We start from the raw sequence: 1,109,580 nt of genomic DNA, 5'->3' as shown, positions 1-1,109,580 counted from the left end.
CAATTTACTTGCAATGAACTGGCACTTTGTCGAAAGCGAGAAAACAAAAAGCCCATTTCATAGTACAATTTTGTGGATAAAAGTTGACAAAAATAAACAAGAAAATGTCTAGAATTGGTTTTTAATGTTCTATATACACAAATGCCTTAGAATTCATAGGCCACACTATATAGAGCTTTCTTTTTCAAAGAGAACATGTATTTCACCCCAGAAATAGTACTATTTGATAACTTCATTCATTCATTTAAGAGGCTACTATATGTTTTTCAATTGTTTCATTGACCTGTCACAGTGGAAAATAACATAAAATAGCTAAGACAAAAATGGAAGGAAAAAATTATGATTAAGTGTTAAATCAAGCAACGAATAATGAAACTTACAATGTCAGAGAAATGTGATGGTTATGTGACTGGAGCAACTCCATTGGAAAAAGGGTATCAGTATAATATTTGGAGGAGTGGAGTGAAGAGGAAACAACAGTTTTGACAGAGGGGAAGGGCATGAAAGAGACCCATAACCAGGGTCAATGAGGAGAGAGTGGACCAGATGGGAATTTACACTTTACTTCTGAACAAGTTGGGGAGCCCATGGAGAGTTTTGAGTAGTGTCTTTTAGAAACAGTGGTATTTTGAGAAGATTATTATGCTAGAGAATAGAAAGACAAAAATAGAAATTGAAAGTAAACTTAAAGGATTTGTGACTGATTGGCAATAGAAAATGTGAAATGGGTCCAAGAGGATGTGTTTAGGCAACTGGGGAAGACCTGATGCTGGGGTAGGCAACCATTTGCTTTTATAGAATGATAATCAACAAGGTTAGCAACAGAGCCAGCATGTAAGTAGGGTGTCTTATTTCCTTGGCTCTCCACGAAATGTGGCCTTAGGTGAGTGCAGTTTCCTAAACTAGCATGAACATAAGAATTTTGCTGCTCCTTGTTATGAATAAAGATTCCCAGGTTCCCTTCAATTTAGCATGTATGGAATAAGGCTTGGATACTCCCCCCATTTTTGTTTTAATTTGAAAATTTTTACACTTGATCTTAGCCAAAAGGCCGAGAAGCAATATTTGAAAATTTTTAATAGACTAATTTTATTTAGTCATTTAAAAAAAAGATTTTATTTATTTATTTGACAGACAGAGATCACAAGTAGGCAGAGAGGCAGGCAGAGAGAGAGGAGGAAGCAAGGTCCCTGCTGAGCAGAGAGCCCGATGCAAGGCTCAATTCCAGGACCCTGAGATCATGACCCGAGGCGAAGGCAGAGGCTTAAACCACTGAGCCACCCAGGCGCCCCTATTTAGTCATTTTTTTTAGTAGACTTGCTTTAAATAGGCTTTTTTTTTAGGGTACTATAGGTTTACAACAAAATTGATGGGAAAGCACAGAGAGTTCCCATATACCCCTGACAACCCCCCTCATGCCCCCATCCACACAGCCTCCCCATTATCAAGATCCAGTACCACACTGGTACATTTGTTGCAGCTGATGAACCTACATACATCATTATCATCATTATCATCCAAAGTTCAGAATTTACTCTTAGGACTCACTTTTGGTGTTGTACACTCTAGTTATATATAATGGTATATAACCACTTTGGACAAATGTATAATGATATATAACCACCTTTACACTATTAGAGTATTTTCCCCTAAAAATCCTTTGTGCTCCACCTATTCAACCCCTGACCCTCATTCCCTGGCAACCACCTATCTTTTCACTGTCTCTTTGACACACTTTTTTTTTTGCTCAAGCATTCAGGTGATTTCTATCATTAGACAATTTCTGGAAACACTGACCTTGGTTAGAATCTAATCCACAATCTTTCTTGCAATTTGTTTTCTTTTCTTTCTTTCCCTTTTTTTTTTAACATTTATTTATTTAACTGCATGAGAGAGAGAGAGAAAGAGAAAAGCGTGAGCATGGGGGAAGGAACAGAGGGAAAGAATCTCCAAGTAAACTCCCCACTGAAGGCAGAGCCTGACGCAGAGCCGATTCCGTGACCCATGAGGTCATGACCTGAACCCAAACCAAGAGTCAGACACTTAACTGACACTTAATCTGAGCCACCCAGAGCTCCTCGTTTTATTTTCTAATTGACATTTAGCATTACCACTTATTCCTTTTGATTCAAATTTCTTAGAATAAATACTGTTTTCCCCTAAATTTGTAATAGGGAAAAAATTGAAATAGAGAATCAATTCCTCAAGTCTCTCCCTAGTTTTGTTCAAAGTGCTGTTACATCATCATCATCATCATCATAATATAATGATAACAGCAATATTGTCTAACATTTATTGAATGCTTACTACATGCCATATGCTATTCTAAATGCTTTACATATATCTTATCTATTTAATTCCAAACAACACCATCAGGAGAGTAGTATTATTACCATATTTTACAGGTGAGGAGAATTAGGCACAGGTGTTAGCAAAATGGGCTCTCACCCAGGAGACATGTGGGTGCTAGCACTCAAAAAGATTTAATGCAACTGATATTTAAAGGAACATTCGTAAAGTAGTCTTATTTTCACTTCTTTGGATCCTAGGTAGAAAGGAGTGGGTTAATCATACCCACTAGTAGTACTAGGCTGGATCTAGTTTTCCTCTTGTTTTATTTTATTTTTTCTTTCTTCAGCTCTGATCCCTCCCACTTCCTCTGCCCCAAGGGAGCCAATCTGATGTGCCCAAGAGCTATCCTCAGGTAGATTGCTTTAAAAGCATATAGTGCTGTTATGTATGAGGGCTTGTCTTAAATTTGAACAAATAGTATTGTTACTTACTTTTTATTTATTTATTTATTTTTAAAGATTTTTTTTTTTATTTATTTGACAGACAGAGATCACAAGTAGGCAGAGAGAGATGGGGAAGCAGGCTCCCTGCTGAGCAGAGAGCCCTATGCCAGCTATGCCAGGTTGGATCCCAGGACCCTGGGATCATGACCTGAGCCCAAGGCAGAGGCTTTAAACCACTGAGCCACCCAGGCACCCTGTTAGTTACTTTTTAACTTAATACTTTTTTTTTAAAGCTTTAACCTTGTACTTACGTATACCTCTGGTTGTTTGCTTCTAATGGCTGCATAGCAGGCCTCCACCACACTTTATTATTCCGTCACTTGATTGCAGACATCTAAGTTGCCACCAACTTCCCACTCCATAAACAACACTGCAAGAAATAGCCCTGTTCAGGCCTTGTTAGGCCCTGTGCAAAAGTTTCTCTAAGGTGAATGAGTTGAATGTATTTAATTTCACGAAATACTACCAGAATATTCCCCAGGATGGCTGCACCAATTCACACTCCCACCAGTAGTGCCTGACTGTTTTCTTTAAGCTCACATTTGGTTGATTGCTGTCACTTAATCATCATTACCATTATCATTAACAGTGAAAAAGCATTGTACTTGGAACATTGCTAGGGGCTGAAGGATCAAATGACACACTTGAAATTAGGCCATAGAGGGGTGCCGGGGTGGCTCAGTGGGTTAAGCCACTGCCTTCGGCTCAGGTGGTGATCTCAGGGTCCAGGGATCGTGTCCCACATTGGGCTCTCTGCTCAGCGGAGAGCCTGCTTCCTCCTCTCTCTCTCTCTGCCTGCCTCTCTGCCTACTTGTGATCTTTCTCTGTCAAATAGGTAAATTTAAAAAAAAATCTTTTTTTAAAAAGAGGAAATTAGGCCATAGAAAAATTTTAAATCAGCATACATATCTGTCCCGGTAAATGGCTTTGAAACTTGGATTTATATACTTCTTTTTGAATACGTAACAGTATTTGCAATATCACAGGTAAAAGAAACACCTTCAGAAACAATGTAAAGCTGAAAATCAGATATTCAAATAATGACTAGGCAAGAAATATATATTTATATCACCAGTTTGTTCATAAAGTGGGAATAAAACCCCAAAGATACTTCTTCGCAAGGTTATTCCCCTAGCAATGAAATGACGATGCATGTTCAGGGGTTGTGGCTTAATCCTTTAATGTTACCTTTAAGTGAGAGCATTTTGCAAGTAGTAGCTGCCATACAAATAAAAAAAATACACATTAAAATTTAAACCAAACTATTATAAGGCTATAGTGTTCATTCTACTGGAATGGTTGTTTTGAAAGTAGGCTCTATGTCCACTGTGGGATTTGAACTCACGACCCTGAGGTGAAGAGTCACATGTTCTACCAACAGCCAGCCAGGCACCTCTGGAATCAAAAAAATTTTTTTAAAAAGAATGAAACTTGGCTCCTGGGTGGCTCAGTGGGTTAAGCCTCTGCCTTCGGCTCAGGTCATGATCTCAGGGTCCTGGGATTGAGCCCCGCATTGGGCTCTCTGCTCAGCAGGGAACCTGCTTTCCCCGCTCTCTCTGCCTGCCTCTCTGCCTACTTGTGATTTCTGCCTGTCAAATAAATAAATAAAATCTTAAAAAAAAAAGAGTTAAACCAAATTGCAACCTGAATGTTATCAAATCAAATCACTACCGTAGTGGGCAATGTGGTCATTATTTGGTCATTCATCATCTTACACACTCAGTCGTGGCTGGAGCAAGACTCTGAAGATTAGATCAGCATATAACAGTATTCCTATACATAGGTAAGCTCTTTCAATTAACATGGATAGACCCACGTTGCTTTTTATTAGTGAGCTCCATTTCCTCTTCTGATCTTCAATCTGCACATTTCCAAGTTTTTCTTCTTCTTCTTTTTTTTTAATAAGAAAATGTTTCTTAATTTTCCTTTTAGGATTGTTTTGAGTAATGGTTTTTAAGCAATAATATTTCTTTCCACAGGGATATCTGGTTTAGCATCTGGTAAAACCAAATGTCTTTTATCTCTGTGTGCATGGGTAGTTTCCTCGTAAAACAAAGCATTTTATTACACTGTACATTTCATTTGGAATCTTGTGTAATTAAGACTTAAAGTAATGAGAACCCCTTTTCATGTTGGGAAAATATGACCAGGTCACATATATACAGTACTGAGTGTTTACAAGAAGACTTACACCAATTAAAGTGAACACATACTTAAGTGACTAAACTAAAATGAAAGATGTCCCTGGGTATAATTAAATCGAAGGAAGTTTTCTCATATACTTTTCTTGCCTTTATCAGTTTAGCCTGTGATCTAGAGGCATTCGCATAAGGTATTAGAAAGGACTGTCTTGATATTTGAAAAATCAAAGATAGTTTATTACAGCAACTCTAAGGACATAATTATTTGAGATTAGGATATAGTTTCCTCTATCAGTTTACCTGATATTCCTCCTCTGGGACATCATCTGGGGAGAAGAAAAAAAGTTGCAACACAGGGCAATACCTAAAATGTGCCGAAAAGTGGAGATTTGGCTTACCTATGTTGTGTTTTGCCGAGGGAGCTGATACACAGTTGAAGAAAGACCAAGAAAAATAGCAGTCAACATCATGCTATTTTACTGTGGCACTGATTTCTGGGACAGCTGTCAACCCACACTTCAGTAAAGGATCCATTGAAAAGCAGCATAGATACAGATTTTTTTTCTTTGAATATTTTCCAATGTTGCACAGCTCAATGTACTTAAAAAATAATTAAAACTGGTTCTGTGTGCACAAAGCCTCCAGTTAGCTGCAAAGAGACTGCTTCGTTTACGGGTTGTCACCCAGGCAACCATCCACTGTGCATTTAGCTTTGAGAATTGAAGTCAGGACAATATCATCCAGGAAGGAAAACAAGCATTGTGCTTGAAGGAGTTGGACCTTGGTGTACTTCCATGCTTGGCACAATTGCCGTTATCATCTTACCCACTGAGACTTTCTCCAGGAAAGCCATACCTTTGTTATTGCCATAACGTGCCAGAAGGATCCCTTTCCAAATCTAAATCTAAGGTGCAGAGCAGGAGACTCCAACAGGTTACCCCCAGGCTGGCTGTACTCTTAGAGTCATGTTTGAGAAAGCACCAGGAATCAAAGTTCTTCTATCGGAACCTCTTTCTTGCCTAGACTTGTGATATTCCCAAGCAAAGTCTTTAGGAAATGGACTGTATTTTTGTTTGAGTCATAAATGCTAATAAACCCAGCTGAAAGAGACTTGAAGTTGTGGACTACAAAAACACTCACGAGGAAGTAGACTCAAGGCGCTCTAAAACATAGAGTCGTCTGCCATTTGTGTGCTGCTAGGTTTTTTTATGCCAATTACTGGAGGATGCAGGGGGTTTTCTTCTAAAAATGTCCTTGTTGTATATACTCAACTGCAAAGGGTGCAAATATTTTATTATAACAACAGGGGGCATTTAAATAAATGCTTACTTACTAGGTTACTTACTAGGTTAGTCCTTTATGTTCATGATGTCATTTAACCCCCACAACAGCTCTAAGGAGTTGACTATGATCACCATCATTCCCCATGTTACAGATGAGAACACGGACGCTTAGAAGAAATTTTAAGCTAATAAATGGTAGACCTAGGGATTGAACCAAAGCAGCTTGACTGCAATGTTGAAGTATTCATCACTTTTACGATGCTAACACCACACACACACACACACACCCACACACACACACAACACACACACACGCACAAGCACACACTCTTTCTCTCTCACACTCACACACTTCTCGAGTCAGTGAACCCTTCTGGGTAAAAGACCACTCAGCGATTGCTAGGTTTCTGTACACTCTTTCATCACTTCATTCAGCCTGAAGGGCTTTAACGCTAATCCAAGCACCCGCAGGCTGTTACTCTGTTTTACTTTGTAACTCCTTCCGTGTTTCTGCTGCCAGGAGGAACAGTACTCTTTCTTAGCCTTTATGTCAAGAGAAAGTTGTAAGTGTTATGCTTTCTGATGTTTAGGATTTCTGCAGGGTTCCGCTTGGGCTCAGGATGGTCTGCAATCCATGAATCTTTTTATTGGTTCCGCAAAGAGCAGTCCTCCCCTTGTCTCTTAGTTTGAGAAAGAGTCATTAATTCAAATCATGTTTCTTTCAAGAAACGTAACTTTTCAGAAGGAGGGGCAAGATAAGCATGCACAACAAGGAGAATCCAGTGTTCCCCGTATCCTCAGCGGGTATGCTTCAAGACTGGCAGCGAATGTCTGAAGCCTCAAATAGTAGCGAGCCCTCTATCTACTGGTTTTTCCTATACATACACACCTAGAATAAAGTTAAATTTATAAATTAGGCACAGTAAGAGATTAACAACAATAATCACTAGTGGAATAGAACAATTATGACATTATACTTGATAAAAGCTACATGAATGTGGTCTCTCTCTCAGAATAACTTACTGTACTGTGTTCACCCTTCTTGTGATGCCTACGTGACCAGATGAGGTGAGGGGAATGGCGCAGGGATTGTAATGTAGAGTTGGGCTACTACTGACCTGAGGACTTGTCAGAAGGAGGATCATCTGCTTCCTGAGGGTTGTTGACCATGGGGAACTAAAACTACGGAAACCAAGGATATGGGGGTGTTCCTGTGTTAGGTGATAAGGCCACCACAGAGCTATGTAGAATGCTCTAGTGAAACCTGGAAATTTCTCAGTTGGAAGGGCTGGGGTATATTAGTTTGATAGGGCTCTTGTAACAAAATACCACAGACTGGGCGGGGGGGGGGGCGGGGCTTAGGCAAAATATTTATTCCCTCACCATTCTGCAGGCTAAGAATCCAAGATCAATGTGTTAGCAGGTTTGGTGTCTCTGGAGGCTCCTCTCCTCAGTTTGCAGGTAGCTGATTCTCACTGTTCTCACAGGGTCTTTTCTCTGTGCACAAGCCCTTTGATGTCTCTCACTGTGGCCTAATCTCCTTTTTTAAATAAGGACACCAATATGATTGGATTAGGGACCACCCTAATGGCCTCTATTAACTTATTCACCCCTGTGAAAATCTTACCTCCAAATATAATCACATGTTGAGGTACTAGGGATTAGGGCTTCAACATATGAATTATGGGGGAAACACCGTTCAGGCCATAACAGCATAGGGAGTCTTCAGAGAAGAGACAATTATCTGAGCTGAAATTTGAAGGGCAAATAGTTCACCAGGTAAACAACAGGCAGATGGATGTTGCCGATAAACTAAGCCACAGCATGTCCAGAGGAAAGATAAAAGCATGAAATGTCAAAAATATTGTGTTTGGGTTGTATATGTGTGGTTGGAAAACAGAATACATTGAGAGGGCAGGGGGACAAAAGGGAAGTGAGGCTATTTCCAGTTGAAATGAAATAATTTCCAGTTATTCATGGGGAGACATGATCAAATCTGTATTTTAGGAAGATCCTCCTGATAGCAGGAATGAAGATTTAATTGAAGGAAAGGGATAGATAGGAATATTAAAAGATTATTGTAATGGATCAGGAAACAAATGATGGAGACATAACCTGAATCAGTGACAGAAAAGATAAATGACCACAGAAAAACAAATGAAATATTTGAAATCACTCTTAATAAGAGAGGAATACAAATGGCCAGGAAACACATTTAAATCACATTAACCTCACGAAGGATCAGGGAAATGTAAATCAAACCATGTTTTGTTTTGTTTAAAAGACTTATAATATTAAATGTGTGGGAAAATGGAAACTCTTACACACTATTAGAGTGTATATAAATTTGTAATGCTATTTTTGGACATTGCAATCTGGTGCTATCTATTGCCTTTTAAAATGCACACATTCGGGGCATCTGGGGTGGTTCAGTTATTAAGCGTCTGCCTTCAGCTCAGGTCATGATTCCAGGATCCTGGGTTCCAGCCCCACATCGGGCTCCCTGCTCAGCAGGAAGCCTGCTTCTCCCTCTCCCGCTCCCCCTGCTTGTATTCCGTCTCTTTCTGTCTCTGTCAAATAAATAAACAAAATCTTTTTTAAAAAATGCACACATTCTTCAACTTGGTATTCCCATTTCTCAGTATTCACCCTAGAGTAATTCTGGGAGGTGATCACAAGCATGCAGGTATAATAAAATTTTACCCTAGAACTTTTTTTATTTTTTAAATTGTTTTATTTTTATTTTTAAATTTTATTTATTTATTTATTTAGTTAGTTAGTTAGAGAGTGGGGAAAGGTTAGAGGGAGGAGGGAGAGAATCTCAAGCCGGCTCCACTCTCATCAAAGAGCCTGATGCGGGGCTCGACATGGGGCTTGACCTCATAGCCCTGAGATTGTGACCTGAGGCGAAATCAAGAGCAAGACACTTAACCAACTGAGCCACCCAGGTGCCCCTTATTTTAGAGAGAGGGTAGAATTTTTTTTATATAACTTTTTTAGAAAATTTATTTTGGAAAATTTAAAACATGCCAAGTAAGCAATATAGTTCAACAAACCCCCATGTACTTGTCGCCCATCTAAGGATATTATTCATATCTTTAAATAGTAGATTGTTTATATGTCAAGTCACAGAAGAGAATTAAATTAAAAGTAGTACATCTGTACTTTGAGTTCTGGAATGCTGTGTAGCAGTATAAAAAAGGAGGAAAGAGCTTTATATCATGTCCTAAATGGGCTCCAACACATATAGCTCAGTTAAAAAAAAAAGCGGGTTGCTGCATAATGCATACAAGGTGGTATGACACTGGTATGAGCAGGTTCAGATCACATGCTCAGGAGCCAGCCTGACCACTTCAGTGTACAACCTGGGCAAGTTACCTATGGTCTTTCTGCTTTCACTTCATTACCTCAAGTAAGGGTATATGATAGGAACAATATCTACTTTACAGGGTAATTATAAGAATTAAATGAGTTAGGGGCGCCTGGGTGGCTCAGTGGGTTAAGCCTCTGCCTTCGGCTCAGGTCATGATCCCAGGGTCCTGGGATCGAGCCCCACGTCGGGCTCTGCTCAGCGGGGAGCCTGCCTCCACCTCTCTCTCTGCCTGCCTCTCTGCCTACTTGTGATCTCAGTCTGTCAAATAAATAAATAAAATCTTAAAAAAAAAAAAAGAATTAAATGAGTTAATACCAGTAAGACATTCAGAAGAATATTTGGTGCATATTAAATACTAAACATTCTTATTTGTGCAAAAAATTGATTAAAAAGAAGGTAAAACTATATATTTCATATATATAAATATGTATAGAAAATAGGTAGAGGTCTGAAAGGATTCATCCTTACCTAGTATTAGTGATTGTATCTTTTTTTTAAAGATTTTATTTATTTATTTGAAAGAAAGAGACAGAGTGCAAGCACAAGCAGGGCGAGCAGCAGAGGGAGAGGAAGAAGCAGGCTCCCCACTGAGCAAGGAGCCCGATGTGGGGCTCAATCCAAGGATCCCAGGATCATGACCTGAACCAAAGGCAGATGCTTAACCAACTAAGCCATGCAGATGCCCCTAGAAGGATATGATTGCTCCATAAATTTGTACACAATTCTCATGACTCTTCAGTTAATTTTTTGTTTCCTACGTTCTGAGTTCAAGACCCACTAAAATATTTTAAAAATGGAAACACATAAACTTGGACAAAGTAAGTCAGCCTTTCAACAAGTACTGTTCTTAACTGAGTCTACCAGACACGTGACACACTTAAGAATTGGAACTGGCTGTTCTTGACTTATTATCATCTTGAAGGACTTGAATTACTTTATACTTGAAACATCCTGACCGCAGCCACCTTGTTTTTATGTTTTTGTTTCCCAGCTTCTATGAAGTACCAGGCACATAGCAGCTGCTTTTAATAAATGTTTAGTGAATAAAAAGAAAGGACAGATTGAATGGTAAGTGACTGAAGACTGTGAAGGAGTGAATAAATCACTTCTCTTAAAATTGCTGGGAGATTCCTTGCCTTGATGATTGTATCTTTTTCTATTTCAAGAAATAGTGGATTGCTTTTCTAAAAATTTATTTTTTTAATTTTTTAAAAAAAGATTTTGTTTATTTATTTGTCAGAGAGAGAGAGAGAGCGAGCACAAGGTGGTGTTGGGGTGGGGGGCAACAGGCAGAGGAAGAAGCAGGTTCCTGCTAAGTCTGGGATCATGACTTGAGCTGAAGGCAGAAGCTTAACCAACTGAGCCAACCAGGTGTCCCGATAGTGGAGTACTTCTTTAGGATATAAAATATGGTGTGTGTGCTCTTGGGGCACCTGGGTGGCTCAGTTGGTTAAGCATCCAACTCTTGATTTCTGCTCTGGTCAGGATCTCAGAGCTGTGAGATAGAGCCCTGTGTCCGGCTCCTTGCTCAGCAGGGAGTCCGCTTGAGCTTCTCTCTCTCTCCCTCTGCCTCTGCCCCTCCCCCCAATAAACAAATAATCTTAAAAAAATATTGTGTGTGTGTTCTGAAAGGTCACTTAGATATTTTCCTACCATTGATTCTGAAGAGTTTGAAGTTGGATTAACCATCCTGCATCCCTTTCTAAACCATATCATACTTATGTCTTTTCTCAGACTGCGAGCACCTTGAGGGCAGGGATTATTTTTTACTCCCTCCATCGGACTGACCACAGTGCTATGACTTGATGACTATTACTGAGTGAAAAAAAATGCTGTCTGAGAATTTGGCTGTAGAGATTTCTCTTTCAAGAGTTTCTAATGATCATAGCACATGTTTGCCTTCCAGCTCTACCTTCTACTGTAGTTGTTCTCCCTGCATGGAGGCATCCAGCTAGGTGGGGACGGCATAGACCCATGCTGTTGCTCCTCTCACAATGTTTGCTGTTTCACTAAGACCTAATTAAACTGTTATGCCCCCACATTCCTCTGAGGACTAAGCCAAGGGTGATTTTTTTTTTCCAGTCATCTAACCTCTTAAATTGCCTAAGCGTCAAAATTCTCCCCATGGCTATTATTGGTTAACACCTTGAAATAACTGAAAATTATGCCAGTGAGGAAACGTGCTTTCAACAGAAAATCCCTTGCCTTTGGACGTGTAGCCAAAGAGCTCTTAATACTGAAGAAACAAAATCTTTTCTGCCTTGTGAACCAGTGAAAATCTAATAAAAGTGTGTCTCCCTTGGGTACTTTACATCATTAGCATCCTGGCTTCACACTTCGCTTTAACAAATAACTTATTCTAAAAGTTTCTCCAGGGAGAAGACAAGAAGCCAAAAATATCCTGGAAGAAAACTTTACCTAGCAACCCAGTAAGGCTGTTTCGTCCAGTTTCTAAAATTTAACTTCATGCAGCAAAGTCTTTGTGATTTTTTAGTTTCTCATTTTGGTACTGAAATTTCTTCATGACTAAACAAGGAGGAAGAAAAAGTAATGCCTTACATGTGAGCAGCAATTTCTGGTTTCATAGTAAATTCACGATAAACGCTCCTACCACAGTTGATCACCTACTACATGCCAGGACATTGTGCTAACCATTTTACACTGGTTCATAGAACTTAATCTTTGCCACAACCCTTTGTAATACGAAGTCTTAGAAGTCCTATTTTACTAATAAAGACCCAGGGGTTTGGAAGAGTTAAGTAATTTGCTCCAAGTGATATATTGTAGTTAGTAAATGGCTGAATCTGAGTTTGTCTGACCTTAAGACCTACAGATTTGGGATGTCTGGGTGGCTCAGTCAGTCAAGTGTCTGCCTCAGCTCAGATCATGGTCTCAGGGTCCTGGGATTGAGTCCCACATCAGGCTCTCTGCTCACTCCAGGGACTGCTATTTGAAAAGTGATCTTGATTGGGGCAGGGGTAGGGGTCAGGGTGTGGAGAGGGGATGGTGGGATGGGGTGGGGTGAGATGAGGGGGTAGGTGAGAAGGGGAGAGGGGAAGAAGGGGCCTCTCCTGAAGCAAGATTTCTGAATGCAATGTGAATGGTGCCCCCTGGTGTTGTGTGACCCCCCCAGCTCTGGATTTCCTTCTTTTTCACCTTAACAGGAACTTCAGCTCTTCCAGGTCCCCTTCATCATCAGTCTCTCTCTCTTAGATTATCATCCATGTGCAAACATATTTGTTTTCCTCTGCCTTAAAGACAAACAAAGGAAAACCCCAAATCACCTTTGATCCCATTATACTCCTCTCTCACTCACTTGTCAGCAGCAGTCAGCATTTATCATTGTGAAGCATTTTCCTCTCTTGGGTTCTGTGCCATCACTCTTTCTTTGCTTTCCTATTTCTCAAGCCATTCCCCTTCTTTCACTTGATACTATTCCTTTATCCATTCTCTAAATATAAAATGTTTTCGGGTCTTTAGATGAGGCTCTTTTCTTCTCTTTCTACATTCTTTTCTTAAATTGCCTCATCTGTTCTTGTGATTTAAAAATCCACCCAAAACCTTCACCATTAGGTTTTGCCTCTGAGTCCTATTCTTATACCCATTTTTTTCCTTGACACCTCTCCTTGAGTATCTTTGGGTACAAACCTGTCGAACTTCATACTACCCAAACCAAACACTAATTTCCTTGCTCCTTCCAGTCTTGCTCATCTCAGGAAATGGCATCATCTCCCACATATTTGCTTAGGCCAGAAACTTGAAAATTATCTTTGATTCCTTCCTTTCCCTTATCTCTATATTTAATCCAGCATCAAGTCCCACCTATCATTTCTTCAAAATGCATATCAAATAATTTCACCATGTCAGCTGACCACCCCAGTCCGAGACTCCACACCATCATTTCTCACTGGATGCTTTAATAGTCACCACCTGTCCTTACTTCTTTTGCAATGCCCCCACTCCCGGTCTGTTCATATAGTACCCGAACTTCTACAAAATGTAAATTGGAGGGGCACCTGGGTGGCTCAGCGGGTTAGGCCTCTGCCTTCAGCTCAGGTCATGATCTCAGGGTCCTGGGATCGAGCCCCGCATCGGGCTCTCTGCTCAGCAGTAAAGCCTGCTTCCTCCTCTCTCTGCCTGCCTCTCTGCCTACTTGTGATCTCTCTCTCTATCTGTCAAATGAAGAAAATCTTTAAAAAAAAAATGTAAATTGGATCATATTGCTCTCTTGCTGAAAACATTTCAGTGACCTTTGTTGTGCTTCAAATAAAGTCCAACTCTGGCCAGAGGGCTCTATTTGGTCTGGCCTATTCTTACCTCTCCAATTCTAGCACAAACACTGTGCTCTAAATGCTCCCTTTTTGTTCGTTGGATGGATCAGATTTTCCCACCTTTGAGCCTCTAGATGTGCTTAGAAGCTCCCCCCCACCCCGGTTGGCCCATCTTATCCTTCAGCTCTCCTTCAAGATTCTTCTTGTCAAGATTACCATTGACCTCTATATTGTTAATATTAATGCTGATACATGCAGCACCTCTTCATTCTGTTGTGCAGTGAATTTCCAGTTTCTCTACTAGACCTTGAGTTCCTTAAAGTCAGGGACTATATCCATAATACATCTTAATACCCTAGCAGTGATTGACTTATAGTTAAATGCTTGTAAATGAATGAAGTATGCAAGTTGAGACCTCTTGGGAAAGACTGCTTTAGTAGTAACTCACAATCCCCACCGGTATAGTAGATAGATACTAGAAGGAACGTCAGAAGACAGGGGTTCAAGGTTTGGCACTAGCAATAACTATCAGTTGTCATAATTCTTCTGATCTTAGTTTCCTCATCTGCCCTATCTATATCACTCTATTTTTGATATCTTTAACCTTTTAAGATTAAATTTAAAAAAAAGATTTTATTTACTTATTTACTAGAGAGAGAGAGAGAGGAAGAGCGAAAACACAGGGGTGGGGTGGAGGGAGGAGCAAAGGGGAAAGGAGAGGGAGAGAGAAAGAATCTCCAGTGGACTCCATGCTTGAGTGCAGAACCCCTAGCAGGGCTCAATCTCAAGACCTTGAGATCATGACCTGCACCAAAACCAAGAGCTGGACACTTAACCAACTGAGCCACAAAGTTAATATTTTTTTCATAACTGAATTTCTTAGTTCTCTACCACCAAATTCTTCCTTGTGCATTGTAAAACTCATTAAATGAGATTTAATCTTTTTCCACTTTTAATTATGAAAAATTTCAGACCTAACAGAAGTAGAGAGAACGGTATAAACACCCATGTACCCATTACTAGCTTAAACTATTACCCGCGCATAGCTAATCTGGTTTTATTCCTAGCCCTACCCCTTATACCATTCTCCCTCCCATTATTTTCATGCAAATCCTGGACATGGTATCATTTCATGATATATACTTGAGCATGAATGAGGTATAATTATTAATTGCTAGGGGCTACTCCTTCTGTTCCTCAGTGGCTTAAAAAGTGAAGTATTCATTGAACAGTATGTTGCTTTTCCGAGAAACCAGAGAACTGGCAAAATGATTTTATTTCATGACTTAAACAAACTGTGTAAATTGTTTGAGGCGGGGCGGGGGGAGGCGAGGGTGGGTATTACGGCATCTAGCTTTGTGCTTTGCAGTCAATAAATAGAGGTTGAATGAAAACAAATTCAATGTGGTTTTGGTTTTTTAATACCACTTTATCCACAGTAATCTAGGGCCTTGTCTTACCTGCTCCCTTCTGTTATCTTCCAGAATTTATTAATCTAAAGGAAAATTTCAAATTCAAAGCTTTTCTGTTTTGTTTTAAATCAATGATTTCAGCCTTTGAGGACTTTTCCAGGCAGGACTCACTACTAAGGGGATGTGCCTCCGGGGGCGGGTCTGCCCCGAGGCCCCGCCCCCGTTCGCTCCCCGCCCTCCCTATCCTCCTTTCCTCGTCCTCCTGCTCTTCTTCCCGGCAGCCTTAGCGCCTTTTCCGGCGCTCCTCAAGATGGCGGCCGACAGTGAGGTGAGTTGATTCCTCCCCACCTATCCCTGTCTGTAAGTTCGTTCCTCCGTGTCAGCGCCCGGGCGTTTAATCTCTCTCTCTCTCTCTTTTTTTTTCTCCCTTTCCTTTACCTTTAGCCCGAGTCCGAGGTATTTGAGATCACTGACTTCACTACTGCCTCGGAATGGGAAAGGTGAGTGAGTCGTAGCATTGGTTATCGGTACTCTGGGCCTCTGCGTCCCCCTTCAGCTTCCCCAACGTAGACCACATGTGTTGCAGCTTCTGAGAAAAAAGACTGGCGGACCCCCGGCTCTGCGTCTTCTTCTTCCGCCAGTGTGCTGCAAGCCTCTTCCGCGTCTCGCGTCTGACAAGCCCCGGCCCGCCCCTGTCAGCCAAACCCTTGGGACGCAGCTCTCAGAAAAAGTTTTGTTTACTCTGAGACCACTTCCCTCAGACCTTGGCTGTTTCCACCAGCAGGAACAATTTCCGTAGCTACCACTTCCGTTCCTGGTTTCATTTCCGTTTAACTCATTTTATCATAAGCAGTAAACTTGGCAGTTGTTTTTTTCCTCTCGTGTGCATTGTTATACCCGTTTTTGGAGGGGGCATTTAGAGTACTGGTAGTTGTCCATCTGCCACACTCCCACCATCTCCATTCTGTCCTTTAGAATAACCTTTTGAGATAGGCTACAGATGGTTTTGGAATTCTTTGATTCAGGTTGTTACATTTCATTGGCTAATGTGCCCAGTCTTCCTGTGACTATCATACCTCACAGAACAGCTGAGTGAAGTTGTTGTATCACTGAAATTAGTTGAAAGCCACCTTTGTGAAGGAGTGGTTGCTTAGATTGAGAAGTTTTCTGGTCGGTGTCACAGAGACCGTTCTGGGTGTGGAGGTCAGTAATTAGCTTGTTGGAATATTTTATAATCTTTCTGGTTGGGAGAGGAAATTTGTGCATGTTATGTCATTACATGACGGGAAATTATAAAAGATCCCTACTGGAGGGGCGCCTGGGTGATTTAAATTGGTTAAGCAGCCAACTCTTGATCTCAGCTCAGGTGTTAATCTCAGGGTCATGAGTTCAAGCCCTGTGTTAGCTCCATGCTGGAGTAGGGTGTGAAGCCTACTTAAAAAAAAAAAAAAAATTGCTCGCTGGCATAACAATTTGACTCGTGGTATCCTCCAAAAAAAGACAAGTCAGTAAGACATAACCCTACTGGCAAGGCTTTATTGAGCAGATATAACTCTGTATCCAGAGTTAAACTAATGAAAAAAAGAATAAAACAAAACCTTTGATCCATGTGTTAAACAAAACAGCATATGGTTAAGTTTTAAGCAAACTGGTATTAAATATAAAAATAGTACTTTGAAGAAGGATGCTATTGTAGATTACAGTGAAGGGAGATACTTTCGTAGAAAAGATACGAAATGAGCTGGGCCTTGAAAGTGGGAAGTGATTGCTTAGACATGCTCAGAGAGATGGGTGAAAATGAGCCTTTGGGACTTCATGAAGATGTCTCTTTACTGGAGTGAAGGCTATCTATTGAAGTAAATACATAGAATTAATAAAATGGGACAGGGGTGCCTGGGTGGCTCAGTGGGTTGGGCTGCTGCCTTCGGCTCAGGTCATGATCCCAGGTCCTGGGTTCGAGCCCTGCGTCGGGCTTGCTGCTCAGCGGGGAGCCTGCTTCCTCCTCTCTCTCTGCCTGCCTCTCTGCTTACTTGTGATTTCTCTCTGTCAAATAAGTGGATGAAAACTTAAAATAAAATAAAATAGGGGCACCTGGGTGGCTCAGTGGGTTAAAGCCTCTGCCTTCGGCTCGGGTCATGATCCCGAGGTCCTGGGATTGAGCCCCGCGTGGGGCTCTCTGCTCAGCGGGGAGCCTGCTTCCTCCTCTCTCTCTGCCTGCCTCTCTGCCTAGTTGATTTCTCTCTGTCAAATAAATAAAATATATTTAAAAAAATAATAAATAAAATAAAATAAAATGGGACAGATCACAGACAGCTTCCAAAGCTGAGTAAAGGAATCTCTAGACTCGGTGCTTTAAGACCAGGGATTCTCATACTTTAGTGTGCATCAGAATCATAGTTTCTGATCATGCCTGATGTGGACTGAGAAATGTGCATTTCTTAGCAGGTTCTGAAGTGAGGCTGATGTTGCTGGTTGGGAGACCACACTTAGAGAAAAACCATCAAATAACAGTAGTGAGAGACCCTTGATTTTAGAGTGGCAAAGTGATAGGATGAGAGTTGTTTCAGGAGATTAGGTTAAAAAGAAGCCAAGTGACTTACTTTGATCAGTAGTTAGGTCGGTGATTTGGAGACTGGAGAGAAAGAGGATAGGAAGGAGGATTGTAAGACATTTCAAAGAAGAGTTTTAGATAGATACACTTGATGAAATGTTAGAGTAGAAAGAAACATGCAACTGGAATTTCTTGCCTGAAAGAATGAAGATAAAGTGTCAAAGTGAGAACAATGCAGTTTTAGACCTGTTGAATTTGAAATAATAACTTGATGTCTTTTTTTTTTTTAATGTTTTATTTATTTATTTGACAGATCACAAGTAGGCAGAGAGGCAAACAGAGGCCGGGGGAGGGGAGTGGGGAGGAGGAAGTAGGCTCCCTGCTGAGCAGAGAGCCCAATGTGGGGCTGGAACCCAGGACCCTGCTATCATGACCTGAGCTGAAGGCAGAGGCTTAACCCACTGAGCCACCCAGGCACCCGATAACTTGATGTCTTGAAGGTAGATAGAAAAATGTAACCTGAATCTTGGAGAGTGGGGGTGAGGAAGCAACAAGAGTATGGAATGGAAACATGATTTTTTCCCCTCTTAGCTAAATATTTAAAATATCGTGAAGTGCATTATTAAGCCCTTTACTCCTGATACGGAAATAATTGTTAACCCAGTTATGAGAACTACCACAAAGTAGGAAATTTGGTTTTTGGCATTTATGCTCTTTCTAGAGCTAAAGTAGTGTTTTATAGCTCATGGGAAAATGTTAAGACTTTGGAGTCTCTTAAACCTTGAGTTTATTTTATTTTTTTTTTTTAAAGATTTTATTTATTTATTTGACAGAAATCACAAGTAAGCAGAGAGGCAGGCAGAGAGAGAGGAGGAAGCAGGCTCCCTGCTGAGCAGAAAGCCCGACGTGGGGCTCGAACCCAGGACCTGGGATCATGACCTGAGCCGAAGGCAGCGGCTTAACCCACTGAGCCACCCAGGCGCCCCTAAACCTTGAGTTTAATGTGTGAATGAAAGTTCTTGTTAATATGATAGGAGCCATACAATTTATTGAGAGGACTGAATGGAACCCCCTCTTTTTAATCTTTTGTCCTTTGCAGAAATATTTTTTGAGTGACCGTGTGTCAAATATAGTGCAGGACCTAGGGGTATGGTCAATAAAAATAGACAATTCTTAGTCTAGTGGAAGAGACACATGAATCAAGTAACAATACAAATGAGTCTAATTACAGCTGAAATGAGAGCTGAGAAGGGAAAGACACCTGGTCTTAAAAGGGTATATAACAAAGGAACTTAATATAGAGTGAGGAGTCAGAGGAAATGATCCTATACTGTAATCTTGAGATTTTTCAGGGATAGTTAATTAAATTTTCCTAGTCAAATCTCAATATTTTCAGTAGACTTCAATTTTACTCTTTTAGCTAGTACCAGTAGAAACCATAAAATAAGTATTTTGATATGTTCCTTTTACTGTGAAAGCAATATTATTTTAAATGATTTTTATTATAATACTTCCCAGTAGAATAAAAAAGAAAAAAATCTAAGAAACCTATAATTGTACCACTAGGAGATAGCTACTATTAATATTTTGAGAAAATTTTTTCTAATATGTGCATTGTAAACATTTTGTATCAAAACATATTAACACTTCTATAGCTTTCATTTTTTCATTTCATATATGAAATGAGCATTTTCTTATTTCCTCAGATGGCCTTCAAACATGATCCATTCAGTGGATATACCATTAATTTACAGCTGCTTGTTGCAGTTGGACAGTTAGGTGGCTTCCGGTTTTTTACCTTTTAAATGCAGTGAACATTTCACATGCACATCTTTAAAAAGATTTATTTATTTATTTTAGAGAGCGTGGGGGTGGGGCAGAGGGAGACGGAGTCTTAAACAGACTTCCCGCTGCCTATTATAGGGCTTGATCTCAGGACACTGACATCACAATCTGAGCCGAAACCAAGGGTCTGTAGTTTAACCAACTCTGCTACCCAGGGGCCCCTCACATGCACATTTTTGCTCACATTTGGATACATTAAAAATTTTTATTTACTTTTTTTGATAAACATGTTGATTTATTTCATAACCAGTAATTGCCTTTTGACTGAACTACTCAGAAGTGAATTAGTATATTTATTAATACTGCCTTTAATTTTAAAGAGGAATTAATTAGAAGTTTCATTTAAATCATAAAAACTCTGATTTATCATTACTATCATTACTGACTTATAACGGACGTAAATATTAACTAATAATGTCACTGCAGGAAAAAACCTGATGCCTGTGAATATATTTTGACTAGAATTAACTCTGCTACTGTAGCAATATGATGTAGGTGTTTTAGGAGAGCAATTTTGCTATTAAATTGCATCATGCTTATATAAGAAGTTACCTTCTTAGTGTAATAAAAGTCTTCTGAAAGTGTCTTTTAATGGTACTACTGAGATTTGACAGTTTTAATTTGCTGATATTGAGCATGTCATTAGTCACAATTCATTCTCTTTTTCAGAGATATGCTTCATCAGTAGATTTAAAGATTAGATAGTGATTCGTTTTAAAATCCATCAGTTATTCCTTATGGCTGACAAATCTGCCTATAGTTTCTTGCCAGCTATCCCTTAAAACACGGTTTATTTTATATTATTTTTATTTTTTATTTTATGTATTCGAGAGAGACAGAGAGAGAGAGAGAACAAGCAGGGGAAAGGGCAAGCAGAAGGAGAGGGAGAAGCAGGCTTCCCAGGGAGCAGGGACTCAAATGCAGGTTTAGATCCCAGGACTCTGGGATCATGACCTGAGCCAAGGACAGACTGAAGGGCCACCCAGGTGTCCCAAACATGGTTTATTTTAATGAGCAAAGGTTCTGAATGTTAACTTTTTGAGCGAGAGGGAGATAAATCAATTCCTAAGTATCTTCAAAAGAGAAGTTAATTTAAATAGATTAGTTATTTTGAGGGTCGGGAAAGATGATTGGTTTCATAGTTATCCTTTTTTTTTTTTTTTTAAGGTTTTTTTTTTTTTTTTTTATTTGTCAGAGAGAGAGAGAGAATGAGAGAGAATGCGCGAACGAGCCCACAAGCAGGGGGAACAGCAGGCAGAGAGAGAAGTAGGCTCCCTGTTGAGCAAGGAGCCTGATGTAGGACTGGATCCCGGACTATGGGATCATGATCTGAGCTGAAGGCAGACTCTTAACCGACTGAGCCACCCAGGCATCCAGGTTTCATAGTTATCTTTTTCTTTTTTTTTTTAAAGATTTTATTTATTTATTTGACAGATCACAAGTAGGCAGAGAGGCAGGCAGAGAGAAAGGAAGAGAAGCAGGCTCCCCGCTGAGCAGAGAGCCCGATGTGGGGCTCAGTCCCAGGACCCTGGGATCATGACCTGAGCCGAAGGCAGTGGCTTTAACCCACTGAACCACCCAGGCGCCCCTCATAGTTATCTTTAATAGTATCCTTTTAGTCTGTCAGTTTTTACTTCTGTTCCAAATTTATATTCATTTTAATAGAGAAATGTATTCTTTTTTTCTTTTTTAAAGATTTTATTTATTTATTTAATTGACACAGAGAGAGAGTGAGCACAAGCAGGGGGAGCAGCAAAGGGAGAGGGAGAAGCAGGCTCCCCGATGAGCAGGGAGCCTGATGAGGGAGGGACTCCATCCCAGGACCCTGGGATCATGCTGAGCCAAAGACAGACGCTTAATCGACTAAGTCATCTAGGCGCCCCATGTTTGATTTTTTTAATTAATTATTTTTATTAACATATTATTTGCCCCAGCAGTACAGGTCTGTGAATCATCAGGCTTACTCACTTCACAGCACTCACCATTTCACATACCTTCCCAATGTCCATAACCCAACCATTCTCTCCATACTCCGCCTCCCTGCAGCAACCCTCAGTTGTTTTGTGAGATTGAGTCTCTTAGGGTTTTTCTCCCTCCCGATCCCATCTTGTTTCATTTTAGAGATGTAGTCTTAATTTATATCTTAAAGAAGCAGAATGCTTTGATAGGTAAGTAGTAGATTTTTAAAAAGTCAAAATTTGGGGTGCCTGACTGGCTTAGTTGATAGAGCCTAGAACTCTTGATTTGGGGTTGTGAGTTTGAGTCCTATGGTAAGGGTAGAGTTTGCTTAAAAAATGTTTATTTAAAAAAAAATAAGAATTTTTGGGTTAGAGAAGATTATTCCCACATTTATTCCACATCCATAAATTAGACTAATAATACTAACCTTAGTGAGCCTTCTCTGATAAAATTGTTAAAATATAGAAAATACTTTTTAAAAGAAATTTTATAACAATAGTAAAAAAAAAAAAAAAAGTGCTGTTACATGTACAGAAAGCCTTTTTGTTTTTGTTTTTTATTCCTTCCTAGGTTTATTTCCAAAGTTGAAGAAGTCTTAAATGACTGGAAACTGATTGGAAACTCTTTGGGAAAGCCACTTGAAAAGGTCAGATCTATTTGCTGGTGTCTCTAAATAAGTATTTACTTTGAAACCTATTTTTAAGCCCTTTGTTGCTTATGGTACCTTTGAATTAAATGTTTTTTTAAAGTTATGTATGATCTATGAACAAAAAAGTGGCATCTGGAAGAACTTGGGTTTGAATCTGGCAAAAAATATATGTAAGACATTTGTGAACTGTTTTTAAATAAAATTTTATATATATAATGTCATTCTTTGTGAGTGATTTTGTTTCTTCTGATGTTTCTCTCTTGCTTTCCCCCTTAGAATATTAGAAAATCTTTTTACAAGTTTTTTAGTCAGAGGAACGTTGCAATTACCAACTTCATGGTAGAGTATTTTGCTTAACTAATGAGGAAAAATCTTGGTCTTAACTGACTTGCTGTTATTAGCAGCAATTTCACTCAAATTTTGTACTTTACAATACCACTAATAGTATTTGTCTCCCCCCCCTTTTTTTAACTTCATGAAAGTTTTGAGGATATTTAAGAATGAAGAAATTATTCAAAAGTGAGGTAGAACTTTAATTCTAATCTAAGATATTGCTGGATACTTAATTAAGATACTTAATTCTAATCTAAGATAAACCATGCCCCAAATAATTACTAAAGAATGTACTCTGAGAACAAACTTATTTTCTGTTTTGCACTAAGGGGAACTAATGATTTGATTTTAGGCTTATGTAGATGCTTTGTTTTGTTAGATAATTTTTTTAAAGTAAAATTGATCGTTTTTACTATAAGTCTATTGTTAACTGCAGTTCATCCCTCTGTAAGGAACTCTCAATATTTGCGAGGATTTTTTGAGCTTTATGGTGATGTTAACAGAATTTGAGATTATCAAAGCATTAGGATTTTCTTCTTTATTCATATGAATATGAGCAGAAGAAGTAGCACTGCATATAGAAGTCACACATCAGGGCGCCTGGGTGGCTCAGTGGTTTAAGCCGCTGCCTTCGGCTCGGGTCATGATCTCAGGGTCCTGGGATCGAGTCCCACATTGGGCTCTCTGCTCGGCAGAGAGCCTGCTTCCCTCCGTCTCTCTGCCTGCCTCTCTGTCTACTTGTGATCTCTCTCTGTCGAATAAGTGAATAAGATCTCTAAAAAAAAAAAAAAAAAAGAAGTCACACATCATTAAAAAATCATTTAAAGATATGCTGAAATATAAATTGATTTATTAAAATATTTTTATGATTACATTTTCGAATAAAGAGAAAATGTAAGTTTGCAAACATAGATCATTCTATTCCACTTGAAACAAGTACATAACAACAATTGATATATGATAGTAAAATTAAGGGCAAAAAAAGGTAGCTGTAACTGGAATGGGGAATGATTTGCAACACCAAAAAGAGCCAAACTGAGTATTTGTGAGCTGTGATATTATTTATCATATTTACTGAATATCTGCTGTGTGCCATATCTGAAGAAATAATGAACAAGATGAGATCCATGTTGCCACTGAACACAAATTCTGATGAGGGAGAGAAGTAATAAATAAATAAGATTAAAATTTAGATGCTAAATTCAATTTTAGGGTATAAATTGGGTAATGTATTCAGAGTACATAGCATACTGCCTGGCAAGGGCTAAAGGAAGGTTAACTCTATCCAACCCTTTTCTCCCTATAGATAGTGGTAAATAAGTCAGTTAGGGAAAACATGAATAGATTGATAGCAAGGTGAGCTGTTAATTATGATGAATAAGATTAAAGAAAATGTAAAGGACAGGGATTATTGAGATTATAAAAGAAAGTTTAGATAGTGACTGAAGAGATTTTAATTGATGTGAAGGATAGTGATTACCAATTCTCTTCCTCCACTGAAGGGGGAGAGTTAAGAGGAATTAAAAAAAAAAAAAACCCCTTTATGAAAAATGTCAAACATTTGTAGACAGTATAGTATGATTAACCCCCATGTACCCATCACTCTGTTTTAACAATGTTCTGCTATTTTTTTGTTTCAGTAGTACCTCTATCAACTCTCCACCTCCCACTAGATTTTTTTAAAATAGTTTTTTAAAATAAAATTTACATATACTGTAATGCACAAAACTGCTTAATTTTGACAAATGTTTATAGCAGTGTAACAGCACTCCTCATTCATGATATTGAACATTGCTCTCACCCCAGAAAGGTCCCTAGCAACCCTTTCCAGTTAATCCCAGTGCTCCTTACTCATGTTCCCCAGGTGTCTGCTGTTCTCATTTTTTTCTTTTAAACTGTAGATTACTTTTGCCTGGATCTTGAATTTCATGTATATGGCATCATACAGTATATACTCTTTGTGCTTGGCTTCTTTGTGCCTGCAAGAATCACTGTTTTTCTTGCAAAGTAGTACTCTGTTGTATGAATATACTGCAGTTTGTTTCACTTGTTGACAGACAAACTGGCTATGAATAAAGCAGAACATTCTTGTATGAGCCCTTTGGAGACGTATGTTTTTATTTCTCTAAGATAAATACCTAGGAGTGAAATTACTGGATCATAAGATAGGTATATGTTTAACTTTAAGGAACTGCTAAAGCTTTTTGTACCATTTTATACACCTATCAGCAATACATACATGAGAGTTTGGGTGGCTCTGCCTTCTCACCAGTTGCTTGTTTTCAGTCTTAAAAATTTTGGTCAATTGGGTATGTAGTTTGTGGAATTATTTGTATTTTTCATTCTAGTTTTCATTTTGTATTTCTGTTATTAATATTGGCCACTTTTAATGTACTTATTATTAGCCATTTGTTTGTCTTTGTGGACTGTCTATTCAAATTTTTTTGCCGTGTTTTAGATTGGTTTGAGTTTTAGGAGTATTTTAGTTCTTTTATGTATTCTGCTTTTCAGTCTTTTCAGATAGTAGTATTATAAGTCGTGAATATATTCTTTTTATGTTTTCTTCGACATGCTTTATCATTTCAGCCTTTAGGTCTGTGATCCATCTTGAACTAATATTTGTATATGGTTTGAAGTGTGGAATCACGTTTCAGTGTTTATATATAGGTATCCTATTCTAGAACCCTCTGTTGAAAACACTTTACTCCGTTACATTTTTTAGGCAGTTGATGTAGGGGATTACCTTCTGGAATCTGTATTCTTTTTTTTTTTTTTTTTTTTTAAAGATTTTATTTATTTATTTGACAGAGAGATCACAAGCAGGCAGAGAGGTAGGCAGAGAGAGGAGGAAGCAGGCTCCCTGCTGAGCAGAGAGCCCGATGTGGGGCTCTATCCCAGTACTCTGAGATCATGACCTGAGCCGAAGGCAGCGGCTTAACCCACTGAGCCACCCAGGTGCCCCTGGAATCTGTATTCTGTTTCGTTAAATCTGTTTGACTATACTGTGTCAGTACCATATTGTCTTGACTACTGGAGTTTAGGGTTTCCCAGCCTTGGCATTATTAAAATTTGGGGCCAGATTGTTATGGGTCTGCCTCACGCAGTATAGATTATTTGGTAGTATCCCTAGCCTCTAACTACTAGATGCCAATAACACTGCCCCAGTGATGACAACCAAAAATGTATCTAGACATTACCACATGTCCTCTGAGAGGCAAAGTTGCCCTCAGTTGAGAATTAACGAATAGCTTTATACTAAGTCCTGAGGTTAATGTAAAGTCTTTAGGTTTTGTTGTTTTCCGAAGATTGTTTTGTCTATTCTAGATCCTTTATGTTTCTATTATGAATTTTAGAGTGAGGTTCTCAGTTTCTATAGAAAGGATTATGATTTTACTGGAACTGATTTGGTTTGTGTTCAATTTATAGGATACTTTGGGAGAGAAGTGACATTTAGACAGTCTTGAAGCTTACAGTCATGAAGATTCCACATCTCTCCATTTGTTTAAGTCCTTAATTTTTCTTAGCAGTGCTTTAAAGTTTTTGGTGGAGGTCTGGAATATCTTTTGTTAAATTTATTATTAAGTATTTATGTTGTATGTGGTTGTAATGGAATTGTTTTTTTAGTATCGTTTTTCATTTGTTTATTGCTAGAACACAGACGTACAATAGAATTTTGTATGTTGACTTTTAAAAAGTTCTTTTTATTTGAGTATAGTTGACACACAGTGTTATATTCATTTTATGTGTACACCATAGTGATTCAGTGAGTTTATACATTATACTATGCTCACGTGTAGTTTTTATCTGTCACCATACAGCCTATTTCAGCTTCATTGACTGTGTTCGTTATGCTGTGCCTTTTATTCCATATCTGGCAACCTGTGTCTCCCCTTCACCCATTTTGCCCATCCCCTCATCCACCTTCCCTCTGGCAACCATTAGTTTGTTTTCTGTGTTTATAGATTATATGTTGACTTTGTATCTTCAGACTTGGCTAAAGTAAAGAATCATGATCTTATTGTTAATTCTTTGCATTTTCTACATTCATAATCATGCTCCCTGCAAATAGGGACAGTTTTACTTCGTTTTCAGTTTTTGTCCTTTTTATTTCTTATTGTTACTGCACTAACCAGGACTTTTTTTTTTTTTTCCCCACTAAAACAGCTAGTGACCCCTGTCAGTTATGCACAGTTATGCACAGTGTCATCAGGGTGGTCTTTTTTGTTTGTTTCTTTAAGTAAACTCTGTACCAAACATGGGCTTAAATTCATGACGCTGAGATCAAGAGACACCGACTGAGCCAGCCAGGCACCCCTAACCAGCACTTTTAGTAACATTTTGAGAGCTGTTGAGAGCAGACATTCTTGCCTTCTTCCAGTTGTAAGCGAGGAGATGTTCAGTGCTTCAACATTAAGGATGTCACAGGTTCTTCATAGGTGTCATCGGCTGAACCATCTAGGCGCCCACCACTATTCTATTTCTGTTTCTATGGATTTCAGTAGTCTAGGTATCACATATAAGTGGGATCATAGAGTATTTATCCTTTTGTATCTGGCTTGTTTCACTAAGCATAATGACTTCAAGTTCAGCCATGTTGTAGAAAGTGTCAGAATTTTTTTCTTATGTTAGAATTATATTCCATTGTATGTGTATACCACATTTTGTTAATCCATTCGTTAATCTGTTGGTGGACACTTGGGTTGTTTCTACTTTTTGGCTATTATGAATAATATGAATAACATACCTACTTTTTGGCTATTATGAATTATATTATGAATGCTGCTGCTGTGAATGTGGTTGTATAAATATCTGTTCATGTCTCTGCTTTCATTTCTTTTGGATATATACCCAGAGGTGGAATCAATGGGTCATATGATAATTTTTAAAATTTTTTGAGAAATTGCTGTATTCTTGGCTGTGTGCAAATTCTGTTTTGTTTACTTGAAGATACCTTTATTTTGCATTTTTTCTGAAGGATAATTTTGCTGAAGAATTCTGGGTTGATGTTTACTTATTATTTATTCATTCATTTGTTCATTCAGTCCAGTTCTTTAAAGATGTAGTCCTATTTTTTTCTTCTCTCAATAGTTTCTGATTACAGGTTAGGTGTCATTCATATATTTTTTTCTATTTTGGTGCTTTTCTCACTGGCTGGCTTTAAGCTTTTTTCCTTCAGTTTTCTTTTTAAGCCATTTAACTGTTATGGTTTAGCTATATTTACTTGTCATTTTTCTGGCTTAGATTTGTTAATATAGGATATATAAATTTTTGTTTTTCACCAAACTAGGGACGTTTCGGCTATTATTTCTTCAAATACTTTTCTGCCGCATTCTCTATTCTTTATCTGTGACATAAGTTTTATTTGAACTCTTAATACTTTTCCATAGGTCTCTCAGGTTCTGCTGTCCTCATTTTTTTCCTCTCTTTCTCTTAATTTCTCTTGGTTTATTTTTTAGTTCATTTACTCTTTCTTCTGCTGTCTCTGATTTACTGTTAAGCCCATTTGATATATTTCTCAATTTAGTTACTGTGCTTTTTAGGTCTTTACATAATTTGGTTCTTTATTTACATAATTTCCAATTCTCTGAGGTTCCTCATTTCTATTAAATTCTTTTTGAAAATATTTCCGTTTAGTCCTTGAGCGTATTTATTATAGCTAGTTTAAAGTCAATTGCTATATCTAGGCCTTCTTGGGGTTGGTTTTTATTGACTATATTCTTTTGAGTATAGGTCACATTTTCCTGTTTAGTTTTGTTTTGTTTGTCTTGTGCATGTGGGTATCCAGTAATTTCTTAATTATATGCTTGAATTTTGAATGAAATGTAGATTCTGTTGTGTTCCTCCGAAGAGTAATTTTTTTTTTTTGCAGGCAGTTCATTTGACTGCGCTAAACCTCCTCTCTCTCATTGGTGACAGCACTTAAGTATTTCTTTTTTCTGTTAAGTGGACTCAGTGCTTGGCTCAGGCCCAAACCCATGACCCTGAGATCAACACCTGAACTGAAATCAAGAGTCAAGGATGCTTAACTGACTGAGCCACCCAGGCACCCCTGAAATCTTTTCTTTTTAGTTTCTTTGTCACTGTACTGTAGAGTTTCCACTGTTTGTGCCTGGTGTAATAGATAACAAAAATTTGGGGCAGAGTTTATATACAAATTTCAGGGCTTTTACCCCCATTGGTTTCTTCCCTTCCAGAATTTATGTCTTAACTTTAGAACTTTCCTGTGATTTTTGAAGTTTGTCCTCTGTTGCCTGAATCCAGTAGAGCTCCATTATTCTGCAACTCTGAGTTGTGCGCAGGATAGAGTGCCCTTAGATCAGCAGTTCTTAAGGTGTGGGGCCTGAGGACTCCTGTTCTCAGAGACCCCTTCATGGGTTGAGAAGGCCCTGCCTTTTCTAACTACATTATATATTTGAGGCCAGTTTTCTTCATAGACTTCAGTCAGAACAATGGATTGCAAAGATTGAATGAAGGTACAGATAACGAGAATCCAAATGTCTTTTTAAATTATATATTAAAGAGATTTACAAAATGTGAAACAGTGCCACCCCCCCCTTCATATTTTTGTTTGTTCTGGAAAATAGTGGTAGAACATTAACATGTAATAAGTTCATTATAATTTTTAAATGAATTTAAAAATTTATAATTTTTTCCTTTTTAATTTCTAATATGGGTTCCTCAGTAATTTTTTTTAACATTTTTAAAATTTTTAAAAAGATTTTATTTATTTGACAGGCAGAGATCACAAGTAGGCAGAGAGGCAGGCAGAGGGAGAGGAGGAAGCAGGCTCCCTGCTGAGCAGAGAGCTCAATGCAGGGCTCAGTGCAGGGCGGATGTGGGGCTCCATCCCAGGACCCTGGGATCATGACCTGAGCCAGAGCCAGAGGCTTTATCCCAGTGAGCCACCCAGGCGCCCCCTCAGTAATTTTTAAGAGTAAAGTTCAAAGGAGTCCTGAGGCAAAAAAGTTCGAGAACTGCTATTTTAGACAAAAAATAGAAACACGCAAATCTTATCAGATAAAATTTATTTTTTTCATGGACACCTGGTTTCTGCTTCCATTTGGTCACTCTTCAGAGCCTTGAAAAATTGAATTGTTTTTGTACAGATTTTATAATTTTTATCTGAAGGATAGTTAATCTGACTAAGCTCCTTTACCATAACAGACTCTGAGGTGCTGGGAAATGATTTTAAGAGAGGTGGAAATGGCAGTTACTTGAGCATGAGTTAGGGTGCCATGCAATATAATAGGGATTGTGTCTATTAATTTACTTAATCCTAATTCTTAGGCAGATTTTAATGGTTAAGTGTTATCCCATTTTGTGGACAAGAAATAAGACTTTGGATTCTTGTAGTAATTTTCTCAAGGTCTTTCTGCCTTTAGTTGGTTTAAATAGGATTACACCTAGGTCATACTTGGCTTTAACACCCTTGATGTTTTTATTTTACTCTGCCTTTTTTGGTTTAGAGATTTAAGTAAATGTAAACTTAGGTAGAGGAAGTATTAGAAAAAGTTTCTAAAGCATATTTTGGAATTTTAGTGTCTGGGCTTTATAAAATAGTTAAAAGTCTTGGTTAAAAGTCTTGGTGGTATGAGTGTGATCTTGCTTGAAGGCAGGGGATTGAAAGAAATGATCTTTTAAATCCTTTTTAGCCTTGTAATTTTATGATTCTATGTAGCCAGCAAAAATTGTAAGTACTTATTGTGAGATGTTAAATTTGGGTATAGCATGAGCTGGTAATTGAACTGTTCAGTCAGTGATTGACTCCTACCTCACTAAAAATGTATGGAAGAAGAATCATTACTTGAGAATATTAAAAGAAGAATAATGACTATAATAGTACTGAAATGAGTTCACATTTTTCATACCCACTTAGTAGATTGGAATGACACTTCAGTAGTTAAAGTTCATATAGCAAATGTAAAATAAATTTGAATTACACATTTTCTCTTTGTGAGAAACTTCCCAAACTAAGTTATAACAATATATCAAACTTGAGACTGACAGAAACATTATAAACAATTTAGATTCCTTTATTTGCATTCTTTCAGAACATTTAAATGTGTTATGGATTAGAGACTTACAAAGACAAAGTTTTTGGAAATTAGACAGTTGAGGATCGGTGATGAGAATAGTGTCTTAGGAATGCAGAAAATTAGGGGCGCCTAGGTGGCTCAGTTGGTTAAGTGGCTGCTCAGGTCATGATTCGAAGGTCATGGGGTTGAGCCCCATATCGGGCTCCCTGCTCAGCAGAGAGCCTGCTTCTCTCTCCCCCTCTGCCTGCCGCTCTGCTTACTTGAGCTCTTTCTCTATCTCTCTATGAAATACATAAATAAAATCTTAAAAAAAAGAAATGCAGTAAATTAAAATGAAATTAACATTGAGCTGCCTATAATGTTTTTAGGAATAGGATTATTTAAGATAATGTTTATAGTCTTTTTTCCCCTCCATCTTTGTTTTTCCTTTAATAATAACCATAGTGTATGTAACTTTTCTGAATATTATACAGAAGGAAAAAATTAGCATTTTATCATGTTTCCTATTCTTTCAAATTGAAAGTTTTTTGAGTTCTTTGTTGTATTAAAGTTTTTTTATTAATAATAGAAAATGTCAGGAGGTATCTTTAAAGAGATAGCTGAGTGATGGAGAGTCTGGGCTCTATACTGTTTGTGTTGGAAATCTAGTTCTATTGCTTACCATAACCCCACGTGACACTGTGCCATCTCAGTTAGCAGCTACTGCTGCTGGTGCTTTTGCTGCTGCATCTCTCTCAGAAGTATGCACCAGAGGCTTTAAAATGGTAGTTGCTTAAGCAGAGTAGAATATAAATACATAGAATTACTTAACACTTTTTTACAATAAAATTGATCCATTGATTCCTCAGAGCTCCTAGAAGTTAAACATTTAGCATCCACCTGGGGAGAAATGAAGTTTTATGTAGTGTATTCTGGCTGAGAAAACTCGGGTTTCTTCTGAGATAGTTTAGAGGTGTTTTCAGATGTTTTTAGTTCTATTATTTCCTAATTCTTTGTTTATTTTGAAAAGATTTTTTGCTTCCATTGAGTTATAGCACAACATTCTTTCAGTGTGAAGTAAAATTTTCAGTGTACATCATGAATTATATTTTGAACTTCAGTTTGGTGTAGGGCCTATGCCATTGTTCAAACAAATAATGTATAAACAAATGAGAAGGTCATCTCTACAGATGAAGAGATCAGATCAAGAGATAAAATGCTTAGGCTTAAATTACAAGCCACGCTGACTCAGAAGAGTTTTAAGTTCTGGCTGTGGAGGTAAGCCCAAATTTTTATTAGAGCCGAGTGCCTGAGGTGGCCGTATAGAGTACTTGTTGCCTGTAAAGCAGACTTACTTGTGCCAACCAGTGTGTCTTGTGCATACTTAAATCTACTGGCTAGTTCTTTTCCCTGAGGATCAGCCTGTTGTATTTGTTATGATTCACTTGTAGGTGGCTGTGTCCCTGTTTTTTAGGATCTCTTATGTTAGAGTTCTTGGGTAGTTGAATATTCTCTGGATGAATTGTGGCTCTTTTTTGATTCAAGAGGGGCTAATATCAAGTTCCCCTTTGTTTCGGAATTTCCTTTGTTAGTTTTTTTTTTTTTTTAAAGATTTTATTTATTTATTTGACAGAGAGAGATCACAAGTAGACGGAGAGGCAGGCAGAGAGAGAGAGAGAGAGGGAAGCAGGCTTCCCGCTGAGCAGAGAGCCCGATGTGGGACTTGATCCCAGGACCCCGAGATCACGACCCGAGCCGAAGGCAGCGGCTTAACCCACTGAGCCACCCAGGCGCCCCCTTTGTTAGGGTTTTTAATAACCCCCTGGAACTAAAGTCAAAATTCCATGTTGAAGAGCTTCCAGATTGAGCATTAATATCATTCCTCTCTCTACTTCTTTGCTTTTAGTGGGATGATCCTAATCCAGGCTGAGGGCCAACCAGGCTGCCTGTGATGACTGTTTTTGTGTGTCTGTGTGAGATTAGATGTAATTTTTTATTAATTTCAAGTTGTCACGGCCAGTATCCATGACTGTATAATAAATACACTGAACTGGAAACTTTGCCATGAAACATTCATTACTATTGCAAACCTTGTCACATACTTCTGTCCATTTCACAAGAAACAAGTTCCTCAAATGTAACAAATCTCATTTTTACAAAATACATGGAGAATGCAATGTCAGCTTTCTACTTTCTGGATTAAATATGTTTTTTCACATTTTTTGCTGTCTTTTAGTTATTGTTTGGAATCATCAGATACCTGTTGGAATTGAGTTCTATAGTCTCTCTTATCCATGTTACAAAAATGCCTTGGATGCCTGAAACCATGGATAGTACTGAATCCTATAGATATTTTTGCCTCTCTCTCTTAAAGTTTACATATGAAGTAGGCACAGTAAGAGATTAACAACAACTGATAATAAAACATAATTATAACAATATGTCTGTCTTACTGTACTGTACTCACCTATTTTTTTCTCCTTGTGATGATGTGAGATGATAAAACACCTGTATGATGAGATGCAGTGAAATGAATGACATAGGCACCGTGATACAGTGTTAGTCTACTACGGATTTTCTGACGATATGTCAGGAGGAGGATCGTCCACTTCTGGACCGACGTTTACTGTGGTTATCTGAAACTGTTGAAAGCAAAACTGCGGGTGAGCGGTGACTATTGTACTAGGTGTTTATTTGTATGCTACTTCGCCCAGCATGCTAGCATATTTGTTTTGTTTTAGGAAAACTACTTGAAAAGCACTTGAGTCACTTGTGACTAGAGAAACACTTGGTATGTTTTATTCCATAAATGGATGAAATGTTCACTGAGTTTTATTTTTAAAAATCTTTATTTTTATTTATTTTTATTTTTTAAAGATTTATTTATTTGAGAGAGAGAGAGATCTTGTGCATGTGTGAGTGTGAGCAGGGGGAGGGGCAGATGGAGAGGGAGAGAGAATCCCCAGGCAGACCCCTCTCCCCACCCCCACCGCCAAGCCTGGAGCTAGGTGCAGGCTTCCAACACAGGACCCCCAAGATTGTGACCTAAGTGGAAATTAAGAGCCGGCTGTTTAACCGACTGAGCCTCCCATGTGCTCCCTCTTTATTTTTAAAGAAGATTCTTGTGCATTCAGATTTGAAACTGTGGAATGTTTTTCAGGCAGAGTAGATAGTTGTAAGATGTTGTGATTAAAGGAAAATCTTCTCAGTCTAAATTTTTTATTGAGATAAAATTTATATACCATACAGTTAACCAGTTTAAGGTGTATAATTCAATGGTTTTTAGTATATTGATCGAGCTGTACAACTATTACACAATTTTAGAAGAGTTCCATTACTCCCAAAAGATACCCTATACCTGTTAGCAGTCACTTACTGTTCTCTCCTCTCCTGAGGCAATAACTAACTTACTGTTTGTCTCTGTAGAATTGTCTGTTTTGAGCATTTTGTATAAACGGAATCATACAATATGTAGCCTTTTTTGCTTAGCATAAAGTTTTCAAGATTGCCCTATATTGTAGCATTTATTAGTCTTTCATTTCTTTTTATTGCTATGTACTATTTCATTGTAAGGATGCACCATATTTTATTTATACATTTATCAGTTGATTGACATTTACATTGCTTCTAATTCTTGGCTAGTACAAGTAAAGCTGACCCTTCATGTATATGTTTTTTGCGTGAATGTATATTTTCATTTCTTTTGAGCATAATTGTTAGTTCATATGGTAACTTTATTTTTTTTTATTTTTTTTTTTAAAGATTTTATTTATTTATTTGACAGAGAGAGATCACAAGTAGATGGAGAGGCAGGCAGAGAGAGAGAGAGAGAGAGAGGGAAGCAGGCTCCCCGCCGAGCAGAGAGCCCGATGCGGGCCTCGATCCCAGGACCCTGAGATCATGACCTGAGCCGAAGGCAGCGGCTTAACCCACTGAGCCACCCAGGCGCCCTGGTAACTTTATTTTTAAGCTTTTGAGGAACTGCCTGGCTGTTTTCCAAAGTGGCTACTTCATTTTATATTTTTTTTTAAAGATTTAATTTATTTATTTGACAGAGAGATCACAAATAGGCAGAGAGGCAGGCAGAGAGAGAGGGGGAAGCAGTCTCCCCGCTGAGCAGAGAGCCCGATGCAGGGCTCGATCCCAAGACCCTGGAATCATGACCTGAGCTGAAGGCAGAGGCTTAACCCACTGAGCCACCCAGGCGCCCCATCATTTTACATTTTTATCAAAAATGTATTTGTCCTGATCTCTCCACATCCTCATCAACACTTGATACCTTTTTGATTATAGCCATCTTAGTGGATGTGAAGTGATATCTCATTTTGATTTGCATTTGCCTAATGGCTGTTGATATTAAATATTTTTTCATGTTCTTATTCACCATTTGCATATCTCTTTAGGGAAATGTCTATTCAGATCCTTTGCCCATTCTTAAATTGGGTTGTCTTTTTATTATTCAGTATGAGAGTTGCTTATACATTTTGGATATAAGTCCCTTAGCTGTATACTTTGTGAATACTTTCCCCTGTTTTTCATGTTGTAACATTTATCATTGGGGGTTATCTTTGAACTTTCTTGATGGTATCTATAGTTTTTGCTCCTACATTTAGATCTGTGATCCATTTTGAGTTAAGGAAAGGATCCCATTTCATTTTTTTGCATGTGGATATTCAGTTGTCTACAGATGATTTTTTTTTTAAAGATTTTATTTATTTATTTGACAGAGAGAGATCACAAGTAGACGGAGAGGCAGGCAGAGAGAGAGAGAGGGAAGCAGGCTTCCCGCTGAGCAGAGAGCCCGATGTGGGACTCTATCCCAGGACCCTGAGATCATGACCCGAGCCGAAGGCAGCGGCCCAACCCACTGAGCCACCCAGGCGCCCCTCTACAGATGATTTTTTAATGCTTATATTTTAATACTGTCTGTGGTGAAAAGGATTTTTTACTCCCATGGATGAAAACTAATTTTAGCTCCATACCAGGTGGTTGTCTACCCTGGCTGCACACTGGAATCACTTGAGGAACTTTTGAAAAATTCTAGTGTTTTGGCTATAACCTCAGAGATTTTGTTTTAATTGGTCTGTTGTAGAACCTATTTATCAGTACATTTTTTAAGCTTCTTCAGTGATTTTAAAGTCTAATCAGGTTGAGAACCATCGCTATATCCTCCTCAAAAAAGAAATGTAAAAAAATTCAGTTTTTTTTAATGCTTTACTATATTTTTCTCCCTTTCGATAATGTGTTGCATTTGGCAGTAGAAGAAACAGTTTTTAGTTTGCTAATCAATTTTTAAATTTATGTTTCCTTTCTTTTCTTTTTTTTTTTTTTTAAAGATTTTATTTATTTATTTGGCAGACAGATTACAAGTAGGCAGAGAGGCAGGGAGAGAGAGGAAGGGAAGCAGGCTCCCTGCTGAGCAGAGAACCGGATGCGGTCTCCATCCCAGGACCCCAGCTGGGATCATGACCTGAGCCGAAGGCAGAGGCTTTAAACCACTGAGCCACCCAGGCACCCTAAATTTATATTTCTTTTTTTTCTTCTTCTTCTTCTTTTTTTTTTTTTTTTAAGATTTTATTTGTTTGACAGATCCCAAGTAGGCAGAGAGGCAGGCAGAGAGAGAGGGGGAAGCAGGCTCCCTGCTGAGCAGAGAGCTCAATGTGGGGCTTGATCCCAGGACCCTGGGACCATGACCTGAGCCTAAGGCAGAGGCTTTAACCCACTGAGCCACCCAGGCGCCCCTAAATTTATATTTCTTAAATGGAGGATTATATTTTACATCATAGGCCATTTAAGATGAAATTAGATTTTGGTAACAAGTAAATCCTAAAGATGACTTGTGTTTAGGTGTTAGAGAAAATCTCTTAATACAGAAAGGCACTGAGTTTACTCATCTGTTTAACCCATGCAATGAGAAAATAAATTTCCAAATAAGCACAGCAGGAGGATCTGATGTACATATGTCAGTTCAAGTCAGAGAGTATACTTTTCAGATAGAGTAGATCACAATGTATATATTATCCAAATATATTACATTTTTCTAATACATCCATAAATATTTGTAAGTATATTTAAATATTTTCACTTATTTAAAATGTATTATATATTTCCTAGCATCTTTGGGACATATGGGGGTTATCATAAATATTAAAAAAGATAATTCCTAAGATAATTATTAAATGTGTAGGTACTGTTGAGTTCTGGGATGTAAAGCAGAATAGAATATAGTCTTTGCTTTTTACAATCTAGGGGAGAAATAAATATATAAAAAAATGATAAGTGGGGCGCCTGGGTGCCTCAGTTGGTTAAGTGTCTGCCTTTGGCTCAGGTTATGATCCCACAGTCTGGGATCAAGCCCCACGTCGGCTCCCTGGCATCAGGCTCCCTGCTTGGGAGCCTGTCTCTGTCTCCCTTTGGCTCCCCCATGTGTGCTCTCTTTCTCTCTCCATCAAATAAATAAACAAAATCTCAAGAAAAAAAAAGAAACTGCCAAACCATTTTTCTAAACTGGTTGTGCCATTTTATGTTTTTAGCAATGTATGAGATTTGTTATTCCATTCTTTCTGACAGGTGGGATCGCCAGATTTCTGTTTTTAGTCATTCCATTGGGTCTGAGGTGGTATCTCAATGTGGTTTTTAAATTTGGATTTCATGATGACTACTAATATGTGGTAGTATCCACTAATTCATCATAGTTAACTGTGTTCATTGGTCATTTGTTTTTTAGATTTTATTTTTTTATTTGGCAGACAGAGATCACAGTTAGGCAGAGAGGCAGGCAGAGAGAGAGAGGAGGAAGCAGGCTTCCCGCTGAGCAGAGAGCCCAATGTGGGGCTCGATCCCAGGACCCTGGGATCATGACCTGAGCCGAAGGCAGAGGCTTTAACCCACTGAGCCACCCAGGCACCCCTCATTGGTCATTTTTAAAAATTTTAAAATATTTTACTTATTTATTTGAGAGAGAGAGAACGAGAGAGAGAGGGATCATGAGCAGGGGAGAGGCAGAGGGAGACGCATACTCCCTGCTGAGCAGGGAGCTGGATGTGGGACTTGATCCCAGGATTCTAGGATCATGACCTGAGCCAAAGGCAGACACTTAACTGACCCAAGCCACCCAGGCACCCTCATTGGTCATTTATATCTTCTTCTGCTAAGTGTTTTAGTCTTTTGCTCCTTTTTTTTTTCTTAAATGAGATTGTTTATTTTTTTTTTAAGATTTTATTTATTTATTTGATAGAGAGAGAGATCACAAGTAGGCAGAGAGGGAGGCAGAGAGAGAGGGGGAAGCAGGTTCCCCACTGAGCAGAGAGCCCAATGCCGGGCTGGATCCCAGGACCCCGAGATCATGACCCGGGCTGAAGGCAGAGGCTTAACCCACTGAGCCACCCAGGTGCCCCTGAGATTGTTTTGTTTTTAAAATTATCCTCATACTCTGGTTGTGAGTCCTTTGTCAAATACATGTATTTTGAATCTTTCCTTCAGTCATGGCTTCCTCAGTCATTTTCTTCTTGTCTTTTGATAAGCATAAGTTTTTATTTTAGTGAAGCTCATTTTCTTAAACTTTTCTGAAGTTTTATTTTAAATCCAGTTAGTTAACATACAGTGTTAAATTAGTTTTAGGTATACACTTAGAGTGATTCAACAATTCCCTATATCACCTGATGCTCATCACAAGTGCACTCCTTAATCCCCATCACCTCTTTGAGCCATTCCTGCAAGGTTCTCTCCTTTGGTAACCATCAGTTTCTTCTCTATAATTAAGAGTCTGTTTCATTAATGAGGAGTACGTCACTTATTTTTCTTCATTCAGGTATTGATGGATGCATTTGAGCTGCTTTTATATCTGCTTTTATATATATATGCAATATATATTGTAAGTAATGTTGCTATATAAACATAAGGGTGCATGTATCCCCATGAATTAGTGTTTTTTTATTTTTGGGGTAAACTAGTAGTTTGATGACTGGATCATAGGGTAGATCTGTTTTTAACTTTCTGAGGAAACTCCATACTGTTTTCCCCAATGGCTGCACCAGTTTGCATTCCCACTGACAGTGCAAGAGGGATCCTTTTCATCCACATCCTTGTCAACATTATTTTCTTGTGTTTTTGACATTAGCTATTCTGATAGATGTGAGATAGTATCTCACTGTGGTTTTGATTTGCATTTCTCTGGTAATGAGCAATGCTGAGCATCTTTTCTTGTGTCTTTTGGCCATCTGGATGTCTTTTTGGAGAATTGACTGTTCATGTCTGCCCAGTTTTAATTGGGTTATTTGTGTTTTGGGTGTTGAGTTGTATCTGTTCTTTATGTATTTTGGATACTAACCCTTGATGGGGTATGTCATTTGCAAATATCTTTTCCATACAGTTTGTTGCCTTTTAGTTTTGTTGACTGTTTCCTTCATTGTGCAGAAGTTTTTTATTTTGATGTAATCCCAGTAGTTTTGTTTTTGTTTTTGTCTCCTTTGCCTGAGCAGACATATCTAGAAAAAAGTTGCTATGGCCAAGTTGCAGAGAAGTACTGCTTGTGTTCTCTTCTAGGAATTTAATGGTTTTAGGTCTCACTTTAGGTCTTTAATCCATTTTAAAGTTATTTTTGTATATGGTGTAAGAAAGTGGTCCAGTTTCATTCATCTACATGTTGCTATCTACTTTTCCAAACATATTTGTTGAAGAGATAATCTTTTATTATTGGGTATTCTTTCCTGCTTTGTTGAAGATTAATTGGCCATACAGTTGTGGGTTAATTTCTGAGTTTTCTATTCAATTATGTTGATTTATGTGTATATTTTTGTGCTAGTACCATACTATTTTGATCATTACAGCTTTGTAACATAACATGAAATCTGGAATCGTGATGTTTCCAGCTTTGTTTTTCTTTTTCAAAATTGCTTTGGCCGGGGGCTCCTGGTTGGCTCAGTCAGTTAAGCTTCTGACTCTTGATTTTGGCTCAGGTCATGATCTCAGGGTTGTGGGGTTGAGCTCCATGTTGGGCTCTGTACTCAGTGGGGAGTCCACTTGAGATTGTCTGCCTTGCCCCCTCCCTTGCTTGCTTGTACACATTCTCTCTCTAAGATAAATAAATAAATCTTTTTTTAAAAAAGATAGTTTGCTTTGACTAGTTGGGGTCTTTTGTGGTTCCATACAAATTTTAGGATTATTTGTTCTAGTTCTGTGAAGAATGCTGTTGGTATTTTGATAAGGATTGCATTAAATGAGTAGATTGCTTTGGGTAGTGTAGACATTTTAACAATATTTATTATTCTGATCCATGAACATAGAATGTTTTCTCATTTCTTTGTATCATCTTCATTTTTTTTCATCAGTGTTTTATATATAGTTTTAGAGTACATGTCTTTCACCTCTTTGGTTAAGTTTCTTCCTAGGTGTCTTACTGTTTTTGGTGCACTTGAAAATGGGATTGTTTTCTTAATTTCTTTTTCTGCTGCTTCATTATTGGTATATAGAAATGCAACAGGGCGCCTGGGTGGCTCAGTTGTTAAGCATCTGCCTTCAGCTCAGGTCCTGATCCCAGAGTCCTGGGATTGGCCGGCATACTGCTCCCTGTTCAGCTGGAAGCCCTGCTTCTCCCATGCTTTCCCTTTCCCACTCCCCCTGCTTGTGTTCTCTCTCTTGCTGTCTCTATCTCTGTCAAATTAATAAAATCTTTTTTTTTTTTAAGATTTTATTTATTTCTTTGACAGACAGAGATCACAAGTAGGCAGAGAGGCAGGCAGAGAGAGAGAGGAGGAAGCCGGCTCCCTGCCAAGCAGAGCCCCATGTGGGACTCGATTCCAGGACCCTGAGATCATGACCTGAGCCGAAGGCAGAGGCTTAACCCACTGAGCCACCCAGGCGCCCAAATTAATAAATTAAAAAAAAAAAAAAAAAAGGAATGCAACAGATTTCTGTACCTTGATTTTGTATCCTACAACTTTACTGAATTCATTAATGAGTTCTAAGCAGTTTTTTGGTGGCATCTTTTGGGTTTCCTCTATATAGTATCATGTCATCTGCAAATAGTGAAAGTTTGACTTGTTTTTCACTGATTTGGAAACCTTTGATTTTTTTTTGTTGTTGTTTGATTGCTGTGACTGGCACTTCCAGTACTATGTTGAGTGAAAGTGGTCAGAGTGGCCACCCTTGTCTTGTTCTTGACCTTAGGGGAAAAGCTCTGTTTTTCCCCATTTAGGCATGGTGGTTAGTTGTGAGTTTTTCATATCAGGCCTTTATTATGTTGATGTAGTTTCCTCTAAACATACTTTATTGAGGGTTTGTAGCATAAGTTGATGTTGTACTTTGTCAGATTCTTTTTCTCCATTACTGAAATGATCATATGGGTTTTATACTTCCTCTTATTGGGGTGATGCATCACTTTGATTGATTTGCAAATATTTAACCACCCTTGTATCCTGGGAATAAATCCCACTTGCTTGGGGTGAATGAATTTTTTTTTTAAATGGTTGTTGTATTCAGTTTGCTAGATTCTGTTTAGTATTTTTGCTTCTGTGTTCTTCAAGGAATATTTGTCTGTATTTCTCTTCTTTTGTGGTGTCTGGTTTTGGTATTAGGATAACACTGGCCTGTTGGAATGAATTTGGAAGTTTTCCTTTTCTGTATTTTGGAATAGTTTGAGAGGAATAGATTTTTTTAAAAAAATATTTAAAAAAATATTTATTTGGGAGGGAGTGCCTAGTAAGTGAGAGAACACAAGTGTGGGGGGAGGGGGAAAAGGAGAGGGAGAAGCAAACTCCCTGCTGAGGGGAGCCTGATATAGGACTTGATTCCAGGATCTTGGGGATCATGACCTGAGCTGAAGGCAGACACTTAACTGATTGAGCCACCCAAGCACCTGAGAAGAATAGATATTAACTCTTATTTATTTATTTATTAAAGATTTTATGTATTGGGTGCCTGGGTGGCTCAGTGGGTTAAAGCCTCTGCCTTCAGCTCGGGTCATGATCCCAGGGTCCTGGGATCGAGTGCCACATGGGGCTCTCTGCTCAGCAGGGAGCCTGCTTCTCTGTCTCTCTCTGCCTGCCTCTCTGCCTACTTGTGATTTCTGTCAAATAAATAAATAAAATCTTTGAAAAAAAAAAGATTTTATGTATTTGTCAGAGAGAGAGAGAGAGCACAAGCAGAGGGAGAAGCAGGCTCCCTCAAGAAGCCCAACTTAGTGGGTGCCTGGGTGGCTCAGTGGCTTAAAGCCTCTGCCTTCGGCTCAGGTCATGATCCCAGGGTCCTGGGATCGAGCCCTGCATCAGGCCCTCTGCCCAGCAGGGAGTCGGCTTCCTCTTCTCTCTCTGCCTGCTTCTCTGTCTACTTGTGATCTCCGTCTGTCAAATAAATAAATAAAGTCTTAAAAAAAAAAAAAAAAAGAAGTCCAACTTAGGACTTGATTCCAGGACCCCAGGGATCATGACCTGAGCCAAACAAAGGCAGATGTTTTAACAACTGAGCCACCTAGGCATCCCAGCTCTTTAAGGTTTGGTAGAATTCGCCTGTGAAGCCCTCTGGTCCTGGACTTTGAATATGGATTTAATTCCTTTGCTGGTTATTGGTCTTTTCAAATTTACTATTTCTTCTTGTTTCAGTTTTGATAGTTTATATGTTTCTAGGAATTTTACATTTCTTCTAGGTTGTCCTAATTTGTTGGCATATAGTTTTTCATAATATTCTCTTATAATTGTTTGTATTTCTTTGATATTTGATATTTTTATTTCTCTTCTCTCATTTGTGGCTTTATTTATTTGGGTCCTCTTTTTTTATTGATCAGTCTGGCTAGAGATTTTTCAATTTTATTGATTTTTTTTTTTTCCCCTTAAAGAACCAGCTCCTGGTTTCATTGGTATGTTCTAGTGGTTTTTTTTTTTTTTTTTTTAAAGATTTTATTTATTTATTTGACAGAAACCACAAGTAAGCAGAGAGGCAGGCAGAGAGAGAGGAGGAAGCAGGCTCCCTGCTGAGCAGAAAGCCCGATGCGGGGCTCGAACCCAGTACCTGGGATCATGACCTGAGCCGAAGGCAACGGCTCAACCCACTGAGCCACCCAGGCGCCCCGGGTTTTTTTTTAACGTTTCTGTTTCATTTATTTCTGCTTTATTTATTTATTTATCTTTATTATTTCCTGCCTTCTGTTGGTTTTAGGTTTTGTTAATTGTTCTTTTTACAAAAGCTCCCTTACATGTAACATTAGGTTATTTGAGATTTTTCTTGCTTCTCGAGGTAGACCTGTTCCTATAAACTTCCCTTTTTTTTTTTAATTTTTTTTTTTTTATTTATTTGACAGAGAGAGAGAGAAATCACAAGTAGGCGGAGAGGCAGGCAGAGAGAGAGAGAGAGAGGAGGAAGCAGGCTCCCCACTGAGTAGAGAGCCGATACGGGGCTTGATCCCAGGACCCTGGGATCACGACCTGAGCTGAAGGCAGAGGCTTTAACCCACTGAGCCACCCAGGTGCCCCTAAACTTCCCTTTTAAAACAGATTTTCATATATCCCAAAGGTTTGAACTGTTACATTTTCATTTTCTTTTTTTCCCCCATGTACATTATTATTTCTTCTTTTATTTCCTCGTTGACTCATTTATTGGTTATTAGCATGTTATTTAATGTCCATGTATTTATGGTCTTTCCAGATTTTTTCTTGTGGTTGACTTCTAGTTTCATAGTGTTGTCAGAAAAGATACATGGTATATCTTCAGTCTTTTTGAATTTGTTGAGGCTTGTTTTGTGGCCTAATATGTGATCTGTTCTGGAAAATGTTGTATGTACACTTAAAAAGAAGGTGTATTCTACTTTCATATGATGGAATATCCTGCATAATAATATCTGTTAAATATCTAATTTATCTGTTAAATCCATTTGTACCAGTGTGTCATTCAAAGCCATTGTTTTGTTGATGATTTTCTGGTTAGGTAGATGATCTGTCCATTGATGTGAATGGGGTGCTAAAGCCCCATACTGTTACTGTATTATTATCGATTAGTTCTTTTATGTTTGTTATTTTATGTATTTTATGTATTTGGGTATTCCTCATTTTCTTAATTTTTGATTTTATTATTAGTGCCTTTTGAGCCCTGTCAAAGGAGTCTTTGCCAATCTCAAGTTTGTAAAGACAGTTCTCTGTTTTCCTCTTTTCCTTTTCCTCTATTTGAATATCTTATTATTTCAGGACCGTTTGTTGAAAAGACCATCCTTTCCCTTTCCCTACTGAATTGCAGTAGCTCCTCTGTTGTAAAATGGATGTGTGAATGTATTTCCGGACTTGTTTATGTTTATGTTTGTTTATGTTTAAATGATCTATTTGTCTTTATGCCACTACTATAGTAGTCTTAATTACAATAGCAAAATAAGTCTTAAAATTAGGTAGTATATTTTTCATCAGAATTATTTTAGGTATTTTAGGTCCTTTGGATTTCATTTTAGTTTTAGAATCAGCTTGTCAATTTCTATAAAATGCCTGCTGGGATTTTGATTAGGATGGTGTTGAATTTATAGATCTATTTGAGGAGAATGACATCTTAGTGCTGTTGTGTCTTCCAATCCAAGTACATTGAGCTCTCTTTAGGTCTTTAATAATCACTTATCAATGTTTTGAAGCATTCTTAGGTAGAATTCTTGCTCATCTTTTGTTACATGTATTTCTAGTTAATTTATTTTGGATGTTGTAAGAATGGTATTAAATCATTTTCCGGTGGGACCAGGGAGGGAGACAAACCATAAGAGACTCTTAATCTCAGGAAACAAACTGAGGGTTGCTGGGGGACTTGGGGGGAAGGGATAGGGTGGCTGGGTTATGGACATTGGGGAGGGTGTGTGCTGTTGTGAGTGCTGTGGATGGATTGTGTAAGACTGAGGATTCACAGACCTGTACCCCTGAGGCAAATAATATATGTTAATAAAAAAAATCATTTTCTAAGTGTTTGCTGTCTGTATATAAAAATACAGATGGTTTTTGTATATTGATCTTGAATTCTTAACTTCCTAAGCTCATCAGTTAGTTTTAGTAGTTTGTACATTGCTTTGGATATTCTAGGTACATATCAAATCATTGTGAATGCAGACAGTTTTATTTCTTTCCATTATATATGCTTGTTTCTTTTTTATTGTCTGATCGGTGCCCTCAGAGGTTATTTTTGATGAATCACTAGATTAATTTTGAATCATAGCTGTCATTTCTGATTCTAATCATAAATATATACCATACTAAAATTTGGTGTCAAAGGACTTCATCATAATGGAATTGAAGGAGGCAGATTAGAGTATTGTTTTTTGTTGAACTGATTATCTTAAAAAGTCTATTTGGGAGCCAGAACCTGGATACCACTTGTTTATTGAATACAAGCAAATCCTCCTTGAGATGGCTGTTGGTAAGGTTGACAGTAATTCTCAGAATCCAAAATTAGGATCAGGTAGTGTTTCTTCATATCATTTAAGTAGAGTATTTCAGCTTTTCTGTAAGCTTGAAGAATGTGCTTTTCTCTCATTTTCTGGACTTTGCCCTTGTCCTTAGTTTTAGCCTTAATTGCTTTATAGTGGGCATTCCTCGTAGCACACCAAGCTCTTAAGTATACAATTTGAGAATTTTGGTATGGGCCATATATATCTTTTTTTTTTTTTTAAAGATTTTATTTATTTATTTGTCAGAGAGAGAGAGGGAGAGAGAGCGAGCACAGGCAGACAGAATGGCAGGCAGAGGCAGAGGGAGAAGCAGGCTCCCCGCCGAGCAAGGAGCCTGATGCGGGACTCGATCCCAGAACGCCGGGATCATGACCTGAGCCGAAGGCAGCTGCTCGACCAACTGAGCCACCCAGGCGTCCCAATATCTTAATTCAATACAGGTTAACCTTACTTTAGAGAAACCCAACATATAAAATTATAGGTTTTGATATGTATCATACGTGGTGGTTTTTCTCTTAATAAAAAGATTGGTGTTTGATATATTAACATAATATACCTGTAAGATATTTAAAATATGATTTAACTCCATTCAGAATTACAAATACTTTGCCAGAAACACATATAAAAAATTTGAGTGTTCTACATTAGGTATGATCATGAAAACACTTTTTTTTTTTAAAGATTTATTTATTTATTTATTTGACAGACAAGAGATTACATGTAGGCAGAGAGGCAGTCATAGAGAGGAGGAAGCAGACTCCCCGCCTAGCAGAGAGCCCGATGCAGGGCTCGATCCCAGGACCCTGGGATCATGACCTGAGCTGAAGGCAGAGGCTTTAACCCACTGAGCCACCCAGGCGCCCCATGAAAACACTTTTTATAAAAACCCAACAACTCACAGACTCATTCCTTACATATTTTCTGTCTAGTTTGGAACTGTCTTTGCTTGGCAAGTTGCTGGGTTGGTATTTCCTGCCTCATAGTGGTACTCTGCTGCAGTGACTATATACCTCCTCTCCAGTGGTAGGAATAGCTATGGGAGATTAGAAAATGGGAAAAATCCTTTTTTATGATTATGTTGTATAAGTCAGGGGGATCTTTGGAACTTTAAATTAAAATGTTTTCCAGTCAAGAATTACTATTTAAATGAAAATATTTAAATACCAAAGCTTGCTAAAGGAGGTTGCAGAAATATGTTAAGGAAGTAAGTCCTACAAATGTCATGTCACTCAAGTTGATTCTACAAACTGCTTTTTATTAAGCAATTTCTGATGTCCAGTAAAGCTCTGTACTTTATAGTGATATCAGATTTGAGATTTTTTATGATAAAAGTATATTTTGCTGCCATATTTTTTCCTAAATTTTAAAATTTATGAAATGTTACCGTTCTCAGCTGAAAGTAACTCAGAGATTCTGCTAATGGTAGAAAGGGTTTTTTTTTTTTAACGTAAGAGGCATGGGACTTACTGTATATTCTTGATTTTATATGTATATCTTACAAAAATTATTCAAAAATTATAATTTTGTATGTCTCTGGATAGTTAATATTTTAAGGGAACTTCCTTGAAGATGTTTTTCCCATTTTATTGTTAAATATAGGGTATATTTACTTCTGGCACATGGGAAGAGAAATCAGATGAAATTTCCTTTGCTGACTTCAAGTTCTCAATCACTCATCATTATCTTGTACAAGATTCCACTGATAAAGAAGGAAAGGATGAAATATTGGAAGGTAAGTTGTTAACTACATATTTTGAAACTCTTGACTGTAAGAGTGATTATAATTTTGAATTATGAATTTAGTTCTCTTAATTAAATAGTGTCCTCTGGAGATGTTTTACATTTGCGAAGTTGTTTCACTGCATCTGAAATAGAATATGATCTTTTTAGAGGAACAGTCATAGCAGCGTTTCAAAATTAATTAGATTAGCAAAATATTTATTGCGTGCACTTTTAACCCCCAGTTAAAAGAAATTTACGGGGGACGCCTGGGTGGCTCAGTTGGTTAAGCAGCTGCCTTCGGCTCAGGTCATGATCCCAGCGTCCTGGGATCGAGTCCCACATCGGGCTCCTTGCTCATCAGGGAGCCTGCTTCTCCCTCTGCCTCTGCCTGCCATTCTGTCTGCCTGTGCTTGCTCTCTCTCCCTCTCTCTCTAACAAATAAATAAATAAAATCATTTAAAAAAAAAAAGAAATTTACGGTCCAGTAAGGGATATATGGTCTATAAATAACTAATGGTCATAGGAGATAGAAAATGATAAGTGCCATCATAGAGCCCAGAAAAAGTGCTACTGGAATTCAGAGAAGAAACGATCAGTTCTACCTGAAGAGAGATCAGGGAAGATGTAATGAAGAATTAAGCAATAAGCTGGGATTTGAAGGATTTAAAAATAAAAGTTATTTTCTGATTTATCAGTGTAGTGTTTTGGTTATACCCCAAATTTTGTAGTCAGATCAGATGGATTAGAATTCAGGAGCCGAGGGCAGACACTCAACTGACTGAGCCACCCAGGCACCCCCCAAAATCTCTTCCTTGAGGTAGAGTAGCATATAATAGTGAGAGACCAAGGTATTGGAAAATTATGAATCTTGGAGCTGTCAGTCAAATACCCTTCTTTACTCACTTAAAAAATAAATATGCAGAATGTGTGTTAGTTTTTCGGGCAATTGATGATATTATGCTAAGTGAAATAAGAGAAAGACAGATATTGTATGATATCTCTTATATGTAGAATCTAAAAAAAAAAAAAATGAAAACAAAACTCATCAGACTTACATTTATGAGAATAGATTGGTGGTTCCCAGAGGTGGAGGTTGAGGGGTGGGCAACATGGATGAAAGAGGTCAAAGTACACATTTACAGTTATAAAATAAATAAGTCACCGGGATGTAATTAATGTCCAGCATGGTAACTATAGTTAATCGTACTGTATCATATATGTGAAAGTTGCTCAGAGATTAAGTTGTAAAAGTTCTTTTTTTTTTTTTTTTTTTTAAAGATTTTATTTATTTATTTGACAGTCAGATATTACAAGTAGGCAGAGAGGCAGGCAGAGAGAGAGAGGCAGGAGGAAGCAGGCTCCCTGCAGAGCAGAGAGCCCGATGCGGGGCTCGATCCCAGGACCCTGGGATCATGACCTGAGCTGAAGGCAGAGGCTTAACCCACTGAGCCACCCAGGTGCCCCTAAGTTGTAAAAGTTCTTATGACAAGGAAATTTTTGGGAAAAAAAAAAAAAAAAAAAAATTTTGTTGTTAACTGGTGACAGATGTTGACTAGACTTACGGTGATCATTTTGCAGTGTATACAATTAATGAGTTGTTATGATGTTGTATACCTGACAGTAATATAATGTTAAATGTCAGTTATATTTCAATTGAAAAAATAAATTAAGGAAAAAAGTTTTTCTGCTTAAAACAGATTATCATTTGTAACTGTAGGCCTGAAATATTTGTACCTTTTCTTGTATAGGAATAAAATTATATAACCTTTTGTATTATATGCATTCTTTTTAGAAACAATAAAGTAGTTAGCACATATATTCAGATTCATAAACTAGGACAGATAACATTGACCATCTATACACATATATAAGACAATTATACACTAAATAAAATAATTACACCAAAATATGAATATGTGTACTTCAGGAGTAAGTAGATGAGGGAAATATATGCAACTGATGGGAAGTCTGATAATAGCCCAGAGATTGCCAGGTCCTACATTCTGCTGACTAAAGAAGGAACTGTTAAAAGTAGAGAAATCTTGAGGGCTGGTAATTTGAGGGAAGATCATACATCAAGGAAAAGCTGTTATAATGACGAGGCTTAGAATCAGTTTTTCTAAGGTAAACTCGTATAGGGGACTGTGGTATGAGAGAAGATGAATAGATTTGGGTTACTTATGTCATTATTATTGCATGTGTATATGTATTGTGCAGTTTTAATTTGGTTGTGATTAAAGCTATACCTAATGATAGAAGTTACAAGTAAATCATCAACTCATTTAATTTGGAGATACATATTTAAAATTATGCTATCAGATGTCAGAAGTTTTGAGCACTGATCTTTTATTTTGTTGGGTTGCTCATTGCTTCAGTTAAAGCATCATCATGAGTGTTCTCCTATTTATTCTTTTTGAAAATTAAGAAAATAGATATTTCCTAAGGAATTATGGCTCTATAATAAAAGGAAATATTTTTATGAACAAATATTCTTTATACTTTGAATTTATTATGAATTTATGCATAACTAAGGATCATTTATGTCACTGTCTTATTATAAATGGCAATACAAGTGCTTAAAGATGCATGGGTAAAAAGTGGGAACCTGGTTAGTGTTTTTTTTTTAATTTTTGTTTTCTGTTTTGTAAGATTTTATTTATTTGATATTTGATAGGGAGAGACACAGTGAGAGAGGGAACACAAGCAGGGGGAGTGGGAGAGGGAGAGGGAGAAGCACGCTTCCAGCTGAGCAGGGAGCCCAGTATGGGGCTCCGTCCTAGGCTCCGTCCTAGGATCATGACCTGAGCTGAAGGCAGATACTTAACGACTGAGATATCCTTGTTTAGTGGTTATAAGAAGCCCTTCTGTAAATGGCCAGAGGCTAGCAAAGACTAGCCATAGGAGATGATAAAGTGTTGACAGGATTCTAAGTAAAATTTTGAAGAAAAGTAGGGACAAGGGCAGACCAAGAAGAACAGATAAAATGTGGCTTTGTAGGAAGGATGAGGAAACGTTTGAGTCATGACTTAGAAAAAAGGAAAATATACATGTAGGAATAATACTTTTTGTTTTTAGAGGCTGGCTTTTTTGAAATAAGACAGTGGGAAAGAGACATCTCTGTCACCCCAAATCGTAGAGCAAGTCCTAGATATAAATCCTTGAGCAATTGCAAAACTACATGGACTAGCAAGATATGTTACATAATGTGATTTTTTTTTCAGTCATTGTTATAAAATTTTGTCTTAGAGTGAACATACTAATTTTTTCATTATTAAATGTTTTTGTAGATGTTATTCCACAATCTATGCAAGATTTGTTGTGTATGAATAATGACTTTCCTCCAAGAGCACATTGCCTGGTAAGATGGTAGGTATACTTTTACTCAGGTAACTTTTAGTATGTGGTTTGGGGTGACCCCAACATCTCCCCCAGGCTCAGTGATTTGCTAGGAAGATGCACAAAACTCAGCATATGGGTACACTTACTATGATTTATTACAACGAAATCTGCAAACAGAATTAGCACAGGAAAAAGGTGGCTGAGGCAAAGTTTGGAGGAATTCGTGTTTGAGTTCTTTCCTAATGGAGTCACACAGAACATACTTAATTTCCTTAGCAACAAGTTGTGACAACACCTATGAGATGTTTTCTATCAGGGAAGCTTGTTAGAGGCTCAGCTCTTAGGGTTTATATTTGGGGGCTGGCACCCTTTGACTGGTACATAACAAAATTTCAGACTCCCAGAAGGGGAGCAGGTGTTTAGCATAAACCACACTGTTTGTACAAACAGATTAAGCACAGTAACTCTCATTGGAGAGTTTTTTGAGAACACTCTCAAAATCCAAATTCCTAGAAGCCTGCTGAAGGTTAGCCTTGCATGCAGGCCATTCTTTTTTTTTTTTTTTAAGATTTTATTTATTTATTTGACAGAGATCACAAGTAGGCAGAGAGGCAGGCAGAGAGAGAGGGGGAAGCAGGCTTATCACTGATTAGAGAGCCTGATATGGGGCTCGATCCCAGGTCCCTGGGATCATGACCTGAGCCGAAGGCAGAGGCTTTAACTCATTGAGCCACCCAGGCACCTCTCACTATATCTTAATTATAAATGTGATAAGTTAATATAAGAGGTACATCACACTTAAAAGGGCATTATCTTATTTTGGTAGGGGTGGTGTTGAAGCATACCACTACCAAAATGTCTCAAGTGTGAATGTGTGATCAAGAAAGACCTAGTTAAAATAAATTTATATACTGGTTTTACATTAGTGTGTTGGTGTGAGTTGGTCTTTTAATTTCTTTTTTTAATAAGATTTATTTATATATTTAGTTGAGAGAGAGAGAGAATGGATATGCAAGTGGGGGGAGAGGCAGAGGGAGAGGGAGAATCCTCAAGCAGACTCCATAGTAGGCAAGGAACCCAATGCCCCTGAGATCATGACCTGAGCTGAAATCAGGAGTCGGATGCTTAACCAACTGAGCCACCCAGGCACCCCTTGATTTTTTATTAAAGAATTTTTAAGAAAGGAAAAAATGATATCTTTGCTTCTTTTCTTTTCATGCTAGTGTGATTACTATAACAAGTAGACTGTAGCACACTAAAAAAAACTAATTGCAGATGCACATAAACTGGATATTGTTTCATAAGTATGCCTGTCATTTTAGTGTGATCTTTTAGTAACTGTGAACTTAAACAACTTAAACAAATATAAGAGAATTTAGTACATTGCCATTAATTTAATCCATCCAGATTCTCTTCTGATCTTTTAAAATGTGAATATATACATTTAAAATGAAAGAATACCTCAGAAGGCAGCACGATTCATAGAACATGACTTTGTATGTATTCATTCACTCAGCATTAATTGAATACCTACTATTTGGCCAGACACTGAATTAAACACACTTAGGTTTAATTTCTAGCTCAATACTTATTGTCAACTTTGGGAAAATTACTTAACTTCTCTGAGATGGTAAAGACAGAATAATAAATAATAGGTACCTTTCAGAGTAACTGCGAGGATTTAGTAAAATAATGGTACATAGTATGTTTACCAGACTCTGAGTGCTGTTACATAATTTCTGTTCAGCTGTTTTTTTTCAAGTTTCTAAATAGACATGAATTTTGAGGGAACATTATGTAACCCATTACAGTCTTACATCTAGTCTCCCCCAATTCATGTCCATTCCACAGATAAAACATATTCATTCTTTTCAGCTTTTTGGTATTTATTTCCTAAAACCGGGTTTGACACATAGTCCATAGTTTAAAAACATTTGTTGAATAAATAAGCAAAACCTTTCTATGTATTAATGAAGTACTTGTTAGTGATATATTTCTTCATATTAATGAAAATCACTTGTTAGTAGTTTTTTTTAACCTTTACATTTACTAAAAAAATTTTTTACTTTAAAAATTAGCATATAGTAAAATTGACTTTTTTTTTTAATGAATAGTTCATTGACCTTCAATACATATGTATAGATTTTTAAAAACTACTACTATAATCAGGATATACAACAAAGTGTAACCTCCTAAAAAAACTCTTCTTGTCCATTATTATTTCTGGCAATTAATGATATATTTTTAGTTTTGAGAGCTTTGTCTTTTCAAGAATGTCATAGAGATAGAATCATATAGTAATTGTTTGAGACTAGTTTCTTTCCATGTAATGCAATGCTTTCAAGATCCTTTTAAGTAATTCTGTATCAGTAGCTTATTCCTTTTTATTGCTGAGTAGTATTCTCTTGTAAGGGTATACCACAGTTTGTTTATTCATTCACTTGTTGAAGGATATTAAGGCTGTTTCTAGGTTTGGGCATTTATGATTAGAGCTGTTACAAATATATGTGCACAGATTTTTGTGTGAAAGTACATTTTTAGTTCACTGGGCTAAGATTGGGTTGAGATTGCTAGTTATATGGTGTTTATTTTTAACTTTATAAAAATTGTCCAAAACATATTATTGCAATTGCATCAAAATATAAAGCTTCTGCACAATGAAGGAAACAGCAAACTAAAAGGCAACCTACTGATTGGGAAAGATATTTTCAAATGATCTATCCCACAAAGGGTTAATATCCAAAATATATTAAAGAACTGATACAACTGAAAACCCAAAAATCAACCCAATTAAAAAATGGGCAAGCATGAACAGACATTTCTTCAAAAAAGACATCCAGATGGCCAAACAGACATGTGAAAAGATGCTCAACATCGCTCATCATCAAGGAGATGAAGATCAAAACTACAATGAGATACCACCACACAACTGTCAGAATGGCTGAAGTCAAAAACACAAGAAACCATAAGTGTTGATGAGAATGTGGAGAAAAAGGACCCCTCTTGCACTGTTGGTAGGAATGCAGACTGGTGTAGCCATTAGGGCAAACAGTATGGAGGTTCCTCAGAAAGTTGAAAATAGAACTACCCTATAATCCAGTCATCACACTACTGCATATTTACCCCCAACATATGAAAACACTTATTCAGAGGAATACGTGGATCCCTGTGTTTAAATAGCAGCATTATTTGCAAGAGCCAGGATAAGAAAGCAGTCTAAGTGTGTCCGAGGATAGATGAATGGATAAAGAAGATGTGTGTGTGCACACACATGCACACAGACACAGACACAGTGGAATGTTACTCAACCGTAAGAAGAATGAAATCTTGCCATTTGCAACATCATGGATGGAGCTAGAGCTGGTGAAATAAGTCATAAGGACAAATATCACATGACTTCATTCGTGTAGCATTTAATAAAACAAATGAACGAAAGAAAAAAAAAGATAAACCAAGAAACAAAATTATAGAGAACAAACTGATGGGAAGGTGGGTGGGGTGATGGATGAAATAGGTGATGGGAATTCAGGAGTTCATGTGTCATAATGAGCCCTGGGTGATGTATGGAATTGTTGAGTCACTATATTGTACACCTGAAACTAGTGTAACATTGTATGTTAACTATACTGGAATTAAAAACAATTAAAAAAAAAAAAAAAAGAAATGACCAAACTGATTTCCTGAGTGACTGAACATTTTGCATTTCCACCAGCAATGTATGAAAGTTCCATTTGCTCTTTGTACTCATCAGCATTTGCTGCCAGTATTTTTTATTTTAGCCATTGTAATAGGTGTGTTGTCCTGTCAACTTATTAATTTTTTGCTTTATGGGTCATGTTTCAGTGCCTTGTCTAAGAACTCTTTGCACCACGTCCCAGAGTTTTCTCCTATGTTTTAAAAATAAACTGAAAAAAAAAATTTTTGGTTTATTTTACATTTATAGAAAGTTTTAAAGATAGTGCAGTGTGTTCTGGTATATCCTCACCCAGCGCTTCCTACTGTTAGCAGCTTATATTACCATGATAGTATGTCAAAACTGAGAAACCAACATTGGTCCCTTGTTATTAGCTTAACTTTAATTAGTTTTTCCACTAAAGTCCATTTTCTGATTTAGGATCCAGGCATTTAGTCATCATGTCTTTTTAGTTTGTCTCAGGTCTTTGAAAGTGTCTCAGTCTTTCCTTATTTTTCATCTCAACAGTTTTGAGGAGGTTGAGTCAGGTATTTTGTAGAATGTCCTTTAATTTAGTTTGTCTCTGTTTTGCTTTTGATAACAGTTGGGGTTGTGGGATTTTGGAAAGAATACCATTGAGATGAATTGCCTTTTCATCACATATCAGAAGGTCATGTTATTAACATGACTTATTCACTAGTGATGTTAACTGTGATCCTATGGCCATTCTGTGTTTTATTCTCAAAGTTTTACATTTTGTATGTAGATCTATAATCTATTTCAAGTTAATTTTTTGTAGAAGTGTTTTGGGTCACGGTTCTTTTTTTGCAAATAAATGTTCAGTTTTCCACTATCATTTGTTGAAAAGAGCTTCCTTTTTCCATTGACTGACTTTTATGCCTTTGTCAAAAATCATTTGGCCATATTTGTGTGGGTATATATCTGGATGTTCTTGGTTTCTGTAGTTTTAAGTCTTTAATTTAGGTGGTGTGATTCGTCCAACTCTTATTTCTCCTTTTCTCACTTGTTTTGATTTTTCTAGCTCCTTTGTTTTTCCATTTACATTTTAGAATTGGTTTATTTATATCTACAAAAAGTCCTGCCGGGGTGCCTGGGTGGCTCAGTCGTTAAGCATCTGCCTTTAGCCCAGGTCATGATCCCAGAGTCCTGGGATCTAGCCCCGCATTGGGTTCCCTGCTCAGCAGGGAGCCTGCTTCTCCCTCTCCCACTGTACCTGCTTGTATTCCTTCTCTTGCTGTGTCTCTGTCAAATAACTAAATAAAATCTTAAAAAAAAAAGTCCTGCTGGAATTTTGATTGTAATTGCCTTAAATCTCTAGACAGTTTAGGGAGAACTGATATCTTTGCTATGCAGTCTTTCATTTTATGAACATGGTCTCTCAAGTTAGTTACATCTTCTTTGATTTCTTTTATTAGTGTCTTACTGTTTTCAGCATGTTAATCCTGTATATGTTTTATCAGATTTTTTTTCTCCAGATTTTAATTTAAATTCCAGTCAGTTGATATATAGTGTAATGTTAGTTTCAGGAGTAGAATTTAGTGATTCATCACTTACATACAACACCCATTGCTCATCACAACAAGTGCTCACCTTAATACCCCTTATCCTCTTAACCCATACCCTTGCCCACTTCCTCTCCAGCAATCCTAACATTGTTCTCTATGGTTGAGTCTGTTCCGTGGTTTTCTTCTCTCCTTTTCCCCTCCTCCCCCTATGTTCATCTTTTTCCTTTATTAATTTGGAATGTGGAATTTATTAAATTCCACATATGAGTGAAATCATGTGGTATTTGCCTTTCTCTGACAGACTGTACTTAGCACAATACACTGTAGCTCCATCTAAGTCATTGCAAATGTCAAGATTTCATTCCTTTTTATGGCTGAGTAATATTCCTGTGTATGTGTGTTTATACCCTATAACTTCTTTTTTAAAAATATTTGGCAGGCAGGCAGGCAGAGGGAAAGGGAGAAGCAGGCTCCCTGCTGAGCAAGGGGCCTGATACAGGACTTGATCCCAGAACCCTGGGAACTTGACCTAAGCTGAAGGCAGATGCTTAACTGACTGAGCCACCAGGTGCCCCTATACCACTTCTTTATCCATTCATCAGTCAGTGGACATTTTGGGCTCTGTCCATAATTTGCCTATTGTTGATAATGCTGCTATAAACACATAGGTGCATGTATCCCTTTGAATTGGGTAAATACCTAGTAGTGTAGTTGTTGGATTATAGTGTAGTTCTGTTTTTAACTTTTTGAGGAACCTCCATACTGTTTTCCAGAGTGACTGTATCAGTTTGCATTCCTGCCAGTAGTGTAAGTGAGTTCCTTTTTCTCTATATCCTCACCAACATCTGTTCTTTTGTGTGCTGTTTTTTTTAGCTGTTTGGACAGGTATGAGGTTATATCTCATTGTAGTTTTGATTTGTATTTCCCTGATGATGAGTGATGTTGAATATCTTTTCATGTATCTGTTAAGACAGTTGTATGCCTTCTTTGGAAAAATGCCTATCCATGTCCTCTGCCCATTTCTTTCCTTTTTTTTTTTTTTTTTAATGTAGGAATTGGATGTCAGATTTTTTTTTTTTTTTAAGATTTTTATTTATTTGAGAGAGAGAGCGAGAGAGAGCACAAGCAGGGGGAGCAGCAGAGGGAGAAGCAGGCTTCCCGCCAAGCAGGGAATCCAGATGTGGAGCTCTATCCCAGGACCCTGGGATCATGACTTGAGCCGAAGGCAGATGCATAACCAACTGAGCCACCCAGGCATCCCTCTTTTGTCCATTTGTTAAGAAATTATTTATTTTTGGGTGTTGAGTTCAAAAAGTTCTTTATAGATTATGAATACTAGCCCTTTATCACATGTCATTTGCAATTTCTTCTCTAATTCTGAAGGTTGCCTTTTAGTTTTGTTGATGGTTTCCTTCACTGTGCATAATCTTTCACTTGATGAAGTCTCTTTTTGCTTTTTGTTTCATTTTTGCTTTTGTTTCCTGTCCCTCAGGAGACATATCTATGAAAATGTTGCTTCTGCCGATGTCAAAGAGGTTGCTGCCTATGTTCTCTAGGATTTTGATGGTTTCCTGTTTCACGTTAGGTCCTGTATCCATTTTGAATTTATCCTTATGTATGGTGTATAATGTGGTCAGTTTCGTTCTTCTGCATATTGCTGACCAGTTTTCCCAACACCATTTGTGGTGGGAAGAGTCTGTCTTCTTTTCATTGGATATCCTTTCTTCCATTGTCGAAGATGAGTTGACTGTATAGTTGTTGAGTCTGTTTTGGGGTTTTCTGTTCTATTCCATTGATCTGTGTGTCTATTTTTTTTTTTTTTAAAGATTTATTTATTTGACAGAGAGAGAGACAGTGAGAGAGGGAACACAAGCAGGGGGAGTGGAAGAGGGAAAAGCAGGCTTCCCACTGAGCAGGGAATGCGATGGGGGCTTGATCCCAGGACACTGGGATCATGACCCGAGCCAAAGGTAGGTGCTTAACAACTGAGCCACCCAGGTGCCCCATATGTGTCTATTTTTGTGCCAGTACCATACTCTCTTGATTACTACAACTTTGTAATATAACTTGAAGTCTGGAATTGTGATGCCACCAGCTTTGCTTTTCTTTTTCAAGATTGTTTTGGCTTTTTGGGGTCTGTTAGGATTTTTAGGATTCTTTGTTCTATGAAACAATGGACTGGTCTATGGAAAATGCTGGTGGTATTTTGATAGTGATTGCATCAACTCTGTAGATTGCATTGGGTGGTAATAGACACTTTAACAATGATTTTTCTTCCAATCTCCATGAGCATGGAATGTTTTTCCATTTCTTTGTGTCCTCTGATTTCTGTCATAAGTGTTTCCTTGTTGAATTTCTGCTTAGATGATCTGTCCATTGATGTAAGTGAGGTATTAAAGTTCCCTCCTATATTATGGTATTATTATCAATGAGTTCCTTTATGTTTACTAATGGTTATATGTATTTGGGTACTCCCAACTTGGCATATTTACACTCGTTAGATCTTGTTGGATTGTCCCCTTTATTATTATGTAGTCTTCATTTCTTGTTACAGTCTTACTTAAAATCTAGTTTGTCTGATATGACTACTCTGTCTTTCTTTTGATGTCTGTTACCATGATAAATTGTTCTCTGTCCTTTCACTTTCAATCTACCAGTGTCATTAGGTCTATAATGAATCTCTTGTAGGCAATGTTTAGATGGATCTTTTTTTTTTAAATCCATTCTGATATCCTAAGTGTTTTGATTGGAGCATTTAGTCCATTTACATTCGGAGTAATTATTGATAGATGTGAATTTAGTGCCATTTTATTGCTTGTTGTTTCTAGAGATTTTCTGTTCCTTTCTAGTGTTTGTTGCTTTTGGTCTTTCCCACTCAAAGAGTTCCCTTTAATATTTCTTTCTGCGTGGTTTAGTGATCAAAAACTCCTTTAGTTTTTGTTTATTTTGGAAACTATCTTTTTTTCTATTCTGAATGACAGCCTTGCTTGGATAGAGTATTCTTGGTTGTGTATTTCTCCCGTTCAGCACATTGAGTATATCATGCCAGACCATTCTGGACTGCCAGTGTCTCTGGAAAGATGTGCTGCTAACCTTATTTGTCTTCCCTTGTAAGTTAGGGACTTGTTTTTGTCCTGCTGCTTTTAGGATTTTTTCTTTATATTTTGCAAATTTAGCTATGGTATTTCTTGGTGTTGGCCTGCCTTTGTTGATTTTGTTGGGAGTTCTCTGTGACTCCTGGATTTGAACATCTGTTTCCTTCCTCAGATTAGGGAGGTTTTCAGCTATCATTTTCTCCAATAAACCTTTTGATACCTTTCCCCTCTCTTCTTCCCTTTCTTCTTTATCATACCTGTGATATGAATGTCATTATGCTTTATGGAGCCATTGAGTTCCCTAAATCTACATTTGTGATTTAATATTTGTCTTTCCCTCTTCTTCTCACCTTTATTATTTTCCATAATTGTATCTATCTGTTGTCACTTATTCATTCCTCTGATGTTTCCATCCTTGTGTTCATTACATCCAGTTGGTTTTGAATCTTGGTTTTTGCTCTTTTCATTTCAGCCTGACTAGTTTTTAGGTCTTTTATGTCTGTAGTGAGGGACTCCTTGTTGTCTTCTATGCTTTTCTCAAGCCCAGCTAGTATCCTTATGATTGTTCCTTTAAATTCTGGATGAGGCGTATTACTTATATCTGTTTAAATTAGATCCTGATGATGACCTTTTCCTGTTCTTTCTTTTGGGCTGAATTCCTCTGTCTTGGCGTTTTGTCTAGGTCTCTATCTTCTGTGTGTTAGGAAAGCCTGTTATGTTTCCTGCTTCTGAGAGTGAGGGGTTTATGAAGAAGAGGTCACGTACTGTTCCGGGCCGGGTGGCTTCAGGAAGTGTCTCCCTTGTGTGCCATGTGGACATTGCCGCTGTATTTTGAGTGCTCTTTCCCTCAGGTCAGTCCTCTGCAGAGTTTCTTATTGCCTGAGGAGGAGTGTTTGGATCTTTGCCAGAGTGTGGTGAATTTTAACTAGGTGTGCTCTTGTCTACTTGTTAAAAGAGACCTGGTAGTATTTCACTGAAGCTGGAGCTTTGCACAATTCTATGATCAGTAGACATGGTGCTTGTGGGGGGTTTGTGCTGGTCTCCTGGGGAGTTTATTTATTTGAGAGAGCAAGCGAGTGAGCAAGAAAGCACAAGCATGGGGAGTAGCAGAAGGAGCGGGAGAAGTTGGGCTCGATCCTGGGACCCCGAGATCCTGACCTGAGCTAAAGGCAGATGCTTAACTGACTGAGCCACCCTGGGTCCCCTGTTTCTTGCCTTTTTAAACTGGCTAGGACTTTAATAAAATATTGAATGGGGGGCAGTGAGAGTGGACATTTTGCCTTGTTCTGATCTCAAAGGGAAAACATTTAGTCCTTTACCACTAGGTGTGCTGTTAGCTGCAGATTTATCATGGATGCTCTTTATCAGGTTGAAAAAATTCCCTTCTATTCCTAGTTTGTTGAGTTTTTATCATGAATGAATGCTCAATTTTGTCAAATGCCTTTTCTGTGTAAATTGATACGATTTTTGGATTTCTGAGTACCTTTGTCTTCCCAAGATAAACCCCACGTTTTGTGGTATAATTTGTATTTGTACATATATATAGCCAGATTTGATAATGCTGTTATTTTATTGAGGACTGTAGTACCTATATTCATGAGGAATATTGGCTCTAGTTCTTCTAAATAGTAGTTCCTACCCATTGTCTGCCTCCTTCTGCAGTTTCAGTTTCCATGGTTTCAGTTCCAGGGTCAACTGCGGTCCAGAAAGAAATGGTCTTGTAATGTATCAGAAGGTCAGTAGTAGCCTAGTGCTATACCACAATGCCTGTGTCATTCACTTCACTTGATCTAACCATGTAGACTTTTTATCATCTCACATCACAAGAAGGATGATTACAATAAGATGTTCTGAGAGAACATTCATAGAACTTTTATTACAGTATGTTATAATTGTTCTGTTTTATTATTAGTTACTGTTATTAATTTCTTACTGTGCCTAGTGTATATCTTAAACTTCATCGTATGTGTGTATAGGAAAAAGCAGCGTATGTAAGGTTTGGTACTATCTGTGGTTTCAGGCACCCACTGGAAGTCTTGGCACATGTCCCCCACTAAGAAATGGAGTACTGTACTTTATCTTGATATCAGGGAAATACTGGCCTTATAATGTGAATTGGGAAGCATTTTGTTCTGTTTTCTGGCAGAGATGATGTAAAATAGGTGTTATCTTTTTTAAATGTTTGGTGAAATTTGCCACTAAAATTATCAGGGTCTGGAGTTTTCATTTCATTGAAGTAGTAATCTCTTCTAGGTGGGTCTTAAATAGAAGTCCTAGTTCCAGTTCCTTGCGTGTACACCCATGTCCCTGAGGAGCCATTCAAAATAATACAACCTCTGTACTGATTTGGGTTGATGCAATGTCCATGTGCAATGCTTGAATCTATCTAAAGGATATAGAAGAGAACTGGTCTGTGGAGAGATTGGTGACATTGTTGAACGGATAGGCAGCTTCCTATTCCTGGTGCTTTGTTAGCAAGGACACGGTAGATGATAATAACCTGAGTGATAAGCTTATGGAATCATAGTTTCCAGATCTCACATTATTTATATTTACTGAGGCTGGGATAATTTTGGACATAGCCCATCTGGATACATGCCAGAAACCACCTCCCCTGGGCTTGGTATACCTTATCAATCTCAGAGTTACATAATTCACATTATCACTGCTGGGTTAAGGTACATGGTGTTTGCACACATAAACAGACTTTTCTTCTACAATTCTTAGTTTTTTTAATCTATCAGCATGGTCAGTTTTGCACACATCTCTGTGAGTCACATTTATAGGCTTTTAGCAGCTAAAAGGCTTATCCTATAAAATCGCAATCCCTAGTTCTTAGCTATTAGGGCCTATAACCTAGAGTTGATAATCTCCCTGGGTTTCTTCAGAGTCACCTTATGTACTCACTTCTGGCTTTCAGTTCCCTCTTTGTTTCTGTTACCCTTGTTATCTCCTTTTTTTTCCTTTGAAGTTCACCTATGTATCTAAAAAAATATTGTTAGATTTTATAAAGTGTTTTGGTTTGTTTTGGCGGGGAGGTCTATGTCAGTCTGCCATGTTGCTTCCATTTTTTAAAAAATTTGATCTTTCTTAAAGATTAGAAGGCCAGCAATCAGACTTTCAATAATTATTTGATAATTAACCATATTAAAGGCATATGTGTTTTCTTTTATCCATCAAACATTATTTTTAAACATTTACTGGGAGCGAGATACTGAGATACCAAGGATAAAATATGATCCCTGGTTTAGTAAACTTTGGTATTAGTAGGGGGCCAGATAAGGGAACAGTGGCAGCAGTATTGATAAGTGCTCTCATGGAAGACAGCACAGGGCTTGATACTCACAGGAGTTATCTTTTTTTGTTGTTGTTGTTAAGATTTTATTTATTTATTTGATAGAGAGATCACAAGTAGGCAGAGAGAGAGGGGGAAGCAGGCTCCCCGTTCAGCAGAGAACCTGATGCGGGGCTAGATCCAAGGACCCTGAGATCATGACCTGAACCGAAGGCAGAAGTGTAACCCACTGAGCCACCCAGCCGCCCCATGAAGTGTCTCTTTTTAATATAGATTAAGTCAGGAAATTGTTTTCAGAGGAGGTATTACCTCACTTGAATCCTGAGAGACAAGTGAGAATAAGCCAGGTGAAGTTAGATAAAAAGATACTCAAGGCAGAACAAGAGCATTAGTGAAGATGTTAATGCTTAAATTAGGAATTTTAAACATGCAGGTAGTTTGTTAAGCCTGGAGTGTAGCAACAGAGGGTTGAGAATGACAATAGATGAGAGGGTATCTGTATATTTTGGGCCTAATATGAAGTGGGCATCTTAAGAAGATTTCATAATGTTCTTATTTTTTTCCATAATGTTTTTAAAAGATTTCATTTATTTATATGACAGAGCAAGAGAGTGAGGGAGAGCACACAACAGGGGGAGTGGATGAGGGAGAAGCAGGCTCCATCCAGGATCCTGGGATCATGACCTGAGCTGAAGGTAGACACTTAACTGACTGAGCCACTCAGGTGCCTCCATAATGTTCTTATACTTGTTTTTTAAATAGAATTTTAAGATTATAACTGTTGCAAACTAAAATTTCACAATTTTCAAGGTTGTAAATTATCAGTCATGCTTCTTAGCACCTGAAGAATAACATACACAGAAGTGTTTATAAACATTTCCTTTTTAAAAAAACTGAAGTTAATACTAAAACAATGACATTGAAAATTTGATAACTATTATGCAAAATATTCATTTATACCATACATATACAATTAGTATGGGTTGACCCTGTTGAAATGAGATAAAATTAATGTATGATTAACTTACATTTTGGGGGCATCTAGGTGGCTCACTTGGTTAAGTGATTGCCTTTGGCCCAGGTCATGGTCCTGGGATCTTGGGATCAAGTCCCCCATTGGGCTTTCCTGCTCAGTGGGGAGACTGTTCCTCCTTATTCCTCTAACCTCCCCCTCTTCACTCCCCTCCTCCCTGCTCGTGTTCTTGATTGCTCCCTCTCTCTCTCAAATGAGTAAATTTAAAAATCTTTAAAAAAACCCAAAACATATTTAAAATCAAACTTTACAAAATAAAGTTTTGGCATTTATGGCAATACTCAGTTTTGATAGTTCATCTATCTGCATCTATTTTGAAATCTTGTAATGTCACTTTTTATATTATGCAACTGCCAGTAAGCTCTAAGCCTGTTAAGTTTTTTAAGGGTATTTTATAAAATGAATCTTTAAAAGATATGTGGGAATGATCAGTTTTTATGGTATAGGCAAGATAATTATTGTTAATGATGTGATTGTTGGCTACCTCTCTCTACCTTCTTATATACCTCTTACCTTCTAATGGTAGATTCCTGAAACCATAAGTAGAGAGAGATTTATTCCCTTGATTGTTACTCCTTATAAAATAAGTAGTCTTGGAAATGATATAGACATTAAACTAGGAGACATTTATGCCCAAATATAAATTTGTGAGATCTTTACTGAGCCGAGGTTTTAATAAGAAGGAATTGTAGGCAGGATAATGAACCTCTCTACAACCAACACATGTCCACATCCTAAAACCTGTGAATTTAGGTTACATGGCCAGAAGGGATCAAGGGAACAGATGGAATTAGGGTTGCTAATTAGCTGTGTTTAAGATTGGAAGATTTATCCTGGAATAAATCTTATTGGATTTATCCTGGAATAAATCTTACACTGGTGGGCCCAGTGTAATCACAAGAGTTCTTTTTGTTTTGTTTTGTTTTAGAGAGAGAGAGTGTGTGTGTGTGCTGGGGGATTGAGGAGGATAGTGGCGTAGAGAGAGAGAGAGAATCTTAAGCAGGGTCCATGCCTAGTGTAGAGCCCAACACGGGGCTATCACAACCCTGAGCTCAAGACGTGAGCCAGAATCAAGGGTCTGACTCAAGAGTTGGACGCTTAACTGACTGAGCCACCCAGGCTCTCCATAAGAATATTTTAATGTGGAGAAAAGGCAGAAGAGAATCAGTGTCTGAGTGGTGTAATATGAGAACTTGGCCTGCTATTGCTGGGTTTGAAGAAGGTAGCCAGGAACTAAGGAATGAGGGGAGCCTCTAGAAACGGGGAAAGGGAAGGCATGCATTCCGGCTTTTGAAACTTCCAAAAGGAACACAACCTTGCTGACCAGTTGATTTTAGCATGCTGAGACTTTTTTTTTTTTTTTTTAAGATTTTATTTATTTGACAGAGATCACAAGTAGGCAGAGAAGCAGGCAGAGAGAGAGGAAGGGAAGCCGGCTCCCTGCTGAGCAGAGAGCCCGATGCGGGGCTTGATCCCAGGACCCCGAGATCATGACCTGAGCCGAAGGCAGAGGCTTTAACCCACTGAGCCACCCAGGCACCCCATGCTGAGACTTTTGTTGCCCTTCTGACCTATAGAATTATAAGATAATAAATTTGTTTTAAGCCACCAATTTTGTGTTAATTTGTTACAGCAGCAGTATGAAAACAACACAAAAAGTGGGGCTGTAAGTGCTATATGTCTGGGAGGCTCTACTGAGATTGGAAAAATACACTGAAAGTATAGCTGGGTTTAACTCATGATGATTTTTGTATCTGTGGTTTTGCCTTTGTCTAGCCTAGTCTTTGGACCTTCAGCTCAACCACACTTTAAGGGAATAGCAGCAACAATGTAAAGAAATGGCCCACAATCTTATAAATTGCATAGTTGAATAATTATGATGGCTTTTAAAAAACAATGTATTTATTTTTATGATTTTAATGCATTTTTTTGGATGGCTTTAGAAAGAGATATGTGCAAAAGGACCTGATAGTTTTGAGAGAATGGTATTTTAGAGTAGCTCTAAGGGCCTGTAAGATGTTCTTACTCTTTCAAAAGCAGAAATGTTCAGAAGACTTCTAGTGATGGTGACATAACATAGTTGGCAGTTCCTTTTCTGCAAAAAGAAAAAAAGCATAAAACTGGAAAATATTGGCAAAACAACTATTTCAGGGTACTGAAAATTACCCAAAGGCAGACAACAAATTGAGAAGCATTTATTTTTGAAAAATCACTGGTGTTTCTTATAAGATAGATGGATACTCTGGCCCTTTTGCCTGTGACTGTTTATACCACTGCCTGTCTTTTCCCCAGTCTGTGTTGGTGAGAACTGTGGTTTTCCAGTCTAGACTGGTCATGAAAACCACCGTTCTGTTGGCAGATGAACAGGCTTGATCTGGGTAAAGGGCAAAAACCTGTAGCTCTGCCATCTAAGAGTAGTGGACTTGATTGAGCACGGATGAATGAGGAAAAGCTGTATCTGAACTAAGCTGAGGTTGTAGTTCTAGTTCAAGGCATTTGGTGGGTTAGTCAGAAATTTCATAGAGACATACTATATGTATGAGAGCCACAGAAAAGTTGAATATACTTGCTACACTTCCCTTTATCATAGGGAAACTATGTATGTGCAGGAGAGATGTAAGAAGACCCAAACTTAAGAACTGGTTGCAACTTTAAATGCACCTACACCTCTTCCCAGCAGATCAGTCAGCAGATAATGAAAGTCGCATAGTCTCAAATGTTTGAGCATATTCTTTACCTCAGTTACTGTCTTACCACAAAGCAGTATTGACAGTGGGTAGCCCCAGGGAGCCAGGCTAAGAACAATAAAATAGTTGAATAGAGACACCAATAGTTGAATATCTTGGGAAAGACAAGTTTAAATTTTACAGTTTAAATCTTGACAAGTTACTAGATACAAGCAAAGAACCCTCAGAAAAGTTACACTTGGTTTTACTATATTATCTTAATGTAGTTTTCAACAACAAAATTACTAGGTATACAGGGTCACACAGGAAAAATGTGACCCATATGTAAGTGGGAAAAAAGGTAGCAGAAATTGGGACTCTTGATGGGATTGAGCCATAACTTCAAAGTGGTTATAAGTATGTTAATAAAATTGAAGGAAGTATATTCAGAGAATTAAAAATATGCTACCAATGAGTCAAATTGGAAATCTCAGTAAACTATAATGAAGAGCCAGATGGAAATCTTAGAGTTTAAAAGTATAACTGAAATAAACTTTCATCAGATAAGCTCAAAAGCAGACCTGAGAAGTCAGAAGAAAGAGTTGGATTTGAAAGATTAATAGAAGTTTTCCAATCCAAAAAAACAGAAGAAGAATAGATAAAAATGAACAGAACTTAGGATATCTGTGGGTCAATATCAGGTGTTCCAAAGCATACAGGTAATAATGGGTGTTCCAGATGAAGAGAGAGAAAGGGGAGGGGGAAAATACTCAAAGAAATAATGACTGAAAACTTCTTAGATTTGATGAAAAAATACTTATTTATGGACCCAGGACTCTCAGTGAATCCCAGGTGGGATTAACACAGCAAACCAAATCTAGACATATTATTGTCAACTTGCTGAAACCCAAAGCAAAGAGAATCTTAAAAGCAGCAGGAGAAAAATGACTTGTCATATACAAAAGAAAAATACTATTTGGTGACAAAAACATTAGAGGCTAGAGGGCAGTGCAATGACATACTGAGTATTGAAAGAAAAAACTGTACTGAAAGAAAAAATTGCTAGCCAAGAATTCTATATCCAACAAAACTGTCTTTCAAAATATAAAGACGAAATAACAACATTGTTATATAAACAAAGGCAGAGAATTTATTGCCAGGAGACCTACCTTATAGTCAGTATTAAAGAGATGGTAACTTGGATATATAGGAAGGAATGAAGAGCATTGGAAAAACTCTAGGAAATACAAAAGGGATATCTTTTTAATTAACAAAGCTCTTAAGATTGCTTAAGCAATAATTATAACACTGTACTGTTGGGTTTATAACATGGGTAAGGGTAAGGTATATGGCAGTATTGCACAAAGGAAGAGGGGAGGAAATGGAGCTATACTGTGTAAAATTGCTAGGTTTTACCAGAATTAATCTGAATAGATTATAAGTTAAAGGTACAGATTGCAATATCCAAGGATGTCTGGGAGGATGAAACTGAAAAAAGAAATTGTCTCTCGAACACCTCCATTTTCTCAGATATATTGTACATGTTAGAAATAATTATGTCCAAGAAATCTTTTATTTATCATTACTGTTTTTGGTGATCCAGTATTTTATGCATATATTCTTTACACTATTTGAAGAAGCTCTGAATATATTTCTTTCTCTCTTTTTTTGTGGAGGAGGGACAGAAGGAGAGAGGGAGAGAATCTTAAGCAGGTGCCACACCCAGCACAGAACCTGACATGAGGCTCAGTCTTACAACCCTCATGACCTGAGCCCAAAGCAAGAGTTGGACACTTAACTGACTGAGCCACCCAGCTGTCCCTGAATATATTTCTTTCTAAAATAAGAAAGAAACTCTACATGTAACAAATGTAAAATGGTAGCAGTCAGAGTTGGTGGTGTGTTTTTATGATTTTCCTATGCAAAATAAATAACAGGCACAACAAATATAGGTTATTTGTTGTTGCTTTCAGTCTTTATTGGAGCAAGAAAGGAAAATGTATTTTAGAACAAAATAGATAAAAATGAATGATTGTCCTACCTTTCTCAGTTGGAGAATGTGATATGAAGGCACATTTATATTAAATTTAGTATTTAGCATGAACATGTGTAATCTGTTAGATAAAGCAGTTCTGTTATTAAAAATTACCATAGTGGAGGGACGCCCGGGTGGCTCAGTTGGTTGGACGACTGCCTTTGGCTCAGGTCATGATCCCGGAGTTCCGGGATCCTGCATCGGGCTTCCAGCTCCACGGGGAGTCTGCTTCTCCCTCTGACCTTCTTGCTCATGCTCTCTCTCACTGTCTCTCTCTCAAATAAATAAATAAAATCTTTTAAAAAAAAATTACCATAGTGGAATTTTTACTTGTGTTGGTATGTTTGAGTGCCTCATAAACTTAAATTATTAGAGTAGATATTGTAGGATACATAAAGATTTATTAATGAAACTTACCTTACTATTTTACTCCCTGTTCACTTTTCCCATTCTCTCCTCCTGATCCCTCCTTTTATACACACATAAAAAAGGGGGCTTAAACATCTCATACTTACTAATTTTGGGTAGCCAAGCAGGAAATCATGAGAAATATGGGATATGTCCATCTGGATATTTTATGAATATGTGTTACATGTATATGTTTTTGTGCTAATTTGAGTTGTGAAATTTTTTCATAGATTCTGCAATGCATATTCTGATATACATTTGTCTTAGCATTTCATGATTGCTTTTATGTCAGTAAACTTTTTTTAATACCTTGTTATTTTTTTGAAAAATATTTATTTGATACAGAAAGAGAGATCACAAGTAGGCAGAGAGGCAAGCAGAGATAGAGGGGAAAGCAGGCTCCCCGCTGAGCCGAGAGCCCCATTTGGTGCTTGATCCCAGGACCCTGGGATCATGACCTGAGCTGAAGGCAGAGGCTCAACCCACTGAGCCACCCAGGCACCCCATACCTTCTTATTTTTTTAATGACTGTCAAGTATCATGTAGTATGAGTGTTCTGTAATTACTTACCCATTTTTTTTCCCACTGAAGGATATTTAGGTTGTTTTTAGTTTTTACAGTTAAACTGTTACAATGAGCATCGTTACGCATAAAGATATACCTCATTTTTGTGCTTTGTTTTATTGTATTTTGTAGATACTGCCTCTTTTACAAATTGAAAGTTTGTAGCAACCCTGTGTTGAGCAAGTCTATTTCTGCAAGTCTGTTTTTCTGGTATTCACTTCTGGTCTCTGTGTCATATTTTGATAGTTCCTGTAGTATTTCAAACTTTTTCATTATTCTCTTTGTTATTGTAATCTGTGATTGCTGAAGTCTCAGAAGATTGTTAGCATTTAGTAATAAAGTATTTTTTATTTAAGATATTTATACTTTTTTTGACATAATGCTGTTGGCATACTTAATAGACTACAGTATAGTGTAGAAAATAATTTTATATGCATTGGGAAACTGAAAAAGTCATTATACATGCTTGATTTTGATATTTGCTTTATTGTGGTAGTCTGGAACTGAACCCACAGTATCTTCAAGGTATGCCTGTATAGCTTTGTGCATTTGTATGAATGTTTTTGTAAAATAGATATAAAGAAATACAATTAGTTCAAAGTTTGTGAATTTTACATTTTGATATAGCCTGCCTTTTTGTTCTCCAAATGTTTTAAAGGTTTATACCACCATCTGTGGCATGTCCCAAACTCTTGTTGATACTGGATCTTATATTGTTTTGCCAATTAAATTGGTAAACAGTGATTATCTCTTCTTTTAATTTTATTTTCCTAATCAATAAGTTGAACATCTTTGAATAGAATTCTTATCTGTTGATACTTCTTATTCTTTAAAATATGTATCAGTTTTGCTCATTTAATTTTTTTGTTATGGTAAAACAACAAAATTTACTATTTTAACCATTTTTTAAGTGTACACTGGTGTTGAGTACATTAATATTTTTGTGCAGCCATCACGAGTATTCATCTCCAGAGCTTTTCAAGCATCCCATACTGAAACTCTGTACCCATTAAATGTTAGCTCAACCCTTCATCTGCCAGGCCCTGTAACCACTGTTCTGTGTTTTGTCTCTGTAAGTTTGACTACTCTGTGTAACTCATGTAAGTGTAATCATATGGTATTCAACCTTTTGTGGCTGCCTTATTTCACTTAGCATCAAGTCTTCAAGGTTCATCTGTGTTGTAGCATGTTATCAGAAGTTCCTTCAATATTTCACTGTATACACATATCACATTTTGTGTATCCATTAGTCTATTGATAGACATTTGGATTGTTTTTGCCTTTTGGCTTTGTGGATAAGGTGCTGTGAGCAGGCATGTTCAAGTATCCCTTTGTGTCCCTGCTTTTAATTTTTCTGGGTCTATAACCAGATGTGAAATTACTGTTCATTCTGTATTTCAGTTTTTGAAGAATCACTGTACAGTTTTTCCATAGTGGCTGTATTATTTTACATTTGCAGCATTCATGCTCATTCTCATTTCCCCATATCCTTGCCAACATTTATGTGTTTTATTTTGCTTTACAGTAGCCATCCTAGTGGGTGTGAAGCCCTATCTCACTGTGGGTTTCATTTACATTTTCCTAATTAGTGATGTTGACCACATCCTTTAATGTGCTTATTTTCCTATTGTGTATATTTTTTGGACTAGTGTCTATTCATGTTCTTTGTTCACTTTTTAATCTGGTTGATGGTTTTTTGTTACTGATTTTTCTCATCTTTTAAAGGCCTCTACTTAATGTTTGCTTAGTTGAAGTCATTCTCAAGCCTCAAGTAGGTCTAGTACAGATAGTAGATCAGTGATATATATTGATCCTTCAAAGATAATAATAGTATCTGGGAAAATACATTAGAATTCAGAGAAGAGAGCATATTTAAAAGGAGCAATGGGGTAGTATTTGATGTAAATATTCAAAGAAAGTATCAGATACTGATAGAATGAGGGAAAACATTAGAGGAAACAAAGACATAGAGGACACAGTTAATTTTATTGCAAATAAACAGAAAGTTCAATTTGTCTTATTTGTTGTTATTGGGAGTATACACTGGCACAGTTTGTGTGTGTGTGTGTGTGTGTGTGTGTGTGTGTAGAGGGAGAAGATGGTTTGGCAGCAGCTATAACAGATACAGATGTTCTTTTATCCAGCAACTTAAGGGAGTTTATCCTATAGTTATATTTGTAGAAATAGATAGTAGTAATATTGTTAGCAGTGGCATAAAACTGGAGAAAGAGTACTGATGAGTAGGGGATTACCCTATTATAATCTTATTTGAGGCTAGGTTGAATACATGGATAGATTATTTCAGGAAGAATAACCAAGAACAGTTGACAGTGGTTTCACTCTAGTGTGGGTGATGGCATGGGAAAAAATGTTCACTTGTTTTGTTTTCTTTCTTCCAGGACATTAAAAAAAGAGCAAAGTATATCTTTAAAGAGCTTTAGAGCTGAAAATTCATAGCTCTCGATTCTTTCCAGTATTTAATGCCATTTCTGTATAACTAATTTTGATTTCAGGAGTAGGAGGATGGAGGCAAGATGAGAAGATGAACTAAATTTTTGTCATCTAAACAATAAATAGATTATGGGTTGGACTGTGTTTATTTATCTTTATCACTGTTTGTGGGATTTCTTTTTTTTTTAAGATTTTATTCATTTATTTGAGAGACAGAGATCACAAGTAGGCAGTGAGGCAGGCAGAGAGAGAGAGGGGAGGAAGCAGGCTTCCTGCTAAGCAAAGAGCCCAATGCGGGGCTCGATCCCAGGACCCTGGGATCATGACCTGAGCCGAAGGCAGAGGCTTTAAATCACTGAGCCACCCAGGCACCCCTGTTTGTGGGATTTCTTGAGAACGTTTGTAAATATAAGCCTTCACAACTCTACATATCCAGCGTTAAAATAAATTAGGCAAATGGGTAGTGCCTTTCATAAATTAATTTTAAAAATATTAGATAAAAATACATTTAGTAGGAGTGACTAGAATAGGAATTTTCAATAGGCAAAATCACTAACATGACCTTATATTTTTGTAAAGTTGGCCACAAATTTGTGGTATAAAGGACTTGACAACTAAATGAGAGGTTTTCATTTTTGTAAGATACTGTACCAACAGTAAGCCATTCTCTGATTATTTTGTGACTCCTATCAGCTGTGTGTTATTGAGCAAAAGAATATAAGAATTTGTTGGAGCACCAGCGTGGCCCAGTCATTTAAGCATTGACTCTTGATTTTGGCTCAGGTCATGATCTCAGGGTTGGGAGATTGAACCCTGCTTCAGGCTCAGTGCTGGGGGTGGAGCCTGCTTAAAATTCTCTACCCCTTCTCTGCTGCTCCCCCATCCTCTCTTCCCTTCTGTTAAAAAACAAAACAAAACAAAAAACAACAATATAATAATAATCCCTTAATTGAGTAAACCACGTTTTCACATTTAGTTAGTACAAATACATGATGGCTGATAATTATCTTCCTCCCATTTGGGGAATCTTTCCATGTCAGTGGACTTAATGTTATCGGCTAATTAAAGCAAGATTTCAGTCTTGGAAACTTAACTTTAAGGCAGAACTGTTAATGCTTTTTCTTTTGTGATTTTAGCAGATTGCTTTTAATTTTTCAAGAATTGAGAGGAATTAGGTGAATAATGGAAGTCTTTTACTAAATGAAGGAAATTCATGTTATTTGTCAGTTCAGTTGCCATTGAAAAAAAAGAGAAACACCTGTATCTTAGACATGACTTGCTAAACTTCATGGAAATTTTTTCAAGTTTTTCAAACAATGGTTTTGTATTCTGAAGTTTTCTCTGTTTAATGGCAGTAATTCTTTTTTTAAAGGTATGGACTCCGGGAATTTGTGGTGATTGCCCCTGCTGCAAACCATGATGCAGTTCTCAGTGAATCTAAGTGCAATCTTCTTCTAAGTTCTGTGTCTATTGCTTTGGGAAACACTGGCTGGTAGGTGGACATTTTGAAAAACCTAGACCATGAATTAAAAACTATTTTTAATTTTAATTTATGAAGGAAAATGGTTCCTAAGTTAGATTTTTTAAAAATAAATTCTTATTGTTCCTACTTGTGCATTATTATATTAGAATACCATATAGAAGGACAAACTCAAAACCTTTAGTGAGTGCATTTCTAAAGGGAAATTTACTGAAATAGTCAATGAATATTTGAAATGAAGAGTAAATTGTGCTCTTTTTGTGTTTTGCTTCAAATGTTTAGTTTATTTAAATTTTACAAAATCTAATTTTCACACTTAAAAATGGACCCTTGTCAACCTCAACTGAGATTGCCCATGTCAGATGACTCAAACTTTTTGCTGCTTTGTGTATGTCCACAAATGACTGAAAGTGCTTAGAGTATTGATTTTGGGGTTACAGATAAATATTAGGAAGTAGGCTTATTTGCAAATATGCAAATCTGTGAATAATAAGGATTGCCTCTATCTTCAAATGATAAAGTAAAAAATACCACTAATGTTGGTTTGATTTGTATTGTTTCATATCTGTGGATCATATTTTATTTTGCCTTTGAAAGGCTAATATAATACTGATGCTGGCAGGCCTGATCTGGACCCAGAGAGGGTCCCTCAGGACCATCCGAGGGGTTCCCTGGATGTATGCAGGATAGAAATCAAATGTTAGCTAGCAGGAGATGAAAGCAGTGTTTATTAAAGGCATAGAGAGAGTGCAGGGTGAGTATCTGAGAGACTCAGGAAAGGAGGAGGTCTCATCTTTGCTGGGGTCTGGGGTTTCTGTTGAGGATCATGGTCTCGTGTATGTGCCCTCTTAGGCATCCAGGAACTGGCTAGAACAAATGTGAGGGCCCTGTGTTATTCCTTGGAGCCAGGGTGTCTGGGCATGGAGATGCCTAGTGCTAGTGGTCCAGAATGTGCATATGATAGCTTTGTCTGGTCATTCTCACCTGGTCCTTCCTTAAATGTTATCTATTCTAGAGAAACCATTAACTCCCTGTCTCTTACAAGGAGGACATAAACTACTGAGGCATGTGTAAAGTAGGGGTGCAGCTCCTAGCAAGAATAGAAGCAGGAAAAGGAGAAAAAAGACTTTTGTGGAGTCCTTCAGTTTCCCTATCTCAGTATGATCGTTTTTATTCAAGAAAATTTTCATTGTGCCTTTTTTTTTACTTTCAGCTATTATAAAACAATTTTCTGAATATAAAGTGCCATTAGATGATCATTTCTTAAGCTTATTAGTGTAAGGAGAAAAGAAACTAACAGTGTCTCTTATAAATATAAGTCTCATGAGTGATCCTTGCTTAGTGTTTTTAAATATTTGAGATTAAAATAATGGGGAAATCTTTAGTTTTAGGAATTACTCAGTGTTTAGTGAACTTAAAGTCTATTCCTATTTAATTATGTCTTACAGCCAGGTGCCACTCTTTGTGCAAATTCATCACAAATGGCGAAGAATGTATGTGGGTGAATGTCAGGGTCATGGTGTCCGAACTGATTTTGAAATGGTTCATCTTCGGAAAGTGCCAAATCAGTACACTCATTTGTCAGGTCTGCTGGATATCTTCAAATCAAAGATTGTAAGTTTGTATTGATATTGTCAGTCTTCTCTGGGATCCAGATGAAAGTGGCAATTTGGTAATTTTATTGAGTATGTAGAAACATTAATGTAGTTATGTGAAAGAAAGATGTAATTGACTATGTATGTTCAAAGAAACAGTATGCAGTTAGATTTTTAGTGTGCTAATGCTAAAGAACAACTAATTAATTTTGTTCAGTTTGTTAACATTTACTTACTATGTTACCTCTTTCTACTCTTCTCTAATAGTAAAACAGATGACCCTTGAACAATACAGGGGTTGGGGCCTTAACATTGCACCTCCCCTGTGCAGTCAAAAATATACTTTTAATGTCTGACTCCCCCAAAACTTGATTATCATTAGCCTGCTTTTGACTGGAAGCTACACCAGTAACATAAACACTTGATTAACATATATTTTGTGTGTTATATATCATATTCTTAAAGTAAGCTGGAGATAATAAAATGTTACTAAGAATATCGTAAGGAAGAGAAAACATATTTATAACACTGTACTGTAAAAAGCTCATCTGTGAGTGGACCTGCATAGTTCAGACCCATGTTCAGGGGTCGACTGTTGCCACCCTTCCCAGACGAGTGTGCTTCAGGTAGCTGCCTCTTCGGGATTTTCCCTGTGAGCTCCTTGACGCCTCAACACTTTTGGTTCTGAATTGTCTCCCTCCCCACCCCAAATCTTCATTTTATTTGATTTTTAGAATTAACGTGGCTTATATTTTATGACTGAGAGCAATAAGGCTAAATGGAAGGTACTTAGACCATTCTTGGTGTTCCATAAAAACACTACCACAGAGATAAGGAGGACTTACCTGTGTTACTCTGGAGGAAGAAGATTAGGATTTAAGTCGAGGAGCTGTTAGAAAGAGAGCAAAGCCAGATGAGGGTCTTCCACTTAGAGAAATATTCCTTACAGGCTTAAGCTGACCCCCATCTCACTGAAGTGATCATACCAAACAGATGGCAGGTGTCTTCTGGTCTGACACATTGAACAGAATATATTATCACCTGCATTCTGTTCCTGTCTGAAGTGTTTAACACAAGTCAGCACGTGCAGGAACAGTCTCATATTTCCAGACTGAGCCATATTTTGCAAAATAACTGGCTTAGACCCTTCAAAAAAGTCAGTATCATGATTGGCAAAACAAAGATTGGTAGCTGTTTAAATTAAGGAAGACTAAAGTGACATAACAGCTAAATGCAATGCAAAATCCTTGATTGGATCCCTGACCAAAACAAAATAGCCAAAAAGGATATGATTGGGACAATTTTAGTATGGACTATATCTTAAAAAATAGTGTCAGTATTACAATTCTTGAGTATGACAGTTGTTTTATGGTAATTACATATATTTTACAGAGTTCCAGGTATGTATGTAAATTTTTTTCAAAAACTTTGACAAGCTTTAAGTACTGCTTCATTCTATATGTGTTTTGAGAAATATTTGAAAAAGGTAAGTATGTATATATTTCTGTCCCATTTGTTTCCCTTTACTCTCTCACCAGAAGTTTTTAATTGTATATTTTTACATCAGGTTTCTGGTCAAATCAGGTTTCTAGTCAGATGCAAATATCAATACTTTATTCCTTCTTCAAAAACATTAGTAAACATTACTTCCTTGGATCTTTTATGTCCCTTATGTAGCTGAACTTCTCTTTACTGAAACTAGGGATCACGTTGATCTGTGAAGCCTAACTTAAATGATGACAGTCTGCTAGTTGTACTTCCAGTGAAAAGTGTTCTTAATCAGTTCATTACATCATCTGGCAGAGCTTTCACAAAACTCACTCACCTAGATATGAAATATCCCTCAAAATTATTATTTTTTTTTTTTAAAGTAGGTTGCACGCACAAAGTGGAGCTTGATCTCATGACCCTGAAATCAAGAGTCGTGTTCTCCACTGACTGAGCCAGCCAGGTGCCCTGCAAAATTGATTTGATAAGAGTTGAACTTAAAATAATTGAGAGTTGTTTGGGTACTTTAGGGGTTTTACATAGCTAAAGCTACCCAGTATGTAACTCTTCTGTTACATATCTCTAAAGCTATCTTTATAAAAATTACTGTTTAACACCTGCTTGCAATGTTCCATAATACTAACCATTCACTGGAAGTTTATTTCATTTTTGCAAAGATCTAATTTATTAGAAAAGGTTTCCTTCTGGGGTGCCTAGGTGCCTCAGTTGGTTAAGAGTCTGCCTTTAGCTCAGGTCATGATCCCAGAGACCTGGGATCAAGTCCTGGATCGGGCTCCCTTGCTCATGTTCTCTCTCTCTCTCTCTCACTCTCTCAAATAAATAAATCTTAAAAAAAAAAAAAAAGGCTTCTTTCTGGTAGGGGTGGGGAGGTCAGTTTTGCCCTTTGGGGTACATTAAATTTAAATTCTGCCATAATCCTCTAAGTTTGTGAAAATTCATACTCTAGTCTTTTTTCATTTAGACATTCTTCTTTCAGATGTTCTTTAAATATCATGTTTTTATACTCTTGAATGTTGATTTGGATATTTGTCTATTTTGGAACTATATTCCTTTATGTTTTGTGGAAATTTTGTTTGCAGGCTCTTTTTGAATGAATGTTTTATCTAAAATTTTTAACTTTCTCTCCCATCCTCCCTTGTGGCTCTGTAATTGTGGTTGCTCCATACCTGCAGAAAATTTCAGAACTCGGTTTTAAAATGGTGTTTGGAGACTTTTGTTCTGTGGTGATATTAGGAGTGTTACGTATCTGGTTTTGGAATTATTGGATTGCTTGCTTAGATTATGAGAGTACTCCCCCCCACTCACTCAGTAACTTTCCCCACCCTATAACTTCTAGCAAAGCTAACTGTACCAAGCAGGTGTGCCTGCCCTAGTGTTTGCCTTAAGAGTCCTGCAGGGTACCTGGGTGGCTTAGTCGGTTAAGCATTTGCCTTTGGCTCGGGTCATGATCTCTGGGTCCTGGGATCAAGTCCTGCATTGGGCTCTCTGCTCAGCGGGGAGCCTACTTCTCCCTCCCTCTGCCTGCTGCTCTGCCTACTCGTGATGACTCTCTGTCTCTCTCTCTGTGTCAAATAAAAAAATAAATAAAACCATTAAAAAAAAAGAGTCTTGCAGTGCACTCACTCTGGGCAGAGTTGAACTTGCAGTTCCACTTAATACAGTCTGTAATCCTAGGCTGTCATTGCCTTCTTCCATATCCAGAATTCAGCAGGCATGTGCCTTAAGCCCCACTTAAAACTTGGGATTTTGTGTACCTTTTCAAGGGCCCAGAAAGATGTATTTATGTCATGTTTGATCCTAGGTATTCCTTTCTGGTTATCTCTTCTATATTTATCTGTGTTGCTGTGTAACTGGAGCAGAGGTTATGTGTCAAAGCAACTTTGTTACAGTTTTTAGACTATTTGTATCTTATGGGTGAACACTCATTTAACATCCTCACTTGACTGAGAGGTCTGTTATTCCTGACCAGCCGGAATCTTACCTTGCTTGTCTAGGACACAGCAGTCCAAAACTGAATTATCTTTTTTGGTGGCAGCCACCTTGTATTTTGACTTTAGATTGAGTTTGTATTTGGTTAAAACTACTAGTGAGGGGTGCCTGGGTGGCTCAGTGGGTTAAAGCCTCTGCCTTCGGCTCGGATCATGATCCCAGGGTCCTGGGTTCGAGCCCTGCATCGGGCTCTCTGCTAAGCCGGGAGCCTGCTTTCTCCTCTCTCTCTGCCTGCTTCTCTGCCTACTTGTGATCTCCGTCTGTCAAATAAATAAGTAAAATCTTAAAAACAAACAAACAAACTACTAGTGACATCTATAGATGCTGGTACTGAGTAATGTATCTTTCTCCTCCTGATCAGCAGTATCAGCAACACCTGGGAACTGGTTGGATATGCAGAATACTCTTGAATTCATAGTTTATCATGATCCATAGGTGATTCATTTCATATTTAAGTCCTATTCCACATTAATGTAGGTTAACTATTATTAAGGCAAGCTGAGATCATAGGATGTTTAGATGATATTAATTTTCATGATTTTTAATGAAGGTAAAGATGAATCTAAATTTTCTGTTAACTGATTCATTGATATATTTTGCATGAATGACCATTTGTCTTAGTCTAAAATTATGGTTAAATATTCAAGACTGGCTTTAATTTGAGTTTATTTTCATTTAAAAGAAGGAAAAGACATCATCTCCTACTTTATAATAGTTTCACTTATTTAAAAAATGAATCAGATTTTTTTCAGATTTTTTTTCACATTCATTATGGCTGAGCAGAATAGTAAGAAATAATATATTATCTTTTTTAAAATTAATATATAATGTATTATTTGCTTCAGGGGTACAAGTCTGTCAATCATCAGTGTTACACAATTCACAGCACTCACCATAGTACACACCCTCCCCAGTGTCTATAACCCAGCTACCCTATCCCTACCCTGCAACCCTCCAGCAACCCTCAATTTGTTTCATGAGATTAATAGTGTTTTATGGTTTGTCTCTCTCCCAATCCCATCTCGTTTCATTTTTTCCCTCCCTATCCCCCACGGCCCCCTGGCCTGCCTCTCAAATTCCTCATATCAGAAGGAAATTATATTTGTATAATTGAAATTGTTAAAAATATTTTGAAGGAGCATTTGTTTTGTTTCCAGGTAGCGGTTAATTTATTTATTTGTTTTTAAAAAGATTTATTTATTTTGGAGTGAGAGCAAGAGTGCCAGTGAGCATGAGCTTGGGGAGGGACAGAAGGGGAGAGAGAGAGGGACAGGCGGCCTCCATGCTAAGTGGGGAACCCAGGGATCTGACATGGGCTTAATGCAGAGCTGGGCCCAGGACACAAGGGGCTCAATCTCAGGATCCTGAGATCATGTTCTGAGCTGAAATCAAGAGTCAAGAGGCTTAACACTTGACTCACATATGCGGTCCTCCAGTTAGTAATTTAAATGGCTTCATGTTCATGTAATTTGCTCTCTGGCATTATTTTTGAAACACTTTTTTTTTTAAAGCTATATGATATTGTCTTTGCATTTATTTCCTAGGGATGTCCTTTAACTCCTTTGCCTCCAGTTAGTATTGCTATTCGCTTTACGTATGTACTTCAGGATTGGCAGCAGTATTTTTGGCCTCAGCAACCTCCAGGTGAGATAATTTAAGAGTATATTTAATATAAATGGGAAAGAAAATATATTCAGAAACTAAACTTATTTAACAGTGTGTTTCAAGTATCTTAAATTTGAAATGTTTGTAATTCATTCTAAATGCAGTATTGCTGATTTCATTGCCTTTATCATTTTTTTCTCTTGAAAACAAGCTCTGAAGTTTGTTCTAGAGACAGCATTACTCTATATGTGACAATCTGTCTTTGAAAGCTAACATTATTTATAAAGCATCCCCCTGCTGTGGAACATCATGTGCTGCAAATTAGTATGTACTGAATGATTAAAATGTCTGTTTTTAGACTGTAATAACAGAAGCCACCCTCATAAGCTGAGAACCTTATGGAAAGTAGAGATTGAAGAAGAGTGCTAAATGAGGAAAGCAGAAAAGAGAAAAAATTTGTATATACATATATACTTATGATGGGTAGAGCTCTAGAATATTTTACTTTAACTTTCTTTTGATGTAATTAAAATCAATTTACCTGCTTAAGCCATAAAGCAATATATACTAATATACGGATTCATTCAGTAATCATTAATTATTAGCCTGTAATGGGCTGATGTTTGGGCTGCAGGTGTAAAGAAGACATTACCTAAGTTGTAGAAAAGTTCACTCTATGGACATATAGCCTAATTAAGTGAGGGTTTGGTTCCTGGGTGTTTCTCTCACATAGAAGTATAATTATATTCAAGTATATCTAATAAGAAATGTAATACAAACTTATAAATAATTACACGGATTTTACTAGCCTGAAAACATTTTTTCACTCTACCTCCCTCAGAGAAAAATAAATCAGAATAAAACAATATTCTTTACTGTTTTTGTTCCAAGTAGTTGGTTATTTATAGGATGGAAAATCGGTAGTTTTGGAATGATATTAGAATTAATGTAGTACATCCTTAGCCTTTGGTAGTTATATATGCTGTCAGTATTTTATTTATGTACCACAGAATAATTTGAAATTCTAATGTACAATACAAGAATTACAACTAAAGTATAGCAAAGGGAAATAAAAGCTAAGCTGAGAATAAAAATAGAAGAAAGACTCAAATGTTCATTTTGGTAATTTTAGTTTCCAGACAGTACCCTCTAGATAATTTGTAACCAGCTTCTCAGTGAAAGTTTCAATTCCTGCTCTCCTTTTCTTTTTTCGAAGGCTATTCTCTTATTAGTCAATTTAAAATATGTCCCAGGATGACACAGTCTATAGTGATCTAAGAGGAAGCCCAAGAGCCAGAATGTTAGCATTATAATTTTGATTGCCAGTAAGTCCTCTTGCCAATTCTTTTTAAAAGGTGAACAAGATATTAATAATCTTCTTCACTGATTTGAAGACTATAAATTTTTACTATTTTCTCCTATAAAGGAAAGAAAGGGATTTGAACATGTAATATGGGACACACACGGTGCTTGGCATTTTATATATTTTTTCATGTAATTATCACTTATCTGTGAGATAGGTGTTAATGTTTCTTAGAGAATATATGTGTCTTAGAGAACGTAGGTAACTGGCCCAGGGTTACATGATCATCAAATGATAAAGTTTGCTTTCAAACACTGGTCAAACTCCAAATCCCATGATACTTTCATTCCACAGTGCTGCTTCTGAACTTTGTGGGTGTGTGGTGTTTTCTTTTGTTTTGTTTGTTTTTTTGAGAGGGAGAGAGAGAGAAAAGAGAGAAAGAGAATGGAGGGGCAGAAGGGGAGAAAGCATCTTAAGCAGGCTCCACTCCCAGCATGGAGCTTGCCATGGGGCTCAGTCTCACAACCCTGAGATCATGACCTGAGCTGAAATCAAGAGTCGGATGCCTAACTGACTGAGCGACTCTTATGCCCTGCTTCGGAACTTTTAATTGAATGAAAACTTCTGCACAGTTATGGTCTAGTAATAATTTTTAGCTTATTTATAATATATGCTTATTACACATTTTGATGCTTTTAAAAATTCACATCTTATAATAAAGCTAGTCATTGCAATTTTTACTATTAAAAGCATTCTTTAGTTGGAAAATAGAATGATATTGACTTGAGAAAATTTACTGAATCAAGTAATTGAGCCATATTTAATGACTAATTTTAATTTAGTTAGGTTGTAGATAATTGTCAGACATGATTTAGCAAATCTGGGGAATATTCATAACTTAATAATAGACTTTAATTTGTAGAATTCCCATTATAGTGCAAATAATGAAAAGCAACCATCTGAATTATTTCAAAGAGAAGTAAATCTTTTTGATGTCTTTTAGAAGTGTTTATTAATTCTTTAAGAGGGGGTGGAGCTAAGGGGAGTGATTTACCTGCTACATTCTCCTCTAATCTCAGATATTATTCATAACAGAAAGGAAATTCTTTGTTGAACTTAAAGTATTTCCATGTACTACCAACTGAAATAAAAATTTGTTAATGATAACTAATTTGCCATTCAAAAATTATTGATAGCAAAACTGATGAATGTAGGTTGGTGATTAAATTTTTTAATACTTGAATAATCTTTCTTTTAGATTATATTAATCACATTCTTAGAAAATGCAAACAAATTACAGGATTAATATTCTCTCAAGCATTATTTAAGGAGTACTTCAAAAGGGTAAAATATAGAATGCTTGGTTTGAATGAAACACTGTACAAATAGAAATTAATTGTTCTTTTATTATAACATTCTGTTTATTGTAAATGCTTTTATTACAAGCAGTCTAGTTAGACTGTTTGCTCTCTAACTTTCTGTGTATGCTCTTGATAGAGGCACGTGTAAATCTATGCTCTCTCAATAAATTAAATTCTTATTTCTTCATTTTTTGCTGAGTAATGGAAAATTACTTCTTTTGCTTAGATATAGATGCCCTTGTAGGAGGAGAAGTTGGAGGCCTGGAGTTTGGCAAGTTACCATTTGGTGCCTGTGAAGACCCTATAAGGTGGGAATTTCAATCTATCATTTGAATTATGGGACTTTTTTTTTTTAAATAGATTTTATTTATTTATTTGACAGAGAGAGATCACAAGCAGGCAGAGAGGCAGGTAGAGAGAGAGGAGGAAGCAGGCTCCCCGCTGAGCAGAGAGCCCGATGCGGGGCTTGATCCCAGGACCCTGAGATCATGACCTGAGCCGAAGGCAGCGGCTTAACCCACTGAGCCACCCAGGCGCCCCATGGGACTTTTTTTTTTTTTTTAAGATTTTATTTATTTGAGAGAGAGAGCACATGTGCAGGAGCAGAGGGGAGGGGCAGAGGGAGAAGCAGACTCCCTGCTGATCAGGGAGCCTGATATGGGGCTCCATCCCACGACTCTGAAATCATGAGCCAAAGGCAGATGCTTAACTGACTGAGCCACTAAGGCGCTCAAGGACTTACTTTATAAATTCTATTAATACTGATTTTACTGTGCTTTATAGCCTTCCGGAATGAGTATAATACCAGAAGCAGACCTACACCTAACAATCTGTCCATTTGTTGTTTTTCCTCTGTAATTTAGAAATAAAAGACGCTTTCAAGTAATACATAAAATGTGTATATACCACTTTTTGATTATTCTTTATAGAAGTGATTCTTGGCCTGCTTTTTGGGAAACATTTTATATATTGAAAAGCACAGAGAATGTCATATATAACAAACTTTCATGTATTCATAACGGAGAATTAACAAATGTTTACATCTTTCCTGACCATTTTTTTCCAAATGTACAAATTAAGGCGTAAGTCAGACATCTTAGGTTACCCAACTGCTTTTCTAGAAGAGCTACTGAACTTGAAGAAAATTTTGCTTTATAAGAAAATGTAAGACTTGGAAAATTTAATCACTGAGAGCAAAATATTTGGAAAATATAAATAGTCCTGGTTCAGAAACTGTCTTATTTGTTTAAACTGTTTGGTTAATTAAAAAATATATATACACACATCCATACCTTCTTTTTTTTTTTCTCTTTCTTCCTTCCTTCCTTCCTTTCTTGGTATCAAAAATGTGATTATTGGTATGGTTTCCCACTCATCTTGATTCAGGGTGCTTTTAGTGCTAATTCTGTCTGAAGGATCATCCTTCTGTAAGCCTTGCTTTTCCTCCTGTAGGTTGGCAAAGGACAAGCAGCAGCCAATGCACAAAACTGTGCATGGCTAAAGATCATGGTGGTTTTGTAGCCTCGTGGGCACTTCATGTTCATGAAGTAGGAATTGGGGCTCTGCACCAGGCACCACTTCTTGTGCTTCCGAATCTTCTCTTCCAGGGACGAATGAAGGAGGTTCTATGCCAGTGCCATGTTGTTGTGGGGAGATTATCACGTCCACAAAGGGCATACATACATTCTTAATACTCTTACATAGAGGTGGGAGACGAACCATGAGAGACTGTGGACTCTGAGAAACAAACTGAGAGTTTCGGAAGGGAGTGGGGTGTGGGGATGGGAGAGCCTGGTGGTGGATATTAAGGAGGCATGTATTGCATGGAGCACTGGGTGTGGTGCATAAACAATGAATCTTGGAACACTGAAAAAAGAAAATAAAATTAAAAAATACTTTAAACTTAAAATCACTCAAGGAAAAATATAAAATAAGTATCTTTTGTAATATTTATTATATGTGCCAGGCACTATGATGAATTAGGAAGATATAGAAGTAAATAAAATATTTTGTGGCTTCTTGGCATTTATAGTCTGATTGAAGGAAATGGACAAAACAATCACCTAAATAAGTGTACAGTTACAAGCTGTGGGTACTTTGAAGGAAATGTACAGGTTATAATAACAGTAAAATGAGAAACTAATTTGGATTGGGATGCCATCAGGAAAGTGTTCTGAAAGGAAGGGTCTCAGTTAGGGAGGATTTAGCCAGGCAGAAAGACAGAGAATTACCATTGCAGGTTGAATGAAGAGCCTGTGTAATTGCAGGGAAGAGTTTGGCGAGTTTACCAGAGGATAAAGAGGGTGGCCATCATGGCATAGTAAACAAGGGAGAAATGGTGTATTTGTGGCCCTCCGGCTGGTTCATTCATTAGATTCTGCTTAGAGAAAATTTTAGGGAGAGAGAATAAAATTGACCTAGTAATAGACATGTGAAGGAATTAGTTATTAAATATTTCTTAATTTTAAATCACGATGAGGAATCAGCAAGAGAAATAGATGATCGAAGAAGAGTACAAAAATAATTTGGGGGTGAGATGGTATATTTGGTAGACTATTTAAATCACATTGTGGTTAGCAAATGCTGTGGGCATGCACAATGCTTTTAAAAAGGAATCTTTGATGGTAGAAGAGGAAATGAGGCATTTTTCAGTGTCCTCTCCTTGTCAAAGAAGTTGTTCTATAGTTAGAAGGCGAGGAGAAAACATAGTCGTAAAAGTTTAGGAACTAAATCTGAGGTTAATACCTAAATTATTTCAGAGCTTAGAGTTTTATTTTATTTTATTTTATTTTTATTTTATTTTTTTAAGGATTTTTTATTTATTTATTTGTTAGAGAGAGAGGGAGAGAGAGAGCATGAACACAGGCAGACAGAGTGGTAGGCAGAGGCAGAGGGAGAAGCAGGCTCCCCGCTGAGCAAGGAGCCTGATGTGGGACTTGATCCCAGGACGCTGGGATCATGACCTGAGTCGAAGGCAGCTGCTTAACCAACTGAGCCACCCAGGCATCCCAGAGCTTAGAGTTTTAAACTTGTAATCATTTATGTCCTTTAGTATCACGTATTGTCTAGTAATTTTTTTACCTTAACAATTTGTCTTATTATGAAAGTAATAAATTTATGCTAAGTAAGGGAAATTTAGAAAACATGAAAAGAGGCAAAAATCATATATTTGCTAGTCATGTTTCTTAGTTGTAAACTATAGTAGTCAACTGTGACTAATTCAGGCAAAAAATCATCTTACTGAAGAGGTACTTGGTAATACAGAGAGGTTTAATTGGGACCATTGTAGGGTCCAGCTCAGAAAATAGGCTTGAGTCAAGGGTGGCTAGTTGTCCAGTTATTATTATTATTTTTTAGTTGTCCAGTTATTAACCAAGGTTATACTATATTGTTATAAATTCTAGCCCTGTTATTACAGAGAATTCTAAAATGTGGAGTCCAGACTGGAGTTGCCAGTCAGTTGAGCACCACTGAAGATCAGAGAAATAAGTAATTGGTTCTTTTGGCTTCTTTACTCTCCAAACTTTACTCTCCAAGCAGTGGGTTCAAAATCTCAACAGGGAAAAAAAAAAAAAAAACTCACTAAATTGATAATCCCACTATTAGTAGATGGTCACTGATGACCGCTTGCTCTCTGCAAGACTCTTGAGTTCAGTGATTTGCTAGGAGGACTCACAGCATTTGATTGTGCTCATGGCTATAGTGACTACATTGAAAGGATATAATGTAAAAATCAGCAAAGGGAAAATGCACATAGGGTGAGGTCCTGAGCCAACCAAGGACCAGCTTCCTTTCCCAGTGTAGTCGCTTAGGACCTCTTAATTCTCGCAGCAGTGAATTTTGACAACATGTATGAAAGGCTTTCTACCAGGGAAACTCAGAGGCTCAATGTGTGGTGTGTTTATCTGAGGCTGGTGACTTAGGCACTCTCTTCATGTACCAGAAGGAAGGCAGGTGTTCAGCATAAACCATATTGTTTGCACCAGTAGTTGAGGCACAGTGAGCTACTCTTTTTTTTTTTTTTAATATTTTATTTATTTATTTGACAGAGAGAGAGCGCGCACAAGTAGGCAGAGAGGCAGGCAGAGAGAGGGGGAAGCAGGCTCTCCGCTGAGCAGAGAGCCCAATGCGGGGCTCAATCTCAGGACCCTGAGACCATGACCTGAGCTGAAGGCAGAGGCTTAACCCACTGAGCCACCCAGGTGCCCCACAGTGAGCTACTCTTATCAATGAATGATAGGAACCCCCTGAAATCTAAGTTCCCAGATGGCAATCCAAAGGTGAACCTTGCAGGTTGTCCTTTTTTAAGTATCAGGTCTGCTATGATAACTCTTTGCTTGGTATGTTTGTATATTTTATAAATGTATGTCATCCTCTATATGTTTGGTGGCTTGTTTTCTTTATTTTACATGCAGACTTTTTGGAACTTAAAATTTATCTATATTAAAAAGTCAGAGAACTAGGACCTGTGGACCAAATCTGGCCACTAGCTTATTTCTGTATCGCTTTTACATTTTGGGGGGTTTAGAAGAAAAAACTAAGAATGTAACAGAGACTGCCTGGTCCCAGAAGCTTAGAATATTTGCTCTGTGTTTGTTCGTAGAAAATGTTTATTAACCTCTGATCTATAACATGGTTTTTTCAAAATGAGATATAATTAATGTACCATATTCACCATGTAAAGTATACAACAATTCAGTGGTTTTGGTGTTTCCAAAGTTGAGCTATCATCATCATTTTCTAATTCCACAACACTTTCATCATCCCAAACAGAAACCCTTCACCTCTTAGCTGTCATCCCCCTGATCTCCCTAGGCCATCCAGCTCTAGGCAAATACTAATCTGCCTTCTTTCCTTATGGATTTGCCTCTTCCGGACATTGCATATGAATTGTGTTATGCAGTATGTGGCCTTTTGTGTCCGATTTCTTTCACTTAGCAGAATGTTTCTCAGGTTCGTCTCTATTGTAGCATGGTCAGTATTTCATTACTTTCAATTGGCATTGAATATGCCATTATATGGCTAATACCACATTTTATTTCTCCATTGATCAGCTGATAGATACTGGGGTTATTTACACTTTTGGGCTATTATGTATAGTATGTGTTTTTAATGTCTGCAAGGCATTAACTTCATATGGGTGTGCTGCCGTTTGCTAATAAACTGGTCATCTCCTGTTTTACTACATTATAAATAGCACCACTTTTAACATACTTCTATGTACATTTCTGGTTATTAGAACACAGTTCTAGAAGTAGAATTGCTGAGTCAGAGGATATACCTACACTATTAAAACTTTTGGATCTATTTTATGTTTTATTTGTTTCAGTGAACTCCATTTAGCAACTACATGGCCTCACCTGACTGAAGGTATCATTGTGGATAATGATGTTTATTCGTAAGTATGTTAAGAAGAGTATACTGAGATTCAGACATTTCAGTAGAATAAATTAACCACCAATTGGTTAGCAACTTTCCTTTTTCTATTAGTTTCTAATTAGGTTGTTTGATTTTTTACCTTTAAAGGTCACTTTTTAGGCTGATTAGACATGTATTAGAGATGTATTTTAAGCTGTTGACCCTGGGAATGTGATCTTTAGTTCAGGGATAATGTACAGTTTTTCATTTTTTAAGTTTTGTTTTAATTCCAGTTAATTAACATACAGTGTTCTATTAGTTTTAAGTATACAACATAGTAATTCCACACTTCCATACATGAACCTGTGCTTATCACAAGTGCACTCCGTAATTTCCATCACCTATTGAACCATCCCTCCTACCCTGAACAATCTCAGTCTTACTTTGTTTTAGCAAAGATATCTTTAAGCAGGGATACAGCTCATAATTCTGTTGAACTTTTCTTAGCTAGTTAGAAGCATTTGGTAAAATACTTTGAAGAGGTGATGGTCATTAGAGTATGTAGGAGTAATATTTGAACTTTAAATGTCATAAATAATGAAACATCCCAGTCATATACTCCTGTGCAATGGAAACAACTAAAAAATTATAGCAAACAATATCTAGAAAGAATGTAGAGAAAGAGGAACACGATTTTAGTATCTTCTCACACATGATGCAGAACAGTGAGAAGAAAGACACTTTTTTTGTTGTAATTAAAATAAGTGGGTTGTATTTGTTGATGATAAAAGTAATATGAGCTTTCTTAATCAGAAAAAAAATGGGTTGTATTTGTTGATAAAAGTAACATGAGCTTTCTTAATCAGATAATTTAGACAGATACAAAGAAAGAGATAAGGACTGCATGCAATCCTATTACTTAAGAAATGGCCAGTTAGCATTTTGGGGTGTATATTTTTTTTTTTAATTGAGATGTAGTAGGCATGTAACATTATATTAGTTTCACATGGACAACGTAATGATTCAATATTTTTTATGAGAACACATCTTTTTTTTTTTTTAAGATTTTATTTATTTATTTGACAGATAGAGATCACAAGTAGGTAGAGAGGCAGGCAGTGAGAGGAGGAAGCAGTCTCCCTGCTGAGTAGAGAGCCCGATGTGGGGCTCAATCCCAGGACCCTAGGATCATGACCTGAGCCAAAAGAGGCTTAACCCACTGAGCCATGCAGGTGCCCCTGGAACACATCTTTTTAAAATTTAAATTTATTGGGACGGCTGGGTGGCTCAGTTGGTTAAGCAGCTGCCTTCGGCTCAGGTCATGATCCCAGCGTCCTGGGATGGAGTCCCGCATCGGGCTCCTTGCTCGTCAGGGAACCTGCTTCTCCCTCTGCCTCTGCCTGCCATTCTGTCTGCCTGTGCTCGCTCTCTCTCCCTCTCTCTCTGACAAATAAATAAATAAAATCTTTAAAAAAATAAAATAAAATAAAATAAAATTTAAATTTATTGATTTGTTGTTTTATTGGGTATGTATCTTTACATATTGTATGCTAATAAATAAAGATCTGTGTTATTATTTTTAAAATTGCTGCATAATCCATTAAGTGGATGTATAATCTGTTTGAGAAAATAGGGCACATTTGATCTTGTGCAAATTTTAGTAGTCTGTTTTTACTGTTAGTGCTGTAAAAAACTGATTAAGATCATTGTGCATGCTTGCTTCTCATTTCTTTTTTACTGTTTTCTAAACTTAATTGTTTTATTAGATTATCAGTGTACATTGCCTGTTCAGAAAATTTTCATATGTAGGTTTTGATTATTCTGTTGTTTTTTTTTAAAGATTTTATTTATTTATTTGATAGAGATCACAAGCAGACAGAGAGAGGGGGGAAGCAGGCTCCCTGCTGAGCAGAGAGCCCGATGTGGGGCTCAATCCCAGGACCCTGGGATCATGACCTGAGCCGAAAGCAGAGGCTTTAACCCACTGAGCCACCCAGGTGCCCCTCTGTATTGTTTTGATTATGGTTTTTCTTTTTGTGTTTTTTTGTCTATAAACTTTGATTTCTTAAGATTCTGGGTTTTTTAAAACTTATCCAAATGGCCTGATCATCTGAATAACAGTAAGTTTAAGGGAGGCAAGATGGATTGCTTGTCCTTTTATATAATTAATTAGACTGAATTTTGATAAATTAATGAGTTGTACATTGTCATAATTAGGATCTTGTATTTGTTTTGTATTTTAGTGATTTGGATCCTATTCAGGCTCCCCATTGGTCTGTTAGAGTTCGAAAAGCTGAGAATCCTCAGTGTTTGCTGGGTAAGACATGCTTATGTTCCTTTCCTGAAATTATGTTCCTTCCCCACCAGTCTGCCCATCTTCCAAATTAGGAAGACTGAATGTATTCCTTATACTTTATTTCACCTATCAAAAGGGTACTTTTTTTTTTTTTTTTTACATTTGTGATCTTCTTGGTAAATACCACTAAAAAAGAAAACTTTGCCAACAGCAGTGAATCCTAAGTCTTGAATAGCACTAGCAGGATTTCTTTCTTGTCTTTTAGTTTTAAGCAGTCTACAGCTCAGAATTCTCACATATTTTCTCATGATCTAAGTTTTATTCTTCTAAGGCTTTTACGTCACTCCCTTTATTTCTTCTTGTGGCATTTTGCATCTTCCATTCTTGTTAGCGTAGCACTTTGTGCCTTTTGCCATCCTCTGGAGCTGTGGTATATGAAGGGAAGAGCACTGATTTTGACAATCTAATTATAGCCCTTCCATAGAGTTGTACCACATCTGGAAACCCATTTTCTGATAGAGGGAAAGAGGTGTAGAGGATCAAGTGAAATATTATAAATAGAAATAACTTCAAAAAATGTTGATTTTGCCTTCGAGTTAATGTTATTATATCCCATGGCTGGCATTTCTTTCTTTTATCATTTTTGTAGATGTGTGTCTTTCGTGAAGTCTTTTGAACCCATCTCCTCAACGAGTCTTTCCATCTTTTTCTCTCATATTTAGTACCTGCGAAGATAGTTCATTTCTGTTTTCACATAAGCCACCTTCACTCCATATAACCTGATATATTACCATCCAACTAATGGAGTTACTAAATATTTATTTATGACAGTAATGATGCATTTCTCTAAAGTATTATTTTCTTGAGTTCTTTAAAATTCATCATATGCTATTTATTAAATGCTAATTAGCACTTGCCATTTTTGCTAATTACATAATGGTGAATACAAAGATGTATAAGGTAAAATTCCTGCCATTTATGAGTTTGTCTTGAGGTATTTTTTAGGGAGACAGTGGAGGGTTAATATCAAGAGTTTAAGAATTGGTTAGACCTTATTCTAAATCCTAGGTCTGCCAGTTTGAACAAGTTTCATTAATTTCTTCAGGTCTCAGTACAATAGAGATAATAGTATATGCATAGAGTTATTGAGAGGATCAAATAAAATTATGTGTGTCTTTGTGTATCACATTTAATACAGTGCCTTTTATATAGTAAATGCTCAACAAATATTTCTCTTGTTAAATCATTGAATTATTAAGTTATTAAATTTATTTACTAAATTGTTTCCTAGTTCCGTATTGTTTCTCATCCACTGACTTCTGTGATAATTGCAGAGGACCTTAGAATTTAAGTATTCTCATTTTAATATTTTGTTCCATGATCCCACCCTATCTCTTTGACTTCATATGTTTATATGATGAGATTAAAGGATTATATAGTCATAGATAATTAACTAGAATCATATAGTTTATATGGTTGAATTATAAGATTATCTTACTTTTCTGAAGAGGTTCAGAAAGTGTTCTAGATTTATTCAGAACTGGTTGATGAATTCTAAAACTTAGATATACTTGCAATCTTGTATTGTCTAATAGTTTTGGCACTGGCAGTTCCTGTTAAACTTTAATTTCTTTGTACAAATGTCTCACTGCAGCTCTTCAGAAGATAGCCAACCTTTTCCCCTTATAATAATGATTAGGAAGTATACCATTAACATGAAAGGAAGCGAAGTGTATGATTAACATGCAGCTGAAGCTGAAATAACTATGCTACATGATTTCTTAATCCTCTAGAAACATATCTTCAGAATTTCTTTCTCTCTCTCTCTGTGTGTGTGTGTGTGTGTGTCTCTCTGTCTCTCTTTTTTTTGTGGCCAAAAAAAAATTAGATTTAGCCAGCTGGACTCAGGTTAGATGATCCCAGTGTTGTTGGCAACATCCAAAGCAATCATAGTCAGGAGCCAGTCAAACATACGCCTTCTCTCCATCAGGCTTAATCAAGGTGTTGACCTTGCCCACATCAGTGTCATAGAGCTTCTTCACAGCCTGTTTGATTTGGTGCCTGTTGGCCTTGACATCCACAATGACTATAAGTATGTTGTTGTCTTCTAGTTTCTTCATGGCTGACTCAGTTGTTAGGGGGACCTTGATGATGGCATAGTGATCCAGCTTGTTTCTCCTGAGGGCACTCTTTTGAGGATATTTGGGCTGCCTTCAGAGATGCAGTGTCTTGGATCATTGGAATGTACATAACTTGTGGATCCTTTTTTTTTGTGACTGTGGATGCCTTTCAGCACTGCTTTCTTGGCCTTCAAAGCTTTTACTTTGGCTTCTTTGGGAAGGGCAAGGGTTTTCTTCTTGGTCTTTGGCACCATCTTCGTGAAAGGATGAGAATTTCTTTTTAAATTTTTTTTAATGGACCCAGAATTCTAGAAGGGTGGCAGTTAAGGTGGCAATATGTGCATATAGTAATATTTTTGTTACTTCTACAACTCATTGAGAACAGATAATTATTTGTCTTCTTTAGGCACATAGTAAGTGCTTAATATTACTAGGTACTGTTACTTTTCCTTTCATTCTAGAAGGAATTCTAAGGAAAAACTTTTTTAATATCCTGGGACATGGAGAGAAGGGAAGAACAGGTTACTTTTGGAATGGGATTAATTTTTGTCTTGGGTGGAGAAACTGAATGGTTTCTTTTTCTACCATATCTTACTTAAAGCTTTTGTGAAAAGACGTGTATTTTAATTTGTAGTTCTGATTTCTTTTCGTTAAGTGTCAAAAATGAGTAATATTTTTTCTGTAGGTGATTTTGTCACTGAATTCTTTAAAATTTGCCGTCGAAAGGAGTCAACTGATGAGATTCTTGGACGATCCACATTTGAGGAAGAAGGGAGAGGTGAACTCTTTTCCTTTTTTTTTTTTTTTAAGTTATTTTCAAACATCTAACCCTTTTTCTTAGGCATTTTTCCAGTAATTTTTCATCTATTTTCACATTTGAATTAAGTTGGAAAAACAAGTTTTCATGGACTAGAGTACTACCATTTCTCTCCAGGCTATCCTCTGAGCTTAAAAATTAAGCACATTTAATAAGGGCTTTCTACCAAAAATGTAAGATATTTTGAAAAGCAGGGTTTTAGAGGTTTATTTTTAAACTTCTAGAGAGAAATAATTTGTGTTATACCTTTGTCATTATGGATGCATATAAAGCTGAATATGTGTCTTACAATTTTATAATTCTGAGGCCATATAACTCAGTGAAAAGAGTAACTAAAATATTTTATACAATCAACAATTTACTCATCATTTTAACTTGCTAAGGTTGGTGATACAATTTCTCTTCTATTCTTTTTCTAGAAATTGCTGATATAACTCATGCTTTGTCAAAGTTGACAGAGCCAGCACCAGTTCCAATTCATAAATTATCAGTTTCAAATATGGTACACACTGCAAAGAAGAAAATACGAAAACACAGAGGTGTAGAAGAGTCACCACTGAATAATGATGTCCTCAATATGATTCTCTTGGTAACTAAATGTAGTATCTTTCTATGTCTGTATGCATACTCATTTATTCATTATTGATCTGGTCCCTTCTAGGTGGTAGACACTAGATTGGGAATGTAAAATGAGTAAAACAAAGTGTCCACATTCAGAAAATTCCCACTAGTTTAATAGGAAGAAGGAAAGTAAACCATAGTTAACAATACCATGTTGCATGGGAGTAGTCTGGCAAAATGGCTGGGAGAACACAGCAGAGGATGTGTCTGTCTCTGTCTGGGCAGTGGGAATTAGGTCGTGAAGGTGTCATAAAGAAGGGCACTTGAGTTGCATCGTGAAGAGAAGGTTTTTGAAACAGAGGAATAGTGCTGAAATGTTGGGCTTCATCTTACAGTTTAGTATTATTTTAAGCAGAAGGTCAACATCAGAACTAGATTTTTGAAAGCTTCCTTTCACAAAAGTCTGGGGAAAGCTTTATGGTAAGTACTAGAAAGAGCTAAGGTGTCTCCTAGGTATAGAGTGGTGGAAGAGGCCCAGCCTGGGAACCCCACACACCATGGTTAATCCTGACTTATTGTACCATTTTGAGTAAGTCATTTAATTTCAGTTTTGTCATCTATAAATGAAGCTAATAAAACCCTGTTAGATTGTTTAGAGGATGAAAGGACCATCTATTAAACTGCCTGGTACATAATAGGCCTCTGGTAAATGATGGCTGTTCTTACTGTAATTGTAGGTATAATCATATTTCTGGCAATTTGTGCATTAAGATAGTCTTGGAAACAACCTTTTAGTAGTGCAATGAAAAAAATATTGGGCTTGGAAACTTGATGTTAATGTCATCCCAGCCATTAATCTGAATAAGACCCCTAACCAGATTTTAAGCTTGTATATTTGTAAGAAATGGGCAGTAATATTTACCTTACACAGTGGTTTTAGATTAGGATATTATTTGTAAGTGTACCTAGTAGTGGGGGTTGGTACAGAGTAGTTCCTCTAAATTTAAAAAAGTCTGCTGTAATATGTGGCATAGTATGCATAGTAGAAGGAATCACAAGTCAGCAGTACAACAAAACACTTGGGAAGAACAGTGCTAAAAGGACTGAAAATAAATTTCTGCAGAGAAGGCCCCTTCTTTTTTTTTTTTTCTTTAAAGGAGATTCCATGCTGGGAAGCCAAATGCAGGGCCTGAACCCACAACCCTGAGATCAAGACCAAGAGTCAGCTGCTTACCTGACTGAGCCACCCGGCCATCCTGGGAAGGCTCCTTCTTAAAAATATATTCTATATATCCTTAGAGATTTTATTCTAGTTATTATAGGCACTGGATTTTTTTTTTTTTTTTTTTTGGTCATTCCCACACATACATAAACAGGAACCATGTGGAAAAGATGAAATGGTCATTACAGGTTTAGACTACTTCCCACTTTCTAGGGGTATCTCGTAAAGTTATGGTCTTACATATCATATTCTTTTTTTTTTTTTTTTTAAAGATTTTATTTATTTGAGAGACAGACAGTGAGAGAGAGCATGAGCGAGGAGAAGGTCAGAGGGAGAAGCAGACTCCCTGTGGAGCTGGGAGCCGGATGTGGGACTCGATCCTGGGACTCCAGGATCATGACCTGAGCTGAAGGCAGTCGTCCAACCAACTGAGCCACCCAGGCGTCCCACATATCATATTCTTAATATAATGAACTATATAACTTCATAGAGCCTCATGGATATATGCATATTTAAAATTTTTCTCATAGGTTTTGTCTAATATTTTTTCAGAAATTTAATGACCATGGATAGTAGTGAAGAGATTTTGGTTTGCTTTGTTTAGTCTACAAAACCAGGTGGTTTTAAGAAAAATCTCTGATTTCTAAAATTGGCTTATCACTGAAACTCCATATTTTCAAAGAAAAGCAAAATGTTTGATAAAGTGTAGAGCCCACTGGCCGGTACTGTAAGCACATTGCCATTGTTTTAATAGCAAAACCATGAAAAAATAAAATGGTGTTTATATGGATTATGAATATTAACAAAGTAGGAAATTTGGTTTAAATGTGGGTTTTTTTTTTTTCTCCCTAAGTTCTTATTCCCTGATGCTGCTTCTGAGAAACCATTAGATGCAAGTTCTTCCACAGACAACAATAATCCTGTTTCAGGGAGTGAAGATTATGTAAGTTGGAGTTTAATATTAAAATATTTAAAATGCATTGAATTTCTAAGGGGTTGCTATATTGCTAGTTTAGTAGCATAAGGACTTTTTATTTTTTAATTTAATTTTTAAAAATATTTATTTATTTATTTGAGAGAGAGAGCAGGCTCACACTCATATGACCAGGTGATGGGGGCACAGAGGGTAGAGGGAGAGAGAATCTTCAAGCAGACTCTCTGCTGAGCACAGAGCCCAGTGCAGAGCTCTATCCCAGGGTCCTGAGGTCTTGACCTCAGTGAAAATGAGGAGTTGGCTACTTTGGGGTGCCTGGGTGGCTCAGTTGGTTAAGCATCTGCCTTTGTCTCAGGTCTTGATCCCAAGGTCCTGGGATCGAGCCCCACATCAGGCTCCCTGCTCATCAGGGAGTCTGCTTTTCCCTCTGCCCCTGTCTCTTCCACTTGCTCATGCGCGCACTCTCTCTCTCTCTCTTTCCCTCTCTCAAAAAAAAAAAGGAGGAATTGGCCACTTTACCTACTGAATCACCCCAGGCTCCTCAAGAATCTTTTTATTTTAAAAATCGCCTTGGGGGGGTACCTGGGTGGCTCAGTGAGTTAAAGCCTCTGCCTTTGGCTCAGGTCATGATCCCAGGGTCATGGGATTGAGCCCTACATCTGGCTCTCTGCTCGGCGGGAGACTGCTTCCCTTCCTCTCTCTCTGCCTGCCTCTCTGCCTACTTGTGATCTCTGTCTGTCAAATAAATAAATAAAATCTGAAAAAAAAAAAGTTAAAAAAAAAAACCACCTTAGGAAAGCTTGAGTAGAGATCATGACCTCCACTCAAATTATGATACATTGACCATACATATGTATTTTGGGTGGCAAAAACTTTTCTGGAAACAGTGAAAAAATAAGTATATTGTGTATGATTGTAGGATTTCCCTCATTTTAGACTTTTTATACAATTATCAAATTGATGTTTTGCCATTGTTTCTTCTCTGTATTTCAAAACCAGTGAGTGGAACACTTTTTAATGAAATAAAATGTGTAAAATGAAGCAAAATTTTCATGTGTTCCTTATCTAGGTCTTTAATAAATTGAGAAATGAGATGTTTAAGAGGCATAGAGATAAATCAAACTATTTTCAGTGGTTACTTTGGGAAGTAGATTTCATGAAATAAGGAAAAGCAGAGGCTTTATATTTTCAATTTATATAGTTCTGATTTTATGTTTCTGATTTTGATAATAAATGTATACTCATAATTAAAAGATTTTAAGGGGTGCCTGTGTGGATCAGTTTCATCTGCCTTCGGCTCAGGTCATGATCCTGGGGGTTCTGGGAAGGAGCCCCACGTCCTGCGTCCTGCTCAGCAGAGTTTGATTCTCCCTCTCCTTCTGTCCCCCTTCCCCCACACTCATGTTCACACATGTATGTGCTCTCTCTTTCGTGTTCTCTCTCCCAAATAAATAAAACTTTAAAAAAATAAAAGATAAAAAAACCCCATATTTGGAATACATCTTGAAGCTCCCACAGAAGAAATTGAAAGTTGTGACTTTAGCTTTTCTAAACTGTAGCATCAGTCTTTTGATCCTTGCAGAAATTTTGAAAACACGGTACTGCCTAAGAACAATTTAGATAGTAATGTATTAAGCTTTTAATAAAAGGTAGTTTGGTAGAATAGGTTAATTTTGGTATTAATATCTCTCCCCACACAGTTTTTGATTATACCTGCAAATATTTTTTTTAAGAGATTTTATTTATTTATTTGACAGAGAGACGGAGATCACAAGTAGGCAGAGAGGCAGGCAGAGAGAGGAAGGGAAGCAGGCTCCCCACTGAGCAGAGAGCCCGATGCAGGGCTGGATCCCAGGACCCTGAGATCATGACCTGAGCCGAAGGCAGAGGCTTAACCCACTGAGCCACCCAGGTGTCCCTGCAAATATGTTGTTAACAAGTTTTGCTTTGTTTCTGTTTTGTTAAATCCAGAATCTCTACAATCAGTTCAAATCTGCACCATCTGACAGTTTAACATACAAATTGGCTTTGTGTCTTTGTATGATCAATTTCTACCATGGAGGATTAAAAGGAGTGGCACACCTTTGGCAGGAATTTGTTCTTGAAATGCGTTTCAGATGGGAAAACAATTTTCTGATTCCAGGGTAAAAATTTCAATTTTCGTTTGTATATGTAGGTTTTTTGTTTGTTAGCACAATTAGTCTTTTGACCCATTAATTTTCCTCTTCTAGGAAATCCACCCTAAGAAAGTGTTAATAAACTTTGGACATGATTTATACTCAAAGGTGTTCACTGTAACAAATTTGTAATAGGGGAAAAACAGTGAAGCGGCCTAAGTACAAACATAAAAGAATGGTGTAAATCATGATTTATGTATACAATGGAAAGTTAATGGATCCATTACAAGTTGTTGTCTTTTTTTTTAAGAATCTCTAGTAACGTAGAAAATGATCATAATATTTGTAGTAAAGTAGAATATAGTATTTTGTATACCAAGTGCTTTCAGTTTTGCTGATCTATATTTATAGAAACTTAATGGGGAAGAAATAAAGCCAAATGTTAACAGCAGTTTTTCCCAGGTGTAAAATTATATTTCTTTTTGTCTTTTATACATTTATATATTTTTCTAAGTCTTTTGTAGTGAACGTAAATTCTTATTTGTGTGTGTGTGTGTGTGTGTGTGTGTGTGAACGTAAATTCTTACAGTTGAAAAGAAAACTATTTTAGAGTTTGTAAGTTCAGATACTCAATATTATCTGTAATTTTGGGGGGGAATTTATGTTGACATTTCACTTAATGCAGTAGAAGAGTTTAGTTCCCATGTATTTCAGTAATGCATAAGTTACTGCTCATCTACATATACTAAGGCAGAATTATGATATTAGTAATATAAATTGGTGATTGAGCGAAAAATATTTACTTCTATTTTATTTGCCAGTCTCTGCTTAGCTGGATTATTTCTTGGCCAATTTTTGGGAATTTAGTGGTTTAGAACTAGAGGCAGTTCAGGCTCCCCTTGGCAAAAGAGAGGTGAAAATGAATGGTTTTTAATATTGAGAACCCATTATAATCATTGAGAACTGAATATGTAATCTAATCTGTTTTGTATGGTGTGAAATACTGTATGCTAGCTGAATCCCTGGGGTGGATTTAGAGACATTTCTTCATTTTAAGTTTCCCTTGAGAGCTATTATTACTTTGCTTTTATACTTTGAAAAATATATTTGCTGTTGGTGTACAAGGAGGATAAAATAAATTTTGATTTCTTATTCTTATTTGCCCCATCTTAGTTATCCTACGTATTGAAATCTAGTTTTGATTTCTTATCAAATGGCTGAAATTTATAGTCATATAAGAAATTTGCATACCTGGAGCCATTTTACTAAAACTTTTCCCACTGCTTTATTTGATAGATTAGCAAGTGGACCCCCAGATCTAAGATGTTGTTTACTACATCAGAAACTACAGGTAAAGATTTCCCAATGACAGTATCTAAATATGGTCTTAATTTATTGGAGTTTATTCTAATACTAAATATAGTAATGAATTATAGGCTAGTCTCGTCATGCTGCTGTAGGTTATTTGTAGTCACTGTCATTCACAACAGGGTCCAGGGAAGGGGTGGAGTAGGCAAATTAAATATTGAAGAAGTGGATAGATTTTTATTTTACTTAACTAATTTAAATATAAATGTTATTTCTGTTTTCTTAAGATGTTAAATTGTTGTATTGAAAGAAAGAAGGCCCGTGATGAGGGGAGAAAGACAAATACTTCAGATATGCATCCAGGGGATGCTGGAAAAGCTGGAGATCAGCTGGGGCCAGATAATCTAAAAGATACGGATAAGGAAAAGGGAGAGGTAGGAAAATCTTGGGATTCTTGGAGTGACAGTGAAGAAGAATTTTTTGAATGCCTAAGTGATACTGAAGAACTTAAGGGAAACGGACAAGAGAGTGCCAAGAAAGGAGGGCCTAAGGAGATGACAAGCTTAAAACCAGAAGGACGACTATATCAGCATGGAAAACTCACACTGCTACATAATGGAGAACCTCTCTATATTCCAGTGACCCAGGTAGGATATGGACTGGCTCTTTAAGTTTTAATTGTTTTTATTTTGTTGTTTATATCTTCATTCTAGTAGGGAATGATTGCTTTGGGTAGGAGCAATTCTTTAAATAAGCTATGTTCAAAGATCTAAGATTTCAAATCTAAATAAACTATTGGGGCTTTCAGGTATTATCATTTCTGAAATTGAGAAATGTTTTAAAGTTAGAGTAGATAGTACTTCATCATGGTTAAGGTGATATGTTATTTCTTAAAATGAGTGAATACACAGAAACAAAACCCAAAAATAGAGATGGAACAAAAGTAAAAACCCTTTAATTTATTTGATTAGTTTTGTCTGTTCAAAAATACAGTTCGAAGCCACTTTACACCATTAGGAAGTAGAACAGCAACAGTTTAACACCTAAGGAAGAACAGTAGTTCCACTGGGTTATTTTTACATAAGTACGTGAATATATTTTATTGTGAAAAACTCAATCTAGAAAAAATAAAAGCCACTACTTACTAGTAGCTCACATCTCTAGAAGTAGCTATTGTTACTGGTTTGGGTTATAATTCCTTATACCTGTCACTATATATTGATATATATTGATGTATATATATATGTGTGTATACATAAGATACATAGTTTTGTGGATTTTTTTGGTCTGGACTTTGTTTTTTTAGGATTTTATTTATTTTAGAGAGAGAGAGAGAGTAGTGGGGAGGGGCAGAGGAAGAGGGAGAAAGCAGACTCTCATTGCTCAGCTCCATCTTAAAACCCTGAGATCATGACCAGAGCTGAAACCAAGAGTCAGAAGCTCAACCAACTCTGGCACCCAGGCGCCTCTTTTTTGTTTGTTTTTAATTGTATGCATTGTTGTACAACTTTTTGTTTAACCTAGTATGTCTTGGAGATCTTTCCATGTCATTACATGTAGGTCTAGTTTATTCCTTTTTAATTGCTGCATAATATTTCATGGCATAGAAGAGACATAGTTTTTTTAACCATTCCCTTCTTAATGCACGGTATGTTATTTGCTAGTTTTTGCTATTCTAGTGCTACAGTACAAACTCTTGCAGTTTTTCACATATTGTGTGTTCACACTGGAATAATTTTTCTTTAAAGACTTTATTTATTTGAGAGAGAGAAAGAGAGAGCACACAGAGGGAGAATGAGAGGGAGAGCAGACTCCCCGCTGAGCAGCGAGCCCAATATGGGCCTTGATCCAAGGACTCTGGGATCATGACCTGAGCCAAAGGCAAATGCTTAATTGACTGAGCCACCCAAGCACTCCCACATATGAATGTTTCTTAAGGAAGAAGATAAGAAAAGGATTTGCTAGATAAGCAGATACACACATTACAAAATTTCTGTTCAAAAAGGCTGTGCCTTTTTAATACTCTGGTCACTGGTGCATATATAGGAATGAGGGAATACTATTCTTTTTTTTTTTTTTTTTAAAGATTTTATTTATTTATTTGACAGAGAGAAATCACAAGTAGGCAGAGAGGCAGGCAGAGAGAGAGAGGAGGAAGCAGGCTTCCCGCTGAGCAGAAAGCCCGATGCGGGGCTCGAACCCAGGACCTGGGATCATGACCTGAGCCGAAGGCAGCGGCTTAACCCACTGAGCCACCCAGGCGCCCCGAGGGAATACTATTCTTTACTCAACTTCCCTTTCTCAGTTCCTTCCTCACACAAACCTGTATTGAGTGCCTAATATATGCCAACCACTATTCTAGAACTTGGAGATTTAGCAGTAGACAGTAAGGTTCTTGTACTCATAGAACTTATATTCATATTTTATTTAATTTTTTATAAGTAATTGATGTTACCAGTCATGTAAATTTTTACCACTATAATGGACAAAGGTAGTATCTCTATGTTTTAGATTGTTTTCTCTGATTTTTTTATGAACTTAAGCATCATTTAGTACGTTTATTGGCCATCTTTTTCTTTAACTTCCCTGTCATTTTTCCTTTAGGTTGCTGACCTGTTCTTGCTGACTTATATCAGTCCTTCATATTTTAGATATAGATTCTTTGTTATATATGTTGTACATGTTTTCTCCTGTCATTTAAAAGACATTTGCTTATTTATTGATTTATAAACTGTATATAAAGTATACAAATCTTAGGGCTACTGCTGGTGAGCTTTTTCATTTTTGAAAACTCAGGTAGCTACCATCCAGATCATGATGTGGAAAATTCTCATCATCCTAGAACAATACTGATGAATAGAAGTTTCTGTGAAAACAGAAATGGACATTTTCTGTCTATCCTGTCCAGTACTATAGCTATTACCTATTTGTGGCCATTGAGTGCTGAAGGGTGGCTAATGCAACTGAGGAACTGATTTTTTTTTTTAATTTACTAAATTTACTTAAATTTAAATAGCCTGGTATATTGGATAGCATAACCCAGTACTCCCCTCCAGGTAAGTTTTTTTCTGACTTTATCACTATAGGTTAATTTTTGTCAGTTTTTGAATCTCAACCATGCAATTATGTTCTGCTTACTCTTTTGTATATAAACTCAGCAGTCATGCATTTCTTACTCTTGCATTGAGCCTTTTTTAAACTACCATGTGTGAGATTCATCCATGTTGTCACATGAGTCATTATTTGTGTGTGTGTTTTATTACTTTATAGTATTCTGTTATGTGAACATGCCATAGTTTGCTCATCCATTCACCTGCTGATGGAATTTGAGTTGTTTATAGTTTGAGCTATTACAAATACATGAACATTCTTTTAAGTGTCTTTTGGTGAATGTAGGCACTCATTTTCTTTTAGATACATTTCTAAGAGTAGAATTGTTTTTGCCATATGGTAGAAATATGTTTTTGTTTTAGTAGATATTGCCACATGGTCTCCCCCAATGGTTGAATAGTTTATATTCCCTCCAACAATGTATAACAATTGTTGTTGATTCCACATAATCCCTAACATTTGGTGTGTCACCAGTCCCAGGTTTGATGACTTCCTAGGAGGACTCACAGGACTCAGCATATAGTTGTGCTCATAGCTATAATTTATTATAGTAAAAGGATACAAAGCAAAATCAGGAATCGGAAGTGGCCCATGGGACAAAGTTTGGAAGATATCACACAGGCTTCTAAGAGTCCTCTCCTAGTTTGGTCACACAGGATATGCCTAATTCTCACTCCAGCAATAAATTATGATTACATGTGAAATGTTGTCTACCAGAGGGAGTTTTTAGAGGGTCAGTGCTCCAAGGTTTTACTTGGAGGGCTGGTCACATTGGCACCCTTCACCTAGCATGTACCTTAATTCCAGATTACCAGAAGGAAAGCAGGTGTTCAGCATAAACCATATCATTTGCACAAATAATTTAGGCACATTGTGCCATTTTTATCAGTTCTGAGTATGATGGGGACCCTGTCAGAATCCAAGTTTCTAGATGCCAGCAGAGGGTCAACTTTGCAAACAGGCCTTTCAGAGGCTAGCAGTCTGAAGTCTGCTATGTTGAGACTTCTCTGAATGCTTGATTATTTCAGTCATTTTAATTTTGGGCTTTTTGGTGGGTATGTAGTAGTATCTCATGTTTTTACATTTCCCTGGTGAGTGATGCTCCTTAATACATTTTCATATATTGTGTTTTATATATTGTCCATTTGGCTGTCTCCTTGGTGAAGTACTTATTCAGAATCTTTGCCTGTTTTTTAAAAGTTGGGTTTTTTTTTGTATTGTTTTGCTTTGTTTCTTCATATATTTTGTACGAGTTTTTAGCCAGATATATATATTATAGATAACTTCTCCAATCTATGGCTTGTCTATTCATTTTCTTAATGATGCCTTTTGTTGAATAGGCATTCTTAATTTTAATAAAGTCTGAGTTGTCAATGTTCTTCTTATGTGCATAGTGCTTTGTCTCCCTTTTAAGAAATCTTTTTCTACCCTAGTGTCCTGGAGATAGTCTCTTATGTTTTCTTCTGCAAGCTTTATTGTTTTACCTATTGCATTTATATTTGTGACCCACCTCAGATTGACTGTGTTTGGTATGAGGAAAAGGTTGATTGTCTTTTCTCTATAAGGATATATAATTATGTTCCAACACCATTATTCAAAAGAACTGCTTTTTCCCACAGAAATGGCAGTAGCGTCTTTGTTGTAAATCATATGATCTTACGTGTTTTGGTCTATGTCTGGACTGTTTATTCTCTCCACTACTCTCTATCCTTGTACCAATAAGGTACTATATTACTGTAACTTACAGTCTTTCTGTCTTGTGGTATAAATCTTTTAACTTTGTTCTTCAAGATTATCATGGCTGTCCATTGCATTTTTATGTAAATTTGAGTATCAGCTTGTCATTTTTCACAGTACAAAATAGTCCTGCTGGGATTTTTATTCCATATTGCATTGAATTTATAAATTAATTTAGGGAGAATTGACCTCTTAACTATTTTGAGTCCCATGACCATGAAATACCTTTCATTTTATTTAAGATTTCTTTTACTTTCCCTTATCAGTGATTTATAGTTTTCAATGTAGAGGTTTTGCACATCTTTTATTAGATTTAATTCATAGTCTTCATTATTTCTTAATTGTTATAAATGGCATTTAAAAAATTCCATTGAGGGGCGCCTGGGTGGTTCAGTCGGTTGAGCGGCTGCCTTCGGCTCAGGTCATGATCCCGGACTTCCGGGATCGGGTCCCACATCGGGCTCCCGGCTCCTTGGGGAGTCTGCTTCTCCCCCTGACCTTCTCCTCTCTCATGCTCTCTCTCATTCATTCTCTCTCAAATAAATAAAATCTTAAAAAAAAAAAATTCCATTGAAATTTTTCCCCCCAAAATGTAGAAACAGTTGATTTTTGCATACAGACTTTGGATGTAGCAATCTTAGCACATTTACATATTATTTCCTGCAGTTTGTAGATTATTTGGAGTTTTCTGTATATATACTCATGCTGTCTGTTAATATAGACAATTTGAATTTTGATTTTCCAACCTTTATACTTTTTAATTCTTTTTCATACTTTATTGTACTGGACCACCAGTACTGTGTTGATTAATGTATGGATACCTGCTCTTGCTCTCAATTTCAGGAGGAAAACATATAATAATCGTTGAGTGTATCTGATGTTGTTATCTTTTATCATATTAAGGAAGTTCTTTCCTATTCCTGGTTTTTGAGGGTTTTTAATCATGAACAGGTGTTATATTTTATCCAGTGCTTTTCTGCATATTGAGTTTATCATTAAGCTAATCATGAATTTTAAGTGAAACAGCACATAATAAGTGAACACAGTGTTTAGTACACAGTAAGCACTCAGTTTTTACTTTTATTCTTCTGAGCACTTTTTCTTATAAGACATAAGTGGCTAGTATTGCTTCTCAGGATGCAAGGATTTACTTAAAAGTTTGTAAGCAGTTTGTATATATTTTTTTAAGATTTTATTTATTTATTTGACAGAGAGAGATCACAAGTAAACAGAGAGGCAGGCAAAGAGAGAGAGAGGAGGAAGCAGAGTAGCTCCTACCTAAGGAAGAGACTGAAGGCCTCTGCTCTTGTTCATATAATTTTTTAATTTGTGGTATTTGATATCAGAGGGAGGTTATAATTAAAACCTAACTATTTTGTTTCCAATTGCTAGCTAACATTTATTGAATATGTGCCAGGATTTTTTTCTTCACAAGAAAGAGTCACAGAGAGCTTGAGTGATTGTCCAGGGTCCTAGAGCTGGGATTCAAGCATAGGAACGTTGTTTCTAGAGCCCAAGCTCTTAACCACTGTGTCATATTGCCTTACCTATTATTACTCAACCCTGAGTTATCAGTGTGAGACTTTAAATGTGATGCATGTTCATTTTACATAAAAGAAAACAAAAATTTGTAATTCTATAATCCACAGATGATCACTGGTAGAGCAGTTTCTTTCCATTTCTCCTTTATCAAACAATTTTCCTATTATTGTACATCGAGATTCTTTCCATTTATCGCACTATTATAAGTAATCCTATGGTGCTATTTCTAGAAGTGGATTATTGGGTCAGAGAGCATGATCATTAATGCTGTGTATTGATTCCCAGATTGTCATCTAGAAAAGTTTATACATTATGTTCTCTTCAGCAGTGTGTGAAAGTGCCCCATTTAGGTTTGTTTCAAAAATGAGGATAGTAGAAGAAAAGTTATTTTCCTTTGTTTTTTGTTTTACCATGCTCTTAATTTATTTTTGACAGATATTAGTGAAAATTATTTATCTTTGTGGCAGTGGTTCTCAACTGGGGAGTGCTTTTTGCCCCCCAGGGATATTTGGTAATGTCTGGGAACACTTCTGATTGTCATGAGGTGGAGTAGTGCTATAGCCCTCTAAAAGGTAGAGACAGTAGATGCTGCTAAACATCCTACAATGCATAGGACAGGCTCACCACAAAGAATTATCCTGTCTAAAATGTCACTAGTGCTGGGGCTCTAAAACCCTGCTTTATAGTAAGCTCTTTAAATCTAGAAGGAATGTATTTATTGGCAAGATGCTCTGAACAGTTATTTCTGTTGGGCTTTATGTTACTATCTAGGAATAGAAAAGTTGATTTTTTTTTTTTTTTTTTTTTTTGGCTTTAACAATAAAGCAGGCAAGTTTTGTTTGGTTAGTCTTTGGATTGTTGAGTGCTTCATATTTCAGATATAAAAGCTAATGGAATCAGTTCTTATAGAACTTTCCTAAGAGCCTTTGAACAGCTTGGAATGTTCAGAATGATTCTATAGTTGTGTCTTCCTTTAGGTTTGCCTTAGCTTCTTTTTTATTTGGGGTTACCATTAAAATCTATAATGTCTCTGATTCTCAAAATAAAAGTCCAAAAACTTCTTGTGGGAATTAGTAATTAGAATATTTTTAGAACCTATACTCAAAGCAGCTTTTCCAACATAAAACTTAGTTATTTGGGGTCTTTTAGTTGGGATTCAATTAATTTGCCTTTATTTTAATTTTTGTATTCATCAAGTTTTTTTCTCTTACGAGTTACAATAAAAGCCTGGTTGTAACTGTGATGGCATATATAAGCATATCGTTAAGACTTCACTTCTTAAAATTAAGAGGCAGGAAAATGTTCAGTGCACCCAGATTCCTCTGTCTTTTATTAATCCTGTCAAGGGAGACATGATAATCTTATTTGTTGTGGGGAGGGGGTCCTGAAAGTCATATCTATTATTAATTTGTTAATTTTTTATGTGGGTTCCAAAAAACTTGTGAATTTCTCTAAATTCTTTTAAATACAGATCTTGTGACTGCTAGAGCTGATATAATTGTTGTCTTCTATTTTTATAGTTCTGCTTTTTCTAAAAAAAAAAAAAAAAAAAAAGCAAGCTATTCATGAGGTTTGTCCTTTTGTGCTTCAAAGGAACCAGCACCTATGACAGAAGATCTGCTAGAAGAGCAGTCGGAGGTTCTGGCTAAATTAGGTACATCAGCAGAAGGGGCTCACCTCCGAGCACGCATGCAGAGTGCCTGTCTGCTTTCAGATATGGAGTCTTTTAAGGTGGGTCACACTGTCAGAGCTTGGGAGTCTATTTTGAGCTATTTTGGGATAAAGCTGTGAAAGTCACTCTCTAAAGTGGTGTGAAGGCCTGAATGTCCTTTTTATTAAACGTTTTGATTTCTTAGTAGTTAACAACAACCTACATTTATCTCCTAAAGGTTGTAGCCAGACTTGCTTCTTAAATTTAAAAAAAGAAAAGAACAATCTTTGAATTGTAGTCAAAACTTGAGAATTGAATCATTTCTTTATGTGCTTTGGAATGTTTTTCTTCTTTGTGTGTGTTTAGCCAATTTAATGCTAAACCTTTAGGATTTAATATAGGCTGCTTCATTCAACAGACCTTTTGCTTGCCTACTTTGCGACTTGTTGTGTGATTAGATAAGTAGGAAATACAGTGCTTATCCTCCGTTACAGTCTGTTGAAGCTGTGGAGGGAGATCTATGTAAATAATAACGTGATATTCACTTATGAAGGCAGTGTCAGAAAGGTGACTGACTTTATTGAGTGGGTCATGGAGGGTTTCTCAGAAGAGTCACCTTTTAGGATGAGTGGGCATTTTTACATGGAGAAGATTATTTTAAGCTTAGATATAGGCCTGTATTAGAACATAGAGGATTCAGAGAATAGTGACCTTTAGCTTACTAGCTTAAAACCCCAGGGAGGAAAAAAGGTCTTTTGTTTTTGAATTACTTATTCTTGAAAGCCCAGGTAAAACCATGTATATTAAAAACAACAACAACAAAACAACCAAGTGGGTAGTCTAGGGGGCCGTAGGCTTTCCTTGTGCCTCCTGCTAATAACTGCAACTGTCTCTCATACCCAGATTTTCCTCCTTGACCTGCTGCTACCTCTAATGGCCTCCATCTCCCCATTCTGTAGCTTCCAATCAGTCCTGCTTTCATACTATATGCCAGCCTGAGTTTGATTTTTTTTTCCAATATAAATATCCTATGAAAACCGATGTCACTTTTATCTTTCCTGTTAGCAGATTTTAGTAAGAGTAAAAGGAAATGATTTTATTCTCTGCTTATTTCCCCCATCTTTACCAAAAGAAAAAAAATCTTCAGGAAACCTCTTGAGAGGTACATGTTTTTCTTAGAGATAAAAATGATGCAGAAAATCTGAGCATTTTGTTCTCCCATGAGGCAAGAAAGAGAGACTTAATTGTTTTAAAACAAATAGTTGGTAGAATGGATAAAGAGGAGACAGCTGACTCTCAGGACATCTGATAAATCACAAAGGTAGAAAACGGTGTATGTACATGGTAGGACCTCTTTAGTAGCTGTTTTTATACCTGACTTGTAGCTACCTTCAAATTTATCTGCCCCTGTCCTGCTACAGCATCCTTGCAGAGGCACTTACAGGATGAAATTCCAAAGTGGAACTGTAAAAGTTTTCCTTATAGAAACATATTGGCTCCTCATGGGAACATTTTGTATAATGACAACACTGTACCTCACAAGATTGGGTTCATTAGACTGTTTTAGACTAACTTGAGTACCTACAAATTTCTTAAAACATGGTTTTAATTACAAATAGCCAATGTACACATTTGCCTCTGTGTGGGAATCAGTTAATATATTTAAGGTTATAAATTCATTCTAAAATAGACATGGTTGCCTTTCCTTTTTTATATAGGGATGACTCGGTATTAGGGGCCCTTATGAGAGTCTGCAGAGCTTTGGATGAATGCTGATATGTACCAGAGGTACCTACACCTTGTGGTAGGACAGGGCCTATTCTCAAACATGTCCTTGGAGTACATACCTTAACAGTAGAAGAAAAGCCATAGCTGAAATGAGCCTTGACCCTCTCCTGGTAACTGTACGTTCAATCTGGTACAGTAAGGTCCAGGCAGATGGAAGAATTTTTGTGTGAAAAGTTTTTTTTTTTTTTTAACTTCTGTAGTGCATGAATTCAATTATTATTTTCTTTAAGTTCTTACGTTTTTATGTGAGTATGATGTTGCCTGGTTAATAACCAGATCTTTGTACATGAATCCTGAGTCATGCAGCAATCTTGATCCATTGCAGTTCACAGCATTTTTTTTGTTGTTGCCATGATGTCATAGCCCTTAGAAGTTTATGTTGTTGATTCTCAGTTAAGGACCTTCCTCTGAGTCCTCATCCCTTGGGGGGATTTCCTAAATTGATGGGGGTGGTGAAGCTGAGAGATCGTGAACTCAATGAGGAGAAATGGGCAGTTTGGCTCTTTACATTTAAGACTGACTATTCTTACCATGCCCATTTTCATTTTGGTTGGAGGTTAATTTAATTAAAAAGGAAGAAAATGATCTGCTTATTAGCATATCCTTGTTAATGTTTATATCACTTAATTATTTCAGGAAAATAAAATAGTACTCTTGGCAGTAAGTATATGTTATGGTAGAGAATTTAACCAAGAAGGTATGTGTTTAATATATGCACACATATCCTTTGAGTGTGTGTGTGTATCTCTGTGTATACACTTGCAAAAAAGACTTCCATGCCTTACCACTAACACTGTGAAGCCTCTTCTTTTTCTTAGTCTTAATTGTAGAATTACTTAAAGAATTTTGGTATGCATCATCATTAATTCTATAGACTTATCTACTAAATAAAAGTTTTATTAGTTGGTTTCAGAAACCTGAAAAGCAATGGTTTGAATTCCAGTTCCTTAACAGGACAAAAAAAATTTATGTGATAGTAATTTGTTATATAAAGCACAAGAATTTGATGACTGAATAGAACATTTCTGAGGTTAGCTGATACTTACTACAGTACCAGTATTGATTTACTGAGGGGAAAAAAAGAGTAGAGCTTTTCTATTATTGTGTTATTATTCTGATCATATTGTATATTATTTAATTACTTGAGTTTATTTGATATTTTCCAAGTATTGAGTAGTTATATTATAATTTTATACTAACTTATGTAACTTATAATACATTTAAGAGAATTATTTTCACTTCACATCAACTTTTTATTTCTAAATTCATCACGTTTTCTTTTTCTGTAAAATGGAAATAACAAAAGGAAATGCTTTTGACACTTGAACATCTGACCTGTTTTAAAGGTTAGACCCAGACTCATGTCACATATTAGGTTTTGTTAAGATTAGGTAAGCTTTTTGTGAAAGTATGATTTTTGTAAACAGGTTTATCACTACCTGTTGATTTTTATTTGATTCTGCTGAATTTTTTTTTTTGCCTTATTTTAGGCAGCTAATCCAGGTTGTTTTCTGGAAGATTTTGTGAGGTGGTACTCACCCCGTGATTATATTGAAGAGGAGGTTATTGACGAAAAAGGCAACATGGTTCTCAAAGGAGAACTGAGTGCCCGAATGAAGATTCCAAGCAATATGTGGGTAGAAGCCTGGGAAACAGCTAAGCCAATTCCTGCTAGAAGGCAGAGGAGACTTTTTGATGACACACGGGAAGCTGAAAAGGTAACTGAGGTTTCAGTATCCAATACTAGAAAGTTAACAAGTGTTCTAGCATTTTAAAAACTCACTGTAGTAGACATGAAAGCTTTGGACTTGAGAAACAAAGCATTGAAATTTAATGGGTCTTTTGTATATCTGCTATTCACATTTAAGATTTAAGAACTAGTTGCAACTAGGCTGGGGAATAAGACATGTATATTTTATATATAATGCTTACCATTGGACTGTCTAATAGTATATGTTAGAAGCTTTAAAGCTGGTCACATCCTTTGACCTAGCAGTTTGACTACCAAAAAATTTAAGGAAATAATAAGAAATACAGAAATATTAATGTAGAAGAATGATGTTCAACAAAGTTTTCTAGTGAAAAGGTAGATACAACAAAAGTTTCAGAAATAAGGCTTGGTTCAGTATGGTATAATACTGAGGATGGTATAATCATTTGGTGGACTGCTTTGTAATTATTAAAAAAATTTGGAGTTTTGGAGAATCGTGAGAGCCTCCTGATAACAAATTGTCCTACACACTTTCCCACTTAGCTGCCCCAAAACCCCATGAAATTAGTAAAAAAAAAAATAATAAATCTTTGCCTTCAGCATTACTAAGATAATAGAGACTATAGTGACCTTTGAATTAACTTAAATAGAGGAGCCACATTTCAGTGGAGTTCCTAGTGCTGTAAGCCTGTATATAGAGAGTGGGGGCAGGGAATCTTAAAAAGAAGAGCCCAGGGATATAGGAGACTTGGATGGATCACAGAGTCACTCTAGAGGGAGAGAACCTAACATTAATACTCAGTGCAGAATACTCAATGCAAGTATGGTTTGATAGTTCACAGCACTGGCTATAGAGAAGGGGCTTGAAGTGGGCAGGAATAGAAGTGGACACTCAGAGAGACACTGCCTTGGCAAGAAACAGATGTATAGAGAAGGAATGATACTCCTTTGAGATAAAGCAGTGATGGCAAAAAAGAAAAATGGGAAATTTAGGGATCCTGCAGAAATGCAAGAGAAATAGGACCTACCAGCCTCTATCACCCTTACTCTGTCCGTTAAAGAAACGGTGCAGAAGAGGGCACTTTTAAACTGTGACATGACTAGGATTGGTAAAGAGCAGATCATATCCATACAAAACTATTATAAAAAGGCAGAACATGGGCGCCTGGGTGGCTCAGTGGGTTAAGCCGCTGCCTTCGGCTCAGGTCATGATCTCAGGGTCCTTGGATCGAGTCCCGAATCGGGTTCTCTGCTCAGCAGGGAGCCTGCTTCCCTCTCTCTCTCTCTCTGCCTGCCTCTCCATCTACTTGTGATCTCTCTCTGTCAATAAATAAATAAAATCTTTAAAAAAAAAAAAAAGGCAGAACATGCAGATATGAATGTTTGAACTAATAAAAACATTTCCCAGAAAATTGACCATGAAGCAGAAAAAAATTGTAATAGATGTCCTCAAACCAGCATGGCGGATATGAAAAAATCATGTTTAATCAGAAATAGTAAAGCCAACAACAGAAATGGACCAAAAAACCCCACAGAGAAATGAAACCAAAGCTGGTTTAACTCAGGATAGTAGTAGAAGTATAAGACACTCCTATCAAAAATAAAGACTAAATTACAGAGGGCCCAAAGGAGAATAGATTTACTTTTAAATTTAATAAAAGGTACCAAGAAAAAGCAGCAAAAACAGCCAAGAGAAAGAAAATGGATAATGAGTAAAAGGAATTGAAGAGAAACCAGTAGAAATGAAAGATAGGAAAAGTAGGAATAATATTCATATTCTCAGAGGAAGAACCAAAATATTGGAACAGAACTAATAGTTGACACTGCAGTCCAAGAAAGCTTTCAGGAAATAAAAGAAAACCCAAGTTTACATATTGAAAGGGCTCTTTCACTAGATGCAGGGGAAAATACCATAAATAATGAACTCCAAAATACATCACTTTGAAACTACTGAACTTAAATATTTAAAGAAAAAAAGATTCTCCAGACTTCTAGTGAAAAAGATAAAAATAACTTATAAAGGAAAGAGAATTAGACAGGTGTCATATTTCCCAAGACAACGTGAACAGCATTTTCAAAAAATGTAAGCAAAAAGTACAAACTAAAGATTTATATCCTACCAAGATGTCCAAATAATTAAGGCTCTAAGAAAATTTTCTCTGAGGTTTTGCACATATAAATTTTTGTACACATGCACCCTTTCTGAGGAGTCCACCAGAATTGCCCTAATAGAACTTTCTATAGTGTTAGAAACATTCTACAGCTGTGATGTTCAAAATTACAGGCACTGGCCATATGAGACTCTATAGCATAACATAGGAACTGAATTTTTAAATAGCTGCATGGGACTAGTTTCTGCCTTGTTCATATTGAACAACATAGTATAGGAGGATGAACTTGATCCAACCAAGAGATGACTGTAGAAACTTTGGCAAAGGGCCAGTGGTGAGCATTTTATTTCTTTAGTTTTAGAGCTAAGACTAAAACTAGGTGAGGTTGTGGGTAGAAGATGGTAATCAGATGTGATGGCGTTTAAAATTGTCAGACCAGATTATAAAACACTTACAGCAAGGGAATTAAGGACAGTATAAAAAGTATTACTGCAAAGATCTCTACTAGAATAAAAGTATAAACCACCTTTTTTTTTTTTAAATGCAAAGAACACACCAAATAGAGAAACACACATAGTAATAATCAAACGCAGTATAGTGAGTCATATAAAACCCAACTCTGCTACAAGGGTTTCAGTGATTCAGAAAGGCTACAGAGTCATAATGGATAAAATAAAAAAGACAAGAAATAACAAGTGTTGACAAGGATGTGAAGAAAAAGAACCCTCATGCATGGTTGGTGGGTATATTGGTATATTACCCAAATTGGTATATCCATTTTGGGTATATCCACTGTTCTCTCAATTAACATATGATCCAGTAGCTCCACTACTGGGTATTTACCCAAAGAAAATGAAATCACTAATTTGAAAAGACACATGCACCCCTGTGTTTATTGCAACATTATTCACAACAGCCAAGATATGGAAGCAACCAAAGTGTCTATTGAGAGATGAATGACTAAAGAAGATTTGATATATATCTACAGTAGAATATTACTCAGTCATGAAGAATGAAACCTTGCCATTTGTAGCAACATGAATGGGTCTAGAGAATGTAATCCTGAGTGAAATAAGTTAGAGAAAGACAAATACCATGTAATTTCACACATAAGTGGAATTTAAGAAACAAAACAAAGAAAAAGGAGGGGAGAAAAACGGACTTTAATACAGAGAACAAACTAATGGCTACCAGAAGGGAGATGGATGTGAGTGAAATAGTTAAAGGGGATTAAGAGTACTTATCTTGATGACCACTGAGAGGTAGATAGAATTGTTGAATCACTATATCATACACCTGAAACGAATACAACATTGTATATTATGCTTCAAAAAATTAATGAAATAAAAACCAAAATACATAGATTAGAGATATGATCCAATCAAGGGTATAACCAAATTATTCCCTTAGTTTTCTGCCAATGCTTAATTATATGATTAAATTTTATTTTATCACACACACAAAAAGATTACAAAGTAAACAGTAGACAAAGATTTACCAGGTACATGAGGACAATAAAGAAAGCAGAATTTATGATCCTGATGTGAAATAAAGTAGAAATAAAGCAAAACATTAAATGATGACACAGAGATGCTTTATAATCTAAAAGAGGTATTTTACAATGAGGATGTAACATTTGTTAATGTTTATACACTAGATATCACCGTAGCCATCTATAAAAATAGGAAACCACAGGAGATAAGGGGAGAAACAGATTGAAACACTACTAACAGAGGGTGTTGAACACATTACTTTTAACACAAGACAGTCAAATAGACAAAACTAAAGAAAGATTGAAACAAGGTAATAAGGTTGATCTGTTAGATATAACCCAAACACTACACCTTGACAGTAGAAACTACCTTTTTTTCACACGCACATGGAAAAGTCAGAGAAACTGATAGAATATATTAGGTCTCATATCAGCAGGATTCATAATGGAAATATAACCAGTACTCTGATCTCTGCAGTAAAACTAGGAATTAGAAATGAAACAACAACAAAAATATAGGACTTCTACCTGGAAATGTAAAAGCCTTATATTAACTCTTGGGTAAAAGAGAAACACTGAACAAATTTCTGAAAAATAATGAAAACATTATATACCCCAACCTATATTTTAGGAGTGATCAAAGGAAGATCCATAGACCTAAATACTTGCATCAAGAAAAAAACAGAAGAATGAAAACTACTGAATTAATAAATTTCTAACTTAAGAAGTTAGAAATTTCTAACTTAAGAAGAAGAACAAAGTAAAACCAAAAAAAGTGAAAGGAAGGCAGTGATAAAGATAAAAGCAAAGCGTGTTGAAGTAGAGAACAGAAAAGCAGATCAAATTAATAAATCTGGTTTTATTAAAAAAAATCAAAATAGACACATGGTTGACTCCTTTAATCACAAGAGAGAGAATAGCATGCACATACAAAATAAGAAATGGCAAAAAGTGCCAATAGCTTGATATGGAGGAAATAGTAGAAAAACAAAAACAAAAAAAATCCCCAATACTTTGTATGATTCTGTATATAAATTTGTATAAATTTGAAAATGAAACTGATGATTTCCTAGGAAAATACAGTATATCAAAAATGAATAAAGATAGAAAATGTAAGCAGACATTTCCATAGAAGAAATGGACACAGTTACCAAGAAATGATCCCATAAAAAACTACCAGTCCTAGATGGTTTCACAGGTGAATTCATCTAAGTGTTGAGAGACCACATAGTCCCTGTGTGCTACTTATTGTTTCCATACATACCAGTTGGAGGAAATATCCCAAACTCTTTTATGGGAAACATTGACTATAACCTTGGTCACTAACTCTGATAAAAGTAGCATATAAATGGAAGTACAGATTATAGTACTTAAGAAATTGAATGCAAAATCCCAAGTGAACAAGACTCTCCCCACTTTAAGAAAATAATACATGTTGACTGAGTGCAGCAATGATTATTTGGAAATCTACTTATTAACTTCATTAATAGGCTTAAACAGAAAATATATCATTTCCATATATACTGAAAAAGTCTTTGATAAAATTTAATACTCCTAATAAAATTGAGAAATAAGAATGAGTAGATATTCTTAAAATGAAAAATATATATAGACCTCAATCCTAAACACAGCATCTTAACAGGGGGAACCCTAGAGTTATTCTCACTAAGGTCAGGAATGAGGCAATGGTGCCTACTGTCTCCACTTCCATTTAATGTTATTCTGAAGTTATTACCCGCTACAATTAAAAAAGAGAAAGCAGGGGCTCCTGGGTGGTTCAGTGGGTTAAAGCCTCTGCTTTCGGCTCAGGTCATGATCCCAGCGTCTTGGGATCGGGCCCAGCATCGGGTTCTCTGCTCAGCAGGGAGCCTGCTTCCTCCCTCTCTCTGCCTGCCTCTCTGCTTGCTTGTGATTTCTCTCTCTGTCAAATAAATAAATAAAATGTTTAATAAATAAGTAAATAAATAAAAACATAGAAATAAAATTATTTTTAAAAAAGAGAGAAAGCAGAAGCCTAAGACTTGAAAAGAAGAACTTTTTATTTGTAGATAAGGTAACAGTATACCTGGAAAAACCTAAAGAATCAGTGATGAAAGTAATTCCTACAGAAGAATTCAGCAAGGCAGCAGGATATAAAGTTAATATGTATCTAGCTATAGTCATATACACAAATAATAATCACTCTGAAGATGTAAATGACATTTTCTCTTCATTATAAGAGGGGAAAAAATGGTGAAATATCTAGAAATAAACCTAACCAGAAATGTTAGAAATATGAATAAAGACAGTAAAACTCTCTTGAACAATAGATATTGCTTGTTCTTGGTTAGAAAGTCTCAACATCATTAAGGTCCGTTCTCTTTACATTAATTTATAAATTTAATGTAGTCCCAATAAAATACCAAAAGTCTTTTTTTTTTAAATACCAAAAGTCTTTACCATGGAGCCAGACAAGTTGATACTTAAATTTATTTGGAAAAATAAACATGCAGGCTTAGGACTCAGGGGTTTAGAGAGTGACTGTTAATGGTTTTTTTTTTTTTTTTTTTAATTTTATTTATTTATTTGACAGAGATCACAAGTAGGCAGAGAGGCAGGCAAAGAGAGAGGAGGTAGCAGGCTCCCTGCTGAGCAGAGAGCCCGATGCGGGGCTCGATCCCAGGACCCTGGGATCATGACTCGAGCCGAAGGCAGAGGCTTTAACCCACTGAGCCACCCAGGTGCCCCAATGGGTTTCTTTTTGGGTGATGGAAAGGTTCTAAAATTAATTGTGATTTTGGTTGTACGACTCTGAATATACCTAAAATCATTGGATTGTACACTTTAAATGGGTAAATTGTTATTTTAAAAAAGCATGCAAGAGTAGCTAAGAGTAGATTGAAAAGAAAGAGCTATGAGGTAGGTAAATGGGTGAGGGGTGGCAAGGGCAGATGGGGGCCAAATAACCTGACCAGATACTAAAGCATAGTACACAGCCTCATTATTTATTTATTCATTTAAAAAAAATTTAAAGATTTTATTTATTTATTTGACAGAGATCACAAGTAGGCAGAGAGGCAGGCAGAGAGAGTGAGAGGGAAGCAGGCTCCCTGCCGAGCAGAGAGCCCGATGCGGGACTCGATCCCAGGACCCTGAGATCATGACCTGAGCCGAAGACAGCAGCTTAAACCACTGAGCCACCCAGGTGCCCCACAGCCTCACTATTTAAATAATGGGATAATGGTGCATAACTAGACAGCCCAGTGAAACCGAATAGAAAGTTCATGGGTGCTTATAGAAATCTAGTCTATGATAAAAATGGCATCTCAAATCACTGGTATTTTTAAAAGGGGGTTGGAGAGGCCGAGGGAGAGGGATAGAGAGAATCTAAACATGCTGTGCATGGAACTGGACTCAGGCTTGACGGGGGGCTTGACCAGGGGCATAATCTCACAACCCTGAGATCATGCATGACCTGAGCCCAAGTCAAGAATCTGGCGCTTAACTGACTGGGCCACACAGGCTCCCCTAGATGGCCCTTTTAATAAGTTGTTTTGGGATAACTGAATAGCCATTTGGCAACAGATTAAATTAGATCTGTTTCTCGTACCACACACAAGAATGGACTGACAAAGAAAAGTCAAAAGACAAATGATAGAAATATTTGTAAACTGGGAGAAATATATGTATTACGGATAAAGGGTCAAAATACTCTAGAAATATGGGCAAGAGGTATGAGGAGATAACTCATCCCCCCAAAAGATAATTACCCTTAAACTTTTCAAAAGATGTTCAGCTTCATTCATAATAAGAGAAATGCAAATTAGAAAATTTCACTGAGATAACCATTTTTCACACATCACATTGGTAAAAATTTAACAGCTTAATTAACACTCAGGCCCCGAGGCCACAACTCTCCTACATTACTGGTGAGAGGCAAGATGATACAACCCCAGGTGGAGAGGGACTTGGCAGTATTTAATGAAATTTACATATGCATTTACCCTTCCACCCCAAAAGCAATCCCACCTCTAGGAATTTACATTAATATTTTCTACAACAAAAAATAAAGATGCACCAAGTTGTTCATTGCTGAATAAATTGTAATTAGAAAATAGTGGAAATTCTCTATATGCCCCAACTTAGAAGCTTTATTGAATACTGTGGTTCATGTACATAACTGAGGACTATGTAGCTGTTAAAAATAATGAGGAAAATATCTATTAACTGATAGTGATTTCTAGGATATGTTTTTAAGAGAAAAGTAAAGTGCAAATGAATATATATATATTATGCTTCATTTTGTGTAAAAAGGGGAGATTAAGAAAACATGTGTCTGTTTATCTTCACAAAGAGAAATTTATCTTCACAAACAGAGAACACTGAAATTAGTTATCCAGAATGCTTGAAAGGGGAGGAAAAAATAGAGTAAAAGGAATATGGGAGGAAATGACATTTAGGAAAGAGTATACTTTCTATATACTTTTGACTTCTGGAAAAATGTTAACTGTCTGCATATTCAAAAATTAAAATAAACCAACAAGGATGGAAAGGGGAAATGACCAAAACTGAAAGCAAGCAGAGGGAGATCACATAAGATATGTTTGAATATATACCCCCAGGTATGGGGAGAGTTGGGAGAGAATTGCAGATAAATCCTAAACTCTTTTTTCTAGATTTGTTTTTTTTTGTAGTGGTGTTGGGTAAGCAATTCTGAAACTTTTAGGTGGATCAGTTTTTGAGCAAATGAGTAATTAAATGTGTTGGTGGTGTTGGAAGCCAGAATTCTCATTGTGGAAGTGAGATACAAACATGGAATTGAAGAAAGAAAGGAAGACCAGATGGCAGTTCATTGGAATTGGTGGTATAGGTGTAGACCCATAGGTTTCTAAAGTATGGATAGATATGTGGGTATGTCCATATGCATATATATTTTTTCTAGCTTTTTTCTGAAGGAGTCTAGAAGAAGTGACATCTCAGTAGCAGTGAACACACACACATATACATATATATTAATTTCTAGAATATTCCTCATTAAAAGCAACCAAGCTTTCCTCAGTGAAATAGCTGATTTCAGAGTTGGGACAAGGAAGGTATGAGTGTGGAACATTCTATGTTGCCAGGAAATAAGGAACTGCTTAAAAAAAGTTAGGGGCATAACATAAGGAGGTAGTTTGAAGGGATTCTTACTCACCAAATCTGGACAGTTTGAATGGCAAATAACTAAGGAAGAAATGAACTATAAATGACTGGGAAAAAATTGGAACCCATGGGTCCATACTAAAAATTTGCAGATAAAAAAATGGGAGAGATTGGAGGCGTTTCAGCTCAAAGATGACCAATAAATTATGGAGGATATACTGGAGTAGGAAACTCTTCATTTTACGACCATATTCATAGGAAAGATTGGTTCATGTGAAAATCATCAGAAGATGTCTAGGTGGAAATTTGGGTGAAGGGTATCATAGTTGCATGGTTTTAAAGTGTCTCTCCAAGACAATTGGAAAATTGCAAGGAAATAATAATTGTGTAGTAGAGAAATGGGGCAATACCTTGAGTGGATGTTCAAAGCTAATATTACTAATAAGGGGTAGATGCAGATTGTCTGCATTGAGATGTGATACTCTGAAGGATCCAAGAGTACTTATGCACTGACCCATGAGTGCATATTCTGCATCTAAACATGAGGAAGCATTAGGTAAACCCAAAATGAGAAACCTTCTGTTCTAAAAAAGAGCTGGAAAAATAAAATCCACAGCACACAACTCTAAGAGTATATTAAAGGGACACAGGTACCAATCGAAACATTACCCAATGGCCAATATTAGAGTAATTGGAGCAGCAAAATAAAGTACTGTTGGACTGTAACTCAAATAAAATAAACATCCTTGAGTCTGTAGTATTACAAATAAATGATAGAATAAATTGGCGAGAAGAGACAAATCTATGCAGAAGAACTTCAAACCTGCTTTGCCCATGAGATGGAACAGAACTCCCCATTGTGTAAGCATGTACCGTGCATAGTAACTTCCTTCCAAAGAGTGCAGTATGCAAATTGGAGAAAATGAGTAACTTCACAGTACAGAAACCTGACAAATACTGTCTTAGCCAGGTAAGCAAGTTTAGCAACATGGGTAAGTCAATACTGATGAGTTTCATGTACTCTTGGTAAGAGGTGATGAAAAGAGTACTTTACAACTCTCTCATCTTTCTCCCAAACTTCCCTAACCCCATTTTGATCATGAGAAAGACATTACATAAGTTCCAGTGGAGGTACTTTTTACAAAATACCTGACTAAAATTCCTTAAAACTGTCAAGGTCAGGGGCATCTGGGTGGCTTAGTTGGTTAAGCACTTGAATCTTGGTTTTAGCTCAGGTCATGATCTCAGGGTCCCTGTGTTGAGCTCCACACTCACTTTTTCTCTCTCTTAAATAAATGAATAAATAAAATCTTAAAGAAAAAACTGTCAAGATCAGTAAACACAAGGAAAGTCTAAGAAAGTATCACATGTGAGGGGAGCCTAGAAATATGACTACTAAATATAATGTGGTATCCTGGATGGCCTCCTGGAATAGGAAAAGGACGTTAAATAAAAACTGAGGAGATTGAATATACGGATATTGACAGGATGATTCATCATAGCAAAAAAGTGAAACTGGGGCACATGGGTGGCTCAGTGGGTTAAGCCTCTGCCTTCGGCTCAGGTCATGATTCCAGAGTCCTGGGATTGAACCCCACATCAGGCTCTCTGCTCAGCGGGGAGCCTACTTCCTCCTCTCTCTCTGCCTGCTTCTCTGCCTACTTGTGATCTCTGTCTGTCCAAAAAAAAAAAAGTGAAACCAAGCTAAATACCAATCAACTGATGAATGGATAAGTAAAGTATAGCACATTCATGCAATAAAATATTAAGCCATTAAAATGAATGAAGTTCTGATAATGGTTATAACACAAATGAACCTTAAAAGTTTATGTTAAGTGAAAGAAACCGGAACAAGGAGGCAACATGTTACATGATGCCATTTGTATGAAATACAAGAATAGGCAAATTCATGAAGACAGAAAGTTAGTTTAGTAGTTACCAGAGGCTAGGAGGTGGAAGAAATGAGGTAGTAACTGCTCTTGGGTAATGGGTTTCTTTTTGGTGTGATTAAAATATTGGTGATTAAATAATGGTGATGTTGTATAACTTGTAAGTATGCTAAAGACTACTGAAGTATACATTTTAAAGTGAATTTTATGGTATATAAATTGTATCTAAATTTTTTTAAATTAAGGAAATACGAATAAGGCATAGCATTCAGTTAGTCAGAAAGGGAAGAGGAGGGCAGTGTACTCAAAATGTCCATGTTAGAATAGACTGGAAAACTTCCAGATTTGTTGTGATTAAAGAGGTATGAAAACTAAAAGCTTTAACTAGATCCTGTATGGTGGTAAGAAAAGGTTATAAAAGTCATTATTTGGCCTGTTGATGAAATTGTAGTAAGGATAGGCTAGATTAAAAGTATTTGATCGGTGTTAAAGGCAGTTCATATAATCACAGTCGTTTGTCTTTTGATTATAGAAGAAAACATTTTTAAAAATTATTTTTATTGGGGCACCTGGGTGGCTTAGTGGGTTAAAGCCTCTGCCTTCGGCTCGGGTCATGATCTCAGAGTCCTGGGATTGAGCCCCACATTGGGTTCTCTGCTCGGCGGGGAGCCTGCTTCCTCCTCTCTCTCTGCCTGCCTCTCTGCCTACTTGTAATCTCAGTCTGTCAAATAAATAAATAAAATCTTAAAAAAATTTTTTTTTAAAAATTATTTTTATTAACATATAATGTATTATTTGCCCCAAGGGTAGAAGAAAACATTCTTAATTTCAGGAAATAACACACTGAGATCTTTGGAGGTAAAGGGACATGATGTATGTAACTTGCTCTCTCATTATTCAGAAAAAATATATATGTGTGTATAATTTGTATGCACATACAGAGGAAAGAGATGGGTGTGATTAAATGAGCTAAAAGGTGAGTCTAGGCAAAGGTTGTAAATATATTTTGTATTATTGCAAATTTGTTTTATTGTAAGCTAAGGAAAGCCGAAGTTGAATAGTGTTAACAGAGATGTACAACATTGGGAACAATTATTCTAGATAAGGATGTAAATCTTTTGGAACACTTTGCAAAATAATTTGGAATATGATTTCAATTAAAAAAAATTATTTGGCATTATCTTGTATATATCCAGTCTGTTTTTAGGTATATGCCCTCAAGAAATTCCTCTACATGTACACTAAGGAACATACCCAATAATATAATGGGAACCTTATTTGTAATAGCCAAAAATGGGGGGGGGGGGCTGTCCATCAGTGGAGGAGCATGTTAATGAATGAAAATGAATAAACTACAGTATGTATCAACATACTCATCTCAAAAACAATGCTGTATACAAGTCGCTAAGGATCAGAACCAGAAACATTCCATGTATACAAAGATTCGACCCAGACCAAACTAAGTAATACATTGTTTGGGGCTACACACATATAGTTTGAGGAAACTATGTAGACAAGCAAAAGAATGATTAGTAGTTACTTACTGATGGTGGGGTGTATGCGGAGGGGAGACTTGATCAGGGAGGTACACAGGGATTTGGAAAGTCCTGGTGATATTCTTTTTCTTAAGCTGGTTGGTGGCGTGTAAACAAGTGTTCATGTTATCTTTAGGCTATGTATTAGTACTCCGGTATGTATATTTCTTAATTTAAAAAAATTTTCAGGGGCGGTGGGGTTATGGATATTGGGGAGGGTATGTGCTATGGTGAGTGCTGTGAAGTGTGTAAACCTGGCGATTCGCAGACCTGTACCCCTGGGGATAAAAATATATGTTTATAAAAAATAAAATTAAAAAAAAATTTTCAAACCACACAGAATTCTCCAAGCCAAAAAGTAAAGGTTATAAGTCATTAAATGAAGAAAGCAAGTTATAAAATAGTATGTATACTGTAGGGTTGTTGTTGTTTTTTTTTTAAGATTTTATTTATTTATTTGATGGAGAGAGAGACACAGCAAGAGAGGGAACACAATCAGGGGGAGTGGGAGAGGGAGAGGCAGGCTTCCCATTGAGCAGGGAGCCCGAAGTGGGTCTTGATCCCAGGACCCTGGGATCATGACCTGAGCCAAAGGCAGACACTTAACGACTGAGCCACCCAGGTGCCCCTGTAGTATAGTTTTTTGTTAAGAAATTGAATATGCTTCTATCTTTGTGTTTAAATGGACATTGAAGTAAGTCTGAGAAGATAAACACAAAAATGTGTTGCTCCTTAGGAAATAGGATTTCTGGAGATCTTTTGCATTATACTTCTGTGAATATATGTATGTATTCATTCATTCATTCATTCCTGAAATCTGTGAGCCTTTATCATCCAGGTTCATGTTATGAGATTAGATTTCTTTTGTCTTTATTGCTGTTGAATAAGGAGCTTAAAGGTAGGGTCCATGTATTATACACAACTTCTCTGTATTTTTTTAATTAGAACAGTAATAAAACAATTTCCATTTTGGAAAAACAATAAACCAAAAAATTAGTCGAAGGTCTCAATGTTTAGAAATGTTAAGTGAGTAAAGCAGGTTACAAAACAGTATTTTACATACCTAATACTAGTTCACCTAATATGTGTATTCAGTGTCCTAAAAAATCCTGGAAGGAGAATGTTCCACCATTAACAATCGTTACTCTAGGTGGTATACTTTATAGAAGGTTTTTATTTTCTTTGTATTTTCCTAATTTGCATATATTACATATTGGAAAGAAGGGGGAAAATGGCATATTCATCACTATAAAATACTAAAGTCCTTATTAATTTTCAGTAATGTTATTCTTAACCATTGTGGGTAGTAGCTACTTAACTGGATGAGTAGGGCAAGGTACTAAGAGAAGAGAGCTCTCCTCAACTCTTGTTACAGATGTGAGTTCAGAGAGGCACAGAATTTTTTTCTTCTTTCATAAGTGGCTGTTTTATTCTTTGATAGCTACATTGATCATTCGTGTATCTTTATGCCTCCTTCAGGTGCTGCACTATCTGGCAGTACAGAAACCTGCAGACCTTGCTCGGCACCTGTTACCTTGTGTAATTCATGCAGCTGTACTCAAGGTAAAGGAAGAAGGTAAATATCTTATTTGATTAGTCATTAGTTCATTTCCAAAATGGAAGTATATTTTCCCTAGCTTAATAATGGTTTTGATCTTCTTAAAAATAGAAAATCTGGAAAACATTTCTTCAGTTAAGAAGATTATAAAGCAGATAATAACCCATTCCAGTAAAGTTTTGCACTTCCCCAATCCGGAAGACAAGAAATTGGAAGTAAGTTTGCTGTGGTATCAGGATCTTGCCAAGTGTTCTCCCTAGCTGGCAGTGATTATTTTGAAGATAAATTTTTAAAGGCTGCTTTTTTTCCCCTCCTGTCTTCCAATGTATGTCTTTTCCTTTTCCACTGTTAGGAAATCATCCATCAAATTACTAATGTAGAAGCTATAATTGCCAGAGCCCGCTCACTGAAAGCCAAGTTTGGAACTGAGAAATGTGAACAAGAGGAGGAAAAAGAAGATCTTGAAAGGTAATTGATATTTGAGTACCTTTTGTCTGTAGGAAAAGCCACCACTCTCTTTAGAACATTTTAAGAGAATATTTTGATTCTTTTGTGGTACCCTATATTATTTGTAACAAGCATCAGCTAGAGACAGAAAAATATTTAATTATCATAGACTGTGACCTCTCCTGTATTTCTGGGTATTTGTGAGGCATTTCCATTCCTTCCACATTTAGAAACAAGTCACCCGGGTCTTTTTTTCTAGTATGTCCTTGTTTGCTCTTGTAGATGTCCCTGCAGTTTCCTGTGGAAAAGCTAGTCACTCTTTGTTACTTGAAATGCCCCAGAGCTTTGCTTTCTCTCTTTGTTTAGCTCTCACTGTTCCTTTACCACAGAATGACGTGTTCTGAAATTGTATTTCTGCTCAGTATTCCTAGTTATTTATTTAACTTTAAACAAGATTTTTGAAAGCAAAGGTGCATATCCTGTGCACCTTGTGAACATGTTTTGAAAGGGTGACCAGATGGCCTCTCCAGGATGATACAGATGACCGGGTCAGTCTTCTCCTCCTGAGCGAGACTTGGCACCATTACCTGTCAGTATGAGTCCCTTTCCATTTTTGCCTGTGGTACTTGAAAGAACAATGTTATTTTAATTGCGATAAAGTGTTTCCAAATTTGTTATTTCAACAACTTGAATTTATCATAACTTTAAATTCTTCATCACCCTTTTCAGAAATGAAGTGGCATTATTGATGCTAACTAATTAAGATAATATGATCAAGGCATGTGCGATAGCTCTTAACAAGTTCTTATTAGAATTTTAATCTCGTGTTGAGAGTAATTTTCTCCTAGCCTTCTTTGCTCTTGAAAACTCCTTCCTTTTTAAATGAGAAGAATAAGCAGTAATCAAGGGAATTGTTTCTAAAATAGCAGTATGAATTAGTGGTGCAGGAATGGTGCCTTTGATGCTGATAGCTCCACATACGTTCTCTGTGACTTGGAGGTGTAGTGTTTCCAGCACATAGTGGCACAGTTGAGGCTTTGCCAAGCAAAATGTGTATTCTAAGCACATATGCATGCACGCACACATATACACCCACTTTAAAAGAACAAAAGTGAGAGATATGGATGATTGCTTTGCTGTATATGTATGAGTTGGTTTCTGTTGTCCAAAAATACTGTTTGTTTTGTTTTTAAGATTTTATTTATTCACTTACTTTAGAGAGCGCAAGCATGAACGGGGGGGCGGGGGCTGAGGCAAAGAATCTCAAGCAGACTCCACACACAGGGTGGAGCCCAGTGTGGGGCTGGATCTCATGACCCTGAGATCATGACTTGAGCTGAAATCAAGAGTCGGATGCTTAACTGAGCCACTCAGGCACCCCCTCCAAAATAATTGTATTAATCTTTTATTTACTGTAGTATTTTCTAAGCTTCTAGTCTCAAGGAAATAGACTCTGTATTTCTTTTTACCCTTTGACAGAGGTTTTGGTTTTGTTTAGCTTTGTTTTTTAGATTTATTTACTTATTTGAGAGAGAGAAGGGTGTGAGAGTAGTATAGGGGCAGAGAGAGAACATATCCAAGCAGATTCCCACTGAATGCAGACTCCGACACAGGGCTTGATCTCATGACCCTAAAGTCATGACTTGAGCTGAAATCAGGAGTCCGACACTTAATCAACTGAGCCACCCAGCCACCCCCAGAGATGTTTTTAAAAAATTTTATGAAAACAGTTGAAAGGCAGTAAGATTGTCACTTGAGTCTATTTTATATCCAAATGTCTCTTATAAAAGTTCCACTTAAAAAAGTTCCGTTTGGAGCGCCTAGGTGGCTCAGTGGGTTAAGCCGCTGCCTTCGGCTCAGGTTATGATCACAGGGTCCTGGGATCAAGCCCCGCATCGGGCTCTCTGCTCGGCGGGGAGCCTGCTTCCTCCTCTCTCTCTCTCTGCCTGCCTCTCTGCCTGCTTGTGATCTCTGTCTGTCAAATAAATAAATAAAATCTTTAAAAAAAAAAAAAAAAAAAGTTCCGCTCTAGCCTTAGTGGGTTTAGCCAGTATCACTTTGAGAGTTTGTCTACAAAATTAATCCAGGAGGACTGACACAGTGTGAACTGAGCAGCAGCTCGCTTTCTGTGCTTTCATTACCTCTTTCCCCTAGGTTTGTGAGTTGCCTTTTGGAGCAGCCTGAAGTGTTAGTCGTGGGTGCAGGAAGAGGACATGCTGGCAAAATCATTCACAAGCTGTTTGTGAATGCTCAGAGGGTATGTGAATTTCCTTATTGACTGATCATGATCTCTCCAGACCTCTACTCAGTAAGATGCTGTTTTGATTCCCTCACTTGGCTGATTATGCAGCTGTTGAGTGTATGTCTAGGCATTGGGTTTGAACATAAAAAAAAAGACTTTCAACAGTGACTTTTGAGTCTTTGAAATCCATTTGCTTTCTTACATGTTTAAGTAATATAATAAGTATATTTTAGGATATAAATTTCCAAAGTTAGAAGGTTCTGAAATCCATTGTTACAGAATCTAATAGGGACTCAGCAGTGGCCACCAGTGCTGTGTGGTAGGAAAAAATGTTGACTGCTTTCAGTTTAGAATAGAGTTCAGTTTTACCAATTTTAAACTCCATGTACTGCAAATGGATTCATAATTTCACTTGTGAGGTTAGTATATCTGTTTTTGTCATAGTGAATTGATCTAAGGAAGAACAAGATTTCAGATATTTAGGACTATGGAAACAAGCCTTAGCAAAGAAAGAAAACCCAGGTTGAAAAATTATCTTTGCTATTACCTCTACTACTGAAAGTAAAGGTTCAAAAGATGTGTAGTACTTTCTGACATTCTGAAATTCTTAAAATTTGAATTTTTATGAAGGTGATGCTCGTCACACTTTGTGTGGGTGCTCTCTGTACTGATCTTGTTTACTGGTTAAGAGGATTTTCATGTCAGGGCTCATTATTATGAAAGATTATGATAAAAATATTATAGCGTATACTGCACATAGTCTCTGACTTAAAATAATTTGACTTAGGATTTTCACCTTTATGATGGAGAAAAAAATATGTACTCAGTAGAAATCATACTTTGAATTTGGGATTTTGTTCTTTTTTTGAGCTAATGGTGTATGCAGCATAATCCTCTCATGATACTGGGCAGGGACAGTGGCAGATCCCTGTCAGCTATGAGATCCCGAGGGCAGACAGCCAACATACTTACAACTACTTGACCCAGACACTGTTCTGTTTTGCACTGTCAGTACGATATTAATAAATTATATGAGATAGTCAATACTTTATTAGAAAATAAGCTTTATGTCAGATGATTTGGCCCAACTGTAGGCTTCAGTGAGTGTTCTGAGCTCAAATAAGGTAAGCTAGGCTGAGCTATGATGTTTGGTAGGTGAGGTGTAGTAAATATATTTTTGGTTTAGGATATTTTCAACTTAGAATGGGTTTATTGGCCTGTAACACAATTGTAAGTCAAGGAAGATATATAAGTACAAAAGTGCCCTTTACCTGGAACTGTGATAACTCTAGAATGACCCACTTTTGAAAGTATAATTCTCAGGATCAAATAAGAATTTTCATGGGTTTACATACAAAATAAAAACTGTATAATCTCCTTTGAGTCTGTCTGGAGTGTATCTAGTTAATATATTCAGTTTCATAGTTAAATGTACTGACCTGAATTTTTAGCAAGAATTGAAACCTGCAATTATTTATGGGATTGTTCCCCAACTTTAAGAATTTCAAGTTATAAAAACCAAGTATTTTATTTCCTTATAAATTAGAGTTCTGGAAAACAGTAAATGCTTACTTTGATTTGTTTTTGTCTTTGGCATGAAATCAGGAGCTAAGTTTGTTTTTTGCGTCCTATATCTTTCACTAGCTTACTAGCCGAAAGTTAACAACCGCATTTCCTTGTCACCACCAATATGAATTTTCCTCCTGTTGCCGGTATTCTTTCCTCTGTCCTTACTTTAAAAAGCTTGTGTGTTAAGAGGACCTGAAATCTAAGGCATTTTTATTTTTATTTTTTAAAAGATTTTAGGCATTTTTTTTTAAGATTTTATTTATTTATTTGATAGAGAGATCACAAGTAGGCAGAGAGGCAGACAGAGAGAGAGAGAGGAGGAAGCAGGCTCCCTGCTGAGCAGAGAGTGGGATGCGGGGCTCGATCCCAGGACCCTGAGATCATGACCTGAGCCGAAGGCAGAGGCTTAACCCACTGAGCCACCCAGGCGCCCTGGCATTTTTATTTTTAATGCTGAGAGTATTACTTGTTATAAATATTTAAGCAAAATTATTTTTCCCAGAGTGGCAATAACTTCCCCCTCCTACCCACCCCCACCCCAAGTAGTATCGGTAAAGGCTCATTGTAAAACATGGGATAATACAGAAAATTATAAAGGAAAATTTAATCACATTAATCTCACTACCCTCTGATGATCACCATCAGCATTTGACATGCAGTATATATAAATACATGTATATTTTACAAAAATAGGATTATATTCTGTGATTTACTTTGTTATTCTTGTTTTCCTCTTAATTATCTCATTACATTAATAAATACAGGAGTGTATCATCTTTTCAGTGGCCTTGTATTGCTAATACCCTTTAAGGGATGAAATTGCACATTTTTCCTGCATTATGTAATTATAAAAGATTTCAAACTTTCAAACCTTGTAGGGAATGTGTTTAGGGAATTGGTAGACTTTAATCCATGTAACAAGCACCTGGTTGGTACGTTTTTTAACTCAGACCTTAAATATCTGCTTTGATGTAAACCATTAAAGTTTATTCATGTAACTTTTCATAATTAACTGACACTTTATATCAATTTTACTGATCAAGATTTTCACTTTATTAGAAGGTAATGAAATTTTAGTGAGAATTTTGTATAGCATACAGCAGTTTTACGTATTTAGAACTCTTTGCTTAAAATTACACATTTTAATAAACTTCATCATGATTACATGTGTCAGTGGTGTATTCCACTGGTATTCAGCAAATAAACCACAGATTGGATTTTGCTTCAGTTTTATCAGTTTTGCCCATTAAATGACTGTACGTTGCCTGTTGAACCATCAGATGCATGAGAAGTAGGATATGTCTGCTCAATTTAACAGCTAGGTGTGTTTTATGTGGTGTGTGTTTGTCTTGATATTCTTTTGATAGGATCTTGTTCCTTAATGTAGTGCATGCTGTCTTTGAAATGATCTTGAAATCTCGTCTAGCTCTTTTTAAACCATCTTGCTTGTTTCCTTTTCATCACTGTTTCTTTTCTCACCTTTTCTCAAGCTGACTGAATCTTCTGATGAGGTAACAAAATAGCCTTTGTCCCTCATAGTTCCTTGTTCCTTCCCATCCCTCTAACTTCATAAGGTCATTAAGACTAACCACCTCTTTAACAGTCTGGATTTGGCACACTTTTCATGCTGATGTTTAGTATAACGTGATTTCACATTTCCATTGCCAAGACAGTACTTTATTATTATTTTTTTCAATCAATGGTATTGTGAAAGGAATCTAGTAATCAGAGAAATGAAAGAAGTATAGTGATCAAGGGTAAAATGAAGGCTCTAGTTGAATGTTTTTTATGCAGTTTTAATGCAAAAAATAGATGCCTTTAATATTGAAAACATCTCTTTTGTGGCCATTGCTACATTACATGGACTTCTGTCATTTCTGTATCACCTTAGCCACTCAGCAAACAAAACCAGTGTCCCCAGTTTTAATTTGGCAAATGAACTTTAAAAAGAAATGAAAGAGTGGAGATAAAAAAAACATCTCTCCAGACTCTGGGGGAGAAGCAGCTCCTTACTGGACTGAGGACATTAGACTTGAACTTGGGTTGTTGCTAGAAGAAATGTGTAGAAACCACTGCTACATTTTCCCTCTTCTTCAGATGTTGGAATATGGCCCTCACTTTTCAAAGCAGATTGCCTGGCAGTCATTATCTCTTTTGTCTCTGTCACCAATTTATGTGTAATCTCTGGCTGCTCATGCAATGTTTCAAGCTTCTTGCTTTTTCCGTGTTGGTTTCTGAGTAATCATAACATGGCTGACTGCATTACTGAGTAATGTAGAACATTTTTAAAATATATTTGTCATGTTTATTCATCTGTCCTTCAAAATGGTCTAAGTTTTAGCATTGGACTTGCTCTTGAATTTAGCATTTGATTCTGTTCAAGGCTGCAGCCATGGCTCCACCAGAGGAGGAACTGAAGAGAATGGGCTCTCCAGAAGAGAGAAGGCAGAACTCGGTGTCAGACTTCCCACCTCCTGCTGGCCGGGAACTCATTTTGCGCACCACTGTACCACGCCCGGCTCCGTACTCCCGAGCTCTGCCTCAGCGCATGTACAGTGTTCTCACCAAAGAGGATTTCAGACTTGCAGGTGCCTTTTCATCAGATACTTCCTTCTTCTAATTCTTCTAGAGCCACCTCATTTATGGCTTCAGAGACCATGCTGACCCCTTCTGAGGGAAAAAGGTTGTGCCAGTCAGAACTCGAGAGGCCACGAAGAGGACCTGTCTAGTCCAGTGATCAGGAATCATACCAGCATCTGAAAGACTTTCCAGCACCATGCTTGAGCTCTGTTGTATCTTGGTTGGGTCAGAGAGAATGGGCTTCAGCTGTTGAAAGATTTGTTCCCCACAGAAATTACCCTTGTTTGACCAGGGGTCAGGGGTAGGTTCTAGGGAGATGTGCAGGGACCAGAAAAACAGCAGGAGCTCTCTGTACTCACTCCAGTGGGATCTTGCTCATTTATTCTTTCCTGTGACTATCCCTTAGGCTATGGCCTTGCATTCATAGTCTGTGTAAACACACTTGTTGCATTTGTTAGTATCAGGTATACAAAACAGAGTATCTGTTAATTGAGATTTCTGGATATTTTGGTGGTATCTTCTCTTCCCAGAATCTGTGTTTTTGAAATACTAAATGACATTCTGTTTATTCAATCATCTAGTGGCCATCTTGGTTGTACTAATTAACTTTTGATTAGTATTTTGAATATTCTAGGAGAACATTTGGAATTTCATATAGTTTATGTGTTTTTCCATGTAACTATGATCTAAGTGTAAACTATATATTAAATGTCACTGCAAATTAGTTTTGTATTTTATCTCATAAGGTTTGTTTCTTTTGTTTTGTTTTTTGTTGCCTGTAAGATATCAACCTACAAACTTCTGCTGTACAGCATGCATTCCCTTTTTTGCTATTGCTGGCTAGATACTATATTTAATGGAGTAGCAATGAGCACATGCTACAAATATAGCTTTTGGAACATAGAGATTATCATGCACTTAGTATAATTTGGTGTGTGTGCTAATGTAGTGAATACAAGATTATTTCAGTGAACTATTTTGCTTCGTGTCTTAGTTAAAACGAAAATAATTGATGTGGATATATAGCACCCAGCATAAGGATAATAGCAGCATATTTCTAGTTATGTGGTGATCAAGATTATTAAGTCTGTGTTGCTGTATGGCCTCTGTTCAGTAATCTGAAATCTATTTTTAGGCCTAAAATTCTCATTTTAATCCAAAGCAAAAAATGGTTATACTGAAGCATAGACCTTGCTATGTAATTTAAAGAATTAATAGAGCTGTGTAAAACCCTATTATTTTTGTAAAAAAAGAAAAACTGTGTGTGTACATATATATGTATATATGCACATATATATGTTTATAAGTATATATGAAGTAGGAGAGGCCCTGGTCGGTGACCTTCTAGCCTTCACAGTGCTTTTCTCTGAGATGCTGGACTTGACTGCTGCTGGCAAACCATGCAGACGCAGGCTTGAGTACTGAGTGCTGTGCCAGGTAGAAAATGTATCTTTCAAGGACAGGATTTGTTTGCTTTCCAATGAGGCAGTTAATAGCAAAGAAATGTTTTTCAAAGAGAAGTTGAACTTTAAAATGGCACTGTGAACCTAATAAAAAGGAAAGTCTTGTCTTCTCTGACTTCTCTCTCCTCTGTTACTTTAGTCTTATTTCAGTTAGTTTAATGCTGTCTCACGTCTTCCTAAATATTTGCAGCCTGTTGAGTCTGGCAGGGGTCTCAAGTACACTCTTGGTGCCTTTTTTCTTAGTGGCAGTTACCCCAGTTTACTTTTATTATAGTTATGTGTTGGTTTATTTCATAGATATTTTTAAGTACTTACTTTATATCAGGTGCTGTACTAGGCAGTAAAGATGAAACAGACACCAGAACACTCCTTCCTTTTCAGTGACCTTTCTGTCATAGGGAGGGTTCATGTTACATTGCAATAAAATGGAGAGTACAGTCAACTCATCTGAATGAATTGGAAGTCCAACATTTATTGTATAAATGCATTCATTCATTCAGTGGCAACAGAGAGTAATACATGCGATATTAGTGAAGAGAGTAATGTGTGTAATAATAAGATGTGATGAGAAAGGTTTTTCACTCAGGCTTTAGGGATCAGGGAAATCTTTTTTAGAGGTAATTTCTAGATTGAGACCAGAAGATGAGTAGGAGCTGATAAAGAGTTGGGGAAGTATGGTAAGTTGCTGCTAAAGAACTACATCCTGTACACTTGCTGATAATTTATTGTGCTTTTGTTGCTGCTCCCATGAAGTGGAGTTTACTTTGTATATTTGGACATTACTTGTCTTCCAATCTGGACTTAGCCATACCTCTTTAGTCACTGGAGTATTAGCAAGTGTGACATAGGCGGAGACTTGAAAAGTACTTGCAACTTGGGGCTTGCCCTCTCTTCCTCTGGGAACCCTGGGATGTGCGGAGAAGCATGATGGAGAAAGAGAGAGTTGGGTGGTTTGTTACATAGCAAAAGTGATTGGCTGCAGGGCATGGGAAGAGTGTTACAGGTAGAGAAAACAAATAGGCAGAAACTCAGAGACACAAGAAAACAGATCTTTGGAGATAGGCCAGCCTTTTAGTTTGCTGGGAGTTAAAAGAGACAAGAAATGGAGCTGGTTAGGTAACCTGACATGAGACCAAGAAATTCTGTGTTAAGCAGAACCACAAGTTTGGGCTTTATCTTCAGGGCAGTAGTGAGTCATTGAGGAGTTTTGTTTTTGTTTTTAAAGATTTATTTATTTTTAGGGAGAGTATATAAGAGAGTGGGGGGGGGGCAGGGTAAAGGGGGAGAGTCTTAAGCAGACTCTGCCCTGAGCAGAAAGCCCAACACAGGGCTCAGTCCCATGACCCTGAGATTACAACTGGAGCTGAAACCAAGACAGTTGCTTAACTGTCCTCGCCACCCAGGTGCCCAGTCATTGAAGAGTTTTAATCAAGGGAGTGACATGGTGGGCTTCAGACCACACTGTAGCAGGGCAAATGGATTGGAGAAGCTAAGAAAGTATATACACATCCTGGATCTTGTACTAAATTGGAAAGTCACAGTTACATCCGTGGTTCTTTTTGTTGTTGTTGTTGTTTTGTTTTTTGTTTTTTAAATCTTCCTCTGTGCTTTGTAATGTGCTATAAAGAGCCTGACAAATGCTTGTGGAACCAACTAAGTGTCCTCACTCTGGGACCCTCCCACACCTATAAATTCCTATGGCACCATAGTAATTCAGATTTTCTAAGCATTTCTAACCATTTCTATTTGTATTTTATTCATTTGTCCAGCAGATGTTTATTGAGTGCCAACTATATGCCAGGTACTTACTGTCCTGGGAATGGGGATACAGCAGTGAACAGGACAGATAAAAGACCCCCATAAATATTGCTCTCAGGGACACCAAGTACAAACAAATTATCTAAAATGAGCCACTCAGTGTTCTTTTTAGACAGGTGATAAGGAAACATCTGTGAGATGGTGACATTTGAGCAGAGACCTGAAGGAAGTGGGCAAACCAATCTTGTGAGAGTCTGGGAAATGATTCCAGACAGGGAATAGCAAATGTAAAGCCCTGGATTGCGGAGTCTCAGAAATGGGGTGAGGTAATGTTTTTATTTTAAACTACATTTGTTTCACAGCAAAATAACAAAATACCCAAGTGATTAAGTGAGTTTGGGGTTTCAGGGAAAGGTTAGAACTTGTGCAGTAAATTGAGAAATTCAAATGTAGATATGTACTTAAGCACAGACAGTAGGAAAGCCCTGCAGAGTGAATGCAGCGGGAAGAGAAGGTCTGGAGATTGAACCAGAGATCAGGAAGAGGAGGGGAGGACTGCCACAGGAGGCTAAGGAGGAGCAGGTGCTGAGGTGGAAAGAGAACGGTAAGTGTGATGATGTTTCAGAAGCTTGGAAGGAAAATATTTGAAGGAGGTGGGAGGTGATCAACTGTGTCAGATGCCATTGAGATGTCAAATAAGACAAGAACTCAGGATGGATTGTTGCATACCTGTGGGTGCAGAGTAGCAACTGCACACAGAAAGGTAATACAGTTCTTACTGGGAAAGAGAGAAGTATACTGGCTAGAGGGAGGCTGGGTGCACTTAACACCTCTACTCAAGCCAGATGGGGTTATGGTTGTTGCCATGCACTGTTCATTGCCGGGAACTTGAGGGCAGGGGGCTTCTAGGTGGGGTGTAAGTAGGGTATGGTAGAGGCCAAGAGCATGAAGCCACTGTTTCAAGCCAACTGTACCCCTCTTCCCTGCCCCACTCCTGCTGCCTTCTCTCTTCTGGGCACACAGGGTAATGGATAGGGCTTGACACTCCACAAACAATGAATGGATGAATGCCTCTTGATGACGAGGGAGGCCCCACTGTAGTGTTTGAATCTTCTGGACTCTAGTTTTTTTGCATTGGGCACCATGAAGCCAGAATATTTCAGAACATGAGCTTCTGGAAGCCAGAGGCCTGTTGCCAGCATTTCTCTAGCTCTGAGAAGTGGGGCATGGCCTCAGCCTCTATAAATGGGCTTGACTGATTCTTAAAATATAGACTAAAGCTCGTTCATCTTAGCATGCCTTCTTTGCCAGCAGTTTTCCCCCTGGTGGCTTGTGATGTCTGATGGGTGGTCGTGGGTAAAACTCCCTCAAGTGAACAGCATCATTTGTTGTGGAGAGCCTTCCTGGGTGAGCTTACCAGGCAAGGAAAGATGGCCGAACAGAAGGCCCCTACTTGGCCCCTAGTCGTGTGGGCCAGTCTCTGATTGGTCTGTGGGCATCACTCCTCATGTCCCCTCTGTGTGGCCCTCCTTGGCTGTGGGGGCCTCTGACAGTTCTTGGCAGAGACCTCGATGTCACCACAAAGACACACATACCCCTGAGGCTTTCCAACTGGATGAGCCTTTCTTTTTTTTTCTTTTTTTCTTTTTTTAAGATTTTATTTATTTGACAGAGATCACAAGTAGGCAGAGAGGCAGGCGGGGTTGTGGGGGGAAGCAGGCTCCCTGCTGAGCAGAGAGCCTGATGCGGGACTTGATCCCAAGACCCTGGGATCATGACCTGAGCCGAAGGCAGTGTCTTTAACCCACTGAACCACCCAGGAGCCTGTGGATGAGCCTTTCTAAGAAAATTATGTTTTTTCCCTCTCTGGTTGATAAACAGCTGGATTTTTTTCCCCAGGTAAAACTGTGATGGACTGTCCTTTGTTTAAGTTTATAGATTTGTCTTCATCTTGTCCCAGAATAAGGCAGCTGACTAGCCTGTGAGGGAGACCTGTGCACGCTGGGCTGGCTCATGCTGGAGAAGCTGCTGGTTGGGTTCAAAGCTGGTGAGATGGTGATCTACGGTACCTAAGCTTGTGATAAAAAGTATTCCCCAGGGAAGAAAATGAGAATGAGTCACAGCGTTTGTTTACTAAGGCTTCTGTAACAACATACCACAGACTGGGCACTTAAAACAGCAGAAATTTATTCTCTCACAGTTCTGGAGGCTACAGGTGTGAAATCAAGGTGTTGGCAGGCCCGTGCTCCCTCTGAAACCTGTCGGGGAGAATCCTTCCCTGCCTTTTTCTGGCTTCAGTTGGTTGCCGGAAGTCCTTGCTATTCTTGGCTTGCAGGGACAGAACTAGAGTCTATGCCTCTGTTATCACGTGGCCTTTTCTCCTGTGTGTCTGTGTCTTTTCTGTTCCTGTGCTACTGGCATGACCTCATCTGAACTCTTGTATCCGCAATGACTGTGCTTCAAACAGCACTTTCTGAGGTACTAGGTGTTTAGGACATCAACATGTCTTTCTTTTTTGAAAGGGAGCAGGGGTCATAATTTAAGCCACTTGATTGGACAGATGCCCATCTAGTTGGTGGCAGGCCACGGGGCATGATATGTAAAAGCATGGGCCCACTTCTGGATAGAGAAGTTTCGTTCTCTGCCTTCCTTGATTAGGCACAAGATCCTGGGCTGGTACCTAATGCCTTCCTCAGCCAAAGTGGGGACAAAAATAAGTATCTGACACATTGTAACAAAATTAAATAAGATACTAACTAATTAATTAAGATACTAACAAATGCCCAGCATGGTATAGATAGTTGTTTAATAAAGACAAACTGTTTATAGGAACTGTACTGGAAAGTGGTACAGCTGTGGGCAAATGAATGGTTAGCCATTGTTTAACTTGAGGAATACACCCACCCAAGCCAGTGTTCCTAGAGATGGCGGCCCGGATAGCCCCATCAAGAGAAGAGTGACTGAAATCACCTACCATCTCATCAAATGAACTGTTTTCTTTTGATCCCTTTTCTGCTCCTTGGGTCACAGGCTTCCTGGAGGAAACCATATTTAACAGCCAAATAGACTCTGTCAAGTCAGAGGACTGGGGTGGGAAGTTGGGAAGAGTTGAGGCATGTTCCAGGCTGAGGGGCATATCTGGAGAGTCCTGCAGACATGGTGTTGGTGTTGGTGTGGCCAGGGCGAATAGTGAGAGCAAAGAGGCAAGGTAGTAGCAGAGGAAGTGGTGGTAGGTTCCAGAGCCTTCCTTCCCTCTGTAAGAACTTGGACCTTGTCAAGTGATAGTGGAGGAGCTGGAAAGGTTTTCAGTAGAGAGAGAGGAGCATTTGACTCAGACTCTTAGGAGCCACAGTGACCCCTGCAAGGGATGGCCATGGCCTTGATAGTTGCAGTGGTGGTGATGGGATGAGACATTTAGCAGGTGACACTGACAGGACTTGAAGTGCAGGAGGTGATTAGTGAAGGCTGATGTGTTCTGTATGGCTCTGACCTGAGGGGCCAGCTGCTCTGTCATGAGAGGCAGTGCCTGGCTCGGATTTGTGGTACGTCACTAGCCTAAGCATAGCCACTTGCCACATAAGCAGGCTCCGGCAAGAGTACTGCTCTGTCCCCACTCTAGTGATATCTGCACCCTTTTTGTTACAGAACCCATGGAAGAATGATGTCTATGGGGAAATGCCTATTACATACAGCATCCAGGAATCCTCAGTCTTACCAGCTTGCTAGTGACAGGGAAGGAGTACAAGCGCCGGTGTTGCTCACCTTTCCTTAAGCAGCCTCTCTGCACACACATTTGCTTCTGTTAAGCATTTGTCAGGAATGTGACATCGGCTCCCTCCAGGGACTAGTCAGACCTGACTAACAAGTAATGGGACACAGATCAAAACTTTTCTTAAGTTCTTCAGCCATTTGACAGTTTGAGTAAATAATGACTTCTTGGTGCTATTTATTCACATTCTTCTTTCTCAGCTCTATTTTTGGCCCAGAACACTCTTTATTTTTGTCCCTGTTACATAATGAGGGAACTGCATTCTTAGTAACCCACTGTCACTCCTGTGTTATCTTGCCTACACGAAAAAAAGAAATATTTTTGGAGTGTGAATTTCCCAAACATTCTCAACTATTCTGGGCCTGAAGGCATAACGTCATTGGAGGGAGGACTACAGTGCGGGGAGGCCAGTCTTTCTTGGTTGAGGCCGAAACCTGGTCCTTGCAAGCTGGCGGGAAACTTCCTGGTGCCCTGCCCTCCCTGGCCAAATGGCAAGAGCTCCTCTCTGCACAGAGTTTTACATTTTCAGCAGCTGATACTCTTAAGGGCTGTTTTTCATTTCTGTTGCTTCAGAATATTCAAATGATTGGCCAGGGGAGATCACAAGCAAATGAGATGTTCTTTTTACACAGTCCAGTGACAGGCTGAACCCCCTGTGGGGGTCAAACCAGGAGAGCAGAAGTACTTTGAATAAGTTTGAAAAGCTTGTTCCCTGCTGGCCGTGGGGAGGCTTGTGTAGCTTAATTGGCTATGGCCTAAGAAGGCAGCTCTTCTGGAATGGGTCTGTGCAAAAGTTGCTCAGTACCAACTGGGTGCATCTCCGATGAGCCATAGAAGGTCTATAAAAATGACTCTGTCCAAAGAGCCCAGGAGTTTCAGATCTTAACGCCATCTGGTTGGAGAGCCAGACAGGTTTCCTTCCTGGGTTTAGGGGATTCCCCAAGAGTATCCTGGTTGGTTGGAAACTGCTTCTGGAAGCTGTTGTAGGACTAACCTGTGGGGAAAGCTGACCCACCTCCAAGCATAGGGGTGCTGCTGGGCGTAGCCCAAGAAGGACTGCTCAGGTCCTAATGGGGACAGTTCATCTCAGCAAGTCCTGAAGAAAGTCAGGATATAGGTGACCCTCATCACTGAAGATTTGATCTGAAACTGTTGCAAATCATCTAATTATATATGCTCTTAGAGCAGGTAATTGTCCCACAATTAAATAAACTAATCCAGAGTTTCTCAAGCACAGATAATGTATGGTGTATCTTAAAGGCACATCTTTTATAGACCCTGGCATTTGTCTTCAGATCACTTAGCGGCATTGTGAGGGGAATTTCACCTGTAAATGTGGGCACCCCAGTCTTCATGTGAGTTAGAACAGCTAATAGGGGCGCCTGGGTGGCTCAGTGGGTTAAGCCTCTGCCTTCGGCTCAGGTCATGATCTCGGAGTCCTGGGATCGAGCCCCGCATCGGGCTCTCTGCTCAGCAGGGAGCCTGCTTCCTCCTCTCTCTCTGCCTGCCTCTCTGCCTGCTTGTGATCTCTCTGTCAAATAAATAAATAAAATCTAAAAAAAAAAAAAAAAAAAAAGAACAGCTAATAATCATTGCTCAGCCTACCACTGAAATGAAAACAAAACAGTAACACTTTAAGAAGCATCACAGAACTCAAAAAGACCCTGGGGACTGTATCCTTAGACCCTGAGATGGGAGAAAGGTGTATGGAACCTGGCAGATGTAGTAGAGAGTCCTTTCCAGATAGAAACACAGCACATTAGCTTGTTTAGTAATCACAATCCTGGATTAAATGGACAACACCAAGCTGAAACTTTATACATCCATTATAAGGGTTTACTGTATGTAATTGCTCCCTGCCTGTGAAGAAATGTTCATGGGCACATGGGTGTAAGTTCTGCTAGCCCTCCTCCCAGCTCTGTGCAGAGGACAGTTCTAAGTTTGCAACCACCCAATGTGCTCTCCAGGGTTAGTGATGGGAGCAGCCGAGGAGGTGGAAGCCCAACCAGGCTGCAAGAGCCGCATACAGAAGGGCGGCCAGATGCATGGGAAGGTCAGAGGTTCAGTTCACTCGTGTGTCTCGGATGTAGCATGTGGTAACCATGATATCTGGTTAACTTGTCCTTTGGCTAGTGTAGGGGTTTGAATCCTGCCTAGAGACAAGAAGGCTAGTGAATAACTGGCTGGCTACCCAGTGTCTGCCTTACTTTCTGTGTTCACATAGGTTCTATGTGGAATATTGGCTCTGTAAAGGAAGACAGCCAGAGAGGAAAAAGAAGAAAGTTAAAAAAAGGGGGGGGGGTATAACTGAATGTGTCCTCCCCAAATTCATGTTGAAGTCCTAAACCCCAATGTGATGGTTTTAGGAGGTGAGGCCTTTTGGGACATGATTAGATCATGAGGATAGAGCTCTCGAGAATGGGATTAGAGTCCTTATAAAAGAGACCCCAGAGAGCTCTCTCATTCTTAGAAACAGCAGTCTGCAACCCAGAAGAGGGCCTTCACTAAAACCTAACCATGCTGGCTCCATGATCTGAGGCTTCCAGCTTTCAGAACCATGAGATACAGATTTCTTTTGTTGGGAAACCTTTCTGTTTATGGTATTTTGTCATAACAGCCTAGCTGACCAAGGGAGAATGGCTTTGGTTAGTGATGTAGTTATATACAATGAATATAATACAGCATTTAGTGGCAGAACTTTGTATATGACTTTGGACTTCTATTTACAAAATCTTTAAAGATTGTACATTTTCAGTTTCACTGGGAAACTTACTGGTTAGTGGAATTTACTTCAGTTCATTTGATTGTAACAAATAAAGACCCAAAGTAAGGGTTCATGGGGAGCAGTGAAGGCCATGAAATGAAGCTGAGCCATCATAGGACTTAACTTCATGGAGTCTAGAGTCTGGAGTAGGTTTTAAAATTGGGATTGGCTCTAGAGAAACTTAGCTGCAGGAATTCACAGCTTCCCCCCTGCTAGTGTGTGACCATGAATGTGATCTGGCTCCAAGTGACCATCCTTCTGTCCTGGGGCCAGCTACCTTCCGCGTCTCGTTCATAGTTTGATTCCCGTGGACGTTGAGCTTGCTTAGAATCCAAGGCAGCTTCTCCTCCCTTTCACATCACCACCTTTCAGTACCAGCTTCTCTTGCTTCCTAGCTTACTCATATACTTTTCCAATTCTGTAAAGTACCTGATCAGCCCAGTTCATCTTTTCATCCAGTGCATTAGTCATAATTTGTGGGCCATGGGCCAGCCAACAGATTAACTTCCTCCGATTATCCCTTCAACTACAGCTGAGAAATGTTCATGAATGTCCACGGATTGCCCTCTTAGGAGAGAGTCTTGATCAGGAAAGAATCCTTTTGCAGGAGGTGTGGCAATAACTCTAGTATGGGCATGTTCATGATTTTTGTTATTCCTTACATTTTCTATTTAATATTTTATTTAGAAATTATTTCAAACTTAGAAAGTTGCAAGAACAGTACAAAGAAATCCTGTAAATCCATTATGCAGGTTCACCCCTTGTCAATATTTTGCCATTTTAGTCTCCTAGCCTAGTTTATTTTTTTTTAAGATTCTGTTTATTTAACAGAGAGAGAGAGAGAGAGATCACAAGTAGGCAGAGAGGCAGGCAGAGAGAGAGAGGGGGAAGCAGGCTCCCACTAAGTAGAGAGCCTGATGTGGCACTCAGTCCCAGGACCCTGAGGTCATGACCCGAGCCGAAGGCGGAGGCTTAACCCACTGAGCCACTCAGGCACGCCTTTTTAAAAAATATCTTTTTTAAGATTTTATTTTCTTAGCCTAGTTTTTAATAAATCTATGTTAAATAGAGATGATGAATGTCTCTATCTCCCCTCTGCTCACTTAACTCTTTATCCCCCTGTGTTGTGATGGAGAGAAGTGACAAAAGCTATGTTGGGCTGATTCTCAGAAAATAAATTTTCAGTAGAGTATGGAGCTGATTTAGGAGATAATGTTTTCAAATTTGAATCCTATCAGACATGGTAGAGATCTTTTTTTGTTTTCATTGCATGTGATAAAATCATTTAGATGAAATAAAGCTTAAGAAAATGACATACTAGATTTTCTGAAAAACCATAGCCAAAGCAACTGAAATCCTAAATACCAATTTACAATAACAACAAAAAATTTACCTAGCCTTGAGTTTGGCAAAAGATATACATATATTTAGAGTGTTCACTTTTTTTTTTTAAGTTTTTAAATGTTAATTCCAGTTCGTTAACATACGATGCAATATTAGTTTCAGGTGTACGATAAACTGATTCAGCACTTCCATACAGCACCTGGTGCTTCCCGGGACAAGTGCACTCCTTAGTCCCCATCACCTATTTCACCCACCCCCCACCACCTTCCCTCTGGTAACTACCAGTGTGTTCTCTGTAGTTAAGACTCTTTCACAATTGTTTCCTCTCTCTCTCTCTCTCTTTTTTTTTTTTTTACTTTTTGCTTATTTGTTTCTTAAATTCCACATATGAATGAAATCATATACTAGTCTTTCTCTGACATTTCGTGTAGCATTAAACTCTATAGATCCATTCATGTTGTTGTAAATGGCAAGACTCACTCTTTTTTATGGCTAAGTAATACTCTATTATATATATATACACACACCACATCTTTATCCATTTATTAATTGATGGAGATTTGGGTTGCTTCCATAATGCTGGCTATAAACATAGGGATGCATGTATCTCTTTGAATTAGTGTTTTTGTATGCTTTTGGTAAATACCCAGTAGTGCAATTTATGGACATAGTGTAGTTCTATTTTTAACTTTTTGAGGAAACTCCATACTGTTTTCCAGAGTGACTGTACCAGCTTGCATGCTACCAGCAGTGCACAAGTGTTTCTTTTTCTCCACATCCTCACTGACACTTGGTGTTTCTTGTGTTTTTGTTGTTAGCCATTCTGACAGGTGTGAGGGAAGAGATCCTGATAGTTTTGATCTGCATTTCCCTGATGATGAGTGATATTAGGCATCTTTTCATGTGTCTATTGGCCATCTGGATGTCTTCTTTGGACAAATGTCTGTTCAGGCAAGATATGCAAACTTCTTAAAGGAGAAAATATTAAAACTTTATTGAAACAAAAGGCATAAATTGGGAGAAATGCCACTGTTCTTGCATATAAGGAATTGGTATCACAAAGATGTTGGTTCCCCCACAATGACCTACCTATACTATTCCTAATACAATCCCAAATGGTTTTTTTTTCTTTTTTCTTTTTCTTTTTTTTTGAGTTTTGTTGGAACTAGAATTGTTGAATCTGAAATGTATATGGAAGATAAATGGCCACAAACAACCAAACTATTCTTGAAAAAGAACAATAAATTAGGAGGGTTTGCTTTATGAGATATTAAGACTTGTTATAATGCTATAATAATTAAGAGTATCGTAGTTTAAAAAAACAGAGAGAGCCCAAGACATGTAAGGAAACTTAGATTCTGGTAGACACAGGCAGATCAGTGGGGAAATGATGGGGTATTCAATAAATAGTGCTTGGACAAAACGTTTTCCCTATATCCCAAGAGGGAAGAGAAATGAAATTGGATGCTTATTATATCACTCCCTACTCAAAAATTAATTCCTAGCAGATGAAAGACTCTTACGTAAGTACAAAGAACAGGAAACAACCCCACATAAAATGTTTAGACTACTATGTGGGGAAGTAGCTTTACAATTTTAGTGTAAGGAGATCTTCTTAATAAGACAAAGGGGGTGCCTGGGGGGATCAGTTGGTTAAGTGTCTGCCTTTGGTTCAGCTCATGATCCCAGGACCCTGAGATCAAAGCCCCCATGTCAGGCTTCTTGTTCAGTGGGGAGCCTGCTTCTCCTTCTCTTAGCTTACGTTGTCTCACTATCTCTGTCTTTCCAAATAAATAAATAAAATCTTAAAAAAAAAAAAGACACAAAGAATACAAACCATAAAGGAAAATATTGACTAATTTGGTTACATTAATATTAAGAACTTCTTTTCAACATACAGCATAAAGACTATGAGAAGAGAAAACCACGGCCTGGAAAATGGTATTTACACACAGACGGCCAACATGAATTAGTGTCCAGAACAGTTTTAAAAATCCACCCCTCCCCGCCATGAATTAGTTAAAAAGGGTTGAAAACCTATTAGCAAAATAGAAAAAGACATTAACAGGTCATAGAAGGAGAAAAAAGGAATGAGCAAAACATTTATGAGCTATTTATCCTCTTTAGTAATTTGAGAAATGCAGATTAAAATTGTATTGAGGTACCACTTTACACATAAGCAATGGGCACAAATTTTAAAGTTAGACAATATTCGAGTGTCAACAAGAATTTCGAGCAACCAGGCCTCATCCATTGCTAGCAACAGTGTAAATTGGTACAACTTTGGAAATATAATTTGTGTTTCTTAATAAAATGTGAACACATACATAACCTACAATATAGTAACTTGTCCATGGGCGTGTGCTTTAGGGAGAGGTTCTCACAGACCTGCATCCCTGTGATCCCACATCAGCATCTCCTGGGAGCTTGTTAAAATGTACCTTCTCTAGCCACCCAGACCTGCCAAATCAGAGACTCTGGGGGTCTGGGGTCTGGGTCTGGGGCCAGCAATATGTGCTTGAGCAAACCTTGCCTGTGATTCTAATACATGTCCAAGTTTGGAACTACCGCTTTCAAGGAGTATTTATGTGTGTGTGTACCCGGAGACTTGAGCAGGAGTGTTCACAGCAGCACTTCGTAAAATCCGCAGACGAGAAGCCCTGCCACCCTTCAGCAGGAGAAAGGATAATACTATTACAGTGTGTCCATAGAGCAGTGAAAATGAACAATCCACTGTGACACTTACTAGCATGGATGGCACAAAACTCAGGATAAAAAGCTTACCACAGAGGCATCTCTGCAGTATGATTTCATTTGTTTAAAAGTCAAAAACTCCAAACAAGAAGCTGTTCAGGAATATGTACATATGTAGTATTCCTATAAGGAAAAGCAAGGAAATGATTTATACACAATTCAGAACAGTAGTTCTGTTTCTGGGGAAGGCAATAGGATGTAATTGGGGAGCAGCATACAAGCATTAAAAGTACTGGAGAGATCCTATTTTTTTAAAAACTAGGTGGTGGGTATATTGCTGTTCATTTTACTATTTTTGTTTTTTTTATTTTTTAAAGATTTTATTTGTTTATTTGACAGATAGAGACCTCAAGTAGTCAGAGAGGCAGGCAGAGAGAGAAGCAGGCTCCCCTGCTGAGCAGAGAGCCCGACGCGGAGCTTGATCCCAGGCCTCCGAGATCATGACCCAAGCCGAAGGCAGAGGCTTTAACCCACTGAGCCACCCAGGCGCCCCTCATTTTACTATTTTTAAAAATTAGCATATTGAGTGGGAACTGAACATTCAATTTTGTAAGATGTAGGATTTCAAAATTGAGAGGCAGTATTTTCCTGATATCAGGAAAGACTTTTATATGGAAATGAATGTGGATGTAACAAGGAGCAGGGTGCAAATATGCATGATGTTTTAAAATACTTTAAGGAAAGTGTGCACTGGTTGGGACTCCCTTAAGGCTGTACCCCCTCAGATTTCCTGACAATAATTGTCACTTTGCTCTGCCCTTATAGGTACTATACTAGGGTAGAAAATTGATAAGATACTCCATAAACAAGGCAGGGAGTTAGAGCTCATGAAAACTTCCCCTAGTGCTGAGGGTGTTGAGGCTAGTGATCTGTGAGCTAAGTGAGGAGGTGGTCAAGGTCCCCAGGGCTCCTCTATCCCTTTCCCCTGCATGACAGCCCAGGAGGATCCCATTCTATCTGGTATAGGTGGGTATAAGTGGAAGAGGGTTGCTTGGCCCACTTTGGGCTTTCCACATGTTAAGGGATAAACCTTAACAAAAACCATTTGTGAACTGCTTTTTCTGTATCTCTTGAGATGCTGGTATGATTTTTATCCTTCATTTTGTTAGTGGGGTATAATGGGTTGATTTATGTATATAAATTGTGGGTTAATTTATGTATATTGAACCATCCTTGTTTCCCTGGATTAGGTCCCATTTGGTCATGGTGAATGATCATTTTAATATATTTTTGAACTCTGTTGCTAAAATTTTAAGGAATTTTGCATCAATGTTCTCAGGGATATTAGTCTGTAATTTTCTTTTTCATAGTGTCCTTGTCTAGTTTTCCTATCTAGGTAATGCTGGCCTCATAGAATGATTTTGGAAGCATTCCTTCCTTTTCTGTCTTTTGGAATAGTTTGAGAAAAGTAAGTATTAACTCTTTAAATGTTTGCTAGAATTTACCTTGAAACCATCTGGTCATAGACTGGTTTGTTGGGAGTTTTTAGATTATAGATTGAATTTTATTACTAGTAATCAGTCTTTTCCAGTTTCTGTTTTTTCCTGATTCAGTCTCAAAAGATTGTATGTTTCTAGAAATTTATCCATTTCTTCTCGGTTGTCCAATTTGATGGCATATAATTGTTCATGGTGTTTTATGATCTTTTATATTTCTGTGGTATCATTTGTAACTACTCTTTCATAATGGATTTTATTTATTTAACTACTCTTTTTTTTTTTCTTGATTAGTCTGGCTAAATACCACCATGTACTTCTGAACAGGGTAAGCAGGAAAATGTCAGTTTTTCCAGTGGCAAAATGAGAAGATATCTTCCATATACTGGACATAAAATTCCTAAGATTTAGAGCTGATTTTCAGCAAAACTATATAACGGGTGAAGCATATATTTGAAATCCTGCTCTTTGAGAATTATACCCTCTCCTCTCTAAACTAGTCATCCAGTTTGCCACCTGGTTGGTCCCACTCTTTATATACCCGCTTCTGTAGGCTACACATCAATACACTTACCCAACCCTTTTTGCTAATCTAATGAAGTACTTCATGCTAGCATAAAAGAGGCCAGTTGTGATTGTCAGGATATGTTAGCAGCAGGCATATAAGCTCTTCGAATCTGCTAGATCATGCAGTCTTCAAAGGTGGGGACCATTGCATCTTTCTCTAATCCATCACGTTCCTGCACTACATATACTACTAAGTGAACAAGTAGAAGAGTTGATACAAAAGTGCATTTATTATTACATCACCTTACATCGTCTCCTCTTATCCATGGTCTCAGTTACCCATGGTCAGCTGTGGTCCAGAAGCCGATGATCCTCCTGGTATATCTTCAGAATGTCAGTAGTAGCCGAACACTACACCACAGCACCCACATCATTCCCTTCACTTCATCTCCTCACCTAGGCATTTTACACCTCGGCATCACAAGGGGAAGGGTGAGTACAGTATAATAAAAAATATTGTGAGAGAGAGAGACCACATTCACTAAACTTTTTTACAGTGTATTATTATAAATGTTCTGTTTTATTACTAGTTACTGTTAATCTCTTAGTAATCTGCCTAATTTATAAATTAAAGTTGATCATAGACATGTGTGCATAGGAGGAAAACAGTATGAGAGACTATTCACATCTTCTATTACAGTATATTGTTATAATTGTTCTCTTTCATTGATGCTCATCTGTTGTGCCTAATTTTAAACTTTATATGGGTATGCATGTGTAGGGAAAAACGTAGTATATATAGGATTTAGTACTGTCCACAGTTTCAGGCATCCAGTGGGGGTCTTGGAAAATATCCCCCATGGATAAGTGGGGACTTCTGCACATACTGGTGAGGGATCTGTGCCTTCAGCTTGATCAGATAATGGCATGTGTTTCCAAAGTGGCTGAAATAACTTACATTCCCACTAGTTCTGGATGAGAGTTCATTTTACTTTCTATTCTTGCCAGCTCTTGACATTGACAGAGATAATTTTTTTTAACCAATTTGATGTGTGTGAAATGGTATCTTCTTATGGTTTTAACCCACATTTGCTGACATTCACCATCCTGTGTTAGTTATCTGAAATTTTTTTAAAAACCCGAAAAATTGAAAAATGCTGAAGTTCTTTTTGTCACACTCATTCAGCAATATTAAGAGCAGTTTTCCCTGAAGCAGCTGGTATCCACCACATGGATGTTCACAGCGTGATTCCCATACACACAGCGGAACTTCCTCGGGCTTGTATGATGAAGCCAAAGCTGCTGCCAACCCTGTGATTCTCTTCAGAACTGGTGGGTTTTTCCTGGATTGAGTGTGAATGTGCTGATTCTTCTAGAATGGAAGACAAGTACTAAATGACTTGTGCATCTCTCATGCCTTCTGGAAACTCATGCCTGGAAGACACGGCCACTCATTCCTATGCTGCGTGGTGGCCTTTAAGAGGGCGACAGCAGCCTGCCAGCCTTCTGCAGTTGACTTGACTGCCGGCCAGGGTAAGTGTCTCACCAAATCCAGTGAGCATTCTGGGAAAGCAAGGAATAGAAGGGCCTTTAGTAAAGAACAGAAGGTAAACCAAACCAAACTTCATCTTATAAATCTCGGTTTTTTGGAGATGGGAGTCTAGAGCTGCCATTGCCACATGGGGCTACTGAGCAAGTGAAATGTGGCTACCGCAACTTGGGAAATGGGACTTTATGTTTTGTTTAATTATGACTGAGGTTAAACTGTAAAACAAAAACAATGTGAAATATTGTTTTCTTAATCATGTTATTGTTTCGGCAGTACAACACTTCACTTTAACCATTGGAAATTACCATCTGAGTTGATTTTTCCTCTAAATATAAAACACACACTTTTGAAGATAGTAAAAAAAATTTTTATATTGATTAAATTGAATGATCATAGTTTTGATACACTGAGTTTAATATTGTTAGAGATTTTATATGTTTCTTTTTGCTTTTAAAAGTGATTACTATACAATGTAAGAGTACAAATGTGGCATGACATCCTGGAAGTTGGTGAAATAGGAAGAACCGGGGGACACCTGGGTGGCTCAGTTGGTTAAGCCGCTGCCTTCGGCTCAGGTCATGATCCCAGAGTCCTGGGATCTAGTCCCACATCGGGCTCCTTGTTCTGTGGGGAGCCTGCTTCTCCCTCTGCCTCTGCTGCCACTCTGTCTGCCTGTGCTCGCTCTCTCTCTCTCTCTGACAAATAAATAAATAAAATCTTTAAAAAAAAAAATAGGAAGAACCGGGAATCCATCTCTCTACCTAGATAATTATACCAGCACAGTCTGTCTGATGTAGCCGCTTTAGAGCTCTGCAGACTATTCAAAGACTTGAAACTTCCAGGGTAAGTCTTGGACAGTAAATTGTGGTTAATCTTCGTCAATTTCAGCTTTTAGCACATTAGTGGCTGTGTATTCCCCATTTTCACTGCCGAGGTAGGCAGCCATGCATATGTACCTGGAGCAGCTTGTGAATACAGAGGTGTAGACACAGAGATGAACACTCATTGTCCCAACCCCACCGTCTAAAGTGGGTTCCAGGGGATTTAAAGACTCAGAGTTATTTTTCTTTACCCATTCACTTTCCCCTTTCTCCCTTGTTGGCAGCTAGACATTTTAAGGACTAGGTCATTCAAAAGCAGTTGCAGAGACAGGGAATTTAGAAAGTCACAGTGTATACCTAGGGAAAGTGCAGCCTTAGAAAAGACCTGGGAAGATCTTAAGAAGTTTATGTTTCTCTGGTCCTAGGCACAGGGATACTATACAGTAGCAACCAGAAAATCAGCAAACCCTGGGGCAGGTGGCAAAGCTGATTTCCAGGTTTATCACAGTATAAGATTTAAATGTTCAGTTTTGGGGCACTTGGTGGGCTCAGTCAGTAGAACATGTGACTCTCAGTCTCAGGGTTGTGAGTTTGAGCCCCTTATTGGATGTAGAGATTACTTAAAAATAAAATATTAAATAAATAAATGTCAGGTTTTTAACAAAAAATCCTAAGATAAAGAAAAAAAGAACTATGACCAATTCAAAGTAATGAAATTTAACAACAGAAATCATCCCTGAGGAAACCCAGAGGTGGACATACTACACAGAGACCACAACTATCTTACAGATGCTCAAAGAACTATAGGAAGATGAGGACATAGTCAAGAAAATGATGTATTAATAATATGGGAATATCAATAAAGAGATAGGTAACATAAGGAAGTGAAAAGAAACTCTGGGGCTGAGAAGTATAACTGAAAGCAAAAATTTACTAGAGGGATTCAAAAGTAGACATGAGCTAGAAAAATCCGCAAACTTGCAAATATGAGTGAAATGACTGAGTTTATGAGTGAAATGACTGAGTTAAGGAACAGGAAGAAAAAAGGTGGAAGAAAAGTAAATAGAGCCTTTGGACATGTGGGGTACCATACAGCAGACCAATATATGTACTGTGGTCTCATGAGAATGGGGAAAAGGGCAGGGAGATTATCTGAAGAAATAATGGCCCTAAACCTCAAATTTGATGAAAGACATAAATATTAATACCCAAGAAGCTCAATGAACTTTATATATAACTCAAAGAGACCCATATTCAGACACATTCAATCAAACTGTCAAAAACCAAAGATGAGGGAAAAGAAGATTTGTAAACTAAAAAATTTAAACATGGCTGAAAGAAATTAAAGAAGACATACATAAATGGAAAGACATTTTGTGTTCAGGAGCTAGTAAACTTAGTTGTTATGCTGTCACAGTACTTAAAGTGAGTCATACTTACCTAGAAGCTGCTCTAGGCATGGGAGAACAAAATGGTTCTCAGAGATGCACATAAGGGCAAGAATCAATTTCAGGGTGGCAGATGGCTTCCAGAGCCCAAGGGGAATTCAGGAACTAGTGAATACATTTCCAGGGTTCAGGGACAGGATAACATTTCATTAGGAGCTAATTTTGTCATTGTGCTATATAAGGCAGTACACAGTGCTGAGAAATGACACACTGATGCTTCACACCTCAGATTCTGCTAAAAGGGAAAATGTTTGGCCTCTCTGCTCCCTTAGTCCTTCCTCCCTGATGGAGACAGAGTGACTTATATCTTTGGAGAATTTAGGAGAAGGTATAGAGCATTAAAGTGCCTGGCCCTTCTCCTCTCTCTGGTAGGCTTTCCGCTCTACCACTTTTTTTTTTTAAGATTTTATTTATTTATTTGAAAGAGATAAAGCACAAGCAGGGGGAGTGTAGACAGAGGGAGTGGGAGAAGCAGGCCCCCCACCGAGCAGGGAACCTGATGACATGGGATCATGACCTGAGCCAAAGGCAGACAAATGACTGAGCCACCCAGGCGCCCCTCTGCTCTACCACTCTGATGTGCTGAGGACATAGGCCCTGCAGATAGGCCTAGTGATGCTTCTGTTGTCCCCAGGATGAGGCCAAGTGGCTGTGGGGCAGGGTTTTAGGGAGTCGTGCTTGCCCTCCAAAATATATTAGGGTCCTACACCATCTATACATCTACCACATCTTCTTTATCCATCAGTTGATGGACACTTTGCTTCCATAAGATGGCTGTTGTAAATCATGCTGCAATAAACATAGGGGTACATGTATCCCTTTGACTTAATGTTTTTATATTCTTTAGGTAAATACCCAGTAGTGTGATTACTGGATCATAGGGTAGTTCTATTTTTAATGTTTTGAGGAATCTCCATACTGTTCTTCACAGTGGCTACAACAATTTGCATTCCCACCAACAGTGCGAGGGGTTCCTTTTTCTTCACATCCTTGTTAAAACGTGTGTTTTTGATTTTAGCCATTCAGACAGGTATCAGGTGATATCTCATTGAGGTTTTGATTTTCATTTCCCTGATCATGAGTGATGTTGAGCATCTTTTCATGTTTCTTTTGGCCATCTGGATATCTGTTCATATCTTCTACTCGTTTTTTAATTGGGTTGTTTTTTGGTATAGAGTTGTATAAGTTCTTGATGTATTTTGGATACTAACCCTTTATCAGAGATGGGATTTGCAAGTATCTTCTCCCATTTAGTAGGTCATCTTTTAGTTTTGTTGACTGTTTCCTTTGTTGTGCAGAAGCTTTTATTTTGATGGAGTCCTAGTGATTTCATGCCTTTTAAAAATATTCATTTGTTGGGGTGCCTGGATAGTTCAGTCATTAAGCGTCTGCCTTCGGCTCAAGTCATGATCCCAGGGTCCTGGGATTGAACCCCATGTTGGGTTCCCTGCTCGGTGGGAAGCCTGCTTTCCCTCTCCCACTCCCCCTGCTTGTGTTCCTGCTCTGTCTCTCTCTCTCTCTGTCAAATAAATAAAATCTTAAAAAAAAATAAAATATCCATTTGTTGAAGTCTGAGGCTAGAGTTAAGACATGATTCTTCAAGGGAGTATTCTGTGAAAAGCAGGTAAAACATTTTACAGGATTGAACAGGTGGCTCCACCGTGGACTGTGGTAGTCTGGCTTTACAGCCAAGAAGATTGGGCTTTATGTGTAGGATCTGTGTATAAACTATGCTTGTTGAGAAATTGCTACGGTCAGGTACTGGGATAGTGGTTCTTTAACGCTCATTTTGTAGAGTAAGTCAAAATCTTGTTGGACAGACCTTAGCTGTCACACAGATACAGATGTTTGGGGTTTCTGTAAGATGATGAAGAATTCTGATTACAGAGAAATCAGATATATAAAAGCAGAGAGACTATAAATATGAACACTTTAGGGCATGCAGAATAATTAACAATATTTTTAAGGTGTTCCATATGCCAGTTGCTATATTAAAAAGCTGGTATATACTAATGAGACAGAGCAAGTCAGTAATTTCAAAGAGCCAGGAGAGAAGCTGTTGAAACAAAGAGGTGGTACAGAGCTCAGAATCATCTCAGTACCAGTAACATTTCTCAGTAGTAAATAGAAACACAAGGACAGCGGCAAAGCACTTGCAGCACTATAAAGCCAATGACAAACGGGAGAGGCGATGGGACATTTTTCTGGTGGTTGGATAATTCAGATAGATTTGTGCAATGACTAGGACCTCACATTTTCCAGTTTCAAAGAATGAAAGGTGGAATGAGAGACAGGTTAATAACATGGAACAGAAAATGAGATTTTATTTCCACAACCTATTTCTGATGTTCAATCTCCATGATTCTGTATCCTTTAAGTAAACACAGTTTTTCCATTTTACTCCAAAGAGCTCAAGAATATTGACTTCTTAGACATATAATTTAAAGTGCTTCATACTTTTATTTACAAAGAAACCGTATTTTAAATGTTTCACTCAAGCACCTGAAGATTTATTAGTAAGACATGTGGATAGCAAATCCTTTTTCCACGAACAGTTAAGGAAATACAGAAAGGTATTCATTTGTCATAGGAAAATCTTACCAAGAAATTTACATTAGGCTGTGATTAATGTTGAGAGATGATTTCTTTAGAGATTCCAAGCAAGATCTCTTCTATGGCTCTGGGACTACCAAAAGCAACTCTTTCCATCATTGGAGTGTCTGGAGATTGAGGTCACTCATCCTGACACCAGCTGTATTGAGTGTGTGAACCACCCTGCCCAGGAGGTCCTCACCCCCTGCCTCTGGCAGCCTGGAATCCAGTCAGCTGTACTTTCCAGAGCGGGGCGGGGACATAGCCTCACTGACGGGCGCACCACATTTCTCCATGCAGGCATATTTTCTCAGCCCCCATATTATAAACTGGTTCATTCTTCAGCTATTAATTCCCATTATTGTTCCATAGATCCAGGGCCTTCTCTTTTCTAAGCCTAAACTGTGCCCTATTTTTCTGAGACCTTTCAGAGCCCTACCTTCTTCATATCCTCCCTACCCCAGTGTATTCCCTTTAGTCACCATCTCCTGTATGGGAGCTGCTGTCCTCTTCCTCAGAGACCCCTCTGCACTTCTTTCCACACATGGGGGCCACCACTTGCCCTGACACTTTCCTTCCATTTGCACAACAGAGGGCAGCTTCTTTCTCTGATTCTGAGGATGAAAGATGGCCCTACAGGACTTACCTTCTCAGGTTGTTGCTATTCGATGGATTTCTACCGTTATATTCAGTCCCAGAATGCTTCCCCCTCAGTGTGCCTAACAGCAGGAAGGGAGGGGACGGGCTAGTCAACATCCTGTGTGGCAAATGCTTATTGTTCCTTATAGCATTTTTGTTTTTGTTTTCTGTATTGATATATAATTTTTTTTTAAAGATTTTATTTATTTACTTGACAGAGATCACAGGTAGGCAGAGAGGCAGGCAGAGACAGAGGAGGAAGCAGCAGAGAGCCTGATGCGGGGCTCGATCCCAGGACCCTGAGATCATGACCTGAGCCGAAGGCAGAGGCTTAACCCACTGAGCCACCCAGGCACCCCTGTATTGATATATAATTGACAAAATTGTGAGATATTTAAAGCGCACAACATGGTGATTTGATGGCGGTATACATTGTGAAAGGATGACCATCTAGTTAACACATCCGTCACCTCATGTATTTATCTTCTTTTTTTGGTGATAATGTTGAAGTTCTACTGTCAGCAAAATTCCATTACATAGTACAGTGTTACCAGTTGTAGTCACCATGTTATAGATTACATACTTGGATTTTCTTCATCTTAAAGCTGAAAGTTTGCACCCTTTTAGGAAACTCTATTTCCTCCACCTCCCTGTTTGTGGTAATTATTTTTCAACCCTCTGTTTATAAGGGTTAGACATACATTAATTCATGTATGTATATATGTATCACACAAACACACACATATGAATGTGTGTGTATATATATATATATATATATATAATGTTATGTGATTTATTTATTCATTTATATATCTGTATCTGTATATTGTTATGTGAGTCACCATACAGTACGTCCCTAGTTTTTGATGTAGCATTCCAGGATTCATTGTTTACGTATAATACCCAGTGCTCCATGCAATATGTGCCCTCCTTAATACTCATCACCAGGCCAAGCCATCCCCTCACTCCCCTCCCCTCTAAAACCTTCAGTTTGTTTCTTAGAGTCCAGTCTCTCATGGTTCGTCTCCCCCTCCAATTTCCCCCCTTTCATCTTTCCCATCCTTCTCTTTATGTCCTCCATGCTATTTCTTATGTTCCACAAGTAAGTGAAACCATATGATAATTGACTTTCTCTATTTGACTTATTTCACTTAGCATAATCTCCTCCAGTCCCATCCATGTCGATGCAGAAGTTGGGTATTCATCCTTTCTGATGGCTGAGTAATATTCCGTTGTGTATATGGACCACATCTTCTTTATCCATTCATCTGTTAAAGGGCATCTCAGCTCTTTCCACAGTTAGTCTATTGTGGACATTGCTGCTATGAACATTGGGGTGCCTATGGCTCTTCTTTTCACTACATCTGTATCTTTGGGGTAAATACCCAGTAGTGCAGTTGCCTTTTAAAAATTATTTTTTTTTTTTTTGCATTCCACATACAGGGTACTATCCAGTGTCTTTCTTTGGCTTATTTCACTTAGCACAATGTCCTCCAAGTTCATGTTGTTAAAAATGTCAGGATTTCTTTTTTCTTCATTGAGATAAAATTGGAATACAACATTTTATAAGTTTAAGGTATACATTATAATTTGACCTCTGACCATTCATCATGACTCATCTGACCCCTTTGCCCATTTCTCCTACCCTTCGATTACCTCTGGGTATGTGTCTTTGCTTTTGTTTTTTTCTTTATCTGTTTTGTGTTGTTTGAGATTCCACATATGAGTGACCCTGTACTGTTTTTTTCTTTCCCCTTCTGACTTATTTCATTTAACATAATACCCTCAAGGCCTATCCATGTCGTTGCAAATGGTCAGCACCCTTTTTATGGCTGAATAATATTCCTTTGTATATATACACCATATCTTCTTTATACATTTATCCATCAGTGAACATTTTAGGTTGTTTCCATATCTTGGCTGTTGTAAATAATGCTGCTCTGAATATCAAATACATCTTTGTAATCCTGTCAACAAAGTATGAGGGTTCTCTTCTTACATAGCCTCATCGACAGTTGTCATTTCTTGTCTTTTTGATGTTAGCCAGTCTTCTCCTTGTGAAGTAATTGTGGTTTTAACTTGCATTTCCCTAACAGTTAGTGATATTGAACATCCTTCATGTGTCTGTAGGCCCCTGAATGTCTTCTTTGGGAAAATGTGTATACAGGTCCTCTGTCCATTTTTGTAAATAGGCTGTTTAGGTTTTTGTTGTTGTTGTTGTTATTAAGCTGTATGAGTTCTTTTTATAGTTTGGATATTAACCCCTTGTTGAATATTTGATTTGCAAATAACATCTTCCATTTTACAGGTTGTCTTTTCACTTTGATGATGGTTTCCTTTGCTGCACAGAAACATTTTACTTTAATGTGGTCCCATTTATTTATTTTTGCTTTTGTTTCCCTTGCCTTTGGAGTCAGACCCAGAAAGACACCACTAAGAATGAGGTCAAGGAACTAACTGCCTATGTTTTCTTCTAGGAATTTTCTAGTTTCAGGTCTTAGATTCAAGTCTTTAATCCATTTTGAGTTAATTTTTGTGTATGGTAGAAGATGGCAGTTCAGTTCTCCTCTTTTATGTGTGGCTGTTGGGTTTCCCCAGCACCATTTATTGAAGAAACTGTCCTTTCTACATTGTATATTCTTGTCACCTTTGTCATAAATTAATTATGTGTGTTTGTGTTTATTTATGGGGTATCACTTCTGTTCAGCTGATCTGTCTTTTTTATGCTAATACCATATTGTTTTGATTATTATATATCTTTGTAATATAGTTTCAAGTTAGGGTGTGTGATACCTCCATATTTGTCCTTGTTTCTCAAGATTGCTTTGGCTATTAGGGATCTTTTGTGGTTCCCCACAAATTTTTGATTTATTTGCTCTGTGAAAAATACCACTGGAATTTTTACAGGGATTGCATCGAACCTGTAGATTGCTTTGGGTAGTACAGACATTTTAACAATATTGGTTCTTCCAATCTGTGAGCACAGAATATCTTTCTCCTTGCTCAGCGGGGAGCCTGCTTCTCCCCTGCTTGCCACTCCTCCTCTTGTGCTTGCTTTCTCTCTCTGTCAAATAAATAAATAAAAACAATCTTTAAAGAACCACCACTGATTTCTGTATAATGATTTTGTATCCTGCAACTTTACCAAATTCATTCATTAGTTATGACAGTATTTTTGTGGAGTCTTTAGGGTTTTCTATTTATAGTGTCATGTCATCTATAAATACAGTCTTACTTCCTCCTTTCTAATTTGGATGACTTTTATTTCTTTTTCTTATCTAAATACTGTGGCTAGGAATTAAAATGTGTTGAATAAAAGTGGCAAAAGTAAGCATTCTTGTCTGGTTCCTGATTTTAGAGGAAAATTTTTCAGTTTTGACCAATGAGTATAAAGTTAGCTGTGGTTTTGTCTCCTATAGCCTTTCTTACATTGAGGTGTATTCCCTCTATCCTTATATTGTTGAGAGTTTTTTTTATCATAAATGAATGTTGGATTTTGTTAAATGCTTTTTCTGCATCTATTGAAATGATCATATGTTTTTTCCCCCTTCATTTGGTTAACATGGTGTGTAATGTCCAAAAATTGGCAGATTTTGAACCAACCTTGCATCCTTGGAGTAAATTCCACTGGATCATGGTATATAATCCTTTTAATGTATTGTTCAATTCTTTTTTGCTAATATTTTTTGAGTATTTTTGCATCAGTGTAAGAATATTGGCCTGTAATTTTCTTTTTTTGGTGTTGTTTTGTTTGATTTTTGTTTTGTCTGGTTTAATTTAATTTTTGGCTGGTTTATCACAGTAAGTCTTGCCTCATAAAATGAGTTGGGAAGCATTCCCCGCTCTCCTCTTTGTTGTTTGGATAACTTTGAGAAGGACAAGTATTGTAACTTCTTTGAATGTTTGGTAGAATTCACCAGTGAAACCATGTGGTCCTGGACTTTTGTTTTTGGGAGAGATCTTGATTACTTAACTTCATTACTAGTAATCAGTCTATTCAAATTTTCCATTTCTTCATGATTCAGTCTTAAAGTAGACTGCATGTTAAAAAAAAAAAAGAAGACGACTGCATGTTTCTGGGAATTTTTCACTTTCCTTTAGGTTATCCAGTTTGATGGTATGTAATTGTTCATAGTAGTCTTTTATGATCCTTTGTATTTCTGTGATATCAGCTGTAACTTCTTAATTTCTGATTTTATTTAACCCTTCCTTTTTTGTCTTGGTTACTCTATGTAAAGATTTGTGAATTTTATTTATCTTTACAAAGAACCAACTCTTAGTTTCATTGATGCTTTCTTTTTTTAAAAGATTTATATTTATTTTAGAGAGAGAGAGAGTGAGTGCGCAGTAGGAGGAGCAGAGGGAGAAGGAGAAAGTGCAGACGCATCACTCAGCATGGAGCCCAAAGCAAGGATTGACCCCAAGACCTCGAGATCATGACCTGAGCCAAAATCAAAGGTCAGATGCCCAACTGACTGAGCCACCCAGTTGCGCCTTCATTGATATTTTCTATTTTTTTTTAAATATTTTATTTATTTATTTGACAGAGATCACAGGTAGGCAGAGAGGCAGGCAGAGAGAGAGAGGAGGAAGCAGGCTCCCCGCCGAGCAAAGAGCCCGATGCGGGGCTCGATCCCAGGACCCCGAGATCATGACCTGAGCTGAAGGCAGAGGCTTTAACCCACTGAGCCACCCAGGCGCCCCTCTATTTTTTTTTTTAAGTTTCTGGTTCATTTATTTCCACTCTGATCTGTATTTCCTCCCTTCTACTGACTTTAAGTTTTATTTGTTCTTATTTTTCAAGTTCCCTTTGGTGTATAGTTAATTTTTTTGAGATTTTCCTTGCTTCTTGAGGTAAGACTGTATTGCTATGAACCTCCCTCTTGAGATCTGCTTTTGCAACATCCCATAGATTTTGGCATGTACTATGTCTGTTTTAAATTGTTATTATTTAATCTTCTTTGATTTTTCTCGGTGACCCACTGGTTGTTCAATCTCCACATTTTGGTGTTTTTTCCAGTTTTATTTTTGTACTTCTAGTTTCATACCACTATGGTCAGAGAAGATGGTGCTTATGCTTTAAATCTTAAATTTATTGGAATGTTTCTTTATGGCCTGATATATGATCTATCCTGGAGAATGTTCCATGTGCCTTGAGAAGAATGTGTATTCTGCTGCTTTTGGATGGACTGTTCTGTATATATCTGTTAAGTACATTTGGTCTAATATGCCATTTATGATTAATGTTTCCTTACTGATTTTGTCTTGTTAATTTATTCACTGATAGAAGTCTAACATCCCTTACTATTATTGCATTGTTGTCAGTTTTTCCTTTTGGGTATGTTAATTTTTGCTTGATATATTTGGGTAATCCTATGGAGTGTGTATGTGTGAACACTGTTTCTTCCTGATGGATTGACCCCTTTATCATTACGGAATGCCCTTCTTTGTCTTTATTACAGTCTTTGTTTTAAAGTCTATTTTGTCTGATATGAGTAGAGCTGCATGAGCTTTCTTTTCATTTCCATTTGCATGGAGCATTTTTCTCTATCTCTTCACTTCCAGCTTTAGTGTGTCTCTCTTCTGAAGTCTTTTAGGCAGCATATTGATAGGTCTTGTATTTTCATGCACTGAGCCACTCTGTGTCTTTTGATTGGAGAAGTTAGTCCATTTACATTAAAAAGAATTATTGGTAAGTATGTACCTATTGCCATTTTTTTGAAGTGCCATTTTGTTAATCGTTTTCTGGCTTTTTAATAGTTTTTCTTTCTTGCCTTGTGGTTTGATGGCTTTCTGTAGTGTGATGTGATGTTTAGAATCCTCTCATTTTCTTTTGTGCATTTACCCATGAGTTTTTGCCTTATGGTTACCATGAGTCTCACACAGGATCCTATGTATATAACAGTTGGTTTTATTCTAGCAGCTTAAGTTTGAATACATTCCAAATCCTTACATTTTTACTAAGTCACTCCCAATGATTCATATATTTTTTTAAGATTTTATTTATTTATTTGACAGACAGAGATCACAAGTAGGCAGAGAGGCAGGCAGAGAGAGGAGGAAGCAGACTCCCCACTGAGCAGAGAGCCCGACATGGAGCTCAATCCCAGCCCCCTGGGATCATGATCCAAGCTGAAGGCAGAGGCTTTAATCCACTGAGCCCCCAGGTGCCCCCCCAGTGATTCATATTTTGATGTCACATTTTACATCTTTTTATTTTATGTATCCCTTACCTAATTATTATAGTTTAAATTTACTACTCTTGGTTTTTGACATTCACATTTGCTTTATAAGTGATTGACCCATTACCTTTACTATGTATTTATTTTTTTCCAGTGAGAGGTTTACTTTTGTATGGTTTTTTGTTGTTGTTATTAATACCATTTCTTTTCAGCTCAAAAAATTCCCTGTAACATTTCTTGTAAGGGCAGTTTAGTGGTGATAAATTCCTTCAGCTTTTGCTTTTCTGGAAAACTTTTTTTAAGTAGACTCCACACCTGGCATGGAGCCCAACATAAGTCTTGAACTCAACCCTGAGATCAAGACCTGAGCTGAGATCAAGAGTTGGATGCTCGATTGACTGAGCCACCCAGGTGCCCCTGGAAAGCTCTTGATCTCTCCTTCAATTCTGAATAACCCTGCTGGGTAGAGTTCTTGATTGGAAATTTTTTCCTTTTAGCACTTTGAATATGTCATACCACTCTCTTCTGCCCTCCCAAGTTTTTGCTGAGAAATATGCTGAAAGCTTTATATGTGATAAGTTGTTTTCCTTTTGCTGCTTTTCAGATTCTCTTTAACTTTTGACATTGCAATTATGTGTACTGGTGTGGATCTTTTGAAGTTCATTTTATTTGGGAGTCTTTTGACTTCCTGGACCTGGAGGCCTATTTCCTTCCCCAAATTAGGAAAGTTTTCAGCTAGTATTTCTTCAAAAAAGTTTTCGGTCCATTCACTCTTCTTTTGGAAACTCTATAATGTGAATGTGTATTGTTTTACTTGATGTTGTCCTAATGTTCCCATTAAGGAATCATCCTTTTTAAAAAATATTACTTTTCTTTTTGCTGCTCTGTCCAATGTGATTTCCACTGCTTTTTCTTCCAGTTTGCTGATCAGTTCTTCTGCTTCATCCAGTCTGTTATTGAACTCCTCTAGTTTGGGTATTATATTCTTCAGCTCTTTAACTTCTGTGCGTAGGTTTCTTGTATTTCTTCTTCTTTGTTGAAGATCTCATTTTTCTCCCGAGTTTAGTGAACTCATTTTTCTCCTGAGTTTAGTGAACAACTTTTATGCCCATTCCTTTAAAGTCTTAGTAAGTAGAATGGTTATCTCCATTTCATTAAAATATTTTTCTGAAGTTTTGTCTTGTTTCTTTCATTTGGATCATCTTCCCCTGCCTCCTAATTGTGTGTGGCTCTCTGTGTTTATTTCTGTATATTCTGGGAAGCAATACTCTCTCCCAGGCTTGAAGGGTTACTCATTGGAAGACTGGGTATGTGTTGCATTCTGTTGTTTGTGCAATGCCCTGGGGTGGAAGCCTGGCAAGCTCTGTCTCTCTTGAATGTTTCAGTCCTATGGAGCCCAGAAATACAACCCCACCCCATATCAAGCCAGTGCCAATGTTCAGGGAGTGCTGCATATGCAGAATGCATTCACTTTTGGGGTCTGGCAAGCCAAGGCCATGGTGGATAAGCACCATTCTGGGGAGCACCTTATCCTTTGGCTGTGGCAAGGCAGGGGCCACCATGGAGTTGTGTGGGGCTTGGATAAGTCTTCTACTGGATCTGGTGGGCTGGGGGCCCTAGTGGAGGAGCACTGTGGGGGTTGAGTCCACATGTCAGATCTCACAGGGTGGAGGCATGGTGGATAAACACTGGGCTGGATCCGGTAGGGTAGGGCTTCAAGACATTGGGGGGACCACATTAATGAGGAAGTGGGACTAATGAGGAAGATTATGAGCACCACAAATGGCACTGGCCAGCACAGGGCTAGCAAGGAAGGAGAGAAAATTAAAAAGTCACCTGCCAGCATCTCTCTCTGCAGAAAACTATACTCAATCCCTGACATTCTGATATACTCCCTAAGACTAGTAAATGAACCTCCCTCAGAGCTCAGCTCCACAAACTACTGCCTCTGCATTGGGACTTATAGCAAGTGAGTCTATGTGTCAGCCCTTGAAGAGCAGAATCTGTTTCTTACAGTCCTCTGGCTCTTTTGGATGTTAGCTCTGCTGATTTCAGTGGCAGTTGTTTTGGAGGCCTTTCTTTTCAGTGCAGGACCTATGGGTAGGGTGCCTGATGCAGCTCAGACCTCTTGATCCTCAGAGCGGGGCTATGAGTTTGTGATATTCCTCTTTTTTGTGGGTTGATGCACTGGTGGTGGGAGTCTCTCTTTTTTCTGCCGTGTGTTGTGGAGGAGCTGTTCTGAAAGAATGAGTCTGTATGTACTGGAACTTTGCTGTGTCCATGGCAGGAGGTAAGCCCAGGATCATTCTATGCTGCCATCTTGGAACCCCACTAGGATTTCTGTCTTTTTAAAAACTGAATAATATTTATTGTAGACACCTACTACACTTTATCCATTCATCTGTCAGTAGACAGGTTGTTTCCATACCTTGACTACTGTGAATGAAGTTGCATGGAAGGTGTACAGATACCTCTGAGATAGTGGTTTTATTCACTTTGGATATACATGGAGCAGTGCGATAGTAGTCTCATATGGTAGTTCTATTTTTAATTGCTTAAGGCACCAACCCATTTCCCATAGTAGAAATTTACCAGTTTACATCCCGACCAATAGTGCATAAGGGTTCCTTTTTCTCCACATCATCACCAGCATTTATTATCTCTTGTCTTGATAGTAGTCAGTCTAAACAGTGCAAGGTGATATCTCATTGTGGTCTTGATTTGCATTTCCTTGATGATTAGAGATATTAGCCATTTTATGTGTTCTTTAGAAAAATGTCTATTCAGGTCCTTTGCCCATTTTTAAATTGGGTTTTTCTTTTTTCTTTTTATTTTTTTTACTATTGAGTTGTATAAGTCCCATATATATTTTGGATATTAACCTCTTACTGAGTGTGTTTGCAAATATTTTTTCTTCCTGGAGGTTGTCTTTTCGTTTTGCATATAGTTTCATTACTTTATAGAAGTTTTTAGGTTTATATAGTCCCACTTGTTTATTTTTGCTTTTGTTGCTATTGCTATTTTGTTAAATTCAAAAGACTATAGCCAAGACTGCTATCAAGGAGCTCACCCTCTATTTTCTCGGAAGTATAGTTGACATAGTTATATTAATTGGAACTGTACAATGTAGTGATTCATCATTATGCAGTGTTCACCACAGTAAGTGTTGTCACCATCTTTCACTATACAAAATCACTACATTATTGATAGTATTCCCTGTGCTATATTTTCCATCCCTGATAACTTACTATTTTGTAAGTGTAAGTTTATACTACTTAACCCCCTCACCTGTTTTGCCTCTCTTCCCTTTAGGCAGCCATTGGTTTGTTCTCTGTATTTGAGAGTCTGTTTCTGGTTTTGTTTTGTTTTTTTGTTTTTTGTTTTTAGATTTCACAAATAAGTGAAAATACATGTCATTTGTCTTTTTTCTGTCTGACTTATTTCATGTAGCATAATGCCTTCTAGGTCCATCCATATTGTCAGGAATGGTAGTTTCATCCTCTTTTCTGAGTAATATTCTGTTGTATATATATTTTCTTTATCCATTCATTTACTGGTGGCTACTTGGGTTGCTTCCATATCTTGGCTATAGTAAAGAATGCTGCAGTAAACATAGGGGTGTATATATCTTTTCAAATTTGTGTTTTCATTTTCTTTGGGTAAACACCCAGCACTGGAATCACAGAATTATATGTTATTTCCATTTTTAATTTTCAAAAAAACCTCCATACTGTTTCCATAGTGAATGTACCAATATGCCTTCCCACCAACAGTGCATGAGGTTCCTTTTTCTCCACATCTTTGTCAACACTTGTTATTTTGTGTCTTTTTGATATTACCCATTCTGATTGATGTGAAGTATTACCTTATTGTGGCTTTGATTTGCATTTCCCTGATGAGTAGTGATGAGCATCTTTTCATATATCTGCCATCTGTATATCTTTTTTGGAAAAATGCCTATTCACGTTATCTCTTTTTTTGTTGGCTTTTTTGGGGGGGAATATTGAGTTATAGGAGTTGTTTATATATTTTGGATATTAACCCCTATAGGACAGATTATCCGCAAATATATTCTCCCATTCTATACTTTGCCCTTTAGTTCTATTGATGGTTTACTTCGCTGTGCAGAAGCTTTTTATTTTGTTGTAGTCCCACCCATTTACTTTTGCTTTTGTTTCTCTTGCTTTAGGAGACAGATCTAGAAAAATGTTGCCATGGCTAATATCAGAGCAATAACAACCTATGTTCTCTTCTAGGATTTTGATGGTTTCAGGTCTCTCATTTTGGTCTTTAATCCATTCTGAGCTTATTTTTGTGTATGGTGTAAGAAAGTGGTCCAGTTTCCCCAGCACCATTTACTAAACAGGCTGCCTTTTCCTCATTGCACATTCCTGCCTCCTTTGTAATTGATTAACTGACTCTTGCCTTGATTTGTCTATTCCTATGTCAGTACCATGTTTTTTTAGTTATTAGAGCTTTGTAGTATATCTTGAAATGTAGATTTGTGATACTTCCATCTTTCATCTACTCTTCTCTCAAGTCTGACAATCATCTTTTTGACCATTACTTTTAACTCCTTATAAGATAGACTGATGATCAACATTTCAATTAGTTTTTTCCCTTAAGTTTTGTCTCATTTTTAAAAAAGATTTATTTATTTGACAGATAGAGAGAGAGCACCAGTTGGCAGAGCGGCAGGCAGAGGGAGAGGGAGAAGCAGGCTCTCCACTGAGCAGGGAGCCCAATGTAGGGCTCAATCCCAAGACCCTGGGATCACGACCCAAGCTGAAGGCAGCTGCTCAACCGACTGAGCCACCCAGGCGCCCCTTGTCTCATATTTTTTGTTTGGAGGATATTCCTCTGTTTTCATTTTGTTTTACTTTCTGGGTTTGTTTGAAAGAATTAGGCAAAGCAGCTACCTCTCCCATTCTGGATGATAGGACTTGTACAGGAATATCCCTGATGTAGACTGTGTATGTCTGATGGTTTGGGCTGGCTGGTTAGAGCAGTGAGGGGTGTGGTCTGAGAATTCCCTGGGCAGTCTACCCTGGGTCACTCTGATAAGACGGCTGGGGCTGAAGCAGGCAGAGAGCAGAGGTCCCTGGGTGCTTCACAAAGAGGTGCCCTGGTGGGATAGTTGGAACTGAAGTGGGCATGGGCTAGATGGTCCCCCGGCATTGTGCTTGGAGAATCCTGGAGGGATGGTTCCAGCTATAGTCAGTGTGGCGTAGGGGACCTCAGGGCATTGAGGGGAGTTGGCTGGAGCTAAAACAGGTGGAGGCATAGGGTGTCCTGGAGTGCTTTGTGCCTGTATTATCTGGGGAAGTTGACTGCAGCTGTAATGGGCACACTAAAGGAGGGATCCGGTGTGCACTGTGTTGGGTTCACATTGCAGGGACAGCTGGAGCTTGGGCAGGCATGCGTGTAGGGGCCGTGTTGGGAAGATGTCAGGCTGGTGTGGGCTAGGGACCTGGTGTTTGCTAATGCAGTAGGCTGGCTAGAGTGCCGGGACCTTGAGCCCATCTGTGCCGTCAAGGTAAGGCTGAATGTAAACAGTGGTAATCCCTAGCACATGAGTCCGGGGGAAGTTCTAGCAGTTCCTTCACTGTTTGTTGAATGGCCTAGGGTTAGTTCAGTTGCCTAGTTAGTTAGTCTTAGTCAGTTAGTCTAGTTGCCTTTTGAACTGCTGCTCCTTTTCCATGCCCCAGCATGGGTGAATCTGTGCACAGGTACCTCTGTGCTATCTCTTCCTGCTGCAGTTTACATCAGGGTTGGGTTTCCTGTTGTTACTGTGTCTCTGTTTCTCCTGCTGTTCTCTGTGTGGCCTCTCTATCTTGTTGTACAGAAGCTGTTCAATCAGTCCTCAGTTCTTGAGGGGAAGCTGCTCTAGATGTTGGTATAGATTTGGTATGTCTGTGGAAGGAGGTAAGCTAAAGGTCTTCCTAGCACCATCTCAGACCTAAATCTTCCCTTTTTCCTTTGAGGAGTTTTATTGTTTCAGGTCTTATATTCAAGTCTTTAATCAATTTTGAATTGATTTGTGTACATGGTATAAAGTAGGGGGTCCAGTTTTCCCATCACCATTTATTGAGGAGACCGTCCTTTTTCAATTTTATATTTTGGCTCATTTGTGAAAATCAGTTGACTCTAAAATAAATTTAATAAGGCGGGGGAGGGATGCACCTGGGTGCTTCAGTTGGTTAAGTGGCTGGCTCTTGGTTTTGGCTCAGGTTTGTGAGATCCAGCCTGGTATTGGGCTTCACGATCAGCAGGGAGTCTGCTTGAGGATTCTGTCTCTCTGCCCTTCCCCTTGTACTGTGTCTCTAAAATAAATCTTAAAAAAAAAAAAAAAATCAGTTGACATAGTTTTATTTTTGGGCCCTCTATGCTCTTCTATTGATCTATGGATTTGTTTTTATAGCAATACCATAATGTTTTGATTACTACAGCTTTGTAATATAGTTGGAATCTGGAAGCCTGATTCCTCCAACTTTGTTCTTTTTTTCTCAAGATTGCTTTGCTATTTTTAGTTTTGTGGTTCCAAACAAATTTTAAAGAAATTTTTTTCTATTTCTATGAAAGATGCTGCTGGAATATTAATAGGGATTACACTGCATCTATAGATTTCTTTGGGTAGTAAGGACTTTCTCATAATATAATTTTTCCCACCCATGAATATGGAGTATCTTTCCATTTGTGTCTTTTTCAGTTTTTTTTTTTCATTAAAGTTTGGTAGTTTCAGTGTACATATCTTTTACCTCCTTAGTTAAATATATTCCTGAGTATTTTATTCTTTTTGATGCTTTTATGGCATTTTTATTTGGTTAGTATTTTAAAATTGGCACATGGGTCATTTCATCTTAAACCATCATTCATTTATTACATCTGAGAACATTGTTACTAGAACTGCCACCTTAGTTTAATCTAAATAGGTAACTTCTTGGGGCGCCTGGGTGGTTCAGTGGGTTAAACCTCAGCCTTCAGCTCAGGTCATGGTCTCAGGGTCCTGGGATCGAGCCCCGCATCGGGCTTTCTGCTTGGCAGGGAGCCTGCTTCCCCCTCTCTCTGACTGCCTCTCTGCCTACTTGTGATCTCTCTATGTCAAATAAATAAATAAAACCTTAAAAAAAAAATAAAGAGGTAACTTCCACTGATACCTGACCTACTTAGACCTAAGTCTCACTTGCAAGCACCCCATGCTGGAGGAAAAACAGCCTGCCGGTTTCTCAGCTCTCAGCCGGTTTCTCAGCTCTCAGCCGTGAGGAATCCTAGGTTACCCTGGCAATGAGGCAGAAAACTGCAAAGAGCCTGACCAGCAAAGCAGAAAGGAGGAGAAAGCAAGCCCAACCTAATTTATAAAATAAACACCACTATTTGCTCTCATACAATAGAAGTTATAAACCTTAAGAACTCTAAAAGGATAATTCATGATTGAATAATCTTTCTTTAAAAACACGTCCCCTACATTGTAAAACATCAGCAACTAATGAAGACTGTAAAGTGCTCAAATAAATAAATGAAATTGACATCCAAACAGTATTTACAAACAGGACTTTCATGAATGTAATTCTTCCTTGGGCCTGTATTTTGTGTAGTTCTACCTTACCTCGCATGACTTCGATATTTTGCAGGACTTGTACCCTGGTTTTGTTTTATTGTCATGCTTTTATTTTTGAATATCAATGATACATTAGTATTACCACTGTCTTTTTGAAACCTATATTTCCATCTGCTCCTGCTTTAGTATAAAGTGTTTTATCATCCTCACTCTTTTTAAAAGAGGTACCAGTAAAAATACACTTTTAATAAGACTGGGATTTTTAATTTTTTTTAAAGATTTTATTTATTTATTTGACAGAGAGATCACAAGCAGGCAGAGAGGCAGGCAGAGAAGGAGGAGGAAGCAGGCTCCCTGCTGAGCAGAGAGCTGATGCGGGACTCGATCCCAGGACTCCGAGATCATGACCCGAGCCGAAGGCAGCGGCTTAACCCACTGAGCCACCCAGGCGCCCCAAGACTGGGATTTTAAAAACAAAGTGATAGCCAGGAGATAAAGGGCACTTGGACATTGAACGTAGTTTTATGCATTAAAATTAACTGACAAATGAAGTTCAAGTGACATTCTATGTTTTCAGTTTTTAAACAGTTTTAACAATCACTAGGTTTAACAAATCTAGAACACCAAATTATCTACCAACACTGTAGGTCCAATTAGCTTATTTTCAGAAGCATCTTTTCAATAAAGACAATCTGCTAAGAAATAAAACAAATAGGGCAACACTCAAAATGTGTGCTCAAAGCCCATTTTGGAGGCAGTCAGTGAGTAAGAGTCTCTCTCGCATACAAACCAGGGTGCTCATGCTTGCCCCCGAATTCCTGGATGATTTGCCTCCGAAATTTCCCTTGCAGTTTTCCAGTGTTCTGAATCTACACGCAGCAGTTCATAACCAATACTAATCCAGCAGCATTTTCCAAGTAATTGAGAGTATATTTTTCAAATACAATCTATGCATAATACCATGATTAAGGTACTGCAGGGGGAAATGAAAGCTCAACAAAACCTTACTGAAACATAATTGAGAGCCTGCCTAAAATCATGAAGATCACAGAAATATTTAGTATTGTATCTCAGTTTGTGTTAAGAACTTTCAAAAGGTATTGGACACTAAAAGCATATAATATGAAAGGGAAAGTTGAATTCTTGATTTTTTGCTCTAAAAATGTTCACTCTTCATATAAGAAACATGAAAAAAATGTGTTCAGTTCCTCCACATGTAAACCATTTGTCATCCATTCAACAATTTTTATACTTCACTTCTTCACCAAAAATCTTGTGATGTCTGATCCATGCTTTGATGCTAGAGATTGTCTTCTCCCCTGGCTTCTCTCCTTAGCTTGTCTGGCAGTTCTCTAAAAGTTAAAAAATATAAATGGTACACCTGTTAGGAAGAGAGTACTGGTTTTGGAATCTCAAAAACTTTATTTCATGAGTCTGGAAAAATCTACATTATCACCATGCCCAGTTCCAGTGCTTTGCCCTCAGATGGCACACCACGCCACAAGAAGAGGACCCCAATAGCTCTAGTAAATGCCCCAGGGTCCTAGGTTCACTTAGGACCAGATGCTTTGGAGAATGACTTACTCCCCAGTGAGACTGTGAATCCCTCATTTGAAGACTGCAGGAGGCCCTGATTCTCATCTAAGTAAGGGCGTACATAAGGCGTTGTGATTTCTCCCAGTGTGGTGCATGTAAGGCCTACTGGCTTCCCATTCTGGGGGCTCAGAAGCCACTCCCAAGCCAATGCAGAAAAACAAAGTGAGGTAGATCAACACCGGGTTCTTCTGCTATTTCCACAAATAAAATTTCTCATGAGAATCTAAAAATGATTACAGAGGGGAGGGTTTTCTTTTTGCTACATAGTAATTCTCTTAATAGGTCTTGCATGTGCCAATAATTTTCGTGGCTGAGAAATCAGATGACTTTTTTCCCAGTTGAAGTTCAGGTATGTGAAGTTATCCAGGTGGCAGGTGTGGGGAGAGAGAAGAGGGTTAAAACTAAAAGCAAAAAACCCTACTTAAAAGATCCATTTTATGTAAGAATTGTATTTGTGAAGAAACTGAGGAACCTAAAATATTAAAATAAGGCTAAAAGTGCTTATACAGTATGAACAATGGCAAAGGATCTGAACAGTTTTCGAAATGTCAATACCACTGATTAGCATTTTTAGAACCCTCAGTATCTTTGGTAAACAAAATAGTGGCAGGCCCTTCTGCCCTCACATGAGCACTGATGAGCTCGCTCAGTTCAATGGGCACTCTCGTCCCCCAACAGGGTCGGGAGACAGGAGGAGAACACAGTCCATTGGGAAACTGCTTGGAGTTAAATTCCTATGGTCAAACCCTTCATTCCGTGGTTTTACATGTGAGACTCTAAAGGAACAACCTCAAAACAGAAAGAACAGTGTGTAAACAGGAGATATAAACCACTTCAATGTTCATCAGTCTGGGAATGGCTAAATAAATTATAGCAGACATATACTCAATAGAATAATGTGTAGCCATTTTTGATGATAAACATAAATGCTTATTATGGGAACATGGGAAAATGCTTAAATCCTGTCACAATTAGAAAAACAGTTAGATACAAAGTGCGTATTGAATGTATGCTTCTTTCTAAGAAAACTTTAATCAGCAGATCCTTTTGCTAGATGGCCTGTTAAAAATCCATGCTACTTGGTAAATAATAGTTGGTAAATAATACTGTTGGTAAATACTTCCCCCTGCGGTTTTAAGCAACAGGTAATAGCTCAAAAAGGTGCCAAGGTTAACAAGTTTTGCACTTTGGCCAAGAGTGTAATGTCTGCATGTTGAACTGAAGGAGGGGCCCTGGAAAGAATTTATTAATGTTCTCTGACATGTCAAGATAGCCTTAGCTGCAAGCGTCAACACACATCACTGCCTCAGTTCACCAGTCTGCTGGGTTGATGGTCTGGGTCACTTCCACACCATGTAAGTTACATTCATTTTCTTCTAGGCGGTGGTGACAATTTCCTGTCCTAGAATGAATTCAAAGGAAAGCAGCTTCTCTTCTGTCTGGGACTGGGAACTCCTATCAGCCTTGAGAGGAAACTCAGGTGATGAAGGGAATAAAGCCATCTCGGAACCCAGACAAGGGATACGGCTTCATCCACTCAGCCTCCTACGCCTGTGTACACACTTTTCTTTGCTGTCCCAGGATGAAGCCACATGGGTCTGCATAGTGTCACTCACCTCCCTGTGACACACTGTGCACAGTGTCTGCAGGTTGTCCAGGGAGCACTGTCCTCCTCCACCAGACACGGGCTTGATGTGGTCCACCTGCCAGAAATGCCCTTCTCCTGGGCTTCTTATCATTTCATTAAGCTGCAGTAAGAACACAAGATCAGCACTTTTCAACATACGCTGTAGGAACTGGTGGTTTTGCCTTGTGCAATCATGTTTATACAGCAAAATCACAGCAAAAAATACATTAGGATGGCTTTTTATAGCTTTTATTGTGAATAGGAAAAAGCCTCTAGGTTAGCAATTTGAAAGCAATAAAATATGTTTCTGGAAAAAGTTCTTTTTCCCTTACCTAACCCATTTTGAAAAAATTACAAGCAAGTATAAAGTACCAAGACTCCTGACAGATGGGGAAAAATTACTTGCTTCTGCATCTTTGAGCTAGTTTAGATAGTCAGTAAAGAAAACTGTGACAAGAATAGATCAGATTAGGAATTAAAAAAACTTCTGAATATTACTGAGTCAAATAATCTTTAATTATTGACCTAAAGTCATTTGTTATTATAAACAGTGAAAGTTTAACAGCTGTCACCCGGAACCTTTATGCCATTCATCTGGGAACCTCCCCAGTTCCATGGACTGGAACGAAGTTTCCACAACAGATCTCTCTCACTGGCCTATCTAGAATAGACAAAGTTGTCCACGTAAAGCAGCACTATTTAGGCCAGCTCACATATATGCACTTTATATTTTATCCTTGATGACCTACATTAAAATGGGATGTATTTTAACATCCTGCTCGAGAGAGTAAATCCAGCTCAGCATTGTAGTTTTTTCAATATGATAAAGATGAGCATGAAGCTTGTTTGTATTTGCATGATCTTGGCCAAGGTCGAAATTAAAATTGCTGCATGCTGCTGGCCAGGGGAACCTGTGTCATGGTTCTAACACACTTTGTCAGACACGTGGAGGCAGAGGGACCTAACCAGCAGTGCCCAGCCCGAGAGGAGCCCCAAGAGGCAGCAGGGTGGAGCAGTGAACCTTGTCCAGCTGAGGCCGGTCTTGTTAGAAGCAGTTACAAATGGCCATCTTGTGCGTCAAGCAAATGGCGCGTTCTTAGGAAAGAATATCCATTTTGTCTGCTTTTTGTAATCTTTTTTTTTTTGCTCACGACAGTCTGTCCTCGGGTGGACTCTCTAATCCAGAGGTACTTCTCTATTCCTTCTAGTAGTTCCCAGTCACATGGGGTCAGTCTTCAGCATCCTAAATTTAACTCTTAAAACAACCACTCCCTCTCTGGAGTGGTCCTCCCCAATATGAGCTCTATGGTGCCCTCTAGCCTTGGAACACTTTTAATAGTATACTATGTAATAACTTCGGTTCCTGGACAGGCTGCTTTCAGAATGTCCTTGTGTCCTTTCATTGTGTGTCTTCTGGAAGAGTGCTCTGAGGCAGCAGTTACTGCCGTCTGGCTGACACCCCTGGGATGGGTGCATGTGTCCCTCACCAATTATACTAAAGGATATTTCGGGAACTCTGGGTATCATGAAGGAAATTGTGTATTTCCCTAGCTCTCAAAGTCATGCTAATTCATCTTTGTAGAGATGTTTAATTAATTAATTAATTCTGTCATAATTTGGTGATACTAGGCAAATAAAAATGTCTGATTTGACCAACTGGCAGAAACTTATCCATTACTTTAGTGGGGAGAGAATGGCTCAGGAGTGACTTTTAAAATTAAACATTTTTCTCTAGTTTGGAACTTAGAACCGATTAGATCACAACATTAGAAACCAGTTGAATTTTGGAAATAAAAGTGAAAACTGGTTATTGTTTTCTAAGAGTAATATTTTTTCCATAAATTGCTCTGCCAGAATTACATTTTACAGTGGGATGAACGTAAATATTTTCTTCTCATTGTAATTATATTTTGGGGGTTATCTTCCTCTTGTCATTCAATAGTAACATCATGAAAAGTGGAACAACCAGACCATAGGTACTTCTTGATGGAATGTATCATCTGTTAAGCTCTCTTCCCAAAATAATTTAATCAGAATCTAATTAAGCCACTATATCTTATAACTATTATTCCGGAATCAGGGGGATAGGGAAACATGTCAAATAATACCATGAGGATACAGGAAGACAAATCCATAATGTAGGAAATCCTACAGGCAAATGATTCAGTTTCTTGAATAGTCAATGGTATAAAAAAAGGAATGGGGTGATATTAAAGATTAATTGGAACATAAGAAATATAATGAAGCAATGCAATGCAGTGTGTGGATCATATTGTGATCCTAATTTGAACAAAGTAACTGCAAAAAGATATGTTGAGACAATCTGGGAAACCAAGCCTGGAGTTACTAAGTAATGATAATTGTTTTGGGTATGATAATGGGTACTGGGGTACAGGATTATATTTTAAAAAGAGACAAAAAGAAGGAGGGTGGAAGGAAGTCTCTGTGAGAGGTACATAATGGAAGTATTTAAAGAGGAAAAGAGGGGCACCTGGATGGCTCAGTTGGTAGAGCATACAACTCGATCTCAGGGTCTTGAGTTCAAGTGCCACAATGGATATAGAGATTATTAAAAAAAAAAAAAAAAAGTCTGGAATTTGCTTTAAAATAATCCCAGGAGAAAAAAACGACTGAGGTGAGGGACAAATGAAAATGAAGGCAAAATGCTGATAACTGTTCAAGTTCGGTGATGGGTCTGTGGGTTGATTTTTCTATTTTTGTATGTATATTTCAAAAATTGCCATATTAAAAAGTTAAAGTTGAGTCAGTATTCATCACTCAGTACAATGCAGACTTCTGTCACATAATTATAATTTACCTGTTCCAGTGGGAGCTTTGAGATCCAGGTAATATCCAGAAGATTCTTCCTCTGGCTTTTGGGGGCATCTCTCAGACGTAAAAAGAGTTCTTGTGCATTCAGATTACATAGCTGACACACACCATGTTCAATTTCAAATACTTTGGCTCGCAGGTAATTGTTATTAGATCGAATCCAAAACTCTTCCTGACATTTCAGAGAGCAAAACCGTGAATCCCAAGCGTTCACTTTACACTCTTGCTTAGTTTGGCAAGTGGGTTGCTGACAGCGAAGGCAAAGTGGATTTCCTTCATTATCCACAGCTTGCACATAGCCTTTGGATATAGAAGGCTTCCCAGTGAGAACAGCTTGGGCTACGCAGGGATTTAGAAATGGGACACATACTCCATCATCAAGGAACTTTCTAGAATTGAGCAAAACATGCAATAAGTAACTAATGAGCTCTTAATACCAAAGAATCACTACTTCAAATAATGAACGGTCTTCAAAGGTTCTGTACTGATAAACAGTAAATGCGGGACCCACAGATTCTGCGATTCAGTGTGGAAACAACAGAGACTCAGCACTCGATGCTCCGGAAACAACAGAGAGTCAGCACTTGATGCTCCATGCCAAATAAAGGAAAGAATGGGGGTGTTACAAAATTCATTTGAATACAAATATGCTGCCTTTCTTGGGAATTTAGATATCTTCAAGTTAAACAATCAGACTTGGAAATACCTGGGGAAGCTGGCAAATGAGAAGTTAGAAAATTCTTTTTCAGGCTGAGAAAGGACAGACTAATGTGAAACCCCACCCGAAGCTGGGGCTCCTATGCTCTGCGTGTGTTGGACCACACACTGCAGGAGGACAGAGGTATCTACTAAGGCTTCCATGACACCTTGTGGCAGCCCCTGCTGGCCTACAGCAGACAGTCACACCCACAGAGTGACAGAGCCAAGGTGCTAACAGTGTTTTTAGGAATTGGAATGGAAGACTTGCTAAGTATGTGCCTCTACAGGTAAATCCAGATTTGACTAAATTAAAATGAGAAATGAAACATGACAGGACATGCACGCAATTTGTTAAAAGGAAAAGGCACATTCCTCAATTATGTTGAAAGGTCCTACATGGAATTACCACAACTGCTTGCCTATTTTCCGTGGCTGTTAGAAGCGTTAAAAGAAAAAGCTTCTTGTGATAGAAAGAGCTCATGCCTGGGAACATCTAGTGTCTTTGGGTGGGTCACCTGGTTTACCTGGTCTCAGGGTCCTTCTGATGTCTAAGGTGAGGACATCCTACTCCTCACAGGGTTACTAGGAGGATGGAGGAGCTACCATACCGTGAAAGCTCTTTCTAACCTGTAAGTGGCCACATCAAGGTCAAGCATGATCACAAATATGAATATAGAACTCTAAAGGAGGACACATAGTACTACGGTCCTCCTCATAAATGAAACCTTACTGTATAGGAAGTTCCTGTGGCCCGGATTCCTTTGTGATGAGACGGACGTGGCCCCCATCCTTCTTCACCTTGTCCAATGAGGCTACAGCAACATCTTCTTTGGTGATGTATCTAAAACAATTACATGTTAAGTAGATTTCCTCTCTTCTAAGTTTTTCTATTTCATGCTCCTGTTCCTCCTCGTAAAAGCAAGAGGAGAAAAGGCAAGACAGGAATCTTCATGGTGCTAATTACCAATATTAGGGAATATTTCCTACCTTTCCGTTGGCTTCCACGTGTGGGAAACACATTTCTGTTCCAAAGTGGTTTTTTCAAGATTTATTTTTCTAAGTCTTTCAAGAGTCATTCAGTATCCTCTGGACCAGTTTTCACTTAGGGGACAAGAGGAGTGGGTGTAGGAATAAGAAACAACCAAATCCACGCACAACTAACTGACAGCTGTGAGTAAACAGCTTGCCAGGCTGTGTGGAGAATGTCTCACTGCATGTGTACCTCCCTCTTGGCCTTTTTGTCCAAGTTCCTTCAGCCACCTTGATCGGTTACAACAGGGTATCAGCGTATTGGGGGAAAGTGATTCTCTTTTTAGTTAACCAGGTTTCATCACATCTTCTATATTCCTAAGGCTGTTTCCATTATTATCAGCGATACAGGGCTTATGGAATCTTCCATTGAAATAAAGCCACTCTTGATGTGGGATTCAGAACCTTATTACACAACACTATTGATACCACACAATGGTTTAGGGACTGGAAGTAAAGAGGAAAGTTATTCCAATTAAAGGTGACGGGGGAATTTAAGTAGGTAAAATGCAATTACCCAATTAATTTCTTCTAATTAGCATGGCCCACTTTCTCTGGTAGTTTACACTTATTGTAATTTTTTTCCTTTTTAATTAGTTTAAACATGAATTTCTTCATATTTCCAAGTACTTCTTAATTTGGTATCTTGACAATAAAATTAAAGTTAAATCACAATGGAATTCTGTAATTGTAGGTAAGATCTTAGAAATTTGCTTTTCTGTTAAAGTAGATTTAATAATTAACAGATTTGGTTTTTATAAACTTAATTTTTTGACTAGCTGATACATGCACATATTTCGAAATTCAAAAGGCAGGCAGTGGTGTATATGGTGAAGAGCAAGTTTACCATGCATTTCCATCCCTCCTCCAAAGTTAGCTCTATGATCAGTTTTTAACACATCCTCTTAGAATGTTTTTCTGTATATAGGTTTATACCTTTTATTTTCTCAGTATTTTTACTGACCTATAACTTATACCATAAAATTTCCCATTTTAAAGTTTACATTTCAGGGCATTCTAGTTCATTCACAAGGTTGTCCAGCCATCACCACTAATTCCAGAACAATTTCATCACCCCAGAAAGAAACCTGTATTCATTAGCAGTCATTCCTCATTATACTTTTCTTTTTTTTAAAGCAAATGGTAGCATAATAAACACACTAATCTCCACCTTGCTCTTTTTTACCTACACATCCCTCAGAGGTCTTTCCACATTAGTACATACGGGTCGCCCTGTTTTTTAATGATGACATGTTATTCCATTATTTCAATAAACCATATAATATGTTTAACCAGTTTCCGATTAATGGCCATTAGTTCACTGTTCTAGTCTCTGCTATCTCATATAGTGCTGTAATATCCCCACACTTATTTCTACACATTAAATCCTTGTAGAATAAATTTTCTGGAAGCAGAACTGCTGGGTCAAAGGTCTTGGGTGCTTTAAATTTGGACAGATTTTGACACATGGCTCTCTCCTTTGGGTTTGTACCAACCAATAGAGGGGCCTACTGGCAATGCGGGAGAGGACCTGTTTCCTCACACTTAAACTAGCTCAAGATATGTCAGTTAAAAACATCTTTGCTAATGGTGATACATATCTCCTTATAGCTTTAAATCTGCATTTCTCCTGGGAAGAGTGACCCTCTTTTCATATATTTGCATTTCTACTGGTGTGTTATTCTGAAAGCAAAGAAAAAAAGAATCACAGTGAATTCTTCCAGAATTCTCTAACTTGCCCTTTTGGTTCCTAAATTTCCCATATCTCCTCATCCCCCAATTCTTCAACCATTTCATTCCCTCGACAAAAGCACTTCACTAAAGTATTTCAGTGGATTCTAATGAACTCAAACACTTCCTGGCTTTGAGGGGCAAGGGGATATTAAGCCTTGCCTCAGGTATTATTCAGTGTTTAAAAGCTTCGAGACCTAATTCAGTAACTTTAAAAGATGCTGAGAAATCTATTCAGAGATTTAAGAGCTAAAAATAACCTTTCCTACAAGAGATTTAAGCACAAAATTCTGGAAACCACAAGAAAGAGATCAATCAACCCCAAAGCGGGAGGTTGACATCTTCTCAAACATGGCTGTGTTACCACCATTTAATTTTCCATTGAGGTTTGCTGGGAAGCTGATGTAAGTGTACCACCTCTCAAAAGGATTAGTGTAAGAATAGGGAAGGGAGGGGCACCTGGGTGGCTCAGTGGGTTAAGCCGTTGCCTTCGGCTCAGGTCATGATCTCAGGGTCCTGGGATCGAGTCCCACATCGGGCTCTCTGCTCAGCAAGAAGCCTGCTTCCCTCTCTCTCTCTCTCTGCCTGCCTCTCCGTCTACTTGTGATCTCTCTCTGTCAAATAAATAAATAAAATCTTTAAAAAAAAAAAAAAAGAATAGGGAAGGGAGAACATTGCCTACTGAAGTAATTCCTGGGTGGGCATGGCAGTATTAGATGGCAAATTTTAGAGAAGAGAAGAGTGTGTTGGAAAGTGGCCACAACAGTGAAAACAGTGCTGGGCTCTAGGATGCTGACCTGCTTTGGGGGTCCAAAGAAATCGCTGGCATCCTAACCCTAACAGGGCTCCGAGGAAAGCAGGCCTGCCTTTGACAAATGCGAACTAAGCAGCTGGAACAAGAGCTGGTGACCTTGGCTTCCATCCACATTTAAGACGGAGCTACTCAAAGCCAACTGCAAAATCTGAGCTTGGAAGGGTTCCGCGCGCGAAATGGTGTGTATCACTGCAGGATAATCTGGCTGGAGATCTAGCCACTGCTTAAAATTACTGTCTGTGTGTCTTTATTCTAAGGCCATTCCATTTTTTTAGAGAGGAATCCTCTAATTTTCTGCTCAAAAGTAAAATGTGTGTAGTACCCTAGAAGTGAAGAAAGGGGTCTGGAGAGTGCTGGTTTCCAATAGAACGCCTCTTCCTTTATCTCCACTAAGCCTGGTGTTTCCAAGGCTGGTGCCTCCCTGGTTCAGTTTCAACAGAATGTAAACTGGTAGGACAGTGGGAGGGCAAGGCATCCAGTGTCTACAGACTTCCAATCAGGCCTGTTGTGCAGCCCAATCTCTCACACCTGCTTTAAGAGAGACACAGTTACGCCAAGTCACGGGACCTGCTGGGGTTGTCCAGCAAGAACAAGCACGCTTCCCCAAAGCACACCCCTCTGCGGGCACATAGTTTTGTTTTCGTTGCTCTGCTAAGTCCACTTCCCTGGAGCCTTCCCCCTCTCTCTCTCTTTCTCATTAGTCACTGAGGTCTCCAGATCTACCTCTTGGCACCACTCCCCATCCTCTTTCCTCCATTCCCATCACTCCTAATGTCTCTTAACTTATGTGGGAGGCAGTATCTTAACCATCTCTCCCTAGGACTCCTCCTGTCTCTCGTATTCAGGCAAGCACTCATCTAGGTCCTTGGTAAAGGGACTTTGTAGATGTAATTCGGGTTACTAATCAGCTAACCTTAAGAAAGGGAGCAATTCCAAGAATGAGAAGGATTTGACACATCATTGCTGGCCCAGGGATGTAGGAACTCCTGTGTTAGAACTAGAAAAAAGCCTCTAGAAGCTAAGGGCAAGCCCCACTCTGACAGCCAGCAAGAAAACCCAAGTCCTACAATCACAAGGAACTGAATTCTGTTAACGACCTGACTGAGTGTGGAAATGGACTCCGGACTCTCAGGGAGAGTCTAACCCGCTGACACCTTGAATTCAACCTTAGAAAATCCAGAGCAGAGAAACCAGTAGGGCCAGCTCAGGCCTCTGACGTACAGAACTGTGAGAGAATACATTTCTGTTGCTTTGAGCTGCTAAGTTTGTGGTGATATGTTACATAAGGCAGTAAAAGAAAGCCAATGCAGCCTGCTTCCTTATTTCAGGTCCTCCCTTTTGATCTCATTTAGCAACTGCTGGCAGGGCGAGCTCTGGAAAACACAAGTCCGACTGATGACTCTTCTGCTTGACACAGGTCTTAGCTTTCATATAGCATCTCCATAAAATTTGATAGGTAACGCCATGTGCCTGACTTGGGTTTGTACTAGTTTCATAACTTCTGCTTTTACACCTGCTCAGCCAGCTTTCTTGGGTGGTTCTCTAAGTGGTCGTCCATGTCTGATGGGGAGACAACAAGTCTAGAAATGGCTGGAGTGGGCTGTAAGTTTAGTTAAGAAGGAAATTAAGGTCATGCAAAGAGAAGACCAATACTGCAACTAAGACAGTGGTGAGGACAATGAGAAAATGTAGGGAACAGGAAGAAGACTCGAGAGGAACAGCATAGGCAGGCATCATGCTTTCTGTTACACACAGGTGGGTATCTGTATGTGTAGGGGTGTGTGTGCATGTGTGTATATGTACATATATCAACATACACGTATATTTTAAATGTCTTTTTTACATAAAGTAATAAGCATTCATGGGAAATATTTAAGCATTATGGAAGAGATTAGGTGAGTCCCAAACTGGCAGCCTGTAGACAAATCCAACCAGTCAAAGGGCTTTAACTGATTCATAAGTATTTTACTTTTAACCTGAATTTGAATGACTTCAGATGGTTTAGGCATTTCCCAATTTGTCATACTTCTCCCCCCTACCTCAACCTTTTCTGGTTTTACACTTGATCTCATGTGTTCATTTATGGTTCCTGCTTTGCTTTTAGCCAAAGGAGTTTGCGATGCAGGCCTAAAGTATACAGTCCCTCCTATCTCCACGACTCCTCTATTATATGGTCTATAGCAAGACCCCTCATCAGGGGCACTGTCGACATTCTGAAACAGATAATTGCTTGGGAGTGCAGTTCTGTTCACTGTAGGATTTCAGCCGTATCCCAGGCCTCTAGCCACTACATGTTCCCCAGTTGTAGCCCCTAATTATAAGAAACTAAAATGTCTCCTAACATTGCCATCCTGGGGGAGTCAAAGTGCCCTCAGTTGAGAACTACTGTCTTAAAGAAACCTCTAGTAAGAGTTTCTAGGGTACCCTTCTAGATACTTTCTGTGTCATAACAGCAATTACATATATCTGTATCTCCATCCTTTTTTTTAAACACTTATTTTTACTCTTAATAATGTATCACAAGTATCATTCCTTCTTCTCACATATGACTATACCATATGCCACATTTTGCAACAGCTGAAGGGATCTGTCACTGCATAGGGATACAAGCTGGATGATCAGCCGCACCTTCTCACGTATCATTGATGGATGTTTTTTACCCGTGTGCATGGACAAGGCTAGAGACCGTAAACTGGTGGGGTGAAGACAGATGACTGGTGTGTGGAGACAGCAAGAGTGACAGGAGCTTGTTCTGCCACGTGGCTGTTCAGTTTGGTGCTTTGGGATCTCTTCCCATGCAGGAGCTGGGCAACAGAACAGCGGACTGTGCATTGCTGCTTCCTGCCGAGGGGACAGTCTATAGAGAAGGGAGCCTGAGGTCCCGCAGGGTGTGCCTGAGCAGGGCAGAGAGGACTATGTAGCCAAGAAAGGAAAGTACGCGTACAGGGATTAGGAAAAAACCTATAATGATTAAGGTAAAACATAGACAGGACACACTTGATCTTTTGCTTCTGGCCATGGGCATGAGACTAGTTCCCAGCTACCCTCTGGGTGCTGATGTGACAAGCAGAACTGGTCCCCTGCTGCATGGCACCCAGATTCACGCAAAGGAGCACAGGGCAGTGGCTCTTCTAACAGGGACGTGTCTTCCTGTCGGTAAACTGTGTCCTGGCTTTGGCAGGTCACAGGTCACACCGTCTGTCACTCTGGCCTTTCTTCTGGTAAGTGGGGACTCATGGGAACCAAGACCCAGAAAACCTGATCTTTCCAGCAGATCTGATCAAATTCACAAAATATCTAATTATGGTGCTATAAAACAAGCTGTTATTTTATGTATGATATTCTCTTAACTCATCAGGATTTCATTAGCGATGACATAAAATGTCTCAGACACACCCCCCCCCAACCCTGTGCCATGCCCCCGGCAGAAATAACCAGGACAAATAATGAACTACAAAATAAAAAAGAAAGACAATGCATACCTTTTCGTACTGTTTTGTTTGGTTTGTTGCTTTATGATCTCTTCCAAAGCAAGAAGTGGGCTACAGAAGAGCTGCCCGCTTTTCCTGATCATCTTTTGCTTCATGGCAGTTAGACTACTCCATTCTCGAACAAACCTCAAAATCTGGCAGAACATGAGATAATGAAAAGAGTTTCCAGCTCACCAGTCATCTTCCTTTGAAAGTAAAGCCCCTTATCCCATCAGAAAACTGCTGTTTTATTATATCCCCAAATAGGTTTCCAAATGCCACAATTTCAGGCTTTCTTCAGTTTGATGCATCTTCACATCTATTGTGAAACACCTGTGGCCAGGGCTGCAGAGGTCTCTTTGAATGCAAAGACTCTCAAAAGGTGCATTTCAGGACACCCAGCATACGTCCTTAACACACATGGGGACCAATGGCAACAATGTGCTCAGTGAGACGGAGAGAGGTCCGGCTGTCAGAAGCACAAAGCCAGCAGGGCCCCAGGCAAAAGTGGTCTTGGGGAGAGCAGGTCTTACAGCAGCGGCGGGCTTCAGCGCCACATCTGAGAACTGCTTTGTCTAACTACCTGACTTCTCACAGGAAGGCAGCCAGCAATAAATCTGGGACATTTTTACCAGCGTTGCTCTTATTATTAGTCAATTGTACTTAACTGGCAAGTTACGTACAATTTTCTGGGAATCTGAGAATCAGGATTCAATGATATCAGAGAAAATAGCTCACTGCTACCTCTTCCTTGATGGGTGCAACTGAGCCACGGGCAATGTTTGCTTTCCACTCCAAGGGCAGAAATGTAATCACTATTTTCTCATGAAAAGTGGTACTCTGCATGCTGCCAGCCTCACATGCCAGTGAGGATCAATCTGCCACAGATGAGGCTTAAGGCCTCCCAGGCAGGTCGTTGGCCTACGGCTGTGGGCTGGTGCTTCTGAGGGTGCCAGGGTCCCCCGGCACGGCACTGTCCCTGCTTTCAGAATTTGTCACTGATAGAACTTAACCGTCAGAGATAAAATGAGATTGTGTCAGATACGAATATCACAGTTGCTAATCCTATGAAAGAGAAATTAAACGATGTGAGGATAATTCTATCCACAGAAACTGCAACCCTAGGTGTGATCACTCACCAAGGAAACAGATCTCACATTTATTCTCAGCACCAAGGTAAATCACAGGCAGCGCCCGCACTGACGAAAATGCGACCAGTAATTTGACTCTGCACCGGGTCAGGAGGTAACTTTGCTTTTCTTAAACTCAAAATGGTCTTAAATTACTCAACAGATTTTAACTTAAAACAAATGCATAGGACTAGTCTTACCAAGGAGCGATTCTGTTTCAGCTGAAAGGTTGCTGGCAAGTCTTCCCAAAGGTCTAATTTTATATCCAAAGGAATGAAGTTACAGTTCATCTGGTTTCCATCCTGATTATAGATTAGGAAGGCATTATTAATCCAACTGGTCTGTAGGCCCTACTAATTATTTTAAAAGTAAAGAATTATATTCCTGCACAATATTCCCAGTCTCCTAACAGATAAATGAAGGTAGCACATCGTAACAAGGTTCTACCCACACAGCTGCCCTGCACAGATGCCGGGCGAAGGGAGGGGACAGGCTCCCCAGATCCTCTGAATGCCCCACTGCTCTCCCTCTTAAGGGTAACAATACCACGTAGAGGGCTGTAGTTAAACATGAGGTTTAAATATGGGTATTTCTTTTATAAAGGGGAAGAAAAACCTCTGTATATGAAAATCTATTGCATCAACAAAAGCTGAACCCATACTGGAATTCCCTCAGCTCAAAAGAAAGAGCCTCCACAATCACTTTGGAAAAAACACACAAAAAGCGCTTAACATATTGATTCAAAGATTAGACATGTAATGGTTGCTCTAAACTCTGAATCAGAGTTGGGATTCTGGCTAACATGAATAGCTTTTTGGAGGGATACTGTTACTATAACACAGGATGCTAAACAGCTGTTCCTGATCTTCCTTTTAAGGGGTTTTTATCCAAATTCCTACTTCCGGGTTTACCTCAGCTCAGTTTATAGCTGTGAATGGACCTGTTCGTGTGTCCTCTGCTTAGTGTCTCATGTTTAGAAGATTGAGTAACATTTTACGGTAAAGGGACACGCAAGTATTTAACTCGTTCATAAAAATGCACCTGAGACTATTAAAAGAGAGATGTCAAGAAGGTGAGGGGGTCCACGTGACACAGGCTGGGTGCTGGATCTAGAAGATGGGCCAGCGAAGCTGTCACACCAGGACTTTGCGGTTTCTCTCCTCCCTCCACCAGAAGGGTGGAACTTTGATCGAATGTAAAAACATTGATCAGATGACCCAGGATTCAGAGCTTTCACTGTACAGAATAGAAAGTGTAAGAAGTTTAAGGGCTTCTGAATTCTGTGTTGTACTCTGCCTGGTGTCTGCCTTTTGGTTTCTTGACCTTCAGTCCCCTCTGGGGACCAGTTCTCTGTTATATTCTCACATGGAGGTCTGAGAACCATGGCCTGGACCTCTCCCAGCACTGGAGGTAAGGGTACCTCGGCACTCAGACCTGTCCCTTGAGGAGCTGAAGAGGCCTTGGGGACAGGGGTCCAAGCCTTAAAGAGAAGCATCATTCACTGCCTGGCTTCATTACTGGTGTCTCTCTCTTGGCTGTGGTCCCACGAGAGAAGCAGCGTGGGGCTTCTGGCATTCACGAGCATAGTCATCTCCTAATCTTCTAGCAATCCCTTCTAATTATTAATTGGCAATGGAGATTATAACATGACCTGCCATCTATCTATATTTCTATTTGATTTAGTGTAAAACCTATAATCTAAGTTATCTTGATAAAAGGCATTCTTTCAGTAGGCTGGCTCATGAAGGTATGAAGTTATAAATATTATTAGTACCTATAAAGATTAGGAATTTGATACTGTAGACCAAACAGAAGTATTCATCATCTCAGCAAGTTTTTCCTCAAATACTCACACTAGGTTGCCTAGGCCAAAGATTCTCACAGGGCCCTGAGAACACTTTAGGGGATCCACAAAGGCAAAAGTATTTTCATAATAACAGTAAGACAACAACATTTGCCCTTTTCACCCTCATCCTCTCACAGATGCACAGTGATTTTCCAGGGACAGACAGATATGAGAATCTCAATGTCTTCTAATAAAACTCTAGAGAAATTGCTAACAGTTCAAAACAATGCAGGGGTGTCTGGGTGGCTCAGTTGGTTAAGCACCCAACTCTTGATTTCAGCTCAGGTCATGGTCTCAGGGTCCTGGGATCCAGCCCATGTCAAGCTCCTCCTGAGTGTGGACCATGCATGTCCCTTTCCCTCTGCTCCTCCCCATGCTCTCTCTCTGTCCCTCTAGAATAAATTTTTTTTTTAAAGATTTTATTTATTTATTTGACAGAGAGAAATCACAAGTAGGCAGAGAGGCAGGCAGAGAGAGAGGAGGAAGCAGGCTCCCTGCTGAGCAGAAAGCCCGATGTGGGACTTGAACCCAGGACCTGGGATCATGACCTGAGCCGAAGGCAGCGGCTTAAAACCCACTGAGCCACCCAGGCGCCCCGAGAATAAATAAATTTTTAAAAAAATCTTTAAAAAAATGTAAAACAATGCCAACTCTCCTCACAGATATAACTCACAGGAACAAAAGCTCCTTGGGGTTCTCAACAAATTTTGAAAGTACAAAGAGCTCCTGAGACTAAAAAGTTTGAGCACCACTAACCTAGGCTATGGCATGCAACTGAGCAATCAAATTTTTAAAGCTTCCTAGAATGTATTTGACGTGGATGGGCAGAGTCAGGCTCCTGCAATGGTGCTGTGGCTGCTACAAATGATCCGTAAAGGATCTAACTTTTATTTGGAAGTACAGTTGACACGATGTTATATAAGTTTCAGGTGTACGACATGGTGATTTGACAAGTCTATACATTACGCTGTGCTCACACAAGTGTAGCTGCCATCTGTCACCGTACAATACTATCACAGTATCACTGACTGTACTTCCTGTGCTGTCGCTTTCGTCCCTGTGACTTACTCCATAATCGGAAGCCTGTAACTTTCACTTCCCTTCACCCATTTTTTTTTTTAAAGATTTTATTTATTTATTTGACAGAGAGATCACAAGCAGGCAGAGAGGCAGGCAGAGAGAGAGGAGGAAGCAGGCTCCCCGCCGAGCAGAGAGCCCGACGCGGGGCTCGATCCCAGGACTCTGAGATCATGACCTGAGCCGAAGGCAGCGGCTTAACCCACTGAGCCACCCAGGCGCCCCCCCTTCACCCATTTTGCCCGCCTCCCCACCCTGTCCCCTCTGGTAACCACCATTTGTTCTCTGATTTGGGGTCTTTTTCTGCTTTGTTTGTTCATTTGTTTTGCTTTCTTAGATTCCACACAAAAGGGAAATTATGAGGTATTTGTCTTTCTCTGTCTGACTTATTTCACTTACCATCACACCCTCCCTGTCCATCCATGTTGTTGCAAGTGGAAAGATCTTTGTTCTTTTTCAATAGCTGCATAACATGCCATTGTGTAGCTGTGTGTGTGTGTGACACAACTAGAGCTCTTACTGAGAGTTCCTTATGGCTAGCCACAGTGCTAAGCGATTTACAGGAATTTGTTCATGTTACCCTTGCCTTGCAACAACTTCTCTCCACATCTTCCAGTTGAGGAAACCGAGGCACAAAGCAGTTAAGGAATAGGTTCAAGATTCCACACTCAGTAACAGCTATGAATTGAGGCAGTTTGGCCCTGAAGTCTGTGCTCTTAACTACTATATGCTGTTTCTCCTCTCGTTGTCTTTAGATTTAACAAAGGTATTTTAGAATTAGCTTAAGAAGAAAAAGAACCAGATACCTATCTCATTGTTAATGAAATCAAATATTTCCACTGAAAAATGAAAAAAAGGAAGTCTTTTGTATGTTTCAAGTACAGAATCTGCATAATGCTTACCTTAGTATAGAGGTGAATCCGGTCCGTATTCCTACTTGCACAGAACATTAAGGTTTCATACACTGGCAAGTTGTCTGAACTCTTCAACTGTTCTAATTAAGAAGATAAAAACGGACCTGAAGGCTTACCTCTCCTTTAACCAAAATAGCTTATTTCAATCTTCTATGGGTTAGATGATGAAAGAGCTATATAAAATGTATCACCATATTTGACAAAGAACACGTGTCTGCACTTAAAATAAAACTGTGATGGCCGGCCACCTAAGACCACACTGGCTTATAAAGAAACCAGTTGCTTTGCACTTTTGCTAATGACCCTACAAGAGAGAAATAAATTCAGAATTAGCTGAAAAGATAGGAGTTAGGTATGAGAGAGAATTTCCTGCCACTAAGAGTTCGTACTGGTCTTAAAGGAGTCTAGAATCTGGGCTTCCCCGAGAGTGGTTTTAAGTTGGGACTGCAGGAGCACCATTTTGGTTACCAGCAGCAATGCAGCCTGTGAAATCCCACTTAAATGCCAGATTCTCTATGACCCGGTGCTTCACATTCACCAAAGGGGATATGTGGACAAGCTTTTGTTCTGATAATCTTATTTACCACTTCTCAGACTCACTGACCAATATATATGGAGAGAGAGAGGGTTATCACAGTGGATCTAAATAATAATTATGGTTAACTCTTATCAAGTATTTACAATGTGCCAGGCACTTTTCTCAGTACATACATTAACAGCTCTCAGAAATAAGTAGTGCACTTTACGGAGGAGAAAACTGAGGCACATTAACTTGCCCAAAGTCACACCACCAGTAAGAGGGCTTCAGACCAGAAATGTGGCTACAGAGCCTGTGCCCTTAACCTCTGCCACAGTTCCTAAATGACTTTCATCATCATCATTATTTTTTATTTTTTCTTCAGTGACCTTTTAATGTGTTCCCCTAGATCTAGAAGTCTATGATTTTTCACTCTACTTGGCAACCTTATCATATTTTAATTTTTCTAATCAAGCCACGGTCATTTTACAAACTTGGGACTATTCCCATATTTCATAAGTTCAAAAATGTCAGTTTTTTTCCATGCTTTAACATCTCAAAAATTGGCATGTTATACAGCCAATAATCATGCCATTTTATAATCACTGTTGGCCAGGTGGCAGTTGTGAAGTGGTTGTCATTGCCTGAGCACACATGAGCTTAATCATAACTACAATACCACTGTACAATACTTCAACACCACACTTGAGTCAAATGTGTTGTTTGTTACTACATGAGTTGAATTTAATTACCTCTAAAATGTCATCAAAATATTTCACTATGATTTGTTATTGATATAAAAAGTCAACATTCATACCAAAAAATTTTGCATATAAAGCAGGAGAGCATAAATTTGATATTAAAGAAGTAAATATGTATCACTGGAGGAATAATCAAAATTTTTTTATATTCTTGCAAAGGAATAACCAAGTGCTTCATGGAACCCAAAGAATTCCAGTTAGAACAAAACCAGAGTCCCTGCAAAGCACATGCCACTGCAGTTCTAGAAGAGTTTATGTGCACAGAATAAACATTTTCATATAGTGTGCCCCCTCTGTCATCCTTCTGTTTTTTTTTTTTTCCCCCATGGAAATCCATGTTAGTGGGGAGAGGTGAACATATCACTTGTATGGAATTCTCAGCCCAGTGATCTCAGAAGTCAAAGAAAGGAAGAGAGGGAAGGTATGGGGGAAAAGATGGCGTTGTCTGGAGTGGATGAGACCAATGCAAATTTCACTGGCAGAACAGAATTTCTAAAGGTCTAGAGATTTTTGAAAAGTATGTTTAAGTAAACCTAGCATCTGCCTTCATCAAGGAACAAATTTCCAACTATCAAACCAGAATTTCTCTGCCACACATGAGGAGACTCATGGCCCATAAGTTGTTTGTTCTCAGTCAGATGTTCAGTCCAGTGAGCTACATGTTGTCCTACAACAAGGGCTTCATCAGCACTTGAAGGAGTGTCAGAGCAGGAGGAAGGAAAGCCCCACCTGAGACTACACCATATACCCAAAGATTGTAAAAATTAACACATCTAAAAGAGGGTCCATTCCAAGATATTATTTGATAAGACCTTGAGGCATTAGAGGGAAGGAAGGCTGAGGGAAAAAGAAAGGAGGATGCCCCAAGCTCAGAAATTCTTAAATGAACATTTCATTTTAAAACTATGAATCTGGGGTGCCTGGGTGGCTCAGTGGGTTAAAGCCTCTGCCTTCAGCTCAGGTCATGATCCCAGAGTCCTGGGATCGAGCCCCACGTCGGGCTCTCTGCTCAGTTGGAAGCCTGCTTCCACCTCTCTCTCTCTGCCTGCCTCTCAGCCTACTTGTGATCTCTGTCAAATAAATAAATAAAATCTTAAAAAAAAAAAATGCCAAGACTTGACTTCTTATAAAAAACAAAAACCAAAAAACTATGAATCTGACTCTGAGTTATATCTGTGTTTAATAGCAACTGATTTAGAAGAAAAACTTTAACTGTCCCATCTCAACAGTTTTGGTGTTGTTATAATGAGAACATCAGTCTGTGGGTTACTATGGTCACTAACCGATAAACAAAGAAAATAACCCCAAAGTAGTCATGAACTCCAGCTCTGGCCACACATAACAACAGTGATGTGTGACCTATGGGCGGGTATGCACCAACCATCACAGCTTGAAGTAATGGATGGAATCAACCAAAGAATAAATAAATCCAAACACTACATGATTGGCTCCAAGTGCAGTCATGATTCCTATAGTCTTAAATTTATGTACCTTAAGAACGTTTTCTTAAAAAAAAACACCCCAAATTTAAACTAGGTCAATTAGTTGTAACCATTTAAAAGAAATTCATGGGCAAACAATTAATGATCTGTTAAGTAGCTGTTAACATGCCAATCTTAATATTTTGTCCTAAAGAACCTCCCAAGTGTCAAAACCACACCTTCACTCGTGGATAAGCCCTACCTGCATGAGGCTGGGCGAGCAGCCTGGGGGCAGCACGGGCAGAGCTACGTGTCAGTTCTGCTGTGTTATGTCTGAATGCGCACAGCTCTGCTCTTCCAGCCATCTGGTATTTCAGTGTGTGCTTCCAATTGTTGGTATGTTTAATATAAATCAGAATACAAGAAACCTGGAATGGGGTACTAGTTGCAAGTCTATCCACAGTGTTATCTATCTACATGCATACTTAGTATCCTGAACACTGGAAGTGGAAACCAGACTTACCATTGCCTGGCTGGGGTGTGAGTGCATCTTCTCTCTTGATTTCTGATATTGCTTCCTTGCTCTCAGCCAACGGGTTAGGATCTGAGGGTGCAAGGACTTGTTTTTCACGGTCAGAACTAGTCCAAACGTTTTTGGAGGTGTCTTTCCCAGGATCACCTTTCTTGTTTTCATTTTTATCTTGAGTAGAGCTGTCTATTTGTAGAATTACAAAAATCAAACAAACAATTTACACACAAATTTAGATAAAATCATTATTTACTCTAAGGCAAGTTTTTAAAAAGTTACAGCTAGGTCTTATAAAAAGAAACATGGTTGGGATGCCTGAGTGGCTCAGTCGGTTAAGTGGCTGCCTTCGGCTCAGGTCATGATCCCAGGGTCCTGGAATGGAGTCCTACACTGGGCTCCTTGCTCAGTGGGGAGCCTGCTTCTTCCTCTCCCTCTGCCTGTTCCTCTCTCTGCTTGTGCTCTGTCAAATAAATAAAAGTCTTAAAAAAAAAAAAAAGGAAACATGGTCAATAGTGTTTATTCATTCTCTGCAAACACCTGTTGGGAGTCACTAAATGCCCCATGTGCAAATGATGGGGTGCCGGACAGGCAGTGAGGAATGAGATAGACAAATCCCTGCTTCCTAGAGTTTCCATTGTAAGTATCAGAAACAGATAATCACCAAGGAAACAAATACATCAGAGAAAGAGAATAAAGGCCAATGAATAAAGAAAAGGGGAAGTAAAACATGAAAATAAAACAAGGTTTCATAATCAGGGGTTGTTGGGGAATAAAGGTCCACAGGGCCAACCTCTGGGTTGAGTTCCATTTGAGCTGAGGGCTCTTTGGGAATCTAGAAGGCCCAGCCTGAGGGTCTGTATTCTCAAACTGGATTATAAATTTAAACGAAGCCACTGAGGGTTGTAGATAAAGGAATGGAATCATCTGAGTTTTTAAAAGCTCACCTTGGCTGCTTGTACTGAAGGGCCACAGGGGGGCTAGCTGCGAGGCCAGTGAGGTCTGGGGGAGAAAATGGTAACTTCCAGTAGGATGATAGCAACAAAGATGACATGGCCAGAATTGAGATAGACTTTGGAAGTTATGCTGGCAGAACCTGACAAATCAAGTGTGGGAGAAGAGAAAGGAATCAAGTCCTGGGTTTCTAGTATCATGGACGTATGATGAGAGAAGAGAAGATTTGGTGTTAGATGTGGTGGTGAATCAAGAACTCTACCGCGGCCATGGTCACCTTGAGGCACCCATCACATGAGCAGGGCAGATAGGGCAGAGGCATATGCACGAGCTGCGGTTCAAGCAGGCGACAGAAATATGGGCCTATGAGCTGTAAGATGGCAAGTACGAGCTACGTGCACGTTAGGAACAAAGCACAAAGAGGGCACCTGGCTGCTCAGTAGAGCAAGCAACTCGACATCTCAGAGTCATGAGTTCAAGCCCCATGTGGGGCACAGAGATTACTTAAAACAAAACCAAAACAATACAACAACAAAAAAACAAAGCACAAGGTAAGGGTTACCTATTGACAAATATTAGTGTTCAATATATACTATACCAAATTGTACCGAATGTACTAAACGTCCTGGAGACTGTATTAGCAAACTTTATAGGAGTGTAATTTCCTAATATTGCTCCTTTTTTTTTGTTTTTAAAGATTTTATTTATTTATTTGAGAGAGAGAGAGAGAGAGCGCGTGAGCACACGGGCATGGGGAGTGGCAAACAGAGGAAGAAGGAGAAGGAGACTCCCTGCTGAGCAGAAAGCCCCATGAGGGGCTTGATCCCAGGATCCTGGGATCATGACCTGAGCCGAAGGCAGCCGCTTAACTGACTGAGCCACCCAGGCAACCTTCTCCTTTAGTTTTCTGGATTCTGTTTCCTCAAAGTATTGTATGGCAAACATTGATTAAAAATTTTGGATGAATTAGAATTAATTCTGCTTTTCAATACTTTTGGGGGTACATCCTAAATCAGGGTTGGAAATCATTATGCCAAGTCCAATAATATTAACCTAATAAATATAACCTTTTGTATACAGTAGTATCACTATTACATATATGTATTTCTGTTAAATCAGACTTTCAAAGTCACAAAAAAAGTTTCCTTTTTCTTTAGGTTGCTTGAGAGTTTGCTTATTAAATCAGGGGTCTAGAAATTTTTGCTGTTGCTCTTGGTATCACAAAGAAAAATCAGAACTATAAAATCCTATTAAACTATGATTTCATTGCTAAATCACTCAACTTATACTTCTATGTGAACTGGCATTATCCGGTAGTCATGAGATACTTTATTTTTATGACCTGGAGTAGTTGGAAATTGAATGAGATAATGCAAATTCTGAGAGATATTATATGGGATAAGCTTGTGGTTCCAATTTAGTTCACAGACAACAGGTGTCCACGTTACAAATATAACCACCCAGATGGCAGACTTGTCATTTTTGTAGGAACACCCAGAATTGAAAGAGGAAAGACTCAGCTACTGATTACATTTTCTTTCAGATTAAAACTAAGACAGGAGAACAAGAAAGACAGGAAGGAACCACAAGCAGAGCCTTTATCTTAGCGGACTCTGTTAATGCCACTTCTCTAATGACAGGAAAGGAGGTGTGTACAATTATTACAACTGATAAAATAAAGTGATTTCTTCCAGCTTCCCAAACTGTCAACTTGGCCTTCTAAGTTGCCATGAAAATAGTCTCTAAAACTGGAAACAAAAGAAATACTAATGATCTTTTTTCTTAAGACAACCTCAGTATTAATAATCATTTCAAAAACAAAATATCAGAATAATACCATGCTATAAAAACATACTCTGAGGTATGTTTATAATTTTTACTTTTAAAATAGCAAGTTTTGGAAAAGAATAAACTCAGAAAACAGATACCAATTTGGTTCTTCAAAGATCTACAGAGGAATTTTTATGATTTGTCATGCAAGAAACAGGACACAATGTATATTTTACTAGGCAAAGAAGCTACACTGGATTATTTTGCTATTTAAACAAAAATAATCTATAATTTCTTTAAAAACAAGTATTATCTACAGGAGAAAAAAAACAGCAGGTCTATGACTATAAGGCATATTTGCTGCCATAGCAACAGAGCTTCTACTCCTGCCCACTGAATTCACATCCTGCTGGCATTAATGAGAAATGTCCATTTGTGCCAAATTAATGCCATGTCACAGACGCTCAGGGATATACATTCTTGACAGAACTGGGAGCTTTCCACATTCCACCGGGAGATAAATTCAGTCTTCACTATGTAAAGTTCTTACTCTAGCTTAACAGCTAAAGTCAGTGTTGAGTCCCACTAACCCGTGCTAACAGCAGTTGCCTCTAAAAACACAGACCATGTGAAGATGATACTGCCAGCCCCCTCCCAGGGGCCACGCTCCATGTACTCACCAGCTCTGCCTGGAGGGTTCTCACACATTTCACAATAAGGTAACACCGAGTTATTGATATAGGTGCAGAAACCACACTGCCAGCCCTTTCCAGGAAAGGGTGGGCTGGCTGCCTGGGCTAGGGCCGTGGTTTGTCTGGGCCAGGATGGTTTCTCCTCTGGGACACTGCAGTGGTTACTGGTGGTGACCGACTTCAATCTTTTAGCTTCAGGTTCAACATTGCTTTCATAATCAATGATATGTCTTGTGGCTCTTTCTCCAGGGTCTGCTGGCACGACAGTATTTTTCTCTTGGAATATTCCTGATTCATCGCAGGAGGTCACCAACTGTCTTTTCTTAGGTTTTAGTAAAAAGAATGATCGAATATCATGCTGCTTCTCTTTTTCAAACTAGGAAAAACAAACAGTTATCAAATTAAAAAGCCATCTAATATGTTCTTCCTAAATGAAACAGATTAACCAACTATTTTCAGTAACCATATTCCTTTATTTTTTGAATACCTTGTTGGAAATGAATTCAATTATGCTATGACTCTTCATATATACATATATGCAGAATATCATTAACACATCTATATACTTCCTGTCTTTTTTTTTTTTTAGCAATTACAGTGTGCCAAGCACTTTACATAGATTAACTCATTTAATCTCTGTGAGACAGGTACTAGTTTTCTTCCTGTATTTTACATGAGGACACTAAAGCTTTAGAGATGTTAGGTAACGCGGCTACAGAATTTATGTAATAAAATTATACTTCATCAACTATCTGGTCTAGAGGTATGTCAGGGAAAGGAAAATTGTGTATTTAAATATTCCAAGAACCTACCAAAATGGTTTCATGCCCAAACTATAAATACAGTGTTCATAAACAACGTTTTTCATATTAAAATTTTTTCTTGACTAGGAAGCATTTTTTCAAATAGCATTAAAGCGATTAATTAGAGCTGCTTCTTTAACAGACACATCTTAATAATTATCTTGCTTTCAAGAAATATATTTCCCTTTTCTAAGAAAATCTCCATCATTATCTCGTGTTTTTTTGTTTTCTTTTCAATATGTGAATCTCAACTTCCTTATTAGAGAAAGTGGTATACATATCTCCACAAGTGATTAGCTAGCAGTGAAGGAAGATAAGGACTCAATTTTAGAGAATTCCTGTTAGGGGTACCATGGTGGATACACACTGCATTTCCAAAGATGGTCACACCAGTTCTTATCCTATTTGACATGCTCTTCTCACAATGTGACACCGACACGCTACATTTAGAGGTGGGGTCTGTGTTCCTCTCCTCTGAACCTGGGTGAATCTTTCTAACTGTCTCAATCAATAGAATGCAGTGAAAACGACACTGTGTGACTCCTGAGGCTAGGTCATTGAAGATTACATGGCTTTCACTTGGTTGCTGGCATTCTGAATCTCTTCCTCTTTTTGTCTTGGGTTGTTTGCCTTTGGAGCCTCACCACCATGTTGTGGGGAAGCCTAAGAGAGAGAGAGCAAACCATGTGTGGTTGTTTAAGTTGACAACTCGTGGTAGGCCCCTAGGTTACAGGACAGCATCAACTGCCAGAAATCGTCACTGAATGAGCCTTGAGATGTTTCCAGATCTCAGACTTGGGGTCTTCTACCAAAGGCCCCAGTCATTGTGGAGCAGAGACACATCATCTCCATTATACCCTGGTTACACCCTGGTTGAATTCCTCACCCACAGAAACCATAAGAAATAATATATGAATATTGTTGTGTGAAGACACTAAATTTTGGGGTAATTGTTATGTAGTGATAGATAACACTGACAGACTCTACAGATAATGATAGCAAAGTATATTGTAAAGAAATATTTTATGTAACATATCTTACCTGCACTTCTTAGCAGTGGTGCATAATAAAGGAAGATATAGCAAATCCATAGAGAGAAGGATTAGTGGTTACCAGGGGCTGAGGGAAAGGGAGATGGGTAGTTATTGCTAAATGGTCACAGAGTCTGTCTGAGGAGATGAAAGTTTTGAAAATAGTGGAGACAATTGCACAACATTGTGAATGTGATATTAAGTAGTATTACCACTGAACTGTACACTTAACAATGGTTAAAACAGCAAGCTTTATGATTATATGTTTATAAATATAATCACAAATTTTTAAATTAAAAAAAAAAAAAGAAGGGAGGAAAGCTGGAAGATTTAGGCTGTATCCGTATTGATAAAATTAAAACATAACAGGAAAAAAATCATCCCCCCAAAAAGTACAGCTTCTGTTTTCTGTGGCTGCTATTTATACAACCTCATGTATTATAAAAAGTTATCTTAGTTATGGAAGTAACAGAATTTAGATAAAAATATAAAGAAGGAGATTATTAACCATGAGACAAGATTTTTAAAACAAGGCACAAGGGAAATTCTAAGAAAAGGGTGAAGAAAAGCAGAGAGATTAGCAGACTAACAGAGTTTGGTGTTTAAAAAAGTAACAAACCAGAAAAGATAATTAAATATTTAAAGAAAATGTTCTATTCCATATAATAGGATGGCCAAGAGGGCTTTCAGGATTTTGAAAATAGTAGCAAATGTTCAGAAAACGTGAACAAATCCCATCATCTATTTCTAATTAAAGCATGACCTTCTGAGTCCTTGCATGTCTGGAAATGAACTGATTTTGTTTCTAACCCTTAGTAGTTTCGCTGGGCATGCAATTCTTTTCAAGTCCTTAAAGACATTGCTCTGCTTCTTCCAACACCGGACGATGCCAAGGATGTTCCCTCATAGGTTGCACTTTCCCTTTGTTTTACAGGCTTTTAAGACCTTGTCTTTATCCCTGGTGCTCTACAATTTCACAATAATCTATATTTCTGTATCTGTGTCATTTATATCTATCTGCCTTCTGCTCAGCACCCAGGATACCTTAATTTTGAACGGCACTCAGTAGCTTTAGCTCTTGGAAATTTCCACTATTCTTTGATAGCTTCTTCTTCTTTATTTTCTTTTTTTGTGGAATTACTGTTAGCAGAATGTTGAACTAGACGTAATGTCCTATCTCTTATTGTCATATTTTCCTTCTTTTTGTCTTTTTACTCTCTAAATTCTTAAGAGTTTTTCTCTAATTTATCTCGCAACCCTGACTACAGAATTATTTTGACAGCCATATTTTCAACATCTAAAATTTCCTTTTTTGTTTTTTGTTCCTTTGTCATAGTAGTCTGATTTTATTTATATTTGCAGTAGCTTCTTAAATGTGAGGCTACTACTTTGAGTTTTTAAAATGTTATCTTTAGGGTTAATTCTTCTATCAGCTTTTTTTTTTTTAAAGATTTATTTATTTATTTGACAGAGAGACAGAGAGCACAAGTAGGCAGAGAGGCAGGCAGAGGGAGAGGGATAGCAGGCTCTCTGCTGAACAGGGAGCCCAATGTGGGACTCGATCCCAGGACCCTGGGATCATGACCTGAGCTGAAGGCAGTGCTCAACCGACCGAGCCACTCAGGCGCCCCTATCAGCTTATTTTTGTTCTCCTTTTTCATGCTATAGATTTCCTCCCCAAACACACAATGACCCTGCTTGTCCCTGCATACATGTGAATGAAAGAACAGAAGGATTTCCTGGGAATGTGGGACACACAGGGCTTATCACCACGAAGATCTAAAAAGACATACTGGGTGTTATATGCAACTAATGAATCATTGAGCACTACATCAAAAACTAATGATGTACTACTATATATTGGCTGGTTGAACTTAATAAAAAATAAAAACATAAAAAAATAAAAGGACATACTGATTGACTACAAGAGGTCAGGAAAATGGAGGGGCCCAGGGTGATACTTAAATTCCTATATTTCTGACTTGCAACACTGTAGAAATGGTATTTTCCTGTGATAGGGAATACAGGAAAATACTGGGCTCATGAAAAGACAAAAAGAGAATAGGTAAGGAAATAAGTTCACTTTTACACACTTGTGAGGACTACTGGGTACCAGGGTAGAGAGTCCAGGAAGCAGGTCTGGAGTTCAAGAGAAAGAAACAACTAGAATCACACATCTGGGAACCACTAACATAGAGACGTTGGTTAAAGATATCAGACTTGAGGTCATGATACATGAAGGGAGAAGGTAGTGAGAAAAGGTCAAAGTCAAAGACAGAAAGCACAGAAACAGCATTAAGGGTGTAATGAGGAAGAGATACTAAGGAAAGATACACAAAAACAACAGTAAGAAAGGGAGAAAATCAGGAGAGTGGTAGCTTTATTGGGTGTGTGCATGTGTTTTGGTTTTCCACTCATTTATTAGGTGTTCGATGGGCACTTTAAAACAGAAAAACCCACGTCCTTCAGTTCTAGGAAATTTTCTTATGTTTTCTTCCTCTGTTTTTTTCTGTCTTCTCTTTGTGGAATTCCTATTAGGCAAAAGCTTCTGGATTGATCATTTGATTTCCTTCAACTTTTCTCACACTTTCTGATTGCTGTTTGTCCTTCTTTCTTTGTGAGTGCCTCATTACCTTATTTCCCAGCCTTGCTGAATTACTATTTTCTGATATGACAGGTTAAATTCTAAGAGCTTTCACTTGTCTAATTTCCTCTCCTTGTTTTGGTTTCATGGGTACAGTATTTTCTTTCACTTCTCTATGGACATTAGTAATAGTTTTGGGGTTTCCTTTTAAAGTCTTCCTCAGTTTGTTCGATTGTCTCTGCTTCTTCTGATCTCTTTCTTGGCTTACATGATTGTTTTGGTCTCTGCTTTTCAAGTGAAAAGCTTTCCCCCAGGCCTGGAGGCCTTTACTGTCCATTCATATTTAAGAATGAGACTTAATAAGCATTAAGAATAAAATGTGATGGCAAGTTTCATGTGGGGGACTTCACTGAGATCACCAGTGACTGTCAGGAAAACCCTGTCAGTCTCCATAGTCTTCTTGTGGTCCAGTCTGGTTCTCCGAAAAGGAGTCCTTCAATTTCCTGCCTGAAGGGTACAGTACTGGCTACCAGTAAACCGGGAGCTGATTAGGAGAAGGGTGCTAAGGATTCTATCATTAACTAAGGAGGCTTTGACTTAATATGATTCTTTTCAATTTATTGTCTTACTCCCTCTCTCAACTGGCTCTCTTCCTAGACATAGGTTGAAATACATTTTTTTTAAGATTTTATTTCTAAGCAATCTCTACACCTGACATGGGGCTGGAACCCCCAGCCCTGTGATCAAGGGTTGCCCGCTCCACCGACTAGGCCAGCCAGGCACCATTTAAAAAGAGCAAATAAGGAGGAGGAGTCAAGAAGGCGGAGAAGTAGCAGGCTGAGACTACTTCAGGTAGCGGGAGATCAGCTAGATAGCTTATCTAAAGATTGCAAACACCTACAAATCCAATGGAGATCGAAGAGAAGAAGAACAGCAACTCTAGAAACAGAAAATCAACCACTTTCTGAAAGGTAGGACTGGCTGAGAAGTGAATCCAAAGCAACAGGAAGATAGACCGCGGGGGGAGGGGTCGGCTCCCGGCAAGCGGTGGAGCAACTGAGCACAAAATCAGGACTTTTAAAAGTCTGTTCCGGGGACTCCTGGGTGGCTCAGTTGGTTAAGCAGCTGCCTTCGGCTCAGGTCATGATCCCAGCGTCCTGGGATTGAGTCCCGCATCGGGCTCCTTGCTCGTCAGGGAGCCTGCTTCTCCCTCTGCCTCTGCCTGTCATTCTGTCTGCCTGTGCTCGCTCTCTCTCCCTCTCTCTCTGACAAATAAATAAATAAAAAATCTTAAAAAAAAAAAAAAAAAGTCTGTTCCGCTGAGGGACATCGCTCCAGAGGCTTAACTGGGGTGAAGCCCATGCAGGGTCAGCGTGGCCTCAGGTCCCACAGGGTCACAGAAGGATCTGGGGTGTCTGAGTGTCGCAGAGCTTACAGGTATTAGAACGGGGAAGCTGGCTACAGAGACAGAGCCGAGGAGTGAGCTCTAAGCTCGGGGTTACCTTGAACTGGTCGCAGGCTCGGTCAGCTCGGAGCGCGGCCAGAGGCCAGGGTGACGGGAGTAATTGGGCGCTGTTCTCTGAGGGCGCACTGAGGAGTGGGGCCCCGGGCTCTTGGCTCCTCCGGGCCGGAGACTGGGAGGCTGCCATCTTCATTCCCGCCCTCCGGAACTCTATGGAAAGCGCTCAGGGAACAAAAGCTCCCGAAAGCAAACCCGAACGGATTACTCAGACCGGCCACGGGTAAGGGCGGTGCAACTCCGCCTGGGGCAAAGACGCTTGAGAATCACTACAACAGGCCCCTCCCCCAGAAGATCAACAAGAAACCCAGCCAGGACCAAGTTCACCTACCAAGGAGTGCAGTTTCTATACCAAGGAGAGCAGCGAAATTCCAGAGCAGGAGAAAGCAAAGCACAGAACTCATGGCTTTCTCCCTATGATTCTTTAGCCTTGCAGTTAATTTAATTTTTTTTCCTTTTTCAATTTTTTTTTCTCTTCTTTGGTTAAATTTTTTTAACTTTTACCCTTTTCTTTTTTAACGTTTTTAAACTAGTTTATCTAATATATATATATATATATATTTTTTCCTTTTTATATTCTTTATTGGTTTTCTTTTTTTAATTGTTTCTTTTTTTTTTTTTTCTTTTTTCTTTCTGAACCTCTTTTTATCCCCTTTCTCACCCCTCACGATTTGGGATCTCTTCTGATTTGGTTAAAGCATATTTTCCTGGGGTTGTTGCCACCCTTTTAGTATTTTACTAGCTCCTTCATATATTCTTATCTGGACAAAATGACAAGGCGGAAAAATTCACCACAAAAAAAAGAACAAGAGGCAGTACCGAAGGCTAGGGACCTAATCAATACAGACATTGGTAATATGTCAGATCTAGAGTTCAGAATGACGATTCTCAAGGTTCTAGCTGGGCTCGAAAAAGGCATGGAAGATATTAGAGAAACCCTCTCGGGAGATATAAAAGCCCTTTCTGGAGAAAGAAAAGAACTAAAATCTAACCAAGTTGAAATCAAAAAAGCTATTAATGAGGTGCAATCAAAAATGGAGGCTCTCACTGCTAGGATAAATGAGGGAGAAGAAAGAATTAGTGATATAGAAGAACAAATGACAGAGAATAAAGAAGCTGAGCAAAAGAGGGACAAACAGCTACTGGACCACGAGGGGAGAATTCGAGAGATAAGTGACACCATAAGACGAAACAACATTGGAATAATTGGGATTCCAGAAGAAGAGGAAACAGAGAGGGGAGCAGAAGGTATATTGGAGAGAATTATTGGAGAGAATTTCCCCAATATGGCAAAGGGAACAAGCATCAAAATCCAGGAGGTTCAGAGAACCCCCCTCAAAATCATAGAATAGGTGCACACCCCATCACCTAATAGTAAAATTTACAAGTCTTAGTAACAAAGAGAAGATCCTGAAAGCAGCCCGGGAAAAGAAGTCTGTAACGTACAATGGTAAAAATATTAGATTGGCAGCAGACTTATCCACAGAGACCTGGCAGGCCAGAAAGAGCTGGCATGATATATTCAGAGCACTCAACGAGAAAAACATGTAGCCAAGAATACTATATCCAGCTAGGCTATCATTGAAAATAGAAGGAGAGATTAAAAGCTTCCAGGACAAACAAAAACTGAATGAATTTGCAAACACCAAACCAGCTCTACAGGAAATATTGAAAGGGGTCCTCTAAGCAAAGAGAGAGCCTAAAAGTAGTAGATCAGAAAGGAACGGAGACAATATACAGTAACAGTCACCTTACAGGCAATACAATGGCACTAAATTCATATCTCTCAATACTTACCCTGAATGTTAATGGGCTAAATGCCCCAATCAAAAGACACAGGGTATCAGAATGGATAAAAAAACAAAACCCATCTATATGTTGCCTACAAGAAACTCATTTTAGACCCGAAGACACCTCCAGATTTAAAGTTAGGGGGTGGAAAAGAATTTACCATGCTAATGGCCATCAGAAGAAAGCAGGAGTGGCAATCCTTATATCAGATCAATTAGATTTTAAGCCAAAGTCTATAATAAGAGATGAGGAAGGACACTATATCATACTCAAAGGATCTGTCCAACAAGAAGATCTAACAATTTTAAATATCTATGCCCCTAACGTGGGAGCAGCCAACTATATAAACCAACTAATAACAAAATCAAAGAAACACATCAACAATCATACAATAATAGTAGGGGATGTTAACACTCCCCTCACTGAAATGGACAGATCATCCAATCAAAAGATCAACAAGGAAATCAAGGCCTTAAATGACACACTGGAACAGATGGACATCACAGATATATTCAGAACATTTCATCCCAAAGCAACAGAATACACATTCTTCTCTAGTGCACATGGAACATTCTCCAGAATAGATCACATTCTTGGTCCTAAATCAGGTCTCAACCCGTATCAAAAGATTGGGATCATTCCCTGCATATTTTCAGACCACAATGCTCTGAAGCTAGAACTCAATCACAAGAGGAAATTTGGAAAGAATCCAAATACATGGAGACTAAACAGCATCCTTCTAAAGAATGAATGGGTCAACCAGAAAATTAAAGAAGAATTGAAAAATTCATGGAAACAAATGATAATGAAAACACAACGGTTCAAAATCTGTGGGACACAACAAAGGCAGTCCTGAGAGGAAAATATATAGCGGTACAAGCCTTTCTCAAGAAACAAGAAAGGTCTCAGGTACACAACCTAATCCTACACCTAAAAGAGCTGGAGAAAGAACAAGAAAGAAAGCCTAAACCCAGTAGGAGAAGAGAAATCATAAAGATCAGAGCAGAAATCAATGAAATAGAAACCAAAAAAAAAAAAAAAAAAAAAGAACAAATCAACGAAACTATGAGCTGGTTCTTTGAAAGAATTAATAAGATCGATAAACCCCTGGCCAGACTTATCAAAAAGAAAAGAGAAAGGACCCAAATAAATAAAATCATGAATGAAAGAGGAGAGATCACAAGTAACACCAAAGAAATACAGACAATTATAAGAACATACTATGAGCAACTCTATGCCAACAAATTTGACAATCTGGAAGAAATGGATGCATTCCTAGAGACATATAAACTACCACAACTGAACCAGGAAGAAATAGAAAGCCTGAACAGACTCATAACCAGTAAGGAGATTGAAATAGTCATCTAAAATCTCCAAACAAACAAAAGCCCAGGGCCAGACGGCTTCCCGGGGGAATTCTACCAAACATTTAAAGAAGAACTAATTCCTATTCTCCTGAAACTGTTCCAAAAAATAGAAATGGAAGGAAAACGTCCAAACTCATTTATGAGGCCAGCATCACCTTGATTCCAAAACAAGATAAGGATCCCATCAAAAAAGAGAACTACAGACCAATATCCTTGATGAACACAGAAGCAAAAATTCTCACCAAAATACTAGCCAATAGGATTCAACAGTACATTAAAAGGATTATTCACCACGACCAAGTGGGATTTATTCCAGGGCTGCAAGGTTGGTTCAACACCCGCAAATCAATCAATGTGATATAACACATTAATAAAAGAAAGAACAAGAACCATATGATACTCTCCATAGATGCTGAAAAAGCATTTGACAAAGTACAGCATCCCTTCTTGATCAAAACTCTTCAAAGTGTAGGGATAGAGGGCACATACCTCAATATTATCAAAGCCATCTATGAAAAACCCACCACAAATATCATTCTCAATGGAGAAAAAATGAAAGCTTTTCCGCTAAGGTCAGGAACACGGCAGGGATGTCCGTTATCACCACTGCTATTCAACATAGTACTCGAAGTCCTAGCCTCAGCAATCAGACAACAAAAGGAAATTAAAAGCATCCAAATCGGCAAAGAAGAAGTCAAACTATCACTCTTCGCAGATGATATGATACTATATGTGGAAAACCCAAAAGACTCCACTCCAAAACTGCTAGAACTTGTACAGGAATTCAGTCAAGTGTCAGGATATAAAATCAATGCGCAGAAATCAGTTGCATTTCTCTACACCAACAACAAGACAGAAAAAAGAGAAATTAAGGAGTCAATCCCATTTACAATTGCACCCAAAACTATAAGATACCTAGGAATAAACCTAACCAAAGAGGCTAAGAATCTATACTCAGAAAACTATAAAGTACTCATGAAAGAAATTGAGGAAGACACAAAGAAATGGAAAAATGTTCCATGCTCCTGGATTGGAAGAATAAATATTGTGAAAATGTCTATGCTACCTAAAGCAATCTACACATTTAATGCAATTCCTATCAAAATACCATCCATTTTTTTCAAAGAAATGGAATAAATAATCTTAAAATTTATATGGAACCAGAAAAGACCTCAAATAGCCAAAGGAATATTGAAAAAGAAAGCCAAAGTTGGTGGCATCACAATTCCGGACTTCAAGCTCTATTACAAAGCTGTCATCATCAAGACAGCATGGTACTGGCACAAAAACAGACACATAGATCAATGGAACAGAATAGAGAGCCCAGAAATAGACCCTCAACTCTATGGTCAACTCATCTTCGACAAAGCAGGAAAGAATGTCCAATGGAAAAAAGACAGCCTCTTCAATAAATGGTGTTGGGAAAATTGGACAGCCACATGCAGAAAAATGAAATTGGATCATTTCCTTATACCACACACGAAAATAGACTCAAAGTGGATGAAGGATCTCAATGTGAGAAAGGACTCCATCAAAATCCTTGAGGAGAACACAGGCAGCAACCTCTTCGACCTCAGCCGCAGCAACATCTTCCTAGGAACATCGCCAAAGGCAAGGGAAGCAAGGGCAAAAATGAACTATTGGGATTTTATCAAGATCAAAAGCTTTTGCACAGCAAAGGAAACAGTGAACAAAACCAAAAGACAACTGACAGAATGGGAGAAGATATTTGCAAATGACATATCAGATAAAGGGCTAGTGTCCAAAATCTATAAAGAACTTAGCAAACTCAACACCCAAAGAACAAATAATCCAATCAAGAAATGGGCAGAAGACATGAACAGACATTGCTGCAAAGAAGACATCCAGATGGCCAACAAACACATGAAAAAGTGCTCCATATCACTCGGCATCAGGGAAATACAAATCAAAACCACAATGAGATATCACCTCACACCAGTCAGAATGGCTAAAATTAACAAGTCAGGAAATGACAGATGCTGGCGAGGATGCGGAGAAAGGGGGACCCTCCGATACTGTTGGTGGGAATGCAAGCTGGTGCAACCACTCTGGAAAACAGCATGGAGGTTCTTCAAAATGTTGAAAATTGAGCTACCCTATGACCCAGCAATTGCACTGCTGGGTATTTACCCTAATGATACAAACGTAGTGATCCGAAGGGGCACGTGCACCCGAATGTTTATAGCAGCAATGTCTACAATAGCCAAACTATGGAAAGAACCTAGATGTCCATCAACAGACGAATGGATAAAGAAGATGTGGTATATATACACAATGGAATACTATGCAGCTATCAAAAGAAATGAAATCTTGCCATTTGTGACGACGTGGATGGAACTAGAGGGTGTCATGCTTAGCGAAATAAGTCAATCGGAGAAAGACAACTATCATATGATCTCCCTGATATGAGGGAGAGGAGATGCAACACGGGGGGTTAAGGGGGTAGGGGAAGAGTAAATGAAACAAGATGGGATTGGGAGGGAGACAAACCATAAGTGACTCTTAATCTCACAAAACAAACTGAGGGTTGATGGGGGGAGGGGGGTGGGGTTATGGACATTGGGGAGGGTATGTGCTATGGTGAGTGCTGTGAAGTGTGTAAACCTGGCGATTCACAGACCTGTACCCCTGGGGATAAAAATATATTATATGTTTATAAAAAATAAAATTTAAAAAAAAAATAAAAAAAATAAAAAGAGCAAATAAAACATTTAAATAAATACATAAAATATAAAAAATAGGAAACAGAAAACACAAAAAATAAAATGAATAAAATGTATAATAACAGGCCACTCTCACTTACATGAAGTAATGTTTAGATAGTATCAGACTCTTCTATCCCATTCAACTGGTAAGGAATTTATTTCTGTAAAAACATTTTAATCTCTCCATCTTCCCACCAAAAAAACAAAACAAAATACTTTAGATTTGTTTATAAAAAAGCAACCCTCCCAACACAAAACAAAAACCTAAGAAATCTTTCAAAAAAAACCCCAAAAAACTCAGGGCCTTAAAGTATCAGCTTTTACAGTTGATCTCTTTAATTAAGATATTTAATTAAGCTGTTTTTAAAAGAACATCTCTCACTATTTAAGTAATGACTAATTTTAGAAATTAACATGCGAGAAATTCTCCTTATGTGCCAGAGGCAAGTCACAGAAAGGTTAGCAATGATTGACAGTAATCAGAAACTGATGGCTACCTCTGCCGCTATGAGGGCTAACTTATACTCGGGAGTAAGCAGTATAGGTGTTATTTTGAAACCTCACCTTCTTGGGTTATAATAAATTGAGACTTGAGTGCGTAAAACCCAGAAACGGAGTGTGTGGGTGTAAAGGGAATCATTTTACATAATTTTGGGAACCAAAGGATCCACTTAGAGTATAATTTTAGAAAAATGAGAGGGCAAGATTAATTAGTAGCAATGACTTTGGTTAATGTTATGATGGCTACAATGGACAATGGTGAATGTGGCTATAGGTAGTGAACTTAGCACTGTGGCCATGAGGCTGCCAGAAGCGGTAAGGGGCAACAGAAATGAAGGCTTCCTCTGGGATAATCAGTTACAAGCCTTATCTGTTAACAGTTATGTTTTCTGAGTGTAGCCTCTGAGCAATCAGGCAGGAGAGTAGTTGATACGGTTTCTTTGCTACTTGGCAGCTAGGAGTGATAGACACAGGTGGGAAAATCTCTCTGACACAACCTCATGATAATCACACATGTTGGCTGGAACAGAGAAGGGCTGCAGGTTTACTGAAGTTCAGGTGTTCTTAACGTGGGAACTGTGGGCCTCTCACAAGACCTAGGATGGCCTGATTAACTGTGGGCCTGAGAAACCCCTGAAATGGTCTATAAAATGGTGTCTGTATCGTATGTATATTTTTGGAGAGCTTTACCCTCTCCATGGTCTCAGAGGGATTAAGGACCAACAAAGGTTAAGAGCCACTGGACTAAAATAAATTAGCTGAACGTGAGCCTGCGGTCTGAGGAGCTCCGTTTCTTTCCTTCACTGCCTGTAAGACAGATTGAAAGTTCCTATGTGAGTGTACATAGGGGGAGTGAACTAACTCTTTTTAAGGAGATAACAAAGAAAGAAATTCCCTAAACACTTAAGGAGAATCCCTCTAGCTGTTCTCAAATAGTAATTTTTCAAAAAATGGAGTAATACCAAAACAAAGTAACTTCTGTGCAGGCACAAAACAGGCTCACTCAGCTCCTCTGTCCGTCATGGTAACTGAAATGACATGGGAGTGCCCGGCTGGCTGGAGGGAAGAAAGCTACTGAGGAGGTGAGTGAGCAGAGGCGAGCGCAGGAGGCGTAAGCGGAGCAAGTTAGAGCAGAGAATGCTGTGCTGACAGGACTCACTGCTGTACCATCACGCCGGTCAGCTGGAAACAATACACACTATCCTTGATGTTTTGAGACAGGGACATATGACCATCAGCTCCTCATGGAGACCCCAGCAGGTTCCTGGGCTATGTCTGATTAATGAAAGAAGGAAGTGATCTTTAACAAGATCTGTAGACACAGACACTAAAAGTGAATGCAAAACTTCTATATCTGTAAGATATTTCTAATTACTTTTGTTTTATCCTTTTTAAATTAATCTTTTTTTTTTAAAGATTTTATTTATTTATTTGACAGAGAGAGATCACAAGTAGACGGAGAGGCAGGCAGAGAGAGAGAGAGAGAGGGAAGCAGGCTTCCTGCTGAGCAGAGAGCCCAATGCGGGACTCGATTCCAGGACCCTGAGATCATGACCTGAGCCGAAGGCAGCAGCTTAACCCACTGAGCCACCCAGGCGCCCCTAAATTAATCTTTTATAAAGTAAATGTGGGCCTACTGATTAAAGCACCCGAGAAAGGCAGTAAGAAATAAAATAACTAAACAAAATGCTTCTTAAAAAAACATATTTTCTAAAAATATTAGGTTTATTAATAACAAGACCCCCTATAGGAGCAAGCTTTATTGGTCTTACCAGAAGAGACCAGAATCCTCAGGTTACAATAGCCACACTGATAGTTAAATACTCAGTACCCATCCTGTTCTGGCAGGTCTATATTAGGAAAATTACCGACCTTATTAATGTTATCAGCATTTCTCAGAGGTAAAGATAAGCAGGAACACAGGAAGACAAAATATTTTTTATGGCCTAGGAAAGCTTTGTTCCTTAAATAGCACAATTAAGCTAAAAAGGTGTTTTTTTTTTATTCTTTCATGGCTACATTCTTGCATTTAGAAGAGATTTACTAGCAAATTATTGAAAAAGATCCTAACTCATCATGACTATCCTTGTAAAGAAAGAACTATATTAAGTGATCCCTTTAATATGTGATAAATAAAGAACTTAAATGTAGGTGTTTGTAAGTAGGAGGAATGGTCTAAGCTTATAGTAATTTTTATCACAAGGCTTTGGGAAAAATATAGTTAAGTCAACATGCCCATGTCGTAAGATGTGGAAAATAGAAGATACTCCTTTCTTCAGTTATTTAGCTGACACTCGGTTATTGTGTTCCTGACTTTTGTTCAATATTGCTTTTGCAAAACAAAAGAAAAAATACTGCTTTCAGTGAGAAGTGCAGGGAATAAAAACTACAAAATGCTTAAGGTGGCAAAACGTGTGTTTTTATCTGTAAGGTTCAGGGACCTAATATAGTTGCTCTGTTTTGTACCATGGTAAATTACTGTTCTTTAGAGACAAATTTCTTGGCCATGATGACAGGATTAAAAGTCAGTTATTAGAACTGAAGGAGAGGAAAAGGAAATCTCGTAAAACTCATGAAAAACAAGAAAGCACTTCAAAGCCTGGTGCTGTTCCTGTGCAGCACACACCACCACCAAAAGCACCGATGTCGGGTCTCATAGACTTTGATCAAAGGGCAGCTCTGGTAGGAATCATTACTGTCTCATGTCATCTGTCTCCAGTTCTTAGAAAAGTGAACAAAACCGCTGTGATACAAATGGGTGAACGGCAGATGAATGATGCTCGGAACTGGAACTAAAGAGCCTTCACTAACATTTGTAAACAAGCCAGAGGATAGAGAATGACAAAAGTACCATCTTAATCATCTAAGTAAAATGAATTTAAAAGTTATTATTTATTTTTAAAGATGACATCAGGGATGCCTGGGTGGCTCGGTCAGTTAGATGTCTGCCTTCAGCTCAGGTCATGATCCCAGGGTCCTGGGATCAAGCTCTGCATTGGGCTCCCTGCCCAGCAGGGAGCTCGCTTCTCCCTCTGCCTACCTCTCCTCCTGCCTGTGCTCGCTCGATCTTTCTGACAAATAAGTACAATCTTAAAAAAAAATAAAGATGACATCAAAAGTAGTGAAAGCAAATAAACGTCTTTGGGAAGAGCCATCTCTTCTAATAAGGTCAATAAGAATGTATAGGAAAGCTCTGCATAATACACAGGTGACTAGAATGTGACTCGGAAGAATGTGACTGGAATGTCACCTACTCACATGCCTCTGGTTATGGCATCTCCCCTCTCCTCCTCCTGCACAGGCCACTATTAGACAGAATTCCTCCCAGGCCCTACTATGTTGATACTACCTCCGCAATGTCTGGAATTTTTCTGTTCCTATTACCACTACCACGGTCAGGAGCTCAGGGTGGCGTTAAGTGCCCCAAATTCCATCTGGGAATCCCTTGACAAAGCAGCTTTCTATACAGTAATAGCCCTAAGAATAAAAACAAACTGACTTTACTAATAGACCTGTACATGTCAAATATTACAAGTAAAATTTTGGTAAAAGGTATATTACAAAAACCAGCTAAAACCCAAGGCCATAATAGGACTTCCTACTTCTCAGCCCAAATGCTGACTGTAGGGCCTGCCAGGGAGACACAAGTGCAGGACAGGTATGCCTCTGGGGAGCTCAGTAACACATTAGCCCTCAGCTGTGGCCCAGCCAAGTGCTCAGGCTCTGAAAAATCATATCCTCAGGGATAAGGGAAGAAAGCCCTGAGACAGAGTGGAGACAGAGTATCTCTTTACCATAGTTTAAAATGAGATGGGAGGGATGGCAGACATAATCCCTTCCCCAAATACCACTGCCTCCAAGGACCTCTGTCCCTTCTCCCTCCGATTCATTTCCCACACTGCTACTAGGATCATCTTTTGAAAACAGAAATCTGATCATGTCATTCATCTGCTTAAAAGCCTCTGATGATACTACATTATTTTCAGAATAAATCCAACTTCTTGGCATTACACGTGTGGCCTCCTCTCCATCTGATTGGGGCCAAAGTTTTGGGGTTCTTCCCGTTTGAACTGCGTCTTATGTGCCCTATGCTCATACATTCACGTGAAATTCCCATTTTCAGAACAAGTGATAACTGATCTTATCACTGTGCTTTGAGAAATGCTTTTAGTGTTCCTGAGGGCTGGCTGAACTAGGACCCACTCCTTCCGAACACATCCTTCATAATCCAGCTTGGGTGTTTCCAAAGGGAAACTTTCTCATAAGCCTATGTAGTTTATTTATTCTGTTCTGTGATCCCACAGCCTGGTTTACATATCTCTATTTTGACATGCATTATATCTCATTAAAATGATTTAATTATAGTCATCTCTCCCAATTAAAGAGTAAGTTCCAAAGGAATGTTAGCAGTTTTCTATATCTTTGCAACTAGCACATAGTCTTTTAAAATTAGTTGCTTTATTGAGATATAATCTGTTTATGTACCATAAAATTCACTCTTTTAAAGTATCTGATTCAGTGACTTCTAGTGTATTCAGAATTATGCAACCATCACCACTATTTAATTATAAAACATTTTCATCACCCTTGAAAAGAAATCCCATACCAATTAAGCAGTCACTCCCTATCTCTCCCTCCTCCCAGCCTCTTACAGCCACAATTGTACTTTATTTCTTTATGGATTTGCCCATTTTAGCTAATTCTTATAAATGGAATATGTGGCCTTTCGTGTCTGGCTTCTTTAACTTAGCATAAGGATTTCAGGATTCCTCTATATTGTAGCATGTATCAGAACTTCATTCCTTTTTATGGCTAGATAATATTTTGTCATGTGAATATACCACATCTGGTTTATCCATTCATCAACTGATGGATGTTTGGACTGTGACATTCATGCACAAGTTTTTATGTGGACATATATTTTGAATTCCCTTGAAATGAATCTGCAGGATCATATGGTAATTCTATGTTTAACATTGTAAGGAACCGCCAGACTGTTTTTCAAAATGGCTGTACCATTTTATATGCCTACCAGCAATGTATGAGTGTTTCAATTTTGCTGTATCTTTGCCAATACATGTTGTCCATCTTTTTACTTTTAGACATCCTAGTAGGTGTGAAGTGGAATCTAACTGTGGTTTTAATATAACCTTAATAAGTGTTTATATAATAAATAATCTTTATTTTTCTTTTTTAAGATTTTATTTATTTGACAAAAAGAGAGATCACAAGTAGGCAGAGCAGCAGGCGCGGGAAGGTGGGGGAAGCAGGCTCCCCGCTGAGCAGAGAGCCTGATGCGGGGATCGATCCCAGGACCCGGAGATCATGACCTGAGCCAAAGGCAGAGGCTTAACCCACTGAACCACCCAGGAACCCCAATGAATGATCTTTAAATGCCCTCTACATAATACACATCACATAAACACTAACTAAATCAAATTGAAGTGTTTCAATGTTCTATTCATTCCACAAATAACTAAGGTTCCTCATTGTGCTAACTCTCATGCATCTGGTTTAGTCTGGCAAGGTCATGAAGGCAGCCTGGGGGGGAAAAAAAGGCCTGAGTTTAACCTCAGCTCTGCCACTTATTGGCTGCATGAACTTGGGCAGATCATTTAACCCTTCTGAGTTTTAGGGGGGCATGGTTGTAGTATCTGCCTCTTGGTAGCTATGAAGGTTAAGTAAAATTATGTGTTTTAAGGGTTTAGCACAGTGGCTGCATGGAATAGCCACTCAATACATGTTAATTATTACTACGGAGGGAAATATTATTATTATTATTATTTTTTTAAAGATTTTATTTATTTATTTGACAGAGAGAGAGATCACAAGTAGACAGAGAGGCAGGCAGAGAGAGGGGAAGGGAAGCAGGCTCCCTGCTGAGCAGAGAGCCCGATGCGAGACTCGATCCCAGGACCCTGAGATCATGACCTGAGCCGAAGGCAGCGGCTTAACCCACTGAGCCATCCAGGCGCCCATGGAGGGAATTATTATTACCGAGTGAAGTGACGTGATGAAGACGAATAAAGACAAATGCCTAATAATAGCACTATGTGATATAAGCCATGACAGAGAAATTTATATGTCTCTGTCCATAACAATGAGGTTACCCTCTTATAATGTTTACAGAGTGGTTTGAATTCTAAAATATAGATATGTTAATATTCTAATTTGAGATGTGTTAGCGTCAGGAAAGCTGTATATTCACATATTCAAAAACAAAAGATTTTGGGTAGGAAAAATTTAGACTTTATGAATGCCATAGCTCCTATGGTCAACTTTGTTTTGTTATTACCATTTTTACCAACTAGACACAATGTGGAAAACAAGGTTATTTTTCATTTGCATGAGATAATTTCTTATTGCCCTCCTTAGCCCACAAGACAAACATTTCATACAATGTTGGTATTTAATAAAAAATGCAAGGTTTGTTTTTAAATTTTGAAGGCATATTTTTAAATTTCATAGTTGTACTAAAGAGCTTTCCTTCCCAACTATACACAATATTTTTTGCAGCAGACCAGCAACCATCCTACACATTTTTAATGCAAGTGTGAGTGTTTAAAATACAAATTTAAAAAAAAATACAAATCTGCTTTGGGTAAAGGATGTTTGAGGCTTTGAGGACAGCAGACCAGGAAACTTGAGGATGGGATGATTATGCTAGAGAAAAGCAGTGGTATGAGTCAGGTCAAAGATGCAAGTACTAAGGCAGGGTAAGAAAGGTAGGCAACCAGTTAGAGTCTAATGAGGAGAGTAAAATTGTGAGATATTGAACTATGAGCCCACAAAATGAAAACAACTGGTAAGGTAAAACACAGATCTCAAAATCAGAGACTGAATTGGGATCTGGAGATCTGTTCCAAAATGGAAAGAGAACTACTGTTTGAAGTAACAAAATGGAAGCAGCTCTGGCTTACTGAGACTTGAAGAAGAGAAACCAAGCAGAGAGACCCGCCCTAGGCAGGAGTTGGACTTGTTACCATACTAAATTAGAGTTCTTTCTTTTGCTCACTGATCATTATGAATCACTGATGCACTTATTTTCTCCTTAGATACTTTATAGTGTATATAAAGATGAATACAATAACTGAAAAAAAAAAAAAGAACTGAACTGAAAATGCATGAAAGGGGTTCAACAGCAGACTAGATGATGCAGAAGAACAGAAGAGCGACCTAAACCAGGGAAGTGGAGCTCACTCAAAGGAAGGAGCAATAATGAAAAAGAAATTTTAAAAAGTGAAGATAGCCTAAGGGACTCAAGGGGAATGTGTGCATTATAGGAGTCCCACAAAAAGAAGAGAGAAAGGGGCAGAAAACTTTTCTGAAGAAATTATAGCCAGAAACGTCCCTAACATGAGAGAGGAAATAGACATCCATTTCCAGGAGCACAGAGAATTCCAAGTAAGATGAATTCAAAGAAATACACACCAAGACACATTATAATTAAAATGTCAAAAGTCAATGATGAAGAGAAAATCTCAAAAAGCAGCATGAGGCCTGGGTGGCTCAGGTGGTTAAGTGTCTGACTATTGATTTCAGCTCAAGTCATGGTCTCAGGGTTATGAGATTGAGCCCCATGTGGAACCTGCTTTTCTTGCTCTCCCTCTCCATCTGTCCCTCCCCGTCTCTTACACAAAAAAACATCAAGAGAACACTTATTACATACAAGGGAACCCCCATCAGACTATCAGCTGATTTTTCAGGTGAAGATTTACAGGCCAGAAAGGAGTGGCACAATATATTCAAAGTCCAGAAAGGACAACACTTCCAACCAAGAATACTCTACCTAATAGGTTATTAGTCAGAACTGAAGGAGAAATAGTTTTTCAGAAAAGCAAAAGCTAAGGGCATTAAGTACCACTGAACGGGTTTACAAGAAATGTTAGAGGGACTTCCTTAAGCTGAAAAGGCATTAACTAGTAACAACAATAACAACAACAACAACAAAACATATGAAGTAAAAATATCACTGGAGAGGCAAATATATGTAATCCCTTATTAAATTAACCCCTTATAAAGCTAGTATGAAGGTTAAAAGACAAAAACAGTAAAGGAACTCTAACTATGACAATTAGTTATGGGATACACAACAAAGAAAGATATAAACATCATATAGGGGTGAGGGTGCATGAAAAATGTAGACTTTTTATTTTTTTAAACTTTTTTTTTTTAAGATTTTATTTATTTATTTGACAGACAGAGATCACAAGTAGGCCGAGAGGCAGGCAGAGAGAGAGAGAGAGGAAGGGAAGCAGGCTCCCTGCTGAGCAGAGAGCCTGATGCGGGGCTCGATCCCAGGACCCCGAGACCATGACCTGAGCCGAAGGCAGAGGCTTAACCCACTGAGCCACCCAGGCACCCCAAAATGTAGACTTTTTAGAATGCATTCAGACTTAAGCTGCTATCAACTTAAAACAGACTGCATATATATTGGCCATTATATGTAAACCCATGGTAGTAATAAAATGAAATCCTATAGTGGTACACAAAAGATAATAAGAAAGGAATCTAAACACAACATTAAACAAAGTCATCAAACTGCAAGAGAAGGGAGCAAAAGAAGAAAGGAAAAGAGAAGAACTTTGATAAAAGTCCGAAAAGAATTAGCAAAATGGCAATAAGTGCATACCTAACAATAATTACTATAAATAAGTGGACGATATCCTCCAGTCAAAAGACAGAATACCTGAATGGTTGAAAAAACAAGACCCATCTATATGTTGCCAATAAGAGATTCACTGCAGATCTAAGGACACAAATGACTGGAAGTGAAGGATTAGAAAAATATATTCCACAGATATGGAAACTAAAAGAATGCTGGTATAGCCACACTGATATCAGACAAAATAGACTTTAAAACAAAGACTGTTGGGGCGCCTGGGTGGCTCAGTGGGTTAAGCCGCTGCCTTCGGCTCAGGTCATGATCTCGGGATCCTGGGATCTAGTCCCGCATCGGGCTCTCTGCTCAGCGGGGAGCCTGCTTCCCTGTCTCTCTCTCTCTCTGCCTGCCTCTCCGTCTACTTGTGATCTCCCTCTGTCAAATAAATAAATAAAATCTTAAAAAAAAATTAAAACAAACAAACAAAAAAAACAAAGACTGTCATATAAGAAAAAGAAAGATACTACATAATAATAAAGAGGTCAATCCTATAAGATGATATAACATTTGTGAATATTTATGTACCCAACAAGGGAGGACCATAATATATAAAGCCAATATTCAAAACCTAAAGGAAGAAATTGACAGCAATACGATAATCGTAGGAAACTTTAATACCATACTTATACAACTGGATAGATTATCTGGACAGGAGAGCAATACGAGAACATTGGTCTTAAATGACACACTAGATCAAATGGTCCTTATTTTTTTATTTTTTTCTTGAGACACAGAGAGAATGGGAGAGAGCACAAGGAGGGCAGTGGGCAGAGGGAGAGGGAGAGAGAATCTCAAGCAGGCTCCAGCACAGAGCACCACGTGGCACTTGATCCTGCAACCATGAGATCATAACCTGTGCGGAAATCAAGAGTTGGATGCTTAACTGACTGAGCCACTCAGGCACCCAAGATCAAATGATCTTTAAAGATATAGACAGAACATTCCATCCAAAGGCAGTAGAATAAAATTCTTCTCAAGTACACATGAAGCATTTTCCGGGACAGATCACGTTAGGCTACAAAATAGATTTCAATGAATTTAAGAAGACTGAAATCATACCAAACATCTTTTCCAATCAGAATGGTATGAAACCAGAAATATAATACAAACAGGAAACTGGAAAAATCATAAATTGGTGGATATCAAACAACATGTTACTCAACAACCAAGGGCCAATGAAGAAATCAAAGAGGAAATAAAAATGTACCATGAGACAATGAAAAGAGAAATATGACACATCTTTATGTCAATATATCTATAAATACAACAAAATCTATAGAATGCAGGATAGGAGGTGCTAAGAGGAAAATTCAAGCAATACAGGACTACCAAAAGAAACAAGAAAAATCTCAGTCTAAAGGAACACCTAAGGGAACTAGAAAAAGAACAAACAAAGCCCAAAGGAAGGAAGGAAATAATATTAAAAGGAAGAAAATAATAAAGATCAGAGTGAAATAAATGAAATAGAGACTTAAAAAAAAAACACAACAGAAAAGATCAATGAAACCAAGAGTTGTTTTAGTGAAAAGGTATACAAAATTGATAAATCTTGGGGTGCCTGGGTGGCTCAGTTGGTGAAGCGTCTGCCTTCAGTTCAGGTCATGATCCCAGGGATTGAGTCTTGCATTGGACTCCTTGGTCATTGGGGAGCCTGCTTCTCCCTCTGCCCCTCATGCCACTTGCATGCTCTCTCTCTCTCTCTCTCTCTCTCTCTCTCTCTCAAATAAATAAATAAAATCTTTTTAAAAAAATGGACAAACCTTGGGGCGCCTGGGTGGCTCAGTGGGTTAAGCCGCTGCCTTCGGCTCAGGTCATGATCCCAGGTCCTGGGTTCGAGCCCCACATCGGGCTTTCTGCTCAGCAGGGAGCCTGCTTCCTCCTCTCTCTCTGCCTGCCTCTCTGCTTACTTGTGATTTCTCTCTGTCAAATAAATAAATAAAATCTTTAAAAAAAAAAAAAAAAATGGACAAACCTCTAGCTAGACTCAAGAAAAGAAGGGCTCAAATGAAATAAAATATGAAAGAGGAGGAGCCACAACTGTTACCAGAGAAATACAAATGATCATATGAAGCTATAACGAATAATTATAGGCCAACAATTTGTACAACCTGTAAGAAGTAGATAAATTCCTAGAAACATACAATCTTCTAAGAATGAGCCATGAAGAAATAGAAAATGTGAGTAGACAGATGACTAATAATGCAGTGACTGAATCAGAAATTACAAAATTCCCAACAAACAAAGTCTAGAAAGAGATGGCTTCACTGGTGAATTCTACCAAACACTCAAGAAGATTTTAAAAACATACTTGTCAAACTCTTCCAAAAACTAAAGAGAAGAAAATGCTCCTAAATTTATTTTAAGTGGCCAGCATTACCCTGATACTAAAACCAGACAAGTACACCACAGAAAAAGAAAACAACAGGCTAATATCCCCAAAGAACATAGATGCAAAAATCCTCATTAAGATATTAGCAAAAAGAATTCAATAATACATAAAAAGGAAGATACATGATAATCAAGTGGGAATTATTCTAGGGATGCGGGAATGGTTCAATATCCACAAATTAATAATAATACTACATTAACAAAATCTAATATTCATTTATGATAAAATCTCTCAACAAAGGGAAAATACCTCAATATAATAAAGGCCATATATGACAAACCCACAACCAGCATCATACTCAATGGGGAAAAGTTGAAAAAGTTCTTCCTCTTCAGAGTGGGGACAAGACAAGAATGCCCACTCTCACCGCTTTTAGTCAACATAGAATTATAATTCCCAGCTGCAGCCATCAGACAAAAAAAGGAAATAAGTCATTTAAGTCACAAAGGAAGAAGTAAAATTGTCACTATTTGTAGATTACATGATTTTACACATGTAAAACCCCTAGACTCTATCAAAAAATGGTTAGAACTAATAAGTGAATTCAGTGAAGTAGGAGAATATGAAATTAATATACATAAACACTGCATTTCTGTCCATTACTAATGAACTATCAGAAAGAGAAAATAAGAAAAGAAATCCCATTTACAATTGCATCAAAAGAATAAAATACCTATGAATTAATTTATCCATAGACAGGAAAAGGCCTGTACACTGAAAACTAATAAGATACCGATGAAAGAAACTGAAGACACAAATAAATTGGAATATATTCTGTGCTCATAAAAATACAGTCTAGATGTTTAACACATCCATATCAAATCCCACTGGCATTTTTCACGGAACCAGAACAAATAATCCTAAAATTTGTGTGGAACCACAAAAGACCTCAAATAACTAAAGCAATCTTGAGATAGAAGAACAAAGGTGGAGGTAATAGGGTGGAGGTAACAGGCACCCTAATTTCAAACTATACTATAAAGTTATAGTAATCAAGACAGTCATGGTGTTGGCATAAAAAGAGACACATAGATCAATGGATGTGATCCATTGAGAGAGCACAGATAAAAACCCACATATCTACAGTCAACTAATTTATGACAAAGAAGCTAAGTCCATACTGTGGGGAGAGAACAGTATCTTCAATAAATGGTATTAGGAAAACTGTACAATCACATATGAAAGAATGAAACTAGATTACTGTCTTATACTATACATAAATATTAACTCGAAATTGATTAAGACTTGAATATAAGACCTGAAACCATAAAAGTATAAGAAAACATAAGCAGTAAGCTCCTTGACATTGGTCATGGAGTTAAATTTTTGGATCTGACCGTGAAGCAAAGGCAACAAAAGCAAAAATAAGTAAGTGGGACTACATCAAACTGAAAAGCTTTTACACAGTGAAGGAAACCATCAACAAAATGAAAAGGCAGGGGCATCTGGGTGGCTCAGTCATTAAGCATCTGCCTTCCACTCAGGTCATGATCCCAGGGTCCTGGGATCGAGCCCCGCCTTGGGGTCCCTGCTCAGTGAGGAGCCTGCTTCCCCTTCTCCCACTCCCCCTGCTTGTGCTCCCTCTCTAGCTGTGTTTGTCAAATAAATAAAAATATAATCTTTAAAAAAAAATGAAAAGGCAACCTACTAAATAGGAGAATATATCTGTAAAACATATATCTGATAAGGGTTAATTGAAAAAATATATAAAGAACTCAATCAATAGCAGAAAAACAAAGAATATAATTTAAAAATGGGCAGAAAATTTAGAGGTATTTTTCCAAAGACATACAGATGAATTAAAAAAAAAAAAAGAAGACATATAGATGGCCAAGAGGCACATAACAAGATGTTCAGTATCTCTAATTATCAGGGAAATACAAATCAAAATCACAATGAGATATCATCTCACACCAGTTAAATGGCTATTATAAAAAAGATAAGAAAAAGTAAGTGTTGGTGAGGATGTAGAAAAAGGGAACAATGTGTATGCTGATGGGAATGTAAATTGGTGGAGCCACTATGGAAAACAGTATGTTGAGTACCAAAAACACTAAAAATAGAACTACCATATGATTCAACTATTCCACTTCTGGGCATTTATCCAAAGAAACAAAAACACTAATTTGAGAAGATACATGCACCCCTATATTCATTGCAACATTATTTACAATAGCCAAGATATGGAAGCAACCCAAGTAGTCAGTGATGAATGAATGTATAAGGAAAATGTATTGTCTATATATATTCACTGACTACTATTCAGCTATAAAAAAGGAACTCTTGCTATTTGCAACATGAATGGACCTTGAGGGTATTACGCTAAGTGAAATAATTTGGACAAAGAAAGACAAATACCATACGATTTCACTTATGTGTGGAGTCTAAAAAACCAAATCAAACTAAACTAAACCAAGTTCATAGACACAGAGAACACATTGGTGGTTATTAGAGGGGAAGGGAGTTGGGGCATGGCTGAAAAGGGTAAGGGAGGTTAATTGTATGGTGACTGTGGGTAATGAGACTTACTGTGGAAATCATTTTGTAGTGTATACAAAAATTGAACTATTATGTTGTATACCTGAAACAATGTTATATACCAACTTTACCACAGTAAAAAATTTTTAAAAATATTTGCTGTTTAAAAAATGACATGCATTGAAAAAGCTGTGCAAGGTAATACTAAAGTGTGAAAGAAAAACATTTGACTCATGAAAGAAAGGTAACTGGGTGGGTTTTTAAAAAAAAACTTTGTACATAGATACATGTTTTTCTTCAGATACACTTAAAAACAATAAACATGTATATTTGTGGGAAGATATAGTTCAAATTCTTAATACTATCTTAAAAATGAATACTTAAACGTAATTCAATAGTTTGGAAATTTTAGAGAACAGCTACAAATTATAATTTTAGTTATGTATTTTTAAAATATCTAGGATTTTAAATACCTATTGATTTTTTCAATAGACCAAAATATAGAAATACTACCAAAAGGAAAGTTGTTTTTAAACAAAAGAAAAAAGTCTTAGAACTAATCCCTCTCTCTTTTTTAAGCAGTATTTGACAGAAAACATTCTAGTATCCTTAAAAAAAAAAAGTACTAGCTCTAAATAAGATACAGGAAAAAATTTAGTAAGATTTCACATAAAAAACATTGTTTCTTCCTATGGAACTAAACTTTCCAGACTTATTACTTTTATTTCTATAATATATAATCAATTCTTTAAAAAATTAAAACTAAACTCCCCCTACGGAATGAATAAGTCACAAGAATAAAAGGCACAGCATAAAGAATAGTCAATGATAATATAATAGAAATGCCTGGGGACATCTAGTAGCTATACTTGTGGAGAACAGAGCATAATACATAAACTTTTCAAATCACTGTTTTGTATACCTAAGACTGTATTTTGTACACATGTAACACTGTGTGTCAACTATACTTAAATCAAAAAAATTTTTTTAAACTCCCCCTAACTTTCACACCATATTGCACCAAAAGGATTAGGAAAAAACCCAGACATTCTGAATGACTAAGCTTTTCTAATGTACAATTTCTTATTCGGTTATATATGGACTTTGATAGTATTTGGTATTATACAGAGACATACCACCATTCAAGATTTACAAATACTAATATTGTAAGGTTTACTTCCTATTCTTTTTTAAAATAAAATATTTCTGTTGAAGTTGCCATTACATTTTTTACTCTTCCCCAGAACCATTTTCCTCCTTCCAGATAAAATCAATATTACAAGTATATGTGATTTTCCAGTCTAGGTTTATATATTTGATTAAATATACATATATAAATACCTAATATTATTTGTGTGTGTATGTTTGTGTACTGTGCATTTTAAAAATAACATTATGCTTTCAAAATCTGGTCGTGTTAAAATATATAAATTTAATTCATTCATGTTAACTTCTAAATGGTATCTTAAGAATATTTAAAAAATTTTTTTAGTTTTTAAGATTTTACTTATTTATTTGAGTGAGAGCGCAAGCATGAGCATAGGGGAGAGGGAGAGGGAGAAGCAGGCTCCTCACTGAACAGGGAGCCTGATTGTGAGGCTTGATCCAGGACTCCAGAATCATGACCTGAGTTGAAGGCAGATGCTTACTTAACCAACCGAGCCCCCTAGGCTCCCTTCTTAAGACAATTTTAAGTAGTCATTCACCTACTGATGAATATTTTGGTTGTTTCCACTCTTTGGCATTCCAAAAACAGATTCAATAAACATCCTTGTACATGTATCCTTATACCCACGGGTAAAAATATATTACTAGAAATGGAATAGTTTGGTTGGAGGGCGTTTCCAACTTTACCAGATATTGTCTAATTGCTCTTCAAAGGAGTTATGACAACTTATACGCCTACCTAGCAGTATATGAGAGTTGGCATATGAAATGTTGCTGACATTTTTGGCATGTCAAGTATTTTCATTGTTGCCAATCTAGTAGGTGTAAAGTATGCTATTAGTGTAGTTATTTTAAAAGTATTTTGCATGTATGGAAGGACAGAGCCACTGAGCAAATACGATGATGAAGTCAGGAACAAGAGTTCTTGCTTGTTGGATAAGGGAAACATAAATACTTATGTCTGCATAGATATATGGCGAAGGTGAAAAAGAACCTGGTGGTGTTGGATTTGAACTGGAGTATTAGAGTGAACATATGAACTAAAAATGCACATATACATACAAATACATATTAACCTATCCATGCAAAAATGTGTATATGTGTATAAATCGCTCTATACACTGAAAATAGCTCAGAAGTGATGATATCCAGAGGAATTAAAAAAAAAAAATCCTGATTGCTAAGTATCATTCCCCAGTTAAATGAATCAGGACTCGTTAAAGAAATATCCAGCTCCAGGACTGGGGCAAAGAAAATAGAAGGTTAATCTCAAATTGTTTGTTGGAAAGCTAGAAAGCACTCAGAACAATGTAGGGACTTGCATAAAAAGAAAATAAAAATGACAATACAGACAAAAGGTTGATATCCAGGATCTATAAAGAACTTCTCAAACTCAACATACACAAAACAGATAATCATATCAAAAAATGGGCAGAAGATATGAACAGACACTTCTCCAATGAAGACAAACAAATGGCTATTAGACACATGAAAAAATGTTCATCATCACTAGCCATCAGGGAGATTCAAATCAAAACCACATTGAGGGAGGAGTCAAGAGCGAAGTAGCAGGCTGAGACTACTTCAGGTAGCAGGAGATCAGCTAGATAGCTTATCTAAAGATTGTAAATACCTACAAATCCAACAGGAGATCGAAGAGAAGAAGAACAGCAATTCTAGAAACAGAAAATCAACCACTTTCTTGTAAGGGCCTACTTAGCCAGAGTGAGCCATTTTGTTGTTTATGCAGTAAACTTAGATTGAACCTGCCCCTTCACCAAGAGGAAAGCGCTTAGAAACAGAATTGGTGAAATATGGCCAAATAGCCCCCGATAACGGAGTCCAGATTCAAGGACGTGTCTGGCCAGATGGAAACATCCAATCAAGGGAAAGCACATGTATTCCCTCCCTACCCGCCAAGGACATGTTCCGCCAGGTGGAGACATCCAATCAAGTAAAAGCGCACGTATTACCCAAGGGAGTGTGAGCCCCCGCCTTTTGGGCACCAGACAGAGGCGCCAATTCTAGCCAAGGTCATAGGCTGAATTAGATGACTATCATGGGGTAGAATGTAATTCAATTGGCCACCTGTGTGTGGCCAGGCTCAACCACATGGCCTTTACTCTATAAAAGTTAGTCTGTGAGACTGGGAGGGGTCGCCTCTTTGCAAGAGATGGCCCTGGCTGGTCAGTTTGATTCTCGATGCTTGGCGTGAAATAAAGCTTTGCTTGACCTTCGCTTTATATCAGTCTCGTCCTTTTGTCTACTGACCCTTTCAGTGGGGGCTCGTCCCGGGATAAAACGGCGAGGACTGAGCCAGTATCAGAAAGCCTCCGGAGGTAAGATCTCAAGATCCCTTGAGATCCTATCTGTCTGTTTGTCTGTCTGCGGAGCTCCAGGGTAATAAAGCCCACCAGGGAGAAGCTGGATACAGCATAGCTCCCAGGGCTGGAGTGGATGCGGGGACGCCTCATCCCTCGGGGGGGGGGGGGGATTGCCAGGGAGTACGGGCCCTCCCAGGCAATCAGGGGACTGAGAAAATCCCCAACATTGGGTACATCTAGGGGACCGGGAAAATCCCCACCAATGAGCATGTCGAGGGGATCACAACAGTTGGGTTTACGGATGCACGTAGGGAACCAAGAAAATTCCCCGCTGGGTCAACGGATGCTCATAGGGAGCCGAGAAAACTCCCTACAGCAGCAGGTTAAAAGTCGCTAGGTCTGGTTGTAGGGGGCTCGGTAACCCCTGTAGGGGCCAGAAAAACCCCCACCCGGGGCAGGCTCTAGATGAGGGCCGCTGGGTTTGCGGTTGTTTTTGTCTTGTCTTTTTGTTGTCTGTTGTTTGTTGTTTTTGAAGGAATGGGGCAAGCAGAGAGTGAGGGGACTCTTTCATCTCTCCATTCCTCCTAATAGATGTGGGGCTTCTCCCAAACTCATTTCCCGTGTTAATGGCTATAACTGGAGCCAACTGGGGTTGGTCTAACTTGAAACAGAGACTTTAAGGAATATTCCCAAGCAGCTGCCGAAACTCCCTTTGTTTCGGGGAAGTTCTTTACCCTCTCTGGCCCGATGTGGACTGCCTACCCCCTGCCCCTTGCTGGCGGGAAAGCATGGCGTCTGCTCCTCTGTTGGGGCTGATGAGCTCTCAAATGGGGAATCCTTTCTCTGCCTTCTGGCAGCACTTCGTTTCCTCTGTTTCCCCCGTCTCATGTTTCTGCACCAACGTGTGTGCGGCCTGCATGACTAGTCTCTAGATCACGCACCATGGCTCCTTCTCTCTTCACTGTCAAGGAGAAAAAGAGCAGCCCCTGGACCTAACACCCCCCACTCCAGATCCTCCCACCCATGCCTCGGGTAAACATTCAAAGTGGAGTGGGCCCAGGTGGAACATAAATCAGTATTTAAACTAAGTTAAGTTTGTTGGTTTAATTAAGATAGACATGTCTTTTAAGTTATCAGCAGTAAATGTGAAACTTCAGAGTTTACTTAAGATCAGATAAGCTCTCGTTATTTCTGTTAAAATCTGTTGAAATCTATTAGCAAAGAAATGACTAAACTGATGGTTAATTGTCTGTCTCAAAGTTTTTTTTTTTAAAGATTTTATTTATTTATTTGACAGAGAGAGATCACAAGTAGACAGAGAGGCAGGCAGAGAGAGAGAGAGAGAGAGAGAGAGAGAGAGGGAAGCAGGCTCCCTGCTGAGCAGAGAGCCCGATGAGGGACTCGATCCCAGGACCCTGAGATCATGACCTGAGCTGAAGGCAGCAGCTTAACCCACTGAGCCACCCAGGCGCCCCAAACTGTCTCAAAGTTTTAATGGGTAATTGCTGAGATAGCTTTCAAAGTCTTTGGTAACCTGAAAGTTTAAAGTTTTGCTTGGATGACAAATGGAATTAAATTATGGACATCTAGGTCTTAACCAAACAGGATAAAATCCTAGAGCACTGGTTGCTGGAACTAGGTTTGTGCTTTTGAAATCTGTTGGTAAACATGTTTTGTGCTTAACTGATTCATAAATTTGCCATCTGAAGAATTCTGTTGTAACAGTTCACAATTAGTTAATAACTGATTAAGGTGTTTCTAAGAGTACAAAATTCTGCTAAGTGTAATTAAGACAGATGAAAATAAAGGAAGCAACTCTGTGGAAAAGTATAAGATATATAAGAAAGATTTAAAAAATGGGAGTATATTTTGTTAAAAGTTACAAAAGGTAATTTTGTCCTAAATGAGATGGTGGTTTGAAAGGAAATGGCTTGGGACAAAACCTGAATACAAAGAAAAGTTGTAGAAGGTTTATAAAGGGAAATCTTCAGAAAAGAAATTTTAGGTATGGTCAGGACAGACTAAAAAAGAAAGAAAAACAGCCTCCAAGGTGATTTAGCACTCTCCTGACATGCCTCCACATAGATTATACTTCCAAGTGAAAGGGCCATTTGGCCTTGAGAGATTAAGGAAGCAGCCCAATCTTGAGGGACTGCGAAAACACCGTTACCATCCTCCATTGCCTGTAACCATAGAAACTCACTCTTATTTTAAAGAGTGAAAGGGGAGACTGATCACCTCCCATTAGCCACGGATACCCAAAAAGGGGAGGGTGTCCAACCTGTTTGAATCTGAAGAGTGCCTGACTGTGTGAATGTGTCTGTATGGCTCCACCGCTTCGGCTACGGCTACGGAGTCTGAGTGGGCTGCACCCTGAGTCTCGCGGGGCATCATATGGCATAATGGTCATCTACTCCACGGAGTAGCCTGGTCTGGGGTTTATATGGACAGACCTTAGCTAAGACGATCCTAAGTTCCCGCGAGGGACATGAGCAGGACAGCATCTGAAAGATCCCCCCACTTTGTTTGCGATGTCATTCACAATGGGAGGGAAACCCAGAAAACTCATATCTTAAGACTGCACGCTTAAAATAAAAAAGGGAAAGACATTGGTATAGAAAAGCTGGTTTTCTCTCTGTTTAAAAGAGCAAAGTTTTCTTCAGTTAATTGAAATGTAAAGGGTTTTCTCTTTGCCTACCCAGAAAACCCAATTTCTATGTTTTGTTTTATCAGGTGTTTAACATCCCTAATTATATTTAGGCATATGTTTTAAAACTTTCTAAGGTTTTAGCAATTGTTGACAAGATTTAAATCAATAATAAACCTTGGGTTACATTTGGGTAAATGCTGTAACTATTCTAGAGATTCTATGCATTTCCTAAAGTTTTAATATTTTGATAAGGTCATCACCTGGTAATTTAACCATATCTATTCTGAGTTTTTGTCATTTGTAATTGTTTTAATTCCCTTGTAAGATGAATTCTGCCTTAAAGGAACTTCATATGGGAGACTTTCAGGACAAATACCGGTCTTTGATATATTAAAATCCTAGAACGGAAACGGGTAAGAATTTCCAGAAGTAAAAGCTGCATTCGGACTAAACCAGAATTAGCAACATGGAAAGTAATATGGGACTAAATGAACTAAAAGATTATAGTGTCGTATCAGTTATTTTAGACATTGCTCGTTCTCTAATGTTTGCTCTTCCAGACTAGGGATACTTTTTCTTAAGTTATCTGTAACTTACAGAGAGGTAAAAGTATTGATTTGTAAACAAATCAAGGCATTTAACTTTTCTCTCTATCTGAACCCTCTGAAAATCAGAAGGTCTCAGTAAGTATTCTTTCTTCCATGGCAATCAGTCATTTGCATAAGTTCAATAAGAATCTGTTCTCCTTGTAACAGGACAGCATTGGAAACTGGTTATTTTACCAAGGCTTTGACTGGGATATCATATTTGAAAAGACTCAGATATGACCAGTTTAAAGGAACTAAGGTTGACTTTATAAAACCTGGAGCCGTAAAGCCCTTTGGAACTGTTGGCCTGACACCTTCCTTACAGAGTTCCCAGCAGCCTCACCAGGTGAGTAAAGAATGTCACTCCTTGGTAGGTGCAGAGCCTCAGAAAGAAGAATTCGTCCAAGTCGACAGGTATTGCAGGCATATCTGATGGCAAGTACTTGGCTTGGCTTCTGGCCTGGAGAGGCTACTAAAAGTTCAACCTAGAGATCCCTTATAAGAAGTTCCAGCAAAGCAGATTCTAAAAGGTCTATATGATCACACTCACTGTTCTTGCTGAGCTTATTAAATAATTAAGCCAAGTTTGTTAAAACTGGACTTGTTTTTCAAGTAAATTAGTCCTAATTTGGCTATCTCTGGAAATGAGGGTTATTTTAGAGAGAAAAATTATGTTTTAATAACACGCCTTTATGGATGTTAAATTCTAGATTTAGTTATCTTTAAATGTTTGTTTACCTAAGCTAGACAACTTGAGGCAAACTTCAGAGGAAGATTTAAAATATTTATAAAAATGGGTTAAACTAGACTATAAAGGGGACTGGGCTAAGACTAGGAAGAAATTAATAAGCCAAATACATCAGGGCACTCATTTGGGGACACGCAAGCTTAAGGAGCTTATGGGCAAGCAGTTTCAGGTTTCTAAATTATGGCGTATGATTCAGGATATGGTTGATAGATGTGCTCAATGTCAGGTGGTAAATGCAAAAAGAACTAAAATAAAAAGAGGGAAAAGAGATAGAGGTTTGGGGTACCTCTTGCGATCGGGTCAATGACCCTGCATTTGTGAGTTCAGTCTCACAAACATTGGCCAAGGCCATGGGCACTAATTGAAAACTACATTGTGACTACTGGCCCTAGAGTTCCGGGCAAGTAGAGAGAATGAACTGGACTCTTAAAGAGACTTTGACAAAGCTAATTCTGGAGACTGGTGGTGGATGGATGGCTCTCCTTCCTTTCGCCCTCCTCACGGCATGATGTACACCCTATTTAAACAAGGTGACCCCATTTAAAATAATGTTTGGGAAATACCCCCACAAGCTCTGCCCTCAGCTACAAAAGGTTGCCCTAACAAAAATGACTGGTCAGTCTTACTCCAGTCACTATAGGCATTACAGTCTGTCTTAAAAATAGCCCACGCAGAGATCCGAACTGCCCACACTGAGACAGAGATGGAGCTGGAACCACATCCTTACCAACCCGGGGACTTGGTTTGGATATGTCACCACCAAGTGGGAAACTTGGAGCCTCGCTGGAAGGGACCTTTACTGTCATCTTGACCACCACCACGGCAATGAAAGTAGAAGGCATCCGGGCCTGGATTCATGCAGGTCACGTCAAACGAGCCAAGGATGAGCACACCCCCCAGAGATGGAAGCTGCTGCCAATGGACCCTGCGGATCGTGGACTAAAGCTAAGACTCAAAAGACTATGAGTTCATTGTTGCTCCTATTGTTACATGTTTTTGTAAGAGCTTCTAAGTCACCTCATAAGACAGAAAAGTATAGGTGGGAAATTAAACAAACGGAATTAGGAGAAGTGGAAAAGGTTATACAAAGCAGTGAATGGCTAACTCATCAGTTAACTGTGCAATTTAATGTAACCTTATGCCAACTGGCACCCATTAACCCCTGTTTAGATGACTTATAACACCTTACAACAGAAAAACATAGAACTGGCTAAAAAGTCAAGGATTTGACTAATTTCCAAAGAAAAGGGGGGAATGTAAGGGCCTACTTAGCCAGAGTGAGCCATTTTATTGTTTATGCAATAAACTTAGATTGAACCTGCCCCTTCACCAAGAGGAAAGCGCTTAGAAACAAAATTGGTGAAATATGGCCAAATAGCCCCTGATAATGGAGTCCAGATTCAAGGACGTGTCCGGCCAGATGGAAACGTCCAATCAAGGGAAAGCGCACGTATTCCCTCCCTACCTGCCAAGGAAGTGTTTGGCCAGGTGGAGACATCCAATCAAGTAAAAGCGCACGTATTACCCGCCAGGGAGTGTAAGCCCCCGCCTTTTGGGCACCAGACAAAGGCGCCAATTCTAGCCAAGGTCATAGGCTGAATTAGATGACTATCATGGGGTAGAATGTAATTCAATTGGCCACCTGTGTGTGGCCAGGCTCAACCACATGGCCTTTACTCTATAAAAGTTACTCTGTGACACTGGGAGGGGTCGCCTCTTTGCAAGAGATGGCCCTGGCTGGTCAGTTTGATTCTCGATGCTTGGCGCGAAATAAAGCTTTGCTTGACCTTCGCTTTATATCAGTCTCATCCTTCTGTCTACGGAACCTTTCATTCTGAAAGGTAGGACTGGCGGAGAAGTGAATCCAAAGCGACGGGAAGATAGACTGCAGGGGGAGGGGCCAGCTCCCGGCTAGCGGTGGAGCAATGGAGCACAAAATCAGGACTTAAAAGTCTGTTCCGCTGAGGGACATCACTCCAGCGGCTAAACCAGGGTGAAGCCCACGTGGGGAGAGCGTGGCCTCAGGTCCCGCAGGGTCACAGAAGGATCAGGGGTGTCTGAGTGTCACAGAGCTTACAGGTATTAGAACGGGGAAGCCGGCTACAGAGACAGAGCTGAGGAGTGAGCTCACAGCTTAGGGTTACCTTGAACCGGTCACAGGTTCGGTCAGCTCAGAGAGCGGCCGGAGGCCAGGGAGACGGGAGTAAATGGGTGCTGTTCTCTGAGGGTGCACTGAGGAGTGGGGCCCCAAACTCTCGGCTCCCGAAAGCAAACCTGAGTGGATTACTCAGCCCGGCCCCTGGTAAGGGCGGTGCAATTCCGCCTGGAGCAAAGACACTTGAGAATCACTACAACAGGCCCCTCCCCCAGAAGATCAACAAGAAATCCAGCCAGGACCAAGTTCACCTACCAAGGAGTGCAGTTTCAATACCAAGGAGAGCAGCGGAATTCCAGAGGAGGAGAAAGCAAAGCACGGAACTCATGGCTTTCTCCCCATGATTCTTTAGTCTTGCAGTTAATTTAATTTTTTTTTCTTTTTCAAATTTTTTTTCTCTCTTCTTCTGCTAAATCTTTTTTAACTTTTACCCTTTTCTTTTTTGTAACTTTTTAAACTAGTTTATCTTATATATATATATATTTCTTTTTTATATTTTTTCTTTATTCGTTTTCTTCTATTAATTGTTTCTCTTCTTTTCTTTTTTTTTTTCTTTCTGAACCTCTTTTTATCCCCTTTCTCACCCCTCACGATTTGGGATCTCTTCTGATTTGGTTAAAGCATATTTTCCTGCCACTCTTTTAGTATTTTACTTGCTCCTTCATATACTCTTATCTGGACAAAATGACAAGATGGAAAATTCACCACAAAAAAAAGAACAAGAGGCAGAACCAAAGGCTAGAGACCTAATCAATACAGACGTTGGTAATATGTCAGATCTAGAGTTCAGAATGACGATTCTCAAGGTTCTAGCCGGGCTCGAAAAAGGCATGGAAGATATTAGAGAAACCCTCTCGGGAGATATAAAAGCCCTTTCTGGAGAAAGAAAAGAACTAAAATCTATCCAAGTTGAAATCAAAAAAGCTATTAATGAGGTGCAATAAAAAATGGAGGCTCTCACTGCTAGGATAAATGAGGCAGAAGAATTAGCGATATAGAAGACCAAATGACAGAGAATAAAGAAGCTGAGCAAAAGGGGGCCAAACAGCTACTGGACCACGAGGGCAGAATTCGAGAGAGAAGTGACACCATAAGATGAAACAACATTAGAATAATTGGGATTCCAGAAAGAAGAAAGAGAGAGGGGAGCAGAAGGTATAGTGGAGAGAATTATTGGAGAGAATTTCCCCAATATGGCAAAGGGAACAAGCATCAAAATCCAGGAGGTTCAGAGAACCCCCCTCAAAATCAGTAAGAATAGGTCCACACCTCATCACCTAATAGTAAAATTTACAAGTCTTATTGACAAAGAGAAAATCCTGAAAGCAGCCTGGGAAAAGAAGTCTGTAACATACAATGGTAAAAATATTAGATTGGCAGCAGACTTATCCACAGAGACCTGGCAGGCCAGAAAGAGCTGGCATGATATATTCAGAGCACTCAACGAGAAAAACATGCAGCCAAGAATACTATATCCAGCTAGGCTATCATTGAAAATAGAAGGAGAGATTAAAAGCTTCCAGGACAAACAAAAACTGAATGAATTTGCAAACACCAAACCAGCTCTACAGGAAATATTGAAAGGGGTCCTCTAAGCAAAGAGAGAGCCTAAAAGTAGTAGATCAGAAAGGAACGGAGACAATATACAGTAACAGTCACCTTACAGGCAATACAATGGCACTAAATTCATATCTCTCAATACTTACCCTGAATGTTAATGGGCTAAATGCCCCAATCAAAAGACACAGGGTATCAGAATGGATAAAAAAACAAAACCCATCTATATGTTGCCTACAAGAAACTCATTTTAGACCCGAAGACACCTCCAGATTTAAAGTTAGGGGGTGGAAAAGAATTTACCATGCTAATGGCCATCAGAAGAAAGCAGGAGTGGCAATCCTTATATCAGATCAATTAGATTTTAAGCCAAAGACTGTAATAAGAGATGAGGAAGGACACTATATCATACTCAAAGGATCTGTCCAACAGAAGATCTAACAATTTTAAATATCTATGCCCCTAACATGGGAGCAGCCAACTATATAAACCAACTAATAACAAAATCAAAGAAACACATCAACAATCATACAATAATAGTAGGGGATGTTAACACTCCCCTCACTGAAATGGACAGATCATCCAATCAAAAGATCAACAAGGAAATCAAGGCCTTAAATGACACACTGGAACAGATGGACATCACAGATATATTCAGAACATTTCATCCCAAAGCAACAGAATACACATTCTTCTCTAGTGCACATGGAACATTCTCCAGAATAGATCACATCCTTGGTCCTAAATCAGGTCTCAACCTGTATCAAAAGATTGGGATCATTCCCTGCATATTTTCAGACCACAATGCTCTGTAGCTAGAACTCCATCACAAGAGGAAATTTGGAAAGAACCCAAATACATGGAGACTAATCAGCACCCTTCTAAAGAATGAATGGGTCAACAGGAAATTAAAGAAGAATTGAAAAAATTCATGGAAACAAATGATAATGAAAACACAACGGTTCAAAATCTGTGGGACACAACAAAGGCAGTCCTGAGAGGAAAATATATAGCGGTACAAGCCTTTCTCAGGAAACAAGAAAGGTCTCAGGTACACAACCTAACCCTACACCTAAAGGAGCTGGAGAAAGAACAAGAAAGAAACCCTAAACCCAGCAGGAGAAGAGAAATAAAGATCAGAGCAGAAATCAATGAAATAGAAACCAAAAAACGATAGAACAAATCAACAAAACTAGGAGTTGGTTCTTTGAAAGAATTAATAAGATCGACAAACCCCTGGCCAGACTTATCAAAAAGAAAAGAGAAAGGACCCAAATAAATAAAATCATGAATGAAAGAGGAGAGATCACAACGAACACCAAAGAAATACAGACAATTATAAGAACATACTATGAGCAACTCTATGCCAACAAATTTGACAATCTGGAAGAAATGGATGCATTCCTAGAGACATATAAACTACCACAACTGAACCAAGAAGATATAGAAAACCTGAACTGACCCATAACTAGTAAGGAGATTGAAACAGTCATCAAAAATCTCCAAACAAACAAAAGCCCAGGGCCAGACGGCTTCCCAGGGGAATTCTACCAAACATTTAAAGAAGAACTAATTCCTATTCCCCTGAAACTGTTCCAAAAAATAGAAATGGAAGGAAAACGTCCAAACTCATTTTATGAGGCCAGCATCACCTTGATTCCAAAACCAGACAAGGAGCCCATCAAAAAAAGAGAACTACAGACCAGTATCCTTGATGAACACAGATGCAAAAATTCTCGCCAAAATACTAGCCAATAGTATTCGACAGAACATTAAAGGGATTATTCACCACGACCAAGTGGGATTTATTCCAGGGCTGCAAGGTTGGTTCAACACCCGCAAATCAATCAATATGATACAAGACATTAATAAAAGAAAGAACAAGAACCATATGATACTCTCCATAGATGCTGAAACAGCATTTGACAAAGTACAGCATCCCTTCCTGATCAAAACTCTTCAAAGTGTAGGGATAGAGGGCACATACCTCAATATTATCAAAGCCATCTATGAAAAACCCACCACAAATATCATTCTCAATGGAGAAAAAATGAAAGCTTTTCCGCTAAGGTCAGGAACACGGCAGGGATGTCCGTTATCACCACTGCTATTCAACATAGTACTCGAAGTCCTAGCCTCAGCAATCAGACAACAAAAGGAAATTAAAAGCATCCAAATCGGCAAAGAAGAAGTCAAACTATCACTCTTCGCAGATGATATGATACTATATGTGGAAAACCCAAAAGACTCCACTCCAAAACTGCTAGAACTTGTACAGGAATTCAGTCAAGTGTCAGGATATAAAATCAATGCGCAGAAATCAGTTGCATTTCTCTACACCAACAACAAGACAGAAGAAAGAGAAATTAAGGAGTCAATCCCATTTACAATTGCACCCAAAACTATAAGATACCTAGGAATAAACCTAACCAAAGAGGCTAAGAATCTATACTCAGAAAACTATAAAGTACTCATGAAAGAAATTGAGGAAGACACAAAGAAATGGAAAAATGTTCCATGCTCCTGGATTGGAAGAATAAATATTGTGAAAATGTCTATGCTACCTAAAGCAATCTACACATTTAATGCAATTCCTATCAAAATACCATCCATTTTTTTCAAAGAAATGGAATAAATAATCTTAAAATTTATATGGAACCAGAAAAGACCTCAAATAGCCAAAGGAATATTGAAAAAGAAAGCCAAAGTTGGTGGCATCACAATTCCGGACTTCAAGCTCTATTACAAAGCTGTCATCATCAAGACAGCATGGTACTGGCACAAAAACAGACACATAGATCAATGGAACAGAATAGAGAGCCCAGAAATAGACCCTCAACTCTATGGTCAACTCATCTTCGACAAAGCAGGAAAGAATGTCCAATGGAAAAAAGACAGCCTCTTCAATAAATGGTGTTGGGAAAATTGGACAGCCACATGCAGAAAAATGAAATTGGATCATTTCCTTATACCACACACGAAAATAGACTCAAAGTGGATGAAGGATCTCAATGTGAGAAAGGACTCCATCAAAATCCTTGAGGAGAACACAGGCAGCAACCTCTTCGACCTCAGCCGCAGCAACATCTTCCTAGGAACATCGCCAAAGGCAAGGGAAGCAAGGGCAAAAATGAACTATTGGGATTTTATCAAGATCAAAAGCTTTTGCACAGCAAAGGAAACAGTGAACAAACCAAAAGACAACTGACAGAATGGGAGAAGATATTTGCAAATGACATATCAGATAAAGGGCTAGTGTCCAAAATCTATAAAGAACTTAGCAAACTCAACACCCAAAGAACAAATATTCCAATCAAGAAATGGGCAGAAGACATGAACAGACATTGCTGCAAAGAAGACATCCAGATGGCCAACAAACACATGAAAAAGTGCTCCATATCACTCGGCATCAGGGAAATACAAATCAAAACCACAATGAGATATCACCTCACACCAGTCAGAATGGCTAAAATTAACAAGTCAGGAAATGACAGATGCTGGCGAGGATGCGGAGAAAGGGGGACCCTCCGATACTGTTGGTGGGAATGCAAGCTGGTGCAACCACTCTGGAAAACAGCATGGAGGTTCTTCAAAATGTTGAAAATTGAGCTACCCTATGACCCAGCAATTGCACTGCTGGGTATTTACCCTAAAGATACAAACGTAGTGATCCGAAGGGGCACGTGCACCCGAATGTTTATAGCAGCAATGTCTACAATAGCCAAACTATGGAAAGAACCTAGATGTCCATCAACAGACGAATGGATAAAGAAGATGTGGTATATATACACAATGGAATACTATGCAGCTATCAAAAGAAATGAAATCTTGCCATTTGCGACGACGTGGATGGAACTAGAGGGTATCATGCTTTGCGAAATAAGTCAATCAGAGAAAGACAACTATCATAAGATCTCCCTGATATGAGGAAGTGGAGATGCAACATGGGGGGTTAAGGGAGTAGGAGAAGAATAAATGAAACAAGATGGGATTGGGAGGGAGACAAACCATAAGTGATTCTCAATCTCACAAAACAAACTGAGGGTTGATGGGGGGAGGGGGGTTGGGAGACGGGGGTGGTTATGGACATTGGGGAGGGTATGTGCTATGGTGAGTGCTGTGAAGTGTGTAAACCTGGCGATTCACCGACCTGTACCCCTGGGGATAAAAATATATGTTTATAAAAAATTAAAAAAAATATTTAAATTTGAAAAAACAAAAAACAAAAAACAAAAAAAACACAACCACATTGAGATACCACCTTACACCAGTTAGAATGGCCAAAATTTGCAAGACAGGAAACAACTTGATTTGGAGAGGATGTGGAGAAAGGGGAACCCTCTTACACTGTTGGTGGGAATGCAAGTTGGTGCAGCCACTTTGGAGAACAGTGTGGAGATTCCTTAAGAAATAAAAATAGAGCCTCCCTATGACCCTGCAATTGCACTACTGGGTATTTACCCCAAAGATACAGATGTAGTGAAAAGAAGGGCCATCTGTACCCCCAATGTTTATAGCAGCAATGGCCACAGTCATCAAACTGTGGAAAGAACCAAGATGCCCTTCAATGGACGAATGGATAAGGAAGATGTGGTCCATATACACTATGGAGTATTATGCCTCCATCAGAAAGGATGAATACCCAACTTTTGTAGCAACATGTATGGGACTGGAAGAGATTATGCTGAGTGAAATAAGTCAAGCAGAGAGAGTCAAGTATCATATGGTTTCACTTATTTGTGGAGCATAACAAATAACATGGAGGACATAGGGAGATGGAGAGAAGGGAGTTGAGGGAAATTGGAAGGGGAGGTGAACCATGAGAGACTATGGACTCTGAAAAACAACCTGAGGGTTTTGATGGGGTGGGGCGGGGTGGGGGGTGGGAGGTTGGGAGAGCCAGGTGGTGGGTATTAAGGAGGGCACATATTGCATGGAGCACTGGGTGTGGTGCAAAAACAATGAATTCTGTTACGCTGAAAAGAAATAAAATTTAAAAAAAAAGAAAAGGGAAAAAAGGAAAAAGAAAAAAGAAAAGAAAAAAGGTGCTTTCATAAGCCAGATATTACGAAAAACAAAGAAAAAAAGTAAAGAATTATAACACAGAACTATTATCCCAAGTTCTAGTGATATATTTTTTAAATGAAGAAAAATAAAGTTCATCTTTACAGAAAAATGCCAAGAAATAAATATAGAAGCAAAGATAGAAATAGAAAAAACCACTATTTCAAAATGACCCAGACAAAGATCACAGTGAATGCTAAGACCACTGGATGAAAGGTTTTGGACACAGGACAGTCTCATAATCTCAAAACACCACACCACAGATTATTTAGTAATTGTCAAGGGAAAATGTGCCTTTATAGTTCGCCTTATTTTGGTGAGGCAAAGCTTCTTCCCATGCTTATTGGTTATTCAGGTGTCCTCTAATGCTCACATTCTCGGTCTATTTTTCTGTTGCCTTGTTTGTATTTTATTAATTACATTGTATAAATTCTTATACACTTTGGACATTGTTATACAAATGTCTTTACAGAGTCTGTGACCTGCTTGTGTTCCACTTTTGGCAAATTTATACATTTTCCCCTGTCCTCTTGATTGTACATATAGCCACCTACGTTTTCTTCTGAAGACTGGATTCTATTGAGCCTGCTTTTCTAAGGATAACAGTGAGCATTGGCCTTAACTGTGGGAAGATACAAGCCACTGGTGCAGCCTCCTTTCAATGTCATCTTGTGGCTCTAGGAGGTTTTCCAGCTTTATGTGGAACCTCCTTTCAACAGCACAATCAAAATTTGCTATAAAAAATATGATAAAGTTATAGTTTTAGGACATTAAAACTTAAAAAAAGAAAGGAATTTGTCATATAATCTTACGTGAGTGAACAAAACTTCATTCCTGAGCTCTTCAAAGCTTTCATTTGGAGTCCAAGCTTCAGCAAACTGCAGGAAGTCCCATTTTTCCTTATCACCTTCCTCAACCTGAAGTTTCTCCTTCCTACCATTCAATGTGCTCCCTGTAACTTGTGTCTGTAAAGTGAAGAAGCATATGAATTTTACAAAAGTTCTCTCACAGCTGATATTTACTAAGCAGTGACCTGATTTTGCATTTAAACCACAAGCAATTCACCAAAGAAACTTAAGTGTTTCAACCTATCATGGACTTCAGTAATAAAATTTTTCAAAAGTACAACCAAATTGCCAAGTAGATGATTCCCATACTTAATGAGGAAAATGTCTAACCAGAGAAGTTATACTATTTGCTTTTCTCATAAAAACTTCATTCTAATATTTATAAACTTTGAAACTGAACCCACATAATTGGCCATTTTGAATACATATATACTCCGTGCTTGAAAAACATCCTCTAATAATTAGTCAAATCTTTTCTATGAATACCTCTCTGGGCTGGGGAGGAGAAGAGACAGTTGAGTGGACAGAACAAGTGACATCCCTCCTACCCTTGCTGGGGTCCAGGTACAGGCTGTCCTCTGCTCAAAATTAGCCAGGAACTCAATCCTTCCTGGTAAGGGTTTATTCTTAGCTTACAAAAAGGATTTGGGGTTTGACACTGTTATTATTCCTTGCTAGCTCATCCTTTTCTGATCTCTAAAATAGTAGATGAAGGCCATGGAAGACAGTAGGAACACATGTAAGTGCACATCTCTCCCTTAATGGAGAGGATACGTAAGGTACTACCAACTGAAGACTTCTCTAACCTTGGTTCCTATTAACATCACTATCTTAGTGTACTTGAATATCCTTTGCCTGAAAACATGACAACTCAGCCTCTTAACTTACGTAGGCTCCACATAATGAATAAAATGGTAACCTGGACATTGGGGAGGGTATGTGCTATGGTGAGTGCTGGAAGTGTGTAAGCCTGACGATTCATAGACCTGTACCCCTGGGGCTAATAATACATTATATGTTAATTTAAAAAAGTAATAAAAATTTTTGAAAAAAAAGTAACCTGGTTTGAATTCAAGCTTTACCTTTCGATTCAACATTCCCCACATAAGGGTGTCTAGAGTCCCATTTGCAACAAGGTAGTGAATATTCACAGAACTGCACTGTCCAATTCGGTGTGCCCGGTCTTCTGCTTGTTTTATATGTCCAGGGTCCCAGTACAACTCAGCAAATACAACATGAGTTGCAGCGGTAAATGTCAAACCCTAAGCAAAATAAAGTGAAGAAACTGAGATGCAAATAAACTGAAAATGTAGCACAGAGCCAGATATAATAAAGTCTTTCTGAACATGTTAAATGAACAAGAGAAAGCTAAAGGACTTAAAAATAAATCAGTCTTTCGTTTTAAGCCAAATTAAGAAAATTTAATTCAGGAAAGGCAAATGAAGACTGCTTACTGCAAATGTCCAGGTGAACTACAAAAAACACATTTAAAAGGTATTTCAATACTTCAAAAGTTAGTTTGATGGATATATATATATAAACAAAATCACTTTATCCTCTGATGAGGACTGGATTCACATTACCACTGGAAAATCTAATAAAATACATTATAAATGAGAATATAATTTCTAACACATGGTATCCATAGCAACTAGGCAGAGAGCAATGACTTCCTCTATTCATTTAATTCATAGTGTTGTTCTATAAAGCAGGAAAATCATGTCTTCAGTCACACTGTTCTTCCCATGAAATTTCTCATGTTACATCTCAAACACCCTTAAGTTTACTGGCTTCTATCTCAATATATATAACACAATTGGATTTTTTGTGCAATTGCATTTTACATCAGTTTGAAATAGTGTGACATTATTAAGTATTAACTAGATCTTCTTGTATAATCACTATATGAAAAATAATGCAAATCTCCTCGAATTAAGAGTGTTTTAAAAAATGCATGATTTTAAAGTTGAAAGGCTGGTGAAACATGAAGCATACTTAAGCTATTGTCACACATTAGTCAGTGATGTTATGTGGTTGAAAGAAATACCTACCATCCTTTGAAAGAATCATCTAATCCATGCTGCTGTTCATATGCCCTGGAACTTCCATCAGAGAATGACTTTTGTGACTGCTGTGCTGTTATTTTTACACTGCTTTAACTTAAAATATTTTTATATCATATAACAACATTATCATTAGCATTCATGAAATGGTGGCACGAGTTCTCAAGTTGAAAAATTCACGAAAGACCCATCACTTTGGAACAGAAGTTAGAAGTTATAAAAACATGGAAAGCCAACAACCATCAAGCTAAACTGCGCTGATATTTAGGACAGGAAACACCACAAAACATTAGAGATGATGCTAGAAAATAACAAATAGTATTTAAAGAGGGAAGAACACCTTTAAGTGTGTTAGAGGTATCATATAACCATACAAGAATAAAGGGAAAATATGCTGGCAAGACCCAAATCCCTCTAACATACTACTAAACTACAATGGAAGATTCATGTGCCCCAAGAACATGAATTCCTTTATTCCTATGAACATACTAGTGTTCAAGTATATGAGTTTTGAATTATACCAGGTTCTCAGGAATACAGCCTTGAATAAAATATGGGTGTCCTAAACAATCTTAATTTCAGAAGGTCTTTTATCAAGCCACCCCCAGATCCTCCTGCCTGGCTTCCTTCTACTTTTCTTCTCCCCTGCTATGAGTACTCCATTTCTAATTTTAAGCTCTTTTTGATGACATTCTCTTTGGCTGGAATATTCTAACAGATATAAAACTTAGACTCCTAGAGATTTAATCCAACATGAGGGAAGTGTTGACACAACCCTCCTTTTGGTAAGAACTCCTGGTGAGTTCTAGAACTTCCAAATCCTCATGGACCTTCTCTCTATATACAATTTTATAGACATCAATTACCTGGCTAAAAGCAGATCTTTGGCCCTGGTTCAGATTCCAGAGTCGACAGATCTACTATATATCAAGCTGGATGCACAGAAAATATGTTCAATCACTTTTCCCTATGTTAAATATCCTGGCTTGGGAATTTACATCAAAATATTGTAGAATGTTAGCAGGAAAAAAAGTCCAGAAGAATCCCCCTTACATAGTGTGGCAGAGACTGTCACTATCTTCCATAATAGCTATTTGGTTCTTATTTCTTTGTAATGTAACACCTGATTTTCAGTGTGACTAGACAAAATAAAGGCTACTTTTTCCAGCTTCCCTTGAAGTTAGCTGTAACCAAGGGATTAACTGCAGGTGAATGAAATGAAGCAATGATGCATGCCTTTCTCCAGTCAGGGGCCTGGATCACAGATATGATGGAAGAACTAGAGCAGCTCTCTTAAATAAGAGGTATCTGCTAGGAGTGGTAAAGCAGAAAGCTGGAGAGGCTTAAGCCTTAAGGACTTTGTGGAACTACCATGCTAACCTTGGACTGTCTGCATGAGAGAATTAAACTTTGTGTATTTGAGTCATTCTTAATTTGGGTTTTCATTTACTTGCACCCAAACCCAATCCTAAGGGTCAAACCAGAGGTGCTCCATAAAAAGTCCTCAGACAGAAGAGTTCTTTTCTCTCAGGTCACCTTGCCTCACAGGCTCTGGTGAAACCAATCAAGTAAGTTAAGTGCTATAAGAAATGAAAGCTGCCCAGAACAATCTATACTTTCAACACCATTCCGATCAAAATATCAATGGCACTTTTCATACTGCTGGAACAAACAATCCTAAAATTTGTATGGAACCAGAAAAGACGCCAAATTGCCAAGGAAATGTTGAAAAAGAAAGGAAAATTCTATGCAAATTCAAAGTTAGGAAAAAAGAAGAAAGGTAATGGAAAAGTATTAGGATTAAATGAACTATACTCATCTAGGAAATTCTTTCCTTGAAAATTTAAGAAGATTTGAGTCAGAGGTGTTGAGGTCTCCTTCTATTATACTTTCTATCTCTCCAAAGCAGAATATTTATTACATCTTTATCTTGATATAAAGTTATAATTATGGTTAATGACCTTTTTATTATCTTAATGACATTATCAAATTTATGCCTGGAATTTCTTTTTTTTTTCTTTTGATAAACTTTATTGAGGTATAATTTCCATAAAATAGAAGGCACCAATTTTAAATTTAGCATCTTGTGAATTTTAGCAAATATATACATCTATGTTCTTTCGAATTTTAAGATATAGGAATGAGGTCACAGTGTATGTACTATTCTGCAACTGGTTTAGGGATTCAATAATGTCATGGACATTTTTTTTTTCATGACACTGACCTCTTTTTTTAAATTATATATTTTTTTTATTATGTTTTGTTAGTCACCATACAGTACATCATTAGTTTTTGATGTTGTGTTCCATGATCCACTGTTTGTGTATAACACCCAGTACTCCATGCAATACATGCCTCCTTAATACCCGTCACTGGAGTAACCCCTCTCCTTCTGCCCCGCCTCCCCTCTAAAACCCTCAGTTTGTTTCTTGGCATCCATAGTCTCTCATGGTTCATCTCCTCCTCCAATGCCCCCCCCTTCATTTTCCCCTTCCTTCTCCTAATGTCCTCCATGCTATTCTTTGTATTCCACAAATAAGTGAAACCATATGATAATTGACTTATCTCTGCTTGACTTATTCTACTTAGCATAATCTCCTCCTGGAATTTCTTACCTGGCCAGCAGCCTGAATGCTTAGGATAGCCACACGAGTATCAGGATCCTTTTGAAACTGATGAACTAGATGTATTCTTTCTGAAGATGGAACGCTTCCATCTATCCTAATGTATCGAGCCTAGTATCAACAAGGGAAATGGCAAAATTAGCACAAAACCCTATGCACCCATCCCATTTAATATGTTTTATACTGTATTTTTATGCTCAAATAATAAAATAGAAATGGGGTAAGATGAAATGTTAGTAAATATTAAATAGGAAGAATTTTAATCAAGTTTCTTAATATCTTCTTATAACAATTCCGTATTTTTAAATCTTTTCACATACTTGACAGTAGGATCGATGTCTAATTCATCCTCACACCATCAATGCCAAGTGCAATGCCTTGTATATAACAGGAGCTCCATAAATCATCACTGAATTAAGCTAATTCCTTTAGTAAAATTCTGTGTGAATTCATATGCAAACTTTAAATGATGGATCAAATTAACTTGAAAGTTACAGGTTCATTGATTCCAAAGTAAAAATAAAGCCAGACAGGGGAAAAGAGAGAAAGAGGTTTTTACCCATATTATTATGGATTCATGAAGAACAGTGCATTTACTTCTGAAATATCCTAATATTAACTGGGCAAATATATATTTTTAGTATACCATTTGAATTTTTTTTTTTTTTTTTGCATTCTTAAGCTTAACAGAGATATGTGAAACGGTCACCTCTATTGAATTTGGGAACCAAGACACTCACACACATTTTTAAAAAGTAGGGAAACAGTAAGTGCTAAACTCAACAGTGCTGTCTTCTAGAAATGATTTGGGTTAGGAAAAGGGAGCAATCAGTGTTTGTTAAAGTAGCTAAAAAGCACTCATTACTCAACTTTCTAAAATTCAGTATTAAGTCATGAATTTCAAATAGTCTCATTTACATATGCACTTCTATGGAAAACATAACCTTATATAGTTGAGACACAGAAATACTCACTTTCATAAGGAAATAGTTAATCATTAAATAGAATGCCCCATATTAACTTTCTATGTCTTCACAAACAGATATACATTGACCAGTGATTCATTAAAATCCCATAAGGGAGATTATAAAATCTTCCAACAGTCTTTCTAAAGAAAACACACATAGTTAGGCTAGGGAGACTTTGGGCGAGATTCACCTCCAACCAATGAGTACCTATTGTTTTTAATGGATAGTGATACTAAATGGGATTCTAAACATATCAGTAAAGGAGAAGTGGGGAGAATAGACTGCTATACTTAGAATAGATCCTAGTAATTTTAGTTTTAAGCTTAATGGAATCAAAATAGAAAATATTATGAATAAAAAAAAAAGAAAATATTATGAATTTAATTTTATTGCCTAATCATTAAAAAAATATTTCAAAGGCTAATTAACTCTTCCGTCAAAAGGCATTTTAAAGATATGATATTATAATCAGTGTGAGAGCACCTTTTCACAGATAGCATTTTGTTATACTGTCATCAATCCTCCTATGAAGGAAACACTAGGATTACTTCTTTGGTAGTATTAATAAACATACTGGCAAATGTTCAAAAAATGTATACCAAGTTTTAAAAAAACATGGCTTAGGGGTGCCTGGGTGGCTCAGTGGGTTAAAGCCTCTGCCTTCAGCTCAGTTCATGATCTCGGGGTCCTGGGATCAGGCCCCACATCGGGCTCTCTGCTCAGCAGGGAGCCTGCTTCCCCCTCTCTCTCTCTGCCTGCCTCTCTGACTACTTGTGATCTCTGTCAAATAAATAAATAAAATCTTTAAAAAAAAAACAAAACTGGGGCGCCTGGGTGGCTCAGTGGGTTAAGCCGCTGCCTTCGGCTCAGGTCATGATCTCAGGGTCCTGGATCGAGTCCCGCATTGGGCTCTCTGCTCAGCAGGGAGCCTGCTTCCCCCTCTCTCTCTCTCTCTGCCTGCCTCTCTGTCTACTTGTGATCTCTCTCTGTCAAATAAATAAATAAAATCTTAAAAAAAAAAAAAAAACAAAACTCTACCTACATAGGCAAGTGGTTCTGCTGCTACATGTATATTAAGTTCACACGATTTGTCAGGAAATTTCTTCTGGCTGTTTCTGAGCATCTCTAAAAGCCCTCAGCACGTAAAGAGAGATACCAGATTTAAACTCTGAAAGAAAACATGGCAGATGCCGTCACTGATAGAAAAGACTGCTGGGGAATTAGGTGAACCTAAGAAAATGCAGCAAGGCCAGCAGGGGAGCTTACTGGAGAGGGTACCTGGCCCATCTGTTTCAAACTCACCTGTACTAAATCTTACTCTAAGTCATACTCTACAGAGTATATTCCCTGGAAATTTAAAAGGTGTGACTGCAGCTGGACTAAAATTGGCTAAATTCATTCTGTTTCCCCTTGACATCATCTGTATTTTAAGGCTGACTTGCAGGTAAATTAAAAATTTTAATTTTTAACTGTCTACACCAGTCTCAAATGGTATATCTGGTAAACAATAATGGAATTCACAATATATCCTATGAAGTCAGCATATTTTTAATCAATCCAGATAATTAGTTCAGTGGAAAATTATAATCCTGGAATAAAAGAAAAAGTTTAATAGTTTACCATCAACATAATAATAATATGATATTAGTATAATTAGCAAGAAAAAAATCTAATCATAATGAAAATATCATCATTTAAAGAAGGCCAAAAGAACCTTCAAATTACAAGACTACAATTAATGTTTAGTATATTAAAAACCTGCATCCTAAAAAGTATTTTATATAAAAAAGATAACATACCTTGTTTTCTATGACTGCTTCTGTGCAAGCTTGGAGCATGCTTAAATGATGAGCAAAAACCAGAAACTTCAGTGAATCATTCTGAAGCATCATCTTAATATAGTCCTTTACAGCACCTGCCTAAATATTAAAAGTTAAACCTTATTAATGGTATATAAATCTTTATTAAAAAAATCACATCACTTGGAACTAGGGGGTATTATGCTGAGCGAAATATGTCAATCAGAGAAAGACAATTATCATATGATCTCTCTGATATGAGGAATTTGAGAGGCAGGGCGGTGGGTCTGGGGATAGGGAAGGAAAAAATGAAAAAAAAAAATGGGATCATGAGGGAGACAAACCATCAGAGACCCTTAATCTCACAAAACAAACTGAGGGTTGCTGGGGGCAGTGGTAGGGAGAGGGTGGTTGGGTTACGGACATTGGGGAAGGTATGTGATACGGTGAGTGCTGTGAAATGTGTAAGCCTGATGATTCACAGACCTATACCCCTGGGGCAAAGAATGCATTATATGTTAATAAAAATAATTTTTAAAAAATCACATCACTTCCAAAGGGGCACATGCACCCGAATGTTTATAGCAGCAATGTCCACAATAGCCAAAGTATGGAAAGAACCTAGATGTCCAACAACAGATGAATAGATAAAGAAGATGTGGTGTGTGTGTGTGTGTATATATATATATATATATATATATATATATATATATGATGGAATATTATGCAGCCATCAAAAAATGAAATCTTGCCATTTGCAATGACGTGAATGGAACTAGAGGGGTGGCTGGGTGATAGACATTGGGGAAGGTATGTGCTATGGTGAGAAAAAATAAATTAAAAAATAAAAATTAAAAAAATCACATCACTTTATTTTAACAAAGCAAAAAAAACTTCAAAAGTCAAAAATTTCTATGAACTTTCAACTGCTTTGTTCTCTAGGTAACCTAAGAAAAGAGAGGCCCACATCTAAGGGAAAAAGGGAAAAAGGACACAAGAGAGGGGAAAAAAACAACAATTCTGAGAAGTAAAACAAGAACAAGACAAGAAAGAGAAGAACAAGTTTTGATGGAAAATAGTCAATTAGGATGTGGCCAAAAAGGGGTTGGTGGTTTTGTTTAGAAAGTAATTTTCAAAAAAGCTCATATAAAGACTAAGTGGAATAGGGTTACCTAACTAAAAAACTAAAAAATAAGAAAGCTGGGACTGGAGCTTAAGGGTTAAGGAAAGTTGATTCATTCATTTTCTTAACTAAGAAACTTTGATAGGTTTAAGAACAGGCCATTTAAGGTGTAGACAGGCAAAGAGAAATGGAAAATAAAGGGATTTAGCTTGTCTCCAGGACAAGAAGGTTGTAGAAGAGGTTGGAGTGATAGGATGAAGAGAACAGAGGGAGGTCTGAGAGCACAGGGGGACAAATGAAGAAACTTGTGAGGTAGAAAGTAGAAAATCAAGAAAGCTCAGATTAAAAAGACTTTTCTTAGTTAACTTGAGGACAAGTTACCTATTAAGAATGAGAATATGAGATGAATTAAATAGGAATTAAATTTAGAGCATCAATTAAATCTAAAACATGAATATAGTCTCTTAACTGTTAAAAATTAATTATTTAGAAATTTAGGGAAAAGAAAGCAGGCTGAACACATTTGACCTAGACTCCCCCTCAAAGCTGTATAGCAAGGTGTACAGACAAAATCGGAAAGGGTGAACTTTGGAAATCAGGGGTGCCTGGGTGGCTCAGTCAGGTAAGCAGTGACTCTTGATTTCAGATCGTGAGATCGAGATTCGTGTAGGATTCTATTCTCAGCGAGAAATCTGCTTAGGATTCTTTCCCACTATTCCACCCCCCCCCCAACTTGTGCATGTGTGTTCTCTCTCTCTCAAATAAATAAATCTTCAAAAAAAAAAAAAAACAGAAAGAAAACTCTGGAAACTAAAAATTTGTTTGGTAATTATTAGCCAACCTGACAGCTCCTAAGGTAGCAATATGGAAAGTTGAGAAGCATGTGGGTTAGAATATGGTAATGTAAAAAAGGCTTAGGAAATTGTTCCAGGGGAAGTGAGAGGTTGGGGGTGTGGCTACAACAGGAAGATTGGTCAAAGAATATTTAAGTAGTTGATTATGTGCAACACTGGTCTATATTCTCTCTGTACCCATTCCAGATGATAGAGTACTTCTCCAACCTACTCTGGCAGAAGGTAGAGATTTATTTTCTGTAGAGGGTAAAAGAGAAGGTATCTGGATAAAGGAATCCCACAGTGATGGTAGATTATTCTACAGTATCGTAGGGATTAAATAAAAATAACATAATAAATGCTGACATCTGCCTTCTCCCTCAGCCTTCTTATTCTCCCATGTCCCCTAAAAGATAAAGAAGCTTATGCCTTCTACACAGGAGAGCAGAATCATATAAAATGATTGTTTTCTAGAGATTCAGACAAGCCACGGAGAAAAGACTAAGGATTCTGATAGAGGGGTTCCTTCATAAGACATCCAGCCAGATTGCCCTTTATTGAAGGCCATAGTCTCTAAGCCATATCCATGTACCGAGTTTCCTGTCAGCGTAACCAGAAGATATTACATTTATAAAACAACAGGATGCTCCAAAAAAGGAATGATTAAGGGAGAAAGGAAGGGAAGTACTCTTGGAAATTAAAAGTATAATAGCAGAAATTAAAAATTCACTGGTTGTGAGGAATTGATTTGAAAAAATTGATTTGAAAAAATCTTCCAGGAAGTAGATGAAGAGAAAACAGAGGCAAGAAAATAATCAGAGAAATAATACAAGTTTTACAGAACTTAAGGGCATAAGTTTCCAAAATGGAAAATGGAATAGGTCCTCTGAGGATCCTTCACAATGGATGAAAATGGACCTAGTGCAAGGTCCATCATCATGAAATTTTAGAACACTGGGGACAAAGAAATAATTCTATAAGTTTCCAGGGAGTGGAGGAAAAGAATTAAAATAGAATATAAGCTTTGAAGTGCACTGGATTTCTCAACATCAGTACTAATAATTCTGAGAGAAAATTATTTCTAAGAATTTATACCCAGCCAAATTAAAAATCAATTATAAAAGTAGAATAAAGCCATTTTCGAATATGTGGAGACTCAAATATTTGATGACAGCTAAAATTACAAAGCAAGCAGTAATACAAACCAAGAAGCAATATAAACATGTTGCTGAGGGATTTGAAGTAAATACTGGAAAAGCAAAACAAAACAGCTAAAAGAACAGAAAATGGTTGCCTCGAGGGAATAACTTTAGAAGACTTATTTTTTTGAAATAGCTGTTTTCCTCATTAAACTATGATCATATGTAGTTTTGGTAATAAAAAAAATTTAAAGAGGGGCATTTCCAAATGGAAAAATACCTATTTAAAATGAATACACATCACCATGAAGTCACAGAACTGATTTTGCAAGTTATATTTTATATGTACAAATTTTCCAAACAATAGAAATTCATCATCCAATGAGACTGGAGGCCATTAAGAACTTTAGCCTTGGATTTCAGTGCCTCAGAGAGTGAAATGAAGTCCTCTCAAAATAAGGAGCTATAAATTCCAGATACGTTGCTATGGGAACTGAACCACTTTAATAAACTGCTTGTTTGACTAAAGTGCTGTATTTACTGTGATAAGTCTTTCAAAAAGCACATGTCAAGTTGGAGTATTTTTAAGGTACATCCATTTACCACCCATTACAGACTTAAAATTATACAACCACTGTACCCCCAGTCTCAGATGCATTCCCTGCCTGAAGAAAACTATTTCTGCCAGAGTCCCCTCCACTGCTATCACCCCTTCCTCATTACAACAGAAAGCTGCTGATGTCAAAGCCCAAGCTTCCTGTTCCCCACTCTTCTAATCACTGGTTTAGAAAGGCTTATGGTTAATATAAACATTACAAAGTTCAATTATATAATGGGCTAAACAGTCTCATGGGACTAGCCTGGTAACTTCATCACTGAGACCTTGCTTCCTACAAGAAAGAGAACCAAAATGTCTATGTAACAAATAAACTCTAGTATTTTTTTTTAGGTTCTTAATATGGGACTGCAAAGGAGTACATCTTAAAATGTACTATACAAGGGATTGTTCTGATTTTATTCTAATTAAAAATGTCACTACAGAAAAAGGGCTGATATCCAAGATCTATAAAGAACTCCTCAAACTCAAGACAGATAATCATGTCAAAAAATGGGCAGAAGAAATGAACAGACACTTGTCCAAAGAAGATATACATATAAATGGCTAACAGACACATGAAAAAATGTTCATCATCATTAGCTATCAGGGAGATTCAAATCAAAACCACACCGAGATACCACCTTACACCAGTTAGAATGGCCAAAATCAACAAGACAGTAAACAACAAGTGTTGGAGAGGATGTGGAGAAAGGAGAACCCTCTTACACTGTTGGTGGGAATGCAAGTTGGTGCAGCCACTTTGGAAAACAGTGTGGAGATTCCTTAAGAAATTAAAAATAGAGCTTCCCAATGACCCTGCAATTGCACTACTGGGTATTTACCCCAAAGATACAGATGTAGTGAAAAGAAGGGCCATCTGTACCCCAATGTTCATAGCAGCAATGCCCACATTCGCCAAACTGTGGAAAGAACCAAGGTGCCCTTCAACAGATGAATGGATAAAGAAGTTATGGTTCAAATATACAAAGGAGTATTATGCCTCCAACCCAACTTTTGTATCAATATGGACTGGACTGGGAAGAGATTATGCTGAGTGAAATAAGTCAAGCAGAGAGAGTCAATTATCATATGGTTTCACTTACTTGTGGAGAATAAGGAATAACATGGAGGACATTGGGAGATGGAGAAGAGAAGTGAGTTGGGGGAAATAGGAGGGGGAGACAAACCATGAGACTGTGGACTCTGAGAAACAAACTGAGGGCTTTGGAGGGGACGGGGGTGGGGAGTTGGATGAGCCTGGTGATGGGTATTAAGGACGGCACATATTGCATGGAGCACTGGGTGTGGTGCATAAACAATGAATTGTGCAACACTGAAAAAAATTAAATTAAATTAAAAAAAAAAACTGTCATTGCATTGTCATATTTTAAGTTGAGCAGGATTTGCTTTCAAACTATCTCAAATACAAATTATGTGGAATGGCAGGTCCTGATCGGCATTTTGGTTATGCCAGAACAGGTTTTGTAGAAGTTGAAAAAATGTTTGTGTTCACAATCTTATCTTACTAAAACTGTTAGTCCAAGCTCTAAATTACATAACAAATGCTACACACTACATCTCATTTAAAGAAATGCAGAAATGAGGGGCAACTGGGTGGCTCAGTGGGTTAAAGCCTCTGCCTTCAGCTCAGGTCATGGTCCCAGGGTCCTGGGATCGAGCCCCGCATCGGGCTCTCTGCTCCGCGGGGAGCCTGCTTCCTCCCCTCTCTCTCTGCCTGCCTCTCTGCTTACTTGCGATCTCTCTCTGTCAAATGAATAAATAATCTTAAAAAAAAAAAAAAAAAGAAATGCAGAAATGAGGAGAATATGTGCTAAATTTATTTCCTAAATTTCTTTTTTATTGAATAGGTGTACATCGTACTTTTTGAAATAAAAGTAGAGAAAAACCTAAACTGCATTAAGACCTGATGAAACTTACATGATATTAAATTGTCAGCTTTTACTCAAAAGATAAAAGGGAGAAGTAAAGAAAGAAAAAAACATCAAATGTGCACTATGACACAGAGTCTCTTTTTGACCGAACTTTAGTTGGGTTTCCCCAGGCCCTCTTGACTAGGCCTCAGCCTATCCTGGCCAGGCCTACACAGCCCCATCTCAGCAAGAATCCTGATGAGTCAGTTTGTTAAGAAAGCCCCTACCCTTGCTACCTGATCAATCTTTGATATCTGATAAAGTTTCTCATCCCCCACTTAAGATGTCTAAGTCCTTTCTACCTTGAGCAAGAATCCCCTGCTCTTAATGTCTCCTCTTAGTAATTTTACATTCATTAACCCCCCTCCCCTATCCAGCTCAGTGGCTATAAATCCCCACTGGTTCTTGTTGTATTCAGAGTTGACCTTTCCACAACTGTAAAAAAGAGTTGATTCCTTTGCAAGGATCTTAAATGAAGTCTTCCATACCATTTTAATAAGTAACAGAACTATTGTTTTGTGTAGCTGCTATGAATTCCAATTGAGGGAGTGTGAGCACAAAATAAGCTCCTTCTTAAATTCTGAAGTCTTTAGGCTCCAGAGCAAATGCAGTTTTATTTACATATGGGGTGGCCATATGCTTTAAGAAAACGTCTTCTGGACCAAAACCTTCTTAGTCAACAAGCCTAGTACTTCTATTCTCCTTCTAAGTGATTTTTGACTAATAAATAAATGGAAGAAGTCTGCAGGGATCTTCCAAAAATATCCTCACTGACAAAGGGACCCTTAAGAAGGCTATTTCTTGCTTTGGATATTATGGTTTGTACTTGATATAAGGAATTGCAGCAGCCATCTCGGGGTACTACTGAAACCAGTAAGGACAAGCAGCAAACTACCATAGCCAAAGCAGAAGCCAGAAGAAGCTGGGTTCTTTACAGAAACAAAAACCCCCAAAACACAACACCTTTATTGGGATATAATTCATACACCATTAAATTCACCCATTTACAGTATACAGTTCAGTGGCTTTTAGGGTATTCAGAGTGGTGTATTCATCACCACAGTTTTAGAATAGTTTCATTATCCTAAGAAGAAACGCTTCACCTCTCAGCCATCATACCCTAGCTTGAGACAAACGCTAATTGACTTTCTGTCCTTATGAATTGGACACCTTTGGACATTTCATGTAAAATGATTAATATACTGTAATCTTAAATGTTTTCAATCCATGTTGTAGTATGTATCAGTATTTAATTTCATTTTATTGCCAAATAATAATCCACTGTATGGATAGATCACATTTTATTTGGCCATTCTCCAATCAGTACCTTCTCTGCTTCTCTTGTTTTTAATGCATTTATCTCGTTCACCTTACATTGTTTCTTACTAATTTATCTGTGATTAATTTATCTGTGGCTTATCTTTTATCCTTTAAAATGATCTTATAAGAGGAAAGGAAAGTATAAAAGTAAAAGAGAATATGCGTTGTTTATTCACCTCCCACCCACCCTCACAAAAGAAAGGCTAAAAACCTATCTTCTGCTAACCCTTGCCCATGGCTCTTCATTTAGAAACCATTTTGTCAGTCTGAAAAAATATTTTCAAATCTGGTAGTAAATATTTTCAAATCCAGGAGGAGACAGCCGTCAGAGGAAGAATGGTAGTCCCATACTATGATGACAGTATGTTGGACATTTTCACTCAGCCCCACACCAAAATTTTTCCACAGAAATTAATAGTTTTACTTCCAAAGAAGGTTTAGGTGAACTACTGGAAGTATTACTTTATTTCTAGGGATGTTTCTTTTCTTTCCTCATTTCATTAAATTTTTTTTTTTCATCATGGTAAGTGCACTCTTAATCCCCATTCCCTATATTCCCCATACCCCCAACCTACCTCCACTCTGGTAACCATCAGTTTGCTTTGGCTATTTGAGGTCTTTTGTGGTTCCATACAAATTTTAGGACTGTTTGTTCTAGCTCTGTGCAAAATGCTGTTGGTATTTTGATAGGGATTGCATTAAATCTGTGGATTCCTTTGGGTAGTTAGACATTTTAACAATATTTGTTCTTCCAACCCATGAGTATGGAATGTCCATTTCTTCCCATCGTCTTGAATCTTTTTAATCAGTGTTTAACAGTTTTCAGAATATAAGTCTTACCTCTTTGATTACATTTATTCCTAGATATTTTATTGTTTTGGTGCAATTATAAATAAGATTTTTTAAATTTCACTTTCTGCTGTTTCATTATTAGTGTATAGAAGTGCAACAGATTTCCATATAGTGATTTTACAACTTTTATTCCCTTATAAACTATCTGTAGATAGAAAATCTAGCACTTCTAATACATCTAATCTTTTAACACTGAGTTTTACAAGCAGCCCATTTCACAGTAAATCAGATGGGCTACAGCACCAGAAAAGAGGGCAACCCTAATTTAATACTTAAACCAGTACAATTTACAAAACAAACTGGGATCTTAAACCTTCCATAAAACTTTTTGGAACAAAATATAATAATCATTCTACCCAATTCATTCTTTGTTTCTGTCTGTCTATCTATCTATCATCTACCTAAGATTCCCATAAAGGACATATTTTGTAACTGAACTGTCTGCTCGTTGGTGAGTCACAGACAGAAACTATACCAGGTGGACTTGTCACACAAAGGAAGGAAATCACAGGGAATAACTTACAAAGCCAAGACTCCCAGAGCAAGGGTGAATTAGTTCCTTTTATTTAGGGTTAGGATGATTATTTAGAAAGGGGAGCCTTGTCATTATATGTAGACGTAAGCGTAAGGTCATGCATGCGCCTTAAGGAAATATGCCTATATATACATTGTATATTATGTAAATGAGGTTTGCCCTCCTCCTTGGACAGAAATTTTAGTATTATAAAGACATAAAGGTAATAACTATTGGTCATTTCATGGATCACCCCATGGTCCACCTAGGTGGTCTGGGCAGGCATTATTGCTTGAGGGGTAGTTTTGGTTTCCACCACCAAATGCTATGCCCATTGGGTCTTTTGCCTTAGTTAAGAGATGAGCTGGAAAAAAAGAGCTTAAGGAAAAATGTGGGATAAAGGTTGGTGGGTGTAAGCATGTTAGCAGTAATGATCAGTAATGATCAGGTCTTAGGGCCTACCTGGTGACAATTTTACTGGGTTTACCCACAATTAAACATTAAACAATTAAAAGTTAGGAAGTAAAGCTAATAACAGTATTACAGACTTTTAAAAAGTTATTTTCATGAAAGTTGATTTCATGGAAGTTTGATCATAAAAGTCATTGATCAACACAGCTAATCCAATTCTTTTAAAATTAAATTCAATTTTCAAAACATTTTCAATTTCTTTCTCAACTCTGTCTACTGGTCCTGTCAATAAAGTGATCAAATTTGTACTACCACAGCATAAGCATGAATAAACCTTATTTGGATGTTAAAAATTTTAACACAGAATATATATAATTTTAACCAATGGAACCACCCATATATATCTAGAATACATAGAATTTTAAATTCTAAATCTTCTCCATACTTGTACAGGGATGCTTAAAAATCACTAATAGGAAAAAGATACCACCTTAAACCCATGGCCACCAACAAATATTAAATTTATTCAGCTGTCCTACTGCAGTGATGGTCAAGTATATGTACTCTGGAGCCAGACTGTCTGGGTTCAGATCTGGCCTCCTATCATTTACAACCTGAGCCCTTGAGCAAATCACTTAAACTGTGCTTTAGTTTCTCCATCTAAAAAAGGGGGAAAAGGTACCTAACTCCTCATGGACTGGTAGTGAGAGTTAAATGACTTAGTGCATAAAATAGTCAAGGAGTAGTGCTTGGCCCATGGCATGCACTTTAAAAGTGTTAGCTTGGGATGCCTGGGTGGCTCAGGTTTAAGGCTCAGGGTTAAGGCTCAGGGTTAAGCCTCTGCCTTTGGCTCAGGTCATGATCTCAGGGTCCTGGGATCGAGTCCCACATTGGGCTCTCTGCTTGACGGGGAGCCTGCTTCCCCTCTCTGCCTACTTGTGATCTCTCTCTCTGTCAAACAAATAAATAAAATCCTTAAAAAAATACAAAAAATAAAAGTGTTAGCTCTTATTATTGCTGTATTTCCCCAGCAAACTATAAAAACAACTTCAACCTTTACTATTCTCTTCAAAATCAGAACCCATGCCTTTTGGCCTTCAAATGTCCCATTGCCCCAGAGAAAAGATAATTCATCACATGAAAATTTTTACCTTTTGTTACTTTCACTCATTCCCATTTCCTTTCCTTTTATAACATGAGAAGTATTTCTTCTTTTCTCTAAGGCAAATCTCTCCATCTGTGATTCCAAACTGAACCATTCCTGTTACCTCAAACACCTTACACCACTCTTCCTTCTCAAAGGGATATTGCTCCATCTTTATTAAATCCTTCCTTCACCCTACACTGCCTTATAGCTAACATACTATCTCTCTCTTCATCTAAAATGATAGTCTTATTGTTTTATTTGTACTTTACTTTTAGTGACCATCTCCTTATCAGTGAACAGGAGGCAGAATGTGTCTGGTTTAGAGTCAGAGTGCCTTTGCTATACAAAAGAACCAGCGCAGGACAAGGTACATTCAGTCTGACAACATCCCAATCCCTCTGCAGCAAGGAATATTGCAGTGGCCTCTTATACATCACTGCATATTATAAATAGGATTCTACCGGTGTCAAGCTGCTGAGGCAAGACAGCAAAGAGGAAATGCACCCTGTGCGTAATGGAAATGTGTTTAGAGCAGTTTGCCTTCTAAAAAGTTTTTAAGGCATTAAAGAATGCTGTCATCCCCAAAGTGACAGGAAATTTAAAATTATGGGCTACTTTAATCATTTTCACAAAAAGGCACTGACATTTCTCTTAAAATGGTTTTCTCTAAAAATTAGGTGTTGCAGTGTACCAGAAAATAACTGAGGGTTGGCGAAACCATACCACTTATATCTTTTTTCCCAAGAAGAGTACTATGCTGATCCTAAATCTAAAGAATTTGTTATTTTCATCCATTGTACCTCAACAAATATTACAAAGGAATAAAAATAACAATAAAGAAGAAGAAAAGTAATTCTAATTATCTGGGATCTTTCGCTAGTTGACTTTACCGGAAACACTGATAATTTTACCTTCAGCTCCTTGGTTTAGTGTCACCACTGTTAGCCTGGACTACCAATGTGGCTACTCAACTGGATTCCCTGCCTACAGGCTTATTCCTTCCAGTCATTCTCCACATAGCTACAGTTCTTTTCCCAACACACAAATCCAATCATTTTACTCTATTTCACTATACCTAACTGCTCATAACCCTTAGGATAAATTATAAACTATGAAATGTGACCTTTTAAGATAGGGTTACTGCTCTCTGTGATCTCTAGCCTTGTCCCAGAATTCCTCCCTGACACTTTATGCTTTAGCTATGATGACCTATTTTTGATATACTAAGTATGCCATTTCTGGTTAATCTTTTTGAGTGTGTAGAAAGTATTCATCTGTCTTGGCAAATACTCCATCAACACCATGCCCTCCCCTTTTCACTCCTCTCCACTCTAGTTGGCTAAATCTTCCTTGTTCATTCCTTGGAATGTCTTTCCTGAGCTTCCAAGACTAGGCTAAGTGTCTTCTCCCAAGTACTCCTACAACATCCTATTTTTAATTTAAATACTAAATATACTGTGCTGTATTTGAACATTTGTTTAACTGTCCTCTCCAATGGACCACAACCACAAGTTCCTTGAGAGGGAAACACTGTAACTTGTTCACCATGCCTTCCTATCACCAAGCATGATCCTTGCTAAACAAAAGGCACTCAATAAATATCTGTTGAATAAGTAAAGAAGATACATAACCAAAGAAAGGAAGTCTCAAGGCTACTATGCAAACAACATAGTAGCCAATTTATTAACTGTGGTATTTCAAAAGTTCATTTATAAATTGGTTTGGGAGTACTCTGAAACACATTTTCTCATAGAAGCAATATTACATGCAGTCTATAACTAGCTACTTCCTCCAGAGTCTATTTCATCTATAATATAGATAAATTATGTAATCTACAGTTACAATAGAACTGGACTATGGGATATTATCACTAATGTTTCTGAGGAAAATGTATTAAGAATTCCAACTTGGAATGAAGTTGGAATCATGAACTAATGATTTCTTGCTGCAGCCCAGAAATAGAAATATACAGTTCCAGCTTACATTAGGTGGTTGAAAACAGAGGTTCTATTAGGAAGGGAATGAAAAATGACTAAAATAGGAATTGGGGTAGCAAGAATTGGTCTTCTGCTGTCATTAATCTTTGGGCTCATATTCCAATTTCGAGACATACAACGTTTCATTGCCTTTCTTTTCTTTCAAGGATCCTAGGAATTTGGTGCCAAATTTGTTGACGATTGACATTTCTCTGACATCCAACTAGGGTTTCTCATCACCGACAAGAAATTATCTAAAAGGCTCTCATAATATACTCTTTTTCCTTAAGCAAGCTTCTGTACTCAATAAGTATTAAGTACTAAAAAGCTAAGTTAAGCAAGCAAGCAAACAAACAAACAAAACCCCAGCTATTAAATCTAGGAAAAACAACAGTTGTCAAATAAAAGAAATGTATTATAGCTCAACTGTGAAATGTTTAACAAAGTCATTATATTGTAAACAATGAGCACTGATCAAACCAAAAATTTTAACATGGGAAAATGGAGCAGGGAGAAATGTATTGCAAATATTTTCTTCCAATCTGTGGTTTACATTTTCATTTTCAAAACAATGTGTTGTGTATACCATACCTTTTAAAAAACACCATAAGTTTTAACGTTTTCAGTACCATTTTTTCCCTTTAAAGTGTTTTTTTCATCTTATCTAAAAAAATGTCTACCCAAAGGTTGGCAATATTTTTATTTATGTATATTATTAAAAATCTGAAAATTAGCCAGTGCCTGGATGGCTCAGTTAGTAGAACATGTGACTCTTGATCTTGTGGTCATAAGTTAGAGCTCCATGTTGGGCATATAGTTTACTTTAAAAAAGAAATAGAAAAAAATCTTTAAAAAATAGTTTTATGGATCAGTTATTAAAAAAGGTTTTATTTACTCCTTTATTTGAAGAAGAGAGAGACAGAGAGAGAAGGAGCATGAGTCGGGGAAGAGGCAGAGGGAGAGGGTGAAGCAGGCTCCCCACTGAGCAGGGAACTTGATGCCAGGACCCTGGGATCATGACATGGGCTAAAGGCAGACACTTAACTTTCTGAGCCACCCAGGCGCCCTATATAAATCAGTTCTTACATTTAAGTCTATAACCCACTTCAAGTTAATTTTTACGAATGGGGCAAAATAATGGTCCAAGACTTCCCTCCTCCTCCCACGGCTATCCAAATTGTCCAAATATTATTCTTTGAAAAGACTATGATTTCCCCATTGAGTTTTCTCATCCCCTTCCCTAACATCAATTGATAGGTCTATTTCCGGACTCTCTTCTCTGGTTCACTAATCTAAATGGCTATCCTCATGCCAATATCACAAAGTCTTAATTACTGTAACTTTATAGGAAGTACTTATATCGTGCAGTGTGAATCTTTCAACTTTGTTCAAGATTAATTTGACTGTAAGTCCTTCGTGCTGCTTCATGAATTTTACTGTCAGCTTGTTGGTTAATTTCTACCAAAGTCCACAGATTTTGATTAGCATTGCATTGAAAATTTACAAACACATGGCATCTTAACAACACTAAATCTTCCAATTCATGAACATGATCTATCTTGTCATTTATTTAAGTTTGCTTTATATTCTCTAGGATGATGTTTTGTAGTTTTCGGTGCATACACTTTGTTGAATTTATCCCAAAGAAGGTCATGTTTATTGATGCTATTGTAAATTGTATTTTTTTTAAATTTCAACTTCCAATTTTTTGTTGCTAGTATATAGAACTACAAATGATTTTTGTATATTGAATATGAATCTTGAGACCTTGATAAATTCACTTAATTCTAGTGGCTTGAAGTGTTCCTGGATTTTCCATGTGGACAATCATGTTGTCTCTAAATACAGACAACTGTACTTATTCCTTTTCAATCTGTATACATCATATTTGTTTTTCTAGCCATATTACACAGTTATAAGAACAATGTTGAACCTAATAGTGTTGCATAGAAGTGGTGAGAACAGACTCTTGTATTGTTCCTGATTTTAAGGGAACAGCCTTCCATCTTTGAGCACAGAGTATGATAAGTTTTTATTAATTAAGTTTTTCATAAATGCCTTTTCTTTGGATGATTAAGTCCCTTTCTATTCCTAGTATGCTGAGAGGTTTTATCATAAATGAATGTGGCAAGGAAACTGTTTGAGCTCTGAGGTTGAGGATAAGAGAGTGCGCTACTGGCTGAGAATAGGTGGACTGGACTGCTGGCTTGATTCTCTACCCAAGTGAGGCTAGAATGGGCTCCACAGTTGTCTGGATTCTCTGGTCAGGCTGACTAGACGATCAGGTTTGGTTCAGTAACAGATGGGGTTATGAATTAATTTCCTTGCCCTGCAAGGCAGAAGGATGGGACTCGAAGTCTCACTGGGGACCCAAATCAGGCAAGAGTATATACTAGTCAGGTGAGGCCATCAGTTTTACTGTGGAGATGAGGAAAGCCATAGGCTGTCTTCTCTGAACCCGACTGTAAGCAGGGTTGTTGGATGGGCTGTGCAGATACTGTATGTTCTTGTAAGGTTTCCTGGTCCGGTAGGCTGGAGGCTATATTCTGTAATGGGTGGGGCTACAAATTAGTTTCCCTGCCTGAGTGCAAGGGGAGAAGCAGCTATAATGGTAGTAAAGCTCTTTGTTGTCTTAAACTCAAATTGACCTGTGCCCCAAATTCGCTGGCTGAACAGGTCCCTGGCTTTGCCCTGCAAACTATCAACTCTACTTTCCCTACCCTTGGCTAGGGTGCTTCAGGGCTACATAGCTTCCAGGTGTTCTCGCCAGTCCTTGTGGTCAGATGAGGCCAGGAATCAGAGTGGGTAGGGGTAGTTAAGTCTCACCCTTGACTCATCTGGAAGGAGTGGGGCTGTTCCAGGCAACTCTCAATTTCCCAGAAAGTTTCCCTGGGAGGGTTTGGGAACTACTGTGAGCCTGGGATATGAATTAAGACCCCTGCCTGTATTTAGCACAGGAAACTTCATGCCTAGAACTGGCTTTGCTCTGGGGACAATCAGCTTGGCTCCTTTGCCTTTTGGCTTGAGAAATGCTGTGCTGCATTGCTTCCAGATGTTTTCACCAGTTCCTCTGGTCAAATGTGGCCAGAACACATTCTCTACAGCAAATGGGACTATGACTCACTTCCTTGCCTGGGCATGGGGAAACTGAGCTATGGGGCTGGCAAAAACCCTCATATGAGGCTCTGAATCAAGCAGATCTGCACCCTGCCAAGCTCCCTGGTCAGAGTATGCTACCAATGTGGCTCTGTACTGGAGCAAAGTCACCCCATGACAATAATGTGGGTGCTGCAGGTGCAAACTTGGTCTGCCAAGAGTTAAGGGCTGGTTATTGCAAGAGCCTTTTTGCTTTCTGTCACTGTCAGTTTCCCAGTGGTTGAGCCTCACAAACTCTCCTGCAATCCCCATGGGTAAAGATCAGAGTAGTGGCTCTGGCAAAGCAACCCACAATCTGGGGTGGTGGGGCAGGGTGGGGTGGGATGGTGGTGCTAGTGTTTCCCCATGGACTTTCTTTTCCTGCTGGAAGAGCCAGAGGCTCAGGGTGGGATCTCCCTGAGTGGTGCTACACTGGCCTGGGGGCATGGCAATGAGGTCAACATGTAGCCACTACTCTTATCCTAGTAATGTAGTCTGTCTTGGTCTTTAGGATACAGGGATGTGTCTCAATTTCACCCCTGTGTTCTATGATTCTCCTAGGAGTATCTTCTTCCTGAATAGTTGTTAGTTATTGTTCTTATGAGGGGAAGCAAAGTCAGGAACAACCTATGCTGTCACATGAAAGATCTATAAAATTCCTATAATCATGGTAATAATCTACATTATCTGATATTACAGTTCTACTTCAGCTTTCATTTGATTATTGTTTGCATGCTTTATCTTTGTTCATCCATTTACTTTCAACTTTCAGCCTTCATACTTAAAAAGAACTTTTTGCAGATATCATATGATTTATGCAATATGATAACTTCCTAACATCTACTTGGTGGGTTTAGATCATTTACATTTAATGTAATTATTGATTGAACTAGCTTAAAACTTAATATCTTGTTGTCTTCTGATTGACCCATCTGTTCTTTGTTCCTTTCCTTTCTATTCTGCATTCTTCTGGATTAATGTAGAATGTTTTCTGCATTGGGTTACTATATTGTGTCCCCTATATGTACATTTTAAAACTTTTTATTTTATTATTTTAGATATACCAGAGGTTGCAAAAATAATAGAGTTCATGCATAACCTTAACATAGCTTCCCTAAGGATAATTTCCTGTATAATATCGTGACCAGGAAAGTGACATTTGTATAATAATATTTTCTACCACTAAAATTCCATTGTTTTGAAAATGTTATAAATATGGTGTCATAATATATGAAAACTTCTTGAGACTGCCTTCTTTCAATCAGAATAATGCCTTTAGATTCCTCCAATTTACTGGGTTTATAAATAGTTCATTCTTTTTAATTTAGTATTCTATTGTATGCATATACAATTTAAGAACATATGGCAATTATAAATAATTATAATAAATTTCCATAAAGGAGTCTGTGTAAACCTAAGTTTTCATTTCTCTAGGATAAATATCCAAGACATTTAAATTTTTTATGATTACATTTTATCTTCTCTATTGGCTTATAAGCTGATTGAAATAATTTTTTTGGATTCTGTTTTTATTTCTAGCATTTCCATTTTACTGTCTTTAAAATATTCATATTTCTTCTGAAATTCCCACCTTTTCATGCATATTGTTTATCTTTGTTACTAGATCACATAACATTATTCATAGCTTCCTAAAAGCCCTTGTCTAATAGTTCTACAGTCTAGGTCATTTATCAATTTGGTTTTATTGATTGCTTTATCTTTTGAGAATATACTAGTTTCTTAAAGTTGCTTTTTTGTTTATTTCATAATTTCTAGTATGTGCTAGAAATTATGTGTAGGAGAACAGGACAGTCTGAAATAATTGGTATTTATACACTCAGATATTTTTTTGGGGGGGGATCAGGGTGAGTGTGGGTAGGAGAGAATCTAGTCAGTACTGAGTTTTATTTAGGTTCCTTTGTATTTAGACTCTCTTTTTGTTACATTTACTCTTAGTACACTGAAAACTTTGAACTCCCCCAGCAACAGGATGCTTCTACCTTGTGATAATGTATGTCATGTGTTTTTCTACTGCATTCTCAGCTTCCAGTAGTTCCTGTATGCCTGCACTATACACAGGTGTTTCTCTCTCCCAGGGGTAGACATAACTGGGTGATTTCTCAGTGCTAAGTTCTTGGTAGGGGGCAGGGGACATCTTTGGTCTCTACAACCAATTCAATGTAAGGCAGTTTCCTTGATCCAGCTGAGACTTAAAGGTGGCACTTTGGGGGAGTTTCTCTCTCTTTCCCGGACACCACACTATGTCTATGGACAGTACTGGGCAGGACCAAAAGAACTCACAGAATGGGAGAAGACATTTGCAAATGTCTTATCAGATAAAGGGCTTGTATCCAAAATCTCTAAAGAACTTATCAAACTCAACACCCAAAGAACAAATAAGCCAATCAAGAAACTGGCAGAAGATATGAAATGGCATTTATGCAAAGAAGACATCCAGATGGCCAATAGACACATGAAAAAGTGCTCAACATCATTCAGCATCAGGGAAATACATATCAAAACCACAATGAGATACCACCTCACACCAGTCAGAATGGCTAAAATTAACAAGTCAGGAAACGAAAGATGTTAGCGAGGATGTGGAGAAAGGGGAACCCTCCTACACTGTTGGTGGGAGTGCAAGCTGGTGCAGCCACTCTGTAAAATAGTATGAAGGTTCCTCAAAGAGTGAAAACAGAGCTACCCTACAATCCAGCAATGCCCTACTAGGAATTTACCCCAAAGATACAAATGTAGTGATCTGAAGGGGCACCTGCACTCCAGTGTTCATAGCAGCAATGTCCATAACAGCCAAACTATGGAAAGAACACAGATGTCCATCGACAGATGAATGGATAAAGAAGATGTGGTATATGTATACAAGGGAATACTACTCAGCCAGTAAAAAAAAAAAAAAAAAAAAAAAAGAAATCTTGCCATTTGTAACAATGTGAATGGAACTAGAGGATATTATTCTAAGTGAAATAAATCAACCAGAGAAAATCAATTATCATATGCTCTCACTCATATGTAGAATTTAAGAAACAAAACAGAGGATCATAGGGGAAGGTAGGAGAAAATAAAACAAGATGAAATCAGAGAGGAAGACAAACCATAAGAGACGCTTAATCATAGGAAATAAACTGAGGGTTGCTGGAGGGGAGGGGTGTGAGGTGATAGGGTAACTGGGTGATGGACATAAAGAAGGGCATTTGATGTAATGAGTACTGGGTATTATACAAGACTGATGAATCACTGAACTCTACCTCTGAAACTAATAATACAATATATGTTAATTAACTGAATTTAAATAGAAAAAAATAGTTATAAGTACATAAAAATACATGAAATAACTAGAGTAAATCTAGCAAAATGTATTCAATGAAATTAGAAAACAAAGCTGGGAGAAATAAGAGAAGATATTCATTCCATGGATCAGGAAATTCAATACTATTAAGAAGTCAATTCTTCCAAATGAATTTATAGATACAATGCAATTCCAATCAAAAGTTTGCATTCTTAACAAGCTAATTCTAAACAATGTAAGGAAAAGCAAAGGACTTACAACAGACAAAATAATTTTGAATAAAGTAGGAGTGAACACCATGTGATTTCAAGCTTTATTAGAAAGGTAGTTTAAACAGATGCGTTAGTGTTGTCAAATGAGATGTATAGGTCAAAGAAACAGACAAGAGTTCATAAACAGATCCACACATAGATAACCAAATAATTTTTTATGAAGGTGTTAAGGTGAGTCAACAAGAGAAAAACGGTTTCCATAATGAGTATCAAATGAAAATTGAAAATCCATAAACAAACAAAAAAACCCATTCAAACCAAAACAAAATAACTAAATCTCTATCTTTAACTTCGTACCACATTTAAAAAAATTAACTCAAAATAGTTCTAGACTTACTTATATAACCCAAAGATATAGCACTTTTAGAAGAAAACACAGAGAGGATCTTTGTGAACTTGGAATAAGCAAAAATTAATTAGGACTGAAATTGCGGAGAACATGAAAGAGAAAATAATAAACTGGACTGTTTCAAAATTTAACTTCTGTTCTTTTAAAGACAATTTCAAGAAAATAAAATGGAATATACAGACTTGGAAGCAATATTTGGAAAGACCAATATTTTAGAATACTTGTTTCTAAAATATATAAAGAGCTCTGGGGCACTCAGGTGGCTTGGCCTGTTGAGCCTCTCACTCTTGATTTCAGCTCAGGTCATGATCTCAGAGTCATGGGATTGAGCTCCCTATTGGCTCCATCTTCAGTGGGGAGTCTGCTTAAGATTCTCTCTCCTACTCCCTCTCTCACCGACCTCCACTCTCTTTCTTGCTAAAATAAATAAATAAATCTTTTTAAAAAAGAACTCTTATAATCCAATATAAATATGGGCTTGCTATGCACAGACTATATGATATATAACAGATATATGATGTCTATTATAGATAAAAACACATGAAAATATGCTATCACTATACATTAGGAGAAGGCAAATTAAAACGACAATGAAATACCAGTAAATACCGTGGAAAATTGCTAAAACTAAGAAGGCTGTCAATACCAAGTGCTGACAAAGATGCAGAACCACTGGGACACTCACATGTAGCTACTAGGAATGGACAATGATACTTGAAAAACAATTTGGCAGCTTTTTATAAAATTTAACCTGTTTCTTCCATATGACCCAACATTCCCACTCCCAGTTATTTACTCAAAGGAAATGAAAATCTGTCCATACAAAGACCTGTACATGAATGATTCCTACAGTTACTCATAATGGCCCAAACTGGTAAGATCCCATTACCATTAACTGGTGGAGGAAAAAAAAATTGTTATATATCCAAACACTGGAACATTATTCAGAAATAAAAATGAAAAAACTAACGACATATGCAAAACATGGATCAATATTCAAAAGCTTTATGCTTTAAGCACAAGGCTATATACTCTGTGACTCCGTTTTTGGAACATTCGGGAAAATGCAGAACTACAGTTGTAAAAATTAGATCTGTGACTGCTGAGGTGCAGAAGGCAGGGTGTGAGGGAGATAACTGCAAAGGTGCATCAGGGAAGTTCTGGGCAAATGGAAATATTCTTTATTTTGATTGTACTGGTGATTTACCCTATGTATTTGTCAAGCCTCATTAAGCTATGTATTTTAAAAGGACAAGTTTCACTGAATGTGAATTACACCTCAACATACCTCACTTAAAAAATTATCTTATATAAAAAATTTCAGAATTGGAAAAGAGTAACACTCATTAGCATGTCTAAGTTCTATCATGCTAGTAAAAACAAGAATGTGTGATGAATCTACTTTATATGCACACTGAGATTTAAAAACTCTAACACCTCTAATTTGCACTTTTAGACAGAATATGAGCACATCTATCTCTGTAGGGAACTAGAATCATAATACCAATTAAAAATGTTTGACTTAAATAAAAACATTATTTGTAGCAATTATGTATCAAAAACGACAGAAAAATCTGATGACAAAGATGAATATACGTATGTCCTTTAAATGAGAACATGTAAAGCATATTATATTCCCTCATCAAAGTGTACCCATATATTGGAAAAGACCAATATATGGGCAGATATAATGGTGTCCATTATACCACTGTTTACTTTGAATATGCTTGAATTTTCCATATCAGATTTTTAAAATTAAATGGATGAGGCACCTGGGTGGCTCAGTGGGTTAAAGGCTCTGCCTTCGGCTCAGGTCTTGATCCTAGGGTCCTGGGATCAAGCCCCGCATTGGGTTCTCTCCTCGGAAGGGAGCCTGCTTCACCCTCTTTCTCTGCCTGCCTCTCTGCCTACTTGTGATCTCTGTCTGTCAAATAAATAAATAAAAAGTCTTAAAAAAAATTAAATGGCAAAGACATGTTACAGTATGCAAATAAGCTGCTTAAATAAAAGCATTAAAATACATTAAATAATTTGTATCAAGAGAAACACATGTCTCAGCAATAAATACCTTGGCAATAGCAGTTTGTTTAAACATGCGAGTAATCAACCCCATGACAGTCTCAGTGGCACCTGAATTTGGAGCTCTCATTAATTTTTCCCACTCTTCAAAGCTGGCATTCAATTCCTATGTGGGAGAAAATAACAATGCTTAGAAATATGGCATAAATGACAGAAGAACAGGGGCTCTGGGTGGCTCAGTCCATTAAGCATCTGACTCTTGATTTCGGCTCAGGTCATGATCTCAGGGTTATGAGATCCAGCTCCAACTTGGGGTCGGCACTCAGCAGGAAGTCTGCTTAGGACTCTTTCCCCCTCCATTTCCCTTCCCCTCTGATCCTCCCCCACTTCGTGTTCTCTCTTCTCTCAACTAACTAAATAAATAAAATCTTAAAAAAAAAAGAACAATTAATGCAATAATGAATTTTGTCCTACTTTTTTCTTTTTTCTTTGTAAAGATATGAAAACAAATTCCCAAAGATATCAATGTATTCACTTAAAAACATCAATATGGAGAAAGGTCAGCACATGTTCGCACCAAAGGCAGAAACCAATGAAAAGCTGTGGGTGAAAGCCAAGCTCTTTGCTAACATCATAAATCAAGCAATTAGAGCTTTTCCTTAAGATAAAACATTTTGAAAAGTAAAAATAAAAGTTTATATACATAAAAAGGAAACAGTGAAAATGTATATGGTAGCAAAGTATTTTCATAACAAGATAGGCTTTCATTTAAATATGCATGGAGCACTGGGTGTTATACACAAACAATGAATCATGAAACACTACATCAAAAACTAATGATGTACTGTATGGTGACTAACGACATAATAAAAAAATTATAAGGTTAAAAAAAAGAAAAAAAAATCGGGGTGCCTGGGTAGCTCAGTGGGTTAAAGTCTCTGCCTTTGTCATGATCCTGGGGTCCTGGGATCGCCCCGCATCAGGCTCCCTGCTGAGCCTGCTTCCTCCTCTCTCTCTCTCTGCCTGCCTGCTTGTGATCTCTGTCAAATAAATAAATAATATCTTAAAAATAAATAAATAAATAAACATGAGGAATATCAGCTAAATAAAAATGTAATGTAATCATACACTGACTCTTTCACTTTTCTTCCTAATGCTAAAATGATGGATAAAGAAAATCAGATTATTCCTATTTTACCGACAACATATTGCTCAATGGTTATAAAATGTCTACCTTAAACATTCAAGATAAAACAATGCAATAATAAATAGTCTTTGTCAACAAAGTCCTGTCCAGATTTAAAGAAATTTCAGAGAATATATAAGCATGTACATAAGGATTAGGTAAAATACAATTTGACTTTCTAATATATAGACCTTCACATCTTTCAATATGATTAGAGTTTTCAGATCTTCAAGAAGAAGGCTATATCCAAGTTATTCTAGAAGACAGCTCATACTTGAAAAAAAATCCTAGAGCAAGAAACATAACTTTGCTTCCTAATTATTGAGCTTTACACCCTATTAGGTACTTAGAATTCTTAATACTAAATCTTCATTGCAGTTGAAGTACTTTTCTTTTATATTGAGCAGAAGTATTTTTTTTAAATCAGTAGGATACTGAATCTTTTCACATTATTTGATGAGTGAAAGTTAAATTTTTCCTGTTCTCTTCTTGAAATGAAGACCATATGTTCTATTAATTAATCCCTTTTCCTTCTATGAAATATGAATATGTGCAATGTTTCATTAAAATGACTTAAAGTAAGACTTTGAACCAAACCAGCATTCTCACCTTGGCAGCTGCTGATGGAAGATCAAAGGGAATACGCTGTCTGACTTTGGGGGGCAGCTGGGTTAAAACATCAGTCTTCAATCTTCTGATCATTATGTCACTTAATAGCTGATGAAGTTCATTCAGATTTGATGCCCCTCTACAATCCCACTGAGGCCTTCTACCAAAAAATCTGTTAATATGAAGAAAAACTATATGTTTTTCTAAACATATGGATAAACTATATGTTTATCCAGTGTTTTCCTTTTAATGACAAGGAGCCGTCGCACCGTTTTTACTGTTACTTCTGAATGCAAATCAGTTTCTAAAAGCTCAGCCTGAGAAAGAGTAATGAGTAAGATTACACATTACTCTCAGTCATAGAAAATGTTAATTGTCTAAAATACTGTTCACGGTGAGTTAATGCAAGGCTAGAATGAACTGATAACTTTAAGTATGACTGGAATTTTAGGTGGGCTCAGAAATGGCAATGTGCTTAACAGATCTAGCCCCAACTAGGCACTAACTGCCAAGACACCAGCTAGTCTACACAATAGCCAAACTACCTAAAATGTCTGCCATATCCTCTAAGACGAGCTATCTCCCACTGAGCTGTTAAGCACAGCAGATTCATCACTTGGTGATCACCCGGCCTTTGAAAACAATGGACAGAGTAGGAAGATATGGTCCATATATACAAATGGAATATTACTCAGCCATCAGAAAGGATGAATACCCAACTGTTTGTATCAACATGGATGGGACTCGAGGAGATTATGTTTAGTGAAATAAGTCAAGCAGAAAAAGTCAATTGTTATATGGTTTCACTTACTTGTGGAACATAAGGAATAACACGGAGGACATTAGGAGAAAGAAAGGAAAGGTGAATTGGGGGGATATCATAGGGGGAGGCAAACCATGAAAGACTATGGACTCTGAGACAGAAACTGTGGGTTTTAGAGGGGAAGGGGTGATGGGATGGGTGAGCCTGGTGGTGGGTATTAAGGAGGGCGCGTATTGCATGGAGCACGGGGTGTTATATGTAAACAGTGTATCTTGGAACACTGAAAAAATAAAATTACACTTAAAAAAGGCATTAAGGGGCACCTGGGTGGCTCAGTGGGTTAAAGCCTCTGCCTTCGGCTCATGTCATGATCCCAGGGTCCTGGGATCGAGCCCTGCATCGGGCTCTCTGCTCAGTGGGGAGTCTGCTTCCCTTCCTCTCTCTCTGCCTGCCTCTCTGCTTACTTGTGATCTCTGTCTGTCAAATAAATAAATAATATGTTTTAAATAAATAAATAAATAAATAAATAATTTAAAAAGGAATTAAAAAAAAAAAGGACAGAAACCCACTGTGTAAGAGAGAATGGGAAAGAAAACATGGTAAAAAAATTTCAACAGATGTTTAGAAGTCAATGCTGACAGGTAAGTGGTAACTGACTTGGCAAAAGAAAAGAAGCCATAATGTAAAATGCTTGCGAAAGTGAACATGTCCCAATCTAGAAGATTGGGAATTGGAAGCAGCAAGCACTGAGAGCAGGTATAAAGACAAGGGTTGGAATCTAATGGATCTATTGAACTTAGGCATCAAGACAGCTGGCCTCCTAACATCCCCCTATCATTGTGACAACCGAAAAACTACCCACAAAATTTCGAGTCATCTTCTAGGGGCCCGTATGATTAAAGAGCAGTGATAGAAGACAATTAAGAACAGAAAAACTCCTCGTAGGTTGTAACATGATTACTGATATTAATAAATAAACTATCCATTTTAACGGAATTTTTGTGGTATTTTAGCATAACAGTGTCAATTTGAGATATTTGAAACTTGCTAACAATTTTTAAAATTAAACATATTTCATAACAAACACAAAAGAATAGTACAGACAACATTAAAAACATGCACTTAGGGGAGCCTGGGTGGCTCAGTCAGTTAAGGGTCTGCTTTCAGCTCAGGTCATGATTCTAGGATCCTAGGATTGACCCACACATTAGGTTCCCTGCTCAGTGAGGAGTCTGCTTCTGTCTCGCCCTCTTTCTCTCTCTCTTGTCTCTCTTCCTTCAGCTTGTTCTCTCTCTCTGTCAGTCTCAAATAAATTAAAAAAAAAATAATTAACTAAATAAATAAAATCTTTAAGAAAAACCATGCACTTGCATGTAGAATTAATGAGAAAAGTTGAGTGAATAGATGTAACTACTCTGTGATAAAATGATAGATACTGCTCAGTTGTGATAAAAAATTCTTTCTTGTTTAAAAAAAGCTAAGTGGTGGCATTGTAAACAAATATTTACTAGATTTATTTATATTTGCCATAAATTATATTACTGAGAGTTGATTTCCTTTAATGTTTTATGTCTCCATATTAATATTAAAAATTCACACAGTAATGAAAATGGAAAAATAACTTGCCAATACCCAATTATGTCACCATTTTGTCCATTCACAATCATATACGTAGGTTCATTTTGACCTTCTGGTAAAAAAAAAAAATTCTAGTGTTCAGAACTACCAATGATGGGAAAAAGAGGTTGAATCTTTAGGTTTTTTGCAAATGAAATGTTTACAATTAAAATGAATATTTCACTTATTCTCCACCTATGCAATATATTCTATGGGACTACAACATGCTAGGTGGAAGTCTTCTGGCACAAATGCTCCCCACTGGCACGGACAGCACACAGATGTCTTCAAACAAGCCAACGACACAGGCTGCACTTGCCTCCTTCAGAGCACCAATATTTGTGCTCTGAAAGGGCATGTCTATTTAGAAGTCAGAGCAATATAATTTCAGATGCCACTGTACTTGTAACAGGCTTTTGATAAAAAGGTTATTTCACATCTTACCCAGGAGAGGATGAACTACTGAGAGAAGCTTTTGTAGCCAGTTACCTCCTGGATGCTTTACCACTGATTGATTGCAAGCCCTATGCTTGGTATGAGCCATGGTTTAGAGAAATCCTTTCTCCCAACACCCTTCTCCTTAGGCCGGAGTCAGACTGCAGGTTGCAATGACTTCTCTAAAGAGCAATGGCAGGGGACACCTGGGTGGCTCAGTTGGTTGGGGTCTGCCTTCAGCTTGGGTCATGATCCCAAGGTCCTGGGATCGAGTCCCACATTGGGCCCTTGCTCAGTAGGGAGCCTGGTTTTCCCTCTGCCTGCCCTCCTCCGGCTTCTGCGCCCCCTCTCTCTGACAAATAAATAAAATCTTAAAAATTAAAAAAAAAAAACCACTACTGACAGGATGGTATGCTGAACCTCCTACTTCAAGTTTGGGGTACAAAAGGGAAATGAGATGGGGAAGGAAGGCTAAAAGAAATGCCACCTATAAATGTCTGGTCTCCTCCTGCTAAATTTGATGGTAACTATATATATTTTTGGAGCAGCCTCTTCTTTTATTTAAGCAGCTTTATTGAGATGTAATTCATAATGCCATATAATTCATCCATTTAAAGTATATAACTCAATGGTTTCTCATATACGCTCAGATATGTGCAACCATCACCACAATAAATGTTAGAACATTTTCAACATCTCAAGAAGGAACCCCATAATCTTTAGCTATCACTCCCTTAATCACTGTCCTGCCTCCCAGCCCTAAGCAAACATTAATCTATTTCCTCTCCCAAAAGATTTCCCTAAACTTTCAAATATACAGACTCATATAGTAGATACTCTTTTGTGATTACCTCCTTTCACTTTTCTTCTTTCAGTGTTTTCAAGGTTCATCCATGCTGTAGCATGTATTCATTCTTTTTTAAGGCCAAATAATATTCCATTGTATGGAGAATTCACTATTATTTATAAATTTATCTGCTGAGAGACATTTTGGTTGTTTTCAACTTTTGGCTTTTATAAAAACATTCTGAAAACATTCATGAACAAGTATTTGTTTGGACATATATTTTTTCATTTCTCTTGGGTATACACCTAGGTACTGAATAGCTGAATTATATGGTAACACTATGTTGAATTACTTGAGGAAGGGGCGCCTGAGTGGTTTAGTTATTACGCATCTGCCTTTGGCTCAGGTCATGTTCCCAGGTCCTGGGATCGAGCCCTGCATCGGGTTCCCTGCTGAGCGGGAAGCCTGCTTCTCCCTCTCCTCTTGCTTGTATTCCCTCTCTCGCTGTCTCTGTCAAATAAATAAATAAAATCTTAAAAAAAAATTATTTGAGGAAGTGCCAGATTGTTTTCCAAAGCAGCTGTACCAGTTTACATTCCCACCAGCAGTATTCAAGGATTTCAGTTTTGCCAAAGCCTCACCAACACTTGTTATTGACTTTTTGCTTCTAGCCATACTGTTTGATTTACATTTTCCTGATGATTAATGATGACAAACATTCTTTTCATGTGCTTGTTGGCCATTTGCGTACCTTTTTTGGAGAAATGTCTACGCAAATCCTTTGCCCATTTTTGAATTGGGTTGTTTATCTTTTTATTATTGAATTGTATGAGTTCTTTACACATTCTATACACATTCTACACCTCACTTATCAAATATATGCTTTGCCTATATTTTCTACCATTCTGTGGGTTGTCTTCATTTTCTCTGGTTGGGTTGTGTCCTCTGGAGTACAGAAGTTATTAGTTTTCATAAGGTTCAATTTGTCTAGTTGGTATTTTGTTGCTTCTGGTTTCAATGTCATATTTAAGAACTATTGTTAAAACCAAGGAATAAATTTACCTCTATACTTTCTTCTAATAGTTTTATAGTTTCTGTTTTTACAGAACCTTTTTTTTTTCTAAAGATTTTATTTATTTATTTGACAGACAGAGATCACAAGTAGGCAGAGAGGCAGGCAGAGAGAGAGAGAGAGAAGATGAAGCAGGCTCCCTGCGGAGCAGACAGCCTGATGTGGGGCTTGATCCCAGGACCCTGGGATCATGACCTGGGCCGAAGGCAGAGGCTTTAACCCACTGAGCCACCGAGGTGCCCCTACAGAACCATTTTGAGTTGATTTTTGTATATAGAGTGAGTTCAAAGTCCAATTTCATTCTTTTGCATATGGCTATCCCAGCACCATTTATTGAAAAGACTATTCTTTCCCCCATTCAATGGTCTTAGTCTCCTCTTTAAAAATCAATTAACTGTAAATGTATGAGTTTATTTCTGGGCTGCTGATTCTCTTGTTGATCTAGATATTTATCCTTGTAACAATGTCTCAATTACATTGTTGTGATTACCCTTCTAATCAGCAGAGATACTGATAGACTCTTGAGTCTACTGATAGACTCACAAGTTTGAGGAGTATAGCCATCTTAACAGTACTGGGTCTTTTTGATATATTAACACGAGATGTTTTTACATTAATTTAGATCTTTTTAAATTTCTTTCAACGTTTTGTAGCTTTCAGAATATTAGTTTTACACATCTTTTGTAAAATGTATTCCTAAGTATTTTATTCTTTTTGATGCTATTGTCAACAGAATTAATGTAATTTTCGGATTGTTCACTGCAAGTGTATAGAAATACAGTTGATTTTTATACAATGATATTATATCCTGCAAAAACGCAGAAATCATTTATTAGTTCTAACGGTTTTTTAGTGGAGTTCTTAGGATTTTCTATATACAAGATCAAGGCATCTGAAAATAGAGATAGACATAGCTTATGAATACATGCTCTTTTATTATCTGTTTCTATTAATTCTTTTGTTTGCTTATTCGTTTCAGATGTTAAGTCCTAATATTATTTAACTTGATTTAAATACTATTAGAAGTAGACCCTAACAGCATGTGATTTCATGTTGGCAAGAGTGATGCATGTTGTTAAAAAAAAAAAAAAAAAAAAAAAAGCTAACCAGTCTTTTCCTACTAGGATCTGTCTACCATATACTTTCATTGTAGCCATATGAACTTACTTTTGACTAGAAGGCTGTCTATAGCATTAAGCTGCTGTTTTTCAAATTTTAAAACTATATTTTTAAATAATGACTGAGAATTTTTCTAATTAATATTAAGACGCCAAAACACAGAACCAAGAAGTCCAGGGACATCTAGCAGGATAAATGCCCAAAACAACATACCTAGGCATGTTGTATCCAAACTTCAGAAAATTACAGATAAAAATCTTGGAAGTCAAAGGAAAAAAAAAAAAACGTTATGCCTATATAGGAGCAAAAGTAAGAATTACATACAGCTTCATCTCAGAAGCCATTAAAACAAGAGAGTGGAGAGAAATATTTAAAGTGTTGAAAGTAAAAACTTACCAATCTCAAATTCTGTACTCTGGGAAATTAGTTTTTCTTTTTTTCTTTTTCTTTTCTCTTCTTTTGTCAGAGAGAGACGGAGAAGCAGGTTCCCTGCACAAGGAGCCTGATGCAACACTCAATCCTAGGACCCTGGGACCATGACCTGAGCCTAAGGCAGACGCTTAACTGACTGAGCCACCGAGTCATCCCTCTGTGAAATTAGTTTTCAAAAGTCAAGGTGAAATAAAGACTTTCTCAAACAAAAATTAAAGAAATCTGTTGCTAAGAGACTGGCTTTGCAAGGATTACTAAAAGAAGTTCTTTAGAGTGAAGGAATATGATATAGACTAGAAAAGCAGTTGTATATAAGAAGAGAAGAACACTAGAGAACAAGTGAAGGTAAAATAAAAACTTTTTTCTTGTTCTTAATTATCTAACAAATAACAATTTGCTCAAAATAATAATAGCAACAATGTATTCCATTACATTCTATCTAACTATGCTTATACATAAGTAAAATGAATAAATGAATGACAGCAATGACACAAGGGATTGCAGGGATGAATCAGGATTATTTTGATAGTATAAGGTACCAGCACTACCACTGAAAGTAGTATAGTGTTATTCACCATGGTATGGTGATGACATTTGAGATACAATACCAAAGGTGCAATCTTCAACAGATGAATGGATAAAGAAGATGTGGTCCATATATACAATGGAATATTACACAGCCATCAGAAAGGATGAATACCTACCATTTGCAATGACATGGATGGAATTAGAGGGGATTATGTTTAGTGAAATAAGTAAAGCAGAGAAAGACAATATCATATGGTTTCACTCATATGTAGAATATGAGGAATAGCACACAGGACTATAGGGGAAGGGAGGGAAAACTGAATGGGAAGAAATCAGAGAGGGAGGCAAACCATGAGAGACTCTGGAGTCCAGGAAACAAACTGATGGTTACAGAAGGGAAGGGGGCAGCGGGGATGGGATAACCAGGTGATGGATATTAAGGAGGGCACGTGTTGTAATGAGCACTGGGTGTTATACATAACTAATGAATCGCTGAACACTACATCAAAAAATACCAACCTTGATGTTAAAAAAATAAAAATAAAAATTGTTGATCACTTAAAAAAAAAAGAAAAAAAGAAATACAACATGAATTTGAGAATAAAAAAGAGAAATAATTGATGAGTGGGACTTCATTAAAATAAAAACATTCTGCTCTATGAAAGACAATATCGAGAGAATGAAAAGATAAGCCACACTCTGGGCAAAATATGGGAGACAAACCATAAGAGACTCTTAATCTCAGGAAACAAACTGAAGGTTGCTGGGGGATGGAGAGGAAAGGACAGGGTGGCTGGGTTATGGACATTGGGGAGGGTATGTGCTAAGGTGAGTGCTGTGAATTGTATAAGACTAATGATTCACAGACCTGTACCCCCAGAGCAAATAATACATTTTATATTAATTAAAAAAAAGATGTATCTATGAAGGACCATTTTCCAAAATATAAAAAGATGCATAAAACAATAAAAAAAGAACCACCTGATTTTTAAATGGCAAAAGAGGAGATGTGAATAGGCATCTCACCTAAGAAGATAGAGATTCCAAGAAAGCATATGAAATGATATACAGTATCATAAATCATTAGGGAGTTGCAACATAAAACAATGAGATACCCATATATACTTATTAGAATGGCAAAGTCTTAAACACTAACAATACCAAATGCTAACAAGGATTTGGAACAAGAAGAAATCTCATTTATTATTAGGGGAAATGTAAAATGATAAAGTCACTTTGGAAGACTCTTTGGCAGTTTTTTACAAAACTAAATATAATCTTATCATACACACAGCAGTCATGCTCCTTGGTATTTACACAAAGGATTTGAGAACTTATGTCTAAACAAAAAAACTGCACATGAATACTTATAGTCAAACTGCCAAAATCTGGAAGGAACCAAGATATACTTCAATACATCCCAGCAATGGAATATTATCAGGCACTAAACAAGAATGAGCTATCAAACCATGAAAAGACATGGAGGAAACTTAAATGCATATTACTAAGTCAAAGAAGCCAATCTGAAAAAACTATATACTATGTGATTCCAACTACTAAATAATCTCAAAAAGGCAAAACTATGGAAACAATGAAAAGATAAATGGTTGCCAGAAATTACAGAGGAAGGAGGGATGAACAGGCAAAGCAAAGAAAAGTTTTAAGGTAGTAGAACTATTCCATATGATACTACAATAGTAGATACATGCTTTATACCTTTGTCAATACCCACAGAATGTATAATATCAAGAGTGAACCAAAATGTAAATGGACACAAAATGTAAATGGACACAAGGTAATAATGATGTGCCAGTGCAGGTTCACGGATTATAACAAATGTACCAATGTGGTGCAGAATTTCATAGAGAGGGAGGTTTTACGTTTGTGAGGACAGGGGTATATGGAAACTTCCTGTACTTTCCACTCAATTTTACTGTGAACCCACATGTGCTCTTAAAAAATAGTTTATTAATTAAAACAAAAGTGGTAGGGGTGGGTTGTATATATCAATCTCTGCCCTCCATATTCCTCAATTTCTGTTCCCAAAAGCCCACTAAGTCTATCGATCTTCTTAGCCAAGACTGCCCAAGATGTCAAATTGTTTAGAATCTTGAGCTAAAGGCCTTTTAAGTGCACATGGACCAAGAATTTTCAAAGGCACAGGAGGATTTTAAAAATAAGAGAAATAGGTGCACGTGGGTGGCTCAGTCGGTTAAGCATCTGCCTTCAGCTCAGGTCATGATCCTGGGATCTGGGGATCGAACCCCACTTTGGACTCCCTGCTCAGTGGGGAGGCTGCTTTTCTCTCACCTTTGCCCTTCCCTCACTCATGCTCTCTCTCTCAAATAAATAAATAAAAAATTTAAAAATATAAAAATAGGAGAAATAAAGTAAAAAAGCTCAAAACCTAAAAATTCCCCCCAAAGCATAGCTCCAAATGTCAATACACCAATTCCAATGATAACAGTATAATCAAGTGCACTCTATGAAGTAATTCATTAAACCCTTACAACTCTGTAAGATAGGTAAAGTATGAGTATCATCTTTATTTTATGAAGGAAACAGAAGTATAGAAAGGTTGAAGAATTTGTCCAGGCTCTCAAAGATGGTGACAGCAGCATTAGGATTCAAGCTTGGCAGACAGAACCTAAAGTCCTACTTGAATAAAACCCATCTTGGGTATAATAATTGTATATTTAATATGGAACGTGGGATTATTTTGTTATGTCTGAGTTTATTTGTGTATGCGTGTTTGGAAGGGAAGGTATATAAAAGTCAGGAGATTCCGAGACTAGGAAGCATTCCTGACTTCAGGTCTTGCCCTTTTCTTTCCTAACTCTCAATTTCCAAAATGTATTAAACAGGAAGCTCCTCTATTTCAGACAAATGATTGAACACAATGTAAGTTGTGCCAAATATGGACTATAAAGCAACTATTCATAAGAACCAAACATGGGTTGGAGAAAATGGGAGAAGATTTTTGCAAATCATATTTCCAACATGGGATTAATATCCAAAATATATAAAGAACAAATACAATTTAACAACAAAGCAACCTGGTTAAAAAATGGGCAGAGGATCTAAGTAGACATTTTTCCAAAGAAGAAATACAGGTGACCAAAAGGCACATGAAATGATGTTCACCATCACTAATTATTAGGGAAATGCAAATCAAAACCATGATGAGAGAGCATCTCATACCTTTGGTATGGCTATTATCAAAAAGACCAGAAACAGTAAGTGTTAAAGAGGATATAGAAAAAAGAGAACCCTCATACTCTGTTGGTGGGAATGTACACTGGTATAGCTATTATGGGATACAGTATGGAGGTTCCTCAAAAAATTAAGACTAGAACCACCATATGATCTATCTATTATACTTCTGGGTATTTATGCAAAAAATACAAATATGCTGATTCAAAAAGATATATATACTCCTATGTTCACTGCAGCATTATTAAAAACAGCTAAGAAATGGATATGTCCACTGATGGAAGAATGGATAAAGATGTGGTATATACATACACACACAGACACACACAAACATACACACACAATGAAGTGCTACTCAGCCACAAAAAAAAAAAAAAATGAAATCTTGCTGTTTGTGACAACATGGATTGATCTTCAAGGTGAAATAAGTCACAAAGGGAAGGGCCATGGTGGGTGGGAAAGATGGGTGAAGGGGATCAAGTGTATGGTGATGGATAGTAACTAGACTTTTAGTGGTGATCCTTACATAAAAATTTCTAATATACTGCTCTACACTTGAAACTTACATAATGTTATACACCAATTTCACCTCAATTAAAAAAAATTTATAAATATTTCCACATCTCTAAATTGAGGAGAACAAGACATTTTTATTAATTAACCATTGGACACATATTTAGAGTGCCTTTACAATATTTTCTATGGCTTATGCTTTGATTGCCTCTTCCTAGGACAACTTTGTATTATTTTCTACAATGAAATAAGGTAATTCAGACTTGAATCAAGCATGGATGATCAAATTTTGCTTTTTATTTTTGTTACTTTCTAAAAGTTTCTTTCAGGTTTGTAACTTATTACCAGCATGTTGTATAAAATTACTTTTGAATTGTCAAATTTGAAAAATCTATCAAGTTTCTGCCACATATCAGCTCTATGAGTCAAAGAATTATTCACAGATTAATCCTTTGGCCCTGTACATCTCAACCTTGTTTCTCCATGATTCATATCCTTCCAGCAGCAGGTACCAAGGACAAGTTCACAAAGCAGTACATTTGCCGTCCCTATTCTAGAGTATTCCTGGAAGCTGGTCTCTCATTAAGGTGACTACCAAAATTCTAACTATACATGGAAATTACTGAGAACTACAAAAATATAGCCCACTAAATTCGAACTAAATATACCTTCAATATACTTTCCTCTTACCCTGATCCCCCAAAATGCTTAATGATTCTCTAATGATATGCTAATATGAGCACAAAATACAAATACCCATATAATATATAGATATTACATTACACACACACACACACACCCAAACACACACACCAAAACTGAAGTAGAAAGAGATCTTTCAGTCTATTAATATTAAAATAGCTTATTTCTATAAAAACAGACACATAGAGCAATGGAACAGAATAGAGAGCCCAGAAATGGACCCTCAACTCCATGGTCAACTAATCTTCAAAAAAGCAGGAAAGAATGACCAATGGGAAAAAGACAGTTTCTTCAACAAATGGTGTTGGGAAAATTGGACAGCCACATGAAGAAGAAAGAAACTGGACCATTTCCTTATACCACATACAAAAATAGACTCAAAATGGATGAAAGACCTCAATGTGAGACAGGAATCCATCACAATCCTTGAGGAGAGAACAGGCAGCAACCTCTTCCACCTCAGCCAAAGCAACTTCTTCCTAGAAACATCACCAAAAGCAAGGGAAGCAAGGGCAAAAATGAACTATTTGGACTTCATCCATCTAGATAAAAAGCTTTGCACAGTAAAGGAAACAGTCAACAAAACCAAGAGACAACTGACAGAATGGGAGAAGATATTTGCAAATGACATGTCAGATAAAGGCCTAATATCCAAAATCTCTAAAGAACTTATCAAACTTAACACTCAAAGAACAAATAATCCAATCAAGAAATGGGAAGAAGACATGAACAGACATTTCTGCAAAGAAGACATCCAAATGGCCAACAGACACATGAAAAAGTGCTCCATATCACTCAGCATCAGGGAAATACAAATCAAATCCACAGTGAAATACCATTTCACACCAGTCAGAATGGCTAAAATTAACAAATCAGTTAAGGACAGATGTTGGGGAGGATGTTGGCTCTCTGCTCAGCAGGGGCCCTGCTTCCCCCCCTCCCCCTCTTACTACCTCTCTGCCTACTTGTGATCTTTTTCTCTCCATCAAATAAATAAATAAAATCTTAAAAAAAAAGAAAACTCAATTCCTATAACATAAAATTAACAACAAAATTTCTAATGTCTCTACGTAAGCTATGAAACATGAATCTTAAAAACTACTTTGAGGGCGCCTGGGTGGCTCAGTGGGTTAAAGCCTCTGCCTTCGGCTCGGGTCATGATCCCAGAGTCCTGGGATCGAGCCCCACATGGGGCTCTCTGCTCAGCGGGGAGCCTGCTTCCTCCACTCTCTCTCTGCCTGCCTCTCTGCCTACTTGTGATCTCTGTCTGTCAAATAAATAAATAAAAATCTAAAAAAAAAAACTACTTTGAGATTAATACAGCCATTTTCTCATTCAGATTTACAAAGCAAAATTTCATTTTTCCTTTTCTAAGTAAGAATAAACACAAACTTATTTTCTTTTTGATAATATATAATTTTAAAAAGGCATTTCTTTATAGGCACAAATTATTAGCTCATGAGGGTGAAATAGAAAGTTTATGGCAAAGAAGAAGCATGCTTATTTGTGTTCCTAGAAACATACACCCAGACACACGAACATATAAAAGCACACATACAGAGTTAACACTGGATTTTGGAAATTACCCTCTGATTTTTTTTTTTTTAATTTTAAGTTCCCTTAAGTCTCTTAATAGCAATCCTTTTCTCTAACCCCCAAATCTCCTGGGAAAAACTAATCTGTTTCTGCCCCTATAGTCTTGCACATTCCAGAATGGTATATAAACACAATCATGCAGTGTGTAGCCTTTTAAATCTGATTTCTTTCACTTATCATAATGTATTTGAAATTCATCTATGTTGTTGTATATATTTGTAGTTAATTTCTTTTCTGATGTATAATATATTCCACTGTATGGATATATCATGACTTATTTATATATTTACCAGTTGAAGGCATCTGGATTGTTACAAGCTTTAGGTGACTATAAAAAGCTGTTTTAAACATTTTGCATACAGTTTTTTGGGAGAAAGTATGTTTTCATTTATCTTGACTGAATGCCCAAATTGGGATCCTTGAGTTGTATGCTAGGGGTATGTTTAAGTTCATAAGAAATTGGCATGATGTTTTCCAAAGTTTCTATACCATTTTGCATTCCCACCAGCAATATATGTAAGTTCCATTGTTCAGCACTGTTGCCATCATTTCATCTTATCAGCACGTAAAATATTACCTATTCTAATGCATGTGGATTGGTATCTCACTGCAGTTTCAACTACCATCTCTCCAATATCTACTTTTGAAGTGCTTATATGAATTCCCTATATCTTCTTAGCTGAAGTCCCTAACTTAATGATGTAACATTTTTTGTTCTATTATTAAGTTTTAAGAGATTTGATATACTCTTTTATAAATTCTTTTGTATATTTTAAAATGTATGTATATATATATAAACATAGATTGTTTATCAAACACGTGCTTTACAAATATGTAAAATTCATCATGTTTGTCTTTTACAGTTCATGTTTTTTATACCCTATATAATGAAAAATACTTGCATAACCCAAGGTCACAAAGATTTTCTCCTTTATAATTTTAAGTTTGGAATTCATTTTTAATTGATTTTTTTCAATTTTTCAACTGTGGTAAATACATGTAAAATAAAATTCATCACCTTAATCGTTTCTAAGTATACAGTTCAGCAATATCAAATAATTCATAAAAGTATATAACCCTACCACCATTAATCTCCACAATTCTTTTTATCTTATAAAACTGAAACTCTGTATCCATTAAACAATAACTCCTCATTCACCAGTACCTTCAGGTCCTGGCCATCTCCATTCTACCTTACCTACTTATGATTTGACTACTCTAAGTACCTTATAGAAGAGGAATCCTATTACCATAGGAATTTTTTTGTCTTTTGGAAAATGGCTTATCACATTCAGCATAATGTCGTCAAGGTTCATCCATGTCAGAATTTCCTTTCTTCTTAAGGCTAAACACTATTTCAAAATGTGTATAAACCACATTTTGCCTATCTAGTCATCCATTAATGGACAGAGGGGTTGATTCCACATTTTCACTACTGTGAATAATGCTGCTATGAATCAGCTGTACAAATATCTCATTAAGACCCTGTTTTCAATTCTTTGGAATATATCCCAGAAGTAAAATTGCTGGACCATATGATAATTCAGCCCAATGCCTTCTGCCCTCCAAAGTTTCTGATGAGGTATTTGCTGAAAATCTTTTTGAGGATCTCTTCTATGTGAGGAGTTGTTTATCACTTGCTGCTTTCAAGATTTTCTCTGTCTTTAGAGAGTTTGATTATACTGTATTTCTGAGTTGGTTTCTATGAGTTCATTTTTCATGGAGTTCATTAAGCTTTTGCATGTATATAATCATGTCTCATCAAATTTGGAACATCTTCAGTCACCTTCTTTCTTCAAATATTCTCTCAGCCCCTTTCTTTATCTCTTCTTCTGGAACTTCTACAGTGTACATGTTCATCTATTTGGTGGTTCATCCAACCTTAGATTCTGCTTACTTTTCTTCATGCTTTTTATTCCTCAGACTCACAAATTTCCGTTGTCCTATCTTCAAGGTCTTTCTCACTTCTGCCTGCTCAGATCTGTGTCTGAAACCCATTAAGTTTCCGTTTCAGGTTCTTAGACATTTTAGCTCCAGAATTTCTTTTTGGTTTCTTTCTTTTAGGTTTCCTACCTTTTTATTTTTTGTTCAAACATCATTTTCTTAACTTTCTCCACATCTTCTTTAGTTCTTTGAGTATCTTTACTAAAGTTGTTTTACTCTTTTTTTTTTTTTTAAGATTTATTTATTTGACACAGAGAGAGATCACAAGCAGGCAGAGAGGCAGGCAGAGAGAGGAGGAAGCAGGCTCCTTGCTGAGCGAGAGCCTGATGCGGGGCTCGATCCCAGGACCCTGAGATCATGACCTGAGCCGAAGGCAGCGGCTTAACCCACTGAGCCACCCAGGTGCCCCAAAAGTTGTTTTACTCTTTGTCTAGATGTGTCATTAGGTCTTTTTCAGAGACTGTTTCTATTGACTTATTTTTGTCCTTTCAATGGGTCACACTTTACTGTTGCTTTATATCCATTATGATTTTTGTTGAAAACTAAATGTTCAAATCTAATAATGTGGTAATTATATAAATCAGATTCTCTTCCATGTTCTACTGTGGTTTCTGTTGTTGTTGTTGTTATTCCTTTTGATTAATTATGCACTTATTTTTTAACTTTTGTAAGCTGTCTCTGTGCCAAGGATAAACCTGAGGTAAAAACTTCAGGTATTCTCAGTTCTCTTCTGAGCCTGTTCCTTTCTCTGGGCATGCAAAGTCACTCTCAAATTTAACCTACATACGCAGTTGTGTTTGGATGTCTTAGTCTTTACTGACTGGGTCCCAAAAAGGGGGGGGGGGGAAGAAAAGAAAAACTGGGGGAATACCACCAGCCCCTTAAATCCTCCATAGTTACTTTAGCCAAAATTTGGGTGGGGGGCTTGAAATGGGGATAGGTCCAACAGCAATGGATGCTCCCACCTCATTTAAACCTCTATGATGAGAAGCAGCAGTCAATTATCAGAGAAGAGAACTCTGATATTTGGAGAATATGGTCATTTTTGCACATCATGGCTCCCACAAATTGTGTGCAACTTCCTCTAGAAGATCAATGAAGCTATGTGTCATGGGGCTGTAGGTGGAGGATGCTAACTATACTTTGGTAAGAGCTGGATTAACTGAAATTAACCACAATTTACTGTCCAGGCCTTCTCCTGGAAGTTGCAAGTCTTCAATATACTCCAGAGTTCCAAAAGTGTGGTTTCAAAGATTCTAGAAGTGTCATTTGCTGTCTAGACGGGAAGACAGATTCATGATGATTCCTATTCTAGCACTTCCCAGCATCCTCTATCATACATTTCAGTTAAGTTTTACTTATGATGTGAGATATGAATTGAGCTGCTGTTTCTGCTTTTCTTCTCTCTCTCTCTCTTTGTTACTGCTTATGGATATCTCGATAGCCCAGGAACATTTGGTGAAAAGAAGATACCTTTCCACATGGAACTGCCTTGCATCTTTCTAAAAAATCAGTTGACCATAGAGTTTCCTAATTGGTGAACATATGGGAGAGGTGGGGGAAAGTGGAATGACTAGAGAGGGGATGGAATCTCCACATCCCTTCCCATATCTTGCCCTATGCATCTCTTCCTGGCTGTTCCTGAGCATTGAGGACAAAACTGGAATTTCTGGCAACACTATGGACAACCAGGAAAGAAAATTAATTACACAGCAGTTAAAGGCCCAGAGCTGAGTATGACCCCTTAAGACTTCATGCCTCCGGACCATACCCTGACATCTGCCCTGAAGGTGTTAAGCCAACCTCACAACATCAACCCTGAGGTGGATGACCAATCCTAGAAAATATATCTAAAAGGTCTAGAAGAAAACAGTTAGTGGAAAGAAACAAATTTAACAAAATCTGGCAGTAGAAAGTAAGGATGAGCAGAAACTAAGATTTAATGTGCAACCTTCAGTTCACCATCTTTTTTTCACATGTTCCACGAAGAAGCTCCATAAAAAAAACAAACACAAAAACAAACATGCACACACACACACACACACAACAACAACAACAACAACAACAACAACAACAACAACAACAACAACAACTGTGTATCTCTCAAGAAAAAGCCCAAGACATGTTAATGAGAAAATCCCTTCTCTCCAGAGCTTACTCTCAGGACAACTTAATTCTGAATAAATAGAACTATAAAAGCAAATCAGGATCCATATTAGCACACAAAGGACAATCTGAGATAATTCAGATTCTCATGCAACAGCAAATCATTTTCAGTATCTAGAAAAAAGTGTTCTTTCCTGCAAATAGGGCTCAACAGACACAGTACAGAAGAGTTCAAATATCAGCTAAGGGAAGGCCTAAGGTTGTAAAAAGGAGTGACAGTGGGGAAAAAAAGAGAAAAATAGGAAAACAGAAAAAAAGGAGATGAAGTAGAGGCACAAAATCTTGGTTGAAGATAGGATGCATGGTGAAGTAACAAGATCCTGGGAATGGAAGTCAGAGTATCAATGTTTGAATTTTGAGTTCTGTACTTCTTAGTTACATAATATTGAACCCATCACTTAATCTTTTAATCTTCACTATTCCCATCTGTAAAATGGGAAAATAACACCTTTTTCAAAGGATTATGGAAAGAATATGAACGTATATGAATAAAACATACAAACAGATAATTAAAATCAATTTGCCATATATATATATGAGTCCATTTCTAGATCCTCTGTCCTTTTCCACTGATCTGCATATCTCCACTTTGTTGATGAATATACACAAAAATAATTTGTCTCCAACTTTGTTCTTTTTCAAAGTTATGCCTATCTTTGGCCTTTGCATGTAAATTTTAGATTTAAAATGCAAATTTCTACAAAAATCCTTCTGAAAATTTGGTTATTACTGCATTGAATCAATAGAACAATTTGAGAATGGTCATTTCAAAAACTGGCTCTTCTAGTCCATGAACATGGTATTTTACTTCATTTATTTGGATCTTCTCCTATTTTTTCTTCAACGTTTTGTAGTTTCTATAGTTCAACTCTACAAAAAAACAACCAAACTGTTTTTGTTTTTTATAAAGATGGCTGTAGCATTTTGCTTTTCCACTACACTATATGAAAATTTAACACTAAAAATTTTGACAAATAATAGAAATAGGAGAAATTTAGAAAATTCTATTCTTAAATTAAATAACGATACACCAAGTGTATCCAATGTGTAATTTTGATTGTATCAACATTAGAGAGGAAAACCAATCTAATACAAACACACCAGAAAAAGAACATAAGAGTGGGGAAGATCTATTACAGGAATATAGACTGAAAAATTGGAAATATTCAGAGTAAAAAGACAATGGCTAGGAGAGATTATAGAGTTGATAAAAAATAACAGACTGGATAAGTAGAACACAAACTTTTTCCACAAATCTTGAAATATTAAGTTGCTCTGAAATTCAAATAAGGTATCATCATGAAAAGAGCAAAAGGTACGTAAGAAAGTAAGTAATCAAGCTGCAGATAAAAGGAATCATCAAATTGTAATTTTTTTTCCACCCTAACCACAGTCAGTTGATGGAATGAAAGATATGGAAAATGCTTGAAGATATATAAGAAGATAAGAAGAATATATTTCTTTAATCCAGTCAGACACTTGGTTATAGGGATGTTCACCATTCCATGAACTGACCTTTTGAGATAAAAAAACTTTGGGAAGTCCAGTGTTCTGAGACACAATACACTGCCCAGAAGACCTTATGTTTGTCAGTATAAGTGGACACCTGAGTGCTCTAAACTTTAAAATGTCGGAAAAAGTAAGAAACTGGTATTTCATTTGAAGGACTATAAGAATTCAGATGCAGCTGAGCCATGTGTATGGGACAGATGGCTTCTCAGCAGTACATTCGTCTCCTGTTAGTAAAGTTCTTTTAGCTCCGTTAAATAGCATATTCTGAAGCACTAGGAACCAATTCAGTGAAAAGAAACTCAAATGTGTATAAGAAATTCACACAGATGGAAATAATGTTTTAGTTCCTTTAACAGAGCAAATATTAAGATGTATCTGAATTATCAAATAGTGATCAGGACCCAAAGAAGCTGATTTAACTGAAGCAAACTACGCATCTAAACAAAGTACACCTTTATGTCAATTACAGAGATAAGCAAACAGGAATCCAAGAACTATTTTTCTAGCTATTTAGATACATTTGGGAGCAAGTTAAAAATTTACCCAGGCCCATGAAAACACATTATTCCATGAAATATCTCAAAGTTATACTGTGACTTTGCAGCTCTTATGCAAACCTGAGTTAGAACTGCGAATATCCTAAGTATAAAGCTTCTTAATGGCAAAGACCATGTCTTTGTATTCCTGGCACCTAGTAAGATGCCTGACATATAATAAGTAGTTTATGAATTAATAAACAAATGGGTCAGGTGACTAATGAATACAACCCACAGTTCCTGAGAAAAGAAATACCGGAGGAAGCAAAAAGTGAAACAGTAACTGGAGTTTGCAGAGGGACATATAATTAAGCATAGCAAACTAATCATAGTTATCAAATATTTCTATGGAAACCTGAGAAGAAATGAATTTAAAAGCTATTAAATAATAAGACCAAAGAGAACAAGAGAAGAAATGGTAGATAAGCAATTTCAAAAAACGTATGGAAAAGAGAAGGTATGTAGAGGTGATATTCTGGTTAAAACTCTTAACTATAAGGAACAAACTGAGGGTTGCTAGAGGGGAAGTGGGTGGGGGGATGGGATAATTGGGTGATGGTCATTAACAAGGGCACTTGATGTAATGAGCACTGGGTGTTATATACAACCTATGAATCACTAAATTTTACCCCTAAAACTAATAATACAGTATATTTTAACTAATTTGAATTTAAGTAAAACCTTAAAAAAAAACCATGGTGAGTAAATACATACATTTATCCTCAATCGAAATGAATACAAAGCAATATGTGTTAACTCACCAGGACAAAGATAACAGAAAAACATAAACAGAAATAAACACCAAAAACCACAACAGCCAACAATATGAACATATTCTAGAAGAAAAAAACAAAACAAAACAAAACAAAAACAAAAAACCCCCCAAATTGAAGAAGCTAACGAAACCACGAAAACTAAATACTGACACTTAAAAGGCTGTTGTTCACAAACTGGAATAACTGGAATGTCTCAGAAACAAAAAGCATCAGGTACCTTAGAAGGTGGAAGTATGATATGGTAGCTAAAACCAGGGACACTGGTTTAAAGTTTTTGTAAGGGATGGTTAAATGCCGATTCTCTAGTCATTCCCATGTCATTGTGTTACAATCCCACCCCCATAAGACTATGGTTTTATTCTATAAAGAAAGTGAACTAGTGTTCAAACCTAAAAGACTAAGAATAGTCTTTGGGTGGGGGGAGGGTGCCATATGGAACCAAGACAGATTGAGATTAAGTCTACATACTGAGGATTGACAACGTTATTCTGCTTCCCTTGTTTATGCCACAAAGATGGTAGTTATTTTTAAACTTCCACACACAACACAAGAGCGAAGGAGACCTTTTTCTCTTAAAAATTTTAAGAGGTCACAAAGAAGACATACAAATGGCTAACAGACACATGAAAAAACGCTCAACATCACTCAGCATCAGGGAAATACAAATCAAAACCACGAGATACTGCCTCACACTGGTCAGAGTGGCTAAAATTAACAACACAGGAAACAACAGATGTTGGTGAGGATGCAGAGAAAGGGGAACCCTCTTAACATTGCTGGTGGAAATGCAAACTGGTGCAGCCACCCTGGAAAACAGTATGGAGGTTCCTCAAGAAGTTAAAAACAGAACTACCCTATGACCCAGCAATTGTATTACTATGTATTTATCAAAAGATACAAAAATAGTGATTCAAATGGGCACATTCATGTCAATGTTTATAGCAGCAATGTCCAAACATGGAAATAGCCAAAACACGGAAAGAACCCAGATGTCCATTGACAGATGAATGGATAAAGAAGATGTGGTATACATATACAATGGAGTATTACTCAAACACCAAAGAAATGAAATCTTCCCATTCACAATGATGTGGTATTAGGCTAAGCGAAATAAATCAGAGAAAGACAAATACCATATGATTTCACTCATATGTGGAATTTAAGAAACAAAACCTATAAGAATAGGGGAAGGGAAGGAAACATAAAAGAAGATAAAAACAGAGAGGGAGGAAAACCATAGGAGACTCTTAACACTAGGAAACAAACTGAGGGCTGCTGGAGGGGAGGTAGACAGGGGTATGGGGTAATCGGGTAATGGGCATTAAGGAAGGCACTTAATGTAATAAGCACTGGGTGTTTTATGCAACTGGTGAGTCACTAAATTCTACCCCTGAAACTAATAATACCCTATATATTAACTAAATTGAAATTAAATTTAAAAAAATTTTTTTAAAGATTTTATTTATTTATTTGACAGACAGAGATCACAAGTAGGCAAAGAGGCAGGCAGAGAGAGAGAGAGAGAGAGGAGGAAGCAGGCTCCCTGCTGAGCAGAGAGCCCGATATGGGGCTCGATCCCAGGACTCTGGGATCATGACCTGAGCCGAAGGCAGCAGCTTAACCTGCTGAGCCACCTAGGTGCCCCTAAATAAAAATTTTTAAAAAATGTTTAAGAGGTCACAAAAAGACAACCTCCGTATATTAACATTTAGGGATTTCCCAGGGAAAAGCCCATACTTTTCTGGTCAAAGTTTTTCTAATCAACTTTTAAAATTTTTTATCTTAAAATATGAATGGATATTCATGGATCAACAGGTATTAAAGAAAGCATCTAATATGAACAATAGACATGAAAACAACAACAACAACAAAAAACTTAGAGTAAACATATAATGTGGCAAACAGAAGAAAATTAAGAATTAAAAATAAAACAAAATAACAAAAACCTGAGCAGCAACAAGCATCCCAAAACAACAAGCATCCCAAAACATAGGAGGCCATGAAAGAAAGAAAGAAAAGTGAATAAGGTTATAAAGAGAGAGAGAGAGAAAGATTAAAAATTTATAACATTTTAGCAGTTTTCTTTAGTTCAAACAAAAATGCAACAGAATACCTGGGTGATAAAGGAAGAAATGTCTCAAAAAATAAAACAAAAACATTAGAAAGTTAATACATAAATTGAAGGATATATTGAAGGAATGGAGGGAAAAAAAGTTAAAAATGAGTAATTTTGCAGAAAATCAACAACTTTCTGCAAGATAGGATTAGCGCAGAAGTGAATGTGAAGCAATGGGAAGATAGATGAGGGGGCTGGGGGGAAGGGGAAGATGGGGGGTGAATGGGGGGAAGGAGAGGATGGGAGGGGGGCCACCTCCCCGTAAGCTGTAAAGCAAGCAGAGCACAAAATCAGAACTTTTAAAAGCCTGCTCCACTGAGGGGACACTGAGGTGTCAGGACCTGCCGGATCACAGAGAGACTGGGGGTGTCTTGAGTGTGGCAGAGGTGCCAGGTATCAGACAGGGAAAGCCCGATACAGCCATGGAGCCAAGGAATGAGCTCTCAGCTTGGGGTTATCTTAAACTGTGATCCAAGGCACAGTTGGGCCACTGTTCTTTGAGCAGGGACCCCACAAGTGGCAGATTCGGACAAACCCCCTTATTCCTCTTCTGGGAGGAGCAGCACATGGCAGGGATCTGCTGGGTTTGGAGACTCCAAACAGGGCTGTGTGCCAGAGATGGAGGTGATCAGTCACAGGCTGGGTGAGCTTGGATTGAAGCCAGAAACCAGGGAGATGGGAGGGATTGACTGCTTTTCTCTGAGGCCCCACTTAGGAGTGGGGCGCTGGTTGGGACCGGAGACTGGGAGGCCACCATCTTCATTCCCATCCTCTAAAGCTCTATGGAAAGTGTTCAGGGAACAAAAGCTACAGAGAGTGAACCCGACCAGATTACTTAGCCTGGCCCCTGGCAAAGGTGGTGTAATTCTGCCTCAGGCAGACATTTGAGAATCACTACAACAGGCCCCTCCCCCAGAAGATCAGCAAGAACATCCAGCCAAGACCAATCAATCAACAAGAACTGCAGAATTCCAGAGCTAGGGGAAAGCAAGGCATAGAATTCATGGCCTTTTTCCCCACGATGCTTTAGTCTTGCAAAGTTAAATTTTTTTTAATCTTATTTTTTCTTACATTAGTTTTTTAAACTTTTCCTCTTTCCTCTTTTCATAGTTTTAACTATTTTATCTTAACAATAACATTAAAAAAATCTTTTAAAATTTTCATTTTGCTACCATATTTTATTCCTTCACTGTATTTAACCTTATTTTTTATATGCATATAGTTTTTTTTTTCTTTAAAATTGTGGAGTACAATTTCTTCTAATAAATCAAAATATACCCTAAATCTAGCACATGGCTTTGTTCTAGTTTCCAGCCTGATCACATTCTCTCCTCTTTTTTTTTCCCTTTTTCCAACCAACTTATCTTATCAATTCCTTTTTTAGAATATTTTTATTTTTATTTATTTTTTTTTAAGATTTTATTTATTTATTTGACAGAGAGAGATCACAAGCAGGCAGAGAGAGAGGAGGAAGCAGGTTCCCTGCTGAGCAGAGAGCCCGATGCGGGGCTCGATCCCAGGACACTGAGATCATGACCTGAGCCGAAGGCAGCGGCTTAACCCACTGAGCCACCCAGGTGCCCCGTTTTTTTTTTAGAATATTTTTATAATTTTCATCTTTACAGTCATATTCCATCCCTTCATCATGTTTACCTTACTTTTGTGTGTGTGTGTGTGTGTGTGTGTGTGTGTGTGTATGTATGTGTGTGTGTGTGTATAAGTTTTTCTTTCTTTAAAATTCTGGGAGGTAGTTTCTTCTAAGACAGTATACACCCAAAATCAAGTGGGTGACTCTGTTCTATTCACCAGTCTAATATATATTTATTTTTTATTTTTCTTTCCCTTATCTTCTCCCCCAGTTTTGGGTCTCTTCTGATTTGGTTAGCATATATTTTTCTGGGGGCTGTGCTACTCTTTTGGTATGTTATTCTCTTGTTCATATATTCTTATCTGAATAAAATGACAAGGCAGAAAAACTCACCACAAAAAAAAGAACAAGAGGCAGTACCGACAGCTAGGGACCTAATCAGTACAGACACTGGTAATATGTCAGATCTGGAGTTCAGAATGACAATTCTCAAGGTGCTAGCTGGGCTCAGAAAAGGCATGGAAGATATTAGAGAAACCTGTCTGAAGAAATAAAATCCCTTTCTAGAGAAATAAAAGAACTAAAATCTAACCACGCTGAAATAAAAAAAAGCTATTAATGAGGTGCAATCAAGAATGGAGGTTCTTACTGCTAGGATAAATGAGGCTGAAGAAAGAATTAGCAATATGGAAGATCAAGTGACGGGGAATAAAGAAGCTGAGCAAAAGAGAGACAAACAACTACTGGACAACGAGGGGAGAATTCAAGAGATAAGAGATACCATAAGATGAAACAATATTAGAATAAATATGATACCAAAAGAAGAAGAAAGAGAGAGGGGAGTAGAAGGTACATTGGAGAGAATTATAGTAGACAATTTCCCTAATATGGCAAAGGGAACAAGCATGAAAATCTAGGAGCCACAGAGGAAACCCCTCAAAATCAATAAAAATAGGTCCATACCCTGTCATCTAATAGCAAACCTTACTAGTCTTAGTGACAAAGAGAAAATCCTGAATGTAGCTCAGGACAAGAAGTCTGTAACATACAATGGTAGAAATATTAGATTGGCAGCAGACTTATCCACAGAGACCTGGTAGGCCAGAAAGAACTGGCATAATATATTCAGAGCACCAAACGAGAAAAACATGCAGCCAAGAATACTATATCCAGCTAGGCTGCCATTGAAAATAGGAGAGATAAAAAGCTTCCAGGACAAACAAAAATTAAAAGAATTCTTAAACACCAAACCAGCCCTACGGGAGATATTGAAAGAGGTTCTCTAAGCAAAGAGAGAGCCTAAAAGTAGTAGACCAGAAAGGAACAAAAACAGTATACAGTAACAGTTGCCTTACAGGCAATACAATGGCACTAAATTCATATTTTTCAATAGCTACCCTGAATGTAAATGGGCTAAATGCCCCAGTCAAAAGACACGGGGTATCAGAACGGATAAAAAAAAAACAAAACCCATTAATACGCTCTCTACTAGAAACTCACTTTAGACCCAAAAACACCTTCAGATTTAAAGTGAGGGGGTGGAAAACAATTTACCATGCTAACGGACATCAAAAGAAAGCTGGGGTTGCAATCCTTATGTCAGATCAATTAGATTTTAAGCCAAAGACTATAATAAGAGAAGAGGAAGGACACTATATTATACTCAAAGGGTCTGTCTGATAAGATCGAACAATTTTAAATATCTATGCCCCTAACATGGGAGCAGCCAACTATATAAACCAATAACAAAATCAAGGAAACACATCAACAATAATACAATAATAGTAGGGGACTTTAACACCCTCTTCACTGAAACGGACAGATCATCTAAGCAAAAGAGCAACAAGGAAATAAAGGCCTTAAATGACATACTAGACCAGATGGACATCACAGATATATTCTGAACATTCCATCCCAACGCAACAGAATACACATTCTTCTCTAGTGCACAAGGAACGTTCTCCAGAATAGATCACATTCTGGGTCACAAATCAGGTCTCAACTGGTACCAAAAGATGGGGATCATTCCCTGCATATTTTCAGACCACAATGCTCTGATGATAGAATTCAACCACAAGAGGAAAGTTGGAAAGAACTCAAATACATGGAGGCTAAAAAGCATCCTACTAAAGAATGAATGGGTCAACCAGGAAATTAAAGAAGCATTAAAAAAAATTCATAGAAACAAATGAAAATGAAAACACAACTCTTCAAAATCTTTGAATCAGAACAACAGGTCCCTCCCCAAGAAGATCAATGAGAACATCCAGCCAAGACCAGGTTCACCGATCAGTGAGAACTGCAAAACTTCACAGCTACAGGAATACAACACATAGAATTCATGGCTTTTTCCCCATGATTCTTTAGTCTTTAAAAGTTAATTTTTTAAAAACTGTTCAAAATCTTTGGGACATAGCAAAGGCAGCCCTTAGAGGAAAGTACATAATGATACAAGCCTTTATCAAGAAACAAGGTCTCAAGTACACAACCTATGAATACACCTAAAGGAGCTGGAGAAAGAACATGCAAAGAAAGCCTCAACCCAGCCAGAGAAGAGAAACAATAAAGAGCAGAGCAGAAATCAATGAAATAGAAACCAAAAGAATAGTAGAACAAATCAACGAAATTAGGAGCTGGTTCTTTGAAAGAATTAATAAGATTGATAATAAGATTGATAAATAAGATTGATAAATTAATAAGATTGATAAATAATAAGATTGATAAAGCCATAATTATAAAAAAAGAGAGAGAGAGAGAGAGAGAAAGGACCCAAATTAATAAAATCATGAATGAAAGAGGAGCGATCATGACCAACACCAAAGAATTACAAAGAATTATAAGAACATATTATGAGCAACTATATGCCAGCAAATGTTACAATCTGCAAGACATGGATGCATTCCTAGAGATGTATAAACTACCAAAATTGAACCAGGAAGAAATAGAAAACCCAAACAGACCCATAACCAGTAAGGAGATTGAAGCAGTCATCAAAAATCTCCCAACAAACAAGAGCCCAGGGCCAGATGGCTTCGCAGGGGAATTCTACCAAACATTTAAAGAAGAATTAATACCTATTTTCCTGAAACTGTTCCAAAAAAATAGAAATGGGAGGGAAACTTCCAAACTCATTTTGAGGTCAATATCACCTTGATTCCCAAAACAGACAAAGACCCCATCAAAAAGGACAATTACAGACCAATATCCTTGATGAACATGGACGCAAAATTTCTCACCAAAATACTAGCCAATAGGATCCAACTGTACATTAAAAGGACTATTCACCACGACCAAGTGGGATTTATTCCTGGGCTGAAAGGTTGGTTCAACATCCGCAAATCAATCAATGTGATACAACATATTAATAAAAGAACAAGAACCACATGATCCTCTCAACAGATGCTGAGTGTAGGGATAAAGGGTACATACCTCAATATCATCAAAGCCATCTATGAAAAACCCACAGTGAATATCATTCTCAATGGAGAAAAACTGAGAGCTTTCCCCATAAGTTCAGGAACACAGCAGGGCTGTCCACTATCACCACTGCTATTCAACATAGTACTAGAAGTCCTAGCCTCAGAAATCAGACAACAAAAAGAAATAAAAGGCATCCGAATCAGCAAAGAAGAAGTCAAACTATCACTCTTTGCAGATGATATGATACTTTATGTGGAAAATCCAAAAGACTCCACTCCAAATCTGCTAGAACTCATACAGGAATTCAGTAAAGTGTCAGGATATAAAAATCAATGCTCAGAAATCAGTTACAAATGGTGTTGGGAAAATTGGACAGCCACATGGAGAGAAATGAAACTGGACCATTTTCTTACACCACACACAAAAATAGACTCAAAATGGATGAAGGACCTCAATGTGAGACAGGAATCCATCAAAAGCCTTGAGGAGAAGACAGGCCACAATGGCAGCAATTTCTTCCTAGAAACATTGCCAAAGGTATGGGAAACACAGGCAAAAATGATCTATTGGGACTTCCTCAAGATCAAAAGCTTTGGCACATCAAAGGAAACAGTCAACAAAACCAAAAGACAACAGACAGAATGGGAGAAGGATCTGCAAATGATGTATCAGATAAAGGGCTAATATCCATAATCTATAATGAACTTATCAAACTCAACACCCAAGGAACAAATAATCCAATTAAGAAATGGACAGAAGGTATGAACAGATATTTCTGCAAAGAAGACATCCAGATGGCCAACAGACAACTGAAAAAGTTCTCAACATCACTCAGCATCAGGGAAATACAAATCAAAACCACAATGAGATATCACCTCACACCAGTCAGAATGGCTAAAATTAACAAGTCAGGAAACCAAAGAAGTTAGCGAGGTTGTGGAGAAAGGTGAACCCTCCTACACTGTTGGTGGGAATGCAAGCTGGTGCAGCCACTCTGGAAAACAGCATGGAGGTTCCTCAAAAAGTTGAAAATAGAGCTACCCTACAACCCAGCAATCATACTACTTTTTACCCTAAAGATACAAATGTAGTGATCTGAAGGGGCATGTACACCTGAATGTTTATGGTAGCAATGTCCACAATAGCCAAACTATAGAAAAAACTTAGATGTCCTTCAACAGATGAATGGATCAGGAAGACATGGTGTATATATATACAATGGAATGCTATGCAGCCATCAAAAGAAATTTTGCCATTTGCAATGACCTGGATGGAACTAGAGGGTATTATGTTGTTTTTTTTTTAAGATTTTATTTATTTATTTGAGAGAGACAGTGAGAGAGAGCATGAGCGAGGAGAAGGTCAGAGAGAGAAGCAGACTCCCGCAGAGCCGGGAGCCCGATGCGGGACTTGATCCTGGGACTCCAGGATCATGACCTGAGCCAAAGGCAGTCGTCCAACCAACTGAGCCACCCAGGCATCCCATAGAGGGTATTATGTTAAGCAAAACAAGTCAATCAGAGAAATACAATTATCATATGATTTCTCTGATATGAAGAATTGAGAGGAAGGGAGGGGACTTGGGGGGTAGGGAAGGAAAAAAATGAAACAAGATGGGATTGGGAGGGAAACAAACCACTAGAGACTCTTAATCTCACCAAATAAACTGAGGGTTGCTGGGGGGATAGGGTGGTTGGGTTTCATATTCATATACATGAGACATAGAAAGGATCAAAAATGGGAATGGTGTTGTGATTTTTTTTTAAATTTAAGATCTATTCATTTATTTGAGAGAAAGAGAGAGCACGTGAGCAGGGAGAGAGGCAGAGGGAGAGAAAGACAAGGAGAGTGCCCATTGAGCAGGAAAGCCAGAGGGAGGGCTCAATCCCAACATCCTGAGATCACGACCTGAGCCAAAATCAAGAGTCAGAAGTTTAACCAACTGAGTCACCCAGGTGCAGCAAGCATTGTAATTCTTTTTTTTTTTTTATGATTTTATTTATTTATTTGAGAGAGAGAGAGAGAGAGAGACAGAGAAAGCAACAGGGAGTATGATCAGGGAGCCCCAAATGGGACTTGACCCCAGGACCCTGGGATCATGACCTGGGCTGAAGGCAGACACTTAACCAACTGAGCCACCCAGGATAAAACCACCTCTATGGCTAAAACCATGACTGAGCCACCCAGGCATTCACGCATTGTGATTCTTGATAGCAACCTTGGTAATAGAGGCAATGAAGAACTAACCTCAAAGTCTAAGGAACAATGATTTTCAACACAGAAATCTAAAATGTCTATTTAGAGATTATCTAGAAGCAGTTATACAAGAATTCAAAAAGTTTGCTTTCTATGCACTATTCTTAGGAAGCTGTTGAAGGTTATCTTTCCAGAAAATCAGAAATATTCCAAAAGGAACCATCTGAAAAAAATGTACAAAGTGATCCTGGAACACCTTCTCACATCAGATACTAAGAAAGCAATCAAAGCCTACTAGCATTGTATCGAAAGTACCCTACTGAAAATGGTCCCATTTATTAAAGGTGGAACAATTTAATCATCAATAAATATAACAGATGAAGTGAATTGAAAAAAAAATGAGTTATAAATAAAATTCTCAAACACTCAACAGATTACAAAGTAACTTCCTTACGCTGATAAACAGCATATAAAAAATTGTGAGAACTACACACTGGAAACTGCACGGCACTGTAGAAACAAATTAAGTAAATAGAAAGACATTTCCCTATATTAACTGGGAAGAGTTTATATTATTAAAATGGCTAAAGTCCCTCAAATAATGTGAACTTCAGCCGACCTCTTTGCAAAAATTAACAAACTAATCCAAATATTCAGATTAAAAATGCAAGGGTTACAGAACGGCCAAAAACTCTTGAAAAATAAAAAAGTTAGAAGGCTTACACTTACCAATTTAAAAAATGAAAATCCTCATTGGAAATCATTAGAGAACGTTCATCAAACAACTTGCTATTTCGAAAACTAATAAATAAAGAGAAAGTAAGCATTTCCCCTGCTTTTTCTAAATAAACTGAATGAATGAGTTTCCAAATAGTACATAAAGGGAGGTTTTTCTCTATAGACCTATGTCAACTAATAAATAAAGGAAGAGTATTAGGCTACGGATCTTTTGTAATGCCTAAAGATTTAATAGATCAAGTACTGAATGTTGACAGCTACTAACATCACAAAAAAAGAGACCTTAGATATCATGACCCTCTAATGGAAGACAACATTCCTATAAAAAAGAACTGCCAAAAAACCGAAGTCCCTAAATCTAAATACTAATATAGAAATAAGAGGATAGAGGAACATGTTAAATAACATCATAGGGATGGAAGCAGCAAAATCCAGGTTATAGTAATAAATTATTTTCTTTAACAAATTAAAAATAAAGATATAAAACAAGACAACAGAAGGAAACCCTAGAGATTAAGAGAGACTTAACTAGAGGGATTAAAGGAAATTCTTAACATTTGTAAGGCATGAGCCTTATTTGGGTACTGATCCAAACTGTAGGGGTGAAGACAATTTTAAAAACTTGCAAAAGACAATTAAAATTTGAACATCTACTGGATTTTTTTTGACATTAAAGACTGAGTATTGTTTAATTTTTATGTATGATAATGAGATTGTAATTACTTGGTTTTTTGGGAGTCCTTACTCTTTACAGGTATATTGTGAAATACTTTATAGGTAAAAGGGGATGTGTAGGTTTTCTTTCAACATAACGTGGTGAACGTACATGGGAATACAGGCATACACTGCAGATCCTGAGGGTCTGGTTCCAGACCACCAAAATTAAAGGAAATTGCAATAAAGAGAGACAAATTTTGCAGTTTCCACTGCATATATAAGTTATGTTAACAGTACTCTGTTTATTAAATGTGCAAATGCAATGTGCCTAAAAAACAACATACATAGTTTAATTTTAAAATACTTTATTATTAAAAATTGCTAACCATCATCTGAGTTTTCAGAGAGTCATAATCTTTTTGCTGGTGAAGGATCTTCCTTCATGATTATGGCCGCTGACTGACCAGGATGGTGGTTGTGAATGGCCTGGTGGCTGTGGCAATTTCTTAAAATAAGACAAGAGTAAAGTTTGCCATATCAATTCACTCTCCCTTTCACAAATGATTTCTCTATAGTGTGTGACACTGTCTGATAGCATTTTACCCAAAGAACTTCTTTCAAAATTGGAGTCAATCCTTTCAAAGTAAGCTCCTGCTTTACCAACTAAATCTAGTTAATATTCTAAATCTTTTGTTGTCATTTTAACAATCTTCACAGCAACTTCACTAGGAGTAGATATCATCTCAAGAAACCACTTTCTTCATTCATACATAAGAAGAAAGTCCTCATCCATTAAAATTTTGTGTGATTGTAGCAAAATTCATTACATCTTCTGACTCCACTACTAATTCTAGTTCCCTTGCTGTTTCTACCACATCTGCAGTTACTTCCTCCAACGAAGTCTTGAACCCTTCAAAGACATTCATAGGGTTGGAATCATTTTCTTACAAATTCCTGTTCATATGGATATTGTAAACTCTTCCAGTGAATCATGACTGTTCTTAATGTCATCTAGAATGGTAAATACTCTTCAGAATGTTTTCAATTGACTGCTTGGATCCATCAGGGAAATTACTGTCCATGACAGCAATACCCTTACAGAATGTATTCCCTAAATAATTCCTTAAATAATAAGACTTCAGTGTCAAAATTATTCCTTGATCCATGGGCTGCAGGATGAATGTTGTATTAGCAGGCAAGAAAACAACATTCATCTCATTGTACATTTCTTTCCATCAGAACTCTGGGGGGACCAGGTGCATGGTCAATGAGCAGTGATATTTTGAGGTGCATCTCCTTCTTTGAGCAGTAGGTCTCAAGAGTGGGCTTAAGATAGTCACCTAACCATATGGTAATCAGATGTGCTACCATCCAGGCTTTTCTGTTCCATTTGCAGAACACCGGCAGAGTAGATTAAGCATAATTCTTAAAGGCTCTAGGATTTTTGAAATGTAAATGAGCACTGGATTCAACTTAAAGTCACCAGCCATATTAGCCCCTACCCAGAGAGTCAGCCTATCCTTTAAAGCTTTCAAGCCAGGCATAGACTTCTCCTCTCTAGCTATGAACTCCTAGGTGGCATCTTCTTCAATAGATGTCTGTTTTGTTTACACTGAAGATCTGTTGTTTAATGTAGGCCCCTTCAATAGTGCTCTTAGCTAGATCTTCTGGAGAACTTGTTGCAGGTTCTACATCAGCACTTGTGGTTTCCCTTTGCACTTTTATGTTCTCAAGTCAGCTTTTGAACCAGCATCTGCTAGCTTCAGACTTTCCTGCAGCTTCCTCACCTCTCAGCCTTCACAGAATTGAAGAGAGTTAAGGCCTTGCTCTGAATTAGGCTTTGGTTAAGGGAATGGTGTGGCCGGCTTGCTCTTTAGTCCAGACCACTGAAACCTTCTGCACACCAGTAACAAGTCTATTCTGGGGCATGTGGGTGGCTCAGTCCGTTAAGAGTCTGTCTTAGGCTCAGGTCATGATCCCAGTGTCCTGGGATGGAGCCCCAGGTGGGTCTCCCCACGCAGCGGGGAGTCTGCTACTCCCCCTCCCTCTCCCTCCTGTTTGTGTTCGCTCTCTCTCAAATAAATAGATAAAACCTTAAGAAAAAAGTAATAAGGTAATTCTGCTTTCTTATCACTCCTCTGTTCCCTGGAGTCGCACTTTTAATTTCTTTCAGGAATATTTCCTTTGCATTCACAACTTGGCCAACCGTGTGGTGCAAGAGGCCCAGCTTTTAGCCTTTCTCAGCTTTTGACATACCCTCCTCACTAAACTTAATCATTTCTAGCTTTTGATTTAAAGTGAGAGACACGCAACCCTTCCTTTCACATGAACACTTAGAGGTAAGGTTGCTAATTGGCCTAATTTCAATAGTATTGTGTCTCAGGGAGTAGAGAGGCCCAAGGAAAGGGAGAGAGTTGGAGGAATAGCTTGTCAGTGGAATAGTCAAAACACACACAGTATTTATCAATTGCTTGTCATCTTACATGGGCCTGTTTTATGATGCCTCAAAACAATTACAATAGTAATATGAAAGAGTCCTCATCATAGATCACCACAACCAAATATAATTATAATGAAAAAGTTTGAAATATTAAGAGAGTTACCAAAATGTGACACAAATACATGATGTGAGCAAACGCTACTTAAAAAATGGCACTGATAGACTTGTTTGGGACAGGGTTGTCAAAAACCTTCAATTTGTAAAAAATGCACTATCCGTGAAGCAAAATAAAGCAAAGCACAATAAAATGAGGCATGCCTATATAGCTAAAGCAAGACTGGCTATGAATTAATAAATATTCAAGCTGATAAAGAGCACATGTGGAGTTCATTATACTATTCTGTCTACTTTTGTATATACTGAATTTTTTCCATAAAAAATATTAAAAAGAGGACCAGAAAATAAAGGAAAAAACAAAAGTCATGGAATCCAGGAATTCTGGAATGCAATATAGCAGAATGGCAAAAGAAAATTTAGGATGACACGTGTGCACCTATGTCCAAAGAACAAGCAGTTGGAATTAGAGCAGAACAGAAGGCTGTGAGAAAGTGGCCTCCAGGCATATGAAAAAAAATTATTTTATGTGCTCATATGACATGCTGGAAGTTGATAGATTTGCTGGTCTTTGAATAAAAAAAAATTGAAGGAAATAATTAATTATAAGATAAAAAGTTGACTGGGAAAGAAACAGTCAAATAGGGGCGCCTGGGTGGCTCAGTGGGTTAAGCTGCTGCCTTCGGCTCAGGTCATGATCTCAGGGTCCTGGGACAAAGTCCTGCATCGGGCTCTCTGCTCAGCAGGGAGCCTGCTTCCCTCTCTCTCTCTCTCTCTCTCTGCCTGCCTCTCCGTCTACTTGTGCTCTCTCTCTGTCAAATAAATAAATAAAATCTTTAAAAGAAAAAAAAAAGGAAAAAGAAACAGTCAAGTACTTAATCTTTTACAGAACAATATTTATTTAGCCCATTTTTTCTATTTATTTAGTGAATCACATATACATGGACACTGCGTTATCAAATAATTCAAACACCAGAAAGAGAATGGAAGAAAAATAGTGACAAAGGGTGTTTCAGTTACTGCTCTTTCATTTTTTTAGTTTTGTGATTTGGACAAGGGACTTAACCTGCCCAAAATTTCAGTTTACTCATCTATAAAGAGGATGTACCATCATCATCCATGTAGAATTATTGAAAGAATTAAAAATAATATATCTAAAATATACAGCTAATAAAAAGATATATTTTAGTTACTGATATAGAAAGCTATTCTAAAAATAGTGTTCAATGAAAAAGCACAGTACCAAAGGGTATGTATAACATGGCTCTATTTATTTAAAATTGCCTACCTATTTCCCTCTTTTTCTCTCTATCCTTACTGACCTAAGCAGAGAAAGTACCTAACGAGAAAGTTATCAAAACACACTTAGTAATGGTTATTTCCACATAGTGAGAATTCAGTTACTTATTACTTACTTAAAAAACTTTTTCTTGTTTGATCTGTTAAAATAATCATTTTTCCAAAGCAATACACTATCTTTAAATTAGTAAAAGACAATAAAACAACTGAGAAAGACAATGTTAAACCATGGGTCGGGTGATGTTAAGTGAAATTAGCAGATGACAGGGACGCCTGGGTGGCTCGGTGGGTTAAGCCTCTGCCTTCGGCTCAGGTCATGATCTCATGGTTCTGGGATCAAGCCCCGCATTGGGTTCTCTGCTCGGCGTGGAGCCTGCTTCCCCCTCTCTCTCTGCCTGCCTCTCTGCTTATTTGTGATCTCTCTCTTTCTCAAATAAATAAAATCTTTTAAAAAAATTTAGCAGATGACAGCATTACATACAGGCTATAAAGAAAAAAAGAAAACAATTTACTTGTAGTATATTAGATTATATTTTTTTGCTCCAGTTTTATTATATAGTATTACATGGTTTTTTCTTGTATTTTATGCATGTGTAAGTTCTTACTCATATTAAGCCAAAAATCTACCACCCCATTAAGTTTCATTCACTGATAACAGTTTTGCCCCTGAGGCCACAGAGACAAAAGTCTAATTCCTTTAAAAGATGACAGATCTTTAAATATTTAACAACTTGCTCCCCCAAGCCCTCTCCTTTTCAAATTCCTATAGGCTTCATAAGATCAAGCACTATGTCTTACTCATCTTTATATTGCCAGCAAGTCTGAAATAATGTCTTAAATATAGTAGGCAATCAATAATAAAGGCATTTGTAGAGATGAATATGAAATACTCTCACTATTCTTGTCACCTCTTCCCAGATATGTTTTCAATTGTTAACATGATTCCTACAATATAACTTTTAGGTTCCCTCTCAGTTCCTCACATTCCTTATCTTCAATGACCTTCTAAAACTCTCTTCCAACTGTTCCATTCCCATGACTATAACAGTCCTGAAAAACAGCTCTACATGGTAAATTCAGCCATTGCACTCTGCACTGTCCCATTCTTCTCGCCCTCTTGTTCACTTGTACCCACTGTAACTTCACTACCACATCAGGACCTTTCCGTCAACTGACTGCTCCACTTTGACCATACCCACAACATCCTTCCTGTCTTCATGTCCTTCCTCACCTTGTTTGGATTTCCCTGTTCATACATTACGTTTCCTTTTATCAATATCGCATAATTTCCTTGTCCATCAGCCCATGCATCACAAGTTGGTAACAAAAGTCTTGAACAGATCCAACCAAAAGCCTTTCCTAAGACCATACCCACACTGCTGGGTGTTGCTGGGAAAATCGTACCTTTGAGAGCACTGGTTAAATCTTAAAATTTCTGTTCTCAAATGGTTACTTGGTACTGCTGCCAATTCTATCACACTCATCTCATGATCTCACTCTCTCTTTCAGCAATATTTCACACTGTCGATGCTCCTCAAACATTCAATTCTCTACTTTTCCATTTCTCTAAATACATAATTGTCTTTTCCATTCCCCGAAAAAAAAAGTCATCATATGCAAACTCCCTCAACTTCCTGTCATCCCAGAAACTATGGATATTCTCCATAATACCATGCCGCCATAAAAAAAAGGATGAAATTATTTATGTAAAAAATAATGTGTACGTTTATACTATCCAGTATCTGGGTAAAAAATGTGAATTCCTTGAAAATGCACACAATTTTTGTGGAAAAATTAAAAACTACCTATAGTTTTTAGAAAAAAGTGAGTGAAAGGGAGATTTTTAAGTATATACTCAGATAGATTTAGAAGGCTGAACAATGTGAAAATGTTCTTAAAAAATAACAAACCAGGGGCGCCTGGGTGGCTCAGTGGGTTAAAGCCTCTGCCTTCAGCTCAGGTCATGATCTCAGGGTCCTGGGATCAAGCCTCGGGCTCTCTGCTCAGCGGCGAGCCTGCTTCCTCCTCTCTCCCTCTCTGCCTGCCTCTCTGCCTACTTGTGATCTCTGTCTCTCAAATAAATAAATAAAATCTTAAAAAAAAAATAAAAAAGAAATAACAAACCAAACTTGTACATCTAGTCATGTTTGTGCCTTTCATGTTTTAAAATCCCATGATGAGAGGCTAGTGGGCAGGAGTTACTGTTTAATGACTGGGATGATGAATAAGTTCTGGAGGTGGATGGTAGTGCTGTTTGTATGACAATGTGAATATACTTATAACACCTCCCAGTGCCTTCTTACTGCTGTTCTGATGAAGAAAAAGACCCCATATAACATGACTCAGGCCTAACTCCATTTTGTCCTGAGACTCTCTTCTATTAGTTCAAGAATATTCATATGACCTGGACTACTTTTAGTTTCTCAAAGGCCTAGCAGTCTCTCTGGTTCTAAGGCTGAGCACATAAATTCCTCTTTCTGGAATGCAAATAGCTATCACTTACTCACAGGATGCCCCTTCTGTCCCCTGTGACTTAATAGTTCACTCTTTTAAACCCTGCTGTAACACCCTTTACACTTCTGTTTTTACCACACTCATCACAACCATTATTATCTGGTTAGTGTTTGACTTGAGAACTTAGTGAAGGTTGGAACTATGTAGGTCTTGTTCTCTAGTGCATATCTGATGTGCATAACACATGGCATGGAATATATCTCATGTGCATAACACATGGCATGGAAAATAACAGATACCCTTTAAATATTTTTTGAATGAATGGATTAATCAAAATAAAACCATATTCCAGATGTAGGCTAAACAATGAGTGGAACAGAACCATCCCTTACTCTGAATGTTAACCTGAATAATACATCCCAATATTACTTTATTTTTATTAGTTTTCACAGTTGACTTCAATTTAGCCTAGGCTTATTCAAAACCAGAAGGCTTTTTGAACTAAACTAGTGATAAAGGGCGAGGATTTCTCAAATCCCTTCTACACAAGGCAGACTTTCCAAGCATAAGTGCAAGATTTGTCCTATTAATTTTTATCTAATTATTTTTCAAACTTATCTCTGCCATCCAGTATATTAACTATTTCTCTCAGATTTGAGCCATTTGCAAATGGAATAGACCTGACCTCTATTTAGCCCATGGATAAGACCGTTATATGTGACAGTGCTGAGGACAAAGTAGTGCAATTCATAAGAGACATTTCTTGAAGCTGACATGACCTATTAATTAACACTTTTGGAAAATGGCTATAAATACCTTTAATATGTATTATCATTTAGCATTTTCCCTCTCATAAAAATTTAGACAACTATTTCTCCTAAGAGGTAGAAATGGCACAAAATATCAGCAGTAAAGAAATTTTAATTTTCATAAAAATGTGCTGAGATATTCTTAACCTTTAAGCATGACATCAGGGAGGACAAATTTGTCTTCCCATAGCATGCCTTTTGAAGGTGGCTGCTGATAACAGAATGCTTCACTGGATTACCTATGTGTCCTCTTTTTCTGTGTAAAAGAACATTTATTAAAGTTGCCATTCCTGAGGTCTTTCTTACTGTCAGGAAACGTGAGAAAAAAATGCAAGATGAAGTCAAGTATTAGGCAAACCATTTAATGTTGCGAGGTAATAAAGTGGGGGGGGGGGAGGATTGGGTGATCTGTAAAGTCTTTCCTAGCTCTGATGTGCTAATGGTTGACAACTGAATGTGCTGCTTTATCCAAATAATATTTGCATTTATACCATCCTCTAAATATAATGCAGTAGAGTGAATGATGTAAATGATTATGGACATGGGATGTTCTGGTTCAATAATATTTTCTTTGTGTCTCTCAAATCAAACCAGATAAATAGTTACCTATACCTAGACTTCTCATCTCTAAGCCACCTTTGTATTAGTATACTTCTGTTTGATCACATATGTATGAAATAAACCTTATAAAGTTGTACTTTTGCTTAAGCTTCATTTAACTTCATTTGGATACAGTCATGATATTTCAAATATAAAATATGGGTCTAGAACTGAATAACTAACCATAATTTGCTTTCTACAAAATTATAGTGTGAAAATGACATCTTCATGAAAGGAAAACATTATGGAAAAAATTTAACATTCCAAAGTAACTTAAAATGCCAGGAAGTGCCTTGATCTGAATCAGAGTCTATGATACCATACTGGTTTGAAGGTAATGAAGAAAAGGAGTAACATAAAAATTTTTTAAATGGAATCTGGAAGAAAATATCTTTTGAGAAGCATAATAATAATAATCTTGAAATGGTTTCCTCTAGTAAACAGAAAAAAGAACACAATCTCCCCCATCATAAATCATTTCCAAAATATAAATTTTTCTTTGAAACAGGATGTGTGTTGATAATCAAGAAAGGGACAATTATACACTTCTATTGTCATAGGAAAGTAAATCAGAAAAGATGGAATGCTTTCTGATCATTTAGGATTTCCTACTCCCCAAGGATAAATTCAATTAATATGTTTGTTTTATATAAGCAAACTTTTGGCATTTATAGTCTGCAAAAATTGTAACAAAAAGCTTCCTAACAATATATAGGATCATGTCTTTTTGGCATTATATCTTAAAACTATTTATTATTATTTATGTATAGAAAGACAATTTATTTTTTAATAGTAACTTTGTGCTAGGACATCTTAATAAATTCTCTTCTGCTTTGTGCAAAAGAGAATCCCCTCAGGTCTTCCAAATAAACAATATCAGCTGAAAATAATGATAATTTTGCCTTTTTCTTCTTAATTTTAACCTTTTTTGGAGGTAATTGAACTGATTAGTGCTACCCGAATAAAGTAAACTGTGATGCCAATGAACATCCTTGCTCTGGATTTAAAGTTTCATAGGATACAGTGGCTTTGAGCACAGAACACATAAACACATACACCTTAAGATGACTAAAAACCACATATTCATGGATTGGAAGAATTACTCTTGTTATAATGTCCACACTAAACAGAGCAATCTACAGAATCAATATAATCCCTACTACAAACTAATGATATTTTTCACAGGACTAGAATAATCCTTTTTTTTTTTTTAAGATTTTATTTATTTAGGGATGCCTGGGTGGCTCAGTTGGTTGGGCGGCTGCCTTCGGCTCAGATCGTGATCCCGGCGTCCTGGGATGGAGTCCCGCATCGGGCTCCTTGCTCAGCGGGGAGCCTGCTTCTCCCTCTGCCTCTGCCTACAACTCTGTCTGCCTGTGCTCATGCTCTCTCTCTCTAACAAGTAAGTAAATAAAAATCTTAAAAAAAAGATTTTATTTATTTATTTGACAGAGATCACAAGTAGGCAGAGAGGCAGGCAGAGAGAGAGGAAGGGAAGCAGGCTCCCTGCTGAGCAGAGAGCCTGACGTGGGGCTCCATCCCAGGACCCAGGGATCAGGACCTGAGCCAAAGGCAGAGGCTTTAACCCACTGAGCCATCCAGGTACCCCAGGGCTAGAATAATCCTAAAATTCATATGGAATCACAAAAGACCTGGAATAGCCAAAGCAACCTTGAAAAAAAAAAAAAAAAAGAATAAAGCCAGAGGTATAACAATACCTGACTTCATGATATAATACAAAGACACAGGATTCAGAGAATATGTCATTGGCACAAAAATAAACACATAGATTAATGGAATGGGATAGAGAACCCAGAAATAAACCCATGCTTACATGGTCAACTAATCTATAACAAAGGGGGCAAGAATATACGATGAGGCTAAGGACAGGTTTTTGAATAAATGGTGTTATGAAAACTGGACAGCTACATGCAAAAAAAATGAAAATGGACTATTTTCTGAAACCATACACAAAAATAAAATTAAAATGGATTAAAGACCTAAATGTGAGACCTTAAATCATAAAATTCCTACAAGAAAACAGAAGCAGTAATCTTTTAGACATCACCCTTAGCAACACATTTATGGACTGTCTCTTTAGGCAAGGGAATAAAAGCAAAAATAAACTATTGGGACTATACCAAACTAAAAAACTTTTGCAAAGCAAACTATCAACAAAATAAAAAGGCAACCTGGAGAATGGGGAGAGATATTTGCCAGTGATCTAGCCAATAAGGGTTAATATCTACAATATATTACGACTTATAAAACTCAATACCAAAAGAGCAAACAACGTGATTAAAAAACGGCCAGAGGGGGGCGCCTGGGTGGCTCAGTGGGTTAAGCCGCTGCCTTCGGCTCAGGTCATGATCCCAGGTCCTGGGTTCGAGCCCCACATCGGGCTTACTGCTCAGCAGGGAGCCTGCTTCCTCCTCTCTCTCTGCCTGCCTCTCTGCTTACTTGTGATTTCTCTCTGTCAAATAAATAAATAAAATTAAAAAAAACAAAACAAAACAAAAAAAAAAACGGCCAGAGGATCTGAACAGACATTTCCCCAAAGAAATACATATAGCCAATAGACACATGGAAAGATGCTCAATCAACACTGCTAACTAATTATCAAGGAAATGCAAATATGAATGTGCTGCCTTCTCCAAATCATATTTGTATTTACAGCTTCTTCTAAATATAACTCAGTCAGAATGCTAGTATGAAAAGAAAAAAACAAGTGTTGTCAAGGATGTGGAGAAAAGGAATCCCGTGCACACTGTTACTGGGAATGTAAATTGATGCAACCGCTGTGGAAAACAATATGGAAGTTCCTTATAAAATTTAAAAAGAGAAATAACATTTGATCCAGCAATTCCATTAGTGGGTATTTACCCAAAGAAAACAAAAACACTAATTCAAAATACACATGGACCCCTTTGTTTACAGTAGCATCATTTACAATAGCCAAATTATGGAAGCAGCCCAAGTGTGCACTGATAGATGAACGGATAAAGAAGATGTGGTATATAAATATTAGAAATAACCATCAGCCATAAAAAGAAATGGTATCTTGCCATTTAAGACAAAATGGATGGACCTAGAGGGTATTATGCTAAGTGAAATAAGACAGAGAAAGAAAAACACCATATGATTTAACTTATATGTGGAATCTAAAAAAAAAAAAAATAAATGAACAAACAAACAAACAAACTAAACATAATCTTAACCACAGGGAACAAACTGGTAGTTGCCAGGGTGGAGTGGAGGTGGGGAGTCGAGTAAAATAGGTAAAGGGGATTAAGAGGTAGAATTTTTCAGTTATAGTATAAATAAGACATGGAGATGAAAAGCACAGTATATGGAATAAAATCAGTAACATTGTAAAAATGTTGAATGGTGACAGATGGTCACTACACTTACTGTGGTGAGCACTGAGGAATGTACAGAATTGTCAAATAACTATGTTGTAGACCTGAAATTAATTTATCATCGTATGTCAACTATACTTCAATAATTTAAAAATTATAAATATTATAAAAGGATGGATGTTGAATTTGATCAAATTACATCTCAGCATATATGAAGATGATATAATTAAGTTTTTTCCTTTTCATTAGTAATGACTATATTAATACATTTTCTAATATTAAACTATACTTGCTGATATGACTTCTATTTGCATCTGGTTAACATTAAGTCTTTCATGAGTTTCCGGTTTATATTAAGGATTTCTACGTTTATAATTTTAAGTAAAAAGGTTCTTTTTTTTTCTGTATGATATCTGATTTTGCTATCAGTGTTAAAATGCCTTCATACAAACAATATGGAAGGACTCTTTCTATCTCTGTGCTCTAAAGCCCTTTAAAAAGCATCAAAACATACTAGGGTTAGTTTAAAAAGTTGTAGAAAGGATAAAGGAAAACACACACACACACACACACACAAACACTGGGAAAAATGTGAGGGACTTGTATCATAGACAGAGAGCTGATTTCTATAATATATAAAGATTTCCAGTATATTGATAAGAAAAAAATAGCCAGTAAGTTTAGTAGGTTGAAGGGCAAAGAACATAAATGGACAATTAGTAGGGAAAAAAGTATAAATGTCTCTTATATGTATGAAAAAAATGCTCAACTGCATTAATAACATAAGAAGGCAACATTCAGAAGACATCAGCAAGATAAAATAATATATATATTATTAATATTATTAATATTAATTATTAATATATATTATATATTGTATTATTATATATATTAGGTTGGGAAAGTATGGGGAAAGAGACAATCTTATTGCTGGTGGGAATACAAATTAGTATAATGTTAGTGGAGGAGTCTGCAACAATCTAAAAAATGTAAAAATACACATGCCCATTTGTATCAGCAATTCCAGTTCTATAAATTTATCCTACAGATGCATTCCTGCATGTGTAACATCAAGTATTAAAATAGCTCAAAATTATTGAGTGCTCACTGTGTGGCACTGACTGTTCAAGCCCTTTATAAATATTAGCTAGTGTAAGTCTCCTAATAACTCTCTGAGGTAAGAATAATTTTTTTTTTTTTAACAGCTGAAGACACTAAGGTATAGGGAGGTAAAGTTACTTTTGTAAAATTAAATGTGGTAAGTACTGGAAATGAATATAAAAGAAAGGTGGTCTAGCTCTAGTCTTCATGCTTTTTGCCAATATAATGTACTCCCTCTCAAAACATGCAAGGATATTGAATGTGGTATTGCATGCAACAGCTATGTACCACCAACAGAGGTCTGCTACTAGTAACTGAATAAATTACAATGCATACAAACAGTGGAATACACACAGCATTTATTTATTTATTTATTTAGTAGTTTTTGAGATTTTATTTATTTATTTGTCAGAGAGAGAGAGTTCAAGCAGGGGGAGCAGCAAAGGGAGAGGGAGAAGCAGACTCCCTACTAAACTAGGAACCTGATGCTGGACTCGATTCCAGCACCCTGGGATCATGATCTGAGCTGAAGGCAAATGTTTAACTGTCTGAGCCACCTAGTCATCCCTAAGTGAAGCATTTAAAAATAAAAAGAATGTTAAAGTTCTTTTAGGAACTGATAGGGAAGGATTTCTAACACATACTACGTGAAGAGAGCAAACCGCAAAACAATGTGTACCTTATATTGCGATATACGTAACAATAAAATAAAACATATTATACATACATAATCACATATGCATTTTCATTCATGGAGTATCTCCAGAAGTATACAAAATAAACTGCCAACACTGGTTACCTGGGAAGCGAAATGGCTGGCTGGGAGACGTGAGTGGATGGGAACTTACTTTTCACTTTTCTACATTGTGCACATTTATCCAGTCAATACAAATAAATAATTTCAAATATAAAATGGAAGGTAAAAATTTAAAGAAAGAATGCCATTATCTACTTTTAAAAATTTATTTTATGTATTATGTCTTTCACACAAGATTTTATTTTTTTAACCTTTTAAAAAGAAAAGAAGGATCAGGAGGAGGCCTGGAACAAACAGTTTAGAAGCCATGAAAACAAAGTTAGGGAAATATATGACGCCATGAAACATTCCAATGTCAGAATTATTGGGATCCCTGAGATGATGGAGAAAGAGAGAAGACTAGAAGATACAGTTGAACAAATTCTGGATGAAAATTTCCCCAGTCTGGGGAATTGAACAAGTGTTCGTGCCTTAGTGGCAGAAAGGACACCCCCCATGATCAGTGAATCTAGAAAAACCTCCAGACACTTAACTGTGAAATTCACAAATTATAATTTTAGACAAGAAGTCCTAAGGGCAGCTAGGGGGAGGAGATTCCTTATGTATAAAGGAGGTTCCATCAGAATAACATCAGACCTGTCCACAGACCTGGCAAGCTAGAAAGGGCTGGCAAGACATATTCAGGGCACTAAATGCGAAGAACATGCAGCCAAGAATACTATCCAGCAAGGCTGACATTCAAAATGGATGGAGAGATAAAGAGCTTCCAAGACCGGCAAGGTTTAAGGGTATGTGACCACCAAGCCGGCAATATAAGAAATATTAAGGGGGCTTCTATAAAAGAAGAAAGAACCCAAAAATGGACATAGGACAGAAACTTACAGAGACAATCTATAGAAACAAGGACTTCATAGGCAACACGACGTCAATAAAAACTAACCTTTCAATAATCACCCTCAATGTGAATGGCCTAAATGCTCCCATAAATTGGCACAGGGTTGCAGACTGGATAAAACAACAGGACCTGTCCATATGCTGTCTACAAGAGACACATTTGGAACCTAGAGATACAACTAGACTGAAAATGAAGGGATGGAGAACCATCTTTCATGCCAACGGGCCTCAAAAGAAAGCTTGGGGTAGCTATTCTCATATCAGATAAATTAGATTTTTAAGCTAAAGACTGTATGTAGTCAGAGATACAGAAGGACTCTACATCATTCTTAAAGGGTCTATCCACCAAGAAGATCTAACAATTGTAAATATTTAGGCCCCCAATATGGCAGAAGCCAACTACATAAGACAACTGTTAATCAAAATAAAGATTCACATTGATATGTATACATTAATTGTAGGGGATCTTAACATGCTACTCTCAGTAACAGATCATCTAAGCAGAAAATTGATAAAGAAACAAGAGCTTTGAATGACACATTGGACCAGATAGACTTCATAGATATATACAGAATATTCCACCCTAAAACAACAGAATACTCATTCTTCCGAGTGCACATGGAACTTTCTCCAGAACAGACCACATACTGGTTCACAAATTAGGGCTCAACTGATACCAAAAGACTAAGATTATTCCCTGCATACTCAGACTACAATGCTTTGAAACTGCAACTCAACCACAAGAAAAAGTTTGGAAGGAATTCAAACACTTGAAAGCTAAAGACCATCCTGCTCAAGAATGTTTGGATCAACAGGAAATCAAAGAAGAACTTAAACAATTCATGGAAACCAATGAGAATGAACACAAATTGGTCCTAAACCTGTGGGATACAGCAAAGGCAGTCCTAAGGGGGAAATACATAGACATACATCCAAGCCTCCCTCAAAAAAAATTGAAAAATCCCGAATACACCAGCTCTCTTTACACCTTAAGGAACTGGAAAATTAACAACACATTAAGCCAACCCCACACTCAAGAAGGGAAATAATCAAGATTAGAACAGACACCAATGAGTTAGAAACTAGAGATATGGTAGAACATATCAATAAAACTAGAAGCTGCTTCTTTGAAAGAATTAATAAGATCGATAAGCCACTAGCCAAACTAATCCAAAAGTAGAGGACCAAAATTAATAAAATTATGAATGAAAGGGGAGAGATTGTGACTAACACCAAAAAAATAGAAACAATCATCAGAAATTATCAACATTGATATGCCAATTAGTTAAGCAACCAAGGAAAAAATGGATACATTTCTGGAAACCTATAAACTACCAAGACTGAAATGGAAGAAATTGACAACTGAATAGACCAATATCTACTAAAGATTGAAGCAGTGATCAAAACCTCCCAAAAAACAAGAACCCAGGACCTGACAGATTCCCTGGGGAATTCTACCAAACATTCAAAGAAGAAATAATACCTATTCTTTTGAAGCTGTTTCAGAAAATAGAAACAGAGGGAAAACTTCCAGATTCTTTCTATGAAGCCAGCATTACCCTGATCCCCAAACCAGGCAAAGACCCCATCAAAAAGGAGAATTTCAGACCAATAACCCTGATGAATATGGATGCTAATATTCTCAACAAGATCCTAGCTAATAGGACAGAACAGTACATTAAAAAGAATATCCACCATGACCAGGTGGGATTTATCCCTGGGATGCAAGGGCGGTTCAAGATTCACAAATCAATCAGTGTGACAGAACAAATTAATAACAGAAGAGAGAAGAACCACATGGTCCTCTCAATTGAGGCAGAAGAAGCATTTGACAAAATCCAGCATCCATTTCTGATTTAAACTCTTCAAAGTATAGGGGTAGAGGGAACATTCCTCAATTTTATAAAATCTATCCATGAAAAACCCACAGCGAATATCATTCTCAATGGAGAAAAGCTGACAGCCTTCCCTTTGAGATCAGGAACATGACAAGGATGCCCACTCTCGCCACTCTTGTTCAACATAGTACTAGAAGCCTAGCAACAATGATCAGATAACAAAAAGAAATAAAAGGTATTCAAATTGGCAAAGAAGAAGTCAAACTGTCTTTGCAGATGACATGATATTTTATATGGAAAACCCAAAAGACTCCACCCCTAAACTACTAGAACTCATACACCAATTCAGTAATATGGCAGGATACAAAATCAATGCACAGGAATCAGTTGCTTTCTTATTCACTAACAATGAAAATAAAGAAAGGAATATCAGTTACTATAGCACCAAGAACCATAAGATACCTAGGAATAAACCTAACCAAAGAGGTAAAGGATCTGTACTCAAGGAACTACAGAACACTCATGAAAGAAACTGAAGAAGACACAAAAAGATGGAAAAACATTCCATGCTCATGGATCAGAAGAATAAACATTGTTAAAATGTCTATACTGCCCAGAACAATCTATACTCTTAATGCCATCCCGAACAAAATTTCACCGGCATTTTTCAAAGTGCTGGAACAAACAATCCTAGAATTTGTATGGAACCAGAAAAGTCTCTGAATTGCTAAGGAAATGTTGGAAAAAGAAAAACAAAACTGGGGCCATCACATTGGCTGATTTCAAGCTTTACTATAAAACTGTAATCACCAAGACAGTATAGTACTGGTACAAAACCAGACAAACAAGTGGAACAGAGTAGAGAGCCCAGATATGGACCTGCAAGTCTTTGGTCAAATAATCTTCGACAAAGCAGGAAAAAATATCCAGTGGAAAAAAGACAGTCTCTTCAATAAATGGTGCTGGGAAAATTGGACAGCTCTGTATAGAAGAATGAAACTTGACCATTTTCTTACACCATACACAAAGATAAACTCAAAATGTATACAAGACCTCAGCGTGAAGCAGGAATCTATCAAAATCCTAGAGAACATAGGCAGTAACCTCTTTGACACTGGCCACAGCAACTTCTTTCAAGACATGTCTCCAAACACAAAAGAAACAAAAGCGAAAATGAACTTTTGGGACTTCAAGAAGATCAAAATCTTCCGCACAGCAAAGGAAACAGTCAACAAAACAAAGAGGCAACCCATGGAATGGGAGAAGACATTCGTAAATGACACTATAGACAAAGGGCTGATAGTCAAGATCTATAAAGAACTCCTCAAATTCAACACTCAAAAAACAGATAATTGCGTCAAAAAATGGGCAGAAGACATGAACAGACACTACTCCAAAAATGGCTAACAGACACATGAAAAAATGTTCATCATCATTAGCCATCAGGGAGATTCAAATAAAAACCACAGTGAGATACCACCATACACCAGTTAGAACAGCCAAAATTAACAAGACAGTAAACAACAAGTGTTGGAGAGGATGCAGAGAAAGGGGAACCCTCCTACACTGTTGGTGGGAATGCAAGCTGGTGCAGCCACTCTGGAAAACAGCATGGAGGTTCCTCAGAAAGTTGAAAATAGAGCTACCCTATGACCCAGGAATCGCACTACTGGGGATTTACCCTGAAGATATAAATGTGATCCAAAGGGGCATGTGTACCTGAATGTTTATAGCAGCAATGTCCACAATAGCCAAACTATGGAAAGAACCTAGATGTCCATCAACAGATGAACGGATAAAGAAGATGTGGTGTGTGTGTGTGTATACACACACACACACACACACACACACACATATACACACACACACACAATGGAATACTATGCAGTCATCAAAAGAAAATGAAATCGTGCCATTTGCAATGACCTGGATGGAACTGGAGGGTATTACGCTGAGTGAAATAAGTCAATCAGAGAAAGACAATTATCAATATTATCTCTCTGATATGAGGAATTTGAGAGACAGGGCGGGGGGGTTTGGGGGGTAGGGAAGGAAAAAATGAAACAAGATGGGATTGGGAGGGAGACAAACCATCAGAGACTCTTAATCTCACAAAACAAACTGAGGTTTTGCTGGGGGGTGGGGGTAGGGATAGTGTTGTTGGGTTATGGACATTGGGGAGGGTATGGGCTATGTTGAGTGCTGTGAAATGTGTAAGCCTGATGATTCACAAACCTGTACCCCTGAGGAAAAATAATACATTATATGTTAATAAAAATAATTTTAAAAAATTAAAAATAAAGCTACACCCCAATGTTCATAGCAGCAATGGCCACAAACATCAAACTGTGGAAAGAACCAAGATGCCCTTCAACAAACGAATGGATAAAGAAGATATGGTCCATATATACAATGGAATATTATGCCTCCATCAGAAAGGATGAATACCCACCTTTTGTATCAACATGGATGGGACTGGAGGAGATTATGCTGACTGAGATAAGTCAAGCAGAGAGAGTCAATTATCATATGGTTTCACTTACTTGTGGAGCATAAGGAATAAGGAGCATAAAGAATAGGAGAAGGAAAGGAAAAGTGAACTGGGGGAAATCGGAAGGAGAGACGAAGCATGAGAGACTGTGGACTCTGAGAAACAAAACTGAGGGTTTTGGAGGGGAGGTGGGTGGGGAGATGGGGTGAGCCTGGTGGTGGGTATTAAGGAGGGCACATATTGCATGGAGCACTGGGTGTGGTACATAAACAATGAATCTTGGAACACTGAAAAAAATTTTTTTAAAGATTTATTTATTTATATGAGAGGGAGAGAGAGAGAGCACAAGCCCAAGGGGTTGTGGCAAAGGGAGAGGGAGAATAAGTCCCCCCTGCTGAGCAGGGAGCCTCATTCGGGGCTCGATCCCAGGACCCTGGGATCAGTATCTGAGCCCAAGGCAGACACTTAACCGACTAAACCACCCAGGAGCCCCACAAGATTTTACTTAAAGAAATTATTCCATAGCTACAAGTTTGAAAAGCACTGGAGCCAAGAATGACTAATAAAACCCTTATGTTCACAGTAAATATGTAAGAATTAAAATTTATAGAAAGTATTTTGTCATACCTGATATGTGCATTACAGTATCTTTTGGCATACTCGGTCCACGTTCCAAATTTTTGTGGAAAGAGAGCTTCAATCTGCATGAAAAGCTGTAACAATACAAGTTTTCTCAATATGTAGCAGTATTTTCAAGTAAATATTATTACTATGATAAATCTAGTTTAAAAAATAGCAAATAGTAAAGTCTCCTCCTTTTCCTCCATCCACCCATCTCTGCCATCCTATTCTTCAAGGGTAACTGCTATACTTTTCTCTAGTATACATTTATATATCTTGCATGCCTACATAGGGATATGTATATATTCTCTTTTATTCACATGAGGATGATATTATACATATAAAACTATGATTTTGTCCCCTAAAATATGTCTTAGACATCATTAGAGTATATCTATTTTTACTTAGTTTTGAAAAGTACCTAAGCAATGGTATTAGTATAATAAAGCACCATTTAAAGACTCATGGCAACCATTATTACACAGAAGTACTATAAGATATTTAAACAGTCTCTTGATCATGGACATATAGGGTATTTCTAGCTTTTACACAATTATAAAAGTTAATAACTTCAGGTAAGTCTATGGGTGTGTATGTGTGCATTCATATATATGTAGGTGTAGGTATATGTATCTACATCTCATCTATCACTCATTTATCTATTTATTCATCCATCCATTCACCCACTCACCCACCCACCAATCTGTATTTCCATAAGATGAGTCCATAGGATATATTTTCAGAAATGAAATAGGAGGTTTAAAATATATGTTTTTTGAAGTTTGATGGATGCTACTGTGCTATATACTGTAAAAAGCAGGTCCCAGCAATAGCATCATGAAATCTTTTCATTTTTATAACTTGAGAGGTTGCACATAGTAGTGTCTCACTGTTATTTTAGTATACTTTTTTTTGAAAGAGCTGCTTTAGTGAGAAACAATTCATATACCACTTTCATTATTCACACTTGTAAAGTGTACAATTCAATGGCTCTTTGTATATTCACAAAGAGCCTCAATCACCACTATCTAATTCGTTTTTTAAAAAATTTATTTATTTGACAGAGAGATCACAAGTAGGCAGAGAGGCAGACAGAAAGAGAGAGAGAGGAGGAACAGACTCCCTGCCAAGCAGAGAGCCCGATGTGGGACTTGATCCCAGGACCCTGAGATCATGACCCGAGCCGAAGGCAGAGGCTTAACCCACCAAGCCACCCAGGCGCCCCACCACTATGTAATTCTTAAATATTTTTATCACAACAGGAAGTCCATACCCATTACTAGTCATTTCCCATTCTCCCTCTCCATCACTCCCGGCAATCACTAATCTGATTCCCATTTCCATTACTTTGCCTTTCTGAATATTTCACATAAACAGAATCATGTAATATGAAGCCTCTCTGTCTGACTTCATTCACTTAGCATAATGCTTTTAAGGTTCACCCATGCCGTAGAATGTATCAGTATTTCATTCCTTTTTATAGCTGCATTTTCATTATCCATTCATTAGTTATGGACACTGGCTTCTTTCTACTTTTTGGATATTATAAATAATGTTACTATGAACATCTGTATATAGTATTTTTGTGAACTTATGTTTTCATGTTCTTTGGGTATAAACTTAAAAATGGAATTCTACATCTTCTGGTAACTCTATTTTTAACTTTCTAAGTAATTGCCAGTATGTTTTCCAAGGAGTGAAATTTATAGCTATATATGTCTCCATTAAAAAAGAAAAAAGAGGGGTGCCTGGGTGGCTCAGTTGGTTAAGCAACTGCCTTCGGCTCAGGTCATGATCCTGGAGTCCCAGGATCGAGTCCCACATCGGGCTCCCTGCTCAGCAGGGAGTCTGCTTCTCCCGCTAACCTCTCTCCTCTCATGCTCTCTCTCTCATTCTCTCTCTCTCTCAAATAAATAAATAAAATCTTTAAAAAAAAAAAAAAGAAAGAAAAAAGATCTCAAAACAATTATCTAACTTTCTACCTAAGATACTGGGAACGAAAGAGTACACAAAATGCAAAACAGACAAAAGGTATAACATAATAAAGACTAGAATGGAAATAAACAACATAGAAAATGGAAAAACAACAGAAAAAATAATCAATGAAACCAAATAATTGGTTTTGGAAAGAACAAGAAAATTGAGAAAATTTTAGCTTAGACTAACCAAATTAAAAAAGAGACAGAGAAAAGACTCAAGTTACCAAAGTCAGAAATAAATGAGGGGACATTACTATCAACCTCACAGAAATACCAAGGATTATAAGGGAATATTATGACCAGCTGTATGCTAATAACTTAGATACCTTAGATAAAGTGGAAAAAGACACAAAGTGTCAAAATGACTCAACAAGAAATATACAATCTGAATAGACATATATTCAGTGAAGAGACTGAATGATTAATTTAACAACTATCCACAAAGAAAAACTCAGGCCCAGATGGCTTATCCACTAAATTCTACCAAATACTTAAAAAAGAAGTAATACCAATGTTTCACAAACTCCTCTTAGAAAAGGAAAGAATACTTCCCACCTCATTCTGTGAAACCAGTATTGTCTTGTTACCAAAAACAAAGGTAAAACAATAAAACTACAGATCACTCTTGTGAATATACACACAAAAATCATCAGCAAAATAAAGCAAAGTGAATTCAGAAACAAATAAAAGAATGACATACAGTCAAGAGAGATTGATCATGGAATGTAAGGTTGGTTTAACATGTGAAAATGAATGAATATAATATACCCTATCAATAGTTACCTCCCATAGTTTGTTTACTAATCAGTAATAAAAATGGCTATTGTATGTTGAGTGCTTACCATGTGCTAGGGCACAGAGAAAGATACTTTCAAATCAGTATATCCTTTAACTCTTAAAACCCTACAAGACAAAAAGTACGTTTTTTTCTATGACTCAGTGTCCATTAACGGAAAGGGCTTCTCTAAGGTTACAGTGACCCTTACAGACTCATAAGAATTTCATCCACCATTTCTTCTTTCCAACCCTTTAACTACTCCATAATCTACATAGCTCTTAGAGTGAGACTTTGTGCTCAGTGTGGAGCCCTAAGCAGGGCTCATCCCACAACCCTGAAATCATGACTTGAGCCAATACCAAGAGTCCAATGCTTAACTGACTGAGCCACCCAGGCACCCCTCAAACATGTATCTTTTTTTTTTTTTTCTTCAAAGATTTTATTTATTTGACAGACAGAGATCACAAGTAGGCAGAGAAGCAGGCAGAGAGAGAGAGGAGGAAACAGGCTCCCTGCTGACCAGAGAGCCCTATGTGGGGCTCGATTCCAGGACCCTGGGATCATGACCTGAGCTGAAGGCAGAGGCTTTAACTCACTGAGCCACCCAGGCGCCCTCAAACATGTATCTTGAAGTAAAGGGGAAACAGAAAGAAGTTCTGTAATGTAATTGCTAAGATACAAAATGGATTAAATTCCAATCCTAAGGAGCTTATAATGTCAAAGAAACTGGATAAATGAAGACTAAAAGCGTATGAGAATCACAAGAAAACAAATGTGATTAATATTACACATGTATACTAAATACGAAAACCTTATGCTGAAAGTAAAAACTACTTTTTTTATACATGCACAAGCACAGGTAAGGTTCACATGTAAACAGAGAAAACAATCATAGTAAAAGATGTATTTAATCATTAATAACAATCTAGAAATTCCCAGTGATTTTTTTTTGGGGGGGGGCGAGAGATTCTTTTTTTAAGCCAAAATTTAAGGATTTTAATACCTCTTCAGGTCGTCCCAAAGCTGGAGTTCCTGTAAGAAGAATGGCTCGTTTGGCTTTCTGTATTATTGGCAATAGGATCTTGCTGCGGGCTGCATTCCTGGACTTCATGTAGTGTGATTCATCCACTATAACTACTTCGAACTTCTGAGTATTCAATGCATCTATCAGAGTCTCCGCATCTGTGGTTAAAAGACCATAACCCAGAACTGTCACTTTGCCAGTCGATATTCTCCTAGAAAGAAAAAATATCTATGTAATTTAAAAATATTAATCAAGTAATCAAGTTATCATAACACAACTCTTTGGGAGAAGGAAAATAAAGAAAATAAGGGGAAAAGTAAAAGAGATGGTATTACACTGCTAAAACTAAAATTCTCTTAAGATTTGACAGTTTTCAGGTATGATTAATCAGAATCTAAAATTTAAGGTTTTGGTTAACCAAAACTAAATATTGGTTAAATGCTCTTTGGAAGAGTTTGACGTCCACAAAGCCACATTTTACTAGGATAAGGACATTATCCTATAAGAATATTTATTTCTAGAATCATGGATAAAAGGGATACTTAAATATTAGCTGACTATTCATTGAAGCCTTCCCACAAAGAGGATAGCAGTATTTTTCAAGCCCGGTGCTACTGGAATTTTGAAGACAATACTTAGTATTGCAGGGCTGTCCAGTGCACTGCAAGGCATTTCGTATTCCTGGACTGTCACACTAAAGGCCAGCAGAGTGCTTGAAATTGTGACAACAAAAATTCACTCGCTGAGGGGTGATCCAAAGCATAGGAATGAGGAGTGGAGGATACAACTTTATGCAGACAAACATTGGCCTAAAGAGACTGCTCATATTTTGAAATACTTAATTATTCATATATCTATAGTATTTTTTCCCAGACTGTAATGAAATTATTCATGTACATATTTATCTCCTTTGCTACCTCATAAAACTGATGAGGACAAAGAATATGTCTTACTCGTCTTTGTATATATAGTGCTAGGCTCCTAATCAGTTTGTAGAATGAAGTAACTAGATAAATAAATACATTAATAATAAAACACATTACTTTTGCATTTTCTGTATCACCAGTAAAAATATAAAGGCTAGAGTCAATCTTCTGCAGTTCTGTACCCCTTAAGAGAAATGGCAGAGCTTCTAAATAGTACAACATAACAATATAACAATTGCATTCAAAATTTTTAAAATTTATTTATTTTTAAAATTTTAATTCCAGTGTAGTTAACATACAGTGTTATATTAGTTTCAGGTATACAATATAGTGCTTCAACAAGTAATCATCAAGGTACGAGTACTCTTAATCACTGTCACTTATTTCATTCATCCACTCCAACCTACCTCCCCACCAATAAGCTTCTGTTTTTTTCTCTACAGGTAAGAGTCCATTTCTTGGTTTGTCTCTTTTTTCTCTCCTTGTTCACTTGTTTTGTTTCTTAAATATCACATACAAGTGAGATCATTGATACTTGTCTTTCTCTGATTGGCTTATTTATTTAGTATTATAATCTATAACACTGCAGGTTGGTATAAATGCAAGATTTCATTCATTTTTATAGCAGAACAGTATCCCATTGTATGTGCACATATATATACACACCACACCTTCTTCATTCATTCATCCACCAGTTGGCACTTGGGCTGATTCCATAATTTGGATATTGTAAATAATCCTGCAATAAACTAGGAATGCATATATCCTTTGGAATTAGTGTTTTCATATTCTTAGGGGAAATACCCAGTAGTGCGATCATATGATAGTTCTATTTTTTTATTTATTTAAATTCAACTTAGTTAACATAAAGTATAGTATTGGTTTTAGGAATAGAATTTATTGATTCATCACCTATATATAACACCCAGGGCTCCTCCAAAAAGTGTCCTCTTTAATGCCTATTACCTATTTATCACATCCTCCCAGCCATCTCCCCTCCCTCAAGCCCCAGTTTCTTTGTATTTAAGAGTCTTTTATGGTTTGCTCCCTATCTGTTATCTTATTTTGTTTTTCCTTCCCTTCCTCTATGTTTATAGGTCTGCTCCTTAAGTTCCACATATGAGTGAAATCATACAGTATTTTTTCCTCTGACTCATTTTGCTTACCATAATACACTCTAGTTCTAGTTACGTTGTTGCAAATGGCAACATTTCATTCTTTTAGATTGCTGAGTAATATTCCATTGTTTATACATACCACATCCTCTTTATCCATTCATCAGTCGATGGACATTTGGGCTCTTTCCATAATTTGGAAATTTTTGATAGTGCTATTGTAAAGTTAGGGTGCATGTGCTCCATTCAATTAGCATTTTCGTATCCTTGGATAAATACCTAGTAGTGCAATTGCTGGGTTGTAGGGTAATTCTGTTTTTAAGCTTTTGAGGAACCTCCATACTGCTTTCCAGAATGGTTATACCAGTTTTCATTCCCACCAACAGTACAAAAGGGTTCCTCTCTCTCTGCATCCTCAACAACATCTGTTATTTCCTGAGTTGTTTATTTTAGCCATTCTGACGGGTGTGAGGGTGGTATCTCATTGTGGTTTTGATTTGTATTTTCCTGATGGCGAATGATGTTGAGCATTTTTTCATGTGTCTATTAGCCATCTGGATGTTTTCTTTGGAAAAGTGTCTATTCATGTCTTCTACCCAATTCTTAACTGCCAATTATTTGGTTTTTTTGGGTACTGAGTTTGGTAAATTCTTTAGAGATTTCAGATACTAGCCCTTTATCAGATATGTCATTTGCAAATATCTTTTTCCATTCCATCAGTTGCCTTTTAGTTTTGTTAATTGTTTCCTTTGCTCTACAGAAGTTTTTATTCCTTTGCTGTGCAGAAGCTATTTATAAAACCAGCTGAACCAGTACTATACTGAATAACAGTGGTGAGAGTGTACATCCCTGCTGTATTCCTGACCTTAGGGGGAAAGCTCTCGGTTTTTTCCCACTGAGGATGATATTACCTGTGGGTCTTTTGTATATGGCCTTTATGATCCTGAGGTATGTTCCTTCTATCCCTACTCTCTTGAGGATTTTTATCAAGAAAGGATGCTATATTTTGTCGAGTACTTTTTCTGCACCTATTGAGAATACATATGGTTCTTATTCTTTATTAATATAATCCCATTGATTGATTTGCGGATATTGAACCACCTCTGCAGCCTAGAAGTAAATCACCCTTGATTATGGTGAATATGAACTGTTGCATTCAGTTAGCTAGTATCTTGTTGAGAATTTTTGCATCCATGCTCATCAGGGATACTGGTCTGTAATTCTCCTTTTTAGTGGGGTCTTTGTCTTGTTTTGAGATCAAGGTGACGCTGGCCTCATTTAACAAGTTTGGAGGTTTCCCATCCATTTCTACTTTTTGGAACAGCTTCAGAAGAATAGGAATTAATTCTTTAAATGTTTGGTAGAATTCCCCAGGGAAGCCATCCAGCCCTGGACTCTAATTTGTTGGGAGATTTTTTTTTTTTTCAAAGATTTTACTTATTTGACAGACAGAGATCACAAGTAGGCAGAGAGGCAGACAGATAGAGAGGGGGAAGCAGGCTACCTGCAGAGCACAGAGCCCGATGTGGGGCTCGATCGCAGGACACTGGGACCATGACCTGAGCCGAAGGCAGAGGCTTTAACCCACTGAGCCACCCAGGTGCCCCTGTTGGGAGATTTTTGATTACTGATTCAATTTCTTTCCTGGTTTAGAGTCTATTCAAATTTTCTATTACTTCCTGTTTCAGTTTTGGTTGTTTTTATGTTTCTCGGAATGTGTCCATATCTTGCAGATTACTCAATTTTTTTGGCATATAATTACTCACAACAGTCTCTTATAATTGTATTTCTGAGGTTTGCTTGTGATCTCTCTTCTTTCATTCGTGGTTTTTTTTTTTTTTATTTAGGTCCATTCTCTTTTCTTTTTGATAAATCTGGGTAGGTGTTTCTCGATTTTGTTAATTCTTTCAAAGAACCAGCTTCTAGTTTCATTGATCTGTTCTACTGTTTTTTTTTTTTTATTTCTATATCATTTATTTATGTTCTAATTTTTATTATTTCCCTTAATTATTTCCCTCAGCATTATTTGCTGTTCTTTTCCCATCTCCTTTAAATGTAAGGTTAGGTTGTGTATTTGAGGCTTTTCTTGCATCTTGAGGAAGACATGTATTGCTATATACTTCCCTCTTAGAACTGCTGTTGCTGATCCCAAAGGTTTTGGACTGTCATGTTTTCATTTTTATTTGCTTCCATGTATTTTTAAATTTTTCCTTTAATTTCCTGGTTAACCCATTTAACCTCCATGTATATGTGGTGTTTGCAAATTTTTTCTTGTGGTCAAAAAGTTTCATAGCATTGTCGTCTGAAATATGCATGTTTATGATCTCATTTTTTTTACACCCATTAAGGCCTGAGTTGTGACCCAATATGTGATCTGTTCTGGATAATGTTCCATGTGCACTCAAAAAGAATGTATATTCTGCTGCTTTAGGATGAATGCTCTGAATATGTCTGTTAAGTCCCTCTGGTCCAGTGTGTCATTCAAAGCCCTTGTTTACTTGTTGATTTTCTGCTTAGATGATCTATCTGTTGCTTTGAGTGGGGTGTTAAAGTCCTCTACTATTATTGTATTATCAATGAGTTTAAGTTTGTTATTAACTGATTTTATAATTGGCTGCAACCAAGTTGGGGACAAAAATATTTATAATTGTTAGATCTTCTTGTGGGATAGACCCCTGTATTGTGATACAGTGTCCTTCTTCATCTCTTATTTCGGTAATTGGTTTAAAATCTAATTTGTCTGATATAAGAGTGGCTACTCCTGCTTTCTTTTGATGTCCATTAGTATGGTAGATCGTTCTCCATCCCCTCACTTTCCATCTAGAGGTGTCTTTGGGTCTAAAAGGAGTGTCTTGTAAACAGCATATCAATGGGTCATGTTTTTTTAATCACTCTGATACCCTATGTGTTCTTAATGGAGCATTAAGTCCATTTACATTCAGAGTAGTTATTAGAGATAGGAATTTAGTGCCACCATATTATATATAATTATGAGTTACATATAAAACTTGCCTATTAACCAACAACTTGGAAGGCAAAATCTGCCATTGCTGCAGACAATAAAAACTCACAAGCTTCATATTAATTTTCAACCCCCAAATCGCCAGTTTTAAGTATATTTCAAGTACATATGAAATAGATATATTACATAAATCTTCAAAAGTATATATATTTCTGTTTACTTTTAAATTATATGCTAAAGGAATTTAACATCAAATATACTTTTGGGTTTTAGATAAATAATTCATTTTAAAATGTTTAATAATTTAATAATAATCATTATTAAATTACATTTTAAAATGTAAAATAAAATTCTCCATACTATTCTCTTATTTCTAAATTATGACTTACATGTTATACTTTATTCCAAACATCAGTATATAATAAATACATGCAAGGCTTTTTTTTACCCGCTTAATGATCAAAAAGTTGTTCTTACCCCACATCAGTTTTATTCTGAATAACATTCACACCTTCTGGACCCAGCTCTGGGATCCATTTCTCTATTTCTTCTGCCCAAGGATATCTCAGAGATGAAGGGACCACTATTAAAAGAGGCCATTCCTCCTTATAGAAGTAAGCAATTGCTATTGCCTGGATTGTCTTTCCTAGACCCATCTAAAATAAAAAAATAAATTTAAAAATACATAAATACTTAAGTAAATAAATGCTGAAATATTTTAATGAAAATATTAATCAAAGATTTACTTAAGAGTATTACCATCAAAATAATTTTCCAATGTAAAATTAATTTAATCACATAGTTAATAAAAAGCACAAGATTATGATGACCTTTAAAATTCATGAAGCAAACTATGTTATTTTCTAACCACTTATGACTGGACTTAGAGACAAAATAACCTGTTATTTAAAATATTAGTTATACTGAATTTATATAACTTAATTTTATAAAGATGTATATGACCATTTATAAGTTCATCTCTTAGAACAAGGATAAATACCTTACCTATACATCACAGTATCATGTTTCTTTAAAGCTAGAGTAAGCCCTACATCATGCACGTTTTACAAAAGAAAGAAGCATAGAGTAGTTAAATTCTCTATTCAACCTAACAGTTAACTGAATGCAAAACTATTGTGAGAGCTGAGGTGTCTGGTGTCTTCCCACTTAATTGTTTTCACACTTATATCATAATGTCCCATTTCTAAGCATTACCCATTTAAAAAGTAGTTACTAAATCAATGTTTTTAGTGGTTTTGTTCTTCATAGCCAGAATCTGAAGACAACCCAAACATTCTTCAACTGGTACATGGATAAAAACTGGGGTATATCCATGTAATAGAATACTATTTAGCAACGAAAAGGGAGCAAACTATTGCTATATACAACAACAAGAGTGAAACCCAAATCATTTTGTTAAAAGAAAGAATTCAAACTCAAAAGCCACATATCATATGATTCCATGTTTATGTTATACAGAAAACACATCAGAGTCAAGGAGTGGGAGGACAGCAGCAAGCGGGAACTTTTGGGATGATTGGGCTGCTTTGAATTTTGATTGTGATGACAGTTACATGTCTGTACGCATTTGTCAAGTTATAGAATTGCTCATTTTTTTTTAAAGATTTTATTTATTTATTTGACAGACAGAGATTACAAGGAGGCAGAGAGGCAGGCAGAGAGAGAGGGAGGCAGGCTCCCTGCCAAGCAGAGAGCCTGATGCAGGGCTCGGTCCCAGGACCCTGAGATCATGACCTGAGTCAAAGGCAGAGGCTTTCACCCACTGAGCCACCCAAGTGCCCTGAGAATTGCTCATTTTTTAAATAAATTAACCTAAGAGAGTGAACTGCACCTCAAAACACAGACTTTTTAAAAAAAAAAAAAGGTAGTTATTATTGTGGACATAAGAGAAAGAGAGACTAAAAGATGTAAGTACTCCTAACTTGATGTGTCAAAGAGAAAAAAGATATAGATACTTAAAACAGTTAATTTAAAATGAGTTTTAAATGCTGAGCAAAATTAAAGAAAAGACAAATAGGAAGTTTGGGGTTTTTAGCAAGTCTCCACTAAGAAAATCTTCTTTTACGTATTTTTTGTTGAACCACTACTTTGTTAAACTACATTGTTAATAAACAATGACAAAAGAAATCCTAGAATATTCAAGCAAGTTAACATTTATTTTGGTCACACTCAGAAAGCGAAAACTAGTGTGACTTACTTAGGAAGATATTCTTTTGATTGGAATAAAGACCATCAAATGGAGACAAGGTAAATGAAATGTAGGAAGTGACTTTATTTCTGACCTGGTGTTCAGTAAGTACTCAGATATTTGAATCCATGAGTGAATTAATGAGTAAATAAAGATCAAGGTCATTAAATTCTGTGGGACAGGCAAAAACCAGGCAGAGAAAAAATAGGAAGAAATACTGAAAAGATTTTAGTGCAAAAACAGTATTATTAACCAACATTTCAAAGCTCTGAGGCAAATCACATTCAGAAATAGAATCAAAGCAGGGGCGTTTGGGTAGCTGGGTGGTTCAGTCAGTTTAGCATCTGACTGTTGATTTTACCTCAGGTCATGATATCAGGGTTGTGAGAGTGAGCCCTGAGTTGGGCTCTGTGCTGGGTGTGGAGCCTGCTTAAGATCTTCTCTCCCTCTACCCCTCCCCCTCCCAAAAAGAGCCAATGCTAAATCTAAAACCTTTAATGTACACAAATAACCTAAGTGTCCATCAGTGGTTGAACTGATAAAGAAGTCACCATATTTATATACAATGGAATATTATTTGACAAAAAAGGAAATCCTGCCATTTGCCACAACCTGAATGGAGTGTGAAGACATTATGCTAAGTGAAATAAGCCTGCAGAGAACAACAGATACTGCATGGTATCATGTATACATAGAATCTTTGGACAAAAAAGAAAAAAAGCACCAAACTCACAGTAACAGGGAGTAAAAAAAGTGGTTACGGGGGCTAAGGGATAGGGAGAATAGGGAGAGGTTGGTAAAAGGGTACAAACTTTCAGCTACAAGATGAATAAGGTCTGAGGACCTGATGGAAAGCATTGTGACTACTGTTGATAACACAGTGTTGCATGATTGATGTTTGGTGGGATGGTAGTACTAGGATGTTCTCAACAAAACGAAACAAAATAAAATGAAAAACCCATAAATGTATGTGAGATGATATGTGAGATGACTGGTGTGTTAAATATAGAGGGGAAATCCCTTCACACTGTACACATGTGTCAGGTCATCATGATGTATACTTTCTAGGTCTTGAAATTTGTTTTTCTGCTATACCTCAATAAGCCTAAAATTATAAAAAGTACTGGATATATAAGTTTTTAATATTGAAACAAGATCCATTTGCAGATAAAAATCGTCTCCTATCTAGAGTCTGAAGAATAGAATTCTGGTGAAATTAGGCAGGGCTTGGTAACCAGGTAAGGTAACTTAGGAATATAGACACACATACACACACACACACACAGCCTACATACTTTATTACAAAATTAAATCATTTTACAGCCTAATATTCTGTATCTCTTTCTAAGGAATAGCATATAACACCAAACTTTAGGCTGACACAGCCAAATTAAAGATTTATCTGATGATAACAGACCTAACCCCTAAGAGAAATAAATAACTTTTACATAACTTAGTTCTATAAAACCAAACCTAAGAGCAATTATGTACCAACATCTGATATAATGACTGGTATATTTTCTTGTCCTCAAAAGCCCACCAATCCTCATAGCTGAACCCACTTAAACATCACTAGATCTGGGACCAATATGATTCCAAGGCAGTTGAAATTTATAAATTACAGATGTTTCTTAGCTTGCTTATACCCAGCAACTATGATAAAGGAGCACAATTCCAGGAACCGAGCCACGGTCAATTCTGTGTCTGTAGACTATACCACCAAGTAACTCTCTGCCATACCTATGATTACGTGGCTTTGCTTCCTGCAATAGGTTCATAGATCATTTCCTTAACTTCTGTTTCTCTGGAAATAGAGATGTGTTTGATACCCTGATTTTCTGGAAAGTAGAAGCCTTTGCGCCTCAGATTCTATCACCAGATCCTCATCTTTTGCTTGTTGCTAAGTTTACTTGGTGCCTGTCTACCTAGAGTTTTGTGTACTTCATGTAGTAGAACTAACAGTGTTCTCTGTGTTAACCTGCCAGTCACCTTAATTAAATTTCCTACTATTGTTTGCTACTGATATCAGGGACACAGGTCTTCAACAGGGATGTATGGAAGTAAGAACTGAAATAACAGGTAGGAAAAAAGTTGGGGAAAGAGAAGTTATGGATTGAGAAAAGAAGATAGAGGGAACTGGCATAAATACAGGAAAGAATAAGAATAATCAAGATCTGCTGAGGGCGCCTGGGTGGCTCAGTGGGTTAAAGCCTCTGCCTTCAGCTCAGGTCATAATCCAAGGGTCCTGGGATCAAGCCCTGCATCGGGCTCTCTGCTTAGGAGGAAGCCTGCTTCTCTTCCTCTCTCTCTCTGCCTATTTGTGATCTCTGTCTGTCAAATAAATAAATAAAATCTTAAAAAAAAAAAAAGATCTGCTGAAAAGCTACTCTTATTAGAAGTTTGAATTTATTTTTATCTTCTAGTTCCCTAAACTTGCTTTCTTGTATATTTGCTATATTACACCAAATGAGTAAGTATTTAATTCCAGATATGTCATTTTTCAGCTCTAAAATAAGTATTAGAATCTTTTGAAATATATTTTTAGATTCTTTTTAGTAGATTAAATTCTCTATGAAATTTTTTATCTGTTTACTTTTGTTCACACCTTGATTCTCTTGAATCAAAAAATCATTGTTTTTGAAATCTCTAATAACACCAAAATCTGACCAACTATGAACTCTATTACCTAATTTTTCTTTTGGTACTGTTTCTCAGCATCCCTTAGATTATACTTTTAATTGGATTCCAGAAAATGACTGGTGAAGAAATTATAGAAGCTTTGGATGATATCTTCCCCCGTATGGAAATTAGGTTAAGTTTTATTTTGGCATGCAAACTGAGTAATAGCATATACCTCATTCTCTTTATTTAAGTGTTGGTTTTAGGCTTTTTATGAGCAAGTTTATTTCAGATTTGCCCTTATTACTAGGGTATGGTGTTTGCTATTAGAGGGTGTAATTCTAGAGGTCACTACAAGCTCAGGCAGGGTTTACCAAGATTCTTCCCCCTCAACAAAACACAATTCTGATCTGTGTCCTTGGTGCCACAATAATGCTAAAATCTCTGCCTTGTTCTTTCTCCTCCAACTACAAATTTCTGCTGGGCTTTTTGGAGCTGCATCCTGTGCATGAACATTTTAAGAGACAGCCAATGATGTGAGGGTAATATCTATGCAGATTTCATTGGTCTTTCTCTCAAATTACCTTCTCTCTGGGATTTTTCTCTTCATTTCCCAATGGTACAATGCAGATTTGATAGCAAGACAGAATATTCTCTGATACAAACAGGTTTAAGCAGACTGAAATATGTGGCCCATGGCTTTAAGAAGAGAGAGAACTGAAGATACAGTGATGAATCTAGGCAGCTGAAGAACAAGAAGTCAATTTGGGAGCTATCAATGTACTATTTCACTAAGTTTAGGAAATTCTAAATTTTTTTTATTGTTCCCAGCAATGTTATCACATGATTTTTTAATAACATAAAGTATTATGACTGCCTTTTAAGAATTAAACTATTAAATTTTTAAAAAGTAAGTATCAATTAAGAAATAAGGAACTATTTTAAAAAGAAAGAAAGGTTCCCAAGCCAACGAGTCTTAAGTATAAGAAATGGAAGGATTAATTTAGCTAAGAAAGTAATGTGTTGAATACAAGAATAAACAATGGGAGCAAAGCAAAGGGTACGGTAAAGAGTCTGATTCTATGTTTTAATGTTTGAATGTTGACAGCTTTTAAGCCCCATTAGTCCCCCTTACCCTCTTGTCCTAAATCCAGGCAAGCTGATAAGTAAATGTGGGCATTACTTTCTTTAGCATCAGAGGGAAATTGAAAACCACGAAACCACAGCCCTCGTGGTGAAAACCATGATCCTGGGCCAACTTCATGAACCCAACAAAAAACCCAGTCAATCTCCTTTCCTCGTTCACAGAGCATCCTCAAATAAAACATGATTCAATCTAAAAGTATATAGCTAAAATCTCATGCTCCCATTAAAGAAAGAGGGGATCACATAATACAGGAAAACTGAGTTCTAGATAAAATTTGTAAATAGGAAAATAATTGCTAGGACAATATCTTTACTATGTATATATTATATGTATTTATATATGTATATATATGTATTTTTAAAATATATACATATAAATTTTTAAAAAATACACTTGAATTTCAAGTATTTTTCCAAAAAATTAGAACAGCATGAGTTAGAAAACCAAAAACACACTCAAAAAATGTAGGTATGTAGAAGTAACTATACTCAATAGGTGGTTCAAAGCCTTTGGCTCTCACTATAAAAGAATTTGTTAAAGTAAAATGGTCTAGTGTTTCAAGATGATTAAGTCTAAGTCAATTATTAAGAACTAAAAGCACTACTCAATAATGGTACCTCCATCTAGGTACTACGTAAGAAGAATTAAATAGAATACTTTAACTTCAAAAGTTTATTTTATCAATGTACTCAAAATAATAAATCACTGTTTTATTTAGGAGAATAATTTTGGATTTTCTAAATGTCTTATTCCATAAAATTACTAAACAATGATCTTAACTGACACAGAGAATCCCATTTTCAATTTTTTTTTTGAAATTTACACAACAAATGCATAAATCAGAAAATGCCTTCTGACTGAGAATTTTGTTTGACTAGAAGTTCCCAATGAAAAAAAAAATTTTTGGAAGTTTCCAAAAACTTTTTTAAAATTATAAGCAATTTGTGTTTTTAGGATAAGGATGTAGGTTTATCTTTAGAGTAGATGATCAATTTGTTCTAGATGAGATTCCATTAAAGAAGACTTTTAGATATGCAGACTTTAAATCTTAATGACAGACTGAATTGAGTAAAGAAACCCACATATAGAAATGTCAGGCTGAAATCCTATATTCAATTATTTATCACTGTAGGTATGGTTTAGGAGAACTATTCCCATATCCTTGTAGATTAAATTATATAGGCATACGTCATTTTACTACACTTCATTTTTACAATTTTCAAATAGTGTGTGTGTTTTTTTTAATAGGAAGTTTCTGGAAACTCTACATTAAGCAAATCTATTGGTGCCATTTTTCAAACTTCGTGTATCTGTGTCACGCTTTGGTAATTCCTGCAATATTTCAAACTTTTTATTATAATTATATTTGATTATGTGATCTATGATCAGGGATCTTTCACATTACTATTTTAATTGTTTTGAGGCACCACAAACTGCACTGATATACGATGGCAAACTTAAATAAATATTGTGTGTGTCCTGACTACTCCACTGACAAGCTGTTCCCTCATCTATCTCCCTCTCCTTAGGCCTCTTTATTTCCTAAGACACAACAATATTGAAATTAGGCCAGTTAACAACCCTACCATGGCCTCTACGTGTTCATGTGAAAGGAAGAGTTGCATGTCTCTCACTTTAACTCAAAAGCTAGAAATGACTAAGCTTAGTGAGGAAGGTATGTCAAAAGCTGAAAAAGGCAAAAAAAAAGCTGGGCCTCTTGTACCAAACAATAGGCCAAGTTGTGAAACATTCTTGAAAGAAATTAAAAGTGCTCTTTCAGGGAACACACGAATAATAAAAGAGCAAAAGAGCCTTATTACTGATGTGAAGAAGGTTTCAATGGTGTGGACTGAAGAACAAGCCAGCCACAACATTCCCTTAACCAAAGCCTAATTCAGAGCAAGACCCTAACTCAAACTCTGTGAAGGCTGAGAGGTGAGGAAGCTGCAGGAAGGTCTGAAGCTAGCAGATGCTGGTTCAAAAACTGTCCTCAGAACATAAAAGTGCAAGGGGAAGCCGCAAGTGCCGATGTAGAACCTGCAACAAGTTCTGCAGAAGATCTACCTAGGAGCATTAATGAAGGGGCCTACACTCAACAACAGATTTTCGGTGTAAACGAAACAGCCTTCTGTTGAAGAAGATGCCACCTAGGAGTTCATAGCTAGAGAGGAGAAGTCTATGCCTGGCTTGAAAGCTTTAAAGGATAGGCTGACTCTCTGGGTAGGGGCTAATATGCCTGGTGACTTTAAGTTGAATCCAGTGCTCATTTACATTTCAAAAATCCTTGGGCCTTTAAGAATTATGCTTAATCTACTCTGCCTGTGTTCTGCAAATGGAACAGAAAAGCCTGGATGATCGCACATCTGATTACCCCATGGTTAGCTGGCTATCTTAAGCCCACTCTTGAGACCTACTGCTCAAAGAAGGAGATGCAGCTCAAAATATCACTGCTCATTGACCATGCACCTGGTCCCCCCAGAGCTCTGATGGAAAGAAATGTACAATGAGATGAAAGTTGTTTTCTTGCCTGTGAATACAACATCTGTCCTGCAGCCTAAGAATCAAGGAGCAATTCTGACACTGAAGTCTTATTATTTAAAAAATACATTTTGTGGGGCACCTGGGTGGCTCAGTTGGTTAAGCAATTGCCTTCGGCTCAGGTCATGATCCTGGAGTCCCACATCAGGCTCCCTGCTCAATGGGGAGTCTATTTCTCCCTCTGACCTCTCCCCTCTCATGCTCTCTCTCAAGTGAATAAATAAATAATCTTAAAAAAAATACATTTTGTAAGGATACAACTGTCATAGTGATTCCTCTGATGAATCTGAGCAGTCAGCTGAAAACATTCTGGAACGTATTCACCATTCTAGATGACATTAAGAACATTCATCATGATTCATGGGAAGTGGTAAAAATATCAACATGAATAAGAGTCTGGAAAAAGTTGATTCCAACCCTCTTAGATGACTTTGAAAGGTTCAAGATGTTAGTGGAAGTAACTACAGTTGTGGTAGAAACAGCAAGAGAACCAGAATTAGAAGTGGAGCCTGAAGATGTGATGAATTGATATAATCTCCTATAACACTTTAACAGATGAGGACTTTCTTGTCATGGATGTGGAAAGAAAGTGGCTTCTTGACATGGAATGTACTTCTGGTGAAGAGGCTGTGAAGACTAAGTGGCAACAAAGGATTTGGAATATTACATAAACTTGGTTGATAAAGCAGTGGTCAAATTTGAGAGGATTGACTCCTATTTTGAAAAAAGTTCTACTTTTTACTCTATGTGGGTAAAATGCTATCTCAAATGACATCACATGCTACAAAGAATTGTTTGTGTATTTTTAAGTTTTCAATTGAATTCCAGTTAGTTAATATACAGGGTAATATACGTTTTGGGTGTATAATATAGTGATTCAACACTTCCTTAGACGACCTGGGTCTTATTTTTAAGAAAATGCCACAGCCACCCCAATCTGTAGCAATTACCAACCTGATCAGTGAGCAGCCATCAACATCAAGGCAAGACCATCCGGCAGCAAGAAAATTATGACTTATGACTTGCTGAAAGCTCAGATGTTGGGAAAGTGGTTTGTGACAGGTCTCCCCAAAATATGGCAATTTGTCACTAAGATTATTTTGAATTAGTAACACTCAAACCCGACAGATTTAGGAAAAGCTCTTTACCTCCCCCATGACTGCCAAAAAGAATTTAGATGGAGGATCTGCTCCAGGAGGAGACCTATCACTATAGATAACTGCACTGTAGTATGTATTAGGTATGGAAGGCAGGCAGAAAAGTCCTTTATGTCCCACTGTTTCTAAATGGCCCAGCTAACATTTATTTACCAGTTACTCTTTTCATCATCTTGTGAACTGCATTCCTTCCCTTTTAAGTCCAACATCTCTACCCTTTCTCTTTAGTTCAAAATGATATATAAACCCTTTTTAATTGTCTTTGCAATTGTATTTCTGTGTGGATTCCCAACAACTATGAAATAAAATTGGATTTTCTCCTGCTAATCTGTATTTCATGTCAATTTGACCCTCTGGTTAGCCAGAAGTACTTCCAAGGGCAGAGGAAATGTCTTCCTTCCCAAGAAGTGTTAGCATTTTGTAGCAGTATTTTTTTTTAAGATTTTATTTATTTATTTGACAGACAGAGATCACAAATAGTCAGAGAGGCAAGCAGAGGGAGAGGGGGAAGCAGGCTCCCTGCTGGACAAAGAGCCTGCGGGGCCCGATCCCAGGACCCTGGGATCATGACCTGAGCCGAAGGCAGAGGCTTTAACCCACTGAGCCACCAGGTGTCCCTTGTAGCAGTATTTTAAGTTAAGGTATGAACACATTATTTTTTCCTCCAACATATCCCAACATAATGCTACTACACATTTAATAGACTACAGCATAGTGGAAACACAACTTTCACAGGCACTAGGAAACCAAAGAGTTCATTTGACTCACTTTATTGTGGGGGTCTGGAATTGCACCTGCAATATCTCCAAGGTACGTCTATAATTTCCTTTCCCATAGGTAGTTTAGATGGTATGTTGCAAAATTATTGTTTGTTCTTAGATGTGTATGTGCACATTCGTCTTACAGAAAATTCAGAGAGAGAACGGACCACAGGGATACAGACATACAGGCTTGATATTTTCTTCCCTCAAGAAGGAACAGGTGACATTTTCAGAAATGTGTTGTCACACTTCTCTGATTGTCTAGCTCTTACTCATGGATGGGAGGAGGCTTTCTCCTGAAGGGAAAACACTGAGACCAAATGAGGCTGGGAAGGAGGTGGTCTTAGGGGGGCAAGATGATGTGATATCTAAAAATAAGACACTGAGTTGAGGATGACAGTAAAACTCAAGTATGTCAGTACTCCAAAGCACAGCTTATGATTCCATGTGGAAGAGAGCAAAAAGAGTACAGTGATGAGGTTCTGCAACAAACAGAGAGGCTAGATCTGAGCAAATGTACTTCAAAAATAACCATTTCTACTATTAGCAGTTAACTTTTATGCTTTCAATAATGAAGTACAACCCTTGCCAAATTTCTAGGAAAATTTCATTAAGAGTCATTAGAAGCCTTACAAATAGGATAAAATATTATCAATAGGTAAATTTGAGTTAAGTGTATATGGAAATTCTCTGTACTATTTGTATTCTTGCAGCTTTTCTATATGAATGAAATACTTTTCAAATAAAAATATGAGGCATTGAGAGGCAATGTGGGGAGGTTGAGGGGTAGGAAAGGACTAAATGAAAAAAGATGGGATCAGAAGGGAGACAAACCATAAGAGACTCTTAATCTTACAAAACAAACTGAGGGTTGCCGGAGGGGAGAGGGGTAGGGGGAGGGTGGTCAGGTTATGGACATTGGGGAAGGTATGTGCTATGGTGAGTGCTGTGAAGTGTATAAACCTGGAAATTCACAGACCTGTACCCCTGGGGCTAATAATACATTATATGTTGATGAAAAAAATAAAAAATTAAAAAAAAAAATCTGAGGCAAAAAAGTTACAGCTCCACAACATAGAATCACTCGTGTTGGAAGGAGGAATGAGAAGCCTGTCCTATATTACAAATGAAGTGGCCAAGAGGAAATGATACTAAACTATTCCAGACAGTGCTGAAAGAAGAAAAGCTTCTCAATTCTTTAAAAATTACTCTTAAAAGTCAACATAACACGCATATGAAAACCTGAAGTATGATAATAAAAGATCAATCTCACCTGTGAGTACTGGCATAATCATTTTAAGTAGACTGTTACAATTTGGTAGACCATTGAAAGTATAACAAATGACCAAGAGGAGATCAAGCCCAGGAAGAAAAAGACTGTTCAACATAAGTAAGTGTGCTACTATAATTCACAATGGTAAAAGGTCAGTAGAAAAATGTTTTATGGTAATCATTATGTTATGGTAATCAATTGTTCTATGGTAATCGTTATATTCTAAAAAGGCTAAAAAATCAGTATTTATTCTTGATAAAAGCTCTTCATTTATTGACTATTAGAGCAAGAAGATAATCTCTTCACAGGAGAAAAAGTATGGTCACAAACAAAAAGGCTGTTCAGTTTTTAACGGATAAAACATTCCTATTAATATCAGAAACAGTAGAAAGAAACGAGATGTATAAATATTATTAGGACTGACAAGTAAAAAGTACATTAGTTGCAGGTAATATTACCAAATACTTGGGAAACCAGAAAAATCAATAGGAAAATAATTATCACTATTGATAGTAATACCTAAGTATCACATACAGAATTCAGGTAAGTAACTAGTTCCAAATTATGATGAAAAAAGTTTGGTACTTTGGTATTTTGGAAGGAATAATCACAACAGAACAATGAAACAGAAGAGAATATAACAACACACAAAATACCTATGGAAACTGAGAACATGATAAAAGTGGCATTTTAAGTTACTGAAAACAATGGTTCATTCAACTAAAGCTATTAGGAAAATTGGCTAATGAAGGAAATCAGAAATAAGCCTCAATGGAGTAAGGATTACTCTGAGGTGACTATTTTTGAGAAACAGCAGAGATAGAAGAAGTTATGAAGGTGGAGTAGTTGTTTTTTAATTTTGTAGGTAAAATTTACATTTAAAAGGATATCTCTATTTCTATGTCTCCCTCTCTGTATCTGCAAGGGAGTGATGCCTGAAAACTACAAGAACTCCCATGACTGGAGAAGGCACTGACCTAAATCTGCATAACTAACCTAATCCTTGTTTACCATGCTTTTCCTGATAACCTCCCATCCCTCCCTGAACCATCTTTCTTTTGTGTTTAGCTGAAGATGGTATTTAACATGGTGGCTTGGGCCACCTCAGGGAGTTTAATCATTTTTCCTGGGTATTTCCACTGTGTATATGAAGTATTCATTTTAATAAACTTCTATTTATATATTTATTGTCTTTTTTTTTAAGATCTTATTTATTTGACAGAGAGAGACAGAAAGCAAGAGAGGGAATACAAGCAGGGGGAGTGGGAGAGGGAGAAGCAGGTTTCCTGCTGATCAGGGAGCCCAATTCAGGGCTTGATCCCAGGACCCTGGGATCATGACCAGAGGCAAAGACAGATGCTTAATGACTAAGCTACCCAGGCACCTGTATTTTTTGTCTTTTATACCAGAATACTCAGCCAAGAGCTCAGAAGGGTAGAGGGAAAATGATATTTCCTCCCTTACAATCATATTTAGCTTTTTTTTTTTTTTAAAGATTTTATTTATTTATTTGACAGAGATTACAAGTAGGCAGAGAGTCAGGCAGAGAGAGAGAGGAAGAAGCAGGCTCCCTGCTGAGCAGAGAGCCTGATGCGGGGCTCGATCCTAGGACCCTGGGATCATGACCTGAGCAGAAGAAAGAGGCTTTAACGCACTGAGCCACCCAGGAGCCCCCAATCATATTTAGCTTTAAAGAGACATAAGACATAGTAAAACACGAGATATGTAAGTATAATATGAAATATATATGTATTATGTATTCAAACATTTCCACTCTTGAGATAAGATAAATAAAATATGACAGAAAAATATTGATTGGTGGTAAAGCTCCATAGTTCAGGAGATTTTCCATATTTTTTTTTTTTTGTATCTTTTTTGAAACCTGCTTTGTAAAATTAAAATCAGATGAACAAACTGTCATAAGATTCTATTCATTTTCTCCATATGTATTATGGGATTAGTGCCTGGAGGCTTTTTTGAAAGCAAAATTCCAACAGAACACAAACAGCATAATTATAGATGCTGAGGAAATTAAGAAAGAAAAGGGAATAGGAAAAAAAAGGACCCTAAACTTTTGGTTTTGATCAAGGTTGTTTTTGTTTTTGTTTTTTTTTTGAGCAGGGAAGAACAGAGGGAGAGGGAGAGAGAATCTTAAGCAGGCTTCATGCCCAGAGGGTAAGCCCAACATGGGGCTCAATATCACAACCCTGAGATCATGACCTGAGCCAAAATCAACAGTCAGATGCTTAACCCACTGAGCCACCCAGGCACCCCTTGACTGAGATTCTTAAAATCTAACATACTTATTAATAACTCACTAGTTCAAAATTCAGACTGTAAGGCACCAACTTCCCAAATTGTAATTTAAAGAAATGAGACACTTTTATTTTTGGTCTACACATTTAAAAAAATTTTTACATTTATTTATATTTCTTTTTTAAACTGGGCTTTTAAAATAATGACTCTTAAAGTGATTCTCAGTAGATGGTTCTAAGGATGTATTCTGAGAGTAACTACTCTAAAGAGTAAAGTTCAGAGGGTGCCTGGGTGGCTCAGTGGGTTGAGCCTCTGCCTTCGGCTTGGGTTGTGATCCTGGGGTCCTGGGATTGAGCCCCGCATTGGGCTCTCTACTCAGTGGGGAGCCTGCTCCCCCTCCACCCCACCTGCTTCTCTGCCTACTTGTGATCTCTCTCTCTGTCAAATAAATAAATAAAATCTTAAAAAAAAAAAAAAAGAGTAAACTTCAGGGTAAAAACTCCTAGAGCATTTTGCTTAAATTTGGCCATTTTATTCTCGAAGATATAAGAAAAAAAAAAGGTGAAACCAGAATTGACACTTAATAGGATTTTGTTTTTGAACATATTAATTTCTACATAACCTTGTTCCATAAGTGATCTTAAATTACAATTCCAAGGCAGTACCATAAATAGTGCTTTCTACTGCTAAAAAGAAAATGATAGGCCCAAAATGATGTCTGTCAGAGTAAGACCCCTAGTTAGTAAAACGAGACTTAGTACCTCATCTAACAGCAGTTTCAACTTAACAGGTCAGTGAGAATTTTATGATGGACACCAATGAGTCTTCACATACACTCACCATTTGCCAAAAGATGAAGTAATCTATATGATAAGATCCTCTCCTCTTCTGCCTAAGGAAAGGAGACTTTGCTATTCTTTCCTTTTGCTTTAACTTTCTACCATCTACTTTTCTTATAAAAACCTTTCATTTTGTACAACCCTTTGGGGCTCCCCTCTACTTCTAGATAGAAGGCTGTCTGATTCATGAATTGCTTAATAAAGCCAATTAGATCTTTAAATTTACTCAGTTGAATTTTGTCTTTCTAACACTACTTTGCTATTTAGTATATAGAATAACTTAAACAAAAATAGAATTCTGCTTCTATCTTCAAAATCTACTTAGATGAAATAATAATTTAACAGAAAAAGACATTTCAGAAATTTAATAAAAGCTCAAAAAGGGGATCTAATTTACATGTTGCTCTACTTGTTATTTCATAGAGTCAATTAAAGGGCTATATTAAAGAGGTTATCATCAAAACTTAACTATTTAAAAACTGGAAGAATAAATAACTTACATCACTAAAATATCTAGTTATGATGAACACAAAGAAATCAAACATAAAGGATTCATAAATGGAAGCAAAATGTGTGGGAAAATACAAAATTATCCATGTGTTATAATAACACTGTAAATATGTTGTTCCGAAATGGAAACAAAAGAGTCTCTCAAAGGCATATGAAAACAAGGACTAAGAAACAAAGGACAGGAGCTTGGGAAGATGGTGAAAGAGAAGCAAAATGTGTGGAAAAATACAAAATTACCCATGTGTTATAGTAACACTGTAAATACGCTGTTCAGAAATGGAAACAAAAGAGTCTCTCAAAGGCATATGAAAACAAGTACTAAGAAACAAAAGATAGGAGTTTGGGAAGTTGGTGGAGTCGGAGGACCCTAAGATCACCGTGTGCCATGTTTACAACTAGATATGATCCACTTCTGAGATAATAAACTGGAGAGCCATCTTAATACTGGCAAAGTACACAACTAAATATAGAGAAGAAGTTTTATCTGAAAGGTTAAGAAGGCAGAAAGGTGGAGGGAGGCTGCCCACTGGAAGGAGTAAGCTGCAAGCGCAGAGAGGGCAGGAAAAAGGGCCCCGAGGGAGCGCACATATGGAAGACTAATCCCCATAACATTTGCCTTCAAAGGACAGACAGTTTGAATTCCATAAGTGTGGTTTTTATTTATTTATTTATTTTTTTAGTGACAGAGCCTGTGAGCGAGAGGGTGGGAGGTGCAGAGGGAGAGGAAGAGAGAGAATCCTAAGCAGGCTCCACACCCAGTACAGAGCCCGATGCCAGGATCAAATTTCACAACTCTGAGACCATGACCTGAGCCAAAATTAGGAGTCATACACTTAAGCGACTCAGCTATGTAGGTGTCCCTGAATTCTAAGTTTGTAAAACCAATGTGACTTGGAGCCTGTAGCTTAAAAGTTAGCTGACAGCACTGGAGGAACTGGGAGGGCAAGTGATAGCCAGGTCGATGCACTTAAAGAGACAACAGCCTACACTGAGAGGTAACATAAAAACTGCAGTTCATACAATGCCAGGGGCCAATGGGAGACAGATCTATTCTTTCTGATTTCAGAGCATGTTGGGAGACTTCAAAAACAAAGGAGCTGGCAGGTGCCATTTTCCTCTCATGCCCCCCAGCATAAACACAGAGCCACCTGCGAAATGTGGGGCTGCACAGACACTTGATACTTAACCTGCTAGCAGTGCCCCACATCCATGAGTTGTCCTGAGGGTTTGCCCTCCCCATGTCTGCTAACCTCAGCCCTGGGCTCAGGGCAAATTTGTTAAAGCTTCACATTTGCCCAGCAAGTCACTAGGTGCACAGCAACTGCCTGGCTCCACATTCACTTGCCAGGCTGGGTGCTCCAGCCATCATAACACACAGTGCTGAGCCACTCCCAGCTTTGAACCTGGCCATTTTGGCCCCCAGCCCCCACCTTCCACAATGCTTTGGGGGATCCAAAGGTCTAGTGGCCCAATGAAAATTTTGCTAACACTGAAGCTCTGTTCTCAAGTTGCCTGGTGGGCACATCCCCTAAGAGCTTGCCTACCTGGGTCTCACTAATACACAGTGACCAAAAGCAGCCCAAAAGAGGAAGAGACCCAGTACAGATAACTACACTGAAAGGAAAAATGACTCAGACACAACAGCAGGGTATAAGTGACACATATAGGATACTGTGCTGAACTGCCAGATTATGCTGTACAGGGAACAACACTTCACTGAAGAGCAATCCAGGAGCTTTTCTTCATAAAGTCCCTACTCTCAAGAGCAGAAGATATACCAAACTTCCTTAATACACAGAAACAAACACAGGCAGACAAAGTGAGGAGACAGAGAAATTCATCCCAAATAAAAGAAAAGGACAAGGCCACTGTCAGACATCTAAGCAAAACAGATATAAGTAACATGACTGATAGAGAATTTAAAGCAATGATAATAAGGATACTCACTGGACTTGAGAAAAGACTGGAAGAAATGAGTGAGACCCTTAATGCAGAGATAAGGAATAGCACAGCAGAGATGAAGGGCATAATAAACAAAATGAGAAACACGTGTGATGGAATGAACAGCAGGATGGAAGAAGCCAGGGAACAAATTAGTGATCTAGAGGACAGAATAATGGAAAGTAAGCAAGCTAAATAAAACATAGAGAAAAGAATGAGGCAAAACAAAAACACACTTAGGGAACTCAATGACTCCATCAAATGTAGTAACATTCATATTACAGGAGTCCCAGAAGAAGAGGAGAGAGAAAAGGGGGCAAGAAATTTATTTGAAGAATTAATTGCTCAACATTTACCTAATCTGGGGATGGGAATACATATCCAGACCTAGGAAGCACAGAGAATGCCCATCAAAATCAACCAGAGCAGACCCACACCAAGACATATTGAATTATATTGCTGAGATAACTGATAAAGAAAAACTGTTAAAAACAGCAAGACAACTTACAAGGAAAAATCCAGAAGGCAATCAGGAGATTTTTCAACAGAAACTTTGAAAGCCAGAAGGGAGTGGCATGATATATTCAAAGAGCTGAGTGAGAAAAATCTACAGCTAAGAATATTCTATCCAGCAAGGCTATTATTCAAAATAGAAGAAGTGATAAAATGTTTCACAGACAAACAAAGACTAAAGGAGTTCATGATCACTAAACCAGTTCTTCAAGAAATACTACAGAGGACTCACTGGTATCTCCTGGAAAGGAAAGACCAAAAGTGAGAGTATATAGGTAGAAAACAAAAAATCAACAACAATAAAAAATATTTCTGTTTAAAAAAAAGGTCAAGGACTCACACACAATCACACAGAAGGATATAAAACAGAAATGAAACTAAAATGTGGAGAGGAGAGGAGAAAAGAATGGGTTGAAACTTAAACAGCTATCATCTTTTTTTTTCTTTTTTTTTTTTAAGATTTATTTATTTGACAGACATCACAAGTAGGCAGAGAGGCAGGCAGAAAGAGAGAGGAAAGCAGGCTCCCTGCTGAGCAGAGAGCCCGATTCGGGGCTCGAACCCAGGACCCTGGGATCATGACCTGAGCCGAAGGCAAAGGCTTTAACCCACTGAGCCACCCAGGTGCCCCGAAGAGCTATCATCTTAATATAGACTTCTATATGCACAAGAAGTTACATACAAACTTATTGGTAACTATGTCAAAACCACTAAAAATATGCAAAGAATCAAGAGAAAGAAATCAAATAAATCATTAGGGAAAGACAGCAAAATATGAAAGACAGAAGAGAAAATCTTCAGAAACAATCAGAGAATAAGTAATAAAACTGGCAATAAATACAAAGCTATCAATAATTACTTTGATTGCAAATGGACTAAACCATCCAATCAAAAGAGAAAGGGAGAGAGAATTGATGGGGAAAAAAAAAATAAGACCCATTTATATGCTTCCCACAAGAGACCCATTTTAGACCAAAGACACCTGCAGACTGAAAGTGAGGGGAAGGACAAACCTGTATGTTTCTTTCTTTCTTTTTTTTTTTTTTAAGATTTTTATTTATTTATTTGAGAGAAAGAGATCACAAGTAGGCAGAGAGGCAGGCAGAGAGAGAGAGGGGGAAGCAAGCTCCCTGCCGAGCAGACAGCCTGATGCAGGGCTTGATGCAAGGCTTGATCCCAGGACCCTGGGATCATGACCTGAGCCAAAGGCAGAGGCTTAAACCACTGAGCCAACCAGGCACCACGAAACCTGTATGTTTCAAATGGGTGTCAAAAGAAAGCCAGATTAGCGGGCTTTACAGGGACAAAGGACTTTAAAACAAAGATTATACCAAGAGACAAAGGAAATATATAATAATAAAGAGGACCACCCAAATATATACATACAAGCAAAAATTCTCAACAAAACATTAGCAAACTGAGGGATGCCTGGGTGGCTCAGTGGGTTAAGCCTCTGCCTTCGGCTCAGGTCATGATCCTAGGGTCCTGGGATCAAGCCTCGAATCTGGCTCTCTGCTCAGCAGGGAGCCAGCTTTTCCCCCTCTCTCTGCCTGCCTTTCTGCCTGCTTGTGATTTCTCTCTCTGTCAAATAAATAAATAAAATCTTAAAAAAAAAAAAAACATTAGCAAACCGAATTCAACAATACATTAAACACACACACACACACACACACACACACGTGCATGCTGCGCAACACTCACCACGATCAAGTGGGATTTATTCCCAGGATGCAAGGCCGTTCAATATTTGCAAAACAATGAGTGTGATACATCATATCAGTAAGAGAAAGGGTAAGAACCATATGATCCTTTCAATGGATGTAGAAAAACCATTTGAGACGTACAACATCCATTCCTGATTAAAAAAAAAAAAAACCTCCATGAAGAAAGGTTAGACAGAACACACCTCAACATAATAAAAGCCATATATGAAAAACCCAGAGCTAACGTCATCCTCAATGGGGAAAAATTGAGAGCTTTTCCCATACAGTCAAGAAAAAGACAAGGATGTCCACTCTTACCACTTTTATTCAACATAGTGTTGGAAGTCCTAGCCACAGCAATTAGACAACAAAAAGAAATCAAAGCCACCGAAATCAGTAAGGAAGAAGTAAAACTGTCACTATTTGGAGATGACATGATACTATATAGAAAAAACCCAAAGACTCCACCAAAAAACTGGTAGAACTGATAAATGAATTCAGTTAAGTCACAGGACACAAAATCAACATACAGTTATCTGTTGCATTTTTTTTTCATTATTTTTTGTTAAGATATCTCTACACTCAATGTGGAGCTCAAACCCAGAATGCCAAGATCAAAAGTTCCATCCTCTTCTGAGCCAGCCAGTACCCCATAGGTTGCATTTCTATACAACACTGATGAGGCAGCAGAAAGAAAAATTAAGGAAACAATTCCATTTACAATTGCACCCCAAATAAAAAGATACCTAGAAAAAAACGTAACCAAAGATTTTAAAGAAAACTATAAAAACACTGATGAAAGATACTGAGGAGGACAAAGAGAAATGTTAAGACATTCCATGCTCATGGATTGGAAGAACAAAGATTTTTAAAATCTCTATACTATGCAAAGCCATCTATATATTTAATGCAATGCCTATCAAAATACCAAGAGCAAAAAAGAAAAGGAAGAAAAAAACAAAGAAAGAAAACACCAACAGCATTTGTCTCAGAACTAGAACAAACAATCCTAAAATTTTATGAAAATACAGAAGATCCTTAAGAGTGAAAGCATTCTTGAAAAAGACTTCTGCTGCAGGCATCATAATTCCGGATTTCAAATTACATTACAAAGCTGTAGTAATCAAGAGTATGGTACTGGCACAAAAATAGACACATAGATCAATGGAACAGAATAGAAAACCCAGAAATAAACCCATCATCCTATGGTCAATTAATCTTCAACAAAGAAAGAAAGAATATCCAATGGGAAAAAGAAAGTCACTTTGACAAATGGTGTTGGGAAATCTAAACAGTAACAAGCAAAAGAATAAAAGTAAACCACTTTCTTATGCCATACACAAATAAAAACTCAAAATGGATTAAGAACCTAATTGTGAGACCTGAAACCACAAAAATCCTAGAAAAGAACACAGGCAATAACTTCTTTGACATCATTCATAGCAATTTCTTTGTAGATCTGTCTCCTTAAGTAAGGAAAACAAAAGCAAAAATAAACTACTGTGACTACATCAAAATAAAAGGCTTTTGCACAGTGAAGGAAAACAATCAGCAAACTAAAATGCATCCTGTGGGGGCGCCTGGGTGGCTCAGTGGGTTAAAGCCTCTGCCTTCAGCTCAGGTCATGATCCCAGGGTCCTGGGATCGAGCCCCGCATTGGGCTCTCTGCTCAGCAGGGAGCCTGCTTCCCTTCCTCTTTCTGTCTGCCTCTCTGCCTACCTGTTATCTCTGTCTGTCAAATAAATAAATAAAATCTTTAAAAAAATAAAATAAAATAAAATAAAATAAAATAAAATAAAATAAAATAAAATGCATCCTATGGAATGGGAGAAGATATTTACAAATGACATATTGGATAACAGGTTAGTATCTAAAGTATATAAAGAACTTATAGAATTCAACACCTAAAAACCAAATAATCCAATTAAAATTTGGGCAGAAGATATGAACAGACATTTTTCCAAAGAAGACAAATAGATAGCCAACAGACACATGAAAAGATGTGTGGGGTGTTTGGATCGCTTAGTCAGTTAAACGTCTGACTCTTATTTCGGCAAAGGGCATGATCTCAAGGTCATGAGATGAAGCCCCACACTGGGCTCCATGGTGGGTATGGAGTCTGCTAAAGATTCCCTCTCTCCCTTTCTCTCTACTCCCTCACATCCCTCTCTAAAAAATAAAACAAAATAAAAAAATTAAAATGGATGCTCGGTATCACTCATCATCAGGGAAATGCTAACTCAAACTGCAATGAGATGCTACCTCGCACTTGTCAGAAGGGCTAAAATAAAAAAGACAAAAAACAAGTGTTGCCTAGGATATGGAGAAAAAGGTACCCTCTTACACTGCTGTTGAGAATGAAAACTGGTATAGTCACTGTATAAAACAGTATGGAGGTTCCTTACTTTTTTAAAAAATGGAATTACCCCATGATCTAGCAATCGTACTTTGGGTATTCATCCAAAAAATATAAGAACACTTATTCAAAGGGACACATGCACCTCTATGTTTATTGCAGCTTTATTTACAACAGGCAAATTATGTAAGCAGCCCAAGGGTCCATAGATAGAAGATGTGTACATACACACACGGGAATATTATTCAGCCATAAAAAATGAAATCCTGGGGTGCCTCAGTGGACAGTAAATATCTGCCCTTCTCATGCCTTATTATTCCCACTGATAATCATAGTTAAAATCAATGTAAGATTTTATAAAAGGTAAGATGAATAAGTCCCTTGCTTAGCACAGTAAATGACTACAGTGGGATGCTCTGTATCCTTTTTTATACAGAACACTGTAATTTTAAGACAACATGAGAATTAAGAATAAAGGACCTCGTTTTGAAATTTAGACTAGAATATTAAAATATTTTCTTCAATTATATAATGACACATAAAAATTGTGGTAGAAGTAAATAAATAAGTCTACCACTTATTTGAGACATGAATAAAATTCTTCCAAAATAAGGAATCAAATGTATATGAATGAAAAGCAAACCAATCACAGCTTCAGAGATAACATTTTTACAAGGTTATTACAATGCTCTCAGTTTAAAAAGTACTTGAATTAATCTGTCAGTTCATGTGTTGACATATAGCAATCACTTAAGAACCCTGAGAAAGAACTTGAAATCTGAATCCAGTAATTTTTGAAGACGTTAATTAAGTAATGTCAGAGATTCAGTACTCAGATTCTGAACTGAGACACTTTCAAGATGAGTCTTACATATATAACAAAGAAGTAAAAAAGAAGCCCTCTTAAGAAAAGTTTTTTTGAGAAAAGTAAGAACTCACTTGAATGGTCATATAAAATGAAAAGAAAACATGCAAAAAGAAACAAAATGCTAATCACATCTTCTACCAGTTGCCAAAATGCCACTATTGACTAAAAATGGATCCTTAATGAGTTGAGTAGATAAGCTTTCATCAGTTAAAAAGTAAAAGACGGCCAACAAAGACTCAGATTGGGCTAGAATATTATAGCTGGGATAGAAACAAGAATGTGAATCAAATAAGGCTCCAAAATGAATTTGTCATTTTAGAAAAAGACATGGAATCTTACCAAAAATTAAAATTGCTGTTTAAATTTGCTTAAGCTGTAAAGAAAAATCCTGGGCTACTAAGGAATAAAAAAGAGAAAACCATCAATATTTTATTACTTAAAAGTAAATTTTTATATGTTTAGAGAATATTTAGAGAGGGGTGTGTGTGTGTGTGTGTGTGTGTGTGTGTGTCCCAAAGAAACCACCCCATATCAAGATAGATATTCCTGGGTTCAAACTATGTAATTTTCTTCCCTATGGCAGAATCTGTATAGACTGCTTCCATATTAGATAAAGTTACATATAATTTCTCCTACAATGAAATGTTACATGAACCCCAGGGAAAAGGTGAAATATATTCAGTTCCTGACATGTTTATTGGGTAGGGATGCCCCCTGCTTTCCCAATATTGGTAAATATCTTATTGACTATCTTTTATGTTTTCTTTTTCTTTTTCTTCTACTAGAACTAATGATGGCTCCAAATTTCTTAAATCAATCTATGTATAAAAAAGGCTTAAAAGTGTATAGCTGTCAATTATTAGTTACAAAATCCAATTTTAATCCATGAAAAGAAATGAAATATGTCAAAATTATGATAATAGCATCATATGCTAGTCGCAGTCCTCATTTATTAAATACTATCCATGTCAAAAAAATTGACTCTGCTTTTCTAGAACCAGTTGAGTAGAGAAAATGTAATATATTGGAACTACAGAAAACATAATGAAAATATTATCTAAAAGAACTTGCTAAAAAATAAATTCAAATTGGGTTTAGAATCAAAATAAATGTCACTTGTAAAATATTAATGACTATAACAATAAGCACAAATAATAAAAGTCCATTTATGTGAGGAAGATGTATATGTTAGGATCTAACCAGAGTTGATTTTAAACTACTGAAGTATTAGTGATATTAAAGATAAAGAAAAGAGGAGGAGAGTCTATATGGCGAAGAAGTAGTAGACTGAGATAACATCAGGTTGCAGGAGTTAAGCTAGATAGTTATCAAACCATTCCAAACACCTACAAACCCAACAGGAGATAGAAGAGAAGAAGAGCAGCAATTCTAGGAACAGAAAATTGACCACTTTCTGAAAGGTAGGATGTGTGGAGAAGTGAATCCAAAGTGTGGGAAGATAGAACATGGGGGTAGGGGCTGGCTTCTGACAAGCAGTGGAGCAATGGAGCACAAAATCTGAACTTTTAGAAGTCTGCTCAACTGAGGGACATCACTACAGAGGGTAAGTGGGGGTGGAGCTCTCGCAGGGACAGTGTGGTCTCAGGTCCCAAGGGGTGAGAGAAGGATTGGGGGTGTCTAAGTAAGTGTGGCAGACCTCGCAGGTATCAGAGCAGGGAAACCGACTACAGAGACGGAGCAGAGTAAGCTCTGAGCTTGGGGTTACCTTAAACCATGATTTGCGGCACAGTTGGGTCATGGCTCTTTGAGCAGGGACCCCACAAGTGAGAGATTCGGGGAGACCCACCTTACTCTGCCAGAAGAGCCGTGCAGCAGGAATCTCCTGGGTTTGGAGACTCCAAACAGGACTATGTGCCAGAGACAGAAATGCTCGGTCACAAGCCAGGTGAGCTTGGAGCGTGGCCAGAGATTAGAGAGATGGGAGTGAATGATTGATTTCCTCCAAGGGTACACTGAGGAGTGGGACCCCGAGCTCTTGGATCCTCCGGGCCAGAGATTGGGAAGCTGCCATTTTCATCCCCTTATCCAGAGATCTACAGAAAGCATTCAGGGAACAAACGCTCCCGAGAGCAAACCCGAGCAGATTACTTAGCCTGGCCCCTGGCAAGGGCAGCGCAATTCTGCCGCAGGCAAAGACATGTGAGAATCATTACAACAGGCCCCTCCTCCAGAAGATCAGCAAGAACATCCAGCCAAGATCAAGCTCACTGATCAAGGAGAACAGCAGAATTCCAGAGGAAGGGAAAGCAAAGCATGGAATTTATGGCTTTCTCTCCATGATTCTATAGTCTTCCAAAGTTAATTAAATATTGTTTTATTTTATTTTTTTCTTATTCTAATTTTTTAACTTTTCCACTTTCCTCTTTCAATGTTTTTAACTAGTTCATCTTAACAATACCTTTCTAAAAAAAAACTTTTTAAACCTTCATTATTATACTCATATTATACCCTTCATTGTATCTAACTTTATATTTTGTATACATATAAGGTTTTTTCTTCTAAAAAATTCTGGGATACAATTTCTTCTAATAGATCAAAATATACCCTAAATCAAGACCAGAGCTTTGTTCTAGTCTCCAGCCTGAGCAAATTGTCTCCATGTTCATATTCTTTCTTTTTCAAACCAACTTATCTTATCAATTCCTTTTTTAGAATTTTTTTAATCTTTACAGTCATATTCCATCCCTTCATTGTGTTTATCCTTATTTTTGTATATATATATGTTTTTCTTTCTTTAAAATTTTGGTAGGTAGTTTCTTCTAAGAGACCAAAATATACACAAAATCAAGTGGGTGGCTCTGTTCTATTCAAAAGTCATATATATATATATGTATATATATATATATATATATATATATATATATATATATATATATATACATATACATATGCATATATATATACATATATATATATATATTTATTTATTTAAAAATTTTTAAATTTCTTTTTGTCCCCTTTCTTCTCCCCCCAATTTGCGGTCTCTTCTGATTTCATTAGCATACATTTTTCTGGGGTCTTGCCACCCTTTTAGTATTTTATTCTCCATTCATATACACATATCTGGATAAAATGCCAAAGTGAAAAAACTCACAACAAAAAAAAGAACAAGAGGAAGTACTGATGGCTAGTCACCTAATCAATACGGACATTGGTAACATGTCAGATCTAGAATTCAGAATGACAATTCTCAAGGTGCGTGCTGGGCTCGAAAAAGGCATGGAAGATATTAGAGAAACCCTGTCTGGAGAAATAAAAGCCCTTCCTGGAGAAAAAAAAAAAGAACTAAAATCTAACCAAGCTGAAATCAAGAAAGCTATTAATGAGGTGAAATCAAGAATGGAGGCTCTTACTGCTAGGATAAATGAGGCTGAAGAAAGAATTAGTGATATAAAAGATCAAATGATGGGGAATAAAGAAGCTCAGCAAAAGAGAGACAATGACTGGACCACGAGGGGAGAATTTGAGAGATAAGTGACAACATAAGATGAAACAATATTAGAATAATTGGGATTCCAAAAGAAGAAGAAAGAGAGAGGGGGGCAGAAGGTACATTGGAGAGAACTATAGTAGAGAATTTCCCTAATATGGCAAAGGGAACAAGCATCAAAATCCAGGAGGCACAGAGAATCCCCCTCAAAATCAATAAAAATAGGTCCACACCCCATCATCTAATAGTAAACTTATAAGTCTTAGTGACAAAGAGAAAATAATGAAAGCAGCTTGGAACAAGAAGTCTGTAATGTACAATGGTAAAAATATTAAATTGGCAGCAAACTTATCCACAGATACCTGGCAGGCCAGAAAGAACTGGCATAATATAATCAGAGCACTAAACGAGAAAAACATGCAGCCAAGAATACTATATCCACCTAGGCTATCATTGAAAATAGAAGGAGAGACAAAAGGTTTCCAGGACAAACAAAAATCAAAAGAATTTGTAAACACCAAACCAGCCCTAAGAAAACATTGAAAGGGATCCTCTAAGCAAAGAGAGAGCCTAAAAGTAGTAGCCCAGAAAGGAACAGAGACAATATACAGTAACAGTTGCCTTACAGGCAATACAATGGCAATAAATTCTTATTTCTCAATAGTTACCCTGAATGTAAATGGGCTAAATGCCCCAATCAAAAGACATGGGGTATCAGAATGGATTAAAAAAACAAAACCCATCAATATGCTCTCTACTAGAAACTCATTTTAGACCTAAGTCACCTCCAGATTTAAAGTGAGGGAGTGGAAAACAATTTACCATGCTACTGGACATCAAAAGAAAGCTGAGGTGGCATTCCTTATATCAGATCAATTAGATTTTAAGCCAAAGACTATAATAAGAGAAGAAGGACACTATATCATACTCAAAGGGTCTGTCTGATAAGATCGAACAATTTTAAATATCTATGCCCCTAACATGGGAGCAGCCAATTATATAAAAAACCAATTAATAACAAAATCAAAGAAACACATCAACAATAATACAATAATAGTAGGGGACTTTAACACCCCTCTCACTGAAATGGACAGATCATCCAAGCAAAAGATCAACAAGGGAAAAAAGGCCTTAAGTGACACACTGGACCAGATGGACATCACAGATATATTCTGAACATTCCATCCCAACGCAATAGAATAAACATTCTTCTCTAGTGCACAAGGAACATTCTTCAGAATAGATCACATCCTGGGTCACAAATCAGGTCTCAACCGGTAACAAAAGATGGGGATCATTCCCTTCATATTTTCAGACCACAATGCTCTGAAGCTAAAACTCAATCACAAAAGGAAAGTTGGAAAGAACTCAAATACATGGAGGCTAAAGAGCATCCTACTAAAGAATGAATGGGTCAACCAGAAAATTAAAGAAGAATTGAAAAAATTCATGGAAACAAATGATAATGAAAACACAACTGTTCGGGACTCCTGGGTGGCTCAGTTGGTTAAGCAGCTGCCTTCGGCTCAGGTCATGATCCCAGCGTCCTGGGATCGAGTCCCACATTGGGCTCCTTGTTCTGTGGGGAGCCTGCTTCTCCCTCTGCCTCTGCCTGCCACTCTGTCTGCCTGTGCTCGCGCTCTCTCTCTTTCTAAAAAAAAAAAAAAAAAAAAAAAAAAACAACTGTTCAAAATCTGTGGGACACAGCAAAGGCAGTCCTGAGAGGAAAGTATATAGTGATACAAATCTTTCTCTAGAAAAAAGAAAGGTCTCAAAGACACAACCTATGAATACACCTACAGGAGCTGGAAAAGGAACAGCAAAGAAAGCCTAAACCCAGCAGAAGAAGAGAAATAGTAAAGATCAGAGCAGAAATCAATGAAATAGAAACCAAAAGAACTGCAGAACAAATCAATGAAACCAGGAGCTGGTTGTTTTGAGAGAATTAATAAGATTGATAAACCCCTGGCCAGACTTATGAAAAAGAAAAGAGAAAGGACCCAAATAAATAAAATCATGAATGAAATAGGAGAGATCACAACCTACAGCAAAGAAATACAAACAAGTATAAGAACATATTATAAGCAACTATACGCCAGCAAATTTGACAATATGGAAGAAATGGATGCATTCCTAGAGATGTATAAACTACCACAACTGAACCAGAAAGACACAGAAAACCTGAACAAACCCATATCCAGTAAGGAGATTGAAGCAGTCATCAAAAATCTCCCAACAAACAAGAGCCCAGGGCCAGACAGCTTCCCAGGGGAATTCTACTAAACATTTAAAGAAGAATTAATACCTATTCTCCTGAAACTGCGTCAAAAAACAGAGATGGAAGGAAAACTTCCAAACTCATTTTATGAGACCAACATTACCTTGAATCCCAAAACCAGACAAAGACCCCACCAAAAAGGACAATTACAGACCAATATCCTTGATGAACACAGATGCGAAAATTCTCACCAAAATAACTAGCCAATAGATCCAACAGCACATTAAAAGGATTATTCACCACAACCATGTGGGAATTATTCCATGGCTGCAAGGTTGGTTCAACATCTGCAAACCAATCAATGTGATATAATACGTTAATAAAAGAGGGGCTCCTGGGTGGCTCAGTCGGTTAAGCCGCTGCCTTCGGCTCAGGTCACGATCCCAGGGTCCTGGAATCATGTCCCACATCAGGCTCCTTGCTCAGCAGGGAGTCTGCTTCTCGTTTCGCCTCTGCCTGCCACTCTGCCTATTTGTGTGCGGTCTCTCTCTCTCCGACAAAAAAATAAATAAATAAAATCTTTAAAAAATAAAAAGAGGGGCACCTGGGTGGCTCAGTGGGTTAAAGCCTCTGCCTTCGGCTCAGGTCATGGTCTCAGGGTCCTGGGATCGAGCCCCGCATCGGGTTCTCTCTGCTCAGCAGGGAGCCTGCTTCCCCCTCTCTCTCTGCCTGCCTCTCTACTTGTGATCTCTCTCTGTCAAATAAATAAATAAAATCTTTAAAAAAAATAAAATAAAAAATAAAAAGAAAGAAAAAGAATCATATGATACTCTCAATACATGCTGAACATGCATTTGACAAAGTACAGCATCCTTTCTTGATCAAAACTCTGCAAAGTGTAGTGATAGATGGTACATACCTCAATATCATCAAAGCCATCTATGAAAAACCCACAGAAAAACTGAGAGCTTTTCCTCTAAGGTCAGGAACATGGCAGGGATATCCATTATCATCACTGCTATTCAACACAGTGCTAGAAGTCTTAGCCTCAGCAATCAGACAGCAAAAAGAAATTAAAAAGGCAACCAAATCGGCCAAGAAGAGGTCAAACTATCACTCTTTGCCGATGAAATAATACTTTATGTGGAAAACCCAAAAAATTCCACTCCAAATTTGCTAGAACTTGTACAAGAATTCAGTAAAGTAGCGGGATATAAAATCAATGATCAATGCACAGAAATCAGTTGCATTCTATACACCAATAGCAAGACAGAAGAAAGAGAAATTAAGGAGTCAATCCCATTTACAATTGCACCCAAAACCATAAGATACCTAGGAATAAACCTAACCAAAGAAGCAAAAAATCTGTACTCAGAAAACTATAAAGTACTCATGAATGAAACCAAGGAAGACACAAAGAAATGGAAAAATGTTCCATGCTCATGGATTGGAAGAATAAATATTGTGAAAATGTCTATGCTACCTAAAGCAATCTACATGTTCAATGCAATCCCTATCAAAATACCATCAATTTTTTTCAAAGCAGTGGAACAAATAATCCTAAAATTTATATGGAATTTATGTGAAAAGACCTTGAATAGCCAGAGGAATGTTGAAAAAGAAAGCCAAAGTTGGTAGCACCACAATTCGAGACTTCAAGCTCTATTACAAAGCTGACACCATCAAGACAGTATAGTACTAGCATAACAACAGACACGTAGATCAATGGAAGAGTAATACAGAGCCCAAAAACAGACCCTCAACTCTATGGTCAACTAATCTTTGACAAAGCAAGAAAGAATGTCCTATGGAAAAAAGACAGTCTCTTCAACAAATGGTGTTGGGAAAATAGAACATTCACATGCAGAAGAATGAAACTGAGACAATTTCCTTACACCACGCACAAAAATAGACTCAAAATGGATGAAAGACCTCAATGTGAGACAGAAATCCATCAAAATCCTTTAGAAGAACACTGGCAGCAACATCTTCAACCTCAGCCACAGCAACTTCTTCCTAGAAACATCACCAAAGTCAAGGGAAGCAAGGGCAAAAATGACCTATTGGGACTTCATCAAAATAAAAAGCTTTTGCATAGAAAAGGAAACCGTTAAAAAAACCAAAAGACAACTGACAGAATGGGAGAAGATATTTGCAAATGACATATCAGATAAAGGGCTAGTATCCAAATTCTATAAAGAACTTATCAAACTCAATGCCCAAAGAACAAATAATCCAATCCAGAAATGGGCAGAAGGGGCACCTCAGTGGCTCAGTGGGTTAAGCCTCTGCCTTCAGCTCAGGTCATGATCCCAGGGTCCTGGGATCGAGCCCGCATCGGGCTCTCTGATCAGCAGGGAGCCTGCTTCCCTCTCTGTCTCTGCCTGCCTCTCTGCCTACTTGTGATCTCTGTCAAATAAATAAATAAAATCTTAAAAAAAAAACACAAAGAAATGGGCAAAAGATATGAACAGACATTTCTGCAAAGAAGACATCCAAATGGCCAACAGACACATGAAAAATACTCCACATCACTCTGCATCAGGAAGTACAAATCAAAACCCACAGTGAGATATCACCTCACACCAGTCAGAATGGCTAAAATTTACAAGTCAGGAAACGACAGATGTTGGCAAGGGTGTGGAGAAAGCAGAACCCTCCTACACTGTTGGTGGGAATGCAAGCTGGTGGAACCACTGTGGAAAACAGCATGGAGGTTCCTCAAAATGTTGAAAATAGAGTTACCAGCAATCACACTACTGGGTATTTACCCTGAAGATACAAATGTAGTGATGCGAAGGGGCATGTGCACCTGAATGTTTATAGCAGCAATGCCCACAATAGCCAAACTATGGAAAGAACCTAGACGTCCATCAACAGATGAATGGATCAAGAAGATGTGGTATATATACACAATGGAATACTATGCAGCCATCAAAGGAAATGAAATCTTGCCATTTGCAACAACATGGATGGAACTAGAGCGTATTACACTAAGCGAAATAAGTCAAACAAAGAAAGATAATTACCATATGATATCCCTGATATGAGGAATTTGAGAGGCAAAGTAGGGAGCTTGGGGGCAGGAAAGGAAAAAATAAAACAAGATGGGATTGGAGGGAGACAAACCATCAGAGACTCTTAATCTCACAAAACAAACTGAGGGTTGCTGCGGAGTCGGGGCATAGGGATAGTGTGATTGGGTGATGGACATTGGGGAGGGTATGTGCTATGGCGAGTGTTGCAAAATGTGTAAGCCTGACAATTCACAGACCTGTAATTCTGGGGCAAATAATACATTATATGTTAATTAAAAAGGATTTTTTTAATTTAAAAAATATATAAAAATAAATAAGAATTTTTCAATATAAAAAAAGATAAAGAAAGAGTTCATTAAATTCATTGTTAATACAATGTAGTAACTAATAAGTTAGAGAAAATAACAAAATATCAAAATGTTGGAATAAAAAAGTAGTACGTTTTAGTAATAAATGTCAGAATAAAAACAGTGAGGTAACCAATACAATCAATGAATTAATGATATATTTTGAAATAAACTAAAATATGGATTTTACATAAAAATATATTAAAAGGTGACAAGAATATATGCTAATCGTATTTATTGATTTATGCTTTCTAATATTATTTATAGTATAAATAATACTATTTATCATTAATAGCCTCAGTACTAATATTAATAACAAGAAGAGTCATTTCATTTTATGTTGTATTAAAAAGGAAACCACAAACCCCAAATGGCTTCATTAGGTTATGGCCCCAAGTCAATAAACCATGATTTACTACAAAACCTAAGATTTACTACCAAATAGCATCAATACCCATTAAATGTCACCTTTAACCAGTCAACATGGGAATTTCCTGGTCAGCACTAACAAATTTATGCACAGACCCCTCCTATTTCCCTTAGGAGAGTGACTTTTTCCTAAAAAAATGAATTCTTGACTAATAATTTCCTTCTCTCCACTCCTTTTCTACCTTTAAACACCTTTCTTTTTCTATAGCCCTTTGGAGCTCTCTTCTACTTGCTAGATGGGATGCTACCTGATTCAACAATCAATTAACAAAGCCAATTAGATCTTTAAAATTTACTCAGTTGAATTTTTGTCATTTAACACACTTGGTAGCAGCAGTGGGATCTGAAGTGAATTATGGAACATTTCAAGACAATGAGAAACACAGGCATTGTACTCTGCAAAGCCTCTGAGTACACTGCCTACACTATCTTTGTTGCCATTTTCAGGGGCTGTGGGTAAATTCTCTTGGATCTGAGCTCTGCTTTTTTTTGCATTCAAGCACCTGATCGAATTGGATTCCCTTGGAGGATAGGTTTGCTTGAGCTGGCAAAAGGTTTGCCTAGAGCCCAAATGAACTGGCATAATTGCCCAGATCCAAGCCCTACCTTTTCAGACAATAGTTTCCCAGGCAGAAAACCCTTGGAAGTGCCAAATGAATTTTTCCCCTCCCCCCAAATGAATTTTTGTGGTGTGCATAGGGTTCTTGTGCTAGGATGTAGTAATTTCTCTTGGTTACTACCAATACATTAAGGTGTGCAAGCTCATTTGTCTTGCTTTGTGTGTATAAAGGCTATTGCTAACAGGGATCTCAAAGACCTACAAACTGCAAAAACTGATGAGTCTGGGCTGAGCATTTAAAGGCTGTTAGAGTGCATGACACCTCCAGAAGACTCCCATATTAAAATAAGTTGGTCACAGAATAGGTTAAATTAACACTAGTCTACCCACCAACCAAAAGAAAAGTTCTGTGCAACAAGGTACATTATAAAATATGCACAATCCCCAACCCAGCAGCACATTCTTTTTTTTTTTTAAGATTTTATTTATTTACTTGACAGACAGAGATCACAAGTAGGCAGAGAGGCAGGCAGAGAGAGAGTAGAGGACGCAGGCTCCCTGCTGAGGAGAGAGCCAGACGCGGGGCTCAATCCCAGAACCCTGGGATAGTGACCCGAGCCGAAGGCAGAGGCTTTAACCCACTGAGCCACCCAGGTGCCCCCAGCACATTCTTTTTAGGTCTTAGTTCGATACCAAAATATCCAAAGCCTTAGTGAATGGGATCCTTAAATTCCAAAGAGTCAAGCACACCACCTTGCAGCACATCTACTTATTTATGTCTAAGAACTATAGCCTCAGAAGTTACAGATATCTAGGAGAAACAGTAAAATTTTACTAAGCTGGTCTTCTGCCCTAAGGAAATTGGATTGGTAATTGTCAGGTTGGGAGAGCCCAAAATAAGGCCAGACAGATATGTGGGTTAACTCCATTTGCAGCCAGGGTCCTACCAAATGATGCCAACCCCCAGGAGAATTACAACTTAGAAATACTATGACCATAATGGGGAGCATCCCAGTTGGATAAGATCATTTAAGCATTTATGAGTAACCCAATCCAGAAATGGGCAGAAGACATGAACAGACATTTCTGCAAAGAAAACATCCAAATGGCCAACAGACACATGAAAAATACTCCACATCACTCTGCATCAGGAAGTACAAATCAAAACCACAGTGAGATATCACCTCACACCAGTCAGAATGGCTAAAATTAACAAGTCAGGAAACAACAGATGTTGGCAAGGGTGCGGAGAAAGCAGAACCCTCCTACACTGTTGGTGGGAATGCAAGCTGGTGGAACCACTGTGGAAAACAGCATGGAGGTTCCTCAAAATGTTGAAAATAGAGTTACCCTACAACCCAGCAATCAAACTACTGGGTATTTACCCTGAAGATACAAATGTAGTGATGCGAAGGGGCATGTGCACCTGAATGTTTATAGCAGCAATGCCCACAATAGCCAAACTATGGAAAGAACCTAGACGTCCATCAACAGATGAATGGATCAAGAAGATGTGGTATATATACACAATGGAATACTATGCAGCCATCAAAGGAAATGAAATCTTGCCATTTGCAACAACATGGATGGAACTAGAGGGTATTATGCTGAGCGATGTAAGTCAGTCAGAGAAATCCAATTATCATATGATCTCTCTGATATGAAGAATTGATATGAAGATCTGATATGAAGAAATTCTTCTTATCAGAGAGATCATATGATAATCTCTCTGAAAGGGAGGGGGTTTGGGGGTAGGGAAGGAAAAAGTGAAGCAAGATGGGATCGGGAGGGAAACAAATCATCAGAGACTCTTAATTTCAGGAAACAAACTGAGGGTTGCTGAGGGTGGTGGGGGAGGGATAGGGTGGCTGGGTTATGGACATTGGGGAGGGTATGTGCTATGGTGAGTGCTATGAACTGTTTAAGACTGTTGATTCAGAGACCTATACCTCTGAAGCAAATAATACATTATATGTTAATAAAAAAAATAAAAATATTTTAAAAATCAAGTGAAAAAGAAAAAAAAAGAAGTAGTACTAAGAGGCACCTGGGTGGCTCAATCTGTTAAGCCTCTGCCTTCAGTTCATGTCATGATCCTGGAGTCCTGGGATGAGCCTCACGTCGGGCTCCTTGCTCAGCGGGGAGTCTGTTTCTCCCTCTGCCCCTCCCTGGGCTTGTGTTTCCCCTCTCTCTCTCCCTCTCTCGCTTACTTGCTTTCAAACAAATAAAATCTTTAAAAAAAAAAGTAGTAGTAAATTTACTTTACATTGTATTTTTAAAACTGTTGGGATATGGTGAAGAAGTCCATTCTGCTTCTGCAAATGGACTTTTTACGCCTCATTATCAGGCTTTAGCCATCCTGATGTCTTTGTAACATGGCAGTAATCTACTCCCGAATTAGAGAAATTAAAGTGGGTGAACAATGGCTGTAAATTAAATAAACAGGGCTATAGGAAAACCAACACAGCCAAATGGCTCCTTGGCAAGCCCCACTTACTGGTTTTTACGTTCCTTCACCCACTATAGTGCATTTAAGGTGACTCAAATTATAAAGAGACACTGGTAGGGAATCTTCTGTAATAATGCAACAAAAGTCTACCAACAATATCTGATTTGTCAGATCAGATAACTGGAAAAACTATTTTTGTTTCTAGAGGCCTCAGACTCCTCCTCTGGACTCTCTGAACACATGTAGTGTGACTTCATTCATCCGCCACTTAGTATGGGTTATCAATTATGTTCTTATTATTGTATACACATTTTCTAGATGGGTTGAAGCCTTTTCCTGTGGCTAGGCTGATGCCCTCACATTGGCAAAGAAACTATATGAAAATGTGTTTCCCACTTGGGGGTATAACTTTGTAAACTCTCCAGTGACTGAGGCACCTATTTCACTGGGCAAAACATATGAGCCTTAATGAAAACCTTACACACTTCTTGGAATCTATGAGTATATAACTGTCTGCTTATCCCTTGTCTAATGCTAGTAAGACAACCTACTATTAAGTCTTATACTTAAGCTTGTCAATAACATTTTAAAAAAAACCTTTCTGGGTCCCAATTGAAAGGAATGTGTTGGCTACAGTCTAGAGATCAGTGACTGGGTATTCTAGAAACAACCTCAGAGGAAGACAGCACACAAGTCCTATTGGAAGGGAACTTACCAAGTACTTCTGACCACTAACAATGTTGTAAAACGAAAGGTACTGATCCTTGGATACACATCACACATCTACCTGATACCTGGTCCTTTATAGATGCTGGACACCTCCAAAACAAATTGATGAGGAAGAGAAGCAGCTGACATCAAGGAAGACTGCTTTTGCCCAGGAGGACAGATAAATTAAGGCTTTCATACTTTAACTAAACATGGTACCCTTTCTCCTTTTCCTTTCCTTCATTTTGACTCTGGCCTAGAAAGATAACAACCTTAACTACATCTCCCAGGCCACTGCTGGGGGGGCAACAATTAGAATTTAGAGCACACTTTTATTTCAGGCTAGGAAAAAAGCAAACTGAAATCTTACTGGTTAACTCCCCTGGATTTTCATGATGAGTCGGAAAGGACCTACCAGTGAATCGAGGATTCACTCCTTTTGGCAGGTCCCCACTTCCCTGGTTAAGGATAAATGTAAAGGAGGTTTTGATCAGGAACTTGTCCTTAATTCTTGAAATAACTGCAGAAACTGATGATAAAGCAATAGGTGCCAACAAAGATTCTTAGACCCTTCGGCTAAAAGAGTTCTGGGTAATACTATAGCTCTTGATTATATTTTACCTGAGCGAGGAGATGTGTGCTGTGGCCAACACCATGTGCTATACTTGGATTAACACTTCTGTGGAGGTTGAAACTCACTTACATAAAATCATCAAGCAAGTCATTTGGCTTAAAGAATGACTCCTTCAGGAGGGTCTTATTTTACTTGTTTGATTTTGATTGGTTTGGGTCTTGGGAACCAGGGCTTCAAAGTACACTCAGAACAGCAGGAATTAACCTGTTTATAGTAATCATAATAATGTCCCTGGTGTGTCATATTCTCTCAAAAGTTTTAAACACATGTTTGTAGCCATGAACCACCAAACAATTGATCTCCCTAAGACTGAAATGGCAAAAGAACTATGAGAACGACCAACTTACAAATTGTAAGTTCACATGAACTGTGAACACCACACAAAGGAACAGCAACTGTGAGAACCTCAGAGTAGGAGCTGAGAGTGGAACTAATGCCTTAAATTCTGGTCACATCTCAGCTAAGCTCAAGGTATGATCAAAGGGGCTAAGTGTTCAAAAGAAAACCACAGGCCCCAAAATGGCAACACTTAGCATAAGGTCCCAAGTCAATAAACCAAGACTTAATACCTAACCTAACTGCAGTTTCAAACCCCTTTAAAGGTCACTTTTAACCAGTCAACATGGGAGTTTCCTGATCAGCACTAGGAAATTTATTGGTAGACCCCTTCTGATCCTCTTAGGAGGGAGACCTTGCCTAAAATAATGAATTCTTTATTAATAATTTCTTTCCATTCCTTTCCTGCCTTTTAACACTTTTTTCTGTAGCCCTTTAGAGCTCTCCTCTACTTCTAGATGATATGCTGTCTCATTCATCAATCAATTAATAAAGCCAATTAGATCTTTAAATTTTACTCAGTTGAATTTTTATTAACATTTGAAACTTAAGACATAGAAGAAAAAGGCCTTGGAGTAGCAAAAATAAAGAATTGCAAGCAGACACATAACAAAATAGCCTGAGATTTAAGTAAAGGGCCTAACTTTTTTCACTGATAACCTTGATTAAATAAAAAAAGGTTAAATTAACCTTAGTATACAATGTTTAAAGACACAGAAACATAGAAATCCTATGGGAAAAAAAATCTTCCTTTCAAAATTGTTAGATTTTAAAAACACTGGATGCTTGGCTGTCCTAAAAACTTTGACTCTCAAGAAACATTTCACTTCCAACAGGCTTAGATGCATAATATTTCACAACATGAAAATATCATCATCAAAAAAATATATTCTAGTTTACCATTCTAAATTAGCTTTAGAGGTTGAGAGGATAATGAGATTAGAACTTGGAAAAAATAACAAAGATTGAATCATTCTCCTGTAACTTTTTGGATCACTTATGAGTAAAATTAGGTAAAGGTTAAGAAAGACACATAGTTCATTATCAGTGTAATGTACAAGAACAGGACACTAAAAATCTATAAAAACACTTCTTAAACTTTTTAAAAGCAACATAAGCCATTTCAAATAAAACATCACAGAGAAACTCAACATTTGTAAAAGAACCTAGATGTCCATCAACAGATGAATGGATAAAGAAGATATGGTGTGTGTGTGTGTGTGTGTGTGTGTGTAAAATGGAATACTATGCAGCCATCAAAAATTGAAATCTTACCATTTGCAACGACATGGATGGAACTAGAGCATATTACGCTAAGTGAAATAAGTTAATCAGAGAAAGACAATTATCATATGATCTCTCTAATATGAGGCATTTGAGAGGCAGGGCAGGGGGTTGTGGGGGTAGGGAGGGAAAAAAACGAAACAAGATGGAACCAGGGAGGGAGACAAACCATAAGAGACTTTTAATCTCAGGAAACAAACAGGGTTGTTGGGGGGGTGGCGGGGGAGGGATAGGGTGGCTGGGTTATGGACATTGGGGAGAGTATGTGCTAAGATGTGTGCTGTGAATTATGTAAGACTGATGATTCACCGACCTGTCCCTCTGAAGCAAATAATACATTGTATGTTAATTTAATAAAAAGAGAAAGAGAAAAAAAAACAAACCTGGTGATGGGGCACCTGGGTGGCTCAGTGGGTTAAGCCTCTGCTTTCGGCTCAGGTCATGATCTCAGGGTCCTGGGATTGAACCCCGCATTGGGCTCTCTGCTCAGCAGGGAGCCTGCTTCCCCCTCTCTCTCTGCTTGCTGCTCTGCCTGCTTGTGGTCTCCTCTCTCTCTGTCAAATAAATAAATAAAATCTTAAAAAAAAAAAAAAAAACCCAAAACTGGTGAGGTAGGAATGTTTGTAACATCCACCTTATAATGTACTTGGAAGTGTTAATGTATAATAAAGGTGCCTTAAGGTTCAGTAATAGAAGCAGAGCCTTTCAAATGCATTTGTGGACTGTAAACATTAAATTCCAGAAAGATGTTTTGTATCTGATTGTATCTGGGTAGGGTTTAACTTCCCAGTGCAGACACCTCTGCTTTTCAGTTTGGATTTTTTCCAATATTATTGAGAGAACATTGTAATAACCCAGCTGTATGAAATAGCAGGAGCCCTCAACAAAATTACATCAGCTTCCAAAGAAATCAGGGTAAACGTCTTTAAAATTGAAAAATGCAATCAACTGCATTTGTATTTTGCTAGTATTCTAGGTAAAAAAAAAAAAAAAAATTCACACTAAAAGATAACTTAAAGGAAAGCAAAAAGAGTGTACCTAAATTTTTTAATAAAGTGTATTAGAAGATCCCCTAATTCCATCTTTTCTCCTTTACCCCTGTGCCTAGAATAAGTGAAGGTGGATAATAGGCTGTGGACCTGATTTAAAGTACTGGTGCCTGGCAGACAAGATATCCCTCTTGTCCAAATAAAGAGATGTTACTTGATGCGTTCCAATGGTTTCAAGTCAATGACAACAGAAACATTAATAAGAGAAAAGAAGTTCTCTCTCTCTCTCTCATTCATTCATTCATTCATTCATCCATTCATTCATAAAGCATGAACAGGAAATGTATTCCCCAGATACTATTAGATAGATATGGCTTGAGTCCTAGGAGTTCCCGGCTGTGGGAGAGAAGCAGGTGAGTACAGAATATAATTTAAACTATAGTAGAAATGCAAGCTCAGAGGAACTAAGAGGCAACAAGGATGGTGATACAGAGTAAGAGGTATCTGAAGACTGTTTTGAATGGTGATTTTGTTGATGGACTTGGGAAAGAATGGGATACAGAAGGAAAGGCATTCATCACAAAAAGAACAATGTAATATAGATATCACAGCATAAAAAAATAAAAGACCAAAAGGAAAATCAATGAGAAAACATTGGTAAGTTAGACTTAAAATTACAAACTTCGGCTCTATGAAAGACACCTTTAAGAATATAAAAAGACAAGCCACAAACTGGGAGAAAATACATGCAAAACATGTAACTGATAAAGGACTTGGAACTAAAAGAGACAAGGAACTCTTAAATCTTAATAACAAAAAAAGAAACAATCCAGCTTTAAAAAATGAGGAAAAGAACTGAACAGAGACCATACCAAAATATAGAGAGATGGCATATAAATATACAAATGCATGCTCAACATCATGTCATTAGAGAATTGTAAATTAACATAAAAAGGAGACACTACTGCACAGAGTAGAATGGCTAAAATTAAAAAAAAATTAATTTGATAATACCAACTATTAGTAATGTTTCTGAGCAAGAGCATTCATTTATTGGTAGTAGAAATACAAAATGGTACAGCCACTTTAGAAGACAGTTTGACAGCCTCTGACAAAAGTGAACGCAGTCTTATCATATATTATGGGTTTAATTGTGTCCCCCCAAAAAGATATACTTAAGTCTTAACATCCCAGTACTTCAGTATGTAACCTTATTTGGATATAGGGTCATTGCACATGCAGTTAGTTAAGATGATATGTCATATTGGAGCAGGGTGAGCCCTTAATCCAATCTGACTGGTATCCTTATAAAAGAAGAAGAGACATAAACAAACAGAACAGCCTGTGAAGATGGGGGTGGCAATTAAGTGATGCATCTATAAACCCTGAAACACCAAAGATGGCTGGCCATCACCTGAAGCTAGAAGAGAGGCATCACACGTATTCTACCTCAGAGCCCTTAGAAGGAACCAAACCTCTTGACACATTGAGTTCAGTTCTAGCCTCCAGAATTGTGAGAGGATTAAATTTCTGTTCCTTTAAGCCACAGAGCTTGTGAAACTTCCTTAAAGCAGTTCTAGGAGCCTAACCAAACTATACAAACCAGCAATTGCAGTTCTAGATAATTACCCAACTGATTTAAAAACCTACCCAAACAAAAACTTACATGTGGACAGTAACAGTAGCCTTAATAATTGTCAAAGACTGGAAGCAACTATGCTATCACTTTATCTTAGTGACTGGAAAAACAAACTGTGCACATCCACAAAATGGATTATTCAGTCATAAAAAGGAAAAGTTTCCAAGCCACAAAAGGACACAGATGAATCTTAAAAGCATACGGCTAGGGACGCCTGGGTGGCTCAGTTGGTTGGACGACTGCCTTCGGCTCAGGTCATGATCCCAGACTCCCGGGATCGAGTCCCACATCAGGCTCCCAGCTCCACGGGGAGTCTGCTTCTCCCTCTGACATTCTCCTTGCTCATGCTCTCTCTCACTGTCTCTCTCTCAAATAAATAAATAAAATCTTAAAAAAAAAAAAAAAAAGCATACGGCTAACTGAAGAAACCCAGTCTGAAAAATCAGTGAACTGTCTCCTTCCAATTACATGACATTCTAAAAAAGGCAAAATAATAGCCATTAAACACATGAGTGGTTATCTAGGGGTATTGGCTTGGGAAGAATTAAATAAATGAAGCAAAGGGAATTGTTTAAGGCAGTAAAATTATTCTGTATGATACTGTAATGGTGAATACGAGACATCAAACATTTGTGAAGAGCCATAGAACTTTACATTACAGAGAGTACACTTTAATGTCCACAAATAAGTTTTTAAAAAGTTAGTCAGGGGATCCCATGATGGAATGCAGAATGTGATAAAAGAATTTAAATATATCATTAAATATGAAACACTCTCACTGAAGGAAGTAGAGGAATAAGATGCTGAGCTAAGTAATTTTAGAAGTGAGTGGAATCTGTAAGAATAATGGCAAAAGGAACTGTATGTAAGCACTATATTCTAGTTGACAATTTCCTTTTCCCTGGGTGTACAGGTTAACACTACTGAAATCACTATACATGTATACTGGAATTGAACAATTAAGTAAATGGATGACAGATGGTGGAAGCCAGGATTCTTACTGTCAGAATGGAAGGTTATAGATAAGCAAGGGGAAGAGGCTACAATTAACTATATGGTAATAATTAGAGTTGGAGACATAAGTATGAACAGATGGTTACATATAAAAATATTTGTAAGTATGTGTATGTATGTGTGTATACGGACACACACATTTTTCTTGCTCTATCAGCTGAAAGGATCTAGAAGAAATGACACCCCTGAAGATATGAATACACACCTAATTTGTAGATTCCTTCTAATACCATTCTCCAATAAAGAGAAGCCAGGATTTCTTAGAGAAATGGCTGATTCTAGGACCGGGGCAAGAAATATGTAAGACGAACCTGGATCATCCTATAGTACTAAGAAGTAAGAAGTGCTCAAAATATAAATGAAAACCCTTCAAAAAAAACCAATGCAGACAAACATAACAGTCTACAACGAAGGGGGGTTTGTCAAAAGGACACCTGAGTGAATTGAAAGAGCTCCCCCTGGCCAAAGCTAGAACAATTTGAGCAGCAGCAACAACAACAACAAAAACTAGCAGTGGATAATAATCCAAAGCATAAAAATAAATATCCAGGAGTCCATACGATATAAACAAATGATAAAGTGAATGCATGAATGAATGAATTCCAAATAATTTATGGATTTACTCTGCTTTTGAGGAAATGGAGTATAATTTCCTGTTACTTTCTTTAAAAAAAAATACAGTATGGAAAGGAAGGAAAAAATAATAACTTTATAGTGGAGAAATCTGACAAACACTGTATCAAGACATGTGAATCACACCTATGGTAATAAGTCACATTGATGGTAAGTCTTGATCTGGCATAATGACAAAAGCACTTTACCCCTATGAACTTCCTCCCCAAAATGCATTATCCTAGTGTGAGCATAAGAAAAACAGCAGACAAATACCAATTAAGGGTCATTCCATAAAATACTAAACCTTTAATTCTAAAACTATAAAGGTCTTCAAAAACAAGGAAAGTCTGAGAAACTCTCACAACCCCCAGATGCCTCCATAGACATGACTACTAAATGCAATGGGTATCTGGATGGGATCTGGAACAGAAAAGAACATTAGCAAAAAACTGAGCAAACCTAAATAGAGTATGATCTTTACTTAATCATAACATATGAATATTGGTTCATTAATTAAGACACATATGCCATATTAATCTATGACAATAATAGGGGACTGGGTACACAAGAACTCTGTACTATATAAGAATGCTACAAACTTAAAACCTAAATAATTCTAAAAATCTAAAATAAATATTATTTTTTAAAGAGGATATTAAAAAAAATAAGGCTAGCCTTAGAAATAAGGAAAGGAAGGAAACAGGCAAATGATACTGATTTAAAGGAATACAGATACTCTCACCAGCACAAAATTTTTATGCCATTACCCTTATTCTAACAGTCAGCTTCATTCATTTGAGTACCGTGTCCTACAGATTCTTCTGTCCTAACGACTCTTGCCGCTAAATATAGAAAGTCTGGCACCTGGAGACTTCATATAGAATAGTAATTGATAAAGAGACTTAGGAGCTGGATTACTTCAGGTCAAATATTTCTGTTCCTAGCACATACTAGCTGTACATTCTTGGACAATTTGCTTAACCTCTTTGTACCTCAGCTTTCTCACTTATAAAATGAGAGTAATAATAATAATAATAATAATACCATCTCATAGGAATTGTGAGGATGAAGTAAATTAATACATGAAAAGTATTACAACAGAACCCAGCACACAGGTTTACATATTAACTATTTAACTAGCTCAACCACTCAACAAAATGGATCTATAGACACAGGAGGGTTATAAATCCAAAACTGTGAAGAGCTCAAGGAGCGAGTGTAATTCAGCTTGGGCCTGGTAAAGGAAATCTAAGATCTGTAGATACCAATGGAATAAAAATTGCTATCTCAGCTCTCTTTGTCAAATGTGGGTAGGCTTATAAAAAAGAAAAGCTAAAATTCTTCATGTCTATTTTAATTTCTTAGTCCTCAAATCTATAAAGTTAATATTGACAGAGTCTATATCTCAGTACCAATTTTAAGATCTTCTGAGCAAAAATAACCTTCAAAAGGAGTCCTTCACTCTTTCCACACACCTACACATTTCTGCCTGCAGAGAAACTGACAACAGTTTTCAAACTTGACTTTTGCCTGTAGAAATACTTCTACCAACATGGAACAAGTCCCACAGCCTCTCCCCTCCAAAGTCCTCTTCCAGAGAAGCACCTTGACCAAAAGAAAAGCATTGATAATGATAACTATAGGGCCTTTGTTCCAAATATTTATCTATTAATGTGTCCCAAAATAGCCACAAAGGGAAACCAAGTAGGTCAGCTTAACAAATGGTTTCCTTTTCTTTTGAAAAAGGAAGGAAGCAATGCTTTATTTGGTATACCTCCCACCCCCCACCCCACCACAAATGTTTTCTCAAGTAACAGGAAGGAGGAAACCTTAAAAAAAGTATGTGTGTGTGTGTTTGTGTGTGTGTGTGTGTTAGGGATGGGGGACTAAAATAGAGTACTAACAAAAAAATGTTACATAAGATAAAAGTAGGAATTTTCTGGCTTTGATAATAGATACTGTAGACAAGTGAAGACAGAATCCACGTACTGAAACTTTTGTCCATCATGACACAACATTAGGCTATTATGTAAATCCAGGATATTAATCCCATCTTCTTAAGTAAAAACGAACATTGTAAAATTTTCTAAATACTATACTTCTATAGAAAACAATAGTTTTTTAAAAAGATTTTATTTATTTTTTTGACATAGAGAGAGAGAAAGAGAGAGACAGCACCAGCAGGAGGAGGGGCAGAGGGAGAAGCAGGCTCCCCACTAAGCAGGGATTCCAATGTGGACCTGAGCTGAAGGCAAACACTTAACCAAATGAGCCACACAGATGCCCTGAGAACAATAGTTTTTAAATACTTGACAAATAAGTTAGGAAATGTGTAGTTTTAATATTTTCCTTCATGGATATCTTATTAAAATACCTGGTTTGTGTTAATGTGAAACTATTTTTCACATTTACAATTACTTTCTAAAGTAGGCTCCATGCCCAGTGTAGAGCCCAATGGAGAGTTTGAACTCACAACCTGGATAGCAAGACCCAAGCCAAAATAAAGAGTTGGACCCTTAACTGACTGAGCCACCAGGTGCCCCTGCATTTACAACTTTTTTTTCTTTAAGATTTTTAAATTTATTTATTTGACAGACAGAGATCACAAGTAGGCAGAGAGGCAGACAGGGGGTGGGGGGGGAGGAAGCAGGCTCTCCGCAGAGCAGAGAGCCCGATGTGGGGCTCAATCCCAGGACTCTGGGATCATGACCTGAGTCGAAGGCAGAGGCTTTAACCCACTGAGCCACCCAGGCGCCCCTGCATTTACAACTTTTTAATGAATAAACACTTGTAATAATTTTCAAGTGAAGAACACGGACAAAGTGGTTTACAAGTAATTATTAAAAAACAAGGTAACAGTGCAACAGCCTGACTATAGACTGTGGTCTGAATCCAGTATTTATGGAACACAAATTCATAAGAGTTTCTGTATTCATTACACAGTTCTTGAAACAACATTTAATTCATTAAACCAAGATGGGGGAGAAGGGTGAATAGGAAGTATTTCAAAACAGTTTGTAAAGTTAATTTTATTAAATGTTGCAGCTTTGTTGTTCTCTGAAATTTAATTTTACAACTGAAACACACAATATCACATAATTAAAATTAAACAGAATTTAAGTCATCATTCCAATTTAAAGTTAATAATTACCTTAAATACTATAGATAGATTATATAAGTTCACAAGGAACGAATACATCAGAAGAAAGATAATAGTGGAAAATACTGGAAGGGGGAGTAATGCCACTTGAAGGAAATCATTTGTTTCTAAAGCTAGGGAAGAAAAATCACAGTAGACAGCTAAATTACACAATATTCCAAGTGGGTATTCAAGCATTTTAAAAAAGGAGGTTTGATAACAGAGATGTAAAATTGCCCTTCTAAGGCTTTCAGCTCTTTGATAAGTCAAATATTCACCATATTAAAACACACTTTTTAATTTAAAAATCAGAAAAAGGTGGTTGACCTCTAAATTATAAACTACATTTCCTTCTCTGACTTGACTACCACTTTGTGATAAGAACAAGAAAAGGAGAACAGTATTAAGAAACTGAATGAAGGTCAAAACCAGAGTTCACATAATTTACATATATACAAGTTCTTTCTACCTCAACACTTTTAATTTACTAACTTTCATCCACATTAGTTTAGTAAAATTCCATAAAAATGGCTTTTCAAGTCTACTGCTAATAGAGGATATTAGAGGTTGTAAGCTATGATCTTGCATTTGTATATCACACCATTGAGGATTCTTTTTTCATAATTAACATCATTGATAGGATTTAACATAATAACCCTGTAAAGTCAAATAGGTACAAAAGACTGAGTCTTTAAAATGTGGGTGAAAAGAGAGAAGTAAATATGATGGACACAAAGTGGAGGGTTGTTTTTTTTTTTTTTCAAGTGCTGAGGAGATATTAAATAGTTCTTTTTAATCTATTAAATTAAGAAATAAGAATGCTGTTGTAAGAATGGTGCTGAATTCACTCAACATGTGACAAGTGCTGTGAAACTTTAAATAGTAAGAGATGAGGAAAAGCAGTTGGTATAATGAAAAACTTACTGTCTAAAGGTTCATCATGAGGTCCATACAATCTTTAGTCTAATGTTAACTGAGGAGAAGCAGGAGTTGGTTGAAGAAAAGTTAAGGAGGCTTAAGGGGTCAATCAAGTGTTTATTTCAATCCATGGACACTTCCATAGATTTAAGGCCCATTCAAATGTGTCTATGATGTCTCCATGACATCAAAGTGAAGAACAAGGTAGGAATGATGTAACACAGCTGTTAAGATTTTCCTTCTCAATCACTTGTAGAGAGATAATCAAGATGGCTGTTAGCTGACACAGTATCATCTCTATAGACATAAAATTGATTTGTTCAAAAACTGATATAGAGGCACCTGGGTGGCTCAGTTGAGTGCTGGACTCTGGTTTTGGCTCAGGTGCTGATCTCAGGGTTGTGGAATCAAGCCCCATGTTGGGCTCTGTGCTTAACACAGAGTTGGCTTCAGATTCTCTCTCCTTCTCTCTCTCTCCCTCCCCCACTGCTCCTCCCCTTGCTCACTTATGCGCACTCTGTCTCTAGAATAAACAAATAAATAAAACCTTTAAATGGACTACCATAAAAAAACTGATATAAATACACACATGCATCATATAAGTATCACAGATATATTTTATACATATTATACAAAATGGTTATGCCTAGTTTTGAGGTTTTGAAGGTTGAAGGGTAAGTTTATATTCCTATTTGTGAAAAACGATCAGGGACAAAAAACGTGAACCTCTTTCAGTCATTTTGGACTAACAAGTTTATTAATTTATGAAGAGGCTTTTGGAATTCATCCTGTTCCAAAGTAGAAATTGCTGTTATTTCCCAAATGTCTATGTCCTGTCCCTTCAATTACATTGTTGAAGTCCTTCATAGGCAATGACTATGTTTCTAACTCCTAACATCAAATCTAAACAAATGCCTGTAGAATAAAGATTTCAAACTTAAAACTTCAGTAATTATAAATCAGCATAAACCAAGTAACCCTGTATTAACCTTTTTGCACACCATTCTTGTTCGTGTTACACTGTAATTCATTTTTTCCCTAAAGAAGAGACTGTGGAGATAAGCCACTGGTGAGTCTTTATGTAACTAAAGCTAAGACAGTCAATCAAGAGAATCTCTTTGGTTCCACTTTATTTTTAAAAAAATTCAGTATATGGGGTGCCTGGGTGGCTCAGTCATTAAGTGGCTGCCTTGGGCTCAGGTCATGATCCCAGGTTCCTGGGATCAAGCCCTGCATCAGGTTCCCTGCTCCGTGGGAAGCCTGCTTCTCCCTCTAGCACCTCCCTGCTTGTGTTCCCTCTCTTGCTGTGTCTCTGTCAAATAAATAAAATCTTTAAAAAAAAAATTCAGTATGCTTCATCATTTCTATTTTTTAAATGTTTGCTATTACTTTTAAAGGCATCATGAAAACAGCAACACATTTCTCAAACTGAATAAAAATTCGAACTTATTGATTCACATTACTGAGAATGTATGTAAAGAGTATCATGGTTTATATAACAAAGAATGGTTATATAACAAGAACATCCATTTCAGCAAGAAAACATTATTATATATAAGTACATGGTACTTAAATGCATCAAACTGTTTTGTTTAGTGATAATAAAATAGTACTTTAATATTATGTTTCACACTAATATGCAACAATTAACAATAACTTCTAGAGCAATTTTTAAAAAATTCAACTTTTAAGCAAGCAGTACTATGACCAAAGAAAGAGTTCAGTTTCATGAGGCTGAATTTTAAAGCACATTCATGCTTTTTCTGCCAACAACATAAAATTTTGTATCACTAATGTTAATAATAATAGGTTTCATGTACACACCTGCATGTGCATAATATGTGCATGCACAAATACAGACATGTTCATTCTCATTCTCTTTGTCCCCTCTCCTCCTCTCTCCGTATATAGACATACAGTCATACGGAAAGACAAAGAATACACAGTAAATAGCAGACACTAAAAATTGGTTGTGGAATTTTATAAAAGACATAAAAATCATGAAAACACTTACTTCATCAGCCACCATACATCTGGAAAAAAATAAAAATAAAACCAAGTTAATATTTTAATGATCAAAGTCAATCACTTTAAAAATTCTAAGTAGCTTGCCAGAAAACAGTTTACAAATGTTAAAGCACTAATCCAGAGAGAGGTGTCTACAAATGTGCTTGAGAACACGGGCCAGTGCTGATTTTATAAGACTCTCCAGCTGCCAATGGCACATGGGTACGCAGGAAGGTTAGAGCTTCAGAAATGTTTCCCATGTCCACCCATGGAGATAGTTAGAATAACCATTCAAAAATGAGGGCAAAATGGCAAATGACTTACCAATGACTTCCCTCCTTACTAATGAATCTTAAAATTGGCCTTTAGAGATTAGAAGAATACTATGTTAAAGCACAAGAAAATAAATCTTAGCCACGTATTGCATGTTATATCTACAATTTTCTACACTGCATTATATATGCTAAGCCTACCTTCAAGATGAATTTTGGTTTCTACTATTTGGCTAAATTTTCTCTTCACTATTCTTTCTTATTCACCTATAGAAGTAAATTCTATCCACTGAAAATTGAGAAGATAGGGGTCATAAACTGAAAATCCACAGAGCAAAAAGAAAGAATAGCAGGTGTGGTCAGGATCATGAGCGGTCCCTTCCCTTTCCCTCTGCTCATATGTTTGGTTTCTTAAATTCCACATACAAGTGAAATCATAAGGTATTTGCCCTTCTCTGACTGACTTATTTCATTTAGCATAATATGCTCTAGTTCCATCCCTGTCATTGCAAATGGCAAGATTTCATTCTTTTTGATGGCTGAGCAATATATACACACACTTTCTTCATCCATTCATCTGTCAATAGACATCTGGGCTCTTTCCATACTTTGGCTATTGCGAGCATTGTTGCTATAAAGACTGTGGTGCGTGTGCCCCCATTGAATCACTATGTTTGTATCCCTTAGAAAAATACCTACTAGTGCAATTGCGGGGTCATAGAGTAGTTCTCCTTTTTAACTTTTGGAGGACCCTGCATGCTGTTTTTCAGAGTGGCTGCTCCAGTTTGCATTCCTACCAACAGTGTAAGGAGGTTCCTCATTCTCGGCATCCTTACCAACATCTGTTGTTTCCTGAGTTATTCATTTTAGCCATTCTGACCAGTGTGAAGCAGTATCTCATTGTGGTTTTGATTTCTATTTCCCCGATGCCAAATGATGTTGAGTATTTTTTTCATGTGCCTGTTGGCCATTTGTATGTCTTCTTTGGAGAAATGTCTATTCATGTGAGCAAGACACAAACTTATTAAAGATTTTATTTATTTATTTGACAGACAGATCACATGTAGGCAGAGAGGCAGGGTGGGTGGGGGAAGCAGGCTCCCTGCTGAGCAGAAAGCCCGATGTGGGGCTCAATCCCAGGACCCAGAGATCATGACCTGAGCCGAAGGCTTAATCCAGTGAGCCACCCAGGCGACCCCAAGACACAAATTTAATGAAGAAGGGAATTGTGAGAAAATCTGGAAGAAGAGTATTCTTAAACAAAGTGATCCATAAGAGTAAGGGCCTGAGATAAGGAAGGAACAAGTAATTAAGAAGCAACAAGGAAGCTAATGAGACTAACATGCACTAAGTCAGGAAAATGGTAGAAAATAAGGTTGGAAGGCAGCTGGGAGAGTCTTATGGCATGGAGAGCCTCATAAGCAACTGCACAGAGTTTGGATTTTCTTAGAATCCTTTGGAGGGAAGCAACATTTTACCTTTTAAAAAAAGATTACTCTGATTCATAGGGGATAAACTGTAGAGGGCAAGAGCAGAAGCAGGAAGAATATTGAGGAGGCACCTGAAGTAGACTAGAAGGGAAACAATGATGTACAAATGAGTGGTAGAGGTGGAGGTGTAAGAAGTGATCAATTTAGGTACATTTTGAAAGAAGAGCCAATAGGATTTGTGAATTAATTGGAATGTGGATGTAAAAATAAAAGAAGTCAAGAATGAGCCTGGTGGTGGGTATTAAGGAGGGCACGTATTGCATGGAGCATTGGGTGTGGTGCATAAACAATGAATTCTGGAACACTGAAAGGAAATAAAATAAAATTAAATGAAAAAAAAAAAAAAGAATGAATCTTAAGATACTGACTTACGCAATTAACCATAAAAAATGGTAGAGATGCCATTCACTGAGATAAGAAAGACTTGGGAGAAGTAGGTTTGGTGATGACAATCAAGCATTGAAAATACATACAACCTTTGTTGGATACAAATGGATACAAAGGTTGTATCCATTACATTACCAAGATGAACTGTTGAGTAGACAACAGCATATGTGTGTCAAAGGAATGGTAAGGACTGGAGATATAATAAAGTTGAAAGTTATCAGAAACTAAATGACACAGAAATGAGTGAGGGTCAAAAGTATCCTGAAACATGACAACTTGACTGTGGCTTTTTCCTTTCTATGCCAACTCCAAGTTCTTGAACTTTCTAATGTTAAGCAGCTGCTGAGACCTGCACACTATTATACATCTTAAGGCTCTAGTGAGGTAACATCAGAGCAAACTGGTGTACAGTTACATTGTCCCATGGGTGGTTAACTTACTGAAAAGTAGCATCACTATAATAACTTGGCTTACAGGTATCTGAAGACCCCCATGGTAAAATTACCTCTAATCTCTTGGAATATGCTGTATTTTCCTATTATAAAACAGATGAGTATTCCCTACTTTAGAATGAGAGTAGTTCAAGTAGATTAGAGAGCATTATACTTCCTTTAGGATTCTCTAGTGGGCTGTCCTTACACTTCAGGCTCTGTACCTATTATGAATTCCAGGATTCCTGCAGTTAAGGACAGTTCAACAACCAGACATGATTTTCAGTGAGCTATCATGAAAAAAAAACAACGGACCATGTAAGAGGCTCCAACATATGAAAGAATAGAGTAAGACTGAATAATCAGAACATGTACCTATTGAAAAAGGAAGTGCTAGAAAAGACTTGCACTAAAATTGTTAGAGCATTTACATAATTTCTAATACAACACACATACACACTGAAGCTTAAAACCATGATTTTCAAGCTATTAAAATAAGCACATGAATTTAAAAAAGATCATTATTGACACCTAATTAAGTAGATGGGAAGATGAAGTGTAAGGATTATCTCAAAATACAGAGCACAGACTTAAGTAAATGATAATAGTAACAGAAAAGAAAAATTACTTGGATAGACCCAAAAAATTACTATGTGAAAAATATGTATTCAAAAAGAGAAAAGACACCATGTGAAAAAGAGGGAACAATTAAGTAAGTAATAAAAGAAAAGTTCTCCAGGCTGAAAAAATATCTAATTGGAAAAGGTAACTAAGTTTCAGGTTGGAAGAGAAAAGACAAATATCTACTCATATCCTTATAAAATTATTGATCTAAAGAATAAGAAAAAAACCTTGTAAATGTTCAGACAGAAAGAACAACCATCCATAAATGGAAAAACCAAGATGGCATTCTTATCATCATCAACACTAGAAGCTAAAAAACCATGAAGGAGGATCTGGACTACCTGAAAAGAAAGCAGAACTCATGAATCTTTTATCTAGCCAAGATTCCCCTTATTTGTAAGCAACAGCAAAAAGATATTTGAGGCCAACCAATATCTCCAAGATTATAAAACACAAGTAAACCAGAGGAGGAAAAATGCTTACGAAAATAACCAAACAAAAAACACACCTTAACACAGATTCAAAACAGGAGAAGATAAAAAGGAAATCCTGTCAACAATGAAGGTTCATATCCATGAATATAATGGGTGCTGTGTATTCTACTTAAGGACTCTAGAAGCAAAAGGGACATACTCTGAAAATCTGTAAGTGAAAAATTAAAGAGAGGTAATTAAGGAGAGGGGGTACTAACACTATTCTAAAGCAGAACACCAAACATAATTTTTAAAGTCAGGAGACTAACTGAAATTACCTAAGAAATAAGAGTATAGGGAGAAGAGAAGAGAGCTATGGCTGACCCCTGCAGGACTCCAACAAATAGGGGTAAAAGTGGAGAAGGACCCAGCAAAAAGGACTGAGAAGGAGTGCCCACTAATATAAAAAGATATAAGAGGAATGTGATGCCCTAGAAGCCAAATAAAGACATTCTTTTGAGAAGGGGAGAATGAACAACTATAGTAAAGGCTTCTTAAAAAAAATCTAGTAAAATGAGGTCTGAGAATTGGCCCTTTGATTTGGGAAGAGATCATTCATAACTCTACAAAAGCGATGCTGATAAAATGGTAGGAGACAAAAGCCTCCTGTGAGTAGGTTCAAGAGAGAATGGGAAGATAGAAAAGGGAAACAGTAAACAGAGATTACTGGCACAAGGAATTATCCTGTAAAAGGAAGCAGAGAAACATGGTAGTAGTTGGCAGGAAAACTAGGGCCCAGAGAAGACTTTTTTTAAAAACACAGAATAGTATAAATAGCCCAGGTTAAGTATCTTATTGATCCCATGAGTGAAATATCTAGCAGGCAGATAGAAGTATGGATCAGGAACTAAGGAATCAAGTGAAGACAGTAACTAAAAATGAGAAAGGAGCTACGCATGAAGATGATCATAGAGAAAACGGAAATGAATGAGGTTCTCATGTGTAAATTGTAAAAAGATAGGAATTTTTCACGGCTAGTACCTTGGGAAACAACCTCATTTAGGAAAAAAAGGGAAGGAAGGAAAGTTGAAAGAGAACAGGGATTAGGGTTTAAGAAGCCATGGGGAAATACATTAACAGAGAAAATGGGTTAAGTGTCCAAATGCCACAAAGATGTTGCAAAGGATGAGGGCAAAAGGCCATCATAAAAGTTACCAGGAGCTTACTTGTAAGCATTATTGCAAAAGTGGTTAAGAAGACGGTGGGCAGCAAAAAATGGGAGTCAACAGATATAGAGTAATTAAAAAGAAATTTTGGTAGCAAAAAAAAAAAAAGGTTAAAAATAGAGCAATAACATAGTACATGTTGGAAACGTTAAGAGTGGGCAAGGGGTCAAAACTTCGAAAGCCTAACTGCGTTACCATAATTTAAAAAGGGAAAATATGGCCAATACAATTTCTCACTTCAGAGAAATTTTACACCGCATTTGATTGAAACTAAATTTTACTTTGTAATCAAAAGACTATAGCCATAACTGTACTTATCCACAGAAATAAAAATAGCTTTTTCTCTCATTGGGAAATGGCAAGCACAATGTGAGTTACAGGTACTTTAACCTATAGCTAAAAAGTAAACTTCCTTCTTTAAAGGAGTATCTATTATATTTGCCAAACCTGGTGTGATGTGCCAACAGCCATATAATTCTATCTGAATTTTACAAGCAGTTCAGTTTTCCAGTGTTACAAAAAATAAATAATATTCTTTGTTCCAAATCCATGTTAACTGCTTGAATTATAATTTATCCAGCTTGGCTACAGACATCAAAAAGCAACTTTTCGGGGCGCCTGGGTGGCTCAGTGGGTTAAAGCCTCTGCCTTCAGCTCAGGTCATGATCCCAGGGTCCTGGGATCGAGCCCCACATCGGGCTCTCTGCTCAGCGGGGAGCCTGCTTCCTCCTCTCTCTGCCTGCCTCTCTGCCTACTTGTGATCTCTGTAGGTCAAGTATAAATAAAATCTTTTTAAAAAAAAAAAAAGCAACTTTTCATTTCACTGAGTTGTTTCCAAAAGCTTGAGGCTCCTTACATTAATCATCCACTTACAGTATCAAGACATATATATTCCAGTGTTTGCAGCAGCCATATCTTTGGATGCACATGCTCGGTGTTTGCTATTTTTAGCTCAAATTTTCATACAGCTAGAAGAGAGAAAGCTAAACAGCATTATAGTTTTCTGAGAATCATTTTACCCACCAGCTAAATTTCTAATCTAAGACTCACAGAACTGAACAATTTGTGTTTAACCCAAAGCTTTTCTCCAATTCCTTTATATTAAAAAAACCCACCTTTTAAATAACTAACACCCATATTTCTTGAACATATCATGTCTGTAAAAAGCAAGCAGCAAAAGAGTATTTTGGTAACACTACAGCAAGAGAACAGCCAGAGAATATTTTGGCAACACTGACAATTCAGTGAGGTGAACACATGTAAGATGAACATATGTAAGATGTTTGGAATGCTAAGTGCAGAAACCAGGACTTGGTACCTGACCACAAGTTCTGCTTAGTCAATTACCATGCACGTTTTGCCCTCAGAAGTGGGCTATTTCCTCTGGGAAAATATTAACCTTCTAGATATTTATACACAGTTTGTCCTTGAGGAACAATCAACCATCTATATACTAAACTATATTATATACCATATTACGCTTTAGTATATATACCCGAGCAGTGCTAACTTAATGCAACTTTAACAAACCTCACGCACTCTCCCCAGAGACAGAACTACAGGGACCATGGTTTCAGAAGATCAAATCATAATACTTTCTGCAGCCGGGGCAAAGTCTCAAAATACTTTCCCCTCATAAATACAAAAGTTCAACATAATAAAATGGCCTTTATTTTGTTTAGCTTTAATATTATTTTTTGAACAAGGGATATATCCACATGTACACAATTCAAGAGGTACAAATATGGAAAGTCCTTCTCCAATCTCTATTTGTCAAGTGTGTCCCAGATATTAGCTGCTCTGAAAATGACAAAGTTACCAATTTCTTGTGTAGCCTTTTAGAAATATTTTGTTTAAGCATGGGTGTGTGTGTGTGTGTGTGTGTGTGTGTACACACACATATCAAATAACATTAGATTTAACCTTTCTTGATCTTGTGTAAAGTCCCAAAAGTGCACAATATAGCATGTAACAGGATGAAAAAGAAAGGAAAAAAACTGAGGTGGAAATATTTTTTTAGGGGTGCCTGGGTGGCTCAGATAGTTAAGTGTCTGCCTTCAGCTCAGGTCATGATCTCCAGGTTTGGGGATTGAGCCCCATGTCTGGCAACCAGCTCATCAGGGAGTCTGCTTCTCCCTTTCCCTCTGCCTCTCCCCCTAATTCTGCTGTCTCTCTCTCAAATGAATAAATAAAATCTCTAAAACTATATATATTTTTAAATTCTTGTTTCCATTGCTTTGGCAAATGACAAGTGTCTCTCTCTCTCTCTCTCTACACACACACACACACACACACACACACACACATACATATATATACATACATACATACACACACATATAGTCAGGAAACCTTCAAGTTCAGCTCTTCTCTAGCTTGGCCTCTTCATAGACCCCTGGGATAGAACCACTTTCTGGAAAAGCTCTCCTGGGCTTCCCAGATGCTCCCGATTCTCCTCCTAACTCTAATCTCTATCTCTTTACTCTATGCCTCCACCTCCACCCACCTTGTTTGGTGTTCAACCTTTATAATCATCTTCTCTTTGTGTTCTACCTCTATTCCTAAGGCTCTCATCCATTCTCTTAGCTTGAAGTGATACCCATATAAGTCCTAAATCTGTACCTAAGGTTTTTAGCATATGCTCCAGATTCACATTTAAAACCACTATTTGGGGTGCCTGGGTGGCTCAGTGGGTTAAGCCTCTGCGCTCGGCTCAGGTCATGGTCTTGGGGCCCTGGGATCGAGCCCCGCATCGCTCTCTCTGCTCAGCAGGGAGTCTGCTTCCCCTCTTCTCTCTCTCTGCCTGCCTCTCTGCCTGCTTGTGATCTCTGTCAAATAAATAAACAAAATATTTTAAAAAAATAAAAATAAAACCACTATTTGGACATCTTTTTTCCCTTGATACCCTGAAGTTATTATCACATGTTATGCATGTTGATATCTGAAACTAAAGCTAAGTAAACCCTAGACATAAACAAAATAAAATAAAATAAAGATTTCTAAAGGAATTATTCAAACAATTGATCTGAGTCTGTGATTCTTGTCCTTGGGCCAGAAATTCTGTTTAAAATTAAAATTACAAAACAACAGTATTTATTTTGGTTGCATATCAAACCAGTCTGCTGGATTTCTGTAAAACCTTAAAGCAGTGCTTTTATTTGCAAGTATATGATTAAATATATCCTAGACCTCTATATCCAGCTTCCTCATCTCATCTATTTTATGAAATGACTAAGGCAAGTAGGCTGAGCTGTGATCAAATGAGGTAAGAGAGTGCTTTGTAAATGGAAAGATACCATAAAAACTTTATTGTTGTTTTGCTGATGATAAGTTCTGTTCAACAAATAACGATGCTCAGTGTCAGTAACTAAATACTGGCAATAGATATAGGGGACTTACAGAGAACAGGAGCTTCAAATTTAGGCATTAAAAACAAAAGGATATGAGATTTGACTTTAAAAACTGGTTTTATAAACAATGTTTGCTTTAGGATGCAAGCCAAGAACAGAAACTCAATTCAAAATGGCTTAATCATGAAAAATAATTAATATATCACATAATTCATTACAAGAAATTCTGGAGTGGGATGGTTCCAGGGTGGTTAATTCCACAGCCCATTCATATCATCTTTCTATTCTGTCATCCCAAGTAAGCTCCAGACAATTCATCCTTACCCACCAATGTTCAGAAGCACAGGGAAAAGAGTCCTTAGAGAATTCTAGAGTCTGTTAATAGGAAAGTAAGAGAAGAAAGACTTTAGGTAAAGCAAGTCACATGTGCTACACCTGTTACGACTTTGAAAATCACCTGGGTAGCTCGGTCAGTTAAGTGTCTGCCCTCAGCTCAGGTCATGATCCTGCCATCTAGGATCCAACCTTGCATTGGGCTCCCTGCTCAGCGGGGAATCTGCTTGTCCCTCTCCCGTTGCTCCTCCCCCTGCTTGTGCATGCACGCTTTCTCTCTCTCTCTCAAATAAATAAATAAAATCTCAAAAAAATAAAAAAGGAAAACCAACCAAGTTAGAATGATATGCAGTGCTTTGTTTTCTTTTAGCTCTTTTTACCTATTATGAAACATGAATCATACAGAAAGGGCATAAAAGGTACCCAAAAGATGTGAGGTAATGTGAACAAATCTATGTGTATACCAAAAACCAAGTAAGTTTTTAAAAAGAATTGCTGTTTCTGTTCATGAGCATTAAAAAAATTAAACTAGTCCCTAATGCTTGATAATACCTTGAAAATATTGTGCTTCATTAGTCTGACTTCATTAGCACAAAATTGCCCCATAACTTTTACTAATAAGAGCAAACTAGGAAAAAAAATCTCTGTATTCGCCTAGATGGCTTTTTGAAAAAGGTGTGTATCAGCTGTTTTGAGAGAATTATTATTGTTTTCAGGATGTATAATAATTCCCACTGGGCCATTATATCGCATAATAGCTTTTACACAATTATTTATTCTTGTTTATAAAGCTTCAGGTCAAAAGAGTTGATTATTCCTACAGCAATTAGTGGAAGATTTTTAAGGCTTAATTAGACAATAACAAACAGTAACATTCATTAGAATATATTAGAGTTAAGAAGAAAATACAGTTTATATAAAAAGAAACTAAGAAGTAAGTTAGGTCTGCTTAATCTATCCTAAAGTGATTTTAAAGGTAGAAAAAATGACTCGATAGTACCAAAATTGCTTTGTTAATAAAGACATGTACATCAGTGACACTTAAATGTAGACAGGTAGATGGAGAAATAAGTTAAATAATTTATTACAAATTGAAAGCCTCTCTCAGAATATAATAGAATATAATAGGAATTCTTTATGAATTCCTTTTTTGCCTGGCTTTAGATTTATTGAATTATATGTAAAAAACGCCTGAAAATATTTCAAAAATGAGAATACATTTACAAACCTAAGAATAAAGCACAAAATAAAAACAACTCAACTTACTATCATATTGTTTCAAGTTACTTCTTTAAGTAGTAAGTAAGTAAGTAAGAGACTTGAGCCACTTGCACGTAATAAAAAGCCAAATAGTAATGGTTAAAACAGATAGGATTGTTTTCTACCTCACCCACCACCACACCCGCTTCTTCAACCAGAAGTTTGGAGTTAGGTAAGTCCACGCTGGAGTAGCAGCCAAGTACCAGAGGACTCTATAGTATTCTTAACCTTTCCTTCCAGGTAGGTCAAAAGATAGCTGGCACAGTTCCAGGTTTGGCATCAATATTTGGTGAAGGAGAAAAGAAGAGGATAAAAGGGTACTTGTCAAACAAGCTGACTCTATTTTAACAAGTTTTTCCAGAATCACCATCCAGCGACTTCTACTGGTGTCTCACTGGCACACAGTTTCACATAAGCACTCCTAATCAAAATGGAGTTTGGAAAAAAGTGTTTCAGCTGGTCACATAGACCCCCATGCCCAGGGTTATATTTGAGAAGGAAAAGGTAACAGGGGATTTGGGAAAGCAACCACAGGCTCTGCCACAAATTCCAAGGTCAATTTTAAGAGTGATTTGGAAACACTATAGCCTTTGTCACATTCAGATCAAGTCAGCTCTGGGGTTTTACTGAAATCTGTATCAAATAGGTATATGGCCATGGCTACACTCAAGAAGAAAAGAAGTACTTCATTTCATATTGACTATCACAGTTACTGATAATGCAAGTTAAAAGTCTGGAAGCTAGAAAAGTCAGTTCTCTTATTACTATGATGCTCTGCATGCATGCACTCCTATGTTTCAGGTAATACCTCAATTATTTCACTTTTCTCTATTCCAACTATTGTAAAAGCCTCTACTCATTCAGTGTTCCATAGTAACAAGTATTTAGCTTGAGTATGTGCAAGAGGAAAAATGCCTCACTCAATCCAAAATGTAAAACAGCACCATATTCACGTAACTAAATAAAGCACTTATTCAGATAATCCAGAAACTTTTAGAGTACTATTTTTTGGATTATAATCCACATGAAAACTTAGCACTAAACAATTAAAAACAAGAATTCTGACTGCTTTAAAACAAGAGTTTGCAAATTACTGTCCATGGGCCAAATCTGGCCTACCAATTAATTTTGTAAATAAAGTTTTAGAGGAATACAGTTCAGCTTGTTCATTTACATATTATTAATGGCTACTTTTGTGTGACTAAGACAGAACTGAATAGTAGTAACAGGGATTGTATGGCATGGAAAGTCGAAAATATTTACTATCTGGCCCTTAATAGAAAAAATCTGCCAACCTCTGTCTTAGAATATATTCATGAACTACCTTTAATGACCTAAAGGAAGCTTCTGGTACAGTGCCAAAGTGTTGTGAATTTGGCATGATAAATAAAACCTTTCTATTAACACTGTATGAAGAAACAAAATCTGGATTTATCAGAAGAATAAGCAAAGCCCATACAAATAGATGTAATTTTATGGGACTAAGTTCAATGAACTGTGCTTAATTACAGAATTGTTATAAATTCAGAATTGAGGAAATACAAAATAATAGTTGAGAAAGAAATCAGATGACATAGATAGAAAGAGTTACAATGTCACAAAGACAGCCAATTACAGAAAAAGTAGTCTCAAATTGTTAAAATTTTGTGCTTTACTTCCTTTGGCCAAATCCTGAAATCTTTCTCTTTCAAAAGCATGTTATCGGGCACCTGGGTGGCTCAGTGGGTTAAGCTGCTGCCTTCGGCTCAGGTCATGATCTCAGGGTCCTGGGATCGAGTCCCGCATCGGGCTCTCTGCTCGGCAGGGAGCCTGCTTCCCTCTCTCTCTCTCTGCCTGCCTCTCTGTCTACTTGTGATCTCTCTCTGTCAAATCAATAAATAAAAAAAAATCTTTAAAATAAAAAAAAAGCATGTTATCATCATTCTTTACAAATAGCACTCAAAGTACAACTCATTTATAAGAACAACAGAAAATATTAAGCAATATAACATTTCTTACAACATTCTGACATCATTATCTTGTGACTTAATGTGCCTGGGAAGAAATGTGCTGCCTAATCTTATATGCTTTTCTTTCAAGAATATACACTGAACGTCTATAAAAAGCCAATCTAGGAATTGAGGTGACTACAGTTTATATGTCCTCATCTCCATTACTTCCTAGGTGTAACTTAGTAAGTGCTCCTCTAAACTTTGAGTCTGTGGCCTTTGTTCCCACAGCCTTGGACATATTTTAAAAATCTGTGAATTTTAGTTGATGGCATATATAATACATCACCTGTTGAATGTACCTTTAAGAACCTAATGCTATCTGAGGTTGTAGTTTAAAAACACTGTATTTCTTTCTTCCAGCTTTATGAGGTATGACTGACAAGCAAAAATCAAATATATTTAAGGTATAAAATGAGATGTTCTAATATATATATACCACAATCAAGTTAATTAACATACGAGCTCTTCACACAGTTACCATTTTTGTGCATATATGGTGAGAACACTTGATATCTACTCTCTTAACGTTTCAAGTATATAAGATATGATTATTAACTATAGTCACCATGCCATGTTTTAAGTCTTCAGAATTCATTCATCTTACAACTGAAAGTTTGTACCCTTTGACCAACATCTCTTTCCCTACACCCCAGTAACCACCTTCTACTCTACTACATTGAATTTGACCTTTTTTTAGATTTCACATATAAGTGAGACTGAGCATTATTTCTCTTTTTATGTCTGGCTTATTTCACTCAGCATAATGTCCTCATTTCATCAGTGTTGTCGAAAATAACAGGACTACTTTTTTAAGGTTGAATAATATATTCCTGCATGTGTGTGTCTGGGTATATATAAACCACCACAATTTTTTCTATCCAGTCCACTAACAATAGCTATCTTATGTTGGCTACTGTGAATAATGCTGCAATGAATATGGGAGTGCAAATATCTCTTCCAGATACTGATTCCATTTCCTTTGGATATATATCCAGAACTGTGATTGCTGGGTATTGTGTTAGTTTTATGTTTAATATTTTGAGGAACCTCCATACTATTTTCCATAATAGCTGCACCAATTTACAGTGTTATCAACAGTGCACGAAGGTTTCCATTTCTTCACATTCTGACAAACACTTCTTAAATCTTTTAACTTTTTATAAACAACAAGTGTTGGAGAGGATGTAGAGAAAAGGGAACCCTCTTATACTGTTGGTGGGAATGCAAGTTGGTGCAGCCACTTCGGAAAACAATGTGGAGACTCCTAAGAAATTAAAATTAGAGCTACCCTATGCCCTACAATTGCTCTACTGGGTATTTACCCCAAAGATACAAATGTAGTGAAAAAAAGGCCTACGCCTGGGTGGCTCAGTGGGTTAAAGCCTCTGCCTTCGACTCAGGTCGTGATCCCAGGGTTCTGGGATCGAGCCCCACGTTGGGCTCTCTGCTTGGCAGGGAGCCTGCTTCCCTTTCCTCTCTCTCGCCTGCCTCTCTGCCTACTTGTAATCTGTCTGTCAAATAAATAAATAAATAAATAATCTTTAAAAAAAAAAAAAGGCCCATATGTACCCCAATGTTCATAGCAGCAATGGCCATAGTCACCAACTGTGGAAAGAACCAAGATGCCCTTCAACAGACGAATGGATAAAGAAGATCTGGTCCATATGTACAATGGAATATTACGCCTCCATCAGAATGGATGAATAGTCAACTTTTGTATCAACATGTACGGGATTGGAGGAAATTATGCTGAGTGAAATGAGCAAAGAAAGTCAATTATCATATGGTTTCACTTACTTGTGGAACATAAGGAATAACATGGAGAACATTAGGAGAAAGAAAGGAAAAGTGAATTGGGGGAATCAGAGGGGGAGACAAATCATGAGAGACTGTGGACTCTGAAAAACAAACTGAGGGTTTTGGAAGAGGGGGTAAATGGATGAGCGTGGTGGTGGGTATTAAGGAGGGTACCTATTGCATGGAGCACTGGGTGTGGTGCATAAACAATGAATCTTGGAACACTAAAAAAATAAAATTAAATTAAAAAAATAATAACAACAATAGCTCTCCTAGCAGGTATGAGGTGATATCTCATTGTGACTTTGATTCATTTGTATTTCCCTGAAGATGAGTGATATAGAGAACATTTTCATGTACCTACTGGCTATTTGCATATCTTTTAAAAAAAAATGTCTATTCAAGTCCTTAGTCCATTTTTTGATCAGATTATTTGTTTTTTTGCTATTGAGTTGTAGGAGTTTCTTAAATATTTTAGATATAAACGCTTTAACAGATACACAGTTTGCAAATATTTTCTCCCATTCGATTGGCTGCCTTTTCATTTTGTTTCCTTTGCTGTGCAGAAAATTTTTAGTTTGATGTAGTTCCTCTCCATCTGCCTCTCTCCCCAGCTCATGTGCTCTCTCACTCTCTCAAATAAAATAAATAAAATCTTAAAAAGAAAAAAAAGAAAAGGATTCAATTTCATTCTTTGGCATGTGGATAACTACTATCCCCCATACCATTTACTGAACAGATTATCTTTTCCCTATTGTGTATTCTTGGAGACTTTGTTGAAGATTAGTTGACTATATATATAGGACTTTATTTTTAGGCTCTCTATTCTGATACATTGGTTTACTATGTCTGTTTTGATAACAATAGCTTTGTTACATAATTAAAAATAAAGACACGTGATGATGCCAGTTTTGTTCTTTCTCAAGATTGCTTTGGCTACTAAAGGTCTTCTATGGTTCCATTTGAATTTTAGGATAGTTTTGCCTATTTCTGTGAAAAATGCCATTGGATTTTTGACAGACTGCATTGAATATGCAGATTGCTTGGGTAGTATGGACATTTTAACAATATTAATTTTTCTAATCCATGAACACAAGATATATTTTCATTTATTTGTATCTTCTTCAATTTCTTTCATCAATGTCTTATAGTTTTTGTGTACTGATCTTTCACATCCTTGAATTTATTCTTAAGTATCTTACTCTTTTTGACACTATCATAAATGGGATTGTTTACTTAGTTTCTCTTTCTGATAGTTCATTGTAGAGAAATGCAACTGATTTTTGTATATTGACTGATTTTGTATATTAGCTGACTTTTTAAGTTTTAATAGTTTTGCTGTGGAATCTTTAGCGGTTTTTTTTTTTTTTTTTTTTTTTTAAGATTTTATTTATTTGGGGCGCCTGGGTGGCTCAGTGGGTTAAGCCTCTGCCTTCAGCTCAGGTCACGATCTCAGGGTCCTGGGATCAAGCCCCACATCAGGCTCTCTGCCCAGCCCAGAGCCTGCTTATTCCTCTCTCTGGCTACCTGTATGCCTACTTGCGATCTCTGTCAAATAAATAAATAAAAATTTTTAAAAAAGATTTTATTTATTTATTTGAAGGAAAGCATGAGAGAGAGAGAGAGAGCGCATGAACAGGGGGAGGGGTAGAGGGAAAGGGAGAAGCGGACTCCCTGCTGAGCAGGGAGCCGGATGTGGGACTTAGTTCCAGGACCCTGGGATCATGACTTGAGCCAAAGGCAAACACTTAACTGACTGAGCTCCCCAGGCACCCTAGGGTTTTTATATGTAAAATAGAGACCATTTTACTTTTTCCTTTTGAATTTCAATGCCTTTTATTTATCTTTTTTTTTTCCCCTAATTGCTTTGGCTGGGAATTCCAGTACTATGCTGAATACAAGAGGCAAGAGTAAAAACACTACATTTCTGACCTCTATGCATGTAAATGCTGTAAATTCAGAGATCTCTAAAGAGCTGGAGAAAAATGTGGTTCCAACAGTTACTTCCAGGAAGGGAAATTGAGGGACTGGGGGACTTAGAGAGCAGGTGAAAGGAAAAGGAAAACTTTTCACTGTAAAATCTTTCATGCCTTGTTAGTATTATTCCTTATACATATATTAAGATTAAAGAACATAATTGGATTATTTTTAAAACCCTTATCTTATCTAGATACAAGTAAGATACCTTTATCAAATCTAGGCATAGGTCCCTCTCAAATCATGTCATCAACAAAGACGTCTCCTTTGGAAATGGAATCACCAACCAATGCAACAATGACAACTAAAGATTAAATATATAGGGCTAATGCAGCCATGGCTCATGGTTCCAAGAAGCATCTGAAGCATGCAGCAGCTCCAAAGCACTGGATGGGGATAAAATGACCAGTGTGTTTGCCTCTCATCCATTCACTGGTCCCCTTAGGATGACAGAATGTCTCCCCCTCATCACTTTCCTAAGGAACAGACTTAAGTATGCCCTAACGGGAGATGAGGTAAAGAATATCTGTATGCAGCATTTTATTAAGACTGAAGGCAAGATCCAAACTGATATAACCTACCCTGATGGCTTTATGGCTGTCATTAGCATTGACAAGACTGAGAAGAATTTCTATTTCTGATCTATGCACCAAGGGTCACTTTGCTCTTCACAGGATTACACCTGAACAGGCCAAGTATAATTTGTGCAAAGTGAGAAAGATCTTTGTGGGGACAAAAGGAATCCCTCATCTGGTAACCCATGATGCTTGCACCATCCACTATCCTGATCCCCTAATCAAGGTGAATGACACCATTCAGACTGATTTGGAGACTAGAAAGATGACTGATTTTATCAAATTTGATAGTGGTAATCTGTGTATGGTAACTGGAGGTACTAACCTGGGAAGAATTGGTGTAACCACCCATAGATAGAAACACCCTGGTTCTTTTGATGTTCCTGTGAAAGATGCCAATAGCAATAGCTGTGCCACCACCTCCCCAACATTTTTGTTATTTGCAAAGGCAACAAACCATGGGTTTCTATTCTCTGTGGAAAGGGTATCTGCCTTACCATTGCTAAAGAGAAAGATATGAGACTTGCAGCTAATCAGAGCACTGGGTAAAATGGTCCCTAGATGATCTGATTGGAAGTCTTTATACTTAACTAAGGAAAATACTTCATGAAAATAAATAAATAAATAAATATTCAATTAGCATGCCCAATGCATTAGCTGGCTTTCAGCACTTTAGGGGAAATACTTTAATTGGTTCATTAGATCCATGGGAGCCAGCTATTTTACATTAAAAAAAAAATCAAGGAGAAATGATCAGTAAAGGAAACAACAAACTCAGAATTTTCTATTTGAAAGGAAGAGAAAGGTAAAAGAAAGCAATAAAATGTGTAACACAGAACTTGATACCCTTAACAGTGGAAAACAAGAATTAGAAACTAAGAGATGAAATTAAGAATAAGCACATAAAATGGTCATGATGCTTAATGGTGCCACTCTCAAAAGATACCAACAGTATACATGTGTAAGAAACAGAGAAACAGCTACTTTTTTTTTTAAAATTTAAATTAATTTTTGTGTGTGTGTTCCAAAATTCACTGTTTATGCACCACACCCAGTGTTCCATGCAATACATGCCCTCCTTAATACCCACCAGCAGGCTCACCCAACCCCCAACCCCCACCCCTCCAAACCCTCAGAAACAGCTACTTCTGCTCAGAGGAAAACAATGACTCTAAGTGTGTAAGTCTTCTCCTGTATATTTGTGGTGGGGGGTGGGGGCAGGAGGAGGTAGGAAAAAGATTGAATGGTAACTTCAGCTTCACTCTTATTCTAGGTCTTCACAGCAGCAGAGTATTATATTGAAGTTATAGCCACCAGCACATTGCAGGAGTGCAACAGGGGACACGCATGGGAAGTCTACTGTATTCCACATATGTAACCAAAGTTACTAATGAAAACATTGATTTACAGCATAAAAACAACCCCTCAGATTAGAATTAGGTTTTTGGGGGCGCCTGCATGGCTCACTCAGTTAAGCGTCCAACTCTTAATTTTGGCTCAGGTCATGATCTCAGGGTTGTGAGATCTAGCCCTGTGGCCAGCTCTGCGCTGGGCATGGAGCCTGCTTGGGATTCTCTTTCTTCCCCTCCCTTTGCCCCTTGCCCCACCTCTCTCTCTCTTAAAAAAAAAAAGGAACTAGATTTTTGGCTAAGGAAATGGAAGAAGGTTTTCTGATTAAAGAGAAGTTTTAAGAAGATACATAGTATGTTCAAATGCTATCTTTTTTTTTTAATTTTATTTTTTATAAACATATATTTTTATCCCCAGGGGTACAGGTCTGTGAATCACCAGGTTTACACACTTCACAGCACTCACCATAGCACATACCCTCCCCAATGTACACAATCCCACCCCCCCTCTCCCAACCCCACTCCCATCAACCCTCAGTTTGTTTTGTGAGATTAAGAGTCACTTATGGTTTGTCTCCCTCCCAATCCCATCTTGTTTCATTTACTCTTCTCCTACCCCCTTAACCCCCCATGTTGCATCTCCTCTCCCTCATATCAGGGAGATCATATGATAGTTGTCTTTCCCCGATTGACTTATTTCGCTAAGCATGATACCCTCTAGTTCCATCCACGTCGTCGCAAATGGCAAGATTTCATTTCTTTTGATGGCTGCATAGTATTCCATTGTGTATATATACCACATCTTCTTTATCCATTCGTCTGTTGATGGACATCTAGGTTCTTTCCACAGTTTGGCTATTGTAGACATTGCTGCTATAAACATTCGGGTGCACGTGCCCCTTCGGATCACTACGTTTGTATCTTTAGGGTAAATACCCAGCAGTGCAATTGCTGGGTCATAGGGTAGTTCTATTTTCAACATTTTGAGGAGCCTCCAGGCTGTTTTCCAGAGGGGTTGCACCAGCTTGCATACCCACCAACAGTGTAGGAGGGTTCCCCTTTCTCCGCATCCTCGCCAGCATCTGTCTTTTCCTGACTTGTTAATTTTAGCCATTCTGACTGGTGTGAGGTGATATCTCATTGTGGTTTTGATTTGTATTTCCCTGATGCTGAGTGATGTGGAGCACTTTTTCATGTGTCTGTTGGCCATCTGGATGTCTTCTTTGCAGAAATGTCTGTTCATGTCTTCTGCCCATTTCTTGATCGGATTATTTGTTCTTTGGGTGTTGAGTTTGCGAAGTTCTTTATAGATTTTGGACACTAGCCCTTTATCTGATATGTCATTTGCAAATATCTTCTCCCATTCTGTCAGTTGTCTTTTGGTTTTGTTCACTGTTTCCTTTGCTGTGCAAAAGCTTTTGATCTTGATAAAATCCCAATAGTTCATTTTTGCCCTTGCTTCCCTTGCCTTTGGCGATGTTCCTAGGATGATGTTACTGCGGCTGAGGTCGAAGAGGTTGCTGCCTGTGTTCTCCTCAAGGATTTTGATGGATTCCTTTCTCACATTGAGATCCTTCATCCATTTTGAGTCTTTTTTCGTGTGTGGTGTAAGGAAATGATCCAATTTCATTTTTCTGCATGTAGCTGTCCAATTTTCCCAACACCATTTATTGAAGAGGCTGTCTTTTTTCCATTGGACATTCTTTCCTGCTTTGTCAAAGATGAGTTGACAATAGAGTTGATGGTCTATTTCTGGGCTCTCTATTCTGTTCCATTGATCTATGTGTCTGTTTTTGTGCCAGTACCATGCTGTCTTGATGATGACAGCTTTGTAATAGAGCTTGAAGTCCAGAATTGTGATGCCACCAACTTTGGCTTTCTTTTTCAATATTGCTTTGGCTATTCGAGGTCTTTTCTGGTTCCATATAAAATTTAGGATTAATCGTTCCATTTCTTTGAAAAAAAATGGATGGTACTTTGATAGGAATTGCATTAAATGTGTAGATTGCTTTAGGTAGCATAGACATTTTCACAATATTTATTCTTCCAATCCAGAAGCATGGAACATTTTTCCATTTCTTTGTGTCTTCCTCAATTTCTTTCATGAGTACTTTATAGTTTTCTGAGTATAGATTCTTAGCCTCTTTGGTTAGGTTTATTCCTAGGTATCTTATAGTTTTGGGTGCAATTGTAAATGGGATGGACTCCTTAATTTCTCTTTCTTCTGTCTTGTTGTTGGTGTAGAGAAATGCAACTGATTTCTGCGCACTGATTTTATATCCTGAAACTTTACTGAATTCCTGTATAAGTTCTAGCAGCTTTGGAGTGGAGTCTTTTGGGTTTTCCACATATAGTATCATATCATCTGCGAAGAGTGATAGTTTGACTTCTTCTTTACCGATTTGGATGCCTTTAATTTCCTTTTGTTGTCTGATTGCTGAGGCTAGGACTTCTAGTACTACGTTGAATAGCAGGGGTGATAACGGACATCCCTGCCGTGTTCCTGACCTTAGCGGAAAAGCTTTCAGTTTTTCTCCATTGAGAATGATATTTGTGGTGGGTTTTTCATAGATGGCTTTGATAATATTGAGGTATGTGCCCTCTATCCCTACACTTTGAAGACTTCTGATCAGGAAGGGATGCTGTACTTTATCAAATGCTTTTTCAGCATCTATGGAGAGTATCATATGGTTCTTGTTCTTTCTTTTATTAATGTGTTGTATCACATTGATTGATTTGCGGATGTTGAAACAACCTTGCAGCCCTGGAATAAATCCCACTTGGTCGTGGTGAATAATCCTTTTAATGTACTGTTGAATCCTATTGGCTAGTATTTTGGTAAGAATTTTTGCATCTGTGTTCATCAAGGATATTCGTCTGTAGTTCTCTTTTTTAATGGGATCGTTCTCTGGTTTTGGGATCAAGGTGATGCTGGCCTCATAAAATGAGTTTGGAAGTTTTCCTTCCATTTCTATTTTTTAGAACAGTTTCAGGAGAATAGGAATTAGTTCTTCTTTAAATGTTTGGTAGAATTCCCCCGGGAAGCCGTCTGACCCTGGGCTTTTGTTTGTTTGGAGATTTTTGATGACTGTTTCAATCTCCTTACTGGATATGGGTCTGTTCAGGCTTTCTATTTCTTCCTGGTTCAGTTGTGGTAGTTTATATGTCTCTAGGAATGCATCCATTTCTTCCAGATTGTCAAATTTGTTGGCATAGAGTTGCTCATAGTATGTTCTTATAATTGTCTTTATTTCTTTGGTGTTAGTTGTGATCTATCCTCTTTCATTCATGATTTTATTTATTTGGGTCCTTTCTCTTTTCTTTTTGATAAGTCTGGCCAGGGGTTTATCGATCTTATTAATTCTTTCAAAGAACCAGCTCCTAGTTTCGTTGATTTGTTCTATTTTTTTTTTTTTGTTTCTATTTCATTGATTTCTGCTCTGATCTTTATGATTTCTCTTCTCCTGCTGGGTTTAGGCTTTCTTTCTTGTTCTTTCTCCAGCTCTTTTAGGTGTAGGGTTAGGTTGTGTACCTGAGACCTTTCTTGTTTCTTGAGAAAGGCTTGTACCGCTATATATTTTCCTCTCAGGACTGCCTTTGTTGTGTCCCACAGATTTCGAACCGTTGTGTTTTCATTATCATTTGTTTCCATGAATTTTTCAATTCTTCTTTAATTTCCTGGTTGACCCATTCATTCTTTAGAAGGATGCTGTTTAGTCTCCATGTATTTGGGTTCTTTCCAAATTTCCTCTTGTGATTGAGTTCTAGCTTCACATCATTGTGGTCTGAAAATATGTAGGGAATGATTCCAATCTTTTGATAATGGTTGAGACCTGATTTAGGACCAAGAATGTGATCTATTCTAGAGAATGTTCCAGGTGCACTAGAGAAGAATGTGCATTCTGTTGCCTTGGGATGAAATGTTCTGAATATATCTGTGATGTCCATCTGTTCCAGTGTGTCATTTAAGGCCTTTATTTCCTTGTTGATCATTCATTTATTTATTTATTTATTTATTTTACCTTGTTGATCTTTTGCTTGGATGATCTGTCCATTTCAGTGAGGGCAGTGTTAAAGTCCCCCACTATTATTGTATTATTGTCGATGTGTTTCTTTGATTTTGTTATTAACTGGTTTATATAGTTGGCTGCTCCCACGTTAGGGGCATAGATATTTAAAATTGTTAGATCTTCTTGTTGGACAGACCCTTTGAGTACAATATAGTGTCCTTCCTCATCTCTTATTATAGTCTTTGGCTTAAAATCTAATTGATCTGATACCCCTGGGGATAAAAATATATGTTTATAAAAAAGTTACTCTTAAAAAAAAAAATCTAATTGATCTGATATAAGGATTGCCACTCCTGCTTTCTTCTGATGTCCATTAGCATGGTAAATTCTTTTCCACCCCCTCACTTTAAATCTGGAGGTGTCTTCGGGTTTAAAATGAGTTTCTTGTAGGCAACATATAGATGGGTTTTGTTTTTTTATCCATTCTGTGTCTTTTGATTGGGGCATTTAGCTCATTAACATTCAGGGTAAGTATTGAGAGATATGAATTTAGTGCCATTGTATTGCCCTTAAGGTGACTGTATATTGTCTCTGTTTCTTTCTGATCTACTACTTTTAGGGTCTCTCTTTGCTTAGAGGACCCCTTTCAATATTTCCTGTAGAGCTGGTTTGGTATTTGTAAATTCTTTCAGTTTTTGTTTGTCCTGGAAGCTTTTAACCTCTCCTTCTATTTTCAATGATAGCCTAGCTGGATATAGTATTCTTGGCTGCATGTTTTTCTCGTTGAGTACTCTGAATATATCATGCCAGCTCTTTCTGGCCTGCCAGGTCTCTGTGGATAAGTCTGCTGCCAATCTAATATTTTTACCATTGTACGTTACAGACTTCTTTTCCCGGGCTGCTTTCAGGATCTTCTCTTTGTCACTAAGACTTGTAAATTTTACTATTGGGTGACGGGGTGTGGACCTATTCTTATTGATCTTGAGAGGGGTTCTCTGAACCTCCTGGATTTTGATGCTTGTTCCCTTTGCCATATTGAGGAAATTCTCTCCAATAATTCTCTCCAATATACCTTCTGCTCCCCTCTCTGTTTCCTCTTCTTCTGAAATCCCAATTATTCTAGTGTTGTTTTGTCTTATGGTGTCACTTATCTCTCGAATTCTCCCCTCATGGTCCAGTAACTGTTTGTCCTTCTTTTGCTCAGCTTCTTTATTCTCTGTCATTTGGTCTTCTATATCGCTAATTCTTTCTTCTGCCTCATTTATCCTAGCAGTGAGAGCCTCCATTTTTTATTGTACCTCATTAATAGCTTTTTTTATTTCAACTTGGTTAGATTTTAGTTCTTTTATTTCTCCAGAAAGGGCTTTTATATCTCCCGAGAGGGTTTCTCTAATTTCTTCCATGCCTTTTTCGAGCCCGGCTAGAACCTTGAGAATTGTCATTCTGAACTCTAGATCTGACATATTACCAATGTCTGTATTGATTAGGTCCCTAGCGTTTGGTACTGCCTCTTGTTCTTTTTTTTGTGGTGAATTTTTCTGCCTTGTCATTTTGTCCAGATAAGAGTATATAAAGGAGCAAGTAAAATACTAAAAGGTTGGCAACCACCCCAGGAAAATATGCTTTAGCCAAATCAGAAGAGATCCCAAATCGTGAGGGGGGAGAAAGGGGATAAAAAAAGGTTAAGAAAGAAAAAAAAAAAAAAAAAAAAAAAAAGAAGAAGAAACAATTAAAAGAAGAAAACCAATAAAGAAAAAATATACAAAGGAAAAAAATATATATATATTAGATAAACTAGTTAGAAAACGTTAAAAAAGAAAAGGGTAAAAGTTAAAAAAATTTAGCAGAAGAAGAAAAAAAAATTGAAAAAGAAAAAAAATTAAATTAACTGCAAGGCTAAAAAATCATGGGGAGAAAGCCATGAGTTCCGTGCTTTGCTTTCTCCTCCTCTTGAATTCCACTGCTCTCCTTGGTATTGAAACTGCACTCCTTGGTAGGTGAACTTGGTCCTGGCTTGTTTTCTTGTTGATCTTCTGGGGGAGGGCTCTGTTGTAGTGATTCTCAAGTGTCTTTGCCCCAGACAGAGTTGCACTGCCCTTACTCGGGCCGGGCTGAGTAATCCGCTCAGGTTTGCTGGGTTTGCTTTCGGGAGCTTTTGTTCCTTGAGCCTTTCTGTAGAGTTCCGGAGGGCAGGAATGAAGATGGCGGCCTCCCAGTCTCTGGCCTGGAGGAGCCGAGAGCCCAGGGCCCCACTCCTCAGTGAGCCCTCAGAGAACAGCACCCAATTACTCCCGTCACCCTGCCTCCGGTCGCGCTCTGAGCTGACCAAGCCTGCAACCGGTTCAAGGTAACCCCGAGCTTAGAGCTTACTCCTCAGCTCTGTCTCTGTAGCCAGCTTCCCCGTTCTAATACCTGTAAGCTCTGCGACACTCAGACACCCCAGATCCTTCTGTGACCCTGCGGGATCTGAGGCCACGCTGACCCCGCATGGGCTTCACCCCTGTTAAGCCTCTGGAGCGATGTCCCTCAGCGGAACTGACTTTTAAAAGTCCTGATTTGGGACGCCTGGGTGGCTCAGTTGGTTAAGCCGCTGCCTTCGGCTCAGGTCAGGACGTCCCGCATCAGGCTCCTTACTCAGTGGGGAGCCTGCTTCTCTCTCTTCCTCTACCTCTGCCTGCAGCTCTGCCTGCTTGTGTTCTCCCGCTGGCACTCTTTCTCTCTCTCTCTCTGATAAATAAATAAATAAATAAATAAATAAATAAATAAAATCTTTAAAAAAAAAAAAAGTCCTGATTTTGTGCTCCGTTGCTCCACCGCTTACCGGGAGCCGGCCCCTCCCTCCGCGGTCTATCTTCCCGTTGCTTTGGATTCACTTCTCTGCCAGTCCTACCTTTCAGAAAGTGTTTGATTTTCTGTTTCTAGAGTTGCTGTTCTTCTTCTCTTCGATCTCCCGTTGGATTTGTAGGTGTTTGCAATCTTTAGCTAAGCTATCTAGCTGATCTCCCGCTACCTGAAGTAGTCTCAGCCTGCTACTTTTCCGCCATCTTGACTCCTCCCAAATGCTATCTTTAACTAGAAATCTTATTTCTTCATCACAGTGAATCCATCTTATAGTTATAATAAATGAACTTTCTTTCAAAACATAAACCCATAGGACAGAAGGAGAAAACAGCAAGCAAATATCAGAAGGTGAAACCAGATGAACAACTGAAAAGCACTTTAGGAGACCTAAGTGAAACCCTACTTCAGCAGGAAATAAAGTTGAAAAGCAACTTGAGTGGCACTGAGTAACCCCCAAAGAGCTCAGAAAGTGGCAGAATAAGGTACTTTTCCAAGTTGGGTAAAAATAGGGAAGAAAACAATATGATTAGTTAAAAGCTTATGAAACAGTTAAACTCCCAAATTCTCTACTTGATACAATGCCCTCCCACACCCTATCAAATGTCTGAGTTTATCCTCTGAAGCGAGTGAAACAGAGTTTATCACTAGACAGAGAATGATCACTAGACATTTAAGCACAACTAATAATATTAAAGATAGATAATATTCAAAACATACTGAAAGAAAGCAAGTTGAAGGAAATCGCGACTGTTTAAAGAGAAAATAACTCAAGAAAAATTGTCATTGATATTCTCAGAAAGGAGATACCACCCATGAAGTAAGAACAGAATGTAATACGCAATACTTAGAGAATAAAAAATAGAGCTTGAAAATTAAAAAACAAAACCAGAGATCAAAAGCTTAACAGAATAGAAAGATACAGTTGAGGAGAATCCTCACAAAGAAGCACAAAAAGATAATGAGATGAAAACAGGAAAAAAGAGAAAAGAACATTAGAGGACCAACTCAAAACATACAATATCTGAATAATGTGTAAAGAATAAAAAGAGAAAACAAGGAGGATATCAACTATACTGATATTAACAATTTTTAAAGTTCTCCAACTAAAGGAAGTTGAGTTTTCATACTGAAATAGCCCAAGCAGTGTCTAGCACATAGTATGAAAATAACCTAATAAGCAATGTCTAAAACTGGAAAATAAAAAGGATAAAAACAATTAATTGTTCAGAAAGATTTATTTCCTGATTAAGAGAACCATAGCTTCCTAATGAAATTAAAGTCACAGGAGCTATGCTTTCTTTGCTATGTTGAATTCAAGTAACCTGCTTTGAGGATACTAACGAATAATTATTCCACAGAGAGTTCAATTCATTTCCAACCAATATTTACTGAACTCCTAAATCATGGTAAGCTTTTTTGATAAAAAAAAAAAAAAGTCCTAAATTTAAAAGATTTTGAGCCTATGGAGGCTTAGTACAAATTAAATTGTGTAAACAATTATTTATACTAATAGGTAAAAGACTGTCATATAAAATAGGAGGTAATCTTACTCTAAAGGACATTCTAGAATAATAGAACCAACAGGATCATAGGACCAAAGGGAAAAAAGTATAGATGGAAAAATTTCAGCTGAATACTAGTTTTTCCATGGTAAGAATAAACCAATTTTAAGTCTTATTATAGAACTACAATAATCAAAGCAATGTGGTATTTGTCCAAAGTTGGTATATGAATCAACAGAACAGAACAGAGTTGAGAAATACACCCACACATACATGGTCAATTGATTTTCAGCAAACATACCAGGGTAATTTGATGGAGAAAGGACAGACTTCTCTACGAATGGTACTAGAGTAACTGGGCATGGAAAACAGAACAAAACAAAGCCTCAAAATCTACCTCACACCATACATAAAACTATACAAAATTTAAGTTGAAATGTATTATAGAAGTAGATGTAAGAGATAAAAATACAAATTTGTGGGGACATCTAGGTGGCTCAGTCGGTTAAGTGTCCAACTCTAGGTTTCAGCTCAGGTAATGATCTTGGAGTCATGAGATCAAGCCCTGTGTCAGGCTCTGTGCTTAGTGTAGAGACTGCTTGAGATTCTCTCTCCCTCTCCTTTTGCCTCTCCCCCTGCACATGCTCTCCCTAAATAAATAAAATATTTTTAAAAATATATAAATCTGTGGAAGAAAACAGAAAAATATTTGTGATATTGATTTACTCTTTTTCTTAGATAAGACACAAAAAGCACAAACTACTGAAAAGCTGATAAATTGGACTTCACCAAAATTAACATCTGCTTTTCAAAAGACACTGCTAACATAAGTCACAGCCTAGGAGAACAAGTATGTACTAGCCCCAAAAGACTTGTATTCAGAATATATAAACAACGCTTAAATTCAATAAGAAGATAATGCAATTATTAAAATGGACAAGAGATCCGAATAGATATTTCACCAAAAAGATGTACAGATGGCCAAGAGTCACACAAAAAATGTGCTCAACATCATTAGTCATCTGAGAACTGAAAATTAAAACCACAATAAGATACCATTACACAACTAGTAGAATGACTAAAATTAAAAAGATTTAGAAGGCCAAATCTTGGCAAGGATGCAGGGTGACTAGAACCCTCATATATTTGCTGGGGCAAATCAAAAATATACACCCACTTTAAAAAACAGCACAGTAGTCTCTTATAAAGTTAAACATAAATTTGCCATATGTCATAAAAATCCAACCCACCCCTGAGTATTTACACAAGAGAAATAAAAACATGCCCACACAAAGACCTGCATGTGAATAATTATAGTAGCTTTACTCGTAGCAATGAAAAATTGTAAACAATCCAAGGTGTCCATCAAATGGCTAGATAAATTTTGGTACACACATACAAAAGATTACTACTCAGTAATATAAAGGAATGATACATTCAAGAAACAGATCAATCTCAGAAGTATTATGTTAATAAAAGTAGCCAGGCACAAAATGCTACAAATTGTATGACTCCATTTATATGGCAGTTTAGAATAAACAAAATTATAGGGACACAAATCAGTTGTTGTGAAAAGTTAGATTTACAAGAGGTGACTGTTCACAAAAGGGTACAAGGGAGCTCCCTAGGATAAAGGAAGCCTTCTCTATCTTGATTTTGGTGGCTGTTACAAAATTGTGTAAACTTATCCAAACACACTGAACTGCAACACTTTAAAAGGGTGAATTCTACTATATGTAAATTATACTTGAATAAACTGTCCTTAAAACATTTTTAATAAACCATGATGATACTAGAAATAAAGATGTCAATATGATTCCAACTACTGAGATTATAATCTTGGAAAAGACAATATTTAAGTAATTTTAAAGATCAGAGAGTCTTCTTAAGAGTTAAAAAAGTAACAAGAGATTATCAGAATAAGAAAAATGAAGCTAGCAGGAAATCGAAAATACAAAAATCATACATACAAGCACCTCTCAATTACACAACTGGGATCTTTTTTTTTTTTTAAAGATTTTATTTATTTATTTGACAGAGAGAGAGAGATCACAAGTAGGCAGAGAGGCAGGCAGAGAGAGAGAGAGAGGAGGAAGCAGGCTCCCCACTGAGCAGAGAGCCCGATGCGGGGCTTGATCCCAGGACCCCGAGATCATGACCTGAGCCGAAGGCAGAGGCTTTAACCCACTGAGCCACCTAGGCGCCTCACAACTGGGATCTTAACTGTCAAAATAATCCCAAATAGACCATAATAAAAAATAAGAATTCAAATATTTCTAAAGGAATTTAAACATAAATAGTCATTCAAATATATGAAAATGGGGACTTTTAAGGCTCTTAAAAGGTTATAAAAATGGAAATGCTTTTTTTACTCTAAAATTTCAAGTTGAATGATCAGGAACCAAACCCCCTGCACAGTGACCCCTAAGTATGAAAGATATCATAAGCTTCTTGAGCAGTGGAAGCTTTAAGCACCACATCAGGCACCCTCCCTTCCTGGCCTGGAAATCTGCACCAGAAAGAGGAGCCCCCACAACATCTAGCTGTGAAAGTCAGAAAGGAGAGCCAGAAGGCTATTGGAAACTGACTCCATTTTAAAGGTCACTGCACAATATCACTCATTCTGAGACAAAGCAGCGAAGGAGTGACTTGAAAAGTGCCTGGGCCACATGTGAGAGAGATTTATTAAGTAATTTTAGGTGTATGCAAGAGGGGCGGGGATCTGTAGGAACCTTCTCCAAAAATGGAAGGGTTGGTAAGTACCATTTTTCTTCCCTCGTTCAACCTACCTAGCCCAACCCAGAAGGGTCCCAGTTGTGGCACCCACTACCTACCTACCCACTACCTACCCACTTGTCCCCATTCTCACCAGCCTGCTCTGACTGGCACCCCTCCAAAGAACTTCTGCGTCAGTAAACCTGGCAGGCAGTATAAGTGGGGACAACCAAACCCCAAAACAACAATGTTCAAAGTGACTACCACCCTGCCACACCCACAGGGCAGCCCTGGCCAAGACTCGTGCACCCTCTAAAGCAACTCCTTGGGGGAGGGGAATGGGGCCACACCCATCAGCACATTAACAGCAGCTGCAGCAAGGCATCTCAGCCCGCTGTACAGCAAGCCACGGTAGCCAGCCCCACCTGTCAATGCAATGACAGCAGTCAGCAGCCCACACATGGATCAACTCTGGAATGCTTGGTTCTGGTGACCAGGGGGATTGAGCTCCTAGGACCCATGGGGCACTCCTACTTGAGGCTATGGTAGCTGAGCTAATACATACTAACAAACACAGAGACAAAAAAGAAAAGACCGAGCAACATGTTGCAAATGAAAGAATAAAACCAAACCTCAGAAAATAACTAAACAAAATGGAGAAAGCAATCTACTTCATCAAAGTAATGATCATGAAGATGTTCAGTAGACTTGAAATAAGAGGGTTTGAATTCACCAAGGACTTCAACAAAAAGACTGAAAATATAAAAAAGATCCAATTTGAGCTGAAGAGCTCAATAACTGAAATAAATATACTAGAGGGACTCAACAGGAGATTAGATGATATAGAATTGATTAGCAATCTGGAAAACAAGTTAATGGAGGTCATCCAAGCTGAACAGCAAGAAGAAAAAAATGTATTAAAAAATAACAAGGAGGGGTGCCTGGGTGGCTCAGTGGGTTAAAGCCTCTGCCTTCCGCTCAGGTCATGATCCCGAGGTCCTGGGATCGAGCCCCAAATTGGGCTCTCTGCTCAGTGGGGAGCCTGCTTCCCTCTCTCTCTGCCTGCCTCTCTGTCTACTTGTGATCTCTGTCTGTCAAATAAATAAAATCTTTAAAAAAATAATAATAAGGATTGGATAAGGGACCACAGAAACAACATCAAGTATACTAACATTCACATTATAGGGCTCCCAGAAGGAGAAGAGAGAGAAAGACGCAAAAAACTTATTTGAAAAAATAATGGATGAAAATATTGTTAATCTAAATAAGGAAATACACAATCAGGTAGCTTCAGGAAGCATAGACAGTCCCAAACAAGATGAACTCAAAGAGATCACCACCAAGACAACTAATAATTAAAATGTGAAAAAATTAAAATAGAGAGTCGTAAGAGCAGCAAGAGAAAAGCAACAAGTTATGCATGAACGACCTCCTCCCCACCATAAGGTTATCACCAGATTCTCAGAGAAACTTGGCAAGCTACAACTCACAACCAAGAATAACTTACCTGGTAAGGCTATCATTCAGAAGTGAAGGACAGATAAAGAGTTTTCCAGAAAAAGAAAAGTAAAAGGAGTTTATCACCCTAACTCAGCCTTAAAATAAATGTTAAAGGGACTTCTTTAAGCAGAAAAGAAAAAGCCACAACTATGTGTACCTGAGTGGCTCAGTGGGTTAAGTGTCCAATTTTTGATTTTGGCTCATATAGTAAGATCGAGCCCCAAGTCCAGGGCTGTGCCCAGTGGGGAGTCTGCTTGAGATTCTCTCTTTCCCTCTCCTTCTGCCCACCCCTCCCTACACTCACACATACACTCTCACTCTCTCTCAAATAAATATATCTTTAAAAAAAAAAAAAAGAAGTCACAACCAGAAGAAAATTACAAAAGAAATAACTTCAATGGTAAAGGAAACATATACTAAAGGTAATTGATCAATTATTTATAAAGCTAGTATGAACGTAAATAGACAAAAGTAGTCATTTTAATTACATCTATACTAATTGCTTTACCTACAACAATTAATCAGGAGATATACAAAATAAAAAGATGTAAATTATGACATCAAATACATATAGTGAGGAAGGGGAAAATAAAAATGTAGTACTTTCAGAATGTGTTCAAACTAGCATCCATGAACTTAAAACAGATAGCTATGTATTTATAAGATATTATTATACATGAACATCAAAGTAATCACAAATCAAAAATCTACGACACACACACACACAAGTACTCCAAGCATAGCACTAAAGAAAGTCATCAAATCACAAAAGAAGAGTATAAGAGAAAAAGAAACAGAGAACTAGAAAAAGAATCAGGAAGCAATAAACAAAACAGCAGTAAGTACATATCTATCAATAATTACTTAAAATGTAAATGGACTGAAAGATCTAACCAGAAGACAAAGAGTGAACAAACGGATCTAAAAAAAAAACAAAAGGACCCATCTCTATATGCTCCTACGAGAGACTCACTTTAGACCTAGACATAGATAAAGACTCTAAGTGAAAGGAACAAAAATGATATTCCATGAATGGCAACAAAAGAAAACCTGGGGTAGCAATATATATGAGACAAAATAGACTTTAAAACAAAGACTATAATAAGATACAAAGAAGGGCATTTCATAATGATAAAGGGATAGCCCAACAAGAAGATGTAACAACTATAAAATCTATGACCCCAATAAGAGCACCTAAATATATAATGCACATATTAATAGACATAAAGGGAGAAACTGACAATAATATAGAAGTATTAAAAAACTTAAACCCCTTTCATCAAAGGATAGATCATCCAGACAGAAAATAAAGGCAATAGTAGCTTTGAATGTCACATTAGACCAGATGAACTTAACAGATTTATATAGAACATCCTATCCAAAACAGCAGAATACACATTCTTTTCAAGGGAGCATGTAACATTCTCCAGGACAGATCACATATTGGGCAACAAGACAAGTCTCAATAAATTTAAGATGATGGAATCATATGAAGCATCTTTTCTGACCACAATGGTATGAAAGTAGAAATCAGTTACCGGAAGAAAACAAAACAGAGCAAAACAAAAAGAAACACACAGAAGCTAAACAACATGCTACTAAATAGACAATGAGTCAACAATGAAATCGAAGAGAAAATCAAATGATAACTGGAGACAAATGAAAATGGAAACAAAATTTTCTGGAATTTTGTTCGTAGCAAAAGCAGTTCTCAGAGAGAATTTTATAGTGATGCAGGTCAAGAAACAACTAAAATCTCAAACAATCTAATCTAGACCTAAAGTAAGTTAAAAAAAAAAAATCAAAGCCTGAAGTTAGTAGAAGGTAGGAAATAATAAAGGTCAGAGTGAAATAAATGAAAGAGAGACTAAAAAATAAGAAAAGATGAATATAACATAGAGCTGGTTCTTTGAAAAGATAAAACTGATAAACATTAAGCCAGATGAGTAGTCTGGCTTAAAAGAAAAAGAAAAAGAGAAAAGAGAGGCACCTGGGTGGCTCAGTCGTTAAGTGCCTGCCTTCAGCTCAGGTCATGATCCCAGAGTCCTGGGATCAAGCCCCACATTGAGTCCCTCATCAGGCTCCCTGCTCCATGGGAAGCCTGCTTCTCCCTCTCCCTCACCTCCTGCTTATGTTCCCTCTCTCACTGTGTCTCCCTCTGTCAAATAAATAAATAAAATATTTTTTAAAAGAGAGAAAAGAAGGAAGACTCAGAAGTGAAAAAGGAGAAGGTGTAATCAAAACCACTGAAACAAAAAATTATAATATTTCTACAAAAAAATTACATGCCAACAAGTTAGACAAGAAGAAATGGATAAATTCTTAGAAACATACAATCTTCTAAAATCAAATCAGGATGAATCAGAGAATCTTGAATAGACCAATTACTAGTAATGAAATTACATTAATTATAAAAAAGCTCCCAAGAAACAAAAGTCCAGGACCAAATGGCTTTCAGGACCGGGTGAATTCCACCAAACACCTACAGAAGAGTTAGTAACTATTTCTGTCAAACTATTCCAAAAAAATAGAAAAGGAATGAGTTCTAAATTCATTCTACAAAGTCAGCATTACTATGTTGCCAAAAACAGAGAAGATATTACCCCCACCCCCCAAATAAAGGAAGAAAGAAAGAAAGAAAATAACAAGCCAAATCCCTAATGAGAATGGATATGAAATTCTACAACAAATTATTATCAAACTGAATTCAACAATACAGTAAAAGGATCATGCATCACAATCAAGTGGGATATATTCAGGTGTGCAAGGACAGTTCAATGTCCATAAATCAACAAGATAAACCACATTAATGAAATGAAGCTGAAAATTATATGATCATTTCAATAGATGGAGAAAAAGCATATAAAATTTAACAATGAGTTATGATAAAAACTCAAAAAAGTAGGGATTGAGAAATATACCACAACATAAAGGCCATATATGACAGGCCCACAGCAAATATACTCAGTGGTAAAAAGCTGAAAGCCTTTCCTCTAAGGTTAGGAAGGAGACAAGAATGCCCACTCTTGCCACTTCTATTCAACAAAATATTGGAAGAAGTCCTAGCCAGAGCTAATATCATACTCAATGATGAAAAGCTAAAAGCTTTTCCTCTAAGATTAAGAACAAGACAAGATGTCAAATCTTACTACTTCTATGCAACATAGTACTCAAACTCCTAAACACAGAAATCACATAAGAAAAAGAAATAAAAGACATCCAAATTGGTAAGAAACAAATAAAATTGTCATTTTCTGAAGTCACTATTAGAATTATTAAATAAATTCCACAGGGCACCTAAGTGGCTCAGTTGGTTAGGCATCTGCCTTCAGCTCAGGTACTGATCCCAGGATCCTGGGATCAAGTCCTTCTCCCTCTGCCTCTCTCTCAAGTAAATAAAAATAAATCTTTATAAAAAATAAATTTAGGGTGCCTGGGTGGCTCAGTGGGTTAAGCCGCTGCCTTGGGCTCAGGTCATGATCTCAGGGTCCTGGGATCGAGCTCCCTGCTGAGCAGAGAGCCTGCTTCCCTCTCTCTCTCTCTCTCTGCCTGCCTCTCTGTCTACTTGTGATCTCTGTCTGTCAAATAAATAAATAAAATCTTTTAAAAAAAATTCAATAAGGTTCCAGGATACCAAATTAATATACAGAAATATGTGGCATTTCTTTATACTGATAACAAACTAGCAGAAAAAGTTAAAACAATCCAAATTACAATTGCACCAAAAAAACCCTAAAAGTTAATTTAACCAAGGTGAAAGACTTATACTCTAAAAATTGTATAACTGTAAAAAAAGAAATAGAAGATGACATATAAATGAAAATATATACCATGCTTATAAATTAGAATATTGTTAAAATGTACATAACTACCCAAACAATCACAGATTCAATGCAATTTTCTATCAAAATATCAGCACCATTTTTCATAGAATTACAACAAATAATCCTAAAATTGTTTGGACCCACAAAAGACCCCAAATAGCCAAAGTAATCTTGAGAAATAAGAACAAAGCTAGAGGTATCACAATCCCTGATTTCAAACTATACTTTTAGCACAAAAATAGAAACACAGAACAATGTAATACAGAGTCCAGAAATAAACTCACACTTATTTGGTCAATTAATGTACAACGAAAGAGTAAAGAATATACAATGGGAGGCGGGGGTTGCTGGAGGGCTTTGTCCATTAAGCATCCAACTTGATTTCAGCTCGGTCATGACCTTAGGTTTATGAGATTGAGCCCTGAGTGGGCTTCCCACTCAGTGGGAGTCTGCTTCTCTCCCTCTCCCTCTACTCCCCCTTGCACACACATGTGCCCTTCCTCTCTGTCTCAGAAAAATAAATAATTTTTTTTAAAAATGGGGACAAGGAGAGACTCTTCAATAAATGATATTAGAAAAAGTAGACAGCTATATTTTAAAAATTAAAATTGGATCACTTTATTATACTACATACAAAAATAAACTCAAAATGAATTTAAAATCTAAATGTAAGACCTGGAGCCATAAAACTCCCAGGGCAATAAAATTTTAGACATGAGTCTTAGCAGTATTTTTTTTGGATCTATATCCTCAGGTAAAGGCAAAAAAAGCAAAACACAAGTGAGACTATATAAAACTACAAAGTTTCTGTACAGCAACAACAACAAAATGAAAATCATCAACAAAATGAAATCATCAACAAAATGAAAGCTTACAGTATAGGAGAAAATATTTGCAAATAATATATCTGATATAAGATTAACATCTATAGATCTGAAATTTGAAGACTTCATTTATTTATTCATTTACTTAGAGAGCAAGTGCTTGTGCACAGGGTGGGGGAGGGGCAGAAAGAGAGGGAGAGATCTCAAGCAGACTCTGTGCTAAGCATGGAGACAGACCTTGAGTTCAACCTCACGACCCTGAGATCATGACCTGAGCCAAAACCAAGAGTAACAAATAAGCCACCCAGGAACCCCCAAAATATATTCTAAAAAACCACACACGGGGCTCCTGGGTGGCTCAGTGGGTTAAAGCCTCTGCCTTCGGCTCAGGTCATGGTCCCAGGGTCCTGGGATCGAGCCCTGCATAGGGCTCCCTTCTCAGCGGGTATTCCCCCACCTCTCTCTCTGCCTACCTCTCTGCCTACTTGTGATGTCTGTCAAATAAATAAATAAAATCTTTAAAAAAAAAACCACACACAACTCCATACCAAAAATAAAACAATCGAATTAAAAATGGGTAGACATTGTTCCAAATGAATAGACATTTTTCCAAAGCAGGCATACAGATGGCTAACAGACACATAAAAAGACACTCAACATCACTACTCATTAGGGAAATACAAATTAAAACTGCAACAAAATGTCAACTCACACCAGTCAGAATGGGTAGTACCAATAAGACAAGATATAATAAGTATTGGCAAAGATGTAGAGAAAGGGAACCCTTGTGCACTGTTGGTGGGTATGTAAATTGTTTTAGCTACTAGGGAAAACCGTATGGAGGTTACTCATAAATTAAAAGTAAAAATACATATATATGAACCAATAATTCCACTACTGGGTATTTACCTAAAAAAACACTCACGAGGTTGTGAGCTTGAGTGCCATGTTGGAGGTAGATATTATTAAAAAAAAATAAAATCTTAAAAAAAAAAATAAAAAAGTAAATAAAATCTTAGCATCCTTGTAAACATATACGCACCCCTAAGTTTATGACAGCATTAGGTACCAAAGCCAAGATATGAAAGCAATCTAAGTGTCCATTAATAGATGAGTGTATAAAGAAGATGTGGTACAGTGGAGTATTAATCAGTCATAAAAAAAAGAATGAGAAAAAAAAAGAATGAGATCTTGCCATTTACAACAACGTGGATAGACCTAGAGACTACTATGCTAAGAGAAATAAGTCAATAAATAAGGAATGAAAAGTACAACATAGGGCATATAGTCAATAACACTGTAATAATGTTATATGATGACAGATGAGAGCCACACTTATCATGGTGAGCACAGTGTATAGCACCTATGTTGTAAAACTGAAACTACTATAACACTGTATGTCAACTATCAAGAAAAATGAAAAATTTAAGTAAATAAATAAAGATTAAGTATCATTCTATGATATAATCAGTAAAAAACAAAAACAAAAAAATGAAATCTTGCCACTTGCAATATGGGTGAACCTAGAAAGTATCACGCTAAGTGAAACAAGTCAGAAAAACACAAATACCATGTGATTTCACCTATATGTAGGATATTTTTTAAAAAATGAAACAAACAAAAAAACCCCAAGAAACCAGAATCATAAATACAGGGAAAAAACTGGTGGTTGCCAAAGGGGAGCACATAAGGGAATGTGCAAAATAAGTCAAGGGGATTTGGAGGTACAAACATCAAGTTATACAATAAATAAATCATGGGGATGTAAAGTAAAGCATAGGGAATATAGTCAATAATATTGTAATAATTTTGTATGGTGACAGATGGTAACTACATTTAGCATAGTGAGTACTTTGTTGTGTATATGAACATGGAACCCCAATGTTATATACCTGGAACTAATAGAATATTGCATGTAAACTATACTTCCATTAAAAATAATTTTTTAAATAAAAAGTTAAAAAATTTTTTAAAAATCCTAAGTCAAGATAAGCAATCAAAGTAAAACCTAAACCTATAAGCTACAGTAAAAGGAGATTGTGTAAGAAAGATTTCTGACTATTTTCTGAAAGACTGATGTAAAATTTGCTAAAGTCAGTATTTTTAAGAGGGAACAGTATCTGACAAACAGGACTGACAATATTTATGAATTCCAGGTATTTTCATAAGTGGTAAAACTGGGGACTGAAGTACATTTTAACCTTTATTTTTTCTAAGATTTTATTTATTTATTTGACAGAGAGAGATCACAAGTAGGCAGAGAGGCAGGCAGAGAGAGAGGGGGAAGCAGGCTCAGCGGGGCTGAGCAGAGATCCTGATGTGGGGCTTGATCCCAGGACCCTGAGACCATGACCTGAGCCGAAGGCAGAGGCTTTAACCCACTGAGCCACCCAGGCACCCCACATTTTAACCTTTAAATCAACTATTCCGGGGCACCTGGGTGGCTCAGATGGTTAAGCCGCTGCCTTTGGCTCAGGTCATTATCCTAGGGTTCTGGGATAGAGCCTTACATGGGGCTCCCTGCTCAGCAGAGAGCCTGCTTTTCCCTCTTCCTCTGCCTACCGGTCTGCCTACTTGAGCTTTCTCTCTTTCAAATAAATACAAATCTTTAAAAATGAATAAATAAATAATAAATAAACTATTCTCCATCCCTTCTCCTCTTCCAGGCTTTAGTTAGCCCAAAGAGGAGCATTTGAAAAGGAGGAAAGTCTTACCTGAAATGTTTTAACTAAGGTCTGCTAGGAGGAAATGAAAAAGTGTGGAGTGGGGAGTTGATTAGCTATGCCTTTAATAGGAGGCCAAGTTCCTGTCCCAGAGTCTAGCAAGAATATTCTATGCCATTGTCTCAATGCACCAGGAAAAATGCTCTCTGACTCCAAATAGCCATGGCTATTTGGCATTAGGAGTTTGTGCCTCTGGAAAATTAAGGCCAAGCTAGATTGAAGTGCTTGGGTAAAACAGCAGACTGCATATTTCACTCCTGGAAAGACCATATGAAGTGCCAAGGCTAGTGGTCTAACCTGTGTACCATGAGCTGGGACTCTAGTGGGTCTAGGTAAAGAGGCAAATCACAGGGTATTCTATGTGGATAAGGAGGAATTAATCCTCTGAGATTGAGTTAATCAACAGCTGCTCTGAGCTATAAGGCAAACTCTCTCCCTTCAAATGGTCACTGCTAGCCCTGTCTTCTCAGATGTGCCCTGACACCGTTTTCAAGGATGCTTTACTAACATCAATCCTGGTTCACCATTTCCTATCAAGAGTACTTCATAAACCAAACTATGAATTTGTTCAAAAGGTAAAATATGAATTAGTCCAGGTCTCACCACCCATAAAGAAGCTAAACAATAGAAGTGCACACTGCATATGCACTCTTAAAACCGCACACAGGTCTAGAGAAGCCTGCCTGACTCAGTGTAGTGTGCAACTCTTGATCACGAGGTTGTGAGTTTGAGTGCTGTGTAGGAGGTAGATATTATTTAAAAAAAAATAAAATCTTAAAAAAATAAAAATAAAAAAGTAAATAAAATCTTAGCATAAAAAAAGCTACACACAAGTCTTTTGTGAAAGAAAAGCAAACTTCATGCTTATTTTCATAATCATTTAATATCTCACTGCAATTTCCTTGGCAATAGCTCCTAAACTTAAATTTTATAAAGATCTACTACAAGAAAAGCTATACAAAAGAATGTTTATAGCAGTACTCTTCATGCAAACGAAAACTGGAAACATAAATGTTTATCAATAGTACGATGGATAATTAAATTGTAGCATATCCTTAAAACAGAATTCTATAGAAGACAATGAGAAGGACAGTTACCCAACATGACAAAATACATTTCACAAACATAATGTTCAATGAAGGAAGACAAAGACAAATGCGTGCATAATATACTATTCCACTTACATAATGTTCAGAAACTAAAAAAGCTATTCAATGGTGTTCAAAGTTAGAATTTTGGCTGGTGGGGACAGTGGGGGAAGAAGGAACAGTGATTGGAAGACAGCACACTCTGGATTTCTTGGGCTCAGGCAATATGTCATTTTTGACTTGAACACTGGTTATATAGGAGTGTTCTCTTTGTGAAAAACAGCTGTTCACTTATGATGAGGGCACTTATCAAACATAAGGTATATTTAGTAAAAAGTTTATTCTAAAAAATGAATTCAAAACTTTCTAAAAACTATTTTTTAGAATTATTTTTAATATAAAATAATGAAATCTTATTCATTGATTTTATGTATTCTGAGTCACATAAAGAACACTATATTATTGGGGCATCTGGATGGCTCTGTCAGTTAAGTGTTGAGCCCTGCTCAGCAGGGAGTCTGTTTCTCTCTCTCCCTCTCCCCACTCTTCATTCTCTCTCTCTCTCAAATAAATAATTTTTTTAAATCATTGTATTATTTTAAAATATAAGGGAGTAATACTTTTACAACTATTAATTTCTTAAATTAATGTAGTTCATAAGCATAGTTCTTATTTTTAAAAAGCGCATAGTAAAAGGAGCTTATATGGAAGAGCAACTGTCCCCACCTTTATCTGTCTTCACCCCCAGTCCTAATTCCATTCGTGAAAGACAGTATTTTAATTTTAATATCATTATTTTGCAGTTTCATTATTCATCAAATTCAGATATTATTTACTGACTTCTGTGAAACCAGAAAATCACAAATTCAAAATCTTTAATTCTAGCCTGACTAGAAAAGTATCTCTAAGGTCTGAGCATTAAGTTCCAGTTGACAATTTCGATGAATAACTTTTAAAAAGAGGAGGCTTATTTTTTACAGACTTCTCGAGGAATTCCAATGCGTGGCAAGGATGATGCAATGTTGAGACAATTAGAGAAGAAAAAGGCTGGAATATATTTACATTCCTATTACCATAGAGTTTAAAACAAAACCAGAATTATTTTCTGCCTCACGTTCAAAAAAGTTGAGTTTCTGTCCATGTTGTTTGCTAAGAAAGATAAGTGACTTCAATAATCTAAAGAGTATTAACATGTAATCGTGTGTCTAAAATGTATGTCAGAGAAAATTACATTTGTTAAAATATCTTTTATACAAAATTTTATCTATTCAGTAAAAAATGTAAATTATGTTTGCCAGAAGATGTTGATTTTGATATTCAGATAATAATTTATTCATAATGACTTCATTGATCTAGCTCTAATTAACTCCATCTATATAAAAAGATGGTATAGAATTTCATAAAATTACAAACATGAGTAAAGGGGCATTTCCCTTTTGAAGGTAAAATAAAACACCTAACAAATGAACTTTGAATCAAAATGTAGACTCCTGGCTGGTTACCACATCCCACTATGAAAGAAGATGTGGCCTCTCATTAAGGAAAATTTGGCTCACTTCTAACATCTTCCTACCTCACCAACTCTTTTTTTAACCAATGATAACAATTATTAGAATGATCCTACTATTAGTCACATTTGTAACTTTCAAGCATATCTTTCGGATTCTACTTCCAGTTCATGAACTTGACCACCAGTTCTCAAATTTGACTATACACTGGAATCACCTGGAAAATGTAAAACAACAAACAAGCAAATTAACACCCAGGTTCTACCCTAGCGTTTTAGTTGTTAAGATGAGGTCTGATGTAGTTCAGGCATCAAGATTTTGAAGCTCCCAGGCAATTTTAAAGTGCAACAAAGTTTGAGAACTGCCATATGGAATAAATATTTTCGTAGTAGCAATCACGACTATCATTCCCAACTTCTGTCACAGATACTTAAAAAAAAAAATATATATATATATATATACATATATATATGTGTATATATATATATATATATATGTTTATATTTAGAGGGGGACAGGGAGAGGGGCAGAGGGAAAGAATCTCATGCTGAATGAGGAGCCTGACACAGGGCTTGATCCCATAACCCATGAGATCACGACCTCAGCCAAAACCAAGAGTCAGCACTTAAATCAACTGAGCCACCCAGATGCCCATGTCACTTCTACTTTTTTTTTTTAGGATTTTTATTAATTTTATTTAGTTGAGAGGGCGTGAGAGAGGAAGAGAGCAGAGCAGAGGGAAGCGGCAGGCAGAGGGAGAAGTAGGCTCCCCGCTGAGAAGGGAGCCCGATATGGGTCTCAATCCGAGGATCCTGGGATCATGACCTGAGCTGAAGGCAGACACTTAACTGACTGAGCCACAAAGGTGCCCCACATCTACTTTTTAAAAACAATTTTTAGATTAGTAAAATGTAGGTTATTTTCTATAACCATTATTGAGACACATACTTTAGACTTAAAACTAATTCTTTAGAAATTTTAATCTTTTTTACGTTCAGTTAAAAAAATTAAAATAAATACACAGCATGCACAACATTGGAGTTTATATGAAAACCATGTAGAACAGAACCAAGAAGTACTATGCTACCTCAAGGTCAGGAGTCTCTTTTCTTATACTATGCTAAATTTATCAAAATGAGGGGCGTCTGGGTGGTTCAGTTGGTTAAGCATCTCTTTTTGCTCAGGTCATGATCTCAGGGTTCTGGGATCAAGCTCCATGTGGGACTCCCACTCAGCAGGGAGCCTGCTTCTCTGTCTCCCTTTCCCCATCTACTGTTTGTTCTCTCTCTTGCTATCTCTCTCAAATAAATAAAAATCTTTAAAAAGTTATCAAAATCATATTACTTTGAGTCTACCTAATAGATGGACACTAATTTATTTACATTTTTCTATCTCCTAAATTTTCTGACCATCACTATTGATAAGAATAATGTATATTTAACCATAGTCTCAATATTATCCTGCCTGTTAATTCTAATTTACCAACTTTTATTCCAATCTTCTTGAACATAACAATTCTTACTTTAATATAGTATCATTACTTTTATTGCTTGCTGCACAAATGTCTTCTGGAACTTGTACTCATTGGACTTTGGGTAAGTTTCATGAGTTGTTGTACACTTTCTTGGTTTCCATACTTGTTTTGACAAACAAAATCCTCAGCTATCTGAGAGATAAATGTCACTATCTCTTCATTTATCTTAACATTTTGTGTGAAAGTAACTTTATTTTGACCTCACATTTTTGACAGTTTGCTTGGGTATATAATTCTAAGTTAAATTCATTTTTCTTCAAAGCTTTGATGAAACTGTCCTACTGTTTTGTAGTATCCATGTTCTACTGCCTTACATCATCCACATTTCCTAATTTGTAGACTTTTGTTTCTTTTCTCCAGAATCTGTTTGGCACATACTTTCTTTATAATCTTGATATTTTGAAATGTCACAAGAATGTCTTCTTCATTCTACTTGGTTCTTAGAGAAACTACTTAATCTAAAAACTGGTGCCTTTTTTCACCTTTCATTATAAACATCCTACATTTATTGCAAACATAAATGCCAGTCACTGTGCTAGGGTAATAGTATAATATAAAAAGAACAAAAATTCTGTCTCATGGGGTTAAAACGGTAGTGAAGGAAACAGACAAAGGTAAATGTATATTAGATGTTGGTAAATGTGAAGCTTAAAAAAAATGTAGGAAAGTGGAACTGAAATATTGGGAAAGAAGGCATAGAAATTTGGATGGGATGACCAAGGAAGATTTCACACAGCAAGTCAATTCTAGTTAAAGATCTGAAGCAAGTAAGGAAGCAAAAGCATGAGGATAAGTGTGGCTGGGGCCATCCAGAGCCTTCCAGTCAAGGGCAGTAAGTGAAAAGGTTTTGAGACAGATATATGCCTAGAGTTTTGGAGAAGCAAAGTGAGCTGAGTGAGGGAGAGTAGTTACGAGGTTGGGAAAGTAATGAGGAGCAAGATTCTGTAGGCTCTAGTGAGCCTTGGTAAGGACTTTGAGTTTTATTCAGAGTGCAGTGAGAAACCATCCATTGGGAGAATCTGAGCACAGGAATAAACAGGATCCCACTTATGTTAAACTGGATCATTCTGACTGTTTTACTCAGAACATACTAAAGGAGAAAAGTACAGTAAGAATGAAACAGTTGGAAGCCTATTAATTATAGGTAGAGTGGTTTGAAAGTGGTTGCAGTAGTGAGGATACTGAAAAGAGAACAGAATTCTACGTATATTTTTAAGATAAAATTGACAGGGTATTCTGACGTGGTAGACTTAAGGTTATGAAAGAAAAGAGTCAAGAACCAACCCTATGTTATTGGCCTAAAAAAGTAGAAGAATGAAAACATTATGGGGCACCTGGGTGGCTCAGTGGGTTAAGCCTCAGCCTTTGGCTCAGGTCATGATCCCAGGGTCCTGCGATTGAGCCCCGCATCAGGCTCTCTACTTAGTGGGGAGCCTGCTTCCCCCCCGCTGCCTGCCTTGTTAACTACTTGTGATGTCTGTCAAAGAAACAAATAAAATCTTAAAAAAAAAAAAAAGAAAGAAAACATCAATAACTGAGATAAAGTAGGCTGAGAAAAAAATCCATTTTCTGGCAGCACATATCAGGAATTTAGTTTTAGCCTTATTAAATTTGATATCTATCAAACATGTAAGTAGAATGTCAAACAGGCAGATAGATAAAAAGATCTGGAGAGTAGGGTAGAAGTCTGGTCAACACTTGGAAAACTGGGAGACAATATTTTAAATGTTGAGATTTGATGAAATCTCCAAGGGAAGACATAGAAGAAAAAGAGAAGCGGTCCAAGGACTATGCTCTAGGACCTTCTATCATTTATAAGAAAGGAACCATAAGTAAGACCTGCAGAAAACACTAAGAAGGAGTAGCCACGGAAGTGACATCCAGTAATAAATGGTAGAATGAAGAGTTCAGTGATTCCCCTCCACAAAAACCAATCTTTAAACTGTATAGAATTATAAAAACAACAATTTTAGGTCATTAAATTGAGGCAGAAAAAAAACTGAGAACATTTATTCTTAAAGTCACACTAAAGCTTCAGGTAAGAACAGCAGACATTCGTGGACTTTTTGCCTATGGCTGCTCTCATTTATACCACTTCCACTCCCCCAGTTCTGCTGGCAAAAACCATAGGTTTTTTTTGTTGTTGTTGTTGTTGTTTTTTAAGGTAAAACGCACAAACATAAACTTTTTCAATGCAAGTGTACCACTTTAAGTTTATAGTTCAGTAGTATGAAGAATATTCTTACTGTAGTGTAACCAACCTCTAGAACTTTTCATCTGGCAAAACTGAAACTCTAGACCCATTAAACAGTAATTCTCCATTACCCTTTTGCTCCCATAGCCCCTGTCAAGCACCATTTTATTTTCTGTTGCTATGAACTTGACTACTCTTAGAACTGAACAGTAGTTGTAACATTATAGAGCTGGCCCTAAAACCGGCAGCATTGCAGTCACAGGACTAGACTCAATTAGATGTGGAGGAAAAAAATCTAGGGCTTTGCCCTTTAAAATCAATGGTCTTATATAAATTTTAAAGTGTGACAAGTAACAGAGGGAAATATAAAATAATATACCAGAGTAACATTTGGAAGTTATCATTGTGTAAGAAATATACTGGAATTAACATTAGATGTCAACCTTGGTAATACTTATGTAAGAATGTGTTGACATTCTGCCTTAAAAGTATATTAGCCCAGCAATAAAAAAATATAAGTTAAAAAAATGGTAGGCTTAGATAAAAATGAACAGAGAGAATCTCTAGCTCTACTCATCCAAAGTTGTGGTCCCAGCTGAAATAAGCAATAGGAAAATCAGAAGCTTAATGAGGAATCCTAAAAATGACACAGTCATCAAAGGGCTGAGATAAGTTCTCTAGTCACAAAGTGGCAGCCCCCCCTTGCCCCTGCCACAGACCAGCCCCAAACTCTGCCAACACCCCATCTCCTCACCCAGGAGTTCTGCAGGGCCTCAGTTCTGGTGACACTGGTGACAGGTCTCATTTCACAAGCAGACTAGAGCATATCTAATTAAAACGCACGACATTCAGGCCAGGCACAAAACACTGCTTACAACAGGCAAAGATAAAGTCTATAGATGACTGGCCTGAGTAAAAGGGGCCAAGACACAATAGCAGAGCATAAGCAGCACTCACTGAAGACACTCCCAGAAGCACCAGACCTTGTGGATCAGGGAACACTATGTAGCAGGGCACTACAGGACCTCTTCTTCATAAGGCCATTACACTCAATAACAGGAGAAATAACTGACTTTGCTAACCCACAGAACAAAGCAAAGAGACTTAGACAAAATGATAAAACAGAGGAAATTGTCCCAAACGAAAGAAAGGACATGGCCACAACCAGAGATTTAAGTGAGACAAATATAAGTAACATACCTAATAGAGAATTTAAAGTGATGATCATTAAGATACTCACTGGACTAGAGGAAAGAGTGGAAGACATGAGTGAGACTCTAAACAGAGATAAAAGGCACAATAAACAAAATGAGATACACATTTGATGGAATGAACAACAGGATAGAAGACGCAGAAAAATGAATTAATGACCTAGAAAACAGAAGAATGGAAAGCAATCAAACTAAACAAAAGACAGAGAAGAAAAGAATTACGCAAAACAAGAATAAACTTAGGGAACTCAGTGACTTCATCAAACGTAAAAATATTCATATTATAGGGCTCCCAGAAGAAGAGAGATAAAACAGGGTGGAAAATTTATTTGAAGGACTAATAGCTGAAAATTTCCCTAATTTAGGGAATGAAACATATCCAGATTCAGGGAGCATGGAGGACTCCCAAGGAGAGTCAACAAAAGTAAACCCACACCAGATGTTTTATAATTAAATTGGCAAAATTTAGTGATAAAGAAAAAATTTTAAAGCAGCAAGACAAAAGAAGACAATAACATACAAGAGAAATCCCATAAGACTATCAGGAACTTTTTAAGCAGTCACTTTCCAAGCCAAAAGGGAGTCGCATGATGCATTCAAAGTTCTGAGTGGGAAAAATCTGCAGCCAAGAACAATCTACCCAGCAAGATGTCATTCAGAAGAGAAAAAGAGATAAAGAGTTTCCCAGACAAACAAAAACTAAAACAGTTCATGACCACTAAACCAGCTCTGCAAGAAATATTAAAGTGGACTCTTTAAGTGGAAAGACCAAAAGTGACAGTATGAAGGTAGGAAACACAAAAGCAATGAAAATTAATATTCTTGTGAAAAATTAGTCAAGGAGCTCATAAAATAAAAGGATGTAAAATATATTTTACACTATATACTATATACCTAAAACATGGGGAGGAAGGGAGTAAACAATGGGTTCAAAACTAAAGGACCGTCAACTTAGTGTAGGTTGCTATATGAAGAAGAGATTATAAACAAACCTAATGGTAACCACAAATCTAAAACCTAAAATAGATATGCAAAGAAAAAGGAGAAAGAAATCCAAATATATCACTTAAAAAACAAACAAACAACAACAACAAAAAACAAGGAAACCATGAAAGAAAGCAAAGAAAGGATCAAGAAACTTTTCAGAAACAACCACAAAGCAAGTAATAAAATGGCAATAAATACATATCTATCAATAATTACTTTGACTGTAAATGGACTAAATGCTACAATCAAAAGACACAGGGTAACAAAATGGATGAAAAACAAGATGTATCTATATGCTGCCTACAAGCGACTCATTTAGACCTAAAGATACCTGCAGATTGAAAATGTGGGGATGGAGAAACATCTTTCATACAAATGGATGTCAAAAGAAAGCTGGGTATCAGACAAAATACATTTTAAACCAAAGACAGGGGCTGCCTGGGTGGTTGTGGGTGGCTAGGCGTCTGCCTTCAGCTCAGGTCATGATCTTGGGACTCTGGGATCAAGGCCCATAACAAGCTCCCTGCTCAGCAGGGAGTATGCGTCTCCTCCCCTGGCCCCCAACTCATGCTCTCTCTAGTTCTCTCTTTCTCTTTCTCAAATAGATAAATAAAATCTTTACAAATAAATAAATAAATAAATAAATAAATAAATAAAACAAAGATGACATCAAGAGACAAAGAAAGGCAGTATAATAATAAAGGGAACAATCCAAAAAGAAGATATAACAACTATAAATATTTATGCACTCCAAATGGGTTGCATTTCTATAATTTGTTGCATTTCTATACACCAATAATGAAGCAGCAAGAAAAAAAATTAAAAACACAATCCCACTTGCAATCACAACAAAAATAAGATACTGAGGAATAAACCTACCCAAAGAATTAAAAGACTGGTACTCTGAAATTATAAAACACTGATGAAAAAAACTAAAGATGACACAAAGAAATAGAAAGACATTCCGTGCTCGTGCACTGCAAAAACAAATACTGCTAAAATATCTATAGTACCCAAAGAATCTACACATTTAATAAAATCCCATCAAAACACCAACAGCATTTTTCACAGAACTAGAACAAACAATCCTAAAATTTATATGGAACCACAAAACAAAAGCAAAAAGGAAACCCAGAAAAACCCTAAATAGCCAAAGCAATCTTGGAAAAGAAAAACAAAGCTGGAGACATCACAATTCCATACTTCAATTTATATTATAAAGCTGTGGTAATCAAAACAGTATGGTGCTGGCACAAATAAAGAGACACAAGAGACACATAGATCAATGGAATAGAATAGAAAACCCAGAATCAAACCCACAATTTTATGGTCAATTAATCTTCGACAAAAGAGGCAAGAATATCTGATGGGAAAAACACTCTTCAACAAATGGTGTTTCAGAAAACTGGACAGTAGTATGCAAAGAATGAAAATCAACCACTTTCTTATACCACATACAAAAATAAATTCAAAATGGATTAAAGACCTAAAAGTGAGACCTGAAATCATAAAAATCCTGGAAGATAGCACAGGCAGTAACATTTCTAACATTGGCTGTAGCAACTGTTTTTTAGATATGTCTACTAAGAAAAGGGAAAACAAAAGCAAAAGGAAACAACGGGGGCTACATCAAAATAAAAAGCTTCTGTACAGCAAAGGAAAACAATCAACAAAACTAAAAAGTAATCTACAAAATGGAAGAAGATATTTTCAAAAACATATCCAATAAGGGGTTAGAATCCAAAATATATAAAGAACTTTTAAAACTCAATAGCCAAATAATAATCAAATTAAAAAATGGGAAGACATCGAGCGCCTGGGTGGCTCAGTGGGTTAAAGCCTCTGCCTTTGGCTCAGGTCATGATCCCTGGGTCCTGGGATCAAGCCTCGCATCGGGCCCTCTGCGAAGCAGGAAGCCTGCTTCCCTACCTCTCTCTCTGCCTGCCTCTCTGCCTACTTGTGATCTCTGTCAATTAAATAAATAAAATCTTTAAAAAAAAAAAATGGGGGCGCCTGGGTGGCTCAGTGGGTTAAGCCACTGCCTTCGGCTCAGGTCATGATCTCAGGGTCCTGGGATCGAGTTCCGCAGCGGGCTCTCTGCTCAGCGGGGAGCCTGCTTCCCCCTTCCTCTCTCTTTGCCTGCCTCTCTGCCTACTTGTGATCTTTCTCTGTCAAATACATAAATAAAAAATCTTAAAAAAAAATGGGAAGTCATGAATGGATTTCTCTGAAGAAGACATGCAGATGGGAAAGAAGACACACAGACACATGAAAAGATGTTCAACATCACTGATCACTGGGGAAATGCAAATCAAAATTACAGTAAGAATCACCTCACACCTTTCAGAATAGCTAAAATCACAACGAAAGAAACAAAACGGGTTGGCAAGGATGTAGAGAAAAAGGAACATTTCCGCACTCGTGTTAGGAATGTGAACTGCTGCAAGCACTGTGGAAAACCATATGAAGTTTTCTCAAAACTTTCAAAATAGAATTAAACCTACAATTCAGCAATTGCACCACTGGGTATATATCCAAACAATATAAAAACATTAATGCGAGAGATGCATGCACCCCAATGTTCAGAGCAGCATAATTTACAATGCTCAAGATATGGAAGCAGCCCACAACTGATGAATGGATAAAGAAGATGTGATCTATATCTCCAATAGAATATTACTCAGACATAAGAAAGAATGAAATCTTGCCATATGCAACAACATGGATGGACCTAGACAATATAACGCTGGGTTGCCTGGGTGGCTGAGTTGGTTAGATGATGATGATCCTGGAGTCCTGGGATCGAACCCTACACCGGGCTCCCTGCTCAGCGAGGAGTCTGCTTTGCCCTCTGCCCCTTACCTCACTCACTCACTGCCTCTCTCACTCTCTATGTCTCTCAAATAAATAAATAAAATTTAAAAACAAATAAAAATATAAAGTTTAAAAATAAAAGTTTAAACAATAAAATGCTAAGCAAAATAAGGCACTCAGAGAAAGACAAATACCTTATGATTTCATTCCTATGTGGAATTTAAGAAAGCAAAGGGGGAAAAGAGAGAGAGAGAGAGAGAGAGACAAACTAAGATAAACTAAGAGAGAGAGATTAAACTAAGACTCTAAAGAATAAAATGATGGTCCACAGAGGGGTGGGAGGTGAGAGGGATGGGTGAAATAGGTGATGGGGAATAAGGAAGGCACTTGTGATGAGCACTAGGTGGTTTTGACTTTGGAGGCTATTATAAAAAGGTATGCAGCTTCTGCCTAATCCTCTTAAAATGCTTGTTCTTAGAATTTGTCACCATGCTGTGAGGGTTTGAAGAGATCCCAGCCAGGAGTCAGAATCAACTACAAGAGAGATGACTAAGAAAACCTTCAAGATGACTGCAGGCCCACTGCTGTCTGACTATAACTGCAGGAGAGAACTTGAAGGGGAACTGATTCTCTGAGCCTAGCTACCTCTCTGAACCATTAGATATAATAAAACAGTAACACCTGTTTTAAGCTACTAAGCTTCGTGGCAATTTATTATGCAGCAAAAGATAATCCAAATAATAACAATCACTTAGTACCAATCTGTGTTGGGCACAATGCCAAATGCTGTACTATTATTTTATTTCACCCACACAACTGTTTAATGAGTAGGTGTTATTATTATCCACTTTTTGTAATAAGCAAAATGAGATTAACAGAGGCTAAATATAAGGCCACAATAAGTGGTAGAGCTGGTTACTGAAACAAAGAACTTCCTTACTTCAAAGTTTTTTGCATTAGATATTTTTTATGATTATAATAATAACTGTAATAACTCATTTACTGAGAGCTTATATGCTAGTCACTTTTTGAAGTATTTCACATGTACTAATAACAAACATCCTATAGAATGGAGGTATTATCATTATTTTCCTTTTATAGATTAGAAAGTTGAAACAGAGAACTTAATTTGCCCAAAGTCAAACAGCTAATTAGTCTAAGGGCCACCATTTTAATTGAAGCAATAAAGCTTCAGAGCCTTTCCATTTCGCTTTTATATTATTCTTACAATTATACAAAAGGTTTCAGCTAGAGACTACATTTATCCTCCCACCTAAAACAACCAAAAAAACCATGCAAAAAAAAAAATATATATATATATTTTTTAAAGATTTATTTATTTATTTTAGAGAGAGAGCGCAGCAGGGAGGGGCAAGGGGAGAGGGAGAGTCTTAAGCAAACTCTGCACTGAGCACAGGGCTCAATCCCATAACCCTGAGGTCATGACCTGAGCTGAAACCAAGTGCCAGACCCCTAACTGACTGATCCACCCAGGTGACCTGCAAACAAAACAAAACAAAAAAATAGATTTTAAGACACTGCACATGAGACAAAAAAGGGTAGTGATTTCTGAAGGACAGGTCAAATGACATGAGCCCTACAAGTGCTAAAGGTTACTACATGGACAGAACTTCCAAGAGCACCACTCTGGTAGTCTCCACAGTCTCCTTGAGCTGAGATGGTACTAGGAATGTGGGGAGACCAAGATCAAATTTCATAGGGCTGAACAAAGAAGAGGAAAGAGCTGCCGAAAGAAAGAGCTCCAGAGATCTGTAGAGGATCCTCTCTTTGTCCAAGTACTGATCAGGGAACGTCCGAATCCAAGGAAACGCTCACTTGAAATACCAGAGAGAAAAACCTCCAGACCAGGAATGCTTCCTGCTCATAATTCATGGAATGCTGGGAACTCAGAATGGTCTTGCTTCATACCAAGGCAAAATTAGCTCTAGAATCAACACTGCTTTGGTCCTACTTGACAAACTTTTTTACAAGACCCAAAAGAGAGGCGCCTGAGTGGCTCAGTGGGTTAAAGCCTGCCTTCAGCTCAGGTCATGATCCCAGGGTCCTGGGATCGAGCCCTGCATCGGGCTCTCTGCTCAGCAGAAAGCCTGCTTCCTCCACTCTCTCTCTGCCTACTTGTGATCTCTGGTTGTCAAATAAATAAATATTTATTTGACATTTATTTATTTATAAATAAAATAAATTTATAAATATTTATTTATAAAAAATTAATAAATTTGACATTTATTTATAAATAAAATCTTTTAAAAAAGAATATAAAAATATCTAATATTTTACTGTTAAAATACTTTGGTGATTTTTCTTTGTCATTATTTTTGTTAGAACTGCAGTCACCCATATGTTAATTAGGGTGGGCATGGCTGTAATAGCAAATAGACCCCAAAGTGTGTAAGTATTCAACTAAGAAAGGAATCTATTTCCCAATTACATAGTAATACAACAGTGGTGTCTCTGATTGGTAAGCACCTCTTGTCCATCTAATTTAAGCACACAGAGGATCTGCCATTATCTAGCTTTTCCATCTTGCTGGCAGAAGGGGAAAGTGAAGGAATACATTTAGAAAGTCTCTTTTGCTATTATTTCATTGCTTAGACTTCAGTCAAGTGACTTGACTTTTACCTAGAAGAAAAGTGAGGAAATGCATCCAGCTGTATACCGAAGAAGAAAAGGAAATGGATTTGGGGTGAATAGCTATCAGTCTTGTCACAGCCATTCTGTTAAAGCACTATTTATAACAATCTGTTTTTAAAGGAAATATGGGAGGGAGTTGCTTTGAGGCAGACTGTGTCAATCTAGTTAATCTTGTAGGTGAGGGAATTCTCATTCATCCTGGAAGGTTCCAGCTATCTAACGTTCAGGTGATTTTTCCAAGAAATCTAGAAAGCCACACTTAGACCACTGCATTATGTGATGCCTGGCAAAGATTTTCAGGTAGGTGGGAAGTACAAGAGTGAGGTAAAAAGTTTATTCCTAGAGAACCTCAAGCTACCACTCCATTAATTATCTAAGTCTCTTTCTGATTCAATAATCTGTCGCCTCGAATATTAGAACACCTTTCAAATGGTCCCTAGCTTTTGAAACAGATGACTGGAAGGGGCAGGTGTGGGGAAAAAAAATCAGTAAATCCAGTATTTTTAAATGAGATACAATCCACACACTACAAAACGGACTCTTAAACTGCACAATTCAATGATATTTAGTATATTCACAAGATTGTACAACTATCACTGAATTTATATATAATTATATATATAATTTATATATAATTATATAATTTCACAGGAATATATATATAATTATATATTAAATATATATTTAATATATGATTATATAATTTCACAAGAAATTATATATATATATGCAATCATATATGTGGTGTTTTTTTTTTAAGATTTTATTTATCTATTTGACAGACAGAGATCACAAGTAGGCAGAGAGGCAGGCAGAGAGAGAGGGGGAAGCAGGCTCCCTGCTGAGCAGAGAGCCCAATGCGGGGCTCGATCCCAGGACCTTGGGATCATGACATGAGCTGAAGGCAGAGGCTTTAACCCACCGAGCCACCCAGGCGCCCCATATATGTGGTCTTTTTTGCTGGCTCCATTAATTCAGTATATTTTCAAGATTCATCCATGTTGCAGAGTATACAGTACTTCATTCCATTTGAAGATGAATAATATTCCATTGTATGGATATACAACTTCATTCATGAATTTATCAGTTAACAGGCATTTCCCTTGTCGCAATAAATGGGAGTCCATATATCTTTTCAAGTCAGTATTTTCATTTTCATTGGATAAATACTCAGAAGTGGAATTGTCTGAATATACGGTAGTTCTATTTTTAATTTTTTGAGGAACCTCCATACTGTCTTCCACGGTGGTGGTACCAATTTACACTCCTACCAATAGTGCCCATGGTTCCCTTTTCTTCATAACCTCACCAGTACTAGTTTTGTTAGTTTGTTTTTTTAAATCATTTTGACAATATCCATTCCAAATGTGAGGTGGTACCTCATTGTGGTTTTGATTTGCATTCCTCTGATAATCAGTGATTTTGGACATCTTTTCATGTACCTTTTGGCCATCTGTATGTCTTCGTTGAAAAAATATCTATTCAAACATTCTGACCATTTTTTAATCAGGATGTTTGTTTTTGATATTGAGTTTTAGGAGTTCTTTATATATTTTGGATATCATTTCCTTACCAGATATATAATGTGATATATGATGTGAAAATATTTTCTCCCATTTGGAAGATTACCTTTTCATTTTGTTGATGTTTTCCTTTGTTGTGCAGAAAGTTTTAAATTTTATATAGTCCTACTTATTTATTTTTTGCTTCTGTTGCTTATGTTTTTGGTGCCAAAAAAAATCAATGCCAAGATCAATGTAATGGAGCTTACTGACTATGCTTTCTTCTAGGAGTTTTATGGTTTCAGGTCTTACATTCAAGTCTTTAATCTGTTAGGGTCGTAATCACAGGAGTGAGACTGATACAAAGCGAAGGTCAAGCAAAGCTTTATTTCGCACCAAGCATCGAGAATCAAACTGACCAGTCAGGGCAGTCTCTTGGAAAAAGGCGACCCCTCCCAGCCTCACAGACTAACTTTTATAGAGGTAGTTTAGCCGGGCTATACACAGGTGGCCAATGAGATTGCAATACACAGAGAAAACTGCACAGTCATGCTAAGTCTGCCACACACAGAAAAAAAAAACAACTGCTAGGTAACACACAGGTGGCCAATTGAATTTCAATTTACCCTAGTAGATATATGCTCGCCCAACTGATTGGATGTCTTCACCTGGCCTGACCTGCCCTTGTATCTAGGCTTTGCAAGTAAGTTCCTCTGGGAGGGGCAGGGTCAATCTAAGTTTACTGCATAGAGTCAATCTAAGTTCACTACATAAACACAAAATGACTCCCTCTGGCCAACCAGGCCCTTACATAATCCATTTTATGACTTTTTTTCTTTAATCTACTTTAGGTTAATTTTTGTATATGGTATAATAGAGTGCTCCAGTTTTCTCAATACCAATAGAGACTGTGATTTTCCCATTGTATAGTCTTATTTCTTTTACAGGAGATTAATTGATCATATAGGTTCATGTGTTTATTTCTGTACTGCATTCTGTTCCATTGATATATGTGGCTCTTCCTTATGACAGTCCTATACTGTTTTGATTACTGCAGCTTTGAAATACAGTTTGAAATCAAGGAGTGTGAGGTCTCCAGCTTTTTCCTTCTTTCTCAAGATTGCTTTGGCTACTCAAGATCTTTTGTGGTTTCAGACAAATTTTGGGATTGTTTACTTCAGTGAAAGATGCCACTGGAATTTTGATAGGGAATGCACTGAATCTGTAGATTGCTTTGGAAAGTGGACATTTTAACAATATTGATTGTACTAACACAAGTGGATGAAATATCTTTCCACTGGTTTGTGTTTTCTGCAATTTCTTTCTTTTTTAAAAAATTTTTATTCATTTATTTGACACAGACAGCAAGAGCACAAGCAGGGGGAATGGCAGTCAGAGGGAAAGGGAGAAGCAGGCTCCCTGCAGAGCAAGGAGCCCAAAGCAGGACTTGATCCCAGGGATCATGACCTGAGGTAAAGGCAGACATTTAACCAACTGACCCACTCAGGCACCCCTTCAATTTCTTTCATTAACACCTTATCATATTAATAAGATCACAGTCGAGCTGAAACCAGTGTAAAGGTCTTCCACCTCCTTGGTTAAAGTTATTCCTGGGTATTTTTATTCTTTTTGATGCAATTGTAAAAAGGGTTGTTTTCTTAACTTCTCTGAGACTTTATTATTAGTATATAGAAATGCAGAAGATTTTCATATACTGATTTTGTATACTGTAACTTTACTGAATTTATTGACTGGTTCTAACAGTTTCTTGGTCTAGTCTTTAATATATTCTATATAAAATATGATTTCATCTGTAAATGTGACAATTTTATTTCTTCCTCTCCTATTTGCATGATTTTATTTCTTTTTCTTGTCTAATTGCTCTGGCTAGGATTTCCAAAACTATGTTGAATAAAGTGGAAAAGTAGACTTCCTTCTATTGTTCTTGATCTTAGAAAGCTTTCACCCTTTCAACAATGAGAAAGATGTTGGCTCTTGGCTTGTCATATATGGCCTTTATTACATTGATGTATTCCCTCTATACTCACTTTGTTTAGAGTTTTTATCATGAACTAATGCTGAATTTTGTCAATGCTTTTTCAGCATATACTAAGATGCTCATATCATTTTTATCCTTCAGTTTGTTAATGTGATCTATGACACTGATTGATCTGCAGATGTTGAAATATCCTTGCATTTCTAGAATAAATCCTACTTGACCATGGTGTATGATCTTTTTTTTTTTAAGATTTTATTTATTTGAGTGAGAGAGAGAACACACGAGTGAACTTAAGTGTGGTGTGGGGCAGAGAGAGAGGGAGAAAGAAAATCTTAAGCAGAATCCCCACCAAGCAACGAGCCCAATGTGGGGCTTGATCCCATGACCCTGAGACCATGACCTGAGTGGAAATCAAGAGTTGGCCAATTAACCAACTGATCCACCCAGGTGTCCCAATCTTTTTTCTTCAAAGATCTATTTATTTATGAGAAAGAGAGAGTGAGAGCGAGAGAGCACAGTGGGAGGGGCAGAGGGAGAGGGAGAAAAAAATCTCAAGCTGTGCTGTGTGGAGCCCAACACAGGGCTCAATCTCACAACTCTGAGATCACAACCTGAGCTGAAACCAAGAGCTGAATGCTTAACCGACTGTGCCACCTAGGCTCCCCAGTATATGATCCTTTAGTGCATTGCTTAATGTGGCTTTCTAATATTTTATTGGATTTCTACATCTGTGTTAGTCAGGAATATTGGCCTTTAATTTTCTTTCCTTATAGCATCCTTGCCTGGTTTTAGAATCAAGGTAACGTTTATCTTATAAAATAAGTTTGGAACCATTCTCTCCTCCTCTGTTGTTTGAAGACTTTGAGAATAATTGGTATTAACTCTTCTCTGCAGACTTGGTAGAATTCAACAGTGAAGCCATCCAGTCACGGACTTTTATTTGGAGGTTTTTGATTATCTGTTCAATCTCCTTACTAGTAATCAGTCTGTTCAGATTTTCTACTTCATAATTCAGTCTTTATCCATTTAATCTAGGTTGTCCAACTTCTTGGCATACAATTGTTCATAGTAACCTATTATGACCCTTTGTATTTCCATGCCTTTCATTTCTGATTTCATTTGTAGGAATTTTGAAACAGGGAAATAAGAGTTTTTCCTTTTCAAAATTGTTTTGGCTATTCTGGGCACCATATTCCATACGAATTTTAGGATCAGCTTGTCAATTCTACAAAAAAAAAAAAAAAGAGGTAGCCAGAATCTTGACAGGGATTGCACTGAATCTGAAATATAGATTGGTTTTGGATGTACTGCTCTGAAATAGCTATCAGATGTACAACTGGAGATGTTACGAAGTCTAGAGTTCACAGAAGACTTTTATTTTATACTATGTTAATTCCTCAATAACATATGATAGGTACTACAGGGATACTGACCACTACTGAAAAATAGTGATGCAAATTTCAGTCAACATCACTTGGAATCTGAAAAATTTATGATAAAAAATAGAAATCTATTAAAACACTTTAATATTAAAAAAATAAAAGCATCCTGTATTAAATTCAATAGTATCACTTGATGTGATGTTGGGGCCTGGGAGCAAACAAGCAAGACAGAATTCTTGAGATGTTTTCAATGCAAAAAGGTGGTTTTATGGGGCACTGGGTGGCTCAGTTGGTTTAGCATCTGCCTTTGGCTCAGGTCATGATCTCAGGGTCCTGGGATCAAGCCCTATATCAGGCTCCCTGCTCAGTGGGAAGCCTGCTTCTCCCTCTCCTTGCCACTGCCCCTGCTTGTGCTCATGCATGCTCTCTCTCTCTTTCTCTCTCAGTCAAATAAGTAAATAAATTTTGTTTTTTTAAAGGTGGTTTTATTAAAGCATGGGGACAGGACCTGTGTGCTGGAAAAGCTGCACAGGGATAACGAGTAACTGGTTATATACTTCTTAGTTTGTAGGGGTTAGGGATAGCTTAAATCTCTAAGGAATTTGGAAGCAAGAATTCATTGACCTTGAGGGGCTAGCTGCTATTAAGATAAGGTTATTTACCACAGTCTAGTTAAACATAAGTCACGAGACCCTTCAGATACGGATCATTGGGCCATATGTTTGAAGGATGACTACTAACATATATCCTGGGTGGGGGCAGAGTAGAGATAAAGGACGTTTCCAAAGGAACTTCAATAGTTTAAAGAAGACTTACAGGATCCTGGAGGTCCAGTTAATGACAGGCTAAGGTGGTTTTTCGCCTTTAGTAAAGTATTAACATTAAGGCAGTTATAAGTTTCTTGAGGAATGTCACTCTACCTGTTTTAAGTATTTGTCAGTGGGCTGCAAGTTGTAAGGAGATTTAATTTTACCAACATTTCTTTTGCCCTTGTTCTCCACATCATCACTAATATTCTATTTTTTAATTTGGGTTGTAGGTTGACAATGCTAATTTTATTACTTTGCTTTATTAGAAACACCTTACATATGCTATTTTGAATGTATTGAAGTGTTTGAATGTACCCTGGAAATGGCAGTGTTGGCGGGGCGGGTGGGAAGCAACAGTATGATGGTTAACTTTATAGCTCAACTTCACTGAGTCATGGGTTGCCCAGAAATTTGGGCAAAGGTTCAGGGTGTAGACATGAGGGTATTTCTGAATGAGAGTAACATTAGAATGAGTTGACAAAGTAAAGTGTATTGTTCTCCTAATCAGAGTAGGTCCTATTAAATCACTTAAAATCCTGAATAAAACAAGGGGTCCCTGGTGGTACAGGAGGTTGAGCATCTTGATTTCAGCTCAGGTCTTCATGTCAGGGTCATGGGTTCAGGTCCCATGTTAGAACCGACAATGGGCCCCACAGTGGGCATGGAGTCTACTTAAAAAAAAAAAAAAAAGTGCCTGAACAAAACAAAAAGGTTAACTTTTCTACAAGTAAACAGAACACCTACTGCCTATCTTCAAGCAAAGACGATAGTTTTTTGGTTTTTTTTTTTGTTTTTTTTTTTTTCATAATTGGACATGAATTGAAACATCAGCTCTTCTTAAGTCTCAAGCCTGTATCTTATAGATCACAACTTATAGCTTCGGCTCTCCTGGTTCTCTCACCTTCAGATGTGGACTAACTACGTGATCAACTCTCCTGTCTCCAGCTTGTCAACTGCAGATCTCAGGAATTTTTGGCCTCCATAACCATGTAAGCCAATCCCTCATAATAATTATTGACCAAAATATAGATATGCTCTTGGTTCTGTTTCTCTTGAAAACCCTAATACACATTTGAAGGGAAAAATAAAACTCATCAAGAGAAGTTAAGTAAATTGCTCAAGGTTAAATACATAATTAACATTAGAACAAAAATGGAACCCAGGTCTCTTAGCTCCTAATCCAGCAGACAGACATTGTGGTTAAGGAATTCTAATTTAGGTTTATTGAAACCTCTTTTCCCCAACCATGTTACTCCTCTTGAATAACTGAAAAGGAAAAAAAAGATAGTGTTCATGACTTTTTCTTACTGTATGACAGATTCTCAGATTCCCAGAATTCACAAGATCTTAATAATCTAACGATGGAATTGGTAATTACATAAGAAATATAAGCATTCTACTTTGTTAACTCCTTCTACCTCATTCTTCTCTCAGGTAAAACGTAAGATTATTCTCATACACATGAGATATTTTGGGCTGCAGTGCAATCAACATGCTAATAGAACTCATCTCTTCATCTCTTTTAATACATTTTCAGCTTATTCTGACAGTATTAGTACCCCACTCTGTCCAGAGTTAAGTCTGAGGTTTAAATCAAAGGGAAAAGAAAGAAGCATGCCCTGGACACAGAAGAATGAATATTACTACAAATACCTACCAAAAATGTCCTATTATCATTCTGTTGAAGAGAGCCCCTGAGAGGAAAAAACAGAATCCTTTGCTCCAATGAAAAATTGTGATTCTCTGATTTAAAAAAAAAAAAAAAGTTATTTAACTTTCTTTTAAAATCAGAAAAAAAAAAAAAAGGTCCAAAAAAGTACTGAACAAAGTACTTTAAGAACTGAACAAAGAAAAAAGTTTTCTTCCAGTTCTCAGGCCAAAACCTATTTAGAAATTCTCCTTATGAAGAAAACTGTTTAATAGTGTAGCCATCTTTAGCAGACTCTATTCAAAATTTCAACATAATCTGCTGGAATATGGACAGGGAAAAGAAAAGAGAAAAAGAAATCAGCGGGTTGAATTATTTCCAATAATCTGACAGTGGTAATAAAACTTTTTAAATTAAAAGAAGGAAGAATTTAAAGTATCAAATCTTTAGTTGATTTACCCCAAACAATAAAATTTAAAAACTTGGGTCTCAAGTCTTTTTCCCCCATTATCATCATCATTTTCAGAGGTACGTATATCACCAACATCAGTAACATTTCTCACTTTACAAAATCACTTGAAACAGAAAGGGAGATACATCAGAATATTCAGAGGGTGGGAAGGTGATCAATGTGGGGTGGGAGAAGCAATATAGGTAAGATTTTAAGACTTCTCTTCTGACCTGGCTGAGATTTATTTCAATTTTTTTATAAATGCAGCCACAAAAACTCCTTACTGCAATTATCATTTTTATTTTCCTGTCTACTGCTTAAACAGCAAATTGACCAAATGGCTACCAACTTATGAACTTAAATTTTCCACCCAGCCAAAAGCATTATTATTAATATTTTAAACTTCCTATTTAATGATTTTTGCATAAAATAAACCAAAGTAAGTTTAGTTTCATAAGGTCTCTGCTATCTGAGTAAGGCAATTTCTTATTTCCTTTACAAATAGTAAGTGTTTAATTTAATAAATTGTACTCCTTGCTCCAATAAGGTTTCTTAGGACCAAACTGAATGAAATACCTTATTTTTTACTTAAAATAAACATATAACATGTATGATTCGTATCTAACAAAAATTATTATCCTAAAGGGTTATTATAGAGCTATGCTGTCCATTATGGTAGCCACTAGACAAAATCTAAATTAAATTAAATTAAATTAAATTAAATTAAAAATTCAGCCCCCGATGAGGGCAGCACCAATACTTACTACGTAACTTGCTAACAGCACACCCCACCCATGTTTTATGCTGTGGACATGCCCCCTCTAGCCAAGCCTCGGTTCCAGGTCTCCTCCCAAAGCAGATCTGGGCAAACTTTGCACACATCACATACCTCCACATGGACTTCTATATAAGTCCACTGCCTCAAATTGTCCTGGCAGCTGCAGGTCCCCTTATTCAGCAATCTGGTGCAATCCTTGCTGGCACTGGGCAATTCACCACCACATTATCCTATAGACCTTCCCCTTCCACAAGCCCTTGGCTGGAATCTATTCAAAGTGGTGTCAAACCTGGCAGTGTGCAAGCAGCCCTGATGGCAGCCAGTACCATTCCAAAGTGACTCCTGCCCCAGGGTCAAGGGAAATATAATCACAGTCTAACTGAGGCCCCAGCAGACATGAGGTCTGATGGCAGGCCCTGCCCACCAACAAAAGCTTCTCAGGGGATAACACAAGGAAAGTGCCCTGTAGTTTGGAGCTCTGCATCTCTGGCAAATGCCTGTTTAGACTCAACTTTAGCCCAGGGAGGACCCATACTTGCCCACCAACAACATGAGGACCAATCCCTGTCCACAACAGGCAAAGAGAGCCATGGTAAACAACTGGTCTGAAGGGAAAAGCAATTGAGTTACAACAGCAGGGTACACACAACACATAGAGGAAATATCCCTAAAGTGTCAGGTCCTGGTAAACAGGGGACACTACACAGAAGCCACTACAAGATTCCACCTTCATAAGGTCACTACTTTCAAGAGCAGGAGACACAGACAACTTTCTTAACACATAGAAAAAGACAATATAAAGCAAGAGAAGAAAGGAACAGAGAAGTACATAAACAACCATCGAAAAGCAACAAAATGGCAATAAGTACACACTTATTAATAATCACTGTGAATGGGGACACCTGGATGACTCAGTTGGTTAAGCATCTGCCTTTGGCTCAGGTTATGATACCAGGGTCCTGGGATACAGTCCTGCATTGGGCTCCATGTCTGACTCTTCCTCTCCCCACCCCCCCATTCAAGCTCTTTCTAACTTTCTCTTTCCCTCTCAAATAAATAAAATATTTTGAAAAAATAATTACTGTGAATGTAAATGGACTAAATGCTATAATCAAAAGACACAGGGTGAATGAATGGATAAGAAAGCAAGACTATCTATAACCTACCTACAAGACACTCATTTGAGATCTAAAGACATATGTAGATTCAAAGTGAAGGGATACATTTTTCATGCAAGTGTAAGTGAAAAGCCAGGGCAGCAATACTTAACACGGGACAAATAGACTTTTCAAAAAGTATACAAGAGACAGAGAGACACTATATAATCATAAAGGGAACAATCCAACAAGAAGATAAAATAATTGTAAATATTTATGTACCCAATATGAGAACACCCAAATACATAAAACAGTTAATAACAAACATAAAGCATCCGAAAGACAGATCATTCAAACAGAAAATCAACAAGGAAATAGTGGCTTTGAGTGACATATTGGACTTGATGGATTTAACAGATATACTCAGAACATTCCATCCATAAACAGCAGAATACACATTCCTTTCAACTGCACATGGAACATTCTCCAGAAGTGATCACACATTAGACCACAAAACAAGCTTCAACAAATTCAAAAAGATCGAAATCATACCGTGTACCTTTTCTTTTCTTTTTTTTTTTTTTAAGATTTTATTTATTGGGGCACCTGGGTGGCTCAGTTGGTTGGGCGACTGCCTTCAGCTCGGTTCATGATCCTGGAGTCCTGGGATCGGGTCCCGCATCGGGCTCCCTGCTCGGCAGGGAGTCTGCTTCTCCCACTGACCTCTCTCCTCTCATGCTCTCTCTCACTCTCTCAAATAAACGAATAAAATCTTAAAAAAAAAAAGATTTTATTTATTTATTTGACAGAGATCACAAGTAGGCAGAGAGGCAGGCAGAGAGAGAGAGGAGGAAGCAGGCTCCCTGCTGAGCAGAGAGCCCGATGTGGGGCTCGATCCCAGGACCCTGGGACCAAGACCTGAGCCGAAGGCAGAGGCCTTAACTCACTGAGCCACCCAGGCGCCCCCCATGCACCTTTTCTGACCACACAGTATGAAATGAGAAATCAACTGCAACAAACAATGTGGACAGAGCATAAATACTTGGAGGTTAATAGGCAATTAATGGCTCAACCAAGAAATCAAAGAAATTTAAAAAATCACATGGAGACAAATGAAAATGAAAACATTGTTCCAAAATCTTTGGGATGTTGTTAACAACTGTTCTGAGAGGGAAGTTTATCACAATACAGGCCAATCTCAAGAAGCCAGAAAAATAAAAAACACAACCTAATCTTACACCTGAAGGAGTTACAATTAGAGCAAAGAAAACCCAAAACCAGTAGAAGGCAGGAAATAATAAAGATTAGAACAGAAATAAATGCAATAGAAACTAAAAAACAGTAGAACAAATCAACAAAACCAGGAGCTGGTTCTTTGAAAAGATCAAAAAAATTGAAAAATCTTTAACCAAACTTAAATTTTAAAAAAAAAGAAAGGAAAAGAAATAAGACCAAAGTAAATAAAATCAGAAACGAGAGAAGAGAAATAACAACTAACACCATAGAAATACAAGAGATCATAAGAAAATATTATGAAAAATTACATGACAACAAATTGGACCACCTAGAAGAAATGGGTAAGTTCCTACAAACACATAACCTCCCAAAACGGAATCAAGAAGAAACAGAAAATATGGATAGACCAATCAATTACCAGAAACGGAAGTGAATCAGTATTCAAAAAAACTCCAAAAAAAAACAAAAGCCCAGGACAAAATGGCTTCACAGGTAAATTCAACCAAACATTTAAAAAGAGTTAATTAATACCTATGTTTTCTCAAACTATACCAAAAAGCAGAAGATGAAGGAAAGCTTCCAAATTCATTCTATGAGGCCAGAGTTAACCTGGTAACAAAACCAGGTAAAACACTACAAAAAAGGGGAAAACCATAGGACAATATCTCTCATAAACATAGATGCAAAAAACTTCAAAAAATATTGGCAGTATGAATCCAACAATGCATTAAAAAAATCATTCACCATAATCAAGTGGTATCAAGTGTCATATTCCTAAAATGCAAGGGTGGTTCAATATTTGTAAATCAATCAACGTGATACACCACATCAACAAGGTAAAGAATAAAAACCATATGATCATTTCAGTAGATGCAGAAAAAGCATTAAACATAAAGTACAACATATATTCATGATAAAAACCCTCAACAAAGCAGATCTAGAGGAAACATCCTGCAATATAATAAAAGCCATATATGAAAATCCCATATTTAACAACGTGCTCAATCGGGAAAAACTGAGAGCTTTTCCCCTTAGATCTGGAACAAGATAAGGATGTCTACTCTCCTATTATTCAACATACTACTGGAGGTCCTAACCAGACCGATCAGACAAGAAAAAGGAATAAAAGGCATTCAAATTGATAAGGAAGAAGTAAAACTTTCACTACTTGTAGATGAAATAAAATTATAAATAGAAAACCCTAAATATTCTATGAAAACACTACTAGAATTGATAAATGAATTCAGTAAGGTCACAGGATACAAAATCAATATACAAGAAATCTGTTGCATCCCTATACATGAATAATGAAGCAGTAGAAAGAAAAATTAAGAAAATCCCATTTACAATTGAACAAAAAATAACAAAATACATGGGAATAAGCTTAGCCAAGAAGGTGAAAGACCTGTACTCTAATCACTATAAATTCTTCATGAAAAAAACTGAAGATGACACAAACAAATGGAAAAATATTCCATGCTCATGGATTGGAAGCACAAGTATCGTTAAAACGTCTATATTACCCAAAGCAATCTACATATTTAATTCAATGCCTATCAAAATAACAACAATATTTTCCCAGAACTAGAACAAATAATGGTAAAATTTATATGGAACCACAAAAGTCCTGAATAGCCAAAGAAATCTTGAAAAATAAAAACTAGAAGTATCATAATCCCAAATTTCAAGACATACTACAAAGCTATAGTAATGGCACAAAAATAGACACATACATCAATGGAACAGAATAGAGAGTCCAGAAATAAATCCACAGTTATATGGTCAATCAACCTTAGACAATGAAGGCAAGAATATGCAAAAGGAAAAAGATAGTGTCTTCAACAAATGATCCTGGGAATACTGGACAGCTACATGCAAAAGAATGAAAGTCAGCCACTTTCTTACAACATACACAAAAACTCAAAATGGTTTAAGGACCTAATTGTGAGACTTAAAACCATAAAAATCCTGTAGGATAGCACAGGCAGTAATTTCTCTGACATTGGCCATAGCAACATTTTTCTAGCTAAGACTTCTGAGGCAAGGAAAACAAAAGCAAAAATAAAGTATTGGAACTACATCAAAATAAAAAGCTTCTGTACAGCAATGGAAACAATCAGCAAAAGTAAAAGACAACCTACCAAAGGGTTAGTATCCAAAATATATAAAGAATTTATAGAACTCAACAACAAAAAATGAAATAATGCAATTTAAAAATGGGCAGAAGATATGAATAGACATTTTTCCAAAGATGACAAATGAATGGCCAACAGACACATGAAAAGATGGCCAACATCACTATCATAGGGAAATGTATATCAAAACCACAATGAGATTACTTCACTCCATCAGAATGGCTAAAATCAACAACATAAGAAACAACAATTTCAGAGAGGATGTGGAGAAAAAGGAACCCTTGTGCCCTGTTCGTGGGAATGCAAATCGGTGCAGTTATTGTGGAAAACAGTATGAAGGTTCCTCAAGATATCAAAAATAGAATTACTCAGGGCGCCTGGGTGGCTCAGTGGGTTAAGCCTCTGCCTTCGGCTCAGGTCATGATCCCAGGGTCCTGGGATTGAGCCCCACATGGGGCTCTCTGCTCAGCGGGGAGCCTGCTTCCCCTCTCTCTCTGCCCGTTGCTCCGCCTGCTTGTGATCTCTGTCTGTCAAATAAATAAAATCTTAAAAAAAAAATAGAATTACTCTATGATCCAGTTATTCTACTATGGGGTATTTACCCAAAGAATACAAAGAGACAATTTAAAAAGATGTATACAGCAGTATGTTTATGGTAGCATTATTTACAATAACCAAGTTATGGAAGCAACCTAAGTGTCTATTAATAGAAGAATAGAACTGTGTGTGTATGTGTGTGTGTGTGTGTGTGTGTGTGTGTACATATACAGTGAAGAATTTATCCACTGATATTCATTGTATCCATGTATATATATATGGATATGTATATATACATATACACATAAACAACGGAGTATTACTCAGCCATAAAAAAGAAGGAAATCCTGCCATTTGCAGCAACATGGATGGATCTATAGAGTATAATGCTAAGCAAAATAAGTCAGTCAGAGAAAGAGAAATACATATGATTTCACACATGTGGAATTTAAAAAACAACACAAATGAACAAGGAAAAAAGGGACCTGGAAATAAATTCTTAGCTACTGAGAATAAATGGATGGTTACCAGAAGGAGGTAGGTAGGGGGATGGGGGAAATAGGTGAAGGGGTTTAAGAGTGCAATGATGAGTAATAAGCAGTGTATAGGATTGCTGAATTACTATATTGTAATCCCTGGAACTAATACTGTATGTTAACTATATTGGAATTAAAAGAAAAATAAAACAAAAAACAATAAATAACCTTTTAAGTTCTCAACTCAATATTAATAAGTCATATACATTTCTAGAAATGTTACCTAATTTGGGAAAACCTCTACAAAATGTCTTTCATACAGAGTTAATATATCACTGGCTGTACACCTGAAACTAATATAACACTGTGTTTCAACTATACTTCAATAAAAATGAAATGAAACAAATAAACAAAATTCAGCCCCTCAGTCACACTAGCCACATTTAAGTTCTCAAAGCCATAGTAGCTAGTAGGTGTTATAATGGACAGCCACAAAGAACATTTCCTTTGTTAAAAAAGTTCTACTAAACAGTGACAGAGAAAAGACCTGAAAATCATCATTGAGCCTGATATTCCCATTGAAGATAAACGTGAAAAATTTATATGCTTATCTTCATCACTCCTGGATAGTTGATGCATACATTATTCATAAATTACACTATGAATAAGAATGACAGGTTTGACCTTCACAGCCAAGTAAATGGTAAACAAAAGGCCTGTAAATTAGGTCTGGTCACAGGTTCATGAAGCAGGTTTTTGCTATAAATATAATCAACATTAATATTACAGTAGATTATGGTATTATAGTTCAGTAGTACAGGTATGGGACTAACACTGTGAGCTGATAAACTCAAAATCTGCACTTACACTGACCAGACAGCTCTGAATAGGCCCTTTGGCATTCGGGTATGATGAAAAGACAGTAGTTCATTAATCAAACAAACTACTCAAATAAGGATTCTACCCTTTTCTGGCTGAGAAACATTAAATGCATTGGAGTCTGGTTTATTCATTAGCAAAACCTAGACAATAGTATATGTCTCAAAAGACTGTTACAAGGATTAAATAATTTAAAACATGTAAATCATTTAGCAGAGTCTCTAGGCAAGTTAAGAATTCAATAAACATTCTTAGCCTGAGAAAGACTAAATAGGATGTGCATTCAAATTAGAAGACAAATGTAACTTAAAGTAAAATAAACATTTATTACCTTAGTTTATTCAATCTTCAGATATATACACTTATACACACATTTGAATAAACTGTTGTGCCACTAATAAACGCTTTATGGACTGAGTAATAACATAAAAGCACCAACAGCCACTTCGTTTGACAAATCTAGTAAGTGTAGGAGTCGTCTTTACTTCAGTTGATCACAAGTACTACAAAGTCTTTACTTCCCAGCAACTGAGGCCCCAATGGTAAATTTAAAACTTATTCCCAATGGCTGCATCCAGTTATACAAGAAATCTATGGGGACAATTCCATATAACTGAGTACACACACAGAAGCCTAATACTTAAAAGCTTGTGATTTTGCTTTAAAAAAAAAAAAAAATCCAGCAGGATGATAAAGCTTGGGGGAATCTATGTAGGTTCATAACTTGTTGAAGCTGATCAGTACATGAGGGTTTATTGTATCATTCTTTTTCTGTTACATATATGTTTGAAAGGATCTATATTAAACATTTAAAAATTTTTATGGAAGGATGACATAAGTAAGTAGAAATCTTTAAATAGTCTTGCCTTTTCAATAAATGGCATTTGGTCTTGCTTACAAATGCCAGTTGCCCCTTGGTTTCCTTCCATTTTTCCCCAAAAATTTATCAGAAACTTTCTCCTAACTAACATAAACATTGGCCACAGAAATTAGCTTTAGAGTTACAAGCTTGAGAATTGTTTGGGGCGCCTGGGTGGCTCAGTCAGTTGAGCATCTGCCTTTTCAGGTCATGATCTCAGGATCTTGGGATAAAGCCCTGCATCGGGCTCCCTGCTCAGCGGGGAGTCTGCTTGTCCCTCTCCCCCTACCCCTTACTCCTACTTATGATCTCTCTCTCTCTCAAATAAATAAATAAAACCTTAAAAAAAAGAAAAAAAGCTTGGGAAAAATCAAGTACTTTAAGTTCCAAATCCACTCATCTACAAACCATAAGCTTCTACCTGTAAATGTTTGCAAATATCCACAATTCTCATAATTTTAGAAAGAAAAAAGGACAGGAAAAGGCTGAATTTTAAAATCTCAATGGACAGGTAAGGTCAATTCTTGAAATGAAACTGAGCAGTAATCTTTCTGACATAAACTTACCCAAAAAAGGTTCTTAGAGGAAAATGGGCTTAATGCTTTAATGTTTAACGCTTTTCCTTTTCAAAAAGGAATAAGTAATACAACTTACCCAAGTAAGTTTCCACTTGCTTTTGTTATTCTTCCTCTTTACCAGTCTCAGAGTCAGAGTAAAAATGTCAGTGGTTATCAAGTAGGGTTATGGAGAGGTCCAGGGATCTAGGTCATACTGTTCTCCTTAGAGTAGAGGCTGCAAACTGGCAGTCTGGCTCACAGGGGGACTTGTTTTGGACCCAGGGAGTTTTTTGGAAATTCATTATTTGTTGCTAACATTTAAAAATCCTAGTACTTCATTTAAAAAAACCTTGAAGGGGCACTTGAGTGGCTCAGTCAACCGTCTGCCTGCAGCACAAGGTCCCTGCTCAGTGGGGAGCCTGTTTCTCCCTCTCCCTATGCTGCACCCCCCACCCCGGCTTCTGCTTGCTCTTTCTCTCTGTCAAATAAATAAATAAATAATCCTTTTTTTAAAAAATTGAAAAATGGAGAAATCTGGCAGTACTGGATGGATCCTCTGGCATGACAATAATTAGCTGGACCCAAGTAGCAGCGATCGCCTGAGATATGAGGTAAGTGCTACTTTGCAATCAGCCTGCCACACTGGTATGTGTTACCTACCTGGCCCCTGCAAGTTAGTTTCAGGAAGAGTTGAGGTATGGTTCTGAAGAGGATCTACAGTAAAACATTAACTAATATGTATGCTTCTTTCATCTAACTCCTATGGCTTAAGGATCTCTCTATCACTTAATGTTGTAATAGATGACACGAGTTACCCAAATGGGAGTCTGTTTAGATGTGTTAGGACTCAGCTCTGCTTCAAAAGAAAACTATACGAACTACTCCAGACCCATTTAGTTAGAAGCTTCTGTACTGTGGGCAAACAGGATGAACTGAGAAATAGTTCCAGCTTGATTGCACAGCAAAAGAAAGTGGTGGAAGAAGGCATTTCAGTCTGCAGGAAAGCAGAAGGAGAACAGAATGGAAGGTTAGAATTGGAATGGTATCCCTCAGTTCCTGGTGGGAGTAGGTATGATGCAAACAATTCCTACATGCATGTGTAAGTTTCTTCATCCTATCAATGAAGAGAATAAATCCTCAGCCGACTTATCAAAGGACACTCATGCAAAATATCTTAGATTCAGAAATTCTTAGTTCTTGCTGTGTTTCAAGTTTCAGGTAAACATTTCTCCCTTAACTGGCAGTTACCCAATTCTGTCATCACCCTACCCATCTGTCCCTATAAAAACTTAATGAAATCTATATCCAGGAGTACAAGTCTGAGTGATTAAACATTTATTTTCAACTTCACATACATATTCAGTTTCATGTTCTGCAAATTAATTTAATCCAGTAAAAGAAAAAAAAAGAATTCAGAAAAATATAAAATGTCATTGCTTCATTTGTTCGCCAAATTCCTTCTGGAATAGTCAGTCTGATTACACCTGGGAATGAAAATGAACTGTCACTTGACCTGAATTTTAAACTTCCAAAGATTTTCATGAAAAGATTAGGTAACTGCCAGTTAAAGGGAAGAAAAAAAAGTTGAAATTTAAACTTGGAAAAGATGCTCTGATACAGTTTTTAAATAAGGTAATTAAAATATAAGTTAATAAGGAAGTGGCATATTCACTCTGAGAGTATTTAGCCTACCACGTCATAAATGTTTAATGAGTAGCAAAATAAAGTTCATGTTTTCATCTAATAGGTATTATGGAGACCAAGCAGCTGACAATCTAAATTAGATACTTGAAGAGAAATATCGATTAAATGCTAGCAACTCAGAAGAGAGTCACCAGGAGAGTGAAGAATCTGAAAAGCACAACGTAAGAAGAACGAATGAATAAATTACTGTAAGAGAAAAAATGTTTAGAAAAGCGAGGATGAGGCATTATGGCAATATTCAAATACATAGAAGGGCCTTGCAAAAGCAGTTTTAGGTAAATGGGAGGCAGCATTGTGCAGGGGAGAAAACAGTAAACTACGATTTAAGAACCTGCAGTATGAGTTTGGACCTTGCCACCAATGACTGTGTTTCAGATCTTGGATGAATCACTTCACTTCTATGGGTCTCAGTTCTCTCTTCTATTAAATAAACAATAATAGTACATAAGTACCCTCCAGCTTTAGAATTCTAGGATTCATTGATCTGAAAAGTTATCACATACAAAGGATCTTAGAAAAAGTTTAGATTCTTAAAGGTGTGATGCTATCACTATTACTGTGGGCAGCATGTCTTAATTTCCATTAAGGTAGAGCTATTTTCTCTCAGTCCAGTACTTCCTCCTATAATTTAGTTGTATTTCTTGCTACAGCTTCTCCTAGACCCAAGCTTAATTAAGACTAGCTAAGTGGGGGCACCTGGGTGGCTCAGTGGTTAAGCCTTCGGCTCAGGTCATGATCCCAGGGTCCTGGGATGGAGCCCCGCATCGGGCTCTCTGCTTAGCGGAGAGCCTGCTTCCCCCGCCTCTCTCTCTCTGCCTGCCTCTCTGACTACTTGTGATCTCTGTAAAATAAATAAATAAAATCTTAAAAAAAAAAAAAAAAGACTAGCTAGGTGGCGGGCTGCCAGGGTGGCTCAGTGGGGTAAGCCTCTGCCTTCGGCTCAGGTCATGATCTCAGGGTCCTGGGATCGAGCCCCACATGGGGCTCTCTGCTCAGCAGGGAGCCTGCTTCTCTCCTCTCTCTGTCTGCCTCTCTGCCTACTTGTGACTTCTCTCTCTGTCAAAATAAATAAATAAAATCTTAAAAAAAAAAAAAAGACTAGCTAAGTGGCTTTCATTCTCTGCCTCCCTTTCCTTACTTTGCCTCTCTAGCTTCACTCCCTCCCACCTCAGCACAGCCAAGCCTCCAGCCTCATTTGGTGACCTGTCTCACCCTCACCACTCCAGTCTACTGACCTTTTTTATAAAAAGGCTCTGGAATCAAAATGCATGTTGGCTCCTCCATTTATACCAGTATGTGTAGGAAAATTACTTCACCTCTGTACCTTAGTTTTCTGGCTTGTAAAGTGGGGGTACCAATTCAACACATCTATGTTAAATAAATAAATCAGGCCTAGAATTTACACTTTAACATATAGTTAAATTTTCATTTAGCCATAATAGAGTTATATATAAAAAGTTGGCAGAAAATCCAGGTATCTTATTCATTTCCATTATCTGCTATTTGGGACCACCATTAATGCTCACCAATGATCCAAGATGGCTGACTACTGAGATCACTGCTAGTGTTCTTGATAAATGCTCTAATTACTGTAATATTTTACTTAAAAACAAGGAGAAACATGTTAAAAATAATCTTTTGGAATAAATATGTATTTTTTCCTATATATTTCCCTAAACAGTGTTCACTTTACCTGAAGTGAGCCCATGAAAATTCCCTAAGTACATTCCAACCTCTTAGTAAATGCATATTTGTCCCTCAAAATCAGCTTAGGTTTAGTCCCCTGAGAAGCATTCTCATACAATCCTTTGTTCTATGCCCCTATTTTCAATCAGTATGCATTCTATACCTCAAATACCCTTCTACAGTAACATCCATCACATTACAATAAAATTTCTTTATGTATATTCTGCTATTAGGCAATGTATTTCTTGAAAACAAGACAGTATCTTATTCACTTCTGCACTCCAAGGGCTTCTCTATTTGTCCAGTACATAACCATTCAATGGATATTTATTGAAATGACCTCAGAAAACAAACAAGTTACTTGGACTCTAATGTGAGGAACACTGGTTTAAGAAAAACAAAGTCTAATTCTATGAAAATGTTATTGCAATTGGGAATTATTCCTGGAAACAGTTTTTACCTATAGAACTTTTATCCCTAAGGTGAAAAGGCAAAATTAAAAATTCCCATAGATATGACAGACATATTTGCAAACAATGATTAAGTGGAAAGAACTAAGTAAGAATCAGTTATCACAAACAGTTTAAATCCTACTTCTACATGACTATATACAGCACTGTGAAAAACATCAAAAATTATTCACCTCAACAAACTATCTGCATACAGTAGGAGTAATATCTAAGATGAGATGAGATCATAGAAATTAAAGTGTAAATGATAAAAAATAAAGATCCCCTATGAATTCAAGCAATGATAATGTTAGGTACAAGTGTGAAAGATCCTAACTTAAAATTATCCTCTGAGGTCCCTGCTGATCAAATTAACTTTTCATTAACCAACAAAACTCTCAGAAAAAAATGACAAATCAATAGTTTTCTACATGTGCAACATACCCTACTTAAAATTTTATGATACATATGTACACAATATAAAAAGATAAATACATACCTATGGATACATAATGTATGTATATACATATATATATGTGTATATATATATCACAGAAATTAGGATTTAGTAACATGCTTTCACTTAAGTGCTTCCTCTTTACTAAAGCAAATAAGCAGTTCATAAAAATAATAATGGTAATTTGATCACAGCTTTAGTTACATGATGGGGTATGACAATTGTAACAAGAATAACTATTGGGTTATAAGGGGAGTTATTTTAGTAATCATATTAAACTCATTTTTAAAAATATATTCATAATAATCATAAAGAAATCAGTTTGAATAGAATCTCATTTTTAGAAGATTAAGGGGACAAATTGCTCATTAGATTTCTATTTTTAACAGAGTTCAAGACAGTCATGCAATGCAATAGAAATTATACCTATATATGCTACCTCTGTAAACAGTAACAAAACACCCCTCAAAAGAAGATTTATGTACAAGTGCAGACATACTGTGTTACAACACAATAAAAATACAAGAACAGAGGCTTTGTCTAGGTTGAAATCCCAACTCTGCTATTAGATGAGCAAGTTACTTTACCTCTCAAAGCTATAGCTTTCATTTCAAAAAAGTTGGGATAACAGCATCACATTCAAAGAGGTCTTATGATAATTAAATAACATAAATGAAAGTGTTTTTTGGAAAGCATGTTTCACAGCAAGATGCCCTTTTACTATTTTTCACATGAAGGTTACATTCTTCTCAACCAATAGGAACTTTTTTTTTTTTAGTACAGTTGAGAGTCTCAGTTTGGACAAAGAATGGTAAAAAGAGGGATGAGAATTTAAATAAAACAGTAAGGCTTAGCTAGCACATGTGATGCAAGAACCAAGGAAGCGTTCTTTAAAAATCAAACAACAGGGGCGCCTGGGTGGCTCAGTGGGTTAAGCCGCTGCCTTCGGCTCAGGTCATGATCCCGGAGTCCTGGGATGGAGCCCCACATCGGGCTCTCTGCTCAGCAGGGAGCCTGCTTCCTCCTCTCTCTCTGCCTGCCTCTCTGCCTGCTTGTGATCTCTCTGTCAAATAAATGAATAAAATCTTTAAAAAAATAAATAAATAAAATAAAATAAAAATCAAACAACAAAAATCTCCATAAAAACAAAACCTAATTTGTGAAATCCAACCAAAACACTTTGGATAACATAACAAATATATTTAAGAATATCTAATGTTACTATGCAAAGGAATACCTTGATTAAACTTGAATTATTTAATGGGCTGAATCTGTGATAACATTCCCATAAAATATACTGTTTTTAATCAGTAAAACAGGATGAGCTATTTATCAAGACTTAGACTACTCCTTGCTAAAAGATAATTTAATCATATTTATATATGATTAAACAAATATTCTAAGGTACTCCAAAAGTAGGTTTGTTTGATTCCCTTGATTTTAACTAATTAAAAAAAAAGCTGAAGCACAGAGAAGTGAATTACTTCAAATACTGAATCACTTTTTGTCCTGTGAACAATGATTTTTTTAAATGACAAAAAATGTTATTTCACTTTTTTTTAACAGGAAGATATTCATGAAGGCAATGAAAGAACTTATAGAGATTTCTTTAATGAATGCAGCTCCATTAAGCAGCCTGCAGGAACACGGTGTAAAGAGAATAACGACACATACTGGCTTTTTCAAGTGTGGGTGTCTGGTATTCTTGGGATTTTTCACCCACTCATATGAGTCAGTTTTATATAACACTGTAACATATAATTTCCCTCCTACTCACAAGCCAACACTTCACAGATAACATCTCACCCTAAGTTATTCAAGGACTATGGTAACTCAGAACATTTTAATATTTTATAAAATGTGCAAACAACCAAATTATTACTATGTCAGCAACAAGCTCCCTGGCCTCCAAAGAAGCATCCCACTATGGCTCAGTACTCTTGAGTTTGGGGAACATGTTAACAAAATATGTGAACCGTTTCACTGTAATCAAATATCCTAATTTTATTTAAAAACTTGGTGTTTGGGGCGCCTGGGTGGCTCAGTGGGTTAAGCCTCTGCCTTCGGCTCAGGTCATGATCTCAGGGTCCTGGAATCGAGCCCCACATCGGGCTCTCTGCTCGGCAGGGAGCCTGCTTCCCTTCCTCTCTCTCTCTGCCTGCGTCTCTGCCTACTTGTGATCTCTGTCTGTCAAATAAATAAATAAAATCTTAAAAAAAAACCAACTTGATGTTTTACGTATACTAGTTATTTTGTACGTAGACAAAATCAAGTAATTAGGCAGTGATTTAACAATTACATTCTTATTAGGGAATTATTCTCGGGAATACTAAAGATGGTTAAATACTAGGTTTCAAGAAAAGTGAGATTGATTTCGTTTTCTCCACAGTATATGAAATATTCTTTTTTTTTTAATTTTTTTTTAAAGATTTTATTTATTTATTTGACAGAGAGAGATCACAAGTAGATGGAGAGGCAGGCAGAGAGAGAGAGAGAGGGAAGCAGGATCTCTGCCGAGCAGAGAACCCGATGCAGGACTCGATCCCAGGACTCTGAGATCATGACCTGAGCCGAAGGCAGCGGCTTAACCCACTGAGCCACCCAGGCGCCCATATTAAATATTCTTAATATCCAATTCCTAGAGCGTTGGTGGTATAGTGGTTACCATAGCTGCCTTCCAATTCCAAGGTAATTGAAAGGTTATATACGTAAAATCAGATTACCACAAATATAAAGGGAACGTCCAGATCTTATTTGTTGTTTATGCTAAAATTCTTTTGCTTAAAGCATTACTGAAAGAGAGTAGTTTCATGCCAAGTTTAAAAATCATTATACTGAGACTTTTTTATTAAAATTTTTATCATGATGAGATAACTTCAGTTTTCTTTCACTAGAAGGAAGGAGTCTCCCCAAGGAAAAAAGAAAAGCAGATAGGAATGAAGAATGCAATTTAAGATAACAGATACAAGAATGAACCTCTTCCCTTAGAGACTTGTGGTATTATGAAAAGAAGCAACAACATTATGTCTGATGGAAAACTAATTTAAAATAAAAAATACTATATTAGATGACCTCTCGGCACATGAGTCATTTCTACCTTATATAGTTACTCAAATTAGACATGGCCTGTTTAAAGCCCTCAGATGTTACACATAGCTTGGGTTATCTCAGGGTGTTACCACTGCTGTTATAAGACTTTTTTCTAGTCTTGAATGATGACATGTCAGAATCTATAGTATAACAGGATGCCACGTCAGCATTTCACTAAAACATTAACCTGCAATATTCTTATGGAAGGTAGGGTGGTGGAAGAGAAAGAACACATGCTAGAGTCAAGCAGAATAGGTCCACATCTCCGCAACATCTTTCATTAGCTTATCAATCATATACTTGTGACAAATTATCCTGAGAGCTGAGCAAACAGTTAAGCTGTCAGTGAATTTGTTATAAAAGACCTTCTTTGAGCTTTAGTTTCTTAATGGTAAAAAAAAATCTAAGTACCACATCGAGTTATAGCCTTATACATGTGAAGTTTCTAGCACATAGTATCTGCTTTATAAAATGAAATACACATACCTACTCATTTCTATGCCCTAAGAAAGTATGCCACCCACTGATACTATTAAAGTAACACCTTTTCTATTGTGGTAAAATATATATAACATAAAATTTACCATTTTCACCATGTTTAAGTGTCTAATTCCACGGTATCAAGTACACCCAAATTGCCGTGTTTCTATCACCACTGTCCATCTCCTGTACTTTTTATCATCCCAAACTGAAACTGTACCCATAAACAATAACCCCCCCATTAACCCCTCCTATCTCTAGCTTTTGGCCATTACTACTCTACTTTCTATCTCTATGAATTCGATTGTTCTAGGTACTTCATTTAAGAGAAATCACACAATTTCTGTTCTTCAGTTATACATTTTAAAATATCAAGACTATATAGTTACAAAAATCATCTTTCATCAAAAAAATAAAGAAACGCATACATATCAATAGTACAAAAATGTTTATATATGTTCAAAATATTTCTGCTAGAAAAACATTCATATACTAACCAATTTTATGGTATAAATGGTAAACCATTACCAGAACTCACATACTACTCTCTGTATGTACAAAGCAGCAGTATACATATGAAAGGCCCCAGGAAATGTATGTTAACTTTATCTCAAGATAGTTGGTCATACCCTAAAATACAAGGGAAAAGTGAAAGACAGCAAAAGAATATGGAAGAACCACGTTATATTTTTAAATATGCTTTTATAATATTGTGTACCACACCACCAGGTAAGCCAACTGCATTATTTTGGTACCTACCAATAGATAATATTTGTCTTAATAAAATCAAGGTCAATGTCAAAGATTTCTGGCACTGGCTAGGACAACACCAGAACAGTCTTTCCTGTTGGCCCCCAGGTGGCAGTGTGGCCCAGAGCAGTAGAAATCACTCTCAGCTCCAGAGTTCCCAATCAGAAAGAAAGAAAGAAAGAAAGAAAGAAAGAAAGAAAGAAAGAAAGAAAGAATCCCCTCTAATAAGGGAAACTTACCTTGCTTAATAGACAAATGTACCTACAGAAATCTAGACAATAAAATCAAGAAAAATTAGTTTGGAGTAACGAATATGAATTCACTGGAATCTACCACATATTTGATCCCAATTCTTGCCCTGAATTTGTTTGTACAAAAGAATAGATACTGAAATATTTTTAACAAAACCTGTGGTTTGATTTCTATATACTTTAGTTACCATGATGGGATGAAGGTTAAATATTTTAAAAGCAGGGAGGGTATATATAAATACCAGAGAGTTAGCAGAGACACCAAACTAAGAGGAAACTCAAAATGATGTGACCCTCATCCCAACACTACCCACACTATTCACACACAGGACTTACTGCGGGTTATCAGCCATCTGGCTCTGCCTACAAGAGCAGATAGTCATGGTGGCATTTTTCTTCTGCAGAACAAAGGACTGTTTTACTTCGTGTTTTGTTTGTTGGTTTCTTCCCTTTATAATGATAGAATCAACCATTCACTCTCCCAGTGACCACTTTTAGCTGCTACCAGAAACAGTACTACTGGTAAGGTAATATGCTTCCCGTTTTTTGTTAGGATTTCCAAAAGTCTGTTTCTGAATAAAAAAGCAGACTTGTAACTAATAAAAATCTGACCTTCCTCCATCTGCAATAGTCTAATCAGGTCTAATCACTGACTCTACACTTACACATGAAGTGTTCACTTAATACTGGGGTCTCAGTTACCCTGTCTTTCCTACTAGAGAATATGTTCTTCTTGCCCTCCATCTATTTCTCTGACTGCAGTCATTCTGAATATCTGAAGTTCCTAGATATAATTAATCTCCTCATAAATATTTTAAGTAACTAACTCAAAATAATTATATCTAACACTTCTTGGGTATCTCTCTTGAACTGAGAATCACATTATCATCCCCCATTTCACAAAGTTTTAAGAATATGACCATGACTGTAATGGTGGAATAAAGGGAACAAACAGACATAAGGCCAGCTATGGCCAAAGCACACGCCCTTTTTGCTCCACACCAGTGTTTTCAAGTGCAGGGCACCACAGTAGGCACTATGTAGATATTTTCTGGAAAGACCAGTCAATAGAGTATTTCTTTATTCCATTAGATTCCTTGAGGATTCATTAAAAATGAAAAGTGCTAGTGGGTATTTAAATTCATTACAGAATATTCCCTTATATTAAAAACAGTGCAGCTCAACCAAGGAAAAAAGTTGAAAAGTTAATAAGGCAAATTTATAAACAAAAATATAATATTCCCATAAATTTGCTGATCTGTAAGTTAAAGAGCCTATCAAATGCAACATGTGGATCCTGTTTCGATCTGATACGAAAAATGAATAGTACAAAAGACACTTTGAGATAAGTGGGAAAAATTTTGAAATGAGCTATATAATCAATATAATGAGGAATTAATTACCATGAATTTATTAGCTGAGATAATTACGCCAATTATTTTTTACATCCCTATTTTTAGAGATTAAAACTGAACTGTTTATGGGTAAATATAATTTCTTGAATTTACTTTAAAATATACCTGCTAAACAAAAGTATGCTTGTATGGAGGAAATACAGAATAGAACAAACAACTAGAAATGTTCGTAGTTATTAAAGCTGGGTAGTAACTACATGAAGTTCCTGTATACTATTCCATTTTCAAATGTACTTGAAAGTTTCCATAATAAAAATGTTTGGATAAAACAAATGGCAGTATTGCACTTTTTAAGATTTCTTTCTGGTATAAAACTTTGGGGTAACTGTGTTACAAAAGGGATAACCTGAAAATTCAACCTGTATTCAGTTCTCCACATTTCTAATGACACAAATTTCTTCAACCGTTTTAAACTCTTACATTCATATTGGTTCACAAATCATCACTGTTTTTACTTAAGGATTTTAATTAAGTTCAGTGTTAATTTTAACTTAGTCATTGTGAAGTGTGTGTGTAAATACACATACACATACGTATATGCACCTATATATAAAGAGAACCCCTATGTTTACTGCAGCATTATTTACAATAACTAAGATATGGAAACCACCTAAGTATCCATTAAAAGATAAATAGATAAAGATGGGGCATATATACACAATGCAATATTACTTAGCCATAAAAGAGAATGAGACCTTGCTATTTGTGACAACATGGATGGACCTAGAGAATATTATGCTAAATAAGTTAAGTCAGAAAAAGACAAATATCATGTGACTTCATTTATATGTGATACCTAAAAGACAAAAGAAAAAACAAACAAGAAGAAATAAACCCATAAATACAGAGAACAAACCAATAGTTGCCAAAGGGGAAGAGAATAGGGAATGGGCAAAATGGATGAAGGGGAGTGGGAGATAGAGGCTGCCAGTTATGGAATGAATAACTCATGGCAATGAAAGGTACAGCACAGGGAATATAGTCAATAGTATTGTAATAGTGTTGTATGGTGACAGATGATAGCTACACTTGTGGTAAGAAAAGCATAACATATATCGTTAAATCACTATGTTGTACCCCTGAAACTAATGTAAGAAGTGTCAACTATACTTCAATAAAAACAAGAGAGAGAGAGAGGGAGAGAAAGAAAGAGAAATGCGTGGATGGATATGGTACATTTAACATCACAATCACCAAAAATGGAACATCAGAGACAAAAGGTGATTAGAGGTCAAAACAACATATTCCATATGAATTATCTAGAAGGAATTTCCAAAGTCCAAGTAATTTTACTGATTATTCTCTGTTCGCTTCCTCCTACAGATTACTCCCATTCCAGGTGGCTTCAAACACAGTTTAAGAAATACAGTTACCAGCTGGAGATTAGGTAGTGGGAGGTAATAAGGGAATGGGAAGAAGGAGGTCTGGGAGTGGCTGGGTCTCACCAGAACCATAGGTGCTGCTTGTGGCCCCTAGCTATATGTTGGCTCCCTAAACTTCACCCATACCTGCTAAAAGTCTCTCATTAGAATGTCTTAAGTTTAACCACCTAAGTATATTTATTGAATATTTAAATAGTATAAGAAAACAGAGTATTAACAAGTTCAGGTAACATATATAGAAATCATATGTGTGTATTATATTAAAATTTGTTGAGAATTATTAACAATTATTATTAAAAATCTACACAAAAATATAAAGAAATTGAAGGTAAAAGAATAAGGAAGGTATAGCTAGAAATTACTAACAGAAAGAAAGCTGGTGTTACTCTATCAATATTAAGACTTAAGGTCAGAAAACATTACCAAGAATCATAATGAGAAAGGAACATAGAAAAATTCTCCAGGAAGATGAAGTAATTATAAACTTGTGTGTAATTAATAACATAACCTCAAAATATGTAAAGCAAAAATCAACAGAAGTACAAGAGTTAAACTGACAAAGGGCATTTTAACAAATGTCTCTCTGTAATTTGTGGATTAAGAGACAATAAAATTCAAAAGGGTAGAGAACCAAAAATTAACAAATTTAATATAACATAAATAAATTATATATCCAACAATTAGAGGATACATAGTCTCTTAAAGCACTCACAGAGCACTTACAAAAATGAATGAGGCTACATTCAATAACTTATCTGATTGTCTCTAGAGATTAATTTGCATTTCCCAGAGTTTTATACAAACGGAATCATACGATACATAGTCTTTTTGGGTGTGGGGAGCTAGCTTCCCTTACTCAGTCTAATTATTTTGAAATTCATCCACATTGATCCATGTATCAATAGTTCACTGTCTTTTATTGAACAGTAGTGTGTTGTAATTTGTTTATCCATTCATCAGCTAATGGACATTGAATTTATCCAGTTTTTGCCCATTATTAACCAAGCTACTATGAACATTTATCTCCCCCCCCAAAAAAGAAACTGCATTTTAAAAGATTATTTATCTACTTATTTATTTGAGAGAGGGAGAGACGGAGCACAAGTGTTGAGGGGGCAAAAGGGAAGCAGGCTCCCCGCTGAGCAGGCAGCCCAACACGGGCTGATCTCAGTATCTGAGCCGAAGACAGATGCTTAACCGACAGAGCCACCCAAGGGTCCCTGCATTCTTTTTGATAAAGTAGTGAAACACAAATATTTCAGTAGTGGTCTATGCTTAAAAAATTTATGTGCACACATATGTACAGACATATACATATGTACATGTATATGTATTTGAAAGCAAAGCACATTTAATATTTTTTTGAAAGATTTATTCACTTTAGAGAGTGAGTAAGCAACAGAGCGAGACAGCTTGACAGCGAGTGAGGGAGGGGTAGAGGAAGAGAACCTCAAGCAGACTCCCTGACAAGCAAAAAGTCTGATGGGAGGCTCAAACCTGTGACTCTGAGATCATGATCTGAGCTGAAATCAAGAGTCTGAGGCCCAGAGCGCCTGGGTGGCTCACTGGATTAAGCCTCTGCCTTCAGTTTGGGTCATGATCTCAGGGTCCTGGGACTGAGGCCCACATTGGGCTCTCTGCTCAGCGGGGAGCCTGCTTCCTCCCTCTCTCTGACTGCCTCTCTGCCTACTTGTGATCTCTCTCTCTCTCTCTGTCAAATAAATAAATAAAATATTAAAAAAAAAAGAGTCTGATGCCCAAGAGCATTAACCAGGTGTCCCCACATTTAATATTTTTGGTAAATTTGTTATTCAAGTATTAAAAATATAGAAAATAAAACAAATCTTAAGACTACAACTTGATGAATTTTCATAAAATGAAGATACCCATGTAATAGCACCAAGATCAAGAAACAGAATATTATCAACACCCCCAGAAATCTCCCTTGTGACTAATCCTCTTCCTTTCATAATGCTCTCCCATCTAAGGGTCATCACTTCCTGAGTTCTAACACCATAAATTAGTATGTTATATTTATTTTACATAAGTGATCATAAATAAATATCTTACATATATTTTATATAAATGGATATAGACAGTTAATGTATGTATTCTTTTATATCTGGCTTCTTTCACTCAACACTGTATTTGTAAGATTCATCCTAATTTTTCTCATTATTTTAAGTTTTTAAGATTCTCATTATTTTAAGTTTTCTGTTGTGTGAATATACTACAATTATTTCCCATTCTACTGCTGATGGACAATTGAGTTTTAGCTTTACGGATAAAGCCGTAAAGAGCATTCTTAGAGTGAACATATATATGTACCTATACACCTAGGGATAGGAATACTAGGTCTCAGAATATGTATATGTTCACCTACAGTAGATACTGCCAAAGAGTTTTCCAAAGTAGATGTGCCTATTTTCTTTTCTAACAGTAGTGTAAGATAATTATAGATGTTTCAAATCCCTGACTTCTTTTTTAAATTATGCCATTCTGGTGGGTGAGTAGGGGTATTGCAATTTTGCTTATATACATCTCCAACAGAAATTAGTACATACGTAGATCAAAGCACATTTAACTTTATTCCTCAAATCCACAGAACACTTCCAAATAAAAAAGTCTGATTTTAAATCAGTTTACCTAAAGTGAAAGCAGCAACTAAGCTCATCTATTAAAATGGATACCTATTTCTTCCAGTTTTATCAAGATATAATCAGCTTACAACATTGTGTGTTTAATGTGTGCCATGTGATGATTTGATGTACATAAATATTTTTACACATATATTTTGAAATCACTACCACAATAAAGCTAATTAACACATCCTTCACCACACATAATTACCAATTTTTGTGTGTTGAGAACATTTAAGATCTACTCTCAGTAACATTCAAGTAAACAGATCAGTGTATTTATATAGTATATTATGGATATAATCAAATATACTATGGTCATCACGCTATACAATAGATCCTTATAACATATTCATCTTACAACTGAAAATTTGTACCCTTTTACCAACATCTCCCAAAGCCCCCACACTCCAGCCCCTAGCAACCACTAATATGCACTTTGTTTCTATGAGTTCAGCGTTTTTATATTCCACATCTAAGTGAGATCATACAGCATTTGTCTTTCTCTGACATGCCATTTAGCATAATGCCAACAACGTTCATCCATGTTGTCACAAATGATGGAATCTCCTTCTTTTATGGCTCAATAATAATCCATGGTGAAAAATACATATATTTATACACACATATATACATATACACACATACCACATTTTCTTTACCCATTTGTCCATAAATGAACACTAAACACTGTTTCTATGTCTTGGCTACTTGATTAACACTACAATAAATGTGAGGTTGCAGATATCTCTTCAAGATACTGATTTAAAAAAAAAAAAAGATACTGATTTCATTTTCTTCAGATATATACCCACAAGTGGGATGGCTGGAGCTCACCATACATCTACTTCTCATTTGCTGAAGAAACTCCATACAGTTTTCCATAATGGCTTTACCAGTTTACATTCCCACCAACAGTGTGCAAGGGATCCTGTTTCTTCACATCCTCACCAGCATTTGCTATCTTTTGTCTTTTTGATAAGAGCCTTTCTAATAAAAGGCATGAGTTTGTATCTCATTATGATTTTGATTTGCAATTCTCTGATCATTAGTAATGTTGACTACCTTTTCATTGTACCTGTTGGCTATTTGTATGTCTTCTTTGGAAACATCTATTCATGTCCTTTGCTCATTTTTGATTGAATTATTTGTGGGGTTTTTGCTATTGAATTGTAGGAGTTTATTATATATTTTGGATATTAAACCCTTAATGGATATATGGTTTATACATATTTTCTCCCATTCAATAGGTTGCCTTTTCATTTTGTTGACTGTATCTTCTGCTGTGCAAAAGAAACTTTTTATTTTGATGTAGTCCCACTTATTTATTCCTGCTTTTTTTTGGCTTGTGAAAAATGTTTACCTATGGATCAGTAAAATTTTTCAACATAGCCCAGTCTCTCTCTTCACACCCTTATAGGGTACCTCACTGCTGAGGGAGGAGGCAAAACAATGACTTTATTCTGAAACTCAAATTTATATTATACTATTTATAATAGCAAGATTTTGTGTTTCATAAATCAGATTACTGAAGATGTATAAAATAAGTAAAATTATATAACTTAATTCTTCTGGCTTTTTTATATCCATACTTCAAGGTTCATTCATACTTTCACTTAATTATCCTTATCTTAAACTGAAATGATAAGCATGGAGATTTATACCCTAATATTAAAATAGTCTAACAAAGAATTTTCTCATAGCAAAACCACCAGGTGTTTCAATATATTTGTTCACTGATGCAATACTTTAATCTACATTCAGCCAAACAAGTAAGGACTGTAACACTACAAAAGCAGTATATCTAAATGGGTAATATAACAGAAAACTATTCAATTTTAGGAGAGAAAAGAAAACAATGAAAGCAATTAGGCTGTCATCAAGTGATACCTTTAAAGAATACAAATTACTACAAAATCATCTCATACTTTTTGTAAAAGCTTTAAACACCACAAAATCCTCTCTTCCTCCATGCAGACACATAATTAAATTGTTCTGCCAGAATTTTCAGAAGAAATGAAATAGTTTATTTCAGAACACCATCTATACAAAGAGTATTAACTAATGATAAAGGTAACAATGACAAGCCTAATAATTCATTCAGTAACAGGTTTCTCACATCTCACCAGATTCAATAAGCAAACAACATATAGCAAACCTTGTTCAACTGTATACCGAAAATTTCATGTAGTAATAAGTTTGTCAATTATTTTTAACCATGTAAATCCACAGGTACATACATGTAGACATAAATGCATGTATATAAATAATCATTTAATAAATAGCTAAGTAATGGATATAATACACAGCTTAGTGGAGCACAGATTCAAAATTTTAATGCATGGTTACTTATCATCTTTGAAAAGTAGACAAAAAAGAGCATGGGCTACCAGAAATATTAAGTATGAAAAACAAGAACAACAACAACTGAAGTCGAATATCTAGAAAGAGCACTTGGCTAAACATCTCAGGTAAACAGCAAGACATTGTTCCAAAGTGAGGAGGACATTTGTATCATAATCAAGAACCCTTTTCTGGGGTGCCTGGGTGGCTCAGTCAGTTAAGTGTCTGCCTTCAGCTCAGGTCATGATCCTGGAGTTCCAGGCTCCAGTGCCATGCTGGGCTCCCTGCTCAGCAAGGAGTCTGCTTCTCCCTCTACCCCTCACCCTGCTCCTGCTCTCTCACTTCTCTCTCTCTCTCAAATAAATAAATAAAATCTTAAAAAAAAAAAAAAAAAAAGGATCCTTTCTTTGCATTACCACAAGAAGAAAAAGAGACAGGTGTCCAGAATACCCCCAGCTCCAGCCAGGCTACAAGGAGAAGCAGAGAAGGCAAGGCCTTCAGTGAAAACTCCCAGATGGGAGGAAGCAGAGTAAGGGCTGGAGTGATAGATTTGCAACATTAGCTACTCTGCTATGTTGATTTCTTTTGGCATAGGAAATATAATGAAAAAATAAATAAATACATATAAAAATAATGTTGTGGAGAGACTAGGTGTTAATCTAGAACATTATTAGAACATTATTCTGGCCCTCTCTCAGGTGATCTTTTGCAAATAGCAGGCTCAGGAAAAAAAAAAATGTTCCTCAACGAATACAGAGTAGTAACAACAACAAAAAGATCAATTCTATAAATATTTAAAAAAGGGGGAAAACGGAAGTCAAACGGAAAAACACACAGAAAAAAAAGTACCTATGAAGAGATGAAAATCACAGTCAAACATTTTGCCACAAATTTGAACTTAAAGAAGCAGGGGTGCCTGAGTGACACAGTCAGATAAGTGTCTGCCTCTTGGTTTCCGCTCAGGTCATGAATACAGGGTCCTGAGACTGAGCCCGGTCCAGCTCTGCACTCAGCAAGGAGGTTGCTTATGACTCTTTCTCCCTCTGCCCCTCTCCCCTGTGCTCTCCTTCTCTCTCTCTTAAATAAATAAATCTAAAAAAATAAAAATAAAAAAATAAATTAACTTACAGAAGCAATTGCCTTTATAACACAAGAAACACAAAGCAGAGGTACAAAACTCAGGGAAGACATGGGAAGAAATATGAAGAACTTAAATGTGAGCTGAAGGTCAGAGAAGTAAACAAAAAATAAACATCACTGAAATGAAGACCAAATGGAAGCAGGAGAAAATAGGTACTGCTTAAAAAAAAAAAAAGAAAGAAAGAAAAAGGAGAAGTACATGTGAGACAGGATTTAAAGGAAATTTTCAATGGGAATAAAGAAACCAAAGAAATTTTTGAGAAAAAATAAATTAAGAAAGAAAATGACAGAAAATACAAATGATATAGATGATAGGTCAAGACAAATCAACATAGGCATACTTGAGGTCTTCAAAGAAGACCTCAAAATAAAAGAACTGAAAACTGTTCTTAAGATAATTCAAGAAAAGTTTCAGAAATTAAAGAAAAAGATAAAGTAGAGATTAAAATAATATAGCACAACAAAAAAAGAGACACATAACTGTCAACAACAAGCTACACCCTAGTACTGGATTGCCAAAATGAGTAGTGAGACAAAAAATTTAAAAAAAAAAAAAAAAAAAAAAAATCAACCATCTCCAAGGGGAAAAAAAACCAGGCAGCCCTCAGGTTTGTCTACAACAAACAGTGGGACAATAACGATAACATCAGCCAGAAAAGAAACTGGGACTGAGAAATTTCTTACTCAGCCAATTGGTCATTTAGTATAAACTCAGTGAAAAGACATTTTTAAATGCAAGAAATTGGGTAACTGACTTCCTATTAGCGCTTCTAAAAGATTTTCAGAAGATAACCCAAACCAAAGAACACTGCAAAAACAAAATAGGAGGAAAGCAACGAAACTACTTAGCTGTTTGAAAAATCTAGGTACAAAAGGAAATGCAACAGTTACAGACAATGACTGTATAGAAATTACATACCTAACAAGAGGCACAGAGGAGAAAAAGGCAAAGATCATCTAAAGTTGGCAAAAAATATATAATACATATTTCATAGGAACAAACTGTAAATATTTTTAAAGATACAAAGGTGAATATCAAGAAAAATAATTTAACCAATTAATTTGATGTAGTGAGAAAGAAGGACAGAAAGGAAGGAAAAGGTAATACACCAAATGCCACTGTACATAATTGGGAATAAGGAAACACTGCTTAATAAAATGGAGAATCAACTATATTATGCAAAGCTGTAGTTATAAAGATTACTAATGAATTCAAGCTCCAAACCTTGCAGATTACTGAAAGTGTATACTAAACAGGAAGAAAACTTTGACATAGTAATATACTTAATGGATCATATAGTGATTATATAGTGATACATTTTTAGGGACAAAAACCTTAACAAATGCTACAATGGCAGAATTAACACCAAATACAGCTCTAATGTCAATGAATGAAAGTGAGCGTAATACTACTTAAAAGAACAGACAAACTGAATCACAAAGTGAAATACAAATCTGGAACTTATAAACTCATTTAAAAGAACTGTCTCAAAAATGTTGAAAATAGGAAGATGGTTAAAGGCATGCAAGGAAAATATGGTCAGAAAGAAATCGTTTTTGGGAAATTAATTATATAACATTAAATTTGGAATGTAATAAGAAAGAATTAAGTAATTCTGTAATAAGGTATTTTACAATGATAGCAAGTATAATCTTTAATGAATGAAGACTTAACAGTAAGATTTCAGCTCCCACTGCTATAGTGGTTTAGAAAGTCTCAGATTCTTCCCTTTGCAAACACCTACAAATGCTAACTTAGGTAAAATACCATCTTTTAAAATGCAGATCTGGCCTGAAGAAAACTAAAAAAATCCACAAATGCCAGAAACAAAAGAGAAAATCAAAACCTGAATGAAAGGTGAGTGATAAAGCTACAGGCAACAATGAAGATGTCTGCAAACACTATCAACAGGGAATCTTAAGACTTAACAGCCAAACCTAGCAATGGTAATAAGGTCTTATACCTACACAAAGCAGAGATTGTAAATGAGCCTACTAAACAAAATTGAGCCTAAGAAAGCTACAACTTAAGTAAAAATGGAAAAGGTGTGACAATTAAAAAAAAAAAAAAGACAAACATGGGGGAAAAATCTTGAAAACAGATTTTTTAAAAAAGATTTTGTTTATTTGACCGACAGAGATCACAAGTAGGCAGAGAGAGAAAGGGAAGCAGGTTCCCTGCTGAGCAGAGAGCCTGATGCGGGGCTCCACCCCAGGACCCTGGAATCATGACCTGAACTGAAGGCAGAGGCTTTAACCCACTGAGCCACCCAGGCACCCCGTGAAAACAGATTTATATACATATGGTAAAGCACTTTTTCAGAAGGATGCCAAGGTAATTTATGGGAGAGAAGAGACCTTACTAGAAATGGTGCCAGAGTAACTGGATATCAATATGAAAGAAAACTGAACCTAAAACTATTACCTATCCCACACACAAAAATTAATTTGAGATGAATCATATATCAAAACATAAAAGCTAAAACTAGAAAGCTTCCCATACAAAACACAGGGACATTGTGATCCTGGGGTAGGAAAATACTTTTTTGTGACAACATAAAAAGCATTAACTACATAAGAACTTGATAAAGTAGATTTTATGAAAATTAAAAATTTCTGGGGGCGCCTGGGTCACTCATCAGTTAAGTGTCTGCCTTCGGCTTGGGTCTTGATATCAGGGTCCTGGGATGGAGTCCCACGTTGGGCTCCCTGCTTAGTGGGGAGTCTGCTTCTCCCTCCCTCTCCGCCTCTTCCACCTTCAGGTTTGTGTTCTCTCTCTCTCTCTCTCTCTCAAATGAATAGAATTTTAAAAAAAAAATTTAAGTTCTGTTCATCAAAATGCAAAATATTTATTCCATATGAAGAAAAACCAGAGTATTAAAAATTTCTGTTCATCAAAGAAAACAAAGAAAATTTAAAAAGCAAACTTCGGACCAGGAGAAATTAAAATACATATATCTGACAAAGGGTCTTCTATGCAGAATAAAAGAACTCTTTCAAATCAATAATAGACAACATTAAAACATATATAAGACATTAACATATGTTGAAAGATGCCAACTATAAGGACCTATTTTATATTTTTATATTTTAGCCAGAGGCTTCCATTGAGGTTAAACAATAACATTGTTGTTTAACTCTTAAACTGTCCCTGTTCCCCTTCCCTCAGGGGACTTACTTAAAAACAAGTCCTGAAACCAACTCCAGGTAACAAAGCCCAGATACAAGGGTGGGTCAGGCCAGGTGGAGACATCTGATCAGTGGGGGGGATGCCTACTGTCTCCCAAGTTACCAAGGAGTATGGGTCCCACCCTTTGGGAGCCTTTTGGGCACCAATCCTAACCAAGGGGATAGGCTGGGTCGAATGTCTCTATGGTAAATTGTAACTCAATTGGTCACCTAGCATCACTGTGGAGTTTCCTGTGTGTGTTACAATCTCATTGGCCACCTATGCATGGCCAGGCCCGACCACATGGCCTTTGCCCTTAAAAGCTAGTCTGTGAAACAGAGAAGGGTCACCCTCTCTTGTAAGAGGTGCATACCCGAACGTTCGGTTAGATTCTTTTTTTTTTTTTTTTAAAGATTTTATCTATTTATTTGATGGAAAGAGAGATCCCTTACAAGTAGGCAGAGAGGCAGGCAGAGACAGAGAGGGAAAGCAGGCTCCCTGCTGAGCAGAGAGCCCGATGCGGGGCTTGATCCCAGAACCCTGAGATCATGACCTGAGCTGAAGGCAGAGGCTTAACTCACTGAGCCACCCAAGCACCCTGTTCGGTTAGATTCTTGATGCTTGGCACGAAATAAAGCTTTACTTGGCCTTCATTTTATATCAGTCTCGCTCCTTTAATCACGGACCCATTATTGGGGCATAACACCAACATTATTAGTCTTTAGGAAAATACAAATTAAAAATCTGTGAGCTACCAGGGTGCCTGGGTGGCTCAGTTGGTTGAGCATCAGACTCTTGATTTCAGCTCAGGTCGTGATCTCAGGGTCCTGGGACCCAGCATTGGGCTCCCTGCTCAGTCGGGAGTCTGCTTCTCCCTCTCCCTCGGCCTCTCCCTCCACTCATGCTCTCTCTCTCTCTCACAAATAGATAAAATCTTTAAAAAAAAAAAAACAAATAGCAATAGAATTGAAAACATGTCCACAAAGGACTTCTCCATTAACATTAATACCATCTTTATTCATAAGACTCCCAAACTGAAATCAAACAAATGTCCATCAGCAAGTGAATGAACAAAATAACTGTCTTATATTCAGAGATCAAAACAATATATTTGAATCTCAAAAACATGAGGAGCAAAAGAAGTCAGACAGAGACACATATAACCTGCATGATTCCATTTGTAACAAGTTCCGAAACAAACCAAAGTAAGCTATGGTACAGTAAGGGATTATAACCCACTTATTATACTAGGAATCCACGAGAATGGATGAATGGATGGATAGATGAATGGATAGAAACAGAGAAAGAGAAAGAGATATTGTTGCAACAGAAGGAAGGGCTCTTCCTTACAGTAAAATGCCAATTAATAAATCATCATTTCATAAATAATTTCAAAAAATTATTTTGAGCAAGAACATGTATAGAAGCTAAATCCAAGAGAAAAAACTAGATAAGAGGAAGCATATTTACATGATGAACATCTCATATTAATTGTTTGTTAAACAGGCAACAACTGTGAGAGGGAAATATAGTAACTACATGGTAGAGAGTGTTGTAGTTATAACCTTTGACTAACAATCAAAATTAACACTACCATCTTGAGAAAAAAAAACAACACTGCCAGTTGAGGGGCTGATAGATGCTGTGTGCCTTCAAAAGCAGTTTCTTGAGAAGGGTAAGACTTCTTTCTCCCTTGTGTACTAATCCAGAATGGACTGTACAAGCTAAATCCTATAATGAGAAAATGTTTAAAAGAATTGCAACACATTATATAAAATACACTGGCCTAAATCCAGTGCCATGAAAATCTGAAAAACTATTCAACATTCAAGGAAAGAGAGAGATATCACTAAATGCAATAAGCAATCCTACATTGGCTCCTGCACTAAAAGAAAAAAAAAATGTCATAAAAGATTGACGATTAAAAACATATACAGAGATAAAAGATTAAATCTCATGAATTTGATGATTGTACTGTGGCTATGTTAGAGAATATTTTTGTTCTTAAAATATGAACTATTCTTAAATACTGTAGGTTAAAGGAGCAAGACAAATGTAACCTAACCTCAGATGGCCTTGAAAAAAAAATAAATACTACTGTGTGTGCAAATGCACATGTGTGTCTGTATGTGTAGAAAGACATGCGAGGGAGAGAATAATAAAATAATAAGGAAAAGTGCTAAAATGTTAGAAATTAGTGAATCAAAGTAAAGGGTATAGGAAAAGTTATTTCTGTACTTTTTTAAAATCAAGGTTGAAATTACTACAAAATTAAAAGTTAAAAAAATAAACAGCATCAAGTAACCATAAAAAACATACTCTGGGGCACCTGGGTGGCTCAGTGGGTTAGGCCTCTGTCTTCGGCTCAGGTCATGGTCTCAGGGTCCAGGGATCAAGCCCCTCATGGGGCTCTCTGCTCAGCGGGGTGCCTGCTTCCTCCTCTCTCTCTCTGCCTGCCTCTCTGCCTACTTGTGATCTCTGTCTGTCAAATGAATAAATAAAATCTTAAAAAAACAAACAAACAAACAAACACATACTCTGGTGACAAAAGTCAGCTCACTAGTTTCCTTTCAATGGGGATGAGGTTGATTACAACTTAACTTTGCAAATCCTCCCCCCCAAAATTTGTCCATTACTTAAGTCTCTCAAGATTCACAGAGACTCAGATTACCTAATTATAAAAACAAAAATTTTTTTAAAATTAGCAAATATATCGGGAAATAAACCATCATGAATAACAAGAACAAAAGCAAAATTAGCCTCCAAAGGACTTTGGATATGTAAAGTAAGTAAGTTCTAAATATCTATAGAAAGAAAAGATGGAATTAAAACAGAGCAAGAAGCAAGATATTATCAACATAACCAGCAAACAGGAATTGGATATTCTAGGAATTAAAAATACACTATCTCACATGAAGAACAGAAAATAAAATGTTTCTATTCTCCAATTTCAAGACAGGGAAGGACTGACTGTTCTTTGACATCACTCAGCTAATCTCTAAAGCATACTCTGATACTGAGCAAATACTTAAAGACTCCTACTTTTTAAAGCCTCCAAATGTCCCCAGTCTGATTCAATACCAACTCTTTGCTTTGTTTGCCATGTTTAAGAAGCACAGTTTCTCCCTTGATTAGCAAGTAATATATTCAGCCTCTTTTTTTCAGCCATAATGAATGGGTTTTGGTTTCAAGTATTTTGAGCGATGGTCTTTTCCTTCAGAAAATCCAATAAATTAATAGCAAAATTTTCAGATTAGTAAAGCAAGAATATAAGTAAACAACAAATATCCAAATAAAGCATAGACATTTTTTTAAAAAAAGAAGAAAACATTGGGAGAGAGACAAACCATAAGTGACTCTTAATCTCACAAAACAAACTGAGGGTTGATGGGGGGAGGGGGGTTGGGAGGGGGGTGGGATTATGGACACTGGGGAGGGTATGTGCTATGGTGAGTGCTGTGAAGTGTGTAAACCTGGTGATTCACAGACCTGTACCCCTGGGGATAAAAATATATTATATGTTTATAAAAAATAAAATTAATAAAAAAAAAGAAGAAAACAGTAAGTGATGTATAGAACACCAAAAAAAGGTCTAATATAGGTATAGTGGGAGACCAAGGAGAAAAGAAAGGAGCAAAATAGTATCCGAAGAGATTTCAAGAGACTGAGTATTCTCCGAGAACTAATAAACAACATCAACCCACAGATTAAAAAAACTTTAAGTGCAAATCTAGGCACATCATACATAGCAAAACTTTTGGATAACCAAACAAGGAGAAAATCTTAGAAATAGCCAGAGGGAGGAAATGACATTTTATAGAAACATCAAAAATACTAAACACCTAGGAATAAATATAATGATATATATGAAAGTTATATATTGAAAACTATAAAATCTTATTAAAAAGAAATTAATTAATGGGAAAATAACTGAGATGAAAATAAATGAAGGGCATTAAATAAATGGAAGAATATTCACATTAATGGATTAAAATACTTTATACTGTAAAGATATCAATTCTCCCCAAACTGGTCTACAGATGCAAAACAATTCCATTCACAACTCCAGCAACGTTTTGGGTGAAAAATGATCAATGATTTCTATAACTTATAGGCAATGCAAAGGCTCAACAACAGCTAAAGCAATTTTGAAAAAATAACAAAGTTGTGCTATCTTAGACCAAAATATGGATTATTAAATTATAATAATTAAGAAGTACGGTGTTGACACAAAGATTGGCAATCAGAAAAATAAAACAAAGAATGTATACCTGTACTGTCCCATATGGTAGCCACCAGACATGTGGTTAAATTTAAATCATTATATATCATTATATATTATATATCATTATATAAATTTAAATCAATATATATCATTATATTTATTCCTAGGCACTTACTAATAAAGGACAACAGAATGGCTAATAAGCATATGAAAAGGTGTTAGATTTCATTTGTTATCAAAAAAGTGCAAATGAAAACCTAAATGGTTATCACTATATACTTGCCAGAAGATCTAAGATAAAATTAGAGATAGGGGGATGCCTGGGTGGCTCAGTTGGTTAAGCCACTGCCTTCGGCTCAGGTCATGATCCCAGCGTCCTGGGATCGAGTTCCACATCGGGCTCCTTGCTCAGCAGGAGCCTGCTTCTCCATCTGCCTCTGCCTGCCACTCTGTCTACCTGTGCTCACTCTGACAAATAAATAAATAAAATCTTTAAAAAAAAAAAATTAGAGATAGGAAATAAGTGTTGGTAAAGATGTGATAACAAATGGGTCTCTTACATATTATTGATACAAGTAAAAATTGGTATACTTTGAAAACTGTCTGAGTTAGTGGTTGAATTACGTCCCCACAAAACTCATATGTTAAAGTTCTAACACCCAGTGCCTCAGAATGTGACCTTATTTGGAAATAGAGTCCCCACAGATGTAATTAGTTAAAATTAGATTATGGGGGGGCCTTAACCCAATAATGACTGGTGCCCTTAGAAGAGAATAGCCATGAATAGTGAGAAGATGATGTGAAAACACATTGGAAGAAGACAGTGTTCTACAAATCAAGGAAAAAGACCTGGAACAGATACTTCCCTCACAACCCTAAGTGGAATCAACTCTTTTATCCACTTGATTTTGAACTTCTAGACTCCAGAAATGTGAGACAATAAATTTCTGTTGTTTATAAGTCACCAACTTGTGGTATTTCATTATAACAGCCCTGCCAAACTAATATAGGAAGATATTTACTTGTAATGTATATATATCTTATGACTCAACAATTATACTTCTTGGTATACACATGACAGAAATATATGTGTATGTATGTATTTACCAAAAGATTTGTATAAGAATGTTCATAGCATTATTTGTAAAAGTCCCAAACTAGTAACAATTCAAATATTCATCAACAGTGAATGAATAAAAACTTTATGGTGTATTTACATAGTGGAATTTTATATGAGAATGAACCAACCTACTTCTCCCTCTCTCTGCCTACTTGTGATTTCGGTCAAATAAATAAATAAAATCTTTTTTTAAAAAAGTGATCAAGAAGGGGCAAGAGAAAGATTTCTGGGATGCAGGTAAGGTACTATTTCTTGATCTTGGTGATGGCAATACTGTAAAAATTCTTCAAGTTCTACACTTGTACACATGCGTAAAATGTACATCATTTCAAAAAATTCTTTGAACACTGAATAGGTAAGTTAAACACATTAGAATAACTGAATCAGAATCTTTTATTTTTAAAAAGAGATCTTTAAAAGTAGCCATATTGTAGGACAGGTAGATGCGGAAAATATAAGACACATTAATGGAAGCATGGGATAGAGTGAAAAGGTAGTTTAAGTCTCATCAATATTGCAGAAGAAAAGAAACAAAATGAATGGGTATGAATCAATATTTAAATATATTTTTAAGATTTTATTTATTTATTTGACAGATATCACAAGTAGGCAGAGAGGTAGGCAGAGAGAGGGGAAGCAGGCTCCCTGCTGAGCAGAGAGCGCAATGCGGGGCTCGATCTCAGGACCCTGGGATCATGACCTCTGAGCAGAGGCTTTAACCCACTGAGCCACCCAGGCGTCCCATGAATCAATATTTAAAGAGATATGGGTGCCTGGGTGGCTCAGTTGATTGAGCATCTGCCACTCAGGTCATGATCCTGGGATCCTGGGATGGAACCGTGCTTTGGGCTCCCTGCTCAGCAGGGAGTCTGCCTGTCCTTGTTCCTCTGCCCGCCCCCCCCCAGCTCATGCTCTTGCTCTCAAATAAATAAATAAAATCTTAAAAATAATTTTTTAAAAATAGATAATAGCTGAGATTTTTCCAGAATCAACATGGCACAAATCCCAGATTAAAAAATGCACAATAATCTCAAGGAGAATAAACAAAAAGAAAACCAGACTGAATAAATTGTTGTTACACCGCCGAACTCCAAAAACCAAGAGAAAGTCTTAAAATCAGATACAGAAAAAGATCAGGTCCAAAGAGAAAAGACAGATGACCAACAAAGGAATGAAAATCAGACTGATCATTTTTTTTTTTTAATTTTCAAACTGACAGAAAATCCAAAGAGAATACTATAGCGAACACTCTTAACACCACTCACCAAATTCAATGTTAACACTGTGACTGACTCACTCCAAGTCTATCTGAACATATATATGTCCTCTCCTTTTGGGAAAATACAGAAAGTAGGCTGCTATCACAGTTCTTCATCCCAAATTCTTTATCATGCATTTTCCAAGAAAAAGAACATTCAACCAAAACATCATTACCTCACCCATGATAACTGACATTAATTCAATAACATCACTCTAAGAGAGCTCAGATGCAATTTTCCCAGTTATCCTAATATGTCCTCTAAAGCTTTTCTTTTTACTTATCCAGGATCTAATCAAGATTTATGTATTACTTTCAGATGTTTTTTTTTTTTTAAAGATATTATTTATTTGACAGACAGAGATCACAAGTAGGCAGAGACAGAGAGAGAGAGAGAGAGAGAGGAGGAAGCAGGCTCCCTGCGGAGCAGAGAGCCGAACTCGGGGCTCGATCCCAGGACCCTGGGATCATGACCTGAGCTGAAGGCAGAGGCTTTAACCCACTGAGCCACCCAGGTGCCCCTACTTACAGATGTTTTAACTTTTAGCTCTCTCAATTTAGGACATTCTCATCACTTCCCTTGGTTTTTCAGACACTGTGTCCTATAAAATATCCTATAAAAATATCCCATATTCTAAACTGGTTTGATTGTTTCCCCATTATCAAAAGAACAAGTATTTCCAGAAAGAAATGTTGTACAACTCCAATGCAGCACATTGTGCCTATAGCTGCCCCACTACTGGCTATACTACATGAACATTTTGTAATTTTTCTCTTTGTAATCTGTAAGTCACCTGTAAAATAAGTTTTTGAGACTCAAGAGCACACTTTTTAATGGCAATTATGAAAGACATAAGTCAATAGAATACAACCTTCCAAGTGCTAGGAAAAAAGGGCTATTAAAGTAGAACTGCTGGGGCGCCTTGGTGGCTGGGTGGCTCAGTGGGTTGAGGCCTCTGCCTTCAGCTCAGGTCATGATCTAGGGTCCTGGGATCGAGCCCCGCATCAGGCTCTCTGCTCAGCAGGGAGCCTGCTTCCTCCCCTCTCTCTCTCTCTCTCTCTCTGCCTGCCTCTCTGACTACTTGTAATCTCTATCAAATAAATAAATAAAATCTTTTAAAAATAAATAAATAAATAAAGTAGAACTGTATTGTCAACTAAAATACCATTCAAAAATGAAGGCAAAATGAGGTATATCTTAAAATTATCTCAAAATATGGGAAGACAATGTACACACACAAAAAACTGGTTTGCACAAATCTTTGTTGTTTTCTTTTATATATATATATATACACACTCTAGAATTAAATATTTTTAGCATGTCTTGAAAAAAGTACTTTACCTGCCATCTCTTCTGAGGGCAAAAGCAACGCCATCTTTCTGGAAAGGAAGTAGCTTTGCTCTTAGTTTTTCAGGCAAAAAATCCAAGTGTTTATAAGATTCATTTGTCAAACAAGACATCTGAGGTGTAAGAGACTTTTTTATCGCATGAACTTTAGGCATCCTGATCCTAAAAAAAAAAAAGAAATCACAAAAGGGAGGGGTAGGGAAATAGTTATTACTGAATGTATTAGAGAATTAAACATAAATAATAATATTAAAGTACTTATCTGTGGCCTTGATATACTACCTACATAGATATAAAGTGGTTAAATCACAGTCCAAATGATCCACTAAGAAAATTCAAAGCACTAAGTCCAAAAGCAGTTACTCAGTGCATAGTGTGGGAACTCAGCATCCTTTATTTCATTTGTATTTCAAACTGAACCATAACATAATAATTATCCTGTTTTAAGCAACAAATGTTTTACTGAAAATTTACAAATCAGCCAGATTTTAAAAACTAAATAATTTTTAAAATAAGGAATGATTAGCTACAGGAAGAGGAATTCTTTTATGAATAATCCTTTTATAGATCCACATTTTCCTATCACACCAAATTTTCTAAGAATAGGATAAAACTGCATTTTTAAAATTACAAAATACGAAGATATTAACTCCAAATTTATAATTAAATTAAACCAATATTAAATGAGATTCATTTTAAAAAATTAGAATGAGGGGCGCCTGGGTGGCTCAGTAGGTTAAAGCCTCTGCCTTCGGCTCGGGTCATGATCCCAGGGTCCTGGGATCGAGCCCCGCATCAGGCTCTCTGCTCAGCGGAGAGCCTGCTTCCTCCTCTCTCTCTGCCTGCCTCTCTGCCTACTTGTGATCTCTGTCTGTCAAATAAATAAATAAAATATTTTTAAAAATAAATAAATAAATAAATAAAATAAAAAATAAAAAATTAGAATGAATTCTTTTAAATCAAATGAATATACAATATAAACTCTGCCTGACTGGTACCTTCCTCAGCACTGGGTTTCCACAAATGTCATTTTAAGTTTCTATATGAAAATTTCCTATGTCTATAAATTCTCAGAGCTCTGCAAGAAAGAGTCCTATTAAACCACTGAACTATAAAATTTCTTTAATAACACTTTATATTTAGATTGTACTTTTTCATCTGTTTATATGTAATCTCACTTCATCTTGAAAACAAATTTGCTTTTTTCTCAATTGCTTGCAGACTTATAAAATTTTACTCCACCCAAAAAAAAGTAATCAACCTCTGTATCCAATATCTAAGAATCTCAAGAATTCAGTGTGTATTTGTTAATAATAAATACATATTATATTCCAGGATCTGGAGAAGCAAGGACCACGCCCTCACAGGTCTTACATTCTTAAGGGGGAGACTAAAAATAATGAATAAATGATTAATTACAGTAAAGCGTAAATATTAGGAAGGAACAAGAGAGTAATGGCCAATTTAGGTAGGCTGACCAGATAAGGACTCTCCTAGGTGATGCTTACTTAGTCCATAAACTGAAGTATGAAAGAGTCAACCAAGTTCAAAACTGAGTGGAGAGCACTCCCAGGCAGATAGCATCAGAGGAAAGGCTCCAAGCTGAAAGGGTTGAGTGATTTTTAGAAATACAAAGGAGGCCAATGTGGCTGAACCAAGGGAGAGAATAGTATGAGATGAAGCTACTGAGATAAGCAAGAATAAAATTAAAGAAAGCCTTGATAAGGGTTTTGGATTCTGTTTTCAGAATAAAGAACCAGTGCAGCTCTGCCATCCGAAACACGATTAGCCAGAAGTGGCTCTTTGGGTTAAAAACTAAAACTTCAGGCATGATGTGAAGAAGAGACAAGAACGACCCCTGCAAAGAAGGGAGAGAAGGTACCCAATGGGAAAAAGAGGGGGAACTGATGTTGGCAAAGAGTGGGAATAACCCTGTAGAAAACAGAGAGGCCAAAACAGACCAGGCACAGAAGGCTGAAGGTGCTGGAGATGCCAGGTGAAGTGTGTGCATTTTTGATAGCTGTGTACTTCTTGTGACTGTACAGTTTGATATACCATTTTTTATCAAGTTTTATAAAAATGCAGAATTTTGTTTTACTTTTTTCTTTTTAAGCTATGTTGTTAGCACATAGAACATTTCATAGTTGTTTGGGGGGAAGGGCTTTTATCACTAACAGAGTATCTCTGAAGCTAAACTGATACAAATGTAACACCACCACTCCCTTTCAGTTTTGAAAATCTTCCTTTTGGTTCCCAGGAGGAGGGATTCCTTGATGTTGAAACACATTAGCCACCCTGGCACAAATGCTTTGTGGTATGGAAAAATTCAAATTTCTGTTTATGTCCTCTTCTCCCTGCCTGCCTTCAACATAGACTTAACTCTCTTAAGCCCAGAGACCTGTTGGAACTTGACCCCAAGACATAGTTCTCAGTGTATGTCAGGCAATCTGGACTTTACAGTATCACCATGAAGATGGCATCCCTCAAAGACCTCCTTTTTTATTTAGCTTCTGGATCTTCAGACTGATAATTATGCTATCTTCATTTCATTTCCTGAAAGTCAGCATCTGCTTGTGAAAAGTTGTTGAACAATATGTTAAATGTGAAATGTCAACCCTCACTCTAAACTTTCCCTGTTCAGGCAATCAGATGAAGACTGCATTCATTTTTATAGTGGCTTTCTGATTTTGGTAATCCATGGAAGAAGGGAGTATAAAAGTTGTGGAATATTGTTAATGACTATCTTCCCTTGTCCTGCCTGAAATGCCATCATTGTTTATGAAAAGTATCTTTAATAAAGGTGGATACAGTTTGGCTTGGAAAAAAATAATAAAAACAAATAAAATTAAAACTTCAGTTCCTCAGTCACATCAGCCATGTTCCAAGTCCTCAGCGGCCACATGTGGAAAGTGGCTATCATACTGAACAGAGAAGATGTAGACCACTGCTATCTTCACTGAAAGCTATATTAGATAGCACTTACCAGAGAGTTTCAAGCAGGAGAGGGACGTCGAGGACAAAGCTATTAATAAAAAAAATGGGAGGTAAATGTCCCTAGAGGACTTGGCTAGTCCATAAAGGCCACACTGCATGTGTTGGCTACTGGATTTAGATATGACTTATGAAAGATTGAGACCTCTCTGATAAGGTCCTCCTAAACACCATTGCATGGGCCCCCCTTCTCAACACCATCACCAAAACACTGAATAAATAACAGAGAATGATTCAAAAAAGGTAAAGCATTAAAGCAAGAAACTTATTACCAGGATGTAAGAAATAAGGCAAGAATCATCTTTGGCAGTAGAACTGGAGAGATTCAGGAAATGAAACAGAGGTAAAGCAAACAGAACTTGCTGTTGGAGGATATGTGGAGAATTGAGGGACATGTGAACTCAACATACGTTTAGAGTGATGGAACTGATGCAAATTTATTGAGATGGTAAAGACTAAGGAAGAAATGGATTGGGGAGAAACAATCAATATATCTTTTAGAAATACATAAACTTTGAGATGTTTGTAAATTATGAAGTGGAAATGTCTAATAGATTTGGAAATACATGAGTCTGGAACTTAGGGAGAGAATAAGGCTGTATACATGTATTTGGGAGCTGACACAGTACAGTCCATCTACATCATTATTTGAGGCCACCCAACACCTGGGACTCCTGCAATGCTTAGGAATTTCCTCACATTACAAATCTGAGTAGGAGTCAAATATCACGTCCCAGTAGAAAAGCTGGAATGGGCAAATTCTTGCTTTCTCAGCCTGCCTTACAGAAATGGGATTTGCTATTCACACATACCCATTCCAGACTTTAATCCAGAGAGTCAAAACTCAAAGAAGCAGAGAATAAGTGACACCCATTCTGGCAAGGGTAGCAGCAGCAGAAAGTGCCATGTCCACTTTCCAAAAGCAATAGGGATTCCAGAAGCACTATTGAGCGTCATTGGTATAAGGAGTACTTCATACCATTAGTTTAGGGTGGAATATTGGCAAGAAGCTCAGAAAAAAATACAAAAACCATTTTACTGTCTATTATCTCTGCTTTTTTTTTTTATATTGTAAAAAATTTTAACCAACACCAAGAAAAAAATATCTGCTAAACTGAGGTCATACTTATCTGATTATCTGATTTATTTTACTAAGACTGAATCCGGCATTATATTTATAAAAATAAACAATGAGAGAGCGTTCTCGGCGCTGCGCAGAGCAGAGTGGCCAGCACCGGGCCGCAGGTGGCGCGGGCTGGGGCTGGGGCCAGGGCCTGAGCAGAGCCGGAACCGAGCCCAGGGTCGGGCCCGGGGAGCCGGAGCCGGGGGCGGGCGAAAAATAAACAATGAAACTAAAGCCATATTAATTTAAAAAACTGTTTTAAGAGAGTCACCAGTAAGAGAAAAAATAAAGATGGAGATAAAATAAGTCTACAATAGTAAAAAAATGTGTAGAAAATTTTCCACTGAACTAAAATTGTGGAATGTCTGCTTCCCTGGTGATTTAAATTGGTATCTGGATACATAAAGGACATAAAAATAAGTAGTGGCACAATTAATTAATAACACAGGGGTATTTCAGTTAATATTCAAAGTAAAATAATTTTAAAATTCCCTTTCCCCCTTACATTATAGAAAGTCTAAAAATTATATTACATTAAAAAATACCTCATTTAGGTCAGCCACATAGGTTCATCTACTGCAAAAGGTCAGTTGTAACCAACACTATGTTAATAACAGAAGACTCGGGCTTCATCTTCTAACTTATCAAAAAACTAATACTAATAATAAATGTGCATGTCCATCTAATCATGAAAACTATAGAGAATTTAAATCAGAAATTTAGGAAACAGTTTTAATCATTGTATACATACAAGTTTATTTTTAGTAAGGTTAGGGAGGCTGGTAAGATGGAACTAGCAATATTTGCCTTTTAATACCACGTCATTTAAATTATCAAAATTAAAACATTGGCTAGGGAAATTTAGTGAAAGCAAAACCTACCAGAACTCACTTTCTAAGCAATTCTCTTGATAAACAACATTTGAGAAGTGAATAAAGGGAAATTTTCTTTTTCAGTATTGTATTTAGATCAAGATGGCATTTTTATAATCAACTGGAAACAAGACAAACTCAAATGGAATTTACTGATACATTCCTAAATATCAGAATTTTGTTGAGGAGAATCAACTATTGTTGAAATACAGTACTAATATATTTATTTGGGAATAAAAACCAAATGGCTACTCAGAGAAATTATGGACTTTGAGGAGATGATTTTGTTGCTTTTATTTTTTTAATTAAAAATTTGTTTAATGAGAGATGTCTGGCTAGCTCAGTAAGTACAGCAGGCAATTCTTAGTCTGAGGGTTGTAATCTCAAGCCCCACACTGGCTTTAGAGATTACTTAAAAATAAAATTAAATTAAAAAAAAAAAAAAAAAAAAGAGGGGCACTTGGGTGGCTCAGTTGTTAAGCATCTGCCTTTGGCTCAGGTCATGATCCCAGGGTCCTGGGATCAAGCCCCACATCGGGCTCCCTGCTCAGTGAGAAGCCTGCTCCATCATCTCCCTCTGCCTCTTCTCCTGGCTTGTGCTCTCTCACTCTCTCTCTCAACTAAATAAGTAAAATCTTTAAAAAAAAAATAAATAAATAAATATTTTTTGGATGAAATAAGCAGGAGATATAGACCTAGACAGAGAGAATTCGTGAATAGAAGAGACATTAAATAGAAATGGAGCAAAATGCCAATTAAAAGAAAAAGATTATCATACTGGATTTAAAAATCCGTATGTATATGCTGCTTTCAAAAGACATAACTTAAACCGAATGATGTATAAACACTGAGCGGAAAAGGATGAAAAAAGACATATTATGCCTACCAAAATACAACTGGCATAGTTTTATTAACATAAAGCAACAGGGACGCCTGGGTGGCTCAGTTGGTTAAGCCGCTGCCTTCGGCTTAGCCATGATCCCAGGATCCTGGGATCGAGTCCCGTATTGGGCTCCTGCTTGGCGAGGAGCCTGTTTCTCCCGTTGCCTCTGCCTGCCACTCTGCCTGCTTGTGTGTACTCTCTCTCTCACAGACAAATAAACGAATAAAAAATAAATAAATAAAGCAACAAATATTGGGTAAAAGGTATTATTAGGGAAAAAAAGGTATTTTATAATGGTAAAAGATTTAATTTACTAGAAACATAAACATTACCTTAAAAAATAAGGCAAATACATAAAAACAAAAGGAAAAAATTGAGAAAAGAGAATAGCCAAATCTATAATTATAGTTCCTTTCAGTAACTGATTATAGAAGCAGATTAAAAATATAAAAGGATATGGAAGATTTGAAGAACACAATAAACAAACGTGAGCCACTTAGTAAATGACAGATACATTCTTTTCAAGCTCATTCTATGAAGCTAGCCTAAACTTGATTGTAGAGGCTGGGTTTGTTTTTTTTTTTAAAGATTTTATTTATTTATTTGTCAGAGTGAGTGAGAAAGAGAGAGAGCACACAAGCAGGGCAGCAGCAGGAAGAGGGAGAAGCAAGTTCCCCGATGAGCAAGGAGCCCAGTGTGGGACTCCACTCCAGGACCCTGGGATCATGACCTAAGCCAAAGGCAGACATTTAACTGACTAAGCCACCCATGCATCCTGTAAAGGCTGCTTTTAGACAACAGGCTTGAGCAATGGAATGTAGAACAAGGTAGAAAAGGGTCCACAGTGACCACCTAGCTAATTACAGACAGGCCCATCAGGCAATCCACCTCAAAATATCCATAAGCCTAACTGACCTATCTGACCAATGGGACTACTGACAAACATGTACAGTTACCAAAAAAGGGAAAATTCCATAGATTCCCAATATCTCCTTCCTTTCTCCCTTAAAAACAGCCCCAACCACCACCTCATTGCAAATAGTCTCTCCTCTGCTGTCCTGCCCCCTGCTCCCTTATGGTGTGTTCAATAAACTTCTATCTCCTTTGTCTGCCTCAGGTGAATTCTTTCACCACCCATACCAAGAGCCCCCACCCAACTGTCACCCCACATTTGAGGGACCCCATCAGATCAGGAGAAACACATTGATCTGACAAACACAATACAAACATGCGCACGCACACACACAAGCCACTTTCTCATATTCATGGGTAAACTAAATATTAGCAAACCAAAGACAACAAAAATTAAAAGCCTAAAAATATCAACACATGCAAAATGGCTTATTTTAGAGAAAATAAACAAAATAAAATAAAATTTGCTTATTTTAGGAACACAAGCCTAGTTAAACTTTCAAAAATCAAACCGAAAATAATGGAAAATGAACAAACTTGGTGAGCTTATACTTCCTGGTTGTAAAACTTAGCACAAAGCTACCTAAGACAGTGTAGTACTAGCAGGATGATACACAAATAGATCAATGGAATAGATTTTAGAGTCCAGAAATAAACTCTTACATTTATAGTTACTTCGTTTTTCACAGGGCTGCCAAAACAATTCAACAGGAAAATAACAGTCTTTCCAAGAAATAGCACTAGAGCAACCAGATATCCAGATATAAAAGAATGAACTTGGACCCATAACTCACACCATACATAAAAATTAACTCACAATAGATCAAAGACTAAACTGTAGTAGCCAAAATGGTAAAACTCTTAAAAGAAAGGAAAAGAGCAAATCTTCATGACCTTGGGTTATGCGATGCTTTCTTAGATACAAAGCCAAAACTAAAAGCAACAACAACAAAATAGATAAACTGGACTTCACCAAAATTAAAAACTTTACAGCTACGAATAACACCATCAAGAAAATGAAGACAACCCAAAAAAGGGGAGACAATATGTGTAAATTATGTCTGACAAAAATATGTGAAGAATTACAACTGAATAATAAAAAGACAATCCAATTTAAAAATGGGCAAAAGATCTGAATACACTTCTCCAAAGAAGTTATATACACAGCCAATAAGCACACAAAAGATGTTCAACACCATTAGTAGTAAGGAAACTGTAAATCAAAACCAAAATAAGACACTTCACACTCATTAGGATGGCTAAAAGAAAAAGGATAGATAGTAACAAGTGTTGACAATAGTGTAGAGAAATTAGAACCCTCAAACACTGCTTGTGGAAATGTATAAAAACATAGCACTGTGGAAAACAGTGTGGCAGTTCATCTTAATTACCATAAGACCTGGAAATTCTATCTTTAGGTATACACCCAAAAGAAATGAAAACACACAAGCACACAAAAAGTTTGCATACAAATTTTCATAGCAGTATTATTCATGAAAGTTAAAATGGGAAACAAACAAAATGTCCATCAACTGATGAGCTGGTAAAGAACATATAGTGTATACATACAATGGAGTATTATTTGACAATAAAAAGCAATGAAATAGTGATACATGCTATAACATGGATGACCACTGAAAACATTACACTCAGTGACAGAAGCCAGTCACAACGAACCACATATTGTCTAATTCCATTTATATGAAAGATGCACTCTAGGCAAATTCATACAGACATACAGTAAATGAGCAGTTGCCTAGGGCCAGAGTCTGGACAGGGCATGGGAAGAGTAGGATGGCAGAGAACAGAGAGCAATTGCTAATGAGTACTGGGCTTCTATGAAAATGTTCTAAAATTAGATTGTGATGATGGTTCCAAAACCTATGAATATATCGAAACTCAAAGAATTGCAAAATAAGTAATTTTACGGTATGCACATTACATCTCAATTAAGCTGTTAAAAAATGCACTATGAAAAAAGCTCAATCAGTAATTCTCAAAAATAACAAAATAAAAAAGCTGTACAGTCATCTCAACAGTGGCCCCAAAAAAAGGATTTGATAAAATTTGAAATTCATTTACAACAAAAGTTACCTGACATAGAAAAAATAGGAGAACATCCTTCATGTGATAAAAGTTTTTACCAAAAACCTTCAGCAAATATCATACTTCAGGTAAAATGTTGAAAGCTTTCCCATCAAGATCATAAAAAACACAAATATGCCTATTATTGCCAATTTTATTTAACAGTGCCATCACCTCAGTTGAATAAGACAAAAGGGAAAGGACAAAGAAGAGAAAAAAAGTTAAAATTTGGTTCCAGTCCAAGACAGCAAGGTAGGAAGAGGCTGAAAACTCCCCTCCTCCATACCAATTCTCCACCTATTTACTACAGAATAATTCCTCCTGAAGAACTGAGGGCTGACTGAACAACTTCTATACAACAAAAAGATAGACCACACAAAGAACGGCAAGAGAGATGAAGACAAGATATAACAAAAGAAACCTCACTTCTGATGCTGCAATCTGCAGTGTGAAGGGATAAGACTGGGAGACACAGAGAGTCTTCTACCCTGGGGCAGAGGGGGAAAAAAAAGCCACAGTTTAAAAGGGCAACTGCAACATAAAGGAACCAGCTCTAAAACCCTGCTGAATGGTGAGAGGAGCTGCTGGAACTCTCTCCAAGTATGAGAGGCTGGCAAACCCCACATATACATACATCCTCTACCCTAAAAGTATAGGGTCCAGGTGTTAATAGCCAGCCTACCACATTAGTGACCACTGGGTCTCTGGCCCATACCAGCTCTGGATGCCCTGGGCACAGAAGAAAATGTCAGGGTTTGAAAGAGAAGCTAGTCTGTCAAATATCCAGTATCCAACCATAGATCTCCATCTGTTTGATGGAGCTGCTGGAACTCTCTGCAGGGTGGAGGAGCTAGAAAGCATCACAGTTTACGTTCTGTATCCACTTCCATAGTGTACACAGGAGTAGGGTCTGGGTGCCCTATGTAGCTTATTCCTTCAGTAAGCCATGGGCCCGAAGCCCACACCAGGCCCAACCATCCCACAGAAACAGCCCCAGAGCAGCACACACAAGGACACTCCTGGACAGCACTAGCTTACAACTCCAGCCATACTGCCACGTTGATACAGGACCAAAGCACCCCAGAATACACCAGGCCCACACCACTCTAGCTCCAGACAGCTTGCTAAGGCAGCCCTGGTACAGAGTGCTCCAGGACCTCCCGGTTCACCCCTGTGTAGGCTCCAGCTGCCCATGTGAGCGCCCCAGGAATCCCCAGCCCATGTCCACATCAGTTTCAGCTACCTGCCAAGGGCACCCTTTATATGGAATGCCGCAAGACACCACTGTCCCTGCCCCACAAAGTTTCCAGCCACCTTGCCAGGGCACCCCCTGCATGAGCACACCAGAACATTCCAGCCTCCACCAGTCTCAGCTCCAGTCACCCCAGCAGGGAATCCCCTGTGCTGCACATCCCAAGACATCCTTGCTCATACCCATTTCTTGTACCCACAGTTTCAACTGTCCTCCCAGAGCACCCTGTACATGGAGAGCCCTGGGAAATGCCCCAGCCCATGCACACTTCAGCTATAGCTATCTGGCCAAGATGCCTCTGCATGTAGCACAAGGGACACCCTGGCCTGCACCCTGCCTCAGCTCCAGCTCCAGCTGCCCCATCAGGACACCCTCTACGCAGCAAGCCCTGGGACACCCTGGTTTCCACCCATTTCAACTTCAGCTACCCTGCCAGGGTGCCCTTTGTGCAGAGAATCCAGGGATTGCACTGGCCCATACCCACTTCAGCTTTAGCTGCCCTACCAAGGCACCCTCTGCACAGAGTCCCAGGACACACTGGATAGCATGCATTTCAACTTTAGCTGTCCTGCCAGAGTGCCCCCTGCACGAAGAGCCCTAAGACCACCCCAGCGTATGCCCACTTTAGCTCAGGTCATCATATAGGGTTAGCACAAGTACAGAGTGTCCCAGGAGCCCCCAGCCCACCCCAGACACAGCTCCAGCCAGCCAGCCAAAGTCACCAGGCAACAACCATATATTAGACCATTCCTTCAAATTTCAGAGAATCAGCTGTTCCATCTCATTCACGAAACAATTGAGCAAAAGTCAAACAAAATGAGGAGAGAGAGGAATATGCTCCAAATGAAACAAGACAAAAACCTCAGAAAAAGAACTAAATGAAACAAAGATAAGCAATATGCTTGATAAAAGTTTAAAGTAATGATCACAAAAATGTTTATCTCATAGAAGAGTGGAAATACTTAATGAGAATTTCAACAAAGAGAAAATATAAAAAAAAGAGAGTTGAGGATGGGGCGCCTGGGTGGCTCAGTGGGTTAAAGCCTCTGCCTTCAGCTGAGGTCATGGTCCCGGGGTCCTGGGATTGAGCCCCACATCAGGCTCTCTGCTCCGCAGGGAGCCTGCTTCCTCCCCTCTCTCTCTGCCAGCCTCTTTGCCTACTTGTGATCTCTCTCTCTCTGTCAAATAAATAAATAAAATCTTAAAAAAAGAGAGAGAGAGAGAGTTGAGGAATACAATTAAGTGAAATAAAAATTACACTAGAGGGAATCAACAATACACTAGAGGATGCAGAAGAACAGATCAATGATCTGAAAGACAGGGTTTAGAAAATACCTGAGATGAAGCAAACCACAAAAACAAAACACATTAATTTTAATAAATGAGGATAAGCTAAAGGTGCTCTTAGATAAGACCAAATGAACAATCACATTATAAGGGTCTCAGAAGAAGAAGAAAGAAAAAGGCAGAAAACTTATTTTAGAAAAATAATAGACGTAAACTTCCCTAACCTGGGAAGGAACAGACAACCAGGTTCGCTAAGCATAGAGAGTTCCAGAAAAGATAGCCCAAGAAGGTGCACACTAGAACATATAATAATCAAAATGTCAAAGTTTAAAGATAAAGAGAGAATTTTTTTTTTAAAGATTTTATTTATTTATTTGACAGAGAGAAATCACAAGTAGGCAGAGAGGCAGGCAGAGAGAGAGGAGGAAGCAGGCTCCCCGCTGAGCAGAAAGCCCGATGCGGGGTTCGATCCCAGGACCTGGGATCATGACCTGAGCCAAAGGCAGCGGCTCAACCCACTGAGCCACCCAGGCGCCCCAAAGAGAGAATTTTAAAATCAGTAAGAAGTAAGTTACATACAGGGGAAACACTATAAGGCTGTCAGCCGATTTCTCAGCAGAACCTTTAAAGACCAGAAATGAGTAGCATGATATATTCAGAATGGTCAAAGGAAAAAAACCTACAACCAAAAATAGTCTATCCAGGAGGATTATCATTCAGAATTGAGGTAGAGATAGAATCCCCTGATAAACAAAAGTTGGGAATACATCACCACTAAACCATCCTTAAAAGAAATCTTAAAGGGAATTCTTTAAGTGGAAAAGAAAAGTTCATAATTAAAAGAAAATTACAAATAAAAATATAAAAAATAAATGGCACCTGGGTGGTTCAGTCTGTTAAGCATCCAACTCTTGATTTTGGCCCAGGTTATGATCTCCAGCTTGTGACATCAAGCCCCACAATTGGTCAAGATGGTTGCGCAGCCCACTTAAAATTTTCTTTCCCCCTCTCCCTCTGCCCTCTCCCGCCACTTATGCACACACACGTTCCATCGCTCTCTTTCTCAAAAAAAAAGTAAAATATGAGATCATATAAATAAAGCAAGGAAGGGATGAGTAAAAAGAAGTTCTTTTAGAACTTCCAATGCATTCAAGCCTAAGTGACCATCAACTTTTTTTTTTTTAAAGATTTTATTTATTTATTTGACAGAGATCACAAGTAGGCAGAGAGGCAGGAAGAGAGAGAGGAAGGGAAGCAGGCTCCCCGCTGTGCAGAGAGCCCGATGCGGGGTTCGATCCCAGGACCCTGGGATCACGACCTGAGCTGAATGCAGAGGCTTAACCCACTGAGCCATCCAGGCGCCCCAAGTGACCATCAACTTAATACAGACTGCCAGATAATTAGAATACTATATATGAACCTCATGGTAACCACAAACACAACACCTATAATAAATACACAAAAAATAAAGAGAAAGAAAGCCAAGTGTAATACCACAGAAAATAATCACTAGGAAAGAGAGCAAGAGAAGAAAAAAGGACAGAGAAGACCTACAAAAACAACTAAAAATAATTAACAAAATAGCAATAGACACATGTCTATCAATAATTACTTAAAATGGGGGCGCCTGGGTGGCTCAGTGGGTTAACGCCTCTGCCTTCAGCTCAGGTCATGATCCCAGACTCCTGGGATCGAGCCCCGCATCGGGCTCTCTGCGTGGCAGGGAGCCTGCTTCCCTTCTCTCTCTGCCTGCCTTTCTGCCTACTTGTGATCTCTGTCAAATGAATAAATAAAATCTTAAAAAAAAATAATTACTTTAAATGTAAATAGACTAAATGATATAATCAAAAGACAAGAGGAGGGTGGAAAATTTAAAAAAAGAGAGAGAGAGAGAGACCCATCCATATACTGCTTATAAGAGACTCCCTTGAGGGACCCCTGGGTGGCTCAGCTGGTTAAACATCTGCCTTCCACTCAGCTCAAGATCCCAGAATCCTAGGATAGAGCTCCCTGCAGTGAGCCTACTTCTCCCTCTCCCACTCCCCCTGCTTGAGCTGTCCAATGAATAAATAAAAATCTTAAAAGAGAGAGAGAGAGACTCCTTTCAGACCTAAAAATACACAGAAAATGAAAGTTAAAGGAAGGAAAAAGATATTCCATGCAAACAAAGTGAGAAAAAAGCCAGGGAGCAATACTTATATCAGACAAAACAGACTATAAAATTAAGAATATAATGAGAGGAAAAAAAGGACACTACATAATGATAAAGGGGACAATTCAAAAGGGGATATAACAATTATAAACATCTATACACCCATGATGGAGCACCAAAACACATCATGTAAAATTAATATGGATAAAGGGAGAATGGACAGTAATACCATAATAGTAGGATACCTTAACACCTCAGTTACCTATCAATGGGTAGTTCATCCAAGCAGAAAACCAATAAGGAAACACCCATATTTGAATGACATATTAGACTAGAAGGACTTAACAGCTATATATAGAACACCTGACCCCAAACAGCAAAATACACATTGTTTTCAAGTGAACAGGGATCATTCTCCAGGACAGATCACATTTCAGGCCACAAAACAAGTCTCAATAAATTTAAGAAGACTGAAATCATATCATGCACCTTTTCTGACCACAACAGTATGAAACTAGAAATTAATCACAAGAAAAATTGGAAAAAACACAAATAGGTAGAAGCTCAGACACTCCAATGGTCACCAAAGAAACCAAAGATGAAATTAAAAAATACATGGAGACAAATGAAAATGAAAACACAATGGTTCAAAGTCTTCGGGACACAGAAAAAACAGTTCAAGGGGGGAAATTTTTAGGGATATAGGTCTACCTCAAGAAACAATATAAATCTCAAAGAAACAATCTAACCTTACAACTAAAGGAACTAGAAGAAGAAGAACTAACAAAAGCTTACAGTTAGTAGAAGAAAGGAATTAATAAAGATCAGAATAGAAATAAATGAAACAGAGACCAAAATCAAAACAAACAAACAAACAAACAAAAACCAGAAAATATCAATGAAACTAAGAACTGGTTCTTAGAAAAGGTAAACAAAATTGGAAAACCTTTGGCTAGACTTACCAAAAAATAAAATCAAACACAGATGCAAAAGTCTTCAACAAAATATTAGCAAGCCATATTCAAAACAATACATTAAAAGGATAAGTCATCACAATCAAGTGGGTTTATTCCAGGAACATAATAATCGTTCAATATTAGCAAATCAGTTAACATGATATGTCACAATCAACAAAATTAAGGATAAAAATCACTTGATCATCTCAATAGATGCAGAAAAAGCATTTGACAAAATTCACCATCTGTTCATGACAAAAACTATCAAATTAGATTTATAGGGAACATACCTAAACATAATAAACATATATGAAAAATCCACAGCTAAAATCATACTCAGCAGTGAAAAACAAAGAGCTTTACCTTCAAGATCAGAAACAAGACAAGCATGTCTACTCTCTCCACTTTTATTCAACATAATACTGGAAATTCTAGCCAGAGCAATCACACAAGAAAAAGAAATAAAAGGTATCCTGATTACTAAGGAAGAAATTAATCTGTCACTCTTTGTAGATGACCTGATAGAAAATTCTAAAGACTCCAGGGGTATGTGGGTGGCTCAGTCGGTTAAGCGTTTGACTTCAGCTCAGGTCATCATCTCAGGTCCTGGGACTGAGTATTGCAATGGGGGGGGGGGGGGGGGTCAGAACTCAGCAGGGAGTCTGCTTGTCCTTCTTCCTTTCCCTCTGCTCTTCCCCAAGCCCATGCGCACACGCTCTCTCTCTCTCTCTCTAATAAATAAAATCTTTCAAGTAAAAAGAAAACTTTAAAGACTCCACATTAAACTATTAATAGTAATACATGAATTCCGTAAAGTTGAAGGATACAAAATTAATACACATACATCAGTTGCATTTCTATACACTAATAACAAAGGAGCAGAAAGAAAAATTAAAAAAACAAATCCATTTACAATCCCAGTAAAAAGAATAAAATACCTAGAAATAAACTTAACTACAAAGATCAAAGACTTACTCTGAAAATTAAATACAACACAAACAAACAGAAAGACACTCCATGCTCATGCCCTGGAAGAATATTGTTAAAATGTGCTAACTATCCCAAGCAATCTACAGATTCAATACAATCCCTAATGCAATGGCATTTTTCACAGAATTACAACAAATAACCCTAAAACTTGTATGGAACCACAAAGACCCTGAACAGCCAAAGCAATCATGAGAAAGAAAAAGGTATGACCATCCCAGATTTCAAGATATACTACAAAGCTACAGTAATCCAAACAGTATAGTACTGGCAAAAAAACCAAGACACATAGATCATCAGAACAGAAAAGATAGTCCAGAAATAAATCCATGCTTTTATGGTCAACTAATGTATGACAAAAGAGGCGACAATATATAATAAGGAAAAGACAGACTCTTCAATAAATGGTGCTGGGACTTCTAGATAGCTACATGCAAAATAATGAAACTGGACCCCTTTCTCACATCATACACAGAAATAAACTCAAAATTAATTAAAGACCTAAATGTGAGACATGAAACCATAACACTCCTAGAAGAAAATATGGGCAGTAATTTCTTCGACTTTGTTTTTGCAACATTTTTCTAGATATGTCTCCTCAGGCCAGAGAAACAAAAGCAAAAATAAAATATTGGGACTGTAACAAAATAAAAAGGGAAGGAAACCATTCACAAAATGAAAAGGCAACCTAATGAATGGGAAAAGATATCTGCAAATAATATATATGGTAAGGCATTAATAACCAAAATATATAAAGAACGTATACAACACCGTAAAGAACAAATAAATCTGATAAAAATGGGCAGAGGATCTGAATAGATATTTTTCTAAAGAAAACATACAGATGGGCAACAGACACATGAAAAGATGCCCAACATCACTAATCATCAGGGAAATGCAGATCAAAACTACAATGAGTTATCACCTTAACCTTGTCAGAATACCTAGAATTAAAAAAATAAGAAATAACAATCAGTGGCAAGGATGTGGAGAAAAAGGAACCCTCACACACTATTGCAACTGCTGCAGCCACTGTGAGAAACAGTATGAAGGTTCCTCAAAAAACTAAAAATAGAATTACCCTATGATCCAGCAATTCCTCTAGTGGGTATTTTCCCAAAGAAAACAAAAACACTAACTCAAAAAGATATATGCAGGGGCACCTGGGTAGCTCAGTGGGTTAGGCCTCTACCTTCGGCTCAGGTCATGATCTCAGGGTCCTGGGATCGAGCCCCACATGGGGCTCTCTGCTCAGCAGGGAGCCTGCTTCCCCCCTTTCTCTCTGTCTGCCTCTCTGACTACTTGTGATCTCTCTCTCTTTCTCTGGCAAATAAATAAATAAAATATTAAAAAAAAAAAAGATATATGCACCCTATGTTTACTGCATCATTACTTACAATAGCCAAAGGAAGAAACCCAAGTGTCCCTCATTAAATAAATGAATAAACAAGTTGGGGTATACCTACAATGGACTATTATTCAGCCATAAAAAAGGATGATATCTTGCCATTTGCAATAACATGGATAGACCAAAAGGGTATTACACTAAATGAAATAAGTCAGACAAAAAAAGACAAATACTATATGATTTCACTTATATGTGGAATCTAAAAAACAAAACAAATGAGTAAACAAAAAGCAAACAAAGAGCAAAAACAGGCCCATAAATAGAGCACAGCTATGGATATAGTGGCGAAAGTGGGACGGATGCGTGAGCAAAATGGGTGAAGGAGAGTGGGAGATACAAGTTTCTAGTTATGGAACAAGTAAGTCATAGGGAAAAGATATAGCATAAGGAATATAGTCAACGGTATTATAATTAAAGTTGCATGATGACAGGTGGCAGCTACACTGGTGGTGAGCATAGCATAATGTATAGACTTAACAAATCATTATACTGTATGCCCAAAATCAAGGTAACATTATGTGTGTGTCAACTCTACCTCAGTTAAAAATATAAAATAAAAAACTTAAAATATAACAGATGATATAGCAGGATTATGTACACAGGATAAAAACAATTTATACATAACTAATAGGTTTATAAGCAAATTTAGTAAGATTAATGAATACATAATCAATATACAGAGTCAACTGTGTTCCTCTATATAGGCAAAAAGCAGGAAAAAAATTTAATTTTTTTTTATTCTCAATTTTTTTGATTCTCAAGAGCATCAAAAATTCAAATTTTAGGGTCACGTGGGTGGCTTAGTGAGTTAAAGCCTCTGCCTTCAGCTCAGGTCATGATCCCAGGGTCCTGGGATCGAGCCCCACATCAGGTTCTCTGCTCAGCAGGGAGCCTGCTTCCCTCTCTCTCTCTCTGCCTGCCTCTCTGCTTACTTGTGATCTCTGTCAAATAAATAAATGTTCTTTAAAAAATTGAAATTTTAGAAATAAACCTAATAAAAAGAAATTTGAACTGTAAATAGAAAAATTTTTAAGAGATATTTAGTAAAATTAAACAAGACCTAAAACAAAGAAGTGATAACCCTGTTAATAGATTGGAACTGATTATAATACAAATAAACTCTTGAGATTATATGACATGTCACTGAAACAACATGAACATCGGCAAAAGTAGGTATTAGTTCTGAAGGTGGAGAAAAAACTGATATTTTTGGAGTGCCTATCATATAATAGTGTCTTCTCTGCGCCAAGAACTTAAACACATACTGTCTCATTTAATCCTCTAAGAATTTTATGAAGCAAGTACTGATTTTTCTTCACTAATGAGGAAATTATGACATAGTGGGTGAGAAAGCCAGATTCAAATGTAAGCTTGTATGGCGACGAAGCCTAAAAAGAAGCAAATCTTCATCCGAAGAATTAAAACACAAGCAAAAATCAAACAAACTAACAGGGCCACCTGGGGTTGCCAGGGGTGAAGGTAGAGAGGGACAGAAGGGATGGTTGCTATTAAAAGGCAACAGGAGATATCTCTGTGGGATGCAACTGTTCTCTATCTTAATTACATCAATCTCCAGGTTGTGATCGTGTATTATAGTTTTTTAAGATGTTGCCATTGAGGAAAACCGGGTAAAGCATATGCAGGATCTCTTTTCATTATCTCTCACAACACTATATGAATTCACAATGATCTCAAAATAAAAAGTTTAATTTAAAAAAATGGGAAAACACATAGCAATGGATCTCAAAGTGCGGAAGAATGATGTCTACAAAGATAATATTCTAAGATCATGTAGCCAGTGACAGCTAAATCATATATCTGGATCTTTGCTTCCTTTTCAACACAGGAATGCACCACCTCTGCTTCAGAGCTAAATCACAGTTAAAATATCTATTTTAAACAGTCAAAATATTTGTCCTGAAAAGAACTTTTATTAAAAAATAAGTAATTATCTAATGAATTTTATTCCTAAATTTCATTCTTTCATGCATTCAGCAAAAATATATTTGGGTATTGATATGGAGCAGACACTACACTAGCCTCTGCAAACATAATAATTTAAAAAAAATAGATGTAGTTTTGAAGAAATACTACAGGGAAAGTACCAACTGTTAAGGAAGCATGTAACAGAAATTCAGTTTCCAAATCTGGAGATTTGGAAAGCTTTCTTTCTTTCTTTCTTTCTTTTTTTTTAAGATTTTGTTTATTTAACAGACAGAGATCACAAATAGGCAGAGAGGCAGGCGCAGAGAGAGAGAGAGAGAGGGAAGCAGGCTCTCTGCTGGGCTCAATCCCAGGACCCTGAGATCATGACCCGAGCCGAAGGCAGAGGCTTTAACCCACTGAGCCACCCAGGCGCCCCTGGAAAGCTTTCTAAGAGATATATACATCAAAGCTGAGACATACAGAGTACACAATAACCAGATGAAAAGGATATACAAAGGGCCTAATTTGGAGTAAAAGGCAGAGAGCAGGTAGGAATTCTTAGTCTTCATTTTACTGGACCTATCAGTAAATTGTTCCTTCCTCATTAAACCATGTGTTTCATTTAGATTCTAGAATACCACATCCCCACAGTTTCTATCCTACTTCAACAGTCATTCCTGTTCTGTCTACACTTGTGCTGGTTCTTCCTCATCTCCCTGCCCACTTAAGATTAGAGTGTACCAGGGCTCAGTTGTTAGTAACTTCTGTTCTATCCTTTAGAGATATCATTATTATCATGGCTTTAAATATTACCTCTATGCCAATGACTCCCACATTTATAGAGAGAGATCAGCCTCTCCTGAACTTCAGACTCAAATACTTAACCAAACATCTCTACCTTGCAGTCTAATGGGCATCTCAAACTTAACACAACTAAAACTGAACTCTAGATCTTTCTCTCAAACCCTATTCCATCCACAATCTTCCCCATCTCATCCTTCCGGTTGGCCATACCAATTCCTTCACTCCCCTCAGTTCTCTCTCATTCTGTATATCCGATACATTAGCAACTCCTGTTACATTCAAAATATACCCAGAATCCCACCATTTCCTACTACCTCTAAATCCACTCACCCGATCTGAGCCACTATCACTGCTAGTCTGAATTTCTGCAAGAATCTGGTATCTCAGCCTCTACTTCCCTCCCTATATTCTCCTCTCAATGTAGCAGTCACTGAGATATTTTAAAAAGGTAAGTCTGATCCTAACATTCCCCAGAACTCCTCAGCAGTTTCCAGTTTTACTCAGATAAAAGCTCTATTAATGGTTTATAAGCCCTTCTACAATCTGCTCCCACTTCTATTACCATCCCTTCTCACTTTTTCTTCTCTGTCACAATGATGTCCTTACGTGTTCCTGCTTTGGACTCTGCACTAGCTGGTCCACCTGCTTGTACCACTCTTCCCCCAATTATCTGCATGGCTACTTCTCTTGATTCCTTCAAAGTCTTTTCTGAAATGTCAAATTTTCAATGAAAACTTGACTATCTTGTTTAAAATTTCAACTTTTGCACTTGCTTCAGCAGCACATATACTAAAATTGGAACTATACAGAGATTAGCATGGCCTATGCACAACGATGACACACAAATTCAGGAAGTGTTACATATTTTTCAGAGAAAGAACTTTAAAGTAAATGTGGCAACAATATGTGATTCTGGGTCAAGGGCATATGGAAGTTCTTGGCACTATTCTTGTGACTTTTCGTATGTCTTAAACTACTTCAGAATAAAAGTTTAAAATTTTAGGGGCGCCTAGATGGCTCAATGGGTTAAAGCCTCTGTCTTCTGCTCAGGTCACGATCCCAGGGTCCTGGGATCCAGCCCGGCATCCCACTCTCTGCTCAGCAGGGAGCCTGCTTCCCCTCCTCTCTCTCTGCCTGCCTCTCTGCCTACTTGTGATCTCTGTCAAGTAAGTAAATAAAATCTTTAAAAAAAAAAAAAGTTTAAAATTTTAAAAACAAAAAACCAACAAGAATTGCAACTCCTTATTATCTCTTCCTTACCCTACATTTTCTTTGACAGCACTTATCACTTTGTGAGACACTATATGATTTAGTTTCCTCGTGTAGAATTTTAGTTGGTCTTTCACCACTAGTGTATAAACTCCAAAAGGACAGAAATTCTTATCTCTTTTGTTTCCTGGTGTATTCCATGCACCTAGAGCAGTGCCTGGCACCAAGCACTCAGTATTATTTGTTACTTTGAAGTTTCAAAGGACAGGGGTACCATGATTAGAGAGTTTGGAGGTAGAGTAGTTCATAGAGATGTGTAAGTATAAAGTAGGACCATAGGAGTGCATGGCTGAACTTAAGTGGAAATCAAATTCACAGGAGACACAGCAGTCTAGGAACTAAGAAACTAGCATGTTATGTCAATTGGGCTATACATTCAAATGCAGAAATCACCCTAAGTAGATAAAAAGACAGTAAATCAAATTCCACTTATAGCAGGGAAATTGGGAATGCAGTTTATAAAATGATTAAGATTAGAGAGAGGGTTGTATATTGAATACAAATTAAGGCTCCCTATTAGGATATTAGATTATTAAAACACCCTAGAGAGTTCAAAGATAGAAAGGATGTCTACATATGGAAAATTCTTCCTACTACAGAATATCAAACAAATCTTCTGTTGAATTTAAGATCAAATTCAGTTAATCCAGATAACTAAATTTCTTAAATTCATCCTAGTCAAACAAACTGATCAGTGGAAATGGTTCCAAGTAGGACAGCAATTTGGCTACATAGATACAACGAGTAAATGCTGTGACAATGAAATGCCTTAACAAATCTTGGAGGAGCTATGATAAAACATATGATTACTCACTTCTCCTCTCCTCCCATCACACTAATAATAGCAGGCAGGTGGACAGAGGCAAGGGAAAAGGACTAGAAGCCAGGAACCTGAGTAAATACCTCTACCAACTAGCTAAGTAACCACGTAATAACATAAATAATTCCAAGTTCCTTATTGGAGATACAAATTTGGCTTGAAAAAGTCCCAGTTCATGCAAGTGGTTAATATGGAGGTCTACTGGACAGCTCTGTTTTAAAGTACACGGATTCCAGAAACCACAAATTCACACACACACACACAAACAAAGTTTATCGTTATAAGTTTCAAAAGGTAGTCAATGAAGAGGTCTACTTATCCACTCAAGTATTTTCAAGTGATTATGTACAATGTCAGATATTCAATCACAGGAACCCTTCAGATCTGATCAAGGCTTGAAAATGTAGGCTTGAAAATGTACCTATGTTACATGTTAACACACTCAATGCTTTGATAATATCATACATTCTCTTTATGTTTATAACTGATGTAGCTTTATTTAAAAGTTGTCAGTTAAGCTACAACCTAAATTAAGTAAATGGAAATCACTTTTTTTTGTCAATAAAACTGAATTTCCTAAAATGATAATGGGTTAATTTCAGTAAATTACAGAATTACAGAATTATTAAAAAAATCATTTATGGGACTTTAAGAACCGCCATATCTAATATCTAATTACTCTAAAAGCAAGGACACTAGAACCTTTCATTCTATAAACAACAGTTTTCAAAATAATGATAAAATACCTCCCACTTATTAAGTGACCCCTCCGTGAGGACAATTTTTAAAATCTCTTGTAATTCTCAAAACAACTCACAAAGTATTATTATCCTCACATTAAGGTCAAGAAAATTGAGGTTCAGGAAAACTGATGTGAAATAATTTCTTATCAGTTGGCAGCTGGTTATATTAAACCTGAAACTGTGATTGTTCAAATTTTAAGTCTGAATTTTTGCCATTATACAACACTGCCTCTAAAAATCACTCATTCAACAAATACTTTTTGAGCACCCATTATATACCAGGCATTGCAGAAAATACCATGTATACGAAAATGAATTTGCACCATTGCAGCCTCATATCTTAGCACGATCTAGGGCAGAAATAAGAGTTATAAACAAATAATTGGAACACAATGTAATAAGAGCTATGAAATAAGTATATGTAGGAATACTATATAATATTGGAAGTGTTTGCTCTGTGTAAGGTAGCAAGCAATCAAAGAAGGCTTCACTTATGAGAAAAAAAATGCTTGATATATAAGAGGCCTCATATTAAGTTATTTTTTTATTTGACAGCGAGTGGGCATGGGCACACGGGGGAGGGGCAGAAGAAGAAGGAAAGAGAATCCCAAGCAGAATGGGTGCAGAGCACCACATGGGGCTTGATCCCAGAACACAGATAATGACCTGAGTCGAAATAAAGTATCAGACAACTAACCAACTGAGCCATCCAGGCACCCCTATTTAAATTAAATACTGATGAAACTCATCAGTTGAAACTTAAAGGAAGAGCAGAGTTTGCAGATGAACAATCAAGATAAGGATATTCCAGAGAGAAAGAAGCATTATTTGCAAAAGCACTAAGTTTCAGAAAATCCTAAGCAGTTTAGTATAGCTAAAAAATACTATTCTTGTGACAAGTGGTGAAGAAGTAATAATAGGCTAGGTCAGGGAGATTCTCATTTGCCATATGAAAACTGGACTTTATCCTGTAAGAAACTTGGGGCCTTTCTTAGACTTTAAAGAGGCCATTAGTTTACAAAAATTACCTTGTCAAATATGGAAAAACAGATGTGAGGATGGGGACAATCTTTTAGAAGTATACCACAAATAGCCAAGGTAATACAATTTATAATTTCTTCACTTAAGACACCTATAGGGGCGCCTGGGTGGCTCAGTGGGTTAAGCCGCTGCCTTCCGCTCAGGTTATGATCTCGGGGTCCTGGGATCGAGTCCCGCATCGGGCTCTCTGCTCAGCAGGGAGCCTGCTTCCCTCTCTCTCTCTGCCTGCCTCTCTGTCTGCTTGTGATCTCTATCTGTCAGATAAATAAATAAAATCTTTAAAAAAAAAAAAAAAAGACACCTATATATGTTGTTTCCAGTAGAAGCTGATGACTTCAAATGACTGATGAAGTCATCCTGATGACTTCAGGAAAAATCCTGAAGAAAAAAATACAAGAAAATATGGGAATAACAAGAAAATACCTACCTGACATTTTGGAGGTCTCACAGACACTTCTAGCCTAAATGTCCAAAACCAAAGTCTTATTTCTCTACCAAACTCGTGTGCTCCCTGTGCAATCTCTCAGTAATAGTACAACCACGCAAGTTACTCAAACCAGCGACGTGGGTTCACTCTTGATTTCTCCCTTTCCTTTAGCCACCAAATTAAATCCATTCATTACTAATTATTTCTAAGGCATATCTCAAATGCATCCATTTCTTTCCAGGTCCATTGCCATCCCAAGCTATCACTGCTCTACTGGAATACTGCAATAGCTCCCAAATGGACTCCCTGACATTATCCTTAATATCAGCTGGTTTCCTTAAAGCACTTATTATAATTAGCAATTCCTTTTATCTATTTACTTGAATTTTGTCTTTCCCTCCTATTCGAATGTCTTCATAAAATCAAGGACCACTAACTGTCTTGTTTACCATTTTACTTCAGCATGCCAGCATCAGCCAGGTCAATAAACAATATTTACAGAACTACTACACATTTACTATATGCCAGGCACTACTTTGTGTTTTATGTGTAGGAAGTCATTTAATCCTCACAATAACCTGTGAGGTAGGTGTTCTCTTATCTCAATTTTATAGATAAGAAAACTAAAGGGACAGATTGTTAATTAATCTGCACAAGGTCACCCAACAAGTACATGGCAGAACCCAGAATCAAACCTAGACAGCCTGGAGCCCATTTTCTTGATTATTAGCCAGTACTTCTCTTAGTAGGTGCTCAACAAATATTTCTTGACCAAATAAACAAATGAGAAGAACAGGCTTAGGGGACATGTTAAGTTTGAAGTACTCAGAGAAGGCTATGACGTACAGAGGGATAGTTATTATAACAAGCATGCAGAAGGGGCACCTCAGTGGCTAAGTGTCTGCCTTTGACTCAGTTTATGATCCTGAGTCCTAGGATCAAGCCCCGCATGAGGTTAACTGTTCAGGAAGGAGTCTGCGTCTCCCTCTTCCCACCCTCCACCCCCACCCCTAGCCCCATCTAATGTTTTCTCCCTCTCTCTCTTTCAAATAAATACATAAATAAAATCTTTTTTAAAAAATAAGCATGCAGAAGTCATCAGCTTCTACTGGAAACAACATGTAAAATGCAAGCCCCTTTGTAATAAAAAGTGATCATATAATTTTTAAAAAATTGGAAATGCTCTTAAACTATAAACTTTTTGATCTAATTCTGCAATATAAAAATGTTTTCACAAAGCAGAGAGCCCCATTGAGTCTTGACTGTATCTGAAAAATTCTGTATTACTAATATGAAATTAAATACTTGTCCCTAAGCAGCATTCAGTATCTATATAAATATTAAACTTATACTTTATTAAAATATAGATGTACCAAGATGCACTTTTAATTTGGCAGAATGGTACCAAAATCCACCTAAAAAAATACAAGAAAATATGGGAACAATAAGAAAATACCTAAAAAGAAGAGTGGAACCACACTTTACCTACTTGATATCAAAACATAGCTTAAAGTTAGAGAAATTAAGATAATGTGTAGAGTTCCAGTCAAAGACAGAACAATGGAGAAAAAAGAAAAAGAAAAAACAAAACAGAGTCCAAGCAAAATCAAGTATGTATAAATTGTAAAATTAAATGTAAGAATAAATTTTAAATTATATATACATATTTTTATTATCTAACTTATAAGCATCACAAATGCTTTTTCTAAGTATCACAAATAAACTAGAAACTTTAAAAGAAAAAGATTTCAAAAGATTTCAATTTAAAATAATTAGAATTATTTCATGGAAAAACAGCATTAAAAGTTAAAAAGACAAATTTCAAAATGAGAGTCAAGGCTTACGTTAAAAAACCTAAGAAGTAATTCCTTTAAAATTATTAAGGGATTATCATAACCAATAACAAGCTACTTAAAAGAGATTAAACAATGGACACTACACATATAAAAAATCCTCAACATCAACAGAATTCAATTACAAACAAAATAATGAAGAATCACTTTTGCAATCAGATTGGATGGAATAAAAGACGGGAAGTGGGTGCTCACAAACACTGTTAGTAAGAAAGAAAATGGGCACAACCTTTCTGAAGAGCAATTCAGGAATTATAAAGTAATTGTGGTTAAATAACCTAATTCTAAAAAGTCAGATTTACAGGATAATCAAATAAGCATATAAAGATTTGTTCATAAGAGCATTCTTTTTAAAAGTTAATAACTAACCCAACAATCCCACTTCTGGGCATATATCCAAAAGAAATGAAAACAGGATCTTGAAGACTTATGTGCACACCCATGTTGAGTGCAGCATTATTCACAATAGCTAAGAGGTAGAAGCAATCTAAATGTCTATTGGCAGAGGAATGGGTAAATAAAATATAATACACACACACACACACACACACACACACACACAGGAATATTATTCAGCTTTGAAAAAGGAAATCCAGTCATATGCTACAACACTGTTGAACCTTGAGGGTACAATGGTAAGTCAAATAAGCCAGTCAAAGAAGGACCAATACTGCATGAGTCCACCAATACAAGATACCTCAAGTGTGCGAACTCTTAAAAAAAAGTAGAATGGTAGATGCCAAGGGCTGTGGGAGGGGAAAAAGAGGAGTTGTACAAAAAGTACAGTTTCAGTTTTACAAGATGAAAAAGTCCCATATATCTGTTTAATGACAAAGTACATACACTTGACACTACTGTACTATACACTTAAAAATGGTTAAGACTGTAAATTTTATGTTTTTTACCACAATCAAATAAAGTTCATTAAATAAAATGTAAATATCCATCGAGTAGGACTTGATTATGTTACAACGAATACCAGACAGCAATCAAAAATGTGAATTTTAAAATGATATTAACATATATCCAGTCATATCCACAGCCCATTGTTGAATTTTTTAAAAAAAGTTCACAAAAAGGTAGTATGATAGCATTCATGCAAATGTCTATACCTGTAATAGGTTTGTAAGGATATTCACCCAAATTTAATGGTATTATCTCTGGATAACAGTATTACAGATGACCCCCTTTTTCATATTTTTCTTGTTTTTAAATACAATGAGTACATACTATTCAAATGACAGAGGATACATCAAAATTAGTGACTGCCACCATTTGTTCCAGATTTCTAGAATGGAATTTTACATTTCTCTCTCCTTATGTGTCTATAGCACATATTGGGGAATTAATAAATATTTGAGAGGCAAGATAAGTAGTGATTAAGAGATCAGAAATAAGACAGATTTGGATATGAATCTCAGCTCCCAAATTAACTGATCAAGACCTTAAAGTCTTCACGAAGGTCACTTGAACACCAATTTCTTCAACTAAATGTCACATAACAATACTCGCAGATTGCCCTCCCCCCAAAAAACAATGTACTTAAAGCACTTAATATCATTCCTGGCTGAGGAACACTCAATAAAATGATGGCCATATTTACTATTCCTTAACTTGAAGAACTCAGGACACAACAAAAACAAAAAAATAAATATCTATAGAAAACTACACTGCAAAATTATACTGAAAATCCCAACTGCATTAAGAAAACAAGAGCTATATCGTACACCTGAAACTAATACTATATGTTGAAAAACTTTAGTTAAAATAAAAAATTAATAAAGAAAGATAATTCTTTGACTGTTGGTCCCACAACACTGATGCTTTACGGGGGGGGGGGGGGTAAAAAAGAAATGGTTATGGACCATTTTTGAGTACTAATCCTGTATCCTTCCGTAGCTTATCTCCTTCCAACCAGTCTTTAATAGTGTGTTTGTATACGAGGGAGTTGTTATTTCAGAACTTCTAAGCCTATTTTTAGTCAAACAGATAACCTGAAGCCATACTCCAAGGACCAAAGCGGCTAAAAACAGTAAAGGCAGCTTCCATGAATACATGGGTGCAATCTAATAGTGAGCAAGTCAAACGATAAAAATGGGACTCTCGGGTTGAAGACTAGGGGTGGAGAATGGCATTCTGGACTTAGGAACTACCGCCATCCCATTTCACCCACTCTTTCTTAAAACACAATTACATGCCGTTCGACTCTCTCTCTCTCTCTCTCGAAACTGACTTGCCCGCCCCGCCACTCCAAAAACCACACCTGGTGTATTCGCTGCCGAATCTCCAACTCCCGCCACAGATTTGGCTTGCGTCCGCCCCAAGGCGGAAGTGACTTCAACGGGACACTCTGAAAGTAACAGAGTTCAAATAGCAGCAATCTAAAACCCCTACGGCGTTCTGAGAAAACTCTTCTCTGACTACCCCTCTCTTATGCCTCCGTCTTCTGTTAGGGTGTCGAAAAGGATTCGCCACTCACTAGCAACCGGTTCCCCGCACCAAACTCCAAATCATTTAAGTCTGTTCCCTCTCATTGGCCAACAAAGTGCCATGGGTATCTCCCAGGAACTACAATTCCCGTCAGGCCCCACAGGAAGGAAAAGCAGGCAAGGACAGAGGCTGGGGCAAAGCAGATTGGGAAATGTAGTCCCCTGCAGGCCGAACCGAGCAATAACCCCGCCTTCCCCCCCACTGAAGCAGGAGAAACCAGGTGTTCGGCTTAGAACCCGCGTTACCGCTAAAGGGAGGAGCCAAGCCCTTAAGCAGCATTCCTCACTTCCCCCCACATGTTGAATAAAAATGTTCATTAGCTCCAAGAAAGCTCTAAGTAATCCCTGAAGAAGTATGGCTGTCTTTCCAACATTTCCAGGTCATTAAAAACTCCACAGAACTCCTCCACCTCAGGTTCCCAACTCGTGGGAAAAGGTGCCTTTTTTACAAGTGGGCAAAATGGCTGTCCTGTTAGTTTTGCCATTGGTTGTCCTTTGCGTCGTTCAAGGGCGGTTACTTATCACCGATTGGTTCTTTTTCCCTTGAGGGTGGAGGAAGACTTGGCACGGCTCTGCCGCGGCCCAGGAGGAGATAAAGGGGTGGAGAGAAGGCAGTTTTTTCAGGTATGATTGGATGATCCTCATGTCACTCGGAGAATGTATAACCTATGATTTGTGGACTGTCCCTCAAAGAGAACGAAGAGGCGGGGCTAGTGCGTGGTGGGAAGGGGCGGGATTTTGCCAGCCGCGGCTGCCGCTGGAGCCGGTGTCCGGGCTGGTGATGGGGTTAATTCCCTTTCGTAAGACTCTTACTTGCACCCACCCAGCCCCGCCGTCGCCCCGCCGCGCCGCGCTCCAGCCGCCTCCTCCTCCTCCTCCTCCTCAGTAACGCGGGTAAGAGATGCCCTCCCCTCCCCCCTCCAGCTCCCCGGGAATAACGCGCCTCGCTCCCCTCCCCCGCCCGCCAACCGGTAGCGCTAACGGAGAAGGAGGCAGGCAGGGGAAAGATGTGTATTAGAAGGTGGCCTTCTCCGCCGAACCATCGGCGCTCCAGCCAGGCCCCCGCCGAGGTGCTGCTGCTGCCAGCCTGCCGGGAGGTCGGCTTCCGAGGGAGCCCTGCTCGCCTGGCCCGCCGCAGCGGCTGCAGCTGCATCCACTACCTTGTACCCACCGCCCCCACCCGGGGGCCTTGTGAAAAGCAAACCCCTCGAGGCCTAGCGGAGGAGGCAGGGGAAAGGTTCCCGAGTCCCTGCCATGGCTGCTGCTTGCTGCCTTTGCAGCCCCAGGGACTCGGGAACCAGGCACAGCAGGCCTGCCAGGAGCGGGTTCCGTGCATGGTTCTCCTCTCTCGGGTGGCTGGCGCCGGTGCCTCGGGCTCCCTGGCCCACCCCACGCCTCGGCCCCCCGCCTTGCACCGGGAGAATTTTTAGAAAGGAAATAAGGCGTTCCGACCCGTTGGTGAAATGTAGGCATATCTTGCCTGTTGTACCAGAAAAAGCACAATGGGATTATTGAAAAGAAAGTTGAATGACTGTCAGTACCACCGACCCCAGGGGTCAGATTTACACATCTTATGGTTGAGCCTTAGGCTCAAACCTGTGTTTTTGAAGTTTTTTGGTTCTCTTTTTTGTTACTAGGTGCAGAGGAGAGTGCTTCTCTTTTTGAGCTTGCTTTTATGTAGGAACAAATTGTTGAGGCTGTCTTGTCCCGTGTGTAATTGTCCTGGATAGCAAGTTAAGTAAAAGTAAGGCTTAGTAAATAGCAGATGATTTTTCTAATATGATGTCCCAGGAAATAGATGTGTATAGATCTAAGTATCCATGGTTGTAGTTTGCATAATTGTAATTCTGAAGAAACCGTTTGCTATTAGCTTAGATGTCATTGATGAGAAGAACTTTTGAGTAATTAAAAGGTGGTTAAAGTCTAACTGGAAGCTAACCGAGTTGTAATATTTGAAAGAGTAAGATCTATGTAATATTTAATATAGTTGGTTACCAGTGTACCTAGAGTAGCTGGACATACATCAACTTAATAAAATCTGGCATATTTGAGAACGAATGTTTTTTCCTCACACAGTGATTAGGTGCTCATCTTTTCACACCTTGTGGGGTTGGTTTTGGGGTTTTGTTTTTGTTTTGTTTTGTTTTGGCACGAGTATGTCCTTAAATAATGGATTCTGTAATTTGTAGTAAACATGACCATATCAAAGGTAAAATTTTAGGCCTACTTCTGAGGCTTAACTTGTTACCAGTGTAAACTTGGGTTCTGAAGAAATAATCAATTTGCCTATGTGTTAGACCATTTCTTCAGGGTCTAAGGAGACCCCGTTGCCTTAATGATCTTACATATTTCCACAATTCATACACTTGCATACAGAATTACATAGATCCTAGATTCAGGATCTGGAAGAAATGTCAATGTGTGCTAAAAAAAAAGAAACATAACCCTGAAAGGTAAATTTGCTCAGCTCCCTACAAAGCACTGGTATATATGTATGTATATGTATGCATATATTTTTTTTTCATGTATCAGCATTTTCTAAAACTTGTTGGTTAATTGATATAGAATTGATACTTTCAGATCTCATATACTTTATATACAGAAAAGGCTGATGAATAGGAGGCTTTTACATTGTCTTATTAGCTGTGGACCTTCTGTGAGCCTCAGTCTCAGGTATAAAATTGGGATGATAGCACTTAACACTTGGAGTTGTGAGGATTAGAGATGAAATGTATAAAGCTCCTACTGTTGTGTTTAATGCATAGTATGCATTATTAAATATTAACTTAATGCATCTTAAGAGAATGAGTTTCTTTACATGCACATGTTGCAGCCTCAGAACTTGCTCTTTTATGGTAGAGGAGTACTATGGGAGTTTTCATTTATATAGGGACTTAAATTCTTGCACTTTGCCACTAGCCATTTTCAAAGTAAAAGGTATGTGACAAACTGGAAATCAGATACTGAAGAGTTGTTGATTTTATAGAAGGTTTTTTAATTTTTGTGTTAAAATCCCTATGTTTAGAATATATTTCAGATGAATTATTTGGAATAAAAGGATGTAGTAAATTGTTTTAATGATAAATTATTATAAAATCTTTTGAATTTTACTTAGCTGATAGGTGTTTCAAGGTTTAGATTGTTTGCAATCCATAATTCACTGTGCTATCAGGCTACTGACAGGCAACTCTTTAATACAGAGTTAAGATTAAGTGAGTCATTTGAATTCATTATGGCCATAGGCTGACTGCAGTTTTGTTGCTGTTTTTAATTCTCAGTATATATCAGTACTTGAGTTTTTCTTTTCTATGAAACAACATCCCAGACACACTGTTCCTTTCTCTTTTCCGGCACTTTGGAAAATGTATTGGTCTTCACACATAATAGTGTCTTTTGAGTTTGTCCTGATAGACAAATTAAAGTTTAACATGAAAAGTTTTATTACCAAGTCTACTGACAGTAAGGCCTGGCCAGGGTTCAAGGCAGCTGTACCTTATGTTGAATGGTGAATGAACCCAGTACAATTGAATGCTCTTTTGGGGAGCGTTAAGTGGCAGCAGCAGAATATTTTATAAAATTGAAATAAACTTTTTAAAAAATTATGCAGAAAAAATGCAGTGCCGGGCCTTTCCAAGTAATAAAAGAGATTTTTTTAGTACTGGCACTTTAGCATACTTAATTATACACATTTAAATTAATGTTAATTTTTAATTCTGCAGAAACAGAGAAACACTGAGAGTTGATAAAGGTTTTATTTTCTCCCTTCTTGAAAATGTTACAATAATAAGCACTTAAGACTTGATGGGTTTATAATACATTGTTGCTATTTGAATTAGAAAACTTGACTATTAATACTTCCATGATCTATTGTAAATACTCTGACAGTCTGTGTGTCAAAGAGTTGTGGCTACAAATAGCAGTCTGTTTTTCAAATGGCTCTTGTAGCTCCAAATCATAGACTCTATTTCTTTGTAGTCATACCTCTATGCATTGATGATAACTTATTATTTATAATTTAAGATAACTAAGATACGTAAGGAGCCTGTCAGTTTTGTCTTAGCATAATAGAGTATTTTCTTAGAAAGGTAAAATAGTCTTACATATGATCCTGTGAAGTCTCATAATGTTTATTAGTAATACAGACATGTGCAAAGAATAAAATCATAAAATCAAACAAAATTTTATTAAGTTAACTTTGCTTTCCAAATAAGGATACGTTATATAAATTAAGCAAATTTTTTTGTACCTGTTAAGATGTAAGCATGTGTATCTTTTCCAGAATTTAATTCAATTAGTCATTGGGTGATGGTTGAAACAAGAGATGAGTTATTTAATCCTGGCTAGAATCTAGTTCTGTGTCTTATTTTCCAAAAGTTTGGTTTTTTCTCAGATTTTATCCTGGAAGTTTTTACCTCTTCTTACCTTCTTAGTCTCTACATGTGCCCATTAACTTAAATTTTTCCCCCGTGGTTTTGAAAGCCTGTACTTAAGATCTTTGTTTTTCTCTTTGTCTCCTGAATTGTAGATTTGTAACTTTAAAGAAAAAAACAAAAACAAAAAACAAACAAACAAACAAAAAAACCTTATACATGTAAGCCCACTTCTCTTGTGCCTTCTTATTTCATAAATACTAAACCATATAGCATGTTTAAATGATTATTCTTATTGCCTGCTTGACTAGTGTTTTCATCTATAACTCCTTAAAAGTACTTTCTCTCAAAAAGAAATTAAGTATGGGAAGTAAGTTACATATGTTCTTATTCTTGACCTTTCTTCTTGAAGGGCATAGTTTGATATCGTCTTGCCAAAGAGTTTATTTAAAGTACTATGATTTGACTTCTCCCAACTTTATATTTATCAATGACATAAAAATTAGTTTTGTGAGCTAGTTGTACAGTTAACTTCACTAACGTTTCTTCTGCTTGAAAGAAATTCCATAACCGGTATATCACCTTAAAGTCTGAGTTGGAAGTTTAACTGCAGATTTACCTTGATGCCTTGTTTCTCAGTAGAGAGAGAAGCTATGGAATTACAAAAGAGAGGTCTAATGTTGTGGGGATAAAACTGTAAATGTATGCAAAGCAAGGACTTAAATGAACACAAGGCCCTCGTTTTTAAAGTGCTCTTGGGACAGATGCTTATTATAGAATTGCTATGTTTAAAAATAGTATCTTTTTGCTGGAAACAACCCAAATCCCTTCCTTGAGCGAATGGTTAAACCATTCTATATCCATACCATGGACTACTATGCAGCAATAAAAAGGAAGAAAACATTGATAAAGCAACTTATGTGGATCTTAAAGTAATACATCAAATGAAAAAAAAGTTTTAAAATGGGAGAACCATGTGGTCTCATTTATATAACATTCTCAAAATGGCAAATTATGAGCTAGAGCGCAGATTAGTGGTTTCCAGGCATTAGAGATGGGGTTTGAGGAAGCAGGATGGTTGTAACTAGAGAAGGGTAGTATGAGGGATCTTTGTAGTACTGGAACGTTTCTGTATCTTGATTGTATGGTGGTTCCCTAAATCTACATTGCATAGAAACACAGACAAATGGTGCTTTTAGGTGGCTCTTTTGACTAAGTGTCCGACTCTAGATTTTGGCTCAGGTCATGAACTCAGGATGGTAAGATGGAGCCTTGAGTCAGGCTCTGCACTGGGCATGGAACCTGCTTAAGATTCTCCCTCTGCTTCTCCACCCCATTCACGCATGAGCACTTGTGCATGTGCACTCTCTCTTGCTCTCTAAGAAAAAGGAAAAGAAGAGAAACAGACAAATGAATGTGTGTAAAACTGGCAAACTGAATAAGGTCGTATATCAATGCCAATCCCTGCTTTAGATGCTGAACTATATTTACATTGTCATTGGGGGAAATTGAGTGACGAGTACATGGGAGCTTTCTATACTATTTTTGCAACTGCCTATGAATGTATAATTGTTTGAAAAATAGAAAGTTCAGCAAAAAAACTCTGATACTTATATATATGTTCCTGTATAGTATTGAAAAAAGTATGATTTTAAGCAAATACCTTCAATATACCATTCATACATTTTATATTGTTCATTTGTGTTAGTTTTACCAAGTTCACATGCATCTGAAACACAACAGAAATACCTCTACATCAAACATATCCAAGGTGCAATTTCTGTTTTCATTTTATAAGCCTTGTTTCCCCAAATGCCAGTTCTTTCATCATTCTCCTTTTATAAAGGCTTGCTGCCCTTTCACTTTTCAGCCCTTTCTTGTATAAACTAAAAAGAATCTGACATTAGTTATCTATATTGTTCATTTTCCAGTTGCAATAGAAGGATTTTATCATTTATCCAGTTGCAATAGAAGGATTTTTATCACATTAGTTATCTATATTGTTCATTTTCCAGTTGCAATAGGAGGATTTTTATCATTATTTAACCAGATATTTATATATTAAACCTATTGATTATCTGTAAGATAAAATAAAAGATGTTATCTTCTTGTATAGACATACAGAACCAGCAAATAAGAAATAATTTGGGGAAAGAAAGCGATATAAGTGCTTGTTAAGTTACTCTAATTACTGTATGACCCTACACTTTTTAATACAAAAGTACTAAATGTTCTAAAGCAATTGGAGAGTAACGTAAGTATGTCAAAAATAAAAGTATAGACCACCAACTTGGGGAGGATACTTTTTTGTGATACAGATGACTTTGATCCATTTGGAGTTAATTTTTGTGTGTGGTATGAGGTAGGAGGTCCAAATTCATTTTTTTACATGTGGATATCTTTTTTTTTTTTTAAGATTTTATTTATTTATTTCTTAGAGTGAGCACAGGCAGACAGAGTGGCAGGCAGAGGCAGAGGGAGAAGCAGGCTCCCCGCTGAGCAAGGAGCCCAGTGCAGGACTCAATCCCAAGACGCTGGGATCATGACCTGAGCCGAAGGCAGCCGCTTAACCAACTGAGCCACCCAGGCGTCCCTGTGGATATCATTTTTATCTCCACACCATTTGTTGAAAACACTGTTCTTTCCCTATTGAATTGTCTTGGCTCTTTTGTGGACCATAAATGTAAGAGGTTATTTCTCAACTCTAAATTCTATTACATTGATTTATAGGTCTGTCACTAGACTGGTAGTACCACACTGTTTGATTATGTAACTTTGTAACAAGTTTTAAAATTGGGACTTGTGAGACCTCCAACTTTGCTCTTTTTCAGGATTGTTTTGGCTATTCTGAATCCCTTTGATTTCTTTATGTAGTTTAAGATCAGCTTGCCAGAAAGCCAGCTTGAATTTTTGATAGAGATTGTGTCAAACACGTAGGTCAGTTTTGTAATTTGGGAAGTATTACTATATTCAACAGTATTATATGAGAGAATTTCTTTAACGTGTAATGATTCATTTAAAAAGAGTAATAAACTCATTGCATGTTAATATAAATACTACATTTTTATGAAAAATGACTTTGCAGAATTAAAAAATAGCAAGAATGGGATTGTTTTATGTTTACATTTCTTCTTAATATCTGACTTATCAGAAGATAGCTGGTTTTTATGCATTCACTCTGCTTTTGCATTCACTCTGATAGGACATTTGATTTTGGTTGAAATAATAAGGCAATTTGGCCACATAAAAATATTTAGAAGAAAAGTAAGGGACCTCATGGACGCTTTGAAAGGATCTTGATCGGCAGTGGTCCTTGAACCACACTTTGAAAACAGCTTCTCCAGTGGAAAGCAATATGTTTGGAAACTCAAAGATTTGATTAAATACCACAAATCTGCCACTCACAACTGATGTGACTTTTGAGCAAGTAACTTAGCCTTTCAATCTGTTTCTTCATCTGTATAATAGGGATAATGACACCATACTTTGAAGGGAGGGAACAGGATCATGTATGTGAAGTTTGGGATATACAGAAACCACCAAAGAATTGATTCTTGTTCTGTTTCATATATACTTGTCCACCTCTGTCTATTGTATGGGATTAGCTAATTTTTTTCCACCTAATGTTTACATACCACAGCAAGGTTGTAACCTTTATGTAAATTTGGTTCATTGTAGTGGTATTTACTTAAGAGTGGAGCTTTATTCATATGTCTTTTATTATTCCTTTTAGCTACAAATCATATTAAGAAGGAAAGAGAAGGGTCCACAAAGAAAGTAAAAAAATTTATCAGAAATGAGGGAGTAAAATTGGTGCCTCCTTTAAGACCATTTGTCACTCAACTCCAGTCCTGCTACTAATGTTGTAGAATGAAGGAAACTGCAAAAAAAAAAAAAAAGCCCTCTGCCTTAAATTAAAGAGTGGTTCTTTAGCATGTATTTTCCCTGTTATAATTAATAAAATTGAAGTATAAATGACTCCAAATCTTTAATGATTCTATAATACTGAACCAAATCATACATGATGTTCTAAAAAAAAAAAAAAACAAACTCTTGCCACTTAAACTCTATATCATTAGAGTAGTAGGTATAACTTTGCATTTATCTGAAAAGCTAAATAAAGTGAATTGATTTTTTTATAGGACATGGAAAGTGTAGATTAATTCAGCAAGTATTTTTTGAAAACTTACTTTGTACCCTCTACTGATATTGTGAAACAGATAATACCCTTTCCCTCCTAGATCTCATTTTCTTGTGGGTGAGACAAAGAAATGAAATATATATATAATATAATGTCAGATAGAATACAGAAATTATTGCAGTGAACCAAGCAGTTTGAGAGCTTAAAGATTGACGGAACGAGATAATAGGGTCTATTTAAGACAGGGTGATCAGGGAAGACCTCTTGATATTTGAGCAAACTCTTGAATGAAGTAAGGCAACAAGCTATGAGATTCATAAGGGAAGAACATTCCATTTAGAAGTTACAAAGTACAAAGGCCATGAAATGGAGGAGATGGAGATGGAACTTATACTTGTTACTGATGTTCAACAGTGTTGTCCTGAAGACAGAGTTTAAAGGAAGAAGTACATTTTTTTAAAAGATTTTATTTATTTATTTGACAGACAGAGATCACAGAGAAGTGGGCAGAGAGAGGAGGAAGCAGGCTCCCTGCTGAGCAGAGAGCCCGATGCAGGGCTTGATCCCAGGACCCTGAGATCATAACCTGAGCCGAAGGCAGAGGCTTTAACCCACTGAGCCACCCAGGCGCCTCAAGGAAGAAGTACATTAAGAGCACTTTGAGCTCTGCAACTGTTAGCTGTACATATTTTGAGCCAAACAAATCATTTCCACTGTAGAACCTCTTAATCCCAAATGTACTGGATCTTAAGGGACATTTACAAAGTCTAAGCCCAAATGTTTCATCTTCACTTATCAAGGATTTCTTGTCTTTTCAGTGCTAAACCAAAAGATCCAATAGTTTTTCTTAAAATTACCTACATTTACATGGAGCAGTAGGGCCATCTTTGTGTTGAAATGTGAGAATTCATCTGGTCCAACCTCAATAGTTCTCAAGAATCAGTCCAGTGGCAGTCACCTGGGCAGCTTGTCCTAAAGTTGTCTGCTTTTCATTTCCTTTCTTCTTCCAGGGGGTATCAGAATGAGGACAAGGGAAGAGAGCTGCCTGGCTTCTGCCTTCCAAGCGAGCTGTGGTGGAGATCTGATAGGACGGAGAAACAGGCAGTCATTTAGCCTTTGCTTGAACTATCCTTGTGGCGGGAGTACATTTCTAAGGGACTTCTTGTCTATACTTTATATTTCTTTGTTTCAGCATCTTCAGGTATATAGTCATAGAGATACATACATATATACAGATATGTATATATCAGTGTAGATTTGTATGTTTATATTTGTATGTTATATTTTCTGGTTGTCATGTTACATTACATACACACATTTTATATATATATATATATATATATTTTTTTTTTTTGGATGTATGGAGGAAGGGCATAGGAGGAGAGGAGATCCAGTTGAAGGAGACCGTAATTGAAATGTTAATCATAATCATAAAGGTGCATCAATATCCATGTCAAAAAAAAACCCCGTAGAAGAGTAGTGCCCCCAGAAAGTAGAAACTAAGGTGTGGGTAAGGATGGAGACTTCACCTGCCCAGGTATAAGACCCTCCTGTTTGGCCTAGTTGTCCTAATAAGGGAGGAAAAGGAAAAGTAACCCCATAAATGTCTCCGGTAGGTATGTGTCTCCCCATTTCACTTGTCCCTGGGTATTTAGCACCCTCCTTATACTTACCCAGGTTAAATTCCGCATTATTACTGACTGAGGGACTCCATCTAGTCCTCAAAGTGCATTAGATCTTGTCATAGAACCAGGAAGCTAGAACATAATGATACCACTTCTGGTTTTAGGTTTTTATATTACACAAGGTGGTATAATCACAGGAAAGAAATGTTTTGAAGGACAGTTTTAAAAACAAATTTCAAATCATTTTGATAAGTTGACTTGAAAAATATGTTCAGAATTGTTTTCTTTTGTTTTGTTTTTAAACTCAGGTAATTTTGCAGACCTGTGTGTCTTTTAAAGTCAGAAATATTTCATTAAAAAGGGGAAAATAAATTAAAAATTTTAAAGATATTTTGTATTATTTAATAAACTCAACAGATTGTTTTACTTTTTGACTGGGATAAAAACTGAATCAGTTTAAAGTTCCCTTTAAGTGAGCTTTAAAATGAACTTTTTGGAAAGTTTGTACTTTCTTTTTAATTAACATATCATATATTTTTTGCTTCAGGGATACAGGTCTGTGAATCATCAGTCTTACACAATTCACAGCACTTGCCATAGCACATACCCTCCCCGATGTCTATAACTCAGCCACCCTATCCCACCACCCCCACCCCCCAGCAACCCTGTTTGTTTCCTGAGATTGAGTCTCTTATGGTTTGTCTCCCTCCCAAAAGTTTGTACTTTTTGAAAGCTTTTTAAAAAATCAAAACAGTATACTGCACATAAAAATCAAATAGTACAGTGGATCTGTAATTGATTATCATTCCCTTATCCACTTTTACTGTATGGATTCAGGAGTTTCTTGAAGAGAGCTAGAATGTTCTTAGCACCAAAAATCAAATGCATTCTTCTTTATGCTCCCATCAGTTTATCAAAATCATGTCACATTGTTTTCTTACACTGGAAGCATGGATTTTCTGTAATTTTTAAAAATTTATCCTGGAGTTTCTAATTGTCTTTTTTTTCTGATTGACAAGCAATAATGTACCATCAGCATATCCTCGAAGTTTTTCAGTCTCTGTTTCATGGAGACCTCTTTACCTAAGGGATTTTCTCTTGGATGCTTTTTTGCCCTCATCCTGGGACTTTCCTTCTGCCGTTTGAGGTTGAGTCAACTGTTTGCTGGCTTCTGTGGATCCACCTTTTCTCTTGGTTTTTATACTCATTTTGCTAGATGATAGCCTAAGATATTTTCCTTAAAAAGGTTGCTTGAGAAGTAAATCTTTTCAGACTTGAGACACCTGAAGTCTTTATTCTGCCATCACACCTGCTGGAGGGCATAGAGTGCTAACTTCAGTCATTTGCCCATTGTACTAGTACGTCACTGTTGTCTTCTAGCATCTGTGTTACTTTTGAGAAATCTGCTGCTGAAATTTTCCAAGTACATACAAAATTTGATAGATGACTCATTTTTACAGTTGTTAACATTTTGCTCTGTTTGCTTTACTCTATATCAATCCATCTCATTTTTTTGACTCGTTTCAAAATAAATTCAGGAATCCGTATACTTCAGTCCTGAACACTTTGGCATGCATGTAATTAACTAGAGTTCAGTATTTGATTATGTTTTTATGGGTAAATATACATTCAGAAAATGCATAAATCAGGAACTTACCATTCAGTGAATTTTGTATACATAGACCCATGTGTCAAGGTATAGAACATTACCATCACGCTAATAAACAACCAAAAGTTTTGATTCTTTTTCATCATATATTTTCCTGTGCTAGGAACGTTCATAAATGGAATCATACAATATGTGCTCTTTTGTGTAAGGCTTCTTTTTTTAACTTAGCATATTTTTCACATTTATCCATGTTGTTGCATGATGAATAGTTGCTCTTTTACTACAGAATAGTATTTTGTTGTATAAATATACAATTCGTTTTTCTGTTCTGTCAATTACCACCTATGTGCTGTTTCTGCTTTTTATCATAAATAAAGAACTCTTTGACTTGCAAGAGTATTGGAGAATAAGTTTTAAATATTCAAATGAGAAACACCTGCTAACATGCAGCATATAGCACAAAAATCCATTTGTTTATTTCTTTCTTCCTTTCATTTCCTAGATCTTGAGTTTTTGTTAATAAAAAATGAAGGCACAACTTAGTTGAGAATATTGGCATGGTTTTTTGTTTCTTGCTATACAAAGAGGAAGTAGGAAGATTATTTAAAATCATCCCATTTTTTTAAAAAAATAATCTCTACACCCGTCATGGGGCTTAAACTTACAACCCCAAGATGAAGAGTATGTGCTTTACTGATTGAGCCAGCCAGGAACCCCATAAAGTCACCCCATTTTTTTAAAGTTTTGAACATTTTTATTGAAATTTTAGGATTAACCTAAATTTTAGGATTTCCTAGTCCATCGACTGATTTTAGGTAATTGGGTGTTTAAATTGTCTTTCCTAGAAGTTAGCATTTCAGCACAAAGTCATTGAATTTTAGAAGTAGATGTTTTTAAAGAATATATTAATTTGACATTAACTTTTTTTTTTTAAGATTTTATTTATTTATTTATTTGACAGAGATCACAAGCAGGCAGAGAGGCAGGCAGAGAGGGAGAGAGAGAGGAGGAAGCAGGCACCCTGTTAAGCAGAGAGCCCGATGTGGAGCTCGATCCCAGGACCCTGGGATCATTACCTGAGCCAAAGGCAGAGGCTTTAACCCACTGGGTGCCCCTTATTTGACATTAAAGGCATGACCTTTTGAGTTATGTTTTGTGTCTACCATGCAGGAGTACTGTGTATTTTGCTTATTTTTACTAAAGATTGTCAATTCTACTAGTGATTGTAGATTTTAAGATCATGATCTAGAGGGTCCTTTCTACCTTTAAAGTTTTGTTAAATTTCTATGTTAAATTAAGAATGAAGTTTTCTGGTTGCCATATTACATTACACAAAAGGGTTATTCTGGTGTAATGTTCCAGTGTACACATTCCATGGCTTTTTGTGAGTGTTAGTGTTATGGCTAATGACTGCTAATTTTGAAATTAAATTAAAACAAAAAGAGAGTAGTGTCTTTTGTAGTCTAGTTTTCAGGCTGTGTTTGTGGCGTATGAAATTTATTTTATGGCTTTTCTGAAAACTACATGCAGATGCTACACAGCATTTCAGTAGCATTTACCTTACTACTGAAATGGAATACCCAATAATAAAATAGGCAAAAGTTTTATGAGGATTGATTTATAAATGTTAAATACTGCTTATGTGTATTTGAACTTTATTGGCATTTAACACCTATACTTTGATTTTAGAAAGGACTTATTCATCTTTTCTCATGTCATTTTCTCTTGGTTTATGTGCCATTTGTGAAAATGCTTAAATGCTGGTACTAAGATAAGGCATAATTGATGTTCTTGTTTGTGAAAGTTCCACTAAGATCACAGAAATGACTACTAAATAAATTGTTTCTGTCTTTGAAGACATAACCTCTGCTTTCAAGAAACTCATGACTTAGTGGAAATCCATTAGAGTCAAAATTTCCATATTATAAATGTCTTCCATATTATAAATGTAGCTTCCATTTCCTTTTCTTGATTTCTCCTCCATTTACTTGTTCTCTTCTTTCCCCTTGTCTTTGGTCACATTTACTTAAAGATAGGACAGGATGAATGAGCTATGAAGAAGGAGGAGCAAGGGGCACCTGGCCAGCTCAGTTACTGGAGCATGCCATTCTTGATCTTGGGGTTGTAAGTTTGAACCCCACAGTTGATGTAGAGGTTACTTACAAATGAAATCTTAAAAAAAAAAAAAAAGGGCAAGAGTCTCAATCAGTGTTCTTTTTAAATTAAATATATGCAGTGTCAAGGATTACATAGGGTTTAACCTTCTAAATGCACAACAGAAAACCAAGTGAAAGTTGGTTAGGTAATTGAATTGCTTTTACGTGTCCTATCATAAAATCCTGTCATAAAGAATATAGGCATTCTAGGGGCACCTGGGTGGCTCAGTCAAGTAAGTGTCTGCCTTAGGCTCAGATTATGGTCGCAGGGTCCTGTGATTGAGCCCTATGTTTAGGGGCTTTCTGCTCAGCATGGAGTCTGCTTCTTCCTCTCCCTCTGCCCTTCCCCCTACTTGTGCTCTCTCTTGCTCTCTCTCAAATAAATTAAATCTTTAATTAAAAAAAAAAGAATACAAGCATTCTTGTCTTGATCTCATTTCTCTCACAGCTCTTCACCTGGCATCCTATGCTTCAAAGACACTAAATTAACGGCCCAGCCAAGACTGCATCCCACTTCTCTAAACTACAAGTCCAACTTTATATTGTACCAAGTATAAAGAAATTAATCAGGTCAATTAATATGCTTTTTTGTAGCCCCAGAACTTAATGGAGGCAAATTTATTGGAGAATATTTAAAGATAGTTAGCTTGTCATACTACAAACTCCATACTTTATTCATCTGTAAGTTATAGTGTTCCTTGCTTAAAACTAATTACTTACTGTATTTAGAGGACCTTCCCTCTTGACTCAAGTGCTAGTATTTATGACTACTTTATAACTGAACCTGAGCTACTCAGAGTTGGCTAATTAAGAAATTTCACAGTTAGTGTACATTGTACATTATAGCCCATACAAGAGTTGGCTTGAGTTTCTGGCTATAGGAAATGTGATAAGGCAAGAGTTATGTTAGGATGCAGATGAATTCCTAACTTTCTGGCCATTTCTTTTTTTTTTTTTTAAGATTTATTTATTTATTTGACAGACAGAGATCACAAGTAGGCAGAGAAGCAGGCAGAGAGAGAGGAGGAAGCAGGCTCCCTGCTGAGCTGAGAGCCCAATGCGGGACTCGATCCCAGGACCCTGGAATCATGACCTGAGCCTAAGGCAGAGGCTTTAACCCACTGAGCCACCCAGGCGCCCCACTTTCTAGCCATTTCCTAACTAATTTCTTAATTATATGTGATTGGTGGTATAGGGTGATCAACCAAATGTGAATGGCCCAGTGTAAGACCCTCCACAAATAATTAATGCATATCACTTGCCTTATACTGAGTCAAATGTTTTGCTTTCATCTTAAAAACAGGCCTAGAGAACCACTAACCTACTTTTAGTCTCTATAGATTTGCATCTTCCAGACATCTTATATACATGAAATCATACAATATGTCATTTTTTGTGACTATTTTTCACTTAAGCATAGTCTTTAAGAATCAGATATATTGTAGCATGAATCAGTGCTTCTTTCCTTTTTTGTGTTTGAATAATACACCACTGTATGGATATACCACAATTTTTTAATCCATTAGTTGAGGACCATTTGAGTTGTTTCTATTTCTTGGCAATTGTGAATAATGCTGCTGTGAAAATTCTTGTATAAGTTTTATGTGGATGTATGTTTTCATTTCCCTTTGGTATATACCTAGAAGTGAAATTGCTGAGTCATATGAAAACTCCATGTTTAGCCATTTGAAGAACTGATAAACCGTTTTCCAGAGTAGCTGTATTCCCAGCTGCATTCCCAGCAGCAGTATAAAGGGCTTGCAGTCTCTCCATATTCCCCAGTGCTGTCATTGTCAGTCTTTAATTATAATGATTTTCTTAGGTGTGTAGTTAGATCTTGTTGTGGTTCTGATCTCCATTTCACTAATGATTAAAGATGTTGAACATCTTTTCATGTACTTATTGTTGGCTAATGTTGATTTAATGTAGACCTTGATATCTAAATGTTTGTGTACTTTTATGCACTCTACAATTACTCAGTATTTAGGCTCTGTGTTCCACATAAAATGCCAGTGTATATATGAACACATTTAAGGTCCTAGTTAGTTCTATGTCCTGTTGGAGAATTGGAGAGATACTGTTTCATCTGTTTTTCCAAACTTACCTGATATATAAGGATAGTCACCAGTTTGCCTAGGAGGACAGTCCCAGTTAACCATTAATTGAATTGCTTTGTTGTGGCATAATTATAAAAGTGCCCTCTTTCACTTTGAAGTGCCCTGATTTGGACAATAAATTATATGGCCATCCTACTGACAATTAACCTGGAGTATTTAGATACACATTTGCTACCTACTAGATCAGAATCTCCAAGAAAAGTGCCTGGAAGTAATGTTTTTAGCAACTTCAAGGTCAAGCACATTTATATTATTCAAGCAGAATGCTGGTGTTGCTCTGTGACCTGAAACCCATTATCATTGTTTTAGTGGGACAATGAGTTCCAAGTTAAAATTGGAGAGAAATAATTTTATTTGATAAGCTAGCACTATCCTTCTCCTTAAAGTAATGATAGAGGAGGAATATTTCATAACACACATGTTGGACAGGCTCTTAGGAGCAAAAGAGTATGGGGAAGTAAAGGGAAATAAATTTCTAGAAGTAGGGTGGTTTCAGGATGGAGGCAGTGAGCAAAACTGAGCCTCTTGGTAATATCTCCCTTGAAGTTGGATGAGAGTAGAGGAGAGATTCATGAAGATGTTCTTCATACCTGAGAACTGGGATCAAGAACTAATGGCAGGGGTGTAGAAGAAGTTCTTTGATATCCTGAGGCTAGGTTACAGAAGAAAGCATATGGTACTATTGATTTTTATATATTTGGGGGTCAGTAAGATTTGAGAATATCTGTACATATGGTCCTTTGTAAGTCAGGCACTTGTAAAAGATCTGTATTTTTACACAAGTGTCAGAGATGCCTATCCACGTTTGTAAAGATTTTTTTATTTGCTAATTGTATAAATGTCTTTAAGATGAAAGCAAACACATTTGACTCAATATAAAGCAAGTGATATAGACTAATTATTCTTGGAGGGTCTTATACTGGGCCATTCACATTTGGTCATTTGGTTTATCACCCTTTACCATCAATGGCATATAATTAAGAAATTAGTTAAGAAATGGCTGGAAAGTTAGGAATTTATCTGTATCCCAACATAACTGTTGCCTCTTGATATTTCCATTAGCCAGAAACTCAAGCCAACTTTTTTTTTTTTAAGATTTTATATATTTATTTGACAGAGAGAGATCACAATGAGGCAGAGAGGCAGACAGAGAGAGAAGAGGGAAGCAGGTTCCGTGCTGAGCAGAGAGCCCAGTGCAGGGCTCGATCCCAGGAACCTGAGATCATGACCTGAACAAAGGCAGAGACTTAACCCACTGAGCCACCCAGGCGCCCCTCAAGCCAACTCTTGTATGGGTTATAATACCAAGTAACACAGTCTTCAATATAATTATCCACAACACAGTATTTGATCCAAAAACTGTTGGATGGGACTTTTTTTTTTTTCTTTAGTTTTATTGAGGTATAATGGATGTACAAAGAACTGCATATATTCAAAGTGTATTTGGAAGAGATTCTGGTTTTTTTTAATTGATACTGTGGCAAGTCTGCCATTATAATTTGTCTTTGAAGCATATAGTAACTGAGTGGAGAAATGAAACAGCTTGTTAATTTAACTTGGGGAAACTGTCATGAATTATTTATAGTAAGATGATTTACACTGGGTTATTACTAAGACTTGTCCATATTTATGGAATGAGTACTTTTGTCTTCAAAAGCTAGTGACTTTTCATTTGTATATATTTATTTGAGAGAACAAGAGCAAATAATGATGTGCCAAATGAAAAACACAATAATAAATGCTTGAGAAGTTCAAAAGAATAAAAAATGGCTGGACTGGAGAAGTTAGGGAAAGTTGTGGGGAAGAAAGTAGGTCATTAAACAGGTAAAGACAACACAAGAAAGGATCCAGTGGAGTCTGAGCTAGAGCCTAGAGAATAGATTTGATTCATTCACTAGGTAGACATGGATGAAAGAACATTCTAGAGAAGCAGAACCAGTGAGTATAGGTTATAGAAGGTGAATGGTCTGGCTTGGCTGCAGTCTGGGATGGTTGAGGGGAAATAAAAATGGAAAGTTAAGTTTGGGCAAGATTGGGGAAGATATTAAATGCCAAACTGACGGATTTAAATTGTGTCCTCTGAGTAAAAGGGGAACTACTGAAGGTTTTCTTTTTTTTTTTTTTTTAAAGATTTTATTTATTTATTTGACCGAGAGAGATCACAAGTAGACAAAGAGGCAGGCGGAGAGGGAGAGAGGGAAGCAGGCCCCCCGCCAAGCAAAGAGCCCGATGCGGGACTCAATCCCAGGACCCCGAGATCATGACCTGAGCCAAAGGCAGCGGCTTAACCCAGTGAGCCACCCAGGCACCCTACTGAAGGTTTTCTTAAGCAAGATAGTTGATTTCAGGTTTCCTTGTCTTATTGTTACTTGGGCTCTGTTTTTCTTGAGGTATTTGTAATGCTGTTTCTGCCTCTATGCTGTTAGCCTTTTTTCCTTTAATACTTTAGTTGTGGTTATCAGGAAATTGATTTTTAAATTCTTTTTTTAATTGACTTATAGACAACCTGTCCCCTTATTTTTCTTGGTATTCTCAAATCTCTTTACCTATGGTAAAGTAATAATACTAGATCTGGAAGAGAGGGACAAAATAATTACCATTACTATTGTAGTATTAGAGTATGGCTTAATTCAGTAAATATTACGATTTTTCAAGAACATGAATTTTAGGAAGCATAATTGAGTCCAGAAAAATTGAAAGATAATGGGCCCTCCTTGTATGTGAAGATCCAAAATTATACTGTCTCATTATTTTTTTGAATTTTATTTAAAAATATATATTTAGAGAAGCAAAGCAAGTTCAGCTTAAGAAAATTATCTTTTTTTTTCTGGACTGTCATAAAGGATCCACAGACATTATAAATGTAGACTTTAGAAAAAAGTGAGAAGATCCCAAGAGTATTTTTCTATTCTTATCTCATTTATTTATTTCTTAACTTCAAATATTCAGGTAAAAACTGCATATAAAATGTGAAGTACAGGTAAAGCAGTTCAACTGTTTTGTCTTAAAGCCATATTCATAACCCTAAGTGATGGAAATTCTCTACTTTTAATGGGTTGTGAGAACTTTAATACAATTTCCTTAAGCTCATGTTGGATTATTTATACTTTAAATACTTTTATGGCTTTTAGAGTAATTTTCTGTTTTTATTTGCTAGTATTTGACTATTTTATTTCCTAGGAATTAACTGTCCCTTAAATATGATACTACATAAAGTATTATCATTTCATCTCCTACAGAAGAAAATAGTAAGTATTTAAGATTCTCTGATCTGGTTCTCCTATACCGTTTGTTCAGTCAGCAATTACTTCAAAAAAACATTCAGTGAGTATCTGCCATGTGCCAAGCCCTGGCTTTGAGAATTCAAAAATCAATGATTTGGACTTTTGCCCTGGAGGAGCCCAGTTTAATAGGAGAGGCAATCTAATTAAGTAATTAGAAATGTACTTGATATAATTTGTTTTGTTTGTTTATTTTATTTTTTTTTAAGATTTTATTTATTTATTTGACAGAGAGAGATCACAAGCAGGCAGAGAGAGAGGAGGAAGCAGGCTCCCCGAGAGAGCAGAGAGCCCGATGCGGGACTCAATCCCAGGACCCCGAGATCATGACCTGAGCCGAAGGCAGCGGCTTAACCCACTGAGCCACCCAGGCGTCCCTGTTTTGTTTGTTTAAAAAAAAAAAAAGGTGTGTTGAGGTACATACAGGGTACAGTTCACTGGAGCAGCATCCTGCTTTAATTCTTACTTTACCATTTCTCTTTTGTTTTTAACAGATATAACCTCATAGCAGTGTAGCTTCTAAAGCAAAAAAGCATTACTAATCTAAAAAACAGGACTTTATAAAAGTAGAACGTTCCATTCAAAAGGAAAATAGCCATTTTAAATTATATGTACCTAATAATTGAAAGAATCATAAGAAAATAGATAAGTAACAGTAAACGGGGATGCCATAAACACTAATGGGGACAGGAATAATGAAATAATAAATAAAATAATAAATAATAAAATTTCACTAATCTGCATATTTAATCTCCTATGTGTGTCAAAAAACATTTAAAGATGAAATGGATAGGGGCGCCTGGGTGGCTCAGTGGGTTAAGCCGTTGCCTTTGGCTCAGGTCATGATCCCAGGTCCTGGTTCAAGCCCCACATCGGGCTTTCTGCTCAACGGGGAGCCTGCTTCCTCCTCTCTCTCTCTGCCTGCCTCTCTGCCTGCTTGTGATTTCTCTCTGTCAAATAAATAAATAAATAAATAACCTTTAAAAAAAAAAAAAGATGAAATGGATAAACCTTTTCCTGTGTAACCATACTATTTCTTTTCTTTTTTTTTTTTTTAGATTTTATTTATTTATCTATCAGAGAGAGAGAGAGAGAGCAAGCACAGGCAGACAGAATGGCAGGCAGAGGCAGAGGGAGAAGCAGGCTCCCCGATGAGCGAGGAGCCCGACACGGGACTCAATCCCAGGATGCCAGGATCATGACCTGAGCCGAAGGCAGCCGCTCAACCAACTGAGCCACCCAGGCGCCCCTAACCATACCATTTCTTAACACACAGGGTTAACCCTACTCAGATCGAATAACTGAGTGTACCCTAAAATCATCATGCAGTTTCTCACTTCCAGTCTTTGCTCGTATTTCTTCGAACCGAACTTACCATTTACTAATCCTTCCCTCCCCCACTATGTATGTCACATGTTTCTGTAACCTGTTCTTAAATGCCAATTTTGAAACATGCCAGAACTGCTTGCTCACATTTATTCTTCTGAGGTACTATATGTGTGTCATTTTTAACTTTTATTACTCTGAACCTTGTGTTTTATGTAATTCATCATGTACACAACCTCTCCTCCATTAACTACTTGCCTTCCCCCCTATATCCAAAGAAGTACTGCTCCATTTTAAAATTACCTGAGGTAAAGGACTTTTATCAGCTTGATAGAATACCTTGTATACCACTGTACTTAATAAATCTGGATTTAAATATAAGTAGATATCTTGTATTAGTTTGGGAGAATGGTAGAGCTGAACCATACAGCTCTAGAATATTTTAATAAGATTTAGAAAAGAAACTTTTTCAGAAATTCAGAGATACTGTACTTCAGGGTAAAATTTTGTCAAAACCTTAAGTAAAATTTCTCCCCCTTGGTTTAAGTGACTCTGATAAGAAATGCTTACAGTCTGATAGCTAGCGGATACCCTTTTTCTAATGAACTCATGACTCATGTCCTATTCATTAGCCTGATGCCTGTATCCCAGTTAATGCCATATCCTCGTCTTAACCCTGCGTTTGGTTGATTTGGCCATCAACACTGAACTGTCCTATCCTTCCTGATATTCTCATGTTTCCCTCTCTGGACTAGAGCATGTCTTCATGGCTGCTTGAGGAACTTGTGTTTCTGTCTAGTTGGGAGAATTGATTTTCAAACTGCTAATTGACATTGTCTTGTTTTGAACACTGCCATATAAGAAACTGATAGTGTAATTGCTAAGGATAAATACTAACCTGAAAAAAAAAATGTTTTGTACTAGGCTGTTGTTCTATTAAGCCATATGAAAATTACGTTTTGTAGAAACCTTTTCACAGAAATGCTAGCCACGGGTTCACCAATTTTGTTTCACAGTAAATTCTCATTGGTGTCCTACTTCACCGAGGCTAGTGCCCTGAACTTCATTTCTAGATCACCCAAATGGTCTCCTTTCTATGCTTTTTCTGATATGTGGGTGGTGTTAAAAGAAGATACAGAAGTAAGTGTATTTAACCTTTTCTTTGATCAAGGTCTGCTTGGACTTGGATCATAACACTTTTAATTACCTCTTTTGTATTTCCATAGCTTCCATTTATGGTTTTCTTTTCTCTATCTTTAAGCCGTCTTGCCTCGTCTTATTTTCATAAATGGATTTCTCTCCTTTTTTACTCAAGACATTGAGGTTATTTATTATGTATAGGATCACTGAATTAGGTGTGGGACTTCAAAAGTAGCTGTCTCAATACCTGTACTTTTTTCTTCTGACTCCCAAGTTAAGAGACTTCCCTCTCCTTCAAACCTATTCCTCACTTTTTTTTAGAATGTGTTGGTCCCTAACTATGTGCCAGGGATTGTGACAGGATTTCTAGGAAACACAGTAATGAATAACTTTTATTTTATTTTATTTTATTTTATTTTACTTTATTTTATTTTATGAGAGTACACAACAGAGTGTGGTTGGGGGGACAGAGAGAGAACCTTAAGCAGGCTCCATTACCCTGAGATCATGACCTGAGCCACCCAGGTGCCCCAATATAATTCTTAAAAGAAGCTTACTGGTATGTGTTTGTGCTGTTTGCAGTGTTCTTGTCCTTGTCATTTGTTTTTTGGTTTGTTTGTTTTGTTTTTGTATTCCTAGAAGTAGAAAATTTTTTAATGGAAAGGAGAAAGATTGTTTTCCCTCAAAGAGATAAGAGGTGGGAACCTCTGTTACATGATACCTTTTCCTTCCCATTTGAGATCTCTGGAAGGAATATATTATGTCTCTGAAGCCTGTAGTAGCAAAAAAGAAAAAGCTGAAGATCTCTGCTGTGGTAAAGATTCCTTTATCTATTTTACTAATCCCAACCTTTTGAACAGCTTAAATCCAGTAATTTCTTATTTTATATGTATAATTTATGCATATGAAATGTATGTGATATGTACAAAATTATATATACAATTGACCCTTGAGCAGCATGGGTGTGAACTGCGTGGATTTACTTCTTTGTGGATTGTTTTCAGTACACTATAGTACTACAAATGTATTTTCTCACAATTTTCTTAACATTAACATTTCTTAAGATTTACTTTATTATAAGAATATAGTACATGAGGGCGCCTGGGTGGCTCAGTGGGTTAAGCCTCTGCCTTAGGCTCAGGTCATGATCCCAGAGGCCTGGGATTGAGTCCCACATCGGGCTCTCTGCTCAGCAGGGAGCCTGCTTCTCCTCATCTCTCTCTCTATCTCTCTGCCTACTTGTGATCTCTCTCTCTCTGTCAAATAAATAAATAAAATCTTTAAAAAAAAAAAGAATATACTACATGATACCTATGATGTAAAAAATATGTGTTAATTGACTACTTATGTTACTGGTTAAGACTTCTAGTCAGCAGTAGGTTATTAGTAGTTCAGTTCTGAGGGAGTTAAAAGTTATGCATGGATTTTCAACTATGCAAAGGTCAGTACCCCAGCCCCTGAATTGTTCAAGGGTCAGTGTGTGTGCATATGTGTGTGTGCACATGCATTTGTGTGTGTGTAAAATTCCATTTTCTAATTATACACCAATACAGTAGCTCATTGGATTGTAGTACTTTTTTGTATAGGTATTATGTGCTCTCTTTATGCATTTATGTATGCATGACCCTAAACCTAGGGCAGAAAAATCTTGAAACTGTGGGTGATTGGCAGGTCTTGTTTTTGTTTTTGTTTTAAATTGTGATAAAATACACATAACACTAAATTTAGCATCTTAACCATTTTTAAGTGTATAGTTCAGTAATGTTAAGTATATTCATGTTGTGCAAGCAATCTCCAGAACTCTTCATCTTGCAAAACTGAAACCTATGCCTACTAACACTTATTCTCCGTTCCCTTTTCCCCAGCTCCTGGCAGCCAGTATTGTACTTTGGATCTCTATGAATTTGACTACTCTAGGTGCCTCAAGTGGAATCCTAGAAGTATTTGTCCTTTTGTGATTGGCTTATTTCATTGAGCATAATGTCCTCAAAGTTTATCCATGTGTCAGAGTTTCCTTCTTTTTTTTTTTTTTTAAATTAAGTTTTTTATTTTAATTCCGGTATAGTTAACAAAGTGTTACATTAGCTTCAGGTGTATAATTTAATGATTCAACACTTCTATACATTACTCAAGGCTCATCATGATAAGTGTACTCTTTAATCCCCATCACCTATTTCACTCACCTCCCCTCTGGTAATCATCAGTTCTTTATCATTAAGAGTCTTCTTTTCTTTTCCCTTTTCTCTTCTTTCTCCCTTCCTCCCTTCCTTCCTTCCTTTCTTTCTTTGCTTTTTGTATATTTATTTGAGAGAGGGAGAGAGCAAGTGTGCATGCCCTTGCAGGGTTGGGGGAGGGGCACAGGGAGAGAGGCTGAAGTAGACTCCCCACCATTGTGTGGAGCCCACCATGCTCAATCCCACGAACCATGAGATCATGACCTGAGCTGAAGCCAAAAGTCAGATGCTCAATCGACTGAGCCACCCAGGCACCCCACTGTTTCTTTTTTTTAAGACTTTATTTTTGGGGTACCTGGGTGGCTCAGTGGGTTAAAGCCTCTGCCTTCTGCTCAGGTCATGATCCCAGGGTCCTGGGATCGAGCCCCACATCGGCCTCTCTGCTTGGTGGGGAGCCTGCTTCCCCCTCTCTCTCTGCCTGCCTCTCTGCCTACTTCTGATCTCTCTGTCAAATAAATAAATAAAATCTTTAAAAAAAAAAAAAAGGCTTTATTTTTAAGTAATCTCTACACCCAGCGTGGGGCTCGAACTCACAATCCCAAGATCAGTAGTTGCATGTCTGTCTTCTCTTTTTTTCCCTTTGTTCATTTGTTTTTGTTTCTTAAGTTCCACATGGGAGTGAAATCATATGGTATTTCTTTTTCTCTGACTTATTTCACTTAGCATTATATGCTCTAGCTCCATCCGTGTTATAGCAGATGGCACAATTTCATTCTTTTCTATGGCTGAATAATATTCCGCATCTTCTTTTCCCATTCATCTATCTATGGACACTTGGGCTGCTTCCATAACTTGCCTATCGTAAATATTGCTGCAATAAACATAGGAGTGCATGTATCTCTTTGAATTAATGTTTTTATATTCTTTAAATAAATACCCAGTAGTTTGATTACTGGATTATAGGATAGTTCTGTTTTTAACTTTTTTAGGAACCTCCATACTGTTCTCCCCAGTGGCGGTACCAGTTTGCGTTCCCACCAAGATGCAAGAGAGATCCTTTTTCTCCACATACTCATCAATACTTATTGTTTCTTGTGTTTTCAATTTTAGCCATTCTGACAGGTGTGAGATAATATCTCATTGTAGTTTTAATTTGCATTTCCCTTATGATGAGTGATGTTAACCATCTTTTCATGGGTCTGTTGACTATCTGTATGTCTTCTTTGGAAAAATGTCCGTTCATGTCATCAGATTTGTCTTTTCAAATAATGTCTCCCATTCCATAGATTGCCTTTTAGTTTTATTGTTTCCTTCACTGTGCAGAAGCTTTTTGTTTTGATGTAGTCAAAAGTAGTTTTTTTTTGCTTTTACCTCCCTTGTCTCAGGAGACATATCTAGAAAAATGTTGCTGCAGCCAATGTCAGGGTAGTTACTGCCTATGCGCTCTCTCTTCTAGGATTTTTACGATTTCAGATCTCACATTTAGGTCTTTAATCCATCTTGAATTTATTTTTGGTGTCGATCTTGAATTTATATATGGTGTAAGAAAATGATCCAGTTTTTTTCTTTTCTGTGTAGATCTCCAGCACCATTTGTTGAAGATACTGTCTTTTTCCCCTTGCATATTCTTGCCTCCTTTGTCCAAGACTAACCATATAACTGTGTGTTTTACTTCTGAGTTTTCTATTCAGTTCTATTATCTTTGTGTCTGTTTTTGTACCAGTACCTTACTGTGTTTGATTCCTGCGTTTTGTAGTATAACTTGAAGTCTGGCATTGATGCAACAAATTGAAGATGATGCAAAGAAATGGAAAGACATTTGTGTTCATGGATTGGAAGAACAAATGTTAAAATATCTATGCCACCCAAAGTATGTTGCACATTTAATGTAATTCCTGTCAAAATACCAACAGCATTTTTCACAGAACTAGAACAAACAATCCTAAAATTTGTATGGAACCACAAAAGACCCTGAATAGCCAAAGCAATCTTGAAAAAGAAAAGTCTGAGTAATATTCTTTGGTTGGTATGTATTACATTTTGTGTATCTATTCATCTGTTGGTGGACATTTGGGGTGTTTTCAGCTTTTGGGTACTGTGAATAGTGCTGCAGTGAACAGAAGTATACAAATATCCCTTTGAGACCCCACTTTTAGGTTTTTTTGGGTATATCGCCAGAAGTAGAATTATAGGATCATATAGTAATTCTGTTTTTTGTTTTTGTTTTTGTTTTTGTTTTTGTTTTTTTTAAAGATTTTATTTATTTATTTCACAGAGAGAGAGATCACAAGCAGGCAGAGAAGCAGGCAGAGAGAGGGGGAAGAAGGCTCCCCGCTGAGCAGAGAGCCAGACGTGGGGCTCGATCCCAGGACCCTGAGATCACGACCTGAGCTGAAGGCAGAGGCTTAAACCACTGAGCCACCCAGGTGCCCCAGTAATTCTGTTTTTAAGTTTTTGTGGATTCACCATGATATTTTTCACATTGCCTGCACCATTTTACATTTCTACTAACATTGTACAAGAGTTCTAGTTTTTTTCCACATTCTCACCAAAACTTGTTATTTTCTTTTAATAGTAGGCGTGAGGTGGCCTTTATTTGTATTTCTCTATTTATTTGTATTTCTCTAATTATTTATGACAGTGAGCATCTTATCATGTGGTGTTTGCCATTTGTATATCTTTTTTGGAGAAATTTCTGTTCAAGTCCTTTGCCCATTTTTATAAATGTGATTATTTGTTCTCTTATTGTTGAGTTGTAGGTGTTTTTTGTTTATATTATGATTTGTTGGACTTTGTTCTTTGTGTTTTGTTTTTTTTTTTTAAGATTTCATTTATTTAGTTGACAGCGAGAGAGGGAACACAAGCAGGGGGAGTGGGAGAGGGAGAAGCAGGCCTCCTACTGAGCAGGGAGCCCAATGCAGAGCTCTATCCCAGGACCCTGGGACCATGACCTGAGACTACAGCTGTAGGTAGCTGTTTAAGGACTGACCCACCCAGGCGCCCCTGTTGGACTTCAGTTATAAACAGTACTTTTGAAAAAACAGATTCCATTGTTATTTAATGACACATGTGTTAAAATGTCCTGTACATGTAACTAGAAGCCTAAATATTGGATGCTTCACAAAGTAATAATATAATGAGTACTGGTATTTTTTGCTTAGCAACAACTGAAGCTATGTATCAGGAATATAGTTAGACACTGTACAGTTTCACGTTGTTTTCAGAGGACTAAGACATGGGAAATATACACTATATGTGGTTTTTAAGAAATTAACTTTACTCTTCAGTCAGTTCTCAATAAATCAACTAGGAGTATAGTATAATTATGCATTTCAAGGGTAAATTAGAATTCTGTCTTAATTGATGAAGTTGTTTTTAAGATGCATTATAAACTTTTTAGGATTTCCCAAGTTTACAACTTATATTATTGTTGAAAATATCAGTCATCTAAGGAATGCTGTTACTAAAATTCTGATATCTGTACCACTTGGCTGTTTCATAAATATCTTAGACTACACATCTGGGGTTAGTTCAGTATTTCTTTAAAAACTTTTTCTTTTTTTTTTTTTTTTCAAGATTTTATTTATTTGTCAGAGAGAGAGAGCAAGAGTGAGCACAGGCAGATAGAGTGGAAGGCAGAGGGAGAAGCAGGCTCCCTGCTGAGCAAGGAGCCTGATGTGGGACTCCATCCCAGGACGCTGGGATCATGACCTGAGCCGAAGGCAGCCGCTTAACCAACTGAGCCACCCAGGCGTCCCTAAAAACTTTCCCATTTTTGTTTCTAGTCTTCAAAACTTTAACTGTGTTGTATAAAAGATGTTTGTATTTGAAAAGAAATTAACATTCACCAAGGTACAATGATAAATAAATCAGTATTACACATATTGTATATCAGGTTCTCTGTTAAATACTAGGTATGAAAAGATAAGAGACTGAAGTTCCTTCTTAGTTATAGAGACAGAATCATTAACAACTAACTTCAATAAAACAAAAATCAAAATTGTCATTTTGGATCAATACTAGATTTCAGAGGGGGGAAAACTTAAAATTCTTCTAGATCTTACGATTTTATCATTTTCCTATATAGCTAGATCATACTGCTATAGTTTCCTATAGAAATATATATTTTACCCTTGTAGGAAAGGTACCATAGGTTAAAGACTGGATAACATAAAGCACAGACTAAAGTCTAGGCTTAGACAGCCTTTTTTCTTTCTTAATCAGTGAAGTGTTTTTTGTTTTTTTTAAGATTTTATTTATTTATTTGACAGAGGGAACACAGGCAGAGAGGGAGCAGGGAGAGGGAGAAGCAGGCTTTCCGCTGAGCAGGGAGCCCGATTCGGGGGCCCAGTCCCAGGACTCTGGGATCATGACCTGAGCTGAAGGCAGATGCTTAATGACTGAGCCACCCAGGTGCCCTATTAATCAGTGAATTTAAACCCCAACTTCACTCTAGCTTAGAGACCCAGAACTGGGAGTTTAGGACGAGTGCCCTTCTTGTCCTACTTGTTCAGCAGTGGCAGTTAGCAATATAGTTACCCTAAGTTGGTATTCTTTTGTTGGTTTACTCCTGGTTATCTGGCAGGGATGGGGAGCTGCCTTTTATTTTGCTTTTGCTTTACTAATTTGGAATTTCTTTTTTTTTTTTTTTTTTTTTTTAAGATTTTATTTATTTATTTGACAGACAGAGATCACAAGTAGGCAGAGAGGCAGGCAGAGAGAGAGGAAGGGAAGCAGGCTCCCTGCTGAGCAGAGAGCCCGATGCGGGACTCGATCCCAGGACCCTGAGATCATGACCTGAGCCGAAGGCAGCGGCTTAACCCACTGAGCCACCCAGGCGCCCTAATTTGGAATTTCTTTTATTTCTTTTAGTGGTTACCATTTTTTTTCTTTCCTTTTTTTTCCCCCTAAGATTTTATTTATTTGACAGAGAGCACAAGCATGGGGAGCGTCAGGCAGAGGGAGATGGAGAAGCAGGCTTCCTGATGATCAGGGAGGCCAATGCAGGACTCTATCCTAAGACCCTGAAATCAGGACCTAAGCCAAAGGCAGACACTTAACTGATTGAGCCACCAAGGCACCCTGTGGTTACCCTTTTTTACTATGCATATTTAATATAAATATATCATTAGTGTCTTATCTACTTCCCAAACAATACCAAGGGTGTTTGAACTCTTTATCTCTGATTAGTGTTGTTCTCCTTCAATTTTAAGCAGTAGAAATCCAAACTCAACAAAAGGGGAGTTGTGTGAAGTGTCTTTTTAAAAAACATTAATCCCATTCATGAGGGTTCCATGAATTATGACTTCATGACCTCAGCTCCTCCCAAAGGGCCTACCTACCTCCTAACACCTTCACACTGGGCATTCGTATTTCAACATGAATTTTAGGGGAACCATTCAGACCATGTACCTGGTAGACAGCACTCAAGTGTTAGTCATTATCATCTTTGTTGTCATCATTTCATCACCTTGGAATTGGAGCTAAAGAAATGGGGGGGGCAGTAGTCCATTAATTATTAGTCCATTAAGATCTTTGGAGCTGTAGCATTTGGGCCACTTACTGTAATGTATACCTTATTGGCTGAATTATTGAGTATAGAAAATGGGGTTAAATGTAGCTTGGAGAGATTTAGGAAAGAACATTTCAGTACTAAGTATTGTCAACTCTTGGAATTGTCATGAGAGATGGGAAAACTCTATCAAACCAAGAGTCCATGAACACAATTTATGGTGATTTGATCAGTATTTTCCATTTTGTATTTTGACATTCTACACGTACTTGGAATGCTTTCCAAATTCATTTTGAAGCCCTTAAAATGACAGTCATGTTTTTAAAAATACTTGGAAACCTTTTTAAATTATTTGTTAGTAATAGCTATGGCCTTACTGATTAGTATCTTTAGCAGAACTTTTCTTTAAAAATTTCCTTCTTTGAAAGTCAGAACACAACTAAACAAAATTTAGAGATTACTACATTTTAATCTTCCATTTTTAAATTGTTCACCTAATGAGATCTTAAAACTATCCTTTATTAATGGTTAATGGCGTTCATGATTTCACAGCATATGTTACTTGTCATCCTTTTTTTTCATCCTTTAATACCTGTGTGATATTTTATTTCCTGAAATGTTTTGAAATGTTTAGAAAAAAATCACTGGGTTCTTCATGCATTTCTTCTATTTTTGTAATTTTATCCATAAGTCCTTGACTATTTTAATTGATACATTATCATTAGATACTTAAGTGATGCTGAGTCCCTTGGGCCTTTGCATTTCCCTATCTCTCAGACTACAGTCTGCCTGTTTATTATCTGCAGTTGAATATTTTCGACAGTTGTTTAGTAGTTGGTTGGTTCTTAACCGTAGTTGGTCGAAAGATCTATCGCAGTGAATGTTCGAAGTATGTCTGACACAGCATTTCGTCTTTTTGAAATGTGGAACTAAAATTAACTACAAGTTTTTGGTTTTCTCATAGTAATACTGGTGGTGAACTTTGTTTAAAGTTTATATGTTGCACTTCATCTTATTTCTCATACCTCCTCCCTCATTTTCTATATTGATAATTATTTTTTTTAAATTTTATCATTATATATATATATTTTTTTAAGATTTTATTTATTTATTTGACAGAGAGAAATCACAAGTAGGCAGAGAGGCAGGCAGAGAGAGAGGAGGAAGCAGGCTCCCTGCTGAGCAGAAAGCCCGATGTGGGGCTCAAACCCAGGACCTGGGATCATGACCTGAGCCGAAGGCAGCGGCTTAACCCACTGAGCCACCCAGGCGCCCCTATATTGATAATTATTAACATCATAAAAAGGCGATCTTAGTTTTTGTAATTTCCTTGTGAGATGTAGACTGTTACAGTTATTTTTCAGTCTTCCTCATGTGATAACATATTCTGGTATGATTAGTTTTCTTTTTTTTTTTTCTGTCATTTGATCTTTAGTGTGAGTTTTAAAATATTTTTTGTCATATTTATGTAATTTTCCTATTATGCCTGACAGATGAGCATAGGGCAGGTATGCTGACTTACCTGGGTTTTTTAAAACCCATTTTGAATTGTGTACTAAATTTTCAAAGCTTGATATGTTTGTGTAAATGAAATTTTTTTTTTTACCTAGTAATGAGATATTCACTTGCTAAATTAAAGGAAAAAGAGATACTCTAATTTATGTCTTTTAGTATGCCCAGTAGATATGGCTGAACAATCTATAAAATATTTTGCTATCATCATGTATAATTCAGCTTGCAGCTGTTCCATAACTTACTAAATCACTTCAGTGGAAAGTGTTGAGATTTTGAAATGACCAAATTACCAAGTTTTCCCTGCAGTGATGGCATAGGACTTGATTTATTTTTATTTACGAAGTTAGTACATGTACATATTTTTTTGCAAGACCTATGAATTATTCTGTTCTAAATCATTTAATGTTTAAAATTTCAGGTTTTTATGATTCATTAGGAACATTATGGGCGTACTAAAAATTGAAGGCTGTGTAATCTAAAGAATTGAATCCAGACATCCCGCAGATGATATTTAGGTTCCTTTGTCTTAGTTCTAACTCAAACATAAAGCATTTTTATTTTATCACCAGCTGCAGTATTATGATACATTTCTTTCTAAGTCAGTTTTAAAACTATTTCATTAGGATTTATACTAAAAATGAAAATTATAGTTGAAGTATTTAGAACCATGGAATCTTTGAGTTAAAATGAAATATGCAGATTGTGGTAGAGACTTGGCAGTGCTTTCCCCTACCACTATTCTGCTTCCTTGGACATCAGGCACAATACATTTCCCAGCCCTGTTGCAGTTAAGTGGTGCCACCTGAGTCCTGAAGGGTGAGCAGAAGAGATTGTCATGGAGGGTACGTGTTGTCATGGCAGAGACACTTAGAGAAGGAACCAAGAAATCACAGGTGGAAGGAGCATGAATCTTCGAATCACCACATGGAGGGCAGATAGTGAATATTTTAGGTTTTGCAGACTATGTGTCATTCCTGTCGCGCATTGTTTTTTGTCTTTAGTTTTGTATTGTTTTCACGAATCTTTAAAAATGAAAGAAACCATGTTAGCTCAAGGGACATACGAAATGGGCAGCAGGCCCTGACGTCTATACTAGAGAGTCACCTGACTGGTATCGTATGGTGCAAGTGAAACAGAAGTTTTTGTGTTAATCCCATGAGTTGTGGGTGTTAATTATTACAACATAACCTGACTAAGATACAGGTGATCTCATCTGAGTCCCTCACCCTACCAGATTCCTGAAGAATGCTTCTGACATCAGGAATCTCCATATTATACATTCTGTGAAAAGGCCTGTTCCATAAAATTCAACTCCAGATGTTAGAAACTTTTCTCTTTTTAGTAAGCCAAATCCTTGATTCCATTTTATCTGTTGGTTCCACTTGTGCCTCTGGTTTAAGTTTATACTTTATGGCAGCTTCTTATTATCATATGATAGTCTTCAGATCTCTCCTGTAGTGATAATTCTGAAAACAGAATAAAAAATTATTTTTAAAAATTAAACTCAGAATAAAATTATAAAAGTTGCACTTAAATTTGGGAAAAAGCTGCATACATGGTAAGACAATTAGACTCAGTTCATGAGGAAAAAATGTAAACTTAGTATAAAGCAGCAAAATGACAATTGAAAAATTAATCCAATTGTAACCTTGTTTTTTTTTTAAGTGCTGATAATCTTTCTACTGTATTGACAACCAGTGTAGCCACATCTATTCAATTAAAGGCAACCAAGTTCTAAAGGAAAAATTGACAAAGTTAGTGTAGAAGAATGGTCACTAGGATGGCTAGACCAAAAGTCTAGAAACCATAGCTCAGAGAAAATGATTAAAGAAATTGGGGATATTTCATTTTATTTATTTATCTTTTTAAAGATTTTATTTATTTATTTCAGAGCGAGACAGTGAGAGAGAGCATGAGGAAGGAGAAGGTCAGAGGGAGAAGCAGACTCCCCATGGAGTTGGGAGCCCGATGTGGGACTTGATCCCGGGACCCCGGGATCATGACCTGAGCCGAGGGCAGTCGTCCAACCAACTGAGCCACCCAGGCGTCCCGGGATATTTCATTTTAAAGAAAAGTGGGTCATCAGACACTGTATGGTCATACTGAAGTGTTTATAATGAAATCCATCTTTTACTAGTTTTCTCTCTGTCTCTTTGCAGAGGATGGCTAATTTAAGCTGTTTGTGGGAATAAGACATATGGATATCGAGGGTTAGGGAGACACTGAGATATCAGATCTTCAAGGTTTGTGAGCTTTAAGCACTTAGTCCAAAAGTGAGTATTAACATTTACATTTGCTCTTTCTAGCCATCTTTGAGCATTATCCCTAAAGCTTCATAGCGTATTTGGTAATTAACTTTTTTGGAAACATAAAGCATATAGTCTATAGTATAGTTACAAAAAGTAGCTCTATCAAAAACTATGGTTATGGGGCTCCAGGATGGCTCACTGGATAAAGCCTCTGCCTTCGGCTCAGGTCATGGTCTCAGGGTCCTAGGATGGAGTCCTGCATCGGGCTCTCTGCTCAGCAGGGAGCCTGCTTCTCCCTTTCTCTCTGCCTGCCTCTCTGCCTACTTGTGCTCTCTCTCTCCTGTCAAATAAATAAATAAAATCTTTTAAAAAAAAGCCTATGGTTATTATTATATCCTCTTCCACCCTAGTTCTTAGTCATTAGAGATCATGTGTTGTTTTCTTCTTCTTTTTTAGTTGCTTTTCTTCTAATAATTCAGTTTAGACTTTTGCTAGGGAACCTCAAATTTACCAGTCTTTACACCATTTATTGAAAATTGGGAGATCACTTACCTTCTGAAAGATTCTTCTTATTCTTCTTATCTTCTGAAAAATTTTGTCTCCTTAGTTTTAAAAAACTTACCAGTTCAGGTTTATTTATACTGTCAGGTTCATGAGATGACCTTAACAGCTGATCAGTTGAGATTTTAAGTTGGCTATGTGTTTTCACCTTTTTATCCCTACCTTACTCCTTATAGCAAGTATCTTTTTAAAGCCAAGTGTGTCTAGTAAACTAAACTTGTCTGGCTGGGACAAATTCAGCTTTAAGAAAGGTAAACTTCCTGTTTCAAGTGCAATAGGTGTTTACTCTTCATTTCATTTAATTTCTTGTGGAAATAAATGAGCTCTTCCTTTTACTTCCTACCTTACCATTTGCTCTTAGTGATAACTGTGGGACCACAAGTACCAGTTTACACCTGTTGCCCTGTGAAAAATAATGTGCCCTCTTTCTCTCTTCCTAGTTTGGACAAAAAATTACATGGTCATTCTTTCTGTCATTCACTTATGGCAATGATGGGCAGAAATGTTTTTGATTTTTTGGCTGGTTACTTGATTGCTTCATTTATCCCTTACACAATAAGTAGTCTACAGGACAATATTTGGGTACCCTGAAATCCTTAGCACGGAAAATAATTCAGGCATGTATGTGTCATTGTACAGGGGTCATATAACCTAATTTTTGTCTATGCACCACCAAAGGAAGTGTTAGAATTGCCTTTTAAAGAAAGAAAAATTCTCTCTGTTCTGAAGGATTTGGTACATTTTTTCATTTTCTGAGAATGAAAACTGCATATCTTTCTTATTTCCCTTTTGCCCTTTCCGCTGCAACACTCAGATCCAAATTAATCCTCAATCAGTAGCTGTTTTGACTGTTAATATATGTCTTCCTTTCCGTGAGAGTGATTTTATGGAATACTCTTTGGCACTTTGGAAGCCATCTTAAATTTGGGGCAAGGTATTTGATATAAAATCATAACCTTTTCAGCACTCAATAAATGTTAGTCATTACTTTTTTTTTTTAAAGACTTTATTTATTTATTTGACAGAGAGAAATCACAAGTAAGCAGAGAGGCAGGCAGAGAGAGAGGAGGAAGCAGGCTCCCCGCTGAGCAGAAAGCCCGATGCGGGGCTCAAACCCAGGACCTGGGATCATGACCTGAGCCGAAGGCAGCGGCTTAACCCACTGAGCCACCCAGGCGCCCCTAGTCATTACTATTTTTGAAATAAACTGAGGCTAGGTGGAGAGTACCCAAAGCTGAATATACTATTTTTATAACCCAGGTACAGAGAACAAAAACCAACAACTAAAAATAAGCTAGCTACATAGTACTAGCTTTAAAGTAAGTTTTAATGTTTACAGTTTGGCTCTGTGTTATATGTTGTCCTGTATATTTTGTATCTCTACCTCAGCAATAAGGTAGTCATGGGCAGTTGCTTACTTAACTCTTTGTGTCTATTTTTGAGACTTAAGGTTAAGTCTGAAAGAGTCACATTTCCCACAAGTATAGATAGTAGCATGTAGATTTTTACTGATATTTTTATAAACAAATAGCTAATATAAATTTTAGAAGACAATTAAGAAAAATACAAATCAACCAAAATAATGAAAACTAGCCACTAGTAAATTATTATTACACACAGAAAAACCACTGTTAACATTTGGTATATATCCTTTCAGACTTTAAAAAAACTAATTTTTTTTTCATTTCCTGGACAAATAGTTACCACTAATTAATAAGTAATTCCTTTTTTTTTTTTCTTTAACAAAAAATCAGATCACTTTCTACATACTGTTTTGTGGCACAGTTTTGTTTTTTCTTTCAACTAAGTATCATCATCTTGAATGCCAATAAAGGAATTTCTGCAGCTTATTGAGCGTACTTCCTTTTACTCAGCCGGTCCTGCAGTGTTTACACTTTTTCAATTTTTCTAACTGTACTATGATATATGTTGTAATTTTTTCTTTTGGATGAAATTCCTCTGAGTAGTCTTCCTGGATCAAAGGATAAGTTCAGTATAAGGCTTTTGATATATATTGCTAAATTTTACCTCCAAAGCTTTTGGACATTTTTCACTTCCACCAACAGTGTATGAAAATGTCCATTTTTCTGGGCCCTCCATGCAGTTGTCAGAGTTCTCTTCTGTCCTTGCCAGTGAAAAATGCTATTCTCCAAAATTGTGCTTTTCCTTTATCAAACCTTCTAATTTCTTTTCTGTGGAATACCTATTTATTTTTTTGCCTACTTTCACAGGTATGTTCATCTTCTTTATTTTGAAATTAAAAGTATCCTTTTTTTTTTTTTAAAGATTTTATTTATTTATTTGACAGAGAGAGATCACAAGTAGGCAGAGAGGCAGGCAGAGAGAGAGGAGGAAGCAGGCTCCCCGCTGAGCAGAAAGCCCGACGCGGGGTTCGAACCCAGGATCTGGGATCATGACCTGAGCCGAAGGCAGCGGCTTAACCCACTGAGCCACCCAGGCGCCCCTAAAAGTATCCTTTGACAGTAATTATTAAATTTTTGCTGCTGGAAATTATTGCACAGAGCTAACTGAAGATACTTTGCAATTTCAACAATAAGAATAAATTACTGCCTTGTGCAATGAGAAGATATATTTGAAATTTAAATGTAGATATACATATAGTGAATTGAAAGCTTCCTAAATAATTTATGATTCATATATCACTCAAATTTCATTTCATCTGACAGGTTCTCAACAACCACTGTCTCTGAGCTAGAAACACTATTTAAGTAAGTGGAATACTAGATTTCTTTTTTTCTGTTTTCATAAACTTGGCAGTTGCTTTGAAATACTGATCTAGGATACATATAGAATGTTTGATATTATTACACCTGTTCCATCTATAGAAAGGGCATGAGTTAGGGGTAGGAGTGGCACTCCCAACAGACCTCACAAGTTATCATTTATGCTGGTGGATTTACATAGCTCTTGTGTTTGGAGCCTCAGCTTTGAAGTTTTATTTTTGTTTTACTTCACTCCTGTGAATTATAGCAAGTACAGAGGTCACATATGTTAATAAAGTTTACCAGATGTCAAATTACTAATTCATTGTGAGAATTGAGTTTTGTTTCAGTTGGCATTACCAGTGCCTTCTCTCCAGGGTAACCTGCATGGGCTAGCCGGTTATAATTAGGTTGTTTGGTAACCAGGATTCCGATTAAAGTGAGTTGGTTGGTTGGATGGTCGCAGAGGAATATACCTGTTCTAGCAAAGGTAACAATCACACCTATAGGCCTGGGCAAAATGGTTTCTCCCTTGTTGGTGTTGGCACTCTTGACTCTCATATTTGTCTTCAAGATCAGGTTCTCAACTTTTTCAAGTATGAAAGAATTTAATTTCTAAAAGGTCAGTAGTAAAATGCCTGGAATATAGATCTTTCTTTTGCTCAGCAGTCTGCAGTTTGTAGTCTGGTAATCCCTGCTGTAGCCTAACAATCTTGCTTCTCTTTATGGACTTGGTCCAATTAAGGCCCAATATAATTAATTAGTACTCACTCCTTGAGATTATATACCCAGGTACTTTAGGTCTATTAAACTCTGAAGTCACATTTACAGTGACTTGATTTATTCCTAAAGATAGTCAATTATATAGTATGTTTGCATGCACATACACACATAAGCTTTACTTTTGACCCATATAGTATAATCTTCTTATTACTGCAGAGAGAGGGTTGGGGGCTCACTGCTTGTCTAAAGTACTGCCAAGAATGGTAAAGCTGATAATTCCAGCAAAGCAGAGTATGTCAAGACAAGCTATCGTATCTTATCTTTAAAAAAATTAAGTTAGCTCTTCCTATTTTTAGTTAAATGTCTCAAATGACATGGTACTCATAACAGCTCCTTTTCATTGAAGGGCTAAACCATGCCTGAGAATCACCTACTGATCTGGTCTCATTTCAGGGTTTATTTCCGTATGTAGGGTTTTTGGGGTTTTGGGTTTTGTTTGTTTGTTTGTTTTGGTCTTTTTATTATTCTTCTCTACAATTTTTCACTAAAAGAATCCCTATTCCAAGGGTGGATATTGGGTGACCTGTTAGGGGGATTTGGATTTATCACTTTGCTGCTAAGGGAACAATTTCCACATAGGTAACCACCTCAGGTAGATAAGAGGACCAACAGTTCTGTTCTGGGATTTCTCTGATATGAAAGCCAAAGAATGTGCAAAGAGACAGCAAAGGGAAGACTTCTTCCTCCCCTGCCTCCACCCCAGGGAATCATGATCTTAACAAACTTCAACTCTGTAAAACCAGTTACTCAAGCCAGAAACTGTAACATCACATTTATTTTCTCTGTCTCCCCCCAGTTTAGTAATTCACCATGTCCTGCAAATTTTACCATGGCTGCTGTTTTGTTTTGTTTTGTTTTGTTTTCACTGGCTTTACATTCTGGAGTATATGGACCAGACTTGCCCTACTTTGTACCACAAAAAAGAAACAATTAAGAATAGATGATAATGTTTGCCATTTAAACCAATTAAGAATGTAGAAGACATTGGGTGCCTAGGTGACTAAGTCAGTTAAGCATCTGCCTTTGGCACAGATCATGATCCTGGAGTCCTGGGATCAAGCTGGGAATCAGGCTCCCTGCCCAGTGGAGAGTCTGCTGCTCCTCATCCCTCTGCCTCTCCTCCTTTTTGTGCTCACTCACTCTCTCAAATAAATAAATAAATTAATTAAAGGATCCTTCCATTTAAAAAAATATAGAAGACATTTTAAAAATTATACAGTCACAAATAAGTGTTATATCAGAGTGATTAAGCATATGGACTCTGTAGCTAGACTACTCATTTCAAATCCTTGCTTTACCATTAGCTAGTTGTGTGACCTTGGGCAAAGCTAAAACCTACCTACCTATACCTGTACCTGTGTCTCACTTTTCTTACAAGGATACTTGTACTATTTACCTCATAGGGAATGCTTAGAACATACCTGTCACATAGTAAACCCTTGTTAAGTGTTAACTCATGGTCCTTTTCCTTTTTCTGTCCAAGGTTTAAAAGAACCTGTTCTTCAGCTAATAAATTTGCGTCCATTAATTATCAATAGCCCTTTTATTTAGATAGAGTATTCGAGGTGAGTCATTTTAAAATTTAGACAACTAAGTCATCCTTATTCTCTGCCACTTAAGTTTGTGTTCCACCAATTGATCTCTGGATTAATTCTTTGTTATTTGATATACAAGTTAAGTGATCTGGATGTTGAATGTCGTGTTCAGTTGTAATGCATTTTCTTACATGTTTCTGTAATTTAGGAATGCATAAGCAAATACTGCCTTAGCCCATATGCTTAACCAAAAAGAAAAAGGTCTTTCATTTGTTTGTGATTAAGGGCTTAGCTGGTTACCTTCAGCCTCTTGGAAATTTATTTTGTATAACTTAATTTTGTCAGCCGAGAAGGGGAAGATCAACACCAGAAAAACTGGTTCATGTACCCAAATGGACAGAAAACCTCTTTGAAAAAAAACAAAATGGTATCCCCCACCTCATGCAAGAATCAGAAATGATTTCCCCTGGAGAGCCTGGGTGGCTTAGTTGGTTAAGCACATAACTCTTGATTTGGGCTCAAGTCATGATCTCAAGAGCTGTGAGTTCCAGTCCCGCATCAGGCTCCTTTCTGTGTGGAGCATGCTGAAGGTTCTCTCTCTCCCTCTGCCTTGCCCCCCATCTCCATCTCTCCCTCTTTTTCTTTCCCTCCCTCCCTTTCTAAAAACAAACAAACAAAAAAAAATCAGTTTTCCCTTACAGCTATCCAGTTCTCCCAAAGTTATAGAAATGAGCATGAAAAGAATGAAATTAAGTAATTCATAGACATTGCTATTGAGAAGTACAGTAAAGCTTTTCACCAGTATTACCAGAAGCCTTGTTACTCTTGCATGACATCAGGTACACATTTTCATTACTCTCAGTCGTTTGGTCTTTGATTAGGCTTTGCTATCCCATTTTCAAAACTGTTATTTTTAATTAATTATTTATTTATTTTAAGAGAGAGAAGGCATGGGGAGGAGGGCAGAGGAAGAGGAAGAATCTCAGAGACTCCCTGCTGAGCACAGAGCCATCTCACAACCCTGAGGTCATAACCTAAGATGAAATCAAGAGACACACTTAACCATCTGAGCCACCTAGTATGTGTCTTTTGTGACAAAATTTCCTTCAGGAAGACTCATTTAAGCAATGACTTTATTAAAAAAAAAAAAAAAAAAAACTGCTTTTCTATTCCTTAGAAAAGTCAGTATACACATTATTAACATTCTTTGACTCATCTTGAACCCAAAGATGATTTTGATACATGTTCTACTACCAGAATCAGTATGTATTTTTAGTTGATGAGGAGTATGAAATGTTTGTTGGTAATTGTTTTTTAAATATATCACATATAGATAAATTGGATTTTTGTCAAATTAACAGGTTTTTATTTCAGTGGACATCATTAAGAAAGTGAAAAGACAACCCATTTGGAAAGGATAAACTGAAAATATTTACTTAATTAAGGAACTTTTATGTGGAAAATGCATAAAGAACTCTTAAAACTCTGTAGTGAAGACAAATAATCTAATTTTAAAATGGGCAAATGATCTGTATAGACATTTCTCCAAAGAAGATAAACCTATGGCCAATAAGCACATGGCAGGGTAACCAACATTATTAGCTATCAGGGGAAATGCACATAACAGTCATACCACTTTATACCTACTGAGATGGCTACAATCAAAAAGACAGATAATATGGGGCGCCTGGGTGGCTCAGTGTGTTAAAGCCTCTGCCTTCAGCTCAGGTCATGATCCCAGGGTGCTGGGATCGAGCCCCACATCGGGCTCTCTGCTCGGTAGGGAGTCTGCTTCCTCCTCTCTCTCTGCCTGCCTCTCTGCTTACTTGTGATCTCTGTCTGTCAAATAAATAAATAAAATCTTAAAAAAAAAAGACATAATAAATGTTAGTGAGGATAGAGAGAAATTGGAACCCTCTTAAACTGCTAGTGGGAATGCAAAATTGTATAGCCACTTGGAAAAGTGGAGTTGCCATTTGACCCAGCAATTTGATTCATAGATATATTGTTTATAGAAATAAAAGCATATGTCCGCTCAAAAACTTGTACATGAATTTTCATAGTAGCATATTCATGATAACCAAAAGATGGAAACAACCCCCAAATATCTACCATTTTTGTATGAAATATCCAGAGTAGGGAAATCTGTAGAAACAATAAATTAATGATTATCTAGGGTTGAATGGGAGTTGTAGGGATTAGGAGATACTAGTTAAAACCATACAGGGTTTCTTTATGGGGTGATGAAATGTTTTAAAATTGATTGTGGTGATAGTCACACTATTCTGTGAATATATTAAAAATTATTGAATTGTACACTTTAAATGGGCAAATAATACGGTATGTGAATTCTATCTCAGTAAGCTGTTATAAAAAGTAAATGTCAGGAGAGCTTCCACTGAAGACAGTGGTGGCCATCTAGCTACTGTCTCTCAGTTTTCCTTGGAAAAAATACAGAATGAGAAGAAAAAATCTATATAAAACTTGTAGACATAACATAAATTGAGAGAATTTAAAACCTCAAAATAACTTTAAGTAAAAATAAAAAATATCAAATCTAGCATATGACTCACACATTCACTCTATCCTGCCTGCCACACAACATTTTGTGGCAAGCAAAGACCAAAAAGGGGCGGGGGGACAGAATGAAGAGGGAAACTAAGCTTGATCTAAACACTCAGAAAGATTAAATGCACCCTAAAAATTCTAAAAGAGAATGATTGAAATCGGGTAGGAAGGAGTTAAAGATACAATTTGAGGAGGCAGCTTTCAGAATGTCTAGCTTCAGGGAAGGGAAGAAGGCACATAGAGAAGGGAGACGCCTTCTTTCATGGTTGGGTGGTGAAGAAAGAATAAAGCAAAAGCAGAAAATTCAAAATCCAGCAAGACAAAGGGAACCACAAAACTGCAGGATTCATAACCAACTTCTCCGGCCAGAACAAAACAAACAGTTGGCTGAAATATCTGGAATTTGCAATATTGACAGAAGAGGGCATCATTAAAATAGGTATCTGTGTATCATCCCAATAAAATAGTATTCAGATGAAAATTCACAGCAGTAAACAGATTTATCTGTAAAGTGAAAATTAGTGAATTCCTTTTCCAGCTCAAACCAAAATCTAGAACAACAATAGCAGAGTAAACATGAGGAGAGCACAGGAAGGAAATAACAAAGATAAAGTAGAAATTAATGAGGTAGAGAATAGAAAAATAGTAGACCTAATTAATCTATAATTTCTTTTGAATTACCAAAATAGACATTACTAGCTAACTTGATCATTGTAGAGGAAATAAAGCAAAAATATGAAAATAAGATAAGGGTTGAAAATAACCAGTGAAAACAATTCTTTTTGTTTTAAAATTCATAAGAGGACTATTTAGCAGACCTCACAGCAATTAATTGAAAACCTAGATGAGTAATTTCCTAGGGCAATACAGATTACCAAACTTGAGCGAGAAAATTTTAAACAGACCATTTTCCACAGAATAATGTCATTAAGAAATTACCCCCACTAAAAAGCATCAGCTAAAAAGCCAGATGGTTTCATAGAGGATTTCTACTGAACCTCCAAAGACCATTTTATTTCCACTGCTATATAAATTGTTCCAGAGCATTGAAAATTATAGAAAAATCCTAATTCCTTTTATGGAATAAATGTAGTGATATTTAACGTGTGAGAACAGTACAAAATAAAAAGAGAAGTACTATAAACCAATATCCCTTATGAATATTGATTAAAAAATACTAAATAATGTTATTATTAAGTACTATGAGATGATCATATATGAGATTTATTCATTCCAAGAATGCAGGGATGGCTCAGTATTAGAATATCTATTAATATGATGCTCCATATTTGGTAAGAAAAATCATTTATCTCCATAGATACTGAAACAGCTTCAAAAAAAATTCATCCATTCATGATAAAAATAAAACACACATATCCATTCAAGGAAATAGAAATTGAAGGATACTTTTTAAAATAATTTTAAAAAATCCTTAGTTCTAAACCCAGAAAGCTTATACAACGGGAATTACTAGTGGTATTTCCACAGTATGTGAAAATAAGGTTAAATAAAAATCTTTTAAAAGGTGGGGGGGTGCACCTGGGTGGCTCAGTGGGTTAAAGCCTCTGCCTTCAGCTCAGGTCATGATCCCAGGGTCCTGGGATCGAGCCCCACATCAGTCTCTCTGCTCAGCAGGGAGCCTGCCTCCCTTACTCTCTCTCTCTGCCTACTTGTGTTCTCTGTCAAATAAATAAAAATCTTTTAAAAGGGGCGCCTGGGTGGCTCAGTGGGTTAAGCCGCTGCCTTCGGCTCAGGTCATGATCTCAGGGTCCTGGGATCGTGGTCCCGCATCGGGCTCTTTGCTCAGCAGAGAGCCTGCTTCCTCCTCTCTCTCTCTCTCTCTCTCTCTCTGCCTGCCTCTCTGCCTACTTGTGCTCTCTCTCTGTGAAATAAATAAATAAAATCTTTAAAAAAAAAAATCTTTTTAAAAAAAAGAAAGAAAGAAAACAAGGTGAGTGCCTGCTTTCTCTACTAATATTCAACATTGTAATGAAAGTATTAGGAAATATAATTAATTTTTTTTAAGATTTTATTTTTTTATTTGACAGAGATCACAACTAGGCAGAGAGAGAGAGGAGGGAAGCAGGCTCCCCGCTGAGCAGAGAGCCTGATGCAGGGCTCGACCCCAGGACACCGAGATCATGACCTGAGCCGAAGGCAGAGGCTTTAACCCACTGAACCACCCAGGCGCCCCAGGAAATATAATTAGATAAGGAATTAATCAAGACATGAGAAAATGGGTAAAGGAAGTAAAATTATCTCTGTTGGAATATTATTAGCTAGAAAACATGAGAGGATCACTGATAAGACTAAATCAAAACAAAAGAATTGAGTAATGTAGCAGTATATAAATTAACTTGGCCTCATATACACAATTACTAATTAACACTCCTAATAATAGTGAAAACCCCAATTATAATAGCAACAAAGAGGGTTAAATACTTAAGAATAAACTTAAAAAGAATTGTGCAAAGCCTGTAGGAGAATAATTTCCTAACATTTTTGAAGGTCAGTGGTAGACTTGAATAGGACGACTGCATTATAATTCCTAAAATTAATGCAATCCTAGGGAATATAACAAGAAACTTCTTATTAATGAAGATAGACTCATTGGTACTCAGTTATATGGAAAAACAAACATACAAGAATAACCAGGAAGAGACTAAAGAAGGAAAAACTGCCAGGAAGTACTTCCCATACCAGACTTTAAAACATCTACTGTACAACTTCTACAATTAAAAAGTGTCCTACGCCCACACAAGTAAAATAGAGCTATGGGATAGAAAGCCCAGAAATAAACCAAGGTACCAGTGGAAATAATAAAGGTGGTATTTCATATCACTCAGGTAGAGAAGAACTTTTTTTTTTTTAAAGATTTTATTTATTTATTTGACAGAGAGATCACAAGCAGGCAGAGAGGCAGGCAGAGAGAGGAGGAAGCAGGCTCCCCGCTGAGCAGAGAGCCCGATGTGGGGCTCGATCCCAGCACCCTGGGATCATGACCTGAGCCGAAGGCAGCGGCTTAACCCACTGAGCCACCTAGGCGCCCCGAGAAGAACTTTTTAATAAGTGGTATCAGAATATCTGGGTAGCCATTTGGAAAGAGATAAGATAAGATATGCATTTTGCACAAGAGTAGACTCAACATGAAAGTGTATATACAGATGTTCATAGCATTATTCATAATATCCAAAAAGTGGAAACAACACAAATGTCTATCACTTGACAAATGGATAAACAAAATGTGAAATAATCATACAATGAAATATTATATGGCATGAGCAAGTGCTGATACATACATACAACAACATGGAAGAAACTTGAAAGCATGCAAAATGAAAGAAGGTAGGCAGGAAAAGCCATAGATTGTATTAATTACTTACATGTCCATAACAGGCAAATGATAATAGAGTAGGTGAGTGGTTGCCAGGAGTTGAAGGAATTTGGAATAAAGGGGAGCGACTGCTAAATGGTACGGTGTTTCTAGGCAGCAACCTCTTCGACCTCAGCTGCAGCAACTTCTTCCTAGAAACATCCCCAAAGGCAGGGGAAGCAAGGGCAAAAATGAACTATTGGGACTTCATCAAGATCAAAAGCTTTTGCCCAGCAAAGGAACCAGTCAACAAAACCAAAAGCAACTGACAAAATGGGAGAAGATACTCACAAATGACATATCAGATAAAGGGCTAGGATCCAAAATCTATAAAGAATTTATCAAACTCAACACCTAAAGAACAAATAATCCAATCAAGAAATGGGCACAAGACAGGAACAGACATTTCTGCAAAGAAGACGTCCAAATGGCCAACATACACATGAAAAAGTGCTCCATATCACTTGGCATCAGGGAAATACAAATCAAACCACAGTGAGACACCATCTCACATCAGTCAGAATGGCTAAAATTTAACAAGTCAGGAAATGACAGGTGTTGGTGACGATGCAGAGAAAGGGGAACCCTCCTACACTGTTGGTTGGAATGCAAACTGGTGCAGCCACTCTGGAAAACATTATGGAGATTCCTCAAAAAGTTGAAAATAGAGCTACCTTACGACCCTGCAGTTGCACTACTGGGTATTTACCCTAAGGGTACAAGTGTAGGGATCCGAAGGGGCTTGTGCACCCGAATATTTATAACAGCAATGTCCACAATAGCCAAACTGTGGAAAGAGCCCGGATGTCTGTCAACAGATGAATGGATAAAGAAGATGTGGTATATACACATACAATGGAGTATTATGCAGCCTTCAAAAAAATGAAATCTTGCCATTTGCAACAACATGGATGAAACTAGAGGGTATTATGCTGAGCAAAATAAGTCAATCAGAGAAAGACAATTATCATATGCTCACACTGATGTGAGGAATTTGAGAAACAAGACAGAGAGGATCATAGGGAAGGGAGGGAAAAATGAAACAAGACGAAACCAGAGAGGGAGATAAACCATAAGAGACCTCAGTCTTGGGAAACAAACTAGGGGTTGCTGGAGGGGAAAAGGGTGGGAGGAATGGGATGGCTAGGTGATGGACATTGTGGAAGGCATGTTCTGTGGTGTGCGCTGTGAATTGTGTAAAACTGATGAATCACAGACCTGGATTCCTGAAACAATACATTATGTGTTAATTTTTTAAAAAGTTAATCTCTTTGCAGTGATGAAAATGTTCTAAAGTTGGTAGTAGTGGTGGTCGAACAACTGAATATACTGAAAACCATTGAATTAGATACTTTTAATGGGTGAATTGTATGGCATATGAATTATATAAAATAAAGTTGTTACCAAAATAATAATAATAATCTGCAAATGGATAAAATTTTCAAAAGAGGGAAAGACTGAGACAGAGAGATCATATAAGAAGAAAATGGATTTTTCTTGTTTAACCATGGTGTATGGAAAGATTTTACTGCTATGACTCAAAAGTCCAGAAGTAAAAGATTGATAAAGTGGACTTCATAAAAATAAGAAAATTTTGCGTGGCAAAACCACTATGAGGAAAGTTGAGACAGCTGACAAACTAGGAAAAACTATTGTCAATATATACCACAGACAAAAGGCTAATAAAGAGCTCTCTTTTTTTTTTATTCTTTTATAAGATTTATTTATTTGAGAAAGAGAGAGTGCAGGTGTGTATGAGGTTGACAGGAGTGGGGTTGGGGGCGGGCAGAGGGAGAAAGAGTCCCAGGTAGGCTGAGCACTGAGCCTGATGTGGAGCTCGAGCTCATGACCCTGAGATCACAACCTGAGTGAAAACCAGAGTCTGACAGAACTGACTACACCACCCAGGTTCCCCATGAACTCTTAATAATTAAGGGCATAAAGTACAGATATATTGAGAGTCAAAGGACCAAAAACATGATGGAAAAATGTCTAAAAGACATAGACAACTCACAATGTAAATATGACCCTTAAATCCTTTTTTAAAAGTTTAATCTCACTTAAAATTAGAGAAATACAGATTAAAACAGCATTGAGATAACATTTCTTACTGGTCAGATTGATGAAAATTAAAAAGAATGACAGCACATTCTCTTGTGAGGTTATTGGGAAGTAGGCACTCTGATTACACACTGGTGGAAATGCAAGCTGGCATAGCTCTTCTAGATGGCAATTGGCAATCCCTAATAAATACAAATGCTTTTTTTTTTTTTTTTTTAAACAATATTTATCAGAATGAGACCACCCAAGCAGGAGAGCAGTGGAGGGTGAGGGAGAAGCAGACTCCTACCGAACAAGGAGCCCAACATGGGGCTCAATCCCGGGACCCTGAGGTCATGACCTGAGCTGAAGGCAGATGCTTAACCAACTAGCCATCCAGCTGCCCCAAAACATATGCGCTTTGAAAATTTTTTATTTAATCTTTACACCACACGTGGGGCTTGAATTCACAACTCCAAGATCAAGAGTCACATGCTCCTCCTACTGAGCCAGCAAGGCACCCCTTACACATGCACTTTTGACACTGCAGTCCCACCTGTAGGAATCTTCTGTAAAGATAACCCTTCCATATGCACAAGTTTGTTCATTTTAGAAGAGCATTTGTAGTTGCAAAATATTGAAATGCCCATACAGGAGAATGGCTGAATCAATTATAATAAAGCCACACAATAGAGTGCTGTATTGCTGTAAGAAAGAATGAGGAGGCTCAGTGGGTTAAGCCTCTGCCTTCGGCTCAGGTCATGGTGTCAGGGTCCTGGGATTGAGCCCCGCATCGGGCTCTCTGCTCAGCAGGGAGCCTGCTTCCCCCTCTCTCCCTCTCTGCCTACTTGTGATCTCTGTCAAGTGAATAAAAAAAAATCTTAAAAAAAAAAAAAAAGAATGAGGAGTATCTCTGAACTGTTGCGGTGCAATTAGGTGAAAAGAATAAACTATAAAACTATCTATATACTTTGCTACTCTTTGTATAACAAGAGAGATGTATATACATATATCTACTCATCTGTGCAAAAAATACAGGAATGATAAACCAAAAACTAATGAAATTTGTTTACTATAGGGAAGGAGTGGGAATGTGGTAGAAAGGTTGGGGTTAGTGGGAATGAGATTCTTGGGATGAGGAGGAAGTGACATGTCTCCAACTATACTTTTCTTTATAACTCTGACTCTTAGAACTCCAAAAATAAATAAAAACCAACCCAGTGTATGTGTTTGGGCAGGCAGAGGGGTGGGAGTAGGGATTCCAAAATGGAATATAAATGCTAGCAAATGAACCTGATCATATTACAAATGAATAACATAAGTACAGTTATTGAGTGGGGAAGAAAAGAACTAAGTAACCTTGGGAAACTTTGATTATGTAAAGACAAAAAGAACAAATATTGAGCTCTGTGTACTAATTGTGTTCTCCCAGAGATATTGGTTAAGAGTTCTGAGACTAACTTTTTTGTATACTAAGTTTCAACAACTAAGTGAATATATCATAGATAACAAAAGTATGATTTCTCACTGTTGGATAAAGCACTTAAAGATAGTGAAAAGAATAGTCTAGAATAGTCTTTCACTGGAGTTGGACATATCATTAAATCAGGAAGCCAGGATTGAATGCATATACAAATGCAGAAATACAGAAGTAAATATAGATGTATGAATGTATATGTCTATCTCTCTCTCTTGAGAGGGACAAAGAGCACTGAGACCCTAGTCAGAATGAGCATATCAGTGCCCAGATCCTCTGAAATACTATTTCCAAAAATTGGAAACATGGATCCTTGGAGAAATGTTTTTTTCTGAGTCTGGGACCCAGAAAATACAAATGAACCTGGAACATCATGTAGTACCAGAAAGTAATTTTTTTAAATAATGGTATTAGGTTATAATATTATATAATAGTATTAAGTTATAATACATATTCAGATGTTCATACATATAAAACATGAAGAGCGAGAAGGGATAGTGCTTTCTTACAGTGGTCCAATAACTATATACTTCCAATAAGTACAGAAGAGAAGAAGGAAATCAAAATCATCCTTAGGCAAACAGCATTGTAGTAATTATTGCATGCAGAAGTATCAGTGGATGCTAAAATGAGCAAATTATGAGGAGAAACAAGATGTTTTCAAAGTTATCGAATGCCTCTCCACAAGATATTTATTAATTACAAAGGGGAAAATAGCAACTGTATAGGAAAAACATGGCAGACACCACCATAAGTAATCCAAGTAAAAATCACCAGTTATAAGACAATATGGCAACATCATGTATGCCCAGATATAGTGCACTGAGAAGGGTATAATTTCACTTCTGTGGTATTCTTGCCAAAAATGCATTATCTTGGGCGCCTGGGTGGTTCAGTCGTTGGGTGTCTGCCTTTGGCTCGGGTCATGATCCCAGGGTTCTGGGATCGAGCCTCACATTGGGCTCCCTGCTCTGCAGGAAGCCTCCTTCTCCTCACACTCCCACTGCTTGTGTTCCCTCTCTTGCTGTCTCTCTCTATATATCAAATAAATAAGTGAACAATCTTTAAAAAAAAAAAAAGTGAACTTCATGGTTCACAAGATGAAAGGAATCTATCCCATGAGGAACATAATCCCTTCACATTTATATTATCCACCTTTGCAATTTATCAAATCCACTGAGAGCAAACAAGCCAACAGATTAAGCCAGATTAATCTGGGGCCACTTGTAAGTAGTGCGTGATAGAAACTTGTTATAGAATCTAATCAGTGGGGCACCTGTGTGGCTCAGTCATCTAAGCATCTGACTCATGCTTTCGGCTTAAGTCATGATTTTGGGCTCCTGGAATCGAGCCCTGAGTTGGGCTCTGCAGGGAGTCTGCTTGGGGAGTTCTTTCTTTCTCTCCCTCTGCTCCTCCCCCCCAATAAATAAATCTTTTAAAAATCCAATTAGCTAGTTTATGCTACTATCCAGTTTACATTAAGACAGGCAGTTATCGGGCACCTGGGTGGCTCAGTGGGTTAAGCCTCTGCCTTCAGCTCTGGTCATGATCTCAGGGTCCTGGGATCGAGTCCCACATCGGGCTCTCTGCTCCGCAGGGAGCCTACTTCCTCCTCTCTCTCTCTCTCTCTCTCTCTCTCTGCTTGCCTCTCTGTCCACTTGTGATCTCTCTCTGTCAAATAAATAAAATCTTTAAAAAAAAAAAAAAAAAAGGACAGGCAGTTATCATGTCACTTCACTTCTGAGCTTTAGTTTCCAAACTATAAAATAAGGTGGGGACTAGATAAGAGTGTTTCTGAGGTCCATTGCAAATGTATAAAATTCCATTAGTTATTTCAGAAAGCATTTTACTAAAGATGTGTAATTGTATAGAAGTGCTTTGACCAAGCCAAGACTCAAGATTTTCGTACTTTTATTGTTTATTGACAATTATTGGAAATGAGTGTTTCTATTGAGGGGGCTATTCAGGCTGAAAAAAAAACAGGCTACAGGAAATGAATTTCTTCTTTTTATGTTGCTGTGATTTCATTTTCAGTAAAAGTAGCAGAATCTTAAGGAAATGAGGAAATTGCCAGGGTTCAAATGTGTCTCTAGCACAGAATACTACTTGGAGAGATAACTTATTCAGTAACACAAGGAGTGTGTTAGGGGGTGGAGGGAGGTGTAAAACCCCACAGCCTTTGGCAAAGAGTAGTGGAAAGAACCCTCCCTTACCAGGATAATGTCTTCTGCATCTTATTTTTTAATATTTCAAAGTCAAGTATTTTTACTTCAAATTACAGAGTTTTCAAAAAGAAAATGTATTTGTAATAGATTAATGCTTTATGACAGTCACTCTGTCCCCCTTTTATAACATTATTTAAAAAATAATAATCCTAATAAAAGTACTGTCACAGTTTAAAAGATGTGTCAAATTCCATACATTAAAAAAGCTACAGGGCGCCTGGGTGGCTCAGTGGGTTAAGCCGCTGCCTTCGGCTCAGGTCATGATCTCAGGGTCCTGGGATCGAGGCCCGCATCGGGCTCTCTGCTCAGCAGGGAGCCTGCTTCCCCCTCTCTCTTTCTCTGCCTGCCTCTCCATCTGCTTGTGATCTCTCTCTGTCAAATAAATAAATAAAATCTTTTAAAAAAAAAATTTAAAAAAATAAAAAAATAAAAAAGCTACAGTAGATTAAGACTTTATCTCAAAAACAAAAAAAGAAAGGAAAACCGCTAGAAAAGGTTATACAGAAAAGTTTAATGATAGTAGTATAATGAGCGTCCAAATACCTTCTGGTTTTACCACTTCTTAATATTTTGCCATATTCACTTGTTCTGTCTCTTTGGCTAATGTGTTTTTATCATACCCCCAAATTTTAATATTGATGAAATATCATCTCATGTACTAACCATATGATTGACCTTCCCCATTTGTTTGTAAATACCCTTCATAGTTTTTTTTAAAAATCAGAATCCAAACAAACATAACACTTTATATTTGTTGTCATCTCTCTCTAGTCTTTCATAATTTTGCGTATTTTTTCATAATATTGATATATGAAGAGTTTAAGCTGGCTGTCTTGTAGAATGGTCCATAGTATAAATTTGTCAGATTGTTTGCTCACGACTGGGTTCAGATGATGTATTTTCAGAGTAATATTACATAGGTGGTTATTTTTATCCCCTACTACATTACATCAGAAGGCCTATAATGATTGTCTATCGTGTTATGGGTGATGTTAAGTTTGATCACTTGGTTAAGGTAGAGTTTGCAGGTTGTAAACATACCTTTTACTCTTTGTAATTAAAAGTTATCATAAATTGAAGAATATCTTGTCTAGTAACTGTCTTTCACCCAGTAGGTTGTGTCATATATTTCTGACCCTTGCCAGAATCTTACTGCATTACTAGTTGCAAAATACTGATTTTCTTCTTATAAAAAAATGTTAACTTTCTAAAAAAATAGTTGTCTTAAGATGTCCCTTACGGTAATTATTTGCTCTTTTTATTAACAATGTTGGGAAATACGTGAGAGAACTAGATTCAAATGTTGTTTCTAACTTAAAAAGTCAGGTGAGAGCTAAGGCACCAAAAGTTAAGAAAGTTTATCAGGAATGTCAGTAATTAGATTTAGACAATTAAATTTCTGTTATTAGTCCCATAGTTGCCCTGGTTCCTATAATTCGATTGGGAATTAAGTTTTCACCTCATAACTACAGTTAAACACTATGTTAATAGAGGCAGTGTGCTTCAGTTTTTACAGAGGACGTTACTGAGCATTCTAAGAAGTACAGTATGAAATTTGAGATTAAGCAAAAAATGAAATGTTTTAATTCATCTTTCTTTTACTGAGGATTTATTCTTGAAAGTTTTCCTTTGTTACCTGACCTTGTTGGCATGTTTTAATGTGGCGTGTTTTAATAACATTTCCAAGACATCATAAAAAACCTTTCCAAATCTGTTTCACCGTTTATTGGTATGAAACACTTAAAGGGTACAGACAAGGCGACTTACTAATTAATGATAATAGCATCCATTAATGGTTATTAATGGTATGGTATCCAAAAGGAATATTGAAGGCTCTGTGTCTTATTGGCTAGGTGTAGATTGTTCCTAAATGAAAGGTTCATTATCCATGGAGTTCACTGTTACCATCTAAGTCCTTTCCCTTCAGAATCTACTTGACAGTAGTATAACTACATTTTAAAATTTTTTAGTTACGATTTTTCACTAATTCAAAATTCCTTGAATTTATAAGGCTTAAAAACGTCCAAAGTTCAAAAAGAGAAAATAGAATCATATGGAACATTATCATCCCAATATACAAGTAGATTTATCCTGACCCATCTGACTAGTAGAAATACTCTTTTTAATTTTTGCTACAATAACAGTAGGTTCCTTCATCATTCTGCATTTTAGTGTATCCATCTGTTTCATAACAAAAGCCTTTATTATGGTTTTTAAGAAAAGCTGCCTTGAATTTATGTTTCTCATATGGAACAGATTCTGAGAAAAAATCATTTGTACCCTTTGATAAAAGCAGTAACCATATAAGGAAAAGTCAGGAACTTGGATATTTGTTTTGGGATATTCAGGCTTGCTTTTTTACCTCTGAATGCATCTAAATACCGAAAAGTACAGGGCATGGTAAGGATTATAATCTAGGGAGGTAGGTATTTTGAGGAACTTTAAATTATTGTGAAACCTCTCAGTCAAAAATCACTGATAATAGCTGCTGTTACCACGTTTGTTGTTTGTATAGTCAGAAAGGTTTTGTGGATTTAAATCTATTATTAAGTTATTTATAGGGCTGATGAAATAGAGCCTATTTTTGAGAGAGGAATAACATTTCCAAGTTAAAAAGTCAGTGTCTTTATTTTGCTGTTTGCTAGTTGATATATAGTGCACTGATGATCTGTTAGGCTGTAAGGGCTTATCAATTCTTTAAGACTTAACCTTTTAGTGGCAGAAAAAGCAGTATGTCTAGTTGGTGGGATACATTTTTCTTCCAGTAGTACAAGTTATGTATAAGCTTTGTCTGATTAGGATCCATACAAGATTCCTGTGTGCTTACAGGAAGTATGATCTTTGTCTCGTAGAATGTGAAACAAGCATGTGCATTACCGAGCTATCAGAGAAATCAATGCTTCGAATTTAAAAAACACACTTGTCTGCTTATTTGGTGTTTTACCCAACAGACACAGTTGGTTGTCTGTTTTCTTCATTTTGTGTGTCTGCTCCTAGTTGTTGAATGTTTAATAAGTTGTGTTTTTTTGTTGTTTTTTGTTTTTGTTTTTAACTTGGTTTCGGTTCCTTCCTTTTCTTATAAGTCGACCACTTGAGCTCATCTAGACAACAAGCATCTGACACAAGGCAGAATTGTCCTCTGATCTCAGTTCTTTTGCTGTCTCCATCTGTTGGTGTGAAGAAGTAATGCTCTTGCCAGAATAAGCAAGCTCATTTTAATTTTAGCAAAAACAAATTAACAAATAAGTAATTATGCTCTTAGTTGCATTTTCTTCCTTTGTGACAATTAAGTCAGTATGAAGATGCAAAATAATCCTGGGATGTCAGCTTTCGTAGGCAGATTGTCTTTGTTTTTTTATAGACTTTTTGCTAATGATACTAAAAGTGTCAAAGAGAGTTATTAAAAACCTGATGTATTAACCACGCCTAGATTCTATACATTTTGTTTTAGGGAATTTGAGAAGAAGAGAATTATCTTAACTTTTTTCACCAGTGTGAGGTCAGGAATCAGTGTGCAAAAAAATTTTAAGAGCGAGAAATCTCAAATATCCTGACAGCCTTTGCACATTCACAGTTTCATGGGCTTTTGCATCATTGCTCCTGAATTGCTAATGAAGAGCTCAATATAGCTTCTGATGCATTTCAGATATCTTGGGTGGTGACTGGCTAGAGTGTTACTGACATCACAACATACAGCTGTTGACTTTCTATTGTCTCTGAGTCCTCGGCAAGTGCTTTAGACTGCTCTAAAGCAGCGCTCCCCCAATGCCTGACTAATCAGCTGGCTGTGTGTGCGGTGAGCTCTGTAGAGGAGCAATGCAGAGCATCGGTTTACAGATACTATGGAAAATACATCTTCATTCACTCTCTGTGATGAAGCGAACGCCAGTACAATGAAGGTATGTATGTGACTCTTTATTTGCTAAATGTTACAAAAGGTAATCAAATCTGTGAAGTTATTACTTCATGTCACTTAGTGCCATAATTTTGCTAGGGGCATGTGTGGTAAAATCCTTACCATGTCCAAAATGACAGCGTGTTTTAAAAATGCTTTTTGCTTATTTTTGCAAAGGTGGATTTGTTTAGGTTGATAGAATGAGTAGTAGGAGTCATTTACTTCTTAGCTGAGGACAAGTTTTTCCTTCCCTACCCCAAAATTTGTGATAACTCTTTGTGCTGTATTGATTGAACAGTTTACCTGTATGCTCCTTATTATTTGTGTAAAGCAGTTGGAGAAATGATTTCTCTTTCAAGTTCTTCATAAATAGATATGCTTATGGCTTGTTGAATCTTAAAAATTTCATTGTGGAATAAATGCAGTGTAGATGAGACTCCTCTTTTGAGAATTATGAAACTAAGAACCTTAACTTTCAAAGCTAATGTTAATTTTTTATACCCTTCTTGGGGAAAGAAGTAGAATAATTTTTAAAGCGCTTATAACAGGGCAGTACCTAGATACATAGCAGTGTCATTGCTATGATTAGCATGATCATACCACATTGCAAAAGAGCTAATGCTAATAAAACTCTGTAATTTTTAAGAACTATCTTATTTCTAGTCATACTGTCTAAAAATTTTGACAATTACCTTCAAATTTTGTAATTCTTCAAAACAGGAATCTTACCATATAGGTAAGATACAGTGACATTACTAAAATATGTCCATTAGTGTGTGACTGGCTCGTTTGAAAGGTTTTTGAGAGTTTGCTTCCTTTTCACCTAGAATTAGCCAAAATTTTACCAGTATATGAAATTGCTGTGCTATTTTCAAACTCCCTCCCCATATGAAAGTAATTTTGATCCTGAGAAATAACTCATCTCTTTTAGAGGAAACAGGAAGAAAATCACTAAATTGTCTGTTATCAGTGCTGAATATCATTACTTCTTTCTTTTGTTTCTTTCTCATTCCTAACTGTGTAAATAATTAGGATCATGAAAATATTAATAGCTATTAATAAAATTAGGGTCTTTTATCTGATACATTATTTCAACCTAATGCCAGGAGGATTTCATCATTTCTCTTTTAAGCTTCAGGGTTTCTTTGAAGTTTTATGTTGAGAAATAGAAAAGAAAAAAATTACACAGCAGGTACTCTGAATCTTGTCTACAACTGTTTTCACCCATCTTTTTCACATTCTACATTTTTTTTTACCTTTCCTCTTTTTTATTCTTTTTTTTTTCCTTAGGTTTCTGGTTGCATCTCTCTCTGCCTTCCCCTGCCCCACCCGTGTGTGTGTGTGTGTGTGTGTGTGTCTGTGTGTCTGTGTGTGTGTGTGAGAGAGAAAGAGAGAGAGAGAGAGAGAATGACTTTCTGAGTGTCTCTTCCTCTCTCTCCCTCCTCTCTCCCTCTTTTCTTCCCCTAGCCCATTGGTCTTTCCCAGTTTGTCTCAGTCTCTGTCCCTTTCTGTCCATCTATCTTGCATCTCAGGGTCTCCCTCCCTGTTTTTCTTTTCTTTTCTGCTCCTCTGACTCTCCCTCTTCCTTATCTCCCTCTCTGTTTTTGCCTCCATGTCCCTGTCTAGCCATCTCTATAGCTCCCTCTCTTTCTCTGTCTATCCCTTTTCTCCCTTTATGTTTGTCTCTGTATCTCCTTCTGCCTTTGTCTCTGGTTCTGAGTGTGCCCCTTTCCCCCTCCATCTTTCTGTCTGCCCTCTCCTCTACCCCTTCCTTCTTCCTCGCTTACCATCTTCTTACTCTTACGTCCCTTACCTTTTCCCTGCCTCTCTGACCGTATTTCTGTCTCTCCCAGTCTCCCTGGCTGACCTTCTCTTTCTGTGTCCCTCCCTCCCTCTCTTGGCATTTTGCTCACTTTTCCACCCTACCGTCAGATCTTTTTCTATCTTTCCTGTCCAAGCTGTACTCACACACATGTACACTCTAAATTTCATTGTCATACAGTTTTTCCTTTTCATTAGAACCAGATCTGCACTTGACTTTAAATTTTTTTGGTTAATTAATAATAGTTACTAGTTGCATTTAATTTATGTTAATTAAACTCTGCTTTCTAAAAGATATTAATGGGTAAATAATCAAATATATTTTAAATAAACAGATATTTACCCTTTGCTCAATTTCTGTATTTTTAGAAACTTATGTTTCAGGTCTTACAAGTGGATTGAAAAGATCACATATTGAAATTATCATTAAAATGTTTTGCCTTCCAAAGATACATGTTTACACTTTAAAGGGAGAGCTTTTTCTCTTAATTCTTGTATTTTTCAAGATTTTTAGAAAGCAGTTTTAAAATTACTTTTCAAGATAATTAAGACAATATCCCATCTCATAATGGTGTTCCCGGTTATAATAACTTGTATTTTTTTATACCTGTATGGCTTTTTTTATACCATCCTTTATTTTCCAAAACTGTTAATTGGACATATGTTGGGATTTTTTTTCTTTCATTTTTAACTTTTTACTTTGAAATAATTATAGATTTATAGGAAACAGCAAAAATAGTACACAGAGGTCCCTTGTGTGTTTTCATTTAAAGATTTTCAGGATTTTTTAAAATGTTTTCCTCAAGATTTTGTTTCTAGTGTCTCCGTTTTTTAAAATATTATGAAGAACAAAAATTCACTTAGCATTTACCTGTTTACATAATCACAAACCTAGCAACTGCCATTATACTGTGTTGGCTTAATTTTGTAAAAGCAGATTGAGACAGCAGTTTGATGAGGCATAGTATATCTCAAATAGCGTCATGGTTTCATGATAACTAGCATAGAACTATCAGGGAAGAAAAATTCAGTTAACAAGCTATAAATGTTTAAAAAGCCAAGAAAGCTGTGTAAGATGAAAATCTTTTCAGAGCAGAGTTAAATGTCATTTTCGCATGTATCCCTCCTCTAAAATTTATGTAGCACTTGTCATTGCTACCTTCTTTTGATTCCTGCCCTGCTTCTCACAGTTTGCTTCGGTGCTGTGAAATCAGACTCCTGGTCCTGTGGGGTGGGAGTGAAATAGGACAGAAAAGTCTTTGTCTTTGTAAACCTTCTCATCACACCTCTCTGGCCTACCAACACTTATTCTCATTGATACAGGTTATTTTAATAAAGTTAATACAGTGATTCTTATTTTTTTAGACTGAGATCCTCTAAGCCGTAGAGTTGTACAGATGTGCTTTAGTGACTAGAGGGAAGCCTGAAGCCCAGTTAATGTCTCTTGATCCAGCCCCACCTTTTCATTTGACCAGAGCAAGGTTTGGGGGGGCGGGAGGGCAAATGAAGGGAGGGAAGTGTGTGTATGTGTGTGTATGCAATTATATATATATAAATTCATATTCCATATTTTAGAATATATGTATTTATTTATAGATAGAATATTTTAGAATATATATTTACTTAAAATATATATTCTATATTTTATGTATAACATGCATATAAAAATATTACATGTAAAATATAAAATAAGAATTGCTAACTAGGATTCATGTATATGCTTCTGGAGAACTAAGAAACCCTGAGAAGCACATGCAAAAATGTCTCTGAATATACACGAGTTTGAGTGCTACGTTTCTACAGAAAGGATTGTTGGATTTAATAGGACTCTCAAGAGGATCCTTTCATGGTCTAAAAATAATTAAGAATTACTGCTTTATGGTGTCTGTAAATCACTACTCGATCTGTGTGGATTTAACATTTTCTCTTTATCTTCAAATGCTTAGAAGGGTGTATGATTTCCTCTAGCAGCAGGCACTTCCACAAAAATCATATAGTAGTTTGAACATATGCAATGACTGATTACTATACACATCTGATGTCAGACTACAATACGGATTCACCAGAGAGATACAGTAGAATGTTTTGTTTCGTCAGTACTTTCAAAGTGCTTCTTAAACCACAACTTCTTTTAATATATCTAAAATAAATGCCAAAATAATTGAGGACTGCATGCCCCCATTGAGCTCCAGTGAGACGGTTGTAAAGAAAGCAAGAAATTTATATTAATAACTACTAAAACAATTTGATGTGGTGGACATGGCTAGGCAATAATGAACGAAAGTCCTTAAAAAATTAGATCTGAGGGGCGCCTGGGTGGCTCAGTGGGCTAGAGCCTCTGCCTTTGGCTCAGGTCATGATCCCGGAGTCCTGGGATCGAGCCCCACATCGGGCTCTCTGCTCAGCGGGGAGCCTGCTTCCTCCTCTCTCTCTCTCTGCCTGCCTCTCTGTCTACTTGTGATCTCTGTCAAATAAATAAAAAAAAACAAAAATCTAAAAAAAAAAAATTAGATCTGAAATGTATTAGACTCTGAATTTATTCATTGTGTGCAAAGACATAGGCAGTTGAAGCAATTAAATTGGACAGAATCTTGGGTATTTTAAAGAGAAATTTTATCTGCTCATTGTGCAAGTTAGGTGTATAGTATGAATGCTAGAGACCATGAAGGTCTCAGCAGTGTTCACTCATGCCTAGTAGCAGCATCCTCAAGCTATAAAAGTATTTGCACTTTGTTGTACACAGCCTTTTGTAGAGTCTGAAGGTAGACGAGGGCAACTGAAAGACAACACCTGTTCTATCTCAAGCTGTTTTTAAGCTATTTTTACTGACCATGAAATGTTCTTTGACCAAAAGAAGAAATAAAACATTTTTGAGCTTTTTTTTTCCCTCCGAACATAATCCCTAGGTGCTTTTTGAAAGAGGGTTGTGATCCTTTGTTAGAAAGAATGTAGTTGGCAATTGAAGAAGTGAAGGGTGGCATATTAGTAGTTATAAAACAGAATTCTGCCAAGTGTAACCTAAATTAAAATCCTATAAAGGAAACAGATTTTGTGTAAGAAAGAAATGGGTTGTTAGGTCTACTGATTCAAATGCTAGAGAGAATATGAAGTTTCACATGTTGATGAAATATATTAAGCCATCAAAGAAACTTTGGGTGGATTAGATACATGTTCCAGAAGCCCAGCATGAGTTTTACTAAGACTCTTTGATGACAGAGCTTAATACTTCTAAGGCCTTCAAAGAATTTTCATTGTGATCCTTTGATAAAAGTGAAATGCTAGTCGTGGCTAAAAAGTACATGGAGGGAAATTCATTTAGTTATATTAGTTCTACAGAGAAAAAAATACCAAGTGAAATAGAATTTTGAATGAGCAGAGGGAACATCACATCACAGTCTAGCTAAAATACCACAAAGACTACAAAGGTTTCTTATGGGATAGCCTAGCACTTGGCACGGTCTGTGGAGAGTCTATACCTTCTCATTGATGGCATTACGAATGGTTGAATAAAGAAGCTGGGATTGTGCCCATCATGATGCTTGCTTTTATTTATGAGCTGTATACTACAGATATGCTGTGAAACCATCACAAAATACTTTAGTAAGGAATGTAATGTGTGAGACTAGACAATGCAAAAGATTGATAATTGCAATGACTTCTTATACCAGCTAACCCAGAGTTGTGCTTAACTTCACCTACAAATCTCCGCCTCAGACACAAGCCATCCTCATTTCTGACCAGTTCGCTGTGAAGTTTCCTAATACCCTCTCAGAATTGATAATTTACTAGAACAACTTAAAGAACTCAGGAAAGTGCTGTACTTAAAATTGTAGTTCTATTATAAAGGATGGAATCTGCATCAAAGGAAAGACACAAAGGGCCAGATCTAGGAGGATCCCAAATGCAGAGCTTCCCTTGTCCTCTTTCTATGGAGTTAGGATGTATTATCTTCCCATTCAGTGATATGTGATGATATGCAGAATATTGCAGTCCAGGGACTCTCGCCCAGGCTTCAGGATTCATAGTTTTTATTGGAGCTCTGTTAAATGAAAGATTAAACCATTGGCCATGAAGTTGAACTCAAAACTCCCACCCCACCCTTCTCTTCTAAGCACTCATGCAGATATTGCATGGCTCAAAACCCCAACTTGCTAATTACCTAGTTAGTCTTCCTGGTGTGACTGTCCCCATCCTGGATCATTCATTAGCATAAACCCACTTTGGGGCCTACCATGAGCAGCTCATTAGGGTGAACTATCAAGACACACCATCAGTAACAGATACTCCCATAGCAAGGATTTAGAAGCTACCTCCCAGGAACCAAGGACAAAGGCCAGCCAAATTCTCCATTATATAATATTTTACTCTCTAGCAATATTGCTTGATGTTCTGTACTAGGTGAATAATTTACTTTTGTGGTTCTCATTATTTAGAAGAAAAAACTTAGGTCAAGTCTGAATACATTGATATTTCTCCCTCCAACCAGTTCCCTCTAACCAGTTCCATTGCTTAGAAGCATCTCTAAGTAGATAATATAGTATTTAAAGAATGAACTATAATAATTTAAACTCAATATGGAATAAAAATCTATGTTCTCTCTCCTTACATGCCCATTATCTTAAGTTCGTCTCTCATCCTCATTATCTGTGCCCATTTTCCAGGAATCTAAACCTTTAAATGTTCGTGGTTAATTTCCCAAAGCATGATCAGATGGTAAGACCAGTCTTTCTTTCTCTTTGTAGTCTTTAAAAGAGATTTTGTTAGGTGTCAAAAGAGCTTATTAGAACTTGATCTATTTCAATCCTACATTTAACACAAAAGTAGGGAGCTCCCTGTTTAATCCAGGACTGTGATGGGTTTAGAATTAAGGCAAAATACATTTTATCCTCACTAGCACTGTATTAAGAGGTAGTTAATACACACTTCAAGAATGGAGTGACATTGATGGCCCTCATTTTATTGCATTGTCTCTTGCCTTCATCTCCCAATATCTCAGTGCCTTTAGAATCTTGCCAGGTTATCCTGGGATTCTCCAAGTTACCTCCTGGGAGCTCCTGAACAGCTCTTGTATACTATACTATTCTGATATTGTCTTTCTCTGCCACACTACCAGTTTTGATAGTACTTGTCATAAATTTGCTCATGTCCCTGCCCAAGGTTGCATCTCCTAGAGCATCCAACATTAGTTTTCAGGGTACCATAGCCCCTAGAGTCTTCTGTTCTGGGCTCCATCACCTGAGTATCATAAAGGTTTTGGGGGGGCACCTGGGTGCTCAGTGGGTTAAGCCTCTGCCTTCAGCTCAAGTCATGATCTCAGGGATTGAGCCCATTGGGCCCCCTGCTCAGCGGGAAGCCTGCTTCTCCCTCTCTCTCTGCCAGCCTCTCTGCCTACTTGTGATCTCTCTCTCTCTGTATCTAATAAATAAAATCTTTTTAAAAAATAAGCTTTTTGTCTCCTACTTCTCTGCTCCTTTGGTTCACAAATGAAAACATTCCCTTTAGCTTCTGCTTTGGCTCAAACTAGGACCACTGCTACCTAAAGATACATGTAGAATTCTTTTAGTACTCTAGCTCTCCTAATTTCTAACTTTTTACCTTTTGACTTGGTTTTGTTTTGATTTGATTTCTTTTTAAGATTTTATTTATTTTTTAGAGAGGGAGCACGCATGGGCTTGGGGAGGGGCAGAGGAAGACAGAGAAAAGCAGGGTCCCCCCCTCTAAGCCACACAACCCTTAAATCATGACCTGAGCCAAAATCAAGAGTCAGACACTTCTCCAACTAAGCCACCCAAGCACCCCCGGCATTATTAGGTTTCTTAAGCACTGTACCACGCAGTGATAAAAAGTCAGATCTGGAATGGTTGTGAAAGGCATTTGACCTGTTCTATAGCTGAACTGCACCTGAACTATCTCATTTAAATCATTCCCATTACACTGACCTCGGTTACAGAATTATAGAAACCCTAATTCTTGTAGTCTACAGACTTCTGAAGAACTGTGCCTAAATGGTCCTGGATGTAGGTGTCAGCTGTAATGAGCGTCTCCTTAGAGACTCATTCCAAGATTTATCTGCACCCCCGGTTCTCCCCAACCCCTACAGCCATCTCAACTTCCTGACTTTCATCAAGTAGTGTTCTGGGTAAAATAGAAAAGGTATTTATTAGATATGAATTCCCTCAGTTTCCTGCCACATTCCGTTCAGTTTCTCAAGACAATGAATACTTTTAAGGTCTATGTCTTCTATTTGTGCTTCTGACCCCACTTTTTTTTTTTTTTTTCCATTTCTTTCCACTTCAGATTTTCCTTCTTATTCTTACTCTCTTTTCTTCTTAAACCTCTCACCTCTGTCTCTCTCCTTTCTCTTCTGGCTTCTCTTTGGCCTACACACTTTACATGCTGACAGTCTTGCATTAACTTTGTATCTTGTGCCAACTTTGTTGACAAATCTGGTAGACTTTTTGTCCCTCCACCTCCCTACTCATCTCTTTAAGGGTTTGTTGTGCCCTGGGTATTCTATGCTAAGCCTACTTCTTGTCTGTCTTGGTTGCTCCTTACCAGTTTCATTTATGTTGATAATTCAGGGCTTCATCCATACAATTATTCTGCCCAAATAAATAACATCAGCCCTGCCTTTTCTCCTTAGCTCCAGGTCATTCGACATCCTGTTAGATCCCTCTACCTAAATGTCCCGAAGTTACCTTAAACTTACTGTGTTCATTACTGAAATCATTGTTCTTCACTAAATCTTTTTTTTTTTCTCCCCTCAGATATTTCCTATGTCGTAGGTAGCAAGCACCACCTACACCTTCATTGTGTTGTGTCATAACTATTTCAGTTATCACAATCCTAACCTTTTCCTTGACCGCTCCTATAACTAGTTGGCTTCCCCCAGGTAGTTGCTTTCTGTCATATCTCTTTATTTCTAGAGGCAGTATATATAGGGAGTGGCTAATAGTACGGGCCCTGGAACCAGAGTATCTGAATTCAAATTCTAACTCTGCCACTCAGTAGTCTTACAACCTTGGGCAAGCTGATGAGTCTTTCTCTGCCTCACTTTCCTCATTTGTAGAATTGGGATAATAAGAGTACCAACCTGATAGGGTTATTATGAGGATTAAATTAATTAATACAGGGAAAGCTTTGAGAATAGTGCTTTGTGAATAATAATAGGTATATCAGAGTTTCCTGTTAATATTACTGATTTCGAAGTACATATCACTGTCTGTAATTGTCTTGTTGATTTTTTTCCCCTGCTGTAGAATGCAAGCGTCTTAACTAAAGGGGTCCTGTCTGCCTGGTTCACTGCTATATCCTTAGTAGTTAGAGCAGTGCTATTAGCACATAGTACCTAACCAAAAGATTAGAATGAATGAATGAAATCTTTTTTTTTCCCTTTCAGCTCAGTCCTTTGTCTACGCTCTAGTCACTTTACACCACAGTTTTTATAACAGTTTACCTGTTAGAACAGAGTCCATCTACAATTGTAAAAAATAATTCTCCATGGCTTCTCTTCAAATTCCCGTTATTCAGGCTCTCTATCCCTCATGAGATCAAGAGTAAACTTCTAATCTTAACTTCAAATATATCCACCCTTTGATGCTATTTTCCTGTTGTTGGTTTTTAGAACATGTTTTAATGAAAAATGTCAGGACCAAAAAAAAGGAGCATTCTAGCAAACATTCATTACTTACTACTCAAAATTAGCAATGCTGACCTTTTGTTATATTTGCTACAAGTCTTTTTTTTTTTTAAGAAATAGAATAATAATAAAGACATTGATTAAAGTCCCTTTTCTGTCTCACCTGAAACCTTTTCCTTTCCCTCCCCAGAGATAATTGTGTGAAATAGATTTGTACCTTTACCATCAATGCTTGTGTGGTTTTTAAATATTTGTGTAAGTTGCATTGTATTGTAGTCATAATTCTGCTTTTCCATTAAACATTCTAACGTTCTTTTGGAGACTAGTATTGATACAGCTTTAGTTCGTTCATTTTAATCATTTATCATACTGTGCAGTAGGAGTTTACTACTGTTCTCATACTTCAAAAAAGAAAAAAATCAGTGCCGGTGTTGGTAAACATTTGGTCTTTCCCATTCTTTGCTTTTAAATAAAACAATTACAGTGGATATTTTTGTGACTATTTTGTAGATGGAGAAGTAGAAGTGCTGGGCTATAGCATAAGAGGAATTTAAACCTCTTTTGAGATCACAGATTATTTACTAAAGTGAACTCATAATGGTGAGAGTTCCCATTCCCTATGCCATCTCCACTTCTGGGTATCATCAGATTTGTTTGTTTGTTTTGTACTCTCTTTCCTTTATTTTTTTTTTTTTAAGATTTTATTTATTTGACAGACAGAGATTATGAGTAGGCAGAGAGGCAGGCAGAGAGAGAGGAGGAAGCAGGCTCCCCACCGAGCAGAAAGCCTGATGCGGGGCTCAATCCCAGGACCCTGAGATCATGACCTGAGCTGAAAGCAGAGGCTTAACCCACTGAGCCACTCAGGTGCCCCCTCTCTTTCCTTTAAATGGGCTTCTTTTTCCTATCTTCCCCATTTCTCCATTGAGAAAGCAACATGTTCCTATAAGATCTTACCTCTGTGTATCACTTCTTCTCTAAATGTAATTTGTTTCATACTCTTATGGAACTCAACTAATAAGTTATTTGTGCCTATTCTTCAACTTACTAAGTTTTTTACCCTCTCTAAATATCATATTAAAATTATTTTATGTATTTGTTGATAAATGTCATTGCTAACCCTCTCTCTCGGGTTTCACCAATTCCCATTAGGTCAAGGTAATTCTTTCTTTTTTACTCTTATAAAACATAGCTAATACTGCAGCTTCTTGCTTTCTGTGGTTCCTTGTTAGATTTCTGGTTGATAGTAACTGTTTATAAATCACATAGACATTTAGCATTTTGAAATATTGATGCCTGTATTCTTCTTCAAGTAACTGACTCTGAGAATGTGAATTTTCATTCTTTCTAAATACAGGATAAACCATTTTCCTTGTCTTTCTCACCAGAGGCCCATGACCAATAGGTTGTGTTGATTGCTAACCCTTAAGAATCTGGGGACCCCTGGGTGGCTCAGTTGGTTAAGCGGCTGCCTTCGGCTCAGGTCATGATCTCAGAGTCCTGGGATGGAGTCCCACATCGGGCTCCTTGCTCAGCAGGAAGCCTGCTTCTCCCTCTGCCTCTGCCTGCCACTCTATCTGCCTGTGCTCACTCTCTCTCTCTCTCTCTCTCTCTCTCTGACAAATTAATAATAATAAAAAAAAAATCTTAAAAAAAAAAAAGAGAAGAATCTGGTGTGTGTTGGTCTTCTGCAACTTGGTTTATGTTATAAATGCTGGTGCCTGATTACATGTTTTGCTCTGAGGGAAGAAGTAAGCACTGTGTTCATCTAATGAAATGACATTGAATAACCAGGTAGTCAAAAGGGGAAAAAAATGCAGTGTGCTTTGCCAAACTCTGTTTCAGATAACTTCAGTAATATAATTCTTTTTTTCTCAATATTCATGTGCAGAGTACTTAGTTTTTACCTGTAGGAGCCAGAGTTTTTCCTCATAACCAAATTGAGTTTTTGATGTTTTGTTAACCTAGAGTAAACTGATTTTCTTCTTGTGGAAGTAGACTATTTATTTTTGTAAATAAATGTAGAACCAAACATTAGACCCCAGGCATAATAAAGTGTTCCTTTGAATTAGCAGTATTGTTTTTTTGTTGCTGAAAATAGTGTCTGAAATTTTCACTAAAGAAACTAAACATTCATGAATTGCATATACTAGTCTGTCTTTTCAAATATTGATCCCAATTCTGTCTTGCTTTGTTTCTTTGAGGAAGGTACTTAAGTATTCATATTCATCATTTGTAAACCACTAGGCTTCACAATGTTCCTTAGCCACAAACTGAATCCTTACTACCAACCAGGTTTACTTCATTTGATACTGATGATTACAAGAGATAGGGAGGTTAAGAGAAACTCGATGGTATGCAGCAGTTCTGATATTTCAGTAGTGATTAGCTTTATTGACAACTAATAAGTTAACAGTGCTGTCTTGCTGTGCAGCAGAGAACAATACATAGCTCCTATCCCTGTGAAAAGGCGAAGTTTGCTTTTTGTAATGAATATGATGCTAAGGGATTTAGTACATGTTATAAAAACTCTTTAGGGGTACCTGGGTGGCTCAGTTGATTAAGTGTCTGCCTTCGGCTCAGGTCATGATCACAGGGTACTGGGATCCAGGCCCACGCTGGGCTCTCTGCTCAGCAGGGAGCCGGCTTCTTTCTCTCTCCCTTTCTGCCTGCCACTCCCTCTGCTTGTTCGTGCACACTCTTTCTTCTCTCTCTCTCTCTCTCTCTGTCAAATAAATAAATCGTTTTAAAACGAAGAAAGAAATCTTGAAATAAAGATGTTCTCTAAATACATATTGCCCCTCCTCTTTGTATGTAGGAATGATAGAGCATTGTGGGTAAGAGCCTGGAGTGGGACACCCGTCTGCCCTGTTTCATGTCCTTGTCCCCACACTGAGTAGCTGTGTGACCTTGGACAAAATCACTTAATTTCTCTGTGCCTTAATTTCCTAATCTGTAAAACAGGGGTGATAACAGGACCTACTTAGAATTGTTGTAAGTTCTAAATTTATTAATTATGAAAGGTAGTAGAATACCTGGCATGTGGTAAGCTATATACCAGTTATTAATTTTTGGTGGTAATTATTTGTGTTTCTTTTGTAGATTGCCTATTCCCCATTTCTCTCTTTTTTCCTCTTGACTTATAAAAGTTTTTTTACTTTAGATACTTTGACCCTTTCAGTTGGAAATAGATTTTATCATTTGCCTTTTAATCTCTGTTTTGTCAAACAGAAATATTAAAACTTTATTGTAAGTTTTATTAATATTTCTTTGGTAGCTTCTAGATTTTTATGTCATGCTTGGTAAGGGCTCTCCCTCCAAGTAATTATAAAAATATTTTTTATAGGTGTGCTTGGGTGGCTCAGTGGGTTAAAGCCTCTGCCTTCGGCTCAGGTCATGGTCCCGGGGTCATTGGATCGAGGCCTGAATCAGACTCTCTGCTCAGCGCAGAGTCTGCTTCCCCTTCTCTGTCTGCCTGCCTCTTTGCCTACTTGTGATCTCTCTCTCTGTCAAATAAATAAATTTTAAAATCTAAATATATATTTATATATATATTATATATATTATATTATTATATATATTATATATTATATATATATATAAAATGTATTTCTTATATTTCCTTGTACTTTTATAGTTTCTTCTTTTAGGTTATGATCTTTAATTTTATCTTTGATTCCCTTTTGCTTGTAGTGCCAGGTGGGTGCCAATTTTTTTGTGCATGTGGTTCTGAAGATTTTATTATATATTCAGGCATTTATCTTTTGTTGGCTACCTGGTGGCACAGAAATTATATATAATCAAATCTCTGACTTGTTCCTAGTAACATGTTAGCAGTTGCAAGAATGTTTATTCAAAGTTGAATGTGAATTTTGAGCACATATATCCATCTCTTTTAAGTTGAAATAGATTGAGACAGTTTTTTAAAAGATTTCATTTGTTTATTTGAGAGAGGGGCAGAGGGAGAGGGAGAAGTAAACTCCCTACTAAGCAGGGAGCCTGACATGGGGCTTGATCCCAGGACCCTGAGATGATGATCTGAGCCAAAAACAGACGCTTATCTGACTGAGCCACCCAGGTGCCCTGAGACAATTTTTAAATATCACCAACTCACATGTGTGCACTTAATAAATATCAACATTTTGCTGACTTTCTCTAAGTTGCCTTTCTGCTGTAGTAACTTACTAAATTTATATACGTTTTTAAATCACTTTCACTTACTGTATAACGATTTATGACATTAGGGTGGTGCATTTTATTGACTCCTAATTGTTATGGCAGCAACACCATATGCCATCCCTATTTTGTAGCTTCCCATACTTGACCCCCACATGCCCATAGAGCCTTAAGTAACTCCAGAAGTATAGGTATTATGCCAAGATAAAAAAGTTTTTGTTTTAGTGAGTACCCAAAAAGCTAAATAATCTCCTTTATTGGAAGATGTGCAGAGGAAAACATTTTTATTTAAAATATTCAGGGGCGCCTGGATGGCCCAGTCATTAAGTGTCTCAGCTCAGGTCATGATCCCAGGGTCCTGGGATCAAACCCTGCATCAGGCTCCCTGCTTGGTAGGGAGCCTGCTTCTCCCTCTCCCACTCTTCCTGCTGTGTTCCCTCTATCACTATGTCTCTGTCAAAAAAAAAAAATCTTTATAAATAAATAAATAAATTGAGCAGGCATCCAGTCTTGGGCCATCTCAGTGCCTCAGCTGGTTAAGCATTAGACTCTTGGTTTCAGCTCAGGTCGTAATCTCATCGCTCAAAGGATCAAGCCCTGCGTGGGGCACCTTGCTCAGCACAGAGTCTGCTTGAAGATTCTCTCCCTTTGCCTCTACCCCCACTCACTCTCTCTCCTTCTCAAATGAATAAATAAATCTTTTTTTAAAAATTGTCTTCCCAATAAGTTTATGAGCTAAATGTTCCTTTTCCTCATTCATTATGGCTCAGAAAGGTTAAATGATTTCCTAAGTCATAACTGGTAGAGCTGAGTTTTAAACTTTGATAAAATGGCAATGCACTTGATCCTTACCTCTTTCCCAGGAAATAATAACTGGTCATTTTGGTTCAGAAACATTTATTTCTTTAGTTTGTCAATGTGGAATACTGACAAGTATTGGTTATCACATTGGTTGTGTGACTTTGGGCAGGTCATTGGACTTCTTAGTGCTGATAGCTTGCATGGTAAATTGTAAGATTCAACTAAGTGGTTCCAAAGGTTCAGTGGGGGTTCCTCAGAACTGAGTGTTTGCCTCTTTACATTGTGCCTCATCTTCATTACCCCTTGCAGCTATTGACTTTTTTAGTTCTTTTTTTTTTTTAAGATTTTATTTATTTATTTGACAGAGAGAAATCACAAGTAGGCAGAGAGGCAGGCAGAGAGAGAGGAGGAAGCAGGCTCCCTGCTGAGCAGAAAGCCCGATGTGGGGCTCGAACCCAGGACCTGGGATCATGACCTGAGCCGAAGGCAGCGGCTTAACCCACTGAGCCACCCAGGCGCCCCTTTTTAGTTCTTTTTAATTATTATTTATTTAAAGATTTTGAGAGAGAGTGTGTGTGCAGGGGAAGGGGCAGAGGGAGAGGAAGAGAGAATCTCAAGCAGGCTCCACTCAGCGTGGAGCCTGACGCAGGGCTCCATCTCACAAGATGGAGATCATGGCCCCAGCCAAAACTAAGGGTCAGACACTTAACTGACTGAGCCATATAGGCACCCCCTTTTATTTTCTTATATAGATTATAGCCTTGCTTCACAATTTCAAACTTAAAGGATTTATGATTGAATCACAGGTCACTTTACTAAAAACAAACAAAACCACAATAATTTGGGTGCTTAGTGGGTGCTGCCATCTTGTGTCTACCATTTTACGAGAGAAAAAGTTAAAAATTAGAAAAATTATATTGAATTATTTTTTGGTTTTGTTTTTTTGTAAAAATTTTTAAAAAGAACAGTTATTTGATTTAGGGGCCTAGCAACCTCGGCGAAATAGAGAAGACAATGTCAGAAAACAACTTGGGCATTCCTTGATTCCTCCTTTCTGTCATCTCTTAGTGAAATTGAGACATGAAAACTGATGTGAATCTATATCAGGGTTCTAAATTAATTATATTTTAAAATAGTTTTTGAAGAGCTAGTATAAGATGTGAATGGCTCTGTGATGCATGGTTGACAATATTATTATCTCTTCGTGCTTACACTGTACTATTTTCAATTGTTTCACCTTTAAACTGTACTGTTCTGTTTATTGACAAGAGCACTATCAAAGGAAAATGGAAAAGCTATGTAAGATTTTTAGAGCTGTTTATTTGCTATAATAAAATCCTTTGCACCAGAGAAACATAAAATGAAAGTGACTTTAAAAACAGATGACACTGGGGGCACCTGGGTGGCTCAGTGGGTTAAAGCCTCTGCCTTCGGCTCGGGTCATGATCCCGGGGTCCTGGGATCGAGCCACCACCATCCAGCCACCATCGGGCTCTCTGCTCGGTGGGGAGCCTGCTTCCTCCTCTGTCTCTCTGCCTGCCTCTCTGCCTACTTGTGATCTGTCAAATAAATAAATAAAAATCTTAAAAAAAAAAAAAAACAGATGACACTGAAAGAATTTTAGCATTTCAGATGTCTTTAAAAATAGTGATTCTACCCTTTATAGACATTTGCTTTTTAACAGACCAATGTGGATTTCGTTGAAAATGTTAAATGATTTATTACAACCTTTTCTTCTTTGTACTCTTAAAAATCTAGAGTGTGATCATTACTGAAAATTACAGTCTTCCCGTAAGTCCATAGAGTTGTAGCTCTGGAAGAAAACTCTTCTTGGAGTTAAGCATTCTTGGTCACAATCTTAGGCAAACCTTTTTTCCTTTATCTATAAAATAAACAGTTATCTTCCTTACAACACTGACCACATGCTAAATTCTTATTATATATTAGTTCCCTTGCTTTCTTCTCGTCTCTGCTTTTACTCCTAAATTTTCTAGGTGCCCTGAGTGACTTCAGGCTCACAAAACTAATACATGTCATAACTAAGTATTCTGACTCTTGTTAGGCCAAGAAAATAATAAATTCACCAATAGTAGCATTTTTAATTTCTAAATTACTATATACTGTTCTACTTCTCTTGGCTATTTTGTTAAAAGGTTTCCTTTTGTTTTAATTTTAGGCCACTGAAAGGTATGATATATTTGATCCACAACAGTCCATTTCAGCCCAGGAATCTACAGTGGTGACAAGGACATGGGACTCCTCCTACCAGATTCCAGATGGTTCAATACACTTGACATCCTGGCTGACAACTGTGAAAAAGAACCTTGGATTACTTTATTTTATTTTTGTGGGACACCGCAATCCCAGTTCCATAGGATACTTCAGGTAATCTGTTTTAACACTTGAGAGAAAAACATATCCCTTTTTATTTCAGAATCTTAATATAAAAAGCAAGGAACCAGAGTATTTTAAGAAATGCCCTACCTTTTAGTAACCTTATTGTGTTGAGAATGAGCCAATTAAGTCTGGTATAGAATATATTTAATGAAGATTTAAATTCCGTTTAGTCCGTCTGTGACTTTAGAATCTATATCTCCCTCTTTTTTTTGTTTTTTACCCTTTTCAGGTTGTCAAAAATCCATTTTATGGATTTCTGAAATTTGTGTTTAGATATTCTTTTCTTCATTTATTTAGATATTTAATTGTAATTATGTTAAGTGATACATTGTGGCAATCATTTGACAGTATATGCATCTATCAAATCATTATGTCATGCACCTTAAACTTACACATTGTTGTATGTCAGTTATATCTCAAGCTAGAAAAAAATTAAAGTTGTTGACATCAAGTTCTCCTTTTTTTTTTTTTTTTAAGATTTTATTTTATTTATTTGACAGAGAGAGAGAGAGAGAGAGATGACAAGTAGGCAGAGAGGCAGGCAGAGAGAGAGGAGGAAGCAGGCTCCCCGCCGAGCAGGGATCCCGATGCAGGGCTCGATCCCAAGACCCTGGGATCATGACCCGAGCTGAAGGCAGAGGCTTAACCCACTGAGCCACCCAGGTGTCCCTCAAGTTCTCCTTTTTAACATCACATTTCTTACAGGATGTAAATTGACACCTGTCCCTCATATATTCTTATCTGATATATCCAGTATAAGGTTCCCAGTGTTTTCTTAACCTCACTGAAGATAGGAAATATATTGGCATCCTATGGATTTGATTTCCTGAGTGTCTGGTAATACCGTGTTGTTAGGCACTGAATCACATTAGTCAGGAGAGTTTTCAGTGCTTGATTGCTAAAGTGGACTATTAATGCACAACCCACCTATGTTTTGTATACCATGTTGCTGTTTTTTTTTTTTTTTTTTAAATTTTTTCCTTTTGGAATTGAAGGAAAATTCAAGAAATTTAGAACTTTAGGAACCTAAATGAAGGCTATAATAGGAATACATTTTTCTTACAGGATGATACTCCTGTCATCCTTTTAGAAAAAAAGATTTCTCATGTCATCTTAAGTATGTATTTTTTATAACTCTACAACCATTACGTTTCACTTTCATATGGCTCACTCCTTTAATGTTTCTTAAGACCCTTTAAAAGAGATAATGTGCAGGTGCCTACGTGGCTAAATTAGTTAAGTGTCTGCCTTTTTCATGATCCCAGGATCCTGAGATTGAACCTGGCATTGGGCTCCCTGCTCAGTGGGGTATCTGCTTCTCCCTCTCCCTCTGCCTGCTGCTTCCCCTGCTTGTGCTCTCTCTCTCTCTATCAAATAAATAAATAAAAATCTTTTAAAAAGAAAAAGGGTGATATGTGCACCGGAATTACCTCATATCCTTATTATAGCTCTTAGCTTGTTGTATTATGCTTTTTTTAGATTTGTGTATTTCTGCCACTAAGCTCTATACTCTTTGAAAGCAGGAAACTTGCTTCTACCTATGTAAACTCAACGTTGTTCCTGGACCATAGAGGGCGCTTAGTCAATATTGTATAGTAGGCGAATTTAAGAAATGTTTCAAACTGAATTTAATTTTTTTTCCTCTCTTGCTAAGGCTTCAAGTTCCCTGTAGAATTCTAAAGTAACCTTTGCTGATGAGGATGTCTGATACTGTTACTGTAAAAAATGAAACTGAAACAATGAAGGATTTGGAGGCAGAAGTGAAAGATACAACCAGAGTTGAAAATCTTATCAAATCAGAAAACTATGGGAACATTTTGGCAGAGAAGAATGAACGTTGTATTGACAACAATATTGATTTTCAGGTAAACAGGATTTTCTCTTTGGCTACAAATACTAAATACTCAAGATGTAGTTATACTCTTCATACCAAACGCACTTTCAGAATTGTAAAAGGGTAAATTGACCCTTTGGGACATTTTGACCAGCTGGTTTTCAGTGTTCTGGAATAGCTTGTTGAGTGTAGCTCTTTGAATTGCTTATATCTTTAATTTGTTTTGTATTTACTTGTAATGTAATTGTTTTTATTCGTATGTGGCCAATATGTTTTTTATTGGCTTTCTACTTTTTCATACCACTCTGCACCTGTTAGTGTCGTGAGAGTACAGAATCTAACCTAAGAGCCCTTAAAGGAGAGCAGAATAAGCAAGGTTGAAAAAACTAGTTCTCTCGGTAAAAACAATCCTCCAGGGAAGCAATCATCCATGACTAAGAAAAGTGGTTGGTGGGGAGAAAAGAAGTCACTTGAGGCTTTTGTCACTACACATATATGATGACAGAATTAACCGTGGAGAAGGCTTTTAATTCCAGGCATAGATGGAAATTGATGAGTTGGTCAACAGATTCAAGACAGGTAAAAAATTATTTCAAGTAGTACATACATTCACTTCTAAGTGTTCCAGATATCTTCCTGCTTTAGAAGACATTAGTGCACAACAAAGGACTAACAATTTTTAAACACCACTTAATTTTTTAATATTTTATGATTTGTGAGTCAGGAAGACAGGATAAGGGCTTGGCTTACTGAATTTTCTACTGCACAGGGATCAAAAGTGGTTTTTGCTGGTATTTAACTGACAGATAGGCTGGCATAGAAGGTCCAGACTGTTTACCCACATATCTGGCACCTTGGTGGGAATGGCAGAAATATAGTCTCAGCTGGAACTGGGAGCACCTACCTATGGCCCCTACAGCATGGGAGACCCAAGGTAGTTATACTTACTGTGTGACAACTCAGGAATCACAAAAACCATGTTCCAAAAGCCAAGCACAGCTACAAGGGTTCTTTTGACCTAGGCTCAGAAGTCTCAGAATGTCTCTTCCTCTTTCTTCTTTCAGTGACACATGTCAATAAAGGTAACCCAGATTCAAGAGAAAGGGAATTACAGCCCGCCTCTTAGTAGGAAAGACCTTTAATCTACCACAAAAACTAACCTTAAAATACTATTTCTAACTCATTTGTTTTAGTTTAGTTCTGTGGATAAAGAATTCTACTTTGGGAGAAAGTATTCTATCATCACTCTTATCACTCTTAATATATCCTGAAGATCTTGAATGCTATATGAGGGCTATTTTTTTTAATAAGTAAAGAAGGTTCTTCTAAAGGTTATATCATTCCTTCATTCAGTCAAAAATTTGGTTTATTCTCTAGTATGTGCCAGAAATGTGTTAGAAAATGAAAGCAACTCACACGGCTATTAAAAAAAAAAAAAGCATTTAGGCCCCACTGATTAAGTATAGTCAAGTGGTAATTACCTAAGAAATTGGGAGAAATAATATACTTTTTCTTGTCACTTTTAGTAATAGCACTTTTTAAAACAAAAAATTGTTAAGCCTGCAATCACTATACTCGGTGATGGCAGTATGCCAGTATCCTGATTGAATCAGAGAAAATCTGCTAAAATTCTCTTGTATTCGTGATTGAATTAGTAGAAGATTTCCTTTTAGTCTCTTTTTTATACCTAATGTTCACTCATCTAGGTCATGCTAATAAACAAGTAATTAATTTGGGTATTACATTTCCTGGTGTGTCTGTTGCGTTACCCTTGGTAATAGGCACAAGAGCATTTTGATGACCACAATTGAATCAAGGCCCCGTAGTTGATATTACAGGAAAATTTCACTCATTCACCAGATGCTTATTGAAAGCCTATTCTATGCCAACGACCTACTATAGTAAGCAAAAATGGACATGGTCTTTGATATCCTATTCCATATAGAATTATGACTGTGAAGATTGGAAAGAGGAACAAAGAGAACATGAGAATTCATTTTATGTTAATCCATTGAATACTATTTTCATAGCTTATTCAAATGTTTATTAAGAATTTACTATGGTGAGAATATTTACTCTGCTTGGAACTTTTTGAGATCCAAGGTGCCTCCATACAAGGTGTCTGACAAGAAGAGGCTTACAGTCAAAATAACTTATATGGGAGAGATTTAAGTAATGGAAATTAGGAATGAAAGTAGATTAATAAGTAGAAAAGGTTTTCCTGTATGTTCACCTAATATAAAATAAAGTCAATTGTGTTAGGCATGAGCAGAGAATAGAGTCTTGTTAAGAAGAATACGGCTAATACAAAATTACCTTTTAACAATACAGAGTTACTCTTTATGAAATGCCTTTCTTCTGACATAGTAGGAGACATTTCATCTTTCTTTGGTATCTCTAACATCCTGGCTAAAGATTTAATTTTAATAGCAACTATAATTAGGGGAACCTTGGTGGCTCATTTGATTAAGTGTGCAACTCCTGATCTCAGCTTAGGGTTGTGAGTTTGAACCTTGAAAATAGCAACTGTTTTTTTTACTCAAATTTAGATGTATTTGCCAACTAACATAGGTTTCCCCTTAAGAATTTTGAATAAACCACTAATTTCCTCCTTTCTTCTATATCATTCTGAAAGTGAACTACCATGAATAAACTTATGTCCATTGTCTTGCTTCAGCACAGTAACACTTGAAGAGATCTAGGAAAATGAAAATGTTTTCCTCAACAATCATACATTTTATACATCTCCAAGTCTTAATTTCCTTACCATCCCCTTAGTGTTTTATTTAGAAAAAGTCTTTTTTTTTTTTTTAAAGATATTTATTTGAGAGAGAGAAAGCGAGAGACAGAGCACAAGCGGAAGGGGAGGGACAGACGGAGAGGAAGAAGCAGGCGCTCCCCTGAGCAGGGAGCCCAACGCAGGGCTCCATCCCAGGACCCTGGGATCATGACTTGAGCTGAAAGCAGACGTTTAACCAACTGAGCTACTCAGGTGCCCCTAGAAAAAGTCATTTTTAAATGAAGGGATATATTAGCTTCTTTAATACTATGAAGAAATCTTTAAATTTTTTACTATTTGTTAAAGATAGCATTTACATTAAAAATTTCATCAAACTAGGGAGAGGCCAGCTGACATTGGAAGTATGTAAATACTTTATCACCACATTGGATTGTTTTAAGTAGAGACTGCCTCATAGAGCTTAACCTTTGCTTTGGGAAGTAATTCTCCTTGCATGACTCTCTACTTTTTAAAAATGTTAGTTGTGTTTTTTCATTCAGAGTTTTGTTTCAGGTTATAATCTTTTACAGAATTTTAAGGATTACTTCCTTAAGAATACTTTAGTGCTAATTCAAGCAATCTGTGTACATTAATTTCCAGAAGTTAACTTACCCATGTAATTGCCATGGAGTTGTTCTGAACTATTGATTATGGTTCCAAATAGTGGTACAGAGTTTTTGCTTAGTAACTTTTCTATTGCCATACCTATTCCTGTTTCAAATCTTACAAATTGCGTATTGGACTTTCTGTAATTATGAAGTATGTAGAAGATTGGAGTGGTGAGGAGCCAAGTTTCTAAATTTTGTTTGACTACAACTAATCCTTAATATGGGGTGAATGGTGAGGTCAGGGGAGGAATTGTTTGCTTTGGTCTTCTTTGTATAACTAATTTATATGATGTCTGGTACTTGGTTTTTCTCAGCGATAGAATTTTCAGATTAAAGTTAGGGTAAGTTCCTTGTCTTGCTTTTTTGCAATAATTTATTTGAAATGTAAAATTAGGAATCTTGTATTCTGATTACTTATTAATGGTTCATATTCCGCTTTCCCATTTTTATACAGTTGTATCTTTACTCGACAAATGTTTTGTCTAGGTGTGTTCATCTGTGTACATGTGTATGTAAACACGATCCAAAACATATTTTAGAGCAGTTTAAACAATGGTCTCTCTTCCAACGAACTATTTATTGAACAATAGAATGGCCAATTCAGTTTGTATTGGTTACCTTTTTTCGTTTCAGCTTTTGTTTCCATGCATTAAGTTCTAGATCTGTATACTGTACTTGTGTTGTCTTTTATTAGTATTTAATGAGTTCAACTTTTAAAACTAAAATTCACTTCCCATAGTGTACTTTAATTTTTTAATTATTTCAAGGATTCAGTACTCTTTCTGTTGAACCTGGGTTATATGCACATAAGACAACTAGCACTTAAAAACATATTTGCTTTTCACGGTGCTCCCATTATTACATGTATAAAGTAGTTCATTTCTTACAGATAAAGAAATCTTTTTACATACTATTTTACTTTCTTCAGTAATTTCCGTGTGTATCACCAATAGGATGCTGAGATCCTTTATCTTTAATATGAGGGGTAACTGTACACCAGATAATTCTGAGTTTCTCCATGGACTTTTCCTTAGAGTCCAAGATTTAGGTTTTTGGATATTTAACCTTGTGTTCTTTTGCCCAGAGTATTAAATGATATAAACCAATTAGTGATTGTTATTTGGCAGGTTATTGATTTAAAAGTCCTGTCTTCCAACTCACTATTCCAGTCGAAATGATCAGCCTGACTCCATGGTTTTTATTGCTGCTGACTATTAGCTAGACAGTTAACACTTTAATTCATTATCTCCTCCAGCATAATTACCATAAATTCTTACTATTACCTTGGAAAGTACTGAGAATTAGTAAACTCTTCAAGATGTATTAGGAGTCTTAGTTGAAGCATTTTAACCATTATAATTTATTTTGTTCATAGTAATTACATATGAAAAATGATCCCCTTTTTGAGATAGAGTGCCTCTTTAATTGAGGGTCTTTAAGGTGGCTGTTTTTATGCAAACACACAATATAACTCATAAAGATTATTCTTTCTTAGCAGTACTTAATTGTTATGGTGGTTCACCATTTCTGTATTTCCACATTTTGTTTTTTATGTTTTCTTTTGTAATAAAGAGCCTTCAAACAGATTTAAACTGTCCTTAGTAGTACAGGGAAAGGTAAAGAAAACTATTGAAACTATTAGACCAAAAGAGACATTTATGGTTAAGGAAAAAAAAAAAAACAAAAAACTCTATGTAACATTTCTTTATATTAAGTTGACTACTTAGATTTAAGTTTCTGTTTCCTTTGTTGTTAGTTGTAAAACACTCTGGTTTGGCTTAACAATTAAGGTACAAGTAATGTTTTGAGAATCCTTCAAAATTCATATTCTGAAACAAATTTTAAATCTGTTTAAAGTTCCTTTATTGTAAACAAAAGACCAAAGTACTAAAATCATCAATGATGTTTACTTTTCTTTGCCCTCAAAATTTATCTACAGGGCAGTAAATATAAGAATAGTCAACATTTATTGTGATATTACACCTTAACTACTTGTTACTAAGTCTCTGTTTTTCTTCAGGCTAGTAGCTTGTAGTTCTGACCCATTTCAAACTGAAGTCCTTTAAGCATATTTCATATTCTGCATGCATTTATTGGCCTAATACATGTTTTGTATCAAATAATGCTAATTATAAATTGGGGACCTTGTCCCTTAGCATCGCTCTAGAGATGTTAAGGTTTGTTAAATAACCTACTAAATTTTTACTGTGGCAATAAAATGCTGGTAAAAATGAAAAACAAAACAATGGAGAAAATCAGTGAAACCAGAAGTTGCTTCTTTGAAAAGATCAACCAAATTGGCAAAACTTTAGCTAGATGGACTAAGGAATAAAAGGCTCAAATTACTAAAATCAGACATTAAAGTGGGGACATTACCACCAATTCTATAAAACGAAAGGATTATAAGAGGGTACTGTGAATGACTGTGCACCAACAAATTGGATATTGTAGATGAAATGAACAAATTCCTAGAAACATAAAACCTGACAAGGCTAAATCATGAAGAAACAAAATCTGAAAAGACCTGTAGCTAGTAAGGCAATTGATTCAGTAATCAAAATTCTTCCAGCAGAGAAAAGCCCCAGACCTGATGGCTTTACTGGTGAATTTTACCAACCATTTAAAAATCACAGGGGTTCCTGGGTGGCTCAGTTGATTAAGTGTCGACTCTTGATTTTGGTTCATGTTGTGATCTCAGGGTCATGCCATCAAGCCCCTCATTGGACTCTGTGCTCAATGGGGAGTCTGCTTGAGATTCTCTCCTCTGTCCCTCCACCCATTCTCACTTTCTGTCTCTAAGATAAATAAATGCATCTTTAAAAAGTAGTGCCAATCCTGCTCCAGCTTTTCCAAAAAATTTCAGAGGATACTCTTCCTAACTCATTCTTTTTCCAGTATTACCATGATACCAAAGCCAGACAAAGATGCTACAAGAAAACTAAAGACCAATGTCCCTTGTGAACATTGATGCAAAAATCTTTAGCAGAATACTAGTAAATTGAATTCAGCAGCATATGAAAAGATTACTTGCCCTGACCAAGTGGGATTTATTCTTGAAATTCAAGGATGGTTCAACAGATGAAAATCCATCAGTGTGAACATACTATGTTAACAGAATGAAGGGAATAAAACATTTGATCTTCTCAATTGAGGCAGAAAAGGCATTTCACAAAAATCAACACCCTTTTCTGATAAAATATTCAAAAAAGCTTCTAATGGAAGAAAACTACATCAACATAATAAAAGCCATATATAAAAAACCAACGTTGATCATGTCATTGGTAAAAGATTTACTTAAAGCTTTTCCTCCAAGTTCAGGAACAAGGCAAAGATGCTGTTTTCACCACTTCTCTTCAACATAGTACTTGTAAATTCTAGCCAGAGCAGTTAGATAAGAAAAAGAAATAAAAGACATATAAATTGGAAAGGAAGAAACAAAATTTTTGTAGATGATGTGACCTTATATGTAGAGAACTATAGAGATTCCCCAAAAATCTGTTAAAACTAACAAATGAATTTAATAAAGTAGCAGGAGACAAAATCAACACACATACAAATGGGTTGTACTTCCATAAACTAACAGTGAACAGTCTGAAAAGGACATAATAAAAGCAATTTGATTTGTAATAGTGTCAAAAGAATAAAATAGTGGGGCATCTGGGTGGCTCAGTTGGTTAAGTGTCCAATTTTTGATTTTGGCTTGGGTCATTATCTCAGGGTGGTGAGATGGAGCCCTGCATTGGGCTCTGTCTGCAATGGACATGGAACCTGCTTAATTCTCTCTCTCACTCACCCTCTGCTCCCCCTTAAAAAAAAAATCAAGAGAATAAAATACTTAGGTACTAACTTCATCAAGGAGGTAAAAGATTTGTACAATGAAAACTGTGTAACATTGCTTAAAGTGACATAACTAAATGGAAACATCCCATGTTTATGAACAGATTTGATGTTAAAATGTCAGTACTACCCAAAATCATCTATAGATTTAATGCAATCCCTATCAAAATCCAAATGACATTTTTTGCTGAAATAGAAAAACTCATTCTCAAATTCATAGGGAATCTGATAGGACCAAGAATACCAACATATTTTTTTTAATTGCGGATTATTTGACATACAGTATATCAGCTTGAAGTATACAACAGTGATTCAGCCTTTGTATACACTGTAAAATGTATACCTCAATAAATCTAGTTATCATCTGTCAGCATACAAAATTAATATAATATTATTGGCTATATTCCCCATGTGGTGCATAATATCCCCTATAACTTACTTTGTAACTGGATGTTTGTACTCCTTGATTCCCTTTGTGCATTTTGCTCCACCCTGCTCCCACCAAAACAATCTTAAAAAAGAACAAAATTAGAAGATTCACACATCCCATTTTCAAAACTTTTGTGAAAGCTACAGTAATCAAAACTGTGGTACTGGCATAAAGACAGACTTACAGACCAATGTAAGAAAATAGCCCAGAAATAAACCCTTGCATTGCATATATGGTCAAATGATTTTTGAGAAGGTGCCAACACCATGGAGAAAGGACAGTCTTTTTAACAGATGGTGACTGGGACAGCTGGATAGCCAAAGAAGGAAGTTGGAGCTTTACCTAATGCTGTATATAAAAATTAACACAAAATGAATGAAAGACTTGAATATAACAGCTAAAGTATGAAACTCTTAGAAGAAACAGGGCAAAAGCATCATAACTTTGGATTTGGCAATGATTTCTTAAATTTTGACACCAAAGGGGCCAGCCAAGAGGGCTTTTTCAGTCCCTAACTAACCCCAGCTCCAAGACACCCCAGTTCCCAGGGTTACCTGCTACAATCTGCATATCTGAGAGAGAAGAGGCTGTGGAGCTGGGGCTGCCAGACCTATTAAGAGTTGACTGCTTTAAGGAAGTCAAAGGGTGAATACCACAAAACATAATGAGGAAGGTATGGATTGATATCCCCAAGATTCTGCATCTCTACAACCTCCCAGCTGGTGTCAGTATTCGCTATCCCCAGGCCACTGGGCTGTACTTTGAACAATGAGGACATAAGATGCCTAAGGGAAAAGCAACAACACTAATAAGGGAAAACAACCATTAAGCTATGGAAGCCACCACACCAACCAAATGATTAGTCACACCAGACTCCCTGACCCTTGGGTGATTCCAGCAAAAACACACACAGCCCAGAGCATTGATACACTGATCATGGCCCCACAGACAACAGGAGGAAAGCCAGGAGACTGGTTCAGCATTACGAGAGAGGGACTGTGGCATTTTCAAGAGAAGAGTCAATACTGAGATCTGAGACAAGACTGTATTAGTCTTCTGGTGCCAGACCCAATGTCTGGGAACTGAAAGTATGTGTTCGGGTTCAGGGTGGAATATGGGTTTCCTTTTGAAAACCATGGACATCTGTGGAGGTTATCATCACCACCATTACTCCTTAAGAACCTGAGGAAGAAATACCTAGGAGGTGAGGTGCCCTCTGTTAATCCCACTGACATTTCTTCCAAAAAAAGATTCTGAGTTGACAAGTGAAGCTCAAAGTAATGATTGAGCATTTTGAAGTTAAATTCATTAAATTCAAAAATTCAGAGCTAAAGTTTCCAAAGTTCATCTGAGCACTCCTTCCATTTTCCAGATAAATGGAAGTGAATTACCCAGTCACCTGGAGAGCCAGTGGTATAATTGAGACTTACGTCTAGCCTTCTACCTCCATTCAGTTTTTCCAGAGCAGTGATACTTCATTTTTGCTCAGCTACCCTAAAAGCAGCATCTGTGTTTCAGTGCATTTTCTTGTAGCTGTTACAACATAGCAAAAAATGAGGACACTTCAGGGGACATCCCTGTCCAAGGCTTGGACTTGTTTACTAGTTTGTGAGACTTGGCTGATTAGAGTCAGATAAAATAGCCAGAGTGTTCTTAAGATGGATGGATTTTAGAAAGGGAAAAATAAAATGCTAAGCTCACATGCATACATGCCACCAATTGGCTCAGGAAAGATATCCAGCATCTTTATCAGGCTGATGAGGAGAGACTAGGGACAGATGAATCTTGCTTTAACATAATTCTTGCCCTAAGTAGCTTTCCTCAGCTGAAAACTACCGTGGAGGCTTATTCCAGGATGGCTAATCAAGGTTTGTTAGGCAGTGTTGGCAGTTGAGTTGAAAGTTGGCAGTTGAGTTGAAAGTGGTTTGAAGACCATCTTGCTGTCTGCCCTGAACCACCTTGCTTTCTTTACTGAGAGCTTCTACTAGTCCATGAAAGGTGTCAACACAGATGACTCCACCCTAATCAGGATCAGGTCACTGAAGTTTGATCTTGTACAAATAAAAGAGATGTTCAGTCAGGTGTATCAGAAGACTGTAGGCACAATGATTGCAATTGATTACAGTGGAGTTTAGCAAAGGCTCCCTCTGGCCTTTATGGGCCAGTAGGAGGTATTTTTTAAATGAGTGAAGCCTTCAAAGCTTATCCTTCAAAACAATGACTGACCCCCATGCACCAGTATCAATTATCACGTAACTGAAAGAGCTTTTTACTAAGGGCTGTGTCAGAGTAACGTGCTTGATTTGCACGTGTAGTTATTGCCTTAATTCCAGTGTTAATTTTTCTCCATATACAATGTAGAGCCATATCTTGTAGTATTTATAAAGCATAATTCTCACTGGTCTTACTCTAATCAGAATACCAAAGGGAACATAAATCAAAATCTCTAAAAGGGGGAGGAGAATTAACTTGGGACAAAAATTTGGATTTAGCAATGATTTCTTGAATCTGACACTGAAAGTACAGGTAACAAAAGAAAAAAAGACAAATTGGACTTCATGGAAATTTTTTTTAAATTGTGCACTAAAAGCCACTGTCAACAGAGTGTAAAGGCAACCCATAGGAGGAAACATTTGTAAATTGGTATCCAACAAGTAATTAACCAGAATATATAGAAAATTACTAAAACTACAACTATGAAACAACTCTATTCAAAAATGGGCAAAGGACTTGAACAGACATTTCTCTAAAGAAGTTCTGTGAATGGCCTATAAGTACATGAAAAGATACACATCATCATTAATTATTAGGAAAAAGCAAATCATAACTACAATGAGTACTATCTCATATCCATTAGGATGCATATCAAAAACCAGAAAACAAGTGTTGGCAGGAATGTGGAGGAATTGAAACCTTGTACACTCTTGGAGGGAATTTAAAATGGGACAGCCACTTTGGGAAACAGTATAGCAGTTTTTCAAAAAATTAAAAATTGCATAACCATATGGTCCAGCAATTCCACTCTTAAGTATATAACCCTCAAAAAACTGAAAGCAGGATTTTGAATACATATTTGTATGCCGATGTTCTTAGCAACATTATTGACGAGAGCTGAAGCATTGAATCAATCCAAATGCATCCATCAACATATGAATAGATAAGTACATTTTGGTATCTACATACAATAGAATATTACTAAGCCTTAGGAAGGAAATTCTGCAATATGCTATAACACGGATAAACTTGAGGTCATATGCTAAGTGAAATAATCCGGTCACAAAAGGCAAATACCATATGATTCCATTTAACATGTAATACTTCAAAGCGAACTTAAGACAGAAAGAAGAATGGTGGTTGCCAGGGACTGTGGGGAGAGGAGAATGGGAGTTATATTTAATAGGTATAGAGTTTTAGTTTCACAAGATGAAAAGAGTTGTGGATGTGAATGGTAGTGATGGTTGAACAAAGTTATGAATGTATTTAATACTACTGAACTGTATACTTAATTGTTAAGATGGTAAATTTTGTGTGTATTTATTTTTCTGGTTTAAAAAATGGGAAAAAGTTAAACCATGCTTTAAATAATAAGGTACATTTTTTTAAAAATTGTTTTCCTATTAAAGTCAAATCTGGGGGCGCCTGGGTGGCTCAGTGGGTTAAGCCGCTGCCTTCGGCTCAGGTCATGATCTCAGGGTCCTGGGATCAAGTCCCGCATCGGGTTCTCTGCTCGGCAGAGATCCTGCTTCCCTCTCTCTCTCTGCCTGCCTCTCCATCTACTTGTGATCTCTCTCTGTCAAATAAATAAATAAAATCTTTAAAAAAAAAAAAATAAAGTCAAATCTGGCTGCCAAATTGATACCAAAATATAAAACAAAGGTTATTTACTCTAATAAACAGAACTGGTTTTCTCTGCTTTGTTCTTTTGTATGTATTATGTAATTTCAGTTCATTGCTATTTGAAGTGAAATTATAACTGATTTTTATTGAATAATGCTACTTTGGCAGGTAATAATAATCTACTTATGGAGTAGTATATTAGTTTTCTGTTGCAACATAGCATATTACCATAAACTTAGATCCTTAAAAGAACATCCTCTTGTCAACTCACAGTTCTGTAGATTAGAAGCTAAACTGGGCTCAGCCAAGTTCTTTGTCTAGAGTTTCACAATGCCAAAAGGTGTTGGCCAGCCTGGGCCCTCATCTGAAGGCTTGGGAGAATAATTTGCTTCCACGCTCATTCTAGTTGCTGACATAACCTAGTTCCTTACAGCTAGCTCTAAGTCTGAGATCCACATTTCCTGACTGACTGCTCAGCCAAGGGCCACTCTGCTCCTAGAGCCTACCTACAGTCTTCCACTGGCCTTTCCATCTTGGAAGCCAGCAATGATGTGTCATGTCCTTCTCACCCTTTGTTTCTGACTTGCCTTTCTGCTCTCAACCAAAGTAAACTTTCAGCTAAATTTTAAAGGGCTCTCCTGATGGCATCCGACCCAACTGAGTTATCTCTATCTTAACATCCATTTACTTGGGATTTAATGACATCTATAAAACCCCCCTCGCAGCCTGACTTAGGTTGGAGTTTGATTAAATAATGGGGGATGGGAATTTGGGGAGGCCATCTTTAGTAGTCTGTCGCAAGGAGTATTTGATCCACAAAACGTTTTTATAGGGCTGATGTAAAGTGCACTCGACTTAGATTCTGAAGGTCTTGGGTTCTGCTTGACTCTTTAGGAATTCCAAACTTGGGCTGTAATGTCCTTGAGACTGGAAACTGTCTTACTCATCTGTGTAGCCCCAGTGCCTTGGCAGTGTCTTGTATGTAAGCAGGAACTCAGAATATGTCAATTAAATGAAGTCACGCTGAGATAATTTTACATCTCTCTTTTCATCTTCACTGTCATCAGAGGTTCCTTCTGAATTAAAACTGAGCTGATGAATGCATATATGTCTATGAAAACTTTAAGTCATTACTATAGGAATAACATACAGTATCCTCACTTAATTGTTTTTAAGTTAAATCTTATGACTAGTGAGCAGAAGTAGGACATTGGTCTTCTGACACACTAGATTCCTAACCTTTAATAACCTACTATATATCTATATTGCTTTAGGTTTTACAACCCCCCCCCCCTTTTTTTTAAAGATTTACTTATTTATTTATTTATTTGACAGGCAGAGAGAGAGAGGAAGGGAAGCAGGCTCTCTGCTGAGCAGAGAGCCAGACGCGGGGCTCAATCCCAGGACCCTGGGATCATGACCTGAGTGACCTGAGCCCAAGGCAGAGGCTTTAACCCACTGAGCCACCCAGGCGCCCCACAAAACCCCTTTTTAAAGTCTGCCTTTTAATGAACTTATTCAAGAGCCTTTAAAACTAAGTACGAATAGTATGGCCTTTTATACAGATGAGAATAAACTAAAAAATTTGACCAGGGTCATCTACTAATAAGCAAAGCTAGAGATTTAAATGCAGTCCTCCTGCATAGGAAATACAGTTTGTACTTGCAAGTTCCCCATCTCTTCTATTTTAAATAAAATATTTTTATTTTTATATCTTTATCTTTATTTCATCTTTATTTTAAAGTGTTTTGTCTGTAGTCACTTTGCCAGCTCAAAAGGAAACAATATCCTATCTGTACTTGTGGAAGTTTATGTTAATATTGTGTAACTGATATTAAACCTAAATGTTCTGTCCACCCTGTTGATATAAAGATATTTTGAGCAGATTGTGAACAAGAAAAAAAAAAATCATGCTTTATTAGGAAAATTGCCTAGTATGTTAATTTGCTCAAAATTTGATGTTTGGTTTTATGTACTTTGTCGCTATTAACATCCTTCTGTTTTCATATAGATTTCAATAAATGAGTAATTTTGGAAGCATTATTTTAGAGATATATAGTTGTCACAGTAAACATCTTGTTTTTCTAAAAAGATCTTAAGATATCTTTAAAAAATTTTTTAAGGGGCGCCTGGGTGGTTCAGTGGGTTAAAGCCTCTGCCTTCGGCTCAGGTCGTGGTCCTGGGGTCCTGGGATCGAGCCCCACATCGGGCTCTCTGCTCAGCGGGGAGCCTGCTTCCCCCTCTCTCTCTCTGCCTGCCTCTCTGCCTACTTGTGATCTCTGTCAAATGAATAAATAAATCTTTAAAAAAAATTTTTTTTAAAGATTTTAAGATATTTTAATATCTTTATTTTAAAGTGTTTTAATAGGAGTTCTGTACCCTTTAAACTTAGACTTATAAGGTATGTCTGAGGACGGGAGTAAGTTACAAATTCTTTTTTCTTCTAATGCCTTGGAACTCAATTCAGTTTTGTGCATTTTATAGCATTCATTTATTGATTTTTCTCCCACTTTTTTGCCTGTAAGCCCTCATTCCATTATGTAGCATAATTCTTTTAATTCTATTTTTAGACTATTAGAAATCCTCTCGATCAAATTAAAGGAAGTAAATGGGAACAGAGGTCAGTCCCGACATGTAGAAGCTCTCGTAGGGAGCGCTAATGTGTGCATCTGCATGAACTTACGTGCTGTTTTCTTCTCTGTAATACATGAAAAATCACTTTCCTTTATTTTTTCTATTTTCCTTTTATTGTCACTATTAAATTTGTAGTATGCATAATCCAGGGACAAAATCCCCCAAAATACAGTGCTGCTTATCTTTCAAGAATTTTAGGCACGAAATGGGGGACAGGACACATTGGTACTGCAGATTCTCATTTCTGTTGGTTTTACAGAAGGCTTTCTTGGATGTTAGGATGAGGTGGTGGCTTTTTTTCATATGTGAAGCGTAGTAATCTAGGTATTAAGGACTTTTTTTTAATCTGTTTCATGTTTGGTACCAAACTAGCTTCTTGGTTTTAATATGTGTGGATGATAGATACCTGTTTGGTATAGGGGTTTGAGAGGTAGATTGGAGGAGGTGGGAGGAAGTAAAGGGTGTTTAAAATCTATCTGGCTGTATTTCACAGGCACTTGAGCTGCTTTCCCAAACCAAAGCCCAGTATCACAAACTAGAGCTGGTTGCCCCAGCAGGTGTCCCGGTCTTGTGACTGATGATCTTACAGTCATGCTGAATGAACCTGCACATTGTAACTCTGCCCTCTTTTCTTCGATTCTGCTTCATTGCCTTACCCTAAACCAGGCAAATAGGATTCTGTCACTAATAAACTAGTGGGGTACTTCCTGCAGTGTTGAAAAGATGCTGTTGATAGGTGGTTGTACTCTGACTCAGTGTGCATTTGAAACGTTCTTCTTAGTAAGTTTGGAACTTTTCTAAGCACAGCTACATAAAATGCCTCAAGGTTGTGTGTGTATGTGTGTGTTTTTCCTAATCTTAGTTAAAGTGTAATGTGTTATAAAATAACTTAAGAAGTGTATTTTATTTTGGTACTACCTAAGAAGTCACCTTACAAGTTCCATTTAGCTCAGTTAACATGGAAATTGTGGCCATTTGCTGACTTAAAGAAAATACCAACCCACAGAATGATTTTAGAGAATCTTCCTCAAGTGTGCTTCTGGGAGGAATCAGTACTTTATACTTAAAAGCAACTTTGATTTCCTCATTTCCAATACTTGTGCAGGTAGTTTCTCTGGGGTTTAGGATTATGAATTAAGCAACAATCTCTCTGTTTCAGTATGAAATTTAATACAAATCTTTCTTGTGTGTTCAGCGGCCATTGCAGTCATTTGGACAGACAGGAAAAAGGTCTAAGGTATAGTAAATATTTTGTGCTGGCATGCCAAGGGCCTTCCTTCATGCTTGATGAATCCTTGTTTTCATACAGCGCTGCATTCAGTTTAGTTTTGTCATATTTTGTTTGGGGCAGAAAGCTTATTTTGTTTTATTTGGGGTTTTTGCCTTGCCTAGTTGCTTTTGTGCATTGCTTCTATATCTTTAATGGTTCTCTATAGAGAAAATGGCTTTCTTACCATTCTTTGGGTTTTGAAATTGAAATTAGTCCCATCCTTGCTATTGCTACAGTTTTTGAAACTGCAGTTATTTGTTTTCACTCTTAACAGGGTTTTGTGATATTTAATGATATATTTAACTTGCACTTTTCACCTACTTTTATACATGGCCAAAACTATAAAGAAACTTAAGAAACTCTAGGGGGCTTTTGGATATGCCCTAGATTTGTGAAATGTAGTGTTAATTTTAAATACTTTTCTTTAGTCAAGCTCAAAGTTAAAGCTAGTTCGGAGCCTTGCAGTGTGTGAAGAATCTCCACCACCCCCTACAGCAGAGATATCACAGGAGAACCAGGTAAAAACAAAACAACAACAACAACAAAAAAACACCAAACAAAAACAAAACAAGAAAATGGTTATTTAAAGACATGGTGCAGTAACCTGCTTCCTGGAGAATATTTTTTCATTAGGTTAAATAAAAGTTGTATATGCATGTGTGTGCATTATGTATGTGTTTTCATTTGTTTGTTTTATTTTTAATGAGTGAAACTGATTTCATAATAGGTGCCACTGAGGATACAGATGAAAAGGTAGAAAAACCTTGTTACTTCAATATGATGCTTAGTGCAGTAGCTTCACTCTGGAAAAATGTAGGAACTATATACCTAACTGGGAATATGGCTGTAAAGGATTATATATTATTGAAAAGTTATAAAATAATAATGTAATACTTAGAGTGATTGTAATTGTGGTGAAATTTGCACTTTTGATTTTGGCTTTTATGAATTTGTTAAACACTTACTGCTTGTGTGTGAAGAGGAGACTACCCAGACTTTGGCTTGATGTATGATTTTACTTATTAACCTGAATGCATGGTGAAGCCAGTTTTCTAGTTAGGTTGGCTGTAATAGTTTAATACTTCTAATTTCTCTTCTGTCTGTACTTGTAAAATATTGAACAAGTGAGGTTTAAGCGAACGGTTCAGTTTGCCTTTTGTATTTTCTTTAATGCTATAACTTCATTTTTCTCATCATCTCAGCTATGCACTGATCTTCGTCTCATGTTACTTTTCGATATTTATACATAAATGTTTTAGGACCCTCTTATCAGTGTCATCAAGTATGATAACTTTGCCTGTTGGTGGTGTGTTCTACTTCTTAAGGATTTGAGCACTGAAATCCCTTTATATCTCAATAATCCACTTTCAAAGAATTGAAGCATCTTCATGGCTATTTAAGAAACTGTGACTAAAAAGAGGAAGGAAAAAAATGGTTATGGCAGGTTGTACTTTTTTTAAAAAATAAATGCCAATTGTACATTTATTAATTCAAAAAGACTTATACTTTACCTTGATTTAGAAGCTGATACCTCAAAATCCTCCTATAGATATTGAAGATAGTTGTCACATATTTAGAACGTGTTAGGTTCTTTAAAAACACTTCACTTCTTTGTTTCCAAAATACAAGAAAAGGAAGTTTTTGCAGTCAAATGCTCTACCACTGAGCTATACCCCCAAGAAAAGGAAGTTTTTGAAAATAAATTATTTATTGTCAGTGAATATATACAGATTCATTTCCTTTGAAATTTGTTCAAGTGTCAGGAACATAGGGTTCAAAATTTGTGATTTTTATTTAAAATTTAACTACATGGTTAGAAGATAGTTGTATATTCTATAAAGTAGATACACTTTAGTAATAAAATAATGAATGAACTTTGTAGCGAGAAGCTAAAATATAATCAAAATATTTTATTAAGTATTATTGCCTGGAGAACATTTTTAAATGTTAACCTTTGGTTTTTACATGGTTGTTGACAAGGCTGAAGAGTTATGATATACTTTGGAAGAAATGAATGAAATTTTTTTGAAATAGCAATTTTAAAAGTTATATTGTACAAGTCAGAGTAAACAGTACACCTTGTACAAGGTGGAACAATGGATATTTTAAGGTTTTTTGAGAATTCATTTCTTCATTCCATTGTCCAATATGTTGCATCATCTTAGCCTCATGGAATTAATCCAAGGATATTGAGAAAATGAGAAGGGTCAGGCATTCATAAGTCTGTTAATATGGAAAAGGTACATACTTTTTGAGAAAAAGTGTAATGTGATCTTGGGTTTTATTCAGTACATTTTAACCTGATCTGAAAAATATTAGAGGAAAAATTCTCACAGTGCTACACAAATACGTCTAGTGAAAATTTATATGAGAAAAAATTAATATCAAGAGTGTATGTTGTATATTAATATATGTTATTGATCAGAGATAATAATTTTTGTGTTTATCTAAAGTTGAAGGAGCTGAGTTTATAGCATGTGAATAATGAATAAGGTATTCATGCCAGAGTTCAGTATTCCACTTAATAGATTCTTTCTCAATTTCTCTTGGATACAATAATTCTTTTCTTTTCAGATAATAACCCATTATTATTCTCTTAATAAAAGATACTGCTTTTAGTAGAAATTTATCTTCTTCTAAGCCTTAAGTTAACTAAAGTGCACCTAAATGGGTATTAGAAAATGAACTATTTCTCATAAAATGTGGTAGTATCTAATTCTTTGCAGTAGAGACACTTTCCAACTGATAATGCCTGCTTCAGAATGTGATTTTTGAGGAATTAATCTGGAGTAAAATGCATTATTCAAAAGGTTGAGAGGCAATTAAAAGAGAAATGTCACTTGTGTCTGATGAGAGCTTATGAGAGGGAAGTGACCTCAATAACAGATGTCAGTGACAGTGAAGAGTAAAGGAATTATAGCTTCCTCTGGAGATGTTGCTATCCTTCCAGTTATTTATAGTGAGAAGAGTTCATTTAAAAGGACTACTGAGTTTGAAATATGTCTCGTTTATTTGCTACTAGAAACAAGGCCTCAGTACCAATGGAAAGCAAGGCCTCAGTGTATGAAACCTACTGGATTTTTAAATATAGTTCATCTTGATAAAATAATTTAATATCTGTAATTAAAACGTAGGGCTTTGGGAAGGGAATTTAGAAATGAAATCTGATCATGGAAGTTCCTTTTAGTGAAGGTCTAAATGTGAAATCTTTTCTTCCAACATGGATTTCATAGATTATTCTTGAGTTGGCATAGAATGTGTAAGTCAGGAAAACTTCTGTAATGTTCTACTTCTGAAACATAGTTTCGTTTTTAAATATCTGTTTTACATTTAGGAACAGAATAAGGAAAGTAGATTAGAAAATGAGTCATTATGAGAAAAATGACTTACCAGTTGATAAATGTATGAAGTTGATTAATGTATGAAGTTTGGTAAGCAAGACAAAGGAGGGCATAAAGCCAAGTATTCATCATTCTAATAAAAATTGCCCATGCAGAGCTTTTGCCCTATATTCTAAGCACAAATTTGAACTGAGGTAGGATGAGAAGCAGAAGTAAAAGAAGGTAAACATAGCAGTCTGCAAATCTATAGGAAAAAATGCATACGTATATATATGAGATCTGGAATTCTGTCAAATACTATTTGAAAAAAAATATGAGCGGAGGTGGGGGTTTATAAAATTCTTGTGGCTACAAGTTCAACCTCTGAAATTTATATCCCCTTTGATGTTGACTTATTAGACCTATTTCCACCACAGCTATCACCCAAAAAAGTGAAGTAATTGTCTGATCAATGTTTTTCATCACTAAAGAATAGTATTATGTAGTCTACAAATAGATCATACTTCTATCGTTAGTAGAAATGGTCTGGAAATTATTCTACCTTTATAACTTCGCCTGAATAAACAGAGCTATGTGACTTTTTCTTTTTCTTTTCTTTTCTTTTTTTTTTTTTTGCCCTTTTAGGCTATGTAAATTCATTTACAATTACTAATTTGGTTTCTGAAATTACATGTAATGACACCATTTTTGAAATGAAATGTAGAATTCCTTCTTCTTTTCAGTTTTATAGGATATGATTTCTTCCCAATTAAATATTACATATCCGGAAAGAAAACAGTCTTACTTGAAACCTGTCTCAAATTTTGTGGTGATTGAAGGAAGAACAGTAATGTGTAAATCATAAATTAAAAATAATCAGTTTTGTGGATTTGGTTTTGGAAAGTTTTACTTATATATTTATATGGCAAGAGAATGGAGGAATATGAGATTATAATGGATACTGAAAAAATTATTTTTTAGGTATTGGCTTATCAGTTATTCCTGTCATCATGATTGATGATAATTATTATTCTTTTGTTTGGCCGTGGCTTCTCCAGTACAAAAATAGGTTAAGAAGACCTTGCTTCTGACCCTTTAGAGGTTTCACAAGTAGCTCTTTTCTGAGTAATATGGAAAACTCTCTAAAGTAATTTAGAGGATATGTTTCAATTGAAATAGTCAACTCAAACATTAATTTCAACATATTCTATCAAGACTCAGATAAAAGTGATAAAAATATTAAGTTGTATTCCATTTTGAAAAATCTCATTGAATAGCATAAAAATCTTTGTCCCTTTCCTCCTCTGTACGGTTTTGTGTTACTCAAAAAATAAAAATGTGGTATTAACTAAATTGCTTTATATTTTCATTTATAACCCATTTTGCCTTCCAACAGGAGAAAATTCAGATCCAGTTAACACAATCATTTGAAAAAGAGGAGAAGCCCTCAAAAGATGAAGCAGAAAAAGAAAAAGCCAGTGATAAGTTGCCCAGAAAAATGTTATCAAGAGGTTTGCAATTTATTTCTGTGTTTTCAAACAAAATTTTAATTTTAACATCAATAATGCCGTCCTTTACCCCCAGAAAAACTAAAAATAGTATATCTGCAGTAAAAATGCTAACAGAACAGACCGAAGGAATGATAGAATATTTGCTCATCTGGGCAAAATGACATAACACAAATCTGGACATTAGTAAGATGCTTCGGCCAAAAAACTGCAACATAGGCCAGAATCACTGAGGCAGGTAACTGTTCTTGACCTCTTATTGGTCTCTCATAATGAAATACTGGAATCACTGTAATTGGCATACTTGATTCCACTAAAAAGAATATTGCTCTTTAATTCTTTGTGATACAACGAGCTGATGCCAAAATATTCAGTATCCAGTAAGAATATTCTTGGAAACCCAGAATGTTTATCTTTCATAATCCGTTTCAAGGAACTCCACCATCATCTGGCATTGCAAGTCAGTAAAAATGCTTCTTTGATTTATAAACTCAGTTACATTGGCCGGTGTTATAAACAACATAAGTATATTACATTTAGGGGAAAAGGTAAATGTGCAAAACTATGCATGCATAGTCTGGAAAACTATTTTGAAAGCAAGCCTTTGGTGATAGACCTGATCAAATCTAATTGAATATTCTTTCAGAACTAGAATTTCTACCTACCTCCAAATTATTGTCTCTACTTATATTCATAACTGAACTAAGCTGTCTTAATTTGCACTAAAAGTAGATGATTATTTAACTCATTCTAATTTTTCACTCAAGGAGGCATTTTTAGTCATGAGAATTGTGTGTATATAAAAGGGTCTTAAAAAGAATTTAGAGTAAACTGACACATGTGAGAAAAAATTTTAAGAACATGCATGTACATGCAGTTATATAAATCGATTTTATGTTTATTTTATGGGAGTAGAAAGCTTGTGGTCATCAGAGTTCATCATAAATTCCTTTTCCTAATTTGTCAATTTTTTTTCCCGTGTGGGGCATCTCATTTTATTTAAGATATGCATCATGTGTGAAAGAGAAAGGGATTTATTTTCAAACAGCTTTATACTGGGTTTTTGTGTTGTTGTTTTTTAGATTCCAGTCAAGAATACACTGATTCAACTGGCATAGATCTACATGAATTTTTAGTAAATACATTAAAAAACAATCCCAGGTAAAAATTAAATTTATAAGGTTTACATTGCTTAGAGTACCATAATTTTGCTATGTTTGTTTTCATTACGGAGTTAGAATGTTAGAATAAGATTGCAGTGTTTGAAGTACACCAGAAACATTTTAGTTCCTTAGGGCTAAGATGTTGGTCTACTAGATGCACATGTATAATAGTTCTTTGCATTATTCATGTCCCATGATATAAAAATAATTCATCCTTTTTATAGGAAATTTTAGAAATACAGAATCACCAAGATATTTTGGCTCTTAATTGAGGTAGAGAGGTAATCATGAATCATGGAAAAGAAGAAGAAAAAACTTCCCTCATAATAATACTCTCAACCACATAAGAGCCTGACGTATCCATTTATAGTCAGTTTTTGAATATAGCTAAAGGTAGAATTTTTGTTCCTTCTTACGTATTCACTTTCAACTCATAGATTTTTAAGGTACTTATGTGGGTCACTGTGAAACCCTTTGTGTTGCCAGGGTACTAATGAATAGACTCTAACTTTCTGGCAGGTCATTGACCCCTTTGTGGCATTCTCCCCACAAAAAGACTTATCTACAAAAAATCTAACAAATACGTTCATGGGATAGAAGATTCCAAGTTTGAGAACCCCTCCTCCAGATGTTAGCTTCCCAAAGTGATAGTTCTTTAATATACACTAAAATGAAAATGAAACAGTTTCTTTGGGTATATGCACAAGGAAGAGAACAGGAATAACTCTCTTTATTCTCCCTGAGACTTACGTCATGATTTAACATAAGCTTTATTTTCATTCAAGATTTATTGTAGTATCATCTTGGTTTTCTATTTTACATTTAACATAAATGCCAAAAAGAGTACCACAAAAATGAAAAGTGGTCTCCTTGGAAAAAGGGCTGAAAGAGTACATAATATGGAGTGAGAAGGAAGATATGACAAGTCCACATAACTTATTTTTTTTCTTCAGTTCAAGTTTATTCCTCAGTGGTCACAATAGAACAATTAATTCCTTAGTTCATTGAACAGGCATTTACTGAGCATCTGTCATGTTCTAAACATTGTGCTAAAAACATTGTAGATAAAAAGAAGATACAGTCTCTACCCTAAAGTATCCACCATCTCTGAGCTAGAAAAAGACACATGATATATAATTAAAATAGAATTGATGTGTGGGAGCCTGCTTCTGCCTCCCTCTGCCTGCTACTCTGACTCCTTGTGTGCTTGCTCTCTCTCTCTCTCTCTGTCTCATCTCTGTCAAATAAATACATAAAATCTTTTTTAAAAAATTAAATAGAATTGATGTTGTAAAAGAGGTTTTTGGAGTTTTGTTAAAATCCAAGGAGGAAGCTTCAACCTCTTTTTGAAAGGTTATGGGAAGGCTTCACTGAAAATATATGCCTGAGCTGAGTCTTGGATTCACAGTGCTTTAAGTAGAAGCTGTCCATATGGAGAAATGAGAAAGGCATTCTAGATAGATACATGTGCATTGACAAGACACGGTGGTTTACTTCCTCTCTAATGCACTACTGTGTGAGGCTGTACATTCTGGCTCCAGCAGGGAGGCATGTGGCAAGTAATTTTAGAAAGTGATGGGGAAGGTGTTGGTTGGGTATGAAAAAAACCATTTCTATGAACGGTTGGGTATGAAAAAAACCCATTTCTGTTTGTCCTTGACCTAAGATTGTACCAACATTCTGGGGTGGTGAGTGTGGAGTGCTACTAGGAAGCCAGGGATGATGCCAAAAAGATTTTTAAGACAGTAACGAACAGTGAAAAATAGTCTTCCTTGAGACGCCAATAGCGTACCATTTAAGAAGTATTGAATATGACATGATAAGTTGAGGAATAATTAATGGATTTTGAATAGAGTAATGACATAATCATTTGTGCATTTTAGAAAGATTACTTTGGCACTGAGGGGCCAATACCATAAACAAGGATTGTGGCTAGGAGACCATAGGGAAGAATAGAGAGGGAAGGACATGTTTGAAGATATTTAGGAAGTACCATAGTGATGGTGTGATACAGTAGAACAGAATAGATTCTAGATTTCTGGCTAGGCTGACAGTCCCATTAACTGAGAAAGTGAGTAAGGAACAGGCCTGAATGGAATAGGGCATGTTCTGTTATTTTATAAATAAGTATAGTTTGAGGTGCCTGATGGAAAACTCAGGAGATAAGATCTGTCCAAAATTAAAGAGCTCTGGTTTTCAAGTAAATAAGCCTGAATCAAGTAATAGATTCAGAGTCACTACTAGAAACGAAGCTTGAGGATGATGTGTTTGCTCTGAGAGATAGAGTAAATGACAAGGACAAAATTCTGTGGAAAGACAGCATAGAAAATGTAGATAGACTAAGTCTTAAAAGTGGAACAATCATGAGACCATTTATCTTGGTTAGCTGGGGCAGGGCGTGGCGGCCTAGATGGCTCAGTCAGTTTAGCATCTGACTCTTGATTTCTGTTCAGGTCATGATCTCAAGGTCATGAGATTGAGCCCCTCATAGGGCTCCACACTGGGTATGGAGCCTGCTTGAGATTCCCTCTCTCTCATTCTTTCTCCCTCTCCTGTCATTCCCTCTCCCTGGCCCTACCTCACCTTCTCTCTCTTTCTCAAAACAAAACAAAAAAACAGGGGTTAGCCCAGGGGTCAGAAGCCAGGAGCTGTTTCATGAAAGATAAAGTAACACAGGGATCTGCTCATTAGGTTGAGAAATTGGGAAATTGCTGACTCTTTTAATAAATTGTTTCATTTGGGGTGGAATGGTAGAAACCAGAACTCAGTGCATTGAGGAATAAGGGGGAAGGTAGAAAACACGTAGCTAATTTCCATAAAACAAAATAGGATGCTTTCAGAATTTTTCTTTTAACCTGTAGGAGAGACCTCAGTAAGGACAACAATTAGAGATCTATTCTTATCCATTCCCAAATATTTTTCTATTTACAATTCTGTTATCTTTTACATTGCTAAAGTTTTAAAGTTATCTTTAAATGTACAAGTTAATGGCTTTATTAAACCCACAGATAGGTTACAGCCATCACTACAGTCAATTTTAGAATTTTTTCATCATTCCAGAAAGAAACCCTCTATTCTTTAGCTCTCACCTTCCTATACTCTGAGCTCTAATCTACTTTATATCTCTATAGATTTTCCTGTTTTGAATATCTTATATGAATGAAATTATGTGTATGTGGTCTTCATGGACTGGCTTCATTCACTCAATATTTTCAAGTTTCATCCATGTTGTAGCATGTATCAGTACCTTTTTTTTCTGTGTATGCATTTATATTTAAATAAACATATAAGTGAATAATTCATGTAATGGCTGGTGTATAAGTTATTACTAATGTCGATGTGATTTAGAAAGTTGGAGCGAATGTTAAATTTTGTGAGAAATAAGATTTACTTAATGACTCAGTGTTCTCTCAGTGAAACACACAATTAATTGCCAGATATACATGGTACAGAAGTAGTAGTAAATATTGCAAGTTTCCACTAAAACTTTCAAGATTCAGTATTGCTCAGAGTTCTAGATTTTAAGCAGTTTTATTTTTAGTAATATAAAAATTCAGTCAACATTTCATTTCAAAATTTTTCTTCTGATCATTAAATCTTTAGCTTATTCTCAACCAAATAAATAAACTTAGCTCCCAATGTAAACTAATTTATCTGGAATTCTTATTGCAAAAAATATTTGCAGAGACTACGCTAACTAGTCATTGCTGAATTAGAACCTAAGAACCTAAAGTTGATTTTGATAGAAATTATATTCAGTGACATAATCTTCCTATTTTTGTATTTATTTTATACCCATTTTGTGTAAATTCCACATGTATTGAAGAAATAGGTATAATATAGGCAACTGTGTTATATAACTAATAAAGGGGAGAAACTTTTGGATTAATCCTGAGAAGAGACATTGTAAAAGTAATTTGATTTGCTCTGGAGAATATCATATAATAGTTCTATTTTAATTTCTAAAATTGCTTTTATTGGAAGAAATGTTTGTTTTATTTCTTATCTGTTGCAAATGTTTGGCCAGGCTCATATGGAATATTGGAAAAGGGGTAGTCATATAGAAGCATTATTGTTTTCTGGTTTTTTTATTTGCCACTAGTATACCAGCTATGTACAGTTTCTTTAAAGTTATTTCTAGTAAAATGGCTAGAATACTTAATAAGTAAAAAACTGGTGCCCCTTCATTTTAGCTTTAGGTAATAGCTTATTGATTGGTTTGAGATCCCTATTCTTCTTATTTTTTAAATAATAGACAGCATACATCGGTTCCCTTTAAAAGACTATACAATAATTTCAATAACTATGCCCACTTTGAGGTTCATGTGCTAAACCTTATGCCTTAGGATGAGTAATTTGTGGACCTATTAGTTTGAATCCTATGCACTGCTTCTCTAAAGGTTATGAATTTTTAACTTAAAATCATTACAAAAATATCTAACTTTGATTACATATTACAGGAAGCATGTACTAAGCTATAGTGGATAAAAGGCTGGAGATGTAAATCTTAAGAACTTAGGAAGATTGCCAGCCTTATTTTTCTAATAAGTCATACTTCTTAGTAACTAAGAGTTTAGTAAACTAAACAGGGAGGCTTGGTTTAAATAGTACATGGTCCAGATAAGGTAAAAAAATCCTCTGCAGCCCACAGATCTACCTGTGAAAGAAAAAAGAAAAGCCTGAGTTTTTATTAGTGGCTAGTAAAATTGTTAGAATTTTTTCTTTCCTGGAGACAACAGAAATTTCTTTTCAGTGGCAATATATTCCCTGCAGAAGCTTTCACAGATCTTTTGCCCACTGTTCAAAAACAGGAAACCATTTTTTTTCCTATCTTGTCTGGTACAAGTATTCATTCCTAACTTGGCTTCCCCTCCCCCTTCCTCCCACTCTAACACCTTCCCCCTCCTTACTTCATTTGCATGGTAAATGTTTTTACATCCCTTCACTTTCAATCCGCCTGTGTCTTTAGGTCTGAAATTAGTCTCTTAGAGACAGCATATACATGGATCATGTTTTTTTAATCCATTCATTCACCATATGTCTTTTGATTGAAGCATTTAGTCCATTTACATTACATTTAAAGTAACTATTGGTTAAGTATGTAGTTTTAGCCATTTTGTTACTTGTTTTCTGGTTGTTTTATAGTTCTCTGTTCTTTTCTTCTTCTCTTGGCTCTCTTCCATTGTGGTTTGATAAGTTTCTTCAGTGTTATACTTGGAGTCCTTTCTCTTTTTTTGTGTGCGTCTATTGTAGGTTTTTGGAAGGCAGCTATGCTCACCACTATACCACCAACGCTATTGTAGGTTTTTGATTTGTGGTTACTATTCTATTCATATATAACATGTTACAGCAGTCTATATGAAGTTGTTGGTCGCTTAAGTTTGAACACGTTAAAAGCACTAAATTTTTACTTCCCTCCCCCATGTTTTATGTATATGATACCACATTTTACATCCTTTTATTTGTGTATCCCTTGCCTGATTTTTATAGATATAATTTATTTTACCACTTATGTGTTTTCACCTCCATATTAGCTTTATTAGTGATTAATCTACTACCTTTATTACATGTTTGCATTTACCTGTGAAACAGAAGACCAACTTGAAAGTATTATTTCATGAATGCTTAATAAATTGCCTGCCTCCGATTCCTTTCTTTTTTAAAAAAATAACTATATAAACTACATCAGAAAAGTTAGAATTATTTCATCTCAATACACATTGTACTCAAAAGGTTAGATGAAAAGAGGGTCTTACAGTTACATAAATAAGTCCTTTTGTGGGGGGAGCCTTCTGAATTAAAAACTTCCCTACCTCCCTAAAAAATTTTAAAAGTCTTTATGAGTCTTTTATGTCAAAAGACTTTATAATTTGATTAACAGATTCCATGCAGATACATTTGTTGAGCTCCTCTATATAGTCCAAATAAGAATACAATGGTAATTCTGATAAGTGCTTTTAAAGAAAAGTGTGAAAGAAATAGTTTCTAAGAAAGAATATAGGAAGTTGTTCTAGGCAAAGGAAACAGCATGTTCAAGTAACCAGAGACAGGAAGGAGCTTGGCAAGTACAGAGATAAGCCAAACGACAACAGTTTTGTGATTAAGAGACAGAAGATGAGGCTGAAGAGGTAGACGAATGAAGGCCCCATTACAGATGCTTATTTCTAACCTAAGAGCAGTGGGAAGCCTATCATAAATATTTAACCAAGGCAGTAACATGTGGTCATATGTGTGTTTTTAGAAGATGTTATGGATGTTCAGGTAGAAAAGATAAGGCGGGAATGAAGGAAGACAGAGAGAAACAATAGACTATGGTTCTAGTAGTCAAGCCAGAGATCCTGCTTGCTTGGATCCAGATTAGCAGCAGTGAGAAACAGAAGAAAAAATAGAAGGTTGATAAAATTTGCAGTACTAATGAACTGTATAGGAGGGTTAGAAAAATGATTATAGCAGGCCACAGATGCTTCTAGTACAGTATACTGGGTGAAAGATAGTGCCACTTACTGAGATGAGGAGTACTAATGGTGAACCAGGCTTGGGGCAGAATTGAATGTTGCTAGAATTCGTGTTAAAATGTAATCATGTTTTCAGCTTTGGATTTAAAGTCACCAGGTAGGCATATTTTCTCTTCAGTTTTCAACTAATGTTAAATATTTATTATATATATGTGTGTCAAATATTACTTGGTTTTATGAGACTTCTTTGCAATCTAGAGGGAAGGTCAAACTCAGTGCTGACGTATAGTATAGACTTTCAAGCAGCTTGAGCAAAAGCACCACATCCTCTGTCCTATTAGAGGATTCTACTCTGTATTGTTTATTTGAGAGGGAAACATTAACCTTTGGCCTAGTTTTCTTGATCTCTAAAAATTGAGGGACAGAACTGAATGATCTGTAAAGCTACTTCTAGTTTGAAAATTCTCAGAGTGTTTTTATTTCACATGCACATGAAATTTCCAGTGAGCCCAAGAATACTGCTTTGAGCCATGTCCTTAGTATGTGAGCAAGGAGGTCCTTCGGGGAGTAGTGATACTGTTAATATTCGTTACAGCATATGCACATTAAATAGGACCCTAGTGGTCTAAAGGAGCACATGGCAGTTTTCCCTAGAGTCCTTACTTATTTTTCACATTGAAAGTCTTGGGTTCATTTTTATTTTTATGGCAAAAATTTCCAAAGTCTTAAAAATGTATAATACAGGTTCATCTGATGATTTGAAAAGGCTTCTCCTTCTGAGTTAGAATTAGTAATGTATTTCATACTTCTCTGCCATAATTCCATCTGTATACTAGCATCAGATTCCCATAGGAGTATTCCTGTTGTTACTGGCATTGCATTTTCTTTAGCGTACTGTTTCTATAGAGTTAAGGATAACAAAGTCATGAGCCTGACTAAAGATGCCTGTGTTCCTGCTATTTCTCAGCTTTATTAAGGAAGTAAAGATTAATATGCTCTTATTATCCATATATCTACAGAACAGACTCCAATGTATCTGTTTTAAGTATGGCCACATGTTTGGTAATTGTTAGAGTTGAGTAAAAGCTACATTGAGATTCATTACACAGTTCTCCCTACAGTTGTGTATGTATGAAATTTTCCATTAAAAAAAATTAAACTAAAAAAAGTCATCTTTATCTTTTCTAAACATTACTTTTTTAGAAGTCATGTGTATATTCTGGCATCAAGTTTGTGATAGTCCTCAAAGTGCAGTTTTTAGGGAAAAATTTAGTCATAGTAATTCAGTGTTTATGATTATTTCAATGTTAAGTTTTATATTTAAGAGTCTTCATATTTTGTTTCAGGGACAGAATGATGCTGTTGAAATTGGAACAAGAAATATTAGATTTCATTGGTAATAATGAGTAAGTCCTGACATTTAAAAAGAAAACAAATTGTCACCATGGTGCTCCTTGATTTACTAAACTAGTTTTTCTTCTACTTCTAGGTCTCCACGTAAAAAATTTCCCCCAATGACATCTTACCATAGGATGCTATTACACAGAGTAGCCGCTTACTTTGGATTAGACCACAATGTTGATCAGAGTGGGAAGTCTGTCATAGTAAACAAAACTAGTAATACAAGAATGTAAGTATCAACAAATGTAGGCATTTGTTAAGTACATATGTGACCATACTTTATTTTTCAACAGCACCTTTCATCTGAGGTTTTCCACGTTTTAGCAGCCTAATTAAATGTTATAGTAACCTTATGTGATAGGGCCAAAAAATACTAAAATGTCTTTTAGTGTACTAGATACAAAATGAACCAGTCTAGACTAAAATAAAGCAGGTCAATGAGGACTGGTTTAAAAAGCAGAACCAAACTTCAGAAGTCATATCACTGATATTTGAAAACCATTCACTTGGATTTTTTAGTTAATGTATTTTAGATAGCTGTGGCCAGTCTTAGGCAAATTTGAGGGGGTTTTACTTGTTTTGTTTTGTTTTGTTTTTTTAATTCAAGTCAGTTAACATAGTGTAAAAAAATTTTTTTAAGGCAGATTTTGACACCCTCACATTCAGTTAATCCCATCATTTTACCATCTTTTCAACCTTTGGTTTTGCTTCTTTAATCCTACAAATCTCAAGAAGCTGGTACTGTTGGTTGATATAGTATTATCCATAATGTAGTATCCCCCTCCTGAGCTATGTTTAATTGACTGAGGAAAAGTTTTTAAGAGCACCCATTTGTTTTAAAAAGTGATAGTTTTATCAATCTACACATTTAACGCAATCCCTATCAAAATACCATTCATTTTTTTTTTCAAAGAAATGGAACAAATAATCCTAAAATTTATATGGAACCAGAAAAGACTCTGAATAGCCAGAGGAATTTTGAAAAAGAAAGCCAAAGTTGGTGGCATCACAATTCCAGACTTCAAGCTCTATTACAAAGCTGTAATTATCAAGACAATATGGTACTGGCACAAAAACACATAGATCGATGGAACAAGATAGCCCAGAAATAGACCCTTAACTCTATGGTCAACTAATCTTCGAAAGAATGTCCAGTGGAAAAAAGACAGTCTCTTCATCAAATGGTGTTGGGAAAATCGGACGGTCACATGCAGAAGAATGAAACTGGACCATTTCCTTACACCACACACAAAAATAGACTCAAAATGGATGAAAGACCTCAATGTGAGTCAGGAATCCCATCAAAATCCTTGAGGGAAACATTGGACAGCCACATGCAAAAGAGTGAAACTGGACCATTTCCTTATACCACACACAAAAATAGACTCCAAATGGATGAAAGACCTTAATGTGAGACAGGAATCCATCAAAATCCTTGAGGAAAACACAGACAGCACCCTCTTCGACCTCATCCGCAGCAAATTCTTCATAGAAAGGTCTCCAAAGGCAAGGGAAGCAAGGGCAAAAATGAACTACTGGGACTGCATCAAAATCAAAAGCTTTAGCACAGCAAAGGAAACAGTCAACAAAGCCAAAAGACAACTGACAGAATGGGAGAAGATATTTGCAAATGACATATCAGATAAAGGGCTAGTATCCAAAATCTATAAAGAACTTATCAAACTCATTGGGGAAGGTATGTGCTATGGTGAGTGCTGTGAAGTGTGTAAACCTGGCGATTCACAGACCTGTACCCCTGGGTTAATAATACATTATATGTTAATAAAAAAATTAAAAATTAAAAAAAAAAAACTCAACACCCAAAGAACAAGTAATCCAATCAAGAAATGGGCAGAAGAGGGCGCCTGGGTGGCTCAGTCATTAAGCATCTGCCTTCGTCTCAGGTCATGATCCCAGGGTCCTGGGATTGATTCCCCCATCAGGCTCCCTGCTCAGCGGGGAGTCAACTTCTCCCATTCCTACTCCCCCCTGCTTGTGTTTCCACTCTATCTCTCTGTCTCTGTCAAATAAATAAAAAATATCTTTAAAAAAAAAAAAACAAAACAAAACAGAAATGGGTGGAAGATGTGAGCAATCATTTATGCAAAGAAGACATCCAACTGGCCAACAGACACATGTGGCCAACAGACACATGAAAAAGTGCTCAACATCATTCAGGATTAGGGAAATACAAATCAAAACCACAATGAGGTACCACCTCACATCAGTCAGAATGGCTAAAATTAACAAATCAGGAAACGACAGATGTTGGCAAGGATGCGGAGAATGGGGAACCCTCCTACACTATTGGTGGGAATGCAAGCTGGTACAGCCACTGTGAAGAACACTATGGAGGTTGCTCAAAAAGTTGAAAATAGAGTTCCCTCCAACCCAGCAGTCACACTACTGGGTATTTACCCTAAAGATACAAATGTAGTGGTCTGAAGGGGCACATGCGCCCAGATGTTTATAGCAGCAATGTCCACAATAGCTAAACTATGGAAAGAACCTAGAAGCCTGTCAACAGATGAATGGGTAAAGAAGAGGTGGTATATGCATATACAATGGCATACTATGCAGCATCAAAAGAAATGAAATCTTGCCAATTGCAACAGCATGGATAGAACTAGAGGGTATTATGCTGAGCGAAATAAGTCAATCAGAGAAAGACAATTATCACATGCTCTCACTGATATGAGGAATTTGAAAGGCAGGGCAGGAGGTTGTGGGGGGTAGGGAAGGAAAAAATGAAACAAGATGGGATTAGGAGGGAGACAAACCATAGGAGAATCTTAATCTCACAAAGCAAACTGAGTGTTCCTGGGGAGTCAGGGGGTAGGAATAGGGTGGTTGGGTTATGGACTCTGGGGCGGGTATGGGCTTGGTGAGTGCTGTGAAATGTGTAAGCCTGATGATTCACAGTCCTGTACCCCTCAGGCAAATAATACATTACACATTAAAGAGAGGAAGGAAGGAAGGAAAAGAGAGACAAGCTCAGAAAGAAGAAAAAAAAAGTGATAGCTTTATAGTATTACTGAATTATATCATCAGTGCAGCTATTTGGAAGTAAAAGGCCCAATCAAAGGCACCTAAAATTTTGTACACAGCTCCTTTTTTGCCTATTTGTAAAACTAATCCTAAAGCAACTAGTTCAGCTAATATTTATACTTTGGTGGTAATCTGCCTATCTGAAGCATTTTCTATATCAATTTTATATGTGGCAGCAGTGGGTCTATGGTAATGAGTAGCAGTCAGCTTCTGACGACATAGATAATGCTAAAAATTAATTATTTGTATGCTTTTCTTGAAGCTATATTTCTCTTAGGGTCTTACCTATGAACCATTCTGTTGGCATGGTGGTATTTAATTCACTCATATCTCTTCTGTTATAATGGCCTTTACTCTTATAGCTGCCATATTGTTTACTGGAACAAACTTGGTTTTCTTCCTTTTCATATAGTATTGTGTCAACTAAATAGATAACAGTGGTGGAGGCTAGTAGTTTTAAATATTTGTTCCTACAATAAATTAATGAAGATAGATGTCTTTGAAAAGATCTTGTCTTTCTTTAGAGATTATATTTTACCTACTGCAAATGTGAATCTGATTTAGTTTTCCTCTACTTGTCCCTTATTCTTTTAAAAATATCCTCATCAATTAGTCTATTCCCAATTCATTATATCATAGCTCAAGTAACCATAAGATATGACCTGAAATGAAGGTGAATAGAAGTCTAATTCATTTAACCAGTACCTTTCAGCAATACTCAGAGCTGCTGGATACCCAACCACATGTACATTAGCAGGCATTTTGTCTAACATTTCGACTGATGATTCTCTAAGGTTTTCGATACAGTGTAACCTCGGTTATTTGAATGCTATGAATGATGTCAGAAAGCTTTAGGATTCTCTTAATCGAAGTCATCAAAAGCTGAGCTAAACACAGATGTTCATGATATACTTAAAGAAAAATGGATCAGTAGTGTAATTATAACTGGACATTCAGATCATTGAAGTTACACTGTATTCTTATTTTATATCTTCTGGAATATGAAGAAGGTTGTAAATCAGAAAACCTTAGAGATCTGCTCCACATTGAATAAATGCAAACTTACCTTTTCCTCATAGGCAAATTACCCGCTCCAGCCTTGAACCAGTGGTGTTGTGGATGTCAACAACCCGGTGTCCACTGGGGTGTCTCAATGGAGCGGGAAGTTGGCGATTGCAGGGCAGTAATTTCAGGCATCTATAAAAGAAAGAGGTAAGACAGTCTTAAGGTTAGCTGAAATGCCTGCCAATGCTATTTGGTGTGGGAATCCAGCTGCTCTTAGAAAAGTTGCCAGGCCCTAGGTTAAACATTATAGTTCACTTTGGAATGAGAATCTCTCATCCAAGTATAGACTTCTTCAATAAGAAATGACTTCAAACAGCTACAGAAATAGTTGATAAACTTAAGCAGGGCAATCGTGACAGAAGTAACAACATACTGCCATCTTCAGAACTAATAGATAATAATCTTTCACACTCCTACTAAAGAAAGCAATCTTTTTCTCGTCATTTTGGTCATGAAATTGTTTTTACTCTTTTTATTGTTCTTCCTAGTTATGTCTATAGTTCTGTGTGGAGATCTCTTCGTTTCACTTATCTGAGTATATTTTAAAATACAGATTTCTTCAGCTTACTTAGATAATTCTTATTTTTAAATCTCCTTTTGCATTATTTGACAGAATGTAGAAACAGTGCTTTATTAAAAATTCACTCATTAAATATTCAAAAGAGTTACTTGACTATTATATATAATGACATATATATGATCACATTTGCTGAAGATATCATTACTTAGGTTTATTTGGTTTAGAAATTTACTTAGGATGTTCACAATATATTATGCCACTATATAATATATATTTAAACTATATGTAAAAATCTACTCGAGTTTAATTAGACTTTGTGCCTCCAAATATATTTTTATGTATCATGTATTTCAAAAGACTAATTCCAATTTTAAATAGGATGTTACTAAGTCACAAGAATATTAAATAAATTGTTGAAGTTGATAGTATATTTTAGAAAGTGAAGTTTTACATAGTTTTACTTTTCCACAGACCATAACCTTATTATGTCTGTCTTCTGGATCTCATTGGAACTTACAACATTTCTATAGAGAAAAGACCGATCAGCCATTTAATATATTGTTTTGATTTCATAATTATTCTTTCAGGTTATAACTTTAACTTCCCCCCAAAAAAGAAATGTTTCTTTTTTAACCTGTTTCCAGTAGTGTAAAACAAAGATGTACCCTGTTATAATTAAGAATTCTTGGTAATTTGGTAGCATTTTGAATGAGCCTGTTAGGTTTTAGGTAATTAAACTTCAGAATATTTTATTACTTTCAATTATGTCACACCAAACCAGGTATTGTAAGAGTGTAACATAAGATGAAGTACCATATACTTTTTCTTTTTCCTTGAATTTTTTCTTAGATTTAGAGGAGGCAATGCAAAAGGATAAATAGACCTTGAGTCTGACGTACCAGCACTCCAACTGTGGCTCAGTCATACACTTGCCCTTGATCCTAGATAGTTACTTAAGCCATTGGAACCTCAGTTTTGTTTTGTTTTGTCTTTTTTCAGTAATATTTATAAAACAAACTTCTGTTGAGTGTTTACTATTTTAAGTGCTATTCATGTATTTATTCATTTCCTTTTCAGAGCAAGTCTGTGAAGTAGGTATACTATAATTCAATTTATGAATGAGGAAACTAGGGAACAGAAAGTTTAAGTAACTTGTGCACTTCCTGAAGCAACTAAAGGGGTAAAACTGAATGTTTGAACCCAGGCAGTCTGATTCCAGAGCCCACAGTGTATTTTTCATAATGGCCTTTAAATCATAACACAAAGTAGTTAATATTTTCTCATAAGATTATTATGAAGAGTAAATGAGGTAACACAAGTATTAATTATTAGTGGCACTAGTGAGTGGTAATTTTTTATTGCTTTGATTACTTTACATAAAATGTTGTATTTAACTTTTCTGTAAGTAATGTGTAACTATCTCTTCTGTTCCCTTGGGGTTTTTTTTAGACCTGATCAGAAATTCAATGAACATATTAAGGATGATAAAGGTGAAGATTTTCAGAAACGATATATCCTCAAGAGAGATAACTCCAGCTTTGACAAAGATGATAACCAGGTAATCTGTGACAATTGCAGCTTTTTTCCGGGTGCAGGAATTAACACCAGTAGGTCATTTTCCCAAGAATTAATTGTCCTTGTTTCTTTAGATGAGAATACGTTTGAAAGATGACAGAAGAAGCAAATCTATAGAAGAAAGGGAAGAGGAATACCAGAGAGCTAGAGACCGAATATTTTCCCAAGATGTATGTACTGACTTAGATTTAGATCTCACTGTTAGGTATATGTTAATTTGCATTAAAGGAACTCATTCCTCCTATCATCTATTGATCATTTATTTGTAACCATATTTGTTATGTATAAAGTCACTTGTTTGGAATATTGAGGTCTGTCTTGTTCGTATCAATAATTTAATAACTTATAAAATGCTACATTGCAGCAGTTATATAAATATTTCAAAAGTTGCATGCAGGTAGACTATAGGAGCAGTATATCAGACTGAGTATAAAGTTCGTGTAATTTTTTTTCTTCCAGACTTCTCACAGACTTGAGATTTTAAGAACATTGGTCATAGTCTACAAAATCATGTACTCTAAATTCTTCTCGGTAGTAGACTTTCCTCAATAAGTAACTTGTTTCTTCTTCGAAAATAAAACTAATTAGGAGCACCTGGATAGTTTCGTCAGTTAAGAGTCAATCTCTTGATCTAGGCTCAGGTCTTGATCTCAGGGTTGTGAGTTCAAGCCCCACATTGGGCTCTACACTGCGTGTGACACCTACTTTTTAAAAAACAAATTAAACCAATTAATTTTTATATTCTATATGTTTTCTAATTTTAAGTAATTATATGAAAGAAATCTTTCCAGTGGCTAATTATTTTATATATATATTTGAGAAGAGATTCAGTTTGGTTTTACCAGTGTCTATTAAGTGTCCATTCTGTACAGTACTAGGTATTATTCAAGGATATATGAATGCAGGTAATTTGTGTTAACTGCCAGAGATAAAAATTTCCTCAATATTAAAAAAATAAAGAGTAACATTAAAATCTAAACTATCAGTTAATATTCATGCAAACCTTATTGAGCACCAATAGTATGTGCTATATTAGGCCCTGGAGGACATATCCATGAACAGCTAAAATGATTTATCCCCCAAACAATCCTATATATGGTAGATACTATCACTGTTCGGTTTTTACAGATAAGGAAACTGAGGTTCTAAGGGGCTAAGTAAAATAGCAAAAGATTGTGTAGATAGACGATGACAGAGTTGAGATTTTAGCCCAGGTCTGCTGCACTCAGAGCCTAACCTATATGTATTTCTCTCTCTAGTTTATGAAGTCTCTGCCCCAATAAATAGCCAAGTAATAACAGTACGGTATATGATATGTGCAGAGACATGAAGGTAAAATAAAGGACACAGCTTAGAAGCAACACAAACCAGAACTGAGGCGTGAGGGAGAGAGTTGGGTTCCAAGAGGAGACCTAAAGGAACCCTCCAAGCAGAGGCTCAGAGATAAAGGAGAACTTGACAGATAAGGAATTAAAAGATTCAGAGAAGCTGGACTATAGTGGAGGTGACAAGAAGTGAGGAAAGTTTAGAGAAATAAGCAGGAAGCAGATGAAGTGACCATGAAAGCTGGTTAAGGTTGTTGGGCTTTTACTTAGAGCAGGAGTCAGCAAACTTTTTCTATAAAGAGCCAAATAATTAGTTTTTTAGGTTTTTAGAGCCATCCAGTCTTTATTGCAACAACTCACATCTACCTTTCTAATATGAAAGCAGACCTAGAAAATACATAAATGAATGGGCATAGCTGTGTACCAGTAAAACTTTATTTGCAAAAACAGGTGGCTAACCATAGTTTGCCATCCCCTGTGCTAGAACATCAGGGAGCTATTAAGGAGAGAAGAGGCGTGATCAGATTGACATATTAGGGAGACTCCTGTGGCTTCTGTTGTTTAAACTGGATGAAAGGGGCAAAAGCTGGTAGCTGGAAAACTAGTTGGAAGACTGTCATCATAATACAAGGAAGAATGGTGGTTGCCTGACCTAGGTTGCTAGCATTAGAAGAGTTTGGCTATGAGCTGCATTGAGGTATAGCTCCTTACTCACTGCTACAGCCACAGCCAAACCACAGCTAAGCAAAGTATTAGTTGAGTGAATAAGGTAGAACCTACAGATTTGTGTATACCTTTAATATATAATCACGAAAATGGGTTCATTTGCTTAGAAGAGAATATTTGAATTTCCATTTAATCTGTACCACAAAAATGAATGGCTTCAAGATGTATATCTGTTAAAAGAATGCATAGTACCTCCAAGCCAGAAATAATTTCATTATTACTTATTGTGTATCCTTGTCACCATTTTGGATTTTGTGGGCAGGGTGAGTGATGCTTTTTAAATATTATTACATATAATTTTGATTGTCATCATTGGTTTACAGATGCATGATGTATTTGACAAAAGCTCAACTTTTTATATCTGTTCTTTCTTTCTAGTCCCTGTGTTCCCAAGAGAATTATATTATTGACAAAAGGTGAGGGAATTTTTAACATTCATTTGTTAACTCTCTGACTGATGCTAATAACAATAAAAATGTCTTATTAAAATGCCAACAGAATCCAAGACGAGGACGCTAGTAGTACCCAGCAGAGGCGTCAGATATTTAGGTAAGGAAGCATGTTTTCATGCTGTATTGAAAAATCAAAGCATTATCTTCTCTGTTCTTTCCCCTTTTGTTCCTGCTAGCTTCTCAAAGTTGTATTTCTAAATTGCAGAGTTAATAAAGATGCTTCAGGGAGATCAACAAATAGCCATCAAAGCAGCACTGAGAATGAGCTGAAGTATTCTGAACCACGACCCTGGAGCAGCACGGATTCTGACAGTTCTCTCCGAAACTTCAAGCCTGCTGTAACCAAAGCCAGCAGCTTCAGTGGAATCTCAGTCCTGACAAGAGGTGATAGTTCTGGGAGCAGCAAAAGCATAGGCAGGCTTTCAAAAACAGGTATAAATGTTTGTCTAGAACTGTGCAATCAAAACATTAGTTTCCCTGTTGGTGTCTTACCTCTTTATTTATCCTGTGGCTTCTGCAATTATCCTAACATAAAATTCTTACCAGCAGTGCATTGAGCTCCTCCGCAGTACTTAAGAGGTAATATATGTATCAACATTAGGATTCATCCTCTGTTGGAGAAAGATTTACAAACATCAGTTAAAGTAAAAATTCTCTGTTGTGACATAAACTTAAATCAAGTTAGTTCAGTGGAATGTCACGTCTTGTTTGAGTCCCCAGAGGTAGTTAGAAATTCTTCATTGCTTCTTTATAATAGGAAGGCCTCGTTTCTCACCCAGGATTATTTAACATTGATTGCATTTTCAGCTAATGCTATCAGATATTCATTGCATTTTTCATGATAAAGTCCTTCCTTGCTATTCAAAAAATCAATAAAATTGTCAAGAAGTTTCTGAGGAATTTTAAAACTGAGGAAAAATAATGTGATGTAATTATTGTAAATGAGTAAAAATTTTAGTAACATCCTCATTTTCTTAGTTTCTTTGCTTTTACAGTGCCTTACATTTAGGCTCATACCTTTTCTCTTCACCTTCACCAACTGCATTCAGTACTATAAAAGTTCATATTTCTCTTAGAATCCTTCTAGATCTTTATTTTTATCCCTAAATAAGCATTGAAAGTTAGCAAAAATGGCTCTCTATCTTTAGCCTATTTGGGTTAACCTAGACATATGGTATTGTACAGATAACAAAGGGAGAGATTTGAAGGTAGCCAAGGATTTTTTTTTAAACCTTATCTGTAGTCAGTTCTTTAAATTATTGAGGCTTATGAATTGCCTTTGTCACCCTTTCAGCTCATAATATGGATATTAAAAATATCTTAGTGTATATGATAGAATATTGCTAGAGATAGGTAAATTTTATTAATATAAATATGCATATGCAAGATACACATTTATTTACGAAAATGGCCACTCAGTCATCACAACAGAAAAAATTACTGTATTTTTGAGTATGTCACTTAGGCATACACTGCTGAATTTAAACATTTAAGATCATGTACTATTTATAATTTATATTATCTTCAGAGATGAAAAGAAACATCACCTCTTTTAATAGGGAAAAAAATTTTTTTAAAAAACGTCATTTATTTATTTGACAGAGAAATAGAGATTTCAAGTAGGCAGAGAGGCAGGCAGAGGGAGAGGGGAAAGCAGGCTCCCTGCCGAGCAAGGAGCCCATTGTGGGGCTCGATCCCAGGACCCTGAGACCGTGACCGGAGCCGAAGGCAGAGGCTAACCAGGCGCCCCAGGGAAAGAAAAAAAATTTTTTAATATTTTATTTATTTATTTGACAGAGATCACAAGTAGGCAGAGAGGCAGGCAGAGAGAGGGGGCGGGAAGCAGGCTCCCTGCCAAGCAGAGAGCCCAATGCGGGGCTCAATCCCAGGACCCTGGGATCATGACCTGAGCCCAAGGCAGAGGCTTTAACCCACTGAGCCACCCAGGCGCCCCAGGAAAAATTATTTTTGATAGAGTTTGTATCAGTAATCATTTGGCACAACTTAAAATAGAAGTTATCCTTCAGAAGGCAGTGTATCACACATAAACATATTTGTGTATTTCATTCATTAAAGATTAATTCTCCATTCCAGAGTCAACTCTTATTCAAAACATAATTAACTATATACATTTTCAAAATCTTTTCCTTTCTTTGATTGTCTTATCCACTTTTAGCTATTATTCTGAAAGTCAGTGACATTTTCAGTCTCTGGGTAATAGAAAAGGAAATAAGATTGCAGGAATGAAAACAGCTAAAAATAAATTATCAAATTTATTGAGTGAAAAATAAATTTTAAACCGATGCTAATATTAGTACTTGGATTATTTTTCATGCTGTCTTTATCCCTTGATATGATAAAAAATGGAAAGTTGACTTTACATTATAGGAAAATATTATGATTATGAGCTTAAAATGGAATTCTGCAGTGAAACTTCACAATTGTTTCTCTTGATAGAGAACTTATCATTTTTGTTATCTCCTACACTATTAATCTTTCTGTGTTCTTATAGATAAGGGGTTTCTGATATAAGAGGTTTTGGGCATTTGGCTGTGTTATGTTCTTTTTCCTGGGAGAAAATTATAATCTGTATATTAATCTAAAGTGGTAAAATGTACGTAACCTTGTGCTTTGGGGAATGTGGGTAATGTGCTTTCTGTGGCTGTCTGTGGCTGATGGTATTATAAACTTGCTTAAGTTGCATGCTTGGGCTATGACTTCTCTGACAACTTATGTGATCATTTTGCTGTATTAAACTTGTTCATGATGGGGAGGGGAAGTAAAATTATACAGTAAATCAAAATACCCAATGCTTTTATGTGGTAACCGCATGTTATGCAATGTGAATTTTATTGTTACATATTTAAAACCTGCACTTTTATATGAGGTTTAAAAAATCCATATTTTTCATTACTCCTTCCCTAGGTTCTGAGTCTTCTGGTAGTGTAGGGTCATCTACGGGCTCTCTTTCTCACATCCAGCAGCCTCTTCCAGGTACAGCTCTCAGCCAGTCTTCTCATGGCGCACCTGTCGTCTATCCAACTGTCAGCACTCATAGCTCTCTTTCCTTTGATGGTGGCCTAAATGGGCAAGTCGCATCTCCTAGCACTAGCTTCTTTTTGCTTCCCTTGGAAGCGGCAGGCATACCACCTGGCAGTATTCTGATCAACCCACAAACAGGTTGGTATCCAGAAAAAGGTGTTTATTTCAGTTGAGATAGCAGGAGTTATTGAAAATTAAAGAATGTGTGTTATTAAATGTATTTTTTGTATATGTATTATCAGCTTTTTATTTTTCATGAGTAATTAGCATTTTCCCTAGAACTTTAATAAAACATTTCTGCTGGAAAATGTTGAAAGACATATTTATATCAGAAAGCATTTTTCTCTTTGTAGCATCCAGATGTCATCTTTTAGGCCAAATAATGGCCTAACCATAATTAAAAAACAAAACAAAACAAAACACAGTTCATTTCCTAGAAATGAGATAACCACCATTGAAAGATCTTTACCTGATTTTAAAAAATAATAATTATCCTGAGGAAAATATTATGCATTTCATGAAGAAGGAGAAAGTAAGCAGCTCTTATTCATTATATAATGAAGTAGGAAGAACCTATAAGTAATTGTTCTTCTGAATTTGGTAATTGTTTTCTCCTGAGGAAAAGGTAAGGGAATTATTATTATTATTATTATTATTAGAAAAAGGAATTAGGTAGTCTTTATGAATTAATATTGAAGACACCTATTCTTGCAGTTAGGTAATAATTCTCATTTATTCAGCATTTACTATGTGCTATGTAAATGTGTTAGGAGCTTTAAGTACATTATTTATAATCATTATAACCTATTAGGTAAGTGAAATCCTCATTTACAGATAATGAAATTGAACCTCAGAGACTCAAACTACAGTCATGATACGTTTCATTATGCATGCAATATGAGCAAATATAGAAAACATGATCTTTTGAAAGTTCACATGAAGTCTTGCTCTCTATTCACAGTATTATAGCCCAATAATTTTGTGAGATAATGAAAACAATCTTATAAATCATTTGATAACCTTCCTTAGAAATTCTCACACCTAACTGTTGTGGTCACATCAATATGGTAGTAGTTGGGCAAGGTAGGTACAGGTGAGAGTATCAGGGTCTCAGTGTGCTCCTGAACCTTTCCTTTTGTTCGTTGTAGAGAAGACCATGGCTTGGAACTCATTACCTTCAGATTTTTTGGTATCTCTTTTTTAAGATCAAATGTTGGAACTATTATTTCTATTATAAGAATTGAATAACTGACTATTCAGAAATTCAGTTTTTCCTTAATAACCATTATCTTCTTATCCTTCAGATTTATTGTATTACTAAACTTCTTGTTTTCCTGAAGCAGGAAAGATGACTTAATGTACTGTTTACTATTATTTTTCATTCAAAACATCTTAGTTAATGAGTTTTTGATAATATGAAAGGCTCAACTGAATAGGAAACCAAAGAGTGAGCAATTGATCAACCTGAAATTGAATTGTAGTCTTAATTTTAAATGTGTCCGAAAGTGATCTCTGCTTTTTGAGAACAGCATTACAACATATCCAACTTTTTAGACAGTCCTTAAGTTACTTTTTTTTTTAAAGATTTTATTTATTTATTTGACAGAGATCACAAGTAGGCAGAGAGGCAGACAGAGAGAGAGGAGGAAGCAGGCTCCCTGCTGAACAGAAAGTCCGATGGGGGTGGGGGTGGGGGGCTCAATCCCAGGACGCTGGGATCATGACCTGAGCCGAAGGCAGAGGCTTTAACCCACTGAGCCACCCAGGCGCCCCCTTAAGTTACTTTTAAAACACGCTTCCACCCAAATCTTCTCTACCATTTTTTTCATAATTATTTAACCAGCAATAAATACCCAGCATGACTTGTTTTCATATAACTAAATCATCAAGAAACTGATGAAAATTACTTGAATTTGAAGGCCCTTTTCCTCTGGTTATCAGTGGAGCAGTATATTCTTCTCTCCCCACAGTTATTTTATTGTATGTCATAAGTTTAAAAAAAAAAAAATGGGGAGGGGGATTTGCCATGGAAGAAAGGATATTATGAAAACAATTTTTAAAACTATTAATATCTTACTTTTTTCTATATCCTCCCATTCTAAATGGATATAGCATAGTGTATTTCACACAGTCCTCTTCTTTTGTTTTCTTTTTCTTTTTTTAAGTAATATAATGTATAGGATAAGGGAAAATACTAATTTTTGTGAATTTATTTACATATGCATTGAAAAAAGTGCGGAAGAAGGTATCTAAATTAATAACTATAAGATTATTTTCTTTTGATCTCTACTTTTTGGTTATTTTCCCACAATAAAAATACTACTTTCTATAATTAAAAAAAAGTTGTTTAGAACATATGTATAGAAAAGAGAATAGAATTTATTTTCTTGGGCACTTAGGATATCCCCCCAGTAATTAGTAAGCAATAACAACAAGCCTCAAAATCAATATTTAAGTTTTCTCTCTTAACCTAAGAATCAAGCTCACTGGAATTAAGAAGAAATTATTTTAGAAAATTCTTTAGAATTCAAAACTTATTTACAACTTTAGAAGTTTTTAAAATAAGGACTCTGCCAGGGCCGCCTGGGTGGCTCAGCGGGTTAAAGCCTCTGCCTTCGGCTCAGGTCATGGTCCCAGGGTCCTGGGATCGAGCCCCACGTCCGGCCCTCTGCTCGGCAGGGAGCCTGCTTCCTCCTCTCTATCTCTCTCTCTCTCTCTCTCTGCCTGCCTCTCTGTCTGCTTCTGATCTCTGTCTGTCAAATAAATAAATAAAATCTTAAAAAAAAAAAAAAAGGACTCTGCCATAGATCGAGTCCATGATTTGAAATTTGAAGCTGTCGACTATTTTCAATTTTCATCCAGTGTTAATTTCACTACTCCAGTATATGCATTGTGGTCTATAAATTAGCTCTTTCTCGCCACCTAATACAGGCTAATTAATAATATTCCAGTATCCCGAAGTCAAGAATTTCTTCTTAAAACTGAAATGTGCTACAGCACTGCAGGACCACAATCCTGTATCTGGGTCCCATGAGCAAGATCTGTTTCAGGATTCAGAGTTTTTCAAAAACTACTACGTAATATGAATAACTTCAGTAGGTTTTGGAGCAGCAACCCTATAGTAAAATGCTGCAGCATAATTTTTACATATTTACACTAAGTGACAGAAATAAAGAGTATTAAAATAACCTCATGTAAGGTCAGACTTCTCTCCCCTGATGAGAAAATCTTTTGATTTTCAGAAAGTTGGGTCTCTAGGATTGTGAATAAGGATTATAGACATTTGTTGTAAATTGTGCATGGAATGACCTATGTTCAATCTCTATCGTAAGTATTTTTTTCCTTCCTCTTTTAATTTTTCAGGTCAGCCCTTCATAAACCCAGACGGAAGTCCAGTTGTGTATAATCCTCCTATGACTCAACAACCAGTTAGAACCCAAGTGCCTGGACCTCCACAGCCACCTCTACCACCCCCACCAACTCAACAACAAGCAGCTAATCACATTTTCTCACAGGTGCACATATCCATGATTACATAATGCTAAGTTCATCTGCTTTGGCATGTTTAAGACTTAACTCACTAATTATAATTGGGGTAGCCCAACTATGTTTTAGAACTCTAATATTCTGTACCAGTGATGTCCCGTTCCCTGCTTGAAGGAAGAGAGGTTAACTTCACAGGATTTTTCAGCTAATAAATACAGAATATATGTTGGAGAGAAATAAATTTTGTGTCTTATGAGCCTGTGTGGTGAATATGTTCTCCCATTCTACAATAGCAAGAAATGAATAAAAGGAATAAAAACGAAACTTAGATTATCCCAGTGAGCAAAGTAAGTTGTGCTAAGTTTCAACAGATTAAGAAGATAGAAAAGACTGAGCTGAGTTGCTCAAGTTCTACAAGGTACTCTTCATCCCACCTACCCTATGAAAGAGAGAGGCAAAAACATTCCAAATTAGAATTCGCAGAAGCACTCTTAGTAATGTCTTGAATTTGTATACATGTTTAGAGTTGACACATACGCTTTCATGTTCTGGCTTTTCTCTTGTAGGTGTTACTCATCCTTGGGGAACTTGATTATACCAGTGTAAACTCTTTTACTTTTATACTATATTTAAAGGTTGTGTAACATCTCAAAGACAGTTTGTACAGTTAGTTGTACCTCTTTTTCCCTATTAGACTACCTAAATATTCCACTGGTGAGAACTTGCAGAATACTTTCTGATGATGTATGAAAGAAGTATGATGAGAAACTTGAACTGGAGAGATTTCATTAGTTTTGCTCACAAGTTATATTGTCTGTATTCCAAGGGTGAAGAATGTATGAACAGTTTGATAAGATTATCAAATATTTTGATACTTTTATAGATAATTGTACCTCTGGCAATTAAGACTCCTAATAGGCAAGGCAGTTTATATAAAGTAGAAGGATTTCTAGGTTTTTGCTGTGCTTCTAAGGCAGTACAAATATATGTAGAGGAAGTTGCCTAAAACTGTTTCCAAACAGTCCCATATCTGCTTCACAGCCCCATTTGATTACAAACGCTCAGGTACACGTTAGACTACATTAAACTCCCTCCCTGGCCTTCTGTGCCTTGCCTTGTTTGGTCCTGAAGTGTTTTTCCTTCATCATGCTGTCATGTAGTTGTCTTTGTAGTCCTATGTATTTCACCAGGAGCTTTATAGGCGTGATTTTCATTTTATTCAGTAGAAATAATGTTTGGCAGATTCAAAAAAGTCTCAGGGTTTATCTATGGTTATATATTTCAGATTATTATCTCTTAGAAATAATTTTGTCTGATTCAAAGATGAGATGATCCTAAATGAAGGTGTAGACAGGTTACTTTAGGAATAGAGCCGTAATGGACTGTGATTTGAATCTCAGGATATGCGTCAAACTTCATGGCTGATTTTCCTGGCATTGCCTCAGGTGTTTCAGGTAACTCATCATCAGATATCAGGAGAGAGTATTGATTAACCAATGATACTCAGTAACCATTTTTTTCACTGAGATAATCCACCCACGAAATTTCACATAACCAAACAAAATAATGCTGTGATTTCCAAAGCATTCAGATGGGCTACATGTCTTAAAACCAATCACTTCAAGTGGATGTTGTTTTGCAGCCAGTTGCAATTTAAGTAGGGAAAGAAGTGCTATAAGGCTTTTTCTTTTCTAAGTGGTGTCAGAATTTCACTTTGATCTACCAGTGTTCTCACCCACGTTTGTCTCATGACCACTTGACACCCTGGGAGATGTTAATTCATACCATTGGTGCTCATAAGACTCCCCTTTCTTTTATCCTTCAGCAGTCTAAAGCTTTTGTTTCATCTGACGCTTACATAGTAGGTCAAGATGTCTGGAAGAAAGTTATGTCTTAATGGTTGTCTGACTTAATAACAGATCGACTAGCCTGTACTTTGGGAGTTCTAGAGCTACTGAACCTCATTGAGTGTGATTTGTGCTGTCATCCATTAGGGAGCTTGCTAATTTCTGATTAAGAGGTTAGTGTTGCTCTATAGACCAGTTGCTCTATAGATCTTTCAGCTTTTACCTTTTGTAGTACTTTTACTTTAATTTTAGATTTTTTGTGGGATTCTGATATAAGCCTTTCACTTTTTAGAAACTCTTACATTGATTTTGTGGTAGAAGTACAACTCATCATTACACATCTTAGTTGTCAGAACAATTTCTTCTTATTTAGATTATTTCCTGGGCAGTCTTATTTAGTTCATTTATTTTGCATTTATAAAGTATTCTTTTAGGAAATACTGTCCAGAGGGAGATTCACATATATACATTTTAACCAAAAGTAAGAGTTTTCACTGGATAAAATTACCTGGGTTCCTCTAGTGGTGGCTTTACATGACTATCTACAGGTCACTTAGCCTGATTGCCACCTATAACATGAATGACGAGAGTCTTCAAGCCAGTATGCCTATTACCCCTTTGGAATAAACTAGGGAATATAAATCCAAGACTGGGAAACTAAATCAGCTACCAGTGTTAGCATATGGATGGCCAGCTGTACTCCTTAAGGTTTAGAAATGATTAAAACATTTTTCATTTTTTTATAACACCTGTTTTTGTGTGTCCCTGGGAAACATAAAACTTATTTTTCTGAAATGCAGGAGTGTTTCATTACCAAAAGAAATTTCAAGTAACTACTTTTTCAGCTCCTGGCATCCACTCTCTCAATAAAAATTTTTAGTTGTAAGAAAAATATGTTTATCTTCCTTGTGTAGAAGAGATATGCTTATGTGTATGCATGTGCCTATATGTGTGTGTATGTATGTGTTACTCTTTAGGTTGTTATTCTTAATGGTACCCAGAGTGTATTTTTCTTTAAAAATTACTAAAAATTCAGGCAGTTTGGTCCCAAAGAGTATTTAATCATGCCTTATCAAAAAGGCCAATTGGCATATGTAGTATATAAATTTTTATGATCTGATAATGGGTGAAGTTTTACTTTTATTTTTACTGTCATAATGCTAAATAGAGCAACTCCTCCATCAAATAAGGAAGTAAGAATGAGTGATTTTGCTTTTACTAACTTAACCTGGGGGTTTGGGTTAGATAATAATAGGATTTAAAATGTCTAAATTACCTGTTTCTGTGAATCTAATAAAGAAATATTTTTATGAAAAAATTACCCAATTGTATATTAAAGTATAGGGATTTTTTAAAAATTTTTACTTTGCAGTTTCTTCATTTAGCATCGTTTTTGTTGTTCCCTATATTGTTGTATAAGATGATTTTATAAATGTAGTTTAAGTTACTGCCAGAAAAGTGTAACTTTCCATTTTATGCAATTCTTGTAACATTTTATTCTGACATTAACATTGTTTGCCAACCTGTTATTCCTTAGCCTGTTCGTCCTCTGCAGTCCTCTTCACAGCCTGTTCAGTACTCTACAGCCCCTTACCCATCCCCGCTCCTGCCAGTCTCACCCACCCAGCAATACTCCGTGGTACTATATCTCTATTCACCTCCTGCATTGTTTCTGTGGGCTGATGTGTGGTGGATGCTCATGAATGTAATTAATGTGATACGATCTTCTGTGATTATTTAAAGTCATGGACACAAATATACCGAAAAAGTGTTTCTGACCTGTATTAGAAATAATTTAATCTCTACTATATAATATTTGTTATATTGGCATATTACAGTAATGGTATAAATCCTAATCTTTTCCTGCCTTTTCATAATGAAATGATTTTCAGATTGACTATTCTAGTCCTAAGATGGTTAGCTACTTTTCTCATTGAGGTCAGTGGTATCTTTGCAGTCCTGGAATGGCAACTTTCATCTGGGTTTGAGACTTTCTATTCTTTCCCCAATACATAGGTCCAGTAGACTTCATACCAGTTATTAAGGTGAATTGGATCTTATAGTTACATAAGACATAATGTATATTTCTAAAGAAGATCCCTAGATATTTAATCTATGACTGTAAAGAAACTGTACCTCCTTCAATCCAAAGCATGCCCCAAGTTATACCTCTCAGTAAGAGCTTAGAAGCACCAGTACCATGTGTTCTCTCTATGACCTTCTGTAGTTAGTAAGAATAGGGAACAACCGTGTAAAGTACTTCCTACCTGGTGACTAATATGAAATCAGTATTCAATAAGTGTTACTTTCCTTCCCTTAAAATGAGTCTCAGCCCAATATACTTTTCCCAGTGATGATGCTGTTACTTTTCTAGACTATATGGCATCACATTTTAACATTACTTTTCAAATTAAATTGTAAGCTATATCTTAAAATCACTTGACACTTTTTAGAAACATTTTCTTTATTTAGGAGTGTTTTTGTTTTGAGCTGGTGGCAACCTTATTTAACAGCATCAGCTCTGAATGATTTTCGAAATGACTTCCAGTCTGAAAGAATAAAATTTTTCCAGCATTGAAAAGATCAAAAGCATCATCAAGAATAGCATAAAAGTCTCAAAAATGTTTTGAAAGATAGTGGATTATTGGAATAAGAAAATGACTTTTTTTTTTTGAGATGACACTGATGGTAGTGTATAGTTAAAATGTTTGGCCAGATTACTATGTAATTACAGCTAATAAGTATATTTTGGTACATTTTTCCCTTTTGAAAGTATTCATTGAACTAGGCTAATAGTGCTAGAGTATGTCAGAGCAGCATTGGGAAGAGTAAACCACATATTTTCAGTCACTGAATCAGGTTCCCCTTTTCAATCCCTTGTCTTCTCCATAGCCATAGTGTACTTTGCAAAAAAACAGCAGACTGTAGAAATTGCAGACATGTCAACTTTGATCTGACAACTCAATGACCACAATTTTTTAAGTAACTTTTTCCAAAATTCTCCTCTTAACAAATTGTGGCATATATTGTTGCCAATCTGCGGCTCTTTGGGAGCCAAGGGGATGCCATTTTGACGCCATTTTGGTCATTTCAGTGATATTATCTAGACCAGTCAGAACTGGTCTTTATGCTGTTGAGTCAGAGAAAACATTTGTCAGATGGCATGTTAAATCATAACCGCCTCTTGGCTAGACACCACTGCCTACTCACTAAGTAGCAAAAGCAGTAGGAAACTGTTGTTTGGATTAAATTTGTATTAACATCTGACTTTAGGAAGAGACTGAAAAACATTAGGGAAGAATAATGTTTATGGCCAAATTATTTTTGAGAGATTAGAAGACTGGGGTAGGTAGATTTTATGTATTTTATTTCATTTCATTTTATTTCATTCTGCTTAGAAACAGAATCTTGTCTTTTAGGAAGAGAGGTAAAGAGTATAATTAGTACCATGCCTTTGCTCGTTACCTGGTCCTTGAAGTCCCTTCAGAAAATGTTAACCATATAATATAAATATGTCCAGTTTCATTTCCACGTCATAATGTGCCTTTAATCATCATTTAAATAAGTGTCTCTCCATTTTTTACTTTGAAGTGTTGCTACACCCTACTCTTCTGCATGCTATGTACTCCACTAGATACACTTTAAAAGTAATTTGTAATGACAGCATTGTAATATTCCTACCTCCCTGCCTTAGAGTTCTAATTTTATTGGAATTGTTCTATTAAATCATACCTGTTACAGATGTATGATATCCATAATGCATACACTGCAAATTATCTTAAAATATATGATGCGGGGTTTTTTCGATAAGCTTGGTAAGCTTTTTGGTAGGTGTGTATGGAAGGCGCACTCATTTCTTACTTTTCCCTTTTTTAGCAGGACAACCTTGGGTCTCAGTTTAGCCACATGAGTCTTGCCCGCCAGCCATCTGCAGATGGTTCTGACCCTCACGCCACCATGTTCCAGTCCACTGTTGTTCTTCAGTCCCCACAGCAGTCTGGTTATATCATGACAGCAGCCCTCCACCACCGCCGCCGCCGCCGCCACCACCACCTCCCCCACCTCCCCTGCCACCTGGGCAGCCAGTCCCAACTGCTGGCTATTCTGCCTCTGGCCATCCTGTCAGCCAGCCTGTGCTTCAGCAACAGGGATATATTCAGCAGCCCTCACCACAGGTACGTCACTTTTTCATCTTTTTTTCTCCCATGGAGAAATCTTAAGCCTTAATCCTTAACCCTAATTAGAAAGCTTACTTTTAATTTCACATAGAGAGAATTTGTGACAATGTATAAACAAAGCTGGTCATCATCTTCCGTTCTCTGGAGATTCTCAAATCACACTAGACAACTACATGACTAGTAGACACTTCAGTTGGGTGGTTAAAAGTATGCAGCCTTCGAGTTTCCTCTTGATTGATTTGTTTTGTTTTAATTAGCTTAAGAGAAGCACAAGGTAAACACACTATAAAAATAAAATGATGCATTTCAGGAAGAAGTAGATTAGTTTAGAGAGAATTAACATCACAATACTAATAAAGCTTTATTGTTATTTCTTTACATTTACTTAGATATTTCTTAATTTTTCTCAACAGTATTTTGTAGTTTTCATTATATAAGTATTGCATATATTTTATTAAATATATCTCTAAGTATGTAATGTTTTTAAATGCTTCATGGGGCACCTGAGTGGCTCAGTCAGTTGAGCATCTGCCTTCAGCTCAGGTCATGAACTCAGGGTCCTGGGATTGAGCCCCACGTCAGGCTCTCTGCTCAGTGAAGAATCTGCTTCTCCCTCTCTCTCTAACCCTTCTCCCCAACCCCCTGTCCTCCCCCCACCCCTACGCATGCTCTCGCTCTCTCAAGTAGATAAGATCTTTAAAAAAAAAATTCTTAGTGTTCTAAAGGAAATTATATTAAAATTTCATTTTCTGCTCATCATTTGCTCATATGTAGAAATAAGGTTGATTTTTGTGTTTTGATCTTGATCTGGTATCCTGTGGACTTTCTAAATTTAACTATTCTGGTACTTTTTTCATAGACTGCTTAGGATTTTCCAAATTGAAGATCATTTCTACATACATTATCCTTTCCAATGCATATGCCTTTTATTCCTTTTTCTTGCCTTATTGAATTGCCTACAAGCTCTAATGTTGAATATACACACAACAGGGGGCAGTAAAATCCCTAGAATTCATTTATTAATTTAAAGCAAAGTTTTTAAAAGTTCATATCCTTCCTTGTTTCCAGTCTTAGGAAAAGTATTTGGTCTTCCATTATTAACTATGATATTATCTGAGTTTTTTGCCCTCTGTCATGCCCTCCATCAGGCTGAGAACATTTTCTTAGTTTGGTGAAAATTTTCTTAGTAGAATTGAGTATTAAATCTTGTAAAATCTCCTTTTCTACACCTATTGAGACGATCATGTGGTTTTTCTCTTTTATTCTATCTGTACAGTGAATTATTGTGACTTTTTTTTTTTAGATTTTTTTTTTTTTTTATTTGACAGAGAGAGCTCATAAGTAGACAGAGAGGCAGGCAGAGAGAGAGAGAGAGAGAGAGGGAAGCAGGCTCCCTGTTGAGCAGAGAGCCCTATGCAGGACTCGATCCCAGGACCCTGAGATCATGACCTGAGCCGAAGGCAGTGGCTTAACCCACTGAGCCACCCAGGCGCCCTATTGTGACTGACTTTTGAACGTTAAGTTAATACTTTCAGGGGTGCCTGGGTGGCTCAGTGGGTTAAAGCCTCTGCTTTCAGCTCAGATCATGATCTCAGGGTCCTGGGATTGAGCCCTGCATCGGGCTTTCTGCTCAGCGGGAAGCCTGCTTCCCCCCTCTCTCTCTGCCTGCTTCTCTGCCTACTTGTGATCTCTGTCAAATAAATAAAACCTTTTAAAAAAAAAAAAAAGTTAATACTTTCATTTGAGAGCACACTCCCACTTAGTCATGATAGAATATCTTTTTATATATCACTGGATGCATTTTGCTTATATTTTCTTAAAGATTTTTGCATGCATGTTCTTAATGGATATTGGTCTGTTGTTTGTGTGTAATGTCTTTTTTCAGGTTGTAGCATCAAGATGGCAGTGATACTGGCTTCCAAATGAATTGGATATGGTTGCCTCCTTCATTTCCTAGAACAGTTGGTATAGGATTTTTCTTAACATCCTTCTTAAATATTTGCTAGAATTCACTAATGCATCCCTCTGGACTTGGAGTTTTTTTGTGGGGAAGATTTTAAAATTACAAATTCAATTTTTTAGTAGATATAGAGCTAATCCAATTTCCTGTTCCTTTTTGGATTGAATTTTGTAGTTTCTATCAGTTTGTCAAATTTATTGGCAAATGATCAGTCATGATATCCCCTTATAATTTAGTATCTTAAGGATCGATAGTGGTATTGCCTCTGTAATCCTTACTGTTGGTAATTTCACTCCTATCTTCTTTTTGCTTTATTTACTTAAGAGATTTATCAATTGCATTGGTGTTTTTTAAAAACCAACTTAGGATTTCATTAATTTTGTATTCATTTTCTCTTTGAATGATTTCTACTTTTACCATTATTTTCTTCCTTTTGTTTATTTTGGGTTTCATTTGCTCCTTTGTGTCTGACTTCTTAAAGTGGAAGCTTAGATCATTGATTTTTAGATTGTTCTTCCTTTCTAACATAAATTTTTAATGCTATAGATTTCCTTCTAAGCACCATTTCAGCTGCAGACCACAAAACTGAATGTGTTATGTTTTTGTTATTTCATTCATAATGTTTTGTCTCTTTTTTGTATGTGTGTGACTTTTTTGACAGATTATTTATTTAGAAGTATTATTTAATTTCCAAATATTTCAGGCTTTATAAATACCTTATTATTATTGATTCTGTTTTAGTTTCATGTGGTCAGAGAATCTACTCTAAGATTTCATTGTTTTGGGGGTGCCTGGGTGACTCAGTCATTAAGTGTCTGCCTTCGGCTTGGGTCATGGTCCCAGGATCCTGGGATCGACCCCCGCATCAGGATCCCTGCTCAGCGGGGAGCCTGCATCTCCCTCTCCCACTCCCCCTGCTTCTTTTTTATTTTCTACATTTTAAAATTTTTAAAAATTTTTTTTTCCATTTTATTTTATTTTGATTATTTTCAGTGTTCCAAAATTCATTGTTTATGCACCACACCCAGTGCTCCATGCAATACGTGCCCTCCATAATACCAACCACCACTCCCCCTGCTTCTGTTCCCTTCTCTCGCTGTGCCTACTCCCACCCCCACCCCTGGTCAAATAAATAAATAAATAAATAAATAAATAGAATCTTAAAAAAAAAAAAAAGATTTCTTTGTTTCGGAAACTCAAGTCTTATTTTATATGTCCCAGTATGTACTCTTTTGGGGGAAGATTCATGTGCACTTGAAAAGAATTTATATTCGATCATTTTAGCGTTTTGTGATTTCTTTTAGTTTTTTTTTTTTTGAGATAAAGGTCACATAATGTAAAATTAACAATTTCAAAGTGAGCATTTCAGTGACATTTAGTACATACACAGTGTTTTGCAACCATCACCTCTCTCTAGTTCCAAAACATTTTATTTTTATTACCCCAGAAGAGAACTGTACTGATTAAGCAGTTACTACCTATTCATCCCATCCCCCAGCTCCTGGCAACCACCAGTCTCCTCCATTCTGTCTCTAAAGATTTGCCTGTTTTGGGTACTTCATATTAATGGACTCATGCAATGTTACCTTTGTGTCTGGCTTCTTTAGCTTAACATGTTTGATGGTTAATCCACGTTGTAGCATTTATCAGTACCTCATTTCTTCTTTTGTCTGAATAATATGCCATTATATGAATATACCACCATTTGTTCATCTTTTCAACAGTTGATAGATTTGAGATGTTTCCACCTTTTGCCCATTGTAAATAGTGCTGTTATGAACATGTAGGTACATGAACATGTAGGTACATGCTTTTATTCAAGTGTCCACTCATTTATTTGAGTTTATACCTAGGAATAAAATTGCTGAATTATATGGTAATTCTATTTAACTTTTTGAGAAATCGCCAGCCTGTTTTCCACGGTGTCACTTTATATTCCCATCTACAATGTGTAAAGGTGCCAGTTTTTCCATATTTTGATAGTAACACTATTTACATTTTAAAAAATTGTTACTATTATCCTAGCCATCCTGGTGATGTGAAATGGGTACTTCGTTGTGTTTTTTAAATAATTTTATTTATTTTTTATTTTTTTATTAACATGTATTATTTGCTTCAGGCGTACAGGTCTGTGAATCATCGGTGTTACACAATTCACAGCACTCTCCATAGCCCATACCCTCCCCAGTGTCCATAACTCAGCTACCCTTATCCCTCACCTCTCCCAGCAACCCTCAGTTTCTTTCCTGAGATTAAGAGTCTCCTATGGTTTGTGTTGTTTTGACTTGTATTTCCCTAATGATGTGTGATGTTGATCATCTGTTCGTATACTAGACCCTCATCAGGTATGTGATTTGCAAATACGTTCATCTATTCTATCAGTTGTCTTTTGACCTTTTGATAATGTCCTTAATGTATAAAAATTTAACCTTGATGAAATCCATTTTATCCATCTTTTCATTTTACTACTCATTGCTTTTCAAGTCATATCTAAGAATCTATTGCCAAATCCAAGGTCATGAAGATTTTACCCTTATGTTCTCTTTTAAGAGTTTTATGGTCTTTAGCTCCAATAATTAGGTCTTTTATCCATTTTGAGTTAATTTTTGCATATGATAATGGGGTATAAGGGTCTAACATCATTCTTTTGCATGTGTATAGCTATCTGCTCTGGCATCACTTGTTGAAGCCACTGCTCTTTTCCCATTGAACGGTTTTGGTACCCTTATCAAATATCAGTTGGCCTTAAAAGTAAGAGTTTATTTCTGGACTCTTAACATTTATGCTATTCTCCATTTCCACCTTTGTGCCCATACTACACTATTTTATTACTGTATCTTTGTGGTAAGTTTTAAAAATCAAGAAGTGTGAGTCTTCCAAGTATTCTTTTCAACACTGCTTTGACTATTTGCCTATATGGCTTGTGATTGCATATAAATCTGATGATTGGTGTTTCCATTTCTACAAACGAGGCCACTGAAATTTTGATAGGGATTACATTGAATCTGTGGATTGCTTTCAATATCACTGCATCTTAATATTAAATCTTCCAGTCTAATGAACATGGGATGCCTTTCCATTTACTTAGGTCGTCTTTGATTTCTTTCATATTTTACTGTTTCTTGCATTTAGTATTCTCTAAGTAAGTATCAGTTGAGCCAGTGTGGTTGGTTGATGTCTTTCAGATCTTTTATCCAGTTCTATCAATAAGTGATAGTGGATTTGTCTATTTCTCTCTTAAATTCTGCCAGTTTTTTAAATAACACTGAAACCTATATTGAGCAATTTATATTTATCATTTCTTCCTGATATATTGACTTGTCTCATTATGAAATGTTTTTCTCCTCTAGTATTGTTTCTTGTCTTAAAACATTTTATCTGACTTTTATAGTGACTTCAGCACTCTTTTGATGAGCGTTTCAAGGGTATGCCTTTTCCACCTTCTAATTTGTTACCTTCGTATTCATTTTTTTTAAGATTTTATTTATTCATTTTGAGAGACAGAAAGAGAGAGAGCAAGAGAGCACAAGCCAGAGGGAGGAACAGAGGGATAGGGAGAAGCAGACTCCTGGCTGAGCAGTGAGCTTTATGTAAGAGTCGATCCCAGCACCCTGGGATCATGACCTAAACCGAAGGCAGACACTTAACTGACTGAGCCACCCAGGCACCCCTGTGACCTTAATATTTAAAGTCTGTCTTTTGCATATAGTTATGTAGTTCATCTCTGCTGTTCTATCTTGTCTCATTGGAATGTGTAGTCCTCTTATCTTTAATATGTCTATTGACATGGTTAGAAATAGGTATGCCACATTTCCATTTGTTTTCTATTTGTTCTATCTCTATTTTATTCCTATATGCCTCCTTTCCTGCCTTTTGTATTACTTGAACTCCTTCAGTGTCTTAATTTAGTTGTTCTTTGGCGTTTTTACTACCACAGTCCTTTAAATCTTATGTTTATATGGTTTCTTTAGGGATATGATATGTATCTTTAGGTTATTGCTATCTATTTCAAGTTCAAATGAAACTACAAGTAAAATACAGTAGTCACATTAACAGTATAATTTTATTTACCTTCAGTTGTTTGTGCTGTTGTCATATACATTGTGTGTGTATACTTTATAAATAAAATATATCATGGTACAATTTTTGCCTTAAACAATGATTTTTTTTTATAAACATATATTTTTATCCCCAGAGGTACAGGTCTGTGAATCGCCAGGTTTACACACTTCACAGCACTCACCATAGCACATACCCTCCCCAATGTCCATAACCCCATCCCACCCCCAAACCCCCTCCCCGCATCAACCCTTAGTTTGTTTTGTGAGATTAAGAGTCACTTATGGTTTGTCTCCCTCCCAATCCCATCTTATTTCATTTACTCTTCTCCTACCCCCTTAGCCCCCCCATGTTGCATCTCCTCTCCCTCATATCAGGGAGATCATATGATAGTTGTCTTTCTACGATTGACTTATTTCGCTAAGCATGATACCCTCTAGTTCCATCCACGTCATCGCAAATGGCAAGATTTCTTTTTTTTTTTGATGGCTGCATAGTATTCCATTGTGTATATATACCACATCTTCTTTATCCATTCATCTGTTGATGGACATCTAGGTTCTTTCCATAGTTTGGCTATTGTAGACATTGCTGCTATAAACATTCGGGTGCACGTGCCCTTTCGGATTGCTACGTTTGTATCTTTAGGGTAAATACCCAGCAGTGCAATTGCTGGGTCATAGGGTAGTTCTATTTTCAACATTTTGAGGAACCTCCATGCTGTTTTCCAGAGTGGTTGCACCAGCTTGCATTCCCACCAACAGTGTAGGAGGGTTCCCCTTTCTCCGCATCCTCGCCAGCATCTGTCATTTCCTGACTTGTTAATTTTAGCCATTCTGATTGGCGTGAGGTGATATCTCATTGTGGTTTTGATTTGTATTTCCCTGATGCCGAGTGATGTGGAGCACTTTAAACAATGATTTTTTTTAATTTAAAGGTTTTATTTATTTATTTGACAGAGAGAGAGAGAGATCACAAGTAGGCAGAGAGAGGGGGGAAGCAGGCTCCCTGATGAGCCAAGAGTCCAACGCGGGGCTCAATCCCAGGACCCCGAGATTATGACCTGGGCGGAAGGCAGAGGCTTAACCCACTGAGCCACCCTGGGTCTCCAGTGATGTCGTTTTTTAAGTAAGGGGGAGAATAGTATATACTCGTGTATATATACACATATGAAAAGCATAATAATAGATTACGATCTGAAATTAGGACATACCTATTGTTTGCTGATACCTCGAGGAACAATTAGGGATCACGTATGTATTGCATCTAATGGTTCAAAAACAGAACAATGTTACAGTAAATTTAGGAGATTCTTGGCTTATAAGTGATTTAGAAATTCTCTATTCAACTGGTTTCCAGACGAAATAGGCAGTCTTTAAGATGTTTACAGATGTCTCTTCTTTTAGAAGTAACCTGATTAGAAGAGCAGAACCTGAAAGAGCTTATGAAGCTAATAAAGTTAATTTACCACAAATTTCTACATCACTGAATTAATTGTTTATTCTTTATTCCAAACTAGGTCAGATTACCTTAAGAGAAATGCACAATTAATATAAATAGCTCCAGGAGGGAATAGAATCAAGCTAGTCTTACTGGTTTCTTCCCCAGCTTTGTTAAGATGTAATTAACAAATAAGATTTGTATTGGCATTTTAATTTACATCAGAGATATGAGAAAAAGAATGGGACCAGCGCAATAGATTATAGATAGACTGGCTAATTTGTACAGTGATTGCAGTTCAGCATTCAGATTGAATGAGCTAGCATTGTACATTTTTCAACCAAGATAAATCTCGAAAAAGAATATTAATTGCAAAATAAGTAGCATGGAGTTGTATATAGTAGAGCACCATAAATGTAAATTTTTTAAATCCTCAACAATTTTCTTTACAGATAACATATATATATATAGTAGCGGTTTAAAAACATTTATAGGAATCATATATACCAACTATAGGATAATGGTTTTTCTGTTGAACATAGGGCAAAAGAATGTTGGAGTGAGGCCTTAGCTATTTTAATAGTGTTTGGTTTTATAAAAGAAGGAGAAAAATCTGAAAGAAAAATGCCCAAAAACTTTAAACCTATTAAATCTAATTGCTAGGCATATTGGTAGGTGTCTTTTGTTATGTATACTGCATGCTTGAAATTTTAAAAAAAATTTTTCAGTTAAATTTAAAGCTAAGAAAATCTGATTTTGAATGATATTAAAAAGAAGTATTATTCATTACACTCTTTTGTTCCTCAGAGAAGACATTTCTACTGCAAATGAAATTAATTTTTTTTTTCTCTCAATACTTATCCTAGATGCCAGCCTGTTTCTGTGCTCCAGGCCACTATCACTCCAGTCAACCTCAGTATCGCCCAATCCCTTCTGTCCATTACAATTCACATCTAAACCAACCACTGCCACAGCCTGCACAGCAGACAGGTGAGTAATATTTCTGAGGCTATACTCTCTTAGCTGTGGTTATTGCTTTTTTCATTTTGCTTTATTTCAGTCTTACTATTAAGATACTGCCCCACTCTGCCTGTCAGGGGTCTCAGGTATGGCCCATATGAATATACAAACCACTGAGATGAAAGAGTGAGCAAATCTTAGCACCTGCCAGAAGTAACTGCCAGGTTTATATGGTAAAGTGTTTAGAGCCATAAGGAGAAGACTGAATTAGGTCAAGCAAAGTGATGAGTGGCTTCCTGTTACTCACTGCCATCGTGGTAAAGCCTCCTTTGGGGCCCGATAATCCACCTCTGTTAACAACAAAAGAGAGACAATGCAAGCTAAGATGTCTCATGAGCAGCTAACTAGAAGCAAGGACCCAAATGACCCAACTCTGAGAATCTAGCCTGGTGGAGATATTCTGATGTCTTGGTCTCAGTATGCTTTTTAAAGGAATAATGGTCAAACTTTTTTGTGTTTAATTTTTCGGTTTGCTGGTTGTATAGTGAAAGGTATTTTTAAACCAAATGCAGTCTAATACTAGGCATATCATATATATAAAAACTCAAAAGATCCTTTCCCTTATGCTCCTCTTAAATTTTCTTTAAGCTTTCAGTGAAAACTATTGTGACCTCAGTGTAAAAACCTGTCTTGACTGAATTCATTTCTTTCTGTGCTTCCCACCTCAATTTGTACTTCTGCCCTAGATGTGTAATAAGATACTTTTCAGTCTTTCATAACTCTAGCAGTTGAAGTGGAATGTTTATTGGTATCTTTGAGGCCTTTTTAGCTGGGTTGTCACTGTTAGAGACTCTCACACTGTATCAGCGTGACTCACTAAGGCCACATAACCCTCCACTTAGGCGGTTTCTTGCTCTTGATACTATGTGCAAGTCTTAAGGGGAGCAGCAGTTTTAGGAGAAAGACGTCTGCACAGGGCAATCTGGTGAGAAGTATTTTCATTTCTCCCCACTCATGCAGTTTTCAGTGATCATTGTGACTCACCAACTTCCTTAACCAGAGAGGATTCTTACTTATCACCCCTATAGGGGACCTTTCAGGTTCTTAATCCATTGTTCCTAGGAGTTATCTTATACTTAATAGAAGGTCTTCCCTTTTTTGTGTTACTAGCCCTGTACTGTATGTGTGAGAAATGTTCTTCCAAAGGATATTGAGTACAAACATTGTTCATTTTAGCCAACTTAGAATTAATTGGTCTTCTGTCTTAATTATGACTCCCTTTAGTTCAAGTTTTCCTGAAGTTTGATAATACAGCCTGCTTCAAATACAAATTAGTACATGCTCAAATTTTGAAAGTCATCAGAAGTTCTTTATATGGGAGCATTCATTGTGACACTGCTCATTCATTAGCTTTAAACACATTGTTATTTTATTCTAATAGAAATTATTTTCTGAGTTTTCCTGGGCCACAGTGACTGACTTTTCATATTGTTTTTGTTTTGATTTTCTTCTTTCAAAATTATAATACAGACTATAGTTAATGTCATGATAACAAAAAAGAAATTTACCTTCATTCTCCCTGTTCAAATATCTTCTGTGTGGCTGATTAACTTAGTTTATTAGTATAGCCTATTAATGAGGCAAGCAGAGATCCTTTGCTCTGTATTTGTGTGAGTTTATTAGTTTTGTTCTTTTCCATCACTAGATTTTTATTCCTCTGCATTGTCAAACTCCCTACAGAATTAAACTTTCAATCACAGGTTGAACCAGTGTGCTTTTACAAATGCATCTCAGCAAAAATATTCCCACTTAATGGAAAACAACTGAATATCCCACTCCTCCCAATTGAGGGCCAAAATACCTATGTTACAGATAGTAGGTGTTTTTATCATCAGTGATATTTTAATTGTGTATTTTTTTCTAATGCTAATTATGGTGAGAAGGAAGGAAACAAAAGTAAGTTAGATTGCATCCATATAATACAGGCACAGAAGAAAGAGTATGTCTGAATAGTTTTTGACATTGTGTTTGACTCTTAAAGTCCTTCATAGTGTAACATGTTATATAGAATTTGTCCTTCAGTTATTTTATGTATTGTCCTCTTCAGTTTACAGACTAAAATAGTTGAGTATCATTAAGTGTGAAGAAAAAAAAGAGAAATAAATCCTCAAGCATCCTCATCTGAAAGCAAAAGAAATGTTAATAAGTACAATAGCAAATTTCCTCTTTAAAGAAGAGTTCAGTAATGACAGTGGCAAGTATTGTGTTGGTAATTTTAACAGACCGTGTAATGGAATTAGTAGGATTTGAACTACTAAAAAGTTAGAATCTAAACACTTGTTTGTAGTTAGCTAATGGTTATTTTTTATGTTAAAGCATACAGAAAGTGTGCATTTATGTTTGTGCATATCCTAATGGAAAAGTAAAATTCAGTGAGAAATGGACAAGGCAACTTTTTCTGATTTTTTTTAAACAAATTTATAGCAATTTCTGTCTCCATAATTTACATTTTGATATGCATACATCATACTCTCTGGATTTCATTTTTTTTTATTCTTTTCCTTATATTTCCCTACATTCCACCATCCTGGTCTGAGTAAAATTGGAAATAATTTGTTAATGTCTCTTACGTTTTTGTTTCTTACCAAACATTTAGTGAAGAAGCATATTTTCTTTTATCACGTTAAAGGGTAAAACTAATTGTTGAACCAAATAATGAAAACAATAGATTTGGAACAGTTCTTCACTGGGGCACAAATAAATAATTTTTAAATGTTTGTATATGAATTTAAAGAAATTGTCCCCTAACTTAACAAATCTAGTGGAATTAAATGGTTGTTTTGAGAGTTTTGTTTTGTTTTTTGTTCTTTACCTATTAAATTAAGTAGTCTTAAACCAGAGGATATGGCAAGAGAAATAAAAAATTATCTGTTATTTTCCCTTTTGGGGGCAGGAAGGTTGGGGAGATAACTCAAGGATAAAATGCTTTGGTTTTCTATCCCACATGTGTGCCAGAGGTCCACAGTAGTTAATGATCCTCTTGACGGTAAACCTCTCATCTATTACGGGAATTGAATTGAAAACAGCACTAACACTATTGCTGAGGAATGAATATATGTATCTTGTATTATGTATGTGAAGCTGTCATGGTCATTCAAAACAAGGTTAAGTCAACCCCACTCAACAGAAGCAGAAAAAATTCTGGCTACATGAGGCTTTTCAGACAATGGATTGTATAGTGTGAAATAAATAGGAATAAAATCCTGACGGCCCTTATTCATTTTTAACTGATACTAGATCTATCACTTAAAGCTTCTGGGCTTGTTTACTTACTTGCAAAGGGAGGTTTACTGTATTGTCTGTTTGAAACCTCTGTGTACTCTAAAATTCCATGATTCTGTGTTTCTATCTTATGTGAGTTCTTTTAGTTCAGAAAGGTGGAATACTGGAAGACTGGTTTGCAGTAGTTTAGTGACTTACTGTCAGTAACTGGAGTCACACAAGCAACTGTTTCAATAGATATGGTTATTTGCCATACATTAGTAAGTAATTATTATCTTAACCCTTTATCATAAAATTTACAGCTTGAATACTATAAAGTATACTACATGTAAGGAGATTGATATAAGAAACTGTCCTGCATATCACTTATAGCAAAGATTTTGGGTTTATGAGGCCCTGGCTGTTTTCTGTGTAGCCGCTTTCATTCTTATGACTCTTTTTTGAAAGGTTTGCAGCTTTACCATATATGTTTAATATTTTGCAATAATTGGCCTTGTTCCTGAGCTGTTGGATTCGGGGCCGTAGCACTGTCTGAGAGGTTTACATTTCTCACAGTGAACCGGTCTCTTTTTCAGCTGCTTCCTGGCTTCTTTTTACTCAGGTTTCCACTGCTTTTTTTCTTTCTTTTTCTTTTTTTTTTTTAATGCTGTATTAAAGTATTAATATTTGCTTATATTTTCCATTATAATGCCTTTTAATCATGCATCATACTCAGAAATAGGGATTTGAATTTAGATGACGACCTTGTCTTAATATAATTTACCTTTTAAAATTTTGTGAAAGCTATTGCTTTAATTTCTTTTAAAGCAGATTTGAATGGCAGTTTCAGTTTGGTTTATAGCTTTTCTTAAAAGTCTAATGTCTTAAGCATGCCAAACTCATTAGCAAAAGTCAAGTACATCTCTTTCTATATTGCTACATAACTTTTAAAGAATATTAGTGTGCATTAATGCATGCTATCTAATGGACCTATGACCTCTAAAACCATCTGAAACTACTTAGGCTCTGACTGGGGATATAATTCAATTTTTTTTCCCCAAACTGTGATATTATATGCATGTGGGAAGCAAAATGACTCTGTAAAATGAATGTCATTTTAGTTTTTGCAGCCAGTTGATAAATTCAGAGAATATCAAGCATTATATCATCCGTGTTAGCTTTTCAAGTAACTCAGAACTATGTGGTTCCAGTTAAGCTTTGTTATCAGCAGACTATATAGTAGGTTCCAGATGAACCACACATAAAAGGAATATTTTAGGATAAACAGTCTGTAACGTGTGGAGAATATTGGCAGCATTGCAGAACACAGATTTAAAGCTGAGTTGGTGTAAAGGGCGAATGAGGAAGAAATGGACACATTGAATAAGCACCTAAGGGATGATATTAACGGGGACTTAGCTCTCTTAAATAAGGACTTTGGTATAAAGTTAGTTTCTTTGCTGGCATCTTTTGACTCAAGTGATAGGAATTTTGTAATGATGCTACTTTTGATGGCCCTGGTTATCGTGTTTTTTTCATTGTGATTCTATGAGTTTCCTGAGTATTGTGTGACCAGCACAGATTCAGACATTGTGTAATACCTACAAATCCACCTATTTCCCTTTTCCCTTCCATTAACCTGCTGCCACTGAAACCTGGAGCCAAAAGATCTGGTAAGTACCCACAGATTTCCTTGAGCTGTACAGACTTTTCCATAGGGTCATCATTTAAATAGCCGTGAGTTCAAACCTCTATGTGGCTGTTTTTATTAGATTCGTTTTTGTGTGTTTGTGTTCATGATTTTTTCAGGCACAGAAATAGTGGAGCAGATGGTGATAGAAAGAATAGTGAAGAAATAGTGAAGAATAGTGAAGGTGTGTTGGTCTGGGCCTGTGTCTTCTTCTAAATTCACCTAAGAGGCTATCCTTAGTTGAACTTGCCTGCTCACTAAAAATGTGCTGCAGGTGTGTAAGACCCAGATCACAAACTGGAGGTTTTGATGATTATTTGGAAATAGTTCATCTAAATTATATTCTAGATACCTAGATACAGATAAACTTAGAATTGGCAAAAATTGCTTATCAAAAAACAACAACACAGATCTACCCTCATACTGCTTCTCCTGTACAAATTTTGTCTTGAAAAACTTAAATTAAATCACTTTAGATTTAGGGCTGTTCTGACAAAGCAGTTCTTCGGTTCTTTTTATTATCTTTCTCATTATATCTAATTCGTATTACTAAGAATGCTTTCCTTTAACAAAAATGCTGTTCAGGTCACCTGCACAAAGTAAAACTAGCCTGTTAAAGCCTGTGCAATACTTTTCTGCTGAGCACTGTGTTTTCTTCTTGCTCTCTTCTCTGTTGAAGTGAAAGAGAGTTAAAAAATAGGAATATTCTTTGGAGCCCTCCAGGGAAGTGCCTAAGCCATCAATTTATATTGTACTAGTTCTCTTTGCTTGCAGAATTGATTGTGCTCTCCTCTGAAAGTGCTAGAAGAAATGGGGTGATATTGCAGCAGTGCAGTCCTTTAACAAAGGAGAATGACAGTGTTAAATAACACCTATGTTGAGGTCTGGATATTTTATTCTGTTGTTTCGTATCACTATATTGGCATTGCTTACTTTACAAAAATACATGTTTTCCCACAGTATTGACCACAAATTTCTATGATGATATAGATCCTATTTTCCTCTGACTGCTAGGTTAAAACCTAGACAGATCACAGGAAGGATTTGTGTTGTTGTTGTTTTAATTTCTGATATACTGAAACACTTATTATTAAAGAAAGAATAATTTAGGTATAGCCAAGTTGGTGATATGTGTTAGATTACTGGAAATACTCTTCTCTTAGAATTTTTTTTCTTCTTCTCCCAAGTTTTTATTTACATTCCAGCTAGTTAACATAGAGTGTGATATTACCTTCAGGAGTAGAATTTAGTCACTCTTATCAGTTACATACAACACCTGGTCCTCACCACTACAAGTATCCTCCTTAATACCCATCACCTATTTTTTTTTAAAGTTTATTTATCTGAGTCATCTCTATACCCAGCATGGGGCTGGATCTCACAACCCTGGAACCAAGAGTCACATGCTCTTCTGACTGAGACAGCCAGCCAGGTGTCTCTACCCATCACCTATTTAACCCATCCCCCTGCCCACCTCCCCTCCAGCAACCTAATGGTACTTTTCATTCTCTAGGAATCTACTTCCTTTTTCCAGTCTTCAGCTTTCTCCCTCTCTTCTAGATCACTGTTTTTTTTTTTTCCTCATACTTGTTGATCTTCAAACTATACCTTCTAAACTATCAGAACTATCCTTTAGACTGAATTTACATAATGAACTTGGACCACAGTGCCACTTCTCTACTAAATACTACACTGTAACAGTTGATGCTCTGCAGCCTGAGATTCCTTTGCTTAAACACAGGTTCAGAGGAATTTGTGAGCAACTTGAATACTTCTTTTTTTTTTTTTTTTAAAGATTTTTTTTTATTTATTTATTTGACAGAGAGAAATCACAAGTAGGCAGAGAGGCAGGCAGAAAGAGAGAGGAGGAAGCAGGCTTCCCGCTGAGCAGAAAGCCCGATGTGGGGCTCGAACCCAGGACCTGGGATCATGACCTGAGCCGAAGGCAGCGGCTTAACCCACTGAGCCACCCAGGCGCCCCTGAATACTTCTTTAAATGTAAATTTTATTTACCAAGGTGCATAAAGTGAGGCATACTTGTGATTATATTATGTTGCTAATAAATTAATGACTTTGTCTTGCATGGACAGTGGTAAGGTTCTTATCTTTGATTAGTAGAATGATGTGGTGAATTTTTCTGTTTTTAGTGCTTTGTAACTGAATATTTCTAGTTTTCCCTGCGGTTATAGTAACTTTAACCAACATAGTTCCCTTGGTCTTATATCGCCCAAAAAAGTCAATTAATCTTTTTTTCAAATCTTTTTTTTTTTTTTTTTTAAGTAATCTCTACACCCAACATGGGGCTTGGACTCACGACCCTGAAATCAAAAGTCACACATTCTTCTGACTGAGCCAGCCAGACACCCCAGTCCTTTTGCAACTTTTAATATCCTGCTCTTTAGAGAATATACTCTAAAATTATATACTTTCGGGGTGCCTGGGTGGCTCAGTCAGTTAAGCATCTGCCTTAGGCCCAGGTTATGATCCCAGGTTCCTGGGATCTAGCTCCATGGCTGGCTCCCTGCTTAGTGGGGAGCCCACTTCTCCCTCTGCCTGCCACTCCCCCAGCTTGTGTGCTCTCTCTCTCTGACAAATAAAATCTTTAAAAAAAAAAAAAATTATATACTTTTCAACTAGTTACTAGGTTGTAGGTTTTTTTGTTTTCATTATTGAAATGAATGGTCAAACATCTCATTGTGACACCTAAAAAAAAACGTTCAGGTACCTCTCCAAATTACCAGTAGAATTTCCCTGCTGGGGAGCTAGTCAGACAGAGTATCAAATGTTAAATGATACCTTTTTTCAGCCATGACAGGCCTAGAAAGAGTCTTAGACCCTGGCAGCTTCCTGCCCAGTGTGGTTCATACCTGGTGAGTTTTCTTGCCTCAAATATAAACGTGAATGTAAAGCTACTCTGTATAGAAAAGAATCATTGCTTCACAAGAACTTAAGGCTTAACCTGTGATACAGAACGTTGCCTTTTGTACACAGGCATCCGGGTTAAATCTAGCTTTGCCCCACTAGGTAAAGTCTGATTTCTTAGCAAAACAAGTCAACTTTGCAGAGAAGAGAACCAGGTTATGAAAGTTCTGTTAAATCTTGTGTGGACTCATATGGGATATAGCAACAGAATATACATTTTGAGCAAAGTCAGCCTTTGAAACAAAATAGCAAAGCCAAGCGCCAATAAGAAACATTGAAGACTGGCGTGAAAGTACACAGATCAAGGGACACGAACCAGAAACATGTCACCATTTGAGCCTCCCTTTTCCTCTTCCCAACTGTTTCATATCATGTGATATCTCATTATAATAAGGCAAGGAAGCGTAACCTTGAAATACAGAAGTCGCAAACTACGCGTCTTGAGAGTAATGGGCAAAACAACTAAAGGAGAGTACCTTCCAAGGGGAGGGCATTATGGGCTGATTGTTTAAACTCTTTGATATATAGTCTTTTTTTAGCTCCCAAGTTTATCTAACTATCATCTGCACTAACTCTTCAACAACTTTCACTCTGATTCTTATTTGGATAATCACATTTATATATACAAATAATCTTAAATTCAAGTGAAAGAGGGTTCCCTGGTTGATTGACTATTTGCAATATTTTTTTCCTATAATTAGCGTGAGGACTTAAGTATCTTTAACTACAGTAAAAGCCTTCATTAACCAAAATACTGAAAAAATGGAGGAGACCAGTGTATAGTGTTCCATTTATTTCAGCAGTATTACTCTAATACTTTTTCTACCTTCAACATTTGTACCTAAGAAAAGTAAATTTTAGAATCAGACTACTATGTGCAAATCCCACTTTTAATTTACTAGGAGGTAACCTTGGGCAAGGTGTGAACCTCTTTGTTTTGTTTCTTCATCTCACTTCATATATAAAGTGCTTAGAACAGTACCCAAAACCTAATAAATGTCTTGTAAATGTTAGCTACTAATGTTACTTTGTGGTGCTATCAAAAAAATGAACATTATGTAGTATTCTAAATGAAAAGGCATAGGAATTTTGGGCTAAATTTGTGTTTGGTCTGAATTCTAGAGTGGCTGGAGGAAACTGACATAGTTGGTTCTAAAATATTTAGTCCTTTTGTCTTGTTAGCTTCTTAACACATTCCTTTTCCTTAAAATACAACAGAGTTCACATCAGATGACTTATTTTCTCATCCTTGGATTGTTAACTTGAGGTCTAAATATGTTCTAAAAAATTTCCTTTTCCTTCCCATCTTTTTTTGTTTCTTGTTTTTATTTAAATTCAATTAACATATAGTATATTATTAGTTTCAGAAGTAGAGTTAAATGGTTCATCAAGCTTATATAATACCCAGTGCTCATTACATCCCCCAGTTACCTAGTCCCCCTGCCCCCCTCCCATCCAGCAACCCTCACTTTATTTCCTTTTTTTTTTTTCTTAAAGATTTTATTTATTTATTTGACAGAGAGATACAGCAAGACAGGGAACACAGGCAGAGGAGTGGGAGGAGAAGCAGTCTCCCCACTGAGGAGGGAGCTTGATGCGAGGCTTAGTCCCAGAACCCTAGTATCAGGACCTGAGCTGAAGGCAGACGCTTAACAACTAAGCCATCAAGGCGCCCCTCAGTTTATTTCCTATGATTAAGAGTCTCTTATGGTTTGTCTTCCTCTCTGATTTCGTTTTATTTTTCCCTCCCTTCCCCTTATGATCTTCTGTTTTGTTTCTTAAATTCCACATGTGAATGAGATCATATGATAGTTGTCTTTCTCTTATTGACTTTCCATCATTTTTATAAATTTCTGTTAATCTTATCCATAGCTATGGAAACATTACATGCAAAAGGTTTTAAAACAGTATGTATGCCATTTCTATGAATAATGTAAGTGGATATTTATATCTGCATGGAAATAAGGCTAACTATATATACATGTAAATGGTGATTATCTGTGAGTAATTGTCTTACAAAAATTTTTTTTCCATAGTAGCTTTTCCTTTTTTATATTTCCAAATGTTCTACTGTGAAAACCTATAGTATAATCATGTAAGGCTTTTTAAGACATGTTTTAAATGTCCAGATTTATTCAGAAATATTGAAATAAAACCTTTTTGTTTCAAGCTTTATATATTAAATGTGAACCAGAACAGTTTTGTGTTATTCCTTATCAAGTAAGCAGTTTGGGGTTAATGACATGAACCTGCATTTCAGCTGCAGTGCAGTTTCTAAGGAGAGGACTTATGAGCGACCCAAAATTCATGAATTCACTGAGGTGATTCGTAATCATGCAGTCAAGTTTCATTTTAATGAAATGGCAATTAAATGTGTTTAACCTTATTTTAAGCGTTACCTTAAAACTTTAAGTTCAGCTTTTGCTTACAGAGCCATTTGCTGAACATGGAGAGTGAAAAACACCGTTCTCAGTCTTTCTGTCAGCATGCATAGTAAGCTTCTGGTTTCATGTAGAAGCATATATTATTTGATTCTATTCTGCTAAGAATGTGTTTTCTCTATTATCTATTCAGTGAGTGTAAATATTGAGTGCGCACTTACTAGCTTAGCTCTGCAATAGCTGATATGGTGGTTTCTTGTTTTTAATGGAAGTGGGGAAGGGAGATGTTAAAGTTTCTAACTTACTCTTAAAAAGCCCACCATTTCATTTTTTGTTTATTAAGGCATACATCATGAGAAAACAATTAAAGAGATCAATTTTATATAATTAATATACAGTGTCATTAGTTTCATGCATGCAATATAATAATTCAACAGTTCTGTGCATTACTCAGTGTTCATCAAGATACCTGTACTCCTGATCCTGTACTCCTTCACCTATTTCACCCATCCTGCCAACCACCTCCCCTCTCATAACCACCTGTTTATTCTCTTATTTAAGAGTCTGGTTTTTGTTTCGATCTTTCTTTCAGTTCGTTCCTTTGTTTTGTTTTCCAGATTCCACATATTAGTGAAATTGTATGATATCCATCTTTTCCTCACTGACTTATTTCACCTAACATTGTACTCTCTGGGTGTACCCGTGTTGTAGCAAATAGCAGATTTCATTTGTTTTTATGGCTGAGTAATAGTCCATGGTGTACATATTTCATAACACATCTTCTTTATCCACTCGTCTATCAATGGACACTTGGGTTACCTTCTTATCTGGGCTATTGTGAGCAATGCTGCAGTAAACATAAGGGTGCATATGTCTTTTTAATTACTGTTTTCATTTTCTTTGGGTAAATACCCAGTAGTGGAATTACTGGATCATATGGTAATTTTATTTTTAATAAAATTGTTAAATTTTATTAAATTTAATAAATTTAATAGTATGGTTAAAATACTATTATATACTATATACCATACTATTTTCCACAATGGCTGCACCAGTTAACATTCCTCCCAACAGTGCACAAAGGTTCCTTTTTCTCTACATTCTCTCCAACCCTTACTTCCTGTGCTTTTGATTTTAGCCATTCTGACAAGTGTAAGGTGATATCTCATTGTTGTTTTGATTTGCATTTCCCTGATGATGAGTGATGTTGAGCATCTTTTCATGTGTCTGTTGGCCATCTGGATGTCTTCTTTAGAGAAATGACTGTCATGTCCCCTGCCATTTTTTAATTGGATTTTTTGAGGGTTTTGTTGTTAACTTGTATAAGTTTTTTATATATTTTGGGTATTAACCCCTTACCAGATAGATCATTTGCAAATATCTTTTCTCATTCAGTAGGTTACTTTTTTGTTTTGTTGATGGTTTCCTTTGCTTTGCAGAAGCTTTTCAGTTTGGTATAGTCCCAGTCATTTAATTTTGCTGTTTCTCTTGCCCAGGGAGACCTATCTAGAGAAATGTTTCTAAGGCCAATGTCAAAGAAGAAATTACTGCCTGTGGGGCGCTTGGCTGGCTTAGTCAGTAGAGCATGTGACTTTTGATCTCAGGGTCGTAAATTTGGGCCCCACGTTGGCTGTAGAAATTACTTTTTAAAAATGAGTTAAGTAAACTCTTTAAAAAAAAGAAAAAAATACTGTATTTTTTTTCTACGATTTTTATGGTTCAGGTCTCATACTTATAACTCTAATTCATTTTAAGCTTATTTGCATTTGGTATAAGAAAATGGTCCTGTTTCATTCTTTTGCATGTAGTTTTCCAGTTTTCCCAGGATCATTTGTTGAAGAGACTTTTTCCCATTGTATGTTCTTGTCTCCTTTGTCATACATAAATTGAGCATGTAAGTATAATATATTTCTGGGCTTTCTATTCTGTTTCTGTCTGTGTGCCAGTACCATACTATTTTGATTACTAGAGCTTTGTACTATAGTTTGAAATCTAGGAATGTGATACCTCCAGCTTTGTTCTTTTTCAAGATTGTTTTGGCTATTCAGGGTCTTCTCTGGTTATATACAGATTATTTATTAGATATATCAGATTATTTATTCTAGTTTTATAAAAAATGGTTTTGGTATCTTGATGAGGACTGCATTAAGTATATAGGTTGTTTTATGTAGTATGGACATTTTAACAGTATTGATTCTTCTAATCCATGAGCATGGAATATCTTTCCATTTGTTTGTGTCATCTTTGACTTCTTTAACAACGTTTGATAGTTTCAAAGTATAAGTCTTTGACCTTCTCAATTAAGTTTATTTACTCTTCTTAATGCAATTATAAGTGAGATTGTTTTCTTAATTTCTCTTTCTACTACTTCATTATTAATGTATAGTAATGAACAGATTTCTGTATGTTTTTTTATATCCTGTGTCCTTACTAAGCTCATTTATCAGTTCTAGTAGTTTTTTGGTGGGATTTTCAGGGTATTCTATGTATAATATTATGTCATCTCCAAAAGTAAAAATTTTACTTCATCCTTTCCAATTTGGGTACCTTTTATTTCTTGTCTGACTGCTGGCGCTAGAGCTTCCATTACTTTGTTGATTAAGAGTAGTGGGAGTGAACATCCTTGTCTTGTTCCTGATCTTAAAGGAAAAGCTCCATTTTTCACCACTGAATATGTGAGATGTTAGCTGTGGATTTTTCATATGTGGGCTTTATTATGTATGTATGTATGTTCCCTCTAAACCTACTTTGTTGAGAGTTTTTATCATGAATGGAAGTTGTCCTTTATCAAATGCTTTTCCTGCATCTACTGAGATGAATAATGTGGTTTTATCCTTTCTCTTATTTTTTTTTAAGATTTTATTTATTTATTTAACAGACAGAGATCACAAGTAGGCAGAGAGAGAGAGAGAGGAGGAAGCAGGCTCCCTGCTGAGCAGAGAGCCCGGTGCGGGCCTCGATCCCAGGACCCTGGGATCATGACCTAAGCCAAAGGCTTTAACCCACTGAGCTGCCCAGGCACCCCATCCTTGTTCTTAATACAAGGTATCACATTGATCGATTCACAAATATTGAACCATCCTTGCATCCCTGTAATAAATTCCACTCTACAATGGTGAATGATTTTTTTTTTTTAATGTATTGTTGGATTTGGTTTGCTAATATTTGTCGAAATTTTTACATCTGTGTTCATCAGAGATACTGGCCAGTATTTTTCTCTTTTCTTTTTTTTTTTTTTTTTGTAGTGTATCTAGTTTTTGTATCAGACTAGTTCTGACCTCATACAATGAACTTAGTAACTTTCCTTCCTCTTCTTTTTTTTTTTTTTTTTTTTTTTTGAGTAATTTGAGAAGAACAGGTATTAATTTTTCTTTAAATGTTTGGTAGATGGCATCCAGGTGGCTCAGTGGATTAAGCTTCTGCCTTTAGCTCAGGTCATGATGCCAGGGTTCTGGAATTGAGTCCTCCTTCAGGCTCCCTGCCCAGCAGGGTGTCTTTTCCCTTTACACCTACCCTCTGCTTGTGATCCCTCTCTCTCACACCCCTTTTTTCTCTCTCTCTCTCAAATAAATAAAATATTTTAAAATAAATAAATAATAAATGTTTGATAGAATTCCCCTGTGAAGCCATCTGGTCCTGGAGTTCTGTTTTGGGGAAGTTTTTTGATTACTGATTCAATTTCATTGCTAGTAATTGAGAAGTTCAAATTTTCTATTTCTTCCTAATTTCATTTTAGAAGATTATGTGTTTCTAGGAATGTATCCATTCTTTTCAGACTGTGTAATTTGTGGCATATAATTTTTTATAATATTCTTTTATAATCCTTTGCATTTCTGTAGCTGTCAGTTATTTCTCCTCCTTCATTTCTGATTTTATTTAAGTCCTTTCTCTCTCTCTGTCTCTCTCTGTCTCTCTTTCGTTCTTTATGAACCTGGGTATCTGTTCAGAGAATCAGCTCCTGGTTTCACTGATCTGTTCTGTTGTGTTTTTAGTTTCTATTTCATTTCTATTCAACTCTATTAATCTCTAATCCTTATTTACTTCCTTCTGCTGGCTTTGGGCTGTGTTTATTCTTCTTTTCCTAGTTCCTTTAGGTCTAAGATTAGGTTTTTTATTTGAAATTTTTCTTGCCTCTTGAAGTAGGCTTGTATCACCGTAAACTTCCCTGTTAGAACAGTTTTTGCTACATCTCAAAGATTTTGGACCATTGTGTTTTCATTTTCATTTGTCTCTATGTATTTTTTGATTCCCTCTGATTTCTTGGTTGAGCCATCTGTTGTTTAATAGGATGTTATTTAGCCTCCATGTATTCATGTTCTTTTTAGACTTTTTCTTGTAATTGATTTCTAGTTTCATACCATTGTAGTCAGAAAAGATGCATGATGTGTTTTCTGTTTTTCTCAATTTACCAAAACTTGTTTTGTGGCATAACAAAGTGATCTGTTCTAGAGACTATTTCATGTGCACTTCAATGTATGTTACACTGTTTTTTGAAAAAATGTTCTGAATATATCTGATAGGTCCAACTGATCCAATGTGTCATTCAGAGCCACTGCTTCCTTGTTTTCTGTCTGGATGATCTCTCCATTGATGTAAATGGAGTGTTATAGTCCCCTACTATTATTGTATTACTGTCAGTTTCTTCTTTGATGTCTCTTAATAGTTACTTTATGTACTTAGATATTCCCATGTTGGGTGCATAAATATTTACAATTGTTATATCCTCTTGTTGGATTGTTCCCTTTATCATGATGTAGTATACTTCTTTGTCTCATGTTACAGTCTTTGTTTTAAAGACTATTTTGTCCTATGTAAGTATTGCTACCCCAGCTTTTTTTTTCACTTCATTTGCATGGTAACCGTTTTTGTATCCCTTAACTTTCAATCTGCATGATTATTTAGATCTGAAGTGAGTCTCTTGTAGACCTCATATACATGGGTCTTGCTTTTTTTTTTTTTTTTTTCCTAAAGATTTTATTTACTCGTTTGTCAGAGAGTGCAAGCAGGGAGTGCCACAGGTCAAGGGAGAATCGGGCTCCCTGCTGAGCAAGGAGCCCAGTGTGGGACTTGATGCCAGGATATTGGGATCATGACCTGAGTCGAGGCAGATGCTTAACCAGATCAGCCACCCAGGCATCCCAGGGTCTTGCCTTTTTTTTTTTTTTTTTTTTTTTTTAAGATTTTTCTTTATTTATTCGACAGAGATCACAAGTAGTCAGAGAGCGGGGGGAAGCAGGCTCCCCGCTATGCAGAAAGCCCAATGCGGGGCTCGATCCCAGGACCTTGAGATCATGACCTGAACCAAAGGTGGAAGCTTAACCCACTGAGCCACCCAGGCGCCCCAAGGGTCTTGCTTTTTTATCCACTCATTCACCCTATGTCCATTGATTGGTAGATTTAGTCTATTTACGTTCAAAGTAGTTATTGATGGGTTTATACTTCCAGTTATTTTGTTACTTTTTTTATGGTTGTTTTTGTAGTTCTTCTCTTTTCCTTTCTTCTTTTGCTCTGTTCCCTTGTGGTTTGCTGGCTTTCTTCAGTGAAATGCTTAGATTCCTTTCCCTTTATTTTGTTTATCTATTGCAGGTTTTTTTTTTTTTTTAATAATTTTTTTTAAAGATTTTTTATTTTATTTATTTGAGAGAGAGACAGTGAGAGAGAGCATGAGCGAGGAGAAGGTCAGAGAGAGAAGCAGACTCCCCATGGAGCTGGGAGCCCGATGCGGGACTCGATCCCGGGACTCCCAGGATCATGACCTGAGCCGAAGGCAGTCGTCCAACCAACTGAGCCACCCAGGCGTCCCTATCTATTGCAGGTTTTTGATTTGTGGTTACCATTAGGTTCATATTTACATCATATGCATGTAGCAGTCTGTATCACATTGATGTCAATTTAACTTTGAACCCGTTGTAAGGGAACCAAATTATAATCCCCTCCCACCTACATTCTATGTATATGATATCATATTTTACATCCTTTTATTTTGTGGATCCCTTGAATGCTTTTTATAGATATAATTTAATGTATTGTTTTTGCACTTTAACCTCTGTAATGATTTTATAAGTGATTAATCTACCACTTTTATGGTGTTTATATTTACTTATGAAATTTTATTCTTTCATAATGTTGTTACTATGGATTATGGCTTTCTTTCCACTCAAAGAATCCCCTTTAACTTCTCTTGTAAATCTGGTTTAATGGTGATGAATTCCTTTAACTTTTATTTGCCTGGAAAACTCTCTTTTTATTCTAAGTGATAATCTTGCCTATGCAAAGTGTTCTTGTTGGTGTTTTTTTTCCTTTCAGTACTTTGATGTGTATCATGTCACTCTGGCTTACAGTTTCTGCTGAAAAATCAGCTTATTGGTCTTCTGGGATTTCCCTCCTAAGTAACTATATTCTTTTCTGTTGCTGCTTTTAAAATTCTCTCATTATCACTGCTTTTAATTACTAAGTATCCTGGTGTGAACCTCCTTGGGTTGATATTGTTGCGGGCCCTCTGTGCCTTTTGGATTTAAATATATATTTCTTGCCTCAGATTTGGGGAGTTTTCAGCTATTATTTCTTCAAAAAAATTTTTCTGCCTCCTTTTCTCTCTCATGTCTTTCTGGGATCCCAAAAATGCAAATATTATTACACTTGATGATGTTGCTGAGCTCCCTTAACCTATTCTCATTTTTTATTGTTATTTTTTCTTTTTGATTTTCATTACCTTGCCTTCTAGATTAATGATCTGTTTTTCTGCATCCTCTGATCTGTTGATTCCTTCTAGTATATTTTTCATTTCAGTTCTTGAATTCTTCATCTCTGACCGGGTTGTTTTGTTGTTGTTGTTGTTGTTTTGTTTTGTTTTTTTTTCTTTTTGTTGAAGTTCTCATTGAGTTTGTCCTTTTTTTTTTTCTCCAAGTCCAGTTAGTATCTTTGTATTATTACAAAGTACATTACTTTGAATTCCTTATCCAGGAATGTTGCTGATCTCCGTTTCATTTATCTCTTTTTTTGCGATTTTGTCCTGTTCTTTAATTTGGGACATATTTTATTCTCCTCATTTTGTATAACTCTGTGTTTGTTTCTATGTATTAGGAAGGTGAGCTATGTCTACTGATCTTGAAAGTAGTAGCCTTATGAAGAAGGGCAGTGCCCTGTAGCACAGTGTCTCCTGTTTACCTGAACCAGGTTCTTCAGGGTGTCTCCTTCATGGGTTGCATGTTCTCTGCTGTTGTATCTGAGCCACATTTATCTTCATTTCTCTTAGCTGCAATGGCCCACCTTGCATGCTGTGGGCAGGATTTAGTCCCTGTGCTATTTAGGGCCAAGATTAGGGCCACTGCGGGCATTCTCACCAATCAGATCAGATGCCTGCCCTCATCCAGTTCACTGTGGCTACAATAGCACCGACCTGCAGGGTCCCCTGAGAGGCTTTTGTAGGTAGGTGGGGCCAGCAGTCAGACTAGATCCCTGCCCCCATTTTGTCTGGCATGGCTGCAGTGATCCCAAACTGCAGAGCTCTCTTCTTGTGTTGCCCCTGAGAGTTTTTTGTTGGTGGGTGTGACTGGCAGATCAGATGTCTGCCCCCATTCCATCTGCTGGGACTGCATTGGAACTACTTTGTATGGTTATCTTCCCCTCTCCCCAAGGCAGGAGTCACTTTGGAGTGCCTCCCATCTCTGTTCGTCTGCTTGTAGGGTATAATGCAACAAAAATCACTTAGGAGGGTTACCTATAGCTTTTAAAACATCTGGAAATAAGGAAATGAACAAAATTATGTGAAGATTAATATGAGCTTCTTAGGAAATATATTTTCTTTTAAAGTGTTTGACATTCTTGTTTTTAATAGCTCCACTATTATTTTGGGAATATGCTACCAGTGTATTTATGCTACTTTTGAATGAAGTACTAATATTTAGTCATTGTTCTATTTTCCAAGTCTTTCATATCTAGAACTTTGTGTTCCCACAACTCTTATACTCTTCCCCACAGGTATTATCCATTTTATACTTTTTTTCTATCATTTTTTTTTTAAGTCCAAGCTCAAATGTCTACCTCTGTCAGGGTTAATTTCTCCCTCCTGTTTTCCTAAGTCCTATTTATACTGCTGTTCTAATATGGTGTCAGGGCTAAGCATACCTAATTCAAAGATAGGGACCTTACTTATCTTTATATCATCCACCAGTCACACCCCGGGTTTACAACATACTGCCATCTGTTACAAATGGTGAGGTGCTAGAGTCAGATATTTTAGATTTCATGTTATGTTGTCATGTTTTGAAAATGTACATGATGTTTATGTGGAGATAATACTGTGACATGGATATTGATTGGGATTTGGTTGCATTAGGAAATCTAAAATACCATTGGAAATTTACTGGTGCAAATTCCATAATGTAGTATCCTGTGACATGGAATCTATAACTATTTATTGCAAGTTTTCTGTCAAACTTTTTTTCATAAGAGAGAATTTTTATGAAAAATTCTCCAATGCTCCAAGGCTCCAATGTGAATCTCCAAAAATTAGTAAATTTAAGTAAAGGAGATCAGAGCCACATTTGCCATGCATTGACTTTTTTTTTTCAAAGTTATATTGCAAAGGTAAGCTATAACTTTAAAAGTACTTTGAATAAACCACAAGGGTAGTATGAGAAATAGTTGAAGTTCCTTGGGGGGATGTGACTGCATAAGTCAAGGTATTTTAAGTCAGGTTATGTTACAGTGAATTCTGCCAGGTTTCTACATTTTTCTTTTTCAATTGTAGTGAACTATATTCTCACAAGACCATTGTAATTTACTTTTCCAATCTATAAAGAGCTGAGCCCAAATTCTGACACTGCAGTTTATTCTTCTCTGTGTGTATGTTCTGAGGTAGTATTTCCAACATAAGAAAAGGTTGTATCTTCACGTCCCATTTCCATTCCTGCTCTTTATGTTCCTAGGAGTGGAAATGTGTCAATGTGTGTTTTCATGGTGTTTGGAATTTAGAGCATGAATTTGAAGTACATGTGATTTGATAAACTGAAAAGAGGGCTGACTGTTAATTGTTAAGACTAAAGGGCAAGAAATGAGCTTCTCCTGGTCCTTTCTCTGCCTACAAGTTTAAGTATTATAGAAAATTCATTCACAGAAAAGTTGAGGAAATAGCATATTATCAATCACTTCATTACTGACTAAGATTAGAATTTAAATTTTTTGTACTAAGTTCGATTTGTCATTTGTAACATGGCCATAATGCACTATTGCCATAGAGATAGCATAATTTTACAAAACCCTTCACTGTTAAATAATAGTTCACTATAACTGGATTTTTATTTTGTTGGTGTTAATATGTTCTTTAGTTAACAACTATGCTTTGTATTTCTATCTTTAGAGAAGGTTGATCCTAGACTTTATTAAATTATTTAGTCATTGAGCAGAATCATTGAGACTTCAAGGCAGCTACAGTGATGCTGTTGTCTATAATCAAATACCTGAGATGCGACCTTTGCCATTTCTGTTGCTTTGGGGATTAATAAACATAGAAATGAACTGATATTTATAAGATAGTGAGATATATTTGTGGTATTACCAGAGAAATCATTTAACTGACATTTAGTTGTGAAAGTTTGTATAGACAATACTATAATTTTGTTCATTTTTGTAGAAACTTTTTTAACTACCCTGAAGCTGGATGGTTAGTTATTTTTATCTGGTTTCTTTTAAGAAAGAAAAAAATGATTTCTGATAACATCTAGTAATTTATATAAGTTTGGAGATAATTGGTTTACCTAAAAGGAATCCTCTTAGGGTCAAGAAACAAAATACAATTCCTCTTTTCTTTCTTTTTTTTAAATACAATTCTTAATTCACTACTCAAAGCTTATCATTGTGGGTTTTTATTTAAATAAATAATTGCTTTTTATTTAAAAAAGTAAATTTATACTCTCAATTTACTACTTAAGTAACTCTTAAGTAGTAAATACTTTAGTAGTAAATTACTACCAGTGCCTTTAGTTTAGAGAAGAGTTGTCCCTTAGGTGTCTGATTTGTGACGTCAGTCAAATTACTTAATCTCTTTAATGATCTGTTTCTCTGCAAGTGACCTTAGTAATATAATAAGGAAGTAGTCTAAAAATTTGCTAAATGACCCCATTTCCCTTGTGCTCTTGACACATTCCTAATATAAGGATTCCTATTTTAGTGTGACAACCATTCTATAAAAGTGGTTCTCTTCTTTCCTGTTTTTGGTATTCAGAAGGGCCAGCTTCCTGGGCATGCACCCTCTGATGTAACGCAGGGCCCTGTGTTTGGTTTAATGTTCTGCTCTTACCAACTCAAAATTCTCAGTAATTTTTAACAAGCAGCCCTGCATTTTCCTCTTGCCTAGGTACTAGAAATTATGTAGCTAGTACTGGTCCTCAGAAACTAATTGTCTATAAACCAAGTCTGTGACCATATAAATTTCCTCAACTATAAAGGAAATCTTTGTACACAAATTTTATTTGAATGTATTTTAAGTGGGGAAAAAAATATAGCTGGGAGTTACCTATACAGTAAACCCTTTAAAAGTTAGCTCTCGGGGCACCTGGGTGGCTCAGTGGGTTAAAGCCTCTGCCTTTGGCTCAGGTCATGATCCCAGGGTCCTGGGATCGAGCCCCGCGTCGGGCTCTCTGCTTGGCGGGGAGCCTGCTTCCTCCTCTCTCTCTGACTGTTTCTCTGTCTACTTGTGACCCCCCCCCCTCTCTCTCTGTCAAATAAATAAAAAATATCTTTTTTAAAAAATAAATAAATAAATAAAAGTTAGCTCTCATGATAGAGGATTTTTAAGATTTGCTATTTTAACAGAATTTTGTCATTTCAAAACACAAAAGTGTTTGCTTAAAACACAAAAACATTCTATTAGATAAAAAATAAATTCAAAGCAGGGCTTAACTCATTGTGCCATTACAGGTTATCAAGTTATACCCAACCACCAGCAAAACTACCAAGGACTAGTTGGAGTTCAGCAACCCCAGAGTCAGAGCCTACTTGGTGGCCAGCCCAACAGCATTGGAAATCAGATCCAAGGAGTAGTCATCCCATATCCTTCAGTGCCATCATACCAGGTATGTTGTTACTATTGCCATCTTTGGGTGGAGGAGATTTTGAATAAATAAAATGTATAGCCACAGTTCATCTCCTCTCTTGTGTTAATATAGAGAAAATGCTTTTGTGATACATAACTTTATGATCTCAAGAGTTTTATTAGTGTAGCAGCTTTGTTTTACCCTCATGTACTGCTTTATTCATTCACTTCTGTAATTTTTATAAGAAATTATATGTGAGCTACAATATTAACCACATTGGTTAGTAGCAAATAAATTTTATTTGGCATTGTCTGTGTTTCCAATGATATAAATGTATAATAAGAAAGTATCTTATTCTATTCTTCAGCTTCTTATAAAGTCTCTTTTGAGGGAAGAGTGGAATGAGAGGGAAAATAATGGTAGAGATAGGTATCTAAAAGAGTGAGGTAGAGTACAAACTATAAATCAGTGTTTATAGAGAAGAATGTTGTTTTCCATGCTAGAACTGATCTTTTTCCTCACCTCAGTACTGATCTTTTTCCTCACCTCAGTCCCAAAAAAGAATGGCATATCATGTATATGATATCATGTATTAAAAATGTGGATTTTAATTTATAGTTCTAAAGTGGAAATATCTATTGTTCCATGAATAAGTGAAATATATCTAGTATAATATGGCATATTTTCAGAAATTTGTTTTATTCTTCCTTCATCTTTCTGGAATTACTTGCAAATGAGTTTGTTTTATTAGCCTCATGGTTTTCCATAGCTGAACCTAATGTTAAGAAATCAGAGACCATTTTCATTCATCTCAACAAGGTAAAGACAGTCTAGTTAGGAAGATAGATGTACATGTAAACAAGTTGATGATAGTGCACGGACCCATAACTAAAGGGATTATGAAGTAGAGCCATAAATAGATTAGGAACTTAAATTTAGAAGTTCTCTAGAAAAATAAAAACCTTTAACTATCTCTTAAGAAAATTATGGGCATAAATTGGTTAAGAAGAAATCCTGGGGATGGGAAGGGATATAAGTAAAGATGCTAGCATATTTCATGTAATTCCAGAAATTTTAAATTGGAATTAAATGTAAACTATGGAACTGTCAGGGACTAGTGAGCTCTAAGGGTATGTCTAGTAAAAAAAAAAAATATATATATATATATATATATCTGTTTGTCTAGTTTTCTAGCTTCTTACTAATAGAAAGCAACTAAGGAAAAAAGAAAAGATGAATAATAAAACCAGATTTTGCATCTTTGTTTTCTCTCCCATCTCCATGCTTCCTTATCCTCTGTGCTTGAGCCCAGGCACATGAGACTGCCCATTCCCTTCTTCTCCATAGCTAGACATTAGAGAGGATCAGTACCAGGCCAGGAAATCTCTCCTGTCAAGGACCTTGGTTGTGCTACCTAACCCAGTACATTGAGCACCTGTTAGATGTCCAGGTACTATGAAACTACGATCTGCCCTTTACCTCTAGGGACTCACAGTCTAGTGCAAGTTATACAATTTTTAAATAAATTACAGACTTGTTAATGTAGGGTTTTTTTTTTTTTTTAAGCTAGATACTGGAAATGTAGCAGAACTAAGACAATAATTAAAATTTCTATAGTGTACTTTTTTTATAAGTTATAAATCATTTCTCAAAGTATTATATATAATTGTCATACTGGGTAAAAGACTATGAGAAGAGCGACCCTGTAGAGCAATTAGAGCCTGCTTTATAATTCCTGCTACCTCTGGTAGAGAGGCTGAGTGAAGGATAAAATGCTGTCTAAAAACTAAGTCAGAAAAATCATCTGTCCTTAGTAAATTGTATTTGGTGGCCAGATGTCTCACACACCGTTCCCTCTCTTTTTTAGTTTTTCTTTACCACTAGTTACAGATTTGTTCTATAGCTTAATCGTCTAGGTTGAACTGTGTCATTGTCCCTGGATCTGCATTGAGTATATATTAACTTAAATACAATCAGAAATAATAATCTTAGAATGTTACACTCCCATAGTAGGCACAAAAGACTGATATATATTATGTTATACAGAGTTGGATACATCAAATGAATAATGTCCTCTTTACAATAACTGAGCCAAATTGAAAGTAATTAAGGGATCACTGTGTGTTTTGAAAAGACTAGTTTGCATTTCAGAAACAAGACTTATTAGAAGTTAATCACCTTCTAAATCATGGAAGCCATGTATAGAGAATAATGAAATGGTTAAAGAGCTGAAGCTCTGGAGCCAGAGGGTATAGTTTCAAATCTTAACTTCCCTGCTTACTAGCTATACAACCTTGGACAAGTTACTTAACCTCAATTTTCCCCATCTATAAAATAGGGATGATAAAAGTAACTTCTTATAGTTATTAGGAAGACTTAATATTATAACATGCATAAAGTTATTAGAACAGAACCTGACGCATGGTGATAAATAAATACTTAGTAATGTTAATTTGCATTATCATCAGTATCATCTGTTATTGCTACTACAATTGCTAACATCATCATCATCATAACCATCAGAAGCTTTTGTATTGGCCTTACTTAGCAAAATCACTATAATCCACCTGTAATGTTGTGGCCCATTTATAAATTAAGAACCCATTACAACAGAAAAAACAACAACAGAAGAGTCCATTGTGTCTGTGGTTTCTATTTTAGAAACCAGAGACCTGAAAAATCCATTCTGTTCATGCGGGTTCTATGTAGATAATATAGAAAACAGAACTGAAAGATCCGCTGTTCACCAGATGTCTCTTCTGCAAGATCCTGCAAGCAGAGATTACAGTAGAGATAATGCCTCCCATTAGATGGGGATAGCATCTCATTTTTTCACATAAAGAGCTGTTGGACCTCAAAATAGTTAAGTCATTTGCCTAATGTTTCATAGATAGCTAAAGGATAAAGCCAATATCACATCTAGATATTTTAAGCTCCAAAACTCACAGTCTTTCTGATCCAGTGTATGCTGCCCTACCTGAGTTTTGTTTAGCTCTATCTGAGATGTACTGTATTATCTACTCATCCACGTCAAAAGATCATGCTTATTTGGAAACCATTTCTTTTTTAAAACAACTTTTACTTAAAGATGTTAGTCACATTTTATTTTTATAATCTAATGCATCTTGCCTACTGTTCAGTTGCTAAATGCTAGCCAAAAGCTAAAGCCGGCTGAAAAGAACAGAAATAAAGTGGTGGTACTGTGGCTAACTTATCATGACTATTGGCACTTTAGCTTATTTCTAAATGTTGATACTGGAAATGTTTTTGGAGGCAAGAGACATTATCATTTGCAAGGTTTTGAAGAACCTTTTTCCCTTTAAATTGTCTTTCAATTTTAGGTTTCACTGCCTCAAAGTTCTCAAGGAATTGCCCATCAGACTTATCAACAGCCTGTTATGTTCCCTAATCAGTCTAATCAAGGATCTATGCCCACAACAGGAATGCCAGTTTACTATAGTGTCATTCCACCTGGCCAACAAAATAATTTAAGGTGAGTACAACTAAGAAACCTAATCCTATAGCTGCTAATTGTTTATCAGGATTATGATCTGTTACTAATTTTAAAATTGACTAAGGAGCATGACCTGAAATCATTAGTATAATATAGAATTGAGAAAGTGGGATACAGTCTCCTTTTCTCATAGTTTTTCTAACAAAATCAAGATAAGCCAAACATTTCATATGTAACCTAAAGGAGGGTCACATCTTCTCTCAGGTACCTGAAAGTAGGCCATTCTTCTTTTAGCCAGATGGAATAGTAGTTGGCCATAGGCCCTGGAGTTGGAGCATTTACTATTTAAAACTTTTGTAGGAGTTGGGGAAGAAGGTACTTCTTGTATATAACCTCAGCAACAGAATTTCTTTCTGAAAATTTTCAGGCTCTAGATAGCTCATTTTCCATCATTAAGAGGAAGGCAGGTGTGGGGGGCATTTAGGAGAAGCAAAGATAGTAGTAGCTCTATATAAAAGCAAGTCATGAAGCTACTACTTTAGCTACTTCAAATTGAAGGAGCAAAAGCTCTTCTGAAAAGCTGAATGTGATACAGAGTAATCGTCCTTTGAATTGGATAACTTTAGTCCATTATTCAGAAAGTATTACAGGGGCTCAGTCAGTTCAGCATCTGCCTTCAGCTCAGGTCATGATCTCAGCGTTCTGGGATCCAGCCCCACCTTGGGCTCTCTGCTCAGTAGGGAGTCTGCTCCCCCTCACTTTCTCTTTGTTCTCTCTCTCTCTCTGTCAAATAAATAAAATCTTCAAAAAAAAAAAAAAAAAAGGAGCAAGGGAAGGAAAAAGAAAGAAAAGTACTACAGTCTTTCATTAGTTTCATGACATCCCTGTGAGGTCGCCAGAGGGACTGCAGTGCTCTTTTTAAGAAGTAGAACCTGTGTTCTAATTGCTCATAAGAGGTTGTCACTGGTTATGGTTACAGATAATGGTATTTAGGGGTGAGAAAGGGATTGACAGACGCGCTTCATTGAATCTACTTGGGAGAATGGAAACTTGGCTCTTGTTTGCTATCAAACAGACACACACACACACACACAAGAACTCACATATTTCCTCAGTCTTGGTTCTCATTTTATTTGTTGTCACAGGCACACACGACTCACATACTTCCGCCTCTGTGGTTGTCACAGATTGAAGAGGTGCAGGCTTTTTAAACAGTGAGTTAGTTGTAAAGCATAGGCAACTTTGGGGTTTTATATTCTAATGAGCCCCAGCTCTTTAGCGGTAGAGGAACTACACAATGAAAATAGAAATGTGTACTGTGTCAAATTTCCCATTTGTTTTGTTGAAGTTTAAAATTTCTAAATAAGAAGATACTCCCAATCTGAGCCTCTTTTCCCGATTTCTGTAAATTTGGGATTTGTATTGCCAATTCAGGTTCAGAGCTATCAGAAGCAGAATTCTGTGCTGAAACAGGTGAAATGGATGGTTTGAAAGTGGATGGGTTATCTGCTTTTTGAACTAAAGTATAACCTTTTATCTGAGAGAAAATTACCAAAGAAATCATTCCAGTGTAGAACAGAGGCTAAGGGAAGTTGGTATTAATACAGTGACTTGTTCAAGATAAAAAAACACCTGTTTTTATAAGTTAACTTGTGTAGACCTACATGCTGGGTAGAGGGGCTTTCTTGAAGGAAGATCAAGCCTTAAAGGACCTATATAAAATGACTTAGACTTTAAATTTCCCCGTGTTTTTTATATTTATCAATACCTTGAAACAGAAGCAATCTTGTCTCCTTTATTTGCAAGAAAGGTGACCCCAGGAGTGCGTGTAGAGGTGAGAACACAGCTTTGTCCTGTCCCCCACGTTCAACTTTAAATATGACAGCAGGCACTAAAAACTGTCTCAAGTAGGGACACTTGGGTGGCTCATTTGGTTAGTGTCTGCCTTCGGCTCAGGTCATGATCCTAGGGCCCTGGGATTGAGTCCCACATCAGGCTCCTTGCTCAGCAGGGAGCTGCTTCTGCCTCTGCCAGCTGTTCCTCTGCCTTTGCTCTCTCTTTCTCTGACAAATAAAGAAAATCTTTTTTAAAAACTAAATAAAAATTAAAAAAATAAAAGCTGTCAAGTAGATGCTAATAACTACACTTTGAAAAGAACCATACCAACTTTTAGTTCCTGGGACTGCTTCTGCAAGAAAACAAAAATTTGCTGAGCTAGCCTTGGCCAGAGGAATAGCTTGGAAGCCCAGCAATTAAAAGAGAGGTGATATTCCTCTCCAGCTTGAATCTTGAGAAAAAGTTTTGGGAATTACTCACAGGTTAGGGCTATAACCTAAGAGAATCAAAGAAATTTGAATAAGCTAGCTATTACTTGATGGTAGTGATTATTACTGTGTAACAAACTAGCATTAATCTCTTCTAACTAGGGATTACCAATGTGAGAAATGGAATGAGTTGCACATAAAGCAAGAATGTGTATCCTGTCAGTCTTGTATTCTGGTACCTTTTTTGTTAGTTATTAGATAGGAATACAAGTCATACAGAATTAATTAAGGATACCTTTGGGTGAAAAACATTTGTAACTAATGTTATTTTTCAAAATATAACAGCATTCTTTACAGAAAATTTTGTTTCTGATTCTGGGCAATATTTAATAAGCAAATTGCCATAATATTTCAGATTTCTGACTTAAAAATCAACTCTTGGCACTTATTAACCAGATCATTACTGTGCAAGGGCCAGTACTGTAGAGACCATTCCTTCATAAATCTAGATTTACTAGCTTGTGTAAATTATATTTAATCATACATATTCCACTGTGTTTACATGCAGAGCAGAGATTTGTCTGAATATTCTAGCATCTAGAGCAGGGCCCAACCCAGGATAGAAACTTGGTAAATGCATACTGAATAAACTTACTTGATTAATGGTAAAGGCCAATTTACAAATATGGATTAATACAGATACATTATTCATTCTTGTTTATATATAATTACTGGCCTTAATAATATTTTGTTTCTGTAACCTTTATGTACTTTTAAAATTTTTCATTAATTTTTTTTACTACAAAATAAATTATGTTTGTTGACACAAGTTAAATAGTCAGTACAAAGATGTGTAAAAACAAAGTTGATCATCATGCCCCACTCTGTGCTCACCTCCAGCAAACAGTGTTCCCATGCTAGTGTGTGCATTCTGTCACATTAGTCTCCTGACCAAACAAACATATACACATATAAAATACATGTATATTGAAATTAGGTGGTAGATTCTAATGAAATAGACATTATCTTGCATTTTTTTCTTTAATAGTGTATTGTGAATATCAGATTAGTAAAATTTAGTCTAAGACATTCTTGTTTTATGTGTGGCTTTTTTCTTCGTTTCTTCACAAACATAATTTTGCGTAAATGAAATCATGTCACACAAGCAGTTTTCTATTGTTCTAACTTCCTTCTCTCCCCCAACCCTTTCAATGAAATTATTCACATATATGTACATGCTGGGTAACCCATGTTTCTCTCCTGGATTATATCCTTCCTCACTTTCCTCCTTGTACCTAATCATATGCCAACATGGATAATGGGTATAGAGACACAATTAAGATTGATTAACACAGACACAAAATGGAATTTATAAATAATTTAAAATATGAAATGTCTATAGTTTGGGTTTTTTAAATACACAACCATATCACGTTTGAAATATGATGAGAGAATTTAATTTGTATCTACAAATGATACAGATTTTTTTCCTGTAACTTCATTTGTATGTTTATTTTACGACACTGTGCTTGTAACCTCTGCCATTTTCTCAAGATCCCAAATGTATGCGTTATTCCTTGAGGTTCTTCATCATGGAATCTAACGGCTTTGATATCAGGTTATGAGATGGTCTAACTTAGCTGCTTTTTTTAAATAACTGAATCTTGTGCCTTTAGTCATTGATGGGGGGGCATGATATGGTTAGAAAGAAGATGAGATTTGGAATCAAACAAAACCTGACTTCAAGAAGCCTTTGTGACTTTAGGCAACTTAGTCTTTTTGCACTTTGGTTTTCTCCTTTGTAAAATATGAGCACCTCATAGGACTGGTGTGAGGAATTACATGTGTAGGACTTTGTGTGTGGAAATTATTCTAGTATATATACTTGCCTGGGTTCTTAAGTAGAGGACAATAAAAATAGTTAAACTTTTTATTGCTGATTCAGAGCCATAATCCTGAGCTTTGGTAATTACATTGTGCCCCTATAGAAATTTGAAGCATTTTGGAGATATTTTCATTTACTTTCTAAACTTAGGATCTTTCATTGTCATTATTGTCAGTATAAGTGCTTTAAATCTGCAATGCAGTTACCAGAACTAAGTTTTTAAAAGAAACACTGTGAGTCAGATGTTGGAGTGCTCTACTTTGAAAAAAGATTGATTTAAAAAAAAAGATTGAGGAATTTGTGAATTTTTTGTGTGTGTGTGTGAATTATTTTAATAGTTCCATGCTTTTACTGCTTACCTGGTTCCAAGCTCTCTTCCCCATTATCGTGGTGGCTGTGCACTTTCCCGAAAAGCAGTAAGAAAGCTGGAAGAAACCATAGAATATCATTAGTCTGTCCTTAAAACAGTATTTTTGAGTGCTATTCCCATGTAGACTAAATATAGTAAAATGTTTGTTTTGTGTATTGTGTTTTCTGTGTGAACAGAATTTACGTATTTTTTCTTTTCTAGTATGCTAAGCCAAGACTTCTTAAAGGACACTACATTTTGTAGATTTTAATAAATTTGTCTCTGTTTACTTCACTGAATTTGAAACCTGTATTTTTGCCAAAACATTAAGCTGAGGAAAGAAAAAATATATTCTCTCTTCAGAGTAACTCACATAAAGAGAAATATGTGAAGTGGATCACACTGTGGATTTGTATTTGCAAATTTTCATGTTCCCTATAATTTATTTGTAATTCCAAAGTGGATATTTATAGGCTTTTTCAGCCATTGTGGATATGCACAGAACAGTGAAAAATTTCAGTCACCCAATGAACACATTCTCAGCTGAGGTCAAACAGGTTGACCCTCTTCCTCCTTACTTTAGTTCTCATACTGTAAATATTCTTTTCAGCCTAGTGTCACAGTTTTGGCATTTTTGTGCTATTATTTGGTGATTTTGCTGCTTAAAATTGCCTCCAAGCATAGTACTGAAGTTCTAGTCTTCCTAATCAGAAGAAGGTTATGTGATGTGTCTGATGGAGGAAATATGTATGTTCTGGCATTAATTATATTGTTGGCCATCAGATCAATGTTAAAGAATCAACAATGTGGCATATTCAGAAAAAGGAAAAAGAAATTCACCAATCTGTAGGTGAAATCACTCCAGAAAATGCTAAAGTAACATCTAAAGTGTGCGATCAAGCTATGGAAAGGATGGAAAAGCAGAATAATTTTTGGATTTCTGGGATGACAACCAATAAAAAAAGCATAGTGACAGCATTGTTTTGAGGCCAAACGCCAAAGAGATTTATGGTCAGATAACTCTGGGTCAGGAAAATGTTAAAGCCTTCTCAAATGTTTCATTATAAAGAAATATTGCATGTAATTAGTTATTGTAAGAAAGCTATTTTAAATAAAATGTCTTTAAACCGAAATACACATAAAAACAGGTTATGTATTGGGGCGCCTGGGTGGCTCAGTGGGTTAAGCCGCTGCCTTCGGCTCAGGTCATGATCTCAGAGTCCTGGGATCGAGCCCCGCATCGGGCTCTCTGCTCAGCAGGGAGCCTGCTTCCTCCTCTCTCTGCCTGCCTCTCTGCCTGCTTGTGATCTCTCTGTCAAATAAATAAATAAAATCTTTAAAAAAAAAAAAAAAAAAAAAACAGGTTATGTATTGAACAGTTGACAAGGATATTGTGACCAGAGACTCTCAGTAACCTAACCCTGTATTTCCTGCAGAGACAATGGCCCGGTATTTGCTAATTCAGTGTTCGTATGACTTTCACAACATAATTGTCAGGAGTAACAAGAACCAACTGAATCTTAAGCCTAATACAATGTTAGACACCATAAAGCATGCAAAATGCAGTAGTAATATAGAATTCGTATTGTTACTGAGTTTTAATCATTACTACTGCTAAAGCCTACTTAATCTTAGTAAAGCATGATGGTCAAGTAAAGACTATAAAATATATTTAGATAATGGAAGAAAGATAGGACATAATCCTTGTCCTTAGGGAACTATAGTTTTTTATGGAAAGTTAAATTTATACACAGGAAAAAGAAATTCATACAAAATGCATATAAAGAAGAGATAATTTGGGGCACTTGAGTGGCTCAGTTAATTAGTGTCTGCCTGGGGTTCACATCATGATCCCAGAGTCCTGGGATAGAGCCCCACCTCAGAGTCTGTTTCTCCCTCTCCCTCTGTCCCTCCCCACTGCTCATGCAAGCTCTCTGTCTCTCAAATAAATAAAATCTTTAAAAGAAAAAAAAAAGGAAAAGATAATTTGAGAGTATTAACAAAGTATATATAGATATTAAGCATTTTGCTAACCAAATGGTATATAACCATATTATCATTTGAGCCCTACGTGGTCAACATTTCTTCACCTTCAGTTTCATTTCCTCTAAAATGGTGTTTCTATTACAAAAAGCTTATAAATGCAGATAAAACCTTTCTTCCAAAGTTTTTTCTTGTGTGAACGTTTTACTTGCCTAGAAGCTTGTCCTCAGAGTGTTCTCTGAGAAGAATGTGTGTTTGTTTTTATTTTACATATAGACTATGAAACATGGAAAAGGTTAACCATAGAATTTAACCTGAAGGCATAAACTCTTTGACCCTGATGTCTAGCACCCTACCTTGTTAACATATCTACCAATGATTCCTAATCTTATCACGTCCTAGAATCACTTATAGGGCTCTTTAAAAATACTGGTCATAACCCCTAGTTCTCCACATTACCCTTTCCCTGGCATGGGCCTGATGATCTTAAGCCTGAACATAATTATTTTTTGAAGCCCTCTAGGTGATTATTCAGGCAACAAGAGTTAAGACCCATTCACCTGCACCTAACCAGCCCTTCTCCTCTCTATCCATAGACTTGAGCTGTGTGTACCACAACTCAGTAATATTTTACACATTTGCAAGAAAGTTATGTCTGTCACTGTTTATTTGCAAACTTTCATCCAAGACCCAATATTTGAAGATTAAAACTGTGTAAATTACCCCATACCAACAAGTATACTCAGTTTTAGATGCAAAGTGATATTAAAGTCTGAGCTCACAGGGTCCTCATCCAGACATTCTTTATATTTTTACTAAATGGACTGTAATGAGCTTCATTCCATTACCAGATTATAAGAAGAGGTAAGACTTCTGCAAAAACATTGAGACTTTGTTTTGAAAAATGTCTTCCTTAGCTTGAGTTGCTTAGCAACCTCTCTCTCTCTCTTTTTTTTTCTTTTTTTTTCTTTTTTTTTTTTTTTGCAGCGGCTCCTTATGCAGAAAAATAGAATTTGAATTACTATTTTTGCTTTCAGCTCAGCCTTTGAGTTATCACTGAGGAGACTTTGTGTTTAGATTAGATTGTGTTGTTATGTATACTGTGAAGTTTTGGCATAGCCTGATACACCTTACAGGTCTTGCCACTTCAGCAAGCCAAGCAAGCCATATAGTGGTCAGAGAAACTAGTTTTACAACTAATCGTGGGATTTCTCTTCAGTTTTTGGTATAGAGAGAAAATTAACTCCATTCCTACAGTGTCTTCAAAAGTGGCAAGCTAGTTGGATAAATCTTCAGAATGCCCTCCTTTTTGGTGGGTTTTTTCCTCCTGCTTTACCTTTCATTTCTCATTTTTATCTTGAAACTAAAAAGGAGAATATATACCTTTGTTTTTGATCTGTCATCTCAAAGGGCTAGCATACACGGAGAGAAACTTTGAAGAGACTGTAACCTCTATTTTTCAGAACTTGCTAAAAAATGCTTCACAGTATCTTTATGAAATAATGAAAAAGAAAACCTACTTTTAAGTCTTTTCCCTTTTTCCTCCCCACAGTATGTTTTTCCCCATTTTTATATTCTACTATTCGTATGGTATCCCCTTTGTCCTACTTCTGGAACCTGTCTTGAATTCATTTTATTTCTTCTAAACTTCTGGTTTTGCATTTTAATTTCTTCATTTGCCTCAGCCATCCTTTAAAATAATTGTCAATAACAAAGTATCAGTCTGACCCATATCTTTTGGTGAAGTTTTGCTTTTGTTGTTATTAACAAGGAAGTTAACACCTAGCCTAGAGAAATAAAATGTAATAAGAAAATGACTTTTAGGGGCGCCTGGGTAGCTCAGTGGGTTAAGCCTCTACCTTTGGCTCAGGTCATGATCTCAGGGTCCTGGGATCGAGCTCCGCATCAGGCTCTCTGCTCAGCAGTGAGCCTGCTTCCCCCCTCTCTCTCTGCCTGCCTCTCTGCATACTTGTCATCTCTGTCTATCAAATAAATAAATAAAATCTTTAAAAAATAAAAAAAGAAAATGACTTTTGGAGCTAAAACATTGCCTTTCCATAACATTCATTTTCTCTTCACTGAATATAAAATCTTACTATTTTTGTAGGCATGAATTTATCAGCAAATTCATTAGTAAATTTTTACTGACGAAAATGATGTTAAATAGGAAGGAAAGAAGGTGCTATAGCTATTTCATTTTTTATGAATTCACCAAGATGACTGAAAGTCATAATATTTTAGATTAAAATAATAGTATTTAATAGGTATTTAAAGAATTGCAGGGAATGGTGACACCTTTCATGTAAAAATCTCATCATTTTATACATAAGTAAACTGACCATACTTGTGGCCCTCCCTCATTCACTCAGTGGGTATCTGTCAACAACAGAAAATATTTCTCCTACATTTGTATTTTGTCTTTAAAACAGTCTTTTCCCTATTTCTCATGATATATGATACATAGTCATTGTAGAGAATTTGAAAATATAGAAGAATTACAAAGTGTAAAAAAGGAAATCGACTACAGTCTCACTACACAGAAATAATTACTGTGTAATTAAATAATTTTGATGTGGGAGCACCTGGGTGGCTCAGTTGGTTGAGTGTCTGCCTTCATCTTGGGTCAGAACCTCTGGGTCCTAGGATGGAGCCCTGCATTGGGCTCCCTGCTCAGTGAGGAGACTGCTTTTCTCCTTCTGCCCACACCATGCCTTCGTGTGCTTGCTCTCTCAAATAAATAAATAAAATCTTTTTTAAAAAATTTTTGGTGCACTTCTCAAGTCATTTCTCAGTGCACACATAATATGTAAACTTTATTAGGAATTAAATGTTTTAAACATTGTATTTTCTGTATTTTTAATTGTATTATTCATCAGCTCTGGTTTAAAAATTAAACCACATAGGGGCACCTGGCTGGCTCAGTGGGTTAAAGCCTCTGCCTTCATCTCAGGTCATGATCCCGGGGTCCTGGGATCGAGCCCCACATCGGGCTATCTGCTCAGCGGGGAGCCTGCTTCCCTTCCTCTCTCTCTCTGCCTGCCTCTCTGCCTACTTGTGATCTCTGTCTGTCAAATCTTTTTTTTTTAAAGATTTTATTTATTTATTGTCAAATCTTTTTTTTTTAAGATTTTATTTATTTATTGTCAAATCTTTTTTTTTTTAAGATTTTATTTATTTATTTGACAGACAGAGATCACAAGTAGGCAGAGAAGCAGGCAGAGAGAGAGAGGAGGAAGCAGGTTCCCCGCTGAGCAGAGAGCCCGATGCGGGGCTCGATCCCAGGACCCCGGGATCATGACCTGAGCCAAAGGCAGAGGCTTTAACCCACTGAGCCACCCAGGCACCCCAATAAAAATCTTTTAAAAAAAAATTAAAAAATATTAAACCACATAAAAATAAATAGATTAGAATTTTTTAAATTCTGCCTTATCCATTGCCTTTTGTGCAAAGCAATTACTGTTCACCAAAATAATCACAATTTAGACTTTGGTATGTACCTTTCTAATACTTCTACTACTTTTAAGTAGATATGTAAAATAGCTGTGGTTTGGAAAAAGAACATCATTGTTTTGTTTTTAAGATAGAGAGATTAGGAATATTTTTGTTGCTACTGTGAAATTTTTTGCATATGTATATTTATTTATAGAAATGATTTATTCTGCAGCTTGCTTTGTTCATTAAATGTTACTTTTGAACATCTTTCCACAGAATATTTGAATTTTTCCTTTTAGGTTAGGATGGAGAGAAACCAGCTTGTAAGAGGTTAGGCTAAGGAATTTGTTTTAGATGTCTAATAATAGCAAAAAATGTGGTTTCTGAAGCATGAAATGATGTGATAACGTGTTTTTGTTTGTTTGGGGTTTTTTTATTGGTTCAGTAGCAATCACAAAGACACATTTGAATTGAGCAGAGACCACAAGCATCAAGTAGCAAGATCCGTGCTTGTGGTGGTCGCAGTAGGAAGGGGATACATTTAGGTGACCCTTTGAAAGAAGATACAAATATTTGGTGATATTATAAGTGAGGATTAGGGGCGCCTGGGTGGCTCAGTGGGTTAAAGCCTCTGGCTTCGGCTCAGGTCACGATCCCAGGGTCCTGGGATCGAGCCCCACATCAGGCTCTCTGCTCAGCAGGGAGCCTTCTTCCCTTCCTCTCTCTCTGCCTACTTGTGATCTCTGCCTGTCAAATAAATAAATAAAAATCCTTAAAAAAAAGGATTAAAGAAAAAATTCAAATATCTTGGTGGAAAATGTTTCACTAGCAACAATAGAATGCTAGGGTTGGAGATTAGTGTAATTATTATTTGGATATTGTTTACTTAAAAATACTTACTAGATGTAGGGTCAACAGACTTTCTGTAACAGGCTAGAAAGGAAATACTTTAGGTTTTAAAGCCAAGAATATGAAATTGTGGATACTATTTTAGAAATTTGTGTAATGAAAGAGAAAGTAGATTTCCAGGGGCACCTGGGTAGTTCAGTAGGTTGAGCATCCTACACTTGATTTTGGCTCAGGTCATGATCTCAAGGTCCTGAGATCAAGCCCCTTGTCAGGCTTCCCACTTAGCAGGGAATCTGCCTGTCTCCCTCTCCCTGTTCACATGCTTGCATGCTCTCTCTCTCTTTCTAATAAATATTTTAAATCAATAAATAAATTTCTAAAGAAATTTTATTGACAAAATTCAAAACATAGCAATAATTGAGCACAGTTTTTTAAATACAGACCTACTAATGAAAATAGAATTACTTAAGGTAGGGAGATAACATTTCATTTAATTGGTGCTCAAAGTGAGTGTTCTCTGTCATCAAATTATTCGCAGATGTTTATCAGTAAAAACCATTCTTGGCATGTGGGCTAGTCATAAGCAGACATTGGGTCATAATTGGCCCAGTGGCCATAGTTGGCCAGTACCTATAGTAGATGACTAGTAGCCAGCAAAAAAGACCAATAAGAAATGGTCTGAAATGAAGGCTGATCACAAAGGAAAAGAGGGAAGGAGAAGCCAATATACAAGGAGATTTCAAAGATTAACAGTCAGGTGTTGCTGGGGAGCATGAAAACCATTAAGAGGAAAAGACATTGGATGTAAGAAGAAGAGGTCATTTGCAACCTTCCAGACAGTATGTAGTGGCTTGGAGAACCCACTTGTTTATGAAGGATCCCGGGTATTTATTCAAAAATAGATACTAGTTTTTCAAAAGATATAAAGGAAAAATGCAGATTAAAAAGTATATTTTTTAAACATTAGGGGAAAAGAAAATCTCTTAGTCTTCCCTGCCTACTTTTTGAATCATTAGATTTTTACCACTTTCTTCACCATGTACATTTTAAGTTTTTCCAAATTATTTCTAAATATCCACAGTGACATTCTGCACAGCCCAAGATTTTGAATGGCTTTCCATTTTATTTGGTATTTCTCCAGGCCATAGGTAACCTAGATAACATGCAGTCCCCTGAGATAAGCCAAGTTTAGGAGGCAGAAGAGGTTTGTCTTGGAGTGCCCCTCTGACATATCCCATGTATTTTTATTTTTTGAATAATTCCTTTGGCTTGGGAATATGCTAACTTTGTATTTTACTTACTGGTTTGGGAATAGTATTTGGCAAGTTGCTGAAAGGATCTTAAAAATCTACATCCTCTTGTCTTCCGTTTCTAGCCCAGATGGAGTGTTAGGGACTAGATTTATCCTCCTCCCTTAACTTAAAAGCCAGAGAAATATATGAAACAAGCTTTCTTTAGACAGCGAAGGAGTGTAAACCCTGAGAGAACAACATAAAATGAGTCATCAGTACCCCCAGCTTGCTGCCTTGAGAGAGTTTCCCGGCCACCACTCAGGGAGAGGTCCCCAAGAAGAGCCTCTCTCTAAATTAAGGAGATGAGGTTAGGAATGCAAGGAAGCCAAGATGGCTGGACCTTACAGGGCAGAGTGCTGAGGAGAAGCTGCCAAGAAAAAGCTCTGGAGATCTACAGAGGGACCCTTTTAAGTCTAGTTGATTTCTGCCTGGTACTTGTATGTGCAAAAACCATACAGGACCAGGAACAGGTTAATCCTTGGAACTCACCCAAGGACAGGACTGATTTATAGTCCTAACAGCCAGAGTGTCAAAACCTCATAATATATGTGGCATTGAGTAGGGGGCGTAAAAAGACATGATCTCAGTAGTGGGGGAACATTAGCCCTGGATTAAAGGCTGTTCTCGTCATGCCTAAAGAAGAGAACTCAAAAGGATTAATTTGTTTCTAGATAACTGTGACCCAGAACAAAGCTCAAAAATACTGTTAAGAAATACAAGAATATCCAACACTCATCAAGATTTAAATTTATAATATCTGCCATCCAATCAGAAATTACCAAGTATGGAAAGAAATAGGAAACTAAGGCAATAATGAGGAGAAAAAACAGTTAATTGATGGTGAGTGCTGTGAAGTGTGTAAACCTGGCGATTCAGGGCGCCTGGGTGGCTCAGTGGGTGAAAGCCTCTGCCTTCGGCTCAGGTCATGGTTCCAGGGTCCTGGGATCGAGCCCCACATCGGGCTCTCTGCTCAGCGGGGAGCCTGCTTCCTCCTCTCTCTCTCTCTGCCTGCCTCTCTGCCTACTTGTGATCTCTGTCAAATAAATAAATAAAATCTTAAAAAAAAATTTAAAAAAAAATTTAAACCTGGCGATTCACAGACCTGTACCCCTGGGGATAAAAATATATTATATGTTTATAAAAAATAAAATTTAAAAGAAAAAAAACAGTTAATTGCAATTGATTGTGAAACAATATAAATATAAAATTCAGAGAGAGAAAAAAGACAGGAGAAAAAATTAATAGAGCATCAGTGCTCTTCAAGGGGCCTAATAAATACATATGTAATTGGCATCCTCAAAAGAGAGAAGAGAAGGGATAAAAAAATATTTGAATAAGTAATAAAGTTTTTTTAATTTGATGAAAATTATAAGCCCAGTTTCAAAAAGTCCAACAGTCTCCAAGCAAAAGAAGCCTGAAGGAAAAAACTTCTAGAAAAGTGGTAAAGAGAAAATCATAAAAGCAGTGAGAGAAAAAAAGACATTATATAATCAGGAACAAACAAAACTGTCTGGAAGACAGTGCCACAACATCTTTATTTCAAGCAGTGAAAGAAAAAATCTGGGATTTTGTATAGTAAATGTTTTTCAGAAACAAAGGTGAAATGAAATCTATTCCAAATGTACAAAAACAGAATTAATAACCAGCTGACCTGCACTGCAAGAAATGTTAAAAGAAGTTTTTCAGGTAGAAAGAAAACTATATCTGATGGAAACTGACCCTGTACAAAAGAATAAAAATTAAAAATCAAGCAGTATACTGGCTCAAAAAATCAAACTTCTGGAGAATATATTAAGAATTCTCAAACCTCAGTCAAAACAAAAACACACGTTGGCAAACAGTTGTTTAAAATCTTAAACTTACACCTGCTCTGTGACCAACTATTCCACTTCTAGGTAACCAAGAGAAATGAAAACTAGAACCAGCCCAAATGTCCAGCAACACCTGAATGGATAAGCAGTTTGTGTTATATTCATTAGTGGCATATTACTTAGCAAATAAAAGAATGAACTATTCATATATACAACAACATGATGAATGAATCTCATAATTATCCTGAATGAAGAAAAGCCAGACAAAGGTATATATATGATTCCATTTATATAAAACTCTAGAAAATGCAACCTAATTTCTTTGGTGACAAAAAGCGGATCAATGTTTGGTCAGGGTATGGTTAAGGGGGAGTTGGTAGGGGAGGAAAGAGGGAGATACTGCAATGGGGCAGAAGGCAGTTTTGGGAGTTAGTGACAGTTTTATGGTATATATGTATGTCAGAACTCATCAAATAATACACATTGTGCAGAATTTATTTTCTATAATTTATATCTCCACAAAGTTGTAAAAAAAAATGATCTTGGTCTCCTTTTCTTAAAGTTTGAGCAAAGACTAGCTTTATTTAAAACCAACACTCAATTGAGTGTTCAGTTCTTGATTTCAGCTCAGGTCATGATCTCAGAACTGTGAGTTCGAGCCCCAAATGGGGCCCTGCACTCAGCAAGCAGTCTGCTGGAGATTCTCTTTCTCCCTCTCCCTCTGCCTGCCCGCCCCGCCCCGTTCACACACTTTCTCTCTCAAATAAATAAATCTTTAACAAAAAATATAAAAAGAAAAGAAAATGAAGGAAAAAGCTGCAAAACTAAGAAATCTTTAAAATTGAGTATTTTTAAGGAGACATAAATACTGCAGAGCATTTAACAGAGACATAAAACTAGACCCACAATAATTGATCTTAAAACCTTTTACAGAATCATTTTGAAGATGAATTTTTTTAAAGATATTATTTATTTGAGGGGCACCTGGGTGGCTCAGCCTCTGCCTTCAGCTCAGGTCGTGATCCCAGGGTCCTGGGATCAAGCCCTGCATTGGGCTCTCTGCTCAGCGGCAAGCCTGCTTCCTCCTCTCTCTCTCTCTGCCTGCCTCTTTGCCTACTTGTGATCTCTGTCTGTCAAATAAATAATAAATAAAATCTTTAAAACAAAAAAAAAGATACTATTTATTTGAGAGACAGAAAGAGCCCTAGTGGGGAGAGGAGGGAGGGGCAGAGGGAGAAACAGACTCCCTGCTGAGCAGGGAGCCCGATGCAGGGGTCCATCCCAGAATACTGAGATCATGACCTCAGCTGAAGGCAGATGCTTAACCAACTAAGCCACCCAGGAGCCCCAAAAATGATTTTTTTTTTTAATTTAATTTTTAAAGGCTTTTTAAAAAGTAAATGCCTGAAAGTAATTCCAACAAAATAGGTATAAAGCCTTTATGCAGAAAACAAACAGAGAAACTAAACATCTTATGTTGTTGAAGGTGTGCATACCTAACCCTGTGATTTAGCAGTTTTGCTACTAGGTTTATACCTTAAAATAGAAGTCATCAGTGTCCCACAAACCAAATATGATGCACAAGCTAAGAATGGTTTTTGGTTTTGTTTTTTAAAGATTGATTGATTGATTGATTGATTGATTTGACAGAGAGACAGTGAGAGAGAGAAGCAGGCTCCCTGCTGAACAGAGAACCCCATGTGGGACTTGATCCCAGGACCCTGGGATTATAACCTGAGCTGAAGGTAGACACTTAATGACTGAATACCCAGGTGCCCCTCTAAGAATGGTTTTTAAAATTTTTTATAATTTTTAATTTAAATTCAATTAATTAACATATAATGTATTATTTGTTTCAGAGGTAGAGGTCAGTGATTCATCAGTCTTATATAAATACCAAGTGCTCATTATATCCTGTGTCTTCCTCACTGTCCAGCACCCAGCCACCCCACCCTCCCTGGTTTTTAAATTTTTAAAGGATAATTTTAAAAATCAAACAATAGACAATGGAGACCATACATATCCCAGAAAGCCTAAATATAGGACTAGCTGGTCCTTTACAAAAAATTTTCCAGCTTCTGCCTTAAAACCTTAACAAATATGTACCAGAGACCTGTACATGAATGTTTGTAGCAGCAACCCAAGTAGAATGGATGAGTGTCTTATGATGTATTCAGAACAACCAGATGACAGTGAGAGGTACATGGTGGGGGAGGTTTGGGGACTTCTAAGATAATTATGTTTTGTTTCTTTATTTGAATGGCACTTCATTTTATAATTCTTTGAACTGTATAACCTATTTCTGGCCACTCTTGTTGTATGTATATTTCAAAACCCCAAAAAAGTAATAAAAGCACTTGAAGAGAGACCTAATTATGGGGAAAGACTTTAGGAGATAAAAACCAAGTGAATGAGAGGAGAGGAAATTGAGACAATTTTTGAGAATTGTTTTCATAAAAGGGAACATTAAATTGCGATCATATATGGGAAGGGAAATGAGGTCAGGAAAGAATGTCCTTTTCTTAATTGGAAAAAGAAGTGTTTCTTTGTTGAAGGGAAAGGCAGTAGAAAGATTTGTCACTATAGGAGGAGGTGGAGTTGTAAGGTTCCCAAAGAGGGAGTGAGCTAACATTCAAATGAAAGTACGTTAGCCTTGGGCAAGAATCCAGAGGATTCACGTATGGTAAATAGAGGAAAAACAGAGTACATGAGGTAGATATTGTTAGAGGGAACAGATTATGTAAGGAGTTTGTGAAAATTCTTTTTTTGTTTTGTTCTTTTCACTGAGAAAGTTCTTTTCTCATGGTTTTGGTTTTTTCGCTGATTTAAGTTTGAAATATATTATCAAACAGTAGACGAATACTATTAAGTGTTTTAATGTTAAGATCCAGTACAGTTATATTAAGATGTTTCAAAAGTAAAGCAGCAAGATGTGGGGAAATGTGACAAATACGTTTGATAAAAGTTCATTACATAAAATACTTTTGTCACTTGTGTTATGTTCTAAAATAAGAATAGTGAGACTCGACAAAACAGTTCATGGAGATAGTTTACTCACTTGACAAAAACAAATAGTAAATTATCACATGAGAAAATGTTTACTGTCACCAGCAATCTATGAAATGAGAATTTAAGGCATCTTTAATGAAAAATGGAGGATAAAACACTTAAACACTTAGATAAAAGTGTTATGCATAAAGACCAATATTGCTGGTTGGTTGGCATATAAAAAGCCCACTTTTCTATAAATCAGTTTTATGACATTTAACAAACAAAACTGCTGTACTTGTTCATTCTGTAATTCTGCCTCTAAAAGTTTACCACATAAATATTCCACTTACAAAATTAAAATTGTTGCAAAACTAGTTACAACAGTGCTGTTATTATTAAGAAAATCTAACAAAAAGATGCAAAAGAAATATATGGAGCATAGAGAGTGTTGTCAGTGGTACTGTCATAACATTGTATGCTAACAGGTATCTGCACTTGTGGTGAACATAGCATAATAAAGGTGAATCACTGTTGTATATCTGAAACTAATGCAACAGTCTTTCAACTATATTTCAATTTGAAAGAGTTCTTTTAAGTCTAAAAGAAATACAGAATACATTTTTTTAAAGATTTTATTTATTGGGGGCACCTGGGTGGCTCAGTGGGTTAAGCCTCTGCCTTCGGCTCAGGTCGTGATCTCTGGGTCCTGGGATTGAGCCCCATATCGGCCTCTCTGCTCAGCGGGGAGCCTGCTCCCACCGCCCCCACCTGCTGCTCTGCCTACTTGTGATTTCTCTCTGTCAAATAAATAAAATATTTTTTTAAAAAGATTTTATTTATTTATTTGATAGAGATCACAAGTAGGCAGAGAGGCAGGCAGAGTGGGGCGTGGGGAGAGAAGCGTGTGTGTGAGAGAGAGAAAAAGGGAAATAGCACAAGTGGGGTGAGGGGCAGAGGGAAAAGTAGACTGAGCAGAGAGCCCAACGTGGGGCCCAAGCCTGGGATTCCTGGACTCCAGGATCATGACCTGAGCCAAAGGCAGAAGCTTAACCAGCTGAGCCACCCAGATGCCTCTGAATAGTTTTTTTTTTTAATATTTATTTATTTTTAGAGAGAAAGAGCATGAGTGGGAGGGCCAGAGAGGGATGGAGAGAGAATATCAAGCAGACTCCACAGTGAGCATCGAGCCTGACACAGGCTCTATCTCAGGACCCTAAGTTCATGACTTAAGCCAAAACCAAGAGCCAGACACAACCGACTGCACCACCCAGGCACCCTGGCTTTTGAATAAACTATTAATTTTCTATTTTTCTGCTACGCTGATGAATTTCAGCTTAAATTTATAGGGGCACACCAGGGTGGTTCAGTCGCTAGAGTGCACAACTCTTAATCTCAGAGTTGTGAGTTTAAGCCCCGTGTTGGGCATGAAGCCTACTTTAAAATTAAAAAAAATAAAAAAAATAAAAAAAACCTGTAATGAAATTTGCTTCATTGCCACACATGGTAAGTGAGACATTGGGACCAGTGGGTTTCAAAGGGTCTGTTCTGTGTTAACTGCTTTAGTCTTTTTTTTTTTCTTATAAGATTTTATTTCTTTATTTGTCAGAGGGATAGAGAGAGCACAAGCAGGGGGAACAACAGGCAGAGGGAGAAACAGGCTCCCTGCTGAGGAAGGAGCCTGATGCAGGACTTGATCCCAGAATCCTGGGATCCTGACCCAAGCTGAAGACAGGTGCTTAACCAGCTGAGTCACCCAGGCGTCCCTGCTTTAGTCTTTTTATTTTTTTTTTTATTTTTTTTTGTTGTTGTTTTTTAAAGATTTTATTTATTTATTTGACAGAGAGAGATCACAAGTAGGCAGAGAGGCAGGCAGAGAGAGAGAGAGACAGAAGCAGGCTCCCTGCTGAGCTGAGAGCCCGATTCGGGACTCGATCCCAGGACCCCGAGATCATGACCTGAGCCGAAGGCAGCGGCTTAACCCACTGAGCCACCCAGGCGCCCCGCTTTAGTCTTTTTAATTCAGAAGAATTAAATATGTGGTACCCAGACTACTGCAGTCCCCAAGTGGATTATGTTGATTAATTACATCTTCAGGGAACATGGCTATGGGTACTAAGTAATGTTATAAGTTTGTGAAGCTTTCAGACATCAGGTAGTTTAAAAAGGCAAAAAACCAAATGACTTCTAGCACATCTTGCCAACTGTTCATAATTTTTCAAAGACATCATCCTTAGTAGCTACTAAAAACTGTAGCAGTTATGGAGTTTGCTTTTCAAATGAATTAATTACTGCCCGAGAAGAATACACTCAGTCCTTGTCTCCCATCCAAAAAAATAATAATAATTTGAAATAACAGACATATTTACAAAACCATAAAGAAAAGGTGATGGCAATAATGTTTTTTAAATTTATTTATTTATTTATTTGACAGAGAGGAGAGAGATCACAAGTAGGCAGAGAGGAGCAAACAGGCTCCCTGCTGAGCAGAGAGCCTGACACAGGGCTCAATCCCAGGACCCTGAGATCATGACCTAAGACAAAGGCAGAGGCTTAACCCACTGAGCCACCCAGGCGCTCCATCATTTTTGTTTTGAGTTTCCCATACTGCTTTCTTAAGTCATCAACCTTTTGGTGGGCAACTTCATGTGATAGAACTCCTTTATGAATACCTTTTATATATATACCATTTTTGTCCATTCTCCCATTTCCTTGTTTGCAACAGTATTATTGAGATAAAAATAATACTATACAGTTTACCTACTCAAAGTGTAGTTTTTAGTATATTCACTGATGTGCAACCGTCACCACAGTAAATTTTATAACCTTTTCATCTCTTCAAAAAGAAACCCTGTGGTGGTGGGGAGGGGAAGCAAGTGTCCATCAGCAGATTAATGGATAAACAAAATGTGAGGTGCACATACTATGGAATATTATTCAGCCTTAAAAGGAAGGAAATTCAGACATGTTGCATCATGGATGAATCTTAAAGACATTATGGTATATGAAATAAGCCAGTTACAAAAATACAAGTATTATATGATTCCACTTATATGAGGTACCTAGTAGTCATATTCATAGATACAAAGTAGAATGGTGGTTGCTATGGGCTGGGGAAAGAAGGAGTGGGAAACTGGTATTTACTGAGTACAGTTTCAGTTTGGCAAGATGAAAAAGAGTTCTGGAGATGGGTGGTGGTAATGATTGTACAAGAATGTGAATATACTGGGGTGCCTGGGTGGCTCAGTGGGTTAAAGCCTCTGCCTTCGGCCCAGGTCATGATCCTAGGGTCCTGGGATCGAGCCCCACATCAGAGTCTCTGCTCAGGGGGAAGCCTGCTTCCTCCTCTCTCTCTCTGCCTGCCTCTCTGCCTACCTGTGATCTCTGTCTGTCAAAAAAAAAAAAAAAAAAACTTAAAAAAAAAAGAATATGATATACTTAGTGGCACTAACCTATACACTTAAAAATGGTAAATTGAAAGTTATGTGTATTTCACCACAATTAAATGTTTTAATGTGAATATACTGATGAAAATAAAAAGGAAAGGAACTGTACTCTCTAGCTTTCACCATCTGAAACTGTCACCGCCATCATTTCCCAATCACTAATCTTTCTGTCTCCATAGATTTCTGTTACAGACATTTCATATGAATGGAATCATAGGTAGTCCTTTATGATGAGCTAATTTCACACAGCATAATGTTTTTAAGGTTCTTCTATATTATCAGAATCAGTAGTTCACTACTTTTATATATTCCATTGTATGGATCTACCACATTGTGCTTAACCATTTGTTAACCGAAGGACATTTGGGTTGGTTCCACACCAGCTGCTATAAACATTAGTTTGTAAGTTTTTGTGCGGGCATATGTTTTCATATCTCTTGGGTATATACCTAGGAATGGAATCACTGAGTCACATGGTGACTCTGTTTAATCATTTGAGGAACTGCCAGACTTTTCCAAAGCAGCCACACCATTTTAAATTCCCTTAAATAATGCATGAGTGATTTAATTTCTCCATATCCTTGCCAATACTTGTTAATTATTGGACTTGTTTATTATAGCCATTCTAGTAATGTCTCATTGTGCTTTTGATATTGATTCCCCTGATGATTAAGATATTGAATATCTCTTCATGCACTCATTAGCCATTTGTATATCTTCCTTGGGAAATGTCTGTTCAGTTCCTTTGCCCAATATAATTGGGTTATGTGTCTTTTTATTATTGAATTGTATAAGTTCGCCCTGTATTCTGATAAAAGTCCCTTAGCAGATGTATTACTTACAAATATTTTCTCCCATTTTGTGGGTTGTCTTTTCACTATATTGATGTAGTCCTTTCAAGTACAAAGTATTTAACTTTGATGAAGTTATCTATTTTTCTACTATTGCTCATTCTTTTGGTGTCCTATCAAATAATTACCAACTCTAAGACCACAGATTCATAGTCTGTATTTCTAAAAATTTTATAGTTTTAGCTCTTACATTTAAATCTTTGATCCATTTTTAGTTAGTTTTTTTATGTGGTATGAGACTAGATCTAACTACAGTCTTTTGCACCTGGCTGTCTAGTTGCCCCAGCACCATTTGTTGGAAAGACTGTTCTCCCATTGAATGGGAGCACCCTTACCAAAAGTCAGATGTTCGGGGTGCTTGGGTGGCTGTCAGTCACGCGTCTGCCTTTGGTTCAGGTCATGATCCTGGGTTCCTAGGATCCAGCCCAACACTGGGCTTCGTGTTCAGCAGGAAGTCTTCTTGTCCCTCTCTCTCCACACCTACCCCCCACTTTGTGCTGTCTTGCACGAATGCTCTCTCTCTCAGATAAATAAATGCTTAAAAAAAAAATGATGATAGATGTCTGGGTTTATTTGTGAATACTCTTCTCTTGCTCAGTATGTCTGTCCTGTGCCAGTGCCACACTGTATTGATGAAGTTTGAAAGTGGGATACGTGAGTCCTCCCAACTTTGATTTTTATTGAGATTGTTTTGGCTATCGTGTGTCTTTTGCAATTTTATATGAATTTTATAATCAGCTTGTCAATTTTCACAAAGAAGTCAGCTGGGATTGTGGTGGGGATTGCATTGAATCTGTAGATTAATTTGGGATATTGGAATCTTAACTATGTTAAGTCTTCCATTCCATGAAGATGGGATGTTTTACAGTTCTTTAGATCTTTTATTTCAACAGTGTTCCTGAGTTTTCAGAGTTAATTTTGTGTTTCTTTTCTTAAATTTATACCTAAAGTACTTCATTTTTTAATGATACTGTAATGGAATTGCTTTAATTTTATTTTGATAAGTCATTGGAAATGTATAGAAATACAATTAATTTTGTTTTTGGATTTTTTTCGGTTTTTCCATATATAAAATCATGTCATCTGTGAAGATAATAGTTTTGCTTCTTTTTCAATCTGGATGCCTTTTATTTTCTTGCCTAATTTCTCTGTCTGGAACTTCAGTACAGTGTTCAATACAGTAATGAAAGCAGATGTCCTTGTTAATGTTTTTAGCAGGAGAGCACCCATTCTTTCACCTTAAGTATGATATTAGCTGTGGATTTTTTATAGAAACTCTAATCAAATTGAGAAAATTCTATTCTATTCCTAGTTTGTTGAATATTTATTATGGAAGAGTATTAAATTTTGTCAAATATATTTTCAGCACCTATTGAGATGATCATGTGATTTTTGTGTTTTAGTCTGTTGATAGGATATATTACATTAATAGATTTTCAGATACTAAATGGCCCTGGCATTCCTGGGATAAATCCTACTCTGTCTTGGTATATAATTATTTTCACGTGTTGCTGGGTTCACATGCTAGTTTAGTTTACTAAGGATTTTTTCATCTATATTCACAGGAAATATCGGTCTGTTTTCTTCTTGTGATACTTTTGTTTGATTTTAGTATTGGGGTAATACTAGCCTCATAGAAGGAGTTGGGAAATGTTCTCCTATTTTTTTAGAAGATTTTATGAGGAAGTATTAATTCTTTAAATGTTCGATAGAATTCACTGTTGAAGGCTTCTGTGTGAGAGCTTTTGTGTTTATAAGTTGGTTTTTGATTACTACTACAGTCTCTTGGTTTGTTTTAGGTCTGTTCAGATTATATCTCCTTGATTCCATTTTGGTAGTTATATATTTCTAGGAATTTGATCTAATCTATTGGTGTACAGTTTTTCATAGTGTTCCTTTGTTATGCTTTTTATTTCTATATAGTCAGTAGAAATCTCCCCTCTTTGTTTCTGATTCTAATAGTTTGAGTTTTCTCTTTTCTTCCTTCGTCAGTCTTACAAAAAGTTCGTCAGTTTTGTTGGTCTTTTCAATGAACCATATTTGGGATTTGGGTTTTTTTCCTGTTTTTCTTTTCTGCATTTTATTTCCATTGCAATCTTTATTATATACTTTCTTTCACTTGCTTTAGGTTTGGTTTGCTCTTCCCCTTTCCCCTCATGTCTTAAGATGAAAATGTAGGTTATTGCTTTGAGATCATTCTTCTTCCTTCAAATAGGCATTTACAGCTATGGGTTTCCCTCTATCTTCAATGTCATTCATCTCAAAGTATTTTCTAGTTACCCTTTTTATTTCTTCTTTGACTCATTGGTTATGTAGGGCTGTGTTGTTTAATTTTTACTTATTTGTGTCCCCAGTCTTTTCCTATTGATTTCTAACCTCATTCTATTGTGGTTGGAGAACATACTTTGTATTGTTTCTCTCTTTTTAAATTTATTGAGGTTTGTTTCGTTGCCTAGCATATGGTGTGTCCTGCAGAATGTTCCATGTGCACTTAAAATTATTGTGTATTCTGTTGTCCTTGGATAGACGGTTCTGTAGATGTCTTCTAAGTCTGGTTGGTTTAGTGTTGTCCAAGTCTTTATTTCTTTATTAATTTTCTGTGTTCCTGTTTTATCCATTACTGAAAGTGGACCATTGCATTCTTCATCTGTTACTATGGATTATCTGTTTCTTCCTTCATTTCTGTCAATGTTTGTTTCTTATATTTTGGTGCTCTCTATTAGGGGCTGATATGTTTGTAACTGTTACATTGTCTGACTTATACTTTTTCATTACGAAATGCTTTATCTCTCAAGATGTCTTTTGTTTTAAAGTCTATCTTATCTGAGCCTGGGTGGCTCAGATGGTTGGGCATCTGCCTTCAGCTCAGGTCATGATATCAGGTTTCTGGGATCAAGCCCCATGTCAGCCTCCCTGCTCAGTCTGCTTCTCTCTCCCAATTCTTGCCTCTCTCTTTCTCACTCACTCTCTCAAATAAATAAATATAATCTTTAAAAAAGATGATAAAGTCTATCTTATCTGATATTAATATATAATCACTTAAGCTTTCTCATGGTCATTGTTTGTGTGATATATCTTTTTCCATCCTTTTATTCCTGTGTGTCTCCTAGAGTGTATAATCATTTTTTTCTTATGACAGTCTCTGTATTTTGGCCGAATTGCTTAATCCACTTATATTTAATGTTATTGATGTAGTTAGCTCATGTCTACCATTTTGCTTTCTCTTTCTCATGTGTTTGTTTCTTCATTTCTACTTTTCCTGCTTTCATTTGCATTAAATGAATATTTTATAATGTACCATTTTCTTTACTGGTGTTTTTTTTTTTTACTTTTTTTTTTTTTAAGATTTTATTTATTTATTTGACAGACAGAGATCACAAGTAGGCAGAGAGGCAGGCAGAGAGAGAGAGAGGAGGAAGCAGGCTCCCTGCTTCAGGGAGAGAGAGAGAGCCCCATGAGGGGCTCAATCCCAGGATCACGACCCAAGCCGAAGGCAGAGGCCTTAACCCACTGAGCCACCCAGGCGCCCCAACTTTTTTTGAATATTTTTTAGTGATTTTTCTAGGATTTACCATATACATCTTAACATATCCAAATCAGCTTCTTATTTATACTAGTTTAATTGTAGCGTCATACAGAAAAAAGTACCCATTGTAATTATCACATTAACATCTATAGGCATTTCCTTATCCCACTATAGCTTTGCTCCACCTATTTCCATTGTGCTATTATTGACAAATATAGTACATTTCTATATGCTGTGGGTCCAGCATTACATTATATACATATTCTTTTATACAGTTTCTTTATAAATCAATTAGAAGAAAGGAAGTAGGGACACCTGGGTGGCTCGGTGGGTTAAAGCCTCTGCCTTCACCTCAGGTCATGATCCCTGGGTCCTGGGATGGAGCCCCGCATCAGGCTCTCTGCTCTTTGCATGTCCCATGTTTTTTTTCAGTTACACATTTTAGATGATATATTGTAACAGCTTCGGGTGCTTGATGTTGTTTACATTTTTCATCTTTTCTTTTCTTTTCTTTTCCTTTTTTTAATCTAAAGTAGGCTCCATGCCCAGCATAGACCCTAGCACAGGACTTGAGCTCACAACCCTAAGATCATGAGTTGGACATCTAACCAACTGAGCCACCTCGGCATCCCTGTTGTTTACTTTATTTGTTTAGTGACTTACTGGATCTGGATCATTTTAGTGAAGTCTCCTTAAACTTCCTCCCCACTCCCCTACCTCCAAGTTCTACCTCTGATGTTCCTCAAGGAAGGAAAGCTTTGGGTATTCTCATAGTCATTCTAGGATGACAGTTGTTTTAGTAGGACTCTGTTCCTCTCTCCCTTAGAACACCCAACTGTTGAGGTGCCTGGGTGGCTCAGTGGGTTAGAGCTTCTGTCTTCAGCTCAGGTCATGATCCCCGGATTCTGGGATTGAGCTCTGCATCGGGCTCTCTGCTCAGCAGGGAGCCTGCTTGTCCCTCTCTCTCTGTCTGCCTCTCTGCCTACTTGTGATCTGTCTGTCAAATAAATAAATAAAATCTTAAAAAAAAAAAAAAGAACACCCAGCTGTTAAACTCTACTACCTGCTAGCTGGTTGCTCTATTGCTTTTAAAAATGCCCTGGTGCATAAATTGCTCTACAAAGTAATCCTTTCAAATCTGGCTCCTTTGAAGGTCAAGTTTCTGGGGTCAGTGTTTGATTTTTATTCTGACCTCAAGAAGATTCCTTCCAGCTGTTTTTTCACCTGATGCCCTCCTGCAAACTAGCAGGCCTACAGTTTAGCCTGAATCTCCCAGTTGTCTTTACACAACCTCTACTGTTCTTGACCACACATGTAGACTTGAACTTCTTCCCTTTCTGTTGCAACTGAAGATAGTTCCCTTGGGAGGAAATTAGGTCCTATCTGTTTTATGAGGTTTACTCCTCAGAAGAATCTCTGAGTGAGAGCTCTGGAGATGGAGATATGGACATTGTAGGCTTCTCTCAAAATCATACCCTATCTCCCCTATGAGCTGAATATTTGGTGGAGAATGAGGGGTCCTCACATTACCTCTCCTGGTATGGAATCCTCACTTAAGGAGCTGGGACAAGAGTGATCATTCCAGGGTCCAGAACTTGCTCAGCATGTCACACCCGAAGTAGACCCTCAGTTCCACAAATGGAGGTTGAGGGAATGAGAGTTTCCACCTCTCAACCTCACTCACTTTGGACTTAGCTTCAGCACAGGTACTTGAGGGCAGGATGAGAAAGGTGACATACCACTCCTCCTTGGAAGAAAGCCCTCCATCTGGGTGCTGCAAGGAGAGGGAGCTCCGTGTTTTGGGGGCTGCAACTCTCTGGAGTAGTCTTATCCCTGACTAAACTGTGGGGTCAAGGGGGAGCAGTCTTGGTTCAAATACCAGACTAATCATTCCTGCCAGATTTTTAAAGATGTTCTTAAGATGTTTCTTATTTACTGGTCAGCCTTAGAACCATTTCCAGAGGCTTTAAGTGGTTGCTTTTTTATAGTTTCACCAGTTCCTCTAGGGAGCAGTTTAACAGAAACGTTGTCATGCCAGAAGTCAATTTCTAATAGGTGAAATATTGATTTAAACAATATGAAACAATACTATTCTGGCATCCCATCTTTTGAAATTATATTTAAAAGATTTGATGAAACTATTTGAGGAACAGGATCATGTTCCTTAACTTATCCATTGGTGTATAAGAATTATCCTCAGTGTTGGGGGCGCCTGGGTGGCTCAGTTGGTTAGGCAACTGCCTTCAGCTCAGGTCATGATTCTGGAGTTCTGGGATCGAATCCCACATCGGGCTCCCTGCTCAGCAGGGAGTCTGCTTCTCCCACTGACCTCTCTCCTCTCATGCTCTCTCTCTCTCTCAAATAATAAAATCTTTAAAAAAAAAAAAAAAAGAATTATCCTCAGTGTCAATGGCAATATTATGGTGTCACTCTAAGAGCAGACTTAATAAGTAGCTAAATTACTTCCAGAAAGAGCAGCTTAAGACCAACCATAATAAAGCTAAAACTATTGTTTGGCAGATGTTTTCTACCACTTCTCTGAGTTACTAAAGTGTTGTATCCCAACAGGTCCAATAACGCCCCTGCTTAATGATATCAAGTTCATCCTAATGGGTTGGTCAGAATATGGTTCTTCTCAAAATCATTCTCACAATAGTACCAGAGATATATTTATGGTTTATTGTGTTTGATTATAGCTACCCTTACAGTGCTCAAGTCGAAGACATCTTTTATATGAAATATTAGAGTGGACTTTTGGCTCTCATACCAGTAACTGAAATATTCAAAGTTCATTTGTAAGGAAAATGTTAGCCCTTACTGCAGGGGCTTTCGCAGCCTATCTGTTTATTTAATGGGAAATAATCTTATCATAGGGCCAGTTTTCCACCCCAGTCCCTCAGTTTCCTAGTAAAATATGAACTGTCTCTCATATCAGAAGACTGGATTCTTCTGTAATTAACTACATGCTTTAAATTCATCAAAGAATATAGTTACGATATGTCTGTAATACAGTACCTACCAGGGGCTTAAACGCTTGCTTCTCTTACCATCCTGGCAGAGTTTGATCCTCTGGATTCACCATTTTGTCTTAGCTGCCAAGAAACACAAATTCAGTGTTCAATGAAAGCAACAATGCTGTCTCAGGTGGCCTTGTCCCATCTTTGTTTTATTTGTCTTTTACGTATTTTCTATTCTCTATTTTTAAGTCTATTGAGTTTTTAGAAATATGAGGAAAAGACTTCGCCAAATAATTCAAAATACAGGTATAGGGAATAGGTAAGCTGTAAATGAGTATTTGTATAAATGTGAACATTTAACCAGAAAGCTAAGGAAAATTGGCCTTTTGCATTTAAGGGAAAACCTGAAATATTATACAGTAAAATTTTTACCTGAAATTTATTTTTATTCATTAAGCGTATAGTTTGGCCAAAATCTTTTTTTTTTTAAGATTTTATTTATTTATTTGACAGATAGAGATCACAGGGAGGCAGAGAGGCAGGGAGCAGGCTCCCTGCTGAGCAGAGAGCCCGATGTGGGGCTCGATCCCAGGACCCTGAGATCATGACCTGAGCCAAAGGCAGAGGCTTTAACCCACTGAGCCACCCAGGCGCCCCATAGTTTGGCCAAATTCTAATTAGTTGAGAGTTTTATTTATGTTGTCCTAAATAGGTACCATCATCACAAAAATAGATAGGCTAGAAATCACCTTGACTTGCAGAAAGGTTATAAGGTAGAAAACTCGTATTTTCTTCTAGAGACAGCAAGCTCAGCTGTGCGGCTGACCCTCAAATGAATTGAAGGTTTATGTTGCATAGAATCAGTGTAACTGTCTCCAGATGGCCTTGCTCTGACATCTGCTGAGGAGTTCTGAAGGAGATTCAGATCATTCACTGGAATTAAATCCCTAAAGCAACATTTAAAAGTCAAACTTTCCAGGCAGTTTTCATTGGATATTTTTAGTGTTTATTTTTTATACTTATAAAATGTACGCATGCTTTTTTGGAAAATAAGAAACAGTATAAATTGTCAAGAATCAGCTGTATTCCTACAACCCAAAGTTAACTGTTGTTGTCACATTCATATTTTTCTCTTCATACAGTTTCATGTAGTTTTTTCTTTGCATATAGTTTGAGCGCCTAGGTGGCTCAGTCCATTGAGCGTCGACAATTGATTTTGGCTCAGGTCATTAACTTGGGCTCTGCGCTCAGCATGGAGTCTGCTTGTCCTCCCTCCCCAACTGTTCATCCCCCTGCTCACACTCTCCCTCTCTCTCTCACTGTCTCTCAAATAAATAAATAAATATTTAAAAAAAAAAAAAAAAAACGAAGAAGGAGAACATGGCAGTCTTTTTCATCTTTTTCACTTAATTGAACCATTTAGTAACCAATCTGAATTTCTTTCTTGGCGTAAAGTCCTTAGAGGGGAATTAATAAGTTAAAAAATAGGTCTGTTTTTAAGGTTATTCGTGTATTTTGACAAAATCTTCCTTTGATTTACAATCCTTTTAGGTACCGACTTGTTCTCATGTTTCATAATAGAAACATATCTCATTTTAATTCAGTTCTTTCATCATTAATGAAGATGTACATTTTTGCATTTGACTTTTTGTATTTTGAATTATTTGGCCAGGTCTTTCCTCATAGTTTAGTAAGGTAAGGATTAATGGTGCATTGATTGATGAGAGAGCTGAAGTTCAAAGACGTGCTGCAAGTAAGTGGACTTTGAACTCAAACTCATTCTGCCTCCTGACACCAAAATCCATGGTGCTTTCCACTGTATCAAATATTAAATGTCAAAGCCATTAAAATAGATAGCAGTGTAACATCACTTGAATTTGCAAGAATACCCAGAGAGTATCTTAATAAGAATTAATTTCCACTCATAGTGTATCAAATAGATTACCATGATCTAATCAAAGAGGCATTGGGAGTACTCCCTAAAAAGACTGTTTTAAGCATTCATAAATGGCTATAGGACTTTTTAAAAAATTCTTCAGACTTTGGTAGACTGCAGTCGTTTTCTGATTTTAAAAATACAGGGGCGCCTGGGTGGCTCAGTGGTTAAAGCCTCTGCCTTCGGCTCAGACCATGATCTCAGGGTCCTGGGATTGAGTCCCACATCAGGCTCTCTGCTCAGCAGGGAGCCTGCCTCCTCCTCCTCTCTCTCTCTGCCTGCCTCTCTGCCTACTTGTGATCTGTCAAATAAATTTTAAAAAAAAAATCTTAAAAAAAAATACATAATGTGTTTATCATTTGTTCCATCATGGGTTTGATTTCAGAATACAGTAAGAATGCAAAAAACAAATGACTAGAGGAAAGAGGAATTTTTACCTATGAATTATCATAGAACATTGTAGGAATAAGATTAACATTACAGAAAACCCAGAAGAAGAAACCTTTTGGATATTTACGTCATTTATCCATTCTGCTGATCCTGGAGAGGCAGTTTTGCAGCAATTTAACTTGATCGTACTATAGAATGGGAAGGGACAGCTCCTAAAAAATAGAGCAAAACAACTGGTGTAAATGTCAAGGCCAGTTTTTGTTGCAATGAACTCAAATCCTTTGAAAGTTGATATTATTAGTTTTAATTTACATTCATGGTTTTTAGGAAGCTTGGGACCAAATGGATTCATGGAATTGATGTTTTATTTTCCTGTTCAGTGGAAGTGTAGAACTTCTTTAAGAACTAGGCCTGGTGCTTTGCTTTGAAAAGTCCCCTTTCTGCTTATACCATCTATCAAAGGAAAAATTTTTGAAACTACTACAAAATGGGGTGGGTTTTTTTTATGTATTATAAATATTTGCATTTTTAAAGTGAGAGTGGTATTATCAGGGTGAGGGCTACTGCATGGCCCAAGGGGGCATGTATCCCAATTAGAACCTAAAAATCCTTCTATCTTACAGTGAAACTTTCTATTCTCCTAGTAGCAGCATGTTTACAAACCATGTCTTGAGCTGTGTTATTTCCACAGCTTAGCTGAGACTCATAATGCATTTCAATCGTAATTTACATCAGGAAGTACTATTTTTACATTTTTGTCTTATAGTCCAGAATCACCTTTTGTGGCATCCTCTCTTTACATCCCTTTCTTTTTCCTTTTATTGAACCACAATGAGTTATTGCCACTAAGAAGCCATAAAACTTAATGAATTTTTAGGAATTGGAGAATTGTCAGCCTGATTTAAAGAAACATTTCTAACTTTTTATTACAGAAATTCTTCAGTGTACATAGACATAAAGTGCACTGAACCCCCATGTACCCGTAACTTCTACTGTTATTAACTAATGACCCATCTGTTTTCCTCTAAAGCTCTACCTCATCCTCTTCCCATATGATTTTTAAATAAATTCAGATATTGTGGCATTTCATTCATGAGTATTTCTGTATAGAAATTCCTAAAAAAAAATGTTTAACCCACAAAACTCTAACACTTTCACGTGTTAAAAATTGTAGTAGTTAACTTCTTAGTTATATCAAATATCTAGTTGGCATTTTTCTTTCCAGCTGCCCTACAAATATTGCTTATGTTTTTGCACATTTGTCTTTTTAAGTGTCCTGTAGTCTGGATTTTTTTTTTAAGATTTTATTGATCTATTTATTTATTTATTTGTCAAAGAGAGAGACACACACACACAGGAGCGGGAGGAGCAGTAGGCAGAGGGAGAAGTAGGCTCCCTGTTTAGCAAGGAGCCCCATGTCAGATTCAACCCCAGGACCCTGGGATCACGACCTGAGCCAAAGTCAGACACTTAACAACTGAGTCACCTAGGCACCCCTAAAATCTTTTTTTGAAAAGGTGGTTAAACATTATTCTCTGAGTCTCGTTGTGAAACTGCATATTCTCTTTTCTAAAATATAGCTAAGTGAGATCCAAATAAATTACTTTTCCATTTTGTAACGTTATTTTTCTTCTTTTCTGAATAATTATTTGAATAATAAAAAAGTCATATTTAGAGTAATTTGTGAAGGACTAAGAGCAATGAAATTAGGAGTGGTGTTTCCTGATTTAAAAAAGAATCAGTATTATTGTCATAAACATAAGGAGATTTTTATCCAAAAAGTAATTGTTTATAACTCATAGAGAATAGTGGTAGATTTTATTTTTACTCCTAACCACTTTAAAAAACAATTTCATTTAAATAAATTTGTAGGATTGTTCATTCAGAGTCTTTACAGTCATCTCCATCTCACTGTGCTGTTTGTGTTTGTCTCATTTTTCCCCTCTAGCTCATCAGTAGGTTACTTGCCACATCCAGGATCAGAACAAGTACAGTTTCCTCGAACTACTTCACCATGCAATTCCCAGCAGCTTCAAAGCCACCAATGTGCAGGTATGAATATAACTGGAAAATAGGTAATGGTTTGTCCATTTGAGAAATTGAGTTCCTTAGGCATGTCTAGAACACGGTTTTCAGCTTCTTATGTGCTGAGATATACCCAAGGTATTTAGGGTACCTTGCAAATTCAGAGCTAACAGTTCCCATCCACTCCTTCCTTTTCAACTGCTGTAACTCCCACACTGCTATCCTGTTTCTCTTCTCAGATTCTTCTTCTTTCCCCACCTCATAAGCATTGATGTTCTCTGGGATCATCTCCTTATTTTTCATGCTCTTCCTAGCAGATGCATGTACCTTCTACGCTTCAACAACTGTTTTTTGCCAGCGCCTCTCAAATCTTCTTTTGGCTGAGAAGAGGCGAAATAGCCAACTGCCATCTGGGCATCCCTACCTGGTATTGTCAGAGGCACTTTAGATTTAATGCTCCTCCCTCTACCCGCATCCCTTACCTCACCCTCTCTCTAGGGACCAAAAACTTTGCAGAGTCATAATCACCTCTCTTCAGGTCTCTTCTTTCACATTCGTGCTGCCACCATTCCTTCAGATCTCATGCCTTCCTTCTTTCCCCACTGCCGCCATTCCTGGTCACTCTTTTCACATCTTATTTGCAGCAGTCTCCTGAGTATTATGCTCATTCCACGTTTCCCCCACACCCAGCTTTCCTCCTTCCCAACACACACACACATACATACTGTTCAAAGGATATTTTCCTGAAACAAAAGTCTCTTTAATGTCATTTCTCTGAATCTAGAGTGTGCATGGATTCTCCGTGTAAACTCCCTAGCAAGTAAGCCTCCTAATTATGCTTACATGTTCATGTCAAACAGAACTGTGTTTGACAAAGTACCATGCTTTTTCACGCCAAAGATACTTTTGTACCTCTTCCTCTGCCCGGAGTGCCCATCCACTGTTACTTGCCAAAATCCTGCTCATCCTTAAGGTCTGACTCAAAAATCACCTATTCTACAGAGGCTTCCATAGTACTTAAAATAGAGTTGGTTGCTTCTTTTTTTGGTTTCCATGCTATCTTAAATAATCCTTTATCATGATGCCATATTTTATTATAATGATTTCTTGACATATGTAAATCTCTGAGAAACAAAGAAACAGTAAAAGATTATGAAATAAATGACTAATAGTGTACATTCAGCATGGGCTTCTATCATTGAGGTGTCCCTGAGCAGTCAGCCCTCTGTGGTTTACCTACCCAGTCAGGCTGGATCTCTTTCTAGGGAACTGGAAACTACCATTTTGGTTACTGCGGTACAAACTATGGCCCTCAAGGCATAAAAATTCTACCTTACCTTACGCTGAAGGGGCGGGTGGCAGACAGCATACATGCCTAATACTAGTGGTGCTGTAGACTAGTACACCAGAGAACTAAGTCAGATAAGGAGTCAGATATAATAGTCTCCTTACCTCTGCCATACAATTAACAAGTGTTTGTGCATGCATATGATCATAAAACTTTTTAAAGTTAGCCAAGGAGGTCTTTGCTGCCTTTTTCAGATGAGAACATGTAATAAAAGAGGTTAAATGATTTTCCCAGAGTTACAAGACATTTCAGAGTATTAAAATTGTGCTTTCTGATTCCCACATCCCAAACTTTTTCTTCTTTGTGTATTTAATGCCAGTTTTTAAATTAATTTATTTTTTAAACTAATCTCTTTTATAGATAACTATGGACCTGTTGTTTTTAGAATAAGATGTTTAGGCCTACAGAGTCCCATTTTAATGCCTTTTTAAACACACACTTGTAGCATAAAGCTCTAGGGCTTAAATCTGGCTCGCATATATGATAGTAAAGTTTTGTTCAGAAGTGTAAAATTATTGCCATTTTCTTAGTATTTAAAGATCTACCAGTTAGTTGGTAAAGTATACTGATAGCGTTGTCCCAACTCTGCTTTCCAGCTGTGCCGCCTCCGCCCCCTGGTGGAGGGATGGTGATGATGCAGCTCAATGTACCAAACAATCCACAATCTCGTGCCCACTCACCCCCACAGTGGAAACAAAACAAATATTACTGTGATCACCAGAGAGGGCAGAAGTGTGTGGAATTTAGCAATGTAGACAATATTGTTCAGGTAAGATGCTGCTTTTGTTTATTACAATTTTAACTCTTTCAACATTTTAGTCACATATGATAGATCTTAGTAAAGATGTTTGAACATTCTCTGTATCCACACTATTTCTTTCAGTATGTAAATATTATCTTTCAACTTTTGCATATTCAAAATATTTTTAATAAAAAAAAATCAGAAGATGTACTAGATCTATAATGGGATAAAGAAAATTAAGTAGTTTTCCTACATTTCCCATATGAACTATTAGTGCAACCAGAAGGTTAATGCAAGAACACTCTTTATTGTAGAAGAAATACAGTTAATAAATATAAAAGTAATGGTGGAATTTAAAAATTACCATTTTGGAATCTCACTAAAATAATGGACCAAAGAAAATCATCAGCACATGTCAGGAACATTAGGAAAAGTTTTATGGGAGAATTTAAAATGGATAAGTTAGGCAGACAACACTTGAAGCAACTGATCAATTATAAGATCACTAAAAGTGGGTCAACCAAATATTATTTGCCTCCTAATGTAGTGTAGAAGGAAGTACATAGCATCACCTATAATGTACTCATAAAAAACACAGAGCCTGAATCTAACCAAGTCCCTAAATCTAGCTATTAATTACAGAAAATACGGGGGGGGGGGGATGGGGAGAACAACTTATACCATGGAATATTTTACTGGACAAATTGACCTCATTTCTCTAAAAAAAAAAAAAAAAAACCTAAACAGCATTTTGAAATGAAGGCTGAGGCACCTGCACCTCAATGTTTATAGCAGCAAATGTCCACAATCGCCAAACTATGGTAAGAGCCCAAATGTCCATCTGGGTAAATGCATAAGGAAGATGTGGTGTATATATATACAATGGAATACAATGCAGCCATCAAAAAATGCAATCTTGCCATTTGCAACGACATGGATGGAGCTAGAGGGTATTATGCTAAGAGAAATAGATCAGAGAAAGACAGTTATCATATGATCTTACTGATATGCAGAATTTAAGAAACAAGACAGAGGATCATATGGGAAGAGAGGCAAAAATGAAACAAGACCAAACTGTTTATAAGAAACTCTTACCTCAGGAAACAAAGGGTTGCCGGAAGGGAGGCGGGAAGGGGGATAAGGTGGCTGGGTGATGAATATTGGGGAGTGTGTATGTTATGGTGAACACTGTGTTGTGTAAGACTGATGAATCACAGACCTGTACCCCTGAAACAAATAATACATTATATATTAGTAATTTTTAAAAATCTCATAAAAAAAATGAATGCTGAGTCTTTCATAGATTAAAATATACTCAGGAATTATAATCAGATACAACCTGTGGATCTTCCTTTGATATTGAACACTCAAAAGACATTTTTCGGCATAGAGGGGATATTTAAATATGTTAATTTTGTTAGTATGAGAATCTTTTTTTTTTTTTTTTTTTTTTTTTTTCTTTCTAGAAAATAATTCCTGGGGCACCTGGGTGGCTCAGTAGGCTAGACATCTGACTCTTGATCTTAGCTCAGGTCTTGTTCTCAGGGTCATAATTCAAGCCCTGCACTGGGCTCTACACTGGGTGTGGAGCCTACTTTAAAAAAAAGTTTCATTAGATAAAAATATTTTTAAAATATTTGTATATTAAACTATTTGCAAATGAAATGCTATAATACCTGAGATTTGTTAAAAACTCTTTAGGGGGAACATAGCAGGGGAAAACACAATCAAAGCTGCGTAATGGGTTCATGGAAGTTCATTATGTTCATGTACATTGGGTATAGAGATTACTGAGAAAAACTAAAATAAAATCCTGAAAGAAAATACTAATAAATAAATTTTTTTTTAAAGATTTTATTTATTTATTTGTCATAGAGAGAGAAGCGAGAGTGAGCACAGGCAGACAGAGTGGCAGGCAGAGGCAGAGGGAGAAGCAGGCTCCCTGCCAAGCAAGGAGCCCGATGTGGGACTCGATCCCAGGACGCTGGGATCATGACCTGAGCCGAAGGCAGCTGCTTAACCAACTGAGCCACCCAGGCGTCCCCTAATAAATAAATATTTTTAAAGATGAACTGAATAAAATCCACATGACAAAATTATAGCAGAATAAAAAGGGCAAAGATCATTTATAGGCTACCTCACAAACTAAATGGCCAATGGCCATTAATCAGATGAAAATATAAAAATATTTTTATCTATATTGGGAAAACTGAAGAAGGCTAAAATTTGCGTTGTTGGCAGAGATGTCCAATTACAGACCCTCCTGTACATTCTTGGTGGTACTGCAAATTGATAGAACTCTTCTTGGAGGCAGTTTAGTGACATTTTTGAAAATGTAGAATGCACATAGCAGTTCAACACCAAAACCACAAACAATCCAATTAAAAATTGGTCAGAAGACTTCAATAGACACTTTTCCAAAGAAGACCTACAGATGGTCAACAGATACATGAAAGATGTTCAGTTCAGGGAAATGCAAATCAGAAACACATTGAGATACCACCTTACACCTGTCAGAATGGCTACAATCAAAAAGACAAGAAATAGCAAGTATTGGCAAGGATGTGGAGGAAAAGGTAGTGTGCTGGTGGTGGGAATGCAAACTGGTGCAGCCACTGAGGAAAACAGTATGGACTTTCCTCAAAAAATTAAAAATAGAAATACCATGAAATTTAATAATTCTACTGGGTATTTACCCAAAGAAAATGGGAACACTAATTCAAAAAAATTTAAGTAGCCTTAAGTTTATTTCAACATTGTTTACAGTAGCCAAGATATGGAAGCAACCTAAGCATACATTGACATACTAATGGATAAGGAAGATATGATATATAAACAATGGAATATTACTCAACCATAAAAAAGAAAGCTTACCATTTGAAACTGTGGATGGACCTAGAGAGTATTATACTAAGTGAAATAAGACTGAGAAAGACAAATACCATATGATTTCACTCATATGTGCAATCCAAAAAACAAAACAAATGCATAAACTTTAAAACAAAATAAATAGAATTTTTAAAAAAAGCAGAATCAGGCCTGTAAAATACATAGAACAAACTGATGGTTGCCAGAGGGATGGGAGATGGGAAGGTGGAGAGGTGAATATAGTCAGTGAGGGGGAGTGGGAGATACAGGAGATATATGTACGTGGAATGCCTAAGTCATGGGGATGAAGCATTCAGCATAAGGACGGTAGTCAATGATAATTGTGATAGTATTGTATGATGACAGATGTTAGCTATATTTGTGGTGAGTATAGAGTAATGTATACAGAAGTTGAATCACTATATTGTACACCTGAAACTAGTATAATGGTCAGCTGTACTCAAATTTAAAAGAAAAAATTTATGTAGAAGGTACATAAGCCTTTGATCCACAAATTTACTTTTAGAACTTTGTCCAGTAAAAATTGTGGAACAAGCACACAGGAATATGTGTACTTGGATATTTCTTTCTTACCTGTTGGTGACCTTGAAAAACTAAAAATATCTTGATATTCAACAGTGGGATAAGTGATTAAATAAATTACTATACCATTTAGGAAAATATCTTAAGTGTATATACTAAAAAGAATGAGATACACCTACTACCCAAATGGTATTTCTCCCATCCAAGTACTAACCAGGCCCGACCCTGCTTAGCTTCCGAGATCAGACGAGATCGGGCGCGTTCAGGGTGGTATGGCCGTAGACCCAAATGGTATTTCTAAATATCATTCTCCACTTAAAGCAACCAGGACTCTTTAGTGAAATGACTGTTGCCAGGATTCATTCAGGGAAAAATACAAGGTGATTTTGGAACATGTTGCTGTGCCAGAAAGTAATAAAATAAAGGGTGATGGAGATGTGTCAAGAGACTCAGGACCAGGCTTGAATACTTTGGAAATAAAATAAGAAATGAATGATCACCCTTAAAATAAAATAGAATCCATGAGTCCATCCTGATAGAAATGAATGAATGGGGAAAGAGTGAAGCTCTTCTTTACAATAAAATATGAACTGTAAATACTAGAAAGAATGATGGAATTAGAAAATCACCATCTGCAAACCACCAGGCAAGAATCATCACTGGACGAGAGAGGATTCTAGGAAAATGGCAGAGTAGAAGCATCAGGAGTCTCTCTCTCTCCACCTGGAAATAATTGCGCTGGCAGATTCTGTCTGATACAACAGTTTTGGAGCACTACAATCTATTGAAGGCTTGCAACTGCCAGGGAAAAGCTTGGGTAATAAATTGTAATTAAATTCAGTCAAATTCGGCTTTTAGCCCAGTAATAGGTGCCTATCCTTACCTTCACCCCATGACAGGCAACTGTGCACATTGTTACTAGAGCAGCCTACAAAAGCCAGGGTGGGCAAAAAAGGACCCTGTCCTCCAAATACAAAGGCTTTGTGTTCTCACGATGGGTCTCAGCTTCTGATCACAGAGCTGTAGACAAAGGGGCAATGCCATTGTTGTTGCACCTGCCCACATTGTTGCACATCTCTCCCCTGACACTTCTAGGGGACTTAAAGGACCAGAGTCCTGTTTTCCCTCCCTTTATTGTTCTCTTTGAGTCCATTTTGGGAGCCACACAGTAAGGGCTGGGACATTCAAAAGCAGATCAATATATAGGGCACTTGCCCAGGAAAAGGCATAGACCAAACCCTGAAAAGACCTCAAGGTTATACCTCAGGCCAGTCTTTGGCACAGAGACAGCCTGCAACAGTCAATAAACAAAACCATAACAGCAACAATAAAGAACAAACCCTGGGAAGCGGGGAGAATCTGATTTCCACTTACCACATGGTTAGATCCAAATGTCCAGTTTTCAACAGAGAGTCAAGGCATGCAAAGAAACAGGACAGGAGGGACGCCTAAGAGGCTCAGTTGGTTAAGCGGCTGCCTTCGGCTCAGGTCATGATCCCAGTGTCCTGGGATCGAGTCCCACATTGGGCTCCTTGCTCGGCAAGGAGCCTGCTTCTCCCTCTGCCTCTGCCTGCCACTCTGTCTGCCTGTGCTCACTCTCTCTGTCAAAAAAAAAAAAAAGAAACGGGACAGGATGGCCCATTCAAGGGAAGAAAAAATAAGTCAACATAAAATTGTCCCTGAAAAAGATCTGATGACAGATCTCCTGGACAAAGACCTTAAAATTACTACCTTCAGACTGCTCAAAGAACTACAGGATGATACAGGGAAAGATAAGAAAATAATGTATGAACAAAATGGAAATATCAATAAAGTGATAGAAAACCTAAAAAGAGGCCAGAATGAAATTCTGGAGCTAAAAATATAATAACTGCAATGAAAAGTTCACTGGAGGAATTCAGCAGCAGATGCAAGCAGGCTGAAGAGAGAGAATCAGAGAACTTGAAGACAGGACAGTGGAAATGAACCAAGTCTGAGGAACAGACAGAAAAAAGAATGAATAAAATTGAACAGAGCCCAAGGGACCTGTAGGACACTATCAAAATGACCCAACACATTGGCGGTTGTCCCAAAAGGAGAAAATATTTGCAGAAATAATGGTTGAAAACTTACCAAATTTGATAAATAGCATGAATATAAACGTGAAGTAGCTTGACATACTCCAAGTAAGAACTCCCAAAATACCCACACTAAAACACAATATAATAAGTCTCAAAAAATAAAGACAGAATACTAAAAGCAGCATGAAAGAAACAACTTGACACATAGAAAAGATCCTCAGAAAAGATTATCAGCAATTTCTCATCAGAAACTGGAGGCCAAAGGCAGCAGGCCAGTATATTCAAAGTGTTAAAAGAAAAAAATGTTAACCAAGAATCCTGGATTTGACAAAACTGCCCTTCAAGAGTGAGATAGAAATTAAAATCCCCAGATAAAAGCCGAGACCTTTGTGCAAGAAATTCTCTAAGGGGTCCTGCAGAGTGAAGTAGAACAATAGACAGTAAGACAAAGCTATATGTACAAATAAGTTTCTCAATTATTAAGTTAAACACATGAGCAATTATAAAAGTTAGTTGTATTGTACCAAGGGTCCATAACTGTACTTTCTGCCTTCTACATAATTTAATAAGAGACTAATACCCTTAAAGGAATTATTAGTTTATGTTCCTGGGCACACAGTGTATAAAGATGTAATTTTATGACATCAGCAACCAAAGACAAGCCATAAAGGAGGAGAGTTTTTGTATGTTATTGAAGTTAGGCTGGTATAAATTCAAATTAGGGTGTTAAAACTTTAGGATGTTAGGTGTAATATCCAAGCCAAACCATCCCCCACCTCAAAAAAAAAACCATGGGAACATATACAAAAGGAAATGAGAAAGGAATTTAAATATCTTACTACAAAAAATGGAGTAAACACAAAAGACTAATGCAGGAAGTGAAGGGTGGGGAGGAAGTTAAAAGGCATATAGAAAACAGTGAAGTGACAAAGCTAAGTCCCTCTTTATCAGTGGTTATTTTAACTGTAAAGACAGAGATTGGCAGAATGGATTAAAAACACCTGATCTAATTATATGCTATCTATGAAACTCACTTTAGGTCCAAAGACACAAATGAATTACAAATGAAGGGATGCAAAAAGATAATTCACGAAAATAGTAACCGAAAGAGAATAGGGGTTGTTATTGCTAATATCAAACAAAGTAAGACTCTAGATCCAAAAAATTTTCAAGATAGAAAAGTTCGGGGGCACCTGGATGGCTTAGTGGGTTAAAGTCTCTGCCTTCAGCTCAGGTCATGATCCTAGGTCCTGGGATCGAGCCCCGCATCAGGCTCTCTGCTCAGCGGGGACCCTGCTTCCCCCTCACTCACTGCCTGCCTCTCTACCTACTTGTGATCTCTGTCAAATAAAAAATTAAAAATCTTAAAAAAAAAAAAGATACAAAAGTTCAATACAGCAAGAAGGTGTAATAGTTATAAGAACAAACCGTCATGTAACAGTTGGAAACTTTAATGCCCTACTCTCAATAAGAGATACAACAACGAGGCAAGAGTTAAGGAAATGGATTGCTTAAACACAACAAACCAAATAGATGCAGCAGAGGTATAGAGAACACTCTCCCTGACAAGAACAGCACGTACATCCTTCCTGTGTACCTGGGACATTTTCTTGGATAGACCATCTGTATGTTAGGCCACAAGTTAAATCTCAGTAGATTTTAAAAGGTACACATCAGCCAGCATTGTAACTGGCAGTTCTACCTAGAGCAGTTAGGCAAGAAAAAGAAATAAAAGGCATCCAAGTTGGAAAGGAAGAAGTAATATTCTCTGTTTACAGGTAATATGATCTCCCACTAAGACACTTATAATGAGAAAAGAAAAAATAGTTAACAACAAAGAAACCTTGCAGACACCACCTTAACCAAATGATGGAAGTAAATGTCACCAGGACTGTGTTGACACATGGATGTCAAGTTCCCTCTCGTGATGCATTGAGAAGCACACATATCCCTTCTCTAGTAGTCCTCACTCAAATGTACTTTGTCAATTTGGGCATGAGGAAGCAGCCAGCAAACCAAAGGGACATTCTGCAAAATAACTCATCTTCAAAATGACCTTCAAAAAAGTCAAAGTTAAGAGAGAAAAAAGACTAAGTCTCTGTTACCAATTTAAAAGAAAAAGAAGACCTGAGTGATTCAGTCAGTTAAGCATCGAACTCTTGATTTGAGCTCAGGTCTTGATCTCTGGATTGTGAGTTCAAGCCCCATGCTACTTTAAAAAGAAAAAAGATGAAAGAGACGTGACAACTAAATGCACCGTTTGATTCTGGACTAGAAGCGGAAATTTTTTTTCTTTTTGTTGTAAAGTATGTTAGTGGGACAATTGGTGAAATTTGAATAAACTCTATAGATTACATAATATTGCTGTCTTGTTAATTGCCTGATTTTGATAATTGTTTTTCTTCAAGGACTTTTCTTAGAAACATCTTTATTTCAAAGTGTTCTCAAACACTCTATTACATAGAGAGTAGAATCACTTTTATATAGATTTTGATCAGCCTATGCTGGTTAATTATATAGAAAATGTCCTTGTTTTTAGGAAAAAGACACTAAGTTATTTTGGGACGGGGTATTGTAACCAACTCATTCTCAAATATTTTGGAAAAAAAATAACAGTGTATACAGAGAGAGAGATAAAGATTTTAAAATATGCAGAGAGACATAAAAATATAGGAAAATCACATTTGGGAAATCTGAGTTCTTTGTACTATTTTTGGCAATTTCTTTAGGGATGAATTGTTTAAAAACAAACTATATTAAACTGTTAACATGACCAAAAAAATAAGATAAATGTATATTGTTTTGTCATAGAAAAGTATCTACAATATTAATGTCCAGGTACAAATTCAGCAAGATTCAAAAGTTGGATGTATGGTCAGTCTACTTCCATTTTTGTAAAACGTAGATGTGTGGCTGCATATGCTTAGAAACAGTCTGTTCCAGTGTTTATCTTTGGGAGCTGAAAATTATAAATTTCTGTGTTTACATTTTTTTAATGATAAATACATATTTGTAATCCGAAAAAAATAAGAAATTTGTTCAAAAGTTAATCTGCAAAGAACATGACTAAAATGCTAACCTGTTTTTTTGTTGTGATTACAGCACAGTCCTCAACTCAGTAGTCCCATTATTTCACCAGCTCAGTCGCCAGCACCAGCTCAGCTGACCACCCTGAAAACTGTCCGTCCCTCTGGACCACCCCTTTCCATCATACCTCAGTTTTCTAGACCTTTTGTTCCAGGGCAAGGTAAGTGCACGAAACTAGTCACAGCCTCAGAGGATTGGAGGGTATCCCCTCCCCTGGGTGTTGAGTGGAACTGTTGAATCACTGTATTGTACACCTGAAACTCTTACAACACTGTATGTTAACTACACTGAAGTTAAATTTTTTTTTAAATCAAAGATAAAGACTTCCCTTCCCAATCACTTTGTGATTTCCCTTGGTACTACTTTCACTTGTCCCCAGGACTGCATTTTCACCTCCACCCAGGCATATGCGTTTATTACCATATACTCTCCTAACCTTAATGTTTCATCACTAATTAATAATTGCTATCTTAGTAACTGCTTCCATTCAATATTACTTATGTAATAGAGTTCAAATGACCATAGCTACTATCCTTAGACTCCATTTCTCTATAGTAGTAATATGCAATGCTATAAATTTGTGTTTTTTTTCTAATTTCTGTGTCAGAGTAGTATATATTACAAGGTTATTCAAAAGCGTATTCAACAGTTATTGTGTCCTCATTGTGCCCCTGATATACAGAGATGAATAAGGAGAAGTCCTTACCTGACCTCAGTCTAGTTGGAGGAACAGCAAATGGATGATTCTAAAATAATATGGAAAACACTAATTTTAATTTCTGGAATTTATCCTAACGATAATGCACGCAATGATCTATCCACAGAAGAGTTTGGTCTGTAGCAGAAAAATGCAAAACAACTTAAATGTCCATCAGTAAGGATTAGATTTGGTATATCTGTATAAGGAATACTATACAGTTATCCACAAATCATGTTTTAAAGAATTGTTAGAAGAAATATTCACAGTACAGTGAGTGATTTTAAAAAACAGGATACATAAAGAGGAGTTGGAACATACGAACTTGCATTTATGGAATGAATAAGTCAAAGGGATGGGGAGTCCAGCATACGAGAATATACTCAATAGTATTATAATGGCATTGTATGGTGACAGATGGTAGCTGTACTTGTGGTGAGCATAGCATAGCATATAAGTTGTAGAGTCACTATGTTGTATACCTGAAACTAATGTAACATTGTGTGTCAACTATACTTCAATGTAAAAAAGCAGCACTTGGCTGGCTTAGACTGTAGAGCATGTGACTCTTGATCTTAGGGTCATGAGTTTGAGCCCCATGTGGGGCATAGAGATTACTTAATTTAAATTTTCTTTTTAATTAAAAATAAAAGTTATCTGGGCATTTCAAAAAAGAAGATCTATAAATGCCCAGTAAGCCTTTGAACAGGTGCTCAACATCATTCATTGTTGATTAGGGAAAGGAATATTAAAATCTGAATGAAATATCACTTCACCCCCACTAGAATGGCTGTAATCAAAAAGATTAACACAACTGAATGTAGGTGAAGTTACAGAGCAACTAAAATTCTTGCACATTGGTGTAGAGGTGTAAAATTTTAAAACCACTTTGGAAAAAGATTTGAGTTTCTTCAAAGTTAATCACTTACCTTGCAGTGCAGCAATTCCACTCCTAGGTATTTACCTAAGAAAAATGAAAATATGTCTATGCACATTTGTACAACATATATAAAAACCTTATTATAATTGCCCAAACTGGACACGACCCCATGTCCACCAACCAAAGACTGTTAAACAGATTGTAAGGCGTCCTTAAAATGAAATACTGATCAACAGTTTGAATGAACAAAGAACACCTGCAGCAACATCGGTGAAGTGCAGAGTCATGTTAAGCAAAAAACAAGTCAGACACAAAAAGAAGATCTAATATGCAATTCTAATTAAATGAAATCCAGTAATAGGCAAACTAAGCTATGATGTTAGAAATCAGATAGTGATGTGGATGGAATATGGAATTGACTGGTAAGGAGCTTGAGGGAACTTTTTTTCAGGGCATGGAAACATTCATTGTCTTGTTGGGGTTGTGATTACATGGACTTCTACAATTGTTAGAATTCATCAGACCCAACACTAAAGATGTGCATTTTATTTTACATAAATTATGTCTCAATTTTTTAAAGACTTAGAGGGCCACCTGGGTGGCTCAGTTGGTTAAGCATCTGCCTTTAGCTCAGGTCATGATTTCAGGGAGATCATGCTTCTCCCTCTCCCTCTGTTCCTCCCCACCCCGATCACGCACTCTTTCTCAAGTAAGTAAAATCTTTAAAAAAAAAAAAAAAGAAAGACTTTTAAAATATACATATGTACATGTGTGCAAGCACACATATGTAGAACAAAGACTGAAAAAATACACGCCAAAATGTTAAAGTGATGGAATTACCAGAGAGGTTTTTATTTTCTCCTTTGTAATTCTGTTTCCAAATTTTCTACAAAGCCACATAATCTAGAAAAATAGAACATGTTATAAATAATAAATTTAAATAGTATATGGCAATATAGTAAATACCGGATACATGGTCTAGTACGAATGCCCCAAGAGGAGCACAGCATGGCCTATAGGGAGGAGTCTTTCATTATTGCTGTCTACAGCTCAACTCCATATTTCAAAAGTATACTGCTCCATGGGTCTAAACATAATTCTGACTCTTTTGCACTGTTTTGTATGCATCTTCATGCTTCTCTGATCTCAACATCAAGCCCCCATGGCATATCTGTCCTTCAGATAGTGCTTGGGAAGGAGCAAGTGTGTCATGGGTGTGTCCTGCCAGGGAGCTACCCTAGCACCTTCACACTGTCCGTCTGAAAAGAGCTCCATAGAGTAGAGAGAGTCTATACATTGCTTTTCTCTGTTAGGAAGCTTATAGGAGAAGGGATGTATGATTCCCTGAAGTGCTTTTCTAGCACCTATGCATAATCCCCTTCCAAATACAGAATGTAGTGAATTGGGAAACTTACGGTTAAAATAAAATGAGAAATTTTTTTTTAAGATTTATTTATTTTAGAGAGAGAGTACACATGTGAGAGTGGAGAGCATGGGTGGTATGGAGGGAGAGAGAATCCTCAAGCAGACTCCCCGCTGAGCGTGGAGCCCGATGTAAGCCTCCATCTCTGGCTGAGGTCATGAACAAATCAAGAGTCAGACACTTAACCGACTGAGCCACCCAGTACCCCTAAAATGAGAATATTAACAAATGAAAACATTATCTAGGACAAGGTTTTTACGATCAGCATTTATTAATCCCTTTAAAGAGTGTTTAAGACTAGACCCAAGACCTAAAGTGTAAATATACCCATTGGTTAAGACTATAAAAATCTTTGTAATGGGTACCTGGCTGGCTCAGCTGAAAGAGCTTAACCTCGATCTCAGAATCATGAGTTCAAGCCCCACAATAGGTGTAGAGATTTTTTTTTCTTTTAAGATTTTATTTATTTATTTGACAGATCACAAGTAGGCAAAGAAACAGGCAGAGAGAGAGGGGTAAGCAGGCTCCCTGCCAAGCAGAGAGCCCAATGCGGGGCTCAATCCCAGGACCCCAGGATCATGACCTGTGCCGAAGGCAGAGGCTTTAACCCACTGAGCCACCCAGGTGCCCCTAGAGATGATGATGATGATGATTATTATTATTATTATTTTTAAATTCAGAACTTTTGTTCTCTCTCTCTCTTCTTTTTTTTTTTTTTTTTTTTTTGAGAGGGAGATAGAGGTGATGAGGAGTGACAGAGGGAGAGGGAGAAAGAATTTTTCCCTCCAATGGCATTATCTTTGTTTTATTTAACTTTTTTATTTAAATTCAATTAATTAACATATAATATATTACTGGTTTCAGAGGTACAGGCCTGTGATTTGTCAGTCTTATATAATACCCAGTGCTCATTACATCACATGCCCTCCTTAATGTCTGTCACCCAGTTATCCCATCCCTCCACTACGCCCCCCAACAACCCTCAGTTTCTTTCCTGTGATTAAGAATGTCTTATGGTTAGTCTCCCTCTTTCATTTCGTCTTGTTTTATTTTTTCCTCTCTTGAGGGAAAGAGAATCTTAAGCAGGCTCCACATTATAGTGTAGAGCCCAACACAGGGCTTGATATTACAACCCTGAGATCAAAACCTGAGCTGAAATCAAGAGTCCTATGTTTAACCACCTGAGCCACCCACCCCAAAATAAATGAACTTTACAAGAAGTGTTTGTAATGAGTGTATATAAATGTATAAGTGCATATATTTGTAGTAATTAATAGCTACCTTGGGAAGGAGCTGGCTCATTCAGTAGAACATGCAACTCTTGATGTCGGGGTTGTGGGTTTGAGCCCCACATTGGGTATAGAGATTACTGAAAAAAAAATGTCTTTTTAATTTTTTTTTAAAGATTTTATTTATTTATTTGAGAGAGAGGCAGTGAGAGAGAGCATGAGCGAGGAGAAGGTCAGAAGGAGAAGCAGACTCCCCACAGAGCCGGGAGCCCGATGCGGGACTCGATCCCAGGACTCTGGGATCATGACCTGAGCGGAAGGCAGAGGCTTAACCCGCTGAGCTACCCAGGCGCCCACTTTTCATCCTTTTTAAAAATATGTCAGTACCTACACTTTTTTTATTCTACCAAATGTGTTAGCCCTAGTAATCTGTACTATTTTGGACAATTTAGAAAACTTGGGGATGTACTTTTATAACTGAGCAGAGAACAACGTAGAAATGTTTTGTTATTGACTTTCAGGAGATGCTAGATATCCGTTACTTGGCCAGCCTCTGCAGTACAACCCTCCTGCTGTTCTGCACGGACACATTCCAGCCCAACAGGTGTGAAAGCTAGCTGTCTGACGACCTAGGCTTGGTTGGCAGAACAGCATACTTGGGTGGTGGAGAGTGTAGGTGGCCCTGGGCCCACCTGTTGGCAGTGCACAAGGGAGACCCGTGTGCCTCAGCCAGCTGAGTTATCAGTGTCGTCTGGCTGCATTGAATCTGGGTCTGGCCCGGCTGAGAGCAGACAAGGGAGAACGTGGTGTGCTGTTTGCATGAGCAGTCACGCACTTGTGCACTCCAAAAAGGGCGGTGGACGGTGGCTGGGGCGTCAGGGCACCCTTGCTTAGAAAGACAAGTGACTGGTCATAGTGAGGGACAGAAATGCCATTGCCACAAGGGCCTGTGTTTGGATTTTTTCTGCTGAAGTACAAAATCCAGACTGAGTATGTTTAGGTGTTAAGTGTTTAAACATACAGTTATATTTTTCAGCACTATGAATTTTATTTCTCATCTGATTGTGGGTTTTCAGGGTCAGTCTGGCAACAGGCATGGAAACCGAGGAAGGAAACAAGCTAAAAAAGCTGCATCCACTGACCTTGGTGCCGGAGAAGCAGGTATGTCCCTGAAAGGCAACTGGATGTGGTTCTACAAACTGTTGACCAGTTCAACAGTCTTTAAACAGAAAGGGGCTTTCTGCTTCCTAAAGTCCTGCCCTATATGTTACAGGAAATGGTGCTGTCTGTTATGTAGGGCTCTTAAAATACATTCTTTTAATTGTCTTATTTCATATTTCAGAGTGCAGTTAGGTGCAGGAGGATTTAGGAAGGATGAAGGGACCAAAAGGAAAAGTTATGTGTGAAAGGAACAGGTAGAATGACACTCTTTGCCTCTGTGTCTTTGGAGAAAGGAAGTAGTCCTTCCACCCACGCAGAGACAGTCTTGATGGACGGATAACTGCCTTTCTGTGGCAGAGGGCTTTCAGAGGGCACTAAGCAGCTTTGGGGGTTACGGCAAGGGCTGTTTTGTTCAGGAAACAGCCCAAGAACACACACCTAACTTAGAAAATCCACTATACAATGCTGTGTTTTCTATGTACAGCTATCAGCCAGGACTGAGATGGGTAATTTAATACTATTAGCTCTACACCCCCTGACTTAGGGCTAAGTAGGAGTGATTTAAAAGATGGCTGTAATTATAGTTTTGCGGCGTTTGAAGGGTTTCACAAAATCTCATTCATTTCTTATGTGATATCTGGGTCTTTGGTACTTTTTGCTCACCATCTTAGTTACAGGGATTATTAATTCTACACCTTTTCCATTCTAGTTGGGAAGGTCTTGGAAATTACTGAACTACCAGATGGAATAACTCGCATGGAAGCTGAGAAGCTTTTTGGGGAACTCTTTAAAATTGGCGCCAAGATCCGGTGGCTCCGGGACCCTCAATCCCAGCCCCAGCTGCGTCGTCACCCCCTCTGCTGTGGCAGCGGGGACAACACTGTCAACCCTGAACGCTCTAAACCCAGTGACTTGGCCTCCACATACACCGTCTTAGCCACATTCCCCTCCATTTCAGCTGCACAGAATGCATTGAAGAAACAAATTAACTCGGTTAACAAGTTTAAGCTGAGAACGAGCAAGAAGCACTATGACTTTCACATTCTGGAAAGGGCAAGTTCTCAGTAACAGAGCCACCTTGGACCCTTGGCCTTTATGATACCCCTGTCCTCACCCATCTTTAATTGGCTTGGTATTTGGAGCTTCTGTTAACATGATAGAGACTCCTAGGACGTGTGGTCATGGTGTTATAGCTTTTGAAGACAGGCCAGTGATCCAGCAAAGGGGGAGAATTACACATTTTACCCCAAATGACTGTAGGAATCCACATCAGAATGATACAGAGTTAGCAGCTTTTTCTGAGGAAATGCTGTTCAAATGCCTCCTAACTTTTATAGTTATTTTGTTTTATATTTCTGAATTCTTGTATCAGATCCAAAGCTCTATTGTACAGCAAATTATTCTTCAAAATGATTACAACCAGTTGCAACCTGTATTTCTTTTTTGCAGCCAGCACAGTGTGACCCAACATAGAATTTGGGGGGAAAAGAATGCAGGAGTGGAATAACCAAGTCAAAACCATGTACTGTCTTTTTTGGGGGGCTGGAGGGTGCCTAAGGAGAGCCCACAAATAGAAGATTACTCTTCCCCTATATCTCTAAACACAGAAAAAATTTTCAGAAAATACGGAGCTCCCTCGTAGGGTCCTTTCCTTATTCATTTAGGTAGTATGAACATTGAGTGTAAAGTGAATTATGTTCGTAACACTTCTTAATCAAACCACTTAGATTCAAAGGGGAATAGGAATCATTTTAGGCAGGAAAATACTTCCACTTTTTTTTTTTTTTAAGTGTCCCTCTGATAACTAAATGCCACTTATTTGCATTCCCCTCCTTGTGGATTTTTTTGTCACCTAAGGAAATGCATTTGATGAGTGCTGGAAACTTAAGTGGTTTAAGATTTGTTTTCATTGTTTGCAGCGGATCACTGGACATCAAAGATTCATTGCACTTATGAACAAGGAACCTTTTTTTCAATTTCTGTGTAATTTGCAAGGCTGTACAATGTGTGCTGATGCAAGCCTTTTTCAGTTCAAGAGAATAAATGTTTACAAATATAGACCCACTTTGTCTTTTGTAAATTAAAAACACATTTTTTTTTAAGATTTTATTTACTTATTTGACAGAGAGCTATCACAAGTAGGCAGAGAGGCAGGCAGAGAGAGGGGGAAGCAGAGCTGGGCAGAGAGCAGAGAGCCCGACTCGGGGCTTGATCCCAGGACCCTGAGACCACGACCTGAGCCGAAGGCAGAGGCTTAACACACTGAGCTACCCAGGCGCCCCAAAAACACCTTTTTAAATGAGTATCAGTATTGAAGACTTAACCAATCTTGGAGATTTCAATTTTAAATTTATAAAACATGGTAGACAGTAAACCCATTCATTTTTCAAAAGTTCTACAAAGCATCACTTTATTGGTGGGAGTGATTCCTGTCATTTTGTTCTATGATAAGGTTAATACCAATCAAAGACAGTTTTGAGTATGAATATACTTACGGTCAGACAACTGAAAATAGAACATTTCTTTGTTTGGATAAAGAAGCCGTGATTTTAGCTGATATATTAAGCACCCCATTGTCCAGTTTACTCAACTGCTTTATAGAAAGCTTTTTCCATTTGCTAGCCGAGCACAGTCAGACTGCTTGTGACACCCAAAAAGTAGGGGTGTCTGCCATCTGCAACTTGCCTGGAGCCTGGTTTGCTTCCAGCCCAGACTAAAGGCTGACTTTGTGACTTAAGAGCAGCAGGTGTTCCCAGACTCTGGCACAGATGCTCACTCACTCCAAAACTTTTGCGAAGCCCCACTTGGTCTCAGGGAATCCCAGGCCTCCTCATGAGCTGGTACATCCTGATGTTGAATACTTTACTCCTGGGAGAAATTGGAGCTGCCTTTGAACCATGTCAGATTAAGGAGCCATGCACAGAGGAAGTAAGAATGAGCACTATGAAAGTGCCTCACTGCCAAGACCAGTTGAATTTTTATTATTTTTGACTGGAGAGAGTCAAAGGAGAGGATACACAGGGCCAGCACTGCAGCAAGAATTTATTACTTAGTCATACATGGGGGATGGAGACCAAAAACCACCATCTTCTAGTTTATTTCAGTTCTCTGAATATTTCACTCCTGCAATAGGATTCCTGGTAAACTGAAGTGGTTTGGGTTTTGTTGTTGTTGTTATTTTTTAACATATATGTATTTTTGTTTCAGGGGTACAGGTCTGAGATTCATCATTGTTTTTTTAATTGATATATAATTGACATGCAACATTAGATTAGTTTCAGGTGTACAACATAATGATTTGATATTTGTACGTATTGCAAAATGATCACCACAATATCTAGGTAACATCTATCACCTCGTGTAGTTATCAGTTTTGTGTGTGTGATGAGAACTTTTTTTGAGAGGGAGAGAGCCCGCACAGGCAGTGGGGATGGAGGGGGCGGCCAGAGGGAGAAGGAGAATCTTAATAAGCAGGCTTCACGCCCAGAACAGAACCTGTCGCAGGGCTCAATCTCACAACCATGAGATCATGACCTGAGCCCAAATCAAGAGCCACTTAACTGAGTGCCCCTTATGTGGGATGGGAACTTTTAAAACATATTCTCTTAGCAACTTTCAAATATACAATACAGTACTATTAACTATACTGACCATGCTATACATTAAAGCCTGTTTTTTTTTTTAAACCCTTGGTTTAACCCTGCCCAGAGAAGATGGGTCAGAAACCAGAGCAAAGCTATTGTGAAGTCAGTTCTTAGCCACCCCGCCACCACCCCTGCAGTTCCCTGACAATCACATGGGAATATTGGCAAACCCCCATTATTATAAAAATATGCACACCTTCCGTAGACTATATTCCCTTGTTCTTTTGGATCCTCTAGAATCTGATTTCACCTACAGAAAAATGATGGGAGGAAGAAGCACACGCAGGAAGCTTTTAAGATGTGATTTGGCCCAGACTTTAAACCTTCCTAAAGATAGCTTCAAATGTCCCACAGCCTTGGCTGTGGATTTTCCCAGAGCACTGACTGTATTTCGGGACAGATAGTACTTTTGCCAATAAAACAGGCCATTCTTGCCTATGCCAATAATAGCGCCAGCAGCCTCTTCTTTTGGAATGATAGAGGTCACTTTACAAATTTTGGTCTACTTCTGCTACTTTATGTATTAGAAAGCTGAGGAAGTAGCTTAATGTTTTGAGCCCTTGATCCATGAAGAACATGAATATATTGGGTATGTGTTTGTGAGTCTAGAGCACAAAGTGTGTTTGTGATGGGGCCAGCAGTAATTAATCATCAGCTTGTCATCTGAGCTAACAAAATAGGTGTTCTGAACCCTCACCCAAGCTAGCCATTGTTCTGATCCACGGGAGGAGCCCACAGCCTGGAAATAGTAGGCAAACACTGGTCTCAGTAGAACCTACATTGCCAGTACATCCACAGCTACCTCAGGCAGCTGCAGAAGCTGGGTTTCCACATGTCATCAGCAACAGAAAAAATGCAAGTGTAAGACTTTAACAGAGGCCAGCCACAGGGCTTTGCGAAGGCAGCCAGTTCCCCTATGCCAGTATACTACCTGCCTACATAATGAAATACGGTATGTCTAGTCCTCAAAAACAGAAAGCACAAACTCCATCTCCTACTAGGGTCCAGTATGGTGGCAGCACCAAAGTGCTCTATACATGCTGGAATGATTCAAATCTGGCCCCATGTTGCTTGGAATTCTAGAAGACTTATGAGTTGATGCTAAAAGAAAACCAGAGGCTCACAAGAAAACATGCAACCTAGATGTAGCCCTTTACCAGTCTAGAAACAGGGAGGTATGGTTGCCCTTTAATTTACCCCATGCCTACATATTCTCAGGCTACATATTACATTTCAGTTATTTTCCCCTTTTGTGTCTATACTTGGTATCATTTTGGTGTGATTTCACCAAATCATAGAAAGCATAAGAATATTGGAAATGTATAATGAAAAGACAGTAGGAACTTCTGTAAGAATAGAAGTTGGTTCTTAGCAAAGGGAGGTGAAAGTATTGAAATAGATAAATCATTAGCTACATGATCTCCCTAATACCCCTTGAAAAATCCCAGACTGTTTCAGTTATCCCTTGCTGTTTAACAAACCACCCAGAATTGAGTGCTTTAAAGCAACAATCCTATGGGTCAGGAATTTGGGTGGACCTCAAAAAGGATGGCTCAGCTCCTCTCTACTTGAAATTAGCTGTCCTCAGCTCAAGATGGGCTGGACCAGTATGGTCTCATCACATCTGTGGTACAGGGGCTGACTCCCCACTATGACGACATGCTCTCTCTCTCCTTGAAGAAGCTGTGCCCATGTGGCTTCTCCAACAGCAGACCCTGGACTTGTGGTCACCACGCTGTACATTCGATCACCTTTATCCACGGCCCCCCCACCCCAGGATGCCTGGTTTCTGTAAGGGGTTTTTTAAGTGAGATCATAGAGTATTTGTCTTTCTCTGACTCGTTTTATTTAGCATAATACCCTCAAGGTTCATCCATGTTTTGAAAATGACAGGATTTCCTTCCTTCCTTTTTTTTTTTTTTTTTAAATGGTTGTATAATTAAAGGCCTCTTAAAACCTGGTCTTGGAGTCCCAGAATGTCATTTCTTTTGCATTCTACTACTAAAACAAAGTCTTGGAGCCAGCCCACAGCAGAGGCATGTAGGGTGAAAGAGTGGCAACAACCATCTTTGGAAACAATTTACCACAAACACAAATAGACCAAAAAAGTCTCATTGACTCTGCCTCCCAACCCAATTCTGAAGCTGATCTCTCTCCATCTCCATTACCCCCACCCAATCCAAGCTATCAACATCTAGTGTTTGAACCACTAGAATGGCCTCCCTACCTGGTCTCCCCCCAGCTTCCACTCTTGCTCCCATGTCCTCACATTGCCAGAATGACCTAAATGATAATTCCCCTGCCAAAAAACCTCAATGGCTTTCTATTACCAAATAGCAAATATTTATCTTGGCTTACAGAACTCTATGTGATCTAGCCCTGCTGAGTCTCTGATCTTATACCACCCAGTGTATCTGTACTTGCTGTTCCCTCTACCTGGAATGCTTTTCCCATGAATTCTGCCAACTCTACTCCTTTATCTCTCATATAAGTGTCCCCAGCAGAGAGCTCTTTACTAGCCACCCAATCACCTTATATATGTATCATTTTATATCAATTTTTTGCATGTCATTTATCACTATTAGGTCTTTTCTTTGTTTTCTGTCTACAACTAGAGTATAAATTCCATGAAATCCGAGATCTTGCCTATCTTGCTTGTGGCTATATTCCCAAGCACCTGTTAGTTGTTCAACAAATATTTAATGACAAAGAGGATCAGAAGAATCCTAACTTCCAGCTGTGGTCACTTTGCTGGTCTTGAGCTCTCCTACTTAAGTGATGTCCAGAGATGGCTGGGAGCTGGAATGGAAGGATGACTCACATGTTGTGCTCTGGATCTCTTGGCACTTAGTTTGATTCCTTAATGACCGGACCACGGCAATGCTGCTTGGTCACAAGAGGAAATGGAATAAAGGGTGCATATAAATCCTCTGGGTAATCTTTTAGAATACAAACCTTCATTCAGTAGGTCTGGGATAGGGCTTAAGAACCCCACATTTCGGGGCACCTGGGTAGCTCCATCTTAAGCATCTGCCCTGGGCTCAGGTCATGATCCCATTGTCCTGGGATAGAGCCCTGCCTCCCTGCTCAGCAGGGAGCCTGCTTCTCTCTCTCCCACTCCTCCTGCTTGTGTTCCCTCTCTCACTGTGTCTCTCTCTGTCAAATAAATAAATTAAATCTTTAAAAAAAAAAAAAAGAATCCCAGGGCGCCTGGGTGGCTTCAGTGGGTTAAAGCCTCTGCCTTCGGCTCAGGTCATGATCCCAGAATCCTGGGATCGAGCCCCGCATCGGGCTCTCTGCTTGGCGGAGAGCCTGCTTCCTCCTCTCTCTCTCTCTCCCTGCCTCTCTGCCTACTTGTGATCTCTCTCTACCAGATAAATAAATAAAATCTTTAAAAAAAAAAAAAAGAATCCCATGTTTCTACCAAACTTCCAAGTCAATGATGCTGCTGGTACTCAGACCACACCTGGAGTAGCAAAGCACTAAGGCATCCCTATTTTTGGAGAAGTCACTCTAAGCACAGGGCTAAACTAGGACTTGCCTGGACATCCTGAGAGGAAGAGGCTATTATTATTCCAGTTGTTGAGAAGACTCCTATGAGTAGTTGAAAATCACAGAGCTCCAACCCATCATTAGTGTCCTTAACCCCACATGTAAACAGAACAAGCATCTTCAACTAATATGGACGAAAGCCAATAAAGTACTTATTTTGTATCACATCAGTACAAATATCTTTGAGTATCACATCAGTACAAATATCTTTGAGTTATTCCTCTTTAGTTATGGTCTACATTATCCTATATTCCACTGTCACCAAAACATCACTCTTGAGGACATTTGTCAAATTTGGACACCTTTTGAATACTCTTTCTATTCCTATATTTGGGAAAATTCTCACATTACAAGTCCTTCTTCCCCCAAAAAAGGGGCCAGGATGACTCAATTCCCAGCTTCCCTTTTGCTCAGAAGACCTAGGCTGTGATAGGGCTTGTGATCTGAGGCTCCACCAGCCATGTTCACATCCAGGAGAATGGGATTAAGAAGAGAACAAGGATCACGGCTTTGTAGTAAAGCTTGAAATCAGGTAACGTGATGCCCCCAGTTTTATTTTTGTTTTTCAACATTTCCTTAGCAATTCGGGGTCTCTTCTGATTCCATACAAATTTTAGGATTATTTGCTCCAGCTCTTTGAAAAATACCGGTGGAATTTTGATCGGAATGGCATTAAAAGTATAGATTGCTCTAGGCAGTATAGACATTTTAACAATGTTTATTCTTCCGATCCAAGAGCATGGAATGGTCTTCCATCTTTTTGTGTCTTCAATTTCTTTCATGAGTGTTCTGTAGCTCCTTGAGTACAGTTCCTTTACCTCTTTGGTTAGGTTTATTCCCAGGTATCTTATGGTTCTTGGTGCTATAGTAAATGGAATCAATTCTCTAATTTCCCTTTCTGTATTTTCATTGTTAGTGTATAAGAAAGCCACTGATTTCTGTACATTGACTTAGCTACAAAGCCATGATCACCAAGACAGCATGGTACTGGCATAAAAACAGACACATAGACCAGTGGAACAGAGTAGAGAGCCCTGATAGGGACCCTCAACTCTATGGTCAATTAATCTTCAACAAAACAGGAAAAAATATACAGTGGAAAAAAGCCAGTCTCTTCAATAAATGGTGCTGGGAAAACTGGACAGCTATATGCAGAAGAATGAAACTCGACCATTCTCTTACACCGTACACAAAGATAAACTCAAAATGGATAAAAGATCTCAACGTGAGACAGGAATCCATCAGAATCCTAGAGGAGAACATAGGCAGTAGCCTCTTCGATATCAGCCACAGCAACTTCTTTCAAGATATGTCTCCAAAGGCAAAGGAAACAAAAATGAAGATGAACTTTTGGGACTTCATCAAGATCAAAAGCTTTTGCACAGCAAAGGAAACAGTCAAAAAAACAAAGAGGCAACCCACGGAATGGGAGAAGATATTTGCAAATGACAGTACAGACAAAAGGTTGATATCCAGGATCTATAAAGAACTCCTGAAACTCAACACACACAAAACAAACAATCATATCAAAAAATGGGCAGAAGATATGAACAGACACTTCTCCAATGAAGACATACAAATGGCTATCAGACACATGAAAAAAAGTTCATCATCACTAGCCATCAGGGAGATTCAAATTAAAACCACATTGAGATACTACCTTGCACCAGTTAGAATGGCCAAAATTAGCAAGACAGGAAGCAACATGTGTTGGAGAGGATGTGGAGAAAGGGGAACCCTCTTACACTGTTGATGGGAATGCAAGAATGCAAATTGGTGCAGCCACTTTGGAGAACAGTGTGGAGATTCCTCAAGAAATTAAAAATAGAGCTTCCCTATGACCCTACCATTGCACTACTGGGTATTTACCCCAAAGATACAGATGTAGTGAAAAGAAGGGCCATCTGTACCCCAATGTTTATAGCAGCAATGGCCACGGTCGCCAAACTGTGGAAAGAACCAAGATGCCCTTCAACGGACGAATGGATAAGGAAGATGTGGTCCATATACACTATGGAGTATTATGCCTCCATCAGAAAGGATGAATACCCAACTTTTGTAGCAACATGGACAGGACTAGAAGAGATTATGCTGAGCGAAATAAGTCAAGCAGAGAAAGTCAATTATCATATGGTTTCACTTACTTGTGGAACATAACAAATAGCATGGAGGACAAGGGGAGATGGAGAGGAGAAGGGAGTTGAGGGATATTGGAAGGGGAGGTGGACCATGAGAGACTATGGACTCTGAAAAACAATCTGAGGGTTTTGAAGGGACGGGGGGTGGGAGGTTGGGGGATCCAGGTGGTGGGTATTGGAGAGGGCACGTATTGCATGGAGCACTGGGTGTGGTGCAAAAACAATGAATACTGTTACGCTGAAAATAAAAAAAAAAAAAGAGAGAGAGAGAACAAGGAGAGGAAGCAGGCACTGCACAGAATTCCCTATAGTTGTATTGTTTGTGTCTGTACTGCATATATGATCTCATTTCATTCTGAAAATAACTCACAGAGGTCAGTATGACTAGCTACATTTTAGTGAAGCTTAGAGAGATTAAACAACAAATTAAGTCTTTTCATTACTTATACAACTCTGAAGACTGTGCCTTAAACTCTGTATCCCTATCTTAATTGTATGTAACAGAGTTTATTCTTTTTTTAAGATTTCATTTACTTATTAGAGAGAGAGAGAGCATGCAAGCAGGGATAGGGGCAGAGGGAGAGGGAGAAGCAGACTCTCCTGTAGAGCAGGGAGCCCGACATAGGGCTTGATCCCATGACCTAGGGATCATGATCTGAGCTATCCAGGCGCCCCAACACAGTTTATTCTATTTTATGTGACTTATTTGGTTTTAATGATGTACTGTCAAGAATTGCTAGTTATCCTCTCATTTTATTCCAACTCCTGAAGCTCTATTATCCAAAATGGTAACTACTAGACACATGTAGCTAGTAAATGAATTACATTTAAATCAAATTAAATATAAATTCAGTTTCGCAGTTGCACTAACCGCATTTCAGATACTCAATAGCCACCTGTGGTTAGTGGCTACCGCGCTGAATTGAGCAGCTACAAAACATTCCATTGCAGAAAATCCTATGAGACAACACTGTCCTAAAAAACTGCAATAATGTCTCATACATCCTCAATGTCCAGTAGAATTTTATATACAGTAGACTCAATAAATGTTGACTAGACAAAGACTGCAAATACAGTGAAAATCAAGTAGGGACTGTACAGTGGTGCCTGGCTGGCTGAGTCAGGAGAGCATGTGACTCGATCTTGGGGTCGTGAGCCCCACATTGGGTATAGAGTTTACTTTTTTAAAAAAGTGTGAGTTTCCCCTCCTCTCTCTCTCTCTGCCTGCCTCTCTGCCTACTTGTGATCTCTCTCTCTGTCGAATAAGTAAATAAAATCTTAAAAAAAAAAAAGGGGGGGGGGCGCCTGGGTGGCTCAGTGGGTTAAGCCTCTGCCTTCGGCTCAGGTCATGATCCCAGGGTCTTGGGATCGAGCCCCGCATCGGGCTCTCTGCTCAGCGGGAGGCTTGCTTCCCCTCCTCTCTCTCTCTCTGCCTGCCTCTCTGCCTACTTGTGATCTCTCTCTCTGTTGAATAAGTAAATAAAAAAGTGTGAGTTGTATGATTTGAGAGTAGAAGCTCAAAAATATGCAGAGATATGGGGTAGAATAGTCAACATGTCTTCTATCTTTGGTAGCATAGGAGAGCAACACCGTTGCCATTCGTACCTGGCCATCTGTGACAGGTTCTGGGTGCTCTCTCCTCAGTCCCCTCAACATCTACTCTCCCCTCTGCAGTCAGGGTGAACTTTTTAATTTTTTATTATTTTTTTTAATATTGTTTATTTGAGAGAGAGAGACACAGACTACCCTTGTGTGAGCAGAAGGACAAAAGGAGAGGGAGAGAGAATCTCAAGAAGACTCCTTGCTCAGCGCAAGAGCCTGACAGGGGGCTGGATCCCACAACTCTGAGATCACAATCTGAGCTGAAACCAAGAGTCACATGCTTAACCCAATGAACCACCCAGGTGCCCCAGGGTGAACTTTTTAACACAGATCCTATTCATATCCCTTTCCTGTTTAATACCTTTCAGGGACTTTCCACTGTCTAAAGTCCTTAACATCACCTCCTAAGTCTTGCATGCTGTGACCCTTGCCTAGGCTTACCTGGCACTTGCTCTCTCTCTTCCTATGTTCTGGTCACGCTGGACCTCCCTAAGCTTCACAAACATGCCAAATTATCTCCAGAGTTCTGTAAAAAGTAATCTGCCAGAAACTGGGGTTTTTCCCCATCTATGGCAGAGATCAGTTCATTTTTCCGCAAACTATGGGAGGTGGAGTTGTGTCTCTTCCCTGGCACATTGCCAGATTAGGTTTCCTGTCCTCTGCTCCTAGGTGGCCATGCGTCTGTTTTGGCCAACAACAAGAGCAGAAGAATACACCTGGTTCCTAAACCTTCTGAGACATTCCTTCTGTCCTTGTTAATCAGAGTGGGGGCTAAAAACTAGCTGTTAATCAGTATCACCAGAGGGCTTAATGTAAATGCACAGTCTCAGGTCCAACTCCAGACCTACTTGATTCGGAATCTACATTTTTAACAAAGATTTCCAGGTGATATGTAGACATTGAAATTTGCTTGTTGGCTGCATGTGGAGGAGCTAATGGCAATCTCCAGGGTGTCAAGAAAAGGAGCAGCTGCCGGATGGGAAGATTCAAGAGTTCTTGACTATATGGAGCAGAGCCCCATGTGCCGACTCCCCCTTTATATCTCTGATTGGCATAGTCTGTGAAATGAATGAGAAATAAGCCTTTCTTGTGTTAAGTCACTGAAATTTGCGGATTTTTTCCACATGTAACTTACCCTCTGCCTGGAACATTTATCCTTGCCACCTTTCCTCCAACTTCTGGTTAATCTGTGCTCACACTTCAGATCTTACCTCAAATATCACTTCCTTCGGGTAACCCGCTCTTCCCCCGGAGCTCCCCAATTTAGTCCTCCAGACTAAGTCATTCCTGCCAGTATTACCCCTAACGTACTTTGTCTTTGAAGCATTAATCGCAATGGTAATTGTATGAGTAATTGGCCAATTAATTGCTAATGCTTTCCTATCCATCAGCATGCAATTTTCAGAGCAGGAAAAATGACTACTGCTTTTGTTTACTAATACATTCTCGGATCTTACCAGGCCTTTCTCAATAAATATTAGCCCAGTAATTAAATGAAGAAATGATCTGGCTGAATCAAACACTTCGGATTCTGAAAGGCACATATTTATTTTTCTGAAGCATGGTTTTGGCAGGCAGGCAGAAATAATAGCTAGCATGTATAAAGTAGATAATTACTATGTGCCTAGCACTTGCTCAACACTTACAAAGGTCCCTATTTTATGACAATAGCCGTAAAAGGAGAGTTTCTATATTTATCCCAATTTATCAGTGAGGGAACTGAAGTGTGAGAGGGGTGAAGAAATTTCCCAAGGTCACACAGTAAGTGTTGGCTGTATAAATGAACCAGGAAAACCTAACTCCAGAGTCCATGGGCTTACCTACTTCAATTACTGCCTTATGCCTTGCTAATAGAGTCACTGCCACTTTTTATTGGTCTTATTCACCTGGATCTCTACAAGAATCCAGGAAAGAATCCATCCCATCTTTACTCATGAAAATGTGATTGTTGTGAGGTTTCGAGTATATTCAAATGTTCCTTCTCTCCTTTTTAAATGTGCATGCATCCATATTATAACTAAATTATATATATATATATGTTATATATATATATATATATATAACTAAACTATAACTAAACTATTCTCTCACTGGTCTATAGGCAAGTGATTGTCCTTTGTATTATCATTTTAATATCTTTACACTTTTCCCTCTTTCACTCAAGAAAAAACAAAACCAGAGAATATAATTTTCTCTTTACATGTTTTTTATATAAATGGCTTCTCAATATACAAGTCATATAGCCTCCTCTGGTGGTAAACAGGTGCAAGCTTCTGTGGATTTAAAAAAAGGGGAGGACAGGGGTTAAAAAGCAGGTGTAGAACTTTATATTTCAAGGTGATATTACCAATCCAGCTTTGACTTCTTTTTCAAGCAATGGTAAGGGGCTGGCACTGAATCATTCACCTTCTTGTGAATATTGCATGTCTTGAAACTTACAAATGGATTTATGTCTAATGTTATTTTTTCTTCTTCTTCTTCTGGTTAAAATGGAAAGGGTATCTCTTCTGCCTGAGCTCTGAGTCCCATTCCAGCTTGTCTAGAATGGTGGTGAGTACAATAAGCAACATTTGACTTACAGTAACTGTCCTAGTTATTATGTCACAAGATAAGACTTGTGTTATCATACATACAAGTGCTTTCCATATTCTATTTTGTCATTCTCAGAGTGTTGGCAATGTCTTCCTCGTGGCCACAAGATAGCTGCAGCAGTACCAGGCATTGTGTGCCCACAACCACTTACAGCAAGAAGGGTTGTGCTTTCTTCCATGTGTCTCCTTTTACTAGGAAAACTCCTCCTAGAAGTGCCCCCTCCCTTCCCATGAAGCCCTGCAAGGAAGAGGAGATTGAAAAAATTAGGGTCTGGCAGTTTCCCCTCTTATTGGGGAAACTCCTCGGGGATGTGGGAAAAGAATGATTGTCCAGTGGGCTATTAACAGAATTTGCCATATACCTCATATTCCTTCCAGTCTTTATAGAGCCCTCCTGCTTTCCTGTGTTCCCATAGCTCTTTTCTATCAGTATCGAATTGTGTACACGTTTCTTTAATCATTTAAACGGGTTGTTCTTTTCCACTCCAAATCCCTTTCTTCCTTCCCTTCACACTGATACCTCTTCCTTACCTCCCCCTTCTCTCTTCAACCCACCCAACTGCCATCTAACTTACACAGAGAAGAATCCAAAGTCCTTCTTGCTAAGTTGATAATCACCTCCGTGTTGCTAAAAACAATGGACATTTAAAAATCTTCTCTAAATTGACCCAAGAGCAGGATTCAACATAGCTGCTTCTCACTCCCTTCTCAAAACTCTCTCTACCCTCCCACTTTCCTCCACACAGTCCCTCCGCCCAACTCACCATTTTTCCTGAGTTTGCTTTATTGATTTACACTTTTCCATACAACCCTGTACCTGTAGATGTTAGAGGTTGAAACTTCAGTCAGATCCCCTTGTCCTCACCTCACTTTGCATACTCTCTAAATGACAGCATCCTCCAAAGCGTCATTTATCTGCTGTATGTAGAAATTCCTACCTCTAGGTTTAAGAACCGTTTTCTGAGCTCCAAACCTAGCATATGCCTACTTAACATCTCCACTTTGTGTCTCCAGCGCTCCAAAAACATGTCAAGTTTTGAACTCACATCTTCATGCACTCTTCCCCTTCAACTTTCTCTTCCTTCAATGTTTTCCCTCTCAGTAACACCTTCTATATAATTTCTTAAGACAGAAACCCAAGATTTCTTCTTGACTCCTCCTTCCTCAAATTCTGTATCTAATAAGTCCACAAAACTATTGGGTCTGCTTCAAAAACATCAAAAGTATCCACCTCTCCATCTCCCTTACACATGGACGGTTGCCTCTTAAACCAGTCTCTTCACATTCACCCATCCCACTTCCAATCCAGTCCATATATGTAGCATAGTTGCATATTAAAAACACAAGTCTTCTATGTAACTTCTCTGTTTAAACTTCTTCAGTGGCTTTCTGCAACTTTGAGAATAATGTCTGCAATCTTTAACATGATTTCCAAAGCCTTGTATGATATTCTTGCCTATCTTTCCAGCCTCATCTGCACCACACTCCCCTATGTTTTAGCCATTCTGGACATTTCAGTTCAAGTGTGCTGTTCTCACATTAATGCTTCTTCTACCCTGATTAGTCTTCTCCTTCACCTGGCTAGATTTTCCCTGACATGTCATTTCCTCAGGAAGGGCTTTTCCTAACCCTGCTATCCATGTTTGGCCATCACACAATTTTGGTCATCATCACACATTTCTGAAGCCCTTAGAATCTCCCCTTTTGTGACATTCATCCTCACTTACAATCACTTGTTCAGTGTCTGCCTTCCTCTTTAGATTGTGCAGTCACAAAGACAGGGCCCTTGTCTGATTGCCTCACCGTTATCCATGCCAGGTATGCATGTCTAGCTCAGAGTAGATGAGCAATAAATATTTGATAAATGAATTAAAGGCTATGAATGAGTCTTTTTTTTTTTTAAGATTTTTTTTCACTTATTTGACAGAGAGTGAGAGCCCAAGCAGACAGAGCGAGAGGGAGAAGCAGGCTCCCCACTCAGCTGGGAGCCGGACAGGGGGCTTGATCCCAGGAGCCTGGGATCATAACCTGAGCTGAAGGCAGCAGACACTTAAATGGCTGAGCGACTTAGGCGCTCTGGCTATGAATGATTCTTACATTGTTTAATTCTAACATTAGAAATAAAGACATCATTCTACTGAAAGAATTTATAGGTTAATTGAATTTTTAGAAACCCATTTAAAGTTAATATGGAAGATCAACTCTTAATTCTTCTTGAGAAATTATGTCCCATATAAGAGGCCTGATTGGAAAAAAGTAAATACAAATCAGAGTGCAATCTGTTAACTATTTTTAGGTAAAATATTTATAGGAAAGAGGTGTTTTCAGATGTAGCCCCCAAAAAGTAAATACAAATCAGAGTGCAATCTGTTAACTATTTTTAGGTAAAATATTTATAGGAAAGAGGTGTTTTCAGATGTAGCCCCTTAATCCTGCAAAGATTGTCAAATGGTTGTACTGCCGAGGGGACAATTCAACTGATGTAAAATGTATAACATAACATATGCAACTTTAAAAAATATATAAACCTTAGCTAATAGTTATTCGAGACTCTGTTAAATCCAGAAAGTATTAAGTATGGGCCAGTTTTCATTTTTATTAAAAAAGCTTTTTTTAAAGATTTCATTTTTAAGTAATCTCTACATACAAGGTGGGTCTGGACCTCACGACTCTAAGATCAAGAGTCACCTACTCCACCGACTGAGCGGGCCAGGAGCCCTGGGATCTGTTTTTATTTTAACGGCAACCAACCACAACATGCCATTATCTTGATTATGGAACAGTCTCACGTAAAATTGTAAACAAAAGCATTATCTGTCCTCCTCTTTTGTATTAGCACGGAGAACGAATGCTTATTCTCTGCTTTTTAGTCACCTTAGAAAGCAGCTGTGGCAATAGCATAGCCAGTGTTTTGAGGTTTTGGATTGATCTCTGGCCAACGGCTAGGAAACTGCGGGAGGCTTGCATTCTACCAACACCTCCCCGCAGATCACAGGCTGTATGGTATTACAGAGGTTGACGTTGCGGTTTTTACCCTTTCTCTTCTTCAGGGTTGGGCTACTAAGTTCAGCAGGAGACGAAGCCCACTTAGTTCCATGCAGAGAAGCACCTACCCTATCACACAATGGCCATTAATCATCATAAAGAATTACATCGTCCACAATTAGGATTTCAAACCGGGGCGGGGACGACTTCCTCCATACTTAACGTCTCAATGAGACGGCGGAGAACACCTCCTAGACAGTGGGCACCGTGTCCTCTCCTCCCCTTTACAGATTGGAAAAAGGCTCTCTCACTGCTGCCCCCTTCAGCTGTGCCCCGGAAACCACAGTTACGTTTTCCCCATAGGAGGAAACGAAGCCTAAGAAGACTACAATTCCCGTCATGCCTTATGAAGGCGTCGCCGTCGCACTGTAGCGGTTAGTCATCTTTCCCACCGGCTCTTTCCACTTCCGGAGCTGCGGAGTCAGGCCTAGCGGCCGCGCGCCCACACCAACTTGCCAACGAGACAAGGCACTGGGGCGCGGTGCCCACGGCGACGTGCGGCGTCACGGGGCGCAGAGCGCGCCTGGTCCGCGCGCTTGCGCGCGTCCCAGGGGACTGCTGACTGGATTGCGTGCTTGCGCGGAGGCGGGGGCCAGATCAGCTGTGGCTGCGCGGGCCGCGGGGCCAGACGAAGGAGAGGGCGGGGTCAGCTTCGGTACCGCGGCTACAACACCCCGAGCGAGCGCCTGGGCCAGAGGAGAGCGATGTTGTGGTTCCAGGGCGCCATTCCGGCCGCCATCGCGTCGGCCAAGAGGAGCGGCGCGGTCTTCGTGGTATTCGTGGCAGGTGAAGGGGGCGGGGGCCCGAGTTGTGGCCGGACACTCCTTCGGCCTACCTCCAGTTCTAGCCTTTCCTCCGAACTCCGACAGGCCCAGGCTGCTGTCCCTGGTTTCCCAGCGCTTCCCCCTTCCGTTTGGGGCATGCCGGCCTGGCTAGGCCCCCAGCTACCGCTTCTTCCAGCACCCCGGCAGGAGGCACGGTCCCCGCCTCGCCCCCACAGCTCTCAGAGCCCCGCCTACAGCTCTGGCAGGGCACGGGGCCGCGTACCCCCGCTGCGCCCCCTAAGGAGTTGGCGCATTTAGACCCCAACAGCCCTCTCTCGGGCACCCCGGTAGATGTCTCTGCCCCCGAGGACCCACTTCGGGATGCTTAACGTTTGTGTAGCACAAGTGTTAAGGTGGGGATAGAGACAGGCCATTAGGCAGGCAATTGGGTTCGTAATTAGTTGTGGACTGTCAGGAAGAAAGCTGTGTCATCGGTTAGCAACAAAGAGAAACCACCTGATGTTCACGGCTACTGGCGATCGTACGTTCCTGAAACGCAAACTTTTGAGCTTTATATAGGTTGGATTTTTTTTTTTTTTATTCTAACGGGGAGAGTCTAATGTGGAGTATTTGCTTTGTTGCAACTTGATTTTTGTACCGTTTGTTTAGAAGAAGAGCCTTTCAGTCTTTGGTTCGTTTTGCTGTCTACCTAGTCTAATATCTATAGTTTTCGAGAACGTGAGCTAACTCATTTATCCTGTGTTACTCTGGTTTATTTTGCTCCGTCTTTTATTACTACCCTATTTTATTACAGAAATCTTCTAGAGTTACAGTAGACCTATGCCTCTATGGTTTTGCTATTCTCATCACATGAGCCAAATTAGTGTTTGTGATTTCTATTAATTTGAGGTGTATTATTTCAGCAATTTATGCTTAATAACGGTGTACTCATTAACTTAATGACCCTTGGGAGACTAGATAACAGCTCTGTAACTTTATGCACCGTCGTGAACAGAGGCTAAAATACGAGCTTCACTTAAAATTAAGTTTGAAATTTATAATTGTTTTAAGTTATGCCAAATTTTTAGTTCACTGTTAATTAGAAGAGCAGTTTGATCTTCTTATGCGTCTTTAGAGTTATATTTTAGATGCATAACTGCTATAATCCTATAAGAAGAAAAAGTGGGATAAAAAGGGAAAGGAAAATTAAATTACCTATACTTATTAAAAGCATAGTAGTAGTTTTATGACACTTTAAGTTGTTTTTCACATAAAATCTCATTGATTCTTTATAAGTAGAACAGATATTATTATACCCATTTTTTAGTTGAGGAAATTTATGTCCACAGTGGTTAAGTGACGTGCACCAGGATCACAAAATATTTCCATCTTGTCCTGACAAATTTTTTTTTAGCAGCTTCAAAACTGTGTTTTTTGTTTTGCTTTTTGTTTCTTGAGAAAAACTGAGCAACTGTAGACCTTATGGATTAATGAAATTGATGTAGAAGTCAGGAAATCTAGGATTATGGTAGTCAATTTTTAATTTTTAATTTGTTTTAATTTATTTTTAATTTTTAAAAAAAGATTTATTTATTTATTTATTTCATGGAGACACACACACACACACATAGTGAGAGAGGGAGCACAAGCAGGGAGAGTGGGAGAGGGAGAAGCAGGCTTCCTGCCCAGCAGGGAGTCCAGTGTGGGACTTGATCCCAGGACCCTGGGATCATGACCAGAGCCAAAGGCAGATGCTTTTCGACTGAGCCACCCAGGGTGCCCTGGTAGTCATTAAAAAAAAAAAAAGTTTATTTATTTATTTTATGGGGGAGGGTAAGAATGAGAGGGAGAGAATCCTCAGGCAGATTCCTAGCTGAGTGGGGAGCCCAATACCAGCTTTGATCCCAGGACCCTGAGATCATGACCTGAGCTTTCAGGAGTCAGACACTTAACCCACTGAACCCCCAGGCTCCCTGATGGTAGTCATTTTTAAAACAAAAAACACAACTGATGGTGTCTAAATGTTCCTAGAAGATACTTTCGGGCTAAATAGTTAATTTGAAATAAGAAATGCTAGATTTAATTAACAAACATTAGGAAACAGTAGTGCTAGTTATTACTGTAGCAAAATAAAGTTAGAGGTCTTTGGGATTCTGTGTGTGTGTATGTGTGTGTATTCCATTAACAACTTACTGATGAGTACATATTACATGTTTGTAGGAACTCCGTTAGCATCTGTCAAAGGAGTTTGTCTCTTGACCTGTTTAAAATACTGTTGGCTTTTCTAGAGTTTTCCCACATTAATCCCGAACACTAGGTAGGATTAGTTTCACTCTAGGAGTATGTAGTGAGTAGGGTCTTGAAACTGCAACCCTTACATATTGCCTGGACCTTTGTTATAGCCAGAACTCATGATTTTCTTAGATGGGATACCCTGACAAAAGTAAAGCAACTCAGTAGAAAATTAAAAAGAAACAGTGAATCTTGAAACACTGAGAAAAATAAAATAAAATTAAGATGTTTAAAAAAAAAAAAGGAAAATTAAGGGCGCCTGGGTGGCGCAGTTAGTTAAGCGACTGCCTTTGGCTCAGGTCGTGATCCTGGAGTCCCGGGATCGGTCCCGCATTGGGCTCCCAGCACCATGGTGAGTCTGTTTCTCCCTCTAACCTCCCATCTCATGCTCGCTTGCTCTCTTTCTCTCAAATAAATAAATAAAAATTAAAAAAGAAAATTAAAAAGATATCTTAAAGGCTGGAAGAATAGTCTTGAGGGCATACTTTGTTTCATATAACCCCTCAATTGGGAAGCACTTTAGGCAGGTTGTTTATATTTAGTGAAATTTTCATGGATGAATTAAAGAAAATTATAGAATTAAAACTGGAGAGATTACTACTAGTTCAGACAAGAACTTAGCAAGTATTTTTAAAGTGTTATATCTTGTTAAATTGAAAGAAATAAAACTGAAGATTTTGATTCTGTTCTTGGGAAGGTAGAATATTCTGACAAGGATCCTGAAGCAAAGTGTCAGTTCACAGACTAGTGTTGCTAGTGGGCTAAACTTTTCATGACAGACAATATTTACTGCCTTCTTTGGTTCAAAAAGACCATAAAAGCTTTTAGATTTTGACTAGTTGACATTTTCTGGGTTGGAATTCCTGGCAGTACTAAGCTCTGCAACTCTTTGCTTCTGAGTTTGTATTGTTCTTTTGTTTGTTTGTTTTTAAGATTTTATTTTATTTTTTTTTAAATCTCTACACCCAGTGTGAGGCTCGAACTCACAACCCTGAGATCAAGAGTCACATGCTCTACCTACTGAGCTAGCTAGATGCCCCTGTATTGTTCTTTTTAAGTGTCTTTACTTTGGATGCTGCTGATACTACCAGGGATACATCATTTTCTACTAAAATTTTAGGCCGGCCTAACTCCATAGCATAGTTCATATACTGGTTAATAAGAAAGTAAAGATACTAAAGTTGGTTAATAATTTTACTCTGTAGAATTAAGGTGGGTCTCAGTGAGTTAAGGAATTCCATTCAGCCTTACATCTCTGTTGGTCAAGCAGCTGTTGCTGCTGCCACTAAGCTGAGTTATGGACACTGCTAGTGGGATTGTGATATTTGGGACCGTCCCCACGTGGTACAACATAGTGAAAAGTACCAACTTTGGAAGCAGGAGATCCATACTTCTAGCTACCCCCTTGTCATCCCCCGCTTGATGCCTCACAAGATCCTCAAGTATAAAAGTATATTTACTGCCTGAACTTGTTTTTCTCCCCACCAGTATTGTATATTTAGTAAATGGCATGACTTTTACTTCCAGATTGATAAACCGTACTGTGGGAGTCATCTTTGAATCTCAACTCTTTAGTCATCTCTTATCTCATGTTCCGTGTTGTTTATGACATTCCCAGTCACACAGCCTTTTCCTACGCATAAAATCCTGCTTAGTGAACGGTTCAGGCTCTTGCCCCAGCTCAGCTTTTTCATCCTTTAGGTCTTACCTTAAATGTCACCCCAGAGAAGGCTTCCCTGTCTGATCTCAAAGGGTCTCATTATTTTCTTAGATCTGTTCTTTTTTTCACAGTATTTATTAGTATAATTATTTATAATTGTTTACTAAACAAGTACATTTTTTTTTTAAGATTTAATTTATTTATTTGACAGAGAGAGATCACAAGAAGACAGAGAGGCAGGCAGAGAGAGAGAGAGGGAAGCAGGCTCCCTGCTGAGCAGAGAGCCCGATGCGGGACTCGATCCCAGGACCCTGAGATCATGACCTGAGCCGAAGGCAGCGGCTTAACCCACTGAGCCACCCAGGCGCCCTAAACAAGTACATTTTTTGTAGCATTAGATTGTTAAACTCCAGTGAGAGCAGACAGTGTCTCATTTGTTTCACATTTAGCTTATAGCCCATTGCCTCGGACAAAGTAAATGTGGAATAAAATCGTGAATGTATGAAAAAAGAATGAATAAAAAAGATCCTTCTTGCCTCACATTCTTCTCTAAGAATGTTTGTAGTAAGAATGTTCCCATATAGCTATTTTCTAGGTTGATAATTTTGTCATTCACTTGGAATTTTACGTGCCACCCCACAGTGTTTGAAGATGTGCTCAGAATGATGTCGCTGCAAATGATAATTTTCCCAGTTTGCTTTCGCAACATCTGGGAATCTGCTAATGGGCATTCTTTTTGGTCCTGGTCTGTGGGTGTGTTCTACTCCCTGTTTACTTCTCCATGGCCAGATTTGTCAAGCTCCTCTTCCTGGATCATCTCACATAGAATATACTCAAATATGCAGCATTAGTCAATTATTGTAGGTACGCCAGGATACTTACTATACAAGAAATTTAGCTGTTTGTTCCACAGAATATTTATTGAGAGCTTGCTATATGTCAGGTACTTAACATATGCCAGGTTGTGTTGTAGGCATTTGAGTTATATTAAAAAATTATATTAAAAAAGAAAACAATTGTGTTAAAAAAGAAATAATAAAAAATTATATTAAAAAAGAAAACAATCCTTGCTCTCATGGAGCCTGCATTCTAGTTGTGGGGGACAGTAAAAATAATAAGTAAACTCATGGTCTATTGGAAGGTCAAAAGTATTATAGGGGAAAAAAGACCAGGAAATTAGGGAACTTTGGGAATGTCTGAAGGCTGTCATTTTATTTTTTAATTGTGTTTATATATGGGACTTGTGGGCCTTGAGCTCATGACCCTGAGATCAAGAGTTGCATGCTCTACTAACTAAGCCAGCTAGCTACCCCTAAAGCCTGTCATTTTAAAGTAGTGTATAGTCTACTGGGTATTTACCCCAAAGATACAGATGCAGTGAAAAGAAGGGCCATATGTACCCCGATGCTTATAGCAGCAATGTCCACAATAGCCAAACTGGAACGAGCCGAGATGCCCTTCAACAGACAAATGGATAAAGATGATGAGTCTTTATATAAATGGAATATTACTCAGCTATCAGAAAGGATGAATACGCAACTTTTGTATCAACATGGAGGGGACTGGAGGAGATTATGTTCAGTGAAATAAGTCAAGCAGAAAAAGTCAATTATCATATGGTTTCACTTACTTGTAGAACATAAGGGATAACATGGAGGACATTAGGAGAAGGAAAGGAAAAGTGAAAAGGGGGAAATCAGAGTAGGAGATGAACCACGAGAGACTGTGGACTCCGAGAAACAAACTGAGGGTTTTCGAGAGGAGAAGGGTGGGGGATGGGTAATCCTGGTGGTGGGTAATTAAGGAGGACACATATTGCATGGAGTACTGGGTGTTATATGTAAGCAATGAATCTTGGAACAGTACATCAAAAACTAATGATGTGGGGCACCTGGGTGGCTCAGTGGGTTAAAGCCGCTGCCTCCCGTTCAGGTCATGATCCCAAGGTCCTGGGATCAAGCCCCACATCAGGCTCTTTGCTCAGCGGGGAGCCTGCTTCCCTCTCTCTCTGCCTGCCTCTCTGCCTACTTGTGATCTCTGTCAAAAAAAAAAAAACAACAACAAAAAAACCACAAAACCCTAATGATGTGTTGTATAGTGACTAACATAACACAATAAAAAAAAAAAAGTAGCATATAGTAGGGAAGGCTTTATTGAGAAGGTAATATTTGACCAAGAACTTTAGGGAGTTGAGTGTTGACCATGTAAATATCTATGGGGAGAATATTCAAGGCAGAGGAAGCAACTAGTACAAAGACCTTAAAGTAAGAGTCTTTTTATATTAGCAGAATAGGAAAAAGATAAAGAGATATGAGGTCAGGTAACTGGAGGCGTGAGACCATTTGTAGGGACTTTGACTTATAATGTAAGGGAAATTGGGAGCCATTGTAGGATTTTGAGCAGAGTATTGATGTGGTAAGACTCTTAACAAAAGTTGCCATGCTAATAATCAACTGAACAGCTTTGCCACATCTACTGCAGTCAGCAGTCAGACTTGGCATTCCAGAAAATGTCGACATCACTGGGAAGGGATGCACAGTTATTGTGAAAGGCCCCAGAGGAATCCTGCAAAGAGACTTTAGTCATGTCAGTGTAGGACTCCATCTCCTCGGAAGGAGAAAGAGGAGACTCTAAGTTGATAAATGGTGGGGAAATAGGAAAGAACTGGCTACTATTCACATAACCTGTAGTCATGTACAGTATATAATCTGAGGGACAGGGTGCTCCTGGCTCGCTCAGTTAGTAGAACATGGGATTCTTGACCTGGGGTGGTGTGTTTGAGCCCAAAATGAGTTGTAGAGATTACTTTAAAAAACAAAACGAGGGGCGCCTGGATGGTTCAGGGGATTAAAGCCTCTGCTTTCGGCTCAGGTCATGATCCCAGGGTTCTGGGATTGAGCCCCGAATTGGGCTCTCTGCTCAGCCGGAGGCCTGCTTCCATTTCTCTCTCTCTGCCTGCCTCTCTGCCTACTTGTGATCTCTGTCTGTCAAATAAGTAAATAAAATCTTAAAAACAAAAACAAAAAAACAAAATGAAACAACATGATCAAGGGGGCTATGCTAGGCTTCCCTTACAAGATGAGGTCTTTGTATGATCACTTCCCCATCGATACTGTTAGGCGGGAGAATGGTTCTCTTGTTAAAATCTAGAATTTCTTGGATGAAAAAACACGTCTGTGGGTTTGAATGAGGCCACGTATTGTTTGTTCAGTATCTCAAGTCCAGAAAGATGAGTTAATTCCTGAAGGAAATGACATTGGACTTGTATCAAACTCAGCTGCTTTGATTTAGCAAGCCACGACAGTTAAAAACAAAGATATCAGAAAATTTTTGGACAGTATCTGTTTCTGAAAAAGGAAGTGTTCAGGAGACTGATGAAGAAGATCTAAGTTGTCCAGCTACATCAACAGCAAGATGCTGGATGATTTTTCAGACTTATTTGTGGTATTTTTTTTTTAAGATTTTATTTATTTATTTGACAGAGAGAGAGAGAGATCACAAGTAGGCAGAGAGGCAAGCAGAGAGAGAGGGGCAAGCAGGCTCCCTGCTGAGCAGAGAGCCCGAGTGGGGCTCGATCCCAGGACCAAGACCATGACCTGAGCAGAAGGCAGAGGCTTTAACCCACTGAGCCACCCAGGTGCCCCCATTTGTGGTATTTTAAAGATGCAATAAAAACTATATTGATTGGCATTGATGGGGGTGCTAGATTGAGCAGGGAAACCAGTTAGGAGGCTATTGTAATCATCTAGGTGAGATGTGGTAGCTTAAATCAGGGTGGTAGCAGTGAAAGTGGTAAGAAATAGTTACATTCTGCATATATTTTGGAGAGAGAGCTGAAGTCAGGGATAACTAGTTTCTGGCCTAAAAACTGAAGGGATGGAATTACCTCAAACAGGTTAACTGAGATGAGGAAGGCTGAGGGTGGACTGGGAAAATGGCTACACATGAGAAGAAAACAACTTACGGAAGAACAGATACAGAATTTTTTTTGTATTTGTAATTCATTTTTGGTAAACAAAAAATGTGACCTGAGAACTTTTTTAATCTGTAAATTGGCAGAGGTTGTTCACCTTTGAGAAAGCACTTAACTCTGCTAAACGTCAGAAGTATTTTTCATTGACTTACTTGGGTAAGTTTCCTTCTGACCATCAGTAAGTGGTTACATCAAAGTCTAGGCATTACAAGTCTAAAAAGGAAGTAATATCTTGATTGATAGAACTTTTAAAACATTTTGTCATTGAAGTATGACATACAGTATATTAAGTGAAGTATATTAAGTGAGCAGCTCAGTGAATTTTTTATTTGTTTATTTGACAGACAGAAATCACAAGTAGGCAGAGAGGCAGGCAGAGAGAGAGAGGGGGAAGCAGGCTCCCTGCTGAGCAGAGAGTCCAATGGGGGCTCGATCCCAGGACCCTGAGATCGTGACCTGAGCCGAAGGCAGAGGTTTAACCCACTGAGACACCCTGGTGCCCCTCAGTGAATTTTTATGTATTAACACACTCATGTAACTCTCCTCCAGATAAGATATAAATATTTCCAGCACCCCCAGAAGGCTCCTTCATGCTCTTTCCCAATCAGTAGCATCTCTACCCAGGTAACTGATATGCTGAGTTCTATCACCATAGATAACTTTTGGATCAGCATAACTTTTTTTTTTTTTTTTTTTTTTTGAGATTTACTTTAGAGAGTGAGAGAGCATGCCCGCATGTATGCGAGCAGGGGGAGGAGCAGAGAGAAAGGAAGAGAGAGAGGAGCAGACTCCTGCTGAGTGCAGAGCCCATCTCAGGTCTGTGTCTCAGGATGCTGAGATCATGACCTGAGCCAAAGTCAGGAGTGGACACTTAACCTACTGAGCCACCCAGGTGCCCCTGGATAAGTATATCTTCTAAAATTAGCATACCTGTGATAAAAAGCAAGTCCAAAACTGCAATCACAACTGCACCTGCTTCTGTCTACTTTGGAGGAATCCTGGGGAGTGATGCTCTGGTGTGGGGACATTGAGCTTGACAGAAAAGTACTACATAAAGGAAGATTGTTGCATATTTATTTTCTAAAATCACGTGTACAAAACCCAGAATAGCTGCTGTACATTTCCACGATGACTTGTAATTACTGTGGTACTATTTGCTTCATAATTTGGATGTCTTTTTTTAGAAAATATTTTGTAAAATCTAGATAGCTTCATTCTTTTTCATTACATCTTCATATTTTTTTTTTTAGCAGCCTAAGCTGCTTTTTGTTACTTTTTATAATGTTAACAATGCATATAATCATGCTTTTCACTTTATGGGAAAATTTTAGTTTTCACACTTGGTAGAAAATACCAATTTATTTGGAGTATTTATGGAATTATATATTTTATTTGAAATTCCATATTCCAAGGGGAAAGAATCAGCAGATACTGGCCTTATAAGTATCCTTGAAATGTTTTACAGGTGACGATGAGCAGTCTACACAGATGGCTGCAAGTTGGGAAGACGAGAAAGTGACAGAAGCATCTTCGGACAGTTTCGTTGCTATTAAAATCGATACCAAAAGGTTTGCTTATAAAAGTGTTAATTTTTTAAGTATTTTAATAATTGTCTCGTGATTTATGGTGATACTTTTAGACTTTAAGAATGTTGATTTTTCTGTAAGGCATATTGGGGACTTAAATTCTGATTGCCGTTTTCCAAATACATCATGGTATCTTGCTGAAAAACTAAGTTCTGCTGGTCCACCAAACAACAATGTGACGTGTACTAGGAATGCAAAAGAACTGTGATCCTCAGCTTCTAAGAACTTAGAAGTAACTGTAAATTATATATCCATTATCTCTGAAAGGTTGACCACTCTTTTGGATCCTATTTTTAGGAATGAAGCTGTTTACTTCAGTAGGAGTAAGGACTTTTTTAGGTCCCTCACAATACTTGTTATCCGCAAGTCTCTTATTTGTCAATCCATTTCTCTATCCCCACCCCTGCTTAAAAATGTTTTTTTTTTAATTGTAGAAAATTTCAAACATATACAAAAGTAAGTGAATAGTATAATGAACTCCCATGTACTTGTCAACTACTTTGGTAATTATCAATTTTTAGTCAGTCTTGTTTCATCGATACCATGACCCATTTCCACCCATTCCATATAATTTTGAGGCAAATAGTCTTCGTGTCACTTCATTGATAAATATTTTAGTATGTCTCTGGAAGATATATTTTTAACATTAATTAATCTAAATTTGGTATGTGAAAAACTAAATTTCTTAACATAGCTATAATACTAAAAAAATTAATAACAGTTTCTTAATAGCAAATATCCAGCTACTGTTCACATTTTCCGTTGTCTTATCTATGTCACAGTTGTATTCTTAATTTATTATAGTTTGTTTGACACAGGATCCATTAAGGTCTACACATTGTGATGTGTTGATCTCTCAAGTGTCTTTTAGTCTGTAGACTTCCCCCCTCTCTTTTTTTCTTTGCAGTAATATTTTGGGGAAACTAGGAGATTCATTCTTTGTTTCCTGCAGTATGAATTTTGTTGACTGCATCCCTGTTAGTGTTATCTAGTTTGTTCCTCTATCCTCTATTTCCTGTAAATTGACAGTTGGATTCAGGTTAGATTTTTTTTTTTTCCCCATGATGACTACTTCATAAATGGTGGTATATCTTCCATTCTTCCATTAAAAGACATATAATGACTTGTTATCTTGCTTTATGATGTTAGCAGCAGGCATCAGTGATCAGTGCCTAGAAACAATAATTCATTAGCAACTATAAAATGGTTTTCCTGTCCTTTTGATACTAATAATATCAGAGTGAATGAATGATGGTTAAAAATTACTGTCAAGATTAAAATAATTTTCAATTTACCTGTAAGTTAGTAGGGTTTATTTTATTTTATTTATTTAAGTAATTTCTTTTTTTTTTTTTTTTTAAAGATTTTATTTATTTATTTGACAGAGAGATCACAAGTAGGCAGAGAGGCAGGCAGAGAGAGAGGAGGAAGCAGGCTCCCTGCCGAGCAGAGAGCCCGAAGCGGGGCTCGATCCCAGGACTCTGAGATCATGACCTGAGCCGAAGGCAGCGGCTTAACCCACTGAGCCACCCAGGCGCCCCTATTTAAGTAATTTCTACATCCATGGTGGGACTCAAAACTCATGACCCTGAGATTAGGAGTCACATGCTCTTCTGACTGAGCCAGCCAGGTGCCTCAGTTTGTAAATTTTTCATTAAAAATTTTTCAATATAAAAATGTCATAAAACAGGGGCGCCTGGGTGGCTCAGTCCTATTTTTGGGAAAATAGGACTCTTGGTACTTTTTTCTTTATACTTTTCCCATTCAGTTTTCAGATGATTTTATGGTAATTGTGGTTTATATTCAGAAAATGAAACAAATTTCTAATTCTTGGAAATACTAATTTGATTCTTGGTATTACTACTCTACATTGATTAGTATGTCTTAACTTCTATCAGAATGTAAAGTCTCACCTATCCCTGTCCCTAACCACCCAGTTCCCCTTCTCTGGAGTGACCAAATCAAGAAAATTTATTTCCCTCCCCTCTCTTACATTCTTGATTATTATCCTCCTCTTTTTTACAGAAGTGGTAGCATTTTGATAAACCTTTTTTTCTGTCTTTTTTTTATGACTGCTTAGTTAGTTTTTACTGGTGGATATTTAGGTTGTTTTGAATTATTAATACAAAGTACTGTATTATCATTTGCACAGGTAAATCATAAGCATTAATATTCTGTTGTTACAAGTTAAGATATTGTATTCAGGTACACTTGATGCTTAGGAAGCAACATGGCAGAGACCTACTTGATTTTAGTCATCAGACCCGGCCACCAGTTTGTGGGTTGCAAGAATGAGTATAATCTGAAAATTACAAAACCAGAAAAGGTCTGTAAAATAAGAACTGTACTTTTCTCCTTCCAGCTGATGAATATGAAAGAAAATAGTACTTCAAAAAATCATTTTAATGATATCAGTAAATTTTTATGAAACAACTGAGTATTTGGGAAACGCATATATTTAGTGATTTTCTATTTGATTTTGTTTTACAGTGAAGCCTGCCTACAATTTTCACAAATCTGTATCCTTTCAATAAAGAATTGGTTTGACAGATATTTTGCTTGAGGATTTGCCTTTCTTTTGGTTAATCCATGACATTTTGAAATTAATCATTTTTATTTAGGAACTCTTGCATTCTTGTTTGTGGGAAATTTATACTACTAAGTGTCCTTTGAGATAATACATTGTAGCAAAGGGGATCATAGAGTTTTTTAATTATCAATATCTGGAAAGCAATATGGGACAGTTTGGTTGGAATGTTAGAAGAAGCTGTCAAGCTGCAAGATAGATGTTAAGATGAAGTTAAAAAAGAGGGGAATATAGTGGATGATCCCCATTCGGTTATACAATACAAATAAATCATAAATCAGTTTATCTATCACATGTATGACAAGCATAATGATAAGGTAGTTGAAATTATTTGGTAAACATCTTAGCTGGTAACATTGTGAAATTCACAAAGACTTGTTTTGCTTTGTTGTCAGTATTTCATAAAATTATCCCTTTGTTTTTCATGAATTGTTAGACTTAATTAAATTGTACAGATCCCGTAGTGTGTGTTCCATCCAGTTTCTTTATTGGAGACAGTGGAATTCCCTTGGAAGTAATAGCAGGAAGTGTTTCTGCAGATGAACTTGTTACCAGAATTCACAAAGTCCGGCAGGTGAGAAAGAACAGAATTTCTTTTTTACAAACATGGGAAAATGGTATGTTAGAAACTTGACATTGGAGTATTTTTGGAGCTGTCTGTATAACCAAGTGCCATGCCATTAAACTTTAAAGGTAGTAAATATTTTCCTGGATTGATTTCGAATATAGCATTGTGAAGTTATAAGGACCTGAACCTAATGAGTGACTTCTTACTCTCCCTTCTTCTTTCCTCCCTCAGTCAACTACTAATAAGCATGACTGTTACTTTGTTGCAAGAGAGAGGTTTCACATTAAGGTCCCAAACTGTATTGCTTGACACATTTTAAGGAATTTAGTGAATTTCTCATTAGTATCCCCTTTGGGCAAATGGCTAAGATAGCTTGAAACTTTTTTCCTTAAACTAATTTGAAGGAAAATCAGTGTGCTTTGAAAATCTTCTTATGCTCTTGTCACATTGTAGTTGAATTCTACAGTGTGATTATGCCATGCTTAGGATTATACAGTTTATATTCATCTATTTAGAAGGTTTAGTACTTTTCCCGGTTATGGAGACAATTGACTTTTATTTTGGTATCATCTACCAGGTAGGTTTAGATTCTTACCTATTTATTAAATTCCAGTGTGTTTTCGCCCTAGATGCACTCATTAAAAGGTGAAACATCAGTGGCAAATGGCAGCCAGTCAGAAAGTTCAGTCTCTACTCCACCCACCTCGTGTGAACCTAACAACACTTCTGAAAACTCTCAGTCCAGAAATGCGGAGCTTTGTGAGACACCACCCACTTCTGATAGAAAGTCAGATTCTGCAACAGGTAATTTTTAGTGTAGCCTTTTGGGTATAGGTAGACGTACTCCATCATTTTGTTTTAAAGGTCAGGGATTAATATCCTTAAAAAGAAAAATACTGTGTTTCTCCTCTGTCACATTCATTTAACTTAAGATTTAAGGGTTGTCTTAAATACATGTGTTGGTCTGATAGTCGTAGAAGAGAATAAAGTCAGTGAATATGCCTTTCAAATCCAAATAGGCAACAGTCCAGAATAGTTGATTTGTAATTTCTTTTACTGTGCTATATTCAGGGACTGTTATTATGACACTTAACAATTTTATAAATATCTTTCCAGCCAGAGGATTTTGAAAGGTTGAATTGAACGAATGTATTTGGAATAGTTTTTATGACCTGTAAGATGCTATACACATTTAAAAAATAGTATTTGCGTTTTTGAGATTAGAATTAAAGGTAACTGTAAAATTATGGAAATAAGAGATGTGATTGCAGAGGGGTTGATAGAAAAAGGCAAAAGAGAAAATTTATACCATATGTTAGGGATTTGTGTTCAGAGTTGCTTGGTGTAAAATATCTTTGTATTGGGCAACACAGAGTTAGATAAAGAGTTAGAAGTTAGTAGATTAGTATCCTAAAAGATAATTTTACTCTAGCTGAAGTTATATGTAACAGGTTTTGAATATTTGAAGAATAGCTGCCAGGTCCCCTCTCAGTAGTCTCATTTTGAGGTTTTACATCTACAGATCGCTTAGGTTCTGGATGCACACAGAACTAGGGAATGCTATAATTAATATAGCCCATATAGCTGAATAGCAGGATACTTAACTTTTACATTTACTTGGATACTTGTCATTGCCAAATTCTTTGTTCCCTTTTGAATATGTTTTCCTCTGGTTATCGTTTTTCTTCACCTGAAATACTTCCCTTAGCATTTCTTTTTTTTTTTTCTAAAGATATTTTTTATTTATTTGATACAGGGAGAGACAGTGAGAGAGGGAACACAAGCAGGGGGAGTAGGAAAGGGAGAAGTAGGCTTCCTGCTGAGCAGGGAGCCCAACGTGAGGCTTGATCCCTGGACCCTGGGATCATGACCTGAGCTGAAGGCAGATGTTTATCGACTGAGCCACCAGGCACCCCCACCTTTTTTTTTTTTTTTTAAGATGTCTTTGTTTATTAGAGAGGGCACTCAAGTGGAAGGAGGGACAGGGTGGGGGAGAATTTTCAAGCAGACTCCCTGCTGAGCATGGAGCCCAGTGCAAGGCTCTATCTTACCACCCATGAGAATATGACCTGAGCTGAAATCAAGAGTCAGACATTTAATGACTTAGCCACCCAAGTGCTCCTTGCTTAGCATTTCTGATTATTCAGGTCTTTTGGCAAAATACTTCCTTTGTCTCTGAAAAATGAAAGTGTCCGTTTTATCTTCACTCTAGAAAGATATTTTTACTGGACACAAAATTTGGGGTTTACAGTTATTTTTTTCAACCATTTAAGGATCTTCTGGGCTCCATAGTTTTCTGATGAGAAGTTTCTGTTGATAGCAGAATATATTGCTTTTCTCTCTGCTTTCAGGATTTTCTCTTTCTTTGGCTTTTAGCAGTTTGACCGTATTATACCTAGATGTGCTTTTTCTTTGTGTTTATTCTGCTTGGGGTTTGCTGAGCTTCTTAAATCTGTAAATATATGATTTTTGCTAAATTTGGGGAATTTGGAGCCATTATTTATTGAAATATTTTTCTCTTACCTTGCTGGAAATAATTGCATATATGTTAGGCTTCTTGATATTATCCCACAGATTCACATTTTTCTTCTTTTTCCCTCTTTATTTAGATTGGATAATCTTATTGATCTGTAAGTTCACTAACTTTTATCATCTTTCTACTCTTAAGCCCATCTAATGAATTTTTTTTTTTAATTTTTGTTTTAAGATTTTTATTTTAAGTAATCTCTATGTCCACTGTGGAGCTCAGATTTAAAACCCTGAGATTAGGAGTCCTATTCTCTACTGAGTTAGCCAGGTGCCCCTACTGAATTTTTGTTTGATTTTTTTTTTTTTTTTTTTTTTTTTTTTGACAGAGATCACAAGTAGACAGAGAGGCAGGCAGAGAGAGAGGAGGAAGCAGGCTCCCTGCTGAGCAGAGAGCCTGATCTGGGGCTCAATCCCAGGACCCTGGGATCATGACATGAGCCGAAGGCAGAGACTTTAACCCACTGAGCCACCCAGGCACCCCTTGGTAATAATTTTTAAGTTAACTTTTTTTTTTTTTTTTAAAGATTTTATTTATTTGACAGAGATCACAAGTAGAGAGAGAGAGGAGGAAGCAGGCTCCCTGCCTAGCAGAGAGCCCGATGTGGGACTCGATCCCAGGACCCTGAGATCATGACCTGAGCTGAAGGCAGAGGCTTTTAACCCACTGAGCCACCCAGGCAGCCCAAGTTAACTTTTTTTAATAGACTTTCAAAATATTTTTTATGGTTTTATTTTTAGAGAGAGAGAACTTGCACAAGTCAGGAAGGGGAAGAATGAGAGAATATTAAGCAGGCTCCATGCTCAGTGCAGAGCCCCATGTGGGGCTCGATCTCATGACCCTGAGATCATGACCTGAGTCAAAATCAAGAATCAGATGCTTAACCAACTGAGCCACCCAATAGACTTTTTTTTTTAGAGCAGTTCTATGTTTATAGCAAAATAAAGAGGAAGGAACAGATTTCCTATATACCTTCTGCCCCACTATCTACATTCTCCACCAAAGTGATACATTTTGTTAAAACTAATGAGTCCACATTTGACACATTATAATTAGGCAAAATCCATACTTTATATTAGAGTTTTCTCTTGGTGATAATACATTCTGTGAGTTTGGACAAATGTATTATGACATGTATCCATTATTATGGCATCAGTATAGAACAAAGTATTTTTACTGCCCTAAAGGTCCTTTGTGCTCTGCCTATTCATCCTTACTGATCTTTTTACTGTCTTCATAGTTTTGCCTTTTCCAGAGTGTTATACAGTAGTCTTTTCAGATTGGCTTCTTTCACTTAGTAATAGGCATTTAAGCTTCCCTTGTGTCTTTTCATCACTTGATAGCTCATTTCTTTTTAGAGCTGAATAATATTCCATTGTCTAGATGTACCACAGTTTATGAATCTTTTCACCTACTGAAGAGTCATCTTGGTTTCTTCCAAGTTAGCAATTATGAATAAAACTGCTGTAAGCATCTGTGTGCAGGTTTCTGTGTTTACATAAGTTTTTTTTTACTTTCCTTGGGTAAATACCAAGCTCATGATAGCTGGATTGTGCTCTCAGGAAATGTTTAGTTTTGTAAGAAGCCAGCAAGCTGTCTTCCAAATTGGCTGTACCATTTTGCAGGTAAAATGATTTTGGATTTTCTTATTCTTCCTTCCATCTCCTCCTTCTCCTCTGACTTTTTATTTTGAAATAGTTTGACTCACAGAAAGTTAAAGTAGTTATACTCAGTCCCAGAGTACCCTTTACCAACATTTTATTCAATTTATCTTTTATTTCATTTTCCTTTACCTCATTGAGTTATAATAGCTCTGTCTCATCTCAGGATTGCCTTTTTTTTTGTCTTTTCTCCTGAGAATGGGTCACATTTTCCTTTTGGATTGTGTCAAGAAATTTTTGTGTCTTGTACATTGTTACAGACACTCTGGATTCTGTTAGTGTTGATGCTTTTGTTTCAGTAGACACTTACCTTACTTCAACTCAAACTCTGTCTTATTGAAGTGTGAGGTGTGAGTAGAAGCTCTAATCTCAGTTCTTTGTGGGTTTTTTTTTTTTTTTCACTTTGTTATGGAAAATTTCAGACCTCTAGAAAAGTAGAGAGAATAGTATAAGAAATCCCATGAACTCATTGCCTTTAGGAGTCTTCAATTCCTACCAACTCATGACTGATACTGTTTCATTGGTGCCCCCTATTCTTCATCTCCTTGTCACTTATTATTTAAAACAAATCTTGGGCATCATATTTCGTTTTAAAATATTAGTATGAAAAAGATGAGAACTTTATCTACCTGTCTATAGTAGGCTCCATGCCCAGTGTGGAGCCCAACTTGGGGCTTGAACCCGTGATGCTGAGACCAAGAGTGAGTCACTTAACTGACTGAGCCATGCAGGTGCCTGTAAAAGATAAGAACTTTAAAAAATAACCACAAATTGGTATCCCTTATGAAACATAGAAAGTTGAACAGTAATTCCTTTTTATCATTATTTATCTAGACAATATTTACATTACACTAAATTTTTGTTTGTTTGGAGTCCAGTATATTGTTGCTGCTTGATGAGTCTCCTTTTTTCTTTTCTTTTTTTTGAGTCTTTTTTTTTTTTTTTTTGAGATTTTACTTATTTATTTGACAGAGAGATAGTGAGAGCAGAAACACAAGCAGGGGGAGTGGGAGAGGGAGAAGCAAGCTTCTTGCCGAGCAGGGAGCCCGATGTGGGGCTCGATCCCAGAACCCTGGGATCATCATGACCTGAGCCAAAGGCAGACGCTTAACTGACGGAGCCACCCACGTGCCCCTTGAATCTTAGTTTTCATTTCATAAATAGATTCCCATTCTCACTGATTTTTTTCTGTAGCTTCCCACAGTCTGGATTTTGCTGCATTCTTTTTTTTTAAGTTTGTATTTTAATCACCCAGTGCTCATCACAAGTGCATTTCTTTTTTTTTTTTTTTAAAGATTTTATTTATTTATTTGACAGATAGAGATAGGCTGAGAGGCAGGCAGAGAGAGAGAGAGGAGGAAGCAGGCTCCCCGCTGAGCAGAGAGCCCGATGTGGGGCTCGATCCCAGGACCCTGGGATCATGACCTGAGCCGAAGGCAGAGGCTTTAACCCACTGAGCCACCCAGGCGCCCCCACAAGTGCATTTCTTAATTCCCATCACCTATTTCATCCATCCCCCCACCCATCCACCTCCCCTCTGGTAACTATCAGTTTTCTATAGTTAGAGTCTGATTCGTGGTTTGTATCTGTCTTTTTTCTCCCTTTGCTCATTTGTTTCGTTTCTTAAATTCCCCATATGAGTGAAGTCATTGGTTTTTGTCTTTCTCTGACTGACTCATTTAGCATTATACTCTCTAGCTCCATCCATGCAGTTGCAAATAGCAAGATCCCATTCTTTTATGGCTGAATAATATTCCTCTGTGTGTGTGTGTGTGTGTGTGTGTGCGCGCGCGCGTGCGCACGTGTGTGTAAACATATCACATCATCTTTAACAGTGCATCAGTCAGTGGACAATGGGCTGCTTCCATAATTTGTCTGTTGTAAATAATGCTGCTATAGATATAGGGTTGCATGTATGCCTTTGAATGAGTGTTTTTATGTTCTTTGAGTAAATACCCAGTGGTGCAATTGCTGGGTCAATAGGATAGTTCTGTTTTTAACTTTTTGAGAAACCTTCGTACTGTTTTCCAGAGTGGCTGCACCAGTTTGCATTCCCATCAACCATACAAGAGGGTTTTCCTTTCTCCACATTCTCTGCAATACTTCCGTTTGATTTTTACCATTCTGGCAGGTGTGAGGTGATATCACACTGTAGTTTTGATTGACATTTCCCTGATAAGTGATGATGAGCATCTTTTCATGTATGTGTTAACCATTTGGATGTCATCTTTGGAGAAATGTCTGTTCATATCTTCTGCCCATTTTTAAGTTGGATTATTCATTTTTGGGGTGTTGAGGTTTTGTATTCAGATTTTTTTTTTTTGAAGATTTCTACATATTTTAGAGAGTGCACATATGAGTGGGGAAAGGGCAGAGGGGGAGGAGAAGGGGGCAGGAGAGGGACAAGCAGACTCCCTGCTGGACACAGAGCCCTGTGCAGGGCTGTACCCCTGAGACCATGAGTGCTGAGACCCCATCCACCCTGAGACCATGACCCAAGCCAAAATCAAGAGTTGGACACCCAACTGACTGAGCCACCTAGGCACCCCTAAGGTTTTATTTTTAAGTAATCTCCATATCCAGTATGGGCACAAACTCAAAACCACAAGATTAAAGAGTCCCGTGCTTCACTGAGTGAGCCAGCCAGTTGCCCCATGGGTGTTAAATTTTTGTTAAGTTCTTTATATATTTTGCTTACTAACCCTTTGTTGGATATATCATTTGCAAATATCTTCTTCCATTCTAGAGGTTGCCTTTTAGTTTTGTTGATTGTTTACTTTGCTATGCAAGGTAGTCCCAATAGTTTTTGCTTTTGTTTCCCTTGCCTCAGGACACATATCTAGAAAGATGTTTTTATAGTTGATGTCAGAGAAACTACTGCCTGTGCTGTCTTCTAGGGTTTTTATGGTTTCAGATCTCACATTTGGGTCTTTAATCATTTTGAGTTTATTTTTGTATATAGTGTGAGAAACTGGCCCAGTTTCATTCTTTACATGTAGCTCTCCAGTTTTCCTAGTACATTTTGTTGAAGATTCTTTTTCCCATTACATATTCTTTCCTGCTTTTTCAAAGATTAATTGACTATATAAGTTACAGCTTTATTTTTGGTTTTCTGTTCTATTGATCTATGTGTCTATTTTTGTGTCAGTACTATACTGTTTTGTTTACTACTACTTTGTGATAAAACTTCAAGTTCATAATTGTGATGCCTCCGGTTTTGCTTTTCAAGATTGCTTTGGCTGTTTGAGACTTTTTTGTGGTTCACAAATTTTAGGATTGTTTGTTCTAGTTCTTTGAAAAATGTTGTTCGTATGTTGATAGTGTATTAAATGTGTAGATTCCTTTGGGTAGTATAGACATTTTAACATGTTCTTCCAGTCCATGGGTGTAGCATGTCTTTCCATTTCTTTGTGTCCTCTTCACTTTCTTTCATCAGTGTTTTAGTTTTCAGAGTACTGGTCTTTGACCTCTTTGAGTAGGTTTATTCCTAGGTATCTTATTATTTTTGGTCGAGTTGTATGTGGGAATGTTTTTCTAATTTCTCTTTCTGCTGCTTCATTGGTGTGTAGAAATGTAACAGATTACTGTGCAATGATTTTGTTACCTGCAACTTTACTGAATTCATTTATCAGTTCTAGCTGTTTTTTGGTGGAGTCTTTTGGGTTTTCTCACTATAATATCATGTCATCTGTGAATAATGAAAGTTTTACTTCTTCGTTGTCAATTTGGATGCCTTTTCTTTTTGTTGTCTCATTGGTGTGGCTAGGACTTCCAATACTGTGTTGAATAAAGTGAGGGTGGCCATCATTGTTTCGTTCTTTACCTTAGGGAAAAAGCTTTTTGTTTGGGTACATGAATATTTACAATTATTATATTTTCTTGTTGGATTGTCCCCTTTATTATTATATAGTATCCTTCTTTGTGTCATTATAGTCTTTGTTTTAAAGTCCGTTTTGTCCAATATAAGTATTGCTACTCTAGCTTTCTTTTGACATTCATTTGCATGGTAAATGTTTCTTCATCCCCTCACTTTTTTTTTTTAAAGATTTTATTTATTTATTTGAAACAGAGAAACAGAAAAAGTATGAGCAGGGGGAGGGGCAGAGGGAGAGGGGGAAGCAAACTCCCTGTTGAGCAGAGAGCCCCACACGGGGCCCGATCCTAGGACTCTGGGATCATGACCTGAGCTGAAGGCAGATGCTTAACTGACTGAGATACCCACGCACCGCATCCTCCCACTTTCAGTGCAGGTGTATTTAGGTCTAAATTGAGTCTCTCATAGGCAACGTATAGATGGGTCTTGTTTTGTTATTCATTCTGTCACCCTGTATCTCTTGTTTGGGGCTTTAGTCCATTTACATTTGAAGTAATTATTGATAGATATGTATTTATTGACATTTTATTACTTGTTTTGTGTTTGTTTCTGAGATTTTCTCTGATCCTTTCTTTCATGGTTTGCTGATTTTCTTCAGTGATATATTTGGATTTTTAAATTTTTATTCTTTGCATATTTATTAGTGGGTTTTGATTTGTGGTCTCCATTACATTTGTATGTAACATATTCTCTATATAGCACTCTGTTTTAACTTGATGGTTGTTTAAATTTGAACCAATTTTCCTCCCCATGTTTTAGGTATATGGTGTCATATTTTACATCATTTTACTTTGTGAGCTCCTTGACTGATTTTTTTACATAAATATTCATTTTTACTGTTTTTGTGTTTCCTGCCTTCATACTGTCATTTTTGGTCTTTCCTTTCCACTAAGAGTCCCCTTTAATGTTACTTGCAGGACTGGTGTAGTAGTCATGAGATCCTTTAGTTTTTGTTTGTCTGAGAAACTGTTAATCTCTCCTTCTATTCTGAATGATGGCCTTGCTGGATAGAGTATTCCTGACTACAGATTTTTTCCTTTCGGCACTTTAATATCATGCAGCTCCTTTGTGGCTTGGAAAGTTTCTGGGGAAAAATCCCCTGATTACCCTATGGTATTTCCTTTGTATGTAACTGTCTTCTTTTGTCTTGCTGTTTCATATTTTTTCTTTTCTTTTTTTTTAAGATTTTATTTTTGAATAATTTCTCTACCCAATGTGGGGCTCAGACCTACAACTCTGAGAATAAGAGTCACACACTCCACTGATTGTGCCAGACAGGAACCCCTTAATATTTTTTCTCTCTTACTATATTTTGCCATTTTAATCGCAGTATGTCTTGTGTGGATCTGCTTTTACTGATTTTGTTGGGGATTCTCTGTGCATCCTGGATCTGGATATTTGTTTCCTTCCCCAGATTTGGGAAGTTTTCAGCTATTAATTTCTTCACATAAATTCTCTGTCCCCTTTTCTCTCTCTTTTTCTTCTGGGACCCATGTAATAAGAATTTTATGTTTGATATTGTTATTGAGTTCCCTGTCAGTTCTTGTTTTGCATAATATTTTTTCTTTTTTGCTCTTGTTCAGTTTGATTACTTTCCATTACTCTTGTCTCGTAGGTCATTAATTCATTCCTCTGCTTCTTCCAGTGTGCTATTCATTCCATCAGTTGTGTTTCTCATTTCGTTTATTGAACCATTTATCTCTGCTATGTTCTTTCTTTCTTTCTTTTTTTTAAAGATTTTATTTGAGAGCATACGTGTGCACATGAGTTGGGGGAAGGGGAAGAAGGAGAAGCAGACCCCTTGCTGTGCAGCGAGCTCAGTGTAGTGCTTGATCCCAGAACTCTGAGATCATTACCTGAGCTGATGGTAGCTGCCTAACTGACTGTGCCACCCATTTGCCCCTCTGCTACGTTATTTCTTACCTCTGTGTTCATTTTCAGTGATGTCCTCTACTCTTTCCTCAAGTCCAGTAAGTATCCTTATGATCCTTGCTTTAAATTTTCCATCAGGCATGTTGCTTATATCTGTTTTGCTTGGATCTCCGGCTGTGGTCTTGTCCTGTTTTCCATTTGTGACAAATTCCTCTGTCTTCACATTTTGCCTAAGTCTCTGTGCCTGTTTCTCTATGTTAGGAAAGTCTGCTACATCTCCTGTTCTTGAGGGTAATGGTTTAACGAAGTTGAGGTCCTATAGTGCCCTGCAGTGTTGCGTCCTTTGTTCCCCAGGGCCTGCGCTTCTGGGAGTGTGTCCAATGTATGCTTCGCGCACTCTGCTGTTGTCTCCTGGCTGCTTTATGCTTCAGGCTAGTTGTCTGAAGATGCTCTCTTAGTCTCTCTGTCTTTTGCAGATAGCGTTTGGTTCCTGGCCAGAAAGTGATGCGTTTTAACTAGGTGTGCCCTGGTCTGCTTGTGAAATGAGACCTGTTACCACCGCTGCCAGAATAGAGGCCTCACTATGCTCTGGGATTAGGGATTATGCTCTGTGAGCAGGGATTTGGGCTGGTCTTTTGGGGAGGAGGGCTCATCATGCCCAGACTGAGGCAAATATGACTGGGAAGAGTGGTTTTTCCAGAGTGTGACATGGCAGGGCTTGTTGAAAGCAAGTTAGATAGCCAGTCTGGGTGCTGTGCTGCTTCCCACTTGTGGCTCTGTTTATGCTGAGGGGTGAAGGAGAGAAATGGCACTGGCCAATTTGTTTATTTCTGGAGGGATCTTTCTGTCAGTACTGCTTCTCTGGGATATAATCTGAGATGAGCACCTAACCTCCCTATTATGACTCCAGGTACTATTTAGATCACTGTTTCCATGCTGAGTATCTGTGGGCTGTTGTCCCTGCCTTTTACTCCAAGAGCAGCCCCAGTGTCCTCTGAACTCTCCCAGAGCCAAACACACTGACGTTTAAAAACTCCAGGCTTTAAGCCCTGCTGGTTAGAAGAATTCATGAAATTTGGACCCTTTTGCTTTCCAGGCCAGTTGCTGTGTGGGTTCGTTATCCCTCTGCACTCTCTTGTCTTGTTTGTTTCTCACCCTTCTCTGCCACCACAGTCCTCTCTCCACCTCAACTTCCATGATTTGTTTCTCTTCCGAAGTTGTGTGTCTGCATTTACTACCTTCTTCGATGTGACTTCTTTTCTGCCTTTAGTTGTGGAGTATGTTCTGCCAGTCTTCAGGTCAATTACTGGTGTATTTAGGATAAGTTGTTAGTTATGTATTTGTGTTTGTGGGATGAGACCAGCCTAAGGTCCTACCTCACCTCCATCTTCCCCTCCTCGTGGACTTTGCTGCATTCTTAGGGTATTATGTAAATATTCTTTTAAGTTGGTAGTTAACATTACAGGCTTGATCAGATTTAGGTTCATTATATATTCTTTTTTGGCAAGACTGCTTTGTAAGCGGGAGATACATTATGCCTAATTATCCAGTTATGTTTTTAAACCTGAAGTTAGAACTTCTAATAAATTTTCATTATGTTTGGGTGTTTATCGTTGTTTTAGCTTGAAAGTTTTTTGAAAATCTGGAACATTTCATTCATTAATTACCTGTTAAATATGAGCTCATATAAGCTGTTTCATGCATAAAGTTATAAATGTATATTCCATACTCATAAGTCATTTACACAATGCCAAAGACAACTCTGCCATGCTGTTGGAAATCTTACTGTATATGACATCTATCCATTTTTCTTTGTTTTTAATCAAAGATCTAACTGTATTGTTGTTCAGCACCTTTTTTTTTTTCAACTATCTGCAAGTTATCTTCCAAAGTTCTGTTAAGTTTTTTTGCTATATTAAGGTATGAATGTCCTTGGCATTAATTTAATTTACTAATGAAATTGATTTATTTCCAATTGAACACACACTGGATGCTAGTGGTTACCACTTCTTATTCAAGGGTTGCATTTAGTAATGTGCCAGTAAATATTAAAGAAGAGGCTTGGGCGGGTGGGGGCGGGGTGGCGGCGGGGGAGGGAGGTGTAGGGTGGTGGGGAGCCCTTGCTGGGAGTATTTGCTAATTGCCAAGATGTACTACTCCTACTATGGCTGATTTCACACTACCTAGGTGATGCCACTGAATGTAGAGGTAGGAATAGATGTGCATCATCAGCTCTGCTTAGTTATTCTCGTATTCCCACCACCACTGTAATAGCTGAAGCACTTACTTTGTGCTATCTTCGTAGAAGTCTAAGTTTTTTATGTGAATTAACATACATTAACATAACAACTCTATGAGGTTACTGTTCTCATTATACAGATAATACCCAGGTTGAGTAATTTACTAAAGTAATAGGACAGGATTTGAATCCAGATTTTGTTGCTTCAAGGTCCTTACTCTTTCAAAGATCAGAAATGTAAAGAAGAATCAAGTAAGTTGCAAGTGGTAAGGAAGAAAATGGCAGAGGTTCTAAAGGGAAGTACCAGAAAATAGCTGTTCTCTACAAGCCAAGTAGAAAATTCTGGCCTTAAGGAAATTTTTTTTTTTAAGATTTTATTTACCTTTTTTTTTTTTTTTTTTTTTGAGAGAGAGAGAGCAAGCAGAAATTGGGGAGGAGCAGAGGGAAAGGGACAAGCAGTTGTTATGCTGAGTGCTGAGCCCAACATAGGGCTCTATCTCATGACCCGGAGATCATGACCTGAGCTGAAATCAAGAGTCAGATGCTTAACTGATTGAGCTACCCAGATGCCCCAGGAAATTTTTTAAAGTATGTAGATCTTCCTTGATTTATGATTGGGTTACAACCCGATACATCCATTCTAAGTTGAAAATATTGTAAATCAGAAACGCATTTAATACACCTAAATTATTGAATATCATAGCTTAGTCTAGCCTACCTTAAACATCCTTAGAACACTTATAGTAGCCTACAGTTGGGCGAAGTCCTCTAACACAGAGCTTGTTTTATAATGAAGTGTTGACTCTGATGTAACTTACTGACTACTGTAGTGAAAGTGAGAACAGAATGGTTGTATGGTACAGAATGATGTAAGTGTGTTAGTTCTTTGTCCTTGTGATTTTGTGGTTGACTGAGAGTTGCCACTGTCTTTTATCAGAGGCAGTAGCTTAGTGCATATCTGTAGCCTAGGAAAAGATTAAAATTGCAAGTATGGTTTCTAGAATGTCTATCACTTATATACCATCATGAAGTCAAAAAACTATAAGGCAAACCATAGTTAAATTGGGGGCCATCTAGTACTAGTGTAGATACAGATAGCTTCGTTAAGGAATTACTCTGGTTTGCAAAAGCAGATCACTTGGACCTGCATTAATTCTAGAATGATACCCAGGATCAGACTTTGCCTCTAGAGCTTTACATGTGACTGTGGCTGCTGTATTGGACAGCATAGATACTGGACAGCAATGCTCTAGAGTAAACCCTCCCCATGGTCAGTCATGCTTAATTCTACTTTTGTTATATTCCCCTCCTGCCAGATTAATACTTTTTCATCTTTTCTCTTTGACCCTGACTTTGGTGGCCCTCAACAGGGTAACTGCCTTATTTCCCACTTATATATTGTTGTATCCAGATCCAAATGCCAGAATTAGGAATCGCTTGCTCCTTCCTTCATTCCTTCCTTCCTCTTTTTTCTTTCTTTCTTTTCTTTTCCCTCCCTCCCTTCCTTCCTTCCCTTCTTTCCTTCCTTCCTTTCTCTACGTCCAGTGTGGGGCTCAAACTCACAACATGGAATCGCATGACTGAGCCAGCCAGGTGTCCCAGTAATCACTCATTTCTTATCTTCTCCATTATTAGGAAAATTTTGTAATGTTTAAGAAGATTAACATATGTAACCCCAAATATTTATACATTTTAAAAATTGGCATTAAATACAATATTCTTCTTATTTCTTTTTATTAAATAATTAAGGAGGAGAAAGTTCAGGCCATGCCAGTCCATCTCAGGATCGTGGTGGATGTTCAAATCAGAAATCTCCGGAGGACCTCACTGTCAGAGTGGAAAGGTTTGCTCTTATTTTTGCAAGTAATATTTTTAAGAGAGAGTGGTTCTCAGTTATTTCATTAATTTGAGTAAAAGTTAAAATTACACAAATGTAGTTTCAGAATCTTGGGTTGAAATTTTTTATTACCTGGCCAACTTGTATCCATAAAAACTATATTCTACAAGTAAAATTAGGTATCTCTGAAGTCATCAGTCACCTTCAGGTCTGATCAGCCCAAGAGTCTCTTTTTCACTGGTTTTTGATACATGTGTTTTTCTGTCCATCACTTCTGCTTTTAACTCTCTGTGCCATAGGATAGTAAGTTCCCAATGGGACAAACTTCAGCTACTTTTATGACTGTACCGAGCCTTGGTTTTGCATAAGTCGATGTCTGTTAAGTGTCATATGTTACTGGTCTAATAATCAGGTAAAGATTTCTGACTTTTTGTGGTTTGTACTTTAGTATTTTTAATAATACAGAAATTTCCAAATTAGAGCCCATTATAGTATGATTCTTAAGTTATATGAATTGCATATGGATAAAGCAGGAATATTTTTTAATCTTGACCTAAAACAACTTAGCGAGGTTTTTTTGTTTTTTAAAGATCTTATTTATTTATTTGACTGAGAGAGTGAGTGAGAGAGGGAACACAAGCAGGGGGAGTAGGAGAGGGAGAAGCGGGCTTCCTGCTGAGCAGGGAGCCTGTTGGGGCTTGATCCCAGGACCCTGGGATCAGGACCTGAGCCAAAGGCAGATACTTAACGACTGAGCCATCCAGGCGCCCCACAACTTAGGGTTATATGGAAGTTAAGAAAATTTCTTAGACTTGAGTTTCTTGTTCACACAGAGGCCATGGGGGAACAAGTTTCAAAATGATTACTAACATTGGGTATTTGGTTTTGCTCATGACTAAGAATCCGCTTCATTTCAGCAAAACCTAGATTCTGATGGTTCTTTGTAGGTGTCTGGGCAGGGCCAAGATCTTGAGTTAAAAGGATAGATTTGCTCACAGTGGTAAGAAGTGGTAAAAGGCTCAAAGAACAGTAGCAGAGAACCAAAGTTCCCAATGATTCATCCTCTTTGTTTCATTCTGTTTTGCTAACACCAAGTCCACCACTGGCTATCTTTCTTTGTACCACCTTGGGGGGAAGTGACAATAAAAGATCAGAAAAGGATTTGGAGACTTGGGGGGAATGAAAAGATACACAGCAGGTAGCCCTTGTAGGGTGGGCTTAAGTGCTATTTAATTGCAATGTGAAAGGGAAGTTGCTGTTGTTTCATAATAGCTTCCATTCTTAAGAGAGTGTCTGCCCCTTTCTGCCTTGCCTGCATGATACTACAAACAAAATAATATACCATCTTTAATTAAAAGAGTTACATATAGTGACTACACTGGTGTATATGTGTTAAATATAGTATATTGAGTCAGATAAAGACAGTTTAAGACATAGAAGAAAATGTTTATGTTAATATTATGGAAGCAAATTAGGGATTTTTTTTTCCGCTTTGTTTTGAAGTTGCCAAACTGTCTTCATTGAGCATTATTACTTTTATAATTAGCATATCAGGACAGAGTGGGTCTATAGGTTGTTTGAGATCCTTAAACTGAAAAAAACTTTTAAAGCACTCTTAGAGATACGTACATATGTATTTTTTAAAACCATATACCATTAGAACTCGTTACATGAAATGCATGTGGGCTAGGGCCTTTTAAAAGGGTACTAGTGACGGGCGCCTGGGTGGCTCAGTTGGTTGAGCAACTGCCTTCGACTCAGGTCATGATCCCGGACTTCCAGGATCAAGTCCCGCATCGGGCTCCCAGCTCCTTGGGGAACCTGCTTCTCCCTCTGACCTTCTCCTCTCTTATGCTCTCTCTTACTCATTCTCCCTCAAATAAATAAATAAAATCTTTATAAAAAAATAAAAGGGTACTAGTGTTAAAATTGGTTGAAATATTGGCATACTTACTAATGAAACAGTTTTCATTGGAAAGTAACTGTTCTCTGTTTAAACAACTTTTGAAAAATCCACGTCATATAATTAAAACCGTAAAAGCATTTCAAATTGGTGCTGAGATTAACTTATCAGACTCAGCTACCCAATAGGGCCTAGGTCCTAATAGATTAGTTTCCTATTCTGTGGTCATATATTTTATTCATCTGAGTTGTACCCAAGGAGGAATTTTGGGTTTTTTGTGGAATTGGTTTCATTGACAGTGACAACTAAAAACAACATCCTATATAGTATTCCTATCCCAAGTGACATCTTAGCTCATCATTTATACCCTTCAGGTGGTCTTCATCTCCACCATCTCTTGTCATAGACTCTGTAGTGCTTTTATGCCTTTGACTTACCCATCCGCTGCAGGTTATTCTACACTGAAACCCTAATGTGCTGTTAGTTTCCCTGTCTCATAGAACTGACCTGCGGTGATTTTTCACAGCCCAGATAAATTTGACACATCAAATACCTATGGTGTAATCTGATATATATAGAATTTTGTAATACCAAGTTCTATAAAGCAAAATATATACATTTTTTTCTCTAACTTTGATGGTATTTTAAAATTTCTGTCCTACAGATTAAAAAACTCAGCCTTAAAATTTGGGAGATCGGGTTATTAAATATTAGGATTCTTGTCATCCTCTCAAACTATAACATTTGTTTCCAGAGATCAAGTTTCTGTACTTGGAAAGACTAAGTACTTCCACTAGATCTTAGGCTTTTCCTCATCTGGCTTCAAGGATTTTGTTAGGGGGAAATGTCACTAAATCAAATTGATGTCACCTCAGAAACTCATCCTATCCCATACATATTAAGAAAAAAAATCTATCTTAAATAGTCTTTTCAAGGAAGTAAACTTGATTTTTTTTTTTAAGAAACAGATTGATGATTTGTAATTGTGAGATCTTATGTAATCTGTGAGAAGTTAAGTTTTGCTTAATTAAAATATATACAGTTTTATTTTCAAAGCTAAAATTTGTGAATTTTGAATCTTCTTTGTTTCTTTTAAATAATCTCTATGTCCAATGTGGGGCTTGAACTCAATGACCCTGAGATCAAGAGTTGTATGCTCTACCGACCAATTCAGCCAGGTGCCCCTGGAAGTTGAATCTTTCAGCGACTCACATGAAAAGATACATCTTTTAGTTAAATTTTGCTTATTTTTTATGTCATTATGTTTAAAAATTGGTAGAATCTTTGGGAAAGATAATAAAGATATTATCAAATAATTACTGTCAAGGGGTGCCTGGGTGGCTCAGTGTCTGCCTTCAGCTCAGGTCATGATCCTAGGGTCCTGGGATCGAGCCCCATGTTGGGCTCCCTGCTCAGTAGGGTGCCTGCTTCTCCCTTCCTTCCCACTCATGTTCTCTGTTGCTATTTCTGTCTCTGTCTCTCAAATAAATAAATAAAATCTTTAAAAAAAAATTGTACCAATCAATGCCAACCTTTACTTGGGAAAGATTACAAACCTCAAAAGTTGAAAGAATAGTATAATGACTTTTTTTTCTTCTTTTTTGCCAACTTATTTGAAAGTTGCAGACATCATTTTATTTTACACTAAATACTTCAGTGTGTATCTCCTAAGAATAAAAACATTGAGATTTTATCGGCTCTGAGTGGGGACTGCAGTGTAGGAAGGGGCCCGGGAGTCTGCCTACTGATTCACGCCCTACCTTTTCCTTCAGACCAATGAACACAATTTAGCAGTAGATTCCTGGATGCGGGAGTCATGAAACAGTTGGTCATTCCGTCATTGAGTAAGATGCAATGGGCTTTTCAACTAGATTAGAACAAAATAGCATCTGTTTTTCTCAGAAGAGAATTCTGCAATTCACTAATTCTGGTGGGGTGTAATTAAAGACATTCAGATATTAGTATGATCCCATTATCACACTCAAATTATAAATACATGATACAGTAAGATTATCTGATAAGCGGTCATTCAAATTTACCCAGTTACTTCAATAATGTCCTTTATAACTTTTTTCCCCTCATACAGGATCCATTCGAGGATCATTCATTGAATTTAGTGTAGTCTCTTTTAATTCAAAACATTTCCTTTGTTTTGTTTTTGTTTTTATTTTTCATGACTTGGACATTCTTTAAGTGTCTAAGCTAATTGTTTATAGGATGTCTTTTTTTTTTTTCTTTTGAGATTTTATTTATTTGTTAGCGTGGGAGTGGCAGGCTCTGCACTGAGCAGGGAGCTCAGTGCCTTATGGATCCCAGGACTCTGGGATCATGACCTGAGCTGAAGGAAGATGCCTAACCCACCAAGCCATCCAGGTGCCCAAGTTTCTAAAATGTCCTTTGATTTGGTCCCTATTTTTCATTCTAGGTTCAGGTTAAAGTTTGAGAACCTTACCTAGGTAATGTTTATCTTATTACTCACATGAGGAAGCATCTGATATCAGATGTTTGCATTATTGGTGATGTCAAGTTTAATCGTTAATTAAGATGGTGTCCATTGGATTTCTTGATTATAAAGATACCTTTTCCCTAATTAATAAGTATTTATAGGGTGATTCTTTGAAACCATGAATATGCTGTTCTTCAAAAACTTTTACCCAGTGATTTGGCATCTGTTGATTTTTGCTTGGATCAGTTATTTCATTTGTAGTTGAAAATGGTGGGGTTTTTTCCTAGATTTTTTTTTTAAGATTTTATTTATTTATTTGACAGAGAGAGACAATGAGAGAGCGGAACATAAGCAGGGGGAGAGGGAAAAGCAGGCTTCCTGCTGAGCAGAGAGCCCGATGCGATGCGGGGGCTCAGTTCCAGGACCCTGAGATCATGACCCCAGCCGAAGGCAAATGCATAACGACCCAGGCGCCTGTTTTTTCTAGTTTGTACCTTCTAATTTTATGCCTTATGTATTTCTTAGCTGGCATTCTTCTGTAGAGAACTGCTTTTATCCACCTCTTCAGCTTTCTTTCCCCCGCTTTTTTTTCCAGTAAACTTATAAGATACCAGCACCCAGATCAAGAAATAGAAAATTACCAGTGTAGTCCATACATTAGGGGCCTGATAACCCTTTCACAGTGACTACTTTCCTCCCCAAAATAACCACTGTTCTGCATCAGCACCATAGATGAGTTCTGCCTGCTCATAAACTTCACGCATGTTCTCTCTCTGCTCTCCTTTGCTTCAGCTTTTTTGTGCTGCTGCATGTGACAGGAATTGGTATACTCTTGTTGCTGTATAGTATTCTTTTATTTGACTAAATCATTCTGTTGATGGATTTTTTTTTTAAAGATTTTATTTATTTATTTGACAGAGAGAGATCACAAGTAGACAGAGAGGCAGGCAGAGAGAGAGAGAGAAAGGGAAGCAGGCTCCCTGCTGAGCAGAGAGCCTGATGCGGGACTTGATCCCAGGACCGTGAGATCATGACCCGAGCCAAAGGCAGCGGCTTATCCCATTGAGCCACCCAGGTGCCCCTGTTGATGGATTTTTGAATTGTTCTCATTTTGGGGGCTATTATGAATAGATAGGGTTGCTATATGAGCATTCTTGTACATGTCTTGTTGGACAGATCTTTTGGGTGTATTTGCAGGAGGAGAAAAGGGTCATAAATACTTGCCAAACAGTTTTCCACAGTGGTGGTAACAGTTTTTAACTCCCCTCAGCAGTAAGACAGTTTATGGATCCCTTTTTTTCCACTGTGTTACGGTTCATTTCTCTTACCATTCTTTTTGTGCACTCGTTGCCATTGATTTGACTAGTGACATCCTCTTCATTTTTGCTTTTCTGTTCTTTGATGTATGTCCCCATCATTCTTTGAGCATTCCCTTGATTGCTGGCTCAGGTTGTTTCAAGTGAGCTTTAGCAAACACTTACACAGGCCGTTACGCCTGTGTAACCGAAATCCCTCTGAGAAGGTACCATTAATTTTTAAAAATTGAGGTAATTACATATCACAAAATTCATGGTCGGTTTTAATGTATTCACTAAATAGTGCAGCCATTACTACTCTTTGCTTTCATAATTATTTTTAATTGAACTTTTTAGAGTTGGGAATCAGTTTTGGTATTAGTTTTTATAAATGTTAGCCTTCAGCATTTTATAATTTGTGCTATATTGCTGTTTACTACTATGTAGGGGGAAAGCATTTGTAACTTATTAATTTATGTACTCATTTGAAGATGTGTATGTATATTTTTAAATCAGTATCAGATATAATGGTCGGGGGGGAGAGAAACTAATGGTTAAGTAGGAGGTGGAACTAAGTTTCTAAAAGGCTTCCACTAAAATAAATAAATAAGAATAAATAAGTAAATAAAAATAAATAAATGAAAGGCTCCCACTGACTGATTATGGATTTCTGTTGGGGCTGGGGGCCAGGCAGATGAATTGTTGCTTTGTCTGCATGAGCCTTTTTTTGTTTGTTATTTCATTTCCCAGTTGATTTTAGCAAAGGGCATCTCCCAGATGTTTTCATTATATTAATAAGATAAGTCTCCATTAATGTATTTTTTAAAAACTTATTATATACAGACTCACTAAAAAACTCGAGGAAAGAAGAGAAGAGAAAAGGAAAGAGGAAGAACAGGTAAAGTTCATGTACATCATCATTTTGCCCTTCCAGTAAGGAAATGTTTGACTCCCTGCTGAATTTGGCAGACCTTAGATGACTTTCTGGTTACAGTTGAGTGTTGAAGCACAGTGAAGGTAATTAACCTGAATTCCTTAGTAGGATCATAGTGTATACTTTTTGTGTTTTTTTTATAAACTGCTAGGAATAAGTTTAATCATCTCTCTGCAGTAAGTCTTTTACACTAAGAATAAAGAGAATTGAAGTAAAATTGTATTATTTTGATGCAGATGAAATTCTTAGCTCCTTTTTATGCAAAAGAAATTTGTAGCTATTTTGCTGTATTTTCCCTCTGGTGTTGCCAAATTCTGGTTCACCATTCATTTTTCTCATTGTGTGCACCTAAATTACGTCATCTCTTTTGAGGTTATAATATCAGAAAGTTATTAATTCTTTATGCCAAATAAATGACCGCCTTGTGTCCTTAGAGGGTAACATTTACTTTACAAACCAAATACCTGTAATCCTTTTTTTCAAATTACAACACAACCTTAATAGAAATGCTGAGATTTGTAAATTGATAAACATTTGACCTTTAACCCATGCTATTAATGAATCCTTTTAGACCCTTACATTTTATGAAATTATTTTGTCCCTTTAGCTGTGCCCTACAACCAGCTCATATAAAATAATACCTAAGCAGATTAGTAAGTTGTCTTTTGGGCTCATAATACTTCCTTTCTCTTTAATTTAGAGAGAAATTAAGAAAGAAATTGAGAGGAGAAAAACTGGAAAAGAAATGTTGGATTATAAAAGAAAGCAAGAAGAAGAACTAACAAAAAGAATGTTAGAGGAAAGAAACAGAGAAAAGGCAGAAGATAGGGCAGCTCGAGAGCGTATAAAACAGCAGATTGCATTGGTGAGTAATAAGTTTATTTTTAGTGCTTCACTCTCATGCAATTGTTTTTCCATGCACAGTGGTTTTGGTTTACTACCAGGCCATGTACACAAAAATAGTAGACTTTAGTGACTCAAAGAGTACAATTTTCAGCTTCCTTTTAGTAGAAATTGTATATTGGATTAAAATATAGTTAAGGGGTACATGTATGGCTGAGTCAGTTAAGTGTCTAACTCTTGATTTCTGCTTAGGTTGTGATCTCATGGTTGTGAGTTTGAGCTTTGTGTTGGACTCCGAGCTGGGCGTGGAGCCTGCTTAAGATTCCTCCTCTTGGGCACCTGGGTGGCTCAGTTGGTTAAGTGACTGCCTTCGGCTCAGGTCATGATCCTAGAGTCCCAGGATTGAGTCCCACATCGGGCTTCCTGTTCAGCAGGGAGTCTGCTTCTCCCTCTGACCCTCCCCCTGCTCTGGCTCTCTCTCTCTCTCTTGCAAATAAATAAAAATAAAAAAAAATTACCCTTCTCTCTCTACTGCTTCTCCCCTCCAAAACAACATAAAATATTAAGATTAAAATTGGGGGGCATACCTGGGTGGCTTAGTTCGTTAAGTGGCCAACTCTTGATTTTAGCTCAGGTCATAATCTCAGGATTGTAAGATTGAGCTACACATTGGGTTCCATGCTGGGCATGGAGCCTGCCTAAGATTCTCTCTCTACTTTTCCCTCTTCCCTCACCCCCTTTGGAAAAAAAGATTAAAAATTGGGATTGGATAAAGAAGTTGTGGTATATATATACAATGGAATATTATTCACCCATAAAATGAATGAAATCTTGCCTTTTGCAACAACTTTAATGGAGGTAGAGAGTATTATGCTAAGTGAAATAAGTCAGTCAGAGAAAGACAAATACCATAAGATTTCACTCATGTGAAATTAAAGAAAAAACAAATGAGCAAAGGAAAAAGAGAGGGAAACCAAGAAACAGACACTTAATTGTAAAGAACAAACTGATGGTTACAGAGGGGAGGAAGGTCAGGCAATGGGTGAAGTAGGTGAAAGGTATTAAGGAGGGCACTTGTCCAATGAGCACTGGGTGATGTGTGGAATTCTTGGGTTACTATATGTTGTATACCTGAAACTAAAAGAACAATGTAGGTTCATTATACTGAAAACAAAAACTTGATAAAAGATTAAAATTGAGATGCTTTTTTTCAAAGTAATTTTTCTCTGTGTTATGTTGTGAGACAGTAGTCAATAGGTAGCTTTCAGAAATTCCCTAGGGATGTGAGGGCGATCTGGCTGCCACACCTGTCATACCATTGATCACCAAGTGATCTGGCTGGCTAGGTGGGTGTCCCCTTCCTCCCTCACTACTCCATGTGTGTTCTTTCTGAAGCTGAGCTCCCCTGCTAGAACCTCCAAAGAAGTTCTCAAGGTCCATTTGTAGGAGAACATAGAGTAATTAGGCTTCCAAGACTTAGACACATCCAAGTGAAGTGCTATGTATGGCAGTCTGCCTTTCTTTCAAAAAAAAAAAAAAAATCCCTAGAAAAGAAGCTTAGAACTGGTTATGTGGCATTCTCCTCTAGTCACGACTCTTCTTTTGTGAGACATTCAGAAGATTTACATACATCAAGTAGGAGGTTAAAATGGTTTTGAAACAGCTGTCTTTAGAATTAAGCAGTTGTAGTGCATATGAAAGCCATGTCTACCTTAATATTGTTCATTTGTTTATGCAACAAATATTTGTTGATTTTCTACTGTTTGCCAGACCTTTTTCCAGGCTCTGGCGATACAGTAATAACCAAAATTAAGTCCTTGTTTGTTTAATAAGCGACTTGCTGGTCTCTGATCATTCATAAAACTAAAAAATACCAGCTCCAGAGTGATAAAGTTTATAGATGGCTTTAAGGAATCTTACATACATTTGTGTTTGTTCCTTGTGTTCTTTGTGTTTGTTCCATTCTAGCAATGAAAGCTAATTAGTATCTAATACCTGTTTTAAAGGACCGTGCAGAGAGAGCTGCTCGTTTTGCAAAGACAAAAGAAGAAGTAGAAGCTGCTAAAGCTGCTGCTTTGCTGGCCAAACAGGCAGAAATGGAAGTCAAAAGGGAGTCTTCTGCAAGAGAAAGAAGGTACTTTATTTCCCACTCAATTACCTGTGTGTTCATAGCCACTGAGGAGAATAGCAGTTGTAAGCTGCTTTTTAACACTATTGAGCGCTGTGGCTGTAATAAGTAGTTCCAGGAGGACATAATGACCAGTGTGGCAGTTGCCAGTGGTATTTGTCACTGAATGTTTTCAAAAGACAGAAAACACATATATTGAAATGGTTATCTTATATGTATTGTGATTTTTTTAAGATTTTATTTTTTTGACAGACGCATTAAGAGAGAGAACACAGGCAGGTGGAGTAGGAAGAGGGGGAAGCAGGCTTCCTGCTGAGCAGGGAGCCCCATGCCAGGTTTAGTCCCAGGACCCTGGGATCATGTTTTGATCTGAAGACAGATGCTTAAGGACTGAGCCACTCAGGCCCCTATATCAGGATTCTTGAATTGTGATTATCTCAGGTCAAATAGGATTAAGCAAAACAGGGAATCCGTTGGCTCTGCGGTTGGAATTTCCACTGATGGATTTGGTAGGTATAGCTAGGTTCAGGGATTTAAAAGAACATTTTCTCTCTCTTTTTAATCTCTTGGGCTTTTTTTCTGTTTTAGCTTCATTCTTAGAGAAACTTTTATGATGATGTCAGGTGAACCCAGGGCCTCTTGGCACATTCAGAATCTTGAGCTCCTGATCCCAGAGAGGAAAAATTCTTTCTCAGATCCTATATCATTAAGTGGGGAGAATTCTGATTGGACTTATTTGGCTGATGCGGCCACTTTCAGATCAATCCCTATGTCTACTTAAATTGGCTCCCTGGTTGGGGGAGTTCACATGCCTACTTTGGTGGCCAGGAGGTTAGGGAAATGTTACTGATAATCATACCAGAATGAATGACAGGTGGCAGGGATAAGGCATTTCCCAAAACAAAAATATATTGTAAAGAGAAAAATACAGATTTCCAGTATGTCCTAGTTGGATTATGGTTAATATTTTCTTTCTTACTTTTCTGTCTTGTCTTTTTTTTTTTTTTTTTAAAGATTTTATTTATTTATTTGACAGAGAGAAATCACAAGTAGGCAGAGAGGCAAGCAGAGAGAGAGGAGGAAGCAGGCTCCCCGCCAAGCAGAGAGCCCGATACGGGGCTCGATCCCAGGACCCTGGGATCATGACCTGAGCCGAAGGCAGAGGCTTTAACCCACTGAGCCACCCAGGCGCCCCCTGTCTTGTCTTTTTTTAATGATTTTATTTATTTGAGAGAGAGGGAGCGTGAGCATGCAGACATGAGTGGGGGGTAGGTATGGGCAGAGGAAGAGGGAGAAGCAGACTCCCCACTGAGCACAGAGACCAATGCGGGCCTCAATCCCAGGACCCTAGATATGACCTGAGCTAAAGGCAGATGCTTAACTGACCGAGCCACCCAGGCACTCCTTTACTTTTCTGTATTTTCTATATTGGAAAATTAATGAGCATTACTTTTGTTACTCAGAAAAACTTTATTTTTTTATAATTTTATTTTTAAGTAATCTCCATGCCCAATTTGGGGCTCAAACTCAACCCCAAGATCAAGAGTCACATGCTTCACCAGTTGAGCCAGCCAGGCACCCCAGAAAAACTACTTTTTGTTTGTTTGATTTTTCAGTTTTTACCATGCTTATTTTATAATCATGATTTCTATGTCCTTATTAAGTTGATACAGTTTGAGAAAATAAATACTTCCTTCCCTTTTTGTTGCATAAGTACTAGTGGAGGAAGGGGGAACAGAGTATGAGAGAATAAGCAAAGGATGTAGGGAGCAGAAAGATGAAGTCAAAGAGAGACAGTGAGTGTTTATGTGAACCCTTCTGTAAGCAGTACCAACCAACAAAGTACAAAGCTCATAACATGAGTAAAAACTACTTTTTAAAAACTATTTTCTGAAAGTAATAAAATACTTAAGAATATATTTAATGAAGGTGTAAGACTCTTACAATGAAAACTAGAAAACATTTTTGAAAGAATTAAAGCAGACATAAATATACAGGAAGACATTCTGTGTTCATAGATCAGAGGACTAAATATTGTTGAGATGGCAGTACAAAAGGGGCTTGAGAAATGAAAATGAAAAGGGGGGGAAAATGGCAGTACTCCCCAAACTGATCAGTAGAGTCAACACAATCCCCATTAAAATCCCAAGTGATTTTTTTTGGCCAAAATTTTTGCATAAAAATTCATGTGGAAATGCAAGGGACCTAGGATAGTCAAAATTATCTGGAAAAAGAACAAAGTTGAGAGAATCAGATTTTTTAAATTTTAAAACAAAGCTACAGTAACCCAGACAATGTGATATTGGCATAAGGATGAATATATGGATCACTGTAGTAGAACTGACTCTCCAGAACTAAACCTATGCAGCAGTATCCACGATAGCCAAACTGTGGAATGAGCTCAGATGTCCATCAACAGGTGAATGGATAAAGAAGATGTGGTGTATATATGCAACGGAATATTACTCAGTCATCAAAAAAGAATGAAATCTTGCCATTTGCAACAACGTGAATGGAACTAGAGGGTATTATCCTAAATGAAATCAGTCAGAGAAAGACAAATACCATATGATTTCACTTATGTGGAATTTAAGAAACAAAGCAGATAAACAGAGAAGAAGGGAAAGAAAAATAAGATAAAAAGAGAGAGGGAAGCAAACCATAGGAGACTCTTAACTATGGGGAACAAACTGAGGGTTGCTGGAGGGGAGGTGGGTGGGGGATGGTGTAATTGGGTGATGGGCATTAAGAAGGTCACTTGATGTAATGATCACTGGGTAGTTTATGCAACTGATGAATCACTAAATTCTACCCCTGAAACTAATAATATAATATATGCTAACTAAATTGAATTTAAATTAAAAATTGAAATAAAATCCTTAGAAAAAAAATCCATGCATTTATGATTGATTATGATTGAAAATGTTACCGGGGACATTCATGGGGAAAGAATAGCTCTTCAACAGATGGTGCTTGGACACATCCAAAAGAATTGAATTTGAACCCTTTCCTCAAGTATAAACTCTTAGAAAAAAATGAGAAAATCCTGTGATCTTGGAAAAGGCAGTGATTCGTAGACATGACACCAAAGCACAAGCAACAGAAGGAAGCCATAGATAAGTTGAACTTCATCAAAATTAAAAACTTTGTGTTTCAAGGGACATCATTAAGAATGTGAAAAGATAGCCCCCAGAATTGGAGAAAATATTTGCAAACCATATATCTGATGAAAGACTTATATCTAGAGTATAAAAAAGAGTCTTTAATAACTTAACAATAAAAAGCAAACAACCCAGTTTTAAATATGTGAAAAGGATTTAAACAGACATTTCTCCAGAGAAGATCTCCAAGTGGTCAGTTAGCCATATAAAAAGCTACTCAACATTATTAATCATTAGGAAAATTAAATCAAAACCACAATGAGATACTGTTTAATGCCCTCCAGGATTCCTAAACTTAAAAGGAGTAACAAATCTTGGTGAGGATGTGGGCACTTTGGAACTCTCCTATACTGGTGATGGGATTATAAATACCATTTAGCAATTAAAAAGAATGAAGTGCTGACCCATGCTACAATATGGGTGAACCTTGAGAACATTATGTTACATGACAGTGAGTTACTAAAAAGTCAAACATTCCTGTGTTCCATTATATGAAATGCCTGAACTGGGCAAATTCTTAGAAACAGAAAGTAGATTAGTGCTTGCCAAGGGGCTAGATGAGGGCGGAGTAGGAAGCAATTGCTGTTGGGTTCAGGGTTTTTTTTTGGGATGATGAGAATGTTTTGGAATTAAATATGGTTGCACAACTATGACTATAATAGAAACCACTAAATTAATTGTATGCTTTATCTTTTTTAGAAGATGTTATTTATTTGAGAGAAAGAGAGATAGCAAGAGGGAGAGGGAGAAGCTGGCCCCGGCCAAGGAGCCACGTGGAGCCTAACGTGGGGACCCTAACGTGGGGCTCAAGTCAGGACCCCAGGATCATGATCTGAGCCAAAGGAAGACACCTAACCAACTGAGCCACCCAAGCACCCCTAATTGTATGCTTTAAAAGAGTGAAATAAAATTTAGTCATTGGAGCGTGCAACTCTTGATCTCGGTTGGGGTTGTGAGTTTGAGCCCCACCTTGAATATAGAGATTACTTAAAAATCTTTAAAAAGTAAATAAAAGGGTGAATTTTATGTTATGTAAATTATATCTTGATAAAGCTGTTACTAAAAAATAATAAATGAAGAGGTCTGACATTATGGGAAAAACCTGTTTTTTCATTTTGCACATTTTCACTTCCATTTTCTCTTTTAATGATACTGTTTGAAAATATGTAAAGATGCTGATTTTAATTTTCTATTTTCATAGCACTGTTGCAAGAATTCAGTTTCGTCTTCCTGATGGTTCTTCCTTTACAAATCAGTTCCCTTCTGATGCTCCTCTAGAAGAAGCAAGACAGTTTGCTGCACAGGTAAATTTATGTCTTGTCTTGACTTATAGTAAAGATAGATGAATAGGTTATTAAAATGTAGGAGGAGAAAATTTCCAAACCTGATTTGTAGAGTATAAGTCATGACTTATCAGGAGGGAAGCATCAGACCCCTTTGGGGTGTTGTGGAGCTTCCATCATGCATTAGTGCCACAGAGAGAACACACATCTGTTTGTTGTATAGAAATAGGGATTTGCTAATAGCATACAACAGGTTTTGGAAACTTTTCTCACTGCTTTTGCAAATGATTCTTCAGAGGTCTAATCTGAGGGAGTTGTTGCCTGTAAAGGGATGCAGTTTTTTCTTCCTCCACATTTTCTGCAGGTCACCTTGGGCTGGCCATTTTGCCACCATCTGCCATGTGGCCAAACCTAAAGATCAGTAATCTTTCTTTGGTAACAAGTATCTTCTTCAGGAATTTACTTCCAGAATGTGGCTTTAACTCAAAATCTGAGTTGGTGTGAAATTTTATATCTTAGAAAATAAGATATGAGTACTTTCCCAATTATAGTTGACCCTTGAACAGTGTGGGTATTAAGGGTTGCCAACCCACTGCACAGTCGAAAATCCAGTAGTTCTGCATAAACTGAACTACTACTAGCTTACTGTTGACCAGAAGCCTTAACAATAACAGTTGATTAACACATATTTTGTATATTATATATACTATATATTATATTCTTAAAGTTAGCTAGATAAAAGAGAATATTAAAATCATAAGGAAGAGAATATACACTTATAGTGCTGCACTGTAAAAAATCCATGTCTGGGTGGGCCCACACAGTTCATGTTATTCAAAAGTCAGCTATAGTTTTTATTCTCTGAATGAGCCTTTTTCAAAAAGGATTCTAGGCATTAGATGTCCTTTAGGATCTGGGCTCATCATGTGTCCCACTCTCTGTCTCATGTGACTTTTCAAGGTTAAAATTAGGGTTCAGATCTTTCTCCTAGACCTCATCTCCCCATTTAGTCTGCTGTTTCACTTACGGATCCCAAGAGGGTACCTAAAAAGCTGTCTGCCATTGCTGGGCTTTACAATGTAAAAACACTTTTAAGAATTCTTTTTTCCCTAGGGGCGCCTGGGTGGCTCAGTGGGTTAAGCCGCTGCCTTCCGCTCACGTCATGATCTCAGGGTCCTGGGATCGAGCCCCACATTGGGCTCTTTGCTCAGTGGGGAGCCTGCTTCTCTCTCTGACTGCCTCTCTGCCTATTTGTGATCTTTCTCTGTCAAATCAATAAATAAAATCTTTAAAAAAAAAGAGTTCTTTTCCCCTAAGCTTATAGTGGAACAATCCCAGTAGCTCTGTTCTTCCTTTGCCTTGGAGCCCCACTTGGGGCCTCCCAAAAGGGAATAATTGGTCCTGGCCTGAGTCATACCATTTCTGCCACAGGTAAGTGAAGGAGGAAGCCACATGAGAAAACAGAGCTTTGCATCAGTCCTATTAGAACTTTATTTCAGGGCGCCTGGGTGGCTCAGTCATTAGGCATCTGTCTTCAGTTCAGGTCATGATCCCAGGGTCTGGGGATCGAGCCCCCCATCAGACTCCCTGTTTGGCCGGGAGCCTGCTTCTCCCTCTCCCTCTGCCCCTCTTGTGTTCTCTCTCTCGCTATGTCTCTGTCAAATAAATAAATAAAATCTTAAAAAAAATAAAAACTTTGTTTCAGTGCAGTAACCTAATTTTGTATTCTTGTATGTCCTCATGTTAGAGTAAGAAGTGAGAGGTATGTATGTGATCTCCAGTTTAAAAAAAAATACAAAAAACAAAAGCATTAGTTTGTTTCTTTGGAATCTTCTAGGGAGAGAAAAACTCTTAGCTAAGATTTTACAAGTATAGGTGACTAAAAATTATGAAGGTGATCATGATGCTGCCCAGTGTGGTGGGTTCCTGGATCTGGGATTGTGTGTGTAGCATGGATTGACTATGGGACATTTATTTTTTTGAGACAAGGAAGACGTGAACTCCTGATTTTATGTATATGAGGAAAGTTCTGGACTATTCCAGATTTTTAATAGGGAATTCCTATAATCCAGATGTACATCAGAGAGATAGTAATAAAAGTTTGCCAAAGTATAGTGAAAACTAGTGGCAAACTGCAGGAATATTCAGAAGAGCTATTACAACTGTTCATTTTTGTTCAATTTGTTTAGATGGTTTTAGGAACTATAATCTTGCTATGTTGTGGTCATTTTGGGATTGTAAAACCTTAGGTACTATTTGGATTTGGTAGCTTTGAGCTACCCTTTTTTTTTTTTTAAGATTTTATTTATTTATTTGACAGAGATCACAAGCAGGCAGATAGGCAGGCAGAGAGAGAGGAGGAAGCAGGCTCTCTGCTGAGCAGAGAGCGGGATGTGGGGCTCGATCCAGGACCCCGGGTTCATGACCTGAGCCAAAGGCAGAAGCTTTAACCCACTGAGCCACCCAGGCTACTTTTGAAGCACAGAGTTTTTATAAATGTTTTTGTGAGTTTACATTTGAATGAATTTTTTAAAATTTACTATTATTTTTTTAAGATTTTTTTTTTTTTTTAAAGAATTTTTATTTATTTATTTGACAGAGAGAGATCACAAGCAGGCAGAGAGAGAGGAGGAAGCAGGTTCTCCGCTGAGCAGAGAGCCCGATGCGGGGCTTGATCCCAGGACCCTGAGATCATGACCTGAGCCGAAGGCAGCGGCTTAACCCGCTGAGCCACCCAGGCGCCCTAAGATTTTCTTTTTGTCAGAGAGAGCAGAAGCAGAGGGAGAGGCAGACAGAGGGAAAAGCAGGCTCCCCACTGAGCAAGGAGCTGGATGAGGGATTCAATCCGAGGACTCTGGGATTGGGATCATGACTTGAGTTGAAGGCAGCCGCTTAATCCACTGAGCCACCCAAGTGTCCCAGTTTTGTTTTTTTTTTTTAAGATTTTATGTATTTTTTTTATTATTTTTATTAACATGATGTATTATTTGCCCCAGGGGTACAGGTCTGTGAATCATCAGGCTTACACATTTCACAGCACTCACCATAGCACATACCCTCCCCAGTGTCCATCACCCAGCGACCCAACTGTTCCCCCTACCCCCCAGCAACCCTCAGTTTGTTTCATGAGATTAAAAGTCTCTTATGTATGGTTTGTCTCTCTCCCAGTCCCATCTTGTTTAATTTTTTCCTTCCCTACCCCCCAGACTCCCCACTGCCTCTCAAATTCCTCATATCAGGGAGATCATATGATAATTGTCTTTCTCTGATTGACTTATTTCACTCAGCATAATACCCTCTAGTTCCATCCACATCATTGCAAATGGCAAGATTTCATTTCTTTTGATGGCTGCATAGTATTCCATTGTAGATATAGAGAGATATCTATCTTTCTATCTATCTATCTATCTATAGACATATATATATATATCTCTCTCACACATCATCTTTATCCATTCATCTGTTGATGGACATGTGGTTTCTTTCCATAGTTTGGCTCTTGTGAGCATTGCTGCTATAAACATTCAGGTGCACGTGCCCCTTCAGATCACTACATTTCTATCTTTAGGGTACATACCCAGTAGTGCTATTGCTGGGTCATAGGATAGCTCTCTTTTCAACTTTTTGAGGAAGGATTTTACGTATTTTTTTTTTTTTTTTTGAGAGAGAGAGAGAGAGAGAGCATGTGCAGGGTGGGGCACAGGAGGAGGGAGGGGGAGAGAGGATCTAGACCAGAGTCTGCTCTGAGCAGGGCCTGATACAAGGCTGGATCTCACAAAACTGAGATCATGACTTGACCCAAAACCAAGAGTTAGACACTTAACCGACTGAGCCCCTGAATGAACTTTAAAATTAAGGCAGTTTGAATTAAAGCAGTTGTTTTGGGGGCGCCTGGGTGGCTCAGTGGGTTAAAGCCTCTGCTTTCGGCTTAGGTCATGGTCCCAGGGTCCTGAGATCGAGCCCTGCGTCGGGCTCTCTGCTCAGCAGGGAGCCTACTTCCTTTCTCTCTCTTTGCCTGCCTCTCTGCCTGCTTGTGATCTCTGTCTGTCAAATAAATAAAATCTTAAAAAAAAAAAAGCAGTTGTTTTGGATGCATTTGGTGTGTAATATCTTACTTTAAAAAGGCACCTTTGTAAGGTTTTAAAACTTACTGTTATGTTACAGACTGTTGGCAACACTTACGGTAATTTTTCACTAGCAACCATGTTTCCCCGGAGGGAATTTACCAAAGAAGATTATAAAAAGAAATTGTTGGATTTGGAACTTGCCCCAAGTGCTTCAGTGGTACTGTTGCCAGTATGTATATGCGTATTTTTTTTTCTATCTCTACAATCCTGTTTGTTCTACTCTTGATCATTTCTTAAAATCAATGGAAGGGATGGTAAAACATGTACTATGGGTAATTAAATTCAGATTGTCCAAAAAATGTTAGATTAATTTATTGTCCATTATCCTGTGTGTTTTATATTTGTATTGCTAATGAGGCACTAAAGAAATACTTTAGTTTTCACCTTTTTTCCTCAACTATTTTCATGTACAAAAAGGACCAGTAAGAGAAGAAAATAAGAAATGCATAGTATTGGCCTAATATATAGTTTTAGTGTCTTTCATATATGTACGACCTTACTGGTTTACCAAGTTTTTAAAAAAAATTTTTAGCATAAAAGTAACTTTGATTTTTAAACATATTCATCACATTTGATCCTCACAACAGTATTTTAATCTCCGATGAAGAGGCTCGGAAAGTTTAAATGACTTTGCCAAGGCATCCCCTAAATTCCAGAGATGGAGAGTCAGGTCTTCTATATTTTGATTAGAATCGTTTTCCTGGTTCTGAACTAGAGCCCCACACCTAAAACAATTAGCCTTCCAGTAATCAGGATTAATTTGTATTCACTAAGGTTTTGAAACCTTTGCCTGTTTTTTAATAAGCGAGGAAGGCTTTTCTTACCAAGTTTGTTGATTTCATTACAAAAAGGTTAGTTTTCTTAAAACTGATTGGTTCATTTCACCAAGAACTATTTTCTAGTTTCATTGTTGTGATTACTCCTTTAAAAAACAGAGCTCCTGGAGTTTCCAGAAGTTTGTATAAAATATACACCTGAAGAGGAGCAGAAGATGGTAATTTTACCTTCTTGCAGTAAACTAAAGTCAATAGGACTTTGTTTTCCAGATAAAAGATTCATCTAGAACCTTGAGTATTATGTGATTTGGCTCACGTAGCTTTTATTGAGGTTTATTTCTTAATTTTTAGGCTGGAAGACCAAATACATCCATGGTACATTCTTCCAGTGGAGACTTTTGGACATTGTTGGGGACAGTCCTTTACCCATTCCTCGCCATCTGGAGATTGATTAGCAACTTCCTATTTAGTAATCCTCCTGCACAGACCTCTGTGAGAGCAGCAACATCAGAGTCCTCAAACCTTGCATCAACTAGCAACTCAGAAAAAAGGTATCTGTATTTTTCCCATTTGCAGAATGTATTAGTAATGCCCAGTGCCTTATTCAAAATGAACATTTTTGTTATGGGTACTATGCCATCTTTCTACATAAGGGAAAAAAATTAAATGTTCTGAAGTTTTACTGTATCATCTCCTGGGAAGCTCACTACCTAAGTTTTCTCAACTACCTTTCTAGAACCTACTCCTACTACTTTGTTTATTGACTTCTCCTTATCCCGTAACTGTAAGGGCACATTTTTTTTTTTTTTTTTTGCAGGACTAAGTAGTATCTTTCTTGCTAACCATGTTTTGTCCAACAAGATATTTCATTTAATTAATTTCTCATAGTTATCTTGCATACATTTTTTTGGAGGTGTCACTGTGCTTTTGATAATTTTAATCCTTTGTAGCAGCACTTTGGTCTGCTTCTTGTCTTCTACCTGTCTTCATTCAGAGAAAGACCAGGCTGTGAAAACTGGATATTCATTTGAAAATGTTGCCTTCTTCAGAGTGTTATTTTACACTGGTCCCTTAAACAAGAGGCCTTTTTATTGCAGATGGCCAAGGTTAGCATGGTAATTCTAAATAATACCAATGATGTTAGCTTATACCTCTGTTAAGATTCTGCATATTTGAGGGGCGCCTGGGTGGCTCAGTGGGTTAAGCCGCTGCCTTCGGCTCAGGTCATGATCCCAGGTCCTGGGTTCGAGCCCCGCATCGGGCTTTCTGCTCAGCAGGGAGCCTGCTTCCTCCTCTCTCTCTGCCTGCCTCTCTGCCTACTTGTGATTTCTCTCTGTCAAATAAATAAATAAAATCTTTAAAAAAAAAAAAAAAAGATTCTGCATATTTGAAACAGGTTAATGGGAAGTATTTTCCTGGAAGGTAGGATTGTAGTTTTTTTCTGATTAAATAATAGCATGGTTTATTATTATATATACCTCTTGCTGTTAAACACTGTTGAGGGGCGCCTGGGTGGCTCAGGCTCAGTGGTTTAAAGCCTCTGCCTTCAGCTCAGGTCATGATCCCAGGGTCCTAGGATCCAGCCCCGCATCAGGCTCTCTGCTCAGCAGGGAGCCTGCTTCTTCCTCTCTCTCATGACCCCGAAACCAAGAGTCGCAAGCTCTTCTGACTAAGCCGGCCAGGTGCCTTGCTGTGTGGGCTTTTAAAACTTACTTCGAATAAGGGAAGAGATACTAGGATGGGGCAAAGGATGGGTGAATGCATATCTGGAGAGCAAAGCTTTGTGTCCCACTATTTGTTGGTTGCCACCCCCCCCATTCAAAGGAGAATGCCTTAGCTTATATTTCACCCGTTTTCCTTTCCATTTTCAGATGCTGAAAGCCTTTTTGTTGTTGTTCTTTTTTTCAGTTGTCATTTATGAAATACATTTATTCATTGGACAATAAAACATATTTTCCCACAAACCTTTTCTATTCTAAATCTATTCATTTAATCACTCAAGAAATAAAATTCATAGTCAACTTTTTCCCCTCCCTTTTCCCTTACTCTTCTATATCTAATCTGTCAAAATAAATATATTTTGTTTCATTCCTTTCCACTGCCTTAGTCAAAGATCTCATAATTTCTCACCAGAATCATTGGAGTAATCCAGTTGATCTTCCTACCGCTAGATTTGCGTCTGTCCCTTGGTTTAACCAGATTATTGCATGAGTTAACTTTCTTTTCTTTTTTCTGCTCTCCTTTCTTTTCCTCTCTCCCTGCCTCCTCTTTTTCTTTCTTCAGTTTGTTCGTCCTTGCTTGCTTTCTTGCTTGCTTTCTTTCATTATTAACATATAACATATAATTTGTTTCAGGGATACAGGTCTGTGATTCATCAGTCTTACACTATACACAGTACTCACCACATCACATACCCTCCCCTATCTCCATCACCCAACCACTCCATCCCTCACCCCCTTTCCCTCCAGCAACTCTCAGTTTGTTTCCTGAGATTTAGAGTCTCTTATGGTCTATCTCCCTCTCTGGTTTTATCTTGTTTCAGTTTTCTCTTTCCCATTAAGTTCTGCTTATCAATGAGATCATACAATAATTATCTTTCTCTGATTGACTTATTTTGCTTAGTATAATATTCTCTAGTACCATCTACATCATTGCAAATGTCAGGATTTCATTTTTTGATGGATGGCTGTGTAATATACCAGTGTGTGTGTGTGTGCGCGCACGCGCGCGCGCATGCACACGTGCACGTGTATACCAGATCTTCTTTATCCATTCATCTGTTGATAGACATTTGGACTCTTGCTATAGTTTGGCTGTTGTGGATGTTGTTACTGTAAGCATTGGGGTGCATGTGTCCCTTCCGGTCAGTATATTTGTATCTTTGGGGTAAATCCCCAGTAATGCAATTGCAGGGTTGTAGGGTAGCTCTATTTTCAGCTTTTTGACAAACTTCCATACTGTTTTCCAGAGTGACTGTACCAGCTTGCATTCCCACCAACAGTGTAGGAGGGTTCCCCCTTCTCTGCATCCTTGTCAACACCTGTCATTTCCTGATTGGTTAATTTTAGCCATTCTGACTGGTGTGAGGTGGTGGTATCTCATTATGGTTTTGATTTGTATGTCCCTGATGCCGAGTGATGTGGAGCACTTTTTCATGTATCTGTTGGCCGTTTGGATGTTTTCTTTAAAGAAATGTGTGTTTATGTCTTCTGCCTATTTCTTGATTGGATTATTAGTTCTTTGGCTGTTGAGTTTGGTAAGTTCTTTATACATTTTGAATACAAGCCCTTTATCTGCTATGTCATTTGCAGACATCTTCTCCTATTCTGTCATTGTCTTTTGGTTTTGTTGACTTTCCTTTGCAGTTCAGAAGCTTTTGATCTTGGTGAAGTCCCTAAAGTTCATTTTTGCCCTTGCTTCCCTTGCCTTTGGCAACATGTCTAGCAAGATGTTGCTGCAGCTGAGGATGAAGAGGTTGCTGCCTGTGTTCTCCTCAAGGATTTCGATGGATTCCTGTCTCATATTGAGGTCTTTCATCCATTTTGAGTCTATTTTTGTGTGTGGTATAAGGAATTGGTCCAGTTTCATTCTCCCACATGTGGCCGTCCAGTTTTCCCAATACCATTTTTTGAAGAGACTGTCTTTTTTCCATTGGATATTCTTTCCTGCTTTGTCCGAGATTAGTCGGCTATCGAGTCAGGGATCCATTTTTAAGTTTTCTTTTCTGTTCCATTAATCTATGTGTCTGTTTTCGTGCCAGTACCTACTGTCTTGATGATTACAGCTTTGTAACAGAGCTTGAATTCCGGAATTGTGATGCCACCAGCTTTGGTTTTCTTTTTCAACATTCCTCTGACTATTTGGGATCTATTCTGGTTCCATACAAATTCAAGATTATTTGTTCAAGGTCTGTGAAAAAAGTTGATGGTATTGTATTTTGATGGGATTGCATTGCATGTGTAGATTGCTCTAGTCAGCATAGACATTTACACATTTGTTCTTCCAACCCATGAGCAGGGAACATTTTTCCATTTCTTTGTGTCTTCCTTAGTTTCTTTCATGAATATTCCATAGTTTTCTGAATACAGATCCTTTCCCTCTTTGATTAGATTTATTCCTAGGTATCTTATGGTTTGGGGTGCAATTTTAAATGGGATCAACTCCTTAATTTCTCTTTTTTTTTGTCTCCTTGTTGGTATATAGAAATGACTGATTTCTGTGCATTGATTTTATGTCCTGCCACTTTACTGAATTCCTGTATGATTTCTAGCAGTTTTAGGGTAGAGTCTTTAGGGTTTTCCACATAAAGTATCATATCATCTGCAAAGAATGAGAGTTTGATGACTTCTTTGCCTATTTCGATGCCTTTTATTTTTGTTGTCTGATTGCTGAGGTTGGGCCTTGTAGTTCTATGTTGAACAGCAGTGGCGATATGGACGTCCCTGCCTTGTTCCTGACCTTAGGGGAAAAGCTCTCAGTTTTTCCCCGTTGGGGATGATGTTAGCTGTGGGTTTTTCATGGACGGCTTTGATGATGTGGTATGTACTCTCTATCCCTACACTGTGAAGAGTTTTAATCAAGAAAGGATGCTGTACTTTGTCAGATGCTTTTTCTGCATCTATTGAGAGGATCATATGATTCTTGTCCTTTCTTTTATTAATGTATTATATCACATTGATAGATTTTCAGATGTTGAACCAACCTTGCAGCCCAGGAATAAATTCCACTTGGTCATAGTGAATAATCCTTTTAATGTACTGTTGGATCCTATTGGCTAGTATTTTAGTGAGAATTTTTATATCGATGTTCATCAGGGATATTGGTCTGTAATTCTCCTTTTTGATGGGGTCTTTGGTTTTGGGATCAGGATAATGCTGGTCTCAAAAAGAGTTTGGACATTTTCCTTCCATTCCTATTTTTTGCAATAGTTCAAAAAGAGTAAGTATTAATTCTTCTTTAAATGTTTGGTAGAATTTTCCTGGGAAGCCATCTGGCTCTGGGCTCTAGTTTGTTGGGAGATTTTTTATTACTGCTTCAGTTTCCCTGCTGGTTATGGGTTTGTTCAGGTTTACTCTTCCTGGTTCAGTTTTGGTAGTTTATACGTCTTTAGGAATGCATCTATTCCTTCTGTGTTGTCTAATTTGTTGGCATATAGTTGCTCATAATATGTTCTTATACTTGTTTGTATTTGTTTGGTGTTGGTTGTGATCTCTCCTCTTTCATGATTTTATTTATTTGGGTCCTTTCTCTTTTCTTTTTGATAAGTCTGGCCAGGGGTTTATTAATCTTATTAATTCTTTCAAAGACCAGCTCCTAGTTTCGTTGATCTGTTCTACTGTTCTTCTGGTTTCTCTTTCATTGATTTCTGCTCTTATCTTTATTATTTCTCTTCTGCTGGGTTTAGGCTTTATTTGTTGTTTTTCCTCCAGCTCCTTTAGGTGTAGGATTAGGTTGTATATTTGAGACCTTTCTTGTTTCTTGAGAAAGGCTTGTAGTGCCGTATACTTCTTTCTTAGGACCATCTTTGCTATACCCCAAGGATTTTGAACAGTTGTGTTTTCATTTTCATTTGTTTCCATGATTTTTAAAAAATTCTTTAATTTTCTGGTTGACCCACTCATTCTTTAGTAGGATGCTCTTTAGCCTCCATGTATTTGAGTTCTTTCCAACTTTCCTCTGGTGATTGAGTCTCCAAGTATTGTGGTATAAAAGTACACAGGGAATGATCCCAATCTTTTGGTACTGCTTGACACCTGATTTGTAACCCAGGTTCTGATCTATTCTGGAGAATGTTCCATGTGCCCTAGAGAAGAATGTGTATTCTCTCGCTTTGGGATGGAATGTTCTGAATATAACTGTGAAGTCCATCTGGTCCAGTGTGTCATTCAAAGCCCTTATTTCCTTGTTGATCTTAGATGATTGGTCCATTGCAGTGAGGGAGGGAGTGTCAAAGTCCCCTATATTATTGTATTATTGTCATCGTGTTTCTTCGATTTTGTTATTAACTGGTTTATATAATTGGCTGCTTCCATGTTAGGGGTATAAATATTTACAGTTGTTAGATCTTATTGGATAGACCCTTTAATTATGATATAGTGTACTTCTTCATCTCCTATTACAGTCCTTGGTTTAAAATCTTATTTGTTTGATATAAGGATTGCTATGCCAGCTTTCTTTTGATGTCCATTAGCATGATAAATGGTTTTCCACCCCCTCACATTCAATCTAGAGGTGTCTCTGGGTCTAAAATGAGTCTCTTGCAGACAGCATATTGATGGGTCTTGCTTTTTTATCCAATATGATACCCTCTGTCTTTTGATTGGGGCATTTAGCCCATTTATATTCAGGGTAACTATTGAAAGATACGAATTTAGTGCCATTGTATTGCCTGTAAGGTGACTGTTACTGTGCATTGTCTCTGTTCCTTTCTGTTCTATGTTACTTTTCGGCTCTCTCTTTGCTTAGAGGACCCCTTTCAATATTTCTTTTTTTTTTTTTTTTTTTTTTTTTTTTTAATTTTATTTATTTGACAGAGGGAGATCAGACAGAGGTAGGCAGAGAGAGGGGGAAGCAGGCTCCCCACTGAGCAGAGAGCCTGATGTGGGCCTCAATCCCAGGACCCTGAGATCATGACCTGAGCTAAAGGCAGAGGCCTAACCCACTGAGCCACCCAGGCGCCCCCTTTTCAATATTTCTTGTAGGGCTGGTTTGGTGATCACAAATTGTTTTAGTTTCTGTTTATCCTGAAAGTTTTTTATCACTTCTGTTTTTGTTTTTTTTTTTTTTTTTTTTTTTTTTTTTTTTTTATTTTATTTTATTTTATTTATTTGACAGAGAGAGATCACAAGTAGACAGAGAGGCAGGCAGAGAGAGAGAGAGAGAGAGAGAGGGAAGCAGGCTCCCTGCCTAGCAGAGAGCCCGATGCGGGACTCGATCCCAGGACCCTGAGATCATGACCTGAGCCGAAGGCAGCGGCTTAACCCACTGAGCCACCCAGGTGCCCCAGTTATCACTTCTGTTTTTAATGACAACCTAGCTGGATAAAGTATTCTTGACTGCATATTTTTCTTGTTTAGTACCCTGAATGTATCATGCTAATCGTTTATGGCCTGCCAGGTCTCTGTGGATAGGTCTGCTGCCATTCTCATGTTTCTACTGTTACAGATTATAGACCTCTTGTCCTGAGCTGCTTTCAGGATTTTCTCCTAGAAAATCGAGAAAAATCTCCGAGATTTTTAAGTTTTATTTTTAGATATTGGGGTGTTGACCTATTTTTCTTGATTTTGACAGGAGTTCTCTGTGCCTTCTGGATTTTGATGTCGGTTTCTCTCCCCAAATTAGGGAAGTTCTCCACTATAATTTGCTCCAGTATACCTTCTGCCCCAGCCTTATTTTCTTCTGGGATTCTAATTATTTTTAATATTATTTTGCTTTATTTTATCACTTATCTCTCGAATTCTTCCCTCATGATCCAGTAATTGTTTCTCTTTTTCTCAGCTTCTTTATTCTCCATCATTTGGTCTTCTATATCACTAATTCTCTCTCTGCCTCACTTATCCTATCAGTTAAAGCCTCCATTTTTTATTGCACCTCATCAATAACCTTTTTGATTTCGACTAACAGATTTTAGTTTTTAGATTTTTTAGATTTTAGTTCTTTCATTTCTCCAGGAAGGGATTCGCTAGTGTCTTTATAATCATTATTCTGAACTTTAGTTCCAACATTATACTAATGTCCATATTGATTAAGTCCTTGGCAGTCAGTACTGCCTCTTCTCTTTTTTGAGGTGAGTTTTCCCGTTTTGTCATTTTGTTGAGAATAGATGAACAAGAAAACAAAATACTCAGAGGGCAACCATGACCCCAGAGAAATGTACCCTAAGCAAATCAGAAGAGACCTGAAATGGTTGGGGGGTGGGTAGAATATGATCAGGCTGGTGAATAGAACAGGGCCATACACTAGATTTTGGGTATATTTTGGTCTGTTAGAAGAAACTGCATGTCTTTGCCCAAGACAACTGTACCACCCTTGCCAGGGGCCAGGCTAAGTAATCTGCTCGGGTTACAGTAGTTTTTGTTCCCTGAAGGCTTTCCTCTTGGCTTTAGAGGATGAGAATGAACATGTTGGCATCCCACTCTCTGGCCCCAGAGGAACCAAGAGCTTGGGCTCCCCTCCTCATTGCACTCTCAAAGAAAAGCAGTCCATCACTCCTGTCTCCCTGGTCTCTGTCCACACTCCGTGCTCACCCAGTGTGTGACCAAGTGCTTCTGTCTCTGGCACATGGCCCTGTTTGGACTCCCCAAACCCAGCAGATTCCTGGGGTGCACTCCCATTCTGCTCCTGCCAAGGGAGGAAGGGGAATCTCCCTGGATCTGCCACTTGTGGGTCCCTACTTCAAGAGCAGTGGCCCAACTGTGCAGCCTATCATGGTTTGTGGCAACCCTGAGCAGAAAGCCCACTCCTGAGCTCACTATTGGCAGCCGGATTCCCCACTCTGGTACTTGGGAGCTCTACCACACTCAGGCACCCCCAGTCTTTCTGTGACCCCAAGGGTCCTGAGACTGTACTGTTCCAGCAAGGGTTCCACCCCTCGCTTAGCCACCAGGGTGATGTCCCTCAGTGGAGCAGACTTCTGAAAGTTCCAATTTCATGCTCTGCTGCTCTCTTGCTGGTAGCTGGCTGACCAAGGCTCCTTCCCCACGCGGTCTTTCCCATATGTCGTCCCAGATTCAGTTCTCCGCACCTCCTACCTTCCAGAAAGTGGTCACTTTTCTGTTCATAGAATTGTAGCTAGTCTTTTCTTCGATCTCTGGTTGAGTTTGCAGGTGTTGAGAATGGTTTAATAGCTAGCTAGCTGAGTTCCTGGGACCAGACAAAATTTAGGTCTCCTACTCCTCCTCTGGAGCTATTTTGCTCTAGAACTCTTAAGTCCACACGAAGTAACTGGTATGTCACTGAGTGATTTGACTCTGAGTCAGAGCATTTTTAACTAGCCAATCAGATGATAACTTGTTTAACTTTTCTCTTTTTGCTCATCACCATCTTAGACGCTGTCAGCCTGTTCTTAATAGATTTTATGTAAATCAATCCTTACAGATTATGAAAGGATTAAAAACTGATAATTGATGATTTCTGTAAATTAGGCTAGGAATGGAGCTTGGATAAGCTCTAGGGTGTCATGTAAGTTACTCACATTTTAGTTTGCATAAATAATAAAGCAAAGGTTATTTAGCAGGTGGCCCCTTTCTCCTAAGACTTAGAAAGTCATCAAGAGAAACATGGAAATGGAGCAGTGACTGGGCTGGTTTGGCTTGGAGAACAGTTGAAGTTAAACTGCCAAAAACGTGTATAGTCTTGTGCCATGTTAGGAGATGTGATTTTCTCCCCTGGACTCTCCATAAAGTACAGCTTCCTGTCCTGATGGACGTGTAAAGGAGATAGCTTTGTATGACTGCTGTTTTCCCTTTTTGTCACCTTCTGTTCTCTCCCTCTCTTCTCATGTCAGGGACCCAGTCAGGAAAAGAGTGCTGGAGAAACGGGGGGAAGACTTTAAAAAGGAGGGGAAGATCTACAGATTGAGGACTCAAGATGATGGTGAAGATGAAAACAACACCTGGAATGGAAATTCTACTCAACAAATGTAGTGTGACAAGTACAGTATGTGCAATAATCATTGTTCTCCCTTATGATTTAATGCAACTAAAATTCTACTGGAGAAGTGGGGCTGCTTTTTTGTTTTCCAGCTGGTCTATAAAGTATCTCTGTATTCCTGCTTAGTGGGTTAAAGTTGTTTAACTCCTCAGACAGCTCAAGAGATGATGTAACTGGCTGCTAGGTCCTTGCATATGGTAATCAACTGCTAGAAGCCTAAAAGAATCAAAATGTCTGCCACAGCCCCGTTATCCGCTTTCTTACTCAGTATCTCATATACCTGTTAGCCCCTTGCTCTCAGATGACAGGTTTTGTTTAGAGCTATTTTGCTCCAGAACTCTTAAGTCCACACAAAGTAACTAACTGGTACGTCACTGAGTGATTTGACTCTGAGTCAGAGCATTTTTAACTAGCCAATCAGATGATAACTTATGTTTAACTTTTCTCTTTTTGCTCATCAGCTGCAAGCAAAATCTTGTAGTTTTTAATCTTAAACACTGAATAAAAAATCTTTTCCAAAAATCAAAATGATCTTAGTTTTGCTTTAAGTTTTCTTATCCTAGCATCTTTTTGTTGCTCAGGGCTCTGTGAGGTCATGTGTTTGATTTCCCCCCCCCCAGTACTTCCCCGGAGCTATCTCAGAAAAGTAGCTGTGAGCACCCTACTTGACGTAAAACTGGAGGAAGACGTTTTCTGACACACATGGGTGCTGTGGTACTGTATGTCCCAAGTCACAGAGGCATCACTTTGTTGGTGTCATGTTATGTACAGTCTTTGTTCTTCTCAGATGCAAAATAGCTGCTGAGTTACAGGTAGTTCTCTTCTGCCTTTTTCCTGAAGTTTTGCTCTGGACAGTCACCTTTCAAAGACCTAAAGTACCTATAGGTAGGACAGGAAGTATGGAATAAAGATATGACTTTTGCTCATTTGGTTATTCTTAGGAATTTTAAAGAGATTTAAAAAAAAAATTTTTTTTTTTAAATTTTATTTATTTGACAGAGAGAGAGAGGGAAGCAGGCTCCCCACTGAACAGAGAGCCCTTTGAGGGGCTCGATCCCAAGACCCTGAGATCATGACCTGAGGCGAAGATAGAGGCTTAACCCACTGAGCCACCCAGGTGCCCCAGAATTTTAAAGAGATTCTTAACTGACTTACATGATACTTCATCCCTTTGTTTTGGTAGTGGAGACCACTAACTCCTAATGTTTGAAAAAGAGAGTAAGCTTGACAGTTCCTCTTTTAAGATTGGAAGATAGCACTTTTGAGTGTACTTACAGACTGACTGAATTTTGTGACAGGAGGAAGAAATTTTCTGAGAGCAAACTGTTTTTCACGTATGAAGTAACATTTTTTTTTTAAAAGATTTTATTTATTTATTTGACAGAGATCACAAGTAGGCAGAGAGGCAGGCAGAAAGAGAGGAGGAAGCAGGCTCCCCGCTGAGCAGAGAGCCTGATGTGGGGCTTGATCCCAGGACCCTGGGATCATGACCCGAGCTGAAGGCAGAGGCCTAACCCACTGAGCCACCCAGGTGCCCCGAAGTAACAATTTTTAAAAACGGTAATAGTGTTGACAAGGAAACAGCCGGGCTATGATGTTGGTAAGAGTGAAGACTGGTATACTCTTTCCGGAAAACATCAACAACCTTAAATGTTTCAAAGTCCTTGATCATTTTTTCTGAGGAATGATTATTAATGTAGACAAAGTTTAGGTACAAATATACTCATTAAGTCTTAAACTGACCAGATGCCCTCTGCAGAAATAGTCAGCTTTTGATGAGGAGAAATGGTACAGTACTAATTTATAATTCAGTTTAACATATATTCATTGACTACCTGTTTTGTGTTGGGGGGAGAAAAACAGAATACAGAGTTGTAGGTAGTCTGAGCTCATCTTTGTACATACGTTTTATATATAGATAGTACTGTATTGATAAAGTGTAAAGAAAACAAACATTAGCAATGGTGATGTGGTTATATGTTCTTTTAATTCTTTTTGTACCCTATTAGGTTTTCCCAATTTTCTGCAATGATCGTATTATTTAGATAGCTTAAAAAGTGAGTTTGGAAAAGAAAAATTTCCACCAAGCATCCCGTTTAAGTAAAGATTATAATCTTAAAAAATACAGCAATATGTGATTAAAAAAAAAAACCCAGACCTTTCAAATGGGTGTGACCCTGCTAATAGCTATTAGAAATATGCTTGCAGAAACCTGGAGTACCTCAAGTCTGTTTGCTTGAAAAAAATTAAATTTCAGAGAAACATATGTAAAAGAGTCATTCACAGTCATTGAGTAGGAGGATCTCTCTCCTCAGCTTTATAATTTAAAAAGTATACTTGGTAAAAAATTCCAAACAATATAGAAGGCTGTAAAATAAAAGTCTCTTTCCTTACATCTTACCCCAGTTCTAGTCCCCAGGGGTAACCTTTAATAAGAGTTTCTTTTGTAATCTTCAGAAAAATGTTAAGCATTTATAAGCCAGTATGTGGTAATTTTAAAATAGGATCATATTATATACACTTGCATCTTGTTTACTTACACAGTGTAGCTCTTTCCCTGTCAACACATAGCTACCTCATTATCAGTGGCTATGTAACATTTTACTTGTTAAATATACCCCAACTTATCTGTTCCCTGGTGGCATCCATTAATTATTACAGGTTTTGTTTTTTTTTTTTTCCACTTGTTTTTGTTTTTCTATTAGAAATACTGCTATACTGAACATCTTTGGGACAGTATCTTCTTAGCTGTGAAAATATACCAGTGGAATATGTTTGTATAACTGAGTCATGGAGTGTTTGCAGTTTGGATTATAAATGAAACTGCCAGAATGCTGCCTCTAAATGCTCTGTGAATATACCCTCCCATTGACAGTGTGTGAGAAAGTTGATTTCCCCACATTCTTACCAACACTTACACTTTTTCATCTTTGTCAGTGGTAAATGGAAGTGTTTGCATTTTATATGCATTGTATTGATCACAAATGTAGTTGAGCATCTTTTAATATTATTGGTCATTTCAGTTTGAGAACTGCCTGTATTTGCCAGTTTTTTTCATCTTTATTGATTTATAAGAATTCCATGTACATAAAGAAATTTAGCCCTTTGTCTAGAATATTCTATCAGTATTTTCTCCTTGTTTATCTTTTGTGAGTATGTTGACAGTAATTTTTTGCCACAGTATTTGTATGATCAGATTAACCATGATTTTCTTTACGGCCTCTGGATGCTAAGTCTTGCTTATAAATACCTCTCTTCGAGAGTTAATTTTTAAAAATTCACCCATCTGTCCTAGTTTTCTCATGGTTTCTTTTTTTTTTTTTTTTTTTTTTTTACATTTAAATCTAGTATCCTGGGATGGGATCTGGCTCCCTTCCCTGTGGCTAACATCTTCAGGAGCTAACCTCTTGATCACCACCATTTATGGACTACTCTGTCCCCCTAATTTGGTATGCCACCTTTGTCCTGTCCTTTATGCCCATATGTAGTTATGTGTATAGTCTTGTCTTTTGTTGATCTCTTTTCTGTTTCTGCTACCACACTATTTTTTTTTATAACTAGCTCTGTAATGTTTTGTGGATTTTTTTTTAAGATTTTATTTATTTGACAGGGAGAGAGGGAATACAAACAGGGAGAGAGGGAGAGGGGAAGCAAGCTTCCCACCGAGCAGAGAGCCTAATGAGAGGCTCGACCCCAGGACCCTGGGATCATGACCTTAGCTGAAGGCAAATGCTTAACAAGTGAGCCACACAGGTGCCCCTCTATAATGTTTTAATGTTCTTTTTTTGCCCGGATTGTTCTGGCTCTTCCTACAAGTTTATTTAATGTGAAACTATCTATCAGTCTGTGTCCCCCTCCTCAAAAAAGTTACATTGATTTTGAAATTTAGAGGTAATTGACAACTTAAAATACTGAGTCTTTCTCTCAGAACCACCCTTATCCCCTTCTGACAAAAACTTTTCCTGATGGAGGAAAATGCTTCTAGCAGTGAAACTTTTTTTTTTTTTTTAAAGATTTTATTTATTTGAGAGAGAGCATGAGAGAGGAGAAGGTCAGAGTGGGGAGAAGTAGACTCCCTGTGAGGCTGGGAGCCCATGTGGGACTCGATCCCAGTACTCCAGGATCATGACCTGAGCGGAAGGCAGTTGCTTAACCAACTAAGCCACCCAGGCGCCCAGCAGTGAAACATTTGATAGGAATTTTCTGCAGATACAACAGGTTCAGGTAAAGAATGCCTGAAAGGAACAAAATTTCAAGCATAATCAGTCATTTATTTTAAGTAAACTCCATGTCACACGTGGGACTCAAAATCATGACCCTGTGGTCTGAGCCAGCCGGGCACTGTGGTCTGAGCCAGCCGGGCACCCCATGATCACTCTTAAATCTAGCTGAAAACTACTTTTTATTTTTAAATAACATTTTCCCTGATATCTAGAAAGAATATATAGACCAAATAAGTTTTTAAGTATTCTACACTGGGATTGTCTTACTGTTATTAGCACCTTGAGGGGAATTGATAAAGACCACATCATTTTTCTGTGCTCCCACCAGCACTCTGGATGTGTTTTGTGAATAAACACACAAAAGGAGCAGGTGTGCTTTCTGTGCCCTGTCTCCAAAATGTGCTTGGTAGAGACATGGTCCTTTATCCTCAAGAGGCTGATAGTAGAGAAATACACACTCCCATTATAATATGGACAAGCTGTCCGTATTATAGCCCCTTCCATTTAGGCAGAAGGGACAGGGAGGAGACATGTTTTGGGGAATTTAGGGGAAGCTGTGCAGGGGGAAGAGTGCATTATGTGAGCTGAGATGTGAAGGCGTTTTCAGAATAAGGTGCATCCTAGGAAGAAGAATAGTATTTGCAAAGAAAGGAAGAGGGGATAGTCAAGGGCTTACACAAGGTTCAGAATTACCACAAACAGAGAGAAAGAAGAGAAACAGGTTAAGTGAACCATGGTCCGATTACAAGGCCCTTGAAGGCTATACTTGGGTCCTTAGAAGTCATCCTGGGCAGGGGAAAGGCAGGAAGGACATTAAAGTGGCTAAGAGAGGATCATTCAGAGGTCATCTCTCTTTGGATGTCAGGGTATCTCTGCCCAAGGAATATACAATGTAAGCAGAAAGCATGTGTCTGGTGGAAAAGCTTAGAAGCCTGAGAGGGCTTGTGTGACTGCATGAATTCTGTGGAACCTACCTTGTCAAGGAGATGCAGCTACAGGATATAGGGCATAGCTTATAGTACCATTTTTTTCTGAGCAACACAAGGTCTGAGACTGGGAGGCAGTTTGAAGGGGGAGCAGGAGATGACAATGCAGTCCATCTGCACAGTGTCTTATTAAAAGGATTGCTATGGTTTTTGCTCATATTTCTACCTTTGAAGCTGCTGAACCTTAAAACGACCCGGTTAAGTGGCTCACAGAACCACCAGATGAGGTCCGTACTTGTTTCTTTCCACAAGAGCCAGGTGCAGGATCTTCCAGTGCTCTGATGAATTCCTGATACTGGGACAAGATGCATGTATTTCCATCTTAATTAGAGAGTTGTAAGATTCATGTACTCTCTAACAGTGCAGAGGTTTGATGAAGAAATCCCGCCTGGGCAGAATAGAAGATCCTGAGGAGTTCTGTGGGCAGTGATGGTATACAGGCAAACTAGGCTTGTTTTGCAGAAGTGGAGCTAGTGGTAACTTGTAGGTCAGAATGCAGAAATAGTACTCAATTCCTGTTGGCCTGGTTGTGTTTTCCCTTGCTTGGAGTGCTTACAGTACTTGTATGACAGAAATGTCACACAACAGACGCCAAGAATTGCAAGAGAAAAGAGTACATACAAAGCTGTCTGGGCTTCTGTCGCTCTTAGTGTTAACCCCAGGAACTGCACTTCCTCCTCTCTCATAGGGCTGATGGTAGGTCCAGCATCTAGGAGAGGAAGACAAAGGACAATTTATGCACTCCTACAGATCTGGTTATCAGATCAATGTTAACTGATGTTAAGCCCAAGCTAGGTCCTTAGAATAGAGTCACACAGGTATCCAGAGCGAGCTCATTGCTGAGGTGACGACAGGATGTAGCCCTTTCACTGAGTTACTGAACCTGTGAATGAAGGAACGTAGTTGTATTTTTTTAAAAAATCTGTCAACAGTTGGAGTAAAGTGGATAATTATTTCTTTTCTATAGTAGTAATTTATGCTTTTTCAGTCATTCAAATATTGGGCCCCTTACATCATGCCAGTCACTGTTTGCAGCCAGTATTGTATGTTAGACCCTCATGTCCACCTGGAGGTGTGTGCCTAGTTTCTTGCCTCAGGTTGCACAGTTAGTGGTAGGGCTGGGACAAGAATCTAGACTTGCTCTTCCCAGACCAGGGCCTAGTTTCTAGATGTAACATTAATCCTCGGTTCCTTTGTTTCATCCTAACAATGTCTGGAGCATTCAGAGAAAATACTGGTTGAATGAATGAATGAAAGTAAATATTGGAGGGGCGCCTGGGTGGCTCAGTGGGTTAAGTCTCTGCCTTCGGCTCAGGTCATGATCCCATGGTCCTGGGATCAAGCCCTGAATCGGGCTCTCTGCTTGGCAGGGAGCTTGCTTCCCCCTCTCTCTCTGCCTCTCTGCCTACTTGTGATCTCTGTCTGTTAAATAAATAAATAAAAATCTTTAAAAAAAAAAAGAGTAAATATTGGAAAGGCAGAGAGGAGGGGAATAAACGAGAATAGACTGAAAATGTCTCTCCCACCCTCCGGTTTTAGTCCCTCCCAGAGCCATATCTCACCTTCTTCACCTTCTGGCTGGAGACAAGGGTGTGGCCCCACAGCAGGGTCAGGGAAGCCGTTGCACCGGGCTATAGAGGCAAAGAACTTGGCTGATGCTTTTGGGATTCTTGGGAGAGAAGGGTCTGTGTAGTTCACAAAATGCAGACCAAACCTCTCTGCGAAGCCTGTGGCCCACTCAAAATTGTCCATCACACTCCAAACCGTGTATCCTCGGAGGTCCACCTTATCCTGCACAGCTGCCCAAATGCAGAGGCCACAGCATGAGTTTCCTTTGTTTTACAAGAGCCCATTCTCCCAGGCCTACAGAAGCCACACCTGCCCACAGCTCTCCCACAGTCCCCGCCTGCAGGTGAAGAGTCGGCTGTGGATGGACTTAGAGCCATCAACATTTTCCCAGAAAGGCTCAGTCCTGAATGGGAGTGCACGGGTAGACTACATTAATCCTGCTCAGTCACCTGCCATCCTGTCTCCACATGTTGGGATACCAGTCTTGGGGAGTGCCTTAAGTGTTCATGCTTTTTCCAAAAGTAAGTGGCCCTTGGAAAAGATTTCCACTGGACTAGGACTTTCTAACCATTTCTCTCCGCTGCTGCAGCACTCACTCTTTCACTCAGCATTATTTACAGTCCCTTGTCCCGCCCCATCCTGCTGAGGGTCTCAAACTTTCACTTGAGGAACAGAAGGCCCTACAGACTGCCCCCGCATCTTACCCCTCCTCCTCCCAGCGCCTACTTTCAGCAGGCCACTGCTGTTCAGGGACATCAGACATCAGGGATGATATGGCAGAGCTGATGACTGCCAGGAATTCAAGTCTCGCTGTATCAGGCAACTGGGTTTGCTTGCTGAGCTTACATCTAAGAAGGAGAAGACTCAAGAATGCAGCCTCAAAGAAAAGCTTAAGCCTAAGAGGAGGGAGAAGCCGCCTCTTTCTCATGATGGGGTCTCGTGATTGCAGTATTCCCCCAACTGGAAACGTTAGCAGGTGTTTCCAGTGGTAAAAGGTGCACAGGGAGGAGGGGATAGGCCTGTCCTACCTTTGAGGGCTTCGTTGATGTAACTGCGGAGGTAGTAGATTCTTAGGGTGTCATTGAGGTCCGTTTCTCCCCGTTGGGACACTCCATTCTCTGTTACATAAATTGGGGGGTTGTTGTACTCCTCCTTTAACCAGTTCAGTATCCTCCTGAAGCCAAAAGGTGTCATCTTCAGCCAAAAGGAACCAGAGTCAGGCCAAGAGCGATCTGTGATGGAGGCCACTCCCCTACAGGTTCAAACACAAGAGATGGGTCTCAATGTGTAAATCCCAAGAGGCCCTTTGCATAAACACAAAGCAGGGTTTATACTAGGAAAAGCATTAGGTTTAGTCTAGACTTAACAGTCATAGCTAACTGCAGATGAGTCCGGTTGCCTCACATTCTTCTCTTTTTGTTAGTTCATATTGCTTGTTGCTGGCCTAGCTGTGACAGGCCACCTGAGCTGTTTGCACCTCCACAGATGAACGGTTTCACTCATGGAGTGTACCCTCCAAAGGGTGTGAAAGGCTCTGGGATTCCCTGATCACAGTCTCCAGTAGGATTTGAGTGCTGAGTTGGGAGAGAGAATGGGCTTCCCTGCATAAAGGACATCTAGTCAGCACCACAGGTGTGGCCGCAGGCACCCATGGTTGGGCCCCCATTTGTGTAAGTACAGGGAACACATAGGCTGGGACCTGCTTTAAGTGCCCAAGGCCCTGCCTCTGTCCAGTGATGGACCTGGAGAGGGCAATATCTTATGCCAAAGAAGCAACTGCTGGGGAAAGCACAGAAACCTGAATGTCTCCAGAATCACACTTCTTGTTGTTGTTTAATTTTGCTTAACCTACAGTGCAATATTGGTTTCCACTATAGAATTCAGTGATTCATCACTTGAACACCCAGTGCTCATCACCACAAGTGCCCTCTGTAATCACTCACGCAGCCCATCTCCCACCCACGTACCTCCACCACCCTTCAGTTCTCTTTTGGTAAGAGTCTTCCATGGTTTGTTTCCCTCTCCTTTCCTTTTCTCCCCTTCCCATGTGTTCATCTATTTTCCTTCTTAAATTTCTCCTATGAATGACATCATATGTTATTTGTCTTTCTCTGCAGAGCCATACATTTCAAATAAGGACCAATTATTTAGATCTTAACGTCCAAATCCTTCAGGAAAAAAAAAAAAATGTCTTATCAGTAACAATTTTTCTTGCTCAGCTGAACTGGATCCAGAACATTTTTAAAGTTGAACACAGGTCACAGGGAGACAGTGCCAGGAATCATGAGGCAGCAAGAGTCCCGTGGGTGCTCAGCCGGGGACCAGCAGGGAGGTGTTTTCTCAGCCCCATCAGAGTCCAACTCTGGGGGTTGCAGAACGCAGTGGATGGGTAGGTGTTTGTTTTAAAAGAACCTAGACAGATTCACAGCTGATGTGGAAACATGCTTGTCACAAAAGGAGCAAGACAGTGTGTATATATATATATATATATACATAGAATCTCGGTTTTGGGTAATATATTTTTATGTATAAATTCATAACTATGAATACATATATCATATATACTATACTATATATTTTACATAGTTTACATAAGATATATATATCTATACTATATAAACTATACTATATATCTTATATAGTTTATACTATATATCTTATATAGATTATATAATGTATGTACTTACATGTTCTATTTATGAGGAGAAGGAGAGGTAGCTTATCCTCTACACATACGCATAAACTTCTGGAATGACACCCACAAGAATTTCCTATTCTTGCTTTCTGATGTTTCCACCATGACTGCATTTGTGTAATGCAGAAATAATAGTTTATAGTTTATAGTTTCACCTTTACCCCAAAGCCGGGGAGGGGGGGGGACCCAACCTTACTGTTTGACTGAAATACATCTGACAATTGAAACAAATTTGACCAAAGAAGAAAAACAAGGGGAGAAAAATATTTAAAGTCTTGAACATGCTTGACAAAACTCCAAGCATGTCTGTCTCAACAGGAAGCACCTTGGAAATGCTAGCCAGTGTTATTAGCAGACTGACAGAGGTTTGATTAGGTGTCTCAGGAGGGGACTCATCGTCAAATTCCAGGATGTATGGCGTCAGGAGGCAGCATTCTAGGCTGTGCAGTAAGAGCTGGGCAAAGGGGCACCTTGCTGTCTTCTCCAGAGACTGCTCCAGATGCCCTGTGGGCCGACTTACCTGTCTGCATCAAAGGAAGAGATCCAAGAGGCATAGTCAAGGTTGTAGGCCAGGATGGTGGTGTAGTGATTAAACCCAAAAAAGTCATAGGTACCATTGATCCTCTTCTTCTCACTCTCTGTGAACTCTGGGAGCCTGGGTGGAAGGAGCCATGAGAAGTGTGGGGCTTGAGCATCATGCTTTGGGGAGAAAATGCCCTGGGGCAGGATTTGGGAGCGCTCTAACTACCTTGCCTGGGCACCTGGCACTTTCATCTTGACTGAAATTTTTGCTGCCAATAACCTAGTGGATCAAAACCTTCCCCCACTGGGGTTTCTGAAACGTTGGGAGAAAACTAAAGCCTAAACCCCTCATGCCCCTCACTCTCCTACCCAGGAGCTAGCAGTAGCTCCTTAGGGCTTGTGGCATCAAGGCTGAGGCCCTGTGCCTGGCCTCCAGGCTCTCTGCCCTGTGGGCTTGCCACCGCCCCCTGCCCCAGCCATTGAGCCAATCCCCCCCACTCTCAATTGCAGGTATCCCACTCATTCCCACCAGGCCAGCGCTCACACCCTTCCCCTCAGGTGGAATGCCCTCTGCTCTCCCACACACTACTCATGGCTAAAACCCAGCTTAACTGGTGTCCCACCTTGTCCATGAAGTCTCCTTGTTCTGCCCACCCTCATCTCATCGTTTGAGTTTTCTTTGTATGGAGAAATTCGGGAAGAGAACTATAGTGGTGAGCTTACTCTCTTCCCAGCTGACATGTCAGCAGCTTGAGGACCCAGACTCAGAAGCCTCTCCTTATACACACCTTACTGACTTGTCCTGATCTGGGGACACGGTAGGTGCTCAGCAGAGTTGTGTCAGTGCCACCTTGCTTAGTGGAGACCAGAGTTAGCACATTCAGACTCTGAGGCACAGCCCGCTCCACAGGACTTACCCCAACCGCGGCAGGAGTACGTTGTAAGGATGGGGACTGGATTATTGAGACTGCACAGCTGGGCTACATAAGGGCAAGACTGGCCAGCTATGTTAAGAATTCATACCTTTGGAATTCCTTTTACCTTCCCTGCTCATGGTCCCATGAGTCCTCTTGGAGCTTGTGGGTGTATTCCCATAAGGCCAGGTCACTCCCCTTCTGCACAAAACACCTCTAATCCTAGCCAGATGACTCTTAGACTCAGCGTGTGGGCCCTGGAGTCCACTTGGTTTCAAATCCCAGCTCTACTTCAGTAGCTGGATAATCTTGCTCTAATCTTTTTTTTTTTTAAGATTTTATTTATTTATTTGACAGAGATCACAAGTAGGCAGAGAGGCAGGCGCAGAGAGAGAGAGAGGAGGAAGCAGGCTCCCCACTGAGCAGAGAGCCTGATGTGGGGCTCCATCCCAGGACCCTGACATCATGACCTGAGCCAAAGGCAGAGGCTTTAACCCACTGAGCCACCCAAGCGCCCAATCTTGCCGTAATCTTTGTGCCTCAGTTTATCCCTCCTTAAATACGACTCAGAGTGCCAATAGAAGATGTATAAATGCTAGGTGTCCCTGTTGCTATTACTCCCTTGATAGGAAGAGGAGTGGGCCCCAACTAGGACTACTTTGGTGCAACCATCGCCCCCTACTGGCCAAGTGACAAAACGCACATGCCTGGCAGTCACCCACTGCTACCCACATTCACTTGTAAGGTGGTGATACGTAAGTAGGATGAGCTGGAGAGTTTGTCCTTGCATGAAGTAGTGGGTTGCTAAGAAGTGGGTGCCTTTGAGACAAATTTCCTGTCTGTCCTACCTTTTGTCAAACACATAGCAAGGCCCTGCCCTGGGCTGAGAGCTTCACATGCACAATCCTGTTCAGTCTTCCCAGCAGCCTAAGACCGGCCTCTCTGACCCCAACGGCCACACACACACTGAGCTGTCCACCAGAAGCCACAGTTTGGTATCACAGACCAGACTTCCTCCTGATCTTTTCCTGGCTGAGTGTTTGGACACCAGGACCTACCGAGACTTGCTGAGGCCTGCGGCCAAGCTTCTGTCACGGATCCGTGTCTTCATCACCTCATTGTAATCGCCATTCTTGAAAATAGGATGCGCGAACCAGCCTCCCATAAACTGCAGGTGGGGTGGGGGTGAGAGCCTGGGCATTACCGGGGGGGTCACACTAGGAGACAGCAGCTCTCCTCACAAGTCCCGGGCCTCAGAACCCTCCCCTTCCTCTGAACCACCGCCCCACCCTGGGCTTAAACTCACATCCCCTCTGCAGCTGTTTGCATGTTGCAGAGATTCTCAACCCCCGTACCCCAAAAGGAGATGAACTGCACTGAGCACTGCCTCAGGACTCAGCAGACTGTCCTTGGCAGGGTCTCGCAGAAGACCAGAAGAGACTAGAAGCCTCCAGGCTGTGGATTTCCTCTCACCGCAGAGCAAGCCCCTTCCCATCATCTGCCTAAGGTTCAACCAGAACTCTCTGGGGAGGGCAGAGCTGCGAGGCTTTCCTGGCTGCTCAAGGCCAAAAGTTCCCTGTGGAATTTTCCAGCCCATTTTCTGGAATGGGGTCCAGACCACCTTACCCTTAGGGTAGATATGTGGCACCCAAATGCTATGATGCTGGGGTTCTGAGAGGCTTCTTTGGTCTCTCCTCATCGCTGCCCCCCCCACCTGCTGGGTAATGTCTTAAATGTGGGGGAGGGCAGCCCTCCCTTCTCAGGCGGCTTTGGAATACACACACCCTGGTGAAAGGCTTTGTGCACTCGAGGCAACAAAGTGTTACTTTCCGTGGAAGCTGACTTTAGGGTATGTGTATATCGTCCTGGGCCTCAGTATCACAGTGCAGCAGTGGCTCAATCTAATGAAGTTAGAGCCTAACCTTTTCCTGAGGGTTTGGGGAGTTTGATTTCAGGATAATTATCACTCTAATTTACCAGTTCTGTGAGTCTAAAAGGAGAGATGGGGGCGCCTGGGTGGCTCAGTGGGTTAAGGCCTCTGCCTTTGGCTCAGGTCATGGTCCCGGTGTCCTGGGATCGAGCCCCACGTCGGGCTCTCTGCTCAGCAGGGAACCTGCCTCCTCCTCTCTCTCTCTCTGCCTGCCTCTCTGCCTACTTGTGATCTCTGTCAAATAAATAAATCTTTTAAATAAATAAATAAATAAATAAATAAATGGAGAGATGCATTATTTTTGTCCCAAGGGCTTTTCCCCACCTGGCTAACAAATGGGAAAATTAAGCTCTTTTTGCATTCATTAATTTGATTGCTGTTACCAAGTTGTCTTGTGAGAAGTCTGGCAAGCAAAGACCCATGTTCTCCCCTCAGAATACTGCTGCCTTCGAGCTCCCCCATGGAGCCAAAAGTGGGGGCTGGTGTGGAGAAGAGACACTTGCCTTTTCTGATGCTAAAACATGGGAGAGGGTGCTTTCTAACCCCATCAGGGACACTAGCAAGAGCCAGGGAAAAGCTGTGCCCTGGAAAAGACCATTCTTTTCTCTCCTCACGTCAGGGGCTCACAATGAGGGAAGGATGGGCTAGTTTGTTGGCGTCTGCCTACTAGTGATTCTACTTTATTATTTTTTTAAGATTTATTTATTTAGAGTGTGAGCAGGGGGAGGGACAGAAAGAGAGGGAGAGAATCTTAAGCAGACTCTGTGCTGAGCACAGAACCCCATACGGGGCTCCATCTCACCACCCTGAGGTCATGACTTGAACCAGAATCAAGAACCTGACACTTAACCAACTGAGCCAGCCAGGCACCCTGTGACTACTTTCTAGGAGCACAATTCCATGACCTTATGTCCTTATGCATGTGCATGTCTTTATGTTAAACTCACAGAAGTGGAAAATTATGGGCACTAATGAGTTTCACAGAATCCAAAGGCCCCCAACCCAAGTAATTCTTAGGCCAAATAAAAAAAAATTAGATGGCGACACCTACAGGTGAAGTGTGACATTGCAGCCCAGCTCTATCAGCTACTATAGTCAAACCAGAAATTGAAGAGAGGGAATTTCTGTTAGTTACCTTCAAACCGTGTTGCATGCAGCAAGGACAGGTACAAATCATTTTTAAGACTTAAAAAACCTCAAAGAACTCTGATCACAGCAAACCTATGATATAGATAGGTCGTCTCCGCTTCATAGATGAGAAAACTAAGGTATGAGAAAGGTTTAGGTGATTTTTCCAAAGCTCACAAAATTGGGTAATAGCAAAATGGGGTCTTGAACCTAAATCTTTGTTTTGCCACGTAATTCCATTTCCATTCACTCAAAAATGGAGGGAAAGACATGCAAGAGTATTAACGATTTCCAGAGGAAAAACAGACCTGAACGTATCTCCTGGCTGCCTCCACATCCTCCTGGTTGGAGGGATCTCTGGGCTCAGCCCAGTCGCTGCTGATGGTGATGGAAATCACGCCACCTTGACTTGCACGGTACTTGTTGTTGTACAGATGCCAGGCCTCAGCATGAGCCTTTATTAGGTTGTGGCCAACAATGTAGGGGGCAGTGCCAGGCCTGAAGGAGATTCCTGGAAAGACACACAGATGTCAACGGAGAATGAACAAGACCAAGAATATCCACTCTCTCCCTACAGATGGTTTCTATGTTGGGGAGAAAGAGTTGTAGATTTTGGTGTTAGGAAGAAGCAAATTCAAGTCCTAGCTGTGTAACTTTGGTTTCTAGCTGACTGTGTAACTTTGGATAATTCAGTCTTTCAGGTTCCTCCTTGGCCAAGTGAGCAATAAGAAAGTTCTTGTGAGAAGGAAATGAGAGCACGTATGTGAAAACCTGAGCAGCACTGTGTCTGGTAAGAAGATACTTGGTAAATGTGGCTCCCATATCTCAGGCCAGGTATCCAGCAGAGTATGTGCCTTGGGAGTTGACATCCTAGCACTGTCTGGGGACCCACAGTGGAAGTGAGGGTTGGAGAATTCAGCTGATGGAAACAGCTGACAGAGATTCCTTGAGAGAAACGTCATGAGAAAGGCCAACTCTCATGTGTTGCAGGAAGTTGAAGGAATGGTAAACCAAAGCACCAAGGACCAACAGAAGATAAATGTAACGATTTGTGGCTCTTTCCAGCTTTTTAAAAAAATTTTATTTATTTATTTGACAGACAGAGATCACAAGTAGGCAGAGAGGCAGGCAGGGAGAGAGAGGAGGAAACAGGCTCTCTGCAGAGAGCCTGATGTGGGGCTCGATCCCAGGACCCGGGGATCATGACCTGAGCCAAAGGCAGAGGCCTTAACCCACCGAGCCACCCAGGCACCCCTTTCCAGCTTTTCCACGTGATCCCAAGGAGTCACGTGAACACAAATTCACTCTCTCGGGCTCAAAATTTGAGAAAGGATTAATTGGATGGTTCTAATGGGACAAGGACAAGTCCACAATCCCTTATTCAAAATCCTTAGGGATTATGTGGTCCAGACGTACAAGGGTTTTGTGTCTTAGAGAAGCACTACTTGGCAGATAGTATATTTACACAGCACCCCAACCAGACCCAGGAGAGCTCTCCGTAATCAAGGACCCAAACATATCTGTAGCAGAAATGCCCACACTAAGTGAGATCATGTCCATGAGCAGCCCCCCATTGGCTCAAGTCAGGATGAGCTCAGGTCAGCCAAATTGATTCTGGGAAACTTGGGTTTTGCAACTGCAGAAAATACACTGTGGACCTGTATAGTCCGACAGCTCATCCTTTCCTACAACCATTAGTCCCTGTCCCTGATCTCAGGAATCTTTCCATTTGAGGCAGGGCAAAAAAAAACACAAAGAAATGAAGCAATTTGGAAGTACTGACATGTAAAATCCGTATTTCACCAAAAGTGGTGTCAGAAGGGGAAATCTGCTGCATGTCAGGCGGCCTTGAACAAGAGGCAGGGATTCTGAAGCAGTGCTACCAAGCTTTCTTGGCCTCCTCTTCCAGGGCCACCTGGATTTCAAATCTTGGTGGGGCTCAGAATGCCATGCTCCAAAGAGCTGGCGAGTTGAGACTGGGACCCTCACCTGGAGCTGATGTCCCGTAGCCATAGCCCTGGTTAGCGATGACAAAAGGCTCATTCAGGGTGATCCAAAACTTCACCTTGTCCCCGAGCCTCTGGAAGAGCACATCTGCATACTCTTTAAACCGCTGCACAATGGTCTCATTCTCCCAGCCTCCAACATCCTGGAGTGCCTGGGGTAGATCCCAGTGGTAAATGGTCACCTGTGGAGAAAGCAAGGCCAGCAGCTCCATCCATCTGCTTTCAAGGGAAATCACTGCTGCTGCACACATGAGCACAAACGCTACCTCAGCTGAGAACGAATGAGGAGACCAAGCAGTTCAAAGGTTCTTTGGTGGGAGGGGGAGGGCAGCAGTGCTGAAGTGAGAGAGTCAACATCTGGGTCGGAGAAGACTCGGTTTGAGTGCCGACTCTGCCGCCTACCAGCTGTGTGACCCTGGCTCGGCACGAAGACCTGCACATCACGTACCAGTATGAGGGAAGAAGTCCAGAGAGTACTTTATTGGCCGAGGGCGTGGGGTGGGGGGAGATTGTAACCCTGGAGGCGACAGTCTGGCTGCAGTATGTAATCTCAGCAGAGGAAATGCAGAGGTGTCCTTAGGCTCACAAAATTTTGGTGAGAGCCAAGTAAGCTCACAAGTGAGCTTCTGTATCATTATTCATAATAACTCCCAGCTGAAAAACATGTGCCCTTTTGCCCCAGTAACTCTGCTCCTAGAACCACAACCTACAGATCAATTTATAACAAGGCCAAATTAGGAATGTCTGTGACGACTCCCTGCACTAGAGGTTAAAATGGCAAAAGACTGGAAACATCACAGGGAAGAGTGTTGCTAAACAGGAAAGTAATTCTAGAGGTAAGGTACAAACAGAACTGCATGTAACTTTAAAAAAGAATCAGTGAGGAAACTAGATATGGATACGGAAATATGGCCAGAAATAATGTTAAATAAAAGCAAGTACCAAGATGCATGTATGTGACCAGTATGGAAAAAGGTGGGAAAGGAACAAACATGCACACATGTATACATCTTCGAGCTAATCAATGCAAAAGAAGGACATGAGAACCCAGCAAACTGGACTGCCTTCTTTAAGCAGGGGAACTGGATGGCTGGGGGTCAGAGATCAAAGGAAAATCTTCACTGTGGACTCTTCTACGTTTAAAATTCTGCACCTTGTGAATTTTTGACAGTTCAAAAACTGAATCCAAAAACAGCATTTTGTTTACGGAATAAAGAGCCCCCAGCCTAGCTGGCTCCCACGCATGGACTTGACCAGAGCATGGCTAGGGCCCGACCTCACCTGGGGCTTGATGTTGGCAGCCAGCAGCGCGTCAATGAGCCGCTCATAGTAGTTGAGGCCCGCTTCATTGATGTACTTGGTGGTTCCATCTGGGAGGACACGAGACCAAGCGACAGAGAAGCGATAGTGGGATACCCCCAGGTTCTGCAGGGCGACCACGTCCTCAGCAATCTTGTGGTAACTGTCACAGGCCACATCACCGGTGTCATCATTCCCAACCCTCAGCGGTGTGTGAGAAAACGTGTCCCAAATACTGAGTCCTTTGCCATCTGCTCTCCACGCACCTTCAATCTCAAGGTGACAAGGCATGGTCTAGTTAAGTTCTGTAGTCGAGCCCCCACAAGTTCCTTTCTGTCAATGAGGGTGTCTCAAGTCAGGACATAAGTCAGAGTCACCTCCTCTGAGAAGATTCTCTGGCCACCCTCTGATTTCTGAGCTTCTACAGCCTTTTATACACACTGTCTGTGCATGCCAGCACTGACAGACTGCATCACACAGTTGTGGGCGTGCTGATGAACTGCCCTTGGCATGGGGTCTTTTGGTCTTGGTGTCCCAGCGCTTAACAGGGCAGTGTCTGGTGACACTGAATGACACTGAAAGTCTGATGCTGTGATGTTATATGACTGGACACCGCTAAGGTAGTGCTGGTATCCCAGCCAAGAGCACACGGCCAGGGGTGGCCTGCACAGCCCCCAGGCGAGCGGCGGGCCCAGGGCCAGCAGGCACACACCAGTTCAGGAGATGGCCTTGGTGGCTGGGAGATTAGTTAATGCAGGGAAATGGAGAAAATAAATGACAGCGTTGACGCTCTTAGGAGCTAGATTTTTCACCACTAGAGAAAGGAGATACAAATACGGGTGATGGAAAGGCTAGCATTTAGCCTGTGGAGTTGGATTGGAATCGGAGGTATCAGTATGAACTCACTATTTTTCAATCTACTTAGAGATGGGATGGATGTAGAAATACATACAAGTGTGTGCGTGCATGTGTGTGTGTGTGCACGCATGTGCACGCACGTGTTCACACTTGTATTTCCTGGCTCTGTCTGCTGCAAGGGCTGAAGAATGCTGACACCTGAGTGGCAGTGAGCACACCCAGCACCTAGACCTCGGGTTCTAAATGCCCACATCCAGTCTAAGAGGCTGGGGCTCATTTGAGAAAGGGATGGTTACAGGACTGGGGCAGAAAAGGCCCAAGATGATCCAGGAGCATCTTGTACCATAAAGAACTAAGGAAGTGCTCAAAGAATGACGGGCCATGTAGAAAGGACATAGGATCTGGCCAAAAGGCACTCCCCATAATAAAATGTGGGAAAATGTGAGCATTAAAATACATAATACTTAAAAAAATGCATAATACTAGCAAAACTATAACTCATTGAATAAAACAGGACTCCACGAGGCCATGCTGCTGATGCATATTTATAGAGCATGAATAATTAGGGGAAAAGTCAAAGCTTGACCCTTCTGTTGGATGCCACCTCATAAATATAAGTGGAATGATAAAATGAGAAAATCACTGTTGGCTCTCACTGAATAATTGATTCAGGCAAAAATTATTAACAGTTGCTAGAGTTAGTGGGTAAAATTTGATGAGGAACAGGTTACTTACAAGGTCTCCAAGTAGCTCCCCACAAAATACTTATAACTACAGAATACTTACTAATTTTATAGTAGAGAAACCTGGCAAACACGTTCTCATTCAAGTGATAGAATCAGTTTTCATATACATATATCTGTGTGTATGTATACACATGCACAGAAAATAAGGCAAATGGTAAAATTTAAACAGTTGAGTAATATGGGGAAAAGGTTTATAGGAGTCCTCTACTATTTTTGCAACTTTCCTCTGTTCAAAAATATTTCCAAATAAAAGGTTTTAAAAAGAAGGCATGTATAATCAGGGGTATGGGGGTGCTGGTGCAGGCAGCTGAGAGTCTTTGACTCTTCGTTTCCGCTCAGGTCTTCATCTCTGGGTTGTGAGATCAAGCCCAGCCGTGCTCAGTGCGAAGCCTATTTAAGACTGTCTCTCCCTCCCTCTGCTCCTCCCCCCATAAGTGCAGTCTCTTGCTCGCTCTCTCAAATAAATCTTTAAGGAAAAAAAAAAAAAGTACAACCAGGTGATATCTAGCCAGATAGCTATAGCCCACACTCTAAGCACTTCTCATCAATTTTTATATGTGACACTTTGCTAATTAGACGATTTAAGGTCACAAATGGAGAGAACTGTGCCTGCTGACTACCTGATGAATAGAAATGGGGGCTTGCAGATACTGATTTAATCATTCAAGATGTGGGCTGGCTAAAAGCTTTTTAAGACACTCCTATCCCTTGTACAGACTGGGCTTAAGAATCCTGTAGGGTCTGTAGCCTGTGCCCTAGAATCAATTCCTAACCCTTCCTGTGTCCAGCTATAAACCTGTGGGGTAGTGGTTTTCCTCCAGGGGCTATTTTTCCTCTGAAGAGACATTTAGCAACCTCCAGAAACATTTTTAGTTGTTAAAGTTGGGGAGGAATGTCCTGCGATCTAGTGGCTACAGGCCAGGGAGGCTTCTAAACACCCAGTAGGGTAGAGGAAAACCCCACAATAAGGAATCGTCCGTGCCAGTGTCCATCAGGCTGAACTGGGGAAACCCTGGACAGCGGGATCTGTTGGCCTGAAGTGAGAATAACAGAATATGATCTCTGAAATCTTGATATATCTTCCAATGATTCTTTCATGCAAGGTGTTGGCCAGAGCGCTGAAGAGGACCAAGAACTGGGGTTTCCTCCAGCCCACAGAACAGGCTCCATGAATAGTTTCTGTGTTTGTACATTTACTTAATCACGTCTCAACATGGCCGAATTTGGTCCGAGACTCCACTGTAAACTAGTAGGGCGGTCATCTGGGATACCTAACCCTCGCCTCCCTCAAAAACATTTCCCGCAGCTCTATCTAGAACACAGCCAAGGGCTAAGCACACCCAGGGTCACATCAGCTCACAGCGCTGATCCTGAGCAGGTCCCACAGGGAGCACACAGATCCCCCCCACTCTTGCCTCAAAGACAATCAACGGAGGCAGAAGATGTAAAGCAGGGACTCCCCACTAACTGCCTGGGCAAGTCACTCTTTGCTTTTTATCTTTCATTTTTCTGGGGGAAAAGCAAAATCCTTATGTTTTCTGTATCTGTGAGCTTCATTTGGCATGAATAAGCTGACACTGGGATGTCCTCAGGACATCAAAACAGGCCCAGGCCCCTGTGACAGCCACTCTGAGCCAACTGCCTGCTTGGAAGACACTGGGTGATAAGAGACACATTCTAGCAGAGAAGCTTCCTGTTCGCATGTCTCTGCCTAAGTGTTGGTGCTTAACTTCATCTGCTCCATTTTGCCTCCGAACACCCATCTCAGCACAGCCCTAGAAGCCATGCTGGTTTGCCTGAATTCAGGAATGTGAAGAAGCCGGGCTGCCCAGGGAAAGGACCTCTATGACTCTCCACATGGCACCTAGTACTTCCCTCCCACAGGTCTATGAGAACCCTGGGCTCTTACTTGACCCTCCCCATCCTGCCCTTGGCACTGAGCCCACAGCCTGGCACTTAGGAGGTAGGCAACAGATGTTGCTGAATGATCCCGGGCTTCTCACCTGATATGCGGCAGAAGCCGCACTCCAGATGAAACCCTCAGGAAAATGTCCATAGAGAAACTCGTCTTCCCTGGGCAGAGGCATGCCGTTGTTGGTGATAACCTCTGTGTAGTACCTGGCTGAGGCTCTTGCTGTGCGAGGCCTGTTTGTGTTGTTGAAATCAACATGGTACAGTCCAAACTTGACTGTGTAGCCATTCAGCCATTCAAAGTTGTCCATCAGAGACCATGCAGAATAGCCTCTAAGGTCTACGCCATCAAGTCTGTAGGCTGGGAACATCCCAAAGGGAGAAGAGAAGAACTTTACACCAGGAGGGTGAGGTTCCCCAAGAAGCCCAGCCAAGACTGGCACCTCATTCAAGACAGTAGTCCTAAACTGTGACCTTCTATACACAAGTAATGTGTGCCCAGATAGACAAATCACCTTGTCTTTTTTGCCAGCACTGGATGCCCTCAAAACAATGACTAATGGCCAATCTTTGCAAAATCAAATTCTTTTGTTGGGGTAAAGGGACATGCCTCAAATGGAGAGTCTCAGCCCACTTTAGAAGTTAATCATACAAATGGGAATTAGAGAAGAGTTTCTTGTTCTGGGGTGCATGGAACTCACCAGAATATAAGCTCCATGTTATCTTTTCGTTCACTGAACTTAGAATAGAACTCGTCACACAGCAGTTGATCAGTAAGGAATGGATGGACCCATGAAAATACTCTGTATGTGTGGGAAGATGACCATAGCTTTTTTTCAGATTTCCAAAGGGATATGTAACCCCAGAAGGGAAAAGAATTATGGAGTTAGGCCCTAAGAGAGACTTGTTGATGGTCTGTAATCCACTCTGCCAAACCATTTCAGGCATGTGACATATGGATGCTGGAAGATTCTGTGAGGAGGACATCAATGATCACCTACCTTTCAAAGCTTCATTGATGTAGGTTTTGTGGTAAAATATCCTGTCGGTATCTTCCACTTTTGGATTGGTAAGCGCCACTCCATTTTCAGTGATGTAAATGGGGATGTCGCCATACTCTTCCTTGATCCAGTTGAGCAGTCTTCGTGTCCCCCAGGGCGCAGCTCTGTCCATTGCTGTGGCAGGCCATGAAGAGTCCTCCGTCTCGGTTGTCTCCCGGTCATCTTCATAGGAGGGTGGGTTTAACCTGGGCGTTCTGTGCTGCACGATTCTGGAGTAGTAGGTGTTAAGGCAGAACACGTCGGCTGTGCCCCTGATGTACCTCTTCTCTTCCTCAGTGAAGCTCGGCAGGCGGGAGGTGGCTAAGTGTTGAAGTTCACTCCTATTCCCCACTTTCCACTTCATGGCATCAGGATAGTCTCCATTTCGGAAAATGGGGTGGGCAAACCAGCCCAGTGAGAACTGCAGCATTCGGTCAGCTGCCTCCACCTCCCTCGGGATCTCTAGTGACTTGGGCTCTGCCCAGTGTGTACTGAGACTCAAAGAGATTACCCCCTTCTGTTCCTGCCTATATTTCTCATTGTAAGTGTGATAGACTCTGGCATGAGCTTTGATGACTGCATGGCCAATCCTGTAAGGTGCCCAGCCTGGGTCCTTCACCTGTGGAGGAAACTCCCCTGAGCCATAACCTAACCATGCCTGGTATGTGGGCTCATTAAAGGTCATCCAGAACTTGACTCTATCCCCAAAGGTCTGGAAACAAAAGTCCGCATAGCTGTTAAACAACTCAATCAAGGAAGAATTTTCCCAGCCTCCAATATCCTGGAGAGCCTGGGGCAGGTCCCAATGGTACAGTGTCACCATGGGTGAGATGTTGCTTGCCACCAAGCCATTGATCAGCCTGTTGTAATAATCAACACCGTGTCTGTTGATAGAATTGTTTCTTCCTGTTGGGAAAATCCTAGACCAGGAGAGAGAGAAACGATAGGCCTTCACCTTTAAAGCTCGAAGCATATTCAGATCTGCATCCAATTGGTTATAGCTGTCACAGGCGATGTCTCCAGTGGCACCGCCTTTCACATTGCTCCCTGGTGTGTGGGTGAAGTTATCCCAGATGCTGGGGCCTTTGCCATCAGCATCCCAAGCTCCTTCAATCTGATAAGCTGATGAAGACACACCCCACAGAAAGTCATCCCGGAAAGTGCCATGGTAGAACAGATCTCTTTCAAACTTGGGTTGGTTGGAGAACTTTTCCCAAACAACTTTAGCTTTGGAGGGCACATCAGATGGAAAAGTGAAGGCTCTCATTTTAGGTGGAAAGTTTGATGTACTGGGTGATGGCAGTCTATTTACTACCTTGGGAAGAAAACCATTCTTTTCAATGATGCTGGTGAAAAAGTAGGCAGACTTCCTGGGAGTCCTCGGCTTGCTGCTGTCGTTGAAGTTGATGTGGTGCAGCCCAAACCTCTGGCTGTAACCAGAGGGGCCTTCGAAGCCATCCATGAGGGCACGAGCAATGTAAGATCGAACATCCACCAAGTCGTCCTTGATAGCTACAGAGAGAAACAAAACTCGGGATTATTTTAAAGTCTCTGTTACTGATGTTGCTATTTAAAGGTTTTCCTTTTGGGGCGCCTGGGTGGCTCAGTGGGTTAAGGCCTCTGCCTTCGGCTCAGGTCATGGTCCCAGGGTCCTGGGATCAAGCCCTACATTGGGCTCTTCGCTTGGCCTGCTTCTTCCTCTCTCTCTACCTGCCTCTCTGCCTACTTGTGATCTCTGTCAAATAAATAAAATCTTTAAAAAAATAAATAAACGTTTTCCTTTTGATACACACAGTTTGGAGGGGACTTGGGTTACCCCAAAAATGCCAACCCTTTTTCCTTAGAATGAATAAAAGAAAAATCCACAAGGCCCTACAAATCATCAGGCCACATCTGTGGTCATAAATCTCAATCCAGAGGAGCATTCCTGCCTTAAAATGAATACGAGAATGTGTTCCATCTGCTTTTATCAGGACTCCTTGGTTTTTTTATAGAATGAAAAATATCTCAAATGTACTTTTGCTTTTCCTTATGTTTAGCAATACTGACATGAAATGATCACACATCCCATCTTAGAAAAGAGAAATAAAGCCTACAGTAAGGTATTCCCTGGTAAGTGGGTTGAATAGAAGTCCTCAAAAAGATATGTCCAAATCTTAACTTCCCATACCAGTGAATGTAATCTTATTTGGAAAAAGGGTCTTTGTAGATGTAATTAAGTTAGGGGTCTTAAGACGTGATCATCCTGCAAAACTGGATGAGTCAGAAATCCAATGACAAGAATCCTTAAAAGAGAAACAGAGAAGGTCCACATGAAGATGGAGGCAGAGATCAGGGTGACACAGCCACTAGCCAGGGAATGCTTAGAGCTACCAGGAGCTGGAAGAGGCGAGGAAGGAGTCTACTTTGGAGACTTCGGAGGGAGAGTAGCCTTACTGACATCTCCATTTTGGACTTCTGGCTTCCAGAACTATGAGAAAAATGAAAGAGAGAGAGAGAGAAAGAAAAGAAAATAAAAGAAAGGAAGGAAGGACGGAAGGAAGGAAGGAAAGAAAGAAAGAAGAAAGAAAGAAAGAAAAGAAAAGAAAAGAAAAAGAAGAAGAAGAGGAGGAGGAGGAGGAGGATGAAGAAAAAAAAATGTCTGGTGAGTCAAGGAAAAACCAGCCTCAGAGTAAAGCAACAGTTTTGGGCTCAAACTGGGAACCAGCAAAGTATTAAGCCTTATTTTTATCAGATTACACAGACTCTCAACAAACACTAACTGTATAAGAGGCATAATTCATATACTATGTATAGTTTACTTACTCATTCAATAAATAATTTAATAAGCACCTACATTGTCCCAGGCTGTAATAGGCTCTGGAAACAAAGATGAATAGAAGCCTCATAGGTTTGTGGGTATTGCTGAGACAGAAATAAAAAGGCCTCTCACTGGCTGATCAGGCACATCATGTAATCTCTCTGAGCATTAGTTTTCACAACTGTCCCATCAAGATAATATCTGCCCCTACTATGCCTAGGTGGGTCAGTCAGTTAAGCGGCTGCCTTCAGCTCAGGTCATGATCCCAGAATCCTGGGATCAAGCCCCACATTGGTCTCCCTGCTCCCTGGGGAGCTTGCTTCTCCCTCTTCCTCTGCCTCTCCCCCCAACTCCCAGCTTGTGTACATGCTCTCTCTCAAATAAATAAAATCTTTTTAAAAAATATGCCCCTATTTTCTGCACAAGGCTGTTTCAAAGATCACTTGAGATAATCTCTTAAAGGGATTCTGGGATTGTGAAGATTACAGAATTGTAACCCTGATGCTAAGGGTACAAGCAAAGTATAAGAGAGAGTGTCTGGCCTCAGGAACAGTGACTGTGTTTCTCCATTCCTTACTGAAGTGCCTAGGGCAGGTATTACTAATCAACTCTTTCAGTGAATCTAGACAAGGCCTTGAAATTTTCTCAACATAGCCCCCTTAACATAGGCAGGTGACTCGCCACTTATCAACTGATTAGCACTGACCCACTTATCAACTGATTAGCACTGACATATGAGATGAAAACTATTTGCCATTCCTTTTTACTTAGAATAAAAAGGCATATGGGGAAAAGTCTCTTCAATAAATAGCATAGGGAAAGTTAGCTACATGCAAAAGAATGAAACTGGACCAGTTTTCTACACCATACACAAAAATAAACTCAAATGTATTAAAAATGTAAATATGAGACCTGAAACCATAACAATCGTAGAAAAGAGAGAGCATAAGCAGTAATTTCTCTAACATTGGCCATATCGACATCTTTCTAGATGTGTCCTGAGGCAAACAAAACAAAACCAGAAATAAAGTATTGGGCCTACATCAAAATAAAAAGCTTCTGCACAGCAAAGGAAACTATCAACAAAACTAAAAGATAACCTCTGGAATAGGAAAAGATATTTGAAAACTATATATCCAATAAAGGGTTAGTATTCAAAATAAGGAACTGATATAACTCAATACCCAAAAAATAAATAATCCAATTTTAAAAATGGGCAGAACACACAAGCAGACATTTCTCCAAGGAAGACATACAGATGGCCAACAGACCCATGAAAAGATGTTCAACATCACTCATCATCAGGAAAATGTAAATCAAAACTACAACGAAATATCACTTCAGACCCGTCAGAATGGCTAAAATAAAAAACACAAGAAACAGCAAGTGCAGGTGAGGATGTGGAGAAAAAGGAACTCTCATGCACTGTTGGTGGGAATGCAAATTACTACAGCCACTGAGGAAAACAGCATGGAGGTTCCTCAAAAAATTAAAAATAGAATTACCCTATGATCCAGTAATTCTACTCCTGGGTATTTACCCAAAGAATATAAAAAACACTAATTCAAAAAGATATATGTACCCTGTTCATTGCAGCATTAATTACAACAGCCAAATTATGGAAGCAGCCCAAGTCTCTATCAAAAGATGAATGAATAAAGATGATGTGGTATTTATATATACAATGCAATATTACCCAACTATAAAAAAGAATGAAATCTTACCAATTGCAACAACATGGATGGATGGAGGGGGTATAATGCCAAGTGAAACAGGTCAATCAGATAAATATAAATACCATATGATTTCACTCATATGTGGAATTTAAGAAACAAAGAATACAAGAGACAAACCAAGACTCTTAGCCACATAGAACAAGCTGATGGTTACCAAAGAGGAGGGGGTGTGGAGATGAGTGAAATAGATGAAGGAGATTATGAGTACATTTATCATGATAAGCACTAAGTAATGTATAGAATTGTCATCACTATATTGTATACCTAAAACTGATATAACACTGTATATTAACTATACTGGAATTAAAATTTTTAAAAAATTTAAAATACATTTGAAGCTTTGTTAGGCAAGAATGATTCTGTAGGTATGAATTAACTGGATCAAAGTTAATGGTGTGGAATGTAGATGTTATAGCTGGTTAAAGAAGATGGAGATTAATGTGGCCAGAACAATGAAGGGAGACTTAATGTGTTGGAGTCCCATCTTATAATGCCATTGTCATCCTATATTGTAACTTTCTGGGTTCCTCTATAGACTCTGAGTGTCCTCTGGGAAAAAGTGATATTTGTTCAATATTTTACCCCTACAGTCTTGTGCAATGTGTGGCACATAATAGGCACTGAATACATTTTTGTTAAATGAATGCATTAAAAGAAGATGATTCCTGATCAGTGGATAAGACTCAGATGGGCAGAATGGAGAAGGAGGCATTATAGGAAATAAGAACACAGGAGCAAAAACTTGAGGCTTCTGGGGGAGACAGGAGAGTAATGTGAAGGATTCATGCTATTACTACTACTACTACTACTTTTTGGCTTCATTTTCTTGGAAGACTATCTTTGTCTCATTAAACAAAACTCTGAAGACTTGGAGAAGTACCACCCACTTTCCAATCACCAACATCATTCTTACCCTTGAGCACCTCATTGATATATTTATTGAAGTAGTCCACTCTCAAGGAATCCTCAAAGAGATCTTCGGTCTCCCCTATGGGCATGCCATTCCCAGCCAGGTAGATTGGAACTTTTCCTCTTGTATATTCCAAATATACAAACTGCAACAGTCTCCTTATACCCCAGGGTACTACATAAATCCAAGAGGATGAGGTCTGAGGCCACGCAGGGTCCACATGTTGGGAGAAGCCCCCAATGGTATCATAGCTGGGGATGCAGGAATCTTCTTGGGTCTTGCTGATGAGGCGGGAGGTATAATGAGACAGACCCAGAAAATCAGCGGAGCCTTTCAGAAGCTGCTTCTCTGCTTTGGTGAACTCAGGGAGCTGGGCCACAGGACTGGGGCACTGTTGGTTCATCTGTTGGATCTGGGCCTTCAGGGCAGCAGGGTAGTCTCCATCCACAAAGATGGGGTGTGCAAACCAGCCCAGCATGAAATGCAAGAAGCGTTCAGAGGCTGTGAGGTCCTCGGGCCTCTCTGGAGACAGAGGTTCTGCCCAGTCTGAGTTCAACACAATGCCCACACGTCCCTGCTGCTGTAGACGATAGTGACTATTATAGTGGTGCCAAACTCTGGCATGAGCCTTGAGGACCAAGTGAGCCACCTTGTGAGGAAGAAAGAAGGGAATACAGTGCTTCATAACAACCAACAGCAAAGCCAACAATCATAAGCCAATAACAAGTCTACAACATCAACAAGTTAACACCAATGTCAAGGTTACCAATGTTAATGACAACATTAACAGTGAAAATGTCCACATCAATAAAAAGAGTAACATAAATAACATCAGCAAGTCATCAGCAAGTTAATGCCAATGTCAACAAGTCAACAATATCAATAAGAAGTTAAGATAGATGCTAATAATGTCAATAAATCAAGGACATGGACATTGTTGACACTGACAACACCATCAACACCAGTGCTGGCAATATCAACAATGCAGACAACAGAGACAGTAAGTCAATGACAATGTCAATGAGTCGCCACCACAGACAGGTCAATAGCAGCAGCACCAACACCATATTTCATAGTTAACATTGTTAATGAATTCTCTCATGTATTTCTTACAACAACCTTATATGGCAAGTATAATTAATTATTACCACTGTACAATGAGGGAAACAAGATCCAGAGAGGGTAGAATGCAGGAAGTCTGACTCTAGGCCTGTATTGTCCCAAACAATGCTATTCTGCCTTTGCCCTCAATAATCCTTACTGACTAATTCATCACCAACAAATTTGGGGGGATCATTTTAGTTGCCATACAAGGAATGGGATAATTCTAACCTACCTGTCCTCCTTTCTATAGTGAAATCTAGAAAGAAAACCCATGTCCAGGAACCTCTTTGTAGACTTAACTCAAGGTCTTACAAAAGTCAACAGCTTCCCTTGGCAGAGCACCATGGGAAAACAGGCAAAAGTGGTGTGCCTGGAGTATAATACACATAGATTTTAATCTTGACTTTGTCACTAACTTGCTCAGGAAACTCAATCTTCTCATTCAGTTTCCTTTTCTGCAAGAAGCAGTAATTATGGATCCATTTAGAAGCACTAAAGAAGATTGTGGATACAAGGGTGCCTGGGTGGTTTAGTCATTGGGCGTCTGCCTTCAGCTCAGGTCATGATCCCAGGGTCCTGGGATTGAGCCCCACATTGGGTTCCCTGCTCAGCTGGGAGCCTGCTTCTCTCTCTCCCACTCAACTTGCTTGTGTTCCCTCTCTCTGTCAAATAAATAAATAAAATCTTAAAAAAAAGTGTATACAAGCGCCAAGCAGAAACCTGGAGTGCAGGCAGGAGCCTGTGGCTTCATAGCTTCCTTTCCTTTTTCATTTTTATCTTCTGAAGATGATGACACTTATTATTGAAGAATTTCATATCAAAATAGGCCCTAGAAATGAAATTCCTCACTGCTTCTCATGTTCCAAATGTTAGTCTTTAACTGGTTCCTAAACTCCATGGCAAACTGTGCTCCTTTCCAAAAGGTAGGACTGCTTGCCTCCTAAATGAGTCCGTGTAAGACAGGGGGCTTGGGGGGCGCCTGGGTGGCTCAGTGGGTTAAGCCGCTGCCTTCAGCTCAGGTCATGATCCCAGGTCCTGGGTTTGAGCCCCACATCGGGCTTTCTGCTCAGCGGGGAGCCTGCTTCCTCCTCTCTCTCTGCCTGCCTCTCTGCTTACTTGTGATTTCTCTCTGTCAAATAAATAAATAAAATCTTCAAAAAAAAAAAAAAAAAGACAGGGGGCTCGGTGGGCTATCTGACCACTAGCAGAACCAGCCACTGTGGCCACGGAACATGGAAAAGTGTTAATGACAAGTCAGGTGAAAAATGGGCACGGGGTAATTGTGATGTGTCAGTGTAGGGTCATCAATTGTAAAAAATGTACCATGCTGGTAATGGGGGGGTGTTAATAATGGGGGAAGCTGTGGCGGGGGGCAGACAGTATATGGGAAATCAATGTAACTTCTGTTCAATTTTGCTATGAACTTAAAACTACTATAAAAAATAAAGTCAACTTAAAAAATGCACCAAATCAAGTGCACTGTGAGTACACTGTGAATGCAAGGGAGCCAGGACTGGAAGGAAACATGGGCAGAATCAGGAGAGAAACTTTTTCTATGAAATTTTCCCTTAAAGGCATTATACTGTTTTAATTAATACATAAAAGCAAGATGTGAAAGACCAAAGTGAGGTAGGCTTTCCAGGAGCCACACTTGTAGGGATAAGAAGCCTAGGGAGAAGAGGTTAGTATGAGTTTTACAATGAAGAGAGGAATAGAAAGGTTCCAACCTTCCATTTTCAGAAGTGTTCTCTTTTGGTGTGTATGGTCACTTGCTGAATGAGAACAGAGTAGAAGCCTTGACCTCAGTGCTATGATTTTTTGGCATTTCATCAAGTCACTGATTCCAATTTTTCTATCTCATTGTGGACATTTGAAACTGTTCTCTAATTTTCTTTTTTAAGATTTTATTTGTTTGACAGAGAGTAATCACAAGTAGGCAGAGAGGCAGGCAGAGAGTGAGAGGAGGAAGCAGGCTCCCCACTGAGCAGAGAGCTCAATGTGGGGCTCGATCCCAGGACCTTGGGATCATGACCTGAGCTGAAGGCAGAGGCTTTAACCCACTGAGCAAGCCAGGTGCTCTGTTCTCTAATTTTCTTATGTGTATTTGTATCATCTCCTCCAAAAAGCTTTAAATCTCAAGGACATGAACCATGGTGTCCTCTTTAACAACCAGTATGGGGCAAAGACTCCTATTTCAGAAGAGAACCCCAAGTGTGGTGGGAGAAAGCCAGACTAACCAGTCCATCCTGAAGAAGGCTGCCAGGGAAGGCTGAGATTTTGAAGAAATATGGAAAGGATGGAAAGGACCTATATTAAGCCATTTAAATTGTTGTCTCCAGTATATACATCCCCTTCTTATGGGAATGCTATACTGACTAGCCTCTGGAAAGCTGGACCCTTTCTCCCCGCCTTCCTCTCAGCCAGTGTGGAAGGGTAGAGCTGGCATCAGGACCCAGACCAGCCACTGCATTCCAGTCCCCTAGCCTAGACCCAGTGACTGGTTCGGGGGTGGGCATGCAACCCAGGCAGCAGCCACAAGACACAGGAAGGCATTTGCTGGGAATGGCAGAAGAGAGGCAAGCTTGCTTTCCTGCTTGTCTTGAAGGAGAGCAGGGCTGCAGCCATCTGGTTAGCAGGCAGTTCAAGTAGAAAGCCAGTAGGGGGGCGGGCAAGAGAAGAAGAAAAATTGAGTACTAGTGGCACGTTCTAGGTCTGATCAAGTTCCACTGTGACCAGCTAAAACCCAGACTTTTCAGTTTCCTAGGGAGACAGATTCCCTCTTTGCTTAGGTTAGTCTGGGTTCAGTTTTCTGTCACTTTCCACTCTCCACATGGAGAATGTGCTGGCCCCAATTCTGGCCCCAAACGCCGGCCCTCCACTGACACCATTGGAAGCAGTTCCTGTTCTCCCACCCCCAATTCCCTCAGCCAGCAGCGCTGTGCCAAGGACATAATGACTGTTTCCAAGTGCCAGCACAGCGTCTGGAAAAATAAGGTGATTAACAATTTTTAGTGCCTTCCCTCCCCCTTCTGGCTTCTTTTAAAGGACAAAAAGGAAAGTCCTGCTGAAGGGAAGAGAAAATGACTTACTCCCAGAGAAATGTCTCCCCCAGTGAGGTAGGCCCAGACATACCTTGAAAGAGGCCACCCCTGGGTCTGAGAGGCCTGGCGCATGGCGGCCAGTGCCATAGCCGGCGTAGCTCATCACCCACGGCTCGTGGAAGGTCACCCAAAGCTTCACGCGGTCCCCGAAGGTGGCGAAGCAGAAAGCCGCATAGTCCAGGAACGCGTCCACCACGCTGTCGTTCTGCCACCCACCATGCTCCTGCAGCGCCCGGGGCAGGTCCCAGTGGAAGAGCGTGGCCATGGGCTCGATGCCCGCGGCCAACAAGCTGTCCACGAGCCTGCTGTAGTACGCGACGCCCTGGGGCCTGGGCCGGTGCCCGCGGCCGCTGGGGAAGATGCGGGACCAGGAGATGGAAAACTTGTACACCTGGGCTCGGAGGCCCCGGAGCAGGGCCACATCGATGTCTGCTTTGTGGTAACTGTCACTGGCCACCTCCGGTGTCACTGCTCCCCGGGCGGCATTCAGGTGCCCCATCGGGTCCCAGACGCTCGGCCCCCTTCCGCCCTCGGCCCAGCCGCCTTCCACGTTGAAGGCTCCGGTGGAGACGCCCCAGAGGAAGTCTTCAGGGAAAACATCCCGCAGGAAAGCATCTCTCTCAGCCCTGGACTGGTTGGCAAAGGTTGCCCAGACTCTCCGGTAGGCCGAGCCTTGAGGCGAGGAGCCGGCTGCGCGCCCCACGTCCCGCGGCGCCGAGGCCTGAAGGGAACGGCTGCCCATCCGAGAGCAGGGCCCACTGCAGGGTTGGGAAGACAAAGGGACACAGGGATGACTCTGTGGCTTACCTCCGCCCTGAGACAGACGGATAGCGACAACGTGGGTCATCAGGGGAGGTTCCAGAAACACTGAGTGAAAAAACCGTACCCACAAAGTTGTCGACAGGAAGTGACTGATGGGTGGGGAAATTACTATTATTGCCTGTTCTTAGGTCAGTTACTATTGCTCCTGCAGGAGTCAAACACTGTGCCAAGCCCACTGTTCCCTGTATTAGCTTGTCCTTGAGTACTGTCTTTGGTTCTATGCCATTTTTCCCCTTATTATTATTTATAAAAAAAACATAGCTAATTGGGGTGCCTCTGTGGCTTCTTGGGCTAAGTATTGGACTCTTATTTCTGCTCAGGGCATGATCTCAGGGTCCTGATATCAAGCCCTGTGCTGGGCTCCTGCTTAAGATTTACTCTCTTGGGTGCCTGGGTGGCTCAGTCGTTAAGCCTCTGCCTTCTGCCCAGGTCTTGATCCCAGAGTCCTGGAATTGAGCCCCGCATCGGGCTCCCTGCTCCATGGGAAGCCTGCTTCCCCTCTCCCACGCCCCCTGCTTGTGCTCCCTCTCTTGCTGCATCTCCCTCAGTCAAATAAGTAAATAAAATCTTGAAAAAAAAAAAAAAAGATTTACTCTCTCCCCCTACCCCTCCCCGACCTCGCTCTCAAAACTTAATTAAATAAAAACAACATAGCTAATAATAATGATGGCTTTAATTCATTATGCCTTGATTCTGTACTGGCCACTATGATAAGAATGTTGTTGGTCTCTCATTTAATATTTACAGATTTATGAGATAAGTACTACAATTATGTATCCTTATCCTGCAAAAAAGGAAACTGAGACTTTAAGAAATGAGTAAGTTCTGGGCATCAGGAGACCAGCACCTAGTTACCAGCTGGTACAGAAGCAGTTCAATAATTGAGCTACTGGTATAGCTCTACTGATATGCACTAGCTAAATATTAACTCTAGCTCTTCCACTGGGACCTACCCTGGGGCACTGGAGGAGAATGGTGAGTGGCAGTCCTTTCTCCATGATGCCTGGACTGTGGATATAGTAGTAGGAGCTCAAGCATCCATCCTGGACCATAAGGTAGAAGCCTTACTAAGGATGACAAAACGAGATAGGAGCCTGGATTCCCGATGATTATACTTTCTCTAGATTATCCATCTCCAGCCTTTTTAATGTAAATGAACTCATATCTCATTTTCTTTTAAATGAGAACTCCTTGATCACACAGTTTGCAAGTCGTAGAGCAAAGTCTGTGCTTTCAGGGGCACCTGGATATCTCAGCTGGTTAATTGTCTGCCTTTGGCTTGGGTCATGGTCCCAGGGTCCTAGGATCAAGCCTCCTGTTGGGTTCCTTACTCAACAGGGAGTCTGCTTCTCCCTTTCCCTCTGCTCGCTCTCTCCCTCAAATAAATAAAATCTTTTTTTTTTAAGATTTTATTTATTTATTTGGCAGAGAGAGATCACAAGTAGGCAAAGAGGCAGGGAGAGAGAGAGGGGGAAGCAAGCTCCCTGCTGAGCAGAGAGCTCGATGTGGGGCTCAATCCCAGGACCCTGAGATCATGACCCAAGCCAAAGGCAGAAGCTCAACTCACTGAGAGCCCCTCAAATAAATAAAATCTTTATAAACCAGTGTGCTTTTAACCATATATCACTATATTTGTGTGTAGATATTTATATATTTTTAATATTTCATATAAATAAATTCAGATAAATATAGATTTGAAATAAAACATAAAAATGCTATCCTTACATGAATAGTCTATTTTCGATTTTGTTTTATTTTTAGTCCATTTCTCTCCTTCTGTCTTTCCTTCAAAACCTCTCAGAAAATCCCTGAGTTAGGCTTCTGCCTCACTGCAACAGCTGAATCTCCAACCTACACTACTGTCTCCTTGTGGGAAAGAGGTTTCACAGTTCACAGGAGGAAACGGGTGCAGAGAACTCCCCTCACTTGTTCAGGTCATGCAACTTCAATGGGGCAGTCAGATCTATCTTTAACACAGCCTTCCACAAACACACACTACCTCAGCAAGCTCTTCAACTAGAAGGCAAGGGTTCAAAATCCCAGCTCTGCTTGCTATGTGGACTTGGGCAAACCGCTAGGCTCACAAGGGCAGAATGACAAGGGAAGATGCAGAAACACGTAGGCCCAGAGTCAGATGCAGTGGGAGACTGGCTCTCTTGCTACTGTCCCCTTGGAGCCTTCATTTCTCATCCGGATTAAAAATCACTGGCCAAGAGGCAGATGACAACAGTCCCCCACGAGTACACACGTGAAACAGCATTCTGCAAGTATCATTGATATTGATATTTCAACAGGAAATTGATAGTTCAACAGGAAACCTAACATTACCTTCTCTTGGAACTTGGTGAACAGCTTAGCAGAGTATTAACATCAGACCCAATGGTGAGAACCTGGTGTTCGCTTATGGCTGTAAAACAAGAAGTTTATTTAAGGCTCCTAGAAGCCCAACCAACAGTGTTTATGGATGCACTCAATTATTTTCTTATTTATTCCACACCCAAGCTCCAATCAATCATTCTAAGCTCCCTGGAAAATACCATGTGCAAAAGAGGTAAGGAGGTCAGAACTGACTTCCATGTAGCTAGAACAGTGGTTCTCAAACTTCCCTGTGCATCTGAATCGCCTGCAGACCTTGTTAAACACAGATTTCTGGGCCCACCCCAAGAGTTTCTGAGCCAGTGCATTTGATGTGGGGCTCGAGGATTTGAATATCTAGCAAGTTCTCAGGGGATGCTGACCCTGCTGGTTTGAAGACCACACATGGAGAACAACTGATTTAGAAGAACTCAAACATCAGAAGGAGATGGAATTTTTTAAATTGTTGTGAACTATGCATAAACAATAAATTGACCATTTTAGCCATTTAGAAAGGGATGGAACTTAAGAACAGAAATCATTATGCCATCAAATGTGAGTTAGGGTGAGGGTTATTAAATTGTAACTATGGATGAGTGTCGTGAGGTCTATGAAGCTGGCTCAGCACTGGTTACAAGTAGTAGAAAGGGCACTACTGACCTCTACTCTACTCTACCTTATAGGGTGACTGGAATGAATACCAGGACACCCAGGAACCTGCCCCTTTCTAGTAGACCTCAGCCCCTGATGCCTTAACACAATCCATCTTTCCCTTGATGTGATTGCACCCTGAGTGATCTCTTGATCCACGGTCCACCAATCAGATTCACTCTCATGAATTTGAACTAAGAGACACGGAGAAGATTGTCCATGAGCTGCAGGTCTTAGATCTGAAGGCTTCAGTAAGGTGCTCACCAGGGCCATGTGCAAGCTGAGGTAATGGGGAAAAGAGCAAGGATAAGTGGAGGGGGCCAAAGGTGAGAGATCTTGGAGGGAGCAGTAATGAAAAGGGACACTCAGGCACAGAGCAGTTCCCATACTTATACCTGAACCTGGAAGCCTAATGGTCTTTATTTCCAAAAGACCAAAGCATCTTTGTCATCTTTGTACAGAACCTCTCTTCTTTCTCAAGTCAACGGGAGCTAAGGGACCAAGAATACAAAGGCAAGGGACACTAAGCCCATCTGGGGAGAACTCTCAGACCAGCCCTCTTCTGGTCCCTCCTCTTATTGGAACCTCAGACTTTTAAAACTGCTACTTCCCAAGCCAGTGCACCAAATGTCACTCAAAACCTCACCAGCAAAAGCAGAACCCTCTTACACTGTTGGTGGGAATGCAAACTGGCATAGCCACTCTGGAAAACAGTAGGGAGTTTCCTCAAAAATTTAAAAATAGAGCTACCCTACAATCTAGCATTGGCACTAGTAGGTATTTACATGGAGGATACAAAAGCAGTGATTTGAAGGGGCACATGCACCCCAATGTTTATAGCAGCATTATGAACAACAGCCAAATTATGGAAAGAGCCCAAATATCCATCAACTGGTGAATGCATAAAGAAGATGTGGTGTAGGGGCGCCTGGGTGGCTCAGTGGGTTGAGCCACTGCCTTCGGCTCAGGTCATGATCCCAGGTCCTGGGTTCGAGCCCCATATCGGGCTCTCTGCTTGGCAGGGAGCCTGCTTCCCCCTTTCTCTCTACCTGCCTCTCTGCCTACTTGTGATCTCTCTCTGTCAAATAAATAAATAAAGTCTTAAAAAAAAAAAAAGAAGATGTGGTGTATATACAATAGAGTATTATTTAGTCATCAAAAAGAATGAAATCTTGTCATTGGCAACAACATGGCTAGAACTAGAGTACATTATGCTAAACAAAATAGGTCAGAGAAAGACAAATACCATAGGATTTCACTCAGGCAGAATTTAAGAATTCTGTTCATCTGCTATGATGAACATAGCAGAAGGGAAGGAAAAATAAGATAAAAACAGAGAGAGAGGCAAACCATGAGACTCTTACCTACAGAGAACAAATTGAGGATTGATGGAGGGAGGTGGGTGGAGGATGGACTAAATGGGTGATGGACATTAGGAAGGGCACTAGTTGTGATGAGCTCCGGATGTTCTAGGTAAGTGATGAATCACTCGATTCTACTCCTGAAACCAATACTGCACTGTATGTTAACTATCTTGAATTGAAATAAAAACTTGGAAGGACAAAAACAAACCTCTCCAGCAATGGTCCACTCACCCTCGAGAAGGCTAAAGAGCAGCCCAGTTGAATTCTTCCTGGTGGAAGGACAGTCTTGGAATCTCAGATTGAAGATAAAAATTTTCACTTTTGACTCAATAGTCTGAAAAAGATCAAAGCCAGCAAGTGAACGGGAGCTGTCTAGAGTAAGTCTTTTGATAACAAGGATAGAGCTTCAAGATGAGAAACTATAAACACCCTGGTTCGAGAAACATTCTCCAGCCAGGTCAATTAGTGATGGGAGCAGACCCTAGACCCTGAGGGAGAACAGTAGACACTTTTCTGTAACATCAGCCACTCTCCCCATTGACCCCCGGCCAAGAGACAGGTTCAACATGCTTACAAGTCTCCTTCTAGAACCCGGCCCTGTGTTGGGACCAGGATCAAGGCCAACCACTCACGTTAGGGGCCTTTGTTATGACAAGAAGCTTAATCAGGGCCACCATAACAGTATTTATGAATGTCTGGGGTTTGTGTCAGAGCAATCTGGCTTGACGGGTGCCTGGGTGGCTCAGTCAGTTAAGTGTCCCGCTCTTGATCTCAGCTCAGGTCTTGATCTTAGGGTCATGAGTTAAAAACAACAACAGCAACAACAAAGAAATGCCTAATCTGGCTTGATAAGGGGAAGGTAGGTGATAGATGGAACACAATTAGCCATGAGTCAATAGATTTTGAAGTTGGGGATGGCTTCATGACACTCTCCTGTCTATGTTTGGATATATTTGACATTTCCCATGATAAAAAGCTAAAAGAAGAGGTCTTCATTCAAAAGGAGCAGATGTGACTTTTCTCTCATTTCTAGGCCATTTCACTGTGGAAGGAAACATTTGAAGGTTGGTGTAAGGGCCTACTTAGCCAGAGGGAGCCATTTTGTTGTTTATGCAGTAAACTTAGATTGACCCTGCCCCTCCCAGAGGAACTTACTTAAAAGCAAGTCCAGGAAACCAGTCCCAGGTAGCAAAGCCCAGATACAAGAGCAGGTCAGGCCAGGTGGAGACATCCAACCAGTGAGGCCCGCATACGGTCTCCCTAGCTACGAAGGAGAGTGGGCCCCACCTTTTGGGTGCCAATTCTGACCAAGGTGATAGGCTAGTTCAAATATCTACTAGGGTAAATTGAAATTCAATTGGCCACCCATGTGTGACCTAGCATGACTGTGCAGTTTTCTCTGAGTGTTGCAATCTCATTGCTGCCTGTGTGTGGCCAGGCTCAACCACATGGCCTTTGCTCTATAAAAGTTAGTCTGTGAGGCTGGGAGTCATCGCCTCTTTGTAAGAGATGGCCCGGTTTGATTCTTGATGCTTGGCGCGAAATAAAGCTTTGCTTGACCTTCGCTTTGTATCAGTCTCGCTCCTTTGATCATGGAGCCATTATTGGGGGACCTATCTATTGGCATACCGCTTGACTTCACCTTAAATAACCTTTTTGGGGGAGGCTGGCTTTGGTCATTTTCCCCACACCAAGTTTTCCCTCCTCGGAGGAGTTCAAGGTCACTGAGAGATACCAACACAACCACTTCCAAAGAAGGTGGGCATGTTATTTTCCGAGTCACCTGCAACAGTGTCCCTTCTTCATAGATAAGGGGTCTTCAGCTTGGCAAAGCTAAGTGGCCCAGGACCACAATTAGTGGAGCTGCAGCTCACACAGCCCTTGTCCTTTCCCTGTGCTGGGTCAATGTGGGAAAGCCCAAATATTTTTTTTTTTTTTAATTTATTTGTCAGAGAGAGAGGGAGAGAGAGCGAGCACAGGTGGACAGAATGGCAGGCAGAGGCAGAGGGAGAAGCAGGCTCCCCGCCAAGCAAGGAGCCCGATGTGGGACTCGATCCCAGGACGCTGGGATCATGACCTGAGCCGAAGGCAGCTGCTTAACCAACTGAGCCACCCAGGCGTCCCAGGGAAAGCCCAAATATTAAGGAAACAGAGGATTTTCTCTATCCTTAAAGGTCAATACACAATGGGGGCGGCTTTTACTATCACAGGATGGGAGAGCTGGAGGAGTCTTCTGATGAGCAGAGAATTCCCTGGGAGAGCAGAAACTCTCCTTCTAAGAGGATGTGAAAGGCTGCTCACACACCTCCTGCAGAATTCAGAATTCAGACGTGCTGTGGCTCTTTATCGAGATGCTGGCCCTGAGGATGGCCTCTAGCCCAGAGCACCTGCGTGCTGGTGGGAGGAGCAGCGGCTGCTGGACCCTGAGGCTCAGAGAGGGATGTGCACGTGCTCTGGGGAGAGTTGAGGGAAATGGGAAGGGAGAGGGCACCTGCTCCCCGCTACTCTGCATTCAACGCAGAAGGAGGTAGGGGGCCCGCGCTAAGGATGGACGGTAAGCACGCGGGGCACGCGGGGAAGGAAGCTGTGGGTGGTGTGATTTGGGTTTCTGGGTGAGAACTCAGCTATTCTTCCTGTGCTGGGGGGCTAAGTGTGTGGGAACACTACAGGCTTGTAACCAACGACCATGGAGAGGGCCGGTCTCCTCTGCAGCTCAGTTCTGTCCTCATAGCTGGAAATCTGAGTAGCCATCCAGAATCTCTGAGCTGCATCTGAGCTGTCAAGGGCAACATGTGGAATTTAATTCCTACCTAAGGAAATAAAAGGAACAAAGAATTGCCGCAGGGCAAAACCAAGGGCAGCCGAGTTTGTCCAAGGCAGGTTTTACCGTTCGGCTGGTCAGTTGTTGACTCAGCGTTATGGCTCTAGCCAGGCACTGGTGAGGGCAGGTCTTCTTGAAAATGTTTTGATATAAAGAGGGAAACCCTGTAAACCACATTCTCAAGCAGAAATGAAGCCCAAGCAATGTTGCTGGGCTCTCTAAAGCATGCTACGTCTGCATAAGCCAGACAGTTTTAAAACGTCAGCATGGTCTGAATCCATTCACTGAGCAACAAGCTCTGGCCGAATTCCTTAAGGAAGACAAAAGACAGGTTTAGTTATCACAGGCATCGGAAGGCTTCGAAGATGCTACGTAAGCGGCCCTGAAGGACCAGAAATCTGGCTAGCAAGCCCACCAGGGCACATTCTGGGTCAAGGGAATTCAGGTTCAGGAGGGAAGACAGTTACAAAAATAACTAAAATTATATGTGATTTTCAAAAACGCCACCCTCACTATAATGTTCCCAACAACCTGGAATTATTTTTGTTTTGGAGAGGCAGTGTGGTGTCATGAGAATGCCTGCTTCCAATCCCAGCTCTGCTCCCTACCTCGTGTCTGACCTTGGTTAGGTTTCTTACGGGTTGGGGTTGGCTGTGGGGGGGGGGGGCGGATATTGTGAGCACCAAGTATCCCACCCAGAGCTGGGCATACAGCGGGCACGAAAACCACAGCGGCTATTACTCAAATGTCTTGCAAATGCATCTGCTGTCTTTGATTATGAGATCATATTCCTTGTAGATAATCAAAGCAGTGGTGCCTGCAAGAGGTGGCAGGAAAATCCAGAGACAAGAGGTAGGAAGGATGCTAATCCATCCATTTCCAGCTTCCAGCCTCAGGTCAAATGGAGATCCCACCCAGCTGCTGCACTGAGGGTTTCACACTGATGAACTTGGCCTCTCAACAGATAATTCCTCTAACAATCCACCTGGCTTGGCAGTGGGGATGTTGGGATTCAAAAACTAGGAGACACAGGGCGGAAAGCAGAGGGGAGCGGCTCTGTGCCCACCCCAGCAGGAGCAAGAGGAAGGCATGGGTGAATGCTGGTGGCCAGACATCCCCAGAGAGGCCTCTGAGAAGGTAGCTATTCAGGGCTAAGTATGGAAATACTGCTAGGACTCAGAAGGTAAAATCCGTTTTACCCTATCAGGAGGTGGGGGCGGGGGGGGGGGGGACAGTCAGGACTCCTGGGAATTTGGAATTGGTCTTCCACAGGAAGTTGCTCAGCAGTGACCAAGCATAGGGGAAAAAGCTAACACGTAGGTAGGTGGCAATCAACACACTTTCTCTAACTAGTCACAATCATTATACTCAAGGAAAACAATCCTGGGAACAGGAAGAAAGGGCCTGAGGTTACAGGAAGGTTCTTATGGCTGGCATCTGATTTAGCAGACCTGGGTGTGAAAAGTCTTTTCTTTTTTCTTTTCAGTTGTGAAATACATATATAATTTACTATTGTAACCGTTTTCACATGTATAGTTCAATGGCATTAAGTCCACTCACGCTGTTGGGTAACCATGGCCACCATCCATGAAATTGCTTTTTAAATCTTAGAAAGAATACTGGAATTTTAATTCTTAGATTTCAACACAAGAGATCATGTAAATATTTACCTTAACAAGATAAGTCCCTTTATCCTTTACTGGGAAGATTGCCGACCTCCGACCGCCCCCCCCAACCCCTCCGTGTTCTCCAGCAATGCGGCAAGGGAGATCTCCCTGATGCAGCTCTGCCTTTCTGCCAGCTGTGGAGGCAAGCTCAGTTTGCCCATCAGCTGGGCATTAAATGTCTAATATGCTGCTGGGAACTGTCTCCATTCATCATCAATATGAGAAATGGCTCAAATTACCTGCAGTTTACTCAGCTTCTGTGGCAAACTCGCCTCACTTTGGCATTCATAAGACAAATCAAGGGAGAGGAAATCGACAGCGCCCTAGAAATAAGTAAATAGGGTCATTAGAACGTAAGCAATTTCAAGGCAAACTGCTGTTCAGAAATATCCCTTTTTCTTGCTCCTTTTCCTAAATGGATACTCTCTGAAGGGAGATTTTCCAAGGGACAAGCAGGCAGAGGACAAGTGGGGACAGAATGAGTGCATGTGGGATGCGCCTGCCTGTTTTGGGGAATAATATCACCAGGTGCTCAGCAAAGTGCTTGGAGCACAGTAAGTGCTCGATCAATGTATATGATTAAATGGGTGGATGAATGAAATGCGTTGTGCCAGAAATGGTGGCTTCCCACCAAACAGGTGAGCACTAAGGGAGCCAGGCCAGAGCCGACCTGGTCAGCACCCTCCTCCCAGCCCTCCCATTTTGCTGAGATGGAGAGAGTGGAGCCCTCAGACACCAACAGAACCCTCAGGGATCTCTCCAGACCCTACTGGGATTTGGGGTTTCATTTTAATTGTAGGCTATAGACACTGGCTACCATCAGACCACAGTCTCAAGTCCGCCCCAGTGGACCCTAGCTGGGCCCAGAGTCTTATCAGAGAATACAGCTCTCACAGTCCTGGCCATACCCTCCAGAACGGTCTCTGGCCTCCATACGTTCTAAGAACTTCAGATTTGCAGAGTCTAAACCCACTGAGATACCACTGGGCTTCCCTCTCTGCCTTTCTCATAAGCCATTCTATCCTTATCAGGACTAGATATCACCCTGCAGAGATGATATGTTCCCTCAGGACAAAGACCCCGATAATGACAATGGCTTTGGATGACAACCAAGTGCCCTGTGGACCTTCGGTAACTGACTCACCAGGGTTTCCCTGTGGCTTTCCTAATCAAGTCATCATCAGTTTTCACCAAACAGCCCACGCCTTGCTCTGCTTTGCTTAGTACCACTCCAACCCTTCTCTCTCCACCTCCAGCTCTGACTTTCCTCTGTTGATTGTGTGCAACACCCAGTCATTGAGTTCCTCCTCTGAAATCACTGTGCTCAGTGCAGTGGTTGAGGACTCACATTTAAAGAGGTGTAAGAATCACAAAAGCTTACAAATTAATAGAGAGTGTTAGCAAGTGCGCAAAGGACATGAAAAAACACAAAGAGTTAGAAACATGATAAGCAAAGTCCACCTCAGAGGTCGTCAAACTCATTTGGGAACTGGGGAAACCTATGAAGACCCAGGACCGTCCCTCCACATTCAGCCGGGGCCCTTACATGCTTTACTGGCTCTCCAGGTGATTCTGATACACAAGGCTTGGGAAGTGCTGGTCTAAACAAAAGGCTAAGTGTTCCAAGTGGAGAGAGAGCACATCAGGTGGAGCAAGGGAGTATGACTAAATGAGCCCTCCCAATGGAGAGCATATGCACATGTACATTGTAAACGGGTAGAATTTTGCTGGAAGAGATTTGAGCAAGGCTGGGATAGGAAGGTCACACGAGCGCACATGCAAGAGGACAGGAAGAAAGCCTAGCATACACGCTGGGGAAAACAGGAGGGGAGACCTGAGAGAGAGAGAGCAAGACAGCCCGAGTGAGCCACACTCTGGAAGGCCCTGAGCAATTTGCACCGATTCCTGCAACCTGTGGCAAGATGCACTGAACATAAAATTTAGCAAGTTCAGGGGCATTAGTGCATTCACATTGTTGAGACACCGTCACCACCATCCACGAAGCACTTTTTAAAATCTCAGAATGAGCCCTGAGTGTAGCTTCCCTGGAGAAAACTGATAAAAAACGATTAAAAAACTGTGGACTCAGAAATTTCAGAAGCCCTGGGTGTCACTGATTGGAGCAAAGAGACCAGTTCATAGGCTATTGCTCAACAAGCACTTTTCTGATCAGCACTTTGGTCTTCTGAGTTCATAACTGATAGCGGTTATTACCCCGTGTAAATTAATTTAGACGGCATTCTGGCCATCCAGTCAGCCTCGGAGCTGGTTATTCAGAATCTTATCACACCTGGATTTTAAGTTCCTGAGCTGGTAAATCTGAGGACCGGACCCTGACCCACAGAGCCTGCATCATCACACAGACACTATTGTCTGTCATATGGCCCCGTGCTATCTACATTGCACCCTGTCAAATGCCACAGAACTACAGAAATCAGCTATTTTTTCTGGTGACTTTCCGTACTGCCCAGCTACCAAGCTTACAGGAGCCAAGGCTGTTTAATTCTCAGATTTTTTTTTTAACTTTTTAAAACTGTAGTTAAAAAGTTATGTTTAGAGGAGGCAGGAACCAACATGGGACTCCAGGGAGCACATTATTTAAAAAACAAAACCAAACCCTTTACTCTTCCTTGTATCTGTTTGCTACAAACTGGCCTCTCCTCTAAGAAGCTATTTTGGACTCTTAATAAAAAAAAAAAATCAGAGCAGGGTGCCTGGGTGGCTCAGTGGGTTAAAGCCTCTGCCTTCAGCTCAGGTCATGACCCCAGGGTTCTGGGATAGGTCCTGGGATCCAGCCGCATCCGCCTCTGCTCAGCGGGGAGCCTGCTTCCCTTTCTCTCTCTGCCTGCCTCTCTGCCTACTTGTGATCTCTGTGAAATAAATAAATAAAAGCTTAAAAAAAATCAGCAAACAGAGGTGTTGGACTTTTTTGCATAGGCAAGAGCTGGGACCGCAACAAATGAGATTTTGTTTGTAAACATGAATCTAGAGAATGGACCACACTCAGAAGAGGCACTTTTAAAAATGTCAAGCCGGGGCGCCTGGGTGGCTCAGTGGGTTAAGCCGCTGCCTTCGGCTCAGGTCATGATCCCAGATCCTGGGATCGAGTCCCACATCGGGCTCCTTGCTCAGCAGGGAGCCTGCTTCTCCCTCTGCCTCTGCCTGCCACTCTATCTGCTTGTACTCACTCTTGCTCTCTCTCTCTCCCTGACCAAAAAAAAAAAAAAAAAAAAAAAAAAATGTCAAGCCAACAGACAAAAACTTCTCTTGTGCTCTAAAATTAAAATCCCAACTTTCCTCAGAGGTTACAAATGCTCTTTTGGGGGGCTGTCATCACCTTGGCAAGTGAAGATGTGGATGGTTCCAGCAGGAGCTCCGAGACGGCGTCAGCGTGCAGAACCACAGAGAGCTTCCCACCTAAAACCAACCAGAGGAATCCGCTGCAGGTGAGTGAGGCCGGACGCTGGGACCATGGAAGCTGCGTGGGGACTCCTTTCCTGTTCTTTAAAAAGAATCTGGCACCTGGGTGGCTCAGCGAAACGTCTGTCTTTTGCTCAGGTCATGATCCTGGGGTCTCAGGACTGAGCCCCGTGTGGGACTCCCTGCTCAGTGGGAAGCCTGCTTCTCAGTCTCCCTCTGCTGCTACTCCTGCTTGGGCTCTCTCTCTGTGTGTCAAGTAAAATAAGTAAAATCTTTAAAAAAGGATGGGGGGAGATTTCTGAAGAAAATCACTTACATGACTTAGCCTTGCTGAAAGATTTTGGATAAGAAGGTGGCTTTAAAAACAGCAAAGTCCCCTTAAAGAATGTTTCTTCTAAAACGGGACCCTGAAACGCAAGACACCTCTACGTCTTTTAGAAAAATAATATCAATGACCACACCCTGCCCCTTCACAGTGTAGAAGGCTGTGAGGGGAGAACTGCTTCCTCACATTCTGTTTGAAGGCAGGGTGCTCTCTGTTTCCGGGTCCTCATTCCCTGTACAACAGCCATTCAGCCCCCACTGCGCATGCACGGAGGGGTTAAAAAAATGGCGGAACCGTAAATACCTAAAGCGGGTACCTAAGTGCTTTGATAGTTGATTACTGGTACACGTGTGCGTCTCAATCCTCAGCGTGTTTGTGGGCAGACTGAGCCCTACAGCGAGTGTGCTTTAACGAGTCTCCCAGGTGCTCCTGACAGTAGTCCTCACACTGCCTTTCCAGAAACACGCCACCGCGGAGGCGGGCTTCTTCAGCTGTTCACCTTGCGCGCTAGGACTCCAGCATGCGCTGAGTCTTTCCCACTGCACTGTGTGCTCGTTGAGAAGCAGCAAAATGTAAAAACCTTTCCTCAATCCCTCCAGATACCACCTTCAACACTGGGTGCATAGCAGACGTCGGGGTTTGGAACCACTGAGCAGAAACTGAATAGTACTGGAGTTTGAGAGTTAAACTGTTAGGCTGTCTTCCTGACTTCACTTTTATCCAGATTCTCTACAGGAGGAAGCTGTCCTGAGACAGTGAACCACCACTAACAACTACAAGAGTGCTTGGCTTTGTTTTGTTTTAGTAATCTCTATGCCCAAGATCAAGAGTCGCTCGCTTTTCAAACTGAGCCACCCACATGCCCCTAAATGGGCTTTACTTTGATAAACATGATAGAACTTTGAAATCTTCTGAGTAGGGAATATCACTTAGAGACATTCAGTCCTCGTTCTGATAAGATAGAATTATTATCTAGTTACTTAGTGATTGTGCCTGATGGGTCCCTTTCCTTTGCACAGATATCCGTGCTTTCATTCTTCATCATGTCAGTGCACATGGAATGTACAGTTTGTGTTGAACATTTTAAAATGTACAGCTTAGTGTCATCTCTAGACCAATAAATGAAACAAGAGTAGTACAGTTAACCATTTTTATTTGACTCTGCAAGCTGCTTTTAGAATTAGAGTGAACAAATGTACTTGACGTTCCAGAAATTCTTACATCATACAAAATAATCAAACTTCCCCACCATGGTTGCCAAGCTATTCCCAGTGCGAGCAGTTATACCTTCTAAAATACTGCAAAATGCAGATTGCTCAAAACCAGATTCTCACTCTGAGCTTGCAGTTTAAGTTTTGTATGGGACTGAGGAGGGGTAATTACTCTGCTTTAGGATAATTTATCCTGCAATTTTTGTTGGATGTAATTAAAGATAGGTGTTCATGTATATAGAGCTCAAAATTGGTATTTGCTGTGGGTTGAGAATTGTTTACACTTGTGTATAAAATCACTGCATAGCATCGTGTAAGTTCATGTTCCTTCTAGGTATTGCTAGACCTCACTAAAGGATAAGCTCACCTGTTGCCACCACAAACGGAAGTCATTCCACTAAAAACCATTGTAGTCTTTTATAGAAAATAACCCCTTTCCTTTTGCTCCTTCCACCCTTGCCTCAAATGAGCCAATAAAAGTAATCTGGCCAATATTGAACTGCCAATATTAATGCTTCAAGTTACTACTGCTGTGTTGGGAGGCTGGTATTACTAGTGTTATCCAGGGTTGTGTCCTACTGTTGTACAAGTGGGGGATGCTGTGTGCAATTCCACTCTTCCCATGAGAGGCAAGTTCCCACTCTCCCCAACCTCCATTTCTGCCAAGAATCCTCTCTTCTATTGAATCCTCCCCAGTGGCAGCACGGTGAACACATAAATGCAAGGTTTATAATAATGAATATAGAAAGATTAGAAAATAATTTTTTAAAAATTGGTAAAACATATATAACATAAAATTTACCATTAAGTTTTTTTTTAAGATTTTGTTTATTTATTTGACAGAGATCACAAGCAGACAGAGAGAGAGGAAGGGAAGCAGGCTCCCCGCTGAGCAGAGAGCCCGACACGGCTCGGACCCAGGACCCCAGGATCATGACCTGAGCCAAAGGCAGTAATTTAATTGACTGAACCACCCAGGCACCCGAAAAATAACTTTTTTCTTTAAAGATTTTATTTATTTGAGAGCAAGGGGGAGCGAGCAAGCAGGAGCTGGGGCAGAGGGAGAGGGAGAAGCAGACTCCCTGCTGAGCGAGGAGACTGATCCAGGGCTTGATTCCAGGATGCTGGGATCATGACCTCAGCTGAGGGCAGACGCTTAGCCAACAGAACTAGCCAGTTGCCCCTAGAAAAGATCTTACAAAAACTACTTATTAGAGAGAGCATAACTCAGGCACCTGGTTGGCTGAGTCGGTAGAGCATCCAACTCTTTTTTTAAAAACTTTTTTTAAAAAAAGATTTTATTTATTCATTTGAGAGAGTGAGAGAGCACAAGCAGGACAGGCAGAGGGAGAGGGAGAAGCAGACTCCCCACTGAGCTGGGAGCCCAATGTGGGGCTCAATCCCAGGACCCCGAGATCATGACCCTACTAGAAAACAGACGTTTAACCATCTGAGCAATCCAAGCACTCAGAGCATCCAAATCTTGGTCTCAGAGTAGTGAGTTTAAGCCCCACATTGGGCATGGAGCCTACTTACAAAAAAATAGAAAAAAAAAAGATGGAGCATAACTCCCAAATCGTTAAGTGTGAACTGTGTATGGTGACTCCTTTCCAAAGAATGCAGTATGGAAAGGAGGAAAAAAGAGTAACCTTACCCTAGAGACACCTGACAAATACAATCTCAATTATGTGATCAGAGTCAACATCAACAGTATAAATCATGTTGATGGTATGTACCCTTGATATGATATGATGAAAATAGCACTTTATTCTGTAATCTTCCTTCCTAAAACTCATAATCTCAGCCTTATCCATGATAGAAACATTTAACAAATCCCAATAGAGGTAGTCCCAAAAGACCACATTTTGTATTATTCCATTCATATGAAATGTTCAGAACAAGGAAATCTATAGAGACAGCAAGTTAATTAGTGGTTGTTTAGGGCTGAGATGAGAGAAGGCAATGGAGATAGTAGGATGATAGTTGGAACCCCATACTGGGTACAGAAACTACTTAAAAATAGAACCTTTAGGGCGCCTGGGTGGCTCAGTTGGTTGAGCAACTGCCTTCGGCTCAGGTCATGATCCTGGAGTCCCGGGATCGAGTCCCACATCCGGCTCCCTGCTCGGCAGAGTCTGCTTCTCCTGCTGACCTCTCTACTCTCATGCTCTCTCTCTCTCTCTCAAATAAATAAATAAAATCTTTTAAAAAAAAAAGAAAAAAAAATAAAACCTTTAAAGTATACAGTTTGGGGCTCCTGGGTGGCTCAGTGGGTTAAGCCTCTGCCTTCGGCTAGGGTCATGATCTCAGGGTCCTGGGATCGAGTCCCGCATCGGGCTCTCTGCTCAGCAGGGAGCCTGCTTCCTCCTCTCTCTCTCTGCCTGCCTCTCTGCCCACTTGTGATCTCTCTCTGTCAAATAAATAAATAAAATCTTTTTAAAAAAAGTATACAGTTCAATGGTTTTTAGTATAGTCACAAAGTTGTACAATCATAGTCACTATTTCTTTTTTTTAAAGATTTTATTTATTTATTTGCGAGAGAGAGAATGAGACTGAGCGAGCACTAGAGGGGGAAGGGTCAGAGGGAGAAGGAGACTCCGTGTTGAGCAGGGAGTCTGATGTAGGACTCGATCCCCTGACTCCATCATGACCGGAGCCGAAGGCAGTCACTTAACCAACTGAGCCACCCAGGTACCTCTAATCTAAAGCAGTTTCATCACCAAAAAAGAAATTTCTTATCCATTAGCAGTCACTTTCCATTTTCTCTTCTAGCCCTAGACATTGCTATAATACTGTAGCATCTCTATGCCTAGTCTGGAGATTGAATATAAATGAAATCCTATCAGTATGTGGTCTTCTCCGACTAGCTGCTTTCACTTAGCTTCATGTCTTCAAGGTACACCTGTGTTGTGCCACATATCATTCCTTTTTGGGTATTATGTATACACCACATGTTGTTTATCCATCAGTTGAGGGACAGTAGGGTTGTTTCCACTTTGGGTTATTATGAAAAATGCTGCTATGAATGTTTGTGGTAAGTTTTCTCCCAGGCATTTGTTTTCATTGCTCTTGGACATATACCTAGGAGACAAATCATTGAGTCATAGGGTAACTCTGAAGTTTATCTGTTCAAGAAACTGCCAGACTGCTTTCCAAAGCAGCTGCTCCACCATTCATTCCCACCATTCATTCCCATTCAGTGGTGTGGGTTCCAATTTCTCTACATCATCACCAACACTTCTTTTTGTATGTTTTGTTTTTATTACAGTCATCCTAGTTGATCTAAGGTGGTATTCTATTTTAATACTATTATATTAATACTAGTACATATTAATACTACTATAATACTACTAGTATTAAATACACCATTTAATACTATTTTAATTCTATTGATAGGTCACTCCATGGGTATTTTTTATAGTATTTTGCTTTTTTTAAAAAAAGCCTTCAGTAATCTTTTTATAGTATTTTGCTTTTAACCAACATATTTTATACAATTTTTTGTGTATATTAGGTGATATATTTTACAAAGAACAAAAGGCTATGGGTTTAGACTAAAAAGGGAGAGGAGAATAAGAGAGAGAAAGAAGAAAAACCAGCTCTCTGAATAGGAAGGAGACTGGAAAGAGAATTTATTTTATGTCCTGCTTTATAATGGGGTAGAAAATCTAGTGATATTGATGAAACACAAAATGTAGGATGGGAGGAATGAGCATCAGAAGAAAAGGAAAATATGAGCTTATGAAACAGTCTTTAGTAACCTGATTAAGATTTAAAATGGGCTCTGCAAACATTTTAATAACATGTTTATATAGTTTTATAATCAAAGTAAGTCTATGGAATTTGTCTTCAAAACAAGATAGATTTTCTTCTGTTTGAGATGAACTAAGTTCAGTCTTGCCTTCTTTCGAAGTTCATTTACCCACTGCTTCTTCAATAGAATTACAGCCAACAAACATTTACTTGCTCACCCTCTCCAAGGAGGGTTCCTTCTTCTTTCCAAAGACTCCAGTTTCAAGTTCAGCCTCTCCCCATCTCCCATCCACTACTCCCAGCTCACTAAACTGACTGCTGGGCTCGTCGCTGTCCCCCTGCAGGGGCTCTGCTCTCTGCCTGGAATCCTCTTCTCCTATCCATTTGCTTGCTGCCTCCCTTGCTGTCCTCTCTGAGGACAACCCTCCCGACACCCCTATCTGAAATGACCCTGTTCACACTCATACTCTTTCTTCTCTTGCCCTGCTTTCATTCTTAACATAGAAAAAAAGAGTTTGATCTCTTTATAATCAAATACATGCAAATGAAGCATATAAGGAGATAGTAATTTTCAGCTGTCAAATTACCAATAACAGAAATGATTATATCATTGAAGACAGGCTGAATAGGGTCAGAGCAGTTTTATAGCTATTGGTATATACTATTAAAACTTTTCTGGAATTTAGCAACATGCTTTAAAGTTCTTAAAGAATGCACGTTTTTTGACCTAGTAATTTCAATTCTAAGAATCAGAAAGAATTAATTGGAAGGTAGGCAAAGGTTTATATATAAGAACATTCATTGTGATGTAATTCATAATGGTGAAAATTAAATAAACTTATGTATAAATAATATATATGGGGCACCTGGGGGGCTCAGTTGGTTAAGCCTTTGCCTTCAGCACAGGTCATGATTCTGGAGTCCCAGGATTGAGGCCTTCATCAGTCTTCCTGTAAGCAGAGAGTCTGCTTTTCCCTCTGACTCGCTTCCCTTTTGTTCTCCTTCATATAAATAAATAAAATCTTTAAAGAAATAAATATTTCTCTCATTTATATATATATGTTAATTAATTAATTAATTAATATTTTAAGATTTTATTTATTTATTTGACAGAGAGAGATCACAGTAGACAGAGAGGCAGGCAGAGAGAGAGAGAGAGATGGGAAGCAGGCTCCCTGCTGAGCAGAGAGCCCGATGTGGGACTCGATCCCAGGACCCTGAGATCATGACCTGAGCCAAAGGCAGCGGCTTAACCCACGGAGCCACCCAGGCGCCCCATATTTAATTTATTTTTTAAAAAGATTTTATTTATTTATTTGAGAGAGAGAGTGAGAGAGAGAGAGAGTGTGCAAGCTGGGAGAAGAGGGAGAAGAAGGCTCCCTGTTGAACAGGGAGGCCTACTGGGGGCTTGATCCCAGGACTCTGGGATCATAACCTGAGTTTAACTGACTGAGCCACCCAGGTGCCCCATGAGAGAAATAGTTAAAACTCTGATCCATTCATATGATGAGAGAAATAGTTAAAACTCTGATCCATTCATATGATGAGAATCTATAAGAACACTGAAAATCATGCTCTTGGGGTGCCTCAGTGGCTCAGTCAGTTAAGTGTCTGCCTTCAGCTCAGGTCATGATCCCAGCATCCTGGGATCAGGTCCTGCATCAGGATCCTTGCTCCTCGGGGAATCTGCTTCTCCCTCTGCCTCCCACCGCCCCTGCTTGTGCTCTCTCTGACAAATAAATAAATAAAATCTTCTAAAAAACTCATTCTCTCTTTCACTGAATTTTTAGTAAAATGAGAATATACTCATAAAATACCTTAAGTTTAAAAAGTAGTATATACAAATATGCATATATGTTATTTACTACATATACAAATATACATATAGTACATAATAAAAACCAGAAAGCATATGTAATCCAAAACTGGTTCTTAAAATTAGAGTACCTCAGATTCACCTAGGAATTTATTAAAATCACACATGTACTGGCCCTGCCCAAACCTACTGAATCAGAACTTGAATCAGAATTAGCTTTGAAGCAGGAATATGGACACTTGCTATTACGTTCTTCTCACCACCTATCAGCATATCACTATTTTATCTGTCCTCTTTGCTGGAATGAAAACTTCAGCTAGAATGCATAACTTGCTTTGCATGAGAAAAAGGGGAGACTGAGGGAGGACAGACAATCTTAAAGCCTTGGAGAGTCCGGAAGGGAGGACTGGAGAAGGAAGGGCAAAAATATACTCTGTGATGGCACGGACTCAAGACTGGGGAAGGAGGGCTTAAGAGATATTTTCAAAGGAAATGCTGGGCACTATCCAGTCTGAGCCACCTCTGCCTCTCTCCATCGGGAAGTTTTCAGTACCATGTTATTTTCTCACTATTGAATACATATGACAAGATTATTGAAGGGGAGTGGGAAGAAATGTCAAGTCCTACTGTAAGGAGGGTGGGAGAAGGTGGGTGATGAAGACTGCCAGTGGGTCAGCCATCAGGGTTGTGTGGACTTACCTTTAGAAGCATATTTTTCATGGTAAATCTCATAGGCTCTTCTGTGGGCATCAGTGAGGGTCTGGAGACGTGAAGATCTTGATTCCTGTTGGGGAAGCTCTTTCATCACCTCTTCCAAGTCACTAAACGTGAACCAGATCTGAACCAGGTCCCCAAAGGAGTGGAAGGCGAATGAGGCATAGTCCGCAAAGAGATCAGCAAAGACTTCACTTCTCTGGACCGTGCTGGGAGGGAGCGTCTGGTGATGCAGAATGACCAGGGGCTGAAGCTGTGCAGTCTTGAGGGTCTCAAGGAACCGCTGGTAGCACTGCACTGTTTTGTTGTCTGGATTCTCAGAGCTTCCTGCTGGGAGAAGTTGTGCCCACGGCAGAAATACTTTATAATGGGTTATCCCACTGGCATGAACACGCCTGAAGTACTCTGGCAGGAAAGCAGGCAGTGGTTGTTGACAAACATAAATGCTTTCGTCCTCTGCTGCAAATTTAGAACCCTGGGTTCCCAGTGGACTACTCTGGTACAGCAAGGCATTGGTGAGAGGACCAGCAGCTGAAATGAAGTTTCTGTCGGATTCCCAATCTAATCCCCGGCATGAAAAGCTTAGGAGGACAATGAAGACTGAATTCCAAGCCAGCTCCATTTTCAAGGACCTGTTAGGAAGCATATGGAATCCTTATTTTTATAACAACAGCTAGGTTGTAAAATGCTGAGTGATTGTTGACATTTAATATTTAACTGGGTTATCTATGGTAATGAAATCAGGGTGCGGCTTACCAGCAAAATATCAAAAATTTAAAGACCACAGGGATAACACAAAAACCTCAAACATCTCACATAATTTGTACAGATGAGCCTGGAAAATGTCTGAAAGAAAAGTTCTCCACATCTTTTTCTTAATTATGAATTATTTTAAAATTCACTTACATAGTAAAACAAAGGTGAGTCCCTTGCAAGCCTTTTCCCCCTTAAAAATACATAAGTAGGGGCACCTGGGTGACTCAGTTGGTTAAGTGTCGGACTCTTGGTTTTGGCCCAGGTCATGATCTTGGGGTCCTGGGATTGAGCCCCACATTGGACTCTGCACTTGGCAGGGAGTCTGCCTGAGATTCTCTCTCTCTCCCTCTGCTGTCCCCCCTTCTCTAAGTCAAAGAGAGAAAATCTTTAAAAAAATTATAAAACTTAAAGAAATATTTATAATTAAATGATGAACACATTGTGTAAAAAATTCAGTTATAGAAACATACGAAAAACCTGCAAATTCCCCTTCCCCAAGCCCCCTTACCTTCCTTAGGTAAGTACTCTCAACACTGCTTCCTTCCAGTTTTCTTTCTTTCTGGAGTTTAATGGTTATTCAGGAGTCAGAATGCCTGAGTTTAAATCTTATCTGGTGAAAGTTACTTAGTTTTTCCATGCCTCTGTTTCCTCATTGGTAACAATGGTGAATAGGTAAGTTGTGAAATAAGATCATTCTTTAGCATCTTTAGAACAATGCAACTCAATGAAAGCTATTACTAAATGTATACAAATGCAAATATATGTAAATGTATAACATTTTAAACATATAACTTAAGATATATGCAATTATGTCTTATGTATTGTTCCTCTGATTTCTTCTTTTCCACTTAACAGCTCTTGGAACTCTGTCTATATCAGAATATATAGAAATACTTCTTTTTTTTTTTTTAAAGATTTTTATTTATTTATTTTGAGAGAGAGAGAGACAGAGTGAGAGAGAGCATGAGAGGGGAGGTCTGAAGGAGAAGCAGACTCTCCATGGAGCTGGGAGCCCGATGTGAGACTTGATCCCAGGACTCTGGGACCATGACCCGAGCCGAAGGCAGTCGCTTAACCAACTGAGCCACCCAGATGCCGGAAACACTTCTTTTTAACAGATGTATAGCATTCCATATAAGGATGTACCCTAATTGAACCTCTAGCATATAGAACACTGGTTGATTCCTAATTTTATTTTATTTTTATTTTTTAAAAGATTTTCTTTATTTATTTGAGAGAGAGCATGAGTAGGAGAATGGGGGAGCCTACCTGGACAGAGGGAGAGAGAGAAGCAGACTCCCCACTGAGCAGGAAGCCTGATATGGGGCTCTATCCCAGGACCCTGAGATCATGACCTGAGCTGAAGGCAGATGCTTAACCAACTGAACCACCCAGGTGCTCCTGATTCCCAATTTTAATGTGTTACAAATGAATATCTGTATCTATACATCTTTGTCTATATTCATTTCTTTAAGACAGAGTCTTAGAAATTAAGTTCTGGACTCAATGTTAATTATACACATTAGAATTTTGACTGAAGTCCAAATAGTTTTCCAAACAGGCTTCTTCAAATTTAAATCCTACCTAACATTAAAAGGATGCCTAAATCTCTGCTTTGGTATCACCAATTATAAAACTTCATATTTTTGATACTTTGAAACATGAAAATATTATCTCCTTGTTGATTTATCACTTTTCTGCTTAGAGGGGATAGCTAGCTGTTCATGTTATACTGTATACGTGTGGGTTTATTTCTGGGCTATTTTGTTCCATTGACATATGTGTTTTTAGGTCAATACCATACTATTTTGATTAATGTAGCTATGTAATATAGTTTGAAATCAGGGAGTGTGATCCCTCCAGCTTTGTTTTTCTTTCTCAAGATTGCTTTGGCTAGTCAGGGACTTTTTGGTTCCATATATATTTTAGAATAGTTTGCTCTATTTCTATGAAAAATGCCATTGGAATTTTGATAGGGATTACATTAAATCCATAGATTGGGTGGTATGGGCATTTAACAATGTCAGTTCTTCCAGTTCATGAGCATGGAATATCTTCCCATTTATTTGTGTCTTCTTTAATTTACCTCATCAATGTCTTACAGTTTTCCGTGTACAAGTCTTCCACATCTTTGGTTAAATTTATCCCTACGTATTTTATTTTATTTTATTTTATTTTTAGATTTTATTTATTTATTTGACAGAGAGAGATCACAAGTAGATGGAGAGGCAGGCGGGGGGGGGCAGAGCAGGATCTCCGCCGAGCAGAGAACCCGATGCGGGACTCGATCCCAGGACCCTGAGATCATGACCTGAGCCGAAGGCAGCGGCTTAACCCACTGAGCCACCCAGGCGCCCACGTATTTTATTCTTGATGCAATTGTGAGATTGTTAATTTCTCTTTCCGGAAAAAAATTTTTTTTTCTCTTTCCGATAGTTCATTGTTAGCATATAGAAATTCAACACATTTTTGCATATTGATTTTGTATGCCACAACTTCACTGGATTTGTTGATTCCTTCCAACAGTTTTTTTGGTGGAGTCTCTAGAGTTTTCTATATGTAATATCATATCATGTGAAAACGCTGACAGTTTTACATCCTCCTTTTTGATTTGGATTCCTTTTATTTCCTTTCCTTGCCTAACTGCTCTGGCTTGGATTTCCAATACTATATTGAATACAAGTGGTGAGAGTGGGCATTCTTACCTCCTTCCTGACCTTAGGTGAAAAATTTTCAGCTTTTCACCATTTGAATATGATGTTAGCTGTGGCCTTATTATAGATGGTCTTTATTATGTTGAGATACATTCCCTGTAACACCCACTTTGTTGAGTTTTTATCACAAATGGATGTTGAATTTTGTCAAGTGCTTTTTTCTTCATCTACTTGAGGTGGTCATTTTTTTGTCCTTCATTTTATTAATGTGGAGTATCACATTGATTGATTTGCAGATGTTGAACCACCCTTATATCCTTGGAACAAATCCCACTTGATCATGGTGTATGATCCTTTTAATGTATTTTTTAATTGGGTGTACTAATATTATGGTAAGGACTTTTGTATCAGTGTTCATCAGAGACATTGCCTATAATTTTCTTTTCATTTGATGTTCTTGTCTGATCTTGTCTAGGGTAATGCTGGCCTTATAAAACAAGTTTATGTGTTCCCTCCTCTTCTATTTTTTGGAAGAGTTGGAGGGCCGGCATTAATTTTCTTTAAATGTTTGGTAGAGGGGCGCCTGGGTGGCTCAGTGGGTTAAAGCCTCTGCCTTCGGCTCAGGTCATGATCCCAGAGTCCTGGGATCGAGCCCCGCATCGGGCTCTCTGCTTGGCCGGGAGCCTGCTTCCCTTCCTCTCTCTCTGCCTCTCTCTCTGCCTGTCTCTCTGCCTACTTGTGATCTCTGTCTGTCAAATAAATAAATAAAAAAAATTAAAAAAAAATAAATGTTTGGTAGAACTCACTATTGAATCCATATAATCCTGGACATTATTGATTCAAACTCCTTACTAGTAATTAGTCTGTTCAGATTTCTATTTATGTCTCAGTCTTGGTAGGTTGTGTATTTCTTTCTTTTTTTTTTTTTTTAAAGATTTTATTTATTTATTTGACAGACAGAGATCACAAGTAGGCAGAGAGGCAGGCAGAGAGAGAGGTGGAGACAGGCTCCCCGCGGAGCAGAGAGCCCGATGCGGGGCTCGATCCCAGGACCCTGGGACCATGACCTGAGCTGAAGGCAGAGGCTTAACCCACTGAGCCACCCAGGCGCCCCAGGTTGTGTATTTCTAAGGAATTTCTTCTAGGTTGTTCTATTTGTTGGTGTACAATTGCTCACAGTAGTCTCTTACAATCTTTTGTATTTTTTTTCTTTCATTCTTTTTTTTTTTTTCTTTATTTGTCAGAGAGAGAGAGAGCGAGAGTGAGCGTGAGCGCACAAGCAGGGGGAGCAGTAGGCAGAGGGAAAAGCAGGCTCCCTGCCTACCAGGGAGCCTGATGCAGGGCTCAATCCCAGGACTCCGGGATCATGACCTGAGCTGCAGGCAGATGCTTAACCGGCTGAATCACCCAGGCATCACACGATCCTTTATATTTCTGTGCTATCAGTTTTAATGTCCCCCCCCCTTTCCTTTGGATTTTTTTTTTTAAAGATTTTATTTATTTATTTGACAGACTGAGATCACAAGTAGGCAGAGAGAGGAGGAAGCAGGCTCCCTGCCGAGCAGAGAGCCTGATGCAGGGCTCGATCAATCCCAGGACCATGGAATCATGACCCGAGCCGAAGGCAGAGGCTTTAACCCACTGAGCCACCCAGGGGCCCCTTTCCTTTGGATTTTGAATCCTATTTTTTTCTTGGTGAGTCTGAGGGTTTGCCTTTAGTTTTCTCTTTTCAAAATCCAGCCGTTTCACTGAGGTTTCCTATTGTCATTTTAGTCTTTATTTCCTTCCTTCTACTAACATTTGTTTTCTAGTTCTTTGAGATTTGAAGTTGGGTTGTTTATTTGAGATCTTTATTTCCGGATGTAGCTTATTTATTCCCATAAAGTTCCCTCTTAGAGGCGCCTGGCTGGCTCAGTTGGAAGAGTGTGTGACTCTTGATCTCCCGGTCATGAATTTGAGCTCCATGTTAGATGTAGAGATTACTTAAATCAATAGAACAACAAAAAAATAAGTTCCCTCTTTGAACTGCTTTTGCTGCATTCCACAATTTTTTGTATGTTGTATTTCCATTTTCATTTCTCTCAAAGTATTTTAGAATTATTTCTTCTTTGAAATTGTTTGGTAGCATGTTTAATCTCCACATATTTCTTGATTTCCTAGTTTTTCTTTTTTAAAGTTTTACTTGAGAAAGATTGAGAGCGAGCGGTGGTGGGGGGGTAGGGAGAGAGGGAAAAGCAGACTCCTTGAGGAGCAGGGAGCCCATCATGGGACTCAGTCCCAGGACCCTGGGATCACAACCTGAGTCAAAGGCAAATGTTTACCTGACTGAGCCACCCAGGCGCCCCCATTTTCTTCTGTAATTGATTTCTAGTTTCACACTGTATTATGCTCAGAAAAGATGCTTAATGATTTTAATCTTCTTAAATGTATTGACTTATTTTGATGCATAACATGATCTACCCTGGAGAATGTTCCCTTTGTGCTTAAGAAGAATGTGTGTTATTACTTTTGGATGGACTATCCTGTATATGCCTGTTAAGTCCATCTGGTCTAACAGGTCTTTTAAAGTCAATGTTTCTTCACAGGTATTTTGTCTGGATTATCTATTCACTGATCAAAGTGGGTACTGAAGCCTCCTTACTATTATATATTGCTACCTATTTTTCCCTTTAGGTGTGTTAATACTTGGTTTATATATTTAGGTACTCACACACACACACACACACACACACACACACACACATATATATATTCTTATAAAGGTACTCCTTTATATATTTAGGCACTCCTATATTTGCATATTTTTCCCGTTTCCTGGAGGTATTTCCATTTCAAACATATAGGTTTACCCCATTTTTGTTTGAATATCCTACAGTACAGCTGTACCACAATTTATGTAGTCATTTCTGCATTGATGGTATCTGTGGGGATTTCATGGGAAATACATTATAGATCAGTTACCTTATAACATTCAAGTCTTCCAATTCAGAAACATGTTACAGGGATGCCTGGGTGGCTCAGTCAGTTAAGCTGCTGCCTTCAGCTCAGGTCATGATCCCAGAGTCCCGGGATTGAATCCCGTATCCATCTCCTTGCTCAGCAGGAAGCCTGCTTCTCTCTGCCACTGCCTGCCACTCTGCCTGCTTGTGCTCTGACAAGTAAATAAAATCTTAAAAAAAAAACCAAAAAAACAAACCCAACCACACACATTACACCTATCCATTTACTTAACATGTGTCTAATTTCTTCAAAAGAATCTCAATACATGCTCCATCATCCATTAGCCTCTTTACCTCCTTGACAAGTAACATGCAGAGTAAAATGGTGTGTGGACATATAAGCACACTTATTCAGACATGCAAAAACTGAGGGTTTATTTATAGTAATGACCTCACTTTGCTCGGGAAGCCCCTACCCAAATGGCGAATTTGGGAAGAGGAGAATTCACCAAAAAACTCATCTTTCCTATGCTTCAAATTCCCTTGTAGGTAAATATTTGATCAAATTAAAGTTCAAATTTCTGTCCGTCGGTTTTTTTTTCAGGACCTCCCCATCTCATTTTATCATGTTGGGAGTCAGGGCAGAGAGGGGTTCTTGCTGTCCCAAGTTTTCACTAGCTGTTACTCAATGTCCTGCCTGTTATTTGTCTGTGCCTTATGCTAGCATCTCCTAACTGCCTCAATAGGAAGCTTGATATCCTATATCCTGAAGTTTCCTCTTCCCAACAGCTTCTTCCTTCATTAATTAGGAACGTATCTTTGGCAGAGGAGTTTATAGTCTGCATCTGCTAACTGTGCAATTTCTCCATCCATTCCCAGTTCTCCTCACTCTATTGTTTAAGCCACTGGAGAGTGAAGTTATTATTAGTGAACTCACATACAACATGTAAACATTCCCTAACTGGTCCTGCAGGCCCCAAATGCCATCTGTTGTTAAAAGGGGCAACAGTGTGAACTGCTACACCGTGAACATTCTAATGATGAGAAAAGTCGAATGAAGTTTTAATTTTTATAGACTGTGCTAAAAAACAAAACGCAGAACTAGACTTCATTTTGGAAAGTAATCCCTAAAGCCCCTTATCCAGTCATACTAATTCTAATAAGCATTCCTCACAGGAACCTTATCTTAGAGGCTTACAATGCTATACACTTCCACCCACCTGCCTCACGTTAAACAAAAGGGAAAGACTCATGTTTGTGAGTACAGCTGCGCCCCCCCTCCGCCAATAATTCAAGTTTGAACTGTGTGGGTCCATTTATACATGAATTTTTTCCAATAAGTATATTGGAAATTTTTTTAGAGATCTACAACAATTTGAAAAAACTTGTAGACAAACTCTGTAGCCTGGAAATACTGAAAAATTTTAAGAAAATGTATTATTTAAGAATACAATATATAATACATATAACATAAAAAATGCATGTCAGTCACCTATATAAATTATTAGTAAGACTTCCAGTCAACAGTAGGCCATTAGTAGTTAAGTGTTTGGGAAGTCAGAAATTAAAAACAGATTTTTGACTGTCTGGGAGATCTGGTGCCCCTAACCTCCATGTTATTCAAGGGTCAACTGCAGATGAAAGCAGTAATTAGAGAAGGGAGGAAATAAATCCAACAGACAACCTCAGAACACATTGTTTTATTCTTATACAAAAAAGCAGTAGCTGGCAATTGTAAAGTTATTCACATACCTTAAAAGTACTGGACCTTTTCCTATACATGTGAAAACAAGGTCTTGCTTACAGAAAGCACACACTGGGTTCCAACCTCATTTAGACAAGAAACATAGTTTATGTTAATATAAAAGCATATTATAGGAATGTGACTCTCAGGACACCAACTAGGCTCTTATTCCTCCAAATAAATCTTCCTGAACCCTTGCTCCCAGAAACATTTCTCTTGCTAGTAGAGCTACATCTGGACTCCAGGCCAAGAAGTAGGGGCCACAATCTCTTCGTTAATTACTTTCAATATTTCAATCTTCAAGCAAGTAATTAGGATTAACTACCAAGTAGGGATCTTCTTCATAGCTCTCACTTCCTTCTGTGGAGCCTTTTAATCCAGCTTGGGTGAGCTCAATTAGAACATGATCCTGTGAACACAAACACTTGTCTTCAGCTTTCCAGCGATACTGTAAAAATGCCCCCATCCATAGAACTCGACCCTCCTGAGTGTTTGGTATTAGTATTTTCTTCCATTTCCCCTTCAGAAGAACTTAGAAAAAGGACTATCCCTGAAAATCTTTACCAAGGTTCTGTTAAAACTCCTTTCCCACTAGGATATAGACCTTTTCATACCATAAACCTCTTTTGAAAAATTACAAAATACATAGATAAGCTCAGCAGACATTGTGATTTTAGTAAGGCTTCCTGGCATACTATAGCTTGTAAATATAATTTCAAAAAAGGTAAGACAGGGGCACCTGAGTAGTTTAGTCATTTAAGCGTCTGCCTTTGGCTCAGGTCTTGATCCCAGTCCTGGGATCAAGCCTTGCATCAGGCTCACTGCTCAGCGGGAAGCCTGCTTCTCCCTCTCCCTCTGCTTGCTGCTACCCCTATTGTTCACTCTCAGTCTCTCCCTGTCAAATAAATAAATACAATCTTTAAAAAAAAAAAAAAAAAAAAAAGATAAGATACAATGCATGAATTTTAAGATTATGCAACTGCAAAATCCTCCTGATAAATATGCTTCTCATTGTTTATCACTAAGTGTTTTAATTTCACTTATGTTAATTTTTAATCACTGGCCACTGACCTCTTTCTTATACCATCCATTCATAATTCAATTAGAAGTAGAATCTAAAGATAATTAACATGGAAAAATTTTCACTCTGAGCTATGAGCTAATAAAAGGTAGAATATGCCACATGTACCTGTAAGTCACTCTAAAATACCCAAACAATTGAGGGGCACATGGGTGGCTCAGTTGCTTAGGCATCCAAAGACTTTTGATTTCAGCTCAGATCATGATGTCAGAGTTGTGACATTAAACCCCACATCAGGCATGGAGGCTGCTTAAGATTCTCCCTCCTTCTCCCTTTGCCCTTCTCCACCCCTTTTCCCCCAGGGCATGTGTGTTCTCTTTCTCAAAAAACAAAACAAGACAAACCCACAAAGGAGAGGGGCTGCCTGCCAAGCCCACAGAGAACTCAGGAAATAGTGATTTGATCCAAAGAAGGCAAAAATGCTCCACAATATGAGCATTAGTGTCACTAAGGGGGACTTTCAAGAGCTCACTTTATGTACTAACACACCCTCACGGTGGGGAACACTTCATCAGCACAGTATAATTTCTCTAGTCTTTTGTAGTGAGCTAGCTCAGGTGGTGTAAACTTAAAAATGTAGCCCCAATTTAGATCAGCTAATTTCACCAGATGTCCCAATGTTGATTTCTTGTGTGGGTCGTTTTATCTTACACTGATCCCAGGAGACACTAGGGAGGGAAGGACTGGCCTGGTGCAAACATACTGCCCAGCAGAGATAGACCTCTGAATGCACACCACCCCAATTTAGCTTTATTTTCATAGATATTATTAAATTCTGATCTGAGTAGCTGTTTTCAACAGGCCCCCTCAAATACACAACCACCTGTAATCATACACTCATATCTACTTCTACGAGTAAATGATTTTGCAGATGTCACAACCCTGATATGTGACATCCATAATATTTATACAGTGGACACTAAAGTAAACTGTAGGATAGCCGAATCTGCCATTTAAACACAGAAATTCAATCATTCAACAAATATGTGACCTCTCCAAATACCAGGCACCACGACAGATCTTGGGGATATAGTAGTTAACAAAACAAAGTTCCTGCCCTCTTGGTGCTTGCATTCTAATGAGACAAACTGAACACCCACCACCAGACAATGATAAGCACTATCAAGTAACATGAAGCAAGATTAGGGATTGCTACCAAGGAGGCTCTTATTCTGACAGCCCAGGCAAGAATCACCTCTTTGAGGAGGTAACATATGAGCAGACATCAGAATTGGAAGAGGGGATCTGGGTAAAGAGACAAAGGACAAGTGAAATGTCTTCGTGTTTGGTGTGTCTAAGAATAGCGACAAGGCCACCACCCCTGAGTAGCAACAGGAAGAGTCCTATGCAATGAGGTGAACAAGGGATTTGATTGTGTAAGCTTTGCAGGCCATGGTATGGAGACTGGATTTTATTGTAAACATGAGGGAAGGACTGGAAGGTAGGGCCCTAAAACATTTTGATTTATTAAAAGATCTGTCTGGCTGCTGGACACAGAGCCACTGAACAGGAGGACAGTTAAGATGCTCCTGTCAAAGTCCAGGCAAAGTAGCTAAAGATGTAAAGGTGGGGAGAACAGAACACAGAATACACATACTGAAGGCAGGGCTCACACAGTTTGCTGCTAAAAGTAGAAGCTATGAGGGGAAATTGGAATCACGGATGATTCTAAGGTAGAAGGCTTAGAACAAGTAAGTAAATGGGAATCCTGCGGGGGTGGAGGGGAAGAACTGTTTTGGACACAGTGAGTGTGAGATGCCTACAGTTCACAAGTAGGCAGCTGGCTAGACATCTAGAGTTTAAAAAGAGGTTTAAGAGCTAAATCTGGGAGTCATTAGTGGATGAGTTTAAACTCATAGAACCAAATGAAATCACTCAGGTAATCAATGTAAATAGAAAAGAGGTCTGAGGACTGAAATAGCCCTCCATTTAAAAAGTTACAAGATTTGAGAAAAGAGACTAAGCGGAAATAACTAGCGAGATAGGAGAAGAACCAGGAGAATATGATGACTTAGAAGGAGTAATCAAAAGTGACAAGTGCTACTGACAGGCTGAATATAGAGAATGACCAACTGATGTGAGTAGGGAGGAGGTATGCCTATAATGGTCCCATGTGAGAGTGGGAGAAGTCACAGCACTGAGCAGTGCCAGTGTGAGGTTGTAAGATGCAGTGAACAACGGTCCGTTTGAGATTAGTGGTCATGAATTTAAAGTAGGACATGGCCCATGATTTGTCTTTCTCCAGATACTTTTAACTGCTCGGATGCAGTATAGTAAAAGAATTATATTTAACCAATGCAGGGTTTTCACCAATCAAGTAAAACAGAGACATTACAGCTTAAAGTTTGAGAAAAGAATGATCATTGGGACAGACCACATGTAAGCTGAGTGATGTAGGAGGATATGGGGAAGAAGAAACAGTAAAGAAGAGATGGGGGTCAGAATGCTTGCAGGTTTATGGCTAAGGGAGTAGAAAACAAAAGTTAAAAACACTAAGATCCTAATTCCACCTTCCCAGATTTAACTTAGGTTCTGCTGTTTCAGCAGAGGAAAGAAGTCAATTAACTGCTGTAAACTCTCTTTTTTAACAACTCAATTTTGACTAGATCTCAAGAACACACAAAAAATGAACATTTATGAACCAGAGGTATAAGGCATGGACTCCCGCCCTCATGAATAATCACGCAAGAGTAGTTCTGTACATACATAGTGGGTGAGTCGATGAATGACTTTCTCTATGATTCTCTTTTTATTTATAAGTTCCTCTTCAGAATCTATTTCTGATTCGATTTCCTTCAAGTACCAGTTAACAAGCTCACTCCTCTTTAACGCCGACTCATCCTCTTCTGCAACAAAAAATACATTTCAAAAGGATTAAATTTTCCTTCTAGCAAACTATATTGCCAATCTGTAGGGTTTGCATATACAAGATAATGTACAGATTAGATAACCATCAACCTGTCAGAAAGTATATCTGCTGAAATAAGATTTGCAATGTTTCAGCATAAGCTTGAAATAAACTGTCATATTACTTTTATTAAATTATGCTTCACTTTACCTGAGGAAAAAAATCTAATAAAATACAGATTATAAGAAACAAGTTTCTAAAAGCTATTAGGATTTCAAAGTATGAACGTGTTTCCTTCACCTTCTATGCTTCATCACCCATGGGAATGTTTGCCAATAGCAGCTGAAAGCATAAATTAGCAACAGCAACAAAACTTTTTTTTTTTTTAAAGATATTATTCATTTATTTGACAGACAGATCACAAGTAGGCAGAGAGGCAGGCAGAGATAGAGAGAGGAGGAAGCAGGCTCCCCGGTGAGCAGAGAGCCTGATGTGGGGCTCGATCCCAGGACCCTGAGATCATGACCTGAGCCGAAGGCAGAGGCCTAACCCACTGAGCCACCCAGGCGCCCCAGCAACAAAACTTTTTAAACATAATTCTTCCTCTTTGGAATAAGGAAGACTTTATGCAGCTGGGATCAACCAAGAAATGTACTCAAAATAAAAAACTACCAATTTATTTTAGCAAGGTCTATCTACACTGAATGACTGTCTACTTAAGGGTTCAAAGCAGAACTCAAAAGTCATAAGAAAAAAAGTTGGAACTTGGATAGTATAACTACTACAGAAACAAAGTATAATAAAAGAAAACTACTTAGTCTTGAATCTAGCTATTGCTAATAAAATATAAAATCAAGATAAGAAAATTCCAGCTTTACTGACAATGCCTTTGAAAAGTTTTACTATGCATGTACTGAAATTTCATTATCTAAATGTTCTTGGTAAGTGACCTTCTTGGTTTAAAGTTGTGTTCCCTGTACAGGGTGGCTTAGATCAGTCCCACATCCCCACATTGGGCTTCCTGCTCAGTGGGGAGTCTGCATCTACCTCTGCCTCTCCCCACAGCTTGTGCTTGTGCTCTCTCTTGCAAAGATAAGTTAAAAAATCTTAAAAAAAAAAAAAAAAAGTTGTGCTCCCTGTGCTAGACTAGAAAACAGCTGCCCACCTGAAGACTGAGAATTCATAACTTACTTGACTGGGTGAACAGTATCTTTTTTTTTTTTTTTTTAAAAGGAAGACCTAGCAGAATTTATCTGTGGAATGCAGATAGTGTCCGGGTGCTAACCATATCACCGTTTGATTAATGGTTTGCCATGTTTAAAATTCAGTTGCATGGTAAAGACAAAAATGAAATACAATGTGAACACGAGAACATGTGAACTCCCAAATGTTTTCATGTGAGAAGAGGGTGGGGCTAACACCTGTCTGCCGTAGTGGCTCTTTACTGCCTTCTCTCTTTCCTCCCACTGGCCTACAATTCTAAGGAAACAAGGGCAAAAACTACAGGGCTCAAACCTTTAGTAAGGTAAGACAATCTCTGCTGTTCTCTTCTTCCATCACAGACAGGATACTGATGAGAGTATACGTAGGGAAGACAGCATTTTAAGTAAGAACTACCTGATGGCTAACCACCAAATGAAAAGTTTAAGTTCAACCTCTTGATTTCATCATTTTCCCTTCTGCCTGGGGATTAATGATAGGCATGTTAGAAAAGCATAGTAAAGAAGTCAAGGTAGGAAGTGTACTAGGGCACCTGGTTGGCTCAGTGGGTTAAGGCTCTGCTTTGGCTTGGGTCATGATCTTGGGGTCCTGGGATCGAGCCCCGCATCGGGCTCTCTGCTCAGTGGGGAGCCTGCTTCCCCCTCTCTCTCTTCCCCCTCCTTCCTCTCTGCCTACTTATGATCTCTGTCAAATAAATAAATAAAATCTTTTTTTTTTTTAAAGATTTTATTTATTTATTTGACAGAGAGAGATCACAAGTAGACAGAGAGGCAGGCAGAGAGAGAGAGGGAAGCAGGCTCCCTGCTGAGCAGAGAGCCCAATGCGGGACTCGATCCCAGGACCCTGAGATCATGACCTGAGCCAAAGGCAGCGGCTTAACCCACTGAGCCACCCAGGCGCCCCAATAAATAAAATCTTTAATAATAAAAAAAAAAAAAAAGGAAGCGTACTAGTTCCAGATATCACACTTTACCTATGGAGAAACAAGGATTTTACTTCATTTTTAGTAGAAAATAACTGGCTAATATGGTCCTTTCAGTTCAATTACTTGCCTATGAAATATAAATAACCTAGAGTCCATCCATTTGAAGTAAAGTTATTCTAAGGAACACTGATTTTGCATCTGTATAAACATTTGCTAAGTGCTTCTTTACATATTATCAGATCCCAACTTCTGCTTCCCAAAAATATTAAAATGGGCCAAGAACATTAAACAAATGACCTTTGTCTGACAATGAACCTATGGGTAAATGTCCAGACTGTCAGATATAATGATATCCCAAAGATTTTCTTTGCCAAAATGAGCTTGTATAACAATTTATTATCTGACAAAACAAATCTTTAGCAAGAGAATTGGTTTATGCAAATAAAACTTAGATAATGACTGAGCATGTGCACACACTAGGTAGAGCCTTACCTTCCTCCATCTTTCTGAGGTGAAGCACAATTAGGTTAGAGATTCGGCAGTACTCAGGGAAGCTCAGCCTTAAGGATGCTTTAGGAACCAAATCCTGGTTTATGTCTTCACTGTGGCCATTGATTCCATTCACAGGAGCAGGGCTGTCAACATGACCTAAGTGAAATTATCAACCATCTGAATCTTGTTTTTGTGCCTCCAACACTCCCCTCTCAAATGTTTATAAGTATATTACATCTGTTTTAATACTAACTTCTAAACAAGCTTATAGTTATACTTAGTATTTAGTAATTCTACAAATAAATTAGAAGCAAATTTGTAAATATTACTAGTGAAGACAAAACTAATTTGGAAAACTAAGCTTGGGTGGCTAAGTCGGTTAAACGCCTGACTCTTGATTTTGGCTCAGGTCATGATCTTAGGGTGGTGAGATTGAGCCCCACGAAGGACTCCATGTGTGGAGTCTCCTTAAGATTCTCACTGTCCCTCCTTCCTCCTTGTGTGGGTACACTCTCTCCAAACAAAAACAAAAACAAAAACAAAGAACAAACAAAAAGAACTAAATGGGAAGGATGGCAGATATAAAAATTTCATGATCTAGAAGTTCATTTGCAATATTATACACAAAATTTAAAAACCTGGTATTTGTCTGGTCCAGTGTACTCAAGAACAAGTGTTTAATTCAAAAGCAAAATAACAATAAATAAGGCTGGGGAATTAGGTCCACTCTCACCATTTTGGTGTATTTTCTTTCAGTCTTTCAAGCATATATATTTTATATTAACTATTTAATTGTATTTTATTTTGTAAACAGCATAATTCAATATCCCATTTTTTCCCCTTTTGCTATTCAACAAGTATACTTTTACCATAACATCTCAGAGAACACTTTGGCCCCTAACTCCAGAACAGTAAATAAGAGTCTCACCATTGATGCCATCTGGGCTCTCATCTACCTCCATCTGGGCCTCTTCTTCTTGATCTAAATTAACATCAGGTGTTTCTACTCGGATGATTGACTTATTCAGTAACCTGAAAGCTTCCTTCACATGTTTTGGCTGGACCTAAACCAATCAAGAGGAAGTAAATCAGAAAGTCAGTGTTCTTGATATACTACACAGATTTTCTCCGTACCAAATCACAGTAGCATTTTAGTTTTCTCACACACACATAAAACATGAGTTAACACCATAAATTCACCAGAATGGCTTAAAAAGACTAGTAATTTGTGAATTCATTGAAAAGAATGTAGAACAACTTTCATTCATTGCTGGTAGGAACGCAAATTGATACAACCACTATGGAAGCATTTTGGCAGTCTTTACTGAACTGAACACACATACGACCTATAACAATTCTACTTCTAGGTGTATACCCAACAGAAAGGTACACACACCTGTATACCATACAGACCAAAAGACATGTATATCCCACTAGAACCCAAATCAGAAACTATCCAAACATCCATTAACAGAAGAATAGGTGAATCATTGTGACATACTGACAGAATATTACACAGCAATGAAAATGCGCAAACTACTTCTACACGAAACCTGGATGACATCTTATAGTGTTAATGCTATATGAAAAGAAACCAGACACAAGGGGGGACATATTCTATGACTACGCTTATATAAAGTAATGGTTATCCTTAAATCCCCACATATATGGTCAAATTATTATTATTTTTTTAAAGATTTTATTTATTTATTTGACAGACAGAGATCACAAGTAGGCAGAGAGGCAGACAGATAGAGAGAGAGGGGGAAGCAGGCTCCCTGCAGAGCACAGAGCCCGATGTGGGGCTCAATCCCAGGACACTGGGACCATGACCTGAGCCGAAGGCAGAGGCTTTAACCCACTGAGCCACCCAGGTGCCCTTATGGTCAAATTATTTTTGACAACGGTGTCAAGACCACTCCTTGGGGAAAGCAGTCTCTTTAAAAAATGGTACTGGGGAAACTGGATATCTTATATAAAAGAATGAAGTTAGACCCCTACCTTATATCACATAAAAAGTTAACTCAAAACAGACTGAAGACCTAAAACTATAAAATGTATGTAAGAAAACACAGGAAAAAAGCCTCAGGACATTGGATTTGATAGTGGTGTCAAAAGCATAGGCAACAAAAGGGAAAAATGACAAGGGAAATAATATACAATTCAAAAACTTCTGAGCATCAAGATAATCAACAGAGTAAAAAAGGCAAACTACAGAATGGGGTAAAATATCTGCATGTTATTTATCTGATAAGGGATTAATATCCAAAACATACAAACACCCATGTTCACTGCAGTATTCACAAAAGCCAAGAGGTGGAAGTGACCCTAATGTCCACTGATGGATCAATGGATAAATAAAATATGGTACACAGTATCCTCTCTTATTCTCAGGGATTATGTTCCAGACACCCAGGGGATGCCTAAACTACAGGTAGTATTTAACCTTACTTAAACTGTTTTTTTCCTATCCATACATACCTATGATAAAGTTTAATTTATAAATTAAATTATAAATTGTAAATTAAATTATAAATTATAAATTAGGTACAGTAACAGCTTAACAATAATGAATAATAAAGTGGAACAATTACAACAATATACTATAATGAAAGTTATGTGAATGTGGTCTCTCTCAAAATAACTTACTACACTGTACTCACCCTTCCTGTGATGTGATGATGTAACTTTAGTCTACTACTGACTTTCTGACAAAACTTCAGGAGGATGACCTACCTCTTAATGGTAACTCACCTCAATATGTACTCTATAATCTACAAAATGATTATTTCATATTAATCCAACTGTATTCAATAAATGCTGAATAGCAACTTTCAAGGGAGAAATCCTAGCATCACGTATCCTATGAGCATTCAACTGTCATACCAAAGATAAAAACATGCTTATAAACCAACAAATCAATTGCACTTTCCTCCCATTATTAAAGTGACTTTGATACCTCGTCACAGCAGTGCATTCGAGCCATTGCTTCAGAGAGACGGATCATGCTCTCAAGTTGTCGCACTGTAATCCTCCACGAAGACTTGGTTACTCCAGAGCCATCCCTCTGGCGGAGACGTTTATACTGTTCCACAATGAAATCCTCTGACTCTTTAGAAATCTGTTTCAGAACATCCCAAAAGTCAGAGCTTTTCTACTTAATGGAAGCTGCATTAAACATAAGTTTAGGGGCACCTGGGTGGCTCAGTGGGTTAAGCCGCTGCCTTCGGCTCAGGTCATGATCCCAGGTCCTGGGTTCGAGCCCCACATTGGGCTTTCTGCTCAGCAGGGAGCCTGCTTCCTCCTCTCTCTATGCCTGCCTCTCTGCTTACTTGTGATTTCTCTCTGTCAAATAAATAAATAAAATCTTTAAAAACAAAAAAAACAACAACAACAAAAAAAAACCAAAAAACATAAGTTTAAGAGCCTTCCAGGTTGAGACACTCTGGGGAACTGAGAGGGTCAAAACTTTGAAGTCAACAAAGAATTAACACTGAAATGCATTTTATAAGAAACTAAACTAAGGACACCTGTGAATTTCATATACTAATTTTTTTTTTTTAAAGATTTTATTTATTTGTCAGAGAGAGAGAGGGAGAGAGAGCAAACACAGGCAGACAGAATGGCAGGCAGAGGGAGAAGCAGGCTCCCTGACGAGCAAGGAGCCTGATGCGGGACTCGACCCCAGGACGCCGGGATCATGACCTGAGCCGAAGGCAGCTGCTTAACCAACTGAGCCACCCAGGCGTCCCTCATATACTAGTTTTATAAACAGGAATACAACAGGGTATTTAAGCGAATGCCATTTCTAAAAGACACAAAACAAGCTGAAGCAGTGGAATAGGATGTAATACCTTTTAAGCCCAAGATGCCAAAGCTCATTAAACAAATTAGTGCTCAAACTATTCTTGAAACTCAGTTAGTTAACTTATGTTGTCTTTGGGAAAAAGAGGTCTATACACACGCACGTACACACCAGCTGTTTCAGTAAACCTTATTATTTGTTGAATAACAACAACAAAGTGAGAATACTAAAAGAATACTCAGTTTTCAGAGTGAGGAACTCAGCCTAATTAAAGAAGCCTGCTAAGGTCACAGGATCCGTACACAGTCATAGAGAACAAAAGCCTCCTTAAACACACATGACCAATAACCCTTAGTTTTAAATGTCTCATTAAGCTTCTTTCAGGACAGTGAGAATCAATCCCATTATGGAAAATCAGTGAAGGTGAGAGATAATTAAAATCTAAAAGGAACTCCCAAAAGTTGAAGCAGACAATTGTGTAAAAACTTCACCCAGAATCAATTTTTTTTTTTTTTTTTTTTTTTGGTATTCTGTTTTAGGAAAATGTTGAAAAAAACCAATGGATTATGAAGTTTACTTTTAAAATAAATATCCTGGATCCAGTACAGATTCAATTAAATGAATTACATCAATAGCTGTAAAATATTAAGCCACGTTCATCACAATGACCTCAAGGAACCCAAATTTTTCCTTAGAGAAAGATTCAAGAACATTCAGTAGACTATTGATTTGAGCTCATAAAATTTTAAGATTTTTAGCAATAATGGCTGAAATAAAAGTATGTTCTACTTTATTTGGTTATCCAAAACTCTTCACCCATTAAAAATTTTTTATTAGCACCTAATAAGAAAAAGAAAATCACATTTTTAGAAAATTTCCTCTTCTCAACTCTCTGAAGAAACATTGTTCTCAAAAACAGAAAACCTCAAAAAGAAAAAACAAGTACAGGTTCAGTTAATTTCCACAGAACCCTTTTTTTTTTTTTTTTTAAAAGATTTTATTTATTTATTTGATAGACAGAGACCACAAGTAGGTAGAGGCAGGCAGAGAGAGAGGAGGAAACAGGCTCCCTGCTGAGCAGAGAGCCCGATGTGGGGCTCGATCCCAGGGTCCTGGGATCATGACCTGAGCCGAAAGCAAGAGGCTTTAACCCACTGAGCCACCCAGGTGCCCCCCACAGAACCCTTTTTAATGGCCCTCTTAAATACCCTCTTCCAGTACAAAAGGGCAAGTTACCTTGGGTTTAAACTGTCTTGCAAAGAGAAGATACCTCCTGATATCATCAAGAGAATAGACACGATCAATAGAATCTTCAATTCTTGAATGTAAGTCTACTATCCGTCTGGCAATAGCATAATCTGTAACCTAATTCAGAAGAAGAAAATCACTTTGGTCAGTCACAACAATATCCACTCCAGATGATCCCTGGCATTAATAAATTATTTATAGCTAAAAACAAGCTCTAATGTGCCACTAAAAGCTGTATTAATGGGTACCAAGTTTCTGAGCAAAGTCTGGTACCAGTTTCATTTAAAATCAAAAAGTTTAATACATACCTTTGCCCCACTCTAAGAATATTCTTGAAGGAATTAACGGACTTTAAGATTTCTTGGATGCTCCGTATATGCCAGGCACTGTTGCCTTAAGTGTGTCAAGAAGCATTTTTTTTTTTAAAGATTTTATTTATTTATTTGACAGAGATCACAAGTACGCAGAGAGGCAGGCAGAAAGAGAGGGGGGAAGCAGGCTCTCTGCTCTGCAGAGAGCCGGATGTGGGGCTCAATCCCAGGACCCTGAGATCATGACCTGAGCCAAAGGCAGAGGCTTAACCCACTGAGTGACCCAGGCGCCCCTGTCAAGAAGCATTTACTCATGTAACCCTCACAAAAATCTTATTAGGTAGGTAATATTATCCTTATTTTACAGATAAGTAAATTGAGGCCCAGAGAGGTAAAATAGCTTGTGTGACATCACAATACATAATGGAGCCAGGGTTTGAACAGTCTAGGTTCAGAGTTCATGCTCTTAGCCACAACATTACACAGCCACTTGTGACTATATGAAGATAATCAGAGAATTGTTATCAACATTAAAAAAAAAGAGACACCTAGGTGGCCCAGTTGGCTAAACGTCTGCCTCTAGCTGAGGTCATGATCCCAGGGTCCTTGGATCAAGTCCCACATCTGGCCCCTTGCTCAGCGGAGACTGCTTCTCCCTCTGCTTGCTGCTCCCCTACTTGTACTCTCTCTCTCTTACAAATAAGTGAACAAAATCTTAAACACACACACACACACACACACACACACACACACTAAAAATAAGCAACTTCCTCTCCGACAGTACAAAAAAAAGCGCCATATAGACATGTTAATATGTGAAATAATGGGCACATGGGTGCTACGTGCACTATTCTATTTCTTGCAACTGTTTTGTAAGTTTGAAATTATTTTCAATTAAAAAGTTTAAAAGCGGGGCACCTGGGTGGCTCAGTGGGTTAAAGCCTCTGCCTTTAGCTCAGGTCATGATCCCAGGATCCTGGGATTGAGCCCTGCATTGGGCTCCCTGCTTGGCAGGGAGCCTGCTTCTGTCAAATAAATAAACAAAATCATTAAAAAAAAAAATAAAAAAATTAAAAATTAAAATTAAAAACAGTAGCAAAAACAACAAAAAACTCAATATTCCTTAACACAATTAAATGGAACCAGCAATTAAAGTGACATTATTTTGATGTGCTTAATAAACGTTTTGCCCAATCTTGTGCGATTCTGAGAGAAATCAAAGTCAGTGCGAACATATGCACCAGCTGTTCGAGAGTACATCCTACAGTCTTGTCTCCTTCAATTAATCAAACTGGAAATAATAAAGGAAGCCAACAGTGACAGTTCACACAGTTACCTCATTACATTCATCCACAAGTATAAAGAAGAGATCAAATCGGGACATGATGGGAGCTGACAAATTTATATTTTGTTTCAAAGATTTTGATCTGTCATAATGCCCACTGATTGGATTTGCTGCTGCCAAAATGGATGTCCTGGCATTCAGAGTAGCCTGACCACAAAAGAAATCATTGTTAAAGGTTTAAAGAGACATCTGGAATGGCCAATAAACACAAGACAAAATGCTCAATCTTACTCATAATTAACTAAATGCAAACCAAAATATTAAGGCATCATTTTTCACCTACTGAATAATCAAAACTAAAGTCTGATTATGTATAACCAACAGGTACTCCCATATTAATGGCGGTGATAACAACACACACACGCTCGTTAAGCCAGCAAGCTGTTAGGAATTTATCTTGCAGCTAAGTACAGGAAAATGCATGTTCAAGGATGTTGACTACAATATGGCTTATAATCAAAAGGCTGAAAATGACCAGGAGTCTAGTAAGCCTAATGAACCAAACTGGGGTACACAGACTTGAAAACCATGTGGTAACATAAATACTAAAATGGTTCTAATATGTACTGGTATAGAAAGATCGCCAAAATAAAATTATGAACCTAAATGAGCAAAGAACTAATTTACATGTATTATGCCTACTTATGTACGAAAAATTTCTGCAAGTGCCATAACTTCTGAACATTTATTGGTGACAGGAGTTTGCAGAGAAAGATTTCACCCTTTAATTTATATTTTATTCCACTGCTTAAATTTTTCTTACCTATTTGAACGCATTACTTTTATTTAAGAAGTTTGGTTTCTCTCTTAAGTTGGTTAAAATACTGTACTTATTATTTTCATTTAAATAATCTACTGACTTTGATTATTTTTTGTTGCAATTGGAAGCACACATTATCAAAGAATACAGAAGCTTGATGGAAATTCTGAGAAGTGAAATGCTAAAAATTTCACCAATACTTTCTCTACTTTCTGTCATAGCAACACATTTTCAAAGTACCCAAAAAGTGCCTATAATTTGGATTAATAATGCTCAGGGCTATGTTTCCCATTTCAATGATCAGCATTTCATGTTGAAATAATGCATTTTATCCAAGTGAACGTCTCTAGAGCAACACTAGTCTTCAAGCCTAAGGCATGATGCAGAACAGAAGTGAACACACATACCTTCACTCCTGCTTTAGTGATGGAGATGGTCTGCTGTTCCATAGCCTCGTGAATAGCAACTTGATCCCGCACATCCATCTTATCAAATTCATCAATACAACATACACCCTTGTAACCAAACAAATTAGCGTAAGAAACTGCCTTTGAGATGCCAAATGGCAAACATAAACTCAAGTTTGCTACCACAGAGACCTTTTCATTCTCTAAACAACTCTAAGGTAAGTAAGTAAGCAATCTTAATTTCCTTTACTAAAGTAGGATAGTTTGACAGATTCCAGAGCTAGAAGAAACCATATACGTTGACTCATTTTAACCAAGAGCAAGATTACTTATATTCAATTATACTTATATACGGTTACTTATTGCATTCTTATTCAACATCAAAACCTTGTGTAAATCTCTAGGTCAAATATTCTGGGTCACCTGAGCATTGATTTTAGACTGGGGTAGTGAAGAGTAAAGTTGGAACATAAAGCCTATAAACGTATAGGTATAGCCTATATGCCTTTACAGATCTAACAGATCTATGTCAAATATATGTAAAATGCAAGAAACACACCCATAAAGGTGTCATGGTCTGGAAAGGAACAAATGCTGGGAACTATTTAGTCACAACAAACACAGGCTCAGGGCAGGTGATACATTCCAGAGCTCAGGAAGTAATTAATGATGACAATCTCAATTAAATTCTAGATTAATGAAATTATGAATCATTTACTAAAAATTTTTAAGGATATCTCTTTAATAGAAAGTTATACCCTTTTTGATAGCATAGGGGCTATTCTGATTTCTTTATAACCCAAAGTATAAAATGTTCTTACATTATCAGCCAACATCAAAGCTCCAGCTTCAATAACAAATTCATGAGATTCTTCATCTCTTACAACAGCTGCTGTTAAGCCAGCAGCACTGGAGGCTTTGCCACTGGTGTAGACAGCTCTGGGGCTGAACTCCTCCACATGCCTGTTCAAAGTTATCATATTCATTAACACATGATTATAAGCATCCTTTCTAGAAATGTCAGCCAACAAGCTTATGTCAATCAAAAATTTAAATTTCTTAAAGAACATCTGAGAGAGGTATTAAACATAATCAATTCATAAAGATATGTATCACAGACTAAACAGAAAGCCTTATACCTCCTTTGGTCTTTTAAATCAACTTAAATACATTCCTGTCAAATGGAAGATGAAGTTCATACACGACAAGAACATCATTTTAAAAGAAGTCTTTAATAATTAAGTTTGGCAGGGTGCCTGGGTGGCTCAGTGGGTTAAAGCCTCTGCCTTCAGCCTTCAGTTCAGGTCATGATCCCAGGGTCCTGGAATCGAGCCCCACATCGGGCTCTCTGCTTAGGAGGGAGCTTGCTTCCTCCTTTCTCTCTGCCTGCCTCTCTGCCTACTTGTGATCTGTCAAATAAATAAATAAAATCTTAAAAAAAAAAAAAAAGTTTGACAACAATAATCTATTAGAAGGCCTTCCACTTAAAAAACAAGAGGGCGGGGCGCCTGGGTGGCTCAGTGGGTTAAGCCGCTGCCTTCGGCTCAGGTCATGATCCCAGGTCCTGGGTTCGAGCCCCACATCGGGCTTTCTGCTCAGCGGGGAGCCTGCTTCTTCCTCTCTCTCTGCCTGGCTCTCTGGCTACTTGTGATTTCTCTCTGTCAAATAAATAAATAAAAAATCTTAAAAAACAAACAAACAAAAAAAAACAACAAGAGGGCGCCTGGGTGGCTCAGTGGGTTAAGCCTCTGCCTTCGCCTCAGGTCACAATCTCAGGGTCCTGGGATCGAGGCCCGTATCGGGCTCTTTGCTCAGCAAGGAGCCTGCTTTCCCCCCCAACTTTCTCTCTGCCTGCCTGTCTGCCTAATTGTGATATCTCTCTCTCTCTCTCTGTCAAATAAATAAATAAATAAATAAATAAATAAATAAATAAAATCTTTAAAAAAAAAAAAAAAAAAGATTTAAAAAACAAACAAGGGCGCCTGGGTGGCTCAGTGGGTTAAGGCCTCTGCCTCTGGCTCAGGTCATGATCCCAGTTCCTCAGATAGAGCCCCACATCGGGCTCTCTGCTCAGCAGGGAGCTTGCTTCCTTTTCTCTCTCACTGCCTACTTGTGATCTCTGTCAAATAAATAAACAAATAAACAAAAAATCTAAAAAACAAAACAAGACAAAACTATACCTGAAATTTATTCCAAAGTAATGGGTTGGTTTAAGATCTAAAAACCAACACTACGCTGTATTAACAGAATAAAGGATAAGAAGGATCTCAACAGGTGCAGAAAAAGCATGTGACAAAATCCAAAATCTTTTATAATAAAAAGTCAACAAACTATAAATAGAAGAGTATTTCCCACAACTTAATAAGGGCATCTTTGAAAACCCACAGCTAACATCATACTTAATGGTAACAGGATGAATTCTTTCTCCCTAAGTTCAGGAACAAGATACAGATGTTCACTCTTGCGATTTCTATGCAACATTATACTGAAAAGTCTAGCCAGGGCAATTGGGGAAGAAAAACAAAAGGCACCTATATTTGAAAGGAAGACTAACTATCACTATTCCCAGATAACATGACCTTGTAGATAACAAAAACCCTATGGAATCCACTAAAACAGAATAAATAAGTGCTTGCGCAAGGTTGTAAGATAAAGATCCACAATCTATTGTATTTCTATACACCTGCAATGAATAAGCCAAAAATGAAAATAAGAAAATGGTTCTATTTGCAATGGCATGAAAAAGAATACTTGTGAACAAATTTAAGAAGCATCAGCTTATACTGTGAACACTACAAAACACTGTTGAAAAAAAATTAAAAACCTAAATAAATGGAAAGATATCACATGTTTATGGATCAAAAGACTTAAAATTGTTAAAAAGACAATATACCTCAAATTGATCTACAGATTAATGCAATCTCTTAATATCACAACTGGCTTCTTTGTAGAAACTGACAAAGCGGATCCTAAAATTCATGTAGGGAGCACCTGAGTGGCTCAGCTGGTTGGGTGTCTGGTTCTTGATTTCAGCTTGGGTCAAGATCTCAGGGTTGTGAGATGGAGCCCCACACTGGGCTCCAATCTGGGTGTGAAGCCATCTTGGGATTCTCTTTCTCTCTCTCCCTCTGCTCCTCCCCCTGCCACTCATGTGCGCTTCCTCTAAAACAAACTAAAAAATAATAAATAAAACAGAATTCATGCGAAAACCCAAGGTACCCAAAATAGCCAAAACAATCTGGAAAAAGAAGAGTTGGATGACTCACAGTTCTGATTTTAAAACTTACTACAAAACTATAGTAATCAAGATAGTGTGGTATTGGCCTAAGGATAGACATAGAGATTATGAAATATATCTGAGAGTCTAGAAATAAACCCTGATACTTATTGTCAACTGATTTCAACAAAGGTGCCCAAAACAATTCAACAGGGTAAAAGAAGAGCCTGGGCATTCAAACAACTGGATATCCACATGCAAAAGAATAAAGTCCCCTACCTCATACTATGTAAAAAATTAACTCAAAATGGATCAAGGACCTAATTTATTTGTTTATTTACTTGAGAGAGAGTGAGATAGAGAGAACAGTAATGGGGGCAGGAGCAGAGGGAGAGGGAGAAGCAGACTCCCCGTGGAACACAGAGCCTGATGTGATGCTGAACTCAGGACTTCAGGATCATAACCTGAGAGGAATGTAGATGCTTAACCAACTGAGCCACCCAGGCACCCAAAGGACCTAAATTTTAAGAGCTAAAATTATCCCAAGGAACTGCAAGCAGAGACTTCAACAGATACATGCACTTCGATGTTCACAGCAGTCTTATTCACAAATGTCCATCAATGGATGAAGAGATAAAACAAAAGGTGGTAAATCCATACAAGCAATTATTACTCACTTTTGTAAAAGAAAGGAATTCTAAGACATTCTACAACATGGATGGCCCCTGAATATTATGCTAAGTGAAATAAACCAGTCACAAAAGGACAAATAGTATATGATTCCATGTATATGAGGGACCTAGAACAAATTTAGAGACAGAAAGTAGGATGGTGGTTGCTAGAGGCTGGGACTGGGGTGAATGTGAAGTTACTGTTTATTTTATTTATTTTTAAAAAAGATTGTATTTATTTATTTGGCAGACAGAGATCACAAGTAGGCAGAGAGACAGGCAGAGAGAGAGGGGGAAGCAGGCTCCCAGCCGAGCAGAGAGCCCGATGTGGGGCTCGATCCCCGGACCCTGGGATCATGACCTGAGCCAAAGGCAAAGGCTTTAACCCGCTGAGCCACCCAGTCGCCCTGAAGTTACTATTTACTTAAAATGTTACCACGATGATCTGGGATCTCATCCTTTTTCCTATTTTTAAAGATTTTTATTTATTTATTTGACACAGAGAGATCACAAGTAGGCAGAGAGGCAGGCAGAGGTGGGGTGGGAGGGTGGAGCAGGCTCCATGCTGAACAGAGAGCCAGATGCGGGGCTTGATCCCAGGACCCTGAGATCATGACCTGAGCTGAAGGCATAGGCTTAACCCACTGAACCACCCAGGCACCCGAAGCTACTTTTTTTTTTTTCCCCTCCGAAGTTACTTTTTTAATGCAGACTTTCAGCTTGGGAGATGAAGGAGTTCTGAAGATGAATGGTGGTGATGACTGCACAATCTGAATGTACTTAATGCCACTGAAATGTACGTGTAAAAATGCTTAAAATGGTAAATATGATGTATATTTTACAACTAAAAAAAGGTGAAAACTTATATACTAATAATGTTCATAGCAGCATTGCTTATAAAAGCCAAAGTAAAAATAATCCAAATGCCCATTAATAAATAGATTATTAAGCGTGGTACATACATATGACAGAATATTAGGTAATAAGAGGACATGAAATACCAGCATGCTCCAACATGGCTGAACCTTGAATACATTATGCTAAGTAGAAGCAGCCAGTCACAATGAATCACAAAGTACATGATTACATCTACAGGAAATGTCCAGATAGATGCAAACATAGATTAGTGGTTGCCTATAGCCAGTAGGGAGAATGAAGGCTGCTAGAGGGTACAGGATTTCTTTTTGGGTAATGAATATGTTGTACACTTAGTTTGGTGATGGTCATACAACTCTGTGAATATACTAAAACCACTGAATTGTATAATTTGAAGTGGTGAATTTTATGATATGGAAATTATATTGCAATAAAAATGCAAAAAACCCGCACTAGATATAAAAGGCTATTTCTTTTTTTTAATTTAAAGATTTTTATTTATTTTTTTTGACAGACAATGATCACAAGTAGGCAGAGAGCAGGTAGAGAGAGAGGGAAACAGGCTCCCCACTGAGCAGAGAGCCCAATATGGGGCTCGATCCCAGGCCTCTGAGATCAAGACCTGAGCCGAAGGCAGAGGCTTAACCCACTGAGCCACCCAGGCGCCCCTAAAAGTCTATTTCTTTTTTTCTTTCTTTTTTTTTTTTTTTCAAAGATTTTATTTATTTATTTGAGAGAGATCACAAGCAGGCAGAGAGGCAGTCAGAGAGAGAGGAGGAAGCAGGCTCCCTGCTGAGCAGAGAGCCCGACGCGGGGCTCGATCCCAGGACCCTGAGATCATGACCTGAGCCGAAGGGAGCGGCTTAACCCACTGAGCCACCCAGGAGCCCCTAAAAGTCTATTTCTAAGATAATTGTGTATGATACAATTCTGTTACCAGCAGCAACATTGTGGCACATCTTTTTTGTGGTGGTGGAAGGGAGGTGGGAAGTGGGAACAGAGGAAATGAACAGAGAAGAATCCCCCTGCCCACCTTTTAAAGATTTTATTTATTTGACAGACAGAGAGAGCAAGAGAACACTGCAGAGGGAGAGGCAGGCTCCCTGCCGGGCAGGAATATGGACGCAGGGCTCAGATCCCAGGATTCCGGGATCATGACGGGACCTGAAGGCAGACACTTAATCAATTGAGCCACCCAAGCACCCCAGAAGAATTCCTTTCAATACAGGACTATTATTTTCAAATCTAAAGCCTAGTCCTTGATACACATGAAGGAAATAATATTTACTTATAAAATTCCAAACCAACTAAAAATGTTCTCAGTTCTAGAACAGTGCCACGTTACAAATTTCTCAAACAAATAAAAGAAAAGCAGCTTGATAAAGTATGAAGAGCACAAGCTTTGCATTCAGATACATCCGAGTACAAATATTTATGGCTCAGCAGTCACGTGTTAGCTATGAGAAGTTGGGTAATTTACTAAGTTTCAGATAAGTTTTGTTTGCCTCCCCCCCAAAAAGATGATTATTTTACAAGCCTGTGTGGGTGCTGCGAGGACAAAATGGATATACATATACAGCACCAACACAGCAGGTGTTTCAAAACTAGTTGCTATTACTTTGACCTCTAAGTTTCTTAAAAGTTTGAAAGTAAGCAAGTATTTGCTATAGCTTCTAAAAATAAGCAAATATTGCTAAAACAGTACACATGCTGGGTTTTTTTTGTTGTTTTTAAAGATTTTATTTATTCATTTGACAGAGCTCACAAGTAAGCAGAGAGGCAGGCAGAGAGAGAGGAGGAAGCAGGTTCCCCGCAGAGCAGAGAGCCCGATGTGGGGCTTGATCCCAGGACCTTGGGATCATGACCTGAGCCGAAGGCAGAGATTTAACCCACTGAGCCACCCAGGCACCCCATTAGTACACATGCTGTTAAGGTTACCACAACGTGTCTCATCCTTATTGCACTGCTACTGGAAAGCATGTCCTATTTAAAAACCTTAAAAATGTTTGTATCCTTAGCCTCGGCAATCCCATCCTTAGGGATTTTCCCAAGGGAAACATACAAAAAATAAATAAAATAAAAATTTAAACAAATCATGATGATCACTGTATAGCTATCCATAATCATTAAAATAAATGAAGACAGACTAGGAAAATAATTTTGTAAGTTATAGTATACCAACAAAAAACAGTGAAAATAAACCTGGAGAATTATTTAGGGCAAATTAAAATTAAAAATATCTATGCTCTGATTTAGAACCATGAAAATACATATTCATGTATTCAAGGACTTATACAAAGATTATACAAAGACATTATACAAGGATTAAAAGAATTCTAAATGGGATTGGGATTATAGGCAATTTTTTCCTGTTCTAAAAAATTGTAAAATGTTGTCATATTCTGTTAAACAAATTAAGGTGACTTATCTAAGCAAGAGATATTTTCAGCAGTCTTAATTTATACTCCTATTTTATTTTATTTAATTTATTTTTTTAAAGATTTTATTTATTTGACAGAGAGAGGGAGATCACAAATAGGCAGAGAGGCAGGCAGAGAGAGAGAGAGGAGGAAGCAGGCTCCCCGCTGAGCAGAGAGCCCGATGCGGGGCTCGATCCCAGGACCGTGGGATCATGACCTGAGCTGAAGGCAGAGGCTTTAACCCACTGAGCCACCCAGGCGCCCCTATACTCCTATTTTAGTAAAAGGCACACTGACTGTATTCTTGGTAGCAGAGAAAGCCTGAAACTACACACACTGTTTTTTCCAATATACCACCTCAGGCAAACACTTACTTGAGAAACTGGCTCTTAGCTGTACTTGGGTCACCAACAATGCAAACATTTATGTCCCCTCGAAGAGAGGTTCCTTCCCCTGTTGTCTTTGGAACACCACCGAAGAGCATCAGCAAGACACCCCGTTTTACTTCATCATTGCCTAAAAAGAAAACACCAGGTATTTTCAATATGAAGTTAAACAATTTCACAAGAACCTACAAGGCATGTTTACCAATCAAGAGCTGAGAGAGTTGATGTGAAGTGTAAGACTGAATAAAAATATCTGGTGTCTAATCTTGGTTCTTGCTTTGTGAACTTAAAGCCACCTAACCACTGTCCCAATGTTCTCACCTATACCACAGATGTCACAAATGCTGATGCTCACCATCGTGGGAGCCTTTCCTTGTTTATAAGTCCTACTTTCTCACAAAGCCTTTTATGATGTAGTAATTCTCAAATAACTCCATAAATCAACTATGCCCACCACAGCACACTGCACTTACTAGTTCTTTCAAACAGCAGATCTTGCTGTTGTTATCAAGAGTTGAGGGAACAGCCCATGTTTTACGTATTTTGCATCACCAACAGTGAATAGTGTTGGATATAAAAACATGACAAATGAACTGCTATGCATTAGATAAGATGCTGAATATAATTTATGGCTGCTTCTACAAGCTGTTTATGAATCCAATATAAGAAGGAAATGTACAGTAAAAAAACCGGATCTTTAAAAATGTGCTTTTAAAAAACCATTTTTTCTATGCTAATTATTATGACTTTTTGTGAATTCTATCAACTAAGCACTGGGCGCATTTATAAAAACCACCCCTTAAAAGCAGGAAAAAAAAATCCGTTCCACAAACAAAACTTCTCTGACTTATGATCTTTGAAACAAGTTTGTTGGGAGGCATCATGGTTTTTAAATAGTATACAAATTCTTTCATGTTTTTCACTTGAAAATAGAGCTTAAGTTTCCTCTCTTTAGGAGTGGCTGGACTTCATAACTTGCTTCTAAAAAAGAGAGCACACTGATGAAGTGAGGGTGTGTAAATTCTGACTAGGTCCTAAGCATTTTATTTCCTCCCTGCTTTGCTCTCCTGGATGCATATCTAGAGGAAGCCAGCTGCTGTGTTGTGAGAACACTAAAACAGCCCTATGGAAGAGATTTATGTGGCAAGGAATTGAGCTTCCAACGAACAACTAACACTAACAGGTAAGTCCTTCAGCCTCGTAAAACTTTCAGATGACTGCGCCTCCAGCTGATGTCGTAACTGCATCCTCATAGAAGACTGAGTAAGAAACCACTCAGCCAGAACCACTCAACTAAGCTTCTCTCAAATTCTGACCCAGACTGTATGAGACACTATTTGTTGTTTGAAGCCACCAAGTTTTGGGGGTAATTTGTTATGCACCAATAGATTAATTTCTGGGGGGGTTGGAAGTAGAGGCAGATCAAAATCTGGGCACCTACTCAATTAAGAGAGGACACTCTAAAATCTATAGGATTATTAACATAAAGGATTTCAGTTCAATTTCATTGGCCAAATATCTAAATAGAAAAAAAGTTACATTTAAGTAGTTAAATATACCTAAGACAAACACCCATAACCCTATGAGTTCCTGCCGTAACTCCAATTCAGTATGAAAGATGGAAAAATTTAGTCATATCCTTCAACACACAAAGGGGATTAAGTGATGGTGAGTAACTAGCAACCAAGAGCCAAGGAAACATAAAGGAAGATATCAGTGAAGGTACAGACACAGTACATATAACCAAAAAAAATCACGAAATCTTCTTGGGGAAAAAAATCAGCATATTAATCTAACATATTAAAATATACTGAAATATAGTTCTACCCTAAAGCCAGAAAAAGAAGCCTAACTGAACTTTTCTCTTTTTAAAAAATCATGGTAAAATATACATAAAATTTACTATGATTTTTAAGTGTACAATTTAGCAGAATTAAATACACTATGTTTTATAACCACCACCCTTTATCTATCTCCAGAACTTTTCATTATCCTTAAGAGAAACTTTATCCATGAAACCCTAACTCCTCATTTCCCTCAGGTAACCTTTTCCCCCACAGGCAACCTCTTTCTACTTTGTGTCCTTATGAACTTGCCTATTCTTGGTACCTCATTTTAAGTGGAATCATGTAATATCTGTCCTTTTGTAAATGACTTTAATACCCCTTGTAAGTCCACTAAAAAATCTTTTCATCTGATTTATGTGCTGTAAGAAATAATTTATTGCTGTTTTTAAAAAAATTTAAGTTCTAGTATAGTTAATATAATATTCCTTACTGTTTCTTAATCATCATTTTAATTTTAATTTTATGTCACAAATGGAAGGAACTCTTACCATGTATGGTAGGGAACAGGCTGGTACAGAGATTGTGGTACAGATTTTTATCCTGACTCATTTCAAACACTTTCTCCCACTCCTTCACAGTCATTTGGTTCTTAATGCTCTCAGCAGTCTGTTCCTCATCTCGGAGCTCTTTCCCTCCAAACTGAGGGGTGGAGAAGAAAGGAAAACATACTTGCATGGGAACAGTCAAAGTAAAGTGAAACATAAAGAGCTTCACTACAAACAAAAAAATAGCCTGGGAGGTTATTCAGAGTCTGTTGACTACAAAATTAAAAAAAAAAAATCCCCAAACTAGTAAGGCCTAAGTTAATCAAGATACTGAAGAGTTTGTCACTTGTCCAGTGAACTGAAAACGAAAAAGCTGACACCGTTTTAAACTGCTATCTAAATGAATCTGAATCCTCAAGAGATGAGCCATAATAAAATGTTAATCACTGATATGAACATAAAGTAACATAGTATTATATTCACCCTTCTTCTTCCAATACTGGACTATTTTCCAAACTTTTTTCTCACTGCTTTCCCACTGAGGACACAGAATCAAGTTCTATACAACTACAATACCAGGAATCCATCACTCACAGAAAGTCACTTTACTTTTCAGATCACTAAATTTTTCTATTTGTACTTGAGATCTCCAGAAGCATGATAAGCAACCATGGCAATCAAAAAACAATAAAATTATACCATGAATATAATCTCTTTATCAACGTTCTTAAGGCACTGAACTCTTAAACATGAAAACAAACAGGTTTTTCCTCAAGGTCAGAAAGACATGAAAAGATCTGGTTTTAAAACTGAAGAATCAGGGGCACCTGCATTGCTCAATTGGTTAAGCAACTGCCTTCGGCTCAGGTCACGATCTCAGGATCCTAGGATTGAGCAGGCTCCCTGCTCAGTGGGAGCCCGCTTCTCCCTCTCCTACTGCTCCCCCATGCTTGTGCTCATTCATACTCGCACACGCGCTTTCTCTCTCGTGTGTGCTCTCTCGCAAATAAATAAAATCTTAAAAACAAAAACAAACAAACAAAAAACCCAACACAAAAACTAAAGAATCACCCCCCCCAACCAATAACACTGACTAGATAAAACTCAGTAGTTTCAGAAGCCTATATTGTGGCAGCCTCAAGGGAGGTCTTTCTCAACCTTTGCTATTCTATTAAGACTCACCCTTGGGTTGGTGGGTGCAACACAGCAGGCAAGAAAGACCAGCCTGTATGAGAGATCCCTAACACCAAGAGCCCGCAGTCCTCGAATGCCTTCTGTCTCATATCCATCAACACCACTTACACGGGAATTAGTTTCTGCACGTGCTCCTGAAAGAACAAACAAGAGTTTGTTTCACAGCTCAAATATCAAAGGTGCTGAGAATCAAAATTCCTTAAATAAACAAAACCTATAAATCCAAAGATTTCATTTAGGCAGTGAAATTTTTCAGAACAGTACTTTTTGAGGCAAAACCAATTTGTCTCTATTCTTACCATACTTCCTTGCTCACCCTAATGGGTAGCCAAAAATAAGACAAGAGTCAAGAAGCTGAATGTTCTGTAGTTTTAGGGAATGAGAATTTGTTAGATTTGAGCTGAAGATTACTGACCTGGTATGCTAAGCTTAGAGACATCAGGCACAACAATGAGAGTCCCTGTAAAGTCACACTTGTCACCAGCTTGAGCTGACTCCACAGCTTCAGCTCTCAAGATCACTTCTAAACTTCGGGGGATACTCCCTCGAGGAAGCTCTGCTTGAGTCTCTTGAATACGAACCTATAACAATGGCCAAGAAGAAGAGATTATTTTTCAAATATCATATAATCTAAATTAATGCCACAAATATCAACATATTCCATACTCTTAACGATTTGCAGACTTCTGACATTGGCCAAAATTCATCTTAAAAATTCTCTATCCTAATACTCCTTCCAGTTTGGTAAGAGATAACACCTATTTAAAAACTTCACCTTTGGGGAGCCTGGGTGGCTCAGTGGGTTGGGCCGCTGCCTTCGGCTCAGGTCATGATCTCAGGGTCCTGGGATCGAGTCCCGCATCAGGCTCTCTGCTCAGCAGGGAGCCTGCTTCCCTCTCTCACTCTCTCTCTCTGCCTGCCTCTCTGTCTACTTGTGATCTCTCTCTGTCAAATAAATAAATAAAATAAAATAAAATAAAAAAAATAAAAACTTCACCTTTGGAGGCAGCTGGGTGGCTCAGTCGGTTAAGCATCATCTGCTTTCAGCTCATGATCCTAGGACCCTGGGAACAAGTCCCACATTGGGCTCCCTGCTCAGCAGGGAGTCTGCTTCTCCCTCTCCCTGTGTGTGCACACTTGTGCTCTATCTCAAATAAATAAATATATCTTTAAAAACAAAAACAGGGGCACCTGGGTGGCTCAGTGGGTTAAAGGCTCTGCCTTCAGCTCAGGTCACAATCCCAGGGTCTTGGGATTGAGCCCCGAATTGGGCTCTCTGCTCAGCAGGGAGCCTGCTTCCCCCGTCTCTCTCTCTGCCTGCCTCTCTGCCTACTTGTGATCTCTGTCAAATAAATAAAATCTTAAAAAAATAAAAATAAAAACATAAACAAAAAAACCTTCACCTTTAGGAGTGTCTAGGTGGTTCAGTTGGTTAAGTGTCCGACTCTTGATTTGAGCTCAGGTCCTGAGCTCAGGGTCACAAGATTAAGCCTCCCATTGAGCTCTGCACTCAGCACCACTCAGCATGCAGCCTGTTTGTTCTTCACCCTCTGTTCCTCCCCTCACTTTCACCCTCTCTCAAATAAGTAAATAAAATCTTTTTTTGGGTTTTTTAAAAAAAGGTTTTGTTTATTTATTTGACAGAGAGAGAGCAAGAGAGGGAATACAAGCAGGGGAGTGGTTGAGGGAGAGGGAGAAGCAGGCTTCCCGCAGAGCAGGGAGCCCATGTGGGGCTCAATCCCAGGACCCTGGGATCATGACCTGAGCCGAAGGCAGACCCTTAATGACTGAGCCACCCAGGTGCCCCATAAATAAAATCTTTAAAACAACCAAAAAATCCTTCACCTTCAGTAGACTTATCATGATGAACACTGAGTTAATATGTGGAACTGTTGGATCGCTATATTGCACACCTGAAACTAATTAAATACTATGTTAACTACACAGGAATTAAAACAATAAAAAATTAAAACTTCACTTTTACTCTCATTAAAAAATGTTTTTGGGGGGCGCCTGGGTGGCTCAGTGGGTTAGGCCTCTGCCTTTGGCTCAGGTCGTGATCTCAGGGTCCTGGGATGGAGCCCCGCATCCGGCTCTCTGCTCAGCGGGGAGCCTGCTTCCCCCTCTCTCTCTGCCTGCCTCTCTGCCTACTTGTGATCTCTGGCTGTCAAATAAATAAATAAAATCTTAAAAAAAAAAAAATGTTTTCGGGCGCCTGGGTGGCTCAGTGGTTAAAGCCTCTGCCTTCGGCTCAGGTCATGATCCCAGGGTCCTGGGATTGAGTCCTGCATCGGGCTCTCTGCTCAGCAGGGAGCCTGCCTCCTCCTCCTCTCTCTACCTGCCTCTCTGCCTACTTGTGATCTGTCAAATAAATAAATAAAAAATCTTAAAAAAAAAAAAATGTTTTCTGCAGGGCATCCAGGTGACTCAGTCGTTAGGCCTCTACCTTCAGCTCAGGTCATGATCCCAGGGTCCTGGGATCGAGCACTGCTTTGAGTTCCCTATTTGGTAGGAGGCCTGTTTCTCCCCCTCCCCTTGCTTGTGTTCCCTCTCTCGCTGTCAATCTGTCAAATAATTCAATAAAAATCTAAGATAAAAAAAAAGGTTTTCTGGGATGCTTGGGTGGCTCAGTTAAACATATGCCTTCAGCTCAGGTCATGATCCCAGTGTCCTGGGATCAAGTCCCACATTGGGCTCCTTGCCCAGCAAGGAGCCTGCTTTTCCTTCTGACTGCCACTCCCTTTGCTTGTGCCGTCTCAAGTAAAAATGAAATCTTAAAACAAAACAAAAAAAATGTTTTCCTCCTTGCTCAAACTATGTAGTTAAATTTCTGCTCTGTTCGATTTTCCTCCAAATTTTGGGGGGAAACTTTATGAAAAATTTCACATACTTTATTCATGCCACCTCAACACTACTGTTGGTATTACTTAGACACATATATTTGAAAGATATATTTGAAAGATATATTTCTACTGTATTTGAAAGATGTTATAAAAATCAAGATACTTCGCCCCTAACTACTTTAGCACTCATCCCCTAGGAATAAGACCATCTCTTGGTCTGTTATTATCTAGTCCATCCTTAAAATTTCCTCAATTGTGAATGTCCTTTATTACAACTGTTTGTTTTTTTCCAAACCAAGACCCAATACAGATTTACACTTGTATTTGGTGGTTGTATCACGTTCTTTTTCAAATATTAAGTACCTCTTATCCAGAGTTGTTGGTAGGATATATGCTTTATATAAACTAAATCCTAGATTGATATTAAAACAGTAAGTAAGGACTAAAAACTGAAGCTAATATTAATTATTTTAGTCTGGTACTATTCCCCCATGCTTGAATGCTTGAGGTGCTGCAACTTTTCTTTCCCTATGTCTATCACAATTATAGAGTCCTGTGGGGACCTGAGAGGCCCTCCACCCACAACCTTCATTCTTTTGCTACTATCCAACTCTCGCCCATGTAACTACAACTGCCTAATTATTAGTCTCTTGTTATATACTACACACCAATGTCCTATTAATCTTCCTTTAAAAAAGAAAAGTTCATATCTCCTGAAAATATATTCCCGTTGTTTATCAAAATAGGTCCAAATTTCCCAACCTGACTCTGAGAACCTCCATGCCTCACTCCAAATCATCCCTCAGATGATTTCCTATTTGGCTCCTCTACTTCAATCATGATAATCTTCACGGCTATCAAGAAACATGTCCATTTCTGCCTGTCCTTTTATTCATGCATTCCTCTCTCACCACCAACGTGAGGTCTTAAAACAAGTTTCCACTTCTTCAAAGTTTTATTAACACTAGTTCTCATCCTTCTTCATCATCATCATCACCATCATGTTTACTATTTATCATCATGTTTACTATTTATTCTCTGACAAATACATTTTGTCACAGTCTGAAGGTGCTTCCAATCCAACTTATTAAAGGTTAAAACACATTTATATATTGGTAATTAGAATTTGCATTAAGAGTTTTGGGTTTAGGGGCGCCTGGGTGGCTCAGTGGGTTAAAGCCTCTGCCTTCGGCTCAGGTCATGATCCCAGAGTCCTGGGATGGAGCCCCGCATAGGGCTCTCTGCTCAGCAGGGAGCCTGCTTCCTCCTCTCTCTCTCTGCCTGCCTACTTGTGGTCTCTGTCTGTCAAATAAATAAATAAATAAAATCTTAAAAAAAAAAAAAAAGTTTTGGGTTAAAAAAAAAAAAGTTTTGGGCTTAAATCTGTAGTCACATATAATGATCCTCCACTTACATAAAAACCAAGACTAACATCACCTAAATAAGCTTATGATAACTGCAAGTTCCTAGAGATGAATTATTACCATAAACTGAATCTGAAATAAACAGAAGTTAATAAATACCTTTTGGAAATCGACAAATCTTGATTTATTTGTATCCAACAAGAACCTCCTTCTGTTGGCACACACTGGATTTCGGCAGATGTTCGGCTGTGTGTATTTGAACTGCTGTTCTACATCCTTGATCACCGTCTGACAGTCCAAGCAAAGGAATGTTCCACTCACAAGCTCTGGGTGAACGGGATGAGTCCGTACCACTTGCCCACTGATGCGAGTGAGCAAACCAATTCTGGATGAGGTGAGTTCTCGAATTCTGTTTAAAGACAGATAATAAATATTCATTTCCAACCTAAGAAATGTTTCCATTTTAATGAGAGGGTATTCAAAGATAAATTTATGTTAAAATAAACAAAAACAACAAAAAACAAGAAGGAATTCTTTGGACTCTTCTCCAAAAATGATTTAGTCAATGTGCCCATTCCTAAATTAGACAGTATATGCATTCACAGCAAAAAACATTAATATGAAAACTAAATAAAGACACCAAAGCTATGAAATTACAATTATAAAACAGATGATCCCATTTTATTTTACATGCAAATGTTCTCTGCTTACCTACAATTTCTAAACAATCATGTATTAGTTTCACAGTAAAGTTATCATAGGAAAGAAATGGTATACTGAGAAGTTCAGAAACGCTTCCTTTATATCACAAACTCATTTTACATTAAATAACTTATTAATTTCACAAATAATTTCATTAGTGTAAGTTTTCAAAGTATCACTTCAATTTCTCCCAGCAAATTTATTCTTTAAATAATAACTGCTAATGAGAAAAAATGTTTTTGTTTTTTTTTTTAAAGATTTTATTTATTTATTTGACAGAGAGATCACAAGTAGATGGAGAGGCAGGCAGAGAGAGAGAGAGAGAGAGAGGGAAGCAGGCTCCCTGCTGAGCAGAGAGCCCGACGCGGGACTCGATCCCAGGACCCTGAGATCATGACCTGAGCCGAAGGCAGCGGCTTAACCCACTGAGCCACCCAGGCGCCCGAGAAAAAATGTTTTAAAGTTATGCCATTTAAGCTCTGACAAAAATTTCCAGAGATTCATGTATCTCTGTGACTGTTCTCAGTTTTCCTATTTTCTCACTTGATTGATTTTTCCCCAGATGTCCCCTGAAAGGCATCCTGGAATATGATAATCCCCAGAAATGTCTTTATTTAACTTACTTCCCATTCCATCTCTCTAGAAAAATGAATTTCTCCAAAACCAAACTTTCTAGATAACTAAGCCTAACTCTTTACACATGTAAGACAAAACCTGTGGGAACCTGGGTGGCTCAGTCGATTAAGTGTCTGCCTTTGGCTCAGATTATGAACCTGGGGTCCTGGGATTCTGCCGGGCTCCCTGCTCAGCTGGGAGTTGGCTTCTTCCTAACCCTCTGCCCCACCTCCCTGTTCATGCTCTCTCTCACTCACTTGCTCTCTCTCAAGTAAATAAATAAAATCTTAAAAAAAACAACAAACAAACAAGCAAAAGCACCCAACAACTAAACCTCCTGAGTTTTTTAATCATTAAGTGATGCCTATACTGTTCGGTGAATTCCTGTTCTTCCAAAGAAGCGTTTCTTACTTGTGTCTTGTAGGTAGGTCTTGGAATGCAACATAAAAATCCTTGGCAAGAGGAATCTCTTTTCGGTCTTTGACGAAGTTTTTCAAGGCCCGACATAAGTAAGGGTAAACTCTGAAAAGCAAACAAATGAACAAAAAACACATGTCATCTTCAAGAGGCCTACCAAGGCCCAGGACCCCTTTACCTTCCATGTTTACAAACAGCTGAGACTAAGCAATTTCATCTGGCTACAACCAAGCCTTAAAATTTTTTAACTATGCAGAACACTTCTATTGTCTAGTCTAGGTTTATGAGCCTCTTCCAATCCTCTCCTATCCCACCACAAATCTAAGACAAGAAACACAGAAGATAAAATATTATACCCAAATATCCACTATCTTTAAATTAGCATTTAGCACCGACACTGTAGGTCACTCCAAGATGAATCTACCTGAACAATCTAGGTGGCTTACAATCCAGCAAGACAGTCTCTCATTTGATGCAAGGCCTGGTATATTTTTCTAGGTATAATTCTTGATGGATAAGAAATGGATGAAGGGAGAAATCTGTTACTGACATGAGAGGAAACTGGCAGAAAAATACCACTTGATTGATTAGACTGAGGTGTCTTGATACACATTCCCAGTAGTTGTTGCAGCTTGGTTTGTTTAAGCAGTGGTATCTGGACGTCTTCTGAACAATGAGCTACCTTTAGGAGATACAACTGCTACATGCCTGTGCATGAGGTATGAGTACAGGTGTTTCTACAACCAGCCTGGATTTTCTAGCTCCCTCTCACTTATCAATACAACTTTTTATGCTGTGCATTCTCACAAAACTTGGCTGCTTACCCCTGCAACCATTCCTGATGATCAGATATAACTAGAAACACTGAAGTCCTCTATCTCCCAGCCCACCACGTAAAGGAGTAGGGCTGTCTCTCATTACTTCTGGGTCTTTACTTTTCTTTCGCAACTGTCCACAATGTTTATTTTAACCTGGTTTTATTTATACAGATTGTCACATTTATTTAATCCAAATGCTGACAAAGATTTGTTTAAAGAGAAGGTTCTAATTAAAAATAAAATGAAAGCCTAAATTATTGTCTAGTTTCTGTCCAAAAGAAATACCGTTCAGCTATTAAAATGTTTTCAAGGGACTTTATATGGTATGGAAAATTATATTATACTATTAAGTGAAATGGCAGGAGACTGTATCTACAGTATGATCTCAATAGTTACATATACCAAAAATAAAACAAAATGTGCCAGAAGATCCTTGGGAAACTCCCCATTTGCAGATCTGCTAATGATGGTTATCTATGGATGGTGAGAATATATATGTAATCCCACTATCTGTAAATATGTATGTATTCCTTCTATTTAACTCTACTTTCTAAACTTCCTGCAACATACACATTACTTTTATAATCAGAAGAAAATTAAGCTTTAAGAACAATGTCATTACTTTAAAAAGACACCCCTGATCAAGAATAGGATCCACACACTTTCTCAAACACCTATTCCTGGGGGCAAGAAAAAGAATCAAATGAACACAGTTGTCTGATAGAAAGTAAGTGGTCCTCTGAAAACTTGGGAAAACCACATAGAAAGCATAGGTTTTCAACATTTGCATGTGAAAAATATTCAGCTCCACAAAGGCCTAAATTAGTTCAGCTAAAATGACCACTGGCTGTATCAAAGCACGTCTGTTGACAGCTGGCTTTTGCCTCACAAATGAACATTTGTAGTCCCAGAAGAGCTGGATTCACAGGCTCCATGCCTATATAAAGTAGATTAATACCCCATACCTATAGAACTCTTCTTGAATGGTGGTAGAAAGTTGTTGGTTAAATTGCTCCAGGTCCACAAAACTCACAACCAACGTGTTCCTCTCAGGACGAATGAGCTCTTCTGCTAACTGCAAGTACTTAATTTCTCCATCACTGTTCTGGAACCTGCAGGTACATGCAAGTCAGATTTAATTTAAGAATTAGGAGGTAAAAAGAACAATCCAAATGTCTGATAATTCAGTGTATTGGTTAAAATTCATCAGCTTTAGGGTCAGACAGGTTCGCCTTACGAATTGTGTAACTTGGGGCAAGTTACTTATACCCCTTTCTTGAGGAAAAAAAATAATAAATTAGGACATTGCTTTATCTCATAAGATTACTGTGAATTTTAAACAAGAATGCCTGTAAAATGCTTTGCCTGGAACATAGGAAAACTAGGCCTTCAGATTTTAATCTGCATTTCCTAATTTAATATTTTCTAATAAAATATGCTAACTATTCTTTTATTATTGTCACAGATAATTAAGATTGGAAAATATTAAACCAAGAAATGTAGGTTGAAATCCAAAGATTCTGTTTCTATAGGGAAAACTACAGACTAGTTGTTAATTTAAAAACATGAATAAAAATACAGAGATGAGGTGCTTCATTGCCCAAATTCTCAGGAAAACAGAAACATCTATACATGCAACATAAAGGATTATCACAAACATTTTTGCTTTTTGTTCTTTTAACATAAAATGCAGATTCATTTCGAGGCAAAAATCAATTCCTTCTTCAAATATAGCATGTTCTGTTAGATACATACTAGACATCTACCTGCAAAGCATTATGCCAGACACTTTAAGCTAAAAATGACAGTGCTGTTTCTGCCCTAGAATTGACACTCACAGGAGACACTCCTATTAAAGAGAGGTAACAAGACAACCCAAACGTTCACAACAAATGAGTAAAGAAAATGTATACGCACACAAAAGAACACTGTTCAGCTTTTAAAAGTCTGCTATATGTGTCAACAAAAATGAGCTCTGAGGACATCACACTAAATGAAATAAGCCAATCACAGAAAGACAAATACTGTATGATCTTACCCATATGAGGTATCTAAAATAGTCAAACTGATAGTCAAAGTGGAATGAGGGTGGCTGGCTGTCTGGCTTAGTTGGTAGAGCATGTGACTCATGATCTCAGGGTTAGGAGTTCAAGCCCCAGGTTGGGTGCTGAGCTTACATTAAGTAGAAAGATAGCAGAATGGTGGTTGCCAGAGGCGGGAAATGGGGAGGTACTAATCAACAGGCCTAAGGTTTCAGCCAAGTAAGACTGAATAGTCAAGCTTTAAGAGATTTACTGTTGAACACTGTACTTATAGTCAATGGTAATATATTAAAATTTGTTAAAAGGGTAGATCTCATGTTAATTGTTCCTTCCACAATAAAATCAGGGAAAAAATGGAGGTACAAGAACTATGCTGTGGGACTATAAACTAATTCTGCCCAACAAGAACATCTAGAAAGACTTCCAAGCATTTTTTTTTTTAATTTTAAAAAAGATTTTATTTACTTATTTGACAGATCACAAGTAGGCAGAGAGGCAGGCAGAGAGCCCAATATGGGGCTCGATTCCAGGACTCTGAGCGGAAGGCAGAGGCCCCAACACTCTGAGCCACCCAGGCGCCCCAAGACTTCAAGAATTTAAAAGGTGACATTGGAATTCAGCCTTGAAAGACCTTGAGAATTTGAAAGAAAACAAACATTAACTGAGGACCTTTGCAATATGGTGTGTGGTCGGGTGGGGTTAAGGAAGGGATTTACATGCAAGATGAAGTGACTGACAGGTAGATGTAAGTCACTCTACAGAGATAATGGAAAATGGTACCTTAGAAGCATAAGGGAAAAACTGACTGGTGCTGACTGAAAGGCTTATAGGGTTTCACAACAGAGTTGTGAGTCTTTAGCTGGGCTTTGAAAAATGAGCTGTCAGGCAGAGGTAGGGAATGTAAATTAAATTACTGTTTTAAATACATCAGAATTTCGTAAGACAGCAGAATTATTCACAGTAGTAAAAGTGTGGAAACAATCCAAAAGTCCATGGATGAATGGACAAAAAGTGGTATGGGCATACAGTGAAATATTCAGCCTTAAGAAGAAATTGACACACACACATAAAGAAAAGAAACTGACACATCCTGTTTACATGGATGAACCTTGAAGATAACATTATGGTGGAATAAGCAGGTCACAAAAGGACAAACACTGACTCCAAGTATATGAATGAGGTTCCTAGAATAGTGACATTCATAGTAAGGAGAAGGGTGGTTCCTAGGTACTGGGGCTGGGAAGGGTTTGGCATTACGGTTTAGTGGCTGCAGAGTGTCAGTCTGGGAACACCAAAACGAGTTCTGGAGATGGATGGTGGTGATAGTTGCTTAATAAAATGCATGTAGGTACTTCACGCCACTCAACTCTACACTTAAAAAAGTGGTAACTTTTATGTTATGCAATATTTTACAATAAAAAAAAAAAAGAATTTCATAAAACAGTCCAAAGTCCATACTCTTAGGGAAAGAGGTGATACATCTGCACTATCTAAGAAAAGTAACTGGTGGCAGTGGCAAAAAGCCAGGCAGGGGAGGTTATGAGAGGCCAGGAGCTTGGAAGGTTAGAAGGCAACCGACAAAAAAAAACCAAACCCAAAACAAAACAAAACAATACAAAAAGTGTTCGTGGGGAAGCGGCCGGCGGAAGGAAAGGGAGGGAGGGAGGGAGGGAGTGTGCTAATTTTCAAGCAGGTTGGAACTCCCCCTCCCCCCAGCATCTGTGTACGTGCAGGGTTCACTCCAGTAGTTTATCTCCATAGGCTCCAGGGGTTGCCCCGGCCCTCTGCGCCCCCAACACGAAGGGGCCTGGCTGTCTGGTCCAATCAGGACTCTGCAGGGATCCCTTCTCGGTAGTGCTTATCCTTCCCGAGCCTCAGTTTCCGCACCGGTAACCAGGGCCGACGGGACCACCAGCCTTACAGGCGGTGAAGACGGAATGATGGGACCAAAGCGCCGCTTTCAGAGTCTGAAAAATGGCTCCTGGGGAATTTTAGTCCTCCGGGACAGCCCGGCTAAGCCCCAAGTGGGGCGAGGGGCACTCTGCGAGGCGCATGGCCCCTCGGGTCCCCAACGCACTGCTGCTCCACCGCCCAGGGAGCCGCGAGTAGGCAGGCCCTGGGCGCCGGGGCTCCGGAAGCGGGGAGGGGAAGCTCCGGGAAGTTCCGTGAGGAAGGGGAGCCCTCCGACTTACTCCTCCAAGAAATCCAGGAACAGTTTCTGACACTTCTCGGCCACCTCGTCGCGGACTTCCAGGTGCTGGCTGCCGGCAACCGGCTCCGCTGCCGCCGCAAGGTCCATGACTGCCGGGTGGCGAGGAGCAGCTGCCTACACGCTCTGCAGCCACGAGCCCCTCCACCACTTACGCGATCGCTTTGCGCGCGCCGCCGCCGCCGCCGCCGCCGCCGCCCGCCCGCCCCCTCGGCCCACCGGGATGGCCAGAACCAATCGTGGCGCAAGAGCTCGCGGATTTCGCGCCAAACCTGCCCAATGAGTGCAGCTTCTCCCTCAGCCCCGCCCACAGAGCCGGGATTTCGCGCCAAATGCAAAGACCTGGAGGAAGCGCGCGGGTTTTGCCTTTGCGCCTGCGTAGTGTGGCAGTGTCGCGAGAAGTTTGGTTTCTGGAGCAGGTTAAAAGGTTGCATCTAGGCTCGGGTTGTTTTTAAAATGTTCTTCAAATCATTTCACTGATATTAGCTGAGCAGTAGTTTCTCTTCAATGGAAGAGAAAAATGAGTAAGATTCAGACCTGCCTGAGCCGTGTAATTGGAGGAAATAAACTGTAAATCACCAGGTGAAGCTCTGTACCAGAGTCCAAAGAAATGTGTACATAGTACTAGAGAGGGGTTGTTGGCAGAGTCGTGGTAGTTGGTGCTCAGTGGGGAAAATCGGCGAAATGTTTGACATTTTTGATGAACTCCTCTCCTAAACGCAACTGTTGGCTTGCATCCTCTGTCCTCTTGATTTTCATCACTCCCTGGGAATCTTTACCCAACTTCGTTCCACTTGCTTTTTCTCCTGTTTGACCGTTCTTGGTTATCCTTTGTGGACGCCTCTTCTTCGGTGAGTCCCTTGAGGTCTGGCGCCAGGGCCCTTCTTTCTCCTAAAGAAGGTCTGTTGGGTGATCCTCTTCATTCTGGTTGTTGCGGGATTGTTGAGCAAGCCTGGTCTGGAAGGAATTTTTGAGAGGTTTTTATCGTGCAATTTAGCAAGTTTATTTAAGTAGCATGGGGGTAGGACCCATAAGCAGAAAGAGCTGCACCTTTGCTCTATGAAACTGGTGGTTATATATTTAGTGTTCAAGGGGGTGGGGACATGCAGGAAGTATTAGATCACAAATATTTTCTTGGAATTTCTACTCAAAACTACTTTCACAAGAGTTCTCTGGTGGTTATTCAGCTTGATACTAGCTATTGGCGAGATGTACAGGCAGTTTTGAGATCCTTTAAGAATGTAGCAACCAGCACCTATTTGATCCTTATCAGAATTAGGCAGGAGATAAATGGCCCAGGAGATAAATGGTAAACATTTTTCTGCTTCCTTTTTTTTTTTTTAAAGATTTTATTTATTTATTTGACACAGAGAGAGATCACAAGTAGGCATAGAGGCAGGCAGATAAAGAGGGGGAAGCAGGCTCCCTGCTGAGCAGAAAGCCTGAGACTGGGCTCTAACCCAGGACCCTGAGACCATGACTTGAGCCAAAGGCAGAGGTTTAACCCACTGAGCCACCCAAGTGCCCCCATTTTTCTGCTTCTATCTCTCATCACCATCACTTCTGGGTGCTGATGACTTCTACCTTGTGATCATCCACCAGTACTCTTTCTTGGGCCTCCAAGAGATTAAGGGAAGCCTGGACCACTTCCATTTTTTGAGTTTTCCATAAATGAAAAATTTTTTTCTTAATGTGAAACAGGGTGACTGAAGTTACTGTAATTCCTTTAAAACCCCCATGCATGTACAAATACACTCTTCACAAAAGACAAGGTTTAACAAAAGTGCTCACTGCTGATGTACTATAGCGTATCTGAGAATGTATGTCTTACCTCATTGGAAAGGAATGGGAACACTTGTGGCCCTGTACCCCTCAGCTCTTCACAAGCTCTGGACCACTTGTACGGATTTTAGGAACTTCAAACTCCATGTGCTACAGAACAGCCATAACCCTCATACTAATAAGAATGGATCTAGGACATAGCTAGGAGCAGTTTGCCAACCCGATTTGGGCTCTTCTTCTCCAAAGGTCTTATCTTTCTTATTTTTCCTTTTTGCTGTCCTCTTTCTCTTCTATCCTCAAGGTTGATTTCTCAAAACTTTGTTTCTGACATGAGGTCTCCAAGTGAGGGCTGTGGAGAGATACTTTCCATAGCAAGAGGAGGGTGTGGGTTATGTAATATCTCTCTGCTATGTCCCAGAAAGTCAAATGCCTGTGTGTGTGTGTGTGTGTGTGTGTGTGTGTGTGTGTGTGTGTGTGTGTAGGCCTGAGACTGACATTCCTAGAAAGTCCTGCTTGTAAGGTTGGCCTTTTGCTAGCATTTGGGAGCTTGATGGGTAAAAGTTCCCTACACTGATAAGACACTTTCCCTAAATGATAAGGATAGCCTACTGTGCCTAAAATGTTTGTGCGCACAATGTAGTTTATGCTGAATGTGTACTAGGAGTCTGGAATCTTGATATTGCTATTTAGAGGGTGCCTATGTGACCAGACCCCAGTAGAAACTCTGGGCTTCTCTAATGAGCTTCTCTGGTAGATAGTGTGACATTTGTTGTCAAGTTGGATGCTGGGGTGGAATTAAATGCACTCCATATGACTCCAGAGGAAGAGAACTCTGGGATGCTTGTGTTTGGTCTCCTTTGGATTGCTCCATGTGCCTTTTCTCTTTGCTGATTTTATTTTCTATACTTTTGCTGTAATAAATGGTAGCTGTGAGTACAATTATATGGTGAAGCCTGTGAGCCCTCCTAGGAAATGATCAAAACTGAGGGCCCCCAAACTATATATGTATACATATATAAATACACACACACATACACACACACACATTACCCTCTTATAAAGAGAATTTTAAACATACACAAATGTAGACAGAATAGTATAAAGAACTTCCATTATATAACCCCAGTAACCATCAACATGTGGCCATTCCTGGTCCAACAACACACATCTCTTCTTTTCCTTCTCCACCATTACTACTGTCTTTTTAAAAATCTATTTTAAAATGGTTTAAGACTTACTAAAAGTTGTGCAAGATAGTATATCGATCCTCATATATTCTGTGCCTTGTTTTTCCCTGTTGGTAACATCTTACTATAATACATTTGTCACAGCTAAAGAATCAACTTTGGTGTAGTACTATTAGCTAAACTCCATACTTTATTTAAATTTTGCTAGTTTCCTCTTAATGTCCTTCTTCTTTTCTGGGATTCCATCCAGGACACCATATTACATCACACTGTCATATCTCCTTGGTCTCCTCGGGTCTGTGACAGTTACTTAGACTTTCCTTGGTTTTGATGACATTGATAATTTTGAGGTATACTGCTCAGATATTTTGCAAAACATTCAGCAATTGGGATTTGTCTGATGTTTTTCTCATGATTAAACTGTACTTATGGGTTTTGGAAGGAAGACCACAGAGGTAAAATATATTTCTTACCACTCCCTTACAAATTTGAAGCAAATCCTAGATATATCATTTTATATGTAAACATTTCAAAATGAATCTCTAGTAGATACAAGGTATTGGAATGTTACTCAGTCATAAAAAAAAGAATGAGATCTTGCCATTTGTGATAACATGAATGAACCCAAAGAGTATTTATGCTAGGTGAAATAAGTCAAGCAAAGACATACCATATGGTTTCACTTATATGTGGGATCTAAAAAACAAAACAAATGAACAAACAGGAACAGAATCATAAATACAGAGAACTGATTGGGAAGGGGATGGGAATGGGTGAAATCAGTGAAGGGTATCAAGAGGTACAGACTCCCAGTTATAAATAAATCATGGAATGAAAGTATAGCACAGGGAATATAGTCAGTGGGATTATAATAACATATGATGACAGATGGTGACTGCGCTTATCATGGTGAGCACTGAGTAATGTACAGAATTGTTGAGTCACTATGTTGTACACTTGAAACTAATACAACATTGCACATCAACTATATTAAAATAAAAAAGGGCTATTTTTCCAGAGATGTATCCTGGGCTGGGAAGGAACCTTCCTTCAAACAGCTGTAGCAGTACAGATTAATGATGCTGATTCTTTTTTTTTTTTTTTTTTTTTTAAAACATTTTATTTATTTATTTGAGAGAAGAGAGAGACAGTGAGAGAGAGAGCATGAGCGAGGAGAAGGTCAGAGGGAGAAGCAGACTCCCCATGGAGCTGGGAGCCTGATGTGGGACTCGATCCTGGGACTCCAGGATCATGACCTGAGCTGAAGGCAGTCACTTAACCAACTGAGCCACCCAGGCGCCCTGATGCTGATTCTTTTAAATCAAACTGTAATACCTTCCTGGGTTACCAACACTTTATCTCACTTTGAATAAAACTAGCTGGCTAAATTTTGATAATTTTTTTAAAGATTTTATTTATTTATTTATTTGACACAGAGAGATCACAAGTAGGCAGAGAGACAGGCAGAGAGAGAGAGAGAGGGAAGCAGGCTCCCTGCCAAGCAGAGAGCCCGATGCGGGACTCTATCCCAGGACCCCTGAGATCATGACTTGAGCTGAAAGCATGGGATTAACCCACTGAGCCACCCAGGTGCCCTTGATGATTTATTTTACCTGGTGTGCAAAATCTATAAGATATTTAGCAAACATACTATGAGGTATTTTCTTCCAAATATAGTCAATCTCCACCTTGTAAAATGTTTAACCTATTGTACCTCTGATTAACAAAATAAAATTTTATGCTAGCTACTGACCAAATTAGTTTTTAGCAGTACTTGATGAAATGCCTTTTTAGTCATTTGCTTTTCTCCTTAGTTACCTACATATGAGAAGTTTGATCATTATATGTATCAAAAGTAGTGGTGAGGGCAGTGGGAAAGATGGCAGTGTTTACCTATTTTTATATGATACTTATTTCATTTTTCCCAAAAGCTAAATATTAGAATTATACACACACCACAGTTACTGAAAAAATATTTAAAAATTTCATACTTCTCATTTCACAATTTATTTAAACCATACCTTACATTATATTATTATAAATTAAAAGAATGAGAAACTGTATTTAAATTTACTCTTGTTTTTATAGCTATTATAAAAATGGATACATTAATCACATTGTATCTGTGTTTTATTTTATTTTATAAAGATTTTATTTATTCATTTGACAGAGACAGAGATCACAAGTAGGCAGAGAGGCAGGCAGAGAGAGAGGGGGAAGCAGGCTCTCTGCAGAGCAGAGCCCGATGCAGGGCTAGATTCCAGGACCCTGAGATCATGACCTGAGCCAAAGGCAGAGGATTAACCCACTGAGCCACCCAGGCGCCCTATGTATCTGTGTTATTTTGATATTAATTTGACTGCTTTTATTTTTTTTTATTTTTTTTAAAGATTTATTTATTTATTTGACGGAAAGAGAGATCACAAGTAGGCAGAGAGGCAGGCAGAGAGAGAGAGGAAGGGAAGCAGGCTCCCTGCTGAGCAGAGAGCCCGACTCGGGACTCGATCCCAGGACCCCGAGATCATGACCTGAGCCGAAGGCAGCGGCCCAACCCACTGAGCCACCCAGGCGCCCAATTTGACTGCTTTTAATCATCACCTTTACAAATTGTGTTCCATACTTTGTCTCCTAGTGGTTATTAGACTCTTTTGTTTTTTAAAAAGATTTTATTTATTTATTTGAGTGAGAGAGAGATAGTGATTGAGCATGCAAGAGAGAGCACAAATGGGAGGAAGACAGAGGGAGAGGGACAAGCAGGCTCCCTGCTGAGCTGGGACCCTGACACAAGGCTAGATCCCAGGACCCTGGGATCATGACCTGAGCCAAAGTCAGATGCTTAACCAACTGAACCAACCAGGCACCTCTAGACTATTTTTTGAAACAAGTATTAACAACATGTGTTTGAATTGAAAAACAAAGTTGGGTTCTGACAAATAGTAAGTATGATTAAGCTGATTTAGAATGAGGATGAGCTGTGCTTAGTGGATTAAATGGTGGGCACTTTCCAGAAACGTATTTTGAAAAGATTATAAAATGAAAACACTTTGTTAAAAAATGTATAAATAAAGATGTGTTGAAGCTAACATTTTTTTTTCCTTCTCATTTTAGAAGAGAGAGATTTGGGCAGCAGAAATAGACTGAGAAATCCTCAGAAGAGATGATGGAGAAACTTTGGAAGTAGATGTAGTCACCCAGGGAGCATCTGATGAAAGAGAAAAGACAATCCAAGCACGAAGCCTGAAGACCAGCAGTGAAGGAGAGGCTGAGGAGGAAATGCCATGGTGGAGACTAAGAAAGAACAGCCAGAGAAATAAGAGGGGAATCTCAAAAGTCAAAAGAGGAGATTCCAGAAGCAATCCTTGTTGATAGACAATGCCGTGGAGCAGTCCCAGCTGGTAGCAACTGAACATGGTGAAAGGAGTTTCAGGGACATGAAAGGGGTGGAAGTCAGATTGCAGGGGGTGGGGGGGGGCGGCGAAGGGAGGCCAGGAAGCAGACTGACGGGCAGCTATGTGTTTATCAAGTGCAATGACAGAGGGACCTGCTCTGCCCTGGGTTGAGAGACCCTTGCCCCAAGTTTGGTGCTGTTGAAACCATCAGCTGTTGGAGCACGAGTGCAGGGAGAGAAAGCCAGCCAGGTCAGCAGTTGTGCCTTCCCCCGGCAACCCAGGAGAAGAGGGGAGACTATGTGGCCCCAACTTTTGTGATGAGATGTGTGTCATGCTTTAGGGAGGCTTCCTGCTACTCCCTCTTCCACTATGACGGCTAAGGTCACCAACTGTGGTAGGCAAGGCCTGGGGGCTGCTGGAATCCAGTCTGACTTCAGCCTTTTACCAAGGAGAAAGGATAACTTTGTTCCAGAATGCATAGACCCACCAGATGGGCTAGCAGCTTCCCTGCATATAGCCCATGTCTCTCCAAGGATCTTGGCCTTAACTAATCCTACTTCTCCTCCCCCAAAGGCAAACATGGGGGAGGTATTTGCTCTACACCTCTACACACTATCATCACTATGGGTGATGAAGGAGTACTCACTTAGAACTTTGCACCAGAATCCATTCATATCAGGAAGGACATTTTGTATGTTGAGTAAATGGTATAGCTTAAACAGTTAGGCATATGAGCTCTGGATTGAACTCCTGGCTCCACTACTTAAGTGATCCTGGGTAAGTTACTTAACCTTTCTGTGCAAGAGGGTTTTATCTGTGGGATAATAATAGTACCTGCTAACCAGGCCGTTGCCGTAAAAATTAAGTGAGAGAATATGTGTAAAGTGCTTCATAATATGTGTGAATATGCCTGGCACAGATATGCTCATATTCTATTATTTAACCCCATTCAGGATTGATTAATTAAAGTATATTTATATACTATAAATTATGGTTTACTATATGTATGATGTGTGTGTGTGTGTGTGTGTGTGTGTGTGTGTGTGTGTGTGTGTGTGAAACCTTGCTTTGAGTGCGCTTATGCGTGCTCAGCCAAAGAGAGCCACTGCAGCCCTCTGTACCAGGAAAGGCTCATTAGCCCACCACACTGCAAAACTGCACACTGCCATCTGCTGACGGGGGTATATTCTGCACCTCAGCTGTATTTAGGACAAGCAGTTGGAGGCTGGTGGAAGACGATGTTAGGAAGGGCATCATAAACATCACTGCCACCTGGGGGCAGAGACCAAGAATGTGTATGATGCATGCCTGGGAAAAACGATTGGAGTTTTGAAGAGGCCAAGATCAAATGCCAGTATTCCAGGAGTGTGTCCCCCTGAGGACTGTGCTTTGAGGACCCATGTGGGACCGATCTGGGGGGCACTCCCATTTGTAGGGATCCATAGTCCCCTTATCAACATGGGATATGCACTCGTAACTATTAGACCTGTATCCTTACTGTCCCACCTGCTTTGTGAAGCTTTCTGACCTTCCTGCCTGTGATTCTCCCTCTTTTCTCTGAACTCTGCAAACATTGCATCACCCAGTTGGCACAAGCAGTTTTCTGCCTTGATCTGGTTGGTTTTCTTTTCAGGTTTTTGGCTTGATGCCAGACATTTTCTTTGAGTGATTAAAACTGGGAACTTGGAAGACTTAAAATCATTTAAGAAACGAAAGAGCACTTTTCTTACATTTTTTGGGTGTGCATAATGGAAAATTTTCAAATATATAAAAGATCAGAAAGAATAGAATTATGCACCCCTATGTTTCCATCATCTAGTCTGAACTTGTTGGATCTATAAGCCCGCCATCTTCTCCTGATGCCAAATTATTTGGGGACAAATTTCTGACATATAATTTCTTTTGTAAATATTCTTGTACGTAATGTATCTTTAAAAGATGAGCATTCTTTAAAAATATATATATGTGTGTGGGTATGAATATATAATATGTATATATGTATGTATGTGTTTGTGTGTGTGTTTATATAAAACACACCTTTATCACTTTATCAGATGCTTTTATGCATCAGGTCAGATCTTCCCAGGCTCACCCGTTTCTCCTTCCAGCTCCTCGTGGGCTTTGAGCCACTTGAGAGCATCTCCTGCCTTCTGTACCTGTCAGGTGTCCCTGTTGTCAGCAGTGAGGAACTGGCTCTTGCCTCTCAGAACTACCGTGGAGGAGAAATGAAGTGAAGGTCCTAAGAGAATCTTTGATCAATGGAAGGAGAGTCAGTGGTTAAGTTTTTAACTTATTTAACTTTTAACTTTTAACCAATTTAACTTTTTAAAATTTATTTAATTTTATTTAACTTTTAACCAATCCTCTACCAATGGCTATTAGATTAGGTTATGTTTTACCCCTCTTTTCCTTCCTGTGTTCTCCACCAGAAACAACAGTGCATTAAACATCTTTGTATGTGCGTGTACTTCTTTTTTTTTTTTTTTAAAGATTTCATTTATTTATTTGACAGAGATCGCAAGTGGGCAGAGAGGCAGGCAGAGAGGGAGGAAGGGAAGCAGGCTCCCTGCTGAGCAGAGAGCCCCATGTGGGGCTCGATCCCAGGACCCTGGGATCATGACCTGAGCCGAAGGCAGAGGCTTTAACCCACTGCGCCACCCAGGCGCCTCCATAATATGTAAAGTATAAATTGATACAAAAGAGGAAAGTAGAAGTGGGAGATTCTTATTAGGTTGTTAGGTCTGTAATCAAAGGATTGAGACCGATACAAAGTGAAGGTCAAGCAAAGCTTTATTTCGTGCCAAGCATCAAGAATCAAACCGACTGTTCGGGGCCGCGAGGGCGACCACCCCCAGCCTCACAGACTAACTTTTAAAGAGCAAAGGCCATGTGGTTGAGCCTGGCCACACACAGATGGCCAATGAGATTGCAACACACAGAGAAAGATGCACAGTCATGCTAGGTCACACACAGGTGGCCAGTTGAATTACAATTCACCCCATTGTTGGGTCCCCAATGTTGGGTCCCCCAATAATGGGTCCGTGATTAAAGGAGCAAGACTGATACATAGGAAAGGTCAAGCAAAGCTTTATTTTGTGCCAAGCATCAAGAATCAAACCAACCGGCTGGGGCCACACCTCTTATAGAGAGCGCGACCCCTCCCTGCCTCACAGACTAACTTTTATAGAGCAAAGGCCATGTGGTTGAGCCTGGACACACACAGGTGGCCAATGAGATTGCAATACACAGAGAAAGCTGCACAGTCATGCTAGGTCACACGCGGGTGGCCAATTGAACAATTCACCCCATAGTAGACATTTGAACTAGCCTATCACCTTGGTGAGAATTGGCGCCCAAAAGGCGGGGCCCACACTCCTCAGTAGCTAGGGAGACAGTATGCATGCTTTGCTGATTGGATGTCTCCACCTGACCCGACTCATCCCTGCATTTGGGGCGTTATCTCCACCTGACCCGACCCACCCTTGTATTTGGGCTCTGTTATCAAGGACTGGTCGACCAGATTCTACTGGTTTCCCGGACTTGCTTTTAAGTAAGTTCCCCTGGGGGAGGGTGGGCAGGGTCAGTTTAAGTTTTACTGCATAAACAACAAAATGGCTGTTCAACCGAGGTGGAGCCGCTCTGGCTAAATAGGCCCTTACATTGTGTTTTCCATAAAATTAGATAATCATTGATTCCTTATTTTATAGTAAATTATAATTTTAACAACTGCAGGTAATACACATTCACAGAAGAAGAGCAGAAACACAGATAAACAAAAAGATTAAAAAAACTATCTCAAGCTGTATCACACAGAAATATTACTTGTTTAACATTTTGGTGATGTACCTCCCTCCATGTAAAACACACTATTACCTAAGCTGTTTTTTTTTTTCCTTTTACAATTCAACAGTATATAATGAACATCTTTTCAGTTGGTAAATATGTTTCAGTATTATTTTAATGGCTGTCTAGATTATTATGAAGTCCATCTGTGTAGGGTATTTTTACAAATTTAATTTAAATCTTTATTTTTTGAAAGATTTTATTTATTTATTTATTTATTTATTTTTTTTAAAGATTTTATCCATTCATTTGACAGAGATCATAAAAGTAGGCAGAGAGGCAGGCAGAAAGAGAGAGAGGAGGAAGCAGGCTCCCCGCTAAGCAGAGAGCCCGATGTGGGGCTCGATCCCAGGACCCTGGGATCATGACCTGAGCCGAAGGCAGAGGCTTTAACCCACTGAGCCACCCAGGTGCCCCGAAAGATTTTATTTATTTATTTGAGAGAGAGAGCATGAGCAGGGAGAAGGGGGTAGAGTGAGAGGGAGAAGCAGACTCCCCACTGAGTAGGGAGCCTGACATGGGGCTTTATCCCAGGACCCTGGGATCATGACACGAGCTGAAGGCAGACACTTAATCAACTGAGCCACCCAGGTGCCCCAATTTAAATCTTCAGATAATTTTTTGATGAGGAATTAATGAGTCAAAGGGGAAAACATTTTAATACTCTTGGTATATGTTACTACATTGACCTCCAGAAAACTTGTGAACTCTGTACAGCATTATAGTCATACCACTGCAATTTTGTTCTTCCTTGCCAATTTAAGATGGAAAAATGAGACCACATTTACTTTTTACACATATTCTAAAGCTTTTATTTTATTTATTTTTATTTGACAGAGTGAGACATAGTGAGAGAGGGAACACAAGTAGGGGGAGTGGGAGAGGGAGAAGCAGGCTTCCTGCTCAGCAGGGAGCCCAATGCAGGACCCTGGGATCATGACCTGAGCTGAAGCTTAACGACTGAGCCACCCAGATGCCTCGGTTTTAAATATATTCTAATCATCTCCTAAGGCACCTTATCAGCTTTCAATAAACACAGTTCAGTGTATTGCACTAAGCCAGGATCTCTTGGTTGCACCATGGCTTATCCAAAGGTGCTCTCTCCTGCTGGTGCGAAAGGGACTCTGAGACAGGGATTGTGTGCAGGAGACTTGGGGGGCATGTGCTCAGAATCAAGACTTAGTGGAGACAAAGAAAGGACAACGGGGTAGTAGGAGAATTTGAATGTGATGTGGTTGCAACCAAGACCTCAGCCTGTCCCACAAGGAGCTCTGGAGGTCAGACAGCTCCTCAGAGAGGTCCCAGATCAAGCCAAAGGAACAGGGCTTTAGACTCCAACATCAACCAGTCATTGCATGCAAGTTTCCTCTGTGGAGAAGACGTAACTTGAGTTGAAGCAGCTTCTTTGGGTCAAGGTCAATTCCCAGAAAGGGATCTGGCTGGGAGCCTTCAACGGTCAACACTCCCAGCAGCTGTGGGGGATGAGGTCCTAGAGTGGGTATCTGGATGATGTATAATAAAGTGCACTAACACCGACCCTTGCACCTCTCAGGACCACTTGCTTTATATAGTAACTGCATTGCACCCAGGAACAGCCCTTCCAGGATCCTGGTTGGCTCTTTTCCTGGCAACCTACAAGAGGAAGGTTTGTAGGATGAACTGCAGTGCTTGCAGCTGCAGCTGATCTTGAAGCTACAACTGATACTCATCAGGACTCCTGCCACAGCAAGTCTCCTCATTCTCAGAAACCAGCACTGTTTACTGGGTGTGGCTTACTGGGTGTGACACAGACCTTTATTCCGAAGGGGCCTGAGACTTTGGTCACCACTGTACCCTTCTCAGGCCATGGCTGAATCTGGTGAGTGGTCATATGAAGAGAAGCCCCACTGGATCCCTCCCCCCAGTGAGTAACAGCTACTGCCAGTGAGATCAGTTAAACCTGCCATATTGTAACTCTTCCTTGCCTCCTACTATTGGCATGAGGAGCCTAAAACGGCAGAGCAGCAGCTGTGGTTTCATGTTTATGGGGCTCTGCTGTGTCTCTTGGTGAAAGTGTTACTCTCCTGAAGCCAGGACCTCTGGATCCAGGGTCTCAAGCTGTGGAAAAGGGAGCACAAATTTTCCAAGGGAATCACTGGAAGAGATGGTGAGCAGGGACACTCCTTCCAACTCTTATATCCTGGACCCTTGTATTCCACCTGATGGGCACTGTGCATCTTATGGTGGTTGTTGACTCATGGCATATACATACCACGTCCTGGAGGTGGTGCCCTCTCTGTGCACAGTATCTCCATACTGGCATGTTGGTCAAGCCTTCAGAAGGCCCCTCTATCATTCTAGAAGGCTTCAAGCTTCTGGGTGGTGCAGAGTGTAATAGAATCAGTGTTGGAAACTCAAGTGAGTTGAGAAAGAGCTGAGCTGCCAAATGTGTGAATAGCTGATTCAAGCAAGAAGCCTAAAATGAAAGACTTAAATCCTTACTACAGTGGTATTAAGCAAGATGCTAAACGTGGAGAAAGCAAAGACTTCTCTGTTGTACTTTCCCCCACGGACTGATGAGGAGGGTCAGGTGGATCAGTGCAGTTGCGGGGTTTGTCTCATTATTAAGGTAGCTTTGAACAAAAGGCAATGGTGGGGCACTTGGGTGGTTAAGTCTGCCTTCTGTTCAGGTCATGATCCCAGGGTCCTGGGATCGAGTCCCGCATTGGGCTTCCTGCACTATGGGCAGCCTGTTTCTCCGTCTCCCTCTGCCCACCACTCCCCCTGCTTGTTCTCTCTCTGTGTCAAATAAATAAATAAATAAATAAATAAATAGATAACCTTAAAAAAAGGCAATGGTAAGGGTGCCCGGGTGGCTCAGTTGATTGGGCAGTTGATTCTGGATTTCAGCTCAGGTTATGATCTCAGGGTCCTGGGATCCAGTCCCCAGTTGGGCTCTGCAGGAAGTCTGTCTGAGGATTCTCTCTCTTCCACTCCCTTTGCCCCTCCCCTCACTCATGAGCTCTCTTGCTCGCTCTCTCACTCAAATAAATAAATAAATCTTTAAAAAAGCTATGGTAGTTTTATGGACATTGAGGTGGAAGGTAGAATGAGGCGGGGGGAGTACTGAGTTGGTGTAGGAAAAAGTGTCTTCAAGGTTTCCCCCTTCTCTCTTCCATTTTTTTTTCTCCCCAAATTTTTATTTACATTCTAGTTAGTTAACGTATGGTGCAATATTGGTTTCAGGAGTAGAATTCAGTGGTTCATTAATTACATACAACACCCAGTGTTCATCATAGCAAGTACCCTCCTTAATACCCATCACCTATCACCCATCACTCATCTAACCCATCCCCCACCTACTCCCTCCATCATCCCTCAGTTTGTTCTCTATTGTTGAGTCTATTATTGTTTGGTTTGTTTCCCCCCTCCATTCTCTCTCTTCCATATGTTTACCTATTTTGTTTCTTAAATCCCACATATGACTGATAGTATCTGTCTTTTCGGACTTCTTTCTCTTAACATAATACACCCTAGCTCCATCCTTGTCATTGCAAATGGCAAGATTTCATTCTTTTTGAAGGTTGAGTAATATTCTGCTATATCTATATACCACATCTTCTTTATCTGATTATCAGTCAGTAAACATTTGGGATCTTTCCATAGTTTGGCTATTGTTGATAATACTGCTATAAATATTGGGGTGCATGTACCCTTCAAATCTGTATTTTTGTATTTTTTGGGTAAATACTTAGTGGTGCAGTTGTTGGGTCCTAGAGTAGTTCTATTTTTAACTTTTTGAGGAACCCATACTATTTTCCAGAATGGCTGCATCAGTTTGCTTTCCCACCAACAGTGCAAGAGGATTCCCCTTTCTCTGCATCCTTGCCAACACCTATTGTTCCCTAGGGTTTAATTGTAGCTATTCTGACAAGTGTGAGGTGGTTACTCATCGTGATTTTGATTTGTATTTCCCTAATGATGAATGGTGTTGAGCATCTTTTCATGTGTCTGTTAGCCATCTGGATGTCTTCTTTGCAAAAGTGTCTATTCATGGTTTTTGCCCATTTCTTAAGTGGATTATTTGTTTTTTTTTTTGGGTGTTGAATCTGATAAGGTCTGTATATATTTTGGATACTCACCCTTTATTGGATATGTCATTTGCAAATATCTTCTCCCATTCTAGAGGCTGCCTTTTAATTTTGTTGATTGTTTCCTTGATGGGCTGTTGATGAAGCCCCAACAGTTCATTTTTGTTTTTGTTTCCCTTGCCTCCAGAGTAGTAAGAAGTTGCTAAGGCTGAGGCTGCCTGTGTTCTCTAGGGTTTTGATGGTTTCCTATCTCACATTTACATCTTTTATCCATTTTGAATTTATTTTTGTGTATGGTATAAGAAAGTGGTCCAGTTTCATTCTTCTGTAGGTTGCTGTCCAGTTTTCCCCACACCATTTGTTGAAGAGACTGTCTTTTTTTCTAAAAGATTTTATATATTTGTTTGACAGGGAGAGAGAGAGAGAGAGAGAGAGACCACAAGTGGGGGGGGGGCAGCAGGCAGAGGGAGAGGGAGAGGCAGGCTTCCCACCAAGCAGGGAACCCCATGTGGGTCTCAACCCCAAGACCCTGGGATCATGACCTGAGCCAAAGGTAGCTGCTTAACTGACAGAGACATCCAGGTGCCCTGAGACTGTCTTTTTGACATTAGATATTCCTTCCTGCTTTGTTGAGGATTAGTTGACCATAGAGTTGTGGGTCCATTTCTGGGTTCTCTGTTCTGTTCCATTGATCTATGTGTCTGTTTTTATGTCAGTACTATACTGTCTTGATGACTACAGTTTTGCAATATAGCTTGAAGTCTGGAATTGTGATGCCTCCAGCTTTGCTTTTCTTTTTCAAGATTGCTTTGGCTATTCGGGGTCTTTTGTGGTTCCATACAAATTTTAGGAGTGTTCCATACAAATTTCTAGCACTGTGAAAAATGCTGGTGGTATTTGATAGGGATTGTGTTAAATGTATAGGTTGCTTTAGGTAATATAGACATTTTAACAATGTTTGTTATTCCAGCCCATGAGCATGGAATGTTTTCTCACTTCTTTGTGTCCTCTTCAATTTCTTTCATAAGTGTTTTGTAGTTTTCAGAGTATAGATCTTTCACCTCTTTGATTTGGTTTATTCCTAGGTATTTTACTGTTTTTGGCATAATTGTAAATGGCATCAATTCCTTGATTTCTTTCTCTGCTGCTTTATCATTGCTGTATAGAAATGCAATAGATTTCTGTATGTTGATTTTATATCCAGGGACTGCTGAATTCATGTATTAGTTCTAGCAATTTTTTTGGTGGAGTCCTTTGGGTTTTCTATATAGAGTATCATGTTGTCAGCAAATAGTGAAAGTTTGACTTCTTCCTTGCTGATTTGGATGCCTTTTCTTTTTGTTGTCTGACTGCTGAGGCTAAGACTTCCAGTACTATGTTAAATGGTAATGATAGAGTGGACATCCCTGTCTTGTTCCTGACCATAGAGGAAAAACTCTCAGTTTTTCCCCATTGAGGGTGGTAGTAACCTTTATGATGTCGAAGTATGTTCTACCTATACCTACTTTGCTGAGGGTTTTTATCAAGAATGGTTGCTTTTGGTTAAATGATTTTTCTACATCTATTGAGAAGATCATATTGTTCTTATCCTTTCTTTCATTGACGTTGTGTATCATGTTGATGGATTGAATATTGAACAACCTCTGCAGCCTAGGAATAAATCCCACTTGATCATGGTAATTCCTTTTTTTAAAAAAGATTTTATTTATTTATTTAATACAGAGAGAGCACAAGCAAGGGGAGTGGGGGCAGAGGGAAAGGGAGAAGCACGTCCCCACTGCTGAGCAGGAGCCCGAGGTGGAGCTTGATCCCAGGACCCAGGGATCATGACCTGAGCTGAAGGCAGATGTTTAACCAACTGAGCCACACAGGTGCCCCCATTCTTTTTTTTTTTTTTTTTTAAAGATTTTATTGATTTACTCATTTTAGTGAGAGAGGGAGAGAGAAAATCTCAAACAGACAGAGAGAGAGAGTGAACAAGTGCACCAGTGTGAGGGACAGAAAGAGAGGGATAGATAGAATCTCAAGCAGACTCCATGCAGAGCTCAGAACTAACAGGGGGTTGGATGCCGTAACTCCAAGACCATGATGTGAGGCAAAATCAGGAGATGGATGCTCAGCTGAGTCCCCAGGCGCTCTGGTGAACAATTCTTTCCATGTACTATTGGAGTTGATTTGCTAAAAGCTTGTTGAGAATTTTTGTATTCATGTTCATCAGGGATGTTGGCTTATAATTCTCCCTTTTAGTGGGGTCTTTGGTTTTAGAATCAGGGTAATGCTGGTCTCATAAAAAGAGTTTGGTAGTTTTACTTCCATTTCTACTTTTTGAAACAATTTGAGAAGGGGCGCCTGGGTGGCTCATTTGGTTAAGCATCTGACTTTGGCTCAGATCATGATCATAGGGTCCTGGGATTGAGCCCAGTTTTGGGCTCCCTGTTCATCAGGTGAGTCTTCGGCTCCCTCTCCCTCTGCTCCTGCACTCTCTCTTGCTCACTTATTCTCTCAAATAAGTAAATAAAATCTTAAAAAAATAAAAAAGAGGGGCGCCTGGGAGGCTCAGTTGGTTAGGTGTCTGCCTTCAGCTCAGGTCATGATCTCAGAGTCCTGGGATCAAGCCCCACTTTGGGCTCTCTGCTCAGCGGGGAGCTTTCTTCTCCCTGTCCCTCTGCCTGTCACTCCCACTGCTTGTGCGCTCTCTCCATCTGTCAAATAAATAAATAAAATCTAAAAAAAAAAAAAAAAGGAGAGACAATTGGAGAAGAATAGGTATTAATTCTTCTTTAAATGTTTGGTAGAATTTCCCTAAGAAGCTATCTGGATCTGGACTTCTGTTTATCTGGAGATTTTTGATTACTGATTCAATTTCTTGGCTGATTATGGGTCTGTTCAAATTTCCTGTTTCTTCCATTCAGCTTTAGTAGTTTGTATGTTTCTAGGAATTTGTCTATTTCTTTCAGATTGCCCAGTTTTTTGGCATATAATCTCTTATAATATTCTCTAATAATTGTTCAGTGGTGGTTGTGATCTCTCCTCTTTTATTCATGATTTTATTTATTGGGGTCCTTTCTCTTTCCTTTTTGATAAATCTGGCTAGGGGTTTATCAATTTTATTAATTCTTTCAAAGAACCAACTCTTGGTTTTATTTGTTCTATTTCTGTTGTTGTTTCTGAATCATTTATTTGTGTTCTAATCTTTATTATTTTCCTTCTTCTACTGACCTTAGGTTTTATTTGCTATTAGTTTTCTAGCTCTTTTAGGTGTAGGGTTAGGTTATGTATTTGAGACTTTTCTTGCTTCTTGAGGTAGGCCTGTATTGAGATATACTTCCCTTTCTGCATCCCAAAGGTCTTGGACTGTTGTGTTTTCATTTTCATTTGGTTCCATGGATTTTTAATTTCTTTTTAATTTTACTGGTTAACCTATTTATTCTTCAGTAGGATGTCCTTTAAACTCCATGTATTTGTGGTCTTACCAAATTTTCTCTCGTGGTTGACTTCAAGTTTCATAGCACTGAGTTCTGAAAATATGCGTAGTACGATCTCAATCTTTTTGCACTTGTCAAGGGCTGATTTGTGACCTAGTATGTGATGTATTCTGGAGAATGTTCCATGTGCACTCAAAGAAAATGTGATTCTGCTGCTTTAGGATAAAATGTTCTGAATATATCTGTTAAGTCCATCTCATGCAATGTGTCATTCAAAGCCATTGTTTCCTTGTTGATTTTCTGCTTAGATGATCTGTTCAATGCTATAAGTGGGATGTTAAAGCCCCCTACTATTATTGTATTATCAATGAGTTTATGTTTATTATTAATTGATTTATATATTTCTATATTTGGTGCTCCCAGGTTGGGGGGTATAAATATTTACAATTGTTAGAGCTTCTTGATAGGTAGACCCCTTAATTATGATATAATGTAACTTGTTACAGTCTTTTGCTTAAAATTTAGTTTGTCTGATGTAAGTATGGTTATTCCAGCTTTCTTTTGATATCCATTGATTGATAGATGGTTCTCCACCCCCTCACTTTCCAATCTGCAGCTGTCTTTAGTTCTAAAATAAGTCTCTTGTTGGCAGCATGTAGATGGGTCTTTTTTTTTTTTTTTAATTTATTCTGACACCCTGTGTCTTTTGATTGGGGCATTTAATACATTTATATACAGAATGATTATTGATGGATATAAATTTAGTACCATTGTGTTATCTGTAAAGTTGGTGTATCTGGTGATGTTCTCTGGTCCTTTCTAGTCTTTGCTGCTTTTGGTCTTTTTTCCCCAAAGAATCCTCTTTATTTTTTGCAATTTTCTGCAAGGCTGGTATAGTGGTCATGAACTTTAGTTTTTTTTTTTTTTTTTTTTTTTTAATTTTTTATTTTTTCAGCATAACAGTATTCATTATTTTTGCACCACACCCAGTGCTCCATGCAATCCGTGCCCTCTACAATACCCACCACCTGGTGCCCCCAACCTCCCACCCCCCACCCCTTAACAAAATTCTCAGATCGTTTTTCAGAGTATGAACTTTAGTTTTTATTTGTCTGGGAAGCTCCTTATCTTTTCTTTTATTCTGAATAACAGCCTTGCTAGATAAAGTATTCCAGGCTGTGTATTTTTCCCATTCAGCACATTGAGTATATCCTGCCACTTTCTTCTGGACTGCCACGTTTCTGTGGAGATCTGCTGTGAACCTGATCTATTGTCCCTTGTAGATTAAGGACTTTTCTTCCCTTGCTGCTTTCAGGATTCTTTTCTTGTCTGTGTATTTTGTGAAATTGACTATCATACGTCTTGGTGATGGCTGGGTTTTGTTGAGTTTAGTGGGAGTTCTCTGTGTTTCTTGGATTTCAATGTCTGTTTCCTTACCCAGATTAGGGGAGGTTGTAAGCTATAATTTTCTCAACTAAACCTTCTGCCCCTTTATCTCTTTCTTCATCTTCTGGGACTCTTATGATACAAATGTTATTTCATCTTAAGGAGTTGCTGAGTTCCTTAAGTCTACTTTGATGATTCAATACCTTTCTTTCCCTTTTCTCTTCAGCTTCATTATTTTCCATAATTGTATCTTTTAAAATTTATTTTTATTTTTATTTATTTTTTAAAAGATTTTATTTATTTATTTGACAGAGATCACAAGTAGGCGGAGAGGCAGGGAGAAAGAGAGAGGAGGAAGCAGGCTTCCTGCTGAGCAGACAGCCTGATGTGGGGCCTGATTCTGGGACCCTGGGATCATGACCTGAGCCAAAGGCAGAGGCCTTAACCCACTGAGCCACCCAGGTGCTCCTGTATCTTTTTTTTTTTTTTTTAAAGAATTTATTTATTTATTTGGGAGAGAGAGAATGAGAGAGAGAGATCACAAGCAAGGGGGAGGGGTACAGGGAGAAGCAGACTCCCTGCTGAGCAGGGAGCCCAATGCAGGAGTTGATCCCAGACTACTTTGGCTCATGACCTGAGCCAAAGCCAGATAGATGCTTAACCAACTGAGCCACCCAGGTGTAATTGAATCTTCTGTATCACTGATTTATTCTTCTGCTTTGTTCATCTTCATTTTTATAGCATCCATTTGGGTTCGTATCTCAGTTCTAATATTTTTAATTCCAGCCTGAGTAGATTTTAGTTCTTTTATCTCTGTAGTTAAGGATTCTCTAGTGTCATCTATGCTTTTTTCAAGCCCAGCCAGTATGTTTATAATTGTTGTTTTAAATTCTAGTTCAGACATCTTACTTATATCTGTATTGGTTAGATCCCTGATCGTTACTTCTTCCTGTTCTTTCTTTTGGGGGTGAATGCTTCTGTCTTGTCATTTTGTCCACTGGGGAAAAGGGGACGCTAGATCCTAGGTGCGTTTTGGTCTGCTTGTTAAAAGAAGCTAGATCCAGGGCGCCCAGTTGGCTTAGTCAGGTAAGTGTCTGCCTTTGGCTCAGGTCATGATCCCAGCGTCCTGAGATTGAGCCCCACACTGGGGTCCCTGCTCAGCAGAGAACCCCCTTCTCCCTCTCCCTCTGCTTTTCCAGCTTGTGCTCTGTCTGTCAAATAAATAAATAAAACCTTTTAAAAAATAAAAGGCAGATCCAAAAATAAAAATAAAATAAAATAAAAAATAAAACAGAGGCTAGATCCTATTTCCCCCAGAGCTGAAGTCACGCAGCACTTTATGATCAGTAGACTTGTGCATGCAAGGGGTTTGTGCTGGTCTTCCGGGGGAGAGGCCTGTTGTGTTCTCAGGCAAACTTGTGCTAGTGGAGATGAACCTGCAGGGTGCACCCCCCCTGCTCTCTAAGAAGGTCTGAGCAGACCTGTAGAACACTTCTGCTCAAGTCTTCAGATAGAAAAAACCTAAGAATGAAAGTTATGAATACAAATATGTGAAGAGTATGATCAGCCAAAGGGGTCTGAATCCTTCAGAGATTCATCTCCCTTCAGAGATTGTGATGCACTGGCCATGCACCAGTCTGGTGTGGGGAGGGCAACTTTCCCCTATGAGGCAAGCCAGGTAAGGCCTTTGTAATTACCTATGGCTAGGCCAAAAAATCACGCATAGATTTTTAACCAGGTGCTAGACTCCTCAATCAGTAGACGCCATGGTATTGTGCCTATTGTTTTGATATAAAGTAGGACTCTTAGTATGGGTTGTAGTGTGGGATTCCATGTTGGTAGATCAAAATTTGTAAACTACTGGGTACTGTTACTAGATGAGGCTTTGTGGAAAGGAAAGAAAAAAACAATACCTTAAGTATGTGCTGAGTCAAGTCAAGGGTAATTGCTGCTCTTTCTAGGTGGAAGGGTCCTATGTAATCAACTTGCTAATAGGTGAAGTGTTGATTTCCTCAAGAGATGGTGCCATACTGGGGCTCAGTACTGATTTCTGTCACTAACAGATAGGACATTTGACCCTTTCCCATGAATAAATTCTGAATATCCTAGAGCCCTACAAATTATCCTCGACCTACTCTGTCTGTGGTCTATAAACAACAAAACTGGAAGAGAGCACATTTATTTACAACATGTTTTACTATTTTAAGCCCACTGTTAAGACCATCTGCTCAGAACAAAAGATTCCTATAAAAATATTATTGCTTATTGACAATGCTTCTTGTCGACCAAGAGCTGTGATGAAGATGTGAAATGAGATGAATGTTTTCATGCCTGCTAACACAACATCCATGCCATAGCCTATGGATCAAGGAGTAATTTTGACTTTCAAGTCTCATTGTTTAAGAAATACTTTCATAAGGCTGCAGCTAACATAGATAGTGATTCCCCTGATGGATCTGAGCAAAGACAATTGAAAACCTTCTAAAAAGGAGTCACCATTCCTGATGCCATTAGTGTAAGGGCCTACTTAATCAGAGGGAGCCATTTTGTTGTTTATGCAGTAAACTTAGATTGACCCGATGCAGTAAACTTAGATTGACCCTGCCCCTCCCAGAGGAACTTACTTGCAAAGCCCAGATACAAGGGCAGGTCAGGCCAGGTAGAGACATCCAATCAGTGGGGCACGCATATATCTACTAGGGTGAATTGTAATTCAATTGGCCGCCCATGTGTGACCTAACATGACTGTGCAGTTTTCTCTGTGTATTGCGATCTCATTGGCCACCTGTGTATAGCCTGGCTAAACTACCTCTATAAAAGTTAGTCTTTGAGGCTGGGAGGGGTCGCCTCTTTGCAAGAGACGGCCCTGACTGGTCAGTTTGATTCTCGATGCTTGGCGCGAAATAAAGCTTTGCTTGACCTTCGCTTTGTATCAGTCTCGCTCCTTTGATTAAGGACCCTAACAATTAGAACATTCATGATTCATAGGAAAGGGTCAAAATATCATCACGAACAAGAGTTTGGAAGAAGTTTATTTCAAACCTCATGGATGACTTTCAGAAGTTCAAACTTCACTGGAGGAAACAGAAAGAACTAGAATTAGAAATGGAATCTAAAGGTGGCTGAATAGCTGTTCTTCTTCTCCTTCCCGCCCCCACCTTCCAATGTATCAGATAAAACACTGGCTAATGGTTCAGCTAGATTAACACGGTTAATCTGATGGGGAAAAATTATGTCATCAGCTGTATTATTGCTTCTACTTTATGATAAAAATTTTATGGATGAGGAGTTCCTTCTTATGGATGAGCAAAGAAAGTGGTTTCTTGAGATGGAATCTATGCCTGCTGAAGATGCTTTGAAGGTTGTTGGAATGACAACAAAGAATTTAAAATATTACATTAATTTAGTTAAATAAAGCAGTGGCACAGCCACAATTTTGAAAGAAGTTCAATTGTGGGTAAAATGCTATCAAATAGTGTCATATGCTACAGAGAAATTGTTCACAAAGGAGTCAATTGATGCAGCAAGTTTCATTATAGTTTAATCATAGGAAACTGCCACAGCCACCCCAACCTTTAGTAACCACCACTGTGATCAGAGAGCAGACAGTCAGCAGCTGTCAGACAAGACCCCCTACCAGCAAAAAGATTATGACTGGCTGAAGATGGTTAGCATTCTTTAGCACCAAATAACTTTTATTTTTTATTTTTTTAAAGAGAGAGAGAGAGAGCAAGCGGGGAGGGTCAGAGGGAGAGAGAAACTTTAGCAGACTCCTTGCTGACTTTGGAGCCTGATACAGGACTTGATGTCATAATGCAGACATCATGACCTGAGCTGAAACCGAGTTGGACGTTTAACCAGCTGTGCCACCGAGGGGCCCCAGTAACAATGTACTTTTAAATTAAGGGATCCACATTTTTTTTAGACATATTGCACACTTAACAGACTACAATATAGTATAAACATAACTTTTATATACACTGAGAAAACAAAAAAGAAAACCCTCATTTGACTTGCTTTATTGAGATATTCACTTTATTTTGGTGGTCTGGAACTGATCTGCAGGATCACCAAGGTATGCCTCTAGTTAATTTGAAAACTATTTCTGTAAAGATTTAACTAAATTAGAAAAATGGATTAACTATTTCAGAAGCTGAAATAATTTATCAGTGTATGTCATCTACTTATTTTTAAAAGCACATAGGAGGGATAGGGTGGCTAGGTGATGGACATTGGGGAAGGTATGTGTTATGGTGAGTGCTGTGAATTGTTTAAGACTGATGATTCACAGACCTGTACCCTTGAAACAAATAATACATTATATGTTAATTAAAAAAAAAAAAAGCACGTTGGGACACCTGGGTGGCTTAGTGGGTTAAGCCTCTGTCTTCAGCTCAGGTCATGATCTCAGGATCCCAGGATCCAGCCCCGCATTGGGTTCTCTGCTCAGCGGGGAGCCTGCTTCCCCCCCCTTCTCTGCCTGCCTCTCTACCTACTTGTGATCTCTTTCTCTCTCTCTTTCTGTCAAATAAATAAAATAATTTTTTAAAAAAGCACATAGGAAAAAGGCATAGAGTTAAAAATGATGTTACTGGGTGTTTCTGGGGGGGCTCAGTCATTAAATGTCTGCCTTTGGCTCAGGTCATGATCCCAGGGTCCTGGGATTGAGACTCACATCAGGCTCCCTGCTTGGTGGGGGGCCTGCTTCTCCCTCTCCCTCTGCCTGTTGCTACCCCTACTTGTGCTCTCTGTCAAATAAACAAATAAAATCTTTTAAAAAAATGATGTTACTGTTTATACCCTTTCAGACCTCTCTGAGTGCACACACATAGTTGGATATGTACATATAATTTTCCATAAACAGTGTGACATGGTATCTAGGTTACAGTCCTGATGGGAACCACAGGTATGCTTGAAGACAGTTTTGTCAAATGGTCATAGACAAAGGTTTGGGAAGCTTTAAAGAAAATAGAAAGGGATTGTGATGTACTCTAGAACTAGCAACTATAGGAAGTTATGATGACCTCTAGACCTAAAAGAGCAAAGAGACAGAGTAGTAACTGGAATCTAAGAAGAAGCTGTGGCTATATGGAAGGAGCTGTGACCTTCTGCTCAGCACAGGCTGTGGCCTTCAGAAGAGCAGAAATGGCTGAAACATGGCTCAACAGAGAAGGAAAATAAATATCCCGACCTTTCTCTTCTTTTCCCATTTGATCTCCTATTGGTGCTTTCCAAAGACCAAATCCAATTAGAAGCCATTGAGAAGGGTACTTGGTTGGTGCAGTCTATAGAAGTTGGCCTCCCCCGGCACTCATCAGAGTGGAAAAGGGCAGAGAGTGGGGACAAGGGGGGAGGGGAAAAAAGAATGCCCAGCTCACACACAGAACTTTCAATAACAATCGCTATAAATATGTGTAGTCCTGGCTTTGCATGGTTCTGATATATACGACTCTCAGTTACCACTGTTTTGTTAAATTACACCAGTCTTCTAACAACATGGTTCAAATTCCAGTTATCATGGTATATTAACTATGAGTAATTGCATAAAATACAACCTTCACTGCTAGCTCTCCAGTCCACAAATCATTCCACAAATAACAGATGTTCATCATGTTCAGTGATCAATCATCAGACTTCTTTCAAAGTCTGCCAGTGATTGGTCACTGCACATGTGTTTAGTACATATAGACAGCAAAGTGTGTAGCTGTGTTGCCTCCTTGTCTCCCACTAATGAACCCACATGACATTTTACAAAAGCAGATCATTGAAAGAGGGACCGGCTAAGAAAGATGAAAGTAAGGCAAAGAGGGACTCCTGGGTGGCTCACTTGGTTAAGTATCTGCCTTTGGCTCAGCTCATGATCCCAGGGTCCTGGGATGGAGTCCCACACAGGGCTCCTTGCTCAGCAGGGAGACTGCTTCTCCCTCTGTCTGCCTCTTCCCCACACAAAGGAAAACCTAACTCCCTAAGTGAAATCATAATAGAAATGTATATGGAGTCATAAGAACAATATCTGACCATGGTGACACAGCCCTATTTGAGAAACTGCAGATATGCAGCCAGAGGAACTTAGTAAAAATTAACTTATTGACATAAACAAGGAAAGTAGTTGTGATTGAAGGGATGAAGATATCTCAGAGGAAGTGACAACAACAAAATGTTTCACCTTCAAGGAACACTTGCAGATATTTCATGACACTACAAGTACAAAGGATAAAGTGTGGAAGGCTATCTGAACTTAGGAAGTAGTATGGTAGTTCACCAAAGCATAGGAGAGATGGTAACTCCTTACTGAAAGTTACTGGAAGTTATATGACTAGAAGAAGAGGAGCACTGTTCAAATTAATCTTGCTAAGTTTTCTTGCAAAGGAATAAAACAACTGAGTTTTCAATATTGTAATGTTTTAAATTAAAACATACTAAATAAACATTAGTTTCCTATTTTTTGTTTGACACATTTGAAAGGTCATTGAATAATCCTAATTTCCCCCTTTTTAAACATTACTTTGCAATTTAGTTTGTATGGTTATTTTTAGGGTCCTATACAACTGTGCAAAGCAAGGACTGCCTGTATTGTGTTTTCCAATGACTGATTAACATTCTATAACATAGACAATAGCATTATTTAATGGAAATTTTTTTTTTGCATTTTTTTCTACTGGTATAAACAATACTGCAATAAATATCATTATAACATCTTTTTCTGTGCACCTGTATTCTTAGGAAAAATTCTAACAATAACGGGTCAGAGGCTATACCATGCACCTTCACATTTTAATATGTGCTGCTAAACTGTCTTCCAGTCATGCTGGCTGAGTGCCAATTTACACTTCATCAACAGTGACTCCAAGTTTCCAATTCTCTGTCTATGTCTTATCATTGCCAGTTTGATATCTTGCTGGTGTTTCAATCTGATTGCAGAGAAGTTGAAAATCTTGAAGAGATAAGGTTTTAAAAAGTTACTTGGAAAAAGAGTTCCCTAAAGATTACTCATGTTGTAAGTAGAACGTTTACTTGCTCTAGGGACATAATGACATCTTGATCTATTAAGAACAACAGCAGCCACCAGTCCATCTCTCTGAGCAGCAATTAAGGGTCTGGTGGTTCATTTTAATTAAGCGAAACAAACAAACAATGATTTGAAGAACGAGTGTACAAAAAAACCAGTAAGACTTTACAAATTTGTGGGTACCACTCTTAGCCAGATGGCTTGTTTAGATCTAAAGTTCTCTGGGTCACACTTTGGTCTTTCAACTAAATAGATACACACATAGATTTAAATGAACACAATACACAGCCAGATTTGGACGTAAAAATAAATTCTTGTATAAAAACATTTTATCCTGGGCTAATTATTAAGTTTCATCCCTGAACTACCAAAATTAGCCAGTTAATTTGTAAATAGTATCAGGCACAAGCCATGTCTTCATCATTTTGCTATGAATATGGGGGTACAAAAAGTTTAAGATGTGGTCCTTGCCCTTAGCATTAACAATACCTGTTCAGAGAATATATTTTATATGCATAGAACTACAAAGGAGCTTTTACCTGTGTCTCTTATTTGGTCCCCACAATCCTGCAAGGTAGAAATTAACTACTATACAGATGAAGAGATCTGAGACTCAATTACACACCTATTTCCTATCAGGACTGAACTCAAAGTTTTTTAATTCCCCATTCCTACACCAAATTGTTTTAAAAATCCATTTGGAAAAACAACAGGAATGAAGAGTAACAAGAATTTTAGACAAAAATTAGGTGCAAAACCATGTGGTCTTAATAGTAAAGCGGTATATAGTTTTCTATGGGTTGATTAGCCTGGGGTATAGTCAATTGGATAGATCAATATTTAGACAATCCTGAGCCATCGTGGGTGTGGGATTCACACGTGCCTGGATAGACAATATCTGACTTGTATATGCCTCCCTGGATGGGACTAATTGAAAAGGAAAGGAGGAGTGCCTGGAACGCTGGGCCTCCTTTGAAGTTTCTTGGCTGAAAGCAGCCAGATTCTTACTGCGGCTCAAGGTTCTGATCTAGGGAGTAAATGTTTAAATTTAGAAGAAAAACAGGCACCTCGGGTGGTCACGTACTTTACAAACTCCTTGCCTTGCACACACATCGCAAGCACTAGTTGCCCTTATCACACACAGACTGACATTGTCGGGACCTTTAAAGTATACTTTCCTTCTTGTTTTGCACTTGCACTTGGTGTATTGATAAGACCCCAATAAAAGTGGAGGCAAAGCTTGGCTCAAGGCCTTTTGCCACTAGAGCATCCAGTCCCCAAACCTCTCCTTTCTCCTGCTAAGGTATCTGGAGTAATCTTTTCATTTGCCATCTCAGAGTTTCCTGTCCAACCCTGACACTTGGGAGCAGAAGAACCATTCTTCTAAGTGTGCAGGATCTTGGAAGACAGATGCAAGTGTAGGAAAGGAAGGGTTGAAGGAGCTTTTCCAGGGTCCCATGAGATAAAAAGAAAATATTTTATGGCTGAGCAAAGGGAAGGAATGACAAATGCAGCTTGTCTGAAGAAGGGTCAGAACATCAAGGGGCAGATGGTGTGGGCTCTGCTGTGCTGGGGAGGTAATGTATCACAGAGTTGAACAAAGGGCTACTCTGACTAGTGAGTTAACCATAGTCCTTTGTGGTTGGTGTTGACATTTGGAACAAAGTGGCAAAATAAAAATGTTTGTTTTAAACAGGGTCTATTGGACTTTTGAGAAACTGAAGCCACCAGATAGAAAATACAACTCAAAATCTAGATTAATCTTCAAATACCAGCAGGGTGAATTAAAACAGAAATTAGGGGAATGTTCTATTTTCTCTATAATTAGTGCTAAAGCCAGTATCACTGAGTCTATAACTGCAGCCTTAAAAAGAAGACCAGGCTGACCCATGCAAAAGAATATTTTAATGGTCTAAATACTTCCAGATATGTCAGTTATATTTCAATAAAACTGGAAGAATAAAGAACGCCCTCCCCCTTAAAAACCACCTTCCAATGCTTATAGGAGCTTGTTTGCTGAAAAATATATTCTTATGTAACTCAAGTGTATAATAATGTATTATATAGAAACATTTACTTCAAGTAAAAAGAAATTTAGAAGTCTTGTACTCATGTTTCAGCCCCAGTTAACTACGAAGTTTTATTTCATAAAGTGCTTTTAACTGTAAGTTACAGAGAAAAAAAGAAATCTGAAATACAGGGAGTTACATAATACAAGAGACTGTCCCTGGCAAAAGCCTCATAACAAATCTGATTCTACCCTAGAATCCTTTGTTGCTCCATTCAATAGCCAAAGAGAGAACCTCCTGTGGAGCCTGCTACCCTCAGCCACTGCAAAAGCCAACTGGGCAACAATTCAGTATGAAAACTACTGTGCTAGGAGAGAGCATTTACTTATTGTTCATATATTATTTTCTTCTTTCGTGTTATAATCATCCTCCTCAAGATAGTCCATAGGGTTTACATGTGATAAGTCCTTCTATGTGGACATGTCAAGAACAAAAAATAAAACCAGGTAAAAATATTTTGTAGGACAGTATGATAAAACATTTATTGAAAGCATAAACGATGGTATAACTCCCACCAAAGAATATATGAACAAAAATAGTCATAAATGAAGTAATTTTAGAACTAAAAAATGTAGTCACTGAAAAAATGCAATAAATGGTGTTAATTTTAGACTAGGCATATTTGAAGAGTAAATAAATTAGAAGACAGCACTGAAGAACTCAATCAGAACACAGAACAGAGACAAAGATGGAAAATATGAGAATAGTTAGAGACCTAACAGAATAGTTAGAGGCCCAAATTCAGCCAACCAGAGTTTAATAAAAAATGGAGCAAATGTTAAAGAAGCAATATTGAAGAGATACTAGCTGAGAAGTTTTCTTAATTGAAAAATAGATGTGGGTCTTAGACAAAAAGCACATTCATTACATTCATTACTAAGCAAGGTGAGTAACTGTTAAACAGATCACAAATTAGTAGAATATCAAAAATAAAGAGGCAACTTAAAACCTTCCAAGGGAAGAGGCCAGATTACAAAGGAAAAACAAGTATACTGATAGTAAACTGTTCACAGACAACAAGAGAGTTTAATAGTATAATATTTTAAAGACCTAAGGGAAAAATAACTGCCAACCTAGAATTTTATACTGAGCCAAACTATCATTCAAGAGGACAGGACTTTTTGGCATTTATAATCAACAGGTCTAACTTAAAGAAATATTAAAGGGAGGAATACTAAATAATACTAAGTACTAAAGAAGAAAAGTGAACCCAGCTGAAACATACAGGTATAAAAAATGGCACAAAACTTGACAAAAACAAGTCAATATATTAACTACAGAATATAAAAACAGAAAGCTTAAACTTAGCAAACTAGGGGGGAAAAAACCTTCCTTAAAGAAAGCAGAGGGAAGGAAAATGACACAAGAGCAGAAATTAATGAACAACAACAACAACAACAACAAAAGCCCAGAGAGGATTTATAGGATCTAAAAAGTTGAAGATATTAGGTGAAGAGATTTAAAAAATAGACAAACGTCTAATAAGACCTTACGGATTAAAGAAAGAGAAAAAAGATGCAAGAAGATGAAGTTAAAAATTTTTATTTATTTATTTATTTATTTATTTATTTATTTATTTATTTATTTATTTATTTGACAGAGATCACAAGTAGGCAGAGAGAGAGAGAGAGAGAGAGAGGAAGGGAAGCAGGCTCCCTGCTGAGCAGAGAGCCCGATGCGGGGCTCGATCCCAGGACCCTGGGATCATGACCTGAGCCGAAGGCAGAGGTTTTAACCCACTGAGCCACCCAAGTGCCCCTGAGGCAGAGATTTCTTAAAACAGATTACAAGCACAACCATAAAATTAAAAACTTTTGCTCTCTGAAAGGTAGTTAAGAAAAAAAAGGCAAGCCACAGACTGGAAGAAACTAGCTGCCAAACATATATATCTGATCTGTCAGAGGACTCATATTCAGAATATATAGAGTTCTTATAACTCAAGTAGAAGAAAGTCAACCCAATAAAACAAATGGGCAAAAGCTATGAAGACACTTCCACAAAGATACAGATATAGCCAATAAGCACATGAAAAGATGCTTAACATCACTAACTGTAGGGAAATGCAAATTAGAGCCACAATGAGATACTACTATATAATCACTACAACAGCTAAAATTAAAAAGCCTGATACTTCTAAGTGTTGGTGATGATGTGGAGCAGCTTGTTTTCATTCCCTGCTAGTAGAAATGCAAAATGGCACAGCTACTTTGGAAAACAGACTGGCAGTATCTTACAAAATTAAACATACACTTCCAGTATTACTCAGAAATTTCACTCCTAGGTATATACAAAAAAAAAAAAAAAAAAAAAGGAAAAAAGAAAAGAAAACATGTCCACACAAGACTTCCAAAGTTCATAGGGGCATTATTTATTATATATTAAAATCTGGATACCACTTACATGTCTATCAACTGAATGGGTAAGTAAATTATGGCATATCTATTCTATGGAATACTATTGATCAATATAGAAAAACATATTGGGGCACCTGGGTGGCTCAGTCAGTTGAGCATCTGACTCTTGATTTCAGCTTAGGTCATGATCTCAGGGTTGTAAGATTGAGCCCTGATTTTTTGCTGCACACTGGGTGTGGAGCCTGCTCAAGATTCTCTTCCCTTCTCCCCTTCTCCAAAGAAAACCAAAAACAAAAACTATTAGAACATGCAACATGGATGTATCTCAAAAACATAATGCTTAAAGAAAGAAATCAAGCACAAAAGACTATTATATTGTTCCATTTATATGGAATTCTAGAAAAGGCAAAACAATTGTAATTAAAGTAGATCTTTAGTTGCCAGAGGTGGAGACTGACTAGAAAGATGTACTATGGAACTTGCTATGGCAATGAAATTCTGCAGTTTGATTATGGTATAGCTTACTTCACTGTATAAAATTACCCAAATTAATAAAAATAACATATTTAAGGTAAGTGAATTTTTGTGTATATGTTAGCAAGTTGAATTCAGTAGTACATATATACATAAGGTAGCATGTAGTCATCAAATACTATTTGTTCTAAAAAATATCAGGAATCTCTATTACTGTAATCTACCATATTCAAACTAAAAGAAAAAATTGCAAATACAGAAAAAGTATTTGACAAATTCAACATTTATAACAGAAACTCTTAACAAGTGGAATCTTCACTAATCTGACAAAAGGCATCTATTAAAAATCTACGGAAAATATCACACTTAATCTTGAGACTTTACAAGTATTTAAATTAAGTAACAACCAAGAAAAGCATGGCCCCATCACTGCTTTTACTCAACCTTCTACTTGAGGGCATAACTAATGTAATAAGTAAATTTAAGAATTAGACAGAAGAGATGAAACTCCTTATCTGCCAGTCATTAGGTACCAAACACTGTTATAAGGGTTTTAGGTGTCTTAAAACCCACAATAGTCCCATAAGACAGGATTACGCAAATGAGGAAAGTTGAGGATAAGCAAATCACCCAAAGTTATACAGCTAGTGAACAGCAAAACCAGGATGTGAATCTAGGCAGTAGAGCCACAGAATACATACCTTCTATTCCTGTGCCACCCTTCTTCTTATCTGTCTACTTTGAAAATACATGACAGTCAATACAAATTACAGATTCAGGTATGTTGCTGCACACACACAAAAACGTATTAAAAACTGGTAACTGATATTGTTCTTATGCCTTAGTAACACACAATTAAAATGTTGGAAAAAATATACCATTCCCAATAGAAAAAAAGTAGAAGGTACTCCAGCATAAACTAAAAATCAAAGAACAATTTTCAAAGATAGTAAAGAGTACCAATATATTTAACAATTTAAAAAATACCAAAACCGAAGGGTTATACAATGTTCATTCACTGGACTTTTTGATGCCAATCAAAATCCCAGAATAATATCAAATAAATCTGCAAACAATACTAGGTAATATTAATAGAAAGGTAAGTATTTAGTTAAAATATGAGAACATGAAAAAATTTTAAAAAAACACTGAATTCATATAATAGTCACGACTATGGTAGGAAAGAATAGGATCAGAGTGGGTACACAGGCTACTTTGTTTCCACAATATCTTTTCCCCTAAAAAAAGAAAATAAAGTACTTGAAAGCAAATATGACCATATTAAGATTTGATAAAGCTGGGTGGCAAGTTCAGGGATGACCTTTTCATCATGATCTAATCTGGTTGGCATGTTTGGAATACTTCCTAATAAAAAAATTAGATAAAAAAAGATCATTATCAGGGGTGTCTGGTCAATCAGTTCATTAAGTGTAGGTCTTTGGCTCAGGTCATGATCCCAGAGTCATGGGATCAAGTCCCACATTGGGCTCCCTGCTTGGTGGGGAGTCTGCTTCTCCCTTCTGCCATTGCCAGCTCCACGTCCGCACCACCCCCTCCTCCTGCCCATGCTTGTGCTCTCTGGCTCTCTTTTCCCTGTCAAACAAAACAAAAAACAAAAAACAAAACAAAACAAAACAAAATCCTATAATTCTAAGACTTTACAGGCTTTATTTTGAAAGAAGCTGTTTCTATGAATCTGAGAATAGCTTTAGGCTATTTTATTTTAGGGCCTGGCAATTAATACAGAAAAAGATGGTTAGTAGTCTACTTATTCTTGGTGTAGTTTAAATTTATTAAAGAGGGACGCCTGGGTGGCTCAGTTGGTTAAGCGGCTGCCTTCGGCTCAGGTCATGATCCCAGCGTCCTGGGATCGAGTTCCGCACTGGGCTCCTTGCTTGGCGGGGAGCCTGCTTCTCCCTCTGCCTCTGCCTGCCATTCTGTCTGCCTGTGCTCGCTCTCTCTCCCTCTCTGACAAATAAATAAAATCTTAAAAAAAAAAAAATTTATTAAAGAGTTTTGGAGTGCTTACTATACTCAAGATAGTTTGCAGGATACGAAGGAAAGATATAAAATTACCAGTAGCATATAAAGGGAAAGTGTTCCTGACTGTAATTCTCACACAAAAGTTTCTTTTTGGTAGAGAAAATGAGAGTGCATTTTAGTGACATTCACTAAGTATTAGTACTAGTTAGAAATCAAACAAAATTCTGCAATATTTTTAAATCTATGTGAAATAAACTATTAAGCAACCCAAGCTTTCAGCTTTAAGAATTCTATCCTCTTATATCCATCTGAACTTATTGCTTGATATGAATACATATTATGACTATATCAGTTTTCATTTGTTTTTAAGCATTTACATAAACTAGTTGTGTACTTTTTCTTTTCCCAAATTATAAATGCCAAAAACCAGTTACAAAATCAGACTGCAATGAAGTTATACAAAGACAACGATGACTAGCTTTAAAATTTTATTGAAATTCAAGTTAGAATTTAACAATTTAATATAGCATTACATTGAATATCTTCTAACCAGTATTCCCACCTGCTTTACATGATTTCTGGGCACAAATCTAAAGAACTGATACTTTCTGCCTAATTTTCCATGATATGCCAATTACACATTCATTAAAATCTCAGATACTTCCCTAAAATTGTCCTTATTTCAATGTCAGAATTTAAAAAAATAAGCTCAAATATTCAAGATTTAAGACATTAATATCATAGCCACTATAATATAGAAAAGAAAAAAACCTTATGCAATCTGAACTGTTTAAAATTGTTAACATTTATTGTAATACAATATGAATTTTTAACATAACCATATGAATTTTTAATTAAAATGTTCAACCATTTCCTACTGAAGCATGTCCAAAATTATAAAAATCTTCTCTTTTAAAGTAACCTATAGTGAATTAATCCGAAGTAATTGTGGCACTTTGTTTAAGACATTTACTCCACTGCATATTTCAAGTAGCTACTTAAAATCAAGGATAGCCTGATCAATAGCAGGTTACTGGAAAGAATAAAAAAAGCACGGCTTTCTTCAAGGAGTGAGTCGTTTGGGATCACGGGGGAACATTGAGGTCTGACGAACATTGTGCAGTCCCAAAAAAAGCATCGTCACTCGTTCCAACCCTGGGGGAAACAAAATAATCATTAATTCCTTTTCTGAAAACCTTTTAGGGTCTTACTTATTGAAATTACCAACAAAGTATCATAGATCAATAAAATACTTTCATTATTTTGAGTTTATTTAAGATGAACTGTTTTGGAACACCTCGGTGGCTTAGTTGGTTGAGCATCAGATTCTTGATTTCTGCTCAGGTCATGATCTCAGGGTTGTAGGATCCAACTCTGTATTGGGCTCTGGGCTGGACATGGAGCCTGCTTAGGATTTTTCTCCCTCTCCCTTCGCTCCCCCATCCCACCCTTATACACCTATGTAGACTCTCCCTATAAGATAACATAAATAAAAATAAAATAAAAATAAAATAAAATAGACTGTTTTGGATCTGATTCAGAAACAAAAATAGAAATGATGCTATATGTGGAAAGGACAAAGTGAGGTATCCTTAGGTTGTCTGGATTCTCTGAACTACAAAAATCTTGTAAATGTCCCAAACTTATGATTTAAGCAAACACAAAAAAGCCATTTTATAAGTCTATATGTGGGATGGGGCGCCTGGGTGGCTCAGTGGGTTAAAGCCTCTGCCTTTGGCTCAGGTCATGATCCAGGGTCCTGGGATTGAGCCCCTCATCAGGCTCTCTGCTCAGCAGGGAGCCTGCCTCCCTCTCTCTCTCTCTGCCTTCTTGTGATCTCTGTCAAATAAATAAATAAAATCTTAAAAAAAAATTTATAAGCTCTATGTGGGGTGTCTGGGTGGCTAAGTAGGTTAAGTGTCCAACTTTTGATGTTGGCTCAGATTGTGATCTCAGGGTTGTGAAATCAAGCCTTACATCTGGCTCAGGTGCTGGGCATGGAGCCTGCTTAAGATTCTCTCTCTTCCTCTCTCCCTCCCCTCAAGCTCTCTCTTAAGGGGGGGAAAATATATATATATATATACACACACCTTTATATCTTCAAATAGGGCCAGAATCTTAATTATGTAGTCTAGGCCACTAATATGAGAGCCATAAACCTGTTCAAGAAGTTTACTAATAGAAATACCAGAAATTTACTGTAATTCAATAGATATGTAACATGGTAGTTCCTAGTATAAAAGACTCTAGGACACATTACTGTAAATGTTCTAAGTGGAAAAGAGACTGATTTTAACATGTGACTTAAATATTGTATTACTGGTAAGAATTAAGACCAAGTGTCACCTAAGAAACAGAGCAGAACTAGCAAATGAAACTTTGTGTGTGCAATTTATCTCTTTTACCCAAGTTGTATAAGACATGTATTACAGAAAAAAGGCAAGGTCAAAGAACATTTTTATATAGCTATGACTGAATTTTAAAGGAATGTATTTAACTTCTAAAACAGAAATATAAATAAGAGAATTAACATTTTATTGCTATTCCTTACCAAAAAATCTGCAGATATTTGAACCTTGTATTACAGTAACCTAATACTAATCTTAAAATAAAAAGACCATATCCCATCTTCTCTTCAATCATTAATTACCAAAAAATGAGTGGTATTTGATAACCATTCAAATGTCCTTCACAAGTATAATTAGAATTGACACTGTCAATCACAAAAATTTATAAAATATATAAAATGTACATTACTGAATACTTTTTTTTTTTAAAGATTTTATTTATTTGACAGAGAGAGATCACAAGTAGACAGAGAGGCAGGCGGAGAGAGGGGGGGAAGCAGGCTCCCCACTGAGCAGAGAGCCCGATGCAGGGCTCGATCCCAGGACCCTGAGACCATGACCTGAGCCAAAGGCTGAGGCTTTAACCCACTGAGCCACCCAGGCGCCCCAATTACCGAATACTTTAAGAGAAAATAGTTGTGACTCTCCCATTAAAAATTATAAACTATATATCCAAAGTAGCACTGTTTGTAATAACAAAAGACTGGTATCAATCCACATGTCCATCAGTAAGCTGGTTAACAAGATTATGGTACACCAGTTCAATGGATTGATTCTACACAGTGTTAAAAAAAACAAACTGAAAAAGTCTTTAATAATTGATAAGGAACAAGATAAAAAATATAGTAAGTGACAAATGCAAGGTACTAAATGATTTATATAGTAGAGTATGCTATAATTTGTGTAAAAATATATTTTAAAAGTGTGTATTTTTACATATGCAAAGATTATTTTTGCAAAGGTTAAAAACTAGAAACAACAGTTTCCTAAAGAGAGGTAAATACATACTCTTCCATACTCTTAATTTGATAAATTTTAAAGTTTATTAACTATTCACCAACTTCTCCCTCAAACAACAAATATTTTAAAACTATAAATTCAGAATTCTTTTTTTAATTTTATTTTTTAAAAAAATATTTAACAGACAGAGATTACAAGTAGGCAGAGTGGCAGGCAGACAAGAGAGGGGAAGCAGGCTCCCTGCTGAGCAGAGAGCCCAACATGGGGCTTAATCCCAGGACCCTGAGATCATGACCTGAACCAAAGGCAGAGGCTTAACCCAATGAGCCACCCAGGCGCCTCCAGAATTCTTTTAAGAGTCTCTGATAGAAATTGAGCTAAACATTTACCCTTTTATTTATTTATTTTAAAAAAGATTTATCTTTTTAAGTAATCTCTATACCTATTATGGGACTCGAACTCAACCCAAGGTCAGGAGCTGCATGCTGCACTGACTGAGCCAGCAAGGCACTCCTTACCCTTTTTCAATCACAGGGTGGTATCTTACATATATACTCTAGAAGTGGTCCTGAAAGTCAATGAAATGTTATATTACAACAAAAAATTTAGCAGCAATCTGAGCTAACCTGAGGGAGAGCTTTAATTTGGGTTAATCAGAATGAACTCATGGATGCAGAGAGAAAACAGGATAGTTAATTTATAAGATTTTTTAAAAAAGATTTTATTTATTTATTTGACAGAGAGAGATCACAAGCAGGCAGAGAAGCAGGCAGAGATAGAAGAGGAAGCAGGCTCCCCACTGAGCAGAGAGTCTGATGCAGGGCTCAGACTTGAACCCACTGAGCCACCCAGGAACCCCAATTTATAAGATATTTTGCTTCTAAACTCTTTAGGGGAAAAAATGGCTAGAAATGTATTACAATATTTTAGAACACACAAATTAGCTCTTCATTTTGGTCCTTTGAAATCAAATTTTCATTTAGCTACAACTCACTAAAGATTTGTTATAATTCAAATTTGTACTATACTTAGCATGGACTTATTTCTAAGCAGTAACAATATACAAAACTTAGTTTTTGGAATCTAATGAAGAAATTTAGTTAGAACTGAATGAACACTTTGCCAAATGAAATCTGGGTTGGAAATATATTGTCATAATTTTAAAATAGTATTACCAATGCCTCCGCCGGCATGGGGAGGGGCTCCAAAGCGGAAGGAATCAATGTATGCCTTAATTTTCTCCAAATCTAGAAAAAACAAAAACAAACTCAAAAACCAAACACAATGTATCATCTTACTCAGTAACTTATAAAGATTAAAACAAATGATGTTTCTGAGAAGTCTTTAAGAGGTTTAAAATTGCTTTCACAATATACATTACTTTCACAATATACATTACTTTCCCAAATATTTTATTTGCTTTCACAACATACATTACTCTACCAAATGTTTTTATTTACCAATTCCATGATGTAAGGCTCGTTCTGTTAGCAGCTGAGGATCATGTATTCTTTGAGCTCCTGATAGTATTTCTTCTCCTCTCATGAACATATCGTAAGAATTGGACTGTTTCTTCAAGAAAAACCAAACACACAAGAAAAGACCACTCTTGAAGTGACTGTCATTCTATTTCCATTACTCATATGAGAAAAAAAAAATCTCTTCTGCACAAAGAACAAGTCCATTTTTCCCTACAATTAATGATGCAATCTGCTCCAATGAACAGAACTGTTTCTCTAAAACAAGGTTAAACTAGTGAGAGCTCAATAAAAGTACTTCTCCCTCTATCATATTTTATGCTCCCTTTCTCCTACACCTTCCGATAACAAATCAGAGTACCATATCTAAACTTGCAAGAAGTAGTGCTGATTCTCATTTCACTTTATCATCTGAAATGTTTTTTTTTTTTTAAAGATTTTATTTATTTATTTGACAGACAGAGATCACAAATAGGCAGAGAGGCAGGCAGAGAGAGAGGAAGGGAAGCAGGCTCCCCGCCGAGCAGAGAGCCCGATGCGGGACTCGATCCCAGGACCCTGAGATCACGACCTGAGCCGAAGGCAGCGGCCCAACCCACCGAGCCACCCAGGCGCCCCTTTCATCTGAAATGTTTTTAGGTGTGATATGATTTTGGGTCATTTTTGGAACCTCAAATTATCAACAGGTGTTAGTCTTTTTAATTAAAAAAAATTTTTTTTAAACAAAAGTAAATAGAACATCAATTTAGGATAGCTTAACCTATTCTTGTATCAGATTTTAAAGTTATTTTCCCTGTCTTTGGATAAACCAATGTTTCTCAAAGTATGATTCCTGGATCAGTAGCCTCAGAATTACCCAGAACTTATTAGAAATATAAATTATCAAGCTCTCCCAAGACCAGCTAATCAGAAAGTCTGGTAATAGGGCCCAGTCATCTGTGTTTTAAAAAGCCTCCCAAGTGATTCTGATGCACACTGAAGTTTGGGAACCACTGTAATGGAAAAACAGCAAAAGGCCACAAAACACAAATTAGATGAACTCCCAGGACATAATGTTGTTTCTTAGTTCAAAGTCAATGATAATATGACATGTTAAAGTCTGTATTTATTATTTATATGGCATTTCTTCTTCATAAATCTTCAAAAAATGACCCTTGAAAATGATTTTTAATGTAGGTTTTGACACTAGTTTTTTACAACACTCACATTTCACAGTATAATTTTTTACCTGAATTGACAGAAACTAGTAGTAATATATACAATGATGGCCTGTTAAAATCACAAGTTACTGATGAAAACCATTCCCATGGTATAATCTAACATAGTCACAATAAAGTTTTCCTTCTTTCCCAAAACAAAATACTTAAAATAAATTTACTTACAGGATTTCTTGGGTCAGGCATGGTATAGAAAGGTCTTACAGCCAATGGATATTTATCAAGAATATAAAAGTCTGTATCATACTATAAAAAAAGATTAAATTTTTAAAAATTTTAACAAAAGCTAAAAGAAAGCTAACATTTTGACAATTAACTGTCCTTTTAAAAATAAGTTTTGTTCTTCAAAATTACTATAATTACATGGTATATACAATAAGTACTCTGCTTTTTTCAAGTAACATCTGTATCCTATAGTATTTTGCCATCACGTTATAAATTTCTCTAATACTTAAACTGTGGGAGCTATTGACAATTCAATCATACTTCAAATATTTATTTTCTTCTTTTTATTCTGGACACGTAATCTCTTTCCAATTTCTTCCCAACTGAAAACTTTGCTGCAATAAACTTTGAATTTCGTTTCTTTTCTTTGCTAATCTAATTCTAATACTCTTTCAGATGCAATTTGTTACCTTATGTTAAATTATCCTAAATCTCCTTGGGTTTCACAAAAACTACATTAGATCTATAAATTATTTTAGGAAAAACTGACATCTTTTCCAATATTCATCTTTCCCAAAACCTTGATTATTTTCCCAGTAACTTAAATTTTCATGCAGGCATCTAAAAGAAATTTGGTAGTTTTCTTCATATGAGAACTGTAACTGAGATAAATAACATTTACATGAAATTATGACTTTTTTTTTTTTACAAAGAATACTGTATGACCCTGATTTAATTACAAAGAAACCAATCAAATTTCAACTGTTTTGATGTTAAACATTTTTGCTAAAACTCAAGCATAGAGGGAATGTCAACAGAGATGACAAACTGGACTCTGCTCTGCTGAAACAGCATTTTAAAGGTATAAACTCCACACTGAAATTTCAGAAATACATTAGCTCCCCAGTCAATTTTAAGTGCAGCCAGCAGGAGGAGCTCAAGGACTGTTTTCATTTACACATGTCTTTAATTTCCTGGAAGACCACACTAAATTCAACTTTTATATTCTTTGGAGTTTTAGAAAATGAGACAGGAAAGCAGCTTTCAAAAAAAAGGGCAAAAAGAAACTCATTCACCTTCAAGTCTCATAAGTTATCAGGGGGTACTCAGGGAAGGCCATTTCTAAATAATTTCAAATCATCTTGAGATTGTTTCTGACTAATCTGACAGTCTGATACAGATAACACTTTTATTTTTTATTTATTTATGTTTTTAAAAGATTTTATTTATTTTTGATAGAGAGACAGCGAAAGAGGGAACACAAGCAAGCGGAGTGGGAGAGCAGCAGCAGTCTCACCTCTGAGCAGGGAGCCCGATGTCGGGCTGGATCCCAGGACCCTGGGAAGATGACCAGAGCCAAAGGCAGATGCCTAAGGACTGAGACATCCAGGTGCCACCAGGTATCACTTCTAGAGGGACTTCAGTACAACTCCGTGCAAAAAAAAGATACTGAGCTAATCAAACTGACTGAGCAAAGCCTGTCTAAATATTTTTTATTTTTCCAAGAATTGAAAAAAAAAGTCTTCCCTGCGGTTTTTTATTCAGGAAGACTGTTCCTACTGCAACTGTTCTTTAGTACCAGAATATGTTTCAGATTTAGAAAAAGAAATCCAGCATGAACAAGAGTCCTACCTTTTCCTTTACCAAACGACCCAACAGTTTCTCATTTGGCGTACTGAAAAATAAAAACAAAACCCCTCATGAAATTAGGTGTTTGAAGATCAAATAGCAACTTAAGAAGTTTTAAGTGAATAAGGCCCCTCTCATTTGAGGTTCTCAAAGGATAAAAATTTGGCTAATACATTGTTGTCTATCCTCCTTTTATAAAAGGCAAGTACAGTGACAACATTTAGGAGGTACTGCTCAAAAACACTTAAATAAAATAAACAGATGTAGCAATTCATAGATTCAGAAATAACATGGATGATATAATTTCCTACAGTTATATAAAAAGTTCACTATAGCAAATAGGCTATTTTTGCCATTAAGTAGCTCTACTTCAAGATGGTCTCTCCTTTTGTTACTATTTATCAAAGGTTTATAAAATAAAAATCAGTATTTCCAAGTCTTTAAAATGTAATAGTGTTTTTATAGCTGAGAGGCTGTTACTTATCTTCTATCTTAGGTAAGAACAACTGCTAAAATACTTAAGAAAATACTGCTCAGCTTAAAATAATTATAGAATGTATAGTTTTCCTTAAAAATGTAATCTAACAATGAAGGAGATGCTTAAAAAGAGCCTTAAGAAAGACAATAACCACTCCTTTCAATCCTATTTCCATACAAATTATTGCAAGTACTTAAATATTTTAAAATGTTAAATATTTTAAGAACCTTGGAGAAAAATAAAAGTACTGTAGATAGTAGTTTATTAAACCACATAGTATATTCAAAATTATAAGCTATTTTTATGATCTGAATTTAGATAACATAATACTATATAACAAAGAATAGATATTTTTATAACTTTGGAGACATTAATTTTATGCCCCAATCCTGTGTGGGAATGGATTAAGACTGCTTTCTACCCTCTCAAACATCACTGATTTAGAAAGAGAAGTAACATATTAGATGATAAAAATCACAGGCCAAAGTCCCTATATATTCTTTAGAGTGTTACAAATATGGGGGTGTGATAGGGTAAAAAATGGTGTTTATAGACAAAACTATCAAAGCTCAGGCAAACCACATTAAACATAGTGTTGTATTTCAGACCACACATTAAACAAAACAGCATCATACACCAAAGTTAATAAAACTGAAGCTTATCATCTGGGTGGAAAAAAATCATCATTCATTAATATACTCATTCATTCATACCTTAAACCCAATCACTAAAGTTAAAAAATCACAAAGTCAAACCTCAGATCTTCTTCATCTCCCATTTCGATTCCAGCTTCCCTAAGCATAGCCAATGCTTCACAGTACTCGAGTCTTAAAGTTGGTTCCAAAAATTTGAATGGTTCACATGGAAATTGTTTATTCACTGTCTGAATTTCAGTTTGAAACCTATTTGTACAATGATAGAGTTAAAAAAAGAAGTGTCGTGTTTTCCCCACAAGGGGTCACTGTGGCAATATATAAACATAATTTTTAAGAAAAATTTTACTAATACAAGTAATGAGCAGATAGCTTTACTCTTCTACAAGTTGATATCCTTTTTTTTTCAAACAAAGAAATAACATTTTTAACATTTCATAGGAATCACTGTACTCCTGTGCAATGATGAGGAAAGGGCAATCTGAGTAGCTTCAGGAGTGGCAGCAGCTCCATGATTAACCAAGTGCCTTTTTCAGCTGAGCCACTCAGCCCCACAGACCCTCCTAGGTGTCTGGGGAACCCATTCTCTAATGGGGCTGACATGGACCCAAGAGTCTACTTTACATTCTATTAGTTCTATGTGTTCCCCTGATAACAATTTTGAAATTCAGAAGTAACTCAAAAGGAAATGCTTTTATTTTATTTAATATTTATTTAAGTTTTTAGAGGGAGGAGGAGCAGAGGGAAAGAGAGAAGGAGGATCTTGAGCAAGCTCCGTGCTCACTGCCAAGCCCGATACAGGGCTCAAGCTCACAACCCTGAGATCATGACCAGACCCAAAATCAAGAGCTGGATGCTTAACCAACTGAGCAACCCAGGCGCCCCTAAAAGGAAATGCTTTTAAAGAGAGTTGTTTTGTGTAAAATCAGCCTCAATACAAAAATCCCCTTAAGAGACTTTCAGGCTCTTCCGTAGTAGTAGAAACAGCTAAGAAAAAAAATCTGGTAGGTATTGAGTACCTATCCATGTCACATAAAATCATTCTTTGAAACAGTGTATACACTAGGAAAAAGTGTTATCAAGAAATTATTTACATTAGAAATGAAATTTAAGGGCGCCTGGGTGGCTCAGTGGGTTAAGCTGCTGCCTTCGGCTCAGGTCATGATCTCAGGGTCCTGGGATCAAGCCCCGCATTGGGCTCTCTGCTCAGCAGGGAAGCCTGTTTCCCTCCTCTCTCTCTGCCTGCCTCGCTGCCTACTTGTGCTCTCTGTCAAATAAAAAAAAAAAAAAAAAAAGAAATGAAATTTAAATATTCAAAGTATTTAACACATTTCTTAGTCTCCTCTTGTTTTGTCACCACAGTGTCATTAAATTATTAAAAACTTTGTAACTCCTACCAGCTAACACTGTTAGTAATATAAAATACCCATTTGAAGAAGTATTAAAAAAAAACTTTTTAATCCTTTAACACTTGTTATCCTCAATGTAGACCGAATTAATGAATATGTTTTCTCTTCCCCATTCCCATTATATTCTTTTTTTAAAATTTTTAATTTTTATTTATTTATTTGACAGAGAGAGAGATCACAAGTAGACAGAGAGGCAGGCAGAGAGAAGGGAGAAGCAGGCCCCCTGCCGAGCAGAGAGCCCTATGTGGGGCTCGATCCCAGGACCCTGAGATCATGACCTGAGCTGAAGGCAGAGGCTTAACCACTGAGCCACCCAGGCGCCCCTCCCATTATATTCTAAGTCTATGAGTGCCAATCTCCCATTTGAATAACTACTATAGTACAGTGTCTAGCCTTCAAACAGCAGGCACAAGACACATGTTTACTGTATTGAATTGTGGAAGATTATTATTATTATTATTTTTTAATATTGTATTTATTTATTTGACAGAGAGACACAGCGAGAGAGGAAACACAAGCAGGGGGAGTGAGAGAGAGAGAAGCAGGCTTCCCACCAAGCCGGGAGCCTGATGTGGGGCTCGATCCCAGAACCCTGGGATCATGACCTGAGCTGAAGGCAGACGCCCAACAACTGAGCCACCCAGGTGCCCCTGGAAGATTATTTTTTTAGTAAGATTTAAAAAGAATTATTTTTGCCACTTATGGATGAAATGATAGCTGGGATTTGCTTCAAAATAACAGGGGGTGGCAGAAATGTGTAAACAAAATTGGCCATGAGTTAACAATGGTTGAAAGTGGGTGAGGAGTACCTGGGGTTCATTAGGCTAGTCTCTTTTTTGTATGTGTCTTGAAATTTTACTTAATTAATAGAATTGAAAAGGTATGTTTATATTCCATGAAAACAGTAGAAATTAAAACATTATCATTTCCTGCTTAGTCTTAAACACTTTCATGGGAGCAATAAAGCTTAGCCATTGGTTTATTCAAATCTTGATGTAAGAAGTGTTAAGAAGATCCCAATAACTGATTTCTAAATTGCCTTTCTTTGCTTTGGATATTCATCTAATCATGTCTGTCAGTATTTTAAAATACACTTGTCTATTATTCTTCTATGAGAGATAAGTACTAAGGATAAACTTCAGAGGTATCACGACACAAGCCAGATAACCCAACTTACAAATGAGAGAAACTTAAAATTCCTAAATGACTTACAGAATATAAAAAGAAGGTTTTTGGGGCACCTGGGTGGCACAGTAGGTTAGGCCTCTGCCGTCAGCTCAGGTCATGATCTCAGGGTCCTGGGATCCAGCCCCACATCAGGCTCTCTGCTTGGCAGGGAGTCTGCTTCCCGCCCCGCCATCCTGCCTCTCTGCCTACTTGTGATCTGTCAAATAAATAAAATCTTTAAAAAAAAAAAAGAAGGCTTTTATTTCTAGGTTGCCACCTTAAATCTACTTGAAAAAGTCCAGTGATGATGGTGTTTGAATCTCTAATTTGTAAACAAAGATTTGATTAATCCCAAGGGTCCAATTAATGCTTGATCTGTTATTACAAAAATCGAATTAGAAATTTCATATCCCAATATTATAGAGAGTAGATATCAATACACAAGATAAATGGGCTTCAGAAACTTTTTTGAATTATAAATGTGAAAAGAAAATGAGAAAAGCTCTGCTCCTTCACTGTAGTTTCTAAGGGTATTTTATTTTATAAGGAAACATTAGTTGTTCTATAGACTATCTGAATGAAAGTTGCTTAAAATAAATGGTATTGAAATGTTTCAGAGAACAAAAGTTTAAAAAAAAGGCTATCTACAATTAGCTAGTCATCAATGTACCAATGCAATGCAGAGAATGCTTGGAAAATATCAGTCCTTATGCTATAAGATCTTTGTAAGATCAAAGATTAATTTCTGTGTCCTTGAAATTACTCATTAGACTTGCAATGGAGTAAATAAGATTCACAATATTTCTGAACTCCTTTTTTTTTTTTTTTTCTAGAGAGAGAGAGAGAGAGAGAGAGAGGAGGAAACAGGCTCCCTGCGGAGCAGAGAGCCCGATGTGGGACTCGATCCCAGGACCCTGAGATCATGACCTGAGCTGAAAGCAGCGGCTTAACCCACTGAGCCACCCAGGTGCCCCTTTCTGAACTCCTTTTAAATATCAATGAAGCATATCCAAATACATCAACAATTTAAGAGTTAAATCAGTGGTCTTTAAATAAAATTTTCAAATATAGCCCTCTGTCAGTTATCAAAGTGCTAGACAAATCTACTACAGCTTACTTAATATTTAAGTACTGTCTCAAGTATGGAGAAAGGAAAAAAGACTCTCTTGATCCTACTTAACTTATCATCCATTTTCGTTTCCTATTTTCTCTGTGTTAAACATCATCACAAGTAAACAACTTTCAATGACCTTGAAGGGAGAAACTATTTGCCAGTTTAGAGGTTGTACCTAATGTGAACATTTTACATAATTCAATTTTCTGAACATCCTGAACATGTCTAATAATTTTCTGCAAAATTCTTATCATCACATTATTACCACTACCAGTTTAATAATAAACTGCTATAAAAGTAACATAGGCTCTATTTCTTTCAGACATTCAGAATATAACATAAAGGAAAAAAATATAGTTAGGTTGGTTCACAATCTGGTAAACTTCCCCACCAAAATAAGATTAACGAGCTGAAGTCCCAACTGACTTGGATCCAGAAGTACTATTTTTGGTGTTCATTTTTTCACTAATTAACTATTGATCATCTAAGTGGCAAGTCCTCTATCCCGTACATATATGTATGTTCAATATAAACTTAGTTTTACATGTTTCAATTCAAGAATTATTTTGAAGAACCCAAACTGATTAGACATTAAGTCCATCTAGGGATATATATTATTTGTTTTTACCTTTTTTGGAGTCCTTTGAATATTTGTACTAAGGTGTCAGCAATTTCTTCCACAACTTCATGGTAATGGTAATTAAAAGCCATTTCAATGTCCAAACCAACAAATTCAGTTAGATGTCTGTGGGTATTTGAGTCTTCAGCTCTGAATACTGTAACATTATTAAAAGAAATAAATAGTAAATGGTGTTTTAAAGTTTTGGAAAAATTGGGACTTAAGTACAAAATTTCATTTACTAGTACTCAAATGGTATTATTTTCTTTATTATAGGGATTCTTGAAAGACTTGATAAGTCATATATTTCAGCATTTTCTTGGACAGCAAGCTCATTGCCAAGTCCTACAGTCATGCAGTTAAAGCTGTAACAAATGTATATTAATAAGTAAGGCTTTGAAGAATCCTAAGGGAATGCACGATCCTGAAGTGTCTTCTCAATAATTAAAAATAGGTTCAATATAGTGAGTTCTTCTCAATTTTATTAAAACTTAAGCTAAATGAAATCTGTACCAGTGAAGTAACATTGTATATTCCAGCCATTACCTCTGTCCAGCTCTTACTGTCCTTACTGCACTTTCCACTTTTTCCAGTCTTCCTGACTCTAGCTCTGCTCCATCTTTCACATCACTTTAAGATCAAGATTCCTACAACACATCCTTGCTCAGTAATTAACAAATTAACTACTGATCATCAGTGGTTCCCAAATGGCACTGCAACAGAATATAAAATGACAAAAAACCTAAAGCTTTTATGCTTTCATATTTAATCTTACCCTTTATTTTCCATTTCTTCTTAACACTATGTAGTCTTACTTTTATTTTCTCCCATGATCTTCACTTATTCTGCTTCTGCTGACTGGAGTGCCATTTTTTTGTAGTGTGTATCTCCTACTCTGTTCTTAAACCCACTTCAGTTTGCGTTTATGGTAACTCTAGCAAATTCCATCTTCTCCCTCTTTTTACACTATCTATACTACATAATTAACACCAATCTGCTGATTGTACAGCACAATCTGATTATTTGCTGTGACAATCAGTTGATTATTACTTGCAACTGCTATATATATGCATGTCTTATTCTGTCTTGGGAGAAGGGACAATGTTTATTACCTTGTCACTCAAAACATGGTCTACAAATTGGCAGCATACCTGGGAGCTTGTGAGAACTGCAGAATCTCAAGCCTCCCTTCAGACCTATTGGTCAGAATCTGGATTTTAACAAGATCCTCAAGTGATTCATGCATACATTAACATTTGAGAAGTGCTGGTTGATTTTTCTTTTTGTACATGTTATCTAGCACAAGGCTATGTATGCAGTAGGCATTCAACAAATTAGTTAATAAATTCAGAAAATTAATACAATTAATGCTCTCGCCAGTTTCTCTAACAGCAGGCATTTAATTCTTTTTCAGCTACAAAAAGCTTACATATATAAAATAACTTGGTAAGTTTTACAGAATGAAGCAAAGCTTGTTTTTGCTTATAGTCAGCTTCATTAAAGAATTTACCACATGATTATGTGTCCATGCTTAACTTTTAATTTCTAATGGACTTTAGCATATTCTCAATACTAAGAACAGTACAAACAGTAATAGTAAAACAAAACAGCTTTAAAATAAAATTAGAAGCAAAGTACACAGAAGTACATTTGTAAACTTGTAAGAGTAGTAAGGGGCTATCAAGGACAACAAAATGCATCATTTGTAAGATTGCAACTACTTGTTCTTTCCTGTTCATGGAGAGTTAAAAGGCAAGTCCAAACAGGAGCTAATTCTGTTCTTTTTATTTTTTTAAATTCCTTTAAGATTTTATTTATTTGATGGACAGATCACAAGCAGGCAGAAAGTTGGGTGGTGGCGGGGGCGGGGGGAAGCAGGTTCCCCGCTAAGCAGAGAGCCCGATGCAGGACTCGATCCCAGAACCCTGATATCATGACCTGAGCTGAAGGCAGAAGCTTTAACCCACTGAGCCACCCAGGTGCCCCAGCTAATTCTGTACTAATTATACTGAAATAATAATAAATAATATACTCAGGTATATTTCAGAGGGTATTCATATTCAAAGCATGCATTTTTTAAAAATGAGTTATTCCCGGGGCGCCTGGGTGGCTCAGTGGGTTAAGCCTCTGCCTTCGGCTCAGGTCATGATCCCAGGGCCCTGGGATCGAGCCCCGCATTGGGCTCCCTGCTCAGCGGGGAGCCTGCTTCCTTCTCTCTCTCTGCCTGCCTCTCTGCCTACTTGTGATCTCTCTGTCCAATAAATAAATAAAATCTTTTTAAAAAAAATGAGTTATTCCCAAGGTAAACATTTTCTTCAGCAATCTTCTGTAGGAATATAAAATGCTTATGAATCTATCCACATAAATGATATTCAACTACTTCTTAACGACCGAGCATACAATTTTTAAATTTTTATTTTAGGAAATGTCTACCCAACCACATTGTCATTTTTACCTAAAAGTCAAGTGTTTATACAGCCAATATATGAAAGGATTTAAGCTTCCAGAATGTGTGAATGTAAAATGTGTTCTTAAAACCATAACTATGGTACAATCAATAAAATTTCGAGAAAATCATAACCACCAAAACCTTACCTGGTCCAATACAGAAAACCTTCTCAAAATCAGCACAAATACACATTTGCTTGTATAGCTGTGGGGACTGGGCCAGATATGCATTGTTTTTAAAATATGACACAGTAAATACATTGGCTCCTCCTTCACTGGCAGCTGAAATGTAAACATTTATGCTATTATAACCAACTGCAAGTTTATCAATGCAAATTTCTAATAAAAACAGTTCATACTTTTAAGTATTTCATGTAGAAAAATTTTTTTCAGAGAAACCACTATATATAGTCTATATATGCCTTATACCTGATTCTAAACCATTTATATTTAGGACAGATTTACTTCTTTGGCTGTACCTTCACTTTACATCATCAGATATACACACACCTTTTCTGCATCAATTTCGAATCTATTAAAGCTACTTTGGAGTTGTAAACATTTTTTTTCAAAAAGGAAATGATATTCTTATTGATCTTTCTAAGTATCAAGAATCCAATGTTCAATTCTTGATTTATAATTAAATGCCATTTGTAACACATTTTTTAGTGTTATTTAAGCAACTCCAAAAAGGATAAAATGATTAAAATAAGGTTCTCATATAAGAATGGGAATTAATGAGATTTTCCCACTTGTAGTAGGTAGTAATATTACAATGCAGTATATACAAAACAAAATTACAATACCAATTTAGAAAGAAACCTATATAATGAAAGTAGCTTGTGGTGCAACTTACATAATAATAATCTTGCTTCATGTGTTACTGCCTTATTTTATAATCACTATCACATAATGACTTCTGAAACAAGGAGATGCTGTATTATTGATGTCAGTGATATGTGCTGCACAGTCTTCCAAATAAAAGGTCTCATGGACAAACAAGGGACAGTTGGGATTCTCAAATTAAAAAAAAAATTAATGAGGAAATTGAGAGGCAGTGCAGGGGGCTGTGTGGGGGTAGGGAAGGAAAAAATGAAACAAGATGGGATCAGGAGGGAGACAAACCATAAGAGACTCTTAATCTCACAAAACAGAGGGTTGCTGGGGGTAAGATAGGGTGGTCTGGGTTATGGGCACTGGGGAGGGTATGTGCTATGGTGAGTGCTGTGAAATGTGTAAGCCTGATGATTCACAGACCTGTACCCCTGGGGTAAATAATACATTATATGTTAATTGAAAAATATTAAACAATTTGGGAGAAAGCAAATTTATTTTTAAAAATTAAGAGAAATGTCTTAAAGCATACCTGAGATAATTTTAGGAGTTTGGATTTCCACAAAACCTTTGTTAATTAAAGTTTCACGGAAAAGATGGCAGATGCCAGACTGGAGACGGAAGACTGCCTGACTTGTTGATGTCTAAAAGAGAATAACAAAATCTAATGAAATCAATTTGACACATTAACTGAGATGGAGTATTTTCTAACCAGGCCACCTGCCTGGAAGGTTCACAGAGAAAACAGTTCATTATATGAAAGAAAAGTTAGGTTATATGACAATTAGTATAAGGATATATCTTGGAATTTTTCCTATTATAGGAGAATGGCAATTTTGCTCTTTAAAATCTCTGACATCTCCAACTCGACTTTGCTGAGCCTATAAAAGATTAGAGAGTAGTTTAGATATAAATTAAGATGCTTAAAAAAGATTTTAAGTACACAACAGTTTCCAAAATGTACAAAGCAGGGGTTAAAAATGTGAATGCTTAGGGGTACCTGAGGGGCTCAGCCTATTAAATGTCAGACTCTTGATTTCCACTCTGGTCATGATCTCAACATCATGAGATCAAGCCCTGCATCATGCTCCCAGCTCAGTGCTCGGTGGAGAGTCTGCTTGACATTCTTTCCCTCTCCCTTTGTCACCCCCTCCCCCAGCTTGTGTGTATGTGTGTGCGTGTGAGCTCTCTCCCTCTCTCTCAATAAATAAATACATATCAAATAAAATGTGAACACTTACAAGGGTCAGACAAATAACATAAATGGAATGATACTTGCTGGGTGGTGCAGGGAGCACATAGCAGAGGACATAATGCCCCATCTAGAGTGCTAGCTAATGTTGCCATGCCACAGTATTGCCAATTCACCTGCAACTTTTTAAGAAAAGCCATCTAGATTCAATGGGTAAATCCCCACTTTTCAACAGTGGCAATGAATTTAAATTAAAAAAAAAAAAAAAAAAAAAAAGATGCCAAAGAAAAATACATTGGTACCAAACTCTACAGGCACAACCAATAACTTGTGTGAACAAACAGCATGGACAAAAAGAGTATGGTGTCTATCTACTGTGGCCAAATTATGAAAACTCTGAGGTTTCTAGGCAGTATCAAGAGGACTTTTGATTATTGTTATAGCTCTTCCTATAGACTATAGATTAAAATAGAAAAGGAAAAGGGACAAAAAAGCAAATAATCAGGGGTGACATATGAGTGTATAAAAAAGGTAGACGCATACAATTGCAGAAAAGTTGAAAAGAACTTTTAAGGTGACAAAGGATTTAAGCTTTAGGTAGAGTATTTAAGGAGGAAGATGTGGTCAAACATTAAGAAAGAAAGATGACATTGGTTTTACTACAATGATGAAACCACTGAACTCTTTCACTTGCAACCAAACCAGAAAGGGAAACAGAAGACCTATGAGATTACTAAGCAAATCACCAGGGCCAACTACCTCTTTATTATTAATTTTGTGCTCAGATCAAATTCAAAGGATTGAGGCATTAATTACTAATCTCCACCTGGTCCGCATTCTAATATGTGCATATAATTTCTTTCATAATTTTATAGTGATATTAATGGTTGTGTTTTTAATTACTAACTTGTCTAAAACAGGTATCACCTGGCAGTAAGCCCACTTATTAGCTTCACGTTCCTTTGTCATTTTAAAATAAAGCAGGTCAGGGCGCCTGGGCGGCTCAGTGGGTTAAGCCGCTGCCTTCGGCTCAGGTCATGATCTCAGGGTCTTGGGATCGAGTCCCGCATCGGGTTCTCTGCTCGGTGGAGATCCTGCTCCCCCCCTCCCTCTGCCTGCCTCTCCATCTACTTGTGATCTCTCTCTGTCAAATAAATAAATAAAATCTTAAAAAAAAAAATAAATTAAAGCAGGTCAATATCCTGTGAATTATTACTTGACTATCCTTGTTGCCTGCAATTATATTTAGGGGAAAGGTCAGTCAGAAAGGTAAATTGTTTCTTGTATTGTCACACGTACAGGTAAATGTCAATTAGTTCTAGAAGTCTGAGAGAGGTGTGGTATTATTCCTACCCACCTTGATTTCGGCAAAGTCATGTCACTTAATAAATAAATGAGGCATACCCTAAGATCAATGACTCTGTTGTCTAATCTTGTATCCTGATTAACAGTAGCTCTTCCTTCCTAAAAAAAGATGAAAAAACAGATTTTACTAATTTTAAGAACACAAACACAGTTTACTTTTAAGTGAGAAGAGGTGTGCTTATGCGGTTAATATTATACCCCCAAATTAGGGATCCAAGAAATAAGAAGTAGGGCTACAGAGAAACTATTGTTAAAAGAGAGATAGAAAAAAGAGAAATGCAAATGAACAGAAGTTAATGCTCTCTTTCTCTCTCCCACCCCACCAAAGCCTTGCCTCATTACTGGAACATCAGAAGAATTTAACCACTTGTACCTTCATTGATTCCTGGATTTTACCTGCTAGTTAAAGACTGAAGGAACAGATAAAAGCTGACAGAGTAGTGATTCTCAAAGTATGTTCTGGGCACCACTGAAGGTCCCAAAGACACTTTCAGGGAGTCCATGAGGTCAAACCTATTTTTCACAATGACAGATTTCATTCTGTATTGAGTGTTCCCAAGGCTTCGTGATGTGTGCTATCACGATAGAATGAACGCAGAGGCAGGTACAAGGCCTAATTGTTGTCTACTAAGGCAGATATTACAAAGATCTGTAGATATGTAAGACAATGTCACTCTTGACACTAAACTATTTTTTGAAAAAATATTTTTCATAAAAAAATATTTTTCAAAAATGTGATTTTTATCATTCATATATGATTAATATATATAAACATATCTATATTACTATTACTTGCATTAATATATACTAAAAATTTCCTATTTTAATTTCTAATATTATAAATATTGATAATGATATATAAAAACAAAAGTTTATGGGGAAGTTATTTTTAAGAGTGTAAAGGGATCCTAAGAACAAAAAGTTTGAGAATTGTTGATAGAAGAGTAAATTTAGATAAAAAATGAAGCTCAAATCACTTCACAGGATGCTTCATACAAAAGTAGGACATCGGGTTTTCAATGATCTATAAATTAAACATACAGAGGAAGCAAAATATTTCAAAAATGTAGTTTTAACCTCTTCTCCTTCCACCTCAGGCCGAACAGCATCATCCAGCTGCAGGGGCAGGCGGGGTTCAGCCAAACTGATCACATAAATCTGAAAGTGAGAGATTACCAAAAATATCATGAAGCACACAAAACCTGTTATCTTTTACTTAAAAAAAAATCTAAAGCTGACATAAATATGAAGCTATGTTTGCATATATCTTAACTGAAACTACCTACTAAAATCAAACAAAGACATACACGTTTTTTTCACTTATAAAATGGGAATCATAATATTTTTGCCAACCTTCCTAGGTTATTGGAAGTAAATGAGAGGACATATATACAAATACTTTGTAAACTCTAATGTGCATACCAGTGTGACAAATAAGTACTAACTGGGGCCAAGAGGTCTGAGCTTAAGGCCTTGCTTTGTCATGTAAAAGCTGTTGTTAGGCGAATCATTTAATCTCAGAGTTTCAATATTCTATTCTGTAAAAGAAGGTCTGAGGTAAGAATCAAATGGAGTAATGAATATGAAAACACTCTGCTCTTTTGAAGGGGCCACTAAACAAATGTATTATTATCACTGTTTATAGCATTTGGCCATTTCTACTGCTAGGACCGAAGTCAGCTCAACTCTGCTGTCTGTCAAATTCCTTTTCTCATTCTTTTTCCAAATATCCCGTCCTTTCCACCTTTCATCAAACATGTTATATCTCATTTCCTGCTGCTCTCCTGGTTTGGAGCTGCCACAGAACGTATCCCTCTATGCTGTTAAAATACCTTTTTATTTGTTAAATTCACTCACATTAATTGCATGTTTTAGAGCTAAAACACAGGTCATAAAAAATGAGCTAGGGTTTTTGGCTACTCTTAAAAACAGGTTACCTTATTAGTTACTCCCAACTATGCCTGGAAAACCTGTTAAAGCACGAAAGGGAAACAGACCTAATTTAGTTAATTCAGGAAAGGAAATGATATTCTTCCAGTTGGTAGACCACATTTAGTATTCAGTTCAGACTCTTTAAGAAAGTGTCAGAAGGATACTCCCGTCCTCCTTATAATAAAATAGTTTGTCACCATCTTCTATTCTCAAGTATAGTGTTTCCCTTTGATGAGTTAATAGAAACTTGATTTCCAATGCAAAACTGTAGACTGGAGCAGCTATCTCTGCTATTTTTATAACTAGCAGACGTTCACTTCATTAGGTTGTAAGCACCCTAACTTCATGCAGGGTTGGCTCAAAGTATGTACTCAGTAACGCTGGCTGAATAAACAAGTAACTGTAAGTGCCAGTGCTTACTGTAAGACTCTTTTTAAGATATACTACTTCATACTTTGTGAGATACTTTATAGTTATTTCCATTAAGGCAAAATTTATAAGTTCTTTAGGCTTTATATTTATCATCTGCATTTATTAAGTTTGTATTGAATGCTAGATAATTAGATTATTTCAGAAGTATGCTTACTTGCTCTACTCACTAAAATTTTATTTATTTAAGTATTGAGAAAGACATGTTACTTGGAAGATAGGGGTTGTTTTACTTGGTCAGCATACCCTTATGTTGGTTTGCCTTTACTAGGTTACACACTTCTTGATGCTGTTGGTTTGAAATGAAGCTTACACAAAGAAAAAAAAGTAATTTGGCAAGTTAGGTCAGTAAAAAACACAAGATTTTCTAAGTCTTGAAGAGTTCCCATGACAATTCCAATTAAATATAACCTTACTCTCGGGTGCCCGGGTGGCTCAGTGGGTTAAGCCGCTGCCTTCGGCTCAGGTCGTGATCTCAGGGTCCTGGGATCGAGTCCCACATCAGGCTCTCTGCTCAGCGGGGAGCCTGCTTCCCTCTCTCTCTCTGCCTGCCTCTCTCTCTACTTCTGATCTCTGTCTGTCAAATAAATAAAATCTTAAAAAAAATATATATATATAACCTTACTCTCAGATGAGTGTGTATGAGACTAACTTTCTGCATCTGTTAATCTGCCTGACTGCTCTATCTTATATATGCTCACACACAAGCAAATACACATACAGGGATGAGGGCAGGAAGTGTGTACTCCTTAAAAAAAATTTAATGATGCATCTGTAGACACAAACTAGGCCGGATCTGAGAACTGCAGGCTCAAAACTGCAGGGTTATTTGAAAAGTACTAAATATGTGTAAGTTCACTTACAGTATTTTAAAAGTCAATGATAAGGAGCACTTACAGTTTTTATGTCTGAGAAGAAAATAGATGTGGGATAAATCTTATATGAAAGGAAGTTACTGCTGGAATGTAAGACCAACTGAGTTTTGTCTCTTGATTTCTCAATAAAGTATCAGAAATATAATGACTGTAATGAAATATAATCATTAAGAATTAGTATAATTAATCAATCTTTAGAGGTATATTGTCAGAAGAAAGGTCATAGCAAAATATATTCATAACAGTGAACAGAGCTTTTTAGATGTGTTTTTTATTTTTCCCTATGTGACTATGGTAGATTGTTGGCAAAAACTGGCTCTAATAATTCCTCAGTCTCCTGTATACATGTTTTTTTCTTCCAATGATCTTGCCTCTCTTTGCATCCAGAGGTGGAATCTTTTTCTCCATCCCTTAAATCTAAGTTATTTCATGTGACTTGCTTTGACCAATGACATATTTAGCAATCGTGACTCAAAGAGAAGCTTGAAAGGTGCTCGCCCTCTAGGGCTTCCCTCTCTTGCTGCTGGGAACCCTTCTGGTACATGTCAACAAGCCTGGGCTAGCCCACTGGATGAACAGAGGCCACAGGGAGAAATGTTCCAGAAATAGCAGTAGGTCCAGTTGATGTCATGCAGAGTAGATGAGCCATCCCAGACAGCCTGCCTCTAACTGCCCCATGCACAGAATCATGAGCAAATAAATGCTGTAAGTATTGGGGTAGTCTGTTATAGAACAAAAGCTAATTGATTCAGTAATCAATTTCTAAATCTCAATATTTTACATCAACTCTAAGAACACATAGGTTTGATATGATGGTTATAAGAACCATTCAAATCTATTTCTGTACCCAATTTTATATTTTGAAAAAAGTTACCTTTTGAACATGTAACTCCACATCTTGCTGTGTACAGCTTCCAATTTTTTGATTCACTTTTCTCACTACACCTTCTACATCTACGATGCTCTCTTTGTTAATGCTGTCAAAAGAAAAAATTCCCAACTTTAGTCATCTCATCAGAGGTGTCAGAATTCATTTGGTGTTTCAACAGTAAAGCCGAAATATTAAACTCTTTTTTAATACAGTAAGCCACTTGAGATAAAACCAGTCTATTTAACCTACTTACAATAAGCTACTATGCAGCACACCTTGTGAGATTTTTTGAAGAGATGATTTTCTAGATGCCATAATTTAGTTTACCATTCATAAAATACTCTGAGCCTAAATGGCAAAGACCAGCACTGAACTGTGAAAAGTAGAAAATTCTTTCAATTATTTATTAAAGAACATTTTCCTTCCTAAAGTTGAAACTTACAAAGATTAGCATTTCCTATAAGGAGAAGCATGGGCTTCAATAAATGCAATTACTGGTATGTAATGAAACTGAATAATAGAAGAAGGTCAACTGAAAAGATTTCAAGGTAAAAAAAGGACATTAGCTTGCTGTAATTAAGCCCTCCATGCCTGTAGTTTCTGAGTACACACTGTCATTGGATTTATGGCAAACAGCCTATAGGATTGTGCGATCCCATTTAAGAATGTCTACATGAAGCTCAATATACACTAAATCGGTCACCTAGGCAGCTGAATTCTACAACAAACTTGAATTTTGAACATAGGATACTCAAATTCTGAAATATAAAATTATGAAGTAGCTTATTAAGCTCATCAATTGATTATTTTTTGATCTCTCGTACATAACCAAGGGATAGAGGGTATAATCCAAAATGGTGGTTCCCATACAAAATGTACCAGTTTTACTTTTGTATTATTGTACAGCCAGAATGTATTGTAATGTATTTGTATTATTGTACAGCCAGAATGTATTGTAATGTATTTGTGGAAAAGCTTAATTAAACTTTCAGTTCTTGGGCAGTGATGTCGGCATCATAGCAGCTCAACTGGCCCAAACTATCAATGTAAAACTACCAATTAAAACTCTCAGGTGGTAACTGGAGCTGCAGAAGTGAGTGTGGTGAAAAGAGAAGAAGGAACTAAAATGCAACAGTGGTAACTGGGAGAGTGGAGTTCCTGACACAGCTGGCATAACAGAAAGAGCAAACATGCATCAAGAAAATCTGTTCTGGGGGAGCCTGGCTGGTTCAGTGGGTTAAAGCCTCTGCCTTCGGCTCAGGTCATGATCTCAGAGTCCTGGGATGGAGCCCCACATCGGGCTCTCTGAGCAGCAGGGAGCCTGCTTCCCTTCCTCTCTCTGCCTGCCTCTCTGCCTACTTGTGATCTGTCAAGTAAATAAATAAAATCTTAAAAAAAAAAAAAAAGAAAGAAAATCTGTTCTGGACTCCCTGTTTATCTGCTATGTCATATGTCACTTAACTTTTATATTAGCCTTTCATGGCTTAAGTGCCAACCCAGAATCCTGCAAAATGAATGACAAGAATCTAAACAAAATGAAACAAAAGCAAAAAATCAAATCAAAACAAAACAAACAAAAAAACCCCCCAAAACCAAAAATAAAAATGAAAGAAAAAGAAAATTTAACTTTCATAGGAAAAGTTCTATTTATTTTGATAAGGAATTGGGTCTTTAGTAGTTGCAATGCCACTTGACGAGATTTCAGAAATCCAATAATGCTTATTTTACCCAAGAGAACATCACTGTCCATTTCCTTTCTTTTTTTTTTTTAAAGATTTTATTTATTTATTTGACAGACAGAGATCACAAGCAGGCAGAGAGGCAGGCAGAGAGAGAGAGAGGGAAGCAGGCTCCCTGCTGAGCTGAGAGCCCTTTGGGGGGCTCGATCCCAAGACCCTGAGATCATGATCTGAGGCAAAGGCAGAGGCTTAACCCACTGAGCCACCCAGGTGCCCCCACAGTCCATTTCAATTAACATTTGCTCAGGGTTGGAAAAGGATCAAAATGAGGGTAAGAGGGTAAAAAGTGCTGAAGAAAGGAAGAAAAAATTTCATTTCACTTTACTACACTGTCTAGAACTCTGTATGGCTGATACTAACTTTAAAAAAAAAGCCCAACATTGTACATATTTCTTACAAGTCTTACGAGTCTCCTGCACTAGAGCATTACCTGATATTTAGATAAAATCTTGTGCACTGAAGAAACTCAGAATTTATTGTGGTATATTTTTAAATGGCTTTCTAACACTGGCTATCTGGTGTTAGAATGCAGTCATTGAATCTCTCTTCAGTATGATTTCCATCTACCAGTTGCTTCTTTTGATTGAATGAGTAAACTTGATACCTGAGTATATGATCCAGGCTATGTGAGGATACTGTTGCTTAGTTTACACATTTCTCTTAGGAAGGCCTTCTCTTCCTTACTGATCAGTGTGCTTCATCGATAACCTTGCTTCATCGATAACCTGTTCTGACCCAACCAGACCTCCACTCTGCTACATTCCTGCTATGACCCTGGCCTTCAAGCGTCATCCCCTTAGTAAGAGGCCTTCCATTATCAGAAAGTCTTCTTCAAGCCAACTCAAGTTATCTACTCTCAAAGACTGAGCATTAAGCTAATATCCTTCTAGAAAAATTTGGGATGTGATCTGACACTCTGTCCTAAAGGGCCAATTAAAGAAAATAATAGTTTCATTTTTCCTCAAAAGTACCAGATGACTTCTTTTATCTAGGACCTGAAACTTGTAACTAGGTCTATGTTTAGTACTTTTACTTAATTAGGTAATATTATGGAATAAAATACTTGAGCAGCTAAACAAAAAATAACCACTATTTTAAACATTGTTTCTAGCACCAAACAAGTCACAAAAGGAAGTTCCGAAAACCCAACCTGTTTTTTAAACTGGGCCACAGATAGACTTCTATCACAGATTAGTCTACTGAATCAATTAGAAAGAAGGTAGAATTAACCAGATACAGAGGATGCTTATAATTAATTTTTTTGCCTTTCCAATCTCAGTATTATCTCCTTACTATACCTAGCAGCTATATGCTGTTAACAGAATAGTCTCTTCAGATATAAGTAACCCCATTCCAAGATTTTTTTAAACCCTGGATAATTTAGCTCTAATATCTCTATAACTCCATCCACATCTATATCCAGCTATTATTATTTATCTGTAGACTTGAATGAATTCAGTAGAAATAGTATTATAATCAAAGAGATTTGAAAAAAAGGGTCACACTAGAACTTGCTAGTTAGCTTTAGTAAAGCATTAATGAGGGTTTTATCTATGTGTGTATATAATCAGAGTCAATGCAAGAGAGGGATAGGAATACTTGAATAAGCTACTGCTAGTAGAAGGATGAAATTCTACTTTTTAGAAACAGCCTAATTAATATGATTTTAACTGATATTACATGTTAAGATGGCTTAAAACTTTGGAGCATGTATACCATAGTTTGTGGTCATAAAGAGATTCTGTTAAAGTTTCAGGTTTATATTTTGAAACTAATACGGCTCTATACCCCTATTTTGAAGGAGGGTTATGTCAAACAGACAACTAAAAAGCCTTGGGTTTTTCGAGGATACTGCAGGAAAAAAATCCACAGCAGAAAGCAGAGAACTTCTGGGAACTATCTGACCGTAAAAGAAATGGGTGAAGTAAATTAAACACATCCTTCCAACAGCTAAGTCAGCTATCTTTATTATTACCACTACCTCCCAAAACACACTACTACTTCATTGTTTCACACCTCTTCCACTTTCCAACCACCCTTCTCACCTGCAGATAACTAATCACTCTACAAATAAATTAGTTGTAGCCTTGATTTAAAAAAATACCTTAATAGGCTATCCTATTCATGTCATCCACTAGGAACTGTCAACAATCAATCTAATAGTTTACTTCCAACTTATGCTGTCCCTAGAAAATAAAATTGCTGGGCGCCTGTGTGGCTCAGTCAGTTGGGTGTCCAACTCTTGATTTCAGCTCAGGTCATGATCTTAGGGTTGGAAGATCTGGCCCCACAGTGGGCTCTGCACTCAGTCTGCTTGAGAGTCTTTTTCTCCCTCTCCCTTTGCCCCTCCCCTCATTCATGCTTGCTCTCTTGCTCTCTAAAATAAATAAATAAAATCTTAAAAAAGATAAAATCATAAAAAGCATCCTTCTTTATATAAAGTATTTTATAAAAATATTTTGAGTTCGCTATCAAGTTTTTTTTTTTTAAAGAAATGGTATAATGTATGAATAATTCAATTATAAAACATGCAACTTGGGAGAAAAATAAACAGTACTCCATTATCTGAAGGAATAAAATCCCATCTTTCCAACCTGAATGCCATACAGTTTACTACTTAGGGCCTCACCAATTACCTCAGGGACACTTTTAGCATCTGTAGTTTTATCTATCTTGATTATAAATTTTCGTACCTACATACATTACCTAAGAAGCAACAAATTAAAAAAGAAGTCTAATAGAACTATTAGAAGTAGGCACAACTATTGTATATAGCTGACTGCTGAAGAATATATATTAAAAAATAAACAGGAAAGTAACAAAGAACCACTTTGCATAGTAATAGATGGTCATTGTAATGGTCCTCTGTTGTTTAAAAAAAAAAAACTTTTAAAAAAGGAAGAACATATAAAATAGACTTCAAACCATTCTGTTAAAATCGTCAGAATAGTTTCAGTACTTAAAGGAGGTAACGTTCATAGCATCAAATAATGTACTAATGAATAATGCCTTATTCTTCAATGTTGCCAAAAATTTAAAAAAATTCTTAGTTTATCTCTGTGGTGTCCTGAATTCTTGCTCTCAAATCTTTGCTCCGCTATGCTCGTAGTATTCATCCACACCTTTGCTATAGATTCGAGGTGGACAGAAGGTAATTTTTTGCCTCTTGGTTTTGGGTTTGGCCATATGACTTGCTTTATCAATGACATATCAGTGGATATGATGCCAACAAAGGCTTGAGATGTGCTTGTGCAGCAGAACTTGCCCTTCAGCATTCCTGCTTTTCTACATAAGATGATATCTCAAGTAGCTGTTGGTCCAAGGAAGCTCAGAAGCACAAGGGGCAGACCAGGACACAAACCATAGCTTCAAAACGAGCCTAGATGAGCTGAATTCTAGCGCACCCACAGATGTGTGAGCAAGAGGTTAAGGTTTATTATTATACGCTGCTGAATTTTTACTATTGGTCAAGTATACAATACATATAACTTCACCATTTTGACCACTGTTAGGTGTATAATTCAGTGGCATTCACAATGTTGTGCAGCTACCACCACTACCTTTTTCTAGAACTTTTTCATTATCCCAGAAACAACGTACTAATTAAACAATTAACTCTCCACTAATTCCAACTACCACCCACGCCCACCTCACCTCCTCGTAACTTCTATTCTACTGTCTCTATGAACTTAATTACTCTAGGTACCTCAGGTATGTGAAACAATAATATTTGTCCTTTTGTGTCTGACTTACTTCATGTGACATAAAGTTTTCAAGGTTCGTTTGTATTATTGCTTGTATCAGAACTTCATTCCTTTTTAAGGCTGAATATTTTGTTATATGTACATAATATATTTTGTTTATCCATTCATCTGTTGCTGGACATTTGGGTTGTTTCCTATTTAGGTTATTGTGAATCATGCTGCTATGAACAACAGCATAAAAGTATGTTTTTTTTTTTTTTTAAAGATTTTATTTATTTGACAGAGAGAGACACAGTGAGAGAGGGAACACAAGCAGGGGGAGTAGGAGAGGGAGAAGCAGGATTCCCAAGCAGAGAGCCTGATGCGGGGCTAGATTCCAGGACCCTGGATCATGACCTGAGCTGAAGGCAGACACTCAACGACTGAGCCACTTGCACGTCCCAGTATACAAGTATCTGTTTGAGTCCCCACTTTCAATTTTTTTGGGTATCTATCTAGAAGTGGAATTGCTGGATCATATGATAATTTTATGTTTAACTTTTTGAGGAGCAGGTATATTGTCTTCCACAGCAACAGTACCATTTTACATTCCCACCAGCAATGCACGAGGGTTCCAATTTCTCTACATTACTAACACTCATTATTTTTCCTTTTGTGGGGGTAGGGGGGTAGGGTAACAGTCATCCTAATGGATGTGAAGTGATATCTTATTATAGTTTTGGTTTGCATTTCCCAAATGACTAGTGATGTTGAGCAGCTTTTCATGTGCTTATTGGCTATCTGTGTATCTTCTTTGGATAAATATTATTTAAGTCTTTTGCCCATTCTGGAATTGGGTTGTTGTTGTTATAAGTTTTCAGAGGTTTTATATAGTGCCCTTTGATGCATAAAATGTTGTAGTTTCAATGAAGTCAAATTAATCTCGATTTGTTTTGTTATTTCTACTTTTGGTGTTACACCTAAGAAATCACTGCTAAATCCAATGTCATAAAGCTTCTGGCCTATGTTTTCTTCTAAGAGTTTTATAGTTTCAGCTCTTATATTTAGGTATATTTAAGTAATTGATCCTTTTTTTTTTTAAAAGATTTTATTTACTTTTTGAGTGAGAGAGAGAGAGAAAGAGAGAGAGAGAATGAGAAAGAAAGGGAGAGCATGAGAAGGGGGAGGGTCAGAGGGAGAAGCAGACTCCCTGCAGAGCAGGGAGACCGATGCCAGGCTCCATCCTGGGACTTCAGGATCAAGACCTGGGCTGAAGGCAGTCGCTTAACCAACTAAGCTACCAAGGCGCCCCTTGATCCTTTTTTTAAAAAAGATTTTATTTATTTATTTGCCAGATAGAGAGACAGAAAGAGAGCACAAGCAGGGGGACAGAGAAGCAGGCTCCCTGCTGAGCAAAGAGCCTGATGCAGGACTCAATCCCAGGACCTGAGCTGAAAGCAGATGCTTAACCAACTGAGCCACCCAGGTGTCCTGGTAATTGATCCATTTTCAGTTAATTTTTATATATGGTGTATGGTACGGTCTTTGGCATATGGATACCTAGTTTTCCAAGCACCATTTGTTGAAAAGACCATCCTTTCCCTATTAAAAGGTCTTGGTACCCTTGTCAAAATCCTGCTGGCCATTTAAGCCAGGGTTTGTTTATGGGCTCTTTCTTCTATTCCATCGGTTTATATGTCTATCCTTATGTTAGCACCACACACTTCTGATTACTGTAAGTTTTGTAGAAGTTCTGAAATCAGGGAGTGCAAATCCTCCAAATTTGTTCTTTTTTTTTTTTTCTTCAAAACTGTTTTGGCTGTTCTGGGCCCCTTGAGAGTGCACATGAATTTTAACATGGTTTTTTTCTATTTCTGCAAAAAATGCCACGGGGATTTTTGAAAGGGATTGCACTGAATCTGAGATCATGACCTGAGCGAATGGAAGCTGCTTAACTGAGCCACCCAGGTACCCCTATTTTATTTATTTTAAAATTATATATATATATGTAATCCTAAACATAAGTATTACCCTTAGACAAACATAAACTCAGGGTAAGGTTCATAATTAGCAACAATGAATGCAGATTCATACTTTACAGTCTCCCTGGTAATTCCTTATTTGGGAACAATTCATCTTGTCCAATCTCATTAGATTTTCCTCTCTCCCACTCTCATTCTCTCTCTCACACACACACACACACAGCAGTGCAGAATGTGGTTGATACAAAGATCTATAAGAGTAGAAGTGTCAGCATTAACATTTTCTCATATGTGCTTATATTTTAAATTTTATCTTCCATCTGTGGTCTCTTGGTAGAAAGCTAAAAAGCCACTACTCCCTTTTCAGTTTATTATTTTAATATGTATAAATAAATATAATCTCCCAAAACAAAGTGAAGCAAAATAAACTGCAATTAGTTACAATATGCCAAAGGGAACTGGTTAGGGTACAAGTGTTAACTCCTTTTTGTTACCGGAATCCTGCAGTCTTGCTTAGAGACTTTGCACACTATACGTGACATGTGGCCTTCTGAGATACAATCCAAGTTAACGGTCCCAGTGTTCATCTATAAATGAACTGGTAAAAAACTCAAATTCTTTCCTACTTTTTATTTTTTTAAAATTTTTTATTATTGTTTTTCTTTCCTACTTTTTAAATAACAGAAGGAAGTAAGGAAGGGAAATAAATAGCAGATTAATTATCTTCTTTCCCTTAATGGTCAATCTTGAGCAAAATGAACTGTGAAGATAACTGGGATAGAGAACAAGAATCATAAGCACCGAGAAAATGTTGTTGGAATAGGTGATTTATAGGATACCAGTGAAGTTTCATTTCTATATAGCACAGAGGTGAAAAAATATTTAACAGCACATAACCCTAGTCAAAGAGATCACCCTCTTGCATATAAATGGTAGAGAAATGGATCTGGGAAAGAAGTACTTCATCCACCTCTTGTTACTGGGTCTCAGTGTGAGGTGCTGACTCTGGCAAGTTCTCCTGGAGAATAAGGAAGAATTACCTCCAATTTATACTCATGAACTTCCCCTCATCGGTGAGGAATGGGAAATGGCAGGGTTTGCGTCTATGTTTCAAAGATTTTATTTATTTATTTGTCAGAGAGAGAGAAAGAGGAAAAAAAAGAGAGAGAGAGAGAGAGAGCGAGCACACACAGGAGAGTGGCAGGCAGAGGGAGAAGCAGGGAGCCTGAAGCAGGCCTTGATCCTAGGACCCTGGGATCATGACCTGAGCTGGAGGCAGATGCTTACCTGACTGAGCCACCCAGGTGTCCCTGGTTTTATGTTTTAAAGTTATTTTTGAAACACTGTTTTTTATATATTGTCTCAAGAGCTTATTATTATAAAAGAATAAACTTATTTATTATTATAAATTCTAATGTTAAATAATCATTTAAATTTAAAAGTTTAACTCTCCCATCATATAACCAATCTCTTCTTCCTTTAATCACTGTTTACTATTTGGTCTATACTCCTCCAAATTTTTTCTCCTTTGCAAAAAATATGGAATGCTTCATAAATTTTGTGTTGTCCTTCTACCGTAGTTTTGCTCATTCTCCTCTCTATTTTTTTTAATGTTGAGAAGTGGGAGTTTTATTTTTTACAGAATAAAACATGCCTAAATATATATAAATGCCTAATATATAAAATATATATAAACATATATAAATGCCTTTAGATATATAAATGCTATAAATTTATATATTATGCATATATATATAAAATATGCCTGTATTTATTCTCATATCACTTACCAATTTTCTTTTATGTTCCAGTTCCTGTGTAAGGTGCTTTACACATATACTACTTCACTTAAGCTTCTCAAAGGCCTATGAGATAAATATGACCACCATTTTATAGCTGAGAAAACTGAGACTCTATAAGAGGTCAAGTAAGTAGGCTAAGATCATACAGTAGTAAGATCATGTACTGACTGCTACACTAGATGGTTCTGTTCTGTTATAGACTCAAGATATAGCACCACATTTTAAATACTCCAGAATGCATCATGAGCTCACTCTGAAATAATACATTCTCATTCTTAGGCACTCATGACCTGCCACATTCCTTTATAATTTATGAGAAAGCAATTGGAAGTAACAGGCCCTTCATGAATTGTTTTCAAAATGCTCAAGAATCATACTATCTTAACACTGATGCATCTTGATGTCCTCTTAATGCCAGCCTCAACAGAAGTTCATCAAATCTTTGTATAAAGCAATAGGATGTTATTAACGTTATATAACTTAGCAGTTAATCCCAGGGTGCCTGGGTAGCTCAGCTGGTTAAGCGTCTGATTCTTGATTTCAGCTGAGGTCATGATCTCAGGGTCATGAGATCAAACCCAGCACTGGCCTCTGTGCTCAGTGGGGAGTCTGCTTGAGACTGTCCCTTTACCTCCCTCCACTGCACATACTCTTCTCTCTCTCTCTCTAATAATAAAAAAGTAAATCTTAAAAGGAAAAAAAAAAGAAATCCCATAAATTGAGAATTTCTGACAGCAGATTTTAGATCTACCTTTGAAAGCACATCTTTATCAAAGTTTTCAATAAAATGTTGAACTCGACAGGACCAAATATAAAAGTTCTGTTTCTCCTTCAATCAGTAAGTATCTCACTCCAACAAAGAGGTATATACCATCTATGTACAGTTTTTCAAAGAGCTACAATCCACAGCAGTATAATAACCTAGCCTATATTCACCAATGTATTATCCACATGATGCTCAAGGAATACCTGCATGCCCATTCCCTCTGGGCCTCGCGTGTATATAATATATACATACACTTCCACCACAGCCCCTGTAGCATGTCTTTGCATGTGGCTGTTAATCTATTTTGCCCTCTTCTCAAATTAAGTTCCTTATGTCATACATGTGTCATGGTATTCCCAAGCCCAGCAGAGTGCCTGGACCAGAGGAGGTGCTAAATAAGTTTTCTAAATCTGTGGGATTTCTTCTGAGCATTATTTTGATATTCTACAATTCTAAAAGCTAATGCAGCAAACTGAAATTTCAACGTTCCAACTTAAGTAAAATACCTATTTTTAGATGAAAGATCTAGAAAGGAAAGAAAATGTACAAACCTGTATGCAGCTAGGTGACTCACAGAATGAAAAATACACTTGTGACTCACCAGCTACCAATAAATCACTTAACCACAATGACTAATATGAAGAAAAAGAAAACAAAACACATGTGTACACAACTAACAGTCTGAAAAAGCCTTCCTCCCCCCCACCCCCCCAAATCCAAACATCTCTATGCTGGGTGGGAGGAAGGGTGCTACAAAAGTACAAACAACAAAATATAATTTTTAACTTTAACAACTGGTATTCAAATTAACTGTACCCCTTTATACTAGTCACAATAACTTTGGCTTGAAACTTTTTTCTCCCTCCAAATTTTTAAATTAGAAACAATGGAACTAAGACCATTGAAGGAAATATTACAGATCACTTAGCCAGTTGGACCTTAAATTTGCTGTTCCTTTTTTTTCCTTTTAGCTTGAAACTTTAAGCACTGTATTTACATTCACTGTGGTCCTTAATAGCAGTCAATACAAGAAGGCCTGTAGGGTTGCCTTTAAAAAAAATTTGTCTTTACAAAACTCAACCATAACTAACATAACACTACTGTCTTCATTACATTAAAATGTCCCTAAATAAAAAATAATTTTAAAAAGAAAAAAAGAATGACTTCTCATTTCAACTCAAACACAAGCTATTAACTATTAGAAAATTAATGTCAACATAAGATGGAGATCCAGAAACACAGGCCTGGATAGGTATCCTATCTTCCTGCTTCCAGACAAATTTCATTTAAGGACCACAAAGCATTTTGGATACACAATCAAGAACCTCTTCTTAAAGATCTCTAGGGAATGAGATGTGACAACCTTCCTATGTAACTCATTTAAGTTGTTTCATTTTTATATGCATTCAACCATGAGAAAATTGATCTTTCCAACAAATTGATTAAAATAATGTGTTGAAGAGTCCTGTGGCACTTAAAGCCAATTAGTGAGTCAACTTTTCAGATTAGTATATTGATGAATTGGATATTCCTAGGAAAGATAAGTGGGGAAAACAACTGACCCCATATTAAGTGCTAATGTTGCTCTTAAGGAATATACTCAAAAGCTAGAAACTGCTAGTGGTACAATCTAGTTAGTAAGGCAAAGATAAGCACCTCAGATTTAATATCTAAAGTAAATGCTAAGATAGTCATCCACTTAAGATATTAAAAGTGACCTCATATTTTGCCTTTTAAATGACTAGGAAACCCCAGCTGGAACTATCTGATTTGATATTTTTAATAGTGGAGTCTTTGCTTTTTTCCAGCTGGTATATCACCAGAGGGAATAGAGTTAAATGTTGGGCCTAATGGAATTAACATATAAATACCATTATTTCTGCCACTTTGTTGTGTAGGAGTTCACATGTTTTAAATGTCCAGTCTCTTAGGGTAGCACTATTCAAAATGGAAACACCTTGAGAATAAATAAACAGTCCTTAGCACTCCTCTAAAGACAATTGCAAGCATTTCACAAATAAGAACAAAGACAAAATGAATATTAACTGAAGATTAGAAATGGCCTTTTTCTCATAGACATATTTCTAAGCATGCTATTTTCCAAATCGAAGACTCCAGCAGAAAGGGTGGTTAGCTGATTCACTAACTAAGTTGCTATCTTTCCAACGTGAATGTATTAGTAAATATTCATTTGAATTACCTCATGCTTTGCTGGTCCTCAAATTTCTAAAGCTAAAAACATCTAAAAGTAAGGAGTTTTGCTTCATTTAAATAAGTAACAGAATCCACCAGAATTTTTATATTGTTGTTCATGTGTTGTTTTTAATCATAATACAAGGCTGATGATATATTAAGCAACAGAAGTCATAGTGTTCTCCAAACTTTTCTAATTATAATCTTAGTTAGAAACCAAGGGATCAAGAGGAATGAGATACTGAGAGTTCAGTGAAACAATAAAAACAGGGGCAGCCTATAAACCTCTATTTTCATTATAAAGTAGGATACATTCCACTAGGCCTGGCTTAGGAATAAAAATCAACTGTTGTGCCACAAATACACAATATACTCCTTAATGTCGATGTTATATTATGTGATCAGGAGTCCATGGGGCTGGGTAGTTTGTAGAGCACTCACAGGGTGAAAGAAAGGTAGGCAGGTAAGGATGCAGTGGAGGTAGTTCTAGGAATGGGACTGGGTTGCACGAGGTCAGAAGAGGGTAGAAATAGTAGGACAAAAGGAGGAGACTGGTAAAAAGACCAGAAGTCTTGATGAGGTCCAACAGAAGATTAGGAGGCGTGGGATAGGTACAAAGTTAGAAATTATGGTTAGAGAGAATTGCCATTGAGTTTAAAATTAAGTTCTAAGGAGCAAAATCCAAGTGGCGGCCACAGGAGTGGATTATTAAAATGAATAGTGAAGGGGCACCTGGGTGGCTCAGTCATTAAGTGTCTGCCTTCAGCTCAGATCATGATCCCAGGGTCCTGGGATTGAGCCCTGCATTGGGCTCCCTGCTTGATGGGGAGCCTGCTTCTCCTGCTCCCACTCCCTCTGCTTGTATTCCCTTTCTTGCGGTGTCTCTATCAAATAAATAAATAAAATCTTTTTAAAAAACTAAAATGAATAGTGAAGCTAGTGGAGAAGTAAGGAATTTTAAGTCCACACTATTTATTCCAAATGAATACCTAAAGACATTTACAATGAGATGACTTGAAATGAGAGGAATACACTACTATCAGCCAGGAAAATAAAATGGCTTTGAGTAAAACATCCTATTTCATTCAGTCTTTGGAACTCCATGAACTCAAAAGGCTAGAACTTCTCTCCAATTTACTCAGCATAGATAAACTCAGGTGATACTGCTAGCTGTCTATTCAAACCCACTCCCCTTGTCTTCATGGCTAACAGAGTCCCGCTCCCATTCGTATCCACTTCTATCTGGCAAAGCATTCTAAGAGAAGGGGAGCCCATCACAGGTCCAGAGTAGGTCGTGTTTAGCCCCAGTCCATCTGGGGAATTTAGTCCAGACCGAGGGTGACATTTTCCATTTTCCACATAGTATTTCAAACTGGAAACTCTGAAGTAATTTTCCACTTCTTTCTTTTCCTTACCCCTACACATCAGCAGTCAGTAAACAGGTAAGACTCATGTTTTTACCCAGTCACTGGGCAAACAAGGTTCTCTCTTTTAAGAGTACTATCAGTTTTGCTATTAATACTTGTTTTGAAAATGTTAAATCCAACACAATCGATATAATTGGTATTAGTATGAGCATAAGTTTGAGCCTTCCTTTGCCAGATTTCATCAGTGAGAAACACAGTAGAGACAACTGTACTCAGGTGAACTCAAAACACACACCTCAAACATCTATGTTACATGCCACACCTGTCCACATCTGGCAGTACAATTTGCTTTCAGGTTTCAAACAGCCTTCCTTCCACCACTTCACAATAACCTACAAGCTGCAACTCTCTGCCACCCATTTACACAAGGATACAGCATTTTTTCTTAAAGACTTTTATTTATTTAAGAGAGACAGAGTGACAGCATGAGTGGGGGGGAGGGGCAGAAGGAGAGGGAGAAGCAGACTCCCTGCTAAGCGGGATGGATACAGGGCTCGATCCCAGGACCCTGGGATCGTGACCTCTTGAGCCACCCAGATGCCCAAACAGCATGTTTTTTGTAAGATAAAGGGCTGGTAATAAGTAAGAGAAATCAAATACTATATGACTTCTACACAGAATCTAAAATAAAACCAAAACGATTAACAGCAAAATCAGACCTATAAATACAGAGACCATATTGATGGTTGCCAGACAGGAGGGGATGGAAGGATGGGCAAAAGAGGTGAAGGGGAGTGGGAGGTACAGACTTCCAGTTGCAGAATGAGTAAGTCATGGAGATGGAAGGTATGTATACTCAGGGAATATAGTCAGTTGTGTTGTGATAGCATTGTATGTTAAGAGATGATCCCTACACTTGTGGTGGGTAGAGCAGCATTGCCCAATTACTATGCTGTACACCTGAAACTAATGTAACACGGTGTGTCAACTATATTTCAATAAAAAAATAAAAATGTGATACTGTAGTATTACTTATGTATTTCTCAAAATGTATCAAGCTATTCTACCTACACTGAAAAAAATTAGGTTCTTTTTAAAAATTACATCATTGATGAAGTTTTTGACCATTGTGCTACTAACCCATTTTCTGTATAAGCGCTGAGGTTTTTATTGCATAATTTTGTATAGCCTGTGATTTTTAGGAAGGCATCTGCTACATTATAGCAGAGCTGAATGATTATTAGCACTACTTTATAAAAAGTTAACCCCAAAGGACAACCATATTGTGAATGTCCCAACATCTCCTCCCTTGCTGACAGCATAGCAATTCTAGGAGAGAATATTTGTTCCTACAAGTATATAACAAAAGGCTGATGTGTTAAGGAATAGCATTGGTTATCCAGCCAAACTCTTTCATTTCCTTCCTAAGTCCAGAATCTTAATAAATTATAATTTTTTTTTTTATACTCAGAATTGGTGGACTTATTTTTCACATTGGTTGCAAACATGGTTGCTTTGTTGACTGACTCTTCTCACAAGAGTGCTAATGTGTAAGATGCACTGTGTGGCAGTGCTGATGATAAGAAAAAAGACAAAAGGTGAAGCAAAAGTAGATGCATCTATTGAATCTGCCTAGTGAATTTTAGGTTTCATGTTTATAATTAGAGCTATCAAATATTTTTCATATTGAAATTATTCAAGAAAAATAACTATCTTTGCAAACAAATTTTTAGTTTCTAACCCCCTAACCCTTCCCCACCCCCAACTGTCTCTGTTTTAACAGCATGCTTTTTAAAAATGGGATGACTTCTCAGGAAGGCAGCTACTGCTTCATGGTAGAGACAAGTTTTCACTAGTATTAATGATGGCTAGTAAATTAATTTCTCCTTTGGAACTGTTTTTAGCATTAACTTATGACTCAACATAAAATATTTTTTATTACTTTATAATCAGTCATACTTTTATTTATTTATTTATTTTTAAAAAATATTTTATTTATTATTTGACAGAGAGATATACAGCGAGCGAGAGAGGGAACACAAGCAGGGGGAGTGGGAGAGGAAGAAGCAGGGTTCCTGCTGAGCAGGGAGCCCGATGCGGGGCTTGATCCCAGGACCCTGGGACCATGACCTGAGCTGAAGGCAGACGCTTAACAAGTGAGCCACCTACGTGCCCCTCAGTTACACTTTTAAAACAAAAATTATTATAATATTATTTTTCACGAGTTTTGGTTCTCAACTCAGGCAGTACCTAAAAGTCATTATCAGCATGAGGAAACAAAATAGTTATCTACCTATCTATCTATCTATCATCAATCAACTATATATCAGAAAAGACTAGACACTGTAGAAAAAGATACTGTTGAGGCAAATACCATTACTTTGAGACCTAAAGCATTTCCCAGGCATTAATATATTTCAATGACAGTAAGGTTGTATTCTAAGTAAGCTATATTAAGGAGGGCTCTGAACTATTTTAAACTATCTCAGAGAAGCAGGATGACCTAGGAGGAATGTGAGCCCTAGAATCAGAGACCTTACACTTAGTATTTAAATTTCAATTTCCTCAGCTATAAAAAGAAGACATTAAAAAAAGTGTCTATACCTTATAGTGCTGCTGTGAGGATCAAGGGCAAAGTGCAAGTATGGCATTTTGCAGCTTCATACTTAGTATATAGCAATATTTAATTATTACTGCTGCTATTGTTATAAGCAATAATATTAATAATATTGCTGTAATTTGCCTGTACATCAGACTCTGATGCACTGGATCCCAGTATGTATAAAATTTATGTTAGGCACTGGAAAGGCTTGGCAAGATAAAAGGAAGGGCAGTCACTATAATGAACTTTAATTATAGATTATTTCTTAAACATTTTTTGTTTCTTAAAAATTAAAAATGATATTTCATGGGGAGGAGCCAAGATGGCAGAGGAGTAGAAGACTTCACTTTCATCTGGTCCTAGGAATTCAGCTAGATAGTTATCAAACCATTCTGAATACCTATGAACTCAACTGGAGAATGAAAAAAAAAATAGCAGCAACTTAATGAACAGAAAAGCAACCACGTTCTAGAAGGTAGGAGGTGTGGAGAAGTGAATCTGAGGTAACATATGGGAATGATAGCCTGGGAGGAGGGGAAGGGAGCCTCCGTCAGCCAGCTCCCAGCAAGTGAGAGAGCAGAGGAACACAAAATCAACTTTCGGAAGTCTGCTCCACAGAGGGACATCGCTTCAGTGGCTAAGATGGGAATGGAACCCTTGCTGGGACAGTGTGGTCTCAGGACCGCTAGGATCACAGGAAGACTGGGGATGCCTGAGTATGACAGAGTGCCCAGGTATCACAAAGAAGCCAGCTGCCAACAGTGTCCAGGAGTGGGATCTCAGCTCAGGGTTGCCATAAACCATGATCTGCGGTACAGTTGGGCTGCTGGCTCTTCAAGCCAGGGCCTAATAAGCAGCAGAACCCGGGAGATTCCCCTTCCTTCCTTGGGAGGAGCAGCACGGGAGTGCACCCCAGGAATCTGCTGGGCTTGGAAATTCTGAACAGGACCATGTGCCAGAGACAGAAATGCTTGGTCATAGGCTGGATGGGCACAGAGTACGGACAGAGACCAGGGAGACAGGAGTGATGGACTGGTTTTCTCTGAGAGTGCACTGAGAAGTGGGGCCCTGAGCTCTTGGCTCCTCTGGGGCCAGAGACTGGGAGGCCACCATTTTCATTCTCATCCTCTAAAGCTGTGCTAAAACCTTCAAGGAACAAAAGCTACAGAGAGCAAACTGGAGCAGATTACTTAGCCTTGCCCCTGGCAAGGGTGGTGTAACTCTGCCCAGGGCAAAGACATTTGAGAATCACTGCAACAGGCTCCTCCCCCAGAAGATCAGCAAGGACATCCAGCCAAGACCAAGTTTAACAATCAATGAGAACTGCAAAATTCCAGAGCTAGGGGAATACAGCTCATAAAATTCATGGCTTTATTCCCATGATTCTTTAGTCTTTCAAATTTAATTTTTAAAATTTTCTTCCTTTTCTCTTTCTTTTTTTTTTTGAATTATTCTTCTTTCCTTTTCCAACCAACTTCTTATCAATTCCTTTTTTAAAATCTTTTTTAAATTTTCACGGTTATGGTCATAGTCTATCCATTCATTATATTTAACCTTATTTTTGCATATTCTTCTTTCTTTAAAATTTTGGGATACAGTTTCTTTGAACAGACCAAAATACACTCAAAACCCAGTGTATTGCTATTCTATTCACCAGCCTGATCATATTGTTTTGTTTTTTTTTTTTTCTTTTTTCTTTTCCCCTCGGTTTCGGGTCTGGTTTGTTTAGTATATACTTCTCTGGGGTTGTTATTACACTTTCAGCATTTTCTTCTCTCTCTCTCTTTTTTTAAAAGATTATTTATTTATTTATTTGACAGACAGAGATCACAAGTAGGCAGAGAGGCAGCCAGAGAGAGAAAGGAGGAAGCAGGCTCCCTGCTGAGCAGAGAGCCCGATGTGGGGCTCAATCCCAGGACTCTGAGATCATGACCCGAATCGAAGGCAGAGGCTTTAACCCACTGAGCCACCCAGGCGCCCCCAGCATTTTCTTCTGTTGTTCATCTATTCTTCTCTCAACAAAAGGACAAAACAGAAAAACTCACCTCAAAAAAAAGAATGAGAGGCAGTACTGACTGCCAGGGACCTAATCAATGTGGACATTAGTAAGACATGGCGGGGGGGAGGCTGGGTGGCTCAGTGGGTTAAAGCCTCTGCCTTCGGCCCAGGTCATGATCCCAGGGTCCTGGGACTGAGCCCTGCATTAGGCTCTCTGCTCGGCAGGGAGCCTGCTTCTTCCTCTCTCTCTCTGCCTGCTTCTCTGCCTACTTGTGATCTCTGTCAAATTAAAAAAAAAAAAAAAGAAAAGAAACTTCCTTTATGGGGTGCCTGGGTGGCTCAGTGGGTTAAAGGCTCTGCCTTTGGCTCAGGTTATGATCCCAGAGTCCTGGGATTGAGCCCCTCGTTGAGCTCTCTGCTCAGCAGGGAGCCTGCTTCTTCCTCTCTCTCTGCTTGCCTCTGTGCCTATTAGGGATCTCTGTCAAATAAATAAAATCTTTAAAAAAAAATAAGACATCAGAACTAGAGTTCAGGATAACAATTATAAAGATACTAGCTGGGCTTGAAAAAAGCAAGGAAGACACTAGAGAATCCCTTTCTGGAGAAATAAAATCTAACCAAGTCAAAATCAAAAAGGCAATTAATGAGATACAATAAAAAAATTTTTAAAAAAGCAAATAAATGAGGTACAATAAAAATGGAGGCTCTAGCTGCTAGGATAAATGAGGCAGAAGAGAGAATTAGTAATATAGAAGACCAAATGATGGAGAATAAAGAAGCTGAGAAAAAGAGAGATAAACAACTACTGGATCTTGAGGGGAGAATTTGAGACGTAAGTGATACCATAAAGTGAAACAATATTAGAATAATTGGGATCCCAGAAGAAGAAAGAGAGAGAGGGGCAGAAGGTATATTAGAAAAAATTATAGCAGAGAACTTCCCTAATTTGGGGAAGGAAACAGGCATCAAAATCCAGGAGGCACAGAAAATCCCTCTCAAAATCAATAAAAGTAGGTCAACACTCCGATATCTAATAGAAAAACTTACAAATCTCAGAGACAGAGAAAATCCTGACAGCAGCTTGGGACAATAGGTCTATAACCTACAACAGTAAAAACATTAGATAGGCAGCAGACCTATCCACAGAGACCTGGCATGATATATTCAGGGTACTAAATGAGAAGAATACGCAGCCAATAATATTTTATCCAGCTAGACTGTCATTGAAAATAGAAGGAGAGATAAAAAGCCTCTAGGACATACAAAACTAAAAGAAATTGCAATCACCAAACTAGACGTACAAAAAATATTGAAAGGGGTCCTGTCCTCTAAGCAAAGAGTCCAAAGTAACATAGACCAGAAAGGAGTAGAGACTATCTATATACACAGTAACAGTCACCTTACAGATAATACAATGGCACAAAATTCATATCTTTCAATAATTAGCCTGAATGTAAATGGGCTAAGTACCCCAATCAAAAGACACAAGTGTCGGGTTGGATAAAAAGCAAGACCCATCAACACGCTGTCTGCAAGAGACTCAAAGAGACCCAAAGACACCTCTAGATTTAAAGTGAGGGGATGGAAAACTATTATGCTAATGGACATCAAAAGAAAGCCAGGTGGCAATCCTTCTATCATACAAATTTGATTTTAAACCAAAGACTAAAGGAAGAATAATGCATCATACTTAGAGTCTATCCAACAACAAATCTAACAGTTGTAAAGATTTATGCCCCTAACATGGGAGCAGCTAATTATATAAGCCAATTAATAACAAAATCAAAGAAACACATCAACAATAATAAAGTAACAATCAGGGACTTTACCACTCCCCTCACTGAAATGGATAGATTAAGCAAAAGATCAACAAGGAAATACGGGCTATAAATGACATACTGGACCAGGTGGACTTCACATATATATCTTCTCAGAACTTTCCATCCCAAAGAAACAGAATAAACATTCTTCTCTATTGCTATGGAACATTCTCCAGAATAGATCACATCCTGGGTCACAAATCAGGTCTCAACCAGCACCAAAAGACTGGATCATTCCCTGCATGTTTTCAGACAACAATGCTTTGAAACTTGAACTCAATCACAAGAGGGAAGTTGGAAAGATCTCAAATACATGAAGGCTAAAGAGCATCCTACTAAAGAATGAATGTGCCAATGAGGAAATTGAAGAATTTTAAAAAATTCATGGAAACAAATGAAAATTAAAACAGAACTGTTCAAAATCTTTGGGATGCAGCAAAGGTGGTCCTAAGAGGGAGGTATATAGCAAGACAAGCCTTTCTCAAGAAACAAGGAAGGTCTCAAGTACGCAACCTAACCTTATACCTTACAGAGCTGGATAAAGAAGAGCAAATAAAGCTTAAACCCAGCAAGAGAAGAGAAATAATAAAGATCAGAGTAGAAATCAATGAAATAGAAACCAGAAGAACAGTGGAACAGATCAACGAAACTAAGAGCTGGTTCTTTGAAAGAATTAGTAAGACTAATAACCCTCTGGCCAGATTTATTTCAAAAAGAAAAGAGAAAGGACCCAAATAAATAAAATCATGAATGAAAGAGGAGACATCAAACCAACAGCAAAGAAATACAAATAATTATAAGAACATATTATGAGCAACTATATGCCAACAAATTAGACAATCTGAAAGAAATGGATGCATTCCTAGAGATGTATAAACTATCACAACTGAACCAGGAAGAAATAGGAAACCTAAACAGACCCATAATGAACAAAGAAATTAAAGCAGTAATCAAAAATCTCCCAACAAACAAGCGCCCAGGGCCAGATGGCTTCCCAGGGGAATTCTACTAAACATTTAAGAAGAATTAATACCTATTCTTCTGAAACTGTTCCAAAAAATAGAAATGGAAGGAAAACTTCTAAACTCATTTGATGAGGCCAGCATTACCTTGATCCCAAAACCAGACAAAGACCCCATCAAAAAGGAGGATTATAGACCAATATCCCTGATGAACATGGATGCAAAAATCTTACCAAAATACTAGCCAATAGGATCCAAAAGTATATTAAAAGGATTATTAACCATGACCAAGTGGGATTTGCTCCTGGGTTGCAAGGTTGGTTCAACATCTGCAAATCAATCAATGTGATAGCTACATTAATAAAAGAAAAGGACAAGAATCATATGATACTCTTAACAGAAGCAGAAAAAGCATTTGACAAAGTACAGAATCCTTTCTTGATTAAAACTCTTCACAGTGTAGGGATTGAGGGTACATACCTCAATATCATCAAAGCCATCTATGAAAAACCCAAAGCGAATATCATTCCCAATGGGGAAAAACTGAGAGCTTTTCCCCTAAGGTCAGGAACATGGCAGGGATGTGCACTATCACCACTGCTGTTCAACACAGTATTAGAAGTCCTAGCCTTAGCAATCAGACAACAAAAAGAAATAAAAGGCATGTGAATCGGCAAAGAAGTCAAACTATCACTCTTTGCAGATGATATAATACTTTATGTGGAAAACCTGAAAGACTCTATCCCAAATTGCTAGAACTCAAAAAGGAATTCAGTAAAGTGGAAGGATATAAAATCAATGCACAGAATCAGTAGTATTTCTATGCACCAACAATGTGACCGAAGAAAAAGAAATTAAGGAGTCTATCCCATTTACAACTGTTAAAAAAAACAAAACAAAACTGTAAGATACCCAATCTAACCAAGGAAGAAAAGAATCTGTACTCAGAAAACTATAGAATACTCATGAAAGAAATTGAGGAAGACACAAAGAAATGGAAAAATGTTCCATGCTCATGGACTGGAAGAACAAATATTGCAAAAACATCTATGCTACCTAGAGCAATCTACATATTTAACTCAAGCCCTATTAAAATACTATCAACTTTTTTCAAAGAAATGGAACAAATAATCCTAAAATTTGTATGGAATCGGAATAGACTCCAAATAGCCAGAAGAATGTTGAAAAAGAAAACCAAAGCTGGTGGCATCACAATTCTGGACTTCAAGCTCTATTACAAAGCTGTAATCAACAAGACAGCATGGTACTGGCACAAAAACAGACACAAAGAACAATGAAACAGAATAGAAAACTCAGAAATGGACTCTCAACTCTATGGTCAACTAGTCTTTGACAAAGCAGGAAAGAATATCCAATGGAAAAAAGACAATGTCTTCAACAAATGGTGCTGGGAAAATTGGACAGCTACATGCAAAAGAATGAAACTGGACCATTTCCTTATACCACATACAAAAATTTACTCAAAAATGGATGAAAGACCTCAATGTGAGACAGGAATCCATTAATTCCTTGAGAACACAGGCAGCAACCTCCTCATCCTCAGCTGCAGCAACTTCTTGCTAGACATGTTGCCAAAGGCAAGGGAAGCAAGGGCAAAAATGAACTACAGGGACTTCATCAAGATCAAAAGCTTTTGCACAGCAAAGGAAACAGTCAACAAAACCAAAAGACAATGGACAGAATGGAAGAAGATATTTGTAAATGACATATCAGATAAAGGACTAGTATCCAAAATCTGTAAAGAACTTTTTAAACTCAACACCCAAAGAACAAATAATCCAGTCAAGAAATGGGCACAAATAGAAATTCTGTACCCTTTAGCTATCACTCTCTTACCCCCCTCATTCTTCCCGTCCTAAGCAACCATTAATATACTTTCTGTCTATATTAGCTCTTAACTTTAAATCAAAATGAATTTTAAAGGAAAATGAAAGCAGTATTAAAGATAACAAAATTCAAATAAGAATATTAAAGTTTGCTAAAACTAAACTGCTGACATTTGGTTTACTGTTAAAGTTATAGTCTCATATCCAGTTGCACATTACCAGTAATGTGAAGAACATCTGCTCAGAATTATATAAAACATTAAGTCTGAGGTTGATTTAGTACAGTTAGGTCCCATAACTAACCCAAATACAGCAAAGAGCAATCCAAGAATGACAATGTAAATAAGTATCAGTTGTTAATTTTATAAAACTGCCTTGTCCATATGAAAGTTAATAATGTAGCGTTGTTAATTGATATTTGAATCAAACAGGTATCTAATCTGATATCTATTAGAACTAGAAATAGAAACATTTTTCTTTGCATGGGAACTATTATATTATTAGTGATCCGCTGCCCCTACATAGACAAAAATAGGATTCAGTAAATCTGCTGGAATAGCATAGGCTTTTAAAAGTTCAGGGTGCCTCTTAACTCTTAAGTATCACCTAGTAATCCAACTTGTTCTCAGCATCTGGTGCTATGCAAACCACAGTGAAATATCATTAGTACAGAACATGGATATTGTCTGGCTTCAGCTGGCATGAACAAAACTGCAAATATGACAGTAAATGCTATATGAAAAGTATTGAATTCACACAACAAGTTTCTGTTACAAGTTAGCCTCTAAAATGACATGGAAAAATAGTCTTACATAATAACCTTAAGGTAATCGTTGAAATATACACTGTATTTTAAAAAACATAAAAAACTTCCAGTCTCCTAAGAACATATCTATGGATCCCCAAAAAATGAAAAGAAAACCAATGACCGAGGGTCATCAAAGACATGGGCTTAAGCTAAGTTACAAAGAATGAGGATTCAATGAATAAAAGCAAAACCTCTAAAATAAAAGGAAGAGAGGTCATCACAGACACAGAGAATCTGTCCAATATGAAGACATATGGCAAAATAGTAGGAAATAACATTGTGATGAGGGAATTCGTAGGCAGAATATTGCACATGGTTGGAAATAGGAAGCAATTAGAAATTTCAGATAAAAATACCACTTAAAAATAAACTTCTGGGAAGTACAGACTTTAAAGAAGAGCAAAAAGCTTGTATCTCTCAACAAATATTAAGTTTATATCTGAACAGACTATTTTGTTCCAACCCAACTGACATGTGGCAGAAATTAAAAAGAACAACACTAAAAAGAGACTCAAAAAAGAAGCCAATGCTTTAGAAAACTCATTTGGAGAGAGAAAAATATTTTACTATCAAAAAAATTTTAGAAACTAACTATATGATTACTTTCATTCTAGTGTCATATCTGAAAATTATTCTTCATGCTTAGAATATAGAAAGTCTATGTGAGCTTAAGGTAAGGATTTTGCAGTATGATATAACAATGATATGTGAGTATAATGGACTACAGTAAGTTATAAAAATTCTTTTCATCTGTTAATGTCAAGTAAAGTAATTTCTTTCTAATGTTATTTATGATTTAATAATAACCTCACAACTTAGGTTCTTGTTTTACAAAAATGCCAGCATTGACAGAGCAAATAACTTCAAAGATAAATATATGACAGCTACCTTAATCTTTGTTTCCACAATGGAGTCAATGAACACCTATTTTATTTTATTTTTAAAAGATTTTACTTCTTTTCTTTGTGAGAGAGCACAAGCAGGGGAGGGTAGGAGGCAGAGGGAGAAGCAGGCTCCCTGCTGAGCAAGGAACCCAATGTGGGGCTCCATCCCAGGACTCTGGGATCATGACCTGAGCTGAACACAGACGCTTAACCAACTAAGCCACCCAGGCGTCCCTGAATGCCCATTTTAAATAAAACAGTTTATGTAAAGCCTAGTCAGTAAAGATAATTTTTAGGAAAAGGGATTTTGAAAGATGAAGAAAAAAGCAAACACAATTTCCCCCTAAAACAGTCCTGAAAGTTCTTTAAAATTCACATTATAACCTCACTTGATTTATTATTATTCATGAAAAGAACAGGTAATTTTTAAAGTAAAATTTTTCTGTTCTTGATTTTCTTCTTTAAAATTGGCACTTTGAACATAAGATCATTCTACTGGCTTTCTGTCAGAAACAACATGTGCCTCAGACTTCTGTTACCAAGAAAGATCAGGATTTCAATACTACTTGAGAAGTACAGTCTAAAGTCACGTAAAAAAGACAAGCTGACCTATCAGGGGCATGAAATCATGTTCCTAAAAAAATTATCAAATAACTACAAAAATTAAAAACTCATCATTTTTACATGGATGGACCTAGAAGGGTATTATGCTAAGTGAAATAAGTCCGACAAAGACAAACACCATGTGATTTCACTTACATGTGGAATCTAAAAAAACAAAACAAATGAACAAATAAAGAAAAGAAGCAGAAATAGACTCATAAATACAAAGAACAAACTGGTAGTTGTGGGGCGGGGGGAGGCGGGGAATGTGAGGATGAGCAAAAAAATGTGAAGGGGAGTAAGAGATACAGGCTTCCAGTGATGGAAAGAGGAAGTCACAGAGTCAATGGTATTGTAATAATGTATGGTGACATTGTATGGTGACAGATGGTAGCTATACTTGGTGGTGAGCATAGTATAATACACAGAGTTCCTGAATCACCACACTGTACACCTGAACTAATGCAACATTGTGTGTCAAACATATTTCAACTTAAAAAATACATATATTTTTTGCCACAGTCTTAGTCATGAGAATTTTCCTCTTTCACTAGGTAGCAAAGTTATTAACACACTTACTCTTAATTACTCAGGCTAGATACTTTAACATATTAGTGGTGCCAAAAGTTAAATAATTAATGTAAGTACCACATGTTAAGTCTATTGTATAAAATTGGCTTCATTCATTTGTATATAACCAAAGGCTTTAAAATTTTCAACAGCTCTATTACGAAAACATCTTTTCCCACACATTACTAGTTATATAAAGTCCATTTTGGGGCGGGGGGGGGGACAGAGACTATAATAGATACATGTTCTTTGCTTAAAAAAAAAAAAAAATCCGAGTCACAATTTAATTGTTAAGCTGAATTACATCTAGATCTTGAGTTCTACTTCAGGATTATGAAATCCAGGCTAACTTATCTAAATTCTTGCCTTGCCTAAGAGAAAGTTCACACTTACACTATATCATTTATATGAAAACCCTTCTTTAATTTATGTATTATGAGGACATTAGTGAACTAAATTCTATTTGGGAGAACATTTGCAAGTAGCTTTGCCAGCTAGAAAGCGTTGGCTGATCTCTGATAATGGCCAATTGCTGTTGGTCAAGTTGCAGGAGTTTGAGAAGATCCAAAATAATAAGAAATAACTATTTGTGGACTACTTTACTTCTAAAGATATCACATGAATTCACTGTCCTTTTGTCAGTAGGATATCTCTTATTAAATGTTAAGGGTAAGTGGGAATTTCAAAAGATTTTAAGACTAGAATATTTTCTTTAGGAATGTAACACTTTAAGGTTATAATGCAATTTAATGGAGACACACATTCTATTTAAAACTGTCAGCTTTATCTATTGGTTTTCAGAGCCAATTTAACACATAAAAGACAAAAGCCATAATGATTATTGTTGATTTGAAATTGACTTTTTCCCAGTATTTTTCAGTATATTAAATATAATTCAGCATATATGTCTATGGTTACCAGAGGCTCTATTTATAGAAGGCTCTGTGTGTAAAGTTTATTTCTAGGGACCAAGCTTATTTATGTCCCACTTTACAGGACTGACCTTAGAAGGCTAGCTGACAATGTACCCCATAAGCACACACCCTTACAGACCATGAGACGAAAACAGTAAACCTACTCACCAAAAGATACAGACAAAGAGATAGAAGTCTCTGGGTAGCAGGACTGGGAGACAGGGTGAGATGGGACTACTGTATCAGTAATACAAATACAAATACAAATACAAATACAAATACAAATACAAATACAAATACAGTTCACTACTGAGTTCATCAGTGAACTGATGTCATTAGTGGCACTGGAGTTTTTAAACCAGAGTACAGATACTGCTGTGATACAATAAAACTAAATCTGATAAATAAATCTCTAAACCCATACCAGTTAGGATGTTAAATTAGATCATTTTTTAGTTCCTTTCTAGTTGTAAAACTGATGATTCTATCTATATACACTCATCTTTGAAAGCATACAACTAAAGAACAGAGATAAAAATCAATAGGAAAATTTAACAATTATCCCAGATTTAATTTCTTTGAAAAAATATTTATGCCTATGAAGTATGCTATTATTTAAAATATAAAGATCAGCCATTTTTCCAAATCTTCTTTGATCATTATCATGGAAATAAAATCTGAATAAACTGAGAAAAACACAAACAAAACTATCCATATTACCAACTATTACTACCTTAGAACTACAGCATAAACAAGCACTACACTATATCCTGCCTCTTGCAAACGTAACAGAACAATGCATTTCTACAGGAACTCTGAGCCAGACAGCAAAACTTGTGGGGAGAGGGGACAGCGAGTGGGTTGATTTTACTTTTCTTTAACCCTTTTGATGTCAAAGTAAAAAGCTATAAAATGTTATGACATTTGTTTTACTTCCTTTAGGAGGGAATCATTTGCAAAACTACACTCTTATTTTATATGCTTTTAGTTTTCAGTTAGAAAACTTGTTGCTTAATATGCAAATCTCAAACTGGGGGAGGGAGGTAGGAACTGAAGCTCAACAAACACAACAAAATAAAGTTGCTTTGCTATGTTGAGGCTGCCAGGCTTTTTGTTACTCTACTTGAAAGTAAATGTGACTTGTCTGTAGATAGTGCTGCTTCAGCAGTTCCAAATGAATTTCAAGCCTGGGTTCCATATTTTCTCTTTTGTAAGTTTAATGTATTCAGCAATACTGAACTGACAATTTAAATAACTACATTTTTAAACAAACGAAGCATTGATGTTAATGTATGAAAATGGTCCAAATCCCTGGGAGTCTTGGTTCCCACCATTGTTTATTCTGACAACAGGATATAATTGCTTACTTACTTGGCAGCAAATTTAACCATCTGCTTGCTTGCATGGTCTCCCACAGCCACGAGCGCCTGGACATTAAACTGCTGCTGACGTAGGACCAAGAAACACTGCTTTCCTGAATAAGACAGAAAGAACACAAGTATATTAAGGACATGCTACTTCAAGTTTTTACAAAGAAAAATGTTTCTGTACTTTAAAACTGAGCCACAATTTACTATACTCATCAGGCACGTACATATGTGTATCCAGCTTCCATTATACTCATACTGTTGACAAGCTTTAAAGAAACCCAAGTTCCCTCTATGGTAATGAACTTACCATAATTCCCTCTATGATAATGAAAATGTTTTTAACATGTTATGAGAACACAGGCAAATCACCAATTTCAAAAAAATATTATAAATCAGAAAATTATTTTGTCATTGCATTGATTAAACAATTTCAAGTAACTTCAGATCACTTTAAACATTCATTCAGTATCAAGTGTACACAGGCAAAGGCACTGTGCTAACCACTATGGGATCTTCAATGATGAAACCACAGAAGTGCTAATAAAGTGCTTAGTACTGAGAACACAAGCATTCTGTGCAGGTGGTCCATTTTACTTCTCACCAAAGTATATTTTAAAGAGCACCTAGAAAGACAGGTTAATTTCGTCCATGTTCTATTTTCCTCTGTTTTCCCTTATCATCTTCCCTGTCCTTTTCCTAAGAGTTCCACATTTTCCTCTTTACTTAAATTTTTTTTTTTTTTTTTTTTTTTAGGATTTTATTTGATAGTGAGAGAGAGCGAGAGCACAAGAGAGCACAGGCTGGGAAAGCTGCAGAAGGAGAGGGAGAAGCAGGCTCCATGCTGAGCAGGGAGCCCAACACAGGGCTCAAAGCAGGGCTCTATCTCAGTAGCCTAGGATCATGGCCTGAGCCAAAGGCAGATGCTTAACCAACTGAGCCACCCAGATGCTTCTCCAAATAACTTACTTTGCATATAAAAGATCATTCCATTTATCCTCTATAATCAGTTTTATTTTTACATATTGTGGGTCTCCCCTCTTTTCATAAGGAACTGCCATTCCCTATTCTTAATAGGGAAATATTAAAAATATCAAAATACCAAAAAATATTATTCATAATATTCAGTGACTATCCTTGTGACATCCTTTTCCTCTAAAGCAGACTCTTTTTAAGTCTCTGATCAAGTTTTGGGAAATTACTTCCTCATAAAATGAGTTAAATCTTTACAAGACCACTTTTCTTATCAGATTGTTTTATAGAATATCAAAAGATTTCAAAAAAATCTTTCAAAAAATTTTAAAATCCTTGCAACCCCGCCCCAAAATGCAAGCAGATTTATAATCATTACTTTCAACATACAGTATTTTGAAACACAAATCAGACCACAATCATGAGTCTAAAAAAAGAAAAGAAAAAAGGTTGTAAACAAAGTGCCAACAGAAACACAATCTATGGACTTCAGAGTAATATATGACTGACATATTTTTAAGCACCAAATACACACTTATTTTCCCTTTCCTTTGAAGTATGATTCAGTCATAAAGTAAAATCTTAAAAAAGAAAGTTACACATTCTAAACACATTCAAGGGGATTTAAAGATACTGAATGGATAAAGATTGTTACCGTGGAGAAATCTGCAGATGGATCAAAATAACATTATCCTTGGAACTACTAAAAGCAGAGAATGTTTGAGAAACTTTTAACAGAATGTTTTTGTGAAATGGAAGGGAATGTGATTTAGTAAGTATATTAGCTGCTCTACTAGTGCAGATAGGCAGCAATGACCTAGCTGCACTACAAAGCCATGCTGTGATGAACTCCAATGCTATAGGAAAGACCTTGAGAGAATGGAGCTCTACAGGACTTACAAAAACAGCACATGAAAATGTCTCTTGGTCAGCACTAGGGGGTAACACTTTGTGTAAGGGTTGGTAAAGAGTAAAAAGCTTTGAAATCAAAAGACCTAGGATCCTATCCTGTCACTTCCTAGGAAGGGGCCTGAGGGAAAATTACTAAATTACTTTATGCCTTAGTTCTTCATCTGCAAAATGGAGAAAGTAATAGTATGCTTTTCATGTTTTTTTTCCCCCTATAATCTTGAGGATTATACAGGTAATATATTTAGAGTTGTGACACACCCAATTAATATTATTAATTAATGTTAATTGTTATTAATAGCACCACTGCCACTGGCTCTTTATTTGATTGATTACCACTCCAATTTCACATTTGGATTACAGTGTGCAACAATCATGCCAGGTGCTGGGAACACAAAGTAAATATTTGATAGACAGTCATGATAGACTATTTTGTAAAGAAAGTGATAAAGCCACATAAAGCATAATCCCAATTTTGTCTAAGTATATTAAAATTGACTGTGTAGAGAAAAAAAAAACACCAAAATGTGAATTTGATTGGCTAGGTAAAAACCACCACAATGTGGCCACTAACAGATGTGAAATTATAGGAAATTATGCTGTTCTTTGTATTTTGGGGTTTTTTCCCCTGAACTTTCTACAATAAGCATGTACTATTTTTCTAATCAGAAAAAATACTTTTTAAGAGAATAATACAATCGGGGAGGTAGATATAGAAGAAATGTAAGGGCTGAAAGGAAATCTTGGCCATCTTCAAGATTTAACACAAATAGTATGTAGAACCTGAGGGCGTTGTAGGAGACTAAATATAGGACAAAATATGCTCTCAAAGATTAGACTTCACTGCTAGGGAAAACAAATCAAGAAATCATTGGTAATGGGTGGAGTAAAGATTGTTCACTGTTCCCTTTTAATGTTTAATGTGCTTATTGTATATAATTCTAAATATTAAACCTCTTATTTTTTGAAAAAAGAAACAGATGGAAGGGAGGGAGGTAAGTAGTAAACCAGCACCATGAGGTATTATATAAACCTACAAGTAAGAATGTATCAGCACAAAAACACCCAGATCAGTGGAACAGAAAAATAAACTCAAAATAGACTTTATTAGAGAAGAGAAATTCTAATTCTAGATAGAATTCAGGAAATTAAAAAAAAAACCAACAAGTAAAAAAACTGAGTGAAAAATGAAGTTGAATATTAAACTGTACAAAAAGAGAAGGGGAGACCTTTCCAAGTATAAAAGTTACAGAATATCAATACACAAAAAACTGAAAGTTTCCGTAGTGTAGTGGTTATCACGTTCGCCTCACACAAAAAACTGAAACACTGGGAAAAACCATTTGCTAAATGACTTACAACCTATATGAGTTAACATCTTTAACATATAGAGATCATAAAGATTTATAAGTAAAGGACATTGAGATTCCAACAGGTAAATAGGCAATAAACTATAACAAATCATTTGAAAGAAAAAGCCTGAGTAGGTAAATATAAGGGAAAAAAATGAAGATAATGCAAGTTGAAGCAAACAATGATGACACATAATTTACCTCTCAAATTAGCAGAGATTTTAAAAATATATAATGTTATTTAATGCTTGGGAGAATTAAGTGAAAACTGTTTCTCCGTAAGTTGCTGATGGCAAGGTAAACTTGCATTTTCTTTTGGAGAATCACTTGGCAATGAGCATTAAAAGCTTAAAATCGTTCTCTTTGTTTCAAGAAGTGTATTTCTTAGAAAGTATGTTAAGGGGGCACCTGGGTGGCTCAGCTGGTAAAGCGATTGCCTTCAGCTCAGGTCATGATCCTGGGGGGGTCTGGCTTGCAGCTCAGCGGGGAGTCTGCTTCTCCTGCTCCTTCTGCCCCTCCCACTCCCCCTGTTCATGCTGTCTTAAATAAATTTTTTTTTTTTAAAAAAATGTATGTTAAGGAAATTGAGTATGGAAAGAGTCACAGTGACAAAGATGTTCACAGCACTATTATTTGTATAAAAGCATTGAAGCTCTATTATTATTTATTTAAGCAGTCTTTATTAGTGGAGTGATCTACATGTGACTTCAATGCTATGGTTCCCAGGTTTCTGGTGTTCAAAGCACTTCAAATACTAGAGCCTTGATAGTCTACTCAAAAAGATTTTTAAAAGACTTAAAAATCCCACAAAAATCCAGTACTGGTTTCCTGGTAAGTAGACCTGTCCACTCAGACTTCTATCAAGTTCTTTTGATACCAAGTTCTTGGCTGTTAGTAAACAAAGTTGTTCCTTCCTTGGTTCTGGTTGGTGATACACAGCACTGCATGACCTGCTTTGTTCCAACTTTTGCAAGGCACTATCTGGTGAGTGATAACAGGGAGCAGCATGCAAACTGCCATCGCTTTTATATAAATTTAAAAAACAAAGAATATACTCATGCTTGTAAATCCATTTTTTTCCCCTGGAAGGATACACAAGAAACAACAGTGGTTATTTTGGGGGGGGAAGAGAGTGAGATGAGATGGATAAGTTGGAATTGTGAGACTTCTGGTTTTTCCTTTTGTATTTTTTTTTTTTTTTAAGATTTTTAAATTTACCTATGTGAGAGAAAGAGAAAGAGTGAGAAAGCAAATATGAGCAGGGAGAGGGGCAGAGAAGAAGCAAATTCTAGGCTGAGCAGGGAGCCCGATGTGGGACTCAATCCCAGGACCCTGGAACTACCACCTGAGCTGAAGGCAGATGCTTAACTGACTGAGTCACCCAGGTTCCCTTTCCTTTTATATCTTTTTTGAACCTTTAGAATTTTAATTTTTACTATATCCACACATTATCTTTTATTCTAAGAAGTAAATATGTAATTTCTCACTTTAGCAAAAAAGTCCTTTTTGTCTAAGTTAGTATTGGAATTTTATAAGACAGACTAATCAACTGCTAAATATTACTCATCTTTCTTCTTGGAACCTGCCAACCAGGAGACAGTTTATACAAAGGAAGATAAAGTCAATGTTCAAAATAGCTGAATGAATTTGCTATTTTTAGGTATTTTAAATTTGGCTCCTTAACAGTTAAGAATTTGTCTTGCATTTTGATTCTCAAGTTTTTAGAAGAGGTAGTTTATTCCTTAAGTTTACACAAGAATTCTGTTTCAGAAAAATGTAAAGTTTGATAACTTTTATAGCACCTGGTCCATTCTTTATTTCTAAGCTGAAGAACATGATCACAGTCAGGACAAAAAAGCTCACCCCCATCTCCATTATGGTGATAGCTCAGTAATGAAGCAGACTTTTGTGGGAGAACTACATTATCCAAGATGTGAGGCAATCTTATGTTTTCATCTCTTCCTACTGTATTTTAGCTTGCCAAGTTCCTGAATTCATCATTTAGATAATATATCTTAACTTCCTAATACCCAACATTAACATTTTTCCTCATCATTTATGTTAATCCATTACTGAACAGAACGGCAAAGACCTAAATGTTTTAAAGTTACTTTCCGTTTGTTATTTCCCCTGAAATATTCTTGTATGTACATAAATTTAGGTTCTAAACTATCTGATAACCAAAATAAACTAGCTATTTTGGAAGAACAAGTAAGATTTCAGAAAGGATGGTACTGAAGAACTATTTTGTGTCAATGACTTCAATGTAGTATACACAAAATTTGAAAGGAGCCACAGATATTTCAATTACTCTTTCAATATGCAAGGTTAAGCTCATAAGCTTTCACAGTCTAAAGAAATGAATTTTAAGTGTATCACCAAGAGTTAAAAATTTCTCCTTGCTCCTGTATAAACCACCTGATTTTAGGGATAGGATCCATAAACCTAGTAAGAAATCTGATTTAATGTTTAAAAATGTATGAAATACTACCATTAAGAATATGTTATAAACAGATTTTGGTTTTTTTGGACATAACAGGATTCTAGTTGTCATGCTTCTGACACTATGATTTTGACACTTCCATTTCCTTATTTGTGGTTTTCTGGAGCTTTGCTCTACTTGAAATCGCTAGCATGGGTTATTTCACCCAAGCCCAGTTTTAACGTGCTACAACTTTTGGAGTTAAGGCACCTAAAAGCTTCCAAGTAAGTCATATTTACTGGTAATTTTTCCTATGTAAAGAAGAAGGGAGTAGGGTTTTGCGAATTTAAACCATAAGATTTTATTTATTTCTTTAGATCATCTATTTTTTTTTAAAGATTTTATTTATTTGAGAGAAAGATAGAGAAAGCAAGCAAGTGGGCAGAAGCAGGGGGAGTGGCAGACAGAGCGAGAAGCAGGCTTTCCGCAAAGCAGAGAGCCTGATGCGGAACTCGATCCCAGGACCCCGGGATCATGACGTGAGCCCAAGGCAGCCACACAGGCGCCCCTAGATAATCTACTCTGGCAGAAATAAGAAATGTTGATGATCGTTATTGGTAACAACATAGGGAAAGTGGTACTGTCACATACTTTCGGGAGTATTAACTGAGCAGTTTTTTGGGAGGATAATCTGGCATAAGACATTTTAAATATGCATACATATGCCCTTCAACCCAACAGTTTCACTTCTAGTGATCTACCTTGGAGCAATACTGCCTTATGTAGACCTGTAACTAGAATTATGGAAAGATCTCCAAGAAACAGCGCTAACTGAAAATTTAGAAAGTTGCAAAATAACAAATAAAATAGATCAGTTACACAAAATAAGACAAGTTAAAAGTCACATGAACAAAACAAAAACCTTTATATATATGAATATGTGCAGATGAGCATTACAAAGAAAGATTTTTAGAGACACTGAACAAATTACGAATAATTAACAGAAAGGCTGAGGCAGAGGATAAGGTATAGAGAAGAAAAAAAAGGAGTATCACTTCTGTATTTTCCAAAAAATTTATGTAAAGATATTAATGTATGACTTGGGTAACTTACATCTTAAACACAGATACACATATATATACACACTTAAAAACAAAATAGTAAGATTTTCCAATAAAAAATGATGAAAAGCAGATTAATGTAAAATTCCAAGGGAAAAAACACTGAAAACTAACCTCGTACTATACTAAAAGAATACTACCCACACCTTTGCCAAATTGTTTATTCCAAGAATCCAAAAATGGTTCAATATTAAGAAATCCAACTACTATAAATCATTACAATTACAAAGAGTTGATTTGTTATTTGTGATGGTTACATTCTATAAAGTCAGCAGGAATAATTTGCAAACATCAAGCCATTGCTCCTAAGGGAAATACAAGGTTAGGTTCCCGTGAGCCTCTGGTCACAATATTTTCACCAGTCCATCAATATATAACCTTGTTTTGTGGATATTTCTTTTTGAAGTCACACTGTTTAATATATATTGTTGATTCATTAACATTGAACTCAACGGCCAACAGTACTGTAACTCATGCTGGAATGAAGCTTATCTAATACATGTACTTTCTCTGCAAGGCATAAGCCTTCTTGCACTTAGGAACACTAGAAAGTACTTTAACATTACCCTTGGTGCCTACTGTAAACAGCCATATCACCAACAAAAAGCACAAAACTATGAAGAATCTGGCATTAAATAGATCATAAAAGAACATTTGTTCATGAGAGCTGATACAAGAAGGTAGAGCTTCACTGTTTGACCTCAGCTGGGAACATATGCATTGGGCAAACTCAAGTTTTTGGTCTCTCTGCACATGACCATGTCTGGCATTTCTGTGAATGACAGTGAAAAGTGCTACAGATATTGATTTTGGGGTTACAACTACATTGTAGCAAGCAGGACTATTTGCAAATACACAATACATGAATAGAGAGGATCAACTACATTTTAATTTTTTATTATATGGAAAATTTCAAAAAACACAAAAGCAGAGAGAATAGTATATGAAGCTCTATATAAATACACTCAACACAATTAAATTTCAAGGGAAAAAAACTGATGAAAAAGGTCTAGTAAAATTTAACATCTATTTCTGATAACAGAAAATTTGGACTAGAAAACTTCTTTTAATCTAGTCTTTAAACTCTGGCATTGTTTTCTAATGACGTTTTATGCAGAACATCCAAAGTCATGAAATAACTCATCAGGAGTTTAAATCTCTGCTGTTTGAAAAATTCTTCATTGAGGGAATCCCCGTAGTACTGGAGAATCTACTAATCATTGCAAAGAGAAACAAAAAATAAGAGAAACATTTGAAAGAAAAGGACAAAAGGATCATTATTTGTAAGTGATAACAATATCTACCTATAATCCCCATGTACTTCAGTAATTATCAACTCATGGCACTCTTGTTTCAGCTTTATCAATCCTCATATCCCTCGATTCCCGTACTACTGTGAAGCAAATTTCAACCACATTATTTCACCAATACATAATTTGTATGGATACCTGAGATAAGATCTTTTTAAAAATAACATTACCACAGTACTATTATCTCAACTTCAAAAGATAAATTTTTTAACATCAAACATCCAGCCAATGTTCAAATTTCTGAGAGTCTCAAGTATCCTTCCTTCCTTCATTTAACTATGTATTTAACTTCTGATCCAAGCAAGTGACCGTTGAGAGATAAAGTTCTTAAGTCCATCCCTTCCTTTTCAATTTATTTGTCTAAGAGATGAGGTCATTTTTGCCCAGTAGTTTCCTATAGTCTAGATTTTGCTGATTGCATCCTCACTGCTACTTAACATATTCCTTTGTCCTGTGTTTTTCCTTTAAGTTGGTTGTTAGATCTAAATGCTGCATGAGATTCAGGTACAATTTTTTGGGCAAGACTAGTGCATTGGTGGTGTTGAGTTCTTTCATGAACAGATATAAAATATTTCTGGTTGTCTATTGTGTTATTAGCAGTCAGTGGTGATGAATGCCTGGGTAATTTACTAGGGGCAAAACGATGAAGTTCTAACATGCTTTTTTTCCATTTTATTAGCTGGAATACTACTCCAGCAACTTCCCCCTAACTACCATTTGGTTAGCCAGTGATATACAATTCATACAGAAATTGTATGAATTTCTTTTACTTTCTCTTTATTTACCAGTTTTCAAAATAATAAGCTTGTTTCGCTGGTGACCAACCAGGTTTTCTGCCTGTCTTAGCATCATTATAAATTTATGGATTTAAAAATAGCTGATGTGTTTCAATTCAATGCAGTTATCCTTATTGATTCTCAAAATTGGTCCATCTAGGGGATGCAAGCAAACAGAAATATTCTTGGTTCAGGCGTAAATGTAGCATGCATGGTATCTTTTCATTTGCTAAATCACTATATTTAGGAAACATACAAAGGCTTCCAGTCTAATGGGAAAAAGACAACTAAATGAAGGCTTAAAATACAATGTGATTATCTTTTGGTAGAATAAATGGCCCAAACTTTCAGAAAGGTAAATCAACATTTTTTTTTTTAAAGATTTTATTTATTTGACAGAGAGAGATCACAAGTAGACGGAGAGGAAGGCAGAGAGAGAGAGAGGGAAGCAGGCTTCTTGCTGAGCAGAGAGCCTGATGTGGGACTTGATCCCAGGACCCTGATATCATGACCTGAGCCAAAGGCAGCGGCTTAACCCACTGAGCCACCCAGGCGCCCCTAAATCAACATTTTTGAAAAAAAAAAACTCCACCAGTTTTCTCAAAGTCCAACAGTACTCAGCTATTTGGGGGGGGGGGAGTACATTGGAAGAGCAAACTTTTAGTTGTAGTAGTCTTGAGAGTAAGATATATGCATATGTACATGAGATATATGTATAAAATGGTGCATATTAATTCTATAATAAAGATTTTAAAACAAGAAATGTAACATAGAATGAATTAGATAGCACAGAAGTAATAAGCTCTGCTTGGGAGACTAAGTCTCTTAGAAAACTACCACATTCTGTTCATATTCTACCAATTACTATGAGTTCTTGGGTGAGTAGCTTTATTATTTGAAGCGTCAGTATATTCATTTACAAAGTGGAGTAACAAAGCCTGTTCTACCTACTTCACAAATTTGTAGGAATGATCAAATGTGAAAAAATGTGTGAAAAAGCATAAACATTATAAACTAATCTTAACTGTCAATACTTTTAGACAATTTTGAACACTAGGCTAGAGCAATTTTATGTAAGGAACAGGCCTGTCTAAACAACCCTAATCTTTCTTCTTTGTTAATGCTAAATTCTTAGTAGTGACAGAACTTTCTAGTGACAAAAATATTCTGTATTTGTGCTGTATTTGGGAGCCACTAGCCATTGTGGCTATTAAGATTCAAATTACAGCTAGTGACTTGAACTATTAAATTTAAATTTAAATAGTTATATGTAGCCAGTGGTCACTGTATTGGACAGCCTAAACTTAGACTTATTTCTTTGTTACCTATCTTGCTATCTAAATATTATAAACATAAGAGTGTTAACATATGAAAAGCTTCTCAAACATACTCTTCACTTAAAAAAATTTAAACTTTTGGGGTGCCTGGGTGGTTCGCTCGGTTAAGTGTCCCATATTTTATTCCAGCTTGAGTCATCATCTCAGGGTTGTGAGAGAGAAGCCTGTGTTGGGCTCTGCACTCAGTGTGCAGCCTGCTTGGGATTCTCTCTCTCTCTCCCCCCTCACCCAACTCCCACCCAAAAAAACACAAAAAAACAAAACTTTAAACTTTTTTTTTTAATTTAAAGATTTTATTTATTTATTTGACAGAGAGATCACAAGTAGACAGAGAGGCAGGCAGAGAGAGGGAGGGAAGCAGGCTCCCTGCTGAGCAGAGAGCCGGATGTGGGACTTGATCCCAGGACCCTGAGATCATGACCTGAGCCGAAGGCAGCGGCTTAACCCACTGAGCCACCCAGGCGCCCCAAAACTTTAAACTTTTGAGTGATGCTAGAAAAGTACCTTAAAGTCTTAGATTTAATCTGAGTCTTTAAGGTCAAATTGTTTTTAAGGATGTCATTTATTAATTTTTTTTTTTTAAAGTAGGCTCTACGCCCACAGGTGAGCCCAACACGGGGCTTGAACCCACAAGCTGGAGATCAAGACTAAGGCTGAGATCAAGAGTCAGTGTTTAGCCAACTGAGGCATCCAGACATCCCAAGGATGTCCTGTAAGAACCTAAACATGGATTAATGCTTCACAGTGATTTAAGAAAAGAAAACAGATGTTTTTGTTTTGTTTTTAAAGATTTATTTTGGTCTATGAGGAATTTGCAAAACAAAAAATTCAGAGTCCTTACCAAAAGGACCTGAAATCAATCTTACCTTTAGCTCTACTTGTATGAACCCTTGCACGCACCCAAATAACTTCATCAGCTTTGTGTACTGTCAAGTCACTAACCCGAACCAAAACTCGATCTGCAGCAAATAAATAAAACAATTTTGCATTCAGAATTTACAAAGTTATAACTATTTTGGTTTAGCAGCTAGCATAAGTACTTGGTATTATCTTAAGTAATTTTCAATCTCCGACAACACCTTCTTTTCTATCATTCTCTATATGTAATCTGCTTCAAGTTTTATGAATTGTACTATGTACGTCTCTAAAATCTATCCAGTTCTTTCATCTTCATTGCTACCATCTCAAACCAAAGTACCGTTTGGTTTACCTAAAACACAGCAACAACCTTATAATTGGCATTCCCCTGATACCCTAACTCAGGCTACACTGGAGTCAAAGAGATAGTTTCAAAATGCAATCTCTTGAATACTTCAATGACTTATAGGGCCAAATACAGACTGTCTTCACCTGCCTTTGCCTAAATGCACATGATATTTTCCCTTGCCTGCGATAGTATGTAAGTCAATCATACATGGGAGGATTTTCTGCTAGGACTGGATAGTCATGGTACCAGGACACGGAGAATGATCCAGGGAAGGCATTTTCCTCAAAATGAACTAATCAAAGTCCTTCTGTGGGACTTAGTATAGAGACATAGGAATGAAGCTCTCTTTCCTGGGGTTTCTGAGCCGAGATGGTATAGGCTGGGGCTGCAGCCACTATCTTTCCCAGTACTGTAGATGGAAGGACAAGAGAATAAGCCAACAACCTACAGGAGGTAGAGCCAAAAAGTAAAGAGGAAGTGTAGATGCTGCTTGAGCCTCTAGATTCAATTATGCTGAATGCTATCTCATACTTTGTTTCCTATAATTATGTGAGCCAATAAATTCTCTTTTTGGCTGTGAGCCCCCAATGCTAATAACAAAATACTGTATTTATCCAGAAATCCCAGAAACAGGAAAACTGTGACAAAATAACTACTATGTCCAGATAGTGATATAAGGCAATCGTGATCCAGAAGTGATCCAGAAATCATTTTATTTTAAATAGGCTTCCCTCTCTCTCTCTGCCTGCCTCTCTGTCTACTTGTGGTCTCTATCTATCAAATAAATAAATAAAATCTTTAAAAAAAAAAAAGGCAATAATGAATATCAAATAAATATTTAAGTATTAATTAAAAACAGTAACAGACATGACATCAAAACATCAAGAGTAATAAAAGATATCTATTCTCAAGAGTTACATTGCCTAATTTTTTTTTTAAAGATTTTATTTATTTATTTGACAGAGAGAGATCACAAGTAGACAGAGAGGCAAGCAGAGAGAGAGAGGAGGAAGCAGGCTCCCCGCTGAGCAGAGAGCCCGATGCGGGACTCGATCCCAGGACCCTGAGATCATGACCTGAGCCGAAGGCAGCGGCTTAACCCACTGAGCCACCCAGGCGCCCACATTGCCTAATTATAACCAAATTTGTCAATATATCATGCAGCAAAACCTAATTATTATTACTAAAAATACCTCTGGGAAGACATTATAATGGAATCAAATTATAAATCTGTTTTACACACTTTGCTAAATGTATTTATAGCTTCTCTCTTGAAGCAAAGATGCAGCTTAGAGAGTATTTGATTTATAGAACACCATGGTTCTCATTGCCAGAAACAAAGTGAAAGAACGAGGAATTTCTAAGCCATGAGGTATCACGGGAAAATTTCTGCAGAACACTGCCAACAGACTTTATAAATTAAGCCAACTTCCAAATCTATTGTGTGAACTCAGTCAAAAGAAAGTGTGAAAGAGAAAAGACAGACAAAGCAGCATAAAATCTTAAAACACAAATCTGAAGATGTCAAGACTGAAAAAGCAAATGACTTACTAATCAGTCAAAACTCAAAACCAAATGAAACAAGAGTAACATAAATCTAAAAGAATGAGTTTATAAATAAATGGCGTAATTAGAGTAATTTTTAAAGTACTTTTTAAAAAAAGATTTTATTTATTTATTTGAGAGAGAATGAGAGAGATCACAGAGGGAGAGGGAGAGGAAGAGGGAGAAGCAGACTCTCCACTGAGCAGAGAGCCTGATGAGGTATGGGGTATGGGGCTCGGAGCTCCCTCAGATCCCTCCGGATCTCAGGACCCAGAGATCACGACCTGAGCCCAAGACAGACGCTTAATCGACTGGGCCACCCAGATGCCCCTTAATACTACTTTTGGAAACGAAGAGTACCATTCCTTCTTTTCTCTAGCATTCCAACTAATTAGCACAGGGGTTCTCAACATTCAGCATATCCACAAATACTTAAGACACATGTTACACTCTCACCAGTATGACTGGCTGAGACAATGATCAGAGGCAGCAGTATTTCAGTTTGAAAATCTGCCGCCTCTTCCACACTTTTAAGTTACTAGCATTAGAACAAAGGAATTTGGAGAAATGGAAGCACATGCAAAGAAAACTGCATGTTGAACCAAGTATTAGGATTTTAGCAGAGATAAACCAAAGGCAGAATTTTCTTATTATAGTACTGTAACCAGGAGACATACATTGTTTATTACCACCCCTCCCCTGCTCTGGCCCACCCCATGAGAAGAAATTTTAAGTGGAAGACAGTAGTGTGGCTTTGCCAGCCAAATGGGAACTGTACCACAATAGGTGATTGGGGCTCATGTAAAAGACTGAAGCTCCAGTGAGCTTCTTTGTTATAGTTCAAGGAAGTCCAATTCAGGAAGATGTTGAAGCTGAAAAAAAGTCTCTAATACCCCTCCTGCTTGTCCTGGCAGGGGAATGTTATCTTCTATACTGTTTGTATTCCATTTTATACTAAACTATTTTACTCCACCATCTTTGCTTTTGGAGACTGTTTATTCTTAGCAAACCATGTCTTATATTGTATATTGTACTTCCCAAGAAAGTTGAGAAGTAAAAGTTATTTTGTGGCAGTGCAATAAATTGAATCCCAAAGTACAATTAAACTGACCTGGAGGCTTACTTCCGAAACATAAAATTCACAGGCAGGCTTCTAAATCAGAAGTACATAAAGAAAGAAAGAAAAAGAGAGAGAGAGAGAGAGAGAGAGAGAAGAGAGAAAGAAGTACTTAGTACTTCCAATGGGCCAGAACTTAAAGGTTTGCAATTGTACCAAAGTTTGAATGATTTGGGGTGTCTACCAAAAGAAAAGTGATTGTTAAATAGTTGAGGGTAAGATAAGTCTGCTGAAATTCCACACAAATATATAAAAATACAAACAAAAGGAGGAAATAACTAGAAACAGAAAACCTACAGGTCTGAGAGAAACAGCATGTGACAAGTCAATTTCAAAGAAATATAATAAAGTGAAGGGGAAAAAGGAAAGGAGGTCGCTCTGTAAAATATGCAAAAAGGTTGCGTATAATGAAGGAGTTAATATTAACCATTCTTTTTTATCTCCTAGGCTAGAGCTAAATTTTAGTTAAATTTTGTACCTTACCCTTTTAATATAATCTACCACTTAAAGTAAACTTTTGCTATATTTTTCTTCCCTTTCTAGAGTAGTAACCCTAGACTGAAAATGATTATGCAGGTTATCATTTAACCTTTTCAGAGTTATGCCACGCTTACTTAACTTCATGAAGAGCTTTCCTGGAATTAGGAGGGGAAAAAAAAAAAAGAGGCTTAATTATCAAATAGCTACTGACCTGGTTTTTCTTGTGATTGTATCATTGAAGATATTCCATATCTTTCTTTAGCATAATCCTACAAAAAATGGTTTTGGATTATGACTTTTTATTTAGACACGAATAGCACAATATACACATACATACAAATAACAGAATATAAAAATGAATTCATCTTAACCTTCAGGACCATTTTATTAATTTAGGGAATTGGTAGTTTTAAAGTGTGGAAATCTGCTGTATCATTTACCTATATGCAGAAAAAGTTTCTTTTGTTTTGAAGATCATGAGTCCTGGATGGATATATCATACACAACAGCACTCAAAGATAAAATTTTCACACATAAACAACACATCTTAACTATCTTCTTCAAAAAGAACATTAAATGACTTCAAAGCAGGGATATAAATTTCCTCTGTGAAGGGAGTAGGATGAAGTAACATAGTTTTATTAACTTCCTATTACAGGAAGAGATGTTCAAAGAGAACCAACATTTTTGGGTAAGTTTTCTGAGCACCAGATGTCCTCAGTTTTTAGAAATTGAGATGTTGAATATAAACCACTACAACTTTGTAAAATGGCAAAAAATATTCACCAGCTTCCTGTTTCTAAAACTACCTTCAGCATACAGGGTTGGAAGGGGTTAAAAATGGACACTATCTAATTTCTTATTACATTTTAAAGAGCAGGAAACAGGGTATCTATGGTACAGACTATAAACAACAAACCATACTTACAGAAGAGATAAGTGGCCTTTTATTTTAATCTCACTACACTTTTAAAATGTTATCTTAAGATCCTTCTAGCTAGAAAATGACATAATTCCACCACAATGTCTACCTTATTATCTAGACCTATGCTATCTGCAAGGGAACGTAGTTTATATAATTAGATCAAGAATAAGCAAAAATAGGGGCGCCTGGGTGGCTCAGTGGATTGAGCCGCTGCCTTCGGCTCAGGTCATGATCTCGGGGTCCTGGGATCGAGTCCCGCGTCGGGCTCTCTGCTCAGCAGGGAGCCTGCTTCCCTCTCTCTCTCTGCCTGCCTCTCTGTCAACTGTGATCTCTCTCTGTCAAATAAATAAATAAAAATGTTAAAAAAAAAAAAAGAATAAGCAAAAATAATTTCCTTAGCTTTTATAAGGTATTTTAAGGAAGCAATTAGTTTCTGTCACTCTATAGCTATCTGCTGGATTACTCTCCTTTAGATCTGGCAGACACTGGAGTTTATATCAAAATAAACCACATGTTAAGGTGAGTACTGAACAATTTTTTTTTCAAATTAAAAAAAAATACACCTTGGGGCACCTGGGTGGCTCAGTGGGTTAAGCTGCTGCCTTCGGCTCAGGTCATGGTCTTAGGGTCCTGGGATCGAGTCCCACATCAGGCTCTCTGCTCAGCAGGGAGCCTGCTTCCCTCTCTCTTTCTGCCTGCCTCTCTGCCTACTTGTGATCTCTCTCTGTCAAGTAAATTAATAAAATCTTAAAAAAAAAACAAACTACAAAAAAACGTTTAAAAAAAAATACACCTAAAAACAAAATAACCCAGCCCTAAGTCACAGCATAAGTAGATTACACAGTGTTGAATACAGAGATCACTTATCAGTACAGATACTTATCAGTATCATATTTCAGCTTTTGTTCCATCTAATATTATTAAGATGACCCATTCCTTATGTAGCTTATCACAAATTCATAGCTCCTCAAGAGAAAAATTAGGAGCTGGGTAGGGATTAGGACCTGGTTATCCTACAGCATACTAAGCTGTAGGACGACTTTAAACTTTCATTTCTGAAAAGCACTGAAGGACCACTGGGTATTATGAATTACCCACATGATTTTGAATCACTTTATCTCAAATACTTGCTTTGCAAACTTCCCTACCTACCTCACCAGGTCACTAGAAGGGAGAAAGTAAATAAAAATGGCAAGCGTTCTAGAAAGCTGCCACATAGCAAATGGTCATTAAACATCCTGGCAGATCGTTTTACTGGCAATACTTGCAAAAACATTAGGAACACGAGAGCTGAGGAAAAAATCGATTACTCGTGGACACTAAAATTTTACGGGGCGAGGAGTAGGGGCGGATTACATGAAGGACATGCCTAACCCACTGTGATCCGGCCGCTCCTACTTCCGGGACAGTGGGAGCTCCAAGTCCACCCCACCCCGGACACGCTTCTGTTCCGCTAGGCCTCTCAAGCGCCCCTGTGAGAAATCAGATCCGGTGTGGGTCTGGCCACGGTGCTCGCGCAAAGGCCCAGTGAGGGCTCTGGACATCCCCGGCCCCACGCCCGGGACCTGCGAGCCAAGTGCCAATAGGGAGTCGGAGGCAAGGCCCTGCTCACCCTACTCCCTCCCTCAGGGCGGTGCGGCCCAGGGGGTCTGTTCTCCTAGGCCCGGGGAAGGAGGACACCCACTTCCGCCGCGTCCATGATCTCCCGCGGCCTCTCCTGACTCTTGCGGCTTGCGCTGGCGCTGGGCATCGGGACAATGGGACGGGGCAGCGGTCACCACCTCTCCTCGCAGGCTTCCGTAGGCAAACGGGCTTCTGTATGCCACACAGTCTCCGCCTTCCCGGCCCTTCAGCCAGCACGCGCTCTCGGATTCCCCGTGGAGGGTCGGCTCCGGAAAGATCGCGAGAACTGAGATTCCTGAGCGCCGTAAGGCGAGCTGCCCGGCGCCGCCGTGCCTTCTTGCCCCGCCCCTACGAGAGTTTAGTGTTTCAGGGAATCCCTGGGAATTCGTTGGAGTGTCGCGGGACTGGTTCTAAGGAGCTAGGTACCTGAATTCCATTAGGCGTGACCCGGACCTCTGGCGTTTTCCACTCTTATCCTCGTTGCGACTTTTGCTCGGTTCTCTTCAGCCTTATATACCTCTACTGGCTTTAAATGAAGACTGTTCACTAAAACATTCACCCAAGCTAAGGCTTCGGCTTTCTCCCTCAGACTTTCCCTGCCTTCGCACTCCCCAGTGGCATTGCAGCTGCCTGCAGGTGCAGGAGACCTCTTCCTCAAACCGCTCCCTGTGTATTGAGGTCACAGGAGTGCTGGGTCAAAAGCAGTTGGCTTGCTAAGGTAGGACTGGGTACCACTACCCAAGGGAATAGGTGAGGTGTAAACACAATGGTGGAAACCCCTCACAATTACACTGATTACCTGGACCCGTTGCATCGTTTCAGGATGTGCATAGTGTTGATTGTTCAAGGGACACATCTCCTTGTTAGACTTTTAAAAAGATTGTGATCCATGAGCCTTTTATCGCAATTCAAAGTAATTTGGTGACTAGATTACTCTCTCCTGCTAGACTTCCTTGCACTCTGTCAAGTTCTAACTATCTTAGTCATGTCTTAGCCTGGCACAAAGTGGCACAGTTCATACTCGTTAAAGAGTGCAGAGAGACCCCAGTGCAAATAAAAGGGCTCTGGAGGCTTCCTCGTAGAGGTCCTGGGATACAGTCGCGAGAAGACAACATCCCTGCCCTTGTGTAGCTTGCCGTCTTTCTGATTGTAGCTGAGAAGAGAGATGCTATGAAAGTTTCTTTGAGGGCATTCACCTCAGGGTTTCCCGAAGAAGTGATTCTTCAGCTAAAATCTAAAGTAGGTGTAGGGGCAACCAGGTGAAAAGGGGCTGAAAAAATAGAATATTCAAGATGAGAGGGTACAGAGAGAAAGATCATGGTCAGGTTGAGGTAGTATGCATAAGATGCTTTTGAGACATCCCAAGGGAGATGTCCAGGTAATCACTGGCCTTGTAAGGTCTGGAGCATAGAATAAAGGTCTGGACTATGGATAAAGATGGGTAAGACAGGAGAGCTATGTGGTTATTGAAGTCCTGGACTAAAAAGAGAATATTACAAGAAGAGAGTATTAACATTGATCGTCAATTGCTGTATAGACCTCAAGTAAGATGATGACTGAAAAATATTTGTTGGATTTAGCAACATAGAGGCTATTGGTATTCTTAATAAAAACTGTTTATGGTAAAATGATGGGGTAAGAATTGGCTGAGAAGTGAGTGACAGTGAAGAAATCAAAGTACTGTGAAAATGATTCTAAAAATCTTTATATGGTGCCTACTATGTGCCAAGCATTGTCAGTATTTTAGGTATACTAACTCACTTAATTCTTAAATTTTTAAAAATTTGAAATACAGATGAAACAATATTAAGTGTACGATATAGTGATTCAACTTTTATTTATGTTATGAAATGCTTACCACATTAAGAGCAGTTACCATCTGTTACCATATGTATTCCCTATGCTGTACTTAATATACCCATGATTATTTAAAAATTTTTTTTTATTTTTTAAAGATTTTATTTATTTGAGAGAGAGCAAGGGTGAAAGAGATCAGAGAAAGGGGGAGAAGCAGACCTCCCACTGAGCAGATAGCCCAACTAGGGGCTAGATCCCATGATCCTGGTATCATGACCTGCGCTGAAGATAGACACTTAACCCACTAAGCCACCCAGGTGCAACCCCCCCCCCCACCTCATGCCATGACTTATTTTATAACTGGAAATTTGTACCTCTTAATCCCCTTTACCTGTTTTGCCCATCCCTTTACCCTCTCTCCTCTGGCAAGCACCACTTTGTTCTGTGTATTTATGACTCTATATTTTGTTCTTTTTTAGATTCTATATATAAGTAAAATCATATAATATTTGTCTTCCTCTGTCTGACTTATTTCACTCAGCATAATGTCCTTTAGGTCTACCCATGTTGCCCTAGATGGCAAAATTTCATTCTTTTTATGGCTGAGAAATATTCCATTGTTTATATACCACATTGTCTTTATCCACTTATCTATCAGTGGACACTTAGGTTGCTTCCATGTTTTGGCTATTGTAAATAATGCTGCAATGAACACAGAAGTACATATATCTTTTTAAATTAGGGTTTTCAGGGGTGCCTGGGTGGCTCAGTGGTTAAAGCCTCTGCCTTCAGCTTGGGTCGTGATCTCAGGGTCCTGGTATCCAGCCCTCCCCCCCCCACCCCCGCATCGGGCTCTCTGCTCATTGGGGGGCCTGTTCCCCCCCCACCTGCTTCTCTGCCCACTTGTGATCTCTGTCTGCCAAATAAATAAATAAATAAATCTTTAAAAAAAAATTAGGGTTTTCATTTTCTTTGGGTCAATGCCCAGAGGTGGAATTACTGAATCATATGGTAGTTCTATTTTTTTTTTAATTTTTTGAGGAACCTCCGTACTGTTTTCCATAAGTTGCACCCATTTACATTCCCATCCACAATGCCCAAGGGTTCCTTTTTTTCCACATCCTTGCTAACACTTGTTATTTCTTGTCTTTTTGATACTAGCCATGCTGACAGGTGTGAGATGATATCTTACTATGGTTTTGATTTGCATTTTCCTGATGATTAGTGATATTGAGCATCTTTTCATGTATCTGTTGGCCATTTGTATGTCTTTGGAAAAATATCTGTTCAGGTCTTCTGTCTCTTTTAATCAGATTTTTGGGGGGTGTTGGGTTGTATAAATTCTTTATATATTTTGAATTGTAGCCTCTTATCAGATAACATCATTTGCAAATATCTTCTTCTATTCAGTAGGCTGCCTTTTTGTTTTGTTGATGGTTTCCTTTGTTGTGTATAGTTCACATACACAGAGGAGAAGGGTATAGTCCCGTAGTTTATTTTTACTTTGGTTTCCCTTGTCTGAGGAAAATTCTATGCAAAAATGTTGCTAAGGCTTATGTTAAAGAGATTACCGCCTATGTTTTCTTCTAGGATTTTTATAGTTTCAGGTCCCACGTTTAGGTCTTTAATTTATTTTGAGTTTATTTTTGCCTGTGTTGGAAAAAAGCTGTCCATTTTTATTCTTTTTCAAGTAGCTGTCCTGTTTGCCTAGCACCATTTATTGAAGAGACTGTCTTTTTCCCATTGTGTATTACTGTCTCCTTTGTTGTAGGTTATTTGGCCATATAAGCTTGAGTTTATTCCTGGGATCTCTTTTCTGTTCCATTGATATAGGTGTCTGTTTTTGTGCCAGTGCCATTCTCTTTGATTGCTATAGTTTTGTACTGTAGTTTGAAATCTAGGAATGTGGTACCTCCAGCTTTGCTTTTCTCAAGATTGATTTGGCTATTTGGCATATTTTTTGGTACCATACAAATGTTAGGATTATTCATTCATTCTATGAAAAGTGCTGCTGGTATATTGATCGGGATTGCACTGAATCTGTAGATTGTTTTGGGTAGTACAGATATTTTAACAGTCTCAATTCTTCTAATCTGTGAGCATCTTTCCACTTATTTATGTTATCTTCAATTTCTTTTATCATGTCTTATCGTTTTCAGAGTACAGTTCTTTCACCTCCTTGGTTAAATTTATTCCTAGGTATTTTGTTCTTTTTGCTGTAATTATAATGGGATTGTTTTCTTAATTTCTTTTTCTGCTAGTTTGTTATTTGTGTCTACAAGTGCAACATACTTCTGTGTATTAATTTTGTATCTTGCAACTTTACTGATTCCCTTTATCAGTTTTGATAGTATCATGTCATCTGCAAATAGTGAAAATTTTACTTCCTTCTTACCAATTTGGATGGCTTTTGTTTCTTTTTGTTGTGTGGTTGCTGTGGGCAGGACTTCCAGTTGAATAAAAGTGGTGGCAGTGGGCATCCTTGTCTTGTTTCCGATCTTAGAAGAAAAGTGTTTAGCTTTTCACCATTGAGTATGATGTTACCTGTGGGTTCATAAATACCTTTATTAGGTTGAGGTATAGTCCCTCTATACCCACTTTGCTGAAAGTTTTTTTTTTTTTTTTATCATGAATGGATGTTGAATTTTGTCAAATGCCTTTTTCTGTATCTGTTGAGATGATCATATGATTTTTTTAAAAGAACTTTTTTAAAGAATTTATTTATTTGTCAGAGAGAGGGCACAAGCAGGCAGAGTGGCAGGCAGAGGCAGAGAGAGAAGCAGGCTCCCCACTGAGCAAGGAGCCCCATGCGGGACTCGATCCCAGGACCCTAGGATCATGACCTGAGCCGAAGGCAACGGCTTAACTGACTGAGCCACCCAGGTGTCCTGAGATGATCATATGATTTTTATCCTTCGTTTTGTGGTATATCACATTGATTGATTCATGGATGTTGACCCATCCCTTGCATCTCTAGAATAAATCCCACTTGATCATTGTATATTGTATCCTTTTAATGTATTGTTGAATTAGATTTGCTAATAATTGTTGAGGATTTTTGCATTTATGTTCATCAGGGATATTGGCCTATTATTTTCTTTCTTTTTTTTTTTGGTGTCTTTGTTTGATTTTAGTATGAGGTAATGTTGACCTTATAGAATGAATTTGGAAGTATTCTTTCCTCTTCTATATTTTGGAATAGTTTGAGAGGACAGGTATTAACTTTTAAAATATATTTTTTTTCTTTTAAAACATTTGATGGAATTCACTTGTTAAGCCATCTGGTCCTATACTTCTCTTTGTTGGGAGTTTTTGTATTGATTCAGTTTCATTACTAGTAATCAGCCTGTTCAGATTTTTTATTTCTTCATAATCCAGTCTTGGTAGATTATGTGTTTCTAGGAATTTATCTATTTCTTTTTTGTTGTCTATTTTGTTGGCATAATTTTCTAGTGGTCTCTATAATTGTATTTCTGTGGTGTCAGTTGTAAGTTGTCTTTCATCTGATTTCTTTTATTTATTTGAGTTTTTCCTTTTATTTCTTGAGAGTATGGCTAAAGGTTTATCAATTTTGTTTATCTTTTCAAAGAACAGCTCTTAGTTTCTTTCATCTTTTATATTATTTGTTTTGTTTATTTTCACTCTCATCTTTATTATTTAATTTCTTTTACTAACTTTAGGCTTTGGTTATTCTCACTTTTTCTAGTTCCTTTAGTTATAAGGGTAGATTGTTTATTTGAGATTTTTCTTGAGGTGGGCCTTTCTTTTTAGAATCACTTGCTGTATCTCAAAGATTTTGGACCATTTTGTTTCCATTTTCGTTCGTCTCAAAGTATTTTTTAAATTTTCTCTTCAATTTCTTTGCCAACCCATGATTGTTTAGTAGCTTGTTGTTTATTTTCCATGTTTGTGGGTTTTATTCTAGCTTTTATCTTTTTTTTTTAAGATTTTATTTATTTATTTGACAGAGAGAGATCAAAAGTAGGCAGAGGCAGGCGGAGAGAAAGGGGGAAACAGGCTCCCTGCTGAGAAGAGAGCCTGATGCCGGGCTCAATCCCAGGACCCTGAGATCATGACCTGAGCCGAAGGCAGAGGCTTAACCCACTGAGCCACCAATGTGCCCCTCTAGCTTTTTTCTTTTCTTTCTTTTTTTCTTTTTTTAAAGATTTCATTTTTTTATTTGACAGAGAGAGATCACAAGTAGACAGAGAGGCAGGCAGAGAAGGAGGGGGAAGCAGGGTCCCTGCCGAGCAAAGAGCCCGACTCGGGGCTCGATCCCAGGACCCCGAGATCATGACCGGAGCCAAAAGCAGAGACCTTAACCCACTGAGCCACCCAGGTGCACTAGCTTTTTTCTTATAACTGATTTCTAGTGTTGTACCATTGTGGTTGGAAAGGATTTTTTTTTTTTTAAGATTTTATTACTTATTTGTCAGAGAGAGCACAGGCAGGCAGAGTGGCAGGCAGAGGCTGTGTAAGAAGCAGGCTTCCTGCTGAGCAAGGAGCCTGATGAGGGACATGATCCCAGGACCCTGGGATCATGACCTGAGCCAAAGGCAGCCGCTTAACCCACTGAACCACCCAGGTGTCCTGGAAAGGATGTTTGATATGACTGTAGACTTCTTAATTGACTGAGACTTGTTTTGTGGCATAACATGTGATCTGTCCTGGAGAATGTTCCATGTGCATTTGAAAAGAATGTGTCTTTTCCTGTTTTTGGATGAAATGTTCTCTATATATCTGTTAAGGGCATCTGGTCAAATGGGTCATTTAAAGCCACTGTTTCCTTGTTGATTTTCTGCTTGAATGGTCTATCCATTGGTGTAAGTGGGGTGTTAAAGTCTCTTACTATTATTGTACTGCTTGTCAATTTCTCCCTTTAAAGTCTTTCAACATTTGCATTACATATTTAGGTGCTCCTTTGTGGGTTCATAAATATTCACAAATTTTATATCCTCTTGTTGGATTGATCCCTTTATTTTAAAATCTTTAAAAATAATAAAGTCTATTTTGTCTGGGGTGTCTGGGTGTCTCAGTTGGTTAAGCATCTGCCTTTGGCTCAGGTTAGTATTTCATGTGCTCTCCTTACTTGAGAATCAAAGAACCTTAGACTTGGAAGTACTCATATGCATTTAGTTGACTGTTACTCTTACCCATCACAAGAGTTCCTCACAGAATCACACTGCAAGGTACATTCTATAGTTGGCCAGCCTATACTGCTTCCTTTCTCTGAGAAAAAAACCTTTCCACATATTTCATCCATCAGTACTAGTTCTTTCTTACAAAGCATAACAAACAAATTGTTCTTTTTTTAGAAGATAGGTAAAACCATCTGGACCTTCAAAGTCAGGATTTCTCTTTAGGCAAGGCAGGGTTTCTTTTCTTTCTTTCTTTCTTTCTTTCTGACCTGAGCCAAAGGCAGAGGCTTTAACCCACTGAGCCACCCAGGCGCCCCAAGGCAGAGTTTCTTGATTGCCTATTTGCTAGTTCCTGTGCATAGCCTGCACCTCCAGATACTTTGGTTCCTAATGCCTGTCTCTGAACACATTCCTTTTTTAAAAGATTATTTATTTACTTATTTGACAGACAGAGATCACAGGTAGGCAGAGAGGCAGGCAGAGAGAGGAAGGGAAGCAGGCACCCTGCTGAGCAGAGAGCCTGATGCGGGGCTTGATCCTAGGACCCTGAGATCATGACCTGAGCAGAAGGCAGAGGCTTTAACCCACTGAGCCACTCAGGCGCCCCTAAATACATTCTTAAAATATGGCACCCAGGCCTCAAAGAATAGTTTAAATACAATCACCAGTGCAGAAAATGAGCAAAATACCTGTTGCCTTCAGCATGCAGACACAAGTGTTCTGATACAGCCCAGGCCTGTATGCCGGATAGCTGCCGTATTTACATATTCTGGTTTATGTGAAGCTGAGGTCACATTGTGAATCCTCACCTCTAAGTTAATTCTCATCTAACTGCTACCAAATGAGATCTTTCCAGAATTAAATGAGACTTTACATACCTTCATAAAATTTCACCTATTTAGTTTTGGTTAAATAAAGTGTTTTCCAGCTTTAGAGAGATTATTTTGAATCTTGATCCTGTTATCAGTGGTCAAAATGATAACGAGAATTACTGAAGTCGTCAGTGCTGGCAAAAAACCCCAAACTTTAGACCTAATTAAATGTATTATTTAGCCTGTTTGTGGGCTTAGTTTAAATTTATCTCTAACTAAAAGGTTCTTCATTAGAAGATTGCTTTAGCAAATACTAGGCTGAGAAAGCTGCCCAGCTTATGAATCCTGATGCCCAGATTGGGGGTGAGGAGGGGGAGGCAGAGGGACAGAGGCTACAGGAAGGGGGAGTTTTAATTTAAGTGTTTAATTTAAGAGGAAGGGGGAGTTTTAATTTAAGTGTTTAAGAGTTCACATCTGGGAAACCATTTACAAAACCCAACCTAATTAATGAATATAGGTTATTAATATGAACATTTGGAACTAAGGAGGAGTAGCTTTGGTTCAAGGACATTTCAAGCAAAAATTTTAAAAAAGGACTTTTCTCAATGATCTTCCCTTATGAGATAATGAGGGCAGTTTACAGAGCTAAAACAATGATCAAAATATCCCATGAACTCAACTATACAAAAGAGAAGGGTCTGCTTGGAAGTGAATGTTCAGATTTGACAATCAGTCAGAAATGGGAAAGAAAGGGGATTCATGATAACTGACAAGAAAGGGACATAGATCATGCTTAAATTGGATGGTAAGAGGTAGTATGAGAGACTGTGGACTCTGAGAAACAAACTGAGGGTTTTAGAGGGAAGGGAGTGGGGGGATGGGTGAGCCTGGTAGTGGGTATTAAGGAGGGCACGTATTGCATGGAGCACTGGGTGTGGTGCATAAACCATGAATTTTGGAACACTGAAAAAATAAAATTAATCAAAAGAAAGAAAAAGGGAAAAAAAGGATGTCACATTATTCAGGCAAAGTAATCATTAACTCGGGTATCCTGGGAGCATATAAGAAATACAAGGTTTCTAATTCAATCAGGTTATAAAGGTGAAGAAATTGACAATTATTTTGCCAAGACAAGACAATTATTTTGCCAATGCCAGAAACCTGCTGTTTAGAGAAACAAAGTAGGAGTGCTGGCAACACAGTTTCAATCCTTGATATGGTTTAGGAGTATTTTCTCTAGTGATAAGGCTGAATCAGAAAACAAGGTGGATAGAGGAAGGAAAGTAGGAAGGTGAGGGGAAGAAAAAAATGAGAGAAACAAGCAAAAAAAGAGGATGAGTATCAGGAAGTTCAACAAGATAGGAACTAATGGAATTTGTTTTTCATTGTCTCCAACTCCAACTTGCACACCAATTGAGAAAAGATACACACACATAGGCACTCGTATCTGTAACTTCTGGCAGGCACTGGCCAGCACAAGTACCTGCTGCAGGTCTCGAGGGCCCTACTAATTTCAGTTCAATATATTCGATCATTTCTTTGTCTCTACAGAAAGTGCATACATCTCCAATTTACGTGCACTCCAATCCAGAGTTACTGTCTTCCTGGTACAAAGATGATGGGGAAAGGAAATGAAGGAGTTGGAAATTAAAAATGTACAATCAGCCATTCCCATGCAGAGCAGTGTGTTAAAAGTTTTCTGAGTAATTCGTAGTTTGTGATGATCTTTCACTATTTAAACAAATGGTTCTGAATAGCCATTTTCAGATAGGGCACCAGTGCCTCTAGATAGTCTTTGTGGCTGGAGAAAATACTGAGCACCAAGAAGTCAGAAAATAGTTCCTGGAGGCAGGAAGGCTCTGTTCCTCTACACAATACAAGGCTCACTTGTTCACAAAGAAAAAATTCATTTTAAGTGATTTTTATTTTTTAGGAAAAGATTTATTTTTATTATTATTTTAAAGATTTTATTTATTTATTTCACAGAGAGACAGCTAGAGAGGGAACACAAGCAGGGGGAGTGGGAGAGGCAGAAGCAGGCTCCTCCGCACTGAGCAGGGAGCCTAACGTGGGGCTCTATCCCAGGACCCTGGGATCATGACCTGAATGGAAGGCAGAAGCTTAATGACTAGGCCACCCAGGCGCCCTTTTTTTTAAATATTCATATTTATATATATTTTTTGTTTATTTAGCACAATCTAGATTTTAATGATTATTTTCAGATCAAGAACTCCCTGGGAAATCTGATGCAAGTGTTGGACTTACATATCCATACATATATGTATATATACCCACAAATTCTGTATGCAATTTAGAGGATTTTACCAACCCACTATAATGAGTGTACCCTGACAATGAGTGTGCCCAAGGAGCTCTCCTATACTGATGCATAATAATTATATCACTGTATACATATACATCACTTTACAGTTTCATATACTGCTGAAATTTCTAAAGTAAATGATTTAATCGCTATGTATGGACTTTAAAGACATCAAACAATCTGATTTCTACAAGGCATTTTCTAAAGATCTTTAAGATAAAAGACATAAAACCCAGCAGAAGACATAAAATTTAGTAGGCATTAAGTGCCCAAGGTAGATCATGGAAAATATGATCAGTCCTTAAAACCTTAGTAATGATCATTACTGATGTGAGCTGACTCAGTGTGTAACTATGAGAGATCAAATGATTCATACATATAATATTCAATTTTGAATTAGACAATTCTGTTGACAGCAGCATCTGCTGAGGTTAGGGACGGTGCTGGGGAGGGGGTGATTATAACTGGGGGAAATGCTTGTCGTGAAGGTATAGTTCTGTAATTAACTGAAACAGTGGTTACAGTATCCACAAATGTCATAAAGTGGCAAAGAACTACACACATGGATTGTTACCAATGTCATTTTCCTGGCTTTCGTCTTGTGTGATAGTTATGTCAGATGTAACCACTGGGATAACTGGGTGACAGGTACAAGGCACCCCTCTGAACTGTCTTTGCAACTTCCTATGCATCTGTAATTACTTCAGAATAAAAAGTTTTAAAGAAAAAAAAGGCCAAAAAATATGTTATTAATCAAGGGCTGCAGCTGTTTCTTGGATATAAACTGTATTCAGATTCTTCAAATCACATGAGACCGGAAAATGCGCACGTAACACACCATCTATGCTTCAGAAACTCAAGCTAAGTCTTCCTTAATTCAGTTCCAACAGCAAAATAAAATTATTCCCAAAGCTGACCCAGGCATTTGTAATATGCTTCCTGAACCCATCAGAGTTGAATTTTGCCTGAAGGCAAGGTAGTGATATTTTGAAAGTTGAACCACTATTTTCAGCAAAATGAGAATATAAAAGTCAACCAGTTTCCCACAAAGTGATGATAAAATATTAACTACTTATGCCTTTGACAAAATCTCAAAGAAAACTTATAAGGCATAACTAAAATCATTTAAATGTAGATATCTACCTATTATCTATCTATCTATCTATCTATCTATCTATCTATTTGCAAACAAGTTGACATTGTGGTACAGGGGAAAGGACAATGACTCTGGAGTCAGAGTGACCTGGATTTAAATCCCATTTGTGCTGCCTTGGATCTTTGTAACAAATCCTTCTGAGTGTTAGTTCCCTCACTGCTAAAAAGGTGAGGATAACGCCTCCTTCACAGGACTGTTTTGGGGACAAATGAAATACTATCTGAAGTGGCCAGCACTGTGTCTGGCACACATGCTTCAAAAGGTTGTAATTTCTTTCCTATTAATACAACAGTCAGGGGTTGTAGAAATTAGTAGGTTTGGCTTTAACTCAAGAGGTAGGATATCGCCCAAGCTAGATGTGGTCAATGCCCAAGGTTCTTTAAATCTCGATGCAAAGACAAGATCAACATCAGGAACTTATCCAGAGCACCCACAGAGGATTACTACATTAACATTCAGTACTGCCATAATGCCTAAGATTCTTCAGGTATTTGACCTCCAGCAGCACCTTTACCTTGGCAATGCCAAATATAAATTCAGGCCAGTGTTGCTATGGTCAAGGGAATAAAAACAAACTGATATTCCTTCTAAATGTAAACAGGAGCCAAAAGAGGTTATATTTTCTTTTTTTAAATTTTTTTTATCTTTTTATAGACACATAATGTATTATTACCCCAGGGGTACAGGTCTTGAATCATCAGGCTTACACAATTCACAGCATTCACCATAGCACATACCCTCCCCAATGTCCATAACCCCACCACCCTCTTGTTTGTTGGGCTCTTGTTTGTTGGGAGATTTTTGATGACTGTTTCAATCTCCTTACTGGTTATGGGTCTGTTCAGGTTTTCTATTTCTTGCTGGTTCAGCTATGGTCATTTATATGTCTCTAGGAATGCATCTATTTCTTCCAGATTGTCAAATTTGCTGGCATAGAGTTGCTCATAATATGTTCTTATAATTGTATTTCTTTGGTGTTGGTTGTAATCTCTCCTCTTTCATTCAATATTTTATTTATTAGGGTCCTTTCTCTCTCTCTCTCTCTCTCTCTCTCTCTTTTTTTTTTTTTTTTGATAAGTCTGGCCAGGGGTTTATCAATCTTATTAATTCTTTCAAAGAACCAGCTCCTACTTTCATTGATTTGTTCTACTGTTTTTTTTGTTTCTATTTCATCGATTTCTGCTCTGATCTTTATTATTTCTCGTCTCCTGCTGGGTTTAGGCTTTCTTTGCTCTTCTTTCTTCAGCTCCTTTAGGTGTAGGGTTAGGTTGTGTATTTGGGACCTGTTTTGTTTCTTGAGAAAGGCTTGTATCACTATATATTTTCCTCTCAGGATGGCCTTTTCTGTGTCCCAGAGATTTTGAACAGTTGTGTTTTCATTATCATTGGTTTCCATGATTTTTTTCAATTCTTCTTTATTTCCTGGTTGACCCATTCATTCTTTAGTAGGAGGCTCTTTAGCCTCCATGTATCTGGGTTCTTTCCAAATTTCCACTTGTGATTGAGTTCTAGCTTCAGAGCATTGTGGTCTGAAAATATGTAGGGAATGATCCCAATCTTTAGTACTGGTTGAGTCCTGATTTGTGACCCAGGATGTGATCTATTCTGGAGAATGTTCCATGTTCACTAGAGAAGAATGTGTATTCTGTTGCTTTGGGATGGAATGTTCTGAATATATCTGTGATGTCCATCTGTTCCAGTGTGTCATTTAAGGCCTTTATTTACTTGTTGATCTTTTGCTTGGATGATCTGTCCATTTCAGAGAGGGGGGGTGTTAAAGTCCCATGCGATTATTGTATTATTGTTGATGTGTTTCTTTGATTTTGTTATTAATGGTTTATATAGTTGGCTGCTCCCACGTTAGGGGCATAGATATTTAAAATTGTTAGATCTTGTTGGACAGACCCTTTGAGTATGATATGGTGTCCTTCCTCATCTCTTATTATATTCTTTGGCTTAAAATCTAATTGATCTGATATAAGGATTGCCACCCCAGCTTTCCTTTGATGTCCATTAGCATGGTAAATTGTTTTCCACCCCCTCACTTTAAATCTGGAGGTGTCTTTGGGTCTAAAATGAGTTTCTTGTAGACAACATATTGATGGGTTTTGTTTTTTTATCCATTCTGATACCTTGTGTCTTTTGATTGGGGCATTTAGCTCATTTACATTCAGGGTAACTATTGAGAGATTTGAATTTAGTGCCATTGTATTGCCTGTAAGGTGACTATTACTGTATATTGTTCTCTGTTCCTTTCTAATCTACTACTTTTAGGCTCTCTCTTTGCTTAGAGGACCCCTTTCAATATTTCCTGTGGGGCTGGTTTGGTATTTACAATTTTTTTTTAGTTTTTATTTGTCCTGGAAGGTTTTTATCTCTCCTTACTCTTTTTTTTTTTTTTAAAGATTTTATTTATTTATTTGACAGACAGAGATCACAAGTAGGCAGAGAGGCAGGCGGAGTCGGGGGGGAGCAGGCTCCCCACTGAGCAGAGAGCCCAATGCGGGGCTTGATCCCAGGACCCTGGTATCATGACCTGAGCCAAAGGCAGAGGCTTTAACCCACTGAGCCACCCAGGCGCCCCTCTCCTTACTCTTTTCAGTGATAGCCTAGCTGGGTCTGTGGACAAGTTTGCTGCCAATCTAACTTTTTTACCATTGTATGTTACAGACTTTTTGGCCCATGCTGCTTCCACTATTTTCTCTTTGTCATTAGGACTTGTAAATTTTACTCTTAGATGACAGAGTGTGGACATATTTTTATTGATTTTGACGGGGGTTCTCTGTGCCTCCTGGATTTTGATGTTTGTTCCCTTTACCATAATAGGGAAATTCTCTACAATAATTTGATCCAATATACCTTCTGCCCTTCTCTCTCTTTCTTCTTCTCCTGGAATCCCAATTATTCTAATATTGTTTCATCTTGTGGTATCACTTATCTCTCGAATTCTTTCCTCGTGGTCCAGTAGTTGTTTGTCTCTCTTTTGCTCAGCTTCTTTATTCGGTGCTACTTGGTCTTCTATATCAGTAATTCTCTCTTCTGCCTCATTTATCCTAGCAGTAAGAGCCTCCATTTTTAATTGCACCTCATTAATAGCTTTTTAAAATTTCAACTTGGTTAGATTTTAGTTCTTTAATTTCTCCAGAAAGGGATTCTCTAATATCTTCCATGCTTTTTTTGAGCCCAGGTAGCACCTTGTAAATCATCATTCTGAACTCTAAATCTGACATATTATCAATGTCAGTATTGATTATGTCCCCTGGTTCTTTTTCTTTTTTGTGGTGAGTTTTTCTGCCTTGTCATTTTATCCAGATAAGAATATATGAATGAGAGAATAAAATACTAAAAGGGTGGCAAAGACCCCAGAAAAATGTACACTAACAAAATCAGAAGATACCCCAAATTGGGGGGAGAAGAAAGGGTGTAAAAAGAAGTTTAAAAAAAATTTTTAAAAAATTAAAAAAATATATATATATTAGACTGGTGAATAGAACAGAGCCACCACCTTCATTTTGGGTGTATTTTTGGTCTCTTAGAAGAAACTACCTCCCAAAATTTCAAAGAAAGAAAAACACATATATACAAAAATAAGGGTAAACAATGAAGATACAGAATATGACTAAAGTTGAAAATTTAAAAAAATTCTAAGAAAGGAATTGATAAGATAAGTTGGTTAGAAAAAGAAAGAAAAATAAAGTGGAGAGTATTAGCTCAGGCTGGAGACTAGAACAAAGTTGTGTGCTAGAATTAGGGTATAATTTGATCTATTAGAAGAAATTGTATCCCAAAATTTTTTAGAAGAAAAAACCCTGTAGGGATGTATTATAATGAAGGTTTAAAAAGAATTTTTTTTTAAAGATTTTATTTATTTGACAGAGATTACAAGTAGAGAGAGAGAGGAGGAAGCAGGCTCCCCGCTGAGCAGAGAGCCCGATGTGGGGCTTGATCCCAGGACCCTGGGACCACGACACGAGCTGAAGGCAGAGGCTTTAACCCACTGAGCCACCCAGGCGCCCCTTAAAAAGAATTTTTTAAAAAAGGTATTGTTAAGATAAACTAGTTAAAAAACGTTAAGAGAGGAAAGAGGAAAAGTTAAAAAAAATTAGAATTAAATTGAATTAGAAAAAAATAAAATTAAGAAAAATTTAATAAAGAATTATGGGGAGAAAGCCATCAATTCCATGCCTTGCTTTCCCCTCCTCTGGAATTCCACTGTTCTCCTTGATCAGTGAGCTTGGTCTTAGCTGGATGTTCTTGCTTAACTTCTGGGGGAGGGGCCTGTTATAGTGATTCTCAAATGTCTTTGGCCGAGGCAGAATTGTGTGGCCCTTGCCAGGGACCAGGCTAAGTAATCTGCTCAGGTTCGCTCTTGGGAAGTTTTTTTCCCTGAATGCTTTCCATAGAGCTCTGCAGGATGGGAATGAAAATGGCAGCCTCCCAATCTCTGCCCTGGAGAACTCAGGGTCCCACACCTCAGTGCACCCTCAGAGACAAGTGCTCAATCACTCCCATCTCCCTGGTCTCCGGTCGTGCTCTGAGCTCACCTGGCCTATGACCAAGCGTTTCTGTCTCCTGTACGTAGCCCCATTTGTAGTCTCTAAACCCAGCAGATTCTTGCCACTCTGCTCTTCCAGTGGATAAAGATGGGTCTTCCTGGATCTGCCACTTGTAGGGTTCCTGCTCAAAGAGCAGTGGTATGACTGTGCCATGGGTCACAGTTTAAGGTAACCCCAAGCTGAGAGCTCACTCCTTGGCTCTGTCTCTGTAGCCAGGTTCCCTGCTCTGATACCTGTGAGCTCTGCTACACTCAGACACCTTGGATCCTTCTGTGACCCCGGAACCTGAGACCACACTCTCCCCACGATGGCTTCACCCCCCATTAGCCTCTGGATTGACGTCCCTCAGTGGACAGACTTTTAAAAGTTCAAATTTTGTGCTCCATTGCTCCACCACTTACTGCAAGCTGGCCCTTCCCCCTGCGGTCTATCTTCCCATTGCTTCAGATTCACTTCTCCGCACATCCTACCTTTGAGAAAGTGGCCAATTTTCTGTTTCTAGAATTGCTACTCTTCTCTTTGATCTCCTGTTGGGTTTGTAGGTGTTTGGAATGGTTTGATAACTATCTAGCTTAACTCCTGCGACCTGATGTCATCTCACTCTGCTACTCCTCTGCCATCTTGACTCCTCAAGAGAAAATGATTTTTTACTTCTGTGGTCTTCTTCCCAAAAGCCCTAACTCCAGTTTAATTATAAAAAAAAAAAAAATCAAACATATTACAATAGAGGAGCATCCCACAAAATACATGATAAATTATTTTTCAGTACTGTCAAGGTCATCAGAAACCAAGGAAGTCTAAGAAACTGTCACAAGCAAGAAGAGCCTAAGGAGACAGGACAGTTAAACATAAAGTGCTGAGGGGCGCCTGGGTGGCTCAGTGGGTTAGGCCGCTGCCTTCGGCTCAGGTCATGATCTCAGGGTCCTGGGATCGAGTCCCGCATCGGGCTCTCTGCTCGGCAGGGAGCCTGCTTCCCTCTCTCTCTCTGCCTGCCTCTCCTGTCTACTTGTGATCTCTCTCTGTCAAATAAATAAATAAAATCTTAAAAAAAAAACATAAAGTGCTGATGTAAAATGGTGTACTGTATGTAATTCTGGAACAGAAAATGGACATTACATTAAAACTAAGGTAATCTAAGAATAATCTAAATCAATATTATCACTGGTGAATGTATATACAAATTTGTTTTTAGTTTTCTTTTTTTTAACACTTTGATTTATATTCCAGTTCATTAACATACTGTGTACTATTAGTTTCAGGTAGATAATATAACTCTTCCATACAACATCTGGAACTCATCACAGCCAAGTGTGTCCCTTAGTCCCCATCACCTCTTTCACCCATTCCCCTACCCACCTCCTTCTAGTAACTAACCATCAGTTTGTTCTCTATAGTTAAGAGTGTTTCTTAGTTTGCCTTTTTTCCCCCTTTGCTCATTTGTTTTGTTTCTTAAATTCCATATGTGAGTGAAATCACATGGTATTTGTCTCTTACTGACTTATTTCACTTAGCATAATACTCTCTAGCTCCATCTATATCCTTACAAATGGCAAGATTTCATTCTTTTTAATATTTAATATTAAAAATTAAAATTAAAAATTAAAATTAAAAATTCTATTTAATATTAATATTTAATATTTAATAATTTAATATAAAATGAATATTTAATATTCATTCTAATTAATATTCCATTATATATGTACACACACACACACACACACACAAACTTCTTCTTTATCCATTCATCAATTGAGGGACACTTGGGCTATTTCCATAATTCATCTATTACAGATAATGCTCCTATAAATTTCAGGTGCATGTATTCCTTTGAATTGGTATTTTGTATTCTTTGGGTCAATACGTAGTAGTGCAATTGCTGGATCGTGGGGTAATTCTATTTTTAACTTTTTGAGGAAACTCCATACTGTTTTCCATTGTGGCTGCAGCAGTTTGCATTCTCAGCAACAGTGCAAGAGGTTTGTCCTTTCTCCATGTCCTCGCCAACACCAGCTGTTCTTTGTGTTGTTAATTTTAGCCCTTGTGACAGGTATGAGGTGATAGCTCATTGCAATTTTGATTCGCATTTCCCTGATGATAATTGATATTGAGCATCTTTTCATGGATCTGTTAACTATCTGTATTTTTTTCTTTGGAAAAATGTCTGTTTGTGTCTTCTGCCTATTTTTTAATTGGATTATTCTTTTTTTGGTGTTAAGTTTTATAAACGCTTTATATATTTTGTATACTAACCCTTTATCAGCTCTGTCATTGCAAATATCTTCTCCCATTCCATAGGCTGCCTTTTAGTTTGTTGTTTCATTCACTGTACAGAAGCTTTTAATTTTGATGTAATCCCTACAGTTTATTTTTCCTTTTGTTTGCTTTGCCTCAGGAAACATAACTAGAAGTTGCTACAGCCTGTAGTCAAAGAAGTTACTGCCTGTGTTCTCTTCTAAGACTTTATGGATTCAGGTCCTACATTTATCAAATTAATTTTGTATTTATTTTTGTGTCTGATGTAAGAAAGTGGCCCAGTTCCGTTCTTTTCCATGTAGCTGTCCAGTTTTCCCAATACGTTTTGTTGAAGAAAGAGTTTTTTCCCCCCTTGGATATTCTTTCCTGCTTTGTCAAAGATTAATTGACCATATCATTGTGGGCTCATTTCTGGGGTTTCTAGTCTGTTCCCTTGATCTATGTATCAATTTTTGTACTGGTACCATACTGTTTTGATTACTAAAGCTTTATCATATAACTTGAAGTCAGATGTATGATGCCTCGGGGCACCTAAGTGGCTCAGTGGGTTAAGCTTCTGCCTTTGGTCAGGTCATAATCTTGGGGTCCTGGGATTGAGTCCGCATCAGGCTCTCTGCTCAGCGGGGAGCCCTCTTTACCCACCTCCCCTGCCTACCTCTCTGCCTACTCGTGATCTTTCTTTCTCTGTCAAATAAATAAATAAAATCTTAAAATAAAAAAGAAGTGTGATGCCTCCAGTTTCGCTTTTCTTTTTCAAGGTTGTTTGGTGACTTGAGGTTTTTTTGTGCTTCCATACAAATTTTAGGATTGTTTATACTAGCTCTGTGAAAATGCTGTTAGTGCTTTGATACAGAATTTGCATTTAAAATATGTAGATTGCTTTGTGTAGTATAGACATTTTATTTATTTTTTTTAAAAGATTTTATTTATTTGAGGGAGGGAGAGAGAAGCTCATGCAGACTCCAATGTGAGACTCAGTCTCATGACCCTGATGTCATGAACTGAGCTAAAACCAAGAGTTAGACACTTAATCAACTGAGCCACCCAGGCAACCCTGTATAGACATTTAAAAAATATTTGTTCTTCTAATCCAAGAGCAAAGAATATCTTTCCATGTCTTTGTGTCATCTTCAATTTCTTTCATAAGTGTTTTATGGTTTTCAGAGTATAGGTCTTTCACCTCTTTGGTTAGATTTATTCCTAGGTTTTTTGTGCAGTTGTTTTTCCTTGTTTTTTTTTTTGTGCAGTTGCAAATGGGATCACTCCTTAATTTGTTCTTTTTGCTTCTTCACTATTGGTGTATAGAATGCAACAGATTTCTGTATGTTGACTTTGTATCCTGTGATTTTAATGAATTTGTTTACCAGTTTCAGCAGTTTTTTGGGGGAGTTTTTTGGGATTTTCTATATCGAGTGTCATGTCATTTGCAAATAGTGAAGGTTTGACTTCTTTCTTGCCAACTTGGATGCCTTTTATTTATTTTTGTTGTTGATTTCTGTAGTTAGGATTTCCAGTACTGTGTTAAATAACTGGGTGGAGTGGACATCCCTATCTTGTTCCTACTGTGAGGAAAAGCTCAGTTTTTCCCCCTTTGGGGAAGATATTAGCTGTGGATTTTTCATAGATGATTTTTATTATGTTGAGATATGTTCCCTGTAAACCTACTTTGTTGAGGGGTTTTATCATGAATGGATTTTGTACTTTGTCAATTTTTTTCTGCATCTATTGAAATGATCACGTGGTTCTTATCCATTCTTTTATTTATGTAATATATTATTTTGATTCAGTTGTGACTATTGTGAATAAACATTCACAATCCAGGAATAAACCCCATTTGATTGTGGTGATTTTTTGAACGTATTATTGTATTCTGTTGGCTAGTATTTTGTTGAGGATTTCTGCATCTATGTTCATCAGAGATAATGGCCTGTAGCTCTCTCAGGTATTTTTTGTTGTTGTTGTTGTTGTTTTTGTTAGTGTGTGTGTGGGGGGGGTGGTATCTGTATCTGGTTGTGGTAGTCAGGGTACTGCTGTCCTCACAGAATGAATTTGGAAGTTTTTCTTCCTTTTCTATTTTTTGGAAGAGTTTGAGAAGAATGGATATTAACTTTTAAAAAAATGTTTGGGAGAATTTGCTTGTGAAGCCATATTTGTCCTGGACTTTTATTTGTTGAGGGTTTTTTTCATTACCAATTCAATTTCCTTGCTAGCAATCTATTCAAATCCTGTATTTTTTTCCTGCTTCAGTTTTGGTATGTTATATATTTCTAGGAATTTATCCATTTCTTCTAGGTTGTCCAATTTGTTGTCATATAATTTTTCATAATATTCTCTTATAATTGTTTGTATTTCTGTGGTTTGGTTGTTATTTCTCCTCTCAAATTTGTAATTTTGTTTGAGTACTTTCTCTCTCTGTCCTTCTCTCTTTTTGATTAGTCTTGTTAGAAGTTAATAATTTTTTTTTCCCATTTTTTCAAAGACCAGCTCCTGGTTTCATTGACCTATTTTTTTTTTTTTTTAGTTTCCATATCACTTATTTTTACTCTAATCTTTTTTATTTCTTTCCTTCTGTTGTCTTAAGGCCTTATTTGTTGTTTTTTTCCCTTAGCTCTTTCACATGTAATGTTATGTTGTTTATTTGAGATTTTTCTTGCTTCTTGAAGTTGGCCTGTATTGCTCTATACTTCCATCTAGAATGGATCACTTTGGCTGCACCCAAAGGATGCAGTTGTGTTTTCATTTTCATTTGTTTCCATGTACTTTTTTATTTCTTCTTTTATTTCCTGGTTGACCCATTCATTGTTTTGTAGCAGGTTATTTAACCTCCGTGTATTTGTGGTCTTCCTAGATTTTCTTCTTGTGGCTGACTTTTAGATTCATAGTGTTGTGGTCAAAACAGCTTCATGGTATGACTTCAGTCTTCTTATATTTGTTGAGGGCTGTTTTGTGGCCCAAGATGTGATCTGTTCTGGAGAATATTCCATGTGCACTTCAAAAGAATGTGTATTCTGCAGTTTTAGGATGGAATGTTCTGAATATTATCTGTTAAGGTCATCTGGTTCCAGTGTGTCCTTCACAACTATTGTTTCCTTGTTGATTTTTGTTTAGATGATCTGTTCATTGATGTAAGGGGAGTGTTAAATTTCCCTAATATTATTGTATTATTATAATGGGTTCCTTTACATTTGTTATTGTTTTATATGTCTGGGTACTCCCATATTGAGAGAATAAATATTTACAATTGTTATATCTTTTTGTTGGATTATCCTCTTTATTATTATATAGTGTCCTTTGTCTCTTATTACAGTCTTTGTTTTAAAGTCTACTTTGTCTTATATAAGTATTGCTACTCTGGTTTTCTTTTGACATCATTTGCATGATAAATGTTTCTTCATCCTCTCATTTTCAATCTGCAGTTCTCTTTATGTCTAAAGTGAGTATTTTTGTAGGGGACATATAGATGGGTCTTCGTTTTTTATCCATTCTGTCACTTTATTCCTCTTGATTGGAGTGTTTACTCCACTCACATTCACAGAAGTTATTGATAGATATGCACTCATTACCATTTCATTACTGGATTTCTGGATATTTTCACTGGCCTTTTCTTGTCTTTCTCTCTTTTATGTTTTGCTGATTATCTTTAGTGCTATATTTGGATTTCTTTCTCTTTATTCCTTGTATGTTTATTAGTGGTTTTTCATATTCAGTTGCCTTTAGGTTTGTATATAACATCTTCTGCAAATAGCAGTTTATATTAGTTGATGATCATTAGGCTTGAACACATTCTTTTCTCCTCTTCTCCCCACATTTTATGTATATGTTATTATATTTTATAACCTCTTTTGTGAGTTCCTTGACTTATTTTTCTACAGAAATATTCATTTTTACTGCTTTTGTGATCCCTGCTTTATACTGCCACTTTGGATCTCTCGTTTCCCCTCAGAGAGTCACATTTAATATTTCTTACAGGGCTGGTTTAGTGGTCATGAACTCCTCAGGTTTTGTTTGTCTGGGAAACTCTTTACGTCTTCTTCTATTCTGAGTGATAGCCTTGCTGGATAGTGTATTCTTGGCTGAAGATTTTTCCCATTCAGCACATTGAACATATCATGTCACTACTTTCTGGCTTGCCAAATTTCATTTAAAAATCTCTTGCTAGCCTCATGGGTTTTCCACTGTAAGTTAAGGATATCTTTTGTCTTGCTGCATTTAGGATTTTTTTATTTATCACTATATTTTGCAAATTTAATTACCATTTTCTTGGTGTAGGCTGCTTTTGTTGATTTTGATTGGAGTTCTATGTGTCGCCTGGATCTGGACATCTATTTCCTTCACCAGATTAGAGAAGTTTTCAGCTATTATTTCTTCAAACATACTTTCTGCACCCTTTTTTTCTCTCTTCATCTTCTGGGACTCTTATAATATAAAAGTTATTATGTTTTATGGAGTCACTGAGTTCCCTAGGTCTGTTCTCATTTTGCATAATTCTTTCTCTCTTTTGTTCAGCTTTATTACTTTTCTATTACTTTGTCTTCTAGGTCATTAAATCATCCCTCTGCTTCTTTCAGCCTCCCATTCATTACATCAAGAGTTTTTCTAATCTCATTTATTGCATTCTTAATCTCTGATTGATTCTTTTAAATTCTTTTATCTCTGTGGTAAGGACCTCACTGATGTCTTCTATTCTTTTCTGAAGCCCAGTGAGTATCCTTATCATCACTGCTTTAAAATCTCCATCAGGCCTGTTACTTATATCTGTTTACTTGGTTAGATATCTGGCCATGGCCTTATCTTGTTCTTTCATTTGGGATAAATTCCTTCTTCTTAGCATTTCATCTAAGTCTCTGCCTTCTTCTCTGTGTTAGAAAAGCCAGATATCTGCCCTCCTCAAAGTAATGGTCTTATGAAGAAGATGTCATGTAGTGCCCAGGGCCTGGTGGTTCAGGGAGGGCCTCCAATGTGTGCTGCCTGCTCTCTGCTCTTGTATTTTGACTGCTGTGTCCTTCAGATCAGTCATCTGCAGAGGCGTTTCTTGTAAAATGTAGGTAGTGTTTCACTCTCAGACTGAATGAGACAAGTTTTAACTAGCACTTTGCTCTGCTTATGAAATGAGACCTGTCACCCTGCAAGGCTAGAACCCACACCCTGCAAAACTGGTTGGGAGAAATAGTATGGGCAGGGGTCTGAGCTGATTTTCTAGTGGAGGGGCCTGCCACACTGGGACTGAGGCAAGCAAGACTGAGAAGGGCAGTTCCAGCAGAGTTTAGGCATGCGGGGCTTAGTGCAAGCAAATTATGCAGCCAGTGTCCACACTGTGCTGCTTCCTACAGGTGGTGCTGTGTTTATGCTGAGAGGTGGGGAAAGGAAATGGAGCATCTTTGTTCCTAGAAAGGTGTCTTCATGAATGCTGTGTCTCAGGGACATGCTCCAAGAAGAGCAAATAATCTCCCCACTATGTGCTCTAGGTGCTCTTCGGATCATTGTTTCCATGATGCATCCCCGTGTTGTTTGTATTCTTCCTTTCCAAGAGCAACACTGTGCCCTCTGGAGTCTATCCCAGCTAAGCCCACTGACCTTTAAAACTCCAGGCTCTTAAGTGTTTTTAAGTGTTAGAGGAATTTTTAAGTGTCTTTAAGAATTAAGGAAATTCAGCCCCTCTCATTCTCCAAGCCAATGGTTAAGGGCATCTCCTGTTCCCCAAGTTCCTCTCCCCAAGTTCTCTCTTGCTTGCCCTTTTCCACCACCATGGCCCCTTCCCCTCTGCAGTAGGCAGGATCTGCTTCTCCCCTACACCATGTGTCCATCCTTCCCACATTCTTCAGTGTGGCCTATTCTCTTCCATTAGTTTTGGATATTGTTCTCTCAATCTTCAGGTCAATTTCTGGGGTATTTAGGCTGATTTGATAGTTATCTAGTTGTATTCATGGGATGAGGTGAGCCTAGGGTCCTCCTACTCCACTGCCATCTTCTTATCTCTCCAAATCTATTTTTAGTTTTCTGATAGAGTAGGATGACCAATAATAAAAGTTGCATTTAAGTTATGATTTCTGAGGCATTTTAAGAAAGGCTATTCCCCCATGATCAAGTAAAGTGATTCATATTAACAGGGGGATGCTAAAACCGAAAAAAAGAACTAAAATTATTGTTATTTTGAAGGATTAAATTATATCTTCAAATATACAAAATAGTTGGCTAAGATGCAAATTCATTCAGATCTACACAGAACATAGTTAACTTTGAATATGCTTCTACCACTTTAATGCTATCCGTAAAATTTTACTTTATCCTAATGTTAAGAACTATATAGGAAACTGACTAGTTTGTTTAGTTTAATTACATTGTATTCCTTTTTTAAAAAAAGATTTATCTATTTATTTGAAAGAGAGAGGTAGGGGGAAGGGCAGAAGGAGAGGGAGAGAGTAAATCTTCAAGCAGACTCTTCCACTGAGTACAGAGCTGAATGCAGGGCTCACTGTCACAACCCTGAGATCATGACCTGAGCAGAAATCAAGAGTTGGATGGTTAACCAATTGAACAACCTAGGATCCCCACATTGTACTTCATGGTAAAGAGTTAGTACATTATTTTCACTTCACCACATTTTCATAGTACCACTTGTAAAAGTATTCTCTTAGTGTTTTTTACTAAATGTCATTTGCCAAATAAAAATTTAACACCTAGCTATTCTATCCAACCTATATAGATAAATCCATCCCTCATGATTCAGTCTACTAGCCAACAAATGTATGCATCATTATGGTTAAGGATTTCAGAAGAGACTATGACTGAAGATTATTCCCTTAAGTAGGAATTTGTTCTGTGTGAAATGGAAAGTAATATTGGCCAAATATTTCATGAAATTATGTAGATTCAGTTTTAGACAACCAGTCGTAGCACTTGAACTAAGGCTGTGAAATATCCTCTTATCTCCCTCCACATACAAGGGTTGATTAAGAGAAACTTGTCCTGAAAACAACCAGAGTGAGTAGAAAACCTAAACACAACTCATGTATGCTTGATTAATTTAGTGTTCAATATATGTTTGCTACATAGGTTTTCTAGAATCAAAGATTTTCAATGAAAAAGGACACAATGCCAAGAGAAGGAGAAGTAAACAAAGAAGCAAGCAAACAAACAACAACAACAACAACAACAACAGTTTTTCAAGAGACAAGGCAGTCAACATAACAAGAAGCTAAGGAAAACATAATGTTTAAAATCTAATTGGAATCCCAGGAAGAAAGGAAAAGAGTAAATTTTTAGAGAAAATATCAAGAAATTTCCAAAAACAAAATTAAAGATATTAAACAATATATCCTAGAAATATAGTGAATCCAAAATAGGTTATAAACCAACATAGACACACCTACACAAACTCACAAATTCAAATGATACCTCCAGACACAGCAAAGACAAACTTTTGAAAACAAACAAAGAAATTTTAAAGGCAATCATTGAAAAAAAAACACGTTATGTACATCGGCATAAAATTATAAAATACGTTAAGAGTCACCAATAGAGACAGTGTAAGCTAGAGGACGTTGGAGAGTCATCCTTTAAGTAATGAAATAAAAAGGAAAATTCAACTTAGAATATTATACCCAGAAAGAATATCTTTCAGAACTGAAGGTGAAATTCAGAATTAGTTAAACAAATGAAAGCTGAGAGACTATATTACCTGCACACTTTAACTAAAATAAATGTTAAAGAAGTTTTATGGAAAAAAGGAGTATGATACCAGACAAAATTTGGATTTAGACAAAGATATGTGGAGCTTTGATAATGCTAAAAGTGAAGTTAAAGTTAAAATATATACTTTTTACTTATTTTAATAACTTTAAAATATAATTAACTTTCTAAAACAAAATGCAGCATATTATATGCAAAATACACCAGAATATATTACTTTGCATTTTTTAGTTTAAGTTTTATATAAATAAAATTAAGTATATACTATTTTTTAAAGATCTTATTTATTTATTTATTTATTTAAGAGAGAGAGAACATGAGTGGAGTAGGGAGGAGCAGAGGGAGAGGGAGAAGCAGACTCCCAGCTGAGCAGGGAGGCCAACTCCACCCATTTCAGTCCCATGACCCCCAGATTATGACCCAAGTGGGGCAGCTGGGTGGCTCAGTAGGTTAAGCCTCTGCCTTTGGCTCAGATCATGATCCCAGGGTCCTGGGATCAAGGCCCACATTGGGCTCTCTGCTCAGCAGGGAGCCTACTTCCTTCCTTTCTCTGCCTACTTGTGATTTCTCTCTCTGTCAAATAAATAAATAAAAGCTTAAAAAAAAATTATGACCCAAGTGGAAGGCAGACACTTAACCCCTGAGCTACTCTGGTGCCCCAAGTATACCCTCTTCTATGGTGGTTTCTTTCATTCAGCATAATAAAGAAGGGATTATGTTACATATGTATCTTATTTATGTTTTTATTGCTGGGTAGCATTAAGTTGTATGACTGCACTATAATTTTTTTATCTACTTACCTATTATTAGAGCATTCCTTATTTATGACTATTACAAATAAAGTTGCTAAGAACATTTCTGTACTTGTCTTTATATACACAGATAAGCTTTTATTTCTCCTGGAAAAATACCTAGTAGTGGAATGGCTGTATTAAATGGTAAACACAAAACAACCAGTTTTCCGAAGTGGATGTGCCATTTACATTTTCTTTCTTTTTTGGGGGAGTGGGTGCTATTTATTCTTGACAAATATCCTACATCCATAATCCTCTCCAGTCAGAAGTTCTTTGAAATGCTGCCCATGACCTTTGCTAGTCAGAGGATGGAGTCATTTGACTCCCCCATCCAGCAAATGGCCCCAAAGATAGCATTGATTTTAACCTGGCTATTGAAACTGCCTGTCACCTTGTCAACCTCAGCCACACTCATCTGGATGGACCTGTGGTCCTTGGTGACCATGATGTGGTTGTTGGCAGTACATTTCCAGGCAGGTACTGGTCCACGAACTCACAGGCAATGTTCTGCATGTAGAGGGTGCATCTGCTGCCACCATCACCACTGCAAGCACAAAAAAGCCATTTTACATTTTCACCAACAGTGTATAAGTCTTTCAGTCCCTCCATATCCTTGCCAACACTTGATATAATCAGTTCTTTTTCTTCTTTCCCTCCTCCTCCTCCTCCACTTCTTTTTCTCCTCCTCCTCCTCCTCCTCCTCCCCCTCCTCCTCCTCCCCCTCTTTCTCCTCCTCTTTCCAAATTAAGCCATTACAATAGGGATCCCACTGGATCATGGTTTTGCTTTATGTTTCCTTACTGATCAATGCTTTGAACATCTTTTCATATATTTACTGGATATCTATACCTTCTTTGAAGAAGCTAAGTGTTTTTAGTTTTTTTTCTTATTATTGATTTTTGAGACCTCTCTGTGGATTTTATCTACAAGTCTTTCATCAGATACAGTATTTGCAAAAATATTATCTGAGTCTGTAGTATGTGTTTCTACTCTCCTAACAGTGACTTTTGAGAAGCAGCAGCTTTTACTTTTCACAAAGTCCAATTTATCAAATTCTCTTCTATGGAATATGCTTTTGTCTCTATATCTAAGAAATATTTGTCTAACCCAGTGTCGTGAAGATTTTCCCTTAAGATTTCTCTAGGGGGCTGCTGGGTGGCTCAGTGGGTTAAGCCTCTGCCTTCGGCTCAAGTCATGATCCCAGGGTCCTGGGATCCAGCCCCGCATCGGGCTCTCTGCTCAGCAGGGAGCCTGCTTCCTCCTCTCTCTCTGCCTGCCTCTCTGCCTACTTGTGATCTCTGTCAAATAAATAAATAAAATCTTAAAAAAAAAAGATTTCTCTAGGAAATTTCATAGTTTTAGGATTTCAATTTTTATGTATGATCCAATCTTAATTAATTTTTGCATGTGGCAGAAAATATTTATCAAAGTTTTTTTAAACATAAGGATATCATAATCTCAGTAACATCTGTCAAAAAGACTATTCATTCTCTCCTGAGTATACTTTGCATATTTGTAAGATCAGTTGTCAGTGTATGTGGAAGTCTAATCCTGCACTATTTTATTGTATAAATTTTTTCATTCACCTTGCCTCCAATTCCATACTTTATTGATAATTCTAGCTTTATAATGAGTCTTTAGAGTAGGTTGTGTTTATTCTTGTTGTTTGGACCTTTGGTTAATCCAGTTCTTTGCATTTCTATTAGACTTTTATAACCACCTTGTTAATTCCAGGGGGGAAAATCCTGTTTGATCTTTGTTTGGGAATGCATTATGTCTACAGTTTGAGAAATTTTCATCTTAAATATATTGATAGTCAATACAGAAAATTACACTGTGCCTTCTTCAATGTTAAACCAACATGCCTCTGGATAATTTGTTCTTAATAGAAATAATAACAAAAGTAATGTAGCTTCCTTGCTGATAAATATGATTCCCTCTACATAACATTGGGAGTTAAGGTTTTAGTGTTAGAAGAGTAATAGGACCCAAAATGTCAATGCTCACTAACCTATGGTTTATTTTAGGAAAAAGATACAAGACAGAGATAGCATAAAGAATATACATCTTGACCAATGAGATAGCATGTATATTCTGTCATATATTCTTTAGAATATACATCTTGACCAATGACTATATCACATATGTAAGTTTTCATTTTTCTTGCTTTCTAAGAACCATAATTGTCATGCTTTCTCTCTCTGGTCTGATCAGAAAACACAAGGTGGTTTTGTTTTGTTTTGTTTTTTAAATGTTATGTTAGTTGCCATACAGTACATCATTAGTTTTTGAGGTCGTGTTTGTGCATGATTCATTGTTTGTGTATAACACAATGCTCCATGCAATATGTGCCCTCCTTAATACCCATCACTGGGCTTATCCATCCTTCCACCCCTCTCATCTCTAAAAGCCTCAATTTGATTCCTGGAGTCCATAATCTCTCATGGTTCATCCAGGCTCTGATTCCCTCCTGCCTTTCATTTTTCCCTTCCTTCTCCTAATGTCCTCCATGCTATTCCTTATGTTCCACAAATAAGTGAAACTGCATGATAATTATATTTCTCCATTTGACTTATTTCACTTAGCATAATCTCCTCCAGCTCCATCTATGTTGATGTAAATATTGGTTATTCATCCTTTCTGATGGCTGAATAATATTCCATTGTATATATGGACCACATGTATTTTTTTTAATCCATTCATTTGCTACAAGGTAGCCTTAAAACAACAGTAGAGCCAGGAGGCTCAAAATAGAATCTTAGCTGGAGTTTCATATCCCTTTCTAGCAAAGTAGGCATATTTCTTGCTATGTAAAAAGTGCCATAGCAGAACCTTCCAGGATTTTCAGAAAGTATAAAATTATCAGTCTAACTGCTATTAATAATCACTACTGCCAAGCTTAAACAAACCATCCCAAAACTCAATATAGGGCCCATTGTAATAATCAGTGCATTTCATAATTTAAGCAGGTGCCAGTGCCCTTTACATACTTAGAAAAGCTGCTCAGGTCAATTTTCAGGAGAATTAACTTGTCATGAGCCTCCCAACCCTCAGAAAAATCCACAAACATTTCTCTGTTGTACAACCTTATTCTTTGTTAATCATCAAAAACTATTGTAATTTATAATTATATATTTAATGAATTTGAAGGTTTTTCTTTTAAAATTTTGAATCCCTAAAAGCAGAACTTGAGACAAGGACTTGAGTGCAGATTTTTTTGGGGGAGAGAAGGGAGTGCAGAATGGAGATATGATAGAATAAAGTGAGCAATTTGTAGGATAAAGAAAATTCTGCATGAAGATACATTATGTATTTCACATTAGTAAACTATAGATACTCAATTCTACTAGCAGCCCTTGGTAATTATTCATGCTAGAATTGACTTCCTAATAGAGAGAAAGGCTAGAGCATTTATATATCAGCTGCTTTCTTCCACCCACAGGGGATTGCCTCCAGGGGCTTCAACCCCCGACCCCAACCTTTTTAACAGCATGTGCTCAGAGGCTAGTATAGTTATAGTGATATTGGAGAAGACACTGAGGAAGAAATGTGGCAAGATGCTAAGTGTAGGAATTGGGAGTATTGGCACCAGGTAAGTCAGGTCTCACCAGGACTGTCTACCACAACCTACATTAACTGACGCTACTATCAGGCAAGCTAAGGAGATGCATCATAGACTACAAGAGATGTGTGTATACTTGTTTTTTTTTTTTGTTTATTGTCTTTTTATCTGCTAGCAGTAAGCCACACAGTTTGTGTATGATTAGGAGCTGTGACTGTTTTATATACAATGTTCTCTTAGCCTAGAGCCTAGTGTGTAATCAACACTTCATAGATATTTTTCAGAAGGAAGGAGGAGAGGAAGAAAAGGAAAGAAGGAATGGTGATACAAGTCCAGTTTCCACACAAATGTATACATGAGTATTGGAGAGTGCTGGGGTTGCACTAGTAGGTACAAAGATTGGAGTTAGAAGTCACAGTAGAATGAAAAAACTGTGTAAAATAATCTCCGTTAAGATTCCCAAGTTTAGGGGTCCCTGGGTGGCTCAATCAGTTAAGCCTCTGCTTTTTACTCAGGTCATGATCCCAGAGTCCTGGGATCCAGTCCAGCATCTGGCTCCCTGCTTAGCGAGGAGTATGCTTCTTTCTCTCCCTCTCCTTCTGTGTGTGTTCACTCTCTCTCTCTCTCTCATTCTCATCCTCTCTCAAATAAATAAATAAAATCTTAAAAAAAAAAAAAACAATTCCCAAGTTTAAGTCATTAACTTTACAGTTTTGGTTCAAGTTTACTCCAAAGATTTAATTATTATAATTTTAAAATCAATTAGCAGTGTATTTCAAAATGAAACTATCACTTCTATTCATTCTCCTGGCACTTTCTAGAGCTGAGATCATTTGAATGAAGATCAAGAGTCCACTCTTTCCTTTTATTTTTAGGACACTCACTGAAATCTTTTCTGGCAACTGTCAGATTTCCTACTGCTTTGTCAATGAGAGTGATAGGTAGGCTTACAACCCTTGGGAATGTATACATCAAGTCAGAAATCAATCCGTATATTGACTCAAAGTACACAATATAAATAGTTGGTTCTGTGTTCCCACAGAAATGTTTTCATATATTCATTTACTTTGCTGTTTAAACACACTTCATGTCTAATAGATTAGTGACTGAAAGCTTTTCGAATATTGGAATCATTCACAATGATTTGAATGAAAAGATGATGCTATGTTTGCGTTACATCTGTTTTTGTTTGCTTAGAGGATAAATAAGAGTAGGGTTTTTTTTTCTTTTAATAGTCTCATTGTAGATTTTGAGCTTACATTTAGAACCTTTTGGAAATGGTTGCAACTAAACAAACAGAAGAGCAAAGAAGACAGTATCTTTAGATTGCTCTATTGTTCCTCAGATTTCATTTCTATTTGCCGAGCATTTTATGAAAAATAAGAAATGTAAATGATGACAATTTAATAATAACTGGTAAAGGTTGGTAGGATATTAAAATTAAATTAGTCACAATAGCAGTCACAATAAGAATTAGACTTTTAACAAACTAATGTTAATGTGAATTTTCTGGGTAGTCTTATTTATTTACGTACTTAATTATTTATTTATTTTTTTATTAACATATAATGTATTATTTGCCCCAGGGGTGCGGTAGTCCTTATTTAAAGGAGAAAATGTATTTTATACTATATGTAAAATTTAAGCATATAAGATCCTAACATGAGAAACCATGTTAAGTAGTATGTCAAAGTACATTTAAGAATATTTACACGTTGCAAGAACTAAGTAATTCAGTAAAAATTGAATCTTGGAATACTCTTAAGTGAGTGAATGAATGGATGGTTGGATGGATGAAGGAATGAATGAAGAATTAGTGAATATATACTCAAGTAAATAAATACTGTTTTGTTACTTTCAATTATCTAAAATAATTACTCTCCCCCTGCAAACAGAGAAATGATTGGCCAAAAGTCCTATCTTAATGAGTGGGTAAAATTCATTTTTTAAAACCTATTTTGAAATAAATGTAGACTAACAGAAGAGCTGCAAAAATGGTGTACAGCCTTCATTCAGTTGGCCCTAATTTTAACATTTTACATTCCATTATTGAAACTAAGAAATTAGTTATTAACTAAACCATATAACTTATTGATATTTCACCATTATTATTACTAATATCTTTTTTTCACTCTGAGATCCAAGTCAGTAATAACATTTAATTTGTCATTGACTTTTTTCACCCTCTAATCTGTGACAGATCTTCAGTCTTCCCTTGTTTTCTTTATCTTGACAGTTCTGAAAAATATGGATTTAGAATTTTGTAGACCCCCTTAATTTGTAGAGTTTGTTTTGTTCTGATTTATTTTATTTTATTTTTTTACAATATAGTTGAAGTTATAAATTTTGGAGAAGAATATCACAGAAGTGATATGCCATTCTCAGTGAATGACATCAAGTGGAACATTATATTTATATGTATTAAAAAAGGAAAAAAATAGTAACTCTACAGCATCTGCTGTATTTCTTCTATATAATGTTATTCTATTTCCATTGTAATAAAACATATATTGAGGAATGTATCTTTTAAGAATATGAAAATATTGTTTCTTCTTAAACTTTCACCCTCAAGGATTAGTATGGTTTGATGGATCTTGCCTGCAGTGATAATTATTGTGGTATTTAAAAAAAAAAGATTTTGTTTATTCATTTGACAGACAGAGATCACAAGTAGGCAGAGATGCAGGCAGAGAGAGAGGGAGAAGCAGGCTCCCGCTGAGCAGAGAGCCCGATGCGGGGCTCGATCCCAGAACCCTGAGATCATGACCTGAGCTGAAGGCAGAGGCTTTAATCCACTGAGCCACCCAGGCGCCCCTGTGGTATTTTTCCATTTCATTATTATTATGTTTACTAATTGAGGTTTTCTACAAAGAAGTATTATCTCCTTCCTCCCATTTTATCCATTTATTTAATCCTTTATATCAGTGTGTATTCATGCATGTTTATTTTATTATTTGGGTTATAATCAAATATTGTTGTTCACATATTGCTCAAATTGTTCCAACTTCGGCTATTGGGCAGGCGAGAATTCTACCACTGAACCACCAATGCTAACTTCGGCTATTGGGAATGGGGGATGTTTTCAGCCCAGCTTCTTTATCTTTTTGACATTGTACTTTCCTTATTTTTTTTTTTAAGCACTTTGTTACTTTCTGACAGGATAAGATGCTCTGATTTCTTCCTATATTTTCCTAATCTCAGCTATAGAAACAATCACTTGTCAATGGGCTTGACACACTTGAATTGTCTTTGTTTTATTATGGTAAAACATATAAAAACTAAAACCCAGCATTTTAATCCCTTTCAGCATACATTTCAGTGTAAGTACATTGTACTATTGAGCAACCATCACCACCATCCATTTCCAGAATTTTTCATCTTAAACTGAAACTCTGTACCCATTACTTAATAGCTCTACCCTGGCAATCCTCTTTCCATTTGTTGTCTCTATGAATTTGACCCTCTAGGCACCTCGTTTAAGTGGAATTAAACTATGTTTTTTCTTTTGTGTCTGGCTTATTTCACTTAGCACAATGTCTTCAAGTTTTAACCATATTGTATTATGTGTCAGAATCTTGCTCAAGAGTCATTTTTCATGTTTTATGTGATTAATATTCTTATAAAATGTTGTTTTCTTATGATATTGGAATATCACTTATTATCTTACTTGTGAGATCATCTTATCTTTAATATTAAAACATGTATTCTCTTAAGCATTTTAGTATAAGAAATATTCTGATATTAATGTTTATAAATATTGAAATTTATAATTTGAAAACTGGCATAACTGTTTAAGAAAGCACAGCTGGAAACTTCTGCTTCTGTTAGAATACAGAAATATGCTGGGCAATGTCACTCCAACACTAAAAATGAGAACAATAAAGGTAACCTACAAACCAAAAAATTTAAAGTCCAACTGAGATCTCTGGATGACCTAATTACCTGAAATCTGAAATATGATAAATTCTTTCTGGAAAAGATGTAACACATCACTGTTTCAACTTTGTTAGTACAGTGGATGGGAAGGGAAGTCGCCATACACAGGACAGAAAGAAGCAGATCAACATTTAACAATTTTTTTCAATTTTGAAGTATAGGGTTGAATTGCAGTTTAGATTCTGTAGGAGTCCCAGAAATATGGTGAATCTGCATCCAATTACTCTATTCCCAAGATGATTTTAAATGGTCATAAAGGAGATTAGGAAATGGGTATAAAACCCCACAAACTGAGAAAGTACTCTTTTGAAACACAAGCACTCCTGCTATCATCTTACCCTGCAGCTCAGCACTGACTCCAGTGGAGATAAGCTGCACAGCCAGACCATCCATGGCCTCCCACTTCTTCTAGTGGTGGTAAGCAGCACTGCAAAGCCTTCAGGCATCCCTTGCACTGCAGCTGACCCCCCCCCCCCACTGGCGGGACTGTCACTGCGCATCTTCCAGGGTCTATCACTGCAGCTCCACACTGCCTCCACTAGCCACATTCTGCACAGGCACGCCATTAATTGTCTCACACTGCAGATCATCGCCACCTCTAGTGGCCTTAATGAACACTGCAAAACCTTCTGGAATCCCTCCCACTGCTGCTGACGACTGCCTCCAGTGGTGGGCACCGACATTTCCATTTCTCCCAGGGTCTTGCAATGCAGATCACCACTGCCTCCAGTGGCTGCAAACTGCACTGGCACGTCTCCCAGAGCTCTCACAATGCAGCTCAGCATTTCCTCCAATGACAGAATTCTGCACTGCCATGCCATCAAGCAGCTCTCATATTTCAGCTTTCCACCACTGGAGGCAGTGCTGAGGTCCAGTGCAACAGGTGCTGAAAGATGGGGCAGTTCAGCTTGCCACCAAGGGAGGCAGTGCTGAGCTTCAGTGGGCAAGACAGGAAGATGTGCCGCTGGAGCTTCCCGACAATGCATGTAGTGGACAGATACCGTCCAAGGTGTGGGAAGGCGAGGCAGTGCAGATTTCTGCCACTGGAGGCAGTGCTGAGTTGCAGTCTGAGTGATAGTGAAAGATGTGCCAGTGCAGCTTGAGACCAGTGGTTGTGAGCTGTAGTGCGAGACACTGGAAGGCCCGGCAGTGCAGGTTCATGCCACTGGAGGGAGTGGTGATCTGCAGTATGAGAGTCACTGGAAGGCATGGCAATGCTGCTTGCCACCACTGGAAGCAGTGGCAAACTGCAGTGCAAAAGATGGAAGATAAGTGCTTGCATCTTGTTGGCACTGAAGGCAGTGGTGAGGCGCTGGGTGAGAGACCCTGAGAGGCAATGCGCTACAGCTTGTTTCTATAGGAGGCAGAGGTGAGCTGTATAGCCTGTTTCCCCAGGCTCAAGAGTTGTGGTAACAACCCCCTAGAACCATTCACCAACTCATCATTGTGCCATGTGTCTCCAGCTTAGGTTGTAATGAGCTGTCAAGATGGGGCAGGAGGGGCCTCCCTTGGGGGTTTGGAGCTTAGAGGAAACCAGACCTGACTCATGTTGCATTTGGAACCAATGAGTTGAACGTTTTTTTGGGAGAGTAACTTCGCTTCACCAAAAAGTACAATGGCATTGGTCAACTTTAGAATGAAGCTAATCACTACTTAAGAAACAAGCATGTGTAACCCCTTCTCCCAGGAACCGGAGCAGATGTGCAGGCCTTAGATTGGAGGTGCCTTCTTATCCCCACCTGACAATGCTTCTCCACTCTACCTCCACAAGACCCGAAGTTTTGAACATCAGCATCTGAGTCAGTCATGCCACTCGTCATAGGACGTCAGCGTTCAGAGAAAGCAGCAGGTACATTGGGCATAATGTCACATCCATGTCAGGACCGGAGGTAAAACTTCTCTTTAACACCAAACCTCCTGGTATCTCTAGTGGAGCCACAAAGTCAAAATGAAGCAGCCGTCAGCAATCTAGGGTGGGTGCAAGATTTCCTGAGTTTCCCTGCAGGTAGAACATGGCAGGGGGTCCCATTTTCTCCATTCATTTCTGGCTTAGAAAGGTGTTTGGAACATCTCTTTCCCAGGCAATCACTTTGATAAGAAAAGGAAGATGAGAGGTACTCTGTGTACTTAATATATAATGTGTTCCTTCATCTAACAGTGCTTATTCCACTGGGCCTAGGTTGTGGTGGAGTGGCCAGCACCTAGAGTTAGGTGGCTTTTTGAGGTCAGATAGAGACTTGGATGATGTCTTGTCATTTGTCAAAGGTGATGTTTCCTAATAGTAGTCTTTTCATCCAACGAGTTACAATGAGGGCAGAGGGAAAATTCAAAATGATTGCAAGGAGAGTTTTACGATTTAAAAGTTAAGCTTGACTTTCTAGTTTCAATAAATGGTGAAAGTCATTGGTGGTGAAGTCAGAAGGAGAGTCTTTGGGAATTATCTGGGATAGATGCATGCTAGTGGCTTCAAGGGACTTGGTGTCAGGAACCCTGGGGTGAATTTCTAGAACTTCTTGCTTGACGCTGGGTGAGTCAGGTTATCCCACAGGTTTTCCATTCGTCCTAAGGAAATTGCTGGCAGGTAATGTGCTTAAAATGGAATCCTCCCTCACTGCTGGTGCACATGGGGGCTGCTGCAGCCACTCTGCAACAGAGTATGGTGGTTCCTCCAAAAGCTAAGAATTGAACAACCCTGGGATGCAGCAATTGCACTCCCAGGTATTTACCCAAAGGACACAAAAATGCACATTCGATGGGGTACAAACACCACGATGTTTATAGCAGCATTATCAACAATAGCAAAATTATGGAGGGAGTCCCAATGTCCATTCACTGATGAATGGAGAAAGAAGATGTGGGAGATCGATACACAATGGAATAGGACCCAGCTTCACAAAGAATGAAATCTTACCATCTGCAAGAATGCGGATGGATCTAAGCACGATCTGTAAGGAAAGAGAAATGCCCACTGACTTTACTCCTTTGGAATTTCAGAATGAACATGGATGAACATAGTCGGGAGGAGGAAGGCAGGCAAATGAGGAAACAGACTCAATCTTAGAGCACAAACTGAGGGTTGCTATTGGGCAGGTGGAAGGGGTAAAGGGTGATGGCTATTAGGGAGGGCACTTGTTGATGAGTACTGGCTGTTCTATGCAGGTGAGGAATCACTAAATCCTACCCCTGAAGCAAAGGAATTAACACTGCATTGAAACTAATTGGAATTTAGTTAGAAAAGAAAAAGACCATGTTCTGCTTCATGAAGAATGAGATAAAATTGGAGTGATTTTCACTCTCCTGTTCTGTAGATGATAGTTTCCAAACACACTGTGGTAGGATACACTAATGTCTTATTGCATAAGGAGTCCTTGGAAAGCTGCGATGAAAGATTCAGATCTCAGAGCATGTTCACATTCCATTGATATGTTACTTAGAGTGTGCCCAGGTATAAAGGTAAGTGCAGAGAAATATGACAGAAGAGGAAAGTAGGTGTTAACCATTCAGGAGATAGCCTTCTGCCTTTCTCATGAGAGCCTTGGGCCAGTGTAATTTTGGAAGGGCAGGGGATCCTGGAGCTTTGCAGCAGACAGGGGAGTTCCAGGTCTGGGTAGAGCTGACAGGGGTCCCGGAGGACAGCAGAGTGCATTCTACAGGAGGGTGTGGGCAGGGCTGGCTCCAGGGGTGACTGTGTGTCTCCCGTGTGACAGTTGTGACAGGTCAGGGCTGTGAGCAGGTTCCTGGCTGAGGACAGGGGAGGCCTGGGTAGAGAGCTGGCAGAGCCCCTTCTTCTGTGCCACCAGCCTCAGCCAACACACATGAGGTCTTCATCTGTCCCTGTCCCTCCAATTCAGACTTCTCTGCATTACCAGGCCGAGACGTTGCTTTGGGCTTCATTCTTTGCACGTGGGTGAAGTTTCAAAAGTTTGATGGTGGAAATGACGTTCGTTAGAACATCTATTACTCTTTTACTTCCTGCTCCTCTTTCAATCACTGAAGTGAATCAGACCTGCTAGTGGAAAGGGGCAATCTGTGTTTGTTTGTTTTTTTTTCCTGTTTTAATTAAACAATGAGAAAACAGACTTCTGAAATATTCAAGGAATCCTTTGTGGGGGCTTATGTTTTTCTCTTCCATGAACCACTTTCTGATATTCGAAATTATTTTTGAGGGGCACCTGGGTGGCTCAGTCGTTCAGCATCTGCCTTTGGCTCAGGTCATGATCGCAGGGTCCTGGGATGGAGCCACGCATTGGGCTCCCTGCTTGGTGGGAAGCCTGCTACTCCCTCTCTCACTCCCCTTGCTTGTGTTCCCTCTCTTGCTGTGTCTCTCTGAGTCCAATAAATAAATAAAATCTTTAAAAAAAAAGAAATTATCTTTTAAAGTAAAGCACAGCCTCAGAGGTGTAAACTGGGTGCAATGCCCTTTGTGAGGGGAGAAATGGAGGAGGAGTGTAGGTTGTTTAGGAGCCCAGGGAGTAGCTCATTGTGTTCCCAGTGGAACACAAGCCCCTGTTAGCCTTCCTTGGCAGCGGGGTGGGTGTGCTGCTCACTTGGTGGCCATCCTGGGCTCTGAAACCTGACCCATTGAGTCCCTTGGGACTAGAACTGGGGAATCGATGAGGAAAACAGAATGAACCCTGGAGGGTCCCTGCATCCTTTGCACTCCAACAACTCCATGGAGCAAAGGAGCTCATCATCCGTGAGGCGCGTCAGGATCCCTGAGGGTGTGGGCTTTGCTTCATGGGGAGAGGGTCTATCTTCATCTTTATCTGAACCAGAACCATGTTTTCTGGTTTTGAAGACCCAGACCTTTACATGACCGTGCCATTATTATTCTTGTTATTTTAAGAAGGCCATCTAGACATTGACTTCGAGATGCAAATATCAAAAGGAAAACCATAAGGGCACATATATATAGGATGACTGCACTCATGGTGCCTCTTATTAATATGGGTGATGTCGGGCTGCCCGTATGAGAAGGAACATGGAATTCTATTTGGATAGAAGTGTGCTGTGCCCACGTAGCATTTTATTCTATCTTTTTCCTTACTTCTCTGAAGGGAAAATGGAGTGGTGACTGGAGCTTGGTTTCTGAGTTGAAGGAATGGGAGACAAGAGATTTGAAAGAGCAGTGTTCATGCTGACATGGTGCTCTGTGCTCAGTGAGTGAGGGTTGGACTTGGAAGCACTGGTGTTCAGGGAGGATGTGGTCCAAGTTTCCCGTACACAGAGTCGCTTGGCTGGTCTGCCTAAATGGACCTGTTCTGCGTTTTGAAGGGCAGCTGAAGGTGGCTTGAAAACCAAGGGCACTGGAGGAATGATCTGGAAGGAACACCTGGGTGGGCCAGTGTAGACAAATCCAGGGAATTCCAGAGCTAACGCTGAACATGTTTCTGAGCCTGGAGTTTGCTTCTCTGTGAGCAGCAGTGAGCTGGGGTGGAAAGCAATCTCTGGGTCTTAGGAGTCACTGTGTCAGCAGGTGTGAGCCTGGCAGGGCAGTCAGATCAGAGAGCTGGGAGACTGTGAGGCCGAGGTGGTGGGCCTTCACTCTTGATGCACAGGCCAGCTTGTTCCAGGGACAGGGCTCTGCTCCCTGGCCAGCCCTCCTGATGCAGATGTGATAGGTAACTTGCTTCCTGTTTGGTTCCCCAGCCCTTGTCTCATCAGGGGGCTTGGTGGGAAGCAGCCCACAGGTAGTGTTATGGATTCTTGCCCAGTGTGCCCCTTGCTTCCTCAGACGAGGCACCACTGGGTTCCTCTGCCTGGTGTCTGTGAATTTAGCCAGCAGAAGCATTTCTTCTAGAGCCACACCCCTGAGAATCCTCCACTTTCCTGTGCTGTGTGGAAGAGGCCAGTTTTCATTTGAAACTGAAATCTCAGCTCCTGCCATTAGGTTTCAAGGCCACGCAGCACCCCATTCTCCTTGAATCTCTAGTTGCACATGGGGCCCGATGTGCAAGACTGAGACCGAACCTCTGCAGCCTGCTGCTGTTGCTGCTGCTGCTGCTGCAGGTTCCTTCCTGAAAAGTGTGCAGCAAACCTTGTTTGTGGGACAGGTGCACCATTCTGCCCAGCACAGGAGGATGCTGGATGTCAGTCACAGGTGGCTAGTGCAGGGAGGAGAGATGTCTGTTTCCCAGGACCTTGACCAGAGGGAGATTTGGACCCTGGGATGCTTCTCTGCTCAGCTTTCTCAGATGAGCACATCAGGCAAGGGGAGGAAGTATGTGTGCTCACCTGTAATCAAGGAAGGTGTCTTGTTTCAGGTTTCATGTGCAAGTGGATTCCTCCTATGCCTCATTTTCCTGATGGTATTCAGGGTGCAGTAGGTGGACCCCCTGTACCTGTTACCCTGGCGTGCAAGAGCTCTGGTTACCCTTTCCCCCAGGGCTCTGGACTAGGAAATCAGAGGGAGTCAATGGTGTAATATCCGTGTAGGCCTCCATTTCTCCCTTGCTGAGATGGACTGGTAACTGTGATAACTGCTCTGGGAATACAAATCAGGAGACAGGGCTGGGTCCTGAAGGGGAGGTGGCAGTGGTGCTTGCTGTTCATGTAGGGGCCAGGTGGGACTTCACTAGGAAGGTGATTCTTGAGTCAAGTTTTAAAGAAGGTGAGTGATATCTCATCAAGAGCCTTCTAAATGGAAGGGAAAGCATATGCAAAGGCCCTTGGGCAAGAGCATACCAGGTATGTCCAGGAGGAGCAAGAAGGCCCTGTGGCCACAGGAGACAGCTTAGGACATGACCTCAGGGAGGTGACAGTAGGATGACAGAAAGCCATTGCAGGCTGTGACCCCATGGGACTCTGTTTCACTTGGCCTACCTGGCTACAGTGTTAAGAATAGATGTCACAGTTTTGGGCGCCTGGGTGGCTCAGCGGGTTAAGCCGCTGCCTTCGGCTCAGGTCATGATCTCAGGGTCCTGGGATCGAGCCCCGCATGGGGCTCTCTGCTCAGCGGAGAACCTGCTTCCTCCTCTCTCTCTGCCTGCCTCTCTGCCTGCTTGTGATCTCTCTCTGTCAAATAAATAAATAAAAATCTTTAAAAGAATAGATGTCACAGTTTTAAGGATGGGCAAGGAAGGTCAATGATGAAGCTTTTCCAGGAACTCAGGCAAGAGATAGCCTCCAGTGTGGACCAGACAGGCTGCCTTGGAAGGAGGGGTTAGTCCTTACCTGGGTACCTATTGAAGATGGAGTTCATAGGATTTGGCAATGGGTTTGGTATTGGGAATGGGAGAAAAGAGAAATTGAGGTAACTCCCAGCCCTTGTTGGTTGTCCTGTGTGAGGCAAAAGAGGATGTTTCTGGGGATCAGAGGTAGTTCATGTTCTACCTGCTGAGGAAGGTGCCTTTCACTGTGGGTCTGCTGATGTTTGTGTCCGAGAGAACTTTGAACTTCTACCCCCTTAGCAACTTTCAAGTACAAGTCTCCCCCACTTTTATCAAACTTCATGGTAAGACACTTGGCTTTGTGGAAAGATCTATGTTATTACCCAGTTCCAGTAGCAGGAAGAATCCTAAAGAGCATTTTCCTCACATGAAAAAAGTAAAAAATTGGGCATTGTGTTCAGCATTTGTTTTGTGGGGAACCACTACAGAGGCAGCATGTACCCCAACCAGCTCCTTTCTGGGCACTGCTATCTGTGTCCAGCCACTGGCTCTTTGAATTGTTTCTGTGAGCATCTGCTGTGCTTTATCTCCTTATTTTGGGCATCTGTAAGGATGTTGTTTGAGGCCTAAGAAGGGCCAAAGACAAGGAAGTCTTTGTGTCTGACCATGCTCACTCATTTTTCTGTAGAAATGAATGGTAATTCATTTTTCAGTTTACACCATTTCTGCAATGAAAGGTTTCCTAGGAACACTGTACTTTCAAATATGGGGGAGTCTGTACCCCATCCTACAAGGTTAGCTTTAGTCTCCATGCTGCACAGAACATTCCATGACTTGTGGATTTTATCACTCAAACATGGCACCTTTGACCTCCTTCTCTACTTTCCCCCCTTCCCTGAATCTGGAAACCACAAATCTGTTCTGGGTATGCATGTGTTCAGTACTTTTTGGATTCCATGTGGAATGTCCCTGAGAGCCTCTGGTGTTTGTCTTTCTGTATCTGAGTTACTTAACATAATGCTCCCAAGGTTGATGTTTCTATGTCTGGTTATTGTGAATAATGCTGCCATGAACATGGGAGTGCATGTCTCTTTTTGAGGGAGTGTTTTTGTGTTCTCCAAAGAAATACTCAGTAGAGCAATTACTGGGTCATGTGATAGTTTTATTAATTTTTTCCTGGAACCTCCACAGCATTTGTCACAGTGGCTGCACCAATTTCCATTCCCACCATCAGTGCACAGGGTCCCCTTGTGTACACACCCCTGACCACACCTGGTGTCTGTCTCTGGGACCATTGCCTTTCCAACAGTTGTGAGGTGATAGCTGATTGTGGTTTTGACTTCTGTTTCCCTGATGACAGTTAGTGATGTTGAACAATTTTCTCTGTGTGTGTTGGTCACCTGTACATCATCTTTGGAAAGTACCTATTCACACATTCTCCCCAGTTTTTATTCGGATTTGAAGGAGTATTTTGTGTATTTTGGATATTAGCCTCTTCTCACACATAGGATTTGCAGACGTTTTTCTCATTGGGTAGGTTGCCTTTCAAGGGTTTGATGGTTTCTTTGGTCATGCAGAAATTTCAGTTTGATGTCATTCCACTTGTTTATTTTTGCTTTTGTTGCCTCTGCTTTTGGTATCTGATGTAAAAGACTCTTTACCAAAACCAATTGCAAGAAACTTACTACCTGTGTTTTCTTCTTGGAGGTTTATGGATTCACTTTTTATGTTCAAATCATTCATCCATTCATAATTTTTATGTGTGGTGTAAGAAAGTGATCCAGTCACATTCTTCTGCATTTAGTGTCCAGTTTTCCCAGTACTGTTCACTGAGTAGACTGTCCTTTTCTCATTGCATATTTTCTGCTGCTGTGTCATAAGTTAAGACCATACATGTGTGGGTTAGTTTCTGAGGTTTCCTTTCTTCTTTCTCCTTCCTTTCTTTCTTTCTTTCTTTCTCTTTCTTTCTTTCTTTCTTTCTTTCTTTCTTTCTTTCTTTCTATCTTCCTTCCTTCCTTCCTTCCCTTCCCTTCCCTTTCCTTTCCTTTCCTTTCCTTTCCTTCTTTCCTTCTCTTTCTTTCTTACAGTTTATTTGTTGGGAAAATATTTTTCCTGTCAGAATATATGTGGTGTGGATTTCCTTGGTGACATCTTCATACTCTTTGGTAAGACTTTTCTCTGACATCTATGTTTTTATAAATGAATAGCTGGCTCTGTAGCTTTCAACAGGTTGAACATTTGGGGAGAACTACTTAAGTAGTATTCTATTCTTCCATCAGATACCAGATTGTGTCTGATTGTCTTCTTTTGTGATGTTCTCAGTTGTGATGATGAATATCTATGTTTCCTTTTCCGTTTATTCAAGTGAATTTAATTTCTCTTAAAAAGGCAGATTCTAAGTCATCCTTATTTTATCATATGTATTTATATAAAACAACATGTTTAAAGAAATACAATTATTGGAAGCAATGGTTGGAATAGGACATAAATATTATTACTTCCCATTCAGAGTTAATAATTCTATCAGAGCTAAGTTTAAATATACCTTTAATATACTAATGAATAAACTTTGCCAAAAGTACTATGAGTATCAGTTTCTGAGCTTTCTATCATGTTCCATTGATCTGTGTGTCTCTTTTTATGCCAGTACCGTAATTTTTTATGACAACGGCTCTGTAATCTAACTTGACATTGGAGTGTGGTGACTCCAGGTCACTTAATCACTTGTTTGCTTTCTTTCTATCAGTGAGGTTATTTATTTATTTATTTTTACCTAGTTTACATTTGTATTCTAAATGTTTTTGTATTTTTGTGGTATTCATTGTAATAGCTCATCTTTCTTTTTTTTTAAAGTTTTTCACATTTTAAAATTTAAATTCAATTAGCCATGGTGTAGTTTTTGATGTAATCGTCAATGATTCATTAGTTGCACGCAACACCCAGGGCTCATCACCACATGTCCCCTCGTTAATACCTATCACCCAACTATCTCGCCCCGCAATGTACCTCTTCTCTAGTTTGTTTCCTATGATTACGAGTCTCTCATGGTTTGTCTCCCTCCCTGATTTCTTCGTATTCAGCTTTCTCTCCCTTCCCCTGTGATCCTCCACACTATTCCTTGTGTTCCACACATGAGTGAAACCATATGATAATTGTCGTTCTCTGCTTGACTGATTTCACTTTGTATAAGCCCCTCCAGTTCCATCCATGTCAATGCAAATGGTGGGTATTCATCCCTTCTGATGACTGAGTACTATTCTATGGTATGTATGTATCAGATCTTCTTCTTCTTCTCTTTCTCCTCCTCCTCCTCCTTCTTCTTTTAAGACTTTATTTACTTATTTGACAGACAGAGATCACAAGTAGTCAGAGAGGCAGGTGGGGGGGGGCGGGTGGTGGAAGCAAGCTCCCTGATGATCAGAGAGCCCGATGTGGGGCTCGATCCCATGACACTGGGATCATGACCTGAGCCAAAGGGAGAGGCTTTAACCCACTAAGCCACCCAGGCACCCTGTATCACATCTTCTTTATCCATTCCTCTGTTGAAGGACAGCTCAGCTCCTTCCACAGTTTGGCTATTGTGGACATTGCTGCTATGAACATTGGGGAGGACGTGCCCCTTATTTTCACTGCATCTGTATCTTTGGGATAAATACCCATTAGTGCAATTGCTGGATCATAGGGCAGCTCTTTTTTTATTTAACTTTTTGAGGAACTTCCATGCTGTTTTCAAGAGTGGCTACACCAGTTTCCATTCCCACCAACAGTGTTAGAGGCTCCTCTTTCTCCACATCCTTGCCAACACTTGTTGCTTCCTCTCTTTTTCATTTTAGCCATTCTAACTGCTGGAAAGTGGTATCTCATTGTGGTTTTGAATTCCCCAATGGCAAGTGATGTGGGGCATTTTTTTCATGGTCTGTTGGCCATTTGTGTATCTTCTTTGGAGAAGTGTTTCTTCCTGTCTTCTGCCCATTTCTTGAGTGGATTCTTTGTTTCTTAGGTGTTGAGTTTGAGAAGTTCTTTGTAGATTTGGATACCAGACCTTTATCTCTCATGCCATTTGGAAATATCTTCTTCTATTCTGTAGGTTGCCTTTTAGTTTTGTTAATTGTTTCCTTTGCTGTGCAGAAGCTTTTTATTTTGATGAAGTCCCAACAGTTCATTTTGCTCTTGTTTCCCTGGGCTTTAGAGACATGTCTTACAAGAAATTGCAGTGTCCAAGGTCCGAGAGGTTGCTGCCTGTGTTCTCCTCTAGGATCTTAATGTGAGACAGGAATCAGTTATCTTTCTTTCCCAATGTGTTTGAGTCCTCTTTCTTTCTTGGTGAGTCTAGCTAAAAGTTTGTCAGTTTTGTTTATCTTTCAAAAAAAGGCAGCTCATATTTTCATTGATTTTTTTTGTCTCCATTGGATTTATTTCCATATTCCTTTTTGTTATTTCCTTATTTGTACTGTTATGGGGCTTTGCTCTTTTTTTTTTTTTTCCTTCCCACTTCTTTCCCATATAAAATTAGGTTGGTTATTAGAGAGCTTTCAGACGGCTTGACAAAGACTGGAATTTCCATGAAATTCCCCCTTGGAACTACTTTTGCTGCATCCCCTAAGTTTTTGTATGTTCTCTTTTTCATTATTCTCAAGGTACTTTTAACATTTCTTTTGACTTCTTTTTTGACCATTGGTTGTTTAGTGGCATGTTGTTAAATCTTCACATAATTCTGACTGTCCTGTTTTCTTCTTGTGACTGATTTCTACTGTCATACTATTGTGGTTGGACAAGATTTGAAACAGAGGGTGAAGGGAGCATTTAGTTTAATGGTTAGCTTCCTGGGTATTTTTTCTGAGGAAAGACCACATGTTCTGTGGAGTGGGAGCAACGTTTTGTGGGACTGGAGCAGGGGGTGAGGTCAACCCTTGTTCAACCGTTGTTAGAATTACCATGAATGCTGTGTACCACTGTTCACACTGTAGCCTTGATGGACTTGTACTTCCTTAGAAACATTTTGTAGGAGGTGCAGGGGTGGCCTTCTCTAACAGAAAGGTGCCATGTGGGTTCATGGCATGGTCTAGCAACCAGGATGTATGGTAAATTGCTGGATCAGAATTCAACTTTCTGTAGGAAGTGACAGAAATGGGGCATGGTGTGCTTCATGACAATAGCTGAGATCCTGAGTGACCCTTGGGTGTTGGTGGTGGGTTGGGCAATGGGGCCTATGAATTTGTCTCATCAGAACCTGTGGAATTCAGGGAAAGCCTCCTGTTGAGTTGTGTGGAGACATATAGACAGCAGTTTTTGGCCAGACATAAGGGTCACACTGGACCACGACCAGAGGGGCAGTGTGTGCTGGGAGCCACTTCTTGGTTTCCATGAAAATCGATCAGGATCTGGTAACTGTGATTACTAGTGGCCACATGGGGAGAGGAGGGCAGTGGCGGTGCACACTTCCTAGGGTTGTGGTCAGGACTATTCTGGAGCTCACTGAAGTGAACCATGCCTGGCACAGAAGACACTGAGTCACTGTAGCTGTGGGCTCAGTGCCTGTGGCACTTTTGTGCCAGCCAGCTCATGCTGCTGCCTCCTACTTTTCATCATCTTCATGGTCATGAGCCTCTGCTCTTCCCTATGGCCCCTGGGTTATTGCCTTCCATCATCTGGCCCTCCTCCCTGGGGTCCTGTGCAATCCAATGCCAGGGTAGCCTTCTCAAGAGACAGCTCTGTCAGTCCCCTGATGGAACACTTCCACGGATCCCCTGTGAGGTGAGGGTGATGCACTGCCCTGGAAGGGGGCTACAGGTCCCCAATCAGGAGAGCCATATCTTCCTTTTTAGCCTGGCGTGCCCTCCTCTCAGTCCTCCTCAGGGAAACTGTCCCCAGTTCCTGAGCTGACAGCCCTGACCTTAAAAACCAATATTGTTTTCTATTTCTCCATGCCTTAGTTCATCCATGCCATGTCTTTCAAACCTGTTAGTGGGTTTTTCAGTAGTCCTGCAGGGCTGTCTGCTCAAAGAGGGGATGACCTCGGAGGGCCAGCCTTCCCTCCCACCTCCATCAACATGTCCCTGAGCCCTGGGGCCATTTGTCCCAATGAGGGTTGAGGGACCCGAGCCAGCCCTCCTGAGCCCTGGCTGTGTCAGCTGTGTAGACTGATGTGTGCCAGGAGCCATGGGCAGCTGGCATGGGCCAGGTGCAGGCAGTTTCTATTTCTCATTCCTTCATCCCTCTCCTTCCCAGAGGTAACTCAGAGCAGCCTCCACATTCCACATCATGAGATCCCTTGACCTGTGCCTCCCGCATTCAGCTGGTGAGCTTGGTGGTTTCCCGTTGCTTCTGTCTCCCATAACTGCACCCATGACAGTTCCTGGATCAGGGAGGGATCATACCCTTGTCTGTACTTGACCCTCTTCCTACCCTGCACTGAGCCCACCCACCTTTGTGTGTTCCATGGATGTGCTTGGAAGCAAGCTTATCCACCGGGAACCTATCAGCCAAATGGATCCAGGTAACAACCAACGATTAGTGATCTAGGACACAGAACAAGACTGCTCTGAAACCTGTCCCACACTCTGTGGGCATCTCATGTTAAAACAGAAACAATAATTGCTTTCTGGATTATGAAGTGGCACCTATCTCTACTTACACTCTCTTGAATGCATAGGTGCTGATTCTGGACAGAAAGGGACCATGGCTCCTGTGGGCTAGGATTAACAGGTAAAATATAAGAATTAAGTGAAATTTGAATTCGAGGTTTAGAGTGAATAAATATTGTCAAGGAAATACTCCCAAGTAGGGCATATGAACATTGTGTACCGAAGCTTTTTCAGAAAGGTTACTGAAAGAAAAATCTTTTTTATTATTTATTTTAATTCCAGTTGAGTTAGCGTACGGTGTTATATTAGTTTCAGGTGTACAATAGCATGAGTCAGTAATTGTATATATTACTCAGTGCTCATCAAGAAAAGTGTACTCTTAGTCCCCTTCATCTGTTTCACTCATCCTTCCATCCACCTCCCCTTTGGTAACCATGAGTTTTTTCTCTATTGTTAAGAATCTGTATTTTGGTTTGTCTCCTTTTTCTCCTTTATTCATGTATGTTCGTTTCTTCAGTTCTACATTAAAGTGACATCATATGGTATTGTCTTTCTCTGACTGACTGATTTCACTTAGGATAATCCTCTTTAGATCCATCCGTGTGGCTGCAAATGCCAAGATTTCATTTTTTTTATTGCTGAGTAATATTCCACTGTGTGTGTGTGTATATGTGTGTGCATATCTCTCATCTCATTTATCACTTTATCAACAGATGCTTGGGTTGCTTCCATATTGTGATCTTGTAAATAATGCTGCAAGAAACATAGGGGTGCATGTATCCTTTTGAGTTATTGTTTTCATATGCTTTGGGTGAATACTCAGTGGTGTGGTTGCTAGATCCTAGGGTAGCTCTATTTTTAACATCTTGAGGACCCTCCATACTGTTTTCCAGAGTGGCTGCACCGGGTTGCTTTTCCACCAACAGTGCACGAGGGTTCCCCTTTTCCACATCCTCCCAACACCTGTTGTTCCTTGTGCTATTCATGGGAGCCATTCTCACAGTATGTGGTAATATCTCGTTATACTTTTGCTTTGCATTTTCCTGATGTTGGGTGATGCTGAACATCTTTTCATGGGTCTGTTGGCCATCTGCATTTCTTCTTTGGAGAAATGTCTGTTCATGTCTTTTGACTACTTTTTAACTGAATTATTTGTTTTTTGAGTATTGAGTTGTATCCATTCTATATGTTTTGGACACTATCCTTTTATTGCAGAGGATATTTGCAAGTATCTTCTCCCTTTCAGTAGGCTGTCTTTATATTACTACTTTTTCAAAGCACTTCTGCTATGCAGAAACTTTGTAATTTGATATTGTCCTAGTAGTTTATTTTTGCTTTTATTTCCTTTGCCTTAGGACACAGTCTAGAAAAATGTTGCTTTAGTCCATGTCAAGAAGTTACTGTCTGTGCCCTCTTGTAAGATTTTTATGGTTTCAGGTTTTCCATTGAGGTCTTGAAACTGTTTTGAGTTTATTTGTATGTATGGTGTAAGGAAGCAGAATAATTTCATTCTTATGTGTATAGCTGTCCAGTTTTTCCAACACTGTTTGTTGTAGAGATTGTCCTTTTACTTTTCAATATTCTTGCCTGCTTTGTAGAAGACTAATTGGCCACACAACTGAGGGTTTATATTTGAGCTTCTATCCTGTTCGCTGGTCCCTGTGTGTATTTTTGTGCCAGTACCATACTGTTAGGATGACTACAGCTTTATAGTATAACTTGAAATCTGGAATTGTGACTCCTCCAGCTTTGTTTTCCTTTCTCAACATTGTATTGGCTGTTCAGTATCTTTGGTGGTTCCATACAAATTTTTAGGAGTGTTTGCTTGAGTTCTTTTTGTTTAACTTAAATTCAATGAGCCAACTTAGAGTACATCATTAGTTTCAGATGTAGTGTTCAATAATAGATTAGGTGTATATAACCCCCCTGTGCTCATTGCATTATGTGCCCTCCTTATTGCCCATCACCTGGTTACCCCATCACCCATCCATCTCCCCTCTAGCAACCCTCAGTTTGTTTCTGTCAAGCAGAGTCTCTTGTGGTTTTTCTCCCTCTTTGATGACTTCCCATTCAGTTTTCCCTCCCTTCCCCTCTGATCCTCTGTGGTGTTTCTTCTGTTTCACATATGAGTGAACCCATGTGCCAGTTGTCTTTCTCTGATAGACTTATTTTGCTCAGCATAATAACCTGATGGTAAGTCTTCATCCTCTCTGATGGCCGAATAATATTACATTGTAGGTATGAACCACATCTTCTTTATCCATTCATCTGTCCGTGGACATCTAGGCTCTTTCCATAGTTGGGCTAGCATGGATTTTGCTGCAGTGAATATTCGGGGGCAGGTGTCATTACTTTTCACTCAATCTGTATTTTGGGGGTAAATACCTAGTAGTGCAATTGCTGGATTGTGAGGTAGCTCTACTTTTATGTTCTTAAAGAAACTTGATAACATTTGGCAGAGTGGCTATACAAGCTTGCATTCCCACCAGCAGTGTAAGAGTGTTCCCCTTTCACCGCATCCTCTCCAACATTTGTTGTTCCCTGCTTTGATAATTTTTATCATGTCAACTGTTGTAAGGTGGTATCTCATTGTGGTTTTGATTTGTATTTCCCTGATGGCTTTTGATGTGGAACACTTTTTTTGTGTGTCTCTTGGTCATTTGTATGCCTTTTTGGTAGAAAGATGTATTCACCTATGTCTTAAGCTAGGATAGGGGTAGTCCCAGGAGCATGGAAGGTGTGATCTGCTTAGGTGTGGAGACCTTCACAGACATCTGAATTGAGGGTTAGAGTTAAGGAGAGTATCAGGCTCAGGCTTTGCATTCAATATGGTATGAAAGTATAAATAAGCAGGGATTGGTTCAACATTTCATTCAGATTTCTCTTGCACTAAATGCTTTCTGGAGTTCTAAAAGGCATGATTCCTTGATTCCTGACTTTGTTGTAGGATGAGCCCTCTGCTTCATTCAGGTGTCCTCATTCCCTGGGGATTTGGAGCCAGGTCTCTGGTCTTTTAAAAAGTCAGTCTAGGGTTAGGGTTAGGGCCTAGGATCATGGCAAGTTCAATCTGCCAGCTGTGTGGCAAGAGTCCCAGATGGCTGAGTTGAGAGTGTTTGTCAGGGTGCATGTCAGGTTCCAGGTTTGTGTCCAGTGGGCCACTGAATGTGGGGGGTGGCCTCAGGTTGGCATGCAGATTTCTCCTGCTCTGAATCATTTACGGAGTTCCAAATGGCATAATTTCCTTCTGGGTGGCAGGTGGAGTCCTCTGGAATTGCTTGGGTGTCCAGAGTCCCTGGGGCTGTGGCATCAGGTCTCTGGGGACAGACGCCTCCAAGCCCAACCTAAGGTCAAGGTTGGGGTCAGGTGTAGGGTCAGAGTTTAGGGTCACGGGTTAGGGTCAGGGGTTAGGTTTAGGGGTTAGGGGTAGGTGTAGGGGTAGGTTTAGGGGTTTGCTAGGGTTAACTTATTTGCCTTTTAATACAAGATGTCCATGACTAAATAAGACATTTTCTTAGAGTATTTTACAGTGAGTAAAGGTTAGCATATAACCCAAATAGTTATGGAGAAGAACCAAATGTTCCAAAGCAACACATAAGACAATATTTCATGACATTTATGTTTTATGGTCAAAATAATTAAAAATCAAGTTGCTCTGTCACAATTCTCCCAGGTGGATTAGATGGCCCTGTCTTTCTGGTCTTGGCTGAAAAGCATCTTCTCAGTGGGCTTCCTTAATGGGCCTCTCTGAATAGGATGGCTCTCTTAGCCCTTAGCCTGCATTCCTTCCTATTGTTGATCCATTGATTATATTCCATGCTCTTTGCAAGCTCCCAAGTAGAACTAGAGCTGTACATTTACACTAAGTAGATACTCCATAAATATTTATTAATTGAATGAGTATGGCTTTCTTTTTAATAAAAAAATCCATGTTTTATCAGTGAATTTTTTACCATTTCAGAATATATTTGGAAAAATCCATTGCTCCATGAATATACATCTGTCAAGACTGTGGCTTTATTATGTCCTTTGTCATGCTTCTCTGAGCTAGCCAGAGTGCTCATGACCCATGTATGAAGCTCAGCTTAAAACCTTAGGGGAGAGTTCTGTGAAGGCACTGGGGGGCTTTTAGGGGGCTTGTCCTGCTGGACCCCACCATGTCATCTGGGGCCAGATATGATGTGAGGACTCCCTCTTTCCCTAGCTTTTTCCATCTTCCTCTACCCTCTGTTAGCATGTGAGTTTCTCACCAACCATATCTTTGCAGACAAACTCTGAGATGGCATATGGCTTGGGACTCCATTGACATCACAAAGTCTCATTAAAACCAGTGTCAGAGGTTTCTGTGGCACTGACATGACCTTTGTTCCCAGAATATGCCCCAAGAAGAGTCCCATGAGAATCTGGGAGTCCAGGAAAGATAAATGAGTGATTGTGTCTCTAGCTAAAGACAATCTGGGGGATTATAATTTCTAAACTTAGGAAATGTTTTTAGATTTATTTATTCATTCAAGACTATGGAATGAGCTCCTAGGAAGTTCTGGGCAGTCTCCAAGATGGAGTCGACCTCAGGAGTTATTTTTTTTCTTTTTTTAAAGATTTTATTTATTATTTATTTGACAGACAGAGATCACAAGTAGGCAGAGAGGCAGGCAGAGAGAGAGGAGGAAGCAGGGTCCCCACTGAGCAGAGAGCCTGACACAGGGCTCAATCCCACCTGGGATCATGACCTGAGCTGAAGGCAGCGGCTTTAACCCACTAAGCCACCCAGGCACCCTACCTCAGGAGTTCTGACTCCCATCCTCCCTACTCCTATTGAGTTCCCCCATTGGACACAATGGCTGTTTCATGGAAATTCCCCAGGGCAACACTGGACCAGCAAGTATCTTCAGAGTGTGCCCCCAGGCCATCTGATGTGGCTGAGGGGCCATGAACAATTCTGAGCCCAAACCAAGGTTTTGGCTATGCCGTCTTATTTGCACAAAAATAGCAGTGCCTGGATCAGGCCTTCACTGTAACAACTGAGCTGGCTTAGTGAGGACCTTGCCCAGGACACTAGCCCATGACACTGTGAGGGTACTTGGAGTCCACAGTTAAGTCATGCAATGCAACAAGTGATTCTACATCAGGATAGATGATGCAAGGTATAGTTTCACAGCAAACATGACAAAAAACATTTAAAGGACAGAATAGTATATAGTTAAACATACTATATACTATGGCAGTGATGGGAAAAGTGAATGATGGAGTCATACAGGGGAATAGGAGTTCCAAGAAGCAGGCTGGAGTTGTCATGGGGTGGGGGTGGGATGTCTTATGGAGGAAGGGACCAGGAGACTTGTCACAGGTTGTAACAGTGCAGCATCAGGCTGTGTGCTCTGCCTCACCCACGACCCCCAGGGGCATTAGGGGCATTCTAGCTCCAGAGGATCTGCAGAAATGCAAATTGGCATGAGCAGTGCCTTCATGGTATGCCTTCTTGGTTCCTGGGTATAGCCCTTTTTCTGCTTCTGGAGGTTGTTGGTTCTCCTTTTGTTTTCCTCTGAGCTGCACTATTTTATGTGGATTCAGTGCTGCTAGTTGACACAAATTTTTCCTGAAAAGAAGTGGAATAGAAGTCATTCTTCTTTCCTAAGTAGACCTGAATATATTCAATAGTAATAGCCTTTTCCCAGGCCCCTGGGCCTTTATCTGCTCACCGATTCTGAGATTTTTGGAAAACATCTTCTATTTTGATAACCCAAAGGTTATCAAAATGTAATGACCACAAAGAGAGGACCTTGTGTCCCCAGGCAGGCCTCCTGTGTGCAGGTGCAGTTGGAGGCCCTGGACATGCCCATTTGGGCAGTGCTGGGCTCACAGTCTCCCTTGAGGGGACAGAAGTAGGAATCTGCTCTGACAGCTCTCCTCAGGACAGCACACCCTGATGGAAATGGGGCCAGTCCCTCATGAGTCCTGGATGTCCTGGTGATTCTTGGACATGGCCTGAATCTCAGCCTCTTCTATTTTTTACAGGTTGAAAGAATTAGTTTGGTTTTTAAAAAAATTCAACAAAGTCACACTTTTCATAAGCTATAAAATGATCTGTAAACCTTGAATGAACAAGATTTGACAGGATGAACGAAGAATTGGCTTTGTAGTGGGGTTTGCACCAATGTTTACTCACTGTTGCCCTCGTGTGGCCACTCTCTAGATAGCATGGGACCCAAAGTGTTTGAACTTAACCAGATTCAAGGGAGAATAAGAGAGAAGAAGGTTGGTCCCTGAATTCCTTAGCTCCTAGAAACCATCCTCTAATTTATGAGCAATATTCTAAATCGAGCATATCTTAGCTAGATATTAGGGTTATGTTCAGTGTCAAGTTGCATACATTAACTATGGACAGCTTTTTGTATATCACTCTTACCTGCCCCAGGTGTTTCTAAAAAATAAAATGGGAGAGGATATAGTCACCAAAGCACTGAGCATATTACCTGTCCCAGGAAATAGGTAACTAAACATAATTATTGTTTCATCTTAGCTGAGGACCAGGAGCTGGTCCTACAGGTACTTGGCAGATAGCATTGGTGGCCAGCTGCCCATCTCCCCCTTGCCCCATCCCCGACACCCACACCCAGCTCAGTACATCCTCTGCTATGCTCAAGGAAAGCAAACAGATGGACCAGGTACAAGTATGACTCCCTCCTGTCAGGCTTGGCTTGCTTTTGACAGGTAGAGTAGTGGGCCAGCTCATATACACATGCCCTGTTCTTTTTGTTCCTTTCTATCTTCCTCCCCCTTCTGTCACCCTGGTCCTGAACCTTTAGCTCCTGTGAGAACTTGAGTTTGCATATTTCTGTTGACATTTTGAAGTGTAGATCTGTGTTGCCTTTGTTCCCTGTCCTTGGGTCAGAGATGAAGGTGAGAAAAGTCATTATACTCTGAAAGCAACAAAAAGAAATATCAAGTGTGCTCTGCTCCTGGCACCTCACACTTGAAAGCAATGGGAAACTACGTACTTCATAGTACAGAGTACATAGGCCTCAGGAATCCCCCTGCATTTCTCTGTAGGCCTTGAGCTTCCCATGAGATGTTTGTCTGTGGTTGAATTCCATGTAGGTATTGTTTGGCTCAGTATGTCCCCATTCCCTGTTGGATATATCTTGTGGGTTATATTCCACGCAGATGATCATCTTGTTCAGGCCAAGACCACGAGCACATTCAGGGTTCTCCTGAGTTCGTGGAGGATCTAGCATGTGTCGGCTTCAGGATGAGTTCAATTCAGCCCTCAGCAATGTTATGGAACACATGTACTACTGTCTGGAGTGCACAAGGGAAGGGTGTGTGTGTGTGTGTGTGTGTGTGTGTGTGTGTGTGTGTGTTTGTGTGTAGGGGGTTGGGATAATAGCTCTGGCCAAGCTGCATCTCCAACTTATCTAGGTTCAAGAAGGTGCAGGGAATCCATGGTGTTTCACCGTCCATCATTTTGCAGATGAAGAATATGCCTTTTGCATGGAGCAAGGCAAGGCTTGTTCCAAGTGTTCTCTAGTTGGTATGGAAGTTGGAGAAAGCAGCACCCTCCATCTGCTAGGAGAGGCGTGAGAGGCTGAGTGCTCTCAAGAAGATGTCTGGCTTTCACAGGGCTCACTGTGAGCCTTCACACAGAACTAACAAGGACAGTTCACGGTTTTGTTCTGAGGTTGGAGTATTGGAAGAATGCAGTGTCCTGTGTAATCCTGGGCAGGGGACAGACCTGCAGTCCACTGTAGGGTTACTTCGTGGGAGAGGTGGTGATCTGCAGCATCTGCTTCATGAAATGTCTGTCCTTTATTGAGTTCTAGGTGTGGTCTCTGTGACTTTGTCCTAATGGCTGGGATTTCCAAGGAGTGCGATTTTTCTGGCTTCACTATAAAAGTTGGTCCACTGGGAGTGGGCAAGTCCTGTTCTGCTGCTGAGAAGCGTGTCTCTGGCGGTCGGAGTGTATATTACAAGCCTAGAGGTCAATGGTGAGGTGGTTACAGTGGTCAGCAGGCTATTGCTATTGGTGATTTTTATAGGTGAATTCCATAGGATGAGACGTTAGATCTTATGGTCAAGGATCCTCATTAAGTGCCCATAAAGAAAACGGGTGCTTTTTCTGAGTTTCATATTTGATATCTTTTTATTACTTTTCATAGCCCTCCTTGTATCTGGTATTCCAATGTGCAGTGCATTACAACATTGCCTGCATTTTACCCGTGTGTTGATGAGGATTTGAGAAAGGAAAATGTTGGCAGTGCTTCCACAAATTGTACACTGGAATAGCCAAATAATAAAATTTTATTTTTGACACAAAGTAGGAAGTATCCTGCTGTGATTCTTAGTTTAAAGCAGGGGATGGGACGCCTGGGTGGCTCAGTTGGTTAAGCAGCTGCCTTTGGCTCGGGTCATGATCCCAGAGTCCTGGGATCGAGTCCCACATCGGGCTCCTTGCTCATCAGGGAGCCTGCTTCTCCCTCTGCCTCTGCCTGCCATTCTGTCTGCCTGTGCTTGCTCTCTCTCCCTCTCTCTCTGACAAATAAATAAATAAAATCTTAAAAAAAAATAAAGCAGGGGAGGGGACCCTCTTTCAGTACTGGTAATAAGTACAATAGGCCTTCTCAGGGAACATTATTAGATTCTATTGGAAACTTGGTCTTTGTTATTGTGGAGGAATCAGGAGTCAGCCGATTACTTATCTCCTGTTTCATTTTCCATGAACATTTCCATTATATTTGGTTTCACACCTCTACCATTGTGAAATCATCCCAAGTTTGGCACCAGCTCACCCTTCTCTGCCACCCCTTCTGGGTGACTGGGAGACTCCAGGGCCAGAATGCTGTCAGTAGGGAGTTACTGGGATCCTACATTCCAAACCAGCTCCTGACACCCAGACAAAATACATTTCAGATTTAAAAACTTCAGATAGAAATTTTGTGTCCATGATGGCAACTGAAGAAAATGTGTCATCTCTGAACCTAACCTTAACCCCTAACTTTAACAGAAACCTAACCTGACCTTAAAGCCCAAACTGGAACCCTGAATCCCAAACCTGAAATTGAACCCGAAGCCTGGACTCTGAACCTGAACCCTGGATCTGGGCCCTGAACCATGAACACAAGCCCTAAACCAGAACTCTGAGTCATTAATGCTGAACCCAAATCCTGTCATGAACCAACACCCCAAGTTTGCCCTTGAACTTTATCCCATAAGCCCTGAGTCTTAAACCCTAAATCATAAACCTAAAGCCCTAGAGTCTAACTCTGTTCTCTTGTTCCTCAGTCTAAATCTTCACCCTCACCCTAAACCCAAACCCTGATCTAGAACTCTGACTGAAACCTGAACCTGAACCCAAATTCAAACGCTTTACCACATTTTGTTTATGCTTTCATCATTGATGGATATTTGCAGTTTCTACCTTTTGGTTCTTGTGAACACTGTTTAGGTTGGGGGCTAGGGTTAGGGTCTTGGATTGGGGTCAGGGCCAGGGTCATATTAGGTGCCACCATTTGGGTCAGGGACTGTTTTCCTTCCAAATTGTTTCCAGTTCATTGTTCCTTAGCTATTTTTGGAGAAGTTGGGGGAATATTGGGCTCCATGCAGCTTGAATTTCCAGAATGAAATGGCTTCAGCTGGACCCTGGGAGAGAACAGGTGCTTCCATGGGAGGGTGAGCTCCCCTGGTCCTGCACTGCCTCCACCGCCTGCAGAAGGCGCAGGACCCCAGCTCCTGCCCTGAGCCTGGCCTATGCAGGCACAGCTGGGACAGGAGCCTGGCCTCAGGACCCACTATGTAGACTTCTGGAGGTCGTGGGACCACTCCCATGCTGATTGGACAAGCTGGGGAGGATGTGGTCCACCTCCACACCCACAGGACCTGCTGTTGAGGATGTGGGGCTGTATCCACACTGATGGCAATCTAGCCCCCTCAGGACTGGCTGTTGGAGAATAAGGTGAGGAGAAGCCACCTGAGCCAGGAGTGGCAAGGGGGTGTGTGGTCCAGGACCGCATGGAGGAAGGGCACACTGTGTAGACACTGGAGCTTCCGTGGTTTTGTGTGTGGTGACATGGCCTCCTGCGGTGCTATGTGCGGGGCTGTGTGGTCTCCCCTTTCTGGGCTCCGGTGCACTTTCAGGGTCCCGTATCTGTGTTTGTGCCCATGTAGATTCGGTTCTTGGGCCTCCTCAGACAGTCTGCAGTCAGGGAGCAGCCACCCGCCTTGGTGCTCGTGCTCCCCCTGCCTCGGCCCTAGAGAGTCCTTCCCGTGTCCACAGCCACTTTCAGGGTTGGTCCGGAGTCTGGAGGTTTGGGAACGACAGCGTGGATTCTGTAGGTGGTATTTTCCCAGTGTTGGTTCTTCACTGAGAACAGAGTGTCTTCCCATCTCCATGTGTCTCCCTCCCTGTCTGTCATCAATGTCTCATGGCTGTCAGAGAACAGGTCTGTCACCTCCTTGGTTCAGGGGACTCGTAGGTATCTTGTTCTTTTGGATACAGTAGTAAATGAGATTGTTCTCTGTAGTTCTCTTTCTGATGGTTCCTGCCAAGCATGTGGAAGTGCAATTGATTTGTGTATATTGATTTTGTTCCTTGCAAGTTTCTTGAATTTATTAGTTCTGTTCACCTTAAACTCAAATGGCCAGTTATTTGATCCCCAAAATGGGTTTATTTGGGAAGAGCAGAGAATGGCAATCTGGGATGAGCAAGCTATGGGCACATCACAGACAAGTGCAAGAAACAAAGGAGAGAAACATTATTTCATGGAGAAGGAGGAAGCAGTTGGGAGGGTTGCTTGGAAGGAACGTCCACTGGATAAAGGCAGGGGTTTGGGGTGATGGAGGATTCTCAATGGCCAAGCTGCAGGGATGGTGGATTTCTTGTAGGAGATGAACCCTCAAGCTTCCTGTGGGGCATGGAATGGATGAGTCTTTCCCATGGGGAATTGTAATGTGGGGTCTGTAATGGGCACTGAGTGGCAGTGCCCCCTTCCAGCCTCCCCTTCTGGCGTCCCCAGTCCACTTTACTGAGGCTTCCCTCCATGCTTTTTCACAGTTCTAACCAAGTTGTGCTGGAGCATTGTGGAGAATTAGAATTCCAAATCCCACTGCTTCTACTGCACCCAAGACTCGGGGCCCCCGATTTAAACCTCCCACCAGTCTCTTGCTAACATGTGGCCTTCTCCAAGGGCGAGTGGCCTCTCCATAGTAGGTGAACTGGATCTGGGGAGGGGGGCTTGGCCTCTGTCCCAAAGTCTGATGTCCTCTCTACTTCTGTGACATGGCATTAATGTGGATGTTTGGAAATGTCATTAACTCTGCAGTGATTTCAAGTCTTCAGTAAGTTGTCACAGCAGCACAAATACACTTTATCTCCACACTCAGTCTCCCCAGCTGTCATTTCTTTTCCATGTTTGCCACTTCACACGGGCTACTTTGGTGCATTTTACCCCATACTGGGACACTGTCCTGTGGAACCACCATGTAACCCCAAGTGAGGAAATCATGACGGTTTCCACATGTGAACCCAGACCACAGGCCCACTTCAGCTGTCACCACCTGCCCGACAGTCTGAAATGTCTTCTCTATTTGGATCCAGTTTTCTTCTTCTGGAACTTCTAGGACTTTCCCTTATTTGTGTAACCTTGATGGATTTAAGGAGCACAGACAGCTCTAGTCTGAGTGGTATTTCTTTTCTTTTCTTTCTTTTTTTCCTGAGTGGTATTTCTGTATGGCTAATGTCACCAGGGCTATTTTCAGTGTCCTTCCATGTTGTGACATGTATCAGTCCTTCATTCACTTTTTCATGGTGACTTAACATGAGAACATTGCCCCTTAAAACATTTCAGTAATTCAATTCCCTGACCTTAGCTGAGTTCCCGCAGTTGTACACCACTCTCCAGAAATTTTTCATTCTCCCCGAGGGAGACCATATGCTTGAAACACCAACTCCCCTTTGCCCTTTCCCCTTGGCTCCTGCAGCCACATACAAAGTTGTGTGTCTGGACACTTCATATAAGTGGGATCATACAGTATCTGTCCTTCCATGACTGGCTGATTTCACTCAGCGTGGTAACTTCAAGCTTCAATCCGTGTTGTAGCCTGTGTCAGAACTCCCTTCATTTTTAAGGCTGAATCATGTTCCATCATGTGTATACCACATTTTGTTTATCCATTCATCTGTCAGTGGACACTTGGGTGGCTTCCACCTTTTGACTGATGTGAGAAATGCTGCTCTGAATAAGGGAACTTCTACTCTCAATTTTTGGGGCATATAGGCTGCAGGAAATTGTTTTTAATATTTTGAGGATCCACCATATTTTTTTCCACAAATGAACCATTTTACTTTATTGCTTCATAGGGCAGAATAAGATTGCCATTTATGGATCTCATTTGTTTATCCTTTTGTTTGTTTGTTATCCTTTTCCTCATTTTGTTCATCCTTTTCCCCATGGATGGACATTTGCATAGTTTCTGGGTTTTGCCTATTGTGAACACTGCTGCTTTGAATATTCCTGTACATTTTTGTTTGTTTGAACCAGTGTTTTCAATTTTGGGGATATATATCTAGGAGTACAATTGTTGAACCATATGGTAATTCTACTTTGACCTATTTGAGTAAATGCCTAACTATTTTATACGTAGACTGCACCATTTTTCACAAGTGAGGATTAAGGGTTTCAGTTTCTCAACATACTTTTTTATTTTTATTTTTCTTGATCAGAGTGATTCTACTTGTGTAAAAGGACATCCAACTGGTTTAAATCTTCATTTCCATAAAGTCTAATGGTGTTTAATATCTATTTATTATGCTATTCACCATTTGTATGATTTCTCTGAAGAAGGTCTAACCAAGTCCTTCATCCACTTTAAAAATGAGGTTGTCAAAGGGGTGGGGGGTGGGAGGTTGGGGGCACCAGGTGGTGGGTATTGTAGAGGGCACGGATTGCATGGAGCACTGGGTGTGGTGCAAAAATAATGAATACTGTTATGCTGAAAAAATAAAAAAATTAAAAAAAAAAGATAAAAAAAAATGAGGTTGTCTTTTTGTTGAGGAGTTGTAAAAGGTCTTTACATATTCTGGACAACAGACTCTTATTAGATAAATAATGTACAGATATTTCCTTCCATTCTGAGGGCTGTCTTTTCACTTTCTGGATAGTATCTTCTGATGTACAAAAATGTTTATTATTTTTTTTTTTTTACATTTCTTTTTTAAAAGTGAGTGAGAGAGAGTGTGTGAGTGGACAGGGGCAGAGGGAAAAGGAAAGAGAATCTTAAGCAGGCCCCAAAATAAGTGTGGAGCCTGGGGTGGGGCTCGATCTCATGACCCTGAGGTCATGATCTGAGCCAAAATGAAGAATCAGACAGTTAACCAACTGAGCCAACCAGGCGCCCAGGACAGATTTTTAATTTTGAAATATTATTTTATCTATTTTTTCTTTCCCTTATGTGTTGGTGTCAGATCTAAAAGCATCGCTACATCCAAGGTTATGAAGATTTATCCCCATTTGTTTCTTTTAGAGTTTATAATTTTACCTCTTACATTTAAGCCTTTAACTTATTTTGAGTTAATGTATATATGGTGTGACATAAGGGTCCAGTTCCATTCCTCTGTACATGGATAACCAATTGTCCAGCACCCTTTGTTGAAAAGACCATTCTGTCCCCCCAGTGTAATGTTGACCACCCTTGTCAAAATTCAGAGGACCATAGATGAAGGGGTTTATTTCTGGGCTCTCAGTTAAATCCCACTGATCTGTATGCATACTTAAAAAAATTTATTTTGTTTATTTAAATTTTTTTAAAAAATTTAACATATAATATATTACTAATTAACATATAATATATTATTTGTTTCAGGGTGTATGCATACTTTTATGACTGTATCACAATGTTTTATTTACTGTTGCTTTGTATTAATATTTGAACTTTGGAAGTATGATCTTTCACCTTTGATTTTCTTTTTCAAGATGGTGTTGGCTATCTTGTGGTCCCTTAAAAGTCCATATGACTGTTAAGATTAGCTTGTGCATTTCTTCCCAAAGGCCTTTGTGAAATTTCTTGGGAACGCATTGAGTTTCCACATTGCATTGTGTACTGTTGCCAGCTTATCAATAGTATGTCTTTTCATCACCATGAAGTATCCTCAGATTTATTTACATTTCCCTTACTTTCAGCAATGTTTTGTAATTTTCAGTGTATAAGACTTAACACCTTGGTTACATCTATTCCTAAGTATTTTGCCAATGTTGATATTCCCTAAAATGGAATTATTTTCTTAAATTCCTTTTTGGATGATTCATTGCTAGTGTATACAAACAAGAGAGATTTTTGTGTATTGATATTTTGTCCTATAAGTTTGAGTAATTAGAGAACTGGTTGTATCATTTGTTTCATGTCTGGCTTGTTCCCCCATTGGTTGGACCTGAACTTGCCCCTGGTGACCTGACTCATGTCTGCTGGGTGTGTGGTCTTGTCCCCTATTTAAATGTAGTGCCCACCTTCCTTGTGTGAGTGATTTACTAACCTGCTAGGTGTAGTACAGGCAGAGGGAAGTAGCCTTAGTGTCTGTGTGAAGAAATCAGTCTCAGGGTGCCTGGGTGGTTCAGTCATTAAGCATCTGGCTTCGGCTCAGGTCATGATCCCAGGGACCTGGGGTCGAACCCTGCCATGTCCTGCTCCCTCCTCAGTGGGGAGCATGCTTCTCCCTCACCCCACTCCCCCTGCTTACATTCCCTCTCTAGCTGTCTCTCTCTCTGTCAAATAAGTAAATAAATAAAACCTAAAAAAAAAAAGTCTCAGAGGGGCTCATCACCCTTGCTGACAGTGGGGGACCTGCTGTCACCATAGGTAGTCCCCTCAAAGAGACAAGACTTCCAACTTCTTGGGCCCGGGGAGATGTTGAGACCTGGACCTGGAAGCTTACACTCCTGGATTCATGGTTGGGGCCTAAGCAAGCCCCCTCTTCTTCCAGTGGTCCTCTTTCCCCTTCCCTGCCCATGAGCTGGACCTGATTCCTGATCTGGGGAAGGTCGAGGGTGACTGCTCCTAGGAATAGTAGTGGTTGACTGATGGACCTTGTCAGCAAGAGGCCCAGTAGCCTTCAAGGGAGGACCCTATAGGGGGTGGGGACAGCTCTATGGGGGCTAATGATAGCTCACTCAAAGCAAAGTGGGGCAGGAGGCCAGCCCTGCTGATTCCCATCTGTAGGCCATAGAAAATAGGGCTGTGCCCAAAGGTGCTCCACTCCTGGCAGGTGGGGACAGGACTTGCAGAGGGTTGGCCAGGTGAGGGCACCTGCAGAGTTTGCCTGGGAGTGTTCCTGGCTCCAGCATGTTGACCGTGGTGTTTGTTTTCCACCTCTGAAGCCTCAGGCTCCCCTTCATATGATAGGGTGCTAATGGCCCCCATTTCTGGGAGCAGAAGCTAGGGTGGCCCCACAAGCAGACTTGCTTGGGACAGGCTGGGAGAGTGGCTATTGCTTAAAGCAGTCCAGGGCCTTCCCCCTTGAAGAAGGTGTACACATCCATGGCCCCCAGCTCTGGGATCCTGTTGCCATCCTCTGACGTCACCCTTCTCCCACCTTGTCCCTTGTTCCTGTAGATAGGTTGTCTTCCTGGAGCTGTTTCTGTAGAGGACAGAGAAGCCCATCATGGTGGGACACAGGATCATCTACTAGTCATCACCAACCAGTGGGCTGCCGGGCCCATGTGCCCACCTGGGAGAGAGCTGGAGGGTGGTGGTCCTTGAGGTCCCCAGCACCTGCACTGGCAGGATATGTGTATGGAGTGCATGGTGATGGTCAGCCGCTTCTGTGAACAGTCCTTCCTCTGTGAGGTGGATGACCTGGTGTGTGTGGATGTGGACATAAAGTTCTGCGATCAAGTGGGCATGGAGATCCTGTCTCCCTTCTTTGGCATCCTGCACCCTAGTTTCTACTGGGTGGCCCATGAAGACCTCAGCTACCAGCACCAGCCACAGTCCCAGGTCCACATCCCTAGGGACAAGGGCAATGTTTACTACATGGGGACTTTTTTGGGGGGTTTGGTTGTGAAGGTTCACTGATTGGCCTTGGCCTGTCACCAGGTGATGGGGGTTAACCTACACAATGGGACCACAGTTGTGTAGCACTTAAACAAAAGCCACTTGAACAGATACCTGCTAGACCACAAGCCCACCAAGGTGTTATCCCCAGAGGACCTGTGGGACCCATGGCTGCTGGGCTGCCCTCCTCCCCCTTCATGAAGAAGCTGAGATTCATGGCTATGCCCAAGAATCACCAGGATAACCAGGACTCATGAGGGGCTGTCCCAGGAGGACCTGTGGTACCCATGGCTTCTGGGCTGTCCCCTGGAGGACCTGTGGGACCCATAGTGGCTGGGCTGCCCTCCCCCACCCCTTCACGAGGAGGCTGAGATTTGGGTCATGCCCAAGAAGCAGCAGAACATCTGGGACTCATGAGGGCTGTCCCAGGAGGACCTGTGGGACCTGCAGCTCCTGGGCTGACCCTGGAGGACCTGTGGGACCCACAGTGTCTGGGTTACCCCCCCCCCACCCATGAAGAGGCTGAGATTCAGGCCATGTCCAAGAATCACCAGGACATTCAGGATTCAAGAGGGACTGGCCCCATTTCCATCAGGGTGTGCTGTCCTGAGGAGAGCTGTCAGAGAAGATTCCTACTTCTGTCCCCTCAAGGGAGACTGTGAGCCCAGCACTGCCCAAATGGGCATGTCCAGGGCCTCCAACTGCACCTGCACACAGGAGGCCTGCCTGGGGACACAAGGTCCTCTCTTTGTGGTCATTACATATTGATAACTTTTGGGTCATTTGCAGCTGTGAACAGCTCCAGTTTTATGTTGGATGTTTTTCTGTGTTAATGCTGAGCAACCATCTTTAAAAAGAATACTCAAGGGAAAAAGTTTTCTTCCTGGTTCTAGACAGACATTGCCTGGTGGGACTGGAAGTGGCCCTGCAACAGCTGTGGAGCCAGGATGGCCTCTGGTTGGGTCTTCCCTCCCAGTCACTGCACCTTGCCATGGCCATGAGGCTTCAAGGTCAAGGGTGCACTGAGCCACCTCTCAGACCTCCAGTCCCCTGACTGCCAGAGGCCATGGTTGTGGCCACTAGCTCAGCCTCCATGGAGCACAGAGCCCTTTGGGTTGCTGGTTTCTGCTTTGGTTTTATTTTTTATTTTTTTAATTTAATTTAATTTTTAAAATTTAAATTCATTAGCCAACATATGGTACATCAGTAGATTTTAAATGTAGTGTTCTGTGATTCATTAGTTGCCTGTAACACCCAGTGCTCATCACAACATGTGTCCTCCTTAATACCTGTCACCCAGCTACCCCATCCCGCCACCCCCCTCCCTTCTGTAACCCTCAGTTTAGTTCAGTTCAGTTAGAGTCCAGCATCTTTCATCATTTATCTCCCTCTCTGATTTCTTCCCATTCAGTTTTCCCTCCCTTCCCCTGTGGTCCTCCACTCTATTCCTTATGTTCCATGTATGAGTGAAACCATATGGTAATTGTTTTTCTCTGCTTGACTTATTTCATTCAGCATAATCCCCTCCAGTTCCATTCATGTCATTCATGTCATTGCAATGCATTGCATTGCATTCATGTCAATGCAAATGGTGGCTATTCATCCTTTCTGTTGGCTGAGTAATATTCCATTGTATATATGGACCACATCTTCTTTATCCATTCCTCAGTTGAAGGACATCTAGGCTCCTTCCACAATTTGGCTATTGTGGACATTGCTGCTATGAACATTGGGGTGCAAGTGGCCATTTTTTTCGCTACATCTATATAATTGGGGTAAATATGCAGGAGTGCAATTGCTGGGTTGTAGGGCAGCTCTATTTTCAACTTCTTGAGGAACCTCCTCAGTGTTTTCCAGGGTGGCTTCACCTGGTTGGATTCCCACAAACAGTGTAAAAGGGTTCCCCTCTCTCCACATCCTCACCAACACCTGTCATTTCCTGACTTGTTCACTTTGGCCATTCTGACTGGTGTAAGTTCGTATCTCATTATGGATTTGATTTGTGTTTCCTTAATGTTGAGGGATGTTGAGCACTTTTTTATGTGTCTATTGGCCATTTGAATTCTTCTTTGGAGAAATGTCTGTTCATGTCTTTAGCCTATTTCTTGATTGGATTATTTGTTCTGTGGGTGTTGAGTTTGGTAAGTTCTTTCTAGAGTTTGGATACTAGCCTTTTATCTGATATGTCACTTGAAAATATCCTCTCTTGTTCTGTTTGTTGTCTTTTGGTTTTGTTGACTATTTCCTTTGCTATGCAAAAGCTTTCCATCTTGATGTAATCCCAACAGTTCGTTTGTGCTTTTGTTTCCCTTGCCTTTGGAGACATGTCTAGCAAGAAGTTGCTGTGGCTGAGGTCAAAGAGGTTGCTGCCTATGTTTGGATGAATTACTCTCTCATATTGAGGACTTTCATCCATTTGGAGTTTATTTTTTGTGTATGGTATAAGGAACTGGTCCATTTTCATTCTTCTGCATGTGGCTGTCCCATGTTCCCAGCACCAATTAAAATAGAAGAGGATGTCTTTTTTCCATTGGATATTCTTTCCTGCTTTGTCAAAGATTAGTTGACCATAAAGTTGAGGGTTTATTTCTGGTTTCTCTATTCTGTTCCATTGATCTATGGGTCTGTTTTTGTGTCAGAACCATACTGCCTTGATGATTACAGCTTTGTAATAGAGCTTGAAGTCTGCAGTTGGGTTGCCACCAGTTTTAGTTTTCTTCTTCAACATCCCTTTGGCTACATGGGATCTTTTCTGCTTTCATACAAATTTTGGGATTATTTGTTCTAGTTCTGTGAAAAATGTGGATGGTATTTTGATAGGGATTGCATTGAATCTGTGGATTGTTCTATGTAGCATAGACATTTTCAAATATTTTTTCACAAAATTTTCCACAAAATTTCTTCCAATCCCTTAGCATGGAACATTTTTCCATTTGTTTGTGTCTTCCCCCATTTCTTTCATGACTATTGTATAGTTTTCTGAGTACAGATCCTTTGCCTCTTTGGTTAGATGGATTCCTAAGTATCTGATAGTTTTGGGTGCAAGTATACATGGGATGAACTCCTTATTTTCTTTCTTCTGTTGCATTGTTGCTCTAGACAAATGCAAGTGATTTCTGTGCATTGATTTTTATATCCTGCCACTTTATGGAATTCCTGGATAAGTTCTAGCAGTTTTGGGGAGGAGTCTTTTGGGTTTTCTGCAGAAAGTATCTTTTCGTCTGCAAAGGGTGAGAGTTTGACTTCTTGTTTCCCGATTTGGATGCATTTTATCTCTTTTTGTTGTCTGATTGGACAAGGAATATCCAATAGGCTGGATGTCTGATAGGCTAGGAATGCTAGTACTATGTTGAACAATAGTGATGAGAATGGGCATCCCTGTCGTGTTCCTGACCTGTAGGGAAGAGTTCTCAGTTTTCCCCCATTGGGAATGATACTCACTGTGGGTTTCCCATAGATGGCCTTTATGATGTAGAGGCACATACCCTCCATCCATCCCTCCATGGTGAAGTTTTGATCAAGAAAGGATGCTTTAATTTGTCAAATGCTTTTTCTGCATCTACTGACAGGATCCTATGGTTCTTGTTCTTTCTTCTATTAAGGTAGTAATTCTATTGATTGATTTGCGGTTGTTGAACCACCCTTGCAGCCCAGGAATAAATTTTGATTTGGTTGTGGTGAGTCATCCTTTTTTTTTTTTTTAAAGATTTTATTTATTTATTTGACAGAGAGAAAGAAATCACAAGTAGACAGAGAGGCAGGCAGAGTCAGAGGGGGGAAGTAGGCCCCTGCTGAGCAGAGAGTCCAATGGGGGCTCGATCCCAGGACCCTGAGATCATGACCTGAGCTGAAGGAAGAGGCTTAACCCACTGAGCCACCCAGGCACCCCATAAATCATCCTTTTAATGTACTCTTGGATCCTATTGGTTAGTATGTTGGTGAGAATTTTTGCATCCTTATTCATCAGGGATCATGGTCTGTAATTCTCCTTTTGGGTGGGGTCTTTGCCTGGTTTTGGGATCAAGGTAATTCTGGCCTCATCAAAAGGGTATGGATGTTTTCCTTCCAGTTCTATTTTTTTTGGGAAAAGTTTCAGAAGAAGAGGTATTAAATCTTCTTTAAATGTTTGTAGAATTCCCCTGGGAAGACATCTGGCACTGGGATCTTGTTTCCTGGGAGATTTTTAATGACTGCTTCAATTTCCTTGCTGATTATGGGTCTCTTCAGGTTTCCTTTTCTACCCAGTTCAGTTTTGGTCATGTTTCTGGGAATGCATCCATTTCTTCAAGACTGCCTGATTTATTGACACAGAGTTGCCATCCTCTGTTCTTATAATTGTTTGTATTTCTTTGGTGTGGGGTATGATCTCTCCTTGATTCATGATTTTATTAATTTGGGTCCTTTCTCTTTTCCTTTGGAGAAGTCTGGCCAGGGTATATCAATCTTATTAATTCTTTCAAAGAACAGCTCCTAGTTTCACTGATCTGTTCTACTATTCTTTTGGTTTCTACTTCATTGATTTCTGCTCTCATCTTTATTATTTCTCATCTCCTCTGGGTTTAGGCTTTCTATGCTGCTCTTTCTCCAGCTCCCTTAGCTGTAGGGTTAAGTTATGTATTTGAGACCTTTCTTGATTCTTGAGAAAAGCTTGTAGTGCTATATACTTTCCTCTTAGAACTTCCTTTGCTATGTCTCAAAGATATTGAATAGTTGTGTTTTCATTCTCATATGTTTCCATGAATTTTAAAAATTCATCTTGAATTGACTGGCTGACCCATTCATTCTTTAGTAGGATGCTCTCTAGCCTCCATATATTTGAGTTCTTTCCAGCTTCCTCTTGTGATTGAGTTCCATTTCAAAGTACTGTGGTCTGAAAATATGCAGGGAATGATCCCATTCTTTTAGGATGAGAATGAACATGGCAGCCTCCCAATCTCTGGCCCTGGACCTGAGAGCTCGGGGCCCACTCCTCAGTAAAGCCTCACAGAAAAGCGGTCAATCCTTCGTGTCTCCCCGGTCTCTGTCCGCACTTCATGCCAACCGGACTTGTGACTGAGCAGTTCTGTCTCTAGCACACGATGCTGTTTGGAGTCTCCAAACCCAGCAGACTCCTGCAGCATGCTCAGGCACCATTCCTTCTGGGGGAAGAAGGGGGCTTTCCCCTGTTGTACTGCTTCTTGGGCCCCTTCTCAAAGAGCAGTGCCCAGACTGTGCCTTGGATCACAGTTTATGGCAGCCTCCAGCTTAGAGGCCACTCCTGGGCTCACTTTTTACAGCTGGCTTCCCTGCTCTGATACCTGGGAGCTCTGTTGCCCTCAAGTGCCCCTGGTCTTCCAGGGACCCCGAGGATCCTGAGACCACACTATCCCATCGAGAGTTCCAATGCCTGCTTAGGCGCCAGAGTGACATCCCTCACCAGAGCAGACTTCTAAAAGTTTCAATTTTGTGCTCTGCTGCCCCTAGCACTTGGCAGTAGCCAGCTGACTGGGGCTCCTTCCCCCCACGGTTTATCTTCCTGCCTAGAGACTTAGACTCACTTTTCTGTATCTCCTACCTTGTGGAAAGTGGTTGCTTTTCTGTTTGTAGAGTTGCAGCTATTCTTTTCTTGGATTTCTGCTTGAATTTGCAGGTGTTCAGAATGGTTTGATAGCTATTGAGCTAAATTCCTTGGACCAGATGAAATTAAGGTTTCCTACTCCTCCACCACCTTGGACTCTCTCTGTCTTCTTTCTCCAGATTGCTTGGGGACTTTTGTGATTCCATACAAATTTTAGGACTATCTTCTATTTCTTTGAATAATGCATTGGAATTCAGATAGGGACTTCATCACATCTGTAGATTGCATTGGATATGGTGGACATGTTAACATTATTAACCTCCCAGTTAATGAGCATGGTGTATACTTCTGTTTATTTGTGTTGTCTTCCACATTCACCCACCAACATGCACATGTTTTTCTTTCCTTTTCTGCCATGTGTTCAGTATACCAGGTCTTTCTCATTCTTGGTTACTTTAATTCCTAGAGTTGTTTTTTTTTTGTTTGTTTGTTTTTGCTTGATGCAATTGTCAATGGCATTGCTTTCTCAATTTCTCTTTGTGACTGTTTGTCATCAGTATATAGAAATACAAGTTGGGGCACTTAGGTGGCTCAGTCAGTTAAGTGTCTGCCTTCAGATCAGGTCATGATCCTGGGGTTCTGGGAATGAGCCTGGCATTGGGCTCCATGCTCAGCAGGGAGTCTGCTTTTCCCTGCTGCTCTGCTACTCCCCCTGCTTGTGCTCTCTCTCTCTCTGTGTCAAATAAATACATTCTTTAAAAAAAAGAAATGCAGTGGGTCTCTGTATATTGACTTTGTATCCTGCAGCTTTACTGAATTTGTTTATTCTGACAGGTGTTATTTATTTATTTATTTTTGTGGACTCTTTAGGGATTTCTACATATAGTATCATGTCATCTGCAAATAGTGACCATTTTCTTTCCTATTTAGATTTCATATTTTGTTTCGTTTTTGTCTAAATGGTTTGGTGAAGGCTTTAAATACTATGAGGAATGAAAGTGGTAAGAGTGGCCATCTTTATCTTGTTCTTGCCGGTAGTGGAAAGTTTTCAGCATTTCACCCTTGAGTATAATGTCAGCTATGGACTTTTCATGTAGGGTCTTTGTTTGGTTGAGGTACATTCCCTCAATACCCAGATGGTTTAGAGTCTTTATCACAAATGCATATTGAATCTTGTCAAGTGTTCTTTCTGCATCTATTGTAACAATCCTAGGACTTTTATCTTTTATTTTCTTAAGGTGAGGTATCCCACTGGTGGATGTGCAGATGTGGAATCATCCTTGCATCCCTGGAATAAATCCCTCTGGACCGTGTTATGTGATTCTCCTGATGTATTGTTGAATTACTTTTGCCGATAATTTGTTGAGGATTTTTACATCTCTGTTCATGAGGGATATTGGCCTTTCCTTTTCTTGTAGTGTCCTTGTCTTGTTTTGGTAGCAGGATTATGCTGCCTTCATAAAATGAGTTGGACATATGCCCTTCTCTCCTATTTTTTAAACAGTTTGACAAGGGTTAGTATTAATTCTTCAACCGTCCTGTTGAACTCCTCAGTGAAACTGCCTGGTCTTGGGCATTCGTTTGTTAGGAGGATTTGATTATCAAATAATGTTTTTACTAATGATCAGTCTGTTTAGATTTTTTTTCTTCAGTTCAGTCTTTCTATGTTGTTGTTAGGAACTTATCCATTTCTCCTAGGTTGTCCAAGGTGTTGACCTCTACTTGCTCATAGTACTCTCTTACTATCCTTTGTATTTTGTGGTATTCATGGTAATAGGTCATCTTTCTTTTTTTTTTGTTGTTTTCACATTATTAAATTTAAATTCAGTTAGCCACGGTGTAGTTTTTGATGTAATGGTCAATGATTCATTAGTTGCATACAACACCCAGGGCTCATCACCACATGTCCCCTCCTTAATACCCATCACCCAACTATCTCGCCCCGCAATGTACCTCTTCTCCAGTTTGTTTCCTATGATTAAGAGTCTCTCATGGTTTGTCTCCCTCCCTGATTTCTTCGTATTAGTTTTCTCTTCCTTCCACTGTGATCCTCCACACTATTCCTTGTGTTCCACACATGAGTGAAACCATATGATAATTGTCGTTCTCTGCTTGACTGATTTCACTTTGTATAAGCCCCTCCAGTTCCATCCATGTCAATGCAAATGGTGGGTATTCATCTCTTCTGATGACTGAGTACTATTCTATGGTATGTATGTATCACATCTTCTTTATCCATTCCTCTGTTGAAGGACATCTCAACTTCTTCCACAGTTTGGCTATTGTGGACATTGCTGCTATGAACATTGGGGAGGATGTGCCCTTATTTCATTGCATCTGTATCTTTGGGATAATACCCATTAGTGCAATTGCTGGATCATAGGGAGCTCTATTTACTTTTTGAGGAAACTCCATGCCATTTTCGGGAGTGGCTACACCAGCTTGCATTCCCACTAACAGTGTTAGAAGTTCCCCTTTCTCCACATCCTTGCCAACACTTGTTTCTTTGTTTCTTGTTCATTTTAGCCATTCTAACTGCTGGAAGGTGATATCTTATTGTGGTTTTGAATTCCCCGATGGCAAGTGATGTGGGACATTTTTTTATGGTCTGTTGGCCATTTGTGTATCTTCTTTGGAGAAGTATCTCTTCCTGTCTTCTGCCCTTTTTTTGAGTGGATTCTTTGTTTCTTGGGTGTTGAGTTTGAGAAGTTCTTCGTAGATCTTTATCTGCCATGCCATTTGCAAATATCTTCTCCCATTCTGTAGGGTACCTTTTAGTTTTGTTAATTGTTTCCTTTGCTGTGCAGAAGCTTTTATTTTAATGAAGTCCCAATAGTTCATTTTTGCTCTTGTTTCCCTGGGCTTTAGAGACATGTCTTGCAAGAAGTTGCAGTGTCCAAGGTCCAAGAGGTTGCTGCCTGTGTTCTCCTCCAGGATTTTGATGTGAGACAGGAATTAATTATCTTTCTTTCCCAATGTGTTTGAGTCTTCTCTCTTTCTTGGTGAGTCTAGCTAAAAGTACTCCAGTTTTGTTTATCATTCCAAAAAAGGCAGCTCATGTTTTCATTTCCTTTTTTTTTTTTCCTCCATTGGATTTATTTCAATATTCTTTTTTGTTATTTCCTTATTTGTACTGTTATGGGGCTTTGCTCTTTTTTTTTTTTTCCTTCCCACTTCTTTCCCATATAAAATTAGGTTGGTTATTAGAGAGCTTTCAGGTGGCTTGACAAAGACTGGAATTTCTATGAAATTCCCCCTTGGAACTACTTTTGCTGCACCCCCTAAGTTTTTGTATGTTCTCTTTTTCATTATTCTCAAGGTACTTTTTTTTTTTAAGATTTTATTTACTTATTTGACAGAGAGAGAGAGAGAGATCACAAGTAGGCAGAGAGGCCGGCAGAGAAGCAGGAGGAAGCAGGCTCCCCGCTGAGCAGAGAGCCCGATGCGGGGCTTGATCCCAGGACCCCGAGATCATGACCTGAGCTGAAGGCAGAGGCTTAATCCACTGAGCCACCCAGGTGCCCCTCAAGGTACTTTTAAAATTTCTTTTGACTTCTTTTTTGACCATTGGTTGTTTAGTGGCGTGTTGTTAAATCTTCACATAATTCTGACTGTCCTGTTTTCTTCTTGTGACTGATTTCTACTGTCATACTATTGTGGTTGGACAAGATTTGAAACAGAGGGTGAAGGGAGCATTTAGTTTAATGGTTAGCTTCCTGGGTATTTTTTCTGAGGAAAGACCACATGTTCTGTGGAGTGGGAGCAACGTTTTGTGGGACTGGAGCGGGGGTGAGGTCAACCCTTGTTAGAATTACTGATTACTACCATGAATGCTGTGTACCACTGTTCACACTGTAGCCTTGATGGACTTGTACTTCCTTAGAAACATTTTGTAGGAGGTGCAGGGGTGGCATTCTCTAACAGAAAGGTGCCAGGTCCCAGGTCCACAACCAGGATGTATGGTCCCAGGTCAGCAACCAGGATGTATGGTAAATTGGGGGAGCAGAATTCAACTTACTGTGGGAAGTGACAGAAATGGGGCAGGTGTGCTTCGTGACAATAGCTGAGATCCCGAGTGACCCTTGGGTGTTGGTGGTGGGTTGGGCAATGGGGCCTATGGGTCTGTCTCATCAGAACCTGTGGAATTCAGGGAAAGCCTCCTGTCAAGTTGTGTGGAGACATGTAGACAGCAGTTTCTGGCCAGGCACAAGGGTCACACTGGACCACAACCAGAGAGCAGTATATGGTGGGAGCCGTTGCTTGGTTTCTATGAAAACTGATCAGGATCTGGTAACTGTGATTCCTAGTAGCAGCATGGGGAGAGGAGGGCAGTGGTGGTGCACACTTCCTAGGGTTGTGGTCAGGACTATTCTGGAGCTCACTGAAGTGAACCATGCCTAGCACAGGAGGCACCGAGTCACTGTAGCTGTGGGCACAGTGCCTGTGGCACTTTTGTGCCAGCCAGCTCATGCTGCTGCCTCCTACTTTTCATCATCTTCATGGTCATGAGCCTCTGCTCTTCCCCATGGCCCTTGGGGTATTGCCCTCCATCATCTGGCCCTCCTTCCTGAGGTCCTGTGCAACACAATGCCAGGGTAGCCTTCTTGAGAGACAACTCTGTCAGTCCCCTAGTGGAACACTTTTATGGATCCCCTGTGAGATGAGTACAATGCCCTGCCCTGGAAGGGTGCTACAGGCCCCCAATCAGGAGAGCCATATCTTCCTTTTAGTCTGGCCTGCCTTCCTCTCAGTCCTCCTCAGGGAAGCTATCCCCAGTTCCTGAGCTGATAGCCCTGACCTTAAAAACCAATATTGTTTTCTATTTCTCCATGCCTTAGTTCATCCATGCCATGTCTTTCAAACCTATTAGTGGTTTTTCAGCAGTCCTGCAGGGCTGTCTGCTCAATGAGGAGATGACCTGGGAGGGCCAACCTTCCCTCTCACCTCCCTCAGCACATCCCTGATTCCTGAGGCCAGCTGAGGGTTGAGGGACCTGAGCCAGCCCATCCTGAGCCCAGGCTCTGTGGCAACTATGTAGACAGATATGTGCCATGAACAGTGGGCAGCTAGCATGGGCCAGAGGCAGGCAGTTCATCTTTCTCATTCTTTCACCCCCCTCCCTCCCAGAGGTAGCTCAGAGCAGCATCCAAGCCCTGCATCTTGAGATTCTGTGACTTGTGCCTCCTGTCTTCATTAGGTGACCTCAGTGGTTTCCTGTTGCTTCTACCTCTCATACCCACTCCCATGGAAGTTCCTGGATCAGGGAAGGGATTTACCCTTGTCTGTACTTCCACCTCTTCCTGCCTATCACCCAGCCCATCCACCTTTGTATCTTCCATGGATGTGCTTGGAAGGAAGTCCATCCACAGGGATTGGCTAAATGGATCTGGGGAATGATCATCGAGTTAGAGATTCAGGATAGAGAACCAACCTGCTCTGAAACCTGTCCCACACTCTCTGACTATCTCACACTAAAACAGAGACAATAATAGCTTTCTGGACTGTGAAGTGTCATCTGTCTCTATTTACACTGTTGAATGACTATGTCATTCAATATGACTATGTCATATTCAACAGAAAGGGACCATGGCTCCTGTGGGCTAGGATTAACAGTTAAAGTATAAGAACTCAGTGAAATTTGAATTTGAGGCATAGAGTGAATAAATATTGTTGAGGAAATACTCCCAAGTAGGGCTTATGAACATTGCACAGCAAAAGCTTTTTCAAATAGTACTGAAAGAAAAAAATCTTTTTTTTCATGTTTTGTTTTAATTTCAGTTGATTTAACATACAGTTGTATATTAGTTACAGATGTACAATAGAGTGATTCAATAATTTGATATATTACTCCATGCTCATCATGAAAATCATACTCTTAATCCCCTTCACCTATTCCACTCATACAACCATCCACCTCCCCTTTGGTAACCATCAGTTTGTTCTCTATTGTTAAGAGTCTGTGGGGCACCTGTGGGGGCTCAGTTGGTGAAGCATCTGCCTTTGGCTCAGGTCATGATTCCAAGGTCCTGAGATCAAGCCCCACATCAGGCTCCCTGCTCAGCAGAGAATTTTCTTCTCCATTTCCCTCTGCCTGCTGTTCTGTCTACTTGTGTGCTTTCTCTAGCTCTCTGTTAAATAAATAAATAAATAAATAAATAAATAAATAAAATCTTTTGGGAAAAAAGTCTGTATTTGGTTTATCTCTTTTCTCCTTTTATTTTTTTCTTTCTTAATTTCCACCTAAGAGTGACATCCTATGATATTGTCTCTCTAACTGACTGATTTCACTTAGGATCACACTCTCTAGTTCCATCCATGTGTCTGCAAATGGCAAGACTTCATTTTTTTAATGACTGAGTAGTATTCCATTGTTTGTGTATGTGTATACATATCTATAATCTCATTTATCAATTTATAAATAGACATTTGGGTTTCTTCCCCATTGTTATATTGTAAATAATGTTTCAAGAAACAGGGCTGCATATATCCTTTTCAGTTATTGTTCTCCTATTCTTTGGGTAAATACCAGTTGTGTGACTGCTCGATTGTAGAGTAGTTCTCTATTTAATTTTTTGAGAAACAGTCATACTGTTTTCCATGGAGGTTGCAACATGTTGCATTCCCACCAAGAGTGCACAAGGGTTGGGGTGCCTGGTGGCTCAGTGGGTTGGATCCTCAGCCTTTGGCTCAGGTCATGATCTCAGGGTCCTGGGATTGAGCCCCACATTGGGCTCTCTGCTCAATGGGGAGCCTACCCCCCCTACTTGTGATCTCTGTCTGTCAAATAAGTAAATAAAATCTTTTTTTTTTTTTAAAGAGTGCACGAGGTGCTTTCTCTCCCAACACCTGTTGTTTCTTGTGCTGTTGATGTGAGCTGTTCTGATAGGTGTGAGGTAATATCGCAATGTACTTTGGATTTGCATTTTCCTGATGATGGGTGATGGTGAACATATTTTCATGGGACATTTGGTCACCTGTATTCCTTCTTTGGAGAAATGTCTGTTCATATCTTCTGCCTATTTTTTTTTTTTTAACTGGATTCTGTTTTTCAGGTGTTGAGTTTTATCAGTTCTATATTTTTTGGACACTATCCCTTCATTCCATAGGATATTTGCAAATATCTTCTCCCTTTCAGTAGGTTGTCTTATGATGATTACTTTTTCATTGTTCTTCTGCTGTGTGGAAACTTTTTATTTTGATTAGTCCCAGTAGTTTATTTTTGCTTTTGTTTCCTTTGCCTCAGGGAACATGTCTAGAAAAATTTTGGTATGGTTCATGTTAGAAAAGTGACTGTGCCCTCTTGTAGGATTTTTATGTTTTTTAAGTCTTCCACTGAGGTCTTGAAACTGTTTTGGGTTTATTTGTGGTAATTGGCACTCCAACTTGAGTCATCATGAAATTTGGCCTGAGATCTCATGAGATATGGACCGAGGTCACGTGATTTCCCTGAGTTCTCACCATACTTGAAATGAGTTCTGATGGGATTTGGGTAGCAATCTCATGAGAAATGCCCAGCTTCTCAGGAGATTTGGACTGAGATCTCTCAAGATTTGGAATAAGTTATCACTATATTTGAACTGAGATCACAAATTTCCCTGAATTCACACAATATTTGCAATGAGTTCTCATGTGATTTCTACCCAATTCTCATAAGATTTCTATCAATAGATTAGGTAGAAATCTCTTGAGAATTGCCCAAGTTTGTAGGAGATTTGGCCTGAAATCTCTCAATATTTGGAATAAGTTCTCATGATATTTGGACTGAGGTCTCATACCTCCAGTGGCAGGAAACAACACCGCCACTCCTTTCAGTGTCTTGCACTCCATCTTACTACTGCCTCCAGTGGTGACAAGATGCACAGCCACGCAATCCCTGGTTCCGCACTGCCTCTCAACACTGCCTCTAGTGGCGGTAAAGAGCACTGCAAAACCTTTTGGCTTTCCTCTCCCTGAAGCTGATCACTGCCTCCAGTGGTGGAAACTGACACCACCTCTTCTTCCAGTGTCTCGCACTGAAACTCACCACTGCCTCCAGTGACAGCAAGTTGCAGTGTCCTGTCTCCAGTACCGCACACTATGCAGCTCACCACTGCCTCCAGTGGCAGTAAATGGCCCTTCAACTTCTTTCACCATCTTCCACTACAGCACTTCACTGCCTCCAGTGGCAGGAACAGAAACTGTAACTTCCTCCAATGTCTCACACTACAGCTTTTGACTACCTCCAGTGGTACGAAACTGCATTGCGCTTCTTCCAGGGTCTCACGTTGCAGCTCAACAATGCCTCCAATGCTAGGTAACTACATTGCCACTCCTTGCAGTGTCTTGAACTGCAATTCACCACTACCTCTGGTGGAGGGATACTTCACTGGCATTCCATTCAGCACCTCGAATTGCAGCTTAGCCCTGCCTTCAGTAGTGACAAGCGACACAGCTACACCTTCCATGGTCTCACATTGTTTCTAGTGGCCGTAAGAAGCCCTGTAAAGTCTTCAGGCATCCCTTTCAATGCAGCTGACTACTGCCTCCAGTGGCGGGAACTGACACTGCCACTCCTTGCAGCATGTCCCTGTGCAGCTTACCAATACTTCAATCTAGAAAAGTTGCACAGCCATGCCATCCACCATCTTGCACTGCAGCTCAACACTGCCTCTAGTGGCCATATGTAGTACTGCAAATTCTTTAGGCATCCCCGGCACTGCCCCTCACCACTGCCTCCAATGGTGGGATTATTCACTGGCAGTCCTTCGATTGTCTCACCCTGCAGCACAGCACTGTCTCCAGTGCTAAAAAGCTGCACAGCCATGCCATCCATAGCCTCGCACTGCCTCTAGTGGCTGTAAGCAGTGCTGCAAAGCCTTCAGGGATCCTTTGCACTGCAGCTGAACACCCCTTCCAGTGGCAGGCTGTCACTGCACATCTTCCAAGGTCTATCACTGCAGCTCCACACTGCCTCCAGTGGCCACATTCTGTACAGGCATGCCATTAATTGTCTTGCATGCAGATCATCGCCACCTCTAGTGGCATTAATGAGCACTACAAAACCTTCTGGCATCCTTCACGCTGCACTTCACGACTGCTCTAGTGGCAGGCACCAACATTTCCATTTCTTCCAGGGTCTTGCAATGCAGATCACCATTGCCTCCAGTGGCTTCAAGCTGCACTGGCACGTCTCCCAGAAGCTCTCACAATGCAGCTCAGCACTTCCTCCACTGACAGAATTCTGCACTGCCATGCCATCAAGCAGCTCTCATATTTCAGCTTTCCACTACTAGAGGCAGTGCTGAGATAAAATGCAACGGATGCTGAAAGATGGGGCAGTTTAGCTTGCCACCAAGGGAGGCAGTGCTGAGCTGCAGTGGGTGAGATGCTGGAGGATGTGCCACTGGCACTTCCCGACAATGCATGCAGTGGACAGATATAGTGCAAGGCAGGGGAGGAGAGTCAGGGCTGATTTCTACCACTGGAGGCAGTGTTAAGTACAGTCTGAGTGAGGTGGAAGACGTGCCAGTGTGCCTTGAGACCAGTGGAGGCATTTGTGAGCTGTATTGCGAGACACTGGGAGGCCTGACAGTGCAGGTTCATGCCACTGGAGGGAGTGGTGATCTGCAGTGTGAGAGTCACTGGAAGGCATGGCAATGCTGCTTGCCACCACTGGAGGCAGTGGCGAACTGCAGTGCAAAAGATGGAAGATGAGTCTGTGTAGCGTGTTGGCACTGAGGGTAGTGGTGAGGCACTGTGTGAGACACTGAGAGGCGATGTGCTACAGCTTGTTTCTATAGGAGGCAGAGGTGAGCTGTATAGCTTCTGTTCCCCAGGCTCAAGAGTTGTGGTAACAACCCCTAGAGCCATCCACCAACTCAGCATTGTGCCCCGTGTCCCTGGGTTTGGTTGTAATGGGCTGTTATGATGGGGCAGGAGGGGCCTCCCGGTGGGGGGGTCTGGAGCCTAGAGGAAACCAGACCTGACTCATGTTGCATTTGGAACCGATGAGTTGAACGTTTTTTTGGGAGAGTAACTTCGCTTCACCAAAAAGTACAATGGCATTGGTCAACTTTAGAATGAAGCTAATCACTACTTAAGAAACAAGCATGTGTCACCCCTTCACCCCAGGAACTGGAGCAGATGTGCAGGCCTTAGATCGGAGGTGCCTTCTTATCCCCACCTGACAATGCTTCTCCACTCTGCCTCCACAAGACCCGAAGTTTTGAACACCAGCATCTGAGTCACTAATGCCACTTGTCACAGGAGTCAGCATTCAGAGAAAGCAGCAGGTACATTGGGCATAATGTCACATCCATGTCAGGACCGGAGGTAAAACTTCTCTTTAACCCCAAATTTCCTGGACTTTTATCTCTAGTGGAGCCACAAAGTCAAAATGAAGCAGCCATCAGCAATCTAGGGTAGATGCAAGAGTTCCTTAGTTTCCCTGCAGGTAGAACATGGCAGGGGGTCCATTTTCTCCATTCATTTCTGGCTTAGAAAGGTATTTGGAACATCTCTTTCCCAGGCAATCACTTTGATAAGAAATGGAAGATGAAAGGTACTCTGTGTTTTTAGCATATAATGTATTCCTTCATCTAACAGTGCTTATTTCATTGGGCCTAGGTTGTGGTGGAGTGGCCAGCACCTAGAATTAGGTGGCTTTTTGCAGTCAGATAAAGACTTGGGTGATGTCTTGTCATTTGTCAAAGGTGATGTTTCCTAATAGTCTTTTCATCCAAAGAGTTATAATGAGGGCAGAGGGAAATTCAAAAGGATTCCAAGGAGTCTCTTATGATTTAAAAGTTAATCTTGACTTTCTAGTTTCACTAAATAGATCATCTAGATATTGGGAAGTGCCATATTTTCTCTGTAGTTTCATTGGTGGTGAAGTCAGAAGGAAAGCCTTTGGGAATTCTCCTGGATACAGGCACACTGGTGGCTTCAAGGGACTTGGCAGCAGGACCCCTGGGGTGAATTTCTGGAAGTGCTTGCCTGATGCTGAGTGAGTCAGGTTATCACACAGGTTTTCCATTCGTCCTAAGGAAATTGCTGGCAGGTAATCTTGTGCTTAAAACGGAATCCTCCCTCACTCTTGGTGCACATGGGGGCTGCTGCAGCCACTCTGCAACAGAGTATGGTGGTTCCTCCAAAAGCTAAGAATTGAACAACCCTGGGATCCAGCAATTGCACTCCCAGGTATTTACCCAAAGGACACAAAAATGCACATTCGATGGGGGTACAAACACCATGATGTTTATAGCAGCATTATCAACAATAGCAAAATTATGGAGGGAGTCCCAACGTCCATTCACTGATGAATGGAGAAAGAAGATGTGGGAGATCGATACACAATGGAATAGGACCCAGCTTCACAAAGAATGAAATCTTACCATCTGCAAGAATGCGGATGGAAATTCTCACCAAAATACTAGCCAATAGGATTCAACAGTACATTAAAAGGATTATTCACCACGACCAAGTGGAATTTATTCCAGGGCTGCAAGGTTGGTTCAACATCCGCAAATCAATCAATGTGATACAACACATTAATAAAAGAAAGAACAAGAACCACATGATACTCTCCATAGATGCTGAAAAAGCATTTGACAAAGTACAGCATCCCTTCCTGATCAAAACTCTTCAAAGTGTAGGGATAGAGGGCACATACCTCAATATTATCAAAGCCATCTATGAAAAACCCACTGCAAATATCATTCTCAATGGAGAAAAACTGAAAGCTTTTCCGCTAAGGTCAGGAACACGGCAGGGATGTCCATTATCACCACTGCTATTCAACATAGTACTAGAAGTCCTAGCCTCAGCAATCAGACAACAAAAGGAAATTAAAGGCATCCAAATCGGCAAAGAAGAAGTCAGACTATCACTCTTCGCAGATGATATGATACTATATGTGGAAAACGCAAAAGACTCCACTCCAAAACCACTAGAACTTGTACAGGAATTCAGTAAAGTGTCAGGATATAAAATCAATGCACAGAAATCAGTTGCATTTCTCTACACCAACAACAAGACAGAAGAAAGAGAAATTAAGGAGTCAATCCCATTTACAGTTGCACCCAAAACTATAAGATACCTAGGAATAAACCTAACCAAAGAGGCTAAGAATCTATACTCAGAAAACTATAAAGTACTCATGAAAGAAATTGAGGAAGACACAAAGAAATGGAAAAATGTTCCATGCTCCTGGATTGGAAGAATAAATATTGTGAAAATGTCTATGCTACCTAAAGCAATCTACACATTTAATGCAATTCCTATCAAAATACCATCCATTTTTTTCAAAGAAATGGAACAAATAATCCTAAAATTTATATAGAACCAGAAAAAACCTCGAATAGCCAAAGGAATATTGAAAAAGAAAGCCAGAGTTGGTGGCATCACAATTCCAGACTTCAAGCTCTATTACAAAGCTGTCATCATCAAGACAGCATGGTACTGGCACAAAAACAGACACATAGATCAATGGAACAGAATAGAGAGCCCAGAAATAGACCCTCAACTCTATGGTCAACTAATTTGACAAAGCAGGAAAGAATGTCCAATGGAAAAAAGACAGCCTCTTCAATAAATGGTGTTGGGAAAATTGGACAGCCACATGCAGAAAGATGAAACTGGACCATTTCCTTACACCACACACGAAAATAGACTCAAAATGGATGAAGGACCTCAATGTGAGAAAGGAATCCATCAAAATCCTTGAGGAGAACACAGGCAGCAACCTCTTCGACCTCAGCCGTGGCAACATCTTCCTAGGAACATCACCAAAGGCAAGGGAAGCAAGGGCAAAAATGAAATATTGGGATTTCATCAAGATCAAAAGCTTTTGCACAGCAAAGGATACAGTTAACAAAACCAAAAGACAACTGACAGAATGGGAGAAGATATTTGCAAATGACATACCAGATAAAGGGCTAGTGTCCAAAATGTATAAAGAACTTAGCAAGCTCAACACCCAAAGAACAAATAATCCAATCAAGAAATGGACAGAAGACATGAACAGACATTTCTGCAAAGAAGACATCCAGATGGCCAACAGACACATGAAAAAGTGCTCCATATCACTCAGCATCAGGGAAATACAAATCAAAACCACAATGAGATATCACCTCCCACCAGTCAGAATGGCTAAAATTAACAAGTCAGGAAACGACAGATGCTGGCGAGGATGAGGAGAAAGGGGAACCCTCCTACACTGTTGGTGGGAATGCAAGCTGGTGCAACCACTCTGGAAAACAGCATGGAGATTCCTCAAAATGTTGAAAATAGAACTACCCTATGACCCAGCAATTGCACTACTGGGTATTTACCCTAAAGATACAAACATAGTGATCCGAAGGGGCACATGCACCTGAATGTTTTTTTTTTTTTTTTAAAGATTTTTATTTATTTATTTGACAGAGAGATCACAAGTAGGCAGAGAGGCAGGCAGAGAGAGAGAGGAGGAAGCAGGCTCCCCGCCGAGCAGAGAGCCCGATGCAGGGCTCGATCCCAGGACTCTGAGATCATGACCTGAGCCGAAGGCAGCGGCTTAACCCACTGAGCCACCCAGGCACCCCAGCACCTGAATGTTTATAGCAGCAATGTCTACAATAGTCAAACTATGGACAGAACCTAGATGTCCATCAACAGATGAATGGATAAAGAAGAAGTGGTATATATACACAATGGAATACTATGCAGCCATCAAAAGAAATGAAATCTTGCCATTTGCGATGACGTGGATGGAACTAGAGGGTATGATGCTTAGCGAAATCAGTCAATCGGAGAAAGACAACTGTCATATGATCTCCCTGATATGAGGAAGTGGAGATGCAACATGGGGGGTTAAGGGGGTAGGAGAAGAATAAATGAAACAAGATGGGATTGGGAGGGAGACAAACCATAAGTGACTCTTAATCTCACAAAACAAACTGAGGGTTGCTGGGGGGAGGGGGGTTGAGAGAAGGGGGTGGGGTTATGGACATTGGGGAGGGTATGTGCTGTGGTGAGTGCTGTGAAGTGTGTAAACCTGGCGATTCACAGACCTGTACTCCTGGGGATAAAAATATATGTTTATAAAAAATTAAAAAAGTAAATAAATAAATTTTTAAAAATGATAAAAAAAAAGAATGTTGATATATCTAAGCATGATCTGTAAGGAAAGAGAAATGCCCGCTGACTTCACTCTTGTGGGATTTCAGAATAAACATGGATGAACATAGTGGGGGGGAGGAAGACAGGCAAATGAGGAAACAGACTCAATCTTAGAGCACAAACTGAGGCTTGCTATTGGGCAGGTGGAAGGGGTAAAGGGTGATGGCTATTAGGGAGGGCACTTGTTGATGAGTACTGGCTGTTCTATGCAGGTGAGGAATCACTAAATCCTACCCCTGAAGCAAAGGAATTAACACTGCATTGAAACTAATTGGAATTTAGTTAGAAAAGAAAAAGACCATGTTCTGCTTCATGAAGAGTGAGATAAAATTGGAGTGATTTTCGCTCTTCTGTTCTGTAGATGATAGTTTTCAAACACACTGTTGTAAGATACGCTAGTGTCTTTTTAAAAAAGATTTTATTTATTTGACAGAAAGAGATCACAAGTAGGCAGAGCAGCAGGCAGAGAGAGAGGGGGAAGCAGGCTCCCTGCTGAGCAGAAAGCCCGATGCAGGGCTCGATCCCAGGACCCTAAGACCATGACCTGAGCTGAAGGCAGAGGTTTAACCCACTGAGCCACCCAGGTGCCCCACACTAGTGTCTTATTGCATAAGGAGTCTTTGGAAAGCCACGATGAAAGATTCAGATCTCAGAGCATGTTCACATTCCATTGATATGTTACTTAGAGTGTGCCCAGGTAGAAAGGTAAGTGTAGAGAAATAGGACAGAAGAGGAAAGTAGGTGTTAACCATTCGGGAGGTAGCCTTCTGCCTTTCTTATGAGAGCCTTGGACCAATGTAATTTTGAGAGGGCAGGGGGTCCTGGAGCTTTGCAGCAGACGGGGGAGTTCCAGGTCTGGGTAGAGCTGACAGGGGTCCCAGAGGAGAGCAGAGTGCATTCTGCAGGAGGGTGTGGGCAGGGCTGGCTCCAGGGGTGACTGTGTGTCTCCCGTGTGACAGTTGTGACAGGTCAGGGCTGTGAGCAGGTTCCTGGCTGAGGACAGGGGAGGCCTGGGTGGAGAGCTGGTAGAGCCCCTTCTTCTGTGCCACCAGTCTAGCCAACACACATGAGCTCTTCGTCTGTCCCTGTCCCTCCAATTCAGACTTCTCTGCATTACCAGGCTGAGACGTTGCTTTGGGCTTCATTCTTTGCATGTGGGTGAAGTTTCAAAAGTTCGATGGTGGAAATGACGGGTCATCAGAACATCTGTTACTCTTTTATTTTCTGCTCTTCTTTCAATCACTGAAGTGAATCAGACCTGCTAGTGGAAAGGGGCAATCTGTGTGTGTGTGTGTGTGTGTGTGTGTTTCCGGTTTGAATTAAACAATGGGAAAACAGGCTTCTGAAATATTCAAGGAATCCTTTGTGGGGGCTTATGTTTTTCTCTTCCATGAACCACTTTCTGATATTCGAAATTATTTTTGAGGGGCGCCTGGGTGGCTCAGTCGTTCAGCATCTGCCTTTGGCTCAGGTCATGATCGCAGGGTCCTGGGATGGAGCCATGCATTGGGCTCCCTGCTTGGCGGGAAGCCTGCTACTCCCTCTCTCACTCCCCCTGCTTGTGTTCCCTCTCTTGCTGTGTCTCTCTGAGTCCAATAAATAAATAAAATCTTTAAAAAAAAAGAAATTATCTTTTAAAGTAAAGCACAGCCTCAGAGGTGTAAACTGGGTGCAATGCCCTTTGTGAGGGGAGAAATGGAGGAGGAGTGTAGGTTGTTTAGGAGCCCAGGGAGAGGCTCATTGTGTTCCCAGTGGAACACAAGCCCCTGTTAGCCTTCCTTGGCAGTGGGGTGGGTGTGCTGCTCACCTGGTGGCCCATCCTGGACTGTGAAACCTGACCCAGTGAGTACCTTGGGACTAGAACTGGGGAATCGATGAGGAAAATAGAATGAACCATGGAGGGTGCCTGCATCCTTTGCACTCCAACAACTCCATGGAGCAAAGGAGCTCATCATCCGTGAGGCGTGTCAGGATCCCTGAAGGTGTGGGCTTTGCTTCATGGGGAGAGGGTCTATCTTCATCTTTATCTGAACCAGAACCATGTTTTCTGGTTTTGAAGACCCAGACCTTTACATGACCGTGCCATTATTATTCTTGTTATTTTAAGAAAGCCATCTAGACATTGACTTCGAGATGCAAATATCAAAAGGAAAACCATAAGGACAAATATATATAGGATGACTGCACTCGTGGTGCTTCTCATTAATATGGGTGATGTCGGGCTGCCCGTATGAGAAGGAACATGGAATTCTATTTGGATAGAAGTGTGGTGTGCCCATGTAGTATTTTATTCTATCCTTTTCCTTACTTCTCTGAAGGGAAAATGGAGTGGTGACTGGAGCTTGGTTTCTGAGTTGAAGGAATGGGAGACAAGAGATTTGAAAGAGCAGTGTTCATGCTGACATGGTGCTCTGTGCCCAGTGAGTGAGGGTTTGCAGCTTGGACTTGGAAGCACTGGTGTTCAGGGAGGATGTGGTCCAAGTTTCCCGCACACAGAGTTGCTTGGCTGGTCTGCCTAAATGGACCTGTTCTGCGTTTTGAAGGACAGCTTGAAGGTGGCTTGAAAACCTAGGGCATTAATGGAGGAATGATCTGGAAGGAACACCTGGGTGGGCCAGTGTAGACAAATCCAGGGAATTCCAGAGCTAACGCTGAACATGTTTCTGAGACTGGAGTTTGCTTCTCTGTGAGTAGCATTGCGCTGGGGTGGAAAGCAGTCTCTGGGTCTTAGGAGTCACCGTGTCAGCAGGTGTGAGCCTGGCAGGGCAGTCAGATCAGAGAACTGGGAGACTGTGAGGCCGAGGTGGTGGGCCTTCACTCTTGATGCACAGGCCAGCTTGTTCCAGGGATGCGTCTTTGCTCCCTGGCCAGCCCTCCTGCTGCAGACATGATAGGAAACTTGCTTCCTGTTTGGTTCTCTAGCCCTCGTCTCATCAGAGGCCTTGGTGGGAAGCAGCCCACAGGCAGCATTATGGATTCTTGCCCAGTGTGTCCCTTGCTTCCTCAGACAAGGCACTGCAGGGGTCCTCTGCCTGGTGTCTGTGAATTCAGCCAGTAGAAGCACTTCTTCCAGAGCCACACCCCTGAGAATCCTCCACTTTCCTGTGCTGTGTGATAGAGGCCAGTTTTCATTTGAAACTGAAATCTCAGCTCCTGCCATTAGGTTTCAAGGCCACGCAGCACCCCATTCTCCTTGAAGCTCTAGTTGCACATGGGCCCTGATGTGCGAGACTCAGGCTGAACCTGGGTGGCCTCCTTCTGTTCTGCTGCTGCTGCTGCTGCAGGTTCCTTCCTGAAAGGTGTGTACCAAAGCCTGGTTTGTGATTACATCCCAGGAAAAAGGGACAGGTGCACTATTCTGCTCCAGCACAGGAGGATGCCGGACATTAGTCATAGGTTGCTGGTGCAGGGAGCTGTGATGTTTTTTTCCCAGGACCTTGGCCAGAGGGAGATTTGGATTCTTCTCTGCTCAGCTTTCTTAAATGAGCACATCAGGCAAGGGGAGGAAGTGTGTGTGCTCACCTGTAATCAAGGAAGGTTCTGGTTTCAGATTTCATGTGCAAGTGGATTCTTCCTATGCCTCATTTTCCTGATGGTCTTCAGGGTGCTTAGGTGGACCCCTTGTTCCTGGCATCCTGGCTGTGCAAGAGCTCTGGTCACCTTTTTCCCAGGGCTCTGGACTAGGAAATCAGAGGGAGTCAATGATGTAACTATCTGTGTAGGCCTCTGTTTCTCTCTTGCTGAGATGGACTGGTGACTGTGATAACTGCTCTGGAAATACAAATCAGGAGACAGGGCTGGATCCTGAAGGGGAGGTGGTCGTGGTGCTTACTGTTCACATAGGGGCCAGGTGGGACTTCACTAGGAAGGTGATGCTTGAGTCAAGTTCTAAAGAAGGTGAGTGACATCACATCAAGAGCCTTCTAAATGGAAGGGAAAGCATATGCAAAGGCCCTTGGGCAGGAGCATACCAGTTATGTCCAGGAGCAGCAAGAAGGCCCTGTAGCCACAGGAGACAGCTTAGGACATGACCTTAGGGAGGTGATAGTAGGGTGACAGAAAGCCATTGCAGGGCCATGTGGGCCCTGTGGGACTCTGTTTCATTGGGTCTACCTGGCTATAGTGTTGAGAACAGATGACACAGGTTTGAGATGGGCAACGGAGGTCAATAATGAGGTTTTCCAGCAACTCGGGCAAGAGATGGGCTCCAGTTTGGACTAGACAGGTGGCCTTGGATGGAAGGGTTAGTCCTCTCCTGGGTACCTACTGAAGATGGAGCTCACAGGATTTGCCAGTGGGTTTGATATTGGGAATGCATGATCCCAGGGTCCTGGGATTGAGCCCCATGTCAGGCTCTCTGCTTGGCAGGGAGCCTCCTTCTTCCTCTCCTTCTGCCTGCTGCTCCCCCTGCTTGTGCTCTCTCTCTGTCAAATAAATAAAATCTTTAAGAAATAATAAAGTATATTTTGTCCGATAAAAGTATTACTACCCCAGTTTTTTCTTCACTTCCATTTTCATTGAGTATCTTTTTCCATCCCTTCACTTTAGTCTGTGTGTGACTTGAGATACGAAATGAGTCTCTTGTAGGCAGCCTATAGATGGTCTTGTTCTTTACCCATTTAGCTATGCTTTGTGTTTTGATTGGAGTATTTAGTCCACTTACCTTTAAAGTTATTATAGTTAGGAGTGTACTTATTGTGATTGTGTTAAGTGTCTGGTTGTTTTTGTAGTTCTCTGTTTCTTTCTTCTTATCTTGCTCTCTTCCCTGGTGAATTAATGATTTTTTTTTTTTTTTTTAGTGTTATGCTTGGATTACTTTATATTTATTTTTTGTGTACCTATTACAGAATTTTGGTTTGTGGTTACCACGTGGTTCATGTATAACATCCTATGTACATAGCAGTCTATTTTAAGTTGATGGCCACATAAGTTCAAACACATTCTAAAGGCACTAAATTTTTACACCCCCTTCCACACTTTTTGTTTTTGATGTTATAATTTATATCTTTTCATTTTGTATATCCCTTAACTAATTACTATAGATGTAATTGATTTTTACTGCTTTTGTCTTTTTAACCTTCATTTTAGTTGTATAAATGATTGATCTATTACCCCACTATGTGTTTGTTTTTATCATGAAAACTTTTCTTTCATAATTTTTTAAAAGATTTTATTTATTTGACAGAGAGAGAGAGATCACAAGTAGTCAGAAAGGCAGGCAGAGAGTGAGGGGGAAGCAGGCTCCCTGCTGAGCAGAGAGCCTGATGTGAGGCTTGATCCCAGGAACCTCAGATCATGACCTGAGCTGAAGGCAGAGGCTTAACCCACTGAGCCACCCAGGTGCCCCCTTTCATAATTTTTTTAACTTTCCAGTTATGATTTTTTCTTTTCCACATAAATAAGTCCCTTTAACATTTCTTCTAAGTGTGGTTTAGTAGTGATGAGCTCCTTTGGAAATTTTTGTCTCTCCTTGAATTCTGAATGATAATTTTGCAGGTAGAGTATTCTTGGTTGTTTTGGCACTTAAAACATATCATGCCCCTCTCTTCTGGCCTGCAAAATTTCTCTAGAAAAAGCAGGTGATGGCTGTATGGGGTTTCTCTTATAGGTAACTAATTGCTTCTCTCTTGCTGCTTTTAATGTTCTTTCTTTATCTTTAATTTTTAACATTTTAGTTTTTATGTGTCCTGATGTGGCCTCTTTGTGTTCATCTTGTCTGGGACTTTCTGTGCTTTCTGGATGTGGGTGTCTGTTTTCTTCCATAGGCTAGGGAAGTTTTCAGCTATTTTTTCTTCAAATAACTTTTCTGTCTCTTTCTGTTCTCTTTATGGGACTTCTATAACATGAATGTTATAATGCTTGATGTCTTTCCAGAGGTCCCTTAAAATTCTTCATTTTAAAAAATTCTTTTTGCTGTGCAGTGTGGGTAATTTTCATTACCCCATCTTCCAGATTCTCAATCTGTTCTTCTGCATCTTCTAATCTGCTGTTGATTCCCTTTAGTGTATTTTTCATCTCAGTTATTTTATTTTTTTAGATCTGATTGGTACTTTTTTATATCTTTGTTGAAGTTTTCATTGAAGTCATCCACTGTTCTCCCAACTTTGTTGAGCATCCTTATGATCATTACTTTTACTTCTTCAGGTAGATTGCTTATCTCTGTTTCATTTAGTTCTTCTTCTTCTTCCTCTTCTTTATTTTTTTTTTTTTTAGGTTTATTTTAAGTAATTTCTATACTCTACATGGGGTTCAAACTCATAACCCTAAGATCAAGAGTCATATGCTCTTCTGATTGAGCCAGCCAGGCACACCTCATTTAGTTCTCTTTCTGAGGTTTTTTCTTTTCTTCCTTCCTTTCTTTCTTTCTTTCTTTCTTTTTTTTTTTTTTTCATTTGGCATGTTGTTTATGTGTGTTAGGACAGTCAGCTATGTCTCTGTGTCTTGAAAGTAGTGGCCATATAAAGAAGGTGTCTTAGGGGGCCCAGAAGCATAATCCACCCTTGTTTCCAGAACCAGGCATGCCAAGGATATTCCCTGTGTGGGCTGTGTGCACCTACTGTGACTGGGCTATAACTATTGCAGATGTGCTGGTGGATGGGGCTGGCCTTCCTCCTTTCCCCTAGGTGGAAATCATTGTGGAGCACTCGCCCTGGTGAAGACTGTCTGTTGGGTGTGGCAGGGTGGCAACCACTTTGGGGAAGTGGTGCCTGCTGGAACATGTGGATTGGGTAGGGTAGGTCTGCAGAGGAACATCAGGGTAGATTGAGTGGTCCTGACAGGGTGGATGGAGAGTGTCAGAACTGGCATCCACCAATGTTAGGCCAGGTAAGGTAAAGGAGGGGAAGAGAAATTGTGCATACCAGCACTTCTGTTCCTGTGTAAAGTTCTTACAGATCCCTGCTTCTTTACATGTGCCCTAAAATTATTTTGGGTTTTGGTTCCTGACCAGACAGCATCTCTCTCCCTCCTACCCTCTGGGTGTGGCTTTTCCTTTGTATGTTCAAGCTGTGGAAAACCTGTTATGTTAGTCTTCAGGTCGTTTTCAGAAAGTTGTTCTATATTTAGTTGTATCCTTTGGGTGTTCATGGGAGGAGGTGAACTCAATGCTTCCTACTCAGCCATTTTCCCCTTGCCTCTGTAACTCACTTAATTGTTATACCAGTATTATCAGAGAGTTAATGTTACAATCTTTTTACATATGGGGAAATTGAGACAAAAAGATGTGAAGTTACTTGCCTGTGGTTTCAGAGCCATTAAATAATGTATTTCAATTGAGGGAGTGTGGTGCCAGAATCCATGTTCTTAACCAATGTATTTCACCACCTTTCTTGTCTTTGGGAGACAATGAGAAGATTGGATGTGAAGGGAAGGAAAAATATAGGTGATAACTAATGGGGAATAAGTTAGGTGAAACTTTTTTTTCTTTTTTAAGATTTATTTGTTTTAGAAAGAAAGAATGAGCAGGAGGGGGCAGAGGGAGAGGGAGAGAGAATCTCAAGCAGACACTGAGCTGAGTGTGAAGCCCAACGTGCAGTTCGATCTCATGACCCTGAGATCATAACCTGAGCTGAAACCAAGAGTCAGATGCTCAACTGACTGCACCACCCAGGTGCCCTGAAACTTTTTTTTTTTTTTTTTTTTTTTTTAAGAAAGAGAGACATGAGTACATTGTAAAAACTAATGGGGAGGATTCATGAAAAAGATGACTCTGCAAGACAAAGAAGGATTAAGAGTCAGTATGTAATTCTCTTTATAAGGGAGAAAAGAGGGGCATCTTGGTGACTCAGTTGTTAAGTGTCTGCCTTCTGCTCAGGTCATGATCTCAAGGTCCTGGGATCGAGCCCCACATTGGGCTCCCTGCTCAGTGGAGAGCCTGCTTCTCCCTCTCCCTCTGCTCTTCCCGCTGCTGTGCTCTCTCTTTCTCTGTCAAATAAATTAAAAAAAAATAAATACATAAATACATAAAATCTTTTAAAAATATAAAGGATTGATAAGAATAAAAACACAGGAGATGGGACAAACAAAAGTATGACAGTTCCTCTACCATAACTGAAGGAGAGGAGGCTAGGATAGCTATAGATGTTTGGTTTCAGGAAAATGAAAGAACTTCCCTTTGATGAGTTCTGTTTTCTCTAAGAAGAGGCTAAGTCATGAACGGTGGGTGCAGTTGTATGGGTGAGGCCAAAGAGAGATTGATGATTTGAGGAGAACAGGAAAGATTAAGTAGTCCTGGAAGTTATTTGGTATTATTTCTGGGGATTATAAGGACTCATTTGGTAAGGAATCATAAATTTCATGGAAGTGAGTCTTGGAAGTGAGTCCTCTAGACCATGGCTGATTGGTGCTTTTATTCTCTCAGTTAATTGTAGTCTTAATACATGAACTGATGGTCAGAAATCTGAATACACATTATTGTCCCTTTGCTAAAGTACAGATCTTATTTTTTAATCTTTCTGTTGCTTGTGAGGCCTCTATATGTACTTTTTCCTTGCTTTGATCCCCTTGTCTCAAAATATTAATCTTGTTTAGAACATAGTCCTGGGGGAAGACTGTAAATATAAATTCTTGCTTCTGGCTTTCTTAATAGTGATGGAAAATAAGAATTTGCCAGATCAGTGACCATATATACAATATGCCTGAGGTCTTGTGAATGTACTCTAGTAAAAATACCACAGCTGCAACTACTTTCTTGAATTTGCAGTAGTCTACCATCAACTTCCTGGATATGTCTGCTTTTTGCAGGAGCCAGATTAGTGAAAATAGAAATATGATAGGGATGGTCAACTATGAGGTCTCTAAGGGTTATACTAATCTCTGCCATTTCCCTTGGAGATATGATATTGTTTATGATTTACTCTCATAGTTGAGGACTGGGGAAGCAAATTTAGAGGCTTCTTGTTAGCTTTCTGCAATATGATGACCCTATTCCACAGGCTAAGGGACTATAAGGGAGCAAGTCCAGCATGTAACATTGCAGGTATCCAAATAAACCATATAAGCAAGGGCTGGCTGGAACTGCAGCTAATCTGAGTCTTGGAAAAATGCCATGTGATCATCCTAGAACAGATGGGGCTGTGAGACCATCTCCCACTTGCTTCCCTATCTCCCCTAGAATGCTGTTTAATGAGGTATGGGACTCTGCCATGCACTTCCCACCAGTGGAACCACACCATGTGAACTGCATTAATGGAATCCACAACAACAGGATGTCTGTAACTCATAGTGCAGTCATCTGGTCCCTTTTGTTTCAGTGTCATCCTTTTTGGTGTGTAGGACAAGGATTACTGGGAGGTGGCATCTTTGGCTTATTCTTCTTTTCACTATTTAACTAACAAACTGTCTAAATCTAAAAGTGGTTTGTTATATCTTTACCAATCAAATCAGTCAGGGCTTGACCTTGGCTTTGCTTGTCTTGTATGTTCCTGTCTTGACAGGAACCAATAACGGGTTCTACCAATTACCAAATGTGTCCATTCCAAACTATACATCTAGGGATCAGGAAAATGACCTTGGGTAGGCCCCCATAAACCCATTCTAGGTGTTGCTGTTAAGAGGTTTGAAGCACCATTAGGATTCCTAATCCTTTTTATGTGATTCTTTTTCCACTGAGAAAAAGAAGTTTGCAAGTAGAAGTTTACTAGTAGGTTCCTACTCATCGTTCTCTTTGTTCCTAATGCTCTGGAATTTCACAATGTGTGTCATCCTCTGGGTCTAAATTTACGCTTGTGCTGGACCCTCAGTAGGCCTCTCAATGTGGAAACTCATGTAACTTAGTGCATGGGGCATTTTCTTGAAAACTTTCTCTGATGATTCTCTTCTTTTCATTTTCTTTCTGCTCTCTTTCTTGAATTCTTATTATTCAAATATTAGCCTTTCTGAGTTGGTTTTCTAATGTTTTAATCATTTTTTCCATGTTGCATCTCCTTGCCTTTTTGAACTGTTTTTGGGAGATTTCTTCTACTTTATCTTCTAATCTTTCAATTGAAATTCTCATTTCTGCCATCCTGTTTATTATTTTCCAAAGCACTTTTTTGTTCTCTGAATAATCTTTTAAAAGAATAGCATCCTGATTTGTTTACATGAAGGCATCCTATCTTTCTGAGCATAGTAATAAGGTGATTTTTGGAGGGTAATTTTTATAGCCTCTATCCTCCATGTTAGAGACCTACCCCAGCTGTCTGGTGAATATTTATTTAATTTTCTGTATATTGTGATATTTGAGAATCTTTTTTTTTTTTTGTGAATCCTTGATTGTCTGCTTATTTTAAAAATGGGGACTAAAAATATAATTAGAAGCTCTGAGCACTTTGATGGGGTTGTCTGTTTTAAATTTTACTGTACAGTGATCTCATTGGGCCATCTGATAGGCAACCCCAGATGTTAGGGTCTTTAGATATTTCCCTGTTGGCTGGTCAGATTGTTCAAGAAAAAACTCTTCTAATTTCCTGCCTAAAGAGTAAAAGTCTGCCAGTGTTCTGGGAATATTCAGCATGTCTTTAGTCATTGAATCCCCATATTTTTGGTACAGTACCCATTTCCTAAAGTCCAAGAATTCACTCTTTTACCTTCTCCAGAGACTACGCCATGACAGGGTAGTAGAGGACTCTTGCCAAGACAGTAGAGTCAGGAGGGATGCAGGGATCAGACTTCTCAGGTAGTTTTCTCCAAATATTCCTTTTTATAACTCCCGGTCTCTACTTCCATTTTCAGAGGTACTTGGTGCTGCTTGTTTTGAGTCTTTTGAGGTTTCTATGACATATATTAGGTTGATTCTCAGTGGTACCTTAGGATTCAACTTTTCACATCTGTAAAGTTGGTTACCATTGGTCTGTCTGCTCTCTAGTTTCCCACATTTGGGGACTATTGTCTCCTATTCTGTTCTCACATCCTCTTGGTTGTAGTCTTTGTAGGATTAGGGGCAGAAGCAAAACTGGATCTGTCATCTTAGCACAGAAGTCACTTTTCATGTTTTATTTTATAATGTCATTGTATACAAAATTTTTAGCAGATAACTTGTAATTACTGTGCTGAATACCAATGCTCATTCATTCGTCCAACAAATATTTATCGAGTGCCAACAATGTGCTAGGCATTAGTCTAGGTATTTGGGACACATTAAGGAACAAAGCAGATAAAGATCCTAGCTTATTTTTTGTTGTTGTTTTGTTTAAAGATTTTATTTATTTAATTGACAGAGAGAGAGCACAGGCAGGGGGAGTGGCAGGCAGAGGGAGAGGGAGAAGCCAACTTACTGCTTAGCAGAGATCCCAAAGCAAGGCTCCATCCCAGGATCCTGGGATCATGACCTGAGTCGAAGGTAGATGCTTTACCAACTGAGCCACCCAGGTGCCCCAAAGATCCTAGCTCTTGTGGATCTTATCTTTTTGAGGGAGGAGGCAGACAATAAGTAATAAACAAAGTAAATAAATTGTATAACATGTTAGAAAGTGATAATAAGAAAGAAAAAATAGAGCAAGATAAAGGGAATGAGGAGTGCTGAGTGACAGGCGGGCAGGTAGGTTGCTATATTCAATATGGTGGTCAGAGTAGGTTTTGTTGAGAAAGTGACGTTTGAAGATTTGAAAGCAGTGAGAGATGTAGCAATATACAGATGTGGGGGAAGAGCATTCCAGGCAGGGGAGCAGCCAGTGCAAAGGCTTTAAGATGGGAGGAATAAGGGCTGTGTTCTATATAACAATGTCTTTAGGGCCTCTGAAGTGTGAGCATAAATGACTCCAGTTTGTCAAGCTATTTTTTTAATTACATAAAAAATCCATATAATAGGGGCACCTGGGTGGCTCAGTGGGGTAAAGCCTCTGCCTTCTGCTCAGGTCATGATCCCAGGGTCCTGGGATTGAGCCCTGCATTGGGCTTTCTGCTCAGCAGGGAACCTGCTTCCCTTCCTCTCTCTCTGCCTGCCTCTCTGCCTAATTGTGATCTCTGTCTGTCAAATAAATAAATAAAAGCTTAAAAAAATCCATATAATATAAAATTTACTTTCCTAACCTTTTAAAGTATATTGTTTCGTGATGTTTATTCACATTGTTGTGCAACAGATAAGTAGAATTTTTCATCTTGCAAAACTGAAACTCTCTGCTCATCAAACAACTCCCCATGTCCCCTTCACCCAGCCCTTGGCAAACATCATTCTTGCTTTCATTTTGACTACTCTAGATATCTCATATAAGTGGAATCATACAGCATCTGTCCTTTTGTAAAAGCATCTGCCAAGCTTTTTGAGTTCTTGTATTGCAAATTTATGCTGGCTCCAGCCTTGCTCTTCTTCTTTCAGCTGTTCTCTCCTACATGCATGTAAGTCAAATCTTAACGCCCCTGTTTACCAGCTAAATCAGATAGGATGCCTTTGGCTGCAAGGAAGAGAAACCCTGACTCAGACTGTTTCAAACAGTAGAGGAAGGAATCGTGCACGTAGTATAGTTTAGAAAAAGGGAGTTGAAATTTGTTCTATACAGCCCTTTAGCAACATCATCAGGGAGTGAGAAGTTCTTTTTTTTTTTTCCCCCTCAACTCTACAGGTTTCAGCTAGCAAGAGGATTGCAGCTAATTCAGACATCCAGTCTTGACAACATCAGAGAAGGAAAGAGACATTCTTCTTTCTTGTTCCTGTCTCTTAGACATAGAAACCTTTCCTCGAAGTCCTTTCACAAGGCTTTCCTTCACATCTCTTTGGCCAGAATTCTATCACATGCCTGTGTCTGAACAAGTTGCTGGGATGGGCTGGGTCTGTTGCCCCCATAGAAGCACATGAATGCATGGGAGAGAGGTGGATATCCATATAAAATCAGATTCTCTTAGAAAAAAGGAAGGGGAGAAGCATGCTGAGTACACAGCTGAGGTTTGTGATATAATAAGAAATATATATTTGGTATTTGTCTCTGGTTCCTGGAACAGGACTTCTAAACCCTTGGAATTTTCTGAGTGTAGAGGTGATAGGAATGCTGTTTGTTATCCTTTTAACCACACTTGAATTTATGTTAATGAGATAATTGGTGGCTGAAAGCCCCTAGATAGCTCTAGGATGAGGGTTGTTTACCAGAAGAAGCAACCATGTGATTAGAGGGTTGCAATTTTCAGCCCAACTCCCATTCCTAACCTCTGGCGGGGGCGGGGACAGGGGGAGGCTAGGCATTGAGTTAATCACCAATGGTCAATGATTTAGTCAATCATACCTACTTAATGGAACCTCCATAAAATACCTAAATGAAAAGGTCAGGACAGCTTCTGGGTTGGTGAACACATCCATGTGCCAGGAGCGCATTGCAGATTCCTTAGGAACAGAAACTCTTGTGCTTAGGATCCTTGTGGAAACTTGCTCTATGTACCTCTTCCTCTAACTACTCAATTGTATCCTTTATAATATCCTTTATAATAAGATGGTAATAGTAAGTAAAATGCTTTCCGGAGTTCTGTGATCTATTCTAGCAAATTATCAAAACTGAGGAAGGGGTCATGGGAACTTCTGACTCGTAGCCTAGTCAGACAGAAGTGTTGGTAACCTAAGCACCCACTACTTTTAACTGGTGTCTGAAGTGGGGCAGTCTTGTGGGACTGAGCCCTTAACTTTTGGGGTCTTTGCCAACTCCAGAATTGAATTAGATTGCAGGACACCCAGTTGGTGTCTGTAGGGAATTAGAGGATTGCTTGGTGTGGAAAATCCATACATTAATGGTCAGAAGTGTTGGGAGTAGAAACTGGTGATATGTAGTAATAGTACAACCACCAGTGTCTGGTACAGCAACTGTGTATGATTTGAGGAAAGTGATTTAACATCTCAATTTTCTTGAGACAATAAGAATAATGTTATTGTTCTCATGTGAGGATTAAATGATATAATAATTGACATGAGAAAACATATGTAAAACCATGCAGGACAGGCCATGGCATGTAGTATTGCCTGGTTCAGTAGTTCTGCAACTATGGTCCCTGGACCAACAGCATTAACATCAAATCACCTGGTGTTACAGGCTGAATCATGTTTCCTGCTTCTCCTCTTTCATAGGTTGAAGTCCTAACTTCAGGTACCTCAGAATGTGATTGCATTTGGAGATAGGGTTTATAAGACATGATTAAATTAAAATGAGGTCGATAGCATGAGCCCTACTCCGTTACGACTGGTGTACTTGGAATAAGAATTAGGACACAGACACACACAGACGGATGACCATGTGCAGACACAGGGAGAAGACAGCCATCTATAAACCAAGGAGAGAGACCTCGAAAGAAATCAACACCTCCTACACCATTATTTCAGACTTTAAGGTTCCAGAACCATGAGAAAATAAATTTCTGTTATTTAAGCCACCCAGTCTGTGGTACTTTGTTATGGCAGCTCTAGCAAACTAACATTATCAGGGAACATGTTAGAAATAGAAAGTCTCTGGCCCCACCCCAGACATACTGAATCAGAAACCGTGAGGGTGGAACTCAGCATCCTGTGTTTTAAAAGTCCTTTAGAGGCACCTGGCTGGCTCAGATGGTGGAACATGGGGCTCTTGATCTCAGGGTTGTGAATTCAAGCCCTGCACTGGGTATGGAGCCTACTTTAAAAAAAAAAAAAAAAAGTAAAGAAAAGTCCTTTAGATTACTTTAATGCACACTTAAGTTTGGGAAAGGCTGGCCTAGTCGTTAAAGGATGGAGGAATTTGACAAGCTTGGGTTCATATCCCAACTCTACCACTTAGCAGCTGTGTGATTTTGGGTCCTTTCACGAACCTCTCTGTGTTCCAATCTCCTCATCTGTAAAATGAGGCTAATCCTAGTCCTTATCCGTTAGGTTGCTCTGGTGATAAATGAGTTGATCCATATCAAATTCAGAACAGTGCTTGGTGCGTAGTTAATGCTCAACAAGTGTGAACTATGATTATAGTAGACAACATGTAGATGTTGAATCTGGATCTCATTTTAAATGGGTGGGCTTGGGAAAAGAGATGGTAGCTGTGCTTATTGGAATTACTTGTAGAATGAGGTCATGGGGACTCTCTTAAATAAAGTTGAATACTCCAGCCCCTACTTTGGCTGCTTAAAACCCTTTTTTTTCTTACTTCCTGGTTTATGATTGTGATGTGGAAAATGCAGACGGTGCCAAGTTCTTCGGAGTTTATGCAAATAATACATTGAACACATTGTTATGTTGCTCTTCATTTTCTACGAGGGCCCCATTGTCATCAATTTTATATCCTGTTCCCATGAGAACTTTACCTTTTGCTTCTCTACATTCCATTCTTGATGGATTGTCTAGTTTCTCATCTAGACAACTTACTGTCTTTTCCCGATGGCCCATTTAAAACCACCTCCTATTAAAAAACAAGTTTTCCATCGAGGTATCTGTATACTCATTTCCTTTGTTTTTCATTTGCTTTCTATCCGAGGTGATTCCAGTTGTTTTACAGTGTGCAGCTGCTACTAGATACTATTGCCATTTTCATTGGGGGAGTTGCATTTCCCAGCCTTGTTTCGTATATTTGATTGTCTTCAGTATTTTATGTGAGCTGTAAACACACTGGGTAGAAACAACTCAATAAATGACAAACAGTAAAATGAATAATAAAAAGTTATAGTCTCATAAAAGGAGAGTGAGTGGGGCCCTTCTCCCAAATAAAAGGAAGCCAGGGATATCAGCATGTTCAGGAAACTACCAGCTAGCTACTACTTTGCTTTAAAATATTCTTTTAGTCACAAACGTATTTTCCCTTGCAATACACAATTCACTTTCCCCTCTACTAAGCTTCTTAATCACTCCAGGAAACATAACCATTCATTTATCATCCAGGCTCCAAAACTTGGTGTCATTTCTTATTGCTTTCTTTTCTCCCCAACATTGAGTTATCTACCAAAATCTTTCTGCTATTGCATTTCTAACATTATCCATCTCTAACTTATCTAAAAGACCAGGCTTTCTACAATCGTGGGACACTGGAGAGTCAGGGTAAATAATAACTCATTTGGCTGGATTACCTCCAATCTTATTTTGTAATTCCATGCATTACTACAGCCATATCCAGAAGTTCAATAAAGACTTTTAGGCCCCTTCCCCCCAGAAAATTGAAATGTAAAATACAAAGTAAATGTAAAATATACCACACTTTCGGGGCACCTGGGTGGCTCAGTGGGTTAAGCCTCTGCCTTGGGCTCAGGTCATGATCCCGGGGGTTGTGGGATCGAGCCCCGCATCAGGCCCTCTGCTCAGCAGGGAGCCTGCTTCCCTTCCTCTCTCTCTGCCTGCCTCTCTGCCTACTTGTGATCTCTCTCTGTCAAATAAATAAATAAAAATCTTTAAAAAAAATATACCACACTTTCAAAAGAATTTTATATGAAACAGGAGGTGGGGAAAAATAAAAATGTCAATAATGGCAATTACATGACTCTTTTGGACCTCTTGTCTGACTTTTCCTATTATTATTCAGATGTTCTTTCTTGTCTTCTACTTTGTTCACTTCAACATAATACCTTTCAGTTTTTCACAGAAGTTCACCTATGTCTCCATTCAGGGAGAATGTGGTTTTACCATCTACCATTTCTTTTAAAAAATGCTTTTACTTTAAAAATGCTCTTTATGGGGCACCTGGGTGACTCAGTAGGTTAAAGCCTCTGCCTTCGGCTCAGGTCATGGTCCCAGGGTCCTGGGATTGAACCTCGAGTTGGGTTCTCTGCTCAGCAAGAAGCCTACTTCCTCCTTTCTCTCTGCTTGTCTCTCTGCCTACTTGTGATCTCTGTCTGTCAAATAAATAAATAAAATCTTTTTTAAAAAAATGCTCTTTACTGGGCACCTGGGTGGCTCAGTTGGTTAAGCAAGTGCCTTCAGCTCAGGTCATGATCCTGGAGTCCTGGGATGGAGTCCTGCATTTGACTGCCTGCTCAGAAGGAAGCCTGCTTCTCCATCTGATGCTCTCCCCACTCATGCTCTCTCTCTCACTCTCATTCTTTCTCAAATAAATAAATAAAATCTTAAAAAAATACTCTTTATTGAAAATTATTTTTTCCAACCTAATGTCCTTTATATATTCTCATTTATGCTTCTGAATATGACTTTAAGCCAAAGGAACTGTTTTCTGTATTCTGAAGGATAACACTATGTAAGTCATATATAAACAAGTTAAGTTAAAACATTTAATTCCATTACTTCTTTATTTTAGTAGGTGAGTTGGTGATCCAGGATCAGATTAGTTTTCCTCATTGAGTCACTCAATCCAAACTCTGTTATGAAAATCTAGTTTCTTACTATTCCCTGTGTTGTGATAGATCATGTTTCTAAAGATGGCTGCAATAATATCTCCCATCCCACATGTTCTTTTGCAATGTGCTAGCTAATCCCTGACCAAGAAGTAGAGTTTTTTGTCACTTCCTTTGTTTTGTTTTGTTTGTTTGCTTTTGTTTTTTTTTGTTTCAAAGTAGACTCTATGTCCAGTGTAGAGCCCAGGGTAGGGCTTGAACTCATGACTCTGAGATGAAGACCTGAGCTGAGATTGAGAGTTATATGCAACCAACTGAGCCAACCAGGTCCCTACTATCTCTCCCTTTAAATCTAGACTGGTCGGTAACCTATTTTGACCAATAGGATGCATCAAAAATCTGTACCTTCTGCCTTAATGTCTTGGAATGTTCTTTTTGGGAACCAACTGCCATACTGGGAGGGAGCCTTAGAAACCATGTGAACAGATCTCATCAAGGAAAACCAAAGACTTTGGCCAACAATCCCAGCTGAGTTTCCAGCTGGGATGTGAATCAGGCCTTTTTGGTTGTTCCATATAACTCAGAACCGTAGCCAATACTCTATAAACTAGAACTGCCTGAGCAACCTATAGAGACATAGGAAATAAGAAATTGCTTCTGTTTCAAGCCACTATATTTGGAAATAGTTTATAATGTAGCAATGCCTACCTGGACAAACTGGGACTCCACTAATCTTTTTTTTTTTTTTTTTTCAAGATTTATTCATTCATGTATTTAAGAGAGAGAAAGAGAATGCAATAGTGGGAGGGGCAGAAGGAGAGGGAGAGAGAGTCTCCAGCAGACTCCGTGCGGAGCACAGAGCCTGACATGGGGCTTAATCTGATGACCTGAGATCACAACCTGAGCCAAAACCAAGAGTCAGACACTTAACTGACTGTACCACCCAGGTGCCCTGCCACTAGTCTTGTTTTTGAGGCCTTGTGCCAAGTTTACCGGCTTATCTCAACACCCTGAGAGCTCTGCAAGGAAATAGATACAACTTAATTTGTGGGTCTTCACAATCTCCTTTTAGCTCTATGCTTCAGTGAAAATGGCCAAATGATAGCCGTAATATTAATGAACACTTTTGAATGCTTATGATGTGCCAGGCACTGTTTTAACTATATTTACTAATATATCTAATCTTTAGAACAATTTTTGAGCTAGGTACTATTATCTCCATTTTACAGGTAAGAAAACTAAGGAACAGAGAGATGAAGCCACTTGTACGAAGTCCAACAGCAAGTGGAAGAATCCCCATCAGAACCCAAGGCTTAGGTTCCAGAGCCACACACCTAGCCGCTATGATGAGACGATGGTAACCTCAAGTTCCTCAGGTTAATCCTCAAATGACTGAGAAAAGTGAAGTTTCTTTGGCTTATGTTACTTGATCCTCCTACTTTGGTTAAGAAAGTCCTTTAAAGGCTTTGATTGCTTCATTCATGTGTACTAGATTCTGGACTGTGGCCCATGCCTCCACTTATATTTAGAAAAGCCTAATGTTAGAAAAGTCTGAATGCTTGACTGTTTTTACATTCACAGCTGAGGGTAGGATAGAACCCCAGGTTCCTCTTCCCCACTCGGCCTCCTCCGCAGAGGGCAGCAGAGTGACAGGCAGGCAGCACCTAGAGGAGGAAGCCCAGGAACAGTGTGGTCCGGGCAGAACTCTTTACTCATCCTCCAGACCGCAAGCGCCAGGCGGGAGCCCTGCACAAATCCTCTCGGCACCTGTCAGACCAAAGGAAGGAATGACTGCTGGCTGCCGCTTCTAATGACAGGGGCAGGGGTGGGGTGAGGGGCGTGCAGCCAAAGCTGCGCCAGTCAGATCTGGAGTGGAGGGAAGCCTCCACAGTCGCCACCTAAGACGGGCTCCCAGTGCCCCTGTCCAGCTGGCTTGCTGCCTTCCAGTCTTTTCTTGGCAGCCTTGCTAGAGCCCTCACTGCAAGGGCGTGGGGTTTTGCCTCCCATAGTCTTAAAGTCCTTCTGGCTTCCTATCCTCCCTGATAACCGCCTCAAATACTCTAAGGGAAGTAAAAAAGCTAACTACAAAATTCAGTAGATCTGCATTCTCATGCTGTATTCGGAACAGGACCTCTGGAGACAGACAGTTTTGGGATCAGAGCCCCATTTTTGCTGCTTAATCGCTGTGTGATTTTGGGAAAGTTGCTTTCTTCTTTCTGCCTCAATGTCTCTTAGCTGTAGAACAGGTTAGTGATATTTACCTCGTGTGGCTATTGGGAGGAATAAATAAGTATTATGAGCAGAGTTCTTGGTCTCATACATACCCAGCAACCATCTGGGTACCTATTATTACCTAGACAGTGTGTACTGGGCATCTCTAGAACCACTAGATGCCATTTGGTCTTAGAGGGTAAACTGGTGTTTCGGGCTTTACTATGTATTGGCTGCTCAGGAAGAAGGCAGCTGCCATGGTCTGTTTTAGAAAAGTACCATCTTTTAGTCCCTTCCCTTTTACTTTCATCCCCTAAATGGTCTGGAGGTGTGTGGTATGAAACTGACTTCTCTGGTTTTAAAAGTTACCTAAGTCTTAAATCGCATGTTCTTAATCTGAAGTTTACTGGTCTCCAGGAGTCCATGATCCCTTGAAACGGTATGCAACATTTTGTGTGTCTACATGTATGTACATTTGGGGGGAAGAGATGATTCATAATTATCAACAGACTCTCAAAGGGGTCCATGTTTGGACAAAAGACTAAAAACCACTAATACAGAAACAGCCTTTTAAATCTTCTTCTACTCAAAGTTACTTGGAGGCCTTCCCTGACTTAAGACAAAGCAGGAACAATTTTGGAAAACACTGGAAATGGATCCTGTCTTTCAGCCAAGGCCCAGTCTCTTTTCCCCAGTTGTCTCTAACAGAGTGGGAGGCTGGCTATTTCCATTGGCACAGGTAGATGCCAGAAAGACAGAACTCTATAGATGAAGAAGTGTTGCCTTCTCTAACTACAGCTCACAAAGACCAGAGCCTAACCTCAGCTGTACCTTCTATATCTGGGAAGTCACTTATGGAGGAGACCTATAATTAGGATTTGCTACCTGAAATATAATTCTCAGAATGATGAATATCTAAATTATGTCCCCAGACACACACCTTAGGCAAAGCCCTAAGTGCTGATGGCCATAGGGTGAGGGTGGGATGGTATGTGGTATTCTTCATTCAATGGGGATTAATAAATGAAGATGATATCACTCTGAATCTCTGAAGGGACAGGTGTCCAGGATGCCCTTTTGGCTTCTGCAATGGGGCCTAACAGCCCGTGCACTGGGCTCCATAATTTATGTCTCCGGCACAGAATTTGCACAAAGCAGGGGTGGCCACATCAGCATTTTGGGATTTAAGGCCAGCTTCTCTTTTCCACAGGTCCTCTTCCCCAAATTGTAAGGATGATATGGCTAGTTAATTCTGCTTTATTTTTAAAGAAAATGATTGTTGGTTTATCAAGCAAATGAAAATATAGTTCTTGGTGAGGGGATTTAAAGTAATTTAAAAGTTCAATGGGTGATGACTAATTTTGCAATTATTATCCTTACATCTCTTTAATGGACAGATAATTTGTGAATTATGGCATATACAATGTAAGATGTATGGACTATAATTGGGAAACATTTTTGATCCATGTAAACAAACTGAGATCAACAGTGGGTGCACCTGTTCCTAGCCGGTCCCAGGAATATACGAAACTCTGGCACAGGATTAACGTCTGTTGGTGTCAGTGTGACAATAACAAAACAAAGCTGGCACTGGGGTCAGGAAGTCTTTGGTGGGCGGGGAGCCACCGTCTGCAGCCAGAGCCCGGCATGCTGTGTGTTCTGATGTCCATCAACCAGGAAAGGGAATCTAAGGTTTTCAAACGATTTTCCCCCTTCACAAAGCTGCTGTGTAAAATAAAATACAAATCCTTCCTGATTGTTCCTAGCTTTCCTTCCTTTAGGAAGTTTTCAGTCAATGGGAAACAAAGTCTTATTCAAAGGATTAAAGCCATAGTCATTCTATTGTTTACAGTTTCAATAATGTGGCTTTCCTTCCATGGACAAAATTTCCAATTCACAAATCATCTAAAAAACAGGAAATTTGGGGGAAACACGTGCTAATGATAACAAACAGGGATCTAGCGTGTGGTATAAAAGTTTATGCAAGGAGGCATCCGATTGTAAGGTTTTTTTGGACTGCCGTACTTCTGGATGCATTCTAGGAAGATTATTCCTTAAAAGAAAAAGCCATATGGCCTATAACATGAAACTACTCTGTTCCCACCCCTCGCCTCCAAAGAGGGGAGGGGCAGGGAAGAGGGGAGGCAGATTTGAGCTCTATTTTCAAGGCTGTGCTACAGAGGTTATGGGCTTCTACCCCCTTCTCCCTGCCTTTTCCCTGGCCTTGTTAGTCCTCTGTTTCTCCTCTCTCTCCAACCAAGGCCAGGGGCCTTTCCAGGGGGATGGAGGGAAAAGGGCCAGCCGCATTGGTTAGCAGGGCTGGAGAGAATGTGTAAGAGAGGGAGAGCCAGGAAGCTTTGAGCTGTGGCTTGTGGGCAGTAGCCACAGGGAGCCATAGCAGGTTAAAGAGGTTGTGGAAGCAGTTGTTACTTTCGCAAGCAGGGAGAAAGCAGGGCTGGTGGGGCCAAGGAGGAGGCAGCAGTACTAAACTATGAACAGACAAACTCATGCTGGTAATCTATTCCAGCTGCTTTAAAATAAACTACCAAGAGAATTCTTTTTTATTCAGAATCTTCATTTTGGTGACAATGTTTTAGTCTTTTTATCTGTATCCTAGAAGGAACAACCATAGTTTGTCCCAAATAATAATTTTAGTGTCTGAAATTCCCCAACATCATGATTTTTCCCCAGTCCCCATCTTTCACCATTCCCTTAAACCTTTATCCACACTTCAGGGAAAACAGCACTTTTCCATGACTGGGGGATGACAGAACTTATTTCCTTCCTAACATTTTCTTCTGTGCTCTTGCTGCTCAAGGTGTGGTCTGGTTCCCAGCAGCAGCAGAAGCATTTAGCTTAGTAGAAATTCAGACTGTCAATCCCTGCCCTATACTTACTGGGAATTGCCTTGAAGGGAATCTTTGGTGATTTGTATGCACATTAAATTTTGGTCTATTCCCTACTACAGAGATCATAATCTACACAACCAAGGCTTGCAGGATCCTACATTCTCTGGCCCTGCCCACTTCAGTCTTATCCCGTAACACTCTACTGCTCACTCACTAATTCCAGCATCTGAGCTTTTGCATTCCCCATTCCTTCTGCGTGGGGTGTTCTTGTCCCCTCTTAGTATGGCGAACTCCTTTATATCATTAGGGTGTCAACTTAATTTTTTAAAAGATTTTATTTTATTTATTTGACACAGAGAAAATGTGAGAGAGGGAACACAAGCAGGGAGAGTGGGAGAGAGAGCTCAGCGCTCCCACTGAGCAGGGATCCTGATTTGGGGCTCGATCCCAGGAACCTGGGATCATGACCTGAATGAAGGCAGACGCTTAATGACTGAGCCAACCACGCGCCCTAGTGCATCAGTTTAGATGTTATTTCCTTAGAGTAGACTTCCCTGACCACTCTATATGAAGAAACACTCTCCCAGCCCAGCCATCATCTATCCCATTACTCTGTTCCATATTTTTTTTTTTAAAGATTTTATTTATTTATTTGACAGACAGAGATCACAAGTAGGCAGAGAGGCAGGCAGAGAGAGAGGAAGGGAAGCAGGCTCCCTGCTGAGCAGAGAGCCCGATGCGGGACTCGATCCCAGGACCCTGAGATCATGACCTGAGCCGAAGGCAGCGGCTTAACCCACTGAGCCACCCAGGCACCCATGTTCCATATTTTTTTTTTATGGCACTTCTTATCTTGCATCATTTTATTAATTCAGTTTTGGGTCTGTTTTATGGAGGGTTGTATTTGCAGTGCCAAAAGCAATGCCTGGTATATTGAAGGTGCTCAGAAAATATTTATTGGATCAATGAATAAAGGTTTGGGGATCACAAACAGTGTAAACCTATGCCCAGAGAGTTATATGGTAAGATCAGGAACCCTCAGAACCAACTCAACAGCTTTCAATGAATTGGCCTGGGACTAATGCTTTTGAGTCCCACATAAGTGGTTCACAAAGCCTAGTCTCTGCACCAGCAGGATTAGCCTCCACTGGGAACTTGGTAGAAAGGCAATCTTGGGCATCACCCTAGACACCTAGACACACTGACTCACAAACTCTGATTCAGAAATTTAATAATAACCTTACATTAAAAAATATATGTTATTGGGGCGCCTGGGTGGCTCAGTGGGTTAAGCCGCTGCCTTCGGCTCAGGTCATCTCAGGGTCCTGGGATCGAGTCCCACATCGGGCTCTCTGCTCAGCAAGAAGCCTGCTTCCCTCTCTCTCTCTCTCTGCCTGCCTCTCTGTCTACTTGTGATCTCTCTCTGTCAAATAAATAAATAAAATCTTTAAAAAAAATATGTTATTTATTTAACCTTACATTTAAAGATTTTATTTATTTATTTGACAGAGATCACAAGTAGGCAGAGAGGCAGGCAGAGAGAGAGGAAGGGAAGCAGGCTCCCTGCTGAGCAGAGAGCCTGATGCGGGACTCGATCCTAGGACCCTGGGATCATGACCTGAGCCGAAGGTAAAGGCTTTAACCCACTGAGCAACCCAGGTGCCCCTTATGTTACATTTTTAAGTCCAGCAACATGTGTCTTTATTTATTTATTTATTTGACAGAGAGAGATCACAAGTAGACGGAGAGGCAGGCAGAGAGAGAGAGAGAGAGGGAAGCAGGCACCCTGCTGAGCAGAGAGCCCGATGCGGGACTCGATCCCAGGACCCTGAGATCATGACCTGAGCCGAAGGCAGCGGCTTAATCCACTGAGCCACCCAGGTGCCCCAGCAACATGTGTCTTAACAAAGCCTTTAGGTGATTGATACCTTGCCCCAGACAATATTGACATCTTACCAGTCTAGAGAACCCATAGTGTTCAAAGTCCTTTCTCATATATCACTGTAGTTCTGGACCTCAAAAAAGCCCTGAAAGGTATGCAAGGCAGGTGTCATTCTCATTTTACAGATGAGGAAACTGAACCCAAGAAATGATGCAGTTTGCTTATGGGCATATAGTTTTATCAGAATCACCTGGGATACCTGCTAAAATTGTGGATACCTGGGCTCTATCCCAGACCTACTGAATGAGAATGAGTGAGGATGGGGCTCCAAAATCTGGATTCAAAAAAAAAAAAAGTAAGTTTTCTAGGAGATTCAGAAGCTCCCAAAAGTTTGAGAATAGAGAGAATGCTAGAGAATAGAGGAATGAGAATTAGAACTCATAGCCCCTTGTGGCTAATGGGGTCTTACGGGATCTTGAGAAGAGTAAGCACAAATGATACTGACCTTCAGTGAAAATAGTTAAAGCAAAGTCTCAGTAATTCCATCACATTTATGAGACCCTGACTCTATCTGGTATTCTTAAAAGTGAGGCAGAAACAAACTCCCTGACAAAGGACTGTGTTGGTAATACGTTTGTTGTGATTATTATGGAATTAATTAAATGGACCATCACCTAAGGTTTAGTAGGTATTGCTAGTTAATGATGCATGAGTTAAAAAAATGTTTTCCTACTGTGAGAATTGTTGTAAGGTACTTCCCTTGTTTGGTACACTCCCAAAGTCCTTTACCCACTGCTGTACTTATTTTCCTTTGCTACGTCTTCTAGTTAAGATGAAAATTTTAGGAAAAAAAAAGTCAAGCTAAAAGCTACGGCTGTTTAAGCAATCATTACAGCCTCAGACATCATTTATTTACCTGGCTAGCCTGGAAAAGATTAACTTTTATAAGGACTTCTCCAAATTGTCAGATAACTCCCAGTCTCTCTCTCCTGTCCAAGCAACTCCCACAAACTCCAGACTCATAAATTGAGCTGTACGTGGAACAGCTCTTTTCTGAAAGTCCTGCAGGTATCTTAAGTGTACTACCCCACGCATTCTTCCTCCTGGAGACACTCTATAAGCTGATAACTATACCATCCACTGCATCATCCTGGCCAGAAATCTAGGCATGGTCTCTGGATTCCTTCCTTCCTCCCTCTGGATGGCCAGCCACTCCTTTCATTTTACCCTTAGGTCTTTCTCTAATCCCTCTCTTCCTCTTCGTCTCCACTACAGGGCTACTTCAGGCCTTCCTCATCCCTTGCTTTGGCCCCCTTGGTCATGCTTCCATCTGACCTCATGCCCCGTATTCCTTTCTTCAGCGCTGCGGAGCCGACTTCACTACTTAAGGGGGCTTTGGGCTTCTGTGCCTTTGCACTTGCTCCTGCAGCTTCACCGAGTTCTTTCCCCACCTCCTGGGTGTGGCAAACTCCTACCTGTTTTTCATGATACTGCTCAGTACTCTCTTCTCTGTTAAGCCTTCCCTGATGACTTCCCTATAGTGTGGACCATTCCCTCCTTCATACTTCCAAGCTAACATTTAATCTGCCTTGATTAGAGTACCTAGTTCACAAGGTTGCATGTGTGTTTATGCTTTTCTTCTCCCTCAACAGAGCATGAGTGCCTTAAAGGAAAGGAATGTGTCTTACTCATGTTTGAATTCCCACTTCCTAACATAGAACTGGGTCCATCAGACACACTCGTACTTGCATTAAGTGAATAACTGACTAGATTTCTGGATTCCAGAGATGGTTGAGGGTAAGAGGAACTGAAATGTATTGAGCATGTATTAGGTGTAAAGAGCATTATCTATCTATCCCGTTACCTATCTGACTTTTACCTATAATACTTTGAAGTAAATATTATTCTAATTATATGCATGTTGAAACTTAGACTTGAAGTGATTAAATTGCTCATTTGAGGTCTCACAGTTCATAAGTAATAGTGCTTGGAATTTAATTCAGGCTTTTCTAACTTCAAATTCCATGTCCCTCCATCCATCCTTCATGGCCCTAGTGTTACCCTAGCATAAGCCATTGGTTTTTTTTTTTTTTTAAACATTTTATTTATTTATTTGAGAGAGAGAGAGACAGTGAGAGAGAGCATGAGCAAGGAGAAGGTCAGAGGGAGAAGCAGACTCCCCGTGGAGCTAGGAGCCTGATGCGGGACTCGATCCCGGGACTCCAGGATCATGACCTGAGCTGAAGGCAGTCACTTAACCAACTGAGCCACCCAGGCACCCAAGCCATTGGTTTTTAAGATGCTTTGTACTCTGTTCGCAAAATATTAAAACATATTATCTTTAAAGAGTAGTGGTGACATCATGTGTAGTAGGTAGTCTCCAAAGATGGTCCCTAATGAGCCCTGCCCCCTGGTATTCATGCCCTTTTATAGTTCTCCTCCCATGTATCTAGGTCTATTCTGTGTAGGCCACAGGGGGTAGCAGGAGTTGGGTCATAAGAAGCCTCACAATGTCCACTGAAATGCTTGTTCTGGGGAGAGCCAGCTGCCATATAAGAAATCTGACTCCTTGGGACCAGCATGTCGTGAGGAGTCCACCTTGTCCACGAGGAGAGAAAGGGACCTTTGACCCGCCCCCGGCTTTGCCAGCCATCCCAGCTCAGGTACCAAACAGGTGACTAGAAAAGCCTTCTCAGATGTGCAGCCCCAGCCACCGTCTGACTGCACCTGTATGAAATATCGTGGGTGAGAACTGCCTGGAGAAGCCAGATATTATTCTCTCTCATAGAACCATGATAAATAATAATAAATTGTTCTCTGAAACCACTCAGTTTTGTGGTGGTTTGGTAGGCATCAAAAGGAAACAAAAAGATCATGACCTTTTTTTTTTTTTTTTAGAAAATTAATGTAAGATTTATAAACACAGCTTTTTCAGCTTCTTTTTGTTGTTTTCCCTTTATACAAGCACATTATACGATATAAATGGGTTTCTTGCTCAGCCCTTAACAAAGTTTATGACCTTGAGCAAGTCTATATAATAATGTCACTGAGCTTCCCTTGCCTCAGTTCTGAAATGAAGGGCTGTGAATCTCTAAAGTCCATTCTAGTACCCAATTGTATCATTCCCTTCAGACTATCAGAGAAAAGACAGACTGAATCTCTGTCCAAGTTTTAACTTGCTATAAAATTTTACAGGCGCAAGAATTTTCAGCGAAACAGCCAATGCCTGGGAAGTGCTGACTCAGCACAATGCCGTCTGTTAGCAGAAGGAAAAACTGACCCAAGAACAACTATAAATCTGATCCTTTTACTCCTTCTCCCTGAAGCAAAATTCAAAGAGATGATTATCTGTAACAAAACACTTGAAAGAGGATTCTTACTTCTCCCTCTTAAAAAAATCTGTTACTGAAGTCTGTGGGTGACTTCAGATCTTTTTGGCTGACTATTCAGGGCTGCATGGTTGAATCAGTCTCCGGAAGATCCCTACACACGAATGCTAAGTTTAGGGTAAGTGGACTGGGTGATTCCTAGAGGAAATAAACTCTCGCCTGAGAACAACAGCTGAAGTCAAATCCCATAAGCCAGGAAAACAGTCACACAATCACAGTAACAGGTGGTCGGTTTCAAAAACAAATTTCAAGGTCTGACTTGCGTGGCACCTGCTCTAGAACCACAGACGGCGGTGTAACTCTGTCCGGGTCCGAGTTAGGTCACCCCTGCCACGCTATGAGGAAGATTAACTACCTTTATTAGCTGAGCTAAGTCATGGTAGGTTAGTTGACCGCCTCTATTTGGTAGTAACCCTTGGGTTCCTTGTCAGAAAGGAAGAGGGAATGAGAGAATTTGGGAACCAGAAGGGAACTTGGAGACTGACTAGTTCGATGACCTTGGTAGCTGAGCACAGCGAAGCCAAGACAAGTCCAGTAGAAATTGGCTCAAGGTCACATGACCTATGGAAGCAGACCCCACCCCTCTAATTTTAGTAGGAAGAATTTCAAATACACAGCAAAGTTGAAACAATTTTTGCAGGGAACACCATTATCTAGATTCTGCTGTTAACATTTCACTGAGCTTATTTATCACATATCTATCCACCTCGCCATCCCTTAGTCCTTCTACCTTAGTTTTTGGACTGCAGTTCAAAGTGAACTGCAGACATCTATACTTTTTTCCTTAAAGCAACACTATGTTTTATCATTATTTGTCTAATTATTTGATACTTCAATTTTTTTAATTTTTTTAATAAACATATAATGTATTTTTATCCCCAGGGATACAGGTCTGTGAATCGCCAGGTTTACACACTTCACAGCACTCACCCTCCCTTCATAGCACATACCCTCCCCAATGTCCATAACCCCACCCTCCTCTCCCAATCCCCCTCCCCCCAGCAACCCTCAGTTTGTTTTGTGAGATTAAGAGTCATTTATGGTTTGTCTCCCTCCCAATCCCATCCTGTTTCATTTATTCTTCTCCTACCCCCTTAAGCCCCCATGTTGCATCTCCTCTCCCTCATATCAGGGAGATCATATGATAGTTGTCTTTCTCAGATTGACTTAATTCGCTAAGCATGATCCCCTCTAGTTCCATCCACGTCGTCGCAAATGGCAAGATTTCATTTCTTTTGATGGCTGCATAGTATTCTATTGTGTATATATACCACTTCTTCTTTATCCATTCATCTGTGGATGGACATCTAGGTTCTTTCCATAGTTTGGCTATTGTAGATATTGCTGCTAAACATTCGGGTGCACTGTGCCCCTTCTGATCACTACGTTTGTGATACTTCAATTTTATTTAAGTTATGGAACCTGACAAAATTACAAAAAAAAAAATCACTGGATACAACAAATGTAATTTAGCATCTGCTAGCCTGAAAGTCAACCCAGCTTGCTAACTCCAGGGCCCTTGAGGATTCTTACTAAGAGCAAACTCCAGGAGAGGCAGAGATACTGGTTAGTACACAGCCCTGCCTGTGCTGCTCTCCTTACCCGGAATCCTGCTCTTGCCCATTCCTGCAAGAATGGGCTCAGATGTCTACAAGTAACAGAGACCACTGTTATATATGTATTCCTGCTTTAGGAAGGAAAAGCTATTTAAAATAACCTCTGAAATGCCACCTCCATCCTGATGCCTTTCCTGAACCCTGAGTTTTAATTTTTTTCATTTGAATGCTCACAAACCCTAAGTTTGCCTACTTCATTCTACCTTGTTACAATTTAATATGTATTTGTTTATCTATCACTGCTGCTACTACTACTATTACTACTATTGTTGTGGGTTAATTCCTCTTTGTGAGGGACCATATCTTACGACTTATTTCTGTATCTCCTGTCTTTAAGGACATAGGGTCAATGTTGAACATTAAATAACTTTAGACTTCAAATAAGGGTTGGGGCAGTTTTGTGAAAGTCGGATCTTACGGACCTGAGGAATTTGTTTAATATCCCGCTCTCAGAAATGCTGACTCAGTGGGTTTAGGGAGGGGTCCAGAAAGCTGCAGCTTTAGCAAGTGCCCTGGTCATTTCAGTGCAAGCAGCACAGAGATAGCACTTGGACAAATCTGCTCACAGGTCCGCATTACCAGCCTGGCTTTAATCACTTTTAAACTAGCAGCCCCAATCTGCTTGCTCCTTTGATGGATCCCGGATAAAGGTGTGGCAGACAAGGCGCCTGTCACGGTGGGGTGTGACAGTCACGGCATCATCCCTCACCACATCATGTGCTGCCAGTCACCACTTCTGCTCTTGCCACCAAACCCCAAGTTTCCCTTTGTCACTTCCCCCTTGCCACCGCCAACTGCCACTACCTCTCTTGCCCCTCACCCTCCAAGTCTGAGTCAGATCCACTGCGGAGCTTGAGGAAGCATATTTTGGAAGACAGGATGATGGTGTTCTCATTCTACCTTCACATGCTCCCCACCCCCCACCATGTTGGGGACCAAAGGGAGACTTGCTTCTGGCCCCTGTTTCTTAGGAAGTTCTGCAAACCTGGTTAGATAGCTGGGCCCATGGTTTGGAGTTCCTGCCGCCTTTGATTTTACAACAAGTGGGAAACAATGTTGAGTAACAGACCTCTTGCCCAAGCAGTAAGCATAAGGGCAATGTCATAGAGCAGTGGGACAGGAGCTCATAAGATGTGGTTGCTCCCTCCTCCAGGCCCCATATTTCTGTGTAGGAAATGTCGACTCTACTCTCCAGTGTCTGATCTTAACAGTATTTCTTATATATGCTGAAATTTACTTTCTTTTTGGTGCCCAAAGGATAAGCCTAAGAAAAACTATGGACCAAAGAGTTGTTTCATGAAGTATAACCTGAAATATGTTTTGAGTTGAATATACTTGAAATAATTTTCTCTAAAACGTTCACGGCATTGTCATTTTTAGTTCAACATATTTCTTTACTGTGGTGGTTCCCAAACTTCAACAGGCATCAGATTCATCTGAAGGGCTGGGTCTCACAGAGTTTCTGATTCTCTAGGTTTGGGGAGGGGCTGAGAATTTGCATTTCTGACAACTTGCTAGATGCTGCTAGTGATGCTGATCTGAAGGTCATGCTTTGAGAACCACTGCTCTAAGGGAAGGCAAAATGGTACTACTTAGGCCATTTGTTGATCTGCCTGCCTGTCTTCTTATATCATAATGGCTTGTAGCTGTGACTCTGAGCCCTCACTGTCCATTAGAATTATCTGTGAAGCCTTTTAAACACAGGGTCTGGGTTGGAAGTTCAGACTCTACCTTATAGCCAATTAAGAGCAGCTCTGGGATGGGGCCTGAGTATTTTTGAGAAAAGATCCCCAGGTTACTCTAAGGGGGCATCCAGGATTGAGAACCATAGGCATATAGCAGATTCTGGTCCTGTTCTGTGTTCACATATGATTCTCACTTGACAAATATTTATTGACCACTCAATATATGCGATAGAAAATGACAAAGTGTCTAAGAAATTGTCCCTGACCTCAAGCAAAGATAGATCACATACCCAAACATTTAAACAAAAAGCTGGTGTGTGGCAAGTGCCAATTAGAAGAATAAACCATTACAGAAAACAGAAGGCTGGATGATCCAAGGTAAATCAGTGCTGTACTAGAGCCTGACATTATTTGTGATAAGTTATGTATGCCTTTGCCACACAGGAAACATATCCCTTTGGTGGGGGAAATTGCTCATTTATTGGTTCATTGAGATTGCTCCAACTGATTCACCATGGTAGGCGTGATTGAACCATGGAAATGATAGAACATTCAATCAATAGCTAGTCAGCTGGCAACTATTCCTTTGCTAAGTATGCTATTAAGGTTCCATTTCACAAACCCTGTGCTCAACAGAGGTGAAGCTTTTCAGTGGAGAAATAAAACATGAATTATGTTTAGAAACCACTTCATTCTGGAGTTTTAAATAAACAGTCCATTAATATATAAAAAATTGAATTTATTTGGGAATCAAGAGATAAGGATCTTTAAAAACGTGTACTGATTTACATCCACTGGAATACAAAATAATTTAGTGATTTAAGGCCAGCTGGCCCATGAAGGGGAGAGTTTCTAGAAATGAAAAATGTATCCTCTTTAGATATTACTTGTGTATTAATGACATTATTTATTTCATTGCATTATTTAATTTGGTTACTTCTTTTGAGATTTTCTTCTCATGTGGGGGATTTTTACCAAGAATAAAAGATCCCAAGGATAACAAAAAGATAATTGTTTTCAAGAAAAGGAAATAAATACTTTTTTAAACCATTACATTTATTTCCATTCAAAAACACTGGAGGCAGAATTTTAGGCATCATGGGAGAGAACATGAATATGACAAAATAACTGGCTCCCAAGGAAACTTATAACCTAGTAGAAGGGCAAGATAAGTACCTATTTGAAGCAAAATATGATACATGCCTTCAGAGAAGAATAAATTTTAATGAGGCTTCAAAGAGCTGGAAGAAAAAGAGGTCAAGGTTCAAAGAGCCTAAGATGAGGCATAGAACTGGGCTTCTTGTGCAATGCATTACTGCATGGCCAGTTTTCAAAGGCCAGCTGTTCCCAGTCAAACGAAGACAGAAGATGAGGGTGGATGCAATCAATGGGAAAATCAGGACACTCTCCCTTTTTTTCCTGGCAACGTAGTTTCAAGATCAATAGTTTTACAATCTCATTTCAGGAAGCAAAATGAAAATGAATCTGATGCATTGTTTTTAGTTCACGTTTCACTAACAACATCTAATTTACTATTTTGCTATATGGCCACTAATATTTAATAAAAATATTTAACCTCATTAGTAATCAAAGAAATGAAAATTAGAATAGCAATACAATAAATGTTTTGGGCCTATTAAATTGATAAAGATTTCAGATAAGTACCAAAAGTTGGGACCTCCTCCTCTTGCTTGTAGAGTACACTTGGTTCTGCCTTGGTTCGCCATAGCTGGAGGACAATTCATCTTCTATAGCCTGTCAATTCTTCTAAGGAATATATTCTAAGGAAATAGTATGGGTTTGTGCAAATACTCACGTATAAAAATATTCCTCAGTGCCTTGTTGTTATTGAGAAGAACCAGTAAAGAAATAAATGCCCAACAGTAGGTTAATAAATATAAAAGGTATTGGGCTAGGAAAGGAACAGTAGTGGTCCACTCACCTGGAAACCTGGAAATTGTGGTCTGTAACAAATCTTCCTGAGTGTTTTAGGTCAGTCAGTCCCTTCTACCACCAAGGTCAATTCCCTTTCCCTTCGTCACCCCTTCTACAGATACTCTGTAATCCTCCAAAGAGGACCACTTGCTCTTTGTTCCCTGAAATGATTCTCTACATTTTCCCTGACTCCTTACCATTGTTCATGGCTTTCCCAGTGTCTGAAGGCCTTTCCTTAATCTCTGAGGTCTCACCTCTTCAAGACCCGGTTTTGTAAGCCACCCAACATAATGTGATAATGATGTTCTCCTACAGCACCCAGACAGAAGGGTTTATGCTCTTCTTGAACCCTCATAGCAATTTGGTTATCTTCTATGGCCCTTTTCACCCTCTGTACTGTATTCGAATGATCTGAATACATCCATTTTACTTTATTAGATTTTGACTCAATTGAAGACAGGTGCAAATCTTGTTCAGATTTATAACTCCTCATAGTTATAAAGCATGTTGGGTTTGGTTGTTGAATGACTGAATGAGTAGGTGAATAATGAAGAAGCGCACTTGAAGCCAAATTCTAAAGTTCTCCACCCACATGGGATGAACTTGACAAGTACCACAGATGCTCTTTGGTGCCTCCCTTTAACATGATGTGGGGGCTGAAACCTTCCATCTGAGGCATGAGGATGAGAATAGTGAAGACTGGGACCGAGAAGGAGTGGTCTGAGCAGGGAGACCAGGATGATAAACCAAAACTGCAATCATCCCCCACACTCATTTCCCCCATAATTATTAGAACAGTAGATAAGAATTTTAACCAAGAGGGAAAACTGATGAAGACCTTTGCAAAGGAAAGTAAGCACTTCTGATTTGTTATCAGTTCTCTGACCATCCCAATGACATCTGCTTTAATCAGTAGGTCTTAAAAATAGCACATTTGTCAACAAAATGAAGAGATGAGATTACCAGATAATTGAGAGGCAAAATAAAAATGAAATGTTTTCAGTGGGAAGAAAAGATTTTGAAAGAGTTTTAATGATGCACATTGATTTATACGTTCCCAGATTCAATAGGCAGCATAAATGCCATTCATGTTAATGGTGAAAATGCCTTGATGCTATCAGTGAGGAAGTTAATAAGCTGAGCAGCTGAACTACTATTCAAAATAGTCAAGCTTAAGTCTTGCTAAGCTTTTCTGTCCCCACCTGGTATAACCTACATGTCCTATTATACTGAGCAATACACCTGCTGGCTTTTGTGGGCTTTCAGAAAATGCCTTTACTTCCTGAAGAATGCAACAAACTACAACACAAAACACCGTGACCAGCTGACACTAGGTGACACTAGGCAGTAAACGGTACTGACCTCTCTGACAGGGTTAGGTACTTGGGTGATTAGTATTTGCAGGTTGTGCTGTGGCGAAGTTCACAAAAGAAGTTCTTATATTAAAAAAAAAAAGAAATACATACATATGCATATATATGTATATATACATATATATAAACACACATATGCTAATATATACATGCTAGTCCAAATAGTATGGATTCTATATATGTATATATAAATCCATGTGCATGCATATGTCTGCATTTATAATTTTGGGGGGGGGAATCATTACTTTTTTTCTTATAAAGCTCCCTAGTGTGACAAAAGTAAGCCTCACTAGAATAGATTATTTTTATCAGTAAACAACAAAAACTGCTTTTCACCAGACGAAAGTCTGCTCCCTCTGCCAAGTAGCAGTGATTTACAGACCTAACATGTGAGCAAATGGGAAATACTGTATTTCCAGACTTGGGTAATGAATAACCTCTGAGGGCTTGAACTTTTCTCCGTTCCCATAGACTACATCCACAGAGCGGTGCTCTTGCCCTGAAAGGAAGGATTTACTCCGGTTTGGAAGGAAGTGGAATAAATAGAACTGGAAGTGGCAAGGTCACCTTTAATAGCATATGAACTGCCTCTTAACAAGCTTCACAATTGCTTTGTTTCTTCCTCCCTCAGTTCTATAAACAGGCAGAGTCAAAGCAACCCTTAGAGCACACACAGTGGGTGAAGGAAGCTCCCAGAGCTGTGAGGAAGGGGAGGCTGCAGGCTCCGTGGGGCCCATCCCGCACGCCAGGGTTACAATTGTATTATGGTGTGGTGGCCAGAAGGGAAAACTGCTTGTTTTTAAAGGAAGGAGTTATATTGTCCTAAATTCCTGTGTATAAAATATAGGACAAACAGGTTACAGTGGAAATCTTTAATTCGAGTATGTGGAATATATGGCATATTTGCCTTTCACTTGTCTTTTCCCTACTAACTTTAGTATTGCATGGTGATTGCATAAAGACAAAAAGGTAATTTTAAAAACGCCTTTCCCCAGGACCCTGTTCAGTTGGTATTCCTAACACAGTGCAAGCTCTTTACTGGTATTCCGCTTCACAGAAAGAGTTTTCTTCTTTTCCGAGGTCCTTTAAGCATGTTCCTACCTCTCTGTTGTTTCTCAGCCTGTCTTTTTTAATGTCTCTTTACATTCAAGGGGATGAAAGAGTATCTAGGAAGTATAGAAAAGGCACTAACAATTTTGGGATGCCAGAGTGTTGGGCAACAGACAGGACTGGGATTTTAGTGTCCTGGCTTTCAGTAGTTCTTTGGTAGTCCAATGTATAACTCATCTTGGAAGACCATGTGGGCGGGTAGTACTGTCATTATCAAAGCAAAACAACAATTCGCATCAGGCCTGAGTCTAAGGTAACCTCACGTGGCTTAAATACAGATCATCAGAGAGAGCATGAGCCAAACAAAACTGAGTTGTTACTTTGTAAATTGTTACCCCCTGTATAGATTCTCCACATTTGACAAAGGCAACTAGGAAAACCTTCCTTATATTTCTGACAGTGCAATAGAACTATGGAGTATTGTAATTATAAAAAAGTATGATTAAGAGGATATAAAAAAGATACAATAGAAGTGTTTAAGGGGTAGAAAGAGAAACTTAAAGGGCGGTTTCTGTCTAATCTGTATTTTGGCCATTTCTTTACAAATTCAAGATGAGATGAATTCTTGGCATTGCAGATAACGGGTCAGAGCTAAACTATTGTGGAAACTGCTAGATGGAGCTAGAGTTATGATGTGGCCAAATATTTTGATGTGTGGATAACATGTAATATCAAGAGATTTTGATCTCTGGTAGGTGTGTTAAATTGTCTGGGGAGCAGACATTGAGGCATCAGTCTAGAAATTCTAACGGATGTGTTCTACTAAAATGCTATGCTAGAATGGACCTGACCAGGCTAATCAACTTCTACAGTGCTTCCTGTGCTGTAATAGTCAGAAGACATTTTCTTCCCAACCTGTGTAAAGGGTGGGGTGGGGAAAGGGTGAGCTCTTCCCTTTGTCCTCTGGCCACCTAGAACAGCATGGCTAATTTGCTTTGTCGACCAGCAACAATCTCCTGTATATGTTTAGCTATCAGGTAGGGTATGTGCACTTGGACACACCCCTGCCCCTGCTCACTTCATATCTTCACGTTTTTCACGTTTTCTTAAAATATGAAAGCAGTGAATCCAGACTACACTTGCCACACTTTCCAAGCAGACGACCCTTTTCTCCGAGGACAGCAGGACATCCTCCAAATGTGTCAGCTGGGTAGTTGTGCTGTTATTTCTTTCCCGATGACAAAAGAGCAACAAGCTTTGTGATGATGAAACCCAATTCTATTTTTTTCTTTTCCCTTGTAGTTGTGTTTGTAGCAGGAATCTGACACTGTTTACTCTTTGGGCAGAAAGTCCCCCAAGTCTGAACTACGCTATTGCTTGAGCGCTGCACCCTGCTCATTAAGCCTGCCCCCTTTGAAACGGAATTGATGAGTTTTCAGCGGCCATTCGTAGCGTTTGAGACCCACAGACATCAAAGCTTGATGCATGGCCCTCATCTCCGTGGGCTCCTGTGCAATGATTCTCATCTGTCTTGGTTAGAAAGTGAATTAATCTTGACCTTGGCCTCTGGGGTGTGGTTCTCTGTCCTCTCACACATCTTCAACTCACTTCTTTATCAGAAGCACTTCTTGTTTCAGGCCCAGGCTCCCCCAATTTCAGTTTTAGCCATTGGTCTTTAAATTTCATGGCTTTGATTTAACCCCAAAATCTATATTTCAGGTATTGTAGATCATATTTCTAGTAAGTTCTCATTTTGAGTTATAACTTAATTATAAGGATCATTAAAGCTTTGAAGGATGCTAAAGGGCAGAAAGGGATTGACAAAATGAAAGTTATTATTAGGAATTACAAATCACTTAGCATTTCAACATCACTCATCGGATGTGGGCATTTTGTTGAAACAAACTGTTTTGAACAGTGACAGTGCAGAAGACCTTTGGAAGAAACAAACGTCCAACTTGATTTCTCTTTGTTACAGCATGCATGGGAAATTATGAATTATATTTTATATCAATAAGGTAATAGATCTAGAAAAACTATTAGCAGAAAACTTGATGTATTAGTGCTACGATACCTCAGTCCAATCACTCAGTTGTACTTATTTCATCCATACTTTCTTTGGATGTAAATGATGTCAATATTTCACAGTGAAAGTAACATTGCCAGATACTCTTGTTTATGCCTTCAGTGGACTGAAGAGTTGAACGATGGTGACAGCACTGTTGGTTAGGAAGATAATGAAAACTTAAGATAGTTTTTCAAAAATTTTTTTTTCTTAAGTAGATTAATTTATTTTTAGTCTTTTAAAATTTTGATTGAAGTATAGTGGTCACAGGGTTATTCTTATTAGCAAGCATCAGTTAAAAGTTAAATTTAGGAAGACATCACTCCAGTATTTAAAATCCTTGGGCCAAACCATGTGCACAGGTTTAATAATGAAATATTGTATGGCTACATTTATATTTCTACCAAATTTCATTGAGTTTTCATATTCAATTTTTGTGCCGTATGCAGTGACACATTGCAAGTAATTCTTCTATGAAATGAGGAGCAGAATGATAATATTTCAGGTACACAGACACTAGATATGGTTGGAAAATCACAAATAAGTTGTTAGTTATTCATGTTGAATTTAAAGCTCTCAGGTTCTGCTGATAAGCCATGCAGTGCAGATGAGAGAAACAGAATGTTTTCTAATAAGAACATTTACTATCATTGTGTCCCCTGCCCATTCCCACTCAGGGTGCCCTAACTTAATTGGCTCCCTTCATTCCATGCAGGGAAGGATGCTGAACTCACAGCTATCTGACCTTCACTCTGGTCGTCAATTCCATTTGATACGGCTACAATTTGATATGCTCTGTTTTGAAAATAATGAGGATCATGGAGATTGTTAATACTGAGCTGTAAGCCAATGGTTGTGTTTTCCAAGGAACGACCAAATTCCCTGACAACATATCCATAGAGCAGAATGAATAGAGATAGATGTAATGGCACATAGAAAAATACTCTCACCTTGTACTATTGATTTTTTACCGTCCAGGTACACAGGAGGGGGAGAAACAGGACAAATTGTGGTGGTAGAAAAAGAATGCAAATGAGGGAAATAGAGAGAGGAAAGAATTCGGGAGGGGCTGGTATAAAAAAAGGGAAGAGGGAATGCTATCAAACCCCATGGGGTAAATGGAGTCGCTATTAGAGGAGATTTTCTTTTGAATAAAAACTCAGGTACTTTCTAAGCATGAGAGGAATAAGAAAAGAGAAAGCAAAGAAGATGTGGAAAGGTAGTAATCCAGAAGGGGAGGCAGAAAGTAGAAAGAGGCAAAGTGTACCAAGATTATACCAGGTAACGTTTAATGTAGTAGAGGGTTTCTTTTATTTATTATGACTTATCCCTTAGAAAAAGGCCCCTGTTTTATTGAGTCAGTGACCAAGGAACTAATTATAGATAGCTGCCTCACAGAAGACTTGACTTGAATAGTATTTTCCCTTTTAGAACTTAACTGGTCTAATCAAGTTATTTAAAAATTGCGCCAAAGTGAATTATTTCCCCTAAATCCCAAGGTCTGTTGAACTACTTCGAGGAACTGAGAGTTATATTTTTATGTAATCCATACAACAGAGTAATTTGTGAAGCCCTGGAAGGGAAATGTGAGTTGTGATGGTATCTCAGCTTGAAACACATGAAGCGGAACCTGAGGTCACACTCACAACCTATCAGGAATTAAAGGAAGTGATTCCACTTGAAAGACCCTAATTGTGTGTCGAGCCTGGAGAAGATAGGTCCCTCCCCAGAGTGGAGAGAAAGGGAGAATGAAGGTGGAGAGGTGATCAGGAGAGAAAACAGTTGCAGATTTTTATTGTCCCTGGGTGAGTAAGTGTCTGTCCTACTATGTTCTGAATCTCGATGTCATTGATCTCCCATTCCCACTTCCTCTGAACTCATTAAACCACTGAAGCCACCACTACATACTGTCACCAAGTTCACAGTGTAGGCTATTGGGTGTTTTTATTGGACTAAAATCTCTGTTGCTACCGAGGCTAAAAAGAGCAAGCTGAGGGGAGATGAGACTGACTCCAGGCTGATTCCAACCTCTGGCGGCACCATGCACCCATCACACAGACCTTCCTAGGGAATCCTTCACCAGGCACTGAATTCTTGCTCTCATAACCAGAAAAGCATGAAAGAACTTTTCTGAAGAGCATAGGTTGGGTTTGGAACTAGTTGGCCCTCGTCTGCTTCCACAGATTCTGTACATACCTCTCTGATCACTTATCATGGCTTAGTAAAAGGCAGGTTTCCAAATGGCTTATTAAGAATGTGGCTAAGAGCTAGACTGCCTGTGTTCACTTAGAGGTGTACCTTGTACTGGATGTGTGACCTTGGGCAAGTTACTTAACCTCTCTAAGCCTCAGTTTCCACATCTGCAGAATGGAGATAATCATAGACATAGAGTTATCTTCTTAAAGTTGTTGGGATCAGTGTGTTAATATGTGTGACATGCTTGGAAGACTGACTGAAATGTTAGCCATTCATGTTATTATAAATCTATCATTTCCACTAGAATGTAAGGTTCTAACAGTCAGGGAAAATTTGTATATTCAATCCTTAGCATAATATTCAGCAATTATTGAATGTTATAAGGTAGTTTAGGTAGGCTTGGTTTTAGAAGATGATTCACATTCAGTATTCATTTACTTAGTCACTCAACAAATGTTTCTTGAATCTTCCAGTAGGTGCCAGGGATCTTGCCAAATATTGGGTGAACCAAAGGAAGAAGGTTTCTACTCTTAGGGAATTTAGTGATAGAACTATTATAAAAGAATAAACAGAAAATAAATTTGTAATTATAATTTGTCTTAAGTGCTTTGAAGGGAAAGACTAGGGAGCTATGAGAGTAAAGAACTTTTGTATATTTATATATTTCCCAAGATCAACTGAATTTCCTTTGTATATGTGCTTCTTATATTACGTTAAAAATCTGGGTGATCATGGTAGCAACATCTCAATAACTGATCTTTTCCTGGTTTTTCTTATACTTTGGCTTAATCAACATATAATGCTCTCTGATGTCAATGGCTGGTTGGCTCATTTGGTTAGCTAATGAGGTCAAGGTTAGAGGCCAGCATGGGTCAGTGAGCTTTTCTCCTTTCTGTGGCCAGATTGCACTCTTAACCTCAGTCATCTTTCAGAAGTGCATGTTTGGTCACAGGAAGGCTATGTCAAGAGAATGTGGATAGAGGAGACCCAAAATTACCCTCACTGATAGTTGGTCTCTGCTGACATTTTCATATTAATAATGATATGCTATAATTTTTTATTCTGTGTCACTCATTAGGGTCCAGTCCCATTTTTGACAGAGATTTTTTCCCAGAAAGGAAAACTACCATTCAAAATATTCAAGCCACTTTTAAACATTATGTCTACTGGATAGAAGCACTTCTCCAGGCCAGCGCTTCTTCATTGGTAATGTGTATAAAAATCACCTGGGGTATTGTTAAAATGCAGAGTCAGGCATAGTAGGTCTGGGTGCGGTTTACAGTTCTGCTCTTCTACTCCCAGGTGATGCTGTTGCAGCTGATCCATGGAATATATGCTGAAGAGCATGGAACTAAGCAGACAGAAGGAATCAAAGCTAAGTCTAGATTTTAGAAATACAGCAAATACTAAGCCCAAGTATGATGAGTTTGACCAGTGGTACAACTTGCTGGAATTGTTCACCGTTTAAGGCACTTCATTGTTTACAGACAAGCTCTCTCCAAGTGTTTCCTTTCAGCTTTTTTTCAATGGTGTTCTATTTTCTGAGGATGGTGAATATGAAAAAGAATTCAATAAACTTTCATTTTAGACAATATATTTATTATATACAGTGTACGCGAAGCTCAAAGGCTGGAGCTAGAGCTAATTCCATGTTATGCAACATCAAGTGCCTTTGAAACACACACAAAGCCTTTTGTTTTATGGAAGAGATTTTAGTTTCATCTTCGACTTACTTCACCATATGTGACAAGTATAGTAAAAATCTTTTGTGTCTTCTGTATTTATTTTTGGTAATAAAAGGAGACAGCTCCTTTTTCCCACTGCCCAGAAGAGGCCTATTCCCCTGCTGACATGTCTGCGGAACTCCTATTGATACTAAGATGATCGTGAGCATGAAGTTGCCAAAGAAACTGTTCTCTGAGGAAATTTCCATGAGTGTGAAATCATGGGAATCAAAACTGATGGGAAAGTCCCTTTGAACTTGTAAAAATTGCCAGGACTCTTACAGGAAAAAAGGCCTAGAAATGCCATGATTATCTTCTCTACTACTTAGTGAAATGAATTTCTTTTGGCTTTGGAGAAAATGGTCAAACTCTGCTCAGTGCAAAATTCCTCATTAATTTTTCTTCCAATGTTTTAAGTGGATATATATATTTGTGAAATTTGGATTTTCATCTTTAGATTATTTGGTCTGATCTCAGCATTTAACGGGCAAGGACACCCAAGTGCAGAGGATCTAAATGACCTTTTAAGGTATCATACCAAGCTAGAGGCAGAGCCCAAGTTTCTGGTCTTTCTATTGCATCTCTGTGCGTTGGGTGCCTCCAGATAGTCAGAAAGGCAGAAAGTTATAAACACACTGATTTGAAGAAAAGTTTAGGATTTATATATATCTTGGTTCTCAATTTATTTAAGCAGTCAATCAATAAATATTCAATTAGTTTCTGCTGTGTGCCTAGCACTGTTTTATATAATGTAAAGTAATTTAATATTTACTTATTGGTTCAGATTATCTGACAATAAACTACTTTGGAATGAGTTAGTCTTTGGACTGCTGAGTTAATTCTTGGAGTCCACTTGGGAGCTGTTTATTATAACAAACTTCTGAAATTTGAAACCTCCATCACTTTTTACTCCTTTGTCTCATATCCCCCACATAAATCAGTGGCTAAGGTTCTTTCCCAAGTGCCTCTTACATCACTTCTTTTCTTTCTTCATCTGCTTGCCTTGAAGGCCCTGTTACACAATTGCTATCTCTGGCCTAAGGTTGAGGCTTGGGGCCCTTTCTTCAAGAGATCCTTTGTCCCCCTGAATTCCCTATTCTCTTTTCCTTCAAAACATACTTATCCTTATTTTCTCCCCTGAATTTTCTAGTTAACTGAAGTTAGTTTTACTACCATCACCCTAGTTTCTTTCCTGCAATCTTTGAACTAGACTCTTCCAAACTTCTAATCAGAGTCCTTGATTGCAGCTTTTTCTCCTTCCTATTTGTCTTCCACATATAGCTCCTAAATCAAGATTTCTAAAGTGTGGTCATCTGTATGCATGACCTAGCTTGCCTGGAACCATACCTGAAACACTCAGGCAATTAGTAAGTGTCTCCCTTCTTCTTTTTCTGTCTATCTTACCTATATAAAAGCTGGAGGAAGAAGTCCCTAATGATTCTTTGTTTCCACATATGTAAAGTGGGGATAATAATAGTACTAATTAATTTCATAGAGTTGTTGTGAAAGTTTAGTTATTACTATTGTTGAGGAAAATTCCAGGCTATGAATAGTTAATCTTACTGTCTTCTATCACTTGGTATCATTTCATGTATGCTAGTTTTTTTCTTTTAAAAAACCAAATAAGGGGCGCCTGGGTGACTCAGTCAATTAAGCGTTGGGCTCTCAGTTTTGGCTTTGGTCATGATCACCTCATGGTCAGATTGAGCCCCGAATAGGGCTCTGCGCTCAGTGCAGAGTCTGCTTGAGACTCTCTCCCTCTCTCTCTCTGCCCCTCCCCACTGCTCTCTTTCTCTAAAATAAATAAAAATAAATCCATAAAAAAAAACCCAAATAACAAATACGTGGAGGAAAAGATAATGTTTTGCTTTTTAGAATTCTCTTTGTCCTCTACTTTGCTGCCTAGCACAGAGCTGTGATCCCAGGGGGGGTCAGCAGTAGTGTTCCACTGGCTTACACCCATACAGACTTCCCACGCAGAGTCTGGTCAGTGTTTGTGCCACATCAGTTGACAAATATTTGCACATCACCCCCTGTTTGATTGATTTAAAGTAACTGCAGTTTGACATTGGCCAATGAAAAAACTGAAATAAGTTCAAGGCATAAAGGCTTTTACTCTCCCTTCCACCCCATAATATGAGTGCTATATTAAACATAAGTTATTACTGTATATTTGGATCCCTGTCATGGCCCACTCTGTTTCACTGTGCCTGGGTTTTAACAGAATATTATGGGGGAAGGGAGCAGTTAGTAGTGAGAGAAACACAAAGAGTGGCAGGGGGCTGCATGTGCAAGGTCCACCTCCATTCCCAATGGGCAGTAGCCCCTGTGCTGAGATACGGGACTAGTGCCTGTGCCTCTAGCCCTGGCCTGTGGATGGCGCTGTGGGTGGAGCCCACACTTGGGAACCATGCTGAACCACAGGCATTTCACCCAGGTAACAATATTAAAAACAAAACAAAACAACAACAACAACAAAAAACAAAGGCCAGATAGCATAGCGTTGCCTTCACACGCTTCTCCCTCATCAAGTAAGAATTGGTATCAAAGAACTGATGAAACGCTTTATGCCCATGCTACACTGTTGTAGAAAAATAGACTCATAAATTGGCATTGCTTTTCCTTTGGAGAGAGAACCCTTCCAGCTTTTATATACAATTGCTCCTGAGGACATAAAATTTCTCTTCCGAATTCACCACCGAATTTCCCCCAATCCAAGCGCAGTGCTGACCACTGGGTCGGGGTATAGAGGGTGGTGAATTAAATGTAACTCTCTTCAGACTGGAGGGAGGGGAGCGCTGGAGAATCCCAAGGGCTCTGAGCTGACTTCAGTCTCTGAAGTTTGGGGAGTTTGGCAGACACCATAGAAAAGCTCCCTTCATCTCTTAAATTGTTTGAGTTCCATGACAACAGCAGCCTTAGAAACTTGAGAGACGGGGATGGGGAGCGGGGGACGATTGAGAAAGAGATAAGAAAAGATGACCGAATAGGCCTGGGATTTTATATGCGGCGCTTAGCTTGAGAGAGAAGGAAGCGAGTGGGGAGGAATGCCCGAGACCGCCGCCGGAGTGATCTCATACCAGCCAAAAGGCAAACGAGGGCCTGGCCGCCAGCTGAAAGGAACAAAGGCGGTAGGTGGGTGGATGTGGCAGAGGGAGGGAGAGGGACAACTCGCCCACGCTTGCGAAGCGCTTCAGCCAGCGTGTGACAGGCCCGGAGTTCTGGCACCGGGAGGGAGCAGCCCAGCCTACAAAGGCTCTGGCCCAAAGAATGGCCCGGCGCGTAATTCAATGCAGGCCCGTGACCACACTGGAGTTGTAGCCTTTGTGCGAGCTGCAACAATGGAGGGGAAGAAATCAGGCCACAGGCTCGCGGCGCAGACGGGCTGGTGCGGATGTGTCTCGGCCCTGGCGGCAACGTGTGCTGCCTTTCAGGCCGTTGCCGGGCAACCGGACGCCGCCCGCCTGGGCCTGCGGAGCCCATTGAAAGGCGCGGCGGCCGGGTGAAAGGGAGAGCCGCGCTGTTCACAGGCCAGGCTGGGGGAAGAGGAAACAAAGGACAGGGAGTTGGGGCAGGGATTGCGTGGGACCCGGGGAAGGCCTCACTCCGTACGAGGGGGAACCTTGGAAGCCCTTTCTCTTGGAGGGCTTGCGTTGAAGCCCTGCCTTGGCCTAGCCTGCGGACTCTGAACAAACCTAGCTCTTCCTCCATCTTCAAGTTCACGGTTTTCCTGCCCCAGATGTATTAAATTGTTTGGCTATTGTGTAAAACATGTAAATTTAGAAACAAACCCTGTTCAAGTGGCCAGCAGAAATTCATCTGTTAGGCAGGAATATTTTCCAAAGGACGGCCATGCACCTGGTGGGTGAATAGAAAGGTTCATGGACTGAATGTTCCACTAACTGCACTACGGGGCAAACGGCGCCGTGAGACATTAGTGGAAAGACTAGTAATATAAAGCCTATAGTTAATAGTAATACAACAATGTCAATTTCTTAGCTTAGACAAGTAGTCAGCAAACTTTTTCTGTAAATGACCAGAAAGTAAAGACTTAAGGATTTGTGGCTTTATGGTCTCTGCTGCAGCTACAAACCCGTGCTGTAATAGTGATCAAGCCCTGACAGATAGTATATAAAGGAATAGGCTGGCTGTGTTCCAATAAGATTTTATTTATGGACACTGAATTTTGAATTTCATATTCTTTTCACACGTCATTAAATCTTTATATATTTTTTTTTCAACAATTTAAAAGCATAAAAACTCTTCTTCGCTTGCAGGCCCTAGGAAAACAGGCAGTAGGCAGGATTTGGCCAGCAAACAGCTGCCCTTTGTCATCATTCCCTGGTTTAGACAAATGGACCAAGGTTATGTAAGATGTTAACATTAGGAGAACTTGATAAAGAGTATATGAGAGCTCTCTGTGCTTCCTTTGCAACTTTTCTGTAAATCTAAGATTATTCCAAAATAAAATGTTTATTAAAAATACTGAAGTGGAAAGCTTTTTAGATAGAATGTTCAGATAGAGTGTAGTGTGTTTGTGTGTGTGTGTGTGTGTGTGTGTGTGCATGTGTGTGCGTGTGCTGGAGACATAAAGGAATGTTTTTCTAAGTATTTATTGACATATGGTACTAAGACCTCCCAAAATGAAACTCTTTGCTACATTGCTATATGGGTAATCAAGCCATTAACATCAAACAGCCTGAAAACAAATTAACATTCCAATAATACAGAACTTTTTAACCCTGAGGGTTGGGTGAAGAACATTTTCAGCTCCCACTGAACCAGGATGAGGGACACCAGAACAAGGAATAAAACCCATTTTGCTTTAATGGGAAACTAGAAAATTCTCAGCAAGCTCATTTTTAACAACACAACATATGTGCACACACACTCCTTTTTTCTTTCCCAATCTGGGTAACATCTATACCAAATAAAGAACATACAAGACTTTTCCTTACAAACCAGGATCTGTATCCCTTCTTGATATTATTAGTTGTACAAATACAGACTCTTTTAGTTGCCTGAAAATGGTATGATATTATGAGACTTTCTTTTTGTCTTTTTTCAAATTGAGCTCTAAAACATTTTATCTCAGGTTGGGCACTAGCAATTAAGAATGGGTGATGAGAACGTACAGGAGGGCATTTAACAAAAAACGCTCCTTTCTGACTGCAATGCTAGAAGAGTGTGGGATGCAGTATAAAGATAATATAAAAGTCCACAAATAGTAGACTGGTGTAACACGAGGCATGTGGCAGAGGAGAAGCTCAATAATGAGAGCTGATGCTGAGAGTGAGGGAGAGACTTGGAATAATGTTTCTTGGCAAAATATGAAACAACTGGAAATTTGATGACAGGGATTTTCTACCCTTCTTTTCTTTTGGTTTCTTTTCCTGGCCTCACACTCTCAACCACTCTCCATTAAGACTTGATTTGATGTCTGTTTTTTCAACCAGAGGTGTTTCAGGACTCCTTTATTCAATAACTTTTTTTCAAGTCTGGGCTTTCCCTGTGCCATGGATTGGTCCTGGATTGGGGGTGGGTGGGGTATAAAGATGAATTAGAGATGGCTTCTAGCTTCCAGTGTCAAGGGCCTCAGGGTACAGATAAGGCTGTGTTCTCCAGTGTTGTTGGTGAGCACCATCATCAGAATTGCTAGGGAGGGTTTTATTTACAAATGCAATCTCCAGGGCCTGTTCCACATTCATTGACTTGAAATCTCCGTCCAAAGCAAAGGGAATCTGTATTTTTAGCAAATTCCTCAAGTGAATATTTTGTTCACTAAACATTTGAGATCCACTGAAAATGTGAATAGATATGAAAATGCCTTAAGTATGCTGCTGCTGCTATGAGCTGGCTATCATAGAAGCACAGAAAAGGGATTGAGGGGGAGACACCTGGCTGGCTCTATTGGTAGAGCATACAACTCTTGATCTCAGGATCCTGAGTTCGAGCCCCACTTTAGGCATGGAGACAACTTAAATAAAAACTTAAAACAAAAAAAGGAAATGGGTGAGGGTGAAGTTGAAAGGGAAGTTCCCTAAAAATGACATCTGAGCAGAACCTTGAAGAAAGGGAAGAGAAGAGTGGGGATGAAGGTGAGGGATATCATATGAAAGGGAATGAGAGCAGGAAATGAAATCCCAAAGTGGGAAAACCCACATCTCCTTGTGTAGCTGGAGTGTAAGCAGCAAGGAGGAATGAATGTTTAATGGCGGGCTTTCAGGGATTTTGATAGTGGAAAATTTATTTCAAGCAAGGGACCTTCCTTTATGTCATTCTGCCTGATGATACGTTCAAGTCCACTCCCCAAATATGGGTATGTAGATTTTGATAAAACCTTGGCTTTTTTCCTCTTAGTATATTCTCTGTAACACAGATACCTGGAATGCAGTTGTGCTCTATGTCAAAGGGTAATAGCAGATAAGGGCATATCAGGTCATCTAGGCTACTCTGCTTCCAGACCTGAACATTCCTGGAAATAGAATGATCTTCCTTTTGATGAGAGTTGGGCTTTCAGCTTTGTGATGTGTAACCAAGGGAGGATGTGAGTTATCCTTTGGTGCTTTTAAAAGAAAGCAGGCAGTGCTTCTGTTTGGGGGGATGGCTATGAGGTAGCTATGGGAAAAGAATGTGGTCTCCCTTGACCCCCCCCCCCCCCCAACTTTCATTTCTAGGTTGGCCTATCATTGCATCCTCATCAGTATTTCTATCTTCTTCCATTGTTTCTTTTCCTGGACTTCAGCAGGTGGCCTTGGCATTGCAAGTCTTTGATTCTTCTGAAAATGAGATGATTGGGTCGTCAGCCTTATCTTCTTTCCCACGGTTTCACATTTCCTTCCAGGTTGATCTGGTTTCTTTGACTGTCCTATTTTAAGAAGGAGGCATTTTGCTTGGTCAAGTGCGTGAATTAACGTTGCCAGGGCAGCTAATCTAGACAGAAAAATACATAACACGCAAACCTCCCAGCAGCTGCAGAGACCATTATCTATGCTGTTTTTCTTCACCAGCTAAAGAACCTCAATTCATCAAAAACAGTTGAAGATGCTTGAAAAGTTAGCACTGACCATTTGGCTCCTCAAAGAGAGAAACATTTGGTTTGTGCTAAAAGCAACCCTTTGTGTCTTGCAGTAAGAAGTCATAGATTTAGGTGAAAGCAGAATGGTGACCAGTTAAATTAGTGTAGAGAAGAGGGTATTGAGGGGTGGAGAAATTAAGGAGCAAAAAAAACCCCATTTCTATTCCATCCTTACACAGCCACATCTGTGTCCAATTGCATGGACAAATTTCAATTGTGAAAAAACAAGCAAGCAAACAAAAACCAACCCCCAACTCTAGTTCAGAGTATCTCACGCTAAATGCTATTGGCATTTTGGGCAAGATACTGTTTTGCTGTAGAGGGCCATTCTAGGCCTTGTAGGATGTTTAACAGCGTATCTGGCCCCTACCTACCCAATGCCAGCAGCAACACTCCCCCTCCACCGGCCACTCCCAGCAGTCACCATCAAAAAATGTTTCCAGACATTGGTAAATCTCCCCTGGGAGGTAAAATCAGCCCCCATTGAGAATCACTGCTCTAGCAGAATCACTTACCACCTTAATAAATCAAGCAGTATCCCAAGTGTTTATGGTTGTGATGGGAAGGCAGGATGCTCCAGTGGCTGCATATTTGTGGTTGGCAGCTTCCAAGGGCAGATCAGGCTTAAGTGGACATGAGCATAGCTTCACCTCCAGAATGTGACGGTCACAGCTGTGAGTTGTAGGATGGTTGAAAGAAGTAAATCCTCTGGGATAGGATATCCTGTGAGTATATAGTATGTGATATTCATCAGTTTTCAAAAGTAGCTTTAAAGTTTTTTTTTTCCTTCTGAGGCTTTGTGCTGTTGCTTGTGTCTTCAAGCATATAATTTCAATTCTTCACAGTTCATGGGAGTTGCAGGAGCAACATTTTTTTTTCTCCCTTTGCGTAGTCTTTGGGTCTCCTTAACAGTATACTAGTATCCATAAAAAAAAGAAATTCACCTGAACTTCTAACTTTTGGTATTTGATTTCACTCAGAATCAGAGAATGTTCCATAACCCAGGGCCCATTAATCTTATGGTAAAAATTAAGCTATAGACTGAGTACATCCTTCAGTAGGAAATTCCCATGGTTCCAGGCCCCTAGGGTGGGTCCCTGTGCTGATTCTGGAGGAAGTCCATGCTGCCTTCTCCAAACTGTGTTAAGCCTTTCCTTTGCTCTTATCAGGCTTGCCCTGCCTTTTAATACAATAAGGCCCAAACAATGAAAAAGTAATGCTGAGATTTAGACCAAAAAATCACAAAGGAAGGAAATTTTGAATTACTGCTTTCACTCAGGCTCTCATTCAACGAGTCCCAGTGTTATCAAAAGATCAGGGAATCGTATTATACATCCCACAACATATAATTATCTACGAATATACTATTACAGGCTTAGAATCTTAAAATATCTCCATCTCTGAACTGGTAGGTAAAAATTCCAGAGTACTAGCTGGAGTGTCTTGGAGAACCTGGAAATAAATTATGCGTACAATTATAATTCAACTTAACAGAATGTGGTTAAGATTGGTAGTTACAGTATCTTTGGCCTTTGGTCAAATTTAATTTGGTCTAGATCTTAACACCATGCTTCGCTATCCTGACCTTCTTATATTGTCATCATAGCTGGATATGCATTGATATATTGATATTAATATGCAGGGATCAAGTTGCTTTCATCTTTCCAATGCTGACATTAGTTATGTCTTCTTCAAAGCAGCAGTTTAAGCCCGTGGGTTTTTTGTTGTAAGTCAGTTGTAAGTGAGTGATTGTAGTTTCACTGTATTCTCGTGGGTGTAACTTAACGCTGTTGAGTTTACCTTGGCATGTAAGATAGTCATAATAACATTACACTTTAAAATCTCTAGGACAAAATCTAGGGTTTGAGTTTCCCTAACTTTTTGCAGAGCTGTTACTTAGCTGGAAAATTACATTTCAATTGAACATTCCATAATGCTCTGAGGTATTGCAGTAAATGAGTGTGAAAATGCTGAGCACATCCCATCCTGGCACTTCTTATTAAGTATATAACATTTTTGAGTGAAAGTAATATGGCAGAGTAATTTAGTTATTAAGGTAATAATGGCATATCTTGTCCTGGTGATAAAGTTACCTTTTCTTAACAGTTTTTCTCCCCTATTTTAATAGCTGCGTTAAGAAAGATGGGTAATGAATTTTCTCTGCAATGATGGCCTGATCCACATTATTTTCTTTTACCTGATTTCACTGCTATGTCCAAGGTTGGATAACAAAGATGACTATCCATAAGGCTAGTAAATCTAAAGATTTCACATAAATGACTGATAAACTAGAGACTTTGTAAGTTAGACCTAAAAGGATATATTCCTTCTTTTTTTAAAAGACTTTATTTTTCAGTAGTCTCTACACTGAACTTGGGACTCAAATTTAACAATCCCAAGATCAAGGGTCACATACTCTACTGACTGAGCCAGCCACGTGCCCCTGGGGAGGGATAGATTCCAGGGGCTTATTCATAGATGGTAGGGTTACAGGTGATTTGCTAAAGAATTCTTATATGTGCTTATCTGTGTTTTCCAAATTTTCTGCAAATAACATGTATTATTGTGTATTTCAAAAGCTTTATTGTAAGAGGGTTAATGGATCCAGCTTTCTAGCTGTTTTCTGTGGAAACCCACACTGTAATCAACCACAGAAATTTTGTAAAAATTTTTTCATTGCATGAAGATATTTTGATTGCTCAAAATGCACAAAGGCAATATTTTTACTCCTAAAGCTTGTTTAACAAAGAAAGAAGCAAGTCATTCTTAGCGTTTGGTTTAGGATATTCCTAGGGAGATGTGAGTATATTACGTATTAATTTAGGCATCTCAGGTGGATCAAACTGAAACAAATGAAAGAGTTCATTATGTATTCAATTGACTTGGTCTTTAAGGATAAGTGATGCTTGGAATGTATTCAGATACATTCCTGATAAATGTTTTTAATTTGGTGAAATATGATTTGAGGAGGCCATAGCTACATAAGAGCAGCCTTATACTGTGAAGGTATGAAAATAAGCACAGCTACTGGCTGCTCAATTTGCTCCAAACTTTCAAGTTCTTTCTATGCATCTATCATTCCTCAGTTGGAAAAGAAATAAAGGGGCGGAACATAAGTAGAAAGCAAAAATGCATATCAATAGCCAATTAGTCAACAATATATGTTGAGAACGTACTACATGCAAGTTATTTGGCTGGGTGTTGGAGGAATTCAAAGCTGTAAGGATTTTCTATCATCATAGAACCTGACACATAAAAGGAGCTTCATAAATGTTTGTTTTGAGTAAATGTACGAAGTCATAAAAGTTAAGTTGTGATCGTGAATAAATAAATGTAGAGATTCAGAGAAGGGAACCAGAGAAGGTATGGGTAGTTTTCACCAAGAAGATGGAACTTCACTTTGGCCTTGAAATATGGGTACTTCTTAGGTGGAGAAGGCAGGCATCAAATGCCTCAACTTTAAGACCCTGTCTCCATAAAGATCAGATCTTTCCTTAAGTAGGAAGGAAGGTTGCACTTAGGAAGGGAGAGGGAACGTGGTCAGGCAGAAGAAGAGCTGTTCACACAGAGAGAAATCCAGGCCTGCTCATTCCACCTGTGTGTTAGGTGGACCCCAAATTATGTCTTGAGGGGACTTGGGCCTGTTTTCGGGGAGTTCTTTGAGATCTCTGGCCTTCTGTTTACCTTCCAGTTCTTGTCTAACTTCTCAGCTCCTCACTTGTACAGCAGCAGGGCTGACAGTTTAAGACACCTGACACCCATCTGGCTATAGGGTTCTCACAGCTATGAGTTTAGACTCCTTGCTGCTCAGAGCCTAAGGAGACTGGAGTGGAGAAAAGAATCCAAAAGGAAGGTTGTCTGAAGAATTCTTCTAGCTAGTGGTTTTCATAGGAAAAATACATCATGACTATAAGGTATATATTTATATATGTCATGATGTCATATATATCATAGTTACTGTGCTTTATATATATGTGCACACACATACAAACATATTTATTATGTTAGACTACATGTATTTCATATAATAATATGTATATATTCACAATTAAGGAATATTCTAATTCCATATCCTTGCAATTTGGGGCATATATATTCTATTCTGTTCTAGATATATTCTAGTTTATACTGTTTTGTATTTAATTCTTAAAATGCTCATCATAGGGCACCTGGGTGGCTCAGTTGGTTAAGCCTCTGACTCTTGGTTTCAGCTCAGGTTATGATCTTGGGGTTGTGAGACAGAGCCCTGAGTCAGACTCATGTGCTGGGTGTGGATCCTACTTAATATTCTCTCTCCCCACCCCCTCTTCCTCCCCCAACCCGTGCTCACATGGTCTCTCTCTCTCAAAAAAAAAAAATAATTAAATGCTCATCATGCCTCAGTGAATTCATTTCACACCCCAATAATGAGTCTACTCATAGACTGAAAAACTTGGCTCTATTCAAAGTTTCTCGAACATCAGAGTGCATCAGAATTACTTGCAAAACTTAAAAAAACAAAACACTAAATTTCTGAGGCCCCTTCCTCAAAGATTCTGATTCATTACATCTTATGGGAGTTCCAGGATTCTACATTTTTTAATTAAATATCCCAGTCTGTATTGATTTTGAGGAACATCACATCCAGAGATTTAAAAGAAAATCCATCTCCAAATGAAGCCAGACCAGCTAACAACAGATCCTGTTGCTTTGGAACCTCTCATTTCCATTATTCTCACTGATTTGACTATCCCTCCCTGCCCTTCCAGTGATATAATACCAACTGCCTACATGACCAGATGTATTTACTCTAAGATTATTACTGAGGATGGTTATCATTCACCAAAGAGCACAATATCCTTCTGTGTATAGCCCTTAGAGAGAAATTTCTGTCTGTTCTTGGTATCAGAAACTATTGGGCTTATCCTGAGAAATTGGTTTGTGTTTTATCTTATTTACACAATGAGTCAAGTGTCAGATTGTATACTTCTTGCAGCATGCATTTTGTATAGCAACCTTACTCTTGGTTTTATCTTATTTTCTAACCGTAATTATTCCTTTGTTCCAATTTAGTGACCAACTTATTTTAAATTGTATGTCATCTTGTATAAAGTTTTGTAAACTCCCTGAAATTTTATTTTGAAGAAGGGACATATATAAGTAAGTAATAAAAATAACAGCAAAAAATACTTAGGACTTATCTTACCGAGGCTGTGGTTCCACTGTCAAGCCTTCCCCCCATTGTTGTCTGTCTTTCTCCCTGAGCTACATCCATTCTTTTCTGCCTTAATTCCACAGCCAGATAACTTCAATCCTGAACTACCCGATTTAGTCTTTCTGTCTCTAGTTTGCCTTGAATGTATCCATCCTGTATAATGCTGTCAGACCAATCCTCCTAAAACTGTCTTTCATCTTGTT

At 38.2% G+C, this 1,109,580-nt stretch overlaps 7 protein-coding genes, 2 long non-coding RNA genes, 1 other non-coding gene and 6 pseudogenes across 15 annotated transcripts; 8 read left to right on the top strand and 8 right to left on the bottom strand.

The window, feature by feature from the left end:
* The first annotated feature begins 15,526 nt into the window (after window positions 1-15,526).
* RAB3GAP1 (RAB3 GTPase activating protein catalytic subunit 1) lies at window positions 15,527-132,072 on the top strand. Of its 2 annotated transcripts, XM_047722510.1 has the most exons (25): window positions 15,527-15,603; window positions 15,720-15,775; window positions 22,201-22,276; window positions 46,628-46,760; window positions 50,038-50,116; window positions 72,208-72,327; window positions 73,764-73,929; window positions 78,953-79,052; window positions 81,904-81,985; window positions 87,007-87,075; window positions 89,279-89,352; window positions 92,137-92,229; window positions 92,688-92,857; window positions 94,905-94,994; window positions 96,957-97,129; window positions 98,399-98,453; window positions 98,698-99,057; window positions 106,394-106,531; window positions 109,730-109,957; window positions 123,578-123,674; window positions 123,768-123,871; window positions 124,009-124,124; window positions 126,258-126,360; window positions 129,405-129,425; window positions 130,298-132,072. In XM_047722510.1, the coding sequence occupies exons 1-25, from the start codon at window positions 15,586-15,588 to the stop codon at window positions 130,532-130,534; spliced, it is 2,958 nt and encodes a 985-aa protein (XP_047578466.1). In that variant the 5' UTR covers window positions 15,527-15,585; the 3' UTR covers window positions 130,535-132,072. The 2 variants fall into 2 exon arrangements, with proteins under 2 accessions (XP_047578466.1, XP_047578467.1); XM_047722511.1 differs by lacking the exon at window positions 129,405-129,425 and having other exon boundaries at window positions 15,528-15,603.
* Window positions 83,077-83,317, bottom strand: LOC125094930 (40S ribosomal protein S27-like; annotated as a pseudogene).
* Window positions 132,073-146,026: 13,954 nt separating the features above from the next.
* LOC125095940 (uncharacterized) lies at window positions 146,027-170,297 on the top strand. Its single transcript, XR_007126011.1, has 3 exons — window positions 146,027-146,781; window positions 147,476-147,822; window positions 170,055-170,297. It is a non-coding gene; the product is annotated as an uncharacterized LOC125095940 (long non-coding RNA).
* Window positions 167,582-497,016, bottom strand: ZRANB3 (zinc finger RANBP2-type containing 3). Of its 3 annotated transcripts, none has more exons than XM_047722507.1 (21): window positions 496,769-497,016; window positions 468,709-468,876; window positions 372,069-372,087; window positions 324,075-324,253; window positions 318,574-318,805; window positions 314,820-314,905; window positions 265,611-265,782; window positions 263,865-263,981; window positions 242,890-243,009; window positions 240,114-240,233; window positions 236,518-236,697; window positions 235,400-235,552; window positions 192,473-192,860; window positions 189,066-189,257; window positions 185,832-185,923; window positions 182,207-182,308; window positions 180,889-181,031; window positions 174,563-174,673; window positions 173,120-173,522; window positions 170,291-170,422; window positions 167,582-168,430 (listed from the first exon to the last, which is right to left on the bottom strand). In XM_047722507.1, exons 2-21 carry the CDS (start codon window positions 468,867-468,869, stop codon window positions 168,332-168,334), a joined length of 3,201 nt encoding a protein of 1,066 aa, XP_047578463.1. In that variant the 5' UTR covers window positions 468,870-468,876; window positions 496,769-497,016; the 3' UTR covers window positions 167,582-168,331. The 3 variants fall into 3 exon arrangements, with proteins under 3 accessions (XP_047578463.1, XP_047578465.1, XP_047578464.1); XM_047722509.1 differs by having other exon boundaries at window positions 189,066-189,146; window positions 496,769-497,015; XM_047722508.1 differs by lacking the exon at window positions 496,769-497,016 and adding an exon at window positions 495,618-495,723.
* LOC125094929 (tigger transposable element-derived protein 1-like) lies at window positions 331,160-334,328 on the top strand (annotated as a pseudogene).
* LOC125095939 (40S ribosomal protein S4-like) lies at window positions 387,949-388,736 on the top strand (annotated as a pseudogene).
* Window positions 489,122-489,221, top strand: LOC125096585 (uncharacterized; annotated as a pseudogene).
* Window positions 497,017-497,713: 697 nt separating the features above from the next.
* R3HDM1 (R3H domain containing 1) lies at window positions 497,714-703,808 on the top strand. Its single transcript, XM_047722506.1, is given in 29 exon segments — window positions 497,714-497,888; window positions 554,576-554,691; window positions 568,003-568,211; window positions 569,878-570,088; window positions 585,378-585,419; window positions 585,881-585,970; window positions 590,169-590,283; window positions 591,363-591,441; window positions 599,245-599,304; window positions 599,388-599,528; window positions 605,382-605,490; window positions 605,582-605,677; window positions 607,937-607,974; window positions 608,057-608,107; window positions 608,216-608,442; window positions 610,936-611,190; window positions 614,416-614,567; window positions 617,923-618,024; window positions 620,262-620,400; window positions 620,403-620,560; window positions 628,889-629,012; window positions 650,157-650,311; window positions 653,614-653,765; window positions 685,634-685,737; window positions 687,655-687,827; window positions 696,374-696,518; window positions 701,109-701,191; window positions 701,664-701,748; window positions 702,458-703,808. Coding segments are annotated over 26 exon segments (3,405 nt in total). The 5' UTR covers window positions 497,714-497,888; window positions 554,576-554,691; window positions 568,003-568,211; window positions 569,878-569,917; the 3' UTR covers window positions 702,817-703,808.
* Window positions 703,809-718,743: 14,935 nt separating this feature from the next.
* On the top strand, window positions 718,744-774,831 carry UBXN4 (UBX domain protein 4). Its single transcript, XM_047722505.1, has 13 exons — window positions 718,744-719,106; window positions 728,475-728,577; window positions 731,086-731,114; window positions 731,638-731,756; window positions 732,380-732,554; window positions 745,673-745,766; window positions 752,248-752,302; window positions 753,039-753,203; window positions 755,188-755,315; window positions 759,672-759,774; window positions 763,918-764,049; window positions 765,008-765,207; window positions 774,162-774,831. Exons 1-13 carry the CDS (start codon window positions 719,025-719,027, stop codon window positions 774,298-774,300), a joined length of 1,524 nt encoding a protein of 507 aa, XP_047578461.1. The 5' UTR covers window positions 718,744-719,024; the 3' UTR covers window positions 774,301-774,831.
* Window positions 774,832-778,418: 3,587 nt separating this feature from the next.
* On the bottom strand, window positions 778,419-827,348 carry LCT (lactase). The gene is made up of 17 exons (XM_047722504.1): window positions 826,690-827,348; window positions 818,803-818,882; window positions 815,705-815,788; window positions 811,209-811,311; window positions 808,936-809,014; window positions 805,817-806,543; window positions 801,584-802,229; window positions 796,096-797,646; window positions 795,187-795,455; window positions 791,562-791,852; window positions 790,264-790,462; window positions 788,583-788,785; window positions 786,275-786,384; window positions 784,301-784,435; window positions 782,114-782,337; window positions 781,079-781,315; window positions 778,419-780,225 (listed from the first exon to the last, which is right to left on the bottom strand). The coding sequence occupies exons 1-17, from the start codon at window positions 827,324-827,326 to the stop codon at window positions 780,005-780,007; spliced, it is 5,796 nt and encodes a 1,931-aa protein (XP_047578460.1). The 5' UTR covers window positions 827,327-827,348; the 3' UTR covers window positions 778,419-780,004.
* Window positions 827,349-834,739: 7,391 nt separating this feature from the next.
* MCM6 (minichromosome maintenance complex component 6) lies at window positions 834,740-871,520 on the bottom strand. 2 transcript variants are annotated; one of them, XM_047722502.1, is made up of 17 exons: window positions 871,330-871,519; window positions 868,061-868,207; window positions 866,272-866,382; window positions 864,703-864,952; window positions 860,752-860,917; window positions 860,325-860,470; window positions 859,146-859,296; window positions 856,799-856,940; window positions 850,062-850,203; window positions 849,241-849,348; window positions 848,065-848,220; window positions 846,406-846,534; window positions 844,324-844,485; window positions 842,293-842,428; window positions 841,365-841,520; window positions 838,585-838,724; window positions 834,740-835,206 (listed from the first exon to the last, which is right to left on the bottom strand). In XM_047722502.1, the coding sequence occupies exons 1-17, from the start codon at window positions 871,434-871,436 to the stop codon at window positions 835,090-835,092; spliced, it is 2,466 nt and encodes an 821-aa protein (XP_047578458.1). In that variant the 5' UTR covers window positions 871,437-871,519; the 3' UTR covers window positions 834,740-835,089. The 2 variants fall into 2 exon arrangements, with proteins under 2 accessions (XP_047578458.1, XP_047578459.1); XM_047722503.1 differs by lacking the exon at window positions 844,324-844,485 and having other exon boundaries at window positions 871,330-871,520.
* A 22,068-nt stretch (window positions 871,521-893,588) lies between these two features.
* LOC125096679 (small nucleolar SNORD12/SNORD106) lies at window positions 893,589-893,680 on the bottom strand. Its single transcript, XR_007126339.1, has one exon. It is a non-coding gene; the product is annotated as a small nucleolar SNORD12/SNORD106 (small nucleolar RNA).
* An 11,112-nt stretch (window positions 893,681-904,792) lies between these two features.
* DARS1 (aspartyl-tRNA synthetase 1) lies at window positions 904,793-972,781 on the bottom strand. Of its 2 annotated transcripts, none has more exons than XM_047722498.1 (16): window positions 972,565-972,781; window positions 970,167-970,224; window positions 966,473-966,565; window positions 955,412-955,514; window positions 927,504-927,606; window positions 924,471-924,551; window positions 923,433-923,492; window positions 921,369-921,480; window positions 920,150-920,284; window positions 917,564-917,711; window positions 913,348-913,494; window positions 912,118-912,160; window positions 910,486-910,566; window positions 909,086-909,197; window positions 908,801-908,872; window positions 904,793-905,472 (listed from the first exon to the last, which is right to left on the bottom strand). In XM_047722498.1, exons 1-16 carry the CDS (start codon window positions 972,628-972,630, stop codon window positions 905,381-905,383), a joined length of 1,506 nt encoding a protein of 501 aa, XP_047578454.1. In that variant the 5' UTR covers window positions 972,631-972,781; the 3' UTR covers window positions 904,793-905,380. The 2 variants fall into 2 exon arrangements, with proteins under 2 accessions (XP_047578454.1, XP_047578455.1); XM_047722499.1 differs by having other exon boundaries at window positions 972,493-972,577.
* LOC125095929 (uncharacterized) lies at window positions 961,964-965,766 on the bottom strand. The gene is made up of 2 exons (XR_007126009.1): window positions 964,862-965,766; window positions 961,964-963,396 (listed from the first exon to the last, which is right to left on the bottom strand). It is a non-coding gene; the product is annotated as an uncharacterized LOC125095929 (long non-coding RNA).
* Window positions 972,782-999,283: 26,502 nt separating the features above from the next.
* LOC125095927 (40S ribosomal protein S21-like) lies at window positions 999,284-999,534 on the bottom strand (annotated as a pseudogene).
* Window positions 999,535-1,012,467: 12,933 nt separating this feature from the next.
* LOC125095583 (histo-blood group ABO system transferase 2-like) lies at window positions 1,012,468-1,036,504 on the top strand (annotated as a pseudogene).
* The last annotated feature ends 73,076 nt before the right edge of the window (window positions 1,036,505-1,109,580 follow it).

Source organism: Lutra lutra, chromosome 3 (genome assembly GCF_902655055.1).
Source record: "Lutra lutra chromosome 3, mLutLut1.2, whole genome shotgun sequence".
Taxonomy (NCBI): domain Eukaryota; kingdom Metazoa; phylum Chordata; class Mammalia; order Carnivora; family Mustelidae; genus Lutra; species Lutra lutra.
The sequence above is the reverse complement of the archived record's forward strand: the minus strand, read 5'-3'. Positions and strand labels throughout refer to the sequence as shown.

Excerpts from the sequence above, each read along its gene's own strand:
- ZRANB3 (XM_047722507.1), bottom strand. The coding sequence starts at position 468,869 with ATGCCTAAAGTTCATGCGATAAAAAAGTCTCTTACACCTCAGATGTCT. Across the intron at positions 265,783-314,819 it reads TACTGTAATGCACATATCAG|ATTTTTTGGTAGAAGGCCTC; the intron begins GTATGACAAAAT and ends TCATATTAACAG. Across the intron at positions 168,431-170,290 it reads GCACAGTGTGTCACAGGGAG|AGAACTGCCAGACAAGCTAA; the intron begins GTGAGTGACACT and ends TTTAACTTTTAG.
- UBXN4 (XM_047722505.1), top strand. The coding sequence starts at position 719,025 with ATGTTGTGGTTCCAGGGCGCCATTCCGGCCGCCATCGCGTCGGCCAAG. Across the intron at positions 732,555-745,672 it reads AAAGTCAGATTCTGCAACAG|GAGGAGAAAGTTCAGGCCAT; the intron begins GTAATTTTTAGT and ends TAAATAATTAAG. Across the intron at positions 765,208-774,161 it reads ACTAGCAACTCAGAAAAAAG|GGACCCAGTCAGGAAAAGAG; the intron begins GTATCTGTATTT and ends TTCTCATGTCAG.
- RAB3GAP1 (XM_047722510.1), top strand. Across the intron at positions 50,117-72,207 it reads GCACATTGCCTGGTAAGATG|GTATGGACTCCGGGAATTTG; the intron begins GTAGGTATACTT and ends CTTTTTTTAAAG. Across the intron at positions 94,995-96,956 it reads TTTCAGGGAGTGAAGATTAT|AATCTCTACAATCAGTTCAA; the intron begins GTAAGTTGGAGT and ends TGTTAAATCCAG.
- LCT (XM_047722504.1), bottom strand. The coding sequence starts at position 827,326 with ATGGAGCTGGCTTGGAATTCAGTCTTCATTGTCCTCCTAAGCTTTTCA. Across the intron at positions 818,883-826,689 it reads TGAAAAATATGCTTCTAAAG|GTGGGAAGCTCTCTGTGGTT; the intron begins GTAAGTCCACAC and ends GGTTGGTTTTAG. Across the intron at positions 790,463-791,561 it reads CTGCCAACATCAAGCCCCAG|GTGACCATTTACCACTGGGA; the intron begins GTGAGGTCGGGC and ends CTTTCTCCACAG.
- MCM6 (XM_047722502.1), bottom strand. The coding sequence starts at position 871,436 with ATGGACCTTGCGGCGGCAGCGGAGCCGGTTGCCGGCAGCCAGCACCTG. Across the intron at positions 860,918-864,702 it reads GATTTGTCGATTTCCAAAAG|GTTCGTATTCAAGAGACTCA; the intron begins GTATTTATTAAC and ends CCATTGTTATAG. Across the intron at positions 859,297-860,324 it reads TTGCACCCACCAACCCAAGG|TTTGGAGGGAAAGAGCTCCG; the intron begins GTGAGTCTTAAT and ends TCCACCCCTCAG.
- DARS1 (XM_047722498.1), bottom strand. The coding sequence starts at position 972,630 with ATGCCCAGCGCCAGCGCAAGCCGCAAGAGTCAGGAGAGGCCGCGGGAG. Across the intron at positions 913,495-917,563 it reads TTCAAAGGACTCCAAAAAAG|GTTTCAAACTGAAATTCAGA; the intron begins GTAAAAACAAAT and ends TTGTACAAATAG. Across the intron at positions 912,161-913,347 it reads GGAGATGAAGAAGATCTGAG|TACGCCAAATGAGAAACTGT; the intron begins GTTTGACTTTGT and ends TTTATTTTTCAG.